General features: G+C 46.8%; 10 protein-coding genes, 2 long non-coding RNA genes and 1 other non-coding gene across 58 annotated transcripts; 7 read left to right on the top strand and 6 right to left on the bottom strand.

Moving 5' to 3' along the window:
- Window positions 1–10,254: 10,254 nt before the first annotated feature.
- VSIG10L2 (V-set and immunoglobulin domain containing 10 like 2) lies at window positions 10,255–21,662 on the top strand. The gene is given in 13 exon segments (XM_070489975.1): window positions 10,255–10,537; window positions 12,127–12,475; window positions 12,749–13,026; window positions 14,682–14,957; window positions 15,514–15,762; window positions 16,455–16,715; window positions 18,042–18,332; window positions 18,780–18,985; window positions 18,987–19,077; window positions 19,767–19,889; window positions 20,172–20,196; window positions 20,302–20,354; window positions 20,495–21,662. Coding segments are annotated over 13 exon segments (2,367 nt in total). The 5' UTR covers window positions 10,255–10,470; the 3' UTR covers window positions 20,593–21,662.
- A 659-nt stretch (window positions 21,663–22,321) lies between these two features.
- CDON (cell adhesion associated, oncogene regulated) lies at window positions 22,322–116,232 on the bottom strand. 4 transcript variants are annotated; one of them, XM_070489974.1, is made up of 22 exons: window positions 115,880–116,232; window positions 114,010–114,148; window positions 112,510–112,536; window positions 80,317–80,453; window positions 78,486–78,758; window positions 77,065–77,211; window positions 76,039–76,182; window positions 74,783–75,070; window positions 73,219–73,488; window positions 67,107–67,460; window positions 62,078–62,367; window positions 60,495–60,669; window positions 58,338–58,466; window positions 54,612–54,815; window positions 52,723–52,904; window positions 51,349–51,454; window positions 46,696–46,818; window positions 43,429–43,650; window positions 41,111–41,391; window positions 38,357–38,436; window positions 26,130–26,404; window positions 22,322–25,529 (listed from the first exon to the last, which is right to left on the bottom strand). In XM_070489974.1, the coding sequence occupies exons 4-22, from the start codon at window positions 80,390–80,392 to the stop codon at window positions 25,366–25,368; spliced, it is 3,783 nt and encodes a 1,260-aa protein (XP_070346075.1). In that variant the 5' UTR covers window positions 80,393–80,453; window positions 112,510–112,536; window positions 114,010–114,148; window positions 115,880–116,232; the 3' UTR covers window positions 22,322–25,365. The 4 variants fall into 4 exon arrangements, with proteins under 4 accessions (XP_070346075.1, XP_014700925.2, XP_014700923.2 ...); XM_014845439.3 differs by lacking the exon at window positions 112,510–112,536; XM_014845437.3 differs by lacking the exons at window positions 112,510–112,536; window positions 114,010–114,148 and having other exon boundaries at window positions 115,880–116,231.
- Window positions 116,233–168,903: 52,671 nt separating this feature from the next.
- LOC123278942 (uncharacterized) lies at window positions 168,904–226,371 on the bottom strand. The gene is made up of 6 exons (XR_011495623.1): window positions 225,692–226,371; window positions 176,537–176,686; window positions 174,887–175,085; window positions 172,240–172,281; window positions 170,091–170,327; window positions 168,904–169,963 (listed from the first exon to the last, which is right to left on the bottom strand). It is a non-coding gene; the product is annotated as an uncharacterized lncRNA (long non-coding RNA).
- Window positions 226,372–235,372: 9,001 nt separating this feature from the next.
- Window positions 235,373–243,800, bottom strand: RPUSD4 (RNA pseudouridine synthase D4). Its single transcript, XM_014845430.3, has 7 exons — window positions 243,575–243,800; window positions 243,034–243,199; window positions 241,554–241,755; window positions 238,178–238,271; window positions 237,960–238,104; window positions 236,492–236,589; window positions 235,373–235,951 (listed from the first exon to the last, which is right to left on the bottom strand). The coding sequence occupies exons 1-7, from the start codon at window positions 243,761–243,763 to the stop codon at window positions 235,712–235,714; spliced, it is 1,134 nt and encodes a 377-aa protein (XP_014700916.1). The 5' UTR covers window positions 243,764–243,800; the 3' UTR covers window positions 235,373–235,711.
- A 25-nt stretch (window positions 243,801–243,825) lies between these two features.
- Window positions 243,826–285,865, top strand: FAM118B (family with sequence similarity 118 member B). Of its 8 annotated transcripts, none has more exons than XM_070489959.1 (9): window positions 243,849–243,927; window positions 258,416–258,484; window positions 264,062–264,154; window positions 267,818–268,070; window positions 277,394–277,621; window positions 280,693–280,821; window positions 282,378–282,663; window positions 285,009–285,065; window positions 285,341–285,865. In XM_070489959.1, exons 3-9 carry the CDS (start codon window positions 264,069–264,071, stop codon window positions 285,352–285,354), a joined length of 1,053 nt encoding a protein of 350 aa, XP_070346060.1. In that variant the 5' UTR covers window positions 243,849–243,927; window positions 258,416–258,484; window positions 264,062–264,068; the 3' UTR covers window positions 285,355–285,865. The 8 variants fall into 8 exon arrangements, with proteins under 8 accessions (XP_014700917.1, XP_014700921.1, XP_070346060.1 ...); XM_070489956.1 differs by having other exon boundaries at window positions 243,861–243,927; window positions 285,006–285,065; XM_070489961.1 differs by lacking the exon at window positions 258,416–258,484 and adding an exon at window positions 248,865–249,100 and having other exon boundaries at window positions 243,884–243,927.
- A 296-nt stretch (window positions 285,866–286,161) lies between these two features.
- Window positions 286,162–292,231, bottom strand: SRPRA (SRP receptor subunit alpha). Its single transcript, XM_014845429.3, has 14 exons — window positions 291,947–292,231; window positions 291,242–291,325; window positions 290,783–290,946; window positions 290,442–290,605; window positions 290,042–290,198; window positions 289,752–289,905; window positions 289,446–289,537; window positions 289,222–289,340; window positions 288,999–289,085; window positions 288,495–288,667; window positions 288,184–288,397; window positions 287,607–287,770; window positions 287,421–287,519; window positions 286,162–287,265 (listed from the first exon to the last, which is right to left on the bottom strand). Exons 1-14 carry the CDS (start codon window positions 292,061–292,063, stop codon window positions 287,137–287,139), a joined length of 1,917 nt encoding a protein of 638 aa, XP_014700915.1. The 5' UTR covers window positions 292,064–292,231; the 3' UTR covers window positions 286,162–287,136.
- A 102-nt stretch (window positions 292,232–292,333) lies between these two features.
- On the top strand, window positions 292,334–300,043 carry FOXRED1 (FAD dependent oxidoreductase domain containing 1). Of its 6 annotated transcripts, none has more exons than XM_014845423.3 (12): window positions 292,334–292,551; window positions 294,496–294,716; window positions 295,448–295,558; window positions 295,811–295,929; window positions 297,255–297,349; window positions 297,619–297,720; window positions 298,091–298,167; window positions 298,333–298,493; window positions 298,626–298,755; window positions 298,971–299,075; window positions 299,303–299,561; window positions 299,700–300,043. In XM_014845423.3, exons 1-11 carry the CDS (start codon window positions 292,467–292,469, stop codon window positions 299,555–299,557), a joined length of 1,461 nt encoding a protein of 486 aa, XP_014700909.1. In that variant the 5' UTR covers window positions 292,334–292,466; the 3' UTR covers window positions 299,558–299,561; window positions 299,700–300,043. The 6 variants fall into 6 exon arrangements, with proteins under 6 accessions (XP_014700909.1, XP_014700908.1, XP_070346044.1 ...); XM_014845422.3 differs by having other exon boundaries at window positions 292,393–292,551; window positions 298,959–299,075; XM_070489943.1 differs by lacking the exon at window positions 295,448–295,558 and having other exon boundaries at window positions 292,393–292,551.
- A 3,397-nt stretch (window positions 300,044–303,440) lies between these two features.
- Window positions 303,441–317,824, top strand: TIRAP (TIR domain containing adaptor protein). Of its 12 annotated transcripts, none has more exons than XM_070489964.1 (9): window positions 303,441–303,578; window positions 304,005–304,183; window positions 309,355–309,430; window positions 309,994–310,174; window positions 310,558–310,792; window positions 311,444–311,567; window positions 311,754–311,912; window positions 313,097–313,684; window positions 314,241–317,824. In XM_070489964.1, exons 7-9 carry the CDS (start codon window positions 311,846–311,848, stop codon window positions 314,258–314,260), a joined length of 675 nt encoding a protein of 224 aa, XP_070346065.1. In that variant the 5' UTR covers window positions 303,441–303,578; window positions 304,005–304,183; window positions 309,355–309,430; window positions 309,994–310,174; window positions 310,558–310,792; window positions 311,444–311,567; window positions 311,754–311,845; the 3' UTR covers window positions 314,261–317,824. The 12 variants fall into 12 exon arrangements, with proteins under 12 accessions (XP_070346065.1, XP_070346064.1, XP_070346072.1 ...); XM_070489966.1 differs by having other exon boundaries at window positions 303,452–303,578; window positions 304,092–304,183; XM_070489963.1 differs by lacking the exon at window positions 309,355–309,430.
- A 2,029-nt stretch (window positions 317,825–319,853) lies between these two features.
- LOC123279183 (U6 spliceosomal RNA) lies at window positions 319,854–319,957 on the bottom strand. Its single transcript, XR_006517102.1, has one exon. It is a non-coding gene; the product is annotated as a U6 spliceosomal RNA (small nuclear RNA).
- A 4,562-nt stretch (window positions 319,958–324,519) lies between these two features.
- DCPS (decapping enzyme, scavenger) lies at window positions 324,520–367,156 on the top strand. Of its 2 annotated transcripts, XM_014845419.3 has the most exons (6): window positions 324,520–324,776; window positions 326,047–326,221; window positions 354,054–354,199; window positions 359,669–359,782; window positions 364,728–364,838; window positions 366,748–367,156. In XM_014845419.3, exons 1-6 carry the CDS (start codon window positions 324,576–324,578, stop codon window positions 367,012–367,014), a joined length of 1,014 nt encoding a protein of 337 aa, XP_014700905.1. In that variant the 5' UTR covers window positions 324,520–324,575; the 3' UTR covers window positions 367,015–367,156. The 2 variants fall into 2 exon arrangements, with proteins under 2 accessions (XP_014700905.1, XP_014700906.1); XM_014845420.3 differs by lacking the exon at window positions 364,728–364,838 and having other exon boundaries at window positions 324,535–324,776.
- A 5,281-nt stretch (window positions 367,157–372,437) lies between these two features.
- On the top strand, window positions 372,438–407,588 carry ST3GAL4 (ST3 beta-galactoside alpha-2,3-sialyltransferase 4). 16 transcript variants are annotated; one of them, XM_014845409.3, is made up of 13 exons: window positions 373,390–373,618; window positions 381,240–381,327; window positions 382,563–382,632; window positions 399,818–399,893; window positions 400,182–400,290; window positions 400,689–400,769; window positions 401,011–401,108; window positions 401,328–401,388; window positions 401,932–402,027; window positions 402,125–402,314; window positions 402,940–403,083; window positions 406,503–406,646; window positions 406,957–407,588. In XM_014845409.3, exons 2-13 carry the CDS (start codon window positions 381,275–381,277, stop codon window positions 407,041–407,043), a joined length of 1,209 nt encoding a protein of 402 aa, XP_014700895.1. In that variant the 5' UTR covers window positions 373,390–373,618; window positions 381,240–381,274; the 3' UTR covers window positions 407,044–407,588. The 16 variants fall into 16 exon arrangements, with proteins under 16 accessions (XP_070346048.1, XP_070346049.1, XP_070346050.1 ...); XM_014845411.3 differs by having other exon boundaries at window positions 373,393–373,618; window positions 400,206–400,290; XM_070489949.1 differs by lacking the exons at window positions 373,390–373,618; window positions 382,563–382,632 and adding an exon at window positions 372,553–372,597.
- On the top strand, window positions 375,729–377,061 carry LOC139041078 (uncharacterized). Of its 2 annotated transcripts, none has more exons than XR_011495624.1 (4): window positions 375,729–375,878; window positions 375,994–376,067; window positions 376,265–376,349; window positions 376,809–377,061. It is a non-coding gene; the product is annotated as an uncharacterized lncRNA (long non-coding RNA). The 2 variants fall into 2 exon arrangements; XR_011495625.1 differs by having other exon boundaries at window positions 375,740–375,878; window positions 376,757–376,892.
- Window positions 407,589–413,724: 6,136 nt separating the features above from the next.
- On the bottom strand, window positions 413,725–946,509 carry KIRREL3 (kirre like nephrin family adhesion molecule 3). Of its 3 annotated transcripts, XM_014845407.3 has the most exons (18): window positions 946,374–946,509; window positions 943,591–944,010; window positions 538,549–538,626; window positions 508,630–508,779; window positions 503,738–503,887; window positions 458,559–458,716; window positions 448,563–448,713; window positions 442,165–442,270; window positions 436,701–436,849; window positions 435,172–435,299; window positions 433,930–434,056; window positions 430,045–430,145; window positions 427,871–428,069; window positions 426,343–426,378; window positions 422,921–423,028; window positions 421,307–421,416; window positions 418,247–418,333; window positions 413,725–417,668 (listed from the first exon to the last, which is right to left on the bottom strand). In XM_014845407.3, the coding sequence occupies exons 2-18, from the start codon at window positions 943,643–943,645 to the stop codon at window positions 417,225–417,227; spliced, it is 2,337 nt and encodes a 778-aa protein (XP_014700893.1). In that variant the 5' UTR covers window positions 943,646–944,010; window positions 946,374–946,509; the 3' UTR covers window positions 413,725–417,224. The 3 variants fall into 3 exon arrangements, with proteins under 3 accessions (XP_014700893.1, XP_070346043.1, XP_070346042.1); XM_070489942.1 differs by lacking the exons at window positions 943,591–944,010; window positions 946,374–946,509 and adding an exon at window positions 679,549–679,636; XM_070489941.1 differs by lacking the exons at window positions 426,343–426,378; window positions 946,374–946,509 and having other exon boundaries at window positions 943,591–943,966.
- Window positions 946,510–1,128,733: the final 182,224 nt, after the last annotated feature.

The following is a 1,128,733-nucleotide window of genomic DNA, read 5'->3' as shown; positions in this document are numbered from 1 at the left end:
AGGTATAATTGACAAAGCAGCATATATTTAAAGTGTACAACGTGATGATTTGATATATGTATACACTGTGAAATGATTACCACAACCAAGTTAATTAACACATCTATCACCTCATGTAGTTACTTTTTTCTTTTTTGGTTTTACTCTCCTCAAATTTCAAGTATACAATACAGTATTATTAACTATAGTCACCAGGCTGTGCAATTAGATACACAGAACTTATTCATCTTAAAACTTGAAGTTTTACAGTCTGAGTAACATCTCCCCTTTTCCTCACCCCCCAGCCCCTAGCAACCACCATTCTATTCTCTGTTTCTATGAGCTCAGCTTTTTTTTCAGATTCCACACATAAGGGATACTATACAATATTTGTCTTTCTCTGGCTTGTTTCACTTAGCATAATGCAGTCCAGTTTCATCCATGTTGTTGCAAATGACAGGATGTCTTTTTTATGGATGAATAATATTCCATTGTATATTTATACCACATTTTATCTATTCACCCACTGATGGACACTTGGGTTGTTTCCATATCTTGGCTATTGTTAATAATGTTGCAATGAACATGGGAGTGCAGATATCTCTTTAAGATACTGAATCTGTTTCCTTCGCCTATATACCCAGAAGTGGCATTTATTTTTAAATAGCCACTTGTAACTAGCAACTACATGGACCACTTAGCTTAGATTGTTCAAGCATCAACTGGCATGACCATTGGTCAGGGATGCTCTTAAGGGAGTTTCTATGTTAAGAGGGAGGTGAGATAGGTGCTCTCTAAGTTATTTTCGTTATTTGAGTTTCGATGATTCTGGAGCTCTAGGAAGAGTGGAACTGTGGAGAAGCCAAGAGTAAAGAGACACTTTTTCTCTTTTATTATGTCCAGAGGGGTTTCCTGGTACAGCTGAGAGATGAAAGGAAAGAGAAATTATGGCTGAGTTTGGAGCTTGGCGACATGTCTTTTGGAAGAGGCTTGGAGGCCAGAGAGAGAAGATATGGCCAGAGAATATGAACAGACCAGTGGCCCTTGAGGAATTCACTCAGCCCTGCCCTCTGCTTCTCTCCTCAGCTTGAGAATATTTCCCATCTACCCCAGGCTGGCTAAAGACTCCTTTGGGCCCTTCTTAGCTCCCTAGCCACCTCGCCTCTCACCTCCTGGCTCAGAACAATCTCCTCTGTGATTGCTGCCTCAGGCCCTGCTGACAGGTCAGGTCCTATGTACCTAATCAGGAGGAGCCGGGGCCTGAGGGATGATAAACGGGGCTTCTCATTTCAGTAAAGTTTGTGCAGAATATTGGAAACAGCTGCGGGCCTGGGCTGGCGATGCCAGAGCCTGCAGGGGCCTGGTGTTTGGGAGAGGAGGGTTGAGATGGGGAAACACCAAGGCAGGAGTCAAAAGGGCACTTTGCCACCTGAAGGCTGACAAAGCTAGCGAGCTTGGTTAATGCTAGCTCCTGCCCGGAATTCTAGGGCTTTGAGAAGGGTGGAGAGCGCTTAGGAATCAGAGGACGTAGGTCATGCCCAGGTAGGTGTGGAGTACTCGACAGGAGTTTCTTTACATTTGTTATCATTTATTTCACAAATACCACATAGATTTCTCTGCCAGTTGCTTTTCTCACCTAACAAAACATTGTGAAAATCCCTCTCATTTATTCTTTTTCTTAAATTGTGGTAAAACATACATAACATAAAATTTACCATCTGAACCGTTTTTAAGTGTATAGTTCAGTGGTGTTAATTTTATTCGCATTGTTGTGCGATCAACCTCAACTTTTTCATCTTGCAAAATGGAAACTCTGTATCCACGAGACAACAGTTCCCTGTTCGTCCTTCCACCTCAGCCCCTGGCAACCACTGCTCCTTCTGTTTCTGTGAGTGTGATTACTTTGGAGGCATCTAAAGTGGAATCACACAGTATTTGCCTTTTTGTAATTTGTTCTTTTTAATAGTTGCATGACATTACAGTATATGGATATGTGTATATCATTCAACCATTACTAGTATTTTTGGCACGACAAAAAAATGCTATAAAAATTTTTTGTATGCATATCTTTACATACTGGAGTTTGCCGCTTTTTTCTTTTTTCTGTGGGATAAATTGCCAGGAGGGACATAGCTGGGTCAAAGAGATGCACATTTTTAGTTTCATATATGGTACCAGATCCCTTTCTCCACGTCTGTGAGGATTCTCGTATCCACCAGCTGTGACTGAGATGTCGTTTCCTTCCTCACCTTCTCCAGCCCTAGCTACTGTCGTTATTTTTAAGTTTTGCTGTTCTGATAAACAAAAAGTGGTGGCACGCTTTTAAATCTTGCTTTCCTTCACTATTAGTGCAGATGCGCATCTTTCCATAAACGTATTGGCCAAGCGGATTTTCTTTTCCATGAATCACCTAGTCATATGTTTTGTCCATTTTTCTACTCGGTTATTTCTCTTTCTTGTTGTGTGTAGCAGCTCTTTGTGTATTATAGATATTAACTCTTTATCATGATGTATATAAAAATATTTTCTCCCATCTATAATTTGTCTTTTGACTTTGTATATGTTGTCTTATCCTTCTAAAATCTAAACATTTGATGTCTATCTTTTCCTCTATAGCTTCTGGATTTTCTGTTTTGTTTAGAAAAATCTCCTTAGACCCTAGACGGTATAAATATTCTCCTAATTTTTTCCTCATTAACTTGTTTTAAATATTTAAATTGTTTCAAATATTGTTTAAAATTGTTTTAAATATTTCCTCATGAAATTGTTTAAATGGAAAAAACAATATTTAAATTGTTTTAAATGTTTAAATTTAAGTACATTTAAACCTTTCATCTATTTGAAATTTATTTTAATAACTTGTGAGGTAGAAAGCTTAACTTTGTCTTGTTTTTTCAAACAGATAGCCAGTTGTGCCTATACAATTTATTAAATAAACTATCCTTTTCCCCACTGGTTTGAAACACCACCTTTATCGTATACTATAATCCCCATGTACTGAGATATATTTCTGGACTTGCTTCTATTTCTGTCCCATGGATCTATTTAGCTTGTCCTTTACGTATGATTTGATCACAGTGATTTATAGTTAGTTTTCCTAAGGCCACTCTCATCTAAATACTCCTCACTGCTGTTGTTTTCATCATTACATTATACAAATTCCTTCCAGCTGTCAGAGGCTGTGAACGTCAGTAACTCTTCAAGATAAGCCAGAGTAAGTCCAGGAAGGCCTGCCCAGGCACCCTTTCAGGAATAGACCATGGTGGAACGCCTACTGTGTGCTCCGCACTGGTCTCTCCACTGAAGCTGGGGCTGGAAGATGAGCACTTCCCACCCCTCAGTGACTAATACTTTAAGGTTCTTGCTTCTCAGCTCCAGACCCATCCTCTATACACTGCTTTGGGATGCTGGCCCTGTGAACCCACATTTCTGCTTTGCCAGCTCTTCCCTGTTAGGTTCTCCCAATAAGAGCCCCTGGGGGAGGCTGCAGGCTGGAGGAAGAAAAGAGGACATGCTCCTTACTGTCTGCATCTATATGGTCCCTGTGAGTGTCACCCCAACAATGGCTCTTCCCCAGCAGCAGCAGGCCCATCCTGAAGCAGCAGCTGAATCCAGTCTGCAGTTTTTCTACCACTTGCAGCTTCATCATCCACCCCCATCTCCACACCCCTGCCCCAGAGACCCCAGCACCAGCTGGCAGGTGCCCCTTCCTCAGAGGTCTGGGCACAATCCCAGGGGGACTTCCTTCTTGCTCGGAGCCTCCTCCTCAGAGGTCTAGGTCCCAGGCTCTGGGTTCCCTCTTTGAAATGTCTAAGGTTTAGTAATTCCAGCCTCTTCCTTTGGTTTTCCCAGCCCCAGGACTGGTAGCTGCTCCTACTGCTGCCACCTCCATGATACCTAACATTCTCGTTACCCTTCCATTACCTAATTAACAATTTTATACCTAGTTATCAATTCTTTATATTAAATTCTCTCCCTTCAACTAACTGGCGTGGTTTCTGTCTCTTGACCAGAGACCGACTGACATAGGTAATGAGGAATTCAAGTTTTCTGGGGGCTGAGGGCTGCTTCTCTTGGCCGTGCTGCAAAGACCTCCCCTCCCTCCTCCATTTCCAGAATTATTTGGCTGCTAGTTGCCAAGGAGACGCCTGACAATTTCCAGTTGCCAAGCCTCCCCTTGGAGCTCTATAGAAACATTCTGGAAACTCCCTACCCCTTCCTGCTCCCCAGCCAGGGAACTCAGAGAATCTAGCCAGGTTGGGGGAGAACACTGGGAGGGGGAAGGGGAAGCAGACCAGGCCCGAAGATGGAGAGAGAGACACGAGGGTTCCTTGGGCCCTGGCTTCCTCCACAGACCTCGAGTGCCTGGCCTGGCTCCCCCTCGGCCCTGTCTGGACAGACAGCCACTGGGTCCAGCCAAGGCTGAGCTCTCCACCCAGGTCCTCAACCACAGAAAACTGTCCGAACACTGTCACTGGGGCAGGGTAAAAGCCCCATTGCTCGATGGAGCAGGGGAGAGCCTGGGCCCTTCACCGGGGGAGAACCTCCAGTGCTCCCGAGCACTCCTCTCAGGGGAGCAGCATTCACACTCTGAAACCGAGTCGTGGCCCCAGCTCCGGTCTATTTCATAATAATAACACGACTAATCATCAAACGGCAGTGAGGTGGGTGTGAATTCTTCTCCACAAACTTAGGTGTGCAAGAGCATCCATTCCTTTGTTTCATTAAAATCAAATAAAGCTGACTCCATTACAGGGACCCCTGCCCTCCCAGAGTCCCACCAGAATCCAGCAGGCTTATGAGGTACCAAAAACAGGGAGACGCTTCTAACCTCGGGGCCAAATTGGCTGCTGCTGGCGTTCTTGTTGTTCAAACCTTCAGAGGGCCTGTAACATCGACGCAGACGGCTTTCCACTTCTCCGCCCTGCAGGTCAGGGGCCTGGCCTCTCTGCTTCATCCTCTCCAGGGACCCAGTGACCTCTGACCTGTCCCTACACTCAGGGAAATCTCTTCTCCTCCACTCTAACTGCTGCCAAAGGCACTCTCTCTTCTCCTTCTCGCCACTTCCACTGGGAACACTTCACACAACTTTTCAATGAATTTAGGCTTTTACAAAAATAGGGAAATGCTGCTCACTTTGGTGTCGAGCAGGTTCTGCTTCCGCCCTGTAAAAATCTCTGAGGCAATGTGAAACTAAAGACCTGGCCAGAACTTATCTACTTTATTTTTGCAGAAATGTCTTAAAGTCAACTAAAGACACCATCACGTCTCATCCCTGAATATTTTACTTTTCATTAAAAAAACCAGAAACGTTGTCTTACATGGTCATAAAAAAATTATACACAGCAAAATTGACAATCATCTTCTGACATTGCCTAATAAACAATTAGCCCTTTTTTCAGGGGAAAACTGAGACTCGGAGGGGGCAGTAATTTGTCTGATGTCACTCGGCTAGTGGGCAACGGAGCCAGCATCTGAACGCTGACCTGATTCCAAGATCTCTCTCTCTACACCCCCGTTTCCGTACAGCGGTTTGTGCTTTTCACAGTCTTCTCCTCCCTGTCCACCCACCCGCTCCTACAACAACCCGAGAAGTGGCTGGACAGCCTTATGATCACATTCCTAACCAATCAGGAAACGGAGGCCCAGAGAAATGGGGCGTCTTGCCCATGGCGGGTGGGAAGGGCTGGCTGCGAAAGGACTCCGGGAGCGGTCAATCAGGTGGATGCACGGTTAATCACCAGGCAGAGCTGGCACGGAAACCAGGCCTCCTTCCCTGTGGCCCTGGGGGGCTCTGGCCTCCACCGTCACACCTCAGCCTCTGCCTACCCCTGCCTCCCCTTCCTTCCTCTCCTGATCTGTTGGGCTCCCTTTCTTCACCCCTCCATCTAGGGCCTCATTCATTTCCTCTCCGGTCTCCAAGGAGCAGTTTACAAAGTGACTAAGCAGTGACCCCTGCAGGGCCCTCTGTCCCTCTTGCTCTCCCCCCTCCTCCTCTCAGCCATGAACGCAGCGGGAGCCATGTCGACTGCAGAGCCTCTGGCCCATTTCCTCTCCAGCCCTTGGCTCATCTCCTGCTGGGGTCCCCGAGGGCCTATGGTTGGCCTCTGACAAGGCACACATGGACACACGTGGAAAAGCCATTTACTTCCAGGAGCATCTGCTTCCTCTGCTCCAGCCCAGCTGTCCCTGTCCTTCCACATTCTATTCTTCTAAAAGCCTGGGGTTTCAGAATCAGGATTCAAAATGGTCGCAACAGGCTGGAGAGCTGGGTTAAAACTCACAGCACAAAAGAAGGGGCCTGCTGGTTGGCTCAGAGAAGCGGAGACGTGAGTGCAAGGCAGGAAGAGGCCAGGGACGAGAGTCATCTCACCCTGAGTTTAACAAGTACCACAGTCTGACACGCCGCTGCCCAGAGGAAGGCAGAAGGCTCCCAGAAAGTAAGCAGCGGCCAGAAACCTGGGAGCTTGTGGCAGCCACACCACTGCCTTGTCAACAGACCTGGGGAGCCCCATGGAGCTGCCATTTCCTCTCAGAACTCTAAGTTCTGTCCAGCCTTCCTCCTGGGCCAGGTGAGGGCCCAGGAAAGCAGTAGAGTGAACAGGCCCTGGTACACGGTGGCCAGGAAATAAACGTCAACCAGATGGACAAACGAAACTCTAACAGAGTAGTAACTGAGAACAATTTTGAATCTTTTCATCAGAGAGCAGGAAGTTAGCAGTTCCACAGGTCTCTGGCCAGCCCAGGGTGAACACAGCCTCAAGTGGATGGGACAAACTGGAGATGCCCAAAGGTGGGGAGCAACATGGTGCATGGGAAATCAAGTCATCGGGGGAAATGTGGAGAGAATTTGAGCCCACTGTAAAATGCAGGTAGCAGAACTATCTCATGGAGTGTTGGAAACGCCTAGCACACATAGCACATGCCTGGCAATCAGTGGTAACTCTAATTATTATTCAGGCAGAGAAGAGAAGGGCTGGACATGCTGTTGCAAATATTAGATGACTTTCAGTTGGAAGAGGGATTTGAATAATTTTGCAAAGCTTCAATGGAGAATTCAACCTCAAGGATAGAAGTGCCAGGGAAGAAGATTCCAGTTCAACCTAAAGAGAAAGAGGGTGAGAATGAACAATTATTGAAAGCTTACTGTGTGCTAGGTGCTTGACATGTGTGGTTGCATCTTACCTGTCGGATAACTTGAAGAGGTAGCTATTATTACGTTCTTTTAGAGGTGAGGAGGAGGAGGCTCAGAGAGGCTATGCTTCTTGTCCAAGGTCGTGCAGCTAGTGCAATGCCCACCCAATGGTGGTCAGTGGGAGAGGCTGCAGGGCCATCTCTCCCGAAGGCTGCGGAGGCGCCTCCTGTGCTGCAAGGGAGGGCCCACTGCCCCATTCAGAGCCTTCTACCTGGCTCTCCAGAATTTCAGCTCAAACTACTCAAGAGTCTGGATGCTCGAGTCTATCCTTCCAAGCACCTCTTTTCATAGTTTAGCTGAGAAACCCCTCCAGGGTTGACCCCTCATTGCTCCTGACTCCACGCTGTCTCCTCTCCCTCCCTCCAGGATCTCCCAGAGCAATGAATAGAGGTGCTGATGTGAGGCCTGGGGACCAAGGTGGGCTGTGGATGGGGTCCCCCCAGTCAGGGTGGAGTAAGCCTGAGCAGGAGGGGAAGATGAAAAGCAGGCACCCAGACCTGGGAGCCTGCAGCACCTGCCCCATGGCCTGGGCACTGAGCCTACCCAGAGCAAAGCACAGTACCAGGTTTCCCTGGCTTGGCAGACGCTCCTCGAGAAAGGGGACAGGAGAAAGGAAGGTGCCCTACCATATACAGCACAGTGCCTTACCTTAGTAGATGCTCAAGAAATGTGTGTTGAATTAATTGTTTACATTCTTCAGGTCAAGGGGCATAAGTAATTTTAATAGGTGTGTGCTATATATACATAAACTCATTTATTCTTCTCAGGAAAATGATTATAGAAATGAAGAAACTTAAGCTCAGAGGGGATAAGCAACATGCTAAGATCCACAGTAATAAAGAGGCAAAGCTGTGTTCTGACCGCTGTGCTCTCTAGTCTCTCAAAAGTGAAGGTCCCCTCACCTTGTCTCCCCTGACCGCTGAGCTCCCACAGCAGCAGAGACAGCAGCCCGAGCCAGCAATCCCACTCCAGTCCTGCCTCCTGGTCCCTTCCAGACAGGGGCTGCAGCTCTGCCCTGGGGGGCCTGGTCTGGCAGAGCCAGGGCATAGGATGCAGGACACACTTCGCCTCTGTGATGGTTAACTTTATATCAACTTCTCTGGGCCACGGGGTACTCAGATATTTGGACAAACATTATTCTGGATGTGTTTGTGAGGATGTCTCTGGATGAGACTAACGTTTGAATCAGTGGACTGAGTAAAACAGATCGCTCCCTCGACTTGTGAGGGTGGGCCTCATCAATCAGTTGAAGGTCTGGATAGAACAAAAAGGTTGACCTTCCCCCAAATAAGAGGGAACCCCTCCTGCCTGACTGCTTTGAGCTAGGATATTGGTCTTTTTCTGCCTTTGGACTCGAACTGAAACATCAGCTCTTCTTGGGTCTCCAGCTTGCCAGCCTTCAGACCCGAACTTACACCATGGGCTCTCCCAGGTCTCCAGCTTGCCAACTGCAGATCTCGGGACTTGCCAGCCCCCATGATCATGTGAGCCAATTCCTTATAATGAATCTCTTTCTATATATACACACATCCTATTCGTTCTGTTTCTCTGGAGAATCCTGGGTAATACACCTTGTTCCCTGACTCCTCCTTCCAGGGTCTCCCTTACTAAGGGGACAAAGTGGGTTGAGGAGAACCTCCCAAGTCATCCATGACCTGATGGCTCTGAGTGAGAAAGAAAAAGAGGCTAATCCCACAAGCAGAATAGAGAACTTCAGGCGCACACAAGCCCTCGCTGCCGGCCAGAGCATCCTTCAAAGGCTTCCCGACTCGCCCTGTGGAGTTCTCAGATTTTCTCCAGAGCCAGGGCCTGCTGCCCACTCTGAGGCAGATGGCAGTCCCAGATCCCCATTCTTTGCTCCCAAAGGAAGGTCTAATGGAGTGCTGAAAACATTCCCAGTTTGGGGTGAGGGGATCAAAAGGAGTGTGCCGTATGGACTGGTCAGTAGGGTCAGGGGAACATGTGACATCTTCACCACATGGGAGCCCGACTCTCAGGGACCATCTACCATTCGGCTCAAAGCTGAGTTAGAAGGGAATCGGGGCTCAAGACCCAAGGAGGGCATGGAGGGACCTTGGCCATGGGTTGAATGAGAGTAGAACAGGGTCTGTCCACTGTTCTAGGGCAAGTGAGGGGCCGAGAGTGCCATGGTGAGCATCTCTGGGCCCGGGAGGAGCTTGCCTGGCACTCAGCCCTGACAGCTCCTGTCCCAGCTGAGCCGTGACGAACCTGACACCAGATATCAGATCCCCCGTCTCACTGGGGTTCAGGAATCTTACCCTGCCCCCAACCCTGCCCCCAGAGGATGGAAAACTCTGACCTTATCTCAGGCTTCACTCAAAGACAGTTAGGGCAGCAGGACATGCTGAGAGGAAGAGGGAGAGTGCCAGGATTCAGAGAGCCCTGACCAGCAGGAAAGCTGCTCTCCATTCCAGCTGCAGGGTGTAGACTTTGTAGGTCAGATCTAACCAGGAGCATGACTGATGGTGTACGCCTACATGCTGGACACTGTTCATCCGTGTGCGTGTGCGTGCGTGCATGTGTGAATTTTATCAAGTGTATGTAAAAGTATATAAAACATGAATGTGCAGCTTGATGAACTGTGACCCAAGTCAAGAAATAGGACTGTACTAGTACCCAAGAAGACCCCTGATGCTAATATAAGTTTTTTCATTCAATATTCACAATAATCTTTACAAGAAAGAAAGTGTTATCATCCCCATTTGTCTGTGAAGAAGCCAAAGCTCAGAGAGGCTCAGAAATTTCCTAACGTTTCGCAGTTTGTCAGTTAGACCCAAACCCTGGGGGTGTTTGACTCCAGAGCTCCTTCCACCACTCCAGCAGCTTCTCCCAACAAAACACGAAGAACAGGGAGGGGCCAGAGGGCATTGAAAGGTGCGTCCGAATCTCCTGACCCCTGTGGTCTGGAGGGCTGCAGGCAGGAGGCCTGCACTGGGCAGATGGTTGGGCTGGATGAGGTTGGGGCCTTTTCCAGCCCTTTGCTCTGTGACTCTCTAATTTGATCATATCATTAAAATGAAAATGCAGGGAGCTCAGGGTCCTCCCCTTGGTCTGCCCCAGCCTGGTCTTGCCCTCCCCAACTCTGCAATGGATGGAATGAATCGTCTGGTAAATAATTCACCCCTAATCGGAGCAGAGAGGGTAACAGGAGAGCGGGGGTGAAAGTGTCAGAAGGGCTGAGGTTGGTAACCTGAGTCCTTCCAGGGCTGGGCTTTGCCCTGGGGAGAGGGAGCCTGAGAGTCAGACAGGCCTCAGACAGGAGGCCACCCAGGGAGATGGGGCCCTGGTGGGTCAGTCTCCTGCTGCTGACACCCCTCTGCCTTCTGTATCGAGGGGTCTCAGGTGAGTGATACTCAGACCACCTCTCCACGGTGGCCCATTCCCCACTCACCTCTCATTATTTCTTCCTCTTTTTTCCTCGGGATCCTCCTTTTGCACTTGAGTAGCCACTCAATGAAGTCCATTAACTTTGTTCATCTGCTAGACATTAGCCAGCATGCTCTGAGCAACCACTATATGCCAGGTGGGGGAGGCAGGGCTGGAACACAGAGGGCATCCCACATTAATCACCTGAAAAAGCTGGAAGCTATCCCGAGGGCCACTGTCAGGTTGGATGCATGGAGTGATGTGGTCAGGTCTGGGTTTCAGAAAGTTTCCTCCAAGCCAGATGGTTTTCAGAAGCTGAGAGCAGCTGAGAGAGCATCGCAACAGTCTAGGTGAGAGATGCTGGTAGTTGGGCCAAATCAGCATCCACGGGGTTGCAAAGAATTGGTGTCTGGGTAATTGAACACTGGAATTTTGCCTTTGTCCCTTCCTCCGACTCCACGCCTGTCTTCTCCTTGTCTCTCTCTGGAGAAGCTGGTAGCAGTGGGAAGCGTCTGAGACTGGAGCTTCAACGGGGCTCCAATGCCAGCTCCACCTCCTACTGTGTGGTTTTAGACAAAGGGATTTCATGTTTCAGAGTCTCAGGGGGTGTTACCGCAATTAAGGTCAGTAGGCGATGCACGTGAAGAGTCCAGGACAGGGCACCACACAAAGGAGGCACTTGGCAAGTGGAAGCCGTGTGAATTACTCCTGTAGCTCTATTGTCCTCTGAGATTTATTTTCATAAGTTTGCTGAGGCTCTTTATAGTCGCCTGGCCACAAGGGGCAGCAGACCATGGTGCTCGGGCAGACACTTGTGCTTCGTGCTAGGCCCTGAGCAGAAAAGAGCACCTCTTGCCTGCCTCACCCCATAATGACTTTCAATGTCTGACAGACTGAAAGCTCCGTGAGAGCAGGGATGGGGCGTCTCATTGTCACTGTAACCTGGGCGCCTGGCATGGAGCAGGCCCTCCATAATGAACAGTTGATGAATGAATGAGTGCTGGATGGGCTGATGGCAGGCTGGGGTTGTCCTCCCTTTGCTGCCGTGGGTCTGGAATCCCCCCGGAATCCTTACGCAGAAACCTCCAGAGCCTGAAGTGCCTGAGGCCGTGTAGATCTCCTGAGTCTCAGGGCTCACCATCTGGCTGATCATCAGATTGACTTCTGGATGCATGTTAAAATTATAGATTCCTGACCCCCAGCCCCCTGCCCCGGGGATTCTGACTCAGTAGTCTGGGATGAGCCCCAGGAATCTATATTTTTCTCAAGCTTTCCACATGGTCTGATGACCCACGAGGATGGGAACCTCTACTCCAGTCCCTTCCCTGGTCTCAGTCAAGGATTCTCCCACCCAGCCCACTCCTACAGCACATCCAAACAGGAAACTCGCAGGCTCCCTCAGAAACTCTCTTGCCCACCAGCTGCAAAAGGGCTTATGCCGTCTTCATCAAGCCCTGTCCTGTTGGCCGGGTCTGCAGAACAATAAAACAGAAGTTCTGGGTGAGGAGGGGGAGCAGGAGAACCCAGAACAGCCCAGACGTCCTGCCTTGCCACTCTGTCCCCAGGGCAGCCCCATCCGACCCTCGGAGCCAGCGCAGAGGAGGCCGCATCCATCCAAGGAGTGAGGGGCAGCTCTGTGGAGCTGGCCTGTGGTTCCCGGCCTGCCCCTCTGGTGGTCTTCTGGAGCTTCACGCCCCTAGGCTCACTGATTCCCCATCCTGTGGCCGTCACCAATGGAGCAGAGTCCAAGGTGGAGGCCGGGGCCTCGGCTCTGGGGGCCGTGAGTCTGCAGAACAGCAGCCTGGTGCTGAGGGAGCTGCGGGAGGGTGCCCGTGGCCTCTTCCTGTGCCAGGCCCTGCACGTGGCCGGCGGCCAGCTCCACGCCACCTACTCCTACCTCGCTCTGGCCGTGCTGGATGAGGGGCCTCGCCGGGACCCCGGCTGACTGGAGCTGCTTTGCATGCTGCTTTGCTTCTATTTGCGTGTGCTTCCCAGTGTATTCTTCTGGGCCCAGGTTCTACAGGGCCCTGCCTCCAGGGAGAGAGGAAACCTGGGATCACGAGGAGGGGATATTTCGGGGCATAGGGGGCAGGCCAGCCCCCAGCCAGCAAGGGCTGGGCAGCTGCACCCAGCCCGGCACAGCCTGGGTCTGCTATAACAAACACAGGGCCTCTCCTTCCTCTGGCCAGTGCCTGTATCGAAGCCTCAGGTGCGGCTGAGTGACCCGTCCCCAGTGGAGGGGACCTCCGTGGTGGCCACGTGTGCAGTGCGGGAGGGCACCGAGCCCGTGACCTTTGCCTGGCAGCATCAGGCACCCCAAGGCTCTTGGGAAGCGCTGGTGGGGGTCACGAAGAGACTTCTCCAGCTGGACCCAGTCAACAGGACACACCTGGGCTGGTACATGTGCAGTGCCCACAACGCTGTCAACCGGCTGAACAGTGACGGAGCCTTCCTGGATGTCATCTGTGAGTCAGACTTGGGGTGGGGGTCAGGGCTGGCACCCCCCTACCCACCCACGCTCAGCTTCCTGACACACCTCAGGATCCCCAGGAGGGCCCCAGATCTCCAAGAGGCTCCAACAGGCAAGAGCCTCAGGGCACTGTACCCAGGGCACAGGGGCCCAAAAGGCTCCAGTACAAGGGGATTGAAGTTTTTCAAGGTCATGGGCTCCTCTTCTCAGGAACATGCATACATTCATAGTCACAATTTTACCCATAATTTTAGGCGTGGCCCAGAAATTCTGTCTTTGGGTTGAGCCCGAATGACTTTCAGGGACCAAGTGAACCCTGAGGAAACGGGGTGGAGGGCCCCTGGTGGGAAGAGAGGGCAGCAAGTTGGTTGCAAGTCTGAGGCTGAGAGCCTGAAGGTAGAAATCAGAAGTTTGTCTTTAGATCACATGTAGCAAAGGATTACTTTTTAGACCATGCAAAGAACCAAAACAACCAATGAGGAAGAAGCAGCAACCTCATATAAAAGGGAATGAAAGACCAGACCTGTTATTTCAGTAAAGAGGAGAACATGTAATGCTAATGAACTTCTGAAAATTAAAAAAAAAAAAATTAACTTTACAAATAAAAAGAAATCAGAAGTTTGTGTGAAAGAGGAGGCTGGGACGGTCTAGAGCGACACTGTCCAGCGTGGTAGACACTCGCAGGGCTCCGAGCACTTGAGACGTGGCTGGTCAAACTTGAGACAGGCTCAAGTGTGCAACGCACACTGCACTTTCAAGAGCATCTAAAAAATATATAGAAAATAGTTCGTCAATAACTTTATATTGATTATACATTGAAATGACAATATTCTGGGTATTTGGTTAAATAAAATATATTATTAAAACCTACTAGTGTTTTTTGGCTTGGTTGGGTTTGCTTATTTTTCCTCTTTAAGTTTTGGCTACCGGAAAATTTAAAACCTCTGTGGCTCGTATATATCTCTTGGACAGTGTCGGTCTGGAGGATTTAAGGAGCAAGGACTAACGGCGTCCTGTCTGTCTTGTCGCAGGCGGTTTGTGGGAATTGTAAACTGAGGGCTGGGGAGCAGACAGTTGAGCAGTTCTTGGAAAGAGGTGGGAGCAGAATGGAAGCAGGCAGGGAATTCAGTCCTCTCTGGGAGTCAGGGGGAGTGGGGGCTTAGGAGAGAGGGAAAGGTCGGGACTCAAGGAGCTGCGAAGGGCTGGCTGCTGGGATCATGCTCAGGGTACCTTCCCACTCTGTTTTCTTCCCTCTCCAGTCTAGGAGCACCAACCAGCCCACTTCCAGGAAACCCCTCAATTGCGGGCAAACTGGGAGGGTTGGGCTCCCTGCCGCTCCTCTGCTTAGCCAACTCTGGCCCGTCCCCCTACCTCAACCCAGCCCGCCAGTCCCTCAGGGAAGCCTCCCAGAGTCACAGCTGCCCTCCTGAGCTCCCACAGCCTATGGTGCTCACCTCCCCGGACTCTGATCACCTACTTAGACTGTGCTCTGGCCACTGGGCTCTGAGTTCCTTGGGGGCTAGCATAATGGTTGGCACAGTTGGTGCATAATACATGCTTGTTGAATGGTGGATGAATTCAGTAGTGATTATATGAGTGAATGAAGGAATGAAGATTGGAGCGGTGTGACAAAACTTCCTTGCCCTCCAGATGGTCCAGACAATCCTGTGATCACCGTAGAGCCGCCGGGCTTCACTGAGGAAGGTTTTTGGGCCAGTGAGAGGGAAGAGGTGACCCTGAACTGCCTGGCTGCATCCAACCCGCCTAGTCACTATGTGTGGCTCCGTGACCACACTCAGGTCCACGCTGGGCCTACCTACATCATTGCCAGCGCTGGCCGCACCCACACAGGCCTATACACCTGCCTGGCCCACAACAGCCGCCTGGACAGCCGCACACAGACCACTGTCCGGCTCACCATCTACTGTGAGTGTGTGGGTAGGGGCCACCCATGGCTGGAGCCACCACAGGCCTGTGCTCTGGCAGACCCCGGGTGCCTTGTGGAAAGTGGTGTCAAAATTGGTGGGGGAGGGAGGTCTGGGGTACCAAACAGAGTTGCAGAGCCCCGGGGGAGAGGCTAAGAAATCCACGGGAAGGGGTAGGGAGAGGGGAAGCCCCTAACCCTATATAGCTCCCTCCCCAAGTAATTATTCCCATGGCCCTGGGGGCTGAACTGAGGCACAGAGAAGGGCAGAGTAATGACAGGGAGGCATAGTGTCCAGGGGCAATGAAGAGAACAGGAGATGGGGGCTTCCCTGGGCGGGGGCGGGGAGGGCGGGGGGGGCGGGCGGCGTGTGTTCTGGGATTCTCCAGGGACTCTGAACTCCTGCCTCCCCATAATCCCCTCCCCTTGACTCAGCCTTTTCCTCACCAGTCCCTCAGAGGGATCAATCTTTCCCCACTCGCCACTTGTCCTTACCTACTTCCCTTACCCTTAACAGCCCCGGCCTCCAGCCCCATCCTCACTCACTTCCCCATGCAGATCCCCCTGAGGGGCGGCCCTCCTGTGCTGTGCTCCCCACCCTTGGGGCTGTGACTTTGGTCTGTGCCTGGCCTGGGGGGCTTCCAGCTGCCCAGCTGCAGTGGGAAGGGCCCCAGGGAACTGGCCCCACTGCCCCCAGCAATGTCACCTGGAGTCGTGCAGCCACAGAGCTCCCCAACAGCAGTGTCTTCACCTGCACTGGCCAGCACCCAGCCCTGGCACTGCCCGCCCTCTGCAGGATCACGCTCTGTGAGTGGACACAGGAAGCAGCAGGTCTCTGACACTCCAGGCAGAGGGGTCGTGGGGGCCAGAGGAGACACCTAGAGGGGGCCTCAGATCTGGGGTGAAGCTCCAGACCACAAACTCTCTAAGACTTGCCATGTTAACAAGGAGGTGGGCAGCACTGAGCTCAGACCTTACCTCCCACCTTCTCTCCACTCCAGCCCTGGTCTCCATCTGCACTGTGCCCTGTCCTCCTCAATTCGGGCTTGGAGCCCTGTGATGCCCTACCTGTCTCCCAGCCTCCAGGGTCAGCAGTCTCTCCTCGACCTCGCACTGTACTTCTACGGCTCGATTGCATGTTGGTCTTGAAATATGCCTTTAGCTTCATCTCTGCCTTGGAAACTCCCTCCCATCTACCAAGACCAAGTTCAAATGTCATCCTGTCTGCAAAGTCCTCCTCCTCTAGAGTCTGTCTTTCTACCGATACTCTAGCACTCATCAAATTATGTTGTAATTGTTTGCTTAGTGTCTGTTCCCACTGTTTCTCTGGTACGTGATCGCCCTCAATACATGATGAGTGAGTGAATGAATGAATGAATGAATGAGTACATGGATGAATGAGTTAGTGAAGCAATAAATTAAGGAGCGAGATATGCGGTAGGCCTGCCAAGCCATTCCTCCACCTGTTGGGTCATGCCGAACCATCATTTCCTATCCAGGGGAACCCCTCTTGAGCCCCACCTGCTGGACCACAGGCACAATCAGAGACCAGTTCATCATGCTGAGGTGTGAGTGGCCTGGAGGTGAGCCCCCTGCCGTGCTGAGCTGGCTTGATGGACAGCAGCAGCCCCTGGGCGGCAGCAGCTCCTCGCTGGCCGTCCACCTCCTGCAGGCCCGGGAAGATCTGACTGGCAGAGAGTTCACCTGCCGAGGCACTCACCCACTCAGGGTCCCCGACCCTCACTGCCGGCTTCAGCTGGGTGAGTGGGGGCTGGTGACTCGGTTCTGCGGCTGGTGTGGGAGGAGCAGCCCTTTGGAAGCAGGATGACGGGCTCTGGGGGGCGGCTGTGCTAGAATGCAAAGTGAGTCAAGAGACTGAGTCACCTCACCTCCCAGGGACTTAAGTTTTTTTGATCCGTAAGATCAGGGAGTTTGGACTAGGTCTGTGTTGTCCAGTAAAAATATAAGGTGAACCATATATATAATTTTAAATTTTCTAGTAGCCACAATAAAAAAAGTAAAAAGAAATAAGTGAAACATTTTATTTAACTCAATATATTCCATATATTATCATTTCAACATGTAATAAAAAACTATTCATGAGATATTTATATTCCTTTTGTTCACACTGCTTTCAAAATCTGGTGTATTTGCAATTACAGCTCATCTCAGTGTAGACTGGCCACATTTCCAGTGCTCCACAGACACATGTGGCTGGGGGCTTTCATTATTGGATGGTGCCTATCTAGACAATGACAGATTCTGACTGCCGCATTTGCATCACCTTGCTTGAGATGCCTGGTTCTATTCCTGACTTGCGTTAGTGTTTCAGGTGTCAGAGGTGTCTCTCTACCTCTCTCACTCCCTCTATTTGTTTTTGGTCTGGTTTCTTTCCCTGTCTCCATCTGGCCCTGCCAGTCCTATTTATTGCCCACTCAAGAAAAAAAAGAGTTAAATATTGAAGGAAAAAAATGTGAGAAAAGCAAACAGAGGAGCCGTCACGTATAACAGATCTCACGAAATGATTTACATCTTGGTCTCCAAAGGCTTGGTGACCAGCATGTTTCCAGCAGCTTTAGGGAGGCCCTCAACCCGAAATATTTCCCTGCCTTATTACTCAGTCTCAGGGCTGGAAATTCCATCCCAGGAGATTCACTGATACCTGAAACTCTGGGTCTTTAGAAGTCAGTCCGTAAAAACTGAGCATCTGCTATGGGCCCACCCTGTTCCCAGGGTGGGGAGGTGAGGGCCATTAGGGAGGAGGTCCTGTGCCAGGGGCTGTGTGGGAGGTGCTTAATGCAGAGGTGAATGAGGCAGGAGCCCTGTCTGTAGGAGCTGAGACTGCGGTGAGGTGGGAGAGGAGCCTGGAGGAACACTGCTATTATCAGTAAACCATGGAGCAGATTGTGACAGGACTCTGGCATAGAATGAGAGCCTGAAAGAGGAGGCTGACTGGCCCAGCCCCTCAGCTGCCCCCCACTCCCCTTCCCATCCGCTCCACCGCTGGCCAGCACCTTACCTCTAAGCCTTCCCCGGAGCCTGGGCACAGGGGACATCTTCCAGCCTCACTCTCTCTGTCCCTGCAGAAGCTCCACAGCTGGCAGTGGCTGAGCCCCAGGTGTCAGTGCTGGAGGGGAGAGAGGCCTGGCTGGGGTGTGCCCTCCTGGGGGGCATGCCACCTGCCCAGCTCCTCTGGCTGGGCCCCCAGCGACGGCAGGTGGAATCAGGCACTTCTGGATACACGCTGCACCCTGAGGGTGCCCAGCTCCACCTTAGAATCCGGGACGCAGACCCAGCATGCCACAGGGGCACCTACCAGTGCGTAGCCCTCAACGCCTTGGGCAACAGCAGTCAGAGTGTCCTGTTGGAGGTCCTGAGTGAGTGAGGGGTTGTGTGCGTGTGTGTGGTGAGGGAGAGGGGAAACCTTCAGCCACGGCCCTTTAGGCACAGAAATTCCCTGCTCCAAAATTTGGACACGTCAGCTCCCTCAGGCACAGACAGGCCCTCAAAGCAGGAACCCAGATGGTCTGTGTGAGCAGGAATGTGATGCTCTCTTGAATACAGGCAAACGTTACTCCATGCAGTCAGAATAATCTCCTTTCCTCAGTTTATAGATAAGGAAACTGAGGCCCGGAAGTGTAAGTCTAGGTCAACGTAGACCAGAACTACACAGAACTGATCAAGTCTACAAAGCCCAGTCTAGAGCCTTTTCCACACTACCGGCTCTCTCTCAACAAAATTGGAACAGATGTGGGTGCACAGGCACACATCCACGCATGGTTGTAGGTACGCATGAGCCCACGTGTGTCCCCACCCCACCCCGGGGTATCCAGCTCCTCCCAACGTCACCATCAGCCGCCTGACCTAAGGGAGACACCGGAGGGAGGTGCAGCTGCAGTGGGCCATCGACGGCCCTGGGAACTGGACGGGCTTCCTGGTGCAGCGGAGGGCCAGGGTCCCAGGCCCAGGAGCTGGGGCTTGGGAGACGGCAGCTAGTGACATCGAGCCAGAGAGCAGAGGCCGGCAGCTGGGGGGGCTTGGACCCAGGGGTCCTTTATGCCTTCCGCATCCTAGCTCTGAATCACCGCACAGCTGGATATCCCTCTGAGGTGAAGATACCAGGTGCTGGGGCTAGCGCCACGGAGGGACTCACCCTTTCTCCACGAAACTGAACCTGGTCATCTTCCTCTTCACAGGGCATCCCCTACCTTGTTCCTTTGCTTCCTTCCTACTGAATTCCTCCATCCCCAGTCTCTGTCCTCTCCTCCACCCTCTCCTCGGGGTCCTCAGGTAATCTCCACTGCTGTCTTTCCATCACTCCCTGGGAGGCTCCGGAGGCCCCAGGTCTAAAGGTAGGAGCCATAGTTCAGCTTTAAGAAGAAATAGGAAGAGGCAGGAACAAGGGGCTGGTGATTAAATAAGGGTAGGGGCCCAACCCTGTGCCTCAGTCTCACTTCCTGGGGCACAGGTGGGTTCTGGGCTTCCTGCTGCTCTCTCTCCATCCTGGGATTTCCTTCATTTATGGCATTCTTCCCTTCAGCCCCATGCTGCCAAGATAACTGGTCTGGGCCAGAAATATGGGACTTGGCAGGGGACTCGGAACCTCAAGAGCACCAGGCATGCAGAGAGCTCTTTCCCTGAGAGACCTGCTCCCCAGATGCTCTGGGTCAAGCCTTGCTCTTGATGGCCCACCTCAGGTGGAGGGGGAACCGGATGAGCAGGATAGCCTGCTTAGGACCTAAAAGCCGCTACTGCCAGGTTCCGGGGCGCCTCTAAACCTACCCCATGCAAGCAGCGTTCTCCCCTCCTAGCGGACTCCCCCTTCAGTGCCTATCCAGCAGTGCTGGGTGCAGCAGGCACGGGAATGGTGGTGGCAACGGTGGCCTCTCTCCCGGTGTTCCAGTATGCTGCCCGGCACCCAGAGACTTTCCCCCGTGAGTGGCAAGCTGCAGGGTGGGGTTGCTGACCCTATAAGGTGGCCAGTTCTAGACCTACCCCAAGGTGAGATGTGGCCTCCCCTAGGCAAGGAACGTAGGCTCTTCCCTCACCGTGACCTCTCCCCAGTGCTAGATGTCTGTTGGGGCTCCAACCCCCAACCAGGCATCCGGCGTCCGCCATTCTGGCTTTCTGAGTCTCTAGTTCAGAGCCTGTCAGAGAAGGGAGGGTTATTCTCCTGGGTTGCTCAAGTAATGTGCCTTTTCCTTTTCTGCTTACAGGCCTTGGTCAGCTGCTTGTTCCCACGTGAGTGTGGAACCCGTCATTTTAGGGGTCACGATCCTCCTCTAACTGGAAAGGAAGGCTGGGAAAGAATAGTTGTCACTAACTACTCTCCCACTTCACCCTCAGGGAGCAAAGTCATCAAATTAGGGCTTTAAGGGAAGGTCCCGAGGCACAGGCAGGTAAGCTGGATTTTATCCCAAAGAAATTACTCCTGTATAAGAACAGTTTTATGTGTGATCCTCAGTCTCTCTTGTCCTCTGAGAACAATCTGAGACACCCCAAGGCGTCGCTCTCCTTTGCTCATGTCTGTTCTTTGCAGGCATTGAAACAGCACCCACCACCCCAAGTTCGGGTCCTGCACAAGAATCCACGGATGCTCCAGTCAACGTCACCATCACAGTGACTGCAACACCATGAGGCCCAAACACGATGGTGCAATATGCTTGAGGGAGTCAGGTAGGGGACAGAAAGGTCCCCTCTGTCACACTTGGTCTTAAAACTAAGGTAGGTAAGACACCAACTACCCCTCCCCACTTCCTACCCAGCCTTTACGACCCGGGAAGGCTCAGCTGCAGTGCCTCTAAATGACTTGGCTGCAAGAGAAGTCTCAGCCCAGCTTGTGGAAGTTAGAGGTGGAAGGATGAGGAAGACACACCACTGGAGAAAAGACTGGCCGGGTGTCTCAGGAACGATGAAAACGAGGACACTGGGAACCGCGCCTGGCGCTATGGCAGCACGAGCAAGGTAGCTGCTTCCAGACGAAGCCTGTGAATTGAGCAATTTCGAAATAAATCACACTTGATGTTCTCACTAGCAGAGAGTTATCTCAATTCCAGCTCCTACAGGGAGAGGCTGATCGCAGGTTCAGCTGGGCCCCAGGTTTTCCTACTGGGAGGAAGCTAGGAGATGGGAAGCAAGATATGTCAGCACATGTTCCCCTCATTCAACTGTAGCAAGTGATGTGCTCTTCTAGGAGTTCTTTACTTTCCAAATCTCTAATTCCTTCCCCAAGAACACACTTCCATTCTAGGACCAGGTTAATCACAGGTGGTAGCAGAGCCAGTGCAGATCGCAGGGGCTTCGTCTCTCTTCTACCTTTGGTGGGTCTGCAAGGGTCAAAGGGACGCACGGTGTGCCAGACTCCAGGAGTCTGTGCAACAAGACACGGCAGAGGTGTCCAGACGCAGCTGCTTGCCACCAGGCCTGTGGGGTCTGGCCGACAGGGGACGGGGCTGTTCCCAAGTCATACTCTGTGGGCTGCCAGCATGACTCACTGGCTCCTAGCGTGTGTCTGAAAGCTGGGTAAAACACAAACAGACGCTTGTTCAACTGACTAGAAGAGTCAGGACGCAGAGCTGCCTCTGCAGCGGACTCTGGGGAGAAGGAAAGGCAAGAGAGCCAAGGGACGGTCTTGCCAGGAACAAGGAGAGTGGCGCCTGAGAGGAGACGGAAAGCTGACAGAGACTTAAGCTGCTTCTTAGGCTCTCAGAGATTTAGACTTTATTAGGAAAGGGGCTTCAAGTTCCCTCAAAGCTCTCAGGACTGGGGCTAAGGTTTAATGAAGGCTTATTTAAATATGGGGAAGAAAATATAACAAGGCCCCACCCCATGCAAAAGACCCTGTTGGCTTTCTGGTCAAAGCAGCACGTGCACTTTGATTTTTTAGGGCAGTAAAACAAAGCTGCCTCTCGAGGAGGCTGAAGTCCTACTCTGGGGTGCACACAGGTGCTGCACCTGGTCAACAGTAAAACAGACGACATGCGAGAAGCAACAAGTCCTCCCCATTCTCCTCGTGCTTCCCTCCCATCCTCTTCCCTTCCCTCCAAAGAAATCCCGGAAGAATCCCTAAGGGGTTCTGCCTGCTTCCACACAGCTCCTTGGCTCAGGCTTTTTCCCAGCCTCCTCATAAGACTTGTCCTAGATCCTGTTCCTTCAGGACTAGGATCTCTGGAGGCAGAACAGAAGGGACTAACTCTCTTGGCTCTTGGGCATCCATAGGGGACTTTCAGGGGACAACAGGGGTGGAGGTTCCAAAGAACTTCAGAGTGAGACACACATCCATCCCCATCTCAAGCCACGAGCAGCTTTAGACAGCCAGGGAGTATCTGAGCATCCCCATCTTCCCACCCTCACGGGCTACTCCACATGAAAGCAGCATTCTCTTTTAATATAAAATCATACAAACCAAATAAAAGCTGTCAGAGCTACATCATTTAAAATATGTACAATTTCAAAACATAATATTACAACTTTAAGGAAAACAAAACATACTTTTCAATATGATACAAAAACATGCATCTTTTCAAAGTTATTGCTTTAAAAGAGAGCAACACAGGTGAAATTCAATGACAAAACGAACTTCGTGGCAGTACTGTAGCTGCAGTGAGATCTGTGACATCAGCAGCCTAATATGGATGTATTAGTCTTCACTGACTCAATCCACAAATACAAAACCCAGAGAGAAAGGCTTTTTTAAAAGGTACAAAACACTGCAACTTCACTTACATCCTGTACGGCGCCTATCACCAGACTATCAGTGCATAAGCAAAAGGAGGACAGAAAGGAGAGAGTGACAGGATATCACAGGAGTGGGGGAAGCGCAACGCTAAAACCATCACAGAGAATTCCAAGGCGAGAAGGAACATGAAGGGGCCTGACCAACTACATGATCACTAAGCCGAGAGATCAAATTCCCAGGCGGGGGTGGTGGTGAGGACGGTCACAGGGAGAAACGCGGACTCCGGGAAGACCAGTAATAAGCACAGAGTCCTGTCCACGTAGGACAGAAGGCGGTTCCTCTAGTTGTCGAGTTAGCACGTCAGAGGAATCACGCAGCAGGGTGGACAGGAGCATGTGGAACTGGACTGGTTCCATCCAAACAGCAAACCACAGTGCTCAGGGAAAGCAGTACGGAAAAATGGAAGGAGCTCAGATTATGGCTCCCAATAAACTGGGTTCCAATTCATGCTTTGAGGCTGTGTGACTTTGACACCTACTTTGTAGATCTGCTGTGCGGGTTAATGAGATGGCAGTAACATGCACGGAGCACGGTGCCTGGTACACAGCACTGACCCCACACATTAGTGCTATCTCCCACACTGTACTATGTCCTCTGACTTTCTGGTGAAGAGACATTAGGCAGGACTGTTTCTGGTGACTGTGCAGGAAACAAAAGTTCAGAACAACTCACGGTTAGGGAGAACTCATAACTCCTACACACAAAGGTAATTATATATATATATTTATATTTATATATCTCAATATATAAAGGCTTTTTTTATAAATAAAATACAATAAAAGGGATAACACTTAAAACAGCGTTACTAATAATATAAATAAAGCAGTCCACAATGAGATTGCCCTAAAGGTAAAGTTTTTTCTCTTCCTAGTGGACAAATCCCACATTCAAACTCAGTCTTTAAAAGCAGTTTATGACCTAAGGCTCATGCTAATACACCTCTGTTTCCTGAATCAAAATGACTGCCTACGAACATTTACGCCCCAGTTTTCTAAAACTCCCTTTGTGACAGCATTGCTGTGACTTGACTGGCAAACACGGGGCATGTTTTCATATTCTGTGTCCACGGACTTTGTCCTTTTCTAGTCACAGAAGTAAGGGATGCAGCAATCCCCTCCAGAGTTAATTGCATCTAAGCCACATGAAGCGTAAATCCAGTATAGCAGAGGCTTGGACATCTGGGATGTGGACCTTGATTCTACAGCATCCCTAACACCCGACTATGAAACGACATTCACTGCATCCTACTCAAGTCATTCTTGCATAGTGACCCAGAATAAACAGCGCATTTCACTAAGAGTTCTATTTATAAAATATATAGACATATGTAAGGGAATACTGATGCATTTATATAGAAAGTTGACTAACATAGTATTGCAGTCTATTTCACTGCAATTTCTGGCAAACTGTAGAATTTTTTCATTTATGCTGGAACTGCTTGACTCTACATAAGGAGAATCATTTTGTTTCTTTTCTAAAGGGGATGCACAATCCAAAAGAGAGCAGTGATCCACTAAAGCTGGACTCAAGCTATTAAACACATGGATAGCGTGGGGAAGAAAACCTTCCAAAGCAGCTGCAAATGTCCTTGTCACTCAGAGGCAGCAGTACCTGACTGACGAGCTCTGCTAACCAAAGCTTTAGGGGCCTGTTTACAATGAGGACATTCTCAAAAAAAGGTCAAGACATTTCAAACCATACCTCTTTCCCTCTAAATTAAGTCTTTTCTGACACTAACATCTTCCAGGTATTGCCCATGTTGGAAGTTAGAAACTGATGCTTTTTGGGTGGTGTGGCACCATGAGCACCGTCCTATACTAATGGGAGAGCTTCTGCCAACAAGGGCTCCCTGGAACCCTCTCTCTTCTTCAAATGTGGATCTTTCTTCTCAAGTCACCACTTCAGTCTTATTTTGTTCCTACTCTTAGAAACAGTCAAAAAGAGCCCCATGCTGACCATTTTATAAACCAATGCAATTTCGAAGTAGTAGGACTTGAAGGCATTCTTTTTCTCTCTGGCCTTGGCTCCCTCTCCGCATACTGCAATGACCCAACTAGACCTTAACCTCCACCTTGTCCATGACAATGTTTATGATTAGCATCTAGAAAACTGAACATAACTTGTGCCCACACAGAGACAGAGAGTGAGTCAATAGGTCAACTATCACTTTTGTGGAAGGCACTCATAAAACTCATGAGATCTGCTAATTATAAACATCAGGTTACAACTGTGGTTGGTTTCAAAATGTTCTCAGAAGGTATGATAACATGATATTGAAAGGCAGCTTTCATCTGAAAACTTCAAATGGCGTGTGCAATTCCCTCTCAGCGGAATGAGCCAATAGGCTGGATCCCTGCAGGAGGAGCTCTTACTGTCACTGAGGTTCTTGGAAAACATGGAATGATCTCACTGCTCTCAGATGGTTGAAAACTATGCAAAACTAGGTTGTTTCCTACTGAGTGGGAGGAAGGAATAGGGAGGGAAAATTTTAACGCATAAATAATATAAAAGGGCACACATTTTAAGATACATTCATATGACATTACTACTACAAAAAAATAAATAATGATTTTGTCTGACTTGAATTAATGTCCTTCACATAGTCCGTTCCCAGGCCTGTTTTGTGCAGTTACTGGCTTGAAGCGGGAACACGACTAGTGATTTGCACACCCTCAGGATTCCGGGGGCTGCTGAAGGACCCCTGAAGGGCTGTCTAAAGGAATGCCAGGAGGAGACCATGTTGTCTTTTCAGTACAGTCCTTTGATACAGGTGGCAGAATAAGAGGATTCCAACTTAAAATTCTGTTCTCTGTTTCTGAATGGACACAGCTGTCTCCTGAAAAACACAAAGGTTTTGGAGCATTATGAAATGATAAAGGCTGATTTTTACAAAGCAGTGTAAAAACATTGAGCAATAAAGAAAGAATAATAAGTAAAAGTAGAGCCCAGTTATGTCTGGTGTGGATTTGAGGGAGACAGTTAGGTTTAAAAGGCTTAAAGTAAAATGGAGCTCTCGTGAACAGTTACACAGTTCATCTGAGGGTGCAAGCAAACCCCTGAAGAGCCCCAAAACCTTCAAGCAAGGCTGCAACTCCAGAATCAACTCAAATGAACAAGAGGCCTATGACCACAAAATGCATTCTTCTAGCAAGTCTACTGTTCAGGCACAAACTCACTCAAAGCCTACTTGGACTTATTTTCCCAAAATCTAATGGGATTAACAGCCTGAGATGAAGCATATGAATAATAACAGAATTTCAAAGAATCCTTTATCTAGTCAACTTTTTGGGAAGTATCTAATACCCCTCACCCAGTGTCTAAGAAATACTTGAGTTGATCAGAGAGAGAGCACTCTGAAAGCATCACCTTCGCTTATACAGGTCTTCGGTAACTGAAGACTATCCTGAAACTTAAGATTTATAATGTCTCCCTGTACCTCGGTTGAACTCTGCTGTGTCTTCCGTGCAGCCAGAGTTGATCTCATTTCTATCGTCCTGACAGCAAGTGTGCTGAGCAGGTCTTGGTGCCACATCATCCCTGATGCTCTCCTCAGGTGACTGGCTGCAGTCGGGGAGTGTGGAAGCCAGACACACAGGTATCTTCATGTGATTGAGGGGTTTCATTTCCAAACCATCCTGAGGATAAGGTGCTACCACTGGAACCACAGGAAGGGAGCTGCTGCTGAAAGTGCTGTTGGCTTTGGTGAAACACCTACAAAGTGTAAATCAAAAGAAAAGAACTGTGTCTAGAGAGATCAATAATTAGAATATGCTTATTTTGAAATATCATTCGGTATTTTGTATTCAGATTCTTAAGATTGGTGCTTAAAAATAACTAAATGATTCACTATGATTGGAAATATCAAGAACTCAAAAATTACAGTGAAACTGGAATACAACAGGAGAATGCATCACAAGGCAAACCACTTAAAAATGGAACTGTATATGACGACCATCCCACATGCTTCCTTTGCCTTAGTCCACTGTCAGAAGTTGTCTCCCATTCCATCATTAACTGGCGCCTGAACACAGCACACAGAAGGAAAAGGCCACTAGCCCCTGGAAGGAATGAGGGATAAAAAGAAGAAGACTGAAAGCTAAGAGGCTTACAGCCACTTGAGAGAAACGGCCTTATGAAGACCAACAAAAATAATGCTTTGAAATCAGATAATACGTCCTGTCCCACCCTTGGAAGAAACACTACAAGGATTAGACATTCAAAATCCAGGTTTTATTTATTTTTCAATTTTTTTCTTTGAAAAATTAATTGCTAGAATTTATTAGCACTGAGCATTCACTTTAATTCTGCCCTACTTTTATTTCCTGCCTTCACCCAAGATATGTGTTTTCTTTCATTCTTTTCTTTCTGTTCTTCAGATTGGATAATTTCTATTGATCTTCCTGTTCATTGCCTCTCTTCTGTTGTCTCCAATCTGCTGTTAAGCCCATCCAGTAAATTGTCCATTCCAGTTATCATGCTTGCAGCTTTGGAATTTCCATTTGGTCTTTTTTATAGTTCCTATTTCTCAGCTGAAATTTCCCACTATGTGAATTCAATGTGTGCATATCTTCCTTTAAGTCTTTGAACATATTTATAAAAGCTGTTTTAAAGTCAACGTCTGCTAATTGTGACATCTGGGTCATCTCAGAGTCTGTTTCTATTGACTTTTTTTCCCTTAAGTATCACATTTTCCTATTTCTTCAGATGTATAGTCATTCCTTTACTAGATTTTTCCCTCTCATTTTCCAGGTGTTCTATTGGCTTCAAACTCCATCCTCTGACACCTTTGGTTTGGGTACTTGACCCAAGATTGGAGAATGCCCTCAGGCACAAATCTATAAACAAATGTCACCCAACGTCTTTCAAGGTTAGATTTATTCAGTTTCTTCCTGCTTTTGGTTATTCTCCTATACTTTCAAATTGTCCAGATTTCATCATTATTACCTGTAAATGATCAAGCTATTTATTCCACCATTAACAGAAACTGAAATCTCAGAAATATATTTTTTATTTCTAAAATTAGGAGTAAGAAAGTCTGGAGAAAACATTTCATTTGGCTTTGATTTGGGCATGTTAGGAAACACATAGGACTGACCAGCAGTATTGCTGGAGATAGGCAATGTTAGGGAATAAAGATAAGAATTCTTTGGATTTCTATCCTTCTAACATGGAATAGTATGTTTCTAGGGCATATGAAAGTTAGTAAAAGGTGTCCATGCATCTGTTACTAGCATCTCTGTTGGTTCAAGTTATTGGAAATACCAAATGCTAAGCATGAAGAAAGATCTGAACCTGAAAGAGAGTAAGATATCTGTCAGTAAATCAAATCCTTAATTAAATAAGTCCAACTTTAATTTCAAATAGAGAAATATACTCACTATACATTTAGTGGAATTCAGATACCAGTCATCTGGAATAAAAGCAAAGTATGTCAGGTATTCGTTTGTACCAAATAATTTGAGTACAGTATTATCTAACATGACTGTAATTTTAACTTTTAATAATATAGCAAAAAACATAAACCTGATTCAAATAAAACCTAAGTATTCACACGCCACTTAACGTCTTAAGCCAAAAAAAAGTGAAGGAGGCACTGGTATAGAAGGAAGTTTGTTGAAGTCAGAATCAGAGCACTGGGCTGGATGGATCATGACTCCAGGAGAGTATGGCATCCCTTATGTGTTCTGTTGTACATTTTATTCAACTCTGAACTTAAAAAACTTTTCTAGGATGCTGGCAAGGGGTAGCACTAATCTCCTGACAGCCATTTAAAAATGTCCATGTTATCAGTCTCTTCCCTTCTTATATTTTGTCATTAGTCTCTTCCACTGTCTCAATAGCCAGGGAACCTGAAAATCTGCATGTATTCAATTTATGAGAATCAGACTCTAAATGGGGTATTCATCCAAAATGTGGGGCAAGGTCAGAGGCAAAAAAAGAACTTTTCTGAATTCAAACTACTACCAATGAGAATTTAATGGATGTTATCCAGCTCTATAAATAACCTTACTCAGAAGAACCGTCTATTTTAAAAGCATTTGCTGAATATCTTCTAAATGTCAGACACTGTGGTAAGCACTGAAAATATAAAGGTAAATACAGCAGAGTTCCAGCTCCCAGTCTAGCAGAGGAGATGGACAAGTAAACAAATGGTTACAATATAATGCAGTAAGTGTTATAAAAGAAGATACAAAAGACACTGGGAGCATCCAACTTTGAGATGTATGGCCGATGAGAATAGGGTGCTTGCCACATTACCAACTACAGACCAGTGTATATTCTTCCATACTATTTCAGACTCAACTGTCTCATAATTGAGGAAATTATACTAGACAACAACTGTGGAATTAGAGAGTAAAGAGAATTCTGATTTCAACAAACCAGAAGTATCTCTGGTCAGGGGAATCTATATGGCTACCCTGACTTGTTGGAAATAATACTTAAAAATTAAATTCCTGGCTCTGGCGATGATTGATTAGTTTGTATCAGCACAACTCTCCTGCCAAGAACAACTGAAAAAGATGGAGGAGTTTTATTTTAAATCTGTTGAAGTCATCAGACAGCTATCAAAGCACTTGAGCGGCTGAGAGTCCAGAGAGAAGGTAAGTGTGAACCTGAGTTTCAGCACCACTCTCCTCTTGAGGCATCTGCCCAATTGAGAGCGGGATGAGACGTTGAGACGTCAAGCAGAAAGTGCTAAGCTAAGCAGCTCAGCAGAACTTTTGGCAGTTTTGTGGGGCTGAAAGACAGAAATTGGAGTTCACAGCCTACCAAAGAGATAGTAAACACTCCAGGCCTTTAACTTGGACCCCAGAAGGGTTACTTTGTAAAAACAATGGTGAAGCAGGAACAGACAAAGACCAAAACTCAGCACTAAATCAGCTCAATCCCCGATTGGGTTACAGTAATCTGCCTCTTGCCTAATGGTCTGCCCAAAGCAAAAGTCAATCCTTTCTGGAGGAAAAAGCAGCTTCCAGAGCTTCTACGGGGTTTTACATGCAACGTCCAGAATTCAGTTAAAAATTACCAAGCACATCAGGAGAGAGGAACAAGAGAAAAACAGTGATGGAGATATTCCGTTCGGAGACAAAGACTTTAAAAGAGTGGGATGAATATATTCAAGAAAATAGATAAGATGGAGAAATTTAGCAGAGACTTAGAATCTAATAATAATTATTATTTGGAATTTCTAAACTAAAAAGTAGAATAGCTGAAATTAAGAACCCAATACATGGGGTTAAGAGCAAATTGGGCACAGACGGGCAGAGGTTTACTGAACATGAAGCTTGTACAGGATTGCACAGGATTCAGACTGAAGCAGAGAGACAAAAGGATGGAAAATATAGGAATAAGCTTAAAAGACATATGAGGTATAGTGAAAAGTTCAAAAATAAGTACAGCTAGAGTCTCTCTGAGGGAGAGAAAAGAGGGAACGGGACAGAAGCCATATTTGGAGAGATAAAGGCTAGGAATTCCCTAAAATGGAGGAAAACTAAAGCCACGGATTCAAGAAGTTCTATGAGCCCCAAGCAGAATAAATACAAAGAAAATTACACTTTCAGATGTGAATAATTAACGTGATGGAAGCAAAACACAAAGTGAAAATCATAAAAGCATCCAGGAAAAAAAAGGCATTATTATCTTGAAAAAGCACCAATAACTGTACAGATGATTTGTCAACAGAAATGACAGAAGCAATAAAATAATGGAATGACATCTTTAAAGTACAAAAAGAAAGTAAGTGGCAAAGTAGAATTCAATAAACAGTGATAAATATCCTTCGAAAAGGAAGATGAATTGAAGACATTTTCAGATCAAAAAACTGAGAGGATCTGTCCCTCAGACCTGTACTACAAGAAATACTAAAGGGAGCTCAAGGTGAAGGAAAATGAGGAGCCACAGACAGAAGAAAGGAAATGGAAAAGAAAACTAGCAGCAACAAAGAAAGGTAATTTCAGGAATTCTGAATAATTATTGACTGCAAAACATGGTAATTGGAATGTCGTAGAGGATTTTAAATATTTGTAGAAAACATATGTAAAAATAACACAAAACACTGGAGACGGAAATGGAGTTAAACCGTTCCAAAGTCTTTTGTCTAGGAAGTGGTAGAAGTACTAATGTATATTAGACCCTAATTAAAGTCATAATGCCCAGCAGCAAGCGCATAGTAAATGGCATAGAGTAGGACCTCAAAAATACTGAATAAATAAATAATAAATATTAGAACATCAGACCTTTGTTATGTTTTCTCTTAAGCAAGTAATTATCAGGGAGCAACAGTTAAACTAATTAGTCAAAATACCTTACAAGAGACCATACCCAATACTAAGATAAGACACGTGTATTCCAGTAAGGATGAACTGATAAACCTACTCCTTGAGATTTTTGTATCACAGTAGTTGTTACCTTTGTCCTTGTTCAATATTGGCTCTGCTGTCTGGCTCTTCTTGTATCTGTTGGCTTCCAAGTCGTCTGATGCTTCACTTTCCTGGAGGACAGGCAATGCCTGTCCCGTGGCAGAGGAAGCTCTTAGAACAGTGGGATGTATTATAGCACAGCCAGGCCCTTAATAAAAATCTAGACATAATTCAGAGATACTGGAAACCTAAAAGACAAAAAAGCATCAGGTCAGAAAGGAAACTTTTCATTTAAAAGAACTAAAGTTAAGCTCTAGAAAAAAAAATACTTGCCAGGATTTGAAAAACCAAGGCTGTTCCCTAAAAAGAAAATATTCTAAATTAATCATTTGTTTATAAAGATCTAACGTGAGTGAAATTTCATAATGTTGACATAAAATAATGAGGACTTACCAGATAATAAGATGCCTTAAATTCTTCTGTTTCTTTCCTCTTAGTTTCTTTTTCTCTGCTCATTTCTTTAATTTAAAGCAAAGAATGAGATTTTAAAATGAAGTAAGAGGGCAGTCTAACAGTGTGGGTGTGACACACTTTTGTGAAAGTGACAGTGAAGGTGGATCATACGGCTGGGGCAGGACGGAAGGAATGGTCAAGACAGGGCCAGGGCCAACCACAGCGGACGGTAAGGAGCGGACACTGTCACCTGGTTTCATGTGCAGGGAGTCAACAAGCCGATTAAATACACACGTTTTAAAAGAAATTACAGACAACTAAGAAGAGAAAAGTACCAACTGTTATTACCTATTCTTCAGCATCTATGTTTCAGATAAGTGAGACAGAAAGCCACAGCAGTGTTTACCTTTATTCTGAAATGAGACGCGATTAGCAGAGGGGTGCTGGTAGTGAGATTACAATTTGAGTTAGACTGTTGCAGTGACGGTAACCCAAATTTCAACACAATAAACCAAACTGACTTACAAGGTTCTAGCACACTGATTCCTAAGTCATGATCATCAGGGATTAACCATGTAAATAACCGAATGTCACTAATTCAGTCATATAGTGCAGTTCCAGATGTCTATGTGCCAGCATAAAAAATGGCTTTAAGTTGGGGGTTACATGCTAAGAGATAAGCATAAAGGACACAGTCTATAAAAAAGGAAGATAACACCTGTTCTGAACGTAATTAGGTATATAGCATGTAAAAACAATTTTACTGATAAAGCTTTAATTAAAATTTCTGAAGCCATCAGATAATCACAAAAATAATATCTGCATATCACAAACGTAAGAGATCCAAATCTACAGGTAGCAAAAGAGAACAGGACAAATGTCCACGTCTACAAATAGATGACGTTCACTGAGACGCTCTTACAACGCATGTTTTACAGTTGATACAATACAGAGTTTGTAATTTCACTTTCTTAGGTTCTCAAACAATCTTTCAGTTGTAGTTAATACTGGCTTAAGGTGGACTGAAAGTTTTCACAGAGTTGTCTCTGGCTCAATGAAACTACTTTTCTTAATTTTAAAGACACTCAGTAAATAGAACTCCGTGCATCTTGCCACATGCAAAAATTTGTGCTGTTTTCCAAGAATTCAGGTGGTCTGGGACCTGTTAGTTTACAAAGATCTTTTAGTCAACAGGAGAGGCCTGTCTGACCAACCTGTAAGACAGGAAAATGACTGTTACAGTGCCATAAAAAAGACTAAAATAATCTTTGACCAACAATCTGAACAGCACAAACTAGGAAATAAGAGACTGGGACACTAGCAGAGGATTGTGCTGGGAAGAACACTCTATTTAACTCAACACATTTTGGACCTTCCAGTAAAACTATACAGCATCTCTGAAATATTTTCTAGAGAAGTATTCCGTTTCTGATTGCACAACTGAATATTTATTAAGCATGATTATGTAAAGATTTACTCTGATTAGATGATTATATGAATTTTGCATTAAGTTTCCTCTTTTAATTATCCCTGGAGGGCAAGGAGTAACTATTCACGAATCTCTTGCATCTGTGACACTTAAGGTCATGAATATGTTTTTGAGACTTCTGAAACAGTGACATCTTAGTGCCGGGTTGTGTTAACGTTCGGCTCACCTCTGCTGTTTCCTCTTGTCACTGTGTCTCCGTCATTTTGCTGACTTGGCCCTTATTTTTGGGAATTCATCAGTTATTATGCAACAGAACCCTGGTGACCTTCCTCTAGGGCCATGGCTGTCCTCTGTTCTCATTGCACATCTTTGTTGGATATTGCAATGACCCCAGCCTGAGAGTGGGAGCTTCCTTTTGGGAATTAGTTTATTGGTGACTGTCACATTATAGGTGATAATAAATGCTGGGTGACAATAAACAACTGAGTACATTACTGAACACGGCAAGCTAACACACACAATCTTACAAACAAAAGACCAAAAGCACTACCCTAACCGCCTGACTCCCCAGCAACAGACCCACAGTTACCATATTATAAGAAGGAGATAGACAACTTCCCCTAAAGGAAGGCACTGATCAATTTAAAAAATTAGACAGTGTTTTGAACTTTTTTCTTAGGGAATTATGCAGATCACCACAGACGGAAAGAAACCGAATCTTTGGTTTTGTGTGTTTTCTTCCTTTGGCTTTATGGCTGGTTCTGAAGTAGCTAAGTGATCAGGAACAGGAGAGGGCCTGAATCGTAACAGACTGATGGCTGGAGGAGAGTTGAGGTGTCCTAGACAAGTAGTTGTTTTCATACTTAAACCAACTGAGTAGACAGATCAAACCCTAGCCCTACAGAACTACTACTATAATGAAACGTTTTCACGTTCATCTCTACACACTATTGTTATCTCAGTATATCTGACACCAGTAGAAGGTTTCAAGTTGGTGAAAAAGCATCCCAAACCCAACAGTACACAGACTTTTAAGGTTATCATTATGCAAAAACTTAGAGATCATTTGTAATATCTGTGTTTTCTAAGGCACTATTCCCAATAGTTTTTCTTCTCTTGACTCTCAGCCATGTATATAGCCTGTGCTTTTTTCCCAGATGGATTATATACATTCTTCCAGGCTGATTTTTACTTGGCTACTTCCTGCCCATTTCCAATCTCTCTAGGACCCTTACAGTTAATTTCTTGTTCCTTCCTGATGGGATCTCCCAGTTCGTTCATCTGTGAATTTCATCAGTGTCCTCTTGACTCTTTTACAAATTATCAAGACTGATGGTAAACAGACCAGATTTAATGTCAATCCCTTCCCATTAAACTAGCCAAGCAACTGAGAAACCACATTTGATTACATATCCAGAACTGCGCCACTGCTTTCTGAATCGAGGAGATGAGAAGAGGAGGGAAAAGATTTTGATTTATTTGATTAAAATCTGTTTAACTCTTGAAATGCCCGAATTGCACAAGGATTTTTCAAATAAGTCTATAGTTAGGGGACAAGCTCTCTGCAAAGCTGCGTTAAATGTGCTCCTGTCTAGCTGTTCATAGTTAGCTATTACACATTACTCTTAAACCTGAAAAGGGTTCAAATTAACTGAACACCGTGAAGCAGACAGTCATTTATAACACGCCACAAAAGCACTTAGAATCACATAAAACTCCACAGACTGCTACAGTGTGCATTCCCCCTTACCTACTCTCAAGTTTTCATATCGCTACCTCAGTTTCAACAATAAAGGCAAAATTTTCTTTCCAGATAGTTATTACTAAAATAGAGGGATGACAAAAGGGTCTAAGGTCGGCAATGACTTGTTTCTTAAAAGCCCACTCCAAGAAACACATTTAAGTTTAACCCTAAGAAGGCAGAGAAGAAAGAATCCGAGCAGCAGGACTCAGTGTGGGTAAGATTCCCTATGGAAGAGGTCTGAAGCAAGACCTCTTCAGTTTTCAGTCACCTGTGGAATATCCAACTGGCAATCAAAACTCTAAATGCCCCAAACCAAATTTATCACTTTTCCTCAAGGTATCACTTTACTAGGTTTCTTATTTCTGTGACAATCACCACTGCAGTTACCAAGTCATCCACATTTGAAACTTTCTATTCATTTTGAACCTTCCTTTTTTCTAGATCCCTGTCAGTCAATGGTCAAATCCTAAAGATTTCAACTCTAGAATCTCATTCATCTCTTCCTTTCTACCCCCATCCCCATGCAAGAAGGCTAAGGCCTTCACCACAGCAATCATCTAAGTGGCCTCTGTCCTCCGACCCCACCTGTGTAATGCTATCATGAACCAAACCTAAGCACATCTTTGAATCGATGCTGCCCTTCTCAAAAACCTTTGGAAGAATCATGATGCTACTAGGCCAGTGTTTCTCAACATTTAACCCATATCTCCCTCTTTTGATTATGTAAAAATCTCATATCCCTCATAACTGTACTTTATATTACACAAACAACAGGGATTTTTTCCCATTCCTTAAACATAAAATTATATGCTTCAATGGTGTTTCTTAAAACTCTACTCACTATATTCTGAGCTCTGCCTGTGTTATTAGACTGTGGGCTCTGTGGAGGGAGTACTTGGGCCAGGACCTAGGACATGGTAGGCTCTCGATAAATCATTATTAAATACATGATTAAACCCTGACATTCAGGATCATCCATCATATAAACTCAGTCTGGTTTTCCAGTTGTATATCCTACTATTCTACCTGTATTTCACCAACCAGATTATTCCAGTGGTTCTCAAAGCAGCGTCTCAGGACCAGAAGCACCAGCATCACTGGGTACTCACTAGAAATGCACATTCTCAGGCGCCACCCCAGACCTGCTGAATCAGAAACTCTAGGAATAAAGCCTAGTAATTTGTGTTTTCACAAGCGCTCCAAGTGATTCTAGTGAAGGCTGAAGTTTGATAACCACGAACTGTTTACCACTAGGTAAGCATTATCCTTTCTACTGCCAGGACTTCTTGCAATTCCTCCTGCCTGGAAACACCTCAGAACCTGTTCCAGGACCCGACTAGTGCTCAGCAAATGTTTTTTTGACCGAATAGTCAAAAACTCTAAAATGCTCGCCTGACAGCCCTCATGTAACTTAACTGAAATTAGGCCTCATTTTGTGTACACACTATCTCAGGTGGCATTAGGAAATGAAAATTCATTCTTAGTAATAATGTTGATATTCTAAAAGTATAAATTGACTAAAATTGTGCATGTTTTGGGGTAAATTGTATATCATCTACCTCTAAGTATTTGAAGCTTATTACAAATTTTGCCATTTTGGGGGATCTTGAAAGTAGACACGTATTCAATTTCAAAGTTAAAAGAGTTAGAAACTTTAAATTGAATGACTCCAATTTTCCAGAGTTGAAGTTGGTACTTATTGACATTTATCTGGCCAATTATTCAGTACCAAAATCACACAGTGGCTCCTGGGGGCAGGGAGGCAGGGCAGCAAGTAGACACCACCCTAAACAGGTCTACTCGCATGTCGGAGGAAGGGTTGCGCCAGGGAGAAACAGAAGCTGATTTTCTTGGGCTGAAGAGAATTCACCTATGTTCTCAGATAAAAGCAAAACCCCCAAACATAAAATGCAAGAAGTCATTGACTTTAAAATTAAGTGAAATACAATTGTCCATTGTCTTAAAGCAAAAAATTATGTATAATAGAAAACCTCAAATATTATACACACACACATACAAATGGCCATGAATGATGATGGTAGAGGTCATTTAAATTCTTTTAAGGAAATGGGATGCGTTTTTGATTCTGGGACGATATCTCACCATGAAGACGTGATTAGCAGCAAATTTCCAAAATCTATAAACAGAGTATGTTGGAGGTGATTTTACATGACCTAGGAAAATTTTCCATTTTTCATATAAGGAAATAGCCTCAGAGAGATTATATAACTTTCCCAAGATCACAGATTTAAGCAGTGACAAAGTCTACAGCTACTTATCCTTAGACCAGCGGTTCTCTCATAACATCATTTGAATGTCTAGGTTGAGTCAAGATCCGCTGACGGCCACAAGAACCACAAAGGAAAACACATCACGTATTTAGGCAATGCCATTTGTTTAATTAAGTCCATCTGATTACTTCCCAGGTGTATGAAGCATCTTTACCAGTTATTTAGCATTTCCCAACAAATTTTGATAAAGCCTGTGACAAGCTCAGGACAGAAATGTGGCTTCAATGTTATGAAGATCTTAAAATTCAGCTAGAGTCATACAGAATTTTAAAATTTAAAATGCACATCTTAGTATACAAAACAGGCAGATGTCTCTTGCTAATACAGAAACCCTAAGATGGGTTAAGTAAACGACAATGAAAAATCTCCAGGAAGCTTTGTGGCTTTTGTTCCGCAGCTCTCAAAACACACGCGGAGAGAACGTACTTTGAATTCTACGGTTGGCCAGATCCTGCCTCCAGTTCTGGTTTTGATAACTCCCAGACACAACTCGTAATCTTATCATTCATTTTAAAAACATAAATCAAATCTCACTTCAATAATGAAATGTCCAAACTCCAGTTATTTTACGTACTAACTATAACACAATTTTGAAATTGTAGAGTTTTAGAGCTGGAAAGGACTTTTGAGACCATGTAGCCCAAAACCATCATTAAATAAAAGCAAGAGCTAAGATTTCTGACAGACACAATTTTAACACAACAGAAAAATGGATAATCCTTTGGAATTGATACACAGAGGGGCAGCATGAAAGCTTTCTGAATGTTGTCAAAATTTAAACGTATATGTTACTCCACATAGTTCTCTATTGTTTGAAATACTGTGAGTACACATTACTTTTGAAATTAAAAACAAAAAATTAAAAGAAAATGAGATTTTCCTACTTAATTATCTTAAGGTTTTAAGAATTTTCAAAAAACAAAAAAACCTGAAAAATGTGGTAAGAAAATTTCAGTAACATTACTATGGAAAAACATTACCGTATACACAGGTCTTTTTCCTAGCCTTCAAATATGCTCTCATTCACAACGCAGATTAGGAAATATCACATAACATAGAGTAGAAAATAACAGGTGAGGAAAGATAAAGTCTGTTATACAGACTGGTTCAAATTTATAGACTTCAAAAACAACAAACCTTTTAATGACATCTCAGTGAGAAACAAAGTCTTTAATATTGCCATTATATAGCTAAAGAAACCAAAGTACAGAAAGATAAAAATTGTAAAGCAGGGGCAAAAAATTAGTAATGGCCTTAAAATTAAGACTCTGTATTCTGAGATTTATATCTTAGGTAAATCCCAAGAACTTCCTTTGCTAAAGGGAAAGAATAATAGGAGTCATATACCTTACTCACAACAACCTGTGCAAATACATATCAACATACCTATTGTTGTTCCGGCAATTTCGACAGTTAATGCACTCCAACGGGTCAGTCTGAGGTACTGCTGTGTACATTCCACCACCCTTGTCAGGAAGGACATACAAGGAAAGAGAGAAGAAGAAAGAGTGCTGAAGGTGCCAGAGCAGTAACCAAAGACTTTTGAGTGTAAGAACCATGTCAGTAATCAGTGGATACACGGTACCTTTTACCCACCTCCCTGAGCAATGATATGCTTGTCATTATTTACCTGTCTTCACAAATGAGTTCTGAACAATATTAAAACTGTACTTTAAAAACTTAACTGCCATGTTTTTCCATGTATTTTTGTACTGGAAAGAGGCAAATAAATGAAGAGAGAAGTTTAGTCACTTCCCTTCAGTGTTTCAAATCTAATGGACCCAAAATACACTACACATTATAACCTCCTATTCATTTTGACTTTTATAGCAGTCGTGGAAGAATTTTCTGTGATGCCAGTTGGAGAAAAAGGGTGGAAATCTGTTTCAATTATGTCACAAGATAAACCCATCTTCATTTTCCTGTAATTATTTCGATTAGGTCTGTTCACTTGACTACACTAAGTTTTAAAACATGTTATATTTTTCCAGATGGAGTCGATTCTCAGCCAGCAATGACTTGGAGGGGAGTATTAATATTTGGATGTTGCTTTTGGCGGAAACTGCCCAGCAATTAAGAAAAATGCCCAGATTAACACATACCTCATTGTAAAATGTTCACTTGACATATACAATGGCAAGAGTTCTTCAAAATTGAAGTTGGGAATTGAACTAGCCTTATGTCAGAGTCAGAATTCTGCTTTCGGATGAAAAACAGCAGAACTGAACTTGATAAGGGTGGGAGAGGCTGTCACACTATACCCAACCCAGAGCAGGCCCTCAGGGTTAGCAAAAGTTCAGGCAATTGTTTTTCCCAGAATACTTTCCATTTCCATTCATCTCATAACAACAGCCAGAATCTAAGCAAACCAAAAGTACCGAAAATTTCTCTCAACATTCTTGATCCAACCAGCGACAGGAATTTTAAAGAAAACATTGAGAGAAAGAATATTCCTGTACTATACTCAATCCATGAGAGTAAACACCAAAGCTTCAGAAAACAAAGTTAACAACCTACAGGGTGACGCACTTATTTGAATCACTAAACATATTACCGTTAATTCAATGATTTTTATGATCACCAGCATTTAAAAAATTTCCCTATTTCCTCCCACCCAGAAGAGGAAGTAAACTAATGAGCTAAAACCACAGATAACATCTAAAATTGTACACCTAACAGGCAACTAGTATTTAAATAGCAATTCATTGTTCAAAAAACCCAAAGTACTATGTTCAAATAGCATGGCAAACATCAGACTTAATTTTTCCTTCTTACGTTAACAGCATGTGCCATTCAAACTTTAACGCTCTCTCCTTCAGTTTCTTGGACAATGCTGGCAGTCTAGACTAGGGATGGCGACAAAAACGTTTAGGAAGTCTGAATATAAGCCACGTCTTTCCACACAAAATAATGAAATCCTTATTCTCTTTTGGTAATGAGATGCACCAAACCAAATTAAAGATTTTTTCCTCAACATACTAAAGCTAGGTCACAAGAAAGCCATTAGGATTTCTAGCTTGAGGACACAAATATATAGTTTTCTTCTCCACGTGTAATATTTTAATAAATCTTATTAAAGTCGAAGATGAAAACAATTCTAAACTTCTTCAAAGTTTAGCACACGGTGGGTTATGGCAAATTTATTTGTAATCAGAACAGTGACAAAAACTAAATGAGTGCTCAATTTGCTCAACTAAACAAATTATCCCTTTGATTAAAAAATAATGTGGCTGCATATCCACACGATGTAATAAATCAGACTTCCCAGTGCAGGGAACCTCTCTAAGCAGCATAAATCTAAACTATGCTAGTCATTCTATTCTCGTTGCAAAAATTTAACTATATCAGCGAGCTATCCCCCAATAAAGTAGTTGTAAAGGTTTTATCACTCCTTCTGGCTGAAGAATACTAATATTGTAAAATGCAAAAAAATCTTACAGGCAACAACAACACCCATTGGACAAAACAGAAAGAAACTCAGGGCAGGGCAGAAGCCACAATCTGGCAGCCTACGGATATGTTCTGCACGGCCGACGCAATGCTTTCAAAAGTCGGAATTAGTGGTCAACATGTAAAAAATCTGGCGATTTCATGTAGATTTACAGATGTTTTGAAATATCAGAAAACCTGGCCACATGGGCCCCCAGTCCTGCATGCCACCAAGACGTGAATTCCGGCAGCTGCTCTAAGAGCACGCCGGCCCTCCAGGCTGCCCCCGCCACCTCCACTGTCTCATTGCCAACTCACTTCACTCCATTTCACGATCTGCCTGACTCCTCTAGGCATAGGGGTTTTTAGACTCTACTCTAAACACATCAAATTTAAAGTATCTGGTCTGGTCCACACCCAACGGTATTTCCATTTCATCTCAAGAATAACTTCCAGTCAGTTTGTTACTGGTGTTCTACTTTCAGTGCTAAATAATTTTTTTCTAAAAAAACCAAATTGATGAATATAACTATTACCCAATAACAGAAAGTTTACAATGATTACTCTGGATTATACCGTGATATATACTATTTCCATTCCAGAGAACTTCTGATCTTTCTAGATTGAAAAAAGCCAAGCATGGCAACCCTGTTCTTGTAGCTGGCACTGCGGGCCATGGGGAAGGCTTTTATTCATAATTAGGTCTCTTACATTCATTAGATGACGAGGATGTTCAAAATCCACACGTGTCCTGGTTAGAGAGCTCGTGTGCCCAGAGTAAAGGCCTCCATTTAAGCTCCCATTCACGATTCCATTGACTCCGTTAGGGACCTTATGGTGAAGATGGGAGCAGCCATTGCTGAGACCCCCATTGCTTATGAAACTTCCATGAACATTTCCATTTATCCGGTTGGTGCCAGGCAGAGTGGCGTATTCCACCATCTGCCCATTAATATCTGGTCCTTGGCAGAGATACCCCGGTGGGTCATATTCTGTTAAGAGAGAAGAAAAAAAAAAAGAAAAAAAAAAAAGAAAAAAGTAAGAAACTGAAAAGGACAATCTCCTTTCTCAGGCGGTTTTATGAATGAAACCTCCACAACACACTAAAATATAACACTCTGACGGTGTTCACTTACTGCCTACTCGTGAGACGTGCTGTAACAAAGTTACTGCTGTCATTTCCCTTACAGTGTGGAGGGAGCTAGGAAATTTGAGTTAATTATGACTCTGTTAACGGGAAGAGAAATTAACCAGAGAAAAATTACTCAAAAGAGAATTAATAAACTGTGCAAGTCGAAACTATCAAAGTACTGACAACACTTAGAAAAAGTGTTCAAACTCCCACACTTCAAATTGCCAAAAGAAACCATATAAAGCAACAACAACAAAAGGCAAACTTCAGGTAGGATATTCCAAGTAGCAATACACAACACTTGAGTAAAAGGATGGAGTTGTGTATACGTTCACTGACTACTCACATAGTCCCTTGGTTATTACAGCCAATTTGGAAGTTCAGGAGTATTAAAGGCAAAAGTCTAATTATTCCATTTCCTTTTATTAAAGGCATTTAAACAGCTGCCTCAAAATTCTGATTTCCAGAGGTACATCTACCAGATATACTGAGAAAAAGTGAGATATTCCTTAGAAAGTACAGCATCTAAACTGTATGAGATTTGTTGTCAGAGTTTTGATAAATTCTTCAAAGGTATTAGCAAGGTGTATTAGAGCACGCCAAGGTGGGTGAGGTGTCCCCAGTCCGGTTACTGAACCTCTCGCACAGGTGTGTTACTGCCAGTATGTCTGCTCATCTTCTTCACTAAACTATAAACAGAGAGGGCAGAGACCCTGGCACCTTATTTCCCATTGCATCTCCACTGTCTCCCACAGTGCCTGGCACATAGAAGAGAGTCCATGAGGCCCTTTTGAATGAATCACTGAATGAGCACTACTGTGATAAATTTCCGTTTTAAAATATACTATCAAGTCACAAAGGAAAATGACTTCAACCAGACTAATCTTGCTCAACCAGATTAAAACCTTTCTTTTAATGATTCAGCATACACTCACAGAATCAACTCATCAACATTGAAATGGTTTAGGAAAGAAAAGATCCAATCAAATGATTTCCAACCGCTTCAGCTGGTGGCACCACCGCACTCCCCCTGCCTATCTCCTGGAAGGCACCAAGACGACACAGTAAGTCATTTTCCCCCCTGAGCTAATAACTAAAAAGGGGCCAAACGTGGGAACCAGCTGCCAGCTGCTGGAAGCGCCTGTCACTGCTGGTGTTTTCCTTTGCTTTCCTTTCATTCCCTTATTCTGGGGGCAAAGGGGAAAGAAAAAACTTCCTCCCACCTGAGACCACAGCCCCTGCTGGCTCTGATTATCCTACTTTATAACAGCTGGAGGAATGAGAAAGGGACGCCGCGAGGGGGAGAGAACTGAGGGAGAAGCAAAAGGAAAAGCAGTCTAGGCTCTTTGTTCCAAAGCAGCGCCATCACTGGCAGCTCAGGTGCGCCTCGTCTAGATGCAGGGGGAAGGTGACGCCGCCCCAGAGCAGTTTGGGGACATCAGGCACCGAACCAGGACCGTGTTATCTTCATTTGCGTCATTCAGGGACAGAAACTTAGAAAAGTCTTCACGACCTTCCTTCCCATCATGGCTTTTCTCTTCCCCGTGGACCAGACTGTAGAGTGGAAAGTGTTCCCACAGCAAGTCCAGAGCTCATGCTTGCAGTATCCGTCCTCTTTGGTGGTCCGACAAAGCCCATTTCCCAGCACCAAGTCAGCTATTTATTTAGAGAGCCGCCTGGTTTTGGCTTTGTTGTTTAGTTCTACTGGGCAATTTAATTTGATGCTCCACTTACTTTGGCTGACAGCTAGAACAGTCTTAAAGTCACCTCCTCTGAATGGAGAGTATCTAATGTGTTTTATACCATGACACCAAAGGTTTGGAAATCAATATTTATTCTGACAATATTTTTCTACCCATCTTTAGAAAAAGAGAAGGAAATGTTCCGAATGACTTACTCTGTATGGTATTCTGCTGGCGGTTCTTCCACAGGCACATTGCAATGAAAACCATGAGAATGAGGACCATGACACCTAGCACACAGCCAACTATCAGATACAACATATCGCTGCTTCTGGCGGGGCTGGTTGCAGGCCCAACATTTCCCCCGTTTCCTGAAGAACTGGGAGGAGTACTCAGGTCTCTGACAGGGTACTCAGAAGCTCCAGGAACACGTTTCACTAGTTGAAATATAAAGCAAAACATGATGTCAGAGTGAACGCAGACCCTATGAAATGGTTTACTCTCTGAAGGAGGTCTGGTTAGGAATGCAAGCCAGTCTGTTTACACTTGTTACTGAGATGATCTGACCACCAATGAGTAACAAAGAGGGCTCGAAAGTTGAAAAATCTGATGTGCCAAAGTTTTAGTCCACAAATTCTAGAGAAATCCTAAGAACAGAGAAACATATAGTCTAACCCAAACTGCTGTATGATTATCTGCTCAATTGTACTTGGAGAAGACTCCCAAAGAGGTGAATTAAAAGTATGTCAGCTTATGTATGGGACAAAAACTCCTTTCTATCTGATACACTTTGAGCTGAATAAGACTTGAAATTACATATTTTATGTCTCTCCCATACGATTAGTATTAGAAGATATGACTTTGGACTAACAGAACAATTATATACAATTCCAAACACCTCACACATAATATTAAGCATTCAAAACCAAAATCTTTTGGAGTCCACATAAATGTAGCACTTTTACCTAACTCATTGGTATTTGGGGTGATAGTGATAACAAAAGCGAACAACACGGGAGACTCAAACCCCATTCTCTCTGTCCTCAAATAATATGCTCTTAACGCTCTAAATGTCATAGAAAAGCAGCAGAGCATAGTGGCTGACAGCCTGGTCTCTGGAACCACACTGCTTAGGTTTATGTCCCAGCTCCACCACCCATCCTTAGCTCTCTGACTTTAACCTCCATGAACCAGTTTCCACATGTAGAAAATGAAGATAATAACATGATGAAGAGCAAATGAGTTAATCCTTGTAGAGCACTTGGAACAGAGCCTGGCACATGGCAGTATTCAATCAATTTTGTTATTACTATTAGTGATTATACTGTATTTCCTGGTATGGTTCCTAACACCACACAGGAGCAGAGTGGTCTTTAAAAAAATCTACTTCAAGCAACACCATATTGCAGTTCAATTTTCTAGCAACTTCAACTACACAGAACAGAGCTGGGAATCAGTAAAGAAAAGGCCACCTCTCAAAGGAAAGCGCTCTCCTCACTGAAAGGTGGATGAATGCCTGGCAGAGACTAAAGGAAACTTCTCCTTCAGGTGTATGTTGGATTGTACAGTGCTAAGGTTCCTGCCAATTCTAAAGAAAACAAACAAGTTTCTGAGGCAAAGTGGATGTTACAGATCATACACTAACGATCATAATTACTCACAGGAAAGTCTTTCAGGTTTATTCTCTCTTTATTTACTCTTAATTTAGTCGTAATTCTATCAAGCTTGATGATCTGCTTGCCAACCTCCTGTTGAAGTTGAAAACTGAGGACAGATGGCTTGTGTTGGAGGGTGAGTGAAACGACCCGTTAACATCAATAAGAAGAGACAGCTAAGAACCCGAAATGAGAAAGGTGAGATGAAGAACATAAAGAGAAATCAAAGAACAAAAGGAAAATCATGACAGTCTATGATCCTGAAGGGGAGGGGTAAATGGCTGGCCTTGCCCTCCTCTGTGACTCTTGAAAACCTTACTGAATGACTAAAGATAAGACAATCATTGTTTACAACAAGAATTTGGGTCATTTCTTTAAAAGGTTAAATTATATATCATACGTTCTAATGAAACAGGCTGGGAATTGTGTAATCCATTTTAGGAACTCATTCAGTATGAACAGTTAACATTTTAAAGAAGTTATTTTGTTTTGCACTGATCTGAAGGTACGCAGGTCAAAACTTTCATTCCCCAGCAAAGTCAATTAATGAGGAATTCTATTATAGATACTGCTATACTATTATACTGTTATAAACAAAACAGTTATCACATTGTTGTCTGTGTTGTTTTCCGTTTTGCCTGGCTAAATTCTTAAACGTCTTGGGAACAGAGATGATAAATTTCACATTTATTTAATTTGACCCCCAGTATCACAGTATTTTAGAGGCAAGTAAGAAAGACTCATTAAACACCACAGCGTGCGGTACAAAAAGACACTCAATTCAAGATAAGTCTATATATATATATATATAAGTCTATATATGTGTTTAAATATGGATTTAATATGTGGGTTCTACAGCAGAAAGACACGTGATTTAGAATTAAAAAATGGAATTAAGTCTTGGCTTTATAATTCAATCTTTCTGAGCCTCAGTTTCCTCATTTTTAAACTGGGATAATGAAATCTCCTACAGCAGACAATAACAGCTGCCCGGCCCCTGTGACAGCTGTCTTCCACGCTGGCAGAGCCTCAACTTTGTTTAGGTGTCCACTCAAACCCCACAGAACTCTAGCGTAGACCCCGTCAATCACTCCACTCCAGGGAGTGGTTTGGGAGGGCCAATGACACCGGGGTGGGGGGGGGAGGAATCTACCAGAGCAATTTGAGAAATTTTCCCATTCTTAAAAACAGACATAGGAAAGGAACAGTCAACAGACAAAGGAAAGGAACAGTCAACAGACAAAGGAAGAAACTGTCTCTTTTTCTGTCAGAGGACCTGGGACTGGACATGAGTGCTTTTGCTTTCTAAGTATCCACACTAGCTGATGTTATCACTAACGTGTGGTATCTTCTGTTTTTAAAAATGGCAATATTTTACAGTTTACGTATGTAGGCAGAGCTGAGAATTTCAAGTAGACAGTGTTATACATATCTATCATCCAAGAAACCATTTTAAACATATGTAGCACTTTTCCTTAAAATTTTTACACTTTTTTTAGCATTCTAATTCTCATGGCAATCCCAGAAGATAGTTACTCAGCAAATATTTCTATTCACTTCATTCAGAAAAAAAGAAAGGAAGTGAGTGACTTTGAGTCACAGAGAAATTAATGAATAGGATTAACGCTTACTTAAACTATTTTTCAGACAAGTGCTCTAGCCAACATATTATACTCTCTGTTGGGACAGTCTAAACATATGTACCTACAAAACAGGCCAAAGCAGAAATTTTCTTAGATGAATACACCAACAGTCAGAAGGGACAGTCCAGAGTTTAGAATTCCAGCACCGCCCAGGAAAAAGCACAAAGTGTCCCCCGTCTCCTACCTTTAGTTTCACAGATCATCACGTTACTAAACTCGCTTTCTCCTCCCTCATTGAAGCACTGCATCTTAATATCATAGGAGGTTTCTGGCTGCAGATGGCCAATCATGTGCCACTGCTTTGAACCTAGAAAGGAAAAAGAAAAGAGGAGCTTTACATGTCATATGACCTACGTCATGATGTCAATACAATCACGTAATAATTTCACAAGGAGGTTGGAGCAGCATCCGTCACCATATAGTACAGTTTGTTGCAACGAAAATGTACTTAATATAAGTATTTTAGTAATTCAGCACTGGCAAATAGCATTTTTATTGCATAGCAAGAAAAAATGCTAAAGAGAAGAGATAAACTGAATTAAAGTTATACTTCGTTTCACTACAAATAATTAGTGGTGAGTCTTGCATAAAATACATGTTAATTTTATGCATAGGTTTAAAAAAACCCTCAAGTCCTTTGATGCCCAGTTTCAGCCCTGCAAGTCGATCCACTCTGTCCACCCACGAAAAAGCAATACTGTACACAAGGTCAGCAAACAGTGTCCTACCTAGAGCAAGGGACCACTTACAAGACAGGTCCTAGCGAACTCTCCTTTCCACTGTAATGAACGCGACATCAACTGACATATAAACGAAGGCCTGGATAAATGGCTAACAATAATCAAAAAGCAGAATCTACTATGGGAAACTCTTGGCTACTGCTCCCACTATTTCCTTTCTTTTGAGTCAGGGTCTCCAAACCACACCAGCATCTCTAAGAGAACGATTCTGTTATCCATGGCACACAGCCAGCAGTTCATTTAGAAACACTCCTACACCGAACACTCCAGTGCAAATCACTCTCCATTTTTACATCCACAGACCTGTGACAAACTTCAATAAACAGGGACACTTCTGCTAGATTTAATTAACTCTTCAAGCACCTTTAATCCCTCTTTGAAAATACCTCTTCAAACTGTTTCCACTGTTTCTTAGAAACTCAATTACACCACCAACTGATTTCAGAATTAATTAAAGGGGGAGAAAAAAAAACAAAACAAAACCACATATACAAGTCAAATCTACTTGGCTGACAAGACCAGTATCACCAGGCTCTTTTCTAATTCAACACAGACAAAAATATTTCAATGCAGAAGCACGACCCCCTTTCCAGGTCACCAATACAAAACCCTTCATTCATAAAGACCCATATTTCATAAGAAAGCGAATCTGCTAGTTTTAGGATCAAGAGACTCTGAAAGGCTCAAGAAGTGAGGAATTCTATGCCCCATTTATAACTGTAAAGAGGACCCTAAAAGAATCTGGACTCAAAACCCGGTTGAGACTAGCATAGACCTATTTTGAAATTCCAAAAACTTTCTAAAAGACTTCTATTTTTTTCTGTGTTCTGAGTCTTTCCTGGCCCAGCCCTTTACTCACCTAACTATAAACATTCTCTTGAATAATCACTACACTAGATTTGAAGTTTTCCTTTCACAGTACTAGTAAAAATGGAATTAAACTAAGCTTCTGATGTGTTACTAATAAGAGAAAATAGTTAAAATAACACACATCTTGTTAGATTAATATTCCACTGCTATGGTAATTATTCCAATGACTAAAATTACAGGAAAGAGCAGCAGAGAGAACGAGGTTTTACTGATCACTGATAGATGATAAGACAACTAAGTGCATTATTAGGTTTAAAGTCAACCAACCAGCATCACCCCTGCTTAACAGGCAATTTTTTTCCCCTAAAAGGATATTTTAGAAAAGGTGAGAGACTAAAGCACAGATTTAAAAATCAGGATGACTGAAACTTTGATTTATTTGGAACTGAACTAACTTTACAAGATAAAAATATTCATCACAAAACAGTAGTATGCTGGAAACATTTAGTTCATCTAAATGTGGAACTTAATGAAGAAGATAGGGTAACAATTGTTCTCTCAATGTATTCTTTAACGATTTAATTGCGTTGCAAATTTTTTTCAAAAGCTTAAACCATTTTGGGTCAATAGACATACGTAATCTAAAACTTTTAAGAAATTTTACAGAAACTTTATGTACAAAGGATAAATACTCCTGTTCCTGGGTTTAGGAGAACAGACCAATAGCTTCCAACTGCCACAAAAAGAATTTCAAATGCATAAACTTGAAAATAAGGAATAAGCAAATTACACAGCACAGTGAAGCCCACTTAAACATGTACTGCTCCGCCTGTGACGTTTATAAACAAGTTCTCCGTGAACCATAAGGCAAACCGCACATTTGCACACATGACTACTGGAGACAAAATCTCCTTGACAGTAGTTTCCCAGTTCCACACGCAATATTCACACCACACAAGCTCGCAAGAGTTCAAAGACTGCGCTAGAGAAGAGGGTTCAAAAACCGTTTACCGGCGGATATTTCTTGACAGTAGAACTAGGAAGCGTGGGGGAGAGCGAGAGACAGAGGCAAAGAAGGACATTCATTTTATTTACATTTGCCTTGTCTAGAACCATTTTATAACAAGATTTTAAATATAAAAATCTGACAGCTCCACTCTCCTAAACCAGCTGAACTAAAATGAAGACCTCGCTAGGACGAAACGTGGAAGAGTCACTAACAATTCTTTCCACTTCCATTCTTCCACAACCCTCCTATGGAGTCAAATATGCACATGGAAAAGGACCCACATCCTGAACAGCCCCCCGCATGTTCACAAACTGTACACACCCAGGTACCAACACCCGGGTCAGGAAAGACAACAGTACTGGCACCCCAAAGGTCCCCTTGCGCTTCTTCCAGTCCCTTCTCTCCCTCCAGACAGCTGCTCTCTTGACTTCCCGGAATAGTTTTGCCACTAGCAATTATCTTTCCACATTTCCCCAATTCTTTATGTTTAAGGCAGATTTTAGGGACCAATTTTTTCCCTACTTTTCCAGAGTAAGAAAAGAGAAACAATCATTCCTTCATTCGAAAAATGTTTACTGAGCTCCTACTATGAGCTGGTATTAAAACTCAGATGATAAACTTTTCATTATATTACAAAAGTAATTCCATTGGATAAACATTAAAAGGAATTCTACAATATTTAAAGAAACATGATACAGCACATTTAAAATAATCTATCACAAGACTATTTACAGCAAAAACTATATGCAGTGTTTGATGTCAACAAGTCATATGAAAATAACCTTGGCCCAGGGCAATTTTCTGACATGACCCATTAGGACATTTAATATTTCAAAGAATCAGAATCTTACAGTGAAAATAGACCTTGGAAGAAACTTTCCTCCCAAAGTCCCAGAAACTTTATGTACAAAGGATAAATACTCCTGTTCCTGGGTTTAGGAGAACAGACAAATAGCTTCCAACTGCCACAAAAAGAATTTCAAATGCATAAACTTGAAAATAAGGAATAAGCAAATTACACAGCACAGTGAAGCCCATCCAACATATTACTGGGAAACAGGCATCCAACTTTGATGGAACGCCTCCAAAATTATGGAGTTTATCATTTTGTGAGAGAACCCCCAGCAGAAATGCTATGTTAGATGCTTCTTCCTTACACTATTTCCTTTTAACAGCCCCTCCTTCAACCGACTGGCTTCCTCTTTCACGTAACAGTCCTTAAATCCTGGAAGACAGATATCTGGTGCTTCTCTTACTCGTCTTTTTTCCAGCCTGGTCATCCCACACATTGCCTTTCCTTTCGGACTTCATGCTTTTAATAAATACTAAACGCCTCCCCATTGTAGGGGTTGGGGATACAGCAGTGGGCAAAAGGCCTCTTGCCCACGAGGAGGCTGATACTGAGTGGGGGAGACAAACTTTAAGCAAATAATTTCATACCCACACACACATAGATCAAAACTATGATAAATTCTGTAGAATAAACATAAACGGCACAGTTAGAAATTATAAAAGGGTACTTCATGGAAAGGGGCGGAGGTTATCTGAGGAAGTAATGTTTAAGTACATGACCACAGAAGAGCAGAGTGCCGATAAAGCCTTGGGAGAGGAGCGCAGCAGGACTTGCCACGTGCCTCAGTCCTGAGGCAGGAAAACTCCTGTTGCACACACGGAAACTGAGAGAAGGCCAGTGTGTGACAGAAGACCCAGTGAGAAGAGCGGGTGCGTGAGCCATGGCTGAGGTGTAGAAGGGGCCGCCACATCAGTGGGGCCTTCCGGCCATGTGCACAGTTCTGGATCGTGTTTCAAATGCCATAGAAAGGTAGTTTCAACAGCCATCACTGTTTTTCTGTCTACATATATTCCAATTTCTCAGCATCTCTAAAAGTGGATAACATGCTCAAGATGTGATCTTTCTAGTACAGGCATCAATGAAACTGCTGACTGAGACATTACTTTCTAAACTACAGCTAGAAGTTGCAATTGATTTTTATATTCCTTGAAACAAAACAGAAAACAAACAGTTTTTTCAGATGAACTACTGACAAATATTATCTCCCTGATACTTTTCTGACTGACTTTTTCTATAACCAAAGTGTAAGAGACTATATATCTATACTAAATAGGAAAAATTGTCTTTTTTGGGAAAAATTCAAAGTAATAGTGCATATACCATTTTTTACTCTATCTTATCCTGGGAAGATGTTTTTTTGAATATTTACAAACCCTCTCGCTTCAAAGCTCCTTTACTGGGGCTCCAGCTGCCAATGGGACTCACCTTCTACAATATCCCTCTTGTAATCACTGTCATTGTCACTGTCTGTTGGCCGGTAGTAGATATAAAATCCTTGAATGGGAGTGTTATTGTTACTTGATGGAATGTACTGGAAAATAGAAGCAAAGATTTGTCAAAGATAAAAATAAATGTAACTTTCACATCCATTAAGATTTATTTATCTGGTAATATATTTCTAGCTTCATTTTGCAAACATCCTTGCTGGCCATTTTTAATTTAATTCAAAAATATTCAAAGGTATTAAGAGTATTTAGGGGCTGGTCCCATGGCCGAGCAGTTAAGTTCATGCGCTCTGCTTTGGCAGCCCAGGGTTTCACCGGTTTGGATCCTGGGCTCCAACATGGCACCGCTCATCAGGCCATGCTGAAGTGGCATCCCAGATGCCACAACTAGAAGGACCCACAACTAAAAATATACAACTATGGGGGCTGGCCCCGTGGCCAAGTGGTTAAGTTCGCGCGCTCCACTGCAGGCAGTCCAGTGTTTCGTTGGTTCGAATCCTGGGCACGGGCATGGCACTGCTCATCAAACCACGCTGAGGCAGTGTCCCACATGCCACAACTAGAAGGACCCACAACAAAGAATATATAACTATGTACTGGGGGGCTTTGGGGAGAAAAAGGAAAAAATTAAAAAAAAAATCTTTAAAAAAATAAATAAATAAAATAAAATTTAAAAAAATATATACAACTATGTACCGGGAGGCTTTGGGGAGAAAAAGGAAAAATAAAAAAATCTTTAAAAAAAAAAAGCACTTAGCTTACTGCTGGGCTAAACAAAAATAAAGCAATATGCTCACTTCATGAGGTTCAAAGACATAAAAGTACATTTGGGGGCTGGCCCCATGGCCACGTGGTTAAGTTCCTGTGCTCTGTTTCGGCGGCCCAGGGTTTCGCCGGTTCAGATCCTGGGCACGGACCTAGCACCGCTCATCAGGCCATGCTGAGGTGGTGTCTCACATAGAAGAGCTGGAATGGCCTGCAATTAGAATATACAACTAGGTGCTGGGGCTTTGGGGAGGAGAAAAAAAAGAAAAAGAAGGAAGATTGGCAATAGATGTTAGCTCAGGGCCAAAAATCATAAAAAAAAAAAATGTACATTTGGTTCAATATAAAAACATTATGAAATGGCAATTAAGTTAGGACTTATATGAGAGTTGAGGAGACAGTAATTTTATTTTTAACCCTGCCCCATTTATAATATATGCTTTTAGACAAATATCTGTGCCCTTCAATTTCTCCTCACTTAAAAGTTCAAAAATTTGCTGTTCACAGTATCGTGTCAGGAGAACATGAAACTGCTTGTCAACATGGCCAAACCAGAAAGTCTTCTCCTTAGAGCAGAGGTTCTACTCACCGTCCACTTGAGCATGATCTGAGTGTCACTGACGGCTTCTGTATAGGCAATGTGAGGTCCAGTTATGGGGCGGTTAGAAAACCGATTGGGGAACCCAGCCACCTGGTAAGGACGGGACGCCGAACTCCGGAAACTCTCACCATAATGGTTGATGGCAATGACCCTAAATTTGTATGTTGAACCTTTTGAGAGGGAGAAAATAAACAGAATTTTTAAAGAGCTGTAATAAGACAACTGAAGGCACAACATTCAAAATACGACAATTGTGCTTAAGTATCTCTCTACGACAGCAACAACAGACTCTAAAGCCTGTATGGTAAAGAGAGTGCAAGCCACATGCAGACCTTCTTAGGAGTCACCGAGAGAGACTGTCATGAAAGATCAATCACATCTGTCTTGGAGGCGGGCAAGTGGAGAACAGGAAAGAGCACCTTTACTCTTTTTACCATCCTGTTCTGAAGTCATTCGCGTCAATACAGTATTAGTTGAAGTATGTGTGCTCTTTTCCCTTTGAAAGGAACGACTGAAGCGAAGTGTAATATGTGAATTCATTTCTGAGGAGGCCCTGTGTGGGTGACAGCAGATGTCATTCTGATTCCACTAAGAATAGGACAAGAGGGAGCAGATTTAAACTACAACAGAAGATATTTATTTGGATTAGATATTAAGAACTTAAAAAAAAAAACTCTAAGGATTGTGAGTTTCTGAAAATCTGTATCTAAAGAATAAATTAGAAGCCTAAAGTAATAGGATAGATTAAAAATAACCATCGGGCTTCTGAAGACAATGTTTCCATCTGTAAAAGGTTACTTAGCTTCACCCACATTTCAAACTGCCAGCTTCTCCGAGCTCTCCCTCCACGTTCCTTTGCTCATTTTACCTACTCAGACAAACACAGGCATCTGCTACTAAAGTACGTTTAGAGGTCCACAAACAAAAACAGTCATGAAACCTAAACAAATAAAGTAGAGAAAGTTTATCTGTGAGTACTGCTTTGCTCTTTTACGGTTTAATTTCTCTCATACAGTCTCAAGATAGTGAGGGGGAAGAGAGTTCCTCTGCTGAAACAAAACTTACAGAAAAGAGAAGAGGTATGCATTGTCTCATTTCCATTAGACTAAGCAGAGTACAACTGCGCTGAGTCATCATCAAACAGTTGTAGTCAAATAAGCAACCTGCCTCTTGAAATATCCATTCATAGCAAAACACACACACACAAAGATGTCACCACAACATTATTTCTAACTGCAAATAAGTAGAAACAATCTAAAACCCAGAAATTTAAAAAAATGGGTTAAGGAAATTATGGTATACTTAAATATACAGCTACACAGTTTAGATATAAGTTGAGTTTTTAAAGAATTTTTAATGATATTGGAAAACATATAATGATATAATACGGGGAAGATGGGGTCACAAAACAATATTTATGACATGATTCCAGTTTGTATTAAAAAGAGAAAAATGGGGGCTGGCCCCATGGCCCAGTGGTTAAGTTCAGCACAGTCCACTTTGGTGGCCTGGATTTGGTTCCCAGGCACAGACCCTCACCACTCATCAGCAGGCCTGCTGTGGCATTAACCCACATACAGAATAGAGGAAGACTGGCGACAGATGTTAGCTTAGGGCAAATCTTCCTCAGCCAAAAGAAAAAAAAAAAAGAGAGAGACACACACACACAGAAAAAAGGCTAGAAAGAAATATACCAAAATGTAAACAACAGTTATCTCCGGATGGACGGGTTTCAGTTGACTTATTCTCTTCTTTAGATTTTCTTTATTTTCAAATTTTTATCCACTAAACTCATATTACTTAAACAATCAGAAGAACACTAGATGATTACAAATATGCACTGACGGTTAAAAAAGGAAGTGTCTGAATATTACTACCTGGCTCTAAACTACGAACTTCCACAGAAAGTTTGGAAGGAGGGATATCTTCCGCAGCCACCAGCCAATCGCTAGTCCTCATCCGTTTATATTCCACCTTGAAGGCGGTGATTGGAGAACCCCCGTTTGCCCGAGGAATCCAAGTGACGTAGACGGACGTCTCCGAGGCGGTGGAGATGGTGGGCCGATCAGGTGCTTCCGGAACTGAAGATGGAAACATTCATTTCAATACCCCACGGAGTCAGAGACAAGAACAATGCAAATCCACTCAGAAGGATGAGTCCCAAAGCCCATTTATTACAGGTTCTTCACTTGACTTGCTGCCAGTTAATAACACTAAGGCTATCTTCCTGTCCTCCGATAAAAGCTAATGGACAAGGAAATGGCCAAATACAGAAATAAAAGAAAGGAAAATTAAAATAATCTATACACTTGATAATTAGCTCTGAAAAACTGAGAGGTAATGAGTGTGATCACTGTGACCATGCTATTTTGGATTGACAGCTAAAACAGTGTAGAAGGAATGATTATTTGGTGCTCGTCTGATTGCAGCTATAATTTATAATAAATTTTCATAATTAGAATGTGTGATCTTATTTAGATGTTTTTCTTCATCCACCCAAGCTACATAAAACACATTCAGCAAACAATCTACAGATTATTACATTAGCTATTACTACCACATGCTATCTTAACACCCCTCAAGGCCACAGGAATGCTACTCCAAAAAAACAGACTGAAGGCGGTAAAAGAGAGAAAATTTGACCAATAAAATCAACACTGATAATAACAGGAAGGGAGCATGCTACTCAGGGTGAAAGCTGGAAGACACAAGTATTAGGAAGGACATGTCGTTAAACAGAGAAAAGCGCTCCTGGAAAATAGCTGATCTACAGGAACATGTAGAAAAAGGGGGTCAGAGAGCTAACGTTCAGCAGTTTTCAGTCGGCCCTGCCAAGCGGCGGGGACACCCTAACCCACAGATCAGACGGTCTGGCTTCTGTGGCAGGTTCAAAGGATCAGGAGCAAGTTCACCAGCCATTTAAACCAGGGACCAAGCAATCTTGTTATAACGCTGACTTCCCACTGCGTTCCTACATGGAAAGAATGCTGATGGCAACGGGCTGGTCTGTATGACAGCCACATCACAAGTTAGTACACTGCCATTCGGGGTGACACCTATGAATGTGGTAGAGGTGAGCTGGTTCTCAAGAGACCGACCATCTTCCGGCATACTGGCAGTCGAGTCTCTAGACCTGGAACAAGGAGGACCAGCTCTGGGCCGTGGTTACATGACTGTGGTGAAGTCACTGAGGGAGCCTTTCTCTGTTGAGACTGTGCCATGCTCCACAATCAACACCCCTTCAACCCGCAAAACACATACAGAAGAACAAACAAAATGATGTTGCATGTGGTACTTGCGTGGAGAAAACTGCGGCATTTTAAAGACAAACTGCTTAATGGATAAAAAGAGGAATATATTCAAAGCAGGTGACTTTGATACTTACTGTATTCCTTTCAAGATAGACAGCAATGGAAACAGAATGAATACAACTGTTAGTGAAACTCTCAATGCCAGACAACCAATCAACTTCCTTATGTAGATTCACATGAGGCTAAAACTCCTCAAAGAACCGCACAGACCAAACAGGGAAGAAAGTTATTAGGGAAAAAAATCTCTACAGAAGGGTATCTTCAATATCCAAAGAAACAGCATATGACAGTTAAGAGATAAAAGAAAGAACATGCCCCTGGGCTTAAGAAATCTGCATTTGCATAGCAGTTCCACCCCTTTCTGGATGACCTTTGGCAACCGCATAACCTCCTTGAGTCTCAGTTTCCTAATCTGTAAGAGAGAGACACGACCTTCCTCGCAGGGCTGTTGCGAAGATGAGAGAAATCACTTCTCATGGTTCTCTCCGCTTGGATAACTCCAAACTCACATCTCCAGAACTGAATCCAGGATCTTCACCTAAAGATTCTGCGACCCATCTCAGCAAGCGGACCCTAGCTGCCCAAGTCACCATGTTTCTCTGTCTCATTCGATGTATATTCAGCTCCCTTGATCCGTCACCTAGGTCCCTTTCTCCATTCACGCTGTCACCACCCTCATTAGTTCTCTAACCTTGTCTTCTGCCATTCCTCTTGTCCCCTCTTTAAATTCTTTAGGGTTCTCTACTGCTTTCAGGGAACGACTACATTTTTAAGTACATCACACAAGGCAGCCACTCTAGCGTCATTCCCCACAGCAAGCAGTCACACTAAGTAAAATATCTAATCTCCTAAATCTCTAAAGGAAATAAAACATCATCCATCTGTCTCTTTGCACAAGGAGCTGTCTTTGCCTAGATCCTCTTCTGTTCCTTCTTCCGGCGATAGCCTTCTTGTCTTTGAGGCTCAACCCAGGGTGCCTCTCTTCCCACCCCGTGGCCTCCTCTATATCAAATGGGTGATTTAGATATTTCTCTTGTGATCCCACAATACCAAGAGTAGAATCTCAGGCATAATGAATCAAAATCACTGTTCTGCGTTAATTTGTCTACATTATCCACTATGTTGTGATTGGTTCAGTTGTTTATATCACCCACTACACTGTAAACTTCTTGAAGGCAAGGTTTACTTTCTCCCTGCTGCTCCAGCATTTGGTACAGTGTCTACCACAGTGTGCTAAATAAGCCATAAGGTTTCTGTTTTACAAATGTCAGTTTTATTCATATAATGTTGACACTCATATAAGTAATCTGCTTAAGGTAGCTGAAACGTTCCGCAGAGGTGAAAGCACTCAAGCAAAAGAGGCTCATGATAAGGAAGGCACAGAGGCACACCAGAGGGGCGTTCAAAATGGTACCACGTGCTTTTGTCTGAGACCAATTCATGGAAGACTACAAAAACAGGGAAGAGAAGCTTGAAAATTCTTAGGGCTCAGCAACGAAATTTTAAGCCTTCCCTCAATGTCCTGCTGACACATACACATTAGCACAATCAGAAAAAGCGCATTATGTTGGAACTGTAGAATTAAGTGTGAAATTTAAATACCAAAAAGGAAGTCTTAAAAATTTTACTGCCACATCTGAAAACCGTAAGATTGATAAGATATAGCAATAAAACTGAGTATGACATGTGAATGTTCAATAGAAAAAAAGAAACTAGATCTTACTAAAGGTACCACCATACATTCTGATAAGTCACCAAAAATACCCTCAGACTTTCAGACTTCAAAATATAAATTTGGGGGCCAGCCCCAGTGGCCTAGGGGTGAAGTTCGACACACTCCACTTCGGCGGCCCGGGTTTGGTTCCCGGGTGCAGACCTACACCAGTTGTCAGCAGCCGTGCTGTGGTGGCAGCGCATATACAAAATAGAGGAAGATCGGCAAGTGATGTTAGCTCAGGGCGAATCTTCCTCAAGCAAAAGAAATATACACATATAGATACATAAATTTGGTTTCCTTGCCAGAGAGGAGATTGAAAAACCCTCTTTTTGAGTTATAACAACTCAGTACCAGAACATTTTGAATCTGAGTTTATTAACTTAAATACCAATCATGATACTAGCTTACCAAGATTTGAATATAGGACACTAAAAATTGGTTGAAATAGGACCTAAAAGAGTTATGTGGTAGGAAATAATCCAAATCCCTTCTACTCCCCTCCTCAAATAATCTGAAAGAGGTCAGTTACGTTTGTAAACAAACAAAATGAATAAAACGCAGGCTCTTCTCTTTACCTCCACTATGCCTGGAGGGATCTGGAAGCACCACCCCGAAGCTGTCTGCAGCCTCTGGAACAACAGGGCGTTTAGGGACGCCCATGGGCGGAGAGGATGCCTGGGTGTTTTTTGATGATGCTATTTTCTCTAGGAAGGTTAAAAAACATACATTGTAACAGAAGCTTCAGTGCATATGTAAAGTAAGAAAAGATACTATGAAACTCAACTGGCATATACATGTAAATATATGAACGTATCTGTTACAGTGTCTAAATTTAAGACCTACATTGCAAATACTTAGATAAACAGAGGAACTGATTTAAAAAATTACTTTGTCTTTTTCTTGTACCTTTAAGGGGAAACTAAAATGTGTCTTTATCAGGCTAACATTAATTTGCACAGAGAAAAAACAACACAAGGGAAAAAGCCAAACGACTACAGTAAAGGTTTGAAACTGTCCTTTTTTTTCTTTATACTGTACATATTTCTTAATTCTAAAACATAAAATTCACTACTAAAGAACTTTTCTTAAGTTTCTTCATGGGAAAATTGTCAGGTTAAGTTTTAAAATTTCAACAGAGAGAGTGAAATTGGGTGATTATTTTAAAACTGAAATACATGCTTATTATTCAGTATTTATAGGTCAGACTCTATAAACAACTAAGGACTAATTATGAAAACTAATTCAAAATATATTTCAAATAAGAGATACTTGTTATTTTTCTGGCTAGACTCAGTAATGAGACGAAAGGGTCTTTTTCAAGAGCCAAGAGACAATTTCTTCTCACTCAACATACCTCTCTTTTATTACCATGCCATACTCACTCTTCCACTCAATTCCCCATCTCCACTCACTGAAGGCTTTTTGTTCATTTATGGCCAAGCTATGATGGCATCTTTTCAATCAAGCCCACCCTCACACACTACCCCACAGAGAGAATATCCTTTCTTTGTACTCCTCTGGTATTTTCTCTGTAAGTCTTTCTCAGTACTTGTCATATTCTGGTCTCTGCCTACTCTTGCCCTCCTCTAGTATATCCTTACCCTAGAGCCAGAATGGTCCTGTTGAAACATACAGCAGATCATGTCACTCCTCCGCTCCAACCCTCTAATGCTACCAGATCACTCAGAGTCAAAGTCAATGTCCTTGCAGGGTCAACAAGGTGCTGTCTGATTTGGCTACTCTGTCATCTCCGTGATCACTCTCCCCCACAGCCCCCTCATTTACTTTGCTCCAGTCCCAGTGGCCCCCGCAGTGTTCCTAGGGTGCACCAGCACACCCCACCCCAGGGCCTTTGCACTTGCTATTCTCTCTGCAGTCATGTTCTTTCCCCAGATATCCACATGGCTTTCCACTTCTAAGTTCTGCTCTGCTGTCAACTGCTCATTGAGGACTTCTCTGGCCACCTGCTTAAACTGTGACACCTACTACCCCATACACTTCCTATTATCCATCCCCTAATTTATTTCTCTTTTAATGTTCATCACCTTCTAATGTACTTATAATTTAGGTGTAAGTCTCTCCCAACTAGAATGTAAGCTTCATGAGGGCAAAGAGTTTTGTCTATTTTGCTTACTGCTCAGCACATAGAAATCATTCAGTAGGGTCGGCCCCGTGGCTGAGTGGTTGAGTTCGTGCGCCCTGCTTCGGCGGCCTGGGGTTTTGCCAGTTCGGATCCTGGGTGCAGACATGGCACCGCTCATCAAGCCATGCTGAGGCGGCATCCCACATGCCACAATTAGAAGGACCCACAACTGAAAATATACAACTATGTACCAAAGGGCTTTGGGGAGAAAAACAAAAAAATAAAATCTTTAGAAAGGATTCAGTAAATATTAGCTGAACTGAAATGTTGCCTTGTAGTTGGTGTTTAGGTATATGTCTTACCTTTCTTAGCAAAGTAGAAGCTCCATTAGGATGGATCTCGGCTTGATCATCTTTGTTTTCCCTGTATCACTTACCCTAATGCCTTATGTATCAAAAGCTTTCAAAAATATTTGTGGGATATTGGATGGAATGGAATAATACAACCATCCAAATGTGGCCAAAAAAGGTACTATAATAGGCTTACTTAATGAATTTATCCATAAGAATCTCTACTACCCACAAGGATGCTTACTAACCAAATGACACCGAGACGGCCAGCTCATTCCTCTCGGGAAGATCCCACTCACCTTTGCTGGTCCGGAAGGTGAGCATGGCAGGCTGCCCTTCGCCAGCTGCGCTGCGTGCCACCATGAGAACTTCATAGAGACTGGACGGCTCCAGTTCCGTTAAATGCAGCTCATTCTCACTTCCCGGGACTCGAACTGTGTGCCAGCTTCCCACCAGGCCAACACCGTCGTCCAGCTACTCAAGAGAAAATAAGCCTTTTTATTAAAAAAAAAAAAAAGGAGATAAAGGGTAGAAAAAACTTCCACTGAAATTTGATAAAAACTAGAAGTCATTCAATTCCAGATGAATTTTGGGAAGTGATATACTACTGTAACTAAGAGACAATATTTCTTCACGTTAAGAAATATAAGGAGACCTGTAGCAAGAACTTAGGAATTCTCACTGAAACAGTCCTGGTGTCACTACTTACCACTAACTTATGGCCTCACGCAAGTCACTGGATCTCTCAGAGTTTGTTCCCTGTACTTGTAATGGAAACAATACTCCTTTCTTAATGGGCTAATGCGAGAATAAAGTAAGTATATAATAATATGTATTAATGATAACATATAGTAAACATAAAAAATGTGATAAATTAGAATATATATTATATACGTTTATGTGTAGATGAATTATCTAATTGTGCATTATATATTTCTAGACTTCTTGCTTCATGTCTTGACACTGTTCAACATGTGTTGGAGGAAATAAATTAAAAAGAGATCTAATCAGTTGTGTCTTGGTTAACGGAACCAAGAGACAACAAAGTTGTCATGTGGATAAAAATACCAGTGAAACTTTCTTCATCTAGAATCATCAGGTTAGAAAAAGTGTATAAACTTTCAAATATCACCATGTTAACTCTTCCAGACATTAAAAAATATTATTATTAAATGATGAATACCAAAACGTCTTCGACAAAAAAAATTATTTAAAAAAATTTTTTTAATCCCCAAATCCCCCCAGCACATAGTTGTGTATAAAAAAATGTTATTTTAAATATGAGTGCATCTCTTTCCATTTCATTCATTTCTTAGTCTCATTAAACAAAGAGAGGAGATTTTCTTCATTTTGCTTTAATATGAGCCTCTAGAGGGAAAACATTATTGGAAAAATCCTGAGAGGACGAGGTTTACCAAGGAGCAAACCATGTAAGATTCTGACACAATTAAGACAACTGCAAATGAAAACAATTGTCAGAGATCATGCCAGAGGCTTTGTTCAAACAGTTGTTTCTAATAAGAAACTGCTTTCTTTGCTAAATAAACTGTATTCTACTATCTTAGAGAGGGAAGCAATCACTTTTTAAAAAGTGGTTTATAGAGCTTTACACCCAAGAGGTTAAATCGTTTGCTACAAAATGTCAAGACGTCACTGGGTCTCAGAGTCCCTATTCTGGGGAAATTATTTATACTTCACTCCTACTGCTTTTATGAGACTGGTACAGCCAGCACGATTGCTGGGATCTCTCCTCCAAACTCATCTTCCTGAAACACTCTTGCTCTGTTCCTGCCACTCCGCAAACGTCAAAGATAGTAAGCACGTGCGAGGCACACACGGTTAAGGTGCGAGAAGAGAAAGATGATGAATGAGAAGGCATTACCTTTCGATACTTCACAAAGTAGGCATTGATGGGCAGGCCGCCATCCTTGCCTGCCCTCCACACCAGGCTGTACGTGTCTGGTGTGCGGGTCTGCGGAGGGCTCAGAATGATGGGGGCATCCGGGACAGAGGCACCACTAGCATTTTTCTCTGAAGTTGACTCCACTGCACTGGAATGTTCCTTCACTGGAAATGAGCTCAGTAATCCAGTTTCTGAATCGTCTCTTTCATCATTTTGAGTGGGCTCAGAAGGTACGACTATTTCTGCTTTTGTATTTGTTTCAAAAGGAACTGTAGAGAAAGAGAGAAAGGGAAAGAGAGGAGACAGCTTGAAGAAATTCATCATTCCAGTGTCTTCCATACAGTGACCTAATTGCCCACACTGATATTATTACCACAATGTGAGCCCTAGAAGTTAAAACAGGTAACATTTCACTTTATAATTCATGGAAACCTCTCACCTCCAGTAGCAATCTCTTATTCATGAAGGAGAAATTAATTGTTCAAAAAGTCAGTTACATGACGCAGTCGTTTATCGGTTTAAGGAATGTTGTTTTTACCTTGCTCTACACTAGTATTCCCTCTTTCCCAACAACGATTTGTTAGTTTAACCTCAGAAGATTTTATGTTGGAAAACAGGGAGCTTTAACTCTAGTTGGTAAACGAAACACATGAGCAATGCATTCCCTCGGAAACAGGTGAAATAAACAGTAAGGCAATGGCAAGAGTCAGGCGCCGACCCCCTGGGTGGCTAGCCTCCTGAGATCCCTTCCAGTATCCACACCCCTGCGCAGCCCCGCCCCCGCTGGATCCCTGGCTGGCCCTGTGACTGGCTCTAACCAATGGAAGGCAGAAGTGAGTGGTGCTCTTCCAGGCTGAAGCCTTAAGAAGGCTTGGCCCTTCTACATTTGTGCTGCCACATACAGACATCCAAGTGAGCCATGTGGAGGGACCACACGGGGGGGTGGGAAGGGGGGAGAGAGAGAGAGAAGTGGGGGGTAGTTCCAGCCCTCACAAAGGCACCACAAATGTGAGTGAAGCCACTGTAGAGGTCCCAGCCCCAGGTGCCATCTGATTACAAAGGCACAAGAGACCCCAAGCAAGGCCAGGAGAGCTGCCCAGCTGCATCTAGTTGACCCAGGGACTTGTAAGACATGCCGGACGGACTTCTGTTTTAAGTCATTAATCTTTGGAGGTAGTTATGCAGCAAAAGATAACTAAAATACCTACTCTCTACATGGAAAACAATCTACATTCAACAAGAGGGAAAAAATGAAACAAGACAAGCAAAGGTAAAGGAGGAATTATTTTCAAAAAAGCCCTTTCTGGATAAAACTGAAGGTTGGCTTAAGAAATGCCAACCTAAAGAAAGATAAAACAAGCAGATAGCCTTAATATTTACTACTGAAAACATACAGAGTCTATGGAGACAGGTAAAAATAATTGTGTGGAAACAATAGACAGGTTGCATATTTCCAAAACAATTACTAAGCACATATTATGTGGCAAACATTGTGCTAGACAGTTAATAAACAATCTCATTTAATGCTCCAAACAACATTCTTAGGTAGATAGTAATACTTCCACTTTACAGATGAAGAAGTTAGGGTTCTGAGAGATTAAGCGACAACAGCTGGCAGAAGAATTAGTGGTATCATGTGAAAAAATGAGAGCAATTTATGAAGACAAATATATGCCACTACGATAAAACCTAAATATTGACAGCTTGGTTTCTCTAAAGTGCTATTAATACTGGCAACAAAAAAAGTCTCCTATTTTTGACTACTTTTGTGGCGGAAGGGAGCAGAGGAAACAACATTCACTGTTTCTTTTCCACAATGAAGTCAGATTCCTGGTAAAAGGTGGGTGTGTTTTCAGAACTATTGCAGTTGAGTTGAAAATAAAGAAAAAATAGGACTAACAGTAAGGTCAGTTCTCCGTTTGTTTAAAATAGAGAAAAGGTGTCCCAGAAGCATCCTCCATCAAAGAAAACAAGAAGCTAGTGAGAAAATAATATGGAAGAAAACCAATTAAGTTCACTGAGACAACTTCAAAATATTGCTCCTGGAACAGCCATGTTTACCTAGTGAGTCAGAATGTGGGCGAACGTTAAGGGTGGGATCTGGAGCCGGCCCATGCAGAGAGATGGACTCTAGCAAGTGGAGGTAATTAGCTGTGGCTTCGGGGAGTGGAGAAGGACCTTTTATCATTAGCAGTTTCATGGGTCCTCTGGGCAGGTCACCACTGGGAAGTGGTATTTGGCTGGAGAAGAGTTTAAACACCACAAGCGTCCGTTTATACGGAGGCATGATAAAAATGTCATGCTACAGCCTGTGTCCACTGTACTAGCATCAAAATTCTGCTTCTGTTACTCAGGATGCAAGGAGACTTTTCCATAACTTTCATTAAAAAGCGGATTCAATTAACTTTCCTTTACTATTCCTAATAATATAATCTGAGCACAAACAAGATACTAGGTACAATTTATAAGGCCTTAACAGTATTTTCAGAAGTTTGTTTCACATACATTATCTCAATTTATCTTCACAATAACTCTGTGAAATGGTCAGAATAGACATCCAGCATCATTTGAGGTGGAATGTTTTTTGAAGTGGAAAAGAGACTGATAAAACTCCGGTTTCCTAAGTACTGTAACTATGGCCATAAATTTAATGACTCTGAGTTGAAACTAACTAAACAGGGACTATAACCAGATCTGTTAAAGTTGTTCCCACTGTGACCACTCATACCAGCAACCTCTACCCCAAACTATTTAGGAAGCCCAGGCCAACTCCTATTATAGTTTTGGAGAGTTACAACTCACTCTACAAATATTGGTACATCCAGGACCTCAAAACCCAAGCTCTCTGGCATGAAAAAAATGGGTGGGGAGGCAGTCATACTCTCTTTGACTTTGCTTCCTCTCCTCTTCGCAATAAACAAAGTAAACGGCTGTCAGTATGCTAGAACTTAATAAGGCTCAGATTCCCGGGGAAAGACGTGGGTTGTTATGTACTATTCTGAGCTTTAATAAACTCCGCTGGATCTTAATAATTACCATAGAGCATGCAAAAGAGGTGATGCAGGACCACTGCTGCAAGATGTAGGTGATGGGGTTAGTATACATAAAAATGCTACTTATCAAGACATAAAGCCCTGGAGTGGGGGGATCTTAAAGGTCTAAGAAGATCTACTCTAAACAACTTAGCTTACATATCTTCTAAGGGCTTCAGATCTCTCATCTTCAAAGTGAGGCAATTAGACAAAATATCTACTTCCATCAGCTACGACTATGACGTCGACGGCTCCCTCTACCCAATGTTTACATAAAATAATCACTTCAGCTAAATGCTACCCAAGCAGTACCTGCATTACACCTGTCTTACAGCTAACAATTTTGAGCAGAGCCACTCCTATTTTTGCTCGGCAGAATAGGTATATAAATACACATACACACATATACACACACATTCATCTCTATGTATAAATTTATACAACACTCAACTACCTTCTTTATTTGAGGATTCCTAAGGTTACCAAAATCAGTGACTATTTCTTCCTTCCCTATCCACCACATGGGATAATTATAATGTAATAATAATCAGATAGTAACAGTTACAACCAAACGCCTCAGTATTTATTGAAGGCGGTCTATGGCCAGAGCCCATTCTAAGCAGTCTACATGTATGACCTCCTTGAATTCTCACAGCAACCCTAGGAGTGGGGCACCTTCACTGCTCCTGTTACACAGATGAGGAAACAAGCACAGATGAGTTCAGTAACTTGCCCCACGTTACACAGCTCATCAGTGGCAGAGGCAGGATTCTATACAGCCTACATGCTTAACCTCCACATCATTTACTCCTCTGGCATTCATGGAGCAGCACAAGAGTATAAAAGGAAGTCCCCGGCCTCCCCGATTTCTCTTCCCACCTCCAGCTTCATCCAAAGCTAGAGGGTCCTTGAGTGGATGTGAATGGACACACCAGTGCACACATCCAACTTCTGTTTATTTCACCATTCCTCCTGTGCAAAAGATCACCCCTGGGCCACTCCTCTGGCTTAAGGGCACCTGCACACTCGTGGTGTGGCCCACACTCTAGAGGATGGACCAGGGAAAAGGACCTATGTGGAACCAGACTGTGACCTAATTAAAGCAGGGACTTCCGGAGCCCCAGCCCTGTTGTATAGAAGGAGGAACATGCGCTCCAGGCTCCGGTTAAACACAGCCCCTTGAGGCCCCCAAAGACTCTGACCTGTGGGAGCTGAGGACCCAGGCAGAAGAGGGCCACACAAAGCCCTCGAAAGCAGAGGCCAGGGCAGGGACCTCAGTTGCCAAGACTAAGGGCAGCACTGCTGTGTGATACTCTGCTTTCACACGACAAATATGGTGACAACGTCCACGCAACTGACTACTCGCTGGGAACGCTGCTCTAAATGCCCGCTGATGTAAGGTTTGAATTTGACTTAAGTCAAATTTGAATTAATTTTAATAATATGGATATTCTATATACCAATACTTCAAATTAAGTCATCATCACCAAAAATCAGTTTAATTTAAAGAATTAATATTATACATCTCATTCGAAAAATAACTTTGAATAAGGGCAAATATACATACAGGTGTCATTTGACAGTACCACGACTCTACATTCTCTGTGAAAGCAAACACTTTAGAGTTTGAAAATTGTACTTATCAAGGGCTCACCTGAAAAATGTCTGCAATGAGATTTTCAGTAGCTCAGAAAACCAAAAACATTAATCACAAAGAGAGGTCATACCTTGGGCTTGCCCCCAAATGAGAGCTTTCTGTGTGACAACCACAAGCTCAACAAACACATCACGTGTGGAGGCCATGGCTCACCTGGTTCACATAACCAAAAGCAATAGTTCTACATTTCACTGTTAGTGGGGAAAATACATACATTTAGAGACTGCTGGATTCATTGAAACAACATACTTCAAAGCACTTTATCCCCTACTACGACAGGAAACTGTTCACCTGGGAAAAAATCCTAACAGCAACTCACCAACTGTGAGGACTGCTTCCGACTGGGTGGTGCCATGGTCATTCGTAGCTTCGCAGGTGTACTTCCCAGCATGCTCCTGAGTAACAGCCTGAATATACAGAGAGCTCGAGCCAGCTCGGGACATGACGAAGGAGACGGGCTCCAGGTCAAAGCCCGCAGGTCTTAATAAGTGTGATTTTCGGGATTTAGATCTAAGGACTTGAGACGGATGGCTGGTTATCAATCCATGCCTGTCATACCAGCGAACCACTGGAACCGGCACTCCAGTGGCATTGCAGGACAAAGTAACAAAGTCTCCATCTACCACCTTGGCACTTGCTGGCGCTGTAATTATAACTGGCTTGAGTCCACGGTCTATGAAAAAAGTAATTCACATGCAGAAAATTAAGAATATTATAGTACCTACAATGCAAAATAATTTCATCCTATTGCATCAATGTTCTCAACATCATGCACAAGTAGCAGTCTTAGAAACATCTTTTGTATGTGTGTTTCTAAACAGTGTTTTACACGCAGAACACGGCGGAGAACACATTCATTCACTGATACATCAATGATAGTAATGATCAGAACAAAGATAACTCCCTCCTTATTAGTTCCCTTCTCAACTTTCACCAAATAAAACTGTCAATAAAAAGCAGAACTTCTCATGGTTGTGGGCTCCCAGACATTTCCCACCTAGATTTCCTGTGCTTCAGAAAGCAAGGAATGCACATAAAGGAATCTGCTGAGAGCTTCCCAGTAGGTTCCTATACACATTTATCTATACTGTAAATAGAGAACATGTGCAGCCAAAGCCTCAGACTTTAACACGAAAAAGGTGTAAAGTAGCATAAAACAAAATGATATTCCTTTACAAAATCAGTCAATTCCAGGGGGAAAAGTCTGACTATAAAAAGCCTGGAAGAAGACCTGTTCTGGGTAAAAGTTGATAAACATATTTCTTACCACACACATAAACAACACTTTTGTTTCTCTTTTGTGTGTGTGCGGGGAAGATTGGCCCTGAGCTAAGATCTGTGCCAGTCTTCCTCTACTTCGTATGTGGGTGACCACCACAGCATGGCATGATGCGGTGCATAGGCCTACACCCAGGATCTGAACCAGCAAACCCTGGGTCACGGAAACAGGGCATGCAAACTTAACCACTACACCATGGGGCCAGCCCCAACATTTTTGTTTCTAAACTAAAGTGGCACCAACTGTTTCCTTCTGGTCCCAGGTATTCCCTGGGGCTATTTTTAAGTGTGCCTACAATGGAACATTGATAACAAACGACATTTTCTCCAGCACGTCTTTCTCCTTCTGCAGTCCTACTTCCTATCTTTGACAAAACCAACCAATAGTTGGTATTATCAGATTTCTGAATTTTTGCCACTCTACTAAGTCTAAAATGCTGTCTCACTGGTCATAACCTGCACTTCCCTGTGTACTAATGAGGTCAAACGTCTGTTCACGGGTCTACCGGTCACTCATATTTTTCCTTCTCTGGGAAAAGCCTCTTGTCCATTTTTCTATTGGGTCATTTATCTTTTCTGTATGGTTCAGAGTTCTCTGTACATACTAGATGCTGTTCTTTTGTTAGTTATATATGTTACTAGTATCATCTTGCAGTTTATTGCTTATTTGGAATGATATCTTTTAATAATGAGCGTACTTTAATTTCAATGTAGTCATATCAGATTTTTTTAATTAGCCTAAAATGTCTTGTTAAAAAGTTTTACCCAGATTATATAGATATTCTCATATATTTCCCTCAAAAACTTTGTCATTTTGACTTTCATATATAGGTCTTTAATCCACTGGGAATTTGTCTTTATATACAATATGAGTTAGAGACAATTTCTTCTTTTGCTCCATTTTGATAAGCAATTATCCCACATGAAAACTTGAAATGGATGTCCTCCCCTTGGTGATCCGCAATGCCACCTAAGTCAGGTCCTTAAGTGCACGTGTCTTTTTCACAGTCTGTCTTGTTCCAAGAGTCCATTTGTCTGTTCCTGCACCAATACAATACCATCTTAATTACTATAGATTTTTGCATATGTTCTAATATCTGGTAAAGCAAGTCCCCCATGCTCCTTTTCTTCTTCTTTTAGAGTGTCTTAGCTATTCTTGGGCCTTTGATCATCCATATAAATTTTAGAATCAGTTTGTCAAGGTCCTCAAAATATTCCAATAGGATTTTAATTAGAATTGCATGAATCTACAGAAAGTTTTTGGAAAGACCTGACAACTTTATATTTATATACTGAATTTTGGTATCCACGAACTGGTATATCTTTCTATGTACTTGGGTCTTTTTCATGTTGCTAACATAAAAAGGTGACCTATAAATTATATTTTCTGTTTGTTGCTGGTTGTAATGGTTTACTTTATGTGTCAAATTGACTGGGCTAAGAGATACCCAGATAACTGGGTGTGTCTGTGAGGGTGTTTCTGGAAGAGATTAGCATTTGAATTGGTGAACAGAGTGTAGCAGATGGCCCTCCCCAATGTGGGTGGGCACCATCCAATCTGTTTAGGGCCCCAGGAGAACAAAAATGTGAAGGAAAGGCGAATTCTCTCTCTCTCTCTGCTTGAGCTGAGCCATTCATCTTCTTCTGCCCTCAGACACTGGACATCAGCCTCCTGGTTCTCCAGCTTTTGAACTTAGGTCAAGGCTTACACCATCAGCCCCTCCCCCAGCTGCATGACACCATCCGCTTTCCTCCTCCAGCTTGCACACTTGCAGACAGGACTACGGGACTTCTCGACCTCCGTGCCATGTGATACAACTCCCATCATAAATCTCATCTTATGTATATCTTACATATCACATTGGTTTTGTTTCTCTGGAGAAACTTGGCCAATACACTGTTATATAGAAAGACAACTGATTCTTGTTTATTGGTCTTCATGCAGCCACCTTGCTAAATGCTCTTATTATTTCTAATAATTTGCCAGCAAACTATGGAGGATTCTCTATTGTTGACAATCATACAGCTGTAAATTAATAACAATTTGGTTTCTTTCTTTCTTATCCTTAAACTTTTATTTCTTTTTCTTGTCTTTCTGTGCTTGTTAGAATCTCCAGTATGATGATAAATAAAAGAGATTTTAAAGGGAATGCTTCTAACACTTCACTATCAAAAGTGATGTTTCCTGTAGTTTTTGTTAGATACTCTTTATCAAGTTAGGAAAGTTCCCTTCTGTTTCTATTTTTTCTAAGAGTGTCTAACATGGATACTGAAATATGTCAAATGTTTGTTCTGCTTCTACAGAGATAATCACACTGTTTTTCTCCTTTATTCAATGAATAGGATGAATGACACTTCAAATTTTCTGATTGATTCCTGGGGTAACTCCTCAGTCAAGATGTATTCCCTTTTTTATATATTGATGACTTGCTATTATATAGGATTCTTGCATCTATGTTCACAAATGCCATGGCCTTTGATTTTCCTTTCTTATACCATTCTTTTGTGATTTTGGAATGAAAATTATAGTAACTGGAGAGTTCTCACTTTTTCCTTTTCTTTGAAGAGTCTGTAATATTTGGAATGGTCTGTTACTTGAAAGTTTGGTGGCGCTCTTCATAAAACCATCTGGCCTAGTGTTTTCTCTGAGGAAAGATAGTTTTAACTCCTAATCAGTTTCCTGAATAGCCACAGGACTACTCAGGCTTTTTCTTTCTTTTGTCAGCCTAAGTTATATATTTCCTAAGAATTTGTCCATTTCTGTCTATACTTGTAAATTATTGGCATTAAGTTTATCATAGTCTTATCTTATTATTTTATTTTTTTTGAGGAAGATTAGCCCTGAGCTAACATCTGCTACCAATCCTCCTCTTTTTGCTGAGGAAGACTGGCCTTGAGCTAATATCCGTGTCCATCTTCCTCTACTTTATATGTGGGATGCCTACCACAGCATGGCTTGCCAAGCGGTGCCATGTCCGCAACCGGGATCCGAACCGGCGAACCCCGGGCCGCTGAAGGGGAATGTGCGCACTTAACCACTGCAACAACAGGCCGGCCCCTTAACTTATTATTTTTAATCTCTACAAGATTTGTACTTTTATTCCTAATATCGTTTATTTGTATTTTGCCAAAGATTTGTCCATTTTATTAGACTTCATGAAGAACCAACTTCTATCTTTACTAACCTCTCTAGCTTATCTTCATTTTCTATTTAATTGATCTCTGCCCTTATTTTATTATCTCCTTTCTTCCGCTTTCTCTAATTCTATTCTGTTATTTCATGTAGCTCATTAACTTTCAGTCTTACTAGTTTTCTTTTATAAGCATTTAAGGCTATAAATTTCCTTCTAAGTTCCATTTTTGCTATATCCCACACAACTTGATCTAGGCATTTTCATTATTATTCAAAGTATTTTAAATTTCCATCACAATATTTTTGACCCAGATACTAAGAAGTATAATTTTAAATTTCCAAATACACGCTGATCAAAAATTTTTTTTTATTATTAACCTCTAAATCTCTGGCACCAAGGCCAGAGAATTGGTCTGTATTATACCGATTTTTTGAAATTTGAAATATTTATAACTCATAGACTAAAGATTAATTTCCTTTATAAACAGCTCTTATCAATCAATACGAAAAAAGACTAACAACCTAATTTTTGAAATGTGCAAAGACAATGAAAGGTCAATACACAGGAAAAGGACTTTCTTTCTTTTTGAGGAAGATTAGCCCTGAGCTAACATCTGCCACCAATCCTCCTCTTTTTGCTGAGGATGACTGGCCCTGAGCTAATGTCCATGCCCAACTTCCTTTATTTTATATGTGGGATGCCGCCAGCCCAGTGGCACAGCGGTTAAGTGCGCACGTTCCACTTTGGCGGCCCAGGGTTCGCCAGGTTCAGATCCCAGGTGTGGACATGGCACCGCTTAGCAAGCCATGCTGTGGTAGGCGTCCCACATATAAAGTAGAGGAAGATGGGCATGGATGTTAGCTCAGGGCCAGTCTTCCTCAGCAAAAAGAGGGGGATTGGCAGCAGCTGTTAGCTCAGGGCTGATCTTCCTCAAAAAAAACACACTATATGTGGGATGCCTGCCACAGCACGGCTTGATAAGCGGTGGATAGGTCCACACCCAGGACCTGAACCAGAACACCCCTGCCCAAAGTGGAACATGCGAACTTAACCACTGCACCCCTGGGCTGGCCCCAGGAAAACTAATTCAAATGGCTCATAAACATATGAAAAGATACCCAATATCACCCATAATAAAATAAATATAAATCAAAAGGTAGGTTTTTTCAACTTATCAGATTGGCAAAGATTTTTTAAAAAATTGACAACACCTTGCGTCCTTGGTGAGGACATGAAGAAACAGGCAGTTACATGTTGCTGGTGGCAGTGTAAACTGGTAACAATTTTGGAGAGCAACTCAGTGTTATCTATCAAAATTTCCAACGTATATATGCTTTTATTCAGCAAGTTCATTTCTAGGATTTATTTTTACAGACATTCACACATGTGCAAAATAATCTATATAAAAGGATATTCATTGTAGAACTCTTTGAAATAGCAAAAGATTAGAAACAGCCATCAATAAGGTACTAGTCAACTCAGTACAACTATATAATGAATACTAATTGGCAAACATTTTTAAAAAGGAATGAAAATACTGTTTAGTGTATCATGTGGGAAGATACCCAAGATATATGTTAAGTGAAAAATTCAAGGTAAAGAATGCTACCACCATTTATGAAAAAAACCCAGATACTGTTATTAAATGCACACACACATTATGTATAACTGACCGTATATGTACATACAAGGATATTCAAGAAACTGCTAAGACTAGTTTTAAAGAGAAATCTGACTGGCTGGGGAACAGGAGTGACAGAGTTTTACCATATACCTTTTAAACTATGTAGTGTTTATTGAAGAAATATTTTTTTAAATGTTTTTAATGAGCTTGATTAAATAAGGTTGCTTCTTCATGTAAATGCCTACCTGCAACCAGAAAGGAAGATGGAAAATGAACACAGTTCTGTTATGGTGATAGCATTATTTCCTTTTAGTAAAAATTATTTAAATTCTAACCACAACAAAAACCTACCTAAAAAGTAAAATTTCCTATGATTACCGGACCCAGAAGCCTACCTTTTTCAATTTCAAGTCTCCCAGTAGACTGCATAAATCCAACCCCGTTGTCAGCTGCACACTGATACAGCCCCGAATCTTCCACGGTCACACCAACGATTTTCAACCCATTTCCTGCAGTGAGATGTCGTGGGGAAGGGTGAATGGGCTGTGCGTTATGAAACCAGGAACGGTTGGGAGCTGGGTTCCCATGAACCTCACAAGTAAATTCTACTGTGGCACCCAGAGACACGGTCTGGTCCTGCAGTCCTTGAGAAATTGAAGCATGTTCTGAAAATAAAACACATAAATTAAACTCTAGCCTTCAAGATCTACTTTTTAAATTATCATACAAGTCATAAAATCTTCTCTCTACTAATAACTAGTTGAAACCAAACTGTATTGTTTACTCACATTCTCCCATCTGCTGTGGTCATCAAGAAAAACTTAGAAACGTATTTTAACTTTCCTCTAACAGCATAACCATATGTTACTAATATGTTATCGTCTCTTTTCATAGATCTCTCCACAGACTTAACTTCCCCCATCACACGCAAATACACACACACACACACAGTTTCTCATTCTGGGCTTCTTTTAGCATCGGTTTCCGGTGATTTGTTTGAAATAAAGTAATAGTTTCCCTGGATTTCACACTAAACAAGAGCCAAAACAGCAGCATGCCTATTCAGAAGTTAAATTCTTTTTATGGTCAATTCTACTTTGAGGTTAGGTGTATGCTGGGCAAAAAAACCTTCCTTTAGTATGTCACTTTTTACCCAGACAAAGAAAACCATTCATCGACATTTGTAACATATGCCCAAATTAAATGATTATGCATATTAATCTAGCCTTAATTATCATTAAACTTTAAAGCCCACTTACCATACAATTACATTAATTCCAATGTAACCTACATCAGGCCACTGTTGCAAATCAACATGTGCAGGAGGTTTACAAAAACTATGTTTACTATGAAGCCACTTACTAGCTATTTTTTTCTGGTTTTCATGAAAATCTGTTTTGTCAAAGGAAAACGTTTACTGCTGCTACAAATGATAATGAAATAGGCAGCTGGAAGAAAAGAAAGGAACAGCTTTGAGATAAAGAGTCTATATAGAAACGTGGGTAAAAATAATGCAGATGTTATGAGCCAGATAGAGTGAAAGCATTCCAAAAGAGAAAATAAAATGAAATAGATTTCATTTTGAGATGACATTTTCTAGTCAGTACTCTCTTAGTTACTATGACTGGATACTACACACTGACACAGCCCAGAATGTTCCATCCTACTGAATTCCAGTCTCTTTCCTCCATGACATTAAGAAGGAAGAACAAGATGTGCGTTACGTAACCAGGTTAGGCGTGAAGTTTCCAAGAACGTCCCAGGAGAAATGTCCTGTGCCACCCAGAAATACTGCCTAATTCAGCAGTCCTTTAGGAAAATGAAGTTTGTCTATTGGGGTAGATATTTCAAGATAGTCCCTATTTTACTTATAGTTCACAAATAAATCTTCCATTCAAATATCAGTTAGACCAGAAAAACAGACTAACTTGAAAAAAAATTTAATCAGTAACATCTTACCAAGTACATTAACCACGTAAGTCACATGTTTTACATCTCCAGACTTGTTTCCCACCACACAGGAATAGTTCCCAGAGTCCCCTGGGTCAATGCTATCCGTGGCAAGATGAGAGTACAGCCTTCTCCAGCGGCTTCCCAGCACAGCATCCTGACCGTCCTTCAGCCAGTGCACTTGAGAAGCTGGGACCCCGCTCACCACACACTCCAGGGTTACGGGGCTGTGAGAAAGAACAGCTAACGCCTGTGAAAGGGTGGGGTGAAGAATGTGAAAATCATCTGAAGAAGGGCCTGGAAAAAGAAGGAAAAACAGAAAATTATTAAGTATTGATTGTCAATCTTTTCTTTAGAGAATCTGTGAGCTTTTCCATCTTCTCATTTATTCTTTTTTACACTACAAGGCCCTATTTAGTAAGTAAATCTTTTTTTTTTTTGAGAATTTTTGTTTTTAAAGATTGGCACCTGAGCTAACAACTGTTACCAATCTTTTTTTTTTTTTTTTTTTTTTGCTTTTTCTCTCCAAAGCCCCCCAGTACACAGTTGTATATTTTAGTTGTGGGTCCTTCTAGTTGTGGCATGTGGGATGCCTCCTCAATGTGGCCTGACAAGCGGTGCCATGTCGGCGCCCAGGATCCGAACCAGTGAAACCCTGGGCCGCTGCAGCGGAGCGCGCGAACTTAACCACTCGGCCATGGGGCTGGGCCCAGTAGCTAAATCATTTTTAGTTGATAATCAAAATTAAAAGATTTTGGGATCCTTTAGGGTTACTTCTGAACTAGCAGTTTGGAAATGCAGAATTCTCAACAAGTACAGAAAGCACTACTTCAGCGAGCTTTGACTCTTGGAGCTAACTCAATTCAACTACCATAACCTAAAAATCAGCTATGACTTATCATACGTGAAAGAAACAGACACATTTCTTCATAATTTACAGTAAGCCACCAATGTGATTACCAGTGATATAAAGTTATATTTTCTCTATAATTTCTTTTTATTTGGACAATGGGCAAAGTTCTCCAGACGTATTCCACTCTGTCATCTTGACCAAAATTTTCTTCAAGGAGGTCATTATATTTTTAAAACATGTACAGTACTATTCAATAATGCATTTATGGATTTAATTTTTATAAGATTTTCTTATAATAAATCAATAGGATCTGAAAGAAAAATGAATTCTCATTTCCCAACTTTTCAGGAAGGCTTATGAGGAATGCTTCCAAGGATTCTTCCATGTTACCATTCTTCTCCCAAATACTTACGATTCACAAGGAGCTTTCGGCCGATGGGTTCAACTTTTAACTCATGTGTGACAGGATTAAAAGCTGCACATTTATACGACCCCTTGTCCTCTAAGGATACATTCAAAATCTGAAGATTTCCTGATGGAAGGATTAAGTAATTCTCTGAGGAAGGAAGGGAACGCAGTTAGGGCCTCTCTTGATGATTGACACCAATTAAAACTAACAAAGGTTGATAACGATGCTTTAAATTTAGACATAAGACTGGCAGCAAATAAGCAATTGGGGAAAATTCATTAAATGAAGGAAAGGGAAAGTCAAGGCAGAAAAGGAAAAACAAGTCAATAGGACTAAAGTAACAAAATCAAACCCATCAGAAACATTTGACAACATTTGACAAGAGATCTTGTTGCCAGCCACTGAGAACAGCCAGAGCAGGAGAAGCATATTTACGATACGAGGACTACAGCTACCACCTTGGGGAAACCTCTACCCACAGCAGCAACCACCAGTTTTCATTCTCATGTATTCATTCATTCTTTCTCAACAAATACGTACTGACTCCTATTTTATGTCAGCGATGGCCCAGGCATAAGTGGAACAGCCCTGTGGAAAGCAGGCAGGCCCTGCACTCATGCAGCCAACCATCCAGCGCAGGGAGCGGGGTGGCGGAGAAAGGGGTGAATAACGAACAAGCAAATACACATGTATAACACGATACTGCGAGAAAAGATGAAGCTGAATGAAGGGGACTGAGAGTGACGGGGCATATTATTAAGACAGGCCGTGAGGGTGTTCATCTCAGAGGAAGTACTATCTGAGCAGAGACCTGAATGAACTGAAGGAGTGAGCCCTGGGAGGTGGGACTGCAATCATTTCTATACTGTAACCACTTGTTCTGGTCCCCTCCACTTGACTTCTGAGAGTAGAGACAATATATCTTATGTATTTTTGTATCCACAGTCCCTACCACACAGAGCTTAATAGAAGGTTGTTTAATGGCATTTGTTCTGTGGGTGCCACTGGCTTTTTGTAACCAGGTCTCACCTGTGGAATGTTTCAGCCACTTTCCCCGGATTTTATAGCGCACCTCAGCTTTGGGGTTACTATCTGGTACCTCGCAGCCAATGAAACCAGTACTTTTTTCTTCTGCTGTAATAACATGCTTTGTTGATGAGCCAAAATCACCAAGAACTAAAATAAATAGGTAAATAAGTAGATAGATAAATAAATAAACGCACATTTGAACTCTCTTTCCCAAAAGAAATCTAAAATCTAGAAATGACATCTGCAACATGGCCGTTTGTGGCAGCTAATCCCATTTCACAGGGTAGCTGATCTTATCTCAGAAAACAGTTGGGGTAGAGGAGCGTGGCTGAGGACTGGAGCCAAGTCATGGCCCCCTTTTCCAGAAGTCAATGCTTCCAGGAGACTACAAGAAAAGCAAACTGCTCTTAAAACATTCAGGAGAACTATAAAGCATAATCATTCCCATTCTGTTGAGATAAATCCTTTTCAATCCAGTTCCTCATCAAAACTCACTTTCCCTATGCATCTTTATTCTGTTTGTAGCCACTCACAATGCTTACAATGGTTTACAGGAAGAAACCTAGGACATCGAAAAACAAAGCAGCATATCATCTGCATCATCTGAATAGACTGACTAGGTCTCAATTGCTCTCCGTTTTGGTTTGCTACAGATGGAGCCTGCATGGAAGGGCGCTTTATGATCTCTGACGCTGAAAGCACTCAGCAGCCCGCCACCAGGAATCCAGCCCTCCAGCGTGGGTCTCGGAGCCGTCCATGGGTCACAGCTCTACAAAAACATTTACTCTTCTCAGTTATGACAAACTCACTACTCCTGGGGAATCCAGATTTGTTCTGTAAATAGGGGTGCCCTTACAAAGACGTTTTCCATTACTGGAAGACATCACCGTTTGAAAGGCAGATGGCTCAAAGTTACTAAGAAAAACACGCCTTCCAGATTTTCCATAAGTTCAATACTCAACATTCCTTTCTTTACAGTCATTCTTTTCCTGCTTCTTTAGCCTGCTTTCAATTAGATAAATTAAAATCACTCAGTAATCAAGGCAAATAAAAGAATTAGATGTGAAAGAAAGATAAAGGACTGCATGAAACAACTGAGTGTCAGAGCAGACAACAGCTTTTTGTTGTTGTTGATATTAAGGACTTTTAAATACTCACAAAGAAATTCCGAATTCACATTAGAAACCTGTCCTGACTGTGTAAAAAGTCATTTCCACAACCTCGCTACAGATGAAGACACAAGCGAGGCTCACCGAGTCTCCCGTACATTTCCCCAAGTTAAACACACAGTAGGAGTCAGGGCCGGGCTGAGAACTCCTATGTGTCTTATTCCAAAGCCCATGCTCTTCCCATTGTTCAAAAATACAAGTACTACAGGAATTCCAGGAAAAGCACGTGTGAAAGGGACAAATTAAACTCACCTGCAGTGGATACCATGGCAGGGTCACTCACAATGGCACCGATGCTGTTGTTGGCAATGCACTGGTAGTAACCCGTGAGGGAGTGGTTAAGAGAAAGAATAGTCAAAGTCCCCTGATGAATCTTAATCTGTTCCACGTTTCTGTCCAACCTTTTTCCATTATGCAGCCATGAGATATGAGCGGTCACCGGTTTAGCAGAACAATGCAGTACTACAGGTCCACCAAGTTTCTGGACAGCAGACAATGGCTCAGAAATAAAATAAGGTGCCAAGTCTAAAACGGAACATTCCCCGTGTGCAAAGGGGTGGTGGGAGAGGGAGAGAAGGGAAGAGAGAAGGAAGAGTACGTGAAATGCATTTCGTCTGAATCTGTATAACTAAAGGCAATCCCTTATTTTATCTATATATATAACGGTTCTTAGTGCTTATCAAAGTTCTAGGAAGATTCTTATAAGCCCATTTTTGGAAGAAAAAAGGCAACAAGGTAACCTAGGACTTAATAATTAGGGCAGAATAGATGAGACTCCTTATGATATAAATCAGACAAAATACCGATTCTATAAAAGAGAAATGGCAAACTGCTCTTTTAACAGAGCTTGCAAGAAATGGAAGAACCTGAAAAAGAGAAGATGACTTTCAAGACCAAAAGATTCTCACATGCCACCAACAGGATTTGACTTTAAGAGCAAATTATTTTATAAATAAAGGCTATGGCACCTTCTTTACTACTTTCCTTTAATATAAAATAAAGTGCAACTTTTAAGAAAGCAGAGGGGGAAAGTTAGGAAGCCACACTGAAATACCACGTTTATCCTCGTTTGGATATAAGGATAAATAGGGTGCCAATCTTAATATTTCTAATTGATGTTTGAAAGAGTTTCTCATTTATTATGTCTGTTCCTCCAGAACTTGTGGGGAGGGGGGTTCTTGCTCCAAGAACTTAATACTTGAAAGTACCGAAACAGTTCCCTCTCTTCCACCCAAAAAAGGGGGCGGGGCGGGAATGCTGCTGATCTGCTGGAAGGAAATACTCAACAGAAAACCAACAAATTGCCAAAACTACTTTTACAGGATATTTTATCATTAATGAGATTAAGGGAAGTACCTCTCTTGACGGAATCTGAGGTAGTTGTTTAGCAAAACAAAAACAGAAATACAACCTCTAAATCAATTTTTTCCTTACTAAATCTAGTATAGTTACATAGTATTTTTAACAGAGATAATAAAAAAAATGTTAACAACTAAATATCACTGTATTTGTATATACTTATATAGAAATCTTTACACGAATATAAAACAAGAAGAACTGCAAGTGGCCATGTATCAGGCTTGGGCTTCTAGACACAGCTAACAGTGAACACACTGAAGCTTTTCAGTAACGAAAAAGTTAGATAGTAAGTTAGGCAAGGGCATGAGAGACCTGAGATCTGAGCCGAGTTCTCTCACTCCAAGCTGAGTACTTTTACATGCTAATTCTAAGATTTCTCTTTGGTAGCATGTAGTCAGCATTTTATTCCTGTTATAATTTCAAATTCAGAAATTTGTAACATATCCTCTTATTAAAGCATGATTGGAAAATATTTATTTTTAAGGCAAGAAAATGAATAAATTACAAGGACAATGACGGGAAGGCCTGCCAATGCCCAGAAGCACTACTAAGAAATCCTTAATTAATTAATCAATGTTTTTAAATCATTCAGTTGGTCAAACAAATGTTAGAAATGTCTTCAGAAACCATTACTATTGGCAAAGTATTAAAGTCGAAGTTTATTTTTCATGGGATTCGATGAGGAAAAGCTTCAGCCAAAACACTACCATTCTTCCACTCTTACCTGAACTCACAGAAGAGCACAGAATCAGAAGGGTAACAAACAGCAGTGTCTGTAAGGGTCCAGGATCAGGATGCATAGCGCCAGATTACGGAAGTGGGCAGGACAGACTTCCAGAGGAAAATCCAGGCCTTGGCTCACTAAAAGACATCCAAAGAAGCAGAGAAAATCTAAAGCACAAAAACAGTTGAAACCTTTTATCGGAATAGCCAGTGTTGTGAGCATGACGGCTGCCATCTATTTTGAAAGCTCAGTGCTTATAGACAGCACCCAATAAAAGGTACTCGATCCGTATCTTCCCAATTCACAAACTGATCTCTACTCATTAAAGTTAGAAGTTTTGCCCATTCTTCCAAGGTGCTAAGATACCTCTTATCACATAGAACCAGTCTACCTTTAGTGCATTTCTGTTTGTACATCTCAAAAGTATCAAACTCAACAGAACCAAAAAGCATTCCTCCTCTACATTCCTTAAAATAGAAGTAACAAAAACAACAAAATAACAGCTAACATTTGCTTAGTATGTGCCAGACACCATTTTGGTGTTTTGAATATATTAACTTGATCTTCACAACCACCCTATGAAATAGGTACAGCTGAGTTTCTTCCGTTTTTCAGACAGGGGACTCAGACTCATGAATTGTCCAAACAGAGAGATTCAAGAGCAGGCCTGTGTGGGGACTGAGCTTGGCATGTCTGCAGAGCATCCAAAGACCAGTGCGGTGGGAGTGGGATGAGCCAGGAAAAGAGCACAGAAGATGGCTGGGCCAGATCCTATCCGGCTTCAAAAGATAAGGTAAAGGTAAAGATTTTGGAATTTATTCCAAATGTGACGGCCAGCACTTAGAGGACTTAGAGAAGAGCAGTGATGTGATCTCATTCGTGCTCTAAAAAGATCCCTGGAATGAACTGACATTTTTCCAAAGAAGATACATAGATGGCTAACAGGCACATGAAAAGATGCTCAACATCACTAAGCACCAGGGAAACACAAATTAAAACTATGCTGAGATAGCACCTTATACCTGTTAAAATGGCTATAATCACCAAGAGGAAAAACAACAAATGTTGGAGAGGGTGTGGAGAAAAGGGAACTCTCACCCACTGCTGGTGGGAATGCAAACTGGTGCAGCCACTATAGAAAACAGCATGGAGATTTCTCAAAAAATTAAAAATAGAAATACCATACGACCCAGCTATCCCACTACTGGGTATTTATCCGCTTGAAATCAACAGTTCAAAGAGATTTATGCACCCCTATGTTCACTGCACCATTATTCACAATAGCCATGAAGTGGAAGCAACCCAAGTGCCCATTGACTGAAGAATGGATAAAGAGAATGTGGTATATATATACAATGGAATGCTACTCAGCCATAAAAAAAGACAAGATCATCCTATTCACAACAACATGAATGGACCTTGAGGATATTATGTTAAGCAAAATAAGCCAGACAGAGAAAAACAAACACTGTATGATTTCACTCACATGTGGAAGATAAACTAACGCATAGACAAAGAGAGCAGTTTAGTGGTTATCAGAGGGGAATGGGGTTGGGGGTAGGCATAAGGGGTAAATGGGCACATTTATACGGTGACTGACAAATAATAATGTACAACAGAAATTTCACAATGCTATAAACTATTATGACCTCAATAAAAAGAAAGAAAGAAAAAAAGAATGACGAGAGAAAAAATTTAAAAAGATCCCTGGAGACTACACTGAAGTGGGGCAGGAAAGGAAGAGGGAGATGAAGTAGGAGGTAATGGAATCGCTCGGGAGAGAGCAGAGCATGTGGTGGGTTAGACCAGGAGGTGGTGAAAAGTAACTGGATTCAGAATACACTCTAAAGGTGGAACCAACAGAATTTGCTGAAGGCTTGGATACAGAGTGTGAGATAAAGATGTGTCAAGGATAACTCTTAGCTTTTGGTGTAACAGAATAAATAATAGCCCTGTTGACCGAAATGGGGAAGACTGGAGAGGAGGAGGCAGACTGAAGAGGGGCTTAGTCTGAGCTCTGTTTTGACCAAGGTGAGTCTGAGGTATCTATCAGGCATCCGAGGACTACTGTCAGGTCAACAGCCATCTAGGAGTCTGGAGCTGTGGGGAGAAGTCAGAGCTGGAGATGCAGATGTTAGACCTACTAACACCTAGGCGCCTAGATGCACTCTAAGGAACATAGGTAGAAAGAGGAGAGGAGAGACCAGCTAGGAGCCGTGGGTTACCCTAACCTTCAGACTGAACAGAGGAGAAGGAAGCAGCAATGAAGACTAAGAAAAAGTAGTCAATGAAATAGTAAGAAATCTAGGAGAATGTTATATCCAGGTAGAAAAATAAAAAATATTTCTAGAAGAATAGAGTGATCAACTGTCCCAAACACTGCTGAGTAGAATAAGATGAGACACTGTGGGAGAGGCATGACGGAGATGGCTGATGACATTGACAAGAGCGGTTTCAATGGAGAAGGGACAAGTCTGATGCTCAGTTCATGGTAGAATGGGAAAGGAGGAGATGAGAGAGCAGGCACAGAAAACCCCTTCAAGGATTTTGTATAAAAGGAAAATAGGGAGGAGTGCTGGAGATGGATGGCAATCAAGTGAAGGTTTGTTTTTGTGGGGTTTTTTAATATAGAGATAGGATACCACATTTAGCAAAACTAAACGTTTCACAAGGGGCCAGCCTGGTAGTAGTTAAGTTCATGCACTCTGCTTAGATGGCCCGTGCCATCCCCCAGATAAGGCTCATTCTCCCTCCTCTATGCCACCTCTACACCTGGGACACCCACCGACCACTGCACTCTCCACTCTGTTCTGCAGTTTATCTGGTTACATAACTATGTCCTCTTTGAAGGCAAGAATGGCTTCATATTCAACTTTGTAAATTCTAACGCCTAGCAGAAAACAGGCACTTAACAGACGGTTCCTAAAATGAAAGAAATACCTTAACATGATGCAATTCCCAGAATTACCTTAAAGAGTGGTATTTAGAGAACTGTCATCTCATCTGAATTCAGCATATTCTAGATATATTGTTTACTCCTTCATTCATATATATGATTTTAAAAATCAGCAAAAATATAGTAAGTGCCTACTCTATGCCAGGCACGATGCTAGGCGAGGGATCCAGAGGGGTGGTTATGTCTGCACATTCTCCCTCACGTTCCTGTTTGGCCAGGGCTGGACATAAAGTCCATCACTATTGAATACAACAAAATGTAATGACAGAGTTACGTTACTGACAGTTTAGAAATGAGAATTTTACATGCAAATTCTTTTATGCAAAGCAAGGTGAATTCTAACCATTGATAAAATTGAGTAATACAAAGCAGGCACCTTAGGTATGCTTTTAATAAAACCAATAATATCTCCCAAGGTCTGCTCACATCTCTATGCCGGGTGCTCCAAAATCTACAAGCTGCAAACTCAAGTTTATCTAGATCACAGACTATCAGTTCACGGAGTGCCTTTTAAATTTTTTCTTGCTGACCTCTTTGAAAAAGTGGGAGAGGATATTTTGGTACCACTCATTGGCAGAATAGGCCAGCTGTGTGAAAACTCTTTTTGGTTTATTTGAATTCTCACTTGGTTCAAGGGTAAGAACTGACACACCACCGGTAGGCAGTCAGGGCAAAGTCAACATTCAAATAACTTGTTAACAGGAGACGTTTTCCTGAGAGAATGAGGACAAGGAGGAGTAGTTCTTTTTTTCACCAAATCTTTCCTCAGCTATTTATTTATTACAAAGCAGTGAAACAAATTCCAGAGTCAACTTTAACCCTAGCACATGCTGTACCGAGTTCCTTTACAGCTGTCCTTTAAAACTTCACAGCTCATTATTGCTACCTAAATACTAGCACACAGGACTATCCTTTATTAACTCTATCTTTCTATTAGGCTAACATGCTGTCAGTTGATTTTGGAGGTTGGAAAGAACTTATGACCATAACAGGCAACAAATATTTGTTGACTTGGTTTATATTTAACCACAGCAAGCTTGTTGGGCTTGTTTAAGAACTGGGATAATGAGGACAAGGACCTGGGTTCTGTTGCCATGTGGGTCAGGTAGCTTGAAGTTCCGTTCAACAGCCACCAATAGCAACCTAGTCCAACCTACAAATAAACATCACAGACCACAAGGAGGGTGAGATGATGGATGGGTCAGAGTACATCCATTAGCACTATAGGAAAATTTGTCCCATGCTATGTCATTTTTAAAAGGACTATCTTTGTTAAAAAAGGACACTCTTTTTTTTTTTAAAGATTGGCACCTGAGCTAACAACTGTTGCCAATCTTTTTTTTTTTTATTCTTCTCCCGAAAGCCCTCCAGTACACAGTTGTAGATTCTAGTTGTGAGTGCCTCTGGTGATGCTATGTGGGACGCCACCTCAGTGTGGCCTGATGAGCGGTGCTATGTCAACGCCCAGGATCCAAACTGACAAAACCCTGGGCCGCCAAAGTGGAGCACGCGAACTTAACCACTCGGCCACAGGGCCGGCCCCAAAAGGACACTCTTAATGATATCAGTGTTATTGCTATTTGACTAGTAAGTTACCAGAAAAAATTAAATATATACATATATATATATATATATATATATAAATTTCCCCTGCATTGCTCTAGCAAATGAACAATTTTGTTTGGCCAAGTTTACCACAACTGACCAAGATTCCTGCCATCTTCTTATACACAGGTCAGAGGCCTTAATATCTATGTTATTAAGCCTACACACATATAGGCTAGGTGTGTAGTAGGCTCTGTCATCTAGGTTTGTGTAAGTGCACTCTATGAGGTTCACACAATGATTAAACGGCCTAAAGATGCATTTCTCAGAACGTAGCCCATCAAGTGACACATAACTGCACTCTCACACAAAAACCAAAAACAGAATTCTGATTTAAATCATATCAGATGGAATAGAATTCTCTCTTAAATCACACTGTCATTTTTCAGACTTCAGTGTTTTTCTTACTTAGAATTTTTTTTAAAGTACCCAGTGTTGTTAACATAATGCTAGGTGATATTTTAAACAAAATATTCAAGTTTTTTTTCACATATTCTACAATGAATATGTTATTTTACAAGTAGAAATTGTTAACAGAAAGTTTCTACAAATACTCATTGACAAAAAATACACACTCAGCATAGAAAATGTGGAAAATACCTAAATGTACAAAAAAGAACATGACAATTCCACCATTTACAACACATCGATATATATATATATTTTTTAAAGATTTTATTTTTTCCTTTTTCTCCCCAAAGTCCCCTGGTACATAGTTGTGTACTCTTCGTTGTGGGTTCTTCTAGTTGTGGAATGTGGGATGCTGCCTCAGCGTGGTCTGATGAGCAGTGCCATGTCTGCGCCCAGGATTCGAACTAACGAAACACTGGGCCGCCTGCAGCGGAGCGCGCGAACTTTACCACTCGGCCACGGGGCCAGCCCCAACACATCGATATTTTAATGCATTTCTTTCTAATCCTTTTCATATATGTGTATACTTATATAACCGAGATCATAACATATATGCAATATAGTTTAAAATCCTGTTTTATTCATTTATTATCTAATAATCATTTTTACTCATTAAAATTATGCATAAACATAATTTGTAACAGCTATGGATACTTTATTGAACAGATGTACTTTAATTGACTTACCTTCCCTCTCAGATAGTTAGGCTACCTTTTTTTATATGTGTGTATACACGTATTTTTTTTGCTATTACAGATAACACTGCTATGAATATCTCTTCTAATTATGTCCTTAGGATAGATTTTTTACAGTGGAATTATTGGCTCAAGAAGTACAAACATTTTTAAGACTTTTAATATATATACATTGTCAAGTTGTTTTCCGAAAAGACGACAACAACATATAGCCCTCTCCCCAACAACCACCATCAAGATATGATGCACAGAGGGGTAAACCCTGTGCACCAGCAAGTGATTGAGACCCTGTGGGGGACTGGAATTGTACCCCATACATCTCTTTGGCATGAGGATTATCTTGGGCTGGTTACTTTTAAAAACTGCAGACATGAGAGAAACTCTGAAAAGTAGAAGTTACCCTTTCTTAAGAGACAGTTACATTTGTCAAGGAAATCTCCATCTGTAATGGTATCTCCCTCTCTGTACCAGGAAGAAGTGGGGATGACCTTATCTCTAGAAACTCTTAATCAATGTGGAAGGCAAGGACTTAAATCTGCATGATAACCTTACTCTTGTTTACTGTACTTTTCTGATAATCTCCCATAACTGACTCCCCCCGCCCAACATCTTCCTTTGTCTTTAGTTGAGGATGGTATTTAAGGTGAGAGCTTCTACCACTTTGGTGAGTTACTCAGTCTTTCTGGGTCTCTCCCACGTATACATATTATAAAGCTTTGTTTAATTTTCTCCTGTTATTCTGTCTCACGTGAATTTAATTTGTAGTCCAGCCAGAAGGACCTAGAGTGGGTAGAGGAAATGTCTTCCTCCCCTACAATCCTTACACCGAGGGAAGCAAAGGGTGGATATAAACATGAATTTGTACAATTAATTAAAATATTTGATAGGGCATAAAGCAACATGTTCTGTCTAATCTATTACGGATTTTTCTAACTATATTCCTACTTTGCATAAAAGTAACTGCAAAAGGAATGAAAGGAATGGACAATGCAGGTCACATTTCTCAAACTTTGTCAAACTGAACTTTCAGTTACAAAAAACACCATGAACATAAAATCTCTGCTTTTTACCCAAAATTCATTTTAAAGTAGGAATAAGAGGTCACTGTTATACTGTGTGGTTTTGATTTATAATATGTATTTCCCTAAAAATAAATTTGTATGCAAAACTGCTGATACCTTATGGGAATATTTGGTGGCACTGAAAATAGTAAATTACCACTCATTTCAAAACTTTGTTCTCCCTTCTTTCCTGCTTTTCTTGTCCACAAAGCATATATACATACACTTCTACTTCCCTAAACTACTAGAGGTAGTAAAATAACTCAATGGGTTGGATTTTAAATTGGGTTCAATCTTGCCTTAATATTGGATTCTGGCAAAGGCCCAATCAATTCCCTACGTGAAAAACAGAGTGTTAAGGCTTATCCAAGTCACGGTCTCAGAAGGAATTAACATGACCATGAGGAAGTCCTTCTACCTCCTTCATATCTTCAGAGGAAGTTAATGGCCAACATAAACTCCATTTTTTTCAGTGCAGTTCTGAATGGCTGATTTAAACATCTGAGAAGATGCTTAGTGGTCCCTTTGCTCCCAGGAAAGTAGCTGGTAGTACAGTCACTCCAGGAAAAAGACTGCAGGGTACAAAATAAATAAAAACAAAACAGAACAGTTCAGTGTAGTACCCATTAAACCTACAAATCAGGGGACAACTCTTTCCTCCATGCAGTAAAGACCTTCGGAGGGCTCCCCCACTTTCACATGGCACGTGCTCCTTGAGTCCTGGTCTGCTGCTCCTAAAGAACGCTGGTCTCTCCTAAGTTATGGGGCTTTCTTTTGCTCTCCTTCACATCTACACAGCAGGCAATCTGTCTTGTATAACAAACTGTACTCTCCTGCCATCCCAGCCAGAGGAGCAGTTCTGTTGGCAAAGAGAAGCCGAAGGTATGTATGCTTCGTCTTAGAATAAGAAAGGAAATACTTCTCTAACATTTACTTAACTTATTGTTCAGGTTGTGAACCTAATGCTTTTATAACCCCTTCTCAACATGCTGCCAGAATAATCCTTTGGGAAAAGTCTTTCCTGAATTTCGAGATTTGATTCCTTTGTTTTCGAAGCAACGCCTCTGCTTTCCTAAGGATAATCAAAGCTGTCTCTCTGGACCATCCTCCTCCCTAGGCTCCCATATCAAACTTCCTTATAGTTTTCTTTCAGCCTAGGAAATAACTTTGATTAATCTGTGAACCAAAACTTGGCTTTGGGATCAGTACAGTTCTTTAAAGTAGAAAATTCTTTAAGTTAGTTTCCTTTTTTAAATGAATCTGCATGAAACAGTAATCACTTGCTTTTAAAAAAAAGATTGACCCTTATTTTTAAGGAGTCTATTTCAAAACGCACTGTCAACTGTTAATTAAAAAAAAAAGTTTTCTGCAGTAACTAAGCAAAAGAAAAAAATAAAACTTACTTAAAACTTTTAAGTACTGATTAATTCAGCACAATTTCAGTTAGGGAAGTCAAACACACCATACGCTTTTTTTAACCCGTTGAATGACCTTGACCTTAATCACATCCAATTTCAAACCTCCTGTCAAAGTTTTCTTCATTCTGAAGATTTGAATAATTTAGCTAAGAAGCTAACATCATTTCTGGCACAGACTTAGCAAACAACTCTACTTTTTCCAGGAAATATTCCATCAATTAATTCTGTACATAGGGCTTCCACTTGGGGCAAGATCCTGTGAAGTGTATGAAGAAAAGGAAGAGGAGGAAGGCAAAGTTCCTGAACTAAAGGTTACTCAGCCTGAGAAAAGAGGGCATGAGCACAATCAACCGTGGACGAAAGAAAAGTGCATTGAGAGGGTAAAAAGCATGAAGAGAGGTCAAAGCAGAGGAAGTCATCTTCTAGTCCACAAATACTTAGTGCATGCCTACTATGCGTCAGGAAGGACGTCTGCCTTTACGAGGCTTACAGTCAGGCGAGGGAAGGCCACAACTAAAGAAGCTACACAAACACCTACTTATCTAACAGAATGACTGGACTTTTTGCCTTAAGGGCTCCTGCAAAGTTATTCCGCTTTTTGGATGTCTTCTTTTTATTCAGCATAGCAACTTTTTCTATCAGAAACTAAGTGGTACTTTGACATTACAGCTTTGGGCAAAGACATCCCCACCAATTTACATGACACCACGGATTTTAGTCAGAAAATATCATATCGAAGAATTTGAATGGCCTGCTATATTTGGATGAACCCAAAACATTGTGCTTTGTGCACGGATGCCAAGTGAGAGGGAGACAGTGAGCGTTTTCTCTCATCTTCTGTCTGCAGTGTGTGTGCACCATTTCCACGCATTGTGGAGCACTGCTGCGTTTAGCCTTTATTTTGCCATAAAGTGTTTTTTTGTGCTGTAACTTTGTCTTTAAGTGCAATGTGAATGCAAGATAACTATGAGCCTTAAAAAGACTTCCTGTCTGGAAGTCGATTTCCTGCCTCTCCACCACCTTCCAAGGACTTCCTCACCAGCCCTCCTTCAGCAGCCACGCCCCCTGGTCTTCCCTTCCTCCTTTGCTGAGCACAATAAACTCACTGCATCACATTTAAGAACACAATGTATTTATTTACTTTCAAAATATTGTTTGTCATCTATGTGAATTTGTTCTTATTGCCCGGCTGATTGATTTTCCTCTCTGTGAAAACTGTTCAGCTATCTTGGATTGGGATGGAACATATAATTTTTTCCATCAAAACTGATGGAAACAGCTTTTGCTGAGAGACAAGGCTTTTAGGAAATAAAACTTTTCAGGAATTAAAGTAGTTCCGTTAGGAAGGGATAGGTGAGCCACAGAATAAAGCAAGTAGAGATGCTACAGGAAAAACAGGAGGGTCACTTAACCTAGACTTAGTGGGCTGAAGACTCGTCAGAGGAAACAAGGGTCAGGTGAACCAGATGGATAAGCTTGTGGGGGTGAGGGGGAGGGGGGCGAGGGGGGGGAGGGAGGAAATTCCCAGCAGAAGGAATGGCGTGTGTGCAGAATAGTGTGTGCTGAGGCAGAGAGAGCAAGGAAGCAGGGCTGGAGAGTAAGAAGAGGAGGATAATGAGCAGTGAGAGGTGAGGCCACGTAAGTGAGCAGAAGTCGGAGTGTAAAGAACCACATAAATCAGGGCAGGGTGACTGGCTTTCAGCCTGAGAGGGGAGTATTCATGGCTGGAAGCAAGCAAGGGACAAGATCAGACTTGTACCTTTGAAAAGTCCTTTGCGCTGCAATGTGGAGAATGATGAAGAGAGGAAGAGAGGTTAGAGGACTGTGGGGAAAGAAGATGGGGACATGTACTAGAGAAATAGCAAGGGATGCATTTAAAAGATTTTCAAAAACTTTTTAAGACATGGACGTATTCAGAAGATACTTAAGAGGCAGTACTGATAGGACGTGGACAGTGAATGCTCTGGGCTGGGGAGGAAGACATCTCTCAGACATCTTTGTGATCCATTATCTGACCGCTTCTCTGTTTCCCACTGCTTTGGCCATAAATAAAGGAATGAAGGCTGCTATCCAGATTTCCGCCTTGGACAAGGGAGTGAGTGGATGATGTGCCTTTACTAAGACAGGAAATACATGAGAAGCAGCAGGGTCTTCCCCGGTTTGTTGTTGCTGTTTCGAGGGTGGCGGGGAACGGAGAGAGTGCATCTTAAAGTGTGGACATAATGAGTTAAGTTGGACATAAGTGGAAGTCTAAGAAAGATCTAGCAGGCAAGCAGGAAGAACCCTGAAGCGCTTAAAAGGAATTTGGGAGGCAACAGCAGACAGAAAGAACTGCTGCTCCCTATCGAGGAGCAGGTATCAGGCTGAATCCTAAAAAACCCCACTTTGGAAGGGGGAGCAAGTCCTCAATTCAAAATAACCTAGGTTATCAACAATACTAATAAAAAAAATTTAAAAACAAAAAAGGAAAAGACAGAAAATGATATTCCAGGGATAGAATCAAACACTCAAGACTTTTTAAAAATGAGTTTCAAAATGTCATTGAATTTCACACTCATATACCTTTCAAAGGTATGAGAATTTAGGGTAATCAGACACATTCCTTAACTATTGACTCGCTCATGCTCACTGAAGCCTTTGATCAGTGACAGCCTTCAGGCTGTGCACATGGGGGTCTTGAAAAATGAGAGCAACAGCTGGCATACATCCTTCAGTGATTTTGCTGGAGGAGTGGGTAGGGGCAGGAGCAGGGTGAGAAAAGGAGAGGCAAAGAAAGTGCTATCCTGAATCCAGTTGCAACAAGTACACCATCTAATAGCTGGCACGTTCATCTCTGGGGTTATTCTCGGTTTCTTTAGAAACTAAAGAACCCCTTAAAGCAGTCACGTGCAATGGACAATGATGCATTCTCTGACCTACCAGGTAGCTCGGAGGCAGTAGGAGGAACATATAAATCTTATAAAGTAGAGCTGCAGGATATCAAATACGGTGTATGTAAATAACTTGCGGTACTCCCTTCTTCCCAGAACCCAGCCCCTCGGGATGAAACGCAGCTCTTCACAATACCCATTTTATGGGCACTTAATGATGGTGCAATCGTTCAGATGAATTTTTTAAAAAATGTTGACATCTACAGATTTCACAACCCTTCCCCCCTTCTCCAGAGCCTCAATCGAGTCGGCCAAGCATACAAACTGATCCCGTTGCCTGCAAAAGCATTTCCTTTCACTGTGTACCATCAAAAGTAGAGGAAGAAAATGGAAGTGACTGGGAGTTATGGCACCAAAAGGGCTAAATGAGCAAAGAAATAATCAACTCCACATGAGCCACTTCAGCTCCAACACAATGCAAAGGGCCTAGGACTAACCCCAGGAAAGGTCATTGAGATCAAAGGTCACAAGCAGAAAAAGGCAACAGTGAGGGGCTGCCAGCTGCAATAGGAGTCAATGTGGTCCTAATTACACACCGAAAGAGAAGGGGTCTCAGCGAGAGCGGAGTTAGGCTCCAGTCACAATATTTGTGTGTTTTAAAAAAAAGTCAAGTGTTCCTGTTCCACTCTCTTTCAAAGAGACTATTTCTTCCTGCTTCTAGAGCACAGGAAACCAAGAATTGTGGAGATAAGATAATTCTGGCATCTACAGTGAGTTGTACAGGAATATTATGAATATTTAAAAGCACAGCTGCATACAAACAGTGAAATTCTAAAAAAGTGATTTGGGACAGATTATTAAAAAGACAAAATACAGAAGTTTCAAGGGAATTACTCTGCAAGCATCACAGAGTCAACATTTACCACAAATCTGACACTCAGTAGATTTTCCAGTTAGTCACTGGAGTTGGCTTTATGGGAAAAAATAAGAGTTATGGTGACCATAAAGCATGCTAAAAGCAAAATTTTTAAGTTTGCTAAGAACTAGCTAAACTCAAACAGACTGATATTGTAAAGATCCAGACAGACATGTGGCTAACCCTCCTTGATGGAGGAGGAGGAGGAGGAATATGAAAACATGTGAAAAAGAGCTCTAGATAAGTGTTAGGTAATAAAGTGAACGCAGTTGTTAGTAAGGCCAGTGCTTTGCTCAGACATTACCAATTGAAACAAATTCTCTCTGGCAGTTACTAAAGACTCACGCTCACCGGCTTTGGTTCAGATTTCACTTTAATAACAAGGAAATAAACCTCAAGAAGAATCTCATTTCCATGAAATATATTCTAATGTATACAGTCAAACATTTAGGAAAAAGCAAAATAAAAAAAATTAGAAATGTAAGAAAAATATCTTTGCTACAAATAAACTTGAACCAATGCTGGTTGAGGACTGCTCCTCCCTCACACTGACTTTATATTACGTTACCTGCTGAGTTATAAGTTTCCTAGAGACCTGGAAGGAACATAGTGATACCAGTTTCCAAGTACCTTATTCTAATTTTAAATTTGGCTGCATAAAATAATTGAAGGAGTCTAGATTTCTTAGAGGCCCCTGCTTTGTTCAAACTGGTGACGGGAATTAGGTCGGACGTGGCTTCATCAAAGGTGTCATCTTACCATGGAAGAGTGGCTGTGCATTGATAATGCGACTCTTCAAGCATGTTCACAAGCGGACACACAAGTCAATCACAGATTACTATGCAGTCAGTGCATAATCACCACAAACGGATTGAGAAGTCTAAAGATAAGTAAAAATTTATATTGGCCTGTGTGAAGAAAATCTGCACCCCAGAAAACTTTGGTATGCAGTTAAAATAAAAAAGATGATCAACATACAATGTCCTGATGAACCAGAAAATAGAAAAACATATCAAGTAAGATCATGATATCTTTCTAAATGCAGCACAACATAGCATGAAGTTTCAGTCCAACTGGGAGAGCCTGAGACGCAGTTTTAGCAGTAGGTCCAGCCTGTCTACTGCTTCTAGAAATAAAGCAAAGCTTGCTGGAACAACTCTGCTAGGCTGCATATGCACAAAATAAGAGCTGCTGCATGGTGACATTCCACTGGGCAACAGTAAACAGGATGGTCGAAAGAAACAATTCAAGGACACACTGATACAGGAGATATAGATATATAGATAGATAGAGACACAGACATAGATAAAGACACACACAATACGTACATATACTACTGGAAAACCACAAAAGCAGACAGACTCAACCTTGGAAGATGGAAAAACTCATTCCAAGGACACTTCTCTGTGCAAAACTTTTCAGAAAATCCTTTGTTAATTATTTTCAGTGTCGATGTATAAACCACGCATAAAAATCATTCTCATTATGTTATGATTACACTTGATTTTTAACCCCATAGAGTCTTAACTCCAACATTATCACCCAATTTATTTATTAATGGCTAATTTTTTAAAAATCAAAGAATATCAAAATTAAAAAAAGTGCCATAACGAGTAAAGATAATTCCAGAAGAACTCCAAATATCCTGGCACAGTAACAGCAATGTGAGATTAAACATGCAGCTTCCCAAGGTGATAGACTTCTTTAAAGACAGAATCCTGATGTAGATATATGAGTTCTGGTACAGTTCTGAAGTTTTTTACGTTACACTATACTCACATTTCCTCTGTATAGAACACTAGTCGTGCCTTACATCTGCAGAGCACATTTTATATGTTGACACGTCTATACACCCTCACAGCCCGATTCTTCTTTAAGGACTTGTCACCACGGCTTTTATGCACAATATGAAGGGTTTTTGTTTTGTTTTGATTTTTGATGAGATTTAGAATAGAGTTATAACTTTAGTCTTTACATAATGTGATATGATTAACTTGGGTCTTAGAATTACAAGAATGCTGTGGGTTGGATCCTTAGCTTAATTCTCTAAAATCTCTTCATTCAACCCATTTTGTAAGATAGACTATGAGTGGAGTTGGAATCTGCAGCCTAAAAACATAAAAAGCAGTTTCTAATTCATTTATACAATAAAAATGTGTTGAGTACCTATATTCAAGGTAGTTGCGGAAAAAAAGATGGGTGGGGCAGATAAAGTAGAATAAAACAATAGAGACCTTGATCTCACTTCCTAACTCTCTAACATCTCTAACTTTTGGATTACATAAAAACAATGGCATTGAAGACTTTTGAGGTACAAAAAAGTGTCAAAAAGTGACAGGGGCCCAAAGTTTTAAATATTTTAAAAATATTATAAAATATTTAAATATATTTTAATAATTAAATATATTTTAGATATATTTTTTAAAGTTAATAGTTGGTGGTCTAAATTGACGTATTTCTTTTTCCTAGAGAATGTTAGTCAAGTCTAACATTTACTAATTTAGTGTGGCTTAGGTTCTGTCTACGAGCGGAAAAAAACTTCACAATTTTTTTCCAGCTCTAGAACTCTATGACAAACATTTTACAAGTGCTATGTTTAAATGAAAAAACACTTAAAAGCTTTTCTATGCACCTCTTACACTAGTTTGCCTCATCTTTGGCAGACTCCAAAAATGACTATACTAACGAAAGAGGAAAGGGGGAGAAAAAAAAAACAGCAAAGGTATCCAAAATCAACAAAATTTCAGCTCTAAAAATTAAGTCAAAAGCATATAGTTCAGCACTTCAGTTTGCAAGCAAAAAGAGAGTGTGTTCATTCATTAAAAAAAAAAAAGTTGAAACGAAAACTAAGTAGGAGACTAGTTTGCGATGTCATTGTAAGGACCTGAGAGGGAGCCCCTTCACTTTACATTCAGGCAAAGAAATGGGAGAAATTTCCCAAGCAAACTTTCTTGCTTTGAGAAAGCGTCATCCACCATTTTACAGGCAAATTACTGTGAGGTAGTCACAGAATTTTGGAAACACCGTTAGAAACACATATACAATGGAAAAGGTAGGTCTTCTCATGAAAACTCAGTATTTATCTTAAAAAAAGAACCACTGCTTAGGCAGAACACAGCATTGCCAATTTGAAAACTACTTAGTTATGAAGCTTTCCAAGAATTTCCATTTAAAACATTCTGTAACGACACATAATCATCGCCTCTTTGCCCTCCCAGCTCCCCCCCAGCCTTGAGAGCAAAGGCCCAGATGGCAGGTGTGGGTGTTCCAAACATCAGATACTATTTTGTTTATTTGAATTACATTCTTTGCTTGAACAGCCTCAGGGTGCAAATAAAACATACTACTAATTAAAATAACCAAGAGCAGTACTAATAAAACATCTGAAAAACAGCTTTTATATAGAGAGACACTTTTTGGGTGTTTGCCTCCTGCCCTCAGTATATGGAACAATGAAGCTGCACTTAAAATGAAGTGAGGCGTTTCCAGCCCTGCTGGAGAAGGATAAACGCCAGCCAAGTCTGCGGCCTGAGAGAGAATCCTACCTGATCCCGACGCATCAGAACACTTGGGCAGAAATCTCACAGACGGGGAAGCATGTGGCGTGAGAAGGAGCCAAGAAGGCATACCCCAATATGAATCACTGTGTGCTGAAAATTTACGAAATTCAATCTACAGCAATGTGGAAAGTTCCAGACTTCTGAACCTCAATAACCAGTAGTATTTAAAAATAAAACAAAACACCTGTATGTCCCATGTAAGACTGCCAACAATTTGCCAAGAATATTAAAAAAAAAAAATTCAGAACCGCCCTCTATTATCATTGTTTCATTAGAACAGAATAAAAAGTAGGCAAAAAAATAATCTCAGAATAAATTTAGCTTTAGGAAGCAATCACTACATGTCTTTGGTTGGTGGTTTCTCACTTTACTCCAGACAAACATAAAATCTTTCTAAAGCATGCTGGTTTGAAGACCAATGTTGAGAAACTAATCTAAAGGCTTAAGTTGTCCCTGTCTTAAATCGGTAAATTACAACAGCACAATACCAACACCGGTTATAAAACAGGCCAAATCCCGCGTCCCCTAGCAGAGCACTGGACACAGAGACCGTGGCTTTTCATCCTGAACGTCAACCACGAACCCCCTGGACGCGGCGTTTTCACTCTTAGTATTGACAGGTTCCTGCCACTCAAAAGGACCCAGCCTTGTCCCAGAGCGCCATCCCCACCCTTACTAACATTCTTCTCCAAAACAGGCCAAACTTTTAGGCCTTGCTGGAAAACCGGTGTTTCAGAGGCAGGCACCTTGTCATATACGTCCCTCATTCAACCCCCAAAATTCGTCTCGCCCCTTGTTCTCTCTGCACACTGCTCTAAAACTTCACTTTTTAAACTTCTCTCCTCCTTCAGTAATGGCCTGGATTTTCATTTCCATCTGATTTCCCCTGGGTAAAAACTATAGCCAAGGAGGAGAAATGAAGGGAAAATGCAGAATTGGATTTTACCTGACTCATTACACAGCAAAAAAAAACTGGGCTCGATATTTACAGGTCACATAAATGTGAAACATTTCTACCAGACCCGGATTAACCGCTAGTCTGTCAGTTCCATTTGTTCATCACTGGATAGCCAACACCTAGGAAGTGTCTTGCACAAAATGAGTGCTTACTAAATGCTGACGAATGAATAATCATACACTGAGAGAAACTCAGCAATGTTTCCTGGGAATTATAAAGTCACTTAAACTACTAACTTAATAGGTTTAAAAACACTCTAGTAAGCTAAAAAAGAAATGCTAAGAATGGTCTAACATTATTAAACAACTGTTTATTTATTTATTTATTTATTTTTTAAGATTTTATTTTTCCTTTTTCTCCCCAAAGCTCCCCAGTACATAGTTGTGTATTTTTAGTTGTGGGTCCTTCCAGTTTTGGCCTGTGGGATGCCACCTCAACATGGCCTGATGATCAGTGCCAAGTCCGCGCCCAGGATATGAACTGGCGAAACCCTGGGCTGCCAAGCAGAGCATGTTAACTTAACCACTCGGCCACGGCGCCAGCCCCTAAACAACTGTTTAATAATCAGCACAAATGCTTTACGACCAGTTCACCCAGTTTATTTGGTCTTCTGTGGAAGTGAACATCCATATTTACTTATTTTTTATTAAGTCAACTTTTAAAAATCAATAGCTAATAGTTATATGATACCTAATTTGATAGGTAGTGAAGTCAAATGACTATCAAAAGGCATGACACAGCATCACAGAAAAACCATAGGCTAAAGTGAAAAAAATTTAAATAATGGATATTATCAAAAGGTCCTTTTAAACCTAAGGGAAAAAAGATACTACAGACAACACTAGAAACACTAGCACTTTGCTCACAAACAGAAGTGACTCAGTAGGCTGCAGAACATTCATTCTGATCTTAAACGTTCTACAGGCATAGGACCAAATGCAGATAAACAGAAATCTCCACTTCAGGATCGTTATCAGGATTTGTAGCTAAAACAAATAAAATAGACTCTCTTCGTACACTTACAACAGAGATCAGCATCACAGGCTAAAACATCAGCGATTTTACTGAACATGGTCATGTTCCCTGAAACGTGATATGAACTTCTGCACGGTCAAAATCATGGGACAGTAAGCTATATTAAAACAAAACTCTACCACACAATGCTATTTATTACTAAATAGGAAGATAACTCTCTAGGAGGAATTTCAAATGTACTTGAAGAGTTTTGGCCAAATTAACTGGTAAATAGTTACATAAATTTCCTTAAAACCATCAAATGAATCTGCCTCACCTCTTGCCAACACTCTGGATTAGGATTTTTAAGTTCTGAATTTGGCAAATAAACTTCTAAGAAAAATCAAGTACATTTTCTAAGCAATCTGCCACAATGCTAATTTATACATACACATGAGGTGGATTAATTACTCCCTATCACTATTAGGCAATAGCAATTTGCTAATTATTTACACAAATAAATAAGCTTGTCTTTATGATATGTAATTATGAACTTAGCATTTTAAAATACCATACAAGTATTAAATCAGAGCTATCAGAGGAAGACGCACATGTTTTAGTCAGTGGATCTCAGTCATCTTTCTGCTCCGGCACAAGAGAGTAGTGACACATCCCCAGTGGAATCATGGGTCACCTGGAAATGACTGGAGAAGGTGGGGCTCCACATGCAGCATGAAAAACCTTGCCAGATAATTCTGACATTCTCCTCCAACCTTGCCTCTTGCACCTTTCCTCTCGCTTCTACTAGGCACAGAATAATTGTTTGGTTTGGAAATATCTATGTGTTTATGCATCTTACCAAACATCTATTTTATAAGATTAATTATTCCAAAGAGTAACAATAGCCACCACTTATTAAGTTTCTGAGTGAAAGATTTTACATATATTATTACCAATCTTCACAAAAATTAAAAATAGGTATTATTTCCATTTTACAAATGAAGAAATGGAAATGTAGAAAGCTCAGATAGTGTCCCCAAGATTCCACAGCTAATAAACGACAGGGGTGAGATTTGAACTCACGACAATCCCAGGCCTGTGCTTTCTTCACTCTACACACAGCTTCCTAGATAAAAGAAAGGCCTTGAGTACAGGTCTGTTCTTCTGTGCATTAACTTCAGGGTGAATCCACAGCCACTTCTCATTCTGGAAGGATTCTCAAACATGCCAGGTTTTAGTTCTTTCTCTCTATTTTAATCTGCATAGAGATTTTTGGAGGTATGAAAATCATTTTTTATAAATTTCATTGTGTTTCTGCAGTGCTGAAACTCAAATTATTATAAAAGCTCACTCTGGACCATCAGTGAGACAACGAAGATACGACACAAGACTTCAGTGCCCATATTGCATTTGTGCTTTTGGATCATATCTATGACATGTACTGGTCAAACAATGTTACAGAATACTGTACAAAGAAAGTTCTGAAACAGGTAAAAAGAAAAAAAAGACAAGTGAATTATCTTGTAGCTCATGGCAACATAAGCACGCCAAACTTGAAAAGCATGTGACATAGCAGATGGCGTTAATACATTAGGAACACATGTATTGCAAAGATCCCACATTATTATGGTTCATCAACAAGTAAATATTATTGCATACATACATTTTATGAATGGGTTTTTTAATTTTTCAGTACTATATATTAGGGTACACTTTTAAAATGACTGGCTCACAGAATATTGGACCAGTAGTTAAAAACAACCTCATTATTAAAAAGGAAAAATAATGCTAATCATGCTTAAAATCAAAAGAATCAAATCAAATAAACAAATGAAATACAAAATAAGCAAAAATATCTTCCTACTATTAAACTCAACACTGACAATCTAAAACTTTAAAAAAGGATTATTTTAAATTTTTGAATTATATCTGTTTTGTAGTTTTGCTAGTATTTACTCTGTAAATTTCTTTGTTTTATAAGAAGTTTGCATCTAGTTTATTTTATACATACTTAAATGAGATTAATAATAAAAATTATTTAATAAACACCAGGAGTTTATAAGAATTTTTCCCTTTGAAAAAGTCATACATTATTCAAGTTTGAATGTTAACTCCTTTTTAGCAAAACACAAGACACTATAATCTCCTTAATGTTAGTAATCTACATAGGGCCAGCCCTGTGGCATAGTGGTTAAGTCTGGCGCACTCCACTTTGGCAGCCTGGGTTTGCGGGTTGGGATCCCAGGCAGGGACGCACACCACTCATCAGCCGTGCTGTGGCAGGGTCCCACATACAAAACAGAGGAAGACTGGCACAGATGTTAGCTCAGGGCTAATCTTCCTCAAGCAAAAAAAAGAGGGGGACTGGCAACAGATGTTGGCTCGGAGCAAATCTTCCTCACCAAAAAAATAAAATAAAAGTAAAAAATAATCTCCATAATGTTAAGATGTTATGTTAACTAATCAAACACACAGTGATTTCCCCGATCACACACATCTTTGCAAATCTGAGCTGGGAATGAGGTTGGGGTAAGAGGACAAGAATTACAGTTTCAAATACAAAATTCACGTTCCCCAAAATCAAAAAAGTTAAAAGAATCTTATAAATGCTACCCAACTCCATAGCCACCAAGACCACTACCCTACGAAAACTCTATAAACACAATACAACCAAGCTTTACCCTCTATTTTATAGGCCCCAGATGGAATATCTTAAAGTCTGGGCATTTGCAGAGTTGTGATACGATGTTTCCTCCTGCAAACATGGTCAGTATCACTACGAAAATTATTGTGCTTCCCTGAAAACCTGGATTCCAATGACAAAAATACAATAATTAGGCCAATCTGTGAGGCAGAAGAAACAGATGGAATTCTCAACACTTACCTAAAAAAATAACAAAAAAATGTAAGACAAGCATCTCCTTCCTGAAATATCATTACTGTTACTGCTGACAACAGAAAGAAAGCAGAGGATAAAGAGGCAACGGTCCGCAGAGGAGCAGGGACTGCAGCCCCCCACTTGGCATGTTCCAATTCCACAAGTGCTGGCTCAAGTCCTCTGGATCTCCCTCCACTGCCAAATTGCAATCTTCAACAGTCACTTGAGGGCGATTTATACCTACCCTGGCCAGCCAGAAACAAAACAGGGGAGTTGCTGGGGTGGGGCTGACCGTTACATAACCGGCCTACCTCCAAGTCAAATATTTGCATCTGATGATCCCACATCTACTCAATTTCTTTTTTTGAAACAACTTGGGAATGGCACTTCATTGGTGGTCTTTAACGCTACCAAGGCCCGTTAATTGTTTATCTGCTCTGACCATACGCAAACCCCCCAAAAAAGTACAAAATTTGAAAGAAGAGACGTAAGAGCCAAGCTCATTACTGAGGTATACATATAAAAATTCTAGAAAGCACTGGGCTTTCCCATAGATGACAACACTTGTAGCCTTGGTGGGAAAATTATCAACAGAAAAGTTAGGACAGGGTTCTGACAAGTTATCCCTTACTGTTAGGAACATGTCAATAAGGCTAGGTAGGAAGCACATCTCTTATCAAGTAAGTTTTATTTTCCTGATATTAAACTAAAGTGTGTTCATATTGAGTTTGGGAGGATGAGAAGGAAAAAGAGGAGATCTCAGAGGAACAGAGCTGAAATGTGGGGCAAGAAAATCAAGATGGTTTTCAGCTGTGTGGGGATACGGGCATTTATCCAAAAGCTCACCATTACCTATTACAACACTCACCTAACTGCGCTCTTTGCTAGGAGCCCTGTCCTAACCAACCCAAGAGCAAAATCCATATCATCAATTCTAGCTTAGTCCCACATTTACAGCTTCCCAAAGTTTAATCCCTACTCATTTTCCTTTGATTCGACACTGTCTAATTCAGCTATATCACAATAACATCACATTTTGTCAATACAAGCCCCTATCTCCTAGGTAACAGTAACAATGTGAGCAGCAACAGCAACTGCCCACATTCTAGAAGCATCTACCAGACCCAATCACACCATCTGTGAGGACTACATGAGATGAGCCAACAGCCCATGAGCTACCAATCCCATTACACAGATGAGGGAAATAAAGCACAAAGAGGCTGCGTCACTAGAATGTGGCGGAGGCTGGCTCTGTCCCCAGGCACTCTGACTCAGGGCTTACCCTAGTCTAAGCCCGTAGGATACACAGCCTGAAAATTTCCAGGTTAAGGCTTCCATTTACAGAAAACTAATTCATTCCCAATTCAAGTGTTTCATTAATCTGGAAATTCCATATGCTAAATTTACTTAAAATAGGAAATAAGAGTTTGTGTGTTGACGGGGGCGGGGGGACTTCCAGCCCTAGATACATTTTTACTAAGCAGCATGTGGATGATAAAAAACAAGAACGGGTCTTCTTTGGTTGGACTCAGCACTATATGTAGACTGATGATTTAAAGTGTTGCCAACAACGCTGGCACATTCTGGTCACACACGGTATCAATCTGTTGGTAATGAGAATGAGATAAGGAACAAATATGTAGCAGAGGTCAGCAGCAACACTCAATGGTCCAGACATGCCTTTACAATTGTCTAAATCATTTTCATATAGTTAGAAAGCAAGGGGTTGAAAATGCCTTAAATGAGAGCCAAAGACTTTGAAATAACTCAATTTCATTTGAGAATGAAGAGGAAAATTCTTTAAAGGTTAAAAATTCCACTATACTAAAGAATACATAACATCAAAGAAAAGCACGTTTAAAAAGATATTAAGATATGAGGCAGAATCTCTAAAATTTCAAGAATTTAATCATATAAAAGCCAAATTAACCTGCTGACATAAAAATATTATTTTAAAGCCATTTAATTATAACCTAAAAATAACACACAAATTAATACATATTAATCGTTACAGATAAAACTACAGTATAGACTTGGCTTATACTTGGCAATTAGAGAGCTGAACAAGTATTCATTCTTGTTCAGTTTTTCTCCTTTCAAATAAAAGAAAAAAACTTACAGACAAGCCTCATCAGTCATTAAGAGGGCCTGGTTCTGATATTATACGAGCCCTGTCAACCTTAATCAAATTGCTTGCCAGATCGTAGATAAGTAATGACTTGCTTAGGTTAGGCAAGGCCAGAGTTCTCCTTCTGTAGTATATACATCTCCGGAGTGAAAATAAACAGCCTCACACCTCTTATGGGAGCTGGACTCTGTTGCTATTACAACTCAGTCTTCACTCCAACGAAGGGAGGGGCCAGATCTGCCTTCAAGAATATCTACTTTTCCTTTCTTTCCTTCTCAATCTGGTCGTCAAGACCATTTTTAAACTATTTCATTAAACAGTTAACAGTTGCTTTGATTTATACCAAAATAATACAAATTAGCTATTGTTAAATGTTTCAGCATTAATATTTGTTCCAGCCAACATTATAGTGATGTAAAACAAAAGAGAAGTAGATAACAATTGATGAAAGCAATATGAGAAGAATCACGTAAAACTGCAAAGCTTGAATTCATTTTCTAACATATGCAAGAATGAAACACCCAATTATGTTTCCACATCATCTGTCATGTTTTGGATACAGGGCTAACAGGGAACAACTGTTAAGAGAAAGAGCATACCAATTCATATTTTATATTCATTCCACAACCAAAGAAACAAATGTAAAGTGAGATTCATTTCTAAAAAGCTGCCTTTGATATTTTCCTTACTTTACATGTAACTGGAAAGGGCTCTGAAACTTCATTTTCAGCTGGGATGTACTTGAAAGAACTTCAAAGCATCCAAGTATTCTACCTGCTCTCAAGAAATGTGTTAGAAAGCAAGGGTCCTTGGGGCTAGAAAAAAATGAAACGACCTCTTTAGAAGAAAGAGTTTAAAAATACAAGACACCAGGGAGTCAATTTTATCTTAGGTGAAATTCACTTCAATATCTTCCATGAGGTGAATAGAACCTAGAATGCAGAATCTGTGGTTTAGAAATGTCAAAGACAAAAAAAAGGAAAAAAAATCTTAGAAGTTAACTATTTCAATCTATTCCTAAGTACTGACAAATGTGCGACTATAACCTAAATTAAGCTTAAAAAGACTATAGTTTCAAATACCCTCCTTTTCCAACATAAGACAGAGAGATTTTACAGATCACCTAACTTTGAACTATATCGACTCTTGTATCTGATACCAGTGCTTGATCATTTGTCTTCATGACTTCCATTCTCATGAAAATTTTTCCGTTTCATACATTTATTGTAAATAGCAAAAAAAAAAAAAAAAACCCCAACTGTAAAAAACTCTGCAAAGTACAAAGGCTCTATGAAAGTTATTTAAGAAATGATCACCATCAGAAATAGAGGGAAGGAGAAAATTATTCTGTATATGGAAAAAAAGAACCACAAGACAGGAGCTGTCACTGTTAACCAGCAACTCCTCAGCAAGGAACTAAGTGAGCACAGGGAGGGTGGCGTTCCTCCGACGCCTGTCTGTGCGTGCAACCCCAGACAAGAGGGCCTCTCCCAATCCTCCAGAGGCCCATCTATTCTAAGTCTGCAGGGCACCCAAACAGACGAGGGCCCTGCTCTGCAAAAGCAAACTTTAGTCCTTTGTCACCATATTATCTATTGTTAAATTGCCCGAGTAGACCCGCAGTCCATTCACTCTAGGTGAATCAGACACAAAAGATGCCAGTCTTTCTCAGAGCATTAGAAAGAACTTTTACAAGCAAATGAGGGCTTTACTTGCCTACTAAATGTCAAATGAAAGCATTTTTTTCCATAGAATTCACATTTCAACATGAAGGAAAAAAATCCTTAACTGCACAAATGAAAACCTCAAAACCCAGTTTCTCACTCTTGGTTGTTGAAGGCCTCAGGAGTCTGACCTCCGGGCTCAGGAGTGGTGCCTGTTAATCTGAATCCAAGACCAGCTGACGTCCATAATCACAACTGATTAAGTATTCGGTACATACGTACAACTAGCTAAGAAAACGTGACTCTGATCAAGCATTCAAGTCTTTGTTCTACAGGGCAGATACTTTCCTTCTCTTTTCCCTAATAATCTACCTATCTGGAAGAGAGACCCCACAACCAGTAAAACATGGACAGTTTTCCTTTAACACAATTTCTATGGTTATTTTCATGTGGGGTGGGATACAGTCTGGACTTACAAGGTTCACATTTAGAGACCCACTTGAGGAGCTGGCAGCAAGACTCCTATCAACATTACTAAGATGCATGAAGCCAAACTCCGAGCTAAAGTTTATTTGATGTCACAAAACATTGATATGGAATCTCTGCACAAGCTGTATTGATTAAAATGATTAAAAACCCCATTGTGGCTGCTGTCACAGTAACAAATGTGAAATTATTTTAAGACCTAACCCCTATGACAATAGCTCTTTTAAAATGCATCTTCAAACACAAAAGAAATAACAAATAATGACAACTGTGTTTGCTAGCCTAATAGGAGACCACAGTTAACAACCCATCTTATAATGACTCAAAATTGGCTTTCGTTGGCCATGGAATAAAAAAACTTTAGCTCTAAAATGTATGATGAAAATTATACGAAAGCCCTATATAGGTCTACAGTCAAAGCGTGAGTATTGTAATTTCTTTTAAAAGAGAAATCCAACTAAAGTACAAAATAATTGAAAACATAATGACTAGAGCTTGGAATCAGGAACTCAGGGTCGAAGTTTGATCCGTTTGTTTTTGTTTTAATCACAAAAAAGGACTTCATCGTAAAAAAGAAAGTATGCCTAATTTTCATTAATAGGAACAAAAGCACCGATTTAGAGATTGGAACAATTCTAGTCAGATTTAATATGACTTGAAAATACGTTCTTAAGTAGAAATATATATTTATAATTAGGTTTAAAATGTACTTTAGCGCTCCTTACTGTAGGAAAAAACCTGCAATTTCATTTTGAAGGAACATCCAAGATTTAATGGAGGAAAAAATAAAACGACCTTGTTTAGAAAGGTGATCACAGTAAGAGGAACCCACGAGGTAAATCATGGACACAACATAATAATATGACTTTCGTGGGGTCTGCTCAGTTTGATAATCTATTAAGAACTAGGAAAATATCTTTTCAGTATTTAGTAGTCCCAAGATCTAGTGGAACTACTGCTCAGATGCGTGGACACTGAAATCCTGGCATATGAGCTGTCATTAAATCATGATAACATCTAAAAATCTAATTTCAGAGGCCTGCCCCATGGCCGAGTGGTTAAGTTCGCGCACTCCGCGGCGGTGGCCCAGGGTTTCACCGGTTCAGATCCTGGGCATGGACATGGCACTGCTCATCACGCTGAGGCGGCGTCCCACACAGCAGAACCAGAAGCACCTACAATATACAACTATGTACTGGGGGGCTTTGGGTAGAAGGAGGTGGAAAAAAAAGAAGATTGGCAACAGACGTTAGCTCAGGTGCCAATTTTTAAAAAAATTAAAAATCTAATTTCACAGCAAGAGGGAACATGGTAAAATGGGCAGGAGGAAACACCATATTCAATCCAGCCAAATTGATTGGTAACATGATGTTATTTTACTGGTATTTGTAAAGAGGAATACATAGCACCTTTTCTATAAAACTGTACTGTCACATTCATAATTACATTCAGATATTCACCCTCACATGACCATTTTATAAGTCAATGATCAAACATTTTCAATATATCGCAAGGTATGTAATATCAAGGTACGTAAGCTGCAAATAATGAAGTTTAACTCCATTTTATAGATGAGGATTCCCCACGCCCACTCTCATCCTCTCAGTCACCAATCTGAGAGGGACAGTTCACACTGCTGACATAGAGGTGAGCCATAAACGGCGCCTCTGCTCCAGCTGAAACTACCTTCATTCTCTAACTCTTGTTGCCTGTTATTCACTCTTATTTTGTTATACACACACCCTGAGGCCAAACGATGAAAATAAGCCAAAATAAATGAGCAAGAAAAATGTCTTATCCCTAGCTTATGATAGTATTTTTCTTTTTATTGGAATAAAAGACGCTGCCAAGTTCTGATGTCACTACAGTAATTTCATGGGCTGATAAAAGTAGTATTTTATCCATTAAACACTCGTCCCCCTTGCCAATTTTACCTCCAACCAGGCAGTGTGTACAATTACTCACTGGATAGATCTCAAATTATAGTAAAATAGAGAATACTAATTACTTTTATTCTGATACCATATAAAGCCAATAACAGTCAGAAATTCCCCTGCCAAGAAACAGAAGCCAGAATGCACTTTTTAGTACCTTTATATCCAGGAGAATTCCTGTAATACTGAGTATTTAAAAAACAGACAAAACATGACATCAGGTCTGGAGATACCAAATAATGTTGCACAGAAAATACGCGTATTAAATATACAATCATGCCTCACTTAACTATGGGGATACACCCCGAGAAGTGCGTCGTTAGGCGATTTCGCTGTTGTGCACACATCACAGAGTGCACTTACATAAACCTAGATGGCATAGCCTACCACACACCCAGGCTGTATGGTACTAATCTCATGGGACCACCATCATATATGCGGTCCATCATTGACCAAAACATTGTTATCAGTGCATGACTGCATAAAATTGTTAAAATATTAGGCAAGCGTTCCAGTAATAACGTGACAATAGATGTCCTAGTATCTTCAACTTTTAACTATTTTTTTCTTTATCTAAAGCTTTCTTTTATCTTCATTATCTGAAGCTGTGGTATACCTAAACTTGACATAGAAAGTCACTGCTTTCACTGGATTTTTAAGAACAGACTTGTTTACTGAAATCGTCCATGGGTCTAGAGAAGACAGTTTAGCATCTTGCTACTCAGTGTGGTCCAGTGTCATCAATACCATTTGGAAACTTGTTAGAAAGAAAGACTCTTGGGATTCACCAGATCTAACAAATCAGAATCTACATGGTAACATCCTCCAAGAAATCCAAACGCATACAAAAGTCTGGGGCACTGCATTAGCACTGACAGATTCAGGACATTCGGGTATTTCTATTCCTTAGGCACAGTCCAAGGAAAGGGGCCAGAGGGATGGGGCATATAGGGGAACATCACATCCTCTGTCCTTAAGGAGTAAGACCAGGACGAGACAGACACGCAAACACCAATGATACAGCATCAGTGCCATGAGAGAGGTGTTCCCAGCCTGCAGGAGAGAAAGGGAGGCACAGTCAAGGAATGCAAAGTCGCTGAGGATGGTGAAGCACCAGGAAGGTAAAGGACCCTGCACCCTGCTGACACCTGGGCTTTAATAAGTGAGAACAGTTTTGGAGAAATCAGTTTTAAGGAAAGTGGTCACATGATAAGATTTATGTTTTAGGAAAATCACTACTCTGGCAAAATGTAGAAAAATGGATGATTTTGAAGGGGGAAACTGAGCCTGGAGACAGGGAGATGAGGTAGCAGCATAAGCAGGAGGCACAAGGATATTTTTTGTCTCACATTCTGAACCTGCTCTCATCCCTCTCCCACATGTTGGAAAAGAGGCAGGAGCAGTGAGGTGACCGTAACAGAGAAGTGCTAAGACAGCCCTGCTTATAGGTTAGAGAGAGGGTACAGAGGGTTCTATACACACGGCATGTGTAGACACAAACACAAAACAGTAAAAACTCAGGATACTCTTCTGCTTTATAAAGAAAACATTGTTTTGATGATTCAGGATTCCACACTCCCTTCAATCATTCTAAACATCAATTATTAACATACAGACAATATGTTTACACCGTTAAATAACCAAGAACCCCAGAAAATACCCTGAATACAGTTTTGGTGCTTGGCTAAGTCACTGACATTGGCCTTTCTCCCCCACATGAGTTATTTCTCTCTTTTGAAATTCAAGCATAGAAAAGTTTAGGCGGAGGAAAGAAGGTAGAGAGACAAGAGGTACATTTATTAATTCTTACTTTACATATAATTTGTTATAGGAGTGAATAAGTAACTAAGCCAACAGATGGCTTCAAGTAAATTCTCAGATGTGTGCCTTTATAAAAAGGTAGCAAATACTATACTTGTAAAGTATTATCATTTCTGATACGGATACACTTAGAATATTGGAAAAGTCCCTATTTTCTATTTAAGTCCCTATTTAAGAAAGAAAGAATACTTGACATTTACTTGTTAGTGATAAACTAAGAATTACACTTAAAGTGAAAAGAGCCAGCAAGTAGAGGCAGTCCTCAACTTTAAACTGGGCTGGGTTGAGAAAATTTATTTATCCAATGGCTGTATGGAACTTTTTTTGTTTGAAAGATTTTATTTTTTTCCTTTTTCTCCCCAAAGCCCCCCGGTACATAGTTGTATATTCTTAGTTGTGAGTCCTTCTAGTTGTGGCATGTGGGACACCGCCTCAGCGTGGCTTAATGAGTGGTACCATGTACTACGTCCACGCCTGGGATTCGAACCGATGAAACACTGGGCCGCCTGCAGCGGAGCACACGAACTTAACCACTCAGCCACGGGGCCGGCCCCTGTTTGGAACTTTTTAATACATTTTCTCCCTCCAAAATTATGTATGCGTAGTTGTGTAGCTTAGCTATTATTTCACGGAGTCTTGGTACTACAAAGGCCCTGAGAGGTCATGTGGTCTAGTCTCTCACCCAAGGAACAGAGTCTTTCCACGTTAAGTTTTCCAAACGCCACTAGAGCACATCAAGTAATAAGGAGCTCACGCCTCTTCAAAAAGAGCATTTTCTATCATGGGGCAGCTCTATTTGTCAGACAGTTCTTGCTTCTTTTCAAACAAAATTTGCATCTTTTGAAAGCCCCAATGGAACAAAAGATGAACCATATATCACTACTTCAACTCTCCCCACCCCAGTGAAATCTTGGCACTGGTGGTCTGATTTAAGAAGAAATGGGGACAAGCTGCCCCTCTGGAGTCCAGGGGAACCCATCCCTACACACGGCTGTGTGTGAAGAATGCCCTTGTGTCAAGGAGCTACGAATAATAAGATTCAATAAAATTACAAATGCTGAAAAATACAATGTCTCCTGTGAGAGAAGTGGCTTGTGTTCAAGCAGAACATCCAGAAAATCCTTCATCAACATTTCCAGGAACAGAAATGTAAGCTATGAACCTAAAGCACAGCCCCCTCCAAAATTAAAACAACACACACACAAACTTCTGATTCATCAGCATCATCTTGTATTCTTGTTTCACTATTTGATGAAATAAATTTTATTTAGCATATTAGCGAATTCCAACAACACAAACAGAAACTCTAAACCCACAGGCATAGCCTAAGAGCAATTGCTAAGGTTAGGAGCCAAAACTTCTTCCCGATATGTGTTAGGTCCCGTTCTTCAAAAATTTCCTGCAGTATAACAACATCCTAGTTTCATTTTCTTCCATTTTGGTGGATATTTTTTTTTTTTTGTCAAAAAAACATTGCATTGTTTCATTTTCTTCTAAGAATATTACACTAATGCTGGGCTAGTGGTTTCTTCTGTACAATTCTAAGTATTGATTATGGCATTAAATCCTAAGCACGAAGGATATAAGCTGCCTTAGATGGTCCTTCTCTATTTTGAGGCTCTCTTCCTTCTCTTCTAAAAACACACAAAAAATAAAAGCAGTTATCAAAGGATGCAGTTAATAGAATTGTGACAACACAATTATATTACCTTCAACCCAATTTTATGTATAAAAATAAGGTGACGGTTATTTTTCTAAGCTAGCCACTGGGATCTGATTTTCTAATAACTTAGGAAGAAGTGTTGTGATTTTCTTTTGTTCTCAATCACCACAAACCCAATATACCAATAAAATGAACTGCTACGAATCTCAAAACACACAAAAGATGCTACAACAATTTAAAAAGCATGAATTACTACTGTACACAATATCACAGATGAACCTCAAAGACACGAAGAGCAGTGCAAGAAAGCAGATATGAAAGAGCACATACTGTATGAGTCCATTTTCATAAAGGTCAAGAACAGGCAAAACTAATCTATGCTGAGACTAGGCAGAAGAGCTGCCTGCTGGGGGTGGCCAAGCTGTCTGGAAAGGGGCCCCGGACAGCCTTCGAAGGTAAAAGAAATGTGCGAGATCTTGATCTGGTCACGGTTACCATGTATATGTGCGTATATAAAACTTTCTCTAGCTACTCCCTTAGTATACACTAACTGGACGCTTGTATACATTTTTATATTAGATCTCAATTAGAAAAAAAGCCACACTTTGTTTGCAAGTGCCGTTTATGCTTCAACTGCAAAATTAAGAAAACTATGCCATACTGAAACCATAGCAGTTACATGTGCCCACACTACTAGTCACTTCTGAGAATTCCTCCTTATTTAGCACTTCAAAGAAATCATTTCTGGATCAAAGTAGTGGACTAACACGTACAGGAGGAATTACTAAAAATAAGAGCAGCTAACATTTATAGAAGTTTTACCATATGCCAAGTGCTTTTCTTTCATTACCTGGTGTAATCCCCACAACTGTGGTAAGAGATACTTGGTCATCATCTCCATTTTACAGATGAGGGAACCAAGGCTTAGGGCGAGGCCACTGCCCAGCTCACACAAACAAAAAGGGGTGAGCTGGTCTGCAAGAACAGTTGAAAAGCAAGCTACATGTCAACTTCTTAATTCTCTGTATTAGGGTAACATAAAAATAAAATCAACCACACAGTTCTAAGCAATAAAATATAAGCAGAATATACCTAAGTTCAGTAATATAACCTGTACATTTTTCCCCTCTCAAGTAAGATGTAAGGAACTTCACGGTTCCTTAATTCTATGATTAAAAGGCACATCACTGGCTCTCAAGAACTGAAGCCCCTAGTCACATTCCAATTGATATGTAGCAGAACAAAATGTTCTTTGGGGTATTTTTTATCATCTCTGGCCATCAAAATACATCGCACAGCAAAGCGACTGAACAATGGTGAACCAAGACTCGCACAATGCTAACTTTAGTGTTTACTAGAGTTCATTTAAGAGTCCTTTCAATTTGCCCAGACTAGAAGAAGGCATACCCAGGATTAAGGTGGAAGGGAATCAAATATATTCTCTAAAAGGCTTCTTTATTTTCTAAACACTCTGTATTGTGAAGAGAATTTGGTAGACGACTACAAGATAACAGGATGCAAAGAACTGTGATACACAACATGATTTTAATCGGGAACAAAGTATATCAAACGAACCATCAAACAGGCTACTGCATTCTGCATTAATTGCAAACCAGAAGCACTGGAATTCACATTCATTTTTAACTATTCTTGGAAGATGAAAATCAATTATACCATCCAAGATTCAGAAGTGTTCTTCCTTGAAAAGTACACAAGAAACAAACTAGGCTAATATTCTGAAAAATGTTTGTATCCAAAACTTAGACAGGGTAGGGGGCGGGGTATGGGTAGGAAGACACACTAACGTTTCTCAAAAATTTTGCTCCAAAGATTTCACAGAAGATTTTTGGTAGATATATTTTCATTTACTTGTGGCTGTTAGCAAGTCTGCAAAGCAATGCCTTAAAACATACTAGAAATCAGAAAGAATTCTTAAAAATACAAGAGAAAAGACAGACATACCCTAAATGAATTTAAGTTCTATAATAATAATGTAACAAAAACACAGTAAAATCATATAAAAACAAATGAGCAAACTAAAATATACCTATTCAAACAAGCATTTCATCTCTGCAAAACAATTTGCTTCACATAAAAGTCTGATTTGGCTCTCAGTTTAAAAAGTTATTAAAACAATACATCAGCCCTCACAGGCAAGACCAAACTGTAACACAGTTTTACATCTTTATCAAAAGATCATTCAGAGAAAACTTACCAAGTCTGCAACGTGTAGACGCTTGTGCTTCGGAGGGAAAGCAGAGAAGTGACTTTCTGTACTTACAGTGGCGTCACTACAGTGCTAAAAACACATCCCCACAGCCCTGCCTGGAAGAAAGTCCTGACTAGCAATCTCTCTTTGGGTTGGGCTTTTCTCTTACAAGATAAGCTGTTAAGTCACGCCTTGATTTTAGATCTGCTAACATATGGAGTCTTCTAACCTAGCCCCTCTCCGCATGCCCCCACCCGCCCGCGCTGCACCCCCCCATCACTACTCTGCTCCACTCCCTCTCCACACACACACACACACATACAAAAAAGGCACTGCAGGGCAGAAATTCTTCAGGTGCTCGCTAATGGAATTCCCAGGGTCTTGGAGCCGCTTCGGGGATCAAGAGATCTCGTAGCCCCCGCTGGGGTAAGGAGCAGTGAGTCTGTTCCATTTAATCAAATACAGAATGAATTTTCAGCTCTATTCACTAGCTTGTCTCCAGGGCTCTCAAAAGGCACCAGGCAGCTAGAATCACACACATGTGGCTCTTTTAGGCAAGTATAATTAGTTTGATTTTAAAAAGCCACATTAATAATATCACCTCAGGACCATTATTCAGGGGACAGATGACAATGATACTGTATGTTTTAAGACTAACAATGGGGGAAAGAGGACAAACAATGAGGGAAAACTTGAAGGATTAAAAAAAAACAAAACCAACAAACCAGTTTTTCATTTAATTGTAATCCAATATTTTTAAAGTGACATTGAGTATATTCCACATACCGTCTCTTAATTTTAACTGAAAAGAATGAAGTGAAGCCGTCCTCCTCACTCTCTTGAAAGTGAATTAGCACCACACACACAACAAAAATTTATAAGTGGAATGTTTACAAATAAATGTAATGTTTACATACAATATAAAATTTTAAATAAAAACAATCAAACATACTCTAACTCAATCCAACTTAAAATTTCCTGGGGAAAAAAAAAAGCACCAATGAAAAAACACTGTAAAATCAAGTCCTTTAAAGCAATCTATTTAGCAAGCAAACTCCAAATTCCCTTTCTAATCTAATTGGTTCCTATTAAGTAATAAGATCATATGTCTAAGGAAAGACTCCTTGGTAGACAACCCCTCGAGTCTTCCGATGTGTTGTCTTATCTAGGCTTCTACCTGGTGCACACGCTAATAACACTGCGAGAGCTAATGTAATTACATGTTTACAAATAACAAATTTTTCAATTAGTTATTTTTCATTTCCTATCCCCAGCCTGAGTTCACTAAGATAATGTTTAATTCCTGAAATCATTTCCCAGGATTTTACTCAGGAACAATCACCCATTTTCAGTCTAAACTCTGCAAAAGAACCATTTCTAGAGAGGAAAAATTTTACAACTTATATTTTGACAAAACCATACATGAAATTGTCTAGAAAGTCATGAAAGCATAAGAGCAAAGTGGAAAATAACAGGCAAGCAGGAGGACTAGTCAGCAAACTTTACCTGATCTCGAGAGCAAAGCGCTGTGACAGAAGTTCCTATAGCCACACAAAGCTCTCGTCTATATACACCTTGCGGCTCTGGGTTGGGGGGAGTCCTATCTTAAAGTGAACTTAATTCCTTTCATGCAAAGTCAAACCACCTGCAAAGAAGGCAAGGAGTAAGACTGATTTAGAAGCCAACCTACACAAGCTAGATCAGTGCGCTCCAAGTCCTAAGGGTTCTTTGTACTTCGAGGCTGGAGAGTCAGAGCTGTTTAAGTACTTTCCACAGAAGAGGAGGTTGATGAGAACCAAAGCAATCAATCAAAGCATCCCAAGTGAGTAACCACACAAACAATAGCACAGTACTTCTAGTAACTGATTTCCTGGTTGACTAAACTATTCAAACAAAGACCGGTTTCCCAAATACTATATCCGAGTTTTTGCATGAAAGTTAAACAATATACACTTGTGTGTTTTTTATGGAAATATAAATGTTTCTGCTCTATACACTGCCAAACACACACCCAGGGCACGTCTTTACAAAATGAAACAGGTTTTCTCCATCCTTCTCATATAACTTAAAGTATGAGGCAGTTTATTTCAACATGTGCATAACAGAAACTACAGTATTTGGTGCCTCTCTGGGTTCCTAAGAATGCTTTCTTAGTTAAGCACTAATTTAAAATTTCCAGAAATTTACTGAAATTTTCTTTCATCTTGTCCTAAAAGTTGAACCACCTCCCACATTTTCAGCTAAAATAAACTACCCCCCAAAAATGAGCTATAAAATGCAACAGAAGTTCAGAATTATGCCAAGAATAAACCCATTTCATCCTCCAGCCCTCTCCCCACCACCTCCTCCCAGACACTGTCCATTAGGTATGCCAAGTGTCAGTTGGGAGTCTGGGGCTTATGGTATCAGTGAGGCATGGAATCAGAATTAGCCTCTTTCATCTTCACTGGCCATTGCCCTGAGAATAAATCTCATGTTACCTTTTAGTCCAACCTTCTGTTTCTCAAGGTGTCTGATTTAGGACACAGAGGCTGACTTTCTGTTAATGAGGTTCCCTAAATTCTAGATCTCAATTGGAAAGCAGCCTGCCCTTAAAGCACCTGCCACCCTCTGTAGTCCAGACCAGGAAAAGCAGGCATTCTGGAGAAGAGTTTTTTTGGAGAGCTTTCCACCTGATTTGGTGGGGTTAGGGAAAACAATGAAGCGAAGGGCGAGAGAGTCTATCTATCCCTCTCAGTGATTTATTACTGAAATTCCTAAATGTGGAGAGAAAGCAACAAAGGTCTGGAAGCTGCAGACCGAAATAAATAGCAAGTCGTAATGTATTTAGCAAATGATAATGCAATCCACAGAAAGCTTTACAGAGGAGAAGGAAAAATACACTCCCTGGGGCTGGGAAGTCACTGAGTCTGTGAAGGCAGAGAAAGATACATTGTGCAGGAAATTTCTCTTGCTTCTCCCTACACATAAATCACTGTCTCTCGCGGGCGCTCTGCGGGGATGGAGGTTGAGAGAGGCGAGGGACCCCGCTCCCTTGGGAAAACGCGCTGGCGTCCCTTGCTCCCTGCTATGCTGCATCTCACCTGCCCCAGTGGATCATTGTCAAAGAGATTTAATCGTGTCACTGACACCTCTTCCCCGCCTCCTCCCACGAAGTGGCTCAGAGTCTCAGAGGACGCGGAACGTCGGAGCTCCCCGCTGGGCATCCATCAGCTGTTCTTCCCAGACCCCGCACGGAGCCCTGGACCCCCACGCCCCCCGGGCATGCTGGCCTGCCCGCTACCCGACCTCCCAATCCCAAGCCGCGTGGCCCCAAAGCGCGGTGTCCCTGGGCCACCCCTCCCTCCGACCTTGCCGTGGGACCCCAGCCCCGCACCTCTCAGCAGGGCAGGCTAAGCCCCCAGACCTCCTGCGCGGCAGCGGGCTGCGACAGCCACCCCCAGGTCATCCCCCGCGCGCTGGCGGCGGCTACGGCGGCGTTGGCGGCTGCGATCCGAACGGGCCCCTCCATGCACCAGGCAGGGCAGCGGGAGGGCGCGGCGCCTCGCACGCCGGGGCGGGGGCGCAGGGGCGGGCGGGTGGGCGACTGGCGCGGGGTCCCGGGTCTCCTCGCACCAAGCCGCGCGAGCCGGGCACCAGGGACTCAGGGGAGGGAAGCTGAGGGGGCGGGGCCACCGGGGCGCGGCCCCGCGGCCGCGCTCCTCCCCGCCAAGGCGCGCGCGCGCGCGCGCAACCCGGCGGGCGCGGGGCCAGCGAGGAGCACGCGAGGAGCGGGTGGGGGGAGCCGGCCGCCGAGGCCGCAGCGCCCGACGCCCCGCGCCCGCGGAGGGTGCGCGCGCAGCCTGCCAAATCAGCGGCGGGGGGATGGGCCGTACCAATCTGCGGAGGGGGGACGCTCTGGGCAGGCCCTTCTCCCGGTTCCCTTCCTGCTCGCTCTACGAGAAAGCCACCCAGGGAAGTAGAGCAGAGTCCCTGCTCTGGTTTAGGACAGGTGAGGATGAGCTGCCCTAGCAGCTCACAGAGATTCCCATCATGCCTGCACTCACTCTCCCTCCCTTCACTTCCCCGGGAGAGGCGGCATTTCTGGCCTGTCTACACGTTCCCCCGTTTCCCCGCCCCGGCCCCGCCCCTCACCCCTCTACCTAAGTTCTCTGCGAAGACGCAGAGTTCTTCCCCTCGCTTGGGTCTCGCCTGGGATCTGCCTTAGGCGTTCAGCGTCCCGTCGCTTAGGGTTCTTTGGCCTTTTCACCACTTCCAGTGTTTAGTTCCTTGGGCGGCTCACCTGGTTCCCCAACCCGCCCTGCGCTCAGATACTCGCACGCGCCTAACAAAGCTGCCCAGGGACGAGGAGAGGCTCCGTGTGCTGGTGAAACCAGCGTGGCCTTTGGCCCGAGAGTCTTCCCAGCTCGTCCCTTGGGCCTGCCCCAAGTTATCTGATCCCTCTGAACTCCTGTTGTTCAAACAGAAAAAAGGAAAAATAATTTCTATTTAAATGGTTGTTGTGCAGCATAGATAGGATACTTAGTGAAAAGCACCTGCCACTCTGGGCGTTTGAGGACTCTGACTTCTGTATAATAACTATTATTAGCAGTTAGTTCATTTTGTTTTAACATCATCATCGTTGCTTACTATTTAACTACAAAAAGAGCCTTACTAATATTTGAAGTTCCCAAGCACTCAGTACCGAACTTCAGGAGAAATATGCCAGTCCCCTCACCTTCTCACCTGAATTTCACAAAGAAATGCTTTGAAAGTGTGGTCGTGTTCAGACAATTTAGCTTTCTGCGTTAGCTACATACAGGGTCTTTGTGAAAGCATTAGGTCATAAGAAGGTCAGAACAGGGAAAAAAAGAACTCTAATTCTAGTTCGTTCTCCATTGTTCATATTTTACCTATTCAGACCAAGAATCTGTATGTTATTAACTTAAGGTATGGTAAATGATTTTTCATTCGGCAAACAAGAGGTCCTATAAACATTTGAAGGTTTAACTGAAATGAGATTTGTATGTGAATGGGATGGAAGTCTGGCAGGTTTCTCGTGGCCGTTTGTAAGACTCCCAGCCGTCAGAGTAGAGCAGCTCGGCTACAGACACCTCCAGGCTCCTGTCTTGGGGCCCCATTGACTCTGGACACCCCCAAATCTCTCCGTGCCATATGAATATCACTGTGCCTCGTGTTACTCATAATCAGGCCTGAGCAATAATCAAGACGTTTGTTGATACTGATTACTCCCTTTCTGCCTTGTTTGTAAAGTGGAGAAATCATTTCAAGTGCAAAATAGTTTTTCATTAATTAATCATTCTGTATTTGTTCGACATTTACTTTTTTTTTCTTTTTTTTTTTTAAAGATTTTATTTTTTCCTTTTTCTCCCCAAAGCCCCCTGGTACATAGTTGTATATTCTTCGTTGTGGGTTCTTCTAGTTGTGGTATGTGGGACGCTGCCTCAGCATGGTCTGATGAGCAGTGCCATGTCCACGTCCAGGATTCGAACAAACGAAACATTGGACCGCCTGCAGCGGAGCACATGAACTTAACCACTCGGCCACGGGGCCAGCCCCTCGACATTTACTTTAAAAGTATTTATTAAGCACCCACTCTATATCGCTGCTAGACAAAGAGGGACGTGGAGAAATCTGACACAGTCCGAAGCTTCAAAGAGGTCACAGTCTAATTGTGATACAGACACATAAATGGGTAAGTACACTGAGCATCTTTAGTGCTGTGGGAGCACAAGGGCAGTGTTGTTAACCCTGTCTGGAGTTTGAGGGGAGGGAGGGCGGCTTATCAAGAAAGACTTTCCGAAAGAAGTGACCTGTGAACCAAGCCTTAGAGGATAGTAGGAGTTGGCCAGGTAAAGGTGAAGGGGTGGGAGAAGCTGTAGGCAGAGGAGACATGAATAAAGGCATATAGGCAAGAAACGACAAGGCAGCTCTAAGGAACTGCAAGCTTTTCTTTGCAGTTGAAGTGTAAAGGGCCAGTAGGGGATTGGGAAGTGAAGGCGCTGCAGAAAGAATCTGAAGCCTGATCACTGATGGCCGTCCATGTCATGCCAAGAAGCTGGGACTTTATCCTGTAGGCAATGGGGAGTCAATGCCGGGTTTTAAGTGGGAGTATGATATGATCAGCTTTGTGTCTAGAAAGATCACCTAGCAGAAATGATGAGGATAGATTTGAGGGAGCCAAGCCTGAGGTCAAAAAATTTGGAAGCTTCTGAAGCAGTACAAACGGTCCAGTGGGATCAAGAGACTGAACGAGGACAATACAGTCATGTACCACATAGCGACAGTGCGGTCACGGATGGACTGTGTGTACGGTGGTGGTCCCATAAGGTTAGTACATATGGCCTAGCTGCGTAGTAGGCTCTACCATATAGGTTTGTGTATGCACTGTATGGTGTTCATACAACGATGAAATCGCCTCACAATGCTTTACTGAGGACATATTCCTGCTGTTAAGCGAGGTGTGACTAGTAGTAAGGACAGAGAAAAAAGGGGAAGTTCCAGAAACAACGAAAATTTGGCAGGACTTGGAAACTGATTGGATGTGGAAAGTAAAGAAGAGAGGGGACTCAAAGATGACATCAGCCTTCTAGTCTGAGTGGATGGTGGTCACGCCCCCCCATTCCCCATGGTACCTGGGAAGAGAGTAATGCCCTGCAGGAGATACAGGTTTTAGGGGAACAATGATGTGTTCAATTTTCACCTATTATTTTATTTATTTATTTATTTATTTATTTTGGTTTTTTTGAAGAAGATTAGCCCTGAGCTAACATCTGCCGCCAGTCCTCCTCTTTTTTGGCTGAGGAAGACTGGCCCTGAGCTAACATCTGTGCCCATCTTCCTCTACTTTATATGTGGGACGCCTGCCACAGCATGGCTCAACAAGCGGTGTGTAGGTCCTCACCCGGGATCTGAACCAGCGAACCCTGGGCCACCAAAGTGGCACGTGTGAACTTAAATGCTGGGTCACCAGACCAGCCCCAATTTTGAACCTTTTAAATTTGAAGTGCCTGTGGAATCTCCAAGTACAGGTGTCCACTAGATCAATAAGTCCAAGCTGGAGATATAGATTTGAAAGTTATCAGCATAGAGTATATTTATACCATGAAAATAGAAGTGATCCCTCTGAAAGAACATGGAACTCTAGAAAGTTGTGGCCAAGGATGGATCTCTAAAACCCCAATGACTAAAGCCCTCAATTATCCTGATGAATTTGGAGGGAAGGTTGTTTACTCAGCTTAAGGTGTGGGACTTGAGAAGGATGCTTGAGGAATGTGGTGGGCATTTGGAATAGTCATTAGGAAAAATGAGAGTTGAAAATTGAAAGTTGAAAATCAATCACAGGATTGATGAGTGATGCTGAGGGTCTGGCTGAGGTTGGAGATCATGAATTTGTAGTGATGAAGTCTGCTCGATTGGGTGATTTTCTCTATCAATATGTAACCACTCAGGTGTAAGGGGAAAAGCATAACACTGAGCCAAATTTGGAGTTTTTCTGGGGGATAAGCAAGTAAGGAAAATAATATATGATATTGGTAAGAAAATAATTTAAATCATCAATCAATCACAGAATCCAGGCTGTAGCTGGAAAAGAGTGATAGACTGGAATAAAATGACTGATTTTCAAAAGGGAGATTTCTGTGTGGTTAAAGAGCAATTGTTACAGGATTGAGGAGTGAACAAGCCAAAAGTTCTTTGGTCACGACCACCATTTCCGATGTGCAACAGCTCCAGAAATGATTGGGTCTGGAATGGTAATGGATAGTGGTGGTTGACGTGGTGTAGAGATTTAAGGTCATCAGAATTTATACCATCAGGGGACACTGGGGCTTGAGAGATGGGCAGACCTTGACGGGACCGAGAGGATGTTAACAGGAATACCATGAACAAGTGCCCAGGTCCACAGTGACTAAGTGGGAAGGTTGACAGATGCTGAGTGACACAGATATACATTCAGTGAATTTTAGGCCTGAATTGGGTGCTTTTATAATACCAAATAAATGTTAAAATGAGTTCTTCAAGAATAACATCATGAGCTGAGTAAAGACAAGCAGACCGGCGTCAAATTGGGACTCCACCTCATTTGACTTAGTCAAGTTAAACTCTTAAAGCCTCGATTTTACTATTTGTAAAATAGGCATGAGACTCATACAGGGTGATAATCCAGCCTACCTCCATAGGGTGGCAGGGGGATTAACTGAGATGACACAAATTAAGTACTTGGTCCTTGGCACATGGCAAGCACTGAATAAAAGTTAGATCCAATAACAGTGATAGTTAACGCTTATGCAGCACTTGCTATATGCCAAGATTATTGTAAGCATTATTCCCATATTACAAGTGAGGAAACAGGCCCAGCAACGTGAGGTCCCAACTAGGGTCACACAGCTAGTTAGTGTCAGAGCTGCTGTTCAAACCCAGGGAGCCTGGCTCCAGAGGCTCCTTTTTTTTTTTTTTTTTTTTAAAGGTACAAACTTCCAGTTATTTATTTATTTTTTTTTTTGAGGAAGATAAGCTGTGAGCTAACATCTGCTGCCAATCCTCCTCTTTTTGCTGAGGAACATTGGCAGAGGCCAGACTCTTGAGCAGTACACATTAATGTCTCTCCACAACAAGCATATTTATTTTTATTAATATCACTTCAAGTGAATTTATCCCTAAAAACTTTTCTGGAGCACCTTTTAGGTGTAAAGCACTAAAATAGAGCGGTATGAGAAAATACCAGGATTAAATCCATCGAGGGGCCTCTTCGGGATCCTTTGGCCTCCCCTGTCTCTAGGAGCCTCGGCTACCGCAGCGACCACTCGATGCTCCTCCCACCATTCCTGGACACTGCAAAGCTTGGGATCCGGGTCTCCCAGAATCTGCTGACAGGGCCCAGTGACCCAACGCAAAAGTGCCTTGGTTTCCTCATATATAAAATGGAGATAGTGACACCTGTGTTGCACTTTCATGCATTGGTGGTGAGAACAAAAAATGATACAACCTCCAGGGAAGAAAATTCAACAATATTTATCAAAATTTAACATGCTTTTTACCCTTTGATCCAGCAGTGCCAGTCGTGAAATTCATCCTACAGGCACTCTTACACTCGTGTAAAATGCTGCGCGTAGAAGCCCACATGCTGCAGCATCATTTATAACGGATCAGAACCAACCCAGGTGTCCATCCATAGGAACTGTAGCCACACAGTGGAATACTGTGCAGCTGAAAAAAGGACACTCTTAGCTGCCATGGAAAGTACGCTAGATTCTGCCGTTTGTGACAACATGGATGGACCTTGAGGGCATTAGGTTAAGTGAAATAAGTCAGACAGAGAAAGACAATACCGTATGCTCTCACTTATACGTGGGATCTAAAAAACAGAACTAAGAAAACAGATTGGTGGTTGCCAGAAGCGGGGATGGGGTGTGGACAAAATGGGTGAAGGTGGTCAAAGGATACAAACTTCCAGTTATAAGATGACTTACAAGTTCTGGGGATGTAATGTACAGTGTGATGGCTATAGTTAGCAATACTGCATTATCTATTTGAAAGCTGCTGAGAGTCAATCTTAAAAGTTCTCATCACAAGAAAAAAATTGGTTACTTTGTATATTAACTGAACTTATGTGGTAATCTTTTCTCAATGTCTACATATAGCAAATAATTATGTTGTATGCTTTAAACTTATACAATGTTATGTGTCGATTACATCTCATTAAAACTGGGGGAAAAAAGAAAGTACTTTAGGGTACTTTGTCAACTGGAAAAAAGAGGGAGAGAGAGGACGATGGAGATGTAGAAACATGTCCATAGTATTACATCCTACTTTCTAAGAAGGAGAAACTAGGAATATATATTTCTATTTGCTAATGTTTTGCATGAAGAACCACTGGAAGGATCCAAAGAATAACTTTAAAAATGATTACCTCTGATGGAAAGTGGATACTAGAGTTGACAGGAACAGGGATAAGATTGAGACTTTTTAATTTGCTGGCTTTTATAATACTTGATGTTTGAACTATTTAAACAGGTTGCTTATCCAAAACAAAATAAAACAAAAATTTAGGGGCCAGCCTGGTGGCACAGTTGTTAAGTACTCATGTTCCGGTTCGTCAGCCCGTGGTTCGTTGGTTCACATCCCAGGTGTGGACCTACACACCACTTGTCAAGCCATGATCTGTCAGGCATCCCACATATAAAGTAGAGGAAGATGGGCACAGATGTTAGCTCAGGGCTAATCTTCCTCAAGAAAAAAAAGAAAAGTAAAGAAAACCAAAAATTGAATATGAAAATAATGCCTGTTTTTCAAGGCTTAAATGAGGTAACATGTCAAACGCCTGGCACAGTACCTGACACACAGTAGGATCTCAGCAAGTGGTAACTACAAAAATAACTTCCAGTTCAAGTGGAAGAAGAAAGGCTTTAAGAAGGAAGGAGAACTTAACCTCAGCCTGGAGACTGAGGAAATCTCAGAGAGAAGTAGAGATACAGGGACCATTCCCAACGAGGGAGTAGGTGGAACAAGGGGAGCAAAGTTGTGAAGGCAGGATTGCAGGTGGAAGGCTCTGGACAGTGAATGGCCCATAGGATTCGAGCAGAGTTCAGTGCAGAGGAGCAGTGGGAGATGAAGTTAGTGGGATAAGCTGGGGCCAGGTAGTGGGAGGTTTGAATTGTTCTTAAGAACTTGGGACTTTATTCTTTGGATCACAGTAATAGTAACTAGTCTTTGTATTTGAATTGCATTTTATGGTAGAAACTCAAATCTTATTACCTAGATTTGATACCAACCCAAACTAGTGTTATGAGCCTCTAACATATTCTTGAGCTAGAAATGATCTAATAGACGTGACAAATGTCAAGAAGTGTCTCTTTTAGCAACAGCAGGATTGGTGAGAGTGGATCCTCACGAAGCTGGCTCAGTCTGTTGAAGGTTTTCAAACAAAACAGGGATTTCACATGTTTTGGTCTTGGTCATGGTTTAGGATTTTATTTGATCTTATTTACATAAGAAAAAACATTACTCAATTTAAAACTGAAAAAAAGGAAGGGAAAAATGACTCTCTAAAAGTCATTTTAGACCAGGGCCTTTCTTTTTACTCTCTGCTAAAGGTTTCAAAGTTCAAAACAACAACCAAACCCCCACAATAAGTTGGACCCAGAGGGCTACACGATCACAGAAGTCGCTTGTCTCCATTTGGATGATTTCCAAATTTATGCAACAAAGTCCCCGTCAAATATGCAGGAAGTCCTGATTATTTATGATGTAATTCAATATTGACATGTTATTAAATGACCTGACCCTCCCCCAAGCCTTTGGAATTTCGCATCTAATGCCTGCAGGATAACTCCCTGCCAAGGAGAGAAGATTGGTAATCAACAGTTTTCCTCTGCGAGATATTTTTCTTCTTCAAAAAGAAATTCCAATAGGTTGACTGTATTCTCACTGTCTTGTACATTTCCTGAATTGTGTGCAAGAGGATTTCACGGAGACAGAGATTTCTCTGGCTTTTTTATGTTGAGCAGGCTAAGCTCCAGAGACTCACCACCTAAACCCATGACACGTAGATCACCTAACTCTGTGACTGTGTTTGTGATGCTGGGTGAATTTACCCACACACCAGGTCAGGACAAAAGGATTTTACACATCTCTGCACTAGCAAAGAGTGTGGAGATCATTTTACAGGAAAGAGAAAGAAAGGTCTGTAATGGAGGCTGACACTGAACAGACACGGGTGCCACCTTCCATGTCATACAGTTACGTGCAGCAAAGAGGCCCCTGTTTGAGGTATGAAAGAAAGAGAAGGGCCTGAAAGAAAATGACAAGGAACTGGGGATATTTGCAAAGGGTGGCAGCTAACGAATGAGTTATTTGAGGCTGGATGGCCTCATAGAAAAAGCACTGAACTGAGGATTGGGAAGCCTGTCCAGGATAATTTATTCCCAGCTCCCTCATTATCCTCCTGTCGCTGTGTGATCTTGGGCCAATCAGTCTCGATGGCAGAATTTCCCTTCCTCCTCTCAGAGGGGAAAAATGAACTATAGCATTTCAAGGTCTCTAAGTGGCTGGCATTGTTAGAGCAAATTCTGGCAACTTTAATGGCTCTAGCATAGGTTGGAACAAAAAGGTTTTGACATAATGTCTTAGCTGCTGCTTGAAGGATTTCGTTTTAAGTCCCTCAGGACATCTAACACCTGAGGCCGCTCTGACTAGGCTAGTCTCTGGAGGTGCTGGGGGTCTTCTGTTTGGTCCTGTTGACCATCAGCTGTATGAACTTGGGTAAGTTTCCCCATCAGCAAAACAGGTGCACATATACCATAGGTTGGCAGGTTGTTTTAAGGATTTTAGGTGTATAACGCACCTTGTACGGCAGCCAACACAGAATAGGCGTGCCATACGTGATTGTGCTTACTATTCATCAGCTTGCTTTAGACAACCACCGTTCCTCGTCACTTGTGAATGTTTCTTACATCAGCAGGAAAGAATGTTTTGAAAACTAACTTGCATCTTGGACAAATTACTTACCATGCTTTGTGCATCAGTTTTCCTATCAAAATAGGTACTATTACTGTTTCTCAATGTGAAAATAATACCTATTCTCTGTGACTGTTATGAGGATTAAGTGAAATAATGCATATAAAGAACTTGGCCCAGAAATAGACATAATAATAAAAATTAACTACTGTTATTATTTTTATCATCATCATTGTCGTCATCATCATGGTAAAAATCATTGTGAATTCTCCTCCTATAGAACAAAGTTTTCTCTAATTGTTTTAGTTGTGAGCAATTATCATGCTACATGAGCAATGAAAGATTGACACACATGAATTATTGGTTTGTGTTATAATCTTTCACATGTTAGTAATAAGGATAATGTTTGCTCTACATATTGATGTTTATCCATAAATGACATAAATTTAAAAGACTGTTATGAGGATTCGATAAACTTGGCACATAGTAAGCATTATATTGTGCTTGTTAACAAAATAAACACAAATATATATATTAAAAAAAGGAATCTCATGAGTCATCATCCTTAGTCTTGGATTTACATTACATAATCAAGTGTTCTCTCTCCTCTTGGCCAGTTAAAAGTACTTATAAAGAGCATCAGTGCTGACGCCCCCTAAAACAACAGCTCTGAAACTGAGCCCTCTAAAAGTCCCTGTGTCGACCTCCTCTCATGCCGTGTGCTAGCCACCATGCTTCCCAGTTTTCGCTCTTCTGGGCCCCAGCCTCTCCCCTTGACCACATCCTTGACCAGCTCATTTACTACCTGCCTCTTCCCCAGTTACTGACTGTCCAGTCCTGGGGGTTCTGGGTACCAAGTTTCCTGGGAGAAATGGAAACTCTTTCTTACTGACTCTGCATCACCATCTCAGCCTTATCATGTCCTTGGGGGCTAGAGAGACCCTGGGCCTGGGCATGGGCAGGAAGATGATACCGTGAGACGAGACCCTGGAACTCTGGCATCTTGAGGCAGAAGTGGGAGCCTAGAGAAGCTGGTGGCTCACGCCCTGGGCTGCTCTCCTCACAGCAGGCTTGGAGATAGCCTTGATGTTCACATTTATGCCAGAAAAGGAGGGGAAGCAAGTGGGGAGAGAGTACCTGCAAGCTAGATACCTGAATGAGGGAGGCTTAGGAAAGGCTGGCAGGGATTGAGAATGATTGATTGATTGGTTGATTGATCGATTGATTGATTTTAATTTCAGGTGCACATCATTAAATTTTGACTCCTGTATAGACTACATCGTGTTCACTACCAAAGGTCCAGTTGCCATCCGTCACCGTACACTTGTGCCCCTTTACCCCTTTCATCCTCCCACCACCTCCTTCCCCTCTTTACCCACCAATCTGGAGAGCAGTTTAAATTGAGGGCCATTTCCCTTCCCCATCCAATCCATTCCTCACAGATGAGCCACTGGACTGTCACAAAAGTGTTACTCACTGTCCCTTGCCTCCTTGCATCAGGGACTGCCTTAGTTAATGAAGGGAGTGCCATGGAGAAAGAGACAGAGATTTTCTCCAGCTTTCTCCAGGTTGGAGATGTAAAATGGCCATGGGCTTTTCCACGTGTTTTCAGACTGAAAAGGCATGGGTGAACTAATTCAATCTAAGGTGTCAATAACTGATAACAGCTTTATGTTTAGTTCTCCTGGGACCTAGGGAGATCATTCTCGGGAGCAGACTTTCGGATGCTGTAGCAGCCCCTGGGGAGATACTCAGGGTTTGGGAGACCTTCTGTCTCCTCCATGTTCCCATCACAGTATAGGTGTGGCTCTTTGTGTTGCCTACATTTAAGGCCCAATGCACTTTCTCTGCTGCCCCATGGCCAGTAATCTCCCTGGTGACAAGCAAGGCTCTGGGGCTGAGATTAGCACCCCGCACACCTGGCCCCAGCCTGGGAGGAGGCATGAGAAGGCGGTAAAGAGTCCCTTCACATGCCCCCTCCCATCCTTCTCAGACCCCCAGCTCCAGGCAGGAACATCTCTTCTCCCTCTCGTCTGTTGTATTCACTTCACAGATTCATCAAAAGCTCAGCACTGAGCCAATTAGCCCCTCCTGCAGCCCACTTTCTCTTGGGCCCCTCCACAAAGGGCTTCCACCTTGATTAAAGGACTGTGCCTGAGGAGACACTGAGCTTAACATTCTTCACAAACGCCCGAGGAGGAGGGCAGTGGGGCTTTCCGTGGAAGGAAGGAATGGAGGTGGGAGTGTGAAACTTAAGCCCAAAATAAGCCAAACCAACACAAAATTATGGGACTCCTGGACTTTTTTCCAGAGTGAGATAATTTCCTTTCTTACCAGCCATCAGGAGCCATGAGTTTGAGGACAATATGTGCCTCTTAAGCTCATCAGGTCCAGAGTCTTGCCTCCGTGCGTGAGGATGGCTCAGAGAAGTCTTGGTCCTCTCTGCAAGGCCCTAATTTACCTGCCTCTCAATCTCTCTGTCTCTCTGTCTCTCTGTCTCTCTCTCTCGTACGTCAGTATCTCATACTCCTGATCATGAGGCATGTAATCTGAAGGTCCCCGCCAGCTTGAGAAGGCTGGCTTTATTGTCCTCTAACACAGGAACACTTCAGGACCTCTTTGGGATGTTCAACCTGAGATGTTCGGTCCCATCTGGATTGCTGTCCCTGAGCCCAGTGATCTGTCTGCACCAGAAGTCCCCAGGAAGGTGTCACTCTCTGGCTTCTCTTTCAACCAACATTAGCAACCGCAGTTTGGAGATTTAGCCCTGTAGTCTTCTCTGGACCTGACCTACTTCTACCCTAAGGCTGCCCTAGAGATGGCTCAGAAGGTGCTGAACTCAACAGGCACTCGGAAACAACAAGCCAAAGGCGCAAAGGAGCTGGAACAGGTCACCCTCCTCTTCTTCCCCGGTCCTTTGTTTCTCTCTTTGCTTTTAAACACTGAAATTGCCATAGTTCTCAATTTCAATCAGTTTGCTGGTTTCTAAGTATAATTAATGTATTCAATGACATTTACTAAGCACCTATAAGATGTTATCAAGTTTGATGTAATGTTTCCTCACTTCTTTGTGTTTGCCTTCTATTTTGCTGATTTCCTGGGAGGGGTCAGTATATCTTCCAACCGTTTTTTTTTTGAGAATCCAAAGATCCAGGCAAGTCAACAAATGCTTATCAAGCATTTTCTGTTTATCACATGCTATTAGAAGGACGCAATAGCATCTCTGCCCTTGAGACACTTAGTCTTCTTTGGTGAAATAAAATATGCACTTACGTAGTACCTATTAAGTGCCAGGCACAGAGTTCTAAGACCATCCTATAAGCACTCATTTAACAATACTGTGAAATAGGCATTGTTATTCCTACTTTATAGAAGAGAAAACCAAGGCTCAGAGAGGTTGAGTAACTTGTCCAAGGTGACACAGCTAGAGAGGATAGAACTGAATTCAGTGCAAAGCCGCTGATCTTCAGAATCCACACACTTAACCCCTACGCTATGCAGCCTTTCAAATGTGTCTCCATGACAATGAGAAAGCGATGCAAAGTGGCATACAAACAAACACTCATTTGTTATGGAGTAGACTGAGGTTATGGGTTTGAAGAGCCAGAAAGAAATGGTTCTTGGGCAAAAGAACCACAGGAAGAGCTGGGTTGAACTGTTTGAAGGCTAATAGAAGACATTGTGCACATGCACAATGAGGGGGACAACATGGAGATCCAAAGAGAAACTAAGGGATAGGGTGGGAGACTTGCCTGATTTAAGAATAAAGAAAATAGGGAAGTTCCTCTCTGCAAAATGACGGTAACGATAGTACCTCCCTCCTGGCTTTTTGAGGATTAGAACAATGCCTTACACGTACTGAGCTCAGTGTAAGCGTTGACTGCACTATTACTGTTACTGTTCTTGGAAGAGCTTATACTTTGGGACTGGCTAGAGTTGGGGAGAGGGGAGCCTGGCTTATATTATGGTGTCTTAGGTTAGTGACTGAAACACACTGAAAACCTTTGTTCCTGGCAAAGCAACATTATGCTCTCATTTCAAACCCACTTATAAATTCTGCAATGGAAAAAGAGGGGCCGCCCCTCAGGGAACTCACTGTAATGGCCTGAGACTTGGGCCACACTCTCACTAAATCCACCAGCAGAAGACCTTCAGGCCACCCAGCCCCACCTGGAGGTGGAAGGTGATTAAATGGGTGATCTCACCTGGTCCCTTTTGACCAAGGAGAGGACCTGAGTCTGTGATCCTGTACACAGACTCCTATGCGTCACAAACCATGGGCGTTTTTGTGGATTGTTCTTTGTTCAGAAAAAGCCAGAGCAGTTGCGAGAAGTCTGCAGAATGTTAGAGCTGTCACTTCTAAAGTAACGTAACTCTGTCTGTTACCCAGCCCATCAGCAAAGCAAAGCAAGGTATACGTCTCCGTGAGTCAGGGTTTATTTAATATTCACAACCCTGGCAGGTTTTTGACTGATGAAAATGTTTTGCAAACAGAACCTGGTCCTGTTTTTCTCCGTGCTCCTTCCCCCTGCCAAATGGAGAGTGAGAGGTTGGCAGAGCCAGTGCTGAACTAGTAGGGCTGACGAGATACTATCTCCATCTCCTTGTAACACGAAACATTTATTTTGCAGCGAGCGAACACAGAATTGAAAGTGGGCCAAGATTTCTGGGAGCAAGAGGCTTGATTTGTCCCTGGCTGGACTGCCTAGTTTGCAGACTTTCTGCCTTTTGTCTCCCCCACAGTGGAGCATGAGCTCCACCTGAGATGTAGGCCAGTCTAGAAGCAAGGCAGTTACTGTAAGGCAGTTCTAGAAGCACCAAACCATTCCCCACCTCAGGCCCAGAAGTTAGGGAAACTGCCTACATGGCCATGAGGATGAGCCAAACGGGATGGGCTGTGATGGGCAAACCAGGTTTGTGACTGCCTCCTCTCCATGCCTGTGCCCTCTGCTGTCTGTCTGGGGACCCGAAGCCCCAGATGCAGACACAGCTAGGGGCCCACACAGCAGCCTCAGCAGAGACACGTGGGGCACTTTGACGAGGGCCTAACTCCCCTGCAGCAAGACGAGTGTCCCTCAAGACCTGAGGACACCAAGGAGGCCTCACAGCACCTAGTTCCCAGGGGCTAGTAGCCTCAGACAGCTTCAGCTGAAATCCTGGCTCTTACTAGGTATGTGGCCCTGGGCAAGTTATTTAATTTCTGTATCTGTAAAATGTGGATAATAATAGTACCTACCCCCTAGGCTGTTGTGAGAATTAGAACAGTAAGCTTAATATGAATGTTGGCTATGCTGTTACTATTATCGTCAGAGTTAAGGTGTGAGTGGAGTTCCCTCTTCACAATCCAAGAGTCCTTGACACCTGTTCTCCACTGCCCCGCAGGGCCCACAGGCCGGGCCCTCTGCCTCTGCCAGGTCTCTCTTCTCAGGAAGCCTCCCCTTCCTCTTACATCAGAGCTGGCTTTTTAAGGTGCTTGGATTCATAACCAGTTTCTTTGGTCCTGCTTCTTGCATGGGGCTCCCAGCACCAGCCTGTACCACTCAGCTTCGGTCTGTTTGTTCAGTTACTTGAAACACAGTTATTGTCCAAACTCTTCCTTTCAAGAAAGGAGAAATCCTTAAAGAGTCGGTTCCGAAGTTGATTTACAAACATACTGCTGTGGTCCTGTTCCAGAAAATGTCCCAGTCCTCACTTACTTTTTCGTCTAACTCAGGTTTATTGAGTGCTTTTTACCTCAGAGTTTCTCAGCCTGAGCATTATTGATATTTTGGGTCAGATAATTCTTTGTTGTGGGGCTGCCCTGTGCATTGTAGGACACTTAGCAGCATCCCTGGCCTCTACCCACCAGATGCCAGTAGCACTCACTCCTCCAGTTGTGACAACCCAAATGTGTCTAGACATTGCCCATGTCCCCAGGGGTAAGGTTGTCAGATTTTGCAAATAAAAATATAAAGATATATTTTATCTGGTGGCCTTACCGTTGGGGCAGATCACCCCAGAGTGAGAACCACTGGGTTAGGTGCCAGGCCCTGGGCCTAGTGCATTCGCATCCATTTACCCGTGGGGCAGTTATTAGCAACCCATTCTAAAGATGAGGAAAATGGCTTGCCCACCGTCCCAGATAGATAACTAACTTCAGTGCTCTTTGTACTATATTGCAGCAGCTGAACGGAGCACATCCTCTTGGAGCATCTTCCATGGTTATCAACGTGGAGGGGCCCCATTCCTCCCCATTCCAACCCTTCTGAGCCTCCGATAATTGGGACATGGGTTGTAGGAAGGGCCAGACTAGACATTGTCCTACAAACCTCTTCACCCCACCCAGCTCTGAAAGAGTCTCCGGTAGAGAAGGCGCAGGCAGGAGAGGAGGGGACAGGGGCCCAGCGGGCTCAGGGTCCCGCCTCCCACGGCTCTGCAGCCGCAGCCTGCAGAGACAAAAGGCGGCGGTGTGGTCGTATTTCCCTTGCTCTATCACCCAGCTCAATGGGGCATTCTGGATCCCTGCCCTCCAGTGCTCAGGGACCTTATTAACAGACCTCAGCTGTGGCCCGGAGCACTTACCTCACCCAAGAGGGCTCTATTTGCATGATAATGCCCTCTTTGGGGGAATTATTGCTTAATTAAAGAACAGCAATCACTTTAATTAGCATGTCTCCCCGCTCCCTGGTACTTCATGGATTCAAATGAGCTCCTCATTAGGTATTGGCACTTGGACAAATCTGGGGCCTCCGGCTGCAAAGGGAGGCTCCCAGGGCAGGCGGCCACAGCCAGGACCTCAGTGATGGGGAGGCCCAGCTCTGCCAAGAGCACAACCCAGCCTTTGTGAGGAGAACAGCAGACAGGGCCCAACCAGCACCCTTCCGGGCCCATGACCCGGCACGCAGGGGAGGGCCAGGCCCTGGGTGGTGGCCTTCGCAGGCTTTCTCCTTGCCTCTGCTTGTCTCCTTGAGCTGTACTTTTCTTTTCAGCTCTTTTGCCCTTAACGTTCAGCTGCCTTACACCATCCTCCTCCCATGAATGTTTTGAGCTACTTTTATCACCCCAACCCATCGCTCTTCTTGCTCTTCTTCTCCCCTGCCCCTCACTGTCCCCAACATGAATCTGCTTTAATCTCAGTGCCCCTCAAGTTCTTCCCTCCCAGCTTCGGAGTACGATTTTCTCTTTTAACTGGTAGGGTGCAGGGGGATAGCACATAAAACAAATCAAAAACAAACAGGCAAGAAAAACACCTGTCCTGATCCAGGGACAGTCTCTTTCCCTGGACAAGATCACCACCTCCTTTTAACTTCCCTTCCTTGAGATCTAGAAAACTATCCAGGAACTGCTCTGTGTGTTCAGGCCTGAGAAGGATTTCTAGAAATATGGGCCACTGCGGATCTTACCACAGCTCACCGTTCCCAATTATTAATAAAACATAAGTTATTTTGTAGGCTGCTGGACAACCACTTCCTATATAATAATACAAGTAGTGTCATCATAACTGTACTTTGATATTTCTCTTGATCTTTTCTGGAAAAATCTTTTCTAGAGTACAATAGCCTTCCTTCCAGGAAAAATCTTCTTTCTTTGCCTGGATGTCAATGTACCCAAAATCAGTTGACCTTCATCCTTCCTGCTTCGAATGTGTGCACACACGCATACACACACACTCACTCTACCCCCAAGGCCTGTATCTATAATATTCTGTCTATTGCAAATAAAGGTGAAAGTACACATTTAAAAAGTGGGAAGGTAGAAATAGCCCCAGGTCTGCATTCAGGAGATCTGGCTTCCAGTGTCACTTGAGCGTCCAGGGCAGAAACATCCCTTTCATCCATTTTCTGGGGCTCTTGGGAAGAGAGTGAGAATAGTGCAGGGCTGTAGCTCCTGAGAGAGACCACCCTCAGCCTCCCACTCAATTCAGGGCTCCCTTCCGCCACTACCCTGCCAGCACACATCCAGCCTTCCGCCCTCTCCATCTGGCTCAGCTTTGTGCCCCCCAGAGGGAGCAGGCATGGGGCTCCCCTACCTTCGGAGTCCCCGACTTTGCCTGTGTGGGAGGAGATTTCAGGGGGATGAGGAGGTAGCAGGGAGCTACTTTGGGGACCCAGGCTGGAGAGAGATGGGGGAGGGAAGAGGAGGGCGAGGTGGGGGTGTCTGGGGAGAAAGGACCTTGCTCCCGCTGGGCATCATCCTGTGGAGAAAGTAACAACAAATCAGAGGTAAATCCACTTCCTGGCAGGAAGCTGAGCCTGAAACTAGATGAAGCCACAGTGGTTCAAAGGGAGAGTGACACCCAAACAAGACAGCAGCTCTTAATCCCCCATAGAAAGATGAGAATGGAGAGCTCAGGCCCAGGAGGGAGAGCGCTGGGCTTTGTTTAACCAGGATTGAAAACACAGCCCTATTGAGAGCTGGGGCTTTGAGGCACAGACCCCGAGGCGCAGTTGCCAAGTTGAAGGCAGCCTAAGGCTGCCAGCGTTCACCTCTTTAGTTCTGGGCTTGGCAGTAATGAGGCGAAGGGCCAGGACTTTTAACTGGCTGGGTCAAAAAGGTTTCCTTATTAGACAAACAGTGGGAGGGGGTAGGGGATGCATTCGAGTCTCAGCTTAGAACGCGGAACTTCCAGAAAAGAGGCAGAACCGGAGGCCTGTTCTACAGTCTGCTTCACACCCAGCCCACCACTGAGCCCCTGGGCCCTTGACCTCTGTCGCCTCCCCACTCCTGCCATCTTCAGCACAGCTTGAAGGGGAACTTGAAGAAGTGTCAAGTGGGCCAGAAGAGGGCCCAGAGAGACATGAAGTAACAAACAGGTGGCCAGGGGAGGGGCCTGTCTTGAGGCTAGTTCTTGACCTGTAGGTCAGGGCGTGGGATAGGTCAACTTGAAGAGGGCAGCCCTCAGCCAGTGGGCAGACGGGTCCGTGGGAGGGAGGGGTCCCTTTCTCCTGGGTGGTGGCAGAAGGCTCAGTGTGCAGCTGCTGTGTCCCAGCCCTGGCCCCAGGGGTCTGAGGCCCCACACCTTGCTGAGTGTTCTCCAAAGCTGTCTGTCAACCTGCGCTCTGCAGCGACCTCAGGCTCACGAAGTGGTGCACCAGGGCCAATGGAGGTGGGGAAAGGGATGGCCCAAGCTGAGTGAGGGGTCCCCATACTCTCACCCACACATCTCAACCAGAGCAGCTTCTTTTTATCTTCTTGCTACATCTCCCATGTAAGATTTTAGCTGAAGAACCAATCACAGGGCCTAGAAAGTTTGAAAAGCCCTGGCCTGAGGAATAAGAAGATGCCCTGGAAGGGAGATTCATGCATCTCTTTTTTCATGACAATATTTCTGCATAGTTGGCATCCAAATAGAATTCATTAAATGGATGCTTACTAAACACCTTATTTATATGCCCGCTAGTTCCACGGGAGACTTGAGGCAGCTCACCAAGGGATACATATAATGAAGTAGAGGTAAATACCGATGGGAATAGATTACCAGAACCAGAGAAAACATATATAAAGTGAAATCAAGACTGAGGAAGAGAAGCACACATACGCAGGGGATAAAGTTCTATGTATTCGCTGTCACTGGACTCCAGATTGGCTTCTGAGCCTCCTGTGAGGCAGGGAAGGGGCGGGGAGAGAGCTGGTATCTAATTCTCTTCTTCGGAATGGAAGAAGTACACCAACTTCCCAGGTTAGGCAAAGTTGTTTTCCCCTCTGAAAAAATTCTCAGAAGAAGTTTCTCGCGATGAACTTCATATAGGAACTGCTGAGTAATGCTATTGGTGTTTTTAGCTGGCTTCCTAAGGTAATTGACTCCTGTGGCTGAATCTGGGGTTAGTCAACAAAAACTAAAGGCATTAACATTAAAATGCAACTCAGTAAAAACAGGGTGGTGAAGATACAGGGTAAAACAGCCCAAAGGAATGGTCTGGTGTTGCTTTAATTTTTTCCAAGTGTAGCCTATCTGTCTTAGTTTAGGTTCCCCCAGAGATAAACCTTAAGAAAAGGATCCAAAAGCAAGTCGCTTGTTTGAAATCTGATTTCAGTAAACACCGATAGGGGAGTGGGCAAGTGAGACAGGGAAGGAAAAGAAGCCCCCCAAAAAGGTGTCTTATCAGGCTAGTTACTAATAAGGGAATTAGAGCTGACCCCATTGGGTAGTGGAGTATGAAACAGCCTGAGTTACTCTACCTGAGGAGGTGGGAGCTGGGGCATTTATATACCTACTGCCATCAGTCATTGGTTGAAGGCTGCGCCTGGGGAGCGTTCATTCCCTGGTACTTCTAGCCTGCCAGGCACGTGGGCAGAGCAGGCCCCAGCTGGCAGAAAAATCCTCAGGCAAAGAGATGCAGGTGCTGGCATCAGAATGTGGGCCGGTGGGCCCTGAAATGGTACTGGCCAAGGAGGTGTGGGCAGGGTGCTGACAGCATCTGCTACACCATCCAGTCTGGGGAACATAGAGTGACACCCTAGCAGTAACAGTCCATGTTCTCCTGGCTCTTGCTCAGACTTGCTGATGCGGGACTTCCAGTCCTCTAAAAATCTTCTCATAATTATTCCTAGGAGAACCCAAGGAGTGTCTCGCAAGCACTCACAAATCAGTTCAGTCAACTGGGCATCCACTGGGCACTACCAGCTCTGCTGGGAACAGCTCATACCAAGTCCAGGTCCGCTGCCTTTTCTGCTGGACCCCGGCAACACCACAGGTAGTACCGGGGCTGTCCAGTATCATGGCCTATGCTGGACTTCACACTCTTTTCCTTAGGGTTCAGAGTGAGATGGAGCTCTCAGAAGTCCTCAGAATATCACACTGTGTTCTCGACTGAAGAAGAGAAGATGCCTTTCTCTCCACTTAGATTCTTTTCTGTCAGAGGTCCACTAAGGCAATGCAGTCTTGTGTCCTGATATCAACCTAGAGTTGAATGAAGACAACTCTTTTGATTTTTACATGAAGCTACCCCTTTTCCTTCTGTATGCCCAGACAACGCAGGGACAAGCCCAAAGAATATCGTACACGGGATTATTCCTCCCCTCCGACAAGCTGTATTCAGAAATACAAATACAAAGAAACCCTCTCTTCCTCTTCAACACCAAGCTTTGTTACTGGATCAAACCTGTCTTCCTCTCTTTTCCCTTGGGATTATTTCCTGGGCGGCTCCTTGGTCCTTCATGCAAATAGACTTCTGGAGGACTTGCCCCACCAGTTTGCCAGATTTGCTTAGACATGCCTCAAACTGCAATGGTAGATACACCTTAGACCAGAACTGGGACCTGCTTCAAAATTTAGAAATTTTAAAATTCAGAGAAATGAATATTTGTATTCTTCAGATAATTTTTCATAAAATTGTCACCTTTGATAGGGGCCGATGGCAGATAGTTCAATATTATATTCCATAAAGAGACCCTGGGATGCTGACATTCTTTGTTGACAAATGAAAATAGACCCATACGTCTGGAAACCAGTTGAGCAGGTAATAATTTTGATACTGTTTTTCAGGTGTCTAACCAGGACTCTCACCTCTGTGGAGGGTTGTTCCACCTCAGCCCAGAGGAAGGCTGGAGGGGTACCCACAAGTAAAGACAGAAGTTTTCCTAAGGAACTCATCTCAGTTTGTGATAGTCCGTGAACAAGTGGTCAATTAGTTTCCCAAAGTTCTATATTATAGAGTGCTTTTCTATTTTTCCCACCAAAGCATCCTTCGTGGCAAAAGCACGTGTGCTGCGATCTTCACTATTTAAGTGCTGTTGTCTGAGTCCTTGCAGTTTCTGAGGCTCTGTAGGGAAGAGAAATGTCATCATAATGTGAAAATATTTTTTAATGAATGGACCACTTATGTAATTAGCCTCCATCTTAACCCTAGCATTCATCTCTACATTCTCCTCCTTGCATCAGCATCATTGTCTGTTAGTCTTCGCCTGGTGGTCTAAGTGGTAGATGTGGTGAATATTTGACAAAACAATACAAAGATGATGGCAAATTTTGCATGCAATGCAGGATTTCATGAAGTCAATGAAAGTGGTGTTAGATTAACTCCTGAAATTTGCGCAAAGCCCTTAGAAAATGACAGATCGCTAACAATTGCAGAGAAAATTGAGAAAGCTGTTAACTCGATAGGTGCTCTGAAAGAGAAGTTTTGAATAAAGAAGGTTTGACTCCCTTGAGGACACTGACAGGCCTTGTGAACATTTTTGCAAAGGTGCCCTTCTTTAAATCACACTGAGAGCAACAAAAGGGAAAGCAAAGGGATGTATCCTGCCTCAGGTTTGGCATATTGCAGCATGCCAGAATCTTCCCCAAACATTTGTTTGTTAAAGAAATACTGCATGGTTGCAATTATAACTTACATTTTGTTAAACCTAGGGTAATTGGACTTATTTTTCGTATTTTTTTGGTATAATTTTCAATAAAAATTCTAATCTACACTTTTTCCCCCTACTATTTACTGTGAAATATTTGGTCCCCATTTTAAGTGGGTTCCCTTTAAGTGACCATTTTCCAGGATCAATCGCTCTCCAATAATGAGAAATTTCTGTGTCGGCTGAGGAGTCTGAGACAGGTACCTGAAGTAGCCTGTCACTAGCATGAAATCCTCTAAAGTTTCACATTTTACCTTGAAATTTCATAAAAATGCTCTTTATACTCTATAATATATTTCTCATACATTACTTATCATTTAAATTACTCACGTTTCACTATAAGTCTTTAATAAGAAGGATACTCTTAGAAAATGAGCCATATTTAGCCTGTGGCTTTATGCACCCCTGAGGCCTGTTGCATATTTCCCTCAGGATATCTGAACTCCATTTGGAAAGCCTGGCATAAAGAACAATCAAAATTACTTGGCCCTTGACAATGTCCAGAGGGGAGTGTTGCCTGCCAGTCAACTACTATACCCAGTCAGAGAAAAGTCTCAAAAATATCCCCTTAGATTATGTAGCTTGGAGCAACGGTCTGATCACTCTACGAGGAAAATTAATTGTGAATGTATTCTTAAATTCCTACACCGATTAACCTGATTTATGGGGTTATCCCATGTGAGGAAATTCAGTTTTGGGGACTGTATCTGCCACAGAGGATAACTGTGTCTTAGAAGGACAGTCACTCTTGTAGCATGGTGAGATGCCAGGCCCTGGTCCCCTCAGTATCCTCCTGGATCATGTCAAACAGAAGGCTTGGCGCGTCTCCATTTAGAGGACTCCTTCTCTTCCTATTTCTAAAGTGAGACTATCCATCTAGAGATAATCCTAGAGCAGATTATTAGCGTACATGTTTTTTTAATTTAAAAGGTTGGGAGGACAAAAGAGAAAAAAAGAAACAGAAAAGGAATCAGAATGGTGTTCTGGTTTAGAATGTCCTAAATTGTTCTTTGCTTCGATTCCTGTGGACTTTGATTCTCATGGTAGTACCAAAACCCAGGATTTATATGAACATCCACAACTGGAGATCTCTACTGTTCTCACGGGGTCCGTTTCCTGTCCACTGAGTCAAGGCCGATGAAAGGCTAGTGAAAACCTCGAACGATCTGACGTCGGTTTTGACGGATCCCTTCACCACCACAGAGAGTAGATCAGGGGTCAGTGTGGAGGCAGCGGCTGTGCTTGAAAACCCCGGTTGTTCCCCATGTAAAATCTCAGCCTAGGAAACACAAAACTACAGTTTGCTAAGAAAATGTGCACAATAGTATTAAATACGGTTTATTTCATTTTATTTCTGTAACAGAAAGGATATTCCATACCATCAAATGCAGGGTGTAAAAAGCTGAGGATGATGAAAGCTGAAAAAAACCTGTAGGGTCTCCCTTCAGTCAGAGGAGACTGTCAGAGCCCCGGGTACCCACGTGGGAGCTGAACCTTGGGCTGCACTCCAGTTTCTCTCCAGAGCCTGCCCGAGAACGCTGGTATTTGAAGAAGACAGGCTAAAGGGCATGCTGGCCGCTCATACTGTAAACCCAATCCAGGGTTCATGTTTAAGGGGGTCTGGTTTAATGGAAAGGGAATGAGCTTTATGGTGATTCCACCACGTTCTGGCTGTGTGGCCTTGGTAAAATCCTTTACCCTTTCTGTTTTCTCATTTGTAAAAAGAGAATAATAGCACTTACCTTACAGGCTGTTATGAGGATTAGAAAAAATGCCTTTAAATGCCAGCCTTGTTTTTGATAAGAGCGTGGTAAAAGAAACTATCATTTTGATCACCAGAAGAGTACATTTCTAGACTTCAGTTCCCAGCGAAATGCCTTCATTAAATAATGTCAGCAGTTTTTGTCGAGGATTGTCGTAAGACGTTAGCATAAGAATTCTACAGCTCTGGAAAAACTCTAGTTGAAGATATTGTTCGTTGTGTTCATTCAGAATCCCCGGTGATACTTTGCTTGGATATGACAAATTGCTTTGAATTTAGCATCAGAAAAAGTTTTTCTATTTTTGTTTGCTTTTTATCAATAAGAATCACAGTGTTTTCAATTTTGTTTAGTTGCCAGGAAGCCCAGAAGTAAAGTAAATGCAATATAAGTCTTTGTTTTCCTCTTCCTCCCTCTATGGTGTTTCGTCTATTTTTATTTTAAGCCTTATCTTATATGTGTATTTTACCATTACTATTACTTTCATCCTACTGCTACTTCTACAAAGCATTTGGACAGTGACAGTGTCGCATTTTACCTGAGCCCTGTGATCCCAGAAAATAGTGAAGGTTAAGAAAGCCCCCATCCTTTGTGTTCCAGAAGAAAGCTTACTGCAAAGAACCACCTTCCCCATAGACTAAGGTGAGACTCCACGATGCACCCTTGTTTACCCGTGACAAGGCCAGACACAGGCCCTCAGGACATCCTTTCTTTGCTTCATAATTTATTCTCTGGACTGCTTGTCCCCACTGATCAATCAGAACAAAATGCCTGTTAATCAGACTTTGGTGAAGCTTCTCTCCTGCCTCCAGGGCCCTGAACTTTGGACCACCCTTCAACCAGCGTACGCTGTCCTGAGACTGGGCTGGCCTCAGGGTAAAACATTCTCTGATCTATTGTGCCTTTATGCTGCCCTTTCATCCATCCCACTTTCCCTATGTGGTTCTTTCCAGCCTTGTTTACTCCTCTCTGTAAGAGAAAGTCCCTTTTTGCTGAACTCTGAAGATGCTTGCTGATCTCACGGTCAAAGATGTTCTGCCTTTTGCAGTAGTCCCTTCCCATGCCCCTAACCTTGCAATAATCCTTTCTGAATAAAAGTCTATCCTTACTAAGCCTGGATTTGTTTTTTATCTGAAAATAGTAATTTTCCATATACATACATATGTATGTATACGTATATAAAATCTCATTTAAATTTCATAATAACCCTATAATAAGGTCAATATTCTTACTATCGGCTTCAATTTACTTGTGAGAAAACAGAATCTCAAGAAATAACTTGCATTGCAACAAGTGAAGCAGAGATCTGAAGCCAGATTTTCTGTCTTTAAATCCTGTGACCCTTGCTACAGCATCACTACCCTTTTCTGGAAATGGACCAGGTACAAACAGATGGTGTGCACAGAATGAGGGAGCATGTTTTCCTCTGGTCTTCCTGGGTGCTTGTGCTGCCCAGGTGTGATTACTCACATGCATTGGAAGGGTTGCTGTCTGTGTGTTTATTTCCCCAGGAACATGCACCTGTTCCGGTAATTAAGAACATTCTGCCTGTCAAGACGGGGGACAATCCCACGTGAAGCATTTAGCGCAGAGACCTGACTGGAGTTCAATTTATACACATGAGCGTCGTCACTGGGCGCTATGTTGGATGCGTTACTGAAGTCATATTTGCCTAGTTCCAAATGAGTTTGAGGTCCAATTTAGTCATTTCATTTAATCTTTCAACAACTTAATGAGGCAGCTGATTATCACCATTGTCCAGATGAGAAAACCAGGGGCAAGCCTTTGCTGGACTGTCTGTGGTTCCAATAAGAATAGTTACTATATATCAGAGACAAAGAACACTGTGAGTTATGCTCTGTTATTGCAATTTTTGGAGGAAGAAATCAGAGAAATTAAATAATTTAGATAATTTATCCAAAAGACAGCAGAGCCCAGTCTTTTCTGGACCCTTCTGAACTCTTCTTCTTCTTCTTTTCCTCCTCTTCCTGCTCTCCTTTATCTTGTTTTTCATCTAAATCAAAATTTTTCTTGCACGTAGTTTAAAGATAGGCTTGATGAGACGTACGACTGGCCCCTGCCGCTGCCAAGTCCTGCTCCTCAGGGGTAACCTCTGCAACTCTTTCTAACTGATTCTTTACCTTCATATTGTAAATAGCAAGCTTATGTTACTACTTCAAATTTTTCAGTGTTAGGCATTTCTTAAATTTCCCTAACGTAGGCGTTGCTTTATTCCCCATTGTGGAAGAGGAGGATTTCTCTCTTCCCCAAACTTCCCTGCCGTCGCCACGCGTCCACACACGTATTTCCCACCCCACTCAGCCTGCCCTTTCCCCAGTATAGTTAGATCACAATTTTCGTTAGATCAATATTCAGCATTTACCTTATCATGAGTATATAAGCACCTTTCACAGCCAAGTCATAAGTATATAATGATTATTTTCCTTTTTCTGCTAAATTTTCCTCCTGGAATTAAAAATCCTTTTGGTTTTGTTTATTTATTTGTTTAGTTTTCTACATATTTGTGACTAATTGAGTCCCAAACTCTCCCCAAATTGAGTGAACGCCTCTCAATCGTCTCAAATGCTGAAACCACTTAGGTGTTTTATTCATCTCATCCTCCTGAAGAGGTGGGTCCTGGAGCTTCTGTCTGGGCCCGTCTGGACTGGGTGCTCCCTATGCCTGCTGCAAGCTGCTGACTAGGGATCTCCCGGCACTATCGAATCGGGACTTCCCTCTTCTCTCATACAGGGTCCTCTTTTTCCAGGCTGCCATGTCTTCTTTCTTGATTTACTTGCCTCTTTTTGGTGGAGCATATTTTCATGGTAGCTTCCTGAGACAGAGTGCATGGAGACACAATGTGGAGACTGCGTATCTAAGAACGTCTTCATTCTACCCACATGGCATTGGGGGTATAGGTGAGTAGAGAATGTGGGTTGGAAGCAGTTGCCTTTCTCCACTGTCTTCTGGCTTCCATTGCAGTTGGGAGGTTTACTGCCATTCTGACTCCTTTGTATGAAAAATGTTTATTCTCTCCGGAAACTTGTGGGATCCTCTCTTTGTCCCTACTATGCTGAAATTTCATGATGATGTACCTTTCTCTCTTTTTTTTTTTTCCACTGCTTTTTCTGGGCATTCAGTGGGCTCTCCCAATCTAGAAATTCCTGTCTTTAAGACTGGGGAAATCTTCCTGAATTCTCCTTTTGATTACTTTTAACCTTCATTTTCTGCTTTTAGAATTCCTATAATTTAGGTATCAGCTCTCTTGAATACATCATCTAATCTTCTCCTTAACTTTGTTCTCTACTTTCTGAATAATTTCCTCAACTTGTTTTTCAATCATGTATTGATTTTTCTTTTTTTGAGGAAGATTAGCGCTGAGCTAACATCTGCTGCCAATCCTCCTCTTTTTGCTGAGGAAGACTGGCCCTGAGCTAACATCCATGCCCATCTTCCTCTACTTTATATGTGGGACTCCTGCCACAGCATGGCTTGCCAAGCGGTGCGTAGGTCCACATCTGGGATCCGAACCAGCGAACCCCAGGCCACCGAAACAGAGTGTGCAAACTTAACCGCTGTACCACGGGGCCAGCCCCATGTATTGATTTTTTTAAAATTTCCCCTATCACCTTTAATTTCCAGTAGCTCTTTTTTGTTCCCTGAGGATTCCTTTTTTTTACAGCATCTCATTCTTGTCTTTTAGATGCAATATCACATCTAAGTATATGAGTTTTCTTCTCCCTGAATGTTCTCTGTTTTCTCCAAGATTTTTTGTCTTGTATTTGTTTGTTTGTCTGGGCCCTTGCTTTTCCTGTTAGAAGCTTTCTTCAAACGTCCAGCGCTTCTTGGCTGGCTGCTCACGACAGAGAACTAAAAAGCTGTACAGCCATGCTTATCAGTGCATGGGAGGGCTCAGCAACTGTAGGTGTCACTGTAGGGTGATGCGGCCGGGCCATTCCCTTGGGAAACTCCTGGTGTCATTTGATCAAGTTCCCTGGGAAATGGTGTCTGATCACTTGTCTGGAGGGTGTAAGCCTGGCTTCCACCCCTCGGGGAGGAAGGCCGGCGCTCTCAACATTCCGTGCGTAAACTTGCACTCAAGTCCCATCTTTTCGTGTACCTCGTGCATGACAACCCCCTGGGCTAGAAACTATCTGTTTTACCTCCTCTGGAGAGAGAGGCCTCTGCTCTAGAAAGGTCTAGTTGTTGCTGGAAATAGGAGCATGCGGTAGGGGAAAGGATCTGGGTCTACCTGCTCTCTGAGCAAACTTTCAACCAATCTTGTCAGTGCTAACTTTGCGCCTTCCTTTTCTAGAAGTATCTTATATCACTGATTCCTGAGTCTTTTGGGGTTCTGAGATATAACTTGGGGCATTCATGTCTGAGCTGGGATTTAACTTTCACAGGCCTGCTTAGACAGTTTCCACTTATTAATATGGTATTTATTAAATGTGCTTTCAGGCCTCCAGAATTTCGCTGCTGTTGTCTCATTTTGTATTTGTGGGTTTACACATTTTCTTTTTAAAATTATTTTTGTTTTAGTGGGGTTTCAGGAAGAGTAAAGTTAAAGAATGTGGGGGTTTTTGTTTTTTGTTTTTCGTGAGGAAGATTAGCCCTGTTGCCAATCTTTCTCTTTTTGCTTGAGGAAGCTTGTTGCTGAGCTAACAACTGTGCCAATCCTCCTCCATTTTATGTGGGACGCCACCACAGCATGGCTTGATGAGCGGTGCTAGGATCTAAACCAGCGAACCCCGGGCCACCTCAGTGGAGCATGCAAACTTAACCACTACGCCACTGGGCCAGCCCCTAAAGAATGTGTTTAATCTGCCATCTTTATCCAGAAGTTCAAGCCTGTGCTTGAACGTGAACTCCACTGTTCTATACTGCCTGTCAAAAACAGCCATAGTGATAATAATAATAATAATAATAAACAATTGTTAAGCTTCTATGATCTGTCACCTACTATTTTAAGCACATACACACCAACTGTCCACGAGCCGGGGTCACTGTGGAAGCTTGGTGGCCACCTTTGGGGCCTTCCCTCCCCCCACCCCAGGGAAGCCTGAGTGAGGACTTGTACAACAGTTCAGGGGTAAGGATACTGCGTTCTGGAATGACTTGGGTTCAAATTTTGGCTTCACTTCTACTAGCTATGGAACGAACTTCTCTCTGCCTCAGTGTCCACATCTGTAAAACGGAGCTGCTAAACAGTCCCCATCTGCCTTCAGTGCTGCTGTGCAGGTTATATAATACAATGCACATCCAGCTCCCAGCACAGTGTCTAGCAAACGGTAAGCATTTAGAAAAACAAAAAACTCACCAGGATAGAGAGAACAGAAGGACCTCCCCACAGGAAGGTGTGTGTGTGTGCGTGTGTGCATGTGTGTGTGTGCGCGTGCGTGCACAGGGGTAAGTGTGATTTTGGCAACACTGTCCTGGAGGCAGACCTGGGGTGTGGGAGGAAGCTGATGTTGTGAGGCCCCAGGAACCACCCTGGAACGTCCAAGTCTACACAAGTGTCCCCCTGCCCTGTGATTTGACATTTCTCTGTGTCTCTCCCTGGCTCTGCCTTTCTTTTTCTTCTTCTTCCTTTCTTTTTTTTTTTTTTTTGAGGAAGATTAGCCCTGAGCTAACATCTGCTGCCAATCCTCCTCTTTTTGTTGAGGAAGACTGGCCCTGAGCCAACATCCGTGCCCATCTTCCTCTGCTTTATATGCGGTACGCCTGCCACAGCATGGCTTACTAACCGGTGCCATGTCCGCACCCAGGATGTGAACCAGCGAACTCCAGGCTGCCAAAGCAGAGCATGTGAACTTAACTGCTGCGCCACCAGGCTGGCCCCTCTGCCTCTCTTCTTGACTATACAGCTCTCCATGTCCCAATCCCTCTATTAATATCTTACTGTCTCTAAGCATATTTGCTGATTTAACCCACATGGAAACCCTATAAGGAAAGCATTTTTATTTCCCTTTGCAAATAAGGAAACTGAGGCACAGAGAGGAGCCATGCCCGAAGTCACATGGTTGTAACCAGGACTCAAAAGAGGAGATGAGACGTGGGACCTGTGCTCTTCACCCACTCTGGCCTCGTTCTTCCCCAGGGTCTCACTTGTCTGTCTTTAGGATCATCCTCTCTTCCACCACCAAACATACTGACTCTTTTGTTTTCATTCTCGTTAGATTTTTTTCCTTCTAGTGAACCCTTCTCACGCACAAACCTCTTTTCTCATCCCTTTGCCTTGTTCCTTGCTCCCAATGGGGTTTTCAAACATGTCTTGGACTAGAGCCCGGTATGTAGGCATGGAGCCCTGATGGGGCTGCAGGAAGTCCTCCTCAGAGTACAGTTCAGAAACTGCCATCCTGGAGCAACCACCTCACCCACCTTACGGGGGAGACAACCAAAGAAGCTCCAGGTCACACAGGGCACACACGGCAGAGCCCTGGCCCCTGCTGCTTCCTCCAGCCCGTTTCCACCATGAGTGGGAACCTCAAAATTTTCCCTTCATTTATGACCTGAGGTGGTCTGACTGCAGAGCTCGCGCCTCTGCCATGTCAGCCTTTATCAGGTTCAGTGTATGCCTGTCTAGCCCCATCTTACATGCTTGCACCTGCTTTAAGACCACTGCATATTCTTTTTTTTTTTTTTCTGGACGATTGGCCCTGAGCTAACATCTGTTGCCAATCTTCTCTTTTTTTTTTCTCCCCAAAGCCTCAGTACATAGTTGTATATCCTAGTTGTAGGTCATCCTTGTCCTTCTATGTGGGATGCCACCACAGCGTGGCCTGACGGGCAGTGCCAGGTCCAGCACCCAGGATCAGAACCAGTGAACCCCGGGCCTCTGAAGTGGAGTGTGTGCACTTAACCACTCAGCCATGGGGCAGGCCCCAGACCACTGCATATTCTCTGGTGATCGTGTATCCACCACCTGGAGACTGAGAAAAGAGCTCTTTGCAGGGAGAGCTCTTGCACAGACACTCTGCCCTCCTCTTCTTTGGGAATAACTGGTCTGTGCTGGAAGCCAGAACTGCTGCCTCCTCTCTCAGTAAATGCCTTCTCCTATTTAAGCTCCCCAGCGGTGTCCTCTCCCCAGCCACTTCCTGTTCTTTGGTGGGTTCTGTTGCTTCCCCTCCTTGCCTGTAGGAATGAGGCACAGAGGAGCAGGAAAGGGACCCCTTACCTCTACTGTGGCCTGAGCTTCACCTGCACCACGTCATTCATTCCTCACTCTAATCCTCATTTTATATTATGAGAAACTGAAACCCAGAAAGTTTGGCAAGACACTTGTCATAAGTGCTATAAGGTCACCCAGCCAGAAAATGCTGGAAGGGGAATTACCTTCACATCTGATTTCAGAGCAAGTGATTCTGGATAAAGTGACAGGATCCCAGGAGTGATCAGAAGGGAAGCTTCTGGTGAGGAGCCAGACCCAGAGGGTACCCAGAAAAAGCGGAATGCTGAAAACGGTAATGGAATCAAAACTCTATTAAGCTGGATGGATGCTGTAAATCTGAGTACTCCGAATTGTAGAAACATGACAGTGGGAGTGGTGCTGGGGGCTTCTACTACCATAGCTGCTTGAGCATCTGACGCCTGTTAGAGCGCCCAGATCTCCTTGCCTATCCCTAGGGTACCGGGCAGAGACTCTGGGGCTAGAAGGAGTTAGCACAGGCAATTCTGGCTGCTGAGGGGTTAGTGTCAGCGGAGCAGGAGCAAGGAGGAGGACTGGCTGAGCTGTCAGCGCTCCCCACATGGGGCAGGGCCCCATGGAGCAAACAGCTCTGGCCTCCATAAGGCAGCCGCTCCAAAGGCTGAATTGTTCGCTTTTTCTTCCTCTGGGACTCCAGGACCAGGATGAGGGATGGGGGGCATTGGGTCAGGAACCTGGTTTACATTTCAGATAGAGACTCTAATTGATTCAGACCTGAGCCTCTTCACTTCTCATTACTACCAGGGGCCACTGAGTTCCTTTCATGTTCCAGAAGATCAAGGCCTCTCCCTCTCCAGCAAGGCTTTGGCTTAACCCATTCCTGGCCCTCAGATGTCATATGCTTGAAGAGTAGGGGGTAGTGGGGAGGAGTCCACAGCATCAGCAAGACGCAGAAAGAATTGACACCCACTCCACGCCTCGTGGGCATATCCCTGCTGCCACCTGGCCTGGATTCTCCTTAAATCCCCATCACCCTCCTGTCCCTGCAGCTGGACTGGACAGATGTTAACAGAAGTCCACCTCCTGGGCCGTTCAAAGACCGGGGGTCTAAAGACTGCTTGTTTTCCTGTGTGTGATCTTGTGCAGTCATTTCATTACTTTGTACTGTGTATTTCTTACCTATGAAATAAGAGCATCAGACCTTTTCCTTTCCATTTAAATACAAAATCAATCTATACCTTTGGTAAAAAAAATTTTTTTTTAAAGATTGGCTCTGAGCTAACATCTGTTGCCAATCTTTTTTTTTTTTTTCTGTCTTCTCTTGAAAGCCCCCCAGTACACAGCTGTGTATTCTAGTTGTAGGTCCTTCTAGTTCTGCTATGTGGGACGCCACCTCAGCGTGGCTTGATGAGCGGTGCTAGGTTTGTGTCTGGGATCTGAACCGGCGAAACCCTGGGCCGCTGAAGCAGAGTGGGCGAACTTAACCACTGGGCCACGGGGCCGGCCCTGGTAAAAATTTTTTTAAATATATATGAATATACTTTTATATATGTATAAATTTTTTAGAAATATGCATGTATATGTATTAACAGTTTGGTGTATAGCCTTTCAAACTTTTTAAAAGTACACTTAAATACACAAGTACATAAATACATAGGGTTTTATTTTGCTCTGTTTTACATAAATGAGCTAATACTATACAGATTCTTCTGAAACATGGTTTTTTTTTTTTTTTTTTTGAGGAAGATTAGCCCTGAGCTAACTACTGCCAGTCCTCCTCTTTTTTGCTGAGGAAGCCTGGCCCTGAGCTAACATCCGTGCCCATCTTCCTCTACTTTATACGTGGAACGCCTACCACAGCATGGTGTGCCAAGCAGTGCCATGTCCGCACCCGGGATCCGAACTGGCGAACCTCGGGCTGCCAAGAAGCGGAATGTGTGCACTTAACCGCTGTGCTACTGGGCCAGCCCCAAACATGCTTTTTTTTTTAACCTTAATGTATTATGGATATTTTCCATTGAGAGATGTATAGTTCTACTTCAATCTTTTTAACAGCTGTGCAGGATTCCATAAGAGGTACCATAATTTATTCACCTGTTTCCATATCAGTAAACACACAGGTGTTTCTGAATGCTGTAATGAACTTGCTTTGTGGTAGACCCAACCTGGGGTGATTGCCTAGCTCACCATGCACACAGTGGCTGTGTCTGCCATATTCCTCTGCCTTGGGGAACCATTTCTCCTTCTGCATCCTTTAGCCTGTAGTTCAAATATGCGCTGGGTCATCCTGTTTCCGGGGCCACCGTGACTGGTCCTAGGGTGGTGAGCACCCTCAAGCTGAACCAATGCAGAATTCTTTCCCAGGATCCCTCACACTGGATCCAGGACAGAGAAGGCCTATCTTCTTTCTGGTTAGGAAGTTGGGATGACAAAACCCCAGGAGCTACCGGAGGACCTGAGAGAATGAAACCAACACAAAGAGCAGCAGAGATAAGGGACACTTTCTCTCTCTTTTTTTTAACCAAATGTCTGGATCGTTTCTAAGGTGCCCCCACTTCTAACATTCCGTGACTCTGGGGGAGGGATTATGGAGGGAACGCCAGGGCTCCTCCTGGGCTTGCTTTCTGCTCCATCGGTCTCCTTCCTATGAATCCTAACTGGGAGCTTCCGAGCCCCTGGAAGATCAGGGGTCTCTCTGCCCTCTCCCCATCCTCTTTGTGTGGCTCTTCTCATTGTAGAGCGTCTCCGTATCTCCTCACTGAAACCGCACCTGTAACGAACATAAGAACTAACCTCTTTGAGGGGCAGCCTGAAAAGCCGTCATCAGTCATTTACATCTCTGAGTAGCTTTCAGGTCTTTTCATGAGAGCAAGCCCAAGGCAGGGGGGGATAAAGCAGGCGCACACTGGACACGTTTAATTAGTCAACAAACATGTAAGTGCCTCCAGTGCTCCAGCCACCGGAGATAGAAAATTCCCAAGCGCCTGGTCCCCATCTCATGGACTACTTAAGCTCCCACCCTGACATCCTCACCATCTCCAGTCCTGCCATCCTCTGAGGCAACGGTAACATCAGCAAGCATGCCATCCAGCATCCTTAAACTTCTTGCCTCCAAAGGTTTCCACCCCCTCCCTTCCTCTTCCCATCCTGCACGAAATGAGGATCAGAGTTCTTACTTCACGGCGTTCTTCTGAAGATCACATGATCTGGTGTATGGAAGCTTGCCTTGTAAACTGTAAGGCACTGTTCCTATTCCCACTCAGGAAGAGAGGAAGCACAGGGAGGCTGGAGGAGGCAGCAGGGCAGGGGGCAGCGGATAATTGGGAGGGCAGAGAAGGGCAGGGCCGAGGACCCCACACGGACAGAACTTGCCAGTAGTACTAGATGTGGAGGCTGGAGAGGGGAGGCGAAGAGCTTTGGAATGCAGAAAGCATTCAGCCGTCAAACCTAGGAGTCAGAGCCCCAACCCCAACATTATTCATCTCCCTGGAGGGGGTGGCCTCAAGAGGTTTCTGTGATCTCTTCTGAGCAGCCAGCAGTGGCTGCCTGAGGCCTGGCAGCCTCTCCCATGGGACATCTGTCTGTCCATTCATTGATCTCTCCCTAATGCTGAGGAGCAGCTCCCTTCTTCCTCCTGCCTATTTGTCAGACTTCCCGAGATGGATCGAGATGGAAAAGGAGATGTCGGCACCTGGGAACACTAGTGGGGTTAGGGGGGATGGATCTGGACTCTCCACTCCCCCCACCACCACCTCACGGGCCACAGCAGGGCAGTGGGGGCCAGACAGCTTGGGGATGGGCAGCTCCCCCAAGGCGGGGCTGGGATATCAAAGCTGGAATCGTGGGGGCATGTCAGCCTGGCTTTGTGAGCCCGGCTCCCATCAACGCATGAAAGCCTCGCTGGACAAACTGCATTTGCTGCGCTCCCAACCTGCATTCCCGATTGGTCATGGCCTGGCCCCAGCTGCATTCCTGGGCCAGAGGAGGCAGAGGGGCCTGGCCTCTTTGTTCTTCCCAAATCAGGGCTCAGAACCATGACAGGCTGATCGCATTACCGGCCGAGGTCAGCCTGGCAGGAAGGACCCCCTCCTCCCCTCCCGGCCCACCCGCTCCTTACCTGTACCCCTACTACAGGCTGCAGTGGGTCTCAGCTGGGGAAGGAAAATCTCTCAAACCCCAGCTGCGCTGCCTCCTTCCAAGGGCAGATGCTGGGAGCAGCGCCCAGGCCCTCATTCCAGCGCTTGTCCCATCTTGGGCCATCTCCAAGGGCTCGCAGCTGCTCTGGGGTGGCCCAGCTGCTCTGCTCGGGGTTGGACCCCTCAGAACGCACACTGCATGCACCCGGGTGGCAGTAGAGACCTGGGCTCAGTACCAGAACAAGCTCAGCTTTCAGAGTTACCCTAGGTAGGACGCATTTCTGTCAGAAGCCCCGTTTAAACCACTGCCCACTTCTCACTTAACTTCTCTGGGCCTCAGTTTCCTCATTTGTAAAACTAGGATACCAGGAAGATTTTAAAAGATACTGTATGGTTTCTGGCATGTTGGAGATAAATGACAAATGTTACCTTTCCTGCTCTCTTCCCCTCCGCTTGGAATGAGTGGCCGCAAGCAGATTGTTCATGAGATGGTTACTACCCTTTCCTCCCTTCTCTGAATTCCTAGAGCCCCAAGAGTGAGGCCCAGCTATCTGGAGACAGCTATACACAAGTTATCCTGTGTTGTTCTGAATAGTTTCATATGTCAGTCTTTGTCTGCCCAACAAGCTTGTTGGCATTCCAGCAAAGACCTTTCACTTTGTTACTCAGTCAACAGATACATGTTGAAGAGAGCTGCACGGGCCACGGGGGACTCAGCCGTGGAGAGAGCCGTCCAGGCCCCTGCTCTCAGGAGGCTCACAGCGGAGTGGGCAGACAGGCCCGATCCCGCACATGGCCAGCGGCAGTGGTTCCCCCCTGGTAGTGAGCACTATGGTGGAAAAGTGTAGGCCGTCCTGAGAATATTCAAGGGACTCTGGGGCTCTGAGTCAGTGACATTTCAGCTGAGATCTGAAATATGACAGGGAACAAGTGGGAGGGAAACAGTCCTGGCCAAGATCGTCTGTGCAGCTGTGAGAGGGGCAGGGCACGTCCCAGCCCCACGAGGAAGCCGGGTTGTATTCCAAGTGAAATGAGAAGCCATTGTGAGGTTTCGAGCAGAGGGATGGTGTACTCCAGGGTCACTGGGTAGATAAGAGAAAGGAGGTGGGGGTGACCAGGAATGGAAAATATGGGGATTTGTCGGGCTGCTGGAGCAGCAGTCCAGCCTGGAGGTATAATATCTCTTTTAGTCTTCACGGTTATCCTAGTTTTACAGATGAGAAAACTGAGGCCCAGAGAAGTTAAGTCATCCAGAGTCACCCAGCAGGTAAAGTAGCAGAGCCAGAATTCAAAATAGGCACGTCAAATGTCAAAGCTTGTGTTCTTGTAATAAGGAATAGGAAAGGAAGGGAGGTGGGAAGACGTCAACCCCGGGCAAAATGGGCAGTGTTGTAACAGGTATAGATGGGTGGCTTGGGCTTAGGGACAGTGGAGACAGAGAGAGGCAGACAGGCTGGTCGGGGCTGCTCCACAAAGCCCCGTTTGTGACTGGGGGCCTGGTTGGCTGGGAGGATGGAGCATTGGCCTGCCCTGAGTTATGCAGGACATGTGGACATCCTTGGAAGGGCCCACCCATTGCGACTGAGGGGGTATTTTCAGAGATTGTCAGCACCGCATCAAGGACTCTTTCCTGTTCTCGTTCTCACTCCATGAATTGTTTTGAAGGATTTTTGTCTGCTAAACAAATTGAATTCATTAAATTACTAATCAACACTGTTGCCTCATGTTTTACTAATCAGCCTACGTGGCTGTCACCCGGGCTTCTGATGGCAGGAGACAACTGCTGTTGCCACCCTGAGATGACTGACTTCTGGCCGAAGCCAGGGAACACAAGGTGCTCAGGCAACCTTTTTATCCGTTTTCCCCAGTGAATTTTATTGAGCACGTATGAATAAACCACAGCCCTGCACTCAAGAAGATTTAAGTCTTATAGGAGATACAGCCAAGAAACAGCCAGTTACAACAGAGCGTGAGAACGTTATGTTCCAGGTGAGCACAGGCTCAGCTGGGAGATCCAGGAGACACCAAACACAGCCTTGGGAGCTATTCTGCACTGACTGTTTGTGTCCCCCAAATGCACACGTTGAAGCCCTAACCCCCAGTGTGCTGGTATTTGGAGGTGGGAGGTTAACTAGGGTTAGATGAGATCGTGAGCGTGGGGCCCTCATGATGGGTTAGTGCCCTCATCAGAGGAGACACCAGGGCTGCTTGCTGTCTGTCCACGTGCATGCACCAAGGAAAGGCCACGAGAGGACACAGTGAGAAAGTGGCCATCCACAAGCCAGGAAGAAAGACTTCACCAGGAACCAAATTGGCCAGCACCCTGATCTTGGGCTTTCAGCTTCCAGAACTGTAAGAAATAAATTCCTATTGTTTAAGCCACGCAGTCTATGGTATTTGGTTATGGAAGCTCGAGCACATGAAGACAGGAGGTGTGCTGGATATGCCCCTCCTGTCACCCCAGATCCACCCCACGCCCGTATCACCCTGCTCAGACTTGAAGGACTGCATCAGAGGGGCTCATCTGCCCTCCAGCTTCCAGTTGGGTTTTGCCAATGGAGGCCCTGGCCCAAGGAAGTTGAGGTCTGCACCCATCTGAGGTGGCACCTTCTCACTTCCCCTGGGGGCTTTCCTGGGACATGAGGGAAGCCTCTTCCATCTCTACCCCTCCCCAGCCTAGGTCCTGTCCTCTCAGAGAGAGTCAGAAGGCTGGTGAAAAGGATGCCTTGGGAAGGAAGGGCCCATCCATCCCCAGGGCCCTCCCAGGTCTCGGTCCTTCAGGCTGAGGGGGATAGCTGCCTGAAAGATTTGGTTTCAGGAAAAACAGGCCTACCTCCTCCTGAATAGCAATCAGGCATCAGGACACCTGCCGAGGGCCCACCCCCATCCCAACCCCCTCTGGGCCCGAGATGGGAAAGAGCTGCACCAGGTTGTGGGTCTGTCATGCTCCTCCCCTCCCTCCCGCCCCGAATCTAGTCTCTCCCCCTCCCTGTCACCTCCAATTAGACAATTCATGTTCATGCTTTTCAGAATCCAGCCTTCCCACCAGCTTAATTCAGCACCTGCCCATGCCCTCCCCCCATCCCCCAGCTTCTCGAGGCTTCTGTTTGAGATGTCACACTGACCTCACCCTGTGAGTCTTTGCAGAGAACAAACTGAGCTCATTCCTGCCTCTGGGCTTTTGCCAGGCCTGGTCCTCTTACACCCCATCAGCCTTCCGCCTCCTGACTCCTGCCGCCTCTGTAGGCCAGCTCTCTCCCCTGCCTTGAGGAGGTCCACAGCCTCTGATGCCATCAGCCGCCATCATCTGTACCCCTTGATGAGGAGTTTAACGCTACCTCGTACTATTCTTTAAATAATGGCACTAGCTACTATTTTTTTCTGTGCCAGACACTTCACGGTGAGCCAGACTTCACAAGAACCCCATCAGAGGGCTGGCCCAGTGGCGTGCTGGTGAAGTTCGTGCACTCTGCTTCAGCGGCCTTGGGTCTGCAGGTTTGGTTCCCAGTGTCGGACCTAGCATGCTCATCAAGCCATTCTGTGGCGGCATCCCAAATACTATAGAGGAAGACTGGCACAGACGTTGGCTCAGCGACAATCTTCCTCACACACCCACACAAAGCCCACTGGGCAGGTATGGTGAGTACCATGTTACTGTTGAGTAACTGAGCCCTCAGGCATCTTTGCAGGCTGGGCAGTGGTAGTGGGAAGACAAAGCCAGATTCTTCTGCCTTAAAGCCCTGCCTCTCACCGCCACTCCTAGTCTTGTCTCCCCAGGAGAGTGCAAGCTCTTTGTGGACAGAGACCATATAATGTAGTGCCCCTGCCCCTGTGTCCCATGCACTGCCTGGCAGCCTGGGCACAAACCCTACCCCAGAGGGCAGCGCTGGTTATCATTTAGTACTTAGTGCTCAGAAGCTTCTGTTGTCTTCCCTGCTCCTTCAGGACACAAGCCAAAGTCTTTTCGATGGCCTCCAAGGCCCTGTATGATCTGCTATGCACAAACACACCCCTCACCTACTCTGCTCAAATTGCACTGGCTCCTTGCTGTCCCTCAACGTCCCAAGCACGGCCCAGAGTCCCTCCGTGAGCAACTGCAAAGCCAGCCCCCAGGTCTCCTTGCTCTCAGCCGGCGCTCTGTCCACAATGTGAAACTGCCTGCCAACTATCCTGACACAGCTTCACACGCTGTCAGAGCCGAGGGAGCTGCATCATTTCCAAAGCAGCTCAGTTCCCGACGCAGCACTGTGGGCTCACAGACCCTCTCCCAGCCCTGCTAATGGGACTTTCAGGGCCTCCAGTCTGACCCCTGCCTCTCTCGTACTATGTCCCCCTCCCTTTCTCCCTGACCCCCAAACACCAGGTGCCCTATCCTCTAGCTGCACTTGCCACCCCCGTGCACCAGGACCCTGCCCCACCAGGCTTTGCTTGTGTTGTCCCCTCTGCCCAAAACGTCCTCCTGATTCTTGCCTGGCCAAGTCCTCAAAGTCCTGCTCAAACCACACCTCTCTCCTGAGCTTTCCCATCCTCCCCTCAGCCCCTCCCCACCCTACCAGCAACAGTCTCTCCCTCTCCTGTTTCCCATGGATTGTTGATAACGTCTCCCCCCACCACTGCCACGGTGGCACTTTTCTCAGCCAGCCTCAACTTATGAATACATCAGTCTCCACCTTTACCCTTGAGACCCTGCAAGGCAGAGAAAGGCTCTTGTGCCTGCTGTGCCCCATGGTGGCTGGAGCCCAATCCATGCATGTGGATTTTAAAGAATAACGTTGCGTTCTCTGAGGGGAAACCGAGGTCGAGAAGAGGAGAGAGTGGCCCCTGGTCATGAGGTGAAGTCCACAGCGGGTCTGGCCCCACTAGGGCTGCCAGGAGCGCACAGGGCTCCCAGGTAGTGGCAACTTCAGAGAAACAACAAATAAACACTTAGTATAAGTGTGGGAGGCACAACTCGAAGATGCCCTCATGACTTTCGTCTCTTGGCGTTACTCCTGAGATTAAGCTAGGCTGTGTGGCAGGAGAGAATTTATCTGGATGGGCCTAATATAATCATGAGCCCTTTAAAAGCAGAGTTTTCTCCTGCTGGTGGCGGCAGGGAAGTGGGAGACTCAAAGCATGAGAAGGGTTCCATGATTGTGAACTGGCTTGAAGATGGCAGGGACACGTGACAAGGAATGTGGACAGCCTCTAGGAGCTGAGAGCACCCCCCGGCTGACAGCTAGCAAGGACACAAGGACTTCAGTCCCATAACCACAAGGAACTGAATTCGGCCAACGACCTGCTGGAGCCGGGAGGTAGATTCATCCCCAAGTCTCCAAAAGGAACCTGGCATGGAACCTCAGGCTCAGCCTGTGAGACCCTGCGTGGAGGACCCAGATGAGCCGCGCCCGAGTTCCCACTGCAGAGCTGTGAGCCGACGCGTTTGCGTGGTTTCAGTCGCTACCTCTGTGGTCATGTCACATAGCAACAGAAAAATAATACAAGTATGTCCCAAATATCCCATGGGACATAATTCTACTAAAAAATTATTCATTGTTCATCTGTAAACCAGATCGAACTGGGCCTTCTGCATTTTTATTTGCTAAACCCATAACCCTAAACCCCAGGAAGGTCACAAGGACAGACCAGTTAGAGCTGGGCCAAGGAGCCACTAGAGTTTTCCCCAGGTGGCACAGAATTCCCCAGCCTGGGAGGGGTCCACACACCCCCAACCACCGCAGCAAAAAGAGAAGGTTTCCAGCCAGCCGGCCTGACACCCAGCACACAGGTCATTACAACCGCCTCTCACGGCAGAGGATCTGACCCTCAGTTCAGTCCCCAGAGGCACCACAGAGAATTCTGGGGTCTGGGCACTTCCAGGGGAAATTAATCACACCTTTACTTTCACTGCCCTCTAACTGAAACCTAAAGTTGAAGGACGCTTCAGCTAGGAATATAGGTGTTATCAGTTCCAGTGACTTTGTCACCAACAGAAATCACAGAACAGTTTTGCTGATATCACCAACTATTGTTTGTATTCATTGCTATTTTGAAATTATGATAGTTATTAGATCTTGTTATTTAATGTTAATAAAGAAGCACATATATTACTTGATCATACATTTTTAATGTTTTGACAACTGTATTTCAATATAATTGATTTGCTTTGCAAACTAATGTATTTCTTAAAAAACATTATTCTGAGAAGGGGCCCACAGGCTTTACCAGGCTGTGTCCATGGCACCAGAAAGTTAACACCTGGTAGAAGCAATGTGGCAGAACAGAAAAGACATCAGATGTCCAATAGCCTGGGCACAAATCCCAGCTCAGATGCTTTTTTGCTGTGAAAACTAGGTAATTCACTTATCCTGTCTGTGCCTCAGTTTCCTCATCGGTAAAATAGAGTTATTGTGAGAATTGAAGAAATAATATACATGAACCACGTAGCACAGGCTGGCCCTCAATAAGTGAATGCTAGTTATTATTATTAACAACAATTATGACCAATAACTATAAACCCGACTCCTCAGTGATTATGATGTAATAATGACAATAACTCTAATCACGCGTCATCAGTTCCTCCTTTCCCTTTTCCTGTATCCTTGCATGGCTGCCCTTGGGCTCCAGCAGGGAGAGTGGTTTCCTGTGGCCTCCACCTTCCAACATTATCTACCCACTGCTCCAGCCAATAGGACAAAAATGCACACCCACCCCACGGTGGTGTGACGTCCTGCAGTTTGTTAATGAGAAACAAGTGGCTTGCTGCGCTCACTGCACAGGGAGGAGGACAGATCCACCACAGCCCAAACCCACATTCCTGAGGTGGCACAGGGTGACACAGCTGGAAGATGCAAAAGACTTCTCTGCCTAGACATTGCACAGTGAAGCCCGCAGCAGAGGGGAGGCTGGGAGCACCCCCACCCGCACAACCACACCACAGCCCTTCCTGTTATGGGGCACTGGACCCAGCCTTGGGCGTGGGCAGGAGGGCAGCCAAAGCCTGAGTCACTGGGAGGGGACAGTGGGTCTTGAGTTGTGGTCTCCGTGGGGAGGACTAAGAGGACAGGGAGGAGTGGAAAGCCCCTCCCTCGGACCTGAATCCCTGATGCACCCCTGCAGGGTGAGCTGGAACCCTGTCTCCCTGGCTCTGGAGCCCTCTGCAGTGGCCTCTCACCTCACCGCCCTTCTTGTGTCTTCTGTGCTGTCTCCCAGGCCTGCCCCTTCTCCAGGAGCCCCCGTTCCCTCCCCTTCGCAGCTCACTTCTCTCTTACCCTGTGTCACTAGTCCATCAGGAAAACATGACAGAGCAGCATGAGGACGAAAGTCTACAGCTGTGGACTTTGGGTTGAGCTGGAGATGCTGGCTGGACCCTCAGCACTGAAAGAGGGAACGTCGCTGAGGCGGGAAGGCCCACGTGTGTCTGTCCAGCCTGGCACATTGGAGGCCCCCACCCAGCGCTGGAGGCACAAGTAGGACAGGCCAGACTCTCAGAATAAGTCCTGCCGGTGCTTGCCCAGAACTCTCGCTGCCAGTCTCAGCTACCTGTCCCATGTTGCCTGCGTCACGTGTCCACCCCCACCACACGCTAGCTCCCCTGATCTCTGGACTCTCTTCTCTAAGCCAGTGGCCTCAGGTTGTCTGTCCACCTGGACTTTAGTATCTTCCCTAGCTTTGGGAGCGGGAACTCCCCCGCACTTGTCAGCCCCAGGAGCCCTGCTTATCAGGCTGGCACAGCCCCATGAGGAGGGGGGTCAATTTGAACACTGTGACTTGGTTTCTGACACTCTGGTAGGAACCCTCCCAGACTACTCCCACTGCCCTCTGTGCTCCCAGGTGGGGGCCAGCCATCCCACCTATCACCCCTGCTCTCAAGGCTCAGTCATGGTCTCCTCTCAGCTATCAGCACCAAACCTTCCACCATAGTCCCAGACAGGTTTTGGACCAATCCTGACAAACACAAGAGGCCTATTGGGCCAGCCTGATGGTGCAGTGGTTAAGATTGTCTGCTCCACTTCAGGGGCCTGGAGTTCATGAGTTTGGATCCAGGCACCGACCCACACACTGCTGATCAAGCCATGCTATGGCAGCATCCCCCATACAAAGCAGAGGAAGATTGACACAGATGTTAGCTCAGGGCCAATCTTCCTCACCAAAATAAAAATAAAAAACAAACAAAAATCTTTTTTTTTTTTTAAAGATTTTATTTTTTCCTTTTTCTCCCCAAAGCCCCCTGGTACATAGTTGTGTATTCTTCGTTGTGGGTTCTTCTAGCTGTGGCATGTGGGACGCTGCCTCAGCGTGGTCTGATGAGCAGTGCCATGTCCGCGCCCAGGATTCGAACCAACGAAACACTGGGCCACCTGCAGTGGAGCGCATGAACTTAACCACTCGGCCACGGGGCCAGCCCCCAAACAAAAATCTTTTAAAAACCTCAAAGGACCCACAACTAATATATACAACTATATACTGGGGGGATTTGGGGAGAAAAAAGCAGGAAAATAAAAAAACCTCAAAAAACAGAAAAACCTAAAAAAAAAAAACAACAGAAAAACCTAGAAGCCTATTAGTCTTAGAGGAAGTATATGGAATGATCCCCTTTTCCAGGGAAGGGAGAATGATGTCAAGCACCTTCCTTGTGATCTTAGGCACGGTTCTGGGAACTTACCACAGAACATCTTAGTTATTCCTTACAAGAACCTGCAAGATCGGTATTTTCTCCATTTTACAGATGGGAAAGTGAGGTTGAGAGAGTTCTCCAACTTGCTTGAGGCTGAGTGGCGGAGCTGGACCTCGAGCCATGTCGATCTGGCTCCATGACTCCTGCTCTGCCCACCACAATGGTCACTCTTAGGCCTGCCGACCCACTGTCTCCTCGAGCCTCTGCCCACTTCGTCCTGCCTGGTTCCCACCTGGCCTTGCAGTTCCCCACTGGGACTGGAGCTCACCCATTCTGAATCCCTTCCAATATGACTGGAGCCCCGACATACCACCTAATTCTTGGCAGTCCCTCCCCCTGGGACCGGCCCCTGGCCCCTGGCCCCTGTGGCCCCCAAAGCCCCAGGGCCCCTGCATCCCATTGGCTGAGCCCCAGAGGCACGCTGCTGCAGCCTTTTCTGTTTTCCTGCTGCCCTGACTCATCCATAGGCTTGGACCTCTTGGAATGACACCAGCCCAAAAGAACAGTGACTTTCTGTGCCCTTGTAGATGCTGGCCATGCGGCAACAGGATTCTGCTCTCAGGGCCAGGCCCAGGGGCTGCCTAGTCCAGCCTCTCCCTTCTTGGTCCAGGCCCCATCACACCTAGGGGCTGACAAGTCATGACCCTGCAGGAGTTATGAGGAGGGCAGTGTCTGACTCTGCCACCAGGTACAAGCCTGCTTCTCTGTTCTTCCCCTTTCCTCCCAGCAGTCCCACAGGTGGTCCCAGCCCTGCCTGGAGACCTGGGCTCTTTACAACTTCCAGGCCTACCTTGCTCAGAGAGTGGGGATCAGGCATGATAAGCAGCAGCTGCGGACAAATGTGCAGGCTGGGAAGGTGGTGTGGAAAGGCCTTTCTGAAAGGATGTGGATGCAGGAAACTTGGTAGAGGGGGGCTGGCAAGAGCTGGCCAGGCTTGGCTTCCAGAGCATGAAAGAAGGCAAGGCCTGGGAGGTGGGGAGGGGGACAGGAGATGCCCCCACCTCCCATGTTGCTGCCTGTTTACATTCTGTCTGCTCACATTGCCTTTTCCAGACTGCTGGCCCAGCTCCTTGCACACTGTTGTTGTCAACACCCTCCCTGTTGCCTGGTGCCCCCATGGAGGGGCACTGCTGTCTGCGGTGGCTCTGATGCACCCCACAGCCCTGGGAGAAAGGACTAGGAATGGTGAGACCCTTGGGGAGACCAGAGTGCCCAGAAACCTCACTGCCCTTCAGCTGCCAAGCCTCTCCCTTTTGGGGGACTCCTCGTCTTTTCTTTGCTTAAGTGAGTTTTAGCTCCTTCCCCTTCTCTGCCATTCCACACCTATCTCTTCTCCAAAAGCCTATGGAGCAAGGGCTCTGCGAGGAAGACACCACCCACACTCCCACACACAGAGAGAGTTGGATCCAAAGCCTACGTGTCTCCCAGAACCCAAGCCCATCCTTCCCAGGGGGCTGTCAGCAGGTAGTAGCACAGATCTATTTCAACCAACAGCCCGGAGCCTGGCGAGCCCTCTTCCAGCGAAGGCCGCCCTCCTGCACGTCCCACGCAATGTGGCCTTCTCGTCCGTGCTGGGGCATCCTGAGTCAAGGACTTTGGGAGACGCTGAGGGAGGCTTGGGTGGGCAGAGCAGGGCCCTGCCTCCGCCTACGTCACCCAGGGATGCAGGAGCAGCTGCTTCCTGGAAGAAGAAAGTGGAGAGGCACAGAGACAGGCCAAGGAGAGACAGAGACAAAGACAAAAAGACAGAGAGACATGAGCTGGGGGAGACAGACAAGCACCAAGACGCCCAAATTGGCACCACATGGCCTCTGTGCCGGACCCCAGGGCCCAGCAAACAAGGTTTCGTGCTGAGTCAGTTGCCATGGTGACAAACATGCAGGAAATATCCAAGATAACTAGAATAGTGGCAATAACATGTGTTTTGGATAAAACTTCCTCCCCACCCCACGCCCTCCAACGTACTCACTGCATTGCTTGGGATAAACTTGGCTTCTGCACAATCACCTTCCCTGAGAGGCCTGGGCTGGGGGTTCCCAGGTCACCGGGTGAAAGGAACAGCAGCCCTCAGGAAACGGATGGGCCTCGGGCAGATTATCGCTCAGGAAAAGGGGTCCATTCTGCCTCTCACCTCACTTCTGCCTCCCTGAGTCTGGATTTGGGCTCCCATACCATTCTGCCCCAGAGCACAAAGGGCCAGAAGAGTCTGAATTTCTGTTCAAAGTCACACAGTAAGTCTGGGGGCAGGGGAAGGCACTGGGGTTCTTTAAGAGCCCAAAGAGCACCCCAATGGAGTTCAGTTTCCATAGTGAAGCCAAAGCTAAAACAAGGTTACATGAGGCAGCAGCGTCCATGCCAAGGGCCCTGAGGACGCTGGCTCCTCCCCTGGGTGACCACCGCCCTCACTCCCAAAACAAGGGCAGGAACATCTGGGGGGAGAAGGGGAGAAGCAGAGGGGAGCAGGGATTCTTTGGGGCAGGTGACTGTGAGAGAGAAGAAAGGACAAGCTTTGGCCTGATAGACACGCAGGAAGATCTGGGAATGGAAGGGGGCAGGGCAAGTCACAGAAGAGAGACATTCCTCTCAGAAAGCCCCTCACCAGCCCCCTCTGCTCCTGAGGAACTGGGAGGGCTGAGGCCACCACATAAGGCCCTGCAGGAAGCCAGTCAAGTCAGTCCCTCCTCGCCCTCCAACCATCTGGAGAGCTCCGACTCCCCCTGCGCATCTCTGGGTTGCTGGCAGAAAGGACTCCATGGAAAGAACCCAAGATTTCAAGTCAGGTCCTGCCGCCTATGGCTTGCACAGTCTTGGGTAGGCCCCGCGACTTCCTTGGGCCTCAGCGCTAGCCTCTGCTGGGTGGAGCTAACAACAACTTATCTCACAGGGCCGTTAGGAGGAGCAAATGTCATCATGCACGTGGGAGTGCTTGGCACATCGTAAAGCTCTGTGTTCCAGTTGTTGATTGCTGTCGTGACTCAGGCAGAGAGGAGTGGACAGGCCAAGGGAGCAGGGAGAGGTTGCAGGCCAAGGTTCATGTGAGGAGACTTTCTGGTTTCTTGAACAACATTACACCCAGATTTTCCGATCTAAACAACCAGCTTCAGTTGTGATTTCCCATCTTGGAAAGTTTCTGGGAAACGATCCGTGGTAGAAATGGGTTTGGGAGTGGTCCACCTGGACACAGTGGACCTCGCTTGGTTTGGGGCATTCCCCTTGGGAATGCTAGGACCAAGTTGTAGCCTGGGAGGATCAAGTGGATAGTTCTATCTGCTGACCCTTCCTCCAGACTCTCCTCAGCAACCATAATGCCAGCCCCTCCTGCATGGAGAGCACTGAGCCAGCCTAGTAGGAGTCCTTAAATGACCCTTGAGGCCTAAATGAGGTGGATGGCACCAGCTCCCTTGGGAATATAGAGATCTCTCAGACTGAGACATATTTACTTTCTCTTTGATGCTAGAAAGGGTGAAACCCACCCCACTCACATCCCCAGTTCAAAGCCTTACTTTGGTACCAGGCTGGAAGGGGTGTAGGCAGAGGTAGGGCAGAAACAGGTAAGGGGAAGCAAGAACAGCCTGACCCCTGGTGCTTTGCTCACCCAGTAAGAGCCACGCATGGGGAGGGATTGGCTTAGGGGCAGGAATCCTGCGTCCTAGATCTGGGACTAGAACAGGACCACTGGAGGATCAGGGGCCTGGCAGACCCTTGCAGGTGGCATGCCAGCTGAGCAAGCAGGGAGAAAGGAAGGCCAAGCCTGGGCCTGGGGCTTGGCCATCCCCCCAGCCGCTGGTTCCCTGGGAAGACAGCAGGAGGTCTGCGGGGCAGACACCACCTCCCCAGCTGGCTGCCTTTTCTGTATCTGGTTTCACTGTCTCCCTTGCTTTTTCCGCACTGATTCTCTTTGGCCCTGGGATGATTTTTCCAGCTCTTCATCTGCTTCTATGTGGCACCAGTGGAACAGGCAGCCTCAGTGGCAGAAGGCTGACTCTGTGTGCATTTGTGTGTGTTGGGGCCAGAGGTGCGTGGTGGGGTCACGGCATAAGGAGGAGGAGAAGGAATTAGCAGCCCTGAGCCTGGCAATCCTGGTGGCTTCTCCAAACATTGTCAGGAAAGTCCAAAGGCAAACGGGAGCTAGGGAAGGCTGGAGCCCCAAGGGGGCAAAGTGCCACCTACCCTGTTTCTTCATAACTCTTCAGGGTTTTTAGAGGGACAGGGGTAAGTTACAGGTCACAGAAGAGCCTTAACCTGAAAAGGAAGACCCCAGGCTCCCTTCCCTATTGAGTAGGGCTGGATGGGATCCTAGCCCAAGCATCCAAGGGGTATGGGCAGAACACTGAGGCATAAACCCTGCCAATGAAAGACTTTAGAGGACAGTGTCCTGTGGCCCTGAAGTAGGAACAGAGCACAGGCAGCCCCTCCTCTCTGTTTGCCAAGGAGCTCTCTCCAAGGGGATTAACAGGGGCTTCCTGCCACCCTCCTGGCTGGTGCAGGAGCCAGAACACCACCCCTGGCTGCCAGCCAGCCTGTGTCTGGGGAGCTAGTGCTCTCTCAGAGACTTGCAGACACACTGCTGGGGTCTTAGGGCAGGGGACGGGAGGTGGAGGCTTCTGGGGAGTCCCTGGGGCCACCCAGCTGAAATTCAGCCGGCTCCAGCTTCTGGGGAAATGTGCCTTCCGGGCCTGTGGCTGAGGGCGGAGGGAGTCAGGAGGATCTCCTGTTGGTTCCTTCTCTCTCTCACTCTCTCTCTCCATCTTTGTCCTGAGGACAGGGGGTATATAACCAGCATATAACCTGGAAGACAGAGGACGGGGGCCTAGGACTTCATCTTACACAAATGGATTGCCTGTGGGAAAGGCCAACGCTAAGGTAAGGGGTGAGGATGCTCTTGGGCAGGGATAGGAGAGTGAGGTTAGAGGAGCAGGATCTGTAGGCTTCCAGGTCCAATGGGATGGGAAGAAGCTGGTATAGAGCTGCAGGTCTTCTCGCAAGAAGCAACTGATTAGCTATAAGGAAACTCTGAAGTTACCCTCATTCTACAGATGAGGAACGTGAGCCCAGTGAGGTCAAGTGACTTACCAAAGGCCATAGAGTTACTGGTCAGTGGAGCCCAGATTAGCATCCTGTTGTTCTCTCATGATACCACTGTCCCTCCTTTTCCTCCTCTACCTTCTCTCAGGGCCCTGCAGCCAGGAGACCCCCAGCAGGAAGGGAGGATGGACCCTGGTGGGGAATAAGCAATTCTACCCCGCTTGGCAGTGGGGTCAGGAATAGAGCTGCTGGTAGAGAAGGCAGAGCAGAGCCTGAGTCCCCGAAGGGGGCCCTCTGGACCCAGCAGCATCCGTGGAATGGGACCATTCAAAGTGGCCCCAAGAACCCACTCTAAGCCCATGTAGACTGCACTTGTCTCTCTCCTTGTCCTTCCCTGCACTCTGCTAAGTAAACAAACACGGCACTCAGGCAGCTCTCTGCTGGCAAACACCCCCGACCTAGCAACTGCTCCTAGAATAAATAAACACTCACACACTGCACGCTTCCACACACAGTCACTCATATACACTCACTCGTGCTCCCTGCCATCCATGGAGGCCCCGCCGGGCCCCAGCCGCAAACATCCAGGCTACACTCAACATGGTATCTGAGACTGCCACCTTCTGTCAGGGTGTCGGGACAATCCGGGATCTCAGATGCGTGGAGACCCAGACTCTAGGTCCATGAGCCTGAGCAGGAGGGAAGGTGTCTTCCTAAAACCGCTGAGGTCAGCCCCGAGGGACCACTGGAACATGAGAAACAAGGGGACCTTCAGGAGGATCTAGTAACTGTTAACAAACGGAAGCCCTGGAGAGAAGGAGACTTGCCTGAGACCTTAAGAACGGGCCTGATAGAGGCAGGATCAGAACTCTTTCACTTCCTCACAAAGGCCCCTTGCCCTGCCAGCTCTGTGGATTATTTTCACTAGTGGTGGCCTTCCGTGGGCAGGATAGTTTAAAGGGGACAAGCACCCTCCAGATGGCAGAATCTCAAGAGATGACAATTAGATAGTAAAGTCACCTGCCTACTTCTGGAATGATGTTCTCAGCAAGTCCTGGGCAAATGGAGGAAGCGCCTGCTCACCACGTTGTCATGATGGCCTTTGCCTCCACTTCGGAGCTTCCCAGGAGCTGCCTTCCCTTTGCCTTGGGAACGGTGGCTTCCTGTGACATCCAGCTCACAGCTGAGTGCCAGGTACCTCCTCGACAGTAAGTCAGATGGGAATGTCAGTCATCTAGGGCCAGCATCCCAACAGAGGGACTGGAGGTTAACACCAGGAAGTTGTGTTTAAGACACAAAAGCTCACGACACCCTGGTGGGGAGGTGGTGACGTTTAATCCTGCGCTGGAGCCCAGAGCACAGCGGGAGACCACTGGAGCGGTGCACAGCCTGCAACAAGGCCCGGCGGCGGGCAGAGGGGCCCAGCAGGAGCACGTAAGCGTTAGCAGCCGGCAGACCTGATTTCAGCTCCTGGCTTTTCTGTTATTAGCTGTGGGACAGTGGGCAATTTACCTAACTTCTCCTGTCTCTAAAATGGGGATAATTCTCATCTTTTGTGGTTGCTGGAAAGATTACTCAAATGTTGTATATTAAGTCTCTGGGATTAGTGCTGTTGCCTTCAACAGTGATGGACGAATAGGACGCGATTTTAAATCTGAGCCTTATTCCCCTTTGTTGTATTAAAAAAACTATTTTAACCCAGTTGAAACGAGATGATATGTGTGAAAGTGCTTTATAATAAAAATGACTTACAAAATTGAAGCTTTATCATTTAAAATAGTTTCACTGCTCAGATCAATCTGGCCTTATTTCTGAAGTGCAACCCTTACTCATCAAGGACTGCATATTGTTAATATAATAATTAGAGCCAGGTACAAATTATCATTAACATCACAATAAAAGCTGGTCACAAAGTATCAGTCCTGTTAGTCAAGAACACGTCACTGTACTTGCATTGTAACTTTGCCATACTGAGAAACAAACAGTGACTGAGAAGGAAGCATAGCTAGTGGGCTGGTGGCTCCAGAGTTCAGCTGTGAGCTCTCCAACTGCAGGTGTGGGGATGAAGACCTGTAGATGCAGCCCCACCCGTCCCCACAGTCTCAGCATGCCCCTGACTGGCAGTCACAGGCCTTTCTAAGTGGTCCCTCACCTCTCCGCTTCTCCTGCTGTCTGGTCCCTGAGCTGCTGCCAGTGGGAGCAGGGAGCAAGGTCTCAGCTCAGGCAGAGTGACTGACAGCAAGGCAAGGACGGTGCCGGCTGGGGCCCGGCATGCTAAGAGTGCTGGTCTACATGGGAAGCAATCAAATCAGAGCTGGGGACGTGGACTGGGGTGCACACCAAGACAGACCTACTGGCCAGACAAGCCTGAGAAACCAAGCATTGTTGAGTGTTACTGGCTATAGGTCTGCATGGTCAGGAGGCAGAGCTCTCAGCCAGAAGCCAGGAGACCAGGTGCCAGATCTGGAAGAGTCTGGGCAGCACGGTAGAACTGTAGCAGTGGCAAAGGATTTTGATATGGGAGCAAAGACTGGCTGAACTGGGAATGCCGAAATCTTGTTCACCGAGTGCAAGCCTCAAGGCCCAAGTTAATAGGTAGAGGCCCGTGCAAGCACTGGATGGACCGGTGTCAGACAGACAGTGCGTAAGGCAGCTCCCAAGAATCCCTACACTGAACTTTCATCAGCATGAATGGAATAGCAGCTCACACTCGTGCTTAATTAAGAGTATGGTTCACATCTCTTCTGAGCCACTTACCAGCTTGGGAGAGCTACCTAACCTCTCTATGTCTCAGTTTTCTCATCTTTAAAATAGGGATAATGACACCTACCTAACAGTAATTGTAATTGTGTGAACTAACTGACACAATGTATGTTAAAGTGCTTAGCACGTTGCCTGGCCTTACCGAAAGTGTTCAATAAAAGCTAGGCGTTAGTGCTAATTAAACATGTATTGAGTGCCTGCTCTATGCCAGGCCCTGTACTTTGTATAGAAGATCCAGAGATGAAAAGATATGAACACTGCTCTCAAGAAGTTTAGACTTAAAGAGAAAATCTACTGTGTTGTGGGAGTTAGAACAATGAATTTCAGTGTTGCTGTAGCATGGAGAGGGGGAACGGGAAGCAGAAATGAGGCTGCACTGACAGATAGGAACCAGATCATACAGGATTTTTTATGCTACACTGAAGAATTTAGATTTTATCCTGAGAGTGATGAGAAGCTACTGAAGAATTTTAAGTAAAGGAATGATGCACAAGATTTGTTTTATAGAAATATCACTCTTGCTTCTATGTATAGTATGGATTGGGCATGGTCAAGAGTGGCTGAAAGGAAACCATTAGGAGACCATAGCAATAGCCATCAAGAAGTGAGAGCCTGGACCAAGGCAGTAGGAATGGAGCCAGAGCAGAGAGGATGGAGGCTTAACCGGTCAAGTTGGCAGGACTTGGTGACTGATTGAATGCCAGGGATAAGGCAGAGGCCCTAGGGAAACGTTGACACCCTTCCCCAAGATGGGGGTGTTCAGAAAGGTGAGCAGATTCAAGGGTAGACAGAGTCCTGCTAATGAGTCCTGTTTTATCTCATAGAACTTAAGATGGAGTTCAGAAGAGAGACCTTGGCTAGAAGTGCAGATTCAGGTCAGGAGCTTGAGGGAGTAGCTTATCAGGAGTGGGGAGTGTGTAGAGTGAGAAGAGAAGAAGGCACGGACAGCCATGGAGAGATACAGGAAATCCCAACCAACATTTATGGATGTAGTGGGACAGGGGGTGAGGGGACACAACAGAGACTAAACAGATCTCCTAAGTAGTAGAAAGAGATTCAGAAGAGAACACAAACCAAAGGAGCAAAGGAAGTTGAGATTGAGAGGAAGGTCAATGGCATCAAATATGGCTGACAAGTCAAGCAACGAAGACTGAAAAGCACCTACTGCTGGTGACTTCAAAGAGTCTTTCATTGTTGACAGTGGATGCCGACCACAATGAGTTGAGGAGTAAATGTGAGATGAAGGGAGTAATGACCATCTACTTTCTTGAGAAGCTTGACCAAAAGGGAAGATGTATGGGGTAACAGCTGGAGAGGGGCTTCGGGTGAAAGGAAGGTTTAATTTTTGTGTTTTAATATGGGAAAGACTTGAATAAGTATATACGCTAAGGAGAGGTGGAGTTTGAAGATTCAGCAAAAAAGAGGGGATCATGGAACAAGGTCCCAGAGGACACAGGAAGAAATTGGACGCCATTGCATGTTCCCACTGCCTGAAACACTCTTTCTCATCTTAGTTGGGTTTGCCAAGAAACAGACCGTGTGATTTTCACGTAGGAGAATTACTGGGGGGTGGTCTTGGGAAGAACACCTACTGAGTGAGGGAGCAAAGGAAGCGGAAATGGCGGAGAGGGGAGTTGAAGAATGATGCAACTGGGACCACAGGGAGCTCTGAAGCTGGGCTGGCCCTTCAGAAATGGCCCTAATTGAGCAGGAGGGTGCTGAGGCAGATAGGTTTGTAGAGCGTGACAGGAAGGGGAGAAAATTCTTTCTTGATGGACTCACTTTTCTCTGCAAAAGAGAAAATCATTGAGAAAAGGATTTGGGGTCTTGAGAAGCATGGTGAAGGTCTGGAATGTCCTTGGAGACTCACCTGATGGGATCTCTGTGTACTCTTGGGGGTGCAACAGAGTCCAGATGCCATAAATCTGTAGTGACACCATCTTCCGCACTGGGTGATTTTCCTCAGTAGGGCACAGCATCGCAGAAGTACAAACAGAAGGGGAGCTGGGAGATGACTAATAAAGGTATGTTTCTGGGTTCTGGCATGCTCCCTGCCCTGCTGGGCTTCCTGTCCCAGGAGGCCTTGGGGAGGAGCCTACAGGTCATGCCTCTACTTGAAGAGTCCTTCCATCTCTCAGGATGGCTTTTTATTTTGTCTTGGCCAACTCAAGATTCCAAAAGTTGAAAAAAAGCAGAGTACATATCAAACCATTCCCAGAATGGAACTTTAGGATAATTTAGGGATGAGTGAGTCAGATACACGTGGATTACATTTTCCTCCAACTGTATACTTGGTTAGAAAATCCTAGGCTAGGACTTGGGGGTGATGGGTCCTGTTTGGCACACCCAAGTCATTATAAAGGGGTAAAATGTGTGTTGACGTCCCGGTCTCTGATCATTCGACAAGGTCTAGACACCTCTGCTCAAGACTGCGTATTCCGATGACTGCAGACCCCTGGAACAAACTCCTAGGAGGTGAGATCTCGCACCTTGGTAATAACCCAAGCCAAACCTCTCCTGGGCCAGCCTGGGGTAAAACTGTCCCTGTACAGTTGGCTTTGGCTACCCTCACCCATTCTTTCTAAGTGGGGGTAGTCTTGAGGCCACGAGGCAATTGCCAAAATGGACCCAAGGACAGTAAACTCAAGGTTAGTTCAGATCACTTTGGTGCTAACTGGACCCCTGGGTTAGGTAAGGTAGTTTTCTGGAATAAATGAGTTTGAGGTGAATGTGGAGAAGAGGAGACCAACATCTCGTTGAGATCAAAATAGTCAAGAGACCCAAGGCCTCACTCTGGCCCTGTGATCTTAAGGAGGTCACTAAGGTCACGATCCCCTTGGGGGTTTGATGCCCTCTGCTAAAAAAATAAAGGTCTGGATTAGATGATGACTAAGGGACTTTTGAGGTCTTACTTATTTAGTTCTATGTTCTTTATGCCTCAATTTAAACTCATCCTTTTCTGCTTCTTCCATATTCATCTTTCTTCTTCCCAAAGGGCATGAAGGTATTTGGTGGGCTAAATGACGTTGGCCTTGTCTTCCTGTTTCCCGCTCAAACTTCAGTCAGTTCTCTAAGCCGTCGTCCATTCAAGCATTCAGCAAAAACTCTTTGATACCAATTTCCCTCCACCACTCTAGCTTGATGGGCAATTAGACACGTGGCAACCTCTGGGGGGAGAAAACAAGAAGTCCACCTGGGGCCCCAGGTGAGGGTTAGGTTAGGTTAGGTTAGGGCTGGTCCACTAGGACCCCAAGTTTCCTCTTACCCAACTATGTAAGGGAGACATCTCTTTTTCCAGTCCTCACTTCCCCTGCTCTTACCTCGGATAAAAGGAAGGAGTGACCCACTTCTTGACCCTACACTGAAGATGGACAGGGGAAGGAGACAGGCAAGGGCAATGAGGCTCTGTGTCAGGTGGCAGTAGCTGGCAGCTCTCCACTCCTTGTTCTCAAGGCCACGTTCTCTCAGAGGAATGATGGTAGGAGGGAAGCCAGCAAGAGATCCTTGAAATGGAATGCTGGAGCTTTTGGGATGGCCAGGGCGCCACAACAGCTGTCCTGCAGATGGGGAAGAGCATTTCAACCTTGAGTTTATATTTCTAGAAAAACTCCCCACTCCCCCTCTCCTTCTCCACTCACTCCCTTGCTATATTATGGGGCTTTTGTGAGGTTTAGAAAAATAAACAGAATCTAACCATAACTGTCTGAAAGTGCTAAATTACCAAGAAAGACACAACAGATTAGCAGTGCAAATTAAGCCTGGGTGGGAGATGGCCAGCACACTAGGGAGCAGAGAATCAGCCACAAGAGTAAAGTGGTGGCTTCTCTGCTCTGTTCCTCCTCTGGGATGAGCCACCTCTGCACGCTGCAGCTTTTCTGGCGCCTCTGAAGGCTGAGACAAATTGTCTACAGAGATGAGGGTTAGGAATGGGGGCCATACCCACTTTAAAATCACTCACTCCCCCAGACTTGAAAAGATCTGGCTAATGCCATCTAATCCATTTTCAGCTTTCAGATAGGATGGCCCAACTCATCCAGGTTGGAGGTGAAACTTTCTGCTGTTTTACAAGACAAGCTTTTTTATCTCCCCGCCCCAGGAACCTGTTTTGGGAGGAGGGGTTAAAGATTCAAAACTCACAGTATGTCAGAGGTGAAAGGGACCTTGGATTGTCGGTCCAGTCCTTCACTTTACAAATGAATAAACTGAGGCCCACAGAGGAAGCAACTTGCCCAAGATCCCTCAGCTGGTGAGTAACAGAGCTGAGACTAGAACCCAGGTTTCTTTAACCCCAGCAAAGATGCACTTTCTGTCACAGCTACCTCCAAGCCATCTGCCTAATCACCCAATTCCTTTTCCCTTAAAGAGCCTGTCCCTTCATTAGTTTTCCCTGGGTTCTGCTCAATGAGTTTGTGTACTTTTGGCCAGGCTGCAAATGTAGCATCTATGGTTTTGAACCTCATAACTAAATCTTAAAGTTTTCCTTGTTCAAGTCAGTAGCCTACATCTATTGAGCCCCTACTATTTGCCAGGTGCAGTATTAAGCACCAGGAACACAAAGATGAACAAGGCATAGTGCCCATCCTTGAAGATTTACACGCAGCCAGCAAGGGAGCTTCTGGAGTTCTTTCTGCAGGTACCCTGAACCCCCCCTGCCAACTGTCCCTGTTTCCCCCCCGAATCTTCAGGATATGTGCAGGGCGGGTTAGGAAGTGAAGGTTACCAGGTTAAGTTGCCATCTGTGAGATGCTGTACTGGGGTCTGGAGGCAAGACTTCTCACCTCCCCACACTCCAGGACACATGTGGAAGAGAGGTTTCTAGTTTACTAACAGACATTAGGGCCAGGTAACCTGGATTTAAATGAGAGGTCTACAACTTACCAGCTACAAGACCATAAGCAAATTATCTAATCTTTCTGAGCCTCAGTTTCTTCTGAACTGAGGATCCTGAAACCCACCTTATAAGACTATTGCACTAATTGAATAAAATAACTAAATTCCCTAACTTGGTGCCTGGCGTACAGGGAGCCTCAATAAACGCCACTTGCCTTCCTTTCTCTCGAGTTCTGGTCCTCTGAATGTCACCCCTGAAGGGTTTCAATGCTTGTTTGTTGAGAAACTGTTTCACTTTGGATTCCCTTCCAGGAATGAGAAGGAGGTTGAATTCCCCCCTTCTCCCTTCTAAGTGTGACTTCCCACCTCAACTCGACCTAACTTGGACCCTCAGATCTTGGCTCAACACGACACTCCTTCTGCTGGCCATGCTTCCTCGCTTTGAGTCCACCATTGCAGAAGAGTGGGCTGCCCTGATCGCAGCCGCCACTCCTTCAGTCTGAAGAAGGAAAACGAAAGGAAGGCATGGGGGAGATGTATTCCCAAAAAGAAAAAACTCTCTCCTCCTTGATGTGTCATGAAAGATGCACAGGATTTAATGTCAGAAGACACATACCAGACACGCAACTCTTCACTTACGGTCTGTGTGATCCCAGCCCCACTGAGCCTCAGTTTCCTTCCCTGTAAAAATGAAATACAAAAGCTGTTTCATTTAGTTGTTGTGAAGATTAATTTGAAAAAACATATGAACGATCATAACAAAGAGGCAAATACTACACTGAGGCTACTACTGATCTTTTCTCTTCCTGTTCCCCTCACACCTCTCAAGTGCGGGCAGGCCCAGGCCAAACCTGGGGAAAGGCAGTTTTATCCTTGCTAAGCCATGGAGTGCTCTCTCCCCCTTGCCAATCAGAAAGAGCAGCGTCCTCCTCTCTCCACCTGAGCTGGGGGAGGCAGGAGGTAAAGGGCTGATCCAAGAACGGGACGCCCAGAGCTGTCTCCTTCTCCAGTCTGTCTACGGGGGAGTGCTCTTGGCAAGGAGCAAGGCTCCAAATGCCGAAGGTGAAATCCATCACCAGGGCCCTGGGCTGAGATAAGATAGAGGAACGTAAATCAAGGCTCCCTGAGATAAGAAGGCAGCCTGGGGCCTAAAAAATGCAACTCTTCTGCCAGCTGCCCACTTCTGCAAAGCTGCAGAGCAGAGGCTGTGCTAGGCGGGAAGGAGCCCAGACCCCGGGCACCTCCCTGGAAAAAGAGGATTCAACCCCAGGCTTCTCTTCTTTCTCGTTCTACCACAAGTCCCAGCCTGAGTGGAAGAACAGGCGTTTTCACTGAGTCCCTCTCAGTCATCAGTCTCTCTCAGGCATAAGAGATTAAGGGCAAAGGTTTTGGGGTCAGGCAGCCTGGGTTCAAATCAGGGCTCTTATACTTACTGTGTGATTTTGAACGGTCTACCTAGCCTCCGGGAGCCTCAGTTTCCAACAGGGATAATACTAACGCTCCTTTACAGGACTGTTTTGAAGACTAACCATGATCATTTTTGTAGAGCGTTTAGTAAAGTGTCTGGCTCATAGAAAGTGCTTAATCAATAGTGGCTATGGTTATATATGAGATTGGTAGAGACTGAGGAAACCAACACGTCACTAACCTCCTGTCTATCTCATTCATATAGTCATCTCTTTATAATTCTCTGAAAGACATTCCCAAAAAAAACAAATCTGGCCACATCAGTCCCATTTGTTGAATGTCATCGAAAAGGAGACCTTCTCCTTGCCATCTCTTCCCAAGTCTGTTGTGAGCATCACCCTGTATAAAGAGGTTCTCCTCCCTCGCCCCTCCCCCACAAAGTGTATGTGTTTAAGTGCATGTCTGACTGGCTGAACTTGGAGCGATTACAAGGAGCAATTTTGACCACACTTAGGTCATGAAGGAAAGAAAATCGTTAACAGACACCTAGAAGCCAAAGATAAGTTTCCAGGGAAAGAAGCAACTGAGAGAGACACGGAGAGGTGAGTGAATCTTGACATAGGCAGGAGCCACCTCAGTCAGAGGGGTCATTTCTGCATCTGAAAGAGGACCTTTAAATCCTTAGATGTCCTCCCAACCTTGTTGTCATCTTTCCCTCTTTCATTGTCAATCAAGGCATAAATGTTTACTTTGTGCCTGCATTTGGAGAACTGTGGGAGAAGTTCATATCTTGGTCTCTGATCTAAAGGTGACTACAATCTGATTTGAGAGGGAACCACCAAATTTGGGATGTTTCAGGGAGTCGGGGCTTCTGGCCTCATTGCTGCAGAAGCCCATAATAGAATTGCGGCGGTTCATTGGTCGGGGGGCAAGAACTGAAGGGCTCTGAGTCCAAATCTCGGCTCAGACACTTGCTAGCTGTGTGGGAGGCAAGTTACCTAACCTCTCTGGGGAGCTTCCCAGTTGGCATAATAAAGCCTAACTTCCAGGCTTGTCATGAAGCTGTGCGGTGACTCTGTGAGGCCACTTCCTGCGAATGTACGGGTTCCGATGACTGGAATGGGTGTGTGAGAGAGATGGGGGCGGCAGGAAGGGAGACTAACTGGGAGTGGGAGGGGGCTGTTATGGCAAGACATGTGGGCAGTGATGAGGGTGGGCATTGGGGAGTGTTGGGATCATCTTCCTCTTCATTGCTTTCCTCCTGCTGCCCACCTGTGCTGGGGGCCACATAGGAAGAGTCCCATAGACTTAAACCCTCTCTTGGCCTAAAACCGACAGTAAGAGGCAAACAGCTGAGAAGATCGGGGAGTGACAGAACATGAGTGGATATACAAATAGACAAGATTAACTATTCTCATTGTATACACAAGAGGCTTTGCTAACACTCAGCCAATTAGAAAACTAATCTAAACAGCCACTGGCTTCCACATCTCTTTAGAGCTCTTTGAAACAGCTGTTCAGTCTGCACTTGCTGCCATTCCTTGCAAGGGCCCTGAGACTGCTTCTTGGGTCTGGTTCCCCACTTGAGCCTCAAGGGCTCCTCAAGAGCAAAGGAGTGTGTCTCTTCTGTTCCCTGGACTCCCTCTAGGGTCCTGCCGCTGTTATGTACAGTGCTCCTTCCATGTCACCACCTCTGGCCTGCCTTCCCCAGCACCCCCAAACAGAGGGGCCGTTAGAGCACTTTCCATGTTCTATTGCAATTTCTCTGGGAGGCATATAACCAAGGGGGTAAGAGCAAAGCCTTTGAAGTCTGAAAAATTAGAGTTCAAAAACTCCTAGATCTCTCACTACTATGATCTCTCTGAGACTATTCTCTCACCTCAAAAGAAGATAACGGTGGGCTGGCCCAGTGGCCGAGTGTTAAGTTCGCGCGCTCCGCTGCAGGCGGCCCAGTGTTTCGTTGGTTCGCATCCAGGGCACGGACATGGCACCGCTCATCAAACCACGCTGAGGCGGCATCCCACATGCCACAACTAGGAGGACCCACAACGAAGAATATACAACTATGTACCCGGGGGCTTTGGGGAGAAAAAGGAAAAAAAATAATAAAAAAATCTTTAAAAAAAAAAAAGAAGATAACGGTTGTACCCTATCTAACAGAGATTAAAAGCAAGTGTATATAAAAGACTCTAGCACAGTTTCTGGCACACTGTAAGCATTCAGTACATTGCATTTGCCATTATTATTATTATAACTGTCATCATTGTTGACTCTGAGTTACCTGAGGGCAGGAAGCAATGTGACTTCTGTGTCAGGCAGACTCTAAGATGGTCCCTGACCATCCTGCATCCTGGTCTTCACAGGCCCGTGTAATCCCCTCCCCTGGAGTGTGGGTGGGATCTGTGACTGCTTCTAACCAATAGAATACGGCAAAGGCGATGAGATGTCATTCTATCAGTAGGTCACATCAAATTGTGACTTCTGACTCACTAGCAGACTCTCCTGTTGCCTCTCTGCTTGCATGCTTTGATGAAGCAAGCTGACACAGAGGAGAGGCCCATGTGGCAAGGAATTGAGGGCAGCCTCTGGCTAACAGCCATCTGGGAACTGAGGCATTCAGCCCAACAGCCTTTGAGGGACTGAATTTTGCCAACTACCGTGTGAGCTTGGAATTAAATCCTTCCCCAACTAAGACTTCAGATGAGACCACAGCCCTGGCCACAGCCTTGATTACAGCTTGGTGAGAGTCCCTGAAGCAGAGGGCCTGGCTAATCTGTGCCCAGACTCCTGGCCCACAGAAACTGTGAGATAATAAACATGTGTTGTTTTAAGCTAGTAAGTTTGACAGTAATTTGTTACACAGAAATAGATAAGTAATACAACTTCTTTGTATTCCTAGCACAGCACTTGGCATAGAGTGGAAGTCAAGTGTGGGTTGAATGAATGATTGAATGAATGATAGTAGTAGGTAAACTCATCAGGATCTGAGAACAGCCTGGCTGGGCTAGCCCCCCCGCAAAAGGAGATGCTTTCCCAGCCCCCTATATCTTTTCTCCCTCGTTTATGGCTCCTGCTCCCTTCTCTAGTCCTCAGGACCTTGCTGTGTTCCTGGTTTCTGCATTTAGTCATTCCTTCTGAATTTTTATTTTCTTCTTTAAAAAGAAAAAACAATCCAGCTCTCTCTGAAATATCTGACCCTAGCGAATTGGAATAATTTCTGATGGAAAGCAGTCTTGTCCAGAAAGCCTCTTACCCACCCTGCTTAGGAATGTGGTTGCTGAAGATATTAAAACAGACCTGCAGGCGTCTGCAGCAAGTGGGGAGCTGGTGCCAGGAATGACCTCAGCCTGCACAGCAGGGTTGTTACCTACGAAAAGCTGCTGCTCTGGGCTGCAATACAATAGGACCCTCCCTTCTCCAAACCCTTCTACTTCTTGGTACTCCATGCAGCCCCCCTAGTTTAATGCCTGAGCCACAACTTCCCACCCAAGGCTGGCACCAAAAGTCAGGAGGACAGTGATCATCAGACCTGCTAGAGAGGATGCTGTGGGTCCCTCTGTCCACGTGGCTTCAAGTGGCTTCGGCTGAAACATGTGGGCCTCATGGCTGGCAGCCCCCTTTCCTCTCCTCTCCTCTCCTCTTGACTCCACTCTTCCCCACCAGACAGCTGAGAGGGATCCTGTTCAGGTTGAGAAGTATCAGGCTTCATTCCTTCTTGCAAGAGGCGCACTCTCAGGGAAGTCCGGGACTCTTGCGGCAGAAAACGAAGACTGGGAATCCTCATCCTGAAGGCTCCTCACTGAGCGGCTGAACTTCCACTGGGCCTTGGATTGTGCCCTACCTAAGTGAGCTACCTAAGAACACGTCTAAGACGAAGTAGAAACTCTCGCCAATTATTGGATTTCCCTCTTCTACTGAGAAGCTCAGAGAACCAGGAGAATCCCTCCATTACCATTCCAGCCTCCAAACTCAATAGCCTCGCCCTTGATAATCCCAACAATTGTAGTAACAACTAATATTTGTCCATTTCTGTATGCGAAGTATTTTTACATATGTTATTTCTCACAAGAATTCTATAGTATCTTTAGCCCCACTTAACAGATGAATAAACTGTGGCTCGGAAAGATTAAGTAAAGTTTTCCTGGTTACGTAGTGAATGAGTGGTAGAATTGGAACCTTGACCAAGGTCTACTGACTCATAGCTCCCTACTCTTTCCACCACTGCTCACTCCCCCAAATCCTTAATGTTCATTTGCCTCTAGCTGTGCATCTCATCTGTACATTGATCACTTTATGTTGAAATGTACACAGTGTATTGCCCAATTCCTGCCCCTTTCACCTTAGTCTTCACCCCTGCCAGCTTCTGGGGAGCTGGGTTGAGTGGCTTCCTCCAGAGCAGCAAGAGACTGACCACTGGCCTTCAAGTCAAGAGACTCGAGCTTTAAGTTCTGGCTTGGACACTAATGAGGCAGTGACTTTGAATAGGTTGTCTCACTTTCCTAAGCACTTTAATGTGAAAGTAATAAATTGGATGATCTTTGAGGTCAGCTCTAGCTCTAAAATTATGTGATTCTGTGATTGAATTCCTGGTTGGGCTCCCTCTCGGGGAGGAACAATTTCCCAAGTCCTCGGGACAATGACTTGGCCTGTTGCACTGTTAATGCCATCTAGAGCTTGGGCTGGGAGTGGGTGGCACTTAGGCAGCTGCTCCAAAGATGATAGGAAGACCCTGTGCCCCAACTCCACCCCGACAGTTCCCTGCATTCTTGGCTCCTTTTCCCAGCCTTCCACAACATGTCATTGGAACCTCTTTTAGGTAAGAATATGAGCTCCTGAAGTCCTCTGTCCTTGATTCTCACTGGCCAGTGATTATTGCCCACACCAGACATGCTGGCTCTTCACTGATCTCACAGGATGTCTGTAAGCCCGGGCTGAAGACTATTCACAATCCCTATGCTCAGGGAGACCCAGGGACCCTGCAGCTGCTCCCAGCTGTCTGGCTGAACAATGCGGATTCTGTCAGGTCTCCCGGCCGAGCCTCCTTTTAGGAGGTATTCGGGTTGCAGTATTAACTGGAGGCATCTCAGCTGCTTCCTGATCCTTGGGTGCCGGCACAGATTCCTTTTGCACAGAGCAAAGACAATCAGCACAGCTCTGCCTGTGACCACAACCTGCAGAAGTCGGGGTGGAGCGCAAACGTTTCACCATCATCTCAGAGCGAGGAGCCAAACTTCCTAGGCTGGGAGGGACCCCAACGACCAAGTGCACCTAGGTCTCTGCTTCCAGGCACAGAGGCAGGAATACAGCTCAGTTTTCAGGGATCTTTGAGTGACTTTATGGCCTCCTAGGTTACATTTTTCAGGATTTAGTCACTCCAATGGAATCTCACAACTGTCCTCCCTACGGTCAAACGACTTGCACAAACCACTTGCACTAGTTTGAACTCTCCACTCCAGCAAGGCGTGTCCTAGCCCAGTCTCCTGAGCTCAGCCGTCCTCCGCCATTACCAAGCACCGCAAATGCTGCCACCAAAGCTCCAGGGGCCCCTCCCCGGGGCATTTCCACCTCAACCCCACGCTTCTCTTGGCTTCAGATCTCAGCTGCCAGATTCCTCTTCTCCTCAAGACTGCAGTGAGTGACACCATGAGATGCTAGCTAGTCCCTTCCTTCCCGCGTTCCTGTCTTTCCAGCTTCCTAAATGCTAAGGGCTTACTTGATCATTTTTGCCAATGTGCTTACCTTTGTAGGTTTTTCTCTCAGTTTGCCTTCATGCTCATGGCAGTGTCTCCCCCCGTACTCCGTAAACCAGGAGCTCCTCCACTGTACAGCCCAGGTCTCCTCCTTCCCTTCTGAACTCTTTTTGGTGCTTGCATTTCTTTTCTTTTCTTTTTTTTAATTTCAATCTTCATTTATGTATTTATTTTGAGGAAGATTAGCCCTGAGCTAACATCTGCTGCCAATCCTCCTCTTTTTTTTGCTGAGGAAGACTGACCTGAGCTAACATCCATGCCCATCTTCCTCTATTTTATATGTGGGATGCCTGCCACAGCATGGCTTGCCAAGTGGTGCCATGTCCGCACCCGGGATCCGAACCGGCGAACCCCAGGCTACCGAAGCGGAACGTGCACTTTCAACTGCTGCACCACCGGGCCCTGGTGCTTGCACTTCTGATTATTGACTATCAGGAAGTCCCACCTGAGAGCTAACTCTCTGATGATAGTTTGAGCCCATTTCCTGTTTCATTGGGTCCTGGAAATGTGATAAGGCTTTGGCCGACTGCCAGCAGACTGGCTGGTCCCAATGCCAATTTGGGGATATGAAGGGTATGAGTCCTATTATGTAAGTAGTGTTTCAGAATGCACCAGAGTGGAAACAATAGTCCTCATTTCACCTGGATTCACTCTAACTTTCTCCCTTGTACCAAGCATCCTGGCCTGCCAAGACCACAGTACGAGTAAGACATTCCCGGAGGAACGTTATTACTCAAGGGCAGTGAGACCCAGAGACAAGTGGAAGGAAAGTGGCTGGGCAGGGGACACACAGAGGATAGGCAAAGGTGAGTCATGAGCCAGGTGTCCAGCTCCATGCTCTGCAGCCTCCACGAATAGGCTGGTTTCTTTAAGGCCTTTCTTGAGGGCTAATGAAAAACAAGTTGGAGCCATGGTGGGGCTGGGGTGGGGGCATTTGCAGAGCAGAGTTTATAGGCACTTGCGTTTTCTTAACAGCTCCCTCCTCACACATTCCTCTGCATTTTTCCCTTTTATTAATGTGGCATCCTTCCCAGGCCACTTTATGGGACCGTGTGTGTTTTTACTTATGCCCTGATCGGGTTTGATCATGTCTCACCCTGTGAAGACCTCCAGATCTTGTTCAAGGCCGCCCCCGCACCTCCTGCCTGGGCACGGGCATTTCAGACCCTGAAGGACTCTTGGGCTCATCTCTCAATCGAATCCTGAGGGCTCCACTTTATTTTCGACAACACTAGGCACTTTTCTGTGTGAGGCTCGCACCTCATTTGGATTCCAAATAATACAACCCAGTTTGATTACACACCCAAATCCGAAATGACTTCTGGCTCTTGCCCCAAAATCAAAACTGCCCCAGAGGGTGAACAAGAAGATTTGCCACAACTGAAGATTTTCAAAGGGATGTTTGCAAGCCCTGAAGCCATTGCCAAAGAGGGACTCTAAGACTGTTTGAGCAATCGCGGCTCTGATGGAACCCAGCTTTCCAAGGGGCCTGCTTTCAAAGGCATGGCATGCATTTTTGGATAGTCAAGCTTTGGCATGTTTATTAAAAAAGACACTCATGTTACTTTCAGGAACTCTGCTCTTAGCCTTTCTTTTTTCTCTAGACTATCAGTTCCCAGAGGGCCAAGAGTGAGGTTTGGGGAATTGACTTCCTGTCTTTGAGCTCAGTTTTATCAACGTTTCCCCATATGGGTCTCCTGGTATCTGGAAGGTGGCTCGACTTCACTTAGACATCAAGCAGCAGGCATGGTGACAATCCTGTGATCTTTGAAAACCTGCTCCCCGTCTCAAAGCTGCAGTTTCTTCCCCTGTAAAATGAGGAAAGAATACATATTCTGCAGGGTTGTGAGAACTAAGTGAACTCATGTCTGTAAGAGGCCTGGCGTGTTGGAGGCACTCCGCAAGTGGTGGCAATTTTTGCTACAAAGGAGGTAGGGACCTCTTTCTGACAACCTGCTTTTCTTCCCTAATCTTTCACCTTTTCGTCCTGGCCCTCTCCCGCTGCAACCAGTGCTTCCTGGGATGTCTGTGGACAACATCAGACTCTCTACTCTGTTCTCAAAGGCAAGAATCTCTGAGCCCTTTGGGACATGTAGTTCTGGAATCGTTTTGCTGTTGTCAGCGGCTCTGGAAGAGACATTAGCCCCACAAGGCTTGATGTGGGAAGTTTTTACAGGTACTGCTCATCTGGCTGGCAGATGGAGCTTTGCTGCAAGATACAGCTCTGTCTTCCAGATGGGAGGGTGCCTGGGAGTTCTGGGGCGGGGCTGGTTTCTTTGCTTGGAGCCAGTGTGGGGCATACTCATGAGTCTGTTGCCTCCTTCAAAAACCCTGGAGTCCTTGAGCCAACTTAGATGTAGCTGATTACGTCCTTGTCCCCTCAAACCCATGTTCTGGAAATCAGCTGGCTTTCGCTCAGTCATCTCCACCAACCCCACCATCCACACACACACACACACACTATGGTATTTCTAGGGGAGAGGAGGAAAATTCTGGATACACTGGATGTTTCTCCACCAGGTAAGAGTTACATTCATTCGTACACTCTCAAGGAGATGAAGCAGGATACAGAGGGCTTCTCAAGTTAGGGTACCACACATCATATGAACATTTTCCCTAAAGGAAGATGGAGGGAAGTAGTAGGGGCCAATGGCTGAGTTCTCCTGCCCTAGTAACATCATATTGGATGGAAGCAGTCCCTAATTCTCTATCCCCAGAAGTCCCATCTCTGCCTTGACAGTGGGAATGTGCCTCGCCCATTAGCAACTGTCATCCAAGCTTATTTGAGTTGGGCTTGTTTGGGGACTTTTATGCTAAAATACTCTCTACCTCATCACTTCTGGTCAAAGTCCTTTTGGTCACAAGGGGCAGAAACCCATTCACATATAAAATGTGGATACGGGGACAGCTATGTAGGAACAAAAAGATTTCAAATAAATGAAGTGCCAGGCCACATAGTTCTCTCTCCTCCTGGGCTATATAGTCTCCTGTCTCAACTCCTCTCTGTGTGTAATTTTGATTTCCCTGTGCTTTCATCAAATGATCTTAACTCAAGTCCTCACTGGAGTTTTAGTCTAGTTTCCTACAACTAAATGGCCACGTAGTTTGTGCTTTTTTTATTTCAAACTCTTAAGAGAGAAAAACCGAATGGCCATTGTCCAGCCAATATATTGGTTGGTCTTGGACGTCTATTCCTTCTCAAATTAGCCGTGGCTGAGGAGTAGAACACGTGGTACAAAACACGTTTAAGGCAGCAGGGGCTGAAACTGGGGAAGCAAGTCCTCTGAGAAGCAGACATTTCTCCCAAAGTATGTCTGATCGCCCCCATGTGGTTCTGGGGTTCATCTGAGGAACGGGTAACATCCATCCACAGTGAATCCATCCCTCTCAGTAGAGGCTAGGAGAGCCGCTCAAAGGCCAGGGAGGCACGAGTCCCATGGAAGCACCTGCCACCTCCCAAGCACTCTGGGGACACGGGGAAATTCTCACAACAGTGCTCAAGAGATAGTGTCCTGTGAAAATAGCACTGGACCGGGAGTCCAGAGTCCCTGCCTCTGTTTCCAGCTCTGCCACTGACCCACAGAACAGCCCCAGGAAAATTGCTTTCATTCTCTGGCTCTTAGACTCTTCACAAGTTAAAACAATCAATAACAAAACTTGAACAGTGTTGAATTAAGTAATCTTTAAGGTCCTTTCCAACCCCTAAGAATCCCCTAAGCCTATCTGCTTGCCAACCCCCCACTCCCGGCAATTTCCAGAAATGCACAGAATGGACTTCTCTGATCCTGGACTTTGGTGGGGGCTCCACCAGCTGCCTCTCTCTCGCGACCAACCACCCATCCCTGGTGATTAGTCCCTACCAGAGGCTTTCCAGCCCGGCCCTGCAGCCATCCAAGAAAGCACAGGCAGGGCCTTCCCAGGTGGAGAGGGGGTCAGGAATCCTCATTTCAAGAAGCGGATCTATTTCTGAGCTTTGTAGAAGCTAAGGATGGGCCTGAGCATGTGCTCTCTGACCACACCAGAGAGGGCAAGCTGGGCATCAAGGACTCATCCAAGTGGGGGTTTTCCCACTGGACCTTCAGGGCCTGAGAGGGTGGGGCAGCTATAGGAGAAGGGTCAGCAAAGGCCTCAGAGGGCCCGGATAACAAGTCGCAAAGAGCTGAAGAGAGAGAACGGAAAATGTTGTGGGTTCCCAGGGGAAGACGGCAGCGGCAGGGGAAATTGTTTGTGTCTTTTGGCAGGAAATGAATAACATTCAAAGAATATGCAAAATGCCATACTAATCAGCACCTGTTCCCTTTGGAGCCTGTGGCTTGGGCCCGTGGCATCTGAGGCTGAGCCTAGCTTTGGGTCTCCCCGGGGGAGGAAATGCAGTACATTGAGACCCACTTGAGTGTTGAAGGAGGCACTGGTCCTAAGTGGGGTGAGGAGAAGAAAGGTGCCCTCAGCCGCCATTGCTCCTTCCTGGCCCCAGATGGTCTGTTACACCCCCCAGCTCAACCCCAGGCAGATGGCTGCAGATTCTGCAGGGGCCTCTGAGCATTCCCTTGGCTAATAGCCACATTCCAGAGCAGCATATGTTTCATCTCAAGCCCATAAGGTTTGCACTTCCAAGTGGAGCCAAAGAGAAAACCTTGGCTCAGGCTGCAGATTTCCTAGGAGAGGTGGGGGTGGGGGAGGCCGTCAGGGAGGCTGAGGCTGTCATGTGGAGAAATAGTTGAGTGAATGCAAAGTGAGGTCCAAAATCTATGACACCCTCACTCTTGACTCAAAACTCCTCAAGTCACCTCCCCAGAAGTCTGAGCAAGCAGAGTTGCCTTCCTCTTCTCTCATCCGCAGGCCTCAGGCCGTCCACAGTTCCTCTGCTCCCTATTCCACTCATACCCCTCAGCCTGAACTCAGGCCCCCCAGTCAGCGGTTCATAACCCAGGGCTGCGTGGAGTGAGGAAGAAACAAAGATGGGACAAATCCTGCTCTCTCGGGACCTCGTCTCCCCTTGCCCCATCTCTCTGCTCTGAGGGGTGAGCTCCTCCACCCTTCAGCAGCTGAGGGACGTCAGGTCTGCAGGGGGATTTAGGAAGGATCCAGGGATGGACAGAAAGAGACAGGAGGAGGAGGAGCATGGGGGAGAAATATGGAGCAAGAGATAGAGGTAGAGTGTGGGCCGAAGGGCAGAAAGGGACCATGGAAGCGTCTACGGCTGGAGAGAGAAAGGCGGGGTCTCCTCTGGCGGGCAGGGAGTGAGCAGAGGAGGCATGGTGGGGGTCCTGGTCCTCAGGGCTTCTGCTCTGTGGTAAGCTGAGGGGTTCCTGACAGCAAAGTAAACGGTGGCGTGCGGAGTTTACCCGGCTCCAGTGAGCAGTGCTGGGAGTGGTTAGTGTTTCCTCCCACTGAGTCAGTTGACAGGCACTGAACTACAGCCAGCCCCTCGCTCTCCTTTTGGTGGGGAGGGGTGAGGAGGTAAGGAGAGAGCTGTCAGTAAAGCTGAGGTCCCTGACCCCAACCTAGAATGTGGAGACTTGGGTCGAAGCTGGGAAGCCCGGCTGACATAGGTCTAACGTTCCCCACGGATGAGGAAGAACCTGAACTACAAGTCACCCCCTCCTTCTGCCTCCTTCCACGTCAGGCCCTGCACAGCGATGCACACGCAGCCCGCCAGCCCTCTGCGGGGCCTGTTTACTTTCCTCATTGTCCTCTCTTTATTAGGTGACTGCCTGTGGGCTACAGTCTCAAACAGCCGTGCTTATGTGGATAGATGCAGAGGACACACAGACCACAAAATAAATCAGGAAGACACCAGCGCTCAGCGCCCAAGAACAAAACAAACGAATCCTGGAGTGACGCCCAGCACAATGTGCCAGTGGGTCTTATGCTAAGTAAGGATGAATGGGTTGAAATATTGGGGAAAAATAGCTTTACTTTCCTTCAATCTAGGGAGGCTCATGGGAAGAAATTGGCTTCCTAAAGGCTCTTAAACTGAAACAGAGGAGAAAAGTTTTGACAGAAGTGCATTTCAGGGAGCGGTATGGACAGAAGCACAGAAAAGGGGGCAAGAGAACCAGACAGGTGGTACATCTAGACAGTGAGTCTGAAGAAGGACAGGGGACAGGTTAGGAGATGGAGGAGGTGGGGAAGGACAGAGCGGGCTCTGGGCACAGAGCCAGATGCTTGTTCCAGAACATTCCCAGAGGGCTGGAGTCCTGGGCTGCCGTTGTCCCCTTCCCATCCACATGTGGAGAGTTAGAGTCCACTCTGGACCTAGAGAGTAAGAGGAGGTGGGCATATGATGGGGAGAGGAAGGGGCCGATGATACCAAGAAGCAGCCCAGGCTGCGGAGCAGGACTTGGGATCCCCCTTGAGCTGCGGGCATGGAGAGGGAGGAGGCGTGTGGCCACGTCGTAAGGGTGTGCACAGCAAGGCCGGGGAGCAGCCAGGATGAAGAAGGTTAAAAAGGAAAAAAAGTAGGAGGCTGTTTGCTGCTTGAGAGTGAGAGGACTAGAGACAGGCTGAGGACGCAGGTCAGGACGACAGTGGCGTGTGTGAAGGTGTATAAACAGGACACAGCTGCCAGATAAGTGTGCAATTAACTCAGTCTAATTTAACTCGGATTCCTGGGTCTCAGTTCCTCCACCTCTCCAAAAGTATTTGAAAATGTCCTCCTAAAAGTGGTGAGGAGGAGTAGATGAGCAGCTTCAAGGAGCTGCTGGGAAGCCACCAGAGGGCAGGGAGAGAGAGGCATGAGGTGGGTGGGAGGGAGGAGCTCACAGCAGGCAGAACCCCAAGTTCCACTGCCCTTTTCAACCAGAGCAGTTCAACGTTAGCTGTTGTATTTGTTTATGCTTTTGTGTAACATTTCCTTGAAAGAAGAGCTTATCAATGTAAGCCTATAAAAGAATAATTTGAAAAGCACAAAGGTCTAATTTCTCTTGGAAGTCCTCACCAGCTTTAGGATCCACGGTGCTATGAAGGAGCATACAGTGAACATATGTACCAGCTTTTGGGCACAGGTCCCAAATTCAAATATTCTAGCCTGTTGTCAGGTCATTTGGTCTCATTCTTTTATTCAGAAAAATATTTTATTCTGTAACTCTCCCCTCTTTTCATTTGGTTCAGGAGGGGGAGAAACAGCACAGAGTCCACCATTCCTGCAGCTTGTGCCCATGGCAGCAGAGCAAGTGGATAATAACTCTCTCAGAATAATAATAATAATAATAATAATAATAATAATAATAATCACATCAGTCTCGAGATCTGTCTAAACAGAGCACTCCAAGCAGCTTACTCCCAGTCAGGAAGAGTTGGTATATGAGCTGAAACCTCTCTGCCAGCCCAAATTTGATTGGTTGTCTGACTCCAAGAATACCAAGCTAAAAGGACCATCACCATTACCGACCGTCCCAACGTCCTCCTGGCCTCCTGGATCTGCAGGACAAGGTTGGCCCATATTTCCAAGAGGAGACTAGGACTGCCCTTCACTTAGGAGGTAAGTCTTCCCATGTGCTGATTAGCTGCCCGGGTCCTGGAGAAAGAGGCCTGAACCTCGGGGAAATATGGCCATTTCCTACACCTTGCAGTCTAGTCAGGGTTCAGGGGCAGTTACCATATATGACTCTGAACTCTAGCTTTCTATCTTCAGACTGTCCCCATCTGTTTATTCTCTACAGTTACCAAGAAAAAGACCCTTAGGAAAAACTTTAAAGGACTTCGAATTTGTTTAAAGGAGAAGTATAAAGAGGCCTGACCTGGATTCCAAACCCAAAGCCTCTCGGGAAAGATCAGTCTCTTTCTAGGGAGGCATCTGTCCCATGAGGGGTGCAGGAATGGGAAGCAAGGAGCCTTGGGATGGTCTGGGAAGGGGGCCCAATAAATGAAAGAAGATGAAAAGATTAAACTGAGGGGGGAGAAGATTAGCTTGATGGTTTTCAATTTTCTAAAATAAGCTGAACTGTCTTTTCAAAAGAAATCAGACTCAGATCCCAAGGATGTAAGCTGGTAAAAGGGAGCTGCTCGGGTTGAATGTGGAGACAGGCCCTCCTGCTGGCTCTGCTCCTCTCTCCCTGGACTCAGGAGAAGGGCTGGAATCCCCTGGGATCACCGGATAGTAAGCGGTGCATCCAGGTTTAGAATCACATGTGTTGATTACAGACCTGACACCCCGCCCGTCCCCACTCCCTCACTAACAGTAACGTGACTGCTGCTCCCCACTTATGTCCAGCATCTAGGATAGTGTCTGGCACATAGGAGGCCCTTGGTAAGTATTTGCAGGAGGAGCAAACCTACAGTAACTACCCTTTACACTGACTCAGAGCTTCACAGTTTACAAAGCACTTCTATGGGAGCGTTCTGTGCTGCGTGTCTACCCTGAGCTGGCTGCTTGGCTGCTGTCTCAGCCCAGACCAGTCCCTCTGGAGTTGGGGGTGGGGCAAGCTGAGCATAGGCAGGTGTGATCTCTTACCTCTCGTCTCTGAGGGGGCTCCAGATCCCGGAAACGGGAGGCTGCCTCTGAGAAACTTCATTCCTGCCCTTACTTGGTCACTGAGCTGTAATGCAGCCTAGAGACCCTCCAGTTCCTTGCCTCCGCCCACTCTCGTCTGTGTGTACCTTTTACACAAACACTCTGGAGAGGTCGTGGAGAGAAGAGTTCCAGCAGGAAACAGAGGGTGCCTTGCGGGGTCCAAGGAGAGATGGCCTGTGTCATTTGTGGGGGTGAAGGGCCTCCACCCAGCTCAGGCCCCCTCCCTCACATTCTCCCCCGTCTTCTGGAAAAAGATAAGTGTATTCACTCCAGTTCCTCCAGGACCCCACTCTCCCTCACACCCCGCCTCCAGCTCCCTTGTCCCTCTGCACAGGCCTGCCAAGTTTGGGACATGAGAACAGGCCAGGTTCCCTAAGGGGAGCCCAGGGGGGCGGAGCCAGACCTGGCTGGGCCTCCAGGTCGTCCTGCCCTGGCCCTGGGGTTTAATAAACTCCGAGAGAGGTTTTCAAAGGCCACTTGATCTTCCCCATCAGGCAGCCCCTGTCTCCCTTTCAGAGCCGCGGGACTGGAAAGAAAAAACCGCTCAATGAACAAGGCGGCCAGAGAAAGCCGAGCTGCGGGGCACCTTCTATGAATTTCTGATGAGCACACGGCCCTGACTCCTGGGTCCCAGCCCAGTGCAGTCAGGGATGTTAGTTTAAGTCATTTCGCACGGTTCACTGGCTCTCTGAGAGCAGCTTGTCTCCAGCCTGGCCCTCTCTAACAAGCTCTTTTTACTCGGGGCTCCTCTGAGCAGAGACCTCAAACAATAGCAGCTTTCAAGGGGCTCGGCCCTCCTCTGGCGGCTGCGCTCTCCCGCCCCCAGCCCCGCTCTCCAGCCTTCTCTCTGGCCTCTCTGTTCGCCCACCTGAACGCCCCAGCCCAGAGGCTGACACGAAGTGGGTATTCAGGGAAAGTTTGCTCCTTCCTTCTCCACTGTCCACACCCTTTCTCCCTGTGAGCAGAGTGAGTGAGTAACCACGCTCTCCAGAGCAGGCCACTTGTCATACAACTCCAGAACACCACATGACTGGCCCCCCAAGGCTGTGCAGTGAGGAAGCCCCATCAAAAGCCGCTCATCCTGACGCCCCATGCCTATCGGGCTCCTCAGCCCTCTTGAAACTTCAAGCAATTTCCTCCTCCTTTAATCTGAGGACTGTGCTGGCTTCCTCCCCCTTCAAGGACCGTAGGCCTGCCCTCCAGGCCCAGACCTGGGCCTGATGGAGGAGCCTCAAAGAGAGGGAAGCCGTGCGCGGTGTCCCCCTCGGCAAGCCTGAGAGGAGGGCAAAGACGGAGCAGGGTCTGCAGACACAGGAGGCGGCCACGTTTCCCACCAGTCAAGGCATCCCCTTCTTCCCTATCCACTTCCTTTACTCCATTGTCCCCTCTGTCACTCAGGGTGGCTCGGAGCCCACTTCTGCCCTCCCTACCACTGGTCTCCTCCTTCGGGTGTCTTCAGAAGAGACTTCTGTTGAAGAGGAGATTCATTCATCAGCAGATGAGCCATTTTCATGTTTAGACCAAACCTCCAGCCAAAACAAACAAACAAACAAAGTTCCTATCAAGACAAGTCAGTATGTTGGCTTAACTCTCAGAGCCTTGCCTGGATGTCAGGATCCTTTGATGGTGACCTCCGACCTGGGGAGCTCCGGAAGGCTTTGAGGTGCCATTCCACTGACATTCCACTCTGGGAGGCTCTGCCTCACGCCTAACGCACCTGCCAGCAATTAAAGGTCCCCTCCCCAGCGACCTGGGCTCGCCTGGGGGGCCCAGGGTCTCTTACCTTTCAAGAGTCCCGAGCCACCCGGCTGTATGGGTTCCCACAACCTCCTCCCTTCCCTTCACAACAGTCATGTCCCTACCCCGTTAATAACCTGCCTTCTTCAGGAAGTGAAGTCCGACCAGGGATAGCACGACACGCCGAAAGAACAGAGAACTGGGGACAGAGGACCCACATTCCAGCTCTGCCTCAGCCGCCAACTTGCTCTAGGACTGTGGCAAGTCTCTCCCGTTCTCCAACACCACTTCCTGGCGACAGTGCTGGACCAGATCAGTGTTTCTTAGAGTTGACCCCGAGATGTCCCATATCAGAATCCTCTGGAAGACTCATTAAAAATCCAGGCTCAAACTCTCCACCCCAGATCCACTATGACAGAATTTCTTTTCTTTTCTTTCCTTTCTTTTTTTTTTTGAGGAAGATTAGCCCTGAGCTAACTGCTGCCAATCCTCCTCTTTTTACTGAGGAAGACTGGCCCTGAGCTAACATCCATGCCCATCTTCCTCTACTTATATGTGGGACGCCTACCACAGCATGGCATGCCAAGCAGTGCCATGTCCTCACCCGGGATCCAAACCGGTGAACCCTGGGCCGCCGAGAAGCAGAATGCGCAAACTTAACCACTGCGCCACCGGGCCGGCCTCTATGGCAGAATTTCTGGAGGTAAGGCATGGCCTGCATTTCAACACAGGCCCCAGGTGTGTCTTATGCCCACTGAGGGCTGAGCAGCACTGTCCTGCTTTGTTCCAAACTACAGCTGTCCCTGAGAATCCCCCTACGTGCTTAGTCTGAACTCGCTCGGGCTCTACGTGGGGGCAGATTTGCCAAGAAGCGAATGACCTTTGTACAGGCTCCTGGCAAGGCCCTGGGAGGAGCCGTGGTAAAGTCACGTTCACACTAGTGAATTCTTTTACTTAAAGAATAAAAGAATATGCTACCACATACTAAAAACTCAGGCCCCAAGAAACCTGGCTTGGCCCCTGGTTGAGCTAGTTGAGTGGTGACTTGTATAGGATCGTAAACCTTTTTCACACCTCCCTCTCTGATGATAGACAGGCTTGTCTCCTCTTCCTCTGGCATTGCCCATCCTTTGTACTGTCCAATATTCTTTGCACAGTGAGAGCTATAACATCACCTCTAACAATCACTGTGGTGATTCCAGAGGTCAAATTCCAATGATCCGCCTGTGGTCAGAGGTAGAAACGATTCCAGAAATAGAGAGGTGTGTCCCAGGCTGGCTGATGCCACCAAACTTAAATACTATTTTTCAAAAGAGGTTCATTCCCAGGTGTTAGAACAGGACCAGACAGGGCTAGGCGGAGATGGGTAGGCCCAATTTTTAAGCTAATCAGCCATTCTTCACATGAGACCAGACTTGGGTTCAAATCTTCACTTGGCCTTTATCAGCTGAGTGATGCTGGAGCTTGAGCCACCTCTGTCATGAGGAGCTGATAACCCTGTGTCCCAGGGCTGTGGAGAGGGTGGCTGAGACAGTAGATATAAAGCACTTTCCTAGCCCATAAATACTAACCAGTTGTAAGATATTGCTAAGTGGGCAATATTTAGGCAGACAGGCCTTGCTATAACTCAGGGTCAAACACTTTGGGATGTTTAATATGATGGATTAGGCCCAAACCCTTCCAGCGCAGCTCCGTTGCAAAGGGGACCAAGGCCCCCTGCTGGCTAAGCTCCTAGGGGTAAGACTCCTGGCCAGCATCGCCCACCACCCCTCACTGTTGGCGCTAAAAAGACGTCCTGTCATGCACTGCTCTCCCGCCCTTCCTTGGCGTGGGCTGCAGAGCTGGGCAGGGAAGCAGAGCGGGGAGAGCAGGATGTGGGTGGAGAGCCTCTCCTCCCCTACTGCCCCCTGCAGCCCTTGGCAAATAAGGGAAGGAGGAGGAAGAGGAGGAGGAAGCTACATCTGGTTTGAGTGAGGTTCCCAGCAGGGAGAGCAGCCCCGGGATGCCAGAGGAGACAGCCTGCGTCGGAGAGGAAGGGAAGCAGGGAGGGCTGGCATGGGCCGACCAATGTGGAAGAAGAGAGGGAAAGTGGTTGGGGCTGGGGAAAGCAAATAAACAGAGCAGTTGAGACAATAATAATAAAAAGAAGAGTCATTAAAGTGAAGAAAGGAGATTGTGTCACACCCAAGACAAACAGAAAATAAACGGCCAGTAGATCTACTCTACAGATGTTTGGCACTGAGACGTCCGATTAGAGATGCACGGGAGATGCCGCAGTCGACCAGGGCTCCACCAGCAGCAGCTGGAGAGCAGGTGGGCAGGAGCCCGAGCCAGAGGGGCCTTCACGCTGGAGGAGAGCCAACCCCAGAGACCATTTCACCCTCCTCCAGCCTCAGGCAAGCCTGCCCTTCCCCGATCTCGGCGTGCACGGGGTGGGAACAGTAGGGGAAAGACAGCGTCCTTCCCTGGGCCAGATTGGGTCCCTCTACCAGGGAGGTCTCCTTCTTCCCAGCCACATTTCCCTCCCTGCAAGGGGACCTAGAGTCTCTCAGTGTTCAGATGGAGTAAGCTCTTCAAGTGGCCTCAGGGAAATACTACCTTTTTACTGGTTGGTGAACATCTTGCCACAGCGCTCATTTTAATGACTCTTCAGGGACTCAAGTCTTTTCCTTCCCAGCAGCTCAGGCTTCTGAGCTGACCTTTGACCTGTACTGGTGTGAGGGGTGGGGGGAGCTCAGTGTATAGGTTATTTACTCCCTCATTTACTCAGCAGTCTACTTTGTGTGCCTGGCACTGCATTAGGTACCTCGGGGATTACAAAGATGAATAAGACTCCATTCTTCTCCTATAGATATTTACAGTCCGGGGATAAAGGAAATTATTTTTTTCAGCATCCATCTCATAATAAGCACACTGCTAGGCACCTTCACATGGCCTGCCTTGTTTGCTCTCACTGTAACCCTTTGGCAGATCTTATTCTCTCATTATTCTTACAGAGGAGGAGGCCGAGGACCACAGAGCTTCTGTAATTGTTCTATGGTCACAAAACCAGGAAAGGGGTCATCTGGCATTTAGACCCTGCTTCATCTCATCCCAAAGCCCAGTGCTCTTTGCCTGACATCATAAACAACCATGAGGTGGAGGAGAATTTGACAACTGCCAAATAAAACCACATGCTCTCAAAAGATACAAGAAAGGGGTCTCCCTCCTCATATCCACCCCTGCTCCCTGCCCCCTTAATTGGAACCAAACTTCATCTTTCTGTTCTGTGCACCAGCAGGGAGGAGCCAGCACATCCCATCCCCAGCCAGAGCCAAGTGCCTGCAGGTGTCTGAGGAATGCTAATGGCCGTGAATGGGGGAGCCGCACAAGGCTCTTCTAGGCATTTGCTTCCCATTAAACCCTCTCGCCTTCCTCTCCAGTCCCTCCCTCCCCCTCTAGCAACAGGCAGCTTTCATGAGTCAATTACCATGGCCAGGTTTTTCTGTTCCTCCGAAGCCACTGGCACTGCTAACAAGACACAGATGCAGCAGGGCAAGCCCCTGTTGTCCACTTCAGAGTAGGGGCTTTCTTTGCCCCAAAGGACTCCAAGTAGACAGAAGGAAGGTTGGATAGTTCAATTTCAACTCCGCCCCCAAAGGACGGGGAGGCATCAGAGGGCAATAAGGTCATCAGCAGTCTCAGGAAGATGAGTGGGGCTGACCTGTTCCTCCCAGGGCTGTGGAGCTGTGGTGGATCTCAGAGACAAAGCTGGGGACCCAAACAGGAGGAGCAAAGACTAGATACGAGTGAAGGCACAGACCAGGGGGCTCCCCTAAAATCTTCAGTTAACAGAGAGGTATCCAGAGTCTAGGTAACTTAATTCAAAACAAATTGAATTAAAAATCTACTCAGAAACTAGTCAGACAGGCTGGATGCTCATATTTAACCACAGTTTCCTAGATCTTCTCACCAGCCTCACCACATTCTCTGCCTCTTAAAGTTCCCCTTGGCCTTTGAGCCTCAGAAATCCATGAAATTTCCCAGACATTCCTGGGAAAAATTAACCCCTCCTTTCTCTTTAGTCCCTCAATACACTGGTTGTGGTTCTTCGAATTCTCTATAACATATCGGAGTGTGGGTTTATTTTTATGTGTCTTCCTCAGAACTCCTAATATTTCTTCAGTCTGAGGATGAATGTCTTCCACCAACTCTGGAAAATTGAATATTGCTATTCCCCCATCCTCTCTATTCTCCTTCTGGAACCCCGGGTAGGGGTAGTTTGGGCCCTTTCCTGTACTCTATGCCTTTTAGTTTCTCTTACATCTTTTCTCTCTCTTTATCCTTCGGTGTGCATTTGGGATAATTTCCTCTGATCTGTCTTTCAGTTCACTAATTCTCTGTTCAGCTTTGTCTAATCTGCTCTTTGACACATCTCTTCAGCTTTTATTTCAATGACTATCTTTTTGCATTTCTAGAAAGTTCTATTTTGTTCTTTTTAAAAATTTGCCTATTGAAAAGATATGCTATCTTTTCTTTATGGTTTGTATTCCTTTTTCATCTTTTTAATCATTTTAAACACAGTTGTTTTAAAGTTTCTTTCAGGTTGTTATATTATTTTATGTTATTTGAATGCTAAGCTAGTTTGATATGTTTGCTGACTTTCCCTAACGGCATATCGTTTCCTCATGTGGTTTGTAATTTTTTTATTGTTAGTACAACTTCAAGGAAGATTACATTTTGCTGTGAGAATGCTGCTGCTGTGGGGCACATTCTTCCAGAATAGTCTTGCACTTCCTTCTCTTGAAGCCTGATGAGTTTTACTGGTCTGGAACCTATTTTTACATTAATTTCTCAGCTTGGGAATTCCAACAGTGGAAATTCAGACACTGTAGTCACAAATGGTTTGAGCCTGGAGTTTCTATTTCTCACTGGAGACTTTTTTTCTACTCAGAGCCCCAGTAAGGACAAGCTTTATTCTCAGTACCCTAAGACTGTGAGTGATGCTTTTCTAGTCCAGATTTCTCTGAGGATGCATCCCTTACAGTGTCCTAGCTTTTGCAGAGGTCTCAATTTTAGCTGTCTGCCTCTTATGAACCAGGGATCATGTCACCTGCCCCCACGTCAGCATCAAAACCATAGTCCCCAGCTCCTAGGGCTGCATCCACTCTGACATCCCCTGTGGCACCATCATCATGGCTTCAGGTTGGGGAACTTATCATTCAGACTTTAAGCACCACGTTTACCTACTGGTGACTTTTTCATTGTGCTTTGCATTCTAATTCATGAGTTTTTGCAAATAGATCAGGTACTTCTTGAAAAGCCTGTCTAATTCATCTTTGTTTCTCCTGTAGTGCCTAGCACAGGGCTCTGTCACAAGGCTCCTTACTTATCCACTCAAACATACAAAAACCTTAGACACCCATACATGACCCTTTCATCCCTGCAGAATACATAAGCCACGGGGCTTCAGAGGTGATCAGAGGAGGCAGGATGAAGAAGTAAGCACTGGACATTCCCCTCCTCTCTTCCAAGTTACTGGTTCTTTCCTAGGAGGTAGTGAAGGTCATAGGTAGAGATTTAGACCTGGTTCTAGTCTGATCTCTGACACTTATGAGCTGAGCGAACTTGGAAAAGTCACTTCATCTTTCTGGGGCATCAGATTCTGCATCTGTAAAACAGAGGCGGCAGAATGGCCTGGGCAATCTCCAAGATCCCTTCCAGGTCCGGCAGCCTTTGTAGCTTCAAGGTAAGAACACCACCTGGATAAAGTGGTCAGGCTCTCATCCAGGTATCCCCCAGATTTTCCCCACCCTCAATCACCCACTGGAATTTCTCTCTCTCCCCTGCCTCTTCTTTCCACCTAACCTCCTTTCTCTGTACCCTGCTGTTCCTCCAAGTCCAATCTCTGCTGAGGCCTTCGTCCTATGTCTGTGTCTTAGGAAAGGGGGGCAGAGGTGGTGGTGGCAAATAATATCCCCTCCAGTGGGGGGTGATGAGCTTTATGGGGGATCAGAGGGCAGATGACACAGGGACCCGGTGCCTGAGTGTACAGAAGCTCCATCTGGCCCCAGCTTTAGGGGTTTCCTGAGCCTTGAACTGGAGACCCTGCATCTTAATGAGCCTCTTGAGCCGGTTCAGAAACAATGAATCAAAACCAGCTGGAAGCTGCCCTCCGACCCAGCTAATGACTTGTTTATTGTCAGAGCAGCAGTGCGTCATATAAGGGAATTTCAAAGTGTCACTAATTGGCAGAGGGCCAGTAAATAGCACCATATAAATCTGAAGGTGCTTCCACTAGGGCTGAGGATTGTGGACCAGATACTGAAGAGGCAAAAGGAAGCAGATTACTGGAAGGGCAGGGCAGGGCAGTGGGTGCAGGGGCAGCACCATTACCAGAGGCTGCAGCTTCTGCCCTGGGTCTCAACTACCCTGGGAGATTGGAGTGTTTGTTCTGTCATTGGGAAAGGAAAGACAAAGCCCCATGAGGGTCCTAGTCCCACCTTCAGTGACAGTGTACTGCATGTCCCCAACCCCAAGATGCCTGACATCCCCCTATACTTTGGGAGAAGATGTCCTCTTTTTGAGGTAAAGCCTGAGGATCTCATTTCAGGTATGATTAATGGATTCTGTAGACATAAAATTTAAGGCCCTGTTATCCATTACACAGAAATGTTCTGCTTACAGAAGAACCTGGGAAAGACTTTACTCCAGTGGGCCCCTTAGGGACAGAGCTAGGAGGACCAGGAAGGAATGAGTGATGGTATAAAAGGAGTCTCTTCTGACTCGGCATGAGCTCCTACTGGGAGCTGGACCAGAAAATGTGCCAAAGATGGGTGATCAGCAAAAGAAATGGATGTTCCTTCCATGCCCACCCAACTCCTCTCATACACACAAATTCCTGCTGCCTGTCTCTTCCGCATCTGAAGATTGAAGCCAGCGGATGGTTTGGAGAAGAGGAAGCAAGAATGGAGGAAAAGCATAAAGTGGGAAGTGAAAGGTTGGAAAGGGAGACGTGAGGTTGGCATTTCAGAGTGGCAATCACCTGCTCACAAGTGTGTGCTCTAGACGGGCCCATTGGTGCTGCACCTCTGAGCACTGGCCCTGACGCCCGCAGCAGGCTGGCAGAGGCAGGAAGCTTTGCCTTGGAGCCCTGCTGGGAAGTGATGGGTAAAGGGGCCGAGGGCTGATTCTTTGGGGTACCTACCCTGTGTCTGGGAGTCGTGGGCCCTAAGGTTAGGCCCAGCCTAATGCCAGCTAAGCTTATGAACTGCGACATCAAGAAGCCTTGTGGGGAATGGAAAGACAGCAAAATCTGTATGCAGTAGAGCCGACAGGAAGTCTGAGGACACCTGCAGTCTCATAGTGAGAACTAGCACTGCCCAAATTTATTGGGCATCCATCACCTAAGGTGGATGGGCCAAAAGTGCACCTGAGAACAGCTAGCACAACCTAGCAGATCTCTCACAGGTGGATTCCACTATTGCAATCTGCAGTTTACAGATGGGAAACTAAGGTTCAAAGAATCAGGACATATCAGGGGCCTGTCTGGGAGGTCCTGAGGCCTAAAGCGCCTCACTCTCTCTGCATTCACAAGCATTGATGGAAAGCTGATATGTTTGGGGCCCCAGGCTAGGAACTCTAGAACTAGTGTGAGCATAGTCTATGTTCTCTAGGGTCTCAAGGTTGATAGTGGGGACAAGCATCCAAATGACTAAGAGTAACATAAAACATGATGGAGGAAAGAATGGGAAAACAGGAATGAGCAAAAATAGGTGAAAGGACGGTGGGATGAGTTCTCACCTGGAACAGGGGGGCCTTCACAAAGGGGTAGAATTTGAGCTAAGCCTGGAAGAAAAGACAGACTTTCAACAGATGGGGAAGGCCTGCAGCGGAGAGGGCTCACTGAGGTGGCCTCCTGAGGCAGCGGCTGCCTCTTCCTGTCTCACCCCAGCACAGAGCAGCGCTCACAACACACAGATGTTGGGCGTCTGTGTCCCCCTCTCAGAGAGCCGCTGGGACAAGACACTGGGCAAAAAATAATCCTCCGAGGAAACTACTCCAAACACTTACACACAACCTGCCACGGCCTTGGACCCTGTGCCCACTGGTCTCTACATCTTTTCTCCTCTTAAGAACCCTTCACAAATGGCCCTTTGCCTAACTCTGATAGCCAAATGCCTTGAGGTTCAGGAATTAAGAAAGCTTGAGGGGGGCCGGCTCTGTGGCCGAGTGGTTAAGTTCACGCGCTCCGCTGCAGCGGCCCAGGGTTCCGAGCCTGGGCGCGACATGGCACCGCTCGTCAGGCCACGTTGAGGCGGCGTCCCATATCCCACAACTAGAAGGACCTGCAACTAAGATATACAACTGTATACGGGGGGGTTGGGGAAATAAAGCAGAAAAAAAAAAAAGAAAGCTTGAGGAATTTCTCTCCCAGCGGGTCACCTTTTTCATTTTTCTAACACTTAAATTTTTAATTTTATTAATTTTTTAAAATTGGTTTTATGTGATGTAGACGTGGAACAAAGGAGTCCAAAGGACATGTGATGAAAAGTCCTCCCCGACACAGAGCCGGCCACCGAGTGCCCTTCCCGGTCCCACGGCCCTGTGGATCCTCCCAGACTTGCTCCCTGCGTGTCTCCTTCAGACAGACGAATACCTTTCCCACGGAAACAAACTGGGCTGTTCTGTGACTTCCTGCAAGAGCGCAAGAGGGGAAAGTACCTAATTCCAGCCCCAGGTAGAACAGCAAAGTCGTCTCTCCGTCGCTAGGTGCACATGCGCGGTCGTCCTTGGCACAGTGCTCCCATCCTGAGCGTTTCGCACATTCCCTCTTGTCGCGCACAGGAACCTTACGGTCAGTGTTACTTTCATCACCCCCACTTTCCAGACATAGAAACTGAGGCTCAGAGAGGTTCAGAAACATTGTCCGGTCACCCAGCTAGTACATGGCAGCACCAGGATTTGAACCAAGGCCTGTCCGATGGCAAATCTTTGACTCTTAATCATTACACCATTGTCTCTAGAAAGAGAAAGTGGAGAGCACTTTGGATTTTGCAGACTGAAGTCTATGGGGTGGGGGTGGGGGTTCTGCCCAGAGAAGAGCCTAAAATCCAGTCTCCACTCAGACGCCCAGGGAGAAATCCACCTGCAAAGGGCATACCAAGTTTCCTCCTGAGATTTTTCTCCTCTGGCTCAGGTTTTGTACTGAATTTTATGGAGAGAGAGAGCTGTGCCAAGGAACAGAACCCATGTACACAGAAAAATACACTCTGGGCAACCTGAATTTACAGGTGTCCTGTGGGCAACACCATGAGGAAAAGCATCTCTTCTCAAAGCAGCCGAGAGGGCCTCAGGGTGGAGGCGTGAGCACATCTGATCCAGCAGTAGCTGCCTTCCCGTGGGCCCTGAGAAGACCGAGCTAATCCCGCACACCCACAGCCACTTGACGCTATCACGGCAGGGGACAGATGCCCTGGCCGCTCTGCAGGCTCGGCAGTGTTTTCCAGGGGCCTCGAGGGACCTCTGTGCAGACAGGCCTCCAGAAGCTAAGGCCATCACACCAGGTAGAAATGATTGTGCTAATAAGGAAAGAGGTGGCCTGCAAGAGCCCTGCCTAGGCCCCAAGCCTCCAGTTAATGAGACTTCATGGGGAGAAAGAGCCTCTAGGGTGAGTGGGGGTGGGGCGGACGGGGCGCAGAGCAGCCGGAGGCCGGCAGTGGCTGAGCTGTTTATTAGGAGACAAAGAAAGGACTTTGCTCTCTGCACTGAGGTCAAACTCAAGGTATCCCGGGGAAATGGCAGGGGAATTTATGAGGTGAGGAGGCAGCCGGTTTGACAGCTGTCTGCTGGCCTCCACCCCAGCACTGGTGCTTCAGCCCCGAACTGTCCTGGAGAGCATTCACCTTGATGAAGCAAGATTCCTGGCAAATCCCCAGGATTCCAGGCCACTCGAGGGGCTTCTGGGAAATGATGCTCACACAATGACACAGGTTGTAGAATGGGTTGGAAAGGGAGGAGACAGTGACAGTTACTTTCTGGGTTCCCTCAAAGTCCCAAACCACCTACCACTCACTTCCCCACTCCCTCCGACTCAGACACATGCAGATTTCCCCCGGGGCTGGCCCCTCACCTGACATCGGGACAGCCTCTGCTGGTGGCTGTGGCACACTCCCACCTCAGAGTACAGGCAACTGGGACCCAGTTTTGCAACCTTGAGGCAGAAACAGGCAGGACTGCCCTCAACCACTCCTACCCTGCAATTCTCAGACATAAAGGGGTGGAGGTGGAGCTTGTGCGGGAGAGGGTGGACATCCTGGGACTAAGCAGGAGGGTTCAAGCACTGCATTTTGGGACATTGGAGAAATGGGTGGGAGGAGAGACATTATTTACATTCAAGAATGTAAATTCAGACACTTTGGTTGTGTTAGTTGCCAGGTTTCCTTGGAAACCAGGTTTCCTTCTTTTTTTGAAAGGAAAGTGTGTGTGTGTGTGTCTGTCAGTCTGCCTGGGGTAGGACAGAGGATGCTGACAAGAGAAGAAATAGCTGCTTTGCCTGCATACTGCATTTGGACCCCGTCCCTCCCTAACATGGACACCCTGAGACCCACACAAATACAGGCATCTTAGTGCTTTTGGAAGACTAGAAACACAACTCAAGATGGTCTTCTGGGCATGTTCCCCTAGAGTGTAACTTAGTCCGATCCCCACAAGGGACCTGTTCTTTCTCCCTCCCCCATAGCTTCTCAACTGGGAACATGCTGATACCCACCTCCCAGTGATGTGGATTAAGGCTGCCCCAGCTAGAGAAGCCCAAGGTGACCTGGCCTACATGCCAAACTATACGACCCAGTGGACTTTTTTTTTATGGTATGAATTAGGACTGCCCCAGGGAGAGAAGCCCAGGGCATCCTCACCTACATGCCGATCTATATGGCCAGATTCGTATCTAAAGTTATATGACCGCACAATAACCAGACCCCATCTGCACTGAAATCATTTAATGACTTTTTACATCATCTTTTCTTTTTTCCAGTAAAAATAAGTCACGTACCCATGCCTTATAAAATTAGCCCTAACCCTCAACTCGGGGCAGCAGCAGGAGCTCTGTCTGCCCGTGGGTCCTGTCCCCACACACCAGCTCTGCCTGCCAGTGGGTCCTGTCCCCATGCCAGCGGGGGCAGCAGAAGCGGCAGCAGCAGGAGCTCTGACTGCCCATGGGTCCTGTCCCCATGCTATTCCACACTATTCTCTAAATAAAAGAGCACTATTACCAGATCTTGAGAGTCCAAGAAATCTTTCTTTCGACTCCTCGGCTCACCGACCCCGCATCACCATCACCAGCCCCTCTTAACCGCCCCCCAGCAGCAACCAGGGAGCTCCTGGTTTTGCTACCATGAGCTCCCTCCGCCCTGAGCCTGACCTTGCTCTGAGAGCCTGAGCCCCATCCCCAGCAGGGTGGCTGAGCTGCTGCCAGCGCCCCATCCATCAGGCCCAGCACAGCTGCCCTCCACCAGCCCCCACCGCACCCAGCCTGTGAATATCAGCGCTGCCATCAGAGGCCCTGCGGGAGGAATCCCAGGGTCGATCTGCCGCCAGTCCCCCCTCGCAGCCCCTTCGGTGTGACAGCTACCGGGCAGAGGAAAGTAATGATTCCTCCCCTCTCATCCTCCTCCTTCTGAGACTGACAGCCCCCCCTCCAACCTGGTGACCTGCTGGGACCTATGGAGACCAAAGCTGCCAGTCAAAGATAAAAAATGCCTGGCTATTGACTAAAACACAATAAAGGGCTAATTTGCATGTCATTTACATAACCAGTTAGCCAAAATGCATCGAAGGCCCCCATCCCCACTGCCGCCTTCCTCAGTGGCTCTGGTCCCCAATCTTGTCTCCCCAGGGCTGCCCCCACAGTCTTCCCCACCCTGCAAAGGGCGAGAGCTTCCCTCTCTTCTGCCCTACCTCGCCCTCAGGGTAGGGGCCCGCTCCAGGTATCTCTGTCGATAGCTTGGGTCTGGAAGGCCATCCTGAGCTCTGCCCCACGTCTAGGCCTCTCGTCAGGCACGTTTTCACAGTGTCCTAAGAAAAGCCAAAGCCCAGCTTGCTGGCCTCTCACCCGCTCCGGGCCTCTAAAGACCTGCTCTGTTTGTGCAGGAGCAAAGAGAACATAATGAAAGGCCGGTCTTCCTGCAGCTGGGTTGTGTTTGGGCTCTGGCAGGGGTGAGGGGAGGGCAGCAGGGCAGGTCCAGAGAGTGGAGGAGGGCGAGAGGGGCAGCAGTCACAGCTCACACACGATTTTTCTCCCTACGGTGTTCTCTGCTCCTAGCCTGTGGCCCCGCGTCGGAAGCTTCCAGGACCATAACAAGCTTTAGTTTATACACAAACAGCTGCATTTTCCTACTACTGTTTACTGCAAAGGGAGCCAGCCCCAGCATCCACCCAGCTCCACTTGGCCTCGGTAGTGGGTTTTAAGCTTGCTCGGCTGGTCTGGGAGAGCAAGGACTGCATAGTCCAGGAATGGGGAGCAACCCAGGTGGGGCCCCAACTCCTGGGTCCGTTATTCAGTCTCCTCCTCCATTTCCCAGTCCTTCGGGACCTTGGGTTCTCTTGAATATCCCTCATCCCACTCACTTGTAAACACACAGAGGGATAGAGTTTAGGAACAGAGGCCATTGGGCTCAGATTCAGTTAGGTCATTTGTCAGGCAAAGGAACCCCATGTGATGTACTCTGGTGCCTCAGTGTGTGGTCACCTCCACGCGAGGTCAGGTCAGCACACAGGAACTGCCCATCTCCTGTCCCTTCCACACCCTGCTGTCCCCAGGGCCACAGCAAATGCCCTGCACCCTGGGGCTGCTGTAAGATGGGCCAAACTCGGCCCCTCAGTGATGTACTGAGGAAGCCCACAGCCCTGGAATCCTAGCCACCCAGTTACCCTGGTGCTCCTAGGCCCAGAGGGCTGCACAGGGAGGAGGGTACCTCCCTGTCCAGAGCAGGGCTAAGCTTGTCTCTCTTGATCTCTGGGCTGCTGGTAGCTAAGGGAAATGATGCTGCCCTCTGGGGACCAGAGAATAGTGACCCTCCTCCCTCCAACCATAGCATAGACCCCTTAGAGAGGTGACAATGGAGCTGGTGGAAGCATTCCCCTCAGGGCTGTATGGCTAAGTGGTTGGTGCCAGGACCCTGGAGGCAGACCCCGGCTCCCTGAGTGAATGAACAAGTTACTCAGCATCTCCTTGCTTCAGCTTCCCTCTTAAAATTGGGTGAGGAACCCGTCCCTGTGGCTGCAGCAAGGGCTGACTGTGTTACGCATGTGGAGCACTGCGAATAGGCCTGATGTAGCAGGTGCTCAGTGAGGACCCGAGCTCTCAGTGAGGCCAGGCATCGGACGGTGACGGGAGAGGAGGAGTCAGAGGCCCCTCATCACACTGCTAGTGACCATGAGTCAGCGCCAGGAATTTTGTTGTTTTGTTTTGTTTTGTTTTGTTTGAGGAAGATTAGCCCTGAGCTAACATCTGCTGCCAATCCTCCTCTTTTTGCTGAGGAAGACTGGCCCTGAACTAATATCTGTGCCCATCTTCCTCTACTTTTTTATACGTGGGACGCCTGCCACAGCATGGCTTTTGCCAAGTGGTGCCATGTCCGCACCCGGGATCCAAACCGGCAAACCCTGTGCTGCAGAAGTGGAACGTACGCACTTAACTACTGTGCCACCAGGCCAGCCCAACGCCAGGAATTTCATGTCTTTCTTACAATCTTTCTTCAGAAAAAAAGGTAGAAGAAGCAAATTTCCTGTCTCCAGCCTTGTCTGAAAGCCCCGCCCCTCACCCCTTGATTCTGCTTCTCCTTATGGGGAAGCATAGGCTTTGGAGTGAACCTGGGCTGTGTGGCCTTAAGCACATGACTTATGCGACCTAATTGTCCTTGCCTATAAAATCATGGCCAGTAGTCCCTGTCACCTGGGGCGAGACCCTGCACGAGAGCGCACCTGACAGCCAGCAGGCCCCCACTTTCTGTGACCCAGGGCAAGCCACCCGGACTCCTGGAGACAGGGGCCTCTCTTGAATCTGCCCAGATAATAAGCAACAATGTCCACAGGGGCCTCAGGGCAATGGGCAGGGACAGGGGACACGAGGATTCAGATTCGTTACAGCTTTCACTCTGAGAGAAAGTCAGAGCCCGGTCAATTCCCTGCTCCCAGGCCAACTCTTCCAAGGCTGCTCCAGGCTGAGACACTGCAGGGCCTTGCCGTGAAGAAGGTGGAGATGAAGAATGGCTCACCAGAATGGCATCTCCTGCCTTCCAGGGAGAGAGAGATGGATGGCATTTCTCAGGCCTCAATAAATCACACACCTACGAGGCAAGCTTAGCCACCTGGCAGGTGGGCTCCACTGTCACTGAGGTCCTGACAATGGCATCTCTCTCACATGCCCAGAGGCACACACACACTTGGCCAAGGGGCTTCCATGGAGGTGCTCAGGACCAAGCCCTGGCCATGCGACCTGCACACACATACGGACCTGCACACTGAACCCTACTGCTGGGCATAACTGCAAGGTGTCCCCAGCCCGAGAGCCAGAGTTCAGAGTGCCCAGTGGACTGCAGGCAGTTGCTCTCATCCTGCCTTCAGGCAGAGTGGAAACAGGGAGGGGCAGCCTGGGGAGAAAACGAACTTCAGACTCATTATCCCCCAGCCCCACTCTTGGCTCCCAGCCCAATTAAAGGTCCCTAATCTGGAATGAAAAGCAAAACACAGCTCTCCTCTTGTCCCCGGCTTTCTCTAATCAGGGCAGTGGGCCCTGGCTCCTGTTTTCAATACAAATATTCAATTAAACTTTCCTGGAGGTTTCAGTAATTGGGTCCCAAAGGGGGAGGTTCCCACAGAGAGAGTGAGACTCAGAGACAGTGAGACCCACGAGGTGCTGACAGAGCTGCAGGCAGAGGGAGACAGAGCTGAGAATAGGGTCCCAGAGAGGCTAGAACTCTGTGCCCACAAATTCTGGTTTTCTCTGAATTGGCCTGAGAGAGGAAATGAATCTTCCAGAACAAGCCTTGGACCTGCCATGAACTCTGTCACGTCCTGTTCATCCATGTCACAGCGGCGTTCTCCAGTCAGCAGCTCTCACCCCTAGACCAACAGCCTTTCCTGGGCATTGCCATGATTAAATCAAAACACTACAGTCCAGCTCCATCACTAAATCCTTCGAGGACCACTTCACCTCTGAGACAAATTGCTCCTAGGAATAATCACTCCTTCTCCGGCAGTCGCTTATCTGGAGACCCTTCGAAAGGAGAAGTATTCTTCTCTCTGTGAAATAGGAAATTACAGAGAGGAGAAAAATCTGGTCCAAGGCCACCTGCGAGTTAGGGCCTGAGCCTGACCAGCACGCAGGGCTGCTGGTGCCCTCGGGTTATGTCCACCCTGTTAGCTCCAATCGAGGCTGGAGCATGGAACAGCCTGGGTCCCAGCCCCAGCCCCACAGCCAACCCGCTGCAACACAAAGGAACAAACTTCCCGCCTCGACAACTCCCGGGAATCAGTTTCCTCCATCAGAAACTCTCCTGCAAATCCCAAGGGTACTTAAGGACCCAAGACATCAAGATTCAAGAAGAAAGAAGTAAGACCTTGCACAAGGTTATTTTTAGAACATGGAAAGGAGGTGAGGGTTAGCAGCTCTTCTTTCTTTTTTATTTTTGGTTCTATCTTAAGAAGTCAAGTTACAAGCTGGGCTGAGGGGGACGGGCAGGGGGAGACAAAGAAGGAGCCCAGCTGGCCCTCCTAATTACAAACCCTAAAGCCCTCTTGACAGATCTGCCTGACAGCGTGGGATTGACTCCTCTTATCCCAGCACAGGCTGCACCTGGAGGTCTCTGCTCATGACCTCTAGATGAAGGACAAGGTTGACTGGAAAAGGATGAGGGGAAGGGAGGGGCCAGGAGCCCCCTCATCAGAGTGGAAGAAGGACAGACTCCCAGACAGCTGGCTGGAGCTGGTAGGGATCAGCACCCTAGGATGGGGCCACAGAAGGAAGGGATGGACCTGGATGCTGGGGCCTCCACTTAAAGGAAAGGTATCTGTAGGTAGATTTCATCTAAACTTTTCCTGGTTTTCCTCCTCTCTTCACCCCCACTAGTTGGACTGATGGCTGTCTGGGACCTCTCCAAAACCTAGTCTATCAGACCTTCCCCAAAGTGCTGGGTCAGCATCTCTGGATCCAGCAACCCCAAGTTTCAGAAGGACTTGAGGGCTACAGTTCAGCCCAAAGATGCTCATCCATCATAACCAGAGCAGGCCCAAGGCCTCCAGCCAGGCGGGTAGAGGCTGCCCCATTAGAGCCAAAAGTCACTGTGTGAAGTCTGTTGGGAGAGGAGGAGAGCAGATTGGGAGACGCTCCCCATGGCAGGGAGCCCAGGAGGCAAGAGCGGAGCCAGGAGCTTCCAAGGGAGTCTGGATTTGGGATTTACGAGTCTCTTGTTCCCATTAAACAAGACTCTAGGCCTCAAGTGCTCTGGAGAGCATCGTTATACGGAGCCAAGACACAAGGCAGGAGGAAACCTGGCTTTCTTGCGAGGCACCATCCTTTCCCCTCTGAGGCCAGGCTCCCTGACTCCCTTGTCTCAGGCCGGTGCTTGGAACTTCTCTTTCTATGATTTAGGACAAAGGGTATGCAAAAGAGAGGGAGAGGGCCATGTTTCCTTGGCCTTGAACCCAAGAAGGAGGTTCAAATTCTTGAAAAGTGGCCGTGATGGTGAGACGTGCCCAGACTCTCGGGCCATCTGACTTGGGGTTGGAAAAACCACTATTTGTAGCTTTGCTGTCTCTCCAGGGTCACTTTTCTCAGTTGTTCTAGAAGTATCTTCTCTGTGACCCACATTGTGCTGGCAGTTCCCCTCTCTCCACAACTCCCTTTTTCACTTCCTACGCTAGTATTTGGGTACCATGTAAGTCCTTTGGTTTAGATTCCACATAAATCCTGATTGGGACGTCAGAATGTCAGACAAAAGAAAACACTGAACTCTGTGGTGTCCAGCGTGGGCCGTGCACAGACGGACGCTGACTGCAGCTGCTGTTGCTGCTAATGATGATTTACCTTGTATTTGTTGGAGAAGTCTTTTGACCATTGATCCTGCTTAGGGATAGTCCCAGAATAACTGGGACTCTAAGAGAAGAGATGAGAGAAGCCCTAATGCTCAAGTCCATCAGGAAATGAGCTGTGTTAGTGGAGGGAAAAGAGAGATTCTAGAAGGCTCTAGACTAAAAGTGTAAAGAACACTTCTGAGATCAATTTATGGGAGCAGGGGGAGGAGCAAGAATGAGGGAATTGGTGACAGTTGGGGTGGGCGGATTAATAAACTCCCAGCCATCATCTAGTAGATAAGGTGCAAATCTGGCAGGAGACCAGAGCTACTGCAGGGGATGGTTTTCAAAAGAATAGAAATGTCCTGGAGATGTTTGAAATCCATTTTATAATCAACAGGTATTACTGACTGCAAGACATTTGCAGGAATCTTTTCTTCTGTGACAGAGAAAAAGAAGTGCAGGAAGAGGTATATAGATGCCCAAACTCCATTTGCACATGGTGCTGTCAACAACTTTGCACATGCCATTCCCTCTTCCTGAAATGCCCTCTCTTCCTTCTGTACCTGTTCTTTGCTTCCTACTCCCCACTGAGTTAGGTGGTCCTTCTCTGTGCTCACAGGGTTATTGTGAGAGTTAAGTGAGGAAATTCATGTAAAATCCTTAGACAGAACCTGGAACATAACACTCCAAGATTAGTTGTTATCTTTCATGTTATTCTACTACAGTACCCTTCGCATTCCTCTACAAGGATCATATGGGTTGGTAGTCCTATGCTTGTCCATCACACCCACCTGACAGTGAGTTCTTGGCTAGCAGGAACCATTCATTAAATCCTTTTGTAGCCTAAGAACCTGGGATGTAGGATAGTTTAGAGCGTGGCATACACTAAGTGATCATTAACTGATGAATGAATATATAAATCAAAAAATGAAAGCCTATGCGCTTTTGAAATATATTAGGAGCAAAACACGTTCCTGCCACCAGAGGTGGTCATATTCCATCAGACATGTCCCTTCACCCCTCACCCGCTGCTTCAGGCACTCAGCCAACAGCCTGTGGTCCACTCTCTTGGGAGAGAGTTCATTTTGCTTTTCTCCAAGGCAGCCAACATCAACAGCAACGTGGAGATGGAAAACAGACCAGGATCAATGAAAGTTGCTCCTTCTCCACTTAAAGGTTCTAACCTTTTTAATTCTGCTAATGAGACCAGCTAGGAGTAATCAGGAGGTGTCTAAAATTAGCTGTTTTAATTTGAGCAACAGGGAAAGGGACTGCCTCAGAAGGGGGCACAGTCTCTAGTGGAGGGGATCCCAGGAAACTCCAGAAAAACCAGAGCAATGTCTGGTGCTCTAGCACTCAGAAGAATGCCCAGGATGGACTCAGGATCCCCGTGACTCAACGCTGGGTCACAAATTAGAACAATTCACTCCTTAATTGGCCCCAAATCCACTATGTTTCAAGTTAGAGGCCCTGGCTACAACCCGGAAAATATTAGCTGGAGTTTGACTATGGGAGACCTTTCTCCTGCCCAACTCACCACTTTCTAGCTTCATTACTTTGGTTCTCATGTCCCACCACTACAAGTGAGGCATTTGGTAGGTGCTCCACTGCCTCTGCCAAACTTTTCCTGACCATTCTGGCCCACAGGGATCCCCATAACCTCTGAACTTCTAAGAGAAACTTGTTGTCTTCACCATCCATTTATTAATCCATCAAACGTTTCTTGAGCACCTAACCTAAGTAGATACTGAGATGGAGAGTGGGGATTCCCATGAAGAGAAAGAGACAGAGTTCTGCCATAGGGAGCTCAGTCCGCTGGGGAGACAGATGGAAACAAACAGCTGCACTATCATGGGATGACTGTTTATGTGGAAGGAAATGGGACCAGGAACAATGGGAGCACAGGCAGAGACAGTCTAGTCTGCCTGTGGGAATCAAGGAAGGTTGTATTTGGCACTTAGCACATATTGCCTTGTGTTACAAGTTTGCGTTGTCATTTCCTTACTCCTCAGATATAAGCAACTTGCAGCCAAAGCACATGTCTTCTAATTCTTTATATTCCGATCTGCACAGAACCTTTCACAGGGTAAGAGTCCAGTAAATGTTTCTCATTGGTGATTGCCTAGGAATGTGAGATCTTTTGTTATAGCAAATGGTGACTGTTTCCATTCCTTTGAGAATCTACCAAATAAGCTGAAACTGTAAAAGAAAAGAATTAGGATCAGGGCTTGTGGAGCAACCAACGTGTGGCCCAGTGAGGTTGTAGGATCTCCTTTAAAATGCTTCCAGCACAGGGAGGTTTCTCGGATGTCCAGGTCAGTTAAGATCTGGTGCCCTCTAAGGACACGGACTGGATTAGATGAACTTCTAAGGGCCTATTGGCTCCAAGGAATCTCTTGTGTTCAGAGGCTCCCAACAAAAGGCAAGAGACCAAGTCCTGTGAGGAGGAGACTTCACAGGTAGAGGGGTGCTACCAAGGATAAAATCCAGAGCCTTCCCTTGGCCTCCATGCCTCTCAGCTGGTCCCAGCCCATTGCTTCCATCTCATGCTGGTCATTCTCCCTGACACGCCTACATCACTGCCATCTGAACTTTCCCAGACTCAGTGGGCCCTTAACATCCCTGTGCCCTCTTACCTGCTTAGGATACCTTTCTTCTTCACCTGAGAACATCTACGGATCCTTTAAGAACTAACTTAAATGTTGCCTCCTCAGAATTCCCTGACTTTCCCTGGCAGTATTAGTCCCTCAGTTCTCTCAGCAACCCGAGCATTTTATTTATATCTCCGTGGTGACACTTGCCATGTTGTACTACAAGCATATTAATTACTAGGTTGTTTGGGTTACAAGGACCAAAGTGATCTGGACTTCAAGGCCTGGGCAGTCTTCAGGCCACAGCTCATCTCAATGCTCACATGGAGGCTCTGGTGTTAATAGGAGTGTCAGCATAGCAGTTGCCTCCTAGAAATCACAAATCCCTGGGCTCCTCCTCTGTGGACTCGCCATCAACATCATTTGCTATCCCCTCTTCATTCTCAACACCTCCTCTGTCCCTCCCCACTGTGTGATACTCCAAATCCTATAAGTCGAAGTCCAAGGTACTTCTCAAGTCTGTCCACTTTTCTTTGCCTCAATTGCCACCACCTCAGCCCCAGTGGTTCTCAACCCTGAAGGCATATTAGAATCACCTGGAGAGCTTTTACAACCTTCCAGTGGTTTCCCTCTGCTCTTAGGTTAGAGTCCACATCCTTGCCTTGGCACCAAGGCCCTCAGGGTCTGGCCCTCGCCAGCCTCTCCAGCCTCACTTTGGGCCCTCTGCTGTGCTTGCCACACCGACCTTCCTTGGGCCATGCCCTTCCCTCCTCGGGGCCTTCCCAGGGGTTGTCTCCTCCACCTGGACAGTTCTTTCGCTTTCTTCCTGCCTAGGTAACACCCCCTCTCCCTCCTCTAAAGGCAGCAGAGGTTCAGAACATGATCTCCAGAGCAAGACAGCCGAGATTCGATCTCAGCTCCAGGACTGGATCCACTGCACAGGTGACTTCGCACATGGCAACCTCTCTGAGCCACAGTCTCGTGGTGTTGCTGCTTAGGGCTGTAGCCACCGAAGGTGACTTTGGGCAGAGGCATCACCTATAGGAGAACAGGGCAGTAATTTATTTAGACGTCTGTCTTCCCACTTTCCGCTAACACTTAAGGGAGAGAATCATGATTTGTTTACCTGGTACCTGTTACTAGGCTGACACTTACTGAGTGCTCAATGTACATTTTTTTTTAATGAGAATGAAGGTCCCTGTCTGGGATCCCAAGTGGAGCCCTGCCTGGAGCTTCCTCCATTCTTCCGGTATTTGGGGTACTGGATCATCTCCAGCTTTCCCCAAACTGGGCTATTTACAGCTAGAGAATCGTGACTTCTTCTCTCTCTCCTCCATAAAAAAAACCAGAAAGCAAGTTGGACATCAAAAGCCTCTTTAAAACCAACATTTTGATGACTTAAGGGTAAATGAATGAGAAACATACGGCTTAAATTTCCTTTATGATACACAAGGGCTCTTTCTGGACTCACTTTCCATTGCTGCCAAGCTAATGATGAGAGTGGAAGTTGCCCAATTCTCACATCATCAGCAGATGGTTCCCCATATTTGGAAAATTTTCACGTGGCTGGGGAAAGAAACTGCCAGCTCCTCAAATCAGTTCTGCCTAGTGGTGCTTTTGCCTGCTGTCTGTCTTATCTCGGTCTCATCCCCGTCAGAAAGAAATCCCACACCCAGTGGCCCCGAGGCCTGGGCAGCAGAACGTGCCGTCCTGGAGCCAGCGGCTGGGCATCACAGGGAGAGCTCAGGGCCTGACAAAGATCGGAGTCTAGACGCTGGTGTGGCCGTGCTGCCGGCAAAACCATGTAACTGCCCTGAGCTTTAGTTTTCTCATTCGCAAGATGGAGAGAATGGTCCTTATTCTACCTACAATAAAGTTCTAAGTATAAAGGAGAAGACGTACAATATAATGTCTGTCACATAGCAAATAGTCAATACTAATTGACTGTGAAAGCAATACAAATATAAGGTCACCAAGAGTCTTAAATATTCTGTGAGTGTAGAAATCAGCAGCTGGCTTCTTTTGTTCCTTTCTAGTTGGAGGGAATCAAGGGACTGCCTCCGTGGGACGGAGGAGAACCTGGGAGACGTGGTCCTTGTTTGGTGCTGTGACCGGAGAAGAACCACTGTGGAGATGCAGAGTTTGGGCGGTAAACTCCCAGGACAGCTTTTTTCTCAATGCCGTGGCATCCCCCACCCCAAGGCCTGTTCTCCCCTTCCGAGTCATCGGTGAGTGGCTGTGATTTCAGTGTCATTTTAAAACCTCCTCAACACAGACTTGCTCTGGCAGACAAAAAAATATCTGAGAGTCGCAGCTGGACGAAGCTGGCAGGGTTTGAGGCATAAAGCACAGATATCCCACAGCGGAAGTAAGGCTGCGTTTCCATGGGCAGGGCCATGCCCAGGGGGGTGCCGACCTGAACTCCAGGGCCCTCCCTTCCCATTAACATTTGCTGATGGTGAAAACCAGTTCAAGTGCACATCAAGCACAGCCGAGCAAGGCCATGGGGGTGAGGCAGGGTGAGGGCTGGGGAGAGGTGGCACAAGAAAAGGAGTAGCTGGGTGTTGGGTGGCTGGCCGACGAAAGCCTTGGGAGCTGCCTCCTTCCTTCTGCCTCCACCTACCGTTTTCAAAATCTCTTCATTGGTTTTCTAAGAAGAGCCTGCTCCGGGCCAGGCTAGGAGCCGGGTTAGAGTAGAAAACATAATGGATAAGGTCCCTGCCTTCATGGAACTCATAGTCTAGCAGAAGCCAGACAGGGAAATGAGTCACTACAAGGGTGCTAAGCATTTAGGAGATGAGCGGGGTCCTCCGGGAACATATACCAACAGGCCTACCTGGCCTGGGTAATCAGAGAACACCTTCTGGAAAGAGTGATATTAAAGCCAAGACCGAAGGATCAATAGGAGTTTGCTAGGCAAAGAGATATTGGGGGGGTGGGGGGGGGGGTGGGTGGCGGCACTGGGAGGAGTGTTAAGAGCTGTCCAGGTAAAGGGAGCTGCATGTGCAAAGGCCCTGGTCAGTACATTAGCTTCGAGAGATTGTTTTCAGTCTCATTTTGCCTCCCTGCATTTACAGATTTACAGACGGATGTAGGTGTATACATGGATGTCTGAGTTCTTTTCCAGGGGGCTCCTGAGTCCCTTGAAAATGGATGTATGTGGCAAGAAACAGTTGGGATAGATGATGTCACCTCACATCACTTGCTTGTATGTTAGAATTTTCACTCTGACCCAGGGAGATCCCTACTTACGTATGCTTTTACACGTTTATCTCCTCGACAGTATTGTCCCTGAGTCTTCCTTTCCATCATTCTGATGAACGATTTGGATGAAAATATAAGGATTATCCACGATAGAAGTTAAAAACCTGTGCTAGAATCAGACAGATGGGTTGAAATCCCTGTTCCACTATATTATTAACTCTTAGAATATTGGGAAGATGAATTGATCTCTCTAATCCTGTTTCTTTACCTGTAAAATGGGGCCAATAAAAGTGCTTACCTCATGGTTGTCATGAGGCTTAAAGGGGGCAAAATCCATGTGGAGTGATTAGGTCAGGACTAGCATACACTGAGTACACAGTATGTACTGGCAATTTGGGAGAGAGAGTCAGAGCTGGGTCTGGGTCTGGGTCTAGGAGCAACGGAAAACTCCTTGATCAAGAAAACCCAGCTTTCAGTAGGTTGGACCTGTAGGGCAAACCAGCCAAGATAAAATTTCATAAGAATAAATGCAAGGTCCTGCCCTTAGATTTCTCTCTCTCTCTCTCTCTCTCTCACACACACACACACACACACAGTTTTATTAGGGTGAGACAGGGAAGCAAGCAGGACATATTTGGGAAGAAAACTTTTGAATCTTAGTAAATTGTAGGTACAACAGGAGGCTGTGTTTTCTGTAGCTGCCAAAAATCTCAGGTTGCATCACATAGACTAGAGAATGTGAAATGCAACTCTGCTCCATGGGTCAAACCACCCCGGAGTGTTGCACTAAGTTCTAGGTGTCACAAGGATATACTCAAGGCAGATACAAGTCAGGATGATGCAAGCACTGAAAATCATGTGACATAGAAATGTTTGAAGGATCTGAAATTTTTAGCCCAGAGAAGAAAAGGCCCCCAAAATGCTATCTTTCATTTACACAGTCAAATATCTATGGAATGCCTTGTAAGTGTCAGATAATACCATGGAAACCAAAAAATCTCCATCTTTAAGGTGATACTGGGGTGCTCAGCCCAGGACCCCCTTCAACGCTGACAGACCCATGCCCCAGCCACTGAGAACGTTGAGTGCTGGTGGCTCAAACCATGTCCCTCACTGGGAACTGCCTTGGCCAAGGTCGTGCTTCTTCCCAGAGGGCATCTGATGTGCCAAGAAAGGCCTGGCCTCTTAGCCTCACCTGGGATAACTCCAAAGGGCAATCCCAACTCCAGAGAGCCTCCTGGGACCAGAAGAGGCCTCACTTGCAACCACGATGGGATCGACTTCTCCCTGCCCAATCCCTCCATTCTCATTTTTTCACAGGGATGTCTCCCCATCAGAGTCTGGATGCTGGATGGATGGAGAAGAGCAAGCAGCCAACTGCCGTATTTGACAGGCCTAGGGATGGGGGCAGCCCAGGCACTATGGGGGTCCCTGGGAGGGGCACCTAATCCACACATGGGGGATCAGGAGGCTTCTCAGAAGAGGTCACCTGAAATGGAATCCAATATGGGGCATGGCTGGGGCCCGGAAAATGACTTTAACCTCCGGCTAGTCCTAAATGGGAGTGGAAAGACCCCGGCTACTTATTATGAGCCCAGAGCTGGGCAGACAGCCTCAGAGCAGAGGCCTCACTCCGCCTCTGTACCTCCAGGCCTCTTGGATCTCTGTCCAGCAGCTGTCCAGCGAGGGCCCCTTGTTTTCAGCTGCTGGACACCACCAGCCCCTCAGAGTGCCCCAGGACAGGGAGAAGGGATTCTATGTTTTGAGGATTCAGTTTTCCTGCCCTCCAACCCCCGCCCCATCCTAAGTGAGGTTGAGCTCAGAGATTAAAAACTGATTCCCTTGCAGGAAATGAAGAGCAGTTGCCAGGACCGCCCAGCCGAGAAAATATGAACAAGATGCCTCGTGCTACTGATGAACTTCCAACTCTTACAGCCTTGAGGGACGGCAGGGAGATGGGCTGCTATCCCAGGCACTCCCATATTTGTTCTCAGCTGTGCTTCACCCTGAGTGTGGGAAGTCCCTGGCTGTGGTCGCATCCACAGCCATAAAATGTCCTGGCTCCCATGGCTATAAATTGCCCCATTCAAGGGCAGAGAGGCATGGGAGTGATATGGAGGGAGCACTGGGTTCTGGACCCGCTTTGCAACCTACTGGCTGTGTGATGTTGGATGAGTCTGTTCACCTTTCTGGGCCTTGGTTTCTTTACCTCCGTAATGAGATTATTGGGCTTCTGGACTTCTAAGATTTCTTCTACCTAATTGTAATTTCTGAGGAAGGAAACGGAAAAGTTTACCAATATATCCAGAATCTCACAGCCCAACAGCTGAGATCTCTGAATCCCCCAGTCCAATTTCTACTCCTCTTCTTCCTAGGAGAGTGGAGGACTCACAGAAATCAGTGAGATATCTTTTCAAAACCAATGTGGTGTTTCCCTCAGGCCTCCAGCTCAAGCTGAAGACTGATGAAACTTTAGACTGAGAAGGCAGATTTTTTCCTTGCAGGTTTAGATGCCAACTTGGGTCATCTCCCGCCTGGGTTCTTTCATGCAGATTCCTCCCTCTACATGCATAGAACCATGAGTCCTCTTCCAAGGTCCAACAATGTCCCCACCCTTTTTGTGACAGATGAACTGACCTAAAATTTAGGTAATGCATGCCCTTGATGTAGTCCAGAACTTCTTCATCAGCCCCAATCTAACTTCAGGAATGACTGGATCAAATGAATCAGCAAACATTTATTGAATAACCACTAACTGCAAATCTACATGTCAGACACAGTGGGGCTAGGAAAGAGTATGAAACAGTCCCTACTGTGAATAGGGGCATAGGGAGTTTGGGGATGTAAGTTTTCTCTCACTCTTTACTGTGTCCCCATTGCCAATTGTCAATGCCTAGGTGTTATCCCCTAGGCTGGAGCTGTCTAGGGGGGGCCACATTTCTCAGGATGGCTGGGTAGCTTAGCTAGGACAAGCCTCCCTCAGACGGGTGCTCCCAAGCCAAGATGTATACTTATGCAGATGGTAACTGACAGTCATTATAGCTACCAGCATCTGAGGATATGCTCCATTGTCTGAGAAAAAATATCCTTTTTGATAGAGTGACACAGCATCAGGAAGGACTAACATGAGAGATGTACTAGTTATCCATTGCTGTGTAACAAATTACTACAAACCTAGTGGCTTAAAGCAACATACATTTATTATCTCATGGTTTCTATGGGTCAGGAATTTAGGCACAGCTTAGTTGAGTCCTCTGGTTCAGGTTTTCTCACAAAGCTGCAATCAAGTTGCTGGCCTGGGTTGGGGTCTTATCTGAAGCTGGGAAGGAGTCACTTCCAAGAAAGACTGCTGGCAGGATTCAATTCCTTGCAGACTGTTGGCCTGAAGCAGCCCTCAGTTCCTCACCGTGTGAGCCTCCCCAGCAGGACCACTTGCTTCTGCGCAAGCCAAGAAGGCAATGGAGAGTCTGCTGGCAAGAAGGAAGTTATGATCTTACGTAAAATAAGCAAAGACATGCTATCTCATCACCTTTGCTGCATTCTATTTGTTAGAAGTTAGATCACAGGTCCTGCCCACACTCAAGCGAACAGGACTACACAAGGGTGTGGATACTAGGAGACTGAAATCATTGGGAGTTATCTTAGTGTCTGCCCACACAAGAGAGGAGGCAGAAAGAGAACACCACCCACTGAGCCTTTGGGAGATTCAGCCAAGGCAAGCAATGTGGGGACAAGTGTCATAGCCAGACCAGCTTACTCCGAAAGGTGTGTGAGCTGGAAGTGAGAGCCAGAGTGGTGGCACCTCACAATGAAATGATACCGCATTGCACACACTGATAATGGGTGTCAGAAGAGACATGGCCAGAGGCAGGGGTGTGATGAATGATTGTGTACAGCCATGTGCTTTCCTGAAAGAAGGGACAGGATTTAGTTACCATGCCGAGCAAACAGAGGAGGCTATCATATAAAAACTAGGAGGCAATGGTGAAGCCCCACCTTCTCACCAGGTCATTCAATGCCTTTTTCAGGTAAGACCCACCCTGCTACCTCCCATCCAGGAATCAGCCCCACCTATATCTACACAGTGTTGAGATAAGAAACTATCCTCAGAGGTGGAGAACTTTACACATAATTGACCTTTCCCCTAGAACACAGTGTGTCCTTCAGAGACATCCTCATTCTTCACCTCCTCTGAGTTCCCTTCCTCAAGCAGCTTCAGTGATCACAAAGCTGTTAGACATTCTCTCTCCCCTCTTGTGAGTGGCTCCTAGAGCACAATGCCGTGGTTGAAGCTCATGGGATCTGGAGCTCACAAATACCTTGGGACGTCTTAAAGCAGACTTCCCTCTGTCCTCTAAGTAGGGCAACAACTAACAATGTGCAGACTGTGCACTGCAAAAAGGCACCTGTTAAGGAGTAAGTGCAGCTTAGGGCTGCATTGGACCGGAGAAGGGTTGCCCTCTTGAAATTCACATGGAGACCCCATATGGGCTAGTTGTAGCCTTGCTCCCAAGGCCCATCATGCATAGAGCCCCCCAGAGAGTCCAACCTCAGCTAAGACTACAACCAATCACTATCCCTTCATCTTTAGGAGGATCCTGAAGGTACATCATCCCTGTTTCAAAGGATTGCTAAGAGGCAAAGCAAGCTAGAAGATAAGGGTCAGCTCTCCACTTGGAAAGAAGATCCTCTCCACAGGATGAGACCTTCCCTTCCTTCCCTACTTCCTCCAAGTTCTCAGTCCACCTCCCATCCTGTCTTCCTCTATATTCCTAGCCTCAGTGTGGAGCTACCCAGCAAATCAGCCAAACAATTAATGTCATTGTGTCAGAGATAGATGGTCAGTCACAAGAAGGCCCCCAAAGAAAAGTAATGCAGACAGATGAAGGGCAGAAAATAATACTACCCACCATCCACTGGAACACTTAACTTTATCCAAGTTATTATGCAAGTGCTTTACACACACTGTTTCATTAATCCTCACAAGCTCCTATGAGGAAGTTAATCATAGTATCCTTGTTTTACAGATCAGGAAACTGAGGCTTAGAGAGATTAGTGGCTTGGCCAAGGCCCATAACTAACAGAAAGGTGGTCAGACCAGCACTTGATCCAATGTCCATTTTCAACCTTGTATCTTCCTACAGACATCCTCAGACAAAGAGAAGTTCCAGATCACCTGCTTGGGAGACATGCAAGGAACCTGAAAGTTATCCTTGTCATCTCCCGTTTCCAGTCCATCACAAGTCCAGAGGTCCAGAGAGTTTTAGCTCTGCCACTTGTCTGTAAGCTTTATCTGAATAATTAATAGCAAGTGATGAAAATAATCTGATTAGTTAATTGACTGAAGGAGTGGGTGAAGGGGAGGAGGATTAACAGAAGGTGGATAGAGGGATCCTGGCCCGAGGAATCTCCAAGACTCACCTCCAAACTACATAGAGCAGGTGCCTCTACCTGTGCTGTTTACCTCTCCTTGTCTCTCTGAATAAAGTGCAACCCTCTCACTCACAGAAAACATGTTTCAATCCACTGAAGGTTAGAACAGTCCTGAGCCTGGAACAGCCCCAACACATTGGAGAGGCTAAAAAAAAAAAAAAAAAAATGCAAAAGGCTTCTGTCCTCCTGCCAGACTGACTCAAGGCAAAGCATAAAAGGAAGTTCTATTGCTGAGGAAGGGTACCAAAGAGTTGAAAGTGGAAGGGGCCAAGTTGCCAAGGATATGCACACTAGATCATAAGGAGCAGAAGTGACAGAGAAAGCAGAGGTCCTGCCATTTCATCAAACCAAGGGTGGTGCACTTAACAATGAGTGCTCGTGAAATTTTGTCCACAGCTTCCTCTATCACCTAGTTTACTCCTCACAACATATCCTTTGAGATAGGAATTGTGGAGATGCTCATTTTGCAGATTTTTAGAGATGAGAAGACTAGGACTCTGAGACATGGCTGACTCGGCCAAGGTCACATGACTAATCAATGACCCCACATTCCTTCTCATGGGTGGGGGTATGGGCAGGAGAAGAGCAGAAGGAAGGTATAAGGAGGGAGCTTTTCAACAAATGGTGCCGGGACACTGGATATCCATGTGCAAAAGAATGAATTTGGGCCCCTACCTCACACCATACACAAAAATTAACTCAAAATAGGTTGAAGACCTAAATGTAAGAGCTAAAACTAGAAAACTCTTAGCAGAAAATATAGGCATAAGTCTTTGTGATCTTCAGTTAGACAGTGGTTTCTTAGATATGACACCAAAACCACAAATAACAAAAGGAAAAATAGATAAATTAGATATCATAAAAATTTAAAACTTCTGTGCTTCAAAGGACACCATGAAGAAAGTGAAAAGACAACCCACAGAATGGGAGAAAATTTTTGCAAATCACATATCTGATAAGGGACCTGTATATAAAGAACTCTTACAACTCAATAATAAAAAGACAACCTAATTTTAAAATGAGCAAAGGATCTGAAGACATTTCTTTAAAGACATTTCTTTAAAGAGGATATACAAATGGCCAATAAGCACATGAAAAGTTGCTCAACATCGTTTCTTTTTTTAAAAGATTGGTACCTGAGCTAACAACTTGCCAATCTTTTTTTTTCCCTGCTTTTTCTCCCCAAATCCCCCCATTACACAGTTGCATATTTTAGTTGTGGGTCCTTCTAGTTGTGGCATTTGGGATGCCACCTCAGCATGGCCTGACGAGTGGTGCCATGTCCGCACCCAGGATTCAAACCAGTGAAACCCTGGGCCACCAAAGCAGAGTGCACGAACTTAACCATTCGGCTAGGTGCTGGCCCCTCAACATCATTATCAATATAAAAATTCAAATCAAAACCACAATGAGATACCACTTCACATCCACTAGGATGTCTAGAATTAAAAAGGCAAATAATAACAAGTGTTGGCAAGGATGTGGAGAAATTGGAACCCTCATACACTTCAGGCAGGAATATAAAATGGTTCAGCCTCTTTGGAAAACAGTCTGCCAGTTCCTCAAAGGCAAAACATAGAATTACCATATAACCCCGCAATTCCACTCCTGAGTATGTACCCAAGAGAAATGAAAACATATGTCTATAAAAGAATTTGTACACAAATGTTAAAAGCAGCATTATTCATAAAAGCCAAAAAGAAGAAACAACTCAAATGTCCATCAACCAATGAATGAATAAACAAAATGTGGCAAATCCATACAACGGAATACTATTCTGCAATAAAAAGAAATGAAACCCTGTTACATGCTACAACAGGATGAGTCTGGAAAACATTATGCTACGTGAAAGAAGCCAGTCAAAAAGACCACACATTGTATGATTTCATTTATATGAAATGTCCAGAATAGGCCAATCTTTAGAGACAGAACATAGGTCAGTGGTTGCCTGGGGCTGGAAAGAAAGGTGGGGGTTGGGAGTGATGACTAAGAAGTGGGAGGGGGCTCTTTCTGAGGTGTTGAAAATGTGCTAAAATTAATTGTGATAGTTGCACAATTCTGTGAATATACTAAAAAGGATTAGATTGCACACTTTAATTTGGGTGAATTTTATGGTATCGTGCATTCTCAATGAAGCTGTTAGAGAGAGAGGGAGAACCTAATTTCCTAGGATAGAGATACTTAATTTGGGGTCCACAAATCCGCTGGACTTGCAAAATCGTATGTTGGAGAGCATTTGTGCGTTTACTAAGGACGCCTGCAGCTTGCATCACATTCTGCAAAAGTCCAAGCGACAAAACGGAGTCACCGCCCTCGGGCTGACCTGGAGCCCCTGCGTGCCTGGCGACTCGGAAGCGCGGGGAAGCGTCCCTCTAGAAGCCGCTTTGGCTCCGCCCACCGCCCCGTCGGGCGATGCCATTTGCCGGTCTGTTTATTTAATACTCGCTCCGCGGTGTGGAGTCGGGTTAACCGCAGCTCCCCAATGCAGCCGCTGTGACCACAGCCTGGAGCCCTGGCTCGGAGCCCTTCCCTGCCCCTTCCCCTCTGGGACCCTCTTCCTTCCCCCAGTCGCCCCTCCCGCCTGCCCCTGCGAGGTTCTCCCGGCTGAGGACCGCTGCTTCGAGTCCTCTGCTGCCACTTGCTCTAGCCATTAACTGGGAGCTGGGACATCTGGCTTCTAGTGCCCTAAACTCTGAAGTTGGAGTGACCCCTGAGCAGGGTGACCATAGTCCTGGTTGTCTGGGGAGAGTGTTGGTTTAAACCTGCTGTCCTGGTGTGACTGCTGAGGGCCACCTCTCATTCTCAAAAGTATCGTGGTTTGTAAGAGACATTCCACTGCCCCCTAACCTACAGCGGGAATGGCCATGGCTTCCTGGGGGTGAGGAGCGCTTCAGCCATCCACGGCCATGCCCCGGCCTGCAGGAAGGGTTCATGGTGATCCTCCTCAGCAGACAGGCTTCCGTTCTGTCCTAAGACCTCAGGGGGACAGACATTGCCCCCCTCAAAGCTGAGGCAGCCTCCCCACGGGCACTGTGGCCTCACCTTCCTCTCACCTGTGCTCAGTGGAGGAGCATCTCCAGGCCCCTCCCCACAAATCTCTTTAAGGGCAGCCGTGACATTCCCCTGGACCGCCTGCTACCAGCAGCCTTCTCCTCCCTATCTGGAAGGTCCCAATTCCTCGGCATTTCATTTCTCCCACCCTCCATCAGCTCCCAGTCCTCTGTCCTTAGGATCACAAACCGCGACTTCTCCACCTTATGTCACTAGGGCCTGGGAAGAGAAGATGCTCCACGAATGCCTCTTTTCAATAAATCATTTTTGAATGAATGAAGCACTGGCGAAATTAAGCTAAAGCTGCGAATGTGGTGCACTAGGCCCTGGGCCCTGCGAGCCTGGGCTCCCGATGTGGGTGCTCTGGGAACCCCCTCCCCAGAAGAGTTGCGGGAGGGGGCGGATCCCAGTGAAGCCGGCCTGCTGCTGCAGGCAGGAGGTCGTGGGCAGATGGGAGGGGGGAATTCCTTCTGTTCCCATGCCTGTGCCCCTCTCGAATTGCATGCCCAGGCCCCTGCCCCAGAACCTTCTCCTTTTTAACCAAACTCACTTCCTCTGCTCAGAAAAGAGGAAAAACTCTTTTTTGTTGTATGAAGGGGCATCCAGTGTAGAAGGGGCTGCCTTATACTTTGTATCGAGGATCCTTTTTATTTTATTCTTTTTCACGGTATTTACTACCTATTTAGTGTTTATGAAGCACTCCCTAGGCACCAGGCTGTGCTAGGCACTGGGCATGCAGTCGCGAACAAGACGGGGCAGTGTCTCTACCCGTGTCTTCAATCACAAAGTCCAAAGCTGGCCCGGACAGTATTCAGAATGCAGTCAGACAGTGATTTCTGGCTGCCTACATACTGGACTTGTCAACGTGAATGGTGATCTTTACATAGGTCCCTAAAAGCGATGGGATAGCATCTGCTTAAGAACAGAACTATGGGAGTCAGGTAAAACCATTTTCTTTTCCTTTTTTGAGGAAGATTAGCCCTGAGCTAACATCTGCTGCCAATCCTCCTCTTTTTGCTGAGGAAGACTGGCCCTGAGCTAACATCCATGCCCATCTTCCTCTACTTTGTATGTGGGACGCTTGCCACAGCATGGCTTGCCAAGCGGTGCCATGTCCACACCCAGAATCTGGGCCACCAAAGTAGAACGTGTGCACTTAACCACTAGGCCACCTCGCCGGCCCCAGAACCATTTTCAAATCTCAGTTCTGTGTCCCCTGGGCAAGTTATTTAACCTCTGTCCCATTTGTGAAGAGTAGGTAATGCCGTCAACCTTGGAGGATTCTGTGGCGGGCCCCATGTGATAGTGGCTGTAAAGCACTTAGCACGGTGTCTGACGCGTGGGGACACACAGTACATGGAACCAATGATTGTCCCTGAGGACTGGAGTTTCCTATGCCTGTGAGCTGAAGATTCTGTTGCCAGTTGACATAGCCGTGTGTTCCAAGACAGTGGTTGCCAAACTTGGCTGAGTCGAAGAATCACTGTGGGAGCTTTTTAAAAATACAGATTTCTAAGCCCCACCCCAAACCTACTGAACAGAAACTCCAGGGATGGGGCCTGGGAATTTGCATTTTTAGACGTCTCCAGGCTTGCAGTCTGTTAGGGAGAGCGAGGTGCAGGGGCTCCGATGAGCCCCGGCCTGCACCTCTGGCCCCAGCCCTGCTTCTCCTAGCTCTGGAGCTGAGCATCCCCAGCCCCACCTTGCCTTCCCCAGGCTGCGGTGGGTCCCTTCTGGGCCAGGCGGCTGCTCCTGCTCGTAAAGCTCCCGATGAAAGGGGAGACAGACAGGAGAGGTCAAAGTTCACACAAGCTGCTCCGCCTTCTGTTTCATTTACAAGTGGCAGTCACCTCATTAAACCCAGTCTCCCTCCCCCAAGCCCTCGCCCCACAGCCCACCCCACACATGCCACGCTGCCCCCTCCTCCCCTCAGCCCTGGCTGGGCATCAACATAGACACTTGGTTGGAGAACAAGTGGTCCAGAGGCAGACAGGTGACATCCTGGACATGCCCACCCACACTCCCTTTGGCGAGTCCAGGACCCCAAACTAGCCCAAGGCCTGAGGTAGAGAACTTGCTCAACAAATGTTTGATTTGTGAAACTCGGGCATTTATAAATGCATAAACTGGCATTTCGACAGCCATAAGACAACTCAGGCTTGGAAATGAGAGCTGATTCCTTCAGGAATTCCCGAGGAGGTGGCGTGCAGAAGGCAGGTCACCCACCGGGAGCTGAACCCTGGCTGTGCCGGCGACTTGCTGTCCCCCTCTCGTGCTCGGCTCCCTTCCCCAGACAAGAGGGGCTGCTGAGAGGATCAAATGGGGTAGACCAGGGAGCGATTCCCAGCGATGGGGTGCACAGAGGACCTAGCAGGCGGAGAGGGGCGGTGGTTCCTGGGGCAGGGACATTTAAACCAGGCCCTGAAGGAGGGGCCCTAGCCAGGCCACGGGGGCATGCCGGTGCGGTGTGAGAAGCCAAAGAGAGGGCGGGGCCGTGAGTAGGGGCACCAGGCCCCATCTGAGGAGGAAGAAGGTGGAGTGACAGGCGATGAAGGGGTCACAGTTACCCCAGGAGTGGGAGCCAGGCCTACACAGGCCTTCCTGGACAGATTCCAGACTCTGAGGAAGAGTGGAAGCCACTGAGGGGCTTTAGGCCGGTGGTGAGGCGGCTAGACTTGCCCCTTCCTTTTCAGTCTTCAAGCCAATTTGTGAACCATGGAAGGAATCTGACTCTAAAGTCATCCTCAGGATGGTCCCCAGGAACAGGGCAGACAGAAAGCCCTTCTCCTCAGCCACCCCTCCCCCCACCCCTTCACAACAGAGAGACACAGGACTTGGGACTCAGGACAGGGCTGATGACAGCCCTGAGGGGGTGGAGGCGCCAGTGTTTCCATACAGGGTGCGTGGGGAGGCAGGCCCTGGAAGGAGGGCCAGGGGCCGGCCTGGGAACGCTAGCAGAGCAGGCGTGGCTGGTACTGAGAGGGGTCACTCAGCTGGGGAGCAGTTACAGCTTACAGCGGCCCCAGGCTCGGGGTGCCAGAGAAGAGGGTGCCATCAGTGCTGTGGTCTCTGTGAAGGGTATCCAGTGAGCCTGCCACTGGGCCTCTCCTGGTGAAAGGGAGGCTGAAGCTGCCACCCAGAGGAGAGAAGGGACATTAACACAAAGGAGAGACAGACCCAAGAGAGAAAAAATGAAGGGAAAGAGCACCAGCGAGGGAAAGATTCCAGTCCAAACAGAAAGGAAAAGGCTCTAAATAGGGAAAACAGCAGAGGGATGAACATATACAAAGGCTGTGAGAGAAAGAGAGAGATGGACAGAGAGACACGCACACACACAAACAACAGAGAGAAAGAAAGACCATGGCAGAAACTATGACAGAGGCAGACAGACAGACGATGGGCAGCCAGCACTATCTGGAGCTTGACCCTGTTATGAGGATTCCTGACCTCAGTGCTGGGGGGCAGGCCTGAGTGCTGTGCTATCAGTGGCCTCCCTCTCCCATTCTCCCGCCTGCAACCCCAGACGCAGCGTCAAGCTTCCCCATCCTCTCTGTGAGGTCCCACCCACAGGCAAGGACGCCCTGAGATAGGCCAGTGGGGTCGTGGGGACTGCGAGTGGTCCACCCACAGCAGCCTTGGGCAGGTAGCGGGGGCTGTCCATGGGGTATCAGGAACAAGAGCCCCTGGGAAAGACAAGGTCTGGGAGCCCCCAGGCATCCCACCCATGGGGACATCTCCCCCAGTTCACAGACTCTCCCAGTTCAGCTGCAGCGCTTGGCGGCAGGCTGGCTGACATCTGTCCGGCGGAGAGCTGACACAAGGGGCCAGGGAGGGCAGGCAGCCGACCAACGCCAGGACGGTCCCTGTCACTTGCTTCACCCTGAAGCTTGTCCCTGTCCTCACACCCTCCAGGATGGGCTCTCTGGAGAGGCTCAGTGCCTGGCCCTGAGTGGGTACCGGGGGAACAGTGCAAAGTCCAAGTGTGGGGAGGAGGACAGGGACAGAGCCCCTCACAGGAAGCAGCCTGTGACCAGCACTGGTCAGCGCACAAAGGCTGCTGTGTTCCCATCTGCCCTCCTCCCCAAGGGGGCCCTGGACCGTGCTCTTCCAGCCCTGCCTTCCCCAGGTGTCCTGAGCTACCTGGTCTTGTCAGCGATGGATGGGACAGGACACCAGCACTGACAGCTCTTGTCACAGCCCCCAGTCATGCTGGGGAGGTGAGGACAGACAGAGGGCTGCTTGTCAGATAGGCCGTGGGGCCACTGCTAACCCCACCCCTCCCTCCCTAAAGGTGGGCACGGGGAACAAAGCCGCTGGCGTCCCCCCTGCCCCAGGCTCTCCCCTCTGCTCTCCTTCCTACTCTGCCTCTTGTTCCCCACTCCCTGCTCCAGAGAGCAGCGCTGGCAGCAGCTAAATTGCCCAGGGAGGAGTGATGCTGGTGCTGAGTGAACTTGCTTGGGAGGATGGGAAAGAAATAAAGCTTCTGACATAGAGCCTCAACCACCCCATTCCCTGATTTGGGGACACAGAAAGGAACTGATGCCAGATCTGGGAGGTTCCTGTAACCCTGGTATCCTGTGCTTCTGGCCCTCAACTCAGGACCCAAAGAGCCCTGGCTTCATGCCAGCATCTTCAAACCACCCCACACTCCTCAAGCAACCCAGGCCCTTCAGGGCTGTGGCAATGCTGTGTTCTCTCTCACATCTGTTCGCTTCCAGGCCGGGGGCCTTGGCTGGGGGTCTCTGCCATGTCCTCCACTCCCAAGTCTTGGTCTCCAGCTCCATCTTTGGTGGACAATCTGGTCTGGGGAACACCTGTGTTCCCACCAGTCCTCAGGGCCATCTCCTGAGCTGCCCTGGGGGCTCCTGACATTCACTCCTGGGGCCTAAACTGCTTGGGTGTCACCTGGCAACTCCTAAGCCAAGGCGTCCACACGTCCAGCCTGGAACTGCAGCCTCTGCTCACAGGGGAGGAGCCGGCTCCCCTTTCCCGTCCTACTTCTCCCCAAAACTGTAGTAAGGAAGCATAGTTAGGGCTGTTCTCCATACCCTGGGGACTCTAGGAAAACATACTAACGGCCTAAAGAGCCTAACCTGAGACCTGCTCCACTCCAGAAAAGTTGGTGGAAATCTATGAGCCAGCTGAGACTAGACAGCTCGATGGCACGATGGACACAAGTGTGTGCTCTGGTCTCAGCCTCCTCCCTTCCGAGCTGCGGGCCGTGAGGCAACCTGCTTCACTCGATTTCCTGGTCTCTAAAATACCCACTTTGGAATGGCTGTGAGGATTCAATCAGATGGCACAGATAAAACACACCGCACAGTGCCCAGGACAGCGTAAGCACTCACGTGAGCAGGTCCTGTCGCTCTCATTGTCCCGCTCAGGAACGATCAGGTCAGAACCTGCTGCCCAGGACTGAGGCGGGGGGCCCATCCCTCCAGGCCCAGGGGCGGGGACCTCCCTTCAGGGAGGTTCCACTCCAACGACAGGGATGACTCCTGAGCTGGATCCAAATATTGAGTTACTTCACTGCCCTACTCTGCAACGCTGAATTTGTGGGTTCCCGGCAGGGGGCTGAAGCGGCTATTTCTTCTCTGAAATCAGTTTCTCGGCATAATGAGACTCAGGGGCCTGCCACTAGAAAGGCTCTCAGAGAGCGTCTCGAGCTGAGATTGCAGGCGTTGTCTCTTCCCACTCATTTCACAGGCCAGGACACTGAGGCCCAGAGAGGTGGTGACGCCGCTGTCGGCAGAATAAAAATAGCACAAGTGAATCATCTTCCCATCGTAAGACGTTCCTTCTGTTCCAGGCTCACACCCCGCTCTCTTCTCAGGGCTGCTGTCCATCCAGGTCAGGATCCGGGAAGGGTGGAAAGAGGATAATTGGGACTTCTTTGTTGACCTCGAAGATACCTGTACCCCCGGCAAATGCAGGGCAGGGCCAAGGGCTCTGAAGCCTGACAGACGTGGGTCAAAACCTGGTTCTGCTGCGCACCAGACGTGACCTCAGGGAGCCAGAGGGTCCTCCTCTGTAAAACAGAAATGAAAATGAGGGAGAATAGCTTGTTGCTCATAGGCTATCACTGAGAGCTTTAATTAAGCTAATACACTAAGAGGCTCTGTGTGGGCAACAAACATCGAACACTGAAGTTACTGTCACTGCTGGGAGGGAGGGAAGGCAGGGTATGCCTTGGGAGGGGTCACAGGCCCTCTGTCCTGCTCTCTTTCCCTTTTTGGCTTTTCTTCCCTAGGCCAGAGAAGTAGAGGACAGGGCAAATCTGGTTTATAACTCCAGAAAAAAAAAACACCAGGGAAACTTCTGGAAAATTCTGTAACTTTAGACAGGAAAAAGGCCAGACTCCCTGGCTGGGCCAGGATGAGCTGGCAGCTTTTCAGTCCTGGCTCAAGGAGGCGCTGGTGTGTGTGCGTGCGTGTGTGTATGTGTGTGTGACTCCAAGGACTCAAGGAGCTCAGGAGAGCCAGCAGCCCTCCCTCCTGTCTATCCTTCTGTCTTCTGCATCCCTCCCCTCCCTCATCTTCTCTTCCCCACCAGTGAGTGTGGGAACCCTTGGAGGGGGTGAACTCCTTGCAGCATGAGCGTGTCAGACCAGGCCTGGCAGCTGCCGGTTGGAAATATGGTTGAAGGCAGAGCCCATGACCTCTGAGGTCCCTCCCCACACTGAGATTCCTGATTCCAATGAGAGAATCCTCTTCTCTGACTCTCAGAACTGGGTGTTTCCAGCATGAAGTAACTACTACCTGCCCCTTAGAGTCAACTCCAAATGAAGTAGAAGGGTTTGGCCCCCACCCAGATGGTCCCCTCCCAGTGCCACTCCCCCAACCCACTCCCTACTCCCACTGCGAAGAGGGTGGGTAAGCTGGCCCAGGGCGCACCATGAACAGCAGGCCACGGGGGCCACGCTGGGGGCACAGGCTGGAGGTTTGGGACAAGGAGCCCAGAGCAGCCCAAAGGCTTAGGTGGAGAACTGGCCCCAGAGGACGGAGAGATGAAAGGGGTGACAAAGACAAGCTGGCGTCTTCCCCACAAAGCCTGTGATGGGAGAGGAGATTGTCTCCCTCCGCAGCCCCGCCCCGGCCCTCACCTCTTGCTCCCTCCCTGACCTCCTTGCTCACATCAAAGTGGGGACTCCTTCCCCTTCTCCTCTCCCTGAATGGGTCCAGGTCATCACTCCTGGCTGCCTGAAGCTGCTGATGGACAGATGGTAACAGCTCCCAGAGTGCTGAGAGAAGACTTGCTTCGGGTTAGCACAGCTCTCTGCATGGGGAAGGCTGCTGTGCCAGCGGCCTCTTCCTGCATCCCAGCCTCACAGCTCCCTTAGGACAGTTTGGTTAGTGTGCATTGAGAAAACAGGGGCCCACAGATGCAGGAGGTGGGAGATGCAGGAGGGGTGAGGGGCCCAAGGACTCCTCAATCCATGTCAGAAAGGCTGTGGGAGCAACAGAGGGTCCTGTGGGGAGAGGGGGGTGCGGCCTGCCCTGGAGGAGCTTATCACCCAGGGGAGTGGAGGAGAAGGGAAGGGAGGGCGGCAGACATCACACGTCTAATGTGCCTAGAACATCACGGTGGCAGAGGCTTCCAAACACGTCACTCTCATGTTCCCTCTGCTGTTTATTAAATAACGTCTCATTTACCTGTTTTTATTAGTCAAAATCATACATGACTATCAATCAGTGCTTCTGATCAACAAAGAAATAGCAATGTTTATTACTACACTGAACGAAAATAAAATCAGCCAGGAGCTAAGAAACCTTGACATTGTAGCTGAGCTGTGCCACCCTGTGGCTGGTGAGTTGCACTTCCATCAGGCTTTTTAACAGTTGAGAACAGCTGGATTACATGGTCCGCAGCTCTATAACGAACTTGGAGTACTTTTATAACTGAGTGTTTACGAATCTAATTCTATTTCACATTCACTCCAGGAGCCCAAACCATGATCCCCCTCCTACCTCACTCTCCACCAGAGAACAGAAAACTCCAGGTTTTTTACTAAAAAGTAGGGGACTAAGATGTGCAACACTGGGGTGGCCAAAGTCAGGGTTATCAGGAGGTTAGAGAAAGACAGTGAAAGATTCTTGTGGAGGATACTTGATTAAAACCACATTTTGGAGTAGCTCAGCGGAGAGGGATAGAATCTGGGAGACTGCTGACATCTCGTGGCCAAGTCAGAGACTGCAGTTATTTCTTGTTTTGCTTCCTTCATGGTAATACTGTAAAGAAAGTAAATTGTTCCCCATGAAATTATCTATATTCAACCCAGCATGACCTTCAAAAATGGCAATTTACCAAAAAATTCCATGGGGGAAAGGATAATCAATTCAGCAAATGGTGCTGGGACAACTGGCTACTCCCATGCAAAGGTAGACACCTTCCTTACATCATACACAAAACGTAACTTAAATGGGTCATAGACCTAAATGTACGAACTAAAACTAGAAAACCATTAGAAGAAAACATAGGAGGAAATCTCCATGACTTTGGATTAGGCAATGTTTTCTTAGACATGACACCAAAAGCACAACCTACAGAAGGAAAAATAAATTAGATTACATCAAAATTAAAAACTTTCATGTTGTAAATGATATAATCAGGAAGGTGCAAAGACAACCCACAGAAGGGGAGAAAATGTTTGCAAATAACATATCTGATAAGAGACCAGTATTCAGAATATATAAAGAAGTCTTACAACTTAATAATAAAAAGACAACCCAATTTAAAAATGGGCAAAGGATTTGAATAGACATTTCTTCAAACAAAATATATAAATGGCTACTAAACACATGAAAAGATGCTCAATAACATTAGCCATCAGTGAAATGCAAATCAAAACCACAATGAGAAACCACTTCACATCCCCTAGGATGTCTACAATCAGAGATAGGTGTTATCACAATCAGAAATAAGTGTTGGTGAGAAAGTAGGACCTTACACATAGTAGCTGGGAAGGCAAAATGGTGCAACCACTTTGGAAAACAGTCTGGCGGTTCTACAAAGAGTTAAGTGGAGTTCTCATATGACCCAGCAATTCTACTCCTAGGTATGTGCCCGAGAGAGAGGAAAACATACACCCACACAAAAACTTGTACATGAATGTTCACAGCAGCATGATTCACAATAGCCAAAAAGTGGAAACAATCATCAACTGAGTGGATAAACCAAATCTGGTATATTTATAGAATGGAATATTATTCAGCAATAAAAAGAAATGAAATAGTGATATATGTTACAACATGGATGAACCTTGAAAACATTATGCCGAGTGGAAGAAGCCAGGCACAAAAGATCATATGTCGCCTGATTCTATTTACGTGAAGTATCCAAAGTAGGCAGATCTATAGAGACAGAATATAGATCAGTGGTTGGCTACAGCTGGGTGTAAGCCGGAATGGGGAGGACTGCTCAAAGGATATAGAGTCTTTTTGTGAGGATGAAGACATTCCAAAAATAGATCATGGTGATACTTGTCCAATTCAGTGAACATGCTAAAACTATTGAATCACACTCTTTAAATGGATGAATTTTAGGTATGTGAATTTTATCTCAATAAAGATCCTTTTTCAATGGCAAATTTAATCTGTTTCAACCTAATATATTACATTAATTGGACCCTTACCGTATGTTAGGAACTCTTCTGGGAACTTAATATGAATTATTTCATTTAATCCTTAAAATATGTCTAATATAGGTACTATTACTATACCTATTTTGCAGGTGAGTGAACTGAGGCTTGGGTAAGTAAATTACCTGCAGTCATAGCAAATAGATAGCAGAGCTATGATTTGAATCCAAGCCCATCTGCCACCAGAGCCTGAGAGCCACACCACACTGCTAGGGCTGCCTCTCTGCTCAGTCACCACTTTTTGAGGGTTTACAGGTACAGGGCTTGGGGGCCAAAGACACAAAGATGAAGACTTGAGGCCTGCCCACAAGCAGCTCGCAGCTTGGGAGGAGGCAGATACAGTTAGAGGAAATGATTAAGATGCACTGTAGTAAGTGCTGGATGGTAAGGGTGGCACAAGCTCAAGGTGCTCTGGGAACACCAGGTCAATGCCCATCCTCTGGCCTGCCCTCTGTGGAAGCAGGAATGTATAATAGCACTTACAGCAGATGGGGAGGGCTACCCCCAAAACCTGTTCCTCCCCCATTTATTGCCAACTCATCTCATCAACTTGCCTACTCAAACAGAGGCCGTGGGAGTCATCCTACATTCTCCCTTTAGCCCAAACTCCATCGACCTGTCAGTTCTACCCATTCCACTTCCAAGCTGTAATGCAAACCTGTCTACTCGGCCTCCAGTGCCCCACCCTAGTGCAAGCCACAGCCACATCTCACCTAGACACGGCAAGGGCCTCCTCACCAGTCTCCCTACTGCCATGTTTACCTCTCGGCAAAACACTGCACATGTTCATTGAGGAGTTCCCTAGGGTGAGCCGGAAGCTGGCCAACAGCCATACAGGTATGCAGGGTGGGCATTAGTTCTGGGCATGGGGTGGGGAGTGTTAAAGAGAGGTGATATGAATAGTGTGTGCCCCATCGTGTGCGTGGACATTTCTACATGTGTATGGACATACTGATGTGGGCTCAAAGGCATGGGTTACCTGTGCAGGATATGTTTGGGTGCAGGTCACTGCAACTGCATCTACACAGCATGGGGAAATTCCCGTGAAAGAGCTGCACCCTACTGTGTGATCACCTCTGATTATTATCCCTCCTTCACTGCTTCGGATTGTAGCAAATGAGTGTGCTAAGTGGGGTGCAAGGAAGGAGGTGAATAGAAATGTCCCAAGGCCATTTTCCTGAAAGGACCCTGAGACCCCAGCTGCTGGAAGTGTGTATACAGCCACCAAGGCGGGTCGCTCACTGGGAGTCAGGAAGGTGAAGGGTTCCCTAGATAGGAAGCTTCTGAATCCTTGGAATTTCCCAAGTAATGGAAGTCCTTGTTATTCATGATGGGTCCTGATAGTCTGTGCTAAAGTGGTGACCCACGGTGGACCCCTGGGTGGCTTCAGGATGGGGGCTGGCCACAGCAGAAGACCAGCCATGTGATTAGAGGGCTGGGGCTTTAAGACGGGAAGGGGAGCTGGACTGAATTCAGTCACGTGGCCGGTGACCTAACCAATCGTGCTACATGATGAAACCCCAATAAAAACTCCAGACACCGAAGCTGAAGGGACATTCCTGGTTGGTAACATCCATGTCTAGGAGGGTGACATGTCCTGACCCCCTGGGACAGGACATGGTAGCTGCATGATTGGGACCCTCCCAGACTGTCCCCATGTGTCTCTTCTCTTGGCTGGTCCTGATTTGTATCCTGTTATGGCTGTAATAAAAAAGTATAGCACTTTCCTGAGTTCTGGGAGTCATTCTAGTAAATTATCAAGCCTGTGTGGGTTGTGGGAACCCCTGAATTTGTGGCTGGTTGGTGACAGGGTTCAGAATATGCTACCCCAAAACACGGCACCTTGGCATATTGAATATTTTAAAGGCAAGAAGTTTGAGAAACAGCAGAAGCAGGAAGGTCCCTCTGACCTCCTCTGCTTCCATCGCCCCTCTTCCCTGAAGCAGGCCATAAACCCTCCCATGTGAGGTGCTCTCCCTACACCGAGGAAAGAAGCATCTTTGTCCCTAGAAACAAAGAGATACCAGAAGAATCCTCAGCGACAGGCCTGGCCGAGCGTCCCCTAGTCTACTACCAACGACCTCCTCCTCCTCAGCCTGCCACACTCCTCCACAACCGGCCACTCTTCCTCAAACCTAGCATGAAAGACTCAGGTCTGTTTCTTTGGATCTTCATTTCCTTATAAAGGCTCCTGGATCATGTAAAATTTCTATTAAATAAATTTGTTTTTGTCCTGTTAATCTGTCAGTTCAATTATTTAGACCCAGCCAGGGACCCTAAGAGGGTCGAGAAGAATTTTCCGTCCTCTACATTGGTCACAATGGCGAGTGGCCTGGGAACCCCTGAGCTTGTGGCTGGTGTCTGCAGAGGAGTCTCTGGAGGACTGGGCACTTGTGAGGTTTGGCTCAACCCCGGGCAGTTAGTGTCAGAATGTCAGTGCACCGAGGCAGCACTGCTCACGCCATGGGGGAAAGTCGCCTGTGTCCCAGGCCTGCTTTGCACAGCACAGATAGGCTGTTTTTCGTATGTGCTACTAGGCATGCGGGCTGAAAACAGCCCAGAACGCCAAGGGCAGCAGACTTAGAAAAAGTGGGGTGGGTTTTGCTGTATCCCTCTGTCCTAGTTCCAAGAGCCCTCCTCCGCTCTGAGCCAGGAACCTGGCAATGGTCTCAACACCTGCTTCTGAGTGTGGTCTCTGGTGGGAACTGGCAGGGTGCCTGTGATCCTATTTCTAACCCACTCTGGCCCTCTCCCTTCCAGATCTATCCCGTCACGGTTGAAGTACAGAGAGAGGGAAGCTGGTGCTCAGGAAGAGGGAGTAGGATTGAAGAGGGAAGTGCCTTTTCAGAGAAGGGTTGGGGGTGGAGTTCAGACTCAATGACTAACTGGACTGGGGATGGGTGCGAGGGAGAAGTTTAGGGTGGTTCCCACGACTCTGGGGAGACCTTTTAACCGAGATAGGTGACAGGAGAGGAGGACCAGGTCTGGAGAGAGATGAGCAGTTTGGGCATGATTCAAGATGCTCCTAGGGAACTCCAAGGGGCAATAGCGACAGGCAGATAGATGTGAAGGTCAAGAGCTCAAGGGAGAGACCAAGGTCAGAGAGAGATTTACAAGGCTTCAGCAAACAGGCAGATGTCCCGAAAGCTGACCCAGCTCTGCTGCAAGGTCACTTGGGTGAAGAGCAGTATAGAAAGATGGAGTCCCTGGAGTATTAAGGCTGAAGCCCTTCAAGGACCCTGGGAGGAAAGCAAACGAGAAGATGCAGCAGGAGCTCATGGAATCAGAGTGAGTGAGGAGCCCAGAGTAGGGGAGGCTGGTTATGACACTTAAAGACAAGGTGTGGTATGAGGATTGAGAAAAGGGCTGTGCCGGCTTAGGTTGACCATGCCCAGCCTGGAAAAAGCTGCCCTGGTTACCAACGGCCCAGGAGCTGCTTCCTGGAGCAAAATAACCGGCATGCTGCCTCCCAGGTCTGGAGTGAGCCTGTGCTCCAGCCTCCCAGATAAAATAACCAGCAATTCCTAGCAGCACACAGCGGACGTTCGGGGGAAAGCTAAAGACAGGAGTCCCAACGGGGAAGGAATGGAGTCTTTCATTATAAGCCTTTTTGTTCTTGATTTTTTTAATCATGTGCATGTAGAACTTTAATAAAAAGAATGAAAAACCACTTTTACACTAATTATATGACTTACTACTAAATCCAATCTTTTCAGTGGCTCTAACTAGTATTTCATTTTAGGCACATTCCAGCCTCCCTTGCTGTGTAACCCCAGCTTCTCAGGCCACACTGACCCGAAGTAAAAGTTCTCAGATGATTTTCAAGGATTAAAGATAGCTACTATACCCAGCAAGACCAAGAAAACCCAGACAGGAGAAGGCAGAGTGTCCCCACTCCTCGCTGCCCCCACCCTGCAGCAGCTCTGAGCCCTCTGAGCAGATTTCCACAGGCCGTCCCCTTCCCCAGCTGACACCCGTGGTCCTGGGCTGCCCTCCCTCCAGATTGCGTGGGCTGCTGCCTAGTTCCTCTGGGGTGGTTCCTCGGGTACCTGGGGTTTCTCCAAACACTCACAAGACTAGGGGTCCCCTTCATTTGTCTTCCCAAATCAAAGTCAACTACCGATATCTTCTAAGTGTCACCTTTGTCTTGACCAGTGTGGTTTACTAGAAAGAGAAACAGCCAAAATATTTAGGCCTTGTATAAACAAATACAGTTATCTCATTGGTGCTTCTGAAGTTAAATCCATCATGCATGGGAACAGGTACCATGGGGACAGGGAAGGGCTGCTCTCAGGGCTTTCCCCTGCTGTGCTCTCCCTCCCACTTTTCTCAACTCAGCCCACAGTAACGGGGGTGTATCTGTTTGCAAGAAACAAAGTGGGGAGCTGGCCCAGTGGCGCAGCAGTTAAGTGTGCACGTTTCGCTTCGGTGGCCCGGGGTTTGCTGGTTTGGATCCCTGGTGCAGACAGGGCACTACTTGTCAAGCCATGCTGTGGCAGGTATCTCACATATAAAGTAGAGGAAGATGGGCATGGATATTAGCTCAGGGCCAGTCTTCCTCAAAAAAAAAACAACAAAAAGAAAACAAAAGAAACAAGCTGGGAGCTAGCTGGACAGCTGAGCAGGGAGGCCAGGAGAACGGCCATCCCTAGTGGTGTTCAGCATGGCCATCTCCTTCCTGAGACTCGGGAACAGGAGGCTTGCCTCCTAAGCTAAGCTTTAAAAAAATGGGAGCAGCCTCATAACCACACACTCACAGGTAACTGAAGCACCACCCCCCCGCCCCCGCCGAGTCTAGAAAGGGCAGAGACTACATGCAGCCAAAACCAAGAACTGATCCAGAACTTCCAGATGGCACCTTCCCCCAAGTCTCTACTCCATTCTTTAGACACAGGTTACAAACAGCCTGCAGACGAAATGCACCCTGCAAAGATGATCTGCACGGCTGCCTCAGTGTCTCTTTAAACTCTGATTTAGTTAGCAATGTAATGGGGGATTTCACACAAACATCCAGGTTTCCTGACTCTCGAAAATAAACTGGAAAACCTGTTCCCACAGAGCAACACCAAGCCGGAGGCCACAGCTGCCTTCTGTGGACAGCGTGAGTGCACCCCGCACAGCCTGTCCCCTGCCCACTTCACCTTTCACACCTGCTTTCCTTGCTTATCAGCACCCCCTCCCGGCTCCGTCACTAGTACAGTCAGGCTCCCGTGCCGGAGCTGGGGAGGATCCCTGCACCCTACCAAGGGGCCTCTAAAACCCAGGACGACATGAGCGGAGCAGAAAGGTCTGCAATAGCTCCTGCGGCTCCATGCAGACAGCAGCTAACCACTTCTGGATTTCTCTCTACGTTAGAGAACCATCATGCTCTTTCCAGCCACAGGAGAGAACCTTCCTGATAGATCAAGCTTTATTGTCAGATGGAAACAGTTCCTGATCACAGATCCTGTGCTTTAGTTCTCCTTTTCCAATTACTGACCCAGTCTACCTGGTCCTGGGCTCTCCTCCATCTCGGCAAGGGGGCCCCAAGGCAGGAAGACTTCCGCAGGCTCTTCCAGTGTGGGGCCAAAGTATCAGTAAACAGACTTTAGTTTCCAATAAAAGGAGAAGCAGCTGGGTTTCTTCAACTTATCATACCTGGCTGGCTCTTCTGGAGTCTGTCTCAAGTGAGAAGTTACCAGAATCCATTAAACAAAGAGAAAAATTTACAGGCCAAACAGCCCAACGGTCTTTACTGTGCTCCCAGATGTCCAGCATCATCGTTCCCATTTGGATCCTGACTTGGAATCTCTAAGCCCAGACGGTTCAGGGAACGTACAAAGTAGCGAGGAAGCCTGCAGACCAAGTTGAGCTCCTCCTTCCTGGAGCCCAGGGCAGGCAGGATCAGCTGGCGGGCGTGCAGGTGAAGGGGGATGTGGCGAGCCTTGGACTGCTGTAGCCCCAGCTTCTTCAGGGTGCCAACAGACAGCTTCTATACAAAGACAAGACAGCCTCCTGAGTGCAAGGCCAACGGTTCACCCTTGAGCAAAGACAGGGTCAGAAGACTTCCACTTAGCAGCACTAACCCCTGGGAGACGTAGTAATGGAGAGACTGCTGTGGGGCACTTCTTGGAAGGGTTCAGAACCCTGGTAAGGGAAAAACCACAACACCGGGGAAGCTCTTAGTGGCTGATTCTCTGGCCTCCCAAGAGAACGGGCTGTAACATCAAAATACAAAAGTTTCCACCATTGCTCTTTAGCAGTAGCATGAAAGGCTGCTTTGAGCCTTCAGGAAGTCTCCTCGCCCTGCCCACAGCCTCCTAACAAAATCTGGGACTAAAGAAATGAAGCAGAAAGGTCTGCTAATAGATCATGCAGCTCCCAGAGGACAGCAGCTAACCACATCTGAACCTCTCTATAAGTTAGAGAACTAGCATAGCACCATGTCTGAAGACGATCCTCAGGGTTTCAACCAGTGGAAAGAGTCAGTTCCCCCCTTATTCTGCTGCATATTGGGTCAAACCAGTATTACCTGGGGGGCCAGCCTATTCCAGTCCGAGTACTTGTGGTCACCAAGGATTGGGCAATCCAACCCAAATGACAGGTGAACTCGAAGCTGATGTTTTATCCCTTTGAAAAAATCAGAAAACTTATGAATAGCTACAGAAACAATACCACTGGCAGCCTCTGGTTCTAATCATACTACATCAAAGCACAGTATAGCTGGCAAAGCCCCAACTACCAGAAGGATAGAGAATAACAGAACAAATGATAAGCTACTAGAAAGTAAACATCATCAGTACTGGGAAGCCTCTAAGCCCCCTCCCACTCATGACTCTCCTTCCACCACAGCCAGCCAGCAGCAGCAGCTTGGTGTGCACCATTGCCAAGCTTTTTGTTTTTAAATAATTTTGTTATATAACACTTAACACTATTGCTTTGCACATTTATTTGCTTATTTATTTTTGCTGAAGAAGATTCGCCCTGAGCTAACATCCGTTGCCAATCTTCCTCTTTTTGTATGTGAGCCAACGCCACAGAATGGCCACTGACAGGTGAGTGGTGTAGGTCCACGCCCAGAAACCAAACCCAGGCTGCTGAGGCACAGTGTGCCAAACTTCACCACTAGGCCACCGGGGCTGGCCCTGCACATTTATTTTTTATTGTAGCAAAATATACATAACATAAAATTTACCATTTTAACTATTTTTAAGTGTACAGCTCAGTGGCATTAAGTACATTCAGATTGTTGTGCAACCATCCACCTCCAGAACTTTTTCTTCACCCCAAACTGAAACTCTGTCCCCATTAAACACTAACTCCCCATGTCCTTCTCCCTCCAGCTCCTGGTAACCACTATTCTACTTTCTGTCTCTATGAATTTGACTATTCTAGGAAGATTACATAAACAGAATCATACAATATTTGTCCTGTTGTGTCTAGCTTATTTCATTTAGCATAATGTCCTCAAGGTTCAACCACGTTGTAGCATGTATCAGAATTACCTTCCTTTAACGCTGAATAATACAATAAATTGTATGGATATACCACATTTTGTTTATCCATTTATCTGTCAACGAACATTTGGGTTGTTTTCACCTTTCGGCTGTTGTGAATGCTGCTGCTATGAACACTGGTGTACAAGTCTCTTTTCCAATCCCTGCTTTCAATTCTTTTGGGTATTTACCCAAGAGTAGAACAGCTGAATCATACGGTTATTCTATGCTTAATTTTTTGAGAAACCACTTTGCAAATTTCTAAATAAATGTAAGCAAACTGTTTATATCCTTCTGCTACCTAGTGTTTTTAACAGTCATCCCTAGTGGAGTTCCGAGCCCCAGATCAGCACCAGAAGCACACTCTCGAACAAGTCAGCTGCAACCCCAGCATCCCCACCACAAGAGCTGCTCAGTAGAGGGGCAGAGCCCAGCAAAAGACCCTGGACAAAGCTGAGCAGCACTGGGGTTTTGCCATCCCACTGCAGAATGGTGGCACCTCACCAGTAACAGGCTGGAGCTCCAGGAGGGCGGAGGAGAGAGTGTTGCTCAGCACCTGGTACTGAGTCACAGCCACATGTGCGTTGCGGTTCATCCGTACTCTCACCATTTTCCCACTGTCCATGCGGTAGCTCGGGGACAGCGTCATCTGAAGCCAAAGAAATCAAGATGTGATTTCAAAGGAAGAGGAGAAAACCCACCCCAGGAGGTGGCTCACTCACCTTGTGGTGGTGCTGCTGGCCCTGCACCTCCTTCTCAATGATGGGGATGTCCACGACTCCTGCTGAGGGCACCGGGATGCGCACAGTGATGGCCCTAGGCGACACATAGACCCCTGCTTCAGCCACAGAGATGAGTGAGGTGCTCCTTGAATTTGGCTACTCACAGGTTTTAACACTGGAGCTTCTGCACTACTGTGGTCAGTTCTTAAGACCAGAGGGTCTTGAATGATCTCTTGGTATAGTGCTTAGCCTGAGCGCTTGATACTATTCTTATAAATATAACCTTTTTACTACTAAGTGCTATATGCTAATGGTAGAATATTTGGGGAAAAAAATAGACAAACAAAATAATTTTATTAATAACATGGTCTTTAATTCCGGCCTTTAAAAATGAGTATGTATAGGGGCCAGCCTGGTGGCATAGCAGTTAAGTTCACATACTCTGCTTCCGTGGCCCAGGGTTTGCGGTTTCAGATCCCAGGTGCAGACCTACACACTGCTTGTCAAGACATGCTGTGGTGGCATCCCACATACAAAATAGAGGAAGACTGGCATAGATGTTAGCTCAGGGACAATCTTCCTCACCAAAAAAAAAAAAGAGTAAAAGAGTATGTATAGTTTAAAATAAAATTAGGGTAATAAGGTTTTACATCCTATTTTTCTGATTTAAATAACAAAAGATGGTAAGTTCTAATTGCATAGGAAATGAATGAATAAATAAATAAATGAACTGAGTGAAGAATTCACAGGACCAATCCTGCCCGATTTGCCAAGTAGATAAAACAGGGAGTAACTGTGCTCAAAGGAGTCACAGGGCCCAGAACCACAACTTGGGAACTCAGTCCAAATCACTTTTGTTGGAGGTGTCCCTTCATCACCTCAGACAGGGAGAAGGCTGTTTAATCTGTCCTCACATTTATGCCTCTTCCAGGATAGTCATGGAGGAGTCCTCCTGGGTACCTGGTGGCCTGCCACAGAATCACTGAACAAGGGACCCACGGCCACACAGATGTAACATCTCATACCCTGGACACCCCACTTCAGGTTGGCAGCAGTTTGTGCAGCTATCTGATATATTCTATGAAACTTAAACTGAGCCGTAACTACTAGATCACTCTTCCTAATGAAATACCACAACTGCTCAAAAATGTTCAGTCAGTACATGTTCACTGAATGTAAACCGGCACTGATTTAGGCAGGTATCAGCTCCATACAGACAAACAAGACAAAAATCCCTGCTCTCAAGGAATTCGAAGTCTAGTAAGAAGACTCTCACAAATGACTGCAATGTAACAAGGTGCTCTCACGGCAAGTCAGCAAACGCTCCTCGGCTGCCTGCTGTGTTCTATTTCTACCTTCCACGTCCTGTGCCTGGTGTTCAAGACCATCGTTCACGAGGTTCTGGCCTACCTCTCCAGCATTATCTGCCCCCAACCCCACTCCCAACTGGACTGTATGCCCTACTCTTTCATATGTGCCATTCTCACAACCTAGAACAATTTCTCCATCTCGTCTACCAGATCTTACTCGTTCATCAAGACCCAGTTAACTGATTTCAACTCCTCCATGAAGCCTGATCCTGAGAATGGCTACCAATTCTGAACTTTCATGAACAATTTTCACAAATAACATAACACCTCTTATAGACTTACATTTCATACTTGTATACATAATCGTCTTGATTTTTCTATCTTTCAGCCTTCACTATGAGCCAGGCACTCTGTTAAACACTTTACATGCACTGTCTCACTTAACTCTCTCATCAACTCCATTATTCCCATCTTCCTGAAGAAAAAGCTCAGAGAAGTTTACTAACTTGCCTAAGGTCCCACACTGGTAAATGACACAGCTGAGAGTTGGACGCCAATCTTTTTGAGCTCTTAGCTACTGTGCTACACTTCCCCCATTATCTGTAATCATTTATTACAGTGGTTCTTAAACCTGATTCTCCATCAGAGTCACTTGTGGAGCTTTAAAAAAAATACAGATGCTCAATCCCCACTCCCACTAGACTTATGAATCAGAACCTCTGTGGGTGGGTCTCAAGCATATAGATTTTTTAAAGGCTCCCAAAATAAAGTAGCTGCAAAATCTGTAGTACAAAAAGGACTAACAATCAAAATATAAAAAGAATACTTACAAATCCAACAGAAAGCAATAAACAACCTAATATAAAATGGGCAAAAGAAATAAACAGTCTGTTCACAGAAAGGGAAACTCAAACAGCTAATAAACACGAAAAGACAGTCAATATCACTAGTACACAGGGAAATAGAAAATAAAATATTTTTTTACCCATCAGGGTGGCAAACCTTTGCAACTGCATTGATCTGGCATAAGGGGAGGTGGACACTCACCACTGCTAGTGGGAGTAAAAACTGACATAACCATTTTGGAGAGCAATCAGGTAGTAACTATTCAAATTTTAAATGTCTGTACCCTTCATCCCAGCAATTCCACTTCTAGGAATCTGTCTTAAAGATATACTCACATATTCTTTTCAATAGGCTCTGAAAAATGGGAAATTACCTAAACATGAATCAGTAAGGAAATTATGACACAGCCATACAGTGGAATACTATAGAGCCATTAAAAAGGAGATAGCTCTAAATGCACAAGACAAAATGTTCTCCAAGGTATACTGCCCAAGTGAGAAAAGCAAGAGCAAAGCAGGGCAAAATATGCTGCCATATGATACTATGCTGCTACAGGCCCAGGGTAACTCTGGAAGTTTACACAAGACAGTAGTAATAGTGATGGCCTCTGGGGAAGGAAATTGAGTAGATGGAGGACAGGCATTTTTGCTCATGTATCTTTCTTGTATTAAAAAAACTGAGGTAAACCTATATGCACTAACATGGAAAGATCGCCAAGACATAGAGTTAAGTGGGGAAACAAAGTACAACATACCTTGTGCAACATGACATATATACACTTATGTATGTGTCCGTGTAGATAGACACACATATACACACATACTGTATGTACTAGACACGGTATAAATACACTGAGTAAGGACCAGAGGAATAAAAACCAAACTACCGCAAGGGAAGGGACTAGAATGACAGAGCGGGTGGATTCTCGAGGAGTTTTCTGCTTTATCTTTGTTGTTTGACTGTTTTACCACAGGAATGAAATCATGTTTTATTTGTATAATTAATTTTCAATAATTTTTATGCACAGCCATAATTAGGAGCCAGTATTCTGTGAGACTCTAATATTCTAAGCACCAAATCTGTTTCCTATGCTTTTCATCTGCCCACAGGTCTTCGGACAGCGTCTTCTATTAAAGGAGTTCCTGCTGTATGAATGGATGGATAGATGAAAGGGATGTCTTCATTTATACCACCTCCGCCACCATCAATGGGCTTCATACCAGTACTTCTTTGCCACCTGACGGGTTCTAAACAACTCTTGGACTTGGTGTGCCACTTCCTTCTCCCAAGCCAACACCATTACGCCTGTAGTTTCCTTGTCTAGCCGGTGGCACAGATGAAGGGGATCTGCCTTGTGGCCATGAAGTATCTTTGCCAGGATGGGCAGTACATCACTGATGCAGAGCTGGACCCCAGGGCCACCTAAGGAGGGAAAAGCCAGAAGTTTGAGTCACCAGGAAAAGATCCCACCAAAGAACTCTACTTGGGAAAAAAGCCCTTACTGGATTAACTGACAATGCTTTCTAGATCCTTATTACCGAAGTGTGGTCCAGGGACTAGCAACATCGCTATGCTCAGGGAGCTTGCTAGAAAGGACTCTCAGGCCCCTGATGCAGACTATTAAACCAAAATCTGCATTTTAACAAGATGCCCAAGTGATTCGTATGCATATTAAAGTTTAAGAAGCTTGAGAAGTGCTGTCCTAGAGCATGCAGTTTTTTCCTCATATATATTTTTTTAATCTACTTATATACTCACACTAAAATCAGCAATTAAAATGAGGAGGTCTGATATTTCACTAAATAAACAAAGGTTTGAGAATTTGCCAAGTAAACCCTAGAGAAATGCAAGACCGTGAGGTCCTCCTGAGGCCTTAGAGAAGAGCTACGAGGATGGGCTTCGCGGTGAGGCGGTCCTGGGTTCTACTCTATGTACTCTCCTAACTAGCCACTGACCTCAGGCAGATTACTTAATCTTTCCCACTTTCAGTTGTGTCATCTATAAAATGTAAATATGTGGCCAATAATTATCTCATGGGGAATGGGAAAGCAAGACATTATTGTGAGGATCAAAAGAGAAAGAAACCCACAAAGCACTCGGCCATGTCTGATTTAATTCCCTGCCTTTATGCACAACCTTCTCCATATGTCCCTAAAAGGCACTCTTCTTCTAGCTAAAATATGCCTTTTTCCCTCAGCAAAACCCTTTCCACAAATGCATCTTTTTCTATCAGTCTTTCCTGACTCACTCCAGCTGTCTGACAACTACACTCAACATTTGTTCAAAAACATTCACGTGTCCATTAAATTCTTGGCACTCTGGGGTTTTGTTAGGTATACTCCAACACACATACACACACCATCCCCAAATATAGTTTCTTTATATGTTATTTCCTCTTTCCCAGTTTTGATGGAAAATAACCCGAAGACAAGAACCACACAGCCTTTGAACTTCTCTATAGCAGTCCCTGTGGAGGTCTGCACACAGTGCATTCCACAAATCACTGCCAAGTGCAAACGTCTGGAAGGTGGGACTGTCTTATTTCTCTCTCTGTCTCCAGTAGTGCCTTATATAGGACAGTACTCCACAAATTTTAATTATTTTGAACGCAAGGCTTCCGAAAGCCCAAAGGTAACTGTCAGTCGCCCCAGCTGCAACAGAGAGCAGCAGCAGGCCCTCCCTCTCCCAAGCGGTCCTTACCATGCACAGGGAGACCGTAGGGCTTATTGATGACCAGAAGGTCCTTGTCCTGGTGGATAATCCCTCGACTCAGCGCCTTAGCAAGCACGTTGGGGTGGACCCGCTGCAGCTGCTGTGTGAACCGCACTAGTTCTTGCACTCTCCGCTGAACAGGGTTTGTGGGCACCTACGAGGAGAGAGCAGCGACGGGAAATGCCTGGTGGGAAAAACCTTGATTAAGTCTGGATGAGAATTTGGGTAGGGAATGCCCGTATCTTTGCACGAGGCTCGCGCCTTCCCCGAGGAATGTGAGAGCAGGGGTGCCCGTCCGTCTTACCTGTATCCACGTGGTGCTCAGGACGAGCGTGGCAAGAGCCAAAGACCCGGCCCATAGGAACACACCGTACCCTACCGACCTCTCCTCTCCGCTGTCTCCCCATCGTCCCACCACAAGTCCTCGACAGTTACTTGGTATCTATCAGAGGACCCTCCTACCTCACTCCCCGCCTGGGAGACCAGTGAGCGCACTGCCTCTTGGGAGTTGTGGTCCTTCCGGACTCACCGGCTCCTTCTTCGTCTTTTGTTCCTGTTTCTGGCTTCGGAGCCTCTCCGCTAATCGCTGGGCATCCAAGGGCCTAGAGGCAGCAGCGGCGGAACAAAACGGCTTTGGGCTGAGAGTGAAGAGACTCCCAAAACGCCACCCGGTACGCCGGACCCAGAGGCCCGGGGCACTGCAGGCGGGCGCCGCCATCTTGCCAGGAAGGGAGGAGCGAGCCAAGACCACGTGCAGAAGAATGATAGAGGGAGGAGGAAGTGGGCGGGGCCTGGGCCGAGTCACGTGGGGTCGGTGCGCGCTAAGTGCGGCTGCGCAGGCCGGTATCTGCAGCTGGAGCGGTGGTGTTTGGAGGGGACGCGGTGAGTGCGTTGGGAAGCCGGGCTGGGGCTGGGCAATGTCAGTCTCTCAACGTTTAACGTCTTCGCGTCCCCAAGATTTGCGTTCTCAGAGAGCACTGCCCTGGGAAACCGTTTCTCCCTTTGGGAGACGGTCCTACTCAAAAACACCTCCCCGCCCCCGCGCCCCCCGTGGAAGCGATGCCCCGTAAACGTTAGCCCGGAGCCTTCTTGGACGCCTACCTCGTCCCTATTGGCAACCGCATCCCCGGTGTTCAGCCAGTCCCCTCAGGGATGCGTCGTGGCCCCTCTCATTTCCCTGTCGCTCGACCTTCGGAGATGCTCGGATCTCTCTAGTCTCTCCACCTCTCACCTCCGGGCTCCCAGCCGCTTTGTTTCACATTGTAACCTGTTCTTCTTTCCCAGGGATGATGAGGAGCCCTCCTGTTATTCAGGGGCCCCAGCTCGTATTTCCCACCTAGGAAACACCTTGAATTTCTCTGTCCTTCCTCAAGAAGTCATTTCTTGAAGTCTTCTCTTCCCCTACCCTTTCCCCTACTTCCGAAGGAAAGACAAAGTACAGAGCACAGACGAAGTACCTTCCCCTTTCTGTTTCCTTCATTTTTCCCCTCCATAGTTTGAACTGCCCCAAACCTGCTCTCCCTATCTTACCCTCTCCCCCTGTCTTAAGGTGCAGTGTTGAAACTCTCATGCCCAAACTGCAAGCGATTCCCTCTCGTTTCACTAAGGGGTGACTGGGAAGACGAACATCTGCTTGAGATGGTAATGTTAAAAATACCGTGGGACGTACCTGCCATTTGTTAAGAAGAAAGCTAGTGCCGAGTTCTGAAAGGGCGTTCAGAAAAGTAATGTATTTGTGCTGACATAGAGGAAACAATTTTTTAAGACCGCTTAGAATGACGGCTGCCTGAGGAGTTCGAGTAGGTAGTGGAATTAGCTTTGCATCCTACCCCTCCAAAAGGAATTGGCAGAAGGAGCCATATTGGGCATGTAATAAGGTTGAGCAGGTAAGTGGAGCCTAGCTTGTAGAAGACTTCAAGTTGAAGAAGAGTTTGAACTACGTGTGATGAGTAGTAAAGAGTCTTTGAAGCTTCTTGAGCAGGAGAGAGACTCTTTGAAAGTGGAATTCTGGAAATGAATCTGGCAGTTGAATGCAGGACAGATTGAACAGGAGAGGGCTTTGATAGCAGGGGAATCAGCTAGGATGCTTCAATCTAGGCGGCCAGTAATGAGGCTATGCTTTATTCAGTGGTCTTTTTTCCCTTCCTGTACTGTCCGTTGAGTTTGAATTGATTTCGAGTTGTACAGGTCAAGATGTACCATTGGCAGCTGCTATGAACTGTGAGTCCCTTAAGGACTTATTCATTTTTTTGTCCCCATATCTGGCACAGAGTAAACTCACATTCATTAGATGGCTGAAGTGCATCATAGACATGTGTTAGAACGTGTCTGAACTTTTGAATTGGAAGAGTGCAGGTAAGAGTAAATGTATTTGTAGAGTGGGAAAGAAGGCTTGTGTGTGTTTCTGTAATAAGACAGGTGTTTGGGATATAGCTGCAAAAAATTCCAAGGAAAGTTGGGAAACAGATCTCCTTTTGTTTTTTTCCCCTGCAAATTCACAGGTAAGACATAGATCTATAAAAGTTGAGAAATTCCACCCTAAAATAATTCTTACCTTTTACTGATAGGCTCCAGATGCAGGTTGTAATTTCACTAATTAACCAGTTGCACATCACTTGTTCCTTAGGTACATGCAGACTCCTTTAACAAAGACTGAAATTTGGGCATCAGGACTTAAATTTTTATCGTTACATTAATTACAAACATGTTTTGTAGTACTTTTATGGTTTTGTGTAGGGGCTGGGAAAACCTGTTGCTATATTAACCTGTCCTTAATTGCATTCAAGAAATGACACCTGTTCTTGCAGAATTGGCCTTCTGTGGCAGGAAACAAAATGAAGAACCAACTCACATGTCATTGCTAGTGACACAGACCTTGTGTTCTTGGATTTCAGGTTAACCCAAGGCACACACTGTAGTGCCTGAGAATAAAAACCCTGGTCACTTTTTTCTGAAGAAGGAACTTTAGTATCTTCTTGTCGAAACTTTGTAAGAGCAATTTGAAGAATTCAAAGTTTTTGTTTGCTTGGTGTCACGGTACAGCTTTAGTTAATATGGGTACAGAACTTACAGCTTCCTTGATGCTTCTCCTCTGAGATGAGGCACTTGGTGATTTAAAGTAAAGTTGCTCTCTGAGTGTACAAGAATTTATGCAAATATGATGACTGTCTTTTGCGTTTTAATGCTACGTTGCCTTCTTCCCCTTCCTCCTTCGATTGATCCTATTTTAGGCAGTTCATTTTTCCACTTCTGCACCAATCTCACATTCTCTTTTTAGTTGGGGGCTCGTCTTATCTCGACTGTTTTCTCAGTGCAAGGAAGGAGGTTCTGTTATTGGTGTCTAGTGGTGTCTTCATTCTTATAGAGTACAGACATGGCTTATTTCATTCACATAGATTTTGGTATATGAGAAAATGTGCCCCCCCCAAATTACTATATAAAGAACTTGATAATTCTATTTTAAGGAAGGATATTTCCTGATCTATGCAAGAACAAAGCCTCCTTTTTATTTCACAGATATACATGAGGACTCACTAATAAAGGAACTTGTGTTTAAATATCACCAATTTAAGGTTAATTGGTGGCACAAGGTACATTCTGGCTTCTTCAACAGTGGTTTGCTAGTTGCAGATTAACCAGAGACTCAGTGCCCTGAAGAGCAGGAAGTGCCTGGCTATTATTTTACGGTTTGAGACAGATTCAAAGGAGCAGTTAGCGGGAGCGCCCTGGAGGCCTCCTGGACAGTGCCCTTCGGAGCCAGCACATCTTGGGACTAGTCCCAGTTCAGCCGCGCCCTTGCGAACTTGAGCAAGTAATTTGGCTTTAGTTTTTTGTCTTTTCAAAGAAGATCCTTACAACTCTAAGCTTCTATTCTGTAAAGATTTTCCACTGACACTTGACACTTAGGTACTTCTCTTTCTTAAGGAGTGGAATTTATCTCAGACTTATCTTGAATACATTTAGCATTGGCATGGAGAACCAGGATTCTGCTCTTGTCCCCAGAATTTAACCTTATGTCACTGAGCTAACATTTATATTTGGAAGTTACTTCTTGAATGGTGCTGAATATACCCTAAGATTTCCTAAGTGGGGCATGGCAGAGAGTGCAGATAGAAAAAAATATTAGAAATCAGTGGTACAGACCTATATCATGGGTGTGAATGCTTTTTTCCATACCAGCATTTTAAAGAGATTCTGTTGTACTGATGCCGATCGTTATACTTTATTCAGCTTCTGGGTCATGGTCAAGGCAGGTCTAGCTTAAACCAGTACTTCCCAAACTTTTTTCATATCGTGGCACATGCGGAAATACTTATTTCATGGGGGAAAACTGGGGGCGGCTCACCAAAGACACCTGGCCCGGAAGCTGTGGCTGTCCCTAGGGCTCACCTGACCATACCACAGGCTGAGGACATCCCTATCCGGTGGCCCGTAAGACTCTGAGGAAGGTCAGATTACACATTCAAGGTCTTTGATCCAAACTCGGCCTAACTATCAACAGGACGTGTATTATTATTTTTGTTAAATCTATCTCTAATTTGTTTCTCCCTTATGTGCCTTTATACTCTTGGTTAGTTTATATTTAAAGATCATACTTGTCCTTACAAAGTGGCATTTCTAAAAGTGGGTGAAAAGTAGTTAACTGATAAAGAGATGGGAAATGCTTTCCTCATAATGTTTTTTTTTTTTTAAAGATTTTATTTTTCCTTTTTCTGCCAAAGCCCCCCGGTACATAGTTGTGTATTTTTAGTTGTGGGTCCTTCTAGTTATGGCATATGGGACACCACCTCAACATGGCCTGATGAGCAGTGCCATGTCTGCAACCAGGACTTGAACCGGCGAAACCTGGGCCACCGCAGTGGTGTGTGCGAACTTAACCACTCGGCCACGGGGCCGGCCCCTCTCATAATGTTTTGACCGCAGTAGATTATGGGCAGTCTTGCTCTGCCTGTTTAGAGAAGATAGAGAATTTCTTTAAATAGCTTATTCTATGGTTTCTGTCATAAAAGTAATACAGAAAATGTGAAAAATACAAAAAAGTAGAGTGGGAAAAAGTCATTCACAGTTGTTTCCCAAATACTGTTTATATCCTGGTTTTCCTCAGTCTTTTTTGTCATGCATTTTTTCTTAATTGTAAATTTCAGACATTTACAGCGGTAGAGAAAATAATGAACCCGTGTACCCCTCAGCCAGCTTCTGCTGCCAGCTAGCACAGCGCAGTCCTGTTCTACACCCCACCCTTACCTCTCAGATGGTTTTGAATCCAATCCCAGAGATATTTCATCTCTAAACGCTTCAGTATGTATCTGAAAGATAAGGACTTGTTCTTAACATAACCACGATACTGTTATCACACCTTAGGGAAAAAATGCATTCCTTAATATCATCAAGCAACCAGTCGGTGCACAAATTTTCCCGTTGGTCTCTTTTTTTAGCAGTTAATTTGTTTGAATCAGGATCCAGGAAAGGTCCACACTTGATGTGTGCACTTTTAATTACAAGAATAAAACCGTGTGGGCATTCAGAGGAGACGTGGACCCTAAACCTTGAGGATGCCTGAGCACACTGGCTAAGAGCGTGCACTTTGGAGTCGGACAGACTGGGTGTCAGATCCTGGCTCTGCCGCTTGCCAGCCGTGTAACCTTGTGCAAGTTGCTTAACCTGTCTCTCACTTTAGTTTGTCCTGTAAAACGGGGACAATACCTACCGTAGGACTGCTGTGAGGATTCAGGGAGGCAGTGCGTGTTAAAGCGCTCGTTAGAGCCCAGTGCATAGTTAGGGCTCAATAAATGTTAGCCGTGCCTAATTCTTCCCCTTAGGTGACTCACTTCAAAGGTTTGCACCTTAAACTTCTCACCCAAAAAAGGAAGTGGGGTGGACAACTAGATGATCTCAAAGTCTCGTGCTGGCGCGAGTGAGGCGGCTTGGTGCTTTAGAAGGAGCGGGACCTTTGAAGGCAGACTGGGGTTTGGATCTGGCCTCGTCATTTACAAGCGTTTCATCTCCTCACCCTCAGTTTCTTCAGCTGTGCCACAGAATTAACAATACCTACCTGGTAAGACTGTTGTGATGAGCAACGAGATAAATAGATGATGCTTAGTGTGTAGTACATACTCAAATTATTAGTAGCATTTTAAGATAATAAGTTAAAATAAGATCATTACGGTAGAGCGTTTTCAAGAATGTAAAGAGCTATGTATTTTATGATATTTATGTAAATGAAGATGATCAAGGTATCTTATAGGAAAAGGAATATACACTGGAAGGGTGAACATGGAAACCATGTTTCCAGAACATGAACAGTGGAAAATTGAGGGACTGTTCAACTTTGTGATTGGACAAAAACCAGAGGATGTCAGGATCCTTAGAGAAATTGAACAAGGTATTTGCAACAGATAGTTGCTTAAGTTGAATAAACCTATTTTCTGCATTATTTGAACATTTGAACAACAGTATATGAATTGTGTGTGGGGGGGTGTTTTAATTGTTAATGATTGGAACATGCTGTGTTTGCTCTAATGATATTGTTAGTTTTACAAAAATAACTTCCACTGGCTGTTATAAGGAAACCTGATTTAGAAAACCAAGTCCACCCTGAGTTTTGATCCCAGTATACAGTACTAGTCAGCATTTCTCCAACTTGCTGGATGATAAGAATTGCCTGAGGTGCCTTTTTTTTTTTTTTTTTTTTTTTTGCTGGGAAAGATTCACCCTGAGCTTACATCTGTTGCCAGTCTTCCTCTTTTTCCCCCTCTCCCCAAAGCCGCAGTGCATAGCTGTGTATCCCAGTTGTAGGTCCTTCCAGTTCTTCTATGTGAGCCGCCACCACAGCATGGCAACTGACAGACAGGTGGTGTGGTTCTGAGACTGGGAAACAAACCCTGGCTGATGAAGTGGTGAGAGCACCGAACTTTAACCGCTGGGCCATCAGGGCTGGCTCCTGAGGTCTTTTAAATCTATAGAGCACTCCTGCGGAAATCGTGATTCAGTCAGTGCTGAGTTAGGGCCCAGAGTCAATTTCCCTGCCCCCTCCTGCCCAGCAAGCCATCTGGGGGCCTGGGTATACCCCTATGGATATACCAGATGCAATGTGAGGTTTGAAAAATGCAGAGAGAAAAATGGCAAATTTTAAATGTTGCTATTTTTTCCCTTTTTGTTTTTATCAAAATAATTCATGTTCGGTATGGTTTAAAAAGTCAGCTAGTACTAAAAGAATTCTAAGAGAAAAAAACAAAACAATTGCCTCTAGTCTCCCCACCTTCTAGTCTCATTCTTTAGAGGCAGCTGCTCAGTTACTTTCCTTTTTCCTCAGGCCTCATCTTCATGTTTCTGAATCATTTGATGTGTTGTTAGTCCTTTTTTTCCCCCGTGTTTGGCCTGGTGATTTCTTGTGGGGATACATTAGAACTTAGCTCCTCCACCTTGCACTCCCTACCTTTCCATGCCCTCCACCCCCTAACAGACCTGTATTGTAATTCCTCCCCACCCCCAAGGAAGACCAGCCCTGAGCTAACATCCGCTGCCAATCCTCCTCTTTTTGCTGGGGAAGATTGGCCCTGAGCCAGCATCCGTGCTCATCTTCCTCTACTTTATATGTGGGATGCCTGCCACAGTACGGCTTGATGAGCGGTGCATTGGTCTGCGCCCAGCATCCGAGCCTGCGAACCCTAGGCCACCAAAGCAGAGCACATGAACTTAACCGCTGTACCACCGGGCTGGCCCCTAACAGAGCTGTGTTGTAATTTTTGGTGAAAACAGGCAGCTTTTTCGTATTTGTACCTCTGCCAAATACCACTAGTCAGATGATCTGTCTCAGCTCTGCTCTTCCTTGTGTTTAGGTTGACCTTTGCCTGTTTTTTTTCACGTCCCACTGTTAGTTTTTTTCCAAATGCTCCAGCATATTAGTCACATTCCTATCAGTAACATTTTCTGAGCTGAAATGTGTCGCTTCCTTTTTCTCTGGAGCCCTGCATCTTCCTCCCCTCTCTACTGTTTCCCATCGGGAACAGCTCCCGACTATCTTTCAGGTACTGCCCTCCACTGCTCCCAGGCTGGCACCCGTGTTGCCCCTTTGCTTGGTTTATGTGCTTATCTCCTAAGAAATATTTGAATGACTTTATTTTGCCCACAAACGTGGTAGATAGTTTGGCAGTGTTACAGAATTCTAGGCTGGAAATAATTTTCCCTTGGAATTTGGAAGACATTGCTGTGCTGTCTGGTATCTGTGATGCTCTAGTGGCATAGGGGTTCAGATCCTTTCTGTGTGACCGTGTTTTGTTAGTTTGTTTTTTTCTTTTCTCCCTCACTGGAAGTTTTGAGGGTGTTCTCTGTGTCCCTGGTGTTCAGGCATTTCATGGTGATGTACGTGGCGTGGGTCTTTCCCATCAGCTGTCCTCGGTACTCAGGGGATGCTTTCATTTCTGGAAATTTGTGTCTTTCAGTTTTGAGGCATTTTCTGCTATTCTTTCTCTGATTCCCCCCATCTTTTCTTTTTCTTCCATCGTCTCTCCTCATGTTCCTTCTTGTTATGTGGATATGATAACTTCACAGGGGGCCCGTTATCATCTTTCAGTTTTCTGCTCTACATTGGAGCAGGTTTGAGATCTACGGCAGAGTGAATATCAGCCAAGAATAATGGCAGGCCTCTGCACGTTATGAAAACTTTGTGCTTCAGCCCAGTGTTACAGATCGTTAAGTGCTGTCCACGGGGCCAGCCCTCCGCCCGCTCCCTCTTGGTTACCGCTCACCCCAGCTTCCTCACTGCCCTCAGCCACTGGGGATGTGCGCTGCTTTCTGCGCTCTGCTGTAGAAACGTGTTCTGCTGCTCTTCTGAGCAATCCACATGCTACTTGGGTATTTTAAAAGTTAATTTTATTAAGACACTAAGATAAATGAAAGAAGAATAATTTTTTTAAAAGATGAGAAGGAGGATTTACATATAAGAAAACTTGTGAACTCAGGGGTAAAGTGTAGTGAATACAGCTTTTTGAATTGATGTGAATGTGAACGCAGGAGGCTCTGCTTCTTCCAGGAGTTCCTCTTGGAAGCTCCTCTTCTCCACGTAAACTTGAGCATCAGCAGTGGTGGTTTGCGGGTGGGATTACAGGCTGCTCTTCGTTTCCTCGTCCTGCTTCACTGTACCTCGCGTCTCCTGTGGTGCCGACGTGTGGCCTGTGACTTTTCTAGTCAGGGAGGAAGGAGCTGTCTTCCCTGATGAAGCGTCCATGTCCCTCGGGCTCAGGCTGCCCAGCCCTCTGTGGTCACCCCGTGTTCCTCCCTTGGTCTTGCGTTGACCTCCTTCACTCTTTAAGAAAGTATGTTTTTAGGTCTCCCTAACCTGATTTTCTCTCACCTATTTTTTCCCTCAGTTATTTCCCTGACCACTTGTTAAGACGGACGCTGCCTGCTCCGCTAAGCCGTGCTTTCAAAGCGACTTCTTCCGAGGGTACCTCGTCTTCCTAGTTGTTCTGGTGGCCTCTGTGGCACAGGATACCTTTTTCTGAGCTTTCAGATCCTTGTTTTGGGTCTAAACAGTGCTTTCGTTTCTCACTTCTTTTACAGATCAAAGAGAATATTTTGCAGTTAATTTTTATTAGGGGGAAAAAAAATCCTGAAGAGACTATCAAGCTAGTTTAAGGTTACAAGCTCGACTGCTTTCCTAAGTTCCCTTTGGTCCATCGTTCTCTTGTTCTTAAGGGATTATTGAAGTTGATCCAAGGAGTGTACTTAGGAGTCCGTTTTTAAAGCATTGACAATTCTTTCAACGTCCATGAATGCTTGTACTGGTGCCTGAAACAGAAAGAAGGAAATAGTCACCTGTAATCATGTCGCCCGAGATGGTTTCTCTCTCTGAGGCTTGCGGCATGGGGTAAGGAACAGGTTGTCAGACTGTTTTTTGACCTTTAAGTTTGAAGTACTGTTTAAGTACCGTGGGGTTTGAAGGGCCGCGTAACTGAAGCTGTGACAGGGGCCTCCTGGGTCTGAAGCACAGGCGAGGCCTGAGCTGAAAGCACAGACTTGGGAGTCGTTTGCATTTACTTGGTATTTTAAACTCTCGGAGGAGAAGCAGGGTGGGGAGGGAATCTGAAGTGATTAGACTGAGGCGTCTAAAACGGTGCCCTGAGGAGCCTCCACTTTTCAGGGATGGGTAGAGGAGGAAGAGCTCCACTAGAGGGATGGGGGGAAAGCCGGGAAAATACTGCGTCCGGGAGACGAGCATAGAATTGTGTCAGATGCTTCCAAGAGGTGAAGGAAGATAAATACTAACGATTTCATTGAATTTTGACATAAAGATATCTATTTCCCATAAAGCTTTCCTTGATCTCCCTCAAGCACGAATCTCCTCTGTACCTCATACCTGCTTATTAAACTTAGCACAAATGTGTTATCAATATTTGTTTACAGTTCTCTTTCCACTAAAAGTTGGAGACTTTTCAAGGGTGTGGCCCTTATGGGTATGGTCTTAGTCATCTTTGGTGAGATAATGTTGCCGAGTGTCTTCACAGCATGGACTCTACAGTGCGCGTCCCATGTCTACTGTGTAATAGCTCTGTGACCTTTAGCAAATTACTAACATCTCTGTGCCTTGATTCCATTATCCATGATATCAGTGGTATGTGGTGATAATACTATCTACTTCATATAAGAGTGACTGTTTATAAAGTATAGAAACAGTGCCTGGCTCATTACAAATGCTGTATGGTGTTTGGTGGAGGCGAGCTGGGTGTAGTAGTAGTAATATTGTTAGCACAGTGCCTGGTGTGTAACAGATACTTGAACATGAAAATTCAGCAACTTGTGACTAATACAGTTCCTATCATTTTAAACCCTACAAGCATAAACAGAATATAATCATGGCCAGGTCACGGGAAAACCACAGAATGGAAGTGGACTGAGAATTTAGTTCATGTAGCTTTGTTTTATAAAACAAATCTATAGACTTTTACAAAAGTACTGTGTGATCCTAGTTTCTTTTCATGAGTTGGGAAGATGAAAAACCAAAAGGGAGAGAGGACCCCTCCAAAGCAGGTGAGAATTTTTATTTGTAGGGGTAAACATTAACCTGAAACAGGTGAGCAGTGCTATCAGTCGAATAACGTATTTGGCATTAAAAAAAAAATACTGCAAGTTTACCTGTTCGTCCTATTTTTTTTACAGCTCATAAAATTAAAAGTGTCAGCTGATCTCATAGACTTTAAATTAACTCATGATAGGTGCACACTCATTCACTCAGCAGATATTTGAACATGTACAACACTGTGTAGACACTATAGAACAGAAACTGTGCTAGGGGCTGGGGATGTGCTAACAAATTAGACAGACTATTCTTGTCTTAATGGAGCTTTGATTTTTATGGGAGACACCAGTAATTGCAAGTGTTAAGAGATGCAGATAAGAAGCTGGGGTATAAATTTGGGACTTGGGGTGCAGGGGGTGGATCCCCGGAACAAGAAGGGTACTGTTGAAGCTGAGACTCAAGGATGGGCTGGGGGCGGAGGAGGTTGTAGAGTCTGTCACTCTAAGCAGAGTTCTGTGTGTGAGCAGGAAAGTGTGCAGTGGGTCCTGGGTGGCTCTGGAGCCTGGGGAACGAGGGGGAGGCTGGGTGGGACGTGGTAGAGAGGACTGCAGAGGCGGATCGTGCCAGGTCTTGTAGCCATGGGGAGGAGTGTAATTTTATTAAATACAGCGAGACGCTATTGAGTGATTTTAAACCATAGCTTAATCTGATTTGTATTCTGAAATCCCTTTTGCTGCTGCATAAGCTTTTCTTCTTCTCTAGTCGTAAAGCACTTTAGATAGATTTAATACGTATAATACGAGAAACTGATTTCTTAGCCCTAAATACTAATGTCCCTTGAGTCATTTGCCAGAAAGAGTTCTTGCCTTAAAAATCCACCCTTAAAAATCATAGATATCTGAAACTTGAGTTATAAAAATAAAATGATTTACATATAAAATGTTCAGTTAGTCTTGAAACCTTAAGCCTGGAATCCTTTTGCCTGTGAGAATCCGATTCCCTTCCCTCACTGCTATGACCATTGGTGGGTCTGAAAAAGGATAGTCTGAATGTTGACTTACCATGCACACAATTTTCAGAGGAATTTGCCTTTTCCTGTTTGTTCCATTTAAAAAATGACATGGCTTTTTATGGTCCTTGTGTTGAAAGCAGTAATGGGGTGTTTCCTTTAATTGGAAACGCTCTTTCTGTTGCACAATAAATTTCTTTCTTGTAATTCTAATTGTGAGCAACATCTTGCGTTTGAGTGAGTTCGTTCAGTAAAGATTTAAACGCCTACTATGTGCCAGGCACTGCCCTAGGACAGACAAAGATTCCTACTTTGAGGAGCTTACATTCCAGTGGGAGGAGGCAGATGACGAATAGTAAACATAATTAATATATTTATTTTGCTGATAAATATAATGAATATGTTAGAAATAAAAAGTAGAAGAGTTGATGCAGTGAGTGAGGAGGCTGCAGCTTTCGCTAAGGTTGTCAGGGTCGGTGGCATCATTGAGGAGGCGTGTTGAGCAAAGGCTTGGAAACCTGTGCAGACACATAGGGGAGGAGCATCCGGGCAGAAGGAACCGATACCAAGCAAGGCCCCAAGGCCAGAGTGCCCGGCCGTCTGAGGGACAGTCGGAGCCGGCGTGTCCGGCGGAGGAGGCAGCTCCTCAGCTTTGTCGGAACCGGTGTCTCCTCAGTCCGTTTCAAAAAATTCATAAGCCAGAATAGGTGAATAATTAGCGAAGGATTTCCACCCCGTGAATGTTCTGTGCTGGTAATCTGTAAACACCCAGACTCTTGTCTTAACTTGAATTAGGTAATTCCAAAGTAACACGAAAGTTTCTTAAATTCATTTCATGGGACAGCTAAACTAACGAAAATCTTTTCCTGTGAATAAAAGACTGATGTTGGATCACATGCGTATATGACCTAGAATTTAGTAAAAACTGAGAATTTTGTCATTCCAATTTATAGATCTCTGGTTAGCTTTGTTTCATGACAAAGGATGGCACAGGCACTGAGTGCGCTTACCTCTGAGGGGGGCAGTGATGGTGAAGATAGGGCTCCGTCAGGGTGAAACTGCCTGGGAGGAGCGGCTTTGCTTACCTCCGTAATTTCTTTCAAGCTCAGTAGCTCCAAGGCCCGTTAACCTTTTTTTTTTTTTATTGCTTTTTCTCCCCAAAGCCACCTGGTACATAGTTGTATATTTTAGTTGTGGGTCCTCCCAGTTGTGGCATGTGGGACGCCGCCTCAGCGTGGCCTGATGGGCGGTGCCATGTCCGTGCCCAGGATCCGAACTGGTGAAACCCTGGGCTGCTGAAGTGGAGCGCGAGAACTTAACCACTCAGCCACGGGGCTGGTCCCCCATTAACATTTTTATGTGGTGGTCTACATTTTCTGTTTTTTTGACTGAAATTTTCCATGTGTTTCTTAAGTTTGCAGTCTTAACTCAGGCACACTACTTTCCTAAGGTCCTAATCAATGACTCATATGGTAGGATACTGCCAAGTTACATGCACATCAAGTGTATCACATTGGTGTATGTTCAGTATGTGATCTTGGTCCTGATAGAGCCAGCGTCACCTTTGTTTCAGGTGCACAGTGCTCTTTATAAAGAACCAGGCTCAGTTTGTCCAGGAGATCACTGTAGCTATTCCAGCCGTACTTGCCCGTAACTAATCTGTTCCCATGTTGTTTCTGAATTTTGCTTTATTTCTGGAGTATTTGTGGAGTATCCTTTTGTGGTTTCCTAAACTTCTTTCTTGTCGATTCCTTTCCCGGTTTGTCATGGGCGATTCGTATTTGAGTCCTGTCTGTGATCACCGTTCCTTGTTTCCAGCTTAGTTTCTCAGGAGGTGGAAGCCGAGGTGAGGTCACTCAAGAGAATGCTCAGAAGCACGGGTCGTGGACTTTCTGAGGCAAAACATTCTACTTTCTTCTCACAGTAAAAAGGGAAAACAGTATGAGTTCATGTAACTGCAAGTTAGAAGGGCCCTGGAAAATTTTGGCAGGCGTTTTCTCTCGTTCATCTAGATAGAACTGCATAAGAATCACCCCAAAATTTAGTAGTCTATTCTCTTTTTCTTTAAAAGGAAAGTCTGTGACCTCATAGGACCTCCAATTCCATTGCCATTCTCAAAGAGAAGGTCAGGAGCCAGCATTTAGTAGACATTTAATAGCTGTTGAATGACAAAATTAAAAGAGAAATTGAATGCCCTCAAAGCAAGCTTATTCTTAAATCCTTCTTTATTGGGTATTCTGATAACTGAGTTTTAAACATAGTTAAGAACCTAAGACAGGTGTCTATTCAATTGTTTTTTTATCCATTATATCTGAGGTAGTGTGCACTTAAACATGAACTCAAAAGCAATGAGTAAATGGGACTAAAGTGATTTCTTTTTATCTTAATGTTGCGGAACATTTTATTTAATTGTAAAATTGATCTACTTTGTATCTTTCTTATATTCTGTCCTTGGTTTTGCTGTTAATGGAGTTTGGATTACGTGGCCACAATGTGGGGACCTGTGAGATGTTTCATCTGATGTTGACAGTGAATTCACTTAATCACTATTAATATTCAGCCACACTTGGGGTTTTTAATTTTTAATCCTAACATTTGCCAAGCTTCATGTTGTCAAAATATAACTTTTTTCTTTTCTTTCTTTCTTTCTTTTTTTTTGCTGAGGAAGATTGGCCCTCAACTAACATGTGTGTCAGTCTTCCTCTATTTTGTCCATGGGTGGCTGCCACAGCATGACTCTGATGAGTGATGTAGGTCCATACCCAGGATCTGAACCTGCAAACCTCGGGCCACTGAAGCAGAGCATGCAAACTTAACCACTATGCCACTGAGCCAGCCACAAAATATAACTCTTTAAAAAATTGTCAAACAATACTGTTTAAGTCAGAAAACCTCAATAAGGTGAAAAGGGGTGAAAATTAGGTGGGATAGTCTTACTCATTTTTATCATGACATAAAGTCTTCCCTTCCTTAAGACTTGTCAGATTTCAGCCCGGAGAGAGATCCTCTCTGATGATGACGTCTTCTGGGATTGCCCAGACTTAGACGAGTCTGCATTTGTACGCAGCACGTTGTGTGTACTCTGTCGGCATGAAAAGTAAACCGACGGTTGCGGATATTGCAATGCCTAACGCACACTGTCTTAATCGGAGGAATTTAGTCTTTAAGGACTCACTAGAACATAAAATCTTGCCCTTGAAGTTCTATTTAATCTTATTTTTAGTGAATAGCCTATGTCATTTGTGATGAAACTGTTTATATGATTGTACTACTTCATACGTGGAAAATATTTTTATTAGATATTTTAAAAGTCTCCTTCCTTAGCAACGTGTCATTGTTTTCAGGATGTACCTGCTCAGAAGCTTCACAGGAAGGAAGCAGTGACAAAGAAGGAAGTTATCATTCTTTGTATGGTAAAATCATCAACTTCCGTCACCAACTTCTAATTCAAATCCGGTTTTCATTTGGTGTTCCATTAGTCCTTCTTGAAACAGTTTTCTCTATACGTGCTGTGTTACTTTGGCTTTCTAATTGAAAATAACTGATATAAACAACATCTGAGCTCTTGACCTTAGAATACCAGTGTGGTTTATTTTGGGACTTGAGTTAAAATAAAAGACCTTCTAGCTGGCCCGGTGACGCAGCTGTTAAGTTCGCACATTTTGCTTCAGCGCCGGGGGCTTGCTGGTACCGCTTGGCACGCCATGCTGTGGTAGGCGTCGCACATGTAAAGTAGAGGAAGATGGGCATGGATGTTAGCCCAGGGCCAGTCTTCCTCAGCAAAAAGATGAGGATTGGCAGCAGATGTTAGCTCAGGGCTAATCTTCCTCAAAAGAAATTTTAAAAATAAATAAAAGGCTTTCTAGAATTTGGGGTTATATCACTTCATCCTAAAGTCTTTCAGAAACCATCTCTCTGATGCAGTCATTCTCACATTGTTCACATAAGGGTCATTGTTTGCTGGTAAAATCCCGAGAGTAAGTGGTATCAATCTGGCATTTTTTCACCGACTACATTAAAGCAGCTTTTCAGGAAATGAGTGTGATACAGATGTTCCCTGACAGAAGGTAGAGAATGTCAGGTACATACAGTTTAGAGATCAAAGTAGGAGCGGACTAAGTTAACCAGAGATAGACGAAATACTTGGAGCCTGGAGCACACAGAGGAATCACATCCGGGCACGTCTACCTGTAAGTCCTATGTGTCAGTTCCATCTCTGCGTGTGTTAGAAGGAAGAAATGGAAAATCTGTGTTATACACTGATGGGAAAGGCGGCAGTCTACATTATAGAACTGAATTCATTAACCACCTGAGTAAGATATTTAATTTGTCAGTTGTCAATAAGCTTGTTGAGTGCTCTTTTGTACCTTATACTAGTTATCTTTTCCCTCCTCTCTCCCCTCCACAGTTACTAAAAACCAGATGTGCTGGAATTAGTCCAAAAGCCACAATTAGAGGAGTTTTATTTCTTCCAAGTTCAAGGAAGACTATCTTTTTCCCTTAAAAAAATAAAGTTAATCCTTTCCTATATTTATGCTAGAGAAATAAGCCAGTCTTTATTCGTATTTTTTAGAATAGAAGGGGGGAAAGCTTGCTGTAAATAGAGCTGATCTTTTAAAGCAAGAAACGTATGTACCACCTTCTCAAGCTAGTCGTTTGTAGATCTTTTATTTCCAGGCAAAAGTGTCATCAGTAGAACTTACCTCTCCTTTTGATTTCTTCCATCCATCCATATACTGAAATGTGTTGTCCCGCAGTCCTTCTGTTGTGTGATTTGTTTGAGCTGAAGACTGCACAGCGGAAGCGCGGGAAGACGCAGAGGCCAGCGTGAGGGAAGCAGGCTGGGAGACCTCACTCTGCTTCTGCAATGGGAAAAGGAACCAGATTTTGCTATCTTTGCTAGCACCAGGATGCTGTGAAAGCAAGAACGACTGGGATTCTGGGTTTCTTTGATGTTTTCAAATCCATAAGTCCTCTAGTTTGTACCAAGTTAATTTCATTTGTATGAACAGTCTCTTTTCCATGTTTCTTAATAGATTTTTTCCTAGAACACTTACCTTGATTTTTCCCTTTTTCATCCACCAATTATAAGCATTCTATTTCCTGTCAAGCTGCCAGGTTTCAAAGTGTGTCCTATCTTATATGAAGACTTAAGCCTTAGAAAATCTGTTAATGAGGTTGCTGTTGCTTTTCTCAGCATTTACTGAGTGTCTGACATTTATGTTGCTGAATTCTGTTAGCTTTGAAGGATTTCTCAGTGGCTTAGCAGTAATTGGAGTGATGAAGTACTGCCACAGGTAATTGCCTTTGTTTTCTCATGGCAGAAAAGCTTTTTCCACCTCTGCTATACATAGCAAATCTCACTAAAATGACAACTTAAATAGTGATCACGTAAAGAAAGTAATGTGGGAACCAGTTGATGCACGTTTAGGAATTCTCTGTGAGGTTTTCACAGTTGGCTTCGAAGCTCTTTAGCAGTAACTGCGTATTGTTTAGGGTAAATGCTAAAACAGATTTTTTTCCTGAAACAGTACCCTGGAAGGAGTAAGATATGGTTTATACTTAGATGCCAGTGAGGAGTACATGTGAGATTGTATCACACAAGGCATGCTTCAGACTGAGGAATAGATCTGATCCTGTTAGAAAACAGGATGAGTATGTGATCAAATGTTATGCAGGCAAATTGCATTACTTCTCATTCAGTCCCTAAATAAGAGGAGGCAAAACCTTCCAGTAATAACTTATCAGGAGCTCTTGGCCATATTCTCTTAAATTATATAGTTGGAATGAATAGACCTTCAGAACAGTTGACTCTGTAAAGAAAAAAATTAAAAAACTTAGTATTCAGGTTGTAGACACCAAGAATTGGCCGTCTCACAGCAATAGAATCCCATGAAAATGACCTTGCGTATTTTCCAGGAGAAAATGATCGATGTGTTCTAGGGTTCTGGTGGATTAGTGGGTGGGGGGGGGGTTAACGTAACAAATCATGCTTGTCATCAGAAAATGTTTCATTTGGCTTCTCAATTTAGTTGACTGCCATTGCATCAGCAGAGTGCCTAGTCATACAGCATCTACTAAGCATCACAGAATTATTTCAAGTAAATCTGCTTTCTAGAATGTAGGAGCTTCTCTTTTTTGATAGTTTTGGACTGCAGATTAAAAACAAAAAGGCTGAGAAGCCACTGTTTGGAGAGTGTTTTTAGGTTGTAATAGTGTGGGTAAGAGCCAGAACTTGGGACGTAGAGGCGGATGGCTTGGTTTGACTTATGGCACACAGCCTGTCTGTGCCTCAGTTTTCTCATCACTAAAATAGGGTGATAAGAGTACTTCCTTTGGTTATGGGGATTGCATGAGTTCATATTTGTAAGTAGTGTTTGGCATGTGATAAGCACTATATGAGAGGTTGTTAAAACTTTGGTTTAGTAGCTGAATTGAGCATTGAATTCTGAAGGTGTCTGTCTTCAAAACTTAGTAAACAGTAAATTACTTTCCTCTATACTTTATTTTCATCTTTCTCCGTATTATTTTTTACATGGGCATAATTTATTCAGATGATGGATTTATGGAACCGTATTTAAGGAAAGAGCATAAGCATATACACTTTTCCATTGTGTACTTTTAAAAAATATCCCCAAACAAATGGGTTGCCCTGTGTGTGGTGGAAGTACCCACTCTTCTACCGCTACTTCTCCAGTCTAGACTAGACTTTAGAGTGGGACACGACTTCACATAAATTAGAACTGCATGGAGATATTTTAATGGCGATCAACTCCTGCCTGTTGGTATTAGCAAACTGGAAGGCTGTGAGATGGTGATCAGTAATGTGTACACTTAAAGGAAGGGAGGATGGCATATGGTGTGCCTGGTGGGCGTCCTGCGTTTAGCAAAATAGTTTGATTATAGAAAAGTTGTTTGTATTTCATTTAGATGTTTCCTGTTTGCCTCATCATAAGAATCCCCTGAAGGTTCTGGCGATTCTGGAGTGGTAATTTGGGATTAGAGCCCAGGAATATATGCTGTCTTTTAAATGAACTAATAGAATTTATCTTTAGGAACATAGACTTTTAACAGGCATCTCAGATAATTATTAAGGCAAGATTCTGAGTTAAGTAATGCATCTGTCTTGTCTGAGCTGCAGCTTTCTCACCAGCAGAATCAAAGATTTGACTAGAAAGATGATCTACATCCTAACTCACTTCTGTGATTTTTTGATTCCTAGTTTCCTAATGATTATGATATGAAAGGAGAATTTCGTTATGTGTGATGGAATGTGGGGTGAGGAACTGAGCCTTCTATTTACCAGAAAAACTAGTTCAGCAAACTTTAAAAAGTGTTTTAATAAAGAAAAAAACCTTTTAATAAAACAGTAAATTTCAAATACTTATTGGTAATTCAGTTCTTTCTAAGAATTGACAATGAAAAGTAATAAAACACCCAAACTCTGGTAATATGTATTGTCTTCTGTTTTTTGTGTGTGTATACACTATTTAAAAGATTGCTCTTTTTTTTTCTGGGAGGGTGAGGAAGATTGGCCCTGAGCTAACATCTGTTGCCAATCTTCCCCTTTTTTTTTTGCTTAAGGAAGATTATCGCTGAGCTTACATCTGTGCCAGTCCTCCTCTATTTTTTGTGTGTGGGTCACCACCACAGCATGGCTTGACCAGCGGTGTGTAGTTCCATGCCCAGGATCTGAACCCGTGAGCCCTAAGCCACTGAAGCAGAGTGTACAAACTCAACCGCTGTGCTGTCAGTCCAGCCCCAACTATTTATTTATTTATTTATTTAAAGATTGGCACCTGAGCTAATGTCTGTTGCCAGTCCTCTTCCTTTTTTTCCTTCTTCTCCCCAAAGCCCCCCAGTGCATAGTTGTGTATTTTAGTTGTAGGTCCTTCTAGTTCTGCTATGTGGGACGCCACCTCGGCGTGGCCTGATGACTCGTGCTGGGTCTGCGCTCAGGATCTGAACTGGTGAAACCCTGGGCTGCTGAAGCAAAATATGCGAACTTAACCACTCGGCCATGGGGCTGGCCCCTATTTTTATTTTTTTCTGCTGAGGAGGATTTGCCCTGAGCTAATCTTCCTCTTTTTCTATGTGAGCTACCATCACAGCATGGCCACTGACAGGGGAGTGGTGTAGGTCTGTGCCCAGGAACTAAACCCAGGCTATCAAAGCAGAGTGTGCCGAACTTAACCACTAGGCCACGAAGGCTGGCCCCAAACATTGCTATTTTAGAATTAGTGGTTTTTAGATTTAGCAAGTTCAGTAAAATTTCGAGCGTCTAAAATGTCTCTTTATAGTTCTCATTCTAATCCATGTTAATTCTTTTACTTTTGCTAATGGTCCCATCACTTGGACATAATTGGTCATTTTTCATACATCCTTGCTTGATAATGCCTTTCCCATTGATCTCAGAGTCTCAGTCCGTTCTGTGTTTAGCTAGAAAGACATGCCTCCCTGCTGCGAGGACACACTTGTCCAGCAACGAGGAATGTCTAACAATCAGCAAATTAGTATTGATTGTTCTGTTCTTGACCCAGTGATTTCTTTAGCTGACAGTAAATGGATAATTGGGGGCTATTAACACACTAATCCATGGGTTGTTTTCATTCCCTGAGTCTTCCCCAAGTCTGCCTCCTGGGAGAGTAACAGGGATTTCTCAAGCTTTACAAAGTGATGGCCAATAATTGATGGGGGTTGACCCTGGTTTTTGTTTTTTTGGTGGTGGGCGGGTAGTGGGGGGCCCTTCAGGAACAGAAGCAAGATGATGGTGTGGAGCACCAAAGTCATAATTTCAAGGTTACTTTCTTTTGGATGAATTTAATTCCTTAAGTTTGGGGCACATTAGCTAATGAATTTCCCTTAAGCAGAGGATGCCTCTAAAACACCATTAGGGTGTGCAGCTTCTTAAAACTGCTTAATGTATGTGCTGTTTTAAATGGTCTACTTTACAGATCTAATTGTGGTCCATGGTGTTTAATCTATTTTAGAAACTGGATGGCTTCTACAGGGAGCCAGGCCTCCGATATAGACAAGATTTTTGGATTCTTCAGTGATGGCGCACCCCCCACCAAAAAGCCCAGGTAACCAAGGGAAGGGAATCCAAGCAACGTAGTAAATTACCATTAATGCTGGATAACGAAAAATAACAAACTTGCCCCATGTCCTAGTTGTTTTCACTAATTAATATTGACCTTCATATAAAATTGAATTATTTTTATTTTGGATTTTTATTTTTTATCAAGGTCATAAATGTACATAATTTTAAAAGTCAGTACTTCAAGCCTCATAATGCCGTGGGGTGTCTCCTCAGAGAGAGTCACTTTCAACTTTTTTATCTGTATCTTCTAATATTTACATCCATATTTTTAAATACTGTATGTGTACTGCTATTTTCTAGTTTTGAGTTTTGGCGATTTCCAGTTGTGGAAGATATAGACTTGCTCTCCTGGGTCCTCCTCCTGTATTGCCCCCCACACACATCATGTACTCTCCCTACAACCCCCAGTATGTTTTATATCACAATTTTTGGTTATATCAGTTTTTAACATTTACATTATATGACTGAATAAATAGTATTCATAGCTGAGCCTCATGATGTGTTATGGTTACGTTTCTTATCCATTTTTTCCTCCAAGTTATTAAAAATTGTCTCATTTTTTTGGTTTGCTTTGTTTTCTGTGTACTTGTCAATTTATCTTCAAACTCTGTGACAGAAGAGTAAATTTCCTCAAATGCTGACACACATCAGTGGTTTACAGTTTCATTTGTTTCATGGATTCTTCGCCCGGCCCACACTCCACGCTGGACAGTGGTTCCCCAGGCCTGCTGCTGCACTGCTCATCCTGCCGTTTAACCGTTCCCATTACCCTGAGAACTCCTTTTACATCTGTCCTGTAGTGAAGGCTCTGTTTCCTGAATCACATGTCTTCCTTTTTGGTGTACTCCTTCATTTTGCTGAAAAATATCCTCATTAGCTTTCTTAGTAAGGACCCATAGGAGGAAAGTTTTTGGAGACATTTGAAAATGTCTGTATCATACTCTTACATTTATTTGATGATTTGGCTGAGTGTAGAATTTTAGGTAGAAAATCATTTTCCTTAGAGTTATAAAGTCCTTGCTCAGTCTCTGCTAAAATCTAAGTGTTCCTGCCAAAACAGCCACTCTGTTCTGATTCCCAGTCATTTGTATTATATGAACCTCTTTTTCTTTTCTCATTAGAAGCTTATAAGGATGGTTATTTCATTCTCAGTAACCTGAAATTTCAGCATGATGTGTCTTCATATGAGTCTAGATGTTGGATGACTCTCTCAAGCTGGCTACTAATAACTTCACTTTGGAGAAATTTTCCTGTGTTGCTTATTTGATAATTCCCTTTACAGTTTTTTCTGTATCCTGTCATTGTAGAACTCTTGTTATTCAGATGTTGGACCTTTTGGATTAAGTCTTTAATTGCTTTATATTTTTCTATCACTTTTGTTTTTATCATTCTACTTTCTCAGGGATTTTCTCAGTTAATCTTCCAGCCTTATGAATTTTTTATTTGTTATATTTTTAATTTCCAAGAAATCTTTTTGTTTGCCCATCCCTTTTTTATAGTGTTCTGTTCATGTTTCATAGATGCCATTTTTAAAAATCTATGTGAGGATGTCAGTGTTTTCTTTTCAATTTTTCTTCGCTTTCCTGTGTTGTCTCTTGTTTCCTGTAAGTTCCTTTCTATTGGCTACTTTGTTTTGGTGTAAGTCTCGTGGTGGGGCTTTGTTCAGATGTAAGGTGACCATTATTTGTCTGCTCATACTTAAGAGGAAACACTAAAAAGCCAGTCGGGGACCGTGTGCATCAGGGGCTAGGAGCAGATGGGCATCACTGTGGGTGTCCAGCGCGGACCAGGTTCTGCAGCTGACAAGCTCCTTCCCGTCAGAATCTGTGGGTCTTTTCTCTTGTGCTTGCCATTTTCCCCAGAGAGCAATCCTCCATCTCCTGATTGGGTGGGGTGTGGGGCAGGTCTGTGGCGAGAGTCTTGCTCTGGGAGAGTCTTATATTTCACATGCAGATTTTTACTTAATCCTCCCCTCCCCGAGCTGTGCACAGTGTTCTCAAATACAGAAGGCTTTGGTTCAGCTTCTCCGGAAGGCAAGCCTCCAGTCTGAAGTTCTCACTGCTTCTGATACGGCCTTGCGGTGAATCCTCCTGTGTGGCGCCCCCACCTTCAGATGTGCCTGAACATTCCCAGAGTTCTACAGAGGGAGTCAGCTCGTACTTTACAGCTTCTCAAATTTTGTTGACTTCTTTGTCTGCTGTCACCTTTTCCTTTTCTACTCTTTATGACTTTATGCCTTCTAAAATAATTACTTTGCTCTTATTTAATGGTTTTAGGAAGAACCAGAAATGAAATACAACTGTTAAATTTTTTCTTTTTAACTGAAAGTCTTAAATTAGGAAAAAATTACACCTCAGATCTGTAATGTATGAGGTAAAAACTTCAAATAGCCACTATTTACAATCTTGTGAATCCTTCTAGAAATTTCCTATGAGTATATATTTGTTTATGCTTCACTATCTTGATTCCCTGGAACTGAAACTCATTTTTCATCATTTGCTTCTAATATCTATTATCTGTCTTTTCCAGTAGACTCAGCTTCTGAAATCAGGGACTCTTTTGTCCATGGATCCATCACTCGTGCCTGCCATAGTGTCTGCCATAGTTATGGTTTTTCATGTTTGTTGAATGACTGCATGCAGGAGGTGGAGATAGGAAGGGGGTGGTTGGTAGAGGTTATTGCCTCAAAACCAGGTTTCCTAAGGCTGGAAGAACTGTTCCTTTCTTGCGTTATGTATGCCAAAATGCGGATCCCTTTACTGTTCATTTTATTATTTGGGCAAAGTTTGAGAAAGGCAGTTTCTTGGGGAAAAACATGCCATCAGCAAAAATTCAAGTGAATGACTACATTTCAAACAGATTTTAATATAGTTTCCAGAATGAAGCCTCGTGGAGACCCAGGACGCAGAACTGTCCCCATGCTCCCTCACATAGACGCTTCAGGACGGCCTCCACCGGCTCATCAGGGAGGAAAGCAATGTTCTCACTTTCTGTCATAGCTGTTGAATAGTTATTTCTTTGTTTATTTAGGTGTGTGAGGCTCCTTTGTTTTCCGAATTCTCTTGGCCACTTTTTTTTCTTTTGGCCTGAGGATATCTGGAACAATACTGAAGGCAGATTTGTTCCCATGTTTGACTATCTCATACTCAGTTTTAGTCATGCTCAAATTTCATCTTAATAGTGTTCACAAAATTTGGGCTTAAATTTTTTATTGGCTGTCTTTCATCTCCGGTCCTACATTTCTCAACAATACCAATTTAATTTGCGTGGGTTTCTTTTCTCTCTGGAATCCAAATCAAACATGTTTTTTGAAAATGTAATTTAGTTAGCAGAACTCAGCTGAGCTGTAATATAATTGGACCTTTGCCTCATCTTGGTGGGTTTTCTTAGTTTGAGAGGACTATAAAGGAGAAAACTGAGTTTAAGCTTTGTTTTTAGGATTCTTGAAATAGGTTTATTATTTTGTTTTTCAGCAAGCACTGGCACGATATTCTGGTCTTTTTAATTAAGCTACTTTGGAGAGGTGTCAGAAGCTGGTGCTTGTCATCCTTGCAACTCTGAAAGTTAGAGCTGAAAACCATGACGGTCTTTCCCTGTGCCTCATATCTGTTGGATTCCTAACCTCTCATCCGTTTGACTTTCTCAGGAAGCTGCTTCCAAGCTTAAAAGCCAAGAAGCCTCGGGAGCTCGTGCTGGTGATTGGAACAGGCATTAGTGCTGCGGTCGCTCCTCAGGTTCCAGCCCTGAAGTCTTGGAAGGGGTTAATTCAGGCCTTACTAGATGCCGCCATTGATTTTGACCTTCTAGAAGATGAGGAAAGCAAAAAATTTCAGAAATGTCTCCATGAAGACAAGAACCTTATCCATGTTGCCCATGACCTCATCCAGAAACTCTCTCCTGTGAGTACCCTCCCACGTACCCTGGCCTTTGACGTTTCCTGAAATGATGACGCACATGTGTAATCTAATGAGGATATTCGCTTCTAGCTTGTAGATTTGCATAACGTTTGGCTCTTCTGCAAGATGTCTCTTTATAGACCCTGTTCAGGGTCGATATCTTGACCTCATTTCAGTTTGTGTGTGATGATCTTGATGATGTTGAGGCCTTTGTACAAAAATGAGGCCACTGTCCCATTATTGCTGTGTTTTGAATTTACTTTTTCTACACTCACCACTAGAAAAGCTGTGTTGTCTGGCATCCATGCCTTTTAGGGAACCTCAGAAAGATTAGAGATAATTCTTAATCATTTTATGGATGAAGCCACACCAGTTTTTAATGTTTCTTTTAAAGGCAATCACTCAAAATATTTATAAGGAATTTTGTCTTGTTTTATTCCACTGAGTTGGGTACCAACTCCTGAATGGTTAAGGGGCCTCCTCGTCTTGCTTTGTCTTAAAAATCAGGATTCACTTAAGATACATTTGAAAATAATAGAGTAGCCAAAGCATGTTCCAAATCTTAATAAGTCAAGTGCACCTTAAGAGAAAATAATAACTCTTACTCCTTAAAAAGTCAATCAGTAGTGTTGATGTTTTTTCCCCCAGGCCCTAGGGCCTATAGGAAACAAGTGTCATTAAGAGTTAGCCTAAAAGACAGGCAGTTAACAGTAATTTTCTCCTGGTACATGACTCATTTCAGAAACTTAGGGCCTTTTACTTCCTATTTTCATTTTCTTGTCCTTAATTGGGATAAACTGTTACTAACCTAGAACAATGTAAAGAATTAATAGGCTTTAGAGAGCTCATGGGACCTCCACCTCATACCACATACAAAAATAAACACAAAATGGAAGAAGACCTAAATGTAAGAGCTGAAACTATAAAACCCTTAGAAGAAAATATAGGTTTAAAGCTTCATCACTTTGGATCCAACTTTGTTGTTTTTTTTGTGGAAGATTAGCCCTGAGCTAACATCTGCCACCAATCCTCCTCTTTTTGCTGAGGAAGACTGGCTCTTAGCTAACATCCATGCCCATCTTCCTATACTTTATATGTGGGATGCCTGCCACAGCATGGCTTGACAAGCAGTGCATAGGTCTGCACCCGGTATCTGAACCAGCGAACCCCAGGCCACCTAAGTGGAACGTGCAAACTTAACCACTGCACCACCAGGCTGGCCCCCTGACAGTGATTTTCTAAATATGCCACCAAAAGCACAAGCAACAAAAGAAAAAATAGATAAATTGTACTTCACCGAAGGTAATGTTGTCAGACTCAAAGAACACTATCAAGAAAGTAAAAAGCCCCCAGAATGGGAGAAAATATTAACAATTCATATATCTGAAAAGGGTGTAGTATCCAGAATATATAAAGAACTGTTAACAATAAAAAGGCAAATAATCCAATTTAAAAATGGCAAAGCATCTGAATAGACATTTCTCCAAGGAAGATATACACATGGCTAATAAGCACATGGAAAGATGCTCGATGTCCTTTTTTTTTTTTTTGAGGAAGATCAACCCTGAGCTAACATCTGCTGCCAATCCTCCTCTTTTTGCTGGAAGACTGGCCCTGAGCTAACATCCCTGCCCATCTTCCTCTACTTTATATGTGGGACGCCTACCACAGCATGGCTTGCTAAGTGGTGCCATGTCCGCACCTGGGATCCGAACCGGCGAACCCCCAGCCACCAGAAGCGGAATGTGCGCACTTAACTGCTGAGCCACCGGGCCGGCCCCTCGATGTCTTTAATCATTAGAAAAATGCAAATCAAAGCCACATGAGATACTGCTTTACACCCACTAAGATAGAATCAAAAAGTCAGATAATAATTGTTGGCCAGGATGTGGAGAAATTGGAACCCTCATACATGCTGGGATCATGAAATTGTGCAGACTGTGGAAACAGTCTCACATTACCTCAAATGATAAAATGAAGAGTTTCCATATGACCCAACAGTTCTGCTCCTAGATATAGACCCAAGAGAAATGAAAACACATGTCCGTACAGAAACTTAAAGCAAATGTTTATAGCGTTATTCATGATAAACAAAGGATGGAAATAACCCAGATGTTGATCAACTTTTAAATGGATAAACAAAATGTGGCATACTCGTACAATGCAATATTACTTGCCCATGAAAAGGAATTAAGGGCTGATACATGCTGCCACATGAATGAACCTTTAGAACATTATGCTTGGGGCCGGCCCAGTGGCGCAGCAGTTAAGTTCACACATTCCGCTTCAGCAGCCTGGGGTTCACCAGTTCGGATCCTGGGTGTGGACCTACATACCACGTGTTGAGCTTGCTGTGGTAGGCATCCCACATATAAAGTAGAGGAAGATGGGCACAGGTGTTAGCTCAGGGCCAGTCTTCCTCAGCAAAAAGAGGAGGACTGGTGGCAGATGTTAGCTCAGGGCTAATCTTCCTCAAAAAAAAAAAAACCCTGAAAAACGTTATGCTAAGTGGAAGCCAGTCGCAGAAGACCACATGTCAGATGGTTCCATTCATATGAAATGTCCAGAATAGGGAAATGTGTTAGAGACAGGAAGCAAGATGAGCAGTTGCCTGGGACTGGAACAGGAGGGTGATAGTTACAGGTTATGGGGTTCCTTTTTGAGATGGTGAAAACATTCTAAAATTGTGGTGATAGTTACACCTATCTGTGAACCTTCAAATAATCACTGAATCATATACTTCATATAGGTCAATTGTGTGTTAATGTGAATTATATCTCAATAAAGCTATTAAAAATAAAGGTAAAGGGGTGGAAAAGGTGTGTAATTCCAACACTAATCAATAGAAAGTGACAGTGGCTATATTAATATCTGATAAAGTATACTTGAGAGCAAAGAGGAGAGAAAACATACATAATATTTTTTAATGTCCAAACAAATGCAAAATTATTGTTATGTAAAAAGATAAAGAGTATATAGCTAGGGGCCGGCCTACTGGTGCACTGGTTAAGTTCTCACATTCCACTTCAGCAGCCCACAGTTTGCTGGTTTGGATCTTGGGTGCAGACCTACGTACCACTTGGCAAGCTGTGCTGTGGGAGGCGTCCTGCATATGAAGTAGAGGAAGATGGGCACGGATGTTAGCTCAGGGCCAGGCTTCCTCAGCAAAAAAATGGAAGACTGGCAGTAGTTAGCTCAGGGATAATCTTCCTCGAAAAAAAAAAGAGTATATAGTTAGCAAATGTAAGAGAAAAATATTAAAGAAATGTGTTTGGCAGTTAATTAACATGTTATCTTTCTGGGAAGAAAAAGAAAAAAAAGAGCTTATGAGGACAAAGAGTGCTGTATTAGTCCAGGAAGAGTAGTCTGTGGATGCAGAAGTCCTGTGTCAAGCTAGGAGTTGTGGTATTGCCGTGCCAGCTTATTATTGTGGCTGCAGCCTTTACTGATCCATTATAGTGGTCTCCTGAGAATAGAAAGCTTGGTTTTGCTAGTTGGGTTGGTTACGATTGAAAGTAGTGAGAAGATTTAAGTCAATGTCAGTAAATGTATGCTAACCAGATACATCAAACTGGAGTCACTAATTATCTTTGGGTGAAGATTTATTATTAACCTTAAAGTATAGCTGTGGATTAGTGTCAGTTCCAGTAGAATAGCAATTATCAAATTTTTTGGTCTCAAGGCTCCTTTACACTCTTAAAAATTATTGAGAATCTCCAACAGCTTTTATTTATATGGGTTATATCTGTCAATATGTTCATTGACATTAAAATATTCATTGTATTAAAAATGAGAATTTAGGGGCCAGCCTGGTGGCCTACTGGTTACGTTCACATGCTTCACTTCGGGGAGGCCCCGGGTTCACAGATTTGGATCCCGGGTGCAGACCTACACCCTGCTCATCAAGCCATGCTGTGGCAGGCGTCCCACACACAAAATAGAGGAAGATGGGCACAGATGTTGGCTCAGGGACAATCTTCCTCAAGCAAAAAGAGGAATATTGGCAACAGATGTTAGTTAGGGCCAATCTTCCTCTCCAAAAGAAATCAAATGAGAATTTAAAAATATTAATTCATTTTAAAATAGCAATAAACCTATTACATGTTAACATAAATAACAATGCTTATGAAAAATAATTATATTTTCCAAAACAAAGATAAATTAGTGAGAAAAGTAGTATTGTTTCATATTTTTACCAATCTCTAATGTCTAGCTTAATAGAAAACAGCTGGGTTCTCACATCTGCTTTATATAGTCAGCCTGGTGTGTTTATGTTGTTTTGGTTTAAGTCTGAAAAGATCAGGTGTCATAGATACTTGGAAAAGAGAAGTGTTTTAATAGTCTTTCTGGATAATTGTAGATATTCCTTGTTGGTGCTACTCTGTTGCACTGAACTCCATGGTCCAGCTTGCACTCAAAGTGGCTGTTTCACCCATGCGTGCTTTTGTAACTTCATGTGTTGGTCATTTGGACAGTGCTGGTTCACTGGGTTACACATATTTTTCAGATGTTGACACATTTCACTACACAGTCAAAAAACTGCATTCATTAATATCACCACCAGTCTCATCACAAAGGTGTGTTTGGGAGCTGTCAAGCTCATGGTGGCAGATACAAATTGTATGAAATTCTGACTCTTGCTGGAAGGTTCAGCTTTTATCGTTGGCGACAGTGGCAGCAGTCATCCATCCACTGTTTTCCTTGAAATGGCAGTCTTGCTTCACTTATTTTTACAAGAATGCCTGAGACTACCCAAATCTGAATAACCATAGTTTGACTGTCATTCTTTCAAGTAAAGATGATGTTCCATGAAAAAAGGCAGCTGGTTCAGCTTACAAATTAAATACTCACACCCATGTTTCACCTCGAGGCCGCCATCCTCTCCAGCCTGCACAAGTGCGATGTGCGTGCTTCCTGTTTCCGCGCACACAATCTTAAAAGGACGTGGACTCAAGGAGCAAGATTTAATGCAAGTAATAACTTTTACTGCTTCATTGAGGACATTCTTGAGTGAAACTGGCATTTTTTCTTTCTGTAAGTCTTGGGTAGTGAAGAATATATGAAGACAGCATGCTTGGTTGACTCTCTTGATTCACCCTAAGGCACTGGCAGTTTTCCCACCATTGCTTTTGTACCATCAGTGGAAATATCAACAGAATTTAAAAGACAGATATCACCTTAATATTATGATGACAATAATTTTGATTTTACACACCCCTTAAAGAATCTTAGGGATCCATGGGGTCCAGGGCCACATTTTGAAAACCACTCCAATAGAGGATATGTAAGAAGAAAACACAGACAACCCAAAGGCTTAAAAAAAAAAGAAACAGAGATACATGTTTGGGGAAATTTGAAGGCTATCTGAGTATTTGATATTGAGGAATTAATGTTACTGCGTCTTTTAGGTGTGGTAGTGGTATTGCAGTTACGTTTTGTTTCACATATAAAGGGGAGTCCTTGTCTTTTGGGGAACTCTTGAACTGTTGCAATGAAATGATATGATGCCTGGGAATTGCTTCAGGAAACTTCAGTGAAGGGAGTTGGGGATGGAGTGGGAGGGTGTTTGGATTAGACAGGATTGGCCGCGTGTGATCGTTGTTGAAACTAGAAGATGGGAACGTGGGGGTTTATACTCTTCTTTTTATCTTTGTGTATGTTTGAGCATATCCATATATATACATATTTTTTAAAGAATCTAACAATGCTAATAAGGCAGGGTGAATAGGCCCCTCTACCTGAGCAGTTTCTCAGAGTAGGGAAGTGACATTGTGCCTTCAATGCAAAGAGGGTTTCGGAATCAGAAAGACTGCCGTTTAAATGCACTGGGCCCCGGGGCAGGTCACTTCACTGCTCAGAAGCTGTTTTTGCTCTTGTAAAACTGGGATACTACTGCTTACCTTGTATGAAGAATAAGTGAGAGAATGTGTGTAAAGTGTCTGGCACATGGCGAATGCACTCTCAGTGTTAGTGACTTTGGTGGGAAAGGGTGTCTGAGATCAGGGAGATGGGAGTTACAGGGAAGGAGATGAAGTCCCTTTGGATTCAGCTCACTGTTTCAGGTGAGTGAGAAAACGTCCATAGTTTGTGTGGGAGTTCGGCATTTCCTTTCAACTGTGGAGCCTCCTTGTTTGTTTTCATTCCTTTGTTTTTATTTAGAGAGGCCACTGGTGGGAAATTCAGTTCTAAGGTCACCTGCTTCAAGAGAGAAAAACGTTCACTTTAAGTCTGAGGAAATCACTGCAGCTCCAGAAGCCTCTTTCCTTCTTCTCAGTATTGATATGCAAGATGTGATCGCTTAAAGAAATCACTCAGATAACTGACTTGTGACATTTATTTCCAGGCCTTCGCCTTCTTTTCTTAGGAGCAAGAAAATATATTCCACGCTTAGGACTGCCTGGTTGTATACACAGGTGTTTTTATCTGTGTGTGGAATGATTAAACTGCTCCTGGAATGTCGTGTTGTATAACTGTGTGTGTGTGAATCCAAGTACAAGACGAAGTTATAAAACACAAGAAAGTTCTTTTTATTTGAGGAAGATTCGCCCTGAGCTAACATCTGCTCCCAGTCCTCCTCTTTTCACTGAGGAAGTCTGCCCCTGAGCTCACGTCTATGCCCATCTTCCTCTACTTTATATGTGGGACGCCTACCACAGCATGGCTTGCGAAGCCGTGGCATGTCTGCACCTGGGATCTGAACCAGTGAACCCTGGGCCACCGAAGCGGAACGTGCAAACTTAACTGCTGCACCACCAGGCCGGCCCCAGAAAGCTCTTAAAATCACAATTTTAAACTTAGTTTTGCTTTTTTGAATAGGTAGTGTTTATACACATTGCAGATTCAAAATGATGTAAAAGGTTTACAGACATTGCAGCATCTCACTCCCACCCATGTCTTTGTCCACCTCCCCTCCCAAACTGACCCCCCTTTGATCACCACACTTACTAGCTTTTTGAGTATTCATTCAGTGTTCCTTTTTGCAAAAAACAAGGAAATAGGACTTTATTTATTCTTACCTCACTACCTCCATCGCCCATGTCAACAGGTAGCACTGTAGACATACTGTTCTGCACCTGGTTTGTTTTATTTAACAGAATATCCTGGAGACCTTTCTGTACCAGTCTCATATACGGGTACTTGGCCATACCAGTCTCCTGTAGTAGATACTTGGCTTGTTTCCAGGCTTTTACCATTACAGATAACAGAGCAGTGATGACCTTGTATATGTCATGTTTTTGATAGCAAATCTAGAAAAGAGCCTGGTATTCAATAGTGGTATAGGGTTATAAATTCTTCACTGTTTGTTTCTGATCGGATTGTTCATCCTGATTGAGTGTTAGAGTCCCCAGTTGGTTGCCTATGGGCTGCTAATATGCTACATAATTATTTATGCCAGTGTGTAATGAGAACGGACAAAAGTTTAAAAACATGACCCACATTCTCAGCCACGTAAATTATGGGCCATACTGTCTTTTTAGCACTAGAAAAAAAATCTGTGAGCCCGCTGACACAGGCTACAGTGAGGAGCCTGTCTAGTGGTAGAGGTGGCACGGATCAAATCGACAGACCAGATGCACTTCTGGGTGTGTCACCATCAGGCAGAGGACTGTTTCACTCTGTCCTCTAATTTTTCTACTGTGAAGATATTTGCCATTTATTTGGTAGGTATAATTAAAGAATTGATAATTTTGTAAAGTACTTTGAAGAATTAGGAGAAGAATTTGGCAAATTGAAGCATGTTTTACGAATCTGCTTACACAGTCCCGTGGAAACAGATCTTTATCTGAGCATTGCGCTATTAGAAAGATATGCCACAGCAAACCAGGAAGGTGCAGGGGATACTTTGAGGAAAAACAGAAGGAGCTAAATATCTACTGTCTAGCAGCTAAGAGCAATGACTGCCCATATTTGCATGGGAAATATTGGGCCCTTTAAGAACTAAATCTGGCTCTGGTGTTATCTAATGGGATGGTATTGCAGGAATAGGTTAGAGATCAGACATTTATTATAACACATTACACAGTTACTTTCTCCCTTCAAATTCCTTCTGTCCCGGGGCCTCTTCACTTTTAAGTTATAAAGCCCACTTCCCACTTGAGGTTGGTATTATAGTTCCTCATTAGTCCTCAGAAATATTTACATATATTCACAATGAATCTGAGAAAGCAGTTATTTAAAAAACCCTGTTGAAGAAATAGGGAGTCTGGGGCCGGCCTGGTGGTGCAGCGGTTAAGTTCCCACATTCTGCTTCGGCGGCCAGGGGTTTGCCGGTTCGGATTCCGGTTGCGGACATGGCACTGCTTGTCAAACCATGCTGTGGTAGGCATCCCACATAGAAAGTAGAGGAAGATGGGCACAGCTGTTAGCTCAGGGCCAGTCTTCCTAAAAAAGAGAAAAGAAATAGGGAGTCTGTTTAGAACTGATAAATGCTTTTTAGAACTGATAAATGCTTGGTTTTTGTGGGGTTTTTTTTTGCAAGGAAGATTGGTTCTGATCTAACGTCTGTTGCCAATCTTCCTCTTTTGCTTGAGGAAGATTGTCGCTGAGCTAACATCTGTGCCAACCTTCGTCTGTTTTATGTGGGATGCTGCCACAGCATGGGCTGACAAGTGGTGCTAGATCCACACCCAGGATCCGAACCCGTGAACCCTGGGCTGCTGAAGCAGAGCACACAAACTTAACCATTATGCCACCAGGCCAGCCCCTGTTTGGTATGTTTAATAGTTGCAAAATGCAGATTTTTTTATAACCTTTATTATATACTAAGTGTTCTTCCTGGCAAACCTATAAACAAATTGCTGAATTTTGCCAGGGAAAAAACAGGTGGGGAGAAGGCGAGCAGTTTTTCCTAAATCCGTAAGCATCTGTACAAAGCACCTCGGATTAGAAGAGCTGCTAAACCACATTTCGAGCTATCTTACTGGTTATTCCCTAGATAAGGGAAATTTAACAGAAAGTATTGCCTTCTTCCTGGAGGCCTCATTAGAGGGTAATTGGTGCTTTACTTTCTAGCCCAGCATCCGTTTAGTCCAGGTGCTGACTCACAGCTCTTGGCCACGCCCCTTTTTCTTCATTCTATAAAATGCTATTCAGAAAGCTTATGCTTGTTGGTGTATGATGTCATAGGACTGATCTCTGCTATGTGCCAGGCATTGTGCTGAGCCCTTGGCATTATCATCCTCTTTTCCCTGTTAGAACACTGTAGGCAATATTTTATCCTTATTTTAAGTACAAAATATTCTTCAAAAACTTGCTCTTACTGTAACTAAGACAAATCACTACCAAAACACCTAGGATTAATGTTTCTCTTTCAAATCCCTCCCCAGCGTACTAGCAATGTTCGATCCACATTTTTCAAAGACTGTTTATATGAAGTATTTGATGACCTGGAGTCAAAGATGGAAGATTCTGGAAAACAGCTGCTTCAATCAGTTCTCCACCTGATGGAAAATGGAGCGCTGGTATTAACTACAAATTTTGACAATCTCCTGGAACTGTACGCAGCAGATCAGGGAAAACAGCTGGAATCCCTTGACCTTACTGATGAGAAAAAGGTAAAAAGCAAAGGATTGCTGTCCTCTTCAGGCTAGTGGAGTGTATCTTCCTCATCAGAAAAACTGTCTTCTAGTTGGTATATTGTGTAGTACTGGTATTTATGTAGAGGTAGAAAGGAAGATGCTTGTCCCTGGTTGGGTTTTTGGTTTTTGAGATAAAGTCAGTCAGTGTACAGTAAAATGCACAGATCTTAATAGTGTTCAGTTCTGTGTGTTTTGACAGTTGCACCCGATGTTAAAGAAAGAGTATAGAAAGTCATTTGAACCGTAAGTTCTCTTTAACACTCGCTGATATCAGGTGGGTGTAATATTGATTTAAAATTCTCTCTTAGGATATATTCTTTATGGCCTCTGTTGGGAATGCGTGAGGACTGCCTTATGATGTCTGGAAGAGCAACGTGCAGGCCGCGTGACAGCTGGGTGGGGGTTAACGTTAAGTGGAAATCTCAGCAGACTTTTTTATTGTAGCCCATACTATACCTAAGCCATCACCATAATATTGAATTATAGATGTTGATCTCTGTCAACTAATGAGATGAGGCTTTATTAGAATGGTCACCTGAGTTTGTAACTTGAAATCTAGCCCCAGTAGGAGATTCTGTAGATACACCAGCATGTATTTGAGGAGGCCATAAAAGGGAAAATGTTTTCATTGCTGTAAAAAGATGTCAGAGACACAGTAAGTGAAGAAAAAAGAAAACAAAACAGGTTGTAAAACGCCACCAGGTCTCATTTGTCCTGCTCTGTAGTTTTTGTAATTTTCCTTCTACGCTTTGTTTTCCCGGGAACCTGCCTTTGGGTCCACCTCAGAGCCCAGCTAGAGTTTGAACAGTGATTCACCCCCTAGCTTTCCTTGTCACTGCCACTGCCAGAGTAGTCACTGTAATACCACTGGTGATTTTGCCGACCTTGAAGCCAGGTTTTAAAAGGCAATCAAGTTTAGAGAAATGGTGCCATGCATGGTTCTCTCTGGCTGGAATATCTTCCACCTGCTACCACCACCACTGTGCTTTGTGTGATCAGCTCCTTCTTCACCTGTAAGTCTCAACTTCAGGATCACCTCCTCTGATAGGCCTTCTCTGATGTCCTATTTAAGAATGGACTCGGGGCTGGCCCGGTGGCGAAGTGGTGAAGTTTGCACGTTCCGCATCTCGGCGGCCCAAGGTTCGCTGGTTCAGATCCTGGATGCGGACGTGGCACAGCTTGGCAAAAGCCATGCTGTGATAGGCGTCCCACGTATAAAGTAGAGGAAGATGGGCATGGATGTTAGCACAGGGCCAGTCTTCCTCAGCAAAAAGAGGAGGATTGGCAGTAGTTACCTCAGGGCTAATCTTCCTCAAAAAAAAAAAAGAATGGACTCGCCCTTATTTTTTTGTCCATTTCCTTCATGGCACTTACTCTAACTTTCAATTTTTATCTTGGTTTGTTTGTTTTCTGGCTTTTTACCCCACAGGAATAGCAACTCCATTTGGATAGGTACCACATCAGCCTTTCTTACCCCACAGTCTGAGATAGTACCTGGCACATAGTGGGTGCTCAGTAAATATTTTTTGAGTTAATAAATGATGGAACGAAATTCAAAAGCTAATGGCTGGAAACAGCTTCCATGCTGCTTCTAATGTAATCTCCAAGATCACGAGCAGGATCCGAAGCATTAGGGCATTTTCAGAATTAAGGCTGTCTCTCAGACTTGGTATTTTCCTTTTCGTTTTCATCCTGGAGGCTTGAAATTTGCTTTGTATTTTTAGTCCACATTAGGGGCAGTATTGAAGTCTAATGATTAAACCATTGACTGATAGTCAGAATGGGGCCAAGTAATATCAAGTTCTAAATCTCTGTGCCTCTTGACTATTTTTCCTAATTCATACCTTGTTTCTCTAGAACGTTATAAGAATAAATTTATACTGTCTCAAGTCCCTGGGAAAATGGGACCATGGAGTCCAGGCGGCTGTTGTTATCACTGTCATCTAAATGATTGTGCTTCATTGGTAGCCTGTGAGGTAACTCAGAGGTGACTGAAGGGACTCTTATTGGTTATCAATTGCTGCACAAAAAACCACCCTGAGGGGCTGGCCCCGTGGCTGAGTGGTTAAGTTCACGCTCTCCACTGCAGGCGGCCCAGTGTTTCGTTGGTTCGAATCCTGGGCACGGACATGGCACTGCTCATCAAACCACGCTGAGGCAGCGTCCCACATGCCTCAGCTAGAAGGACCCACAACGAAGAATATACAACTGTGTACCGGGGGGCTTTGGGGAGAAAAAGGAAAAAAATAAAATCTTTAAAAAAAAAAAAAAAGAAACCACCCTGAAACTTTGTGGTTTAGAACAACATTTTATTTGCCCGTGATAACATGAATTAGCAATTTGAGCTAGGCTCAGTGGCTTAGCTGGGTAGTTCTGCTGGTTTGCGGATTTTGCGGGTTACCCACACGGCTGCAATCTTCTGGTGGCCAGACCCAGGCTGGGTGGTGTAAGGTGTCCTCACTTCCATGTCTGTTGCTGCAGGTAGTCAGCTGGGCCATGCATCTCTAGCAGGCTGGCCCAGCCTTCTTCACATGGTAGCTGGGTTCCAAAAGCAGCAAAAGAGACATAAGACTCATGCCAACATTTTTCAAGCTTCTGTTTGTGTTGTGTTTGCTAAGGCCCCGTTGGCTAAAGCAAGCATATGGCCAAGCCTGGGGGAAGTGTGAGGAGGGAATGCACAAGGAGGATGGAGGGATACAAGGAGGCTTGGTATCTTGGGGACCATTATTGAAACAGTCATCCATAGCTCTCCTGTGTGTCACCAGTGCACAGGACCCTTATTGTTTCTGCAGGTGATGACAAATAAATTCTAATTTTTGATTGTTCCTTTCAAAGTGAAATCACCAGACTTGCTGCCATCGGTCTTGACAGTCATACCTGAAATGCAAACTGAGACCATAGCAGGTTTTGCCTTCTTGCCCTATGATATCATGAAGCTGGGGAGTTACATCAGAAGCCCAGTCTTCAAATCAGCCTCTTGCCCCTTGGGACCCTGCAGCAAGCGCTCAGCCCTGCCAACCTGGTTGAGCTATATTTATGTTGTACAGGTCCTAGAGTGGGCTCAGGAGAAGCGGAAGCTGAGTGTGTTACACATCCATGGGGTCTACACCAACCCTAGTGGCATCGTCCTTCATCCAGCTGGGTATCAGAATGTGCTCAGGAACACTGAAGTTATGGTGAGTGGTGCTGGTCTTGCTGATCTTGGGGAAGCCTTCCTAGGAAACCTCTAAATACACCATTAGTCATCAGGGGATAACATTTTCTTTTCATTGATTAAAAGTTGGGAGGTCAGGGGCCAGCCCGGTGGCGTAGCGGTTAAGTTCACACATTCCGCTTCGGCGGCCCAGGGTTCACCGGTTCAGATCCTGTGTGCAGACATGGCACCGCTTGGCAAGCCATGCTCTGATAGGCATCCCACATATGGAGGAAGATGGGCACAGATGTTAGCTCAAGGCCTGTCTTCCTCAGCAAAAAGAGGAGGACTGGCAGCAGGTGTTAGCTCGGGGCTAATCTTCCTCAAAAAAAAAAAATTGGGGAGGTCAAACATTCTTTCCTGTGCTTCTTAGCTTATGGGTGTGCATGCCATCTTAGGAAATGTAGAACATCTCTTCAGGTATTAAGCAGTAGGGTTTTCCTTTGTACTTGATTGACAGCCACCAGGTGGCACTCTGTCATTGGCATCATCTTTACATACAAAGAATACACTATTACCATCGTTCATCATTTGGTTTATTATAGTATTAATAACCCTTTCTGTGCCAAAAATAATTTAAGCCGCTTTTTGTTGACCAATCACTACTACAACCTAAATTCTAAAAAGATTTTGTCTGAATGATGATAGGCTTATATTGAATTACCACACTTATTCACACTTATTGCTCAATAGAAAAGATTGGAAAAAATGCAGCTAGGGTGATAAAATGGAGGTTTTCCTCTTTGTGAAAAAGCTTATTGATCTTTTGGAATGCACGTTTTAGACTTGCTCATACTACATGTTCAAACCAGAAACACTCCTTGGCCAGGGATCTATGGGGATAATTCCCTGGCCTCCAACTCTGAGAACAGTGTATATTGGCTGTTTTCAGGACTGGGTCACTTAGAAAAGTAGTATCTTTATAGGATGTGGCAAAAGAAAGACCAAGAAAAGGTAATGTTTTCTAAAGCATAAGGGACTTTTTTCCACCTGTTCTTTCCTCGACATCTGTTATGACTGCATCCATCATTGACATTGAGGGCTCCCTTAAGGAAAATCACTTCTAATGTTTTATATTTGTGTATATATAAAATGTTTGTATACACACGCAAACACATGCACACACACGCATATTGATGTTCTAAGTGTTAGACTTTGAGTAATCTGGTGATGAAATTATCTTCTCTGATGATCCATAGTTCAGTTTGTAAGGCAAATATGATCCAGAAAATGGAGAGAATAAGATATAATGAAGACTACTCATTGCCTTATGGCTTCTCAGCACATAGGTCTAACTACATGGCCAGTAGACCGGTGCCAACCCAGTGAAACTGAATAGAGAGCCTGTAGGAGAATGCCAGGTAAAGATAAAATTTTAGACCAATCATCAAGTTATAGTAATAAACAATAAGAACATCAGACTCCTTCCTGGGACGTATTGGTAAATTGGTCATCGAAGTCTATAAAATGTAGCAGTTATGACTGTTGACTTTTTGTTTCTTCACGGTGTCATTAATATGTTGTTTCTTTTTCTACAAGAGAGAGATTCAGAAACTCTATGAAAACAAGTCATTTCTTTTCCTGGGTTGTGGCTGGACTGTGGATGACACCACTTTCCAAGCCCTTTTTCTGGAGGCAGTCAAGCATAAATCTGACTTAGAACATTTCATGCTGGTTCGGAGAGGAGATGTGGATGAGTTCAAGAAGCTTCGAGAAAACATGCTGGACAAAGGGATTAAGGTTATCTCCTATGGAAATGAATATGCTGATCTTCCGGAATATTTCAAGCGACTGACATGTGAGATCTCCACGAGGGGTAGATCAGGTAAGATGCATTTTGAGACGAGAGGGATCAGAGAGCAACAGCTCTTCAGCCCTTAGGTAAATGATAGGTAAAATCATTATTAAGATAAGGAATATAACCCTAACTAGACTTTGAAAGGAGATCATAGTCTTTAGGTTAGAATAAAATGTCATTTGGATAGTAGGAAATGACTTGGACAGACTCCAGCGGTTCAGTGTACAAGTAGGAAGAATGAAAAATTATTCAGGGGCTGGCCCCGTGGCCGAGTGGTTAAGTTCACACACTCTGCTGCAGCAGCCCAGGGTTTCGCTGGTTCAGATCCTGGGCGCAGACATGGCACCACTCATCAGGCCACGTTGAAGTGGCGTCCTACATGCCACAACTGAAAGGACCCACAACTAAAATATACAACTATGTACTGGGGGGATTTGGGGAGAGAAAGCAGAAAGAAAAAAAAAAACAGATTGGCAATAGTGGTTAGCTCAGGTGCCAATCTTTAAAAAAAGAAAAAAGAAGATTGGCAACAGTTGTTAGCTCAGGTGCCAAACTTTAAAAAAAATAAAACTTTAAAAAATGTTGTGAAGTTATTGATAAAGCTTTTTTGTAAAAAAAAAAAATCCAGCCTCACTTTTTTTTTTTTTGGAGGAAGATTAGCTCTGAGCTAACTACTGCCAATCCTCCTCTTTTTGCTGAGGAAGACTGGCCCTGAGCTAACATCCATGCCCATCTTCCTCTACTTTTATATCTACTTTTATATGTGGGATGCCTACCACAGCATGGCTTGCCAAGTGGTGCCATGTCCGTATACGAGATCCTAACCGGCGAACCCCAGGCTCCCGAGAAGCAGAATGTGCGAACTTAACTGCTGCGCCACTGGGCCTGCCCTCAGCCTCACTTTTGCATAGTGAAAATTACTTGGGTTCAGAAGAACCTGTAGAATCTAGTACATTTATTTCAGAGAAATTAAATAATAGGGAAAAGAAAAATAATTTTTTTTAAAGATTTTATTTTTTCTTTTTCTCCCCAAAGCTCCCTGGTACATAGCTGTGTATTTTTAGTTGTGGGTGCTTCTAGTTGTGGCATGTGGGACGCCACCTCAGCATGGCTTGACAGGCGGTGCCATGTCCACGCCCAGGATCCGAACCGGTGAAACCCTGGGCTGCTGAAGCAGAGCACGTGAACTTAACCACTCAGCCATGGGGCCGGCCCCCCAAAATAATTCTTTTGTGATCTATTACCATAATACAAGCAGTTATTTTGATGTGTTTCCAATAAACAATTTTCCATATGTGTTTTTTCAGTTGTAAGCAAAGTATACATAGTGTGCTGGTACTTTTTTTTAATTCAGTGGTACATCGTACATTCTCCCACACAGCTACAGTCTTCATTACCACTATTTTTAATGACTGTTATGATCCAGTGTGGAGTTATAGGTTACCTAATTATTCCCTTGTTAGGCAGTTTCTAATTTTTTTCTAGTTTTTTCTATTGTAAGTACTGTTGCAATGAATGGTATCTTCATCCCTACAGTTTTTCCTTTTGCTAGTCATCTCCTTCGGATAGGTTTTCAGTGTAATTATTGGGTCAAAGGGCACGAACATTTTAGTGGTTGATAAATATTGCTAAAGTGCTTTCCAAGAGGGGAATACCAGTTTGTATTTTCAGGTGCTGTCTTTTGTTTATACTCTAATTGGCCATATTTCTGATGACTATTCTTTTCTTCCATGTGGTCAGTTTTAAACTTTTCCCCACACTGTATCTATGACAGTGCTGTCCAACAGAATTTCCTGCAGGGATAGAAATATTCTGTAATCTTCACTGTCCAGCATCATAACCACAAGCCACATGTGGCTATTGAGTACTTGAAACGTGGTTAGTGTGCCTGAGGAATACAGTTTTTAATTTAAAACTGAAGAGCCACATGTGGCTAATGGCACCGTGCAGCACCAGCGCAGAAGTGTGTTACACTTTGGGGTATCTGCTACTTTTCACTCTTGGTTGAATTTCCTCACTTGCATGCTGCTCCCCATCCCTGGTTGGACTGAATTTTTTACCTAAATTTGGCCTTCTAGACTAATTTAGGGACAGCAGACAGTTTGGCCACGTAAACTGTTTTGTTTACAAGCAATGTTAGTGCACTCTGGGGCCTTGCTGCTTCCCATTACTTAATAGAACCATCGAGGATGACTCCAGGTCAGCCTCCCCACCTCCTTACCTTCTCCTCTGTCGTGTGTTCACTCCTGAATGCCACACTTGTTAGTCAGACTGTGTGCTTTCATCTCCCTTTAGTTGGTTGATTTTCTTTCTATTAATAGTTTTAGCTTTTCAATCTAATATCTGATACTGATGTACATTCTGTTCAGCAGGGATGGTGAGAGAAGGTCAGCTAAATGGCTCCTCTGCAGCACACGGTGAAATAAGAGGTATACTGTTCCCCATTCTACTATTTGTTGGTTTGTCAGCAGAAAATGTTTTCCTAGGACTTAATTAAGACCTTGGAGAATAATGACTTGCCTCTCCTACCTGTTAAGGATTCTGTATTTTCCTATCAAGTCTATTATAAGATTCTTAGTGTGCCTTATGGCTTGTCTTCTGCAGGGTTGACTGCAGATATTGACTTCAATATCTTCAGCTGTAGATGTATAAACCTGTTTTGTGAGACTTCATTTTATTCTCTTCCTTTTCCTTCTCTCCACAGACTGTAGTACATGAGAGCACTACACAAATCTCCACCACTAGATCAAGCTCTGAGGCCCTACCGTGGACAGTGTTTAAGAAGTAAACTTACAAGAACCCAACACAGCTCCTAGGAAGTACCAAAACCAGAGGCTGATGGCTGGGGGTGGTGTGGGGAGAAACATTCCAACTTAATCCTTTGTGCCAGCTGGTTCTTGATCTTCTGTGGCCTGCTCCAGTTCAAGAATACCCACGTGACAATGGGACCCAAGGGCAGCCCCCACCCCACCCCCAGCTGGACATGCTTGTGTCCACGCAGCAGACCATGCGACACCTCCACTGACGGGGCTGCTGCTCCGCATGAAGGACTTGGATCTGCACGCCATGTAGGCACCGTGGCCCTGGTTGCAGTTTTGTACTCTCTATGTGGTTTTACAATTAAGCTTAATGGCTTTTTTAAAACATGACTTGAAGCTCTAGTTTTCTAGATCTTTTACAGTGTACAGTATTTTACATAATTGAGCTGTATTAAAAGCTTGTTCATTTACTTCCCTGGGCCCTGGCTCTACTTCTAGTCACCTTAGAAAACTCCTCATCTGCCCCTAACCAGGCGGATTTTTCTAACCCAATTTAAACTTTAAAAGTTCTGTTCTTTTGGAGTGGGGTGATCTCATTCTCAGGACAACCGTTAATTTCTCCCAAATTCCTCAGAGCATTATCACTTCCTGCTTTGTCTCTCTTACCATAAACACTAGCACTATAGCTAGTGTCGTTAGTGCCACAGTGTTAGTGGGATTTTAGTTTTGAATCCTATATAAAATAACTCCAAGACTGAAAAGGCAATTTATTTATGAAATTTATTTTCTTATATAAATTATGTATTTCTCTGGGCAGACAGCCTTCACCTTATTGCACTAATAGCACATCTGTAATACCAAGCTACAGGACAAGTCTGAACAAGAGGTTTGTACTCTCCAACGTAGCACTTGTCTACCAGGCACTGTAGAGAGGAGGAGGAAAAGCCAGGATCTGCTCAGGAGGGGAGAACAGGGTGGGGGAGGAGGCAACGCGTATACCCTTCTGACAGTTGGTTTTCTCCCTGGAAGGGAACATGCAAAGCTTACATCTGGATTCTGGGCGTGGGCAAGTTGGAAGGCTGAGAAGCCCAATGGCAACACTGCAGCCCAGCTCCCTTTATATCTGAGAGAAGCGAGGACTCATTTGTAACAAATCATTCTGGCCTAGCTGATGCTTTGGGAAACGAGGATGGGGTTATTATCAGAATTAGCAGCAATTAAGAACAGGCTGTACACTGCCAGTGTGGTGGGTGTCATCCTGGCCCCAGGGACCTGAAAGCTATATATCCTAGGGAGAGGTGCCACTCAAGACCCAGAGCTGGCTCTGGAAGTCTCTTGATGTAATGAAGCTGGGACTTTAATCTGCTCATTATGCTCAGAGGTCCCTATGACCACACTAATTAATTAGCAAAGCTCTGGTGTTGGATCTTCCAACCATTGGTCAAAGCTGTAATGAGACCGAGTCTGTAGGCAGAGTGAAGGGGAATGCCTGAGTAGGAAGGGGAGGACCATGGGGGAGGGGCAGTGGGCAGTGACTGTAACATGATTAGGCCCTTCGTGCAGATGGAGGCTGGGCTGAACAGGGAGTGGGGTTAGGAGGAGCTGCAAGCCCCTGGAGCTCCTCTCACTCTGCCTTTGTACTATGCTGAAGACAAGATGCTCACATACTCTAAAGCACGTCCTTGATACAGGAATAGGGGCTTGGGGGGAAGCAATGATTTGGTATTGGGCAAGAGCCACATTAAGCTTTCATGAGGGCAGCCACCACAGCCTTGGCGTTGAGACTGCGTAGGTCACTGTAGGTCTGGCCAGTGCCCACAAAGACGATGGGTTTGCTTGTGATGTAGGTCATAGAAATAGCAGCTCCCACCTAAGTGGAGAAAGGAGATATCAGTTGACTCACTTCTTTTCACTTCCTCAGTAACAAGTAGCTCTGGAGCCAACATAGCCTTGTGGCCTCAGCTCCCTTGTGAAGGATGGCCATTCCCCTTCCCAGTCTCACTTTGTCCTATCATCCATATTTACCTTGTCATCAATGGTATCAAATTTGGTAAGGACAATGCCATCAATGAGCCGAGGTGTTTGAGCCATAGAATGGTCAGCCAAGGCTCTGTTAAACTTGACCTGGAAAGGAGAAACGTGAAATAAGTATGAGAAGCACCTAACTGGCCAAAGTGGAGGTTGGAAAGGGAACCAGGCCCTAGCCCTCACCAGCTGGTCCACGGCCTCGTTGCCTACTAAGGCCTCCCCAACAAACAGCACCAAGTCGGGTGTGTTGACAGTAATGAGCTTGGCCAGGGCAGTCATCAGAGGGGCATTGTCTTGCATGCGGCCAGCTGTGTCCACCAGCACCACATCGAAGCCTTGGTTACGTGCTAGAGAGATAAAAAGTGGTCAACTCAAAACTCCTGGACTGTCACTCATGGTCATTTCCAGCTTCCTCTCAAGAAGTCCTAGCCTGACTATATTGAAAGCCTGTCTGTTTACTTTCTTGGGCTCTGGATCTGGCTACAAGGTAGCATGAGAAAAAATCTATGCTTGGCCATCACGTATATTCAGGGAAAGGATGGCAATAAGATAAAGATGACCAAATAAGTGGTTTCTTCACTTGGGATATGTTAGCATTGCCTGCAACACCACCTAGTGCCCAAAAGCAGAGCATGGCAAGTCACTAATCCTGACATGAGCAGTAAGTCGGTGGTAGAGTAACCCTGATTTCTCTGCAAATCCCAAGAAACCCAAGGAGGAAAGGGGCCCAGACAACTCCCACGCTTTCTGTGAACTGTACCAAAGGCAATGGCTTCCATGGCAATGCCGGCAGCATCCTTGCCATAGCCCTTTTCAAACAAGTACACCATGGTGCGGCCACCGTGATTCTCGGGGGGGTGCAGGGCACTCAAACGCCGGGCGTGTGTGCGCAGCTGTTCCACAGCCCCGGCACGAAATGTGTCGCAGGCAGCAATGAGGACACTGAAGCCATTCTCTAGTAGCCAGAAGGAAATCTGCAAAAGAGGCAAATAAAACTGTCACCTAGAGCCAGTGCTAAGACATGGAGAGTGAAGAAATGATGTCAGAGACAGGCTGGGGAACTGCACTTACCTTGGCGAGATTAGTTGACTTCCCCACTCCGTTAACACCACAGAAGGTGACGACGTAAGGGCGCTGATGACGCTGGGCATCCATGATATCCCGGAGCATGTCTACACGACGCTGTGGCTGCAGAATCTGCACCAGGGACTCTTGGAGGGCTTGCTTTACTGTGGAAGTCACCGCTGAAATGGGGAGGAGAAACCCATTCATGAAACCCAAAGAATGTACTCCAGGAATGCCCACCACCTTTCTGACCTAAGGAAGCTAGGATCTGGATGATATTAGGATCTCGCCCCAGGAATCCACATCACATCTGGTACTGTCCTAAGCACTTAACAAGTATTAACTCAGTTAATCCTACCCATAACTCTTCAAGTCTAAGTTATGTCATAGAGGTTTAGAGATTAAGGAACTTGCCAAAAGTCAAGCACCTAGTCAGAATGGAGGTCAATGCACTTAGCCTCCCCGTATGCATAATGCCCCAAGCGCTTTCTGGTTTCAGGGGATACTTACTGCTGAAAGTCCCCATGACCTTCCCTTCCAACTTGTTGGCCACAGATTCACAGAGCTGGACTGCAATGTCTGCTGCCACATTCTTAGCTGAGGAGAGAGGGGGACAGGTGTCTGAGTGCCATGTCAACAGTGAACCACCCTTACGGTACAGCTGAGAAACTAGGTTCTACTCTCCACCATTCCTACCCCATAAACACGAGTCCAGCTGTTCCTCAGAACTTACCAATGAGATGATCGCGCATCTTGTCCAGCACAGATTCCATGTCTTCACGACTCAAGCTCTTGGAACCCACAAGGCCCTTCAGCATCCCAAACATGCCACCCAGAGTCCCCTTGGTAGCACTGCAGGCACAGGAGATTACAGATACACATAAAGCCAGCAGGCAGGAGTCAAGTCTCATCCATTCTGGAGCCACACATATCACCCACCACCTGAAATCCCCCTACCTAGGTTTGGTGGAGTTCTGAGTGGCCCCTTCATCATCTGAGCTGCTGCAGTCCAGATCCTGAAGCTGCCCCCCAGGCCCAGTCCCTCGGATCTGGAGGGTGTGGGGAAAGGAAAGAAATGGGATCAGGAACACTAACAGCTCAGAGAGGGGAAAACCCAGGAGTTACCCTTTCTACATTGCTCTCTTTGATTTGGGAAGCTCCAAATGTAATTTACCCCCTGGGTCAAAGAAATCAAAGGTACTGCGTCCACCCCCCAGTCTCCCCTTTCTCCCCAGTTTCTTCTTAAACCCTGTTGCCTCTTACCAAGCTGATGTCCTCAGGTGGGGCAACTTCTGGGGCTCCATTGGTGGTGGGAGTGCTATAATCCAAGACCTCCTTGTTAGCAGAGCCACCCAGTGCCCACACCCGGGGCGCTTTTTTGCCCTTGTCCTTTGGAGCATCTGACTTCCCGGGCTTGCTGCAAAGGGTTACAGCACAAAGGTTATGGTGGAGAAGCAGGAGAGGAAACATCAACCCAAGGGCCAGAGATAAGAACTCCCTTGCCCCCAACATGGCTAGTTCACAGTATTTATGACGAAAGCTAAAATGCTCACCTCTTCTCCATACCTTTCCCGTGCTTCTGAATGAACTCCTCTCTCTTCCTGCGTATCAGCTCCTCTTTGGAAAGTTCTACCCCATTCTCAGGCCCCACTGAGAGACCTGACTTTTCTGCAGGGACGGCTTTGCCAGTAGCCAAAGGGCCATCAGAGCCTGTTAGGACAAAAAGGACCAAATTCCAACATAACAGACAATGGGAAAAAGTCTTCCAAATCCTTAAGAGGAAACCAGGAGCAAACATCTTGGGGATCACAGGGACTGGGGATGACAGTGTGGGAGATTGGCATTTGAACAAGGGAGGTAAGCAATGACAAAGGGGAGCACAGGGAGTCTCACTCCTAAGTGCTACATTAATAACTTCTCATACCCCAATATGTCCAAGGAGCTCAAACTCACCTTCCTTCTTGGCCCCCTTGTTTTTTTTGCTGTTCTTTGTTTTTTCCTTGGGCTTTTCACCCCGTGTCTCAATCATGGACCTCACAGGTTTCTTCGCCTTTTCAGAATCTTCAAATTTCTTCATAGTTGTGGGAGCACGGATCTTACTGCTCTCCTCTGCTTCACTAAAAAGAAAGGTCAAAGCCAGAGAAAGTACCGTCACACCCAGAGGACAATTAGAACTGGGCAGCAAATTTAGGAGTGTCTTTCAATACACAATTTACTACCCCTGAACTGCCCTCAGGAAGGAAGGGAGCTCATCAAGTTATGGACATTGATTTTGGAGAGCAGAGTCCTCTCACCGAAGGAGCCGCAGGAAGTCATTCTGGAAATCAAAAGTGCCATTCAATAGACTTAAAGCACTTTGCTGTTGGATCTCCGTGCGGTACTTGTCCCGAAACAGCCGGTGCACATCATCTATCAATTTATCTACGTACGTCAGTGTTAGGATCTTCTGAAAACCAACCTGTTTAGGGAAAGAAACCAAGCCAAGACATCTGCTTACAGGCCTGCCCAGAACAGAGGGAAGCCAACTCAGCCCAGGCCTCCAGAGATTGGCTGAGCCACCTGGCAGGTGTCCCTGACCTGAGGGGCAGCCAAGCTCTCTGACTGGGCCCAGGAGCTTCTTCCCTTCCCCCTCCACCCTCCCTGTCTTCTCAGTTACTTCATCACAGACACTGGGTGCAATTAATCAGGGTTCTCTTAATAATCAGGACTCTTTGAGAATGGAATCATTGTCCCCCTGAAATACTCCCACTTACCACAAACACCAGCTCAAATTGGTTGTCCAGTTTATACTTGAGTGTGAGCGCCTCATGGGTAAAGGAGTTGTTACCTCCCCTTTCCTGGAAAAAGAGTATGTCTCAGAGTTCAGACTATCTCCAGAGAACCCAGACTTGGGACCCTCCAGGATTACCTTTGGGAAAGAACCAGACATTCCCCCAAAGTCAAACCTGTCCCCAGGACAAGAGGATGCTGGGGCATTGCTCTCTAGCATTCCACCAGGGAGAAAAGGAGATACCAAGTTGGTGGGGAGGGGAAAAGAGGTGAGAGGGAAGGCAAGACATGTGGGAGCCAAAAGGGAAGCAGACCCTCATATAAACAATCAGATCTACTAGCAGCTGTACACTATTTACAGTTTTTAAACGGTGTTTTTCACCCATTATCTCACCCAGACTTCCAAACAACAGACATGAAGCTGCTAGGAGTGAATGGAGGGAACGATGGGAAGTCTTAAGAGGCGCCGGAATCCGGCTAGAGTCCCAGAAAGCGGAGGGGGAGGGGGCGTCGCCGCAAAGTTGCGGGATGGTCTGATCCGGGCGGGAGAAAGGGGTGGAGTCCGGGTTACAAGCGAGCGGCCAGTCTAAGGGGGCGACCAGGGTGGGAGGGAGGCGCGGGATCAGTAGAGGGGGACTAGGGATCGGGTCAGAGGGACGAGCCCGGAGTTCTGACCGCGGGGGCGGTACCTGCAGCAACACGGAACGAATCAACGCGTTAACGGGCCCGGTGCATGAGTCGCTCACGCCCTGGAAGCACCAGAGCACAAGCCCGCCCTTGGAGAAAATGGTGAAGAAGTCGAGCATGGCAGCAGCGGGAAAGGAGCCGGGGCGGGCGCCGGGAACTCAGGCCGCGATCGCCGCCGCTTCCTGCTGCGCCAAGCGCGGGACACGTCACACCAGCAGCCCCGGAAACCAGCTCAGCCGCACTTCCGCTCAGAGCCGCCGGGTTCCCTCCCCCACTCCCCCAAGGGCGCGCAGGACTGACGTAACGCCTGGCTCGCCAATGGCGGCTGGGGGCGGGCATGGGCGGGGCTCTTGGGGAAGTCACGGGGAGACTGCCGCCTATGGCGCGGAGGGGCGGGGGCTGGAGGCGCCGCTGGCCAATGGGCGCGCTCGTCTAAACAACTCGCGGCGCGGAGCTGTGACGGCGGAGGGGACCGTATGTGGCATAGAATGCTGTCCTCGCAGGGGTGGCCCTCACAGGGCCATGCTTCGAAGGGCGCTGCGGCTCGGCTTGGGCCGGGGCCTCTTGGGCCGGGGGCTAGGCACATGGAGAGGAGACTCTACTCTGGGTAAAGTTGAGGGCAGCGGAGGGTGTCGTGGTTCTGGGATGCCCCCAGTCTCCAGCTACAGGATTCAGGATCCCGGCCCACGCTGGGAAGACAGTGGGTCGGCTAGGAGAAGGGGGTAAGCTTGCCTGTAGAGCATGAGCAGTTGTATGGGTCCCAAGGTTGCCCTTCTCAGGTGACAAATGCCGGGTTGTTCTTTGCGTCAGCTTACCACGAGAATAATAGAGCCAAGCTTATTCATTGGTTGCACAGATGTCCATTAAGTCCTGCTCATGTGCAGGATGTTGTGCATAATGCTGTGGCCATGAAGGAGGGAAGAAGAGAGAGGATTCAGTCGGTGTATGTCCTAGAGGTGCCTAACGTGTAGCTGGAGAGGGAAAGCTTCAGTAGACCAGTTCAAGACTGGATAGAACCCAACTTGGAGAATGCCCAGCACTGCTAGTCCCCGAAGCTAGTGCAATTGTAGAAGTACATAGAGCAGGTGGGAACTGAGATCAGCCTTGAAGGATAATGTTTACTGGCTCAAGGAAGGTGTATGTTCCACGTTCTGGAGAACTGAGCAAAGGTTAAAAGAAGAGTTTTGTTCTTCTGCAATGAACTAGCAAAAGCTAGCTAGATAGTTTGAGGAGGAGTATGAAACGTAGTGTGGACAGGTAAGGTAACCTCAGATCAAGGAAAGCTCCAAATACCACTGAGAAGAGTTTGAACATTGTATTGGAGACAGTGAGAAGACCTGGAGATTTGTGAGATAGGTGTGAAAGACAAAAAGATTCACTTATTCATGACACTTATTGAGCACTTAGGATGTACCAGGTATTGTGCTAGGCTTCGGTGGTGAAGAAGGTAGACATAATGCAGTTATCAAGCAATCACAAACTCCAAGTTGCAAATGTGTTGCATATTGCAAAAGAGGGGTTCACAGAGCTATAAGATAAAGTGACAGGAAAACTTGACTAGCGGGTCAGGTAAGGCTTCCCTGAAAAAATGATAACCAAGCTGAGAGCTAAAGGAAGCAAGGAATTTACTAGGCAAAGATGGACACAGAGTTCCAAAGCAGAGAGAACACCTGTGTAAATTCCCTGTGTTGGGAGGAAATAAGGCGCCATCAAGGAACCAAAAGGGCAGGAGAGGGGGGTGGGGAGGACAGGGTGAACAGGAGCCAGATCACCTAGTGCCTCATGGGCCACGTTGCAGACTTTGGACTTTTATCCTTAGAGTAATCAAAAGCAATTGGAGGGTTTTAAGCAAGAGAGTATGTGACTACATTATTGTTTAGAAGAGATCATTCCAGCTATGATGTAGAAAAGAAATTGGGGTGGGGGGAATTAGTGGGAACAGTTAGGAGGCCTTTGCATTAGTCTCGGTGAGATTATGGTGGTTTGATCTAGGGTGGTGGTGGCAGAGAAGGAAAAAAGGGAGAAATTGAGATATTTAGGAGGCAAAGCCATCAGAACTCGATAATAGATAAGACACCAGTGTAGGTTTGCTGGTCGTGATGGATATCCAGGATAAGGTGCCACTCAGAGGTACCATGTTTGAGAAGGTGTGCAGCTCAGGGTATGCCGGGACCTCTTCAGGAGCCTGGGGCATCCAAGTGGAGGTGACAGTGCAGTTGAATATATGAGCCTGGGCCTCAGGAGAGAGAGCTCTGCGCAAGAGATAAATATGTGTAAGTCACCTAGCCTAGGGAGAGAGTATAGAGCGTTAATTTTAGGAAGTTGAATCTTGCAGTGCTGGGCATGAGGTATGAAAAAGAAGAGAGATTAATGGCATATAGACCGTATAGCAAAGTTGTGGAACACTGCTGGTTGTGAGTTAACCTTATGAGAAGGATGACACTAGGGACTGCCAAATCAGTGTCAATTTAGCCCACCTTTTCTTGTGCCCATCCTCTGACCCCCCCTACCACCTGGAAATGAAATGTATGGCCCTCTTTGACCATCACAGACTGGGATGGAAAGGTGTCCGACATTAAGAAGAAGATCCAGTCAGTCCTTCCTGGAGGGGCCTGGAATCCATTGTATGACACCAGCCACCTACCCCCCGAACACTCGGATGTGGTGATTGTAGGGGGTGGGGTGCTCGGCCTGTCCGTGGCCTATTGGCTGAAGAGGTTGGAGAAGCGACGAGGTGCCATTCAGGTGCTGGTGGTGGAACGGGACTACACGGTGAGGTCTGGGGTAGGGCAGAGTCATGAGTGGGGCACGGACTCATATCTTATTGAGGGGTCTAGGGTCAAGGGAAGGGGAGGAAAGGAAAGACCTCAATCTATGGAGGTCCAAAGGGTGGGGACTGTACTTTGGGCCTTGTTGAGAAATAGTCTCAGGTTCTTCCTCCCTCAATCTAGGGACCTTTGGCAATAAGGTTTTTGCTTTTGAAAGCAAATTTCACAATGTTGGATTTTTTTTGAGATCTCACAGTTCTAGCCAGGAGAACCTGCATTCAAGCTATAATTAACACAGCTATCTCAACCCCCTTTAGGTTCCATTACCTCTAAGGTTTTTGTACTTTAGTTGTCCTATTTATCACAGCCAGCTAGCCACAACTCTTGCTGCTTTGGTCATATCCTTCTATTTTCCAGTTAGTAGATCAAATGTTAATCTCCTGCCTATGCACTCCCAGGCCATGAGCATTTGGTATATCACGGCCCAGCCCTTTTTAGGTGACTGACCCTCTCTGATCTGCAAATCTGCTTGTAAGGATTTTAATAACTCTTGTCCTCTTTGGGCTGCTGGTTGACTTGCATATGGGTTTATCCACCTCAAGTCCTCTTAGATTATGAGCTTGCAAGTTGCACTCTCCTTTAACTTAAGCTGTATGACTCACAGCCTCCATTACAGTATTCTGCTCACATGGGACAGGGTACTGGTCTCCCTCAACTACTCTTGTCTTTCCACAGTATTCCCAGGCCTCCACCGGGCTTTCTGTGGGTGGGATTCGTCAGCAGTTCTCGTTGCCTGAGAACATCCAGCTCTCCCTCTTTTCAGTCGACTTTCTACGGAATATCAATGTATGTGCAGTGAGATTTGGGGGTGGGGGTGGTGACCCCTCCTTTAGCCCAGAGAGAGGAACAGCCCAGCTGCCTGGGGGAACAGGGAACAGGAGCAGTTCGGAATGAGGAGTCAGAACCCCTGGTTTTCTTCCCCGTGGTGGGGCTTCTTTCTGGGTTGGGGCACTGAGCCCAGGAGCTGTTGGTGAGGAAGCCAGGAAAGCTCTCCCTCCTTTCAATCAGCTGCTTTGAGGAGCTTTTCTTTGCACACAGGAGTACCTGGCTGTAGTCGATGACCCTCCCCTGGACCTCCAGTTCAACCCCTCAGGTTATCTTTTGCTGGCTTCAGAAAAGGGTGCTGCGATCATGGAGAACAATGTGAAAGTGCAGAGGTGGGTGCCCGGCACATCCTCTGAGCTGCTTCTCACCACGTGCGCACAGTCAGCTCCGGCACCAAGTCAGGAATGGGGGTGATGGAGTTGAGAAGACACGTCCGTCCTCTCTAGGAGCCCAGTCTTGGGAGAGACAGACACGCAGGCCTCCGGTACCGCGTGATGTAGACAATGCGCTGCTGCAGTGCTTCCTAAATTTACCGATCGTAAGAACCCACAGGCCATCCCAGACCTAATAACCGGAATCTCTAGGGAGGGGCCCAGGAATCTGCAAACCTTTTATGTAAGGGCTGGAAAGTAAGCATCGGGGCCGGCCCGGTGGTGCAGCAGTTAAGTGCACACATTCCACTTTGGCAGCCTCAGGTTCGCCGGTTCGGTCCCGGGTGCAAACATGGCACCACTTGGCAAGCCATGCTGTGGTAGGCATCCCACGTATAAAGTAGAGGAAGATGGGCACAGATGTTAGCTCAGGGCCAGTCTTCTTCAGCAAAAAGAGGGGGATTGGCAGCAGATGTTAGTTCAGGGCTCATCTTCCTCCAAAAAAAAAGAAAGAAAGAAAGTAAGCATCTCAGGCTTTGCAGGCCATACACTCTGTTGCAGTCGCTCAACTTTGTGGTTGGAGGACAAAAGCAGCCATAGACAGAAATATAAATGAAGGAGTGGAGCTCGTGTACAAAAGCAGGCAGCAGGCTGGGTTTGGCAGCCCTGCCCTAAGTGATTCTCATGATCAGCCAATAGTGGGCATCTTTAATACTCTACGAGTCTCACTAGTGACACCAAGTAATGTCCTAAATGCATTACAAATATCAACTCATTTAATCCTCAGAATATCCCTGTTGTACATGTGGGGAAATGGAGGCACGGCACGCTAGTGAGAGGTGGTGCTGGGGGATTCGCAGTCTGGCTCATGAGTGTATTCTTTTAGCACCTATGTTGCTGCCTTTGGAGGACACAGCTCCAGAGGAGATAGTTGTGCTGGTGAACAGGATTGTACTAGAATGTGGACAGGAAGGCCATTCCAGGCAGGAGTGGAGGGAACAAAGTGACTGTGCTATTGTGAAAGGACGTGAAATGGGGATGACAAGGAGTATAATGGCCACAGGGAAACTAGGTTTAGGAAAGGACAGAAGGGTCATATGCTGAAGAGCCTTGACTAGGAGGCTTGGTCTTCACCCAGTCAGCAAGGAGGGAAAATTGGGAGTTGGGGACAGAGAAGTGACACGAATGAGGTGAATCCCCACTTGTGCAGCTGGGGTCCGTACTTCTCCCTCTCTGCACACTCACCTGCTCTAACACATGTATATATACCCACACATTTCTCTCAGGCAGGAAGGAGCCAAAGTTTGTCTGATGTCTCCGGAGCAGCTTCGGAACAAGTTCCCCTGGATAAACACAGAGGGAGTGGCTTTGGCATCTTATGGTGAGGCTTGCTTGCAGAGGGGCTCAGGGGTTGAGGGGTGCCTCAGTACCCCATCGCCAAGTCAAGGAGCAGTGCTTCCTTCCTGGCCAGCAGGGCCTCCTCTGGGCCAGGCTAGCTGTCTGTTCTTCTACAGGATTTGACTCTGGTGCAGTTGGTCACCATGACTTTCCCCAGCTTGCAAGCCCTAAAGAAGAATTGGGGGAGCAGGAAATACAATAGGAGAGGAAAGTCCCAGTCCCTCTTCATGAGTCCTCTTTTTCTCAACTCAGGGTTGGAGGACGAAGGTTGGTTTGACCCTTGGTGTCTGCTCCAGGGTCTCCGGCGAAAGGTGCAGTCCATGGGGGTCCTTTTCTGCCATGGAGAGGTGACACGTGAGTCTGAGGCCCATGCCCACTGCTTGTTTCCTCTGCCAGCCAGGGTGCAGGCCTAGACTGAGTCTTCCCTTCACTCACAGGTTAAGCAAGAGCTGGTGGGAGAAGGGGGTTCTCCCCTGATGGCCGGTCCTGGGCATCCTCACTCTAGCTCCTGACTAGGCTTCTGTGTGACTCATGATCTGCCCAAAGATTTCAGCGCTCTCCTGGCCTGAGTGCGGCCAAGTTCATCCCGGTTACTCTCTATTTGCTTCAGTGTCTGTGGGAAAGCTCCCGGCCTTCCAGCTTTCTTCCTTATGAAACTAGTGGGATCCCCATCTCCTTCCTCTTCAAGGCCTCAAGGGCCCATTTTGTTTTCTTTTTCCTACAGGTTTCATCTCTTCATCTAACCGCATGGAGACTGCAAGTGGGGAAGAGGTGACTTTGAAAAGGATCCATGAAGTTCATGTAAGTTCCTAGCCTACCTAGACATCTTCCTTACCAAAGTGGAGGGACGAGAAAGGGAATGACTGTCATTTCTGTGGGTAAACTAAGGCTCAGGGAGAATGTACCTCTCATGGTGCCCAGTGTGTGAGCCAGACCCTCCCCCACCCCCCACTCTGGTGCCTGCAGGTGAAGATGGACCGCAGCCTGGAGTACCAGCCTGTGGAATGTGCCATAGTGATCAACGCAGCAGGGGCCTGGTCTGGGCAAATTGCAGAGCTGGCTGGTATCGGGAAGGGGCCGCCTGGCACCCTGCAGGGCACCAAGCTACCTGTGGAGCCGAGGAAAAGGTGACTTCCCCCAGGGCAGCTGAGGTTGGTGAGAGAAGGAAAGGAACATAAAAGTTTGTTAAGTGTGTGTGCAGGGGAGAGGGGTGTGGGTGGGTTGCTATCTCCCCCTTCCTAACCTGCTGGTTATGGCAGGTATGTGTACTTATGGCACTGCCCCCAGGGACCAGGCCTGGAGACGCCATTCGTTATAGACAGCAGCGGAGCCTATTTCCGCCGAGAAGGATTAGGCAACAACTACCTGGGCAGCTGCAGCCCCACTGAGGTAAGCTGAGTGGGGGCTGGGAAGGAGATAGACCAATTGTCATTACAGTCAGGCTGTTTTGGAGGGCCCAGTGCTGTTACTGATGTTACTGTTTGAATTGGGATCTCTTCTCCCCATTCCCTATCTGCTGAGGAGATTGATTAAAGCTGTCAGTGAGGTCTGGGTCTGCCGTTGTGTCCCAGGCAATATAAACCTGTCCCAAGCTCTCACCCCAGGAGGAGGAACCAGACCCAGGGAACCTGGAAGTGGACCATGGCTTCTTCCAGGACAAGGTGTGGCCCCATTTGGCCCAGAGGGTACCAGCTTTTGAGACTCTGAAGGTAACTAGCAGACAGATGACACTGCAGCACAACGGTCCCCTTGGAAAGGCTGTCCACTGCCTCACTCCCTCCACCCCAAACTGCTAATGACTCTGTTGGTCTAAGGACCCATCCCATCAACCCCCTCAGCAGTGGTAGAGGGGACCGTGTGCTGCCCCCTGGCCAGGAGTGAGGGTGGAGTGATTTGGCAGCCTTCCTGAGAACCCCAGTGTCTTGTGCACCCGCAGGTTCGGAGTGCTTGGGCTGGCTATTACGACTACAACACCTTTGACCAGAATGGTGTGGTGGGCCCCCACCCACTAGTCGTCAACATGTACTTTGCTACGGGCTTCAGTGGCCATGGGCTCCAGCAGGCCCCTGCCGTGGGACGAGCTGTGGCAGAGATGGTGCTGGAGGGCAGCTTCCAAACCATTGACCTGAACCCCTTCCTCTTCAGTCGCTTTTACTTGGGAGAGAAGGTCCAGGAGCACAATATCATCTGAGCCCGTAAGCTCTTCACTGCGCCCCACTGCCCCATCTGTCACCCTTGGCTCTAATTCTGGCCTCCCATGTTCACATCCTCACTGCTGGATTCCCCCCAGCACCATGCTAAGGTCTCCTCCACCCTCCTCTGCTCTCATCCAGGTCAACCTGCCCCCATGTGGCTGGGCGTGCAGGCAGACTGCAGACTCTGAGGTTCTGCGCCAGAGGCCCAGGCTAAAAAGAATGATGGCATGGGATCCTAGGACTGATCCCTGACCCAGGCTGCTGCCACCCACCAAGGTAGTCCAGCTGGACAGAACACCTCAGAGCTCCTGAGGACCATGGTCCAAGACTGGCTCCTTCCTAGTGCTGACCCAGAAAGATGGCCTCTGCCCCTCTTGGCAAACCCCAGCAGAGCCAGGCAGGGAGCACTCTGGGGCAGCTTGGCCCAGATTTACTGACATGTCTACCTTGTTTATCAATCAATAAATGTGATTAACTCCTTCCTTCCAGTCTTCTGTCCCTTCCTCTTGTCACCTCACAACAGTTGCTTTAGGGCACCCACTAGCCTTTGATCCCAGGTTGGGAGGAGCACAGCCTCTTCCTCCCAGGAGTGTTCTTAAATCCTAGGCATCAGGCATCTTGTGTGCAAGCTAGTGCCGCCTTGTCCCAAGTTCCTGCAGGGCTTTGGTTGTAGAGGGAAGGGATGTGTGCATTCATCTATTCAATGTTTATTCAGCTCCAACTCTTGGTCAGGCCCAGGGCTACATGTTAGAGATATACCAGCAGGCAAAGCAGAGTATATGTCCTCCCTGGAGTGTTCTTATCTGCCCAGCCCCGCGCCCCTGGATGAGACATAGTGCAGTCCCTGCAGTGCAGGGGACAAGCACAGGACATGGACACCTCATCCTGGCTGGGCATTTCTCCATGAAGCTTCCTAGGGAAGTTGACCTCTGAGCTGAACCCAAAGGATGAGGTTTGACAAAGTGAATGCAGGGCGGTGTAGGGAGGAGAGCAGAAGGGGGGTGATTCCAGGCTGAGGGGAAGCCCAGGACCAAGAATTAGCAAGACCCAAAGGACTGCAAGTGATTTGTCCTCGTTAGATCACGGAGTGAGAGACAAGGGGAGTGAGAGGTACAGTGGGCCAGGGGCGAGGAGCCATGCTGTGGAGCTTGGAGTTTATTCCGTGAGCAGGGGACCGCTGAAGAGTTTTCAGCAGGGAAGCTCCATGATCAGATTTTCCTTTTAGAAAAATCACCCTGACTGCCTTGTGGAGAACAGATTCTGATGTCAAAGCAGGAGGCCAGATGGGAGGCTGTCCCTAAAGTCCACATGGCAGAGTCAACGGAGCCTGCACTGTCATGGCAAGAAGCACGTGGATCTAGGAAGCAAGAGTAGCAACAAGAGATGGGGTCAAGTAAGACTCCCAGGTTTCTGGCTTGGACAACTGGACGAGTGTCATGCCTTTTGTAGAGAGGAGGAACACAGGGAGGAACAGTGTGAGAAACAAAAAAAGGGGGCCTGTAGGACAATGGGGAAAGATGTCTGATAGGGGCTGAATTAATTGTTGTGGCACTCAGGACGATCTGGGTGTAGGTAGAGATGTGGACATCATGGAAGAGGATGGCATCACCTGGGGAGGGTAGAACAGTGGGGGACCAGGGCAGGGAACTGAGGGAACCCCACCGACAGTTACGGGATGAACCAGAGAAGACGATGCTGAAGAGGTGGCCAGAGAGGCAGGAGAAAAGCCAGGAGAGGAAGGTGCGCAGGAGCCTAGGGCAAATGGTCAGTGGTATAAATGCACACACGGGCCGGGATCCAGGACCAAGTAGGTCAGTGGGGACCTCAGGGAGAGTGTTCCAGGAAGAGATTACCTCAGTGGGGTTTGAGGTGTGGACAGTTGTTCAAAGGGAGAAGTGAGTGCGAGTAGAGACAGCCAGTAAAATGCCCAATGCCCTTCAAAAGTGGCCTTTGGGGAGCAGAATGAAACATAAAAGATGGAGGCGGGCCTCTGATTATCAGCTGGGTGAGGGGGAGGGCAGAGAGGGCAGATGTGCTGCCCCAGAGCTGCCATTAGAAGCCTGTGGGGGTGGGGGGAGCCAGGACTAATTAGGTGAGCAGAAGAGGAAGAGCCACCGGAATGCAGAATGGTGCTGAAAGACAGGAAGGAACTTGCAAGGGGCAGGGAGGTAGGGCCGGTCAGGCAGACCTAGCGTTGAGTTACCCCTGTAGGGTGGGCCCAGAATTTGCTCACCCTTCCTTCAGTACAGGCCCCTATCTGTGGGTCAGAGAGAAGGGCCCTACCTGGCTCCTCACCCGGAAGCGATTTCCTTCAGATAACTGATGCTCTACTTGTTAAGAAGGCATTAATGAAGCCTCTGCACTCCCACAAAGCTTTGTTCAAACCCATAGGCGAGCACTTAGCCTTGCATCCACATCTTCCCCATTAAACTGTGAGAGAAGGGTCAGGCCTCTACCTTTGCCCCAACACCGAGCCATCACGGCGCTTGTGCACTACCTGGCTCTCAGTCAGCCTTCACCTGAGTGCCTCTGCCCCTCCAGGGAACTTCGGGAAATTGTCAGTCTAATGAGGGGGCTGAGCATCTCACACAAGCTCCAGATACCTTCGGGATTTCCAGGAAGGAGGCAGGAAGGGCAGGGTTAAAAAAGGGTTTTCTGCATAAGCTGTGAAAACAACCCTCGCCAGAAGCAAGCTGTTTTGAAGAGCAGAGTTGAGGAAAGGGGGGCCCTCTGGGTGGAAGGGACAGCAGAGCAGGGCTTAGAGCAGGGAGGCAGAGATGTATCCGATAAAGAGTAAAGAAACCCTCCCCAACACCTGGGCACTGGGCTAGGTGTCTGACAGACTTTATCCCATCTACTCCTTACCACAACGCTATGAACCAGATGCCATAATTTTGATGAGGAAACTGAACCTAGACAGGTCATCCACTTCGCCAAGGTCACACAGCTCGTAAGTGATGAGCCCTGGATGTGAACCTGATGCTCTGACTCCAGAGCCCTGTGTACAGCCTTACAGCACATAGCCTCCCAGGATTAGCCACTAAGTGCTTTTGTCTGGCTGGTGAGAAAAGTTAGAAATCAGAGTGAAGGGGAGATTATGAATCTTAGAATGGCCCTATTAAACTACCTCCACCCTCCAGCATTTCATGTGCATAGCTGTAGGAGTGCTTCCCAAACCCACTACCAAGGAACACTGCTCAGGGAGATACTGACATTTCTACAACGAAACAAGTTTGGGAAATGGTATGTTATATCCTCCCCTCCCTGCTTCACAACGCGCTCATCCATGTCTCAGAAGCATGAAGAAGTCAAGAGGTTAAAAATCCCTTCATTTTGTTTAACCCATGACTCGCCAACATCTTGCCCATCGCATTTTGCAGCAGCTCTGTTAGTGCCCTGCAGAACAGTGCTCAGGCATGCCCTTTTGGGAATCTAGCATCGGCTTCAGTGGAGCGTGCCAGGGCCTCGTGTCGCTGGAGGACTGACTTCACAGCTGCCACACAGAACCTGCCTCTCCTGCAAAGAAACTCATGCTGCCACTGGCTGCGTGTGGTGTTTGGAAAAGTTGAATCTCCAAGCGTCATTTTTCTCAATTGTATAAAAGGAAAAAGGTATAAGCTCTTCCTTTGCAGGGTGTTAAGAGGACTCAATGAATGCAATAAGGGTTTCTTTCCCTCTCCCAGAGGCTCCAGCTTTTCCTAGTGGGTTTCGGGGAAATCAGGAGAAAAGGCTCATCGCTAAGTTTCTGCCCAGGGAGCAGCTCCGTGGATGCCCCTGAACCTACCCGTGGGCACGGAAGGCCCCGCCCCACGGGGAGACTCCTGCTTGCAGCGGGGAAGGCGCGCTGGGGGAGCGGCGACTCCCAGCCCGGAGTGGCGGCGGGAGGCGGGGCGGGGGCTGGCGCCTCGCCGCTTCCGGTGGAGCTGGCCGGCCGCGGGCCGCACTTCCCTCGGCTGGGGGCTCGCCGGCGCCCGAGCCCGCGCCTGGCTGCCCGGCGGCCGGGCGCCCCACGCGCAGGTGAGGCTGGGCGCGGCGCGGAGGGGCGGCGCGGGGCCGGGGGCCGGGGGCCGGGGCCGTGGGCGCGGGCGGGGGCGGCCTCGCGGCCGGGAGGGCCTCCGCGCAGCCGGGCCCCAGCGTCCCGGCCTCCCTTAGCGGCGGGAATGCCCTGCCCTCCCTCCCGGCTTGCCCCTGCCTGCGGCACGTCTGCCCGATCCACCGCCGCCCTCTCCCCGGCTCCCTTTACTTGGCTCCCTCTGGCACCCAGAACACGGAAACAGAAGGAAATGGCCCTCCGAGAAAGCTGTCACTTTCACTGTCGCAAAGAAGCTCGCGCCGGGAGCCCCTCCTTTAGCTTGGGTCGAAGAGCCGGGCTCGGTCAGGTTGTTTCCGTTTAACTGTAGTGTTTCTCCCAGCCTCCTAACATCCTTCTCTGCTCTGGTCCAGCCTCTCTTAATGGTCTATGTGGCAGTGTTTCGGCAAGAACAAGGCTTTATGTAGGTTTAACGACCTACCGAGGCCTTCCTTCCACAGCCATTGCACGGACATCTCCCAGGGGCTAGGCACCGTGTGAAGTGCTAGAGTGACAGCGTTGACCGGGACAGATTCAGTCCTTCTGGAGACGGGTAAATAAGAATTCACAACACACCGATAAGTGCAGCTAAGCGAAGGGAAGTGTGGAGTAGTCCAGCAGCTGAGACGCCTAAGCCGGGGCCGGGGAGGGTCAGGAATGACTGACTGGTGGAGAAAGTCACATCTAGTTATTTTTTAAACTTAAAAAAAAAAAAAAATTGAAATACAACCTACATACAGAAAAGTGCACAAATCGTAAGTGTACGGCTTACTCAGTTTTCACACAGTGAACATTTCCTGTGTAAGCTGCATCCAGAATAGACAAAACATTACTCCAGAAGCCCTCTTATGCCCACCGCCAATCACTGCTTTCCCCTAGGGGTGACTACTCTCCTGGGTTTTAACGTCATAAAGTAGTTGTACTTGGTTTTGAACTTTTGATACCTGGACTCATGAACTTGTTCTGTATGGCATTTTATATTCAATATATGAGTTTCACCCATGTTGCATTTAGAGTAATTCATTTATTCTCACTGATGTGTAATTTTGCATGGTATGGATAGACCACAATTTATTTCTACGTTCTACTGACACTTGTGTTGATGGACATGGTTTGTTTCCAGTTTGGGGTTAACCAGTGCTCAACAAGATTCTCATGTTGTCTTTTGGTGAACATATGTAAGCGCTGGGTGTGTTTATGTTCGGCTTTAGAATATAGTGCCAGCGTTTTCCAAAGTGGTTTTACCAATTTACACTCCCCTGGGCAGTGTGAGTTCTACTCCTCCACATCCTTACCAATGCTTGATATTGTCTCTCTTTTTCATTGTAGCCATTCCACTCACTGCTTGGGCAGTGGTGTTGCACTGAGGTTTTAATTTGCCTTTCTCTGATGACTAATGCTGCATTGTTCATCTTTTCAAGTCTGTTGGGCATTTGAATATCCTTGAAGTGTCCAATTTTCTGCCTATTTTTCTATAGATTGTCTTTTTCTTAGTAGTTTGAAAGAGTTCTAAAATATTCTGGGTAGGAGACATATTTATTGAATGTGTATTTCTAAATTATCTGCTCTCTCTCAGGAGACTGCCTTTTCACTGTCCTAATGATGTCTTTTGATGAACAGAAGTTCTTCATTTTAATGTTGTCTAATTTATCATTTTTCCCTTATGGTTGTATTACTTTTGTCCAGCTTTTAAAAATCTTTGCCTAGGGGATGGCCCGTGGCCGAGTGGTTAAGTTCACACGCTCCGCTGCAGGCGGCCCAGTGTTTCGTTGGTTCGAATCCTGGGCGCGGACATGGCACTGCTCATCAAACCACGCTGAGGCAGCGTCCCACATGCCACAACTAGAAGCACCCACAACGAAATATACAACTATGTACCGGGGGGTTTTGGGGAGAAAAAGGAGAAAAAAAAAAAAAAAAAATCTTTGCCTACCCTGGGGGGTGGGGGATGAGGGTGGGCAAAATGGTTGAAGGTGGTCAAAAGGTACAAACTTCCATTTTAAAATAAGTCAGTCCTGGGGATGTAATGTACAGCCTGGTGACTATAGCTCATAATACTGTATTTGAAAATTGCTAAGAGAGTAGATCTTAAAAGTTCTCACCACAGGAAAAACAATTTGTAGCTATGTGTGTTGAGGGATGTTAACGAGACTTATTGTGATGGCCATTTCACAGTATATACATAGATCGAATCAGTATGTTGTACACGTGAAACTAATATAATGTTATATGTCAATTATATCTCAATTTTAAAAATCAGGAAGGTAATCAAAGTCAGAAAGATCATCACCTATATTTTCCTCTAAAAGCTTTATTGTTATTCTCACCTATATCTACTATCCATTTGAGATTAATTTTTTTGTCTGTTATGAGATATGCGTCAGGATTCGTTTTTTCCAAGGCTATCTAAACTGACCCAGTGCCATGTATTAGAAAGACCTTCTTCCCCCGTTGCACTGCAGTGTCAGCTTTCTCATGAATCAGGAGACTGTACGGATGTGGGTCTGTTTCTGGACCCCCTCTTCTTCCATTTATCTGTCTGTCCTTGTGCACCAATATCACGCATGCTGCCCTAATTATTGTTGCTTTATAATAAGTCTTTATTATTCTGGTAGTGGAAGTCCTCAGCATTGTTCTTCTTTAAGATCTTAGGTATTTTTATCTAACCCTGCTGGCAAAGCCTTTTTCAAAAATATATAAAAAGTAGTCATTCTGTAAGCTCAAAACGGGCCTAATGTATAAGGGTATGATTGGCATAATTTGTAAACTCTATCCATCCATAAATTCACTGCTGACAATCTATATTACATTCAATGCCTGCATATTTACATGAGACCTACAGCAAAGTGAATACAAAATAAATTCACATCATTTTAGTGAAAAATGACCTTTAGTACATATAAGATATAGTTTCAAAACAAAGAGAATTTTTTAAAACTAAGAAACTGAAGTTTTCCAAAGGCCAATTTGCTACTTTTTGCAAAATACAGCAACATTAATTATAATGCTTCCCATTCATGTTTGGTTGTAAGATATGTTCCTATGTGACTGAAATGCAGCTGAAGTTTTGGATTTTAATAACCAAAGTAAAGTACTTTTGATTAATAATTAAATTTAAAATAGTAGGTGCTTTTATATGCATACATGCACACATAGATACATATATATATATATATTTTTTTGGAATATTTTTTGTGTGTGTGAGGAAGAGTGGCCCTGAGCTAACCTCTGTGCCAGTCTTCCTTTATTTTGTATGTGGGACACTGCCACAGCATGACTCGATGAGTGGTGTGCGGGTCCACACCCAGAATCCAAACCCGCGAACCCAAGCCACCAAGGGGGAGTTAGTGAACTCAACCACTTTAACACTGAGCCAGCCTTTGGAAGACTTTGACATTTTTTAAAGTCTTCCAAAATTTACAAATGTAGTGCTGAAAGCATATGTACCTCACTATATACTTAGCAAACATGATTTATTTTAATACAAGTCATAAGACTGCAGTTAATTAACCAGAATGCCATGATTGTTTTCTGCCTGCTAGAGTTCTATCTTAAATCTGAGTTTCTAGCAAAATCAGTAATTTAGAACTTATTTCACAAAATCAGCTCCAAGATTTGCTGGGCACTTTTCCATTATTCTACCACTTATAAACATAAGTAACAGTATATAGAGACTAGTGGCTCCTTGTATCAAAATTACCTGGAGAGCTCTTTAAAAATACGGATTCTTGGGCCCCACTTCTGAACTATTGAATAAGAATTTCCTGAGGTATCTATATTTTTAAAAGCTCTCTAGGTGATAACGATCTGCAGTTTGGTCTGAGAACCACTGACGTAGCTGACAAGACTGATCTTTAGGTACGTCAGAATGCTGGGGTACTGGTTTAACAAGTAGGTTCCCAAGCTTTACGCCCAGAGATCTGATTCAGTCACTTCGGGATGGAGCGCAGGAACAGGCCATCATTGCCGTTGACCCATCTTTGTTTTCTGTGCTGTGTAACAAATTACCACAAGTTTAGCAGCTTAAACCAACACCTATTTATTGTCTCATAGTTTCTGCAGGTCAAGGGCCCAGGCAAGACTGGCTCAGTCTTCTGCTGGGATCTCACGGGGCTGTAGACCAAGTGTTAGCTGGGGCTGCAGTGCTATCAGAGACTCAACTGGGGAGGGATCCACTACCAAGCTCCCTCAGGTTGTTGTTTGTTGTCAAATTCATCTCCTTGGGTGTAGGGCTGAGGTCTGTTTTCTTGCTGGCTGTCAGCTGGAGACTGCTCTCAGCTTTCAGAGCTGCCTGCAGTTCCTGGACCCCTGGCCCTCTTGTGCCATGGCCAATTCTTCAGAGTCAGCAAGGGAGCCTCTCTCTAGTCTGCTAAGATGGACTTATAGACACACATACAAGTGTGCACACACATACATATGCACACGATATTCATATATGCTCTATTTATATATACACGTCTTATAGTAAATATACCTAGTATATGTGTGATATATATACATACATATACACGCACACCATATATAGTAACCTAATCATGTGAGTGACATCCCATAACCTTTGCCACAGTCTGTTGGTTAGAAGTCATGAGTCCTGCCCACACTCACAGGTGTGAATGTGGGGGCCACCCTAGGGTCTCTCCACAGTACGCAAACCACTCTTAGAAACACTGTACTGTGCCTATCGAGCCATTAACAATTAAATTTGGCACTTTAAGTGACACTGTCGTGCAAGTCCTAATGAATCCTGCCCTGACAAGTTTTCAGCAAGTGTTTGAGAAGAAAACTTAGCCTTTGAAACTGATGTTCTTAAAGTCAAAATCAAGTGAAGTGTAGATGATAATTTGTCAAAGAAGTGAAAAACTCTTTCAAATAATTTAAACTTTTAAACAGACCACTTCTTAGCACTCAAATGCTTTCTCCATTCATTGACCTGAGATACAATCAGAGAAAGTATATTAGTTTCCTATTGCTTCTGTAACAAATTACCACCAACCTAGTGGCTTAATACAACACATTTATTCTCTTACAGTTGTGGCTGTCAGAAGTCTAAAATGGACCAGCAGGGAGGAATCTACGTACTTGCCTTTTCTAGCTTCTAGAGGCACCTGCATTCCTTGCTGGTGGCCCCACATTACACCAATCTCTGCTTCTGTCGTCGGCATCTCCTTCTCTCACTCTGACCCTCCTGCCTTCCTCTTATAAGACCTGTGGGATTACATTTGGCCCACCTGGATAATCCAGGATAATCTTCCCATCTCAAGATCCTTAATCACATCTGCACAGTCGTTTTTGCCGTGTAAAGCAGCATATTCACTGGTTCTGAGGATTAGGATGTGGACATCTTTGGGGGACCATTATCCTGTCTACCACAGATAGTAATTCCAGCCTAACAGAAATGTAATATGCATTATATAAGATGCATGTTCTAATCATGTGCCTTTGTAGGCTTCAGTAGACTTTCTGTATAATAGATATTGGAGACCAGTTAGATAGTGGATAATATTAAATACACTTGGGATTTTATACAGTGAAACTTCATAATATTTCCCTCACAGAATAAGTTCCTACATATAATATTGGAAAAGGCTTCTAAAAAACATTAAAGGTCTCATGCTGCTGCTCTTTTTGAAGAAGCTCTTTACTAATTTTTTATCAGGTCTTTGTAATTAGCTACAAAGTAGGTATTTAGGTATATATCATTCTACTTTATGAATTTTTTAAAAGCGCAAGGAAAAGTGACCACATGTAAGACCACTCAGCAAATCAGAGGACAGACAGAGCCGGTGATTAGAGCTTCCAGGTGGGCATTTGGGTTCATGATCTTCGTATCTGCTTGACAACTCTGTCTCCTGTATCTCCATATAGGACTATTACTAAGCCTCGTAGAGATTAAAGTGTATTTGAGTGTGACAGCTGCACAAGAAGTGAAAAGTAATAAGGAAGGTGCAGGGACTCCAGGAAGTAGACCCTGCATACGGTTAATGAAACTTATCTGCCATCTTGCCCAATTATCCTATGTCAAAGATGCTCTTATTTTCTGTGTTTAAACGTTTCCATAACGTTGGTCACAAGGGGTTAGATCAACCCACTTCCAGTGCCATATGCTGTTGGGCAACTGGATTTCTTTTTAACCAAGCAATGGAAAAAGGCAATGACCAAAAATTGTCCTGTATTGCAAAAAGGGCAAGTCATTTCATAAAAGGAGCAACTGAAACTTTTAAATCTATATCTGTTAAGTGGATTAAAGTATTATGTTAATTTTTAACTTTTAGGCTATCATTAAAAATATCAAATGATTCTCCAGTTTCTAAGTGTATCAAGACCAAATAATGAATTTTAAAATTGAAAAAATATTTAATCTAGAAAGCAAGTGGCATTATGTCTACTACTGGGGGAAAAGGACATCTTGAATGGTTGAAATGAAGATATCGAGAGACAGTGACTCCTGACCCGGAAAAGGATTTTGAAACCTAACAGCGGTTAATCAGGCACTGCCTTAACCTCAGCCCACCACTCAGGCTGTCTGAAATCTGAAGAATATTAGGTAGGAAAAGAAACTCATATCCATGCTAACATTTACCTTTGCGTGTCCTCTTGGCTGGCTTCGCAGCTGACTGCTTTTTTCTTTCAAACACCTCTCTGGTTCCTGAGCCCGCTCCAGCTCTCCTTTCTGCCCGCCTTGCCGCTGCCGTTTAAGTTCTCCTTTTTTTTTTTTACTTTTTGAACTTTGGTCTATTTTCATGAATCATCAGTGTCTCTTATGTTCATCAGCTTGGCATAAGAGTACTAAAAATTTAGCAGTGAATGAAGCATTATTGTCCTGCGTTGAATGACATCCTATAAATTTTGAAACCCCTTATTTCAGTGTGTCTAACAACCCAAGTTGTTTCCATGTGAGTTTCCAGGGTTTTGTTCTGACCTCTGCAGATCCGTCAGAGTGAAAAGCAGTCCTCTGCCAGTTCCTCCACAGCGCTCGAGCCAAGTTCCCCACCAGCCCTGCATCTGCAGGAGTGTCACTAGATCACTGCAGCTCCAACTTGGATCAGGGCGGGCTCAGCTCCACATAGCGTCCTTCCAGAAACCTGGGCTGAGAGAGCCTCCACCCTCAGGGACACCCCAGTCATCGTGGTGGAAAGAGAGCATGGCAAGTTGCCCATCTAAGGTATTCTTGGTCCTTTGCATTTCCATGTAAATTTAGAAGCAGTTTGACAATCCCTTAACCCCCCAAAACAAAACCCTTCTGGAATTTGGGATAGCACCGATCTAAAGATTAGTTTAGGGAAAATTGATTATAATACTTAGTCTTCTAAACCATATCCCTCCAATATCTAGGTTATTTTAAATATATATAACCCACACTATTTTCTGAGCATTATATACCATGCACCACTAGCACTTTACATAAATTATCTCATGTAATCTTCACAATAATGCTGAGAAGCAGGTTCTAGTGTTATTTCCATTTCACAAATAGAGATCTTAAAGCTTAGGGAGATTAAGTAGCTTGCCTAAGGCCACAGTTAATAAAAGGAGAAAATCCAGGCACTCTGCCTGCAGTCTGCGGTCTTCACCACTGTGTGCCACTACCTCCCTGAGCTGACGGCCAAGGAGGGAGGGAGGGAAGGATGGATGAGGGATGGATGGATGGGTGGGTGGATGGATGGATGGATGGATGATTATTCAGGGGAAGGCAGACTTAGCAGAAGAGTCTCCCATGGTTTCTTGTGTGTGTTCTCTCTCCTGCTCAGCAGTTGTCTACTAGGATACATAATTATTTGCCCAAACAGTAACTGTCCTTTTCTTCCCATTTCAGCATTTATACAGGGAGTCTCTATAAAGAGCTGCCTGCCAGCTGCCCTTCCCCAGATCCTGAATGCACTCCTGGCTGGGTGGAGCAGAGAACAGTCACTCTACTGGTCATGCTGAGCTCATACTCTGTAAGTCTGACCACTCTACACAGATCTGGGTTTATCTAGAAACCAGCTCCAATCACAGTAGTATCTGTGGGACCCATTTAGAGACTGAGCCTCTTCAGGTATTAGGAGAGAAAGAACATCCAGAGCCCACCCACTGGGGCTGAGAGTAAGGTAAGTACAGCTTTTGTGATCCTTTCTCTGTTATAGGATGGCTGTTCCATGAGGTCAAGGCTGGGTCCCTTCCCTTCTCCTGCTTTACCAATGCCTGGTCTCATGGGGTTAGTTTTGAGCCCAACACCATGGCATCGTCATCCTCCTTCCCAGCTCCTCGATCCCGGTCCAGGAAGCCTCTGGGCAAGATGGCTGGTGAGTGGGAGTCAGCTCCTAATTCCACTCTGTGAGTGTAGTCCTCAATCTTCCTCTGGGCACGGTGGGAGGCCTGTGCAGCCCAAACACAGGGGAGAGACGCAGGGAGGCTGAAGATGGGCTGGTGCTCCTGCCTTGACCTCAGTGTCCAGATGCTTTGCAGCGACTGAGGAGAGGAGGCATGCATCAGTGGAAACTTCAGTCCTTGTGGCTCACAGGTTTTCCACATGCTCACCTGAAGTTCCTATCCTGGAAACCATTGTGCTGAGTGCTTCACTCTGCATTTCTTGTCATCTACATCTTCCAGAACCATTCAGAGGAAGGAGCCGAGCGGAGAGAAAATAAATCAGTCTCTAGAATACCAAGCTTTCTGTCCCCATCAAAAGCTGGGAAACTGAGTTGAAATCATTCTAGAGTACTTACAACATACCAGACACTGGATTATCTCAGTTAATCTTCAACAACAACTAATATGAACCCATTTTACAGATGAGGAAAGGCAGACGTAGACTGACTTGCTTAAGGCCATACGGAAGCAAGCAGCAGGTCCACAATCCCATCTGTGTGCCTGACTCCAGTGTAGGTTCTGAATCACTCACTCTGTGCTCCTGAAGAGCTCTGCACAGTAGCCCTCTTCATTTTTACCCATTTGTTTTACTCCTTTAGCAACAATCTAGGATTTTTCAGGGCTAACCAAATGCCAATTCCTCCTCCTCTTTCTCTCCCAAAATGGGTAGCCCACCTTAATCTAAATCTACCTCCCCTCAGTGCTGAAAATGGGTCTGGGGACTGGTTGATCCTTACTCGGTTAATATAGCTCTACTTACAGACTCACAAATGGTTGACTGGTCAGCTCTAGGGGGAAGTTCTGGTTAGGGTAGGCTGGGGGTACTAGAAATCTAAGGGCCTGGAGCAGGGCAAAACCATCTTACCCAATCAGGCTGCTCAAACAGCCAGAGTTCTTATGTATTCCCCAAACCTTTAAAGACAGAGGGAATTTTTAGGCAAATCCTGCAGGATGTACAAAATAGCAGAGCATAGGTCTCTCAGAATAAAGTGGCCTTGTTTGCCAGTGCAGGGGAGATGGGCTGGAGTCTAGCCCCAGCCTGGGCCCCACCCTGCGGGGCCCTGAAGAGGCCACCTGCTGAGAAAACCAGGCCTGAGCAGTGTTTGTCCCCCCGCAGACTGGTTCAGACAGGCCCTGTCGAAGAAGCCCAAGGTACCTGTCTCTCCAGAAAGCACCCCTAGTGATGTGTCACAGCCGAGCTCACAGGACAGCAACCCACCTCAGTGCCTCAGCTCAGTCGTGTCTCCCACTCCACCACCAACACACATGGGCACCAGCAGTAGCAGCAGCAGCAGCGGCCGCTGGAGCAAGGACTATGACGTCTGCGTGTGCCACAGTGAGCAGGACCTGGTGGCCGCCCAGGAGCTGGTCTCCTACCTGGAGGACAGCCCTGCCGGCCTGCGCTGCTTCCTGCAGCTTCGGGATGCAACCCCAGGTGGTGCCATTGTGTCTGAGCTGTGCCAGGCACTGAGCAATAGTCACTGCTGTGTGCTGCTTATCACCCCAGGCTTCCTCCAGGACCCGTGGTGCAAGTACCAGATGCTGCAGGCCCTGACCCAGTCCCCCGGGGCAGAGGGCTGCACCATCCCCCTGCTGTCAGGCCTCACCAGAGCCGCCTACCCCGCTGAGCTCCGATTCATGTACTTCGTGGACGGCCAGGGCCCTGACCACGGCTTTCGCCAAGTCAAGCAAGCTGTCATGCGTTGTAAGTTATGGGAGGAAGGGAAGGCGGTTTAGCCAGTGTCTGATCTACTTTGGCTTTTAGGAGTCAGCCACTGTAGCCTCATAGTTCAAAGTGCAGCCTCTGGAGGAGATTGTCTGTTACTGGGGCAAATTACTTAACCCCAGTGTCTGGGTTTCCTCATTGGTAAAATGAGAATGACACTATATGCCTCAATAAGTATAAACACTAAGTAAGAGTTCAGGACACAGCCTGGCACGTGTAAAGTACTCCTAACAGGCACGGCCCAGCACAGATCAAGTCCTCCATAAATATTAGCCATTATTATCATTGTTAGTATTAGGTTTCTTTCACTGAGGTCAGGTTCGAGATGTCCCCAAGAGCTGGGAAAATGCCAGGTGCAAAATAATAGGAAAGAATTGCCTACAATACGTGTATCCAGGGGAGGGCCATTATATTACAGTGGGTTTAGAAGTAAAGTAGATAAAAAGGTAGAAGAGGTGGGACCTGTTGGGGGACACAGAGATGCTGGGATTTGGGGAGGGTGACAAGCCCTGTGATTCTGTTTGGTCTCTTTCAGATCTGCAGACCCTCAGCTGACACTTGTTATATCACCAGGGGCCCCAGAAAGTTGGAGCAAAGTTGGAAATCAAGTTAGAAAGCCCAGGGCCCGGCAGGGCCTTGGGTTCCAGCAGATGTGATAAGGTGTAAGGAGCCAGTTAGCAGCACTTTGTATGTGATCCTGGGATCAGATTGTGCCTCAGGCTTGCATTACTGTGGGCTCCCCAGGAAGGCCACGGGGATGCTGGGGACTCCCCCAGGAAGGCCATGGGGATGCTGGGGACTCCCCCAAGAAAGCTGTGGGGAAGCTGGGGACTCCCCAGGAAGGCAGTAAGGAAGCTGGGGACTCCCCAGGAAGGTCATGGGGAAGCCAGAAATTGGAGGTGGGAGGAGGAGGAGGTGCTGATACCAAGATGATTACCAACGTTTTGCCTCCTGCCTAACTGGACATGAGGCCTGGTGTATACCTGTGTCTTCCTCCCCTGGAGTCGGGCGCTGGTGTAGAGAAGCATTTCTCCTCAAGAGGCGACTCACCTGATTAATGAGCTGGAAGCCTGGACTGTGTGCCTCAGCGTGTATGGTTTTCCCAGTCAAGCATCGAGTCCTTCACACTCACTTTACTGCCTTTCTCTTTCCCAGGGACATCATTCATTTCAGTAAGCTACATGAAGATGCATTCAGCACTGTACTCCATTTATTTTTATTGCATGGGTGTCATTGAAGACTCAAACCTAGAAACCGTTCTGAATAGAAGGAGAGGGCAGGGACCAGGTAGAGTGAAGAGGAGGAAAGCTCAGACCTTCACCTGGCATCAAAAGCCCACCCACTGATGCTTTGACTTAGGGGGGCCTCATCAGGGGTCTGGCTGGAGCTCACGCTTTTACCTCTGCACTGAGAGGGACTGGCGTTTTTCTTCTGGCAGCTGACTATGCACCTTGTAGGACAGGCAAGGTTTCATTCATCAGTTCTCAATAAAATTTTTCTTTGCCACAGCCACCTCCCCCTACTCAATAAAAATTTGTTGTTGAACCAAAATGAATTTAATTCCCCCAATGTGTACTTTTATGCCTCTTCTCTCACTTTCCCCACCATGTCCCCTCCTTTTACTGAAAAAATTTATATATATATTTTAAATTCAGATATAATTGACATATAACATATTAGTTTCAGGGGTACAACATCATTTGATATTTGTATATATTGTGAAAAAATTGATATCTTTAATTATGAATTATTTTATTACATGCAAAAGGACTAAGGAATAATGTAATGTACACTCATGTACCTACTACCCAGCTTAAGAAGCAAAACCTTACAATCCCTATGGTGCTCCCTTTGTGCCCTTAATTACATTCTCCTCCCTTCTCCCACCAGAAGTAACCACTGTTCTGAATTGTGAACTTATCATTCTTAGCTTTTCTCCAGAGATTTATTATATGTGTGCATCCCTGACGACATATTTACTTTTACATGGTTTTATACTTTACAGAAATGGTATTATGTTTGTATTCTACACATTCCTTTTTGTTGTTTACCACGTTTGTAAGCTTTATCCGTGTTGATGCATGTAACTCTGTAAATTCATTTCCACTCCATTATGTAAATATACAACTATTCAGTCACACAGTCTTTTACAGATGGACATCTGGTTGTTTCTAGTCTTTTGCTATTAAAAACACTGAGCCTATGAACATATTTGTACATGTTTGCATGAGCAAAATTTTCTAGGATTTAGCCTAGATGAGGAACAGCTGGGTAGTAAAAATACACAGCTTTAGTTTTGGTAGAAGATACCAAATTTTCTTCCAAATTGGTTGTGCCAATTTATGTTCTTCCCATTTGTATGTAACATGTCTTTCATGTTCTTGCTAACACTTGGAATTGTCAGGTTTAAAAATTTTTGCTAATCTGGTAGGTGAAAACTGGTATCCTATTGTCATGATGTTCCTCCTTTCCTTTTTACCTTGTTTATGAAAAAACTATAGATCATATACTAAAAAAGAGAAGCGTGTGATGAATCCCCATACAGCCATCACCCAGCTTCAACAATTACCAACTTGTGCTGAGCTTGTCGCAATAACCCCACTTGCTCCCTCACCCCCAGATTCTTTTGGAGCAAATCCCAGGCATTATTTATTTCTTCATATTTAAGGCTGTATCTCTAAATTATTGGAAGTTTTAAAAACATCGTGTCTTTTAAAGAACAGAAGTTGTTTTTTTTTTAATTTTTTTTTAAGATTTTATTTTTCCTTTTTTCTCCCCAAAGGCCCCCAAAGTACATAGTTGCGTATTTGTAGTTGTGGGTCCTTCTAGTTGTGGCATGTGGGATGCCTCCTCAGCGTGGCCTGATGAGTGGTGCCATGTCCACGCCCAGGATTCAAACTGGTGAAACCCTGGGCTGCTGTAGCGGAGCAATGAACTTAACCACTTGGCCACGGGGCCGGCCCCTATTTTCTTTTTTTTCTTAGGAAGATTAGGCCTGAGCTAACTACTGCCAATCCTCCTCTTTCTTTTTGCTGAGGAAGACTGGCCCTGAGCTAACATCCATGCTCATCTTCCTCTACTTTATATGTGGGACGCCTGCCACAGCATGGCTTGCCAAGCTGTGCCATGTTTGCACTGGTGAACCCCAGGCTGCCGAAAAGTGGAATGTGCGAACTTAACCACTGCGCCACTGGGCCAGCCCATATTTTTTAATATTAAAAACTTTCACCTATTCCTTCGTAATCTGTGTTCTTGTGTCTGATTTAGGAAATCCTTCCCCACTCCTGTATTTTCTTCTGGAAGTATTTCACATTTAGGTCTTTAAGCCACTTGGATGTTTTGTTTGGGTTTTTGTTGTTGTTCTTGGCTCCTAACTCAGAGATCCAACTTTGTTTTTCCATTTGTACAGCCATTATTTACCGACTAGTCCATCCTTGCTCCCACTGATTGTGATGTCACTGCTGTCATATACTGTCCTCATATGCAGGGGTCTACTCCTGGGTTCTCCACCCTCCTCCATTTGTGTGTTTGTGTATCCCTGTATCAGTGGCACACTGGCTTACTTACTATGGTTTTTTTTTTTTTAAAGATTTTATTTTTCTCCCCAAAGCCCCCTGGTACATAGTTGTATATTTCGTTGTGGGTCCTTCTAGTTGTGGCATGTGGGACGCTGCCTCAGCGTGGTCTGATGAGCAGTGCCATGTCCGCGCCCAGGATTCAAACCAACGAAACACTGGGCTGCCTGCAGCGGAGCGTGCGAACTTAACCACTCGGCCACGGGGCCAGCCCCATTTTTTTTTTTTTTTTTAAAGATTACTATGGTTTTTAATAAGCTCTGATAACTTGTAGATTGATTTTTCCCACACTCTTCCTATTCATCGAAATCACTTTGACTTTTCTTGTTCCTTTACTCTTTCATATAAATTGTTTATTCAGTTTGTCAGATTCCAGGAAAATGCCTGTTAGTATTTTTATTACATTACATTGAGTTGAGAGATTAATTTAAGAAGAATAGATGCTTTTATGATATAGAATCTTTCTCTCCATAAAAATGGTATGTCTTCATTTATTGATGTCTTCAAATGTATTTCAATAAAGCTTATAATCTTTTTCCATGTTGGTCTGTCACATCTTTTATTAGATTTATTCCTTGATACTTCATATTTTCTGTTGCTGTTCTAAAAGTTTTTTTGTGTGTGTTTTTTTTTAATTAAGGTTATGAAAGTTAACATCCTTGTGAAATTACAGTTGTACATCATTATTAGTCATGTTGTAGGTACACCACTTCACCCCTAGTGCCCTCCCCCCACCCCCCTTTCCCCTGGCAACCACCGATCAGTTCTCTTTGTCTATATGTTAACTACCACCTATGAGTGGAGTCATACAGAGTTCGTCTCTGTCTGGCTTATTTCACTCAACATAATACCCTCAAGGTCTATCCATGTTGTTGTGAATGGGACGACTTTGTCCTTTTTTATGGCTGAGTAGTATTCCATTGTATATATATACCACATCTTCTTTATCCAATCCTCAGTTGCTGGGCACTTAGGTTGGTTCCATGACTTGGCTATTGTGAATAATGCTGTGATGAACATAGGGGTGCATGGAACTTTTGGAATTGCTGATTTCAGGTTCTTAGGATAGATACCCAGTAGTGGGATGGCTGGGTCATAAGGTATTCCTATTTTTAACTTTTTGAGGAATCTCCATACTGTTTTCCATAGTGGCTGCACCAGTTTGCATTCCCACCAACAGTGTATGAGGGTTCCCTTTCCTCCACAGCCTCTCCAACATTTGTCACTCTTGGTTTTGGATATTTTTGCCATTCTAACAAGTGTAAGGCGATATCTTAGTGTAGTTTTGATTTGCATTTGCCTGATGATTAGTGATGATGAGCATCTTTTCATGTGTCTATTGGCCATCTGTATATCTTCTTTGGAGAAATGTCTGTTCATGTCCCCTGCCCATTTTGTAATTGAGTTGTTTGATTTTTTTATTGTTGAGTTGTGTGAGTTCTTTGTATGTTATGGAGATTACCCCTTTGTTGGATAAATAACTTGTGAATATTTTTTCCCAATTAGTGGGCTGTTTTTTTTGTTTCAATCCTGTTTTCCCTTGCCTTGAAGAAGCTCTTTAGTCTGATGAAGTCCCATTTGTTTATTCTTTCTATTGTTTCCCTCATGTGAGGGGTTATGGTGTCCGAAAAGATTCTTTTGAAACTGATGTCAAGAGTGTACTGCTGATATGCTCTTCTAGAAGACTTATTGTTTCAGGCCTAATCTTTAGGTCTTTGATCCATTTTGAGTTTATTTTAGTAAATGGTGAAAAAGAATGGTTGGGTTTTCATTCTTTTACATGTGGCTGTCCAGTTTTCCCAGCACCATTTGTTGAAGAGACTTTCTTTTCTCCATTGTAGGCCCTCAGCTCCTTTGTCAAAGATTAGCTGTCCACAGATGTGTGGTTTTATTTCTGGGCTTTCAATTCTGTTCCATTGATCTGTGCACCTGTTTTTGTACCAGTACCATGCTGTTTTGATTACTGTAGCTTTGTAGTATGTTTTGAAGTCAGGGATTGTGATGCCTCCAGCTTTGTTCTTCTTCCTCAGGATTGCTTTAGCAATTCGTGGTCTTTTGTTGCCCCATATGAATTTTAGGATTCTTTGTTCAATTTCTGTAAAGAATGGCATTGGAATTCTGATTGGGATAGCGTTGAATCTGTAGATTGCTTTAGGCAGTAAGGACATTTTAACTATGTTTATTCTTCCAATCCATGTGCATGGAATGTCTTCCCATCTCTTTATGTCGTGGTCGATTTCTTTCAAGAAGGTCTTGTAGTTTTCATTGTATAGATGTTTCACTTCCTTGGTTAAATTTATCCCAAGGTATTTTATTCTTTTTGTTGCGATCGTGAATGGGATTGAGTTCTTGAGATCTTTTTCTGTTAGTTCATTGTTAGCATATAGAAATGCTACTGATTTATGTATGTTGATTTTATATCCTGCAACTTTGCTGTAGTTGTTGATTGTTTCTAATAGCTTTTCTATGGATTCTTTGGGGTTTTCTATACATAAGATCATGTCGTCTGCAAACAGCGAGAGTTTTACTTCTTCGTTGCCTATTTGTATTCCTTTTCTTTCTTTTTCCTGCCAAAAAATATGGAACGCTTCCCGAATTTGCATGTCATCCTTGTGCAGGGGCCATGCTAATCTCTGTATCGTTCCAATTTTAGTATATGTGTTGCTGAAGTGAGCACTCTAAAAGTTATTTTTAAATTACATTTCTTATCTATCACTGGTAGAAAAGATGGCAATTTATTTTGCATAGTGATCTAATGTTAAGCAACCCGCTGAATTATTTATTCTTTAAGACATAGAGGGGCTGGCCCCGTGGCTGAGTGGTTAAGTTCGCATGCTACACTGTGGCAGCCCAGGGTTTCGCCAGTTCGGATCCTGGGATTCTGACCACTCATCAGGCCATGCTGAGGTGGCATCCCACATGCCACAACTAGAAGGACCCACAACGAAAATATACAACTATGTACTGGGGAGATTTTGCAAGAAAAAAAGCAGAAAAAAATAAATTAAAAAAAAAGACTGGCAACAGTTGTAAGTTCAGGTGCCAATCTTTAAAAACAAAAAAAGACCATAGATTTTGTTGGGTTTCCATTAACCCAATCATATAATTTGCAAAACAAAACAAAAACTTTAGTTCCTTGTCTTTCTGTACTGCCTGGGACTGCCGGTAAAATGTTGAAAGTGAGAATAGCCACCGCCTGTGTCTCATTTATGATTTTAAAGGGAATGCTTCAAATATTTCACTATTAAATGTGATATTTGTTGTAGGTTTTTGGTTTGGTGTGTTTTTTTAAACAAATTGTAAGTTTCCCGCTGTTTTCAGTTAAGAGTTTTACTTATCTTGAGTAGGTTTTAAATTTAATCTAAAATTTTCACATCTACTGAGATGATATGTTTTTTTCCTTTTACTCAGTTAATGCAGCGAGTAACATTAGATTTTCTAATGGGAAGCCAGCCTTGCATTCCTGGGGTAAACTCAATTTGACCACGATGTATTGCCTCTGTTATAAATCACAGGATTCAGATTGCTAACACTTTCTGTAGGATTTTACATCTCTGCTCATACGTAGGAATGGCCGATTGTTCTGTCTTGTATCACCCCTTCCGGTTGTGTTACCAGGGTTATACCAGCTTTATAAACTAGTTGTGGAGTGGTCCCTTTTTTCTATTCATTGAAGAGTTTAAGCTCGGAATTAATTGTTTCTTGAATGTTTGGGAGACTTATCTGTAAATCCATCTGGACCTAGCACTTTCCTTACGGGAAGATTTAAAACTGCAATTTCAATGTCTTAAAGAGTTAAAGATCTATTTAGATTTTCCATTTCTTCTGGAGTCAATCTGGCATAGAGTAAGCAGTCAATAAAGAATACAAGACCAGCTTAAATAGCTTCTTCAGTTTGAATTTCCTGCATCATACAGGCAGTATAAATCCAAACTCTAAACCTGCATGAAGATTGGCCTGTGGTTATGAATTTTCAGGGGATTTTTTTTTCTTCCCTCCAGAGCCAGATGTTGAGGCAGCTAAGTTTCCCAAATATCTTGTCTCCTTTAGGGGGCAGCTTTTGTTTTACTTATTTATTTTTTAATAGTTGGCCCTTTCACTGAGGTGGTGAACCTTCAGAGATCTTGCCTTTATGGGAAGTTCTCTCTTCTGATTCCTCACCTCGCACAAGCCCAGGTCTTGTCTCCTGTGCCTTAAACATCACATTTAAAGCCCAAGACTCTAGATTTCTAGAAACCAGCAATCTCTCTTAGAACTTCTGCTTCAATATCCACTTATCATTCTCTAAATTTGTGCTCCTACATTTTTCAGTTCTGAAAACCTTATTTTCTTGAGAGAACAGCAATGCAGCCAAAAAGATGTTTTTAATTTTGCATCCAGAATGTTCAGGTGTTTTTAGGAAATCTAGTCTGTTATAATACCTGAAATGGAAGTGTCTAGTCCTTCCTTAAACTAAAAAAACGATTTGGGAGAAGTTTTGAGATTCTTCAAGAAGAGTGAAAGATAGATACTTATAGACAGACGACAGATCTCCAGTAATAACCTTCTAATACAGGACTGTCCACTTCAACTTTCTGTAATCATGGAAATGGTCCACATCTGTGCTGTCCAATATGGTAGCCAGTAGCCTTATGTGGCTATCAGGTATTTGAAATGTGGCTGTATGACTGAGGAACTGAATTTTCAATTTTATCTAATTGTAATTAATTCAAATGTAAACAGCTACATGTGGCTAGTGGTTAGTGGCTGTTGGATGGGACAGTGCAGAGCCTTCTAATGTTTCCAAGGAAGGTGAACTAAAAAATTCATCAACAGAGGCTGGCCCTGTGGTGCAGCAGCTAAGTTTGCACATTCTGCTTTGGCAGCCCAGGGTTCGCTGGTTCAGATCCCGGGTGCGGACATGGCACCGCTTGGCAAGCCATGCTGCAGTAGGCGTCCCACATATAAAGTAGAGGAAGATGGGTATGGATGTTAGCTCAGGGCCAGTCTTCCTCAGCAAAAAGAGAAGGATTGGCAGCAGATGTTAGCTCAGGGCTAATCTTCCTCAAAAAAAAAAAAGAATCGTCAACAGACAAAAACCTCCGAAGCTAAGCGAAGCTCCTTAGTGTCTGCCATAAAGGTCCCTTGCACTCTGCTGTCTTGTATTCTAATAAGTCCTCTATTGCTGAGGCTCCCTGTGAGCTCATCCTCTCCTTGAGCCAGGCCCTCTTAGGAGAATTCTGACCTTATGGAAATTTTAATCAGACTTATATCTGCATTGATGAATTTGCCATTAATGAATAAATTTGTCTACAATTTCATTTTATATCTCTCCCTTGCACACTACATTCTATCCATAAGGGCCATTCCGTTTCTGAAAATGTCAAGCTCATTGCTGCTTTAGGGTCCTTAGCATCTGATATCTACTCTGCCTGAAATACACCTTCCTGGTCTCCACATGGCTGGTTCCTTCTCATCATTCAAGTCTCAGCTCAATGTCACCTCCTGAGAGGGCACATGATCACCTTATCTAAAGTCCTCTCTATCCCCAGGCTCTATCACATTGTCTTGTTTTATTCTATAAATAATCATTATCTGAAATTACCATTATCTTAATCATTATCAAAAATGATCACATTTGTTTACCTCATCTCCATTTGAATATGAATTCTATGAAAGTAGAGGTCTCCTCCAACTTGTTCAGGACTGACAGTCTGGCACACAGAAAATGGAGGCCTAGAGAGGGTAAGTGACTTCCCCAAAGTTGCAAAGCCAGTCAGTGCTGGGGCCAGACTTCATGGCTCCCAATTCAGGGCTCTTTTTGTTAAAACATAGCTACCCTGCTCAAATTCTCTTCCCAGTAGCAGTTAAGGAAGCAAGCAAGCAAGAGGGAAGGAGAGAGGCAGACAGAAAGAGAAAGAGAGGAAGAGAAGGAGAAAAAGGAAGGAAGAAAAAAAGAGAAGGCACACCTAGAAATTCTCTTAAGATCAGGACCTCGGGCTTTTGAACAGGTTTTGCTATTGCCATTGACCCCCAAGGACATTTTGTTGTAGTCTTGCATACAGTTTATAACCTCTTACTGTATATCCCCAGAGGGTGAGGGATGCATCCAGAAAATGCGTAGACAGGCAGTAAATGTTTTTGGTTGAAGATAATTATCTCAGATCCTAAGTCTCCCCTATTAATGCATTCTGCTTCACAAAACAATTAGCCTTTATCCAGCTCATAATATATATTTCTGGTAGAAATAATCAAGCCAAATGCAACTGTCATTGAGATAGATTGAGACCTTACTGACTGACTGAAAGTTGAAAAAACTGCACCCCCATTAGATTTGTCTGAAAAAAACAAACTCAAAACTGACACTGGTGAAAATGATAAAATTTTTTACTAAACCTTGATGTATCAAGTCTTGACAAAATTTAGATCTGTTAAATAACAAACCACGGAAAAATGGACTCGCCAGAAATAATTGACACAAAGGAAACTTACAAAGGCAGAAATTATAAGCAAAACGTTTATATGACCAAAAAGAAAGAAAAGGAAAGAAACTCTGATAGGTGAATCATATTCACGCCGCAAGTCCATCCCGAGAGCATAGCAAACGTGTGGGCGACGAAGATAGAGAGAGAGGCCGCCAGCAGGAAGAAAAGAAGCAGGTGACAAAATGGATTTCTGCTGCTGTTCACTTACCTTTCTTTTCCGCAAGAAGTACTGAATCTATAAAGAAAAGGGCTGCACGCGATGAAGATTTCTGTAAAATGAAAATGGGTGAAAAATGGAAATGGTTTAAGTGGTCTCTATAAAAAACCCAAGAAATATCATTTGGCTCAAACAGATTTGTTTCAGAAACATTCCTTCCGCGCTAACGCATCAATGTTGGTACACTTCTTACTAAAATGTCAATATTCAAAGAAGCTGTCGAGGCATTCAGGGTCCAAAGGGTGTCCTCCAGCTCTGGCCCTCAGGGCGGCTGGGGGAGCCCTCTCCACTGCAGCGCCACTAGCCTGCCTATTTGGGGACTCACTGCCGTCTTTTTTTTTTTTCCCTCAGCACCGGCCTCAACTCGGGGCCAGCCAGCACGAGGGGACCAAGGACAGTAACTCGAATTAAAACCGCTCATTCCGGACAGGTCACAAGGACAGGCGCTCCAAGGCTCCGTAGAGTCGGAAGAACGCCGGTCTCGGCGCGGAGCACATCGGGAGTTGTAGTCCAGCCCCGTCGTCACGGAGGCGGGAGGCGGTGGCCCGCGAGCAGCAGGAAGGGGCGGGGCCACGGCTGGGGGTTGCGCAGGCTCACACTTTCTGCCGGGCAGCATGGCGGACGCAGCCCCTCAAGGCAGTAAGAGAAAACGCGATCTGGACGCCGAGGAGGCGGAAGCCCCCAGCACAAAAGAAAAGGAAGCAGGCTTTGGGAATGGTACCGCTGCCCCTGTCCGCCTACCTTTCTCCAGCTTTAGAGTGAAAAAAGTGCTGAGGGAGTCCGCGCGGGACAAAATCATCTTCCTACACGGGAAGGTACCATTAGGCAGCCCGGGATGGTGGATGCGGGTAGGAGTGAACCAGTCATAGCCTGGGAGGCGGATCTTTTTCAGAATTCTGCCGGAAAGTACCAGTCGCGTTACTTGCGGGGGAGGAAGAGTGCACCACTACCATGCATGGGGGAGGAGGGCTTGGAAGAGACAAGATCCCCCGTGGAATTAAGGAAATTAACACACATAGGGCTGATTTTCCTAGTTTCTCCTTTACTGTGAATAATTGACCCTTGTACAGTGTATTACAGACTAAAAAATCACGTGTTAAATTCTCCAACCCATTCATTTATTCATTCAACCTATAAAGGTGCTAGGAACCCAGTCAATGTTGCTGGACCGTCTTGTTCATCCATGCCTCTGGGAACGACAAAGAGACTGTAGGAGATATGATCCCTGCTGTACAGGACTTCAGCCCTAACAGAGGAGACAGTTTATTACATTGGTAATTCAATTCCACAGATCATGCACTGACAGCCCAGAACTGAGCGAGGTTCTGGGGATGTAGAGATGAAAGTTACCATCCCTGATGTTCAGGAGTGCAGAGTATCTTGGGGTATACAGATATGCACAGCTGGCTCTGATACTATGTGCTCAGCTCTCTAGCAGGGACTGAGGAGACACTGGAGGCCATCCAGAAGCTAGTGAGGAGGCCAAGCCAAGCCAAGGTATTAGGGTTCCCCAGAACTCCTAGCAGGAGCTTTCATTGTGGGGGGATCAGGGGGACCTGGGCCTAGGCTTCTGTGCCTCTCTCTGCGTCTTTTGTTTTTTACAAGGTTCTGTCTGGTTCTCTCAGCCTCACCTGTCTTCAGTCTGCGTCACCCACTAAAGTTTTAACCATGAGAACCTTTGAGCTAAGAGTGAGTTAGGATACTCAAATACTAGTTTCTGTGTCAACATCGACTGTTCATGTGACCTTGGGCAAGTCACATAATCCCTCTAGACCTCAGTTTCTTCATCTGTAAAATGGAAGAATTTGACACAGGTCTTGTGAGCCTAAAATAGACGACGGCTGAGAAGCTTTGCGTCTTTGAGAAGAAAGATGTGAGCACTGCCACAAAGATTTGGATTAATGAGGTGCCACCTCTGGGAGAAGAAACATGAGTACCATTGGGTAGACTTGCCCAGAGGGAAGGCTACAGGGAAGGAAATCCCAAGTGTGGGAGTTTCTGGGGCCCCAAGAACTTCAGCCTCTGCTCTCCAGGCCTCACCTGTGGCTCTGCTCCTGAGCCCACTGATGGTGTCTCTGCCCACAGGTGAATGAGGCCGATGGGGATGGGGTTGGAGAGGATGCCGTTGTGATCCTGGAGAAGACGCCATTTCAGGTGGAACAGGTGGCCCAGCTCCTGAACGGCAGCCCTGAGCTCCAGTTACAGTTCTCCAATGATATCTACAGCACCTATCACCTGTTCCCTCCAAGGCAACTGAGTGGTGAGCTAGTCAGGGCTGAGGTGGCTACATGTGGGGAGAGTGGGGTGCTGGGAAATTAGGGGGTGTGGTGGCTGCCCCTGATAACTGATTTGCATATTCTAGTGCAGTAGTTCTTAATGGAAGGAGGAGGGAATTTCGCCACACAGAGACATTTGGCAATCTCTGAAGACGTTTTTGCTTGTCAGATCTGGGGAGGACGGAGTGCTGCTGGTATCTAGAGAGTAGAGCCCAGGGATGCTGCTAAATGTCCTATAAAACATAGGATGGGCCCCACAACAGAGAAATGCCAACAGTGCTGAGGGGGAGAAACCCTGCTCTGGTGTGGTGTGTTTTGGGGAGGGGGTGTGATTCATGGGCTAGGACAGGTTCCTCTCTTGACTGAGTAGTAATGATTGTCAGCACTTGCTAACCCTTATGTTGTGCAGACCACCATTCTAAGTAGTCTACGTGTATGATCATATTTAATCCACAGAATAGCCTGTCGTGATAGGGTTTTACAAGGGAGGGAACTGAGGTTTTGAAACGTTAAGTACCTTGTCCAAGATCACACAGCCAGTAGGTGGCAGAGAAACTAAGATTGTGGACTTGCTCAGCACACTGCTGTGGAGTGACCAGTGTGCTGGGTGCTGCAAAGACCAGTTACTTCCCTGAAGGAACTCGGTTCCTAGTCAGGGAGACACTGGATGTAATCGAGGGGTATGTACTTGAGAATGGCAGGAATTCATGAGTTAAAAGGCAGAGATTTGTTTTTGATTGCAAGTATTTTTTAATATATTAAGAAGAAGACTAGCCCATGCCCAGAGCTGGGCGTGCCGCCAGCGTTCTCCTTTCGCTGCTTGGATTGAGTAGGCAGGCTTGTGGGAAGCGTGAGGGAGGCTGCTTGACTGTGGAGGTTCCTTCCCACCAGGAAATTCTGGGATCTGCTTTGCAGCACACGGCAGTTTTGTAAAATCCTTCTGTCTTTTTATTTGTCCTCCAGCATTTAAGAACACTTTGGCTTTCCAGATATCCTGCCACAGCCTTTTCGATAGATTTAGTGTCTTCTGCACCCCTAAGAAAGGGTGCTGTTGTTGTCCTTGGAAATGTATGTGAACACTTGAGGTGAGACAAGCAAACCTTTCAGAACTGAAAGCAGAACAGCCTGGCCCTCCATTGAAAGAGAGCCCGACTGATTGGTTCAAGTTGATGGAAGTGGACAGCTGTGTTTCTTTCTCGGGTGTTGACATTTAAGCAAATGTATTCCTCCACACGGGGTGGCAGAGCACGACAGAAGGCCCTGTAGCCCAACACCTCTCAGGGCAGCCCTGAAACCACGGGCTCTGGGGCCACCATTCTGCTGCCGCCTCTTTCCCTTGCCTTCCGCCAGCCCTTTATCCACCTTCCTCACTCCCAGCCAAAATCCAGAAGGTTCTGCTCCACAGAGCAACCCTGTAGAATTCACAGCCTTTCCTTTTTTCCTTCTTTTTTCAGTACTTCTGTGGTACTGCTCGCAGGTGGTGTGACCGCTGCCCTGCCTTTCTCTTTTTGTCGTCTTTCTAAGCTAAGCGCTGAAAGAAGCTGGGGCTGTCGGCTCACCACGGCTCCCCTTCCCTTCCACATTCAGAACCCCAGGTGTCCCTCTGCCTTTCCCCAGCACTGCCTCGCGCGCACTCAGCTCATCCTTCCAGGGCTTGCCGCCTTCCTGGCATCAGTGTTAGCATAGATGCAGAGCATTAGGCTTTTATTGTCCCTGCCCAAACTTGTCCTGTGATTTGGAAGTCATGACGGTTTGCCTCATCTCTCTCTAGTTTGGCTGTTCACCCTGTCCCTGATGATACTCCAGATCAGGGGTTGACAAACTTTTGCTGAAAAGGACCAGAGAGTAAATATTTTAAGCTTTATGAGCCGCAAATGGTCCCTGTTGCATATTCTTTCTTTTCTTTTTTTTAATAACCCCTTTAAAAATGAGAATACCACTCAGCTTGCTTGATGTACAACAGGCCATGGGCCAGATTTGGCCTTCTGACTAGTTTGTCAACCCCTGTTCCAGATTTTTCCCTTCAAAGTGTGGTCTGTGGACCAGTAGTATTTGTATCACCTGGGAGCTTGTTAGAAAGGCAAGCTCTCAGGCCCCACTCCAGACCTCAGACTCAGAATCTGCATTTTAGCAAACCCCCCCAGGTGGGTCCTGCATATTAAACTTTGAGAGGCAGTGGTCTTTAAACACCACCTGTGTGCAGGTAAAGTCCACATTTATTTCTCCATCCCTGAGCTCTCTGAGAACTGCAGGCTCATGTTGAAATAAACATCTTCTGGACTTCTCCATTTGGAAGTCTCATAGGTACTTCATGGGTGAAATGTGAGAATCAGTTGCGCTAATGATTTAAAAGTACTTAGCACATGTTAAATGTGCTGCCATTCTTTTTTTTTTTTTTATTAATGTTATGATAGATTACAACCTTGTGAGATTTCAGTTGTACATTTTTGTTAGTCGTGTTGTGGGTACACCACTTCCCCCTCTGTGCCCTCCCCCTACCCCCCCTTTTCCCTGGTAACCACCGATCAGATCTCCTTATCAGTATACTAATTTCCACCTATGAGTGGAGTCATATAGAGTTCGTCTTTCTCTGACTGGCTTATTTCGCTTAACATAATACCCTCGAGCTCCATCCACGTTGTTGTGAATGGGCCAATTTTGTCTTTTTTTATGGCTGAGTAGTATTCCATTGTGTATATATACCACATCTTCTTTATCCAGTCATCAGTTTCTGGGCATGTAGGCTGGTTCCACGTCTTGGCTATTGTAAATAATGCTTCGATGAACATAGGGGTGCAACGGACTCTTGAGATTTCTGATATCAGGTTCTTAGGATAGATACCCAGTAATGGGATGGCTGGGTCATAGGGTATTTCTATTTTTAACTTTTTGAGAAATCTCCATACTGTTTTCCATAGTGGCTGTACCAGTTTGCATTCCCACCAACAGTGTATGAGGGTTCCTTTTTCTCCACAACCTCTCCAACATTTGTCACTCTTGGTTTTGGATGTTTTTGCCAATCTAACGGGTGTAAGGTGATATCTTAGTGTAGTTTTGATTTGCATTTCCCTGATGATTAGCGATGATGAACATCTTTTCATGTGTCTATTGGCCATATTCATATCTTCTTTTGAGAAATGTCTGTTCATGTCCTCTGCCCATTTTTTGATCGGGTTGTTTGTTTTTTTGTTGTTAAGCAGTGTGAGTTCTTTGTATATTATGGAGATTAACCCTTTGTCGGATAAGTGGCTTGTAAATATTTTTTCCCAATTAGTGAGCTGTTTTTTTGTTTCAATCCTGTTTTCCCTTGCCTTGAAGAAGCTCTTTAGTCTGATGAAGTCCCATTTGTTTATTCTTTCTATTGTTTCCCTCAACTGAGGAGTTACAGTGTCCGAAAAGATTCTTTTGAAACTGATGTCAAAGAGTGTACTGCCTATATTCTCTTCCAAAAGACTTATTGTCTCAGGCCTAATCTTTAGGTCTTTGATCCATTTTGAGTTTATTTTGGTGTGTGGTGAAAAAGACTGGTCAATTTTCAATCTTTTGCATGTGGCTGTCCAGTTTTCCCAGCACCATTTGTTGAAGAGACTTTCTTTTCTCCATTGTAGGCCCTCAGCTCCTTTGTCGAAGATTAGCTGTCCATAGATGTGTGGTTTTATCTCTGGGCTTTCAATTCTGTTCCATTGATCTGTGGACCTGTTTTTGTACCAGTACCATGCTGTTTTGATTACTGTAGCTTTGTAGTATGTTTTGAAATCGGGGATTGTGATTCCGCCGGCTTTGTTTTTCTTGCTCAGGATTGCTTTAGCAATTCGTGGTCTTTTGTTGCCCCATATGAATTTTAGGATTGTTTGTTCAATTTCTGTGAAGAATGTTCTTGGGATTCTGATTGGGATAGCATTGAATCTGTATATTGCTTTAGGTAGTATGGACATTTTAACTATGTTTATTCTTCCAATCCATGTGCAAGGAATGTCTTTCCATCTCTTTATGTCATCGCCAATTTCTTTCAAGAAAGTCTTGTAGTTTTCATTGTATAGATCCTTCACTTCCTTGGTTAAGTTTATCCCAAGGTATTTTATTCTTTTCGTTGCGATTGTGAATGGGATTGAGTTCTTGAGTTCTTTTTCTGTTAGTTCATTGTTAGTGTATAGAAATGCTACTGATTTATGCACGTTAATTTTATACCCTGCTACTTTGCTGTAGTTGTTGATTATTTCTAATAGTTTTTCTGTGGATTCTTTGGGGTTTTCTATATATAAGATCATGTCGTCTCCAAACAGCGAGAGTTTCACTTCTTCGTTACCTATTTGGATTCCTTTTATTTCTTTTTCCTGCCGAATTGCTCTGGCCAGCACCTCCAGTACTATGTTGAATAGGAGTGGTGAAAGTGGGCACCCTTGTCTTGTTCCTGTCCTCAGAGGGATGGCTTTCAGTTTTTGTCCATTGAGTATGATGTTGGCTGTGGGTCTATCATTATGGCCTTTATTATGTTGAGGTACTTTCCTTCTATACCCATTTTACTGAGGGTTTTTATCATAAATGGGTGTTGGATCTTGTCGAATGCTTTCTCTGCATCTATTGAGATGATCATGTGGTTTTTGTTTTTCATTTTGTTGATGTAGTGTATCACGTTGATTGACTTGCGGATGTTGAACCATCCCTGTGTCCCTGGTATAAATCCCACTTGATCATGGTGTATAATCTTTTTGATGTATTGCTGTAATCAGTTTGCCAAAATTTTGTTGAGGATTTTTGCATCTATGTTCATCAGTGATATCGGCCTGTAGTTCTCCTTCTTTGTGTTGTCCTTGTCAGGTTTGGGGATCAGAGTGATGTTGGCTTCATAGAATGTGTTAGGGAGTTCTCCATCTTTCTCAATTTTCTGGAACAGTTTGAGGAGAATAGGTATTAAGTCTTCTTTGAATGTTTGGTAGAATTCTCCAGAGAAGCCATCTGGTCCTGGACTCTTATTTTTGGGGAGGTTTTTGATTACCGTTTCTATTTCCTTACTTGTGATTGGCCTATTCAGATTCTCCATTTCTTCCTGATTCAGTTTGGGGAGATTGTAGGAGTCTAGGAATTTGTCCATTTCTTCCAGGTTGTTCAATTTGTTGGCATATAGTTTTTCATAGTATTCTCTTATGATGTCTTGTATTTCATTGGTATCTGTTGTGATTTCTCCTCTGTCATTCCTGATTTTATTAATTTGCAATTTCTCTCTTCTTTTCTTGGTGAGTCTGGCTAGGGGTTTGTCAATTTTGTTAATTCTTTCGAAGAACCAACTCTTTGTTTCATTGATCCTTTCTATTGTCTTTTTTGTTTCAATATCGTTTATTTCTGCTCTTATTTTTATTATTTCCCTCCTTCTACTGACTCTGGGCTTTGTTTGTTCTTCTTTTTCTAGTTCTGTTAGGTGTCGTTTGAGGTTGCTTATGTGAGCTTTTTCTTGTTTAGTGAGGTGAGCCTGTATTGCGATGAATTTCCCTCTTAGGACTGCTTTTGCTGCATCCCAAATGATTTGGTATGTCGTGTTCTCATTTTCATTAGTCTCCAGATAAAATTTGATTTCTTCTTTAATTTCTTCAATGATCCATTGTTTGTTGAGAAGCATGTTGTTTAGTCTCCACATTTTTGCACCTTTCTCTGCTTTTTTCTTGTAGTTGATTTCTAGTTTAATAGCATTATGATCAGAAAAGATGCTTGATATTATTTCAACTCTCTTGTATTTATTGATGTTTGCTTTGGTTCCCAAAATATGGTCAATCCTTGAGAATGTTCCATGTGCACTTGAGAAGAATGTGTAACCTGCTGTTTTTGGATGAAGTGTTCTATATATATCTATTAAGTCCATCTGGTCTAATTTTTCATTTAATTCTATTATTTCCTTGTTGATTTTCTGTCTGGATGTTCTGTCCATTGGTGTTAATGGTGTGTTGAGGTCCCCTACTATTATTGTATTGTTGTTGATGTCTTCTTTTAGTTCTATTAAGAGTTGCTTTACAAATTTTGGTGCTCCTGTGTTGGGTGCGTATATATTTATAAGTGTTATGTCTTCTTGGTGGAGAGTCCCTTTTATCATTATATACTGTCCCTCTTTATCTTTCTTTATCTGTTTTGCTTTGAAATCTACCTTGTCTGATATTAGTATAGCGACACCTGCTTTCTTTTGTTCATTATTAGCTTGGAGTATTGTTCTCCATCCCTTCACTCTGAGTCTGTGTTTGTCTTTGGGGCTGAGGTGTGTTTCCTGGAGGCAGCATATTGTTGGATCTTGTTCTTTGATCCATCCTGCTACTCTGTGTCTTTTGATTGGGGAGTTCAATCCATTTACATTTAGAGTGATTATTGAGATGTGGGGGCCTACCACTCCCATTTTGTGTCTTGTTTTCCGGTTTTCTTCAGTTTCCTTTGTTTCTCGTCCCATGGTTTAATCTGTTCTGATGTAGAGCTGCTACTCTCTGTTGTTGTCCTTCTACTTATCTCCTCTGCTCTTGGTTTTGTAGCCCCTTTCCTTTTTTGGATTTTTCAGGAATGAGGGTTTTCCTGAGGATTTCCTGAAGAGGAGGTTTTGTGGCAATGAACTCCCTTAATTTTTGTTTATCTGGGAAAGTTTTTATTTCTCCATCGTATTTGAAGGATATTTTCGCTGGGTAGAGAATTCTCGGCTGTAGATTTTTGTCCTTCAGATTTTTGAATATATCATTCCACTCTCTTCTAGCCTGTAAAGTTTCTGCTGAGAAATCTGCTGATAGCCTGATGGGGGTTCCTTTGTAGGTTAGTTTCTTTTGCCTGGCTGTCCTTAGTATTTTCTCCTTGTTGTTGACTTTTGCTAGCTTCACTACTATATGCCGTGGAGTTGGTCTTCTTGCATTGATAAAGTTTGGAGATCTATTGACTTCTGTCACCTGAAGATCCATCTCCCTCACCAGATTTGGGAAGTTCTCAGCCATTATTTCTTTGAATAGGCTTTCTGCCCCTTTCTCCTTCTCTTCTCCCTCTGGTATACCTATAATCCTTACGTTGCATCTCCTAATTGTGTCTGATAATTCTCAGAGAGTTTCTTCATTTCTTTTTAGTCTTGCTTCTCTCTCCTCCTCTGCCTGCAGCAATTCTATATTGCCATCTTCCAAATTGCTAATTCTTTCCTCCATATTATCGGCCCTACTGTTCAGAGCATCTAGATTTCTCTTAATCTCCTCTATTGTGTTCTTCATTTCCAATATTTCTGTTTGGTTCTTCTTTATCGTATCAAACTCTTTTGTGACATAGCTCCTGAACTCGTTGAGTTGTCGGTCAGAATTCTCTCTTAACTCATTGAGAATCTTAATGATGGCTGTTTTGAAGTCATCATCATTTAGGTTATATATCTCATTTTCTTTGGGATTGTTTTCTGTGTATTTGTTACTTTCTTTCTGTTCTGGAGATTTAATGTATTTTTTCATATTGCTTGATGTTGTTGATTTGTGCCTCCGCATGGAGATAGAGTTTAGTTGCTCCTTTCACTTGTTTCAGCTGCTGTGGTGGGGGAGCAGCTGTTTATACTGCACCAACCAGGAACCCTGTCCGCAGTTGTTAACTGGGCCTGGGCCCCTCTTCGTAGCCACAGTGGCCCTTTGGATTCCCTCCTCTGCCGTGGGGGCCGTCACAGGGGGGCTTCAGGCTGCTGGTGCCTACTGTTGCAGCCCACCTAGATGTGCTCTCTCCTTGGGGTCTGCAACGGTGTTATGGGCTTTTCCAGCGGCCAGGGGTGGGATCACTTATATTTGTCACTCCGTTGCTGACGGCACCCACAAAATCTCACTTGTCCTCTATGGGTTGCAGGAGAGCTATTGGCATCTTCTACAGTCTGTGGTTAGTTCACCTAGCTATGCTGCTTTTGCCCTGGGGTCTTCCAGCCTTGTGGCTGGCGGCTGGGTGCCTTGTACTGGTGGTGTGCAGAGGCTTTCCCTAAGGCTGCTGTGAGCCTGTAGGGTTTCCCCCTAGGCTACGAAGCTGGGTCTCTGGAACTCCCCCCAGCCCCAGTCCTCTCCGAGATCTCCGGCAATCCCTAGTCCCACGGGGCGGGCAACGGCAGCTGGGGGTCGCCCTGCCCTCTGGGATTCTCTCCGGGCCTCTCCCGGTGCCGTGAATGCTGGGTGTGGCCCCTCTGCTAATGGCAGACAGAGAGTTTTGTCTGCTGCCCGGGCGGAACTCCGGCGCTTCCCCTCCGGGTCGCAGAGCCGGCCTTTGAAAGTTCCCCCAGTCGCGGTCCTCTCCGAGATCTCCGGCAATCCCTAGTCCCACGGGGCAGGCAACGGCAGCTGGGGGTCGCCCCGCCCTCTGGGATTCTCTCCGGGCCTCTCCCGGAGCCGTGAATGCTGGGAGTGGCCCCTCTGCTAATGGCAGACAGAGAGTTTTGTCTGCTGCCCGGGCGGAACTCCGGCGCTTCCCCTCCGGGTCGCAGAGCCGGCCTTTGAAAGTTCCCCCAGTCGCGGTCCTCTCCGAGATCTCCGGCAATCCCTACTCCCACAGGGCGGGCAACGGCAGCTGGGAGACCTCCGTACCCTCCACGACTCTCTCTGGGACCCTCCGGGCACCACGAGCACCAGGCAGGGTCTCTCCCCGCCAATGGCGGGGAGAGACTCTCCCCGCGGGCTCAGGTGTACAACTCCAAAGTTTCCCTCTGCGTTTAGGAGTAATTGCAGGGGGTTTAGGTAGGGTTCTGGTCACCTGTTTCCACCATCGCTCCTCTGTTGTGTGCTCGCTCCTGCCCTAGATGTGTGTAGATCCTCTGGGGGCGTCCGTTGGAAGAAAGCCGCTTGCGGGTACTAGGCTGCTCGTCGGGGTCGGAGAGCTTTCACCTATTTCCACATCCTCCCGGAGGAAAGTCCGTCCGCCTTCCGATGTATAGTCGTGTGGGTGTCTCAGACGTCCTGAGATGCTGTCTGGACATCCTTTGTCAAGCGATAAGTGTCCAAATAATTGTAGACTCGAAGGGGGAGAGACAAAGAGGACTACTCACGGCGCCATCTTGGATCTTCTCTCTGTGCTGCCATTCTTATTGTGGTGTGCGGGACCCTGTGCTGGGTACTGGAACTTCAGAGATGAATAAGACACCATCTCTGCCCTCGCAGTCTTGTTTGGGGAGGGGTATCCCCCAAGTTATTATGAAAAGAGGGAAGTAAACTCAACAGGGTTTGGTCACTGTCTGGATGTAGGGAACAGAGATCCTTGAAAGTTCAAGCCAGGTCTGACCCATTTTCAGTCCTCAGCAGCCGGGCCCCATGTTAGGTGCTCAATAAATGGCCACTGCAGAATGAACCTACAGACTGACCCGTCTGTTTTGTCCTGTGGGCCAAGCATTCCACAGCCACGAGGTGGCAGCATTGCCAAAGTATTACTCTTGCCGGCTCCTTAGGCCTCCGTGCCAGAGCCTTCTCAGCCCTGCTCCTCCAGTCTCAGTCTCCCATCACCAACTCTTAACGCTGCCTGGAGGGGCCTTAAAGCCTGGTTCCCGCAGCTTAGGCCCTCTGAGCCACCTTTACAGTTGCCCCTTTGAGTTCTACTGTCTCTGGCTGTTTCTCCAGACCCCCTTCCCAGAATACTTGCCTAGGGGAGCTGCTCCCCACCCCCCACCCCCCCCCCCCCCCAATTCTAAGCTGATTTCTTCTGGTATTTCTCTGGTCATTGGCAAATTTCTTTCCTGGCCTGAAGATTTTGCAGTCTTCTCATTTACCCTTCCAGATCCTCAACTGACCATAAGAGGCTGCTCCTGTGAGCCACTCATGGACCCCACCCCATTGGCGTAACAGAGAGCATGGGCATCGGAGTTAGACATGCTTGGGTCCTGTCCCAGAGCTAACACTTACTGGTGGTGTGGCCTGAGGCAGCACAGTGCTGTTTCTGAGCTTTCGTGCATTGCGGGGGTTAAGAGCAAGCCCCGGGTCAGACATCCCCGGGCTGGAATCCTGGCTTTGCCGTTTACTGAGAGGACTTGGGAAGTTTCTGTGTTCATTTAACAAAGTCGAAGCGCCTGCTGTGTACCAGGTGCTGGGCTAGGAACGTACTGGTGAGTGCCTCCAGTATTACCTCTGTCTTTGGAGTCGTCGTGGGAAGGCAGACAGCAACCAAGGGAACAGATATCTAAGTGGCCGTGAACAGGAGAGGGGCTGCTCGGGCTGGGGGTCCAGGGGGGCTCTCTGTGGAGATGACACCCAAGCTGACACCTGAAAGTTGGAAAGGAACCAGCTGTGCAGAAAGCAGGTCAGGAGGGTGGGGAAGATGTTCTGGACTGAGGGAACAGCATCTATTCTGGAGGAAGAAAGAGGAACAGAAAGGATGCTGTTGTGTCAGGAGCTGAGGTGGGGGGGTTGGTGGCTGTGGTGTGGTACAGATGAAGTTGGGGAAGTCACTTCAGCTGTTTTCTTATTAAATTGTTAGTAACTGAACATAACCTCAGGACTGTTGTGAAATAGACGAGAGGAGAAAGATACACTTTTTAGCCTCTACCCACAGTGAGAGATGCATTTTACATTATGACCCAGTACAGGTGAATAAATATACATGGAGATAAGGGGAACAAAGGATTCACAAAGCAATACTTACCCTTACTTTATGGGACACTTGCTAGTGTCCTCAACTTATTCCAATCTTGTCTGTTTCCTTTCCTTAAATGCTGGTCTTAGCCTCCTAAGTTAATTTCATCACTACTGTCATGGGTTGTGACCCATTGAGATAAAGCATATAACACCTGTAGCACAGCAGCTGGCATGTGGGGTATATTCCATGTGTTAGTCATTTTCTGTTACTGTTTTCTCACCTTTAAAATTATATGAGCCTTAAATGGAACAATATATGTAACATAGGGAAAAATGCCTGCCCCTGATGTGGGCAGGTTTCCTGTCTTCCCCTGTGGCCATGTGGCAAATGTGAGGGCTGAGGGGGCCGGCATCCTAGTGCTGCTCTGGCTGTCCAGGCAGGGCAGAGCCTGGATCCTCTCCTGCGCTTCAGCCGTCATGCTCTCACGCCTGGGTTATCAATGGGGCGCTTTGATCGGGATGTCTGTTTGCCTCTTACCTGGGGAAGAAGTGGGGAGATAGTAGGGAGAGGGGTGTGACTCAGAAATCCAGACTGCCTCTAAAAAGGCCAATTGTTTTCCCTCATGTGAAGCAGGGGTGTGGAGTCTCCAGTTCTGAAGAGGAGAAGGCGTCTGAGTGGGGCCAGGGCAGGGTGCAGAGGGATCCTGGGCAGCACGTCTTCTTTCAGTTGCAGAGAACTCCCAGCACTCGAGCTGCAGGCCGGGTTTTCCTCCCTGTGCCCTTGGCAGCAGCAAAACGTGGGCCTCTGGAGTCCCGAGTGAGGACGTGTTTTGGAGGAGCATTTTAGAAACTGGCCATTCCCTTAAGAGTTTCCCTGTAACATTGTTCATGACAGTAAAAACAGATATCAGATAACAATGGAATAGATAAATAAATCAAGGTGTTTTCCTACATTGGGCTACTTCTCTACGGCAGTGAAAATGAATGAACTCTGGCCACGCATGTCAAGAATCTCACCAGGTAGAGCAAGAAAAGCAAGACAAAGTACACACAGTGTGAGTCCAACTAGATGAAGTTGAAAAACAAGCAGAACTACACAATATCCTGCTAAGGGTTGCATACAACATAGCAAAACGAGGAAGACAAAAAGAGAATGATTAACACCTAATTCAGCAAGGTGATTATCCCCGGTGGGGGTGGGACAGTGAGGACGACAGAAGTTCTGTTCTTAGACTGTGGGCTTCATGCATGGGGATCCCTTTAAGTCTTTAAATGGTACATATTTTATACTTATGTATGTGTGCATATAGTCTGTGTATGATGTATATGTATATACATACATGTGTACGTAAAAATATGTTTATATGTATGTGTGTATGTATATGTAAATATGTATATGTACATATATACACGCCTTGTTTTATATGTACAATATGTTTCTCAATTAAAGTTAAGAAAAACTGACAGGTCCTTAGAAGAACTAAGAATACTCCACCACTAAATTGTAGGCCTCTGCCTTCGTTCTCAAGTTTGGTTTCTAGTCACTGTTGCTGAAAAGTGTTTAATTAGGGCCTCCTTCCTCTTGGTTTTGGGCATTGGTGGACTTCCATTTCTTTTTTTTTTTTAGGTAATTTTTTTTCTTCCTTGTGTTTGGAATCTTTTTTTTCTTTTTTTTTTTTTTGGTGAGGAAGATTGGCCCTGAGTGAATATCTGTTGCCAATCTTCCTCTTTTTTTTTTTTTTTCCCTCCCCAAAGCCCCAGTACATAGTTGAATGTCCTAGTTGTAAGTGCTTTTAGTTCTTCTATGTGGGATGCTGCCACAGCATGGCTTGATGAGAGGTGTGTAGGTCTGCGCCCAGAATCCACACTGGGGAACCTTGGGAGTTCCAGGGTTCCAGAGTTAAGGGGAGCTTGCGACCTTAACTGCTACACCACAGGGTGGGCCCCAGACTTGTGTTTCTGCATACTGCCTCTTCTCTGGGGTGGAGGAGTGGTGGGGTCTGGCCCTTTCCTCTCCAGTGGACAGGGGAGCCTGTGCTGTGCTAGAGCACACTCCTGGATGGTGCCAGCCCTGGCAGAATAGGGCACTGTGGGGAGATCCCTCAGCACCTGGAGGAGAAGGCCCAGTACCAGTCTCTGGGCTCTGCTCCAGCACACACTGGCATGGGTCTCTCAACCTCTCCCTGTGGTTGTCCTTGGCAGCCCTCCCGTGGCAGCTGAGCTGAAGGACAAGAGTTCTCTGACCAGTGACCAACAGAGAAAGCCTTGCCAGACAGGTCCTCACCAGAACAGGGTGTTGAAGAGCCCCATCATCATCTAACAGGGGAATCACCCCAGGCATGGGGCCACTGGGTGACACCAGGGCAAGTTGTGGAATTGCTCTGAGACTCAGTTTCTCTGAATGAAAAATGAGGAATCCACTAGCTGGCTAGCCCACCTCAGTGGGCTTCTGTGTCATAGGAGATCAGAGAATGATAGTATCTCAGGTTTGAATGGAGCTCCAGTGTTTATTTAGTAATGTGGTTTTTAACTAGAACTATTCATCAGAATTATCTAAGGAGCTCTGTCGAATACAGAATCTGGACCTACTGAGTAAGAGTCTCTGGGGTAGGGCTAGGGCATTTATCAAAGTCACACAGTCATGTGGTCAAATAATCAGATAGCATCGAGGTGCTAGATGGACAGGAACAGCCTCTTGTGCCACTCTGCCTACCCTGGTCCTGTTTTCCAGAAGCAACTACTAATTAAGATTTCTAGGGTTAGTGCTCTGGTGGTTTCCTCCAGACACTTAACTGAATAGTATGCTTATGCAACTCTTTGTTGATTTGTCAAATTTTGACATCACTTCCCCACAGTGAAAGTTGAAAGGTGTAGCTCCTTTATGCTTTGCTCACCTTCCCTTTCCTCTCCTCCCAATTTTGATGTTTATATTATTATTATTTTTAGATTCTTTAAAAATTGCCTTTGGGGGGCTAGCCCTGTGGCTGAGTGGTTAAGTTCGCGTGCTCTGCTTCGGCAGCCTGGGTTTTGCAGGTTCAGATACTGGGCATGGATGTGGCACTGCTCATCAGGCCATGCTGTCCCACATACCACAACTAGAAGGACCTACAACTAGAATGTACAACTATGTACTGGGGGGATTTGGGGAGAAGAAGAAGGTGAAAAAAAAAGATTGGCTACAGTTGTTAGTTCAGGTGCCAATCTTTAAAAAAAAAATTGCCTTTGGAATCCTAAACATACTGAAGTCTTTAGCCCTTATTCCATCTACTATAGGTTTTGTATCTGTCAGGGGGAGTGTCAGTGCCTTAGCCTTCTCTTTCCACCAGCTCTTCTGTCCTTTGCTGTCTCCCAGCCTCTCTGTCAGCTGCCCCTGTATTTTGTGTCGTCACAGTATGTTAATAAAGTCTTGTGTGCCTTGTTTTGACAGCAGTAAACTGTGTTTGCATTATTGTGGTCATAATGATGTGTGCCACCCACTCACACAGAGCACGGGGCTTCTAGCTCCTCTTCCACCTGCCCGAGTATAATCCCCTGCCACTCCAGGCAGAATGAGTTGCTGTCTAGGTCAAATGGATTCTTTTTTCTTACATTCCAACAGTTCCTCCAGGTCATGCTGCTTTTTAGTTTCATATTTGAACCATTATTTTATCCGCTTTTACTTTTTCACGAAGTTTCTGGTTGCCTCTTTTTTTAAATTGTGGTTAAAAGAATACTGTGCCTTTATTCTGTTTTTGAATTATCTGTTTTAATTTATAATTCATTATCTGATATCTCCTTCTTTCCTTCCTGGAAACCTTTCCAGGATGTTCTTTCTCGCTGCTCCAATCTGGAGAGCTAATTCTTTAGGCATGCTCTATAGTTGTCAACCCGAGACTTCTTTTTACAGTGTATCTTGGTTAGATGCACTCTTTTTTGGATCTGATGTCTTTTTCTTTCTTGTTTTACTTTCTTCTTTAGCTAAAGTACATTCTTAAGTACTTCCTCGGAAAAAATTCATGAGAGGTGAAGTTCAGATCCTTTATTTTGCCCTCACTTTTGAGTGATGATTTGACTGAATACAGAATTTAAATTTACTTTCCCTCAAAACATTAAAGGCATTGATCTGTTGACTTCAAGCATCCGTTGTTGCTAACAAGACATCTGATGCCGGTTTGATTCTCATTTTTTTATAGCTAACTTGGTTTTTTTGTTGTTGTTCTTTTGTTTGTTTTTTGCTTTGTTAATTTTCTTCTTTGGAAGCTTGTAATATATTCTCTTTATCTTTGGTGTGGTGGAATTTTGTGAGGCTGTCTAGGTTGGATTTTTTTCATCCTTTGCACTGGGTACTTTTGGACCCATTTGATTTAAAGTCTTACGTCTTTCTTCCACTATGTATGTTTTTCGTGTTGTTTCTTTGATAATCCCCTTCCCTCCTTTTCCTTGATTTCCTCTTTCTGGAAATCCTGTTAGTTGTTAGACTTCCTGAATTGATCCTGTGGGCTGCTGCTCTTCTCTCACTTTTCCCATCTACGTCTTTTCTTTCTGCCATCTGGGAGATTGTCTTAACTTTGTCTTCCAGACCTTCTACTGAAGGTTTTAATTTGGCAATCATATTTTTAATTTTCTTTCCTCTGTTTCTCTGATTATTTCATTTTCACAGCATCTTGCTCTTGCTTTTACAGAGGCCAAATTGGGTTGACTTTCTCTGACCACTAATTAGAATTGTTTTAAAAATTATCTCCTGACCCTTAAATGATCTCATTTCCTCTGGGATCTGGTTCTGGTTGTTTATTTTGGTCATTCTTTTTCAGGCTACTGGTTTTCCCTTAATGTCTGGTGAAGGTTAGCTCATTTGTATTTAAAAATGAAGAACCAGGCTGATGGTCTAGTGAGCTGACTGATGTGGATTTCATCCACTATCCACTGGTAGTTCTATTTCCACAATGGGGCCCTCTCCTGGGTGCGTAGCTGCCCTGGTGCAGTGTGGATGGGGAGTGGGGCTGGCTGGCTGGCCTTGCCTAAGTGTGCTGTTGCACTGGCACTCTGGAGCCCCCACACTCTCTAGTCCACTATAGCTCATGGACCACATCTGGCCTGCTTTTTTTGTACGCCCTGTAAGCTAAGAATAGTTTTTACATTTTTAAAGGATTGTATAAAAAAGGAGAAAACTAAGAAGAGTATGGAAAAGAGATTGTATGTGGCCTGCAGTGCCTGAAATATTTACTATCAAACTTTTACAGATAAGTTCGCCTACACCTGCTCTAGTCCAGGGTTTAATATCTTTGGAGGACAGCCCTCCTGTTTTCGTCTGGCCTTAGGTGCCTACCCCTAGGATGAGGGTATGGCAATGGATGGAGACCTTTAGTTGATCCCAGTTTCCAGCTTCGTTTCCTTCCTCTCCTCTGTCCCTGCTTATTTGGAGTCCAGATCCTCTCCTGGGTTCCCTTGGCAAGGCTGGCAGTCACCACCATGTAGCTGTTTGGACACTCCAGACTGCAGCTTCCGTCTGTGTTGCCTCATTCATTCACACGCTGCCTTCCATTTCCTAACTTTGAGAAATGAATGGTAGCCTCATTGTCTGCTGCTTCCCTGAGTTTGTTCCCATCACTGTTACGGGTTTTTTCCTTTTATACCTCATTACTGTCATTGCAGTGGGTTTTTTAAACAGTCTGAGCATCACCATTAAATAGGAGTTGGGGGCCTTCCACGTATGTCTAGATATGCTGGAGGGGGGCTTTGTAGGTGAAGGTAGCTTAGACCATGAACAGGTTACCCCATTGAGGCCAAACCCAGATAGAGCTGGTGTTGGTAAGCTGCAAAAGACACCTGTTTCTCCAAAACTCTGATGCACAGAGAGATTCCCAGATGTTCATGCACAGTGGGTGGGCAGTGTAAACTGGGCATGGCCAGATCCATAAGACTGTAAAAACTATGTCCGTTTGACCTAGCATTTCCTCCTCCGGGTATATGACTTAGACAGTTGCTCATACACATGCACAAAGAGATGCAAGAATGTTCATTGTAGCATCATTTGTGATAGAAAATATAAAAACAACCTGAGTGACCCTGTGTAGGGAGATTAGTAAGGCATGGTGCATGCATAGCATGGGCTGCTACACAGTCATTACAAAGGAGGAAGAAGATCTTTATGAACTGTCATGGGAGATCTCAGAGGTCAGAGATAAACCATAAAGGATCATCCCACTTGTGCTTAAAAAAAAGGACCTTTATATAGCTATGTTCATATATATGTCAACTCATTAAAGAAAACACTGGAGTAATGAACACTCAACTATTATTCATATTTACTCCAATGAAAAGGATTGGAGGTTAGACTTCTGAATTATTGAGAATATATTCATGTGGAGCTTGGATATTTAATTTTTGAGGATGTTAACTTCATCACCAAGCGAACAAAGAAGCATATCAAAAGATTAGCCTGAAGTGGGGCCTCTGGCTTCTTCCTTACTTCACAGCCTGAATGAACCTTGTCACATGGGGTTTTTCAGTTCATCAACAAGTATGTACTGCATACCCCCAAGATATGTGGACCCTAACTATGGTGATTTACACCTACCTAGGGAGACATAACTGTGAGTTGCTAATGAAGAGCACACGGCCATGGAGGGTTGTACACTGGGAGCTGGTGAGTTGGAGTATTCAGAGGTGGCTCCTCCCACCCCTGGAGACATGGTGGCCTTCTGGGATGGGCTGGGGTTGGTGATGGGAAGGCAGGAGGTAGAAGAGGTGTTCCAGGTGAGGGCAACAGTGTGGACAGAGCTGTAGAGTGGGCTCCTAGTGTTAGCTGGGCTTTGAAATGGGGCTTTGTGAATGGGGTAGGGGAAAAGGTGAGTGAGCCTGTGGGAGTCTCTCATTACTCCTTTGATTTCGTCAACTGAGGCCACCTAAAGATGGCAGATTTCTGTCCACTTTTCTCTGTGGGTGCTTCAGAGCTCCTGACGCCAATGAGCCAGGGCCCGCTCTAGGGCTTGGAAGGACAGTGGTTTAACAAGCAGAAGTTTCAAGATGGAACGATGCCTACCACCTGAGTCAAATTCTTGACCCAGAATCGGAGTTCTGCCTTTCTCTTAGCTGTCTGATTGGCCCATGCTTTCCTTCCCCTTATCATCTCAGCTCAGAGAGCCCTTGAGTGTTGCCTCTTCCCTTCCCCCCGTCTCCTCCCTTCACCAACTGAGAGCATAGGCCTTCTGTTTGATTCTCCATTTAGACTCAGGGCTTCCATGAGGCCAGGAGAAGCCGTTGCATTCAGATCATATGTAGAATGAATAGATCTCAAGCTACTGAGATGTAGCCACCACCACAACACTAATGTCCTCTCTCTCTCTCAGTTGGGGTAAGGTCCTACAACCCTGTGGCAGTCTTAATGCTTGAGTCGGCAGAAAAGTCAACTCACTCAGGACCAGCGGGTGAAGGTGGATTACCCGTAGGATAGCTGGTTCCACTTCCATCGCTTGGCTCCGGCTGTGTCTGCCAGCCTGTAGCAGCCTGGTTCTATTTTCCACTTCTGATCCATACTTCTTAGTGAGTGATAGCCGAAAATTCTGGTCATCCTGGACTCCTCTCAGTAGGGGATGTGTTCTATGCCTTTGGCCTTCTCCCTTCTCACCAACATACACAGCATGGCAGTGTCCCCTGGTGTTGGACTGAGACTTGGTTCCTGTGCTCCAAAGTGAATTAAGGAAATACCTTTAGACAGGAGGTTGAAAGAGAGAACATATTTTGGAACTTCTGAATGTTCAGTCTAATGGCTCTTGTAGTCTGGTCTGCTCAATAGTTTCTTCCTGTGTGTAGGTAAGTGAGGGTCTTGCAGCTCTAACGCCAGGACTGTCAGTCAGCCACTCCATTATCTCATTAGATACCAGCTCTCAGTCCTGCTGTTCAAGTGGAACTTTGTGGAGTGCCATAAGCCCCACAGCCGTCCTACAGCGGCATTTCCCATTCCTAAAGGACCGCCTTCTATATGACATAACCAAAGGCTGCCCCAGCCACCCCTGAGGCTGTGTTCTGAGTTACTCAACTTGCTTGTGGGCTCGCAGATCCTGTCATACTCCCTTTCTCTCCATCCTGGGCCTCAGGACTAAAGAGAGGGAGGAAAGAAGCCTTGCTCAAATCCAGGGTCTTGCTAAAATCAGCATCTGCCTCTCCTCTGTGCTTTAATAGCAACTCTCTGCTTTCGTTGAGACAGGTAATTAGTGGTTTGGAGGTTTCCTGTGGAGTGGTTGAAGCTTCCAGTAGGATTGTGACCACACCCTTTGGCCCTGTTTATCCTTGATCTGGAGGTCTCTTCAGGCCTCCACTTGAGTACTTTCAGCGTCCCTTCAGATCAGGACAGTGAACTCCCCGCCCTGGGCCTGCACTGGAGCATGACTGACTCCTCGCCAGCCTCTGGCCTGCTCTCTGGTCCCCACGAAGCCAAGGCTGAGGACAGTGTCACTTAGCCAGGGGAGACCCTCCACCAGCCTTCCTCCCTTGCCAGCCCTTCTCTAGGATTTCATCCTTTGATGGAGTGCCTTGCCAGTCTGGGTCATCTCACCCGTCCTCTGAGTGGCTCTGCTTGGCTTTTGTGGAGGGGAGGTGGGGTCTGGGCTTTACACTCAGATCATGCTTTGTTGTTGCTTCTCCCCTGGGCCTGCACATCTAGGTCAAATAAGTTGAAACTGGCTTGTCGTAATGAAGGGAGAGCAAAAGCCACAGACTGAGCCATAGAAATGACCTCATCGTGTAGAAGTTGTCAGGCACGGCTGGAAAGCAGTCTTGTTTGAACATGTGTATGGGAAGGAGAGCAGACTGTCTGTGGTTTGCATTTTCATGTTTCATGCACGGCAGCGTTTTCCTGGGGATTTGGCTAAGCTAGCTTTGGCAGAGAGCAAGACAGGCAGCTGCTCTTTTCTCGGCATGGCCCACCTCCTACCTCTGAGAGCGGTTGGGCATTCCTGTCTGGGTGGGGGATGGGGTGGCTTTATTTATTGGGGAAGGCCTTTCAGGAGACCCTAAGGGTCTTGATGGGCAGGACAGAGCTGTCCTAGCCAGGGGTACCCCAGCCTGCTCGTCTGAGCTGCAGAGTGAAGGAACATGTGTGCACCAGGCCACTGTCCATCTGGGATGCATTGGGATGACCATTCCCACTGCCAAAACTCTCCTGTAGATAAACAGCTGCTGCCCCAAGCCCCACAAGGGCTGCAGCACCACCACAAGGCCCCTGGTCTGGGACCCCCACCCCAGGCCACCTTCCCCACAATCCAGCACTCATATTTGGTGGGGGGCAAGGGTTGCTACCATGCATGTAAGTCGAAACAGCCGTCGTTCCCTCTTGTGAGCAGGATCATCCTCGGTCCCTCTGTGCTCCACACCAGAGCCTGGTGCAGCCCAGTGCCCTGGGGATTCCACCGTTCCTCAGACAGCCCTCAGAGCTGAGGGGAGCGTGCCTCTACTCTGCATTCCCAGGAAGCATTGCCTTGAGCATCGAGCATTGTTGTTGGTCTCTGTCTCCCCGTCTGCAGCCCCAGTCGCTCTGCCACCTCGTTATGCCCTTTGGTTTTGCTGACAGCTGTTTATGTGTCTTCAGGAGGGGTTGGAACTAATCATGTTTCTCCTCTCTGATAGGGCTGCTTTTTGGCGAACATGGCTGCAACACAGTTTCTTAGGAAAAGGCCTAAAAGAGGATGGCCCTGTGGCATTGGGAAAACCGTACTGCTTAGAGCAGCCAGATTGTTTGGGTTCAAATCTCAGCTCCACCACTTACTAGGTGTGTGACCTTGGGCAAAATACATAACCTCTCTGAGGGTGAGATTTAAGGAGTGTCTTATTTTTCTTTTTTTAATGTATTTCTTACATAAGTGATCCAAATTTGTTTCAGAAAATGTAATAAATATCCCCCCAAAAACTAACTTATTATTATTTTTTAGTTTTTTCCTGCTTTTTCTCCCCAAATTCCCCCAGTACATAGTTGTATATTTTAGTTGTGGGTCCTTCTAGTTGTAGTGTGTGGCAGGCCACCTCGACATGGCCTAATGAGCAGTGGCATGTCCGCGCCCAGGATCCAATCCGGTGAAACCCTGGGCTGCTGAAGTGGAGCGTGTGAACTTAACCACTCAGCCATGGGGCTGGCCCTCAAAAAAACTAATTTAAAAAATTAGGGGCCGGCCCAGTGGTGCAGTGGTTAAGTGTGCACCTTCCACTTTGGAGGCCCAGAGTTTGCCGGTTCAGATCCTGGGTGCGGACGTGGCACCACTTGGCAAGCCATGCTGTGGTAGGTGTCCTACATATAAAGTAGAGGAAGATGAGCATGGACGTTAGCTCAGGGCCAGTCTTCCACAGCAAAAAGAGGAGGATTGGCAGCAGTTAGCTCAGGGCTAATCTTCCTCAAAAAAATATATATATGATATAATTATGTGTAACTCCACCATCCAGAGATACCTCTTAGCATCTTGGAATATGTCCTGAATTTCAGGCTTTTCTGTGTATGCTTACGTGTATGCAGTTGCGCACGCACGCACTCTTTTAAAAATAAACGGCATGATATATATTCTGCTGTATAGGCTGTATTCTGAGCCTAATATGTGTCCAGTGCTACTTTAGGCATTACGCACACAGCGTACAAAAACGAAGTCTTTGCTCTCAGGGAGCTTATGTCCAGTGGGAGGAGATGGACCATGAATAGCAAATAAATAGGTCAAGTGGCAATAAACAGCTAAGAAGAGAAGTAAAGCATTGCAGGGGAGACAGAAGGAGAAGGACATGGGCTTCCAGTTAAAAGGGGGCAGTTTGCCCACCTGCTTCCTGTAAAACCCTCGCTAAAAATGACATTAAGGGAATTGCATTTTAAAAACTTATCCCGTAAAGACTAGAGGAAGGGAGAGGAGACAAACCTAGTAAGTGAAGGGAGGAGGAGGAGGAGAACTGACTGAGCAGATCTGAGAGAGTGAGACCGGAGCACAGGCAGAAATCTGAGCAGCAGTCACTACCAGCCCCTTTCCCACCTCACGGAACTGGTAATTGCTCCTTTCAGAGACGGAGTCTTTGGAGAGGTTAAAACAGAGGGTAGAGGTTCTCGGTGCAGTTGAGGGTGGGGTCTGGTACTGAAACGTAGAGGGGTTAAGTGGAAGTTCACATAGTCAATGTTGAGATGACCCCATGTGCCAGCCCCCTCCCCGCCCACAGCTGCTTCTCTTCTCATCACTCAGAATGCAGTCAACCAGGCTTGCACCTCCATGTGTGAATCTGGATGAGTCATCTGTGGACAATCTGACCAGCCCAAGAGAAAAGACCTAAATTCTTGGAGGTTAATATGCAGAGGAATAGCCTTATTGTCATAAAATGAAGCTCCAGGTAAACACACCTATGCCCACGGAGCTTCCCATCAGCTTTTCAGTGCTTTGCTCTGAAATGAGTGAGTGGAAAGGCCAGGAAATCCAGACTTTGAGCAAAGCCTTAGTTGAAAAAGAAAGAAACTTGGAGGAGAGAGAAACTAAATAAGGAAAGGAAATTTTCAAAAACTGTCTTAATCTCAGGAATTATGTTACCAAATGATAAGATAAAGAACAAGATAACTGTCAATAAGGAGTTTTTTTAAAAGCTCTTGGAAATTAAAAATATAGCAGAAGTGAAAAATTCACTAGAAGAGTAGAAGATGAAGTTGAAGAAAACTTTCTTCAAAGTAGAGCAAAAAGACGTAGAGATGGAAAATGCGAGAGAAAAGAAAACTGGAAGATGAATCAAAGAAGTTAAATATCCAAATAGGTGTTGCAGAAAGAAGGGGCAGAGAAAATGGGGAAGAAAATGATCAAAGAAATAAGACAGTTTCCCAGGACTGAAGAAGGTGATTTTCAAGATTGGAAGCGCCCAACAATTACCCAGCTCCGTGGATGAAAATAAACCTTCTCCGAGTCCCATCAGCACGATCAGGAGATTGGGGACAGCGAGGAAAAAACAGGTCAGTACAAAGCATTGGGGATCAGATTGACCCTAGACTTCTCGACAGCAGTATTGCAATCTAGAAGAACATAGAGCAATGCTTGCAGATCTTGAGGGTCATTGCTTTCTATCTTTAAATTCTTTAGCCAAACTCTTAATTGTGACAGTAGAATAAAGACATTTTCAGATGTTCCAGGTCTCTAAATTTATCTCCCTTGCACCATATCTCTGGAAGCAACTTGAGTTTGTGCTTTAGCACTGTGTTTCTTGATGTATGATCCCCAGACCAGAGGTAGCAGCTGCATCTGGGAACTTGTTAGAAATGCAAATTCTCAGGCCTCACTGCAGATGTCCTGAGTCAGGTGGTTCTGATGCACACAAGAGTTTGAGAACCACTGCTTTAGCAAAATAAGGGCATGAACGTGGAAGACAAAGATAATGGATCTGGGAAACAAGGGGCCCAGCACAAGAGAGAGGGAGAAGGAGGTCCCCAGGATGATAGTGCCCGAGCTCCCAGGGCACAGGCCTGCACAGGGCACCTGCTGGAGAGAGTCAGAGGAAGACACTGGCTGGATTTGGAGGGGTTTGGGACTGTGTGGAGCTGGTTTACAGAATGCCAGCAGGAGAGTAGAGTTGGGCGATTCCTCGTTGCTTCTCTAGTCACAGGGAAATGCTTCTGTGGGGGGGGCGGGGTGCCAGGTACTGCTTACCCTCGGCAAGTGGCCCCCTGAAGTCAACTTGCTAAACGGGCGTTGGCAGAGAGGGCACCAGACGGGCCGTCAAGCCTCATCTGCTGTCACTGGTGCTGAGGCTGAAGCCCAGCCCTGAGCCAGGTGGAGCTGTGGGACCGGGGCGCCACCATTTCTTTGTGTGTGAAATGGGGATTATAATAATACCCGCCTCACATTGGTTGTGAGGCGTGAATGAGTTAATAGACCTGTAGGGTTTAGAACACTGCCTAACATACCTGTTGGCAATGTGCGCTGAGGACATGGACACCTTTTTGTAGCTTTTTATTTTGGAAAAAAAAAATTTCAGTCCTCCAGAAAAGTTGTAACAGTACAAAGAACTCCCTAATAAAAGCCCTTCACCTGTTGTTAACATTTTGCCACATGTGCTTTTTCTCTGTTCACATATACATATTTTGTTGCTATTATTGAAAAGTTGCAGGCATCATAACCCTTCATTGCTAAGCACTTCAGTGTGTCTCTCCTAGGAACCAGGGTAAAATGACCAATTTTAGGAAATTTCACATTTATACAAAACTATCATGTAACGTAGAGACCATTGTTAAAGTTTACCATTTGTTTCAGTGCCCTCTTTCAAGCAGTACTCCTCTCCCCTGTCCAGGATCCTGTCCAGACCCTGGTGTCCTTTAACCTGGAGCAGTCCCTTGTCCTTTCTTTGTCTTTCCTAACTGACACTTTTTAAGAGTCATGAAGACTCTTGTTTTGTGGAATGTCCCTGGATTTGGTTTTGCTAACATTTCCTCGTGATTGGATTCAGGTTATGCATTTTTGGCCAGAATGCCACAGCACATCCCTCAGGAGGCACATGATGTCAGTTTGTCCCATTAGAAGTGATGTTAACTCTGATCACTTGATGTTTTCCCTTTGTGATTAATAAGTAATCTGTGGGGAGATATTTTTGAGTCTTTGCATGCCTGTTTCCCACCATATTTTCACCCAATGGTTTGAGCATTTGTGGGGCGTTGGCCACGGTCCTCGTGAAGTTCAGTTGCAGGTCATTTAGATAAGCACCAGAGTTCACTGTTGGCTACCGATGAGAAACTTAGCACTGGGAAATGATTGATTTTTTTTTTTTTAAAGATTGGCACCTGAGCTAACATCTGTTGCCAATCTTTTTTTCTTCTTCTTCTTTTTCTCCCCAAAGTCCCCTAATACATAGTGATATATTCTATTTGCAGGTCCTTCTGGCTCTGCTGTGTGGGACACCGCCTCAGCATGGTCTGATGAGTGTTGCTGGGTCCGTGACCAGGATCTGAACCGGCAAAACCCTGGGCCGCTGAAGCGGAGCACACAAACTTAACCACTCGGCCCTGGGGCCGGCCCTGGAAATATATTGATTTTTAGCAGAGAGGCTCTATTCCATTTGGGACAAAAATGTTCTTCCTGGGTTTAAAGTCTGAAAAGGCTAGATTCATTTAAACATTTGCTCAGTAAGTATTTGTTGAGTGCTTATTATAGGCCAAGTGCTGGGGATAAAATGACAAATAAAAAAAGATAGACAAAGTGCCTGTCCTCCTAGAAGGTACGTTCCAGTGGGAGAATCAGCCAGTAACTCTTCTCTATTGTTAGGCAGTCACAGGTGAAGAGAAAGCAGCCAGAAGGAGATAGGCTGATGAGATGAGGGCGCTTCTTTAGCTGGGACTGTCTGCAAGCTCGAGAGCTGACCTCTTGGCAGAGACGTGGGTGGTACAAGGGAGCAAGCACGACTCAGGTGGGAGGCTCCTCAGGAATAGGAGCAGCTGGTGTGGGCTTAATGTGAGTGAGTGCGAGTGTAAGGAGGTCTGCGTGGCTGGAGCAGAGACCTCAAGGGGGAGCACGGCGGTAAATGAAGTTGGAGACGGGGGTTGGGGCATGACAACGGAGGGCCATGTAGACCACGATGGCAAGCCAGTGAAGTGGTCCAGCCTGTCAGGAGGGCACGGAGCCCAGCCAGCCCCTACCCCTGACACCAGCATATGAGGGGCAGCCCTTCTGGTCTGACCAAGGCCGGGCCCCCAGGAGTGAATGGCTCTGAGGGGCCCCTCAGTGCTGCAGTGGGGTTTTTGCATCCAGGCAGGAGTTTCTCAGGAAAGGAAGAAGGACAGCAGGAAGTTTGCAGTGGGAAAATACCTTTTTATTTTTTCCCTGCGGCTGAGGGGGAAGGCAGGAGGGGGCTGACCTGGCGAGGTACCTGTTTCCTCAGCACCCTGGGTTGCTGGGGCAGTCTTTGACAAGACTTGGCAGGCCCAGCAGCTCTCTAATCTGGAACAGCAAGGGAGCCCCAGGCTGTGAGCCCAGTGCTGTGTGTCCGTTGCTAACAGGGCTAGGCTCTTCTCCAACATCAGTTCTGCCTTTGTCCCCAGCCCATCTTCCCCACGCCAAGGGAGCTCCGTTGCTCACAGCTTTCCTCCCACTGCCCAGCCCAGGCAGCTGAAGTAACAATGGCACAACAAGAATAAGAGCCAACTTTGGAGGAGCACTTCTGTGTGGGGGGCACTTTCTAAATGCCTCCCATCCACTGCTCACTGACTTCTCACTACAGCCCTGTAAGGTAGATCACCTGCCCAAGGTTACAGAGCTATTAAGTGCAGAGCCAGGATTTGACCCCAGGTTGATCGGTGCCAGAATCTCTGTTCTTCCCCACCAGGCTACACGGCACATGTCGTGGGACTTTCCTGGAGCCCACTGCAAGGGCCAAGGCAGTGCCCTTCAGTTGATTTCAGGCACTGTCTTGCTGCTTGAGATCTTGGTGTGCTGACCTCTGGCCTCTGGCCTGTGAGCCTGGGCTGTCAGAGAGTGGTGGAAGTGAGAAGTGAGAGACTGCTTTTGCTGCTGCCCAGAGGGTTGTTGGAGGCTGCGGTCTCTCTGTCGGGGTCAGATCCAGAGAGTCACAGGAAGTGGGCTGATATTTACTTAACGCCTCCAGTGGACGAGGTGATGTGTGTTGTTTAACGTTAGCAACAACTCTTTGGGGCGAATTTTGACTACCTTTTAACAGACGAGGAACCTCAGACTGATAGGTTAAATAACATGCCCAAGGTCACACAGCCAGTAAGGGGAGAGTCACACATCAGCTTGGGTCCAGAGCCTGTGTCTTCATGCCATGCTGCTTTGCCTCCAGAGCTGATGGACCAGAGGCCTGTGGTCCTCACCAGAAGTCACGTGCTCAGTACAGCCCCTTTGGACATCTTCCCAGGCTGTTGGAAGATGAGACTGGGCCTTTAGGCAGGTGTTGAAAGAGCATTGACTTTAGGGTGAGAAGACCTCGGTTCCTGTCTTGCCTCTGCCACGTCTCAGTGGCATGTTGGACAAGTCTCAAGTCCCTGCAACCCTTTTCACTTACCTGTGACATGAGGATTAAAATCACCTAGGTCCTCAGACCAGGTCTGAAAGTAGAGGTTGGTGGTCCTTAGCTGGGTCTTGAGGTACGTGGGTGAGTATGAGAATTTCCTGGAGTGTGGAAATGCTCCTGCAAGGCTGCTCTCGTGGGTTTCCCTGGGAGAGCATATCTGACTCTAGAGTCAGGGAGTCAGGGAGGACTTGGGTCTTTTGAGAAACGTCTCAGCTGATTTTAAAATACCGTTAACCTTTCCAGCCCTTTAGATCGATGTTGAAGTGCTATATATGGATGTTAGGGTCCTGATAACAGTTGTAGCAGTTGTTGTTAGAGACGGGGAAAAGGACTTCACCAAAACCAGGTGGTTTTGGACTAGGCCTCTAGCCTAGAGTCTGTTTAAGGAAAGTACAAGATTTCCTTCTGATGAAAACAGTGGTTCTCAGCCTGGGGCAATTTTATACCCCAGGGAACATCTGGCAATGTCTGGAGACATTTTTGGTTGTCACAACTAGAGAAAGGATCTTATTAGTGTCCTGGTAGAAGCCTGTGATGCTGCAGTGCACAGGATGGCCCCCACAACAAAGTATTATCTAGGCCAAAGTGTTAATGGTGCCAAGGTTGAGAAACCCTGGCTTTAAAATAGCCAGCACTTACGTAGTATTTACCATGTGTCACACATTGTTCTCAGTGCTTCACAGGTATTAACTTGCTTAATCCTCCCAACCCTATGACAGAGGGGCTATTATTATCCTATGACAGATGGGGAAATAGGGGCATGGAGAGGTGAAATAACTGGAATGGGGTCAGGGTCTCACTTGGGGTGAGGAAGGGACAGGTGGGCCTGGACTTACGCTCACACGGCTGGGCTCTGGGCCCGTGTCTTTGGCTGCTGGGCTGTGCTGCTGTTCATTAAGGGAGGCTACTGGGCTTTAAACTGGGTTTCCAGCTTTGGGTCCAGAAAGCAACATAGCTAGAAATGTGGTATGTGAGAAGAGTCAAAAATTTCATTCCTGTGCCTGGAACTCGGGGAAAAGGGCTAGAGTTAGGGTGATGAGGGGCCCAGTGACCCATCAGTGAAAACCTTGTGTTCTCCGGATTCTGAGTGTGACTCATGTCATGAATTTAATGGCACGAGGCACCTCGGGGGCACAGATCATGAGTGACTGTAACCTCTTAGCCTTTGGCTCCCTTCGTTAGGGCAGCAGAGGCAGGGCGGGGGTCCTCTCACTTCTGTGGTACCTGTGGTGACCCCCGTGTGATGGGACTGTGCAGAGCTGGGCCTAACTTTGCAGTCCCGGCCCGTGTTGTGTCATTGCAGATGTAAAGACAACCGTGGTTTACCCTGCCACAGAGAAGCACCTGCAGAAGTACCTGCGCCAGGACCTCCGCCTGGTCCGAGAAACAGGAGGCGATTACAAGAACATCACCTTACCCCACCTGGAGTCCCAGAGCCTCAGCATCCAGGTGACTGGCCACCGTGTCTTGGACTGGCCCAGAGAGGTCAGACATGGAGTGCTGTCCCCGTGGCCAGTGTATGTTTCTCAAGCATCTGTCCAGGGGCCAGCACTGTTCCACAGGCCGTGGGATACACAGAGAGCACAGTGGACTCCCTGCCTTCATGGGGCTTACCTCCTTTTGCACAAGTCAGACAGCACACAATATATAAGTACACGAGATGTGAGATCATGAGGGCTGTAGAGAAGCATAAACCGAATAAGTGGTGTAGAAGGCCTGGGGTGAGGTGGTCACTGTCTGATAGAGGATGGTCAGAGAAGGCTTCGTTGATAAGAGAGTTCACTCTGGTCTGGGGCACGCATTGAGGCTCTCTGGGAATCTCAAAGCAGCCCAGTTTGTTGGAAGAATTTGTATCTACTCTACAGTATAGCCCCTATACAGTCTTAGAATGGCTGTGCCCTGCCCAGGGGTCTGTGAATGAGTAGGCTTAGGCCCGCCCCAGTTCACGCTCTCATTCCTGGTTTCGCCTGCAGCAAACCAGCCTCCAGGAGTCGAGTCCCAGCGTGAAAAACCTTCCCTCACCCGGTACCTTTCCCTCACCCGGTACCGCTTGCATTCATTCCATAGAGGGCGGGACCCTATTGTCTTGGGTCTTGGTGCTGGGCCTCTTCTCCTAGGGGCTATATTCCTAAGTTGGCAGCTTCTTCTGAGTGTCTTCAGCTGCTGGGCCAGATGTAAGGCCATTTAGCTAAGAGATCCCAACTCCTAGGGTCTACGCCCGGCACCAACCAGAGCTTCTGCCTGGAATTGGCCCCGGGTGAGTGCTCAGAGTTAAATACGATGGATGGGTCGTTTCCTTGCTCACTCACTGGCTTTCAGTGTCTCCAACTCTGTACCACTCTTTCTTGTTCTCTTTGAGTATTTCTCACTTACTCTTGCCAAGGTTCAGGTTACGGTAGTGTAGTTTCCTAATATGGGAAACGGCCATTTCTCCCAGACCCAGGAGAAGGGTGGGTGTTCTGGCGTAAGGGGCACTGCAGAGTGAATTGTACTTGGGAGGAGTAAGGAAGGGGAGGTTGACACGGCCCATGGGAGGCCTGTGCCGATAGCCCTCTTTCCCATTGGGGAAGACCTAACCTGGCTACCAGTCACGGTCCCCTGTGCAGTATTTGCACAAGGCTCCTCCAGCTCAAACTGGCTTGATTTTTTTTTTTTAAGAAGTCCCAGCACTTGCTCTGTCTTCTAAGTAGAAAGGAAATATGTTTCCATCTTCCTAGACAGGTTCTGCTGTTCAGGATCTTGGAGAGCTCTGGAATACACATTCTGCTGCACTGGTTGCATATATATGAGATTCAAAAGAGGAAGCCCTTGATACAGTTAGTGTGAGCCGTGTAATGTATATACCTTCTTATACACCATTATACAGTTCCTCTGGGAAAATAATACAACAAAAACCTCAGTGCTCTACCAACTTCTGTTTGACATGAGCATTCAGATACTCTTTCCTAGCTGTTTCTAGCAAGTTTACAAACCCTCAGCTTAACTGGTAACAGTCATTATATTTATTGAGCGTCTGCTGTGTACCAGGCCCTGTGCTAGGCTCTGGAGGGTTGCCAAGATAAACGCTGATGATGCCCCATAGTCTTGTAGGGAAGATGGACATGTAGGCTGACAATTGCAATGAGACACTTTTGTGTCTATATATGAGGTACACTGGTGACACAAAGAGGGAGTGAGTGATCAGCTCAGACAGTGGCGGGCTTCACAGAGGAGGGGATCTTCCAGCTGGGTCTTAAGGGACAAATAGAAGTTTACCGGATGATAAGGCAGAAAAGGGCATTCCAGGTAGAGGGAGGAGCAAGTACAGAGGCACAGAGGGCTGGAATCATTTGATGCATTTGGGGAGCTGGAGGATCGACAGGAGAAGGCAGGCAGGGGCCAGGAGGAGGCATGTGCACTTTGTCCAGGAGACCAGGAGTTCCCAAACCCTGCTGATCATCGGGATTGCCTGGTAGGATTTTTAAAAATAGTCAGCATGGAGCCCTACTCCATCTCTGCTGAGTCAGAATGTTCAGGGGAAAGCTGGGACATCTGCATTTAAAAAAAAAATCTCCCTATGTCTAATGATCATCAGATTTGAGAACGATTGCATTGAGGGTCCTATACACAGTTTTAAGAATGTGGGTGATGTTATTATATTTAAAGAATAGGTTGGAGTGTGGTTAGGGGAAGCTGGAGGACTGAACCAAGGCAGAAGCAGTGGGGAAGGGACTTAAGAGGTAGGGCTCAGAAACTGGTGCGTTTGGAGGTGAGGAGAGTCTGGGATGACTCCAAGTCCAGCTTGGGCGATGAGTAGATGGATAGTAGGGTCATTAACCAGGACGGGGGATGTGGACAGCCAAGAGGGTTGATGTGGAAGACAGTGAGTTCCGTTTGGGACTTAGCGATCACTAGGAGCAGAAACTGCCCGAAGCATTTGACGAGCATCGCCCACTGACTCTTCACAATAGCCCCTTGGAGATGGGCTTCACAGCCAGGAGGCCTGGCTTAGCCTTAGCCCGCTGCCCTGTTTGGCTCCTCAGATTTGAGGTGCTTGTAATTTCTCAGTGAAAAATGCAGTGGATATCTGGATCAGGAGCATTAGAGATCATCAAGCTAAAAATGTCGATTTGTGAGTCATCAAATCAAGGCTTCAGCGTCAGCCTAGAGTTTGGATCCCCATTCTGCTGTGTCAGAGCAGTGTGACATTGTCCTTCACTTCTGAGACCCAGTTGCCTTGTCTGAAAAATACAGCTAACACCAGCCCCGTCCTAATGTCCCAGTGGAAATTTACAGACATGCCGTGTATCACATGCCGGTGTTGTTTCCAGCACAGTGTAGGTGTGGGGTGGTAGCATTACACATACACAGGGAGCGCTTCGGGGAACAGGCTGGGAGAGTGCAGTGCTAGGACACCTGGAAAGCATGGGCAGGTAAAGCGTGGCCAGAGGAGAGGGCCAGCAGGCAGGTGAGCAGCAAAGCAGAAGGAGAGTGAAGAGGGAGAGAGATTCCAAAAGAAGGCAAGGGGGTGCAGAGGGAATTGCTAGTGTCACCTATTGCAAGGAGGTCGTGCCAGGTGTGTTGCAGAGCTGTCAGTGCCCACCCACAGCTCCGTTATCAGTGGGGCTGGTCAAGTCCCCCAGGCTTGCTTTCAGATGCTGTCACTCTACATTACATAACTCCCTATGATTTGTTTTGTTCCCTTGTTCTCCTGCCTCCCTTATCTAGACTTCTGGCCTGAGACTTCATGTACATTCAGGTCCTTCCTGCCCTCCCAGGGGCCTTCCCATGTGGCCTGGAGCATGTGATCTGGGGCCAGACTCCAGGTTGGAATTGTGTGCACTTCCTCGTGCCTGCTTTCTCCTTATCTGCAGAATGAGGGTACTAACAGTTTGTCAGGAGTGTTAATCCCTTTGGGTACTTAGAGCAGTGCTGGACTCATCACCATCACGCCTTCGTGGTCGCTTGCCCCTGCAGCTTCGTGCTTGGTTCTCCCTTGCCCTTTATTTGGCACCACCCCCTTTTCTCTCCTCCTTTTTCTCCTTTTTCCCTTGCCCAGTCCCTCCTGTAGACTCCAGCAAACCAGCCTGTTGTCTTCACGAGGCACCAGCCCAACGTGACCTGGTGGTGGAGCTTTCCAAGCACCTTCCTCTGCTTGTGGGGTGCTTGCTCTGTGCTGAGTGCTTCACATGTGTTTTCCCACAAACAATCCTCACTGCAACCTAACATATAGATGTTATTAGCCCCACTTTACAAAGGAGGAAACCAAGGCTTAGAGAGATGATATCACTTACCCAAGGTGATGGCTAGTTGGCGGTGGAGGTGGAAAATGAAACTGAGGCTTGTTGGGCTCCAGAGCCCACCTGTTCTCTCTGGTGCCACACATTGCTTTCCACTGGGAGGTGGGACCTCCTTATCTGTGGGCAAAGACAGAGCCCCAGGGAGGCCTGCTTACAGTGGCTGCACCAGGGCTCTCTGTGGAGAGTTGCCACCCCTCTCCATGCCTTTTATTTTGGGGATGCTTCAGGTCAGATTCTAGCTGGCTTTTTTCTCCAGTAGCACATTCCCAGAGAGATTTCCAGTTGGCGAGGAAATGCCTCTGTGGGAGTTTGTCGACAGGCTGGGCTGTGCTGTGCATTGCCCTGGCCTCGCTACATGAGGAAGCCACTGCTGGGTGTTGTCCGGAACCCTTCCAGGAAGTGGTATGGCCAGGCTCTTCTTGGGAAGGGCCCCTTTGGAGTGGGTGGACCACATTGTGGCGAACCTCTGGGTCTTACCAGGGGATCTGGGAGGCCCAGATATTCCAGGCGGGTACCCTCTGCTCCCTCCCTCTCCATCTCAGATCGTTGCATTTGACCTCAGCCATGCTGACCCAGAGCCGAGGATGTAGCGCATTGTGCTCAGCCCTCCAAATTCAGGGGATGAAGTGTGCAGGCGCTAAACCAGCCCCCTGCCCCCTGCCTTTGCTGACATTGCTTGTGCCAGTACTTGTGGGGGTGGGCAGAGGAGCCCTATACTGGTCTGGTTGTGTCAGTGCCCTGACCTCCCAATCTGCTCCCCTCAGTGACCTTGGAGGCCCTTCACAACTGAGAGGCAGAAGGGGCAGCAGTGTGATCCCAGCCACTGCCATGTCTCTGGCTCTCCAGCAGGGTTCTCTCTCGGATTGGGGGAGAGAATTCATGGACCTGGAAGGAAGTTGAGTTTGCAAAGAGCTCTCAGAGCTCTGGGGAAGTGGAGAGGAGTGGAGGTCCTTGGGTTTGAGCCCTGTGAGAACAGGGGCCTTCTTATCTTAACCTCCCTGCAGGCTGGCTTCTTCAGAAAGGCTGTGTCCTTGGGATCCACGCAGTGCCCTAGGAAAGGTCCCCTGAAGACTGTTGACAGCAGCTGATGAAAGGGTGTGAGGAAGGGCCAGAAGCCCTGGGTTGACAGGAAAGGTCTGCATAATCACCGTCTCCAGGTGGGGGTCGGTTCTGCTCTGTCATGTGGGGACTGTGTCATGTGAGATGCTGTGGCTTCAGGCAGGCGGAGGTGCTGATCCCACCCCTAACACCCCTGTGGCCTGAATAAAGTGGGAAGGTGCCACAGAGACAGCTTTTCCCGAGTCCTGTGGGCAGTGGAGGGGGAGGGTGCAGAGCAGGCCTGTGAGGCTACAGCAGAGCGTGTACTCAGTGCTGACCAGGAAGAGCCTAAAAAGCTGCCCCATCCAAGCTGCCGTGGCCCCTGTGGGGACTGCTGTGGTGGTCAAGTTTCAGCTGTGCTAGGCCCCCAAGAGCAGATCACTGGGGACAGGACAGCCTGATTGTAGATCCCCTGAGCTTAGTGGCCTTTCATGACTTGGCTGTCCTTCCTTGAGGGGCCAGCGAGCTCACCTAGCTCAGTCTGGGGTGGCTTGCCAGTGGTGGTGTGTGGTACATGAACCCTTTCTCCCCCTCCTTCCAGTGGGTGTATAACATTCTCGACAAGAAAGCAGAAGCTGACCGGATTGTTTTTGAGAACCCGGATCCCTCTGACGGCTTTGTTCTCATCCCTGACCTCAAGTGGAACCAACAGCAGGTAAGATTTCTTGCTGGGCCCTCTGGTCTCTGAGTACCCTGCTCCAGGTTGCTGGCCATCCTCAATCCTGCCCTTCTTTCTCCTGTTGGTCTCTCTCTCTAACCAGATTGTAATTAACCAACAAGGGGAGGCCTGAGCTCTGCGGTGAGAGTGCATACCTGTCCTGTTTACACCTTAATGGGTCAGCTTACAGCCCTTCCTGGCTTTCGTCCCATCCACTGGCAAGAATGGGGTGGTGTTTGCATCCAGAACCACTTGGGCTGTTCCTTAACTAGCCAAGTGGCTTGGGCTGCCACCCTCACTTCCAGGAGCACCTGCAGCCCTCAGGTGGACTGTGTACATTCTCTCCGTCCCCCTGGACACCAGCACGCCCTGGCAGGCCCATGGTCTGAAGTACTGGCAGGCAGGAGCCATGGCGACCAACCCGAAGAGTCCCCTCCACAGCCCGAGTCACAGAGGAGGTCTTCCAGTGGCCCAGGCTTCCACCCAAGCCTCTCAGCTCTGTTTCCTGGCCTCCATGTGCTCCTCACTTCTCCTCACCCTCTAAGGAGCAGGTTTCCCTTGGAGCCGTCTGCACTCACACTGTCCGTCTCCAGTCCTTGGTAGCTTCTCTCTGTCTCTCCACCTTCTTGCTTCCCTTCCTCACTCTCCCACACCGGCTCATCACCAGTCACAGCTTACATGGCCTCTTTGGGTGGACTCATACCCTGACAGTAATGGGAACAGGCAGAGCACCATGTGACAGGAAGTGCTATTCCACTACATGCTGGAATCAGGCCGGGCTCCGCCTGCAGCAGGACAGGGGCCAGGATGAGGCCGAAGAAGCCAGATGGGATTGCTGGGTAGGAAGCGGGGAGTAGATTAAGGCCCCCTCTCCTCCAGTTCAAATCTTTGAGTAATCCAAGCTCAGATTTGCCACTGTGCTCTCAAGTGGGCCCTTCTGGTTTCTGTGCTCCTCATGCGGTCACAAGACTCTCACGCTGAGACGTTGTTCTGGAGTCTGGCCCGGTCCGCCTCTCCGTGGACGCCTTCTCTCTTGCTTTCTCAGTTGCAGCCTGCCCTTTAGGCCTTTGGGTCCTAAACTGAGCTTACCTGCAGTTTGCTTGGTTTTGGTTTGGTGGTTCCTAGACCTGCCATGCCATTCCTTCACTGCCATAATGGGGCCCTGGGGGCCTGTGGGGTACTGGGCCAGGATTTTGGCTCAGAGGCACACAGGCAACTGAGTGCCGCCTTGGGAGTTCCTGAACACAGTTTGAGGGGTGGTAGGGAATTTGAAGGGTGTTTCCAGAAGTTGCAGCTCTGAGTGATGATTTGTTAGAACCAGCTGATATCAAAGCAGACAGCTCCCCTGTGTGGGGTGTGCAGTGAGAGAGGCTACAAGAACACCGGCCTGCAGCTTACCCCCAGCCCAGGCCTTGAGGGAGGAACCAGGACTGGCTCTGGAGACGTTTGGGAGCTGGGACAAAGCCACAGAATAGGAATGCTGGTGGCAGCTCTGGGCGATGCCTGTGTGCATCTCTGCAGCCCCCCTGTCTGTGCCCCTGGGCAGCCCTACTCCTGGAGGTTCTGCGTCTCAAACTGGGTCATGGGAGGTGGGTTGTGGGGCAGGAGGAACTTGTGACTCACAAGGTCCTTCAAGACTGAAGAGCTTATGATTTGAAGGAGGATGGTGGTCTGACAGCTGTGCAGGGACAACAGAAGATTGACTTGTGCAACCCCATTCAAAGAGCCCTGAGCACACTTGAGCCCATGGCCCTGAGAACAGAAGTCTGGCCCTGAGAGCAGAAGTGCGTCATCCTTCTGACCTGGTGCTGGCAGGCATCCTGTCTGGCCTGCCAGTGGAACTGCCCTCTCTCTGTCTCCTTTAAGACAGAAAAGGGAGCCAGCCTGGTGGCTTTGTGGTTAAGTTTGCACACACCGCTTCAGCGGCCCGGGGTTCACCAGTTCGAGTCCCAGGTGCGGACCTAGCTCCTCTTATCAAGCCATGCTGTGGCAGGCGTCTCACACCTTCTTGCTTAGGATTAATAAAATAGAGGAGGATGTGCACAGCGTTAGCTCAGGGCCAGTCTTCCTCAGCAAAAAGAGGAGGATTGGCAGTGGATGTTAGCTCAGGGCTGATCTTTCTTCAAAAAAAAAAAAAAACAGAAAAGGCTTCAGAAAGTCCGTTGGGCTCCCAGCCACAGGCTGAGGTGACTCACCCTCAGGGGTTGTGAACTGGCCAGCTTAAATGTGACTTCCCGTGATGGCCTACAGGTGCTATTGTTGTTAACCTTTGCTTAATTAGCACTTGTCTCTCAGTAGTGCCATACTTGGCTGACTTGTGACAGAACACAGAGATCATCAGCTTACTTAGAATCAGGCAGTATATCCTGCAGGCAGACACGCCAGGCCTGGACGGCTGCTCTTTGTCCTTGCACAGGGGAGGACTGAGGAGGGCTGTGCTCTGGCATTTGCTTTCAGGAGCCTTCCTAGCCACCCTGCAATCTCCTGCTGCCACTTCTCCCGGAAGTAAATCTTTATTCCCCCCAGTCGTGGTCCAGGATTAAAGAGACTCTTTGTCCATATGTCCATCCATCTATTCATTCCACAAATATTTATCCAGTGCCTGATGTTTGCTGGGGATGCTGCATCCCTGGAGGTTGTAACATCCCTTCCTCAGTTCTCTTAAGAGATCACCTATATATGCTCTTTTATTTACCTTTTTTTGTGCGTCTAGTTAATACACGCACATGGTAAAAATGCAAATAGTAGAGACTGTGCAGTGAAAGTAAGTTCCTCAGCCCACATTCCTCCCTTTCCCTCCCCAGAAGGGACTGTTTCCCCAGAAAAGATCGTTTCTTTGTCTCTCCTTCAGAGGTTGTCTTTGCATATTGGATGTCCAAGGGTCTGTGTATGTGTTTACAGAGACACACATGCCCTTTCAGTGCTTATGAGTTAGGTTCTTTGGTCTAAAGTTCTCAGACCAGGGAACTCTTCCTTTGCGTCTCTCCAGGATTGGAGAGAAGGCTCTCCAAAGCTCCAGCTGTGGCTTTGATTTTACTGTCCTGCCTTAGAGAGAAAGATGGATGGTGTCTGTCTCCCCGAGTGATTGATGGGCCACCTTCTGGGAGGCCAGCCTGAGACTCTCACTAGCCCCTGCTCTAGCTTTTTTCAGATCATTTCTCTGGGCCAGGGGCCCTTTGGCTGCCTGCAGAAAATCTGGGTTCATGTCTGATAGCAATGAGCAGGTTTCTCTTGCCTCTCAGTGGCCTGTGAGCTAACACCCAGCCCAGGCTTTGTGCCTCATTCCATGCCCCTGGAGCAGCGAGGTGTGAGTCAGTGCCACGTTTGGGATTTGTCAGTAGATAGCATCTAAAACAAATGCCACTATTATTTGGGAGTTCTGTGACAGTGACACATAGCCGAAGACACCCGCAGGCGTGCACAAACACATCCTAAATTCAAGTAATTTTGTTTCCTGGCTTCTCCTTGGGCCTGAGGTAGTGAGAGAGTATATATCCTGGACACAGGCCACAAGAAGGGAGTGTCCAGAAGGGATGTGTGGGCAAACTGAGGCCTGGGTGGGCACAGTTCCGCCATCTGCTGGGAGCTTCCCAGCAGGCTCCTCCGTGGCGGGTCTGGGGCAGAGAGCCCAGATTCTTAGAACTCTGGCCGAGAAGAGTATCTGTGGCCTGAAGAGACTGTTGGCATGAAGAGACACAGTTGGACACCAGGCACCATATGGAAAATCTCATTCTCAGTTTTTTAGTCAGAGCCCTTGGGGATTTGGTTGGGTGACTCATGGTCCCCAAATTACCTCCTTGAGGAATCTGGTGGCCCAGACTGCAGGGCTGGTGCTGCCGGCTTCTCTCCCTGTCTTGCCCCTTGGAGCCCTGGTGTCTGGGGCCTGCCCCGCACATGGATGTGGTAACCAGCCAGGGCCAGGGTGTGGGGAGCAGGGAGGGGTGCAGGGTGTTCTGGGAAAGAGGAAAGTTCATTTGATCTCTGGCGCCAGATCTTGTTGATTTTGGTTCTTTGCACTGTTGTGACCTCCAGGTTTTGGGCCAGGTGCTGTTTTCAGGAAGGACAGCAGGAAGGGCCACCTGTGAGACAGAGGAAGACAGAACAAGGTTAAGCGCTCTGGTGCTCATTGCTGAGCTGGCCCCAGGCTTCCTTTCTGTCTTCACATCTCTCTACACCACTTCACACGACAAATCGAGTTGTTTACCCCTTCTGTGCTCTATGCTTTCTTGCCTCTGAGCCTTTGCTTTCACTGTTCCCTTTACCTGAATGCCCTTTCTCCAGACCCTACCTCTTCTTCAAGACCTGGCTCCCCTGCCTCCTCTTCCAGGAAGCCTCCCTGGATCACCCTAGCTAGCTAGTCTTTCCTTCTTCCTCCTGTACTTTTATTGCTTTATGTCTTACGGTAATTACTTATGTACACATGATTAGACCATAAACACTTGGAGGGAAAGAGTTCGTGGCACTTTCTCTGTTTTTTCAATTGGAGATTTCATTTTTTAAAAAAATTTTTTAATTGAAGTTATGAGTTTTATTGAAGTTATATGAAGGTTATGTACAACCTTGTGAAATTTAAGTTGTACATTATTATTTGTCAGTCATCTTCTAGGTGCGCCCCTTCACCCTTTGCCTTGGGACTTTCTTAAACCTCCTTCCTGCCCCCGCCATCAGCCCTGTGAGTATCTAGATACTCTCATATGATCTTCTTTAGCAGGAAGAATAAACGGACATTCTCTTCCTTAGACTGTCCCACCCACCCTGGGTACATGGAGGCCCCCAGTGCCTGGGGATTGGTCCTGCCCTGGCGTCTCTGCCACGGGCTGTGGCTGGTACTGCAGGCCTTGGGGTGGGTGCTTCCTGGCTGCTGTGGGGAATTCTAGGATTGGCACCCTCCCCTGGCTCTGGCCCCTGCTGAGCCTGGGTTCCCCCCTGCCACTCTGCACAGCTCGATGACCTGTACCTGATTGCCATCTGCCATCGCCGGGGCATCAAGTCACTTCGGGACCTTACTCCAGAGCACCTGCCACTGCTCAGGAACATCCTCCGGGAGGGGCAGGTGAGTTGCTTTGGCCAAATCCACACTGAAGCCTGGAGGAATTATATTGCAACTCCAGGGTGTCCCCTGGTCACTTTCCTCACCCTTCGCAGAAGTCCTCCTGGCTTCTCTCTGGATGCCAGTTGTGGGGGCCACATGTAGGCTCTCCAGATGGACTCACAAGGCCCTGTTACCTGGTCCTGCCCTCTTCTCCAGCTCTCAGCCACCCTTCCTCACCCCCATGCCTGTCTTCCTCCACCTAGGTTCCTGCCTTTGCCTCCCTGCCTTTCTCCTGCAGCTCCCATCTGGGACCCCCTGCCAACACACAGGATTACCTGTCTACCACATTGTGCCAGACGTGTTTCTTGGGTAGATGGGTTCACAGCTCTGCTGTATGTATGCACGTACCTCATCTTCCCTGAGGGTGGACGCTGAGTGCTATAGCACCCGGCATTCTGAGATGCTTTCTATCTGGGATATTTGTTATCAAATGAAATTAATAGGGGCGCTAAAAGGGGCCCATGGGGTAATGGAAGATGGGGAAGAGTCTAGAATCTTGGGTTGTCCTGGTTCTGACATTTGACCTTAACCAACTCAGTGACCTTGAGCAGGTCACTTCACCTCACTCTGGGCCTCAGTATCTGGATGCGGTCCTTGTAAATCCGCCATTCTGTGGCGTGTTTTCAGCCTTCTTTCCACTCTGAAACATTCCAAGATGCTGTTCACTGTGACAGGGACCGGCACTTGCAAGGGTGCCTAGCCAGGAGAGAGGCTCGCCCCCTTTCAACAAGAGCTGCTCTGAGGCTTTGATGCCGACCTGGAGGGAGGGCTTTGCCTGGCTCTGTTCTCTGTTCACCTCGGGACCCAGCTCCCTGTCACTACGTCCTAACTTGCCTCCTCCCGTCTTGCCTGCCCATGTCTCCATCCCTCTGGCTGCCATTCTCTTTTTGGAGTGGCTTGTTTCTCTCTTGAAACAGCCTCAGGATGGCAGATGGCATCTTTCTCCCAGGGAGATGCGGAGCCAACACCTTTGCCTGCCCTGGCGGCTTGGGCAGCCTCACCGGGCTGGCCCTCCCCACTTATCCCAAGAAGCCCTCTGGTGGTTTGGCCCTGGTCTCACCCTGCTGCAGAGATCCCTGGGGTGAGCTCCAAATGCAGAGTACAATTCCGGGGTATATCCTGAGCCCACTGAGGCCCCAGTCTTTTTCTCTTCACCTCTGACCTCCTCAGGGATTTGCCACAATGGAAGTCAGAGTCTCCTCTGAATTCCAAGTCTTGGAGGCTCCTGAAGGAGGGTTTGGTGGAAAAAGTCCTACCCCAGAGCAAAGTGGGGGTGGGCAAAGGAGCCAAGGCCAAGGTCAGTGCTTCCTTCCTCCACCAAGAGTCCAGCCAGACCAGCCTTCCTGAGCTTGTCTAGGGGCAGCCCTTCCCACGCCCCCTCCCGCATCCCTTCTCTGTCACCAAGCCCTTAGCTCAGCCCTGTCAGCTCCACTCTGTTCTATGCTGAGAGAGCGAACAAGGCTCCCTCCCACCTACTTTGTGATTGAAGTGCTTGCAAATCATCCAGGGGGAGGATAGCCCCATAGCCCTGGGAATCTGGGGCCTGTCCTTAGGCGCTGGGACTTCCTAGATTCTCAGCAGCGACTGTTGGAGGAAGCAAATGTTGTATCCAGGGTGGAGTGGGGAACCCTGACTGTGGCCACCGTCCCCTTCTTTTGGGAGAGAGAGCCTCAGCTTCGCTGCTGTCACCTGAGTTTGTTGATTTCCTAGAGTGGAAGACAGGGACCCCAAGCAAACGGCGGGCAGAGAGCTGTTTGGAGGGTTTCTGTGAGAGGTTCAGAGGCTGGTCGGGGGTTAGGACAGGAGGAGGTTCCGGTGCTGACTTGTGGGCGGCACGGTGACCACCTTCCTGCCACTCCTGTTTCTTCAGGAAGCCATCCTGCAGCGCTACCAGGTGAAGGGAGACCGCCTCCGAGTGTACCTGCACTACCTGCCCTCCTACTACCACCTGCACGTGCACTTCACCGCCCTGGGCTTCGAGGCCCCTGGCTCAGGGGTGGAGCGGGCTCACCTGCTGGCAGACGTGATTGAGAACCTGGAGTGTGACCCGGAATACTACCAGCAGCGCACCCTCACCTTTGCCCTCAGGGCTGATGACCCCCTGCTCACGCTCTTGCAGGAGGCCCAGAAAAGCTGAGCTGGCCCAGGGGCTCTCGGGAGAAGGGCACAAATATGTGGGATTGAGGGTGGGGGGATGGAATTTTTAGAACCAACTAAATTTTTTAAAAATACGTTTTGTACTGGCTAGCCCTAGTTTGTGAATAAAGTATTGGTCTCATTCGGTGTGGACTGACGACGTGGCCTGGGGAGGGAAAGTGGAGTGGGCAGAAGCGGGTGGGAAGATCTTGCGAAGTGAGGAAAGTCTCCAGGGGTGGTGGCCTCGGCTGGCCTGGAAGGGTGCCAGGGGCTTTTTCCAAATCCCTGCACACATCCTCCTGACTCCGTGTCATTCTGACTGCACCTCTCCTGGTTTTCACTCCTTCCATTCTGCTCTCACGTCTCTCTTTTTCTCATTTTCTATATCTTCCCAATGGTTTTCTAGGTCCGTGTGTCTGGGAGTTCCCCCAAAAAACCAAATGCAAAATAACCTATAGAGATTTTTGATGGCACTTCCTCTTTCCCTCCCCTCCTCACCCCGTGTGTGAGTCAGCCCAAGAAGTTGATAAACTTCTTCTTAACAAGGATGAAGGATTGCTGGCTGGAAGTGGGAGGGTTTTAATAGGAATCAGGCAACGCGAGCCCAAAAGCCTGCTTTGCCTGTTACTTGGTCAGCAAGTCCCTGGCCTTGAGTTTATTATCTAAGTGGGAAGACAAAACAGACTCGCCTGGAGCAGCCAGAGGATCAAATACTAACCAGTGCATCAACGGGGGCACCGAGATACGGTTGCAGTGGAGTACAGAAGCTCAGGGGCTCAGGCTCAAGGTGTGACCAGTGTCAGAGGTCCCTGTTCATAGAATCTGAGGCCAGGAAGAGACTTCAAAGTGTCCAGGGCTGAGGGTATGTAGGGAGCCATCAGGGCCTTATCTGGGAGAGTGACATCTACCACGGCTCCAGCAGAGCAGGGACATAGGCACACACGTTGAGGGCACACAATTAAACATAAGGCACTTGTCCCAGCACAGAGGACAGCTGTGTTACACTGCCAGGGAGGGGCTCACGTTTGCTAGTCAAGGTGGGGCTTAGGATACTGGACCTTGCTCAGGAAACTTCCTCAGGAGAGGCAGGATGCTGGGTTCTGCTAAGCGATAAGAGAGAAGCATAGGCAGAGGAGAGGGGCGGCTCTCACTCTGCATCCCCTGGACTGAGAAGCAAGTCGAGTTCCTTTCATTCGTTCGTCAAATGTTTATCAAACACGTGCTACAGGCGAGGCAGTGCCCTAGATACTGGTAAATGGTGGACATGAGGTCAGAAGTCTCTCTTCCTGGAGCTCATAGTCATCACAACATTGGACAAGCCCCAAGGCATGCTGAGCCCATTTCTTTGTGAACGGATCCGTGGAGTGCTATCTGCTGTGTAAGTGTACAGTGCGATAGTGTGGCGTTATCGTAAGCTTTGACTTACTGGTTGACTCTCGAGCCAGACAGCTCGGTGTTGGGAATACAGAGATGACTAGAACAAAGCTCCTACCCTCCAGGCTAGTGGGGTAGACAGCCAAGCGAACAGAGGAGTCAAAAGATGACACACAGGAAGCTATATGGAGTAAGGTGCTGAGGCTGAAGAGGGCTGCGTTAGAGGGAGAGGTGTGCGCTGGGGTGGGACGGCCTTCCTCCCCCAGGTGGAGATTACAGCAGCGGATGCCAGCTGGCCTTTCTTTTTGGTGAGGAAGATTGTCGCTGAGCTGACATCTGTGCCAATCTTCCTCTATTTATGTGGGACGCTGCCACAGCGTGGCTTGATGAGTGGTGCAGGTCCACGCCCAGGATCCAAACCCAGGAACCCTGGGCCAGAGAAGTGGAGCAGGCCGAACTTAACCACTGTGCCACCAGGCAGCCCCTGGCCTTACCTGACAGTAGGTAAGGGCTATTCTACAAGGAGGCCTCACTTTGCTCCTTTGTAGTGCTGGGAGGTGGAGAGGGTGCTTGTGTGTCAGGACCAACTCTGCTTTCAGAGGGGAAGAGGGTCGATTCTCCCCTCCATGCCAGGAATGGGAGGAGCCAAGACCCAGGGAGCAGCCCTGTGAGCTGGAAACTGCTCTGGGAGAGGACCTCAGGAGTTCAGCTCCCTGTCCCCAAAGAGCCCAGCAGTGGGCAGTGTCACTGACCACAGGGATATTTGCTTTCACTCCAGGAAACAGCTGGTCAGATGTGGGTAGGCTATGTGCGGTGGATCCTGCTGACTCTCCATCTGAGATACACCAACTGGCCTTTGTCATCACCTGAAACACTTCCTTCACTGCAAGCCCATCTTACCTGAATCCTGGGATGCTTGAAGGGCTGCAGGGAAGAACTGGCCAGGTGAAGAGGCCAGTCGCTTTGTCATGCCTTGTCCAGAGGTCCTGGAGCAGGTCTCTTCTCTAAGGTCCAAGCACTCCGCCCACACATTCCACTTCTCCGTCATTTCTAGGGAGTCTCTGTTCCCAGGGGCCACAGGGGGCCAAGAGCAGCTCTGTCCACCATAGGCACTGTGGGCCTGGAGCAGGTGGCAGCAATGGGCCACCACCTGAGGGCTTTCACCTGGAAGGAAGGGAGCTCGACTCTGAATCCAGGTCCTTAGTCCAGGGATACAGATTAAGAGCCACCCTTCTCTGCCTCAGCTTTCCTCCTGCTGTCACTTTGCAGAATCCCCCATCCTGCCTCCCCTAGGAGAGCTTCCTGAGCAAGATCCAGTATCCCTCAGCCCCACCTTGACTAGCAAACTGGAGGCCCTCCCTGGCAGCGTGACACAACTGTCCTCTGTGCTGGGATAAGTGCCTTATGTGTTTAACTGTGTGCCCTCAACGTGCGTGCCTGTGTCCCTGCCCGGCTGGAGCCGTGGTAGACGTCATCCTCCCCCCATGAATCCTGGCTTGCTCCACACCTGGCTGTCGGCCCCCAGGACTTGGCCTACTTTCTTCCTGGCTCTGCGGGAGAGGGAAGGAAGCAGTCGCAGGCATGACTGCCATTGTTCCTCGGCTCCTCTCAATCTGCCCAAAAGTTTCCTCATAGAGCAGAGGTGGTGAGTGTTCTATATTTGTCAACCTGCCTTCACGAAACAGAAAAACAACATTTCACAATGAGTTGGACATTTAAGCTCCACTTTGCATGTCCCTGTTGAACACAGATCCCCAAATGAGAAACAAATCAAGAAACAGTTACATACAAAGTAATACTTGAAACTGTTTCTCTTGTAACACTTCCACACCCAAACATTTTCATATATCTATTTTATTTCTGAATAGGTTGATGTAGGTCTACTCATTCTTCCTCAGAAAAGACTAAATCTTTATTACACACGTTTATGGAATGTTAAAATGTCCTTTCTTTTAGAAGAAGACAGTGATAACAGTAGTTGTTTTTTAAATATCCTCACTTAGCAAAATAAATGCTAGCAACACCATATTTGTTCTATTATTATTATTATCTGAATCTAAGTGTTTAATTCAGTAACAGATTTGAACATCTACCCTACGTGTTTTTTTTCTTTTTTCTTTTTTAGGAAGATTAGCCCTGAGCTGACATCTGCTGCAATCCTCCTCTTTTTGCTGAAGAAGACTGGCCCTGAGCTAATGTCCGTGCCCATCTTCCTCTAAGGCATGGCAGCCAAGAGATTTTAAGGCAAAAAGCAAGCCATAAACTATCTGTGGTTAATCGATCGTGGCCCCAAACACAAGCAAGGGCTGCATGCAATGACTTCTGGGGATCTCTTCCAGCCTAAAGGTTCCTGGAATGCACTTTAGTGTTGGCCTACTGGCAGGCTTTTTAGACTACAACTGTGATGTCTCCTGCTATTGAGAACCCTGGGAACAGCTCAGCTCCGTGGTCCAGCCATATAAATCTGATAAAAATAGGAGCTGAAATACCATCCTGGAGTTGCTATTTTTAAAAGCGTCTGAGATGCTGGATTGGGTTTATTTCTTCCTCAAACGGCATCTTGCTGTTCCCTCCTCCCGGTGGGCAGGATGCTAACGTGGCACTTGTGAGGGACAGGAGCCAGAAGCCGGTGAGGCACATTTGTCAAGGGGCCCTGTGCCTCCTCCCCACAACCACTGCCTGCCAGGAGGAGCTGTGGGGCCGAGGCTTCCCAGCTGGAGAGGCACCTGCTCCTCCAAGCCTGCCCTTCGCTCCTGTCTTCTCCATCTGCTCCTGGGTGCCTCTGGTTGTCTCAGCAGAGAGGTGTCTTTCATTTCCTCCACAGCAGAGGCAGAGCCAGAGAGGTAAAGGAAGGTAGAGGGCATGAGAATGGGGGCAGCATGGCTCAGAAGGGGACCGGGACCCACACTGCTGCTCCTCAGCTTGTCTTCACCCAACCTTGGCACAGCTAGTCTACGGGAGGAACAGCTCCAGGAGCCAAAGCCCTGCTTGCTCCCTCAAATTGCTTCTTGCCAAGCAACTCGCAGTGTCTTGCAGGCGGGCCAAAGGGGTGCACTGGAGCTGGAAGGGGTTCAGATGGCCCTAGAACCCAGTACCTGGAATCGAAAAAGCACCAGAATTGCTTCCTTCCTGCACCACAGATGATATGGCTTCCGGGCAGTCAGCTAAGCATCTGGCTGTGCCATTAAGAAACTGGTGGGGAAAGATCATGAGTAAGCACATTGCGGCCTAAGGGGAGGAGTCAGAATTACAGTTAGCTTCTGGGCACCCCGTAACCAGGGGTGGGATAAGCTGGAGAGGGGGAAGGGAGGAGATCTGAATACAGCTTATAGGTCAGAGGATGGATTCCACCTTATCCAGCACGTGACACTTTCAGAGCAAATTCACAGCCATTGCCTAATTTAATACCAACAACACCCATTTGAACAAGCACAGTTATTTCCATTTTTTTTTCCTAGTAAGAAAACTAAAGCCATTTGGTGACAGAGGCAGAGTTGGAAGTCATGTGTCCAGGAGCGAAAGTTGGCCCTTCAGTTACGTTTTCCGGCAGAGTGGAGTTCACATGGTGCATAGCAAGAATCGCAAACTGCATTTAGATTTAGCTCATCAAAGAGTCAGCGAAGTTGAGGAGCTGGGCTGATGGTCAGTTCAGCTCTGCCAAACTCACCTTGTCGCCTGGGACAGGTGCTTACTCTCTTGGGGCCAGTTTTCCCATCTGTAAAACGCGGAGAGTAGTCCCTCTTCCTCTTGACTTGCCCAGGGCAGGGACCTTAGTCATTCCTCTTTCCACCTAGCTTAGCTCCAGGCCCAGAGATGAGATGCAATAAGTACCTACTGAATGAATGCTTGACTGACCAAGCCAAAGGCATCATTCAAACATAATTAATTTAGACACTGGTGAAATGCAGAAAGATGACCTCTGCCCATGCCAGGTACGATTTAGGATGGCACAGTCACCTGTGGAAGAACTCGGAGGCCGACTCTCTTCTCTGGTGCCGTCTCCACTTTGCTCATGCGCAGTAGAGCTTCTTAAGTTGTCTTGTATTCAACAGATCAGCCCTCCACTTTCAGCTGAAGGGAAGCTTGAGTTGGCCGTCTCTGAACCACCTTTCCACTTATTGTCACTTACTTACATCTTATACTTAGTCACTTCCTGTCCTGCCTTATTGCTGGATGGGAGTCCACTGTGAGCCTTCTCTGCAGCTGAATGGTAAGCTCCTGGAGACAGGGACTGGGCATTGCACTTTCCTGGGAGCCCCTGGAGCCCCAACACAAGGCTGTTTACCTACGAAAGAGTGCCTCAGGGGAAACTTCTAGACTGTTCTCCTTCAGCCTGAGTAGTCCCAGGTTTGACTGGGGATGTCTGGGCCCAAGAAACTAGGGTCAGGGGCCTGATGGGGTTTCCCCTGGAGACAAGATGCCTGACGCCTTCAGTAAGGAACAGAAACTGAGAAGCTTTCTCAAGGCCAAGATAGGATGTGCAGAAGAGGGGTGCAGAGGGAGCAGTGTGGGGGCGGCAGGTGCCGACTAGGGCGGACTCCAGGGGACCTGGCACCTGTGCGTTGGTGGGTGGGCTCCCGGAACTAGGCCCTCCCTCTTCTGTGCCTCACTTTCTCAAGTGAGAGAAGGACACGGTTCACCGCGTGGGAGAGCAGAAAACCCTTTGTCGGGTCTCATTGTTCCAGGGAGACCGTGGGGAGGCTGCGCTGGGCATATCCATCGTGGTGCCGCTCACAGGAACTTCCCCCACACCCTGCCGTCCAGCTTTTACCGCCACCCCATCCGGCCTCGGCCTCGGCCTCGGCCTCCTCCTCCTCCCCTCCGCGCCCCCCACATCCTCGCTCCCGGGCACCGCCACCTGCCCTCTCCCTCGGCCTCCGCGCCCCCACCATCCCCGGCTAGCGGGCCTGCTCCCGGCCGCGCGGCGCGCCGGATCGCCCACCCCACAGCGCAAAGCCCTTCCTCCTCCTCCTCCCCGCCCTTCCTCCTCCTGCCCGCCAGTCCCCGGAGTCGGCTCCCCGGCCGTGTGCGCAAGCGTGTCCGGCCCCGTCCCCGCCCCCGCGCGGACCCGCGCCCCCGCCTCCCGGCCCGCGGACTTGTCGGCTCCCAGGCCGGCCCCGCGCCTGGGACAGGGACTGGGCCGAGTGGAGCCGCCGCGCCGCCAGCCGTGCGCCTAGCGGATCGGAGCTGTGCGCCGAACTGTCCTGCCCCGCCCCGCTCCACCCGCGAGGGTGAGTACGCGGCGGCCGGTCCGTGGGGCCCGCGGGGGAGGGCGGGCAGCGCCTCGGGGGCGGCTGCCTGGCCCCCAGCCCGGCGCCGCGGCCAGGGAGGTGGTCGGGCCCAGCACGTGGGCGCAGCGCGGGTCCGGGTCCGGGTCGCGGGGCTGGGGGCGGCCACAGTCCAGGGATCCCTTTCCCTGGACCAGATTTTCGCGGGAAGCCGATTCTCTTCTTTCTCTTGGAGTGAGCAAACAGGACCGTCCTCTTCTCCGGAAAGTTTCTCGCCCCTACCCCTGCGTCTCCACCTTCAGCATCCTCTGAGCCATGTGGTTGTCTCCCACAACTACCCCTATCAAGTCCAGGAGGTCTGTGGGCTGGCTTTGCTGGAGGTGACAGGCTTTGCTGGGTCCATCTGTGTGCAAGAGTCGCAAGGGCGCCAATCTGAGCCCAGAGTTGGGGGTTGCTAGCTGCAGAGCAGGGTGGCCGTGCCCAGGACATCAGGTCCACGTTGTGGAGATCTTTGGGCCTAGGCCACTGTGCCTCAGAGCTGCCTGGGTGGGCACTGGGGAAGGATGGGCTTGAGGTGAGGGTGGGGTACAGCTGGGGACAGAACCCCTGGGGTTAGCTGTCTGCTCTGGGTGCCCCTCTGGGGCCACTGCTGGCAGGGTCCTCCTGGCCAGCCCAGAGCTGCCAACATGTCTGCCAGCACTGCCCCCTCCATTCCCAGTCTTGGGAGCAGGCTCCCTCTCGGCCGTCTGAGGCCTGATGTACTGCCACTGCTTCCTGTTTCACAGAGCGGGGCCTGAGGGCCCGGCTTAGGGGACTCTTGCTGGAGGCTGGGGTTGTGGACAGTGTTCAGGTGCTCAGCTGTGCCTGTTTGACCTCATGGCCACCCACAGGCTGGCACCCCCACTGGCTTCTGGGGGAGGCCTGTACCTCTCACGACCTGAGGGAGGCACAGTGTGGAAGCCAAGTTCAGGCAGACGTATTCTTTGTGAAACCTTGGGAACAGGCCTGGTATGGGCTAAGTTGTCACAAAAGCCACAGACCAATGTCGCTGTCTTCTGAGCTGTGCTCTGCCCCCCGCCTCCTCCAGGCTCTGATCCTGGCATGTGCCGGGGAGATTTTAAATGAGTTGATATGTGTTACATGCTCTGAAAGGTGCCTGCACAGGGGGAGAGGTATGTGTTTGCTGTTCATAGTGTTTCTCTACCCTCTTAGTCTATGAAGCTACCCCACAATTCTAGAGAGGGTCCCTGGGAGGCACCAGCTGTTTAGGGCCTAGAAGTTAACTTCCAGGGCTTTTTCTCTTCTCTGGAAGCTGGTCTGGGAATAACCCCTGCTGAGCTGAGGTGGCCCAGGTTCTTCTGACCTGTTCCCTGTTCTGCTCCTGTCTCAACCAAGATCAGCGCACTGAGTGGGAGATCTTAGGCTGTCCAAGGGGCCCTAGGTCCATCAAGTGGTTGAGGGAGAGCCAGGAGTTGGGGCCAGCCCCCCAGAGTCCAGGTTGACAGGGATTAGCTGGGGAGTGTAGATGGAAGGAAAGTAGAGTGAGAGTCGCCTGCGTGGACTGTGGGCTGAGAGACATCTGCTGCTTGGAGTGGGTTGCTGCTCACAACAGGTCCCCCTTCCCTGTGAGTGGAGGCCCAGGCCAAAGAAGCCCGCAGTGCCTTCTGGGCTGTCTTCCCTTCCCTCCCTCATCCCCTTCCCTACCCAAAGCAGTGACTCACTACCCACTCCTCAGAAACAGAGTTCCTCGGCCCTTCCACGCTCCCAGCCCTTTTAGACTCTTAGGATCCAGTTTTCTGTGTGGAACCGAGAATCTCCTCCTTTCTGGAATTGTAACAAATCCTGGAAAGGACTCCCCTTCACCAGCACGAGCAAAGAGGCCAGACCCCCTTTCTCTGCTCCAGCTTAACCTGTGGTTATTCTGTAGTTAACCCACACTGGCCTGGCATCTGTCCTGCACTGGGTGCCAACCCAGGCCCCATCTGGGCACATTCTCTGAGAGGCTATCCCGGTGGAGTATTGTATTCTTCCTCTTAGAGTGGCTCAAAGGCTTGCACCCTCTGCAGTGAGGCAGAGGATCACTCTACCTAGGAATAGTATAAAATGGTTCCAGCCCACAGGGGATGGGGAGCTGCAGCCTCCTGGAAGGGACTCTGCAGATCAGTGTCCCAGAGTCTGAGGGCCAGGCCTGCAGATTGTGACCAAGGCAATCACCAGCATCCAGCTGAGCGCCCTGCAAGATGGACCCTGGTGCGGTGGAGAGGCAAGTCAGGTGGTGAGGGGTGGGGCACTGGAAAGATTACAGGACCGCTCCCTCCCTCCCAGCCTCCCAGCTCCTCGGCTGACCTGTGGATACGCATTCATTCTCTCACCCTCAGGGGCCTCCTTCCTTCTCAAGACTCAGGGCCTCAACCTGAAGCTTTTGGTTGCCGTGAGGAAATGACTAGGGCAGGTGGGTTTGGGTGGCTGTAGTCATTAGTTGCCTTCTCTCCTTTGTCACCCACTTCCCAGAGGTGGCCAGCACTTCTGCGTGAGTGTTCTGAGTGCCCCCAATGGGCTGCTGGCTGCCCTTGGCTTCAGAATCACCCCTGACCCCTACACATTCTGTGTGTGTGCGTGTGAGTATGAGTGACACTCTTGATTCTACAGATGGAGGAAGTGGACAAATGAAGCTACAAGTGGGAGAGCAGCAGTATGTGCTGCCTGGGCCCCAGCCAGGTGCCACGAGGTTCAGGTTGGTGCTCTCTAGCCCAGTGGGGACTGAGCTCTGCTCAGGGGCCACCCTGGGTCTGTTGCTTTTCAGAGTGGGGAAGGGCCATCAGTGTCCAGAGCTGCAGGTTTTCTTTTAGTCTCAGCCCCTTGCCTGGGACCTGGAGACCTCCAGCCAGGTCACTGCCCTATGCTGCCCACCCCACCCCCACAAAGCTGTGCTGCAGAAAAATGATGAGATTGCTCTAGAATCTGAAGCCCTGGCTTCTGCCCCAGCCCAGCAGGGAGGAGGGCGCTGCTGCTAGGGCTGAGGTGAGGGGTGGGCCTGGGAGGCCCTCAGTGTCCACCTGGGCCTTGAGTGTGACGAAGACCTGGCTGCAGAGGCCCAGAAGCAGCTGTAGTTGTAGGATCGTCCCTTCCTCCTGCCTGCAGCTTTACTCCAAAGCCGGTGGGTCAGGGGCTCCAGGATCTTGCTTTCCTGCAGAGGACAGTGTGGCTAGAAGAGGACAGGGACCCGTTTGCGGAGTGCTGGGCCAGCACACTCTTCTTTCTGCCTTGGATCCAAACCCTCCTCCAGGGGCTGCAATGCTGGTGCCTTGTGCAGTCTGCCCTCTGTCCGCTGCCCATTGCAGCCTCTGTGAACAACTGTCCTTATGATCAAAAGGGACTTGGCAAATAACAAGGGTAGTTACCATTTATCAATCAAAGGCTTATCAAAAGCCTGGCCCAATAAACTTAAAAAGAGAAAAAGATGTGCTGTAAGCTTCTTGACATCACTTCACGTCAGCCTGCACAGCCCTTTCATTAAGCCCACTTAAAAATGAAGGCGTGGAGGCTTGGAAAGGTTAAACCACTTGGCCAAGGTCACACAGCTCGTAAGCAGCTGAGCTAGGCCTGTTTCCAAAACCTGCACTTTTCAGCCTAGTTATCCAGTATTCCCAAGCTCATCTTACCTGTTGTGATGGATGAAAAGGCTTGGGGTGTGAGGGGTTTGCTCAAGGCTGCAGTGTGCCGGTGACGAAGGGGGCACACAGACTCCCTGATTCCCAGCCCAGAGCTCCAGGGGGCACGCAGATGCCCTGATTCCCAGCCCAGAGCTCCAGGGGGCACGCAGATGCCCTGTTTCCCAGCCCAGAGCTCCATGTCCTGCCCTCAACCCCACTTCTCGCCCTGCCCATCTTGGCACTCCGTCCCCTGCCCCCTGAGTCCAGGCTCTGGGGTTGTCAACCCTCCTGCAGTGGGCAGGCCAAGGCTCCCCGCTTCTCCCCTCCCCACTCCCACTCCCACTCTGCCGGGGCCCCTCCCAGCCCCCACCTCTCTTGCTTTCCCGCTGGTAATTGCTTCCATCTGGCCCTCCTGCCGGCTCCTATTCCTTTGGAAATGCGGCTCCCCCGGCTGCCTGCCGCCCACATGGCTGCACGGCCTCACTCGGGACACGTGGGGAAGGGGAGGGGCCCTCTGGGATCTGAGCATGGGAACCGGGTCAAGGTGCCTGCTCCTGGTGTCCGGCATCCCCAGATTCCTGCCAGGTGGGAGCACCTTTGCTCCCATGCCCCGTCCTTGCCAGGTTCAAGGGCCAGAGGCTCCTCAAAGCCTGCCTCTCATCCGAGGCAGTGGGGAGCTTTCCTCCCCCCCCCCGCCGCCGGCACAGCACCCACGGCCTGATCCGCCCCTCAGAGGTTGCTCAGGTCAGGAGGGAGGCCTGTTGGAAGGGACAGCAGGGCATGCCCTGGGAACCCACCGCCAAGGGTCATGGGAGGGAAGTGAAGCAGGGCACTCACGGTGGCCGAGGCCGAGGGACCCACCCAGAGCTCTGCACAGGTGAGAATGGAGCCCTTTGGTCCCAAGCGATAGACTCCAAACCAGCAGAATTAGAGACAAAGCTTCAGGTTTTGTCCTGATACAAAATAAAGCTCGCACATGCCAACAGCGTGTTCAATGCTCTGTTGACCCCCTTGTCTCCCACTTTGCCTGGGCTGGGTGGGGAGGGACCAGCATGGTCCTCAGTGTGGCCATCTGGAGATTTTAGTAGCGTGCCTCTGCCTGTGGAGGGGCCAAGTTCCCTGTCATGGAAGATGTTCAGGCATAGACTGGCGACCTTGACAGGGGTGGTCCAGAGGAGATGCAGGCGGCCGGGTCCCCTTTGTGGTATGGAATAGGTGGGGAACTTCTAAGGCATGTTCCTCTCTGAGACTGTAGGGTTTTAGTGTAAGCTCCAGGAAGCTGTCTCGCTTGCCCCTGTCTTCCTCATGCCTGGACTGATGTCTAGCAAATAATAAGTGCTCAGTAAATATTGAGTGAATGGCAGATTAGCTCGGCTCTTCTGACTTTGTCTTCACTCTATCCCTCCTTTGCTTCCTCTTTTTCTTGGGACAAAGGGAGGAGAGCTTCCTTTTTGACAGGTGAGCTGTTTGTCAGAGGAGGGCCTGCCCCAGCAGCCTGCTGCCCCCACCCCCCAACCCCGGGGTCTCTTCAGACACCGGAGAGGCAGGCAGGAGCCCCAGGCGGGGAGGGGCATGCCTCTGAGGAGGGCATCCCCTCCATTGTCAGCTGGTCGCGGCCCTGCTTCTGCCAGCCAGGCCTCCTCAGCCCAGCACTTGGGTCCTTGCACAGACTGGCTCTAACCTCACCCCCTGGCCCTAACTTCTTATTCGGGGCCAAGAAAGGCACCCCTGGGGGTGGAACCCTCTCTCAGGTGTTATCTCAGCAGTGAGGGCTCAAGAGGAGGGCCTCGCCCCTATTCTTGCTTCAACCCAAACACCTCCACTTTTATTCCTTCTCCATGTTGGGTTTCCACATAAAATTTCATTTGAAACCCATGGGACAGAGGGTTTCTTGGCTTTAAAAATTTTTATTTGAAAACCTCCATTTGGCTCCAGTAGAGACGGTTAGTTTCCCAGTAGCATGCCACATGTGTTCTCAACTCCTCGTCTTTGTGCCCACTGTCCCCCCCATGTGGCTTGGGCACCGTGGGTAGTCAATCACCTTCCTAAATTGCAAGTGTCCTTCAGCATCCAACTCGAGCCTCTGTTGCCTGAAGCCTCCCTGAGCAAACGGCACAGTTGCTTCCTCCTGCACTCCACTCCTCTCAGGTCCCACTCAGGACCTGTGCCGGCGGAGCCCAGAGTGGACCGCAGAGGCGTGCAAGCTGGACCAAAGACAGGTGGGGGGCAGTGCTCCGGGCGGGGGTGGGGCATGATTTGTCTCCTGTTGACAGATTGTATCTTTTTCTCGGCTGCACAGCCTTCTATAACACGGGGTCCTCGTTTCCTCCTCTGAGAAGCTTAACACTTTTGAACGAGAGCATTTCCTGTAACTTCCCAGTGCCTGGACCCAGTACTTTCTCAGTGCTGGCTGGTGTGTTTTCTGTGATTGGGGGAGCAGACGGGGGCGGGGGTTGGCCAGAGACTGCAGAGTGTCTACCTTCTGGTCCATGCAAGAGGGGCAGGTGGGGCAGGAGCCACTCCTGTTGCCATCCTTTCTCTGCTTCCAGCAATGTGACTTCAGGCGGGTCTCAGATTCTGTTCTCCAGCAGCACGTCTGTTAATCAGGCCAATAGTATCTGCCCACCTCACAGGACTGTGATGACAAGTGAGATCAACATTTGCAAGCTGATGAAGCCTCAGAGGTTGGCTGATAGCAGACTGTTGGGCAGGCGGGTCCAGTGACTGTCTTACACACCTTGTATCACCAGCACCTGGCACCATGCGGGCACACAGCAGCTGCTTGGGAACGATTTCTTTTTGCAAATGAGGGAGCTGAGGCTCAGAAACTAACTTGCTGTTCAAGATCACAGAACCTCTCTCCCCACCGGGCAGGGGACAGCCTGAGGAGAGACCCACCATCCCACCCCCTACCCCATTGCATTCCTTTCTCTGAGGTCCTGGTGTCATTCAGCCTGTCTGTTCACTCTCCAGGCCCCAAAGATCTGGGATTGTTGAGGCTGAAACCCCTGGGACATGGCTGACACAGGACTGGGTGGGCTCCGATGAGTGCTCTGCTGGTGCCCACCACTGCCCTGCTTCCCCTGGACTGGCTCCGTCCACGGGAGGGGGGGGGTGTGCTCACGAAGCTGGGGAGCTGTCCCCACAGTGGGGTGGGCCCTTCTCTCCACACGCACTGCCCCCTTCTCCTCCGGTCCCCTCTGTGGTCCTTGTCCTCCTTTTTTTCTTTTTTCCCATCCTTTTCTCCCTTCCTTGCCTTTTCCTCCTTCGGATTTCTCTCACCTCCTTTTTCAGTTGTCCCTCTTCTCTCATGTCTGCCTCATCTTCTTTCTCTTCTTTCCCTTCTTGTCCCTCTGCCCCGACCCCACCCAGGCCTCAGCATCTATGTTGTCCTGACAGTGACAGCTGGATGTCAGGGTGGGTGGGACGGGCGCCCTGCAGGTCTGTGCGGGTTTGGGAGCTCCTCCTATTGTTGGCAGCTTTGGCATTTTTGAGCAAAATGACTCTCCCAGTGGTTGGGTTTGATGAAGGCACAGTGCCTGCCTGCCTGAGGTACGGACTGCTTTGACCCTTTTTTTTTTCTTTTGAGGAAGATTCGCTCTGAGCTAACATCCACTGCCAATCCTCCTCTTTTTTGCTGAGGAAGACTGGTCCTGAGCTAACATCTGTGCCCATTTTCCTTTACTTTATATGTGAGATGCCTACCACAGCATGGCTTTGCCAGGCGGTGCTGTGTCTGCACCTGGGATCCGAATCAGCGAATCCTGGGCCGCAGAAGCGGAACGTGTGAACTTAACCGCTGCACCACTCGGCCGGCCCCTCTGCTTTGACCTTAAGCTCAGCTCCCTGAGCCCTCATCCCTTCCTTGGACATCTTCCTGGGCAGGAAGGCGGGATCTTGTCTCCAAAGAAGAGCTGGTTGGTGGAGCCTCTGTGGCCTCTGACCTCTGCCCTCCTCCCTCTTCTCTCTAGACCTCCAGCTCTTTGCCCCAGGGTTACCCGCTGGGATGGAGGAGGCTGGCCAGAGCAGGGAAGAGATTTCTGCTCAGACACCTTCCAGGTGAGCAGACACAGCATGCTTCCCTTGGGCTGACTCGTGTGTGTGTGTGCGTGCGTGTGCATGCACGCCGTAAGTTTGCGGATGAGTATGTACACGGGTTGTGTGTGAGAAAGAACAGGCGCATGCATCCATGTGTGGACAAGCACGTGGGGTGCACTTGTGTGGGTCTGCACCCCCCTTCCCCAGGCCTGTCACTGTGCGGCCAGCTCGTAGCCCAGAGCTCTCCTCTATGGTTTTTGTGACCCTGGCTTTGCACTGTGGCTTTGTTCTGTCTTGGGGATCAGCTGGTCCCCTGCTGTGGTCCCACGCAGTGGTGACTGATCCCTGGCCACCCATTCAGCTGCCTGGGGGCCCTGGGGCCAGTGTTTGCCCCCCACCTCCCCAAATGGAGCCATGTGGGGGCTTCCTGCTCGGAGTCTCAACCCTGCCAAGGCGGAGGGAATGGGGAACAGCTGCGTTGGCCGATTCCGGCTCTGATTCCGGCTCCGTATGGATTTGGTTTGACAACAAAGCTCCCTCTGTGTGTTCTCAGGCCCCTTACATAAGCCAGGGGGTGGAGGAAGGGGGTGGGGAGGCAGGCAGGAGGAGGTGGAGATGGGGACAAGGAGATACAAGATGGGATGGCTGGAAAGAGGACAGAGACCAGGAGGAGAGGAGAGCGAGAGAGGGAGACCACTGAGAAGACCAGAGAGCAAGAAGAGGGAGGAGAAAAAAATGTGTGTCTTGACCCTCCAAGTCTGCTTCCTGCCTGGGATTGGGAAGGAGATGATCTCCAGGCCTTCTGACCTTTACCCTGTTGGGTCCTTGTCTTCCTCTCCTTGAGCCCCACCTGCCAGCCCTGGACCTGCTGGGGAGGGGGCTGCAGGACCTGTCTTGGAGTGAGGCTGTCCTTAACCCCAGCCTGTAACTGGACACATTCCATAAAGATGGGAATCGTTCTCCTTCCTTGTACTTGGACTTTTCTGCACTCCTCCCAGGCCACAGGCCTGGCTCCAGAAGCCCCTCTGGCCACCCTGTTTGTAGTGGTGCTGAGCAGTGGCCTAAGGCAGCCTTTCCCTGGACCCTGTCAGGCTGCCCCCAAGACCCCCCAGCTCATTCACCCAAGCTCTGGGCCAGGACCTCCCCCAGTGCCAGACCCTCAGCCCACCCCCTTCAGAGGCCCTGTGGCCCTGGTCCCTGCACTCCCCCTCGCTCAGTAATCAGACATTCTCTTCTCACCATCACTGTCCCTGCAGCTGTCCAAATAGAGTGAGAAGAAAATGTTCTCTTTCCGGAACAGCTGGACTGACAGGCCGGGAAGGCCAGGTGAGCTGGCCAGGCTTGGGTGTGTTCTTGGGGGCGGGAGGTACCCTGTCCCAGGGCCCTGATCTTGTCAGCTCCTAGGCCAGGAGGGTCAGTGGGCCTCCGACCTCTCCCACCTTCAGATGGGCCAGGGCCTCTGTGAAGGCTTGGTCTACTGGGATTCCTCAGGGTCTGCATCTTCTCTGTGCCTCAGTTTCTCTGAGACATTTTCTGGCACCAGGCATCCATGGTAGAGCCCCTGGTAGTGGCAGTGCTCGCACCCAGGCTGCAGGGGATTAACAGGGCTGTGGTCTTCCAACTTGAGAACGAGGATGGCTCTTAAAAGGGCAGGGAGGAGGAGCTGCTCCAGGTTTTCCTGGGCATGAGTGACAGAGAACCCAGGGTTCTGGCACTTGGCTTGACCCCTGCCATTGCCCTCAGTTAGGTTTAGGATGTCTGCCCTGGGGATATCCTCTAGGACCCTGGCCAGCAGCTCTGTGGAATGGTGGTGTGGGCAAGGCCCAGACCTGCTGAACCAGCCATAAACCCCGGAAACCTTGGTCCCCAGGCCCAGGTCCTCAGGCCTTGAGTGGCCTGGGTCTTGCTTCCCTCCACCTCCCCAGGTCTGGGTGCCGGTCTGATCCTGAAATTGCTAATGCCCCGGGGCTTGAGCCCAGAAGGTCTGAGCCAGTGGGTGTGGCAGCTGTGGGAGGGCCTAGAAGTTGCCAGGATTTGTGTGCTGGTGGGACTGGAGGACAGTCCCTCTCACCCAGATCAAGATTAGGTGCAGGTGCAGAGAGGCCGGGACGGGCCAGGAGGATGGTGAGTGAGCACTGTGAGGGCGTAGGGCGGGAGTGCCCCAACTCGGGTTGCGGCCACACGCTGCCCCAGGACACTCCCCTGCCCCTCTGGGGACACCCCAGTGAGGCCGTGTATCTTCCTCCCATTTGCTTTCCCGCAGGACCTCTCCCCCGCAACCTACCTCCCCAAATACCTCTGAGCAGGGCAGGAGCGGGGCTCTCTTCCTGGGAGCTGGGAGCCCAGGGCTCCCCTTTACCTAACTTTTGGAGGTGAAGAAATCCCCAGAGGGCTGGCTTAGCCACTCCCCGCTCCTCTTGACGCTCTAGGCTCCCTGGCCGATAGCTCCAGGGACCTGCAACCTGACAAACAAACTCTGAAGGAAGCTGGTAGACCAGAGGGCAGGCAGAGCAGCAGCAGCAGCTGAGCAGTGCCCTGCGCCCAGAGGGATGGGGGATGAGAGCGCCCCGGCAGAGGGGGCCCAGCAGGCCCCAGAAGCTGTATGTTGGCCTGTGGGGCGGGGGTGGGGGGGGGCAGGGAAGGAGGAGGAGCGAGGGGTGTGTGCGTTGTGTGGGTGTGTGTGTAGGGGTCACCACGTTCCTGTGTGCTTCCAGCTTTGCTGTGGGATGTATTCGTGCCTGTGTTTGAGCAGGGATCCGTGTGTTGTGTACAGAGATGCGTTTGTAGGGTTTTGACACAGGAGGGTCTGAGTGGGCCAGAGCAGGATTGGCCTGAGACGGGGCTCAGAGTGCTTTCCTGGTGCTTCCTGGCTCTGGGGTGTGGATGGGGCTGTGGGGGCTCAGACACGTTTCCTCCACATTTTGCCTGTGGGGCCTGGGTGAGCCTTGGGGCAGAGGTGGCCCTGGGTCATCTCTGGTGACCTGAGCATCAGCCAGCCGTCCAGCCAGCATTCCCACCTGCTCTGCCCTGCAGAGGGACCGTTGCTCAGCTTGGAGGGTCTCACCTTCCCCAGCAGTACCTAGGTTGCTAGCCACTCTTCCCCTTCTCTCATCTTAACCTTTACTTGGAGGAGAGTTGTAAATCACTGGAAAATCTTACTGATGGGAAACACCCTCAGAAGGGCCTCTCTCACCGGCTTCTCTGTTCCCAGGGGACAGGCTGATGTAGGAAATAGAGGTCTTGATTTTCTTTCTCTTCTAGAGACCCAACCCTGGATGCCACACTGCCCTCCCCACCACCAGCAGGCACAGCACTCCTCTTTTTCCCTAATCCTACCCTTAGCTCCTCTAACCCTATTGGGCCCCTAAGAGGAATTCGAGAATCAACCCTCCCCTGCTGACACAACCTCTGGAACCTCCTTGTTCCAGAACCAGCGTTGCAGGTCAGTTTGCATCGCAGTGCTGACCAGAGGTTCTGGTGAGGGAAGGAGGGAGGTTGAAGTCCTGCAGAAGTGAGGGTCCCTATTGGAACTAGGGGCCAGCGGGGAGGGGTTTCTGTGCCTGAGTCCCTGCTGCTCCCAGATGCTCCAAAGCATAGCCATGCTGATAAGCTGCCATTCATGGGCCAGAGCTGGAATTTTGTCCTCCTCTGTAGGCATTCCAGGACTGGACCGTGCCCTGCACTGTCCCTGCTCGGGGACTTTGGGAGTACCTGCTCTGGAGAGGGGACATTAACTAGCAGAGGGAACATCACTCTGGAAATAAGGCACCGCTCAAGTGAAGCGGGTACTTCCTCTGGGCTGCTGTGGAGAGGGCACATCTCTGCCCCGGCTGCGGGTCTGCGGCCCAGCCCCACTGGGATGGCTGTCAGCTGGAACTGATGAAGCGCCGGGGCACCTTCTCGGGGAGATGCTGCACCCGGAAAGAGAGAGAGCAGCTTCTTCAGTGAGGCCGCCTCCCTCGCCCCCACCCTGTGCTCCTCCCCACCCCAGCGGTGCACCCTGAGTCCGGCCAGGATATGGGATCCACATTTAGTGCAGGGGGGTGGCAGTGCCCCTCCCTCTCTCCCTGGGCAGCTGTGTGTGACCCGTGTAGAGTGTACAGCGGACCCAGCGGCCAGGAGAAGAGGTGAGTGTGGTTGTGATTGTGGTAGCTGGTAGGAGCTGGGGTTGCGGACCCCTCTCTTTGCTGGGATGGGGCAGACCCTGAGCGGAGAGGGGCTGCCATGGGCTGGGGGACACCTAGACCAGGAGTCACCTTCAGCTCCCGGTGGCCGAGTGCTTGCCCTGGGCCCGGCACGGACTAAGGCTGTGGGCTTTCAGTCCTGGGATGTGTTTCGAGGCTCTCATGCCTCCCAGAACATGCTCTTGCCTCCTGCATCTCACAGATGAGGAATCTGAGGCTCTGAGAGATGTAGGACCTTGTCAGGGTTACTGGGCCCATGACCAGAGAGTCCAGATGGACCCCAGACAGCCTGCCCCAAGTCAGTGGGTGCTATGAGTGTAGGGGTTCTGAGCGGTTCAGGCTGCTTGAATTTTTTATTCCTGGCTCTGCCACTTTCCAGCTGTCTGACCTTGGGGCTCTTAATTTAATCTCTCTGTGCCTCAGTTTCCTCATCTGTAAATCAGAATAAAAGAGGACTACCACATAGTGTTTTACAAATTCAATGAGATTATGCACAAAACCGCAGAACAGCCCCAGGGATCTCTTAGAGATGAATCCTGAGTATCACTCCTCTGTTAATACCCTCCAAAGACTTCTCATGGGAGCTTGAATAAAGGCCAAGCTCCCGGGGTGGCCTGTGATGTCCTGCACCACCTGGCCCACTTGGCCTCCCTGGCACCACCGTCGGCCCTTCCTTGCTGTCTCCAGTTACTTTGGGCTTGTTTTTGTTCCTTACATCTAACAAGCCTCAGGGTCTTTGTTCTTTTCTCAATCTGGAACCTTCTGCCCATCTGCCCTGCCTTTCCCCATCTTTGGCCACTTTTCATTTATGTCTGAGGTCAGGAGTCAGCTCCTGGGAGACCTGCTGACTCACCGGCCCCAAGGAGCTGCCCCATGTGTCCTGGCTCTTCAGCCCTGTTTGGCTGGCCTCACAGTATGTGTCATCACCGCAGTATCTTATCATTTATTTGTCTATCACATATTGCTCCCCACCTACTCCACACCCCGGGAACACAGCGCTGTTACCTTGTTTACTGCTGCAGTGAGGTGCTTGAGGCGGTACCCTGAACGCGGGGGGCCTGCAGTCCATCGGTTCCTGTCTCTGCTGTCCTGCCCAGCCTCACCGTGTCCCCAGAGGCCTTGGGACAGGGCTCTTCTTCCTGACAAGCCCTTCTCAGGAGGAAGCAGGGGAGGAGGGAGGTTGGCTCTCCTGGGCCCACACAGGGTTAGTCCTCGGGGTGGCCTCGCTTAGAGTGTTGCCCAGCTGCCCTAGATTTAGGAAGTGGGTTCCCATGGGCCAAAGAGGGTGGGAGTCAGTTCCACAGAAACCACACCTGCCAGTAAAGAGGTATTCTTGTGAGGTCAGAGGAAATGATACACAGAAAAAGAAATTCAGATGGGCTGACTGTGCCAGCTTCCCCAGGGCTGCTTCTGGCAACCCCCCATCTGTGCACACCCAGATCTTTGCACTGGGCTCTTTTAAACTTGGTGAGGAGAGGAGGATTAAACTGCTCTTTGCTAAATGATGTTGCTGCTAGCCCATACAGAGCTTCTGTGCAATTGGACACAGCCCTGCGCCAGGGTGAATGGTTTGAAGCAGAAGGAGAGTGGAATTTCAGCCCCCGTTCACCCTTAGGCCTGGCTGTGCACGCCCAGTGTGCATAACTGTGCCCTGTGGCCCTGCCCCTGCCAGTCCCTATCCATGGAGTGGGACATAACGAGGGACCAGAGGGCCTGTGTCCACTGGATCTTTGAGAGGGGCAGGTGGTGCGTCTACTTCTCCATGATAATGATCCTGAGAGCTGCTCCTCCTTGGCGTATTCACCACCCCCGGACTAGGCAGTGCCTGGTTTTTATCCCCGTTTGACCCGGCAGAAAACCTGAGACCTGGAGAGGGACTTGTCCAACACTCACACTGCTAGTGAGCGGTGCGTCGGGAATTCAGGTCCAGGTGTGAGACTCCAGAGTTTATATTCCTTGTTTTTAGTCTTTTTTTCTTTTAGCAAGATTTTAGCTGAAAGTACATCACAGTCACCAGTTTAAAAAAGTTCAACATACAAAAGGGTATTTGATAAAAAAGTCTTTCTCCCATTCTAGACCCCGTCCCCAGGGCTGTCCTCTTGAGAGGTAGCCACCTTAGTTTCTTCTGTATCCTTCCAAGTACTCTGTTCCTATGCAGCTGTGGCCATAAGTGTCTTGTAAAAGCACATTTGGAGGTGTACATAACACTGTGATCCATTTTCTTAAATTTTTTTAAATTTTTAAAATTGAGTAATATCCTTGGGAGATCCTTTGGTAGCAAAATGCATAGATTTGCATCCTTTTCCACAGCTGTATAATGTTCCATTGTCTGTGTAGCGATGCATCTGGACAGGTCTCTGGATAGATTTTCAAGTTGTTTCCATCTTTTGCTGTCATAAACACTTCTGGCTGTAAAGATCTTGATAGAAAAGTTGATGCACCTGTAGGAGACTTTTCTGTGGAATAAACTTTTAGCAATGGAATTTCCAGGCTAAAGGGGACTTTGGTAGATATTGCCAAATCACTTCTAAAAAGGTCGCCCTGGTTTTCACTTCCACCACTGATCTGTGAGACGGCCCATTACCCCGCCTCCATGAGCACTGTGGGCTCTCCGGCCTCTGGAGCTTTGCTGTCAAGATCGGTGAAGAATTAGTCTTCCCTCTGTGCCATTATATTTTTTATTGTAAACTGCATATTGATGTCCATAGCCCATTTCTCTATTTCATTTGTTGACTTTTTTCTTATTGTTTGTATGATCACATTATAGGCGAAGGGAGTTCACTGGTCTGTTAAACGTGTATTGCAAATATTTTCGCAGTTTGTCATTTGTCTTTTAACTGTTCATTTTTCTCTCCCCCGCCCGGCCCCGCATTTCTTAAATCTTTAATTTGTTGAATTAGTCCATCTTTTCTTTTATAGGCTCTAAATTTTTGTCTTAAAATCTGTACTCCTTCTTTTATTTTCAATATAAAAATATTTCAAAATATTAAATATAATACAATCCCATGTGACAATCAACCAGATTTACAGATGTTAACTTTTTCCCATATTATGTCAGATATTCTTAATGAAATATTAGAAGAATAGAATTAAGCCCTGCCCCCACAATCCCTCCCAGTCTCTTTCATCTCTTCCTAGAATGTAATACTCACCAAAAGTTGGGTGATTCTTCCATTTTTTTTTATTCTTTTAGCTCACACACACTATATATATAGTGTTGTTTTGTGTATTTTTAAAGTTAATGGAATCATACTGTATGTATCTTTTTACAACACTTTGTAAAAACTTACCATGTTTTCCAGTTTATCCAAATTGATCCGTATAGATTAATTTCTTCAGTTTAAATGGCTGGTTAGTATTCACTTGTATGAATGTACCACGGTTCATTCACAGTATTTTCCCTCCACTCCTAGACATTTAAGATATTTCCATCCTTCTGCTATTGCCACAGTGCTACAGTAAACATACTTAATAGATGTACACATACAAGGGTGAGTTACTTTGGGCTGTGCCTGGACTTCGATTTATTGGGATGTAAATTGCACCAGTTCAGCTTTAGTAGGTAACTGTGAATTGCTCTCCGAAGCCTTTATATTAGTGAACTCCTACCAGCAACGAGCAAGAAATCGTTTTCGGTTTTGATCTGCACTGCGCTCCTTGCTTAGTGGTGAGGTTGAACATCATTTCATGTTCATTAGATGCTTAGGTGTAATCTGTGATTTGCCTTTTTTTGTCTTTTGCTTTATTCTCTTTGCTTCCTTGGTCTTTTTCTTAGTGATTTGAAGGAATACTGATATATCGAAGTACTTGTTGATTATATGCCTTATCGGTGACTGGTCAAAGGCCAAAACTCTTAGCACTAGCACCGCTGTCTCTGGCCGTGGCTGAGCTGCTTTGCCAGGTTCTGTTCTGCAGAGGGGGCACTGTTTAAGAGAGGGATCTGATCGGGGGGCTGGGCACCTTCTCTGGGAGATGCTGCACCCAGAAAGAGAGAGAGCAGCTTCTCCACAGGGGTCTCCTCCCTCTCCCCCACCCTGTGCTCCTCCCCACCCCAGTGGTGCACCCTGAGTCTGGCCAGGATGTGGGATCCGAGTTTAGTGCAGGGGGGTGGTACTGCCCCTCCCTCTCTCCCTGGGCAGCTGCGTGTGACCCGTGTAGAGTGTGCAGCGGACCCAGCGGCCAGGAGAAGAGGTGAGTGTGGTTGTGATTGTGGTAGCTGGTAGGAGCTGGGGTTGCGGACCCCTCTCTTTGCTGGGATGGGGCAGACCCTGAGCGGAGAGGGGCTGCCACGCGCTGGGGGACACCTAGACCAGGAGTCACCTTCAGCTCCCGGTGGCCGAGTGCTTGCCCTGGGCCCGGCACGGACTAAGGCTGTGGGCTTTCAGTCCTGGGATGTGTTTCGAGGCTCTCATGCCTCCCAGAACATGCTCTTGCCTCCTGCATCTCACAGATGAGGAATCTGAGGCTCTGAGAGATGTAGGACCTTGTCCGGGGAAACCTGGCCCCTGACTGCAAAGGCTGGGTTGGACTTCAGGTCAATGTCTAGACCCTTTTCCTCTGCCTCCAGGAGGCCAAAGGTGCTTTAAGGTCTGGAGACTGGTGGCTTCCTGGTAATAGAGCATCTTCAAGCCTGTAGCTCTCCTGCGACCACATGGGGTTCATTTGTTGACGTCAGCTTGTGGTATGGTCCAGCAACCTTGATTAAAATTAGTCGAAGAGCTGGTGATGGCCAATTCTACAGAAACCATACTTTCTTGGTAACAAGGGTGTACTTGTGAGCACAGCGACGTGTTTGGCAAAGGGTCGGGCACTTGCTGGCTCTGCCAGCTCCCAAACTGAGCCTCTAGCAAGCCCTTGGCACCTTGTATGCCCAGGTCTTTACGAAATAAGGGTCTGGGTTGTTTTAACTTGATGAAGCGTCCTGTTCCCACTTGTTCTGCTCCTTTGCTCCTTCATTTAGACATCTGTCCATTTCAGTATTTGTCAGTTACCTGCTGTGCATCAGGTGTTACGTTTGGTGCTGGAGATACTGTAGGCACAAGAAGTGCCTGTTTTCTTGGGGCATACAGTCTCGTGAGTACAGGAGACAGTGTGGTGTAACTGTGCTAAGGAGATTAAACAGGTAACGTGGCGAGACAGGCTGTGGGGAGTGAGGAGGTTTCGAGATTGAGTAGTCTGGGGCCCCGTGCTGGGGGAAGCATGGAAGGGAGAGTGGCCATGGTGTGGGGGGCTGGGAGGGAGGGCTGGGCTTGGGTCCCAGCAATGATTCCACATCCGCCAATGTTATCCTGCAGTCAACCCCTGCCTGACGAGGACTCAGGTGTGACATGTTGGCACTGACCCCACCTCTGCCCTGCTTCCATTCTCAAGTGGGGGTCAGAGTGTGGATGGGGGCATGCAGGCTGAAACTCTCATCTTTGGGTGGGGGAGGGTGTGTTTAATAGGAAGTGCAGGGGATGCTAGAGGTCAGCCAGGACTTTCTCAGTCAATTGTGCATAGTGTGAGGTTCAGTCTGTGCTTCTGTGCTTTTGGTCACAGAACAGACTGACTGAAAAATGGTGTTTTTTTAATGATGTTTTAATCCACCCCCCATTCCACATAGTTGCAGCTTTTGGGTTCCACCTAGCACACGAAGATGGAGTACTGGTGAGAGTTACTATTCACTGAGCATTTCTCACTTCCTTACCTACGTTATCTGCTTAACCACCACAGCAAAACTGTGGCAGGGACTCTTTACCTCCATTTTACAGAGTGGGTGGCTGAGGCTTAGGGATGCTAAGTGGTCTCCCCAAAGTCACACGTCTGGCAAGCATCAGAGGCAGGGTTCGGTTCCAGTAGCCAGTCCCCCGGCACAGCTCTTGGCCAGAGGAGCAGAGAAGGCTGTGGTGAGCTAGTTCCATGTGACCTGTTGCCAAGCCAACGTGGCTGTCTGCGGGGGCCAGGGCAAGGTGCCGTGTGCGAGGCATATCCACCAGGCCAGTCCTGTGCAGGCAATGGGGCAAGATGCCCGGGTCAGGAAGAGGTTGGGTGTGGGCAGAGTAGAGGTTGGCCTGATGGACCAGGTGGCAATGTCACCTTGAACTGTGCCTCCACACCCAGAGCCCTGACAGCCCAGGCGGACATGGACTGCGGCCAGGGAGGAGGGAGGTCCCCTCGATTCTGACACACTTGAGACCTTAGGACAGTACTCCCTGTGCCTGTGAATCAGAATGACCTCAGACACCTCAGAGCCCTGATTCACCCTCCTGAAGTGGAGTCCAGGAAGCACGGGAAGCTTAATAAACCCTCCAGGTGCTTCCAGTGGGGTCTCCAAGATTTTCTAGCCCAGCGCTGCCCAATGGAAATGCAATGGAAACCACAAATGCAAGCCACATATGTAATTTTAAATTAAAAAAATGTTAATTTAGCCATATTTTTAAAAAGTAAAAATAAACAGGTGAAATTAACTTTAATATTTTTAACCCAATATAGCCAAAATATTATTTTAATGTGTTATCACTATAAATAATTTTTAGGTGATGGTTTACTTTTTTGTGTGCTAAGTCTTTGAAATCAAGTGTGTGTTTCCACATATAGCACACCTCGTTGTGGACCATCCACACTGCAGGTACTCCACAGCCACATGTGGCTGGCGGCCACCATATGGGACAGGGCAGGGTTCATGCCGCCCACCATTTTCAGAAGAGGCATCTGGACGCCAGAGAAGGGAGGGGACTGGCCATACTGGTGGTGAGCTGGGTTCAAGCTCCAATTCCAGTAGTGCCTTTATCTTTGGCTCCTTGGGGCCAAATTCGTCGGCTCCTGGGTGAAAGGTATGAGGAGGGAAATGTACCCTGGAGCCTCTGCCCAGGAATCTGGGGCAGATCCACTGCTGCACCAGAGTTTTCCTTTCTTTATCCTGGGCATAAGCTTGTACTGTTGATTCTCTCCCCTGTCACACCACATCAGCTTTCTTACCCGGGGAATGGAATTCAAAGCTTCCGCCCCACCCCAGCAGACAGCAGAAGTATGATTTTTCAAGTGGCCCCTGTGGTGTCTTGTGACTGGCAGCTGATACAATGTCTCTATACAGGAGGCTGAACTGCCAGGCTGTTTGGGTTGCCTCGTGGTAGGGGGGTGTAGCCTGTGGATCCCGATGGTGGGGAACAGAGAGGCTTCTTGTGCCTCAGTGGGAAGCATATCAGCCCCTTTTCCTCCAAGCCTGGATAACCAGGGAGACACCCCCATGCGCCCACTCGTGGGCCTTGAGGCAGGTGGTCCGTGACTGTGTCCTCTGCTGCCTCACGTGAGCCTCTGGCCTGGGCGAGCCTCGCTCCCCACCAGGCATGCTGTGGTCACGCTGTGCTGTTCAGTGATGGAGAGAGGGCATAGTCTGCCGGCCGTGTCCAGGTAGGGGCTGTGCCAGAGGGGCTGGAGCGGGAATCGGACCTATTATTGTTGCCTCTTTCCCTCTTGCTCCCCTTCCTTGTAGCAGTAACATCCCCGACAAATAGATCCATTTATTAAGTCAACAAATTTGCATTGAGAGCCTGCGGTGTGCCAGTCACTATTCTAGACATTGGTGATAGAGCCACAAACAAAACAACAGAAAATTTTTGCAAGCCAGGGAAGGGATCTGAGACGTCGGGTGTGTGTGGAATTTTTGATGGGAGGTGAGAGGGTGAGTAAAGAGCTGAATGAGTAGCCGTCCAGCCTGTGTCTAGGGGAAAAGCATTCCAGGCTGAGAGAACAGCCCACAGGAGGGGGTGTGCCTGCCTAATCAAGAAATGGTGGGGCCTGTGTGGGTGGAGCCGAAGAAGTAGGGGGAGAGTTGGGAAAGGAGGGCAGGGAGGGGCTGGCCGGCGGATCACCTGCATTCTTACAGGTCCAAGCAAGGCCTCAGGTTTTCTCTCTGTGTACATGGGGGGCCCACGGAGGGCTTTTGAGCTGAGGAGAAGTGATTGAGATGATTGATCTGTTCTAGAGAACTGCAGTTAGTTCACCATCTGCACCCAAGAGTGATGGAAGTCGATGGTAACCCCACAGCAGAACTCCCATGGCCTGTGTCCTCATCTTGCCTTACTTAGCAGTCGTATTAATACCATGAAATTCACAGTCCAGCTTGGTCGCCTCTGGGATGTTAGCAGCAGACTCTAAGCTGAGAGAAATTGCCGTGAGTTAGCTGACGCCTCTGAGATTCGCACACTTGGACAGGCTGGAAATGTGGCCCTAGGTTCCTGAGCTGGAATGTGTGTAAGCGGATGTAGCGCAGTGCTGCTCTTAGATTCAAAAAGGTAGCCACACAAGTTCAGGGCCTGGGAGACCTCGCTTACCAGCTGAGGGATGTCACTGCCAGCGCCAACGGTTGACAGGACTGTAAGAAAATGAACCCAGCCTGAGACAGTGCTCAGGAAGTCTGGTGTCCAGATGGCGGGCACTAGTCATCCTGTGAGTACAGCTGCGTGCCTTGAAAACATGCTGGCGAGCTGCCAGAGCGGCCCCAGGCCTGTGGGGGCTGTGGGGGCCAGAAACCCTGTTTCCCGAGGCAGCCTCCCTGGGAAGGAGCACGGGAGGCTCCTTATGGCCGTTGTAAGACTCGAAGGACTTGAGGTGATGGAGGGTCGATCTCCTCTAGTTGCTCCCAAGGCAGCAGGTGGGCAATCTAGGGGTCCTGAAGGCTGGGAACCATTTTATCACAGGGTGGTTTTGAGGCAGGGGGTTTGGGGGTGTGGGCTCTGGAGCTGAGCAGCCTGAGTTCCATCCCTCCTGTCACTAGCTGTGTGACCCTGGGCAAGTTGCTGACCCTCTTTGCACCTCAGCTCCCTCTCTCCACAGGGGAGGTAATCATAGTGTTTAACCCAGACGGTTGAAGTCATACTTGGACGGCCCTTCAAAGTGTCTAGCAGAGTAGTTCTCAACATTTGGTAATGTCTGCAGACATTTTGGGTGTCACAGCTGAGGAGTGAGGGGGTCCTACCAGCATCTAGGGGGTAGAGGTCAATGATGCTGCCAGGACAGGCCCCCACAACACTCTCATCTGGTCCCCAAAGCAATGGTGATGAAGTTGAGGCCCCTGGTGTCACACATAGTAAGTGCACAATACATTTCAGTTATTAATAAGGGATGTGATACATTTTTGATTGTGTCAGATGTTTATAAAACATCTGCTAAATTCTAGGCACTATAATAGAGTCTGGAGATATAAAGAAGTCCTGGACCACAGAGGTCGTAGTCTCATGGGCGAGATATGAAAACACAGAACTAATTATATAATATAACATTATATTATGTGATGAAGCATCTTGTATATTCCAGATACTCTGACAGACTCTTGCTATAAACAAGTCTCCAGTTTCAGAGGTCAGAGGATAGTGAGGAAGACATGAAAAGCAGTAATTATAAGGCATGAAATTATATTATCTAAGTGCTAAAGTCAAGAAATAAACAATATTTTGTGGGAACAAAAACATCAGTTGCTTAGAGATGTCAGAAAAGATTTCATGGAGGAGGGGCCATTTGAGCCGATGCTGCAGAAGGAGGCAAACAGGGTGGGGAGGGACTTCCAGATGGAGGAAGGCCTGTGCCAAGGTGGGGCACGTGGAAGGAAAAAGTGGCTCCTGTACTGTGCTCCGGAAGAGGGTGGGAGTTGCACCTGCAGAGCATGTGGCTCAAGTTCAAAGGGCCCTGGTAGCGTCAGAGGAGCTTCGGCTTTTCATTTCCACAGTGGGGACCAATTGAAGCAGGAGGGTGGTCTGACCCAGGTTGTTTCTTAGAAAGATGCCACATTGGCAGTTCCGGAGGAGGGGCTCGAGTGAGAGGAGACTTGTGGTAAAGAGAACAGTCAGGAAGCAGACAACTTGGGGTGGGATCTAGAATCAGTCTGTGGCTCGAGAAGAGGAGATGGAGGGCTGCGTTCAGAAGCGTTTCAGAGGCTCTGGGCTGTGTGACCTTTACACTGGGGCTCCGTTTTATAAAGCTTTACATCCCAGTGCCTCCCACAATGCCAGGCATTTAGTAGGAGCTCAGCAAGCATTTGCTGGAATGAGGAAATGGGGGGAACAATTGATCACACTTAGTAACTGTTTAGTAGGGTTGGTGTGAAGGGGAGGGAGATGTTGGAAGACTGAGTTGATAGTGTGGGGGCTGGGAGGAGATGGATCCAGTGTTGGACGTGTTAAGTTTGAAGAATTTGAGATCATCCAGGAAGGATGTGCAACAGAAAATTAGAAATATTAGGATGGGATCTCAGAGAGAAATTAAAGGGCTGAAAATAAAGAGCTTGAATCATCAGGGTATGAGTAGTAGTTAAGCCTCTGAAAATGAATGAACTTGTCCTGGGAAACCAAGCTGGGGAGAGCAGAGGTTCAAGGACAGACCTCTGGAGAATGGCAGCACCTAAAGGAGGTAGAGCCAGCACTGAGACCAGCAGGGAGGTAGGAGGAGAACCTGGAGAGTCTTGATGTGGAAGCCAAGGAGGTGGCATTGGCTGACAGTATCAAAGGCTTGAGAGAACAATGAAGAGTAAAAATAGACCTTTCTCAGGTTTGACAAGTAGGAGGTCACTGATGGCTTCAACAAGAGTGGATTCAGCATAAAAATAAGGGTAGGAACTCTGGGTGGTGCGGGGGTGGAGGAGGCAGTGGACAGCCAGGGTGCAGAACAGATAAAGAAGTTTGACCATTGGAAGTAAGGAGGGAGGTGCAGGGGTGGGTTGAGGAGGAGACAGAGGCGGGGGCGGGGGGGGGGGCGGTTGGTTTCCTTTTAGGAAGAGGGAGACTTGGGTATGTTTATGAGTCAAAGAGAATAGAGGAGGGTGAGATGGAAGAAACAGGGCAAAAGGGGATCACTGAGGGGGAACAATCCTGGAAAGGTGAGTGGGACCCAGTGTCCAGGGGCGGGATTAAGAGGGGGAAAGAGAGTGGGGTGAGTCTGGAGGTGGCAGGCAGGCAGCTCTAGTTTTTCCCTACAGAACTGAGGGACAGTGACATTGGTTACGGGACTTACTCAAGTCCTCTGAACCAATAAGAACAGAGCCTGTGCTTCTGCCCCTGCTGTCCTCCATGCCCCTTCTCAGGAGCATTAGGCCATATACATTTGATGGGCCCAAGGGCTCTGAAGGGGCTGGCATCATGCTGTGCCCCTGGGGAGATAGCCAGTTCTGCTCCTCTTGGCACAGTGAGCACCTACTGAGTGCTTGCTGTGTGTTATGCTGTGAGTACTGGGGCAGCAGGAGGCATGGTTGCTGCTTCCATGGGGCCTCATTTCTTCACCCTCTGCCCCCATTCTGCCCTTCGGCAAGTTCTGTGACGGTGCTTGAGACACCATGGTTCTTGGCAGAGCACCAAGAGAATATATAGCCTTCCTGCCCTGGGTTCAGCTTTGCCTGGTGGGTTTGGGTGAGCTGGTCTCCTTGTCAGGTAGAGGTTGGTACCCCTTGGACATGAGTGGATTAGATTTCTGCTCTGCTACCCAGGTACCCAACGGTGACTTTTCTCCTGTCCTTTTTTACCCAGGGGCCCAGTCAGTAATGTGGGACAACTGCTGGGAGAAGGCTGCCAGTTGTCCTGAGACCGCAGCCAGCCCAAGAAGCCAGTGCTCCTGGGATGTCTCGGGGCTGCTGAGTGATCCTCCTGGCTTGGACCAGCAAGGGGAGGGGGTGGACTAATGAAATCCCTGCTGGGGTATCTTGGAGCAGGCCCTAAGACTAGCCAGTCTCCTCAGCACAACACCAGCACAGTTTGGGAACAAAGACATACCAGTGCAAAACTTTATTGTTCAAAGAAGGGCTGGCCATCTTGTCACTCAGGACTGGGACCTGTCAGCTCTGCTCTCTGACCGGTCTCCTCCGTGGAGGTCAGGCCTCTAGGGCAGCTGACTATTTGTCTTTCAGTTAGTGTGGAATACGGTCTATGTAGTATTTTCCATCTTGGCTGCATGTTAGAATCACAAGGGAGGTAAGTTTCGTTTTTTTACTTACCAATACCTGGGCCCTGCTCCTAACCAGTTAAATAAGAATCTTGGAGAATAGGGCCTAGACATCTCTACTTTTTTTTTTTTTTTTTTGAGGAAGATTAGCCCTGAGCTAACATCTGCTGCCAATCTTCCTCTTTTTGCTGAGGAAGACTGGCCCTGAGCTAACATCTGTGCCCATCTTCCTATACTTTTTTTAATTGTGGGATGCCTACCACAGCATGGCTTGCTGAGCGGTGCCATGTCCGCACCCGGGATCCAAACTGGCAAACCCCAGGCCACCAAAGCGGAACGTGTGTACTTAACTGCTGTGCCACCAGGTCAGCCCTATCTGTATATTTTTAAACTTTTCAAGTGATTGCCTTGTGTAACCAATGTTGTGGCCTAGTGTTATGAAGGGAGATGGAGAGAGATGGAGTGAATCCTGGTGATGAAAGGAAGATTGAGAGAGAGCAGAGGGTAGGAGAGGGTCTGGTTCAGAAAGTAATGAAATGTTACAGCTGGAAGGATCCTGGTTTAGAGCTTTGCAACTCAAAGTGTGGTCAGCCCTGCAGCAGGGCAACACCTGGGAGCTGGTTAGAATCCGGATCCACCCACACCCATTGAGTCAGAATCTGTAGGCTAACTTCCCAGTTTTATAGCCAAAGAAACTGAAGGTCAGAGAGGTTTGACTTGCCCGAGGTAATCCAACTTGTTGTTCATTCAATACTTTCTGCGTGCTGGCCGTGTACCAGGCAGTGTGCTAGATGCTGGGGCTGGAGGTAGGAACGAGACAGACCTGGTTCCTACCCTCACAGAGCTCATATTGCAGTGGAGGAGACATACAGAAAGCAAGCAAATAAGTAACTAAGTTAATCAAAGATCAGAAGTGCTGCGAAGGAGAAAAGGAAGGCGACAGTGCTAGGGAATGCCTTGGCAGTGACTGTGGGTAGGTATGGACGAAGGCATGCCAATTTCGGAACAGTGCTTGGGGAAGTTACTAGAACCATGACTTTCATGGGAGTCTTCTGATTACAAATCTAGAACTTTTCTTTCCTGGATAGGGCCATCCTCCATCTCCACTGGGGTTTGGGAATGGGTCTCCTGAACCTACTGAGGACTTCTGACCCTGGTCCCCACCCTGCAACCCCACCTGGCTCTCTACTCCCCCTCAAGACTCTCATTCTTCCACGTTTGTGGACTCGGAGTGGAGCCTGGGGAGCAGAGCATCAACTCCATAATAGGACAGTGTTCAGGATAATTGATTTACTGTTTGTAACAAAACCCAGGCCTCATCCTGATGCTGTCCCCTGCCCTGGAGAAATAATTTGAGGTTTTCCATTTATCCCCAAGAGAGCACAAACACTAGTGCTTCCTTCCCTTTCCTGATCCATCATAAGAGTCGCCTGGACTGCTTGTAAAAATGCCTGTCTCAGGTCCCACCCTGGCAAACCACCCTGGAATCTGGGTGATTCTTACGATCCAGATCGTTGGGGAACACGGCATGGATGGCAGAAACCGGTGCTCCTGTGCCTCTTCATGTGGTTGTGGAATCTGCCAAAATTTCTTCCCCGGTGACTCTGAAGTGTGGCCGTGACTGTGATTGTAGGGACCCCTCTGTTTATGTACATATAACAACTCACCCCCTTCCGTAGCCCCATCCTTATCCTGCTGGCCTTTGCTCTTACCCAAAACGGTCTCCCGTCTCCTCCTCTTTGACCAACCAGACCCTTCCCGCTCCCTGCGCTCCCATTCAAGTGCCCTGCCTTCACGGAGTTTCCCCTCGTAGGGCGGTGAGGACTTGCACATTGTTTGCATTTAGTCAGAGTCTAGAGGGCTGGAGGAGGCCTCCCAGACCATCCCATAGCCCCACCCTCACCCGAGCATCTGGCCTGAGTGGACCTGTTTGTCTGGAGTAGTGGGAGATTGATGATGGAGAGGTGGGCCGTGGCCAGAACCAAAGGAATGCCTTGGATGCTGGAGAATAGATAAACTTCAGTTGCTTAAAATATGAATCATGCCTTGGACACTTAGCTTAACTTTCGTGTAAAATGTGAGTGGAGGTACCCACCTTCCTCTTCCTGGGTCAAAATGAGGAAGAAGACAGTGAGAAAAACCATGCCAGGGAAGCTGGAGTAGGCCCGGCTGGCATGGGACTTAATCCTTGAAGGGTGGGACTTGGTTTCCCTTTCTGTGGCATAGGACCCCCGTGGACCTCTGAAGATGGCTTTGAGGGGTTAGTGGTATGTCCAGGGTGCGAAGGGCCACTCTCTGGATGGCCACCCCACAAGCGGCTTTGTGCTTTTGGGGGCTGGAAGAGGCAGGTGGCAGGTGTGTCCTGCTTCAGTGTCTAAGTGGGAGGGTTTGGAGAGCCAACCCCTGTGACTCTTACCTCCTAGGTGGCCCGAGGCAGCCGGGATGACAGCTCTCCCCAGGAACCCTACCACCTGCTGAAAAACATGACCAGCAAGTCCCGTGAGTATTGTCCAAGAGCCACCCCCATCCAAAGGATGGGCCCCCAGAAGCAGTCTTCATTGTCATCCTGGGACAACCTGGGGGTTATGGAGGGACAGACAGGGAGGCAGGGACCCATCTTTTCATCTTGAAGGACAGTGGAAATGCTCAGGTCCAAGCCCCACACTGGAAAGCTCAGGCCAGGTGAGGGCCACGGACTGGGTCTGCTTGAGATGGGGCTTGGAGGAGCCCAAAACGGGGCAGGTGAGAAGGCAGACTGGGACTGTATCTGCCTGTTTCTGCCTCCAGCTCCTCTGTGCATGTGCCCTGCAGGCTGGAAGCTCCTGGCCATGTTGGCTCTGGTCCTGGTTGTCATGGTGTTGTATTCCATCTCCCGAGAAGACAGATACATTGAACTGTGAGTCCAACTTCCACGTCCTTCCATTGGTTCTTCTCAGGAACGGGGCTCAGGGATGGAGCGTCATGGGGTGGGGGACCTTGTGGGGCAGGAGGGTTCAGAGAGCCAGGGCATGACCTCTTCCTTCAACTACCAGCATGAAATCCTTCCATGAAGGTAGGGTCTGGGATGACTCCCCCAGACCCTCACCGGGGGAGTTCAGGAAAAGGAAGAGCTCGATCCTCAATGATTTGGTTTTGAAGTGGAGCTTGGATTGAGATGATTCCACGCTGCAAGTCACTCTCCAGCACCTTGGGACCTGTGTGCGAGGGGTGAAGGTGGAGGCTGCCTGGAGTGCCGGCCCCTGGGCCCATGAGGTCTGACTGGAGCTCCTGCCTCCTCTCCTTTTTTGTCTCCAGTTTTTATTTTCCTATCCCAGAGAAGAAGGAGCCGTGCTTCCAGGGTGAGGCAGAGAGGAAGGCCTCTAAGCTCTTTGGCAAGTAAGTATGTGAGGCTGAGGAGGGTGGGGCAGGGCATGCGGTGAGCTGGAATTGAGAGTTTCACAGGGTGGGGGCCGGCTGGAGGGAGGGAACCGTATTGGTGGACATGGGTTAGCTGAAGCCGATGAGGGAAAGAGAGGCCTTGGACATGTATATATGCTATCAGTCAGGGGCCTCACCCTGGTTCTGGCATGAAGCTCAGTCCGCCTCTCATCTTGACCCTGCTTTCACCTCTGTGCAGCTACTCCCGAGATCAGCCCATCTTCCTGCGGCTTAAGGATTATTTCTGGGTCAAGACACCATCTGCCTACGAGCTGCCCTATGGGACCAAGGGGAGTGGTAAGTACCTGCCTGGTGTAGTAGGGCTCACCTTGGCCACATTGCTTCTTGTTCTTTGCCATCCATGGTCCCAGTGCCCAAGTTCTCAGCCAGGCTCAGATGCTGGGGTCAGGAGAGGAAAAGGCAGCCAAGGCTCTGAGGGTCAGAGGAGGGAGAGTTGGCAGCCTTTGGATTGCTAGCTGTTGTCATCAGCCCCTTCCAATCTGGTTCTTTTTGTAGAAGACCTGCTCCTCCGGGTTCTAGCCATCACCAGCTACTCCATTCCAGAGAGCATCCAGAGGTAAGGAGACACTCCCCCCTTGAGCCTGAGCACCTTCTCCTTCCTGCCCCAGTGTGAAACAGTCATGGTCTAGCATCTCCCGTGAGCCTTCCTGCCTCTGGTCCCCTGTGGCCAATTTGACCCTTCTTCCTTGCCTGCCTGTTTCCAGGGGAGTCAGGTACGCCAATCCCCACGGCACCTGAGCCTGGGCATCCGGGTGTCAGAGCAGGCAGAGGCTGCTGAGGGTATCACCATGGCAACAGGCAGGGCTGGGCAGCAGGCAAGGGGGCTCTGAATAGAGCTTTTTATTGGTACTCCCCAGGCATCTTCCCTCCTCTCTTCTCCCATGCTCTGCTCAGTTTCCTCTCCCTTGAAAGCCCAGGGCTACAGAGTCAGCATGACCATAAGCAGAACTCCTTGGAGATGCCCGGTCCATGGGGACCAGGAGCTGAGGGGCCCTGGCAGGGGATGCTGAGCTAGGCCTCGGGCAGACCCAGGCAGGAGAGTTAAGTGGAGCAGGAACAGAGGTTACTTCTGGGTCTGATCGCCTTCTTCCCATGGCAGTCTCAAGTGCCGCCGTTGCGTGGTGGTGGGGAACGGGCACCGGCTGCGCAACAGCTCGCTGGGAGATGTCATCAACAAGTACGATGTGGTCATCAGGTCTGTATGACTGTCCCTTCCTTCTTCCATTTGGGAGCGACCATAGACAGGCCCAGTGGGGCTCTGGGTGATGGGCATCCTCCTCCCTGCCTCCCAGATTGAACAACGCCCCGGTGACTGGCTATGAGAGTGACGTGGGCTCCAAGACCACCATGCGCCTCTTCTACCCTGAATCTGCCCACTTCAACCCCAAAGTGGAGAACAACCCAGACACACTCCTTGTCCTGGTAGCTTTCAAGGCAATGGACTTCCACTGGATTGAGACCATCCTGAGTGATAAGAAGCGGGTAAGTGGGGAGGCTGGGAGGCCTGCAGATGGGGACACTGCCCAAGTCAGGACCTCCCGCTCCATGATGTCTGCCCTGCACTCCTAAAGAGCCGGTGAGGGGAGGGCGTGAACGCAGCGTTCTGTAGGGCTTCTGGGGAGCCCCCTGAGCAGCCGGGTGTGCAAGCCTGCAGGAGTTGGGCAGCAGCCAAGGGCACCCCAAGCTTGAGACTGCCTGGGACAGAAAGCTGCCAAAAGCTGTTTGCCAGTGAGAAACTTGGGAGCAGAGGAACTGGTCAGTAGTCATCTGTAGGCAGGGGACAGGTGAGAACAATCGAGACCTGTGTCCTTCCAGGCAGTCCCTAGAAGGTCCACTATGTCTCTGTGCCGTCCAGTCAAATGCTGAACTGCCAAATCTGGTATTTTTGCCCAGTGTTTAGACAGCCCCAAACTCAAGCCCCTTCCATCTGTTTGGATATCCTTGGACTTGGCAGTGGTTGGACCCCATACGCTACACCTGGCCTCCCTCCTTACCCTGAGGGCCTTTGGCATCACATGGACCCCATGCCTGGCTAAGGACCACCAGGCTGGACCTGGGACAGGTCTTCACCCACTCCCAACTCTCCCTTCCAACCCCATCCCCCTAGGTGCGAAAGGGCTTCTGGAAACAGCCTCCCCTCATCTGGGACGTCAACCCCAAACAGATTCGGATTCTCAACCCCTTCTTCATGGAGATTGCAGCTGACAAACTGCTGAGCCTACCAATGCAACAGCCACGCAAGGTGAAGCAGGTAATGATGGGCTGCCCACAGGGAAGCCAGAGGGTTGGGGGCCTGGGTGGGAAGTAGGTGGGACGTTCCTAGAGGCTTAGGAAGCTGTGGAGGACCCCAGGAGAGGAGAAAATAATAACAGAGATCACAGCTGCTGTTTTGTTTTTTATTTTGGAAGATTAGCCCTGAGCTAACTGCTGCCAATTCTCCTCTTTTTGCTGAGGAAGACTGGCCCTGAGCTCACATCCGTGCCCACCTTCCTCTACTTTTCTATGTGGGACGCCTGCCACAGCATGGCTTGCCAAGGTGCCACGTGCACACCCGGGATCCGAACTGGTGAACCCCGGGCCGCCAAAGTGGAACGTGTGCACTTAACTGCTGTGCCACCGGGCCGGCCCAGAGCTTGTATTTGAATAACACCTGGTAAAGCCGTTCAACTGCAGCCTCAGGCACACCTAGAATCAGGTTAGGGTTATGAGCTTGCCGTAGCAAGAGAGGCGCACGCTTTTGAAACTGTGCGACATCTGCAAAGTGGGGAGTGGGGAAAGGGGTTTATAGGGCTTGGGGGCTGGAGTTAGAGGGCCGTGTTGGCAGACACTAGTCAGAATCTGTAAACTGGGGAGTTGCTGGGACAGTCAGTGGTCTTATCTTTAGAACAACTTGAGCCCGTGGTGCAGTTACTGTTAGGTCACTTTGTGATCTTATCTTGGAACATATTGGTCTGAATGAGTCAGGAGTTTGAGCCGACCGCTTGTCTTGCTTATCACAGTTTGGTGCGGTGTGTCAATTTTGGGAGTCATGGTGCAGTTTTGCAAGTTCCAGTTCTGGTTTCAGCTCTCAGTACCCTAGTGGTCTTCAGCTGATGGGCTTCAACACACTTGGTAGCTTCCTAAGTACTTCTACAGGTGTCTTGAGCCCTCGGAGAGGCTGTGTGGGATGGTGGACAGAGGTAACTAGCAGACATAGACGGGACTCGGCTGTACCACTTACTGTGTGGCCTTGGGCAAGTCAGCCATGTGGAGCCTCAGTGTTCCTATCTGTATGGTGAGGATAATATTAGTACTGACCTTTTAAGGCCATTGTAGGATTTAAAAAGATAATTATGTAACATGCCTATCATGGAGATTGGTACACAGTGGATGCTCAGTAAATCTTTGCCAAATTTTAAATAAATCGTTTTATTCTTTACTGAATATCTACTATGATTCAACTTCATATGGTGACTACCTGCTGTTAGGACAGCTCTGTGCCAGGCCCCAGGTTCGCATGCTTAGGGAGTAGGACATACTCCTTGCCCTGAGGAAACTTGGTCTAACGGAATAAACATACAGGTTGCAGCATGTCTGTGGCAGAATGCCCCAACAGAGGGTGTTCTGAGTGCTCTGGGATCTCAGAGTGGCAGGCAGACCTCTGCTTGGGGCCGTCTGGGAGGTCCCCCAGAGAAGGTGGTACTGGAGTTAGGCCTTGAGGGGTCATGGGGCCCATCAGGTGGAGGACTGGGGAGAGGTGTTTCATTTGGCAAGACGGAACAGCTCCCCTGGCACCGAGTTCTAGCACAGGTGGAGCTGAGGGGGCAGCAAGGAGGTGTTGATGCCCCGATGAGGGTGAGGGAGAGGGTGAAGGCTGGAGAGGGAGGCAAGAGGAGGTAAGGACCAGAGCCAGCTCCTCGTGGTGGGAAGGGAAAAGGAAGAGAAGGTCTTGATATCTGTATCCGTTTCCTGCCACTGCCTAACAAATTACCACAGTTGGGTGGCTTAAAATAGCACCCATGTTTTGGCTCATGGTTCTCTAGGTCAGAAATCCAGCACGAGGTGGCTGAGTTCTCTGCTTTGAGTATACAAGGTTGAAATCAAGTTGGCAGCTGGACTGAGTTCGTGTATGGAGGCTCGGGGCCGGGGCAGGGATTTACTTCCAAGCTCATTCTTGTTGGGAGAATTCAGTTCCTTATGGTTGCAGGACCAAGGTCCCATTTTCTTGCTGGCTTTCCGCCTGGGGTGGGGATGCTCTCAGCTCTTAGAGGCTGCCACCACTCCTTGCCATATGGCCCCCTCATTCTAAGGCCAGCAATGACATGATAAATCCTTCTTGTGTGTCACATCTCTGACTTCTTCCACGGCTGATCCCTAGACCACGTGTAAAAGCTCATGTAATTAGGGCCAGCCCACCAGGATTATCTCCCTATCTTATGGTCAACTGTGCCATATAAAGCAATATAACATAAGGTAATGTATCTCGTCACAGTCCCAGGTTCCACACACACTCAATGGCAAGGGTGATGGGGGATTATCTTAGAAAACTCCTGCTGCAACATTTATTTTACAGGTGGAATTGAGGATTTATGACATTGTATGTTTCTAGCTTGGCCACCTGGGTAGAGGGTGATATGATTAACTGATATAGGGAATGCAGGGGAAGAGGAGAGTTGGGTGAGTTTAAGGGGCCTGTGTCCAGGCAGAGCTGGCTAGAAGGCGATGGAAATGTGGTTCAGCAACGGACAGAACTGGATGAGGTCATGCAGAGGTGGGGAAAACAACTGGGGTGAAATGGAAGGCCCAGGCAGGAAGTGGCAGATGAGACAACAGAGCTCAGAAAGGAAGCTGGGAAAAACCCAGTGTTCAGAGGCCTGCCAAGGCCCAGGGAGTGGCTCCTTTATGGGAGTGGGCAGGTGAGGTGGTCTGGAAGGCAGGGTGTCAGAGTTGAGGAAGGCAAGGTTTATGAGGTTAGAAAATCAGCTGGCCCATCCCCGTGGATGGATTAGGGGTGGAGAAGTGAGGTCCTTGTGGCAGCTCATAAGGTATGGAGCGAAAGCATGGTGTCCCCACTTTACAGAATGGGAGAACCCACCCTCATAAGGGGGCACACGGCCCGGGAGTGCGGGAGCGAGTCTTCTGAAAGAGGGGAGATTTTCCAAGGTGGAGAACAGAACCTTTCACTCCTTGAGCCAGTTGCTTAACAGTCGTGAGCCTCAGTTTCCCCATCTGTAAAATGGGGCTAGTAATAGTATCCGCCTCACAGTGCTTTTATGAGGATTGGATGAGATAATGTAGTGTCTGGCACATACTAAGTGCTCAAAAAGTAATAGATATTATGATGATGATTATTATTGTCATCCTGATTGCCAGCATCATCCCTTGAGGCCCGAACCCTTCCCGCAGATGTGTTGAGCTGGACTATCCAGTGTGGTAGCCACAAGCCACACGTGACTATTTAAATTTAAAATGTGATTAATTAAAATTAAATAAAATTAAAAATGCAGCTCCTCATCTGCCCTAGCCCCAGTCACATGCTCCTCAGCCACAGGCGGCGCGTGGCGGCCATGCAGGACGGCACAGATGCAGGCGAGTCTGTGGTCACAGGAAGCTCTGTTTCACAGCCCTGGCCTATGAGATGGTGAAAGGAACGGGGCTCCCTCTAATACCTTCCCACCCCTTGTCCCTTAGAAGCCTACCACAGGCCTCTTGGCCATCACGCTGGCCCTCCACCTCTGCGACTTGGTGCACATTGCTGGCTTTGGCTACCCAGACACCCATAACAAGAAGCAGACCATTCACTACTATGAGCAGATCACGCTCAAGTCCATGGCGGTAAGTGGCCCCTGCTTGCGAGCTGGGTAAGGTGGACTGACCTGGGGACGCTGGGTGAGTGAGTAGTGCCGGGGGCCCAGAGGTGGCTCATGGTGAGGTCACTCAGAGAGTCAGAACTGGAACTGAGGCATCTGGACTCCCAGGCCCGCGTCCTCTGTATTTGGCTCACAGATCCTGTCTTCCTTCCGAGAGCCAGCATGGGGAAGGGAGCACCCAGAAGTGTGAGGTCATGGGGAGGGCCATGGAGACTGTCCTGGGCCAGGGAGGTCCTTGGGAGTCCCTTAGTTTGCTTCCTTGGCTGTCTCCACAGGGGTCAGGCCACAACGTCTCTCAAGAGGCCCTGGCCATCAAGCGGATGCTGGAAATCGGAGCAGTCAAGAACCTCACTTACTTCTGACTTGGATTAGAGCTGTACCCATTGGTTTGCCCACTCTGCTGCCTGAGCGACCCGCATCCATGGCTGTGGGGGTGCCGGGGCCAGTATGAGCCACTTGGACTCACCCTCTCCTGTGTGGGGAGGGGTCCCAGGACTAGCCAGGTCTAAGATGAGGCTGTGCCCCTGGCTGCCCAGGTGGAGGCCCTGGGGAGCAGGAGCCCAGTCAAGGGGCTCATGGCTGTGGCAGCCGCTCTCCACCAGCACCAGGAGATTATTTAATGGGCTATTTAATTAAGGGGTAGGAAAGTGCTGTGGGCTGGTCCCATGGCATCCAGAGAAGGGGCATAATACAGTGTTCTGCCCACTTTTTATAAAAACACAGAAGTGCTGGGCCCACTAAAGCCTAGACCCAGAGCAGGCATCCTAGGAGGGCGGGGGTGTCTGGAGGGGTGCTGCCTCCCAGCAGGCCTGGGAAGAGCAGTGGGATGGGGGGTCCACGGCGAAGGGGACCTCTTCCAGAAAAGAGGTTTCAAACCTATCATTAAACTATTTTTCCTAAAACGGAAGCAGTTGTGATACCCTGTGTCCTTTCAGGTTGGGGAGGACTTGGATGGGCAGTGGGCCCCCTTTCCCAGCAGTGGACAGGCTTGTTAAAGACCAGCCGTGTCTCTGGGTCCTAGGGGGACCAAGAGCAGGCCCTGGTCATTCAGGAAGTAATTCTTTCTTTTGTTTCTTTTTTTCTTTTGTGGTGAGGAACATTGTCCCTGAGCTAACATCTGTGCCAGTGTTCTTCCTCTATTTTGTATGTGGGATGCCACCACAGCATGGCTTGATGAGCAGTGTGTAGGTCTGCATCCAGGATCTGAACCTGTGAACCCTGGGCCCCCAAAGTGGAGTGTGCAAACTTGACAACTACACCACTGGGCTGGCCCAGGAAATAATTACTTCTTGAGTACAGTGCTTGGTGCCAAGTCATGCATCCTCACCCTGGTGTGGCAGGCAGCCAAGTGGTGGCTGGAGCAGCCCTGTCTTCCGGACACCCAGCCGGACATCTTGCATCCTGGTTTACCTTCCAGAAGTAGGGACGGGCAGGAGGATGCCAGATGGGAGTAGCAGAGCCCTATCCGCCTCCCTGCCTCTCCCTCACCAGCCTTCAGTTTCTAAAATCTCATGCTGGGAGGTGTGTGTTTGAGAACAGGGGTGGAGTCACTCAAAGGAAGCCAAGTTTCCCTTCTCAGATTAAGTGGGAATCATAAAATGGAGTTTACAGAAGGTCCTGCCAGTGGCCCAGGCTGCCAGGATTGGGATGGGCAAGGCTCGGGCAGCATCTAAGGGATCTGGCAAGGCCTGTCCGCCAGTCGCTGGGCCCGCGCCAAAATGCTTTTTCCTCCAGGTCTCTAGAATTGCAATAGCCTGCCATTTGCCTGTCTCCTACCCACTTTGTTCTCCTTCTTCCCAGGCCCCGCCTGGCTGCCAACTGGGCTTCCTGCCACCTCCACAGCTGTTCCTTTACATCTGGAGACTGGAGGGAGAGCTGGAACTCCCCCATAGGGAATGGGACTTGCAGTGGAGTTCCTGGCTTTCTCGGAAGGAGTTGCAGCCTTGATTGAAGTTTTGAGACAGCTAGGCTGAGACAGGACAGATAAAGAGGGGCAGAGATTTGGGAGGAGCAGAGGAAGATGACAGGCTTCTGGACAGAGTGTTAGAGTGGCCTTGAGAACACCCAGTCTCGTCCCACAGAACAGTCTGTCCTGAGGACCACTGCAGAGACTGGACTTGCCTGCTCTCTTGGAAGCCTGGCAGAACTACTTTGCTAGCTGCTCTCTTGCCAGGGCTGAGGGGGCTTCTCAAAGCAAAGAGGACCCAGCATCTGCAGCCCCAAACCCCTCCCCTCCACATGGGCAAGCTTTGTCTCCCAGGCTTTGTCTTGGAGGGTGGGGTGCTGGGCCTTGCTGACTTGACGTCTCAGCTCTGCTGCTCCCTGACACTGCTTCTCACAAGGATATGCAAGGGAGTGTCCATTTCCCCATCCAGGGCCATTGAAAGTGACTGTCAGCACGTATGATCCAGCTGTCCTGGACTAGGGCCACTGCCTGTTACTGAATGTGCCTAAACTAGAGCCAGAATCCAACACACATGGATGGGTCAGACTTCCCCAAAAGCCCCACACGTGCATGTAGACATGGAAGCGTTTGACATTCTTGTTGGATTTTGCCTGTGATGCCATATGCAGACAGTCCTTCATGATCACATATGGACAAGGGCGTGTATGGGGAAGCGTGTATACGGCCCAACCATCAATTGTTGCCCTGAGGGGCTCAGCCTTCTCCAGGGCGCCCTGCCCCTATGCAGGCTGAGGCGGTACCAGCCAAGGGTCCTCTGTGGGAGTGGAGCTTTGATGTGCAGTTGTTGGACGGGGTTCTTTGGCGTTCTGAGAAAGGGCCTTTCATTCTCCAGTTAGCCCAACCAATGTGAACGAACTGCCTGCCAGCCTGCCTAGTACCAATTAAACCGTGCCCTGGAAAGAAGGCGGGAGGGGAAGGAGGGAAGAGTGAGGGAAAGCACTTGAGTGCAAGTCAACAAATCCGGGTTCTACACCAGACTCTGCCACTTAATTCTGTACGATCTTGGCCCAACCATTTCTCCAAGTCTCTGCTCCACTTCCTACATTCGTTAAAACAAGAAGGTGGGTCCAGCCTAGGAGGACCACTTCTATCAGTATTATCTGGGGGTGATTTAAGAACAGCGATTCTTGGGTCTTACCCAGGCTGCTGGCGATGCGGCCCAGGAATCTGGAATTCTAACAAGCACCCAGAAGCACTGCTCTAGTAGTCTATGCTCCAGGATGATCTCACGGGCCTCTTAGTTCCACGATCTACCTGCAAAGCCCACCCTAATCCCCGGTGCCCTTGAGTGGCGGTAACTGGGCGCTCGCGCGTCTTCTCGCGCCAGCGGGGGTGGGAGGAGCCGCTGCGCTCCCGGCGGCGAGGGCGGAGGCCGGGGCGCGCATGCGTCGTCCGCGGGGCGCGGGGCCCCCAGAACCCTGCAGGGAACCGGGCCGGGAAACCCGCGCCGGAGCGGTGTCCTCGCGCGGTCCGCCCGGGGGCCTCTCGGGGCGCTGACCCCGGCGCCCCGCCTCGTCCGAGGCCAGCGCCTTCCTGGCAGTCGGCTGAGGGCCTGGGGACCGCTGCGGAGGAAGGCGGGGAGGGCTGCGGGGTTCGCGGCCCTCTGCCCGACTTTGCCTGCCGCCCCGGTTCTCTCAGCCGGCGGGGCTGATGGGGCCGGGAGGCGGGGGTGGTGTTCCCTCTACGCCTCCTCCGCGTGACCGACATTGACTGCGTCGCTCAGGCTGGGGTGAAAGACTTCTGCAAGGGAGCGGTCGAGATCTGCCCCATCGTGTGTAGACTCTGGAAGCCCAGCCCTCCTCCGCAGAGGGGAAACCGAGGCCCGGAGAAGTGAAGGGACTCCCAGTCGACCACCTAGCTGGGCAAGACAGAGTCGAGGTCTTTTATCTAGCCCAGGAAGATATTTAAATGATATTCTCTATTCACATCACATGGTGTGCCTTAATTTTGGACTTCGGGTTTTTATTTACCCTTTCCCAGGACCGAAGTACATTCAGTTGGCTTCCCCAGAGACTCTCTAGCCTACGAAAGGTTTGAGCTTGGAAGCGGTCCTGTCTGTGGGGCAGCAACGTGTTAGTGCACACGAAATGTGGTCGGTTGGATGGGGGGGGGGTTCTCCTCCTTGCTCTGTTCCGTAATTAGCCGAGTAAACCTCTGCTCCTCCTTCTGTAAAAGAGTGATTGTGCATGCCTAGCTCACAGTGAGGTTTTACGGATCTAATGGGAATATGGTTGTAAAAACATTGTGTAGACTGTAAAGTATGATATAAATATTAGATTGGAAAGCTGCCTTGCATAATGGAAAACACCGGAAAGTGTATGAAACAGGTGAAGTACATCTGGAGGGCCAGATATTTACCCAGGTCCTGAGTAACATGGCTGATTACAGAAAAGTCTGTTCAAATCGACCACAAGCTAAGTAGGGGAAGGTAAGACATCAGGAAAATGACTCAGACGCGAGCTTTGCATCGTCAAAGAATGAACAGTGAATTCAGATTGCACTCTGGCAGTGGTTTTCAAGTTGAAGTTAGAGGCCTTCAGGGGTTTTTGGAGAAAGTGGTATCTTGGGTACATTAGCTGTTTTGATGGCACACAGCATACCACAGTGGGTTCCAAAACTGGGGTTGAGAAGTACCTCCTCAGAGCTGTAGAGGGGAGTTTGTTAGCTCCCCTCTGACCTTTCTGATGTCTTAATTATAGATTCAGAAAACTATTTGTTCGTTTTGAGCATTCCCATGATTCTGTACCAGACGTGATTCCAGGAAATCTTTGCAACTTAAAAGTTTAAGGAGGGATATGTGTGTGTGTAGCTGTAGTTATAGCCTGTTTTCCCCTCCAGTTCTTTCTCAACAAGTTTACCTCTCTCATTGGGATCTTGGGGATCCCGTGCCTGAGAAATGAGGTGGGGAGATGAAGCTCGAGTGTCGTTAGACGTCAGGTTTGGGGGGAGCCCAAATATCTTGGAAGGCTCCTCCTCTTCACGTAAAGGGATTGCAGAGAGCTGGGAGCAGGTGGGAGAAACCACAGCCTGTTTAGGAAGGTTAGCACAGAGCATCTGACGAAAGTTTTAGGGAAAAAATGAACTTTGGAAGGCAGATTTCAGATACCCAGGGAAAACTCAACAATTTAAAGTATACCCACCCCTCTACAGCGGCACAGCTGCTTCTCAAGAATCTTCTAAGACTGGGAGGGTGGAGCTGGGTGGAGGGAATGAAAGAAGGCTCAGATGTTGAGATCACCCTAGGGTATCAAAGTTGGAATTACTTTGTTGAACTAAGCTATTCCAGAACCGTCTATCATTCTGAGGCTTCCTAAAACACTATCTACATGTATCACCAACTTTAACACTTAAGGAATGTCTTCACTTGCTTACAAGTGTGTTTCTCTCCAGAGGGAAAAATCACCAGAGTACGAGTTAGAGTCTGGTAGGGAGATTCTCTCTAGTTCTGTGCTTTTTTTCTCAAGATCTGTGTTCCACGGGTGCAGCCCTGCCTGTGAGGAGAGCTGGAGAAACTTCTAAAAGTCAGATAGGAGCTTCTAATCTGAAAATTCTGCTGTAGAAGTCCTGAATCCCTATCTATATCACTTTATCTCCACTGCCTTCTTCATTCAGTATTTCTTACCAGTGCCATGCCCATTAGTGTCACAAATATATTTTCTAGTCTCTGGCCCTTTAATTTCCTTACAAAGTTGGTGAAGGTGGTGTCTTTAACTTAGTCCACCTGAGCGTGTTTTCCTAAGTGAGGGTGACCGTCAGGGGGATGAGTCCTTTGTTTGGTTCGTATCCTGAGTGGCACTTTTCCTCTTGTATAATTGGGAATAGATTTCAGCAAAGCTCCACCTAGTAAGACTCCAGTTCTCCCAAAGACCGGTTTTCTGAAACTTCACTTACCTTGTCTTTGAACATTAATACTTTAAAGTATGCGCTTTTTTTGGTGGGGAAGATTGACCCTGAGCTAACATCTCTTGCCAATCTTCCTCTTTTGTTTTCCCCTCCCCAAAGCCCCAGTACATAGTTATGTATCTTAGTTGTAGGTCATTCTACTTCTTCTATGTGGGATGCTGCCACAGCATGGCTTGGTGAGCGGTGCATAAGTCTGCGCCCAGGATCTGAACTGGCGAACCCCAGGCTGCTGAAGCAGAGCGCGTGAACTTAACCCCTCAGCCACGGGGCTGGCTCTCTGAACGTTAGTACTTTAGATTCATCACAAAGAAGATGGCTATAAAGGAGCATTATTTGAATGTTCTCATGGCATTCCAAGATATTTCCAAGGGTCATGAGGTCAAGAAGCAGCGGAAGCAGACGCCTTTGTGTGGCTGGGGCTCGCTGATCAGTGAGCCCAAGGGAAGCTTTTGGCCCAGGGGTTGAGGATGTCCCAGCCCCATGGGTGGGCTGAGTACTGTCCCAGAGAGCAGCTTTGGGAACATGGAGTGGCAGGTGGAGATTGGCACCGGGGATGTAGACCACAGTTCAGTGGTGCGTCTTGTGAATGGTGTGTGTTCACAAAACGCCTTTTAAAGATGAGGGCTGTGGTAGGAGTAAAACTATCGGGCCTGTAGTAATGGAAGCGTTCACTGTGTGTCAGAAACCCAGCCGGCAGAGAGGAGAGGAGATGGATGCAGGAAGAATCGAGAGGGAAAGAACGGCGGTTCCTCCTCTCCCTGCCACAAAATTGTATTCATTCAGGAAAACAAATCCTTATTTTTAAAGAAGAGTAGCTTGAAATTTTCTCATTTTTTCCAGTTTATGACCTAATTGGGAAGATTGAAACATAGGGGGTGGGGGAAAAGATGATCGGAGTCTTACTGAAAATGACAAGTAACTATCAGAGTGAGCACTCTTTATCAGTGATTCTCAAAGATTGCTGGTAGTTTTGATGCTGAAGCTGCAAATGGCTGGTATGTGGTTACATCTCCTAAAAATAACTTAGTGAGAGACTTCTAAAAGACTTTCTTAAAGGGGAAGTAAAATTCAAGATTTAGTTGAGATGTCATTGGTTTATGTCTAAATGTTTACGTTTCTTTAAATAGGCACACCAAGTGGTATTTTAAAATAAAAATCTTTATGCAAATTAAGATAGTTTTTATTTAAATATTTATACTTTTATTTTAATAAAGAGTTTATTTTATAGGGAAACTTCCTAGAGAGGAAACTAATTGCAGGACTCCCCTCTGTCTTTTTTTCTGGTGCCGTTATGAGCCGCACACGATACCTGGGAAGAGCTAATTGAACTTGTGGAGTGTGTTCCCTGGGATTTCAATTCTGATTCCGTAAGAGCATACACCCTACCCCGAGTATGTGCCTTCCCATACAGGAAGTGAGAGACGGAAGTCCTGTTGTTTCCTTTTCTCCTGTTCTAAGAAATCTCCTAAGGACTGCATCATAGTTATTTTCATCTGCCCCGGTCCTTTCCACTCCAGAGAGTCAAAGGCAGCTTCAAGGCCTGTGCCTGGATGGCCCGTGGTTCAGTAGGCTCCATCAGGGACAGACTTCATGTGGTATTCTGGCTCTTCCTGTGGGAGCGCTTCCTATTCTGTGAAAGTTGAAGAAGTGGTGGAAATAACCCTGGCCTTTCCAGACTGATAACGAGCCTGAGAGTCAGAAACTGGGCTCCCATCCAGTGACTCGGAGCCAATAATGGATTTTAAAGCTATCAGAAAACTGGATACTGGCCTTGGTAGGGGTGGGGGTGATTTGATACACAGAACAGCTTTGTCTCCCAGGGAGTTGTGGTCTGTCCAGGTCATCTGGGGACTTGAGGTGGAGGATGCCAGTCCCGCCTTCCTAATGGAGCTGTCCTTGCTTGGCCTCCCCCAGAGTGGGTGTTAGCAGATGGCCTTTGCTGTTGGCCATTTTCATCATATTCTAGGATGAAAGTGGCCTTGAGTTTGCACTGTAGGCTGGAAACATTTTACCAAGGAAATCACGTGTGTTTAAATCTCATGTTTGCCACTTGTTAGCTCTGTGACCTTGGGCATGCATGTCTTTTGGCTTCTTTTCAGCCTCAATCCCTCATCTATAAAATGGTGATAGTTTGTAAAACTGTGAGGATTAAATAAGATTATAAATGTAAAGCATTCATTTCAGTTAATCTGCAATCACCTACAGTGGAATTCAAGGCTCCCCGCTGCCTTCAATTTTTTTTCACACCTCCCTTTCCCAGCTCTTTTGCACCCTCACTCCTTTGTGAGAAGTAAATAGGGCTGGAGACACTGAGGGATGCACATAGCTCAGTCTGGGCTCCTTCTCAGTGCTCAATGTTCCAGAAGCCCCCAGATGCTACTGATTTTCCCCTCCATGTTCTTGTCTTTTGCCCAGGCCTCACTTATGACCTCCTGTCCCTTCAGCATCTCTTTGCTGTATTTGTACCTTGGAGACAGCTCAGGGGGTTGGGCACTGCATGTCTGAGCCTGGACTGTGCAGCCCCTGTGCTCTCTGCTCATCTTCCTGATAGTCCACGTTCTTCCCCTGGGCAGGGGGGAGGCCCAAAGCTCAGAGGGGAGAAGAGGCCATTCTGCTCCATGGGAAAACGGATTTCTTCCCTTTTCTTCTGGTTATTCTGTGTGATAACCTTGGGTTCCAGGAAAGGATGGGCAACTCCACCCTATTATGAGAGGAAAAGATGGGCACCTCTACCCTATTATGAGAGCTGTGTATGTGTGTAGGGGGCAGGGGGCAGGGGGCAAGAGGCAAGGCAGGCAGGCTGTGGTAAGGATTAGGAAGTAAATCTCCCCCAACCACTGACGTAGGGAAGACCACCTTGGGAGCTAGGGAACTTGGGAGCTTTGAAGCAATAGGAAGCATGGTGGAAGCCGAACAGTTGCCTGAGTGGAGGCACTATGAAAGCTACGTACAGAATCTATGGTTGGGGCCATCCAAGGAATCGATGTATGGAAGGAAGCACAGAGTTTAGAGATGAAGGTTCCCATGACAGGTAGGACTACTGGGAAAGGTTGGAGAAGAAGGGCCTAAAACTTAGGAGGAACCTCCAACCTTAGGGACAGTTTGGGTTCTCCAAAGTTCCATTTGAATTCTGTTCCCTGAACTAGCATTCTAACTTGCCCCGATTTATTCTTCCCATCTGATCTGCCATCACTCCATCAAGCTTGTCATGCAAACAAGGCCATTTGTAGAACATTACTGAGTCTCATAGTAGAGTGTTAGGGTGCTTGGTGGCACAGGCTCTTTGAAGAGGGCCTCCTTCCCTGAAGCCCTAATGCAGGGAGCTTCCCTTGCAGAATATTGCTGAGAGCAAGGCCTGGAATGACCCCTCCAGTGTGCAGCATGACCACTTTGCCGCTGAGCTGTATTCAGCTGAGTCGGGTGGTTGGTGAGTTCTGCTTTTGCACGCCCTCTGGGTTGTACACAACCACAAGGTGAGGCATCTGTCTGTAGGTGCTGTTGTCACCACAACCAGAGCTATCAACTGCCTTCATTATCTAGGAAAATTGAATAAAGAAGGCAAAGAACCTTGGGTTCCCAAAGCCTACTCTGGGCTCTTGGGTTCTTCCCGTGGCTCTGCAGGAACAGAAGGACAGAACGGATTTGTGGAGTGATGGCCCTAACATTTATTCTCAGGTGGTGAGCAGGAGGGGTGAGGTGTAGATACACTTTCTTTCTTACCCATGGAGTCTTCCTGAAGATAGGACCATTGTTCCTCGTGTGAATCAAGGCCCCTGAAGATTCATCAACCCTCCAGCTCTTAGGAAACACTCTCTAGGACTGTTTAAAGGACCCTGACCAGAGAAGCTCCCACACTCCTTGTATTCGCTCTGATTGTGCTGTGGGGGAGGAAGGAGGTACACAGAGCAGCGCGAGGGTGGGGGGCAGGGGAGGCTCTGAATCCCACAGCCTGCTAAGGGTGAGGGGTTCCCCAAATGCTCATGCCTTCCCTCCTTCCGCTCCCTCCCCTCCCAGTGCACCAGTCTCTGATTGGGCCAGTCCCTCCTCAGAGTTCAGTGGCATCCAGTCCAAGGACAGAACTGCAAGGGTATGGACACAAAACACCAAACAAGTTAGGGGTGGGCTCCTGGCCAGGGCGGGGAGGGACACTCCTTTGGCCAGGGCTGTTTCTGGCTTCTCAGCCTCCAGGGTCTGGGTGCTGAGCAGTGGGGGGTGCTGGGGTCTCTGGGGCAGCTTCACCCCCTTCTCCCCAGGGTCGTACAGGAGCACAGGCACAGGGGTAGGGCTTATGGGCAGCCGAGGGCAGAGCTCACGGGGAGACTGGAGAGTGGATGGCAGTTTCATTAAAGCGAAGTGAGAGCTGCCTCTGGCGCCTGTGGGAGGAGCAGGGAGCGGAGGGGCCTCCAGGAAAGGGCTGCGGCTGGCAGGTCCAGCACGGAGCACAGTGTGCTCAGCTGCATCCTCTGACCACTTCCCCACCCGCACGCCTCTGGCACACTGCAGCTGGGGACCCACATTTGTGCTTGATCAGGGCTTCGGAGGAGGGTGGTAGCAGAGGCGCTCAGGGGCTGTCCTGGAGGCGGCCGGTTCTGGGGTCCTCTGCAAAGTATCCATCGTCTCTGGAGAGCCAGAATGCACCTCTCCGCGGCCCTCCCCACCCACAGTTGGGGATCCTTAGACGTGAGTCTGCATCCGCCGCTGCAGGGGCCGGCTGGGGTCGGAGTTCTGGGAAGAGGACTGGGAGTGGTGGGAAGAGGAGGCGGAAGCCTTGCTGGCCTTGTCGAACTGCACGTAGCCATCCTGCTTGCCGCTGCTGCTGACGCTGCTGTCGCACTGCGTGTCCAGGAAGGAGCTGCTGTCGCTGAGGGAGCCTCTCTGGAACTCCCGCTCGCAGAGCTCGATGGACGAACTGCCCATGCCCAGCACGAACCTCTGCCCGTAGTCGTAGAGGCGGCCTTGGCCACTCAGGGTGCTGTAGATGTTGGTGAAGGACATGCCTGTGGGCACCCGCTGCTTGCCTGCGGGACGGAGGTCCGGCTGACAGCTGGAGAGCGAGATGGTGGGGGTCGAGTGGTGCTCTTTGAAGGTGTTGACACTGTAGTAGCCATTGGTGGGGTCCTGGGAGCAAGAGTAAGAGCAGGGTCACTGGCAGACGGAGCCTGCTCTGAGCCGGCTGGGGCTTCCTAGGCTGAGCCAGGCCTGCCTCACACAGGAAGGGATGAGCACAGACAGCTGGGGAGAAATGGGGTGGGGCTGGTGGGGACACTGAGGAGAGAGGGCTGGCAGGTGTTGAGGTGGCAGCAAGGCGAGCAGGTGCTGAAGTGAGGGAAACGGGGGCTCGCCACTGGGCATGTTTCTTCATGTAAGGGCAGTGCGAAGTCACTGGAGAGCCAGGCTCCAATTGTTTTCTGTTTTTGTCCAGAACATGGAAACAATTTTAAAATTGATTTGTGAGGAGGCTGTAGGAGGAGAGAAGTGCCGGCCCTCCACCTGCCCTCTCTCACTCCTTAGTGTGGGGGTGAGAGGGCAGTGCCTTCGGCAGGGGAGTGTCCCACCTTAGGGAGAGGACAGCGCCTGTCCCCAAAGTGGCCTCTGGCCTTTCTTTTTGGCTTGCTGCCAGCATTTGTCTGGCTCTGAGTCTTGGTCCTCAGAGCTGAAGACCAGATTCTCATCTCATACCCTGCGGCTGTTCTTACCTTCAGGTTCTGAAACTCCTTCTCCTCCTCTTTGAGGACCTCCAGCTGCTTCAGCACTGAGTCTTGTTGGAATTCTCCCCGGTCCATCTGCAACCCAAAAATGGCTGCTTAGTGGATAGGAGGTGGGCTAAACATCCACTTCCCCAAGGAAAGGATGGCAAAATGAACTCAAAAGAGGCTTGCCATCTCTGCCTCCGCTCCCCCCACCTCTCACTCCTGGCCCAGGGGAGGCAGGTGAAGGAGTCAGGAGAGTTCCTGGACCCCTGGGGCAGGTCGCCAAGACCACACTTTCTTCCCTTGGGCTAGAGTATCACCTCCAGAGATCTCACCTGGCTGATTCAATCCAATTCACTGAGCATTTACTGAATTTCAGGTCCCTCACTGTGCCAAGGGTCAGGCATACACAGATTAAGACACAGCTGTGCCCATAGGGAGCAGGCCCTGTAGTTAAATAATTATAGCACCTAGACCACAGGGCACAGGGTGGGGCCCCAGCAGGGCAGTGTTAGGCTTAACTAAGCCTTAAAAAGGAATCACAACCCGTGAGATGCTACACCTGTTATTCAGAGGGATGACATAGATGTACTAAAAGTTATCTTCCTTAACAGAGGCCAAAAAGCCCGAGGGCAAGGATCATTTGTTTCTCTTTCAGTCCCCAGCACACTTGGAACTGTGCCTTGTGTTTTGAGGTCATGAACCAAAATGCTTCTGGAATGGAACCATATTTGTGTTTTATTAATTCTCGGATTCACTGGTGCCCAGCTCAGGGCCTGATATACAAGTAGGGCTGTCACAAATGTTATATTTATGTTGGACAAATGAATCAAGTGTCAGAGCTCTGAATTACTGAAAATTAAGATAATAATTAGACTGAAGGTGAAAAATGAAGCACGCTCAGCACGCAGCGGGTAGGTTAATCTGAATGACCACAGTGACGGTACCCTGTGGCACGTCAGGCGCTTCCCGGGATCGCTTCTGCACATAACTCCATCTAGGCCACGTTCCCACCCACCCTCTGAGCTGGGGTGTTTCTTCTCCCTGTGACTCACTTTCCTGGTCTCTCTGGAGACCCAGGGAACCAGCCAGTGCTCCCACACTGTTACCTCCTCACTACTGCTGCTTTTTTCATTTTCCAGTAAAAGCTCTGGCTCTATCTGGATTGGAGTTCTTTTCCATCAGATTCAACTTCTAAGCCTGCCTCTCCCTGAGGTGGGGGCCGTCTGGGGAAAGGGGCTGAAGGGAGTGGGGGACTGAAGACCTCCCCAAGGGGAGGCTTGGCCACAGAGCCCTCAGCAGGTCCCTCTGCTGGAGATGTGTTTGGCCCACTGTTCTTAATTGACTACTGAGTGACCTCCCCTCTTTCCTGAGGGTTTGGATGGGGCTGGGGTGGGGGTGGGGGGGTGAGTGGAGACAGTCTGAGGCAATCAGAATGTTCCATTGGGAGGGACTTCAAGGTCTCATCTGGGACGAAGGACTGGCCTGGGTGCCTCCTCACCGCAAAAAGCTCATCTACAGAGATGTCCATTCCTTCTCAGGGCTAGGCTGTGGTCTCCTCCCTTGTAAGACCAAACGCTCTACTGTGCTGGGCACTTTATTAGCCCAGGGAAGCAGACACGTGTAGATGCAGGAACAGGACCTCTGGGCTAACTGGGGAGGCTGACAGGTCATTAGAGCAATGCACTATAAAAGAGGAGCATTTCTTCCTGCTTTTTCTCCCTCCCCCCTCCCCCAGTACATAGTTGTATATTTTTTTGGTTGTGGGTCCTTCCAGTTGTGGTATGTGGGAGGCTGCCTCAGCGTGGCCTGACAAGTGGTGCCATGTCCACACCCAGGATCTGAACCAGCGAGACCCGGGGCCACCGCAACAGAGCGTGAGAACGTAACCACTTGGCCACGAGGCATTTTAAGTAGCACAGAAAGAGGATCATATTTGCATTTTTGAAGGATCCTTTTTGTGCGACTCCGGAGGGGGACTGAGTGAAGTGGTCAAAGACTAGGATGGTAAGACCACTTAGGAGGCTGCTGTAAGAGTCGGGGCAGCAAGGATGAGGCCGGAACTGAAGTGTAACAGTGGAGTAGAGGTAAGGGCACAAACGTGAGAAACTTCTTGAAGTGGAATTGACAGGACCTGAAAATCAATTGGATAGAAAAAGAGCGGCAGAGGAAACTGAGTTCAGTTCAATAAACATTGGTGAGCATCCACCAGGGACAGTGTAAGGCGCGGAGACACAGGGTGAACGAGGCAGCTTGCTCACCATCTAGTGGAGACGGATCAGGAAAGAGGTGACTGCAGAGCAATGCAAACGGGTAACCTTTCTGGAGCACTCACTGTGTTCCATGGGCTCGGGGCTCTGTAGGCGTTACCCATTTATCCCCCCAAGGCCTTGTGTACTCTTAGTTTCATCCCCATCTCAGAGATGAGGAGACTGAGGCACAGAGAAGTCCATGCTCGTTATCCCTTGCTTGCTGCTGTTTCTCCAACATATGACAACCATGGCATAGCAGGCACTAGAATGTTCTAGCACAGTGTTCTGGTTTCTGCTTGGACAGCTGGCTACATTACAGTCCATCCAGTGTGGATCAGGAAGAGGAGGGGCAGGGTGGGGTTGCTGGAGAAGTTATGAGTTTATTTCTGGGAAGCGATCCACTTCCCAAAGAGGAATCCATGCTGTTTGCAGACCGTTCTTGGGGTGGGGTGGGGCAGGGTACGCACTGAACATCTGTAATATTGACGTGTGTCTGTGTGTAGAATTGCTACGTGACAACAGATTACGGCAATTTATGCGTCTGTCTTCTCTTCCTACTGAACAGCCAGGTTCTTTGAGAGCAGGGACTGCATCTTGGATGTCTCTGAGTCTCCTAGAACACCAAGTGCAGTACAGTAGACACACAATAAATCCCTGTTGGCTGAGAGGACGTGCCTGGCCTATTATGGGGGTGAGGGCGCATCTTGTTGAAGCTCTGCTTCTCGGGAGCACCTAGGGCATCAGGAAGGCTCCAGTCCCAGGACCTTCAGGGCACAGAGGTTGGGGTGGGGTGGGGATAAGACGGCACTCTCACCATCAGCTGCTTGATGGTGGGGTGTTCCTCAGTCTCCCGACCAGAGGCAGGCTCCTTGTGGACAATCTCCACTCGGATATCATTCTTGGCTGACACAACACCTTTGAGATCTGGACATAAGATAGGAAAGTGTGGACGACAGATTCAGTTCTCATCCTCAGGCATTAGGGCCTGAGATGTCAAGCCCTGGCTGCCGCCGCCACCCCGAGTTTACCCTTCAGTGCCTGATCTCAGCAGCTTCATGGCCTCCTGCCAAGAGAACACCTGTGTGGACGTGCTATGGGCTGTTGGGGCCTCAGAGCTCTTTCTCCACTGGCTCCTGGCTGCATGCGCCTCAGCCTGTCACTGCTGCTCCCGTGCCTTGAGAAGCTGTCCTCAACCATTCATCCCCCTTACAGAGCTAGGTCCTTTTCATCCTACTAAATTCTCACCTCCTTCTAGAAGTCTTTTCTGACCTCCTCCACCTGGCTATGATCTCTCCATTCAGAGAATCACAAATCTTGCTGTTAGAAAGGACCTTAATGGTCAGCCTCCCACCCAAAACAGAAACATCCCTGACACTTGGTGGTCCAGCTCCTGCATCAATGCTTCCACAATGGAGACTTCACAATTTCTAGAGGAGACAGCCGATTTATAGTTGGAGAGCTCTGTTAGAAAATTCTTACCTAAATATGCTCTCCTGTAATTTCCACTGAGAGGGCAGTGAGGGAGGTCCTGAGACCACATTCTCTGGGGGCAGTCAAGGGAGCCAAGGCTGCTTAGCTTGGAGTGGAGGAAACGCAAGGGGAACACTCAGCTTTCTTCGAATACGGGAAGGCTGCCAAGTGGCGGAGGGAGCAGGTTTACCCTGATTATTCATCTTGTTACTTATGCTCATAGAATGTTGGATGTTTGAGCCAGTGGGGTCATAAAAGTCACCTCATCCAACCCCTTACTATTACACATGAAGAAGCTGAGGCCTGCAATAGAGTGGCTTGCCCAAGGTCCAGTGGCAGAAAAGGTTGGACTAGAAGACTGTATCTCCATTGTTTTCACCTCTACTCTGCCTTCCCATTTTACAGTTCCATGCATCAGTCTATCACACCTAACATCAGGGCCATTCCCAGGATGGAAACTCCAGGCACACGCAATTCTTCAAGAGTGCATAAACACCAGAATTTTATTGCTAACGACTAAAGACCTTTAAAAGTCTACACAAAGCAATTCCTTGAATGCTTCCCCACCCCCACCATGTGTGGGTGTCCTGCTTTTCCGGTTAGACTAGCAGATCTTGGAGAATAAGGATCAAACCACCTCTTTCCCCCCACTCCACCCCAGATTTCTGTACAGTTCCCATCAAGAGTGCTACACGTGGTCAATCTCAAGTGCTGGCTGACTGCCCTGTTGGTTGAAGTTCACTTAGTCCAGCTCAGCATCAGCTGAGTGCCCACTGTGTGCTGGCCACCACACGAAGCCACGCACATATAGGATGTGTCGGACTGTCCCTGCCCCAGCGGCTCACAGCACTGTAAGGCCCCCTCTCATTGCACTCCTGCTTACTTGCTCTCTGGGGCAGTCTGAGCCTGGCCCTTTTCTCTGTCCCCCTCCCTGAGATCCCGGGTCTCCCTCCCGTACTTCTCTGGGAGCGGGCACAGCAGAAGGCCACGATGGTTGCCATAAGGACGAGGAAGGCCACACCAGCTCCTACAGCCACCCCGATGATGACGGCCATCGGCACAGACTCTGTGGGAGAGAAGCAAGCACAGCTGATGAAGGACCCGGGGCAGCTCACTCTCTCCCCAGGACCTCACCCAGTTCCCTCGGGTGTAGCCCTTGCCAAGCTGGGGCCAGATCACTGCACATGGGCCTCCTGGGGAATGCCTTGGGGGCTGGGCAGGCACTGGCAGAGTCCAGCAGAGGTCAGCTCAAGGGGGACAGGTGGTGGAGGAGAGGGTGGGAGGACCAGTGGTGGAGGGAGGGGGAGGCAAGCAGACACAGGGAGGGGAGGGCCAGGGGAGAGGGACACAGAGAGGAGAGGCGAGGCTGGGCACTACTTAGCTCTCTTTGGTATTAAACCAGGAATATTCTATCATGCAGTGGCTGGAGAGTCAGAGGTCCTGGCTCTTCTTTGAAAAACGACTATGGTCACTTCCCTTGTTTGTTGGGTTTGTGCTTCCCTTCTCTGCCCTTTCCCAGGTGCCCAGCGATGGGCATGGACAACCAGCCTGTAGAGAGTTCTCAGGTTGGAGGCAGCTTCCCTTGAGGGGCCTGCTGGGAAGCAGGGGTGCTAGCCCCCAGAGGCCCTGGTCTTAGGGGTCAGGGGAGGGGAATCACAGCCCCCTGCCCACGTCTTTAAGGAGAAACGCCCCTTTTGCTTGACTCCCCCGTCCTGCTCCTTCCTCTCCTAGGCCAGTTCTCTGAGTATCCTGGCACCCTCCCCGAGGGAGGCCCAGGACTCCAGCTGGGCAAGCTTTCACTTCCTGCTGAGTTTTTAGGTCTGTCTCCTATCCTAACCTAGTAGAAATGGGGATGGGGAGGCTGATCTGGGTGGGGGGAACTTTTCCAGACAGCCTTGGACCTTCTATGGCTGCATATAGGGCCTGAGCTTATGTTTGGGGCGCTGAATAGGGAATAGAACTAGAGAATGCAGAGACAGGGAGACTGGAGGGCCCACTGAGTCCAAGACCTCCATTTATAGATGGAATCACTGAGGTCCAGAGATGTCAAGTAACTTGATCAAAGACACACAGTTGCAGTAGAGTCAGGAGAAATCCAGGTCTCTGCTTATCCACCTCCTGCATCCTGCTTGGCTCCATCCACTGTATCACATAGCATCCTCCAAATCTTACATGCTCTGTACAGCCTAGACTGTATCAGTTCTTCTGAGCAACTGACTTTACCTGTCTGATCTGTAAAATGGGATAATTATCGTGCCTGCCTCAGGGGGCTGTTATGGGGTCTAGATGAGTGAGTGTGGGTAGAGGTCTTGGAACAGTCTGGCACCAAGCCCTATTCTAGTACGTGGCCTTATTTCTCTACAGGAAGGAGGATGGTAGCAGATGGAGACCTTAAAGGAGAGGCAAGTGCCATTTAGAGCCTGAGCTCCCTCCCTTCCCATGCCCCACAGTCATCAGTGAGGATGACTGAGGGACAGCTAGCTATTTGTCTTAGGCGTGGTCTCTCATTTTTGTTTTCTTTAAAGAGAGGAAGAAAACCTCGATCCCTGGCCCCTGGAGGTACCACTGGGAGGAGGTGCTGGGTCCCCTCCTCCAGAAGGAGCAGGTGCCTGCTGCTTGGCAGTGTTGGTGGTTATGCTGGTACAGTCCTCCTGCCCCAGGACCTGTACACTAGCTCATTCATCACCTGCCTACTTGTGGCCAGACCACTGCAGGAGTGGCAGGGGAGGGGACAAGGAAAAGGCGGGTGTGGCAAACACTCAGGAATGAAAATGGAGCTGTTGGGCTGGTTTCAGCCTGCACGGTGAGAACGGGGACGTCTCCCAGCCAGCCGGGGAGCTCACTTTGACAATTAGATGATTCTGTCTCCAGGTTTTAATTCCATTTGGAAAGGAAAACGGCTTCAGAAGCTCCTTGGTTCTATGCTTTTGAATTTTATTAATTTGGCTTTGATTTCGTTCCTCCTTGGATGCCTAGTAAATTTCCTTGGAAAAACTTGGGCCTTGTCTCAGCTGAACTCAGAGCCAAGGGATGACCATGGAAGGTTCCTTAGCCTCTTTGGGCCTCACTGTCTTCCCTGTGAAAGCAGACGACCAGGGAAGGGGTATCTAAGGTGCCTCCTGTGAGGCTACGTTTCCTTGAGTCCTTAAGAGCTTGGGGAGGTGCATCTTGTCTGGAGAACTGTCCCCAAGAGGGCGGGAGGGGCAGAGGGAGAGGGGACTGGTGGGGCAGGGGCTCCTCTGCTGCCTGCCCATGCACATCTCCTCCTTGCCTGGCTTGCTGAGGTCTGTGTAGGCTGGATGTCTCTGGACAGAACACCCCTCCAAGTCCCCTGGAGAAGGACTGGGCGGGGGACAGGGCACGAGGAGTCTCCGTCACAAAGGAAGGTGCTGGGGAGCTCTGATGAGTGTGAACAGACACATGTGAGAGGGAGGTGGGAAGAAGGCACCGCCCCAGCACCAGAAGGGGCTCTGAGGGGCTCAGGGAGAGTGCAGCAGCAGGCAGACAACTGTGTTGCCTCTGAGCTTGCTTCTACTGGGGAGGGCCCGTGTGGGGCCCACAAGGAGCTTGCTGAAGGAGCTGACTGGCTGGGCCTAGCTCCTTCCAGGGCAGTGTGCTGGGAGAGCTAGGGCAGAAGACCCCCACATCTTCCGCAAGGCCTTTGTCAGCCCTGTGGAGTCTGGCTTGCAATGTCCTGATTCTCTTTTCTGGGTTTCTCCTTGGCAGATGGGGCAATCGTCTCCTGTAGCGTCTCAAGACAGAGCAACTCATCCCAGGGAGCCTAATGACCACTTTGCTGCCAGGTGCCTGCAGAGGGAGGCACTGCCCAACAGCCTTGCCTCGGCCTGACAGTGAGATGACAGTTCCATGGGGAGCAGCAGGAGCCGGGGGAGGCAGCGAGTGAGAAAGCGTGGATTAGCATAGGTTACGCAGGCCACAGCACAGGCTGGGAGGCCTGGCATCCTGGGAAGCGATGGCCAAGCTGGTGATGATGTTGAGAAGCAGGGAGAGTCAGGGAGAGCCTGGAAATAGAAGGGGGCCAGGCAAGCACGAGCTGATTCCCGACGGGAGAAGCCAGGGCTCCGAAGGGAAGGGGAGGGACGGACGGAGCAGGAGGAGCAGGACCAGTGTCCTGGGCTGCAAGGAGCTTGGGGGCTCTGGCGGCAGCGACATAGGAGACAGGTCTCTGGGGTCCCTAGACCCACGTTGGCTGGGAACTCCTCTCCCTGCTGCTCTGACTGCGCTAAACTCTCGAGACAGGGGGAGGGCAGAGAAGTTAGCGGCCTGCACAGGCCTCCCTACCCCCTTTTGGGTTCCCTCCCCCACTAGCCCAGAGGTCCCTTCCCCCCATCCCGGGGAGTTCTCATGTCTCCTTCGTACCTGCTTCCAGCCCGGCTCCCGACTTCATTTCCGAACCTGTTTGGAAATAAAGCAAGCGTCCACAGCCAGGGCCTGGCCGGCCAGGGTGGGGTGTGCCTGGGGGCCGGCCCTCTGGAGGGGGCTGGGGTGAGGGGGCTCCCTCCTCCATCATGTCTCTGGGACCACCCAACAGATGCAGGCTAGCCAAACTGAACTTGGCAGTTCGTTCAGACTGACTTAGAGACCCCAGGGGGGTAGGGACCAGAGAGAGAAGTCAAAGCTGGGGGTCTGGGGAGGTTGGGGTGAGAACACCACGGGGAGGGCACAGTGGGTGGGGGCACTGAGGGGAAGACATGGAGGGTAAGCAACAGGTGACTGGGAAGGTTTGGGATGATGTGTGGATGACATTATGCAAATTATGTGCAAAGCATTATGCAAAGCAGCACCTATTAGGGAAGAGGTGTTGGGATCCACAGCGTGGCCCTGAGGCCTGAGGGCCCAGCTGAGACCACCTGCTTGACCTAGAATCTCTGGCCAGGGCCTCACAGCCTGGGGGTGGGCCTTCATCTTGGAGGGTGCCAGAGACTGCCAGGGCCAAGGCCCCCTGGACTGCCCTGTCCACCATGGACTGACTCCTGCTGGCGAAAAGGATAAGACCTGCAGCCCATCTCAGGACCCAGTGGGCTGCCGGCTGTCTGCTGATCTTCTCTGATCCACCCCTATGCCCCTCCAAGACTCCCCACCCTCTGGTCTCTGTTGAGACCTTCAAGCAGAGACTGGAGTTCTTAGCATCTCCCTGACTAGGAGCTGACGGTCTGCACAAGGGGTCACAGTGGGGTGAACCCTCCACTTCCCTCCTCCTCCCTCTCACCCGCCCAGCAGCTCTGACCCTTCCGCCCAGCACTGCCCTTCTGACTGGTGTTTCCCTCAGAGCACAGTGGTCCATGTGTCTCCTACGTCCCCTGGGGAACTGTAGACGGTCTGAGCCCATCCCCCACACACCAGGGGTTGGGACAGCTCAAGCCCTACCTCGTAGCTCAGCATGGGCACCCTCCAGGGACTTTTGGTAGCTGGACTGGCTTGTTGTCTTAACTGGCTGGGCCAGGGTCCTCGCACGCCCATCCTGGTGTCTCCCATTGAGGACACTCAGCAGATCACACACCCCTAAGGACACTAGGGAAATGCTGAGTGCACAGAAGCCGGGGACTTTAGAAGCTGTTGGAGGATTAGCTGGGCTGGGTCTTGTGGTCACCTTTCCCTGAAACATCACCCTGAAGGGCCACCACCCTGAGCAGTTTTCTTCCCTTCTCATTTCCTGGTGCAGGCTAGTGCCCCTTGTCCTGGGAGGAACTGGGCACAGAAGGTCCGTGGACCTGCCCAAGGCTGTGTGGCAAGTTAGGTGGAGTGCTGTGACTTGTCCTCGGGCCCCAACCTGCCTGTAGCCTTGACTAGGCACTCCGTCCCCTCCTGACCCTGGAAGACCTTGCCTGGGGCCCTGCCCTAGGCGGGAGAGGGCCTGCTGGTCCCCTCATCCCCTGGCGGCCCCCACCTTGCTCCTTGAGCCGGATGATCTCCGTGTCAGAGCCGAAGCTGTTCCAGGCGGTACAGTTGTAGATGGTCTGGAAGTCAGCCCGCACGATGTTGCTGATGGTCAGGGTGGAGATGACCCCCTCCTCGGTGCTCACCGTCTCTACCGTGTAACGCCCAGACGTCCCTGACTCCAGCACATTCTCCTTCCAGGACCAGGCCTGTTCGAGGTGTGCAGAATTAGGAGGAGACCCCCACCAGAGCCACCTACACCAGGTGCCTCCCTGGCTCCAGGGCTGACACTGCCAGGCTCACATTCATGCTCACTGCCACGCAGCAGCGGCATGTGTATGCACAGGTACACACACACGTCACAATACACAACACTGTGTACACACATAAAGACACATTATAACACATGCACACACACCACAAACACACATACACACACAGATTGGACCACTTCAGAGGGTATTTCCATTGACAAGGTGGCCTTATGTAGCTCTGACTGGAACATTTTTCCAGCCCAACAGGGAACTCTGTGACAGCGATGGGAGCCCCTCCCTGGGCTGGCCTGTGCTGGCACCTGGGCACTGTGTTGCCACCTGGCAGGCAGAGGTTGAAGCCCAGCCCCAGAGTGACTGTCTAGTTTTGTTACTTTGTCCGTTTGTACAAAGGTATGTTCCGAGGGTTGTATTTGTGAAAATCTTAATCTATCTTAGTTATAAGGATGATAGTTTCGTTTTTCTCTGAGCCATTTCACGTGTGCTGTAAGCACCTCAACATGTGAGCACCTTACACACCCAGGCTCACAGTGTGTGTGAGGAGTTGCAATGTAGGTAGGTGCTTGGAGGGCACCGGTGAGCCGAAGGTAGTTTCTCAGACTTGGCACTACTTGATGTTCTGGATCATTCTTGGCTGGGGGGCTGTCCTGAACACTGCAGGTTGTTTAGCAGCATCCTTGGCTTCGACTCACTAGATGCCAGAGTATCCCTCCAGTTGCAACAACCAAAAATGTCTGCGCACATCGCCAAATGGCCCCTGGGGGCAAAATCACCCTGGTTGAGAACCACTGGCCTGGAGTTAGATATCTATGAAGAGTAAGATTGCATGAATATGCTCAAGAGTGAATGGAATATTCTACAATGTGTTGCACTTATCATTAAAAAAAATTAAAGAGTGAAGTGAATGGGGAGGCATAGGTATTAGTTCTACATGTAAATTCTTGCAATTTTCGTGTGATTCTTTGACAGCGAATGAACTGAATGCCTGAGAAAGTGTGTAGCAGTGGCGATGCTGTAACAACATCGTAGTGTACAGGATGACGGGGTTAGCGTGTTCAGCCTCAGTGTCCCAGCCCGGCATGCACACCCACAGGTTTTCAGCGTGTGCCCCCACACCCTCCCTGGCACCCTGCACTGTGAGAGGGTAGACCCGCCCTGTGAAGCCAGCCGGGCAGTCTGCCGGCAGGACTCTCCTAGGCATGGGGGCTTACTAAAAATAATATCTGCCCCCCAGTAATGCTAGAAAACACTCACCTCTCTTTGTTTTCATGCTTGGGCTTCCACCAGTCTCAGATGGACTTGGATGGAAGGCCCTTGCTTTTACAAATGCAGACACTGGGGAGGGCTAAGTGTGAAAACTCTGCCCATTGCCTTCGCTGCATTCCGGGGCTGAGAGTTTTGAGGAAGGGAGGGAGAGCAGAGTGCTATTTTTAGAGGGGAAGACTTGATAAATGGGGGAGGGCTCTCCATGGATGGCAAGGCAGCGGAGGCCCATAGAGGCGGACTCAGGGATGTGCAGAAAGGAGTTGCCAACTATAAACTGGATTCTGGGTAGGATTTTGCCAAAGACTGGCCTTGTACCCCGTCTATCTTTTCCTCCTGCTGCCCTCACTTGCCCCTCTGCTCCCAGGATGCAGAATTCGGTCAGAAGCATTCATGTTAGCTCACGGCTGACCAGCAGAGCGGAGTTAAATACACCTGCCGATGAACCCTGGGGCTCAGCCTGTTCTGAGAAAGGAGGCTGCCTGTGATTGTCTTCACGATGCCTTTCCAAAAGAGACAAGGTGGGTCTAATTTTCCCCACTGGGGAAAGGAAGCTCAGAGGCGTACACCTACTGGCCCTGTGGTGGCACAGCTGTGGGCCGAGATGACCGTGCCCCTTGCCCTCCCCTCCCCACCTGCAAGCACTCACAATGCGGTCCGGTGGCGGCGTGCTCCGGATGAAGCACTTGATCTGGCCCTTCTCTCCGTGGAGGGCATGCTGGGTCTGGGTGCTGGAGATGATGGGGGGTCCTGTTGGGGAGACAGCATCACTTCAGGGATTTGGGAAGGGCAGGTGCCCGGCTGGGCCCCTCTTGGGTGGGTTCAGAAGTTTATTCATTAATTCAATCATCAGCAAACATTTACTGAGGGCCTGTATGTGTAAGGTAAAGTGCAAGGCATGGGACTCAAAGATAAATTGCGCATTCAGTCATAAAGCTCTCCAGGGATCAGGAGTGAAGACTTCTATGTCAGGATGCCCAGAAGACATACAGAACCGTAACAGGAGGCGGTGAGAGTTCCCAGCACAGGAGGCACACAGATGAAGTGCTAACCGACTTCAGAGGAGCGAGAATCCTACCTGGCCGATGGGGAAAGCTTTGTGAAGGAGGCGCTAAACCTGAGAAGGGAGTCGGGGAGGTGTTGGGGAGGACGGGTGTATGGTGCTAAGTAATGTCACCTCCGCCTTAGCCAGCTGTTCCATTTCAAGACATTTTCTCAGATCTGCAGTAGAGGGCGCGCTTGCCTAACAAACCGGGTGACCTCAGCAGGGCTGGGCTAACGGGGAGGAAGAGAAAACTAAATGGTGATGTTCTTCTTCCAAGGGGGGATCCCACCCTGGACAGGTGAAATGCGCTGGGCATGTTCATAGCCTTCATCTCACATATGTCTCGGGAGATCCTGGAGTTCATTGCCTTGCCTGCCTCCACGTGCACACCCAGACGGCCCCGGGGAAGCCACGGCTCCGGAGCTGACCCCAACCTTATTCCATGCAGTCTGTGTGCGTGCGCGCGTGCATATACGAGTGTGTGTGTGACGTGTCTATGGATGTCTCCAGTAGTACCTGCCTCATTTACTGCATCGGATGGCCTAGAGAGTGCACCTGGAACCAGAAGTCCAACAGTGCTTTGTCCAGTTCTGCCTTATATCTAACCTAAATCTTGCCTGTGTATGCCCACCTGGCAGTGAAAGGGGATGGAGGAGCGGCGAGTTCAGCCATTCGCTCAGCTAACTTCCTGGCTGGGCTGGGCAGCTGAAGCGAGCGGTGTGGGGATGGAGACCCTCGTGCCCCCTTCCCAATCCCAGGGGTGAAGGTTGGGGCTTAGGTTGCAGGAAGGAGAGGAAAGAGAGCTATAGCTAGGGCGGGATCTGGACGACAGGCAAAATTATGCTGGGAACCAAACAAAAATCGCTGCAAACATAATTGCTGTTTATTAGCCACCTTAATTAAAACAGATCTGCATTTCTATGAGTAGCTCTCAGCCAAGGGGAAAAAAGGTACAGGAGACAGAGGTAGAGGATGGCAAATGGCTGGGAGCTGAGTAGGGCAGATGTGGGGACCTTCCAGAGGAGGGCTTCCACCCTCAGGAGGCTGTAAGAGTGGGCTTGCTTTGCTCCAAGAATCCCTCGGCCCAGCGCGGGGAGGGCTTGATGTCCGAGGAACTGGGAGGGCTTTGTTTTGCCGCTGAGCTGAAAGTGACCATGCCATCAAACCTTTTCTCCTCCACTACCCAGGAGCGAGGATTCCCTGGGGGGCTCTCAAGCGTTCTAAAGCGATCAGGCAAATGCATACATGTTTAAGGGCTTCATAAAAGAAAGCAGAAATCAGGATAAAGGTGGACAGGACTGAGGAGTCCCAGTGCAGCAGAGGTATGTGTACCTCCCCCTTCCTGCGGGTGCCGGGTTTGAGCCACGTCACTGAGATCTGGGCCAGTTTATTGCACGGTGGGCAGCAGCCAGCAGCTGTCTGCCGGCTGGGTTGGTTTGTTGAGAACCCCATCTCATTCTGGGTCCTTTCACGATGTCCGATCCCTTCAGCCCAGGCCAGGCCCCTCTCCGAAGGGCTTCGCTGTCCCTCCAGCTGTTCTCTAGACGCCCGCACAGACAGTTCCACTCCCGTGTGGGGTGGCAGGCTCCTTTTCCCTGGCCACTCAATCCACCCCCTGCCTCAGCCTGAGCGGACCCTAGTTCAGCAGAAACAAACGAACAGCCTCCTTGCTTCTTCACTCCAATCCCTTGGGCGTTTCTCTTCCTGGCAACCTAGGGGAGCTTGTGCTGGAAGGATTGGAGGGTCCGCCCAGAAGGATGGACCCTGAGGGTGCAGATTAAACTCTGGGTAGATGCCAGGGCCCAGGCTGGGTGTCCAATCCAAGAGAAATGTCCCTCTCGGTGTGCATTCCCTCCTCAAGAAGCCACTTTAAATCCCTGTTGGGAAATGCCTGGATGTCTAAAGAGACAACGGAATGTCAGTCCCTCCTTTATCCACCCCGTTTTCCCCAGAAACGAGGATGCTCATTTAAAAGCTTCAGGCTTGGGGACCCTGGAGGCCACGTGTGAGTCTGAGGGTCCCCATCCCGGCTGGTCATGGGGCCAGGGGACAGAGCTGGCTGCCCAGTGCCCTCTCCTGGCCGGGAGGCGGCTGACTTCACCAGGACCTGGCGCTCGAGCCCAGTGTCAGACCCCGAGCGGCAGGAGAAGGCTGCAGCCTGTGTTGCCATGGATATACAGAGGCACCATCAGATGCTGTTATTTTTAGCCCTGCAGTGCCAGGGTATTGGTGGTGTCCTGGGGACACCCGGGAAAGGCAGGGAGGCTCCTGAGTCAGGGTTCTGCCCAGGACAGGTGGCCTGTGAGCTCTCCGGGCCTGGGTAGAGTCACCTGTCCTCTGGGGCTGCCTCAACCCTTGGGGAGGGGGAGAGGGAAGGAAATAGACGCAGGGGCTGGTTACTGGGGACAGCACAGAGGGGTGGCTGAGGCAGCACCAAGCTGGTATTAGTTTTCTAGCAAAGGAGGAGAGTAGATGAGGCGTCAGTGGGTGGCTTCCTGGGTTCAGAGGAAGCCGGCAGGCCAAATTTCTAGAATTCAGCTCAGCCCTTCTCTGGGCCCCTGATCTGGGGCAGATCGGGCCCTACAAACCCAGAGGCCCTACAAATGTGGGGCTGGATTTCTGCTGGGGCTCAGAGCCTTGGGGCTTTGATCTGGGAAAGGCTGTGTGGGGGCAGGGGGCTCAAAAAGGGAACCCGAAAACCCAGCAGAGTGAAGTTTGGAAGTGGCAGAGGGACTTCGCTGTAGCGTTTCTCACCCTCTCAGCTCAGCAGCCCGGGGTGCCGGCCACGGCCCGGCACATTTCACGGCAGAGACGGGAATTTCTGTCCTGGTACCCCAGGCTTCTTGCTTCTCTGTGACCTTACACATCCCATCATCCGGGCCTGGCCCGATGCCCCATCCTCTGAATGTTTCATGTAACACTCATCTAGTAACTCTCACTGTGTTCTTGGAGAGATGTGAAAACACTCTCCTGTGTAATTTTTTTTTATACAGAGTAAGACACATTCCCTGCCCTCAAGGGGCCCCCTGAACACTTGGTCTCCTGGGGGTGGTGACAGGTCTTCCTGGTTGAGCGGCTCTAATGCGATGGGAAAAGGCCGACCAGGAGTCACAGAGATGCTCCCTTAAATTCCCCACCAGGGCCAAGGTCAAGGTCAAAAGGTAGCTATGGGATCTATGCTGGCTGCCCAGTGGCCCTCTGACTTTTTTTCTTGCCCAGGATAAAATTCATCAGAGACCACTCTCAGGGCTGAGACCCCTTAGAAGTAACAAAGGAAGAAGGAGGTGACCAGAAAACTAGCCAGGTCCTTCCTCTCCTCAGGGCTGGGCTCTGACATGGACTCGAGGAGCTGGATGAAGTTGCCATGGACCCATAGTTGGAGGTGGTAGCAAGGCCAGAAACAACAACAGCCCCTTTGGGGCAATGCCTGGGACCAAGATGCCTTGGGTGCCTCTCCCCGCGCTGCCCTGGTACGAGTGGAGGACTTACCATTGACAGTCAGCGTCACCTCTCGCTCGCCGGCTCCCACCCGGGGCACCACAGCTCGGCACACATACTTCCCAGCATCCTCCTGGCGGACGGTTTTGAGGGTCAGGGTCTTTTCATTGCTCAGGACCTAGGAGAATCAGGGAGGATGGGACGTGAAGACTAGGGGCAGGCCCTCTGTCCCTCAGAACTGAAGGGCTGAGAGGCATGCCTGTAGGTGAGTGACACGTCTCTAGCGTCTCAGTAAAAACCAGGGGTGGGGTAGGAGGCAGAACGTTTCATTACACACTGAGCCTGGTGAGCTGTCGGGGGAGAGGCCACAGCACAGAGGACTCTCTATAGCTAAAGATGCTACATCCTAGCGGCAGCCCTAAGGGGTGGGCGTATTGGGGGGTTGAGCATGGGAGGAGGAGGAGGACTCCCTGGCTGTGGCCCCTGAGGCTTTCTCATACAGGGAGGGGCTGCCAACCAACCTCTACCAGTCTGGCCATGGGTGAAATTATCCTACAGCTGAACTTCTCTGAGGGTCCCTGGACCTGTCTTTTCCGAGTCGTTTTCAGGATCCCTCTGGGATGTGGTTTGGGATCATGAAAAGAAAGCAGACTTTGGCATTAGCTAGCTCTGAGTTTGGATCCTGCCTTCAGCAGCATCCACCTGGTAGCCTTGGGCAGTTACTATCTTCTCTGATGCTGTTTCCTTGTCCCAATAACAGGGTAGTGACACTCAGAGGGCAGGGCAGCATCTGGCACGGAGTAGGCCTCACAGGGGTCAGAGTCCTTCTGCCTCTCCCCGTCCTGTACTGCTCGAGACTCTCACCAGTCTTCCTGAGGGGAGGGATGTCTGACAAACTCTCATGCACATTAAAGAACACACACATTCTAAGAGGAACACAAGCAGGAAGCAAAGCTTAACCCAAGAGCTAAAGGGTAACTTAGCTATTTAGGGAGAGTTGAAAAGCCTTTCCAGTGGCTCATTACTTCCGGCATATTGGTGACCCCTTGCTTTTCTCATCAGGCTCCTGACGGGGCAAAGCTGCAAAGGCTGGTGTGGTTAGGGCCAAGGGGTACATGCAGATACCTGGGGTTCCCTCTTCTCTTTTTGGGATCCTTCTTCCTTCAGCTCACACTGGAGGATATACCTCCAATCTAAGAGTGAGACAGGCCCTGGAAGGCAGTTCCCCCGACTCCGGGCCCATGGTCCCCCCACCCCTGCCAGAGGCCCTTTGGAGTCTGAGTGCGGACTTACCACACCGGAGCCCCGCTTCATCCAGACGATGGTCAGAGATGGGTTGCCTGTCCAGGCGCAGCTGAAGACAGCATCGGAGCCCAGATCCACAAGCAGGGACTGGGGCTCCGTGGTCATCCTGGGCCCAACTGTGATGGGAAGAAGGAGGAGACAGGGCTCTGGTGGGCTGGGAGCTCTGGGGACCCTCCCACGCTTGGAGGAAGGGGGCAGCTGGTACCTATGCCACCTCAGTCCACTCCAGCCCATTCCTTTGCATTTCAGTGCTCTGCCCGGGCTGGGCCTGGGGTCTGGAGTGGGATTCGGGCAGTAAGAAAGAGACTCCCTTCCCGGGAGCCCAGCCTCCCCTGGGCCCACCGCAGACATAGGCAGCACAACCTCAGGAAAAAGGTGCCCTGGTGCCATTTCCACCTGGATTTGCCGCCAGGGCTTTCTCATCCCCATCCCTCTGTCCTGGTCTCAGGAAGCCCCCACTCCACTGTGTGGGCAGAAGGGCCTTCCTCCTGCCCCAGAAATCTTGGGCCTTGGGATCTTCATGTGCTGGCCTTCAGGTCAACCACCCTCCTCCTAGAGGCCTCAGCTTTGTGACCTGGAATCGAGTGACCCCGTGCACCTGGCCAGCTCCCTGAGCCCTCCCGGGCCCTCTGAGGGCCTCTGAGACAAGGAGTGGGGGAGGCCAGGTCTCTCTGCTCTCAGGCTATCCTCTATTCCAGCCCCACCCAGCCTCTTTTTCAGCCCCACTGAAGTAGACCTGCCCTTGGTTGGTTCCCACGCCCCTGCTGAGTGTCGGTGAGCGTTAGTGAGGCTCCGTCCAGCCTTCCCCCGAAGCTGCCCGTAACTGGAGCCTCCTGCAGACCGAGCCTGGGTCCCCAGAGCGGGGCAGCGGTGGAATTTCAGGCGCGGGGATCCGAGGGTGTGCAGAGAGTTGCTTTCAGGGAGCAGAAGAGCGTAAAATTCGGGGTCAGGAGACCCGGATTACGCCTTCCATGTAAAAAGGGAGTAACGGCACTTTCTGTTGAGGCTGTTGGGAGCGAGCGGAGGGGACAGATATAAAGAAACTTTGTAAAAGTGCTTTTAAAACTGTGACGGGCAGTAGACAAGCTAATGCTTGGTGCTGTGAACTCATCCAGGGGCCCATCAACAATGGGCCAGCTCCCTGTGGGTCCCCACCAGGCCACCAGGGAGGAAGGTGTTGTATGCCAGCCCCTAACGGGAGGCAGCGAGGGCTATCGGGCAGTGGATTCGCTCAGAGCCTGGTCTCTATTCTCATTCTGCCACTTACTTGCTGTGTGACCTCAGGCCTCCACCCCTCATCTTGGTGGTGGACGTGCTAGTTCCTGCCTCCCCAGGTTGTAACGAGGGTCCAGAAAGACATGAAACACCACACGAGGAAGTTTTGTAAGGTGTGCAGCCTCAGGAGCCTGTGAGGCCTGGTTATGTTGTGTGCAATGGGTCAGCAACGGGCCCTCTGGCCCTGAGCAGAGACCAGCCCAGTGCCCGCTCCCCAGGGAGCCCCCACCAGCTGCACTCACAGTAGACATCGACTGTGCGGCTGATGTTGGTGCTGCCCAGGGCATTGGTCACCTCACAGGAGACAGGCTCTGAGAAGTATGTGTAGTCCACGGTGGTCCGATACACTTCTCCAGATGCTTCCTTGATGATCTGGCCCCTCTTGGCCCACCTGCAACACAGGTCCCGAGGCTGGTGTGGACCTCCAACAGCAAGGGTGGCCCTCCCACCCAGGGGAATTTCTCACGGGGGGCTGGATGCATCCATCCCACAGGACCTGGCATGGTCTGTCAGGGGAAATCTCCACAGAGGGGTTACTTCTGGGGCCAGGGGAGGAGTTGGTGGTGGAGACGGTGAGCTTTGGTCCATGAGTCACCAGGCAGTCAGTGGCACTTGACAAGCAGGTTATTCTGCAGAGGTGGGTTGACTCTTCCGGCGAGGCAATGGATAACCCAACTGTCAGTCCCAGACAGCGCGGCCGTCTTGCTCTGAGTTCTACTGGGGGCCCCATCCTGGGCCATGTTGGAAAAGAAGGAGGCTGACTCCATGACCTCAGAGGCCAAGATCTAATGGCACATGCCCATGCATGTACACTTATGCTCACACGCATGCACATGTGTACACACACGCACACAGGGAAATGAGGCTCCAGGAGGCTTAATTTCCAGAGAAGGCAAGAAAGTGATGGAGAAGTGTTAGCCAGTGGTCCTGACTGCCCCTCCCTCCCATTGGCCAGCTCTCTTGTCCTGACTCCTGTCTCCAAGGTGGGTCCCTGCATGATGCCCCCTCTCTCCCTGAAAGCCCTTTCAGCCCTCTCTTTTGGGGCATGGCACTGCTCTTTTTCCTGCCCAGCTCCCACCCTTGTACCCTGGCTTCACTCCTCAGAGGGCTTGGCCCATCAGTCCTAGCTTGCAGGGCGGCGAGAAGAAGGCTGTGCTGATTGCTTTCATCAGCCACCTGCCCGATGGGTACCACTAGACGGGAGCAGCCAGTAAACCTCAGGCCCGTCTTGTTCCTGGCTTTGGGGTGGCGATCACTCCATGGGAGCAGTGACCAGGCAGCCTCTTATCTGTGGGGCTGTGCTGGGAGCCCCAGGGTGCGAGTGCATGGCTGAGGGTGGGGGATTTCCTTACAGATCCCCAAGGAGAGAGAGTTCATTGCTTCCCTGGTTTAATCCTATTGTGGACAACACATTTTTTTTTTAAATCACGAACTTCCAGCCAGGCTTCTCCTACTACAATTCAAGCGTATTTCAGGGTGTATGTCTTTACCACAGCTGGAGAGTTTCCTCAGCCCCCACGACCATTACCCCGTGACCATGGCTCCCTGTAACCACAGCTTCCCTCCTGGCCCTGCCTGTGTTCCCAGAGCCTTTCCTGGACCATCTCCTGCCCTTCCCTCCATTAGCGTCCTGCTCAGTCTGGCCTGTCCAGCCCCAAGAGACGGCCATCTCTCAGCATCATGCAGAGCACCCAGGCTGGCACCATGTGGTTATTATTGTGAATTAATATCGGGTAATTATTAAGAACACGATTAATAATAACAATTATAGTCTAACAGCAGAGCAAACCATAGCTCCCTGAGAGCTTAAGGAGCTTCCCAACAAACCAGTATGAGTTATTCATGAATCATTTCAATCTCGAACTTTAATTTAATGACCGGGCTTAATAGTCAGGCCCACCCCTGCCTGAGGTGGATTAATTTAGTCCAGACATACACACAGTTGGGGATCTGTGTCCAACCTCCTCTCCTTCCACCTGCTGTAGCGGGAGGTCAGGTGGCGGATGCGGGGGGAGGCCAGCTGGCCTGGGAGGAGGGCAGGGCGAGCCCCTCCCGGTCTGCCTGGGTCCCTGCTCCTGGCTGCTCACAGCACCAGATGCTGGGCTGGGGGCGGGTGTGGGCCCGGCCCGCGGGTTCTGGTGGGCAGTCCTCTTTCGTCCCTGGAGAGGCTCCTGGAGAAGATGTGGCTTTCTCCCCTCTCCATCTGGGGCCTCTCACAGTGGAAGTTGTCGAGGGTGGAAGCTATACCCTCTTGGCCCTGAGGAGCTCAAGAGAACTGCCGGGGCTCCCGCAGGCCTGGGATCCCAAGGGATGGCTGGCCAACAGCTTTCTTGTCCCCAGCAGAGCAGCACTGTCAGAGCCTGCCTGTCTGTGCAGCTGCTGCCCTTAGCTCCCTAGGTTCTGTCCCCACCTTAGAGGCAGAGCGGGGAGCAGGAGAATTCTTACACTATCTTCCCCCAGGGTCGTGGACAGGAGCCGGCTGTGGGGGTTGGGCCCTCAGGTGCCCAAGACCAAGGCCTTTTTGGGACATCCCAAGAATGCCCTGTTCAGATCTCACTCAGCTAGTCTTTTTCTTCCTTTATCCCCCTCCCACACCAAAGAACCCCTCTGTGGGGATCCCTTCCAGAAGCTCCAAGCACTCATTCAAGCAGCTGGCTACAGGATCAAGGGTGGCCCAGAGGGCAAGTCCACCCTCTCCCATCTCTTCTGTCTACTCCTCTGCATTGGGCTTCACTTCCTCCTCCTCCTTCCAATTTGTCCCCTCACCCTAGCCACCCTGGGCCCCCTGCCTCCATTGTGGCTTTCACTACCTCTCCGAGCCCTTGGAAAGGAGTCAGATTAAGCCTTTCCCAATCAATGTCTAATTTGGCCTGAGCCAATGTAAGAGGATTAATTATTTATATCGCAGGATCAGGAGGCCTGGCATGTCACAGCCGACAGGCTGTCCTGAGATAGCCCCGTGTTTCACACTGGGCGGTGGTCCCTGCTACCGGTACCTGCTGGGGCCCCGAGGGAGCCTCAGAGGAGAGTAGGAGAAGCTGGTGGGGAGGAGCACTTCATGGTGTGCTCGGGCTTGTTCCGCTCACCCGGGCCATTCTGCTCACCCGGGCCGTTCTGCTCACCCGGGCCCCGGGTGCAGCGGGGCAGCCAAAGCGACGGCTAGCCCAACTGGATGCACTCCCATGGCCACCCATGTCCCCTTTCTGGGCTGTGGTGGAGGAGGGCTATCTCTAGTTTCCCAGATCACAGCCTCTCCTGTGGAACAGGGAGGAAGCAATCAAGACAGTGCAAGCAAGAAACAAAGATCCCTGTGAGCTTGTCAGTGTCAGGAGGGAAAAATCAATGTACGCTGTGTTGGGAATTGCTTAAGCCTTGTCCTCTTGGATTCCCACGCTGCATCTAGAAGGACCATTTGCCTGCTGGGGGAGACCCTACCAAAGCGAGGGGGCTGAGGCAGTGAGGTGGGCGCAGGCCGGCTGCCTCCTCTCTCCGCGGCTGCTCCCCCCTCCACCTTCCCAGGTAACCCTTGCTCTCCCACATTTTCTTAGTGGCCAGAAGAGCTCCCAGAAGCCTCTGGACTTCTGGAGGGGGCCTGATCTGGGCGGAAGCGTTTCCAGGGTCTTTGGCTAATCAGAAGGCCACGAGGGAAGGTGATGAGTAAGAAAATGTGCACCTCTGCCCAGCCCATACCTCGCAGCTCCTCTGGGTGTGAGGGGCTGGCCTGTGGCTGTGAGCAGCAGGGTGGGAGGGAGATGAGAGAAACCACAGGATACCCACAGCCTAAGGAAACCTGCACGTTCTGTGCTTGTTTGTTTCTTTATTTATTAACTTTTTAGTTTGAAAAAAACACCCTTTGAAATTATAGAAAAGTTGCAAGAATAGTCCAATTAATTGCCATACTCCCTTCACTGGATTTGCCGGTTGTTAATATCGTGCCACGTTTGCTTTGTGATGACCTCCCCCTGTGTAGATTCATCCCTTATTATTCCCACCATCATTGGTGTTCTGCTTTTTGAGGGTGGTGACCCTGGGGATCAGGCCCAGCAGCCTGGTTTCTTGATGTTTGCCCCCTGTCCTGGTCAGAAGGCAGGTGTGGAAGGGGATGTAGCTAGGTCCGGGAGCCAGGACCTGCCCTCTGCCCGGCCCTCCCATCGCTAGGTCCTCAGATGACTGGAGCCTGGCAGCGAAGAGTAATGGAAGTGGGAAGTTGTATGCTCTGGTCTGTGGGCTCCAATAAGCCTTCCTGGTGGTCTGTTGGAGTGAAGGGCTGCTCAGCATTAGAAGTATGTCTGGGCACATGGTACCTGGTGTTGAGGATGGTGAGCGGAAAGCTTGGAGCAGACAGCAGAGAGAAGCCGACCTTGTCAAGAGGAGCCGGGCCTCACAGATGAGAAAGAGAGTCTCCTCAGGGGTCTCCTTCTGCATCTTTACTCACTTTTAGACAGATGCCAGGTCCTGGCCAAACCAGACCTGCCCAGGACTTGCTGGGCTGCACGACTCCAGGAAGCCTGGAGGTCATCTGATCTTTCTCCTGCCTCTAACTCAGTGAACGGCTAAATTGGACAGGGCAGATGGGTTTTCATCTCTTTTAAAGTATCCTCAAGGATAAAGACTCGGTGTCTTTCCTGGGTTTCTGGTTCCAGTGTTGTTTAATTATCTGCACTGCAGGGAGCTCCTCCTTATGTCCAACCTGAATCTCTGGCTGCCTCTCTGGCCCATTTCCTCTCATTCTGCCCTCTGGGCGGCACTGCCTCTTGTCTTCCCTGTCCTCCCCTCCCACTGGCCGGCTTATTTCCTAGCCTGGGACCATTGGCATCTCTGGCACTGGCTGATGCTGCAGCTTAATAACCCGTCTCCACGGCAGGGTGACCTCTGGGCTCCTCCATCAGGTCTGGGATGGTGGGAAGGGATGGGGCAGAATTAGGGCCTTGGCTAGTTCCACAGCCTCTAAGGGAGGCGAGGGTCTGAGTCTGCCCTTGAAACCCTCTGAGGTCATTCGTCTCTGGAAATCTTGTGCAGTGATGCGCACAGGCAGGAAGGTACCCAGAGGAGCCACTCTGTGTGTTTATCCAGTCAGTCAGCCCACATTATGGAGTACCTAGTACAGGCCACACACTGTGCGCCATGCTGAGAGCTATACGTGACTAAACTGCAGTTCTTGCCTTCAAGAAGCTCAGTCAACAAGGAAGAGAAGCACGTAAAAAGCAGTGATGCTTTTATCAGTGTTGTGAGCAAGGCTGCACAGGGGCCGTGGGTATGAATGATCCCGGCGTCGCCGGGCAGGGTGGCCGTCCCAGAAATCCTACCCTGCCCAGGTCAACAGTTTGGTGAGCACATGGCTAGAATCCAGGTTCTGATCCTACTGGTTCTTCTGGTTGTTTTAACTTTCTTCCTGAGCCTCAATCACTCTTTTCAGAAATAGGGGTAAACAAGCCACTCAAACAGAAGAGGTGATACCTACCGCCTCCGGAAAGGGAGTGTTTGTGTGCATGAAGGGGAGGGAGTCTACCTGGCTGGGTGGGTGGAGGGGGGAGTTGGGGGAGGTTGAAGGGGGAGGGGTGTGTGGGGAAGGGAGGGGATCTTGGGTACCCACAGTGACCCAAGCTCTGTACTGGATGCCCAGGACCACAAGTGACACCCCAGTAATAGGCAGGGGTGCAGAGGGGTCCAGTGGCCAGGCCATGCCTCCTCAACAGGGACTCTTACCTGTACTGGGTGACAGCCGGGTTGGCCTTTGCAGAGCAGTGGAATGTGACAACATTGTCCTCCAGCACTGGCTGTGGTTCCACTGACAGGTTGACAAGCGGGGGGTCTGCAGAGAGAAGAGATCCCCCTGTAGACTGGGGAGCTTTGTCCGTGGTTTTGGGAATGCGTGGGGCAGGAAGACCCCCTGGGTAATATGGAGGGTAAAGGCCAGAGATTCTACGACCTAGGGACCCTCGGAGCAGCCACCGCCCCTGTGGTCCCCAGAAAGTTGGGAGCCTTAGCAAGGGGCTCCCCCACTCCATGGAGGTGCCAGCTTCAGGCAGTCCTGGTGGTGGGGTCAGGCTCGCTCTGTGGAGTCAAGGCCTGGTGTTTAAATGAACAGCCAGCGAGGAAGCCTGGGCCCCCAGGAGCATGCTGCCTATCTTCCAGCTTTTAGGGAGAGCAGAACGCTTCAGAAAGGAGAGGTGGGAAGAGGAGATGCAGGGGGCATGAGGGGGAGGGTGGACACTAAGCCCATTTAAATACAAACTCTCTGCCTTTGAAATGTCATTTCATATCTCTTTATGTAAAGGTTCTAGTGCATCCGTTAGCTTGAAAGTGGCATTTACACCCTTTCATCAGCCTAATCATCTCTGCTGAGTCCTGACTGGTGTCACCCAGCCCGCGGCTCCCCAGGCTGGGCTCGTCTTTCTCATTCAACATGATGAGAAGCCAAGCTCTGAAGAGCTAAATGGTGGGAGGTGAAGGAGACAGGAAATCAGAGAGACGGAGAGAGAAAGGAAGACAGGAAACAGAGACATAGAGACAGAAGGGATAGGAAGCAGGTAGAGAGATACCTACATAGGAGAGAGACATGGAGACCAGAGACAGAGAGACAGAGAGAGACAGACAGAGGCAGAGAGAGAGATTGAGAAACACAGAGGAAGAATAAGAAAAAGAGACAGAGAAACAGAGAGACAGAAAGAGACACAGAGAGAAACTGACCTAATCACAGAGACACATAGTCAAAGACTTCAGACTTAAAGCAAAAAGACCAAGGGAGACCAATCAGATGGAGACAGAAGATGGCAGGGTGTTGGGGAGAAGGACCAAAGAAAATAATGAGGAATAAAGAGAAGAGATAGGGAGAAACAGACGCTGAGAGACACAAAGGTGGAAATACAGCAGAGAGAGAGGTGGAGAAAGGCCTCGAGGCAGCCTGCCCTCTTGAGCACAGGGGAAATTGGCTCGGGACCTTCTCTAAAAGCCGATAACATCCATGCTCCTGGGCATGCACGGTGAGACTTGGCACCCCCAGGCACCCCGCTCCAAGGAAGGGGAGATGACAACCAGTGCCCATCTCTCTCCTCATGGCCTGGAGGTCTGGCTGCAGATCAACTCTAGGCTGAGTTAAGAGGGCAGCTTGGTTCCCATGGCCTAGCCAGGTCCCTGGGCCACATCTTCTGGTCAGTCCTCAGCAATAAGCGAGCAAATTGCTGGAAAGTAATGAAGACTTTCTAGGGGTTCAGCCCATTTTCAGAAAAAGAAGTAAAGAAGCCGGTTTCTCAGAGACCATCGAGAAAGATGCTGACCCCTCTGGGTACATGTGAAGGGCAGTCATGAGGCGGGCAAGATTCTACTCTGCCAGGCTCTGCTTCTGGCTGACATGACAGGGGGCATCCTGAGACACTCAGAGTCATACGCACAGCCCCTCAGCTGTGGACTGAGACAAGCCCACCCCAGAGTTGGGATCATTTGACCACCTGGCCCCCCCATGCCCTGCTGGTGCTCAGGCTGGGCTGTGCCTCCCCGCCCATTGCTGGGGCACGGGGGCTGGGCCTGGGAGGTGGCCCACAGGGGCTCGCTGGTCTCTGCAGACAGCCTGTGAAGATATGGGGGAGAGAACTCTGGTTCCTGAGCAGCAGGTGGCCGACTGTGCTAGGGGCCCGCCCTCCCACGTTAACTCCCAGTTCCTGATGGGGACCACGATCCTGGGGCAGCCAGCTTGCCTGCCTTCTCTTGGAGAATCACCAGGGAAGTGACAGGTATTTCAGTGATCTCGATCTTGTTTTTAAAGTGGTTCAAGTGGTTACAAAGATGCATAGGGCAGGGACTAGCCACGAGAGCTCTCTTCCCAACTCCCAGGAGAGCTCCCATCCCTAGAATCCTGCAGCTTCTCCCCAGCTGCTGCTCATCAGCTGGGTGCGTCCCGGCCTACCCAGCCAAGGACCACCAGCTTCCAGGGCCCATCTAATCAGAGTCCCAGCTTTTTTTCCATGCAGGGCTGGCCAGCTAGGCTGGGCGTCTGTGGGTTCCGTAGACTTGGAGACCCAGGGAGGAGCTTGCACCTCCCCGTGGGCTGGAGAAGCAGATTCGGAGGCATAGGCATTTGGTAATTGCCGCCTGGATCCAAATGCAGGGCTGACCCATGTGCTCACATTATAAAATTCCATACTGGCAGGTGGAGGGGAGTGCCTCAATTCAGCTATTTGAGGAAGTGATGGTGCCAGCTGATATAATCTAGAAACCCACTGCAGAATTTGGGGGGCAGTTCCGGGAGGCCTGTCCCCACCTGGGCATCCTTTATAAAATGATGAGTCTTTGGGAGCAGGGAGATGGAACACAAACCTGTTGGAAGACCCCTCTTGCTGCCTGATCCCCTCCTCCATCGGGGACCTGCCATCCTCTGTTTATCCTGTGGCTGCCTCTCTCCTGCAGCTTCCCTACTTCTTTGCAATATCCTTGACACCCAGCCTCTCTTGAAAGGCCTCAGGAGAATGGGCCCCTAGGAAGCTCTCACACTCTCAGTCTCATCTGCACCTCCACCCCAGGCCTAGAGGTGCCGGTGTCCCTCTCTCCACCCCTCTCCTCTGCGTGTGCAGGATATGAATTTTCAGGAATCCACCAGGTTCCAGAGGCATAAATAGTTTATGTCATATCCAACTATTAAACATGATTTTAATCCCACTTGTGATGTCAGCTGCATAACTTGCAGGAGGGCAGCTTTGATGTAGCTGGTGGAACTGAGATCGCATTGAACAGATGTTACAGCTGAGAGTCTGTTAGTGTTTCCATCAGCAACCTGTGCTCGTGAGCATATGTGTGTGTGTGTGCGTGCGTGAGTGTGTTCAGGGGAAGAAGTGCATTGGGGAGGGGTGGGAAAGGAGAGAACTCCATGACTCAGTGAGTTTATGGCACATCCATTTGAAACTTGGCAGCTGGCTGCAGAGTCCAGATGTAGTGAGGCTTTGCGGGTGTTAAGCTTTCTCTCCCATTACTCAATCTGGGGGCTTTGTCTTCCGTTGGGTAACATATATAGACCAAGGGAAACAAACAACAAATGTGCTTTTGCTGAGTTTGGATGCTTCTTGGTTGACTGAGAAAATGAGCAGGTTTGCAAAGGCAGCTCTGATCCAGGCCGTGGTGTCCACAGTAAACAGTTGGACGCTTACTGAATGAGCAAATGAATAAATGGAGGAGGAAGGAGGGGGAGGCGGGGGTGGAGAGAGCGTGTGCTTTTGCTTGGCAGACACATGCAAACACCTTCCACAAGGGGTCAAGTGGATGGGGACCTCTTCTCTGTTAGGGTTGTGGGGGCACCGGGGGAGGGGCAGCCACATATCCATGACTGTGCCTGCTGACAAGAGCCAGCAGGTGCCCAGTGTTCACCACGTGCCAGGAACTGTGCTAGGGACGTTCCCCGAATGGTTTAGTTAAATCCTCACAGCCACCGTACCAGGTGAGCACTGTTACCTCCACATACAGATGAGGAAACTGAGGCACAAAGAGGTTAAATAACCAGGTTGACATCACTCAGGCAGAATTCAAACCAGGAAGAATGCTGCACCTTAACCACGACCTGTACTGCCTTGGAGGGGCCGCTGATCTCATTCCTGACACTCTCTCCTCCCATGGCTGGGCCATCCATGGAAAGGAAGCCAGCAAGGGCCCAGAGACCTAGCAAGGCTGGCGTCCTCTGATGCAGATGTAAACTGACCATTTTTTGGAGTGAATTTAGAAGAACATCTTTTAAAGTCAGGATGGGCTGTTGTTATGATGACTTTCTTGTGACAGGAGAGGTAATAATGGCCTGGAGCAGAAACACTGCTTCTTTCTGATCTCTCCCCATCAGGGCCCAGGCTGCCGCCGCAGGGAGCATCCTGGATGGGTTCTCTTGTGTGGGGTTCCATAGCTGGCACAGGCCTCCTGACTAGACTGAGGAAGGAGGTGGCAGGCTTTGCAGTGGCCACACCAGCAACCTGGCAGAAGGAGGCTTGGATGACTTGAGTCTCCCACCCTCATTCCCCCTAGACTTGGCTTGTGTCTGGAAAGTGCTCTGGTTCATGGTCAGTTTTGGGCAAGAAGAGACCTTGGATGCCATTCGGTCAAACTAGACAGGGAACTGGAGTCCCTGGGGTGAAGTGACAAGCTTGGGCCCCCACAGCTCATGGGCAGTGCTGCCTTCCTCGATAATGGACAACCTGATCCCACAGCATCATGCTTGCTCAGGAGCTGGGCCTATAGCTATGCATCCCAGCTGCCACACAGAAGAAGCAGGTGAGTGTGGAGAGCCAGGGCCTGGACCAGGGCCAGGGGAGGGCAGCATTCCTCTCGAGGCGACCCTGTACTCACATGACTCTCCATGTGAGCACCTCGCTCCCGTCACCCTGGGCCTAGGCCTGGCAAGAGGCCTGCTGTTCTTGGTTCTCATTGACTGAAGGATGGAAGAAGAGCCCTTCTGCCTGGTGTAGGTTGTGAGGGAGAAAGGCGTTAGTAGCTGGTGGCAAGATAAGGAAGATAAAGCCTTCTCCGAGAACTCAGCTTTTGTGTCTGGGTGTCTAGCGCGACCGCATCTGAGGGTTACAACTGTTTCTTCTGCCCTCTGGCATCTGAATGGCACCTGCCAGGGTTCTAGAGGCTGAGTGGGAACTTCTGTTCTCTGGCTCCCAGGATGGGCTCTGGAAACCTTAGGATACCGCCCCCCTGGACTCCAGCTTCCTGGAGAGCCACGCGGAGTGCAGAGTCCAGCCAGGGCTGTCGAGAAGTGTTTTCAAATGAATTTGATTTAAAATGAATAAAATGATGAGGCGGAAGTGAATGCCAGCACCTCCAGCCTTGTCATTCAGAGCCTACGACCAAAGCAGCCACCAGCACGTGGTGGCATCATCGCCTCTGGCAGGGAGGGGCCTTTAGAGAAGAACGGTTGACCTTTGACAGCTGATGCTTCAAACCTAAACTAGGCCAGTACTGAGAGGAAGGCCACTGGACCACCTGGGAGCTTCTTGCTCTCTGGGGTGATGGGCACTTTGGGGAGACTGTTAGGAGGCCTTTAGGAGGCTCTTTAGATGACTTTTGGAGCACAATGCTGGTAGAGCTTTAAAGCATCATTATGGTTAGTATTACTCGTAATAACTGACACTTGCTGAGGCTCCCCAAGTGGACATGCAGAAGATGGATTACCAGTGTGGGAAGCTGGGCTGCCTACATCTGAAACTTACGTGGCCTTGGGCAAGCTAATTAACCTTTGAGTGCCTCGGTTTCCCCAGATAGGGACCACAGTCATACCGACTCCGAATGGCTGTGAAGATTAAGTGAGATAATACATGGAAAGTATGGGCTGACTGAATAATTGCTCTTCTTCTTCTTCTTCTTCTCTCCTTGACTGACCTTCCATAGAGGGGCCTCTTTATACCCGCTAGCAGGCATGTGCTGTCTCCCCACTCTGGAGGCCCCAGGTATCCTTCAGCTCCCAGCATCTCTGCTCCAGCTTCCCCTCCAAGGCAGGTATGTGGTCACCTGGCTAGGCCAGCAGGGCCAGGGGCTGACCATGATGTTTATTGATGTGGAGGTTCTACCTCATATAGGTGTAGAAATATGACTTGAACATGCTGTTTGCACAGGACCCTCATCTGTGATTTTTTTTTTTGGTGAGGAAGATTTGCCCTGAGCTAACATCTGTTGCCAATCTTCCTCTTTTTTCTTTTTCTTCGCTTGAGGAAGATTAGTCCTGAGCTAACGTCTGTGCCAATCTTCCTCTACTTTGTATGTGGGATGCCTCCACAGCACGGCTGATGAGTGGAGCAGGTCTGCACCCAGGATCTGAACCCACGAACCTGGGCCATCAAAGTGGAGCGTGTGGGACTTTAACTACTCAGCCACAGGGCCGGCCCCTCATCTGTGATGTTTTTACTTCATGTGACAATAAGAAGCACAAGCTGATCCTTTGGGTGCCCATAAACACAAACCTGGCCAGTCCACGGAGCTAGCTGAGCCATCTCGCATCCCATGGGGAGGGAGCCTGAAGATGCTGGGGTGTGGTTCTGGTGAGCTGGTTGTCCAGGCCTGGCCCCTTCCCTCAACCTGTGCTCTGGGCCAGGGGCCACGTGGTCCCCCCCAGGTCCAGGCCGATCAGTACTCACGCTGGATGTCGATGGTGACCGAGGTCTCCTTCCCTCCAGGAATGGCTTTGTTGGTGGCTCGGCACACGATACTCTGCCCGTTCTCCACATCGCCGGGGGAGATGAAGAGGGTACTCACGATGCTCTCCCGCTTGCCATCGCGAAGCAGGGTCTGGGGGGCAGGGAGAGAGGGCCCCACGTCACTCGGCTGGGATGGTCTGAGCAGGTAGGGGAGGACATGCCCCAGCCTCAGAGAGGAGGAGGGAGCCCTGTGGATGGAGGCAGGTCAGTTCAGGACACCTAGGGGCACTGGTCTCTGCACAGAGCTGGGAGTTACCCTTGCTCCCTGGCCTGGCTGAGGGCTGGGCTGGGGAAGGTAAAAGGGACTAGAAAGTTTTCCATCATGCACAGAAATCAGCCTGGGCTTGCAAACCCCAAAGCATAAAAGAAACGAGGCTGCGCCCAACAGAAACCAGGCTGCAGGTCCTATGTAGAAATGAGTGAGCATCTATCTGCCTCTGGTCCGGGGGAGTCTCTAGTCTCCAGGAAGCACTAAGATGGGAGCCACAGGTGCTGCCGTGGGACCTGAGGCAGTGACGCAGTCTGTGGCAGGGGGCGCACTGTGGGGCCTGGGGGTAAGGGCAGGAGGGGTGGGAGGGGTATGCGGGCAGAATCAATGTACGCTGAATGTGTTATTTATCTATATAAACCTCCGCAGCTTTTCGAAGTGTTTCACTTCCTGATCTCATTAGAGCCCTGAACAAGTCATAAGCAGGACAGGTGCCATTATTTTCATCTGACAGCTGAGAAGACAGGGGTGATCAAGAGAGGCTTTGGGGCTTGACCAAACTCACACTGCAAGTTGGGGGTAAAGTAAGTAAGAGGGTCCTGCAGTGGGTTGAACAGTGTCCCCCCAAATTCATGTCCACCCAGAACCTCAGAATGTGACCTTATTTGAGAAGAGGGTCTTCGCAGATTATTTAAGCAATTAGTAATTAGCTAAGCATCTTGAGACAAGACCATCCTGGATTTAGAGTGGAACCTAAATCCAATGACTGGTGTCCTCATCAGAAGAGGAGAGGACCAGAGAGACAGAGGAGGAGCCATATGGAGGAGGAGGCAGAGATTGGAGTGATGCCGCCACAAGCCAAGGAACGCCAGGAGCCTCCAGGAGCTGGGAGAGGAACGGAGGGATTCCCCAGGGCCTTTGGAGGGAGCAGGGCCATGCCGGCACCTTGACTTCACACTTCTGGCCTCAGAACTGGGAGCCCATAAGCTTCGGTTGTTTTAAGTACCCGTTGTGGTACTCGGTTAGGGCAGCCCTAGGAAACTAATGCGATCCTGAAGCCCTTGGTCTCCTGTCTTCCGTTCCTTTATTTCCTGGGACCATGAGGTCATGGCTCATGGTGGCTATTCTCCCGTCACTGCTGCTCCCCCTTCTCTCTGCTGCACCCCACTCTGGCTACCTTTCCACTAGTTTGGAGCCTGTATCCCAAGCTCACTGGAGACCCACTGAGGTAGGTGCTGCTGGGGAGGGGTGCTGGGCAGGAGGGCCGCTTCTGGATCGCCACCCCTAGAAGGGACTTGACACCCTCTAGGGAGGGGGGCAGGGTGCAATCTTATTTTCCCGAGACAGGGAATAGATGAACAGACTCCACTTCCTCCAACCTCCCTTAAAATAACAACGGTATCGTCTCGTTCTCGCCAGGCCCTGGAAGGAAGGGTGCATTATCTCTATTTAGCATGAGAGAAAACTGAGTTCAGAGTGAGTCAGGAACTTGCTGGGCAGGGCTGGGGTTTGTGCTTGAGCGTGGTGGCCGTGATAACGATCAAGGCTGCCCTAGGGAGAGAAGCCCAAGGCGCCCTGCTCTACATGCTGATCTATATCCTCCGGGAAGCAGAGGACTGACGTCCTGACCTGATCTGACCTGATTTCTATCCAAAGTTATAGGACCACCCAAAAACCAGACCCTGCCTACAGTGATACCATTTTAATGACTTTTTTCATGATCTTTCCTTTGTCTTGTAAAGAAACAACTCACATATCTATGCCTTATAAATTTAGCCCTACCCTCAACCCACTGCAACTCTTACTGCCCATGGGTCCTGTCTCCATGCTACTCCATGCTATTCTCTGAATAAAGGAGCACTACTACCAGACCTTGAGAGTCCAAGAAATCTTTCTTTCGACCCCTTGACTCACAAAGCCCACATCAGCTGGAGCCCATGACCCTCCCAGCACAGCTCCCTGAGAGCTGGAGAGTGGTCAGTGATGGGGATTATTTTAGGCTGGTTACTTTTAAAAATTGCAGATGAGAAGGAGGCTCTGAGGAGTGGAATTTGCTTACCCTTTGATGAGAGACATTTGCATTTGTGAAGGAAGTCTCCATCTGTGGGGGGTATCTTCCTCTCCGCACCAGGAGGAAGGAGGGATGGCCTTATCTCTGGAAACTCTTAATGGGGAAGGCAAGGACTTAAGTTGTTTACTGTCTGGTAACCTCATGTAACTGAACCCCCCGCCCCCCAACAACATCCTCCTTTGTCTTTAGCTGAAGATAATATTTAAGGTGGTGGCTTCTGCCATTTACCTAATCCAGTTTGATTCTTATCTAAAAGTTACAGGACCACCCAATAACCAGACCCCACCTGCACTGATACCATTTTAACATCTTTTTTTACATATTCTTTCCTTTGTCTTGTAAAGAGATAACTCACATACCTATGCCTTAAATTTAGCCCTACTCTCAACCCATGTTTGCAGCAGCTCTTTACTGCCCATGGGTCCTGTCCCCATGCTATTCCACACTATTCTCTAAATAAAAGAGCACTACTGCCAGACCTTGAGAGTTCAAGAGATCTTTCTTTCAACTCTTCGGCTCGCCTATCCCACATCAGTCAGCATGATCCCCGCTTAGAGGTGGGAGCAGTTGGCTCAGTTAAGCAGCCTCCCAGGTCACTGAGCTGGTTGGCAGCAACGTGGAGGCTGCTAGAACCTGCTCTCTGGGCCCACAGTCCAGTGTGGTCCTTCTTAAGGTGGGGCAAAGCTTGTGGCCCCCAGCCCTGGGAGAGCAGGACCTGAGTCTCTGTCTAGAGCAGCACAAACTTCTTTAGACGAGGCCAGACTTCGAGATGTCAGAGAGATCCAAGAGCACGCAGAGGCCAGCATGGCTTCTCTTCTATGTTCTCGAACTGCTGGGGCCTACGCCGCCTCCCGCGGCTTGAGGCTTCATAGCCTGTTCTTTCCTGGGTTGTGGGGTGGTGGCCTCAGCCCTGGACAGAGGGGTCCTTGGAGAGGGGCTGGGGGAGAGTGATGTGGTCAATCTCAGCAGCCAGTGGGGTAAGGAGCTTCAGATCAGCCTCAGGGCCAGGGCGTTGAACTGGAGGCCAGCCAACAGGGGTGCGGGGGGGATGTCCCCCAAGCCAAGGTGGAGTAGAAGGAGCTGCGGCTGCACCGCAGTAACAGGCGTGGGGGTCAGGGCTCTTCTGCAGAACTCATGTGTCTATAAATAGCCAAGGGATAATAAGAACAATTTCCTGAACGAAAATGAGACCTCAGGGTAGGGTGGAGGGAGCGGGAGGTCGGTATTGTTCTTCGCCATCTCCTTTTCTTTACTTTTCCATGGTGCTAACAAGGGACATTTACACAAGCTTGACTCTTCCAGGAACCCCCCAGCTGCTCAGCTCTGGGCAGTGGGGCCTGAGGGCTGCCTGGGTGCCTGGGGAAGGGAGGCAGAGCTGAGCTCCTAATTAGGCCTGCTGACTGCTTCCCTGCCCCCGCACCCAGGGTGCTCCTCCGCCTCGAATGATGATTAATGACATATTTACTGTGTCCGGGCGTGAGCTTTTCTGGGAAATAAAAATTCTGGTTCAAGTTGTTTGTTCCACCTAATTAGAGAAAAGGGAGACGTGTTCATTAAGCAAGGGGAGCGTGGGGAAGGCAGGAGCCTAGCGCAGCTCCCGGAGGAGGCCCTGAGCACCTCCCTTGGCCCCAGCCCGAGGGGCCCCAGCTGGGGTGGCAGGTGCGGGGCTAGGATGCTCCTGGGGAGGGAGGCGAGCCCGAAGGGGAAAGAGCTGGCCTTGGCTGAGGGGGGCCTGTCTGCTTGCCAGCGCTTGGCCTGCCGTCTCACCTAGTTTTTCTCCCTTCCTCATTCCTTGCTTACCCTGTCACTTCCTTCTTCCTTATTTTTCTTCTTTGTCTTTTCTTCTCCTTCATTCCTCTCTTATAAATCTCCCTTTTCCTCATATGCAAATGAAACCTTTGGACTTTGCGGCCTTGAAGGTACTGGCCAGGTGGAACACTCTATCATTTGCTGATTCCCGTCACAGCCCCACTTCCCTTCCCCTCCCAGCTCCTCCTCTCTGTCTTCCCTTCACTGAACTTAGCTCTGGGGACACACTGGGGGCCCCAGCTCCCCCACCTCCGGCTTCAGAAACCTCCATTAGCATGCAAATCAGCTCAGGAGGGTAAGTGGATTATTAATGGCGAGTCACTCCTTTCTGGGGCCACCACCTTCTGGGCCTGGGGCAGCCCTCCCTCCAGTTTGGTCCACCAGGGCACTAGTGTGCTGCCAGATCTCAGCCTCCAAGTTGCCTAGGCCACCCCATGTGACCCTGATGGCAGCTCCTGTGGGTCCACTAGGACCCAGCCTACTGGTTTGTGCAGACGTGACCAGGGGCAGGGTGCATATGCCTTACGTGCACAGGAGTGTGTGCCCGAGCAGGAGCCTTCCTCCACCTGTGTACATGTCCACGGGCTTCCGTCCACTAACGGCTTCCAGGGAGCTTTCCCAACTGTCCCAGGGGCTGAGTGAGGCCTGGGGCTCTTCTCTAAACCCTGCCTGTCCCTGTGCTGCTTCCTGTCTGTGCACCCAGCTCCTGCCCACCAAGGGAGAGCAGGTACTTGGCATTCAATGGGCAGTGGCCTGCGAGGCTGGGCTGGCCGTGGACGTAATGCACTCTGTTCCATTGTCCAGTGTGGGCAGCAGTGGCTGCTCCGCTCTTTCCAAAGCCCCCAGGGCCCCAGTTGAGCAGTAGAGAGCCAGGCTGAGCCCCAAGAGGTGGGAGCCCTGGTGATGCCTGTGCCAGGGACCACAGGGGAGGGAGGTTGGAGGTTCAGAGGGAATGCAGTGGGTGGGTGCCCCAACCCTGGTGCTAAATATGGGAAGTTTATTGATATGCAAACAGTTTGGAAAGGCCTTTGGAGAGGACTGATTGCCTGGCAACAAGGCCTCTTCTCTCTCCCCCCCACCACTCACCTCCCCCACCTGCTGTGTCCTTTTTTTTTTATCGTCTCTCTGCTTCCCCTTTTTATAGCTGCCTGGGGAATCCATTAAGGCCTGTTGTCACGTGAGTTGCATAAGGGATATAAGAGAAGGTGGAGAACTGCACTGTGCGGTTCTGGAACCACCAGTCTTGTGCCCTGGGGCCAGAGGGGATGCCCTTCACAAAGGAGGCCAGAATGAGTGGCGGCTACCACACTGAATAGAGCCTTAGGCCCCTAAGATAGACAGCTGGGATGGGGAGGTGCTGGGGTGACTGGTGGGGAGCGAGTCCACAGTGGAGGGGCCCATGGAGGGGGCTGGGCCCCAGTGAGGGCCCCGAGGGGTGTTGTTCAGAGCTCCTCTTAGCATGGGCCCTAATGAGGCCGTTGGTCCTGGTGGTGGGTGGGCGTCCCCTTGGGCAGGCAGCAGCTTGAAGATGGAGGAAGCAGAGAGGTGAGGCTGGAGGGGCAGGGGCTTCAAGGTAGATATGTACATGACTGTGCATTCCACGACCAAGCAACCTCCTGTCTACGCCCCACACCAGGGTCCAGGCCTCACCCCCACCTGGCAGCTGCTGGGAAGTAGCAGATGGAGCAGGGGGCTCACTCCCAGGAAAGACTTCTCTCTGGGCTCAGCCCATCCTCTCTTCCTTCCTCTTCACAACCTGTCCTGCCTCTCCTGGTTTGTGTATTTGCTGGCTTTCCAAGTGAATCTCCTGTGGCCTCCATGCTGGTGCCAGACCCAGAGAAGATGGCCTGAGGCTGGTGTCCAGGAACAGAGGACTTGGGGAGAGGACTTGTCACTGGCTCCCAGGTTTCTGCAGCCAGACACCCGCTGGGTGCTCCAGGCACTCAGCAAGCACGCTGGCTCCAGGCGCTCTGGTGACTGTGTTCAAGGAGAGGCACCACCAGCCTGTGCTGGCTGATTGGCCAGAGGTGCCTGCTCTTCCTGGTTCTCCTCCAGGGAAAGGGCCTGGCTGTCCTCAGTCCTACCAGCTCCTCCTTCCCCTGCTGGCCACACAGTGGAACAGCAGAAAGAATGTTCTACAAAGCTACAAAGCCAGGGCTGCTGTGTGACCTCTGGGGAGGGAGCCCTGGGGTGGGTGAGGCAGGGCTCTGGGAGGAGGGACCCAAGAATAGCAGCTAACATTTATGAAGGCCTGACTCCCCTCCACACACAGTGGTCTCAACGTATACTTCCTTTTCAGTCTCAGAGCATCCTAACAGGTGCCCATGGTTATTATCAACCTGTTTTGCAGCTGGGGAAACTGAGGCAGAGGTTAAGTTCCATAATATGTGATGGAGCTCACGTTTGAACACAGGTCTCTAGAGCCACGGGGCCTGCTCTGCTGTGACACGACATTCTCATCTAGGACACGTGGATGGCAAGGTTGACGCTGGGGCCCGTGAGGACTGAGTGAGGGACGTGCAGTGGCCCTAACAGCTGTGCTTATTGCGAGCTCACTCTGCCAGGCACTCTTCTCGGTCAGGCCTCACAATCATCCTCTGAGGCAGGTGCTGTTGCTGCTCCCGTGGTACAGACGGTGACACTCAGGCACAAGGTTAGGTAGCTTGCCTGCCATCACAGAGCTAGAAGGCAGCAGAGGCTGGATTCTAATTGAAGCTGCCCAGCTCCTGGACCCACAGGCTTAACCACGTACCATGTGACAAAGACTGAGGGCTGCCCTGCAGGGTCTTTTCCGGACCTCAAACTCCGCTGGACTGTGTGTGCACCTGTGTGCTCTCTCCCTCTGGCTCTCTGTCCCTCTCTCTCTGTCAGCGGTTCATGGCCCGGCCCCTCCCCATGCACAGCCTGTGTGGGGCTACTCTGCCTTCAGGACACCAGCAGAGCCTCTGTTAATGGTCCTCGCAGTCCTGGGGACAGAAGGACAGCAGAGGGCAGGCTCGGAGGAGCACTGCCAGACCACCCGCCCTTCTCCAAGTCCTCCAAGTCACAGGTTTGCAGCTTGTCGGGGCTGGCAGGCAGTTGTTGTGGACTGAATTGTGTTCCCACGGAATTCGTATGGTGAAGCCCTGACCCCCAATGTGATGTATTTGGAGATGGGGCCTTTAAAGAGGTAATTAAGGTTAAATGAGGTCATAAGGGTGGGGCCCTAATCCAATGGGACTGGTGTCCTTATAAGAAGAGGAAGAGTCACCAGAGGTCACAGTCTTTCTCTCTGCACACAGGGAGGAGACAGCGAGAATGTGGCTGTCTGCAAGTCAGGAAGAGAGGTGGCACCAGACACCAACCCTGCTGACACCTTGATCTTGGACTTGTAGCCTCCAGGACTGTGAGAAATAAGTGTCTGCTGTTTAAGCCCCTGTCTGTCGTATTTGGTTATGGCAGCCCCGGCAGACTAAGACAGACTGTGTAATCCAGCCCCTTTGTTTTACAGACGAGGAAACTGAGGCCCAGGGAATGACCTTCCTGAGGTTCCACAGAGTAGGGACTAGAGGCAAGACCCGCTGCCAGGCGCCGCATTCCCTCACAGGCGGCAGGGGTGGACCGGGTGGGGGCCGAGGGTGGAACATGGCTGCCCTGCTCTGGGCTTTGACAGCAGCGTGCCAGGCTCTCTGTGGCGCCTTCCCCATGTGGATGAGGACAGCACGCTGGGGGCAAGGTGGCCCCTGGACAGGTCCAGCAGGCTGACTCCGAGCTCTCTCTAACCTGAGAGGGGGGCATTTCTTCTGTGGGAAATAAGCCTTGGCAGGGGCCAGGCTGGCCCTGGTTCAGGGAGGAACTGGACAGATGCCCAGCCTGGGAGAAATACCCTTTTCTGTCTTTTCATCCTTGTTGGGATGATACATTTAGTGGGTCATATTTTTGTATTTCGTAACACAACAGGGTGGGTCCAGCCCAGGCCATGACTGAGGGATTTCTCTCTCAATTGGCAGCTTCTTTCTGGGTAGACTTACCCCTGAGAGATAGTATTTGTCCTGGGTTCTGGTACCAGGCTCTGTGTGGGGTCAGGGATCCAGGCCTTGATTGGCAGCCCTGGGGCTGACTCCTTGGCAGGTGGTCAGCTTTGGACAGGAAGCGCACACCTTCTGAGAAGGGACAGTCCTGCCTCATATCCTCCACTGATGGTGAAAGCCTTGCTTGTCTTTCCAGGACCCAGAAAGAAAAGCCGGTGGTGGGGTGGATGTGGGGAGCAGGCCATGTAGCTCCCCACTCTCCGAGGCCAAGGAGAGCCACTGGGAGAGGACAGCCGGGGTTCTGGAGGTCTGGACCTCCAGCGCCAGAGCCTGGGGTGCTGGCCTGCCCTCGGCCCTGATACAGCTTCTGAGCAGCTGCCTGTCTGTCTGAGGCCATCCTGAGAGGAGCAGAGGAAGGGCCAGGGCCTGGGCGTCATGAGGCCGCAGCTCCTGCCTGCTGGTCAGCTGAGAAGGGCAGTCACTTCGTTTGTCAGGCCTTGGTTTTCTGTCTGCAGATCAAAGGAGCTGGACGGGCTATCCTCCGAGGTCCCATTCATCTTTAAATGCTCTGTGGCACATACACCCTGTTTGGGAGTCTCTTCAGTCTCCTTGAGTGGAGTTTGGTGGGGGCTGTTTTAAAATGTGTCTGGGATTTTGTTTTTATTCAGGTATGGTGAGGCCAACAGAGCAGGAGATGACCGCCACTGAAAGGAGTTTGTTATACACAGTTCTGAAGAGGTGGGGGCCACATGGGGCCAGAGAGGGATGCACCAGGGTCAGTCAGGAGGCAGAGGGAGGGAGGGAAAGTGTGGGTGAGAGCCTTTATCGTGGTTTTGTGGGAAAGAATGAATGAAGGCAGGGTAAGCAGCTGAACAGGCTTAGATTGGATAGTTTGAATCATTTTGGCAGGCTCTGGGCTATGGGGGAGACCTCTGGTTATCCAGTACCTGGCCTTGGGTGATTTAGGGCAGAGGTTAGTGTCTGGGACTACAGGAGCCTGATGCAAGAGGGTAGTGAGGGTATGGACCTAGGCTTGTTTGGTTCACATATCAAGTGTGTTCTCAGCATGGTGTTTGCTGTCTCCAGGAATTAGCAAACCCTGGGAGGGGGAAGTCCCTCCTTTTCTGCAAGGCCTCAGGATGTCAAAGCACCATAAAATATAGAAAAGAAGAAACACGACTAATGCAGGGGCCAGTCCAGGCACTTCCAGCTCGTGGTAGTTTGTGTGGATTAGAGAAAAGTGCCCCTACGGGTAGGCACAGCAGGGCGCAGGGCTCGGTGAAGGATAACGGGCTGGATTTCCCTCCCTGTCCCCTGAGCCAGGCACCATGGGCAGGAAGAACCTAAACAGCCTTACCTGACAGCCCTGGAAAGGTGGCCAGACTTAGCAGATAAAAATGCAGGACAGTCAGTTAAATTTGAATTTCAGATAAACAATGAATAATATTTTAGTATACGTATGACCCATAAGTATACCCCACGCAATATTTGGGCCTACTTATATATACTAAAAAGTTACTTGTTGTTAATCTGAAATTCCAATTTAACTGGGCATCCTGTGTTTTATCTGGCAACCCCAGGCCACTTCTGCCCCTGTATCTCCTCCTCTGCTCCTAGGGTCCCCACCAAGCCCAGCAATGACCCCAGGAAAGAGAGAGAGGGAGACAGTTACAGTGAGAGACAGAAAAGGTCAGATAAACGGAGCCGTAGCACGAGAGAGGAAGTGACAGAGAGAGAAAAAGACAGACAGAGACAGAGAGACAGAGTGAGAAGCAAAGCGACAGAGAGACATGCCCTAGAGAGAGCCAGCCCCTCCCCAGGCCGCCCCCAGGCCTCACCTTGGAGTAGGTGGCCCCGTTGATGACCTCTCCCTTCCGCAGCCAGATGATGGAGGCCGCAGGCTTGGCGTTGTCTGCGTGGCAGGTGAGGTTGAGGGGGTCTCCCGCCCGCAGGCTGATCACAGGCCCCCCCAGGATGACGGGGTCGTCGGGCGGCACTGCGGGGAGAAGAGTCGAGAGGTCAGTGAGGGCGCCTCCCCTCCCGCGGGGCTGGCAGGCTGGGCTGGGCGGATTTTATGGAGCCAATGACAAACAATAATTATCATACTTTAATAAAATGTGTAATCCCCTTGTATTATAACAATAGCAACATCAGCAATAATCCCTGACATATGCGCTGCGTGTTTATTTGCAGAGGATGTTCATGTCGCCCTCTCATCTGCTGCTCACAACGAGCCTGTGAGGGGACAGGGCGGGCATCATTAGCCTCGTTTCACAGATCAGGAAGCAGAGCTCGCTCGGAAATAACAGCCATATTCCTTTCTTTTTAACTTTATATATTTACTTTTAAACAAAGCACAGTCACATGTGTTGTCTACTTTAATCCTCACAACGATCTTGTGAGGTAAACAGTATCATTATCCTAATTGCACAGACCTGGAAACTAAGGCTCAGCCGGATTAAGTGACTTGCTCAAGGTCACACAGCAAATGAGTGGCAGAGCCAGGACTGGAAGCCAGGTCCTCTGACGCATGGAGCCACAGGTCAGCCCCTTCCCTCTCAGGGGACAGGTGGCAGGCAACTTTTCAAGGCTGGGACAAGGTTTCAGGGGGCTGTGAACCCTTCATCTCCTTAGCACTTCCTTCCTCCAGAGCGCCCCAGCCCCTCCTCCCAGAGCCAGCGAGAGTGTCTCCCGTCCTGGTTCTCACACTTCCACTACATTCACATAGCTGGTCTGAGACTCCGGGCTCTTGCTGAGAGGTGGGGAGAGCCAGGAGGAGAGGGATGTCCCCCGTGGGGAGCCTGACTCCCACAGCACCCAGTGGAGAGCCTGGTGCCTGACGGAAGCTCCATAAACATTTGCATCTCCAATGGAGTCACCCCTTTGACCCCCATGATGACCATGGGAAGCAAGATGGGCAATGACAGTGGCAGATGACCGTCGTTTGGAGAAGAGGCCCAGAGAAGTTAAGTGGCAGGCCTAAGGTCACAGAGTGTATTCTGATGTTCGTGCTTGTGGACATCGAGGGTCTCAGGCCTTTGCTGTTCCCTGCCTCTCCTTCTTGGACAAACCAGAGATGGGGCAGGGCTCCCCGGAGACCACCTGAGGAATCCGTAGTCTTACCCCGCCCAGGGAGGGGCTGGGTCAGTCAGTTCTGGAGGTCTGGGGAGGGCTGAGCCACATGTTTGCTCAGTCAATGGAGGAAGGGGTAATTGAGTGACAAGTTGGGGTCCTGGCGCAAAGGGCCTTCTTTGCCTCATTGCCAGAGAAGGTCCATCCTGGCACCCAGGCCCTGTGCAAGCTCCTGTGGTCGTGGGCTGGGGGAAGACAGATGCAGCAGCTCTGGACAGCTCCAGGCTAGTCCCGCCCTAGGAGCTGCACAGCCCAGGGTCGCCCCCTGCTGCCACTCTCCTGGTGTACCCTGGCGTCTCAGGAAACTCCAGGAGGCTCTGGGGCCAGGTAAGGACCCAAAGCAGTGCACCTCCAGCTGGTGGCTCTGCCCCCGCTCCCGGGCTCCAGGAGGCCTAGTTCAGAACTCCCGTCCAGTGAGTGCCAACCTCCGTTTCTACTTTCTGAGGAAAAACAAACCCTCAGCCTTCCAAGATGCTCTCACCAGCTCCAGGACTCTGCCCGCTCCTGGCCCAGGGAGGGAGTTGGCCTCATCCAACCCTGCCCTGCCTGCCAGGGGGCCTGGGCTCAGGCAGATGGTGGGTGTGGGCTGGACGATAGAGACAGTCCCCACCCCACCCACCCCTTACCCCCTCATTAGTGCCAGAGGCCTCCTTGGTGTGGGTGTGGCCGGAGAGCAAAAGGGAGGCTAATGAGGGCTTTCCATAAATGGGGGTGGGCTGACAGTTGCTGATGAGGGGAATTTTGTCTGCGTGCAGTGGGCCAGGCCACTTGCTAGGCAGGCAGGGCTGAGGCCGGCGCTTCCTCCTTCTTCATCCTGTCGCTTTTTCTCCACCAGGTGCCCAGGGTGAAGGTGCTCCGGCTGAGCTTGCCCAGAGCAGGAGTGTTGGAAAGAACCGTTTGAAGCTTCAGGAATAGAATAAATGCCTGGCCATGCTTGTCCCATTAGGAAAAAGGGCCTGTCCACCCACTTTTGAAAAACTTGACCATGAAAACCCTATGAATAGCGGAGCGTTGTCTGATACAGCGCCGAAAGGTGAGAGGATGGAGCAAAAAGACCAGGCAGGGTTCTGCTCTGCAGTCCACTGGGCTGCTAGAGTTGGGATCTGCTCAGCGCCACTGACAACAGCAAATCCTTGTCTCCATGGCCTCCCCAGTGATGAGCCAAGTGGTGCCGGATTGTGGACCGTGCCTCAATCAGAGGGCAACCTGCGAAGGCAGTCCCTTCTCCTGGTTTATTTCCTCAGACGTAAAATGTGAAAGTGCAGCAGGGGGGTCTGGAAAGTTTCTCTGGCACTGACATTTGTTGGGTCTGAAACAGCGGTTCTCACCCTTGGCTGCCTACTACCACCTTCTTGGGGAGGTTCTAAAAATCCTGTTGGCTGGCCACACCCTGCCCAGCTCTGTCCCAGCCTCTGCAGGTGGACCCTGAGCACCGGGAGTTTGTAAAGCTCCCCAGAGGGTTCCAGTGTATGACCAAGTTTGAGAACCGTCTCTAGGCCTTGGCTCCGTGGCGTGACGTGCTGTGCTCGCAGTGGAGACAGAGGAGGCCTCTCCCAAAACCACACACAGTGCAGGCCAGGCCCTTCCTTCCCGCCTCTCCAGGGCTGTGTTTTGGAATATTGGATTAGAGGGAGCGCAGATGAGGGGAGGGCTGTGGGACTGTGCTGCGTGTGCCCAGGCGCACACACATGCACACACACAGACATCCACCCTCAGAATGGGTCCTGATTACATCTTCCCAAATAAGTGGTTATGGTGCCGGTTATTCATGTAGCTATGCATTATTGATTGGCCTCCGCCTCGGTGCGCACCAGATGGGGTAGCAGGGTGCGGACGGGCCGGGGTGTGTGGGGAGGGGGTGGGTGAGGAGGAAGGATGTTTGGGGGCCAGTGGGCTGAATAGAAATCAGCAGTCGCCCTTGGCAGCTGTAGTTCCAATGGAAGGGGGGCAACTCATTACCTCCACATTCAGACCGGCCCTGGGCTGGGGCAGCCGGGAGGGGAGAGAGTCTGGAGCACCGGAGCCTGGAGATGCATTATTCATCCATCCCCCTCACAGGATTGGTTATTATCCTCAACCAACATAGAGCTTGGTCTCCTAATTTTTAATCACAGGGAAGGTGGAAGCGTGAGCCTTTTGTGATTAATCCGGAGATAAAAATAGTTGACTGTTTTGCTTGTTGTGCTTGTTGTCATTCAGGAAAAATGCATTAACTGTTGAGTGACTGAAGCCTGGGAAGACCTGAGAGGCTCCCAGACAGAGCGGGTCCCCAGAGCTGGGCGCCGGCCCCAGGAGGCCACAGCCAGCCTCAGACAGGGGCTGGCATGAGTGGGAACCTGGGGTTCTGCTCATGAAAGGGACAGACGGCACGAATTATCCTCCATCGCAGGGGTGGCGGCCATGTGCAGTCTACTCTCCTGTCATCCAGGACTCAGGCAGGCGGCTGGGGGCCTGCCTCCTTGCTCTGCCCCTCCCCATCACCAGCCCTACAGACTGTCCCACATCTGGGAGGGTGATGTGGGGCACCCGTCTCTCTCCCTGTGTTGGGGGGGCCCCTGAGGACTTTCTCTGAGCCCTGCGGCCAAGCGCTAGGGGCTCGTGTGGAGAGGTGGGGCAGGGAGACACAGTCCAGTCCTGCACTGAGAGAGAAGGAAACTGAGGCCAGAGAAGACAAGTGGCTGCCCAAAGCTACCAGTGAGGGAGGATAGGAGTGGGTTTGGGAAGCGCATCCTGGCTCCACCAGGGAGGTAAAGCTTCCACCTATTTATGTAGTAAGGTTCTTTACACCAGTTTATGGAAACCAGGGATTCTGCAGCTAAACGCTATATGGAACCACCACCCAGCTCCGTGGCTGTCTCTGAGAAGTGCTTCCCAGATCAGTAGGCCTTGGCCTTCTGGACTAGAGTATATGCTGGGGGTGATCATCTGACTTTATTTCGCACGGGACATCAGCTGGACAGAGGGCAGAGTGGAGCTGGGTCAGAGGGTTTCCGCCCCATTCCAGAGTTGCTGGTTGACTTGCTTGCTGCTTCTGTGCCCAGTGATTTACAGCGTCAGGCTCACTTGACTCCTTGGTCTTGGTTTGCCGTTGGCCACGCTCGCCTGGACAGGCTGGGAAAATCCTTTTGGTGCCAGGCCACGGGCAACACTGTGGGGGCTTCCTCCAAAGTCCACCTGGTCACCCAAGTGGGCCCTGGCTGTGCTTCCGGGATTCCTCAGACACTCCATCAGCCAGCTGGTGGGTCTCCAACGATGGCTGACCAGGGCGCGTTGGCTGACACAGCTCAGCAGCACTGACACGGAAGGTTATACTGCCCAGGGCCAGAGGCACCAGAGAGGTGCAGAGGTCAGCTGGGCCATCTGCCTGCTCCCAGCACATGACGGAGCCCTGCGCAGATGCTGAGCTCTTTGGAGGGCGGGACTGTGTTCAACTCACGCACAGTGCATTCTCCACAAAGCTGGCGAGTGGTCTGTTTAACAACTTGAATCTGATCCTGCCGCTCCTCTGCTTCAAACCCTCCAGGGGCTCCGCATTCTACCTGGAATGTCTTTTGAACTCCTCTCCATTCCCCACAAGCACCTGCACCTTGGGCTCGGGAGGGGTCTGCCTCGGGGACCTGAGTTCCTCCGGTCCCGCCTCCCTGCCTGTGCTGCCCGCGGCCTTTCTGTGTGCCAATAAGCCAAGCTCATTCCTGGCACCGGGCCCTGAACCTCACCCTTCTCTCTTTTGGAAAGTCTTTTCTGCCTCCTTGCCTTGCTGGCTTCTTCCTGTCAATGAGGCACCGCTTAAATGTCACATCCTCAGTAAGGCCTGGCTACCCTATATAACAACCCTTCAATTCCTCTCCACTACAGCCCCTCACTTGGTTTTCTTCATCACTGAGTTCATTTATTGTCTGTCTCCCCTTACTAGAAAGAGGGTCCCTGACAACAAGAATGACGTGTCTTGGCCCTGCAGTATGGCCGTGTCTAGATCAGCACCTGCATACAGCAGGTGCTCAGTCAGTATTTGTTGACTGGATAAATGAAAGACCCCCTGGGTGAGGGCTCTGTCATGGGCATCTGCTGCGGAGATCAGCACTCTTTATACTGTGTGTGGGGGGGTGCGTAGAATTGGGGGTGGCGGATGAGTGAGCCTTGCGGGGGTGGGCAAAGGGGAGAAGTCTCCTTGCTTGCTGGGACAACTGTGCAGAAACTCTTCATGGTGTGACACTGGGGATGGGCTGCTTCCTGCTGGCTCTGGAGAGGGGGTGCCTGGGCTGGGGGGGTTGTGGCGGCTGTTGGGGTAGCTCTCAGCTGCCTTCTCGGGGACACCCGTCCTCTTGGTGGAGGAGGGACCCCAGTCTGATTGGCTGGATCACAGGCTGGGGAGAAGGCTGCGGGCTGAGCATGGGGACAGCTCAGAGACACCTGGCTGAGCCAGGGGGTGGATGTCTGTTGCCGGCATTGTGTTTCTTTGCTTTTAGGCATCAGTGTTCTGCTGCGGCCCCAGGACTCAGGCAGGGCCAGAGAGAGGGCTGTGTTCATGGTGGGAGAGCTGACTGGAGCAGAGGGAGGACACCCAGGGGCCTCTGGGCTCATCCTAATCAGCAGCCCTCACACCTGGAATCCTCCTTCGTCCAGTGTCCCCGGGGCAGTCCTGCACAGCTGCATTCCATTCTTCCCTCCGACATTCCTCCTTCCGTTTCTCCCGCTCAGCCACTTCCATGTCCCAGTCTGTGCATATCACGGCTGAGTAAAGCCAGACACGGCCTGCCCTCTTGAAGCTGATGGGAGACCTCTGTTACTCAGAGCGTGTGCCCGGGATGCACCTGCAGCAGCCACATCACCTGGGAGCTTGTTAGAAACGCAGCCACTGGTGCTCTGCCTCAGGACCGCCGGAACCAGAATCGGCACTGAAGAAAGACCCCAGATAATTTGTATGTACATCAGTGTTTGAGGAGCACTGCTCTAGAGAGCCCCAAGGAATAATTACAAACTAATGAGTGCTTTGAGGGAAAGGCTCATTGGACAAGGAGAGCACACAGAGGGGCCCTTCGCTGGCTCCCTCGGTGACTTCTGAGTTAGGTTGGAGAAGGCACGTACTGCTCACTGGACGCGGGGTTTGAAGTTAGTGCTCTTGTTTCATGACAGATTCCTTTGCATATGGGATTTCTTTAGCCTGGAATGTGGAGTTCTCTTTCCCCTTCTTTTCCTGGCTCACTCTTACTCAGCCTTCAAGACTTAGCTAAGGGGCTGCCAGTCTATGAGGCCTTTCTGGAATCTCCCAGTTGGGCCAAGTAACTTTTGTCTATGGTCCCATAGCCGTCCGGGCATCCGTCTGTCTCAATATCTAACCCATCCTCTGGGAATGGTCTACATGTGCTGGCCCTCCCCTAGACTGCAACCTTATCCACCCGTGAGCCTCACCACCTGGCATAGCTCCTGCCACGCTGGGGACAACACAGATTGTTTGCTCAGCCAAACCTGGCTTGAGTCCATTACTTTACGAGCTGTAGGATTGTGGGCAAGTTATATAATCTGACAACCATAGTCCTCTTATCGTGGAAGTGGGTAATAAAGAAATCTGCAGGGTTATTATGAGAATTATCTTAATGATATAACAAATGCTGAGATAGCTTTGTAAAGAGCTATACGAATATTGGTTATGTTCGATTTTTAAGAATATTTAATTTTTCTTAATTATTTAAGAATAATATTCCTGCTTTGTGAAAGGCACTGTGCCAAGGGCCTCTTGTTTTATTCTCAGTATCCTTCGAAGCAGGTACTATTAGGATCTCCATTTGACAGATTAGGAAATTGAGGCTCAGAAAGGGCCAATATTGGCTAAGCTAACACAGCAGGGAAGTGGGAGAGCTGGAATTTAAATCCAGGTTTGTTTGACCCCAGAATACGTTCCGCTGGAGTTAGAGAGCTTACGGACCTGCCCTGAAGCTGCAACAGTCCTGCAGGGCCCTTTACACCAACCCTCCGCCCTCATCCTGATCCTTTGTCCCATAAAGGGGCAGGCTCCATCTGTGCCAGGGGCGTTCAGACCTCGCACCCCCTCACCCCAACCTGATTTCAGAGCGCTCGAGGAAGCATGGACCTGGCTCGCGGTTGGTGTTTGACAGATGTCTGCTAAGCAGGTGGACAAATGATGTTTATGCTTAGATCCACTCACTGCTCGCTTTTGTGAACTGCCCTGTTTTCAGGTTCTGGGCAACGTGTAACCCGCAGCCTCACGCACATGGCTGCGCCACCCACTGGCCAAAGTGCAGAACTGCAGAATGTAAAGATGGGACTGGGGATGCGCCGGTTTTTGCGGACCTGCTTCTCAGCGCTAGCTCCGCGCTCACTCAGAAGATGAATTAATGCGCCGGGGCCCACTGTGCGCCAAGCCCTGTTCTGAGAACTGTGGATACAAAGCTCCTGCCCCAGTGGAGTTCTTATTCTAGTGGGAGAGACAGACTATACGTGAATAAATATATAATACGATGTTGCGTGTTAAGTACTAAGAAGAAAATGAGACTAGATAGATCCTAAGGTGGCCTCCAGGATCCTCTTCTGGTTTCTCCCGTCATCTGGCTGTTATTTTCTGTCTTCTTCCCACCCTTACCTGTTGGTCCTCCCTGGGGTTTGCTCTTGCCTGGCACACGTCATTCCACACACTGTCCCCGGAGAAGCTCCTGGCTTTCCTGGGGACTCAATCAACATCTGTGCTGGTAAACCCCAAACACGCATACTCCATATTTTGGGGCTTCGATCACTGAAGCCAGAAATCTGCACGTCTGGACTCCACTCTTCCTCATCTCCTGTTGCTAACCAGCCTGGTTAATTCTCTGAAATATCTTTCAAATTTGTCTCTCCCTTTCCATTCCCAACAGTTTTCCTGGCACAGGCCCTCACCATTTCTTCTTTGGATTGTAAACCTAACACCCACTCCCCATCCTCCACCCTGTCCCGGGGTGAGCTTTACAAAGTCTGGTCGTTCATCCATCCACTCAATCATTCATTCACTCCCTGTTTGCTGAACATCGAGGGTTCCTTTGTTTCAGATCTTTCAAAGGTCCCCTACTGCGATCTTGATAAAATGTCTGAAATTCTTCGCTCCTGCCGACCTCCTGAGTCTCACTTTTCATCACTTTTTAACTCAAATTCTTCTTGTGGACAAGAATCACCTGCCATTCCTGGAATAAGCCTCTCTTCCCCAATTGTCCGGTTCCCTTTGCTTGGCTAACTTGAAGGTCAGGCAGCTTGGATTCAAATCCTGGGTCCTGTATTTTCTAGCCGGTGGCCACGGGCCAGGTCCTTAGCCTCTCTTGCCTCAGTTTCCTCATTTGTAAAATAGGGAATATAGTAAAACCAGATTTGCTGCGTAGCCACCAGGATCAAGTGAGATGCAGTGTGGGAGAACACCTTATGAATGGTCCAGTGTTGTATGATGTGGTATGTTACTGGTTCTCCAAGCAGACTGAGCTCATTCCCTGAGAGATGATGGCAGAGTGCCGGAGCTCAGAGGCCTGGTGTTCTCTCTCCTTGGGAGAATACAGGACTCTCTTCTTTTCTGCTGCCCTGGCCTCACCAGGCACCGGGTGGAGACCCTGATGTTCCCCAGGGGTGATCCTGTGCTGCCCTCCTGGCTTGGCTTCTCCACTCTCCAGTCCCCCCACATGTTGTCCCCATGAGAGAGAGGCTCGTAGGCTCGTAGGCTGCACAGGCATGTGTGGGCCCAGCTCCCCATGTGGAGAGGTGAGCCGTCTTGGCTGAGATCAGTCAAACCACTCACACGATCATTACATTTGGGGTGGTTTATTATGCAGCAGGAGCTAACTGATGCACTCAGTAACTACTGTCTGCATTGCTCCCGTGTGACTGCCCAAAGCTCTGGGCTCCTGCAGTCATCGCAGAACTGGGCCCACAGCATCGACTCTCTCTCCACTCCAGTCCTCCCTACCTCCGCTATGGCCAGAAGACTCTCCTGCAAGCTCAGTCTCTGCTACTCACAATGTTCATTGGCTCCCCGTTCCTCCAGGTTAAAAACAAATTCCTCAGCCTGGAGGGTGTTCCAGGTTCTCTACAGTTAGGCCTTCTCTCTCTGGTTCTTTCTCCCAGGCTTAGTTGGACTGGTCCGTTCACCATTCTGCAAGGATAGCCTGCCCTTGAGGACCATGTGCTTTGGCTTGTGGGGTTCCCTCTGCCAGGAATGTTCTTTTCCGGCATCTTAATCGGCTGGAATCCCATCCTCTCTTTAGTCAGCTGAAAGGCTACCTTCACCTTGTTAATTTCTTGCTCATTCTTTAAGACTGTCACCTCCTTCAAAAGCTCTCTCTCGGGGCTGGCTCCATGGTGGAGTGGTTAAGTTCGCGTGCTCCGCTGCGGCGGCCCAGGGTTCGGATCCTGGGTGCGGACATGGCACCGCTCATCAGGCCACGTTGAGGCAGCGTCCCACATCCTACAACTAGAAGGACCAGCAGCTAAGATATACAACTGTGTACAGGGAGGGTTTGAAGAGATAAAGCAGGGGGAAAAAAAAGCTCTCTCTCAGTCTCAGCCCCGTCCCTCCCTCGTCCAGCCTCTGCACTGCCCTAAGAGCAAGGGCCACCTCCACGAGCTCATGGGGCTCAATGCTGTTGGCCGCCCCACTAGCCATGAGCTCTTGAGGGCTGGTCCTTGCCATGTCTTCTATCTCAGTACTTGGTTCACTGTCTGGCCCATAGTGAGTGCTTAATCAATACTGTTGCCTGGTGCCTTGCCCCACCCCCCTGAGCCAGAAGCAGACCTGGCCCTGTCACCTCACACCAGGCTTGGACCTTTTACACCGGCACTCACACAGTCAGCGTGGCTCAGATTTGTGGGCCTGCTTCAGGCGGCTGACAGTTCCAGAGCAGGAGTCCTCAAGCCTCTTTGCATTTTCCCACCACTGAGTGTACGACCTTGGACGTAGCAATAAGAAAACAATAATAATAATAATACAAATAATAGGTAACATTGCTATAGGGCTTACAGTACTTCCAGAACTCTTCCAGGCCTCTAAAAACAATCATTTAATCCTCACAACAGCCCCATATGAGGTAGATACAGTTACTCTGCATGTTTTAAAGATGAGGAAATTGAGGCACAAAGAGGGTAAGTTACTTGCCCAGGGTAACACTGCTAGTAAGCAGCAGAGTTGGGATGTGTGCAGGGTTGCCAGCTTTAATGAATAAAAGTACAGGACTCCCAGTTATATTAGAATTTCAGATAAACAACAAGTAATTTTTAGTAAAAGGATGTTTATCTGAAATTCAAATTTCCCCGGGCATCCTGTATTTTATCTGGCAATCCTACATATGTGTTAATTACATATATGTAATTTAATTGATATGGGTGTCTTTCTTCCCTCTTCAGACCCTCTCTACCCCCATTAGGTAGATTTACATAAAGAAGCTTTGGGGCAGGATGCAAGTGGGGTTTTTTTAAGGAACTGTCATCCCGTGTATTCTGTGGCACAGCAGCACACAGGTCGGGGGCAGAAGGTCAAGAGGAAAGAGCTGGAGGCTGCGTCTCAGCTGTGGGGCTGCCCCCGACCAGGGGACTCTGGACCAGCTGAGCTCAGAGGCCTCTCTGGGACGGGCAGCCTGACTCTAGTGACCAGCAAAGGTTCAGGACGCTGGGGAGGCCCACGGCTTCCGCGGAGCTCCCACTGTGCAGGGGACAAGAAGGGAAGCTCAGTGCCTAGCTCGGTTCCTGGCTCCTGGTTGTGTGACTGTGGGCCAATTACTTAATTCCTTGTGCTGGGTAATCTCTATGTCACAGACCTGCAGCATCTGTTTCATGGGGCTGTCATGCTGACTGGGAGCTGATACGAGTTCTTGTCTCAGAGCTCAGCACCAGAGCAGGAACTCAGTACCTGTTAGCTTTCCGTATTGTTACTGTCTGTTCAATAAGTAGCTCCACAAGGAAGCAGAAGCAGCATATTGCATGTGGAAGAGCTTGTTCCAATCTCTTGTTCTGTCACCCCTTTGTTCTGTGCTCCAGTCTCAGCCTCCCTAGATGTCACGGTTAGCGCCACAGTGACGAGGTGGTGGTCAGAGGTCAAGGGCACCACCACGAGGGAGATAGGATGGGCAGGGGGCCCTCTAGGGAGGAGGAGCCAGGGTTCTGGGGTGAAGGCGAGGGAGACAGATGCTGGCAAGGACCAGATCAAACAGAGTCACTTGTTTCCCCTCAAATTAGGAAGGGTGAGCATTCTGTTTATTTCCGATTAAACCCTGGAAGAGGGTCTGAGCCATCTCATCAGCGAGGAGCTGTTTGCCAGGAGACGGATGTTTCATTAATACTGAGCAGACAAATGAATCACAGGATGTATGCAGAGCGGAGGGAGGGGAGCGCGGGGCGGGGGAGGGAGACACAGCAGGCTCCCCGCTGTGTGTGTATCCACGTGCATGTCCATGTGAGTGGGTGTGACTGTGTGTGGACAGCGGCTGTGGGAGGGCTGGAGGCAGCCCCCTTTGGTGGCCAGAGGGAGGAACCAGCAGGGAAAGGGCTGGTGAGAGCAGCTGCCAAAGGAATGGGGTGGTGGGGGGCACGTGGAGAAGCAGAGGGTGTGGGCGGCCCCTCAGGCCACGGGAAGTGGGCCATCCTGCGGAGGAAGGAGGGGCCTTGCTCCTGTCTCCAGCTCGGCTCCTGTGCAGTGGCCACAGGATGATGTGACTGCCCTTCTCAGGTGTCTTTGCAGGAACAACCAGCATTTCACAAAGCTCTCCAGCTAGTTCTGACCTTGACTCGATTTTGGGGTTCTCCTGCTCAACATGGCTGGGTCTGGGGAGAAGCCAATCACGATGGCTTGGGCTCCGATTTACTTGTTTTAACCTCACAGTAACCTTATGCTGTGGGCCCTTATTTTATAGGGGAAACTGAGGCATAGAACGGCCTATCTACTAGTCACACAACTCACAGGTGGTAGGACCAGGACTCCAGCTCTGGCCCGTGCAAGTCCAGCGGCCCTCTCCTAACCTCAGTACACCTGCCTTTGGATGAGATCCGGCTCCGTGCTCTCTATTGCTTTCACAGCTTCAAGGTGGCATCCTGATCGCAAAAGGTTGGCGAGACTCAAGAGTGTCTGGTTGGTCCCATAAATAGAAAGCAGAACTGATATGGTTGGTTTTGCTACGGGCTCTGCAAATCAGCCTCCTTGCCCTCCTCGAGGGCTCTGTGGCTGTCGCTGGAGGGAAACGAGGCCAGTGGAAACCTTCCCTACCGACAGCTGGGGCCTCAGCAGTCTTTACAGGAATTGAGGGGTGCAGGAGAAAGGGTCACCACGTTAGTGGCTTAAAAATAAACATAAGAAATTCAGTAATTGGCTTTTAGAATGAGAGATGAGAAGCATTGCTTTCTGCATTATAAAACCTGCATTGTCCCATATCGTGGTGGCTGAAGCAGAGCAGGGAAGAGCAGAGGAGGACACAGCAGGGACGGTGAGAGAGAAGTGCAGGGGGAGAAGAGCAGAGAGAGACAGGCGGAGAGGAAAAGAGATGGAGCCAGGGAGGTGCAGGTCAGCCCTTGGGAAGAGAGGGATGTGAGGGGAGAAGACATGCCGCCCTGTACCCAGGAACCAAAAACCAAATGGCAGTGTGCCAAGAAACGAAAAAGGCAAAATGCTCTCTCTAGGTCTCTTGCCACAAAAATCCATTTCAGGGAATCCCAGAAAACCACTAACGGTACCTTTCAACTTTATGCAAATCTACCAAATCCACTCTGTGCCAGAATCCTAAGAGGAAAAAGTCAAATTCTTTTCTCATCTGAGTCTTTTTTGAAAAAGTACAAGCCTCTCAATTTGAAAAAGGGCAATGCTTTTAGAATTTGTTATAAAAAAGTGTTTCAATGCTCATCTATAGTTTAGCACTATAGATATTTTTGAAATCTCCTATCTTCCTCATTTTTCACAGAGAGAGACCACGTTTCCCCTCAGAAAGTGATGAGCATTGCATTTCATTTTATGTAGAGAGGGGACATTCTGTAGGTGAGTATTGCTGCTCTGCAGTCTTTCAGGATGCTGCAAAGGAAGACGAGGAAGGCTGTGCTTCTTTGAAACTCCAGGGCATCGCTCTGAGAAAGCAGCTCAGACCCAGCCTGGGGCAGGCTCAGTGGGCTCTGTCGCAGGTTGGGAGCCTGCAAGCCAACCCTGAGACAGAGGTCTCAGGAAGCGTAGTGGGGAGAACCACCCCTGATGGGAGTGAAGGAAGCAGGGCTGGGCAGAGGGCCATCTGAACTGCGATGGCGGCGTGTGAAGGTCTCAGCAGATCCTACAGGAGCAGTGGAGCTGGGATGCCCCTTACGGTTGTCCCATTCCGGGGCAGGAGGCTGGCCTTATACCTTGTGGGGACCAGTCACTGGAAGGGGGCTTCCTCCCTTTGGTGGCAGGTGATCCTCAGAGAGAGACCCAGCAGAGAGCTGGCCACCTTGACACTCCAGCAGCTGAGGGAATGAGTCCTGTCCTTGGGTCCTGAAGGGGGAAAGGGAAATTCAGGTGGCACTTCGTTGCACCCACTGCAGGGGTGGTGCTCATAGGAGGGGCATCTCTCCCAGAGCGCCCTCTTTTTCTCATCACTATTGGGGTGGGGTGGGGGTGTTTTGGCACCAGAGTGCTCTGTACGAGAATATAGCCCCTTAGGAGAAGAATTGGGTACTTGGCAAGGAGACACTTCCCCTCCTATGTGCTCTGGGCCCTACTCACCAAGCAAGGGACTCTGGCCATCCCCACAGCGACTGTTTACTAGTGTCGGCCAGTGGCTGGGTTTGGGGCCCCCAACCCCTGCATCTCCAGCACCAGGGGAGCAGTCAGGGGCTGAGGAGGGAGCACAGCATTTGCTCTCAGAGAGACCTGGGAACCTCCTCACGAGGTGACCTTGGACAAGTTCCTAAACCTTCCTGAGCCTCAGTTTCCTCATCTTTAAAGTGGAGCTGCCAGGGGCCTCGCGTGGAGTGGGACTGACGAGAGACGGTCAGTGATGGGATGTAGCAGCACTCCACAGCCCGAGCAGCGGGCGGCTGTGCTCCAAGACGAGTAGCCTTGAAGGCCCGTGCCTCCTCTCCTGGCATACGGGTCGCTCCCCTGGGTGCGGGCAGAGTGTCAAGAAAGCTCAAGTCAAATGCTAACATGCAGTGTAAGAGAAGCAATGTGGAAAGAGCCATGGTGTTGGACAGTGACAAGGCTGCGGATGACCACATGAGGTCTGCCCAGATGCCATTAGGGCAGGTAAGCTGTGACAGGCTGTGGGACTGGGTGGGGGGACCGGTCTGGGGTGGAGAAGGATGCTCCCCAGACGTTCCTAATGTTTATACTAACTTCTGCTCTACAATATCAGTGATTGCAAACCTACCTGGTGCAGCTGCTGGGCTGGGATCTCTTCCCCTGCTCGCCCCGTGGGGCAGTTACCCTCATAGCCCTGGGGGGTGGTGGGAGGGGCTGGTCCAGTGATGAGGGATCAGCGCTGGGTGTCTAAGGCCTCAGAGCTTTTCAGCAGAAGAAAGAGGAGTTTAACCTCACCTTTCTGATGTCAAGCTCAGGGCCCTTTCCACTTGATTACCCTCCAGCAGGGGCTAGGTGGGCTGGGCTGTGTGAGGGAACAGAGCACCCAGAATCACAGGGTGACCGGACCCCGCCCTTACCCCCCACCCACCAGCTGTCCCCTAGCCCTGATTCTGACACAAAGACCTCGAGCTCTGCACTCTGGGGTTTCCTTCCGGTCTGGACCCCACGTGCTCCCACTCTCTCCACACTCTGGGGCCCAGGTTGGCCCCTTCAACCCTTTGGGGAAGGCGAATCCTGAAGGGACCCTTGGGGTGCTGTCAGCCCCCAGAATGAGAACTCCGCCTCACTAGTGTGTGGCCCAGACCTCAACTGGAAGAGCCTTTTTTGTTCCAAATCTGAGAGATTATTTCTGACATTTCCTTTGGCTGCCACACTCCTGCTGGCTTTGGGGGAGGCTGGCGCTTGTCTGGGGCATGCGAGGGCAGTGCGGGCCTTCTCCATCCCCGCTCCCTCCCTACACCTACTAGGGGCAGCTACTGCGCTAGGCTCTCTCCCATTGTTCCCCTCATGTCCCACGTCCCTCGGAGGTGGGCAGGAGGGGCCGCTGTCTCCCTGGAATGCCCATCCCTCCCTTCCTTCCTCACTTGCAGACACCGTGAGACCTTCAGGCTTTGCTCAAATGCCTCCTCTGCCCTCCATTAGACCATGACGGAGCATCTGCAGGGTGGGGACCAGCCTGGTCCACTTGTGTGCCCTGGCACCCATCATGGGGCCTCACCTGTGCTGTGGGAGGCTCCCCTTTGCCGCTGCAGAGCTGGCTCAGGGGACTCGCGGGGTGGATGGAGGAGCCTGGCCAGGGTGGCTTCTGGAGGGGAGTGGCCCTTTCATGTTCCTCCTGTCTCTCCTGCCTCAGCTGAGAGCTGGCACAGAGCCAGAGCTCAACAGATGAGCGCTGAATACACGGATGGAGGGTGAGAAGAGACGCCTAGGGAAGGGGCTGGGTGGGAGGAACAAAGCCTCCAAAGGGGTCCTCTGAGAGGGGCAGGTCTGGAAAACACAATTGAGCACTAAATGTCTCCAGTTTCTACTGTGTTCCCGAAGGTCCCCTTTGGCCCTGCTTGTGTTCCACGTTGGACTCACAGGCCAACTGTGGGAGATGCTGGATTTGGGGCTCGTAAGGGCAATGCTGCTTCAGAGACGGCTACGGGCATTTGAATCACTGAGCCTGGGACCAGGACAGGTGGTGTCCCTGGCTTTCCTGAGACCTGGCACAAGTCTCTGACTCTCCGTGTTCCCCACTCTCCACCTTCGACCACCCTTTCTCTGGGGCCGTCAGCCAGGCCTCACGACCCTCGGGTCCTTAACCACCTCCCTTCTGCTCACTGTCTCTCCTCCAAGGCTTCCCTTCCCTTTGATTAGCCACGGACTCACTGTGGAAAGTGTTCTGTGCATGGTGGACACTCTATAAAAAGAGACAGGACAGCACTGAGTCCCTGTGAGTGCCCTGGGATCAGCCCGAGTGAGAATATCCGGGTTCCAGCTCAGGCCTCCATCACTGTCACTGTGCAGGAGTCTGGGGGTATAAGCACGGCATATGCTGCCCCACATGAGAATGTGTGGCTCAGGAACAGCCCTCAGCTGCTCTGAGGATGGATGTGGGGAGCCGGCAGGGCTGGTTTGAGGTGAGATATATTGGATGTGTCTTACAGCCATAGTCAGCTCCCTGTGATGGGCATTAATGTTCGTGGCCAGAGGCATGAATAATCCAAATCTGGTATATAATTGAAAATATCATTTGCATTTGACTTTGGAATGCATTGTGTGCGTGTGTGTGAGGGAGGCGAGGCAGCTTTCCTTTCCGAGTCTGTTTATTTTAGACTCCCATTAGAGGTAATTTGCATTCACTGGACACAGCCCCGGGAGAGGCGGGCAGAGCTTTCTCTGCAGGAAGCGTTCCTCAGCCTGGGCTCCTTCAGGGGGCAGGTCCGCTGAAATGGACGGTCCAGACCTACAGGTGCTCGAATTCCTGGGGGCTAAGCTTCTGCCTCAGTGACGTGCCAGTGGGCCAGGGATGCTGTGTGTGTTTGGAGTCAGACCTGGACTGAATTGGGGCCTCCCAGGTACTGGCCGTGTGGCCTTAATCAGCTCTCCACCCCCGCGTCTTCATCGGGAAACAGGAGGGAGAACACCTGCTCCGAGGGGTTAGTGGCTGACACTCTGAGGTGGCACGTGCACAGTGCCTGGAACAGGGCGCCCTCCGTGCTCATTCCCTTTCTTCTCCCTCCTCCCTCATCTCCTAAAGAATGTCCTGCCTCCTACCTCTCCCGCCACATGGTTCCATGAGGCCCAGCAAAGCCAGGAATAGTCATTGGGGTCAGACAGGAAGACCCCCCACTTTCTCCCAGAGCCCGAGCTTGGGCAGACAGGGCCACTTGCTCTTAAAGAAGCAGAGGTGCACAGGGCTGAATAATTCCAGCTCCCTGCCCAGGGAGGCGGTTTAGAGAGGAGAGCAGGTGTCCCCTTGGAGAAGGGCGGGGTTCTGTCTGGACTTTGTGTCCATCCAATGGTGGAAAGGGGCCCCCAGCGGAGAGAAGGGAGGGTCTCAGATAATCCTGCAGCTGGAGTCCCAATGGTGGGACCCCATCTCAGGGCCACCACTTTCCAGCTCTGTGAACTCGGGCGAGTTTCTCTTCTCCGAGTCTCAGTGTCCACATCTGCAGAGTGGGCATTATGGTAAGAGCTGTCAGAGGGTCGTGAAGGCCCCATGTGAACACAGCTCTGCCTGGATGCCAGAATCACCTGTGAGGGCCGAGGTTGGGGCACGCTGGTTCCGGGGGAAGGTGGGGTGGGGGGGGTGCTTTCCCACGTCTCCCATCGCTCTAAGGTGGGAAAGACGCACCCTCTCTTCCCGCAGGGCTGGTTGAGAGCCAATTCAAGGCCACATGACTCTGCTAAAGGCCACCCCAGGGTCCCCTGCTCTGCCCTGGGCCCAGCTGACAGGCTCCTGTGTTGTCTGTCTCTCCAGTTAACGTCTGTGGCAGGTAAGGAGGCACCACATCGTGCTCTGAGAGAAGACCCAGGTGTCTCAGCATGCGCAGGACCGAGGCCGTAGCGTGCAAAGCCCTCAGAGCTGACTCAATCCCCCATGCCACCCTCATTCGACTGCGAGGGAGCTGCCCTAGAGATGCTGAGTGACATGCCTGAGGCAGCACAGCAAGTTACGATCTCTCTGGGTGTCCTGCGGCACAGATTTGTTTTTTCAAAAAGGTGATTTCAGAATCCGGAGTTTTATTTTCTTGCTTGCCTTCAATGAGCCAAAGGGCCCCCATCCTTGCCTTGCTTCAGTTTGCTCGGGGCTAATCAAGTACAAGCACGACTTACAGACAAACACCCAGTAACAAAGAGGCCATGGATGCACAGAGATGGTCCAGATACAGTCCCCACCTGCGCTGAAAGGGAAGCTGCGCTCGAGCTGCAGCACGAAGGAGTGAGGTCAGACATCAGGAAGAATCACTGTTGGAGACACAGCTAGGGGTCAGGGGTCTGGCCTATTTCTCCGGAGCCTTTTCTTTTCCCTGTCAGAGTGGGTTGAGTCTGGCATGATATGACCCCGAGGCAGGGGATGGGCCTTCTCAAAGCCCTTCGTAGCTCATGCCCACTCACACACTTGCTCGTTATCTTCCTGAAGTTCCTACCCTGCTCCCAATTAGCCTCTGCCTGTCCAGTTCCCTGAGAGGTGTTTCTATTTGTAGAGGCGGAAGAGAGAAGTGCAGGGCCGAGGGCTCCAGGAAGGACAGGACCGGAGTGGGGAGAGGGGAGGACGCGGCTGCCCATCCCGGCCTCTGCCCCTGGCCTGGCTCCTGCTGTTGGGAGGGGAACAACCAGCGGGCAGTTTTTGTGGCTTCCTATCAAACTTTGCTCAGTTGGCTCTGAAAAGGCCCCTCCAAGCCGTTTAGGCCTCAACAGCTTTTAATGGTGAAATATCAAGATGCTGACGGGGCGCTGAGGTGGGCGGGGCGGAGGGAGACCGGCATCTCACCTGCTTCCACGCCACAGCCCTGAGTCCCCAGCTCCTCCCCACCTCCCGACGCTCAGGAGAGGGATGTTCAGAAGGCAGCCCCGGGAGCCCTGGGAGCGCTGGCTGGGAGCCAAAGGCCTGGAGGGAGGACTAACTGGAGACATCCAGGCAGCACCGGGAGGCTGGCCTTTTAGAAAAGACAGACCAGAGAGTGAAGGTGGAGGAATCAAGTTAGAAATGCCGCAGAACTTCCTGACACTGTATTGAGCGACCCGAGAGGCCGTGGAATAGCCGCGGGTGCTAAGGCTGACCAGCAGGGGGCGGTCATTCGCACTGCATATTGCAGAGCCTTCTCCCGGTTCTTTGCCTTGCACCTCACAAGGACCCAGGTGAGGCAGGCTGGGTGGGGCGGCGCGGGGCCCAACAGCCCTGGGACTCGGGAGGAAAGGGCTCGGCAGGGAGCAGAGAATCGGCCAACATCACCCCGCGCGAGTCTGAGCCGCAGCCTGAACTTCAGGTCCAGAGAGGTTTCCCCGCGCAGCCCGCAGCCACCTGCGTCCAGCGCTGCCGGTCCCCAGCTGGCCCCGCCGGGACACGCGCATGGTGCCCAGTAGCTGACCCCAAGCTGGCTCATGCCTCGTGCTTCCTCCCTCTAGCCCAGAGGCCTGGAGCCCTTTTATGGTTCGGACCGGGGCAGGCTGTCCAACTCGTCTGCTCCAACTCAAGGCTGGAATTAGGGCCGCGCACCAAACTTAAGGACGTGCCCCAAATCTCAGTAACGGAGAGAAATACCATTTTAATGAAAATTAAACAAAAACAAAACCAAAAAACAAAACTAATGCAAAAATATCCATGATGAACAAAATATCACATTTTAAATAAAGACAGGATTATTAACTTGAAGTTAATTAAAAATTATTTAAGAGGGTCACTTTGTCAAGAGAATTTATCAAACATGGCAATTCTCTCACCTGAAAATGAGATAAGCAAAGAGAAGTAGATTATTATCATTATTGATGCGTTTGCTTCCATCAAAGCCAGGGAAGTAAAACGATAAGTTCTATTTTTGCTGTAAAAAAATATTGAGGCTTAAAATAATGTTGTGAGTTTTAATACGCCTACTTTTAAATGTTTCAATATTTTTTCAAGGACTTTAATGTTCTGAAAAGAAAATTAACCTTTAACAAAATACATAGAATGTATATAGGGACACACATTAAAAAAATTATTTTAAGTTTTTCCAGTTTTATTGCGATACAATTGACAAATACCGTTGCATTAGTTTAAGGTGTACAACATGACGATTGGATATACGTATATATTGCGAAATGTTTACCTCAATGAGTTTAGTCAACATCCATCACTTCGCATAGTTACAAAATTTTTGTTTGTGATGAGAACTTTTAAGATCCACCCTCAGAGCAACTTCCAAGATGTGATACAGTGTTGTTAACTACAGTCACTGTGTTGCACATCTCACTGAGGAGCACACATTTCTCCCCTTGCCTTGCTCTAGAGGCTCAGTTCTGTTACTGATCCTGTTTTTATTTAAATTGTGATATTTTGTTCAGAAATTAATGACCTTTTGGTAGTATTTTGGTTTTTAGAAAAACTGCATTGAAACATTTATCTAGATTGCTGGGTTCTTGGATGCCCCTTGAATTTTGTGCCTCCCCCTAACCTCGGTCCTGTTCCAACCACACCCCGGGGAGGGAAGCTGCCCCTCTGTCCTGCCGCTGGTGGGGACAAAGGCAGGTCAACCCCTCAGGCTCTTGGGACGCCCCTGGGGCATGTTCAGGCCTAGAATTGTCCCAGGGGATGTGAGCACCAGGGCGGGAGCCAGCTGCCAAGGGAAGATGGATGAGCCCTTGCGGCCCTACAGATAGAGACGGGCAGCCGTTCCCGAGGCCATCCATCAAGTCCCCTGCGCGATGACACTCACCTTAATCAGGCCAGGAGGCCCCTGGGCCTCAGGGACGGGGAGGCGGGGAGAAGCCAGGTGAGCAGAGGCTCCTGCAGGCTCTGAGCTGGTGCCTGGAAGAGGCGAGCTTGAGCAAGGGGGGCCTGGCTGTGCACTGACCAATTCCAGGGGGTGCCACACACTTGGCTGGTCCTGCCTTAGCCCCTGCCCTCCAGGCAGGCTCCAGCTCTGCTGCTCAGACCCTGGGCAGGGCTGGGGGCTGGGAGGGAGTGCAGGAAGAGAGGGGAGGAGGTGGGGGGAGGACAGCTTAGGGCTGGGCCTGCAAACTTGCTCTTCTTTGCTTTCTCAGAAACCCCTAGTGGCTCCCCTGTCTGCAGAATGGAGTGTGAACATTCAGCTTGATTTCAGGGCCCTTTGTCACTTGTCCTCTGACCCACCAAAGGTTGTCCACATGAATCCCATCTCTGCTCCCTACCTCCAGAGCCCTCCATCCTTTCTGGCTGACCCTAGAGAGGTTCATCGTCCAGACTCAAGTCCTGCTTCCTCTCTGAAGCCTTCCCTGACTGTGCACATCCCTCACTGTCCCATCCATTCTTGCTAGCCTAGTTTCCATATGGAACCATCTCATGAGTGTGTACGTCACTTCTCCAGCTGACTCTGAATTCCCTGAGGGCCTGGATGACTGCTTATAGCTGGAGTTCCCTCCTCAGAGCCTAGCACCCTGCAGGCAGCAAGGCCTTAGGAATGAGGTGACCCTGTGTGTGCCCTCAGACCTGTGGCTCTCAAAGTTGTGGGGAGGGCGGGAGGCGGGGGTGGCTGCCTGGAGGAGGGGCCCATTCGTGTCACAGTCAGGACCTCGGAGCAGGAGGGACGCTCAGAGATCAGGTCTGCTCTCTCTCTGAGCCGTGTGGGCGCTCCCTGCCCCTCTCCTGATGGGAGGCAGTGCCATGCGCCGCCCGAGGCACGGGACACTGGTGTGCTGGTCCTGACGTCTCAGCGAATGGGAACTCCACCATACCAGCAGCTCAGGCCAGACCCCTTGGTGTGCCCTCAACTTGCTCTGTCTCTCACACCCCAGGTGCTGCAGCTCCACCACTGAAATACACACGGATCTCACCCTTCTCGCATCTGCACGGCCACCACCGCAGTCAGTCACTGTGACCTAACATTCTCAAAACAGCAGCCAGGGTGATCCTTTTCCTATCACATCTCTCCTGTGCTCAAAGCTTCCGGTGGTTTCCTATCTTCAGCAGAGCAAACCCAGAGTCATTATCTACAAGATCTGGCCCTTGTTCCCTCTCCTCACCTCCATCGCTCTCTCCTTCGTTCACTCTGCGTCACCTGCACAGGCCTCCTTGCTGCTCCTGGAACATGACAAGAGCACTCCCAGCCCCGAGCCTCTGCGCTTGCCACCCCCTCTGTCTGGAAGGCTTTCTCCAAACGTTTGCTTGGCTCGTTCCCTTGCTTTCTCCAGTCTTTGGTTCTATGTAACTGCTCAAAGAGGCCTTCCCTAGTTATCCATATAAAATGGCGCCTCTGCACCAGCCCTCTCTGCCCGCTTGCCCTGCTTTCTGTTACTTTATGCTCTCATGACATTAGAGTATTTGTTTAATGTCTGGCTCCTTCCACTGGTGGAAGCTCCACGAGAACAGTGACTTTCTCTTTGTTCCCTGTTGTACCTTGAGTGCCTGGAATAGCAATGGCACACAGTAGGTGCTAACATGAAGGCCTCAGGCCCTGCAGGCTGCAGGAGGGCGACAAGGGTCTCCCATCTGCACATGGGTGGATGGACTTCCAGCCCAGCAGGGCACGTCCAGCTCTCACGCTCTGGTTGAAGGCCCTCTCTGCACCCCACGGTCCCTACTTCCATTGGGTTAGCACTTTATACTTTTCCGATCACTTTCACATCCAGGGTCTTATTTCATCTTCTTGGTAATCCCTAGAGGCTCACAGTGCTGAAGGATGATGTCCGAGTCCATCTTAAGGATGAGTTAGGGGCAGAGCCTGGGTCAGAGCTCGGGCCCCCTGGGGCCCAGCCTTGTCATTCCAGTCCCACAGGGTGGCGGGTGGCCTGACTCATGCGTGCTCTGTGTGGGCCGTGTCCAGGCCAGCCCCTCGGAGGCTGCCAAGCAGATCCCCAGCCTCTCCAGCCTGGGCATGGTTCCAGCTCTGAGTCATAGCTCGGTCACTGCTCTTGCTTATTTTGTGATGAAGGGCGATTATAACAAGGGACATTAATTACAGGGAATGGTGGCTCACACTTGTGGGTTCTCCAGCCTGGTTTTGCTAAAGAGCTCAGAGAGCTTTTATTCACTTAAACGGCCTCTCTGAACAGTGGGGACACACCGGAATACTTGTTCCTATGTTATGGGTAGGAAAATAGGGACTCAAGATGGTACAGTGACTGCCTAAGGTCTCAGACTAAGTCGAGGAGGGGCCAGAGCAATGGTGTGCTGGTGAACCAGCTCTCCAAACACAACACGGCACAACACAACACAATGCAATGCAAGACCAAACAAAACCCTGACTTTAGTGTCTGCCCATTTCCATGGTGTAAATATTCTCATTACGGCCAGTTTCAAGCTCCCAACATGGTGTCACTGAGCGCAGGGGTCGGGAAGAGATATGTACAGCTCATGGGCCTGTACAAGCTGCCTGCAGCATATGACGTGCCGGGCGGCAGCCTCTAACTTCTCCTCGGAGCCTCACAGTCCAGGAAACACCGTCACATGCAGCACTCACCTGGTTTTCATAACAACCCTTTCAGATGGGCAGCTATTATTATGCCCATTAATCAGATGAGAATATGGGGGCTCAAAGATGAACTGGTTTATTCAAGGTGGGAGGGGAGGGCTGTGAGCCCTTGCTGGGAATGCTGGCCAAACGGGGACAGGGGAGGCCTGGGCAGGGAAGGAGCCATGGAAACCTGCCTGGTTTCGTCCTCTAGTCTCTTCTCCATCAGTTGGAGCAGCCTTGGGCTCTAGGATGCACTGGATTTGCTGCTGACGGCAAAGCTCCCTGCACTTGCTGGTGACCTCAGTGGTCATTCATTTGTTCCATGAACTTTACTGAGTCCTGTCAGCTGCTGGGCCTGGGCTAGGCGCTGGATGCAGAGGGCAAGGACGCCTGTCCCTGACCACAGGGGACACAGAGTCCAGTTGTGGGGACCCACAGAACACAGGACTAAGTGGTAAATGCTGTCATGGGAAGGTGCAGGATGCAGGGGAAACTAGAAGGGACCCTAAACCAGACTGGGGAAGTTGGGAAGGCTGAGGCCTGGAGGGGCCTATGGGCATGCGGGGAGGGGAGAGAGAGGAAGGTGAGAGAGAATCATGTGTACAAATGCCTGAGAGAAGATGAGTGAGGTGGGAGCAGGCAGTGAGAGAGCTGAGGCTGGAGGTAGGTGGGTCCTAAGGCAGATGTTTCCCCCCTCGGGCCTCTGTTTCTGCATTGGCCGGTCCCAAATGCCTTTCCAGCTCTGAAATTCCATGGCTCCACGATTCTGAGTGTGCTTAGTCTGCATGAGTTTGCTACTGGGAAACTGGAGCACCACAAGGCAGGTGCCAGCCTGCTGAGAGCCGTCAAAGCTACATTTGGATTTGGGATCCTGGGAAACTGACCTCTGTTTGCTGGTCCTGGCTCCCCAGAGCCCAGTGGAGGCAGACAAGGTGTCTGCTGCCCTTGCCCTGCCCTGTCTGCCCCCAGCCACGGAGCAACTCCACACAGAGGGCGGGTGGTATGTGGTTGGCAGGTGCTCACACCTGGATGCTGGTCACAAGAAACCATAGCTGGTGGGCGCCAGCAGGGCAGTCTGTGTGTCAGGAGGGAGGCGGGGCAGGGGCTTCCACATTCACATGGCTGATGGCAGGGCAGATGGGCCCGCCCTGCTCTGGGTGCCCCCGGGTCAACTGGGCACTTCTGGTGCATTTGCCAGTGGGGACTGAACACGCACTTTGGAACCCTAAGCAGCCATGTAAGAAGTTTGCTGCCCTGTAGCCGCTGTGCTGGAGAGACCACATAGAGAAGGAGAGCTGCCGGAGTAGCCCCAGCCCTCCAGCTCCCTGCTGTGCACATCTTCCCAGCCCAGGCATTAGACACTCCAGTGAAGGAAACTTTGACACGACCCCAGCCCCTCCTTCATCCGACTGCAACGAGACCTCCTGAGCCAGAGCTGTCCAGTGGAGCTGGGTTTAGCTTTTAGACATGCAGAAACTGTGAGAGCTACTAAATAATGACTGTTGTTTTAAGCCTCTGAGTTTGGGGCTGATCTGCTATGCAGCGAGAGACAACAGAACAGGTTTTGCAGAAATAGCCAGCCACTCCTCAGAGGTACCTGTGCTCAGAGCCCTGTGAGGCACTGTGCTGTTGGTGACACACTTTCCTTTCCTTACTCATCTTTCTCTTTATGGAAACCCCGAACACTGAGGGCAGGATGCTTTCCTTTCCTTACTCATCTTTCTGTTTATGGAAACCCGGAACACTGGTAGGGCAGGTGTTCTTAATTCTCATTTTATAAATGGAGAAACCGAGAGCCAGAGAGGCCAAGGGATTTGGACAAGGGCACAGAGTACTAGGGCTTAGGAGTCTGATTCTAAGTCCAGTGCCTTCTCCACCACACCATGGCTCCTTTCCAACACACTTCTCACTTCACGAGAACCCTAGTCTTTGGCCAAGTTCAGAGTGAGGCGTAGGTATGATGGAGGCAAGTTCAGAGTGAGGGATAGGTATGATGGAGGCAAGTTCAGAGTGAGGGGTAGGTGTGATGGAGGCAGCAGGAAGAACTCTGGGGAGGTAGGGTGGAGGAGGGGTTCCTGGGAAAAAGGGTTAAGTCCATGTGGATATCAAGGGGTTGTGGGCTACCCCTGGCTGCCTGTCTCCACCAGGTCAGTACCCTGAACAGGAGCCCTCAGAAAAGTTGAGGGGCAGGAAACAGTTCTCTGGGCCCCCGGGAGCTAGGGTGGGCCCTCCAAGGCTACAAGCACCCAGAACTGCTTCTCCGAGGCCCGAGAGGGTAGGAGGGCCCTGCTGGTGAGGAACCACGCAGTGGAGGGAGGAGGGGGCGCTCGGAGTGGGGTGATGGCAGATGACATGTTCTCCTGGATTCCTCTAGAATCCTTTCAGATATCGGGTCAAATACTTAGCCAGAGCAGCTGCATAAATTAGCATACTTTCCACAGGGGCACGTACTCTGCATGTACCTGGGGTCTGTTTGGCTGTGTGCGCTTGTGCGTCTGTGTGTGTGAGAGTGTGAGAGAGTGTGTGTGTGTGTGTGTGTGACTGTCTCCCTCTTCACCAAAATGACAGAGGGGGGCCATTTTCTGTGTGCCTGGCCCCTCTGCTGTCTCTCACAGACATAGAGCACGTCAAGGGGGTCCTGCCTGGTAATTTGGGCGGTTTGAACCTGTCACCAGCCCAAAGCCACCAGATTGATGGTGTGACAGCCACACTACATGCCTCCCAGGGCTGTCAGGGCTGGCCTCTGCTCTTCAAAACCAGCTCGAGTCGCCTAGAGGACTCTTTATGGATGAGGATGCTTGGGCCCGAGAAGTAAGTTGAATTGCCGCCGGTGGCACAGCCGGCTCCCAGGTTCCCTCTCTTCATGGTGAACCTCTCTGATGGGGAAGTATTCATTTTATTCACCTGGTGGAGAAAGCAGCTGAGTGCGTGTGTGAGAGGGCCCAGGGATGCTTAGCCCAGCCCAGCCGGCCTCCCTTCTCCAGGTGGGGCCTGCTGCCCTTGGGGATGGGAAAGCCCCTGTAGTGGTCCTGGATGGGAGATCAGTGCAATTCCCCTTAGTTACCAGCACTTTCTCTGAGCCATGCCTGGGGACAAGCCCGGATTCCCACGTGACTAAGCTGTGCCTGCAGCTCCCGGTGAATAGCCGGCCGTCGTCACCCTCCCCAGAGGTGGCAGGTAACTGGGCCAGCTTTCTGGCTCAGAGACAAGTGTTGTCCCTATTTTACATGGGGAAGCTGAGGCTCAGAGACTTCAGGTGACTTGCCTGAAGTCACACCCTAGTAAGTCTGTTTATCAGGTCCACCGCATCACTCTGGGCTGGTTGAGTAGAAGGGGGCAGAGTTAGGGTGGCCATCAAACCCCAAAAACCCGAGGTGGGGGAAAAGAAGGGGAGCCCGAGGCGGAGTTCAGCTTCCTCCCCCATTGATGACATCAGGGGAGACAAAAGGAGATGGTTGAGGGAAAAAATGCACATTTCTGCACTGCAAGTTTCCCCCTCATTAATTTTAATCTAATTTGATCACAACATTCCTCGGTAAACAGCAGCCTCCCCTTAATAAGCCAGACTCTTCCCGACCCCACAGTTGTGCTCCCAATCAGCCAGGGTATCAGGAAAGACTCACTGCTAATTGTCGCGAGGCCTCGTGCTATCCTGTGTGTCAGGTAAGGGACGGAGCAAGAGATAATTATAATCAGATCTAATTAGTAATTATAACAGATCCCGACTAAAATTGTTTTCAGTTAAATATTCCCAGAGAGGTGCTAATAGTCTCTGAGGCATGCCGAACGCCACCGACACAGGAGACGGGCTGGCGAGGAGCAGGTGGCCTCACACCCCATGATTTTCATCCTCTGACCTCTCAGTGAGGAAAGGAGACTCAGAGAGGAAAGCGCGGCTCATGGGCCAGGAGTGGGTGGGCCCGTGGAGGCAGAGCAGGCTGGTGTCTGGGTCACCTGGCTTCTGTGGGCACCACGTCCCCCCACAGGTGCCTGAGGCTGAGAAGTCACGAATTCCACAGGGTTGTCCCCAGTGGGCCTTCAAATGCCGATTATAAATGGCTCAGGACTCTGAGAACAGAAACTTCTAGATCATCAAAGAAACTGTACATTGCTTAGGCATCATGGGATATTTGCTGCCAGAATCGCTGTTGAATTGAATGGGATTAAAGGCATTGCTTGGGAGTTGCCCAGCTAACAGAAACCGAGGGGAGTGATGCTCCACCCCACTTTAGCAGCCTCTGCCCTGGCCCTTCCCCTTCCTTTTTTGCCTCTAGCAAGCGCTTTGACAAAATCTTGGTTGTCCTACTTTCTGTTAACCAGGATCCAACTAACCCTCACTTTCCTGCCTTCACACCTATGCCCCTTACATCACATGGTTCTCTTGCTGGGACCATGGGAACAGGTGATGAACTTCCTCAAACACCTACCAAGGCTCCCCACTGCTCACAGCCAAGTCCAAAAGCTTCAGCAAGGCTCATGGCCCTTTCCTGCTGAGCCCCGTCCTCGGGCACTGGCCCACCTCCCACCTGCATCTGCCCCAACCATCCCCGAACACGGCTCTCCCTCCAGGGTGTGGTGCTCCTAGACGTCTCTGTGCCTTTGCTCGTGTTATGATGATGATTTTTCCATCCTCCATCTACTAAAATTCTACCCATTCTACCAAGGGAGAGTTCAACAGCCACTTCCCTTGTGAAGTCTCCCTACATTTTCTCAGCTGAAATGAACACTTTGTGTTTTGCTTATATATTTAAACACTGCCTTGTATGATAGTGAGTGATTTAGATGTTTTCTGTCTCCTGTGGCTGTAAACTCCTTGAGGGCACAGATGATGATTTACTCTTTCTACATCTCCCCTTTGTATCTAACATCACACGTTTACACTTAGTAGGAACTGAATAAAGATTTGGTGGATAAAGGAGTGAGTGGATTACCGGGAAGTTCTGCTCAGTGACTGCGTTATGATATTAAGTTAGCGCTTCCTGGAAGCCGACCTCTGCATCTCCAGGTCCTAGCCTGAGAGCTTGTCCCTACTATTAGATGCTGTTGGGGTGTTGGAGGATGACTAGAAGGAATTTGGCCAGAGGACCCAGGAGTGCCTGAATCCTGTTTAAACCAGCCTTCCCAAAGCCACATGTGGCTATTGAGCGTTTGAAGTGAGGCTAGTGTGACTGAGGAGCTGTGTTTTTGGTTTCGTTTAATTTTAATTAATTTGAAATTAAAATCGAATAGCCACTTGAGGCTGGGGGCTGCTGTATTGTGCAGTGTGGCTCTCGAGGTTCCGCAGAGAGTCCTCGGAGACCCCAGCACCCAGGATAGCACAAAGGGCCTAGAACCAGAGCCTAGTTTGTGTCAATGAGGCTGGCCAAACTTATCCCAGAGACTCACATTAGTTCAGTTGAAACATGGGATATATTTTTAATGCGTTCTTATATTTTTCAGTACTGATGTGGGTATGATGTTGATCTGATAACTCTCTATTAACCGGAATACAAGGTTAACCAGGGAAATGCCACTCGCTGGCCATGTCAGGGAACGTGAGGGCAATTTTACTTAATTCACTGCCTGCTGAGCAGATCCTGGTCCAGCCTATCCTGGGTCCTGTTTGTGAGCCGCACTCTGTACAGAGCATTTCATACCAGGCAGTGAGTGGCGAGAGAGAGTCCAGCTCCAGGTCTGGGCTCCTTACAATGGAGCGGCTCTTAGCAGGGAAGGAACACGCTGCCCACTCAGCCAGGGCAAATCAACCAATTTGTCCAAATTCTACTATTCATCAAACCTCATGTAAACCCGCCTCCAGCCTGCTCTTGGAGGTTGTGCGGGAGTGACTGGGTGCTGCTGGCCTTCTGTCCTCCTTCACCTCCTTGTTCTGTTTCTGTTCCTGGTTTAACCCTGGATCTGCACTGTGAGCTCCCTGAAGCAGGGCTAAACCTGGACTTAGCGTGGTCAGGGATGCAGATTTCAATGCAGGTGACGGGAATGCATCAAGTGGCGGGGGATGGCGGGCCACACGGCACTGGCAGGAGCAGCCATGGCACAATTGTTGCCTAGCAGGCAAATGGGCCTAATATCGCCAGATTTTGCCAGTGGAGCCAGAAATCTGAATTTTTAATACAAAACCCTCCAGAATCTTAAATGTTGGCAATGAATTTAAACAACTCTAAAGATATTCTGGGAGCTTACCAGACATGCCTGTGTGCCTGAGCTGCTCTGCCAGTTTCCAGCTGCCACTTTGAAACCTGGGTTCAGGGACTCGGGTGGTCTCTGCCCACTCTGATGGTCTCTCCTTCTTTGGCAGACCCCGTGCTGCCTCGCACAGAGCAGGAATTTGACACAGCTTGTTGGATGAATACATCTACTATGGAAGGACAGAGTTCCAGACTCTTCGTGTGTGCGCGGCCCAGAGGCCTATCATGGGAGTGCTGCCCACAGCCCCCCAGCCCACTCCCCAGGGTAGATAAGACGGGATGGCTCCTCCATCCAGGGGCAGCCAGAAGACACCGTCCCTTCTGGGTGGGCACAGCTGGGAGGGAAAGCAATTCAATTAAGCACTGGTTCACAGCGAGGCTAGAGTCCTGCCTCCGGAGGACCATTTCCTGCTATGGATTTTTAAGACCAGCGGCTGGAGAATCACTCTCCCTTTTTTTTTTCTTTTGGTGCTGTTTCTCTAGTCAATAAATAAGTGGGAAATAAAGGATTTGCGAGAGAACAGAATGCAGTCAAAAGGTAAATTGTGGGCTTAAAAGCCCCTAAGAGACTGGCACAGACTTGGAAATGTTTTCTGATTTGATGTGGCCTTCTCTAAGCCCAGCTTTCGGCTCTCTGATTTTCATCTGGGAGAGGTAATCTTTAAAACTGATTTCCCGCAGTTGCATTTCATTGGTGGAGAAACTAAACAGTCTGTTACCTTACAGGAATAGCATCAACATTTCACCTACCTTCACCTTAATTATTTTTCTGTCTTGCCAACGGAACCCGTTTAATAAGATTTACAGGTGGCAGGGGGCGGGGGGCAGCGGGTGTGTGGCTCAGATAATGGGGCCTCACTGGGCGTCACCGGGACAAAAACATCAACTAAAAGCTATTCGGCACTTAAGTAATAATAATGTCAACATTTCACCCGCTTCCCCATTAATTATTTTCCTCTCTCACTCTTGCCACCTGAGCCTGTTTAGATAAGATTCCCACACAGATAAAAACTAAGGGCTCTCATTCTCTTAGGCAGATAAGCTGTTGCTTTTCTGTGATTCTGTGTGAAAAGGGAGCTGGGCATGGCAGAAAGGCTCTCTCTCAGATCTTCCAGGGGAGGTTTCAGAGCCTGCAGATCCTGGATGGACCAGAGACAATGGCAAGGAGGGCGGGTGGCTGTGAAGGCAGATGTGGGTGCTGGGAGGGGCACCCTGGGCTGGGAGGCAGGTGGGCACCAGAAGCCAGGAGCAGAGGAGGGGTCATCTCTATACTCCTCCCCTCTCCTCTAGGTGCTCCTAGGCAGGGCTGAGTGGGTCTCAATGGACTTGGGGGGTGAGGTCCCAATTATACATACCACTAGGCAAGACCCCAAGGCAGTGGAAAAAGCACCTGGGATAACCCTAGCTTTACTGCTAGTTTGCTGAGTGGCCTTGAGGAAGTAACCCAACCCTTCTGAGCTATAGTTTCCTAAAAATGAAGAGGTTGGTCTACATGAGTCATTCTTAAGCTTTTGGGAGCTTACTGATCGACTCCTTTGAGAATGTGAAACCTCTCCCCGGAAATGCACGTCTACATGCAGAATTTTGCATCCAACTTTATAGGGACAAAAGGCCTCACACCCAAAACCTTGGCAGCATCCTTGACCCTTTCTCATGCCCGCTGTCCACTCCTCCACTGCTACCATCCTGGTCCTAGTCCTCTCATCTGTATTGCTGCAAGAGCCTCTTAATGGGTCTCCTTCCCTTGGCCTCTTACAGTCGGTTCTCAACCCAGCAGTCAGTGTGATCCTTTTAAAATGGAAGTCAGATTACACCACTCCTCTGTTTAGAAGCCTTCATTGACTCTGTTTTTTCACTTCAAGGAGAGATTTCACTCCAAGATTCCAGCTGACTCCTTCACCTTTTCAAGTCTTTGTTCGAAAGCCACCTTCTACAGAGAAAATCTAAACAAAGCCATATCAAGTAAAGAAATTGAATTAATAATGAAAAATCTTCCTACAAGAAAACCCCAGGCCCAGATGGCTTTCTTGATGAATCCCATCAAATATTTAAAGAAGAAATGATATCAATTCTTCCCAACATCTTCCAGAAAGTAGAGGAGGAAGAAACACTTCCCAGTGCATTCTACAAGACCAGCATTACACTGATACTAAAGCCAGACACAGGCATCACAAGAGAATCACAGACCGTTGTCCATCAAGAACATAGATGAAAAGCCCTCAACAAAAAATTAGAAAAACAAATCCAGCAACATAAAAAAAAAAAGATTATACATCATGACCAAATGGAATTTTCCCCAGGAATTCAAGGTTGGTTTGACATTTGAAAATCAATTAATGTAATATACTATATTAATAGAACAAAGAACAAAAACCACACGATCACCTCAACAGATGCAGTAAAAGCATTTCACAAAACCCAATGCAATTCACAGTAAAAGCTCTCAACAATGTAGGAACAGATGGAAACTTCCTCAATCTGACGTAGGGCATCTGTGAAAAACTTAGAGCTAACATTATACTTTATGGAGAAAGACTGAATGCTTTCCCTAAGACTGGGAATAAAGTGGGATGTCTATTCTCACCACTTCACCTTTCTACTGGAAGTTCTAGCTAGTCTAATAAGGGAAAAAAGGTGTCAGATTGGAAAAGAAGAAGTAAAAGTACCTTTATTCTTAGATAAAATGATCCTATACGCAGAAAATCTTAACGAATTAAAAAAACCCTTAAAATTTAAGAAATGAGTTCAGCAAGGTTACAGGATTCAAAATCCATAAAATCAATTGTGTTTCTATCTACTAGCAATAAACAATCTGAAAATAAAAGTATGAAAACAATTTCATTCACAATAGCATCAAAAAGAATAAAATACTTAGGACTAAATTTAACAAAAGAAGTACAAGACATCCACTGAAAACTATAAAATGCTACTGGGAAAAATTAAAAATCTAAATAAATGGAGAAACATTCCATGTTCATAGATTGGAAGACTCACTATTGTTAAGATGGCAATTCTCCCCAAATTGGTCTATAGCTTTAACACAATTCCTATAAAAATTTCAGCAACTATTTTTCAGAAATTGACAAGTTGATCCTAAAATCTATATGGAAGTTCAAGAGATCCAAAATAGCTAAAACCATTTTGAAAAAGAATAAAGTTGCGGGGCTGGCCCCGTGGCCAAGTGGTTGGGTTCGCGTGACCCGCTGCAGGCGGCCCAGTGTTTCGTTGGTTCGAATCCTGGGCGTGGACATGGCACTGCTCATCAAACCATGCTGAGGCGGCGTCCCACATGCCGCGGCTGGAGGGACCCACAGCGGAGAATATACAACTACGTGCCGGGGGGCTTTGGGGAGAAAAAGGAAAAAAATAAAAATCTGAAAAAAAAAAAAAAAGAATAAAGTTGGAGGACTTATCTCTTCTGATTTCAAAACTTACTATAAATTATAGTAATTAAGACAGTGTGGTACTGGCATAAGACTAGACATAGAGATCAGTGTATCATAATTGAGAGTCCAGAAATAAACCCTTACATTTTTGGTCAGTTGATTTTTTTTAAAGATTGGCACCTGAGCTAACATCTGTTGCTAATCTTTTTTTTCCCTTCTCCTCCCAAAAGCACCCCCAGCACGTAGTTGTATATTCTAGTTGTGAGCCCTCTGGTTGTGCCGTGTGGGACGCCACCCCAGCATGGCTTGATGAGCAGCACCATGTCCGCGCCCAGGATCTGAACCAGCGAAACCCTGGGCCACCGCAACGGAGTTCACGAACTTAACCACTCGGCCACGGGGCCGGCCCCCTGCTCAGCTGATTTTTGACAAAGGTGTGAAGGCAATTCACTGGGGGAAAATATAGATCTTTTTCAACAAATGATGCTGGGACAACTGGATAACTATAAGCAAAAAGGATGAATTTAGTTCTTTCCTTCACAAATCACCCAGAAATTAACTTAAAGTGAATCATAGGCTAAGTGTAAGAGCTAAAACTGTAAAACTTTTAGAAGAAAATATAGGAGTAAATCTTTGGGACCTTGGGTTAGACAGAGTTCTTAGATACATTACCAAAAGCACAATACACACACACACACACACACACTACTAAATTGGACTTGATTAAAATTAAAAGCTTTTGTGCTTCAAAAGATACCATTGAGAAGATGAAAAGACAAGCCACAACTGAGAGAAAGTATTTGCAAATTATATATCTGATAAAGGATTTGTATCCAGAATACACAAAGAACTCTTACAACACAATAATAATAAAACAAATGATTCTATTTAAAAATAGGCAAAGGATCTGAATAGAATTTCACCAAAGAAGATAAAAAATAATGATCACATCAAAAGATGCACAACATAATTAGTCCTCAGGGGAATGCAAATTAAAACCTGTAATGGGGGGCCGGCCTGGTGGTGCAGTGGTTAAGTTCGCACATTCCGCTTTGGGGGCCCAGGGTTCACCCGTTCAGATCTTGGGTGTGGACATGGCACCACTTGTCACGCCATGCTGTGGCAGGCGTCCCACATATAAAGTAGAGGAAGATGGGCACAGATGTTAGCTCAGGGCCAGTCTTCCTCAGCAAAAAAGAGGAGGATTGGTGGCAGATGTTAGCTCAGAGCTAATCTTCCTCAAAAAAAACCCCCCAAAAAACCCAAAACTGTAATGGAATACCACTTCAAATCTATTAGAATGGCCATAATAGAAAAGTCAAATAATAACAAGTGTTGGTGAGGATGTAGAGAAACTGGAACTCTCATACATGACTGGTGGGAGTGGAATAAAATAAGCAGTTTGGCACTTTCTTAAAAGGTTAAATTTCCACATGACCCAGCTATTTCACTCATAGGAATCTACTCATGAAAAATGAAAAATGAAAACATACATATGGACTTGTATGTGAATGTTCATAGCAGCATTGTTTGTAGCAACCCCAAACTGGAAATAATCCGAATGTCCATCAAGAGACGAGGGAATAGACAAAATTTGGTCTTTCCATCCAATGGGACACTACCCAGAAATAAAAAGAGATGAAGTATTTTTTTCTCTCTTTTTTTTGGTAAGGAAGATTGGCCCTGAGCTAGCATCTGTTGCCAATCTTCCTCTTTTGTTATTTTTAATCTCCCCAAAGCCCCAGTACATAGTTGTACATTCTAGTTTTAGGTCATTCTAGTTCTTCTATGTGGGATGCTACCACAGCATGGTATGATGAGCAGTGCTAGGCCTGTGCCCAGGATCCGAACTGGCGAACCCCAGGCTGCTGAAGCAGAGTGCATGAACTTAACCACTTAGCCATGGGGTCGGCCCCCAGGAAATGAACTACTGATACATGGTACAACGCAGAGCTAAGTGAAAGGAGCCAGACACAAAAGGCCACATGTTGTATGATCCCATTTATATGAAATATCCAGGAAAGGGAAACCCGTAGAGACAGAAAGAGGATCAGCGACTACCTGGGACTCAGGTGGGAGTGGCGATTGACAAGGGATCTTTTTAGGGTGACAGAAAGGGCCTTAATACTGGATTGTGGTGATGGTTGCATAACTCTACAAATTTACTAAAAATCATTGAGTTGCACACTTAAAATGGGTGAATTTAATGGTATATAAACTACACCTTAATAAAGCTGTTAAAAAATAAAGAGAAAGATAAAAAAAGTCACCTCCTCTGGGAGGTCCACCCTGGCCACTCACCTGCCCTTTCCCCAGGAAGCCCAGCTCCTTATCCTCTGCTCTGCTTTCTTTGATGGCACTTACCACCTTCTGATAAACTATAACATTTTCTTCTTATGTGTGCTGTTTACTGTCCAACTCCCTCTGCCAGAACGTAAGTTCCAGGAAGGCAGGAGATTTCAGTCTGTTTTGATCACTGCTGTGTATCCCCAGTGCCTGGAATGGTGCCTGGCATGTGGAAGGTACATACACACATGTCGGAAAATGGAATGAATGGAGAACCGTTGATTGGAAGATTCCTTCCAGCCCTATGCTAATCAAGGTTGTCTTTTGGGGGCTTTTTCCAAGGTGAGGTTTTGGTCCTTAGCAGAACTGTTGGTCTTTGGGGCTAGGGCTGGAGGAGGGACATGACAGGTGGCCCTGGCTCAGAGCCCCACTTTCTCTATCTGGAGTCTGAGAGGACTCGTTTTCCCTCTCCCGTGTGTTGTGCAGCCTCTAGCGTATTTCCTTCCCTTTCTGACCTCAGCGGACCCATCTGCAAGATGAGTTCTCTCCAGCCTCTCAGCGCATGTGTGCGTGTCTCTGCGTGCAGGCAGAGGGGAAGCGAGCCGAGGGGGCAGGCAGCGGTGTGTCTGGGGTAGGGCAGTACCAGCTCTCCCGCCGGGACGGCTGTGTGGCCACCAGCCTGCTCCTCCGTTTCTTGCCTTCTACCACGGAGGCTGCAGTGGTGTCCCTGGCACCAGGTGATTTCTCAGCTGCTGACACTGTTCCTGACATATTTACATATGGAAAGTTCTGCTTTTCCATAAACATTTACAAACACCTTGATTGATTTGTGAAAATGTGACACTCTTTTGGAAGCCAGCCTTCTTGGGCTGTGGGGCTCAGCTATTTATTTTTGCGAGAGGGAGGCAGCTGTGTGGGCTTCTGGGCGCCTATGAACCTCCCACTTAGGAAAACCTCTTCCACACGGATGGAATAATTTAGAGGCCCCGAGCAATGGGGAAAGCAGCAGTGGGCAGTCCCCTGATAATGAGACTTAATGAGATGGAAAATGGATGTGTGGGTCTAGGGGCCCTGGCTCCCGAGGTGCATCCGGGAAGCAGGGGCTGCTAGGAAGAGTTTTCCGAAGCTTTCAGTTCATTGTGCAGGCCTCCTCTCTGATTTGGAGCGTCCTGGGACAGTGTGAGGGCTCAGACAGGGCTCCTGGAGTTCCCTGGGGCTGGAAAGAGACCTATATCATAGTCCATGATCTTATGGAGGAGTCACACAGCAGTAAATCTGAGCAGAATTTTGGAAAAGGAGGGGGGCATGACTTAGCAGAAAGGACAAGGGTTTTGGAGCTAGAAGATCTGAGTTCAGATTCTACCTTTTTTTTCTTGTTGTGTGACCTTGGGCAAGTTAATGGGTCTCTGTGTGTGTGGATTACTCAGGCAGTGGGTCAAGGTTCCCAGAATGCCTCTCTCTAGCTGGACCTACAACATAGGTGCCATCCCAACGCGGCATCGAAATGACCAAGCTCTGGCTGTTCCTACTCCCCAGGTAGCTGTGCATCTTTCCTCTGCAGAAAACTGCCTGCAGCCAAGAGACTCGGTCCTGGCTCCTGCTGGCCGATAGCGCCTCCTCTGCCACTGTGGAGTCCTATGCTGGCCTGGGGCAGCGGGGCCTCCCACAGGCTCGGGGCCCTGCCCGCTCTCCAGGGCTTCCTATCTGGGCCTGCTCTGGGTCTTGGCCTCTGTGAGCCTGCCTGGGATGTACGACTTGTCTCTGAACTCCCTCCTAAAGCCACACCCCTCCCTCGCCTGCTGGCTGCGGGGGAAGGCTTCCATTTATGGCATTTTCTTTTCTCATTTCATGCTGTAATGGAGATTCATTGCTAGTTTTAAATCCATAATTTGCCATGAAACCCTCGTCTCGGGCCCTGGCTGAGGTCAGAGCGGGGAAGTAGTGAGCTAATTTTAGCTCTTGGAGATCTCCTTGCCCATCTGGGCCTTACTGGGCTTTCCCAGGGCTGTCCTCCGTCAGAGTCCTGGGGCCGACACCCACGACGCCCTGGAGGCTGAAGCCAGCAGAGGGGCAATCACCTGTGGGACTGGCTGGCCCTGGCCCTCCCTCAGTCGGCTGTGACTCGCCTCTCCTTTGTTTCTCTTTAGAGGGGAGCAATCGAGGAGCAGGGCCTCACGCTGAGGACAGCAGGCTCCATTCTTTCCTGGGCCGGACAAGGAGGGACGGTCAATGCTTTTGTTGAGTCACCAAGATTTGTCCACTTCCCAACAGTGATGGATTCTCTAGACTGAGTGATCTTGTCTTTCCACACGGGACACGGACGATTCGGCCGTGCTCCGAACTGTGTGTGTGCGTGTGTACGTGGGTGCACTCCAGTGCATCTGTCCTTGAGCTAGGGTGTCTGCATGGTGAATGCATAAACAGGGAGCCTTGTAAATGACCAGTGGCCAGCGGGGCCCCCTGACTGAGGACCCAGTAGGGCACCAGCCTGAGGTGGGCTCTCACCTGAGCTTTTTCAGGTGCACAGGGATGTTGGAAGCCATGCCCGGCCCGAGGAAGCAGCCCATGCTGGCAGAGTGAGGGAGGGCCTCCCCGGGCAGCTGCACCCTGACAGTCACAGGAAGTGGCCTGGATTTCACAGGCAGCCCTGGAGTGGCAGCCAGGGGATGAAGGTCTGACTTTTGCAAATCTCCATTGTCTGAGCTCACTCCCCTTTGCTGAGCAGTGGAGCCTGCTCAGCATCTCCCAGGGTTACGCTTGGTTAAAGCAACGGAGGGACATATTCTTGCTCTCAGGACCTAGGGAGGAAGGACTCAGGGAACAGGCCTCTCATGCTCGACCCCCAAACCATGATCCAATGAGGGGGAATCACAGTCAAACTGTGGGGAGATTTGCACCTCGTCTTTCCAGCTCCTGATTTTACCAGGAGAGAGCGGGTCCTGAGAGGTCAAGCCTCATCATCTCATGTCTTATGAGAGGCAGGACTGGGGCAGGAATGCATGCTCCTGATTGCCCTTCGTCCTGCTTGGACCTGGAGAAGTGCCAGAGCCCTGGGTGTGGTGGTGGCAACAGGATGGCGAGGGGCGCAACAGGAACTGCAGGTGATAAGGATGCTTTTTTCGCTGCTCCCTCACGTCTCTGGCTTGTTTGCTGCCCCTATTTGGGGGTGATTGCAGGATAATGAATGTGGCAGGAAACAGGCGCACGGCACAAATGAGATGCGACACCCAAGACCAGGCTGGGAGGGTGAACATGCTTAATGAGGAGATAAGGAAATCAATTCTGCTCGTCTCCCCAGGCCTGCGAGCCCCGGGGTGGGCGGAGGAGGGAGGTGAGGGGGCGGGGGGTGCCTGCAGGAACCACGCCTCTCTGCCTGCATGCTGGATGAGAAACCTTCTCCAGACACACAGCCTGACTGCCTGGGAAGGAGGAGTTGCTTGTTGCTCTCTCTTAACATTGCAGGAATAATAGTAATAATGACAACACAGTTATGACATCTCAGCCAATGCTTCAGTCCTGAGACATGCCTGACATACATTATGTCACTAAATGCTCTCTATAAGCCTAACAGCGCAGGTGCCGTTCTTCCCCCATTTTACACACGAGGGAACCGAGGCACAGAGTGGTGAATAACTTGTCCAGGGTCCCAGTGCTGTGAAGTGACACAGCTAGCTTTCAGGGGTATGCAGGCTGGCCTTCAGAGTCTGGGCTCTTAACTGGGAAGCCACATTGCCGCTCTAAGTACAACACAACATGATAGAACACAACTCAACACAACTCACAGGGATCTGGGGCGTACAATCTGCCAGGTACTGTTCTCTGTGGTGAGGTTCTGTGTAGACGCCCCGTAGTTTGCCCCCAGACCCTGATAATAAGTCATATGCTGCATATTCACTGAGTGCCGAGTGTGTGCTCACAGGCTGCCCTGGGCATGAGAGCCGCAAGATGCCCCGAGAGACCCGGGCGCAGAGACAGACTCGTAAACAGTTACTTTCAATCTAATGTGTCGAGTGCTGTGGTCGAGGCTAAGGGAGCACAGAGACGGACAGTCAGACCCTGAGGGGCTCAGGGAAGGCTTCCTGGAGGAGGTGATGTCTAAGGTGAATCCTGACAGGTGAGGAAGAGTTAGCCAAGGGAAGAAAGGTGGGCAGGGCATTCCAGGCAGAAACAGCCATGAGCGGAGGCACTGCAAACTGGTTGTTGTCCCTGGAGCCAGAGGGGTCGTGGACCCAGGGCTGGAGAGAAAGCAGAGGGCAGGCCTCAGAAGGCCTTGCGTGCCACAGAGGGGGCTTGGGCTTTGTTCAATGGAGGGGCTTTCTCAGCCCTGAAGATCCGCTCAGACCATCTACTGATAGGGCAACTGTGGGTGGTGTTCTTGCCACCAGTGTCTGGAAGAACAGTCTTGGACGCCGGTGCTCCCGGGCTCTGCGTCAGCTCTGCCTTCCCTTGTTATAGGACCTGAGTTATTCCCTGTCGCTCTCTGGACCCACCCACCCAGAAGATTAGGGGATTGGGAATTGGGGGGTGCTGCCGCCGCTGTGGACAGGGGACCTCTGCCCTGCAGCTCCCCTGGTGGAGGTGTTGCAGAGGGAGCTCGCGGTTTGGGAAAACGCACAAGTTAAGGACACACTGGGACCTTACCTGTAGCCCCTCTCAGTATTTGGGCCTTGACATCATCTTAGAGACGGCCTCTCTTTGACTTGACTTAGTCTCCATCATTAAATAATTCACGTTGATTTAGGAAGCTTTGTTTCAAATGGGAGCCACAAGACAGCTGAGTTAATGTTAGAACGGGCCAGGAAGAAGAGGGAAACGGGGAGGAAGACGGGGAAAACACCCTTTTTAATAATTAACCTGACATCCACCCTCCTCCTGCCCGCTTCCAATCCCCCTTACCCTGCTCCACTTTCTCATCTTCATGGCATTTATTACCATCTGACATCCTACACGACTACACGGTGTACTTGTTTAATCTCTATTATTTATTGACTGGCTCGCTCTCGGCTGGAACACAAGCTCCATCAGGCTGGGGGTGGTTATTCTCTTTCATTTCCTGATGAATCTCAAGTGCCTAGACGAGTGCTCGGCATGTAACGCGTCCTCAGTAAATATTTGTTGATCAAATCCTGGGCACCCATTTCCTCCCTGCTCTGGGTCCCAGAAGTTCTTGCTTCCCAAGTTTTCAGGCAGGTAGCGAGGTCAAATGCAATATCACCTACACTGTGGCCCTGGAACAGCATAGAGAGTTTCCAACCCTGGGGCTCCTGCCTGGGGGAGGAGAGCAGTCTGCATGTGTGCATGTGTGTATGACCTGCAAGTGTATGGCATTTCAGTGTGTGTGTGTTAGTTTGATGCTCAAAACAATTCTAGGAGGTTGGTATTTTTATTATGCTTATGTTTTTTTAAATATTGGCACTCGAGCTAACAACCATTGCCAATCTTCTTTTTTTCCCTTTCTGCTTCTTCTCCCCAAATATCCCCAGCACATAGCTGTATACTCTAGTTATGGGTCCTTCTAGTTGTGGCATGTGGGACGCTGCCTCAGCATGGCCTGACGAGTGGTGCCATGTCCATGCCCAGGATCCGAACCAGCGAAGCCCTGGGTTGCTGCAGCAGAGCGCGCGAACTTAACCACTTGGCCACAGGGCCAGCCCCAATTATGCCCATTTTATAGATGAAGAACCAGAAACTTCATTCATTCATTCACTCATTCATTCATTCAAAAACCCCCCCAATATTACCGAGAACCACCCCGTACTAAGTGCTGGTTCTAGAGAAGGGAAGCAGAGGCCCAGTGGGAGCTCTAAGACCTTGCCCAAGTTCACGCAGCAAGTGGGCTGCTGGCAGGTGTTGTACTTCCCAGCCAGGGCCCTTCCTTCCACACCATAGCCCTGCACACATGCCCGGGGTCCTATGACCTCCAGCTGAGCTGAGTCCCGGCAGAGATGCTCAGGATGCTTGGAAGCTGGATACTCTGGGGTTAAGGCATAAAGCCAAGTCCAGAATCCCAGGGCTGGGCGGGACTTTGAGAGGTCCCATCTCCAGCCTCACAGTGGGATGCTATCTAAAAGACCCTACCATTACCTTCTATGCCCCAGTCACCACATGAATTCTGGTTCCAGTGGGGGATGAGCTGGCTATTTTCCTAAAATAGTTGGTGCAGCAAGTTGGACTCCTTATTGTGGAAGTCATGGCTTTTTGGGAGCTGGATACTTCTTTAGAGATGATTTTATTTATTACCACCTTTGTTTTACAGATGAGGAAACTGAGACCCAGAGAGGTTGAGTAACAGGGCCAAGGTCACACAGCTGGTTAAAGGCACGACCATGACTATTGCCTCCAAGTCTGCTGCTCTGTCCATGATACCATGATTCCTGAGATGTTCTTGGGGTGGAAAGAAACCTGTCTCCACCTGGCCTGAGTCAAGGCCTGGTCCTCGGCAGCTGGCTGGGTCACAGAGGGAGGGCAGCCTGACAGTTCACCTAGACTGGGGCTCTCCAGTCTTTGCCACTCAGCTTCACAAATTCCACCCCTTCCTTCTCCTCCCCTCCTTGTCCTGTAGCTCCCTCCCTCTGCCTCCGAGGGTAGCAAATGCTCAGCTCAAAGTTACTCCATGCCTGATTGCATCTGAGAGCTGGAAACACAAGGCTAATTAATGTGTCTGTGACTCCAGGCTTGGCTGTCGGGCCTAGGTCCCCTTGCCCTCCCTTGAGCACGGCAGGCTCTCTGAGCTGGCCCCCTGGCTTCTCCAAGCAGGCTGCCGGCAGCTGCATATTTTAACAATGCACATCTGTTGGCTATATAAACTCTCGCATTTGCCCTCCCCACTTGGCGCTTTGATGGAAGACCCCTAGGGGTCTCCCTCTGCTCCAGCCAAAGTGTTTGCTTTGCAATTTTGCCGGAATCCTATCTGATTCTGCTCTCACGTCTTCTGCAGGTTCCAATCAGGATCTTACTTTATTTAATTAAAAATCTATCTCAGGCAAATACAGACTAAATTAGGAAGCTCGCTCATTCCTGGAACACAGGGAAGGCAGCCCCCCTCAGGGAACCGGCTGGGACATTTTCCCGGGCTGAGATGTCACAGCAAAGCAGATGGGGTCTTGGTTGGGAAGCCGGCTTCCAGGCTAGAAAAGCCCCTCTCCCCTCTGTTGGAACAGACGCTCTGTTCATCCACCACTGCGAACAGACCAGGGCTCCCTTTCCAGGAGGCTGGTCAGCTCCTCCACGCAGGGCCTCCCTCCAGGGCAGTAAGTGGGACCGTACACCGCAGAGAACTCCGCCAGGCTGGGTACTCCGGCAGAGCCCTGCGGGACCAGCCGAGGGTGGGGACTTGCGGGGCCAGCCGGTGGGTGGGGACCTAAGTGGCCCTGAGGCGTCGGGGAGGACGGGAGGTAGAGCCTGGGGAAGCTCTTTCTTGCGGGGCTCAGTGGCTTAGAGGAATGGTGGTTGTGGAGTCTGCAGGAAGGACTGGTGGACAGATGCCTGCTCAGGCTCTGGCTCCGGCTCTTGGGAGCAGGCCATCCTGCTGGGGTTCCCTGGAAACTCCGGCTTCCCCCTCTTCAGCTGGTCTCCAGACTTGTAAAACACTTCCCCCACACAAACCAGCTCTGTGCCCAGCAGGCAGTGGCAGGCTATGCCGCTCGAGAGGGAAAAGGGGGAGAGAATGCCTTTTAGATGTGATCGGAGACAACATTGAGTCTGTTCAGCTCAGATCCCGAGGGCTTGCTCTCAGAAACCTGGCTCTTAACCAACCAGGCAAAGGAAATACAGCTGGCATTCAGACACGCGCAGACTGGGCAGTGAGCATTGGTTTGGAGTTGGAAAACCTGGGGTCCAACGTGAGTGTTAATTAAGCTGTGTGACCTCCTGTGAGTGCCTTTGCCTCTCTAAGTCTCAATGTCCTTATCTGTAAAATGTCTGGGATAATTTGGACTTCGTTATCTAACCGAGATAGCAGAGAGGACAGGCGGCTGTAAGTGGTTGGGTAGGACCGCGTGAAGCTCTGAGACAAGGACAAGAACTTAAAGATGAGATGTGTCTCCGTCTGTTTTAGGCCGTGCATGGAGTCAGGAGGGGACAATGCTTGGGTTCTTCACATTTTAACATTCTTTGGTACCCTCTAGAGGGGCACAGGGGAGCAGAGGCAGATTCTTCTGAGGATGGGGCTGAATAACCTCTGAAGGTGAAGATCCTACAACTTCACTTAGCAAATCTCTTCTGGCATTTTGCAATCCTCGAAAATCAGAAAATATATTGGGCACTAAATTCTCCTTCTCTCCTCCGTTAGCCCCCACACCAAACTGTGGACCCCTTCCCGCTGTAGCCGCCATCCCAGGCAAGATGAAGACGGCTGCAGCTCCCCTAACATCCCTGATAACTTTTCTGAAGGCCCATGTACGGGCCAGGTAACCCCAGTTTATTGACCCTGCCGGATGCGGTTTATTTTCTCGTCCCTTTCATCGCAGGGAAGAGGAGACAAAGGATGAAGGAGTCTGAGGTTGGTCCTGAGTTCCTCCTCTCCCTCTCAGGAAGCCACGCCCCGAGCTTGGGAGGTGGTCCTGAGGCCCTGTCTGCTGCCGCCTGCCTGCGGAGACTGTCTGCCCCGCCTGTTGGCCCCGTAGATCCGAAGATAATCCGGCGCTCTCTTAAACGTTTCCCCTCTGGGCCGCCGTGCGCCTTATCCACCAGGCGAGGAGGCAGCACCCCAGTTGCTGACCCTGCTGTCAAACCTTCACAACAGCTGCCTGCAGGCGCGAGGCGGAACCTCTCCTGGCTGCCGGGCTCCGACCCACACGCGCAGCAGAGACTCCGGAAGGAGGCGCGGAGGAGGAGCGAGGACCGGAGCCGGGAGACCGCGGGCGGGGCCCTTTGCTTCTCCGAGCCTCAGTTTCTCATCTGGGGCAACAATCCCTGTCTCACAGACCTGTCAGGAAGCTGAGGTGCGTAAGCGAAATCGCTTTGAGAGTTGCCGTGAGAGCTGTGCAAATGTGAGCTTATCACCCCCAGCGAGGCGGGGCCCCCAGCAGGCCTTGCTCCTTAAACATCTGGCTGGAGGACAGGGGCTGAACTCAGAATTAGAAGGAGGTGGGGAAACCCATTGCCAGGTCTTCAGGCAGGTCTGCCCGCGTAAGGGAGCCGGGACCTCTTCAGGCAGATGTCCCAGCGACACTGGGCTCCCGTGGCAGAGACGAAGGAAGACCAAGGGGAAAAGGTCTGGTTTGGAATAAGGGCCTGAAATGAATTTTCCTAGAGAAGCTTAGGCAGGTCTGTTCTCCCCCTGAGAGCCAGAATCCCCAGGGGGCAGCGTGTAGAGTGGGAAGGAACGCTATCAGTGGGGGCCCTAAGGATGCTGAATCTGGGGGAGTCAGGCTCCAGGCTGATTCTGATGGGGGAGGTGGCCAGAAGGGGCCGTGTTAGCACTCAGAGGGAGGTCAGCTCAGAAAGAAGCAACTCAAGGATGTGTCACCTTCTTCTCTATCTCCATCCCCTAGCACAAGGCCTGACATCCATCACGTGTGCAGAACGTGCTCCTGACTGGATATATAAGCATCCAAGAGCCCTAGTCAGCTCCCTAAGCTGGAGTCAAACACACTGGGACACAGGGATTGGACAGGCTCATAGGTCAGTTGGCATTGGCCTTCCGATTTCCAGGGCAGGAACTTCCACTTTCCCCCTTTCGGTGGGGAAGAGGGAACTGACGCCACAGGGCAGCAGTGGCTGGGATCCCTGTGGACAAGGCCTGGGGGCTGTGCCCAGCAGGGGGCGCCTCCAGTCTGGCTGGAAGGAGCCCTTCTGGGGCTGAGCCCCTGGTGCTTGCCATAGCATCCTAGGCCCCATGTGCGTGGACGGTCTTACCCAGGACGGTGAGGCGAGCGGGGCGGGACCGGATGGCAGCCTGGATGGCCTGGCACTCGTACACGGCGTCATCTTGCAGCTCTGCCCGCAGGATCTTCAGGTGATGTTCCCCCGACAGGTGGTTCCCTACCACCAGGTACTGTGGGTAACCTGCGGAGACAGCAGGCACATCGAGGGGGCTGGGGCAGGGGTGGAGAGACATTCACGACAAAGGGGCACAGCAGGGGTACCCTGAGCAGGGGCTGCTCTTAGAGACAGGCAGAGAAGGCAGCTGCCAGGGCCCTGGGCTCCGTGTAAGGGGCATGAAAATGGGAGTTTTGCCTCAGGGGGTCGGGGCAGGGTGTGTGTGTCTAAGAGTACTGTGGGTTTTCAGTTTAGGAAGGTTGGGGGAGCTGTTGTTAGAGAGGGAAAGAGAGAGCAGAGAGGGACATGCTGAGTGTGGGCAGACACCGCGGGGCAATTCCTCTGGAAAGTGGTGTGCAGGGCGCTGGTGTACCAGGTAGGCACACATTTTGATGAGGAGACACGCAGAGACGGAGCAACCCCAGCCGAGCCTCGCAAACAGAGAGAAGATGAGTAAGAGGGAGAGAGAGGGAGAAAGCAGGGAAACATTTGGAAAAGGATCAAGAGTGACTTTTGGGGAAAAGTTTTGTTTCAGCATGGACAGGAAGTAGAGATCTAGGCCCAGCCACCAGCGCCCAGGTACCTCCGGCCACTGTGAACCATAAGCGGCCCTTTTCTAGTCGTTCCTATTGCCCATCCCAGCCCCCCACACCCCCAGGGCCTGAGTAAGCACTTCTGAGGCACTCAGGACCCTGAGGAATGGGGGGCTCCTGTGCCACTGGTGATGGATAATAGATACATAAAGCCTGAGAAGGACCATCATTCTTTGGCCTTCCTGTTGTTCTGCTGGGTGGAGCATAAACGCCGGCAGAAGTCGGCCTGTCAGGCTGGGGTGGTCCTCCCCCTCCTGGGTCTGGGGCCCTAAACCTCCTCAGTGTCCCTCAGCAGGATCTGTGCTCCACCCACCCCCTCCCCTGAGCTCTGCCCTCCCCCACCAGTCCTCACAGGGCACCTCCTCCCTGTCCTGGTCCCCTTCTCTCCTCAGTGGCCCACCCACCTCCCCGCAGCCCAAACTGCTCCTCTTGCCGAACGACCTCCACCAAGACAGTGTGAGTCCTCAGAAATGTGCCGTAGAACAAGGGGATGGCACATGTGCCCTTTGACAGAAAGACGAGGGCTTAAGCAAGTGAGAGACAGAAACAGAGGCAGACAGAGACCTGCAAAAGCTCTCTTCAACTATTTCAAAGTCTCTTAGTGTGGGTTAGACGTGTTCATGTAGCCCCCCAGGACAGCATTAGCACCAACAGGCAGAATTAACATGGGGAATTAACTTAGAATATTCTTAGCAGTTTGAGGTGCTTGACAAGGATCTGGGCTGCCAGAAGTGGTAATGAGGTCCCCGTCACTGGCTGTACTCAAACAGAGGCTGATGATCACCTGTCAGGGATACTGCAGAGGAGATTTCTACCCTGGAAGAAATATTGGAGCTCTAAGGCCCCTCCCACCTCCATAAGCTAAGGGTCTTTTGGAGCTGGGGCCGGGCTTCCTGGGGTGGTGGGGTTGCTGCATAGGGGCTACTGGCACCCATTTCTGGTCAGTGGAAGTGGCTATGACCCTCCACGAGGCTTCTCAGTATGCTTTCTGGGTGTGTCCTGTGCGGCTGAGCCTTTCAGGCTAGTGTCTTCATGGCGAGCATTGTCCCCATCATGCAGTCAAATGGCCCTGTCTTCCACAGCTATTCAGGCCTGGCCAGAGGTGCTCACAGGCAATCACCGCCTCCCCTCCTCCCTGTCCTTCCCGCCCTCTGCTGGGCTTTGGGAAGGAGACCAGGTCAGTTAAGCTGGTTCCCCCCAGGGCCAGGGCGAGGGGCTGGCCATGGGTTCTGGTCCAGTCCTCTCCCTGCTGCTACCCTCAGTGCAGCTGGCTCACCACCCCCAGCCCCTCCGGCCCAACCTCTGGATCCCGCTGTCCTTTGATTAGTCCCTGATCTCCTGCAGGCATCTTGGCTGGAGCTTGTGTTTTTGTTGTCTTGCAAGCTATCAGCAGCAGGATTCCGCTCTCATGAGCTGCTGAAAACATCAGTGATGGGTTTGTTTGTATTTGCCTAATTAGGCGGCGAGCTGTGATGCTATCCCAAGGACTGGCAGCATCTTCGGAAAACACAGGCCCAGAAGCATAGATTCTGAGGAAGTTCTAGCTCCTTCCACAGCATCATTACTCTCTCTTGCTACTCCCAGGGGAGGCAAAATTATTGGGAAGCTGGGTTCTACAGTCAAATTGCCTGGGTTCAAATGCCAGCTCTATCACTTCCTGGCTCTGTTGTCTCGGGTGAGCTACTTTAACTGCTTTGTGCTTCCATTTCATCATCAGTAAAATGGGTGCAGTACTCGTACCTCCTGGAGTCATGGTGAAGAGTAGATAGGATAGTCCGTGTAAAGTGCCTGGCACATATTAAGCAGTCCATAAATGCTAGTTTAAATTAAAATGACAAGGAGGCAGAGTAGACAGAGAGGTCCCCGTCTTTAGAAGTGAGAGCAGACAGGGTTCTGGGCTTGTTGGGGATTAGGAGCCAGGGTCCCAAGCGTTGGGATTGGGTATATGTTTGAATCTGTTTCTTTCTCAACTGTGACTTTGTTTACCTGTCAAATAAAGGGGAAAATCCTTCTTTTTCTCCCTCTGGATCGCTGTAGATTTACGAGACAATGTCTGAGAAGTACTTGAGCTTCTTAGAAGGAAAACATTCTAGCAATATGAGGGAGTGTCTATAAATCATTTCCTTTGATGTTCTTCCCAGCCTTGGTGACTAGAAAGACAGGTAGGTCTTCAGTTAGGGCACCATTCCTGGCCGCCTGAATGCGGCCACATGGGTAAAATAGAAGAGGACAGAGCTGCAGCGGGCTGAAGTCCCACAACGCTGGGCCTCAGTTTCCCCGTGAGAAAACTTGTGCAGTATTCAGTGCTCTGCAAATACTTGCTGAATTGAATTGAGATCTATTACTCTCCCTTTCTTACCAAGCAAGCAAACAGTACTTATAAGCCTGTAAGTATCTGCTGTTATTGTCATGATGCTATTTTTGGGACAGGTGACCAAATACAGAGCAAGTACTTTACCAGGAGTTTGTTTATTGGCTTTGCAAGGAGAGGGCCAGCCTTCCTCCCACAAGTGTAGAGGAAGCAGACTTGAGTTCCTCAGAGCCCACTGTCCTTCAGCACTTAGCAGGACCCAGTCCTGGATCCCAGAAAGCCACTCGTGGAAATGGATGCCAGAGGGTCAATTATCGACATGGTGATGGTCATTCTGTGAACCATCCATGGGGATCTGGGGCCTTCTCTTGGCCACAGACCCAACAGGACCCCAGTCCCTGACTGAAGGCTGAAAACCACTGACCAGGGACCCAGAGAGCCTCCTTAACCAGCAACAGCGCTGGGCCAAGCTCAGGGTGTGCAGAGCGCGAGCGATCCTAGTTTGGGAAGGTGGTAGCGTTCCCTCAGTTTCTCCAGGGTAAGGGAGTTCAGAGGCCTTGAAATTGGCTGGTTCCTATCATACTTAACTTTTATGGCAGTGCAGTATATTTTGGGGACATTATTGTGTATTTTATCCGCACTCAGCGGGACTGGAGCACTCAAACCCTGCGATGCTATTGACCATTGCTATAACGTTTCAATACACATTTCTGGCAAGACATAACTCACATTTTAAAATATTAATTTCCCAACCATCATGTTCCTGAGTGCGCTTCGATTTTTATTTTCCTGCAGCTGTAAACCATGAGAGAGGCAAAGCTACTTCTCAGTTGAATACATATTTTTCTCTCTTTCTCCACCTTCAGCCATTCTCCAATCACAGGGACACTCAGGTCCCTTGTTCTGCATTTAACAGTTTATGCCTAGCCGAGGAGACAGCCGCAGGCCCACCCTCCCCAGGGGAGAATAATAACCACTGATGGGGGCTGGGGACCGGGAGGGTGACTCCATTCCTTTCTCTCCCGGGGGAGAGGATGGATTGGAAAGACATCTGTATGGGCTTAAGGGCTGACATCCACAATACTTAACAAATGACGGGGCATGGCACCGACCAGGGAGCTCAGCTGCCCGCCATGGGGGCCTAGCAGCGCATCTGTGCTGAATACCAGCCTGGGTGGGCTGAACAAAGTTTGAAACTTAAACTTTACTTTTCTTTCCCCTAAAATCCATCATTTCTTTGTGAGTTTTCAATCTATGTGGCTCTCTTTAATGGATGAGAACCGAGAAGAACCAGGTTGCACCTTAAGTGGGGAACACATTTTGGACCAAGAAACAGGAATACTTTACCTCTGGAAATCTGACTTTACATGAATCGTGTTTGACTTTAGAATAGACCGACCAGGACAACAGTGTGTTGGGTTTAGGACTGACCACCAGAATTGAGGGTTATTTGTAATTCTTTTTGTTTCTGGTGAGGAAGATTGTCCCTGAGCTAACATCTGTGCCAAACTTCCTCTGTTTTGTATGTGGGATGCTGCCACAGCATGCCTTGATGAGCAGTGTGTAGGTCTGCACCTGGGATCCAAACCTGCAAACCCCGGGCCACCGAAGCGGAGTGCATGAACATAACCACTATGCCACTGGGCTGGCCCCTGTAATTCTTTACCAGTAGCTGGAGCAGCCCTCAAAGTCCTATGGATCCTGGACCCAGGGCTTTCCTAGCCTGATTCTGCCCATGTGATCTGCAGTGAAAGCTTGAGGCTTAATCCCCAAACACCTATGAAAATGGAGTTCCCTAGGAGGGTGGATGGGTAGGTAAGGAAGATGGGGGCCAGGCATTCCTGGGGAGATCTGCGAGTACTCACTTGAGAGGTCCCTGCCCACACCCAGAGCCAAGCCGTCTTTGATCCATAGAACGAAGCCATCATATTCCGGGATGGCACACAGCAGCGTCACTGGCTGCCCTGACACCACGGCCTGGTCCTGGGGCTGCTGGCTGAAGGAGTACACTTGACCTAGGAAGGAGACAAGCACAGAGGTCAGTTCCTTGCAGGGAGCAGTGCCCGGAGGGCTTCCCCTCAAATTATGGAAGCAGAGCCCAGGCTGGCCCAGGGGACAGGGCCCCCCAGAGGGCCTCACTTCCTGCCTGGGGTCCAGCAGTGGCTTCCTCACTGCCCCCAGCTTAATCCCCTGCTTTCGGGAGCTGGCTTCCTGCTCCAGCCCCCCTGCTCATGAGTCCCTGGTGCACACTCACGCTGTGGTCCAGCCATCCTCCAGCCCCCAAACAGCCGTACCCCGCACACTTGGGACATATTACCCCCTTCCATTTGGCTAACTCCTACTTAACGCCACAACTTCCACAACAGGCCAGAAGCGGGAGAGAGACCCAGGTGGAAGCGTTCTGTGGGGGATGTGCTTCCAGAGGGCAGTGGGCGTGGGGAGTGATGTGCTTTGGTTAAACCTGAGAATCCAAGAAATGCTGCTGTTCTAGAGGCCCCCTTGATGGGCCTCTGGTCAAACTCAGCGGCCCGTGCTGTGGTGGAGCGTGGCAGAGGGTGTGGTTAGGGGAGCAGGTAATCGTCTCCACACGTCCTCCCTGTCCCTTCCTACTCCAGCCTCACTGTCACTTGGGAGAAAATTGTCAGTGTGACCCCATCCCTCCCCATACACACCTCGAAGCAAGACTGCGCTGAACCATCTAGCTCACCAGGTCGTGTTTCACTAAACAAACACACCACAGTGCGTACAGTATGCCAGGATGGTTCAAGAGTTGAAAATATTAGCTCATTAACATTTTCATCCTCATAACAATGTATCAGTGCATCTTTGCTGAATTCCATCCTGGGTATTTTTGTCCCCATTTTCCAGATGAGGAGATGAGGCACAAAGAGGTGAGAATAGTAGCAGGAGCTGTGCTTGTTAACTGCTCACCCAGCACTGAGTGTGCCTTACCTCTAGCTGTCACAGTGCCCCAGACACCCCGTGGAGCCTCAGCAATCCCGTTTTGCAGGGGCCCAGGATGTGGAGTCTTAGCGGTTAACTAAACTGTCCAGGGAACGGCGAAGGGCAGGACTAGGGCTGTGAATTCAAGATTTTTCTGGCTCTAAAGACTATGTTCTCATCCACTGTGCTATGCTGCGTGCGGACCCCTAAGCCTGATCCTGGAGGGACTGCTGAAGAGGGGGGTCATGTGATCCGTGTTCCCCAGGAGGCCACAGTTGAGTGGACAACGGGATATTACACTTAGTGAGCTCCCGGCCCGCGGTGTGAACAGGGCTTCACGTGCCCTCCCTTCTGTAACATGTTTGATTACATTTAATGGCAGAAATATCCCCATTTTACAGCAAAGAAACCAGAATCAGAGAGGTAAAGTGACCTGCCAGAGGTCACACAGCTAATGAGTGGTGGAGCTGGGGTCTGATCTATGGTCTGTGACTTCTGAGTCTGCATTCTTTCCCACCCCCTGCTCTGCAGATACAGACAAACAACCCAGGAAAACTGGACGTGCTGTGCAGGCTGCTGCCACGGCCTTTCCTCCCCAACCTGAAAGAGCCAGGGATGGCCACAGAGGTCCTGGGCCCTGGCTGTTGCTCATCTGGGGACATGAAGCCTCAGGCTTGGACCATGGATAGAGCCAAGCTCTTGGCAGCAGATGGTTGTAAGAAGGGCACGAGTGGTGTGTGGAACCTGAGAGGATTTGGGGGTGGAGGCAGAGCGTGGGGTGGAACCCCCAAGAGGACAAGACAGGGGTCCACAACAGAGAGCTCGTGGCAGGTGGGAAGGTAGCTGAGTTTACAACCTGATGAAATCTTGGCTGTGTCTCTAAGGAGTCTTATTAAAAATCAAATTGGCCCTGAATTATGGGAGTAACACTCTTTATTCTGATTTGAGCTTTACAAATTAGATTTCATAGGACATTTTAATCAGCTATGTGTGGTGAGTTTTTTTTCTCTCTCTGTCTCTTCAAGTTCGCTGTTGTAATTAGACTGTTTCTGGCACCAAAACAAGAGAGACAAGGAGAGAAAGGATGAGAGAGGAGGAAGGAGAGGAGGAGAGACCGGAGAAAGAGCAAGAGGGCAGGAAGGAAGTGAGGAGAGCAGAGACACGAGGAGCTGGAGACGGGGGAAGAGCGAGGGAGCAGGGAAAAGGGAAGGAGGAGAGAGGCGAGGAGGTGGAGAGGGGGGCGGTGGGGTGGGGAAGCAGGGAGAGCAGGGTGGGTGGGGAGAGAACATTCCATTCCTAGGCCCTCTTCTCCTGGCTCTAATGATGATTTCACAGCTCATTTTTTTATCTCAAAATCCTTCTTGCGAGAAGGACAGTGTCAAGACAGCCGCAATAGCTGCCAAAGATTGTGTTATCAGAGAGAATTATCAGGTTGTCAGCTGGAGCTGAGGGGTTTATAATGAGAGGGCCCTAAACAATATGGCACCTGAGCCCTCCAAAACGTCCATTAGTGGGAGCGCCTGCAGTGGGCGATTGTCCCATTCCTCCCCCATGCCAAACTTGCTTCCTCTCGGTGGGGTGAGGATAACTGGAGAGCTGGGGCACAGGAAGCATCATGAGGGAGGTGTGGGTGGCGGTGAGGGTGAGTCCTGGACTAGCGGAGAGAAACCTGAATGTGACCCGAATGTGGCTTGTGTGGCGGGGCCCTGGGGGAGACGGGGGCTGTCACCATGGAAACGCAGCTCTGGAGGAGAGCTCCGCGCTCTGTGGAAGCAGGCGGTGGAGGTGGACGCGAGTGGTCACTATTTCGCTTTGGAGGGTGTCTGAGAGCCCAGAGCGGAGGCAGGCACAAGATCCCCCAAATAAGGCCTGGGGCCTAGGAACGGAGCGTGCAGGTACGGGAAGAGCAGGAGCAGGCCTTGAGGGGGCCAGAGGCTCTGGATCCCTCTGAGCAGGTGCAGAGAGAGGTTTCGCTCTCACATTTTGTCTGTTTGGATCCCCTTGGCCTTTCTATGGCAAGAACCTTTCTCGAGGGAGATGGATACACAGGATAGTCTCAAAAACCACCTAAAGGACGTTATTTAAAAATTATTATTATTATTATTATCTTAAAGATTGGCACCTGAACTAACAACTGTTGCCAATCTTCTGTTTTCTTCTTCTTCTCCCCAAAGCCCCCTAGTACATAGCTGTACATATTCTAGTTGTGAGTGTCTCTGGCTGTACTATGTGGGACGCCGTATCAGTATGGCCTGAGGAATGGTGGCATGTTGGCGCCAAGGATCCGAACCGGCAATGAATGGTGCCCTGTCCGCGCCCAGGATCTCAACCAGCGAAACCCTGGGCCGCCGAAGCAGAGCGCGCGAACCTAACCACTCCACCATGGGGTGGCCCTTGAAAATTATTTTTTAGGAGGGAATGGTTAATGCTGGAATTGACTATTTTCTTTTTCAGTCTAATTTTAGTTTTTGTGCATTAAATACAAGCCACTAAAAATGCTTTTCTCTTTTAAATCAATGGGATGCTTTTTCAGACAGACTTGTGAGCTGAGTGTCACTCTCTAGAACAGGTAAAGGGTGAGGTGCTGGGATGGAGCGGAGGTGGAGGGATGGGGCCACTTTCTTTCCACCTGAGGGGCAGACCTCGAGGCCTCTCTTCAGGCCGGAGAGCCCCCAGGAACACAGTGTGCAAACCTGCAGTTGGGGTGGCTCTCCCCAAAGACTGCTCCTCGCTGTTCCCTCCCTCCCTGGTTTCTCTTCCTTGTCATTCCTCCTCCAGAGAAGTGAATGGGATCATTTTCTGTAACCTCCTGGGTATTATGTTAAGTAGACAGGAAGCTCCTTGAGAACATGTGTGTATTCAACGTGCATTTATTGAGACCTGCTCTGAGGCAGGACCTGCATTGTCCTCTGAGAAACGGAAGAATATGAGCTGGGAGCTCACGTTGCACCCCGCCTACCTGGACAACTCCGATTTGAGCACAGGGTAGGAGCTGCACCCTAAGGGCCTGCTCTCCTTGTAGAATTAACACACCTTGCACCATCCATCCCAGGTTTTCTGCCTCAGTTTCCCATTTCATCCAGTGGCGTTGTCCTGGCGTGAAGCCTGGCAGTCAGCGTGACCTCCCTTTTCATGGTTTATTTTTAATCTCTCACCGTCACCCAGTCTGGCCCAGACCTCCTCCCTAATATCACTCAAATTGGCCTTTCCTCTCCATTCTACTGCTCCACCCCGACGTCCAGGCCCTCGCCGCCCCCACCTGCCTTGTCTCAACAGCCTCTGAATGCTGTCGGATGTTGCTGTTGCCCTGGATTTTTCTTCCTAAGTCACCACTTTCCTCATGTTTCCCTCTTTCCAAGGGTGGAAACTCTCATGGCTGTCCACTGTTGCAGGACAGCACCTGACCTTCCATCCTGGATTGCGGACTTCTCCCAGATCTGAGCCCCCTTCCCCTGGGTGCTCCGCAGCAGCCCTCTGCTGGCTGTCCATCCACGTTTCCTGGAATGCCGCCCTCCCCCAGGCCTCTCTAACCAGCCCTGCTGGCACTGTCACTGAAGGCCCAGATCTTTGCCTGTGCCTCCAGGCACTTCCCTTCACCAGGGGCATCTTCTCTTTCTCTCCTCCTCCCCGCTTCCCCCTTTCCTCCTTCTCATCTTCCTTAATTTCTTCAAACCTTTCTTGAGCACCTACCATATGTCAGATGCCAAAGAAACCAAGAAAGAAATACAAATAAATAAGAAATAGAGGGAAACTCCTTGAGGGCAGGGCCCGCAGCTGTCTTTTCCATTTTGTATCCTCAGCGCCATGCTTGGTGCATCAGCACTGAATGAATCTGTTTGATGTGATAACTTTCTGTTTGACATGCCTGTGTACCTGTGGCTTGCCTACCCTAGTTTGTCTGCTGAGATCTGCGTTACCTGTAGGAAAGCTGTTTTTACCTTATAAACTACTGACTAGGCAGATCTGTGCTGAACACCCCGACAGGAGTGAGGTAAGAAATTAGCAGGTGGGGCCACTGCCTCAAGGAGGCAGGCTTTACAAGACAGGAATAACCGAGCTCGTCGTGGAAGACCCACTGCATGCCAGGTCCGTGAATGTAACTACAATGCTAGTTAGCTTTTATTACCCACATTTTACAGATGAACTGAGGCTCCTAGAAGTGAAATGACATGCCCAAGGTCACACAATGGGCCCAGGTGTAATTCAGGTCACACAGTGGGCCCAGGTGTAATGCAAGGTCACACAGTGGGCCCAGGTGTAATTCAAGGTCACACAGTGGGCCCAGGGGTAATTCAAGCTCACACAGTGGGCTCAGATAAAATTCAGGTTACACAGCGGGCCCAGATGTGATTCAAGGTCACACAGTGGGCCCAGGTGTAATTCAGGTCACACACCGGGCCCAGATGTGATTCAAAGTCACAGTGGTAATTACACGGGTGTACTTCAAGGCCAAGTGTCTCTGGCTGTAGGCCCTATTTTCTTGCCGTTGTCTCATGTTGGCTATTGAATTAAGGGCCAGGAACCCGGATTTTGATTCTCAGACAAGTGCTCACCCCACCTATAGGGCAGCCCCCTCAGACCATCTAAAGAGAGGCAGGGGATGCTCCGAGTGAAGTGATTTCCTGGTCCTTCCCTAGTTACCCAGCCTCCTCCCAGCTGGCGGTCAGCAACACCAAGTTAGGTGCAGGGCGGAGTCCAGTGCATGGGGGCATGAAAGAAAGGAGGTGTAGCAATTGTTGCAGCTTGTATAGTCATTATGTAATCATTATTATATAACTAGTGATATAGTATAAATAATGTTTTTTATGGTGGAATATAATATTAAAAATAATATTTTTATTGTTAGAGGATTAATAATAGCTAACTTTCATTGAATGTAGAACATCTATTCAGAGGTTTACTGGGTTATTTGATTGAATTCCCTCCACAGTCAGTCCTATGAGATGGGTACCACATCAGACCCACGTGAAGATGAGGTTGTCCAGGGGCCCAGGCACGGAGTGGAGAAGGGACATCGGGCCTAGCAGTGCTGTTCAGGGCCGCATCCTAAGGTTCTTTACTACACAGTCCTCGGCCCTGGGAACTCAGAGAACCCACCTGAGACCTCCCTCTCCCTTCCCTTGGCCAGAATTGAACAGTCTCCAGGAACCTCTAAGGGAGCGGGCCTGGATGGGAGCACACTTGGGACTCAGCCACATTTGGTGGGTTAGATGGAGTGGAACGTGGCTCTAGTGGTGGCTGCAGGCAAAATTTCCTGTCCACTTCCGAGGAGGATGGTCCTGTCCCAGGAGGGGAGGGCCCTGCAGAACTGAGGTCCCAGGGGCCATCTCAGAGCCCTCAGGGACTGCCCACAGCCTGTGAACCTGGAGAGCACCTTGCCACCTCTCCAACCGGACTTCCGAACGCGGGGAAGGGCCCAGAGGCTGCTTCTCCATGCTGAGCTCGGAGAGGAAGGTGGAGCCCTCGAGGTTCCATAGAGGCTGGGTCAGGATTAGAGTCTGGCTCTGACGCCCCTAGGGCTGTGCTCTTGGGTCCACCAGTTCAGCAGGTGAGGAGCAGGAACCAGAAGTAAAAGTGCTAGCAGGTGGGGCCTTTTGGAGCCTTCTTTCCAAACTGCGGGAAGCCAGGGTGTTTCTGGCTGGGGGGGATGAAGAGGAGGGTGGGCTCCGAGGAGCCCCTTCCTGGCGAGCCACGTGTGCATCCTGTGCGGCAGGGCCCTGAGTCAGGATAGCTGGAGCTGGCAGGTGCTGGTGACTGGAGAGTGGGAGGAAGTGTGGGGAGCCTGTGGCAGATGGTGGGAGGACTTTCAGCTCTTCGGTGCTGAAAGGGACAGGGGCAGGTGCAGCCTGGCCAGAGAGGGGGGCGGGGGAGGCGGGCCTTGGGAAGCCCCTGGAGAGTTCTAGTCCTGCAGGCAAGCTGGTCCCCCAACTGTCCCCTGCTCAGCACAGCTTAGAGTCCTCCCCTCCTGCCACCCTGTCTGTCCTGTCCTCTCCCCTCCTGTTTCCCTGGCCTCTGTCTCTGCTCAGGAGCCTGCAGCTCAGCTTCTCTCTCCTCATGACTTCTCCCGACTGCTTTCTCAAAAGCCCCCCGGATCTCCCTCCCTCCTCCATCTCCGTCAGCCCACCAGGCTCCCCGAAGGGGCCACCCCCTCCCAGCCCTGACCACACGACCCTCACCTTAGTCTCTTCTCTGGAACTCACCATGCACATTAGCATGGAATGAGCCATCACCGTCTGGCTCTGGGAGGTCCCCCCCACCCTCCCCGCCCCGTCTCCAGTGAAACATTTAAAATGCTGAAGACCCCATCATTCTCTCTCAGCTCACACACCTCTAGCCTCTGATCAGAGGTCACCCCTCAATTCCCAGTTGTTTCCTGGGGAGGGAAGAGGTGTTTAGCTCTGGAAGGCTGGGGTTGGAAGGGCCAGATCACCCCAAGTGATGGTTTTACAGCAGGGCTCCAGGGCCTGGCTGCTGCGCGTGTGCACGGGTGAGGGTGTGTGTGTGCGTGCATGTGTGTGTGTGTTTGTGTCTGAATAACTTGGCTTCTGGGCCCCATCCCTTCTCCAGCCAGATCTTTTCTGCCTCTATTCTTTGTCAATCACTTAAGATTTTGCTTGAACAAACTCTTCTTATTCTTACAGAATATTTGAAAGCCTCTGGTTTAGAATTTTTGGGACTGATTTCTTTCTGGGACTAAAATGTATGCTGAAGTAGGCCCAGGCCCCACTCTGCTGTCAAGGCCGCTCTGGCAACCTCTGGAAGGGACTGTGGTCTGGACGACATTTAAGGTCCCAGGAGCCCATGGTGCTGTGGCCTGAGCCTGGCTCTGTGTGTGTTTGGGGGGAACAGGTAGGAGGAGGGCCAAGGGGCGCCACGCCCATGGTGGTCAGGGTCCTCCATGCTAGGATCAGAGGAGCCATGGTGCTCACCCATCCCCGCCACCCATAACTGTCAGCCCAAACCTCTTGGGGACACATTCTGGTACCCTGATGTTGCAAGTCTGTTGCCACCCCATAGGAGTATGAGCTTGTGCCTCTCCTGCAGCCACTGATCTGGTGCAGGTGGTTCCACAGTGGCCATGAGAGACAGCTCCACAGGTCAGTGTGGACTCGTGTGAAGAGCACGGGATTCCGGGTTAGTCAGTGGAACAGCAGAGAGAAAGCCTCGGTGCAAACTCCACGCTGGAGCCCCGTGTGGAGCTCCCTGTCCCCTGCAATCTCCCTCTTTCAACCCACGCTCCGAGCTCAGATGGGAGGAGGTGGTGTGGGTGTGCTCACTCTCCTCCTCCCCCTCATAGATGGGCGCTCTGGCCAGGCCCTTGCTCCAGTGGCAGGTTGAGGGGTGGTGGCCACTGCCCTCAGGGTGAATCCCAGCCAGATCTGGACAGGAGTGGCAGGGCCACCTGGAATGCTGGCTCTGCTTCTAAGGAGCCCAGTGCTCAGCAAACACGTCTGCATGGCCACCCTCACTGCTCTTCAGATGGGAGGGAGCTGGCAGGGGAGCACGGTCCGGAGGGGCCGGTGACACCCCGAGGACGCCCAGCGGTCCAGGAACAGGTGAAGTGAGAACCTCTCCAGCAACTGGGGATGCATGCGCCCGTTCCTTTGCCTGAACGCGGGGCAGCCCAGCTGAAGTGCTGCCTGCCTCAGCTCTCAGGACACTCAGCAAACTCACTGAGAGTCTGTGGTGGCCACGCTTGACCACAAACTGCCAGATTACAAGGGAGAAAGTGATTGGTCTCATAAAGCGGTCACACGGAGTTCTTTTGGGGTTTAAGACGGCCTGCTGCATGGGGAGCATGGGGAGAGGAAACAGGGAGGCTTCCTGGAAGAAGAATCATGATTCAGGGAGTGTGCTAGGGGAGAGATGCCACCCTGGGGTAGGAAAAAATACAAGGAAAGGCGTGAGTGATGAGTAACCTTAGGTACCTGCTTTGAGTCCCTACCTGACGGTCACCTACGAGGGCCTGGGTCCTGGACAGTGGAAAGAGCACAGGGTTGGGCAGGCCTGGGCAGGAACTCTGGCCCTGGAACTAGCAGTACGATCTGGGTTACAGTCCTCACCCACTCTGAGCCTTAGTTTCCTCATCTGTAAATTGGGGGTGACACCTCCTTTGCAAAGCTTCTGCGAGGATGAGAGGCCTCATGTGTAAATAAATGATCCTGGCAAGTGGAAGGCGTTTCATAAAGGGTTGTTCTTATTTTCATCACTATGGAGTCTTTTCTAGCCCAGGACTGTTAAAACGGGGGCCACAACAGTACCTGTCAAGAGGGGTCCCAGAGCTGGCAGAGGAGACCTTGCAAATCTGAAGCTGGACCGATTAGAATCTGCTTCTTCCCCTGAGTCACGGGAGGGATGTGAGCATCTAAGCCCTCCTGGAGCTCTGCCATAGCTGCAGTCCCAGCCAGCGTCAGTCTCCTGGAGCTGCCTGGTCAGCCATGCAGAAAAAGCTCAAATGTCGCCGTCTGCTCGGTTATTAGTGACCAACTGGGGAAGGCTTAAGACTACTTGTACCGGGGATATTTATTGCCAGCTTTCTGCCAGCCCAGAGCACGCAAATTGCCTCTTATGAGATTAAGGGAAGCTGCCCTGGTCCCGAGAAGCAAGCAGATGGGAGGAAGGGAAGCAGGAGAAGGAAGCAGCTCAGTGGCCCTGAGCTGACACCAGAGCAACGCCAGGCAGGTGGGAAGGGACCACATCAGGATGACTCAGATCATATCTAGAAGTCCAAGTCTTGACATCTGCTGTTTCCTTCTGCTCAGCATAGGGCCAGCTCAGAATGCAGGAGAATGAGCTTTGGGAAATTTCCAGAATGCCTGTCATGACCTACATGACATGATGGGGTTGGAGGTGACAGGGTTATGTCCTAGCCCACTGACCACTGAGTAATGTTATGAAGTATGTAGTGGTACCAGTGTTGGTGCCAGCCCCAGAAATGTCGTGGTGGCCACAGGCAGGGACAGGTCCCACTCCAACGGTCTCCAAGTCCTGGCCAGGTGTGAGGATGCAGAGGAGGGACTGATGTATCTTCCACGACAAGGAGCTTAGAATCTGGAGGAGACAAGTATGTGTACAAGGAACTGGAATAAAAGGCGCCACACAGTTTGTGCCCAAAGTGAGGTATAAAGAAAGTCTCAAGGAAGAAAGACTTCTCCTTCTGAGGGAACAGGGGAAGAAGTCACAGAAGGGTTGGCTTCTGAAATGGCCTCGAAGGGTAAGCAAGAGGAGGGCAAGCAGAGAATGTCCCCTGGGATGGAGAACAGCCTAAATAAAGTGTGGAGGTCAGAATGTGTTCAGGGAATAACAGCACTGATGCTAAATGGTCCAGGCTTGATCTCTGGCTCTGCCATTACAGCTGTGTGCCCCTGGGCAAATTTCTTAGTCCCTCAGAGCGTCAGTTTCCCCATAGGGATAGTAATCCGGGCTTGTTGGGTTGTTTGTGAGAGTGAAATAGGACATTTTGCGTGGAGTGCACAGAGCTCCGAATGCCCTCCACAACGGCAACTGATCCCAACACCACAAAGCTTGCACGTGTGCGTGTGGATGTATTTAGTAGGATGCATATCTGCAGAATCATACTAGGTCTGACTGTGAGGCCCTTGAATGCATGCTAAGAAGTTTGCACTTAATGAGAAATCATCAAAGGCTTTTGACCCACATGCTCAGATTTGAGTGTTAGAAAGACCACAATGGCAACAGTGAGGAGGATAATCTGAAGATAGGAAGACTGAGCAGGAAGATTTTGCTACCATAAGAGCTTAGCCTAAAGCTGGATCAGTGGAAAGAAGAAATGGATTTAGGAGCCATTTGGAGGTAGAATTGATAGCACTTAATTGGACAAAGAAGTTGGAGGCTCACATGGCCCTCTCTCTCTGGCCTGCAGGACAAGGTGAATAGGTGACTGCTGGAGCCATCTCTGTCTCAGGAGAAGTGGGTTCAGGTCGGCAGTGAGCTCAGTTGCAGATATGTTGATGGAGAAGGGCCCCGAATCACTCAAGGGAAGATGTCCTGGATGCAGCTGGATCCGTGGGTCTGGAGGAAGAAGGTGTGAATAACTCACACTTACTGAGCACTTGCTATAGCTCAGGCAGTAGGAGAAGTGTTTTCACAATGTGTCCTTCCATTTGGTGTTGACCTAAGAATTAATCTCCAAATACGGAAAGTTATGGACGTTGGTGTGACCATCTAAGAGGGACACAGTTATGCCAGGCTGGGAGTATTGGGAGCAGCTGTCTTGGTGGCACATCTAACTCCTGTTGGAATTTGCACAGGCTTAGAGCTCTGTCAGGATGGTAGGAGGTCATCTAACCCAATCTTCTTCCTTTGGATCACGACTGGAAATACCAACAGAGAAGCCAGAAGAACAAGGCAGGGTGGAAGACAGACCTTCTCTCCATTGCCTGTTTCTCCTAGACTTCTGCTGGGAGAGGACTTGGAAATGATTTCATCCCCAACATCGCCATTTGCAGCCATTGGCAACTTGATTCTCATACACAGGTGAGGAGAAGTTTGCCAATATCATGAACATTCCAGAAATTGTGCTGTATATTTTTTTGGGCTTATGTAGGAGAGCCTGACTGCCCTGCCTAGGTTGGATGTGGGGCAGAGATTCCAAGGGCACATTCTCCCACGCTCGTTCTTTGCCTGAGCTGGGGCAGCCCAGGCAGCCTGTGATTCTCTCGGCCTCACATGTCTCTTCCAGGACACACAGTCCGCCAAGGTTGTCCTGGACAGCGTCGGTCTTTAGTGAAGAGCAGTGGGGCTGGCCAAGGCAGGGTGAATCCAAGGTCACCACAAATCCTTTGCCTACGATGTCAGCCTGTGGCCCCAGGCAAAGCCTGCATGGTGCTCATTAGTGGCAGTGAGAGGTAATCCCCCATCCATTCGGCCAAGTTGTGGATGCCACGAAGACCTGACAAGTGCTGCTGGAAATACGGGCACATTGGTGCCTGGGAAGGAGCCCATCCATCCTCGACCTGTGGTCATCCTGAAGTCTGACCAAGACGGGAAGGGCAGAGCAGCGTGGGCTTTGGTGTGATGGTGGGGGGGGGGGGGATAGATGGGAGACACTCAGGTGGCCCACGAAGGCTAGGACCCTGATGTCGTCTCAGACCTGCTTCTAGCTCGCCATGGGGCCCAGGCTGAACCCCCTTCTTTCTCTAAGTCTCTATCTCTTGTGTCTTTAGCCTTGGAATATGTGCTCACTGAGCCATTGTTGGGGGAGGGTGGGGAGCATTAGAGAAGGAAAGTGGTGCTGAAGAGCAGGGATGGAACCATGTCGTTAGCCTGAGAGGCAACTGTGGGCATGGGCGTGGGCAGACAGGGCTTCTGCAGGGCCCTCCTAGAACGCCTCAGCTTGGGAAGCCCTGGGCCAGGCAGCAGGCAGGGCCACGGATCGGTTGACTCCAGGAAGTCCAGCAGCTCTCGTTCCCTTCTATGAGAGATGCTGTACAGACACAGGAACCCGTGAGCACCCAGGCCCAGAAGGTACCAATCTGGGGCTGCCTCTGCCACCTCTTAGCTGTGTCCTTCGCCTGACTGTTCGCTTCTCTAACTCAGATGCCGCATCTGTAAAATGTAGGTTTAGACTTGCAGTCAGTCTGTTAGCTCCCTCCCTTTTGGCCCTACCATTCTGTGTTCTGATTTACCGAAAGTTTTACTTTTGCGGGGCCCTAAGGCTGAAGAGAATAAAACCGAGGCACAAGGAAATAAAAGCAAATCTGTCAAGGACAGTTGGTCTGTTCAGGGAAGATCTAAGTCCTAAAAATCATTTTTTAAACAAACATCTTAAAATAATTATTGTATGCTAGTATAGGTCTTGCCAGTTGAAAACTGTTCTAAAACTTCCATGTGCATGAGAATTACCTGGAGAATTTGCTAGAAATACAGTTTCTTGGGCTCCAAGCCATAAATTCCGAGATAGGGGGCCTGAGCTGGGCCCAGGAATCTGCATTTTAACAGCTCCCTGTAATCCTGCTGCAGGCGGCTTTTGGTCCATAGCTGAGAAGCACTGCTGTTTGCAAAGAGCATGGGCTCAGGGGCCTGGGTTCTCTCTGGTAGGCTCTGCCACTGTGTGGTCTTGCTCAAGCTGCTGTTTCTCTCTGGGTGTGCCCTGGGTTTCTAAACTGCACAGTGAAGGCGTTGGATGAGGCCAGTAGTTCTCACACTTTTTTTTTAGTGCAGGCAACTCTTTTGTCAGTGGACTCTCACGTGGAACCGTAATGTATAAAGTGGGAGGAGGCAGAGCTGGGGTGGAGCTGGAGGGACTGAGTGCAGCTCCTTGCCCCCCCTGCAGTGGACCCCAAGGTCCCTCTGTGAAATGCTCGAGGAGTCAGAAGGTCCTATGCAGTTTTGATGCTCTCCAGGTGTTCCATAAAGGGCAGCACTGCTGCATCCCACGGACAGGTACAAGAGCAGACCGGGACCCGGGGTGCACGGTGTGCCTAAGGCAGGCTGGCCTTGAAGCACTAGGTACTTTTATGTCACCCACTAACCCTGCACTGGGGACCACAGCTGAGACCTGGTGTCATAGACGAATCTTCTCACGGCTGCTGGAGTCGTTCCCAATTGGAAGGATATCATCTCAGTGTAATGTCCTGAATTCCTCCCGTCTTGGAGCCCAAATACAATCAACTCTCAATCGTCTTTGTGAATGGAGAGGAGCGAGGGTGCGCATAATCCAAAATGATGGACAGTCCCAAATCATGGGTAGTCCTAAGTAACGTTTATTTTCAACTTTGGAATGCAATTTGCTATTCGTATTTGAATATGGATGTGTTTGATGTTCTGGGAATTTTTAAAACTTAAAAGGACAACGACCCAATGATGGAGCTCCCTTCTGCCTCCTGCTCAGCCAGGTGGAAAATGTCACCTCTGGTGCTGGCCCACAGCTACGGGGGGCCACGCCCCGCCTCCCCAGCTCGCTCTGTGTGTGGCTCACACCTTCCCCAGGAGGGGATGGGGATATTAGCTGATTTTGCCTTTAAAGGACTTTCATTCCCTTTGGGCCTCATGCAAATAAGAACAAAATAAGAAGCTGTGAAATGTTGAGAGGACTTCATTAAGCAATCTTGGCCATAGCATTTGCCGGGAATGGGGACAATTTGCCAACAGATAATTGAGAGCTGACTATATATGTGCCCTAATTAAAAAAGCGATTCTTCTTCTCCCTGCCCTGGGATTCTGGGTCCCGTCTTCTGGTTGTTTTGGGATATTAACCACAGCTAACTCTTGTACACGCTTTATACTTCACAAAGCACTTCACATGCGTTATTTTACTTAACCCACCCTCAGGACACCCCATGGAGAAGGTTCCATCATCATCCCCAACATAGAGAGTTGAATGCCAAGGCTCAGAGCAATGCTGGGCCCAAAGTTCCCCTGCCCGTGTCCGCCTCCCATTTCAGCCTCTTCCACCTCACTCGGCCTCTTCTGTCACCACCTAACAGTGGCCCCGGCAAGGGCTCGGATTGTTTGTATCAACTCCAAAAATGTAGCAGCAAACAAAACAAAGCAAAACAAAACCAACTTGCAATTACTGCTCTTGTCTTTGTTTTGACTGAAGTGAAAATGTTGGTAAAGGAGAGATTTTGTGCTGGCAGCATCTTGAGAGGAAGGACAGGGACTGTGCATGCTGCTGGGGGCACCCAGGGGGCGCTGAGGGGCTCTCTTACTTTCTGGGAAGCTTAGGCTGGGTCAATGAGCCCATCTCAGAAGCCGCGCTGGTGGCAGAAAGGATGGACCCGGCTCTTTGGAAGAGCTCCTTGGGAGAAGGAGTAGCCCCGACACCAAGCTAGCCATGTTCACATCAACAATCCTGAGAGACAGAGAGAATCTATCCCATTTTTTTTCCATTTAGGAAATGGAAGGTCAGAGAGATTAAGTAACTTGCCCAAGGTCACAGTGTGTGCTGTGGCTGGGATTCGAAGCATCTGATTCCAGTTCTGGGCCCGTTTGCGTGGCAGTGCCTGGTAAGCACAGAGGGTGTGTGAGCTGTGCAGTTTCCGCGTCAGAAAGCAGAGACTGGCAACTATGTCCTCTCGCTGCCCCCAGCTATGCTCCAAACACAGAGAGGAAGCTGGACACCTGCTTCTTGCCGCTGGGCACAGGCACACCGCCATCAGCCAGGAAAACCTCTGACACTGCTAGGTGCCCCTGGGCCCGAGATCAGCTCCATGAACAAAAATTTAGGGCAAAAAGTCATCCCCACCCAGGCAGAGGTACGGCCATTTTTAATCCTACCCCGCTGCATCCCCATCCAGAAGCCCTTTGCAGAGGCTGACTCTCTGCTAGAGCTTTCTCAGCTCAGTCCTGGGCTGGGTGAAGAATGACTTCCATTCCCTGCACAGCTGGAGCCTTGGGCCTTTGCAACAGCTGCGGTGCTGCTGAGCCTCTTATCTGTTGTGAGATGACCCAAGGAGGACCAGCTGGTGCCCCGCTAGGCCCTTCTGCCGGGGCACGGGATAAAGGGGCAGCGAATGGGAGCCTTCTTGGAAGACGAGGCTCCGTGCCTGCCTGCCCCTGGGACGTCTCTATCTTCCAGCCTGGAGAGCCATTGGATGTGCCGACAGCTCCCCTAATAGGAGAGTTACTCATGGCTTCACTGGAGGGAACGGAGCAGTTTTCAAGCCTCCTCCCCTAAATGCAACAATATTTGGTAACACTTGGCGTCTTGGGGAGAGAATTCATGTCCGTAATTAGTTACTGTATATCACCGTTAGTACTCTGCTCAGGATTTACTGGGCAAATACCATTTAACTGCGCAATAACTACAGGTCCTTGCTGCTTATTGGGTAATTTACTAAGGCTGGGAGAATGGGGCAGGAGGGACTCTGAATAGGAAGCATTGTAACCCCTTGAATCAAACTTTATGAGTTTGGGTTTGGCAGGGAGGCGGCTGCTGGTAGCCAGCTCTCATTGCTTTGTTTTGCAGAGTTGGCTGGTAGACTGCTTCCTTCCCTTTATTTATTGCAGGAGAGGGCTGGGCCTGTGGTCTGGAGCTGCCTTGGGCTACCCTGGGTTACAGAGGGCCTTTTGGTAGAGAGGGTCTTTGGCTGAGCGCATAAAGGAACCCAGCAGGAACCCAGGCTGGTGTCCTGGGGGCTCCATCCAACCCTTCCATTTACTCCCTCTGTGGAGCCTCTTTTCGTATCTGGGCCAGTGGGTGGGAAGAACAGGGAACTGTCCTTGGCTGGCAGCATCAAGACAGTGCTAAACTCTTTCCTCTCTTGCAAATGCTCTGTTGGTTGGGAAACAGCCATTCCTGGACACTTGGCCAACATTCCCAGCCTTAATCTGCTTGAGCAAAGTCTGTCTTTGTTTGGCGTGCACTGTCTAAACTCCTCTAACCTATTTAGACCATGGAGAGGGGAAGAGACACAATAATGAAAAACTCAACGTGCAACATTGCCTAACGCAATCTAATAAATTACTCGGTACCAGGCTGCCAGCTCAGACTAAGCCCAATATTGCCTGCAGTAATTATTTGGATCAAATGCAGTTTATCTGCTTCATATTTGTGCTTCTGTGCTCAGTGGTAACTTATAAATGTCATTGTGGTGTTTATTTCTTATAATGAAACTTAATGGCATCGGAAGCCAGGAGCAGAGCTGGTGGGGCGGCAGGTTTAAAACAATCTCTTCATCTCTGGAGAAGGAATGAGCCAAGATAACACGAAATTGCCCTACAGGGCTGAGATTTGCAGAGATGGTTCTGTCCTTGTGCTGTGTGGTGGACAGGGAGTGTCAGGAGCTGCCTCGAGAGGCATCCATCAAGACTGCTGGGTTTAATCCCGGCACTGCCCCATCTGTCCTTGCTCTGTCTTCTAAGGGCGTTTTAGGGGTGGGAGGTGTTCAATCTTCACTCCACCTGATGGCTAGCTCAGATAAGGGATGCAGGTTGCTCAGAGTTGTGAGAGGCCAAGGTCCTGATGGATGGAGATGGAAATTAGAACCCCAGGGTGACTGCGTTATGGAGGACAGACCATCAGAGAAGAGAGCAGGGGTGGAAAAGTAAGGGGGTGGTATCCTGGAGGCCCGAAAGAGGGCATGGTGAGGCTTTCTCCTTTGGATGAGGAAGGGGTGCTGGTGGTAGGAAGCACAGGCGTGAACGGAGCAGGGCAGAGCTGGCAGGGGTTGGGGGCAGGGTGCCCCACTGGCTCTGCAGAAGTACCACGGATGAGGATGGACCATTTAGTGTAGAGTGAGCAGTTCTGGCTTCATACAGCCCTGGACTCTACCATTTAATGGTTGTATGGCTTTGGGCAAGTTGTTTATCTTTCCCTAATTTTATTTCCTTATGTGGAAAACGGGAGTAATAACAGATACCTCTCAGGATTGTGGTGATGATTAAACAAAGTGATGTGGATACAGTGATGAGCATGGTGTTTGGCACACAATAAATGATGAATCAGTGGCTGTGGCAGTGATTGGCAATGGTAGATATTCAATAACTGTCTGTTGAGTGAATAAATGAATAGTAACACTTCCCACCTGTGTGCAGTACAAAGCCCTTCCAAACAGCTGGTCTTGGACTGAGACTTCACAGCTGTGCGAGACTCATCTTCTCATCCTCATCTCATGGTGTGGAGATGGAGGCCCGAGGTGGTTATAGTAACTTGCCCAAGGCTACCCAGCTGGGATGCGGCGTGGGCCCTGGCTCTCCTGCCTCCCAGGGCAGGACTCCTTCCGTTGGTCCCTGATGGACAGCTCCCCACCTGTGCTGGGAGGCTGAGCTCTTCCCTCCTGGCCCACTGCCCTGCTCCCTGCAGCCCAGTCACAAAGCCTGTGCTGACCTTCCCAGCTGAACCTGGAGGCAGGGGCAGGGGGGCCCTTCTGTCCATTTCAACTTAACACCACATTTAGCGTTCACTCATGAAATATTCATCTTCTCCCCTCAGCGACATGCTCATACAAGACTCCTAACATCATACATATGGATGAAAATTATTAGTCATTGTTATTTCTGCCACTAGCTGGTCCCCTCCCCCAACACACTCCTGTTTTGATCTCAGCAAAATGGGACTGAATTGAGGGTATTACCCTGAAACACTAATAATACTGCCTTGCATTTTATGGTAATTTATACTTTTTCAAAGCACCGCTACAGCCATTATGCATATTTTATCTTGGCAACATATGCATGGAGGAAAGAGGGCTAGCATCATGAGTATTCCCATTTTGCAGATGAGAAGACATAGGTCAAGAGACATCAAGGTCAAGGTCATGTACCTAGTCAGGAATAAAACATTATTTTTAAAAACTTTTATTATTATTTTTTTTGTTTTGACTTCTAATGAAATGTTCTCTGGGAAACTGAGTGTGCTTGCTTTGTATAAATAAACAACAGCATCATCTTCCATGTAAATAAATAACAGCACCATTTACTTTATAGTTTAGAAACAATTTTCATCCCTGTGATTTTCTGGTCCTCACGGGGCAGGCTTGTTTTATTCTTATTTGACAAAGCTCAAACAACAAGTTAGTGACAGATTGGGCCTTAAACCATTATTTCCCAAACTGGATTCCACGGAACACATGCTCGAGGAAAAATGTTTTATGGTTAAGTAAGTTTGGGAAACTCCATGAACCCTATGCCCCTTTGAGGGGTTTGCCGTGCCCTCTGAGAAGTTCTGCAGGAGAGACCTGTTTAATTAGGGCTAACCCAGCCTCTCAATCATGGAGCCTGTGTTTCACAGAAGGCATATCAGCATGCTTCCGAGATGCAGCCCCCGGGAATGTACATGCGTGATCCCTCCCCCGCTGTGTTTTCAGAAGGAGCAGGGGTGGGAGCAGGGTTGGGAGAGGAGAGCATGGAGGGTGAGGACAGGGCAGAAAGCATGCTTGTGGGGCCATCAGAGCTGAAGGACCTCCTCCCCAGGCTGCCTCTTGCTTCCCGTGCCCCCAGGGCGGTGAATTCCAGGTAATTCACTCAATGTAAGGTACAATCAGTCCAGCCTACTTCTGGGGCAGGATCAGACAGCCCGGGCCCCTGACTGGCTGAGTGGTGGTCCATAGGCGGTACACTGTGGGGTGGTATGGGAGAGGGCAGTCCTCGGCCACGGGAGAAAGCTACACAGACACACAGTATGGCTCCGTCCTGTCTGCCCTTGAGGGTGACGCGGTAAGTCACCCACCCTCATCTCCCAAATATACAAAGCTCCCTGAGGCAGAGCAGAAGTAAGAAGACCAGGGTTTGAATCTTAGCTCTGCTGGGTAATGGCTGTTTGCCTTTAGGTAGACGACTTGGTTTCTCTGAGCCTCAGTTGCTTGGTTCTCAAGTGGGCCTTGTGATGTGGTGAGGATGAAATGATGAGCGTGTGAAAGTCCCTCCCTAGCCCTGTGCCTTTGTAGGTTAGCTCCTCCACACTTCTGCTTTCTCGAGGCCCCCCAGTATTACTCCAGTCAGAACAAACGGCTCTCCCCACCTCTGTGCTCCAAGAGCATGTCACCTCGTTACCTCTCCCATCACCCTGCCTTCTGCTATTTTATTCCAGGCCTGTCTCCCCACTGGGCTCCAAATTCTCTGAGGGCTGCAGCTAACTCTGTCAGTCAGTGCCCCACCTGTATCCCTTCAGCCCTGCCCCCGATGGCCAAGACCCGCAACCCTTCTCCTGAGGTCTCCCTTAAGCTGCAAAGGCCACTCTGCCCTCACAAAGAGCGCATTAGAGGTGCCAGGGAAGTAACCCCCCACCCAGCAGCCCTCAGCCAGCTACTGACAGGAGCTGGGCTATAGACGCCCACTCCTTGGGTGGCCTGACTTCTAGGCATGAATTCCACAGCACTTCTCAGAGTTCCCACTGGGATCAGGCTCCAGTCGCCCACAGTGGTAGCAGACTTGTGACATCCCCGGTGACGGATGACTTCCCTTTCCTGGGTCAATTCCCTCCCCTCCTTCAGGTGCTCTCTGCCCCTCCCAGATGAGTCCTTGCTTAGGGGCTCCGTCTGGGGGAACCTGAGCTAAGATAAGGGAGTCCTCCCTGAGTTATTCATCTCCATGTCCCCCACAGCACCAGGCACAAGGTAAGTGTCTGAATCAGACAGAAAGGAGCTGTGACAACAGACACAAGGAGCAATTGTCCCACAGCAGGCTGGCCGAGGGCACGGCCTGAGGAGCCCCGGGCTGAGTGGCTGCTCTCTGCCCTCTCCTCACCTCTGAACCTGTCCCGCCTGCCTCTCTGGTTGAAACTTCTGGTGCAGAAGACCCACGGTCTAGCCAGCGTCCTTCCTCAATGAGAGGAGAGCGGCCCGGTGTGGTGTAGTGTTTTGAGATTCTTTCATGAATAATGGTTGAGAAGTGCTGCTCTTTAGTACTAAGAATAGTGGTTATTCCTGGTACATTTGACTTGGAGGTGGGGAGTATTACATTGCTCTATTTATCCCACTCTCTGTACGCAGTCACTGAAACTGTCACCGTGTCCTATATTCCATAGGCCATTATGCGTATTTCAAACCATTATATAAATGGACTTGATTTGGTACTTCTGAATGTCATTAAACTCCTCCCATACCAGTAACAACACAGTTTCCATAGAAACTAATACATCTGAGAAGGGAGGCACAGGGAGGAAAGCAGATGGAGCAGGGGGAAATGCGTCTGCCTGATTACTATTTCCAGAGTGCGGGGCCTGGTGATGTGACCTGGCCACTCTGTGGAGATGGGGCAAGCTCCTTCAGGTTTTTATTGACTTTCCTTTGATAAAAAGTCTGGGTGATTCATCTCAGGCCGAACCTGCTCATTCCAGTACACAGCTCTAAAAACTTTGTGGCGCTGCAGGCCATTAAGCACACTCATTTATTCAAGGTCTGCCACCCTGGGAAGGGAGCGGAGAGAGGATCTCAGCATTCAGTGATGAGGATGATGCCTTTGAGGCTAGCTGAGGATGTGGGGGCAAGGGGCAGGGTGGCACAGAGAGAAGAAAGAAGGCCTCTTCAGGACACAGCTGGAATAGGGTGAGACCCCAGGATTTTGCCAGAGGCTGCTGCCTAAGTCACTGGGTCCCATTGTCATCAATGCAGTTAGAGTGATAAAACTACAGACTCTTGGAGTTAAAGGGTGTTATGTTGGAAACTCCTTATGAGAGCAGGGCTGGGGAGCTGCCCATGGCCTTGGTAGGCAGCGAGTTTCCTGTCTTTGGAGGGACTCAAGCATAGGTTGCAATGGCCTCTTATAATAAAATTTGCTCCCAGGGCTCACTCACTTTCTCCAGGAGGTTGTCCTGGACACTGTTCACTCGGCCTACAGTTTGCCTGGATTCCCCTTCTCTGTTCCCATAGCTCCTGTACATATCTGGTCACAGCAATTGTGACACTTCATTGTAATTGCTGTGATATCCTTGGGGGCAGGGACTGTGTTTTACATGCCAAGGGCCTAGGACAGTGCGAGGCACAGAGTAGGCACCTGGGACACAGTTGGTGAGTAAATGAGCACAGAGCACCCCAGTACCCAAAAGTATTTACCTGCGTTGGTACTTGGCAGGGATATTGAGCCATCAGAAGAGGGTGTGGACTAGATGGCCTTTGGTGCTTTCTGGCCTCGAGAATCTTTGATGATACAGTTCTAAACCTGCTGGACTAGGCCTGGGATCTGAATCTAGATTTCCCTGACTCCTAAGCCACCGTGCTTAACCATTCAGCATACTAACCACAATGGTAAAAAGAAAACCAAAACCAAAACAACCACAAAATCAATTTGGTATGAAATATATCCAATCTCCCCAAGTAGAGGACAAAGCTCTTGAGGCCAGAGGCTATGCCCAGCCTCTTTGAAGCCTGTACCCGGCACAGTGCTAGGCTCATAGTGGGTTTTACTCTGGATGTTTCATGTCTATATCAAAGAAGCTACTTCTCTTCCTTTTCTCCAGGGGTCCTTGCTTCTTATCTCTTTTAAAACATGGCCTCAAACCCACTTTTATCAGGCAGACTTCCCTGATTGATCCACTCAACGCTGACACTCCCAGACTTCAAGGACTCAGCATAGTGAAGTGGAAAGAGAGCTGGACTGAGGTCCTAAGCCTGGGTTCAAGTGTTGGCTCTGTCGCTTGCTAGCTCTGTTACTCTGGGCAAGTCCCATCACTTTCCTGAGTCTCGTTTCCCTCTTCTCTGGGTGGCTTCTAATGTTTCTTCCAGGAGTCTATGATTCTCAAATCACCAAGTCCCAGCATGTTGAGAGTCACTGACTGGGGGCAGAGAAGGTCTCTGTCCTGCTCTTCTCTCAATGTTTACTCTGTGAAAACCTTCTGCCAGACTCTGGGGATACAATGGAGACCAAACAGAGCTTACAGACTGGTAGGGATGACAGGTGTTCATTAAATAATGGCGCTATGAACATACATGTACAGACTGAGCTAAGAGCCCTGACGGGAAGAAATGTGGTTCTGTGAGTGCATAGAACAGAGGGGCTTGATCTAGGTTGGGGAGGGGTGGATTTGAGGAGGCTTCCCTAGAGGAGTGAGACTCGAGCTGACATCCGAGGGATGAGCAGGAGTTACTATGTGAAGGGTTTGGGGATGAGGTGTGGAGAGTGTGGCCAGTATCCCAAGAGGTGGGATCAATATAGACAAAGGGCCTGTGACAGATGGGGGCATGCCCTGTTTGAGGAGCTGAAAGAAAGCTGATGTGACTGGAGCATAGAGTGTTAGCAGGGCAAGATGAGGCCAAAGAGGTGGGTGGGAACCAGATCACATAGAACCCTGTAAAACATGCCAAGGATTTTGGTGTTTTTCCTAAAAGCAATAGAAAGCCATTGAAATATTTTCTAGAGGAATGTGGCATTATCACATTTGCATTTTGAAATATTGCTCTGGCTGAAGTATGGAAAATGAACTGGGAGGGAAGGGGTTGGGTATGACGGATGCAAGGAACCAGTTAGGAGAACACTGCTGTGGTCCAGGTGTGGGAGGGAGGTGATGGGGATGAGGGCAGTGGCCGTGAGATGGACAGAGGTGGACGGACTCAAGAGATATTTGGGAGGTAACTTTTCTAGGTCTTGGTGGAAATTGGATATGGGTGTGAGGAAAAAGGAAGTTTAAAAAGGAGTGTGGTAGGATCTGCGGCTTAGGTGGCCCCCAGCTCGCCTGAGATAAGCAGGTCTCCCAGTAGGAACGGTGGCCAGAGGAATGGGGCTGCGAAAAAGCTCCAGAATCCTCCACCAGACTCGGCAAGAGAGTGGAAATGGCGGGTCCCTTGTTCCAAGATGCTGAGTGAATTAAATAACAATCATAAAGTACCCTGGAAATCTGAGTCTTGCCATAAATAATAAACAGGGATGTTATACAAATAACCAGCTTGCAGCCCCAGTGGAAGAAAACACGTCAATAAGAAAAATGAAATAAAAAAAAAAGCACCCCAAAGCCCCAGCTAACAAAATGACAGTATTAGCCAACATCCTGGGGGCTCTCGCAGGCAGTGGAGGGATGGTCTCAGGAACACGACTGTGGGTCCTCAGCCTGAGCCAGGCTGCAGTGGCTGCCACAGTCAGAAGTGGGAGGAATTCGTGTGGCATCAGACCCGTGCTCTGTGGGGTCAGGTCCCTGGGCCAAGGTCCAGGCCATCTTCCTCTTCCCCTCTGCTCTGAAAACGGTGCAGCTTGTCCCCTAGGCCTGCCTGCCACCCAGGGCATAGCTGACATGGGCTGAACTCACTGTTGGAGGACAGACAGGAAAAAGAAATAGACCTGCCTTCTGAGGCTGCTGAGCAAAGCTGGTCAGTCAGATTCCCGGTACTGCTTCCTCTGATGACTAAAGCATTTAAAATTATGGGATGGGTGGTGGGAGCAGGCTGTGGGTGGGGTGTTGAGAGGCAAGATAGATTTTTGGATCATGACATTTTAAAGGCTTACGGATGATTGTATCCAACATTATTCAATTTTGTACATGAGATGGTTGAAATCCGATGTCCAGGGACTTGCCCAAGGTCCCATGGCTGGCTCTTGACTTTTAGGTGCGCCTTTCAGTACACATGCCAGTAGGGGCACCTCTCTTCTTAATTAGCCCTGTTAGGGGATGGGCAGGAAACAGTGGAGGTTTTAGATTCATTTTTATGGCTTAGAGCACAGGGATGCAGAGAGAAAGGATAGGCTCCATGCCATCACAAAGACTTCAGAGCTGCTGAAGACGCCCAGATTCCCATCCTCTGGGGCCGTGTCTCCCTTACGTGGCTGAGAAGGGAGGACAGCACCATGGTGGAGGTGCGTGCCTACAGCCTAGACAAGCAGGGGTGTGCCGCCCGGGAGCTGTGGGGATGCAAGAGCTTGTGCGGGGCCTGCCATCTGCGGAGCTGGCTTTCTCCTTCCTGGGCATGCAGCCCCTCCCACAGAGGCCCCCAGGTCTCCAGCAAACAGAAGCTGCCTTTGCTAATCACCTGCATTTGTTTCTTCCCGGGAAGATGAGAGTGACAGTGCTGGGAGGCATTTCTGCTTTCCCTCCCCTGAGCTGGGAGAAGCAGCCAGTCACTGTGATCCCAAAGGTCCGGGAAAACTGCCGCCCCACCAGATGTGCAGCCGAGAGGGCCCTGTGAGGAGGAAGGGGAGCCTCTTGCACAGGCCCCCCTTGGCCTCGAAGGGCTGGCGGGGAAGGCAGGCCAGGGCTTTGTTGCCTCCCCTCCTCCTTCAAACATCCTCTTCCTCATTTCCCCTTCTCAAGTCTTCTAGGGCCTGAGAGAATTTTCCGGTTCCTTAGAAATGGTCTCCCCTGGCCTTTGTCCCTCACTCTAGGTGTTTCCTAATTTTCTCCCACATCAACTCCAGTCTATTCTGTGTTCTTCCCCATCTTCTCCCTGCTCCTTCCACTTTCTCTATGTTTTCAGCTACCCTGGAAAACCAAACCCAGCTAAAGTGTTAGGGGCTTCCCTCTGCTCCCGGTCTTAGCTTCTTCTTTCGGAATCCCCAGATCCCTGGACCGGATGTCAGGAGACCTGGGTTGTGGTCCTGGGTCTTCCAGCAGCTTCCTATTGACCCTAAACGAGTCACTCAATGCTCCTGAGTTGGTGGGTTTGCACGATAATCGCAGGGTTGTTTACAGTTCTAACATAGAGGAATGCTGAGCTTTTCCGGAGGCAGGCAGAGCCCCTTATCTGATTCCACGTGAGAGCTTTCTATTCTGGGGTGAATAGGATCAGCGCTGGGAAAGCAGTGCACATTGAGAAGGTGAGTGGTCCTGGGATCTCCAGGAGAAATGGGTAAGCAGGGACAGAGCCTGGAAAGGGAAGGGAATGGTGCGTATGTGTGTGTGTGTGTCTTGGGTGTGTGGGGTAAGGGAAGAGTGGGAACAGTTCCCTTGCAGATCTGATGGGAAATATCTGCCTAGAGTTGCCCTGAGAATGTGGCCCAGCAGTTGATGAGTGAGGAAGGAGAGCTGGTGCAGAAAGGAGGGAGACCACATGTGGGGCCCCCCCCCCCAGGCCTCTTGCTCTGCTAACCTCCTGGGCCCTGGCCCCCTAGGAAGGCGCAATAGTACTGGAATTGGAGGAGAGGCTGAGAGGTAAGACTTGTGGGACTACTGGAGCTGTGGAGACTCCCATTTCATGGGATTCTCTACAGCAGTTTGCTCTGCCTGGTGAGCTCCTTCTCAAGACGTACCTTACACCTGTGGGTGACTTTGCGCATTCCACTATTGTCACTCATGGAGCTAATTAATTATTTAAATAAAAAAGTTCAACTACTCCAAAGGCCCAGGGGTAGACAAGAAAGGAGGGGGCAGGATCTTTGCCTTCCTGAGGCAAACACTCTAGGTGAGACAGACAGTCTAATGAATAATCAACAATTAGGGCAAGTGCCACAAAATAAATAGGCTGGTCGCCACAATGGAGCAAATGCTGGGGAAGAAGGGTAAGCACTTTAGGTGAGGTGGTCAGGCAGGGTCTCTTCGTGGAGGTGACAGTGGAGATGTCCCTGCATGTTTTTACTGTGAGCTCTTTGAGGGCAGGGCTATGCCTTACTTACGTTCATAGCTCCAGTACTTAGAGCAATGCCTGGCACTTATTATGAAGAATTGGTATTATTTTTATGGTAGGTATTCAATGAATGTTTGATGAATAAACAAGTGATCTCCTTCCAGCAGTTCCTGTTTAAAGCACCTTGTACTTAATCACACGAAGACGATTATGTCAAATAAATCTGATATTCTTATGCCTAGTCTGTCTTTATTTCCTTCTTTCTTGTCTGCCCTTCATTGATCTTTGTTCAGGTCTCCATTTGATGTGTCAGATCTACTGAGTCCAAACAGACCAATGAACACACACACACACAGACACCCCCCCCACCCCCATTACCAACCTCCAACATTCCTGCAAGTGCTGCAGATTCTATCCGAGAAGCCATTAAGTGCTCCCAAATAGAGCAAACCTCTCATTGACTATCATGTGCCTCCTAAACGATCTTTGAATAGTGTTTTCTTTTTATTGCTTTGTGTAGTTTAACAGCACCAATCACAATTACTCCAGCTTATGATAAACCCCAGCTCCATAAAGCTCCTGTTCATTCATTATTTTTCTCTTACTTCTCAAGCTGTTATTTTTTGGGATGTAGCAAGGAGGGGGGAGTAGAGGGAAAAGAAAATAAAAAGATACCAAATTAACAAGGAAACAAATGAAATAGGGGACCACTTCTCCCCGGATGACAGACACCCTATTAGATACTGTTAAACAGAACAAATATGCTTTAATACAACACAAGTAGGTCTTTTATATTTATTCTAAATTGGAAATATAATGATCACCACCTTATCTTTAATGGAAGAAGCAGCTAATTGTTCCAATATCTCACTAATTCCAGCATCTAGGAGAAAAATAATTATTTTTTACTATTTTACCAGTTGTTCAATTTATACCAAGGTGTGTAGTGCAGCATGGACAGAGATTTCTGGTTCTTGATCTATGTCATGGCTGCTATTCCAGTTCAATTATTAATATGTGGAAGTTATAATAATTTTGCACATGGGTACAAGATAATTATAAACCATAAAACAGCTCCCCATGCTTGCTGGTGTCTTTTCTTATCTGCAGACGTGTTGGAGTTTGGACACATGAGCTTTAGAAAGAGGAAAAAGTGTATAATGTGCCTCTTGGGGCAGCAGGACTGGCTGGAGTGGGAGCAGAGGAGGCCCCCTCCTCACCAGGTCCATTCCTCTTCTCCTCCTCATGCCTTCCACCCATCCAGAGCCAAAGCTGGCCCATCCCATGCATCTCTCCTCTGCCCCACTGTCCTTCCTATTCTGCCTCCTCTTTGTTACTTGAGATTTGTAAGTCATGACACATGGTGGTTTAGCTTGCTTACCACTCTCTTGTCTCCTTGGTCACCCAGCAGCAGCTGCTACTGTGTGTGTGGTTGTGTATGAGTATGTGCATGAAAGTGTGTGTTGGGGCATTTTGGAGGGGTGAAAACCGTATGCAGAGAGGGAGGTAATTAGCTGCCCCATTACCTCTTGGCCATTGTTGATGCCTCTGTCGCCTCCCTCTTTCTGAAGACCTTGCTTGATTCTCAATTAGCCTTCTCTAGAGGGAGGGTTTAGGTGGGGTAAGGCACCTGGAATCTCTCATTCTTAACCAAGTCAACCATAATCAGTTCAAAGGAATAACCCATTTGTGTGGATTGTATGTGTTTGGAGATGAGGCTCAGAGAGAATAGGCATTGTTTTGGCATCTTCCCATTTTAACAAGAAAAATCTTTTAAAAATGCTGTTTTAGCTTAGTTGTTGCACAAAGTAAGGCTAACTGTCCTCAGAGGTAATCAGGTTTTGGTCTTGTTTCCAAGTCCTCTTCTGGTCCTCTCTGACTCTCTTCCTTTCTTCTTTACCTAAACAATATCTAAGGAGTGCCTCTCCACCTAATGCTGAATTTCTTTTTCTTGTTATTTTCTTAATCCCTGGTTCATTTGCCTTTCTGCTATGGTAAATGCATTCAGACACCATGCTATGGATTGAATTGTGTCCCCTCACCCTGTCCCTATGTTGAAGCCCTAATCCCAATGTGACTGTATTTGGCTATAGGGCCTTTACAGAAGTAATTAAGGTTAAATGAGGTCATAAGTGTCATATGGGATTAATGTCCATATAATAAGAGACACCAGAAAGCTCTCTCTCTTTATCTCTCTGTCATGTGAGGATACAGTAAGAAGACGACCATCTGCAAGCCAGGAGGAGAGCTCTCACCATAACCTGACCATGATGGCATCCTGACCTCGGACTTACAGTATCTGGAACTGTGAGAAAATAAATTTCTGTTGTCTAAGCCACCCAGTCTATGGTATTTTGTTGTGGCAGCCTGAGCTGACTGATATATCCCTCCCTTAACCACTTGTGAAAGGTCGGGGGAGTCAGATCGTGTTCATCAGCCTCGTGATATGACTCTTTTTAGGCCGCAGGATCTGGAGTCAGTATCCTTCTACTCGGGTCAGATGCTTGGAGTTTGAGGTTTCGTATCCAGCCCGGCTCCTGACTTTTTGGCTCCCACAATCCCAGTGAACCTCGTTTCAGCTTCTCTAATGAGCATTGCCAGTAAAGAACATGTCTATTCAGAACCATGGACAGAGGCACCCTGTCAGTTCCCACAAATTAGAAGTTACTGCCTAGCACTCTCATGAAGGCTGTGTTGGGAAAGGAGTGGGTAGGCTGAGAACGAGAAAAGTCAGGGAGGGAGACTGACTGGCAGGATGCAGAAAATGCAGCCCCCAAAACTAGCTGTGCTCAGCTGTGGGGCTCCTTCAAATGGGAAGTGGCTCCTTGATGCTGCTGCCTTCTTACACAGAGGGGTAGCAAAATGGGGGAGTGCTCACTTGTGCTGGCCTAACTCTTGTCAAACTGTCACCATGATGGGTGCTGGCAACAAACCTATAGCTGGCAAGATATTCGGTCTGGGGAGCACATGGGGATGTGGGTGTCATGGACTGTGCATTGGAGGAGAGCCAGCTGAGGATCATAGGAAGAGGGCAGAGAAGCTAACTCTGGGGATGGAGATGGTACAGGTGAGCTGCCTCCTCCATGCTTGGAATGGGAATGAGGCTACAGGGGCCCCAGGCCTTGGGAGGGGAGGGGTCCAACCATGGCAAGCTGGGCTAGTGGGAAGCCAGGGCTTCATTTGTCTGACTTTAATGAATAAATGGCATCCTCACAGTTGTTTACCTACTTTTGAATCCTGACAAACAGTCTGTGGCATCTGATGGAGAGGGTTATTAGCTGCACAGAGACAGATGGCTGGGGATCGAGAGGATTGGCTCTTTATTACAGCAGGCTCGTAAGTGACAGCACTCCTTTCACATCCCAGCCTCCACATCAATGTCAATACCTTCCCCAAGCCTTCTGTGACCCAGTCAAGCCTCGGAGGAAAGACCCAGTACAAGAGGAAGGCAGAATGGCCCGTGAGTAAGGGAGAGGTGAGGCCAATAGAGTTGGGAAGAGGGTAGGTTTCCAAGTCTAACTCCTTTAAGAATAAAAACTCTGCCTTATTCTTTAGTATTCTCCCAAGTGCCCTGTAAGGTGCTGCTCATTCAATGGGCATTCAAGAAATGTGAATGATTGAAGAGAAAGGTAGAGAGGTCTGGATTAGAAAAGACAATAAAAGCAGATTTAATTGCACTGGAGGGTGGGTGGGGAACAAAAGCTAGGGAAGAGAGAGGAAGAGAGGTGGGGGATACAAAGGAGGAGGGAAGATAGCATGAGGAATCAGCATACAGTGTTTCAGGCATTAGCAACTCTTCCCCACATTGCTACATAAATAGCTTTGTGGAAATCAAACTGATCTACCCACTGTCCTTTCTGAGATGTCCCAGGTTCTTTTCCTGGTACCATGGTTGTAGGGCATAGCTTCCTCCCTCCACATTACCCCCGAGAGGGTGAGCAGGTTCTCACTGACCTTCATTCATTCTCCGAAACTTGTCCTTGGCCATGTAGCCCAGCACCAGACAGCATCCTCTCTTCTGGAGGCCCAGCTCTGGAAGAAAAGCACAGGTGGGTGAGCTGGGAATGGGTCAGGTGTCAGGGAAGGCCCCTTTGCAAGGGATGTGAAGTTTGTTGCTCTTAAAAATAGGGCTACTTATTTCTTTAACAAACATTTACATAGCACTTACTATGGTCCAGATGTAATTTTAAGCCAATAATTCCTCATTTGATTCTTACCACAACTCTATGAGGAACATACCATTATTATCTCCATTTATAGATGTATTAAGCAAACAGCCTTAGATGGAAGACCTAGTGGGTGGTGGAACCAGGAGTTTGAACCCAGGAAGTCTGGTTCCAGAGTCCATGCTGATAACCTTTACTCTATAGGTTAATGAGGCCCTATATATCGCAGGCTTGGGGACTATGCCCAGATCATGCTGGGATTGTTGTCAGGCCTGCCAGAGAAGAGGCAGAGTCCAGCCAGTGGTGTCCCGGATGTAGCAGTGCAGCTAGATACAGTGGGTAATTCAGAAGGATTGGGAAGTGACTGGGTGAATTTGAGGGAAGACACAGGGGTCAAGATATAGGTTGAAGGAGTCTACCTTTGGGGAGAGTAAGTTTCTGGGCCTGTGCATTCTTATATTCAGGTACAATTCAGCACCATCATCAAACACTTATGAGGTGCAGACTCAGTGTGGAACACGGGGGCTGGGATGGCAAAGAGACACAAGACATAGACTCTGGTCCCACAAGACTCTGACCCAACTGGAAAAACAAGGTAGAACAACAATTCTAGGCAGCAAAGGCAAGAGATATTTTTTTTTTTGCACAGTATTTTGTAAATAGTGTCCCTTGTGTGGCTTGGACTGGAGTACATCTGCCCCACAAGAAGGCAAGCTTTCCTCTCTGGCATTTAGATTTAATCCTGATTCTTCTTAAACACTTTATGGTTTGGAAGCAATTCCACACCAGGTTTCTCTTTTGACCCCACAACAATCCCAGGAGGTAGGTAGATAGGTTATTTCTCTTCACATTATGCAGATGAGAAAGTTGAAGTTCAAAGACATTAAACAACTTCCTGTGATTATTTTAGACTCCCTGCCCCCACCTCTTTGCTTGGAAGTCATACAAATGTGACAGCTGCCATAAACTGGATGAATGGATAAGGGGTATGATTTCTGGAAAAGGAGATGTGGCTGCACCTCCTCCCAGATCTTGCCAAGCTTTCTGGGCACCCAGCTGCTCCCTCCACCAGTTTCTCGGAGAAGGAGGGTCCCACTGAGGGGTGTGTCACAGTGACTTCTCCCATGACACTGGGTGTTTCTCTGAGCTCCAGCCAGTCAGCATCTAGGCTGTTAGAGTGTGGACAGGGTGGGCCAGTCCTCCTCCCTACCTCTTCATCCATCTCTTGTTGCCCAGGTCCACCCTTCATGGGTAACAGGATGAAAGGGCCCACGAGAGTCAGATAAGTTGAGCTTGGGGGCTCCTGCCCTAGAGGAAAACAAAGCGTGTCGGGTGGTGGCAGAATGCCATGGCCCAGGGAGCCCGCTAGCTTTGATCTTTCAATTCTTTAAAGGGGTTTATTGACTATCAGTAAAGAGCAGAGAAGCAGATCTGAGCGTGCCTTTTCCAAAGGCACTCACTTCTCTTCCTTTCCCTCCGCGCTCGCTCGTCTGAAGGCACGGCCAAACTGCCCTCACTTCAAACAGCCTTACATCTCAGGCGCCCAAATTGATGATGTTAAGTTCCCTCATCCAAGGCCTTGGCCCTTTCTTCAGGGGCTCCCGCTCTGTTGAGGGGCACGTGGATCAAAGTCCCTTTGATGTTTACTTACTATATTTGTGGATTCTCTCTAACAACCACCTTCAAGAGGCAGGAATCCAGCATGCCAGGAGGGGGCCAGCGGAAATACAAGCTGTGAGGAGGTGCTGAGCTCCAGCAAACAATAGCCTCTTGCCTGAGCCTCTATTGAAACCTCAACATGCTGACGACAGGCAGAGTTAACCAGCCCATCATAATTGCATGTGTATTGTTCATCATCAGAATGATACAATTGCTAACAATCCCTATTATACTTTCTACTGACTTCTAGTGCCCATCTAAAGCACATCAGCAGTGGCTCCTAAGGAGAAAGGGAGCTTGGGTTCCTGGATTGAGTGAGCCCAGGGAAGCACTGAGGAGTGGGGGCAGAAGATGTTGGATGGATTTAGGCCAATGTTCCCGTTAGTCTTCCTGGACAGGGCCTTAAACTCTCAGGGGCATAATTCTCCTAGAGATTCAGAGAGCATGCACACCTGCTGGATCTGGGTTATCTATGTCGGCTGTCTCTGCCACCCTAACCCCCATCTATCCTGTGTTGCCTAACGGGCTGCCCTCCAGGGTGATCGCCCTGGGAAAGAGGCCACCCTTCCAAACAGTTATTATAAGTAAGAGCCTCTCTGACCACGCTTGATTTTTGCAAATGAGCAGGAAAAGAAGTTTAAAAAACCTGATTAATAAAAGAAACGGAAGATGAGGCAATTTCTCAATGTATTTGGTTCATTTAATTTGACACGTGTGGGTTAGTCTTAATTATTTAGGCGGCTACATTACAAGGCGCTGAGAAGCACACTGCAGACATTTATTAAGTGAGAGGCTCTCTGACCAAGTCTTTACTGAGAAGTGGGGCGAAGCCACTGGGATCTTTGCAAGAATGAGCAGGTTGGAGGATTAGTGAAGTGAGAATTACTAGCTATCGTAGACAAAAATGTGGGATGTTCTTGGGAGAGACTTGCAGAGCTGAATTAGAGGTCATTGGGTCCACATGAGGAGGCATGCTAGGGGGGCCGAAGTGGGGGAGTGGAGAAGAATTTGGAAACACAGGTGGGGAGGTGGGGTATTGTCAAAGATACTGACCAGAGAGAGAACTAGGGGAAAGCAGGAACTGACCACTGGCTTGGGGAAACTCTACCAAGCCAGCCTAACTAGGCTATTAGGGGGGAGATGATAGAACAAGATGGAAAGAACAGGAATCTCTCACTTTATGAGCTAGACCAGCCACCAGACTGCCACCTTCCTTAACACATGGCATTGGGCCTGATGGTGGAGTCAGTCACAGGTGCCCATTTTAGAATAGCAAGATGACGGGGTCTTCTCCACATAGACTTGGGGGCTGCAGCCTTTGGCTAAACACTTATCAGTAACAGAACAATCCAGATGCACTGAAGGTGTCCACAGAAAATGATTAACATGAATGGAGTTGTCCTGCCTTAAAAGGAAAGTTCATAGCAAAGGAGGCCAGGGTCACTTGCAGATGGGGTGTGGAGAACTAAGGTTTGGGAAATACTGCCGGGCAAGGAGACACTGATCGGGCCAGGGTATGTTTCTTAGGGAGAAGGAAAAATTGCACCCCAGAACTCCTGGCCTCTAGACTGTGAACAGGAGAAGGATCAAGATTGGGCCTTTCCCAGTTCTGAGTCCCCACCCCAGGCACAGTGCCTGGTGCATGGCAAGTGCTCAGAAGATGTCTGCTGATTTAATGAAAGGGCTGACTGAAAAAGATCGGGTGGTGATCAGTTCTCCCTCACTCAGGTCCAAATGAAGCAGGTGGGCTTAAACGTGGCCCAGTGGACCAGGTGAGGGTGGATGGTTGTGGAGTGAATGAAAGTTGGAATTCATCCAAACAGCACTCTGGGAAACGTTGTCAGATTGCCTCTGGAGAGAGGGATACAAAGGGCTGGCTTTGTACATGGAATGGTTTTCCTCCAGTTTCAGAGGGTGTGGACGGGACTTTTTCTAGCCTTAGGATTCTTTTATTCTTACTAGTAATAATAATGATATGTGAGATTACTTCAAATTTGTGGAGTGCTTATTTTTTCACGATGCTGCCATATTCACTACCATATCAGATGCTCACAGTAGCTCTGTGAAGTAGGCAAGTCAGAAATTATTTCCTATATTTTGGTTTCAGAAACTGAGGCTCAGAGAAGTAAGAGGACAGTTCAAGGCCAGAGCACTAGTTGGTGACAGTGCTCAGGCTAGAATCCGGGTCTGACTTCTGGCTTAGCTCTGAGGGTAACGTCCAGGATCCCAGGGCTGCTGATGCTGTGAATCAAGACAGGCCAGAGAACAGACAACAGGGATCAGTGGTCCTGTTATGGGTTATGGGACAGTGTTATGGGTTGAACTGTGTCCCCTCAAATCCATATGTTGAAGTCCTAACCCCAATACCTCAGAATGTGACTTTATTTGGAGATAGGGACTGGACAGAGGTAATCAAGTAAAAACGGTCATTGGGGGGCCCAAATCCAATATGACAGGTGTCCTCATGCAAAGGGAAGTTTGCAGACAGACACACCCACAGGGAGAACACCCCATGAACATGAAGACGGCCAAGATCATCAGGCCAAGAAGAGAGGCCTGAAACAGATCCTTCCCTCACAGGTCCCAGAGAAAACCAAGCCTGCCAACATTCCATGTTGGACTTCCAGCCTCCAGAACGGTGAGACAATACATTTCTGATGTTTAAGCCACCCAGTTGGTGGTACTTTGTCACAGCAGCCCTGGCAAACTAATACGGACAGGAAGGGGGAGGGAGCTGGTCTTCTCATAGGACCTGGCTATTTCCATCGGCCAAGGTTCTCTGTAGCTGATCTCTCAGGTCACAGAGCTGCCTGCAGGGAGCGGCATCACATGACTGCCCGAGAGGCTCATGGGGCACTAACTGGCTGGAGAGCCAGTAGGGCTGCTAAGGTGGGACAGTGGGGGTGGTGGCACAAGAGATGATGGGAAGGGGGGAGGGTGGGGAGGAGGGCTGGCTGTGTGTCTGCAAGCCCGGGAGCATCAATGGCAATCCAGGATGCCTTCGACATGCCTGCTTCCAGCGTGAGGAATATGTTGGTCAGGATAGTGCTGCTTATTGCCTCAGCCAGAAACTAACACGGTCTCAAGTAACTGCTACCTCACCATTTCTGAGGCTGTCTGGATGCATTTGGGTGCCTTCCTGTCCCCAGCTTGCCTGGTCACAATTGTTCAGGGGTGCTTGCTGAAGACTAACCCTTTCCCTCCTGAAGCTATTAGACTCCAGCATGTCCACAGAAGGCTACTAACAAGAAACAGAGTGTTATTGGCAGGGAGTTTGGTGTGGCTGTAGCAAAGATTTCGGGAGCAGAGGAAATGAGCTGGGGCAGGAGACATAGCCAGGGACCAGATCCTGGGGGACCTGAGAAGCCTTGCCTAGGACTCTGGACTTTCTCCTACAGGTAGTGGGAAGCCTTGAAGAGTGCTAAGCAGAGGAAAGACAGCCAGACTTGCATCTTGTAAGGATCTTTTCAGCACTGGTGCAGCGATGGACGGGAGGAGATCAGCCAGGCAGAGGAGAGCAGTTGTGAGGCTCTTGCAAAACTCCCAGTGAGAGATGGTGGTTGACATCTGCTCCCTCTGCCTGCTCTCTGAAGACATCCTGGGATCAGAGAGCAAGTGAAAGGATGCTGAGCTTTATCAGGGGGACGTTCAGAGCCTCTGTACCCCTGCCACGTGACACAGGAGAGCCGTGGAGGGCTGAAAATAGCTCCCCAGTTGGTTCCTGAGACCTTATGGAGAAGACGTCAGCTGGACCTGGCTGGAGTCACAGGGAGGCCACGTGTGCTTCAAAACTACCAGCGCTGGCTGGAGCCCTCCTCCAGCCCTTAACAGCGAGCAATCTTCAGGGCTTCTCTGAGCTTTGATTTTCTCATCTATGAAACATGGATACTACTAGTAAGACCCTCCTCGCATGGTTAATATGAAAATTGAATGAGACAGCACTTGGCAAAAGGTGCCCAGAATGAAGTACCTGATAGAGGTGAGCTCAATAACTAGAAACAACGTATCAGATTGGGTTTAGAGGTCATCAAATTCACCCCCACCCTCCAAGCCCCCGCTTTTTTTCACAGATGCAGAAAGGGAGACTCAGAGAGGAGAAATGACTCATCCAAGGTGATATAATAAACTCAGGTGGTGTTCTTTGAAGGTTAGTGTGGCAGCAACATCAGATGGCTTGGAAAAGTGAAGCAAGTCAGGAAGACCAGCCAGGTGGGTGCAGCAGGTGAGGCTCAGGGACTAGTGGTGTTGGGAATGGGGAGAAAATGGTGAATCTAAGAGAGAGTCTAGGAATGAGGCTAAGTGACAGAGTGGCTCAAGCAGAGGAAGGGGGCACAGATGACCACAGTGTCTTTAGTTGGGAAGATTGGAGGAAGAGTGGTGTCTGTGTCAGAGGAGATTGACAAAGGAAGCTGTCTGGCCACGGGGTGATGACAGGGCAGTTTGGAACTTCTGTGTTTGGGGTGAAGGGGTTCCAGAGGATTAGATGAGCGTGAGTTTAGTCTGAAGAAATATGTTTTTAACCAGCTTTATTGACCTCAGAATGACCAAGAATGAATGTCTTGGTCTGGAGACCAATTCATTACGTAATGAATTACATAAAAAGCAGTGGGATAAAGCGGCCGGCCCAGTGGCGTAGTGGTTAAGTTTGTGCACTCTGCTTCAGTGGCCTGGGGTTTTCAAGTTCGAATCCCAGGCATGGACCTACACATCACTCATCACACCATGCTGTGGCAGTGTCCCACATAGAAGAACTAGAATGACCTACAACTAGGATATACTACTATGTACTGGGGCTTTGGGTAGAAAAAAAAAGAGGAAGATTGGCAACCGATGTTAGATCAGGACCAATCTTCCTCACCAAAAAAAAAAAAAAAAGCAGTCAAATAATATGGGTAGACTCTGCTACAAGTGTTACTGCCACCCCTTCACAACCAGCACATCTTAATAAAATATGACAGGTATAAAATCCCATCTGGAAACACTCACTGAGGAGCTGGGCACTATGAGCAAGACAAAAATAGTTAAGGTGAGCTTCCTTTCCCAATGAGATTTTAATCCTGTTGCTTATGCATATACTTGTGAAAAGGTACATAGAGTCAAAGGCAAGTAACAGATCAGTAAAAAAAAGTGTCATGAGGCAGCATACGACTTATTTCCACATGAATGGCAGTAATTGCTGCAGGAGCCCAGAGGAGGAATAGGAGCTGCAGGTCGTGGGGTGAGGGACGCCCTCATAAAGGGCCCTGAAGGCTGGACATTTGTCCTGGGGTCTTGCCTTTGTGGGGTGTCCGTACCAATGGCCTCGCTCACAGGTGATCGTCCCTCGTAAGCCACTCCGCCCAGCAGTGCCTCACCCCTCGCAGGACGCACAGTCTCATGTTTGGAAAGTTCTCCCCTTGACTCTGCTAAACCGCTTTCTGCGTCAGTTCTGCCTAGTCCCGTTTTCAGCATTATCCCTCACATGCCAGGCGATAACGACGCCCATAAATCATGCAAAGATCACAGTTTTCTGATCAACCTCTGGCAAAGAGGCCTGAAGAGAGAGTAAGGAAGGTTTGCTAACCCTGATGAGCGCACGTCAGCCCTCCAGGACAAGCAGTAAATGTTTAATGGCCCAATCAGACCTGTTTCATAATTTCTGAATCTCATTGCTGCTAGTCCTAAGTTTATTGAAGAACTATAAACTTTACATTGTTGTAAAGACATAATTGCTATTTCATTGCTTATTTAATACGAGTTAATTATATGAGAACTAAGTTTTTCCCCAATCATATTATGTATAAATTAGTTGTTTTAAACTATTGATTTGTATTTAATTAACTGTGCTATTATAGACCAATTAAATTCTTATATGAGAAACCTGAAACAGCTGTGGTCTTAAATTAAGGTTTTAAAATAATGAAGTACATAAAAACTTTATGTCGCATTATTCTGTTTTAGAAAGAGTTAACAATCATTGTGATAATTCCGAGAAGTTTCTGTGACCACCAACCCATCCTCTTTGGCTCCTGTAGAGAACAATGCTGTCTCAGACTCCTGATGGCAAGCAGCTTGCAGCTTCATACAGCAATAGCAAGAACCAACATTGGAGCAGCCCTTTGCCAGCGCCTGCCTTCCTCAGCCTGCCGCTTCCTGGCTGCCGTAGCCCGATCCCCAGGCAGGCAGTGCAGCAGCAGCTCCTCACCACCAGCTGTGGGCTCCACGATTGTCTGTGTCACCATTGGCACCAGGTCCCATGCGCCTGCAGGAAATCTGGCACCCATGTGGCCACCAATCCTCTGGCTTCTCCAGATCCCAGCTCCCCTGGCCTGAGCCCGTGCCTCATGGGCAGGAGAAACCAGACGTTCACTGAGCCACACTGGGCGTTTTACTTTTCTCACCTTGCTTTCCCCTCACACCAACCTTACAAAGAGAGACAGTATTATTCTTGTCTTTATTTATAAGGAAATGGACGTTTTAGAGGGCTAAGGAGTTTGCCTGGGGTCCCTCAGCTGAGTGGTGAAGCCTGAGTGCACCTGTCTGCCTGACTCCGTGCTGGTGCACCTTGCCACGCTCTGCTCTCGGTTCTCTGTGAGAGACAAGCCCTCACCAGTTCTGAGTCTCAGCCCACTGGGCTGGCTCTCTGAGACCTTGCCTGGCTCTTGCCATTTTTCTCTTTGTGGAGAGCTGGGCTCATCCCCTACCCTCACCCTCAGACTCTGCCTGGGGTCTTTCTACACAACTGATTAATTGCTTGGAATTCCAACACAGCCACTAGCTGACTCAGAATGTGGCGTGTCTCTGGGCCACTTGGGCATCAATGCGGGTCTCAAGGTTGGCGGAATCTACCACACCCCTCTGCACACTGAAATTGGGACGCTGGCCACTTCCACCCCCAAAAGGGGCTGGATGCAGCCCAGCCTTGCCCCTCTCCATTGGCTGGTATCATCAAGGGTCACCCACCTGGGGTCAAGCCCTCTTAATTCACCATTGCAATTAAAGCTGCCGTTTCCTGATTGCTTATGATTTATTAGTCTCCCAGCTAAGTACTTTGCGTGCATTATCTTCTTCAATCACAAAAATTCTATCAGGTAAGTATTATCATTATTCCTATTTGATTGGAGAGGAAACGAAGAATCCAAAGATTAAATAACTTACTCTGGTTCACAGCTGGTAAGTGTCGAGGCCAGTGGGACTGATATAAGCAAGATTCTTTGGACCACCAGTGTAATCTCTCAGTGAGAGGGGCCGGGAGTTGGGGCAGTGCAATAATGCTGGCTGAAGAATTTTAGGGGAAAGAGTTTTATCACATGTACAAGATTACCTCAGCCATCTCTGATTTAGGATATCTAATCCCAGAGGGTTAATTGTTCTGTGAGGGAATATGACAGACAAACAGGATCATGAAGGCCGTTCCCACCACCCTGGCCTGTCATCAGTCTACTTATCCTGGGAGGAACAAGGACTGCTGAGGGCCAGATGCCTGCAAGGCTTTCAGACTTTTCCTAAGAGAAAGTTGGAAGTTGGCGACTGATGTTTGAATGGGGCCAGATGCTTGACAGCTGTATGCTCTGCCCCTGGGGAGGCTCAGCCTGGTACAGCCAGTCAATCACAGCTGGAAGGCCAGGCAGAGAGAAAGCATCTCTTTTCTCTTTTTTCTAGAAGGACCAACAGTCCCCAAAGGACTAAGACTGAGGGCAACAGGAGGCCAGCAAAGTCCCCTCTGCCTCCACCCCCATCTCTTGAGGCCCAGACCTTTGGGAAAGCAGAGGCCCAATAAGAGGCTATGAATATGATTGATCCGTGGATTTAATCTTCACACAGATTTGTGAAGATATGGATTGTTAGCCCCATTGTACAGATGAGGCTCAGGGAAGTCAAATAATTTTTCTAAAGTCACGCAACTGGGGAGTGGAGGAGCCAGGATGCAAACCCAGGCCCATTTGATCCCAGAGCCCAGACTGTGCCCTTCTCCCAGGATGCAATCTGGATGCTGCACACACAGTCCAGGGGACCCGCAGAGACCCCAGTGGGAAGAAGGGAACCACGTGCCTTCAGAGGGTGTGGGCCAATGGAGTCATGGGCACTGCTGCAAGCTGCTCAGGGGACACTGAGATGCCCTTGTGGGAGCCGGGCCCCTGGTGAGTCCATGCCCAGAGAAGGAAGGACTGCCTCCCAGGAGGTAGGGAGGTGAGGGTGGGGCAGGGAAGCACGGAGAGCAGCTGCCTGCTCGGGGCGGGCGGGCAGCCGGAGCGCTGCTGCTGTTTAGTTATGTGCTTGCAAACCTCCTTGTCACCCATTTATGGCCCCAATAAAATCATAAAATCTGAGGATTAACCAAGAGGGCCCCATAATGGCCATGAGCTGGCTTTCAAGGATTTATCACTGGAGTCAGGCCGGAATGGCCAGCCCTTGCCCTCCAGCCCACAGCCCACTGAATGGGGTGGGGTGGAGGGAGAGGCCTGCTCTTGCCTGGCACAAGGGACGAGGGCAGAAAGAAGGAAAAAATGTCTTGGGAGTAGGGGGCGATGGAGGGTCTTTTAGGGTCCTTGGGATGGAAGGGGGCGGGCTAAGCCTGAGTGGGCTGGGGGTGCCCCCTCCACTTCCAGGTAGAGAAGCACACAGGCTGGAGGCCAGGTGATGGGATGTCCTTGCCCCTGGCCAAAGATAGTCACAGCTGCCTAGTCACAGTCCAGTGTCCATGCCTGGTTGCGTGGGCTGTGTCCATTGGGAAGCTGCACACCTTTCCTCTGGAGAAGGAGGGCAGGGCTGTGCGTGAGTGGGTAGCCTCTCCCTGTCCTGCCCTCCTCACGCCCTCCCCAGCCAGGACTGTCAGCCACGGGTGTCACGACTTAGGCAGTCTTGGGAGCTAAGGCTGGGGAGGAGCAGACGCCTGGGGGCTGGCAGACCTCGTCCTCCAGGGCAGTGCAAAGCTTCCCGCACCTTCCCCAGCCCACACAGCAAGGAAGGCAAGGAGGCAGTGGGGTTAGAGCAGAGGCAGCGGAGAAGGCAGGGAACCCCGCTGTCCGCCCATTACGGAGACCTCCCTGAGCTGCACACACCCCATTACAACTCTGTATCTTATAATTAAATTGCACCTGCCAGTTACCTCTCAGCACGGCGGCAATTCAGGCTCATTGGAGTCTTTCTTTGTTTATTTTTATTTATTTATTTCTTTAGTAATTATTTATCTAGCTATCCATGTAGCTGCATGGAGGGCCCAGCCCAATGTTTCTTTTCCTTCAAAAACAAAGTGCAGACCCAGTCTCTCCCACTTGGTGTGTGGGGACAGGAGAGGAGGTGGGGATGGCAGGGCGAGGCGGGTCTGTGGGGTGAGCTCTTGCTGAGGGATACCTCTGGGAGTGGGTTAGGTGAATGCCACAGGCTGGTTCTACCCCCTGTTCTTGTCTAAGATGCATTGTGGAGCCCCTTAATTCCAGGAAGCTCCGGGGAAGCCCCTCCCCCTGAGAATCTGGAACATGGGTGGGGGAACGTGCTTGTGACTGGGTACCAGTGACTATCACACCCTCAGGCTTTGCAGTCTTAGAAGCACCATCGAATACAAGTTCTCCTTGAACCCTCACAACACCTGAGATGGTCCCGGAGGAGGGCACTGAGGATCAGAGAGGTTCCACAACTTGCCCAAAGTCACCCAGCTAGTAACGGCAGAGCTGGGATTTCAACACAAGGTTTGGGGTAAAACCAACCCCCTTGCCTGCCCCAGAGGCCCAGATCCAAGCTGGCAGCCCAGCAACAGAAATCAAAGCACCTTTCTTCTTTTTAATGATAACCTTTCAGCAGAGAGGGGGTGAAGGAGAGCCTGAGAGCTTTGATTAAGGAATCAACCTCAAACAGATCCAGGGGAGTGATTCCGAGCCACCAGCCATCACTTAATAAGAACGTGGAAGTTTACTTACTGCGAAGGCAGCCCAGTGGGGAGCTGATTGCTAATAGGCATGCCAGGGAGTGTGCTTGCCCTGCACATCAACAGCTGAGCCCTGGAGAAGTGACCCCATTAAGGGCCATCCAACCTGCAGCCTCCCCACAGCAGAGGACAGGGGCACATGCTCACGTATTCTAGTGGGAGAATGTGAAGGAATTCCAGACTCCACCTGGGACAAATGTGCCCTGAAGAGAAAATGTATTTATTCACCACCTCCCCCTTGCCTGCCTGCCCCCCCCCCCCCACCTGCTGACCGGGTCATTTGTGGGCTATCTAATACTTCCTGGAGCAGGCATGGGTGGTAACAGAAAAGACCTGCGTCCGCACTGCTGACTGCTGGTCTGTTCTGGAGCAGGGAGCCCACAAGGTTTCAGCGCATGTGAGCGGTGGGGGTCCAGGGGCTTCTGTGACCTGTGTGCCACCAACCTTCAGGGACCTTGACTTGGGCTCTGGCCAGTCTGTAGAGGATGGTCGTAGCAACGTGAAGGAGGCTGGTGACCCAGGCCTGAACCACTGGAGGACTGAGGCCTCTTCTTAGTCTGGAGAAAGTTCTCTGGCTGGAGGACACAGTGAGGTAGCCTGGTCTGAGACACGCCTGCTCCCCTCCATATGTAGCACACCACCAGCCGAGATTTAACGTTTGAGGCGAGAGCTGTTTACCCTGGTTCTGGCTTCTAGGCCTTTCGTAGACGTGACTGAGGGCCTCCACCTGTGGTTTCCGCTTCATTTCAGGTGAGTCACCTCCCTCCACACCTTGTCTTGTTCTTGCTGCCCACTGAGCTGAAGCGGCTGAGGTCCGGCCAGAGAAGCATGCCAGTGGATGGCCATAGGAGCCACAACCTCTCTGTGGGCAGCATCTCCTATTGGCAGCAAGTCCTTCCAGGCGCTTCTGTGGAGGCCTCCTGCTCACTCTGTGGCGAATACTTGGAAGAGCAGGAAGGGAGATTTCTTCTGATGCATTATTACCAGGGTATCAGTAAGTTGCCGGGCGTGAGCTCCTGAGGGTGAGGACTTACCACCCTGGGGACCCCCTGGGCGGTGTGACAAAAACAGCTAAAATGTATTGCCAGCCACGGTGTTAAGCACTTCCTATAAATTACCTCATTTAATTCTTACACCAATTAAAGAGGTACCGTGATGATCCTGGTTGTACAGATGAGGAAACTGAGGCTTGGAAAGGCTAAGACGTTGCCAAATGTCAGCTCACGTGTGAAGCGGCTGAGACGAGATTTGAGTCTGGCCCTGACTTCACTGTCTGAGTTCTATTAAATCCTGCTCCGCCCTGCTCCCAGGTGTAGAGCTTTACAACCCACAAATCCAAATCTCCTGCTCACACTGTGGGGGTGATGCTGTAGGCAGCTCTGGGAATTCCAGTGAGGAAACAGTCTCCCCAGTTTCCCTTAAGGAGCGTTCTGTGTGGTGAGTGGAATGGAGTCTGCTGGCTGCTCAGAGTGTCGAGTCAGGGAGCCATCGTCCAATCCCTTCTCCATAGGGAAGGTTGGCTGCCACGGACAGAGAGGCAGCAGCAGCCGAAAGCTCTGGGACTGGCCAATTTCCTGAGGCAGAGTCCCTGGCCCCTAGAGCACTCCCTGCCAGAGCTGAGCCAAGCATCTGCAGGGGCTGAGCTCCCAGTCAGACACCAGTGACCCTGTGCCCTGCCGGGTGCCTCTCTGCTTGAAGCAGATGCTGGCCTGATCTTCCTGGGGACCTGACTTTGCTCTAACTAGCTGGGTGACCTTGGGTGAGTTGACTACTCTTTCTGGTCCTCAATTCCCTCATTTGCAAACTAGAGAGTCTGAACTAGGGCAGAAGACTTGACCTGGCATCTGAGGACCACTAGGGGACCTCAGTTAGGGGTTCTTACATTCTTCTGAACTTGCATGTAAAACTGAGCATGGATGCATTTTTCTAGGAGGAGAACTGTGGCTTCCATTGCGTTCTCAAAGGGGCCAATGCTTCCACCACCCCAAACTAATAACCTCTCACCAAGAGGATCACTAAGAGTCCTCCAGCATGAGGATTTGCTGGGTCTGAAGCCCTCCCCTCCTGGATGATGGTGGCGTACAAATGAGGCCGAGCGCAGGGGACTGAGGGCCGGTCAGGGCTCGTTCTACTTTTCACTGAAGCAGTTTTCCTGAGAGTCGGGTGCTCTCTGGGGTGATGCGAAATTGCAGCTGCAGCCCCTGGCACCACGCAAGGGCAGGGCAGCCCTCCTGTCTGCTGCTTTCTGTAACACCAGCTGGGGGCACTTAGCTCACCAGGTGAGACCTCCCGAAGGGACAGCGGGGAGCCTCCCCTTTCCTTGAGGGCTGGGGCTGGGGAGGAACCGTGGGCTTCTGGAAGCCTGGTGGTGCCACCTGGGGATGACTCCACAGGTATTTCAGGAGTAGCCAGCGTAGCTATGCTATTCTGTTAGCCTGTTTGCACTGGATTAACCCATGTTTCTTTGTGTATTTTCTTAGGCCTCTGGTCTTGTGTACATATTTGATCTTATGCATTAGTCAAAAATGTCATACAATGTTAGAACTGGAAGAGAACTTAGAAATCGTCCAATTCAATCTTGTACAGAGGAGACGAAGGCTCAGAGGAGGGAAGGGATCTGCCCGGAGGCAGAGCTGTCTTTGCACCCTGCGAGCACCCTGAGTGGCGAGAATGATCACCCCCACCCTCTCCAGTCCTGTTTCCTTACACACCCTAAGGCCAGTCACGGTGACCTGTTCTGAGAACTGGCCCTGCTGATTCCAGTTCTGTGCCTCAGACCTAGCTGTTCCTTCTGCCAGGGATTCTTGCATGCCCTCAAACATCTCAGCCCACTCAGAGTTCAGGAGCCCTCAGGGAGCTCCCTCTCCATGGGGCCTTCTCTCGCCCGTCCATGCAGTTGGGCACCTTATCTTCCGGACACCCCTATGCCTCCCACATACCTTTGCTGGGAGACTTCCCATGGATGCGACAATGGGTTATGATCTTTTGCTCCACCCTTGTCGACTGTGACATGGGGCCCATCTCTATTGATCCTTGCATCTCTACTACCTAGCAAAGAGCCTGGCACATAGTAGGCATTCAATGTGCTTATGTGTGATGAGTGACTTAATGGACTGTGACAATCTATCCTTACGTCCCATGGATTGCCAATTGACTTGGAACCTTAGTTCCCTTCCAAATCTTGGGGGCCGTGGGAGGGCCCAGGTCTGAGAGTTTATCTGATGGTTTGAGAACAGGACTCTGTGTGTAACCGTGGGCCCCCTACGACCAGTTCAACAGATCAGTTCAATGGACTCCATCTTATCAACAGAGTAATTAAGAGTGGTTTTTCAGGAGACCCCTTGTCTAGTTCGGGTTGGTTGAGACCACCAACCCGTTAACTGGGCCTGCACAAATTCTCGATAAGTGACCTTTTTGATGTAAAGAGGCTAAAAACTCCACCCTCCTATCATACTAACACCACCATTTTGTGACTGTAGTCCTATGAAGAGGCATGGAGTCTGACTACACTTGGCGCAGATCATCAATTCCCTCACTTCTCCTCACCTCCAATCGTCTATCTCCACACTTCAGACCGCCCTGCCCTTCATCTCATAAACTGTGCCCTAAGCTCTGGACTGGGGCGACGGATCTGAGGGCGCACGCCCCTGCCTCCTTGCAGGTCCATCTAGCAGTAAAGCTGCTTTCTTTTCCCAGAAGCTGATGCCATAATAGTTGGTTTTTTCATGTGCATCAGGCAAGAGAACCACAATTTGGTGCGGTAGCGTGTATCTTCTGTCTTCATTTGCCCTTCTTTTTTCAGAAATGTGTCATAAGTCAGCTTCAGATATGGGTCAGCTTTATGTGGTTAAATTTCAAGTCATTCAGATTTTCATCTTTGATTTTTTTTCTGTTTGTCACTCATTCACTCACTCATTCATTCCACATTTGTTGAGAGCCCACTATGAGTTGGTTCTGGTTGCTATGGATATTGTGGTGAACAAGACAGATGGGTTTTGCCTTCCTGAGCTTCCAGTTTAGACAACATCTGTTTAGTTCCTCTCCCTTACACATCACTTGGTGGTTGGAAGTGTCATGTCACTTGGACAAGTCCTGGGCCTCAGCATCTCCACCTGCATAATGCTGTCACTAGAGCCCACCTCAAGCTGGCAGTGTGTCAGTGCCACGCCTGGCCCTGGGTGTGGCTGGGGATGGCACTGCCGCTGGTCTGAGTGTGGGTGCACACGTGTGTGGGAGCTTGTTAATTTGCTTCCCCTCTTCCCTAGTGCCTTGCTCCTGGAGGCACATCAAGAGGGCCCTTTTAATCAGCTGAGGAGCAAGAGACTTCTGAGCCCCAGATTAAGTCCTCTGTGTTGGAAGGCAAAACAAAGGACGAGGGACTAGTGTTTACTGAGTGGCTGCCATGTGCTGAGCACGGTTACATACAGTTATGTCATTTACGCCACATATAACTGGTGAGGGAGCTGTTAGCCTCCTATTTCTCAGATGAGGAAACCAAGGCTCAGAGTGCCTGAAGGGCTGGCTCACAGTCCCACAGCTGGTCAGCAGCAGAGGGGGCTAGAAGCCGTGACTTCCCTGCTGATGGCCCCTCAGCCTCTGGGGGGCACTTCCCACAGGCAGCAGAGGCTCTGACGGCATGGAAGGAAGAGAGAACTAGGCTGTCACAAAGTCCTGTTTCAATAAAGGGCTCACAGCATGTTTGTCTTGGCAGCATTTGATATCGACCCGGTATGCGGCACATAGATTAAGTATGCAGTTGGGTGGTCTTTAAAGGATGAACATTTTCTCTAGGATCAATAAGCCGAGTGAGTTTGGGTCTAAATTCATCAAAATGTCACCTGAAACAAATTCAGTCTTTGGACTTCTGCACTCAGGTCAATGGCAGGGGGCAGAATTGAGGGGATGTCAGGTCTTGGGGAAGAAAAAGATCTGGGGCACCTGTTGGACCAGGGTCGGGGGGATCCTTCCTGGAGACCAGCATCCTAGAAACTGGCTACCCTTCCTCTGTTCTAGACTTCATCCTTGGCTTCAGGCAGAGTAGCTGAGTGAGAAGCTCAAGTGATGACTCCCCCATTCTAGATTCTTCACATTGAAAGGGGCTTTGAGGTCACTCAGCCCCATCCTTGCACCCAGTGCAGGATCCCCTTTACAGCATCTCTGAGAATTTATGTGGTTCCCCCTGGGATCCTTTTAGTGACAGGGATCTCATTACTTTGCAAGGTTGTGCTCTTTGTTTTGGGAGAGTTAAAATCATCTTAAAGTTCTTTTATATTGAGCTTAAATATTCTCTACTGTCCTGCAACTTTGACTCAGTCCCAAATCTGCCCCATGGGGCCACACAGAACAAGACCAATCCTACTTCCATCTGACTGCCCAAAAGTTTAGCAGACAGTCTCCTCTTCTCCAGGAGAGAGACAACCCTTGGGGGTTAAGGGTCTGGAACACTTGCAGCTCAGGAAATGCCCCCTGGTTTCTCTGTACATTTGAAACTCTGTCTTCACTCACTGGTCCTTCCTCAGCATCTCGAGAAGAAGGAGGAGACAAAATGGGAATTCACCAGAGGAGATCCTTGCCTCCCGTGTCCAGGAAAAGAAAGACAGGAATCTGAACCTTGGTGTGGACTTCCACAGGGGTGTGACTCCAGTGTGTCTTATACGAGTGGGAGTGTGTGTGTGCACATCTGTGAGGAGGGGGTGAGAGGTGGAGTGTGCATGTCCCTGTGGGGTGGATGTGTGGTAAGTTGTGAGTGTCTCGCATGTGTGGGACGTGTGGGTGAGCCTGTGTGTGTGTGTATGTATGTATGTATGCTGCCTGTGTGGCCCTGGGGGAGGGGTGGTGATAATGCTCACGTGGCTCAGAATCTGCCTCTCCCAGTGGAGGGTTCTCTGCACGTGGTGACAAAATGCTCCTGCCCAATAGGTTTCTGCCCCTCTGACTCAGCACAGGCCCTGCTTTTGCTGTCTCTAAGACTGGCCCCCGTTCTTGGAATTGTAGAAGCTCCAGCCTTTCCTATCATGACAGGTCTGGGCTTACTGACTCCGAGAAGGAAAGGGACAGCCACATCCATGAGCAAGTTTCTACCCTGGGAGATGCTTTCATACAATTGATCTCCATTTAACTTGGAAGACACTGAGGATAGGCAAATGGCATAACTGTCTGAGGCCACACAGCTCGAGAGCAGAAGAACCAGGTCTGGATCAAACCAAAGCGCGTGCTCTGTCCCCCAACACACACCACCCCCGTGAAGCAACAGCCAGGCAAGGTCTTGGTGCCAGAGCTTGCCAATGTCTCTGAGAGGTCTTCTTCCCAGAGAATGGGCTGGACCAACTGTCAATGGTCCTGGTGGATGGATAGGAGGAGACTAAAACAGATGATGGTACAGTAGCCTCCAGTGATTTCCACCAAGAGCCCTTGGAATTTATCACTTGGGAGAGTAGCTGGTTCCTGACACAGGTGAGTATAAAATCCAATTTCTTGTATTCCACTGGGGGCCAGGGGAGTTCAGGCTGCTCTGTCAATTACAACTTCCTCAGGTGAGTACCACAGCCCCTCATTTCCCTAAATCCTCCTGCCTGTTGTCTGAGCTTTTATCCTTTTGATTTGCTTATTAGATTTCTACTGGGTCTTTCCTCAGCAGAGCGCTCCGTGTCCCCAGGACCCGCGCTCTCATTTAACCAGTAACTTCTCTCATGAACAAGACGGGGCACGGGACCAAGCGGGAAGCCAGCAGGAGAGGAGAACTGGAGAGACAGAGCGTGAGGGACGAGGGACGAGTGAACAGGGGGCCGTTCACAGGGGGCCCAGGCGGCTTCGGTTCTGGCGGGGGAAGTTCCCTGAGCGGGACAGCATTTGTGTCTTTCTCAACATCTGGATTTGCACCTGGATCTGGATAATTCTTGCAGGTTACCACCGTCATCCTCAAACACCCTCTCTGTTCCCACAGGCTCTGCCTCTCTCCACCACTGTGTTGTGGTTATCTGCTCACATGTCTGCCTGTCTCCTTGGATTGTAAGGTCCTTAAAAATAGGTGCCATGTCATCTTTTTATACCTGGTTCTTGTCACCGTGATTGGTCCACAGTAGACATTCAACACTGCTGAATGGGCTGGACATCGGATGAAAGCTGAAAATATAAAGATGTCTGAGGCTCACTTCAACCCTCCAGAGGCCCCATAGTTGGGCTCACAGGATGCAGACACAAAGGACAACCAACAGCCGCCATGGCTGGTCTGGCCAGGGGGGTCTTTATGGAGGAGGTGACCTAGAGCTGGGCCACATACGATGCTAGGGACTGGTCAGTAGAGGGGGGAGAACATTCTAGGCAGGAGGAATGGCTTGGGTGAAGGTTCAGAGTAGGAATGGGCAAGGGAAGCACTGAGTGTGGCAGGGAGGCAGGTCTGTGCAGGGGAATCTGGAAAGGTAGGCTGAGGCACACTGTGGAGGGCGGGAGCCTGCAGTTCCCTCTCCTCCAGTGATGGACAGTCTCCAGCTCACCCAGGCCAAGCCCCACGTGGTTCCTGGCATTCATGCCTCGCCCTTTGGGTGAGCCCGCAGGGAAGGGGGCTGCCAGGGTTTCTGTGCACCCTGGACAAGCAGAGCCATGTGTGGGCTGGGACTGCTCTGCCCGACTTCCCTTCCGAGTCCAGAAGGGGAGAGCCGGCCCTGGACTCTTCTGGTCTGAGGGAACCTCTGTCCCCACCTGGCCATGAGTCTCCTCTTGAGGCAGGATTTGGTCTCAGAATCCAAGTGAGTCACTTAGCACGTCACATGGAGAGCCTTCGGTGTCCTGAGGAGGCAGTGATGGGAACACCCAGACGGAGGGGGAGGAGGGTGCTGGAAAGGGGGCTGTCACTTCCTGAGCATGGACAACAGACGGGACCTGGCCTACTGCTTCCTCGTCGTAGGAGGTAGGTATTCACAGCCCCATTTCACAGATGGGGAAACGGAGACTCTTGGGAGTTAAGCACCTGTCCAAGGTTACACAGTTAAGTGACAGAGGGGTTGGAACCCTAGTCAGTCTGATTCCAAGGCCAGGCTCCTCCCCTTTATTTGGCCCTGGTCTGCCTGTGTGGTTCTCCTGGCTTTACTGTGTGATCTTAACCCAATCACTGAAACTCTCTGAGCTTCGAGTTTCTCATCCCTTCAGCGAGAGGGTGAACTCTCGATGGACCTCCCTGCTCAGGTCAGACCAAGGGCCCTCTCCACAAGTGTGTGCTCCTAGGACGGGCTGTCTGCTAGGCCGCCCGTTTTGTCCCAGCAGCCCCTGTGGCCGCCTCTACCAGCCTCGCTAAGCCCTGGTTTGTGTTTCTGCCTTCGGTGTTTTGCTTTTGTGAGTTGGTATCGGAATGCACTCCCCTGATGCTGCCGGAAGCAATAATCCAGACACGGTTCGAGGGTTTAGTGGAAATCCACCGCCACAGCGGAAGGAAGCGAAGCCCTGCAAAGCGCGGATGTCGGCAGATGCGAAGCTGCCCATTTACCTTCCAAATCCAGGCTGCTTGGCAGGGCCGGCTGAGGCGCAGGCGGGCACCCTGAGCTCCAGGTCTGGGGAAGGGGTGAGAGCTGAAAGTGGAGGTCTCTGAGATCTCCACAGGCCTAAAGTCGTGAGGACGGAAGGGGCGGGTCACCAAGTGCCCCCTGTGCACTCAGATCAGGATCCTATCGCGTGCTGACCGCACAACAGGCAGCGCTACCTGCAGTCACACGCACTCCTCACAACATTGACACAGAAGCAGGATTATCCTTATTTTCTGTATGAGGCTCAGACAGCTTAAGTGGCTTGCCCAAAGTCACATGATCAGTAAATGATAAAGCAGAGAAGAGCTGCTCAGCAGACAGGGGGCCGCTGCTGTCTGTTCTTGGCAGTCAGACCCTCCCATCTCTCTCTGCCCCTCGCCCCCTCGTCTCCATGGAAAATGCCCCCGACACGTTCAGCCTGCTCTCCTGGCCCTTCACCATCCTGTGCTCAGGAACCTCTGCTGTCTGACCCCCGATCTGTGGTCACAGCCCCTCCTGCTGTCCTCAGCTGTCTGTGGACTTGTTCAGAGCCGAGGGGGCTGTGTGGTCGTGGGGGGAAGCAGGCTCCTGCTCTAGGCTTGCCAGCAGCTCTAGCACAGTAAGTGATCTAAAACGAGGGTTCCATTTCTGAGACTCTGAAACCTCCAGATTTGCCAAACAGCAGGCCTTCTTCCCAGGACAGGAGAGCTAGCATCACGGCCAAGGTCGAGCTGCGCACTGACCCCCAACAACCCACCAAATCAGTGATGCAGTCCTGTCCCGAGCCCAGCGCTGGTACACAGCCTAACACACAGGGGCTTCTCGCTCGCGCTCCATCTCCATCTTTACCTATGTAGATATAAAGCGAATACACAAAGGAGTTTAGCATAATGAGTGCAGTGTGCGCTGTGGAGTCAGACAGGCCTAGCTTCAAATCCCAGCTCTACCACTTATTAATTGTACAACCCCAGGCAAGACATCTAACTCCTCTCCATGCCTGCTTCCTTCTTTGTGAAATGGAAACAACAGTACCACCCACCGCAAGGAGCTGCTGTTGGGTAAGATGCGATGGAGCCCTTAGCGCAGCACCTGGAGCGCCCCGCGGCTCCTTACAGGGCTCCTGCTCCCTGGCCCGTGGCTCACGGAAACACCATCTTGTCTTCTCACTTTGGAGAGTGACAGCTGAGGCCGCCAGGAAGGGAGGCTGTCCATGAGCGGGCGCTGAGGAAGCTGTTGGTGACTGCAGCCTTTCAGAAGGCATTACAGGCCATTGTTTTAATCAATACTGTGTTATTTCCTCCATGGCATCTATCCCCATGTTTATTATGTGTAAATAGGGTTTTTCAATGATGTGAATGTGTTAGTTTAATGTAGCTGACATTCAGCAAGTGCAATCTGGTGGCTGCCCCTCAGGACCCCAAGAAAATGAGATGATGTATCTGCCACAAAGCCGACCTCGTGAGTGAAATTTGAGAACTACAGCTCGGTGGTGATCAGGGCACCTGCCGTATGCCTGCAGGCGAGGGCTGCATGCTTGAGTGAGGAAAAGAAATAATGCGCTTGGGCCCAGGGAGATCGGTCCAGCCATCCGCAAGAAGGTGCACGTGGCTCTGGCCTAGAGGTCTGGTGTTGGAGCCCTGTCTCTTTGCTACCCAGACCTAGATCCTGTATGACACCTGTCCGTGGTCTGGCCAGCTCCTGGGGATGTCTCCTTTCCTGCTGTCCCTGGACCCTGTCAAGGCTCACCCTCTCTGACACCTGCTCTTCATGCTCCTGGATTCTCAGATGATCCCCTTCCTCCCTTCCTATTATGTGGCCCCCAATGGTCTAAAAATCCATTTTGCACCTGTTTCTCTGGTTCAGCCCCAGTCCCGTGGGCCTAGCCCAGCCTTGCCATCCAGGCAGGCAGAGTAAAGCAAGGGTGCCTTTTTCAAATTTTGCATGTGGGCTCAACTCTCCTTTTCTAGTATGAGGGTGCCCAGGATAACAGATGTCAACCCTACCAGCTCCTCCCCTTCCATCCCATGGGACCAAAGCTGACGCAGGAGGGTCTCGTTAAGATTTGGGAAGCGCTTCCTCGCCATGACAAGATGAAAGTTGCAGATCAGATGTCACTACTATACGTGTCAACCAACGGACCAGAACCACAGTAATGGACACAACAATATCAGCCATCAGACAACTCTGGATGCGTTTGCGTAGCTCTCTGGAGAGCATCATAGAGGAACTACCCTTTACCAAGACAGGCTGTGGAGCTCTATCGACAGAATGTGCTTTCATCCCCTGTTTTTGTGACGTGTTTGGAAGCAGAGGCCTGGGCGGGAAGCGGCTGGACTTCCCTGTCATGCCAAATGGCAAAGAGGGCTCGAGGGAGGCCGCCTGGAGAAAGGTGAGAAGGAAGGGATCTGTGCCATGCACTTCCTGCATGTCTGTTCATCTGTCCATAATGCTCCTCAAACTCTGGGGGTTCATCCAGCTAAAAGGTACCATACAAATGTAACGGCCGCCGTCGTCATTAAGCTCCGTCTGTGTGTCTTCAACCTTCCACATAAACGTGATGGGAGTTGGGCTTTGGCTTCCTTTCCCTGCCTGAGAGATTCGAGGGAGGTGTTTTTCTTGGCAAATAAATATGATATCATAAGCCCTGGCAGGACTCCAACCTGAGCAATGGCAGTCTGCCTTCCTAATTCCTTCAGCAGGTTGGAGTGGGGACATTACTCTTTGCTTCCTCTCTTTAAAAACAAACTCTCTATTGGAGAGCATTACTCAGCTGCAGGGTCCCTCCCCGATGGGGCTGCGTTTCCAACGATGGGCTGTGAGGGATGAGCTCGGATTATAGTGCACGTCTGGGAAAACACAGCAAGACACTGGGCCCGGAAAAGGCACTGAGGATCTTGAATTAGAGAGCCCACTTTTCACGTGTCCTTGTTCATGAGGAACACAGAGCCCAAATCAATGAGAATCACATTGCTCAGCGCTGCCATTTCCCTGGTCTAAGTCGTTATGGAGTAACTAGGTAACTAGGTAACCCAGCTGGAACTGGGTAGTCACGATCAAGTACAAAGTTGAATTGCTGAGCCCCCGTGTTGCACATGAGTTGGAGGGGGGGTGCCTTGTGGCTTCTCTGCTCACATGGGCACGGCCACGTTGAAGTACGTAACCCCTCACGCTTCGCTGGTCACTTGGTCTTTATAATAACACACTAAGACAGGTAGCAAGCATTGTTACCCTCCATTTTATAAACCTGAAAACTGAGGCTCAATGAGATTAATTTGATAACTTGTTCCGAGTCACACAATATATGTAGCAGATGTGGGGCTGAACTCAGGTCTTTTGGCTTCAAATCCAATTTTGATGATGCTATGCTGAGCCTCAGCACATTTTCTGGCCCTGAGGACTTGGCGCTGCCACCACCCTATTGAAGTAGCTATTACACGGTGCTGCAGGGTAGGCGCGGGGCAGGTGGCTGGGCCCTGGTTTCACATTGCTGGGCCACTGAGCCGAGGGGACCCATGCGGTCACTGGGTCAGAGCTCACAGAAAAGTCTCGAAGCAAGGATGTGGCAAGGGCTCTGAAAGTGTTCAGAGGAGGGCAAATCTGAGTACAAATGCTCAGGATTGTTGATTCATCCAACACAGTCACGGAGCACCTCCCATGGCTGAGCCTAGGGACACACCATAAATAAGATGGAGGCCCTACCCTCAAGGAGCTGGGAGTCCAGCGGGAGAGACAAGTCAACAGACGACTATAACACAGTGTGGTGAATGCTCTAATGTTGGAGTCCAGCCACCTGGAAGATGTGCAGGGAGAGCTACCAACCAGACATGGCAGTTCTTGGAGAGCGTTCACAGGGACATGACACCTAAGCTGAAACCTGAGGGACAAACCGGAGCCAGGCAGATGAAGATGGGTTCCGGGTTGAGGAGACAGCCTGTGCAAAGGCCAGGAGGTCAGAAAGAACGTAATGCTCAGGTGACAGCGTGCTCGGTCTGGACTGGAGCAGAGTTAGAGGGAGCGTGGGAGGGCGGGAGGTAAGCCAGGAGCAGTTAGCCCACCTCAGCTGGGGGAGTTTTCTATCAGAAGCAGTGGTCCATGGAGCCTCCATGTCTCCCAACCCCTCAGGCCTTCCCTCACCCCAACTTCACAGCCTGGAGAGTCTCCATTTTGCTCTGGACTCCCTCAGCCTGTAACTGTGCGTGAAGGAGGAGCAAGAAATGCCCTGAACCAGAGGGGACAGCCCCAACCCCTGAATTAAAATGTCTGCTGTGCTTTGTCTAACTGAAGGAGTAGTGATCTGGGAGATGTTCATTTAACATCTTTCTGCCTTCTGAACAGCTTTTACTTTTCACTAAATTGCAACCGCAGTACAATATATGTGAATGATTAGACTGTGTAATACATTCCTACAAATTTAGATTAGAAATGATTATGACTTAAGTAAAATAGTTGAACACAATTCTTATTGCCATCTATCTTTTCTCTTCTTTTTAGTGTTCACGGGGTTGATTGAATGCAAGGAATGAATGACTTCAAGGAGAACCAGGGCCTGGGTTCAGAGAGGGGCTGGGGTCTGCCTTTGGGGGTCTTTGAGGGTCTTTGAGGACGGAGGGAGGAGCTGACATAAGAAGATGTGGGATCTGTGGTGCAGGGACGGAGCACTGAGACAGGAGGCAGACCTGGGGTGAGTCCTGGGTCTGCTATTTGCTAGCTGTGTGACCTTAGGCAAGTTACTTACACTCTCTGAGTCTTTGTTTCCCATCAGCAAAATGGGCTTTATCATTCCTGGCTCATGGAATGTTTTGGGTGGTGGATGGGGAGTCAAAGTTCCGGCCAAGTTCTGGCTCTACCTCTTCCTAGAGCTGTGTGACCTTGGCCCTTGTTACTCAGCCTCTCAGAGTCCCAGTTTCCTAATCCACAAAATGGGAGTCAGTGCACTTGGCCACGGGTATCCTTGGGGAGAGGATTAAACAGGACTCTCCATGATAAAAGTGCTTTGCAAAATGGAGGCCACTTGAGAGGGATTCACTGGCTCGGAAGAGTGGCGACCGGGGTCTGCGGGAGGCTGCCACTCCCCTTCCCTGAAGCAGCACCCTGGAGTGGGTGGGTGGAAACTTGTGAGGGTCCCCTGGTGGGGAGGGGAGGGAGGGAGCCCTGGGAGAGTTTCTTTTGGGGTCCCAAGCCCTGCCCCCGCCTGGGCACCCCCACTCCTCCTTCCTCTGCTCTGTCCACCACCCCTCTCCAGCACTTCACACATTGCATTCTGTATAGTTGACTTATTTACTCTCTTTTGTTTAGAGACTGTCCCCCCAGTTCAGGGATCTCTTGTTCCCTGGTATATCCCAAGCATCTCGGACACGACTTGGCAATTAGCACGCACTCAGAACATGTTTCCAATGAGTGGATTCACAGGGAGGCTAGAATCCTGTCTCCTGAGAATAAGGATGAGGTGAGGCTGGGGAGATGGTGGTGGTGGTAGGGGGACCAGGGGGAACCCAGGGCATTAGTCACTCCAGCAGGGAGCTTTCTGCAGGGAGAAAGAAATAACAGCAATTTGGTGCGTGGAGCCCAGCACCCATTCTTCAAGGGAGCCACAAGCCCCCAGGATTTTCCCGGAATTGCTGGGCACCGGTAGCCTTGCTGCATTTCCCTGTCCCTCCCAGCAACGTGCTGAAATGCCTTCTGATCAGAGCAATTACTGCCGCCCTGAACTGCTGCCTCTCGAGGTGTCTGCCTCCTGCGGCTCCGGCTGGAGACAATATTTCTCTTCTGTTCCTCATGACAACAGGGACAACAAATAACATGATGCAGATGAAGGGCCCTCCAAGCCCTCCAGAGCTGAAGGAGTCTGGGCTCTTGGCTGTGTCTGCGTGGAGAGGGACAGAAGCCACAGCCTGCGTGGGGCGCGCAGCTGCCCTCTGACTCCTCCAGGACCTGGGTACTGTGGCTGCTTTGTCCAGGCCCAGTGTCACTCCAGGCCGAGGAGGCGCGGCCATGGCAGCCCCCCCGCTCTCCCCTCCCCCCACCGCAGGCAGGGGATGGCATCAGCTGCGTCGCTGACGGCTCAGGGGCTTCTGTGCTCTGGTAGCGATCAGCACCATGGAGAGGGGGCTGCCCTTCCGCCAGGTCTAGCGCGTCAGGCGCCTGGCTAAGTGCCTTCCCCTCTTACTGCCCGAGAAGCAGCCACTCTCCTTTTCAAGGGAGGAAAGGGAAACTCAGGGAGGTCGAGTAACTTGCTCTCAGTCACACTGCTTGTCAAGTGGCAGAACTGGGGTAAGAACTCCTGTGTTTCTGAACTCAGAGCACATCTGTTCTCTCGGGCACCCTGGGGCTTGTGTGGGGCGGACGCTCTGGGCTTGGGCTGGTCCAGTCTAGGGCCCCTGCTTCTGGCTGAGGTCCAGTTTCAGTCATCACCTGAGAGCCCCTCTTTCTGCAGTGCCTCATCTTAGGAGAGGGGTCTCCCCTGAATGCCAGCCAGGGTCCAGCAGCAGCCTAGCATATCCTCTGGGTACCCATATTAACACTACTATGAATACAAATACTCATGGTGGCTGATCTTTGTTGCGCATTTATTGAGTCCCAGATGTGAATTCAGAAGGTTGGCTCTTGAGAGCTGTGTCTTAACCATTATAAGTCCTGCCTCTTCCTCAAATAACACAGCCCTTTGACCTAAACCACCTTGATATTCTCTCTCTTGTTAATATCCCTTTTAAAACTGATTTCTAGACCTGAATGCAAAATTCCAGATGTGGCCTGACCAAGCAAAGCTGGGGATGTTCACCTCCCTATGTTTTGAACATCATTTTGCAATTAATACACTCTAAGATTGCACTCATTTTTTTTGGCTCCTAAGTCCCAGGGTTGACAACTATTAGGCTTTTCAGCCAGTCTTAAGTTCCTAAGTCTTCCAGAAATGAGCCACTGTGGGAAAACCTCTTTTTGTTGCCCTCTTGTGCGGTTGAGGGCTGGAGTGCACCCCCCCCCCCCCACCGCCGCCCCGCAGGATGTGTCTCCAAGGGCTGCACCTGGCTCTGCTGTGGCGCTCTGTGTATGCTCCAGATGAAAGAGAACATGGTCTCGGGCACGGAGGGGCCGGATGGAGGTGAAACGGCCTGTGAAGGTCACTGCGCTGCTTGGTGAGCAATCTGTCCCCATTTCAGCCTCCGTGGGAAAGTGATGGAGGGTGTAATGAGGGCCTGAGCTGCGCCTGTGGGGGCTGCTGTCCCCTGCTCAAGGAGGCTGGGGACACAGGCAGTGGTCTCTGTCCTCCCGGGTGGTGGGGGGAGGAGGGCGTCACTGGGTGCTTTGTGATCCGCTGACTGCAAATCCCTGATCATTCCTGGGAGGGTGTAGGGGGGAGTAGGGGATGGGCAACAAGAACAGAATGCAGTGCGAGAGGAAATACCCCTAGAAAAGCTTTGAAGGGAGAGGAACTGGCTCTGTTCCCCTCCCATCTTTCCAGCGTTTGTCTCCACCTTGCCCCCTCACCCCACCAGGCCCCCTCCCTGTTGAGTGCCCTACCAGGTCCTCCTTCCCTGTTCTCTCCACTCCTTCTTGTCACAATTTACTAGTCCTGTGTCTCATTTCACCCCATTCCCTTGAGGACTTGCCTTATTAGAAAGTGACCTCCTGCACTGATGTGGTATTAAGGTGTTCAATTCTACCAGTTGGCTGGATACTTGCAACCAGCCAGGACCAAGTGTACACATACATACTCTTAACAAGAGGATTCCTTAACCCAGAGGCGTCAATCCCAGGGTGAGGTTGCCTGTGTTCTGGCCAGGAGGCAGTCTGGACAGGGAAGCCCAACCGGCTATGCTGTCGGGCGTTCCTTCTCCTGTAACCAGCATGTCACAATGCTCAGTGCATGCTCATTGCTCCTCATGACGACCCTCGAGGTTGACAGGGTGGAGCTTTTCCTTATGATGAGGAAATGGAGGCTCAGAGGTGCTGGTCTTGCTCAAGGTCACACAGCTCACCATTCCTGGAGCTCAAGCAGCCCAGGCCTCTTTCTGGGCCAGCAGCGCCCCACCCCATCACTGCTCTGGGCACTGACAGATCCTGGGAGCCTGTAACGCTAGGGCTGGGGGCTCCTTGCCATTGGAATCTCCAGAGATGACTCCCTGAGAAAGCTAAGGGCTTGTTCACAGCCCTGGGTGGGCTATGAAATAAAATTCCAGAAGCTTCTGTTGGGCCTTTTGGATGTGGATGTAAGTGACTGGGGCCTATGGTGTCTCAAGCCCTATTCTAGGCTCATGCCCTCTCCCTACACCACGCAACTCCTCAAGGAAGACTGGGGTCTCAAGGAGGCCGTTTCCTTGAGGAGTCTGCTTCAGGGGGAAGACAGAGCACATCAGGATGAAAGGACCGTGGCAAAGAAGACATGGCCCCTCATGTGAGCCTCCTGCACCGTGAGCAGTGTGCCCGGGGCCCAAGTAACCCTTTGTTTGGGCCAGAGCCAAGAAGCCAGGGGAGTGGGCCCGGCAGGCCCATCTGGGGAGGCCTTGGGGGTGAAGTGAGTTTGGAACCAGTCTCAGGGTAGGCTGTGTGTGCTCTGGAAAGTGAAAGCTGCTGTACTGAGCTAGGAGTGGGCAGAGGGCAGGGGCCTGGAGCAAGATAGTCTCAGCTCAGCCGAGAGGGCCATTCAGAGAAGTGAGCACTGCCCAGAGCAGCGGGCCTGCAGGCCTTGGTGTGGGGGCCTGAGAGCGGGCTGGGGCCGGGGGGCCGAAGGGAGGAGGCATGTGGTGCAGCCACGTAAGAGGCCTCACACAGGGCTGCTAGGCAGGAAGGCCGTGGAGGCCCCTTCCATAGACCTGCAGGCTGTCTGGATGGTTCTCCCACAGGAACAATGCCAGGACTTGGGGAAGCAAATGCTGTGGGCTTGGCTCCCCGTGGAGCCAAGACGCTGCTTCCTGCAGGTCACCCTTGCGTGGACATGGCCCATGGGCCAGGTGGCTCTGAGAACAGTTCCCTGACAGCTTGCCCAGTAATTGACTGACTCTTAGGTCACTGCTCATGTGCTCAGCCATTAACTAGTGACTTGAAAATTCCCTTTATTTAGCCACGTTATCAGGAGGCTGCAGGGGCACGGTGTTTCCACTCCGCCAGCTCTCTCCGGCTGACGGCAGTAAGCACGCTCGTCGCACAGCCCCAGCCCCCACTGCAGCCCCGCCCTGCTCCCTGTGGGCAGCGGGGCAGTGTGCTGAGGGCACAGGCCAGCCTGCCAGCCTGCTGCATTCCCTCCGGGTTCAGAGTGGCCAATGAAACAGCCCCTGGCCCTGCTCCCTGCGTGTGGCCAGCCTGACTGCTTGCCTGCTGGTCATTTCCCCATGGCCACATTGCCATATGCATGAGACAGTCTAGAACATTGTCCTCGACTGGGGTCTGGGCATGCACAGGGTGGGTGATTTGCAAGACTTGGGCAGATCCTTAATTTTGAGTGAATGTGCACATAATCTTTAGGGAGGGAGGGGGTTCACAGCTTTTAGCAGATGCTCAGAGGATTTGTGACCCCCCCAAAAGCTGGGACGTCATCATTCTCAGGCCGCTTCTCCGGGAAGCTGTGCAGGCCAACCCAATGGATTGTCGTCACGATTGCAAGGGTACTCAGGGTGTCAGGCGACGCGATCTACTGTCCTCCTCGTGGAGGGCAAGGCCAGGTCCATGCTTTGCTCAACTGTGCCCCTGGGGATGGGTGGATGTTTGCTGACTGACTGATGAATCACAAGGAAAGATCGAGGAGACTGTCCTTCTTGTGTTGGCATGGTGTACCTCCCGTCCATTCCCAAGACCCCGTCCCCTGCACTAGTCACAGGTCCAGTGTAGGACACGACTGCAGTGGGACACGGGACTCATTCACCTGGACAAGGAGGAAGGCAGAAGGGGTGGGTCTGGAAGGACAGGGGGAGTTGGTAAAAACTAAGGAGGGAGGTGAAGGGCCAGGCTTGGTTGTGGGGAGAGAGGTGAGTCCTTCATTCCTAGGCAGATGGCCATCCACTGCTGGAGGGCCTGGGCCAGTCACTTCCCCTCTCTGGGCCTCAGAGGCCTCATGAGTGAGACTTTTAAGGATACAAAGCCCCAGTAGCAGAAACCCACGCAGGCCCCTGTCAGCTCTAAATTTCTCTGATTTCTAACTCGCTCCTGGCCAATTCCCCTTCTCTGTCCAGCGCCGGGTCCTCATAGAAAGACAAAGACCCTGAATAGAGCACAGAAAAAGTCGCGGTCCTACAGGTCATAAAACAGTCTGGAGCCACAGAGAAGAAGCTTGAGTTTAGCCGCTGCGTGGAGCTTCCTGCAAGCCTTCCGCCGTGTGTCTCTCAGCCCTCTGTGCCAGTAGAGCCCGGCCCCTGAGACAGGGTGGGGCGGCCTGGCGAAAGCCACTTTGCAGCTGCCCGGGCGCCTGGCTGTAGCGGGGCCTCCCTGTTGTAGCCTGTGGCCCTCCTTCCCAGGTAGGCACTGAACATGGACGCAGAGGCCCCTCGGCTCCCCCGGCAGTTTCCCTGCAGCTGTGGGGACGGTGACAAGGCTGTGGGCTGTCAGGTGGCTGGAGAGCACTCGAGACCCACTTTATCAACCTCCTCTTCTCTTTCCAAGGCTCTTAACGCTCTCAAGCGGGGAGGTGGGGCCTGAAGGGGGTGGACGCCCACTTGGGCAGACGCAGGGGCTGGACTCACCTTCCCCCGCAGCCTGTTTCTGGAGGCCCGGAGGTGCGGGCAGGGTAGGAGGGAGCTGGCAGAAGCTCTCAGGCAGAGCTGAGTCCAGCGATGCCTGGTGGGAGGGGCCTGGGGTGGGAATACACAGGAGCCAGGAGGGGAGGCCGGTTGAGCTGACGCCCCGAGCCTCGGCCTATTTCCCCCCTGTCACGGTCTTCCTAATCATGACACTTGGCCTCTGATCTGAGTCTCTTTAGTTTACCAAGTATTTACATGAATTCTCTCATTTCTTTTTCCCAACAATCCGTCAGTATATATTGTGAGCACCCTCTTACTGATGACGCTGCTGTGACTCAGAGAGATTAAGTGCTTTGCCCAAGGTCACACAGCCAGTGAGCAGCAAAGACAGGACCAGAACGAGGTTTCTTTTTCCAAGGAAGACCCAGTTGACCACCAACCCTCCAGTCCCTTCAGCCAGGCCACACTGCCCTCTTGAGAGTGACAGGGGAATGGCAAGAAATGGCAAGCCCTGATGGCACTTATAGCCTTAGGTGACCAGCAGTGACAGAAGTCTGCTGGGGCCTCCTTGCCAGAACCTTCTCCCACTCTGCAGCCACGGGCTGCTCCTCAAAGGCTCCCTTTGGTGTGCGTGTGGTCTACATAATTGTAACGAATTATGAGTTAAGAGCCAGAGTCAGAGGCTGGCAACGTGTTTCTTCGTTTAGGAGGAGGGGAAGTGGCTGAGGTCTCCCAGGGCGACTCCTGGCCCCTAGGAAGGCAGGAAAAACTTCTCGGATGAGACCACACAGGAAGGCCCACAAGTTGATGTTGGGGATCCCGCCTCGGGCTGAGCTGTCTTCTCCAGAGCCATTCACCAAGTTCAAGATCACCTGCCAGAAAGCCCCAGGAACCCTGGCACCCAGCATTCGTGCCCACGAAGCAGTGTGGCGAGAACGCTGTGTTCCCCGCCTTATGCTGAGACCAAATGCAGCGCTGGCATCAGCAGACGCTCAGCAAAGCCTGAAACACACGAATGAAGAGGGAGAAAACCTGGAAGATCATCACCTGCAGAATATTAGTCATCCTGTTTTACAGACGTGGCACCTGAGGCCAAGAGAGATTAAGTAACTGGTCCAAGGTTGCACAGCCAGTTAGAGTAGGAGAAGTGCCAGAATTGAGGTCTCCTTTCACTATGCACGTACTCTTCCTTCTGAAGGGATGAACGTGGAAATGGTGATGACCTTGGCCCCAGGGTCAAGCAGCTGATTTGACCTCTGAAAAGTTCTTTCCATGTTTCTTAGCTGCACCGAGTCCACGGACATTGGATGAGGTTGGGTAAAGAAGAGCTGGTTTTCATCTGGGAGAGAGCACCCTCTCGCCTCCTGGCAGGCACACTGGCAGTGGGGAGACGCGCCCATCCCACGCCCTGCAGGCTCTTAGGAGCACACAGTCTTTCCGGTGAACCTACGCACCTTGAACCCTGCTTTCATCTCTTGGGAAGGGGGAGGAAAAGCCACTATGAATAAAGTAAAAAGAGCTGAGACAACCCTTCCATCTGGGCTTCCAGGTGAGTTTGATGGCCTCTGGTGATGGGTTCTGGGAGAGAGAGACAGAGCCCGGGCTGCAGTGTCCAGGGCCCAGGGGAAATGAGGAGGGAGCAGGATGGGGGCATCGTCTGGGTTCCAGTCCCTCCACTGAGTCAGTCAGAGGAAAGTTGGGACACAGGAGAATTTTGGCCGGTGGCAGCTAGACTGACCTCTGAGAAATTCCCTTGCTCTACACTCGCCACCACCTGAAACCCATGTGGCCCCTGTCCTCTTCCTTTGAGGGCCCTCCCCTGCACAGTGTCCCTGATGGGCTCCTCCCCTCCCCCACACAGCCCTTTGGCTCTCAGCGGCCAGGCGGGCTGTCGCTAAGAGCAGCATCGGTGGTCCTGGGGCCGGGGCCAGAGCCTGCCTGTCGCTCTGTCGCTCTGCAGTGTCAGGACACCAAAGGGCAGTGCCAGCAGCCTGCTGCAGGCTGACAAGGCCGAGTTCACTTCAGAGTCGAGGAGTCGACAGGAGCGTCTGAATTAAGTGGCCAAGTTTAGTTTTTAATTAAGCCCCTGTGGTCTTTTAAAAAGGTCACTGATGACACCATCTTCTTTAAGGCCAATATACAAAGACATTCAAAGTCAAAGTTCTGAGATGGGAGCCTTGTAACTTGAAATGTCACAGGAAGAAATTTGGAAACGGGGAAGAGGAAGCTGGTGGGAAGGACGACCCTGTCACATTGTTCTGCCATCAGCCTCACAGTTTCCACGTGGCGCTCCAAACTGTTTTGGTCTCAAAGGGCAAGTGGCCCCACCCACCTCTTTCAAGTGCCTTACCCAACTGGTTATGGGCCGCAGTGAAAAACGGGACCCTTGTGTTCCCTCACAGGGAAGAAAAGTTGGTGTCAGTGGGACAGAATGTGGCCACTTGCTGGATCCCTCATGAATTAATAAAAATACATGCAACTGACCGCTGTTCTTCTGCTCCGATGCCTGCACACGCTTTTCTACATGACTTGACAATACTGTATCATCCGGAAATACAGTTCTGTCTACAGTGGAGCACAGCAACCACTCAGTTCCCCGACAACATCCCCTAATGATCGTCTGATGAAAGCAGAGACCCGCGCCTGGCTCTGCACAGCCCTCGGAGGAGCAGAGGCTTGGGCTCATTGGAGCAGACAGCAGCACACCCTAGAGAGGAGAGCTGGGCTGGCCAACAGCTCACGGGGCTCACAACGGTTTAGCAGGCACCCCAATATCTTTCTGGGGCCCTTGCCTCAGCACCAGTGCTTGGGCCGCCGGACACCCTGGATGCTGGATACTTCAGCATAGCCTGTGACTTTGTGCTAGGGTCAGGGGACATGGTGGTGGGCAGTAGTCTGGGCTACTCTGTCCATGGTCGCCACAGGCAGTATGGGTAGTGAAAAGAACTTTGGATTTAGAGTCAGGAAATTTGGGTCTTGTGGCAAAAAGCACTGTTTGCCTACCTAATATACATTCTCCTGTTTATTCACCATCAGAATCCTTATCTTACTGAGATGGAAATGTAACTAAATTAACAAAATATGCATTTCTTAGCCTCTCTTGAAAAGCTAGAGGTGGCTAATGAGATATAATCAGAAACCCTTGGATGGGCTTCTTTAAAGATGGCTGATTCACCTGGGAGGGGCATGACTTTTGATCTTTCCTCATCTTTCTTCTTCCTGCCTTAAATGTGGAGCTGATGGCTGGAGCTTTGGCAGCCATTTTATGACCATGAAGTATGATTCTCACCACCCCCCCACCCCCCCGCCCCACCCTCCTGCTGAGCATGGAAGCTAGTGCTAAGGATGGACTGCCTACCTACCTCTAGACTTCACATTATGTGAGAGAAAAGTTAACCCCAAGCTTGTTATGCGTTTCTTAGTCTCCCCTGAAAAGCTAGAGGTGGCTAATGAGATATACTCAAAAACCCTTGGATGGGCTTCTTTAAAGATGGCTGATTCACCTGGGAGGGGCACCTCTTTTGCTCTTTCCTCTGGATCTCTGTTATTTACTGCTGAATGCCAAACTGACACATATCGTTTGCCAACTGTGTCATTTATTCCTGTGGTAACTTCAGGCAAGTGGTTAAATGTATTCCAGCTTCAGTTTCCTTAAGTCTACAGTGGAATAATAATTCTTGTTTTTCCTTGTAAACATTATCTCTGACTTCTAGGGCCCACTCACGGCTTCCGAGAACGTTCTCCACCTCAGTGTGGAGATCACGTGGCCTTTGTCTGGGAGCTGTGGCTGCTCCTCTCCCATTGTTGGGCTGGATAATTGTTCCTGGACTAAGGCCTGTGCCGGCCTTCCAACTTCAATGGCTTGCTCGGGGCTGTTATAAAGTCCCCTTGTGGGCTCCCATTTTCTAGAGACACAATGGCTTTTCCTGGCTCGCCCGGGCCTCGCCCCTCCTTGCCGGGTGCAGAGATGTCTGCTGTTTTAAGCTGCTGAAAAGGAGGCTTCAAAGAGCCCCACATTGGCCTCTCTCAGGCTCTGACTCACAGAGCATTTCTGGAAACCCTCAAAAGCCTTATTAATCTAAGACGTCCCAGAAGCGGGAGTGTGCGCACCCTCTTTCCAGGGCTTTTCAGCTGCTTCAATTGTCCCGGCAGCATTGTTCCTGCCCGGTGTCTCGGCCCCTCATGGACTCTCTGAGGCAGGGCTCTCATGGCTGCGCCCGCTATTTCATTTCCTGACTCTTTTCTTCTTCCCTGTTGCCTTTAACTCCTCAAGTGAAAAGGTGACTGCTCTTCTGGGCTGTGTATTCCTCTCGCCCCTGTGGCTCTCTGCTTCGCCCTTTCTCTCCTGGCATTTGGCTGGATCTGGGTCAGGCACAGAGGGGCCTGCATAGGAGCGGGGGCCCACCTGGCTCTTCCTTCAAATGGAAACCTCCAGGGGTCCTTCGTGTCCGCAAAGGTTCCTGGGGTCCCCCCCAGCCTCTGCAGGGGACCTCGGCCAGCTAGTGAGTGACAAGCCCTGGGTCGGCTTCTCCAGGAAGCTCCCCTGCTCCAGTCCATCCGCTGAGCACCCTTCTGATGTGCCACCTTCTCCGAGGTAGAGGGGTCCTGGGGAGAGAGCCGGAAGACCAGGGCTCTACTCCTGGCTTCAACCCCAGCTGGGCTTCCCTTTCCTAGTCTCCATTCAGTGGGTTTAACTTGATAGCCAGGGCCCTGCGGTAGGCAGTTTCCCAGTGATCCTTGTCTCCGGCTTTTCAAATCCGCGTGAACTCGCCTCCTCTCGAGTGTGGGCTGGACCTAGTGACTTGTTTCTAGTGAATAAAATATGGCCAGAATGATGAGATGCCACATCTGTAATTTTTGTTTTAAAGCTTAGAGTATTTTTTTTTTCAAAGATTGGCACCTGAGCTAACAACTGTTGCCAATCTTTTTTATTTTTTATGTTTTTTTCTTCCCAAAGCCCCCTGGTATATAGTTGTATATTTTAGTTGCGGGTCCTTCCAGTTGTGGCATGTGGGACGCTGCCTCAACATGGCCTAATGAGCAGTGCCATGTCCGCGCCCAGGATCCAAACCAGCAAAACCCTGGGCCGCTGAATCGGAGCACGTGAACTTAATCACTGGGCCATGGGGCTGGCCCCAATACATCTGTAATTAAGTTATAAAAGACTGTGACCTCTTGTTCTGTCTTGTTGGCACATACACTCTTTCTCTTTGAAGAAGAAAGCCACTGCGTTGGAGAGTTCCATGTGGCAAGAGCTGAGGGTGGCCTTTGGTCAACATCCAGTGAGGAACTGAGGCCCTCAGTCCAACAGCCTGCAAAGAACTGACTTGGGGCAACATCCACGTGAGTGACATCGGAGGAAGACCCTACCCCAGGTGAGCCTTGAGGTGACTGTGGCCTTGGAAATGACCTGGAAGCCGAGGACCCTGGTGAGCCCTGCCAGGATTCCTGATCAACTGAGGTTTTGAGAGAATAGACGTGTACTATCTTAAGCTGCTAATTTGGGGATAATTTGTTATACAGCAGTAGATAACTAATACAGGTCCTTACTAGCTTAAAAAATGTTCTTTGTCCTGCTCTTCTATATTTAGACTCAAGAGCTTAAACATTTCATCTCTTGTGGTGCATTTGCACACATGTGCACACACACATACGCACACACTCAAATCTATGGGCTGCCCAAGCCCCTTCACCCCTAATTCAAAAATAATTATCAGAATAAATGGAAGAAAGATACAGCTGAGATAAAGCTCTATTGTGGTGATTCCTGGTTTCTATTAGTAACCTAAGAAAAATTTAAATTTCTGCCAGAACCCAAAGTGCCAAAAGGGGCTTGACCAAGGATGCCCAGGGGGGTCTTCGTCCACTTCTGATAACTCACTTCCATGGCTCACCTTTCAAAGTCTGACTCAAACTTTCTTCCTCCAAAAAAAGTTACCCGACTTCTCCAGTGAGAGTTGCTCTTCCCTGTCTGAGTCCCGCATCGGTTCCCGTCTGCATCAGGGCACATGTCACGTTCGGTTTTAATTATTCACATGTTCCCTCTTCAGTGTCTCATCTCTCCACCGATCCCCTGCCCCCGGAAGCTCAGAATGCAGTGACGTCTACAGGAAATCATCCAGGATTTTGGAACCTTAGTCCAAAGCAAAATTTTAAAACCTTTGCATCCCCCCGCCCCCTCCCCCTCCATGTTCCAGGAAGCCAGAGCGCAGAGCAATTTCTCCAATCTAGGAAGCAATAACGAAATGCATCTATGAACCAGCCTCTATCCAAGGGAGGGAATTTATGTCTCTTCATGCTCTTGTTGACAATAATAACTGTTGCTGCATCAAAGTGATGCAATATAATTTAAAAACCCTCCAGAACGAGGATCAGAAAACAATGGCAGAAGCTGAGCCGTGGGCCCCTTCGGTTTGCTGGCCGAGCCCTGGGCCTGCTAATGCCCGGAGGCGATGGGAACACAGCTCTGGAGCACCCGCAATTTCATCTTGTGTCTTCCCGGCTCAGGGAAGAAAAGCAATTTGTTTGCTCTCATACTCTAAAGATGAACTTCCCGTGCTCAATCAAACATTATTATCCCAATGTAAGTCAATTTACCTTTGAATCTGAAGGCTATTTTCTTCCTAAATGGCTAATTATGGGAGATAGATGTCTGTAAACAGAAGCCTTCGATTCACCACTCAGCCAGTCCTTCTTCAGGCGGCACCGAAGAGAATCTGGCCAAGTGGGCCTGACATTTCCCACCTCCTCCACCTGGTCTGTGTCCCCTGCCCATTCTTCTCCATCACTCTGCAATGCCACGCACCTTCCACGCACACCCTCCAGCACAGACGCCTGTTCAGAGCTTCATCCCCCTGAAATCTAGCCCCGCTAATCCCCAAATCACAACCTCCCCACTGCACTCATTTCCCAGGCCTGTTCCTCTGTGCGCATCTCCCCTCCGTCTACACTGGTGGCCTGCTCATGCTGCAGACGCGAGATGGCAGAATCCCGGGGAGAGAGGATCAGAGCAAGGGACAGCCGGCGCGTGCCCAGGCCTTCCCTGGCATGTGGCCGTCTCCTCCTCTGTCCCACACCCTTCCTGCCAGTCCGCCCTGGCACACAGGTGGTGCTCGATAAAGGCCAGATCTTTTCCTCCCAGCCGCGTCCCCCCTTCCTCCGCCCAGGCCCCTCCTGAAGGACTCTGTCTTAAAAGCGGACGTCTCAGCCTGAGAGCTGTGCACACGGGGCGGCTTGAGTTTTAGGGGACAAGGGATGCTGTGAGCGCCTGAGATGAAACAAGGTCACCCGAGGCTGCCTCTTTGATTCTCCCACAAAGTCAGGGACCCGACTCACAATGCTGCGGGCAGCGGCCTTTCCCGCTGCGTGGTCGCCACCATGCAGAAGCTAATTGAATGGCAGACCTTGTTTACTGAGGTGAGGCAGGGCTCCCCTCCCTCCTCACAAAACAAAGCCTCTCCCCAGGAGCGCCGGCAGAGGTCAGCCCGCAGCCTCCCTGCTTGCCTTCTGATGAGGGCCGGCTCTGGAGGGGAGCTCATTGTGTGTGCACTGTCAGTGGCGGCTCCAGCAGGATGACCTGAGCCCTTGGAGCTTCCCAGGTCTGGGGGTTATGAAGCCTATGGTGTGTGGGGTTATTCGGGAGGAAGCAAGCCTCCCAACCGCTCTCCCTGAGGCCTGGGCCAGAGATGCCGTAATAATAGCAGCTCGCCTTTGTCCAGCGCCTCCTGGATCACACAGCGTGTCTAGGTCTACATACACTATCTCATTTGATCCTCATACCATCCCGTGAAACCATCCTCATCTGACAGATGGGGGATGGGCTCAGAGACATCAAGCACTTTGCCTGAGGTCATGCAGCTGGTAAGTGACAGGACCTGCATCCAGCCCTTTGACTTCACAATTCCATCACAGGAGGGAGGGGATGTGGCTCCAGGATCAGCTTTGGCCAGGAATCACTGGGGCATGGGTTCCAATCTGTGGCCTGCATTGGACCCTGGAATCATGGCCTTGATACACTCCTTTACCCTGAGCTCGCTGCTCTGTCTGGGGCAGCTCGTGGGGGCTGGGAGGACAGGCGAGAGCAGATGAGCTCTTCAGGAGCTGCTCTGGGAAGGCCGTGGTGAGGGTCAGCCCCAGGAAGTGTGGCCAAGGGAGCGGTGGGCCTTTCTCACTCGGCCGTGTCTGCAGGGGTCTCAAGAAATAATTATTGGGGGGTCCGACTGGTTGAGGCATGGAGACCAGCATGAGACACTTTCTCTCCTAGCTTAGACCATGGGAACCTAAAAACAGGCTTCGCCGCCCCCACTCCTGGCTGCCCAGGGGTGGGGGATGCACTCTGAGAAGGGAATCCAGTTTGCATTGGATGGACTGATTCTGAGAATCCCTGACAGATTTCCAGAACTGCTGAGCCCCACGCCAGGGTGAGGACACTGGGGCTCACTGTTTAGTGATTTGATTAAAACAATATATCCACGTCCAATCCGGGGGGGGGGCAGGCAGGTGGGGGCTCATGCCAGCTCTGGCTCCCCCATGCCTCATCTCTTAGCAGCTGGTTTGGAGAGAAATCTCTCCCTCCCCTGTCGTGACAGCCCAGCTCCTGATAAATAAGGAGCAGGGCTGCCCTGGAGCCAAGGGTGGAGATGTCGCGGGAAGTGGTGGGGCTGGGGTTCAGTGCACCGAGGACAGGGGCTTGACAAAGCGAAGAGGGACACAGCAGCAGAGAGGTAAAGCACAGAGACCTCAGTGATCGTCCCCACCCGAGCCCCACCTGTTGCCTTTTCTCTGGAGACACGTGGATGGGGAAGGTACGGGCGCAGGTCTGGGCTGTCTGCGCGGCTGTGCTGGAGCCGCACATCAGAGCATTAACATGGCGGCATCTGTTGCTGGCAGCCTGCTGCAGGCTCTCTGGGCCTTGCCTGACACCCACAGCCACAGCCCTGGCAGGTGAACGGGGGCTGTCACCTTTCCTGGCCCTGGAGGCTGGCAGCTCTGAACTGGCCAGGCCTGCGGATGCAAGAGAAAAGTGGTACAGGCCAGGGAGTAGGGATGGGACTCACATTCCCCCAACACAAGGCCTTCACCCATGTCCCCTAAATAGATACCCTCTCCTCCCACGGCCCCGAGACTGGGGATCAACCGCACAGTTCTGTCTTGGAGAGGAACCAGAATCTGTTGAGACAGCCAATCGGCCAAAGAGTGTCATGATTCTTATCAGACAACCACTTGTTGTTTGTTTGGCATTTTTCCTTCCTCCCTCCCTTCTATCCATCTATTAACATTTATTGATAATCTGTCACATCAGGCAAGATGCTAGCGAGGCAGTGGAAATAAAAGGATGAATAAGCTACAGCCCCTGTCCTTGTGCTGTCTCCTCAGGGTGTCCAGTATTATTACAATGGCATTTCTGAACCAAAGATGAGGACACAGAGGTGACAAGGGTGAGTGTACACAGGGGAAGAGGCATGGAGACCATCCCTGAAAGTCTGAGATGTACTGTCCCTAAACCAGGACAAAACTCGAGTATTCAACAAATACGGACCACACTGAGCTCTCATCTAGCAGATTGGCCCTAAACGTTCAAAAGAACACTAAGAGCCATCGTTCATTGAATACCTACTGTGTGCCAGGCCTGCACTAGACAATGTGTGCACAGCATCTCATTTTGTCTCCTCCGCAGACCTGCAGAGTTCTCTGTATAGATAAGGCAATGGGGGGTGAGGAAGACCAGTCACTGGAAGCACTGTCCTTGCCGGCCCGCTCTGACGCCTGTGCTCCTCCGGGCCACTTCTGTGGCCAGAGGCTTCCAGTTCCTCACCACAAGGGGTGGGAGGGTGGGGGTGCGCAGCACACTGCCTGAACCCGTGGTGCACCCAGGAGCAGGTATGAGGCTGCACAGAATGGCTCACTCCAAACAAGAGCATCTTGACTTCGCCAGGCATCGGCGTTCAGAACTTAACAAAAGAAGAGGTCTGTGAGATGAGGTGAAACAGCGAAACAAGGCCAGACGCAGGGTCAGAGGCCAGGCACTCATCCTGGAGCTGCCACTTACCAACTCCGAAAATTCGCCTGCGTTACTTAACCTCTCTGAGCCTCCTCTCATCATCCATACGAAAGGGAAACCAGGCGGATGCCATCTCCCTCACAGCAGGACTAGGCGGAGCAAATGAGATGGTCTACGTAAAAGGGCCTTGTAAACTGCCCAGTGGCAGACAGGATCATTACTGCTGCCTGCTTCTTGCACCTCCGCAAAGGCCGTGATTGCAGTGCACAGCGCAGTCCATCAGCCCTGTCTTCCGCCTTCCGCAGAAAGTCCTGCCCTTTCTACTGGGTTCCTCTCATCCTCCTGCCTCTTCTCCTGCGTCTCTGCTCTCCCACCTGCTCTGACTGGGCCCTGTGGATAACTCTATCTAGTAACTGACCCCATTGGCTAGAAAGCTGAGACGCCACCAAGCCACACCTTCAGTGGTGCCTCCTTAGCCACTGGCCAGGATTCTGCTCAGGTTTAATGTCTTGCATTTAATGTGGTCACTCAGGAGCCCAGAGGGCAGCTTCATCTTCAGGGGAAGGCAGTGGGAGTAATGGTGTCTCCTTGGTCTAGGGACCTCAGGCTACCTGGGGCTGGGATTTCTGTCTCAGAGGGAGGAGTCCTGTGTTGACTGCTGTAAGGGGAGTAATGTCAGGGCTCAGGAAGGGGCCCACTTCATGGGAAATGATGGATGAGCTGCAGGATGCCAGGAGGGAGGCCCAGCCCACACTCAGCAGCTTGGAGCATGCAAGAGGGGCTCTGCTCACAGCCTGTGCTGGGTACTTCATTTCCCAGAGACAACCGGCGCGTTTTAATAATGTCTACTTGGGTTAATGAAAGTTGTCGGTTTCACTTAATAAATACATCACCATTCTTGGCCATACATATCTGTCATGCTGGGCCTGGAGCTTCGTATCCCTGACCGGCCTGAACAAGGATGCTGGGATCCGGGGGCAGGGTTGAGGGGGCAAGCGTGGGGCACATCAGTGGAGAGCCGAGGTCTGGGAGGGCAGGGGGACATGGTCTCTCTTGGGAGTTAAGCACCTTTCCTCCAGGGTCAAATCAGAGGCACCCAGGCAGAGGGGGCATCTGGAAATCATTTTTGTTTGGCTCAAGGAAAGGAGGCACTCAAACTGTCCCCATTGGAAGGGAGCATGGAGAGGTAATGTCACCAAGTGGGCTCAGGCACTGGGCTCTGGCAGACTTGAGAAGGCATCGCAGTCAGCTACTCACCATCTCTGTGACTTTGGGCTAGTGATTTAATCTGTCTGGGCCTCCATTTCTTCATCTGTGCAATGGAGATGATGACAGCCTTTGCCTCAGAAGGCTGTTGTGAGCGTTCCATGCAAAGGCATGCAAGCTCGTAGCACAGTGCCTAGCACACACAGCCCTCAACTCAGAGCCAGTAATACTAATGTTAAAGTATTACTTTTATGAGGAAACCGCTTAGCACAGTATTTATGTGTGTGGGTTCTGGAGTCAGACTGCCTGGGCTCAGATTTCAGCTCTGTTACCTACTACCTGTGTGATATTGGACAACTTACTTCACATCCGGGCGTTCCAGTTTCGCAGTCCGTAAAATACGGGGGAAACAATAAGCCCTATCTCATAGGGTTGTTGTGGGGACTGAACAAGATGAGACGCGGAAACCCTTTAGAACAGAGCCTGGGACGTAGTCATGAAACGTCAGCATCGTCATCACTGACCTCACAGGGCCACGGGGAAGGAGAGTCCAGGCTCCCTGGGAGCCCCGTCCCCATTTTACTACCTTGGGTTTGTCCCGGGGCCACATCCCAGGCAGCCCCCTACGTCTCAGGGCTGATGCCAGGCCAAGACCTAGACAGTGCAGGGTGGGGAGCAAGGTGAGGCTGCTGCAGGGCGGGGCCCAGAGAACTCCAGTCCCAGTTCCCAAGCCCAGTGACTCCTTTCAAGGTTGGCAGTGAGGAGAGGGAACCCAGGGGGCATGTTTCACGTTCCAGGGACATTCTGCTCAAACTCTGCAGAGGCCTAGAAACTTCCCTGAACTGCCAAGCATCAACAGGCTCGCTTGCCTCCTCCCTAATTTTTTTCTTTAAAAGCTCAGACTGATCAAAGAAGGGAGGGACTTGGGGGAAGGGGAGCGCTCTGGATGTGGGGAGGAGGAAGCGCAGACAACGCGGGGAGATGGCATAGCCGGCAGGTAATTTCGAGCTGAAGTCAGCAGCTGAACAACCTGCCTGCCAGCTGCCGGGTTCCAGGGTTCGGAATTTGCACGCGGCACGTTTACTCATTAAGCGGTTAGCCCCTTCCGAGGGCTCTCCTGGGCAGCCGCGGACCAGCCAGACCTCCCCGGAGGCCATCGAGGGGGCGGGGGCTGAGGGCCCATCTCCTCCTCTTACAGCAAAGGAAACCGAGGCGGCAGCGCGAGCGATCACATCGCTTTTATCACATTTTGGTGTCAGACCCAGTGAGTGTGTGATGGTCGGGCCGTTGTCCCATGCGAATGTGAACACTCCTGGCTGGTGGAGGAAGGGCCAACGGCGACATTGGGAAGGAGAGGTGCGGAGGCGGGAGCTCGCGGACCATACCCGCCGCCTTCCACTGGAGGGAGCAGCCTCTCCACAGGTGGGGCCCTCCTTAGGGAGCAGGAACTCAGCGCCGCCCCCGGAGAAAGGTGGGCTCCGCGCTCAAAGAACCATTATGGCCATTATTAATTGCTTGCTGTTATCATCATGTCGGCATTAAGAGGCTTCCTCTGTCCTTAGAGTGGTAACCCTCGAGCAGCAAGGTCAAAACAAGCCTCCACCACTGCGCGTCTGACCTCCGTCCCTCCCAGAGGCCCTCTGCAGCGAGCCCTTCTACAGACGGAGAAACTGAGCCTCCATCACCTGCTTAAGCGCAGGTCTGCCCAGGCTGGGCCGACGCTCCCTTCCTTTCCCTTCAGCTTCGAGTCCTAGCCTCAGGGGTGCAGAGGTGAACCCAGGGGGGTGGTCCTCAACAGCTGGCAACCGATAAGGGCCCTAGACAGGATTCTCAGGATCGCCACTCACCGGAGGACAAAAGGCACTGCTGGGTGAGCCTGCAGCTGCAAGGCCAGAAAGGGGGGCCCTGACAGCCGCCTGGCCCTCTGCTGAGCCTTTCTCGCCACCAGCTTGCCTACCACCCAGTCTCTTACCAGCCGGGAGGGAGTCTGGTTGCCGCTGCGCTGCTCTGTCCACTCCCTTCAGACCACCCCACAGGGTGGGGCGGGGGTGGGGGCACTTGGAGCCTGGGTGTCAGTGCGAGGAATACTGCGGGGGTGGGGTGGGGTTGCTGGGCTGGGACAGGTGGGGGAGGGCGGAGGCAGCTGAGTGGGCGGGCTCGGGAGCCCCGGGGAGCCTCCCATCCACCTGGCAGGCTGAGTAACAAAGGCATTTGTGAAACCTAATTAGTACAGCCTTAACTTCTGACTTTCCGCGGGGCTCCTCCTCCAGCCCCAGGCTCTCGAGCCGAATTAAGCTGCCTCAGATCACCTCATTAAATTCACTAACCTTGCTTTTTGACTGCATTTAGCCCCGGGTGCCCCTCCTCTGTCTGTGGGAGGTGCAGGCTGGCCTTCCTGGAGTGAGTTCCATGGCAGGTGTTTTAGGAAGCACCTCCTCTCCCCTCCCCTCTCCAAATGGCTTCCTTCAGCAAAGCTCCTTTCTTCCGAGCCAGTAATGCCCTGAACTGATCCATGCACAAGGCCCTGTGGCTGCAGTAGGAGCCGCCCCTTCTCACCCCCTGGCCTAAGGTGATAGTGGTCCCGGTGGTGCACAGAACTCCAGCCGGGGTGGGGAGGCTGGTGCAGAGGCAGTGTGTCAGGCACACTCGCAGGTGGGTAACTAGCACTCACCATCTGCAGCTTCCTGGGGCCTAACTGCAGTGGTGCATGGTGTGTGCCTCTGGTGCAGGATGGAAAATGGGCCTGCACAGGGAGGAGACCAAGGCCTGGGGCAGGGAGGGGGCTGGAAGGGCAGCAGGCTGTGGCCGCTGCGCAGTCAGGCAGTTCATCTGTGTCCCCGATAAACTGAGTCGCTGTCGTGGTAAGTAGCAGGAACACTCAAGCCAGGGGGTCAGTTATGGAAGAAAAATGCAATTATTGTAGGAGAACCAGAAACAGCTTCCGCGGAGACGGGGCTAAAGTTCCTCCCAGCTCTAACTCCACAGTTAATTGTGCTAAATTGACAACGCCCATCCACTTTGGGTGTGCAAGACTCCTGCTGAGGCTGGGACTCCAGGAATGGGGCTGGGAGGGAGGGGGCAGCTTCTGAAGGACTGAGGCTTAGCAGCCACACCTGTGCAGCCCTAGACAGCTTCCATAATGTCTCGGTTTAGCCTGTTGCCAAGGGGGCTGTGTGTTTTCCCTGGGGCTGGTGGCTGGGTTAATTGCACATTGTTTACCTGGCATCTATGATATCTGATTTCCTTTTGTGTGAGTGACAACAGGGCTAGCCCACCAGAGTTATCCTGCCTTGGGAGATATGTGAAGAAGGTCTCCTTCTCAACCCACTTGGCGAGACTTTGAGGCCAAGAGTGGCTTCCCGAAAGGCAGAAAGGCAGATGCCAGGGCGTGGGCTCGGAGAGAGGGGTGGTGAACGTGTGTGAAACCAGGGTAAGAGGACGGCTCCATGTTTGGCTCAGCTCCTTTCTGGGGGAGCCTCCGAGGCATGCTCACTTGCATTAAATTCAGCTGAGTAGATGGAGCTGGGAAGGCATGGATCTTGGGTCATCCTGTTCTGGTGGTTCTCAACTTCGCCTGCGTACTGGAATCATCTGAGAGAACTCTGGCTCTACTGAGGACTGGTTCTCACTCCAGATTCGGATTTAATTGGCATGGGGCGCGGCCTCGCACCAAGAGGGTTGGAAGCGCCCCAAGTGATTGTAACATGCAGCAGAGGTTGCAGACCACTGTCCATCTCATTCCTATTGTGACTGTTCTTTCTGTTAGTCGTTACTAATAATAGCAGCTAACATTAATTGAATACTTACTATGTGACAGGCACAAAGATAAAAATTTTGTGTAGGTAGTTTCAGCAAATCCTCAGAACAACCCCATGTTGTTGGAAGTTGCTATTATTTCTATTTTACTGATGAAGACACTGAGACTCAGGGGGATTAACTGGCCCAAGGTCACCCATTTATTCAGTTGCAAAGCTAGGCCTGACTCCAAAACCTGTGCTCTTAAACATTTGTACAACCTTGCCTCCCACTTCAGAAGAACATTGGGAGGTGACAAGTTGGTGAGGGGAATTTGATGTCCCTCAAAGAGGATTTAGTTAAACTTCTTCCCAAGCAATGCTTCATATTAACAAATGCATGCTGTGGGTTCAAGGACGAAAGGGACATACCTTGGATAACAGAATAGCCTGGCCTGCGATGGTGGTAATGTGAGATGCCAACCACCATCTCCTCACTGTGGGAGGGTACTTGTGATGGAGGTCTGGGAGCTGTACAGCCCTCGACAAACGCCAGGCTCTGTGCTGTAATCAAATGGGGGCAAAGGAGCCCGTGAGAGTCTGGAGGGGCCTGGACTACAGAAGGGGCAAAAGAGAAGAGGGACCTTTGGAGAAATCCCACCTTCCCTGTGGTCACATGGAGGGCTCTCCGTCTCTCTTAGAGCAGTTTCCTTCATGGCCACCTGAAGGTCCCTCAGTGGCCTCCCCAGGAATATCCATTCCTTGCAGAGCCCAAGACATTCTTGGCCTTGGCAGTCTGACACAGGCGAGAGATTTGAAGGCTGGGACTTTGGGCCATAGATCTCCAAGATTCGGGAGGAATCCAGACACCTCTGACAGCCTCGGACAACCTGGGATGGAGCGGAGGAGGCCATCCTCCTGAGTGCACGTGCAGACTGCCCACAGTAGGGTCTGGCTCCCCTTCCTCCTGGCCATGGGACTCAGGAAAGTTCCTTAAAAGTCACAGTGGCCTTGTCTGAGAGGTGGGGACAATACAGGACCTCCCTCAAAGGGTCATGGGGAAAATTAAATGAGATAATGCATGTAACACACCTAGCCCAGTTCTTGGCTCACAACGCTCGGTGAATACCAGCCATCATAACTGTCGGTTACCACCACCATCGACACCTCCCCAGGACTTTCCTTCTATACCCGATTTACATCTGCAGCTTCCAACACTTTTGAGGGATAATGTCCTTTGTAGAGTTAGGCTTCTTCTGAGCTTCCAGGGTGGTGGTTCTCCAATCAATTTATTCCACAGTCTCTGTTCACTTCGTTCATACCCTGGGCGAGTACCTGCATTGAAGCTACATTCCCTTTCCGCCTACGCTTCTTCAAACTGGACTTTGAGGATACCGCACTGTCTTCATGTTTCCCACCTCATCGTCTTCAGTTTTCACGTTACTATTTTCTAGCTCTCACATCTTTCTTGAAGCTGTGGCAGGCAGATTGACATGCCAGAGTCCAGATGTTGGAATATAATTTGCTCAAGGTTGCTTTCCTCTGCCTTCCCATGAGTATCCCGCAGTTGGCTGCTCTTTGGGCCATGTGCCTGTTGGGGACCTTGGTCCCCAGACCTTTTTTCTGCCTGACAAGACCACAGTAGCTTCCCAGCTGCTTTCTGCATGTCGATGCTGCCTCTCCCAGCGTGCTCCCCAGACCAGCCAGTCTGATGCTTTAGAAACAGATCACATCTCTGCTTGACCCATAAGCTTAGACTAAAGAACTAAACCCTCAACCTGGTCTACAGGGCCCTGCTGTCTCTCTGGAAGCCACCATGCCCTCTGTCCTTCTCTGGTGCCCCTGGCCACACGGCTCTTCTTCAGTTCCTTAGACATGCTGTGCTCGTTCCTCCTCAGGGAAGCCTCTGTGACCCAGGCCCTGCCAGCCCATTGCTCACCCTGATTTCATCGGTGCTTCTTCACCATGCCCATTGCCATTGTAATTACACAACACGTGTGTATTTGGTGAACTGTCTCCCTCCCAGTGGACCAACAGGCCAAGGGAGTAAGAGTGTGTCTAGTTCATCACTGAGTGTCGGCAGGGCCCAGGCATGCCTGGCGTAAAGAAGCATGCTATCAATATTTGAATGAAGAAATACATGTGACACCAATGTGGATTACTTTCCTCTATCTTATACTTGTTCTCACTATGCTCTCTTTTTATCTGGCCCTGCTACTGTCTGGTGAACTTGTGAGTAAGTTATTGGGGATATTTTTTTTAAGTACACTCATTTAAAAAATGAGATATAGTGCCAATAACATAAAATTCGCCCTTTCAAAATGTACAGTTCAGTGGTTTTTAAGGATATTTACAACATTTCGCAACCATCGCCCTTAGCTAATTCTGGAACATTTTCATCACCCTAAAAATAAACTCTGTACCCATTAACAGTCACTCCCCAGTCCTCTCCCACTGCTGGCAATCACTAATTTACTTTCTGTTTCTATGGATTTGCTTATTCTGAACATTTCATACAATATGTAGCCTTTCGTGACTGCCTTCTGTTACTTAGCATCATGGTTTTAAGATTCATCCATATTGTACTATGCATGGGTACTTCATTCATTTTTGTGGCTGAATAATATTCCATTGTATGGATATACCACATTTGGTTTATCTATTCATCATTAGATGGACATTTGGGTTTCTACTTTTTGGCCATTATGAATAAAGCTGCTATGAACATTGTGTACAGTTTTTGTGTGAACATGTGTTTTCAGTTCTCTTGGGTATATACTTAGGAGTGGAATTTCTGGGTCATATGGTAATTCTACATTTAACTTTTTGCAGAACTGCTAAACTTTTCTGGGGACAGTTTTATTTTTATTTACTTTATTTTTAAAATCAAGGGGATGGACCAGTTTAGTGGTTCTTAAGTTTTTATTTTTAATTATTTTGTATAAAGAGTTCCTTTAGAAAGATATAAAAACCATGGGATCCCTTTCCAGATGAATGTATATGTGTGAATGCACATAATTTCAGGAGTTTAAGAACCGTCAGAAACTGGCTGTGGATCCCAGCATTCTGTGATTACAGGCTCACACATGGCAGCATTTTAAGGTTAGGTTATTTTCTCAAACAAAGAACTCCATCTACATTTTTGGCTTTTCCACATGGATATAGGAAGTGGATAATTTGACTGATGAGTTCCCATCCATGCTCTGATTTCCACCTGGGATGGGAACATTCAACAGCCAATCAGTCGCCTTAATTTTTTCCTCCCACTCTGTAATCATCTGATTGATGTGCAATTATCTCCCCCTGCCTCCACTCACGCTTTCCCCTTCTTGTGTTTACAACCCAATGCCAGATAACCTTCATTTTTTCCCATTTATTTGGTGTGTTGGCCACTGTTTGATATAATTATTTTTGCAATCATCTTCTATTAGGTGAAAGAATATTGCAGTAGGGAAAGAAGGAAAAAGAAAATAAATGCCTTCCCGACAAGTTCTAATATTTTATGTTCACAAATAATCTCCCAATATCAGAGCAATAATATTATTTTCTCACTGTGCATTTATTAAAATGTAAAGTAGCTCCGTCACATGGAGAACTCAAACCTTTGCATTACCTTGGCCAGAAAATAGTACTTATTTCAGATTAAATTTCTAGAATTTTAATACCGTTTCTCTCTCCCCCCGGCTCACCCCCCGCCCCCCCATAGCTTTTATGTAGCAGAGGAATGAACCTGAAGGGTTGATTTCTAAAGAGGCATTGCTGAATGCTCAGGACCTTAATTTGGTTTTAGGAATTGCTTTTGGCTCTTGATTTACGATGAGGTTCTTTCCTGTGTAATTCTTTTGGCTGAAAACTGAATAGAGCTCTCCCTTTGTGGATGGCATTTTGACACCACATTTCAAGAGTGGAGTACAGGGGTGAGAGTGGAGTAGAGAAGACTTGGAAAAGAGGAGAGGGATTAACATGGTTGGTTTAGGGGTCGGAAGAGTCAGATCCATTATCTATTTCTCTGTCGCATCTTATGGCACACCCCTCGGATTCTAGTTTGAAGTCAGAATGTTAACCTCCAGGGAGTCCAGTGAAAAAGATACTAGATTGGAAGTCAGGAGCCAGGACTTCTAATCCTGCTGTCTTCTCTAGCTTTGTGACCTTGGGCAGATCATTTCTACTGTGGACAGTTTTCTCAAGTGCAAAAGGAAATGATAAGCTGGATGGATGAGTGTTTAATCCTGGCTGTGTATTAGAATGTCCCAGAGAGCTTTGAAAACTGTGTTGATGCCCAAGCCCTTAGATCAATTCAATCAGAATTTCTTGTGAGTGGGTGCATGGGCCTGGACATCGGTGTCTTTATTAAACACTCCCCGGTGATTCTATCATGAAGCCAGGGCTGAGATCCTCTGGTCCAGATGATCTCAAAGGTTCCTCTGGATTTCTGGTTGCCCAGTGCTATGAGCTGGGTGGTGATGTCTCACCAGCCAAAGTTGGTGAGATGTGTTTGCAGTCAGGTGGGCCACAACCGCTGGATGGTGATGCTGAGCTAGGGTTTGAGGCGTCTCAACTGGGGGACTCTGGGGGGGATCCGAAGGCAATTGAATTTCTCTGTGTCAGGCCTGGGTTGGGGCAGGTAAATCTTCCTTTCTTTGTGGGCCCATGGTGCTGAGAAGATGGATGAGCTGGGGCTGGTAAAATAGCTTTTGTTCCTTGGAGAAAGGCATGTGGAGAGATAAGGCAGGCTTATTATTTCTAGAGTGGAACTGGGCCTGTTTAGCCTAGAAAAGAGGGAACTGGGTGGCGGGGGGGGGGGGGGGCATGATCTGCAGTCTCCTGGAGGCTGAAGGCTGTTATGTGGCAGAGGGATTGGACGATTGCAGATGCTCCGGGGGCCGAACTCAGGCCAGCGAGTAGAGAGTTGGGGAAACTGATTGTGTTGCGTTATAAGGAGGAATTGTTGTAATGTCAAGCTGTGCTCCCCCACCCCCTATGCAAACCTCTGTATCAGCACCTGCTTTTATGACCATCTTCTCTACCTTGAGACCAAATCTTTTTCATCTCTGTGGTCCTAGTACCTGACCCAGTTCCTGACACAGTCTTAACAAATGTTTATCATCCTTTCTATGATTATTAAGTATTGTCCTTAATGCTCGCTATGCAAAGCACTTTTCTTGCTTTATTCCTTTAACCCTGCTGAAGCGTTATGAGGTAGGTATATTTGTTACCCGCCTCTGCAGTTAAGGAAGCTGGAGCTTCGGGAGGTTAAGTAACGTAACATGCACAGTCACAGCCAGGATGCAGCAGAGGCTGGCTGTGGACTCAAGCCTGTCGGACTCAAAACCTGTGCTCCAAACTGCTCTGTTACCCTGCCTGCTGAGACTCCCAACCCCAGAGGCATTCAGGCGAAAGGGAGACAGCTCCGGGTGATCTGGTCATGCCACGGCAGTGAGTATGAATTGAGTTAGGATGGTCCCGGGTGATGATGGAGCCAGAGGCTGGGCAGATTTGTAAAGTCCTAGGTCACCTGGTTACCGCTCCCATCAGCCTCCTACCCCAGGTCCCACCATCAAGGTGCTGGCCTGGTCCAAAGGCAGAACCTCACTATTGTGGGCCACACAGGCTCCAGGACGGAACGGCTCTCTCTCAGCTCCAGGTAACGGATATCATGGCCTCCTCTGCCACCCGCCTGCGTTTCTCATTAAACCCTATGGTTACACGTCTGGGGAGCAGACTCCCTCATATGCCCCTGGCGACAGGACAGAATGGAGAGGGGTCCTGGGTGTGGAGGGAGATGCATGACTGCTCTGGCCACAAAACATCATGTTAGTCTCTCTGTTCATTTCACAGAGACACAATGATTGCATTACTGCATGGCTCAGGGTACAAGGCAGAGGGGTGGAAGAGGCTGATGGAGGAGGGAGTGCTCCAAGGAAGTCTTTCATCAAAGTGATGGCATAGCTAAAGGCACGGAAATAATATTCCACTATTGGTGTTGACAATTAGTGGAAGGCTACAACGAGAACTGTGAAATGGAGGCTTGGGAAAATGGATGGGGCAGGGGGCTAACATGGGTGAGGAGCGACAGGGAAAGGAAAGAGAGGGAGGAGAAGTCGGTGGGATCCATGATTCCCTTGACATGGTGTGCTCTGCTCTAAAGGCTGTGGCATTCTTCTTAAACGTGGCCAAAATCAAGCTTCAAGTAGAAGGGGGGATTTAGTTAGATGCACTGATGGCTCTCCTGTTAGATTGCTTAGGGATAGGGTACAGGGGTCCCGGAAAACTCTTTCTCTGGAGGGGCTGGGGATGATAGTGATAAGATGGTAAGGACAAAGATGGGAGCAGACATTTCAGAACTGGGTACTTAAAATACATGATCCCATTTGTTGTCGATGACAAACATATGGGACACGTGATAAGATTTCTGTTTTACAGATGAGGAAACTGAGGCTCCCAGAGGTTTTGAAGATTAAATTAGAAGCTATAGTGAGGGAGTCTTATCTAAACCTGACTCAGGCCCCTGTGTTCCTTTTACTATATCATGCCATCTTCTAGACGGGATGCGTCAGGGTGGTCTGGCCTGAGGCTGGGGGTTTAGGGGGGAACTTTCAGGCACTCGGCCCTGTGGATTTACTAAGTGCTCTGGGAGGAGGTCATCCTGGCTTGCCCAGGCTGAGCTGCAGTCTCAGACCACAGGTCGGGAGTTGCTGGGTTGCTTGCAGGTTGGGAAAGTGCCCTCATCATTAAACAGATGTGGATTTGGTCGGCGGGCATGCCATAAAATTAGATGGCGGGTCATGGAGAAACGTGGCCCCTTCTCTCATCCAGCTCTGGGAGATGGCAAGACTGAGTTTGTCCCATGAAAGAAGGCCAATGGCCTGGAGAACAATCAAGTAGGAGAAGGATGGGAGGAGATGAGCTCAGAGAGGAAGGCGGAAGCCAGACGGTGTAGGTCCACGTGGCATAGTGAGGACTTTGGATTTTATCCTACGTGTGGTGGGACGCCATTCAATGAGTTTGAATGGGAAAGTGACATAATCTGATTCATATTTTAAAAGGATGCTCTGTGGAGATTGGATTGCAAGCAGGCACCTCTAATTGCTGGAAAGATTATAAGCTCTCCTACTGATCACACTTGGTTTTTCTGGTAATGAGTTCTGCACCAAAACCAAAACCAAGGTTACTTCCCTCTTCAAATTTTTATCAGCTATCATATTTCCCTTTAGTTCTTTCTGAACTTCCTCTGTTAGTTCAACTGGTCCTTGGATTCTAGACTCCTCACCATCTTGGTCACTCTTCATTGGCAATCTCTTGTTTGTCCACGTCTTTATTAAAATGTGGTACCCGGATCAAACACACTCTTGACCAACCCAAGAGTCGGTGGGACTGTTAATTCCATGAACATTGATTAATGAAGAGTATTAGACTAAGTCTTTATGGGCCAGGGGTTCTTAATGTGGGGCTTGTGGGTCCGTGGATGGGTCCACATATCCCGTACACAATGGTTATGTATGTGTGTGCACATGTATCTTGTATGCATTTCTGGGAAGAGAGTTAATCACTGTCATTTAAGTCTCACATTTTCATCATCCTCAAAATTAGAGAACCACTGACCTGGGAAGTTAACCATAAGGATCTCCACACTAAGGAGAAGCTACCATTAGTCCCTTCTCTGGTCCCATATCCATCCTCTTCCTGCCTGCTTCAAATGTCTTTACAGGTTTCTTGATCTCTTTCTGCCTCAAACCCCACTTTAAATTCCTTCTCTAGCTTTTTCAAATCATCCAAACCCGGAGAAGACAACCTTTGCTTTCTTCTTTGAGACAAGACTAGTGAGGAAGGTCAAGTCTGACTAGTGGGAATGAGAACAGAGAGAGAAATGGGCATAGAGCTGAGGGCCGAGGGCTTTTTCTTTTCCCCCCTGGACTCATAGATCTCTGGAACTGACCTGCATGCCTGACTTGCAGATTTCTTAAGAGCAGAGCACAGAGTCTGGTAAAGGGCTTGAAAGTAAGCTAACGCAAAGGGCAAAGTCATCTTAAAAGAATTATTATTCATTTCCCATTGCAGTTAATTTTGGCACCTTCATCAGGGTTTAAATTCTAGTACCATATCATATCAAAGGAAAAAAGTATTTGATGTACATGTTAATTACTGCTAAGATGTAGCTACTTAAATCAAGAGTTTAATCTTCATTTGACTATTCAGAACAGCTCTGAGTGGGGGATGGGAGAACCTCTTTTGATTTGGGTTATTTAAATAGGTGATGAGAACTTCAAGTAAAATGGCTTCCTCTTTTCTAAACCAATATTAGGAATTAGTACCCAGCTAAAGGAAAAATAGTTAGGAAAATCAAGTTCCTCTAGGAATTTGTAAGTTGGCCTGTTCTCTGAAGTGGGAGAGGATAGTGAATAACATAATTTTGTATGCTCAAAGACTTAAAAATCTGCAGAGTGATGGCCTAATGGCAAGTGAAATCTTAAAAGCACTTGAGAGGCTTAAAAAGTAGATCCATGTGGGGGCCAGCGCAGTGGTGTAATGGTTAAGTTCACATGCTCTGTTTTGGCAGCCAGGGGTTCGTGAGTTTGGACCCTGGGCGTAGACCTACAGAGCACTTGTCAAGCCATACTGGGGTGGTGTCCCGCGTACAAAATGGAGGAGGATTGGCACAGATGTTAGCTTGGGGCCAATCTTCCTCACACACACACAGACAAAAGTAGATCATGTAGAAAATATGTACTAATATGTAAGAGCGTAAATTGCCAAAATGATACTACTCTTGGATACGTTCTTTGTAAGTACTATCTTGGATAAATCCCTAATGTGCATTTTTTTTATACCATGAAGCTATAAAATCCATCGAAATACCAAGTTATTTACCAAGTGATTAAGTCATAGTCATTTATTGTAGTTTTACTAGGACACTGTTTTCTTGGATTTTCAAGGCTTTATCGCCTTCGATATAACACTTTGCTCCTAATAATCCCTATCGATTTTACTATATTACCTTATATTTTAAGATTTGTTTTACCGCCTTGCACTAAATTCTAACCTTAATGAGCTATATAAAATGAGATATATCATCATGTTTCTCAAACCTTATGAAGATAATTATCTTGTCTAACATCGGTGAAAAACGCGCATATTTGGCTGCTGACAGAGTTGGGGACCCGGGGCCGGGGAGGGACGTACATTGCAGCCCCTGGGACTGCGGGGTGGGTTATTTCTGGAGGGGACAGCTCTGAGGTGCTGTCCAGGCGCTGGCTGGGCACAGGTGGGCGTGGGAATCAGGGCCTTGGCGCAGATTAGAGGAGGGATCTGGCAGTGCATTTGTGGCACTATTTTGCTAGGGTTGCTAATCTCTCTTGAGATTTGTGGCTCATACTGCATTTTCAGGGTATTTTCCACGTAGTTGTTGTTCATGCACTAAACCAGCCAGTGGAGAACGTGATGTTCTTAGAGAAAATTATCACACCTTTGGGTGCTGTTCTAATTACTCTTCTTAAAAGTGCCTTATAAATGTTAAAAATGGTGACACACTTTATCTCATATTGAATCTTGAGTCTCCATTCTCTGGACAAAGGTCTTGGGGTCTGGAGCGCAGGGTGAAGAGGGGAGGAGAGTAACTGGTCCTGGTTTGTGAGGGGTGGTGCTACTGGTCCCTCTGGAGGAGGGGCAGCTGCTGATAACCCCTCCGCAGGGCAGGGCGGCAATCAGTGGCCCCTGTGACCACAGCAAGATCTCGCACACTCTTATCAGGTCCCAATGCAATTAACTTGGCACCTTCATTACACTTTAGGGGAAACTAGATTCTTTACTCCTAGGAGCTCCAATTCTAAAAGAGGAGAATAATCACATCAACCACACTTTTCATAGTGCTAACTACATGCCAGGCACTGTTCTAAGTGCTTTATCTATGTTAATTCTTTTAATCCTTACAATAGGTTTCATAAGGCAGGTACTATTTGGGCCCCATTTTACAGAGAGGAAACTGAGGCACTAAGGAGTTAAGTATTTTGCACAAAGTCACAGAAATAGGGAGCAGTGGATCCAGAATTCAGATCCAGGTAATTTGACTCCCAGACTCTTACTGAATTATATTTATTTACACTTATAATTTATAAAGTGTTACCCACTAGGGGCTGGCCCCGTGGCTGAGTGGTTAAGTTCGCGCACTCCGCTGCAGGCGGCCCAGTGTTTCGTTGGTTCGAATCCTGGGCGCGGACATGGCACTGCTCATCAGACCACGCTGAGGCAGCGTCTCACATGCCACAACTAGAAGGACCCACAACGAAGACTATACAACTATGTACCGGGGGGCTTTGGGGAGAAAAAGGAAAAAATAAAATCTTAAAAAAAAAAAAAAAAGTGTTACCCACTAATTATCTCATTTGATCTTCCCAACAACCATTTTAGAGATAAGAAAATAGAAATAGGAGTCATCTGTCTATGATGACACAGCCAAAGTCCCTCGCAGGACAGCTTTCTTCCTCTCTCCCTCTCTTAAACATACCTACACGTGTGGAAGATAGACCAACATGTCACGTGGAAGGAGAGCGAAGGGTCTCTGCACATGTGCAGTCTGCCTGGCCAGAAAACACGTCCCCTCTTGGTGCGTGGGAGAGAAGCTAGGGAGCAGCGTCAGGGCAGTGTGGTCTCAGTCTGGATGATGCGTAAGTGGGTGAGGGACTCTTGTTTTCCCGCATCTCCACGGGCACAACCTCCAGTGTGCTCTTCTCCGTTTCTTGCTCCTTCACTGTCATTCCAAAGTCTCTGATGGAGGGGACTAGGTTGGTATTTTATGATGTTGACTGCTCGATGTGCTGAGGAGGTTTTGCAGCCAATGGAATGATCAGAGAAGCATCTGTGTGAATCCTGAATGATGAAGAAGGAGGGGACACGAGACGCGAGTGAGAAGGCAGGTAAAAGGGGCATCAGTTGACAAGCCAGTAAGGAAAGAGAGCCCTGTGGTCAGGGCTGGCTGTGTGCCCAGCATTCCCTCTTGCTTTCTTAAAATAAGAGAACAGACCAGCCAAAGGAGGTAAGAGAAAGTCACTGACCAAACGTTAAGCTAGAAGATGAAGACATATGGTGAAATTCTAGATCCTCAAGAAAATGAACAAACCAACCGGAAATGTCCTCTTCCATGTAGTGGGGCCTGCACTGAACCAAGCAATAAAAATTATGCCTTTCCCCCCAGTTCATGCGGGGCTGACAAGGAAGTATTTTAGCCCGTTGAGAAAGCAATAGTGAGCAGTTGTCTGAATTCTGTAAATAGGGCTTGAATGGTCAGAATCAGAGACAGAAGCTTGGAGGAGGACAGCAGATAAGCTCGTCTCTCTTCAGCTGCAGTGACTGCTTTTCCGCCTGTGGCCTGGGAAGGCCCCTCCTTGCCGCTGATGGGCACTGATTTAGTGCTTTGAGATCCCTGGAGGACAGGTCAGGCTACTAACAAGGAAAATGGCATTTTGGGTCAAATCAAGAGGAATGAAGGACAAAGACACCTAGAGGCTGAAAGCCCGCAGGAAAGATGGGTGGGTCAGAGAATGAGGGTAAGTTTGTGCAGCTGGAATCATCTGTTATTCTCACTGAGCAGATTATGCTTTTCTTCTCCTCTGATTTCCTCTACGAGAAAAACAAAACCCTGGGTCTTTCTTAGACCATAAAGCATGAATCACTTACACCAGAAAGATGAGGAAAGCACCATCAGGTGATTAAAAAGCAACTATAATTGGAAAGACCAAGAACCTGTGGTTCATTTCTAGCAGGTAAACAAATGCATATTTATCTCAGTATGAGAAGCTGGGTCTCCCCTTCCCGGTCCGGGGCCTGCACAGTAGGCTTGGACCACTCTCCATGGTATTCACCTGACAGATTATGCTCCACAGAGGCAGGCTGCCTGGGCATGTCGTGTAATTCAGCATTAAGTATCCTATTGATTCACTGAAGTGCTGCCATGGATGTTAATGGAGACAAACATTGTGGCTGTGATTTTTCAAAGGGCTGAGTAATTCCCAAACATCAATAACAACTGTCATGATGTAATGCGGCGACCTCAAGATGCTTGACTTGAAGCCAACCTTGAGAGTGGGACTGCTAGAAGGGGCCCTTGGAGGCTGCCCCAGGGCTTAGGGAGGTAGCCTGTACTTTTTCAAGACTGACCAAGGTAAGGATGGTGGGAATTGGGGTGGGGCAGGGTGCTGGTTGTGAAAGCAGTGCTGACTGGTGAAAGCAGTGCTGACTGTTGACAGCATTTCCTAGTGACTCATCATGCAGGTCACTGATTATTAGAAAGCAGGGGCATCCTACACTCTTGTCATGAAAGCTTGCCAGGCCCTGGAAAGTCAGACCCTACCCTGCTGCACAGAATAGAGGGGTTCCCCCCGACCCAACCAGAAGCACTACACATCCCTATAATAACCAGGCAGGACTCTTCCAATCCCGCAGTAGTAGGCCCTAGATAACAGCTCCTACCCTGTGCCCTGCTTGAGCTGAGCATGTGTTTGCTTTAGTGCAAGATTCCAGTGACTGCTTTCAGAGAAGTTACATTTCTTGCTCAAGGTCACACAGAGAGGTAGTCATGGACTCATGGACTTATGGATCAGGACATCCAGATCTCAGGATTTTTTACCCAGATCTATTCCCAGTCACGCTTAGGTAGGATCTCTGGAAACTATCTGAATATATGACCTGAAACAAGTGATATTTCCTTCCAAAAAGGCTCTGTGAAAACCTCAGGGTTAGTAATGGTAAGAAATCAATTACTCACAAACAAATCCCATCTCAGTCAAATTCTGCAGGCTGTCCCATCTTTCCTATATTCCAATTCAGTCTACATGCTGCGACTCACATTATCTGGCTACAAGACAAATCTGATCTTGTCACTTCCTGGCACAAAGACCTCCATCAGCCCCTCTGCTGGCTGGATGAACTCCTTGGCACGATGCTCACAAACTCACCCCCGCCCCCCGCTTCAGTTGGATGTCCCACCCCTCCTGTTCCCAGCCACTCTGGACACTGCTGACAATTCTATGCCCTCTCATCCTCTGTATATTTTATATATGAAATTCCCTGTGTCTTCAACATCTTCCCTCCATCTACTGCCCAGGAAATTTCTATCCATCCTTAAAAAGAGCCGGTTCTTCTCTCCAGCCCCTGAGAGCCCTCCCCACCTCTCCTGTGTAGGGTTAGGAGCAGTTCTTCCTCTGAGCTCCCACAGAACGCCACTCACCCTTTATCACATCCTTGTTATAACAGCCTCCTTCTCGTGCTGTATTTATTCATTTTCTCATCTACTTCCACTGCAGTTTGAATTTCTGTGGGGAAGTGATGTGTCTTTTTCATTTTGTATCCCACTTCTTGGTGCACAGTAGGTGTACCCTGTGGTTATTTGATGAAGGAGGGAATATACTCTGGAAAGTAATGCTGTTGGAGTAGGAGCTGTCAGTTGGGTTTAGGGAGCATACGTTGGCCCTGTGAGATACACAATTCTGCAATTCTGGGTCCAGAAGGGACCTCATGGGATTAAGACCTAGAGGGAGAACTGCAGTGCCTCAGCTCAGCAGCATGTGGGGACTTTGGGGGAGGCGTCCTATTATTGAGTTCTTTGAAAACAGTGGTTCTGAGCATATGTGCGACCATGGACCCCTTGGGGAGCAGAGCCGACATTCTAATGGAGGAATAGCACACCCTACATGGATAGACACCAGACTGATGAGCAGGGTTGACATGCAAATAGTCAATAACTGGCACAGCATGGGCATCAACCAGTCAGAATGGACACCGGCCATAGGGCTAAAGCAGAGTCCTTTGGGCCAAGCATTAACTCTTTAGGTGCTGGACAGCAGGGGGTCTCTTAGAGGGGTCTGGGAATAGTAGAAGCATGTTGGTTGAGGGGGCTTGGGACAGTGGCTCCTTCCCGGTCAGTGTGAAAATAGTTTAGTACTTTAACAACTGGCCCTGCATACTGACCTCTTGATAAGTCGCATTAAAGAATAACAAAAGTTTTGACCTCACTGTCAAAGGAAGGTGTGTGTGTGTACACGTGTGTACACGTGTGTGTGAAGGAATGAGGCAAAGCTTTTAGAAGAAGGCAGCATTTGAGCTGAGTCTTTAACTTCCAGTTGTATTTCAGTATAAGGAGAAGGAGGTGGCGATAAGGGACTTTCGGGCCCAGGGAACTGAACGAGTTCACAGAAGTGAGCAGGGGCCAGTTTGGGAAAGGTGACTGCATGATGCTCAGAATCGCTGGGGGAGCGAGAAAGGAGAAGTAGGTCGAAGCCAGATTGTGAAGGCCTTGAAGGCCGAGTGGAAGCATTATCTTGCCTGTGTTCCCATAGGCAGCCCTCTAGCTAAACCTTGTTGCTCGGGCAGGCTTCAGGGTGGCCCTTGCTGGGACACCAAGTGGTGCTGTCTTTACCAAGTCTGGGCCTGTCACTTGGTGAGGAGGACAAGCTCCTCCTAATTAGGAATGTCATGGAAGCCTCCTTGGCTCCATGGTGACTGACGCTGCCCATCCAGCTGCCATGCGGCCCATGTGTCCTACCACGATACATCATCTCCTAATTAACATGTCTTGTCAGGTCCAGCGGTTGGCTTCAGGAAACATGCTCCTAGCAGCTGTCACTGGGACACTGTGTGGGGCCTGCTGCCTCATTAGCTCCAGAAAAGGGAGATGGCATTGGCGGCAGACTGGAGGGAGAGGAATGTTCTTTGTGGGAGGTGTTGGCAGAATTAGAGAGATGTCACATGCTCAGAGAGAACTTGTGGGGCCCAGGGGAGGCCTTGGCTCAGAGTGCTGTGGGCTTCTCTTCTCCCGGGTGTAGTGACAAGATAGGGTAGGTGGCGGTGTGATCAGAATAATAATCCGGAAGCCTGGATCCTCATGCTGTCTCTCCTGCCACCTAGCAAGGCTAGGTGTCACCCCGAGAGTCACATGTTGAAGCCCCAGTCCTCAGTGTGATGGTATTAAGAGGTGGAACTTTGGGAGGTGATTAGGTTTAGATGAGGTCATGAGGGTGGAGCTCCCATGTTGGGAATAATGCCCTTATAAAAAGAGGAAGAGACAAGAACTCTCTCTGTGTGCACACACCAAGGAAAGGCCAAGTGAGGACATAACCAGGAAGAGGGCCGTCACTGAGAATCCAGTGATGCTGGGACCTGAATCTTAGACTCTCTGTCTCAAGAACCACATGTGTTGCTTAAACCACACAGTCCACGGTAAGTTATCACAGCAGCCTGAATGGACTAAGACAAAGGCTCAGTCTTCTCATTTGAAAAACAGGGTAATCCCAGCCCAACCCACCTCGCAGGCTTGTTGAGTGGGTCTAATGAGAAAACAGAAAATTGGAGGGATAAGAACCATAAATACTAGGAAATAACAAGGCCCAAGCCTGGTTCTAATTTGCGGATATCAGGGAGCATTCTTTGCTCAGGCAAGATTAGTCCTGTGGTGTTTCTCTGAACACACCTCGCCTGTCTTTCCGGGGCTTCCCGCCTGCATTGTCTGATCACTCATTTTATCAAACTCCTTGCCCTCCACTCTCCAATCCTGCCCACAGCCTCTCCCTTCTTGGAGGCCCAGCCCTGCCTCACCTTCTCTGGGAGAAGATCCCAGAAGGCAGTGCTTTGCATCCTCTGCCTGCTGGAGTATTGCCCAGGGCTCTGGGGGCAAACAGCCCACCTCCCCGTGGCTGTGTAGATATACCTTAACCCACCGCACCCCTCTCCTCCAAATCCTGGATTTCGAGCGCATGTTTAAAGGCTGTATCCTTGAAGCACATGCTAGGCAGTTGATAAATGCCTGTTGAGCCAGAAAAGCAGTATGTCTCATTCTCATAGCTCTCACAACAATGGTCTGTGATCTCACCATTTCTTTCAACAACTCCGTCTATTGTCAACTTTTCCTTAGACCTCCTTCTGAGGTCTAACCTACGTCTCCCTTGGGGCATATCAGTTTCCTCTTTGTCTGTCCCCAGCAGAAAATAGAAACTTGATTGCTTTCCTCTCTGCCTATACTGGAAAGATGATTCTGAGCACCCCCATTCTCCCCTAGTCTTCAGATTCTCAGAGTCCAGCCTGCCACCTGGAGCCAGTCCCTCATCCCCATTGGCCTCTCTGGGCTCCTAGCTCCTGCACAGGGGCTGTCCTGGGTAAAGTCTGAGCAACTGAGGATGCTGTGAAAGTGTCTGATTGTAGCAGGGAGGCAGACTTTCCCAACCCAGCAGAGGCATAAAACCCACACAATTTGTAAATCTTTGATAATGAGCATTTAAAGGGCACATCCTAATGAAGGGAGCCAGGAATAACTGGCCATGGAAGCAGACTGAAGATTTTAATTAAAATGCTTCTGTCTTTTTAGTTTTCCCCTTTCTTCTCCCTTGCCCCTCCTCAACACCCCACCTCCACCCTCACCCATAATGCATATTTCTTGCTTCTGGACTAGGCCTGTGCAAAAGCTGTGTGTCCATTTTTCTTTTGGTTAAATTGCTCTCTGGGAGTTTTAGAACTCTTCTTTAGCGTGGGCCCACCGTGTAGGCTTGGTTTGACGGAGGATGTGCCCATGTGGGTGGAGGCGGACCAGGAGTGTGCTGCCTGGAGCCAAGCAGATGTCCATACCCCAGGAAGCATAGTGGGGATCCACGCGGGCTCATGAATGAGTGGCAGCTGCCAGCCTCGTGAGCTTCCTGGGGTGAAGCTCTGCAGTGAGGGCTGAGGACCAGCTGAGGGACTTCTGGGCCAAAGGGGTGTTTCTTGGGCCTCTCATGATACTTTTCTTTCCAAATGGCTAAATGGAGTGGAGAGCACAAGCAGCTGTGAGAAAAGGGCTTTGCATTGCTTTCTCTGTTGTGCTAGAAAATAACCTTCTGTTTGTTTCTCCAGGTCTGTTTCCACCCTGCCCTGTGTGCTGGGAATCTCAACTGTGTGGGCTCCATCAGTACACTTCCTTGCCATAGGCTTTGGATTTAGTCTGGCCAATGAGGAGGTCTTAGCAGGACATTGCGGGGGAAATAGAAAAATGAGGGTAGACTATTTCTTCCCCTGGCCTTTCCTCTGTGAGATCATCAGGGGCTGGTCTGTCTCTTGACTGGAGTTCACAGTTCCTTGTTAAGGCAGCTACTCTATGAGATGCTCTCCTTCCTGGTTCTCCCACAACCTCCAGCCACTCCTTCCACTCACCCCTGGTTCTAAGCACTCTCTCTTCTCACCCCTATAGGGGTGGGATGATAAGGGCTGCCTCTCTTTCCAGCCCAGGGTACTGTATTATTCTTCCTGTTACTCCCTGAGCACAAGCTTGCAAACAGTCCCTTTGTTAAACTGTCTCCAGATTACCCCATTCAAGTGTGTCATCTTTTTTCTCAGGATCCTGACAGAATCACCTGTCCCAGGTCACTCCTTCTCATTAGACACATGGGTGTCATGGACATCTTGTGGGTGTCCAGTTATTTCTGGGATGTCAGCTTTGATGTGGAACAGAATGTGAAGTCTTGTGAGGGGTAAAGGTCCCCATTTCTAGATAGATGAGTTGGAGAAGTGCTAGTGAGTTTGCTTCCCAGGACCCAATCATAGCCCTCAAACGTATCCAAAGGTCTGTGAGGAGTGGAATAGAGCCCTCTGTGTGTGTGTGTATGGGGTGAGGTGGGAGCGGGGTTCATTCCTCCCCAAGATGTTTTATGCAGGCTATGGTCTATTCTTATTTATGGATAAGGCCACTGCAGTTGAGTGACTTGACGAGAATTTCAGGGGCACGTGCTCTGTCATATTTAGCCAATAATTAAAGCAGGTATTCTAGCAATTGATGGGAATCTCTCCCTCTTTCATTCCTTCCCTCTTTTATTTGCTCCTTGTTGGCTATGAAGATGGATTTCAAGGAATTTGTGGGGAAGTGAGTGGGGCATTGACCTCGGGCTGGGAAAGACTCCACTGAGATATAGCCTCTCAGCCAGCCTCCCAGGATCCTTCTTACCCAATGATGCTCTACCTTCCAACCTTTCCTGGGAGCTGACCCCTGAGCAGTGTTTCTGACCTTGGCTTAGCTGACTGACTGCCTCCTACAGGTGCCTCATTCCAGGGCCTGGACTTTTAGAAGCATGCCCTGCCTCTGCCAAAGAGCTCATCTTTGACCCCTGATTGGCCCTTTGCCTACTGGTTTGGGTTGGTGTTCTTGACCCCATAGGCTCTGGACTCCAGTCAGCACTATCACCCCCAGTGGCTCCACAACGTGAACCTGCCCCTGACCTGATGCTGTGACCAGCTGCACTGTAGGTCTGATCATCCCTCAATTACCTCCCTTTCAACCCCACTCCACCCAAGAGGGGGCCCCGACTGGGAGAGAGAGGCACTTTCTCCTTGATGTGGTCTGCCTGAAATGTCAGCTTCCACCCCTGCCCGGTATTCCCCACACCAAAATAAGAAATGAACCTTTCTTCTTGTATACGATGACTCAGTGGCTACTTCACTTTCGCTCTTCATTCAGTTGCCTGTGCATCCAGCCAATATTCGTTCATCTGTTCATTCACTCATTCTTTCTGCTATTTATGGAGCAACCTCTAGGTGCCTGAATTTATAAACATTATCTTGTTGAATCTTCATATATCTCTATCAAGTGTGTTCTACGGTCATTGCCATTTTACACGGGAGGAAACTGAGTGAGAGGGACTAAGTGGCTTGCTAAGAACCACAAAACTGGTAAATGTTGGAGCCGGGGTTTAAAGCAGGTAGTATGACCCTAGCACTTGAACTCTCAAACTTCAGCACAATGTTTCTATTTGTCTACAGACAATTTGAAATTGTTCATATGTAGAAGTAGAAGGTCCTGAGCAGATTCCATCTCTCTTCCCCAAGCAGCATGTCCACTGACTCTGCTCAGAGCAGGTATAACTGTATGCTAAAAGAACGACAGAAAACCCCAGGGAGAGGTGTGGGGCTGTGCTGGTAGAGTCAATTCACCCTGAGATGATTTGCATCTGTAGCAGAAGGGGGTGCATGCCATGCTGTCACAGCCTTTTCCTGTATTGACATAATAACAATCCCTTACTTTTGTGTAGCATTTTGTAGTTTTCAAAGCACTTTCAAATCCATTAGCTCATTTTATCCCCACAACAATCTTGCTAAGAGGCAGGAATTGTTATCCTTATTTTGCAGATGAGCAGGCTTTTGGGGAGCCTGGATGAAAACCTAGATCCCCGACTCCTGATCTTATGGTCTGGTCTGTGCAGCATTTCTCACTTTCTGCTTCATCACTTTCTGTTTTGAGCCGTTTGGGGGAAGGGCTGGTTTCCCAGACTCCCAGAAATCCCTCACTCCTGGGTTCCAGGCCACCTAGACTATATAAGGCAGCGGTTCTTGTGTTCCCGGGCATCTGAATCACCTGGAAGGCTCTCACACAGATTTCTGGGCCCCACCCTGGAGTCTCTGATTCAGGAGGTCTGGGAGGCCCAAGAAGCTGCATTTCTAACAAGTTCCCAGGTGATGTGGATGTTGCTGGTCTGGGGACCACACACTTTGAGAACCACTGTTACCAAGCATTGTCCTTTGGATATTTAGCTGAGTTTCTCTCACCTGGGCTCAGATCCTGGGCTAAAGAAACCCCAGATAGGAAAGGATTGTCCTTGTGAGTCTCTCCCTGAGGTGAAAAATTTGTGCGTGTCTTGTTTCCCTGACTGACTGCTGTGTGGCCCAGAGAATGGGAAGAAAACCTCAGGCTTTTTGGTTCATACACACAAAAGGAAAGTGTCCACACACGAGATTATTAATTCATTGTTCAATTAAGTTATGATCTCTACAATTATCACAATATTTGGCTCTGAGGAAGGCAACATTGAATAGCTTGTTCCATGTAATGTGTGAATAATGTAACTTTATTACTTTTCTTGCTAGTGAGTAATTGTGACTGACACATTGGCAATAACACAGATTACCTTCTTACCCTTCCCCCTCCCTACTGTCTGCACTGAGCGCTTACTTTCTTGTCTCTGCTCCTTTCTTGCTCATCTCCCTCTCTGCTGCCAGCCCCCTTTCCCTGTGAAGCTTCTTTTTTCTTCTGCCTACAAAGCAGGCCTGGGGTGGGGGCAATGTAGTGAGGGGCTGTGGGCAAGCAGCATGTCCAGGTCCCTCAGCCAACCTGCCTGCTTGAACTCTTGCCCATGGTGTTCCATGTACTTCTCCCTCATCTTCCATTTCTTCCAACTCCCTTGTATGTCCACTCAGGGGCAGTGCACTACAGCTCAGCTGTCCACTTCACGTGTGAGCTGGCCTGGGCATACATTCTACACAGGGAGGCAGTTGCTGTTGCATTGTTGTGGCAGGGTCGATACATCCTGCTGAAGGTAAGAGTCGCTGTGTTTCCTTATTTGCATACCTTTTCAGTCCTTCTGAATCTAGCCTCTGTCCCTAGCTGGTCAAGTCTGGGCAAACATGTTACTCATCTAAGCCCCTCATTTCTGCCCCTAGGCATTCTGGGCACTCAGGCTATAGACGGCTGCTGTCAGAACCTTGGACAGCTCCTGACCTGCTAAGGGCTGCTCTCTCTACATTTTTTTCTATCAACCTCCTCAACTGCATATTGGCTACTAGTGTGAGGAATATACTTAGGACTCATCAGTCATTCTTTCCCTAGGCCACTTGGAGTCTAAACGTTTTTAAAAAATCATTCTTTAGCTGTTAAAATCCAGTTTAAACACTATAATCCTTCTTTTTCATCATCCATTAGTGCATGGCTTTCTACCAGCAAATATATTTATTTAGGCAGAACCTGGGTGCTGACAACTTACCTAGAGCATAGACATGGAAAGTACAGGAAGGATATACCCAACAGAGATTTTGTTTGGTCATGTTCCTGGCACAATATCCCTGTCCAGACACCATTTCTAGCCTCCTGCCACCTCTTCAGAAAGTACAGTCTAGTCCATGTGAATCAGACCTGAGCATCAGTGAACACTTCCCTCTTGTTCTGCGGGGCTAGTTTGGTGATCTGGCTTAGTTTCCTCCAAAGCTCCCATTCGAAAGGAAAACAGTTTCTTTTTGTGGGCTGATCCAGTGCAGAAGGCCAATTTGCATGCAGACTGTGTGTTGTCTATATTGTTCTCTCCACGAGTAGGGTGGAATTGTACCCAACTTCACTTTCCATGACTGAGTGCGGAGCTACCAGTTGAGCATGTACTTTGCACCAGACTCTGCGATAAGCACTTGACATGAATTATTCCATTTAATCTTCACAATAATTGAATGAGGAAGGTGCCTTATTTCTCCCCATTTTACAGATGTCCAGAGAAAGAACCAGGAGTCTCCACTCCAAGCCTTTGCTCATCACAGTATCATAGGTTGCTGGCTTCCCTGGGCAAATGTCTGCCCTCACTCTCAGTGCCCAGGACACCTCTGGGTCTAATCAGGATGAGGCAGCTGATGGGCTCAGAGGGTGGGCAAAGTGGGTGGGGGGAGAACAGCTCTCTGTGGGGTTGAGGAGAAGGACCAGTTGGCCTGTGGAGGCTGGGGAGGCTTCGTGTAGGAATTGATGCTTGACATTTGGGTCCTGAGGGTTTAAGGTTTGTCTTCCAAAAAAATCTACTAAAGGGAACAGGTGTCTTTGGTTAGCCTTGTCCTGGGTACACTTGGCAGGCAGTGTGTTGGGGATCATAATCCTTCCTCATTCTCCCTCCTCACACCCAATTTCCACCCAGCTGGGACCACTTGTTTGCTGTTCAGTAAAGAATCAGATTTCATAAAAAAGACTCCCTCAGCCCTGGGCTCAGGTCTGGGTCCTCTTGGCTACTGCAGCCCTTGCTGGTGTCCTTTCCATTATGCCTCTTGCCTCTCTGATCTCCAAGAAGGGCTCATTGATCTAGGGGAAAAGAAGGGACAGGATCTATGCACCCAGAGAAGAAAGCTAGCCCAGCCCCTCATGCAGACCAGAGTTATAGCTGTGGCACTCAGGACGTGGGGACAGTTCCAGCTTCTGGGCCTTACTTGCCCCTAAACTTCTCCCAGATCAGGAGTAATGCTAGGTCTGAGAATGAGCACAAAAAGGACTTTTATTCTGAAGATTGACCTTAAAAGAAATTCTAAATCTCAAAGGCAGGGACCTATCCTCTCCTGGTTCAGAGCAAATCACCATTTCCAGTTATTTCTTCCCTTGTCCCTGGAGGTTGGACTTGAGGGTTACATTAAGCTTATCAGGAGCAGAGAAGCCTCCTCACTAGAAGGGCTGAGTGGTTGGGTGGCTCCAAGTACCTCAGCAGCTCTGATTCTCGGGTGGTAGGAGAGTGGGGCTGGGAGGCTGAACAGTGACTAAGGGCCTGGTGCAAGAGATGGCTGGAGAAGAGACTGGCAGAGTGGAGAAGGCTGGAGGTTGGGATGCCTTCACAGCTGGCCATTGTGTATCCCCAGCAATGTGCACCCCTGTCAGATCACAGTGAGCAGGGGTATTGGGTCAAGAGTCAGAGAGACCCAGGTCTAAGACATGGCTCTGACACCAAGTGGATATTTGGTCAAGTTGCCAAACCTCTTAGGGCCTCAGCTTCCTCATCTGTAAAGTGGGGATGGAGATACCTGCTTTACCCACTTCAGGAAGTTGTTGTGAGAGTCCAAAGAGCTAATGGGTACAAAAACAGCTTGTAAAGAGCAAGAGTGTGGCCCAGCTGTTGACGGGTAAAGGAGAGACCCTGCCTTTCTCCTCTGAGACATCCGCCTTTGTTTCTCATTCCCAATGTGAAAACAATAAAGAATTCTGGGGAATAACTGACTATTTTCAAGTCACAGGAAGGGCCAGTAGGTCTGCACATAGTGGGAGGAATCAGCAAAGGAAGTGACGTGTGTCCTGTGAGACTCGACTATCCCTGAGTCAAAGTCTGCTCTCAAACACCAACCCCCGGGACAGACATGGGAGTACATCTCAGCTCTGCCGCTTATTATTATTACGACCTTGGGAAAATCACACAACACTCTGAGTTTCAGTTTTCTCACTTGTAAAATGGTAATGGCACTATCCTTAGATATTCGTAGAATTATGAGATAATGGATATACAGATATACACAGGGCATGGCATGTATCGATTATTTAATGAATGTGGACCACTGTCATCATTATTTTTATTCTTGAGCTATGGTTTTTGCTTAATATGGAGAAAATACCCATTTGAAAGAGTGGGAGGACAAAATGAGGAGATGTGTAAGCAGCGCCTCATGTATAACAGATGCTCTATAAAGCAGTTGTCTTCCTCCTTCTCCCCTACTCTCTTGTTCTCTTGTGGTCTCAGCAAAGCCCAAACCTGGAAGTGACCCTGATAGGAAAAGTGTATGAAGCCACAGGGTAGGTAGAAGCTCTGCTTTCATATTGGACTTACATTACAGAATATTGCGTGTCTGTACCTCATCCTGCCTCCCACATCTCGCTGTCCTCTAGTTCTTGTGTTGGCTTCTTATCTCCTGTGTTGCCCTCCTAGACCCAGCACTACTTCCTGCTCTGGTTCTGCCCCCCTACTGGTGCTCTTTTGGTCTTAGTATCTGTCTGGGACCCTTGTTTATTGTCCTGGCCTGATGGGCTGAGCTCTTTGTGCCTCCTCAGTGTGGGATATGGGGATAACACCACACTGGGAGTCCAGATGATCTGGGCTTGAGTTTGAATCGTGGTTTAACCACTTACTGGGTGATCTTAGACAAGATGCTTGATATCATCGAATCTGTGTCCTCATCAGTACAATGCAAGTGACATCTATTTCATGGCATTACTGAGGGATAAAAAGAGATGATAAATAAAAGCACCTAGGAGGGTAGGCACTTAGTGAATGGTAGGTCACCTCCCTCCCTCCTCTTGTCATTCCTCCTGTTTGGAAGCCTGCTTAGGGGATGGGTTGAGGGCAGGGTGACGCGGTTACCTCGCCTCCAAGATGACTTAGCCCCTACTCCTCATCCCTCACTGCATCACCTGCGTCTTTCATTATACTCTGGAAAACCAAGATCAAGCCTAAAGTAGGATTTTTAGCTGGACCTATTTTCAGGGGTGGAGAATAGAACTTTCTTATTGGTGTGCTCAGTTTTGATTTGCATATGGGCTGATTTCAGAGTAAGTGGGAGTTTTCAGTAACTAGCAGTAGCAGCATTAGTGAATCACGTTGCAACCACCCTCTTCTCACTTCTTCTCTCTTTCGCATGCTCTGGATGGCTTTGGTAACACTGTCTTACCCTCCTCTGGCCCTTGGCCTCATGTTCCCACTGCAGACGTCATGTGCCCTGCTTAGCACTATGGGTTAGTCTCTGGGCAGCCTCCTCCCTTCTCTTCTCCAGCCTCCCACCCAAGCCTCTGCCCACTTGTTTGCCCAGAAGCCCGCACGCACACTTAGCTAGCTTGTCCTCTTGCAAATTCCACCTATGGGTTTATTTCAAGTCCTAGTCTGGAAGAAAAGAAAAAATAAATCTTGTCTAAATCCTGAAAAAAATATGGCTTAGTGCTGTCTGGGCTGATAAAATCCTACTTGGAGAATGGGTGGTGACCTATTTCTCTCCCTAAGGCTGGCTAGCCTCGCAGGTTGGTCATTTAAAAAAGAATAAAAATTCAGAGAAGAATTTTCCTTAGCAACAACCAATAATGAGTGGCTCCAACATCCATCTATGCATCCATCTGTTCATCCATTCAAGAAACACTTACAGAGTGTCTACAATGTGCCAAGCCTAGTACTGGGCTTTGGGGACACGCAGATAATAGCTGGTAAGATAGGCATGTAGACCGACATTCACTGTCCAGTGTGATACATGCTAAGAGTGCAGAGAGAGTATGAGAAAAGGCATCTGAGTCAGTAGGCAGAAAGGGACGGCTTCTCTGGGGAAGGAACGCTTGAATTAAAGATTGAGGAATGAAGAGAATTTAACTTTGCAGAGTTGGCTTTCATTGGTGCATGTGTGGTACTAAAGACCAGTAAACTCAGGAATCTGTGTAAGGTCTATATCTACTCCAGGGTGTGGGGAGAGCTGTACTGTCCTGAGGGGGGAGTTCAGAACAGGAGCAGTAACTGACTTTGCTTTGGAGTTTCGCACTGACTTCTCAGAATCAGAGAAGTCAGAACATTTAGGTCATATCACGTCCTCTTGACAGGATTTTCCTAAAACATGCCAGAGAGATGGGAGTAGAAACGCCTCGCTTGTTCTTAAAGAGTCCAAATCTCCACAAAATTCCTCTTTCATTGCCTCACCTCCTACAGTTGGAAAAACTTACTTGTCTGTCCTCCGGCTGCAGCTGAAGCCAGTCTTCTCCTTTGGGGAACCAGAAACTCTCCATGTTTCACTGACCTCCTTTCAACTAAGCTCAAGATTATGAGAGTTGTTCTATATTCTATACCAGGTCTGGCCTGGGCTCACAGTCTACATGAGACGTAGAAATGATTACTATGTTGATGTGGAGTCATGTTAGCAAAAGCGGAAGCACTCAGATAAGGGGCAGCCATTTTGCCTTAGATGGACAGGGAGGACAGCCCTTGGTCCATGGATAATTCCTCTTCTTTATCTTTCCCTCACCTATCCTATACATTCTCATCACCATAGTCATTTGGTGGCCAGTCGTGGTCATGGATCATCCGTGGTGAGCGGAAGCCTGTGCTGAGGGCTTGAAATTCATTTAGTGTAGGAACCTTGGTAAGAAGGCTGATGCTGCGGGGGGACCGCTGTGCAGACGGACTTCAGTCCTGAAGAGCCAGGTCTTGCACAGCCCCCACAACAGAAGGCATAGTGTTTGGATGTTGATTTATTACCCATCTCCTGTTCTAGAATATGTAAGCTCTGTTTTGCTTACCACTATATCCCCAGCTCCTGGGACAGTGCAGTTTAATAATTTTTGTTGGATGAATTAAGATTCTCAAGTAACATGAGAGGAATCTCCATTTGTCCTGCTGGTGTCTCTTGGTCCTGGGCTGTGATGCCAAAGTTTGCAGTTTCTTCATGACTTGGCCAGCCCCCAATCATCCCAAAGCCCAGTTAAAAGAAACACTTCAGTGCTAATGGATCTGGAGACTTAAGCTCCGGAGGGCCACTTCTGTCAGATGAGATTTGCCTTCAAAGGCCACTGGCTCTGACCTTTTGATAACATTTTAGAAAAAAAAACCCTATGTATTGACTGAATCAGTCCTGTCTCCAGTGAAGGTCTAGGCAGCTATTTGTATTTCTGTTTGAATTTTTCAGTCCTTTTCTTTTTCTACTTCTGGGTAAGCATAAAGGAAAAAAAAATTCCATTTGCCTGACCAAACCTCATTTAAAAGTTGTTTGTATTTTTTTAATGGAACCCAATCCCTTAAGCCTTGAAAAGTAACCTCCACTGAGCTCAATAAACCATTTCCAGCGTGGCAGCTTCTAATCCAGGAGAGTTCAGAAGGCAGATGCTAAACAACCACCAATTGCATCCCAGGACAGTTGCCGGCGAGTCTCGGGGCTCTGCAAGCTGGAGATGTGATCAGCTAATCCCGACTCTGTTCTTGTGTCCGCTCTGCTGGCTGGCCTGACTGGTGCAATTAGCATTCTCCCCAGTGTTGATTTTGTTCAAATATATTGGGCCCATCAATCACCCACTTTCCAACTCATCTGTCTGGATCAGTCAATTACAAAGTTATTTTTGAGCCACTAGGATTCTTGTGAAATAGACACACGAAGGAGCTAAACTCATTTCAGGTTTGACCTCTGAGGCTGGGATCTGAGAAGACTTAGTTTGCTTACACTTCATGGCTATCCAATCCAATCTGGCCTGTAGAATAGAAAGGCCACTTGCTTAATTGGGAACACTTTAAAATAGATATCTATTAACTTATGCTAAATTACAGTAAAACATCTATGGAGGAACTTGATGTGACATCTGCATGAATACTAAATAACTTCATTACGATCAGTACTGTGACAATGAATATGAAATGAACGTGCTCAGAGAAGACAATTAATCTCCCACCTTCCCAAGCCATTACTATTTTATTTTCCCCTGCACTGTACTAAAAAAAGGAAGACATAGAAGCTCTGTGATTTTCTGAGACCATCACTTCCCTTCGGCTGCTGAATGGTCCCTGAGAGCTCCTGTCACTTGCAGATTGGAGATTAGCTTGGGCCACCCTGAGGAATAGCTATGGACAGTGCAGAGGTGGGGTCCTGGGATCCCACTTTGGTTTGGGAGAGGAGGCTGTCAAGACTGACTGAAAACACCATATACACACACACATGCGCACGCGTGCACACACAGAATTGAAAGGCGTCCTCATCTGGAACTGGCAAACAGACTGTCAGTTCAGATTAGCAACATCAAAAGCATTCCATCTACTCCCTGCATACATTACATGCACAGATCTGAGGGAAGAACTTGGCCTCTGAATTAAGTCAGCTTTTCCTTCTGGGCTGCCTGTACCTGAAAAGTGTGGCTAAGAGGGTCCAGCAGGCAGATAAGTCACCCCATGGCGCTTAGTCTGAGCCACACAACTTGGTCTTAAAGATGCACTCTCTCATGTTACTTGGTGCTATTTTACACAGGTTCTTTCTGAGGCTCAGAGTGAAACACAGGGGCCTTTGCATTTAGGACTATGCCCACCTCTGTGCGAGAAATAGCCTATGAGAGAGACATGCACGAAAGAATATTCCTGGGCTCCCCACTCTGGTCATCTATCCCCAGGTCACAGCCCTCTCCTCATTGCTGGGATCTCCTCCTCTCCTTGCCCTTCATCAGAGTCCCCTGGCTCAGTCTGGGATCTCTTCTGTTGGCCTGGACTCAATCATATGGCTTAAAAACCAACTCTACTCCGATGTCTCTCAAATTTATATCCACAGCCTGGACTACTCCCCTTAACTCCAGACTCATACATCCAACTGCCTACTCCTCACCTCCACTTGGATGTCTAGCAGGCACCTCAAATATTACATGTCCCAAAGAGAATGCCTCATGTTTCCCTGCAGACCTGCCCCCCTCACAGTCTTCCTCATCTTTGTAGTGGCCATTTTATCCTTCCAGTTACTCAGGCCAGAAACCTTGGAGTGATATTAGACCCTTCTCTTTCTTTCATGCCCACAACCACTCTGTGAACATAGGCTGTTGTCTCAAAATATATCCACGGACCAAACACCTTTCACTGCTTCCACCACTCCCACCTGGCCTAAGACCTCATCATTCTTGCCCAGACGATTCCTGTGGCCTATTCATAGTTCTGAGTTTAGCAGGGCCTCTGCTTCAGGCCTTGTCTCAGAGGAGCCTCTTAGTGGTCACAAAGCTGTTCTCTGCCACTCTCATCAGATCAGGGTTCAGAGTCTCATGTGAGTTTTACAAGTTTGGGCCACAAAGATCTGAGGTAAAGGGATACCTTTGATATTGGTAACAATAGGAAAGCAGGAAACTGCTATTCCCGACTAGACTGCAAGGAAAGAAAGTTCCAGCCAGTGGGACATATGTCACTAAGACATTTACAGACTATATTCAACATGGGCCTCTTGGCTTCTTATGGGGGCATTGGGACTGCATGATATTCCCCCTTGCTCTGGCAGCTAGCTCCATTTCCCTATTATATAACAAAAGTTTCTCTCTCTCTCTCTCCTGCCGGAGTGTCCACCATATTTAAATGGCAGACCACGTAAATATTAATTTATGGGATATTTGAGAACTCAGAGTAAGTCCAGTTCTACACAGAACTATGTAATGCTCATTGGACTCCTCATCACAAGTCCCATTGCTTGGATGAGCATGTCCCTGACTCCCACTCTTTCTTAGGGCAGGAATGTCAATTGTGTGGCTCCAAGTGGCAGTTGTGAAAGGGTCCTCTGTCCATCATACAAGGGGCAGGTACGTGGCAGGGAGCTTCCCTGTGAAATGTACAGATGTCCCTGGATGCTTCTGATGGAGCCCAGGTCCCAGTGGGCGGCTGCTGGGCTGTTCATGGAGAGGCAAATGCCTCGCTGGACAGGGTAGATCTCCATAACCCATGGGAGGAGAAGGGGCACCAACAACCTTGTTAGCACGTCAAGTTGCAGATTTTCACAGATGCTTCCCTGGCTTCTAGATCCAACTTCAGAATCCTCCCTGCACCCGTCTCACCGGGGTTGGTGATTAGTTCTCACTGTTCCCTCTTCTGAGATCAGCAAGAGCCTCTGTTTGTGCCAAGCCTCCCTGTAAATACTGTGGCTGAAGCCACACTAGGCAAGCATTCCCCGGAGATAACACTGAGTTTGCTTTAGGACTCCCACAGGGAGCAGGAGGGAAATGAAATTGCCTCTCTGTGAGAGCAGATTACCATGTGGCCTAGGCCAGGCTAGACTCACAGAAATGTTAACTCTGCCCTCCTCTTTCTAATCTCTCCCTCTCCTCTGCCTTTTCTGAGCAAATTCTCAGTCTGAGAAGAACAGGTCTGATTTCCTTGGGTGACCATCTCCAAGCTAACATCTAGGAATAGGCCATGAACGAACAAGAAGCCACAGAAAAGGAAAGTGGTTATGGACATATTGGAGTTTTAGGGAGTAAGGATACCACAGGGTGTAGGCTGGAACCAGAAAGTAGCATGGGCACAGGGGGATGGATGGAATAATGTCTTTACGTCCCTTCCAGGTTTATGATTTTGTATGTAAAAAATTCTAAGCTGTACATCCAGTTCAACAAAGTAAACATTTATCAAGCCTCTCCTGTGTCAGGCTCTAAGTGAAGAATTCAAAGGTGAACCAAGTATAGTTCTCGGGTTCAAGGATCCTGCAATCTAGTAGGGTAAAAAAAGACATTTGGGCAATACTCTCCCCCTCCCTCCTTCCCCTTCCTCCCTCCCACCTGCCCCTTCCTCCCTCCCTCCTTCCCCTTCCTCCCTCCCTCCTTCCTTCCTTCCTCTCTCTCTCTTTTTCTTTCCATCCAATGCAAGGCAGATTGTACTAAAGGAGAGGTAACTCTGTGCTGACGTGAAGAGCATTGGAATCAGGTTTGCAAAATGGCTCTACAACTTACTAACTCTGTGGTATTCGGGAGGAAATTTAAACTCACTTAGCTTCAGTTTCCTTATTTATATAACAAGAATATTAATGATACCTATTTCATAAGGTTAGTATGAGAATTAAAAAAGATAATGTAAATTACAGTCTTTTGCACATAGTATATGCTTAATAAATATTAGTTGAATGAATCAATCATAAGTAAAGAAAATGTTAGGGAATCACAGAGGAGAGCTCATCAAAAGTTGGAGAGATTGGGTTAAAATGTATGGGAGGGACAGTATTTGAGATGGTCTTGAAGGGTGACGAAGATTTTGTCAAGTGCAGATGGAAGCTGTTTCAGACAGTGGGAACAGCATGAGCATCGGGGTGAAAAAGAATAAGTCACTCTTCCAGGAGAGGAAAGTAGTAGAAAATAAGACTCAAAACGTAGGTTGAGTCTATTGTGGCAAGCCTTGGTGTTATGCTAAGGGGTATGGACTTGATCCTTAGGCAAAAGTGAATCAGAGATTTTAGAGAAAGGAGTGACCATGTTTTAGGAAAATCAATGTGGCAATCAAATGAGTAAGATTGTACTGGAGAGTAATTGGAGACAGAGAGACAAGTTTGGAGGCAACAATAATCTCAGTGACATTAAATGAGAATCTTAACAAAGCTAGCGATAGTCGAAATGAAGGAAAGGGAAAGAAAGAAAATAGGAACTCGTGACCAATAGGATGTAGAGATTAAGGGAGAGAGAGGATCAAAGCTGACCCTGAGAAGTTAGGGAGAGATAAATGAGAAGACCATGATGTCAACCATAGTTCATGGAACAGAGAAAAAGGCAAGAGTTTTTGGAGGAAGGTAAGCTATGCTCTAGATGGTGAGTTATGAATCTTGCAAGAAACCCACCTGCAGATGTTCAATATATAGCTGGAACTAGGTGCCTGAAGGCCAGGCCATTGTCTAGAACTGGAGATAAGGATGTGGAGTCATATTCTTAGGGGTGATGACTGAAAGCTTGGGAAGGACGTGTTTGAGAAGGGGCTAAAGTAACTCTTAGTTTATGGGACTAGCGTGCTAGAATTGAGGTGGATCTAGTGAAGGGTGGGTCCTGAGAATAAAGGACTGGAAAGTCAAGTAGGTAGAAGGACAAAAAGGTGTGGAATTCTTGAGTGTTAGCAATAGTAGAGGTAAAATTTGTGGTCATTGGGTTCAGACTGAGTGAAGCCATGGAGGGAAGTGAGAAAATAGGAAAAGATGAAAAGACTGAAGGCCAAGGGGAAGCCAGAGAGTAGGTCAAGAGGGAGTGAGAAAATGAATGAGGACAGAGAGGGATTTTGACAATTGAATCTGAATCTTTAGTAGTTCTGAGTTGTGAGTTTCAAGATGCAAAAGAGGTAGAGATGCAAGTCACTGGAGTGAAGAAGGCTTGGAAACGAAGAGGTCAGGACCTTGGGAGGATTGGAAGTCATTAAGAATGAAGCAGGTGATGAGAAAGAGAAGGGCAGGCTGAGAGTCTAGTGCTAAAGTCCTAGAGGAATATGGGTTATATCCAGAAAATTTGCAGATGAGGTGAGGATAGAGAGATGGCACAAAGGATAGAATTATTGGGGAAAAGAGCTTAAATTGAAGTGGGTCTGGGGAAAACAATATACGGATCAAATTTATTAATTTACTACTAAATGCCTCAAAGAGTTAAAGTCTTAAGTTGGAGGGTCAAAGGATACCTGTGGAATCAATAAAAATAGGCTATAAAGCTAGCAAATCTTTTAAGGGCTAAAATATGTAGTCCTGGCTACATATAGCTGGAGTCTGGTGCCTTTGACCGGCCCTCTTGACAAATGGCCAATATTCCAAGTCCAGGAGGCACCATTGTAGCCCAGAAGAGTCAAGATACACATAATGGAAGAGGTGGATTTGAGGTGAATTTTGAGGGAGGGGTAGGAACTGAAGGGAGGAGAGCATTCCAGTCAATGGGAGAGAATAAATGAGCAAAAGTGAAATGAACATGGCATATTCTGAAGCTAGTGAAGGAAAGATGCAGTCTGGGAGTTATGAAGGACAAAGTTGGGGATGATAGAGTGGGACCAGAAAATGGAGGCATGCAGACTGATGTTATGAGAATTCAAAAGCAAGTATATCCAACTTGATATTCCTGTGGTCATAGGCTTGGGCCAATTGAAGCATCTAGTTTTTACAAGGACTCCAAACGTCCTCATCTGTGATCCCCAAATACTGAAGACATATCTCTCTCATAGCATTTACCACATGGCGCTGTTGGTTGGTACACCAGTCTTTCTTACTCTGCTGTGAGCCAATGAAGGGCAGAAATCAGCCCTTCTTGGCAGCCCCCTCAGTCTGTAGGGCTCCATGCATCGTGCAGAGTGAGAATTCTACAAATATTTGTGGTATGAATGAATCAATCAATGAGTAATAGTTGGGCATAAATCAGAGGATATGCACTCAAACTGGGCTACAGGGTTTGGCCATAGGTCTCCCAGATCAGAACAGAGAGCATCATGGCACAAGGTAAAATTCTAGGTTTCTAAAGAAAAAAGTGTAGGAAGGGCTCTCACAGCCTTCGTTAATTAAAAACACGAATAGCTCTGCAGGGAACATTCCCTGCCTCCCATTCTCTCTCCTTGCACTGAATGGCAGATAAGGTGGTATCTTTGCCCATGCTATGGACAACATTTAATTAAATGCCTACATTGACTGCTTCCTCACATACCTTGTTTTATTTCCTTTCCTTCCTTCCATGCTAAAGAGGGCCAGGGCTAATACTAATGCATATGCTGTTAAACCTTTTTAATTAACTTCAACTTCTTCCAGAGATTTATGTTTAAACAGTAAATATTTTGTTGATACTCAAATACATAGGCGGCACTCAGAATGATGAACGAGTACTCTTGTCCTCAAAATGATTCTTCATGAGTTACCACCAGAGACGTTTTCATGAGCCTCTTTTATTAAAATAATAATACTCAGCAAAGCAATAATGCTTTACAACCAGCAGCTAATTAACCCGCCCCACCCCCCACAGGTCAGCATTAGCATCTGCAGGTTAGCGATATGATGATATGATCGCCCAGTGGGTCTCTCTTGTACCTTCGAGTCAGCACTGAATGGGGCTGGGTTTCTGCTCCGGCATCTGTGAGTAATGGTTTTCATTTAAAACACATCTTTGCTCTTGGATGGTAGCTCAATCTGTTATTATCGTTATTTATTTTGTTCTTGTTTAGGACCGTCTCTACATTGAGTATCAGGATGTCTGATCTGCAGTTGACCTCCCAAAACAGACTATAAGCATGCCTTGGAAAAGCCAATGGATTTAAAACTCTTGTTTAATTGTAAAACCCATTTATTTTCCTGTAACTCTAAATTTGTGCTCCAAGTATTTTTAATCATGATCTCTGCTGTCAATTGTAATTGCAACACAGCAACACTCTGCCAACAAAACCAATCTACCTACCCAATTCCTCTTCCATTCTTCATGTTGAGACAACACTTTTCCCCACAAGCCGATGCAGTTATGTTCCACGTTTTGCCATTGACGAGCCAATTATTTCAATTTTGGCATCAGATTCAGAAGAGAGTTTAATGATCCTCAGTAGGATAAACTGAATTTTTATTCCTACAGCAATTTAGTAATGATGATGACATTTAAGCACTTAGAAAGTATTTCTTGTCTTCCCACCACTGACAAACAGGAGGCCAGACGATCCTTTTAGGCACTTTTCTGGGCACCTCCAATGGGGACCTCAGCCTCCACACCATTCCACAACATTTATGAAGCCCAGATTCGTTCCTGCTATTCTGCCAGGGGCTAAAGGAAGAAAATCCCCCAGACCAGGGCCTGTCTGTTGGGATTTCAGTCGGAAGTCAGAACAAGGTCCCAGGTCTGGCATACCTATTTGAATTAATGGGTTTATTCACTTCTTCAACAAATATTTAATGAGTTTCTACTAGGTAAGGAAACAGCCCCAGGAGGGAGACTGAGTGGTACAAGGTGTGCTCTTTTTCCTCTAATCCAGTTGAGCCCCAGCCCCTAACTGACGCCCACGGTGTTTGAATACTTCCTGTATGCGTATGTTTACTCCCTTCATTCAGCAAACATTTGTCAGGCACCTTCTAGGTAGAAGGTGCTCTTCTGGGAGCTGAGAGGTTTACAAAGAAGATCTAATCTGTCAGCAAATCCCTGCGGCTCTGCCTCCAGAGTAAGCGCACCATCTGATTGTTTCTCCTGCCTGCACTGCTCCACCCGGGCCGAGGGACGATGATCCTGCGCCTAGACTGTGGCCAGAGCCCCTAACCTGCCTCGCTGCTCCTGCCCTTGCCTCCCACACTCTCTTCTCAACAGAGCAGTCTGAGTGATGCTTTCGAAAACTGAAGTCAGATGGTATAATTCCTCCATCCCAAACCACCTCAGAGTAAAAGCCAAACCCCTTTTCCAGATTTACAGCACCCTACATGGTCTTGCCTTCTTGTTCCCTCTTCAACTTCATCCCCGACTCTTCCTTTTGCTGACTCTGTTCCAGTCACTCTGGCCTCTTTGCTGTTCATTCCCTGAACACATCAGGCATGCTTCTGCCCTCAGGGCCTTTGTACTCCCTGTTCCCTCTGCCTGAGATGTTCTGCCCTTAGTTATCCACATGCCTCAATCCCTGACTTTGTTCAGGACATGCCTCAGTTGTCAGCTTCTCAGGGACTGACTACCTTATCTAAAATTTGCACCCCCTCCCGTACTGTATCCCTTTCTCCATATCCTTTCCCTGCTCTGTTTTTCTCTAGAGAGCCAATCCCCGTAGGACATATTATTTACCTTACTTGTTTGTTTAGTTTATGTCTCCCCCACTAGAATGTCAACTCCATGAAGCCTTAGATATTTGTCTGGTTTCTTTACTGATGTTAGCAGTGCCTAGCATACGGGTATTTAATAAATATTTGTTTTCTATGTATGTTTATATATGTATATAATAAACAGCACTGTCACAGTCTTTAAGAAATACACAATCAGATAGGAGCTATGTCTAAAGTAAACAATGAGCTATATTTTAAGAAAGCTAGAAATCAAAAGCTATGGTAGTTCAAAGGGTAGACAGTTGCATTTTGCCTGGGTGAATGTGTCTGCTAAGACCCCAGCCCTGACTTTAACACAGGTGTGCAGTATCGGAAAAGAACTGCAATACATGTTGAAAAGACAAAGTGGCTCCTTGCTCCAGGATCCCTCAACCAGACTAAGAATGGCTCTTAGGAATCAGTAACCACATCTGATGTGCAGTGTTTCGCTGGGCCTTGGTGGCTGTTCCAACGGGGGCTCCCTCTGTCCTCCCCAGATTTCACAAACAAATCTCAGTCTCATGCAGTGAATATTTCTGAGGCTCGTGGCTGGTTTTTACAGATGTCACCGGAGACATCAGGGGGATGCAAAGTCAGCGTCATTCCTGATGGCTGATTTTGACAGGACATGTCAGGTTAGTGCTAGTTATCCTGGAGCCTAACCGGATCTTGAGGATAAATCTCTTATTTTGGTAGCACTTTAAAATAAGTGGCAGCAGTTCATGCATAATTACTTCTGAATTATCTAGGGGATTCATCAGGTTTGATTATAGATGCATAATGAATTTACCAAATTTGTGGATATTAGGGAGGTATTAATTCCATATGAAACCTCACAATTCATTCATGTGCCATTTGTTTTCATTCCTTTTTTATAATACGCTAATTAGTTTAAATTATTTGTACTTGTACAAGGTCTTGAAACACATATAAGGAATGATTATACCAGAGAACCCAATAAATGGAAGCTTTGGAGACAGCATTAATTGTGATAAAGAGTTCATAAAGCAGTAGATGTTCAGTTTTCCCGTTTGGGGTGGTAATAATAGGTCTAATCATGACACCTCCATGAAGTCATGGGAAGTCCCTAATTAACGTTTCTGAATTCAGATATTTAAAAGAGGGTGGGGGAAGCCATTGTGCCAACTGGAGAATGAGGCAGAAAGGAGAGCTCGACCTTGTTCTAACCAGAGAGGAGATGAGGCGGCGAGGGCCTGTGGGCTCCGGGCCAGAAGGAGGGCAGGCACGCGCGACGTCTTATCTGTTGGGAGAATCTCTTTAAGGAGAACTCAAGCTTCTGGGGGTCACCAGAAAGCTGGGATTCCAGCCCCTCACAATGGAAGGGTGGGATTCTTTGGATTGGGCCCCACTATCTTTGGCCTCTTTTTGTTCTTTATGTGGAATTGACACCCTCTGGCCAATGAGCCTGGGTGGTGTCTGTATGGGTTGGTGGACAGTCTGTGGGTTGGTGGACAGTGTCTTATTTCCTTAGGGCATGAGCCGGAACCGAGGCAGGAGAGGGAGGCTGGGTCAAGCCCCCAGGGAGTCTGTGGCAGTAGGAACAATAGCTGCCATACCTTGGGCACATTCTACACGTCAGGCACAGTGCTAGGTGCTTTACACACATTTTACCTCATAACAGCCCCGCTGCACAAGTCAGGGGACCATGGACAAGAGGTCATGACCCTTGCCCAAAGCCATCCATTCAGTCAGTATGCAGCAGGGCTGGGCTTCCGGGGGTGTCTGACTCTGAGCCCTGCACTTAATCCCTGTGCAATACGCATCCTGCATTCCCCGCCTTCCCCCAAACGCCAGTGCTGTTCTAGCCCCATCGTCACCACGCCTATCATTAACCGCCCCAGACGGGGGACTTGGAAGAGTGACTCTTTTTGGAAATCTTAATCCCAAATTTTCACTCCACAGGTCATCCACCAGGGCAGAGGCCTTTAGATTTTCCTCCCCGAGGTCCGCCTCTGGGGAACAGCAACAAAAGGACCAGCTAGTCGCTGGTCTCCTGCTGCCATTAGAAAAAGCTCCACAGGGGTTAATGCAAAAAGAAGTTCCGCTGTGGATGAGACACCGGTTTAATTTATATTTGATTTAAAAAGTCATTCATTCATGTATTCAGCAGCCGGTATTTGTTAAATGTCTCCTACACTCTTGATTGGGTTTTGTTGGGGAGGGGGAGGGGATAAGGGAGCAAGTATAATAAAGCTTATGCCAGACACTTTGTTTATAATTTTCTTGGGAAGAATATATGTACACACCTGAAACCTTAAGTAAATAAGACAGTGATTGAATAACCAGGCAACTGAGAGATGCAGACAGTGAGCTTCCGACCGTCGAATGGAGGAGATGGCACTGGAGCCTGGCGTGGTCCAGGAAGGCTTCTTAGAGGAAGTGGGATGCAAATTGCCCCCTGAAGGATGGGCAGGGGGACAGGAGGACAAGAGGGGCACCAGCTGGACCCAGTCAGGAAGCCAAGCACCTGGCCTCAGTCAGACACTGGTGTTTGACCTTGGGGCGAATCACTCCCCAGTGCCCCACTAGCTCCCAGTAAGATGGAGATAATGATACCCACACGGTTGTCAGGAAATCCAGCTAAGTAAATGGATATGAAACCGCTCTGAAGGATGTGAAGTGTAATACGAATGCCAGATACTGCGTGAGAAAAAGCACCCCCAGAGACAGGCATTTCAAAACACCAATCTTTTCCAGATCGCCTGGACACGTAGGCCCAGCTCTGTCCTGGCAGCGCTCAGGGTGACATGTGGCTGCCCAGGTCCACGAGCAGAGCTCATCTGACTGCTGGGAGAAGCTGGGTGAGATGTGGTGAGGCCAAGGCCCGGTCCTGGAAGTTCACTGACTTCACAGAGGGTGCACGGTGAGACTTGGGATGAGAAGCATCAAGGGCGGGGAGTCTCCAGAAGTTTCTCTTGTCTCTTTTGCCATCAAAAGGAAAATAATATCTTTTTTCTACTATAGCTAAATTCAGTTGTACTAAGAAGGGTAGATGAAAAAATACTGTGTAAATGCCTATGTGTGGATCCAGGGGGAGACCCCACAACTTCTACCCAGATGGGAACTGCCCTGGGGGTAAGGGCTGAGTCCTCTACATCTTTACTCTCCTCTGCCCACACCAGGCCTACAGCCTGGCACATAGCTCACCCTCAATCACAGGGAGGCCACAGCCCTCAGTTCCAGAGTTTATTGTCCTTGACTCTTCCTACCATGGGCCTCTGGGTCCCAGGGGAGCCTGGGCACGTTAATTCTACTTGAAGAATCTCGTTGACTCTGCATTCAGTTTCACTGGGCTGATGAACGAGGACTCATGGTTAGGAGACCTGGCGAGAGGCATCTTCTCTATGGGATACTGATTTTATTGCTAAAAGCTGCCAAAAGGGTGACTTTTCCCCTTAGCATCCAGGACTGTTACCACTTCAGAGATAGATGAAGAATCGGCCCCAAGAAGATGGATCCAGGATATCTAAACTGAAAGGAATTTTAAGTGAATAACTTGTCCTTTTCTTCTACCTCCACATCTGCCTCTAAAATACTGAAGATGGAGATAGGACTGGCCTTTCTGGGAAGACCTCCAAGAAAGGAGTTTCCATTGAGAAGAGACTAGCTACGATAAATTTGACGATGAAGAGGAGCTTGCGTAATCTAGGAAGCTCCCTTGCTTGAGATAGATGCCCTCCCCTCACCCCACCTAGGAACATGATGGCCCTAAAACCCCCTTCCACAACTGTCTGGAGGGGGTGTTTAGCTTGGACCACATCCCTCCAGACCTCTCGGCTGGATGACCACACAGCCTGACATCATGGGAAATCGGAGCCCCTTAGAATCATGGGCTCTTGAACTTCAATGGACTCTCTATACCCTTTCCCTTCCATGCTGTTTCAGTGCTTTTCAATTTTATTTTAAACCTTAGTGTTTTAAGCATTTGCTTCTTTAAAGTTTTTGCCTCCTCTTCCTAAATATTGTTAGTAACCTATTAGGTAAGAGACCAGGGGTCTGTAGGGGGCCATTCATTCACCCCAGAGGGAGCTCCTCGCTCTTTCCTGGCCTTAAAAATGGCCAGATTTTAATTAAGATGGAAGAAGACATTGAGAGACATTCCCAGCTCACCCGCTGCAAAGACCGCTCTCAAGTAGGGTCCTCCCCACGTGGACAGTGGGTGGCAGCTCACATCTGTCTGTCTCTGTGCTGGTGGGTTGAGATCTGGCAGCGGTGCCAAAGATGTGTGAAAGGGAGAGGGAGAGGGAAGGGTGCAGGGCTGGCGTTCCGGGAAAGGGGTAAGAAAGGGGATCAGTTGTTTGAGTCCGGATAATTTTTCCTGGTGTCAAAGCCTCATCCAGGAGAGCTCTGCTCTTGCTTGCTTTTATCTGGAAACAATATGAGCAGCATCTCTCAAAATTAGGTCACGGCTTGCACAAGCAGGGGCTTGCCAAGGTGCTAACTGCCTGAATTCTCGGTGGGTTTACACAGCTCTCTGCTCTGACAAATGCCTTCTTTGTTTCCCTGAAAAGTCTGTCTTGCGGAAGCATTCACGCCTGCCTCTCTTCTCCTCCATCTTCCAGTCCCCCCACAAACCACAGAAGTTAGAAGGTTAGAAATCACTTCACTTGTCCACTCCAAAGCTCTCCCTCCCCCTTCAAGTTGAGTCACTTCCTAGCCAGGGAAGGCAGCGACTGCGCCATCTCTGGGGACCGGAAGCCACTTGGAGAAGACCAGATCTGCAATTTTCACAACACAGTTGTCATCTCTGGTACGGGGGTGGCAGTCTGCCCTGGAGAGTTGTGTAAAGGCTACAGAATAGGGGGCAAGTCCTGATGGGTTCAGGTCTCCAGGTGGCAATAACACGATAGAAATTCTGCCCACTCTACTAAAATTGGGGGAAACAATAGCAGCAACAGCAAACATTAGTCTTGTTTGGATTTTAAGGACAAAATTAGCTTTCTTTCATTCTTTTTCTTCCTGACACTGTTTGTTACTGACTAAGCTTTCTTCATAAAAGAACACTGTGACTCTAAAAGGTGGGTGGGCCTGGGGAAGGAGGTGAGAGGAGGTGTTGGAAGTTAATTAGAATCCTTCAGAAATGGGTGGAAATGAGGACCCAAGCTATGCTCTGCCAAAGAGTAAAAAACTGGAGATGTCTCTGGAACCAGAAGCACACAGGTGCTCAGGGGGCAGTGTCTGAAGGTGTGTGGGGTCAGGAGCACTGTAAGGTCCGGATTCTGAAGTCAGGAAGATGCCTGTGGCTTCTGCCATTCATATGGGTGAGATCTTGGGCTAATTTCTTACTATGGTTTCTATGCTTCTTCATTTGCAAAATGAACTCTTTTATTTGCAAAAAGGTTTAAATCAGACAATGTATTGAAATCCCTTGGCTCGCATAAGCCTTCAACAATTGTTAGTTATTATTATGATTGTTTTGTTATGTTTTGGGCAGGAAATAGAATAAAAGATGCTATTACTGGAGTCTCTAGAAAACCTTGAATAATGACTTCCAACCTTTTTATCTTAACTAGTACTTTTTTTCCAGATTAGATTTTCCATGGAATCTCAACATAGGAAATTGGCATCTGTGAGGTAGAAGGCAGTGGGTGGCAGGCGGTGGTTGGATCCTGGGCCCAGTCAGCCTCCCCACCGGTCATCTGTAGAGGTGGTTCAGACCTTCTTGGAACCCCAAGCCTCTGAGGGGCCCAGTTAGAAAAATGCTGGCTTAGAATATTAGAGAAACAGTGGGTTATTTCCAAGAAACAAGAGTCCAGCCTAACATCTGGCTAGTTAACATGTTTTAGTGAAGCAAGCAAATCAACCCAGGGAGAGATGGAGCAGGAGAAGCCTCCAGGTGGGGCAGGGCACAGGTTTGCCAGGTGAGAACTGGTGGAGCCGAAGCCCAGGGATGTGCTCTTTGCAAAAGAGTTTCCTTTTCTCACTCAGAGTGGGGCCAGGAATTGTGGGGACCCAGGGCCTGCAGATGGGTTGGAGATGTGGAGTAAGGGATAGAGACGATAATACAGAGACAGCCTGTCCCCACCCCTGAGGGCTCTGAGTGGGCTCTGGGAAGGAGTGTGAAGCAGGTGCGCTGTCTGCAGATGGGGTTGGGTGGAGCTGCAGCTCTGACTGTGTTGATGAGAAACCTGTTGAGTCGTGGACACGCTTTCCAAATTCTGCTGCTTCTTTCTCTTTAATTCCTCTCAGTTTTCAGCAAAATTCCAATCTGGCTTTGCTTCTATTTACTGGAAAAGACGAATAATTTGACTAGACCAAGGCCCCCAAAGCTGGCAGAAGACAATTAATGATCAATCTACAAAGCTCTCCCGCCGGATGCCCGTGAGTGTAACAGAGAAGATCGGCATTGCCGAAGCCAGAGGCTCACTCGGTCCCCCGTGGCTCAGCACAGCTCTGCCACTTCTGGAGGAGTCTGGCAGGCCCCTTCTCCCCCAGGGGATCCCTTCTCAGGAAAGTGTTTTTAAGACTCGCAGCTTTAATACCCTAATGCTGCCATGTCTGCTATGGTAATGCACAAAATAAGAAGGCACTGTCTTACAAAAATGAGGGAAATTTTGGTGGTCCTGAATCACATGGATACCGACCTCACTCTTGCACATCAGTAAGTATGCCCAGCTTCAAGGAGATCATTATTTTTATACATTTCAAGACTTGGTGCTTTTAATTCTCTGGGGAAACTCATAACCCCAATTTCCTAAGCTACTCCTAAAGAAAAAGCACAGATGCCTCTTTAGTCCAGCGCAGGCTCCCTGGCCTCCTTATTCCCCATCTTAGGGCTGGAGGTCACTCTGGGATGTACCTTGCTATTGTCATGATCCATTGGCACGTCAGTAATGAATGTTCACCACCACGGTGCCCTCATTTAGCCTTATAACCTCAATAAGGTACTATTTGATTTGTGCTAAGTATCTGATTAAACAACATAAAGTATTTAACCTATTGATCTGTTATACCTCATCAGCCCTACCTCCCTGGATGTACTTTAATTACTGACTTGGAGAGCTTTCCTGAATGGGATTTGCATCTCTTTAAGACCTTTCTTTGTTTTTAGGGCTCCATATCAGCAGCCTTCTCTTTTTGTTGCCTCTACACCTTATTCTGCTTCCTGGTCCTCCATCAGATCTTGCTTGATTCTGCCTCAAGACGGACAACATTTGGTTAATCTACTGGGAGTAAAGTCCTTTGTGTGACCATGAATCCTACTGCCTGTTTTAGAAAGTCAATGATCACATAAACAACTGGCCTTTTTACTTTGTCCACCCTGATCTTTGGTGCATGGGCAATTGTCCAGAGTGACAACCCCATTTTAGGCAGTTGGTCACAGCTGTTGGATTGACCTAACCCCTACATCTCACAAGGAGAATAGGCCAGTAAGCATCCATCAAGAGCATCACAGAAAACCATTTCGACTGGTCAATTAGTTAGCTAATTGCTCTAGTGTAAATCACTTCTTGGAAAACTACATAAAAATCATACTTTTCCCCTCTTGCCTGCAAGGATATAATCATGAATGTTGATAATAATTAGTTGATTTACATGCTGTCTTTCCTTCAAGAATCTCAAACATGCCGGGTTTATTTTTTTTGTCTTACTTTAAAATTGGCTCTACAAAGACTGGGATAGCTTCTCCATAGGTCCTCCCAAAACGAGAATAACACCACACAGGATTAGGAGAATTCACTGAGAAAATTCACGTGGAATACTCACAATAATGCTGGTTGCCTAGTAAGTGCTCAATAAACAGTAGCTATTACAATTGTATCATCTAAGAGGCTCTGTGATTTGTAGGTTGGCCATGCATTTCTGGGTGTGGTTAGGCTGGGAAGAAGGTACTCTGGCTTAAGTGTCTGGACACTTTGCCCAGCCCACCTGGTGAAGCTTGTCCCACCCTACATCTCCGGTCCCCTACTGGCCCATCACAAGTCAGACTTGGACCAAAAATAGTGGTTTGTGGAGGAAAAGGCCCTGCAAAGGCCAACGTTCATCCTCACTCAAGCCACTGTCCAAAAGCAGATGAGAAGCAGAGTGAGAATGGTTCTCTAAACAGAGGATCTCAAAGGATGTCTCCCAAAGTGTGGTGTGCTTGACCGCAATGCAAATTAAAGGAGCACCCCAGACATCTGAACTAGAATTTCTGTGAGTAGGCCCCAGGCACATGCAATTAAAACAAGCTCCGCGGGTGATTCTTATGTTCAATAAAGTTTGAGGACCCCTTCCTGCAAAGCGGTTCCTTTCAAGGTGACCCTCAAGAACGTGCAATAAACTTCCAAGAAAGGCTGGAGGTTGTGAGGTGCTTACTCTGCAGGAGCATCTGACAAGGCCCACATCCCAGGTGGCATTCTGGTGTTGAAGGGGACTATAAAAACTTAGGGTGACGGGGCCGGCTCTGTGGCCGAGTGGTTAAGTTCGTGCGCTCTGCAGCGGCGGCCCAGGGTTCAGATCCTGGGCGAGGACATGGCACCGCTCGTCAGGCCATGTTGAGGCGGCGTCCCACATCCCACAACTAGAAGGACCTGCAACTAAGATATACAACTGTGTCCGGGGGGGTTTGGGGAGATAAAGCGGAAAAAAAAATTGGCAACAGTTGTTAGCCCAGGTGCCAATCTTTAAAAAAAAAAAAAAATTTAGGGTGGCCACCAAGCAGGGGCAGCTGTGCAGCTTGTAGAGAGGGTGGCTTGGAGTACCTCCCACAGCTCTGATTGGATCTGGGGCAGATGGTGGGCACCAGCCACCCCACAGGGGGCATGCAGGGCAAAGTGGGGCCCCTGGTAGGAAGGGGCAAGGCAGACAGTGCCCACAAAACTACTGAAACAGAGGTCCACGGCCCTCTTCATTACCTCTATAAATACCTTAGGAGCATTTTTAACTCCATGCTGCCTTCCCTCCATTACTCATGAGGCAGCTGAGATGCTTACTCTCGCTTTCAAATGATTTTACCTCAGAGAATGCAAACTCTGATACACATCAAACACAGACAATCCATGGAAAACGTGACTCTGCTGGGACACACACTCATGCATACGTACTTACATGCACTGCATCATTGCATTTGTTCCACAGCCAATAAAAACGATTTTCAGATAATCTGCTATTTTGGATGATCTGCACCACTGCTCACTTCCATTAGCATGGCTAATTGAGAACTGACTGTGTGTCTTGGACCATTTCCAAGAAGGGAACCCATTGCCTGGATGATAAGAGCTCCCTGAGAAAGCCAAGTAAATGTCTAGAAACACCAGGCTGATGCTCATTGGAGGAGGAACAAACTTTTAAGGATGACCTGACCGTTCCCAGGCCAGAAAAAACAATCTTCTTCGGCATGTCACATTGATTGCCAAGGCAGCAAACCATAAAACCGTCCTACGGCTAGAACATGCACTGACTCTGAGAAAGATGAGGCTTGGTTAGTAAAGGATGAAGCCGTTCCAAGAACCAATAAAAGATGCAATATGGTTTTCCCTGGACTGTATATAACACCATCTAGGAAGCTACGGGGGATGGAGGTTTGGCAAGCGACTGCTTTTGCTTTGACTTTTGCAAAACAAGGATGAGATACAGGCCATTGGGGAGATCATCTGAGACCAGACGAAAGGCTTGGAAGGAATAAGCCTCTCAGAGACCCACATTAAAGAAACCACCGATGTTTATGTGTCACAGCCACACTCTTCTGTCATTTAACATCTTGGCGAAATACCCCAAATAGATCTCAAAACCAAAACATACTAAGAAAAAAAAGAAAAAAGACAGCACAAAGTTCTAACTGCCTTCTGGGTAACTGTGTTTGGATGGTGTCATTTTTCTCATGACATAAGCTCCCAAATGGCACAGACTCTGTCTCCTAGAATAAATAGCAACCAGCAGTGGGTCATGCCTCGTGCGGGTTTCTGATAAGTATTGTTTGGTTGTATGCTGTTTATCACAAAAGAACAGATAGTATTGTCAGACAGGCTCACGAGCTGCCTTTTGCAAGAAGATGAGAGAAGTCCCCTACAACTTTTACAACTCTGTGTTCTGTCCCAAATAACAATGAGAAATGAATCCTCTGGGCTGAAAGGTAAGTGAAGGGGGTGGCACTTTACTCAGGAGGGTCGGAAAGCCTATGCCTGGTGTTAATCCGTACCCACCGGGTCTTTTCCGTGGGTCCCCTATCAGCCAGAGGGTCTGCTGACTCAATTTCTGCCAGTCTGCGCCCGCAGTCCCCAGCCCCAGCCCTGATCAGAACCAGAGGATGTGAACTGTGAAGGTTACACACGCAGGGTTCAGGGCTGTGGGGCCGCTGTGTACAGCTTTGGGGCTAGACATAGTGGTTTTCACTGCTGGCTGCACATGAGGATCCCCTGGGGGACCATAAAAACATGGGGATCTGGGATCTACCTCCAAAGTTTCTGACTTAATTGGTCTTCAGTGGGGCCCCAGTGTGGGTAATTTTAGAAAGTACCTAGGAGGTTCTGTGTGCAAGGCGGGTTGAGCACGCTTGAGAAAACGCCTCTACTATGATAGGACTGAAACAGGAGGCCCTGGTTCACTTCACAAAGCTGAGGACCGAACCCAGTCTTTGGAACAGCAGCCCTCATCCTTACAGGATGCCAGGAAATAAATGGCCGAGGGGAAGGAGGTGCGGCTAGTAAGGAAAGAAGCAAAGAGAGAAATGAAGAGCAAGCCCAAACCTACTGAGAAGCGAGGAATAAGATTGATTTTTCCCTCAATAGTTTTTTTGCAACCACGGTCTGAAAGGTGAAAATTGTGCTCATTCTTACGCCTGGAAAATGTTATCACCTAGGAAAACTTAGTGTTTCCCTCCACCATCACAAAGGAGTCAGGCAACAGGTGAAGAGTGGCATGAGGGACTAGTAAGAGGAAAAATGCACTCTGTGACCAGGAGCCTATTACCACAACAGCTGTAAATGACTTTGGGAATCTGCCCACTGGCCATTCAAGGAACCAGAATCCAACGGCAGGTCCCTTGGAGAACATGGTGATGTTAGAGGTGGCAAAGCAGAGCATGTGACGTAACAAGGAAGGGACATCTGGGCAGGGAAATAAGGACAGACTCATTGCATTACTTCTGCTTCAGGTGGGGTCTCAACAGTAGGGTCTTCAGCTGTCTGGAGTGTAGCATTTTACTTTTTCCAAAGTCTTTTCTCTCTTCTTTGTTCCATCTCTTTTCTTCTTACTCATTTATTTCTGCTCAGAATAGGAGCCAGGGATCCAGTGACCTCCCCTTGGCAGAGATGCTGTGATGGCAGACATCAGGGAACTGCTCAGGCTTGGGCCAGGAAGGACCTGCAAGAAGAGTGCCAGTGTGTCCCCCAAGGGATGGATGAGGACTGCGAGTGTGGAGTGTGAGCAGAGGCGGTGGAGGAAGTTTCCATGTCACATCTGGCTTTAACAAGACAAAGCCATTGACCTCTTCTTTCCTACAACTCCTGGTTCCCCCTAGGGAGGTGCCAGTTTCTACTACATAGGGATAGATGGAACTGCTTGTCGTAATTAAAGCGTCTCATGGGAGTGTACGCTTCTGTATTTCTTGGGAAGCTCTGCACATAGCTGGTTCCCAGGAAAGTGGATAGTGAGACGCCAGGGCTGCCCAGCAAGGGAAGGGTACAGCTTGCAGCCTCTTGGATTTCTGCCTCTGAACCTACTGCTCCCTGTAGCCAGGTCCAGATTCCATCTGAGCAGCTAAGGGAGAGTGAGAGAAACTGGACACTCCCTTTAGCTCCCTGGCAATTCCTCATCTGTGGGACTGCTCTGATCTGGGCGCTCCGAGCGCCACTGCAGTTCTGTATAAAACTCTAGGGTTAGGCTAGCAGAAGAAAGCGTGAGGGTCACTGGCCTGGAGATTGGAGGGAATTTGCTGAGAGTGTGTGTGTGTGTGTTTGAGCCTGTGTCCCTGGCACAAGGGAAATTAACCAGACTCTGCCTAGTGTGGGAATTCTGCATGGCAACTTAATCAAGGCTTAGTTTTTCATTAAAGTTTCCATTAATACTGGAGCCGTTTAGAGTGAGTTGAGTGGGAATATCTGTCAAGCACCTTCCACCCTCTCCTACCAATCTGAGGATCAGAAGGAGGTTGTGCATTTTGCTTGGGCCATTTGTATTTTTACCACCATTATTATCATTATCCCAAACACCTATTATACATAGTGGGCAATGTACAACAAGGAGCATACAGAACCTGCCCTTGTCTTATGTGACAGACAGGAAATGAATAAAAGAGGAGGCAGGCAGAGGAGGAGAGGGAAGCAGTGAGACCTCGTGGAGTGGACTTCACTTTTCAGCCTTAAGAAAAGCTTCTCCTTCCTCCCGTGGCCTGCTCTACCTGAGATGGTCCTGGAGTGATCTCAGATGGAGGGAAGGCAGCAGGTCTGCTGGGGCGGGGGATGCTGAAAGGGACAGAGGAGTTCAGGTCTCATCCTCTTGGGGTCATTTCTGTATCAGAGCTACCCGGAGTATGTCCATCGGTACTAGCACTGCTGTGCCCTTTCTACACCCCCAAGGCCAGTGATCTCCTGGAGACGCACGCTGTTGTTTCCCGTGTTCTGGGACACCTTGGAAACTGGTGCGCTGGTTTCAGGTCCCTCAAAGGCTGTTTCAAGGACACCTTGCTGAACTACATCCCTTTCCATCCTCAGATGCAGCCGCATGAAACTGCTTCCCAGTCCACGAACACTCTGAGCTCTCGGACAGGAATGCCCTCCCTGCTTCACCCCCAGGGATTGGAGCTTGCCCCTCAGCATCCAGCGGAAGCTGCCACCCTGCCCCCTCCAGGCCAGCCCTGATCTTCCTTCAGGCTTCCACAGCCTTCAACATATTATTTACCATATTACGATTATTGGGAGGGGTGTCTCTGTTCCCCTTCACACTACGAGCACAGACCATAATTTATTCAGCTTGCATCCTCTGTCAAGTGCAGGGCAAGTCATGTAGTAGTTCCGTCTAAAATTCTGTTGAGTTGTTGCGAACTTCCCTCCACCTATCTGGGGGGAGCCCGTCACGTTACCGACAAACCAGTCGACCTGCCGTAACAAGACGATCCAAACACAGCTGAGATGGTCTGCAAACGGTGTCTGTGGGACCACGCAGGTGATGCTTTTTATTTGTGCCACACGTGTGTCTTACTACCTGAGGCTGACAGCTCTGATGGAAACATTCTACTACGAGAATGTTTAAAATAAGTTTTAGCACAGTGGCTCTCAGCCAGGTATGCGCTTCAGGAGATATTTTAATAGAAACATGATCAAGCCCAAGTGGCAAACAGCATAGAGCTGGAAACATACTACATGGGTTTGAGGCCCGCCTCCGCCACTGGCCAGCTGTGAGACCCTGGGAGGTTTCTAAACTCCACTTGGAAAATGGGGGTCATAACAAAACCTATCACTGAGGGTTGTTATGAAGATGACATGAGGTAATTTATACAAAGAGTTCAGAATAGTTTATATTTATGCCATGTCAGCGTAAACTCCTGCTTTCTTATCGTTGCTATTACTGAGTCAGTCCCTGCATTGGGACGATCTGGGCATTTTTATTTTGAAAGAATTGCTCAGGAGATTCTGATTTGCACCCTTGGTTCATAACCATCTGTCTTCTATTTTATAAAAGTTGTGGAAACATTAATCAACAGTAAATAAGTGCAGTAGGATCTTGGTTAATCAGAAAGCATGGATTCCTGGAGTCCAATTCTCACTGGCAAATTATTCCGAGTTATCTTGCTGTCCTCCTTCTCACTGCGTCTGTAATGGACAGCCTTGGGTTTCACTCCTGTCCAGGCACAAGCTCCTCTTCCACAGTGAAGAGAGTGAGCAAGGAAAAGCGTGAGAGCCGGGGAAGGGTGGGGGAGGAGAGAGTGCTGTCCAACAACTGGACAAGCAGCTCTGGGGCATCGCGGCCGACAGCCCTTAATGCTCCTCGGGGCTGCTGAGCCTTCCAAGCGTTTACCAAGACGGGACAAATCTAATGAGAAGAAAGTTACCGAAAGCTTATTGAACAAGAACCTTTCTCCTTCACATAGAAACAATGAAGAAACATTTTTCTCACTTCCTTGGCACGAGGGAAACAATATCAGTGATTTGTGCTGCCTGCTTATCCAGTGTCTTGACTAACTCGGCTTATGTTCTTGCTGCGCAATATTAACACTCAGGGCTGAACATGGCTCTCGTTTTCTCTCTGGTGAGGTTTTTTGCTTTACTTATTTTTATTTGTATTGACTGTGAGGTCTTTCATCAGAAGGAAAAAAAAAAAAAGACCATGTTCTCGAGGAGCCGGTCACTGAGCTTATGTGTTGATCAGTGATCCATGCTGGTGGGTATGTGCATTTTGGGTCTGGAATGGGAAAATATCTGTTGACAGATTCCTGGAGAGGGAGAGGTCCTGACTGATAGCCTCAGGGTCAGGGTCCTCCAAGTCCTACAAGATTCAGATCCCCACTGTCTGTCCTAGGGAATGCTGGAAGGACCAGGACTCTTGTTGAACAAGACACTTTCATTTGTCAATAGCTGTGCATCTTTTTTGTCCAATCTATTTCTGGGAAAGGTATCACTTTGGGTGAAGAAAACAAAGCAAAGAAACTCCAGATGACTCCATGATGTAGGACAAAGCATCTCAAGAAAATAACTTTGAAAGTTGAGAGTTACAGGAAATAAAAAAACACAAAACAGAGAATGTGCCTCTAATGAATTCAATCACAGCAAAAGTCCATTTCCATCCCCTTGAATTCTAGACAAACAATTTCCAGTTGCAAATATCTTTCAGAAGTACTGTATGCACAAGACTGGATATTAAGTTGCTTGACAAACGTTTCGAATCAAAATGGCCTGCCTAGAAGTGGCTGCTGGAACAACCATAATGTGGCTTCAGAGCAAGCGGGGCTGTTTGCACATAGGTGTAGCTGATGTGTTTAATGGAGTTTTGCAGAAAGGAATTGCCTAGAAAGCAGCAGGTTTTTAAGGATGTATTTTCAACTCCTGATGTGAGGTTGAGGGGAGTTTGGGCAGAAGAGAGAGAGAAGTGCAGCCTCTTCATAACCTGTCTTCCCTGGAGGGCCATGGCTCTAATGGCTTCTACTTTGCTGCGATGGACTCAACAAACAATTTAGTCCATGCTTCTGCTCCCAGACAGACTCTCAACTCAGGCTGGCCCAGCTGAATAGTCCTCCTACCTGGATTCTGAGACCCCTCCTGGGGCCTCATTTGAGATAGTCGCAACCAACATTTCAGAGAAGAGTGTGAGTATGCATGTGTGTGTAAGGGGGCATTATTTTAGAGAACAAACAAAACCAATGAGATTTAGAGAACCCTCCTCGCTTTGGGCAGGAGTGCATGCTGCACAAAAGGCCAAGGGTCCTGCATCTGGCTGGTCTGGGGAGGCTGGTGTTACCTGATCTTGGGACAAAGCGGTTAGCATCCAGGAACCCCTGCATCCTGAAGAGAAAACCTGTAGCCTCCTTTTTCCAGGCTGTGGGGCAGGACTGTTTGGTTACACTCTTTGGTGATCACTAACATCAGGAATCTGGTCTCTGAACAATGTCAGCACCTCATGAGGGGTTGATAGAGAACCCCCAGCAACAGATGGAGGCTGAACTTTCCCCTCCCAGACACCTTCCCTTTTGCCACAGCCTAACTGGCTGTCCAAGCTTGGGGAGCTTCCCCAAGCGGAAGAGGAGGCCTGTCATCTGGACCCTGGGGAGTGTGGTGGCCTTTCCTCTGCTCTTCCTCATTAGTTTCTTCCCAACTCTCCAGGATGACAGAAGGGCCCCTTCTTGGTTTTCACTGTGGCTGAGAGTCAGCCGATAATGTGCCATTTGCCATCCCAAATCTATAGAGAGCTGTTGGCAGGCCATTCGTTTTTTTAAATTTAATTCTCCCCAGGTAGCTCACCTGCACTTTTAATAACTTTCATTCTATTTTAATCCTCTAGCTCTGAGTGTGCAGCTGGGAATCTATTCCTGTGGGCGTTTGGTTATGGTAGAGTTAACAAAAATTGCAATCTTCCCCTTCTTGCCCATGGCTGAGGTTGGGTGCACAGAGAGTAAGAGTGTCCTGGACGAAGGAGGGCTTTCCAGTGATGTCCTGAAGTTTTATTCACCTGTTAGGATTTTCTATCTATACTCCCAGCAAAAAGTTTTGCAGTATGGCGTTAACTAAAGAAATTTCCATCACCCAAACTTGCCTGCTCTTTTTCTTTTGCTCCTCCTGCATGGGCATGTGGACCTTTCTCTTGTTTGTCTTGGCAAGATTTCTCTCTTTCAACTACGACGGGAAATCAATAGACCCTCTGTACAGATGAAAGTCAAAGGGGCCTGTAGGTCTAGAGGCCTGGCCTCGAGGTGAGCCTTCCCCGGGTGATCTCAAATGCTTACAGGATCTTTCTCCTTCTCAGGGCACTGGTCTGTCCTTTAGCTTTCAGATTTTGGATCACATCTTCCAGGAAACTTTCCCCTCTTGAATCCCATCTAATTTTAACCCACTATCATATTCCCCAATGTTTCCATATATTTAGTTAATTCTTGTAACAGCTATGTGTATTTAAGAGCTTCTTTGTTAATTACGGGCGGTTAGATTTTTAAGTCCTGGTTCGGAATTAATCCATCTTTAAGTACACAGCTACAGGTATCAGTGGCACACGCTGAGTACTTGCTAACTCTGTGGTTGACTCATTCAAGCCCTCCTGTGAGTAAGATCACCCAGCCAGCCAGCAAACGTTGGAGGACCCCAGGGCTCTGCTGTGGGCTTTCCCCTCTTTGCCACTTAGATTTTTTTCTCCCAAGGTAATTGCATGAAATTCCAAGGCTTTAAATTCCGCTGATAGACAAATGATTTTTAAACTTATAAATTCAGCCCTGACCTATCCTCTGAGCTCCAGATTTGTATATTCAACTGCCTTTGCGACTCTTTTCTTGGAGGTCTAATTGTTATTGAAAACTGTAACATGTCCAAAACAGACTTGTAACCCCTCTACCCCTAGTCTGTCTCTGTCTCAGTCTTTGGCATGTTGGTACATTGCAATACCATTCACCCAGCTGCTCAAGCTTCATGCCTAAAAGCCTCTCTTGATTCCTTCTTTTCCTTCTCCACCATATGCACCATGCCAGTAAGGCCTACTGGCTCTTGATCCAGAATACACCCAGAATCTGTTCACTTCTCTCCATGGCCACCATTCTAGTCTAAGCCACCTCAACTCTGGTGGGCCCTTGTCTTAGTCTTCCCAACTGGCCTCTCTGCTTCTTTTCTTGCTCCCTAAGAACCCATGCTCCACACAGCAGGTACAGTGATCTTCAAACAAATCAGCGTTTGACAAAATTCAACATCCATTCATCATAAAAGCTATCAATAAACTAGGAACAGAAGAGAACTGCAAAGCTTTAATAAAAGGATTATAAGAAAACCCCAGAGCTAACATTATACTCAATAGTGAGAGACCAAATGTGTTTGCCCTCTCATCACTCTGCGTCCACACTGCACTGGAAGCCCTGGCCAGTGCAGGAAGACAAGAAAAAGAAAAAAGTATACAGCTTGGGAAGGAAGAAATAAAACTATCTTTATTTACAGATGACATGATTGCCTATGTATAAAACCCAAAAGAATCTACAAAAAAACTCCTGGAACTAATAAGCAAGTATGGCAATGTTGCAGAATACAAGGTGAATATACAAAAGTCAACGGCTTTCAATAGGAATTCAGAATCATGACAAGCTGCCTACATTGTCCCACCCTTGAAGACTACATTTCAGCTTTTATAGAAATGTAATCAACAATTTAATGAAAGGAAATAAAAATCTGTGTCTTTAGTGGGAAAAAAAAAAAGAATTAACTGCCTTCCTGTATACCAGCAACAAACGATTAGAATTTGAAATTAAAATAAAATACTGGTTACAAGAACACCAAAAAAAAAGGAGTACTTAGACATAAACCTAACAAAATTGGTACAGTATCTGCGGAAAACTACAAAATTGTGATGAAAGAAATCAAAGAAGATAGCTAAGTAAATGGGGATTCCATCCTTGTGGACTGGAAGATTCAATGTTAAGATGCCAGTTCTTCCCAATTCAATCTATAGATTCTAAGCAATCCCAATAAAAAAAATCCCAACAAGCTATCTGTAGATAGAGGCAAACTGAGTCTAAAATTTATACAGAAAGACAAAGGACCTAGAATAGTTACTACGATACTAAAAAGGGAGAACAAAGTTGGAAGATTCACGTTACTCAATTTCAAGACTCACTATAGAGCTACAGTAATCAAGACAGCACAGTATTGGTGAAAGAATAGACAAATAGCTCAATGGAACAGAATAGAGAGCCCAGAAAGAGACCCACACAAATATATTCAACTGATTTTTTCACAAAGGCACGAAGGCAATCCAATGGAAAAGGACAGTTTTTTTAAACAAATGGTCCTGGCACAATTGGCCATCTTTATGCAAAGAAGAATCTAGATATATCTTAGACCCTACATAAAAATTAACTTAAAATGGATCATAGACCTAAATGTACAGTACGAAACTATGAAATCTTTGGAAGAAAACACAGGAGAAAATCTATACGGCCTTGGGTTTGGTGATGAGTTTTTAGACACAACACCAAAAACAGGAGCCATGAAACTAAAAAAAAGGATAATTTAGACTTTATTAAAATGGAAAACTTTTGCTCCGCTAAAGACACTCTTAGGATATTGATAAGACAATTCACTGACTGGGAGAAAATACTTCCCAATCACATATCAGCCAAAGAACTTGTATCCAAAATATGCAAAGAACTCTTAAAACTCAACAGTAAGAAAACAAACAGCCCAATTAAAAAATGGGCAAAAGATCTGACCAGATACTTCACCAAAGAATATATACAGATGGCTAGTACCCATATGAAAAGATACTCAACATTATCTGTCATTAGGAAAATGAAAATTAAAAATACAACAAGATACTTCAACACACCTATTAGAATGGCTAAAATTGAAAAAACTGACAAGACAATGCAAAGATGTGGAGCAATAGGAATTCTCATTCCTTGCCGGTGGGCGTGTAAAATGTCATAGCCACTTTGGAAGATGGTTTGCGAGTTTCTTACAAAGCTAAACATATTCTTACCATACGAACTAGAAATTGCACTCCTAGGTATTTACACAACTGATTTGAAAACTGTGTGCACATAAAAACACGTGAATGCTTATGGTAACTTTATTCATAACCATGGAAAACTGAAAGCAACCAAGATGTCCTCCAATAGATGAATAGATAAACAAACTTGGGTAAATCCGTATAATAGAATACTATCTGTAATAAAGAGAAATTAGCTATCAGGCTACAACATGGATGAATCTTAGACGCATATTGCTAAGCGAAAGAAGCCAGTCTGAAAAACTACTTACTGTATGATTTCATTTATGTGACTCTGGAGAAAGCAAAACTATAGAGTTGGTAAACAGAGAAGTGGTTACCAGGGGCTTGGGTAGGGGACACGGCTGAAGAGATGAAGGACAGGGAATTTTTTTAAGGCAATGAAACCACTATGTATGACACAATGGTGGCGTGGTATAATAAAAATATATATGTTTGATCTTTGTCCTCAGTTCCTGGCACAGGACCTAGCTGGGAGGATACAAACAAGTAAAAAAGCCCAAAAGTACTTACAGAACTTGCTATCTAGCTAGATATGGGATAGAGCATTTCTTTTCTTGTGTCTGTAGTAATGAGCTCCTCCCGTACTTGTCACCTAACAAAATCAACAAACCAGCTAACTAACTAGTTAAGCAACTAATTCTCTCACTCCTATTTGAATCACTGTCTTGTGTCCTAATTGCTTTGTGTTAACTTTTTCTTAAGTCTCCATATTTTTTTTAGCCAATTTTTAGTAATCTGCCCTTCATCAAATTATAGAAAGTGGTATAATAAATAGGCTTGAGTTCCCTCCTCTCCTTGGCCTCCTCATTCTCCGGGGAAAGTATTAAAGACAGAAATGGTCCCCGGGTGTGCAGCTGGAGCCAGGAAGGAGGGAGGCAGTCAAGGCCTTGGATAGCCAAAGAGGAAGCACTCCGGACAGCGGACACTTGGCTGTGTTCGGCTAACCTGGACAGCTGCACCTGCAAAGACACGCAAGAAAGCAGACGACTCAGATAAGTGAAGTTCAAGGAAACAAGGCCATGTGTGGCTCGAAGGGCAGAGAGACAAGTTGTTCAGTGAGAGAGCTGTGCTGCGTGTGCAGAATCTGAGCCGGTCCCATCTGTTATCTGGTCGGGACAGGCGGATTGCAGGCAGAGTTTGGGCTCAGGCAGGCAGCCTGAAGGGACAATTTATGAACAGACCTTTAACTCTGGTCACTTTGTAGCCCAGCAGCTCTGGAAATTAGATCCAGAAGGATAGTATTTTGATAGCTTCTCCTGACCAAGAAATTTATGTTAATTCTTGGGACCCAAGGGGAAGGAGGAAGCATCTAAAGGCAAGGAATCCATAATTGCTTCTTAATACGTTTCCAACATTCATCTGTGTTTTCACTCATTGCCACAGTTGGGCCTGGCACAGGGACTGGGGAAGGAAAAACAAACGGGAGCCCAGGGCCTCAGTCATCACATATGTGCCTTATGTGAAATTCCTGGAGCAGAACGGGGAGGAGCTTTTGGAATATTCTCCCAATCCGGGAACAATTCTGGGTCGGCGTCTGTAAGATCTTCCTCCACTGGGAAATTTATTAATCCTTTCTCTGCTCATAGAAGCATTTCAAGAAGCTTTAAACACCAGGACAGATTTTCCTCCCTTCACATTTAGGACTTTCCGTGAGTTAAGTACCAGAAGGGTTGAGGAATAACAACTTAGTATACACCAGTGGGGCTCATCTATTTGAAGGCTTCCCTGAGAAAGAAGCTTCCGGTCATGGCTCTGCCATTCAGTAACTGCGTGATCTTGGGTGAAGCCCTTACCCACCACCTCCTCATCTGTTAGTGAAGAGGCTCACCTGAGAGGACTGTGAGGACCCTTTCAAGCTCCAGTCTTCAATGCTCGCAGGGTCTGCGTTGGAAATAGTCTGACCTTGCTGGAATGTTGTAGAAAGAAAGGAAGCGCAATTCTTTTCTGAGCAATGTTTTGGGACTTCTGTAGCTTCGAAAGGATTCAAAGACTATGTGTTCTACCTGTCTGTGAGATTTATCTCCAATTTACATCTAAAGGGGATGGGATTTCACAGGCATACGAGGTAATCTCTGTCCAGGTTTCTGCGGCCTTTCTGAGTACTTATTGCACCCTACTATGTGCCAGACCTCATGCTCGTAGGTCCTGATTCCATACTGAGATGTCGGGACCAAGCAGTGGCACCAAGGAAGGGCTTGCACAGGCTCAGGTCAGCAGCAGTATGAGGGGGGCTGTTGCTCAGTCTACTTAGTGAGACAGAGCTTCCGACAGCCTGCCCAGCTACTCTCAGAATCCGGACACCATGGCCCAGTGCCCAGCCTCTTTCCTGATCCCATGCAAGAAATCACCCCTAAAACAGACGTTTGCCCAAGCTCTGTACTGCTGGGGATCCACAGAAGGAGAACATTCTTTTCATTTCTCTTCCAAATTTTGTGGTAAGGGCATTTGAAAGGGTTAGTGGGGAAGGATGGCAGGGGCTTTCCTTGGGGGCTAAGAATTTTAACTTCTACTTAAGAGATAGTCACCGCTGGTGAATCTAAGGAGCTGATCTGCTTTCTTTGAACACTCTCCGGTCCTCTACTCTGGGCAGCAATGAAAACATGTTACTCTTGTCTGTACTATTGGGTGGCTTGAGGAGATGGTATAGTGAATTATATTTCTACTTGAAAAAAAGTAGGGGACCAGTGAAGTGGTGCAGATTATGTTAGTCAGTAAACACATGAGGGGGTCTACCTCGGGTCAAGAGGAGGAAGACGCACCTGGCTCTGCTGGGTCACTTCCAAGTTCAGTGTTTGTGGAAAGCCCTTACCTCTGGGCTTGCTGTCTGCCCGCTCCAGCTGGCCTCTTAGATCCTCTGAGGGAATGACATCAGCACCACCCCTCTCCTGCTGGTTTCATTTATCTCTTAAACACTCCATCTCAGCTTTGGGGCCTTTATCTTTATCCACACTAGCCTCATATAATCAAGTCCAACTGAGCCAATGATCTGACCTTTTATGTTTCCAGCTACTGTTCATGTCTTTAGAAATGAATTTCTGCTATTCCCCAGCACTCAGCATGTTTGACCTAATGGGCTGGTCCTTCCTTGTTTTGCTCTGTGATTAGACACTGGGCGTATTATTAATTATGGTTCAATTCTATATTTTAAAAGCCCACAATTTTGGATGGAGGCTACAACAAAAACATTCAGCATTGGCTTACGTCTGCTTTCATGTGGGGGTTAGATGAAGGAGGAGAGTGGGGAGAGAAGTTTGATATGATAGGATTGAAGCCTGCAGGCAGCAGTATTAGACAATTTGTCTCTAGTTGGGGGCCCGGGGGTGGTAGGGACAAAGGGGTCAATCACCAGTACCCGATGCGTACTGTCTGTCTTTGTCATTCTCAAGAACAAAGAGCCTGCTTCCTGGCTGACTGGGAGCTGGTCACGGTGGAGGTAGGGGGTAAAAAGAGAGGAGCTCACAGGGTCAGTTTATGAAAGATTCATAAGCCATGCATAGGAGTTTGAACTTTATTCTGTAGGCAATAGGAAGCCATTTGAAGCGGGGAAATGATCACTTCAGCAGCTGTATGGGTAATGGGTTAATGAGGAGAGATGGGAAGCTTGGAGACCACTTGGGAGCCCACAGCAGTAACCCAAGCAAAGAAGAAGAAGCTCTTTGGTAGGCAGAATGGAATGAACTTGTTGACTGAGAGAGGGAGGTGTTGACGATGACTCCATTCTTTTGTTTTGAGAAAATGATGATGTTAAACACCCAGAATGAGAAACTGGAAGGAGGAAGAAGCTTGAGGAAGGGAGAGGATGATAGGTCCAGTCTGTGACAGTCTGGATTTGAGGTGGTTTGGGGACATCCAGGTAGATGTGTGCAGACTATTTGGCCATATAGGTCTAGCGCACTGGAGAAATCCCTGAATGGAGATACAAACAGGGGGTGTCAACAGCATCAGGGTGATGGTGCATCTCATGGGCAAAGGTGGCGTCACCTAAGGAAAGAAGACAAAACCTCGGGGAGCACACCTAAGGCGCAGGCAGGGGTAGAGACGCTCCGGATGGGAGGAGACTGAGAAAATGCTGTTAACATCTCGGAGCTAAGTCTGTCACATCCATCCCTGTCTCCGTCATGGGAAGAATTCCCCCGCTTCCCTCATACCCTCCGGGCTGCTGGGCTGGCTCTGGAGAATGGCTTCGCTCATGCTGCTCTTACACCAGCTTTTCTCAAATTAGCATCTGTAGACGTTGTATTTTAGTTGTTGTTGTTTGTTTGGGGGGGGGGTGATGGGGGAGGTGCTGAGAGTTCTCTAAAGAACTTTCCCCAATAGTCTGGGGATGCATATTCTGAGGGTCCCTTGAGTTCTCAAGTTGAAGGGACTCTGATGTGGCCCTGGACTCCATGTGCCTTGTCTTGAGGTGCCTGTCTTGGCCTGACTAGACCAGAGATATATCTTGAGCTCATATGCAACCCAGTGCTGCCCATGCCACCATGAGGTACCATTTTTGCTACTGTAACATTTTATTTCTATTAGAGCTGATGGTATTTTTTTTTTTTTTAAAGATTTTATTTTTTCCTTTTTCTCCCCAAAGCCCCCCGGTACATAGTTGTAAATTCTTCGTTGTGGGTCCTTCTAGTTGTGGTATGTGGGACGCTGCCTCAGTGTGGTTGGATGAGCAGTGCCATGCCATGTCTGTGCCCAGGATTCGAACCAACGAAACACTGGGCCGCCTGCAGCGGAGTGCGCGAACTTAACCACTCGGCCACGGGGCCAGCCCGATGGTTTTGTTTTTTAATAGCTGCATCAAGATATAGTTCTCACAACATACAATTCACCCACTTAAAATGTACAATTCAATGGTTTTTAGTATATTCACAGATGGGTACGACTACCAGCACAGTCAATTGTAGAACACTGTCATCACCCCTAAAAGAAGCCCTATACCCCTTAGCTGTCACCCTCCTGTCCCCTTAGACTTAGCTTCCACCCACCTCTCCAGCCCTAGGCAACCACTAATCTATTTTATGTCTCTCTAGATTTCCCTGTTCTGGACATTTCATATAAATGGAAGCATGTAATATGTGGTTTACTGTAATTTTTAAAGATTGCATTATCCCATCTGATAACTCCATCTTCACTCTGGAGGAAGGATATTGGCATGAAGCACAGTGCCGGCTGCTTTTCTATCATCTCAGCTAATTCTCTCCACCTCTCCAGAAAGGTGGTTCTTCTTAACCCCATTTTATAGATGAGAGAGCCGAGGTTGGAGAGATTAAATGACTTGTCAGAGGCCCCCGAGACAGTGAACAGTAGTGCTGGATCAACATCCCGCTCTGTCTGGCTGCAAGCACCCGCTGAGTTGCTCAGAGCTGCAGGAGGGACGGGATACGTGAGGGAAGACAGACAATCCACCAGCAGCTGGCATGAGTGGGCTCTCCCAGAGTGAGTCCTGTGGAACCTGTGGGACCAGAGCAGGGCGAAGCAGATTCCAAGGACAGCTCCATGTCTGGCCAGGGGCTGGAGTGAACTTCCCTCTGTTACTGCTTCTCCATGGGGGGGTGGGGGTGGGGTTGGGGGGAGGGGTAGGAATCTGAGCCCCTGGGAACGTTCAGGACCAGATGATTCAGGCTGTTGTCACCACCAAGTCCTGCCCTATCATTGGCTTCAGTGACAGGCTCTGGGACACAGACAGACACCCCATCCCCATGCTCCAGCTTTGTGGAGCATTAGAATCAGGACTCTGCTACAACCACTGCAGGGAACTTATCATCTCATTATGAGGGATAAAGCATATTTTTTCAGTCTGGTTATATGCGGTAATGACGCATGCAGAAAACCACACAAGATAGATGGCAGCTTTCACTAGTGAAGCTGAAAACTTGGTTAACTTAATAGTCTATTTATTACCTTCACTCTCTGAGCTTACAGCACCTGATTAATATCTCCCATCTTCCCCCTTGCTATACAATTAAAACTAGTAACATGTGATTGCACACTGACTCCAGCACAGATGGGTATGGAATCTGAGGCCAAGAGACAAGTGGAGAGGACTTTTCTTCCTGCGTCTGGGTGATAGAGTCAGGTCCCTTGCAGCTTAAATGAGCACTATGTCTAAGGGAGCGACCTTTCAGAAGTAAATGGACTCAAGGAGAAAAGGACCCTTCTGCTGTCCTTTGCCAGGTCTCACCCATTCTCATGCCTGCAGGCAGGAGAGTGGAAACGCCTGCACACACAGAGGACATCAATGGTAGTGGCCATATACCCTTTAATCAGCAGAAAGAAAGATGGCTGGGTCTAGCCTCACTTACTGAGACACGAATGCGTGAGGCTGAATTAGATGATAATAATGGTATCGCTACTCAAAAGTCACTCCCAGCTTCCTGCTCCTTTGCTCACCTAGTAGTAAAGAGCTGGGCAGATGGTCAAGTTCTGACCAGTGACCAATGGTCAAGTTCTAGGAAAGATATTTTGCTTTCTGAAAAAATGGAAAGGCATGCTATGAGGATTTGCTGGTGCTGCCCCTTCCTCCTTCTTCTTGAAAAGAAGGTGAATGTGATGCTTAAAACTTTGGCAGCCATCTGTGAGTACGAGGATGAAAAGGTAACATGTAGATGTTGCTAATGGGGGAGGCAGTGCACATGAAGGGGTAGGGGGTATATGGGAAATCTCTGTACCTTCCACTCCAGTTTTCCTGTGAGCCTCAAACTGCTCTAAAAAATAAAGTCTATTAAAAATATAGTATTTTTCAAAAAAAAAAAAAAAGAGGTAACGCGCTATGGATGGTAGAATAGTAAAATAGAGGGAGCCTGGGTTCTTGATCACATTGCTCAGCTGGCAGACCAACTCTGAGACCATCCACTCCGGGCTTTTTGTTAAGCAAACAATACTTGGCCTTATGGTTTAAGCCACAGTCAGAAGGGCGTTGTGTTACCTGTAGCTGAAAAACATTCCTAAACGATACAGACGACTCCCTCTTATTGAGCCCTGTGTACGTGCCTTTGGTAAGTACTTTCTGTTCGTTTTGAAGCTTCACAACATCCCTTTGAAGCAGGTGTTATTATTACTTCCATTTTGTAAATGAGGACACTTGGGTTTGAGTATATTAAGGTCACATAGCTAGAAAATAGCAGAGTCTGGATTTGAACTCAAGTCTTTCTCACTCTGGAGAGTTAATACCATTAATCTCTACCCTCTGAGACTCCGTAGACAGTCCACTTGACACTGATGCACGGGAATGAGTGTTGCTTAGAGTCTGGCTGACTTAATAGCATTCAGATAAACCAAGAGGTTTGTCCACAAGACCCAGTGAAAGAAGGGGAACTTCAGTCTACCTGGTGATTTGACATAGCATGCTGCCCCCTGCCCCAGCCTACGGCGAATAGTCCAATCAAGCCACAGTTATTTACAGGGTGAAATGAGTCAAACTAACCTAACTTGCCCCAGCCAATTGGATGGTCAAATGGATGCAAGTAGAAGAGTGCCCAGAGAGATCAATGGAGTTAGAAGTCCCCAGTGAGCTGCGGAGCCCATCAGAGCCTACCTCACAGCTTGTGAGCACAGAGCAGGAAGCGCTTCTCCATGGCGTTTGAAAACCGAGAAAGGTTAGGATGGCTTTGAAAACTGGGTCTGCTTCTCCCAGCAACAGTTCTGTTGCCTCTCTTAGTTGGAGGAAACAATCCAAATTTGCAACTGTTCTTTGACAAGAATTTCCCCAAAACATGTGAACGACTTGAGACTGTTCCCGATTCCCTCAGGTGCCTACTCAGTGCTGGCTGCACAGCAGATGCTCATATGTATCTGTTGCTTTTGTGACCAGTCAGGGTAATGAAGAAGAATCTTCTCTTAATGACTATGATTCATCCTCTATTCTCCAATGAAAAGGCAAAAAACAGCCTGCTCTCTTGGCAACATGTGTCAGCCAATGATACTTAGTATGCGAGAGACCACTTATTGATCTCTTCCTGTTAGCCCACCGCGCATCAACTCCTCTATTAGATCTGTGTATACAGCCAGCAGCCAGTGGAGGGAGGTGGCCACACAGCTAATTCTCTCTCCCTTCCCAGGCCATCTGACCATTATTCAGCAGGAGGTAGAGGTTTGCCCTCCCTCCTACTATCTCCAGGGCAGAAACTGTCTAGAGAGGGGAAAAAAATCGGAATAAACATATGTAAGAACTGGGGTTTAAACATCCCATGAAGATTAACTTATCTGCAGTAATTGCCTTAACTAGGGGATTTTTAATGCTTTTCAAAGTTTCTTAGAGGAGGAAAAATATGCAGAGTGAGTCTTATAGCAGCCAACAGAGGAGACACTCAGAGCAAAAAAATGTATCACCCATAAGAAGCCCATAGCTAGGAAATTTTAAGGCACTGATTCTAGGGGATTTAATAAGAATGTAATTTATATAATTAACCATTCATCAACGTCAATTTCATTAAATGAATGTCAGAAATATTACCTTCAGCAGCACGACCTAACAGGATTGGAATATATTATATGAAAAATGAACGCTTAGTGGTCCCTCCCCCCTGCTCTGTCTGTCGCAGCAAGATTTGCAAGGCTGAGAAATAATTTAAAGGGTAGTAAATGAAACCGGCTAAGGCAAATGTGTGCATTTTGGTAACTAAACTCCGCCATGATGTATGAGAGTTCATGTCAAAACGTTTTCCTGCGGCAATGACTAAAGGGACTTGCAGCTCCCTCCTGGGTGGTAAAATGTGAGAAATAATGTCAGGAGCCTGAAAAGGTACCCTTGTCCCCTGCCTGGATGTAGCTTACTCTTCCCCTGGATAGCCTAGCTGGGGTCCAAGCCCCAAGGTAGTGGAGTTTTGTATCCAGAATTTGCAGACATCCCCTAACACCTCCAGAGTAGCCTTGCACAGCATCGCGTACCTATCTGCCCAGGAAAGCGATGATTGATGCTGGGTGGAAGAGAATCAGTCTAAGTTTTATTCATGTTATTGCCTACAGTCATCAGGGGAACGTTGGGCTTGAGGTCGGTGGGCTGATGAAATATTTTTAAATAGGACTTATTTCCAAGGTTGCTCATGAGGGAAGCAGTTTATGAGGATTTATTCATTTCAGTCCACCATGGGAAAAGCAGAGAACTGAGGGGCCAATAACTTGCCCAAATGTGTGCCCTTGGGAGTGTATGCACAGACAGACAGACACACACAGACAAGCCAGATCAGTGATATAACCTGGAGGTCGATGCTTGAGCTTTGCAAGTTCGCTAGAGTTAGCACGTTGCCTTACAGGCAGTAGGTACTCAATCAACCTCTGTTTAATTGAATGTCTTTTAGTGTTAACCCCACTCTCATTCCGTCTGTTTCAGGGCACCATGAGGCTAATAATATTGGATCAGTATTCCTGAGGAATCTGTCTGTCAGAATCCCAGGTCCTGGGAGACAAGAAATGCCTTGCAAGCAAATCAAATGTACCTTTAAAAAAAATGAAATCATGCAACAGAGAGATTCTTCAGAATTTTTCTTTAAGCTTTAGATTTCAAAAGTCACACAATCTAGTAGGAAGAAAGAAAACATTAGCTTGGGAATCAGGAGACCAGATGTCAAGATTGGACTAACTCTTTACAGTCATTTCCAGATTTAAAATTCTGTGTTATCTAGTATTAGATGCAAACCAATAAAATATTCCTCCTTCCCCAACCACTGAAAAGGTCACATGCAGGCCCTGGGTGAAGGAAGAGAGGGTGTCACCACACTAGTGTGGAGTGTGTGCCCAGATTCTGTGCACCAGGCCCGTGGGCTCTGCATGACTCAGAAGCACGTGCTTCTATTTCTGAAACATTTCTTGAATGGCCCTCTCCTACCCAGCCGGGTCCCTTTGTCTTCTTTCTAGCTTGGAATGGGTGACGTCAGGCAGGTATAGTGTCCTCTCTGAATCACATTGTCCTCATCTGTAAAATGGGGATAAGAATGTTCCCCTCCCAGGGTTGCTGTGAGGATTAAATGAGATGGACATATGGCATCTGGCCCAGTGCCTGGTGAGATGGAGCCGGTGTTCAACCAATATTTGCTTTTTCCTCCCACTCCTCTTACAGGCCCTTTTCCCACAAATGACCAATGATCTCTGAGTGACAACTTCTTTCATCAGTCTTCTCAGAGAGGATGGGAACTCTGGCAAACTGAGTCACCCTAAGATGCTGTGAAGAGACTCTGTTATCCTTTAGGGGTATTGGTATTTTAAGAAAATACAGTAGGAAGAGTTAACATTTACGATGAAAAAAGAAAAGAAAAGAATAGAACTCATGATAGAATTTCAGATTTCTTTCCATGAGATATTTTTAGAAATGAGAATCAATGTCAAGCCCTTTGATCTATATGATATGGGTACCGTGACCCAAATTTTCCAACCCCGAAACTGGGACGGATTGTGTGACGAGATTTCTTGGAGCTACTTCCAAGGGCATGAGCTGAATCTGGAGACAGAAATGGGATTCTGAAGTATTGAAATAGTTTGGTGGTTTGTAAGGGGGACAGACTCTGTGACTTGAGGAGAGTTCCCCCAAATAGTTGTGGTTCACAAGGAGAAATACTTCCAGATCCCACTTGGAGCCGTGGGTCTGGGGCGTCTAGTGGTTTTTACATACAGAGTCTCTGTGTGGTTTTGGGCAGGTCACCAGACCTCTCGAAGCCTCAGTTCTCTGTAGAATGGGAAGCGCAAGCGCAGCTCTCTTGAAGAGGTGCAGGAGGACAACAGGACATTTGACAGGTAGACCGCCTGACACACTTTTAGCGTTCAAGCAACGTTAATGATGAGCGTTAGCTGCAGGACACAGGGACGTCAGGAATGTGGATCTACAGCACAAGAGCTGAAAATAAGCGTGCTGCTGTCAGCCCCTTTTCCGATCTGTCTTTGAGTGATGGAAGTCTCTAATTAGGACCCATTCAGCAGGACTGGCAGCCTCCCCTCTGTCAGGAGGTAAACTTGCTTACGGAGTAGAAACAAGACGCATTCTTGAAACACCAGCCAGGCCCCAGTCAAGCGTGTCTCTGACTGTTGTCAGTCTGTCGGGGTCACGGGGTGATTCCTGCCTGGCCCCTTTCAGGGACTGTGGAGGAGGAGGTCCTTCACAGGGTAGTGGGAGCGGAGCCCAAGTTTGGGCTCTGGGCCTTTGGGCCTCTCTGTCTTCGTTCTGAAGGCAGCTCAGTGTGGTGTGGCCTTGCCTCTGACAGCCATGGGCCGAGCTGACCCTGACGCCTGGTCAGCATCCTGCCATCTCAGGAGAACTCCACGGGCACGGCTGCTCAGCACCCTGGAACAGGACACTCTCTGCGCAGGGCTGAGGGAAGGGGGGTGATATGGTGGAAAGAGCCAGGGCTCACGTTGGCAGACACTGTGGGTGTCTGTGCCAAGTTTTGCCACTCGCCAGCTGTGGGACTCTGGGAAAGCCCCCCAACCTTGAAGATCTATTTCCTCTCCTCTAAAAGAGGGAGTTGGACAAGGTCAGGGGTTTCCAAGTTGCTGATATTTTAAATAGCAGAATCCTTTCAACAAATTAGATCTAAACCAAGAAGAGTTACATAACAACAAGGAAGCCAAACTTACTGGCCAAACCAGCTCCCCTCACCCCCAAATGAGCCTAAGTCACCTCCATTTTTCTCAGGGCTCTGAGGAAGATTAGGGAAACCATCAGTGTCCATTGTGTCATGCTTCTATGACTTCCTCTGACCAACTGTGTCCTTTCCTTATTTTGATGAATATCTCCCACCAGGCAAGACTCACTTTACTCACTGAGGATCAGAAAAGAAAACACTTTAGAATCAAATTCATTTCTTTGTTTGGGTAGGTCTCCTCTTCTGTTTACATTTTCCAAGAAGGCATTTATGATGTCAGAGTGACTTATAGTTATCCTGGTGGGTACTGAAGCTTGTAAAGGCCACCTAATCACTTTGCCTTGATATTCATTAGTCATTTACAGCCATAAAGAGTGGAAAGAGAGAGCAGGTGGTTCTGTGTGTGTGTGGGCATGTGGGAAGATGGAGAAGCTTCCTGTCCAGGTCACTGATGATCCTCAAGGACAAGGCTCTTTGCCTTGTTCTCACTACCCCTCTTCCTCTTCTCATTACCTCCCTCTCTCCTTCCTCTCTTCTCCCTCTGCCTCCTTCCTCCTTTCCTCCTCCAATAGTGAAGCAATATTAGATAAACATCTCAATAGATGCTGGGATGGAAGAGACGTTGGAGGAAATACAAAGATGAAGGACGTAGTAAATCTCTTCAAGGATCTCATGGCCTAGTCGGGGAGCAGGACCTGCAAACCCGCCCAGTGCAGTAAGGACTGGGGAGGTGTCCTCAGGGGGCCCTGAGAGCAGAGGAAGTGGCCACCAGCTCCGCACAAGGGAGTGAAGGGCAGGGCAGTGGACACATGACCAAACTCAGAACGTCTCTCTCAAACCTAGCACTCAGCAGATTTTGTGCAAGAGAATTTCTGGAAGCAGAGCTGGGAGTAGAAATTCTACAGGAAGGAGAAGGGGTAGCTGCCTTCTAAGAGGGAAAAGGATTTCCCAGGCACTGCTGCGCTTTCCACCTCCACACAAGCTGACGAGACGGGTTCGGGAAAGGGGTCTGCCCCCAGTGCATAATAATAGCAATGATAATTAATAATCTGTACTTAATGAGATTAAATTAATAATTATTTTAATTATGATGTATTTTCCTCCTCTCTTCCCCCTGCCAGGGCAGGCTTGGCGCTTCTCAGGATTGCAGTCATAATGGTAACAGATAAACCTTAATTAAAACATCCCCAAATACAATGGCTGAATTAAAATGCTGTGACATGTCGTTTCTATCTCACTTTGATCTCTTGCTTATGACGGTGAATGGTTCCCTGCTGTTGGCAGCATCTTGGCTGCTCAGAGCAGCTGCCCACACGTCATTCAGCGGTAGTTCCCAGAGCCCCTTCACACCCCTTGGGATCAGATGGCAAACTCACCGGAGTCAGGGACCACTCGCGCCTTTTCCTTCATGCTGGCCTCTTCACACAGCATCTGTGCCTGATCAATGTTGAACCTAGACCCCATGTGAAAGCCTCATTCCTCTGGTCCCACCCTACCTCCACCTCCGGTCCACGTGATAGCTTGTTCTCATGCCTTCCGGACCTGCGGAAGGTTCTCTGCCCTGGCTCCACTGGCGCCATCCCCTGGGTTTGAGCAAAGCTGGCCTCAGGCAGCCCCCGACCTCATGACCTTCTCCTTTCCTCCTGCCCCTGCTTGTTGGCAGGGGTCTCTGCTTTCTGTCTCATTTTGAGCTTCTCCTCCACAGCCTATCTATCTGCTGATGCTTTCTGACTCACGGCTCACGTCTGGAGGCAGGTTTCCATGCACTGGAGCTTCTCCAAGGCCTTCCCCAGACTCTGTGCAGTGTTTAGCATTCTTTCACTAATTCATCCACGTGTTCACTCAGTAAACATTTAAGGGCCATTCTAGGCATTGTGCATGTGTTGGGCTACAGAGACAGAGACATCTTCTTATTCTCATAGACCTTATCAACCAGCAGGGAGGAAGGTACACAGACAAAGGGTGCTGTGTGCTGAGTGTTTGTGGGAGACAGTGCTGGCTGCCATGGTGGTGAGGGTAGGGTAGGGCACTGACCAAGGGGGAGGGCAGGTAAGGGACAGTTTCCTGGGTTTGTGAACAAAAGCTAAAGTTAAGTGGGAGTTATCCAGATGACAATAGGGGGAAGGTCACCCTGAGAAGAGGAAGTGTCTCATTGAAAAGCACGAAGGCCCAACATGGCATAGCATTCCTGCAATCGCAAGTAATGAGTGTGCCTGGAGATGGGATTCAAGGGGGTGAGAGGCAAGAGACAAGGTTGCAGATGTGGTTAGGGCCAAGACTATCAAGCACCTCGGGACACAACCTGAGAGGGCTCAAGTTCACGAACGGGTGCATCAAAGAGCCATGCCACAGCAAGGGGCTCATTAACTCATACGACCTGACCGCGGATGGATGCTGAGCCCTGCTTTGGACCAGGCGGGGAGCTGGTGGTTATTTTCTTTCCTGGCTTCCTTGCCAAAGCTAATTCAGAGTTGCCCTGACTCAGGGGCCATTTGCTCCAAAAAATCTCTTTCAGATTGGCACAGAGAGGGAAGAATTCTCTCTCTCACACACATCCTTAACATAACAGCCTTGAATTTACCTAACCCAAAGTTGTTTTTAAAATATTTTAATTTTTGACCATTAAAGCTTGGAAACAAGGTAATCTCACCCAGTTGGAAGCTCTCTTGTGGGGAAACCACATGAATACAGACCAAGGCTTCTAGAAATTTCTCCCACCCTTTGGAGCTGCCAGTTCTGGACACAATATCAGGGGCACGTTACAGAGTTTTCTATGAGCTTCAAGCAGGTTTTACAATATCCTGGGACATTCTCCTGCTGCCATCTCTTATATGCTCAGTTCACTGACTGATCGCTTGATTGATTCATTCATTAACGCATTTTTTTCATTTCTTAATTCAACAAACTTACACTGTTCTTACATGCCAGGCATTGTTTGGGAGGTTGGGGATACACAGATGAATGCCACGAGGCATCCACTCCCGAAGTCTAGTGAGGGAGCTCGAAGAGTCCATGCAGAATGGCAGGCAAAGAGAGATGCAGTGTAACGCTGGTGTGGTCACAGACTTAGAGAAGAGCAGGCCTGGGTCACAGACTCCACTGCCGGCAGGGGAGAAGCCCCTCCCACCCACAAAACAAGAAAAAAAAAGCATCTAGAAAGATAAAATAAACAGTTTAATGCCTATAAAAGCTATCCAGGGCACTAGTTAAATTTGAGAGATAATTTTATTTATGAAAATGTCAAGGGGAAGGAGATGCATAACTTCTTTAAGAATAACTCCTGCCTCTGCTAGTATGTCAATACCGAGAAGCCTAAAATAATTTGGGCTTTAAGATGGATGCGGCTGGAGAGCTCAGCGTTATTGCCAACACTGTAAATCAGGAAGGCAGAGAGCATTCTTCTCCCACCTGTCCCTTTTCCGCTGTCTGGCTCCCTCCTCACCCAGCTCTGGCCACAGTCAGATTATCTCGACAAGTGCATTCAATAACCTTCCTTTTCTGTTTAGAACATGATTGCACGTGTGCTGTACATAAGCAATATTGATTGCGGATACGTTGTTGACTGGAAGACATGCCTCTGTGGAGATGCTAGGGGAGGGGAGGGAAATAAAATTAAAGAGAGAGTGAGAAAGCACCCATGGTCTCCAGTTGGACACTGCTCAAATATTTGAAGCTAACGATGTTTTGGTTGCCTTTTTCTCTCTTTCTTATTTTCTAGGGGTTCTAAATGTCAATATTGCATTTACCACTGAACAAACTAAAATCATAACAAATATAATAAAAGGAGAGAGTAAGCCTCAGCTTTCTTCGGAGAATGATTGGCATTTCAGAGCCCTGGATTGGTTGGGCCTTTATCTTGGCTGCGTCAGCTCATAATTAAACAATAAAGGAAGGAATTGTTGTTACTTGCTTTGAATATATGGAATTAGTTTTCTGTAAGAGGACAGTGTGTATTTTATAAGCCCCGTTGCTGTCCCAGTTTCCTGTAAGGAAGGAAATGTGTGTATTTTATAAGCTCCGTTCTTGTCTCTGTCGATGTTGAAAGACTCAGAGATGACATGGTAGCTGTCACAAGAAATTTTTGCTTAATAACATCGAACACTAACTACCCAGAGCTCCCTAGGCCACAAAGAGGAATGGGAAGGTGACGAGGAAGGAAGAGATACAAGCAAGAAAATGGTTGGACAGGCAGATTTTTTTCTGTTCCTAATCTTGTTTTTGTTTGGCTGTTTGTAAAGAGGCTATGTAGAAGTGTGTGTGTGTGAGAGGGAGAGGAGAGAGAGAGAGAGAAAGACTGAGAGAGAAAGAAATGTAATCATGTATGGGCGTGAGCTGCCCCATCTTCACCAGGTGATAAACTGACCCTCCGTAATCCTGCTGGAAATGTCAACAATCTGTGGTTTGCTGTTTTAGTGCCTGGAAAGAATCCTGGAAATAGTTAAGAAAGATGATTTTCAAATGAGCCAGTGTGTTCTGCCAGTGGCCTCTGAGATTAACACGTGGTATAGGAATTTGCCCCACGTAGACGTGGAGGAGAATGAGTCTCCTGGAGGAAGAGCCTATTCAGGCCATAGAGTCACATGTTCCACCCGGGGAATTCAGGGACCCGGTCTTCTGACCGGTCACGTAACACCTTCCTCTCTGTGTGTGTGGGAGATCACAGGCTAGGCCACTCCAGCTCCTTCAAGCTCCAAAGATGATGCTTCCTATGTTCTGAAGGAGGAGAAGCCTCAGACTTTCCAGCTGCTCGTCTTGTCACCTAGCTCTGTCTTACCTTGACACTCCCCAGTGTAGACATGTCTAATTATTCCATCCAAACCCAGCTTGGAGATTGGAAAAGATGTCTTGTTAGCCAGTTCCTCTGGTAGCTTACATTGCAAAGCTCCAACTTTTAGTTAGTTTGGCTTCAAGTCAGTGCAACTAGCTACCTGGCTGCCTGTCACTTTTCTGTGGCTGCCTGGGTCTCAGCAGAGGATATCCTAGACTGACAGGTTAGCACCAAAGGCATAATCTGCTAGTCAGACTTCACACTCGTGCACAGGGAATAGGTACCCTTGACAGGTAAGTGAATAAATTTGGGAAGACACTTGCTATTAACTGCAAATGGCAAGCAACACCTTAGAAAGCTAGTTAGGGAAACAGGGACAGGAGTGTGGGAGCCAACTCTTGTTTTTGTCCCTATTTATCTCTCTGCATCACTGCTTTTCTTTAGCTTGGACCTTCCCTCTCGGAGTCTCTCCTAAGCTACTGGAGGAAGCTCAAGAAGGGAGCCTCAGCTACACTCCAGAACGGACTTATTTTGGCTTTATCTGCAGTGTAGACTATGTTTAAGATTGTTGACAGGTAGTGTCTATTCTTCTTAATTCATTTATTTGCTGCCACTTACACTCCTTCTCTTTACTCTTCACCAGAAACCCACACCCCAGCAGGGAAGTCCCTCGAAGTCTGAATACTTAATTATATCCTTGGCTTCAGGGAATGGTTGAGAGAAATTAGTTCTACGTAGATTTTTTTTGTCATTAGTCTGAGAGCAGTTTTAGTCCAAGAGAAACGGTCCCCCTTTCCTCCGCGCATGGATGGTGATGGGAAGATTCCCTACCCCTCGTAGGAATACTCTGGGAGGGCCTTGATGGGGAAACAGTTACCTGGTCTCTTTGGGAAGGATGGTTATTTCATGCCTGAGTGTTCCTCAGCAACCATCTGTGAGAGCATCTTTGCTTCAAGTTTTCATCCCTGTGAACATCTTTTCTAGACTCAGATGGATTCTCCAGCTGCCAAGGGAGGAAGCAGCAGCCTTTTCTGACTAATCCCTGAACTATTTAAGGACAAGACCTTAGAAAGGTGAGTCTACACTAAAGGAAGTTTCCATTTGTTATTAAGAAAATGCCACACTGGGGCCAGCCCCGTGGCCGAGTGGTTGGGTTTGCACACTCCGCTTTGGTGACCCAGGGTTTTGCCGGTTTGGATCCTGGGCACAGACATGGGACCACGCCTCAGGCCATGCTGGAGAAGCGTCCCACATGCCACAGCCAGAGGGCCCTAGAACTAGAGTATGCAGCTGTGTGCTGGGGGGCTTTGGGGAGAAAAGAAGAAAAAAAAAGAAAAAAGAAAAGAAGATTGGCAACGGTTGTTAGCTCAGGTGCCAATCTTTGGAAAAAAAAAAAAGAAAAAGAAAATCCCACTCTATGACCAGCTGGTGCTATGAATACAAAGAGATCTTTATGGCTAACTGTAATAACTGGGAGGGTTTTCTGTGAAATGCCTGCTATTTCTTTTGCCCATTTTCTGTTAAGTGAGTTTTCTTTTCCTCATATATGTTCTTCACACGAAAGCTTTGTCAGCTATGTGTGTGGCAAATAACTTGTCTTGGTTTGTAACTTGTTTTTCACTTTCTTTGCAGTGTCTTGATGAACAGAAGTTTTTAATTTGATTAAAGAAACACATATGGCCGACAAACATATGAAGGGACGTTTAATCTCCTTAATGATCAGGGAAGTGCATATCAAGGGCAAGTGAGATACTATCGTCACCCATTTGACTGATAAAAATTAGGAAGTTTGACAATATCAAGTGTTGGAGAGAACGTGGATCTGCAGAACCTTTCGGAAATTGCTGATAGGAGGGTGAAATTGGGAGCCATTTTGGAAACAGTTTGGCATCATCTTGTGAAGTTGAACATTCAAATACCTTAAAATCCAGCAATTCCACTCCTAGAAATATGTGCAGTAATCATGCACATGTATATCAGTAGACATGTACGAAAATGCTCATACCAGCACTATTCATAAATGGCAAAAACCTGGAAAGCATACAAATGTACTTTGACAGAAGAATGGATTAATCTATTGTGGTGTTGGTATATAACAGAATAATAAACCTCAGTCAAAATGAATGAACAATAGCTACATGCAACCATATGGGTTAGTCTTAGAAATAGATTTTGAGCAAAAAACCATGGCCCCAAATAATAAATATTGCATGATACCCTGCATATAAAGTTAAAATCAATCCAAATCAAAAATATTATTTTTTAAAGAAAAGTTGTAGCTGTAATAAAACTTTATTTGAAAAAAAAGGAAAGCAAGGCCATGACAAACACAAGATTCAAGATAGTGCTTAGTTACTTTGGGCAGAGAGGCAGCACACATTGACATCAATGCTCTGGTGTTTGTGTTTGTTGGTGATTTAATGGACATTATAGTATTAAAAAGAAATACATAAATGTAACAGCAAAAACAAAATACCCAATAATTCAATTAAAACAAAAAATCCAAATTGAAAAATGAGCAAATCAGCCAGCCCTGATGGCCTAGCAGTTAAAGTTCATCGAACTCTCCTTTGGTGGCCCTGGTTTGGTTTCTAGGCATGGAACCACACCACTTGTCTGTCAGTAGCCATGCTGTGGTGGTGGCTCACATAGAAGAACCAGAAGAACCCACAATTATACACAACTATGTAGTGGGGCTTTGGAGGGGAAAAAGAAAAAGAGGAGGAAGATTGGCAATAGCTGTTAGCTTAGGGCAAATCTTCCCCTCCAAAAAAAAAAAAAAAAAAAAGAAAGAAAGAAAAAGAAAGAAAAGATAAAAAGAAAAATGAGCAAAAGAACTTGAATAGTTCTCTAAAGAAGATACATGAATGGTCAATAAGCACATGAAGAGATGGTCAACATCAGTAATTATTAGAGGAATGCAAATGAAAACCACAATGAGATATCACCTCACACCCATTAGGGTGGCTACTATCAAAAAACCAGAAAATGCAAGTGTTGACAAGGATGTGGAAAAACTGGAACTTTTGTGCACTGTTAATGGGAATGTAAAATGGTGCAACTGCTATGGAAAACAGTATGGAAGATCCTCAAAAAATTAAAAAATGGAACTAACATAGGATCCAACAATCCTACTTTTGGGTATATATCCAAAACAGTTAAAAGCAGCGGCTTGAAGAGATATTTGCAAACCCACGTTGATAGCAGCATTATTCACCATAGCCAAGAGGTGGAAGCCCCCCAAATGTCAATCTACAGACGAATGGATAAACAAAATACAGCATTTACATACAGTGGAATACTATTTAGCCTTAAAAAGGAAGGAAATTCTGACACATGCTATAACATGGATAAACTTGAAGGACATTATGCTAAGTGAAATAAGCCAGTCACGAAAAGACCAATACTGCAGGAGTCCACTTATATGAGGTATCTAGAGTAGTCAATTCGTAGGCACGGAGAGTAGAATGGTGATCGCCGGCAGCTGGAGGGCGGGGGAAAGGGGGAGCTGTTATTTAATGGGTATAGAATTTCAGACTCGCAAGACGCAAAGTTCTGGAGAGCTGTTTCACAACATTGTGAATATACTTAAAGCTACTGAACTGTGCACTTCAAAATGGTTAAGATGATAAATTTTATCGTACATGTTTTTCTTACTACAATAAAAAAAATAAAAAAAAGCAGGATACACTACACTCACTAAATTACTGCCAAATGGTCAAGAGAAGAATCTCAGGTTCGATTTAACATTTAAAAAAATAACACATAGCTGCCAAAACTCTAACATAACAACGTTTCCCCCACCTGTCTGCCCCCCCAAAAAGAAATACATAAGTGAACAAGCACACAGATTAGATATAAATGAAAGAGCCACTCATGGACTAAAGATGAGAGTGTGTGATTAGTTGTTACATTCAGTCCAATTGTGTCTGATCTTGAATCACTTGGGACCTATGAAATGGAGTGAGGCCACAAATAGAGGCCTCTCAGGTGGCCTGATCTGAAGAAAACCTTGGCGTCACCTGGTTATTGAGTCTTAGCATGGAGGAGAGAGACTGGCCAGAGGATGGACGCTACAGAGGCTCCTAAGGCCCTTCTCCTTGATCCTTGGGCTGTTCTTTGGGTGATTCGGCCAGTGTTTTTGAAGGAAGATTTGAATGCTGGTTGATTGCTTATTAAAGGAGGTAATGAAACTTACTGGATTCATATTTGATTTACTACCATCCTAGGAATTCCCAGGTTGGCTCAGCTAACAACTTGTGATGGAATTCATCCCTTGATCCTCTTCAGCTGGATGATCTATTTGGCAGTAACAAAGACCTTCTCCCCTGAGCTGTAGCTGGGTCCTGGGATGACCACACTTTGGCCAAACTTGGAAGAGATCAGAACCAGGTACAAAAGAGGATGAGAATGTATAAATGGATAGAGTTACAATAGAACTAATTTTTAGATTTTGGGCTAGTTTATATAATGCATCCATCCAGTAGTGGGTGTGGCAGACTGACTGCAGCAATGTCCCAGTTCTCCACTGCATCTCCCCGGATCCACACCCTTTGCATTGTGACTTTGTAGCTCTTCCCTTCAAGGGGTAGAGTCTATTTTCTTATGCCTTGGATCTAAGCTGGCCTTGTGACTTGCTTTGTTTAATAGAACGTGGTGGAAGCGAGGGTGTGCTAGTTCTGAGCTGAGGCCTCAAGAAGCTTTGTGTGCTTCCACTTGCTCCCTTGGAGTCCTGCTACCACTGTGCAAACAGGCCTGTGACAACATGCGGGATGATGGCGGACATACGGCCCAGCCACCATTGCCAACATCCAGACAATCAGGAGACATGTGAATGAGGCCATCCAAGATTAGCCATTCCCTAGACGACCCTCCAGGTGACTACAGTTGATTGAGTCCAGCCAAGTTCAGCTGAGCCTGATCCAGATTAGTAAAATTGCCCAGCCGACACATAGCTAGATGAACAATCAGAAGTGCTTATTGTTTTTTAGCCATTGAGTTTGGCATTACTTCTTACACAGCAATAACTAACTGATATTATGGGGATGATTGAGAAATAATCTGTCTGTGTGTAGTTTTTTGTCTTCAGAGAGCTAACGAACACACATGAAACAACTTGAGAACATAGATGATAACGTAAAATCAAATGTTAAATTGTGTGGTCCACCTATAACAGGGGTCTGCAGCACTGCTATTGAGGGGCACTTCACTGAGCGGCCACTCTGCTGGCATTCTAGGCTCACTAAATAGCCCTAAGAAGGGCGGGGAGTCAGGGAAATGGAAAGAAAGGCTTCATATTAGTAGAAAAATCCGATCTTGGTTAGAGCTGATTCTTTGGTTTTGAGCATGGCGGGAACTCAAGGTGAGGAGCAGAGTCAGAGGAGGTTATCAGCAGGCTGTGATCAAAAGGACTGGGCGCACCGTGGGAAGTCATAACACGGAAAACTCCCCATCAGGAGCTGAAGAATGCCTTAAAAGTCAACAAGGAGAGAGGGAGAGACTATGCTGGGATGCCAAAGGAGTGTGTAACTCATGGCATGAGACCTGGTTCCAAACAGACTGAGCATGCACGTGTATGTTACCTGACACATGGGTGCACACACATATCCACACTCAGGTATGTGCATGTGAACACACACACACACACACACACACTTGCAGCCAGAGTGGCAGCATTTCAAATCAGGTGAGCTTACAAAGGGAAATTTCATTTGTCCGCCAGGGAGGGCCCCTGTAGCTTTCTGGGTAGGGTAAACTGAGGCAGGGTTACCTCCTAATGATGAAGATACTTCTGACATGGGAAAGGAAGAGAGAGGAAATGGAGACACGTCCGTCCGACCATGCCCTGGCCTGGGCTGCACACCCTCCACTTACCACCCAGATACACCTTCACGGAGTTCAGATTCTCTAGCCTCAATTTCCTCGTCACAGCCCCTGCCCTGCAGCCCACCACTGTCCACCCACCCCATCTCCCTGGACACTTGATGACAGAAGCCTGGGGCAGGTCGGGGGAGGGCAGAGGCAGGCCAGGCAGCCAGGGTCAGAGGTAGGAGGCAGAGGCCCGGCTCACAGAGTGACACTTGCACAATTGGGAAGTCGAATTTGGCAGGCTGCACAGGCGACGGGGGCGCAGGCTCCATTCCTGAGAGAGCCTCCTTCCTTTTTTCCCTTTCAAAGTCATCAGGCAGTAAAAGAAAATTGCAGGGATGGGGAAATAATGAAAAAGGCTCTTTGTTTTTCCCCCAGTCCGAACTCCCAGCTCATCAAACCTTGGAAATGCTCTCTGCAAATGGCTGTTCCTGTTTTATTGCTTATTTATGGGAATCTATTTAAAGCGAATTGCACTTTTCCATTGTATCCCAGCGAGTGTGTGCCGGGGTTGTGTCTCCCCTGGCTGTGTGGCTGTCTTGACCGGGGATTCTGTCTGATTGTGTCAGCATCACATTCCGTGACATTTAAAAGTGGGGAAGGGAAATACTGCAGAGGAAGCAAGGAAAGTGTCCAGAACGATTGCTCAGGCCTTGGTCAGCTCTGGGTGGGTGCAGTGAAGGCTGCTCTGAGGGCAGGTTTGGCGGCGGTGGCCTGGCCTTCGAACAAAGGAGAATCTGCTTCTTGGGATTAATGAATGGTGGTGAGCCATCCGAAGTCTCAGAAGTTTTATCCTGGCTCTACTCTGAGCAGTGTGAGCTTAGGACAGTTGCCTAACTTCTATGAGCCACATCTTAATCTGTAGAAGAGTTTATTACTACAGGGCTGTTGTTAGTAATAATGATGATAGAGATTTAAGCACGTGTGAAAGGACTCACCTAGTACAGGGTAGGTGCTCACTGAATGTAAAATGCCTTTCTACGGACAGCTGAAAAGAAAGGATGGTGTCCACCCTGCCCTCATCTTCCGAACCAGGACAGCATGCCCACGGACTCTCGAGAGGATCAAGGCCCTCTCACTCCCTCGCTTTGCCTGGAAGATCAGATACAAGGCTCACTGTGCCCAGGATGCTCTGTATCAGGGGTCAGCAAACAAGGGCCGAATCTGGCCACTGTCAGTTTTTGTAGGTAAAGCTGGACCGGAGCGCAGCCATGCTCGTTTGTCTGTGTTCCGTCTGTGGTGGCTTTCGTGCCGCAAAGGCAGAGACGAGCAGTGGTGAAAGAGGCTGTGGAGCCCGCAGAGCCAAAAATACTTGCGATCCGGCCCTTTACCAGAGAACTTTGCCAACCTTTGCTCTAATTCTTCCATATTTCTGGGGTTTCTCTCATCTGCATGACCAGAGGAATCACAGATGTACGAAATGTTGGAGCCGGAAGGGAGCTGAGGATCAGAGAGAGGAAGTGATTTCTGTTCATGATCACAAAGTTCAGGTCTGAGTTTAGAACTGCATTCAGGGCTCCTGATTCCTGGCCGTGTTTTTCCGTTGTCTGACAGGCACCATTGCACAGAGACCTAAAAGCCACTCGCATTAATTCCCCCACCGTCCCCCAAGTCTCTAAGCCGTGTGGCAGCCTGAATTCCTTTTGGCTGGTAAAGTTGGCATCAGTTCTTCCCACATTTCCCAAGGCTCCACCTCCTGCGCCCCTTGTCAATGCACCCCTGTCTCTCCAAGCTCAACAAACACTTCCCAAGACATTGATGTCCCCTTGCCCCAAGTTCTTTACCAGCCAGCTGTGTTGGCCACTGCTCATCCTCCAGGTGGGAGTCAGAGCACTCTGATGAGGGCTGAGCCAGTTTCTTGGTGTGGGGTCTGCATGTCTGTGTGTCTACCTGTGACTGCTTGTCTGTGGGCTTCGATGTCTCAGGGCTCTGTAGCATTGCAAGGAGCCTGGACAGAGATCTAAGACGGATGGGAGCAGGGAGAGGGAGCTCTCGCCCCTAACGAATTCTCCTTTTCTTGTGGAGACATGCAAGCAGATGGCGGAGTGTAGAGTCACACCTCTGGAAAACTTTATTTCTTAATGTGTTTGTGGTGGGGAAGGAGTGAGGTTATCTCTGATTCATAGCAACACCCCCAAATCCTGGGCACCACTGCCTCCTCAGATGCCTTGGCTGAGAAAGACTTGATGGCCTAAAGCTTCCTTGTTGGTTAATTTGCCCGTCTCGCTTTTTTTCCCTGAACCTTCTCCTACTTGAGTCCCATGCTCGGTTAACAGCAACATCATCCATCCAGTTTTTTAGGCTGCACCTTCTGAGTTTTCCTCATGCCTGCTGATCCCTCATTCCCGATCTCCAAATCTTGCCTCCGCTTCCACAGTCTTAGATCAGGCACATCACCTCTTACCTTGCCCTTTGGGTCTGCCTTCCAACCAATCTCCCTGCCTCCAGGCTGGTTCTCCCTCCTGGCCATCCTCTGCACAGCTGCCAGACATTGTTGATCAACACATCGCAACTTAATCTCCGTAATGATGTCGTATCACCACAGCAGAGTCCAACCCCAATGCATGGTTCATAAGGCCCTTGGCAAGTTGACATTAGGCTCCTTTCCTGCCCCACAACCACACGAAGCTCCCATGTGCCCTCCTTGCACCACGTGCTGGCCACACCATCTATTCCTCATTGTCTAAACACACGGATGCTCTGTCCAGGCAAAGGACAGGAGCTAGACTCTGGAGTCAGACTGACCAGGGTTCAGATCGTGGCTCCGCTGTGCCACTTCCTCTCGAGGTAAGTTACTCACCCTTCCTGAACCTCAGTTTCTTCATCTGTATTAATAGAGACAGTGAAGACTACCTAAGGGTTGCCCTGAGGATTACATGGTATAATGTATGTGAAAGAGCTGGACCAAAAAAATGCATTAAAGAAGTGTTGGCTCCTTCCTTTCAACCCTCTGCCTTACACACCTGCTGTCCCCATTGCCCAGAAGGTCATTTCCTGCCATCTCTCCCTGGCAAACTTCTGCTCATGCTTCAGACTGCCACTCCAGCAGCTTCCTGTCTGGCTCCTTGCGCGTGCTCAGTCACTTCCTCCTCCTGGCTCTTGCAGACCTTTGTTCCCTTGGCTTGTGGCTCTCCTCATTTACTATTGTAATTGTTTATGTGCTTGTTTATCCAGAGGATGGCAGGACCACGAGAAGGCAGGGACTATCTCTGTTTTCCTAAGACCAAGGGTATGTTGTAGAGAGCACTGGCCTAGGAGCCGGAGATCCAGGATCTGGCATGACATCTCTGACTTGGGCACATTACTCAACCTCTTGGAGCCTCTTTTCTCATCTAGAATGTGAAGACAATAATTCCTACTGGCCAAGGTACCTTCTGCAGGCCCTGATTCAGAGCAGACATTGAGTAGATGTTGGTTCTCTTCTATCTTTCCAGTGTTAAGTCCTGCAACTGGGACACAGTAAATGCTCAGTGACTCCACGTTGAATGAAAGAATAAATGAATAGGAATTATGAACGAGGCCCTGGGATCCAGAGCCTTGGGCTCGTAAGAGGTCAAAAGACTTGGACCGATCCCAATAACCTGACCTCAGGTAAAATTGGTTGGAAAGAGACCACTGGATTTTCCTCCCGCTCTAAACCACGGATTCTAAATGTTCATCCAGCCTCGCCTCCCTAGGGGCTCAGCTTCTATGGCTTCGGAGGGGCTCCCGGGGGCAGGAAGCGATGCTGTAGACGGCTCTGATCACCTTCCTATTAGTTCATATTAGATCACGACCTACTCAGCCTGCAGAAAAGCAGCCTTACTCTTGACAGACATTTTCGGATCTCTGCTAGGGGATGAGGGAAGCAGGCGGAAGGGAGAGTGAAGGAGGAAGAGATTGAAAGTGACGAGAAGGGAGAGTACGTGAGTCGGCTCGGAGAGAGCAAGTGCCAAGAAGAGAAGATGGGAATGCTGGTGAAGTCGGAACAAACGCAAAGTCAAGCACAATAATAATTTGGGCAAAATGGCAAATGGCACAGCTGAGGAGGAAATGGCATTGTGAATGTAAAAACTCCTAAATGGAGCGCAGATGGGAGGGAAAAGTGTAATCTTCTGGAAAAGCCTCTAATTGTCTGCCCACACTAATAATTTCAGCAAACGCTCCCTCTCTCCCTCCTGCGTATAATTACACCATTCCATCTGTCTATCAGCAGGTTTTCGCTGTGCCTTACTGCTACCACGTTCTCATCCTCATGGAGAGAGGAGGGCTTTTTTGAAGATTTAAGAATCCTTCTGACACATATCCTGTAGAAAAGACACTCAGGAGAGACAAATCCCTCTCCTAGGCCTGCTAAGACTCCATTTTAAAAAGTCATATAATCTCTTCAAACACTATTATGGAGTCAAAAGGAGGCAGGGGCACACAGTCCCCCAGCTTTGGGTGTTCTCATCTGCCGGCTTGTCTGGGTGGGTCAGCACTGGATAGGCACTGGCTGCATCTAAGAGAGGCTGGTGGTGACGATCCCATGTGCAGACACTGGCCCATGTGTCCTGAAGGTGGCAGCCATGAAACCGTCCGTTCAGGGCTGTCCCTTTAGTGTGCTCCAGGCATGAAAGACAGGGCTAGGCTACATGAGGAGGAAGAGGAATCCAAATGGAAGGGGAGAAGCTGAGGGGGTTGGGGGACGTGTTGGTGGCCAGTGGTGTTAGCTCAGCTCTGCCAGCCTGGGGAGTGCCGCCCAGCGTCCCCATCCAGTGCTCTGAGTGACTCCAATTGCCTTTGGCTTCTCTCCCTGCTTTGGCAGTGAGGCCCGGAGAAGACAGGTGGCTTCGTGCATGCAGCCCAGTAGAAAGGGCTGCAGGTTTCCCGCCCAAGTCACTGCCTCTTCGCATTCAGGAGGCATAGTGCTTCCCATCCCTTTGCTGCACGAAAAGGGCTTCACGGGGACTGCGATCTTAGGATGCTGCATCTTAGGATGCTGCGAACGCTTGGAGGTGCCTGCAGGTTATTCATCAGTGAGTTTTGCTTTCATGTGAAAAATCACACCTTAATTCGCCTCCTTTTCCCTTCCAGTAAATGGATCCTAACTCGTTAGTGGGAGGGGCGGCCCAAGAGGCAGGACAGGTAAAAGAGCCAGTGGGGCCAGTAACCCTGAGTGTCTCCTGAAGGCTGAGAGGTGCAGTGGTATGGCGAGGGCCACTGGGGTGTGACCTACTAGCCATATACAGACCGGGCCCTGGGAAATTCCCGAGGGGACGATTATGGCAGAGCCGAGCTCCGCCACCCAGCCCGTCCTCACACAATCCAACATGATAACCAAACCTCCCCAGAATTGCTGAGTGGATGGAGGACAGAGTTTACTCACATCGCAACTCATTCGACAAATACTGACAGTGTTCCCAGAAGGTCCTCCCATAGATGAACACAGCACGTTTCCAATTCTCTAGGGCAGCAATGTCCAACAGAAATATAATGTGAGTCACATATGTCATTTTAGATGTCCTAGCAGCCACATTAAACGAGGAAAAAGAACGTGAAATTTATTTTAATAGTGTGTTTTATTTATGCTAATATGTCCAAAGCATTATTAACTCAACATGTGATCATTATAAAAATAACTAAATAGATATTTTATTTTCTTTGGTAACAAGTCTTTAAAATCCGGTCCGTACCTTTACACTTATAGCACATCTCAATTTGGACCAGTCACATTTCTCATGCTCACTGGCCACATGTGACTAGTGGTTACTATCAGTGCATATCTAGGCACATCCAGTGCTTCACAAGGAGATAAAAATGTATGTATAAAAATAATTAAGGTATGTGCATAATAATTATTATAGGTTAATCCCAGACAATTGTTTGCTAAAAACTTTGACCTACATGATCTCATTTGATCTTCTCGGCAATTTTGTGAGATAAGGAGAGTTAATATTACTATTTTTCAACAGGTGAATAAAAATAAGATTCAGAGAAGTGAAGTAACTTGTGACCACAGTGAAGTAAGCTAACATCCTCCTCTCCTTTCTTAAACACACACAGAGACACACCATCTTTTAGGAATGACCTTATGGCTCTTACAGGAGGTGGCATTCCATCAGCGTCTTGACAGACGGGAGGCACTTTGCAACAGAGAGATGAATGAGGGTGGTGGGGAGGAGATTTCGCATTTGAGGAACTGCCATGATCAAAGTAAGAGTAGAGGGAGCGGCCCCATGGCCAAGTGGTTAGGTTCGCTTGCTCCGCTTCGGCAGCTCAGGGTTTTGCCGGTTCAAATCCTGGGCGCAGACATGGCACCGCTTGTCAGGCCATGCTGAGGCGGCATCCCACATGCCACAACTAGAAGGACCCACAACTGAAAATACACAACTATGTACTGAGGGGCTGTGGGAGAAAAAGGAAAAATAAAATCTTAAAAAAAAAAAAAGTAGAGTAGAAAAGTACAAACTTTATATGGAGAAGAGCACTGGCCCAATTCTCTGCAGAGCAGGCCAACTGTGAGTGAGTGTTGAAGATAAGGCTGAAAAGGTAACTCGGGGTGCGGTTGCAGAAGGCACTGAATGCAGATGGGGGCGCTGCACTTCACTGAGTAGGCAGTGTAGACTCACTGAAGACTATTTCATTCACCAAACATTTATTGAGCACTTGTGATGTGCTACGATGGTCTGGATGGAGGAGTGACGTGGCCAAATGTTTGCCTTAGAACGTGTGCTCTCCTGGGGTCACATAGTGGACTGCAGTGGGAGAAAAGGGACAGAAGGGGAAGCAGAGAAGCCTATTGGTGAATTATAGGTCAAAAGCAGTGCAGTTGTGGTGGAAATGGAAAAGAATGGGTGAATGTAAGAGGTAATAAAAATCCACTGTTGTGACTTAGAGGATGCAGGAGGGAGTGGTCAGACTTGACTTCCAAGGTTTGAGCTTGGATGATAGGAAGACAGTGCCACCATGAACAGAAGCAGGCTGGCCCTAACAGGGATGGTGGCTGGCTCTCAGGGCTCTCCAGGATCGTTAGAGGCAGGAGGATGTGTGCAGTGACATCCTAATATTTCCTTTCTGCTTTACTGTTTCTAGGGTTTAAGAGAAATCGTTTGCAAATTTTACTTGACGGTAATTTGGAGCCATTTATCTGGAACGAGGTGGAGTTCATTTCCTTTTAGGATCAATGTAAAGAATACCTTGGCTACCCTCCCTCTCCTCCCCCTTCCCCGTGCCCTCCCGCTCCTGCAGAGGCTCATGAGAGAAGACTATGGATTCTGGCAGCTCCCTCCCCTCCACCCTTCTCATTAGCACTGCAGCTGACGAGCTGTGAATAACCCCAAGCTCATTACTCATCTGTAGAATGGGGCTAACACCCACAGGGCTGCTCTGAGAATCAAATGAAATCCTGTATGGGAAAGGCTTTGCAGACTCAGGAGCATTAGTCAAAGGCTGCTTGGCGGCTGCTGCCTTTCCTTCTTGGAGGCTGACAATGCCAGGGAAGACTACCACCACTACCGCGCACCTCCGACCGCTTGCTAGCGCCTTGCTTTCTTTTGCCTCCAAGATTTTGTCCATGCTGTCCCTTTTGTCAGGAATATCTTCCCTTCCCCTCTTCCTTACTAGCTCGTATTTATCCTCAAAAACCAGCTCAAAAGTCCCTTGTTCTGTCAAAACTTCCTAGACCCTCCCTCATGCAATGGTTACTGTCACAGCATCTGATTCTCTATTTTATTATAATTCATTATAATGTTATGGTATTGTAATAATTCATCTGTCCACAGCTGTTCTTAGCCTGTGAATTCCTCAAGGGCAGGCAAATGTCCCAAGTCCACCCTTTAATTAAGGAACACGGATGGGTCATTGTCATGTTCCCTTCAAATCCTCCTCTGCCAGCTCCAGGGGTCAGCAGAGTATCTCACATGAACTTGAAAATATTTACACTCCAGAGAGGGGAGAGTTGCTTACAGAGAAACACCTTCCTACCACTTGTGTTGAGCTGCTATGAGGTCACCTACCAGAGTGGCTTTGTCCTTAGCTCCTTTAACTCATTCATTTGGTTTGTCTCCCCCATCCTTCCAGTGCCTTTCCTCTTAAGAACCCAGGACAGGTCTTCCGGGCAGCAGAGCTGGAAGACTATTTGAGGTTACTACATTGGCTACATACACCGTGATCTTCCTTTACTGACTTCTGCCTCTGTCCCTGGACCAAGCCAGGGTGTGCTGGCCCTCTTGCCAGGAAAATCCCCTCCCCTGGCTGGACCCTGCCCGAGTGTACCTGCTGGGTGCCATTCTAAGAAGGCTGGGGAGTCAGTCTCAGGAAGCAGGCGGGAGCCCCGGGTGCTGGCCATTGTCTTCCTGTGAGGTTCATCCCGTCATTCAGCACATTAGATCTCTTCTCCTACAACCCCTTCCCTGCCCCACAACATCCAACACACCTCAGTCTGTGGTGGCTAAGATCTCCCTGAGGTCTTCTTCACAGGCATAGCCTCCATCCCCAAGCCTTGCTCAGCAGTGTTGGTCTAACGAGTTCAGTCCCTTTAAACCCAGCTCCTGCCTCAGCCCTTCCCAGCAACTCCTTGCTTTGTGTCAGGCCGTGTAGACAAAGCCCAGAATTAATGCCCTGAGATTCATTTCATTTAACGAAAACCCACAAAAGCCAGCCCAGCAGCCCATTCATCCCAAAATAGCCTCTGAAAGCCTGGGCATATGTCAGTGTCTCTTTGCAGAAACCACACTGCATTGTCATGAAAGGGCCATTTGAACAAGGTAGCTACAGAGAAATTATCTCAAGGCGTTTCAATCACTTTCTAACACCAAGCTTCCTCCCTCAGTAACGCAGTCCCTTTGACAACAAATGAACCGCACAACTGATGTGTATGTGTGTTTGCATGTGTGAGGTCCCCCCACTTCATGATAAATTCCTAGATGAGCCGAAGTCACAAGTGATTGGTCTATGTACCCATCTCTCAACATAAATCCCAAACATCAACACGACCTGTTGAGAAACACTGAGCCCCCTGGACTCCCTGTCATGGCGGGAGAGGCAGTGGGGATTGTGTTGCTGCTGCTACAAAAGGACATCCAAGAGAAGCAGCAGGGAGGCAATGGGGCATAAACGCTCTGAATCAATGGCTCTTTCTCCTTGGTGGCTTCGAGCTTGCAACCTGTCATCCTGTGGCCCGTCATCTTGAAATGGAGGACTCCTCGGACAGTCAGTAGATTTAAAAGTAGCTTCTCTCCTGTTGTGCTTAGGAACTCTTACAACATGCTAAAGAGGAAAGGGGAGCAGAGGCCCACAGACCCCACTTCGCCAGAGGAGGGAGATGGAAGGGCAGAAGGTAGAGGAGATGGGCTGGGGCCCCAGCGGCAGCTCCCGGGAGGAGTCCTGCTCCCAGGCTGGTGAGCAGTGGTACCCTCATCGTTACTGGGACAGTTTGGATGAATCTTTTTCTGGCCTGGACTCCAGGTTTTCCATTTATAAAGAGGGAAGGCAAACATCCTGTGAAGATGCCAACAAGATGCTTAGGGTTTTAAAAAATTTGTTAAGATCCTTAGACTAGAAACAACAAGTGTTGGAGAGGATGTGGGGAGAAGGGAACCCTCATACACTGCTGGTGGGAGTGCAAACTGGTTCAGCCACTATGGAAAGCAGTTTGGAGTATCCTCAGAAAATTAAGAGTAGATCTACCACGTGATCCAGCTATCCCACTGCTGGGTATTTATCCAAAGAACTTGAAAACACAAAGGCATAAAGATACATGCACCCCTATGTTCATTGCAGCATCATACACAATAGCCAAGACTTGGAAGCAACCTAGGTGCCCATCAAGGGATGAATGCATAAAGAAGATGTGGTATTTATACATGATGGAATACTACTCAGCCATAAGAAATGATGAAATCCGGCCATTTGTGACAACATGGATGGAATTTGAGGGTATTATGCTGAGTGAAATTAGTCAGAGGGACAAAGTCAAATACTATATGATCTCACTCATAAGTAGAAGATAAAAACAACGACAAACAAACACATAGCAATGGAGATTGGATTGGTGGTTACCATAGAGGAAGGGGGGGGCCACAAATGAGGTGATTAGGCTCACCTTTGAGGTGATGGACTATAGTTAGTTTTTGGGTGGTGAACATGATGTAATCTACACAGAATTTGAAATATATTACTATGTACATCTGAAAGCTATATAATGTTATAATCCAATGTTACTGCAATTAAAAAAAAATTAAAAAGATCCTTAGACTAACTAATGCTGGTCAGGCCCAGGATTCTAGACCTGTCGTCAAGTTGCTATGTGGCCTTGGGCAAGTTCTTTAACACTGATTAGGTCTCAATTCTTTTCTTTCTAACAGGGTTATAACATGCCTCCCTATTTAAATTATAAATAAAGCATAATGGCCATGAGTGTGGGCTTGGAGCCAAAGACACCTGACTTGGAATCTGGGCTCCGCCACTGACTAGGTACATTGTCTTGGGAAGCTCCGAGGTTTCTGTTTCCCATCATGATCCTCATCTGTGAAATGGGGGAGAATAATACCTGCTTCATAGATTTGTTGTGAGAATTAAAGATAATGCCTGTAGAATGCTTAGCATGGGGTCTGTCACACAGAATGCACCTACTGATGGTAGCTATGGGTATTTATACAAGCTCCTACTGAAAAGCAAATTAAAGAAAGCAAAATCTCCCTGAGAAGTGCACAGAAACTCACCAATACATGACATTATGATTACCATTATCATTATTGCACACGTCACACCTTCGTGCGAGGTCCAAGTGCGGTGGGCGTCACCACATCACTCAGTGCCCAGATGTGCCACCCACAGGAGCCTCCTGTGACAGGCTGATGCCAGGCAGCGCTGGAGAGAGGAAGAACCCAGCCCTGGCTCTGATCTTCTCCTCTCTCAGCAGCGCCTTAAAGCCTCAGCAGACACACTCTTCAGAACAAAGTCGAGCAGAACAACACACACCATGGCTGCAAGATGGAAAACACTTGCGCTCTGGAAGGCTGGCGGATTCCCTGCCTCCTGCCCCGGCACCCACACAACCCTCCCTGTCCAGTCCCACTTTGGTGTCCAGTCCGCACACACTGTAAATGCTCACCCTAGGAGGCAGGGCTGGGCAGTGCGTGTGCCAGCTGCCATCTTTTATTCTGGCTGGAGCCCCTGAAGGACAATGGTTGCTTTTCCTCTTGAAGAGCCTCTTTATTTTCAGAGTGGCAGGAAGGTGGTTATGGCGAGTGTGGTGGATTGGATGGCACACTCTCCGAGCCATGAATACTGGTCCCACCAGTGGCAGCCAGGCTGGGGCGGCAGGAGCCAGGAGACCTGGCTTCCTTCCAGCTGTGTCGCTTCCTTCCAGTTTACCTTGCCTGGCCTCCCTCACAGGCCAGGCCACCGTGGGTGGTTGTGCAGGCTGAGTACTGCACAAGGCCAAGCATTGCCAGTTGCACTGACCATGGATCAATGGTGCCCCACAGTTATATTATGCGGAGCTATACTGTGCAGCAGCTTTGCTCATGGGGCTCTTGTGCGGAGCAAACAAAATCATTGCCATCATCTTTATTAATTATTGATCAGCCTCTGTGTCAAGCACTTAGCATTTTACCCTTCCTGACACCCTACAGGTGGGTATTTTTACTACCTCACCCCCATGTTACAGATAAGAAGACTGAGACCAGAGAGATTAAGCAACCTGTCCAAGGCCAGTCAGACAGCGAGTGATGGAGCTGTCACCTGAATGCAGGGCTGGCTGACTCCCTGGTCCATGCTCTTCATCTTCATCTGTTTTGCAAAGAGACTGCCTGGTAGCAGGTCTGGGCCCTTTGACTGCTGGGGCCAGTGCAACTGTGCCAGCGCCCTGTCTCTCCGAGGGAAGGAAAGAGGATGGGAGCTCTTGCCGAATGTGGCAGAATCCTTCTCCCTTGGTGCTGCCATCCTTGTCTTGGGATTCCTCCCATAATACGGATCATGAGTCTCACTCAGGGGCCGGTGTCAGCAGCGGCTGTGCTGGGGGCACTTACGTTATGTTCTTTGCTTCATTCTCCTTTCTCAAAAAGAAAAAAGAAACGGAGCTGTCTGTCAGATTGCTTGAACCAACTCTCCAGAATCGCCATGCTCATCTTTCCAGAGACGTTGCCACCAGAGTCATTCCTCTCTCTTACACACACACACTTAGATATGACTCTATATTCACATATTCACACTCTTTACACACATGTACTTAGGATCTGTTCCTTGATGTGTAGGTCCAGCAAACTGTCACACAGTCCTGCACACACCCATACAGCCAAGCGACATGTATTAACACATCTGTGCACATATATGTTTGCATGTATGCATGTATAAAACTGCCCCATTTAACTGCAGAAACACATGAGCACAACGCACAGAACAAGAGCCTGGAGGAGGTGTGTGAGGGGAGGAAGAGGTCTGGGGAGGAGGTGGGGGCAGGAAGAAGTGAGAACTGTCAGGACAGAGGCTTGGAAAGGACCGCAGGCACCAGCCCCAGTTGACTAGGGGCTCATGGTCTTCTCATTCAGATGGCCTGCCTGAGGGATCTTGGCAGAGTGCAATTTCAGCTTTGGGGCCCCAGCTCTGCAGAGACCTCCTCTGGGAGGCCATCCCCTCCCTGTGCATGTGCCCATCCATGTGTGTGTCTGGCGCAGGCTTACTCTCTATATACAGAGGACACTTTATCTTCAGAAGTCTTGGTTTTCACAGTTGGGGCCAAGTGGGAAGTTGAGTACTTCCTGACACCCTGGTTTCATGACTTCTGGATGTCTGCACTGGCAAGGCATTTTGGCACCATCACCTAGACATGTCCCAAGGCTTACCACAGAAACCACATTAAAACTGGTGGCAAGACAAGCCAGGGGTCCTCCAAAAATAAGGCACCCGGGGTTCACAACAGGCCATCACCCACAGGGAAGCAATATTCTCCTCCTTAAACCATGCCATTGGGACGAAAGCCTCCACCCTTTATGTCTGGCCAGTTTTCTGCCTTTATAGACGATCACTCAATACCTTGGGGGGTAGAACTACATGATTCAAGTGGGAGGAGTCCTGGGGCAAAACTTTATATGTGGGTGGTAAATTCATAGCCTAACCACTGAATATCCACTGCTTCGGCTCAATAAATGGGTTTTGTTTTCTTAAAAAAGTTTTTTTAAAAATCCAAAAGAGGCACATGTTTATAGTAAGAATACGTAGTACAGAAAGGACAGTGCTTTTCCATTGATGACAAAATTATAAACAATTTCTTGTGCATCATTCTAGAAACTTCATGTATATCTACATAACCTCAGTATATATATGTATGTATATGTAGATATATGCGTATGTGTATAAATGGAAAACATACTGTGGAAGATTACAGATGGCCGCAAAGACTTTGCTACTTCTGCCATAGAACATGGAGGAAGCGATGCTGTGTAACTCCTGAGACAAAACCTTAAGTGAAATGCTGTTTTTGCTTTCAGATGCATGGAATACTTACTCTTGGAATTCAGCAGCCATGGAGAGACATCACATGGAGAGACCCATGGAGGGGAACCGAGGCACTTGGCCAACAGCACAAGCTGATGCCCTAGGCAACAGCCAGCACCAATTACTGGTCACGTGAGTGAGCCATCTCGGGCTTTCCAGCCCCATAGAGCCTTCGGATGACTGCAGCAGCCCAGGTGATGCAGACAGAGCAAGTGACCACTGCACTGAACCCCGTCGAACAACCGGACCATGAACGATTGGAAATGGTGGCTTTTGTTTTAAGCTACTACATTTTGAGGTGGCTTGTTACATAGACAGAGAGAACTGAAACATGCAGATTGATTTTGTTCATTTTAATAACTACCTAGTAATTCACTCATTGGTTGTACTATGATTTTTAAAAACAAATATCATATTAAAGGGTATTTATGTTATATCTAGATCCTTGCAGGGACACAGCAAAGGACATCCTGTACATATATATTTGTGCACAAGTATAAATATATATCTCTAGCTGAAATTTCTAGAAATAAAATTCGTATTAAGTGACATATGAATTTAACATTTTGATAGATATTGCCAAATTACCCTCCAAAGTTGTCCTACCACATTTCACACGCCTACTAGAAGTGTATGATGGTGCCTGAGTCCCTAACCTTTGTCTACAAGGGCATGGGGGTATAATCAAACTTTTAATCTTTTCTTGTCTGATAGATTAAAAAAAAACCCCATGTTTTAGTTTGCTTTTCTTCAATGATGATTGAAATGGCTCATCTTTTGATATGTTTATTAGCTATTTTTTCTTTTTCTGTGAATATCCTTTGCCCATTTTTCTACTGGCTCATAAGAGCTTTTTTCTTTATTGAATTTTAAGAACTCTTTTTCATTATTGAATAGTGAGAACTCTCAGATGACAAATGAAAGAAATTAGCCCTTTGTCATTTGTGTTACAAATATTTTTTCACAGATTATTTTTTAGCCTCTGACTTTGTGTATACACACACACAGACACAAACGTGTATGTGGAATATATTTTCTTTTTCTCTTGTTTTATGGTTTTGTCTATCTTTCATCCAGGTGGAACCTGTTTTGGTGCAAGGAGTGAGAAAGGGATCCTGTTTAATTTTTTTCTTCCCAAATGTTTAGCCAGTTGCCCAATAGCATTTATTGAATAATTGATCTTTGGCCTACTGCTGTGAGCCACCCCTCTATCCTGTACCATCTCCCCATGTATACATTTGGGCCCATTTCTGCACGCTCTGTTTTGTCGCCCTGATCGCTCTATCTGTAGCCTGCTCCTAAAGTCTGCTTTGTGGCTGTTCCCTTTTGCCTGTCCTCTGGGACTGCAGTTTGCTCTTGGAGCCCGGGTCTAACGCAGTCACCTAGTTGCCAGACCAGCTGTAATGCCTGCACGTCATTCTAATCTAACCCATTCTTATCTTCCGGAGACTCCTTGCCGCACTTCTTTAGAAAGTCTCCCTGCTCTGGATAATTTCTTCCTGAGTAGAAAAAACCCTTTCAAAAATTGCTCTTAAGCTGTTCCTCTTGGTCACCATGATTAGCTTTTCTTTCTTTCCTGGGACCCCTACCACCCAGGGCCTAAAACTCCCTCTTCTTGTCTCCTCTGGGAAAATAGGTCTCTCTTGTGGACCGGCCGCACTCCTTCGTTCTTGTGCTTGCTCCCTCACCTGTGATGTTATATGGAGGAGCTTGGTCGAGTAAATGGAGAGTAACCTAGGAGGTTGATGGACCTCTTGCATGTGTCCCTGAATAAGGTGAAGATTCCCATGGTCCTGGAGAAGCCGTGTACCATTTGATGATCAAGAAATAAACCGTCTCCCGCTTCTACCTCCTTTTCACATGTGAACAAAATCCCTGGTCAGGGAGTCAGGAAATATTCATGCTGCCTGAAAACTCATCTGCCTGTGCTCTTGCCTTTTCTCCCTGGAAGTTTGCAATGTTATATCGCTACTAAAGTAGGCAAAATGAGTCTGTGAAGTCAAGCATCTGAGAAGGCCATGAAAGCCTGAAATAAACAATATTGGACTGACAGTGTCCTACTCACCAAGTGCCTTTAGCCAGAAAAGCACTCCTGTTTAGGAATCCTATTTGTTTTCCTCTTGGAAAATGGGAAAGTGGATCTGTAATTGAGCAGTGAATACCCTATTTTCTTTCTACAGGGAACGGCTGGAGAGGAGGACTGGAAATAGAGTCCTTTATCTCAGGTCTCAAATCCTGCCCAGGGCACACAAGACCAGGAGTCATCACCATCAGTAACAACAGCTTAATTAACAAGCTGCAGTTCCCAGTTGGGCTTCGTAGGTTCCGGAAATTGTTGGGTTCAATGTCCAGGAGAGGCACCGGGGAACTGAGGAGCCAAGAGCCGCAATCTCAGTGGCGCACTCCTTGGTTGATGGATGCAGACCTCTTCTCCCATTTCTCCAGTGCCTCCAGGGCCCTCCCCTCACATTCAGCAGGATCTCTACCGAGATCACCAACCCCCCTCCCTCCACTCTCCAGCTTCCCTTTTCTGTCAAATGTACCGCTTTCCACTAAGCCAGGTCTAAGACCATGGGATCAGCTAGGATCTCTCCCTTTCTTTTTCTTTCTCCCCTCCTCATATCCAAAGTGTCCCTAAATTCAGGTTTCCTTCTTCAGGTCTCCCTTGAACGCTTTCTCTTCTTCTTTTATTTTTTCTGCTTTTTCTCCCCTAATCCCCCCAGTATAGTTACATATTTTTTAGTTGTGGATCCTTCTAGTTGTGGCATGTGGGACGCCACCTCAACGTGGCCTGATGCGTGGTGCCATGTCTGTGCCCAAGATCTGAACCAGCGAGACCCTGGGGCGCTGAAGCAGAGCGTGTGAACTTAACCACTTGGCCATGGGGCTGGCCCCCGTTTTTTCTTCTTTATGCCACTGCTATTGCCCTGATCCATGTTAACCCAACAGTTTCTGCCCCCACCCTGGTCCAGCCTGTGTTATCAGGGCAAGATGGACCTTTCTATAATATTGTGTTCAGTGTGTCCCTCCTGATTAAGAGATAAGAACAGCATTATTTGAGTGCCTACTGTGTTATGCTCCGTGTTTATTTCATTTAGTACTGTCAACACACTTACAAAGTGTGTTTTATTATCCCTAAGCAAAAGGATCAAGAAATTATTAGAGCAATTCCAAGTCCTTTTCCTGGCATCCAAAACTCTCCCCATAATATGGCTCTGATTTGACTATTTGGCCTTATTACATACTCTATCTCAAGTTGAACTTGGTTCCAGTCAGCACCATTTCCTTTCTGGGGGGGGGGGGGGAGGGTGGAGGGGAAGCCCCAATGGCAGAAGGTGCTGTCAAATAGGAAGGAGACAGTTCACACCTAACTGGCTAAAGTCTAAACAAGCAGCTGCTAACGAGTGGTTGTGGTGGTGCAGGGAGCTATTATGGGTTAATTGTGTCCCCCCAAAATTCATATGTTGATGTCCCAATCCTCAGTACCTCAGAATGTGACTGTATTTGGAGATAAGGTCTTTAAAGATGTTAATTAAGTTCAAACAAGATCATTAGAGTGAGTTCTAACCCAAAATAACTGATGTCCTTATAAGAAGAGGACACAGACACACACAAAGGAAAGACTGTGAGGACACAGGGAAAAGGCAGCCATCTTCAAGCCAAGGAAAGAGGCCTCAGGAGAAACCAACCCTGCTGACACCTCGATTCTAGACTTCCAGCCCCCATAACAGTGAGAAAAGAAGTGTCTGCTATTTAAGCCATTTAGTCTGTGGTAATTGGTTATGGTAGCCCTAGCAAAACAATGCAGGAGCCCAAGAAGTGGGAGGGCGGGGGCAGTGGCACCTGAGGGTGGTAACAATAAGAGCGACCTTTATTGAGCATCTTCTATATGCCAAGCATGCTACTCTATGAGCATTTCACATTCATTATCTCTAATTGTCACAAATACCCTGCAAGGTAGTTATTGTCACAGCCATTTTAGAGAGATGGGATCCAAAGCTAAGAGTGACAGTAAATGTCCCTAGAAGGCACAGATAATGAACATCAGCTCTGGGATTTGAACCGCAATCTCTTCCCTTCAAAGCCTGTGCTCATTCTACTGGCTACACTGTGTCAATCAGCAGGTGGGCTGGCGACAGTCGACCCCAGACCTGTCCACAGGGCATTGACTACCAGGCGGGCTTCAGGAACAGCGTGTTGTCTAGGAAGACGTGCTCACCAAGCTCATGGGGCAGAAACACAGGGCTTCACGTAGCCAAGAAAAGGAGGACTCACTTAGTGTTCTTGCCACCGAATCACTAGCCCGTCTCCCTTCCTGTGCATATTCAGCATGGTCCTGGAAGTACCCGAATGGGGAGCCGGCTTTAGCTTCCCAAGACGGTTCAATGTCATTCAAGCAACGCTCCATGGCATACTGACATTCCTAACGAGATGAGGGCGCACACCTTAGCTCCCAGGTAACGTGCGCAGGATGCCCACGTGAACCACCATCACCCTTCATGTCCCCCAGGGAGGGTGCCCTCCTCTGGCCTCAGACGTGGGACTCCTTCATCCCACTCTGGACTTAGAGTCTCTGGTGTCCCGAGGGGAAGCAAATCAGCTCACTTATAATTAAGTGTCTCAAATAAAGATTTGGTTTAAGTTTAATAGGAAAAGTGATTCCAAGTCAAACAGATCACAATCGATGATTAAGAACAGAATTACTGAAGTTCGACAACTGCCACAAACACGAAATCTTATTTCGGAGTTGCTAAACCTCAATAAATACCAGTTTAATAATTTATGAAACTGTAATTAATGCACGGCAACCGTCTCAACCCCAGGTATCTCTTCACAATGGGCAGGGTGCGACGGGGAAGGAGGCGGTGGGGAAGAGTCACGTGGGAGGATGGACAAAGGGCCCCCTCAGCGTCCCCCACCCCGACCCCGGCAGTGAGCCCCGCAGCTGCCTCTGCTCACCTGATGATGGGGAGGGACTGGCTGAGTTCACCTTCCCCCAAGAAAAGCTGTGGTCTACACTAATCAAATTAACCACTTAATTGTCAAACACTGAGCATTCAGGGTTCAAACACTAACCCCAAGAGACTGTAAAGTGCTTTTGGATCCTTACAGAAAAGCCTCTGCTCCATCCTTTCACAGACCAAGTGGGTGCCTGAGGGGTAGGTTACTACAAAATAATCATTTCCATCCTGCCTCAGGTGTGAGGAAGAACCACCTGAGTTTAAGGCGAATTCTTGATATAATTTATGAAATCAATGGTTCCCACATGGTTAGCAGAACTAGCATCATGTTAGCTGTAATGAAAAAAAATGGAAGACTTTGGTCCTGTCCCTGGTCCCAAAGAAATTCAGATTTAGTGGGGATGGGCTCAGACGTCTGATTTAGTAAGGTGGGGATTTCTAACACAGTCTCCACTGCCTGATAATGCTTTGCCAGCAAAGGCCAGGGCTTCTTCAAGCCACAGAGCCTCCCACCCTCCCACATGCACCACCTCTCCAGGTGATTCTCATGCATAGCCAGCTAAGGAGCATTTCATCATAGAGAAAGCAATAACATCCCTAAGAACATGATCTTCCGGGGACACAAAAGACCTAACACCCCACTGGAAGTACCTCCTTTGGGGTCCAGGAAGGCCGCTTCCCAGTGGCACGAACCTACTGATCCTCAGTGCAGTAGGACCCAGGCTTCCACCATTGCTAGCCAGCTCCTCTCCCAGTGGTCCTCTTTGGATATGAAAGATGCCAGGAATGGGAAAAGCAAAACAGTGTTCCCACTCCAGTAGCATTTTCTTTCTGTGTCTCTGGTGAGTCAGAGTTTGTTTGAATGTGAATTATCTGCAATCATAAAAGTGACAGTACAGCTGGCTGCCGGGAGCCTGGAGGAGGAAATGCGTGTTGCAGATAAGGGGGGATGCGTGTGTGTGGGTGCACATGTGTGTGTGTGCATGCATGCATGCATGTGTGTGCACACTGTGGGGGGTGGCCAGGGCTGTCCTGACTTATTAAAGCACTTCCTAAGGGGGCCTTTCTGAGTGAGGCAAGGGCTGGGGGAGACGAGCCCCTCAGAGTCCCCTCAGTCTGGATAATGCTTTGATAGCAAAAGGCCAGGACCTCTGCAAGCCAGGGAGCCTCTCTTGCCACCTGCCCCACCTCTCCAGCCTTGGCTTTCCATCCAATCTCAGCTTGTCCCCTTGTTTCCTAGGGATGTGGGAGGAGAAGATACATGGTTGCTACCCTTATTCTCCTGGTGCTGGCACCTCTGTCTCAGATGCTGGGATGCAGGTGAGGGCTTGGGTATGATGCTCTGTACCCCTGAGGTCAGGAGCCGTGGCTTCTGTCTAGTCACCATGTAGGGCTTGTGGGGAGGAGGGAAGGTAGTAGGAGGTCTGCGAATTTGGGACTGTGGCTTTCTAAGGTTGATGACAACCAAAAAGTTGCCAGTAGAGAAGGGAAGCAGGTGGAGATAGTGCTACTTTTTGGCCAAGATCTCTTTTCCATCCTTGCTCCTCCCAAAAAGTAACAGATGGTCCAGAAGCCCCTCAAGTCCCCCTGCCAGTCATATGGAGAGAAACCACAGTTTAGGCATTCCAAGGGGTTTTGGTCATTCATCAGACACTTACTGAGTGTCTCCTAAGCTCAGGCATGGTGCTGGGTGCTAGATGCTGGGTAATAGATGCTGAGTGCTGGGTGCTAGGTGCTAGGTGCTTGGCTCCTGGTCTTAGGGAGCTCACAGTCGGATAAGAGTGACAGTCAGGTAAACAGTCAGTTGCAATACAGTGTAAGAAATGTGAAATCGGGAAAGCACCGGGGGCTGTGGAGGCCCATGGTGCCAATAGCTAACCCAGACTGGGGATGTCATGGGTGTGAGGACAAATGGTCTGGGAAGGCCTTTCAGGGAAGCCAAAAGCCTGGACTGATGTTGGGAACTGCAGACAGGGAGGTCTTCTCATTTAGGAAGTCAGAGACAACTGGTAGGTCAGTATGAATTAAGCAAAGGGAACTGGCCGAGGCTGATGGAGGAATGAGGGCTGGATGGGTTCTTAGAAGCTGGGCTGTTCTCCTGAAAGCCAATGGGAGGATCATTCAGGAGGCTACTGCAAGGCCCAGGTGAGGGTCGGTGGGAGCCTGGCCCAGGGCAGTGCTGGTGGAGGCGATGAGGACGGGAAAGACTCCAGATGTATTAGGAAGGAGACTTACCAGGCCTTGGTAACTGATGGGAACTCACATTCTGGGGAGGGAGACAGACATTAGACAGCTAATCACACAATTAATTATGTAATTACCACCGTGATAAGAGTTTTGAGGGAGAGGGGAGGGTGTGAGGGCCTATTGGGGGAGGATCTGCTCTGGCCAGGGGTGTGGGGAAGGCTTCCTCGAGGAAGTACTGACCTGAAGGCTGCGTGGGAATGTCCAGCTGAGGCGACGGGTGGGGGCAGGGAACAGCTTATGAAAAGGTGGAGCAGCCACAGTCAAGACTTTAACCTGTAACCCGTCACTCATGACCCACAAATCTCTGTCCCCAGCTCACCTGCCTTTCATGAGATCCAGATGCCTAGACCCCATGCCTGATGGACATCTCCCCTTCGATGGCCCATAGGCAGTTCTAAGTCAATATACCCATAACTGAATTTATTATCTTCTTCCTAAACAAGCTCTTCTTTCCCTACCTGCTTTCCCCATCTGGTCTGCCACACATGACATCATTCTCCTGTCCCCAGTCTCAGGGACCCTCCATGTTTACCTGGCACGGAATTTACGCTACACTTAAGTGAGGCATCTATGATGGTGGACGGAAACAGCCTTTAGGTCTCTCTCTTCTCCTGACTGTGAGTTGCTTGAGGACAAAGCCTACCTCTGGATGTCAGGGCTGGCTCCGTATTTACTATGTAGCAGGCAGGTAATGAAAGGTTTCTGAATGAATGAAATAAAAGATTTTATAGAAAAAAAAAAGGTGGAGCAGGAGGAAGCATGGCGCTTTGAGGACCTGACCTGTCTAGCTAGAGCAGGGGTGGGCCAACTATGGTCTGCAGGCCAAATACAGCTGTCTGCTTGTTTTGTCCACGAAGTTTTATTGGAGCACAGCCACACCCATTCACGTACATATTGGGTGTGGCCACTTTTGCACTCACCTGGCCTGGGAAATGAGGTGCCCAAGGTGCAACATCTAAGGAGGCCCTCACATGCAGGGTGAGGCGCAGCCCCAGCCCTGGCAGCCAGCACATCCCACCATCTTGCACCCTAGCACCACACTTACCCTATGCTACTCCCGGCCCTGACATGCTACAGTGGCAGAATTGAGTAGTTGCAACAGAGACCACCTGGTTGAAAAGCCTAAAATATTTGCTCTCTGGCCCTTTATAGAAAAAGTTTTCTGCCCCCTGGGCTAGAGCAGTAAGAATGAGGGGCATGTGGTACAGGCTAAGCGCTGATGCTGCTGGAGGGCTGCCCAGCCCCCAACACTCAACTGGACATGGAGAGACACCTGTGGGAACACATGTGACCCTCTGCAGGGGGCTGGCAGAGTGGGGCATCTTTCCTAGCTGTGGGAACATGCTCAGTCCATATACAGGGCGGGTGGAAAGTGCTGGGTGCTATTGCCCTGGAAGCAGCCCTCAACAAATGATGGATGGAGTTAGTGAGGACAGATATCCCAATTTCTTTGCTTCTCGGTGGGGAAAAGGCCATGCCCCAGAGCTTCCCAGTGGGGCTGAGCACAATTGCACGCAGTAGTGTCTGACTTGACCATGAACACTTCATTGGCTCCCTTCCTTCTCTTTCTTGCTCGTATCGCCCCACTGCCCACCGGTGTTTCCCAGGATCAGCCCCCCAACAATCCACATGCATTTGAATCCCTGCCTCAGAATCTGCTTTGAGGGGAACCCAAACAAGACTGTGGGATATCTCCAAGCTGCCCCAAGTGGGGGGCACATGCACCAAGTCCTGAGGTAGAGAAAGAAGGCCTTCTGGATAATCAGCAGAGTTTCATTTGTACGATTATTTTGCTTTCCTTCTAGACCTCAAGCCACACGATGAAGAATTGGGTTCAATTTTTTTTTGTTTGATTCTAAACTCGCACACCACCTTTGTGTGTGACTGCATGGCTGCGGACTCTATACTCTCACAACTTGGTCCTTGTGCAGGCCCTTCCACCCCAGGAACAATGCCCAGATGACTGAAGTAGCTTCTGTTTTGTCATTCGATAATTCTGTTTCGTTCCCCTCTAAAGAAAACTGTCCAGAGGAAGGATCAGTGGAGAAAAGCAATCTTGGCCTACTTACGCCATCCATCTGTCTTGTGGAGGAAGGAAACACAACTATTCTGTGCTTTTGTTTCCTTCCCAAAAGTCTCAGTGCATAGTCGGCCAATTTGGGCCAGTTCATGGGCTTCCACCCTGCACTGGTCAGCCCCTGATGGGTCCCCAAACTAAAATGCAAGTTTTAAGTCAGTGCTCTCCTTTCCTGGGGATTGTTGACAGCTAAAGACCACATGGGCTCATCAGTGTGATCTTGAAGAGAGAAATGATCAGAGAAAATGGCTCCAAATGGAGATGAAAAAGCTTTTACAGTGACAGGGAAGAGATATCACAGGCTGCTTGAGAAAATGCAGTTTGGGAATATAGGGGAACAGGGGCCATTCTGCAAATCAAAAACAAGAGGAAAGGGACAGAGAGCACATGAAATGATGCAAAAGAGAGAAACAAGTCTTGTTGAGAAGAAGGAGAGGCCAGGGGGCAAAGGGAGAAGGAGGAAGCCAGAGCCCAAGAACATTCGAGTGCATTCAGAGGAGCAGCAGGGAAGACAGGCATGTTCAAACATCATGGAAGAGGAAGATGGTGGTGGAGGGACCAGTGTTCCAGTGTGAAGTGTGCAGGAAAGCTCTTGGTGCCCTCTGAGGAACATGAGAGCAGTCTGCAGTGTTAGCGACTAACAGAAAAATGGCTCCTCTCTGACTTAGCACAGGATGCAATTTATCTTTGGAGAGGACCCTCCATATGCCCAGTGTTAGTTCTTAGATGCCTTGGCAAGAAGTTGGGTGTGAGAAGGGTGGAGGATGAGGTGCAGAAAAAAGAGGAGGATAGGGAGGTGAGGGGAAATGTGGAAGGTGATGAGAAACAAGGGGAAAGAAGAGAGGAGATGGAGAGAGGGAAGAAGACAGGAGGGAGAGAAGGAGGAACAGAGTGGGGGGGCGGAGCTAAGAAAGAGAAGAGAAAGGATAGGGTGAGAAATTGGGAAGGAGAGGGAGGGAAAAGAGAAGAAGGGGCAGAGGGGAGCTGGAAAGAAAGATTTTGAAAATCTTAAGAAAAGCAAAGTCGCTAACATTTATAGAGGCCCTGCCAGGTGCCACACACTGAGCTAGGTGTCATTTTATCTTATTTAATCCTTACACCCACACCATGTTGGCGCTGTCACCCTCATTTTTATAGGCGAGGAAATGGGGGCTTTGAGAATTTAAATAACTTTGTCCAAATCACAACACTGAGGAAGTGAGGAAGCTGGGATTCAAACTCAGGAATCAAGGGAGTTTAAGACGAGTCAAGATCAGTCCTATCCCAGGTGAACAGGCAAGCATCTGGTTTTACGGATCTCTGGCCTCCAACCTGAAGCGATGCAGATTCAGCACAGAAGAGTCCCATACAGTACCACAGAATGTGAAAACCCAGGCCTCCAACCACCAGGGGGAGCTATCTCCCCAGCAGAAACAGGAACCACTTGAACCAAGAACCAGCCATGTCAGGCAAAGAAGTTATCTGCTGGCTTGTGTTGGTGGGGGATTAGTTGGTGATCAAGGAGGCCAACAACTGAGAAAGTTGATTTGTATCAGCTGATTTTCACTTTATTCTGGACCCCATCTAAATAGGATCTACTTGCTATCCCCAATCAGAATCTGTTTTGCTTCCTTTTCTCAGCTTGTGACTGTGGACTTGATGCTTGCTCTGGTTAGGGGTCTGCCACCTGTGGAAGGCAAGTGCCTGTCTGTTTCATTCACTCTGTTGGCCTGCGACCAGGCGCAGAGCCTGGAGCATCCTAGTTGTGTAGTACATTTTTTTTGTTTTTTAAGATTGGCACCTGAGCTAACAACTGTTGCCAATCTTTTTTTTTTCCTGCTTTTTCTCCCCAAAACTCCCCAGTACATAGTTGTATATTTTAGTTGTGGGTCCTAGTTGTGGCATGTGGGACGCTGCCTCAACGTGGTGTGACGAGTGGTGCCATGTCTGCACCCAAGACCTGAACCAGTGAAACCCTGGGCCATGGAAGCAGAGGTGTGAACTCACCCACTCGGCCATGGGGCCGGTCCCTGTGTGGTACATTTTTGATAAATGAATGAACAAATGAGAGATGAATAGCGTCTTGAGCAGGAAGGGATCTTGAAGAAGCATTTAATCCTACCAAACCCCATTCAGATGATAATCTCAAATGTCGCATTTAAACAAAGAGCTCCATAAAGGGAACCTTCTTTGCTTTCCATAGACTTTCACATTGAACCTCACCTTCAAGACTGCCTTCTGGTGTTTGCTGTTTATCTACTGGCGTCTTCTTGGGTGAATGCGGTTGGGAGTTAGGAAGAGGGGTACCTATCTTGTTTTGTCCTGGTAATGCTAATAATAAAGGCTCCCTTCCAAGGCTGAGTGTAAGCACAGTTTGTAAGCTGAAGCACTTTGAAAGTGGCCACTGTCCTCTGGGTACCACTGTTCTTCATCCTTCTGTAAATTCTCTCATGGGCTCAAGTGGCTGTGTGAACCAACCAGGACAGAATATTCCAGCAGTTGGCTATGCCTCAACCTAGACCTATTGACTCAGAATCTCTGGGAGTTCTCTCTGGAAACTGGTCCTTTTAAAGCTTCCCTCAGGCAGGTCTTGGGTGGCGTCATGCTTGGCATCGTGGTTCCCACACACCTTCTGCTCCATCTCCACTCATCTCTGCCCTCAGGTTGCCCAACCACCCCACCCCAGCCTAGTGGCCCCTGTCTTTCTTGGGGACTTCAGGGTCATTGCCAAATTAAGAAATCAGTTTCCATCAATGTCATTCCTCATTTTAAGCCACAATATAAAACACTTTATTGCGATTACAAATAGCAAAGTTATTTTCTGCCGATCCTCAGCATCTGAACTTAATAGCATGCTGTAATGCCACCCTGTGCTGATGTGTGGCATATTTAACATCCATCTTTCTTAGAAATAACAGTGTTTGGAAATTAGAAGGGACTTTAGCAGCGAAATAATTAATGTGGATAACCATCATAAACGCCACAAATGGAACAAATACAGATGGTAGTGAGCCGTGATTGCTAATATGCTAACCTGTTTTGACAGAACTTAAATTTTTTCCCCAGGAGGTTCGTGGATGGAAGTTAAAACACCCCTTTCCTCATGGCAGGAGCCCAGTCTTTCTGGGTCAGGGGCTCACTGATCTTCTACCTGGCACGGGTGCTTCACAGAGCCTTGGCTGAGGGAGGGCGTGCATCCTGGGTCTGGGCCTCTCTCTCACCCTGTCTGCTGGAGGCTGTGTCAGGAGGGAGACTGCCACCTCCTGCAGCCATATTTCTGCCCTCTGTTTCAGGCACAGACAGGCTGGAACTGCAGCTAGACATCCGCCTCTCCTGACTGTGGCTCTGGGGGAGGGCAGGGGCTCCTGGCTGGGCTCCTGTCAGTGGGAAGCAGCTCTTTGAAGATTCTGGCAGCAAGCAGGTGTGGCTTACAGAGCGCAGCTCCAAGAGGCTGCACAGAAGAGTTACCACAGAAAAGTGACTCATCCAACTCACGGGCAAAAATTGACTGAGACGAATGTAGGGAAGAGGTGTTCGGGGAAGCTCCTGCTTCCAGCTCCAGGCAGCACTGGGAGCAGAAGGGCCATCCAGGTTTCTCAAGATGAGTCAGAGGTCCCCGAGAAACTCTGGAGGGCAAACTAGGGCGGGGGGGGGTCGAAGGAACCTAGTCTTTCCTGGACCCCTGCAATGGGACAAACAATGTGCTCTGCACATACATATTATTTGATGTACTCTTCACAATGATCCTTTGAGGTGTGCAGGGTAAGCTAATATTTAAGATAAGGAAGCTGAGAATTAGACAATACGTGATTTGCCAAGTTCACGGGGGCTCTCACAGAGCCTCCTGGGCCCTGGGGAACACCACCCTGGCCGGGCATTCCCATTGGCCTGACCCTAGAGCGGCTTCAGTGAGTCTTCTGCCTCTGAGGCCAAACCTTCCTCTTTGGTGCTGAAACTCAACCCTTCTCTCACCCAAAGACATTGATCCAAATATTTGTCCCCGTCCTTCCAGCACCATCATATCCCCTTCTCTGTTATCGTCTTCTTGCAAATATGCTGTAATCTCTCTAAGTTTTAAAAAATGGAAAAACCTCCCTCAACCCTTGTTTCTCTCCTGCTACAGCTCATTTTCTGTTCTTTTATATAATTCAGATGAGCTGCCTCTCACTGTCTTCAATTCCCCTTCATCCATTCTCTCTTGAACCCACTCACTCAGATTTTGCTCCCAGCACTCCACTGAGAGTTCTTTTCAAGGTTACTGCCAAATCCAACCGTCAGCTCTTAGTTGACAAGGTGGATCGGCTCTTCCCGTTTGAACATCTCGTGTTCTTCTCTTAGGACAGTTTCTTCTCTGGGAGGACGATCTCTTTTGAGCCCACTCCTACTTCATGGCTGCTCCTTCTCCAGCTCCTGTGTTGGTTCTCGCCCATCCTTATTATTCCCAATGTTGGAGGACCTCAGGTCTTCTCTGAGCTGTCTACATTCACTCCCTAGGTCATCTCATTTAGTTCCCTCGTTTCCAAGACCATCCACATGCTGAAAACTGGCCCCTTGCTTGACATCTCCATTTGGATGTCTTATGGGCATCTAAAATGTAACCCATCCCAAACCAAATCCCAAATCCTAAACTCTGGATTCCCAGCCTACCCTCTCCACACCCCACCCACTGCCGCTAACCTGATCCTTTTAAAATCATCCCCGTCTCAGTAAGCAGCAGCTTCGTTCTTCCTCTTGCTCAGGCTACAACCTTAGAAGTCATCCTTGACGCCTCATATTCATATTTGTATCTTTTATCCAAAAACGCTTCATATTCAATCTTTTATCCAGAAAATGACCATTTCTCACCACCTCTGATCCCAGACAGGATCCCAGGATGATGCCAGACAGCATCATCCCAGCCTGGATGAGAGCATTAGCTCCTAAGAGGTGTTCCTGAATCCTTTCTTGTCCCCTGCAGCCTCTTCTCAGCTCAGCGGCCAGAGTGATCTGGATTCAGTGTGAATCGGGTTCTGTTGCTACCCTGTTCAAACTCTTCAACGGCTCAGGTCAGGATTTGGCCCCCTTACCTCTCTGGTCTCAGCTCCTACTTGTCTCCCCTTTTCTGACGCAGCCTCCTTGCTGTTTCTCAAACACACCACGCAGGCTCCCTCCTCAGGAGCTTGCTCCTTACTATTTTTTTCCCCGCCTGCTGCTCTCTTTTTTCCTTTGTCTCTTTTTCTTCATTGAAATTATCATCACCTGACAGTTTATATGTATTTGTGGCTTGTCTGTCTCCTCCCACTAGAATGTGAGCTCTCTGACGGCAAGGACTCTTGTCCACTACTGTGTCCCCAGTGCTCGGAATAGGAGATGCCTGATACCAGGCACATGTAGGTGTCCAGTCACTATTTGCTGAGGGATGAATTTAGACCCAGTGTGACTCCAGCCTTTGCGTCTGTCCCCACCGGCACAGTGGTGCCTGTGTGCAGATGTGGTGCACTGACGTGGTTGGGCCTTGCTTAAGGGCTGTATCTGCCTGGCTCCCTGGTGATACCAAGTTCTACACGCCAATGAAGCCCCAAATCCCTCCTAGAAGGTGTACCACTGTGGTTAAAATTCAGACCCCCAGAAAATGTGCTAGATTGCAGGATGTATGTATGGAAGGACATAAAAACAGTAGAAGGGTAGAGAGTTGTGATAAACTGAAAATTATTTTCAACTTAGAACCAAGGGATTTAAATTAGTTTTCACTCTCACGCCCAGTCTAGGGGAAGACATTCATCATCCACACAGAGACACTTTGGGGAGTAAATGGGGGGTTATTAATAATGATGCCAGGACAGTAGGCAGAAGCCAGCACTGTCCTGACCAAACTGGTGTGATGACCTTAATTGGAGAGGAAGGGGCTGCTTTCGGATGGGCCTGGTAGGCCTGGGGCGATGCAGAGGGGTGTGGCTGAAGAAGGTGCCTGGCAGAAGTGGGAGGAGACAGAGTGGGGCCAGGAGAAGAGGCGCAGTCTGGAGAGGCAAGAGGAGTGCCGGGGTGGGGGGGGGGGGGATTGGTACACACATTAGACGGCAGGGGCTGGAAGCAGCCCCCAGTTCATGTGCCTGAGAGAAAAGGGAGAACTGGGATCCGAACGAAGAAGCTCACTGGGAACCAGCCACACTGGTAAGGAGGGGCCATGAAATGAGAACAGTTTTGGCTGGGAGCCAATGTGCTTTCTGGGGCTGACTGTGTGAGGGGAATCGTGGCGATGTGGAAAGGATGTCCAGTCCAGACTGACTTAGTCTCACGCCCTGGCACCCACGAACTTGGACTGTGTGGATGTCACTGACTGCTCTGCCTCAGTTTCCTCATCCATAAAGTGAGGGTGCTAGCGCCTTCCTTAAGGAATTCCAAGACACAAAGAAGATGAGGCTTGCAGGGCACCCAGCATGTGACAGGTACTGCTCTGGCCACAGAGAAGGGGCTGGCTCCTCCGGAAGACAAGTCAGGAGGGAAGACAAGCTTTGTGCTGGGCTTGCAGAGAGAAGACGGGGACGAGCCTGGGGGCCTGGCAGGGTGGCCTGTGCACTGAAGGAGGGGTGGTGGCAGGGGTGCTCTGAGGAACAGTGGCAGCTTCACAGAGCCACCTGGGCCACCAGCCCTGTCCCTCACCTAGGACAGCTACCCATGGCTGATACCAGCCTCACAGTTGAGAAGCTTGTTTGTCTTCCTGAACCATTTGTGTGTGTTCTGGTCAGAAGGGAAGAATTTGCAGAAAGTCCCTCCCTGTGAATGAGGTCAGGCCTCCTTCACATGGCATCAAGGCTCTGGATAAATTTGTCTGCCTGAACACATCCTCTTCCCAGTCGTCACCTCCTCGCCGACACTTGAACCTGGCTGACTTATTTTGGCCTCCAGGGCTCTGGCCTTGCTGTTCCCTCTGTCTGGAAAGCTCTTCTCCTAGTCACCTGCATGGCTTGCTCCCTTACTTCCTAGAGAAAGTCTCATTCCCCTTCTTGGAGATGCTTCCTCTGGCCACTCTCCTGAAATTTTAACCCCTTCCTCTAACATTTCTTGTACTTATTTTTACTTTTCTGATTTATGTTTTCTCTTTAGCACTTCTGACTGTCTAACATGATATGTCAGGGGTTGGCAAATGATAGCCTGTGGGCCAAATGCCACGCACCCCATTGCTGTAAATAAAGTTTTATTGGAATAGTCATGCCTGTTCACTTTGCATTGTCTAGGACTGCGTTTGTGCTAAACTGCAGAGCTGAGTAGTTGTGACAGAGACTACAAGGCCCTAAAGATGAAAATATTTACTAACTGACTCTTTCCAGAAAAAATTTGCTGACCCCTGCTCTAGCTTATTTATATGAATTCATTTTCTCTACCAGCATGCAAGCTCTATAAGGTGAGAATCTCTGTCTGTCTTCTAAATTACGGCATCCCTTCTTACATAGAACACCATGACAGCTACTCAGGAAATATTGGCTAAAGAACAAATGCTGCAACCTCTACCCACTGGGCAAGCCCAGCTCAAACAGCACCTCCTCAGGAAACACTCCTCCATCTTCCGGCCAGACAGATTCTCCTTCCTGTTTGCTCCCATAGTGTTTTGTTTTTATTTTATATCTTATTTCCCCCACTAGAGGGTAAGCTCCAGGTGCCACCTCTGTCATAAAACCGTCCTTTGTCTCCCAAGACAGAGTCAACTCTTTGCCTCTCTGTTCTCTCATGGTCTCCTGGGGCTGCACATCGAATATGTCACTGCAGTGTTTGGCACACTCAACGGCTCCTCCACTTGACTGTGATCCTTGCAGCCAGGGATGGTGGTTTAGTCATCTGCGTCCCAGGCATCTAGCCCAGAGCCTGTGCCCTGGCACATGGCAGGTACCTGGTGGACGCAGCTGGACTTCCCCACTGGAACCTCGGTAGCCCTCCTATTTAGCAGGGCTCAGCTATTTCTGCGGAAGAGAATGGAAGGCAAGGGGAACAGGGCTGAAACAGAGAATGCTGCACTGGTGGGGCTGGGGCAAGGGAGCCAGAAATGGGTAAGCAAAGAAGGGAGGGGACGTCCTCTGTTTCATCCCACTCTGGTATGAAAAGGTAACAACTTTTTAAACCAATTCTCCTTGGCCTCCTGACCCGCATGCTCTGTGGGATCATGAAGCAGCTGGGGCCGGCATTTCCCTTGTACCTCACCTTAGTAGGCAAGAAAGTATTTCCTGGACCCTTCTCCTCCAGGCTTTCAAAATAAAGGCCCTAATAGAGCAACCAAAGCAAAAATAATATTTTCTACTCCTCTATACTGTGTTTTGAGAGTAGTGACTGTGTCTTATGTGTTTATATTATGTGTACCTAGACCAGTGCCTGATCATGTAGTAGATGGTCAATTAATTTTTGTTGAATTATGTAAATGACATGAAAAAGGAGGGGAGGAGGGAAAGGAGGAAGACAGGAACCAGCACAAATGCTTGCTGTGACTTGGAACTTGCGAAAGAAGCCAACAACAACCAACAAGATACACAAGATATTTTAAGAGAGGGTAAAACCATCACTGTTGTCTCCCCATTTAGGGTTACTGGGAATTTTCTTCTATTCAAGAACACAGTTTCAGAAAACTAGACTGCCAATCTGATTGCTCTCATGAAGGTCCGTGCTGATTAAAGGGGGTGTGGGCAGCTCCATCGCCATGCATGAAGGAAAGGGAAGAGCTGAGGCTGTCTCTTCTGTGCCTTTGTGTCTTGCCTGGCTCTTTGTCAGAACCAGGCCTCCTGCTGAGGATGGAGATGGAGACCATACCCTACTGACTGGCCCCATGGAGGACCTAAGAGACAAGTGAGGGGACGAACATAATCCCCATCTCACCCTTCAGAGAGAGATTCCCTCTGCCGTGGCAAGGGGAAGATTGGTTCTCATGCAAGATTTCTTGTTTCCATCTCCTTGAGATGGGCTAATTTTCTCTATACCTTGAACACCTGTGCTGTAGTATACTAAAATCATCACAAGACAGGCCCCTGGTCCAGTCCACACACACACACACACACACACACACACACACATAAGCAGATTCATTGTCATAGCTCATGCCTCTTATGGACAAGATGCAGAGTGAAGGAGCTAGCAGATGGGCACCCCGGAGGTTCTGAGCCACGTCACTCCCTATCAGCGCTCTGCAAAGATCCAGGCGGGACCTGGGAGGGGCTGCTGATGAGATGGGTGGGCTCTATGAATTTCTAGCTTGAGCGAGACCTTTCTCTCCCCGAGGGATGGAGAAGTCTCTTCAGTTGCTCAGTAGATCTGTCATGCCAAGATTGAATCCAGGTGTATGCTTTAGCTGCCTTCCGTCTTGAGGCCTGCCTTTCCCCTTTGAAGTCCAATAAGGCATCTTTTGAATGCTGAGGTTGAAAAGCAAGACCAAGACCTGCTTATATGCCGAGTTCTTACCAGACTTTGAATATCATAATAACAACTTTGCTGGATTTCTCTTTATCATAGATCTACCAGTCAATTAATCATTCATTTGATAAATATTTACAGTGTCTTTACTTTGCCAGGCAGTGTTCTAAGTATAGGAGTAGGTATTTTCATTCCTGTTTTACAGATGAAGAGACTGAGGTTCAGAGAGGTGAGGGATTTGAGGGTAAGGTCACTTGCCTGGACAGTGGCCAGTGGCTGATTCAGGAGTCAAAGGCCTGTCTTCTGGCATCTGCCTAATGGCCTTTTCACTTTGCCAAGGTTTTAACCAATGTGGGTTTTAGGCGAAGGGAGGCCAGAAGAGGGGACGACTTGCGGCTTATTCTCTAAGCCTGTGGGTAACCACTGAGGCAGGAGGCCAGAGGGATGCACGGCTGGGTGTGATGTATGGGAGAGGACAGCGTGGTGCCGGGCATGCCATGAAGAATTAATCTCAAGGAAATGCTATTGAGCTCCAGAAACTTAGCATCAGTGCCGAGAGATCAAAGATATGATATCTCTGGCAGAGTGTGCTATCAGGAGCCATCAGAGCAAAACAAAAAGGTTCATGTCGGTGCCCTGTGCATTAGTGGCCCGATTCACTGACTCTGGGCACAAAGTGAACCATCATGATTTGGGAACTTTCTTTCTATCTTTTTTTTTTTTTCCACAACATTTCCTTACATCTCATTGCTGCCTGTCCATAAACAAAAACCTTGTCATGCCTGTCCATTTGCCCCACTCACCCACAAGCTGGCTGGTCCCTTCATTTTCTCTGGAGCGTGGATGCGCATGCTCAATAGCTCTCTGCCTTCCTCAGGAGCCAGCCTTATTGGAGGAGGCAGTGGGAGAGACCATCACGGCACACAACTTCAGGGCTGACCGCACCTGCCTTGCCTGCTGGAGGGCCCCAGGAGTGGATTTTGAGGTCTCTGGGGTCCCTGAAGACCACCCCACTGAGGGCCCTCCTTCCCATTCTAAACCCAACACCCTGGAGTGGGTCTCTAAGACCCTTCATGGAACCCTGGGGCTCCATCGAACCCAGTTTGACAACCACAGATACAGGCACTGTTAAGTTTCTTAAAGCTCTGACGTTGTTCAGTGATTCTAGGGGAGCCATTAAGCCTAAAATCCCTCACAACTCTATGAAAGATCTCTGACATGTTTTCTAGAATTTTCTCTCAGAAGTTTCCCTGTGTTTCTTTGGGGACTTCTCTGGGGATAAACTTTCAGCTTTGTGGAAGAGTCCAAACTTCTCAAGCTGCCTCATTGTGAGTGGCTCCAGCCCACCTTTCCAGCCTCCTCTCCCCAACCCTATCATTTCCTTTCTCCCAATGAAACTACGTATTGGACCACACGCTGTTTCTGAACATGTCATGTGTTCTGTGCCTCCATGCCTTTGCTTATGCTGTTCCTGTGCTAGGAACACCCCCTTTCCACCTTCTTCCAGAAAAACTACTCATCCTTCAAAGCCTGGCTCAGATGCCCCCTCTCTTGAAAGGTTTTACCTCTTTCTCACTCACTCACACAAGGCGGTCAGCAGCTTCTTTCCCTGTGGCATCTTATCCTCTGGGACACACCTCTATCAGACTCCTCATCAGAGTCAGTCTATCGTGGCTGATTTAGACAAGCTCATCTTCCCCACCAGATTGAGAGCACCTTGAGGACAGGGACTTAGCTTCAAATTCCCAGTGCCCAGCACAGAGCATGATGGGGAGAAACTACTCAAGATGTGTGCGTGACGCGGCTGAGACAAACAGCAAAGGGGCATGTGCCTTTGGGTGTTTCCCCAGGAGAGGCGGCTGCTGAGGCAGCTCCCAAGTGAGGCCAGGCTGCACATTCCTGCACGCAGCAGGCTGGCCGTCCCATGTCGCCACGAGGGTGGACCCACAGAAGCTCAGGCCACCCTTTCTTCTTCACCTCTTGGAAAGTGTTCTCCACCAGAAATGGGGGGTTTTGCCTCTTTGGTGGCCTCAGCCTGAGAAGAAAGGCCTCAGAATTGACAGGTCATAAAATTAAAATGAGTAGGTAAATGGACAGCAGTCCCCGGCTTAGTGTTGAGTTTAAATTCAGAGGACTTGGCTTCCGTCTAAGTCGGGATGGCTGTGAACTGCTCAGCTCTCTGCGCGGGCCTGGTCTGCCTGCCGGCATTTGCCCTCTGCACTGGCCCTCCCTCTGCCCTCAGACTGTCTGGGCACCCCACCCTGGGTGAGCTGTGCTTTTCTGTTCCTTCTTCTAATCTCTCTGTCTGCCTCACAAAGTGGAGAATTTGATTTTCTTTCCAAAGAAAATCAGATTTGACTTAGCTCAATCCATTTCCACAATTGCTACTGACACACTAACCACCTCCATGAGGACAAAGGGCCAAACTAGTGACTTGCAGCAGGGGAGTGGGGCATCGAGCACAACGGTGTCTGAGTGACTGGTCTGGGCAGACCTGGTGGAGACATCTGCAGGCAGCAGGATGCTGGTTGGAAGCCCTGGGTCTAAACTACCTAATCACTTTCTCCCCCACGCCTAGGCTTCCCCTCTTCCCACCATCTCAGTGACCCTTCAACACCCCCTAGCTGTCCCTCCACAATCTGGAGTCATCCTGGCCTCAGCCCTTTCCCCCTCCCGACACATCTCCTCAGTCACAAGTCCCTCTCAGCTTGACTCCTAAATGTGTCCTGAGTCTGTCCGCATCTTCACATGTCTCTGCTCACACCAAAGTTCAGGATCTCATCATTTTTTGCTTAGATGAGTAGTTCTCACCTGGGGGTGACTTTGCCCCCTTGGGGATATTTGGTAAGGTCGTGACTGAGTGGTTGTTGCTAGCATCTAGTGGGTGGAGGCCAGGGCTGCTGCTGAACATCTTGCAATGCACAGGACAGCCCCTGCAACCCAGAGCTAACAGTCCGCGATGTCGACGGTGCAGAGCCATGGAGCCCCTGCCTGAGACAGCACCATATTTTCCCCGCTGGTTGCTCTGCCATCAGGTTCCCCCTTTAGGCCGCTCTCTTCATTGCCTCCTGAGAGAATTCTTAACTGACAAACAAATCTGTCTGCATTTCTCGATTTCCCAACTTCTCAGCATAGTTTGCAAGCTCCCCATGATCGGGCCCCTGCCCACCACCTATGCAGCCCCATCTTCCATTGCCCTGAGTAAATCATGCTCTTTCACGCCTCAAAGCCCTTGCCCTTGCCTCAGATGACCCCGTCCCAAGGCTGACCCTGCCGTGTCCACTGTAGGTCTCTGGCCAGGGCTTACTTAATCCTTCAGGACTCAGCTGAATGTCACCTCCACCACAACTTGTATGTATTCTCATGTCTGCCTCTCACGTTTCTGAAGTCTTCTGAGGTCGCAGATGTGATTTTCTTTATTGTTGTAGACCCAGTGCCCCGCACCATGCCTGGTAAATGAACGGGTGAAGGAAGAGGGCTTGGCCAAACTTCACACACCTTGTTGCTAGAAGGACCAGGACTGCACTCAGGTCTTTGGACGTCCAAGCTCTGCTTTGCTCACTGGACCTCATGGCTCTAAGTAGGCCACTTGGAGGTCCTGAGCGACTTGACCCTTCCAGCTGCCAGTTAGGGAAGAACATGAAACTAATCGGGCCTGGCTACTGCTGCCTCGCTAAGTGTGTCCACTTATTCACAAGCTGAAAGACAAAAGGCTGGGCCCCCAGCGTATGCCGGACCAAAAGCAAAGAACAAAAGGGCCTGCGAGAGAAAGACGCTGGAAACAGCAGCTACTTTGATGCAGGCAACTCTTTGAGGAAACAACTGAGGACTGAGCCCCCAGCAGGGAGGAGAGGGCGACGTGGCTGCCAGAGGGTGAATAGAGTCACGAAGGGAGGGGCCGCCCTGGGAAGGGCGGCAGTCTCATTTATCTCACCTCCTGGCTGGGGCCTCAACAATCTGCTCCATTAGGAGACTGAGGATTCCGACAGGAACGGCAACTGGAGCCAGAGATTTGGGAAGGAGGATTATAAGCAATGGCTAGAAAAAATATAGTAATTAATATGAAACTATTATTAACAATAAAATGATTTCACCATTTATAATAATGCAATAATTTAACAAGTTATTGTATGGAGCTGAGGGATGCAGGAATAATGTCCAAATCCTGTCCTTGAAGCAGCTCCTCCTCCTCATAAGGTCACTCTGAGAAAACAGCAGCACATAAAGAAGAGCAAAGCCATGCTTTCTGGTCAGCTGGGCTTGGGCTCAAGACCCTGGAGCTCTCTTGTCAGTCGGATGAGACTGTTTTTTCTACTAAGCAAGTTAGGCCTATGCAGCTTCAGGACAATGGCCAATCCCGCAACCACCAGCCCCAGCAAGGCCGAAGCCAGAGGGGAAGAGACCATGAAAAGTGAGCAATTGCCTCCAATTTCTCGTCTGGAGTTGGCCTGGGAAGCCTGGCCAGAGCCAGGACTCCACCTCTAGTTTGGCTGTCATCTGGGAGAACATAGGAGAGAAGAGAGGAGACATGTGAGGAAGATGACCTTTTTTGTTGTTGAGTAAGACTGGCCCTCAGCTAACATCCGTTGCCAATCTTCCTCTTTTTACTTGAGGAAGGTTGTTGCTGAGCTAACATCTGTGCCAATCTTCCTCTGTTTTGTATGTGGGATGCTGCCACAGCATGGCTTCATGAGCTGTATGTGGGTCTGTGCCTGGGAACCAAACTGGCGAACCCCAGGGGGCGGAAGCGGAGCACCCTAACTTAACCACTGTGCCACAGGGCTGGCTCCAGGAAGGTGACCTTTTAATGCTGGGATGCTGTCCCCTGGAGATTTTGCCTAAGGAGAATCCCAAGGAGAGTATTGGGATCTGACCCCAGAGGGCTTTAAGGCAGAAAAGGCAGCAGTAGGAGCCCCTTACCTCACCAGAAAACGGAGCAAACCAGGAGGCTGGGCCCTCAGGTAAAAAACGGTGCAGAAGCGTTTCATTTTGGACCCCAGACACCTTGCCTACCTACCCATTGTATTCAGATACTTTTGCTGGAATCCACTGTCAGAGGAGGAAGATTGGCCCCATTGTGAATAGTGAGGAAATGAGCCCTGGGATCCTGGGATATTTGGAGCATTTCACCTCTGAAGTCAGAGCATGACCTCCTAACCCATACCTCTGCTGACAAGCCACTTACGGGACTTCACAGTCTCACTGTTAGCTCTGGGCTGCAGAACTTCTCAGAAATCTTAAGGCAAGGTGAGAAAGTACTTTTAGAGATGGTGATGACTCCTGAGGCCACACACACAGTAGGAGCTCGGCAGGTGTCCTGGACAAGAAGCAGGAGGACCACAGTCGCGGCCAAGGTGCCATGTCCAACGGCCTCCCACCCCTCAGACCCACAGGGAAGTGGCATCTCAAGCTTAGGACACTTACCCATCCTCCCCAGCCCTCCCTCCATCCCGGGGAGAGACACAGTGTGCTGGGAAGATCAAACCAGTTTGCATCTTTGGAAGAATCTGGATTCTTTTCTTCTCCCTCTGAGCTGTCACTTGCTGTAAAAATGATCATTGATATTCAGCCATTATACTTCCATAATCATTAATATTCTTAAAAGGCTCTTGGAAACACATTTATACAAGGCTACACGATCAGTTCCTACATTTACTTTCAATTTAAATAACGGTTTTAGCCAGGGTTTTGATGTGCTGTTTACTTTAATTACTGTTCTGCCCCTATCTGTGTCTTGACACAGTGTCATTTAATATTTTATAAATTTCCTTTAGCCCACTTTTCCCCTGATATGTGTGATTCTAAGGGGTTGCTGATGCAATTTTTGTTTAAAATTTGCACTTTTAACTTTTCTGCGGCTCGCTGTAAACAAAACGTGGCATGTCTACAGAGTCCTGTCCCCCGGTGATAATGGGAGGGAATAAACAAAGCAGCAGACAGCTGCTTACCAAGCTGGCACAGGGATGCCAGGCCGCTCGGGCCCTGCTGGGGGCTCCGAGTGACAGGCCAACAGCTTCAGATGAGGTAGGATGCCACCCAGAAGAAATCAGAATCTGCTTCTTAAAGTGTGGTCCGGCAGCTCGGGGACCACCTGGGAGCCCACCCCAGAACCCCTGAATCAGAATCTCCATTTTAACAATACCCCCAGGTGCTCGATGTGCACATCAGAGTTTGAGAAGCATGGCTCCAAAGGAAATCAATCAGTGGGTGGGAAGAAAAATAGGCTTTTCTCTGCCTCTCTCTCAAAATTCCCGGGCTTTCACGGGAAAAAAAGTTCTACTTTCTGGATTGATGGCAGATTCTTGGGGCCATTTCTAGATAAGGACTACTTCAAATACTGCGTTTGTTATTTGCCCCAAGATTTCCCCGTTCATCCATTTATTCATTTAAGAAATCTTCATTTAGGACTGTTATGTGCTGGGAATTATGGGAAGTGATGAATAAGACACGGAGCGACACCTGCTATAAAAGTGACGTGCACAAAGTGTTAAAGACGCACAGAAGTGGAGACAATGGAGAGGCCAGAGAAGCTTTCATCGAAGAGGTGATTTTTGAACTGCTTCTTAAAGGACGAATAGGAGTTTACCAGGTGGAATAGAAGGGGTGGCTGGGCAAGAGAATGTTGAGGCCAAGGGAGTGATGACTAAAAGACATGGATGTGTACACATTCACATGGGGTTTATGGATGGAATGGCATTGTCCTCTGGTCCAACCCCATTTCTGCCTCTGGTCAAGGGCGGGGCTGACATGCACTGCCTGGAGCAACCACAGCATCTGGAGCACAGAGGCTCGTAAGTGGATGTTTTCCCACCTTCAGGAAGCAAGGATTTTCCTGTTGGGACCGTGGCTGCTGCTAGACAGAAGAACAAGAGCTGGAAGTCGGACTCAGGAGAGACATGCCAACTCATTTCTACCAACTACTAGTGGTGGCCTTTGATGACACCCTTTATCTCTGTAAAATCTGGGTTCCTGTGAAGGCCAGGTGAGACAGAATATGTGAAAGAAACTGGCACTTAGTAGGTATGCCATAACATTACTGGATCTGAGTTTGGATTTGAGGCTGAAGTAGAGCAAAGAGGTGAATAATAGCAAAGACGAGGAGGAGAACAAGCATCGTTGGACCCCAACGATGAGCAATGGCGACCACAGGGATGACCAGCCAGGAAGAAAGGAGGGAGGGTGTCCATTGGCCTCATTTCCAGCCTCCACCTACTCTCTATTGGCACTTAATATAGCAACTCGGCCTGTAACCCGGCGACAGATAAAATACTTCCACTGAAGGATTGAACTTCTCGTGGGGCAGGCAGAGCAGGGTAGTGATCTCAGCAATGTGCACTGGAGAATTGGGCTTCCCAGAGAAGGAAGCTTTGGAGGTAATGGACAGCTGTTGGCCTTGGAAAATGGGGGAGGAGAGAAGAGGAAATCGAAACCTGTAACCCAGATTTAAGGACGGATATTATTTCCTTGTCTCTTTCTGTATGAACTGAAGTAAATTGCCCTATGGGCAGAACCAAACCAAGGAGAAGACATGAACTTACTGTGGGCGAACAAATCCCGCTATCAATGACTCTTCCATTTCTTCCCTTCTCATATATGGCATTTATCATGGGTAACCGGTAAGTGGGTACTCTTAATTTAACGGCGAAAGTAAGGGGAATCACTCCTGATACTGCAGGTACATAATAAGCACCCTAGATTTCCAGATCTGGACCTTCTAGGCATCAGCAATCTGACAGTGGTCTGGGTATGTCCATTAGTTGTCTTTGCATTTCTTAGTTCTCGATACTGTTTAAATTCCTCATTTAGCCCAAGAATTTTTATGAAACTGCCTAGCATAGTGCCTAGCACATAGTAGATGTTTAACACAAGTGTTAGTTTCTTTCTTTGCATAACTGTTGCAGCTGGCTGCCTACCTTTGTGTGAATTTGTGTGAATTTGATCACAAGAGGAACTGTCTAGAGAAAGCAGATGGTCTGGTTTACTTTCAATCATAATCAGCAATAATGGCACCGTTTATTGGGCAATATGTGCCAGAGTTTTATATATGTTTTCTCATTTAATCCTCCAATCAGCCCTATGAAATAGGTACTAATATCTCCATTGTGCAGATAAGTAAACTGAGGCTCAAAGAAGCGACGTAATTTGACCGGTTATGAAAAGCTAAAATGTGAATGCTAGAGCTGGGATTTGACTAGAGGTCTACCTCTCGTCAGCCAGCCCAGTCCAAGCTCTTTTTAGTGCTGATACCACCTTCTGAACAGAGACCTTAAGAGCTGGGAGGACCTCAGAGATCGTCCAGGCCAGTGGTTCTCAACCAGGGGAAATTTTGCTCCCCAGGGGACATTTGACTGCCTGAAGATATTTTTGGTTCTCACAACTAGGTAGAGGGATGAGGGCACATGCTACTGGCATCTAGTGGGTGGAGGTCAAGGATGCTGCCAACCATCCTGCAATGCGCAGGACAGTCCCCACAACAATGGCTTATCCCACTGGAAATGTTAATAGTGCTGAGATTGAGAAGCCCTGGTCTAGACCAATCTCCTGATTTTACAGATGAGAAAATTGAGGCCGGGGTAGGTTTCACTGGGACAGAGGCCCATGGGGATCACCGTAGTCCTCCAACAGTCCTTCCAGCACCCTGTGCTACCCGGGAGAAAGAACTCAGAGGGAGTCCCTACTCTGGCTATCAGGGAGTGGCGTGGAAAGACACTATTGAGTTATCCAGGGAGCCAGCAATTTGTCACATCAGAAAACATTATCCTCAGGAGCAGTGCCCTTATTTAGATTTCAGGAAAAAGAAAGGCTAAAGTTTTCTCAAGTAGTATGTTTCCCACTATGCTTCGTTTGGCAATTTTCTACTGCAGGTTCGAAGGACTCTGGTGAGAGTGTACTGAGCGGGGATGTGCTTGCCGGGGGGAGAATGAGTGTGGCCTCCTGATCAGGGCGGCTTTGGAGACCCGTGGCTGTCAGCACATGGGGCTGGGGCCCAGGAATGCAGGAGGGATGCATGACTCCTTCAGGGCAGAGTGTGTTGTGGCTGCTCTCAGCTCCAGAGCACTAGGGGCACTGGCCACAGTGGGCAAGGTGACGGCAGAGCAGGGTGTGAGCTGGCCCTTTAGCTCCCTCATGACCCTGTCACCATGCTTTACTGCCCAAGCGAGCCCCATGGTCCTGGGTGGGTAGGGGAGGGGCAGCATGTGGAGGGGAGGGAACAGGGGCTTCTGGGGCACATGTGGATCCTGGCGAAGGCCCTGGGCAAGTTCTCAGCTCTTGAAGTCTGTTTTCTTACTGGTGTAATGATGGCAATCACACCTGTAGTGGATGGAATGAGATCACTTCCACAAACACTTACTGCAGCGACGACACAGGACACATCAATGTATGTTAGCTTCTCCCATCTCAGACTCCGCCAGCATCGAGGGTGTTTAGCGACATGGTGAGCCAGAAGAGGTTTACTATATGCAGAGTATTGGTCAGGTGAGGAAATTCTAAATACTGTGGTACACCTAAGGCTTCCTGTGTGCTAGTGACAAAGCATGCGAGGTCAACAGCTAAGTCCAGGAAGAAACCTGGCATATCTTTCATTCCAAGACAAGAAGCCTCCGACAGCACCCCAGGAGGCCGCCACACTTACCCCCCCTTATCGGGTCCTCGGCCTTTCCTGGGGACGGGGAGCTCACTCTCGCCCCCATCACTCATAGAGTCCCAGACACGGGCCACAGATGGATGTGGGCTTCCCGCAGGGGCCAGGCCAGGCCCGCCTGGCGTGTTGATGTCCTCGGTGCCACGTGCATGAGGGGCAGGGTTTACACAGAGCGCTAATGGAGCCCGTTAGTATTCAGCATGAGTTTCTGGTTTTTTCTAAGACAACAACATTGTGGTTCAATATTTGCTGGGTGATAATTAATAGCACTTAGTCTGTAAATCTCGAGCTTGTTTCTCATTTGTTAAGAAAGAAAGTCACTGTAGCCCTCCAATTTTTGGCTCCTTCTCTCCTTTTCCTTCCCAGAAATGTCCTTTCCTATTTCAGCCCTGCAGGTCTCAGGAACAGAAGGCCAAAACAAAACAAAATGAAAGAGAAAAACACATAAAAAACGCCCAGAAAGAGGTTTGCTGCTCCATTAGTGAGGCAGTTACCTGAAAAAGGAGTTTCTGAAGAAAGAAACGAACTCCTCCTGCACCCACTCCCGGGCCTGAGCCGGCGTCACAGGAGAAATCCTTGAAGGTATACAGAAGCTGAAATATCATTATGTACACTTGAAATTTATATAATGTTATAAACCAATGTGACCTCAAAGGAAAAAAAAAGGCAGAGTAGGGTCTCTTGTTTCCTTACTCTTCCAGACACGTTAGGAAACAGCACCGGGGTGAGAAAGCTACCATTTATAGGGCGCCTACTGTCTTCCAGGGGCTTCAATACACCTTTCGTTTAATTCTTGTAACTCTGCAGCAATCTTGAAAGGAGGAATGTGTTATCTCCCTTGCAGAAACGAAGGAACCGTGTTTCAGGAAGACCAAGTAAGCTGCTCGAGGCCACACAGCTCGGAAGTGGCAGAATGGATGCTCAGATCTAGACTGGTCTAGCTCTAAAGCTGAACTCCTCCCACTGTCCCATGTCCCGTCTGAAAGCTGGATTCTGCCTGTGTGCACGGCCTGGCTGCTGCCGGTGCCTGGCCCAGAGCATTAGCTGACAGTCTGATAATACTGATTTGCCCCTACATTGGCATGGTTACGGGCTTCTCCACAAACGACTCATCTTCATCTGCACAATGGCCGCCTGTGATAGGCTGAGCGGGATTACGGAATTACTGACATTTTACAGATGAAGAAACTGAGGCTCGCAGACACTGAGGGACTTGGATGAGGTCCAGCAGCTCTTGAGTAGCATTCGGTCTGTGGGTCAGGGTGCCAGGTGTCAGGCAGCGCCAGGAGCCCCGCCTGGTTTGAAGCCGCTGACGCCCGCGTTCTTCCCCAGCGCCGGGCTCGGCTGCTTTGGATGAGAGCATACTAGTGACGGCTGTGTTTCAGGCCGGGGTGAGGAGGAGAAGCAAGCGCCAGTGGAAGGTGTGCGGGGAGCCAGGTGGGCGGGGCAGCCCACCACGAGCACTGCTATCCCCGGTGCAGACAGAGGTGAGCACCTACAGTAACAAACCCTGCAAATCAGGCGCAGGTATCGGACTTCAAAACCCTCAGGGAGTTTATGGCCAGCAAATACATTGTGCTCCCTTCGCCAGAGCGGAGGGGAGTGGGCAGGAAGGAGCACTTAAAAGTTTGCCGCTGCACTTTGACCAGTTTGACAGGTTTAATATGATAGAAATATTTCATTGTTTCAGCAGAGACGAGGAAATCTAAACATGCGTGCAGCCGAACTCTGGATTCGTCAGGATTCACCAGGGGCGGGCAGGGGCAGAGAAAGAAAGAAAGAGAAAGAAAAAGCTGATCTAAACTCCACCTTAACCTGAGGTCATCTGGCCATTAGATCAAACTGTGTTCCCCCAACTCCTTTTTTAAGTCTTTGCTCTCTTTTCAAGATATTATTTTTAAAAAGTGTGTTTTCTCTCCACATTCATTTTGAGCAGGTAATGAAAGCTACAGTGGGGAGTTCTTCTGTGATTAATGGAAGAAAACGCAGACGGGCTGAATGGAAGCAGCGGTGTAAAATATGGTTTATAAATAGGATTGAAAGAAACTAAAGTGTGCTAGTGCTAAATTCAGTGGGGATGGTGTTTGTTCTACTTTGTGCGCAGTTGTCTGGAAGTGGTCTGGAGAAAAGCCCTCCTGGATCCTCCAGACCAGCCTTCGGGGGTCACAGTGTGCTCTGACTTGGGGGTGACACAAAAGCCCCCCACTTATAGATCTCTCTTGTACCTGGGAAGCACATTGCTTATGTTTGCAATTTATCTCATGGGTAAAGCACTGGCCTCTCCCAGCATCCTCTTTCATTTTGAGAGAGAAGACTAATAAGATGATAATTCCATAGCTTGACTGAGACTTCAAGATGGAGGGGCCGGCAGAGGGGGCACTTGGTGCCCAGATGGAGGAGGGAGGCAAGGGAAGGGGCCAGGGTATGGGGGATAAAAATGGACTGAAAGACAAATTTAGACAAATTCTTAGTTCTGCCTGGCCAGGCTCAGCTATATCCTCTTCTTGTCAGGAGCAGAGAAGGTAACCCTTGCTAGATTTACATTAAAATGAGGTCATGCTACTTGGAAAAAGCCAGACTCATAGAGCAGAAGACACACATAGTTCCATGAGAGTCCCCCATGGTATAACGAGTGACAAAGCTCTTGGAAATACCATCAGACAGTGCTGACTTTGGGGCTGTGTGAGCACACAGACAGCGACAGACCACAGAGAAGGTTTCACTACGAGGAGCTCATTTTGGCAGCACTGAATGGAAAACCATCACTGGCAAGTAACACAGGCCAATTCTCTCTTCTCAACAGTAGAAAGGCAATTCAGGTCAAGGACAAGGCGTCCTTTCCCATGCACAGGCCTCTTCTCTCTTTCCTAGTTTCTTTGCTTGAGCTGTACCTTCTCCTCCCCATCTCCAATCTCACCAGCCCTTTGGAGCATAGGTCCAAGTTCTAATCCGAATCCCCATAATGCTGCTCACCCAAGACCTACATATGCATGTCGACATTAACATGTATGTAATTTTACTGATGCTCATTGCGTTTGCTCACCAGTTATTCTGCAAGCACAATGAGCCTTCCAGGGGCTCTGTAATGTAGCCAGATTCTCAGCTCTAAACTTTAGGTTCCCCATCAGAGTATGTTGAGGGTGACAAGTGGTGGTTTCTTACATCTAACCAGAGTTCAACAAGTGCATCAAGATTCTTCAAAGAAAACACACGAGGTCCACAACAGGGGTTGTATGATGAATGGGAACTTCTAGCATGTTCACGAGTTTTGGAGGCAGGTAGGGAAATATGAGCTGAAAAGGGATACTCAGCAACAATCGTAGAATCTTGTAGGTGGAGAGGAGAGATCCTGACAAATAATCTAGTCTAGCAGTTCTCATGCCTGGACACACATCAGAATTACTTGGAGAGCATATGAAAAATTCAGATTCTGGAGCTTCGCTCTTGGAGACTATAATTCAGTAGGTCAGGGTGAGAAGTCCAGAGTCTGTTCCTCAGGCAACTCTAATGCCACTGACAGTGGGGGACCATGGAGGCCTTGTGTGGGTCCCAGATGAAGAAAGTGAAACCTAGGAAATTAAGCGATTCATTCAATGCCATGAGGCTGGGAAGAAGAGCGAATTACACTGCCATTCCCTTGCTCCTTCCATTACTTCTAACTGCCATCAACTAGTATCTCCCTCCTAGAGAGCCTCTTGGGGTCTGAGGACAGCAGGAGGGTGAATGGAGGACACTTGGGCTAAGAAGGGAGAATATTTAGAACACATGTGAAACTCTATTTACACCAAGTTTAAAATGCACTTTCCATTTTCCAGCTTCAGCTTCCAGAATGCAACCTTAATCTAGTTCATTTGCATAAGCTTTAAAATAAGCCTTTAGAACAAATGTAAATGGATCTTCGAAGAACAATATTATGATGGGTTCAGTGTAAATGACTCAAAACCATATGGACGACTTTTCTTGAGGATTTCCCAGAGTCGTGCTGTCTGTCTGTATGCAAGGGAGTTTTATTATTGAGGCAAAACTGGGGGTTGGGAGAAGGCTGATATTCGTGGAAGGATAACATAGCCTAACCTGTCAGCGGTTCTGATTTATTTTCACGCCTCAGTGGGTTGGACTGATAACGCGGAATGGCCAACACGAAACACAACTGAATCTCTTCATCAGGCTGAACTTGCTTGGATCCTAGGAGCAGCTCGCACCCCAGGTCATGGAACACAGAACACAGGTATCACAGATTTTCCTTTAGACTCCCCTCACAATAGGGATGAGCAACTGAGGATCAGAGAGGGCAGGTGACTTTTCAAGATCATACATCCAGTGTGTGGTTGAATTGGGAAATCAAACCAGGTATGTCTAACTCTAAATCCTATTTTCTTTTGAATACATCACCCAGCTGCTAAGAAATCAGCGGACAGTGGCTTTTAGAATGAGATAGGACAAACACAGCTTCAGGGAGAGGCCAGGCAGCCAGAACTTTATTGATCAACAGCTTTGCCACGTCACTGACACACTGGTTGCTAGGTAACGTGGATCCTCTCTGAAGAGGCAAGAAGGAGATTCCGAAGACGATGCATCTGCATTAAGCAGAACCCAGTAACAAGGCACTTTCAGGTCAAAGACTTGGTTTGCTGTGGTTTGGAGTTTCTAGGTCAGCTGCTCAGAGGCTGTCCCCTGCTCAGCTTATCCGAGATGAGGTCTTCGGTAAGAACCCCCTCAGAGGAAAGAGTCAGGAAAACCAATGTAAGATTCCCTTAGACAGGACAGATGGTGATACAGGCTTGTTCTCTACCCAAAGTTGGTATCTTATCTTACAGTTAGGCTGACAGTAAGAGGAGCTGACTAGAAAAGCCCCAGGCAGAAGAGATGGCTTGGGGTGGGAGGTAGGCTACTAACCTTGGGAAGTCAATTAACTACTGTGAGCCTCAATCTCCCTTTTCAGAAAGTGGGGAGCTGGGCTAGTTTCATCATGTCAGTCTGTGCACAGGTGCTGGCTGGCTCCTTAAGAATCACCTGGACTGTTTGTTAACGTAGAGATTCTCAGGCCCCAATTTCAGCTATTCTGATTCAGAGGGTTTGTCCTGGTGCCCAGCAACAGTTCCATTCATTCATTCACAGGTGTTTATTACACATGCAGATGTTCTGGACTCTGTGCTAGGTATTGGGAAGATAATTGTGAATTCATATTGCATGCAAAGTGCTGTCCAAGGCAATTGGGGTACATAATTATTTAAAGAAGAATTCTCGCTTGATGAATGGCAGTGTAGTATTAACATATGTGAGATTTGATCAAAATTGGGTTTGAATCTTTGTTTTGCCACTCACTGCCTATGTGACCTTATTTGTGCATTTGACCTAACCTCTTTGATCTCATCTGTAACATGGTGATATAATTATGGTGCCTACTTCATAAGAGGGAGGTGATGATTACAGGAGACAATGTGGCAGAGTTGCTTAGCACAGTTCCTGGAGCAGAGCCAGGCTCACCACCGGCAGGTACACGCACGGATTCCTAGGGGTTCTTAGAAGTGTGTATGGCATGTATATGAGTGTGTGAGACACACACAGGCATGCATGTGCAGTGTGTATGTACCTCAGAATAAATTCAGTGATGGGAGACGCTACTTCTGCACTTCTGCTTGGCTTTATGAGAGAAGGCCTCAGAGAAGAGTGACATGTGATTTGGACCTTAATGATGGGTGGAAATTCAATAAGTAGAAATGGAGAGGGGCAGAGGGCCCAAGAAGGCAGAAGTTGTGCTTGGGGAAATGGTAAACAGGACATTTGTGGAGATGAACCTGGAAAACTGGCCTGTTTGGGGGTGGGGTTTGAGTGCCAGGCTAAGGAGGTTGGACTATCTTTAGTCAAGGGACACAATTAGCATCAGTTTCTTTTTTGAAATATACAGACTAATATTTGGAGCAAGGCAAGCCTTTTGATAATTACTTGTTGAATAAGTTACTAAACTGTTGAGCAGAGAGCAGCCTTTCTGGAAAGTTCATCTGGAGGAGATGTACAGACCAGAGAGGATGGAAGGGAAGGGGGCCTGAGGCAGGGAGGCCAGAGCTGTTGTAATATTCCAGGTGCCGGTGACAGGCTGCTGAAGTAAGAGGGGCCAGGAGGAGTGGAGAGCAGGAGCAGATGATGGAGCCAAGACTTGATGATTCATTAGAGGGGAAGATGTGGAAAGAAGAGGCAGGGACCTCAGTTTCCAAAGCGTGTATCTGGAAGAATATTGGGGCCAATGGGGCCGCTACGTGGGGCTGAGGAAGAGGACTCAGAGCCTTGCCAGACCCTCCACACAAAGTCAGGGCTCTGGGTTCAGTGTCCCATGGTGCTGGCCATAGTGTCAGCTGGCAATAGTGGAGACAGAAAGGACTCGATGGATGTTACTCATTACTCTTATTTATGACACTCATGACAATGTCGACAACATTTCAAATCTGCTTTCCCTGCTAGAATGCAGGCCTCATTAGGCAGGTATTGTATCTGTCTTGTTGCCCACTGTGACCCCAACACCTAAAATCGTGTCTGCCATATAGTAGACACAAAACAAAGGTTGAAAAAAATAACTGGTTTATTGAGGAAAGCAATTGATTCTGTTCAAAACACATTAGGTCTGAGGTGATGGGATCCATCCTGGTGGAAACGTCCACTGGATAGTTGAATATTCCGGGCTGGAGGTCCAGTTTAAAGCGGGACACCCCTGGTCACCAGTGGGCACCCCCTGCCTCTGGTCATCCCTGGGAGGATCTTCTGGAACCTTCCCCAAAATCACCCTCCCCCTTCACGAGCCCTGGACCCTGCTTCCTCCCCAGAGACTCTTTGAATTTGAACTGTGGTGAGGTCTCTGAGATACAGGATAGCCTCTTTCACCTAAAGAAAACTACTCTGAAATTGCAGGCTTCCCACTGAAGCTTTGAGGTACACCCTATAGCATTTCAAAAGGAAAAAAAACGAGAGAAGCCTGAACAATTTCCTAGCTCATTAAAAGCAGCATTTGGTTCACATTTCAACATCTGAAGAAAAGACAAAATGGAATTTTACAGTGTGGTCACATGAGCTGAGACAGTGAAACAAGACCAAGACAGGAAAAAAGAAAAGAAAAGAAAAATAAAGAAAACCAAACCAAACAAACAACCCAGTTAACGTGTTGCATGATGGTAAATGCTTGGTATACTTGGTTTGGCCATTTCCAGTGGTTCTTTGTTTCTTTCACCAAATCCCCAAATACCTGCCTGAAAAAAGCTTACAAGGCCAAGACCAGAGATCAAGGAGACAAGCAAAGAAGTATCTGGGCAGCCTCGGGTGGTCTAACCACTGAACTTCACTCCCATGGGAGGTTAAAGTGAGAGTTTAGCCTGCAGTGGCCCTCTGGGTTTTTCTAGCCACTTCATTGCCTGATACAATCTGGGTTTTCATGGCTTCACAACTCACCCTCACGAAGCAAGGGCTGTTTGGACTTGCAAGCAAAGAACCATTTGGAAGTTCCAGAGGCCAGACCTGGTGTTGGGCATTTGTCTTTGCACTAGCCCCAGCCTTACTCCTGAAAGGGACAACACTAATGAAAGTTCCAGAGGCCAGCTAGCACGCTGCTTGGTCTCTTTGTGGTGACTCATGCTGTCAGCTACCCTGCCGTTCCTGAAGGTTCTTCCTCTCTCTTTCCTCCTTGTCATTATTTTCTTTTGCTTTTCCTCCTCCCACGCTAACCACTCTATGTTAGGTTTCTTTGTAATCTTTCTTCTTCTACCCACACTGTCAATGTTGATGGTGCCCGAGATTAGGTCCTCAGAACTTTCCGCAATTTTGTCTACATCCTTTATTCTCTTACACTTGTTCAGCAATATTTTAAAGGAACTCATATGTGTCAGACACTGTGGTGGGCATTTGGGGGTTTGAACGTGAATGATAGGTTCTTGCCCTTAATCAGCCTGTGGTTTAGTAGAGGAGCAGGTACATAAAACAAATAGACACAGCATAGTGTGATCCATGTTGTGCAAGGTGTTATGGAACTGCAGAGGAGTAAGTGATTAACTTTGGTGCATCAGGATCAACTCTATGCAAGAGGAGCAATAAATCAAGACTCCCAAATTCATATCCTGAGCCGTGACCTGCCTCCTGTCTTCTGAGCTCCACACTCGAGTTTCAGATGACTTGACAGACATCTCTACTGGCTTATCCTGCCGATACTTCAAACTCAAGGTTCTCAAAACTAAACTTCAACCTCCGTGCATCACCATTATCAGCTACTCAGTCACCCAATCTGGAGACCTCAGAGTGATCTTGGACATCTCTCTTTATCTCTCACTCAGCCACATCCTGGTGACTATATCTTGACAACAGTTCTGACCTGCCCCCTTGCACATTACCATGATCACTGCCAAGTTCAGACCCTCGTTCTCTCTAAACTGGAGTGTTCCAAGGATTGCAATCACTCTCCAACTCATTGGTCTCAAACCCCAGTGTGCTTATGAATCAGCTGGGGAGCGTATTACAAGCATACATTCTTCAGCCTCTCGCCTAGAAAGCCTGGGTCAGGAGGTCTCGGGGAAGGGCCTCCAGTGGCACCAAGGCCAGTGGTTTGTGGCCCACACTGTATGTAAGTGGTGTCTCTCTGCCTTCAGTCTCCGCCCTGCTCTAAGGAGCCCTCACTGTCTCCAGAGTATGTTCTGAAACACAGAGGTGCTCATGTCCTGCTTTGGCTTAAAAACCTCCAGGGATTCTGAACATCTTAATGTGGCATTGAAGGCATTTCATAAAATGATTAGGATTCTTTCAGCTGTGTACCTAACTTATTTTCCTTCTCTGTAAATGAGCAGGTTGGTCTCGCTGAACTCTGGGGGTCTTTATAGCTCTGGTGCACTGGATTCTAAAATTTCAAACCTCCTGGCCCTTCCTTTACTTCCTTCCTGACTTACCGTACAGAACTTGCTGGTGGCTACATCCCAGGTAAGCAGCCCTCACGTCTCTACCCCATCCTGCCAAGCTGTGACCCTCAGCAAGTTCCACGATCATGCTATACTTCAGAGGGTTCTTGTGAGCTCGTTATTATATTAGAGCTCTTGGCCCAGTACCTAGCAGGTAGTAAGACCTCAGTCCTGGAAGGTATTATTATTTCACGCCCTTCCCCATTAGGCACTCTATACTCCAGTTATCCTGGGCCGTTTACTATTCCCTGATTAAGTCATGCCATCTCATTGCAACTATCTAGATTGTCTTTCTCAAATTGGAAAGGCCTTCAAAGGCCTGTTCACATGTTGCCTCTCTGTAAAGCAGTGCTCTCTGCTGTTGCCACTGTGCTTACAGAGAAGTCTTTGTATATCCCTCTATTGTGCTATTGAGGACCTGATACGATTGGGAATGCCTCTCCCTTGAGCATGTTGAGACTAGAAACTGTCTTATTTATTCTGGAATCTCCAAACCTAGCAAAGTGCCTGGCACAGCATAGGCACTACATAAAAACAGTGAATGAATGAATGCGGTGAGGGTACAATTATGTGCAGAGAGTAGAGAAAGGACCACTTCACCCCTTTCTCTGTATCACAGAGGTGGTCTGTTGCAGAAGGTTCTCTCAGAAGCCCTTGCCTCTTAGAGACTGTGGTCAGCCTGAAGCCTCCACTACAGGGGGCACCGCCCTCTTTTCCTGTCACTCCAGCCCTGGATGTGAACTTCTCAAATGACTTTCTGCTCTACCATTTCTCATTATCCAACCCAGCCAGGCCCAGCACTGGGGCCCCTGTAAAGGATGCTCCATTAATAATCGCCTCCCTTGCGACTGATTTATCTGCTCCTTGAATCTGGTGAGGTTAAGCTTTTAAGGCAAAAACAGAAAGTCACTGCGAAGCTGACTTGTTTTATGCCATCCCAGTTCTGGTGACTCAAGAGAGGCCCATGGCCCTCTCATCCTGGGGCAAGATGCTGCCTCGGTACTTTTGGGCTTTCTGGGCATGCAGACAATCTCACCGTCTCCCTGTCCACTTCCTCTGACTCGCTTTTGCAATCAGCTGCCCAGGCTTCTGTGGAAGAAGACCATGTTAGCCCCAGGAAGCTCTGAAAGCAATAAAAGAGCTAAATGTTTTCTAGGTCACTGCCTGATCAAGTCCCCACTTAAACAATAATCTTGCCATTGCATCTGCAAAACCCCAGACTCAGGCCCCAAAAGGTTATTTCATCAATAATTCTTGAGCTTGCCTACGGCTAGAATTATTCCCAGCAGCCGTTTCAGGCCATCTCTAAACAGGCTCTGTGGAGGAGAGGCCTGCTCACTCAAGTACTTAGGCAGGAGCCATTAATATTGTTGAAGGGGGAGAGTGGCAGGAAGGGTGAGCAAGTGTGTGTTGTGGGGAGGGGAGAAGAGGATTCTTCCGGAAGGGGGCAGGGGCAGGGAGGCCAAGGTGGTTTGGCCTATGATTGGGCTCCTGCTGTCTGACACCAGAAGCTGCTTTTCATGTTAATAAATGTGGATTAAACCGGGCAAGTGTGCCGTCCAACGTTATGATAAAAAGTCTTGCTGACAAACCCAACTCTGCATGGGATCTCTTTGGAATGTGCAGCCTCCAGTCTGCCCCATCCCCAGCAACTCTGCTGTTGAAATGGCTTCTTTGATTTACTCAGTATATTTACCAAGCAATTTGCAAGAGCGAGTAATTACTCCTCAGTTCATTGACTCATAGGTGAGAGAAACACTTAGGTCATCTCATTTGACCTCCATCTAGCCTTCCTGGCCTCCTTGGACTCTGGTTCCTATTAGCATTTAATCTCGTCCCACCTCCAGTCTCCAGGCAGCCTTGGAGCTCAGCCACTTCCCCTGGAGAGTCCGTTCCTTCGCTCAATTGCTTCTCTCAGCTCTGAACTTTTTGCTGTTGAGCTTTCCATCTCCCTCTCCAAGCTGAGGGCTGCTGCCCCTTGTCCTCCCGGCTCTGGAGACAGTGATTGATTTCCTTACTTTATTTATACTGTTTTTGTGGAGGTATTTATAGATCACGATTGTGTTCCCTTGGAGCCAGATCCTTTCTCAACTATATAAATTTGGCTCTCTCACTCTCTCCTGATACAGCTTATCTGTAATCTCTAGAACATTTGTTGGTATTGACGTTTGGCTTGATTTTCCACCCCTTTGCTAAACTGCACTGACTAGTCTTGCTCAAGTTGCCCCATTCCTCGATGTTCAACAAGAAGGCTTATCCCCCTATTCTTGCCGGCTTCCCCTTGGGGACATCAGTGGCTTAGACCCAGAAAGATCATGCAAGGGGAGAGGAAGTTAACAGATGGCTCATGATTATATTACAAGAGCCTCTCCAAAGGAAATAGGATCATTTTTCCGGAGACTTCTTCGCCAAAGTACTTTGTTTCAATTCTTCCCTCTCTACCAAAAAGCTCTTCTAAAAAAAAAAGTCAACAGTTATTTCCCCAAGAAGGAAATAAAAGAGAACTCCCAAATAGTCTCTACATGGAAAACGAGACAAATTAAGGGGAGGGAGTGAGGGAGATGGAAATTGACTGTTGTGATCATTTCTATACCTCCACCCTCAATGTGCCCAGGTTGGCTGCTGAGGCTGGGAAGAAGTCCAGAACTATATTCATCAACTATCTGGGCTGCAGACAAAGGCCCCCAAGATCTTCGTCTAACCTCATTTTCCACATCAGGAAACTGAGTCAGGGCTGTGCCGTCAAACCAGTGCACGTTCTGATGTCACGCATCTTGGGTTCTGAGTCTGCCCATCTGTTTACTAGCTTTCAGGGGTCCTTGATTAAGTTTCCCAACTTTACTGAACCTCAGTTTCCTCATCTGTAAAATGAAGATTGCACTAGCTACCTTGAGGCTGACTGTGGGTATTGAAAATAATTAATGTAATAAATAGGTCCCTGGCAAATAACCTTTTAGGGCCTGAGTCTGGGGTTTTGCTGATGCAATGGCACGGTAGGCACAGAATAAATAATAATTGCTACTGAGGCCCAGAGCAGTGAAGTGACCTGCCTAAAGTCACCCTGGCAATCCTGGAGCCAGAGCTGGGATCCTTTATTTCCCAGCTTAGTGCTTCTACAAGGCTGCTACCTCCTCAATATCTACCCCAATGAACACACTTGTAGTCCTTGAAGGGACCATTCTCAGTTATGGCACATTGGCTGTAAAAATGCTTGATGCTCACACGTGTAGGGACTCAAAACCCACAGTGAAGCTTCAAGTGAGGTTAGTCAGAGAGGAGCACTCCTATCCTCTTGGGAAGTGAGCACCCAGGCTGGAGGGCTGGGCTGAGAGAGACTTAGGAAAGTGGTGTGAACTTGCCGGTGAATGTAGCTGCTAGGCCTTTTAGATGGCTACAGGGCTGGACAAGTGTCACCAGCCCAAGTCAGAATGGAAGAGCTTTTACGGAACAGTTTACAGGGAAAGAACGTACCTGTATTGCCAGGCACTCTGCTGGGTGATTTATAAACACCATCTCATTTAACCTTGTTTCCCCCATACCTGGAAGTAGGTGTAATGTTTACCATTTTATAGATAAGGAAGCAGAGGCTCAGACACATCACATGAATTGTACAGGCAAGCAAACGGGAGTGCAAGAATTTGAACCCAGGACCTTAGTGACTGATGCTCACGCTCTTTCCATTTTCAAGAGTGTGCTAATACAATACATAGGGGCTGCCACTCTTGAGATGGCGTTCATTTACCTGGTACCTATCTCCAAGGAGCTAAAAACAGTTACAGATTTTTATAAATCCAATTAAATCTGCTGTCTTAATATGATCTTGTCTAGCTTCTCCATATGGATGTGTACACATGTGATTTGGACAGGAAAATTAATTTGGATCATTTAGACAAAATATATTTTATCTTATGTCTGTGCTGTAAAATTTACCGGAAAATTGATGAAACTTCCACTCATGTTGACAGTGTAGACAAACTGAATGCATTCTGTAGAACAAGGGGACTCAGACTGGGTGACCCTACTGCTCAGCTCATTCAGTCCACTCCCTGAAGTCTGAAATGCCCAGGAAGCAAACTGTCTTATTTGGAAAGGTCTTCAAGGGCAACCTGTCTCAGTAAACCATCTCCTTGTCTAACAATCCTTCACAGCCAGAAAGTTCTTATACATGATCAAAATGTCTATTGCTTTGAGCAAACCACTTTTCCTTCTGTTGCATTCTTGCTGGCAATGGAGAACAGCTGGGGCGGTTTCAATATCTCTGTTATGAACTTGAAAGCTGTTTAAAAAACACTGTTCAGGTTTCTCTTCCACTGGCTAAATAAACTTGATTCATTTAGGATTTGTCACAGAGAGAGATCATTTTCTATACATCTAGCCCTTTGATACAAGAGTTAGAATAATTTTGGAAAGTGAGATCTTAGGGGGCAAGAGTGACCATTGGTTAAAACGCTGTGCAAAGTAATTATTATAATACCTACTGCCAGTGGGTTCTTACTAAATATTTTTGTTGAGCACAAAAGAGAAAAGAAAGAGCGAGAGCTCCTGCTAAATCCCGGTGTCTATCAGAATATAATGAGAAGAAAGCCAGAGAGGAGAAAAACTGAAAGGGAAAGAAGACGTATGGAAAAAGATAGCAGAAGTCCATGTTCCTCAATTTGCATTTACCTGTAAGCCAGAGGAGGCAGAGTACTACAGTCAGCCAGAGTGTGGGCTTGAGAGCAAGAAAGAACCGGTTTCAAATCTCATCTGTGCCCAGGTGTGTGACCTTGATCAAGTCACTTCATCTCCTTGTGGCTCAGTTTCTTCTTTTGCAAAAGAGACACCTGCCATCTATTGCTGAGTTGTGAAGACGAAATAAGGTGCTGGACTTAACGTCTCCCGGACTCATGGTAGGTGTGCAAAACGTTGTGGTTCTCCTTAGCCTCTAAACCAAGCAGCTGGCTACGGGTCTCGGCATTTGAAACTATCTTTAGGAGCCTCCTCACTTTTGGATTTTGTAGATTCCTTTCCCAAGACTTGAAAAGATGGCTTTAAAAAAAAATGTCAGGATTCGTTAGGCATTTAGGAGTCCAAGAGATCCTAGGTGCTGACTGGCTGGTGAGTTAATTATGTAGCTGTAGAATTAACATTAGCATTACTGTGCTAATAATAATGATTGCCTAATAGCATTATCCTTACAGCAGAATAAGCCCACTGGGTGTTGTACCTGAAAACACGGATGTAGAACTACCGAACCCTTTCAAGTTTGGGTACAATTTACAAGCATCTATTGTGTAAAGTATCATTGTTGTTCTAATGATGCTATCTTTTCCCCCCTGAAATGTTCATATGTCAAAGGAATGCAAATTCCATTTCTCCTGACAAAGAAATCTAAACCCCTGGATTCTCCTAGCTGTACCCCTAAAGGAGAACGCTCCCAAAGTGGAGAGTTATGACAAAGAGTAATTGGTTCTGCATGTTTCCTTATGGATTTTAGGAGGAAATGGGGCCAGGTGGGGCCGGGTGGGGTGGTATTGGAGGCCGTGTGATGTTGGTATAGATAAACCCTCTTATTTCTCTAAAATATGTGCCCTTTGTTGAAGGAAGTAGCAATGAATCGCAGCAAATCTAGCTTTCTGTGCTCTTCCAGAGTTTCTTTTGATAGTGTTAAGTTCTATTTTAGCAGAAAAACCTTGGAGTTTTCATGTGGCTGGTGGGTACAAAGGTGACAGCGGAAATGTAAGCCCTCCACACATGGCTCTGGCTCCCTCCAGTCAATGTTTGGGGACGAGAGATTAATGGACACAAGGAACAGCACACATTCAATAAACCTGCTCTATAGAAGCGAGAAGAAAAATAGGCAAAAAAGCTCCCCAGGACACAACATGTTGGTAAATGTTTGCTTGCCCACTATCCACATCAGAGGGGGCCTCTCAAGGCCAAGTGACGCAGCATCAGAGCACCAGAGCATCCCTCACTGCCTCGGAGGGCTTGTGTCTTCCTCTCCAACTCATGGCAGCCAGTCTTTCCAGAACCACACAGGAGGGTCCTGTCATTATCCCGAGGAGCCACTCCATCCTGCACCATGGGGATGTAGGGCCTCCTTCCTAGCTGTTCACACTTACAAAAGAAAGCTGGTAGCTTAGATTATTTAGGAAAAACAACAAACAAAAAAGACAGCTGAGGAAAAGAGGCAATTTTACTGTATGCTAATTTAAAAAATTAAATTAAATAAAAGACAACTGTGGGACATGAGTCTTCTCCCCAACTTTCCAGATGGCATGTCTATATTGATTCATTTACTCAATAATGACTCAATTTTCTAATTTCTTGGACAGTGTAGACCTAGTTCAGATTATATTACGACCCAGAGAAGGGCTACAAACTGGGAGCATAACCTGATAAAGCAGAGGGTGGAGAAGCCAGCTCTCCACCTGAGCTCCTGCCTCTCATCCCAGCTCCCTGCATGAGGCTGGGTAATCCCATCGCCACCTGTCTCCTGGTCTGTAAGACGGGAATCATCACATCTGTTCCTCTCACGAGGCTCCATGAGTCTTCATTATGTGCTTGGAAATGATTAGATAGAGGGGACCACAAATAGTCTTAGTCTTAACTATAATGGTCTTAATAAATACTTCTGCTACCAAATAAGGAAGTGTATGGGGTTGCAAGGATTTGCTGGTGTTCTATTTAAGGCCAGGACTGGGAAATGAGGGGAAGAGGCTACCTTGTCACTATTTGTCTTTCTTAGTTAACAATGTAAGAAATATGATGGCTGCTAAACAATTTGGTGGCAGAACATCATAAATGAAGTCTGTTTTCCCTGGAAACTGCATAACCATTTGAATTAATTTAATTTGAAATATCAAATTAAATTAAACTGTAGAATAATCCCCAAGGGAGAGCATATTTCATTTGCAATGTCTTTTGATGGAGTATTCCCTGCCAAAAGTTTTGCTTTGCATCTGGCTACAGATCTAAATTTATTGCATTAGCTTTGAGAAGACTTTTAATAGAAAGCAAGATTAAAAGAAAACTTGAGGGAAAATAAAGATGTTCAGTGCTGAAAACAGCATCTCCAGAGCTTACCTCTCTAACTTTATGCTCTCTGTATGTCTGTCTCTGGTCTTCGACTCAGCCGGTGTAGCTGGGCTGGATGTTTGGTTGGAGAGCTTTCTTTTGATAGTACTAATTAACATATACAGAAAATATCGTAGGGGGATGGGCAGTCTACTTTGGTTTAAGGGCTACAAACTGGATAATGTCTTCACCAGATACTAGTGAAGGGGATCCGCTTCATCTGAGGAGCAAAGAATGGGGATAAGAGATCAATTAAAAAGGTCACCTTTAAAGTCACGGTGACTCTGTGCATTTAGCGGTGTCCGGTGACTGTGCCGTGTTCTTCCTGAATTGCCTCCTTTCTCAATAATCTCTACTCTAAGTGCAGTTCTCTATTAAGGCTTTGGGTCTACAGGTTGGAAGGAGAGGAGCTGATGGTGAATCCAACAGTTTCCTAAAATATAGGTCACTCCAAATCACTACTTAGGAAATGACTGGTCTCTTTTTCCATGGCAAGACATTGAAGAAAATTGCACCGAGCAGCTGCCTGAAAGTTGATGCAGTGGGAATAATCTATTTCCTATTCCTAGTGAGCAAATACACAGCAGGCGAGGCCGATGTGAAGGAAAGTGTTTGCTTGAAACAAACAAGCCTGGCCCTTTAAGGAAGGTGTGAGCCAAGTTTAAATTGGGCCCAAAGAACCCAGATAAGAGTATCTTAATCAAATAAAGAAAAGCATTAGGCTTTAATCTCCACCACTTTAGTGACCTCCTAGTTTGTTTTAAATCTTGATTGGAAGAATTATCCTGACAAGAAAATTAGTAGTAAGTCAATAAACCTGTGGCCCAAAGATAGGGTATTAAGCAAGCAGAGGGAAAGAAGTGTGTTCCAGCCCAGGGCCCTTGCCTGCCCTCCTGCAGCCACGAGCACGGCCTGCAGCCATTTCGCTCTTGATTCTGAGCAAGCACTGCGGTGGGTGGACAATTTCATTATGATTTTAGCCATGAAACCCTCAAGGGCAGGTAATCATATTTAAAAAGATAAAGAACAACACAAGAAAAGAACCCTGCTTCATGAAGAAATTCTAATTTTCAGCAGTCATGGGTGGAAAACCAATACTACTCTCCAATGCAGAATGAGAACTGGACTTGGGAAAAGCCACCTCCTCCCCTTGCTCTCTTTGAAAGAGAGACACAGCAGAAAGTTAAAAAAGAGAGAGAGAGAAAAAGCAAAAACAGAGAAGAAGAAGGCCTGCCATAGGAAGATGTCTACATCCTGACAGAATCTACCCACCGCCCATGCTCCCCCCTCCACTCCACTCCTGTGGCCCCAGAGCTTCCCCCTGGCAGCCAGCGAATTCCAGCTCCCCTTGTCAAAACTCGTCTCCCTGACAGCTGTGAGCAACACTTCTCCATGCCACTTATTTGCACTTCTTTCCACCCCCTCATCCCTACCCACGTGTGTGCTCACCATCTGCCATTCAAGGGGAGAGAGACAGACAGAGGGGCAGACAGACAGACAGGGAGAGAAAACCCAGCACCAGCCTACAGGACCCCACACCCAATTTTGGAGCCTCATTCAGGGATATTAAGTCATATCCAGTTACCATCTTCATATAAGAAAAAGTTTTGTTAATTGACTAGCAATGGAATTGTGGCTGTTTTACGCTCTATCATTAATTTAGGTTTGCAGTTTTAGACATATTGGGAGATTTCTGTTTTAATCACCAATTATGTCTTTGGCCAATAAAGCTCATATTGTTAACATTAATATATACATATTTATAACTTGATGGAGCTAGACATAATTAAGTAGAAATGTTCATAACAATGATGATAATCATTTAAAATAAGATTCCCCTGATATCCTCCAGCAGATTACCCCACACTCCAACACTGTCACGTGAATAGTGTGCTGCAGAGATGTCGTTCTGCCCATCCCACATTTAAATGTAGACCCTTTAAAATGGTCTGTCTAATCTAATAAATGTTCAATAGAATGGTAGTGAATGTCTTAATTGTATTGTATTGGATGTAAACCATGTTCTGGAAACCCCGGATTTGGAGGAGTTCTTGAAGAGGAAGGGGCTTCAGGAAAGTATGGCAGGTCTGTCGGAGGATGTGCCCTCTGGATGATCAGGCCAACAGCTGACCAAGACCAGGACACATGTAGTACTGGTTCAAGTCTATGGAATGCCAGTGGCATTATCTCCCATCCCTGGAAGAGAGTGGAGCCATCTGTCATCTTGGCCTCAGCAGTAAAATTCAACAGGTTCCCCAAGGAGGAGTGGGCTGCAGCTCAGTAGGCAGCAGGGGAGACAAGGCAAACATCAAAACTTTCCTTTGGGTCAACCTAACATCTGTCCTCCATTCCACCTCGATTCCCAACATGCTGGTGTAACTTCCCCTTTTCTTTGGTTTGAGCATGTCTACTCTGAATTCAGTTTGGAGTACATCCACACGTCCCTGCCAATTCGCTGGTGGCATCCTATGTTTTCTTTCCTCAGTTAGATTAGAAGGTTCTCAAGGTGCAAACTCCTCCTCCTTTCACTCCTATAATGCCTAAGCATTTCTGGGCAGGTGCTCAGGAAAGGATGCTGAGAGAGGGGATCAATGAATAAATCTTCCAGAGCTTTCTGGCAGGAAAAGTTGATGGTACTGCCGGTGAGCTGACTTGGGACTGAAGTCTGCTTCTTGAAGGTGTCACCCATACTCAAGGCATTGGTTTCTTTGAGTGCCTGGCCAGACACAGCTACTGAGACACAGGGTCTGTCTCCCAACAAATGCGGCTCCAATTCTCACATTTTTATATGCCATGCTACACACATCATTTCTGAACCTCTCAGAAGCCCATGCATTTCTGAGCACTGGCAATCAAGCATAAAGTTCTGGGGCAAGCTGTGAAATCTCTGAAATGAAAATCAATTCCATCTCCATTTCATGGAGACTAATGTGGCATTTACAACATAAACAATCACTTCTGTTAGAGACGAAAATTAAAAGCTGTGCTACATAAAGGCACAATGTTTAAAGTTCTGGTGGAAATGAGCACTTGGCTTTGAGATGATTACAAAGGAATTGGAAAAAGAAAAAGAATGAAAAAAAAGGGAAAGAAAAGAAATAGCCAGCCCCAACAATTCAGAAGTGCAGAGGTTTCATAACACAAATTTGCTGTGACTGAAACCATTGGTCTCAGCTCAGACCTCTGGGGGAAAAAGAAAAACCTTGAGTATTTCCTAAGTAACAGGAAAGGTGTTTCAAGGACTCATGAAAGTCATGTCCTTGTCCTTTCCTGATGGTGTTAAAAGACACAGGAATTTTCCCACGGGAAAAGGCTCAAGACCCACATGATGGCAGTGCCTCCAGTGGTTTTAGGGTCGCCTCAAAGTACCGGCCTCTTGAATCCTTGATCTGGTGATACTTCATTATATCAACCTTATTTCCCCGTTATTATAATAGGGTCTCACGAGTTTCTGTGTGGAGAATCCCAAAGTTCACAGGATGAAATAGAAATTAAGGGCAGGAAAAAAAGAGTTTATTAGAAGTTAGCCTGGAATTAAGCTTGGCCTTACCACTAGCTAACTAAGGAAGCCCAGGCAAGGATCCTAATCTCTGAAGACTCAGTTTCCTCATCTATGAATGGAGACGTTAGACCATGTGATCTCTAAAGGAGACTGGCTCTGCAATTTTATCATTCTTTCATTCTGCATTGGACTCCAAACAACCATTCAGTTGGCCTCATTTGCATACGTGGTGGGGAAAGATATAAGCTGTTGCCAATCAGGAGGTGTTCGTCCATTTGCATGATGGCTGTGATTCACTAATTAGCCAGAAAGTCTTCCAGTCCAGCCATGCAGGAAGGCACCAGGGTTCCCATTGTGATATTTTTTAACCTGGCTCCTGGCTTTGGCTATTAAGACTCTCAAAGTACTAGCCAGTAACTAACTGACTTTTCTATAAAGCTGCCCAGGCAATTAAGAGCATTAGCACAAAGGAATTTTTCTCAATTAGCTATTTTTAGAGTGGGCTGGAAATGCTGTCTTGCAGTCTTTTAAAGATTTTTGTAATAGTATCATGCTTGTTGTATTACCAGTGTCACACGTATATTTTCATTCTATTTTTGTTCTGCATCAAATAATTTGTAGTAATACTATTTTGAGGGGTAGTTATTTTCATACCATTTGAAGAGAAGTCAGATGAATTTCTGATAAAGGCAGCCTTCGTTAATTCTAATGTGAACATGGGACAACCCAGGGAATGGTTCGTATACATATGTCAGCCAACCAACCCGTCAAGCCGCTTGATTTGCCTTGATCAGAGAAGCAATTTGTTAGACATCCCCTCCTCCCACCCCTGAAGTGCTAATCACCTTTTCAAGGTAGAAGATAGAGAGGAGACACTGCACAAATTGCTTGCTGTAGCCCCCAAAATGCTAATCACTTACCAACATCTAAATTATAACTTGAGACCTTGCACGATAAGGTAAGAAAATAGTGTCTGTGCATACAGAACTATTATTTACCAGTGTCAAAAATAACTATCACATTTGCATAACTGTGGGGCTAGATGACAATTTCTCCCTCAAAACTGCTTCTGTGGCAGAAAAAGGTTTGACCGATATGAAGTGTGGCATGTCATTATTTTTTTAACCCTTACAAGATGGAACGGCAACTTTCAGAATGAGATGTTTGAGCACCGACTTGGAAACCGGAGAAAACAATTTAAAATGCTTATTTGATTATATTTACTTTGGGTGCACTGGGTGCTGTCCCGTGTAAGCCAGTGGCATTCCATTTGGCTTGTGGGCACCCCAGGAAGTCAGTTGACCCTTTGGAACACAGAGGAAAGTATTTTATCTCTTAATTCTGCATTACCTACTTTGCAGATATGGTTTTTAAATGCATATAATACATTAGAACTGAAGTACATGTATATAATTTACGTAGAAATGCATATACTCTGGGTGTGTGCTAACATTTTTTACTGATGGAGGTTAGTGATAAAATAAAAATCTTTGGCAATCATTAGTAGACAACATATATTGTGGTGCTGGCCAGGAGGATGGCCTGCTTTTAAAGAGAATTTTCCAGAAGGAAAAGCTCGTTAGCTGTACCAACAAACATACTGTTAGAGAAGATAATTCTACGACATGACGAAACCTGACTATAAGCATTAGACATAAATATACCTAACATTTTATATACCTTTCTATTCAGACAATAAAGAAATAGCTTTCCTGGAAACCTACAGTTGTCAACGTCGTCTCTCAAAGTGAAGAATGATAGATTCACTTCTCTTTGGGGTAGGGAAATACATTTGGAATAAGACAGGGTGAGGTGTTTTCAGAGAAGAGTGACCAAGATGGAGAAGTAGTGGCAATAACACCAGCTAAGCGAGCCCAAGCTCGGCCTAGAGTCTGTGGGCACCTACGTGAACCCTAACCCAGTCCCAGGACTCCCTGCATAGACAGAAGACCTCTGAGGCGTCCATGCAACTGGTTTTTATCTAGCACAGTTCTTATTGGTCTTCTGCTCTTGTCACACATTCATTCAATCACAAATATTTACTGAGTGTTTAAGATGTGCCAGGCATGGTTCTGACAATTCTGAGATTTTTTTCCTCCTCTCTTCTCTGTCTGGGGATCACCTGTAGGACTCCATGCTGGAATTCCGAGAGGCTGCCAACTCATGGCTCCTATGTATTGTTTATTGCTCCCCTGCTGAGAACTCCAGATCATCAGATTTGTTTCTTTGAAACAGAGCTCTAACAGTAGGAGAAGAGGTGAGCACAGCTCTCAGAGAGTGGGAGCCTTCTATGCCCAGCCTACCTGCATTGTCTTCACTTCTTCCCAGTACCTGGCTCCTTCAGAAGGTTTCATTCTAGTGTGCTCTAGTCTGCATTTATACGGACCACAAACAACTATCCCATTTCTTTTTTGAGAACCTCCTTCATGTTCAGTCTTGAGCTTGATGTGGAATGATCCAAAGAAGCTCCTAAGAATCAGTGCCTGTTCTCACTGAGCTTATACTGTGGTTAAACTCATGACTACACAGGGCCACTGTCACTGAGCAGGGACACGGGTATGTGCTAGTGCTCTTTTTAGGGTCTTGCTAGGAATTGGGAGGCCATTGGGATATACTAGAAAGAGTCTAGGACTTGAAGTCAGATGGTCATGATTCCAGTCTTAGCTCCATCGCTTATCATCTATGTGACCTTGGGCAAACTACTTCTATTTCTGAGTCCCAGTTTCCTTATCAACAGAATGGGAATGATAATATCTATTGATAGGATTGTCTTGCAGATTAAATGAAACAATGGGTGGAAATGCTTTTAAGCTGGAAAGTGCTCTTCACATTTTAGGAATTGGTATGAATGGAGGGTGATCGTTCTGGCTTGGGGTAGTTAGGGAAGGCTTTATTCTGTGGTCCGTTTACACCCTCCAGGACAGACACTGTGAAACAGGAATGGAAGTGAGAAGCTGAAGGTCAGCTCCTCTGCACGTTCCTGGTGCTGGACCTTGGGGGATGCATGGCATAGGCACGGAGGTGGTCTACTTCCTCCAACCCACCCCCTCTTCTGAAGAATCTGCTAGGGCTTAGAATCCTTGTCCTGACCAGTCTGAGAAGAATGGAAACTCTGGGCAGAAATGGGGTTGACAGGGGCTCAGGGCAGTGCAAGGTCTAAAGGAAGAGGGATGGGAATCAGCCAGTCAAGCCCCTGTGCTCTGCCTTGGCAAAGGCTATTGGCAGACCTCCCCAGAGGCTCGCTGGAGGAGACTGTGATGGACCAGCCTCTCAGGAGAGTTTCCTACCCACCGAGGCTTGCAGGGTATGGTGGTTTGCCTGCCGGTTACCAGCAGAGGGCACTGTCTAGAGTCCATTCTTCCTGCCTCCTCCTGAGCGAGACAACGCCAGTACTACCCTCCCCCACTGCCCCCCCCCCCCACAGGCTGCTCCTTTCTCCTTCAATGGGATGTTAGCAGTTGACAGTTCACTGTAAATGCTCTGACGTGTCAAGATTAGTAAATGGGAAGAGGATTTAGACAGTAAATGCAAGCTTAACTCACAGAGCAGATTATACGGTTATACTGTTATTACTTTGGGACATAGTTACTCCTAATGCTAACTAATCTTACAGAAATGTAATTACCACGTAGTTTCTGTATATCACCAGATCTTATGAGGTAGACCAGTGGGCACCCCACTTAACCCCTGGGGGCCAGGGTAGAGTTATGCTCTACTATGCTATTTCTTCTTGGTTTTATCCTCTTTCCTAGAAGATCTCTTGGGGAGCCTCCCCAGGAGGCTGCTCCCTGCTTTCAGTCTCATTTTCTGATATCTAGTTCTGAATTTCCCATAATTGAATTTAGTCTGGGTCTCCTGGTACTTCATTTTGGCTCACTTGCCTTTCCTTTTGCGATGCCCTAGTGAGTGCTGTATCCTGCAACAGGACCCCTTGGCTGGGGAACTGGGTTGCCAAAGCAGATGGGCAATGTTCATTAGAAATAGTGTCCACTGACACAAAAATTACCACCTGTCCTTTAATATCCATTCTTCTACTCTTCTTTAGCTACTACTAAAGGACACCCTCAATATTAGTAGAAAATATGGCTGCCCAGAATAAGCCCCACATTCCCCAGCCTCCTTTGCAGCTGGGTGACGAGGTCCTGGCCAATGGGATGTGAGCAGAAGGGATGTGCACAACCTCTGGACTCTGCCCTTAAAGAAAGAGACAAGTGCTTCCCTTCTGTTTCTCCCCTTCCCATTGACCAGAATCTGGGCACAACAGTGGGAGCTGGAGCACCAGTGGGAGTGGAGAGATGGGAGTCCTGCTCTACTGCCCACGTCCTGACTGCCTACGACAGAGAAATGAACTCTTTTTTGGTTTATAACGTTGTTAAGTTAGGCCTCTCTCACATGACCGTGGGTGGACACCTTTGCTATGGAGATCTTCAGAGAAGGATCCGAGAGTGGAGACTGGTGTCATCTTCTCCTTCATCAATCTGCTAGGCAGGCTCTCTGTCGCTAAAAGCTAAAGGGGGAGCTGGGGAAAAACCCCATTGAATTTGGGGCCATCTTTTGCAACAATCCTTTCCAACCCGTACTTGGCCCCAAATTTCTCCTTTGTTTCTTTGTTTCCCTTTGGTTGTGGCTGACAGCTCTGGAGACAGACTCTCAGAGGCCCCTCATATTCAGGGCTCTTGGGATTCAAGTTAGAAAGCATGCCAAGGCAGGAAGAGAGGGGCAGGAGCCCAGGAGCATTGTCTCTCAGACTAGGAGAGAAGTCCAGACACACTCCTCTCCTAGTCTGGCAGAGAGGAAAGACGGCTGGGCTGGGTTCGAGGACTGATCCTGCTCTGTCATTAACCAGCTGTGTGGTCTTGAGCAAGTCTCCTCCTCCCAGAGCCAAATGAGGGAGTTAGGCTAGGTGATTTCTGGAATTCCTTCCAACTTCGGCATTCTGTAATGTGCCAATTCCATGACCTGTCTTGTAGCTGCAGGGTCATCTTCAATCCATGAAGCAAATGACCTCAGGAAGGTCCACATCTATGCTAAGGGCTGGGCAGAACAGCTCCAGTCACTTCTCATCATTAGCTCAACACTGAACAGCTTCTGGTGTAGGGAAGAGGGGAGAGGGCATGAGAGTGGAGGAGGTGAGAGGCATTACAGAGGTGACAGACAACAGGGGTCCTTCTCTGGAGGGGTCTAGTCTCTCCGGAGCCACACAACACACACATGGAATGTGTGAGAACAGCCTAGTAAGTTACTCAAGAAACGTGCCCCCCTGAGGGGCCAAAGCATAGGTGGGGTTGGGTGGGAGGTGAGCAGTGGGGCCATCAGCACAGGTGGGGCTGGGCGGGAGGTGAGTGGTGGGGCCATAAACACAGGTTTGATGCCTGTTCTCTCCCATTCTTGCAGTGTGACCTTGAAGGAGTTTCCAAGCTTTGAGCTTCAGTTTCCTCACCTGTAAAACTGAGATGCTAGAAACACCCCTCACATGTGCAAAAGTGGGGGGATGTTCGCGAAGCGCTCTCCCTCTCACTCGTTTTCTACCACAGACAAAGTATCCCCCTTAGTTTCCAGCTGACATTCCAGCTTTCCCACCTTCTGCCCCTGAAACTTTCCTCTCTTTTCCTGTACCTTTTTTCCCACAACAACTCTGCACCCCCACCCCCTTCCCCAGCAAATTTCTCCATCACTCTTCTTTGTACAGGAAAGGAGGGTGGGGTTATACAGGTGCCCACTGGTATTTCTGAAGCTCTAATAAGGGGAAGATTATGCATGCCATTTGAGTTTTAAAAGGGATTCAGATCAGAATGAATAAAATGCTAACTTTTCCACTGTCTAACCCACTCACCCACATACCCTGGGGCAAAATGAAACATAACTCAGTTTCTTCGCGAAAGGCATCAGAGAGCGGGTCACTCTGGTCAACTGGCGACAGCAGCAGCGCCGATGGTCTCGGCAGATCTCAGCTCTGCCGTGCGTCCCGCCTCTGCCCTCTCTTCCTTAGCTAGATATAGATGAAAGTGACTGCACTGCGCCATGCTCTGCCTTCAGTGGAGGCTACAAACGTCTGTCCTGCAAATAGGTGGTAGTGTAGATTCGGGCCTGCGTTGCTTCCGATTTGCTCTCTCCAGAGGCACCTTTTCTAGAGGGGTTGAGGACTTCCTTCTTTCAAGCCATCTCTGTGGCCCCCTCACCTCCCACTGCCTCACGTTAGCCCTCTAGGAGCCAATGACAACTGGATCTGGATCCTAAAATAATTCCCCACTCATTCTACGAGTCTTAGTTCATGTGGTCTTTTGTTCGCACTCTCTCTGTCTCTGGAAATGCAGGTCTGAATGCTGGTTTTATGTTATTTCACACGCCAGTGGAATAACTATTCAGCTGTTTAGGGCTTGTGCTGTCAGCCTCGGGGCCCCATAAACATGGCTGCTTCCATGGTCCTACTTCAGGACTCAAGGGGGTGCTCCCCTTTAGAATGGGCCTTAGGCCAAGAGCCCCACTATCTGGGCCTGGATCCTGTTCAGTGAACCATCAAGTGTCATTCCCATCATTCTCAGCTCTTTTTGTCAAGTACAAGGGTTCCTTGCTACAATTTGAAGAATTCTGAGGGGCAATCAAAGAGAATCCAGGTGATAAAGCAAAAAGTATCAGCTTAGAGACAGCACAAGGGAGACAACCATGGCATTCCTAGAGATGGAAGAAGGAAACCATTCATTAAAGATCAGAGGACAATAAAAAGTGTCTAGGATCTTCAAGCCTTCTGTGGCCACAGACTGGTAACCGAGAAGCCCCTGAGGGTCACCAAATACCACTGGTCCAACCATGGTTCTGCAAACTGACTAGGTATCAGTTTTCCCATCTGTAAAATGGAGATCTTGATGATAGACCTGAAATAAGGAGAATCTTGACATGACTGTTTTCCAGTTTATCGACAGATTTAGCTACTTGCTAGAATTCCACACAGCTAAGCCCCTGTGTCCTTGCCCGCTCTCTCCCCTCTGTTTCTCCTTTCTAGGGCAGCTCCCGACTGCAGACAGCGCAGAGCAGAGCAAAGACCTGTGCCAGTGCGTCAACACTGCCAGACAACCAGGAGGGGCGTCATCAAACCAGCAAGGCCATCGCCACACCTGCTCAACCCTCACAGAGCACAGGGCTTGTGATCTTCTTTATCATAGGTGTTCATAATTCTATATCTCAATGAGTTTGTGGCTCCAGCATGTAGCCATGGAATAAACAACGTTCTGATAATTGCCAGGTTCCCATTACTTACTTTTACAGTTCTTTTTATTTAAGAAAGTCCTTTTCCTTTGGGCTCCAGGAAGAGGGCACTACTATATTGTTCTTCGCTGTCTCCCTTTAATGAGGTCGTAGGTCAGACAAAGGGAGTCAGGCAGTTTTAGAAGGAGCAACACAGCAACAAAGATGACCTCAGCCAGGAGGGTTAGACATAACTCACTCCTCAGGGCGGTTTATTGCTCCTGGCTCTTGCAGCCTGGCTGAACGGTGAGGACTTGATGAGAGGCAGGGATGGCAACTACGTTCGAGTTCATCATTTCTTTTCCCAGTTAAATCTTTTTTTTTTTTTTTTAATTTGCTACTTGGATAAAGGAGCATTCCCCCTGCCAAACCCCATAATCCAGTGCTCTATAATTTCCATTTTAACTTTTTGTTACAGACTCTATCGCCAGCATTCTGAGCTTGGCCACACTGGAAGGATGCTTTCAGTGGAGTACATTCACCTCCTTGTTTTGCTGTTTACTTCCAATTCCCATAACCCATTGCATTCGCCAGCCTCCAGGGGAGGCATCTAGTATCATTTCATCTCTAATGTTGTGAGTGGGTTAAAACGATCATCTTTTAGGATGGCTAAAACTAACTAGAGTCTCTCTCCACCATGTCTTTCCCTATCTTCCTGGCCCTCGGTTGGCTGAGAACAGTAGGAGCCCATAACAGACAGCATGTCATCCATTCCTGACAGCCTCGGTGCTATAATACGAGCCTGCCAAACCCATTACAGTAATGACAGCATTGCAGAATTAGAACACTCACTCCCACATAAAGAAGAAAAAAACTGGGGGGGGGGGCAGGGTTGGAATCTTGTGCTATTTTGCTTTCTTTCTCCTTTCTCCTCCTAAGACGTGGCATTATTGTCTTTTATTTTCTTTTATTCCATTAAAAAGACAAGCAAGCACACAACCATATATCCCTATGCCAGCAAACAAGTTTTCAGGGACGGGGATGGCATTAGTTGGGTCTTGGGGAACCGTCCAGAAGAGATTATTGTGGCTCATGCTGGAGCTAGCAGTGTCATTCCATTATCATTTTCTCAACTGGGGCATGTTCTCAGGTGCTCTTTGCAGGGGCTTTCATAATCTCAACAGGCACTCACAGAATTAACTCTCTGCCTTGGGCACTGGGGGGAGGAAGTGCCGCAGAATTTAATGATCATCTTTTTGATTGGGGATCACAAAGTGCTATTGATAATTGTGATAATTAAAGTGATTTGCTTTCAGTAATCAGCCCCTAGGACTCCCATGTGGAGATAAGAGAAAGAGATTGCTCCATCTGGCATATGGGCAAACTGAGGCACAGAGAGCTGGGGTCAAGGACAAAGCAATAGTTCTATCTGGCCACAAGAGACTGGTCCAGGCACATAGCCTGAGGGCTCTGTATGGAGGAGGGGGTGTAGGGGTGTCTGCTTTTGGGTAAAGGGAACATTCAGCATGAGACATACAGGGCTGGTTTAATGGAACAAAGAGATGCCCCTGGCCCAAGGTCCCTAGAGCTCCTGCAGAGTGTGGATGTTTAGGAACAATGCTGGAAGCGTATTGGCGGAAGTGCTGGGTTTCCAGGGAGTGTCAGCTTCAAATGGGGAGACAGGGGGACCGGTGGCGCACACTAGGATACAGGAAGAGACAGCAAGCCTAGGGAATCAGCTTCCCTTTCTATCCTTCTTCTACCAGGCACTCAGCCCAAGGGTCAAAGGACCTCTTGGGAAGACCAAGGGCATGTTTTACCAAATCTGACAGGAGGGGGCTGACGGCACCCTCGGGGCAAGAGGCAGAGCTCTCGTCATTGGTGATGAGGCTCCAGAGACCTGAGGGAGCCCTGCTGAGCCCTTGATTCAGTTGTAGCCACTGAGTCTGCTTCTGGGACAGACACGCCCGGGGACTGCTAAGGCCAGCAGTGTGGATGGACAATTGACTGCAGGGCAGCATGGAACAACGGAAGGAGTCCTGAGCCTGAGGTTTGAATCCTGGCCCATGCTTATCCTTGTGGCTGTGAGACCTTGGGCAGCCAGCTTATCCTCTCTCAGCCTGAGTTGTCCATGAATGGGACTAATACCACACCCTGCAGAGGGCAGCTGTGGGGCTGAAGCACGAGCCCAGAGCCCAGAGGCCGTAGCGTTGGATTCATGTTAGTTTCTTTCTTCTTTTTTTATCCAATCAACTAAATTTCTTTTAATATACATATTTTTATTGAGATACAATTGACATATAACATTATGTTAGTTTCAGGTATACAACGTAATGATTAGATATTTGTATATATTGCAAAACGATCACCACAATAAGTCTAGTTAACATCTATCACCGCACTTAGTTACAAATCTCTTTTCTTGTGATGAGAGTTTTTAAGATCAACTATCTTAGCAACTTTTAAATATACAACGCAAACGTTATCATCTATAGTCAGCATTCTGTACATTACATCCCCAGGACTTGTTTATTTTATAACTGGAAGTTTGTATCTTTTGACCACCTTCACCTATTTCGCCCACCCTCCACTCCTCACTTCCGGCAACCACCAATCTGTTCTCTTTATCTGTGAGTTTCATTAGAAAAATTTTTTTTGGTTTGTTTTAGATTTCACATATAAGTGAGATCATATGGTATTTCCCTTTCTCTGTCTCACTATTTCAGTTAACATAATGCCTTCAAGATCCATCTATGTTGTCTCAAATGGCAAGATCTCCTTATTTTTTATGGCTGAATAATATTCCATTGTGTGTGTGTTCGTGCACGTGTGTGTATGTCATATTTATATATGTCATATTTTCTTTATCCATTCATCCATCTATGGGTACTTACGTTGCTTCCATGTCTCAGCTATTGTGAATAATACTGCAGTGAACATGGGAATGCATATATCTTTTTGAGTTAGTGTTTTCATTTCCTTTGAATAAATGTCCAGAAGTGGAACTTCTGGATAATGTGGTAGTTTTACTTTAATTTCTTGAGGAACCTCCATACTCTTTTTTCATACTGGCTGCACCAATTTACATTCCCATCAGCGGTGTACGAGGGTTCCCTTCTCTCCACATCCTCATGAACTCTTGTTATTTAGTTTCCTTCTTTTTACTCTTTTAAAGGACCACTTCACAAACTTAATCAGCCAACAGATACTTATTGAGAACCTACTGTATTTTCGACCCAGTGCTAGAAAAGTTTAAGTGAGGAACTTGCTCATAAGAATCCAGTAAAATAATGATGTTGAAAGATGATGTACAATTCTCTGCAAAAATTGGCTAAGGCTATGTGGCTGGCAGTTTGATTGGTGACATAAGGGTCAGGCATGAGAAACTCTCAAAAGCCAATGCAAGGCAAGAGATAATCAATGCTAAATTGTCTGGTGAGAATGATAATTTCCTAGTATCCCCATCAGCTACAGGATGAAGTCCAAATAATCTGTGTGACATTCAAAGCTCCCTGTACATCTCTCCATTTTAATACTTTGTTTCCTCACATCAGCCTTGTCTGGTAACTATCATTCATTCATTTCATTCATCCATCCATCCACCTATCCATCCATCCATCCACTTATTCCACAAATACTGAGTGTCTGTTATGTGCAGGCACTGTGGGTCCCAGGTCTCTGGGAACGCATGTGAATCAGTCAGGCAGGCTGAGGATCTTATGAACTTATGGTTTAGTGTATGTAGAAGAGACAGACAATGTAAAGAAATAAGATCCAAATAGTGAAAAGGACAAAGGAGAAGGCAATGAGTGACTGGAGGTAGGTTGGAAGACTACTTTGGATGGCGTGGTCTGAGTTGGACTCTTGGGAGATGTGACATTTGAGCTGAGACCTGAATATGAGAGTCCTGTCTCCAAAATGGGGGTGGGGGCGGTGGAGACAGTGATGCTGAGGAAAGAGAGCTGCAGGGGGATGGAACAGCAAGTGTGGCGGTCCTGAGGTGGGAACTAGCTGGCGTCCTTCAGGAACAGAAGGAAGGCTACTGTGGCTGGAGCTTGATGAGCCTGGGGGAAAGATGGCATGGCATGATGTCTGAGCAGAAGGCGGGGCCCAGAATGTGGTGGGCCATGCCAGTGGTGGCAAGGCGTCAAAATTGCTTTCTATGTGTGTGGGAGCCACTGAAGTGTTTAAGCAGAGAAGTAATGCGATCTGCTTTGTGTTTCAAAATCTTTTAAAACCACCAGTACTTGCAGTTTCCAAAATACACATTTCCGTGGCACATTTCCCTACCTCTGCATAGGCTGTCCCCTGGGATCCCCTTTCTACATCTTGTTTACCTGTCAGTCTCCTACGCAGACTTGGAGATCTAACTCAGGTACATCTTCCTCTGCGAAGCCTTCCCCGACCTTCCCGCAGGCCCCATCTCCTGCCAATCACTCCTTTTTCTTGCTCCTATGCTTCACACACACGTCCAATGTTGCACGAAGCCTAACACATTGTTATTACCTGCTTACATGTGTCTGCCCTAGTGAAGGGCCTGGAACATGGTAGGGGCTTAATAGATTCGATAAGGGCCAGTAGTCAGGGTCGACTCCACAGAAGCAAATCTTGAAGGATGGGTAGAATTTTGATAGATGATAAAGAGAGGCCAGAGTCACACAAATCCTGCAGTATCTGCTGAAGTCAACATGTGACATGATTGAAAAGATATTGTCATCAAGAAGGGGAGCCCACCCCAGTGAAAGCCACACGCCCCTTTCCTCTCTCCAGTTACGGCCAGCACAGGTGTTTAATGGGAATGATAGATGCTGACTCGCATATGATATCCATGCATTTTGCATATTTCCATTTAACACTGAAATGCATGGACAGACTTCTCAACCCCCTAGTTCCTTCCTTCCTTCATTTAGCAACTTTTAATTAAATGTCTCCCGAATATTGGCATGATGCTTGGCACTGTGAAGGATAAGAAGTAGAAACTTGTCCTTGGGGAGCTCATATGCTATGGCTCCCAGGGGAGAGACAGAAGAATACAATGGTTTCCAGCAAGGGTTCTGGAATCAGAACATGTGGGTGTCAATATCGACTCTGACGAGTTGTAGGATCTTGGGCAACTGCACCTCCCTGAGCCTTGATCCCTCATTTATAAAATGAGGGTAATAAGACATGCCCAGTAGGATTGACTCGGCAGTGTTGGCCACACAGCCAGAGCTGTGTGAATATTAGCTGTTGACTGTTGTTGTTTTGCCCAGCTCCCTCTATGGGAGGATTTGCAGATTCCATTAAAAACTCTTGCTTAGACTCTGTGTTGGTGTGTCCAGCTTCCTTCTTTCCCAAATTCCAAGCCTTGAGAGTCTGAAAAACTGCAGCTCAACGTGGCACAGTGCTTGAGCCAGCTCGGGGGAGCCTGAGGTGGGGGAGGCACCCCGGACCTCCTTGCTGTGTGCTCACATGGGCCAGCCCAGCTCGCCTCTCCGCTCGTGAGCAGAACCCACCTGTTTACTTCCGTCTTTTTCTCCTGCCTTAAATCCGCCCAGAGAGACCATGAATTGGTTTCTCCTGACCTACAGACGCCCGGAAGAGTCCTCTGGTCGGCTCCCAAGACTGCTGCCCCTTCCCCACCAGCCACTCCCTCCTGCTGTCGCTACAACTGCAGCCGCACTTGGGGTCGGTGAGTGGGCCGAGTGAGCTCAGGCACGACGTCTGTGTGATTCATTTGCGCCAGGGGATTCTGAATAGATAATAATCGTCTGCAAATGGCAATTAACAGAATCTTTTAAAAAATGCCTTGATGGTTATAAAACGGCAGGCGAAGCCCATCATGCCTCTTGTTGCAAGTAATTACGGAGGCGGCCTCTCATGCGTCGGTTCTGAATGACCTGATATTTCCACCCAGTCATGCCGAATGAGAGAGTGTCCCTCCACTTTCATCTGCCGCCCTCGGACCTCCTCCTCACAGATGGCACTGAGGAAGACTCAGTTTTCCTCCTCCCTGAAGCCCCTGCCTTGGCCCCACATTTCATCCCAGGCAGGAAAGGAATTGACAACCAGCACCATTTGAAGGTGGAAGGGCAGAGAGAGGAACTAGCATTTACTACAAAGCGTTAGACACGAAGTCTTTGGGACCTGCTGTTACTCTTGTTATCTCTGTCATCCTTAACCAACGGGGCGAGCGAAGAAATTTTATCCCCTCACTTTATTCTTTATTTTTTTAACAAGGGAGGAAACTGAGGTTTGGAGAGGTTAGATGACTGGCTTGAGGCCGTCGAGCTGAAGCGAGGTTTGAAGGCTGAAGGGCCTGGTTAGGGAGCCCACCCTCTTCCCCACTACAGAATACTCCCTGCACTTCTCCCTCACCGTATTTAAAACCGTTATTCAGGATCCTGTTGTCTAATTATTTGTTTGCCTCTTGTCTAGGCTGTGCCGTAGGCTTTGCTGGGGCAGGGGGACACTGTCCTTTTCAGCGCTGTGTGCCAGGCCGGTCCTGATGCCTGTTGGCAGTTAATCAATATTTGCTGAATGAATTACTGACTTCCTCTGCAGCCATGAATCATTAGAAGTGACCAATGTAAGATCATCTAGTGGTCAATTAACGTCTTTATTAAACAACATTTTCCTGTGAAGCAATAGATTTGGTACTGGCTAATCTACTCAACATGGCTTTTGTCCTGCGGGGATCCACCCCGAAACAGAGATCTGAGGCCCGTCTCTGCATTTCCTTTGTTGACAGACTGAGCATGCAGCAACAGGAGGCAGCATCCTCTGGCCTTAGCTCTATCCTAATATCCTCAAGTGCAGCCGCGCCTCCGGAACCCCTTCCTCTCCACCTGCTTTCTGTCTAAGGTGGCGGGGAGGGGTGCTCTGGGGGAACCACCATCTCTGCACCTGCCTGGAGAGCCCCAGGCTCCGGTGATTCCCTGCGCAGGCAGATTCGGTGCAGACTCTCATTGATGGCTTAGCTCTTATCTATTCCAGACTCTGCAACTTGCTGAACCAGGTTTGACGAAACCTCCAAGTGTTAGTTGGAAGGAAAGATGCACTACAGATGCAAATCAGAAAAAAATGGTAAGATTTTGGGGAGGGGGGTTCAGGATTTAGTTTTTGGCAAGAACCCTCACACTTGGGGCTGCTAAGACCGTTTCTGGCATAGAGAACAACAGGTGTGCAGCGAAGCGCCAAGCCCAGCAGCACCGCCCCATGCAGGCGTGGCTTGTAATTTGAGGAGGAGGTTGCGGGGGTGGAGCTTCAGCCACCGGGGGAGGGGGAGGTGAGCGGGCGGGTAGGTCCAAAAGACCAACCGGAGCAAGTTGCTGACTGATGTTTTTCAAAAGGCACCTGTCACCTGGCACTCACCGCCCCCCCCCCCCCAACCCTTTACTGTTTCAGCTGGGAAGCTTTAGAGAGGCCAGGCCAGCATTTCTCAAAGTGTGTCCCCAGACCACCCTCGGTGAAGTCACCTGAGGGTTCCTTAATCAAGCAGCTTCCTGGGGTGCAGTCACGGTATCTTTGGCTTCTTGCTCCCCTGGAGGTGTTTCTTCTTGGGTCCCAAGTAGCTATCCTCCCTTGCTGGTTAGGTTTCACGGCCCAGCCCCCAACGCCCGTGCCACGTCTAATGAATCAGGATCTTCACAGATGGGCTGGGAATCTGTTTGGCTGAAAGCTCCCCAGGTGATTCTCATGAACATTAGAACTGGGCCACTGAGCTAAGTTATATCCTGAGGGTTTGTCCTCTGGAGTAAGCTACGGTGGGGGGTGGGGGCGGGTGCTATGCTGTGGCATCATTGATCTTGGGCAAACTGCTAAGGGTATCTCGGTTCTCTAGAAAGTTCCAACAGAGAGAGGACTGTCTGTGTTTCATTTACTGGAGCTGTTAGACCCCTAAAATACTGGAAATGAGGGAATCTTCAGACTGCAGGTCAATCTCTTGATTTTATGAGACTATGATGGTTAATTTCATGTTCTAACTTGGCTGGGCCATGGTGCCCAGACATTTGGTCAAACGTATTCTAGATGTTTCTGTGAAGGGGTTTTGGGATGAGATTAGCTCTTAAGTTAGTGGATTTAGAGTAAAGCAGAGTGCCCTCCAGTCTCTACTTGTGAGTGGGCCTCATCCAGTCAGCTGAAGGCCTGACAGCCGAATGAACACGTAAAGAGAACAAAGACTGAACTCCCCTGAGCAAGAGGCCGTCCCACCAGCAGACAGCCTTTGGACTCGAACTGCACTCTTCGCTGGGTCTGCAGCCTGCCAGCCCACCCTGCAGATTTTGGACTTGCCAGGTTCCACGATTGTGTAAGCCAATTCCCTAAAATAAATCTCCCTCTCTCTACGTCCACCTCCTGTTGCTTCTGTTTCTCTGAAAACCCTGACTAATTCAAGGCTCAGCAAGGTAGGAGAACTAAAGCAGAGTCTAGAACCTCGGTCACGGCAGAGGTGTGGAAGCAGTGCATACAACTCACAGCTTCCCTTACAGGGAGAACACTAGCTTCTGCCATAGGAAGGGCATCAAGCTATGTGTGAGCATGAGTGTGCATGCACATGTGTGTGTGCACGCATGCATGTGTGTTTTCTTGCGAGCTCCTTGGAGTCTGAGGCCCACGTGTCTATTTCCCACTATTGTCCCGGTCTCTGACACTGAACTTGGAAGATAGTAAGTATTTAGTGAGTGATTGATGAAGAGCGAAAAATTCTGTGACCCTAAATTATTTGGATACTTCTGGAGACTTTCCAAAGCTCCAGGCAGCAGGACATACTGTAGTCTACTCTCTACTCCCTCTGTCCCCCACCACCCCGAATATTTTGACGCATAGGAACGAGGTTGGGGGGGTTGTAGGGCCTCTCACTGGAGGTGGAAGTGATGGGGGTCCCAAGGGTGACAGAGTGAACACTGGAGTCTGGAGAGAAAGAGGAGGGGGAGCCCCTTGTACCACAGGCCTCCTACATGGCTGGCACTCTGCTGGCTTCTTGTGTACAGGCTTTTGCATAGAATCTTCATATCAATGTGAAATAGAAAGTAAAGTTTTTTTTTTTTTTAAATAAACAAAGAAAGGGTAGGAAGTAGAGATGGGGGTCAGGTATAGGGTCTAAGACCTAACCCTAACCCAGCAGGAAAATAAGCCCTAGGAAGGAATACTTTGTATGCAAGAGGAGAGAGAAAGAACTTGGAGTTCATGCTAGTGGCCACCTCAGTCACCTCTAGCTGGTGCCCAGAGCCTGTGCATTGGGTCCCCTGGGCAGCAGAGTGAGGCCTTGATGGCCTTTGGGATGGGCTATGCCCTCAGATACACAGACGGAGGGGGCCTTGGAATTGAGCTGGTTTGACTTCAGTGATAGAATTTTGCTTTTGTCATCAGAGCTCTGGGCTACCTATATCCAGGACACTGCATGCCGCCACTCAAGCCTAGTGCAGTGTGTGTGCACAGTGTGCAAGCGGAGGGGCCAAGAGTGGATTTGGGCTGCATGCTCCTGAGCCCCAACACTGCATTTGTGTAACTTGTGCCTCCCCCAGGGTGGAGGCAGAATGGGGCGCCCGTCAAGTTCTTTCAGCTTCAGTTGGAAAAGCTCTCCTTTGGACAGCTGAGCCCTTGGGCTGGGTTGCTTTCTTCGGGGCAGGGCTCTCTCAGAGACGCTGACCCATCTTCCAAGCCAATTGGATCTGCATCCTCAATGGAAACCAAGCTGACAGTCCTGTACCTACTGCAGCACAGCTCCACACTCTCCCCAGCTTCTATTTTTAAAGTTGCTGCTCCTGCTCCTGGCTGCTCCATAACAAGTCCTGTACATCATCTATAAGCTGTTCCACCCCACGGCACCCCAGGACAGGCCTCCTGCTGGTCCCCAGAACTCCTAAATATGGTTTATCTCAATAAAATAATAGCAGAGTTTCCCATTAGGCTTGATAACCAGTTGTCCAGTAGACTTTGGTGTTTCTAAGCAGTTGGGACAATCAAAAATACACAACTCCCCAGGTCCCAGAACGGCTCCTCATTCTTAGAAATCACTGCATTCACTTCCCAGTTGTTCTGCAAAAGAATATGCAAGCCACGGGAGGCAAGCAGACAAAGCTGTTTGCCAGATGCACTCACTTAAGGAGTCGATCGATTTAAAAATTCAGATGGATGCATTGGAAGTCGGTTCCCAAGAGCAAAATGCAATTCTCCCCAGTCCCACTGAGTTAAGCACCAAGTTACATATCTTTCCTGCCAGCATGGCCACTTCCAACAGAGTCAGCTTTGCAGAGAGGATACAGGGCACTGGTAACTCCCTAACCCAGGTGCCCATCTTGACCCGCAGGAGATAAATGTGAGTCCTGGGACCGTGTTACTTCCTGTTTCCTCCTGTGACAGCCGTGCCCCTCCTTCTGAGCTTCCCCAAAGCATCCCTCTAAGGAGTCTGCACAGCCCAGCTAGGCCCTGCCTGGCTCTCCAGACCACTGAGGCGCCCCCAGCGGTCACGTTTGCCCCGGGGGCTCAGGGCCTGCTCTCGTTCCTGATGCACAGTTAGTGCTCAAGAAATAGTTCCTAACAAAACATTGCCTTTCATGTACCAGGTACTGGAAACTATCTTATAAACATGATTCTTAAAATTTTCATTTTTAAGCCTAATACAAATCTTTGAGGGAGAAATGCTAGTTTTTACATTTTATAGATGATGGAACCAAGCTGGGTTTTGAATTCACTTCTTCTCAAGCCACATTTGGGGCTCTCTCATGCATGACACTGGCAATGCCCCTGCTCTTTTTACCTGAAGAACGTGGAGGAAGAGGCAGCCTCAGGGCTTCTCACTCCTGTGGTTTGACGGAGGTGGGTGGGTGAGGCTGATGGACAATCGTCCTTCCTGTGGGCCAGGGCCCAGGTCCTGAGGCAGCACGTTGGGAGCCTGGGCAGCTCCCCCGGAGAGTGCTCAGGCCTGGCTAGGGGCTGTGGGGTGCCCTTGGCTTCAGGGGCTCCCTGAGTCTCTGCCAGCTCTGCTGCAGCCCTGGCCTCCAGCAGCTGGTCCAGCCTCGTTTACAGGAGCTTCCTTCCCGCCCACGGCAGGGCAGCTCTGGTCTCTCCGAGGCTCTGAGGCTCCATCCCTGCTCGGCGCAGGGCACAGGGAGAGCACTGGGAAGGGAAGGAGTGTTTCAGTGGCTTTTCCTGGGGCACCATGCAGCGGGCACGAGCGAGTCAGAAGACCTGGGCTTGTGGTCCTGGCTCTGTGATGAAATCTTGCAGAACCAGTGTCCCGTTGGTGGTATAAAGACACTGACACCTACTTCTCAGAGTGGTTGTGGGAATCAAATGAGATGCTGTACAAGCGCTATAAAATATATATCTTAGCAGAGGTACGGTGCCACAGGCCATTGGCTGCAAGACCAGGTCCACCTTGGGTTTCAATATTAGGTGAGCGAACATCGGGGTTAATTTAGGTCCCTTTAGAGAGACTGAGTCTTTCTCTAGGAATTCGCCCCAATGCAGCACATCTCTCCAAAGTGTGGGGAAAACACTTGCTTCAGTGAACAAGTCTCTAGGATGCACCAAGGATTTTGGAGCCACAGAAGACAATGGTTAAAACTTTGTGGTAATCCAAAGAGAACAGAGGGACTTAGGGGAATACCCTTTTTCCTTTCACCAAGTCCTCCCTCTGCTGTTCTTTCCCATAGAAGTATTTCAGACGAGCCCTGGGTGATGGGGTTCACACTCAGCCATCAGGGCTCCAGCTTTCCTGGCACTGCCGGGAGCGGTCCAGCGGAAGCCAGGACAGCAATGGCCCCGTGAGGCCTCCGTGAGGCCTTGGAAATTTGGATTTGTAACCAGGGATGCCCCATGTGACTTCTTGAGAGGTGTCAGCACTGCCATCTGTGAGCGGTACCAAACCTTAAACATCAGGAGAGAATCTCTCTCCTTTCCTCAGGGCCCTGGACCAGCGGAACGAGTTGGACTGCAGTGTATAAACGTGTTGTCAGTGCCTCACAAGTGGACTCAACTCCTCCGCCGCAGTCTGTTGCTTGTTAATTGTTTGATATGTACAGGTTTTGTTTGTCCAGCAACTTGAGAGAGCAGGAACAGGATTTCCTCCAGTGCCCACTTCCCCATAGCACGTGGTGAGCATGGAGGAGGAGCCCAGCAAACACTGGCTGAACTGTGCACCGTCAGAGCCACAGGGACATTAGCTCACATCTATTTCCACGTCCCAACTTTCTGGAAGAGGCTTAGGCCCAGAGATGTTGAGTGACCTCTCCGAGGTCACATGGCTGGTGATGGCAGTGGTTCTCAACCTGGGGTGATTTTGCCCCCCAGGGGACATTTGACAATGTCCGGAGACATTTTTGATGATCATGACTAGAGGGATGCTACTGCCTCTAGTGAGTGGAGGCCAGGGATGCTGCAAACATCCTCCAGCGCACAGGCACAGCACAGCCCGCAACCAAGAATGACCTGGCCCAAAATGTCCATAGTGCTGAGGTGGAGAAACCCGGGGTTAGTGGTAAACAGAACAGTATGTTTAAAACCACTGAGTTGTTCAAGGGTCTGGAAGGTCGAGAGGACAGCGATGGTTCCAGTGCGCAAAAGGAATGCAGTTAATGAAGGCAAGGGCAGGAGGTGAGGCTGGAAAGGTAGTTTGGAGGCAGGGAGAGGTCTTGTCACCAAATGGCAGTTTTGCTCCATAGACACAAAGGCTCCCTGGGTTAGTTGAAGGGCCAGTCTAGAGCTGACTCCCAGCACAGTGCTCTTTCCACCCTACCATGCTGCCTTTTCCCAGCCACTTTGTTAGACAAGAACAGATGCATGAAAAACAGACAGAGCAACTAAATGCAAGTCACTTTTTATCACCTACTGGCAAAAATCAGACTCAACTGTGAGCCCATAAACCTACCACACCATGTTACGGCTATTTACCTATTGATCAATTTTCCTGTGAGATTGTGAGCTCCTTGAGGACAGGAACTATGCTTAATGATCCTTGTATCCCTGGTACCTTCCATGATGCCGAGAAATAACAGGTACATCAAGCATGATGGTTGAATAAATGAAGCAATGGGAGAGGGTGGCCTGACACCCGCAAGCACAATTGTAAGGAGCGCGATAGGTTTCCTTTGCCTGCTCTCCATTTTTTAAATATAAGCAATATACACTCATTGTACAAAAAGATGAAAAAAACTATAGACAATTCAAAAGAATAAAATAAAAATTATGCAACCCTTCTGATTCCCCCCCGTGATAAACGCATTCAACATTCCAGTAGATATTCTGCCACCCTTTCGAGGACTGTATATTCATGAGAGTCTCATGTGCATATTTTTCTTTTTAATTAAACTGGGATCATACTATATTTGTTGTTCTGTATCTTGCTTCTTCACTTAAAAATATATTGGAAACTAGTGCAAGGGGAGGCCAAGGGATTTGTCTTGGAGTTGTGTTTGCATAGCAATCACCCTTTTTATTTAGACTGTATCTTTGAAGAGGGACTCAATCAATGCGCACATCTTGCCATGTCTACGAGTATACTTCCACACTATGGCATTTAATGACTGAAACTATGCACCTGTGCCATGGTGCTGTCATGTATTAAACTAGTCCTCAATTGTTGCAATTTGTATTACTTTTATATTTTTACTATGACAACAATGCTGCAATAAATATCCTTTTAGCTAAATCTTTGCACACACCCCTAATTTTTCCTTAGTTTGAATTTCTAGAATAGAAATTGCTGGAACAAAAATGGCATATTTTACAGCTTTTGAAAAGTAAGACCATGCTGCTCTCCAGAAAGGTTGAACCAACATATCTTCCCAGTGTCTGGAGAGTGCCGTGTTAGCTCTTTTTGAACAAAAGCTATCACACAGTCCACATAAACACCGAGACAAGCTATTTCACTTGCATTCAAGGACCCATCTATATCATTTCAGCAAGGAAGAATGGTCATGCTTCTTACGTTACAGTCTACCAGATGTGTGCACTTAGTTTTGGTATGATGAGCTATGCAACTGTTTACATGCTTCTAAACACACCCAAGAGGTGATATATATAAAAGCATGTAGCCGAGTGCCTAGTATAGCAGAAGCTCAACAAATGCCCCTGGCAGCTATGCCCATCACTGCTGCTGTGGTTACAGCCTTTAGCATTTCTTACCTGCATGGTTGTCTCCAGCCACCTGTCTCGGAAACCTATAAGCCAATCTACACACCTGCCAGAGTGATTTGTCAAAAATGCAAATGGATCATGTCATTCCTTAGCTTAACAGTCTTCAGTTGCTCCCCATTGTCCATACACTGAAGTCTGGACTGTTGGTCAGGCTTATAAGGCTCCGTGACCTGCCCTGAGACCCTACAGCTTGATTCCCCCACACTCGCCCCTGTCCCAGTCATGCTGTACCAGCGGGTCTCTCGCAGCACTCAGCCCTTTAGTCCTCTGTGACTAAGAACTTGGCTATTCTCTCGCCCCGAAACACATGTGTTTCCTTTCTTACCTTGTTTGTCTACAGAACTGCCTCCTGGGAAACCTTTTTAACCCTTTTCTACCTGCCCCACCCAAGCAAGGCTATCTTCTCCCTCTATAGTCCCAGAAAAGCTTGCCCAATCACTATGTATAGCAAGTCTCCCATTGTATTGTAATTACTGTTTCCATGTGTATCTCCGCAGCTAGACTGTTTAGAATCAGAACCTTGTTTTATCAATGCAGACTTTATGTCCATATTCTCAACAGCTGGCACCAAGCTTAGCACACAATAGATGCTTAGTAAATACTTCTTGAATGAATGTATGAATAAAATAATACTGTCCTTCTTTCCTTTCTTCTTTGCTTCCTTCCATCTGTCCATCTACAGGGCTCCATCCACAATGGTCACTGCAGCAGCAAGCTAGAGTCACTGTAATGTCTTCTGTCTTCCAGATGGCCTCCCAAGTTGCATGAACTCATGACATGCCCTACTACTCCCTTCCTAGGATCAAGCAGAACTGACGGAACCAAGTGCTCTGCCACCATCTGTATGTTCAGGAGGAGACATGGAGCTGGCTGGCATGGAGAGAACAAGCTCTCCGTCAGCGACCAGAGGCAGAGCTGGAGGAGAAGGCTGGGCTGAGCCCGGCTTCATGGCATCCATAGGAAGCCCCATGCTGTGTGTGGAAGAGAGGACTGTGCTTCAGGGACCAGAAACAAAAGTCACAACGAAAGGAAGAGAGAGGAAGGGATTAGGAGAGGGAAGAAGGGCAGCAAGCACAGAGACAGACAGGCAGGGAGGGATTCAGATCCGAAGGAAAACAGGGAGAGCCTGCAGACAGGAAGGAAGAAAATGAGGAAACAACATGAACCCAAGCTAGTGTGGGCGTGTGTACCGTGATCGTGTAAGAACAGCATCTTCTGCTGACAACACTCGAGAAGCATTTTGCAGGAGAGCCTTAGCTTTTTACTTAATGTAATTAATGACTTTGTGGCTTTAAATAAAAACCAGCTATTCATGGGGCAGCCTGACAGGGCTTCTTTTAACTTAATGTTTGCTGAACCATCCCTTCCATCTCACTTACCTGATGTGGAACATATGCTGGGATCAGAATGACAGAGAATAAATCACCAGATTTGCTTGGCTTCTTTGAAAAATGAATTTGGGGGCTGAGATTTCTCATCAGTATATATCTTTCCTGAGCAGCCTCCTGACAGAGCATCAGGCTTGGGGGACGTCCACTGCAAAGGTAAGTGGGTACCCAGAAGTGCTCAGATGCCCACATCTGGCAACAAAGCCATTGCCTCGGGATGCAGGTCAGGCCACCTGTGCTAGGCTGGCAGGTGTTTCCAGGGTGAGGTTTGAAAGCCTGCTGAAATCTCAGGAACGGGATACAACTGTGGTCTTAAATGAATTCAACAAAAGTATGTGGAGCTTTTAATATACACCTGAAACATGGTACAGGAGGTAGGCTTAGTGGTACTGGCATTCACATGAGGGCCTTGGGGCAGAGAACCTGCGGTGAGTCTGTGTCCTAGCTTGGCCGCTGGTGGCCATGAGTGTGCCTCGATCACTTCATCTGTAGAATGGGATGGAGCAGCCTTGTGGCTTAGTTTGTAATGGTTCAAATGTTAGTCGTCCTCTCCCCACCCTTGCTTTCCCATTCTTCCTGCTGGGTCTCGGTGAGTCAGGAAGTTCCAGCACAATACCTGCCTATCTCAGATGCTAAGTAAAAGTTCCTCTCCCTCGATAGAGATTGTAAGAGCTCCCAGGCCTCCGGGCTGAAAGAGAGGGAGGGTCTGGGAACCACTTTTAACTCTGGCTATTTTGGATCAGGGTGAAGAGGGCAGGTGTGGATGTGTGTGTATGAGTGGGGTGACGTTTCCCCAGGGCCCAGCCCACATCTGCTCTGCTCTCTGACTGGAGCTGTGGAGAAGACCAAGCTCTATGTTGGCACTTTGGTTCCTGATCTTTCAATTTAACATTTGGGTGATGTTGACAAATCACTCAACCTCTCAGGGGGTGGGTTTCCTCATCTCTCCAATGGGGAGGCGAGCTGGATTGAAGATCTTCCTAATTTTTCTTAGCATTCCCTTTATTATAAAAGTAACATATACTTATTATAGAAAGCTTGGAATATACACAAAAGTATAAACAAGATCATTAAACACACCCATTATTCCTCCAATCAGAGAAAACCATTAATATCTTGGTGTATTCTGCTCTCTCTGTTGACAGAGTATTGCAGAGTGAAATCATACTGTGTCTGTAATTTTGTCTCATGCTTTTTCTCCCCCTTGATGTTAAATTATCATAAGCATTCTCTCTGCGTCATTAAAAAATTATTTGGACCTCATTTTAAGGTTCCCTCTCACACCAAAATTCTGTGAAGAATGGGACTCATCTCCTTTCCTATTAAAAACAATTGTTCTCCTGCAGCAGCAGAAGTCATCTGGAGGAAGGTGCCTTTGAACGGTGCCTCTCAAGTCCCTTTGACCCATGCATCGTGCAAGGACACCAAAGGGCTGCATGGCCCACCTGGCCCATCCACTGTCATTTGCCAGTGCAGCTCTGGAGAGTAAGAGGGAATTGTGGAGCTGCTTTCATGAGTCATCAAGAGGGATGATGCTTTACAAAAATTAAATACCATCCAGAAGTTTGACCATATGTATTGATAGAAAAAGGAGCTACTTATGATAGGATAGCTTTTCAGGGGAGGGAGTAAGAAAATTTCCTAAATCGCCCTTTTCTTTCTCCTTGATTACAAATTTTCAAAATTCCTTTATCATAAAATAAGACCTTTGTTAAAAAGTTAAGATTTAAAATAAAACTGGTTTGGGGAAAGTTAACACTGACCCAAATTCACACACAGATTAAGGCAGAGACAAGGCTCTTCTGGGGCTCACGGAGGGAGGCTGCTGCCCAGCCTTCCTGGAAATTAGCTTCAGGCCATGACACAGTTCTGGCTATTGGCATGTGGGCAGGAGGAATGTAAGGGACTTCCCGACCTGGCTCTTGAAAAACTCTTGCATGACCTTTCAGCCCTCCTGCCCCCTCCTGTCCCCACTTTGGAGGCCATCAGTTCAAAGTGATAAAGCCAAAGGTGGAGGAAGGCTGCCCAAGTGCACCAGAATGTGATGTGAATAAGAAATCCAGCTTTGCTGTGCTAAGCAAAGCTGAGATGTTGACATTCATTTGTTCCTGTAGCTTGGCCTAGTTTATTCTGACTAATACAAAGATATGAATAACTGATAACAGGCCCTTTTGAGAGTCTAGGTTTGGTATTAGAGAAGATGAGGAAGAAAGTACAGAGGTTGCAGGCTCTTCAACTTGGCTGGGAGGAAACTCAGTTTGGAGGGGATTCAGGGTTGCTACTAGCCCACATAGCACCTTTGTGTGAATTTAAAAAGGAATCCCCAGGTTAATAATTCTGATATGCTATACATGTTCCCTGGAGTTGAACAAGTGAGTAAACGGGTAGCAGACCGTGGGAGCCAGGTTTCTCACTGTTGGAGTGGGAGTTACAGGTAAGCAAAAGGAGGAGCTAGAATGAGGTAATGCATCCACGTGGCAATGGATTAGAGCTGGACACATCAGAATGAACTCATGTTTAGCTTAATATGATACAGATGGCTGCTATGGAAATATTTATAAATATGCATATATGTGAGGGTTAGTATACACATATATATTTCCTTCTCTGTGTTCCAAGAGGGCCTAGAAGCAACAACACTCTGGTGGCAATAAACACATCCAGAATCCAGATTTTGGTTTCTAATGCCATTCCCTAAAAAACGAATCGGGGCTCTTTGAAGAAATGGCTGATTCTATGACTGGCGAGGTCATATACAAGATGAGTCCAGAGCATCTTGTAGTGCCAGAAAATAAAGAAGTGCTCTGTGTTAGTTTCCTGCGGCTGCCATAACAAATTACTACACATTGGGTGGCTTAAAACAGTATGAATTTATTCTCTCACTGTGTGGAAGCCAGAAGTCTAAAATCAGGCTCAGTGGGGCCATGCTGCCTCTGAAACATGGGAGAACCCTTTCCTGCCTCGTTGTAGTTTCTGGTGTTACGTGCAGTCCTTGGCTTGTAGGTACATCACTCCAATCTCCCCCTCCATCATCACGTGGCCATCTTCTCCCTGTGTCTCTTTTCTTTTTATACGTACACCAGTCGTATTGGCTTAATTGGCCACCCTACTCCAATATGACTTCATCTTACCTAGTTACATCTGCAACAACTCTATTTCAAACTGAGATCATATTCTGAGAAACATATTTTGTTTCGGGGACGCACTTCCATATAGTCCAAACAAAAATCCACCATGATGGGGATATACCAAAGGGACAGAATACAACTGAAAGAGCTCCTAATGTGCAAAGATGGAACAATTTAAGCAACAAAATAAATAAAGTGGTGTTGGATTATAACCTAAATTATGAAATAAATATCCATGAGTCTATATTGATGTGTGGATTCAGTATGGACTCAGACCATAAGCAAATGATTGAATAGATAAATAAGCAAAATTAAATAGAGGAGAACAGACAAATCTTCAGTGAAGAAGAATCCAAAATAATTTGTGTGGATACTCTGCTCTCAAGGCGATGGAACACAATTCCCTACTCTTTAAGTATGGGCTGCACATAGTGACACAGTCCTTCTAAAAACGCAGTATGAGAAGGGGGAAAAAAGAGTAACTTTACAGTGGAGAAACTTGACAAACACGACCTCAGCCAGGTGATCCAGGTCAACCTCAGTAGTGACAAGTCATCTTGACAGAACGTACTCTTGATGTGATGTGATGAAAATGGGACTTTACCTTTGTGTCTTCCTCCAAAACTCATAACCCTGATCTAATCACGAGAAAATACCAGATAAATTCCAAGTGAGGGATATTCTACAGGATGCTTGACCAGAACACCTCAAAACTGTCAAGGTCATCAAAAACAAACAAAATCTCAGAAACTGTCATGGTCAAGATGAGGCCAAGGAGACAAGACAACTAAATGTAATGTGGTATCCTGGAGAGGATTCTTCGACAGAAAAAAAACATCAAGTGAAAATGAAGGAAATCTAAATGAAGTATGGGTTTAAGTTAATGATAACATATCAATATTGATTCATTAATTATAGCAAATGTACCATACTAATGTAAGATGTTAACAACAAAGGAAACTGGGATATATGAGAACTCTATGTACAACTTTGGAACTTTTCTGTAAATTTAAAACTATTCTCAAATAAAAAGTTCATTTTTTTTTTGAGGAAGATTGGCCCTGAGCTAACATCTGTGCCCACGTTCCTCTACTTTATATGTGGGACGCCTGCCACAGCTTGGCTTGACAAGTGGTGTGTAGGTCCACACCCAGGATCCAAACTGGTGAATCCCAGGCCACCAAAGCAGAGTGTGCAAACTTAAACTCTATGTCACCAGGCTGGTCCCGAAAAGTTCATTTTTAAAAGACAGTACTCCTAGAATAATAGTAGTAAGTGGACATAGCCTCATGCTAGGGAACATGACTTGGATAGTGGCTAGTAGGCTGGGTATCAGTCTCAACTTATCTACCTGCCCCCCCGCCACCCCGATCCCAAGCCAGGTACCCTTGTGCAGTGCACAACCCTGAGTGGTAGTCCTATAGGTAGAATTACCATCTATCACCCCTTTTACTCAGTGCTTATCCCACACCTGAACATAGTACTAATTTGTGCTAGAAATAAAAGAATAGTCAGTTGCATCATAAATGGATATACTACAGAGGATCACGTATCAGTTTCCAGGAGAAACCTCATGAATCACCAATGGTCAACAGATTTGTCTTCAAGAAGCACTCCTTCCAAGCCTGGACAATTACAGCTCTGGTTTTCTATCTGTTTGAAGGTAGAAAAGTCAAGTGTGTCACGGGAGATGATGTTCTTACGGGGAAGACATTCTCAAATTACATTTTGCCCACAAAGATAAAGTAGGGGGAGAATCTCATACCAAACTCCACTGAACCCCCATGGGGGCAAAGACGTGTGGCAGGCACTGGGGGGGGGTAAGGAGTGGTGGAGAGCAGGGGAATCCGTCCAGAGCTTTGCCCTCAGGGAGCTGTTTTTCATTCTTTACATGTGACCTGGTGACAGCTAGCCAGGTGCATCTCTATAAAGAAAGCTCTTAATACAGCAGAAACAAGGATTTTCAGTTATGCATGACAAGTCTGACATTAATTCTCTGCTTTTCACCCTAACAAAGAAATGTACTGATATGTTTCTTCCAAGGCTGCCTCCGCCCCCAGCACAGTCAGAGGCCTCGTGTGTTCCTGCCTTGTCCATCACGTGCCCTGTGGTGTGAAGTGCGCCAGGGGAGTTGGGAGGGGCTTCTCCAGGGTCCTGCTCTTTAAGGAGCAACACAGCCTGGATTGTCACCATTTCAATGCAATGCCCGGGTCATATACTCCCCCCAGACATAAAACAACACCGCTGATCAAAAAGCCTACAGAACAGGGTTAGACTAAAATGCAGATAGAACGCAATTTGGTGGTGTGCATCAGCAGTGAAAAAAACCTTCATACCCTTTGACTTGGTAATCCCACTTTTGTGAGTCTCTTATAAGAAAATAATTCTAAACACCAGACTATCTATAAGTGTAATAGCAAAAACAGCCTAAATGTTCAACAGTTGAGAAATGATTAAATAAATTATGATCCATAGATGATGGAATATTATGAAATCCTTAAAATGATCATTTATGAGAATTATATAACACAGAAATTGCAAAAGATAACTATGTTAAGTGAAAAAATGGGAAGATAAAAAATATAAGTAAAGATAATTACTGCTATGTTAAAATATACATAAGAAAAAGAGTCAAAGGAAATTCACCAAAACGCTAACAGTGTTTGTATTAGACTGGTGGGATTATAGTTGATTCTTTTGCTTTTCTCTAGTTTCCGAATTTTCTGTGATGTGGTAACATTATACTCTAATGGAACAAATTATTTAAAAACTATGTCAAGTCCTGTCCCCCGGTGCATATGAATAGTGGAAGGGGGTTCCATTGTTATGTGTAGAAAAACATAATAATAATGATCATTAATAATAAAATAACCTTAATAAAAATTAAGAACATAAAAAGAAACACAGCCTGGGAAAGAATGGTGTAATGATTTCCCAACCCAGACACACCGACTTCCTCTAGGATCAGTTTTGGGGGCCTTTTTCTTAACGAGGTGATTGGAGTTTTTGAGCCTTGGCTGGTTGAGGAAGCTGGCCAGCTCTGGGCTCGAATGCTGCTCACAGCTGGGCAGCCAAGGAGCAAAAGCCCCGCCTACCCATGTGCCAACGGACCTGCCCCAAGGCTCCTCAGCTGAAGCCATGGAGCACTACTTGGGCTGCTCTGGCTTGCAGAGTGCCTTGGATGATGCCCTAGCTTGATTTCCTAATTGGGCCAGGGATCCTGGACAGGTGGCCAGTTGTGATGGAAGCCCAGTAGGAAAGGAGGACAGGGAATGGAGCTGGTCCTTCCTCGTGAGCAACCAGCAGCTGCTCTTCCTGTGAGTGAGGTTCTGAAGGGAGAGGCGGTGGCTCTCTCTGCATCCTCTTATCTGCAGTTGGAGGAAATCCAGGCTAATAGAGTCTGCTTGGCTTTGGGCTTTTGCCTGCATTAACAGCAAGGGAAGGGCCAGCACGGTGGCCAGTTATGCTGTCAGTAGGAGGATGGGCCGGATGCAATTTTAGCTGAGCCAGGGGGCCACTCACAGGAAAGAATAGCTGACAGAATGAATGACAGAATGATGAAATGATGGAGCCAATCAACCTCCAGTTGGATGGACTTTTGTCATCCCCCGTTGTGCATGTTCTTGTAATTCTCTTTGATTTGCGATGTGTGGACCACAAGGAAACAGTCTGCTTTACGTGTGAAGAATTTGCACAATTACTAATATCACAAGGGCTAGCGGCCTTGCGGTGTCTGTTATTCACATAATTTAAATCCTTGCCAAACGCTGAGAACAATAAACTCGAACCAGCCCCACCCAAATCAACATAAACACATCGCAAACACACAGCAGATCCCACACTATTCTTATTCCCAAAGCTAAAGAAGAACTAAGTTTTCATCCCGTCTTCTGGCAACTTATTTTCATGTTTTTCACTACAGGAAAAAAAAAAGACTGGTCCTTTTTTCCTGGAAAGATAAATTTTTAATGAATGTAAATATTCTCTCAGCTCCTCAGTTTGCAGAAGGGATGGCACGGCTTGGACAGCCAGTCTCAGGAATACAATCGACTTGCTGCTTGTTATTTCCTTTCCCTTTCACCACCCAGTGAAGCACGAATGCTCCCCGCCTGGGCCTTTGTTTCCGAGGCTGCCATGCCCTCAGCCAGCAGAGACAGCTCGCCCTAGAAGGGAACGCTCCTGATGAATTGGCCTCACTGGATTGTCTCCAAACAATGGAAGCGGGTCTGCTCTGACACATCCGCTCTTCACCTTGCTTCCTCTCGGCATTCTTCCGGTTTTTATGTATTCAATATCTACTATGTGCCAGGCACTATTCTATTTCATCCCCATAACCACCCGATGATATAGCTGCTAGTTTATCATCACCCCCATTTTACAGATGGGGAAACTGAGGCATGGAGAGGTCAATACTTGCTGTAGCTGATATGTGACAGACTTGACAGTCTGGCCCCAGGGCCCATACTCTTAGCCATGACAATATTCTGCCTCTGCTAGCATCTAACCTCTGCTAGGCATTGTGGGTGTTGGGGAGTTGGGGATGGAGTTGGGGTTGGGACAAGGATGAGAAATGCACAGTTGCTGCCCTTACAGTCTGGAAGGAAACTGTTCCTTTTCCTTTCTTAAGGACATTATCTCCCAGGGCTGCTCTCCAGGTCAGTTCTTTTGCATTCATCTTGGTCTCACTGGGCTTCCACTTCCTCTGGCTGAGATGATTCTTTACACTGTGCTGACTCAGAGAGGGTTATTCAAATTGCATTCTGCATTTCTGCATGGTCTGTAGCCCTTGGCTTTGAGACTGAGACAGAGATGGGCTCCTTTTCATGCCTCCCCATCTGTTTCCTAACAAGAGCTCTGCAGAGTACAGACAGTCCTGTCAAAGAGGTTCAAGGGAATAGTACAGCCACTTCTTGGGGCATTGGGCCGGGGAAACTTGCAACGTTAAATTCACCTCGTAGGGGCCTTCTTTAAGCTGTAGGGAGGACCTACGTTCTGCCAGACCATGCTGTAGTTTCTATGATGCTTGGGTTAAAAGCCAGCTATAGCCTCCCTAGAACCATCGTCAGCAGTTCTCCACATTATTGACCACAAAGGACTTATAATCACTATCAAAGGAACAGATTGTTTTCATCTGGGGGCAGGGTTCCATCTGGAGTCATCCGGGCAACTGCACATTATGTGACCAGTGTCATAGGAAAAGGAGGGAGAGATAATGGGCTGTTTTGTAGATTTCAGTTCCTAAATCATGACCTTTATTTGTAGAAAATCAGAATTCTAAATAATCATCATCATCAAAGAGTGACATCTATTAAGCACCTATTGGTGCATGAGGCTGGCCACCCTGTCAAGGAAACCCAGCAGCTTTCTGTGACTCGATGGTTGGCTGGGTTGTGCCGCTCCTCTGCACCCCAAGTTCTGTGAGTAACTATCTTGTAATGAGGTTGTAATACGGGTGTCTGTCTCCTCCATGCGACCATGAGCTATTTAGGGGCAAAAACTACTCTTCTTCCCCTTTGCAACCCCAATACACAGTAGGCACTTAACATAGGTTTGTTAAATGTTGATGACTCCCACACTTCGTAGAGAAACTAGGTACTTCCACCACCAAATCTACAACCCTACCACATCTGCATTCGTCTTTTCCTTCTTCAGTCCTCTTACGTTTAGTGTCTCTCATGAAAAATCAATTCTTCACTGTGTGCTCTGTGTTCCATCTCCTGCCTTCTCAAGGATTCCTTCAGTTATCCTCTCTCTTTCCTGCATCCTAAAGCTCTTTCTCTCTTCCCTGGATCATTCCCATTAGGCAAAGAGCAAGCAAACCCATACTCCATTATCTCCTGTGTTTGAAATCTCCCGGTATTCCCTCTACACCGTATTCTGATCATTGTCATTGTCTGGTGATCGGTCTCAGGCAAGCTTCTGGAAAAAGTTTCTATACACTTTAGCTCTACCTCACTCTTGAACCTACCTTTTTTGGTTTATACCCTATGGTTACAAAAACTTGTTCTTGTCAAGACCACTGACAACCTTTAAGTTGCTAAATCTTGGGATCCATCTGCCATCTGTCTCCATCTTCCTTGAGCTCCAGGAAACATTCCACACAGTTGCCTGCTCCCAGCTTCTCCAGATGCGTTCCTCTTCAGCTTCAGTGACAGTGTACTCTGCTGTTTTCCACTCATACTTCTCTTTCAGCTTCTTCTCAGTCTCCCTGGCAGGTTCCTACTCCCCAAATATAGGACTTTGACCTTGACCTTTCTATGCTGTACTCTCTTTAATGACCTCAGCAATTCCATCATATATGGTTGACAGTTCCCATATTTATATCTCCAGCCCAAAACTTTCTACTATATCCCACTGCCTGCTTGACATCCTCCCTTTAATGTCTCACATCAACCTCAAACTGAACCCATTCCAAACCAAGCTCTTTATCCCCATTGCTCCCCGCAGACCACATTCTTTTCTCATCTTCTCTATCTTAGTAACTAAAATCTCTGTCCACCTAGGTGCTTAAGCCAGAAACCTCAGCATCATCTCTAATTCCCCTTACCCACTCTGTTTGAGTGGTCCTCTCACTGGCCCCACAGATTTGTTCACTGTTTCTTGTCCACTTGTCTCTCCTCCCCAATCTGAGATTGTCAGGCATTGCGCTGGGTCCTAGGCAGTTATTGATTAATTAGACGGACTTGGTTCACATGCTCAGTAAATATGTGTTGGATGCTGAATGGATAAAAGAATGGGTGGATAATAAAAGGAAAAGCCCAGAGTCTTGGATTCCCAGTCAAAGTTGTAGCTTCACAGTCCTCATGGAAAGAGGCTCGCCTACGATTGGTTTGGTGCCATTGGTCATAGAACTTAATTTTGTTAAAACTCAGTTTCTTGGTCTATAAAATGAGACTAGTAACACCTAAATCATAGGGTTATTGTAAGGATTCAATAGCATAATACTTAGCATATGGTTCAATTCACGCTTTACTAAAAAAAATCTGTAATACAAACAATCCAACCATTTCATCAATTATTTTTTCCTATTGTTTTGGCACGTGTTACACCCAGCATGAGGTAAACTTAAACAGCATATGGAGGAATGAATAAATAATGAGTACACATCATCACCAATGAGTCAGAGGAAAGAGTGATCTCAGCCCCGACCCCAGATGTGGTGAGAACCTTGCTAGCTCGGGTGTAGGTCAGTGGCGCCCCTCTGTCATCCCCGCCCGTGTCTCCACCATCAGCCCAGGCTTTGCCTCTGTCTCCTGTTCCTGCTCCTGCTCCCAGGAGGGGAAATGATGGATGGAAACATCATAAACAAGAACAATGCCTATTGTGCTCTGCTTAGAAATGGTCTGTGTTCTTTTGAAAATTATGAATAAAATAATATACTGACTAAATCGGGTAGTGTGGAGGATTTGCAAATAAGAATGCAAATAAAAATGAGGTTGCTTTTTACGTTTGGAAAGAAAAAAAAAGTGGTCCCCAGAATGGCCTTTTTCTCCTGCTAGGATGGTAAGAGGAAAACCATCTTTGTGAACAAAAGATCAGAAATCGCCTCCTGAGCACTGTCTGTCTGCTTCAGAAGAAAGGTCTGTGTTTAGAACACATCTTGGTGAGGAAAGAGTACACTTTTGGGGGGCCTGTACTAATAATTTGGTTGTTATTTGTTGACTTGATGAGATGGGAAATAGCTGAGGTATTAAATCCTGAAAGGAGGGCAGAGAGAGTTATAACAAAAAACCCAATTCATCCTCCGGCTCCCGGCTCCCAGCTCACCAGGCTTCTGCTTGCAGGGGTTTCATCTGGGCCTTAGCTTATGGAAAATGAAAGGCCAGCCACTCCTGATGTTTATGGGATTTTCAGAAAATTGTACATGTCATGCAGATCCATTTCCTTTTCTTGCCCTTCTCTCAAAAGAAATGAATTCTTAGGGCACTTATGAAAATGAGTGACAGAGGAGAGGAGGCTGGAGCCAAGCCTTTGTAGGCAAAGGGATGTGAGAGCAGTTTCTGAGCTGGGTAGATAAGGCTGTGGTCCTGGCCAGGCCAGCCCACCCCTCCTCAGCCCGCTACTAGGCCCCAGGTTGGGCTGAGGGAGGGTTGACTTTGCCCTTTCAAACCTGCATTAGTTCCCTTGGAGCACCGAGTCAAGGGTCCTGAGTCAAGCATCTGTTGAGTTGGCCAGAGGGTGAAACAGAAAGAGAGAGGGAGAGACAGATGACGGTGAGGTAGACCAGCCCCAGATGTCACCAGGGCGCTCCACGGAAGGTTTATGGCAGCACCAGGAGGACACCACTGCTCACCAACAGTGACCCTCACTGAAGAGTCAGCCCAAGGCCGGTGTGCGTCCTTCCTAAGAGGATGCGGTAGCTAGGAGCTGCAGGAAGAGGGCGCAATTTGAGAGACTAAACACTTCACCCAAAGGGACAGAGAATTAACTAAGGGAAATGTGTGCATCACTACCTTGGACTGAGACTACTGGAGTGGACCGAGCACCCGCTCATGAGAAGTTCAGATAAGGAATAGGCAGATACGAGTAACTCCAGTTCCTCTCATATCTGAGCGCTACTGGGAATAAATTTGCAATCCAAATACACATGTTGCTTCTCTTCACTCTCAGTCAATACCTGGATTTTAATAGGTACCTGATGAAACTCTGGAAAGTTATACAAAGGCCTAAATGAATGTGTTTTTAATAGTTGAGCTTCCAATGCTGGTCATAGGCTGAGAGATTTCTTGCATAGGGAGAAACCAGAGCTGAACTGAAACCTTTAAAGAGTGCTAAGCACTGAAAATATTACAGTGTGCCTTCCTGTTTTATTTAAAAATAAAAGGAATTCTAATTTCCTGGGGAATTCTACCAAACTTTCAGAGAGGATTTAATACCTATCCTTTTCAAGCTATTCCAAAAAATTAGGGAGGATGGAACATTTCCTAACACATTCTACGAGGCCAATATCACGCTGATACCAAAGCCTGACAAGGACATCACGAAAAAAGAGAACTACAGGCCAATATCGCTGATGAACATAGATGCAAAAGTTCTAAACAAAATTTTGGCAACCAGAATTCAGCAACTCATCAAAAGGATCATACATCAGGATCAAGTGGGATTCATACCAGGGACACAGGGATGGTTCACCATCCGCAAATCAATCAACGTGATACACCACATCAACAAACTGAGGAATAAAAACCACATGATCATCTCAATAGGTGCAGAGAAAGCATTTGACAAGATCCAACAGACATTTATGATAAAAACTCTGAACAAAATGGGCATAGACGGTAACTACCTCAACATAATAAAGGCCATATATGACAAACCCACAGCCAACATCATACCCAATGGGCAAAAACCAAGCGCCATCCCCCTGAAAGCAGGAACGAAACAAGGATGCCCTCTATCACCACTCCTATTTAACATAGTACTGGAGGTCCTGGCCAGAGCAATCAGGCAAGAAAAAGGAATAAAAGGAATCCAAATAGGGAGGGAAGAAGTGAAACTCTCGCTGTTTGCAGACGACATGATCTTATATATAGAAAACCCCAAAGAATCCATTGGAAAACTCTTAGAAGTAATCAACAACTACTGCAAAGTTGCAGGGTATAAAATCAATTTGCATAAATCAGTAGCATTTCTATATTCTAATAACGAGCTAACAGAAAAAGAACTGAAGAACACAATACCATTCACAATCGCAACAAAAAGAATAAAATACCTTGGGATAAATTTAACTAAGGAAGTGAAGGACCTATACAATGAAAATTACAAAGCCTTTCTGAGAGAATTGGATGACGACATAAGGAGATGGAAAGACATTCCATGTACATGGATTGGAAGAATAAACATAGTTAAAATGTCCATTCTACCTAAAGCAATCTACAGATTCAATGCTATCCCAATCAGAATCCCAATGACATTCTTTACAGAATTAGAACAAAGAATCCTAAAATTCATATGGGGCAGCAAAAGACCCCGAATTGCTAAAGCAATCCTGAGAAAAAAGAACAAAACGGGAGGCATCATAATCCCTGACTTCAAAACATACTACAAATCTACAGTAATCAAAACAGCATGGTACTGGTACAAAAACAGGTGCACAGATCAATGGAACAGAATTGAAAGCCCAGAAAAAAACCCACACATCTATGGACAGCTAATCTTCGACAAAGGAGCTGAGGGCCTACAATGGAGAAAAGAAAGTCTTTTCAACAAATGGTGCTGGGAAAACTGGAAAGCCACATGTAAAAGAATGAAAATTGACCATTCTTTCTCACCATTCACCAAAATAAACTCAAAATGGATCAAAGACCTAAAGGTGAGACCTGAAACCATAAGGCTTCTAGAAGAAAACGTAGGCAGTACACTCTTTGACATCAGTATTAAAAGGATCTTTTCGGACACCATGTCTTCTCAGAGAAGGGAAACAATAGAAAGAATAAACAAATGGGACTTCATAAGACTAAAGAGCTTCTTCAAGGCAAATGAAAACAGGATTGAAACAAAAAAACAACCCACTAACTGGGAAAAAATATTTGCAAGTCATATATCTGACAAAGGCTTAATATGCATAATATATAAAGAACTCTCACAACTCAACAACAAAAAATCAAACAACCCAATCAAAAAATGGGCTGGAGACATGAACAGACATTTCTCCAAAGAAGATATACAGATGGCCAATAGGCACATGAAAAGATGTTCATCATCGCTGATCATCAGGAAAATGCAAATCAAAACTACATTAAGATGTCACCTTACACCCATTAGAATGACAAAAATATCTAAAAATAATAGTAACAAATGTTGGAGAGGTTGTGGAGAAAAAGGAACTCTCATACACTGCTGGTGGGAATGCAAACTGGTGCAGCCACTATGGAAAACAGTATGGAGATTCCTCAAAAAATTAAAAATAGAACTACCATATGACCCAGCTATTCCACTACTGGGTATCTATCCAAAGAGCTTGAAGTCAGCAATTCCTAAAGTCCTATGCACCCCAATGTTCATTGCAGCATTATTTACAATAGCCCAGACATGGAAGCAACCCAAGTGCTCATCACCAGATGACTGGATAAAGAAGATGTGGTACATATATACAATGGAATACTACTCAGCCATAAAAAAGAACAAAATCATTCCATTTGCAATAACATGGATGGACCTTGAGGGAATTATGTTAAGTGAAATAAGCCAGTTAGAGAAGGACAATCTCTGTATGACTCCACTCATATGAGGAATTTAAAAATGTGGACAAAGAGAACAGGTTGGTGGCTACCAGGGGAGAGGTGAGGTGGGGGGTGGGCACAAGGGTTGGAGTGGTGCACCTGCAACACGACTGACAATCAATAATGTACAACTGAAATTTTACAAGTTTGTAACCTATCATTAACTCAATAAAAAAATAAAATAAAATAAAATAAAAATAAATAAAAGTAAACGGAATTCTAAGACATAAAACAATGGTGTGGAAGTACAACAAAGTTCTGATGTTTCTCATAAAGGTTGGAGTTAATATTTTTGAACATCAAATATCAAATTTTATACAAAAATTGTCTACAAAATTTATACAAAAAATTTTATACAAATTTTATACAAAAATTTTAGGTGCCCCTTAGGACATGTTCAGTCCGTCTCCTGGGTAATTTACCTCTGGTTGAGCTTGGTAGAACCTGCTGGCCTGGGTCTACAGCTCCTTCTGGGTACCATTTCCTCTGCTGGTTCAGTGGCACAGGAAAAGCAAGAGAACACGGACTTTGTGCTCAGAAGACTAGATTTCAGTCCCTGCTCTTGTCACTTAGTGTGTGACCTTGGGCTTTTCTGAGTCTCAGTTTCCTCATCTATAAAATGGGGATAATAAGAGCTCCCTCACAGGGTGGTAACAAAGATCAAATGATGAGAGACTGCATGTGAAAATGTTGCATAATGTTGCTTTGTATGATTACAAAGATATTCTAACTGGGTGTTTTCTAAAGGTAAATTACAACCAAATGCTAGTGAGGATGTGGAGCATCAGGAACTCTCATTCATTGATGGTGGGAATGCAAAATGGTACAGCTGCCCTGGAAGACAGATTGGCAGTTTCTTATAAAGCAAGACATATTCTTACCATATGATCCAGCAATTATTCTCCTAGGTGTTTACTGAAATGAACTGAAAAATTATGTCCTCACAAAAACCTGCACATGAATGTCTATAGAAGCTTTATCCATAATTGCCAAACACTGGAATCATCCAAGATGCCCTTCAGTAGGTGAACGGATAAACTGTGGTACATCCAGACAATGGAATATTATACAGAAATAAAAAGAAATGAGCTATAAAGTCATAAAAAGACATGGAGGAACCTTAAGTGCATTTTACTAAGTGAAAGAAGCCAATCTGAAAAGGTTACATATTGTATGACCCAACCATTGACATTCTGGAAAAGGCAAAACTATACAGAGACGGTAGAAAGAAGAGTGGTTGCCAGGGGTTGGGAGTTTGGAGGGCGAGATGAACAGGTGGAGGACAGGGATTTTGAGGGCAGTGAAGCTATTCCGTCTATATGGTAATGGTGGATACATGACATCACTCATTGGCAAAACCCATAGGATGTGCAACAGAGAGAGCGAACCCTAATGTAAACTAGAGACTTTAATTAATAATAATGTATTAATATTAGATTACCCATAGTAACAAATATACCATACTAATGTAAGATGTTAATAATAGGGGAAACGGGCTGGGCAAGAGTACGGGGGAATATCTGTAGTTTCTGTTCAGTTTTCCTGTAAACTTGAAACTGCTCTAAGAAATAAAGTATATTAATTAAAAAAATTAATTACAGAGCTGCTTGAACCACCGATTCTTCTTCCCCACCCTGTACCCCAAGAGAATTAACTCTTAAGAGGGAGCATGTCTGCTATTTCCCCCGCCAGCCCAGCCTCGGTAATGCCAGGCTCATTCCCACCCTGGGAAAAGGCTCACACAGGCACTGGGAAAAGCATGAATCAAGAATGACAGCACATTTTTCATGCTGAACTATTACCTTATCTGGTTATTTTGCTATTCATACAGCCAATAATAAGCCACTCCGCTATCATGTCTTCATTTAATTTGTTATTTAGACTAACCTTTCACTGGGACACTTTTGTATCCATGGGGGGACGTAGGTTTTATTTTATTTTTGCTAATGCAATAAAGTTGGAATCTTGAACATACTCTTCAGTCTCTAGAGGTGACCCGGGGAGCGGTGGGGGGAGGGAAAAAAGGTGAGACACAAAATAAGAACTGACTGATTATATATTAAAATGGTGAGCAAAAACCCAAACTCCCTAAAAAGGGAGGGGCTCCATCTGTGTCAGTTCCCTGGCTTCCTGGTCCCAGCCTGGGCTGGCCCAGGGCACAGGGTTTGAAGATTCTCTTGGACAGAGGGATTTCATTCTGCTGGCCCTGTCCTGCTGCGGTGGGCGTAGAGGGGAAGGTGGGAAGTAGAGGGAGGGAGGTGAGCACATGGAGAGCCAATTAAGAAGGAGGGGATTCCACAACTGTGGTAGCGGAGCTGACCCTCACCCTAACCAGGGCAGGTTGCCTACATGGTGTGAATCGAAAAGCCCCAATGTCTCTGCCACTGAAATGGAAATACTCCTCCTTCCTGTGCTAAGTGCTGAGCAGGCGCCACTGGGTAACAGGGCACTAGATGTTGGCAAGGGTTCCCTCTTGTGTCAAGTATTGCCCTCTCCCCTGCTCTTTTTAAGTGCCACTGCTCTGGAGTATGGCTGCAGCTTAGAGCGCATGAGTGTCTGACAGAGCACCGGGACCCAGAACAAGGCCTGCCTGACAGTGGGGTGAACCAGCACAGAGGTGGGAGTGGGAAAGAGATCAAAGACGATGTTCCTGGGTGCCGGGGTCGTGTAGGGCTGGGGCCAAATGGCTAGTACTGTGCAAACCTTCTGTACACTGTTAGGGATGGGGCACGTGCCTGCAGGGCAGGGGAAGGAGAAAGCATCACTCAGATTCCCTGAAGCCCACATCCAGGACCACTTGGAATTAGCAGACCAGGACTCTGGGGGTGTTACTTCAGCTTCTGAATCCTGTGTCACTGAATCTGGGGGATGCAGCACAGTTCAGGGAACACGGGCCTGGGCTCTGAAGGCCTGACTGATTCGACTTTAACCCCTGCCTCTGCCACCTAGTTAAGTTAACCTCTCCGAGACGCAGTTTCTCATCCCTAAAATACACTAAAAATAACCTTGTTTCATAGAGCTGTTGTGAGTATGAAACACGTCAAGCTCTTAGCACAACGTCTGGCCTAGAGGAGCACTCGATCCTGAAGTTTTGCTGGTGTGGCTCTTGCTGACGGGAAGAATCGCCCAGTGCCCTCCAACTTCCGCGTCAGATGCCTCGTGCATCTGTTACCTGGGAAGCTCAGCCACACCCTCCTCCCTGCTCATCCCCAGAAGCAAGCCCTGATGGGCACTCCAGTTTTATTAGGGGCTTACTGTGGAGTTCAGTGCTAATCCACCCGGTGGCCTGCGGCAGCTGGGGTTCTGTAACAGGGCTGCTGATGGGGCCCTGGCAGCGTGAGTCTCAGCCTCCACGCACAGTCAGCACTGGGCTGCTGGAGATGAGAAATGCACAGAATCATATGGTTGAAAAGAACTGTAATTGTAATGGAAATTCAAATCACTCCACTGAACCTGTTTTCTGCATTCGCATTTTGTCCTTGTAAATCAGAAGCACCGGGAGCAATTTATTTCTAAACATCAACAATTCGGAATGGGAAGGAAAATGAAATAATTGCATTCCGACTCACTTGAAACAATTCATCTGCCTGTACATACAAATCCTGAGGCCTGTGGACACCGCAAAGCAACCCATGGGTTTGTTGTGTGCTTTCCATCCCCGTGTGTGCCTGGAAAGGAGGAGGACGGCGAGTATCCTGGAGCCAGGTGGATTTCTACTCCCCACTGTGCGAATCTGATGACTGTGGAAGCGAAGGCTCATTGCGCCCACCACAGCCAGGTGGAGAGGAACGATCTCCCTGTGCTGGGGGCCTAGGCAGGCATTCGTGCAGCCCCCTTCTGCTTCCCTAATTCATGTGCCCCCCAGGGTGGCCCAGAGAGACCCTCAGTGGCCCCACTCTGACTTCCCAGACACAAAAGCTTCTTTCTCTCTTAAAATGTGCCTATTCTTCCTTTTCTGTCCCAGCCTTCTCCTTTGCCTGAACCTTGGTTTATCACTTGCTGGGGTTCTTCACCTACTGACTGATGTCCAGGGAACCTCCCAACAGGCCCACCCAGGGCTCGGTCTCTAGAGGGCACCAGAAGCAGATGCTCTGGGTTCCAGAAAAATAAGGGGTAACTAAACAATTAGAAAATTTTTGTTTTTTGGAAGAATATGCCATTTGATATTTCATTAGAAGTATTGAAGAGATCATCATTAGAGAAAATGAGCACTGCCAGTTTTCCTTTTACTGGATTTACGGATTAGTATCATTTATAAGTCCATATTGGCCTGGGGCTCAAGGTGGGAGGTGTATGGGGGCCTCGCGTAATCTTTTTAACACATAGAGCCTCTAAATATCTCACTCTGGTCCTGCCCTTCCAGGGTCTCACAGGTCGTTTGGTTTCTACGGTTCTAACTGAATGGATGGATATCTTCTTCAGGTTAGCATGTGGGATCTCTTTAGAGAAATGTGTGGAGTAGCGTTACCCTAAGAAATGCTTTTGACTGAGGAGGCAAAATGCTATAAGGGAAGGAGCATGGGTCTGGAGTCTAAAGCTGGGTTCAAATTCTCAGCGGTTTTGTGATTTTAATCATGCTGTGCCTCAGTTTCTCCATCTGTAAAATGAAGATTACAATATGGCCTCCCAAAGAGGAGCACCTGTAAGGTCTTACGTGAAAGTACTCTGAACTGCAAAGTGGTATGTGTGTGTGTTTAAAGAAGAGGAAACATTAGTATATTAAGCTGCCCCCAAGGTTCCTCTTGGGTATGTATGGTTTTTGTTGGAAAAACAAGGTGATTAGGGCTTGGGGAAAGATGAGACTCCTAGGAAGTTGAGCTAGAACTAACTGTTCAGCAGAAAGCTGGGGGAGAATCTGGTATTGCCCTGGAGAGAGATGGGGGCCAAGAGGATGGGTAGGATTCTCTTGTTGGGTAGGATGAGAGGAAAGGAGAGGAGAAGGCCAGCGAGATGGCAGGATCTTTTCCTTGTCCCTGGAAACCCCTCTGCCCCTAATTTTGATAAACTTCCAGTAGAATGATGGGCGACTTGCCAAAGGAGCTGAGCCTGCCGTCCAGGGGGTCACAGGGCAAACAGCACCTGGGGACGCAGGAGCTGGGCATGAGAAAGTGAGCAGCCGGCTCTTGGGGAAGGCTTCTGAGGAGTGGGCTCCACTCTGCTGTTCTTTAGAATCACATGAGGAGCTAAAACAAACGACAATCCCCAGGCCCCACTCTAGACCAATTTTCAGCATCTCTGTTGGAGGGACTCCACACCCTGGAGTTATTTGGACACTCCCATGGTGATCGGAACGTGAGCCAGCATCAGGACCATTTTTCACTCTGCCACAGGTCACCTGTAACCAGCTCTCAAGGGGTTGGGACCCCGCTGCATCTGGGGCACATCCGTTATGCTCACGGGTTTGGCATCATTAAGAATTTCCTGGGAGATCTCAGGGAAGTGGACTAGGCCAATAGAAAACTAATTAAATTAGGCCATTTAGAGTCTGACCAGAGCAGGCCGAGAGCCTCCATCTGCGTCTACCAGAGCCTTGGCCGTCGCTAGGTCCTCATCGGAGCTCTCAGCGCTCTCCTGAGCTCCTGCTCCACCGTCTCGTCTGTGGAAAGACAGGTGTCCACAGGGAGGCAGGGCCTGCGCTAGAGGAGCGAGAGGCCAGCCGGGGTGCTCGTATAAATGGCCGGATGCAGTCCCCTCCCCGGATTAAGATTCAACTGCGGCGGAATATCAGAAACCTTATACTTCTCATATGTGCCAAAAAAAAAAGTGCCAGAATTCTCAGATCTCTCAAATACACTTCTCTCCTGCCTCTTCTGCCTGCCAACAGTGTTTGTGGGACTCTGACCTTCAGGATTACCTCAAGAACAATGCGCCCCAGGCACATTTTCAGCTCCATTAGTGACTGGGATGCAACACTCTGTCCCCAGCATAGAAACAGGCCACCTCCGAGGCCTGGCGTGAACTCCAGGCTTTCTGACTGAACAGAACTATTCAACCCCGGGACAATGCGGGAGCCAGCGGAAGCCAGGTATCGCTGCAGAGCAGAGGCAGCTGTGATAGGGGATAATGGGCCGGCACGGCCGAGTGGCTGGGTTCTAAGCTACAGCTTTAGGAAGCTCCAGTTAATAGGATGTTTGCGGACTGTTGGGGGCTGGTGAGGGACAGGGACATTTAGGAGTGAGGACACTGGGCACACTGTTTTGCACCTAATATCTCTGGTGCATGCATGCCCACAGACCTGACATTTGCAAAACTTCAATCTCATTGGACTTGCTGATTTTTAGTAAAATGCTAACTTGAGTGCCTGAAAAAGATGTGGACTTATGGTTAACAACGTTTATTCTGTATAATTGAAGACTAACTAGAAACTTCACCCCTTTTAAGCTTCAATTTTTATAGAGAATCTTTATTAAAAAATGTACTTGTTTGGCTGGCCCCGTGGCTGAGTGGTTAAGATCATGTGCTCCGCTTTGGCGGCCTAGGGTTTCGCCGGTTGGAATTCTGGGGGCGGACATGGCACTGCTCATCAAGCTATGCTGAGGCCGGGTCCCACATGCCACAGCTAGAAGGACCCACAACTAAAAATACACAACTATGTACCCAGGGGCTTTGGGAGGAAAAGGAAAAATAAAAAATGGAAAAAATCTTGAAAAAAAATGTACTTGCTTTCTTTTCCATCCTAAGAACTAGAGTTAACCTAATTGACTGTTTCAGAGTCTTTAGGGACAGCAGACAATACATTATTTCTCATCAATTCATTTATGCAAACATTTCTCCAACTTCCACTTTAAGTCAAACCCCATGCAAAGCACTGGAATATTGCTGCCATAGGAACCAGGGTGGAAGTGGATGACGTGGCACCTGTGCACACAGTCCAAGACAAACCCAACGCTTCATGGGGTTTTCTGTGCAGAGTATTCATCCCTGACTCTCTAAGATGTGGAAGTCAGATGAGAGAACGATGCTCCCCAAATACAAGCCTTGTTAGCACTGGGATGCGGTGCAAAGAGCACAAGGTTCTGGGTCCGAGGCTCTGGCTTCAATTCCTCGCTCTGCACGACCTGGCCGGTACTTTATCTCCCTGACCTATTTCTCATCTGTAAGATGGAATCGTAGTAGCCGCCCTACAACACAGAACAGGAATAAGAGAAAGACACTCGCGCCTGCATAATGCCTGTCATGGGATACATTCTTAGTTAACATTTGTTTAAAACAAAAAGTTAAATTATTCCAAAATCCAAGAGAAGCAAAAATAAAACAAGATTCCACTCCATTGCCTCCAACACCCCAAATCCCCAACTGAGTGGTTACCATCTGATGAATTGCTATTCCACAGGCAAATGATGCCCCCCATCAGTGTTTTGTGGCAGTGATGGAGAAGAATAGCAAAGACAGCAGCCATTCAGAAATTCAGCTTCAATGTCATGGTTACTATTCCCCTTTACCTGCTGCCTTAACCATCTGCTTGTGGTTTCTCTTGCTTTCTTTGTTTCGGCCCTGCCTCAACTGGAGAGCTTAGCGGATGAGGAGTTAAACATCCTGCACATGAAGAGGGCATGGTTAAGGCAGGTGGGAGCTGAAACAAGGGAAGGTCAGCCTAGGGAGGCAGCATTAGCACTTGAGCTCATCATGCACATGGAGTGGAGGAACGGCTTCTCTGCATAAAGGAGCTGGGTTCCCCGGGAGCTTCCTAAATGAGTATTACAGAGTTACCTGATTCCTTCTTTCATCAACTCAGAAACACTGAGTGCACAAAAACAAACCACCAGCCAGACAGGAGGCCAGGTGCTGTGAGGCACAGAGAAGAGTCTGAGGGGCACACCTGGTCTCTGAAATGCATGGACCAAGGAGTCCTGGTTTAACTGATTAAATGTAACATATGCTCCCATGGTGGCATGCTCCTAGTGCAGTGGGACCACATAAGAAAGTGTAGCACATCCATTATGTTTAGAGGAATGAGTAAAGGCTTCACAGAAATGAACACAACTAAGCAGGGCCTCGAAAATGCGAAACAGAGATCACCAGGCACAGAATTGAAGGAACAGCATTATTAACCTAGGAACAGCTATGCAAAAGCACAGAGGTATGAAAGCTCCTGATTCTCTCTAGGAAAGGTGCCTAGTTCCATGAGTGTCAACAGAAGATTGAGGTTAGGAAACTCTTAGCTTCTGCCAAAGGATTGGAAGAATATATATTATAAATCCCACTGTTAGTGAAATTTATAATACCTAAAAATCCCACTAACAGTGAAATTTACAATGCATAAAAATTATAATATCTGGCTACTATGAAATTCTCCCATAAATGATTAGGTCCCCAGGTTAACGTAAGCTGGAGCAGATGACTTCTTAATCACAGGGCGCCTTCCATCCTAGTATGATCCGAGCTAACTTTCCACATGCACTCCTTGGGCAATTGCTGGCTGTCAGCTGTGCTATCCTCTGGACAGTAGGAGGCTCTTACCTGTTTTCTAATCTGCTTGTTTTATGTTCACTTTGTCTCAGCTATCAACTGGATACACTCAAGGGTAAGAGGTCCATAGGGACCTGGGATCATACTGCCACATGTACAACATCTGTACCTGCTGCCAAGGCAATGGCTAATAACATCAAATTGGAACAGAGCCCTTTGTGGTAGGACATAGCTGGGTGGTACACTGAAGAGTTATCCAAACTGAAAAGAGCGAAGACAACTGGTGTGAGTGCTTGTGTGTGTGTCTATGTTTGTGTGATGCATGTGTGTGTGTCTGTGTTTGTAAGTATGCCTGTATGGATGTTTGCTTGGAGTATGCATGTATGTGTGTGTGGATGCGTGTGTGTGTGTGAGTTTCAGACACTCTGCCTGTATTTCGATGAAGGCACATGAGATACAACTTAGATCCCAGTCAATAGGCAGCAATATGCTAGGAAATAAACCTACTAAAACCAAAACCTGTGACCACTGAGGTCTTAATCTGTGAAGGAAATTACAGTTTAGGAGAGTGTGATTTCTCTACTTGCTGTCAAGAATCTCTGAGCTTCGTGGAGTGCAAAAGTCTGAAGATGACCTTTTCCTGGCAGAGGCAAGAGTGGAGAAGCCTGTTATGGAGCATAAGCCAATTTACTTTGTACAAATAAGTGGCAATTTTCTTCCTTAAATACATAAAGGTGGAAGGGAAATGTCTATAAACTGAAAGATGCTCTCCTATGGCAAATTTCCTCTTGTCTGTGGAAAGCGAAGGGTAGCAATCCATTTAGTGGCTTAGGGAAAGACGGCAGAGAAAGCGAGTCTGAGTCCTCTGGTGAACTTCACCTTGGGAAATTGGTCTGAAACTAGTTTTTGGTTGGGGAGGCGGGGGAGGTAATATATGAGTGAATATCTTTCAACAAAAGTATTTCAGTGAAGGAGAAAGAAACTATGAAATATATCTCCCTGCTTTAATTCATTGCTTCCTTTTGTTTAACAAATATACAGAGATTTGTAAGCTGAACAAAACTAAGAGTCATGGACAAAGCACATTTACAACAACATTTACTAACAGAAATCAGAACGTCACTGGTATATGACAACCTCCTCTCAGTGCGGGGGCCCCAGCCTGGGAATGCACAGATCCCCAGAAGCGGATGAACTACTTGAAACCATCTGTAAATGTTGGGTGCATTTTTCTAGGGAGTGGGTTCCAGGATTTAACTGGGTTTTCAAAGGGATCGCTGATACTAAAGAGGTCAAGGGTCACATTCGGGGGACTGGTTGAACATTTCTTGGCTCCGGGTGGAGATGGAGGGTGGGTGAGGTTGGATGGATGTTTGGTTGTGGGAAGGGTTACGAGGGGATTGAGATGTAAAAAGGCTGGCTTATCATTTAAGGAGCACAGTTCATAACATCTGAGGAGTTTTAGTGGATGAGTCTTAACCTGTAACGAAAGAGTTATACATGCGTGTGTGTATATATTTATATATTAATGTACTAAAACAGCATCTTTGTGTTCAGATTAATTCCTTCATAAATGAATACACAAAACAATGCAGCAGTGACAAGTGTTATAAAAACCATAAAGGACTTGTTGATAAATTCAGGTCTCATACTGAAGTTTGGGAGAAGGGCTGCCTCTCATTAACAAACAGAGCTGGAGGGGAAGGAGATTAACCTATTAGAAGCCATACTGGATGGAGGGGCTTTCCTTACCCACCTGTCCGGCTCATCTTCCTCGAAGGTGTGTGGGCACTGTTTGGACAGTTTCCCCACCAGTGTCACTCCACCTCCTCTGGTTTTGCTCTGAACTCCAGTGTTTAGTGTGGTTTGGTGTGGTATCCCACCGAAAGAAAAGAAACCTTGGTCTGATTGCAGACTGTAGTCTCTAAGTTGCCATTCATTAATTAATGAATAAATTAAACAATACTTTCCCACCCTGTCATCTTGTCATCTGAAGAACATTTATTTTCAAGGTGATTGCTAATCTCCGCAGTACAAAGTATCTAATAGACAATATAAATGAGAGAAAGACAGAGAGAAGGAAGGGAGCAAGATGGAGGGGGAGAAGCAAGGAATAAAACCTAAGAGAGGAAGGAAGGAAGGGAGGAAGGAAGAAAAGGAAGAAGGAAGGAAGGAAAGGAGAGTTACTGGTACCTTTGCCCTTTCATGGTTTTTCAGCTCAGCTTCTCCATCCACACCCCCACCCCACCTCCCTGGGACAGAGGCTCAAACCCAACCCACTAGGCAGAGGTGGGATGGGTGGCCTCGGTGTCCTAGTGCCACTTGCTCCTTGGCTGTCCTCTTAATGTGCTTGTGCCCAAATTCCTCCCTTCAACTATTTCAACAAATTTGAAAATCCACACTGAACCCGTCACGTGCCAAATTAAATGCCTGAACAGTCACCAGCCCAGCAGTTGTACAAACAGCCAGACCTTGTATCCCAATTTGAGTTCAAACTGCAGAAAGACAAAAAGAGAGGCTGGGGAATGAATAAGATGAAAACCAAGCTAGCATCTCCAGGGAAAGCTATTGTCTTGATTCTTCAGCCTTGATGAGCCTCATGGAGGTAATAAAAACATGCGTAATATTCTCCCTTATGTACTCACAACAACAATATGAGTACTAATAGTGATGGCAATGAAAAAGGATATATTGCCTTCAAATACAATCCTTTGCCTAGCATTGCCCCCCAAGTAGCCTTGGGGCCCCAGGCTAGCAGTCCCTTATTCCTGCAGATCTCCATCTGTAAAGTGGGGGGGGGGGAGGGTGGTGGTGGTAGGAGCATAAGTTCTTTCCAGTCCTCAGATTGTATATCCGTGACAGGAGCTCCACCAGTCTTAGTGATTAGAGAAGCCCTTTATCCAGCCAGAGTCAGAACTCTGGGTACCAGTCACTTCTCACGGGTTTTTGAGCGCTGCTCCCTGAGTTGAACTCCTAGTTCTGTGGTGTTTTTGCTTTGTATAGCTTCAGGCAAGTCATACAGCCACTCCTATACCTCAGACTCCTTGCCTATATGTTAGGAATAATCATAGCATTATTAGGTAAGGGTCAGATAGTAACCACCTTGCTTTCTGCAGAGGAGTTGACACTGAGACCCCGAGAGAGTAATGACCTTTTCCAGTACACAGGCGTGTTTGTGAGTAGATAGAATACGGGAGGCTGGAAGGACTGACTGCCCAGCCCCCACCCCCTGCCGGAGTTTCAGTTCTTCTGACCACACTGACCCCCACTGATAAAACCCTATATTTCTCATCTAATGAAGGAACTTTTCACACTGAAATTTCACAATTCCGCACAGGAAAGCATCAGATTGCAGGGGTGAATTACGGTTGCATTTCCATGCAGCGGGAAAGATGTCAGGAGAAAGGATAGTCCTGGTACGAGACGGCCCAGCCCTGCCACCCCCGTCTCTGCAGCGTACAGATGTTCTAACCCGCAGGCAGCTCTCAGACCTACCTGCAGCCTCTAGTATTTGAGACCTCCGTAGCTATACACTTAACCATTCAAACACACATAGAACTATTAAAAATTTTAAATGTTTCAATTAAAAAATTTAAACAGTCACCTCGAGCCCTCCTGTGATGTGTACACAACACAATAGGGAACATGAGGTTCTCCCCATTCATAGTCACAGGAAATCACCTGCAGGCACCCGATGACACTGTGCCCTTTCCCACTTGCTTGTCCTTGAACTTGTTGCTTCTTCTGCCTGGAATGTCTTTCCCCTTCACCCATCACCTGGGTTTTGCAAAATGATCTTTCAAGCCATTTCTAGAAGGTTTTGAGAATATTCCACATGTCTACTCTGTGATACAGGTCGGGACCCATTTTACGAGGTCCCATAACTCTTATTTGGTACAGATATGGCTCCCGTTTATCAGTGTTCACTAAGTAACAAGCACTCTATTAGACGGTTCACACATATTGTCTCAGATAGCACTCATCATAGGTCTCTGAGGGAGACGATGAAGGAAACTCAAGTTAAGTACGCGAGTAACTTGCCCAAGGACACAGAACCTCTGTAGGTCAGGGTCAGAATCTGAACCAATTTCTGATTCCAAAGTCTCATGTCACAGACTCTAGCTCAGTGCTCTGTGTGCCTGTTCATGTGCTGGTCTCCCTCCTTAGACCTCCGGGGTGCACAGTGTATCCGCTTATCTGTGTCCCCGGGGGCCTGGTGTGGTGCTGGGCTCACAGCTAGCACTGGATATATGCGGAACAAAAGAATGTCTGAGCTGGCGTGGATCAGGAGGAAGGTGAGCCAAGGGGATTCCCTGCAAAGTGTGGGTGCCCTCCACTTCACGCAGGTGGCAGGGACGCACTGCCCGGGGTGACAGCTGCCCACAGTCTGGAGAATGAAGCTCCTCCTGAGGCTGCCGGGTAAAGGGACAGAGCATCAGTGTAGTGACAATCTCTGCAGGGGAGTCATTAGCAAAGGAGAAGACTTACTTAAGAATTAAATGTCCTAAATTCTTTTTCATGATCTGCTTTTGGCAAGCTGTGATCAGAGGCAGCTTCCCAGGGGTCCCTCTCCCCACTGTATCCTTGCCCAGGGCTGACCGGCCACCCTCTCCTGCTGTGTGTGTGTGTGTGTGTGTGTGTGTGTGTGTGTGTGTGTGTGTGTTGGGTGGGGGAGGGCTTCTGCCAAGTTGCACAGAGTCACCAAGGCCTTATAGTAAAGGCAGGTTCTCCTGGGGTTTGTTGTCCCCATGGCCTCTGAGGCAGCGAGGCTCAGGTTCACTGTGGCGCTATCCAAGGAGGTATTTCGTGCCCTTAGCCTTGTAAATCAATTTTAATTGTAACAACAGAAACATCAGCAGCAAAACGGAGCCAAACGGGCTGGGGCGCTTTCAGCACTCTCTAACGAGCTCAAATTAAATGCTGAATTGTATTTTGGGGTCTGAGTTTTGTCATGCAAACGAAGAAAAACAACTTGCTTTCCAATTTCCACATGCAAATATAGAGTGAATTGTTGAGACAGAGAATATATTTTGCCATCTCAGTGGTTCTAGAAAAGATAAGGGGCTCTTGCAAAAAGTTCCACAATTTGTCAGCTGGCAGCTTATTAAATACCCCAAACAAATGTTTATACAGCATTAGAGGGACACTGTCAAGGTCGGGAGGTTCCCAAATGGACCAATTCGGCCTTTTTCATAACTGTTTGCAAAATCTCTTGTTCTTTTTTCCCCCCTCAAAACAAATGCAACTATTCTGTTTTCAGCTGCCTTAGGAAAGAAACAGACAAGGAGCCAGCCCTTGTGTACAGGCCTCTAATAATAAACCCGAATGCACGGCTAGCTGCTCAGCAGTCATAAGCAACACTACAATAACAGTTTCACAACACGGAGCCCTTGGCTTCAGCCGAACCTTCATTAAGGGGTAGTGGAGGAGAAGAGGTTTACCCAGTCTTGAAAACAAGCCCTGACTCACATGCCCGAGGAGCAAATGAAACTAGGCAGGAGGCTGAAGGGAAAAAGCAATATCCTCCATGCTCAAGAAGGGGTACTGTAAAGCCATGGACCTTATTCTCAGCCGGGACCCTAATTTGATCCAGTGACCATTTAGTTAAGGGCATGCTAAGTGCAACATATGAAGACAACAAATAAGGCACTGACCCTGCCACCGAAGGATTTTATAATCCAGGGGGCAGACAGGAGAGACAGACACTTAAGTCATTGCAGGACCAGATGCAATAGTAAGCTTTCTAAGTGCGATGCTGATACAAAGGAGGGAGAAGCAGGGGTGAAAAATTAAATTGCTTCATCCCTTGTCTGTAGACTGATGATTTATTAATAACCCCATTTGAGAGATTTGTTCGTTAACTAATTAATTAACTCAATTCCTCCATGCTAACTGGAGAAGTCAGAGGACTCACAGAGGTCACCAGCCTACTCAGAGGTCAAGGACAAAGTGCTTCGGGTCCTGCCCCGGAAAAGCTTTGCTATCATGCCTGCTTCTCCAGAACAGCTGTGCTGTCCCCAAGGTGTAAGTGGCCAGCGAAGGAGAAAGACACACAAAACATCGCTGACACCACCCCTCATCTCATTGCATGTCCCTCCCTCCCTTCTCCACCCAACCTCAGAATCCTTTCTCACATCCAGTTAATTTGAGATGGTCTCAATTTTGGCAAAGAAGGTTCTCCTGGGGCTCTGGGGCCTAGGCATGAACAAGTTCTCTTTCTGTGATGACACGTCAGTTGCCTCAGCTTGTTTCACGGCTGGAAATAGATTTCTGTCATTCTTAATAATGGCCCCACTGGGTTGGGAAGGGCAGGCTGTTGAGTCTCTGATCTATAGGGTACCGAGTGGTGAGGTGAAGGATGATGGGGAGGGAGAGAGCTGTCAGCCCCTCGCTCACACTGGACTAAAAGCATGTAATTCACAACTTCTGTAAGCCCGGGAAGTTATCATTTGAAAGTTGTTGCTCTAGAGTGCCTTGACAGTCGAACAATACAAAATAAATCTTCTATTCACGCCTCTCCAGCAAGCAAGGATTGCAGGAATATGCAGCAACAGCGGAAAACAGCGATAAGTTCCTTGTTACGTTGTCGAAACTTACAGCCGCTTCACACTTCCCTGATTTCCATACATTAGCTTTCTGCAGACACATGAGGACTTTCCGGAGGTCTTTTTTCTGGAGCACTTTAAAAACATTCTGTGTAAACCCCCAAGTCCCGTAGGGGCCCTCCAAAATGTCTGATTTCCATGTTTCCAAGCTGTAAGATGTTTCCTCTCGTTAGGTGAAGGAGCTTGCAAACATCCCATAAACAGGCGTATGGAACCACAAGGAAAACGATCAGCCCAGAGATCTTTTCTGTGCTCAGCTCTCCACCCGGGCATCGCTACCATTTTGGAGGCTGGTTGAAGCCAGAGGCATGAATGTGGAGGAGGGGGACCTGGCTCCCAAGGAAGAGCTCTGGAATGGCTCATAAAATGGGCATCCGTTCGGAGGAGTAACTGATAGAGACGAAGACCTCATGGACCACTGAGTCTGAAACACGAAATTAATTAGGGAGGCTGAGCAAGAGCAAGCAGTTTCCACCTTTAGTTGTGGTCCTGGCTGCAACCCTGTGAGTGTGATGGCTGTTCCGGAGGTTGTCTCAAGCCCCCAAGCCCCATGCGCTCTCCCTGATAGCTGAGGGTCTTTGTGTGCACGTGGGAGAGTGTGAGGGAAGGACGGAGCTCTGATGAGCCATGCAGCCTGGTGGACAAACCCCATCTGCTCTATTCTATCAGCCACCCAGGCTCTCGGCCTGCTCAGGCTACACCCCTGGGCATGTGCTGGTTCCTGCTGAGGGCAGAACAGAAGTGTTTCAATCCCCAGTTCTAAGCTCCTGCTGTGGCCAAGCTCCAGGAAGCCAGCAAGGCACTCCATGCCTGGTGTACCACCAGGGCCCATTAGGCACCTGGGGATTCACAGTTGCCTCTTTTCTCCTGTTCTGAGAAATGTGCTCTTCTTAGTACTCTCCTCCACTTTCTTCCATCTTCCTATTTCTCCAGGGAGAACTTTAACCCAGAAACCAGATGACGTGGTTACTGAACCACATGGTCCTAGTCAGAATTTTCCACGTGGTTGCTGTCTTGTAAGCTCCAATAGGAGTAGGGGGACTACGTCTGGGTTGTTTATTGCTGTGTCCTTAGAACCTTGCAAAGTGCCTGGCACATAAAGAAGTCTCCATAAACAGTTGTTGACTGACTGGATGGGTGGATGGGTAAATGAATGAGGAAATGAATAGGAACCAGTGTGTGTTAGACAGGAACAGTGCCAGCTACAGCTAAGTCTTCTTTGATAGCACTCAACATTAGCAATGAACTTCTTTAAGCCTAGAAGAATCAGACCAAGTCACAAAACGTTACTTTCTATTCAAGAGACTATTTCTGAATCCAGCCCTGCCACTCCTCCAGCATTGACAGTGACACATCACAGACCTTCCATTGTCACTGGTAAATATGAGAAGGTTGAGGCACTTTCAGGATTGGAGCATTTTCAAACTCGATTTACATGAGAGCCATTTATCCTGGTGACCAGAAATAATAGATTCTACCTATTGAGCAAGCAATTTGCCATTGTCTACTATTTAACCTATTCTTTCTATTGTCATCAAGGAAATGGAAGGCCAAAGAACTTTATTCTCCCTACTTGGACCTTGATGGCATTTATGGTAGAGCATAGAGCAGGTTCTCACTACCATTGTTTTGAAGGTGCAGCTAACATTGACGTGGCTAGGAGCGGGGCATGAGAAGCTGCCCAGGCTGACCATTTCTGGTTTGGGCGGCAGTGCTCCTTTCAGAACTTAATCACACTTCCTGACAGCCCTTCTGATGAACTCTGACAGCACTCCACAGTGAACACTGCCCAGTGTCCAGATGTGAAGGAGGCGCTCCAAGTGTCCTGCCCACTAGAAAGATAAAGCAACACGTCCACGTGAGTCAATTCTGCATCTCCAGTACTCAGCACAGTGTCTGCACACAGTAGACACTTCACAAATGCTGGCAACGGTTTGATGACTAGATTCCAACCTGGGAGATTTCAGGTGAAAGGCAACGGCTGGTAACTAGGCTTTCTTAGTTTGCTCTGACTTTGAGCCTCTGTGGTGGAAACTCGGATTCTTTTTGTTGGGATGAGCTGCATGTCACTTGTTTTACTGGGACCAAGGTCAAGCAATCAGCCAATGCGTTTCAAGCAACCTCTACTCTAATCCAGGTTCTGGGCTGGGTGCTGTCTCCGATCCTGTGTGAACAATCTCCATTCACCTTCCCGAGAGCATGGCTCTGTCCTGAAGGAAGAGCACTATGGGAGCCTGCTCACCTCGACTCAGAGGAAGCTGGGGCTTTCACTGGAGCTCACAGCCAGGTGGGACCACCCTGCAGAATGTGCTGAGCAGATTGAGGCAACCATGCCTGTTTCTCCATTTCACTAGCCTCAGCTCCCTATGTTTCAGGTCCTGTTTTCCCCAGTTCAGACTCATAAACTGACTTCCATCATTGAAATAGGACTTGCCTCTCTTTGTAATAACGGCAGGACTTTAGGGAGGTGGTAGAAACTTAGTGAAAATAATTCAGCAATGGGTTTGAGCTGATTATAACTTGATTCAAGGACTGTGCCTTCAGATACTCAGGACTCAGGGAGATGAAGGCCTTTGCAGACGTGTTTCCCTTTGTGACTGGAGCATTAACAAGGCTTTGGGATTCACTTCAAAATCATTAAAATCATGTTGACTAGTCCAAAGCACCTCTCACCACCTGTGTATGAAGCAAATAAATTGGTGGAGCCTCTGATCCCTGTTGCTTGCTGCTCCTTGGGTAGTCGCTCACTTATCCCCTTATCACACATTCACATTGCCAAGATTGTTTTTTTTGGTTAAAAAATTAAAGATATTGTGGACCAAAATATTACCTTGAAAGTTTGCCCACCTGACTTCCACTGCAGTGAGTGGGAATTCTGCCTAAAGGGTGACTGAAGAATGAGCTCCCTTTGCCATTTAGAGCTTCCTATCTTCCCAAGCATCTTCACTAACATTAACCCTTTTGTCATTAGGACCCATGAGCGTAGATAACTGGTATTGAGGTTTGCATATATGATGAATTTCCAGCAAACAGGCCTCCATTATGAGTAAGTGGATAAAGTCCTTAACTCAAAGCTTATTCAGAATCTACAAGTGATGAAACAAAGCCAAAAAAGCAAAACAAAAGAAGGTTTTCTTTTCTTTTTGCCGAGGAAGATTCACCCTGAGCTAATATCTGTGCCAATCTTCCTCTATTTTTATGTGAGTCACTGCCACACCATGGCCACCGACAAGTGATGTAGGTCCACAACTGGGAAGCGACCCCGGGCTGCCGAAGCAGAGCGCGCTGAACCTAAGCACTAGGCCCCGGGGCTGGCCCCAAAGTGAGTTCTTTTAAGTTACCTTCCTGCAATTGTACCCTAAATACAGAGGATTAATCACTGACACAGAAGTATATAAACCGTTGACGTATTCCTTCAGCTGTAAAGCCTTATGAAAATGGAAGTCTACTCTAATGGTGTTGGCTTACTTGAAACAGATGACAAAAGTTTCTGGTTTGTACTTTTGACATTCTTTTCCAGGACCACAAGGAGCAAGTAGCCCTCACGAGCTCATTTCCATAACAACCCTTAGCATTACATTTCCTGACTAAAAAGTCTGGGGCCATCAAGATTCCAGCTGGGCCACTGAGATGCCTTGGGTCTCTTCTCCATTCCAGGTGGAAGGGACAAGGTACGGAACCAGAGAGACCCTGCTTCTGTTCTTGGCTCTCCCTCCTCTCACTGTGTGACCTCAGGCACATCACTAACTTATCTGAACCCTCGATTTACTTCTGTAACATGGGGCAAGGATAGCGCCTGTTTTGTAGAGGTATTGAAGGAATAATGAGGACAATTTTTGAAACCACACATTACCTGACACATAATAAAGATTCAATAAATGTGAGCTATTATTTTCGTAATAAAGTATCCTTGTTGTTCTATTTCTCCTTTGATACAGCTCTTATCAGCTCTCAATAAATAAGGGCCACACAGTAACAGAGTTTTTAACTGGCTTATGTAAAGTTCTTACAAAACCCAAAGCTGAGCTCATCCACCATAAAAGAGGAGGAATTAGTTGTTTTGAATATTAATGAATAAATGACCTCCTTCCTTATTATGTATCTGTATTCAAAATGCTGCAGCTAGTTCTGGTGATAATTATTGAATTTTCAGCATTTATAGAAAAACAGCACATACAGTATGGAGATAATTGCCCCATTGGATTCTTAAGAAAGAATCAGTTTTCTATAAATATAGAATTTGGTAATTATCACTAGTGTTCTGTGTTAAAATTAGAAAGTAGGTAAATAACAAATAAGAACCGTATTATTCATTATCATTCAAATGTATGTCAGCTCAATTATCCTAAAATTACACAGACAACAGGCAAATTGTTCTTCTCCTTTTGGGGGAAGACTTCTTTTTGAGTTTCTGTTTCCTGAGGTTGAGTGACGAGTCCACTGTGTGACAAGCTCAGTCTTACAGTGGCCACTGGGTTTAGGAGTGGGACGGCGGCAGGTTCCATCTCTCCGCGCTCTGAATTCATTGCCTCACCTCTGAAGAAGTGTGTTGGAACTGCTTAGAATTGTACAGTTAGTGACCCACAGTGGAAACAGAAAGTTCTGGCGATGTTTTCGTTTATAACCCCCAGTGCTGAATTTTAAGGTCAGACCCAAGTACAAATGTCCAAAGTGGGGGGCTCCCAGTGCCCACGAAGTTTCAGGGCTGCCTGTCAATCTCCTTTTCATGCACGGCCCGCCCCCACCCCCCCACTCCCTGCACCCGAGCGGGGAGGGCAGTGGCCACAGGAAAGCAAAATCTAAGGTCCTCTTTGCCCCAGGGCCTGCTCTCCACATCCCTACAGACTGAAGCCACTCCTGGAGCTGCGGGAGGCCCACGGCAATCAATAACTGTCCAGGAAACAAACGCAGAGAAGAGAAATAAGTAATTTATTGAAAAGGCACCTGGAAATGGCACCGGCGTGGCATTCCTTCTAATCATAGGCTCGGCATTAAAGGGGAGCAGCTGAGCAGAGCCTCGTTACGCAAATGTGGATGTATGGGGCCCCGTCTCGAGCAGTTACAGGGAACATGGTACGTGATGAAAGGGAGAACTTGCTGCATTAAAAAGAGGGCTCAGGCAAAGAGCATATAACTGTAGGAGGACAGGGAAAAAAGGACCAAACAGGGAAAAGACAACGCTACTGAAATTAACAGGAGAGAGAGAAAAATAAACGGCTGGACTATCGATTCAAAGTAAAAAAGCCAAGTGTATAAAACAGCCTGACTAGGCCGAGAGGAGGCAGAGGGGATAAACAGCTCACACTGTGCTGAAGACGTTTGCTTTTGCATCTGCCAACTGAAACGGAAGGGAATGAGGATTTGCCTGGGTCGGAATGGGTTTCCAAGGAGCGAGGATGCAGTGTGCCGAGAGCAGCCATGGCGGCAGAGCCAGTTAGCAAAAGCTGATGGTGACTTAGACGACACTGCTGGCCAAAGGTTGCAGGTGACTAAGGACTTCCTTCCTGGTCTCCAGAGGCAGAAAAGGATGGGGTAGCAGTGCTGCTTGCTGGTCTGTTCAATGGAAGGGCCGGGGGAGAGGGGACAATTCTGCCCACTCCTCTGACCAATCAGGCATCCACATCACCAGGCCTCTGATGTCCACTGGTTGGAACCCCTTCATCAGTTATCAACCCACCCCCGACCTCCCAAACCAGGAGAAGATGCCTTGCTTTCTCATCCTTCTAGTCTAAGGGACAGCAAAATGACACTCATGGAATGACATGCAGAAGAGCAGTCAGACCCAATGTCAGGTCTCAAAGGGACCAGAAAGCTCCACTGAGCTCCATGTTGAGAGCTCCCCAAACTTGTTCATGTCCTGACACACACAGAAAATGACAATATTTTATGGCTCATGGAGTAAACAGGTGATGGGCCCATCTCTGGATTTGACTCTCTGTGCCTCTGGCTGCCTCGCCCTGACCTAAGGGTTGAGGGGGTCATTATGTTGACCCACTGGTAACCCACAGGGAGAAGCTCTGATGTCCAAGGGTGCAGACTCCAAATCTCGTGCCCCTCTGCCCTGCTCTGGGCATTCTCTTCACCAACGCCTCTGAGGAGCCCGTCAGCTCTCTCTTCAGCAGCTTCAGCAGGAGGAGCGCCTTGACAAAGCCCAAGCTCATTAAGGACAGTCACTGCTCTACAGAGCGCCGATCAGTCTCCATGAGAGTATGAGGAGCCAATCGAGGCCGCCGAGGCTCAGCAGACTGCGGGCAGGTGCTTTCTCCCATGGGCCAGAGCGTCTGCTAAAGACCAGCTTGTAAGGCGAGTCTGTGTCCAGGGCCAGGAACGCTGCCCAGCCAGGGGAGCGATCAGCCGTGTGCCAGGTGAGGCATTTTCATGGTGCGAGAGGTGGAGAGGCCTTCAGTAGGAGGAAGAGAGGCAGATTATAGGGCAGCTCTTTGCAGTTGCTTCTGGTTCATCAAAAAAGTGAATAACAACTTAGGAAGGGTGAACAGTGAAGACAGTAAGTGTCTTTTGGGAGGCCATGTGGCAGAGTATGAGAAGCTCAGCAAGCTTTGGCGTAAGGCAGAAGACACTTGAATCCTGCCTCTGCCATTTACTAGCTGTGTGGCTTTGGGCAAGTTCCATAACCTCTCTGAGCCTCAGTTTTCTCACCTAATTATGATGACTTCTCTCTCACAGAGTTGTTGCATTTATTAAATAAAAGCATGTATGCAAAGCACATAGAATGCTGTAGGGTTTCAATAAAATGTTAACCACTCCACTTTACTATGCGTGTGTTTAAACCAGAAATTGGCTTGAAGTGTGTGTGTGCGTTAGGTCCTTTAGACTCATCTGGAGGCTTAGAAAATACTACAGAGAAACAAATCCTTGTTGATTGTCAGGATTCCCCCCATTGTATGGATGCTACAAAGCAGGTGTAATTGTTGATTCCAGGTCTGCCTCAATCTGGAGTCTGTCACCCGGTCTCTGGTTCCCAAATTCTGCGGAGAAGTTCACAGCCATTCAGCTTCCTTGGCTAGGAGACACTTATTAGCTGGTGAGCCCTCTGATGGCAAGGAATGCAGCTCTATGTCCCGACACTGCCCAGGGCTCAGTCCAGGGTGAACACTCAGGACATTTTGTTGAACTGAACTGAACCTACGTGACGGGCCAGGGAAATGGAGAAGGAAGATGGCAGAGAACCTGGTGAGGACACATGAGTGCTTTAGGTGTCTAGATCCCCACCAGCCTGGTCGAAGGAGCAGAAGGAGGGGAAGAGAGGCAGGGCCCCAAGGAGACGACATCAACAGAAGGGTGGGAAGGAAATCTGGGGTCCCTAGCACGCTGGCCAGCACAGGGTGATGGGGCAGTCAGCCCAGCTCAGCCCGTCCCCAGAGGCTCGCTTAGTGTGCACTGCTCTCTGCTAAGCTGAGGGCCAGTAAAGCGTTCCGAGTACAGGTCCAGTCCCACCTGCCGCTCAGGGTGACATGCAGAAAGAGGACAGAGAAACAGGAAGCAACTACCTGACGTCACTCCACCCAGCTCGTTAAGACAAAACAACATGAATATTAATTTCTCAGGCATAATGAGGTGTGGGTGAGCAGGAGTGGGCAGACCCACTGTGGGGGAGGCTGCTCCTTCCTGCCATTTGTCACAGGCAGAATTGATAGATGGCTCTTCCAGGCAGCTCCCAATTAGACATGAGCAACCGCCCCAATTAAGACCGCGTCGGCGGACCTCCTCCTGCAGTTAGGAGGGCACAGGGCCTTTGGGTGGTGCTCAGGTCTGACTTCGGCAGACTGACTGGAGGATGCCGGCCTCCAGACCCCTCTCTGAGCATGAGAGTGGAAGGTCATTTGGCTGCTCCTCAGCCTGTCCAAAGAGTTTTGCCTGCAGACAACCTATCAATGTAACTGAGAGCCTTTCACCAGATTCGGATCCAACCACTAACAAGTCTCCTAGAAAGCAGGGGTTCTTGAACTTTGGAGTGTATCAGAATTACCCAGGAAGGGTGCTAAGAATATTATCATCTAGACCCCGCTCCAAACATTCAGAGTTGGACTCTACTTGATTGGGGTCTAGAACACCTGGATTCCATCTGATTAGGCTAATTAAGTTAGTCATTGAATTAATAGCTAATTAAGGTACTCATCTGAAATTTGTATTCAAAATATTTTCAACAATTTTCATTTATTCTTTCATTCATTCATCCACTATTTTTGGAGAGCCTACCATGTGCCACGTACCGTTCTAGGTGCTGGGGGTACTCCAGTGAACAAACCATAAAAATCCCTGCCCCATTTTATTCACGTGGTAATTTTCTTTAAGAAAAAGGTTGTAGCTCGCCCATGGGTCAGGGGGGTTGCTACAGCGGGAGTCAGGACACCTGAGTTTCAGGTTTAACCCAGCAATGAACCGGCTGTGGATGCTAGACATGCTCCTTAATTTTTTGAATGAAACTTTATAGTAAGCCTCTTTAAAATACTACCCAAGAAGTTCTGAAGATAAAGTAAGTCAACCTGCAGAGCAGGATGTCCCAAGGGAGACATTTCATAAGGCATGAATTCTGTCCCAGACAAGTTCACAACCTGTCCTGGGAAAATGAATAAAACCCAGGGCGAGAGATGACGAAAGACACACAGTTACGGGCTACTGCACCGTAGGGGGAAGAGGATTTTGGTCAAGGGAGGGAGCAGACAAAGTTGGAGCAGCAGGGGCAGACTTCAGGCAGGCTGGGTAGGGGGGAAGGCCTGGGAGGGTGTGACAGGAGATGCGGAGAGAGCCCTCTGGGAGGACAAGCAATGAGCGAGGTTCTGCAGGCGGGGCCAGCGGGTTCAAGGCAGGAGGCTGAGTGGGCAGAGCATGGGGTTGGGGCCAAATGGTCCTAAGTTGGAATTCTACTTTTGTCACTTACTGGCTGTTGACAGCTTACTTATCCCCATTTTTCAGACATGAAAATGAAGGGTAAAAGAGGTTAATACCTACCTCCGGGGTTTTGTGAAGATTAAAGGTCACATACCTCAAGTGCCTGGCTTGCTGCCAGCGCTCAAGGAACAGCTGCCATTTCACAGTGTGTGCAGGACAGTAGCAGCCTAGCTGGAGTGAGGTCCTGCGCCCAGACAGGGCCAGCCGAGTGCCATGGGGGACACGCTTTGAACTTTCTAGGTCTGAGATACCATGGGCACTCAAAGGTTTTGAAGAGCTCCAAAACATTCTCTGTTTATCTCTCTTGGGATTGAAAGGGTTGATGCACCGAACGACGTGTGGCTTCACCGTGAATGGAGTTCCCTTATCGCAGAGTTCATTACTGGAAGGCTCTGCTGGGTATGAGAAACGTTGTTTCTTCAATTCTCGGGGACTGATAAGCGAGTAATCTCAGAGGGGTTTTCCTAGACAAGGTCTCTCTCCCTTTTGTTAGCCCTGGAGAAGCTGGCAGGGGAAAACCCCCCAATAATGCTTCTCCTGACTACAAAGCTGAGAGAAAATTGTATTTCCATGGGTTGGTGAGAAGGCATAGTAATTTTCCTAGTTCACTTCCAAACAACACCCCTGCCTTTAGGAAGGACTTACCTGGCCATTTTCCAGAATACTCCTGCTTTTTCGCCTGAGACCTTAAAGTTTTCGAGTGAAGTGGCATTTGGTATGTGTGACCTCAGAAAAATTTTTTAACTACCGTGATCCTCAGCTCCCTCATTTATAAAAGGGGAGACACAATCATTTCCATCTTATAGCATGTGGTAGGCAGAATAATGCCCCCCCTCCAAAAACAAAATGATGTCCTTGTCTTAATTCCTAGAATATGTGAATATGTTATGTTACATGGCAAGGGGGGGTTAAGGTTGCAGATGGAATTAAGGCGACTAATCAGCTGGCCTTGAGATAGGGACATTATCCTGTGTTATCCACGTGGCCTAATGTAACACGAGGCTACTTACAAGCGAGCAAGGGAGGCAGGAGAGTTCATGCGGGAATGATGAAGTGTGAGAAAGACTTGACTGGTCATTGTTGGCTTTGAAGATGAAGTTAGGGGGCCATGAGCCAAGGAATGTGGGCAGCCCCTAGAAGCTGGAAAAGGCAAGGAAATCAATTCTCCCCTAGAGCCTCGAGAAGGGACGCAGCCTTGCTGACATTTTGAATTTAGCACTGTGAGACCCATTGCGGACTTCTGATCTCCGGAACTATAAGATAATAAATTTGTGTTGTTTTAAGCCACTAAGTTTCTAGTAATTTGTTACAGCAATAGGAAACTGAAATATAGAGTTAATGAGAGAATTAAATATTATAATGTACTTCTAGATTTGTAAACTTGGACAAGTCTCTTGACATCTCTGTTTCTCAGTTTTCTCAAGTGTAAAATGGGGATGACGATAACAGTTACCCTGTGGGGCTGCAGTCAGGAGTAAACGACTAATATACGTGTGCATTGGAACGCTGCCTGACACATGGCAAGGGCCGCGTAAGTGTTTGCTAACGGTTTTACTAGTACATAAAGCATACAGCCTGGCCAAGTAGTATGTTCTTAAACGTGACAACAATGATCACTTTTGTTCTGTGGGAAGGAGAAGGGAGAAGGGACTGTGGCCACCACTCGAGGACTTCCCTTCCCCTAATTGCAATACCTCCGGATACTATCCAGGCACACATCACAGATTTCAGCAAGTCCTGCACCTGTATACTTTGCCTAGTTCTTGTTTTAATTTAATGTTAACGTATATGTCTTAAAGAAGATAGTCTGACCCTGGGTACTTTTTGTAACTCATACAGTGCTGTGGTCTTTATTGTTGCACAACAAACTGTGCCTTTGTTCTCAGTGCCGTCAAGGTGATTCTGACTCCTCATGACCCCATGTACAGCAGAGCAGGACCCTCCTGGTCTTTTTGCCCCATCCTCTCACCTAGTGGCGCTCTATCAGACAATGCTCTGCTGCTATTCACAGGCTTTTCATGGCCAATTTTTTTGGAAGTGGGTGGCCAGGTCCTTCTTCCTAGTCTGTCTTAGACAGGAAGGTCCACTGAAACCTGTCCACCATGAGTGATCCTGTTGGTATTTGAAATACTGGTGGCACAGCTTTCAGCATCACAGCAACACACAGCTGCCATATTCTGACAACCGACAGATGGGTGTATGGTTCCCTGACTAGGAAATGGACCCAGACTTCAAAGGAGAGAGCACCGAATCTTAACCACTAAACCACCAATCCCATCACTTTATTGTAGCTCATGAGTCATGGGTCAGGAATTCAGACAGGACTTGGTTGAGTGGTTCTTCTGCCCACATGGTATCAACTGAGGCCACTCAGAGTTAGTCAGCGGGCCTATAGTGGAGGGTCCAAGCCAGCTTCACTCTGGTGTCTGGTGCCTGGGTTGGACTGGCTGGGAGAGACGGGGGCTGGCCAGCATCCCTCTTTCTCCGTGGCCTTTCCAGATGGCTAGCTTAAATTTCTTCAGAAGAGTGCTTCCAGAGAGAGTGTTTACAGAAGCAGTCTCTTAAAGGGCCGGGCCAGGAAATACAGAGCATTATGTCTGCCATTTCCTATGGGTCGAGGCAGTCAGAGGTCCTGGCCAGATTCAGTGCTATCCAATGACCCCACCTCTCAATGGGAAAAATGTTGAGGACTTTGTGGCCCTCTTAATCCACTACACATCTCTATATTCACTAGAGAAGACCCAGAGAGAGAGAAATGGGGGTCGGATGTAAGGGACTAAACTGTCCATCGTGGGCAACACAAAGCACTCAACCCATCGGCCTGCATCACTCTAACATTCTGGATGCAACTACCATTTATTGAGTATCTACTATTTGCAATACATTGTGCTTGGTGCTTTCATATTCATGATTTCTTTTGATCTTTTGAAAAGAAAGCGTTATGCTTTAGCTAAGGCACAAACCAAAGCCTGGAAGACATGGGGGGCCAATTGAAAATCCCTCATCTAACCTCCAGGGTATTTGCTTTTCATTACAAGTTCATCTAACTTGGGCTTTATGCCTCCATTTTTCTGACTCTAGGCAGACAGAATGGCCTCAGCAGGAATGCAGGCTGTCTTAGACGTGTGTCCTGGGAGGATCCTGGGGCACTTTGAATCCAGGTCAGAACGGACCCGAACGAGCTCATGTTTCTAAAGTGCTTTGAGCTCCTCAGAGAACAGAAGCTATTTAACTCCAGAGCCTGGCTGGTCTCATTGGTGGGTCCCTGCAACGGGGAACATGCTTTGTCACTGCTAGCACCAGCCTGGTGCCTTGGATAAATAGGGGGAAATCAGTCTCCAGGGTTCTCTGTCTGCCGTCTTTTCAGCCACAATAAATTAATTTTCAGAAAAATGGAACTCAACAAAAGAAGAGAGAGGAGGAAAAAAACCCAATCCACCCGCCAAGCCTGAAAAGGAAAACAAAATTTCTGTTGCCTTGTTGCCCCCAGCTGAAGCATGGAGGCGAATGCTGACAATTGGGTCTCGAACAGCAGTCCAGGCACCCAGTGCCAACAGGGCTTCAGGAGGGCAGGGAGGGGTGGCCTGGGGCCAGGTAGAGAGCCGGGGGTGTCTGGCTGGAGCTACCTGTAGATACTCTGGATTCGTTAGCATCTCTTAAAATAAGATCAACTTGATGCTGATTGAAGCTGAAAAACCCCACAAGCCCAGCATGCTGAGTGTCTGACTCTAGGGCCCCTGAACAAATTGTTTTCTCTTTCCATGCTGAACTCTTTGGCTCAGCATGGCTCGCCCATGGGGACAGGGCTGGAAATGGAAGCACAGGTTTTCTCTTGGCACCTAGCTGTCAGAACCATCCCCAAGCATCCCAGTGGCCCCCAGGTCCCAGCAGGAGGGAGACAAAAAAGCATTCCCATCCTACAAGCTGACGTCCACATATGCAAATGACTGAAGAGCCCACAGCCTTGAACCAGATTCAAAAACATTTACGGAGGGCCTACCTGCACCAGGTGCTTTCACATAAATGGTTTCATTTCATACTCATGACAACCCCGTGAGGCAGGTATTATATTACCTCCGACTTATTATGAGGCCACTTAGGCCCAGAGAGAGTAAATATCTTGTCCAAAGTCACACATCTAGCCGGGCGCAGTTTCCAGGGATAAATATGGGCCTTTTGACTCTTAGTCTAGTATACTTTCCCCCATCCAGTAGCTACAGATTCTTTTGCTCTATGTAGACTAATAAAAACAGGTCTCTTGGGGGCTGGCCCCGTGGCCGAGTGGTTAAGTTCGCGCGCTCCGCTGCAGGCGGCCCAGTGTTTTGTTGGTTCGAATCCTGGGCGCGGACATGGCACTGCTCATCAAAACCACGCTGAGGCAGCGTCCCACATGCCATAACTGGAGGGACCCACAACGAAGAATATACAACTATGTGCCGGGGAGCTTTGGGGAGAAAAAAAAAAAAACAGGTCTCTTGGGTATGAAAAACCTTCAAAATTAAACTTAGAATCTAAACACTTGACCCAGAACAAGGATTCTTAAGCTTTGGCAGTCTGGTGACACTATGGACCCCTTCTCAGAACAATGCTTTTAAATATAAAACAAAAGATATACGAGTGCCAAAGAAAGCAATTACATTAAAATACAATTATAAAAACAATTAAAAAAGAAATTTGTGATATAGTAAAGTATGTGCTTCTTTGTCAACACAATGAATAGCAAGATCTAGCAAGGGTCTAATAGCTACTGTAATTTCAAGCAGTGATGAGCATAAACAGTCTTTTGAGATTTCTGCAGAAACAGTAACGTGATAGGAAAATAACTGAGATTTTAATTGGTGGCAAAGTCACAGGTAACTGCCTGTTACCCCTGCGACTGTTGTCTATGTTTATAATTAAAGGGAATACTAAATTCCAGTTAGAAGTTAGTGAAAATAAAATGTGATTTTCCCCCCACCCAAGTTCATTGGCCCCTTGCATTGCCCCAGCCTAAGCACACTACCTATATTTCCACACATAATGCCCATAACAACTCAGTGAGGTAGGTACTCTAACTCTTCCTATCCTCATTTTACAGATGAAGAGACTTGGGTCACAGAGAGATTAAGAAACTTGCTCAAGGTCACACAAGGTCATCGTGTTGATACGGCTCATCAGTTTCTCTTCCTCTCTGCAAGTGGGGATTCTGCAGCCTCTTGGGAAATATTGTTTGAGAGAAGATCTTCCTTTTGGATTTTCCCCAGTTGAGTTCAGTCTGACAGGTGCATCTTAGGCTCTGAGCCCCCAGTCCTCTGCTGCCCAGTTCACCAGGGCAGGGACCCATGAGGAGAATGGTGGAATGGACTCTGAGGGCCCCTGCCCGATCTGGGTGAAGCTGCCTCCTGTTCTGTCACCTCCAAGGTCTTTTCTGTCCTTCATCTTCTTTACTATTCACTTCCCCTCCGGCGGATGTTTTGAGCGCTGTTCCCTCTCCTAGGCCTGGTTAACTCCTAGTCATCCTTCAGATTCTCATTCTTCAGAGCAGCCTTCCCTGAACAGACACCCACCCTTTACATCCGTCCTTAGCTCCAAATGTCTCTTCCTCCCAGGCCTTACCACCGTGGCAAGTGAGCGTCTCTTTGTGTGATCATTAAGTGAACATCTGTTTCTCTTGCCAGAGAGCGAGAGCCATGAGCGGGGACTCTGCCTGGTTTTTGATCACCTTTATAACCCCAACCTCTAGCCTGTGCGCCTGGCACAGTGTAGATGCTCAGTAACTGCAGAATGAATGAGTGGAAAATGAATGAATCTCTGGTTCTAGAGATATCCCCTATGTCCTAACTGCGATTACTGACTCACTTGACCCCTCCCCCACCTTACCGTGTAATCGCTCATTAAATAGATTCTTCTATGGCTATTTATTAAATGGGTCCTTTTGTCTCCCTGGCCTTCAGATCATCATTCTTTCTCTCCTCTGAATCTCCTCCAATTTTTTCAAACGTTATTTCTGCTTTAAACTTCCAGGACTCAGATGTTCTGGGAAATATCTGTCTGAGGTGCTGGGAGACATCACTCAGCACAGATGCTGGCGCTCTTCCAAAGGTGTGTATTCTGCTCGGCCGTGAGGGGGGCCTGGAGCTTTCTACCTGCTGCCGCCATTCCTACTCACCTCTAGGAACCTACGACAGGATGAGAACAAACGGGTATTTATCACAGTGCCCAAAGTGCTTCCCCCAAAACAGAACGCTTTCACCGGGACGTTTCCTCTGATCCCAGAGTCTCCTGCAGAGGAGAGACTTTCCGCCGCAGCCTCTCCGTCGCTGTGTTGAAAGTGAAGCTGTTGACGCAGTGATCACCCCCTTTCCAAGTCTGCTTGGGGGTGTGGGCTTCCCTTTGTCTGTTTTTGGGGTGCTCCCCACCCAAATTGCCCTTAGTTTAGTCTGTATTTTCCCATTTTACTGCACAGTATTTAGATAAATAGAGAAGAACCAAATGTCATCCACGCCTCTATGCCCCCAAATGTTGAGAACAGATCTGAGGAGACAGTCAGCTGGCAGGCCTCCCAGAGTTAGGGGCTTCATTAACTGCCTTGCTTTGGGCAATCGGGATTATTTTAAAGGCTAGTAGTATTGCCTTTTCCGGAGGAGAGGTAAACAGCAATGTACTTTAGAGGACATTCATTTGGAGGAATTTGGAAAATAATGCTAAAAGATTTCTACACTGTGTAAGGGTGTGGCTGCACCCCTACACACGAGAGCATATCCCAAAGGGACTGCTTTCGAGTGGGTGTACCCGCCTTGGCATGTGTCATTTTCTTTGACTTCTGCATGAGTAAGTTAAAGGGGTGCCACGTGTGGGAAGGAGACCATCAAGTCACAGGAAGTAGAGAGGGGCAATTTCCCCCTATCTTTACCTGAACTACTCCAGAAGAGGGGCTGGCACTGCTTTGTCACATGGTCTCCACTGAATGAAATGCCAGCGAGTTACACAATGTTGACAACACTGGGCTTCAGATTTAGTAATGTGCTTTGTAAACAGCAGGACCAGGATGAGGAGAGGCACACAAAGAACCCAAGCAGACCCCGAGCCCCCTCCCGGGCCCAGGTGTCCTTACATTGGGCACCCTAGCGCTTCCCTGCCTCACCCTGCCCTGCCCTGTAAAGAGGCTCTGCAGGCACTCTCAGGCATGCCGGGGCCAATGGAGGCTCGTGGAATGAGGGGACAGCCTATAAGGGGGGGACTTTGAAAAGCATCCTCATTTGGACATCTACATTCTGAGACTTTTAATTAATCAATTTATATTTCTTTTTTTCAGATCAGAGCTGAGCCAGACTGACTAGTTTAGTTCCCCTGGAAGTTGTGTCCGGGACCAGGACCTCAGTGCAGGGAGTTTACTGGGAGGGGTCTCCAGGAAGCAGGTATGAAGGAGGGTGGAAAGTGAGATGGGGTCAGAGGAAAAGCCATTCTGAGAGAGGTTATGGAGGGCACGGCTCTAAGTACTGCTCTGGGCTCTCCCTGAAGTATACAGAATGCCTCCCGGATTGTGCCCAAACGAAACGAGCCTGGAGGGTTTATCCACCGGCTCCTGCCCCTCCTTGGTGGAGGGTGGCCCAGGAGTGGTGACTTCCTGACACTTCCTGGCACACTTGTGTTCAGGCTGAGGAGACTCCCACAGTATTGGCAAAGGCTCCGAGGCCTCTTCTACTCTGAATAGCCATCTAGTAGCATGGAAGCAGAGGGAGAGTAGGAGCAATCATGGGACTGTTCAGGCCACTTTGGGCTAAATTCAGAGATGGACAGATGGGATGGGTCACAGGGCACTAACGAACGGCAAGCTAAGAGAATGTTCCTCCACCCCAGAAAAGGCAAAGAGTGAAAGTCACAAGACAAGGAAACAAATGCAAAAAGAAATAAATTTGCGTGTAAGTCGTTCATAAATTAACAGCATTTGCTAATCACTCCTAGGTAATTGAAAGATCATGGTAAATCTTTTTGATGGAAAGTCATCCCCTAGATTCCACAGGCATTAAGAATCCAGGTTCAGAGGCAGCATCAGCTGTGCCTTCAAGGTTGATTTCAAGAACCTCAAGGTCCAAGCTACTTCATTACCTGTCCTGCAGTTACTGACAGTCCTTGGCTTGTAGGTCAGCGCCTGGCACTGGGAAGGCTACTTGCTCACGTGTCCATTTACACAGTTATTTACAACTATTTCATTTAAGAAATAGTTAAATAAGACCTGGGGCTATGGTGGGGTCAAGATGGGAAGAGAAGAGGCAAAAATGGATACCCTTTAAGAACTTGCAGTATACGTAGGAAGGTAATAAATGTACAAGTGAAAGACTTTACTCTAAATGGCCAAAAAATGATTAAATGCTATATGAGTGGAACAGAGTCAGACGAGTGCAGTGGGAACTTGGAGGTGGGGTTCTAGAAGGCTGGAGTTGCCAAGAACTGCTGTTGGGAAGAAGTGAGTTTTGATCTGAGCCTTGAAAGATGTGCATAGTCTTTCCACAGTTCATTTCCCAAAACATGCAGACACTTCTGCTTCTTTTATTTTTTTCTTCCAGACTAAACCTCTCCAGATACAAAAAGAGAGCCAAGAGTGTGGCAATGACGGCCATGTTATGATCTTAAGCCCCTGGTGGCCTTGCAAAAGAAAAAAAATACATGCTATTACTGGTGGAAATCAAATAGCTGGTTTGCTTGTAAGTCACTCATGAATTAACAACCTTCACTAATCACTCCAAGTTGATATTTATCATAGGTACATTTTACAAGATGACTTCTGTCACTGACGCTGGCAGATACTCACTAAGTCCCACCAGCAGCTGCAAATATTCATTAATAATATTTTGTTTGGGTTCCCACTCGCCACTTCCCATCCTCCTGCTTCATAAGCATGAACAGCATCATTACCAAGTGGCTCCCAAAGAATGGAACACAAAGGCAACTTGGAAATTTTAAATGAAAACAGATGTTGAGAAATGCCATTATCCCATGCATGCTACAATAAATAGCATTAACATTTCTAAGTGACGGCCCTGCGAATTGGACTGCAAGGAGTTCACATTTACAATTAAATGAGGGACTTATCCTCTTGCATCCCTAGATTCTACAGGTGGCTTGGTGACAGTCATCTCTTAGTGGTTTGATCTTAGTGCGGCTGTTAAAAGGCAGCTAAGCAGGGATTGGTCAGGCAGGCATTCAGAAAGGTGTTGGTGCCAGATGCATTCATTGTCTAACTGCCTGGATGCAAAACTAGCTTACCATAGCAGCTGAAGTGTGAGAGCTCTTGAAATGATTTCTTCCCGAACAGTGCACCTCTCTGTGCCAAGGGGTGGCATTACTGTTTATGTCACTGATGACTGAATCCTGGGGGCCTCCATGTATTTTGTCACCCCTAATCTTTCATTAGAGCATCAGAAGAAAGACCACATCATAATTACTGGAATGTTGCTTTATGGCCAAAGAGTACATCCATATATGTCTTCACATATGTGAATACTACTACCTGGGTATTATTATCACCCAGACTTTATAGAGGCTAAACCTCAGCATAGTCGCTAAGAGTACAGATTGTGGATCATACAAGATGGGGATTGAATCCTGGCACTGTCACTGACTAGTTCTTTGGTCTTAAGCAAATTGTTTATTCTGTATGGGTCTCACTGTTTGCATCTGTAGAACAGGGACAGTGATATTTACTGTAGGGTTGTATATTTACTGTTGTAGGTATCAAATACCTGGCATGATGCTACTGATAGCTCTTGGCTTAAGCTCAGTTTTCAGATCACCATTATCCCATCTATTCACTGGTGCAAAATCATTTTTACCAAGATAATATTCTAGGAGAATGGCGGCTAGAGAAATGTTGGGCTCAATAAATTAAGTCAGAGCACAGCTTCCTTGGAGGGTGTGCTCATTATTTGTTAAATCACTCTCTCTCCCAATCCATCCATCTATCCATCCATGCATCCATCCACCCGTCTATCCTCTTCTATTCTGAACAGCCATCTAGGCCATCAGGTGACCTACACATAGTCTGAAAACATTCTCTTGAGCCATTTTTTTCAAACAAATAGGTACATACAATTTTGAGAGTCTCAAGGCACCTTGGAAGCAACAAATGCAACCTTCTTTAATTGGCTCAGCAATTGTTGAATGCATCCCTGGATAATTTTTACCCCACTTTTATAAGTTGGGGTTACCCACAACAGAGAGTATGCATTTTCTGTTTGGTTTTTGAAGGGTGCAGGGCCTGAAATGTTTCCTAAGGGGATTCTAATACCTTTCTATTAAAGCAGCAACATCAAGTTTCATGTTGAGAAAAATAATTCAAGGCGATGGTTAGACAGAGGAGGTAATCAAATGACTAATGACAAGTTTATATTATTGTTTGAACATTTGAAATATCTTATTTGTAAAACATTTAGAAATTGCCTCCATGGCATATAACTGGTTGACACACAGATATTAATGCATTTATCTATCTGTCATCTATCTGTCTATCTTCTATCTATCTATCTATCTATCTACCTACCTACCTAGCTATCATCATCTATCTGTATCAACTGTACAAATAATTTACTCTTTAAGTATTTATATTTAATTGGTTTTATACTATTTGAACCTTGGAAACTCTGAAAAATTAAGTGTTATTTCCCCATCAAATATTTCTGCATTTTCTGTGAAAATGGACCACATGTCCCAGATTCCAGCACAAGAAGGCATCTGAATGGAAAAATAGGGTCAAGCTATTCTCACGCTTGATAGTACGTTTAGAATCACCACAGGTATGTACGCTGTGTGAATGGGTGTCTCTCCCTTGGCTCAGTGTTGCATTAAATGAGAATAAACAGCATCTACTAATGTAAGGCCGAGGGGTCGACGTATGTTTGTTTTGAAAGTGAAGCTCACACAATGATCAAACAATATACACTAGACATTATACACAATGGGAGATAAATGTGATGGAGAAAATAAATAAGTGAACATGTGAAAATGATAACTGCTTTAAAATAAACCTGTTCCTATAAGGAGATCCCTGTAAGAGCATGTACATGAAGACAACCCTCCTCCCTCTCCCAGGAGCTGAAATTATCCACAGGAAAGCTTGAGGCAGGAGTCTATTTCAAGACACCAGATTCCTCGCACATTCAAAACTCCTCAGAGCTAGAGCTGTGTATCTCATTAGGGTAGACCCAAATTGAGAGAGAAACTCATGGTGCCACAATACTACTCTTGCAAATGTCTGCTGCTAATGGCGCTTCTGTTCGAAGGCCCTGCTCTCAGAGGGGGCGTTGGGCTTGCATGCTAGGGATGTCTTAATGGGCAGATGTGGATTCTGAAAAGGGTCAGCATGGCCCAGGCTGCAGCCACTGGGAAATAGAAAACCTCTTCCTTTTCAGTCTGGACTCTTTCCTGCACTCTTACTCTTCAAGGACCTAACAGCGCTTATTTTTGTGTTTCTGTTTGGTTCACAGACAGCACATTCCTTTTAACATGGATTTGTTCAAGTGGGCTTCACTGTGGTGCACAGATCAAGCTATGTTAAAATGATGTTAAAAGTCTGTATTGAGGAGTCCAAAGCAGAGAATCCTGTTTTAGGCTGCCATACCACCTTTAAATCAACTAAATGTGCCCATGTACAGCTGTCCATAGACTCTTCTCACTGCTGTTATCCCTATAATAGGATCATTCAAGTTCTCTTATCTAGTCTCCTAGATGCTTGGCTCCAACTATTTCAAACAGAAGTGATTTGTCATCCAGCACCACCTTTCCTCCTGCAAACAGCACAAGGATGAAGCAAGCTTGCTTTAATGTGGGGCCCCATCTTCCCTTTTCTCTGTTAAGTATTTTATTTACAGAAGTAATGAGCCTTTAAAAGCATGAAATAGGCACGCTCACATGTTACAAAAACGCACACACAAGGACAAGCTCAGATCACCTAGGCAGACGGGATTCACTGGTAGTCCCAAGACCAGTTTGCCCACTGTGGGTCCGCATGGCCACTTCCCTGTTGACAGAGAAATGCCTTTGATTGCCTCTACCTATCCGCACAGTACTTGGTATTAGTTAAATTTTGCCTGGTGTTCTACTCTCAGTGGCTCCCACTTGATAAGCACCCTTCTGAATATTAGCAGCATTCTGTTTGGAGAGCCATAGAATGAGTCACAAAAGTGTTTCCTTACCCAGAAACAGGCAAATTGGAATTCCTTTGTGACGACAGTTAGTGACATGTTACTGTGTATGAAGAATGTGCGCCCTCACCCCTTTGGCCCCCCTGAGCACAGCGTGTCTCCAGATAGACAAACGGGCTGTTGACACATGGACCTCTCTGCCATGTTCAACAAACCCTGATCTGAAATCCTGCACAGACTGCCTCATCTTCCTGAGTTCTACATTTCTGTTTGCTCCTTGTTTTTACAGGTCTCATTAGGTCTTATACTCTTGAAAATGATTTCAGCCTACATCTGACTCCAGACTTGTGAAGAAGAATTAACACCCTGCCGCTTCCTGGGGTTTTATTCCCTTAAAGTCTACACTTTGTTTCAGCCTTCAGGGTCCACTACATTTTTTCTCTCAACTCCTATCGCCCTCAGCCTCTGCTCCCCTAAATGCATGCACCCAAATGTACAAGTGTTTGGGAGAAGGTTTGTTTTCTGTCTACTTAAGATTTTTTTCTACATGGTAATTTTGAACCAAGGATACCCAAAATGCAACCATTAAATCTATGGCAATGTATACAGAATTTATCATCTATGATCCCCAGAGCCACTCTGTAGGGCCTTATGATCCCATCACGTGATATCCTATTGCTGGCTGGGTGGGTGGGGGGCTCCCAAAGCTCACATGACCTGGAATTTGGGTGGGGACTGATTTCTTTCAAGAGTTTACCTTCCAGATGACTGTAGCCAACAGAGCAGGCCAAAGTTAGAGTGCAACTGTTCCCTGGCATAACAGTTAACACCTTATCCAATGTGGGACTAAGAGAAAAGCCTGAGTCATAGACACAGTGTTGGAAGTTACTTTCAGAAGCCCCAAGAATCTCCTCTATCGGACTCCGGCTTTTGGCAGGACAGGAAACAAATCGATGACACTGGAGGTCATTTCAGTAGCTCACTATTGAGGAAAAATTAGAAATTAGATCACTCAGGGGCACTCTGAATGCTATTACTAAACATTATTTTGAGATGCTTTTGGTTTGAAATTCTGCCATCTAAGAGTCTTGCTCTAGTGCAATTTGTAAAGAAAAGAATTCTCATGACAGCAGTCTCAGCACCACCGACTTGCAGCCTTCTCACTAACGCACACCATGGCAGGCTGCACGGTGTAGCGCTGCCAATAGCACTTTCAAATACGCAGCTGGCAGAGTGGCCCCTAGTCTGTGCCACCATTCCAGACACATTAGGAACACTCCACAGCTGGCACATAATTAGAAGCTTAGTGCAAGCAAATCGCTGCTTTTTTTGCGAGCGTTCCTCCTATTGATCATGCTCAGAGCATAGCAGCTCCACCCACATGACAACAGACATATGACAACAAACAGATATCAGGGGAAAAAAAACAGGTGCATCCAGTTGTGCATTTCTCAGTGGCTTCCCTGCCACTTCTCTACTTTTGTATTTTGTTTGAAATTGTCTGTTTCTACCATAGTGGAATTTTCTAACCAAAGTCCTGTGATTGATTCCCAGTGGGCTGAATTCCTTTGCAGACTTATCTTTAATAATGTCACAACATGGAGAAATAATACAAAGCAAGGAATAGTTGCTTTTGACTTGATACCTCCCAGAGTTTAGAAATAATTTTCTCCTATAAACATCATTGACATGCCCAGGAAGGTATATCGTACTTGCTAACGCTTAAGAAGGTTCTCTGACCGTTAATGGAAGTCAAGATGCAGTCAAGGATTTTACAGGCTGGTGGAAACTTTGAAAATGTGTGATGTCCTATACTTTGATGTAGGGGAAGAATTACATTTTAAAAAAAGTAAGTGTCAGCCAGAAAGCAAAAGAAAAGCAGCCAACAAGATCTAAACTCCTTACAAATTCAAACAAAGATGGATTTCCCCATCAAATAGAAAAATTCAACCCAACTAAAATTTATTACACATCTATGCACTTGACCCTATAGGTTCTGAGTGTTGGATGCAGAATGAGTATTTAGACACGGTCCCCAGCTCCAAGGAGTTTACAACATAATCCGTGCAAATAGAGGCTTAGACAAGGTGCCGTGGGGCTGCAGAGGGGAAAGCAGACTCTGCGTGGAGGAGTGCACCTATGAGCTGGTACTGAGGATGGTATTGTAAAGAATTCAACCTTGTCCCCAAACAGTCTGACCTTTGACAGTCTCTGGTGTCTTCATTTGCCTGGGGGCTTTGGTTTCCACTGGATAGTCGAACAACGTGATTTAAGGTGGGGACTTTGGATTGCATGGCATCAGTGGACGTGGAGACTGAGATCAACTATGTGAGCAATCAATCAATCAATCAATCACGCCTACGTAATGGAGCCCCAATAAAAACTCTGAAGACCGAGGCTCAGCTCCCTGATTGGCAATACTCCATGTGTATTGTTACACATTGGCACCAGAAAAGTAAGGCATCCTGGCTCCACAGGAGGAGGACAGAGAAGTTCTGCACTGGGTGCTTCCTCAGATTCTGCCCTGTGCTCTTCTTTTCTGCCAATTTTAATCCTTTCCCTGTAATAAACATTAATCACGAGTATAATAGCATTCAGTGAGTTCTGGTAGTCCTTCTAGAAAATGATCAAACCTGAGGGTGGTTTTGGGAACCCTCTTGAACTTGCAGTTAATGTAAGAAGCGAGGAGATCTCCTGTGGGGACTCTTACCTCTAACTGTACAGTTGCTCTAACTCACAAGGATGAATGGGAGTTTGGTAGGCAGAGAATAAAGGTGTCACAGAATAACTATTAAATCTGATATCATTAAAGTTCTTGCCTGGTATAAATCTTGACTCCAACAAAGCCTTGATAAACAGCCTTCATTCTCCCTACCAGGATTTGAAGGTGTATGAGAAGGATCTGAGCCAAGCAGATATAAGGAAGATGAACAGACTGCCTAAGCTGAAGTTAAACCAACAGTTCAAAAAGTCTTTACTGTATTGACAACCTGGTTAGAGATGTCTGTCTGAGACTCCTAGAGGATGGAGTTGTTTTACTTTTTCTTTTTTTTTCAGCTTCATGGAAGAACACGGGAGCAAGAAGACCAGCCTCCTCCTTGTGCATATGACTTGTGTGGGGAAGAGAAAACATTCAGAGACTTTTTCTTGACCTCCTTATTGCAGAATGGGTCAACAGACCTCCTAGTTATGAGTTATGGCCTCCTAGGGCACAAGATGGACATTGTCCAGAGGGAGGAAGCGTGCAAGTGTTTCATGACAAGATTTGACGTATGGCCACCTCCTCCAGAAAGCTATCCCTGAGCCTCGTGGTCACAGAGACCTCAGATATGCTCTCATGACACCTGTGCATGCCTCAGCTCTAGTTCCTCTAACAGAACAGCAAACTTATCTCTGTTCTGCCTCCTCACAAAACCCGAAATCCCTAATAGCAGGTCAGTGGGTCGTTGCTTTGGTATCCTCAGCATCTTGGACATTGATGGGCCTGACACATAGAATGTATTCAGTAAGCAGTTTTTGGTTAAATGAATGAATGAAAAAGATCTTCAGAATAGTGTGGTATAGACGAAAGAACAGAAGTTTTGGAGTAAAAAACCACTTGAGGTCAAACCTAATGTCAGTCGTTGATAAGTGTGTGACTTTGGCTGAATGACAACTTTGTCTAAATCCCAGCTTCTTCAGTTGTGAAAAGGGTTTAATCCAACCAGTCTCATGAGACTGAGGGAGACAACATACGTGAAAATGCTTGCTCAGTGTGAAAAAAAAACCACACCTTACAAATACAGCTCACATAACATTTCAAAACCCTGAATGACAAGCCATGAACCTCATATATAAGGATGCTCCTGATCTCAGAGTAGGAATAGAAACCTAGTGAATTGGCGGGTTGGAGTCTCTATCATTGGATTACTTCCATAATATTATGAGAGAACCAGATCTTGTCGAGGACATGGGTCCAGATTTGAAAGTGCTCCCCTTCCCACCCTTTCCAATCTGAGCAATCATCAAGGAATCACTCTGGTGTGAAAATATCAAAGCAACATGGGGAATTATGGCTCCATTTCCTCTGATCTGAAGCACAAGTGGCTTAACCAAAAGTAATTTTACAAAAGATGCCAGCAGTCTGGCAATAGTATCTCAATGACACACTATTGAGGTTAAAGGCGATTTTGTCAAGCACAACACAAATGTCCCACACTGGAAGCTTTGTTTATTTCATGTGGGACAGTAACTTGCTACTCATTTCCAGCAACTTGCAGTCTATGGCCAGGATTACACACTATCTCTACACTCCTGAAGCCCGAAAAAACTGCCACTTACAGAAATACATCTATAGAATAAAATCCATAGTTAAATACGCGCTTGATTTATCCTTATCTTGGGTTATTTGGAATTCACATTATTTATGTTTCTAATCCTGTCCCCAGACCTCTAAGTCACTGCCTATCATTCCTCCAACAAAAAATAATAATAAAAAAAATCATACTCAACATTACATTTGGACATCATCTTTCTGAAAGGTAATAAGATACAGCAACTACAATGATTGAAATGAAGGGAAAGATTGTTAATATAAACGAGGTTTCTACTGGGCATGCTTTAAATCAATGTGCAGAAGCAATTTAAACAACTCATCCTGTCCTCATGTTTAAAACACATTGATTTCTCTCTTTTTCCCCTTGTGGTTTTTATCTCTTAGGCTGTTTTTCCCCTTTCTGTTGGATTCGGATAGCAAGCCAAAGGAAAAGAAACTTCAGCAAGAGGACTGGCTGAAATAACCTGAGTGACAGACTGCCCCTTTTAGACCATTTCTAATAAATCAAGGGGAAAAATAAATCTCTGCCATAGTGCCACATTTGACAAATTGAAATTAAATTGCACCAACTCTGGGGAAACCAAGATGACCTGTTCTGATATTTCTTCCCCAAGTTAATAGTTCACAGGTAAGAGAGGATGTTGGAGGGTTATGTTTTTCAAAGAATCCCCCTGAACTCTAATCAAAATGTGATTCCAAAATCCATATTCAGGGTGGAGTATGCATTCGGGGGGCTAAAAATAAATATGGATGTTTTTGCATATAGATATATACGTATTTTTTTCCCTTTAATTCTAAACGTATTATCTTGGAGAGAGTGGTAAATGGAATTTTTTGCTAGCAGTGAATTTTTGGTGTTATCAGCTGTCAGGCAGGAAAAATGTACGGCAGTAATAAAGGGGGGAAATATATGATCCATAAATAAAGAAAAACGGGACTTGTTTGGCATTGTAAAGTTTTAATGCCTTTAGGAAGCAACGACTCCAAGCAAATCCATTTCCTTTAAATCTTCTAACGCTCTCTTCAGACTGGATCTCTCCAGTTCCTCCTCCAATGCCTGGAAGCTGTGCTTCGGCTCCAGAGACCTTGCAGACCAAGCAGCAGCGGGCGCACCTTGACCCTTTGTGCGAGAAGCGGGTTTTTCTCCTTTTGTAGCAGTCAGCGCAGAGAAGACACCAGGCTCACAGCCAGCGAGAAGCCACGAGAAAGTTTTCAAGAAAAAAGCTTCCATGGAGAGTTACTTTTTATCTCTCTGTCTAACAATTTCATATGCTCCTGAAAATAGTGACAGAGATCATTAACAGCATTTATTGATTGATCACCTACAATAGGCAAGGGTCAGGGGTGGGCGCTGTAATGCCAGGGTGACCGGGACACAGCACCTGCCTTGAGAGGGCCCACTCTCTCGTGGGAGAGACAGACAAGGAACTCTAAGAGGCTGCTGAAACAGTCTAGAATAGTCTTTATAGGCAACAAGTGGACAATGAGCATTAGTTGGATGAATGAATAAATGAATGAGAATATAAGGTTGTCATCAGTTGACTGGAAACGTAGACAGCATTGAAATATGCTGTTTTATTTTGTTTGGGGCTGGGGGAGGAGAAGGGGTTGGCTGTATAACAATGAAAGAAGCGACTCCTGACCAGGGAAAAGAGGAGAAAGTACAACATTGGTTCCAGAAAGCTGTTCTTCAACATCACTTTATATTATATACATTTTCATTTTTGATGAGAGTTTGCATTGAGCAAAAAGATACTGATGAGTCAGCGTATCACAGGCAAACAGTCCCAGGCCATTGTGCTGAGGTCTTTGCTCTGGTGGAATTGTGTTATCTCCCTAAAACATCCAGGCGGTTTCACTGCTGTCACTGTACAATTTGCATGCCTCGGTGATGTTTTATGTATTATGCTACTTATACGCTAAAATGTACATGCACGCTCCTGCAAATTTAGGTAAATTATGAATAAATTAAATCTTATCTAAATAAACAAGTGTCTTTTTGAACCAAAATGTAAGCTGTCATGAATATTTAAGTGGACAAGGACGAATCCTCTTCCTGCTGTGTCTTACAGAATGCTTCCCTTAGTCTTGATTTCAGGAAGAAAGTGCACGCAGCTAGAGCAGCAAAATCAGCTTCTCACTGGGGACATGAACACTGAGGAGTCTGGCCTCGAAGGCTGACACATTAAAGAAGAAGATCCGCTTCAGGGACTGAAGTATATGGGTGTCAACTGACACTGGTCATCACTGCCTTTTCATGCCATTTCGGAGACAGTTTAAGGAGAGACTTATTTTCATCCTTTCTATCAGCAGAAAGAGGCAACTCATGCAAATCACAACTCTAGAACTTACTGAAATCCAGACTAGTTTCTCCTCAGTTTGTATATGATTTCTGTAGGAATGTCATAAACACGAGGACTGGCTCATCTTAATCAAAATTTTCAAGAACATTCCAGTGCCCAGGATCAATGATTTCAGGCTGCGCCTCAGCAACGTCATTGTGGTTTCCATTACTCATAGAACCCAAGGATCTGAGGTGAAGGGCAGATGGGGCTGGGCTTACAAAACAAGGAACTGAGAAGTTCTTCCAACTTCCCCACATAGGCCATGCTTTTGCACCTCTATACTCTGGAAGTTTCTGTCCCTTCTGTCTAGAGAGCCCTCGTTCCCCTTGGTCAGTCTGTGGAACAACTAAAGCTCTCTTCTTGAAGACTCAGGTCCTCTCTTTCCTGGAGCCTTGTCTCAGCTCCCCGGGCAGAGTGAGGTGCGTCCACCTGAGCAGGAGACTCATGAGGGCGAGGTCTACATCTGCCTCTTCACCATGTGTCCCCGGCGCCCGGCGCAGCGCCAGGCATACAGAAGGCCCTCAGAAACGAATCCCGCCTCTGGGCTCCACAGCTTATTGAGTAGATCTCTTTATACCACTTACAAGATTACTACACTTTGCTCTTTGCTTACCTGTCAGTCTGGCTCGCTAGATGGCTGGGCCCTCAAAGGTAGAAGTTCTACCTTATTGATCTGTATTTCCAGTACCAAGCACCATGAGAGCTTGATAGATGTTTGTTTATTGAAGAAAAGTTCTATTCATTACATTTCAATTAATTGCAGTAATAAACTTAGAACTTATTACCTCCTGTGCCCCCTACAATATCATCTTTGTCCCTCAGAGCCATGCTCAGTGCCTAGGTGCCCTTTTTAATTATTGCTCACAGTGGTCGTCCTGAGTCTCTCTCAGTTGACCAAAAAGCTTTTATTCTTATGCGCACCTACCCAAATTGCCTTTTTTTCTAGTTAGGTCCTACAGGAAAAGACAAAGGCTCCATATATGGTCAACGCCAGCCTTTGGGGTGAAATAAGGAAGAATGAGAAGCAGTCCCGGGAGGTAAGCTGACCCCCTTCCCTTCTCCCCCAGCTCTGTATCCCCCTGGGCAGGCTCGGGGCTGGGGAAGGATGGGGCAGGTGAGGACTGGTTGGGCATGTCCTGGCTCCACTGAGCTCGGCAGCAGTGAAGAGGAAGGACAGAGGAGACAAGAGGGCACTCTCAGGAGGAGGTGGGTGGAAGGGGAGAGGAATCGCTGAGTCTGCCTTGATGGGGCTGCTGTGTGATGGAGGCTCAGCTATGTCAGGAACTGTATCCAGGCTCTGCGTCCAGGACAACCGACTGAGACAGCACATCTAGCCCATGATGTGGAGTCCAGTCTGCCCCTTGCCGTGTGGACATTTCTGCTCCATCGTCTACGTATGAAATTCTAAAGAACGTCTATGAACTTGTTTTAGGACCTAACTCTCTTAGTCATGAGAAAACTGCCCCTTGTATCAAGTCTAAATCTCTCAGGATTCTGTGATGCAAATTCTTTTCTATCTACTCTGTTCCCAGTGGAAAGGACCAACATCTGGGCCCCTTCCTTCATGTAATAGGGGCTTATCTGCTGGAAGATCATGATTATATTAGGGCTCACTCTCTTCTTCTTTAGACTAAGTCCCCTAATATCTTCCATGGTTGCCTTTTCTTGGGATCTAATCCTGGGAACACAGTGCTAGTGTGGGACTGGTGGTGCCTCCTCCTCAGACAGAAGGGTCTGTAGAGCTTCAGTCTGACCTGGCTCTGGCCCACATGTGATGATTCGCACACGAGGCTAAAGAACTTATTCCACAAGAGGTGGTACAGAGATGATGGAGCCACAATTAAGGGGCCGTGAAGGGCAAGTTATTGGTGATCAGGATGCATATTTATTCTCAGAAAGTGACTACCATCTGCCAAAGGGCCAATGTCCTTTGGCCCCTGTCACAGACAGACACAGGGCTGACCATGAGTTTGACTCAGTATGGCATCCTCTCAGTCAGACTGAGAGCTGGCCTCTCAATCAGAAGAGAATATGGGTCAAGTTCAGAAGGACCACGCATCACAGATTTTTTTTTTCTGCAAAAGCCAGGCCTTTACTTGGTGCTATGAAGAACGGGGGAGTTCCAAGTTCATCTGATCTGCGGACTCCCTGCCTAACTGCACACAATCCACAGCTGAACGGAGGGGCCGGCCTGCATTTCTGTACAGCAGTGTCCTTGTTCCCTCCTGCCCTTTAGGACAATATCCAGCATGATGAGAGCAGCAAGAGGTGACAAGGAACAGCTCTCTGGGAGGGAGATACAGTCTCTGAGAAGACAAAAACAAGAAAAAACACTAATGGAATACCCACCGGTGCAGCTCACACCACGTCCCCACCATAGGGAAGGCAGCGTGCAGGCCTAGAGATGGCGTTTGATCCTGCCTGGAAGTCGAGGAGAGTTTGGAAGCTCTCCAAATGGGAAGGTGCTGGTGAAAGGCTCACAGTGAGGGAGTTTTCACGGCAGGTGATGGAGGGGTGAGCTCTTCACTCCACCATTTATTACAACAGGGAGTGACTCCTGCCCCCATTTCCTGCATTCAGTTTGGATCTGCACAGTCTCATCCCACAGGGACTTTGCACAACACATCAGTTGTCCTACGAACCCGAAGTGAGGCAAACTGATGACCGGAGTGCTGACCACCATGAGTGACACCACGGAGTCTGGCAAAGAAACGAGGGTTGCAAGGGTAGCCTGCTCACAGGTCTTCCTAGTTACTCCATCCCTCCCGACAGGTGGTCAGCCTCCATCAGCTGTGGAAGGAGACAGGCTTGGGAACCCCAGTCACGAACACTTGATTAAAGGGGGGTGCCCGAGGGAGGAGAGCTAGGGTGCGGTGGGGGCCCTGCAGAGAAGGGAAGAGACCAAAGTTGGAGGGGGACGGGAGTGGGCAGCACCCACCAAGACAGCCAGTGAGGCTTTAATGTGTGGCTGCTTCCACGGTCACCTCTCTTGAAGACCACGGGCGGGGTGCACAGTCGCCACAGTGCAGTGGGCTGTGACACCCATCCGTTATCGGGAGACTGACAGCACACCAGTAGCCTGTCTCAGAACTTGACTTAATAAATCAGAGCTGACAACTCCTCCCCAACTGATATTAAAAGGCTCTTTAGTGTTCATGAACTGCATACGTTTTATTCATCCCACTTTCTAAAGTAAGAGGTGACTATAATCAAGAACAACCCGTTTCTGTGAGGTAGCAACAGTACCTCTTTCCTTCGGCACCAGGAAGAGGTGAGGCCCTGCACTCCGGCCGGACCTGGGTTGTAGGAGTTGGAGCTAAACAGCTAACGACACAGGTACACCAGCCACCGTCTGCGTCGCACTCAGGACTTTCCGAAGAGGCTTTGCCCGCATTATCTGATTTGAGCTGCACAACCATCCTGTCAGGTGGATTTCACTCTCTCCACCTCTGGGAGGAGGAAGTGAAGTTGGAGAGTGGAGAGGCTGGCGTTCTGGCCCGGCAGCCATTGCCTGGGGTGGGCTCTGCAGCAGGAGTGCCTGGCCTTCCGCAGCCAGGCCTCCTGGTGGGAATGAACCCCCAGTGGGAGGCTCCTTTGGGTGGGGAGTGGAGGTGAAGGTCACCCAGGCCTGTCCCCCTGGGTGCTCCCAAGCCCTCTTCCGCCCACACTGCTGCTGCCTCTTGCATCCCTGTGCCTTCATCCCTTCATGGTGATCATGAGCTAACTAATAAGGGTCAGAGGTGGAGAGTGAGTGCACTGCCCTGGTACCATCTCTGCTGCCAACAGGGAAACACTTCAGTCAGGAACTTCGGAGAACAATGTTTCAGCCAATGTTTATTACCAAAGTCAAAGGATGAAGGTGGTCAGAAGGTACAAACTTCCAGTTACAAGGTAAATAAGTACTAGGGATGTAATGTACAGCGTGATGACTATTGTTACCACTGCCCTATGATATATAGGAAAGTTGTTAGGAAAGTAGATGCTAAGAGTTCTCACCACAGATAACCAGTATGGTCAGCCCACACGGGGGCCCTGGGTGCCCCTCTCTGAAGGTGACGGGGCCTTGGTCTGTCTCTAGTAGGATTTCCGAGGGTTGGGAAGGAGAAGAATTCTGCACAGAGAAGACTGTGAGCTCAAATCATTTTGCCCATGTTCAATTACATACAGGACCAGACTGCCAGTGTGTGCATGTGTTGTTTTATGGTGACTTGAATGAACGGGCTGTGTTTTGGATATCTGAGTGTGTGGGAGATTGGGCTGTGGTGCCCTAGATGACACGCTGGTGGTACACTGGAAAAGGTCCTGGTCTACGGGTTAGGAAATCACTGATAAACTACTGGACCTAAAAAGGCTGTTCAAGGCATGTGAGTCCATGTGGGGGAGGCACCTCTCTAGATGGCCGCATGGAAGCTTTCTCAGCGATATCACTTTGATGCTGCACAATCAAATATTTATGGTTGAATTAGAGGAAGTGATTAACTGTTGGAACTACTGAGGGGCATGCTATGGGAGTCACTCTGGGTAGTATGTAGTCCCTTCCCGAGTCCCCAAGCCACACAGTTGGTTTCAGTCAGAGAGAACATACTCAGCGTCCTCTCCCCACGGCCTGGGAACCACATACTTAGCCCCGCCAAGGCCAAGGAGCCTTTAGTCAGGTCACCCACTCTATCTTTGCAGTGTGGTTCTCTCTGTTCTCTGGCCGGCAGGATGCGATTTGTGGACTCAGGCCCCCAGTGAGAACGGTTAAGGCATCCTGGCAGGGAGGCGAGCTCTTTATTTGCTCCTATTTTACGGAACAGTGTAAAGCTGGATTGTTCCTTTGAGATCCCTCGGGGCCATCAAAGTCTACACGGGCAGGAAGCTCCAATAAACAGGTCGAGGGACTCCCAAGCAGCCATAATACAGGCCATGACCTCTGTCGTGGGGAGGGCGGGTTGGCAGAGGCCTCGACAGCCACCACCTCCTCGCCTGACCCCACTGGCTTCCATTTGCCACTCTTCCATGAAGCACAACTTTTCAGGAATTTTAGAGAAAAGGGAGGGGAGAAAGTGAGTGGAACAAATACTGAGCTTGGTTGGATTCAGAAGATTGTGGTTCTAGTCCCAGATCTGCTATTTGTTAGCTCTCCGGCCTGAGAACAATCATCTAATCTCCCCTAAGCCCATCTGTAAAATACAATGATATTCAGTTTGCATGTAGGAAAGGGGCAAACCGACTATTCCGGAGCAGCTACCATGTGCCAGACACCATGTGCAGTCATCTGCCGCACAATAACGTTTTGGTCAACGACGGACAGCATGTATGCTGGTAGCCCCACAAGATTAGTACCATATAGCCTAGGTGCGTAGTAGGCTGTACCATCTAGGTGTGTGTAAGTACACTCTATGATGTTCACATAATGACAAAATCGCCTAATGATGCATTTCTCAGAACGTATCCCTGTCATTAAATGACGCACGACTGTATATATTTTCTCTCTTCCCACCACAACTAGGAAACTCATTCTTGAGACGAGAAGTCACTTTTGTAAGGTCACCCCGCTTTGTGACTCCAAAGCCTGAGCTCCCTCTACTTTGATACGATGAGTTGGGAGCATGGATGATGCAATGACATGACGACAGCAGAGACAGCACCTGATGAATTCTAAATCCCTAAACAAGCTTACAACATTATCTCTGAGCTCAAAATATTTGTGTGCTCTCATGCATTAATTTTCAAGGCAGAAACTGAAGCATGAGGGTCAAGACACTGTGCTAAAGGTCCCACAGCAAAGCAATGGTAGGCTCTGAGCCTGGACCTCTGCGTCCTTTGCTCCCTGTCCAGTTCTGGGAGGCAGGTGACTCCAGGAGCAGAATCAGCAAGTCCTGAGGCTGGATTGGAACAAAGACTCCCTCAGAGAATGTCCAGGGGCAGAAGCTCTTTCCACGTCCTTTGCCAAGTGCACCTGTGGACAGAGGAGGTAACTCCCTTGGGGAAGGGAGGTGTTACTCCTCCCAAAGAAAGTGTCGCCTCCATTCTAGAGTCAATAAAACTCACCGACAACAAAAACTTCATGTAACTCTGGCAAGTTTTTTGCGTTGTTGCTGTTTTTTTTCTTTTAATGGAAAAATATTTCCTTTTTCCAAATGCTATCAATTTCAATCAAATTATGTATATTGCAGAACTAAAAAAGGATGCTTAAATTGCTGTGTTGTGGGTTTTTTTCTTTGCTTTCTCTCAATCCTTCCACTCAGCTTCTTGAAGAATTAAGGTTTGGTCCTTTCAAATGTAAATTAAGTAATTTGCAAAATATGTATTTTGGCATATAGGCAACTTGGCTTTCTAAACAAACTGGAGTTTATTGATTCTGCGAACTGCCATCTCATGGAGTTATCTTGTGGCTATCATTTGAGCTCCTAATAAGAGGACACAGTTTTCATTTATAATAAGCAGTACATTCTGCTTTTTTCTCATCCCACTCCCATTTCAGCATTTTTAAATGGGTAAAAGAAGTGATATCAGTCTTAATATGCTTCTCATGCATTTAATTTCTCAAATGTTATTTTTATAGTTTTGTTGATTTATTTGTTATTAAAACAATACTTGATACTACTAAAGAAATTAAAACATAAAAATCACCCACCCACAGTTCTGCTAGCCTGACAGCTCTTCACATTTACTTAAGATTCCCTCCAAGTTTTTGTCACCATGCATTATGCTTTTTATGGAGTTGTAAGAATACTGTAAAAATAATTTTCAAAATAATTTTTACATAAACACACCAAAAACCTTTCTTGACCTCCTTTCAAGATCTTGGGACCAATTTTGCAGAAAACATGACTCTAGATATATGACAGGGACTTTATATGTCAGAGATGGACAATGTATTTCTCAGTCTTTACTTAATGATATTCATAGTGGGGCAAAAATAAATACATGGTGATTGATACCCAAGGTCAATTAGTTCAACCCTCTACATCAACAAACAATGCACAGACATCGTCTCACACAAGTCTTCTCTGAAAGTGCTTGAGGACAGGGGGCCCTCCAGTCTCAGAGGTGGAGCAGGAGAAACTCCTTCCCACGGGTGACCTCAACTCCTCATGCATTCGGTTTTGTTTTTTTTTTTTTTAGACTCTATTTTTAATGTTGATACCTCTCTTTTTTTTTTATTGTGATAAATATATATGACATAACACTTACTATTTCAACCATTTTTAAGTGTACAATTCAGTGGCATTAAGGACATTCACATTGTTGTGCAAACATCACCATCTGTATCCAGAACTTTTTCTTTCTCCCAAACTGAAACTCTATACCCGTTAAACAGTTACTCGCCATTGTCCGCTTTGCTCATCCCCAGCACCTGGCACCCTTATTCTACTTCCTGTCTCTATGAATTTGCCTATTCTGGGTACCTCTTTTAAGTGGAATCGTACGATATTTCTCCTTTTGTGTCTGGCTTATTTCACTTAGCATAATGTCTTCAAGGTTCATCCATGTTGTAGCATGTGTCAGAATTTCTTTCTTTTTAAGGCTGAATAATATTCCATTCTGTGGATATAGCACATTTTGTTGATCAATTCATCCATCAGTGACACTTTGGTTGCTTCCACTCTTAGCTATTGTCAATAATGCTGCTATGAACGGTGGTGTGCAAACATCAGTTCAAGTCCCTGCTTTCAATTCTTTTGGGTATAGACCCGTAAGTGGAATTGCTGGATCATATGGTTATTCTATGCTTAATTTTTTGTGGAACTTCCATACTGCCTTCCATAGTGGGTACACTACTTTACATTCCTACCAGCAATGCACTGAGGTTCCAATTTGTTCCCAGCAATCATTTCAATCTCTCTTTCTCTCCACATGGATTATCCACAGCGCTCATTAAAATGATCCTCCACAGATGGAGATTCATCCTTGTCTTTAAGTAATGCCCCTGTTACAGATGAGGAGTCCCAGGCAGAGAAGTTTGGCTCTGCCCAAGGGCCCGGAGCATGGTGGAGGCAGGATTCAGCCCAGGGCGCTGGTCGGGAGCTTGGGCACATCATCACCATCATTGTGTTATACTGGCTCGCAGAGAAACTGATCTTAGAACAGCCCTTCTTGCAACCTAATTTTACAAATTCACTACTTTACCCTCAGAACTGCTTTGTAAATAAGCAGCATTATGCGCACAGTTTGTGGTCAACCTCAGTGAAAGCTAAGGCTCTGCCCGCCAGTGGGTCATGCTGTCCCACTAGTCCTGTTGCCTGCCTTTCCAGTCCTGCAGCCTCATCCTCCATCTACTCCATCTACTTTCTCTGGCCACCTTTGAGTGAGGTCCAGCATCCAGACATGATACCATCGGACTCATTTTTTCTCAGGGTCAATGGCCCATTTTTTCTTCCCTTCAACCCACTTTGTTGGCACATCATCTCTATGTGCTCATGGCTCTCCTGTCAGAGCTTCTCAGGGTCTGGGCTCTCCTGGACCTGGCCTCAGCTGTGGGCAGAGGCAGGGCCTGTGGACCCAGCAGACACCAACATGGGGAGATTTGGAGGCACAGAAAGATATCTGTGCCTCAAAAAATCTCCTGAAAGGGCATCTGGAAGCCCTGCCTTCCCTTTGCCTTAAGCCTAGCATTTCCCAAAGTTGGTCCTTAGGGGAAAAGTTCTTCAAATGCTGCTTGAAAAAGGGGTTCCAGTGCTAAGTAAGTTTGGGGAGCACTTCATAGGCTGTCTATCTCCAGGAGGATCACGGGGCACGTTAACACACTGAAGGCCTGGGAAGTTCCACAGTAAAGAAACCTGTTTAACTTTATTTGACCCATAGTATCCACTGCGACCTCTGTTAAAACACAAATATGCAACTGGGATAGGAATTCAGAGCCAAAGATAAAATCTATCAACCTCACAACTTTGCCTCTGCATCTGAATGTGGGAGTTGGGAAGAAGAAAAGACAAGATGGCTTTTAAATTTTTTCTTACAGTTTAATTAAACTACTTGATCTTTCTAAGCCTTGGGATTTAAAAATATCTTTTTAAAATAAAAATTACACCTTTTTATGATAGAGAAGTCAGGAAAGTATAAAGATAGAATAACAAATAACTCATAATTCCTATACCCAGACATAATCACTATTAGCATGTTGAGTATTTCCTAGTAACATTTTCTAAGTCCATATATGTTTTTTATATTTTTATAAAATGGTGAGCATGTCAGGAACATAGTTTCATATCCTGCATTTTTTCCACTTAGCAGTATGTCATGAGCATTCAGCTTCTTAACCGAATGGAGTTGTTGAAGGGAGGCGGGAAACCTGATAGGTGTATGGAAAAGAAGGGAGCTGACATTTATGTGCACCTACAGGTGTCGGGTCATTTGCATTTGTGGCTGCCTTTTATTCTTGCCTCAATTTTAAGGTATACCTACCTGGATCTTCCATTTTCACAGAGGGCCATGATGCTCAGCGGGCTTGGGGTGGAAGGGACACGATTGGTGCTCCACCCAGACCCCCTGCATCCTTCTGCTGCTCCCATCTGCTCATCCCTCCTCACCTGCATGCTTTGCTTCCACTCGCCTCCCCTCTGACTCTCCTGGCACTACAGAATGAGCATGTGTTTGTGCCCTCGGGCCAGTGGAGATGCTTTGTCTAGCTGTTTGCCCCAACTTGCAGAGAGTGGGAAATGCCCGAGCGTGTTTATGCCCTCTCCCCTTGGCCAATGACTGGTGTGGGAGATGAGTATCTGCTTAGAGTCAGATACACTCGAAGGCGACCTTACACTCCAGGCTTCTCTCTCTGCAGGATCCACTGAGACTGAAGCTCTGCCTAAAATCACACTCTTGCTTGGCTTCATCTCATCTCTATCCTGCTGCCCTTTCTCCTTCTGTTTCTCCCGGGAGCGCTTGCTCAGGAATCCTTGCTCGGGGCCTGCATGTGGGACTCTGACCTGAGACAGGTGTTTCCTCCATGGTCACACCTCACATGAGCAGCATATCTAGGACCTGAATGCAGGCCTTCCATACCCCAGAGCAGACACTTTTTCTATCACAATCCCTTGCCTGATTCCAAAGGAGCAAGCAGATGTGAGTGGGGGGAGAGTCTCTGGGCAGCCCTGGTCATCCCGGCTGCAGGGAGGAGCCTGGGCCCTCTAGCTCAGCCTGGGACCTGAATGGAAGGCCTGCAGGCAGCCATAGGCAGGGGAGCCTCCGAGAGGAGGCAGAGAAACCCTCCTCTCCTGCCCTCCCTCTGCCACCTCAGGGAAACTAACCCAAGTGGGTGTCCCAGCCCTGCTTCAGACGGTGGAAGGGCAGAGCACAGGCTGAAGATGAAATAAGCAATAGACACGCAGCTAGACCATGCTGGCGCCCAGCCAGCGCCCCACTTACCACACGAACCGCCCCAGCCAAACAGGCCAGGAGGCTCATGTGCGAAAGCCTGAGAAATATTACTGTGAACTCGTGCTGGGAAGCAATTTGGTCCATTTCAGCTATCATGTCATGGCAGCAAAATACACAAATATAGACCAGACTTGTCCAAAGGAGCTTTTCTCTCATTAACCTTGAAGGACAACGCACATCCCGTCGAAGGCTGCTTTAGAGTCGGCCATTAGGAGAGGCTGCTGGGCCAGATTTGATGAAGCAATAGGACTTAAACAGCAGACGTTAGCACTGCCAAATGCATTTTCCCTCTTAATACACTAGAGATCCATCATAAATGCTGAGCAGGGCATGTGTGGAAGGGGAAGAAGGCTGGGATGATGTGGCAAGGCGCACACTACTTGCTACTGGGTGCTGTTTGTCATCAGCAAAAGAGATTAATCTCTCAGTTCTGACTTCTTAAGAGGTTAACACATTTGTTCTTTCTCTCTCTCACACACAGACACACACACACACAGACACACACACATACACACTCAGAGCCGTTGTGAATCTTCATCTGTTATCCACAAGGCTGACTCATATTTTGGCTTCGATCTCCTAGGAGGTCAAGTCAGTAGCAGTGTGTGTGTGTGTGTGTGTTTCTGTTCTGGCTCTGAGAAGGAAGAGGGCAGGATTGCTAGTGTTGGAGGACATGCAAACAGGTCTGTGTAGACACAGCTGATATGCAGAGCCGTCTGCAAAGTGATGCTGAGGGAAAGATTGTCTTCAAAACCATCTCAGTCATAGTTCTACTTATGGCTGGAAAGACAGGGCGCTCCAGCTAGATGTCAGGCTGCTAGAAGGGCTGTGGTTTTTTGCTGGGGAAAAGAATTTAGGAGGGAAGCAATCTTTGTTTAAACAAGGCTGTCACACTGCTCCTGCCTGGGGCTCCTGGAGCTGGCTAGAGGGCCACAATCTCTTAGGACAGAGGTCTCAGTCACTGAGGACTCAAGCTACGGACAGTGATCCTGACTTCCTTCAGATTTACATGATGGGCTGCTGGGGCAAAACTAACCTTTGAAAGAAGTTATGCAAGGACAACAGTGGGTTTTCGGTGAGCTACGCCTAGAGGCAGAGCCTTGTAAAGGAGATGTTATGAAATGTCAAAGAGAAAGCAGCCCATGTCCCCAGCCCTCAGATGGAAGGAGAGAGCACAGGCCGCGTGCAGGTGAAAAATCATCATCATCATAACGGCCAATATTTACACACTGCTGTTCTGCGTTAGGTGCTCTTCTCAGCACTTACACATATCAGCTCATTTAATCCCCACAACGGGCCCATGAGGGGGCTCCCGCCACTATCCCCACCTTTACTCATGAAGGAACCGGACGTGGAAATTCACCCAAAGCCACACAGCTCTGGTTAGCAGAGCTGGGCCTGGGACGTGGGTAATCTGGTTCCAGAGTCTCTGCTTCTAACCATGGTGTCATATAACCTCTCTATGAACAAAGAGAGAAGTCGACTGGACAGCAGAGAGCAGTCTCAGGGGACAGGGAGGGAGCCATACCCTGAGGGAGAAGGAAGGCACTGTCCCCAAAGGGCCTCTCTGCTGGGGGAGTTCATTAATAACCTAAAGGGGGAAGCCACACACATAAATACACGTGGAAGAGACTTAAAACTTTGACTAAAACATGAATAAATCGAATTGCCGTTAGAGATAAAACTACTACCCAATCCTGAGAAGGAACATAATTGTGGAAAGAAATTTCTGCTTAAGGTGTAGTGCAGCTCCCTGGAAGAGGAAGCGGTTTCCAGACGAGGCAGAGTAAGGAGAGAACGGAGGACGGCCACAGTGGCGGGGAGCGTTACAGCGCCAGCCTCAGCCCGAGTCTGCGACTTCTGTTTCTGACAACCCATCACCTCTTCCCAGCCCACTCGTCTTACCCCATTTTATGTCTACGTATCTCAGTTGAAAACGAATCTTTTTCTTTTTGGAATTTTCTCCTTAATTCCCTTCTTCCCTGATATCATTTAACTTGATAGCTGTGTTTAACTGACAATGTCCTGTTGTATGAAAAGCACAACTCAAAACAAAGTTGCGCTTGTGTCATGGCATTCTCATCACCCAACCCCACGGACGCTTCCGAGAGCCCAGCACAGTCTCATGTTACAGGCCTATAACTTTGACCTATGGGGGAAGTGGGAGGATTCAGGAAAGGAGCACGGAGATAAAGAGGAGGGATGACGCTGGGATTAATTCCAGCGCAAAGAACATTTAACAAGCATTTCTTACGTGCCAGGTGCTCGGTGCCTGGTGCTGGGAATGCAGGGGACAAGCTCTCGCCCACCAGGCTGTGAGTTCCTCCAGCGTGGGAACTGACACATAAATGTATAGCGATATGACAATTGGATAAAATTTAATAAAAGTGTGGGCAACAGGCTCTGGGAGCACAGAGAAGGGCGCCGTTGTTTATGTCTCAGGCAGATGGGCTAGGGAGAGTCACAGAAGTGATATCACTTAAGAGCATTAAAGGATGGAAAGGGAAGGAAGTTGCTGGATGAAAAAGGGAGGAGGGGCTTTCCGGGCAGAGGGAAGAGTTTGAGCAAAGGCAGAGAAGCGCATGACCCATGCAAAACTCAGTGATTGCTCCCCGTGTGGCCAGACAGCAGGCTGTATGGAGGCAGAAGAGCCAGCCTGAAGGGCCTTGGATCCAGGGCTCGGGAGCTGGGGCCGATCCTATAAGCACCAGGGAGTTGTCCAAGGTTTCTAGACAGGAGACTGGGGTGGTGGGGCGTGTGTTCTAGAGAGAACCTCTTGACAGCGGTGGAGAATGGACAGGCCGACCAGTGAGGAGGCTGCTGCCTTGGTCCAAGTGAGAGAGGATGAGGATCTTGGAAGCCACGAGGCAGGAAGCATAGGCAGAAAAGCAGGACAGTCCCCAGGGACACTTCGAAAGCAGAGTGATCCTACACTTGATCCTTCTCTGAGGTTGGGAAATAGTCCCTCCTTCACACGAATTTCGGCATATTCATATCCTACTCAGTTCAAATGCCGCCTCCGCCACAATGATGCTCCCGGCTGCAAATTCTGCCTCCCTGTGCTCTCCGGTTCTGTGTCTGTGCTTTCCCTCGGGGCTCCCTAGATTTGTATTAATCTGAATACTCCTTTTCTTTGCCCTCACATGGGTTGGGAAAGGGCAGGGTTCTGGAAGTGTGAGGACTTGTTTTCCACTGAGGACCCAGCACTCGGTAGCTGTGTTGCCCTGGGCTTGGCTTTATCGTAAACAGAGCCCGTCTCAGGTAGTCTAATAGGGGAGAGTGAGGGCACCCTAAAGCTAGCAGCAGAGGGCAGCTGGGCCAGGCTGGAGGCACAAGGGAAGCATTCTTTAAAGTCAGGAGCCAGAGCCACCCTGGGGGAACTGGGACCACCAAGAAGACACAACTGCCATCTTAGAGACCATCAAAAGCTGAGAAAGAAGGGTGAAATGCTCTGGCTTCTCTCCTCTACCCTCTCACCCCTTACAGAGCCTCCACTGGCAGAACATACACAGAAGCCAGTGGAAGGAAGTTTGGGAGGTGTGGTTTGCAGGCGAAGGCTGAGGAATGGATCTGAACATGTAAATAGGCAAATAACCAATACAGGAAATTCACAAAACATCTCTAGCCTGACTTACCTCACAGGATATTGGTGAGAATCCAGTGGAATGATATACGTCAAAGCCCTTTGTAAATTACAGAAAGCTACCCAAATGTAGCTCTGAACTTATTCATGCTTATGCTTTGGAGTCTTGTCTGGCAGTCAAAGAAAATCCACATTTAATTTTTTAGTCATTAATTCTCTCCCATCTTGGATCTGGAGCGGGGATGGACTGAGGGTATTTCCCTGGGGCTAGTCAATCCATGGGACATCCATGGGATATGTCTGTCCAACAGGCTGTCACGGGAGTCTAGAACCACTTGGATTGTACTAGGGGGTAAGAAGTCCTTCTGTAGAAGATGAGAACTCTAGTCCCGTGTGTCTAAACCTTTAGTATCAGAACTGTTTAATACACATGGGCAGGTGGGCATCAGCCTTGGAGAGGGGTCTCCTCAGCCCCTACCCTTCTTGGCAGTGGGCAGCCCTGATGAGCAAAGCCACAGCCAAGTGAAGAGCTTCGATGCCATCCAGGTGATGGAGGGAGAGAGAAGAGAAAACTCTTGTGAATTCCCTGAGCAGCAGTCCTACCCCGAGCATCATACTTGGCCCTATACAATGTCGTTTTGCTCCTGATAACAGAGGAGATGCCTGGGTAATAGAGCTGACGCAATTGAACCCTTTAGTCTCTTCAGCCCCATTAACCCACATCCACCCAAATGGATTCTCAGCCAGTCCCATTAAGACATCCTGTCAGAACCATCCCACGTCATTTGCAGAGTGAAGTGAATATCAATAAAATTGTAATGAGTAATTTTCCCAGCTTCACTGACTCTTACTGGAAATCAAGCCAGCCCTCTGCTGTGGGTATTGACAAAAACTCCATTCCTCTGGGAGCTGCTTTTCTTCCACTGGGTAAATCTGAACCCATCTGAGCAAACACCAGGTGTGCTTGTTTAAAGGACATGGGTACATGGGCAGCAAGCTTGGAAAGGGGACTCTAGCCCCTGTCCCTTGCTGGTGGTGAGCAGCCCTGATGAATGAAGGGGTTCGATGCTCTCCATGCTAAGGCAACAGAAAGAGCCTTGCACCAGGAAGCAGGCACCTGACTTCTGGTCCCCAGTTACTATCAACTACTCCTACCATCTATTGCAACCCCACTGGACCTCATTATTTCATCAATAACACGAAGGTCCCTTCCAGCTCTGCATTCTATGATTCTGAGAGAGAGAGAAGGCACAGAGAAATCAACCTGCCAGAGAGTGATGCATCTGACAGTGTAGACCCTTGAGGCTGAGTCTACACTACCAGGCATTCAAGAAACAGACAGAGTGGGAGATTTGCTAGCAGTTGCTCTCTGACCATGGAGAGCCTGGCATCACACCTGCTCTGTGGCCATGACAGCTAGCACTGGCAGAACTGAGCTGTGAGTGACAAGGCGTTAATTCAAGGCGTAGGAAGTGTGATGGTTAGGGACTGGCCTTGCCCTTTCCTGTTTGCTCCCTTCTGGCTGAAAGGCTGTCAGCAGCTCCTGTTGAAGCCTGGCTGCCATGGCTTTGCTGTCTTCCTACCTACACGGAGGTGTGGAAGAAAGCACTGAGGTGTTTCTCCAGCGCCTGGGCTGCTGGTTTAGAACGTGCAACCGGGGAGAAAAGACCGGAAGACTGCTCAGCTGCTGTTCTGCACTGGGGTCCAGCCTGCTTCTCCCAGCTGCCTGGGAAAAGACAGTACAGCCTAAGCCAGGGGTCTAGAAGTGTGGATAGAGGGGGAATGTGTGTGTGTGTGTATGTATGTATGTGTGTGTGTGTAGTGGAAGAGAGAGGAAGAGGAATGTCATTGAAGCTCAGATCCTTGTAGTCACTTAAAATTGGAGTTTTGGGGGAGATTTTGCTGGCTTTTCAGATACCCCAAGCAGCTGCTATTCCTCCACCCTGCAGCCCTCCTGTGCCAAAGCTCGGCCAACACAGGGAGGCCGCAGCCCTCGAGTGGCTGCCAAAGCTCTCCTGGAGCCAGGTCCAAGAGCAGGTTCTGTGTGGACTGCTGTTCCTGGGCTGCATCCCATGGTGACCCACTGACAGCCTGGTTGGTTCTGATGCTAGAGGTGGTGAAGTGGGTATTGACTTTCCTCCCCCTCCTTCTTTCCTGTGCATATGACCTGAAACTGAGCACTTGGCTGAAGAGAAGGTCTGACCAGATAAGGTATATTGCAAAGTGTAGAGCATGTTGCAGTTTATAAAACCTCCTCCTCACCTATTTCTCTTGTGAAGTTGAGAAGATGGGGTTATCATTCCCACTTTATGGATGAGGAAATTGAGGTCCGGTGAGGAACTAATAGCACCTAAGAGTCTCCCAGTCTATCCCAGGATCTCTGTCTCCTGCATGGGGGCCAGTGGCTTCCAGAATGATCTTAAGAATGTTGATAATGGAGCATCACCTGTCCCCTTACCCTGTGAAATTTGGAGAAAGGCAAGTGTGGGGCCAGGATGGCCATGTGCCTTGTACGATATCCGCCTTGTCATGGTGACATGTGATGGCCACATGGTGGAAGTGAGAGAGTGGCAGAGTTCTAGAATTCTTATTATTTGGGAAAGTACCTGGCCCCTGTCCTTTTAGAAACAGATATGAGACTTAAGCTGACTATGCGGGAACTGGTCTTGGGTAGATGCCATTTCCACTCCGATCAGCTGTCCCCCAACTTGCTCTTTACCCCGTAAGACATAGTGACCTCTACTTAATTGAAGTACGTGCTTTACACATATTTGTCCCTCAAAGTTAGCCTGTGAGTTTGGTACAGAATTATCCTCACTTTACGGATAAGGAAACCAAGGGACAGAGGAGAAATAAATTGACTGGTGCATGCCCCTAAAGCTGGTGGAGCCAAGTCTCAAATATGGGCAGTGTGGCGGCAGAGTGCCTGTGCTGAGCCCTCTGGACCTCACTCTCTGGCACAGCACGTGCATTGTTTGTGCTCACGCACGATTTTGCACTCCCCTGCCCTTTCTCCTGCCAGCCAGTAGGCAGGTGCATGTCGTTTTCATGACTCCACGCCCAGCGCTACCACAGAGCCACCCCCGCCCCCGCCTCACCCTCTCCGCAAGCGTGTATGAGCCCTCGGCACGCACCTGGGGGAGGGAAAAGAGGAAGTATGTGACTGGCCTCCGGGCACACAGCGGATCTAGCTTCCACAAGTTTCCTGGATCCAAAGGCCTCTTTGTCTTCTGCCCCTTGGCCTCGTTGCTAAATATATCCTGGGATGAACCCATTTACCATCTATAGCTAAAATGCCTCCTAACTGTTCTGAGCCAAGATTAGAAGTCCGTCTAAATGTCAATGATTGTTTCATTGGCTAAAAGCAAATTGATCAAGCTGCCCTCCCTGCAGATTAAGGAGGCTCTCAGTCTATTTGTAGCTCAGTCTGAGCGGTCAGAGGCGGCTGCTCTGACTTGAGGATGCCTGTTGCTTTCTGTGCTGATGGAGTTCACAGAGTGAGTCGAGGATGCATTTAGCTTGGGATCAGCAGATCCTGGAGTACAGGCCAGGTGGACAATTGTGTCCCCGGCTTCTTAAATCAGACCTGGTTGCCACAGCAACAACCATCTGCACACCCTCAGGGTCACAGCGCAGGATCCCTGGGGGCGGGAGGCAATCTGGGCAAAGCCACTGTGGACTGTCCCTCCCAGCCTGACCATCCTGAACTGCTCACACGAAGAGGTCAACCCAAAAACTGTTGTTGAGAAACGGACAGAAATACTCTCAATTGTACAGAACTCTGAAGTGGTCGACAATGTTTGTTTCTGTCGTTTGGGGAAGTTAAGGAATGAGAGCAGGAACTTGGGTGGGAAAGAAAAGCACCGGAAGTAGAGAAAAAGTTTTCCTTTCTACAAAGCTTTAGCAGAGATTAAAAAAAATAAAAGAAGGTGAGAGCCAGAGAGAAAGACTTGTATGCATTTCAGTAGATACTTCTCTTTCCTTTTTTTAATTTTGACTTTGTTTTTCTTTGTGGTCCCAAGCTTCTCACCTCCACTGAGTTCCTGGCTGCCTCAGAGCTGAATAATACAGCAGCGAGCCCAGCAGAGACAACCCATTGCGAGGTAGGAGGCTCCCAAAACACAGGGAAGGGAGTTTTCATTTCATACATCATTTAAAGCCTGCCGCAGTGATTTACAAATGTCAGGCCATCTTTGGTGCACAAAAAGAGAAGAAAGAGAAATATGTATGCTTCCGTGTGTATCTGAACTGGGACCCCAGGAGAGTGATTGAGGGCGGTTGGTGGCTTGGGGTTTTTCCCTTGTTTAAACACTATGGAGAAGCCAAAGATTGACCAGCATTTAGGAAGAAGGAGAATGAGACGAGAGTGACCTGGCCAGGCAGGATGAGGTGCCCTTCCCAAAGCCTGTGCCTGTGCGGTCTCCTCACTCCCAGGTTCTGACTCTCAGACCTACCCCTCATCCCCGTAAGAATTACCTTCTTGAAATCCCACCATTATCATGCTGTTCCCCTGCTTCAGTACTTAAACCCATTTTTCAAGGCAAATGGAGTCACTTCCTGCTGGGCGTGCCAGGCGTCCAGGACCTGCACTCCTGACTCTCTTTCCACTTACCCTGCACTCCCGCAGGTCCAGCTGCCTCGAGATGTCCGCACACTGCGTGCCTTAGCCATTGAGCTTCCCATCCAACTGTTCTTCCTGCCTGGGAGGCTCTTTCTTCTCTCTCCTATTCCTAAAACTCTTTCAAGGACCAACCCAGCACCCACTTCATCCACTACTCTCTCTTTGACTAAGCCAGCCCTTTCTGCTGTTCTCTTCCCCAAACTTCCAGAGCACTTTGAGTCAGCAGTGACTTGAATCCAATGATAGATAATGCTAATATTAGATAATAATACTAACATATTTCATTGTACAACATGTATAACATGTTTCATTGTTCATGTTGTTCATGTTGGGTGCCATGTGGTTTCCATGCAATACCTCTTTCTACTCTTACAACAGCTCCATCAGGATGCACTATTAACATTTCCAGGTTATGGAAACAGAGGCTTTTAACCTCTGCTAGGTAATTATTTAAAGCTACATTCAACTGGGAGGTAAGCTGGCCAGAATCTGAACCCAGACTTTCTGCCTTTTTTATGAGCCTTTAACCACTACCTTACTGCCTCTCAGTCCATTATTACTTCTGAGGTAATTGATTCTAGATTTTAGTTTAGTTCCGCAATAAAACTGTGGACTCCCTAAGGAGGCCACACATGCCTTGTATGTCTGTCTCCCTCCAGCATCTAACCTCAGAGCTAGATATGCAAGAAGCATTCAATATAAACTTGATCATCCATTGATTAGCCAGCAGCTTCCAGACTTGGGCACTTCTTTCTCTTCTCATTAGGGAAAAGCCTAAGTAACACAGCACTCAAGGAAGACTGGTGGGGTGCGGGTGGGAGTGCATACCCAGTTTCTCTTTAGGAAAGTCTAATGTCGGACTACTTCAAATTAATCAAACAGATGTCTATTCCACACATATGATGACATGCCAGACATGTGGAGGACAGGAGACAATTAAAAACCTTCCTGTTACAAAGGAGGCAAAGCTCAGACTGGAGGAAGATGCATCCAGAGATAAAAGCAAGGCAGCCGTCCGTGAGAGCTTGGTTGTGTGGTTCAGAGCGTGGGAAACGGGAATTAAAGGGCCCCGCAGATCAGTGCAGGTCCTCAGCGTGCCTGGAGAGAGCTTCAGGAGGAGGTGGGGCCAGTGCGGGTTTTAGGATGGGCAACATTCCCCAGGTGGAGAGAGAGGAGGGTATGGTCATGAGAGAGAAGCTGGCCCTGATTCATGGCCTTCACTCTTTAGCAATCACATAATGGTGGAGTTGGGATCTGTTTAGGCTTTGCCACTATTCACGATGGCTACTAAGCTACAGTGCTTGCTCAGTCTTTCTTACAGGTTGGTCATGAGGGTAAAGTATGATGAATACAGGAGTATAGTGCAAAAGTGGAGATCCTATATACATGTAGGTTCTGATACTAATTTACTGTCCTTGATGTTGTTAGTGTCCTGCTCTGTCCTCTTAGCTGCATTCAGCTCTACATGCAGAAGGCTGCTTGCGGTGGGACCTTCAACCTGAGGGATTTTTTTCTAGCAGGACAAGGCAGAAGCAGTTTTCAACCAATGACAGATGAGGAGAAGGAGATAAATAACCCACTTCCTTGCTCCTTGGCTGGGATGATTCTGAGGTCTGTTCTGTGCAGACTTGAGCTCTGGCTGCCCCATTGGAGGCTTGCTGGATGGTGTACTCTTTATCGGCTGCCTTCCCTTCTCCAGCTTCCTTCCCACTCGCCCACAGTGTTTCTAGGGATCGCCTCCCAGATGAACTACTTGCATTTGAATCGTGGAGTCTATTTCTGGGACAACCCAAAGTAGGGCTTGTAGTCTTTATTAATTGCAGAGATATGAATATTTGCTAATAGATAAATTCCCCCAATTGTCCAAAAGAGATCTGCTCAAATATAGTAAACCAGGTCAACCCATTCATAACGTCTGGACTCTTAGCTTTGAGTGTCTTACCTGTTCATAGGAGGCTGACGGTATCCCTCTCAGGGTATACTCATCTGGGGGTTTGACTTGTCAGCCCCCTACCCCACCCCCATCCCAAGTAGGACTAGAAAGTCTTTGAAAGCAGAGGCTGAGCCACACCGAGTCTTTACTGTCAGTCCTTCTCACAGAACGGGTGCTCAATGAATAGTCTTCAGATTTGATCGTGTTAAGCAGGAAAAAATACCCCTCTGTCCAAAAGCAAGCTAATCCTTATGTTTTTCTCTGGCTTCCGAAGTGATAGAAGTTCAGTTCCCTAAACCACAGTGGTTCACAAGTGCCTTGCAACAGGTCATTATTTTATTTATCCTGCACTAACCCCAAGGGGGCTTTCAAATGGTCTCACCAGTGCCCTTTCCTCAATCAGTTTCAAACGCCCCTGAACAGTCCTCTCATCTGAGGTAAAGCTCATCTGGTCCAGGTGCAGACAGGCACTCCTTTGAAACTGAGGCCTGGGAACACCGCGATTAATGAGCAGGAGTGAATGTTGGCGAGTATGCTGCTGAGGTGGTCACTGTTCTGGGGCAGGGCTCCTGTCCATGGTCCAAGGTCAAGGCCACGGCCTCTCTACCCCAGCCTCCCACTCTGCCAGGGCAGCAGAGAGCATCTTCCTCCTTGCCCAGCAGCGCAGCCCACACTGCACACACTCTTCAGATGCCAGGGCTGCCTGTGCCATACACTTGACACTTGGTCCATGAGGCGCCTGGCTATTGCCGAGGACATGTTTATCAAAGGTGGCAACTGAGCCAGGCTGGCGTCCGGGGCCGAGGCCAGCTGGAGGCCCCATCCAGTCAAGTGGATTGCCACTCTGAGATGGCTTGCCACGAGTGGGTCCTACCCAAACTGCTGAACCGGAACTGGAGCACTCTCCCCAAGGCTCCCTCCCTGGGCCCTAGACATGCACATCTCACAGAAGGTGGATCCTTCATGAAAATCAGACACCACCTTGTCAGGGGCAAACAACTCACCAGAATGCAGCCTCCTGGGCCAGCCCATGCCACCACCTCCACAGTGAGCCCTCCTGGCTCCACCACACCCTCATTGTGCCAGGCTTGGCAGGCCCCAAATTGGACAGACAGATGCTCTCACAACCTCTCTTCCAATTCCACTCATTGCGAACGCAGCAGCAATAACGTGGGTGTGAACTCCAGGAGGCCTGGGGCAGACCCACCTCCTGCTGTCACCGAGGAGGAGTGCTGTGGAGAACACCCCGGTCTGTGCTCACTCTCTACAGTCGATGTTCAGTCGAGGCTTTGGAGCTCTGCCCACCAAACACAAAGGCCTGTGCAGAGAACAAAGGAGGGCTTGGAGGCACAGCACTGCGTGGACCACAGGATCCACATGGTGTCAACTGGGAGGTGTGTTTTCTGCATGGGGCAAGGGCACCGTGCGGACGCTGGAGACACAGGTGAACAGAATATCCCCCTGCCTGCCTTCACAGAGCTCACGCCCCTGGGACACCCTGCCACCAGGGAGCGGAGCAGGAGGCATGGTCTGAGTGATTCAGGGTATCCCTAGTCCCATCAGGCTGCCTGGAGAGGCCACAGTGGCCCCACTTTGCACTGAATGTAGAGAACAGCTACATCAAAGACCCCAACAGCCCCTCTAAGGACCTCAGGCCATGTCACCCCTGAAAAAGTTTTATAGAGCATCCAGCTTTTCTTTCTCTGTCTCCATCCCCACCCGCCAGCCCAGCCTTGTCTGCAGCCTCTCTATGAGTGTGGGCACTGCCCTATGCAGAGCTGCCAGAAGCATGCTGAATAGGAACAAGACAGCAAACTAGATACTGGTCAGCTCTCCATGTTCTTGATGTGTACAATGCTACCCCAGCGACAATGGTGGTCATTTGAAAGGCAGCCTAACTCCACGAGGAGGCCTTGCTGGTACCCAGGAGAGGGCCAGTGCTCATCTGCTGGAGCTGAGTCATCAAGCAGCTGGAGATCAGCTAATCCTGGCCACCACTCCTGAAGGCCAATGGCGATGTGCCTCCTCCTGTAATCACCTGGACGGAAAATTAAGGCAGCCTGCTCCATCAATGGGTACACACTCCAGCGTGTAAATTAACGAATTCCTCAGAATCCATCACAGACACATCTTTGTTCAGCCAAAGAACTTTAATATAAATTGTAGCTTTTTAGGACGGCTCTGTCAAAAGTGTAATATATCATGGAATAGCGGATACAAGTTCAAAAGTACATATAATAATATAATTAAGATAGCTTGACAAGAATGTATTTTAAAAGTATAAAATACCTGCAGGTGTAATAGCTTCATAAAGTCTGTCAGATTTACTTCTGCTGCGAAGAAATTTAAAATGTTTTACTTTAATGTGATGCAAATGAAGGCTGGGGTATGCGTATAACACAGTCCTTAAAAAACAGGGAGAGGGAAAAGAATAAAAGTCGGGCTCAGGCCAAACAAGACATTCAGCTTTGCAGGTGACTGGATGATAGATCAAGCAAACAGACTGGGGAGCGGTGCGGGGCTGTTTGTAGAAAACACCAATTTCCCATTTCCCTCCATGGTTGGCTACAGGAAAGTAAGTGTTTTTATTCAAAATTAATGATTCCCTCTGCACATTTTTCTTCTTGCTAAAAAGGTTCAAGCATAATTCTTGTTTAAAGAAAAGCAATTTTTATATAATTACCAGCCTATGGAAAATTATTTTTCAACGTACTAAAAGCCAAGGAGAGGAGTGTTGACACCCAGAACAAAGGCCTTTGGGACACTTCTGTGTCCTCAAGGACCGGCTGCCTCCCAGAGAGGAGGGGTCCAAGAAGCTTGGACAGAAATGCCTTTTCAAGCAAAGAAGCAGTAACAGTTTACATAGTATAAAGGGATGCCAAATATGAAATTATAAAGTTAATGCAATCAGCAGGGCCACAGATGGGGACACACACACCATCTCTCTCCCTCTCCCTGCAAACAAGTACCCCGAAGGAATCCCAGCTCTCCAGCATGGTGGTTTGCACCATCAAGATTAACCCAATAATGTGCACAGCTTCGCATCTCCCTGTGCTGCGTATATCTGCTGTACCAAGGTGACACAGGGGACCCGCCCCCAGACAGTACTTAAATGAGACCCTCTGGCCTGATCACATTTGCCGAAGCTTAGTTTCACTCTCATTTTCCTATTCGCAGCCGGCACCGGAGAGGTAGGAGTCTGAGATGAAGTAGCTACATGGCCTCCAGGACCTTCCCTGACCTGGGCCTCAGTCGTGGTTTAGAGTCAGGGCAGAGGTCCTTTCCTTTGAGACACAACAGAACATCCTGTATTTCAGATCTCTGACTGCTTGTGAGCAAGGCGAGGTGCTTGCCAGAGCAAAAAGAGTTAAAAAATGGAGTAGCGGATGGCGTTCAAGAACAGGCAGCTCTTCTCCAAGGTGAAAATTACGTGCTCGAATCACAAAGCTGCGTGGTTTAGGAACCCACGCTCCTGGCGCCTCTGTCGCTGATGACTGCGCCCAAAAGAACTTTCAGAGTAAATGTACTTTTCACCATCATCTCGCTCATTTGCATTCTGCTCCATTTGGATTCTGAAAATCGACTAGACACTTTATTTTCAGGGTAGGTCTGTGTGATGGCAAACAAACAGTTTGGGAAGGAATTAGCCATATGGGCTTGGGCATTATTTTCTTAATGTGGGAATTGGGTCAACCCTACAAAATGTTTCCACAAATACTTAAACTGGCACATTTTCTCTTTGAGAGGGGAGGTTTTCAGAATTAAGCCTCCCAGTTGGCTGTGTTTGGAGTCCTAGCTGCACAGTTCCAGCCCCCAGAGGCTCAGGAAATGTTAAAGGCGAAGCCACCTCAGAGAAGCCCCAGCCCAGCCTTGTCGTTTTGTAGCTGAGATACAGAGGTTCAGAGAGGTGTAGCAACCTGAGCAAGGTCACACAGCTAACCATTCGTCTACACTATGCTCTCCTGTTACCTTACTGCCCCTAAATTGGCAGAGGTCCGTGTCTGCTTATTCCGTTTTCTCCCTATGTCTAGGAACACCGACTGTCCTCTAGGGGACCACATGCCAATGGCTCAGGCCTTTTCACATTCTCTCAACACTATGTGAATTCAGAGGTTGTGAATTTATATCCACCAATCAATCAGTTGATCAGCCAATCAACCAATATATTCTCCAGCACACCTCCATGTGTGCCCTTATGTTCAGGGCATAGGAACACTGGCTCACTTCTCCCTCATCTTATCTGTCCCTCAGAATCAGAGGCAAAGTGGAAAAGCACAGATGATACCCCAGAAACTGCTATTCTCCCCTAACAACTAATGGGAGACACAGTATTGAGAACAGCACCGTCAGGGGTGTCACAAGTGAAGGATAACAATATACAAAACAGACCTTTTAAGGGCAACCCATTATTTTTGTAATTTGTTTAAACAAAACCAAGTGACTCTTTAAACTCTAATTCACATCTCAGAAATCCAATGCTGCTATCTCTCGTTCCTCTCTCTGGAGTCGAGGCAATAATTTTAATGCCAGTAGAAGGCAATAGACATTAGAGGTGAGCAAGGCAGAGGGTTCTGGCTTTTATCAGATAATTAAGATGCTTCCAAAGTCAAACCTTTATCAACATTAGACTAAAAATAAGCCACTTTCATCCAAGGGCCTTCTGCAGAGCACTCACAGTGACAGTGTTCTGGATAAGGGTTAGCTTTAAAAATGGTTCATTGTTTTCCAACTTTTATTGGCAATCTATTCTCATTATGCCCAATGCATTTGTCTTCATAATATGTACTTCACAATTACAATATCAAAGAGTTTGTATCTACATAATAAAAATGATCTATAGACTAGTACAGGAAAAACATAACAACACAGCATGATCATTAATGAAATGAATACCTTGAGAGAAAAGTTGGCATCTCATGGGAGAACTTGTCCCTATCTTGTAAGATGTTAGAAACAGGTGAAGGCTTGATGGTGAAACTGAAATTCAATCTCTGATTCCCCAGAGGTAGTGAGCTCAGCATGGCATCGCATGACCTTGGTGATGGGAGGGGCACACAGCGGCATGTTGGGCGCCCTCAGGTTGGAAATAGTCACTTCAAAGTGTATTTGTTCTGTCTCTCCTTCAGAACGTCTCAGGCCTAAATACTCGTGGCTCAACAGACAAGGGAGATCAGGCTTAGGGGCTTTTCTCTCAGGAAAAAGACTGGCAAGTTCTCTCCATTGACCAAGATTTGGTACCTCTGGCCAGCAGAGGCACCGTCTGGGAAGAAACGTGTCTGCTCCATGCAGGATCACTAGGATCAGTTTCCTGGGCTGAAGGCATTGACTAGAGAAAAGAAAAACCTAGAAGAGGGGTATCAGTTTGATAAAAAGAGGCTTGGCGACCATCTGGATAGTTTAATCTCATATCACATTCAGGGAAAAGTAAGCACATAGTTGGTCAGTTTGCACAGTCTGTGTCATGCTGTTCATTACTGTACCTACAGCATCCATCATAGTGCTTGGCTCACAGTATACACTCAGTAAATAGTTTTCAATGAATTAAAAAAAGAGAACGAATGGCTCTGTCATTAAGCCAAAATATTTCATAACTGATCAACCTTATAGTAGATTATGGAAAGCTCTAAGACATACTAACACTGAATTGACGAAAACCGGTTGTATTAATGAGGACCGAGGAAAAGGAACAACAGATAAGGAAGGGGTGGGAGGCTGCTTGAGTTTGCACAAACATAAAAGCTGGTGGTGGCGCTTGGCCAAGGCAGGGCTGGGACCCCATGCTGGGCAGATAGGAGGCTTGGCAGATGTTCTGACTGGGAAGGGGGAAACCAGCAGATGTCCACCTCTGTTAAGAGACCGTGGACTGAGAAGGAGCACTGTCACATGTCTTAGCTGACAGCAAGCAGCAAGGATCCACTGGAGGGAAGAGTTCTTTTCCTGGGACTGCAAGGCAAGAAACGAGTTATACTGGAACTGGGCTCAGATATGGAAATTGGATTTCATATATACATGTATTTTCCAAATCTTTCTGTAGCATCTGTAGGTCCAAATCAAATGTAAGTCTGAACAGAGAGGGTTTGGTCAGTAAAGGGGCAGAGGAAGCAGACCATCTGATCTACAAAACCCAAGTATTCTCAAGTTGTCTGCAATCCTGCAATGGAAAGTACCTCCCTCCGTCACTCACCTGCCTCCTCAACCTCCCAGACACACCTACTTGCACACAAGGTCTACCCCAGAAAAACGAAGTAAATTTCACTGAGAGCCAAAATAATTTTGGCAGCAACTGATTTAGATGAAAGCGTTTCTGACTTAGGCTATTTGGCAAATTATCCTAACTTATCAAGTTTATTTGGCTAGCATAACTCGTGTATGTGCAAGTATAATTTTGAACAGGAAGAGAGCTTGGTTGAACTGTCAATGAAATGTCTCTGGGCACAAGATGCTATACAAAAAATGCAGGGGTGACAGAAACAATATAATATACAGGAAGTGACATACAACAGTATGCAATAACAGAGAGATCCTGAGTTCACCAGTCCCATTTTTTATGCATGAGAGAGCAGAATATTCATATACTAGGTGCTAAATAGTTGCACTGTCAAGGCTGGACTAGATCTCTATTTTCCTTAGAGATGAGAATCCAAGGTGCTCACTTCCAGATGGCTCCAAGATGTGGAGATGACTTGCCCAAGGTCTTAGAGATGGGATTAAAATCGGGATACCCTTGGCTCCTAACCCAGTGCTTTTCTACTCCATATATGACCTTTCCTTCATAGAGAGAGAGATAGAAAGGTATGTGGACGAGAGAGAGATGGATAAATACATGTTCTCTAGTTTTTAGACACAATTGTTCTGTCTTTAGCTTGAACATCCCATAGGCACATCAAAAACTCCCTACAGGACATTTAAACTTTACTACAGAGTTAAAAACTGTGCAGAGTTAAAAGTCCTCTGTAGCTATTAAAATGGTGTGTAGTGAGAAGAACTGTGTTACAGGTGACTAATGGGGCTTCACTACATCCTACCCCCGTTATATATAGACACTCATATAGATATGGATGTGTACTATTGCATTTCTAAGCAAGGTGTCCAGCAGTGTTACTCCTGGGGGGAGGGAGTAACTGCTGACCACTTTTTTCCCCCCAAAACTGCATTAAAACTTTCTGTTGCAAGAAAAATGAGAGAAAAAATCAATAGAGCATGAAAGGACATGAAAAATACATTTTAACTCATATTTTTTTCTAACAGTGCAATTTTTTAAAGCTCTCTGAAAAAAAAAAAGAGTCAATGTGATTCTCAAGGAAAAAATGCAACACAGCCCTGAATTCAGGAGCAAAGGCAAAAAAATCCCACAAGAATAATGAAGATCTAAAGATCTGACCTAGTAATTTGAAGCACAGATGAAAAATGGTGTAAACCTTGGGCATCTTTGGGATTGACAGGTCAAAGGGTACATTAAATGTGATGGGGAACAAATTCTGTTTTCGGATAGTTCAGCATACATCCATGTTAAGGCTTTAAGCCTTGCAACTCTGTAAAATTACTCCCAAGGAACCAAGTGTTCCCTTGCGGACCTCACTGCACTCCTTTTTTCTCCCTCAAAGAGAAATGGCATGGCAAAGAATGTGAGACATCCCTTACAGGGCTCAGGTGAAAGAAAAGGGGAAGAAAGAGTCCAGGTTAAATGCAATATTAAAGACGATCTCTCCTAATCAGTGTATCTTTCTTCCTTGCAACCAAGCAATCTTTGTCAATTACAGGGCATTACTCTGCAGGCCAACTGGCAATTACAATGGCATCATTCTTCTCATCACTGACAGCAAAAGGAGGAAATTTTCTGAGTCCAGCTAAATGTAAAGTGGGAACGTGGAGCTTATTTCAGAGGTAATGTAGAGGGAACCTATAACCAGGATGCAGATGCTATATGCAGCTGTTATGCAAAGAAGCTCCTGCTCAAAGAGCTGATGTGTTTATTTAGACTACAGCTAAAGCCGAGTTAATGCCAATTTCCAGAGAAGATTAATATACACTAACGTGGAATTATTGAACCGCTACACACATCTGGAAATGCATGTTTTAACTATTTCTTTTTTGTGGCTGCCAGCTGCACTGGAGAAGCAGCTGATAAAGTTGCCATTGCTCTTGAGGCCCAGCTGAATGGATGTCGTGCTGTTGGGATAACTATAAGCTCTTGTGATCAAGACCATGGACCTCACTCCCTTCTGATCATTTCACTCTGCTTTATCTTTGTCTAAATGTGAATTTCCCACCTTCATTATTCAAGATCAGGCTGCAATCTCTTCTATTTCTCTCAATTCTCTTACTGCCAAACCACTTTCCATGCAGCCGTGAGTTCTCCCAATAGAACAGAGAAACAGCCCGAGAATCGAAAGCCTTCGGATTTCACCTAGATTTCGGGGGTTTAGTCATTTAACCTGACACAATACTGAGTGAGTTGTTTGAGAGAATAATCCTTTGGCAAGAGACCACTTAGATTAATGGTAAAGACCATCTCAAGGACTCAATTGATCTCATGACCCAAAAGCTTCTATCTCCAGAGATCTACAATACCATGCCCTTACTGAGTGGATGGCCTACTTTCGTGCTTCCATCTCAGAATAGAGCATTGCCCCCACTCTCTATCTCAGTTATTCAAAAAGGAAGCCATGGTATTTACTGGGAAGTGTCCTGCCTAAGGAGACGGCTTGAGGTAGACAAGGCGAAAGTATGGGCTATTGTGAAAGTAATCTGGCCCACCCCACCCTTCTCTATCACTTCTCTGCGCCTGGTCTTTCTTGGATGGAGGCTAATCCAGATGTGCAGATGATCATGAAGCCTCCTAGAAAGGCTTTGCCTGTGTGACTTTGGCTGCAGCTGTAAGGATTTGCTCATCAATAATTACAAAGCACATGACAATGCAAAGTGTCCTACCAATATCAGCCATAAAAGCAATTTATATTTGGAGATGCCGTTGGGGGCTTGTAACAACTGTTTGCTTCGGCCGATCCGCTTCCATCTTTTGCTCCCTGGATGTCTAGCTGTTCAGACATATCCCACTGCGTGAACATCAGTCAAACCGTCCCTTCGTCTCTGGCTCTCAAGCACCCTGCAATCATTCGTGCTTTCCTTCAGAACACCTCTCTCAGCGCCACATCAGAAGAGCTCTTTAAACGCTAACAAGAACCAATATTTTAGATTCTACTGCTAGGCGCTTCAGCTCAAGTCACTTTATTGTAAAATTAGATGTCATTGTGAAAAGCATGGATATAAATATAAGAGCAAAAGGCCCTTTTCTTAATGCGGAAACCAAGGTAACAATATCCTATTTTTCCTTTCCGTCAAAAAGTTCCTTTTTTTTTTTTTTTGATAGCTCAGCCAAGATAATGCACTGCATATTTACACTTAGCATTAAATAACTATTATGCAAAAGTCCTCCACAGTAATATCGAAGTATATTTATGGAAAGCTAAATTATATTGCCAAGTTTATTTTAGACCAAGGAAGCCCCTGGGAAGGGATATTGTGTATTTTAAAGAGTAAATGTAAACTATTAAATAGAGAGAGCCTTTGTGGAATGTAACACATTCTACCTGGGTAAATCACAGAGCAATTACACAGTAAACTTTTCTTTGATGAAGCACTGAAGTGATGACACGTAATTACTTTTCCAATGCTGCACCGTGTGTTTATCAAAATGTTAATGCAAGCATAATAACAGGCTGTATGTTTGCGCCGAGAATGTCAGAGCCATCCAGCTGTCAATCACATCTGAAAATAAAATCGAAAATAAGCAGGCAGCTTGATAACAGGAGTGACAGCCAATACTCACCCAGCTGACAAGCACTTTGCTCCCTCCACCAATCACAGTGTCAGTGTAATGTACCTAATAGGACGAGTATATCTTTTCTTAGCCAGAATGGGACCAAGTGGCACAAATGGGCTGAACTTTGCGTGTGGCCCCCTCTCCCTCCTGCCCACGTTCTGCTAATGGGGCCTCTTTCAGGTGCCAGCTGATCCCATTTCCTTTCTTCATGCTCTTTCAGAGCAGTGCCCTTGTGGAAGGCTGCAGAGCCCACAAACGAACTGGCATTACGAAAACTCAATTCAGACCACGCTTTCCAGCCAAGAGGCCTGGCTCAGTCAGTTAGGAACAAGCCCTGCTGTACTCTCCTCAGTCATGGTCACGGAGACAGGAAGGCCTAGGCTAGGATCTCTCTCAGCAATTGGCTAAGCTGGTTTTGCTTAAAGCTCTTAATGCAACTTAAAAAAACCCCAAAAAACATGGCGCCTAGATTTGAAAAACAAATGCCAGAACTGCTAGGGAAAATCTATTTATTACTTTTAACCAAAAGCAGGATGCGCTAAGCAGTCTTGGAGAATAGAAGATCCCCTCAGGAGCTTTCCCAGGGTGAGAGGGTGGGGTCAGCTCCTCAATAGGTCCCTGATAAGGTCATTTTCCATATTATTTCCTTGTACTCTGGAACATCTTGGAAATGAGCACTTCAGTTCTGGAAACTTTGTGTTCACCCTGACTCATGCCCTCTTGACATTCTCTGAGAACACTTTTCACTGAAGGATCTTTTCAAATGTATCTAAAAATTGCCAGCCACTTGTTAAAGTATGAGCAGGTGCACAGATCATCTTCTCATTCAGATTAGTAATTCCAGGCCTTCTTTTCCATAGGGAGCACATTTTAGGATTTCATCTTGCTTATGCACACTAGGGCATCTGGTGTGAATAAATCTAACCCTATAGGTTCACTACTCACTTCCCTGGTTAACTGAACTCACAACACAAATCACACCCATGCATTTGCTTTTCGCTTTTACAGAATACTGGGATGGCCTGTCCACCCTGCCCTTTATGCAAGTGTGCGATTGTAACCACGGGAAATGCTCTGGTTCTTGGTACAAAGAGAAACTGGGTAGGCAGCCCAGCAGGAAGAAGAAGGCAGGGAGAAACTCTCCCTAAACGCTCTGCTCTTCAGCAGTCTTATTTCCATTATTTTCATGCTTTCTGGTGATGCCAACAAATGTTGCAGTGGCAACAGCCAATCTTCGACGTTCTTGACTGCCTGAAGTGCAGCAAAAGCTGATTTTACCTGCCTCTCGTGCCCACACTGACTGGTGGAAAATCTCCTATCCCATGCTTGGACTGATTGATGGATGTACTTTCAATGGTAGCTTTCCAATTCTGAAGAAACTTTAAAAGTCATCCAAACAAAGAAACCTTTGGAGTTTCTAGATTCAGGGACTATGAATTCAAAGACCCTCACCTCCCCGGATAAGATCTGTTGGACACTCAATGACTGTGCGGTAGAGACGAGAGGTGAAAGTTGAGACAGACCCTGAAGGTCTGCCTGCCGGGCCCATCTGCTAATACCCTCACTGAAGTAGAAGTGCACGCTTCTCCCGTTAGAGCAAATATCATTTTCATTTGAAGTAATAAATCTCCTCCTGTTTAAGTGAAAGTGTGTAGGGTTTGTTACTTTAATTTACTTTGCTCTTCTCTTCCAAAAAGGGACCGAGTGAGATACTGCATCTGGGGCCTAACTCCTCGGCAGCTGAGCGAGAGAGAGGAGAGTCATCACATGCCGGAGAGAGTCCTTGAGAAGCCAGCCATGGTTAAGAGGAAAGTGAGGTGACTTGGAGAGGAAGAGCAGGTCACCAGAGGTGGTAGGAGAGACATCTTCAAACAGCACAGCATTTAAAGCCCTTACAACCTGGTCCCAACAAATGCCTTTACTCTCACTTCCTGTCGCCTCCCCCTCCGGTATCCCTGCCTACCCGTTTTCTATGCACATAGAACGTTGCACCAGTCCCTAAGCTCATGGGCACTATCACAATTGCCATGACCCTAATCATGCTGGTGCCTCTGCTTGGAATGTCCTTTTCTCATTTTCTCCGCTTGGAAAAACTCCAACACTCTCTTCAAGTTTCACAGAGAGTACTTTTTCTGTGGTGAGGAATTCATCGCTATTACTTTAGCACTCCCGTAACACCTCTGTTTTAGCATTTACTTCCCTTCACATATAGTTTTCTCTTCCCCACATCACACTATGAAACTCTCAGGGACAAGCATTAGGCCCCAAACTTAGGTTTGGAACTCCAGCACCTAACATAGGTTGGCTTATGGATTCATAAAAGGTGCTCAAAAACACTTGCTGATTTGAATTTACGATCCAATATTAGAAAACAAGCTGTGTAAGAGAAGGGCCCTTATGTATTTATCCAGAGTCAAAACTGGAACTGAGAGGTGAAGATGTAGGTTTTGAATCAGTACAAAGGAGCTTCCAGTCATGAGAGCGGCTCAACAATGGAAATCTCTTGAAGTCATGAGCTCCCGTCTCTGCAGGCATTAAAGTGGGGGATATCTGGCTTCCTTGGGAGGTTGACAAATGACCTCAATGATCCTCATGATACTTTTCAATTTTAAGATTCTATGAAGCATTAGGCCTTTGGAGATGAATAAACAATTGTTTGAGTCTAGTTAGAAAAAAGTTCTCTAGCATCATAGTTCTCAGTGTGTATAGGATTCACTTGTGTAGCTTGTTAAAAATCCTGGGCTCCTCTCCCAGAAATTCTGCTCAGCAATGTGGCAGTGGTCACAGGGAATTGGAATTTGCATTTTAAACAATTGCTGTAGACGATTTTGTTGGAAGTAGCTCCAAGGATAGCATTAGAGAAACATTGTTCTAGAGGGCACCAATCAATGGCCCCTGAACTGTGCTATTCTAAAATCTTTCTTTATGTTGACATGAAGTCAACCCAACCTTCAGGTATCTTTCAATACATGTGTGTGAAAAAGTTTGTAATTTGGGCTCAAAGTCCAAGCACAGGGAGAAACGTAAGTCTACCATGCCAGATTGTCAGGATGAAGGGCTAGCCCAAGGAAAAGATACCTGGAGAGTTCTGAGGAGGCCTGAGCAGGTTGGTAACAGACACACACACAAACATGATACAGGTTTCATGTCTCTAAAGTCAAACACAGCATAGCGTTCTATGGAGCAAAGTAACAAATGAACAGACAAGCAAGGATCACAACCTAGGACACTAATTAATTGATCAACTAGGTGACAGATTTTGTGGCATATTCCTAGAGAAATGAGACAAGGAGATTTGCCAAGGTTGTGAAAGAGCTCAAAAGCAATGATGTCACCTCTCAGTAGAGATTAATGAAGTGGAAAAGGTCATCTAGAAAAGCACAACAACCATATTTTAGCACAGAGGTGGAGTGGCCAGTAAATTTCTGAGAAATACAACTAGTGGTTGCCTGGCAATGGGATATCTTCAAATTACACAATCACCACATGACAGTGTTTGCAATAACATCATCTGGAGTTGATAATTTAACTCAACCCTTTTTGCATAAATGTTGGATGAAGGGGTAGCAGCTTAAGAGGCTAATATATTGTTTTCAAATATAAAAGCCTTTCCACGCATTCAATGTTAATACAGAAGCTCCATGCTGAAACTGGGCAGTGGTAGGAAATAGGGTCATTTAAGAATCTGCTAAGATCTTGAATATGGAAGAGAAAGCTCATGCCAACAGATGACCATGGGTGCTATATTCTTCAGTCTTGGACAATAATAACTTCACTTTTACATTCCAGCAGTGAGAAAGATCCTAAATGCAGAGATGTGTCAAGTCTGAAAAGATTTACTTTCAAGTGTACCTGGATCCCAGAATAGGAATATGGTGGGCAACATAAGGAATCTTAGTACGGTGACATCTTTTGCAATGTCCGTGCTGGCTTCATTATCGGCATCGCCTTCTCAAAGAAAGGATGGCGACATGAAAACGTAGGGTGTGCTCCCGAAATGGATATTCGGAGAAACTTTCAGGCATATTTTTATCAAATGTACTGAATTTCTTAGGAAAGACAGATTAAGTACAGATCATCCTAGAATCCCAGCATCCCTTAGATCTATTTAAGTTCTGTTTGCATTGTTTGTGAATGCCAATGATCATGTTAATCATTATCACCTTCATTGCCAGCATCATCATCCTTAGCATCATCAAACATTCTTCTCCCAACTGAGAAAAAGCCAGCAATACTGAACCTGCCTTGTTATTTTCTTGCAAGAAATTCTTTCATGGTAACTGAGTCCCTTCTTTTCTGAATAAGACCACTTCAGTTAGCTAGAGCACAGAGCAGAGGGCAGCTGGCTGGCTCCCAAGCTACCTCAGGTTGTACGCCTCGGGCATGCCCCATTGTGCTGTCTAATTCTAGAGTATTGGGGGCTTTGAAAAGAGGTCTCATTTTTCTATTTGGCAACAAATGTTTCATCTGAATATTGTGAGGCTCACAGGATAAGCACCATTTCACCACTGTCTGAATTCACTGATTATGGGTTATTGAAGCTAATCAGTAAAAACGAGGAATGGGACTGAAGAAGAGTTTCTTTTCTTCCCATGTTCAGTCTGCTTCTCCTCTTAATTCTGTGTTCTCTCTTCTCTCTCAGCCCTTGCTCTTCTCCAGCTCAAGACCCTGACTCATTTACACCCTCTCCTCCTCATTGTTCTTTGGCACTTCTTGCCCCCATCTTGCTTTCCCTAGTGTTAATGAAGATACTAAGTGGTTCTGACCCATTAATAGCATTTAGATGGTGGTGCAAATCCAGTTTGAGGGAGCGAGCCAGATGTACTGGATGCAGAAATGTGGTGATGTCCAGGCACAGCCCTGAAATACACAAATCCTGGCATTGCCCCTCCATGATATCAGGTACTTATTAATATCCATTTTAAGCAGTTCCTTTTGTCCCCTTAAGACTCTCCCCTGAGGTTTAAGTGCATAGATATTTCACTTACTCGCTTAATTTGTAATGCCTCAGCCCCCACTTTATCTCCTACTAGTGCCAATAAAAGGGTACGGTTCATTGGACAAAAAGTAGGCTTCACTTTTCTCACTAAAGACACACTTTTTTCATAAACTGAAGGTCTTCTGACTCAAAACAGAGCCATGTTTCAGCTCTACATTCAACAACAGGTGTTGGATAATTCAGTAATTAGTATGCACATCTAACTCCATGCAGCCTCTGTTGATCTCTCAATTATAGTTAGCTGGGTCCTCTGAAGTTTGCAGTAGTTAATTAGAGCATTATTGAACAGTTGGGCTGGAGAGCCAGGCTCTGCAATCAGTCGACAGCTTGGTCCCATGCACAAAGAATTGGGTTGGTCCTTGACGGGGGAAGGCCACTCTGCAGGGTGACCCGGGGCCAGGAAGGCTTAGATTGTCTTTTGAATAACAGCTGGAGGGAGGCCTCCTTTATGAGCAGCGAATAATGGTCACATTCTTTATTGTGTCCCACCCTTGACAGGAAAATTCACATTCCAATGGTGATCAGTTTCATAAATGCCTCCTCAGGGGAAAAGAGAAACCTTCAACATCCAGAAAAGAGGATAATGCTTCTGAGTAGGCTCAGGAAAGTCAAAATCTAAGGTTAGCACATGAGTTAGAGATCATTCTCCCTGTCTCACGCTACTTCACGTTGACTACCGCCCCAGGAGAATTTGGGAAGGGCAGAGGGTGATGGTGGAAGGCAGCACGTAGGGATCCATGCAAGGTGAACTACGCACAAAACTGTGCAAGGTAACTGGGGAGCGGTTGCGTCTGAATAATTGAGGTATCATGTCATCTGCAACATCTGAGTCTGACTTCCCAAAACTCCTGATAATTGCCGAGGTTCAGTTTTGTATGTAGCCCATGAATATTGGAGCAAGCACACATTCATCACTCTAAGACTGAAAGACAAGCGTGTCTCATCACTGCAACAGTGGGGAGACGCTTTGGGGATTGGAGGTTAAGGAGGAAGGAGCATCACCATAAGGTCATGGTCACTGTACTTTCCAAGGAGGATTCTCCTATCTGCCCAAATTTAGCTTCCATGCTATTCTTTTTCCAAATTCATGAAGTCAAAGGGTCACTGCTCTTTTCTCAGCAAGCTGTGAGCATGTTATTCTGCAACCCATGCATCCCCACAGGGACGGAAAGGGAGAGGCAGGGATCTGCGTGGTCTGCTGAGCAGGTTTTCATTTCCCAGGCCCTCCCACCACCCCCAGGGTCCCCAACCCTGGTCAGGAATGTAAAGGCAACAGAATGACACACAGCCGAAATAATGTTTGAAATGAACCAAATATTGGAGATGAAATTGATACAATGGAAAGAAGGCTACATTTGATGGGATCTAATCTCTACTCAGCCATTGTGTGACCTTATGTAAGTCACGTTACTTCTTTCCTTCACATCTGAAAAATGGGAACGGGTATAGTGTTGCCTTCAAAATCGGTTAACCAGAAGTGAGGTCATCCATCTCCCTGGGGATGGCATGAGGAGAAAGAGGATGGGAACAGACATAGAAGCTTGAGGCCTGATTCTTCTCTCCACCCTGTTCAGTGAGGGATCTTGACAAATCTTGTATTGACATGGGCTCCAATTCCTTTAACCATAAATAAGAATCCTAACAGGCCCTGCCCCACACACCCCAGAGGACTGAATGTCATGACTGAGGGAAAGTACTTTGGAATCTGCAGAGGGTGACAAAACAAACATACAGTACAGGCTGGAGTGAGGCAGGTGTGTGATCGAGTGGGCTGAATTGATCGCCAGGAAGCTGGGGAGAAAATTTTGAGAGTTTGGGACACTAATCTACAGAGCAGCCACAAAGGCTGGCATCAGACTATTTACAATTTAGAGCTCTCTGGGGCCTGGAAGAGTCTTTGAAGTGAGGGAGCTCAGTTCAGCTCCCCCACCTCAATTCCACTTTGCTGTGCTGTGAATTTAAAGGGCTCTTACCAGGTTCTTACCAGGCTCTCTACAGATCAATTTCTACAGAGAGGAAGAGACTAGAAGAGCACACAGAAATTCTAGAACTTTCGCCTTGATTACCCTCACCACTCTCTCCTTCATTAAGAATGTTTTTTAAAGGTGGGACCAGAGGCCCCTAATCAGGCATTAGATGTCATCATGTCTCGTGTATCTGAAGCTAGGATGCAGTGCCAAGGCTCTCTTGATGTCCTCCCATTTTAAGATGTACCAGTCGAAGATTCTATGATTCCCAAATCATGACATTGACACAAAGATGCAACATTCCCAGAAGTTCAATGAATTGATAATAATTAGACTCTGGTGCCAATTAAAATTTACTGAATGTTAAATACCAGATGTCCTCCTTCAGTTCAATTAAACCAAGACTGAGTACCAGCTATGTGCAAAGTAACAGGCTACAGTGATTAAAGTTGATGAAGTCCATTTGTGAATTTACTGGTATGCAAATACTTGGATTGTTGTTTTCTCATGTGGCTGTTCATAACATCCCTATGGGGTAGGCAGAGAAGACCTTATCATTCCCATTTTACAGATGAGTAAACTACTGCACAGAGAGCTTAAGGTCACACACCTAATAAATGGTGAAGCCAAGACTCAACTAACACGTCTGTGTCTGCTTTAACAGGTTTATCGAGGTATAATTGCCATACAGGAAACTGCACGTATTTAAAGTCTACTGTTATTGATAAGTTTTGACATGTCGTCACCCATGAAGCTATCATCACTGAATATTTCCATCAGCCCTCCAAGTTTTCTCACGCCCCTTGGTAATCCTATCCTTTTGCTCTTGTCCACACAAGCAGCTACTTGATCTGCTTTCTGTTTCCAAAAACGAATTTGCTTTTTCTAGTACTTTATATAAACAGAATCACATAGTATGAACTCCTCTTTGGCTGGCTTCTTTCACTTAGCATAACTATTTTGGGATTCCTCTGTGTTGTTCCGTGTATCTGTCGTTCCTTCCCCTCTATGCTGAGGAGTATTCCATCACGTGGATGCACCACAACTTGTTTTGATTTGATGTCCAGTGATTTTTTTTTAAAACTGCTCCTCTTAGAAAAAGGAAAAGAAAATAAAAAAAAAAAGGTCAGTTCCCTCTCTGCCTCCTACAACTGTAGATGATAACAATTCAAGTCTTGTTTCTCAAATATTTCCTGATTAAATGGACAAATGATTTAGAGGCTGCATAGGACTTCTGAGCAGAGAATCGAGAAGAATCATCTCGAGTAGGTTTTCCTGCGACCTGCACATCGCGATGACAGCTTCTTTGATTGTAGACAAGGAGAACTCACTAAGGCATAAACAATAGAGAATGTTGGAAAAATTATAAGAGCAATTTAGGAGTGGATAATTAGATATCTTTTGCAGAGTATTTGGGAAATTAAATCAGCTTTTTTTTTAAACAAAGGTTTGGGGGGATCACTTCATAAAAAATATCACGGCGACTGATTATTTTTCTAATATTCTTTGCCTTTCTTTCTTGCATATCCATAAGGGCACTTTTAGCCCTTAACTGTGGCAGCCAATCATAGTCCATAATTGCATTCACTGCATAAATTGTCAGTGTCATGAATAATAAAATTAGTTTAAATAAACCCCTAGTCACAATTACAAATAACTATCTATTGGAAGACCCTACATCCTTTCATTCTAGGGGAAAGGGTCAATGTAATCTCTGTAGTTAAATTCTTGAATTAAAATGAAGATATAATTATTAGAGGGGGCAGGGCTAGGAGAGAAGTCTGCGGAGTGGAAGTGGGCGGAGAATGATCTGTGGTGCTCGCAGGCTGCCAACAGAGAACTGGCCTCCCCACCGAGAAGCCTTCAGAGAATGCCTGTATTCATGATGGTTGGCCCTGACTAGCAATGATGACCAAGAAGGGGTCTGCACTGGCCATCCCAGAGGGAAAGCCCTCACTTCCCAGTGCCCTCGGCTCTTGTGTGGGAGGAGTCCAAGGGAGAGCATGGGGCCCAGTCGCTGAGCAGTCTCTTCTTCATGCTCCCGCTGCGTCCTAATGTAACCTCTCCATAGATTACCCAGCGGCCCCAATCTACTTCTGAGAACTCCACGCACTGGTCTGGCACTGTGATTGTCCAATGAGCTGGTCAGTTTTCAACTGAATCCCGTGAAGAACTTTCCCCTTTACTAGTGACCCACTCCCTAAGTTTCCTGCTCCCTGGCCGTGCACAGAGGTACCTTGAGGGAGGCAGAAGCCCTTGTCCAGCTTTGGTTTGACAGAGCGACTGTGCATACTGGCAAAGGGCTTCAGGGAGTTCATTTTGATGGCCAAGTCATTTCCATCAGCTTCTCTCTTCCTTCACAGGCCCTGCTCAAAACCTCTGCCTTCTTTAGGCGTGACTGATGCCGCTGCGGTACGTAAAAGAGGAGCCAGTGATCCCAGCTGTTAAACTCAGAGCACCTCTCAGCCCACAGCTCTGCTCCTGCTATGAGGCCAGCCTGTCACCGCGGCAGCCTGTGTGTGCCCTGTGCTCTCCCAGCATCCTCCTGCCAACTTTCCTCAGCGTTGCTCCTATTTGGGCCACGTGATTTCCAAAACACAATCCTTTCAACCCCAACCCCAGCTCCCTGACGGAGTCCATTCTCAGGCTGATTCTTGCCCCTTCTGTCCCTCACTTGCCTTATTACATTTCTGAGCCCACTCTGCTGACTTTATTTAATGAGGTTTATTGTTTGTGCTTAGTAATTTTCAAAGGCCCATCACCCTCTCTGAGTTCACCCTTAGATCTTCAGCCTGCCAAAGAGGTGGGCTTTTGAAGCTACCTTCATTAATTCAGAACCCAGCTTCTGCATTTAACGGCACCTGGGTTTGAAGTGTACGTAAGCCAGGGTGGAAACTGTGAGAAGCATCCCAAGATACTGCAAATTATAAAGAGTGATTAGGAAATAGCATGGCGCTCTATCTTCTCCTGCCTTAGAACTTTATTCCTTATATCAAAAACATTCTGGGATATCAAAATATCACTGCCTGACTCTGATAATGACTTCCCAGAGTTTCAGACACCAGTGGAACAAAGATTTAATTTTAATTATCAGCAGCTCCATTTTTTTTTTAATCTTCAGCTATTGTAAAGGACAGAGGAACTGGGAGGAAGGACACGGAGGAGGGGGAGGGAGGCGAGGAAGCAGTGCTATGGGAGTCCTGCGTTGAGGCTGCCTGTGACAGGTCCCACCATCCCTGGGTGGAGGGCCTCCTGTTCTGAAGACAGAGGGGCTGCTCCAGCTGTTAGTCTGTATTGCTGGCACCAACACAGTCAGGCAGCAAATGGCAGGAGCCTGTCCCAGAGAAGCCAAGTGGCCTAACAATCCAGGCAAATGGACAGACTTCAGAAATCACACTGAAGCAACTGAACTCCTAAAATCCAGCCTGAGCAGCTGAGTCAAAGAAGAAGGGCTTCCAGGACCTGCCATCCTTAGAGTGGTGGCAGTGGTGGCGCTGGTGGAGGTGAGATTGGGGGAGCAGCAGCAGGCAGAGTCTAAACCCTCCCAGTGAGGTCCCTGTCACCTTGAAAGGGACAGAGGAGCACGGTCCCCTGAAAATCTAGCCCAGGGAAAGGAATCTCATCTAAGAACACCTGCAAAAGTAGGGCTGGAGTTTGACACCCTTTGGGGAGTCACCTGTTACAGATTCTAAGCCATCACCAACTTTGGGAGTGGCTGGCCCTCCTCCCAGTCCTTCCACCCCAACCTGGAGACGTAACACTGAACTCAGGAGGCCGGGCTCCTGTCCTGGCCCTACCAGTCTCTGGGTGCAGCCCTGGGACAGTCATATGGCCTCCCTGGTCCTCAATGGTCTCTTGACGATTTTCCAGTGATTTTTAGCAGTAAATGCTTTTGCTTTTCCAAATGAAATTTCCATGCAAATTCCATATTTAAAATAGCTAAGTGGGGCTGCCCTGATGGAAGGAGGTCCCTGTCCAAGCTGTTTTGATTTGTTCCCCTCCTACCCTCCTATCCCCGCAGAGGCTCTTGGACCTTGGAGGACCCCTCGCCCTCCCCAGCACCCAACATGAAAGCAAAGCTCTAAATCATCTTCACAACTGCTTCTGGCTGTAAAATGTTATGACTTGATTTTAATCTGTACCATTTAGGATACACTCAGGAGGGACTCTGAGAGAGGCACAAGTGACAGACTTTCTTCTCGAAAAATCAGCTATCATTTATCCTTAAGGAGGAAAAAAAACGACAATCCTGAGATGATTTCCCTTTCACAACAATCTTACTACTAATGCTGAGCACAGCTGGAAGCAAGGAGTGTGTGTGTGTGTGTGTGTGTGTGTGTGTGTGTGTATCTGGTGCATGGGTGTGGTTGGAGGTTCAGCCCTTTTTGCTATTTTTGGTCTCATCGGCAGTAGCAGGTGAAGAGAGACTGAGACCTGAGCTGAGTCTTGCATTCCCGGCACTGTGGCCACAACAGCCCCCAGGCATCAGAGGGCTAGGAGTTTCTTGACATCCCCATGGGAGTGTGGGTAGCACCCTGGACCTCCTTGCGAGGGGACGCAAGAGACTAACGTAGAGCTCATGCAGTGGATGGATCTCCTGGACACAGAGCGCTGCCGGACACCCCAGCTGCAGGTTTGAGCTGGGATTTCTTGAATATTCTAAACTGCCTGTGGGATATGATTTCACTGTATCCCTGCACAGCTGTTTTCATGCTGGGGATGGATTTTGGTGCTAGAGTAATTTTCCCCTATTGTTTGGCATCCCTGCATTCACATTAGAGAAGGGTAGGAGAAGAAAGCGTTCTTGGGAGGAAATTTCAACATTTAGGATACACACAAATAAATACACGGACTGCCCATGCCTCCCCCACTGCCCTCCAATTACTCACAACAGTTCAGATAAACACCTTTCAAACGGCTCTCCTATAATTTCACTTCCTTTAGAAACGGTGACGGGGTTATAGCTGATGCCCAGAACGTCCATCATGCATCTCTTTTATCCAGTTCAGTGCTAGGCAGCAATTAGCAAAGGTAACACTAATTAGGTTTTACAATGTAATATGTGTCCCTCTAAACTTAAGTCATAGCATTTTAAGCTTCTAACGACTTCAAGGTCATTTTGCTATTCTTCATAATTTCAGGGATGCTAATGAGTGTATTTGTATGCATGGGGATGCCCCTGTTTCCTCTTGGGGCTTATTAGCATTTATTGGGGACACTTTACTTAATTGGTTGCTGAGCTCATGCCCTAAACAGAACCTGTGAAGCGGCCACCTGAAAGGCTAGAAGTTTTAGACCCTAGTGGCATCGACCCTCTCTAAGGCCTGGCTATCTGAGTTATGGTGAGATAATCATTGGTTTTTCCCTGGACTCAGAAGCTTCACATCCTCTTTGTCCAATTGGCCAATCTTCATCTCCCACCTCCAAATGCACTTAAACTTGCTCCTTCTCGCTAAGAAAAACTCTGTGTTACTAAACTACATATGTTATAAATACAGTAACATTCATAGTTCCCTGTTTCAATCGTGCTGCCAGCATATTCTGAATGTATTTACTGGAACCAGTTACAGTTTCTCAGACTGTAGGTTCTTGGGAGGCAGAACATAAACCCATGAGGTGCTCTCTGTAAATATCTATCCCAGAGCCACATGTGACTCAGTCTTTTATGTGGGCTTTTGGATGCCGCTGTAGATAATGAGATGGTGGGAATGACAATGAGGAGATTCAAGTAATCTAGGCAGAATTCTCCCCTGGTGCAGCTGGAAGACACGATAAAATATATTTCCCTGGCTGACACGTCTAAATCATCATGTCTGAGGTGACCTCGTAGGATGATGTGGTTTGGAGAGACACTGGTGGGAATTAGGCTTCCTGCCTTCCTTCTAAGGGAGTGAAGGAAAGTGAAGAATTGAGGGATATATATGCAAACTAGAGAAAGCTAGCTTGTCTTAATTTATTTATTCACTCGGTAATTCTTTATCCTGGTGTAGGGATACAGCGGTGACCAAGTATGATCCCAGCCTCTGCAGCTTACTGGAAAAGTGTGGGGAGGTGATAGCAAGCAGCAAACTCCCCAACTGATTCTTTACTTTCAACCCCATTAAGTAAAATAAAGAGGTGCAGGGTGCTACGAAAAAATAGTTGTCCTGATCTACTCAGTGGGGCCCAGGGATTCCTTGAGGAAGACTACTTCAGCTGAGCTCTGAGGGATAAGCAGGAATTATGAGACAAACGGGGATGAAAGGGCAGTCTAGGCAGAGAGAGTAGCACGCTTAAGGGTCCCAGGGCAGAAAATAGCAAAGAGCTCAAAGAACAAGAGGAGGTCATCCAGTCAGGCTGGGGTTGGAGCATGGAGAACTCTGCAGGCCCTATCACAGGATTCCGTTTTTACCTTGGCCATGGGAAGCCATGGGAGCATTAAAGTAGGACAGGGATCTGATGACTTATCTACCCCCCAGCCTCCATGTTTTCTTGACCAGTGATCAGAGAAGAGCTCTTGAGCTTTCTAGGTACTAAGGTGGGAGTCATTTTACCCACCAAGACCAGGAGATAGAAAGATCATTCATAATGGTCTCCATCTTCTCTGGGAATCTGCAGGGTGTAGGACTCCAAAGCAGCCTGTGAGAATCAACAGACCAGCACAGGAAAAACGGAGCCTCAAAGAAAGTAACTCCCAGAAGCAGAGATTCTCAGGTGTTGCAGCTTGTGACCATTCCTAGTGCATCCACGATACCTGCCTCCAGACAAGGACCTTCCTTCTGGTCAAAGGAGGAAGAAAAGGGAGGAAGGAAAGCAGAGGGGGCTTGAGGGGAGGGGAGGGAGGAAGAAAGGAACTTCCAAAGCAATGCTCTCTGACAAGCCCTTGTAATTTTCCTGCCATCCCTTTAAGGGAACCGAATGTCAGACCCTGAAAGAGAGAGATTAGTCTCAGGTCTCAGAGCGAGCAAGCCACTGAGTTACGGCTCTTCTGTTTATTGAAAACCTGTGTGAACAGAGCACTGGGTTCTTCAGCCTCTGGAGCAGGTGGAGGTTGGACATTCATTCTGTCGCTTCCTTAAGCCTCCCTTTTATTGCTGTCCTGAGTCTGACACAGAACTCATGCTGTCAAGAGCCGCAGGGGCCACACCACGAAGCTGCCCCCATTGGGCGGGCTGCCTCATACCCCAGGCAATAAACACTACTTGCAGTACACACTTAATATGACATAAAGAGAAGAAACTGCAGTGGTTTTGTCACTAGAGCAAATGGCACATTCTCATAGACAGATAATGCAGAAATAAAGTGCGTTTGTAATAGACAACAGAAGGATTATCCCCCATTCATTTCAAAGCACCCTTCATTCCACTCAGGGATTATATTTCTCTTTACTTATCTTACAAATAGTTTTTTTATTCTTGTTTTCTCTGAAGAGCACATGCATGGCTTATGGCAAATGAGAAATGTGGCTGGGCCTTTTGAAGCAAGGCCTCCGTTAATCACAGAGAAGTCATTCTCCAGGACGCTGTGAGTCCTCTAATCCACTGTGAGGCAGCTGGAGCGCTAAGAAACTAACCCCATTCCACCCAATGCAGAACTGCCTCTTTGCTAGTCTGCAAGCAGGAAAATAATCCCCGGGAAATAGGAGCATCTCACAGCAAATTGGAGCTGGTCGAGTGGTTTCTCTGAGTCTTCCCCATATCGGGCTTGGGCTCTGCGACATGCTGCATGGCTCTCCTCCACATCCCCTCCAGGCACCCGTGTCCCTCACAGAACCACTGACAGACACTCTTTTTAAAGAATTCTCCTGCTCTTTATTTGGAATGGAGAAAACATCAAAACCTGAGCAGGCAGAGCTGAGGGTGTTCCCAGTGGATGGAATACTGGCACAGATGCCCTGGAAAACTGTGTGGAGAATGTGGCGCCTGTCCCTGGGCTTCAATGCCTACTCTTCAGGATATGGCAGACTGAATGAACTTGCTGGGACTTTAATGCCATCAAGAGCCCTGACTTTGCTCAGACCAGCAGGCGACGGGTATACGATCACAGCGTTCACTCTAGCATCTCTGACACTTGGGTATTCGCCCTGACCATATGTTTCATCTCATCTCTACAATTATTTCCCTACTTAGGTCTTATCCAAGCACATTTTCTCCCTCTTTTTTATTGTTTCCACCCCTAGCCCCAATCACATATAATCATGTACTCCACACAGTGGGTAATTTAATAAGCATTGCCATGGCTTTTGTTTGACATTTTTGGGCTCCTTCATTGGTTCCTCTAGACTGTGCAGTCACAGGACACTAGGAAGAGGTCAAGAAAGTAAAGCAGTCATGGGTAATGGGCCCCAAGCACCTTTCTTGTGCTGAAGTCTCCCAACCATGCTGCCTCGTAACTCTCCAAGTTATCAACATAAGAAAAATATCTCACAAGCATGGACTGCAAACAACTCCACAACTGAAAAACCCTCTGGACACACTGGGTCAGATGAGCACATGCGACCCCACTGGGAAGAGCAGCAATTTGGCCCGAAACCCACCAGGGTGTGGGCGGAGCCCGTGGAGTGTTCTTCCAAGGCTGGGGGGGAATCCTACGATGAGGAGGTCAGTCTTAAAATGAGGCCAGTCTTGCACTACACAGTTTAGGAAGACTTCGTTTTAAGGTGCTCAGACCTTCATAGAAAATCAAAAGCCTTCTCCAAGCATTCTCTTATTTTGGAAAAAAAATAACAAATGAATGTGCCATTCAACTAGACCTCAGCACCTTCTGTCATGAGCTCTAGATCTCTGTCATTCACGTATCAAACTCCTAACCTACCGCACTCTGCGCCTTGCTGCCAACGGGAAGGAGAGTGAGTCCCTGCTTCCACAGAGAGTTAAATTCATAGCCTCCTCCTGTTTGTGTCTAACAGGACCATCAGGGTATTTTTATTTCTGCTCTCTCTGTGTTGCACAATATCACATCAAAAATACATTTGCAGTGGAGCTTATTTTCTGAAGATGGATAATTTGGTTAAATCTCTTCCACTTTGATTTCATCTCCAGTTTCAGATGAGCAGCAGTACAACACGCCGCAGCAAAAGCCCATTTTATTCTCATGAAAAAGAACTTAATGACCCTCTGATATAAAATTGATCCTCTGACAAAATGGCGCTTGTGGGCTACTTTGACAGAAACGTTCAACTAAGTGAGTCTGCACATATCCACTGACGTACAACACCTAGAGTCACAGCCGGGACTGGGGAGGACATGTAACTTCGCCTCTGCTTGGGAAGGGAGAGTGGACACTTGGGTTGTCCAAGCCAGTCACACATTACTGAGTCCTCGATTTCCTACAGATCTGAGCAGTCATTCTGAGACCTGCGGCTCACATAGGCTGGGAGGGTTGAGCAGTTGCCTTACAGAGCCAAGCTTTTTATTTCAGGCATTCCCAGGTTGTTTTTGTCCTGGTTCTATTCTCTGATGCCACACTTTCCTGTCTCGTGGACAGCTGAGAGTAAAGATTTAGCATCAAATTTATTAGTAATGAGGGAAATGAAAATAACAATGAAATACTACTCTGTAGCAATTAGGTTAGCAAGAATTAGAAAAGTGGAGAATAACAAGGGTTAGTGAACCTGTGGGAAAACTGGAACCCCCATGAACTAGTGGCAACAATGTAAATGGGCGAATTGTTTTAGAATACACCTGGCAGTACTTAAGGAAATTATCTATCCTAAGATCTAGAAATCTTGTCTGCTGGTATGAATGCCAGAACTCTCAAACAGGTCATGGGAGTAGGGAACAGAATAGAAGCAACCCAGAGATCCATCAAAAGGGAATGGATTGGAGTTCGCCTTGTGGCCGAGTGGTTAAGTTCACGTGCTCCACTTTGGCAGCCCAGGGTTTCGATGGTTTGGATCCTGGGTGCGGACCTAGCACTGCTCATCAGGCCCTGCTGAGGTGGTGTCCCACACAGCAGACCCATAACGACCTACGACTAGGATATACAACTATGTGCTGGAGGGCTTTGGGGAGAAGGAAAAAAAGAAGATTGGCAACAGATGTTAGCTCAGGTGCCAATCTTTAAAAAAAAAAGGAATGGATAAATAAAACTTTGTAAAGGCATCAATTAGAAACAATAACTGGGTAAATATATAACAATATGAACAATTCTTAAAAGCAGAATTGGGTGGAAGAAGAAACATGTAGCATAACCTGCTCATCCTACAGCATCCCTGCTGACCATACAAGACAAGTAGGTTCAGAGGACAGTTGGAAAAGGGAGCCTGGACTCTAGCCATCAGAATCACCACTTATGTTGGCATTTCCTCTGTGTTCTAAACTGTGTCCTATTTTTAAAATTGAATTTAAGCTGCAAAGACTTAGGTTAATCACAATGCATATAGCACAATGTCATGTAGGTAAATTAAAATCATTCACATAGAAAATGCTACATATTTTACATGTATGTTCAAAGACATATATCAAACATACAATAGCTACCCAGGGGCAGAGGAAGGAAAATAGCAGTGAGGTCCAGGGATAAAGGTATAAAAACATAGAAAAGAGAGTTCTTCTTAGATGGGTGATAACGTGCTGTAAGCTGAGAAATATGATTAACCCACGTCTTTGCAGCTTACATTCAATTTAAAAAATAGGAGACAACTTAGAATACAGAGCAAATACCAACATCAATGGTGATTCTGATGCTTACAATCCAGGCTCCCTTTTCCAACCGTCCTCTGAAACTACTTGTCTTGTCCAATCAGTAAGGCTGCTGTAAGATGAGGGGATTCAGAAGCAGGTGGAAGATCTCTCCCATTCCTGAGTTTCCAGTGACTGTAGGCAAAAAGGCTAAAAGAAGGAGGAAGGTCAATTAGAGTCAAGCACAAACTAACTGACCCACCAGGATGGAAAAATACCCAAGAGATGCACTACAATCTTGTAAAATGGAGATTTCCTATATATATGACTCCATTGTGGGAAGTGCACTGACTTTTCGACTTGGGTATAATGATCATCTGGAGATGCTGATCAAAACAAGAGCCTGTCTGAATTTTTTATAGCCCTTTACTCCTTGTATACATGAAGATAGCTAAGAAGGAGTGGATGGAGGTCATCAAAGTCGTTTGCACTTGTAAAATGTGACCCAGTAACCATTAAACACAAAATCTCTGATAATAGCAGTAAAACAAAAAAAGGTGTCACTTATCCTAACTGACAAAGGAATGGAAGGAGCTGAAGTCAGATGTGGAATTCTGATCGGTTTCCTGTTCCTGGAATTATAATGCTGCCTACCTCTCTCCCTCCATCTAACCAATTTGCGAGAATGTAGTGGAAGACAAAACTTCCTCAAAGCTGGATCACCTCGCAAGCTTTGGAAGGCCATGCTATTCTCACCAACTAGCGTGTCTGACTAGATGATTCCTAGGGCTGAGGTTCTGGAAGCAGGTGTAGTGGAAAGTGCTATCAAACAAAAGGGCTAAGGAGGTTGATTAAGTCTCAGGCTGGCAAAGCAGCTGCTTCTGAAGTTCTCTAACATTTAGATACATCAGTTTGTTAAAAGCGATCCCCAAACCTGGCCCACAGTGTGTCATGGAAGCCTAGTGGTTGGGTTTTACATATTAGAACAGAAAAAATAAGCAAGTAGCAGCCCTGGAAGAGGTCCTAAACGTATGGTATCTTCTTAGTGACTCTCTTAGGGCTCAAATCTCCTTCTACAAAGTCCAAACCACTCTTCAGTCAAGGAAATTTGCTGCTGGGGGAAGCAACAAACAGTCAAATTAATTGCTTGGTGGTTGGTGTTTCGTAAAAGTAATAGTCAGTTGATAGATCATTTTCTCTGCTTTTCAAATCAGTTGTTTTGCCCACTGCCAGAGTCAAGGAGCTAAATGCAAGTGTATCTGTTCGCATGTGTGTGAACATACAGCTCTCATGTGCCTATTTTTCTTTTTTTAAGATTGGCACCTGAGCTAACATCTATTGCCAATGTTGTCTTTTTTTTTTTTTTCTCTCCAAAGTCCCCCAGTACATAGTTGTATATTCTAGTTGTAGGTCATTTTGGCTCTGCTATGTGGGATACCACCCCAGCATGGCTTGATGAGCTGTGCTAGGTATGCACCCAGGATCCGAACCAGCGAAACCCCAGGCCGCCGAAGTGGAGAGTGTGAGCCCAACCACTCAGCCATGGGGCTGGCCCCTCTCATGTGCCTAATTTATAGCAAGTAGCTAATACCAGAACATTCCTCCCTCAGTTACCAGTTGCTTGCATTCTTCAAACCAAAGACCTCTTCATCACCAATGATCAAGGGGAAACTGGATTCAGCTGGTGCTCAGAACTACTCAAAGTTTCCCTTGACTGCAGGGTTCTTGCATGTGAGAAACGCAGAGAAGTACAGAAACAGAAATGACAAAAAAAGAAAGTCTATTGAAGGCAACCCAATAGGAATGCATATTCATTTTCCAATAATGCCTTCCCATTCCCTCTCCTTCTGCAAAGGGTTAAACAAAAAAGTAATTAAACAATGATTTCTTTATATGTGCTGGACTTCTGAGGCCTGTTTTCTCTGTTGAAAAAAAAAATAGATTTAAGATAATGGCCCTATTCTCCTCAGAATAAATTAAGCTCAGAGATAAAGAATTCCATTACTAATGCCTTTCAGCAAAGCCCAGGCATCCTTTAAAGTCAAACTTTAAAGTATAATGTGCCGTGATCTTGTTGAAATCTTTCCTGTAATGATATTTAAGTGATGGGCAAGGGTATCAATGGTTCAGGCAAAGTATTGATTGTATATCTTGAGGCTGTTGAGCTCTCAGAGAGAATTCTGTTGGAGGGAATGCACTGCGCTTATTTAAAGACGCTTTCGGAACAAGTTAAATCAAGTAACTGCTTTTTCTTGGACGCTATAAGAAAAGAGGGCAAGTTAGGAGGAGAAGAGAGAAAAGAAAGGAACCTGGAGGAGACTCAAGGTAGAAATCAATGGCAAAGAATGAAATATGGGGCCAAAAGGCAGGCTCCGGGATATTGGCTCAAACCAGCCCGCGACATCTGCTTCAAGCCACATACTCTTTTTAGTGCTCAGGTCTCATCATTTTTCTTTTCTGTGGGAAGAGCTGACAAAGGAGTCATCTTCATCCTTGTGGCAAGAAGTTGTCCTCTTTCCCTTGGGGAGCAGGGGGCTTCTTGAAGAGGAGACAGCTAGTTGCCAGTCTGAAAAATCTGCACAGTCTCGGCAAATCTAGCCCCATTCTCTTGGGAAGGCAACGTGAAGAGTCAGAAGGAGCCCGGGGACAATTTGATTAGCAGTGAAATAGGATATTGACAGAGAAAGAATGCGTGATAGCTTGGGACAGTCATGGCCCTGCAGGGAGCCTCTTAATGGGGCTAAAAGCCCTTGATACCCCGTCCAATCATTTGAATCATGGCCCTATTCAAGTCACAATTTGAGTGTCTAAAGCCATCATATGTGACATTGACAAATTGATGACTAGCCCCCAACACAGATTTGTAATTCTAATTCATCTCCCCTATGTGACTGTAGTTTTCTTGAGGGTAGAGATTGAGAAAGTCCTTTTCTTGCTTGACAGTCTCAATAAAATACACTTATCTTGAGGGTGCCCAGTACAAACTCCTTCAATAGCTCTTTGTCCTTGAAACAAAGAAACAACCAATGAGTTTGCCTGGCACTGATGCCATCCAAGAGGTCACAGCTAAGGGGACCCCAGCTGGTTGCTGGGTGGCTTCAGGCATACCCTCACTGCAGTGTGAAATGTCTCAAGAATGGTGGAACAGAGACTCTGCAGCTCTACACTTCTCTTCCACAGGAAATGAATAACACCTCCCAGTGTCTAGCGCTCTGAGGTCTGCAAAGCATATCCTGGCTCGTGGGTGTCACCCTTTCATCAGAAATACCCACAGAGCCTTGCTTCGGTGGTGGTGTTACCATCATGGAGCATACACAGGGCACTGGGGATGCTTGGTCAACCAACTGGCCCACCTAAAGGTGCTGTGGTCGACACTGGCAAGGAAACACCCACTGTGCGGAGGGGGTCTAGATAACTGACAAAAGAGACCCAGTTCCTGGCCAGGTGGAACACACTTTTGGGTCTTTACTATAGAGGAAGAGGTTTCTTCCCATCATTTAAAATGTCTGGCTTACTCTTAGTTTGATTCCTTGGATCAGATTAATCTGACTATTTGAAATACGTGTGTGCACACACATATACATGTATTTATGTAACATATATTCGCTTATGACTTTAAAGTCTAGATTTCTTATGAAATTAGTTTAAGGCTTTATAAATGGGAATTGAAAAGAAATGTACTCATAACTCTACTACCCACATGCCTCAAATTTAGTAAACATTTGTTTGATACCAGCTACATGTCAGGCGAGCTGCTAATAGCTGTTGACACAGAAGTGAAGGGAACACTCCTCTTCCTCAAGAGTCTATTGGGGCACATGAATGAGCAAACCCACAGCTACAGTGGGGAGTGTTAGAAAGCGGACAGAATGCTGGCAAGTACGAGGACATGGCTCCCTTCCAACATTCTGTACAGAAAAACCTAGCTCTCACACGGCTGTCACTGTGGAAGAGATGTAGTTTGCATTCTATTCTCCTTCTCCTCGTGTTTTCACCACATTCCTTCTCAGGACCATGGATGTGCCTTCTTTCCCTCCTGGAGGCTTTTCTTTAAAGAAACAGAAATCTGGTTACCAAAATGCTACCACTCAATGTCTTTGCCTATATTTATTTCATTACTTCATCCGAATAACAATTTTTTTAAAAAAGGAAGCCCAGGATTCTCCGACCTTGTGAAATAAGCAAAAAATAGTATCTTCATTCACCCAGCAACATATTGTACCTCCACCTTGCTGCCTAATTATCCCCCAAAAAATAGCTAGGTAAAGTGTTCTCTTATTGGCAAACATGCTTTTGATTTAAGAAATTATTACAGAAAAATGCTGGAGGCCTTGTAGTCATCTTTGCTATATTTAGAGGGAAAATAGCGTTCCTCTGCAATTACCATTTGGTGTGGAGTTTAGGCACTCGCATTTCTCTTTTCTTTTTTTTTAATAAACCTTTTCCTCTCTTTTTCTGAGTTAACAATGCAGGGGTCATAGTTGCACAATTATTAAGAAGAGGCCACTTAAATTCCACCCTCTGCAGATACAGTGTTTGTGGCGGTGTTTAATTAGAGATTAAAATTGAGGAATTGAATAATTGAGGTTGCTAATGAATTTGAAAACTCAGCAAAGCAAGAGGAGCTGAGTATTTTTCTGGCCTTGTTTTTTTTTTCTCTCTCCCTTTTCCTATTTCCCCCTATTACCACATTTCTGGCCTTGACTGCTGAGTTTATTACTACTCATAACCCTGGCCTAAGTAGAAACAAAAAAGCTGAGCCTCTTTGCTGAGCTCCTGGAGCGATTCAGTCTATTGGATTGATGACATGTTCAGAAGGTTGCAATTGCAGGAGGCTGGCAGTGATGAAAATGAGATATGTTGGGCCACCAACACTTTCTGTAATCACCTTAATAGGTCAACATAACAATGGATGTTGCTGGCTGGAAAAATAAGATGGTCCTAAATCAAAGAGAATTCAATATATCACAAGTCCTACTGCCACCACCTCTGGGGAGCCTGGGTTACATGGGCACCTTGCTTGATAGGCTTGTATCAGCTTCAGGTGGGCACCAATGAACCTAGTCCCTTGGTTCACCCTGGAAAAGAGCGAACCCTCCCCAAGGTGACCTGTAGCCGACCTTCCCTGGGTAGACAGCCCATTTCAAACCTGGCCTGGAGGTAATTCTCAAGCAGGGATTTCTGCATTGGGAAGAAAGGAGGCTGGATTATAAGACCCTAAAGGTCCTTCACAACTTTAAAATGCTACGATTTTATAAAGATGGCATAGGGCAAACTGTCTGGCTCTAAGAGGACCATCCCCTTTGAAACCTCCTTTTAATACAAAGGCAGAGCTTTTAGGACTATTTTTATCAGTTAGACACTGTACTTCACATGATACATTTCAAGCTTCATTTGGCACAAAATCTAGGTGGTTAAATCAACATTCAAGGTAAATGTCTGCATTTTTATGGCCAAAGGCCCCCACATTTGTGATTATTTGCTATATTTCTGTTGCTGGTTAAATTGTGCCTTGATCTTTACTGCATCTCTGACTCCAATCAGACTGATTACTTGGAGGGATATTGCAGCTGATAAAAGGGACTTGGTCTGAAGCAACATCAACGTAACTGGCTTTCCGTCACAAAATCTTTTATGAACAAGGGGTCATTCCTAATAACATTTCCTTAAAACTTCTTAGCCACACTTCTTAGCTCAGCCGCTGATGGCTTTCTACCGATGACTTTAAACATATGCTTTTGACAGCAGGGAAAGAAATAATCTGTCTTGTAAGATTGTTCTTACTTGGACCAAGAAAATCTGTCTCCTGCTATTGCATAGCACATCTACAGCTTGGGGGAAACGGGGTCAAGGGAGGACATATTTAATGGACATATTTAATCTTGCCTTATCTACTTCTATTCCATGTTCACTCAATATTTGTAACATTTTCTTTGGTGTGTAAGCATCAATGCTATCCCTCTGAGACATGAAGACCCTAGAGAACAGAGACTGTGAACATGTTCTTTGAAGGTATCTAGGACAGCTCCAAGAATAGTTAAGTACATAATAAATCAGCTATAGATGATGGTGATGGTGATGACAATGATGCAGAAATAGCAGGTAACATAGAAACCCATCTTCAGATGGGTATTGGTAGCAATGCTTCAGAGGAGAAAGCAATATGGAGGAGTCCGGGTCATTCCCTGGTTTGTCAAAAAAGGGCAGTATAATCCTTGGTGTCTGCGACGTGTTGTGAAGACAACTTTGTATCACCAATGGAAGGCTGTGATGCCACAACGCTCAGTTTGTAGAGGGGGACAAGGCTTGATTTGGAGAGTTCTCTCCTTGAAGGCAGGGCTTGGCTTACTTCAGTAAACTGCCATGCACAGGTGAGGCCATAGGAAGGACGGTTAATGTTTTCTAGTGAAGGAGATGCTCACATAAGGGGCTGCTAGCTGAGGGTCTGAGCTAGGTATACAGGCTTCCTGTGAGATTAACGGAAAACCTCTAGCCTTCAACTGCCTTGTTTTCTCATTTGCAAAATGACGTCATGGGGTAAACAGCCTGAAATAACTGCAATTCATCAACTTGATGGAGGGGCACATGTGAGGTAGGTGCTTCTGTAATGCCCTTTCTCCTGTAGATTCTAAGCCTAGCAGACAATGTGTGGCATTTACTGTGCATTACTCAAGGGTCAGAGGGTGCGGAGAGAGGGTCTTCCTTCCTAGGCCTTATCGGAGCTGCCCCATTGTGACCTGCAAACACATTGCAACCACAGCTCCCATGCTGGATCAGAGTGTGATTTGGTGTGCTGACCAGCACCTCACCATTGTCCAACCTGTGAACCCCTAACAAAGCACCAGAGACTTATGTGAAATGGAGTTATCGCCCACTCCCACAGCCTGACACGCAGAGCCCTGTCTGCCGGCTGTCAGTCCGCACTGGACGGCGAAGGAGCGCATTGCGGAGCCGCTGCAGCGGGGATGTGACTCCCTAAGGTGCTCCGGGGTTCCCTTGTCCACAGCAGGCAGTGCTAAGTTCCTAGTGCAGCAGAGCCCAGTGGGGGAGCACGGTGGAGATGAAACCAGCTGACGCGCAGAGGGATTCTGTTTGGAGTTTGTGCACAAAGTTGTCGGTTCAGGTCTCCAGGTCAAAAATCATTTTAGCTGCTAAACCAGATGCTTTGTAGAACAAAATGCCAGGCCGACTTCAAGGCTGGGAGGTGTGCAGAGCTCCAGGCTCCGAGCACACTGCAGCAGGCTCCAGCCTGGGCCTGCCCCTCTCCGGATTCTCTCACAGCAGATGCCAGGCCCTCTTTCCCCCTACGCTCTCCATTCCCTTTGAGGACTTTTTGACGGGCCCTCTTTCCGCCCGCTGACCACTCAAGAGGCAAGAGGTTCAAAGACGGGGCTCCGAGTCTCTGAAATCAAAGTTAGCCTGCCTCGCAGGGCTGCAGGGGCACACTTTATTGTTGGTGTTGATTTTGTTAAAGAGAAGCATTAAGGGTAGAGAAGAGGCAGGGAAAAGAACTGGGATCCTTAGTCTTAATCAATAAAGGGAAACTGGGGCTGAGAAAAGGGACGTCTTAACAGCAAGATTACCCCCAGAGACACAAGTTACGGACCTTACTCAATGGCAAGGGCCTTAAAAATGATCTCCTCACTGCCACTGCCCAATAGCTTGAATCTCCTTCCAGCAGCTCAGTGGGTGGGGATCCTCCTGCCACAGGAAACAGTGTTTTCCCTTCAGATCTCGTTTTCTTTCACTTCTTTTAGCATGGATGGGAACATTATATTTGCTAATAATAGGGAATAGTATTAAAAACAGAAGACATGAATTGCACACATTATAAAACAAATTAGATCTGAAAGTTTATAATCCCTTCAGACCTTAAAGCTGCCCTGTGTCACCCCAAGGGTGAGGCTGCATTTGGCTTCCCCCTGGGATGTCTGCCTCGTCCTGGATTGTGCTGCCTTTCTGAGGTCCATGGAGGGAAGTCCGAGTGGTTTGGCTGAACTCCAATTTTCTGTTTCTGAGACATTCTATTTGACAGAGGAAAAGCATGAAGAAAGGTTCATTGTTCAGACATCCAAAGAAAAGAAGGAGGCAAACCAATGAGGGAATCCTCTGTCCCCTTATTTTTTCAAACGAGGGCACCTCTCTGACTGATACATGTCAAATTACTCCACATGGGGTTCGACCCATAATCAATGACTCAATCAGTAAATGGAGTCACTATCATGGTGGTTGTTGGAGCACTTGGACTTTGATACTTGGTCAAAATGTAAAGCTACCTCTCTTCCGATTGGAAATATCCCTTAAACTCTTTCCCCAGATGTCCCATTGATGGAGTATGGTGGCTGAGCTCCACATGCCTCCCATGCCCACAGTGAGTTCCCTCTGAACACTGTCCTACCTCCGGAGAGGTGGGGCCCTGTGCTGTATCATATCATTATCTGTGTCAAATGTAGTTATGATTATTTCTCCAAAGAATGTCAGAGTTTCCCCAACATTTGGTGATGGTTGCTATAGAGGAAATTGAAATGGAAGGTCATTCCCAACAGCACATAACACAGCAAAATATAAGAAAAAGATGTCTTGCAGATGCCAGACCAGGCAAGGAACCTTTCTCTGGAAGCACAGGTTGAAAAGCCTAAGGGAACTTTGGCAAAAAACGTATAGGACTGGAGCTCTTCCAGCACTTCTGGTATTTGTTCAAAAAGCAACTGGATATCAGCTATGGCAAGCTTAGAGCTGAAATCTGGAGCCACAAAGATGAATGTGTCTTTCCCTTAGCCTAAAGGAATGATGAACCAGACTTGTAAACAGAAAATTAGAATAAAGTGGCAGAGATGAACCAAAGCCAGCAGGATCTGACTTCTGCTACCCCTCAACCTCATCTCTCCCCACTCGCCCCCTTGCTCATTTTGCTCCAGCAGTTTCTCCATCAGGTGCATCCCTTCCCTCTGCTCTTGCTTGCTCTTCTCCTGGGATGCCTTTCCCCCAGGTGTCTGCTTGGCTTGCTCCCTCACTGTCTTCAGCTCTTTTCTCATGTGTCACCTTTTGATGCAGCTTTCCTTGACCACCTTATATGAAATTCCAGCCCCACCCACAAGCCCACCTAAACCTCTTCTCTGCTTTATCTTCCTCAAGAGCACTTATCATTATCTAACCTACCACACCTGTTATTTCCTCTGTTTATTATCTGACTGCCCCCATCAGAATGTAAGTTCCATGAAGGCAGAGATCTTGGTTTTGTTTACTGTTGTGGTATCTCTAACTCCCGGAAACATAATAGACATTTGATAAATATTTATTAAATAAATGAATCTGGGTGGACATTCCAATTGGTAGCCTCTACATTCATGGATACCAAGAACTAAAGAGATCTTTGTGATCATTTTGTCCAACCAAAGCAGGGGTTCTGGAGCCAGCCTGCCTGGGTTCAAACCAGGGCTCTATCATTTACTAGCTGTGTGACCTTGGCCAAGTCACTTAACCTCTCAGCCAGTTTTTTCATATGTAATATGGGGAAAATAATAGTCACCCTCTCATGGCGTTGTTATGAAGATTAATCAAATCATTATGTAAAATACTTAGAACAGGTATGGCATGGGGTAAGCATTATCAAAGTATTAGCTATTATTATTATTAAGAAAACTGAAGGCTACAAGAGATAAGTAATTTGCTCAAAATCACTCATTCATTCATTCATTCAACAAATATTTAAGTGCCTCCTTATATACTTAAAAACTAGAAACTAGGGATTCTGCAACAGATTAAATAGAATCTGTAATCTAAGTAAGGGGATGAATGGTGAACAAAGAGTCATATAGATATATAATTACAATCAAGATGAGTGCTATGAAGACATAGGGCACCATGACCCTGAAGGAGGGGAGACCCAGTCTGTGTTCTCAAGGGGCTGAGGGGAAACAGGAAAGCATCCTTAGGGAAATGACATGCACAATGAGACCTGAAGCCTGAGCAGAAATTAGCCATGGAAGGGCAGGAAGGGATGGGACTGGAGAGGAAGGAGTTAAGGGGAATCGTCAAACTAAAGCCTAGGTCCTGGCCTAGGGCTGTACGTCACAGGTATCTGGCCAAGGGATTCAGTGTGACTTCTTCACTAGCCTGATATTTGCTCAAGACAAGAGGGCAAATACTCTTTGTAGCCATGAAAGACTCTTTCTCGTTGTAGAAAATGCCTGGCACAGTGCCCAGTGCACCCGGGGTGCCCAGAGCGAAGGCAGTACCTGTCCCCTCCGCACTTGCTAAGCACCAGCTCGCAGGCGTGGCTCTGATAATGAGATATTGTTCTACGTTCAGACGTGCACCCTCCTCCACATACACCCCCTGGGTGATCTACAACTGAGAATGAGCTCTGCCGACTGGGGTCATAACAGCACCGTCTCTGTGGTGTCTTCCAGTCTTTCAATAGGCCAGGAGTCTCCTGGGAAGCCTGCCAGAGGAGGAGGACATGCTCTTTATTCTTCATAAACTCAGAAGAGGCAGTATCATGATCTCAGAGATGACCTTTTGTTATTATTGTCTCAGCATTCGTGGAAATAGTTGTGCATGGGGCCGAAGCATCGCCATTATAAAACACTTGGTTAAAATATGGATTAATCCCTGGGAGAGTGTTATGCAAGATTCAGATATATGGTCTGTGATATGGATAGGATATATTTTTTTATTGCAATAATAAGTTTCTCAACTCCTAATGGACCCTGTATTAACTGAAGATGACAGGGAGCGAGGAATGGAAAGCCGGCAATTTGTTAAGGTTGCAGAGCAGCAGTTCCAAGGTTGTAAAAGATAAAACATTTCGGAGTCATTAAAATCACCCTAAATTGTCTATCTGAATTCAAAGCAACAAACCTAACTCAGTCCCTAGTCTATCACCAGATATCTTTTTCTTTACAGTGTTTGGACTCCCCTGGACCCGGCACACGGTTTAATCTTCTCCTCCCAGGAGCACCCGGTCTTTGAAAAGACCAATCTCAGACCTTCCTGGAGGAGGTGGACTTTGGATGCTCAAGAGTGGAAAGGCGGTGGCCTTTGATGGATACACAACTCTTGTATAAAGGCTCTCATTTAAAAGAAGAGGCAGGAGTTAACCAGGGAGTATTGGTCTGACTCTAGGGAATGGCTCACCTGCGGATTCTTAAAGCCTTTTAGAAGTGGGTGGCTAGTAAGTAGAAAAAGTCTTTAAATCCTTGATTGGGACTTTGTAGTTGTCTATATGGGGACAAGGGGTGTAACATGGATTTGAGAAGGGCTATGGTCAGACTCATGAATCAGCAGATAGTTTTAATGATAAATCTTGCTGCTATTTACTCAGAGCTTACTAAGGCCCAGACCCCACATTGAGGGATTTTCGTAAACTAACCCATTCAATTCTTGTAAGAGTCCCATGAGGTAAATAATAATATCCCCATTTTATGGATGAGGAAATTGGGCAAGTTTCTTGGCCTTTCCAAGACTCAAAATCACATGTTTAATAGGGCAGCTGGCTGAGGCCCAAACTCCAATGAACCAATCTATATTAATACATTAGCCAGAACATGCCCCTCTTCCCAGGAAACAGTATGTTTTCACTGATAGAATGCAGTAAGTTCTCAACACTTTAGGCCCCATTCAGCTGGTACAGGCAACACTTCCAATGGAGTATCCTTGCTATCAGATGATGTGAGGAGCAGAGGCAGCCCAGCAGTGATGCTGGACTGGATCCTTGGGCTTAGCAGTGAGCAAGACAGAAAGATTCCAACTGCCAGGAGGAAGGAAGAGTGGGCTTTGTAATACCCCTCTCCAACTGACCTGGGCCACAGTGGTTCTTCCCTGTATTTTATCCTCTGCAGAGGAGAAAGTCACTGTGATAAGAAGGAAGTGGGGGGTGGGGGTGGGATGCAGGGAAAGCAACAAGAAGCATGAAGCTCCAAGAGATGATGGAGAGAGAGGGTGATGTTGGTGATGACCAAGATGATCACATATTTCCAGATCCGCCATGAGAGGGGAAGGAGGCAACCAAAGAAAAGGGAGTCATCATGCTGAAATTTTTCTTTGAAAATGGCATTACTGTCAAATTCAGGAAACAGATTCTCACCCTGAACGAAACACTGACATTTGTCTAATTAAAAATCCTAATGGAGATTTTGCAGACAAAGGGAAGTGACCAGTGCATCTGCTGGTAAGGTCTCCATATGGCCCAATGTGATGTGGATTCTGTTGCAGAGATAGAGCAGGGCACTCTAGTATGAGAGCTGCCCAGCCATTAAATTACCTCCACAGCCTTGCTGGCCCCTGGCAGCCAGAGAAGGGAAAGCTCAGCCCAGATTTCTGTTTGCACCCACCTCTCCCCACAAGAGGAGTGATTTGACATGTGGACAAGTCCCCAGGAAGCGGTAGGGGTAGGAGGTGGAGGGGGGTGGGTGGGTAGAGGGACTATTATGAAGGAATTTCCTCTTCTGGACCCTGGAGGATGGTAGGTGTTTTAATAAGAACAGGATGTGGAACGACCCAGTGGAGACTGGGAAAGAAGGTGTGCAGAGCTGCTGCCAGCTCTAGGTACCTGTGGAGAGGCCTAAATCACTGTTCAGACCCCTAGCAAGAGCTGGGCTAAGTCTGGAGGCCCAGAAGAAGTGAATCAAGCCTCTGGAAGGTCAGTCTGGAGACCAACTTTCCTTTCAGGAAGATGAGGTAGGATGAAAGCACAGGTAGTCAGTAGTTTGGCCACCTTCCCCAGAGATGCGCTCATAACCTGCACCTCCAAGCAAGCAAACCTGGCCCCAAGTGGCTCTGAGGACCTAAAGGGACTGCCTGCATGTGCCTCAAACTAGTCTTCCCTCCTTGCCCCTTCTATCTCTTCCCATCTCTGGACCATGCCTGTCACCTCTGAGTATTTTTCACTTCTCTCCACACTAATCATCCCTTCCCAGCTCCAGCGAGTTTGGTTAAAGATTTCAGCATTTTCAACAGCCCCAGCCCTGAGCACCTCTCACACTAGGCATCAACCAAGAAGACATCACAAGACACACAAAACAAGTGACCCACCATGAACTGTGAGATAGAAATAACTCATCTTGTCTGTTAGTTTGGAATAAGATCCTGATGAACAGAGGAAGGGAGAAGAGCTTTGCCTTCTTCCACGAGGCCATGCTGAGTAGCTACGGGACTCCTGCCCCTGCCATTCATTATGTTTCCAGGGTCTTCAATTCAAATCTACAGCAGCACAAAGCATCCTGCTGTATCAACCTAATTACCAGCCTCTCTCTCCGTTCCCACTGGTGTGACAGGTGAAGCATAGCCAAGAAGGACTTGATGTGATAACGGAACCTAGTGATGAACTTCATTCGTTATCATAATTACCAATACTGTTTTATCATGATGACACATGAGGGAGCGCTGAGTCGTGACAGTGGAGGTGCACCAATCGGTCAAAACAGGCAAGAGAGGTGATGCCTTAGGGAACCACCAGCTCCCATGAAAAGGCTCTCAGCCGAGCAAATGTAGTTAACGAAAGTTGTTGGTAGGCAGGTGAAATTTAGAATGCACCTCAGATCTTAACCACAAAATGAGAGTAGAATACTGCTCTTCTCCAGCACCTGGAACAGGGGCCAGAAAGGCTGGGCTCATCTCTCCCATCTTCGAGCGTCCTTTCTCCATGAGTTATCTGGGATTGGCGTGACTGCAAGGGAGACTAGATTTGCAAAGTGTGTTTGTAGAATGTAGTTCAATCCCCCAAATCCACTCTACTTCTCCTCCATTGAATAGCAGCAATACTATTTAGAGAAATCGCCAGCTTGCTGGATGAGCCTGAGTGGTCTAAGGGCTATCCAAGCCCCCTTGTTAGTAATTAGTTCAGAACTGGGGTAGTGAACCTATTTACACCAATGGGATGCAAGAGAGGATTGCTGAAGGGTGTTTGGGAACTCATCTCATTCTTAAGAGAGAGTGATGGAAAGCTACATACACTCTCCCACTGGATGTGAACCCAGAAGCACATTGCCTAGGTTGCTGGTGGCAGCTATCTTATTGCCAAGAAGGAGGCTAGTTTGGGGGAAAAGGCAACCCATGAAAGAAGAAGGGACTAAGACAAAGATAGAAAAATAGACCCAGTGCCTTCATTCAACAGTGCCTAACGCTGGATTTCTGGTTATGTTAGCCAACAACATTTCTTATGGCTTTAGCCAATTAGAGTTTCCATTATTTGAAGCCCAAAGAATACTTTCTGTAAAAAAAGGTTCCTCGTCTCTAGCCTGCTTAGGAAGAGACCATCACCTAAGAGCTGCTTGAAGAACACTAGAAGTGACCTGGGAGGGTAGAGTGCTTGTGGATTGTGAGGGTCGCAAAGCAGGAGAGGTCTCTATGATTAACATCTCTATCTCTATCTCTATCTCTATCTCTATCTCTATCTCTATCTCTATCTATATATCTGTATAGCCCTCTCCACGTTGAGTACAATGAATCAACAGTACTTGGGTAGACCATATTTTGTTCCTATTCAAACTTCAAACCCTCTCCCCCACCCCATTGCCATGTGACTTATGGTGTTCCCTCTGGGTGGAGTTTCTTCCTCATCTTTTGGTCAGGCTTGCTTTGGCCTTTGCTTTGTGACTTGCTTTGGCCAAGGGAATATGAGTGAATGGGATGGATGCCTCATGTGAGAGGATGCTTCTAATGCAGCTGTCTGCTTTGGTTTGGTCACTTTCTGCCCTCTGTCATGAGAAACGAAGGCCTCAAATGGGTGTTACTCCTTCAACAAAAATGAAAAGTCATGTGGAGTACAGCCACAGCCTGCTTGTGACACGAATGAGAGGTAAATATTTCTTGTTGTAGGCCACTGAGATTCTGGAGTTGTTTGTTATGGCAGCCAAGCTAATACAAGTATATATCAAGCACGACTATATTCTTAGGACTCTGCAGAGTGATTTGAAAGACACAGAATTATGAGGCATGATTTCTGTTCTCAGAGAGCTTACAAACACAGTAAGTACCAGAAAGAATTATGGAGAGTACAGAATTGAGGGGTACTTGTGTACACAGCCTGAGGGGGCCACCAGAATTCAGAGGCGAGGAAACCAGAGGCGAGTGCACTAGCTGGGACAAACTTCAAGAATGGGTGGGACTTGGATGTAGCGGACAGGGTTAACAAGAGGTTGATGCCGAGATCTGAACAGCTAAAGATTCTCCACTCACCCTGTGAACTGGCCTCAGTGCAAGGAGGGACATTGCAAATACCTGGGGAGCACACACCACTTCACTTTTTCTTCTGCCTGCCAGAGGCAAAGATGCCGAGACTTCCACTTTCATGTTTGAATGAAAATATCTTAGTGCACAAATTATCACTTTACAATTAATTATGCAGAGCAAGCAATACACACGAGACTTCAATATTATGACAGCTTGGAAATTTACTGTTTTCGAACTTAACATGCAACAAGTCTTGCCAAATGTATGCTGAAAAGTAGCACGAGAATTAGACAATTAACATTTTAATTTTGTATATTCATGGCACATCTGTGGGTCAGTGTAAACATCACCAACAACTCAGCATATAACTTGACACCCCCCGAAGACTCTGACCTTAAAAACCAACGCTCCTTAATTAGGCCTTTCCTTCCCTTTCTGCCTTTGGGGAGAAGGGATTGTTATGAAGAAGATATGATTACACCATATTGGTGTTCACCAGGCATCTCAAATGGTTTGAGTTTGATAAAAAAACAGCAGATTTCATTGCTGGCATCTTCCCTCCAGAATCTGTAAGCACCATGTGGATGTCAAGGGGAATTTCATCAGTATGTTTCTGATTCCTTTACACTTAAATCATTAAAAGATTTTTGAGGGTTTTTGAAGTCCAAAATCTCTCCTGAGCCACTCTTTTCCCCCCAGCATATTTTTTTATTTCTTTTCATAAAATTTAGGAAATTGAATTTTAGCTGTGGATTTAAAAAAAAAGCAGCTGCTTGTCAATGATAGTGGCTAAGGAGTAAAACCTCTCTAAAAATTTGTCCCAGGGTCCATCCGTCTGATGAACATTTATCTATTCTCATTGGGCCCATATCTCAGATGGTAGAGATTTGGCCAATTATGATTCCAGAAAAGAACTCAGGAAGCACATGTTTTGCTTTACTCTTTATAGTACAGAGTTTTGTGCAAGACAAGCCAGAATAGTTGACTGGCATGAAGAGGGTAAAGCTGTAGTAACATTAGCTGGATGCGACCGAGCACCATCCCTCCCAGGCTCCTGCCTCGTTGAGGCAAGGCCAAGCTCGACAAGTTTAACATCTCTTCCTAGGTTCCATGCTGGGAGCTCATCCTGCTGTAGCCACATGGCAGTCTACTCATTCTTTGTTACACCTGACATAACCTGATCTTATGCTCAGGGAAAAGCATCTCACATTTTCTCATTCCCTTGAGAGACCTGAACCTAATCTTGAAATGGATCGTATAACTGTTTGCAAATATCCAAAGTGGATTCCTGAAGAATCCAGTCTAGAATGTAGGCTCCACGCCAGCAAGGACTTCATCTGTCTTCTTCATGCCACATCCTCCAGATGCAGAACAGTGTCTGGCACACAGAGATGATCAACAATATTTGTTAAGTGAAGGAATGAATAAAAGTCTAGTCATATGTAAGATGTACTCCACCTTTTCACAGCACTTCCATACCTTCTCATGAAGTGTATTCTGTTGAGACTCAGAATGGATAACAAAGGTAAAGTCATTCTTAGTTTATTTATAAAGCAACTGAGGCCCAGATATTAAGTGAGTAACTTAAGATCTTACGGCTGGTCAGTGGGAAAACTGGAGTAGATTTGAGGCCACCTCATTCTCAGCATGTGCTGCTTCTCATGTAGATCAGTGGCTCTGAAGGTTTAGCATGCCTCAGAATCACCTGGAGCATGTATTAAAAACACAAACTGGGATTCCACCCCCAGAGTATCAATTCAATAGGTCTAGGGGGCCACTATAATGGGCATTTCTAATAAGTTCCCAGGTGACTTTGATACTGCTGGTGCTGGGGCCACACTTTGGGGACCACTCACTAAGATCTGATCTTATCAAAAGCAAAACAAAGGCACATGAGAAGGACAGACACTTCTGAACATTCCCTGAGACTATGAAGGCATTATCATACTCGACTGATCACTGTAGAAAGCCAGACTGTACGTTTTAATTGCCGAAGTCTTTTCTCTTCTTCATTAAAAAGTAAAACAAATCAACAAACTTACTGATATAGATCATGGAATGGGAGATTCCAACTTAGCAATATTCCAACTTAGAATGAGTGTTAACTGGAATTTTTCTGAATATGATTTGAGGTCTTAAATAGGAATTTTGGAGCTAGAAAGGACATTAGCAATTACCTGGTCCAATCGTCTCATTTTTACATCTGTAAAAAGAAAATGAAGGTTTAGAAGGTGGCTACGCTCTCCTTACGCTGGAGGCTTCAGCTGCAGGCCATAACCAAAGGGAGGCAGGGCGTCCCCCAGCCTGCTGCTCTTGTAGCTATTCCTATGGGGACAGTTGGTCACCAACAGATGTAAGTTTTGTGGGTAATGGTTAATGATGCACTGGAGCAATCTAGTTCCCAGTATGAGATTTTTGGTGGTTGCCACAATTTCTGGTGCCTTCTACTAATTTCCTAAGCTTAGGGATGGACTTCAGAGTTGGGGCGAAATTTCTGGAGAATAGGATGATAGAAGCAGTGGGGTGTCTATTCCTCCCTCCAACCCAGGAACCCAGGCACACGTTCCCGGCTGTGCCTCTGGTAATTGCTAAACTTCCTATTTCACTCAGAGTGTGAGTACACAACTTACGGGGATGGGGCAGAATTTAGATTCTGTGACTCATTTCCCCAAGCTGAGCTTCCATAAAGACTCCACAGATCTCTGGCATGTTTATCACGCATTCTCAGAAATATGAGGTTAGCACATAATGATATACACACCTCTCAGAGGGAAGACAGAGATCCATGGCACAGTAGTTGAAGGACACACGACTTGAGTGAGATGGATGTTGCTGAGGCAAAAGAAATGTCTGTCATGCATTTGCTCGTAATGCTGTTCCCTCTCCCCCGCGTGTGTCCAGCTGAGCCTCAGTAACACCACTGAATGCTGGGGACATCCAGTGAATTGCAAGTAAGCAAATAAACATGATTTAATAGTAGAAGAGAAGAATCTGCCACACCACAAAACTTCCTCCTTCATTTATTTTGACAATTTGGTGTCTAATATTTATGAGAGTGCTTTAGACTATCCAAGTAGTTTTAGTGTAAGGAGTGAAGTCTTTGTAAACTGAGTTGCTTATTCTCTGACAAAATGATGAGCAAGCTTATGGGGTAGAGGGCAATCACCAGATTTTAGCTAACTGGTTAAATTACTGTATTTCTGCATAAATATTCTTCACCGTCATCAATAACTCATGACATATGTTAAGTACATTTACATAGAGAACTAAAATGATACATTCCCTGCCTCCCAGAAGTTTCTAATCTAAGATAGGGATTGCAAACACATAGAAAAGATACTGCCATTCTTCATTTCTGTGCCCATGGCAGACATTACTAATCAAGCGTAATGTTCTTTTCCAGCATTTTTTCCTAATTGGATGCCAGGCAGCTACTACCAATTGACTGCAGCAAGTGTGTGCAAGGCCTTCCTGGTCTATGTACATTAGAGAGAGTGGAGAGACAGCAGACCCGCAAGACATTCCTAGGACACTAGATGGGGGAAGGAGTGTACTATTACAGACCAAAGGACACAAAATTTTATAGTATCAACTTAGGTTTTCATACCTTCCAAGTGGTAAATGAACGCGTGGCTTGTAGAAGCGAAGCATAGGAGCTTTTTGGGTTTGAGTAAGTCTGCTCTCTCAGCGTGCACGCTCACGTGTTGTGGGCGGGAGAGAGCACTGTGGTGGGTGTACCATCACCAATGTCTTTGCTCCTAAGATAGGAGAATTCTGAACCTTTTGGTTAAACACTGATCACAGCCACATACTCTTCCCACTTCCTCCTCTCTGTCGTTCCAGCTGAGTAATTAAAATCACTTCTGTTCAACTAGTGCGGTTGTCTCAACAAACCAAGGGCAAGTTTATGGATCTAGAGGACGGAAACTACTTTAAACCTCGGCAGTTCTGGCTATGATGAGGAATAACAATTAGAATAATTGATAACCAGCCCCTTGAGGTTGAGGCCCAAGGCCTCCACACATCAGTGACTGGGGTAGAGAAGCGCTGAGATCAGGCTGTTCTGGCTGCTCGAGCTGCAGTGGTGGAGAACATGCTTCTCTTTAGTGAGGCCAGTTGTGCAGAAGCTTTTTGAACTCACACAGTCAGTTGTGGTTTGGAAGCGACACGCTTTCCCTGATAGGGGCTAAATAGGAGCACATGACTTTCAGATTAGATGCTGAGAAAGTTTAGAGTTTAAGGGTTCCAAAGAGGACAGACAGGAGCTGCTGGAGCAGGCTTGGGTAAACCGGCAACTGGCTTAATTGGCAATGGCACATGCAGCCGTAGATCTTGATACCTAGAGACGTACCCTAGAGTCTACTTGTCCTTCTGCCTTAAGCAGTAACAATACTAATACTATCACTAACTACCATTTATTGAACAGTTACTACATGCCTGAAATGATGCTAAATGTGTTTATAATTGTATCATTTAATTATACCATTTAGTCTTCATATCAGTCTCATGAAGTACTTATCATTCTCTCTATTGTATAGAGGAAAGATCTGAGAGATTAAATAACTTTCCTAAAGTTCAACAGACAATAAGTGGCTAGTTTAGGAATTTGACCCCAAAATTCATGCTCCTAACAACCATGTTTTATTGCCTTTACACAGTCCAATATGCTCTCCCACTGCTAACTCTACTTAGAAAATGTCTTTTTTATCACGATAAGATGCATCTGTAGATCCCGAGACCTATCGATTAGACGAAAATAAAGGCACAGCACTATAATAACGCCGTCAAACCTCTGCACCGATGAACAAAAGGTGGAGTAAATCTCTCTGACTGCAAAGATCCTCACATCCCTGTGGGATGGAATCCATTTGATCTGGGTTTGGGATTCCCGTTAAAGAAGTCTTCGTGGGAAGAGACACTACTGGCCTTCGTTATTTTCTTGTAGGGCAGTGCCATGGCCCTTTTTTTTCTGGAAAGATAAATTTAGACAATTTCCTGCCCACAGCTTCCAAATTTTCCTTGCTTGGCTATTTCTCAGAATATGTTTTAAGACAGACATGTTTTTGGATATCATTGGAACCTCCCCTCTTTGACCCCTTTACTTTCTTGCTATCCTACAGACCTCTGCACATCGACTTTCTTCCCTCTCCTGCTCAGACCCCATGGTCCATCACTTCACCCACTACAGTTACCCTGTCATCCTTACATCTTACCCTCCCGCAGAAACCCAACCCCAGATCACTTCAGGATCTGCCTTCTCTCTGTCTAATTCAGGGATGCTGAGAGTTGCTAGACAAAATTACCGCAACACTCAGACTGGCCCCATCTGTATATATGATCTCCAACCTCAACTGCTCCTCCCCTCCCCACCCCTCCACCCCGCCCCGGTCTCCAACACCACTGTGCTTCTGCATTCAGATCTGTTTGCCATTCCCCACAAAGGCTAAATCAAACCTTCTCCACTCTCCCTCAACTTCACTGCCACCTTCCCTGGCTCCCTCCCTCAGCAGAGGATCTCTCCCTACTTCTCAGAGAAAACAAAAGCCAACAGATAAGTATTTTCTCAATGTCCTGTCTCCAAATTCATCATCTTGACTTTCTCTTTACTCATTCTTTCCACTATCCCTCCTGCTACATGAGAAAAGTGTACCATCGTCCATATAAGGCCAATCTCTCCATCTGTGCTGTGGATCCTCTTCCCTCCCACTTCTAGGGACCTGGTCTTGTCAATTTTACCCTCTGTCTGTCTTCCTAATAGGGTTAAAACATGTGCAAGTCTCTCCCATTTTAAAAACAAAAATTAGCAGCAACAGCTCTCCCTTTACCCTATAATTCTCTGTAGCTGCTTCTCCATCTTTTCCTCTCTATTTACTACCAAGTTTCTTGAAAGAGTTGCAAACATTTACCATATCCATTTCTTCCTCCACCCACAGCGTTCTGGCATCCGTGTCTACCCTTCCTCCTAAATGTCCTTCCCTAAGGTCTAATGACCTTGTTGCTCTGAATTCCAATGACCACTGGTCAGTCTTTATGTCACTAGAGTCAGTTCTCACTCATTGAAACATTCTTGCCTTGGCTTCTATGACAGCATGCTCTCCTGGTTTTCCTCTTACTTTTCTGGATGTTTCTTCCCAGTTTGCCTTGTAGACCCCTCTTTTTATGGCCCTTTCTTCAATGTTGGTATTCCTAGAAAGCTCTGCCCAGATTCTTTCCATAATCCCACAGCAGGTCTCTCTCCTCAGCTCCAGCCTCACATAGCCAAATATTTACTGGGCCTCTCTACTTAGAGATCCCCTAAGCAATTCCAGCTCAGCAAGTCCAAGATGGAATTAAAGGCCTTTGCCCCCAAACCTTCTCCTCCCAACATGGTCCCAATCACTGTGACTGGCTCTTCTGTCTAACCATTTGTTCAAACCAGGAACTAGAGCACCAGGTGTCCACAGCTTCTGCCTTTCCCTCAGCCCCTATGAGCAACCACTCACTAAATTCTTTTTATCTTACTCCTATGTATTGTTCATCGCTCTATCCCCAGCATTTGTCATGGTGTCTTGTAGACAGTAGATACTCAATAAACAGTGGCTTTATGGCTGGTGGAGTAGACATGTCTAGACTCTATCCTCTCCTCTCCTTCCCTACTTTCTTGGTTCAGGCCACCAGCATCTCTCACTGGATGAATCCACCCAACTGGCTTTCCAGCCTCTAGTTTCCATTTGCAGCTCATCCTTTCTCCTCTCTGCAGAGAGAGAGTGATTTTTCAAAACACAGATTGGCTCTTCTAACTCTCCCGCTTACACCCTTCAGAGAGCTCTCTCAAACCTAGCATAGTACTAGGCACTTACTGAGTGTTTTGAAAATATTTCTTAAATGAGAAGAATGATTGGGATCTAAAACAAAGAGGATTTCCAGGCACGCAGGAAGTCTAATGCCCATTAATTTTATGTCATGATTGTATTTGCCCATTTGCAATAAGTTTTCCCACATCAGACCCACAGAGGGTCTTCAGCTTCTGTTCACCCCCTCCCAGGACCTGGCCCCAGAGCAGCATTCCCTCAAGGGCAGGGTCATTTGGGGATTTGGAAGAAGAGTTAAAGAAAGGGAGCAGCTTGCTCGACTGAAATCTCTGTCTCTCCAAGCAAAAGTGGTTGCTCCTGTGTCACCCTCACTCCTGCTATTGCTTGGCTTTAGTGACTAACTGGATACCGTCTGTGTGCTCGTCCCTGTCCCACTGACACTCTCACGTCATTCCTCATCCCTCCTGGTTAGCTTCCCTGGATGTCGAGAATGGAAGTTGTTATTAGCTTCATTCACTCCTAACAGCATGGATATGCTGTGTGACTGTGGCTCTGCACAGGCGTGTGCGTGTGCATTTGTACGTAGTGTGGTAGAGAAGACAGGGGAAGAATAAAAAAATCCTTAGGAGCTGTGCTCTTAGGGAAAAGGTAAAGGGGTGCACACACTGTGGAAGGGACTGTCCTAGGGAGAGATGCGTGCTTTTTCACAGCTCCCTCCTTCCACAAGAAAGAAAGGCGTGATGGTCTATAGGATCGGGCAAGCCCTTGCAAAGGTTTGGCCAAAGCACCTCTGCCATCCCTCCACCTGCCACACACCATCGCAATCTGCTGGTGACGGAAGGCTCTCCTGCCCTGGCCCCAGGCTGTCAAGGCCGCTGGGATCTACTGCGCATGTGCACGTGTCCTGACTGATGGGATGAGGGCCCCACAGGCATGACGTGGCTGTCAGGCAGCAGCAGGCCTCCGCTTTTCTCAGCAGACCTGTCAGTGGTGGGAGCCTGGGAATGAAGAAGGGATGAAGCGGAGAGCTGGAGAATTCGGTGCCTGCCCCGTGACACAGGCATGGCGTCATAGAGGCTGCCTGAGGCACACAGAGGGGATTTACAGATTATGTGTTAGAGGTTGTCAGGCCCAAGCTGGGCTCAACATGAAGGCTGAGCTGGAGAGCAGATGGCAGTGACTGGGGGCTTGCCCAGCCTGCCCTCTCCTCCTTGGCACTATGTCTTCCTGCTGTCAATGACCGCCAGTCCCTCAGCTTCATTCTCCACAAGGCCCATGATGGCCAACACCCTGGAGTCACCACCAGGGACTCGGCTAAGGTGAGAGCATTAAAATCACATAGCAGCCCTCCTACCCTCCCATCCCCTCCACTGCTCCTGGCCGGGGCTGGGCAGTGGTGGGGTTGCAGCAGCCTCCCCACCAGTGCAGGCACCTGCCTCTGCCCTCTCTGCCACTGTGTGCTCCCAGACACTGCCTCCTCTTCACTGTGTCTGCAGCGGTCAGAGAACAGAGCTCTCTGCCAGGGTGAGGCCGACAGAAAACAGACGCGCCTGGATCTGGGACATCCATGTCCCGAAGGGTAACCTGTCCTATGCACGGCATCACAGGGCTGAGATGCCCTGCCTCTCTTCCTCTAGGGTCCTTCATATGACCCCGACCTTGCCCCCTGCCCACTCCAGTTCCCCATGCCTCAGACTCCTTGTCCACACGTCGCATCAGGCCCCAGTCCACTCTCCAGGAGTGGAGGAGATATTGGCAAACAGAACACTGGGGGTCCACACTGCCCCATCAGTGATGAAGGACAAGAGCCTGGCACACCTGAGTTTGAAATCTGGATCGACCACCTGCTAGTGCGCATGTCCGCTAAGCAATCCAGTTTCCTCTTCTGTAAGACGAGGAGAATATCCAGCTGGTGGGCTGTGAGGATGAAGGTTCACAGCGAGCATTCCTGACACAGTCCCCAATATGGTCATTGGACGTAGTCACGTTAGCCTGAGGATTTCCTTGCCATGTGGTGACCCGTGCGGCTCTCAGGGAGCCACCCTAAAGTCTGCACCTTCGACCCCACGTTCTGCCACCGTAGATCCACGGCTCTGAGGGACTGTGGAAAGATTCCCCCGAGGAGCCCGCACAGTCAGGCTCCTCCCCACCTCGTTCATCTCTCCACATGCCCTCTTCGCCTCCACAGAAGGCCCCCAAACATCACCATCACTGCCCCTGTGACTTGCTGCCAGAATCACGCCTGCAAGTGTGACGGAAGCCACCTGGCATCGGCCTGAAAGGAACTGCAGTCTCCAGCGAGCATTTCTTTTCCCACTCTGTGGTTGGGATGCTGTGCACAGCCGAGCATCAGGGAAACCTCTGATGTTTGGGTGGCTTCTGAATACTAAAGAGAGTGGGGAAAAAATGAAAGAAAAAGGAGAAAGATGTCTCTTTCAGAAGTTTTTCTAATCACTATGGATTTTCCCCCGTTTTAGTGGATGTGAGAGAGAGTGCAGGAAAAGCAAGGGAAAAAATCAAAAGCAGATTATTACCCCGAGCCGCTCTTGCTTTTCATCCTGCGCCGTGACAGCAGCTTTCGGCTGCCCTATCTGCATGGCAAAGGCTGAGGGACGAGGCAGGCAGCATATTGACAGCTGAGCCGAGATTACAGGGTACTTGGATCTTGAAAGACAGAATCAATTAAAATGGAGCTTTCCACTCACCAGGTAAATTAGCTTCTGAAAAGAAATCTGCTGCCCTTCCCCCACACAACCCAGGGTCCAGAATGTACTCAAGATGGATGAGATGGGGTCATACAAATTACTAAAAGGAGAAGCTGCCTGTTGCAGCACATGGCACATGTGTGTGCATCACACACACACACTGCATACCCGGTACACAGTGGCCACGTAATAAATACTGGTTGAATTTGTGATTGCATGTGTACACACTTATATACTTACATGTACTATCCAATTATGTACATCGTTCCATATTTGTTTCAATGCTAGGCATGAGATCTGTCAGACTCCTACGAGATTCTACCAGGTTTACGGTTTTTTTCTCTCTTACAGTTCTCTTTTCTATTTTTATCATACACATAATACATTATTTTAATAAACGAAAAATGAAAGTTCTCCTTTGACACTCTCCCTTTGGACTACTTTTACAGGAAAACGTGGATGTGACTTTCACTACAGCCACCTAAGAACAGAGTAGAAAGAAACCAGAATTCCAGTGTTTTTCCCAGCCTCCCCCTGCCCTCTAACCCCTGAACCTCAGGCAACCTTCCCCGAGGGGCCTGGCCCAGGAGCTTGCTTAGCCATCCACCTGAGATGGCACATGTTCTCAAAAGCTCAGCGTCTTCATTCCAGACCGTGTGGCCTTGGAGAGGGGCTCTCATCCACAGGAGATGTCTGAGCAGTATTTCCAGTACTTCCTCCTCTTAGTTCACGTGGGCTGCCACCTTTGGGATCTATGGTCTTCAGTAGGTTGCGATGAATCCCCAGAACTTTTCCATTTATAAGTGGAGAGTTTAGTTTAGGAAAAGAATAAAACATGAAAGAATAAAACACAGAATAAGCTTCCCCAACTTGGATGAAGATTCAAAAATGGTGCCTCTCTAGGAGTTCAGAACTGAATGGAGGAGCCAGAATGTGCACAATGAAACACAATGCTTGTGACAAGTGCTACGGTAAAGGCATTTTTCACAAGAGTCCAAAGAAGGGAGATTCACTCTTCAGGGGGTTTCAGTGGATAAGGAGTTTGCTCCTTCAGGGCTTGAGGATGAGTAGGAATTTGCTGGGTAGAGAAGAGATAAGATGGATTCCATCAGGAGCAAAGGCTCAGACATGTGGAAGTGCACAGAGCATGCAGGGAACAGCAGCTAGATCACAGGGGAACAGCCAGATATGAAGGTGGGAAAGTTGACTGAGGCCAGATTTCACTGGGCCTTGAAGTGCTTCCTACCTCATCCCCTGAGAAATGGGAAGCCTTCCAGGTCCATAGGTAGGGAATGCCCTAATCAGGTCTGGATTCTGCAAAGACCACTCTGAAATCAGTGTAGAGAATGGACTAGGGAAAGGAGACCCTTAGGGAAGGAAGATGGTTCCTGAGAGAGCTGTGAAGGAGCTGCAGAGGACGGAGCTGGAGCCGCAGCAGTGACAGCTGCGCACGAGGCCCGGGAGGGCTGTGAGTATTTCAGAAGTATTATCTGCGTCCGGGGAGAGGAGGGTGAGGTCCTGGCAAACTCAGGGGCCCCTCACCTGCACAACCAGCTGGAAGATGCCGTGGTCTTTTGTTTGTTTTCATGAGGAAGATTGTCTCCGAGCTAACATCTGTGTCAGTCTTCCTCTATTCTGTATGTGGGATGCCACCACAGTGTGGGTTGACAAATAGTATGTAGGTCCACACCCGGAACCCGAATCCGTGACCCCCAGGCCGCCAAAACAGATCGTGTGGAAGATGCTATATTCTAATGGCACTAAGAAATAAAGGAGAAGTAGAGTTGTTTTGCTTTTTAAATATATACATATTGCTTTGTTTTGTTTCATTTGTTTGCTCGGGGAAGGTGAAAGGAGGAGAAGGGGCCACTCAGGAGTTGGAAACATTGAGTTTGGTTTTAAAACAAATGGTCTTGTGGTGCTTACGAGCTACGAGGGTGGTGATATCTAGTTCGTTTCTCTGAGCTCGGGTAAAGATTAAGGTCAAACTATGGGCTTGGGAGTCATGAGCAAATCCCTGATGGGTAAAACTGTGAGAAAGAAGGAATGAAGTCACCCAGAGAAAACATGGAGAGAGAGAGAGAGAATGGGAGAGAGGTTGAGTTCAGATGCACAGATCCCTTAGGAGCTTTCAAGAATGTAGGCAGGGAGCAGGGTTCAGAGAGTGGGCAGGAGGCACAGACACCTCTGCCTCAGTGTGGTCAGAGAGAGGAGAAAAGGCACAAGAGAGGAAATTATCTTACAAGCAAAAGAGAAGCCAGTTTCAAGGAAGACAGCAAGGTCAGGCCCCAGGAAGTCAAGGGAGATGACCACAGTGTAGGGCTGAGTCCTGGCTGCTCCTTCCAAGTCTGCAACGCTCCTGATGACCTGCATGCCACCCAGATAGGGAGTGAGGCGGGTGATGAGGTGTTCAGGACGTGGGATGGAGGCTCAGGGTGAGAGGGAGACCTTTTGTGTATAGGATAAAGGAGGTCAATTCTACTCATGACACCATCTGGAATGCAGCATTTTCTGACTTGCCCCAAAAGATGCAAAGCAAAACAACAACAACAACAAAAAGGAAGTTTAAAAAGACACAACAAAACCACACAGCAAAATCTCTTCAGACTGGAGCAGCACATGACCCAGTTTCGCAGCTGGGAGACCCAGAGCTGGAGCAGGGAAATAGGCTGCCGGAATGAGTCAACCAGGCCCAGAAACCGAAAACCCAGCCTGCCCCAAGGCCCCTTGGGTATGAAAGTTCCTGGAGAATCTATTCATGGCTTCCAATTTCCCCTCATCAGACTGCACATTTGCCTAAGAGCAATTCCACACTAAACACAACGCAGCCCAGAAAAATGTCCCTGTGTGCTTTCTTTCCAGCACTGAGTTTCAGCTCGGCTTAAGTAACACCACATGACATACACAAAGAAGCAAAATGAGAGCTCGTAATGGCATCAGAGGGCTGTGGGAGAGGCACCTCCCCTCCACCCGTCCAATCGAGGGAGGAGGGAGGAGGGGCGTGTTATTTGTTCATTTCTTAACATTTTATGGAACACTTCACTTTGCTTTCAGCATAATTACTGTTGTACTTTTTGCTGTTTCCCATTTACTGTGTTTAAAAGAACCCCTTCACTCCCCCTGCACACTTTTCTTAATGCATTAAAATTAATAACTCGTAACAGTGACCTAATTTGCTTTGAGTACTGTAACTCAGGGGTTTTTCTTTCCTCCCAGATCTGCAAAACCCTTGACATGTTACTGTGGTAACAGGAGCAACTTGGTGAGTTCGTGAATGAACCCCATTGTGCTTCCAGTGCCGTTTCTTCCTCACTCTTTGCAGTATTTGGCTTTCCCCGGGGCCTGTGGAGCCCTGGTCAATGCATTGGAATTGGGCTGCTCCCAGCTGTCTCCACATCCGTGCCTAACGCCCACCACCTCGCTGCCCTGCTCCAGAGGTGGTGCCGGCCTTCCCTGGCTTTCCTCAGCTCTCCACAGCTCCGTGGCAGGAGCTGCCCCTTCCTTCCTCAACGTTTCTCCAAACTCGAAGTCTTTCTCTATCATCCATCCGCCTTCTTGGGTTGAATCTTCTGCCCTTCCCTGCCATAACTGTCTGGGCCTGCCGAGGCCCAGGGCTGGGTTCCTGGATTCTCTTCATCCCCAGGCCACCACTTGGGCTGGGCTACTGTCTTCCTTCACAACAGCCTCCTCATCATGGCTCTGCATTCCGCCCTGCTCCCCAGAAGCCTTCCATACCAAGTGCACTCCGAGGGGTCTTACTAAGTTGCCTATCTGGTCATGTCGCTCCCCTGCTCAAAAACCCTGATGGCCCTCCTTGCTCTCAGGATAGTGACCCAAATCCTCCCCACAGGCTCTTCACCATCTACAGTCTGGGTGTCACACTAGCCTCAGGCCAGCCACCCTCCTCCACACACACTCTTTCCCAGCTACCCTGAACAACGCAGAATTGCCAGACTACGCCAGTCATTTCTCTCCAGACTTTGTTCATTTTGTCCCCTCTGCCCAGTTCCCCCACCCATCTTGCACTCTCACACATGGCGAGTGTGGATGTCACCTTGTCTCAAACCTTTGGGGAGTTGAACACTCTCCCTGAGCTCCCACAGCTCTCTGTGCTCATCCCAGCACAGAAATTGTGGGCGCCATCTCTGCTTGTCTGCTCGCACCCATTGTCTGCCTCCCCAGCTCGTCAACAAGCTCCGTGAGGGAAGGGCCTGTTTCCTGGGCGCTGCTCTATCTCCAGCACCTATTGCAGCGCCTGGCACACGGTATGTGCTGAAATCAAGATCGAATGAAGGATGAATATACTGGAATCTATTACCCATCGTTCCTTCCTCTCTCCCTCCTGCCTTCCCTCCCTTCGGCTCACCTCCCTCCCCTCTTCTCCCCTTTTCCCTCCTTGCCTGCCCATCACTCCACAAGCATTCATTGGTAGTTATGTGAAAGAGAAGGGGGTTGCAGAGAAGCATCTCCCTCTCCTCTTGGAGCCCACGGTGTCCTGGGATCCAGGCTTGGGACAATCTGATGACACATTTCTTTTGAACGTTCCCCTACGTAAGACCTCTAGGATGACCATCCTAGAGAATGAACTCGTTTTATGCCCAAATGTGCTTTCTAGCAGCAAGTGTAAGACCCTGAGTAGTACTAGTTGTCTAAATAATTCAAATGCAGAAGGGAAATAGTCATATACCAGTTTTCATTCTTCCTTATAACATCCTAGGAAAGACTGTCACCAGTTTCCAGATGGTAGCAATGAGGCAGAAAAGGTAGATTCAATCTCCTTACAGCAGAGAGAAAAGATGATGACAAATGATGCAGAGAACTGAGGCGTGCCAATGCCCTGGGAGCACTGTGCACGCACGCTGTGTTCTCACCTGGCTGGGTGTGCACAGGGCGCACACGTACCAAGGAGAGTATAAGGATTTTATTTTCACAGCCACCTGGAGAAGGAAATTCATCATCACCCTCAGCAGACAGCAAGGAAAGAAGAAAAAGAATAAGAATGTATCGAGGAGGCGTGGTATTGATTTTAAAATCCTGGCTGACAAGAAAATGATTTGAGTCCATTTCCATTTTGCAGCTGAAGCCTGGTGCTTTCTCTGCCTCTGTCTGACCTCCCAGAGCAGAGTTCATCAAGAATCTCCCTGGCTGCCAGTCTAATTCTGATTTTCAAATAGCCTTTCTCCTGTTTGTCTAGAATAAGCAAGGACATGCGTGTGAGGGTGCAGTGTGGCTTCCTGGGTCTCATCTGGGAAGCAGTCAAGCGGGCCAATTTAGGGGGCCCTGTTTCAAGACTGGTTTAGAATAATACATTTTGAAAGCCCCGCTTAGCCTCACACAGATAGGACCATGACCGGCAACATCCTGTCCTGGTGGAGTTTTCAGCCCACACAGAAGGGCAGGGCTCAATGCCTTCAGCCTAACAAGCAGCAGCCCCTCGCCTTGGGCAGTCCCCGCTGAGGCCTGCGCCCTGAAGGTTCCTCCCACCAGGACCTGGGCATCTGCTGTGAGTTCCTCCTCTTTTCATGGCCAGAATTCTAAGTAAGGGCAACAGCCTATGTATTTAATTTACTTGTAAGTGAACAGCTTCTGCGTGTGAGAAAAAAATGAACTCAACCTACGAATTTGTAATTGCTTGAGATTTCACCTTCTGGCCATGCTTCTCTTCCTATGGAGTTATTAAAACCCACACAATATGGTCTAATAATTTATTAATAGTCAACATAAATAGATAACAGCTCACATAATGGCCACTGCATGTTAAATAATGAGGGATTATTTAAAAGGCACTTCGCTGAAGAGGAGGCGGCATGGTTGTGAAAGTTGGGAGTTACTACTGTGGTGGCAGATAAGCTCATGTACACAGGCCTTCTAGATTGTTCTACTGGCTATCTTAGCATCACTATTTCCCCACCTTCATTTGGAAGGGGCAGGGTACCAGCCAGTCTCTGCTTGGCAGAAATGGATGTCCAGATTAATGGGAAGGGAACAAAGCACTTCTTCATGGAACCAAGGAAAAATATTGGAGTAGTTCAATTTCTCTGAAAAGGGCTCAACAATAAAATATCTTCTGTCTCACCATCCAAGTCCCTACCATCACACCTGGGCATGCCTTTCTCAGGGCAGTTCCTTCATCCAGGCACCTTGGAAAAGGAATAAGAAAGCCTTAACTCATTGCAGCCTAACAAGGGACTCCCTGGACCCTTCTGCTACTCCAGCCCCCATTTGGAAGCCCTGCCTCCTCCAAGTCATCACATTATCTTCCCCGGGGACCTCCTCTATGGAAATTTGAGTGTTTAATAAAATTTCAAATTCAATAACAGACACTTGGCAACCATATTGGAAGAAAGATGGAAAGAAAACTGTTTGCAATTGTAGGTGATCCTACATCTAAAAAAATCCTAAGAAATCTACAAAAAAATTACTAGAACTAATAGACGAATTCAGCAAGGTCACAAGATACAAGACTAATATACAAAAATGAATTTTGTTTCTATATATTGGCAAGAACCTAAATATGAAATTAGGAAAACAACTCCATTTACAATAGCATCAAAAATCATAAAACACTTCAGAATAAGTTTAACAAAAGAAGTGAAAAATTCATACACTACCAACTAAAAAACATTGTTGAAAGTAATTAAAGAAGTGCTAAATAAATGGAGACATTCCACATTCACAAATAAGAAGACTCAAAAATGTCAAATAGCAATTCTTCTCAAATTATCCTTAGATTCAACACAATTCCTATTAAAATCTTAGTAGGTTTCTTTTTTCCAGAAATTGACAATCGAATCCCAAGATTTATATAGAAAGGCAAGGAATCCAGAATAGCCAAAACAATTTTGAAAAAGAACAGAGTTGGAGTTCTTACATATCCTGATTTTAAAACATGCTATAAAGCTACAATAACCCAGTGTGGTTTTGGCATAAGGATAGATAAATAGCTCAATGGAACAGAATTGAGAGTCCAGAACTAAACTCTTACATTTATGGTCAATTGATTTTTTTAAAAAGGTGCCAAGATAATTCAGTGGGAGAAGAATAGTCTTTCAACAACTGGTGCTGGAACAATTGAATAGTCAGATGCAAAAAATGTAAATTTAGACCCTTGCGCCTCATACCACACACACAAATTAACCAAAAATTGATATAGACCTAAATGAAAAAATGAGAAAGCTAAAACTATTAGAAGAAAATAGTAGAAAACCATTGTCCTTGGGTTAGGCAAAGTGTTTTCAATACATACAAAAAGCATGATCCACACAGGAACACATTGAGAATTTGGGTTTCATCAAAATACAAACTTCTGCATTTCAAGAGACACCATTAAGAAAATGAAAAGATAAGCCCCACACTGAAAGAAAATTTTGCAAATGATATACTCAATAAATAACTTGTATCCAGAACATTTTAAGAACTCTCTAAAAAATTCAATAATAAGAGAACAAACAACCTAATTAAAAAATGGGCAAAAGTTAAGAGAATGAGAAGACAAGTTACAGACTGAGAGAAAATATTTGCAAAAGACATATTTGATAAAGGACTATTATCCAAAATACACCAAGAACTTTTAAAACTCAACAGTAAGAATATGAAAAATCTGATTAAAAAAGGGGCAAAAGACCTGAAATCTCACCTAAGAAGATATACTGAGGGCAAAGGAGCATGTGAAAAGATGCTCAATGTCATATGTCATTAGGGAATTTCAAATGAAAACAATAATGAATACACTATACATCTATTAGAATGGTCGAAATCCAAAATACTAATAACACCAAGTGCTGGCGAGGATGTGGTGCAATAGAAACTTTCATTCATTGCTGGTGGGAGTACAAAATGGTAAGCCACTTTATAAGACAGTGTGCAGTTTCCTAGGAAACTAAACATACTCCTACGCTTGATATGATCAGCAATCACACTCCTTGGTATTTACCCAAATGAGCTGAAAACTTATGTTCACACAAAAACCTGCATATGGATGTTTATAGCAGCAACTTTACTCATAATGGCCAAAACTCGGAAGCAACCAAGATGTCCTTCAAGAGTAGAATGAATAAATAAACTGTAGTACATTCAGACAATAGAATATTATTCAGTGCTAAAAACAAATGAGCTATTAAGCCATGAAAAGTCATGGGAGATGCTTAAATGCATATTACTAAGTGAAAGAAGCCAATCTGAAAAGGCTACATACTTTATGGTTGACTATAAGACATTTTGGAAAAGGCAAAATTATGGAGACGGTAAAAAGATCGGTGGTTGCCAGGGCTTAGGAGGGAGGGAGGGATGAAAAGGTGGAGCACAGCGGAGTTTCAGGGCAGTGAAACTATTCTGCGTGATGCTGTAATGGTGAATACAAGCCATTTTACATTTGTCAAAACCCATAGAATGTACAACACCAGGAATGAACCTTAATGTCAACTATGGACTTTGGGTGACTATGACGAGTCAGTGTAGATTCACTGATTGTAAGGACTGTACCACCCTAAGTAAAATGTGGAAAATTGTTGGGCAGTTTCTTAAAATAGTAAACATATATTTATCATATGATCCTGCAGTTCTACTCCTAGATATCTACTAAAGAGAAATGAAAATACAAAGTCCACAAAAGACACGTGCATGAATGTCCATAGCAATGTTATTCACAATAAGCAGAAAGTGGAAGGAATTTAAATGTTCATCAACTGTACATCCATACAATGAAATGCTGCTTGTCAATAAAACCTAACCACTGATACATGCTACAACAGGGATGAACTTCAACAACATGCGGCCTGAAAGAAGCCAGATGCAAAAGACCACATACCGTGCAATTCCATTGACATGAAATGTCCAGAAAAGACAAGTCTGGAGACGGAAAGCAGCTTAGTAATTGCCCGGAGCAGGGCAGGGCGAGCGGTTGTGAGACGGTAATTGGGTATGAGGCATCTTTTTGGGGAGATGGAATTATTCTAAAACTAAGTTGTAGTGATGGTTGCGCAACTTTGTCAGTGTACTAAAACTCATGCAATTGTACACCTAGTGAATTTTACAATATGTAAATTATACCTCAATAAAGCTGTTAAAAATAGCTGATGTTTGTCAAGGATGCCATGAGGGTACATGAACAGGAGGGCACACATTAAGGAGACTCCCTATGATTAACATCACCCTATTACTGGAGAATGAGTCTTCCAGGAATACCCCCCGCTGGTACTAGAAATTTGCTGTATTTATCTAGACATAGCCTCATACTTATATCAAGCAGAGACAATTGAAGCCATCAAGCCCAATTCAAACATCATCTCACTGGCAGAATGAAATAGGATAACCTTCAGCTTGGTCATAAAGAGGATATGACCTGTAGGCTAGAACTAAAAGAACCAGCACCTTCCAGATGCCTTACATTTATCTCAGCACAGGTTAACAGGCCTGAACAGTCTAGTTATCACTTATCAGTTGACCGGCCTCTCATTCGTACAGGGCTAGGATAAGGATGACATCTTTTGTAAAGCTCTTACAAAACGCTTTAATATACACTAGCTCATCTGTTCTCACTGTGACCCTATTAGCAGATGTGGCCAACACTGTTAGCTGACTGGCCCGGCCCTCACCCCAGTTGTGGTCAATGAGATGTGAGCACAGATTCACTGGGTGGGCTTTGGGGAAAGCTTTTGCTTTTCTGACACAAAGAGGCATATATTCTGTCCCTTATTTTCCCCCTTTCTCTGTGCCTAGAACAAGGATGATGCCTTAAAGGGACAGCAGTATATTGGGACCATGAAGGGAGGGGCAGGTAGAAAAGGCCAAGAGAACTCCAGAGTCACGGAGACGCTGGTCCTGACATGGTTAAGCTGTGGAAACAACTCCAGCAGCATCTCCCTGGAAGGCTTGTTAAGTGACATGAATGAACTCCCACTTGTTTAAACCATTGTGGTTGGGTTTTCTGTTCGTTTTTCCCAAACCTGTTACTATCGGTAAGGTGGAAGTTATGAGCTGCACGACACAGATGCCAAAACCAAGGCTTTGAAAACTAATCAGCTTACCCAAGGTCAAACGGCCAGCACGCAGAAGGGCAGAGATTTCTCCTCAGCTTTCTGAACATAGTTGTATAACAGTATAAGAGTGACGACAACAACAAAAAACACCTATTGAGCACCGAGTAAGTACCACGCCTTCCACTGCACTAGGCCCATGACTTTAATATTTTCTCTAATTCTTACAACTCTGCAAGCTAGGTATTATTATACCCATTTTATGGGTGAGCACCTTGAGGTTAAGAAAGGTTAAGTAAACCGCTCATGGTCACATAGCTAGTAAGTGGTGGGTCCAGGATTCTAAACTGGCATGTATGTTGTCTGCTGTGAGGGAAGTCTAAAAAAATAGTCTCCACCAATTAAAAACATTATGTACTAGGAAATGGGTCCGGATGGTCCCTAGTGGGATTCAGGTTAGCTAGCAAAACTCATAACGCTTGTGTATGTGTTGTGATGTTCGTATTTCAGACTGTAACATAAAGAAACTTTTAACCGCTTTTGTACATCAAAGCTCACCTCTTCCAGGAAACCCACACTGATTACCGTATGTAGAGAGCATTAAGGGAGTTCTCCATGGGAGATGTGAGATTCTACTTTCTAGAGGGGCAGGTAAAATTAAAGCACCACTTTTTGGCAGCACCAGGCATAAGGACAGCAGTCTGGGGCCCAGAACAAGCAAGAGGAAAGAGTCTCCATGTGGAGGGTAAAGAACAACCTAGATGCCTGCCTGGGCAAAGCCTTCAGTGAGAGAAGCAGCTCTTAGCCAGCACCAGGCACGTCCTGCATGCACCACTGGCAGTGGTCAATATTGCCATTCTGGGTATAATATGGGTAGTTTGTAGCACGCTTGAGCTGTCATGGGGGTCTGTGCATGTTGGGTTGGAATTGCAGAAGGGTGGTAGAAAGTAGTTCAGAGGGATTTAGAGATGCTAATTAGTAACTGCTGTCTCTTCACAAGAAGTAATCTCCCCCTTCTGAGATGGGCTGCAATATCATTCATCTCCATCAGGCCCAAATGGGCTGCTCAACCTTTAAGAGCTTAATTAGTTTTTCTTTCTGGGTTCCCTGCCTCCCCAACAACGACTGAATAATCGAATCACTTAAACAAGGGGCAGCTGGAATTGATGGCTTTTCAAGGGATCATCGTATCCTGGGCTAGGGAGCAGACAGACCCAGGGACCAGCTCAGCAAGGGCTTGCATAGTGCCCCCGAGAGGACAGTTGGATTTCACAGACTCCAACGCTCGCGGGGCCTCTACTGCCCACATTGACTGCTGCCTCCTAGAGACAGGCCCTCTGACAGGCTGTGAGTGTTTCTCTGATTTGTGAAATGAGACACAACAGAAAGCCGGACTTGGAGAACTGTGCTGTGCCTTTGCGAGCAGTGTCTCTCCCTCCCTCGGACACAGTTGTGTAGACAAACCTGATCTCACTCCTCCCAGATGGTGCTATTTCCCTATATGTGATTGATTCAGTATTTCCACTTTACAAGAAACTGAGAGTATAGCAAATCTTATCTCCATGAAAGCAATGAATCTTCCTGGCCAAGTTATCATCCTGTGTCCTTCAGAGGCGCATCTTCTTCCCCAGGGTCACTCTGGGTGAGCCACAGGGTCAGATGAGGGCCTTGAGAAAATCATTAGGAGAAACCCAGTAAAAAGAAAAATCTGATTATGCTCCTGCGAGCTTCGCCGCCTCTGACTTCTCACCGCCCCCTTTACTGCCACCCTTCCCAAATCTCCTGCCCCTTCCAGCTTGAAGCTTTTCCCAGAGTCCACCTCTAGGGATAAAAATGGGCTCTTTGAGCTTATTGAACAGACTATCAAATGCCCACTCCCCCAGGACAAGAAGCAGTTTGGACCACAGGCAGGTCAGAATGTCCCAGCACTTCTGCAGACAGCTTTCCCCCAAAGGAACATCAACCACGAAACAAGCCAGTGTGCTCCCGTCAAAAGGATCCTCACTCATTTGACACTGAGGGTATTTCTGTTAATCCTTTTTCTTAGATTAGAAAAACAATAGTTGTTTCTTTTTCCTTTTATTTCAGCAGGGCTCCAGATAATAAAAAGATTTATAATTAAGCCAGTAGATTTACTTTTGCTACGCCGCCCTAGATTATGAAAAAGTATAATTATATGCAATTAAAAAATGAACAGTATTTCTTACCCGAGTGAAGCTTTAAAAGTCATTATGAATCCATTAGCTCAGCAGACCTTACAAATGGCCTTCACTACTCTGGACTTCATTTAAATTTACAGCAGAGAGAAGTAACTTTTTCCCATTTCTATGGGTGTGTGTGTGTGTGTGTGTCGTGTGTACATGTGTGTGTTCACCCTCCTCTGCTGCACCAAAGTGGCCAGACATTCATTTTATGTGCTAAGGCCATGTTCTCAGTATTGAAGTTGCCATGTTCTTCCAGTCACATGGTTCCTAATGCTTTGCTGTGGAGCTTGCCAGCTGGAAAACCGAGAGAGGACCTCAGCACTCTTCTAACCTACCGTTGTCCCTACCTCTTTGCTCCTATAGGCAGTAACTTCGGCCTTTAGTGCAAACAGCACCAGAAGAGGCCATGGTTGTCATGAAGGTATTTGTTCTGTGCTCCGGTTCGCTCCTCTCCTACAACTCCATCAGCCTGAGCTGTCCCAGAGAACTCCCTTACGGCTGGGTTGCTGTGGGATTGGTTTGGGCTATTATTACTTGCCTCACTTATCCAGATAATTACCTAGCACGATGGAAGCTTTATCTGTTGACTACCAGGGATAACGCATATAGGAGAATTGATCTAGATAATTCAGACACCACTCATGATTTTATTTCAATTGAGCCTTTGTGTTTGACAAGAGGTTGTAATTATTAAAAACTTCATCTGCATTAAAATAATGGATCATACCCATAAGTCTGTTTTCTCTTGTTCGTCAATATTGGAATCAGCCTCAGTGGCATTCTTGGCAATAGCCCAGGAATTACAGTAAAAAAACCAAAGATCCCCCCAAACCCTGCACCAGCTTCTTTCATTTAACTGGTCATCACTGTCACCTGATCTTTCTAGCCTCCACTGTGTTTGCCTGATAACATTAGCGGCCTCAATAGTGGCTCCAAGTCTGACCAATAATCAGAATCGCCTGGGAAGCAATTTTTAAAAATATAGATAAATTGTACCCTAGACTTACTGAATCAGAAGTTCCGGGAGTAGGGCTTAGGAATCTGCCTTTAAATTGCTCTCCAAGAGATTCTTAGGCAGCCAGCCCAGCATGGTGCATAAACTGCCATTTTCATCACTCCTGCCCTCAGCATGGGCTGGGCACGCTCAGGTGGATAAGAGAGCAGGCCTCATCTCCCGTCATTTTCCTGCTCTTTCCTCTTCATCCTTTTTAGTCTTCAGATACAAGCTTGGGTGAACAAGGATCCCAGGACCAGACCAGATACCTATAAGCTCGCAGCCTTCCCCGAGTGGGCTGGGTGGAGGTGTCTGCCCCATGTCAGGTAGTGCAGACGTGGAGAAGGGGGCAGGCTCAGTGGACACAAGCTTTCCCCCTTGGTTATTTTCCATTTTTAGATGTTCTAGTTCCATTGTGCACTTAATTCACTACAAGCCATCAACAGTTACTTAAAAACTAAAATGCTGCAGCACTCCGAACTGAAAGGCACTGAGACAATGTGTGTGCTAAAGTGAAAAGAAGGAAGGACTAGGATTCAGAGGAACTGGCCGTTAATGCCAGCTTTGCCATTTTTTGGTGGGTTAGCCTTGTAGCAGTCATCTCAATTTCTCAGGCTTCAGTTTTTCACCTGAGTAATAAGAAAGGCTGGGCCAGGGGATATGTAAATTCCCTTCTGGTCCAAGCATTCTGTAATACGACATTCTCCAAGGGAGTTCTGCACATGTTCTTCTCATGATTCATACTTTTGCACCCTACATCACTACGGAGCTTCATAACTGTGATCAAGTGATTACTCTCTTTGAGCCTTAGTTTACTCATTAATAAAAATGGAATAATAGTGTTATCAAGCACAGGGCTGGGTAAGGGTTAAATGATACATGCATCTAAAACCCCTGGTGCTATGCTGGCACGTGGTATGCACATGTTCCATGTTCCGTGACGGTATCACCCTCATCAGCATCATCATCACCATCATCATTGCCATCATAAAATGACCCCCAGTGTTCCAAAGGGCCCAGTTTGTGCTGGCCACCATATCACCTTGTCAAGGTAACAAAGTAACCTCAAGAACCTGGTACCAAGGGATCAGGGCATAACCCTAACCCTGGATTCAGAAAACAGGCTGCCTCACTCTGTCAAAGCCCAGGTTCTATGCCCTTCCCTATTTTCCCTGCTGGAAGGGGTCTCTCAAGCACTGTAGAGGGCGGTCAGATGGGGACAGTGACCTGCATTCATCCTGAGAGTCTTGTGGTGTGTGCTGGAAGGTGTTTTGTATATTAATTTAATGAATGGGGTCCTTCAGTGGAATGAAATCTCAGAGATCTGCCCTGGCTCGCTTTGTGTGGCCACTCCAAGAGCAGAGACTCCCGGGGGGCTCGCCTTCAGTCCTGTGGCTCACAGGGAGATGGCCTCCTCCTCCCGGCTTGCTGCTCTTGATGCAACCTCATCTTCCTTCTCTCTCTCTGAGTATCTCAAAGCCAAGTTTGTAAACCGCCCCCACAAATGGCTCCTACATGGGCTTGGCTCATTAACACGCAGGCAGTAAAGTACAACAGGAGCTCCGATTTGTCATATCAAGGAGGCTATATTGCTGGGCAGAAGAACATTAAAAGAATTTATTCTAAGCTATTCCATCCAACCCCCCAACCCCTGCAGACAAAGTCTCTTGGGACAAACCTCTGCTCCGGCACTCTCATTTGCACAGATTTCTGATAAATGTTCCCATCAGTGCCATCAGCCCTGGTGCTGCTCCACTGGGCCTTTCCCTTGGGGTCTCGGGGATTGGCTTTTGAGATGGCTTTGGGCCTTGAGCAGCCCCCATGGTAAAACATTCATCTTCATCCTTTCTCTCCTTGCACCCGCTCACTTACAGTGAAAGCCCTGGCCCAGGGAGGGATGGAGGGAGATTCCATCTCTGCCACTGAATGCCTCCCTCTTGAAACGGATCACAGCTTTTCTCTGCCCTTCTTGGTACAATCTGATATCATTATCACCAACACCATCAAAAGAAAGCCCCTTTATAGATTGTATTGTACAAATGGAATTGCCTAGATATGGCCGACTTCGCCTATTTGGAGCATACAGCATATTTACACAGTGCCATGGAGCATGGGTGAAGGACAAGCCCAGGACAAGATTAAATCAGCAGACCAAAAGTTAAATGAACAGCAATGCATTAATATCGAATACATCTCTGAGCGTAAGTGCCATGTGGGGTGGAAGGCAGGGAAAAGGGCATGAATGCAGGGTCAGTGGGACCAGAACGACTGATGTGGGGGTCAAGGGCAGGCATTTCCTCCAAGGTTAGCACCAAAGAGCAATCTCCATAAGTGAAAGGAAGGCGGTCCATGGTCCTCGCTGTTCTCTTAGTGTCATTAACATCCTGTTTGAATGAGTGAAAACAAAATGGGGAAACGGCCAGTTGCAAGGTTTGGGGGGTATACATTATCATTGAATTCAGGCTGGGTGGGGACTTCTTAATTTAGATATCAAGTGCCAGGCCAGGGAACTTTGTCCAGGGCTCACTCTAAAAAAAGAGTTATGCTCAAGGTTGGCAGGAGGAAGCCGAGAGAATGAAACCAAATTCTCTCAGAGGGGTTGGGGCTCCTTTGCCACTGAAACCTTCCAGAAGAGGTGGGGCTCAATGTGGCCTCGGAGCTGGCTGAGCTGAGACAAGGCACGACTGAGGCCCACACTCTAAGACTTCAATGGGGAAGCCCAAGCGGGGTACCCTGTATCCCGCCACCCCCTCCCAACACCTGCATGACTGGAGAAAGGATGTCAGCCTCCCGTGGCTCCTTTCTCAGTCTAGGCTGGAGCAGAGTCTGAGAGAATTGAATTCCCTCCTCCATTGCTCCTGGGGCTGGTAATTCATAGTTGCATTAGCTTTCATTTGGATAACAGCATGGGGGATTGTCAGATACCGGCTCTGACCAAATTTAATCTACAGGCTGTGCTCTGACCTCTCTCCACTCGTCTTTTATTCAAAACCCTAATGAAGAGATTTATCCGATTGGTTTACCAGAGTCCTATCTGGAATGAATAGCTCCAGCCCTCCTCGCTTCCGCTGCTCTGCTGTCCACTCCAATCAAGGGTGGGGGCCCTCGCAACTCTCTCAGTTGTGAAACAAATTAAATCTCGCTGACAGACTCTATCTGCCTCGAGTTCTCCATTATGCTTCGCTTTTGGTTTGCTTTCACAATGACAAAACTGCTTTGACACGTTCGCAGATTCTCAGGGCCGTGTTCTCTGCCGCCCCCAGCCCCACCTCACTGCTGTCCAGTGTAATTTTTGTAGTGACAAAACCATGGCGATCCTTCTCAGGCATCCCAGCGTCTATAGCTCTTCAGCTACATATCAGCAACATTCAGCCATGAGTGCGGATCGGATGGGCTGTGTGGGAGGCTCGAATACACCTCCACTTATTTCCTGGAGGGATGGCAGAATGATCTCTGTGCCTTCTTGCTTCACTCTCCTTCCAGCCGGGCCACCCAGGCTTTTAGAAGGAAGCCCTTCTCCCTCTGGGTCTCCAGAAGGTCCCTAGAAGAATGCGGCCTGGGGCCATTCAGTAACATTTTAATCTGTACTTGCAATTTAGCAAATCTTCAGATATGTTCCCCCAGGCTGTGGGGAAACACATCTCAGGTTCCCCCTGGTGCCTTCAGGGGAAGCTGCTAACCTACCTCCACCCTGATGGCCTCATTAGACTCACAACGGATGTTCCCCTCCTCCACTGGGGTTCCTCTATTTAAGCCTTCCCATCCTCTCAGGACAGCTGAAAAAGGAGGGGAAAAAATCCTGGGCACATCATCATCATCACAATGGTGACAACATAAGCATGTTGATGATTACAAATTCTGCATTCTCAGGCTTCTGTTAGTGCTTTGAGAGTTGCTTTATTGGAATTAATAATTGCAACGATATTGGTCATATTCATCACTTGAGGTCCATTGAGGTCCTTTTTTTTTTTTTTTGAGGAAGATTAGCCCTGAGCTAACATCTGTGTCCAACCTCCTCTATTTTATACGTGAGATGCTGCCTCACCATGGCTTGATGAGTGGTGCTAGGTCTATGGTCAGGATCCAAACCAGCACACCCCGGTCTGCCGAAGCAGGGTCCACAAACTTAACCACTGTGCCACCTGGTTGACCCCCATTAAGGTCCCTTTTAGCTCTAAAACTCTATTCATTCATGAGTTCATTCATTCATTCATTCATCAAACACATATTGAGTACTTGTCATGTGTCAGACCTTTTGCTAAGAGTTCCCTGGACTAAAGTCCTGAGGCAATGGGGCTGCAGTAAACCAGGGTAGAGGGGAAATGAGACCAAATGCTTCCTGGGTGCAGGTCCTCACATACCCTTCTCACTTCTTGCTTTGGTGTCCCCCACAGTCACCATATCTTCTCTACCCTGGTCCCTGTTCCTACGTAAATTCCCTTTGACCAACCCAGCATATCAACCAGAAAACAGAGAGATGTGCTGTTCAAGGAGAACTACCACTCCCCTCCCCAAATGGCCCTGACCTCTTTCATCGTGTTCCTGGCCCCCTTCCTGTACCCTTTCCATAACCCATGGCAATGCTGCTACATTGGGACCTCCTCAAATCTCAAATTCTGAGCTGGCATTCTAGAAATTCAGATAGAATCCTGAATCCTAACCAGAACTAATGAGAATTCTGAACTGAAACCCAGAGTCCTAGAACTGGGGCTCAAGCCTCTGTGAGCACAGAACACTTAGCTTAGAGCCAGCACTCAGGCTCCTGTTCTTCCCCTGAAATGACGGTAAAGCCCCTGAAACTGCAAGATAAGTCACCCCCTCAGACAGTGGCCTCCAGGCTCTGCAACTGGTCATCCTGCCTTGTCCCTTGGAAGGGAAGTTTTGGTTGATATGACATGCTACCATACTGGGAATTACAAGACCTGGCTACATGCACTGGGTCCCCTAGCCCAAACCACCTAACCTCTCTGGGTCCCAGCTTCCTCTTGAATAAAATGCTATTCTGCTTTATTTATGCATGCGTGATCAGAAAAGGATTTATAGGCTGTGCCTAGGAAATCTACAGGCTAGACTAGATGTTCAGTCAGGTGACTTTCCGCTCTAAAATTCTACAAATTAATTGATTGATTTCTTTAACATATCTTGAGAACATGGTTTATGTCAGTCACTATGATAAGAGCTCACAGAATATGTTCCAATATCCATAACAGGAAGGACATCACTTAGCAATAAGATTATATGACTATAAAATATCAAATGCTTGGATATCTTAATAATAGGTATAATAACAATTATTGCTATTATTAATGTTATAGTAATTATGTACCAGGCATAACATATTAAATGTTCTACATGGCTTTTTGCGATTTATCTGCACAAAATAACCATATAAGGTAGATGTTATTGTACAGACGTTATTCAACCAACATTTATTGTGAGACTAGGATGTGACAAGTCTTGTACTAGGGACTGGGTATAACCACACAGATATGGCATCTCCAGGCATAGAGGGATTAAATAACTTCCCAGCACAGAGCTAGCAAGTGGCAGAAAGAATCATAAATCTGGTCTGTCAGGCTCCAGAGCCCAGGTTCCTAACTGTTAACCATCCTCCCTACCTCAGCTTGGTTGATGAGCTTTATACTGTCTGCCAAAGCCAGTGTTTGTGAGTCAATAGCTTACTCACTCCTATTGTCCTTTCCCCACTGAGCTTCTCCCACTCCCGAGCTAAACTTCCCCACAGTGGCCCTCTACTTATGAAATAGCCACTTTGTATTCTCCCTGCTTCACTGGCTCTCACTTTCAATTGCCACCTGAACACTGCTATTTTCTTCTTGTCTTCCACTCTTTGCTCTCTCCTTCACCTCTCCTATAACTCTGTAAAATATCTGTGAATTGGCTAAACTGAAGGCCTCTACCGTGGTCTGATTCTGGAGGTGCAAACTGTGAACTCCTTTGAAGATACCAGCGGCACATTACAGAGCCCAGAGCAGAAGTAGAGACAGAGAATTCCAGAAAACCTTTCAATGAAGCCAAACGTGTGGGTGTCTTGGTAGGTTTTGAAATTGGATGTCCCCTTCCTGTCTTGAAACCACATTCGATTGGACAGTGTAGTGAAAAGGAAAAGCATGAATAACAACTGAGTTGAGTTATACATGCACACAGTGCATACGAATACCTTTTAAAGATACAGAGCTCTGAGACAGCTTCTCACATATGTGGGAGACGATATAGCAGACAATGGAGAGATGGGTCTTGTGGGGGACTGGTCTTGGCCATGCCAAGATATATCTCTTCGACATGAGGATTATTTGAGGCTGATTGCTTTGGATAAACTGGGACAGGGAAGGAGGCTCTGAGGGGTGGAACTTGCTTGCCTTTTGTTAGGAGACATTTACATTGTAAAGGAAATGTCTATCTGTAAAGGTGCGTCCCTCTCTGTACCAGGAAGAAGAAAGGGGATGACCCTCTCTCTAGAAACTCTTAATCAATGCCAAAGGCAGGGACTTAAATCTGCATTTTGTTTACTGTACTTGTGTGGTAATCCCCATGATGACTACCCCTCCACCCCCAACATCCTCCTTTGTCGTTGGCCGAGATGATTTAAGGTGAGGGCTTCAGCCATTTTGGCAAGTTGCTCAGCTTGCCTGAGCCTTCCATGTATACATGTTATAAACCTTTGTTTAATTTTCTCCTGCTATTCTGTCTCATGTGAATTTAATTCGTTCTCCGGCCAGACGAACCCACATTAGATAGAGGAAAAGTCTTCCTCCTTTACAGTCTCTATAGACTGGAATAAGACCGAAAAACTATCTCATGGCTCTTCGCATTACTTAAAGAAATCTGGAAATGTTAATTTCATAATGCACAGCATCATCTTAGTGAGTTATTCAAAAAAATGCCTTGCTCTTTCAGACCAATCTGATGTTGCTGCAGTCTTTGATCCCAGTCCAGATGGATGACTTTTAGAAGCTCTGCAGTTGTTTAAGCTGTTGGGAAGCATGATGCTAGAATGGGAAGTGGACCAGCCCTCACATATCATGAAGCTGGGAGATGTTACTTGACCAAACATGGCATCAAGCTCCTCAAGAGTTAACTCAGATATCCCAACTTCTACTTGGCTATCCCAAAACTCCAACACAGCTCATTATTTCATAAGAGGTGTTAAATATGAATTGTTCATTAAAACATATATTATTATTGGATGTTTAACTACCATATAATTGATTTTCTATCCATTGCCTGGTGGTTAACCCTCAATAAACGCTTTTTGTAATCAACTTAAAGTACAATACCTACCACGCTTGATATCTTTCTCCTTTGATTTAACAAGAAACCAATTCTATATTATTGAAATTGTATTTGATCATTAAGAAAACCCATCAAGTTTCAAGAACAGCATAAGAAACCTCTCTGGCATGAATCTGTCCCCCTTCATAGAAGGATCCCAGTGCAATTGAGAGCTCAGGGGGACCTAGATCCTGTTCCAACCATTGTGATGTTAGCTAAGGTCCAGGACAGTCAGATACTATGCTCATAGCTAGAAAGACAGTGGAGCGGGACTAGAGCTACCAGGCTGAGAGCCTGGTTCACAGTCCCACATCCTGATGGATGGAGCAGCTCCGCCCCAGCGTTGAGAGATCAAGGCCACTAGGAGGGTTTCAGGCTTCCCAAAGAACGTCAAAAACAATTAAGGATTAATATGCATTTAAAAGACCCATTGGGTTCAGTTTTCCTTCTTCAGAGCTTTGTCCAATCGTATTTCCCCCTTTCTTCAAAGCCCTCCTAAAAAATCCCACCTCCTCAGGGAGCCTGCTTTGACTGAGTGGGAGTAAAAGTTGACTGACCCCATCCATAGGGTAAACAAAGTGGAGATGTTTTGTCCAACTCCAGGGAGGCAGATGGCTGGGGGTGGGGACAGCAATTTAGAAGCCAATGTAGGGGATGGGAGAGAGGAGACATCTCTAGCTGGTCCTCAAAAACTCTAAAGCGTTCACAGACTAGCCAACCCTTCCAGCTTCCAAAACACACTCACATACCCATACATACCACAAAACACGCAGGGCCGAGTAAATAATAAATGAAATAATACACGTAAACCTCTCAGAAAAGGCACAGAGCAAGTGCTGAAAACGTTAGCTATTACTGGTTTTCTATATTAATATTTATTATTAGACAACATGGTTTTCCATTCATTTAATCTCCTTACTGCACACTGAGAAGAATGTTATACATTTATTTATTAATTGGCTGATTCATTTATTTCCTTAGATAAACTGCGAAATACAAATTTGCTGATCAGCAGGTGTGATTTTTGGTGAGTTTTAAGACATCTAAGTCAATCTCTCTAGAAGTGCTATACATAAGTGGTATATGAGCTTACTGGGTGCCATGGATTAGGATTCTTTGTAAGGTGGTGAGTCTCCTGTCAGAAGAAGCTAGCATGAAGCAGCAGAATGACTCCCAACTGGAATTGTTGTAAAGGGAGTTTAGTGATTTGTAGGCAGTTGGACTCTCAGGTCCCTTACAGTTCTTAAATTTTATGATTCGGATTCTTTTGGAACACTGAAATGGTGATCCACATGCATCTTCAGGCGGAGTGACCTACAGGTGTATTTCAGATTCAAACCATAACAGGCAGCTTAGCTTCCTCCCCGGATGCTCTCACCCTTGGAGATCAAAGGCTGAGCATTTCCTCATTCAGTCTGTGACAAAAGAGAAAGATTGCCTGAGCAGCGTGTCGTTATTAGACAAATAGGAATCCTCTTCTCAAAAGGCATTCTCTTCTGCATGGTGAGTGGGAAGCCCGCAGTATTTAGGACACATTCCTAAAATAAAATTCAGTGGCCACCAAATGAGTCAGTGTAGGAGCCTTCTTTCTCCAAGAGAGAAGAAGGGCTGCTAAGAATGGCAGGAACCACCCACAGATGGTCTGGGTACCAGTTGCATCAACAGATGCATATACAACACAGCCCTTTTCTTTGAAGCATCCAGCCAAGCTCACATCGAGTTCTCCACTGTGTACATTAAACCAAAATAAATAATCCAAGAAAATCTGCATATGTCTATGTGTTTGAGGTCCAGGATAAATCAGGCAATAGGCTCAAGAGGAATTTAAGACATTTGGCCACTGTTTTCTTCTTCCTTCTGGTTTGTTATTTATGGAAATCTAAGCATTAGATCACTTTCCAGCTTTAAAATATACAAGGATACCTAACGTTCCTAATACCAAAGCTAATCTCTGCTGGCTGGTGGTCAAGATCCTATCGAATCTGACCCCCTTTACTTAACTAATTTCATGTCTTATAAATGCTCCAGCTCAACCAGGCTGGTCACCTTACTATAGTCACCTTTCTCCCATCATTCATTCTTATTTCTACCTTCAGGTCCCTACTCATGCTTGGTGCATTACAAAAGAAGCCTACACTTTCCTCCTCCATGTAGGAAGATATAGCCTTCTCTAAAATCCAGCTGGTGATGCCTTTGCCAGCTGGCGCTGATCTGGGCTGATCTCTCTCCTCTCTTATCTCACATTACACAGATAAGTGTAGGGGTGGGGAACCACACATCTGCATACTTATCTTAGGAATTCTGGAAAGCTTGGACTAGTTACCAGGAGTACCATTTGCATAGAGTGCCTAAACTTCATCACCTAAAGTGATGAAGCAGACCTAGGCTCAAGGACTCTTGGAGAACAAAGATCGACTCTCCCAAATGAAGGGGAGTTTCCAAGACTAGTCCAGTTTAGAGAGAGGATTCCTGCCCCGTGAGGGTGGAGAAGTTACTCAGAGTGGGAGAAAGTTCAAAGATATCTGTACTCTTCACAAAAATCAGCTTCTGGATGGCAGAGAAAAGTGTTCCCAAGTACAATACAGACATTATTCAAATAATCTTTGGCAAAGCCCTAGAATCCTGTTCCCAGATATCTGGGTTTGAGATGGATGTGGACAAAAATGTTTACTATATAGTCCCTAAAACCCGTAGTTCAGAAAAGGGGCGATTTCTTCTGTGTGAGCTTGGTCTGGAAAACCTCGTGTGCACAGAGGCATTTCAGTTGAACACTGAAGGAAGGGTAAGTTTTAAACAAATGAAAGAACAGAGAGTGTCTCACTTTGACAAAAGCTGGTATTTTCTCTTGGACAGCTCATCTTTGAGATGTACACACTTAAATACATTCACTCTTTGTTTTAATAAGAAACATAGGCATGATAATGGACTTGGACCCTCAGAACCCCAAAAGAAGGACGTCAGCTCCCTATTTGGATAGATTCTGAAAACCTGTCAAAAGAAGAATTGAGAATTCTAATGGCTAATAGAATGTTGAAGGTGCATTTTAAATCTGGTTCACAAGGAGATAAAGATGACCTCTGGCTGGTTGCCTAAACTCCATGAGCCTAAGTCTGACCATTTGTGAAAACAAGGCTTAGATTTTGTGGGGTTGTTATGAAGACTAAAAACATGCAACAAATGGTGGCTATTACATAGAAGAGTCTAGTATTCAGTTGCGAAAACCATGCTGGAGTTGCAAGAGAGGTCAGAGCAGAAGGTACAAAGTTTAGAAGTTGTCCACACAGGGGAAGGCATGACACTGTGGTGCCTGAGAACAGCTGAGCTCTGTGAAAGAGAGAGGAGATTAATAATGAAATACTAAAGATAGATAGATAGATAGATTTGACAACTCATCTTTAAGGTTAGGAAGAAAAATAAATGAGCAATTAGGGATAAATTAGGAGAGCTGGACTAGTGAAGGGACCTGGAAGCCAAGAGAGAACCTCCAGAAAGAAGTTGATCAGCACGATTAAATGTAGCAGAGTTTCAGAGCATGCAGACTGAGGAAAAGCCAATGGATTTAGTGTGGTAGGTGCCAAAGATCAGTGAGTAGATGAGGGGACCCAATTTAGCAGATCCACGGAGGAGCCTGGGGAGACGTATGATTTAAAAATTCCTTGGCTGATTTTGGTGGTATACAGATTTGAGAATCACTGCCACAGACTATTTTTAAAGTAATTTGGCTATAAAAGGTTGAAAAAAGATAGAAGATAGAGGAACGATGAGGATTTAGAAAAAAATGGAGTTTTGTTTGTTTATGACCCAAACACGTTGACAGCCCATAGCCTATAGCAAAGAAGATCAGAGATCGAAGATGCCAATGTGGGCCCGGTGACCAGGGATGGCATGATTAGTGTGTTAGTTTCCTATTGCTGCTCTAACAAATGACAACAAATTCAGTAGCTGAAAACAATAGCAACTTATTATCTTACAGTTCTGGAGATCCCAAAACAGAAAATGGATTGGCAGGGCTGTGTTCCTTCTGGAAGTTCTAGGAAGAATCTATTTCCTTGATTTTCCCAACCTCTAGAGGCTGCCTGCATTCCTTGCCTCGTGGCCCCACATCACGCCAACCTCTTCTCTGACTCTGTCCCTCTTGCCTCTCTCGTATAATGACTCTTGTAGTTACATTGGGCCCACTCACATAATCCAGGATAATCTGCCGATTTTAAGATCCTTAACCAAATCTCATCTGCAAAGTCACTTTTGACATGTATGGTAAAGATTCACAGGCTCTGGCGATAGGATGTGGACATCTTTGAGGGCCATCATCTGTCTACTACAAGAGGTAAAGCCTTGGAAGGTATAAGGATAGCCTTGGAAGAGAAGAGCCACATGTACCTTTTTCTTTAAGATAAAATAAAAGAAACAGAAAAGGCCTGACAATCCAGAGATCTGAGTTTAAAAAAAAGAGACAGGTACATCAATAGAAATGCTTTGGACATTTGATAATGGACTCTCATATATTTGGATTTTCTCTAATCAGAAGCTTCAGAGGGGCAGGAACTGTCTTACATTTTCCAGTTTATGGCCCATAGCATCAGGCTTATTGCAGAACACACAGTGGAGCGCCTTACGGACCAGCGTGAGTGTTGGGCATAAGGAGGAAGTTATGGGGGTATCTGCTACTGGCAGATGTGTGTATTCTACATAGGAATGATTCAGAGAGTAGTAGGCAATCCTGAACAAAAAGATTTTGTTGTGTCAGGGGACTATGATTTGAGGCCAAGATCCCAACGAGGAATACATGCCTACCTCATCATCATCATGGAAGGACTAATGCACTCCATGCATCAAGACAGATGTGCCAGTCATTATGTTGGCATATGAGACACTGTAGACAAAACAACCCAAAGGAAAACCAAGCCTCTGAACAATGGAAGGGAAGGCGGGAGCCACAAATCGACTGGGATCCAATCCATCCTGCAGAGAGGCAGAGGAATTGGCCAAATGCTCCCTGGATATCCTTTCCGCTTTATTAAAGTCTGTAGCAATGAACTCATCTTGAGGAAAGGAGCAATTGACCCAAGGAAAAAGCAAAGAAGAACCAAGACTATACTTAAAAAAATAAGCCGATGATGAGCTAAAGATTCAAAATTAGCTAGGACATGTATAAATGTATTTTCCTATATATTTGTTCTATAGGACAAGGTTGAAAAAAGATAGCAGATACAGAAACAATTAGAACAAATAGAGTTTTGTTTATTTATTTATGATTTAAACTTATTGATAGTCCAAAGAGAAGAGCCTGTAGGAAGATCAAAGAGGCAAGTGGAAGTTAAACACACATATTTGAGAGAGAGAGAGAGAGATGCACCAATCCACTAACTCTGATGACAAGACCAAAAGGCTGATTGCTAACAAAAAATAATCAAATTGGTCACCGATTTTTCACAAAAGAGTAATTCTTACACATTTAAACCACAGGCTAGCAAGAAAGAGTTTTCATGATTTCTGCCTCTCACAGGTCTCTCAAATGGCTTTTCTGATATACTGTTTTTATATAAATTCTGCAGTGACTTTTCCCCGGTGTTATTAGTTGTTTGGGTTTTTCTCTGCCTGCCAGGGGCTTATTTATGTTATCCTGATTTAGCTCTTTTCTGTCCCCTTTCTTTCTTTGCTGAGGCTGATTTCATAGTACAACCCACTGAGTGTCATACAGACAAGAAGCAGGTCTGCCAGACGTGTGTGTGTGTATGCGTTTGTATGTGTGATGTGCATGCGTGCGTGCATGTTTGTATGGAGTCTAAATTCTCACCAGGGCTGTGAACATCTCCCGAATCTTACGTAATTCCTCGAGGTTTCCGAATGAGGGGACCGAGGTATGGAAGTCATCACCGGAGGTACAGGAGAAGGTAGAGTGGGCCACTGCCTGCGCCCAAGGGAAGGTTAGAGAGGAAGTCGGGAAGTTCCTATCAGTTCTCTCAAAAAAAAAAGGTTGCCTCAGATTTCACATTTTATTTTATGGTCACATTAGAATTGAGTTCAGACATATTTTGTGCTATTATAGCTGATTGATTATTTATCACTTCAATGGAGAATTTATTGATTTACTTAATATTCATTGCCGATAACATAAGGATCTGCAAAATACAAATTGCCTGGGGGCTCAGAACTGCTTAATTCTGCCCTGCCTTTCTTGCACTCTCCTAGCTGTCTCCCACCCCATCCCCATGTCCCCATCCAGCCCTGCAGACAGGCCAGGCAGAGCAGATGGCGCAAGACCTTGCCTTTCAGTCCCTGGAGGAAGGGAGATAGTCTTCTCACCTCAGCTCAAACCTCAAAAGACAGCTTAATTTACATTACATTTCAACCTAGGAAAGGGCCTTAGAGGTCATCTGCTTCAACATCACTGGCAGTTCATTTTAACAGTCATATACTGAGTGCCTACATGGTAGGCTTCACCTATATATTCGGCCTGGCTGACCCTTGAACAGCTCTATCAGAACGTTCTTTCTCATAGGAGGCAGAAATGTCTCTCCTGGTGTGCTCACTGTCATGGAGTGAGCCATTCAGGCAATGGACACAAAAAAGAAGAGTCAGCTGAGACACAATATGTAGGAAACAGTCCTGTCTTTTGCTTTCTCCCTCATTGGCACACCTCAACGTGGTTGATATAAATATGATATATGTGCCTCAACTCAGCCAAAGCCGAGAGGTCAGCAGGAGCAGAGGAATTGACCGCTCACTACACTGGCCTTGCTCTGATTACATCAGCACCCAGAGCCATGTCTGTCTGTGGGGGACTGCTGCGGCCATGTGGCATTTCGCTATAGTCTTCCTGTTGCCCTTGGCTGGAAGCATGAATTAGGGGAAGGGGACAGCAGGGTAATGAGGTAACGGAGGAGATGGAAAACTGAAAAGCAAGTTGCCTTAACCCCTAAAGAAAGAATTTCTCTAGCAAATAGCAATCGCTTTGAAGGCAATTGACAGAAAGCTGGCTTAATCCTTGCTCTGGAGATCCTTAGAGCTGCCCGTGGTTTTTAATTAATACACTGGGCTCCCTAACAAAGGGGAGGAGGTTGGAGAGCATTAACAGATTTACTTACCCAAGCCCAGGAAAGCGCTTTGCAGGAAATGGCCTGGCTGCCTGTGGACCTGCCTCTGCCTTCACCCTCCCTTCCCCGTGTTTCAAGGCCCTGGGTGGTCCTTCGTGGACCCCAGGGGAAGGCAGGTTGTCCTGCAGTTTGGGTAGGCCAGGGAAACTTCCCTGTCTACACTTCGTTCCACTCTCCCAACCCATTCCTTCCTTACATAATGCATTCACTGATTCCACAAATATTTATTGAGTAGCTACTGCACACTGAGCAGGCACGGTGTCTAAATTGAGGAACTATGCTTGCATCAAAGCCTTGACTCAGGTGCCGAGGCTTTATTGAGTATAAAAACAAACATGATCCTCATCTTCAGAAAGCTTAGGCTAGTGAGAGAGATGCATTCAGAGCTTATATTCTGGATGGCTGTATTGGGTTCTTAGCTGTTGTCCATTCCAACTGTCTGTTCTGGTTGGTCAGTGCCATCGATACACCAGTTACTAAATAGTTTGAATATCACCCTGGAAACATGAATTGAATAACTACACAAATAAAAGCAAAATGTACAAAGTTCTATGAAGAAGGGGACATGGAGCTATGGGCCCATGATGCCACCAGGGACACATGCCAAAGCCTCCAGGCTGTGCTCTGTGTTGAGTCCCACATACGCTCACCTGCTTGCAAGTCCTGCATGCCATTGCCACCAGCTCCCCAGACTCTGGCCTGCCTCTCTGCTTCAGTCATTCATCTGTCCTGTTCCTTCGTTTATACATTCATTCATTCATTCCTCATTCCCTCACTCAGCCAATGAGCACTGGTGAGAAGCCGGGCACTGAGCTGTGCCCTGGGAGCACAATGTCTCCCGGACCCTTTCAGAGCCGGGGCACAGCTCTCCTCCCCACCCTTCCGTGGCAGGATCTTTCTCTTTTGGTTAGTGAATCTGATGTCAGAGTCATTCTGTCTGACAAAGTCTCTCCTCGTCTGAAACTCCCTGTCTCCTCATATCTTCATCAGTCCATTTCCACATGTCTAAGCATTTTAATGGCATATGGTTCCAGGGGGGAATCTCCAAATGAGAGAAAATTAGCAACTGTGCTTATTGGGCTAAAGAAAACGACCGGAGGGGAAGTTTTCTTTAAAAATACCCAGAAGAAGCAGCAGCCCAAGAAGATGTGACTGCAATAAAAATGATGATTTTTGTTAGAGGTGGTTGTGGGGGTGGATTATCAGCTGCATTTTCTTTCCCCTGGAATGCGTCACAGTCATTAATTTGTTTAATTTATTTTTTGCCTCTTCCCTAGTGAAGCAGCCCAATTCACTGTCGGCTTACCCATCAGAACAAATTGCACTTTGGAAATATCCGAGCGCTTCAACTTTCCATTAAATATAATAAGAAATCACAATGTGCTGTTCTGGCCTGATGAGTCCTCGCCAAGGATCTACAAGCACTTTTTACAATTGCTACCAGGCAATTGCTGCTGTCACCCTCGGTGACACAGAGGCAGGAAAACAGGCCCATGACCACCAGGTGCTGTATTAATTTGTGCTCGTGTGGGAGCCTCTTGGGTGGTGTTCTTACTCTGCTTCACGTGTGTATGATCTGATTCTGCAGAACAATTTCAGAGTCTTCATAGAAGGGGCCACCTTTTCTGCTTCTTTGGTATCTACCCCCGTGCCTCAGTTAACCCCACTGGGGCCCAGCCAATGGCTGCTGTCGACTGATAAATTCACAGAGCTGAGCCCCATGAGGACAGAGGTGTCAGTGGTTCATGGAAGCTGGCCCTCTATCTTCCAGCCTCTGTGACTTATCACGTGCTCATCTCTCTTCCTCCCCCGACTCTCCTGCTTCTTGCGTATAAGATGGTAAAAACTGCTCACTACTGCAGATCAGTCTTTGCTAAGGAACACTGCTAATCGATGATTACATTTCATTTTCAGGATGTTATCTTACTTGTGCAGATTGGAAATTGAAATGTCCAGGGGTTACACATATGGTATATATGGTTCTTTCCAGTCAGAGATTAATTGTCAAGTATTAATATTTAATTTTTTTTTATTGCAAAAGCTTGTCAAAGGTTTCCAGGAGAAGGTGAGAGCTCAGAGCCATCTTACCTGATGCTCAGCATATCCAAGAACAGCACTGCCGCTGTGCAATTTCTGAGTCCAAGACAGAGAACGAGATGCAAAGAAAGGTTGGACCATGACAGTCTAGTGAGTTATTGGATGGGAGAAGTTTCTAAGAAACAGGAGACAGATTGGCCCTGTTGCAGGTCACGGGCTGCCTGCTGAGTCAGTGCTGGCTTCTGCCTGGACAGGAGACAGACGTGAGGCCAAGCCTTGACCTCTTCCTACACAGGCGGTTAGGGGTAACCTGGAGGACCAGGTTGGCATCAACAGACCTGGGTTTCCTGGCAGCTTTACCACTCAGTAGCAAATCAACCTCAAGGAACTTTTGTTGCCTCTTCTGTAAAATGGGCAGGGTGCCATCTGTCTGGAGGACCGCTGTGTCCCTCACTAATGACATTGGTCAATGGTGTGCTACTTCACAGTTTACAAAGCGCAGTGAAGAACAAGAGACCTCTATCATCTGTAAAGCATTGCGGCTTCTCGTGATCTCAAGCGGATTGAAGTTTTTGGCTTGTTGGACGGTCTCAAAGGATTGCTGGAGGAGTGAGAGGAGATGACGCACGTGGAGAACAGGGCCTGGCACTTAAATGTTAACTTACCCCTCTCCTAGTTGCAGTTTAGAATTTTAAAAAATAAAGTAAAAGGACATCTGGGAATATGATTATGAAAGAATAATTGTGGGATCATGACCATTCATCAAGCACAAAGACAGAATGTTGGAAATGTGGGGATGTCCCCAGAGGAGCCCAGATCCTAAGTGAAGTTGACAGGGGCTGGTGCTCCGTGGAAATACCTTCCTTCTGACATCGGGCAAACGTCTATAAGAAGCTCCTCTACTGGAGCCCACTTCCCATTCTCAGGCTTGAGGGACCTCTCCCTCACCGGCCAAATTAAGTGATGTTGTGTAAGAGGAACCCACATTCAGGACCCTGAGACTGGCCAGCACTTTCACCAGCCCCATCTCTACCCACGGGCACGTTCATTCACTTGTCCATTTTATCCCGGGACATGCCTGCCTCTTTCACTAAATTTGATGATGTGGAATCATCTTTGTCTGTGAACTCTCCTACAACACCTAGCACAGCACCTTTCACACTGAGCTTTTGCTCAATCATGTTAATGTGTGCACACGAATGCAAACACTCATGCAAAACCTCCCCAGAAAAGGTGGTTAAGGTGGTTTTGGGGATTATTCACACAAATGAGAGAATTTCTCCTATCTCTGTTACCTTCTCTCTTCTGTGCTCCTTCCTTTTCCTCTGCATGGCCCCTGTGATGGTTAATTTAATGTGTAGCAATCTTATTGGTCCACATGGTGCCCAGATATTTGGTTAAACAGTAGTCTGGGTATGTCTGTGAGAGGGTTGCTGGCTGAGATTAATATTTAAATCAGTAGACGGAGTCAAGCAGATTCCCCTCCCTAATGTGTGTGGGCCTCATCCAATCAGTTGAAGGCCTGACTAGAACAAAAAGGCTGACCCTCCCACGAGGAAGAGGGAACTCCTCCTACCTGACTGCTTGAACAGAACATCAGTTTTTTCCTGCCTTTGGAGTCGAACTGAAGCTTTGGCTCTTCCTGGGTCTCATCTTGCTGACTTTTGGACTGGAACTCACACCATGGCTCTACTGGGTGTCTAGCTGACACATGGCAGATTGTGGAACTTCTCGGCCTCCATAACTGCATGAGTCAATTTCTCCTAATAATTCTCATTCTCTCCCTCCCTTTCTCTCTCTCTCTCTCTCTCTCTCTCTATATATATATATATCTTCTATTGGTTCTGTTTTTCTGGATAATCCTAATAGACCCCTAAACATTGGTTTTTATTAGGGTTTTCTCTTGGCATCTTTTGTCCTTACTCCACATGCTGTACTTGGGTAATCTCATTTACTCCCATGGCTCCAACCACAACCCTTATGTGGAAAAGTCCAAACCCTTCTCTTTAGTTCAGATCCCTTCCAAGCTCCAAGCTCCAATATCATACATTCAACTATCAACCTGCTACCCCTCCCTGGACATCTCCAAGGTGCCCCACAGGCAGCCTGCCCAAAGGAGATGACAGCACTCTCTGCACAAACCTGCCTCCCCTCTACTAGTCCCTAATTCACGGAACGCCCCACTTTCTACTCTGTTACCCGCACTTGGGGCCAGCCAGCTGACACTCCCTAAACCCAACTAGTGCTCAAGGACTGCAGACTTGACCTCCTGTGTCCCCTCACATCTAAACCCTCCCCTCCCTGTCCATCAGCACTGCTTCAGGTCATTCTTCATTGCCTCTTGTAAGTGATTATTGCACATGGTTGTATAAGCCTGTCTTTCTGTGCTAGATTCTGTCCTCCTTCTGGGCAGGATTCCCAATTGATCCATTTTTTTTCGAATCCCTTAGTTCCTAGCAAAGTACTTGGCGAATATCAGATACTTAATAAATGGTTGTTTGAACGAGTGATTGAATGAATGAATGACTTCCCTTAGAAGTCCATGGGGAGTAGAGAAGGCAGAGCATCTGATGATAACATGGTATGACTGAAGAGACAAGAAACAGACAAAGAAGTTAATTTATTTGCCATAAATAAATAAAAGGCAAATTCTCCTTGAAGAAATCTGAAATGAGGAAAACAGCGACAAGCAGTTATTTTAAGAGCAGGCCAGCTAATACCCTAAATACCCCCCGTGGGACAGGACAAACTCCACTATAAAAGGTTTTGTTTGTTTGTTTGTTTTTCTTTTTGTTTGCCATTTTCAGAAATGGAGCCTGGGACAGCGAGACAAACCCAATCTTCCTAAAGAGGCCCTAGGGTATATTTAAAGCTCTCCCAGCACGCGCTGCTTGGGATCTCAAGGCTTCGATTCAAAGGACCAGTACAGGGCAAGACTCCTGAAGCTCGATTCATCAAACTCATTTAAGATGGATTTCGTTTGAATTGTGGTTCCAGGCAGCTGCTAACAGTCCAGAGACCAGACTGCTAAGTTGGTTCCTGGATGGAAACAACTCAGTCCAGGATACCCAGAAAGATGTGGGATAGAAAGCTGGCAATGAAGCTAAAAATTGAGACAACACAGACCCTATTGTGAATAACTGCAAAGCCCCCTTCCCTTTCACCTTCTTATTAAGGTATTGTCCTCAGCTATTTGGAAAAATCTAGGTTAAAAAAAAATATAGGTTTTTCTAGCCTGAATTACTGACAGGACTGACAAAATAATGGAGAAGAGAGGGAGAGCCGTAGGAGAGATCTTGCCTTCCAACGCTTAGTTTTCTGAAATGAATGAACTGCTAGCCTTCTCCCTTACCATTCTTCATCAAACAGACACACACACACGCACACACACACAAACATCCTTGAAAGTTTGGAAACACTGCTGCTTGCAAATGGGCCCATTAAAAGCAGATAAATCAATGGAAAACGCATAAAAAAGTCTCATTTATCATAAGATGTGTTGGACAGTGTTTTGAGTTTTACATACATTTATTCTAGAAATCTGTTTATCTGTGCAACATTTCTGAACAAAATACTTTGTGATGAACCGTTCTCTCTACTTGAATCTATATGGAAAGCAATTAAATTCAAACCCCAAAGACAAAAACGTGATGAACGCAGCAGCCACACTATTGATTTGGCATCTCGCCACTGCCCTTCTCCCTCTTGTGTCTTATCTCCATAGGCCCTAAAAGGCAGACACCTCCTACTCTTATGAATCTTGTTTCTTGTGTCTTCTACCAAGACAAATTCCCCAACTATTCTCTGAAGACTGCAGATGATGAGATGCTGGCAAAATCTCTGGAGGTGGTTAGAAATGCTGTCCCTGGAGACAACGACCTTCCTCAGTCCTGTCAGCATGTGACTCAAATGCTAAAGACTTACAATGCACTGTCTCCCAGTCTGGACGTGTTCATAGTGGGAGAGGTGTGGCAGTGAGTACTCGAGTGAGGGGAGATAGAGGAAAACTGAGGAAGCAGTTCAACTGTGTCCACACTATAGTCAAAGTTGCCTCAGTGTGAGTGCCATGTCCCACGCCCTTTTCTATTCTCAGCCCTTATCAGGTGGTGGGCAACTGTGGAGCCCAAGAGAGAGCAAGAATTTCATTTGTGCAAAGGGCCTGGCACATTAGTTTCTTAAAAGATATTCAGCAAACATGGCTACTGAATGACTAAATCTGCACATGTAAAACAATAGCTCCAGCCCCGTTGATAGACTGTTCTGGCATGTTCACAGTTGGGAGTGAAAGCTGCATGGTCTCTTTGGTGATGAAGACCATTATCGATTACAGTCAGCAGGTTCAGATGAAGGCCCAATGCCCAACGTCTACACAAGGCTGGCTGCATGTATGCAGCTCCCCCTTCTCCCAAATAGGTAGCTAGCCTTGGAATACTCAGTGATGCAATTGTCCGGTTTCATAGACTCCATTAGGAATTTGCCTAGGCAGCACTTTCTTCCACATTGGGTAGGCCCTCCTAGAAAGCCCCTCCCTGCAAGAAGAGAAGCATGGACATGAAATCAGGAATTCTCTTAGAAGCACTCTGACAGGTTCACTTCAGCTTTTCTGCAAAGTGCCCAGGGATACACCTAGCAACCTCACACCCGAGGGCATGCGAACAGCTTGTGTTATAAACTCCTGCAAATAAGGATTTATTAGAAGGGAATCAAGTGACAGACTCGGAACTAAGGCAGCAGATGAAGAAGATCCTGAGGTTGGGAGAGATCTTGACTTTTATCAAGGTCAACACTGAGATGTATTGATCCAAGAGGTAAATATTGATGGAGACTCAGGAGGTCAATATTTGCCCCAAGGAAAAATAAATCTTCCCAGTGACCCCCACACTGAAATCTGTATTCTGTAGACTCAGTTCCAAAATGAATTAGCTGTGACATAGATTAAGATACCGTTTCATTAGATGTCTGGGGCATTGGAAAGCAATATTAATACCAAGCACTTCATGTTCAAAGTACTTTCCAAACATTCATTAAAGTGTACCATCCTCTGCCAGATGCATGAGAGTGTTGCTCTCCCAACTCAACAGATGGGTCGTTAGAGCCAAGAACAGGTTAAATAATTTTACCTAGGCTACAGAAAAAGCAGCACAAGAATGGGAAGATGGATTGGGAATAAGGAGGGGTTGGGAATTCTGGGGGGAGTAGCAAATGTCTATAGGTCAGTGCCTTAATTAAAGTTCCTGGTAAAATCATAAGTCCACTTTATTTAGTTATTTTAATTTAGTTAACTTAGTTCCCACTGTTGACAAATCTATTTGGGCCAATCAATTGAATTGCTTATTTACAGGAACGGATTTGGGGTTTTATACACCATAAGCTCTATCTTTTGAACACTGGCATTGGACTCTTAAGCAGTGAAGCATACACTGGTGGTCCCAGGGAGGGAGCAGAGTCATGGTCTATTCTTCTATTTGCACAATAGTCATCATCAGACTGCAATTTCCAGGAATTCCTTGGCTTTCATGGTGGGGTCCTGGGATGCTGGTACTGAGACACATCGTAAAATGCTAACATACAAGCAATCAGCATTTGAATGCATGGATCCAATTATTCTTTTTTTGTATTATCTCAAAAGTGAATTTTAAATATTATAAAGTTTTGATTATCTTTGCTAACAGAGAGGACAGAGATACAGATAATTCCAAAACATCAGCCAAGCCAACTATCTTATTTCCTTCTGACTTTGGAACACATTTTTTTCCCACATAGCACGTTGGCCTCATTATGGTTTTCTTTGGATAGTTACCATTGGGAAATAACGAGCAATTCCAGAGCACCAGCAAATGAGAGCCAGAAAAGAGACAGAAAGCAACATGTTCTGGGTATCGAGACAGTGGCCTTGATGATGTGCTCTGTGTAATCCGCAGATAGGTACTCGAGTTGATGGGGCTCAACTTTCAGAATTTCGACTTTTCAAAGTTATTTCAATCGACTTTAAATCTGCTGGAGGGAAGGAGTGGGGTCTTAATAGCATGTGCACTCCATTCACTTGGAAAGAAACAATTTGACTTCAATAGATATAAATGGTTAGCCGCTGCCAGGGTCTGAAAAAAGAATTAGGAGTCCTGACCCCCACCAGTTTAGGTACATCATTGTTTTACCCTCCAATAGGATTTTAGAATTGCCCAGGGAAGTAAGTGATACCAACACAATTTGGTACTGTTACAACAGGGTAATTTGACTGACAATATGGTGCAGACAAATGAAAGTGTTTACAGGGTTTAATATTTAATAATGTAAAATGAAAAAGTCGGCAAGAGCAGGCAGGAGATGAAAAGATCTGTAGCGAGTCAGAATTTCTGCCGACTGTCAGAGCAGCCACGTCTCCTGGGGGTCTGGATGAGCAAGGAGCTGTTCTGCAGAAATTGTTATCTTGGGCGTATTGATTGTGTGTGCTCCAGTCAAACCATCAGCTTCTCCCTCCTGCCTTTATTTTATTTTTTCTTTTTTACATCACAGCATCCTCCTAAACCTCACACCGCTTGGCCTTCAAACTCTAGGCTGCAGGGCTGTGGAGTGCTCAGCGGAGGCGGTGGGGGTGTGCCTGGACAGGCTAGTTCTGTCTGCGAGTGGCAGCTCGATGGCCCGCCTCTCGGTACAGTTCTGGGCTCCTTCCCCAGGTGCCTGTGTGCAGGGAGGCCAGAGGAACGCCGCAGAGCCTTCCCTTAACCAACTCAGATGAGATACTGACAGACTTGCTCTTACAAATGGCACTTGCTTGTTCCATGGCAAGTTGCTTGCACCTGTAAACACCTCAGCTTTCTCATTTGTAAAATGGGAATACGGAACTGTCTGGAAGACTAAATGAGATAATAAACAAAACGCTCAGCACACTTTCAGGCACAGAGCCATCTTCAGTGAGTGGCAGCTGCTGCTATCAACACTTTCCCCAGAAATCTGTGGATTAAACAAGGGAGTGTCTGAATTCTAGATTGTCTAGCCCTCAACCCAGACTCCTGGAATTCTTGAGCTAAAAGGGCCCTCGCAAGGTTATCTCATCCATTCACCTGCCTTCCCTCGGCTCAGACAGATGACAGTCTCTTTACTACATTAGAAAAGATTCTGGAACTTGCTCTGATCTAGAGACTCGTGTTTGCACACCCCCACAGTGCCTTGAGTACCTCCTACACCTTTCCACCTGTTATGGGGATCAGAGAGGCTATGGAGAAGACACTGGAACCGCCCTACAGCGCTCCCTCTTGTGTATGTAGAATTATTCCATCGCCATTAGCCGTTCCTCAGCAATTGTATTTTCCTCAGTGCTCTTTCACCACACCCGCAGATGTCTCCAAGGAACACTGCAACTTCTACCTGCCCCTCAAGCCTTGGAGTGCCGGACAGCTCTGTGCTAAGGAGGGAGGTCAAAGTCCCAACAGGGAGTGGCTTCCCACGTTGGCCTCCAGACACTTCAGGAGCCATCTTGCAATAATAACAACAATGATAAAACACACCTTCATACTGCCCTTTTCTATATTTGAAAATCTCCCACATTTCATTGGATCTTCCCAGCACCCCATCTCAGAGATGAGGAAGCAGGTATAGAGAAAAGTCAGGTGCTTTGGCCAAGGTCATATGATCAGAATGAGGAAATGGCCACTTAAACCCAAGTCTTCTGAGGCCAAGCCCTCTGCTCTTTTCTTCATCTTACACAGCAAACGAAAATGACGGTGGTTCTCAGCTGGAGGCTGTTTTCCCCCACTCCTTCCCCAAGGATGTTTGGCAATGTCTGGAGACATTTTTGTTTGTCACAATTGGGGGGGGGGGGGTGGTTGCTACTGGCATCTAGTGAGCAGAGGCCGAAGATGCTGCTAAACATCCTACAATGCACGAGACACATCACAACAAACAATTATCCAGCCCAAAATACCAACAGCGCCTAGGTTGACAAACGCTGCCCTAGACTTATCATAGGGGCGAGTAACAGGCCCCAGTGACCTGTCAGCCCAGCCCTGCCTTGCCTACTGTCCCAGTGGGCCCATCTGCTGTCCCCAGAGGAACTTCATGGGCGTTTGCAAAGGACTTCGGCATACTCAGAAGAAAGTTAATAGTTAAATGCAGAGTTGTTGGATTTTGTAAAGCTGCTGGGAAAGTTATTTTCATTTTGCTTTTTAAATTAGTTTGGGAGTTGGTGTTCTTTACATAATTACAAGCTGACAAACATGCTTCTGTATTTTTTTTTAATTAACAGATATTTGTATTCAAGTTCTCCAAATTACACACCGCAGCTTGCACATTACAGGACAGCTGCCACGCTCCAGATGTGGGCAATAACCAGAACATGGTAATGGCAAAATGCAAAAGAAAGGAAGGAAAAGAGAAGAAAAAGTTAATGTATCTGGATGGAGAAGAGCAATTTTAGTCAACGTGTTTGGATTTTTTACGGAGATGAATATCTTAGATTCTCCCAAATTTTCGGCTCCGTTTGAACACTCGGGATGAAGCGTCTGGGTCATTCGTTGCTGCCATCAAAGGCTCACCAGTGCCTTGTAAAAGCAGATTACAGATAAAATGGGGCACATATAAATGTTAACAGCGCGCCGGAGAAACTATTCAAATTGCTCCTGTTTACAAGCACCTATTAAACGCACTCAGCTCCTCATGAAGAACGCTGCTCTAAGATGGGAAGCTGTCGTATTTATTCATTTGGCCCATTTATAAGACTGCACCCCTTTGGTTCACTTTATCCCAGGAGTAGGCTCTCCGGAGCCCATGAATCAGGAATTGTACACAAAAGGAACTGGCAATATAAAAGGGGCAGGGGGGTAGAAGATGAGAATTCCAGCTGCCAGCCTGATAGCAAGCTTGCCGTGTGACTCTAGGAGACAGACTGCACCTCTCTGGGACTCAGTTCCCTCATCTGTGAAAAGAGAGGGTGTGACTGGACAACCTCTAAGGTCCCTTCAGCTCTAACAGGTAACAATTAGATGTGTTTTTGACACTCTTGGCAGACACAGAAAAACTCTGCCTCATCCTTAACTAAGTCTCTGAAGGGAGGAAGTAACTTCAGGCTGAGGTGTCTGAGAACCGATGCTCTGCCGTCTGCATTTGAGAGGACCAGGCATCCAGCACAGCAAACTTGTGCTCAGACAGAAGAGGGCGCTCAGGTGCCAATTAAGCCACTTCTAAACCTTGAACAACAGGTTGGGGTCAAACGGGTCAGTAGACAGTGTGGTTAAGGTAGGTTAATTTCATTCATCTATTCAATAAACTCTTGCCGAGTGCTTCCCATGAACACAGGGAATGCAGAGATAAGCCCGATTTCTATTTTTAGGAACACCAGTCTTCTAGGGAAAGGGGTTGTCTGTCGGGGAAAACGTATTGTGAATTCAGTATGGTGTGGCAAGTGCTAAGATGGAAGGAAGCATGGAGCGCTTTGGGAACTCACAGAAAGAGTGAAAGGAAGCTACTGAGGAGGTGCCACCCAAGCAGAATCTGGAAGAACAAGTAGGTGTGAACCAGGGCAGAGGGAGTAAGAAGATCTTGTCAGGGTCATGGGCTGTGAGCATGGTGATGACACAGCACGGTGTGCTAATGCAAGCAACCCCACTTAGAATATAAGAAATGTCCACATGGGCAAATTCTACCCAAGGAAATAAAGAGAAGAAAGACCTTTAAGTAGCCAAAGAGCCTCCAGTGAACTGTGACGGTGACCTTGATGCTCCTTCGTACCACTGACAGCACTAGGCTAATTTGAATAATTTAGTAATGGCCGTGTTGCCCCTGAATATGGCTCCCTTCTGCAGATCTCTTCAAAGTTGGAGACAGGGCCCTTCCAGGATGCTTTTGTTGGGTGGAGGAAAGAGGATGCAGGAGAGTCTTTCCATGTTTGCCCCTCCCCTTCTATTGACTGCCTGAGGACTCAGAACTCTGGGGTCCAAGCACATAAACAAAATAGTTATGAAGGGTTGGTATTTAGCTCCAGTAAGACCAATGAGGGGAAACGAAGTTTTGTGTTAACGCGATCCATGTGAGACTCCACCTGAGTTAAGACAACACAGCACAGAAGAAACCCTGGCTGAAATTAGTCTCCTTTCACTGTCACAGAACAGCCACGCTGCCCTAGCTTGACGCCTTCTCCTAGACACGGGAGAGGGACCCGACCATCTCCCTCTCCCTCGGTGACACGCTACATTGGAAAAATTCCCTCTTCTTCCAGTTTTCACTATTCACAGCTCAGCTAATTCTACTTCAGGCACGCTGCTTTACATATTTATACACATGTCTCTTTGGCTCCCTTTTAATTTTTTTAATTTAGTTGAGTTTTCTAAGAAGTCCTCTCCTTTTTCTTCTTTTCTTCCCTTCTATTCTCTCACATTCTCTTTATTAAACAACATTCTACATATTGCTGATAGATAAGAAGAAAGCTAACTGACACAGCTGTATCAATTATCTCGAAAACCATAAGTCTGCAGCAAAATCAGACATAAAGAAACCAGAACCATTAACCTTTAAAACCCTTAAAAGTGCCCTGTCCACCTCTCAGAGGGTCCGGAAAAGTCATGTATTGCACCAATATACTGTCATCTAAAGCAACCTGATTTTTACTAAGTACCAAATTACACATATCTTGATGGAGTGTTTTCTACTATAAGTAAAATTATCAACTTATAACATTTCAGCTGCATTCCTAGTTAAGTAAAATTTTGTGGATTGGCTAAGAAATCCAGTTTAATTTAGAACACTGCTTCCATGAAAACTGTTTGCTGAGTTCCAAATAAGTGACATCTAAGGAGGAGCAGAAAGACTTGCGTGACTTGCGTTAGTATCTGATGAATATCTAGTAGGAGTCTACACAGCAGGAGAGGGACAAATGGGCACTGTGGCCTTGCTGGGGCCTCTACCTTGCATTCGGATTCAAGTCTCCCTTCCTTCTCTCACTTATGGAGGCTGCGACGGGCTCAGGTAGTTTTAGGATTTGAAATATTAAACAAATATTGCTTTTCAATTTCCCTTTAATTCATCCTTTATCCCCCCAACTCACAGATTTTGCCTTCTTTCGGATCTCTTTATTGTTATCTCCCGCTAAGAAGCAGATTCTTATTTGGGTTGCTGTTGACTATTTATGAGTAGAATGTATTATGTACATTTCTGGTGACATAAATTCCAGAAACAAAACTGGGTAAACATCATGAAAACTGCAACGCTTTGGAGGTTAAACCATTAGTGGAAAATCCTCATGGTATGTTTCTGATTCTTGAATGAATAGGGGCTGCAGAGGCCACACATTCTGCGCCCCGTCTTCCCAGCCACAACCTGAGAACAACGATCTCTCTCTAAAAGATTGGAATCATTACAAATTGCTGGAAAATTCTCAAGAGATAGCAGCTAGATGTGAAAATGAGAGTTAGAAGCCACTGGGAACTGGAGAGGCGGTTTATGGTCTGTTCTGGAGGCTATCTTCCCCTTATGTCACATGACCTTTGGTGTATCATTCAGACTCTTTTTTGCACCCATAAAAATAGGATCACATTACCTTAACTCAGTGATCCTCGGAGGAGGGATTACTTTCAGTAAGAGCCTGAAAGGAACCAAGGAAGTGAAAAAAAATCTGTCGGATTCTCTGCTTTGAGCTCAACCTCAGGTGTTAGAAAGAAAGGCACTCATCATAAATCAACATCTCTAACCCAAATTAGCAAAGGGCACTGAGGCAGGCCTTATGCATCTTTCCTGTAGTCCATCCTGTAAAGCTTGCAAGTAAGAGGCAGGGAAATCCTATCTTTTTTTTTTTTTGAGGAAGATAAGCCCTGAGCTAACATCTGCCACCAATCCTCCTCTTTTTGCTGAGGCAGATTGGCCCTGAGCTAACATTCGTGCCCATCTTCCTCTATTTTATATGTGGGACACCTGCCACAGCATGGCTTGACAAGCGGTACATAGGTCTGCACCCGGGATCTGAACCAGCGAACCCCCGGCTGCCGAAGTGGAACGTGCACATTTAACTGCTGCACCACCGGGCTGGCCCCCTGTTATTTATCTTAAAAGACTCTAGTAATTCACTTGCAGTGATTTTCCAAATATGCCTTTTCTGTGTGACTTGGGCGCAGTACATTGTACAGACAGGATGACCAGCAACTGAACCCAACGAGGTAAGAGCAATGTCTGAAAATTCAATCAGTCTAGCACAGACACACAGTAGAGAATTTACACAGCCCCTTCTCCAATTTACGATTATATTCCCACTGCTGCGGAAGTAACACAGAAGCATGTCTGGTTTCTCTTGTTTGGAAAGTTGAGAACTCCAGATGAGTTAGATGGTATGACACCTTAGAGCCTTTTTCGCTGAAAAAATATCTCCAGGTATAATCAATGTGTACACGATTCCCAGACTGGGCGATTGTGCAAGAAAAGCCTGGTAGGGAGAGAAGGCTTGTGCATGCATGTTCCTTCCAGGCTGCGTTTACCCCAAGGGGAAATTTGTAGGAATTTCAGAATGAAAGCCCCACCTGGTGTGCTTGTTATTCTTTTTGGCTGCCCAGTAGTAACAACCCTTCCTACATTGGGGGGAAATTCATCACTCTATGAGTCTTGGGAAACAAAGGCTCCTTCCTGCTCCCGGGAGAAACTGAAAAATCCCAGATCTTGGTCCTCCCAGCCTCCCTTGCAGCTAGAGTGCAGGCCCAGGACCCAGTCACTGCTGATCTGAGCTACTTCCCAGACTCAGCCTCGAGAGTCAGTGATGCTGAGAGAGGTTAAGCAGAGCCTCCCTTCCAGCAGGGCTGGCAGCTGTGGTAAGACTGATATGGAGCTCAGCCATGTTTGCTGGAAGCAGTAGGGTTCTGACAATGGTTTGGGGTATTATTTTAACCACTTCAAAGCCTGGTTCATCAGCCCTTCTGGCAATTCTGTGATCTGCCCAATATTCTCTTCTGTTAATGTGAGCCAAATGGCTCCTGTTGCTTGCCACTAAGGTCCCTGGGTGATACAGTGCTCACACATGCATGCACAAATGTCACATGTATGTACACACCACACCACACCCACCCTCTCCTCCTTCCCTGCATGTGTGTTTTTCACTTACCCTAAAAAATGTTATGGTACAGCTAGCCGAAAACAACTGCAGAGGAGTGGAAAGAAAGCCCTTTCTTCATTTCTCCCCACCAGCCACATAAAAAGTGACAAAGAAGAAAGAACGATATGCTGCTCTGATTGAGTTGATAGCCTTAAATCTACCTCTTCTTTCACTCAACAGGACGCTGGCCAAAGTCAATGGAAATTATATTTGTATAATTAAGGGCAGAGCTGAACCCATAGAGGCTGGAGGACAATTTAGCATATAACTTATTTCACTGCCAACTCTAGGTTTTGGAAAAAAAGAGGCAAAAATTGAGTCCTGAGGCCAATCTACATGAGTATGTTAGTCACGGGCTTCTCAATAACAGGCCGAATGTCCCCTGGCATAAAAATCTGCTCATTTTTATGGTGGAGGAGTCTTCTTAGGAATTCTGTATCACCACAATTACCAGCCCCACATTGCCAAGTTCAAACTGATCCAAGCAATGTCGAGGTAGCCTCAGGGGCCCCGTGTTGCAAAGAAAGAGCTGGCTAAGGCACACGCTCCTCTATGTGAAGGCCGAGGGCCTGCAGGGGCCAGTGGGTGGAACAAGGTCAGCTGCTGGCATGTGAAGAGCTCTGGCTGCTGCTGAAATCATGGTTCAGAGCTTAGGTCTGGACCCAGTTCTGTTACAAACTGTCAGGATGACCCTGAACAAGTCGTTTCACCCTCTGACTCTCAATCCACTTGTCTGGAAACAGAGCTATCTAGACTAGCATAGGGTAGCAGAAATGGCAGGAGTTTAGAAGGCAGATAACTCAAGTTCAGGAACTTTGGCTCTGTCGTTTACAAGCTGTATGACCCTGGGCAAGTAACTCAACAGCGCTTCCATTTTGACATCTGTAAAACAAGGGTAGTAACACTTTTTACAGAATTTGGAAGCATTAAGGGTAATGACATATACAAAGTAGGAAATACACTGTCTGGCAAGGAGGGATTCAATAAATGCTAGTTTCATTCATTCATTAATTCACTCAACAAATGTTTATTGATGCTCCAATGTGCCAGGTACTTTCTAAGTGCTGGGGATATGGTGATTTACATGACAGAAAATGTCCTTCCCTTGTGGTACTCGCATTTTCCTTCCCTACTAGAAGAGTTGGGTTCACATTCTGTGATTCTAGGGGCAGAACTAGGGCCCGTGACCTCTTCTGTTATCCTGGGAGTTCCTCGAGGGCAGAGGGCAATTCTAACTCTGCTTCCCATCCAGGTGATCAATGAATGTTTGGGGTTGAATCAAGTTACACAAGACGTACAGTATTGCAGGTGTCATATCCACCACTAAAACATTCAGTGCTTTATGTTAAGTGCTTCTTCAGACTGATGATCTCTTCATATTTCGAATGTGTGCTTCTTACTCTTTTCTCTAGTACTCACCACCATCTTTCCTCTCCTATCTGTACCTCTCTGACTCCATTATCTCTGTACTGCAGTCAAATAATTTTTTCAATACATTGTATTTCTTTAACTGAGTTTTAAGAATGGGGAAAGTGCTGGAGGTCCCCTAAGTTGAACCTTTCTTCCAACACAGCAATATCCTTTATGCCATCTCTTACATTTATTATCCAGTCTCCCCATAAAGATGGTTGTTGATGGCAGGCTGGCTGGCTGACAAGGCCACCTGCTTCATTTTCAAGAAGGTTTCATTCTTACAAGGTTCTTTCCTCTACTTTCTTGTAATTTCATTAAAGTATTTGCTGATCACCTACTGTGTGCCAGACACCATATTCAGAACTAGAGATACAGAAATGAGTGTGCTGGGGTTCCCACCCTCCAAGGGCTGACAGGAGAGTTAAGGTCTTGTTGATTAGGGTTCTGTCCTCTAAACCACGTGGGAGAGTCTACCTTTCATACCTGAGGGCAGTTATTTTGTTCCTTCTAAGTCATGTTTCTTAAAATATGGTCCTTGGACCCTGGAATGAGAATCATCTGGAATGTCTGTTCAATTGTAATTTCCAGGGCTCTCCTGGGAATAAAGAATCAGGATCTCTACAAATCTAGGGATTGGAGTCACTGGAATCTGCAATTGAAACAAGCACCCCAGGTGATTCTCATGCATGTTAAAGCTGCAGAACCCCTAAGTCTTGCCTTTCTTGCCTAAACAATGCCAAGTTTCTTCACTCTCTCATATTACATAATGGCCAGGCTCTTCACCATCCTGGCTCTCTAAGCCTTCTGCATAAGCCCTCCTTTGTTAATGGCTCTGTAACATGTGGCCCTCAGGGTGAGCCCTGTCATCCTAGATGTGGTCACATCAGCAGAGAGTACCATGGAGTTGCCAGTGTCCCCAGTATGAACACAGAGCTGTCCACTGAGGGAGCCAAAGAGTCCATTATTTGTAACCGTGTCAGGCCGTTAGTTCATACTGAGATTTCAACAAATAAAACTTCTCCAATTAAGACTCTGAGAGTAAGCCTGAAGGAGGAAGATTTGTTTATCAAATTTGTGAATAATACATCATAAAGGAGAGACAGATTATGAAATTATAATGCCAATTCTTTTCCTTAAATGAGATGTTAGCATGACTTTGCTCTTAGCACGCCCAAGGTAGTTTCTAAAGACCATGGATGACATTCTGGGTTTCAAGACCATCAAATTAATCTCTTGCAAATTTTTTTTCTGGGGTCTATATGAAGTCTACCTGTCTACTGTTTCTAGAATATACTACCATCTACTACTCCACTTTAAAAAAATATGGCATTTTTCCAGACTCTCCAATTTTCCAATATTTCTTGACTATCGTTCACCCAGAATGGTTTCAGGATCATATCTTCAAAGTGTCTCAGTATCCTGAGGTTAATTTTGTTGAGCCTAGTACTCAGATTTGTTTCAAACATCTGATCATCATTATCATCATGATAGCTAACATTTATTGAATTATTTTACGTGTCAGACATTGAGTGTTTTACTTGCATCATATCTTTTAATCTATACAACAGATCTATGACATAGGACTCTGGTTATCTCTATTACAGAAGAGTAAGCTGAGCCAGGAGAGCCTACTACTGGCACAAGTTTATTAGATGGCAGAGCCGGCACTTAATCCTTGATCTGGGTGACTCTAAACCACTATCTTATATGGTCTCTCATCATCCCATCACCTATCTCAGGTTTCAATTCTTTCTCAACCAAGTTTGTTCTCCCTCAAATATGAAAAGCATAATAGGAAAGACAGCACCAAGACAGAAGTTGAGGAAAAGTTCTCTGCAACTGATTACTATTATGCTCATTTCTCAAAGAGTACTGTCCTTTTTATTCTTCCTCTTTCTTGGAGCCTAAAAATCTCCAGTCTGTCATTTCTTGTGGTTCTCTTTTTATTTTTGCTTTTTCTGAAAGCTTAGCCCATTCTGGGTCTTATGTCACCTAGCACCTTTGTCACAAGTCCCTTCTCCTCTCTTGCCTTCACCCTGTGTCTTCTATCCTTTGTCCACAGCTTTTTACAACCTGAGCTCCTCGGAGAGCTGTCTGTGTGGCCTCGTGGGCTTCCTTTGATGCTGACCCATTCCTTCTTCACCAGGGTAATTCATTTGTACCATCAAAGTAAGTTTTCTTTTTGGAGTTCCCATCTTTCTGGAGCCACTTTTCCTTTCGATCGCCCATCTTCCATCTTGCTTTTCCTTGCATTTCTGTGATAGTCCTAAGGCCTAGGATAGGTGTCTGACCATGCCCAGAGTCCTATTTTTATTGTAATTCCTAATGTTAGCATTCATTTTCCATTGAGGTTCCCATTACCTTCGTTCATTCATTCCTGCATTCTTCAAATGAACATTTATTGAATGCCCATTATGTGCCTGTCGACATCATCAAGAGGTTTGTGCTTTGTTGGTACAATGCCTGGTGCATTTGGGTGTTCGACAAATATTTGTCAAAAAAGCGAAAATTAGTTAGATTTGAGCCCAGAGCGGCAGAATCCTTCACTTATTAATTTTCCCCAAACTTGCGCAATCAAGCTGCTTAAAAGGCAATTAAAAATATGTCAAGAACTCTGCTTTTTGCAGGACTAGACTTCCAGCCAATGTCCAGAGAGTTGAAATCTCCACTATGGCTGTAACTTACTTCTGTAACGATTTATACTTTGTATTAGGAAAGAGCATCCACAACTTGTATACACACATACATAGTCATACATACATGTATATATACATACCCGCCCCCTGGAACATGGATTTTCTGTACTATGGCCATGCTTCCTGGATGCCCAGTCTATTGACAGCCATCTTCCCCCTCACTGTGGCCCACTCAAAAGTGCCTCCCATCAAGCCTGTGACATCAAGCCCAGGGGATAATTGTTAACACTTTGGGGTGTTAGATTTTAATGCTTTCTTTGTTTATTATTACGCACTGTGCATAGATAATAAATCATGTGGTTCTTTCATTGTTGCTTCTGACCCTCTCCACTATGTTCTTTGGAGGGTTACTATGTACTTCTTGTTCCACTAACATTCTTTCTGTGTCATATCTCTTGTCCTCTCAGGTGTGTATGTTCTTCATCCTCCTCTTCAAATTTCAGTTTAAATGACTGTTAATTAGGTTTCTTCTACCCCTGTGTATGGATTCTCTGTAACCAACCTGCACTGGTTTACTTCCTTTACATCCTAAAGGAAAGCACCCTGGCAATCTTGCACGGGTTACTGCTTCTTCTAGCCAACATAATAGTTACGTTCCCTGGCCAGGAAGCTCCCTGACCCCTGGTTCTGTGTACAGTGCATTATACCACTCCTGCTACTAGTGGCCTCAATATCCCTTGGTTCTGGCCACACCAAGCTCCTTGCAGCTCCCCCACTGGGCTGCATTCTCTCATGCCTCCAGGCATTAGCACATGTCATTCCCTCTGCCTAGAAGCCTTTTCCTTCCACTAGGCACTAGGCTCCCTCCCCTGTCTTCCACCCCACCCCTGTTCATCTTCTTAGCCAACTTCGACCCATCCTCGGAGCTTTGCTTCACGGAGGAATTTTTCTCTGTGAGCTCTTCCTACAAGTCACCCCTCCTGACTGCTCCCACAAAAATAACTCTGTGCAGACCTCCCCCGGGTCCCCTCTCTCCGCAGTTGAGTTTGTTTTCTTATCTGTCTTCCCTTTATGCCCTGCACTCCTGGATACATCGGGGTACATAGGGGTTTACCTGTCTCTCTGAGCATCGGCACACTTTCCAGTGTGTACTGAGAAAACAACAGGGGCTTACCAGAGGAGGGAAACACAATTTCAAAGGAGCAAATGGCAAATGCACAACTCTCAAACAAAACTGAGCTCCCCAAACACAGTCAAAAGCACAAACGTGCACACATGTAGCTATTAAGGACATAGAGTCCAAATTCACACGGAACAAAAGACCCGTCTGTAACCATTATTTATCACCCAGAAAACACTCTCTTTCTGTTCCATTGTCAATGCTCCACAGACCACATCTGCTTTTGGACAGAGGAGGAAGAGAGAGAGGGAGAGAGAAATGAATAGAAATGAGAGTATGAGTTTCATTTATTTATTTATTTTACATATAAATCAGCTAATCTGTTTAACATTCATATTAAAGTTGTAATCACCTTTGCACACATTAAAATACAAACTAGCACAAGTAATAGGCCTTAAGAACAACATTACAATAGCTATTAACATATAACAGCTACCTTATCAACTTACAACATCCCCATAAAATAATAACTGCATCCGGGATTGATTTGAGGGAAACTCATTCTCCCCGAGCACTGAAGCCTGACACAGAGTCTGGAGAAGCTGAGAGTCTGGCTGCATTTGGCTGACTCAGGAGGCAGCCTTGGGGTGGTGGGAGGAACACCAGACAGGGAGTCAGAGGCTTGAGCTGTCCTTTTGGCTCTATCATCCACTGGAGATATGACCTGGGACAAACTCCTTAACCTCACCGAGACTCAGTTTCCTCACCTGCAAAATGGAAATATGGATCTTTTCATCACAGCGCTTTTTGTGGAGAATTAAATGAGATCATGGGAAAACACTTGGCGCAGGTAGCAGTGCTTAATGAATGTGAGTGTCTCTGGCAGACAGCCAGGTGCTAGAGGGGCAAGGGCTGAACCGGGTGCTGCAGAGAACTGGACAAGCTCCAAACAACACTGTGTCTTTTCCACTCATTCATTTCATTCATTCACTTATTAAACATTTGTTGAGCACTGTCATAGATGATCACATGATATAAAAATGTTAAAACATTAGAGTTTCTCTCCTTATGGGACTCACAATTGAGTTGGTAAGATATCAAGCAAACAAGAAGCTGGACAAGACTGAACACATGATGCAATAGAAAATATACATCATATTGAGGGAGGACAAAGAAAAGAGTGACTCTGAGCTGGAAACAGGAAATGACTTCACGGAAATGGTGATGTTTGGGCCGAGCCTTGAAATGTGAAGAGTATTTCAACAAATGATGAGAAAGGAATATTTTAGGTTGAGGGAATAGCATAAGCAAAGACATGAAGGCATGGTATATCCAGGGAACATCATTTTTTATTTTGTGGCTAACGCTTGGAGAGCAAGGAGAAATGCAGAGAAGATGATGCAGAAAAGACAGTTGGTGTGAGAGGGTAGAGGACTCTAAATGTGAGGTGCTGGCGTAGACCTTAGACACCAGGTGGAGGTGTTTGGGTTCTGTTGTATAGACAAAGGGTAGCCATTGGACTTGTCTAAGATGGGGAGGAGGAAATCTGACTTGCCCCCTAGGAAGATACAAGTAGTGAAGAATGATGGTGGTGAAGGATGGCGTTGGAAAAATGTGAGGAACTTGATACGATGCCATAATGTTTTGAGAGAAAATGACAAGGCTCAGTCATGACAAGAGACATTGATCGGATATGGGAGGTGAGAAAGAGGCTGGTGATGACTCAGGTTTCAGAACCAGGTCTCGGGGACATGGGGGTACCCTTTACTGAGATTAGGACCATAACAGGGGGTAAAACTATTTTAGTTTTCAGATTGTTGAACTGGAAGTGACAATGGGATATACATGATAGCCTCATGGAGTAGGAAACTAAATGACTCACAAGTATATTTTCATTGTTACTTGCTCTCATAATTAGCTATTAGAATGGGTGCTAGGAGCGTAAACTTGGAACTAACCATGATTGAGTTAGGATAAAATAAAGTAAATTTTGGATCACTTAGAAATGTTGATTCCCAGTGTTTTAGCAATGAATGATGGTAGAGCTCTATACAACGGACTACTGTCAACCATTGTTGTAAATTTGTAAGAATTTGCAGCCTCATTGTGATGAGCCTACAAATTTTGATGCTGTGTTTTAAACACTTGAAGCCCGGTACCACAGGACCTCCTTTGTTACCTGGGTTTCTAGACAACGAGAGGAAAAATGGCCAGGCGAACCCTAGTTGGGGCTTTCCCATGTTTACAAGCCGTTCTATCTTATTTATTCTTAAAGTTAGCCCAGGGCCAACACAGGATATAGATGTTAATGCTGATGTTCTGAGGGGATGAGTATCAAGTGATTTCCTACTAGAGCCTTGAGAAGGACTGATGGCCTTCAGGCCCACTGAGAGCATGTTGACTAATTGCCGTTATCCTGTAGGAAAATAACCAGGAGGTGTGATATGTGCTACAGCTATAGGACTCCAGGCAGAAAATAGGCCAGCACCTTCCTGGGTCACTGGGGAAGGGCTCCATGAACCTGTAATCCTCTGGCTGAAATGTGACTCTGCCCCTTTCTACCCAATTCTAGGAGGGAAAGGCACTTAGTCTTTTCTCAACGTGGGAAAACATCTTGCCTTTTATGGCATTCTTAAAACCGTGTGTCCTGATGCCTGAGGAGACCTCAAGCCGTACACGCTTGGGGGGCTGTTTCCAGTGCACCCCCTCAGTGGAGTAGGCTCTGGGCTTGGTCCCTAGGGAGCCGTGGGGAAGCCTCCATCTCTACCCCAGAGGGCGTCCCTCCACCCGGCCCTGGGCCCTCCTCGACCTCTGGTGGCGGTGCCTGGTGGTGCTGGTGCCTGGGGAGATTTCTGAGCTTCTGCACCACACACTCCCTTTCCAGGGGACTCTGCCAGGGATGGCAGCCTTTAAACACCTTATTAATATTCAAATCTATTCAAGTCATTTCAATTTGAATTCTGTGCATATTATCAGATAGAACAAAATGCAAATATATACAAATTTACCCATATGAAGAAATAAATAGGGGGAGCTCTGCATAATGGGATTATAATCACTCGTGGGGCTTGTCTCTCGTTTAGTTCCCCAGAGCCCCGAGGCCCAGGGCTGGTTGTGGTGCTCCCCACAGGACTTTATAGCAGCAACATAACCCATAACCTTCCCTGGACATAAGATCTTTGAGGGGTGAACATTTGATAAACCTATTCAGAGATGCTATCATTGTCCACTGACTGTGTCTCTCCCTGGGCTTCCAAGGTAGAGTTGCTGGGATTGGCAGGGCAAGCGTGGGATGGCGGCAGACTCAGAGGCCCATCTGGGGCCTCACATCTTGCCCCTCCTGGAGGCCCGGGAGCTGGGTCAGTCACTCTGGCACTCGCCGTGTACCAGGCAAGGGGTCTAACAGTGCCAAGGCTTCCACGGGGTCTTGAGGCATCTGGTGGTGGGATGGGTGGGGAGGGGCTAAGCTTCCAAATTTCTTAAATCTCTAACCTGGGGGAGACCTCATACAGCCTTCAAAGTGCATTAATGGAATATCCAGACCCTGGGGATCCAATGGTGTTAATACTATCCATACTATCAGTACAATGGTGGCTCACACTGTCACAATATACACTCTCCTTTGCTCTGCACATGGTAGGACACACAAACTTACCCTCGAGCCTGTAACCCCACGTTCACTTCACGCACTGTTGGCACTACTCCCTGTGCCTCCTTCCTAGCCAGACCCTCGGTCAAATGCCAGAAACTCAACCAGGCAAGAAGCGAAGAGAAAAACATCAGAATTCAGGCACTAACCCTCCTACCCTCCAGCAAATCACACGGAGAGCAACACAGTGCCCCTTTCTCCTTTGTCTTGCACTATTGTGGCTGTTGTTATCTCTGTTTCATTTCAATTACTCCAGACAGGAGGAAGGAGGCCCAGCTCTATGGTATTTTAAAGGAGAGCTTACCATACTCCATGCTAATGAAGGCAAAGTGGATCACTATTAAGAATTATTTAGTGAGGCTTAACTACAGAATCTAATAGATGCTCCCCCTAATCTCTCCCCACGGGATCCAGTGATTGTTGCATCCAGCAGTAGCTCCATTGATTAATGTAAGTGTAATTTATACCAAGTGATAGTATAATATTATAATAACCATTTCATACTAAGCACCTCTTACTTGATAATCCCAAGTACTTTATAAATATAAACAGGAGAAAGATCATTCTCCCTAATTTAAACATACGGAGACTGAGGCACAGATTCTTCTCACTGAGAGGTAGGATAGGAATGCCTACCTTTACCTGAAAGGGAGGGGTGCCCAGCTCCACTCTGTCTTTGATCCCTGTGGTAGGAAGAATGATGAGCCCCTAAAGACGTCCATGTCCTAATCTGTGAATATATTACCTTACAAGGCACAAAGGACTTTGCAGTTGTGATGAAGCTAAATGATCCTGAGATGCGGAAACGATCCTGGACTCCCTGGGTGGGCCTGATGTCACCACAAGGATCCTTAGCAGAGGGGCAGGGGGATCAGATTCAGTGGTAGTAGATGTGACAACAGAAGCAAGAGGCTGAACTGATGCAAGGAAGGAACCACAAGCCAAGGGATGTGGGTGGGCTTCCTCTGGAAGCCAGAAAAGACAAGGAAACGGATTTTCCGTAGATCCTCCAGAAAGACCTATTTAGACTTCAGCCCGGTGAGGCCCCATTTCAGACTGCTGACTCCCAGAGCTGTCAGGCATCCGTGTTGTTTTAAGCCACTAACGTTTGCGGTAATTTGTACAGTAGCCATCGGACACTAATGTAGTCCCCATACAGCCTTTCTCAACTGAGCTGCTCCTGTGATCCAAAGAAGCCAGAAAATGATACAAAGAACTATTTTTTCCCTTTTTCCAAGGATAGCATATAACTAGCACCATTTTCGATGCACAGGAAATAATGTAATTCATTAATACAGTGGATGCCTTTATGGCATTAGAGCGTCATTCTCCTGCTGAAGCCTGCTGAGAAAGGTTAGCTGGCATCACGCAGAAAGCAACAAAGTCTCTTGCCTTGAGAAGAGACTGAAGATGCTGAGCAGATCTAGTCTGACCTTGGGCACCAGCCCAACACATGTGGAAGTATGGAACCAGAGGATGGCAAACACCTCAGCTTTGCATAGCGCCCTTCGCACGGTCTCAAAGCACTCCTCAGCACGTCACAGCTTTGTGAGGCAGGTGCTAGAGAAAGCCTGCTTCCCTTTTGCCTTAGGAGGGCCACGCCCAGAGCCATGCCACAGGCACGTGATGGAGCAAGGGCCTCCTGGCTCTAGTCCAGGGCCTGTGTCACGTGCTGGGAGGACGAGGAGTGGTGGTGGGTGCTCTGGACACTCAAGTTCTTTCTCGACTGACAGGCTGACAGACTGACACTTCCTGGCAGATGCACTGTGTGGGAAGGGCACGGCCACCATGTCCAATGAGAGGCTGCCCTGGGAAGAGCTTCCAGGCTACTGGCAGGCTCTGTTAAGTCCTTACCCTAATGGAGCTACTGTGTTCTCTTTATTATGCCTCATTTACAACAGATGGCCTCAGTCAAGGGCAATTTTTTCACCAGCCTCTGCAGAGAGATCTTTGTGCTTTTGTTAGAACCAGCCCTTACTTGACCAGGATCCCTGTCCGAGCTCCCCTCACAAGTTGCCATCCTGCCTCTAAATGGATGTACTCACCCCATCATGCTCCAGGTCAGGACGCAGGAAATAACCTGAGGGGCCCACTCAGCCAAGCACCCTCTAAGTGTATACTCTTCTGGGGCAGGAACCAGGGGGACACATGGAGGAGGGGGCTGCAGGAACCCCTGGGCCTGGATTTGGAGCTCCTGGGTTTTCCTTTTACCTTCACCCTTACTACTGCTGTGTCCTTGCAGAGGCCACTTAACACAACTTGGTTTCATTTTCCTTAGTTTCTAAAGTGAGGATGAGAGTTGACTGTAATAAATGTGAAAGGGCTCTGGAAACCATAAAGTATTACATAAATGTAAGGAGGGATGAAATTATTACCACCTTTCCCCCAGGAATACTTGGTGCTCACAGGTGCTCTCGTTGCAGAAGGCAATAATAATGATAAGTAGAGCATATTCTCTGATAAAGCACTTTCACGGGTCGGCCAGTGAAACACCGGGCACAGAAGGTGGAAGCCATCCAGAATCGCTGACACGTTACATTCTCTCCCTGCATAAGAAACCCTGGTCGGGTGCAGACTATGTACCCAAGTCCAGCAGAGGCCCTGCTCAAACTGAGATCAACAGGACCCAGCCCTTGCCTTCCAGAAGCTCACAGTCTAGAAGCGAAGGAAGAAGCCACTTCAACATATTGAACTACAACGGGTTTCCACGGAGGGCTGTGGAAAGAGGGAGAAAGGGCACTTAAATTGGCTTGTGAGGATGGAAGTCAAAGAAACTTCCTCCAAGAGGCAAAGGGAGTTGGTCCTTAGGGTAGAAGTTAGCCAGACCAATATGGCAGAGAGGGGAGGTCCTTCCAGAGGGGAAGAAAGATAGGTGAGAAAGCCAGGAGGCATAAGGGAGCAGAGCACACTCAGGGAGGTCAGCAGCTCCGTTTGGCTGGAGTGAAGGGTATGTGTGAGAGTGTGGGGGAGAAGAGAGGGGCGAGACCTCTGGCCTGAAGACCTTCATCCTGGAGGTGTTGGGATGCTGTCAAAGGAACAGACAACCATCCAAAGACAGAAACCTCTGTGCCCTGAATTTGGCACATTTGGCTATCTTCATGGCTAAGCTACTGAAGTATTTCACTGATTAATGGAAACTTCAAGACCTTCTTGTATATAAGGAGTGTGCCTTCACGGTCCCCATCTGGATCGGGGAGAGTTAAAGCTGTTGTTGTTTTGAGCCCTACAGTCTTAAGATGTCCAGGAGACTTAAATATCTGTCTCCCACACACATCTCAGCGTGCTCAATCTTTCTGTCTGTCCATCTGTTTCTCCTTGCTAGCCTGACAGTCACACACACCTGTGCCTCCCCCCGTCCCCTCTCATCTAACACTACATTATTCAGACATCTGGGAATGTGCGCAACGCGTACACAGCAGCCACGGGTGGGTGGTTGAGGGAGCCTTGAAATCTGCCACTGGCTCCGCCTCTCTCCTCTCCACCGCTGTATTCCTCAGCTCCGGCATTTGGTTTCCCATTGGCTATTTGGGTTGAATAAAGAGGCCCAGAGGCCTAGTGATGAGAACATCTTTTTTTATGAATTGAAAAATAAAAGGACAGTAAGCAGCTAGCAGATCCCGGTTCACAATGAAGTGAATATCAACTTCTGTGGTTGTACTGACCTTGAAGATTTTTTTTAAAAGAACAAGAATTCTCAGGGTGCATTATTATATACGTTCTGAATGTCTTCACTGTACAAAGCAGAAAATCCATCCTTTATGGACATGAACATCTCTGGTGGACAGTGTTGACTTTAAAATAAAACTCCTAAAGTGCACATGGAAGGAAACCTGTGGCCGTTCTTAGTGACATTCTTCCCTGTCTGCACAGATGGCCGCATGGCTTTCCTGGGCCCTCCTGAGGTGGCACAGGGCTGAAAGTCGCATGGAAAGGAGTGACTCTCAGAGTTCTTCTCAGCTATGAGGAAGGTGGTGATGTCAGCAACAGAAGGCAGTGCTGCCAAGTTCCAAATTGTATGTTCCATCATGTTTGGTTTCCCCTGCCCTGGACCCACTTAGTGACTCCCAAACCCATCCTCTCTGTGCAAGGCATCCTAAGATGACACGATGTGAAAACTCTTAGAGGCCCCATGAGTCACCTCAACTCCCCTGTTAAAAATTGCTCTCAGACCCCATGTACAGCCCATGTTTATATGAGCGGTATTCACAGGACGGGGAGCAAGATGTGGCGAAGAGGAGCCAGGTGGGATAGAGCAGTGTTCTCAGCATTAAGTGTGCCTCAAAATCAGCTGGAAGGCTTGTTAAAACATGGGCTGCTGGGACAAGCCCCTCAGTACCTGATTCAGGAGGCCCGGAAAGGGGCCGGAGAATCTGCATTTCTAACCCTTTCTCAGGTGATTGTTAATGCTGCTGATACTGCTGATCTGCCCATCACACTTTGAGAAGCACTATGACAGAGAACCCACGAATTCAAATAACCTGGGGACCACATTAAGGCCTAACACGCCTTTGATACAGGAAACAGTTACAGGTCCATGCTTAGAGGTGGGGTACATACGACCTGCTGAGACGCCCTTCCCACCATCACTGGGAATGAGCAAATCTGGTAGCGTCCATATCATGTTTAATATAGAATTACGTCTGACACAGAATTGCACCTAATATATAATTTTTTAATGGAATAAATATTTATTATGCACCTACTTTGTTCCAGTCACTGTGCTAGGCATCCTCACTGGATGCTGTTCCCATAGCCTGCCATCTGCTCAGAAATTAAAACCAAGAAGAGGAACATTGTCGCAATCCTTCAAACTGGGGACAAGGGAAAGAGGCTGAGCGGATGCAAGTGCTCCCGTGCCAGAAGATGCACCCACCGGAAACTTGTTTTCTTTCTCTGGACAAGTCTCTACTAAGTGCTTGTTTGAAAGCATCTCAGTATTTACTGAGAGGGAAGCCATGACCTCTGTGCCCCATGCACTGGTGCCTGGTGGACACGCGAACACTCTGAACGCTAGTCAATAAATGGAGCAAAAGGGGCTGGTGTCAAAGAGATTCCTATTTGGGTTAGAAAATACTATTCAGTTCATACGAATTGCAACAGCCCTTAGGAAACATCCCTGCCCTGACTGTGTAAACATTGAAGGTGGACGACACAACATAACATAGGAAGACTGAGACTACGACTGCCACAACCTAAGAAGACTAGGACAACTGAACTTAAAAATACAGCAATGTATGTATTTTTTATTTTCCATGGTACAGATCTTAGAAAATAAACATCTGTTGATGATGAGAAGGAAATGTCGATTTCCTATTATCATTAGCAGAAAAATGGGAGGAAAGTAATATGTTTTTCTGGATAGTATTTTCTGATTCTGGTCAGTTCAGGTGTTTTCACCTATTATGTATGGATTTCCAACTGTGAACGCCTCTACTCTAGCTTGATGAAGAGAAAGCCCAAAGCAGAGCTCAAGCCCAGAGGAAGGGGCCCCCACGTGGATCTGGAGCCCCGGCAGCGGATAGGATCCGTGTGTTCCACTCAGGTGCTCAGACTGCGGAATAAAGGGAAGGAATTTCATGTTTCCCACACAGAGATCTATCTGCCTTGCATTTTCCTCCATATTCCTCTGATTCAATCTAAAGGAGCTTTGAAAACTTCAAAGAACTTTTATGTTTTACTAGTTTATCATAAGTGTCTATCTTAAACCAATATTATGATTTTAAGCATGGCCTGGGACGATACATGCCATCTTCAGAAATGATTTCTGACACAAGGTAAGATGCACCTGCTGGAGCCAAAGTAAAGAGACTCGAAGGCTGGACGATATCAGACTCTCCGACATTCTGAGAGGCCTTTTCATTTCTCCCTAACGACCATTATTAATCATTTCAGAACCATGTGGTCTCTTGACATTTTTCCTATTCTAGACTTGACAAAAAGGAGGGTTTTGATGTCCTGGAATGCCTTTTTATGTAGAGCAGCTCCATTCTTACAGCTAACACCAGGCCAACCTCTCCCTAAGCAGAATGAGGTTTAAATTTTTTTTTTAATCCACTGAAGGAAAGTTAGGTGGTGATGAATTCTTGTTAAGAAATCAGTATTTGACTCTCAAAACGTTAAGCCAAACTGGAGCTGGGTTGTGGAGGTACAGAGCAGCCACGAGCCGTGTAGCAAAGCTTCTCAAATTCTTCCTTGGCTTTTGTGTTAGGGGAGATGTTTCCTTCCATTTTTATCAGCTCTTCTTCCCAAGCCCTACAGGTTACGAAGGAGGAGGACCAGAGGCCAGGCCATGCGGCTCCCTGACAGTCACACAGCTGTTGAGGCACCGGCGTGACCGGAATTCCTCCTGAAGGGCCCAGCAGCAAAGGCTTTGGGACTGCACACGGGGGTTTGAATGGTGGTTCTACCACTTGCCAGGTAGGAGAGCTGAGGGCCGGTTATGGGATCTGTCTGAGCCTCAGTAGTTTTCATCGGCAAATGGGGGTGACAGTCCCTGCTCTGTTAGACTGTTGACAGAATAGGGGAATGCAGGCGAAGCTCTGTAGAGGACCCGGGTGTTGCCTCAATAACGCCTCCCCATGGCTGCCTCCGATCCAGCAAGCACAAGGCGTTCGCAGTGGAGAGAAACACAATGAGGCCAGCGTATAGAGACATTATAGGTTTGAATCCTTTCTATTCTCACTATTTCCTCTCTCCCCGGTGCAGCTTTCTATGGAGGGATCCCAAAGCACTAACGAAGGTCACTTGTGAAAGGAGAAAGGGGAGAAGGAGGCCAAATCAAGGGGCCAGCAAGGCACCAGGACCAACAGCACACACCACGTTGGTGTAACAGCTTTTTATATGGGGAGGAGCTCAATCTCGATTATTTTTAGCAAATTCTCAAATTATATAGTTCTATTTTTCCCCTCTGACCTGTGCAGCATCAGATCCACAGTTTGAAATAAGGTTTGGCAAGCCTTATGCAAAAAGTTTTCATCTGTGTCGTGAGATGCTCTGGAAGTCACCTGACATTTGCCAGTGGAACTAATAGTAAAATGGACAGAGCAATCCTACCTTCTCTCCAACTCCACTGCACCCCACCCCCAGAAAGACAGACAGTGTGAGGACAGACAGATGGATTGGGCGGGTGGCAGCTCACCCTGCTCCTGAGAAAGCAGAGAGGACTCCGATGGTGAGTCCAGGTGGGGGAGGCTGCTTGGGTTAAGCAAAGCCATCTAAAATCCTACTGGCAACCAAAACCTGATGTATCATCAAATAATGTCTGATGGCTTCAGGCAACAGAAATGGCCAGATCTGCCAGCCGCTCAGGCCACACAGAGCAGACAAGGAGTGGACTGCTCCCACGACGGCCTCATCCTTCCTTCATCCTCCGTCCCACCATCTTAGTTTATGCTGCACGTGGATCCACCCCAGGGTCTTGGACACATCTCATTGGTAATTCTCAAGTGGTGAAAAAGGCAAGCTGCTACCCCCTAGGAGACAGAGGAAGATGTAAGGCGTTCTTGGGGCCAAGAGGACCCCTTCACCTTCCTCCCCGCACAGTGCAGGGCAGCCTCGGCTTCTAGCGCCTGCCTCAGGATCTGGTTACTTTTCCCGGAAAGATGCACTTGCAAACAAACAGCCACGATGCATGGCGATCTGTTCTAATGGTGCCTGTTCCTGTCCAGAGGTGAAAACGGAGGAGCACCTCTTCAGCCTGCCCGGGAGCTCAGGAATAATGAGCACTAATTTTAGCATCTGTTTGTTTTGCTTTTTCAGTATGAGAGGGGAGCGGCAGCAGAAACAGTGGCTTCTGTACCATTAAAGGGGCAAACACTAGGGAGAGGGGCAGTGGCCCAAGGCCTGGGAGTGGGCTCGGGGAGAAGGGGGACTCCTGGCTGCCAGCTGCCCTCCTGGGGAGGACCGCCACATTCATCACCCCCAGGGACACATACCTGCAGGGAAACCCACACGCTAGCTGAGGTTTTTCTTGCTCCCTCTCGCTGTAGCTCTTTAAGACCCTTGTGCATTTTAATTGTACCCATCTACCTCTTGCCGCTCTTCACAGACACTCCTCTTAACACTCTGCCCTCACATCATCAGACAGAGGAGGAAGGAACTAAGCCCCCTGGAAGCTGCTGCCATTCGAAAGGCCTTCTCTGCCCTCCCATGCCCCCTGCCTCATGCTTGGATGCCCCAGCCCCGCCGTCTGGGCAGAGAAGGGCCCAGGCATCCTGGCCAGAGCCCAACTCTCTTCCTACTACTCAGGGCCTCCCTGGGCCTCTGGCTCTCGGCTCACTCCTGGGCTTTGCAAGCGCTGCTGCTGCCACCATCAGGCGGACGTAGGAAGTCCCCTGTCTTCTATCCCAAACGTTCGGCCAGCTCCGGCCTGATGTGTTCCCAAGGAGAGAACAGGACCTCTCTCCTGTCACCCTAACACAGGTGTAGCATCCTATGTAAGAAAAAGGCTTCAGAGTGTAGCTCCCTGATGAGATGCAACTCCCTGTGGACATGGGGTAGACCCCAGCGTCACTAAGAGAGGTGTAGAAGAGGGCAGGTCTTAGGACACGGAGAACAAAGCCACTGAGAGATTATTCGATGATTTCTCTCTCAGCGAAGGGCACTGTCATTGTCAGGGCAGTGAGGCTGGGAAGAGTGGCAGTCACTTCTTGTGTGGCACCAGGGATGGGTCTCCAGGAGAGAGCTCTAAGTTTCTGTCCTCCGAAAGTCTGCATGATGAGCCAGCCAGGTCCCAGTGTCAGTCTGAAGCTGTCATAGCTCCCAGCATCGCCAAGGGTGACAGGTGGACTGTCACACTGTACCAGCGCTGAGTCACCTGTGACATTTGCAGGTGACTGACAGAGATGGGAACTGACATGCATTAAAGAACAGAAGGACGTGACTGTTTCCTGCTGAAACCGAGGCTTGCCAGAGGATGTTTCTCTTGGCAGTGTTCCTGCTGACCCAATGGTCACTCAGAGTCTTACTTGGAGAGGAACCACTTCCTACAGGGCAAGATCACACTTTAAATAGTTGAGTTCTTTCCTCTGCCTCCTGGGGAGCCCTCTTAGCATCTGCAAGTGGTGAGTGAGAGCACTGCTTTCTTCTCCTCCTTTCATTGTTCCTCACATTTCATTCCAATATTTCAACATTTATTTATTGCCTTCCACATGCCAAATAGTGTTCTAGGCACAGGGGGGATGAAAGAAATGGCTTTAATCAACCAATTAAGAGAAGCGAAGTCCTTGCCCTTGCTTTCTCTCTCTCTCTTTTTTTTTTTTTTTGTCCGAATAGCCATAAAAGGATCTATCCAAGCGACATCTCCCTGACTGCTCTTCACTCCCAAAGGCTGGCCTGTCACTTCCCCTGGAAACCATGTGCCCTCAAGGTAAAGCTGGATGCCAGAAAAATGAAGGAAACAACTCAGAAAGAATCTGGAATCAGAAAGAGACAGAGCTACAATGTGGGGTCACTGTTCAAAGGTCAGCTCCCAGATATTCATGGGGAACTGCTAAAACTCCTTCTATGCCTAGATACTGGGATTCCCACAAATTACAAGAACACGAGTCACCTTATGCCACAGCTTAAGATCTTCTCATGCACTTTTCATTGTTGAGGATTTGGAGCAGCTGGATCTGTCAGCATCTTGAGAAGCATCAAGGCACATGAAAAAGTAAACCTGATTGGGAGAGATGTTGGTCAAGCAACGTAACCTTTGTGAAGGTACGACATTGCTGATGGCTGCCCCTCAGTGCTATCACGGTGATGAAATGAATCGCTCGTGAATGGCACTCTGCAACCTGTGAAGCTTCAAATAAACGCTAATTATCCTCATAGTCATCATGAGAAGAACGTTATTATTGCCACCATGACCACCACCAACAACCAAAAGAATGTGCCTGGCACCTACAAGAAAATGTGCTGGACAAAGAGATCTATAACATATCATCGACCTTCTAGGAATTTATTATGCAGAATAAATAGATTGTTGCTAACAGATAATATTCAGGGAATCTTAAAATTGGAGAGAATTTGGATGTCATCTAGTGTGCTCTTCAATCCATTTCTGAGGAACTGACTCTTCCATTCTTGATGGCCCGAACTCCACTCTCAGTCAGAACACTTTCAGTGACGGGAGACTGTTCAATGGGCCAGCCGTAGACACTAGAGTTAGAGATCGACAGTCTTCGAAATGTCGCTATTTCTTGCAGAACAACTGAAGCTCTTGTTTCACTACTGAGCTCATCCTGCCAACCCCCTCACCAATTCCAGAAGAGAACAGGCCAAAGTGTGGGACACATGGGTGGATCTGATGATGTTCTTTACTCTTGAATGAAAGGTTACTTGGCCCTGGAGACTTGTAAACATTTCTAACATCTTCTGAGTAGAATCACTTAGCTTGTAACCTTGTTTTCCCCAAAGTCAGTGTAGCTTAGCTTCCTCTTGAGAACAGCAAAGAAATCATCAGCAAAATGTCCCTAGGCATCTCTTGCTTATCTCATCCTTGTTGTTGTCTCCCTTTCTGGGTTATCATTTATCCTCGATGTTAGGCTACCTCTATCTCTGGCTAGCCTTCCAGGAGCCCTAGAAACCGGCAAATCCCATCCCTCAGTGACCCCCGTCCGACTAACCGTCCAGTGTGCACTCAGCCATCTCTGCTCCTGTGTGCTCTGTATTCCCTCCCACATTCTCTACCCAGCACATCACTCTTATGTCTACCTGCTATCCTTCTCTGCCTTCCCTCTGGAGTGTAGACCAACAGTGAATGTCAACTCCTCAATACTTACTCTCTGGCTCACTTTTCCATCCCTTTACACACTAGCTATGAAGGAAGATGAACTGGACAGAGCAAGTATACTTCCATTCAATTCTACATTTTTTAAAGCCCCATGTGAAACACAAGGAATATCAAGAAGGATGAATAACATGTTGATCCTTCTTTTTTTTTGGTCCACGGGACCCATGGTATAGAGAGGACTACAGACTCATAAGCTGCTAACAATGTTTCTAAAGAATGGACTTAATTCTGACAATCCATCCTCAAAACATTTAGCATGGTCTGCACGATCCTTCACAAGCTGACCCTTCCCTCCCCCAGCTTCCTCTCTCACTGCCCTGAACACAGTGACATTCCAGCCACCCACACTGCCTGTCGCTTCTGACCATATTGCATTCTGTCCTGCCTTTGCATGCACTCTAAGGCACAGCCAGGAACATCTTTTGACTGTTTATCTGGAGAACTCTAGACATCCTTTAAAATCAAGTCACTTCCTCTGTGTAGCCTTTTCTGATGTCCCTAGCTATTCCTGCTGCTCTCAAAACACTGACAGCTCTGAGTCCACCATATTGTAGCCATGAGTCAGTGCCTGCTCCCCTGGACCGGACTGAGAGCAGAACCATGGTCTTAGTCATCTTTGCATTAAAAGGCCCTGGCACAGTGCCTACTACATAGTAGGCCTACCATGAGTGTTGGCTGAGTGGCCAAGGGCTGAGCTTTGGTGCCATAAAATGCTATTTGATCACAAAGGAAGGAGTAATAAATGTGACCTGCTGAGACACCAGACTATATGGAGCCCCTGGGGAAAAGGTGCGGGAAGGAGAAAGTGATGCTTGGTTGTCATTGCTGAAACTTTTGGCGTCAGATTCCAAATTCTTGTCTTCTAGGCATAAGTCAGAAAGAAAGTGAACTTGCAACAACTGTCCAGTGAACATAGGCCAAGTAAGCAGACCATCTAGATAATTCAGCCTGATATGCACACATCCTTTTAATACCGACAAAGAATGCCATTGCAATTAGTTTCAATTATCAAAAAAGCAAAACAACAAAAAATGGCCTCAGGTAATCTACTTCACTCTGCCTGTGAGGACACCAGCACCAGATGGAAGATCAGAGGCAGAGCTCACCTCCCTTTGGAGGAAAATGGTGATTTGTGCTAAGTTCTGGACATCACTGTACTTCAGCAATAAGTGGTGTGTGTGTGCGGAGTTGGGTGGCGGATGGATGGAGGCTTGGAGAGGGGATGATAGGGCTTCTAGACCGCCAGGAAAAATCCCCCCATGACATGTGGGGAGAGGCCTCCATTGGCCAGCTCTTTGCCTCCACTTCCAGGAAGGAGATGGATGGTGTTTACCTCCCGCTTTCCACGCCCTGGCCGGGACTGTACCAGAACAACTCTACAAGGAACAGGATTCACCCATGCTGGCCACTATTTCCATGGCTTTAACTTGTCACCAATGTACCAGGGAAAGCTGACACTTATTTAATCCTCACAGTGGTCTTGACTGTGTACTCACGAAAACATTGTATGCTTTTGGAAGACGTTTGTTTCCAAGCAGCTTATGTTAAATTGCAGTGATATAAAGGAAACTCTTATCCAGTATTGACATTTACTGACTTCTAGAAGTATACAGCCAGAATACTCATTTTTAACACTGGGAGAGAAGGAAAAGAAAAAAAAGCATAATGTTTGATCCCTGGCTCCTTCAGTGGGTCAGAAACATAAAGTGAATGAAAGTGAATGTTCAGCGTGGTGGTGGAGATCCTCTGTGACAACAGTATGGGCTCTGAGAGAGCGTGGCATGCTCAAGTCCTTCCATACTTGATTCTCAAGCTTTAGCAGAAAGCAGGATGTAGGTTTCTTTGCATGAATGTGAGAGGAGTATTGCAATGATCTGTAAGGTATCTATATTCTTACTTGACGTGCACAACTAACTGGGTAGATTCTGGCTTTCCCTTGGGGAAAAGAAGATGGCATGTGATGACATATGGCACAGCACTGTCTCAATGCACTACTCTGTCTGCGTCATTCCTCTAACTCGAAGTAAAATCCCTCTCCGTTTGGAATTCAGGGTGAAGCTATCACAACCTGGGCACGGGATGCTGGCTGGCTTTGCTCCTCACTCCCTGTGGATAGCAGGCATGTGATACGAAACCTAAGGGAGCAGACGGCCCCCAGAGCAGCAGCTCTAGCTGGACCCTACTCCGTGAATGCTGAGGTGTCCACTGGCCTGAGAGAAAACTGGGGCCCCAATCACTCTGTCCAAGAACCACCATTAAAGTCAGGATCGCTGCGGTGCTGAGTCCAAGCGTGGACTCCAGCCTGCTCACAATCTTCTGCCCCTCTCCGCTGCTGAATTCGAACGTCCCTGTTCCCAGGCCCAGGAGGAATTTAGCACCTCACTGTTTCTAGGTTGACCCCTATTAAAAATGCCTGCACTATTTTTTTTGCCTAAAAGTCATTTTGACATTTTAGAAGGATAAGGACTGTAGCTGAAAAATGATGCCTATGCCCGTGGAACTCCCTCCCCACCCCCGATTTACATCAAGATCCTAAAATGAATGCTCTTGGCCCTCCTCCCCACTCCTCCATCACAGGCAATTTTCTTTTCTGCGTTCATGTTTCCAAAACAGTTTATCTTTTTATCTCCTTAGAAGAAAAGTACTCTGCAAATCAAAGGTATCATTAGTATTGTTATTATTTTGCTATTGAAATCTCTTGAATTCACTCTGGATTATTCATGTGCTTTTTTGGGTCTGCAATATAATGCTGCCTAAGTCACCCCCACTGGGCTGAACAAAAAAGAAAAATTGCATCTTCAGGCCTAATCCCCTGCTCCACCCCGTCTCCTGCTGGCCCTGGCTCCTACCAGCACAGGCACGCCAGGCAGAGCTGCTCCTTGGTACCATGCCTAGCTCACTGCTGCCATGTTCCAAGCAAGAGCCTCCTTTGTAACCCAAGAGGGAGGCCCTGTGGTATCCTCCAAGTGCAATGTGAAGGCGTTGACCCTAGCCCACACCCCTCTCCCCCTGGAGAGTTTCTCTTCCCTCCTCAATAGGTCTGGCTGGCAACTGAGAACTCCCTGCTGGGCAGCAGATACTGTGACAACCCCCATGCCCAACAACCATGTCCCAGTTCCCCTCACCCAGAAGATGTGTGAAAGAAGTCGTCCCACACCCTTGGCAGCTATGCATTGACCTTCCAGGACAAAAGAAGTGATTCTTCCTCCTCTAGACAAGACGTCATACCACTCGGGGTGCTGGTGGGGGGAGCATCACACTTATTACTTGCCTCCTCTTTTGTTATATGACATTTCTGGGTAAGGACAAATGTTCCCAATATTGCTGTTCACTCTCAATTTCCTTTCCTAATGCCTTCTCAGCCTGTACCCACTATGATCCCCTCCATCCTTAGGCAGCCCCTGACATGCTTATGCTATCTTTTGATGTCCCTTCTCCCTTCCCAAGGGAGCTTCTTGCGAGTGAAAGCCTCTTGTAGTTGCTCTTCCCTTTCCGTGCTTCCCATCATCCCCATGGCTCCCCTCGCCCTGGCCACTCTCTCCACTCACACTCTGCTTTACCCTTCTGTCTGCTCTTGTATTCCCTTGGAGTAGATGCTCTTCTACTCCCTGGGGGATTCACGCCACCATGAACCTCTGCCCCTCTGATGGCCATCCAACAGCCCCTTTTGGTGATTCCTGCCAGCAAGTCAAGAGAGCAAGTGCTTAGTTTCTTCCCAATAGGGAGATGATGCCCCAGATCAATCCTCAACTCAGGGATGTCGTTGACAAGTAAATGCAAGTTTTCACTTTCACCCCAACACATTCAGAGCAGTGTGGCACACATGCAAACCCAACAAGAGATCTGAGTTCACCAGAATTAGAACTTTCAGACCACGAAGTTACCAGGCAGGACAGGACACTGGGAAAGCAAAACGTCAGAGAATGGGGGAGAGGACACTTTCCTAAGAGCATCTGAGTAGAAGACACCAAGTTTGTATCACTACACCTTTCTCGAACTCGCCAAACTCGAGGTCTGATGGGAGCAGGGAGTCTTCAGTCCTGCTAGAACATCATCCCTCCAAAGTTACTCAAGATGTGCATCTGCAGGCTTGGATGGGATGGGTCTCGAAGATGAAGGAGGGCACAGAAGGAAATAGTTGTGGGCAAACTGGAATGATAAAGGGAAAAAATACAGCAAGTTCTAAGTTTATGGATGACAAGAGAATCTATTCCTTTTTACCTAGGGGCAGAACATGCCTCTTCTCTGCAGGAGGTAAATTGTGCTGTGACATTATCCCTCTCTGTATAAAGCACGCGGTCCTGACAGCTGAAGGAAGAGGCATCCCCAGCAAGAGAGAAACCCATGAGCAGCCCACACTGGCAGCTCTCCATCTCCTTGTGGGAGCCAGGCCCAGGGAGGGAGGGAGGGGAAGCAGCAGAGGACTGTCATTCGGCCTTTTTACTGTCACCTTAAGAAAGATAAATAAATATTTAATCTCAATCTATTTGAAAAGCCCAAACTTTAAAAGAATAGGGGTACAGCATATCACTGACATTAATTATACTTTAATTTTACTCTCTAACAGGTTATGGAAAAAAGTAAAGGTGAATAAATGTTTGACAAATTAGGAGAGAAGAGATGATTGAAATGGACGTTAAGAGTTTACCTAAACGTTTTGCTCTTCAAGTCTTCAGAGCGCTGGTGGAGCACTCCCTCTGTATAGGAAGGAACACAGCCAGGAGCAGGAAGTGTGAGAATTGTTTCCAGAAACTCTAAAATGACATGCAGCTTCCCACTGCAAGAGGTTTTGGGCAGCAGATGGACGTGTCACCAGAGTGCCAGATAAGGCCCTAAAAAGAACCCTGGACATTTGTTTTCTCTGAGCGGAGGGCCATCCCCAAGTCTCTGCACATTTCCTTGGAAAGCATCCCAGGAGGAAGAGCATGCGGACAGCCGGGGTCAGACGGGCTGCTCCGTGGGGCATGTCAGCTTGGGTGAACCTCACTCAGGAGGACGACAGCGGGAGCCATCTAGAGCCTGGGGGCTAGTCCTCTCACGACCTGTTGGAAGTGGATATGCCCTATCCAATAACCTTATAAATACATGGCACCAGGTAGAGGTTGGACAAAATATATGAACTAAGCACACGTGTGCAAAGGGTCAAGCAGAATACTCTGGGGAATTCACAATACTCAAAACAACATCCACATTGAAATAAATGTCCATGGATCGAGTTAAAAGATATTCTATCACAAAGAAGTTGATAAAACATCACTCCACTTGACCCTTAATCCCTATGGTCAGATGCTGTCTATTCAAGGCCCCTTCAATGTCGAGTGACGGGGTATTCTGACTGGCTATGTCCACTTGGGTCTCATCGTCTTTCTTTAGACCTGTTTTGGAGTCCCGTGTACCATACCTCTCCATCTGGTAAGGTGGGCAGTGGTGACCAAGCTCAGAACACTCAGGAATAACAAGGAACCATGAACTGCATGATGCTGTGGTTTCTTCCTAGTGCCCCCAGGGCTAAGGGTAGATGAAACAGAGCATTTAGCCTCCATAGGTAAATATTTAAAGATTCATATGAGGCAGTCAAGAAATAGCTCTGTACTGAGACAAGATTCAGCACTGTGGAAGAAGCACACTGTGATGATTCAGACAGCCAGAGAGGCACTTAGACACCTATCGGCTCCTTATGCCAATCCAGAGAGCAATCGCGGCTCAAGCTTCTAAGAGCACAAAAGACTGATGAAAACGTGCACTGGTCCTAGGAATACGTGTGTTGGGGGGATGGCTGGATCCTCCTTTCGGCGATTAGGCATGTGACTTCTTGAGTGAATTGGTAAGAGGCAAAGGAGAATGGGAGTGAGTGTGTGTGCTGTGTATGTGTGTGTCCATAGGCAAGCACACACACATGCAAGACAGAGGGTAACCCCACCAAATAGTAACATCACCCAAACTGTTTCTACAGCAGTGTTCTGGGAGAGTTCTTATTCATTCAGCCTGAGAACTCTGGGGAAGACAATTTATCTTCCTGCTGCTATACGGAGCCCTAGTGAGACGCGCACAACCACACGAATACATGGGGGTTGTGTGTGTGTGTGTGTACAGCATAATTATACACAGGCATAGGGAGATAAACACTCACAGGGGGGAAGGGCCCCTGGTCTAATCAGCATAGTCATCAGCAAAGTTTGATACGGGGAAAGATCTGCCTTGACCACAGCACCGGTGGAAAAGCTGAGGAAGGAGGCGTGGGGTTTGCTTACATTTGGCTTCTCCCTGGCAAGGAGGGAACGGCAGGCACACTGTTTGCTTGCAAAGCCAGCCACTCATGGCGGTGCTCTGCTTTCTCGAAAACTTTTACCCTTCATTTAATCAACAGATGGACGTGCTCTGCTGTGGATTTTTTCTGAGAGAATCCTGTCCCTCTCAGAGCTGTGCTGGCTGGCACCACGCTGCCTCAGATGGCACAGGCAGCACTGGCATTCCAAAAGAGTGGGAAGGAACCGACTCACTTCTCCCCTTCAAACTCAATTCCACAGGTGACACTGGATACCTCTGGCTAAGTAGGCATTCAGAATCCCTCTCCTGAGTTTCCCCTTCCCTCCCTCCACCACGCCAGGAGCCCAGAGGTGGCAAAGTTCTTTTTGGAACGTCCACTAGCTTCTCTGCCCCTGCTAGGCTGCAGAAAGAAACAGTCAGCACCAGGGGCGAAATTTCATTTTATATCCTGAATCCAGTGCTGTGTAGGACTCAGAACTCAGCCTTATTCAGAGAACTCGATTAAATTCAATAGAACTCCTTACAAGCTTTTCCCAAGCACTGCAAATTACCCCCACGGTACATTCGGTAATTGCAGCCCCTTCTGCAACTGTGTGAAGGCACACACATTAGCTTTCCATACACTCAGGCAAGGCAGACCTCATTCGAGCTGAAACATCCACCTAAACACACCTCTCCTTCCCTACCCTCTCCTTCTCCAACCTGGGTCAGACGGAGAGGAAGCGCCCAGAAGTTGAGAGCGGTATATCCACACAGATCCTGCCCAATTAAAACCCCGGGAGCATAAAGAACGCATTTGCATTAGAGAGTTTGAGCTGGATGTTGACAAGTGAGAGGAGAAAGTATTCCCCCCACCCCCCATACCCTTCCTTCCAAAGGACATAAACAGTACCATTTTGTTGCATTTTCAAAGGCAAAGAAGCAATGCCAGTGCACTCGGCCGGGCACCGAGAGAGGCATCAATCAGGACGAGTTTCCGAAGCCTGCCACATTCCTGCCCTCAGCCTCCCGCGCCCTGACAACCCAGCCGACTTTCTTCGCAACTCCGGCCGCGCAGGGGTCCTACCTTGACTGAAGAGGAAGAAGCAGACGAAGAGCAGATCGAGCTGGAAGGGTCTCATTCCTCAGCGCCGCGAAGCAAAGCCGGCAGGGCAACTTGGGGTGGCAGTTACTTTCTCCTCCTCGGCGGCTCGCGGTGCTCAGCCTCCGCCGCGGTCCTCTCCGGCTCGCGCCGACCATCTGTCTGTCCGCCGGTCCCTCCGGGTGGCCTCGGTCTCTCCGTGCCTCCCGGTATCAGCAGCCAGCCAAGACAAGTTGCCTGTTTGTAGCCGCCTCAGGAAGCCGGGATCGTCAGCAGCGTGCCCTCTCGGAGCAGATCCGTTCTCCGGTTCTCGGCAGCCCAGGCACACAGCTTCCTCCGGCGGGCTCCTCCCACAGCGAGCGAGCGGGCGAGTGACGAGCGACAGAAGGGCTCCTTTCACTGAAGCTGGGGCGGGGGGCGGGGGGCAGGGAGGGGAAGCAGGTCATAATTAAAGAGGAAACACTTGGAAAAAGGCGATCTGCAAAACGGAGGGTGGGGGTAAAGGCTCTGTTCTTTCTTTCCTTCTTTTACCCCCTAAACAGGGGAAAATTCAGCTTTTGTCACCATTATTGACCAAAAGACATCTTGAACAGGGAGCAGAGCTGTGACTTTTTGTGCACACGACATAATGTTGTTTAACGGGAGTGAAGTTAAGGATGACTGTATGCATATGCATGTATTAAGTATGCATGCATTAAATATGCATGCCTCGCCTTTGCACAAGGGACTGGAAATTGGGCTGAAAAGGGAAAAAGGAAGAGGTGGGGGGGGAGGGGGGCGTGCATCTTTCTCCAGGAAGGACTTGGCCAATGTGTGCAGCAGGAGTCTCCGAGTTGGGGAAGAGAGAAGCATGCTCTGCATTTTTGAGACTTCCAGGGGAGGGGTAGGAAGGTAATAAAACGTGAATGTTTAGACCTCAGTTTGCTTAGAAAACAAAATGAAGGAACCAAAGGGAAACCGAGTGGAGCTGTGACACATGCCCATTTATTATTATTATCCTGGTTTGTGCATTTCCTAACAAGGAAGGAGAGTAGCCTGTCTTTGCATGTGGAGCCTCCCTCTAATGCACGCTCCATCCCTCGGAGCGTGTCTTTCTCCAGGAGGTGCTGTGAGTCCAATTGCGAAGGAGAGGCCAAGGTCATAGGCAACTGCCTTCCAAGAACCTTCAGGTCTTTTACCTGTAGTGAAACCCACACTCAAATCAAACTCTATTTCCTCCAAGATATCAACGTGAATTTATCTAGGTCTATACACTTGATAGACATTTAGATGTGCTTGATATAAGCAGGGCCATGGGGGAAATAAAATCGTAGGCACACCCCATGCCTTGAGGAGCTCATAATTCAGTGTGAAGGCAGAGTATACACAGAAGATACAAACTATAAGGATAGTTACAAGTATAAGATATGCAACCTTACATGCAGAAGACGGGGAGGTAAAGAGTAAAGAGAGGAAAATGAAAGCTACTCTCCATTTGTGCCATTCAATTATAAAATCAGCCATTACTTTCTTCCCTCACCGGACCTTGGGGAGGTCTTTTGGGAAACTCTTGGCCTTTCTTCCATCAGTGTTACATATTTTGGAGACTTTGCTGACTGTAAGGCACCTTCCAAGTTTCCATGTGGATGTTAACTTTAAAAACGCCTCCCTTGGTATTTACGAACAAGGAAGAGAGCAGTCGAGGCACACGTGCAAGGGTGTGCTGGTAGGAGGTGACATCTGGTTGCTGACAAGATCTACAAATTAGTAGGTGTCTGCTTTGTTGACTTTTCTATTCTTAACTTAATAGTTTATTTAACCGCATCCCTTAGAGGCTGTTAAACATATCAAAGGGAAATTTGTAAGCAAGCTTTACGGATAAAAAGAAACGCTGAGCAACAGAAACTAGGAGGACCCACAAGAGGCACCCCATCAGCTAAACTAGCAAACAAGGGACGGAGCAAAGTGCCAGCACACCCTTCGTCCACTGACTTGCTGCCACAGTCAATGCAATGAAACAAAAGAGGCAAATCAGAACACATGCAAAGGTGAATAATAATTCTAAACAACATATGCCAAATACCATATCAGCAGTGAAAATATGGCATGTAGAGTGCTGTAACTTCACTGGTGGCTTTTTGTTAAATCCATGGGGGCAGGCAGAAATTTAAGGCCTAGGTACATTCCTAAGGCCAACCTCTCGGTGAATAAAACTAATAATCTCAGAATGTACAATGTATCACACAAAGAGACATCTGAGGTTTTAACAAAACATTTATCTTTTACGCTGTTTAATTTTGATTGCTAATTCCTGAGTGGCCTGGGGCCCAGATCTGCTTAATTCTGTCCAGGGGGGAAATATTACAAAACCAGGGTCAGGAGGCTAGTGAACTGTGCAACACACCAGAATCAGGCCCATGTACAGGCACGTGCACACCACACACACTCACTCTTGTAAAGAAGAGGGGTGGTGGGAATCCGAGGTTGGAAGGACCTTGCTTTGCTCTCCCACTGGTCCCTGTGACTGGCTTGATGATCCCCAAACTGGCTCCGATCCCCCTAGTCAGCTGGGCCTGTTCCCCTCTCCACCCCCGCCGCCCCCTCCTCCCCCCGCCCAGGCCCTCCATTCACCCCAGCCTCCTGTCTCCAGCAGAAAGGAAAAAAGCTTGGATTAAGTGATGAGCTGCCTGCCTCTAAAAGGACCAGGAGGCGTTTCAACCCTGAGTGCCGGAAAAACCACGGCAATCTTCGGCAGCCACCACGTGGGGCAGCGAGAACGACAGCGGTACCTGCAGGACCCACAGCCAGCTGCGCTCTGGCGCCAGCCCCGACGGCGGCCTCGCCATCTCCGCTCGGGCTGGTCCTTGGCCTCACCTCCTCCGGGGCCTCGGTTAACCTCCAGGCGCTGCGAGGTGCCTGCGCGCAGTTCGCTGGCGAGGAGGGAGGTGGGAGGCGGCGAGGAGCGGACGGCTCCACCTGATGGAGAAGAGCGGAGAGTCTTAGACCTCGGAGCGCGGCGAGGGGAGGGGTCGGGGAGAGGAAGACCGCCGCCCCTGGTGGGAACCTCTGCGTCCGGAGCACGGCGCGCGGGCGACTGGGTCTCTGGGCACGGGCCGTGGAGGCGGCAGCCCTAAAGAGACAGCAGAAGACCAGCCACTTGGAAAACGGCCCAAATTCTTGTTCCCTGCACATCCAGGCTCCAGGTCTGTTGCGCCCACCGTGCAAGCCAGGGTCCCTCACCAGCAGGTGGCATCCTCTCCAGCGTTTTTTCTGGCTGGTAGCCCAGGAGGCCAAGTTCATCAGTCCCCAGCCCCCTTATCCAGGCCTTCAGTGCCAAGTGCTGTGTGCTTTGAACCACCTCACCCCGGCGGGCGGGCAGGAGAGGATCGCCAAGAGCTTTACGGAGGCGGGAGGCCACAGAGAGTGAGGGCTGGCTCCAGATTCTGCTGCTTGCCGGCCAAAAAGTTTCAGAAGGGCAGGTCTCCACCTGAGAGTTTCCAAGTCCTGCTCTCCTGGCAGCAAGCATTTCCCTGGAGTTTTCTGAGCTCTGGGACAAGAGAGAGAGACAGGAGTTTCTGGGTCCAGATACAGGAGTGTGGGGGTACTGCTGTTCAGTGCCTGGAGCCAACTCTGCTCATTGCTACTTTCCAGTGACCTTCCTCTTGGCTGTTAGTCCAATGTCTGTAATATTTATTACTTCTTTGATCTGTGCAAAAGTCTGTTTTGGGTACTTTAATAAAAATGTGTGGAATGAATACATCAATTCCTGTTCTTAGAAAGTTTGTCCTCTAGTTGCGGAGAAGTATACACAGGTGTACACAAGGAAAAAGATTGATGAAGCATCTCATTCGCTTTTTAATAAGACAGAAATTGCGCTGGAGGTCATCTGTCTGGGCGAATCCTTTCTAGATGGGTCCTTCTAGGCCCACCTGCCTGAAGCGCTACAGGAAGCTGCAGGGCTGAGGTGCAGCCCAGGGCCCAGCCTTCAATCCAGGCTTTCTGCTGTCCTGCCCTCCTCGTGGTCTCACAGTGCTCATGATGGCCTGGCGCCCTCTCACTGTCTTCCTGTGTTCACGAGGTACCATTACCATGAGGAAGGAGGGAGAGAGGCTATTTTATGAGATGGCGGTCATCATAAGTGGAGAATTTCCTGTTTAATGCCTCCTCACAATATTTGTTGCACAGATACATTATAAACCACATTTCCTTTCATTTTTCGTATATCCTGCCATTGCTGGTTAAAACCTCCTTGTCCAGGGGTTTAAATACATTTTGAACAGCCCCTCCCGGGAGTTCAGGGCAACCTGACTCTTGCTCCAAAGTGCATCTGCATCCCGAGACCAAATGTTCTTCAGAGGTCCCCCCTGGGTGACAGCCTGGCTGACCTGGGCACTCACAATCTTCTGGCTTATTTCTTTTTCATTTATCTGAACGAAATTTCTTGCTCACATCTGTGTAGGTGGATTATAAGACTTTAACCCTTGCTCACTGTGGTCAGTCTCTCCATAGTAGTGTGGAAGGTCCCGAAGAATCAGATATTCAGCTTTCACAAGCAGCCCCGAAAGACAGGGCCAGTCTGCCCCACTGATTCACCCAAGGCCAGGCCTGAAGTGGGGGGTCATGGCGAGCCTTTGACCTGAGCTCTGGCCTGGACACTGCTAACTTTTGTAGCCACTTCATGAACCTGGGCATATCTTTCCTCATCTATAAAAATGACTGGTTGGAGGCAGCGGCTCTCTGGGATCCCTCCCAATCCCACAGTCCTCGTGTCAGTTTTCCAGAGGCCACACTCCTCAGGCTGGAGAGATTTGAAAGTGCTTCCCAGCAACCTGAGTGCTAGGCAGATTATTGCTGGAGGCTGATCCCTATCCCCAAGAGAACCAGCGACGGCCCTCAAATCTTCATGGACCCCTCTCCTCTCATCGGTTACGACTTTTCCCCAAACTATTTCATACTCATCCTATTTTGAGTGCCCTCGGTCTTCGCCAAACTTGCTTAACTTGTGATTTCCCCCCTTTCTTTATTTTTCCCAGAACCGTACCCCACATCCAGCCTTGACTTCAGGTTCCAGAACAGATTACCTTCAACATCTGTTCTATAATTGTGTTGGATACAAATCTTTTATCAAAGTAAGGGGATGCTGATGCCAGGGGGGCTAATTGTAAAGACTCCCTTTAAAGGCAATAAGCACCAGGGCGCCTTGTATTTTAACTCAGTCTTAACATGAATTGTACCCGACTGTAAAGTTTCTCTGTCTGTGCCTCTTCGTCCATATCCTGGCAGCTCCTCGAAGGCCGGAGCCACGCCTGTCCACTTCACAGCTGTGCTCCCAGCCCTGGTCCTCATAGGCATGAGGCTCTCAATACATATTGTCGAATGAATGGTAAAGTTTTACCTAGTGCCCCACATCCCATTTCCTGTTTTCTGAATCCAATTTAACTTATTCTTCGCTCTATTATTAAACCATTGTCAAACATCTGGCATGTGCTTGCCACTGCTCCGTCTCTGTGTTTTATGGGGATGGGTAATGAATCGAGCCTATATATAGTTTGCAAAATGTGGAACACACTTTAAGATGCATAGCACTATAGAAATGAAAGATATTTTTATCTCTTCAGCATCATTCTGCACAAGGAGACAATTTTCTGGCAGCACTGTTTAAGAACAATAGACCTGTTTAGCCTTGACACACTCGTGCATGCAGGGCCCTGGGTATTCAATACACATGGGAGCAGCATTATCTCTCTCAGCAAAGGCTGAAGAGTGTATAATTTACAGGGAAGAAAAGATATGAGAAACATTATGAAACGAGGTAGTAGTGCCCCATGCCTTGTCTCACCACAGGCTGAGTGCACAGGCCAGGACCTTCGTCCATGCTCCAGGGATGGCACCGAAGGCAAGCCTCAGCATGCCTCTTCAGTGCTTGGCACAAGTCTGTGTCATTTCGTAATATGTCATGTGCTTTTTTTGTGTATATGAATAGGCTGATTGTGTGGAAAATATTGGAAGATAAAGCAAAATTCCAGTTTATGATTCACTTGTGGTATTCAAAGTCTTAGAAATTATATTGATTTTTCTTTTTCTCCATGATTTTTTTAATAGTCCCCTCCCCCAACGCATGTACACACACGTTCCCCCCCCCCCCCAGGCCTGTGTCATAAATTAGTAAACCTTTACAGCAGCCAAGGGAGCAGTTGCATCTCGCTTGAAGTCTCTTTAAGCTTTCTTCCTAGATGACAAACTACTTTCTCTTTTCTGTTTGTTGCATACAGTATTTTTCTTTCCTTCTTTCTTCTCTCCCTCCTTCTCTTCCTTCTTTTCTTTCTTCCTTCCTTCCTTCTCTCCATATGATAAACTTATATATCTGTAAGTATAACTTATATATTTATCTATCTTTGTAAAGTTATTTAACTTTATGAATACACAAAACTTTACACACACACACAGCTTTTCTTTTCTATTAACATGCTATCAATGGGCCTCCTATTCAAATATTCTGAACTACTGACTCCTAGAGTCAGGTTTTCATCATCTCTGCCTGAACTCATAGCCTTCTCAACTCATTGCCTAATCTGCAGACTAAGAAAACCCTTCTCCATTGTCGAACCCACTTTTCCACCACATCTGTCTGTTTGAAGTTCAGTTCTGTAATATTTTCCCCATGCTTAAAAATGTGGATGGTCCCCCAAGACAGAGTATAAACTTTCTGTCATGAAATAAGGGGCAAGTCAAACAAACATACATTTCTCCATGGCCAGGACCCTCCTTCTCAGCCCACACCTCAGTCCTGTCGAATTACTCTTTCTTGATGAGAGACAGCAGGCAATTTTACTTTTCCATACTTTCTTATCCTGTTTCCTCTCCTGGCATGCCTCTCCCCGCTCACATACCCCTTTGCCTAATAAACAGGTGTGCATTGCTCAAGAATCAGTTGGACTGTCACCCCACGAGAAGTTTGCTTCAACTCATCCTCCCCTCAGTCAAAATGAACGGTTTATTCATGGGAGTTTCCATAATATTCTTATGCTGTTTTATTATATAACTATTAATATTATATTACAATTATTTATTTATATGTATATCTTCCAAACTATATGTGAGATCTTCAAGGTCAAGGACTAATTTTTGGAGGTTTTTTTTGCATATTCCTGGCATATAGTAATTGTAAATAAAATAAAATTAGACCCAAAGTCTTGATGTCTCTCCTGTGGCCATCCAATCTCAAGCTTGAGATTTTCTTTTTTTATCATCGACGACTTTAGACCAACTAGATCCAGGAAATTCCACATTTATCTTCTGGAACTAGACTCATTTGAAGGACTGGAGGAAAAGATTTCTGACTCTATATATTGCACCCAAATCTCAAGCAAATATGGGAAGTGGTGCCATCAATCTGTATAAATCACCAGCTAACTCTAGCTCTTGTATTAAAAGAACAGTTTGAAGTCCTGGTTCTTCATATTGCTAATGGCACAGTCCAAGACCAGTTGAGAATCTAGCACATTTCATAACACTTCTGTGGACATAGGTTCAAAGTAAATAAGGAAAACCAACTGATTTTTCCCAAACTCGGTCCAATTTAGATTGAGTTGATGGTTCAATACTTTTTCTGTTATCTGTGTCTCTTTTCCATCTTTTTCTGCTGTCATGTGTCTGAGATTGTGAGCAGACAGAGATAGACACTGCTCCTCCTCCTCCTTGATTTGTTGTGTCAGCCCAGTTCAGATCCACTTAATTTTTTGTTAATCATATAAAAACAGGCAGTATAGTCTAACACAGTGGCTCTTGATGTGGGATTCCTGGGCCCTGAGAACTTGTTAGAAATGCAAATCCTCTGGCCCCACCTAGACCTCCTGAGTCAGAATCTTTAAGGTGGAGTCCAGCTACCTGTGTTTTAACAAGGCTTCCAGATAATTCAGATGCCCGCTAACATTTGAGAACCACTGCTTTTAGAAATTCCACATACCATCACTCAGCCTCAACAATGGTCAAGTCATGGCCAGTTCTGTTTCATCTATCCTCCTTGCTTCCTCCCATCTCACTGGGTTGTTTTGAAGCAAATTCAGACATTAGATCCTTTCATCCATAAGTATTTCAGTATGTGATAAGGGCTTTTAATGTGGATAAAAATAATAGCTTATAGTACACATTTGTTAGATATCTGAGCCAGGCCATTCATCTTTAGACAATTCATCCTTAAAATACACTCAACAGCCTTCATATGGTAGTTTTTGGCCAAAAAAGAGAGCTCAGCTAGATAAGACAGAGAAAGATTCATTTTCTTTTTTGGATTAAGGATTTTTTATTCAGAAAAGGATGAATCTGCTCATTATGATAGGAAAGAAGAATTAACATGAAAGGAGCAAGCTCCAGTTGAGACCCCCAATGAATTGATGCCCACCTTTACCTCGAAAGAGTATGACTCCTTATAGTTTATAAAGATTTCATGCTGCATCCTTTTCATAGGGTACGTGGCCTGATTGTTTTCCAAGAATTATGATAGAGTCAAAATTTTTATCCATACCCTTTTGCTTGATCTTCCTTATGGTCCCCTTGCATTTGTATGAAAATTGGCCAGAGTTAAGATGCAACTCATGACCATGACCTGCTCTTACTTGAAGAGGACAGGGAGTACACTCATGACCTTGTTCTTATCAGCTGAGTGTGCTAACCTTCCAAATCAACCAGCCAGTCTCATCATAGGGGTATGTCATTTTCTGGTCTCCTCAAGTCCTGTTATACCCCGTGAGTACTTATTAGACTCTGAGAAACCCAAGAGAATATTTGCTCCCCTCTTAAAATGTCTGTGGCAAAAACTGACACTTTCATGGAGCACGATTTGATAGCAATATCTGCAAAGTGTCAGAAAGGGGAGGGGATCAATATACTTAATTTACTTGGAATAATTCATTGCCTAACCAGAGTTTTCAGCGAGGGCAGACAAATTCCACACTAAACTAACTCACTCACCTGGAGCATGAGGAGCACAGTGAATCCATCTTTTGAATGAGATGTAAAACTGAGATTCTTGCTTTCATTAATGACTCCCTTGGCCCTTCCTTTCTTGAGACTGGATGTTCGTTCCATCAGCCATTTTTCAAAGTGGGTGATATATACTATTGACTGGAAGTCCCCTTGTCATTCCCACCTGAGCTGATTGTTTCACTCTCTGCCCTAATATTTGGGTGTGTCGCTTGCTCAGAGGCTGTCAGTTTGGAGCCATATCTCACCTCAAGAGGAAGAAAAAATAGAGATATTTTTCCTTGGTGGAGGGTGGTGGTGGTGATTTTTCTTTCCTTCTAAGGCTTAACCAATAGGAAATCTGTTTGTCATGGGACTGGATGTTACAAGGAAAGAATTATATATGGCAGTGAGGAAGGATCCTCAGCATGGTGTACGGATGTCACAGCATCCCTTTGAGGTAAATATTGAAGAGGCATCTAGATTTAACGGCTTCACAACGCTCTCTCAACTCTCATCTCATTTATCCAGCACCATGTGCAAAATAATTTGAAGTAGTTATCCACGTAGTAACAATGATCAGCCATGAGTTCTGAGTTTTTGAGAGAATCCATTGGAGGGTTCCTACCTTATTAAGAGACAATCATCTTTGATAAATACTTAATATTGGCCCAGTGGCATTGCATTGACACAGGACAGGAAGGGGACAGGAACCAGAGATCCCAGCTGAAGCAGCTAAAGGAGCTTGGGGAGGAGGGATGTAATTATAAGGCACCTTCAAATAATTATGCTATTACTATCTAATTATGAAGTGCCACTTTCTGCTTTAACTACCTCAAATTCAGAGATTGCTCAGCAATGGGCTCTCTACCGGGCCTAGGTGGGCTCCCTGAAGGGGAGGGAAAGCACGCAGCAAGAAAACACTGAGTTCTTGAGGGGGTCAGGAAGGCCCTGAGAGAGTAGCCTGCAAAGGCCAGGAGGTGAATCTCCACTCTCCTCATTTGTCAGACCTTCTCACCTTTCTGTGCAGTACTTGAGTTATCTACAAAATGAGGGAAAGAATACATTTCTCTTCCCCTAGCTTGTCAAATAGGCTGGCAAAAAAAAAAAAAAAATCAAGATATAAGTGTCTGTGAATATTTCATATCACTCTTTAAGACAGGAGAAATCACTCAACAAACAGTCATTGAATGCTTGCTTTTCTTAGGGCACCATAGGGGATGTAGATTTAAGACAGGGTTCTGTCCTCAAGCACCTTCCAATGCAGTTGAAGACACAAAACAGACACACTGCTTCAGCCAACCGTTTTTTTATTCATTCAATGTTCATCCAACACATATTTATTGAGCACCTACTTTGTGTCAGGCATGAGATGCAGGCACTGGCAACACAGAGATGGAAACGATTTACATTCTGTTTTCAAGGATCTGTTATGGTCTAGCGAGACATAAGGAAAACAGTGTAAGCTTTGGGGATAAGCTGAAAGTGATCCAGTGACGCAGACGCTCTGAGAAGGGAGCATTCGCTATGGGCTGGGTGGACAGGGAAGTTTCACAAAGGGCCTCAGCTGGAACAGGAAGGGACAGGGCTCACATTTGACAGGAATCCCTGGTAAGTTAGAGACCCAATGCCCCCTTATTCTCCACTTGATGCTCCGTCTCCCAGAACACAGGCAATAAAACTCAATAGGAGAAGCATAATTGTGGTAATAGAGGAGGAAATTAATTCCTAATTTTGATTTCCTTTGAGCCATTTTTACTTGACTGAGTCAAACTTGCTGTGGAAGATGATTCATTACTGTCTATTTTAAATCATAATCAGGAAGCACAATGACACCCCAAAATGATAGAGAATGTATTTCAAGAGAAGAAATCTCAATTTTTTTAAATTTTAAAGTAATTAATTTGGTTCTTCCCTGTAGAGCATAAGGGAAAGAGAAAAATTAAACAAATTGTTAAAGAATTGACTACTGGTGATTAAATCCATATATTACTTACGTAAGCAAAAACTAAAAAGAGAATCTCATTTTAAAAGATCAAACACTGCAAAAGCAAATAGAGTAAAACGTGAACACCTTCTTTCCCTAACTCTCACCCCAAATCTACTCCCAGAGGTAGCCACAATTGACAGCTTTGTGTGGACCCTTCTAGTCTTTTGTTATGTGTTTATATACACATATAAGAACAAGCATTCTATATACGTGTACATAAATGAAATCATACATGACATAAGTTATTCTGCAATTATATCTTCTTTGAATTTAACAATATAGCTCATAGATTTTTCCAACGATAGCCTGTTTTAATATGCCTACAGGAAACAGAAATTGAAGAATTCATTTCCTTTTGTCCTCTGCTTTTAAAGGGAAGACTTGTTTCTTTCATCCATATCTGATCCCGGCTCTCTGGGAAGCAGTCATTGCTGTCCTAGTCAGGGAAAGGGGCGGGAGGGAAAGGTGAGGGCACAGGAGAAAACATGAGCCACCCTGAGTCTCCAGGTTTTCAAATCCAGCCCAAATAGAGCGAATGGAAACAGGACGAAGAATTAACTCTTGAAACTTTCAGGCAAACGATCAGCTGGCCTCAGGGAGCAAGACAACTCTGACCTCAAACGGATCACCATCAAGCCCACGTTTGTTCATCACTTTCTATGTGCAAAAATGCACAAGTATTCTTTCCACCACTAACCCTTTTCTGCAGAAATAAAGAAGGAAAGAAAGGATGAAAGGAAGAAAGAAAGGAAGGAAGGAAGAAAGGAAGAAAGAAAGAAATTGAGAGAGAAAGAGACAAAGGAAGGAAGAAAAGAAGGAAGGTGGGAAGGAAGAATGAAAGGAGGGAGGGAGGAAAGGAGGAGAGAGAGAGAGAAAGGCAAAAGCCAGATGTCCCTGCTCTCTACAGGCTGAGGATGAGTTTCCCTGGTGCCCCTCTTGGGGGAGTTTGCAGGCTTCCACTCTCTCAGCCCATCCCCGAACAGAAAGACAAAGCAGAAAGGGGTTTATTCTGGGTTCACAGTGTGCCCTTCTGACGTTTATTAGATCAGCTCTCCACACTCAAACCTTTCAACTCTGGAGAGGGATGAAGTCTTTGGGGAAGCTCTCTTTAATTTATTGGGTTTTAGATCCAATTAACCAGAGACTTTAACATCCTTTGGGCCCTTATCCCCCACCCGCCTCCCCATCTCCCTAAACGTAAACAACCAGATCTGACAGGACAAGTGTCGTTTTAGGTCAGAGAAGGAGATTCATTTTGAAATGGGCAAGTTGCAGTGCAGTTGTAGAAACAAACAGAACATCAGAGTCTTTGGTGAAGCTTCACTCAGTCCTCAGAGAATGCAAGGAAAACACTACCCAGGGTTTCTCTGGAGACTGTCACAGAGAGAGTGTTTGTGGAGCCAGTTCAAAATTCTGAACAGTCCTTCTCATGTTGAGCAAGTTTAATGCAGGACATGGAGCAAGGGCCTTTGCAAGCATACCAGTCTGTATCCTGGCATAAAATAAGGCACAGTCAGAGGGGAATCTGGAGGAAATTTCATAGACTATGTATAAGAGGTATGGGCAGGGTTAAGGGAGCCAATAAGAGGTGATGTTGAGGCACCCGCGGGGGAGGAATTGCGGTTAAGTCATTACCACCTCTAGCCCTGAAGTAGTGAGGGGAGGGACCAGTGTAAGGGGAGCCTTTGAGAACTGAAGCCATGGTGGAGGCGACACCTGGCAAGAGCTGTAATCCTAGAGGGACAGGATGTCACCAAGGCCAGAACCCAGCAGGGAGGCACAAAAGGAGCCTTCTCATTTCTCTTTCTCCTCTTGTACTCCCATCTCTTTCTGTGACTTTTGATGGCTGAACCCAACTGAAAATCAGAAGGAAAAGGAATCTGGAGATGAATTCCACAGTCAGCACCTCAGGGCATGGAGCAGAGCGGAGAAGGTCAAAGAATGGATCCTGGTGGTGGTGATGGTGGGGAGAGGATGCAGCAAATAGCCAAGACTTTAGCCTAATGGAGATTCAGACTGGAAATTAAGCAGGTCAGGACAGAAGAACTTGGCAGAGTTTCATGAGGCTCAGGATCACATCAAAAGGGCAAAGAAACTGTTGTCCATGTCACCCTAGTGTGCTTAGAACTTGAAGGGTGCAGAGCAAACCACCAGTCACTGAATCTGCAGAGTCCTGATCCTTGGGATGTTAATACCATCATAGACTCCACAGGCTGAAGGAGAATTCCAGAATCCATCCTTCTGCCTCCAAGGAGGGTAGTATTAGATTATCTCAGGGAGATAGGAGGTCACAACCTTTTTACTTACACAGCTTTATGGGATGTTCATTTTCATTTATCATTAGCCATGCAAGTAAAATGAAAAATATAAGTTCAATTATAAACACTTGGGCATTTACTATGGCATGTACAGCATTTTAAACTTTGTACTGGATATGGAGATAAATAAGATATGGTCCTTGTTCTTCTGAAGCTTACATTCTGCTGAATGAGGCAGATATGTGTATAGCAAATTATAATTCGAAATGGGATGTGATTAGTGCTTTAATAGAGATAAATACAATATGTTATGGGAGAATAGAAAAGTTGGAGGTTAACTTTGACTGTGAGCATTAGGAAAATTTGAGTGTTGTTTCAGCTGAGTTTTAAAGAAGAGGGGAGGAGGAGTTCTCATCAAGATGGTGCTGTGAGCAGATGTTGAACTCGCCTCCTCCCACGAACACAACCAGGTTACAAAAATTTTGGGAAGAATCACCCTGGACTGAAAACTGAAAACTGGATAAAAAGAACCCCCCGACAAGGGACAGTCCTGAAGAAAGCAGAAGAGGCAGTAACTCCGGCCGGAGAGGAAAAAAGCCACCTTTGGGAGCAGCGGAGCTTCTCAGCTGGCCAGGTGGAAGCCAACCTAAGGTACACAGCCCTCCCTGGAAGAGTGAGGTCCGGAGCAGGGGCAATACTGCTATAACCATCCTTCGGACTCAGCCCAACTGAGATGGGGGTCTTACTATCTGGCTTTGCTGGCTATTAACTGCAGCGAGGACACCCCAGAAAAGCTATCGGCCAAAACCCGAAAAGATCCGGGTCTTAAAGGGCCCATGCACAAACTCACTCATTGCAGCAACCTAAAATCACCAGAGAGAAGGCTGACTGTCCTTCGGTGAAACAAGACTCACCTGGTGGGCTCTGCGGGCATCTTGGTGAGAGGAGGATCCTCTCCTGAGACTGAGACATTGGTGGGGGCCGTTGTTCTGAGCTGGTCCAGGCATACTGATACGGACACCGGTGGGGGCCATTGAGGTGCATGCCTTGGGCTGTTAGCCCAGGGGTCTGCCACACCCACTAGAGAACAGATTTAATCCAGTTCAGCCAGGGCAGGCAACCCGCCCTAGGGACTGGCCCCACCTAACAGCAAGCCCTCAGGCTACTTTTCAGCCTGCATTGACTGAGTGCCTTGATCGTCTACAGGCAGGCAAAGGTGTCTGCCTCTGTGGGGCAGGGCTTGTGTGAGGACCTGGTGAACTGTGGGGGGCATTGGGGCAGAGGTGGGGGCCTCTGCAGTGTGGCGGTGGGGTACACTCCAGGGGGTTGAGAAGTGTGCACGGACCAGGACTGTGTTGACAGTGTATGTGGTCCAGAGGGGGGTGAGGCTTATCAGCCACAGAAGACTTATGCTTCACAAATAGCCATAAAAAGGATCAGCCCCACCTTCCAAAGCCTGAAACAACTGAGTGCCTCCATGCCAAGGGCTAGCCCCACTCAGCTGCACTCCTAAGAGAACTGACATCAGCCTTGTTGGCCTGAGGCCTATCACAACTGTACGCCCCTGAACCTAGCAACCAGCTACACTGGGTACCAACCCAATTAAGAGGACACTTGCAATAAGAGTGTGCTAATAGACTTTGTAGCCAACAGTGCCGAGGCTCCTCCAAACCGGATTTACAAACAGCTGGCCAGGGAAGGAAAGATCAGACTCCCTGGGTACCTGCAGTGGGAGCAATCCTGCCACAGCAGAAGAACACAAGTAGGCCACAAAGGGGTCACTCCTGGTTCTTATGGTCTGGTGACGAGAGGGAAGCACACTGTTGGGCCTCATAAGGCATCTCATACATAAGGCCACTTCTCCAAGATCAGGAGACACAGCTGACTCACCTAGTACAAAGAAAATAGTACAGAGAAAGAGGCATAATGAGGAGGCAAAGGAATACTTTCCAAGCAAGGGAACACTACAAAACACCAGAAAAAGAACTAAGTGAAACAGAAACTAGCGACCCCCTTGACGAGGAATTCAAACAAAATATAATGAGGATGCTCACAGATATGCAGAGAAGAATGGATGAACAGTGAGCACATCAGCAAAGAATTGGAAGATATAAAAAAGAACCAATCAGAAATGAAGAATACAATACTCGAAATGAGAAATTCACTAGAGGGGCTCAATAGCAGAGTAGAGGAAGCAGAAGAATGGATCAGCGAGCTAGACGAAAGACTAGAGGAAATCACCCAAGCAGATCAGAAAAGAGAAAAAAGAATTAGACAGAATGAGAATAGTGTAAGGGAACTCTGGGACAATATCAAGCATGCTAACATTCGGATTATAGGGGTTCCAGAAGGAGAAGAGAGAGACAAAGGGGCTGAAAATTTATTTGTCGAAATAATAAAGGAAAATTTTCCTCACCTGAGGAAGGAAACAGACATCCAAGTTCAGGAAGCACAGAGAGCTCCAAACAAGAGAAGCCCAAAGAGGCCCACACCAAGAAATATTATAATCAAAATGTCTAAAATTAAAGACAAAGAGAGAATCCTAAAAGCAGCAAGAGAAAGGCCACAAGTGACATATAAAGGGAAGCCCATCAGGCTGTCAGCAGACTTCTCAGCTGAGACCCTACAGGGGAGAAGAGAATGGCATGACATATTTGAAGTGCTAAAAGGAAAAACCTACAACCAAGTATACTCTATCCATCAAGGCTGTCATTCAGAATGGAAGGAGAGATAAAGAGCTTTCCAGACAAGCAAAAATTAAAGGAGTTTATCACTAAGAAACCAGTTCTACAAGAAATGCTGAAGGGACTTATTTAAGTGGGAAAGTAATGACCACAAATAGAGATAAAAGAAAAAAATTATCAAAAAAACCCAAAACAGCAAGAAGAAAAAACAGGCAATAAAATCACTTGTAAGGTAAAAGTATAGTAAAGGCAGGAGATCAACTACCTGTGAAGATAATATGAAGGTTAAAAGACAAATGTACTAAAATTGCCTATTTCAATGATAAGAGGGTAATGGATATGCACACACTAAACAAAAGACTATATATGATGTGAAAAACATATAATGTGGGAGGAGGGGAGTGAAAAAGTAGAGCTTTTAGAAAGAGGTCAAGCTAAAGAGTCTATCTACTCAATATAGACTGTTATATGCATAGTATATTAAATAGGATCCTGATGGTAACCACAAACCAGAAACCCATAACAAGCAGGAAAAAAAGTAAGACAAAAGAAATCAAACATATTAGTAAAGATAGCCATCAAACCACAAGTGAAGAGAGCAAGAGAAAAAGAAAGGAACTGAGAAGAACTACTAAAACACCCCAAAAAAAGAAAAAGTGACAAAATGGCAATAAATACATATTTATCAATAGCTACTTTAAATGTCAATGAATTAAATGCTCCAATCAAATGCCATAGGGTGTCCAACTGGATAAAAAAACAAGATCCATGTATATGCTGCATACAAGAGACACACTTCAGACCTACAGACACTCACAAACTGAAAGTGAAAGGATGGAAAAAGATATTCCACGCAAATGGCAAAGAAAAGAAATCGGGGTAGCAATACTTATATCAGACAAAATAGACTTTAAATCAAAAACTGTAACAAGAGACAAAGACGGGCACTACATAATGATAAAGGGAACAATCCAAGAAAATATAACACTTGTAAATGTCTACGCACCCAACATAGGAACACCTAAATATATAAAGCAATTATTAACAGACATAAGAGGAGAAATAGACAGTAACACAATAATAGTAGGGGACTTTAACACTCCACTTACACCAATGGATAGATCATCCAAACAGAAGATCAATAAGGAAACACTCGCCTTAAAGGACACATTAGACCAGATGGACTTAGTAGATATATACAGAACATTCCATCCAAAAGCCACAGAATACACATTCTTTTCAAATGCCCAAGGAACATTCTCCAGGATTGATCACATATTAGGCCACAATACAAGTCTCAATAAATTTAAGAAGATCGAAATAATACCATGCATCTTTTCTGACCACAAAGGTATGAAACTGGAAATCAACTACAGAAAGAAAACCAGAAAAGCCACAAAAATGTGGAGATTGAACAAAATGCTACGGAACAATGATTGGGTCAATGAAGAAATCAAAGAAGAAATCAAAAAATTCCTGGAGACAAATGAAAATGACAATATTACATGCCAAAATCTGTGGGATACAGCAAAAGCGGTTCTATGAGGGAAGTTTATAGCAATTCAGGCCTACCTCAACATAGAAGAAAAATCCCAAATAGACAATCTAAAAGTGCACCTAAAGGTACTGGAAAAAGAACAACAAACAAAGCCCAAAATCAGCAGAAGGAAGGAACTAATAAAAATCAGAGCAGAAATAAATAAAATAGAGACCAAAAAAACAATAGAAAAAATTAATGAAACCAAGAGCTGGTTCTTCGAAAAGATAAACAAAATTGACAAACCCTTAGCTAGACTCACCAAGAAAAAAAGAGAGAAGGCTCGAATAAATAAAATCAGAAACGACAAAGGAGAGATTACAATGGACACCTCAGAAATACAAAAGATAATAAGAGAATACTATGAAAAGCTATATGCCAACAAATTGGATAATCTAGAAGAAATGGATAAATTCTTAGAAACATACAACCTTCCAAAACTGGACCAAGAAGATGCAGAAAATTTGAATAGACTGATCACCAGTAAGGAGATTGAAACAGCAATTAAAAACCTCCCAAAAAATAAAAGTCCAGGACCAGATGGCTTCCTGGGTGAATTCTACCAAACACTCAAAGAAGACTTAATACCTATCCTTGTCAAACTCTTCCAAAAAATTGAAGAGGAGGGGAGGCTTCCTAACTCCTTCTATGAAGCAAACATTATCCTGATACCAAAACCAGACAAGGACAACACAAAAAAAGAAAATTACAGGCCAATATCACTGATGAACATCGATGCAAAAATCCTCAACAAAATACTAGCAAATCGAATACAACAATACATTAAAAAGATCATACATCATGATCAAGTGGGTTTCATTCCGGGGATGCAGGGATGGTTCAACATCCGCAAATCTATCAACGTGATACACCACATTCACAAAATGAAGAATAAAAATCACATGATTATCTCAATAGATGCAGAGAAAGCATTTGACAAGATACAGCATCCATTTATGATAAAAACTCTAAATAAATTGGGTATAGAAGGAAAATACCTCAACATAATAAAGGCCATATATGACAAACCCAAGCAAATATCATTCTCAATGGAGAAAAACTGAAAGCTATCCCTCTAAGAACAGGAACCAGACAAGGATGCCCACTGTCACCACTCTTATTTAACATAGTATTGGAAGTCCTAGCCAGAGCAATCAGGCAAGAAAAAGAAATAAAAGGGATCCACAATGGAAAAGAAGTGAAACTGTCACTCTTTGCAGATGACGTGATTTTATATCTAGAAAACCCTAAAGAGTCCACTAAAAAACTTTTAGAAATAATAAAGGAATACAGTCAAGTTGTGGGATACAAAATCAATGTACAAAAATCCGTTGCGTTTCTATACACTAACAACGAAGTAGAAGAAAGAGAAATTAAGAATACAATCCCATTTACAACTGCAACAAAAAGAATAAAATACCTAGGAATAAACTTAACGAAAGAGGTGAAAGATCTGTACACAGAAAACTATAAAACACTGTTGAAAGACATCGAAGAAGACACAAAGAAATGGAAAGATATTCCGTGCTCTTGGATTGGAAGAATTAACATTGTTAAAATGTCCATACTTCCTAAAGCAATCTACAGATTCAACGCAATCCCTATCAAAGTTCCAACAACGTTTTTTACAGAAATAGAACAAAGAATCCTAAAATTTATATGGAACAACAAAAGACCCTGAATAGCCAAAGGATTCCTGAGAAAAAAGAACAAAGCTGGAGGTATCACACTCCCTGATTTCAAATTATACTACAAAGCCATAGTAACCAAAACAGCATGGTACTGGCACAAAAACAGACACACAGATCAGTGGAACAAAATTGAGAGCCCAGAAGTAAACCCACACGTTTATGGACAGCTAATATTCGACAAGGGAGCCAGGAGCATACGATGGAGAAAGGAGAGGCTCTTCAATAAATGGTGTTGGGAAAACTGGACAGCCACATGCAAAAGAATGAAAGTAGACCATTACCTTACACCATGCACAAAAATCAACTCAAAATGGATTAAAGACTTGAATGTAAGACCTGAAACCATGAGACTTCTAGAAGAAAACATAGGCAGTACGCTCTATGACATTGGTCTTAGCAGCATATTTTCAAGTCCCATGTCTGACCGGGCAAGGGAAACAAAAGAAAAAATGAACAAATGGGACTACATCAAACTAAAAAGTTTCTGCACAGCAAAGGAAACCATCAACAAAACGAAAAGACAACCTAACAATTGGGAGAAGATATTTGCAAACCATATATCAGATAAGGGGTTAATATCCAAAATATACAATGAACTCATACAGCTCAACAACAAAAAAACCAACAACCCAATTAGAAAATGGGCAAAAGATCTAAACAGAGATTTCTCCAAAGAAGAAATACAGATGGCCAACAGGCATCTGAAAAGATGCTCAACATCATTAGCTATCAGGGAAATGCAAATCAAAACTGCAATGAGGTATCACCTCACTCTGGTCAGAATGGCTATAATTAACAAGACAGGAAACAACAAATGTTGGAGAGGGTATGGAGAGAAGGGAACCCTTGTTCACTGCTGGTGGCAGTGCAAACTGGTGCAGCCACTATGGTAAGCAGTTTGGAGTATACTCAGAAAATTAAGGATAGATCTACCATATGATCCAGCTATTCCACTGCTGGGTATTTATCCAAAGAACTTGAAAACACAAAGGCATAAAGATACTTGCACCCCTATGTTCATTGCGGCATTATACATAATAGCCAAGACTTGGAAGCAACCTAGGTGTCCATGAAGGGACGAATGGATAAAGAAGATGTGGTATTTACACATGATGGACTACTACTCAGCCATAAGAAATGACAAAATCCAGCCATTTGTGACAACATGGATGGACCTTGAGGGTATTATGGTGAGTGAAATAAGTCAGAGGGAGTAAGTCAAATACCGTATGATCTCACTCATAAGTAGAAGATAAAAACGACAAAAAAAAAAACACACACATAGCATTGGAGATTGGACTGGTGGTTATCATTGGGGAAGGGGGGATGGCGGAGGGCAAAAGCGGTGATTAGGGTCACATGTGAGGGGATGCACTATCATTAGTGTTCGGGTGGTGAACATGATGTAATGTATCCAGAATTTGAAATATGATGTACGTCCGAAAAAAATAAAAATTAAAAAATAAATAAATAAATAAAGAAGAGGGGAGCTTAAGAAGTGGTGGGCAAGGAGGTGGGTAGAATCAGGAAGGTGGAAAAGCACCACGCCTGCTTGGGAGGGCCTGGAGAGCTCTGGGACAGTGGGAATATGGAGTGAGGGGCTGGGCCAGTCAGAAGCAGGACTGGAAAAGAGCTGGGGTGGAACTGTAGAGTGTCTGAATGACAGAGTAAGGTATTTGAGCCTAGATTGCCTGTTCATTATTCAATCTCCTCTTTGTTCTTACTAACAGAACCTCAATTCTTTTCAGAGTGGCATTATGTCCACTTAGAACTGTTAACTTCCTCAGCTCCCTTGCAGTTAGAGGGGCATCACGTGACCTAACTCTCTCCTGCAATGTGTAAACAGAAGTCTCCCAGATGGGCTTTCTGGGAAAGCTGTTTTATGACGGATCAAAAGGGACTCACCTGGCCCATGCCTTTTGCCCTTTGCTGTTCTCTCCTTCTTCCCGTTTAGAATGTGAATTTGAGGCTCAGAGGTGGAGCAGACATTTTGAGACAATGAAGCAGAGACCCACACTTGGGCGGGCAGAGAAGGCATGAGAAAGAACCTGAGTGCATGATGACTTTTGGGAACAGCAGCGTTAGACCTGGTATTAGGGGACTTTGCTTCTAGTCCAGCTGCATCCCTGGGCTTGATAAGTAGTAATATAGACCTGATATTCAGTGATCTTGTCCAGCTTCTGGTCCAGCTCTACCCCTGGTTAGCAAGGTTAGAGGGGTCACTTAGTTTTTCTGGGAATGGTGTCCTCATTTTAAAATATAGGCTTCCTTAGAAGATCTCTGAAGGACCATTGAGCTCCATGGTTTCCTCACTAGTGCCACCTATTAGAAAGATGGCAGGAGGTAACGTGGAAGCTGGCGCAGAATTAAGAGCCCAGAGGAGGAAAGCCAGTTATGTGGTTGTTACAACTGGAGAGAAAGAAGCCAGTGAGGACTTGAACCAGAGACACAGAGACACAGGAAAAGCAGTTGGCTGTGCGGTCAGTAAGTCCCCCGGATTGGTGGATGGAGGCTGTGTGGTGGAGAGGAAGTTGTAGCTGACTGATGTAAAAGGTGAATAAAACACAAAGGATATGAAAAGACTGAGTATCCTTCAATATTACAGAGATTTCAAAGAGATTTTTGGAGCTGCTGAAACAGTGTGGCCTCATCTAACACTCTTAGGGAATCATAGATGCAGAAGCCAAAGATAATAAAAATAACTTCGATTCATGTCACACTCTCCCCCTCAAGAAACCAAAGCATGTGTGTATAGTTGTTACAAGTTTATCACTGTGACGGCCTTGCACAGTGAAAAGGGAAGAGCAGGTCATGTCTCCTCAGCAGACTGACAGAGAAACCGCAGTCTGAAGGAGTAAGGATCTGCTTATGGTGCCAGGGCAAGTTACGGGCAGAGCTGGCACTGGAAATTGTCACTCTCACCCCGGACCTGGGCTCCTCAGGGCCTGAGAGAGGGGAGAAAACCTAGGATATGGGTGCTCCCACCACCAACACATTACTAGTTCCAGAACGCATACTTAAAACTACCTCTTCTTGTTTCTCATGAAACATTGTGTTTCTGTCTGAGTCAGACCTGGAGGCACTGGAACACTGACGTCTTAGCCAAAGCTTGAAAGTTCTACATGGAAAACAAGAGCCAGGTGTCTTGACCTCAGTTTCCCCACTGGCGGGTGCTGAGGCAGTACTGTGATCCCTGGGGTGTGTTTCTCTTTGGTTTGCTCTTCTGGGTTGCATACCTGCTGGCTTTGCCTATTCTGAAAATTTGAGTCTCTATTCCCTTTTTTTTTAAACCCAGATTTCAATTTGGTCCAATCTCAGACACATTCTTTCGTAGATCTCTCTTACAAACAATGGGGGCATAACTGGTATATTTTAATCCCAAAATGGCATCCAAAAGCGTTCTGCAATGCCGCCAAGCCAGCACTTTTAGAAGCATCTGACGATATTAATTTCAGTCTATTTCCTGAGGTTTGCAGGAAACTAAAATGTAGAAAGTGCTGTGGCAAAGAATTAAAGCTTCATGGAAAAAGAGGGAAGATTGACAGGAAACGAGGCTTCAATAGGACAGCTTGCACCAAGTAGTGCTGTCCTCTTTCTGCATATCAACATATGTGTAGGGAAAAATAGCTCTCTCCTGTTTGCAGCTCTGCAATTGGGAGCGGGCCTTGTCTACATGCCATAGGTGTGTAATGATTGGAGAAATAGACACAGGACGCTGTGCACCAGGTCATTTGCACTAGGCTGTAAATCATTGCTGGTGGCCAGACTTTTCCATAAAAATAAAGTTACATCCAATTTTCATCCATGTAAAAAAAAATCTAAGGGGACAAGAACATCAGTTCTCTAAAATCCATGATTATTTTGTGCTCCTTTATTTCTCCACTTTTATTTTATCTTTTATTTTCTTTACATTTGAATCTGATGTTTTAAATTCCAGGCCTTTCTGGAAAGAAATTCCTTCAAAATCTCCCATGTGCAATGATAATTTGTAGCAAATTCTCCCCCCAAACATACTATCTTTCCTTTTAAAAGCCCTTTCCTTTGTCTGGTATCCTTTCTCCTGATGACTGAGTGCCGGTTTTCTTGACTGTCGCCTGCCTGGCAGCGTTAGCCTTGCCTTGCTGGGCTCCATTAGAGGGTCTCTTCCTGTTTCTCACCAGTAGGTGGACACAGTCCTGCTCAGCACAGACAGGATTTCTAGCATGCTCACTAGCAGGCCCTGCATAGGCTTAGGAATCTCTAGGAAGAGTTAGCAAGAGGCCATCGGGGGGTTACTCCCAAAACCTGTGATAGGAGGTGGGAGGACAAGTGTGAAGTCTTCAGAAGGAAGAACAGTTCCACCGCTCACCACCACTGGGACATGAGGCCCAGCCTCCCATCTTCCCCAGCTGTCTTTGCTTGTTGCTATGACATCAGCAAGGGCGAGAGGACAAAGCCTAGAGGTGCTCGTGGGTGGGCAAATTTGTGGGTAAGATGAGGACACCTTGGACTTTAGAGAAAAGTCAAGAAGTCCGTGTGAACTGTGGAAGAGGCTGAGGGTCCTGTGAGGCTGGACCTTGTGAGTCCACACTGATGGGCAGGGGAGTTTGAAGAGCAAGTTAGTAAGGGATCAGGGAAGGGAGAGATGCAGAAGGCACCCAGACTGGGCTCAATGGAGAGCCTGCACACCCCTGACTCTTCTCTGCCCGTTCGTGTTACAGCCCCAGTGAGACTTTTTCTTTTCTTTTTTCAAATTTATAGGTGCAAGACATGCCCAAATGTCACCACGGATAGTGTTAAGCCTATTATGATTTGTTGTTATTGAGACTAGGTGAGAGATGAGGTGGTGAGAAAACAGTGCTACCTCACTCTTTGCTGTGAGTTTTAATATAGATGGAATCAAGTGCAGCAAATCCTTGTGCTTGTGGCGGTCCCTCTAAGGAGAATTCTCTTCCAAATGTCCCAGTAACCATATGAGATCTGTTACTGGTATGATGACCATGGTACAGATGAGAAATAGAAGCTGGGAGAGGTTTAAGTGATGTTCCCAAGGCCAAACGTGGACCCAATGGAGTGGCTGCTAGAATCCATTCTCAGCAAAGTGTGCTGTTAATTGTAGATCACTCCACAACTTCGCTTGTTCTTCTTCTTAGATAGGGCCCTGGAATGCACTGGGAGGAATAACAATAGCAATTGGACCCACTGAGTGAATAATAGGACAAGAACAAGACTTTTGAAAAGTCATTGGGATTCCTCCGAGCTTCGTTCCTCTCTAATGTGAGCTCAGATTGTGTTACTGTGGTAACCCGGATCCTGACGTGGCCCTGGAGAGCCAGAATGACATGTGAGACCTGTGGCAAGGACGCGGGGTGGCCCTCAGAAGTGTCTGCAGAATCAAGGAGGGTGTGGAGGAGTGATTTCATTAAAGGTAGGGTTTCCCCTGGGACCAGTGAAACTTTACGACTCTGGCGAGTCATACGAAGATATATACACTCACGTGGCTCCTGTCCCATCTCCCTGCTCAGGCTCTGGGACATTTAGTCCTGGCTTCATGATTATTGGCACTGATGTTAAAGGCCATTAGGGGGGCAAAATAGAAAGCTTTTTCTGAGCTAAAAAGTCAGTGTGGGTTTGGCTTATTGATCTGAGCACAACAGATAGTTCTCATAATTTGAACTCCTGTGTTGTCAGACCCACAAAGTCATTTGCCAAATCGCAAACACAGTAAATACAATTTAGAAGTGCCTGAGGGGCAGGGGTGAGCCAAGGAGAAGAGACAGTGAGTGAGAGTTCAGGTCCAGTGTTTAGAGAAGTAGCTTTCAAGATCCTAAACACAGGATCAAAAAGTTGATATTTTCAAGCCTGCTTTTCCAGAGCAGATTTGGACTACTCTATCTTCTGCTTTGACTAATCATTGAGAATCATGGCTTCCAATAATTATCTCTGATGTTGTGCTGTCTCATCAATGAGCCTAGGAGACAGCGCTCGTTTGAACTAATTGTTCTTACTTACAGACACTCTGGGAATTTGCATTTGTTGCCCTTCCATGGAGTATCCTCGTAAGAGCTGGGGAGCAGAATACTAAGCCTGAAGTGGATAGGCTCAGTGAAGGCAGGTCTGGCAGTCTAACTAGTGATTGAATCGTCTATGCTCCGTGATCCCCTGGTGTGAGCTGTTCCTATTTGGGACCCAGGGAAAATCATTTTAAAAGCTGAAACCTTTTGAAGTAAGAAGTGGCTGCTTTTTTCTCTTCTCATTTCAGGCATGCTGAGTTTTAGTCCAGAGTGGTTGCAAAGGGACCTCTCCATCATAAATCTGGAAACCCTCGATCATGAAGGATTATTTCTCAGATTTCCTGAAAGTGAAAGAAAAATGGGAAAGGTAAAAACTTGATGTTTTCCAAATGCTTGACCTTTGAAGCATATGCCAGTGCCGCACTTTCTATAGGAGTGTTTTCCTCAGAATGTGTTCCTTTCTTACTTCATCTTGCTCCTGTTTGATGCCATTCTCTGACTTCCTAAGCCTCAGACCATCCATGCCCTTACCCCAGTCTGGAATTCTGATGTGAGCTTCAAACTTCCATTCTTTTCCCTTTTTGTCATCAGATCTTCCTGTTAGATATGAAGGAGACACTGGCATCATCTTCTCCAGAGTCTGGGATCCAAGACCACATAATGAAAGAGGAGAAATCAGAGGCTGGAATCATCACATCATGACCGGGAGGCACGGATGGTCTGGATCTGCACTCTTCATGCAGTCGCCACATGTGACTCTTCAAGTTTCAATTAATTAAAATTAAATAAAATTAAAAATACACTTCTTCAGTCATGCTAGTCACATGTCAAGTGCCCCATAGCCATGTGTGGACAGTGTAGATTTTATTTCTAACATCCCAGAAAGTTCTTTTGGATCATATTGATCTAGTCTCTTTAGTCAGTTTTAAGCTGGCACTGCATGAGAAAAAGACTAACAATCAGGGTTGGCCCTTGTGAATGATAGTTACAGAAATGGTCAAATTTTGGTTTGATAACAAAATTACTTTTGATTAGAGCAATCCAGAGATAACTTCACAAAATCAGTGGTATTCCCGTCTAGTCTCCAAGCCCTGATGAAAGATTAAGAAACTCAGATCCCTTTTAAAATAAAAGAGTGAACACCAATGTACCATGACTGCTATGGCCTGAATTCTTGTGTTGAAGCCCTAACCCGCGATGTGACTATATTTGGAGATGGGGACTTTGAGGAGGTGATAAAGATTAAATGAAGTCATAAGTGTAGGACCCTAATCTGATAGGGCAGGTCCCCTTATGAAAAGAGGATGAGACACCAGTACTCACTCTCTTTATCATGTGAGGACACATCAAGAAAGTGACCGTCTACAAGCCAGGAAGAGAGCTCTCACCAGAAATAGACCATGCTGGCACTCTGATCTTGAACTTCTAGCCTCCAAAACTGTGAGAGAATACATTTCTATTGTTTAAGCCCCGTAGTCTATGGTATTCTGTTATGGCAGCCCAGCAGACTAATGCATGCCCTTGTATTTGAGTTGCTGCTACTAATAATGGCTAGCATTTGTATAGGATTTTCAAAGGTGATTTTATGTATCTTATTCGCTTTTCACAAAAGCTCTGGAGGCTGGTATTAATATTGTGATTTCACAGAAGAAAAAGAGGCCTGAGAAGTCTCAGATAATCAAGGCTCAAAGTGAGTCTAGAAACCAAGGCTTCTGAATTCAAGCCCAGTGCTCCAGCCTCTCTGCCATATTGCTTTACAGATGTGTTGTGATTGCTCAACATAGACTGCGCCTGGGCAACTCTGAACACAAGGACTTAGCTATGGCTGTGCTCACATTAGCGTCTGCCGAGTGGAAATAACTAAGGATTCATGGAATAAGGAAATTCACATTGCATAGTCAAGAAGGGATTAGTTTCCAGAATCTTAAGAATATTTTCTACAAAAATGTTAAAAAAAAAAAGCAACAGAGAAACTAGCAAAGGACATGCACAAGAAATATACAAAGAGGAAATTCAAAGAGCCAATAAACATTTTCAAATATGCCAACTTTTTAGTAAAAAAGAAGATACTTGTTAAGACAAAGAGAGGTCAATTTTACACCTATCGAATTAGGGAAAAAAATTAAAAGTCTTGTAATATCAAGCACTGAAGAGGAAACAGAAATTGTCATAAATTGGACAAAGGAGTATAAATTAGTGCAGCCTCTTTGGTGAACAATTTGTCAATATCTAGTAAAGGTGAAGATATACACACCCTATGACCCAAGAATTGACTTCTAGATATATACCCTAGAGAAAATCTTGCACATGTATGTGCAGATATGATCGAGGATATTCATTGCAGTCTTACTTGTAATTGCAAAAGCTCGGAAATGAGCTAAATGTCCGTCAATAATGTAACGGATAAAGTGTAGTCTATGCATACAAAGAAATATTTTCTAGTGGTTAAAACAAAATGAACTAGATTTAAATGTACCAACATATATAAATCTCAAAAAAACGATGTTGAGTGAAAGGGCAAGTTATGAAAATATATATGCTGATGATACTATTTATATAAAATTTAAGAACAAATTAATATTACATATTGTTTGTGAATACATAAATAGTAAAACTATAAAAAATAGAAAGATAAAATCCAACTTTAAGATGGTGATTACCTTTGAGGTAGGAGGAAAATCATATGAGGAGTTTCAAATATATCTAAATTTTGCTTTAAATTTTTTCTAAAGCAGATAGAAAAAAAACCTAATGTGTCAAATCTGGGTGGTACGTGGGTATCTGTTAAATGATTCTCTGCACTTTATATATATGTAACTTTTCATAATTTAAAAGCTCAATTCATCTTGCAAGATCAGAATTATCCTGATGGTTTAGTGTCAGCCCCCATCTAAGCCTTATATTCCCCAGAGCGGACAGACAGGGGAAGAATGAGGCACCCAGTGAGACTAATTCCAAGGGCCTCCAGCAAGTCACAGGCAGAGCTGGGGCATGACATCATCGCCTTGGGACAAGGGACAGTGCTCGCCACATGCTAACAGGGACCCAGCAAGGAGACTGAGACCTTAAATTCCCATGGTGTGAAAGGGTCCGGAGCAACCCCTCTCCCTCCCTTCTGGATTAGAACTCGCCACCTGACTTACGTATGGCTTGGCTCTAACACTCACTTAACATCTTGAAAAACAAAGCTGAAAACAAAACTCAAAACTAATTTTGAAAGCAATTAATGCTAGACTCAGGCAATTATTTTCTTGGGTTTCCAGAAAGCTCAACAACGCTAAAAGCGGTTTGTTTGTTTTACAAGGATAAAAAGAATAAAAAATTTAATTAGTGTTTCACGAGTCACCCAGCTGACACACACCTTTTCCTTTTAAAAACAAACCACTGAAACACCTTCGCCATTAAACGTCTCCCCTTCACTGCTGCCTCTCTCTCCCCACCCTGATTTCAAGGCTTTCTCAGATGTTCAGAAACTTCGCATGATTAGGCTCAAGGTTTCAGTCATCTTCTTAAAATACGTCTTTTCTAGATTATTCCTGGAAGTCAGCTGACTTAACCATTGGAGTGAAAACTGAGTATCTATTGAGCAACTATTATGTGTTAGATGCTTGCTCACTACTTATTTCATCTGAGTTATTTGATTCTTAGGACAATCCTTCAAAATAGGTATAATTTAGAAAACTGAATCCCAGGGAGAGTAAGTGACTTGTCCATGTTACAAGGGTGTGACTCTTTTAAATGGAGCCAGGATTTAGAATCTGCACTGGGATTCAAAGTCCAGGTTCCAATTCCAGATTTGCCACTAATTATGTGACCCTATGTGGGTCACTTTACATATCAGAGCCTTAGCTTCGTCATATCTGAAATGAAGGGGTGGGACTAGATGATGCCTAAGTTTCCTTCTAATTCTAAGTTCTTTCTCTGTGGCCTTTTTTATACAAAAAGACCAGAAGAGACAGCTTATCTTTACCATCTCTGTTTCTTTTCCTACTTCTCTGTGGACAACTCAAAGAATGAGCTGACCAATTGAAAAAAGATCAGTGACCAGAAAATGTTCTGGTTGACCAAATACTCAATGAAGCCATGATTTCTCTGGGCAGGACTCCTATCTGACTCTCTGAAACACTGGCACATTTGGAAATCAATCTGTGTTATTATAATTACTGAGTGTCTATTGAACACGAAGCTGAAAAAGGTCCTGTGCTCATACAAAGCTGGCAAGCAATGTCTTTAACTGCCTCCACTTGCATTACTTTGAAATGTTCTTAATTCAGAGATGAAGGGACTTCCTGTTTATAGGGTGGAGGTGTTGGGTTTTTTCCTTCTAGCCATCTGCCCACAGTGCCAGGTTAACGTCAAGACTGGAGCTGGACAGTTCAGTGCTTTGGAAAATAAGTTTTGGATCTGGAAGGACAGCCATCTATTTACTCCAGTGGTAATTCTGGCTTTAGTGAAATAGTGACACTATGATGGGTTGAACTTGACCTGGGTCCTAAAGGAGAGGTACAATTTGGATATTGTTTCAGAAGGTGGTGTGCACATGTGTGGGAGGGGTAGAATATTAAGACCCAGGTGGATCTTGATAAGGGCCCAATATATGCAAGAATGAGACTCACTAAATGAAGAAGAGAAAGGAAATAGAACAGAGGACATGAAGATATGTAATTGGAAATAATGACAATGTTAAATTTATCAATAGGCAGTGTAGAGTAAAGATGCTGGCATTAGGCTACTTGGGGTGGAATTTTGGCTCTGCTACTAACTAACTCTTGGCAAGTCATTTAACTTCTACACTTTAGATTCCTCATCTATAGCATCTACCTCATAGGGTTGTCATGAGGATTGAATAAGTAAATTCCTGCAAGCATTTTAGCACAGAAACCTCAATAAATGATAGTCATTAGTAGCATGGGTTTAGGAATCTTGGGTGTGGCCTTCAGGGGAAGCTACTGAAAGTTTTGAACACAGCAATGATGATTTCAAAGTGACCGCAGAACGCAACTGAATGTAGATGGAGACGGGAGAATAGTTTGGAGATCATTGCAATGATCTGGGTATCAGGTAATTGGGTCATGGCTTGGAATGATGTTAATGAAAATAAAAGGGAAAGCGTAAGTGTGACAGCCATTTCAGGATTTAAAAGGTTAGTGAATAAAGGGGACAAAAGAGAGAGAGGAATGAAAGATGATGTCCAGGTGTTGGACTTGGCCTTCTAGAATAGCGGCATCATTGAATAAATGAAGGGTATGGTTTTAGGGGAAAAATTCACTTGAGATTTATTTATTAATTTTGAGGGTAGGATGGACTATCCAAATGGAACTCTCCAGGAGCCCATCAGGAGTATTCATCCACCAAAGAGAACTGACTATATTTAATATTTGAGGGTCCATGCTTGTTTCCTAAACTTCATTTGTGTTCTACTTACATTTTTCCCTATTTCACACTATCTATAGTATTGTATATTTAATACTTTACTTTAATTTGACTTAAACTTATTTATTTGGCTTCACTAAGTAATAATGTCTATGAAATCTCAGACTTTATGTGCTAGTTATATTTCGTCCAATACACATTATCATAAAGTCACAACTGCTAAAATAGGAATATTCATCCATATACCTTCTAAAATGATTCCCAATGCCATCATTGTACATACATTTTGTAAAATGTGGATAAAAATGAAAACTAAAGCCATAAGAAGCAGTGATTTTCTCATGGAGATAGAAAGAAAATCAGGAAGCTAAAGTGAGGGAGAGAAAGTGGCCAGCAAACTACAAAGAAAGGAAGAAGTAAGGGAGAACCAGGGCAGTGTAACGTCAGGGCAAATATCGGTGGCAGAATGAGAGGGGCTGTCGTGAGAAAATTTCAAAGAAAGGATGGTAAAAATGCTGTCTAGGAGAATGGATTCTTGAAAAAGCCATGCTATCTAGAATTAGATGACCAAAGGAGGGTCAGATTCTGGATGTATTTTGAAAGTAAAGTCAGCATGCATGCTTTGCAATGAAGTCAACGTGGAGTATAAGAGAAAGAGAAGAGACAAGAATACTCCCAAGGCTTTTGGCCTGACTCATGGGAATATTGTAGCTGCTATTAACTGAGATATGGAACATTGTGGGTGGTCCAGGTTTGGGGGAGGGGAGATCAGGAATTCCATTTTGGACACATCTAGTTTGAAATGTATATTAGTTTTCCAAGAGAGGACTTAGAGATAGTAGGATAAATGGACGTTCAGGGCTCAGGATCAGCCAAGATATAAAATTTGGAAACTGTCAAAATTTCGGTTATAACGACATTCACAAAACTAAATGTTTTCATTGTACGAGTTAGAGTGGGCTTGGCTGTACTAGGTAACAAAGTCATGCATTGCTTAATGGCAGGGATACGTTCTGAGAAATGCATTGTTAGACGATTTCGCCGTTGTGCGAATATCAGAGTGTACTTATACAAACCTGGATGGTAGAACCTACTACATGCCTAGGCTATATGACACTAATCTTATGGGACCAGCTTTGTATATGCGATTTGTCATTGACCAAAACATCATTGTGTGGTGTATGAGTGTACTCTCCCCCACCTTCCCAGATCTTAGTGACTTATAACTTCAACCCTTTCTTTCTTGTTTATGCTACATGTCATCGTGGGTCAACTGTGAGCTCTGCTCCACTTTTTGTCACTCCAGGACTCAGGCTGACAAAGCAGGCAGAGGGAAAGAGAGCTCTGGAGAGGCTTGCCTTGGCAGTGAAATGTCTGGCTCAGAGGAGACACATGTCACTTCTGCTCTCGATCACTGGCCAGAACTAGGCACACAGCCTCACTCAAGTATAAGTAGTGTCAGGAAGTACAGCAAGCACAGACCATGTGCCTGGAAGTCAGAGAGACAGAAACTTCTGGAGTACCGGGCGTTCACAGTCTCCACAAACACTGAGGGAGAAGGAAAGGTGGACAAAGCATGAGCCCTGGGCACTTCACAGTCAGAATTTGATGGGGTGGGAAGGGACAGCAAAGACTGAGGAGGAAGGCAAGGAGAATGTCGTTCCCTGGAAGTCAAGTGAAGCTTTGGTTCCTTGGATTTAGACGCTTCAGAGAACGAAGATGATTGTTAGGGGTGAGTAAAGCTGACAACCCCACAACATGAGACAAAGAAAGGAGCCTGGGAGTTCCATTAAGAACAAGATGCATTCGGTACCTGACACCAAATCAAATACCTGGGAGGCCATGAGCACAGAGAATAAAAACTCCAGCTTCCAGGTGACAAGGGCCTGGGCTGGAGCCCCAGCTAGTACTTTGTATTATCTTGGGAAGTGTCTTAACCTCACTTTCCTCATCTGAAAATGGGTCTGCTGTGAAGATTAAGGAATAGACTGCCTGGTCCAGACCATGTGGGGAGCATTCAAGTGGTAACTAGCGTCACTATGCTGGTGGGAAGGGAAATTGCTACAGCCATGTTGGCAAACTGTGTGGCAGCATCTATGAGAGCTGAACATACACGTAACCTATGAACCTCGAATGACAACCCTACGTGCAGACCAAGTAGGCCTGTGAACATGTTTCACCAAAAGGCGTGTACTGGGATGTTAACGGCAGCACTGCTTATACTAGCCCTAAACGGGAAACAACTTGAATACCAACAGTAGGATGGATCAGCGATTATCTGGGTAGGGTCACACAGTCATAGTACCCAGCCATAAGAAAGAACAAGGTAAAGCATAGCACTGCAGGTGAATCTCACAGCATGCTGAGTAAAGAAGACAGATGAAGGGTACCTTCCCTGTGATTCCATTTATATAGTGGACAAAAATAGGTAAAACTAAGTTCTGTGGATAGAAGTCAGGACAGTGGTTACTCTTGGGAGGAGAGTGCTGTGTTACTGGAAGGGGTAAGATGTGGACCTCAGGAGAGCTGGACATGTTCTGTTATTGGTGCTGGTAAATGGATGTACGCAACACGGGGAAACTGATCAAGTCACACATTTATGATATACGCATTTTCATTAAAAAGAGAAGATTCTTTTAAAGGAAAAATAAAAGAATCAGATGTAGCTGTGAAGTAAAGCTCAGGCCCTTTGCTTACTTTGTGGAGACCCCAGATCTCACTTGTGTTTTAAGCATCAGTTGCTGCCTCCTCTGCCAAAAGGGCTGGTTCAAGCTACAGGAGTAAACATTTGTGTACATAGGGTGTGTATCGTTTTGGCTTGATTGGCAGTTTAATTAGGCACATGTCTTTTCTCTGCATTCTAATTAGATTGGTGGAGAATCCAGAAATTCCAGGTTGTTGCATTCGTCTTTTGATTGCTGGATTTTTTTAAGGATTTATCGTGCTTATGAACATGATGATGGTCTTGGCATAGAGCAGTCCACACTCACTGCAATGAGAGGCTGATCTTGCTATGTCAATGAGAAAATTGTGATGCTAAACAAAGAGGCAGAATAGGGGGAAATTGCCCCCAATCCCATACCTTTTCTGCTCAGTGTCAGTCAGTAACAAAACAAGGCTCCTGGAACATGAAAACCAGCCTTGGATTTAAGAGCCCCCGCGAAAAAACAAGTGAAAGTCCTTGCCCATTTTACAAGGCAACCTCTGCTCCCTCTCGCTTGTTTTTTTCTTCTTTTACTGCAGCTAGTTTTAAAGTGATGCTGTAACTCTAATGGTTACTAGGAATAAACACCACCCAGATCCAGCAGGGCTTATCCAAGAGGGTGAATGTAGACTCAGAAAAAAAATCGAGGGGTGGTCTGTTCACGCCCCTGGCTCTGGGCTAGATTGTTTGCACATCACAGCTCAGGAGCCGGGTCACCTGATTTGAGAAGGCAGGCTGGTGTGCTCGCTCTCTTTGCCCGCTCTGACCCTTAGGGATTCAGCCTAGATTGTCTCAACTACTTAATTTTGATTTTGCCTAATTAGGAATTAGGGAATGTCTTTTTGTTTTTTTAAACAAGAATTTCTTTTTCTCTTAAGATAGTTTTACTTAATTTAGGGTAGGTAATTAGAATTCCATTTTCTTCCAGAGTGACCTAACAGGTAAGTTTGAGTATAAGTATATGTTTGTGTTTGAGATTTCTATGGAGACTTCAACTTAAACCTATACACTTTATAAATATATGTTTTTCAGATATTAGTCACAATATACTACTTCTAACGCAAAAATCAAGCATGGTAAGCCTTACATGCTAAATTAAGTAATCTTTAGGAGAAGACATCAACATGCGGGTAAATTTTATCACTAATGCTTGGCTATTATCTATCACATCCAAACCTAATTCTGATCTTATCCCTGATTATCTACTGACTTGGAAATAAAGGCAACCAGTTAAATTCACTGAACATTTTCCCAGCGCTTACTATATGTCAGGCAGTGTACTTGGTATTAGAGATGGGGAATGAGTAAGAACTGGCCCATCTCAAAGGGGTTCAAATTTAGACTGAAGGGCATACATGTAACAGAATGTTAGGGGATAAAAGTGAGTAGAAATTATAGATATAGTGCAGAGGAGGGAGGAAGTGGCTTTAAAAGTCAGAGGATTCTAGGAAACTCTCCTGAAAGAAGGGAATATCTGAATTTGGTTTCGAAGATGAAGAGGAGTTTTCCTAGTAGGCTTCAAGACAGAAAGAATGCAATTAGCAAAGGCAGAAATACTTGAAACAGCCCAGCACATGCTGGGAACTAGATGTAGAGACTTGCCAGGCAGGTAGAGGCCAATGCACCTCGGCAGAAATCTGGGACTGTATTCCGAGGGGGCAAGCGTGAAGGTTTCTAAGCAGGTCATACAACTGGATCACCCTGGTGTGGACCAACTGAGGGGATGCCTGGACGTGGGAAGGCTGTTTGTTCAAGATAGGAAGAACAATTAAGAGTTTGTTGCATTTGTTTAGGCTATTGATGATAAGAATTCAGACAAAAGTGTTAGAATGTTTAGAAACGAGAGGACAATTTGAGAGACATTTAGAAGAGGGGCCAACGGTCCTTAGTGAGAGACAGCTTTAGTTTAACAAGCTAGCCTTCAGCTCACCTCACAACTTTTGCAAGATTTTCTTGGCCCCTCTTCATCTGTGATTCCCAATCACACAGTTGTACTATCCAGAAGGTGAAAACCCCCAACCCAGTCTCTTCAAACGTAGCCATTTTCTGAGGCACTTGTTAGAAGACTGGTAGAACAACCTGGACTATTTCTCTCCATCTGCTCTTTGAGCCTTTAGCTGGCGCTGCTGACTCGGTGGAGCATCATTTAAATACTTACCGAAGAACATCTTGGGCTCGTAATCTGACTTACTTTACAGGATTCCATTTATACACCTAAAGACATGTTAGAATAAAAGCTCTCAGAAATCCATTTTCGCAAAACAGGAAACTGAGCAATTCATGAACAGATATTAATGGGTTTACTTATTTTTTAATCACAAAAGGAAATACTCTTGAAAAAAATCCATTTTAGGTGTTGTTGTTAGGACACTTTGGGTTTCAAATAACAGAAAAGTTAACTCAAAGTGGATTAGGCCCCAAAGGGAATTTATTAGTGTGTGTGGTAGGGATAAAGGCACGGCTTCATCCAGGCAAACAGTGTGGTCAGATGCAGTCTCTGCTTCCTGGCTCTCTTTTCCAGGCTGGCTTTATCCTTAGTCCCCTTCCGTTGGTCACAAGATGGCAGTCAACAGCTCCATGTCTACGCACACACCTGGTTTAAGTCCAAGGGTAAACTAGCAGTCAGGTAGATTTGGTGTTCCAGGGAAAGTAGAAGATTTCTGCCAGACAACATGGACCGAATGTGGTAGAGAAGTTGTTCCTCAAAAGAAGTTCTGAGTACTGGTATCAGAAGGAAGCGTGGATGAAAGCAGGTAAAGACAAGAAATATCTCCTCTACTAGGAAATCCAAAAATTCTGAAAGGAGCTCAGGATTTTGAGTTTATTGTGTCTACTGCTTCAGCATGTATGAATGAACGAATAAATGAATGAACAATCAATTGAGAGGCAGCTCTTCAGAATACTACAGTTTCTCTCTGAACTCAATCCCCAGACTCGATGTACCCTATAGCAGTGAATCCCAAACGTGTTTGGAAATTAGAATCACCTTGGGGGGAGGGGTGGGGTCTTTAAAAAAATTCTAAAGCCCTAGACACACTTCAGATAAATCAAACCACTGTATTTTGGGGTTACACAGGGCATCAGCAATTTTTGAAGCTCCCCAGGTGACCCCAACGAACAGATAAACTTGAAAAGCACTGTTCTATATGTTTACTCAGAAACTCGGTGAACTGTAAAGGATATCTATGATCATCTTTTCTGGTGGGTACCAGAGGTTGTGGTAGAGTAGTCCCTGTGCCCTCTGGGACCAGGCGAGAAATCTCTTAAGCTTTTCCAACAGAGACGAGGGTGTATCTCCATGGATATGGAAAGGTAGAGAAGGGATATTTATTAGGTTTTAAAATTTAAACTCGTGGTTGCCTTAATCATCTGCTTCCCTTTATTTATGTCAGTGCAGAAGAGTGAGCTGGGACAGACCACTTATTATAATAGCCAGCAAATTGGATGCCTTCTCTTGATCTCACTGGCCTCTTAAAAGCTCGGGAGATGTTAAGAGCCCGCATGAACGGAGTCAGGGTTTTGCATCTCTCAAACACCCCCTGTGCCAAGGTGAGGTGGCCTACACCCATTCACAAATCTTCGAATTTAAACTTCAGCTGTCAATGAACCTGCACAAACCGCAGATCCGATCTCGTTGGCATTATATCCTTGCTGTTTGAAGTGTAGTCAGTGAACTAGCAGTGTGGGCTTCCACTAGGAGCTTTTTGGAAACGTAGACTCTCAGGCCGCGTCCCACACCTACCGAATAAGAATCAACACTTTAACAAGACCCTCAGGTGACATGTGTGCACATTTCCATTTGAGAAACACAGCTATAGACTACCTTGATGGGAAAAAGAAAAAATGTTATGACATTTTCCCCATTGCTCAGAAAAAGTCTAAAAATCTGCTTTTGTGGGACTTTGACTGCATGGTGTCTCTACTGAAAAATGCCCAAGGTACCTATATCATTTGCTTGTGAAAAATAGGCTTACCTTTAGGGCTCTCAAAACAGCGGCAATTCTTGTGTCAATGTTTTGAAGCCTGAGTTTTTGCATATGACTGGAGGAATTCTAGAATCCTTATTTCTAGCTGCATTACACTAGCAACTACAGTGCAGTGAGGGAAATAATGGAGCGCACCTACAGTGGAGGGTTCATGTCCTCATCATCTGTCTCCTTTATATTTGCACTATGATGGTAACTGCGTTTAGCCGAGAAAAAAATGATCTGAATAAATGCGTAAATGCAAATCTATTCTTGGGCAAAGGGATTATGAAACAACCAGGAGCAAGGTGTAGAAGTGTAATTTGCTTGATTTGTGAAAACAGGGAGGTAAGGAGATCAGAGGTCAGAGATCAAAATTTAATGCTAAATCTAGGAGGGGTGAGAGGGGCTGGTCAGAGTAGGGGGTGTAGTAGTGACAATTAGACTGGGGAAAGCTGGGTGAGCGTTCACTGGTAAACGAGGGTACCATGGTTCTCGAGTGTGGCATCCAGGGAAATGAATTTCCACCAGCGTAGGTATTGCCTAGAAAACCTGCAAGATTGCCTGTGGAAAGCCCTGCTGTTCTAGGAGAACCTGCCTACAGGAGCTCATCTGTTTGAAATGAAATGAGTTGTCTAAGAAGTTAGATTTCCGTGTTTAGGATTTAATCTGGATTTAGGTACAAAGCTCACTACGTGTGTATTAGTCTGCTAGGGCTGGCGTAACAAAGCACCACAGACGGGTGGTGACTTAAACAACAGAGGTTTCTTTCCTCACAGTGTTGGAGGCTGGAAGTCGCAGATCGAGAGGTCGGCGGGGTGGGTTTCTTCTGAGGCCTCTCTCGTTGTCTAGTCGATGGCCACCTTCTCACTGTGTCCTCTCATGGTCTTCTCTCTGTGCGTGTCTGTGTCTTAATCTCCTCCTCTTGTAAGGAGGCCAGTCATATTGGATTGGGCCTCCCCAAAGACTCCGTTTAACCTTAATCACCTCTTCAAAGACTGTACCTCCAAATGTGGTCACATTCTGAGGCAATTGGGGTTAGGACTTCAGCATATGTATTTTCATGGGGACACAATTCAACTCAAAACAATGTATAAGTTACCAAATTAGAATCATAGGAGAGAATGAAAGGAGTCTAAAAGATTACTTAGCCCAATATCTCCATTTTATTTATAAGGAACTGGAAACCATTATAGGCAGTGATTTATTTTCTCACAAAGGTTACAGTAGTGTTACTGGGACTAGAAGCCAGGTCTTCCCCACAGCTTTCCACTCCCTCAGGTCTCCTCCCCCTGGAATAGTACTCAAGGCACCAGAGGTAAGACTTATAGGGCAGCACTTCACAAACTAATGAGCACACAGATCACTAGGGCATCTAGTTAAATGCAGATTCTGATTCATTAGGTCTGAGGTGGAACTTAGGATTCTGCATTTCCGGCAAGCTCCCAGGTGTTGATGGTGCTGGTGCTGGGGCAATGGTCTTCAAGGTGTGGCTCTGGACTAGCATCGCCAGGGAGCTTATTAGAAATGCAGATTCTCAGGCCCACCCCAGATTTACTGAAGCAGAAGCTATTGTGGTGGGGCCTAGCAATCTGTGTTTTAATAAGCCCCAGGGTGATTCTGTTGCAGGTTGAAGTTTGAGAACCTCTGCTCTAGAAAAATTTTCCTTAACCTTGCTCTGTCTCAGAGTTACCTGATGGATTGGTTAAAAAGGCAGACCAACTAAATCAGAATCCATGGTGACTGTGTATGTTTGGGGGGTGATGGTGAGGAAGAGGAAATATTTATATATTTCTAAAAAACCCTCCAGGTTATATGGTTAAGCAGCTAAGTCTGGGAACCACTATTCTTCACCATACCCTGGAATCGTCCAGGTTGAAATCAATCATTATAAAATGTTCTATTTATAGCCAGCTGTCCAGTGAGCACTTTGATTAACTGAGAGAACTTCCTTTTTCCTCCCTCCTCGTTCCATAAGCCCCCAACCCTCTTCCTCCAACTGGGTCTTTCTGGACTTCAATTAACACCTGCCAGTAGCAGAATGTCACAGAGCTGAATCTCATTATGTTCTGACACATTTGCTCTGCCAGTCTGTGGTGTTCTGTGGCTCACCTTTATGTTAAATTAGTTCCTATCCACCTGAGTTATGAATAACTTGCCCTTTTCCATTCTTTGTCCTTTACCATCCAGAGTGTCCCCTCCCCACTTCCACATGCACCTCGGCCCCATGGGTTTGCCAGCTGGGACTCGCCACACTCGGGATAGCTCTCTCACACTGCATACAGGTGGGCACATCATGCAAAGACAGAGACAATATCAGAATGGCAAAGATGAAAAGTTCGATAACACCCAGTTTTGGTGAGGTTGCAGGGAAACAGGCTCTCTGATGTACCATCAGGAAAAGTCTAAATGGGCATAGCCTATTTGGAGGGCAATTTGGTAATATCTATCAAAAAATTTATTTAAAAATCACACATTCTTTGGTTCAGCAATACGAAACACCCATATGAAAGATGTATAGGTAAGAATGTTTATTGCTGGTTCTTTTCTAGTGACAAAAAGCTGGAAGTACTAAATAGTTATCTTTAGCAGAGTGGTTATCTGTGCAGTGGCACACGTTAACTAAGAGAGGCAGCTATGTAAGTCCTGGAGAAGCTGAAGATCGGCCCTGTTGGGACCGTTGCCTGCAGTGCTGGAGCGAATGCAGCCTCTCCAGCAGGGTGTCTCAGGGAAGCTGAACTTCTTACCTAGCAGCTCAGGGCTCCCTGAGAGTGTTGGATGAACCAGGTAGATGCTGCGTGGCCATCATGCCTTAGCCTTGGAGACACACATGGTCCCTTCTATACTTCTCTATGGGTGGAAGTTGTAAACCTGCTCAAATTCAAGGTGAGGGATAGAAACTCCCCCTTTCAGAGGGAGATGTGTGGAGAATTTGTGATCGTGTTTTCACAACCACATCGTTGTTACCTGTAGGGAGTGGCAGGTGGAGGGAGAAGATTTCGCTTTTCATTTTATATTCTTCTATATCATTTGATTTATTTAAAAATTGTTTGCATTACTTTAGAGATTAAAAGACAGAGAAAATCAGAAGGAAGTAATTGGAGGAAAAGGGAGGCCAGTGGTAGAAATTTGCAAGTGGAGGGAGGGATGGGAAAAAGAAGAAGAATGACAAGTAGACCTGGAGAAAGAGGCAGCAGAGGAGACAAATATGGGCTTGGCGCACGTGGAGAGTAGCAATATGGCCTTGTGCTTGTGCTAGATGCACGTGGGAAAGCCTCTGCCAACCGCCCCACGTTATCCACCCTTGGAAATACCACTCATCCTTTGAGGAACAATTCAAATATCACCTCCTCTGTGTAACCTTCTTGGTCACCTCCCAGCCAGAGTGGTCCCTCTCTCCCCTGTACCTCCAGGGTGTTTGTGTGAGCAGACCTGCGCATAGCACATAGCAGCCTTACCTCCTCGGTTATTTATACAAACTTCTGTGCCCCTCTAGAAACTGTCCTTAAAGGATGACATATTTTGTAAATTTTCTGCATTCCCATATTGCTTGACACTACAGTGGGCAGTGGGTATTCCATAAATATTTCTTAAATTAAAAAATCTCTTAGTTAACAAATACTTACACAGCATTTACAACGTGCTAGGTATGCTTTCAAATATTAGCTCATTTACTCTCTCATAACAACCTTCTTCACAGATAAGATCATCACTCCTATTTTACAGAAGACAAAGTGGATGCATAGAGAGGTTAAAGAAGAAGGTCACAAACCTAATGAATGGTGGAGCTTGGAGTCAACTCAAACAACTCGACTCTAGATTCTGTCCTCTTACCACTGCACTTTCCTTCATCCATGCATCTTATGGCACATGTCTAGGTTTCCCCATTTGAGAGTCAAGAAGAGTGTCTCTTTGTGTTTTGTAAAAAGTACCAGCAACCTAACAAAATTGAAATTCCTTAGACAGATGTCTCTCTGGATGGCCGTGCAGTAAAGGAAGTAGGATGGCACTCGAGTAGTTGATTAGAGCTTGAGTCATTTAACCTTCTGTCTCTTCATTGACTTCTGACTCCCAGGAAGCGTGCAAACTCCCAGCACTGTGATCAATGGCCCAGAAGAGTCTACAGAGAGAACATTATAGAAATGTCTGAAGAAGCTGCTTAAAAGAGGGGAACAGAGGTTTAGAAAAGTGCTAGGATGTGGGTAGGAAATAATTTGAAGGAAATAATCATGAGGAAAACGTGAAACAGTCCTGCAGTTGAAAACTCTAAAATAATAAGGTCACAAATTTATTTTTACCAACCTATCCTTCCAAGGATTGCAGAGCTACCATTATATGAAGAAAGAGCAAAAGTAATAATTTCAATATTTGTTATCATGGCCTGTATTAAAAATGGAGTAGGGAACGTGGGCAAGCTGCGCACTGTCAAGTGTTACGGCGTTGGAAGGAAACAGGGTAGTCAGATGGTTGCGTGGAGCTGGACTCAGCTTCATTTGGAAGGGAGCTTACCTGAGAGGCTGGGATTGGTACAAAGGTTACATCAAACACGGAGGTGCTGTGTGTGAAGTTTTAGTTCCACTTTGCCATGAGGTTCCACAAAGACCATAAAAATATAGGAGAGTTGAATATTAGCCCTTTTGCTTGCTTACCACTTTTTATCATCTAAACAACTCAGTGCTAATTTCTAACATTCAACATTTATGGACTTCCAGGAACTCATAAATGTCACATCAGGCTGCCTCTTGGTGAATTTTTAATCAAGAGGGAGAATTTCAGCTACAAATAGACCAAGAATCAAGAGGCCCAATATTGATCGGTCAAAGTGGCACTTATGAACCTGAGGTTGAAGTAGTTTGGATAAAAGGATGCTGGGCTTTCGATGGCCCCTGAGCCATCTTTTTCCATCAAGCCCAGGTGAGTATCAGATATCCCCTTATAGTTACTAAATAGCAGCAAATAATATGAGGTCTACTGAATGCCCATACTAATAGCTGTAAATATGAGAAGGCAAAGCTGAATCTCTGACCCAGGCCAAATATCATCTCAGTTAGAAATCTTCCAGCTGTCACACTCTAATCCCAAAGAGGATTGTACCATTCTTCCCCACTTAGGGCAGAAGTTCTTCTTAGACGAAATAGGCCAAGGCCAAGATGCTCTGGTTACTCTGCTCTGTACTGGGTCTGGCCTCTGAGTCTGAGGCCTTGAATTGTCCCCGCAGAGATACAGAGCAGTGCTTGTTATGTCAGGGATCATTCAGCCCGGTGAATGATGTCTCTCACTAATGCCAAGCCATGAATCACCGGTCTGTGGTACTGTAAAATTAACATGTGCCGCTATAAATAACTCATCTGTAATGGGCTGTCATTGATGGCTTTTTGGAAAGGCTTGACTCAGGAGTAAGGGTTTTAATGACTGTAATTGAAATTAGATGAAAAGCATCAGTATTGGGCTTTTTTTCTGACCCATGCGAGGACAAATTCCATCATATGTCAAAACAATTATGCTGTGTCAAACCTGAGTGACATGATGCCCCAGCGCCTCTCCTCCAGCACCTTCTGACAGCGGTCCCCTGAGATGTGTCCTGGTGAGTGACAGGGCGCAGGCTGGTCGCTCCTCAGTGCTGTTCTTTCACAAAGGGCCTTAATAGAGCTGGGCAGTGCTGGAGGAGCAACCCCCCCCAACTCCCAGACTAGAGCTATTACCAGCAGGAAGAGTCATTATTATTAATAACAAGGACTTTCCTTTGTATAGCGGAATATGGTTTACAAAGCTCTTTCATGTCCATTATCTCATTTGATCCTCACCAAGGCCCTGAGAGCTAGGTCAGACATTATTGCTATTATCATCCTCAGATGTCTGAAGAGAGAGAGGCTCAGAGAGCTAATGACTTGCCCAAGGTCACACAGCTAGTAAGTGATGAAGCAGGAACCAGGAACCTCTGATCCAAAGCATGTCCACACTCTAGGGCCTTCCAACCACTGTCTAGTGCTTTGCCGTCAAATATCTCTCTCCTCCTGTCTGACCAGCATGCTTCTCGCCTCTGTGAAATACTTGACCAAGTAATCCCGGCAGACCCTGCTTCTCCATCATCAGCAGGAGATAAAGACAGCTGAGGACAAATGCAAATGTAGTAGGTTTTCCCCTGACCGACTCAAATTCTGAGAAGCTTTTCTTGTACAATTTGAGTCATGAGTGGAGATGCCAAGCCAGTTAGTGGAGAGTTTTTGAAACAGGCTGGACGGTGCTTCAGAGCTCTCTTCATTTTGCTTCTAGTGTGATAGAGAGCTTTGAGAGTTTCATTTCAGGTGACACTGAGTATTATGGGAGATCGGGCTTTCACACGGAAAAGCCCCAAGATGGGAGCTTAAGGCCCCAAGGGACACTCATTCTCCAAAGCCCAGCCACCTCTCGGTTCCCTGAAATCAGATGCAGCTCTACATAGATTTCTGGGTCCCCTGCTGGTGTCCTAGGAAGGGGGCTCTGAAGTTGCGGCCAGGTCCTTCAGCCCCAAGGTAGCTGCTGCTGGCCTTGCTCCCAGGAGGCAGAAAACCTTAGAAGCAGTAGAAACCATATGCTTCAACCATAACCTTCGGAACCTCCAGGCCCCAGACAATTAGTCGGAGGTGCTGAGCCCACGTGTGCCTGCAGCCCTAACATCACCTCAACTGGGCCTGCGCCATGCCAGCAGAGGTTTGCAAATGAACACGCAGCATACCTTTGTTCCTACAGCATGTCACCATTCCCTACCTGGAGACAACTCCGCAATCCTCCTGTGCAAACATAACAAGTCCCACACAGGATTGCGTACATGGTCTAATTACACGTAACAAAACATCCCCTCTCAGGAGAGAAGGAATCTTTGCTGGTAAATTAAGAGATACAAAAACCACTGCGAGCTATGCTGATTAATCCAGTTCTCTAGCCATGGGGAAGGATCCTTGAGAAATGGGTTTGCAGTTTGATGATAATTATACGCCCACTATGGGGGCTTTTCACGTGCACTGGCTTTGTGTTGGAGGGAGGGAGCATGACAGGGATGAGGACTGCAGAGCGGATTCACTCAGTGTTGTGTTGATGGAATGGAAATGGCTCCAAAAAACATAGGAACTTATTAAATGAGTAAAGCGCTGGGAGCCCCCTGCACAGCTTTCAGTACCTCTCGCGCTGTTTCAAATAGGACAGCATCTGTGCAAGTCCAAACCTCTGTCCAGCTTTGCTCTTCAGACTTGTGGGTTTATTTGGCTTTCCCTGCCCCTTTCAGCACCAAGCTCAGAGAGCCATTCTGGGCTCCAGTCTACAGGGACCTTATCGATGAAAGGGAAGACAGAACAAACACATGAGAAAAACTGAGAAAAACATGCTTACAGCGACAAAGATAGATTGCACGTGTTTGGTGGGGGGCTGGGGGAGGGGCACGTGCATGTGCACATAAAGCTTTATGGTTAATACAAAGTGCCTAAGGTTTCAAAGAAGATCTCCATTTGAGTTTTTGAGTTTGTCACTTCCTAGCAGCCACCTGACCTCGGTGGGTCTTGGTTTTCTAATCTGCAACATGGGATTAGTAATTATTTCTGCCCTTCTTACTTTAGGAGTTACTGTGGAGATCATATAGAAAACAGATGTGAAAATGCCTTGCAAACTGTAAAGCATTACACAAATGTCATTTTTCCTCATATTAGCACTGTGTCTAGCCATAGCAAATGTCTAATAAATATGCTAGTTGATGGATGGGTAGACATATGCTAAAGGGTGAGAATGGAGTTATTTGAAACATTTGAAAACTCAAGGGAGATTTGCTATAAATCATGGATTTTTAACAAAAGTTTTAAATGAGAAGGGGTGTAGAGGCTTGCTAGGAAGAGCAGAGGAATATTCCTGACTGTAGAGATGAGACAATCTGAGTGGGAACAGCATATTTCCTTGGCAAGAATCTGAGTAGAGTGGAAGTTGAAGGGAGTTAGGTAAAGGATGGAGAAAAGGAGGAGAATTAAGGGAAGATGAGGAGATCAGAGGTTAGGAGCTGGGGTGGAGCTTGTCTTTGAGGAGACAGCTGATTGCATGAGCATCTATGCAAAGGCGGGCATGGATGCAAAGATGGGCTCCCATGGAAAAACTTGCATCCATGTAAAGATGGGCATTCATGCAAAGCCTACAGCATCCTTGCAAAAGAAGTGTAAGTTTTCAGTTGGTGATCAAAAAGTAGATAGAATGTGCACATGTCTAGCTCAAGTACAGAATCCAGAATTCTAGTGCCTCCAAAATCTTTTGTGGTGGCAACAGTTGAGGTGGTGGAGAGGGGATAGGATAGGAATAGGTAGGACTGATCATGGACTAGAACTCTGCCATGTACTGATGAAGTGCCTATTGGAGAATGCCAACCCAATCAAATATTTCAGTATCTCAAAGAATGGAGCAGTTCAATGATCTTAGTCCAGAAACAGTAAAATCCCCAGGGAAACAAGAAAACAGACTGTGAACTTCCCAGGGGAGCTGCACCCCCACTCCTCCATCCCCTTTATCATGTGTACTTCTACAGAGTTGTAATCCCTAAAGATGAGAAAAAACACATTTCCACTACAATAGAAGGAACTTCTGTGAGAACAGAGCTGTGGTTTGAATGTTTTAATATACAGAAATTGACACTCATCTACTTCGGTATTCAAAACCGCTCTCTCCGGAATAGAATAACAATGCTCTCTCCTCTATATTTTCCTTGCATGCTGCCGCAAACTGCTGTTGTGAAGCAAATCCTTCTGTTGCAATCCTTTATTTTTACCTCCCCCCCACTTTGTAAATCACTTTCTTTCTCTAAAAGATTAAAGTGTGGTAAAAGCTGCTAAGTGACTAAGAAACGGACTCTTCTGAGTCAACAGATCTGCCCCCCATGTATCTTTGAGTCATAGCTGCTAACGTTTCTTGACACAATCCAGTTTTTCTTCTCATTTTTTTTTCTCTCCTGGTAGCAGGCTTACAGAAACATTCCCAAGTGTTTAGGGATGGGAGATTTTGCCCTGGTGCATGAACTGCCCTTACCGTCATGGGGAGCTCCCCGTCAAGGAGCACATGAAGATGACATGACGCGTTTATTTCTTGGCACAACTTGGATATCGCTTTGCTCCTACTGCCAAGACATTTCTGGGAACTATCAACACTGCTTCGTGTGCCTCCAAGAGTTCCAAACAGCCATTTATATACATGTGGTGACCACCCACTCCCTGCGTGTGCACATCCTGGCACAGAAAGAACGTGTAGATTCAAATCCAGGTCCTCCCCTTGCTAGCTGAGATCTTTGGAAACGTCACTTTCTCTTCTGAATCTCAATTTCTCTTCTGTAAAATGGAATGAAAATATGGAACTTTTGGAAGGTACAGATCGTTGGCAGATAAACAGTGACATCTTGTGCATTCTTGACAATTAAGGGTCAATAGGTATGAATTCAGTTTCTTCCTCTTTCATTTAAAGCAACTCTCTCTCTTACTTTTTCTCCGTCTGCACAGGCATATACTATGTGGATGGATTTGTAAGAAACTGACAGCAATGGCGGCTTCTGGAGAGGCTGTAATCTGATATAGGAGGATGATTTTACTTTTCACTGTACAATTTTTTTTACTATTTGAAAGTTTTGTCATTATCTTGTATTTCTTAAAACTATTCAGCAAAATATGTATATTTAGAAACTCTGGTTTACTAACCCTTGGTCGCTTTTTTTCAGTGTCTTCCGTTCATTTCAGGGTTTGGCAGTATCACATTGAACAGGCAAGAAAGAAAATTCTGTGTCTGCTGGTTTCTGCTTAGACGTGCCTAACGTTGACTGTAAGACTTGTTTAGTGTAGAAACCTTCCAAATTCAAGAAGCTCTGGGAAATAGATGGATTTTCTTTTTTTTGCTGAGGAAGATATACCCTGAGATGCTACTGGTCTTCTTCTTTTTGTGTGTGAGCCGCCACCACAGCATGGCAACTGACAACAAGTGGTGTAGGTCCTCACCTGGGAACCATGTGGGGCCGCTTAAGTGGTGCATGCCAAATTTAACCACTAGGCCACTGGGGCTGGCCCTACATGGACTTTTTAATAAAGGTTTGGACAATTGGAAAGCCATTTGGGAAAAGGTAAAAGTGGATCCATATCTCATACCGTCTCCCAAAATATACACCAAATGGATCAGAGATTTGAATGTAAAAACAAAAAAAAAAAGAAACTGTACAAGTACTGGAAGAAGCATGGGTGAATTTCTTTATAATCCAGGTATGGAGAAAGCTTTCCTAATCATGACTCAAAATCCAGATTTAATAATAAAAAGATTGATAAATTTGACCATATTTTAAAAAACCAAAACTTCTGCCTGAAAAAAAAATTACAAAGTCAAAAGACAAGTAATGAACTTGGAGAAAGTATGTGCAATTACATCATAGATAAAGGGCTAATATCTCCCTAATGCATAAAGAACATTTGAAAATCAAGAGATGAAAGTCCAAAAACCTGAAAGAAACATGAGCAGAAGGAACAGACACTTCAGAGGAAAATATACAAATGGTCTTAAAACATATAAAAACCTGCTCAAACTTACTCTTCATAAGAGAAATGCAAAATAAAACTCTACTTTGATACTATTTTTCACCTATCACATTGGCAGAATTCAAAAGGTTGAGAACACATACTTTTAAGCAGGCTGTGGGGAGACAGGCACTCAGAGATTGCTAATAAGAGAGCGAAATGATCAGTTTCCATGGAGGAGAATCCGGCGTATTGAGCAAAACTAAGCATTTACCTTTAGGGCTACCAGTTATTCTTGTTGAGATTTACCCTGAGATGTATTTCTACAAATATAGACCACTTGCGATAAGGTTAGTTATTGAGATGTTGTCTATTGTAAGAACACATTGGAATCAACTTAAATGCCCTTCTATTGTAGGATAATCTATGGTACATCCAACAAGAGGGTACACACAAGTAAAAAACAGAAGCAGCTGTCTACGAACTGTTATGGAATAATTTCCAGGATAGATTGTTAAGAGCAAAAAGTAAGGTGTGAAAGAGTAGATACAGTATGTTACCTTTTATAAAAGAAAGAAAAAAGAAAACACGTCCTATTTCCTCGTTTTTGCAAAAAGAGATGCAGGAAGCATGAACCAGGAACTGATGGAAATGGTCACCATTTGGGGGTATGCGGGAATAGGGGAGCAGCGATCGTCAGGAATGATAGCGAGACTTCTCTGAATATACCTTCTCATATAGTTTTGACTTATAAATCATATAAGTGTTTCATATATTTTAAAATAAAATTAAATCAAATGAGTAAGACGAATACAAAGCAAATATTAAAATTGAATACAAAATGAAACAAAAGAAGCCAACCACATATCAAACTGGGAACATAACCATACCGAACATAAATAATTAATTCAGAAACTCTTGAGCACAGTGTTCCAACTGTATATCCTGGACGAGTTGTTAAAAACAGGACTGTAAGGACACCTTGAGTTTACTTAGTAGGTTTGTTGTTGGTAGTGGTATGGGTTCAGTAATTCCAATAATTTTGAATCTGTTGTAGGACTGAGCAAATGAGTTAAATATTTTGATGGTGAGAGGAGCCAGGGAGAAGGTGTATAGAAATATAGGATAGGAAAAGATGAGGAAGAATCCCATGATGTTGGATTTGAATAAAGGAATCAGTCTGAAATCAGTTTTGTCCACTGAAAAGGCCTTGAAGCAATAAATTCCAGTAGCAATTAGCTCATCTAGCACCCAGATCTTATACCTAAATATTATTCCCCACTAACAGAAACTGGGGCTTGGAATCATGATCAAGATTCCAAGAATAAACAAAAAAGAGGAAGAAACCAGGGCTGCTTGGAGAAATGGCTAATCACAAGTCTGGAGCCTGAGATGTCCTGTTGTACCAGAAACCAAAGAATAGCTCAAAGACCAATGGTGGCTTATCAACAAGATACATGAACTGGCTTGAAGAGGTTCTCATTAGCCAAAGTGGAGCCAATTTCAGCACCAAAAAGAATAATAATGGTTATAGATTATACCACAATGAAAAAAAATGAGTCCAAAGTGATGCTAAAAAATTAAAATAAATTTAAAAACTAAAAAAAGTTGTGAAGTCCATGTATAGTCTGTAGCCTAGTTAACCATAATGTGCCAGTCTCGATTTCCTAGTTTTGATAATGTGCCACACAGGATGCTATCATTGGGGGAAAGTAGATTTTGGGTACACTGAGCATCTCTGTAATATGTTTGCAACTTATTGTGGATCTATAATTATTTCAAGACAAAAAGTTAACAGATAAGCATATGGGTGGTGGGTGGTGGGGTGGTGGTCATTAGAGAAGGATGCTAGCCTATGAATGCAGAAGAAATGATAGAATTAGAAAAATCACCATTTGCAATCACCAATGCAGTAATCCCTTCACAAATGATCATCGAAGGATGATAAAACCATTGGATGATGCCATTAGAGAATGGGATATTCACATAGTCTCACTCCACAGATTACTTATTATCTACAAAGGGTACAGGAGCTTTTACGGCGGAGAAATCTGACACACATCACCCTGACCAAGCGACAGAAAGAAGTGTGCTACCTGACTGCTTCCTTCATTCTTGCTCCCGAGCCTTCAGCGCCCATGGGAGCATGATCAATATTGAAACAAAATGACATTTGGGGTTTCCTGATATGCTGTGATGAGAAGGGTACAACATCACCTATGTAATACTTACCAAAAATCTCTAATGTGAATTCAATAGGGAAAAAACAAACACTCAAATTTAGACCATAGGATATTCTACAAGACACTAGCCTGACTCCAAAACTCTCAGTCATAAAAGACCAAAAAAAAAAAAAAAAAGTAGGAGACTGTCCTAGATTAAAGAGACTAACCAGACTAAAGAGAATGACAATTACATGGAGTAGATGATTCTTGGTTGAATCCCAAATAAGAAAAAATGTTATAAAGAACATTACTAAGACAACTGAGAAATTTTTATATGAGAAATATATTAGATATTATTACTGTATCAATGTCTTGGGAGTAAAAAAACCATGTACTTATGTAGGATAACGCCTAGTTTTTAGGAGATACATGGTAAAGTATTTCAGGGGTTGAATTTCAAGATGTCTGTAACTAATTTTCAAATAGCTTAGCAAAATAAGAAAGAGATCTCTATTAAATAGAGCAAAATATTAGCAATTGGTGAACCAAGTGGAAAGCAAGGTATATGCATTTTCTTTAGTATTATACTTTCAACCATCTGTAGGTTTGAAAATTTTAAAAATAAAAACTTGGGGAAAATACAGTTGGCTGATTTTGGTTCATCCATAAATTCTCCTTTTCCTACACCTGAATTGGAATTCCTCCCCTTTCTGCTCATCCCTTCCCCAATCTCAGCATGATGTAGCAAGAGTTGCTTGGGGCCTAATGGTCCATGGGGGCCAAGGCTTCGAACAACTCTGCAGAGAGGGCTCCTTAACTGCTGCCACCTCTGGGCTTTGCTGCTGCACCAGCAGGGACCAATAGTGAAAGCTGTTTGGCTCATCACTGAACCTAAGAGAGTGTCTGGGGAGTTATGGGGCCTCGGTGGCTGAAGGCTTACAGAGCCCGTTAGCCTTAGAGAGCTGTTTCCCGAGACTATGACGGGTGTAACACAATGGATTTCTGCCGAACAGCAAAAGCTGCCTCCGTCTTCCTTTTAAAATGGGAGACTGCAAATGGAGTTGCTTGTCTTCAGGAGGAGTATCTACACTAGTTACTGTTGGATGGATATTTTGGCTTACTATGGATGATTCAAATAAGGAGTCACAATCATCTAACCAACCGAGAAATGCTCCCGTTCACTCAACAAATCTGCCCTGGGGGTTTTGCATGGCGTTCTATATTGAGGCTGCAAGGATACATACATCATAGGCCATGCCAGGGAAGAGTTTATCGTGTTTTGGGGGAATGTAGATTTCAGATTACTGCCACACAATGATTGGTAAACGCCTGATAACAGTTTTCATAGCATGCACTGAGGTGGTGCAGCTAAATTAGGAGCAGAGGGCGGGAGAGAAAGCTTCTTGGAGAGGGTGGAACATTTTTCTTCAGTTGTAAAGCCATTTCCTTTTGTCCTAAAAGGAGAAAATAAATCAGAGCTAAGGTCCACAGTGGGGGAGTGGTGGGGAGTGGTTCTAAGAGCTTCCTTTGGCTGCCTTCAGTTTTCTCCAGCTCTTTACTAGGGCTACTGTGACCATCTCGTCCCTATTTGCCTGACACTTTCCCAGTGTTAGTCCGAGAAACCATTACTTCCAGGCAAACTGGGACTGTTGGTCACCCTATGACCCTCCCACCCTGACCCTAGCACCTTTGGTTATGAAGGATCATGTGTGAAGAGCAAATCAGATAACAGGCCAGCCCTGAGAAATCTGAAGTGGATACACAGGAAGGAAGAGTAAAAGAGGCCACCACATTTCTCTGTTGTCCATACAGATCAGACATAGGAAACAAACCTGGCTGCCAGTGGGACTGCTCTTTGTCAACTCACCCTTTCTCCGGCACTTCCTTCCTCCTGGAAAGTCGCCCCTCTCCATCAATATAAGCGAGTCCTGCACATTCTCCAGTCCCAGCTGAAATCACATTTCTCTTTAGAAACTTTCCCAGCCATTCTAGCTGAAAGTGATCTTCCCTCCTGAGAGCAGTAATGGCGCTTATTGTCTGTGCGCTCATGTGGTACACAGTGACTCTTATTTTAGAATCAGAAAGAGCCTCAGAGAGATCATAGGGAATTCAGAGAGATGGTCATTCGTGTGTAATTCACTTGCTCTATCATTTGGTCATAACTAGGTACCAAGCACTGTGCTTGGCACTGGGGATTCCAAGATGAATCAGGTCCTCGCCTTAAGGAGCCCACAGTCGGCAAGGTGAGATGGCCGATACATAAGAAATTGAAACACAGGTAAATCGTGCTGTGATGGAGACTAAGCATTGGAAACTAGGTGTCGTTAAAGCATCTACTGAGTGGCAGACACTGTGTTATATGCTAAAGGGTTGCAAAGCCCTTTGAGAGGTTACCACCCGTTTAGTGTCAGAGGCAGATGCAAAAGCACATTGTTTTACTACCATATGGTAAGTGCTATAAAAAATGCAAACCCAGGGGCTCTGAGGACACAGATGAGAAACATTGAGCGAAGCCCCGGGTTGGGTCAGGGTGGTTTCTTGGAGGACCTGGCACCTGAGCTGACCAGTTGGAGGTCTGGGAAAAAGATGACAAGGGCGATGGGGGCGGGGAGGGATTGGCAGGTTAGAGAGAGATTCAGCAGAGCGAATCAGCAGAGCTTGGCGCCTGAGTGTAGTTGCAGAGAAAATAATCTTGACCTCCCTTTATCTTCTGGAAAGTCTCATAGGACACCGTGCATGGCGGTCATTTAACATATATCTGCTGATTGATTCAGGCCAGACATTGGGCAGAATCTAGAAAGATGTCTGACTTGATTGTCCAGGGGGATTGTGTAACCAGGGTTTCCTGAAGTTTATTTCTATGCCAAGCTGTAAGATAGAAGGTGAGACAAACAATGTGTCCTCAAACTGAGAAACGTTACTTAAATCTTGTGTGTGTGTGTGTATAAGTATTATAAAATAGAACAAGTTTAGGAAATGCTGTTGTAGGTTCTTCCTGGGAGATCTCTACGCCATGAGGGAAAGTATGAGGGTCCAATTGGAAAAATCCTTCTCTTTCTGCCTTTGTCTTATTTTTTTATTCTCTCCAAGTTCCATTCTCATTCTTTTAACAATGATTAAGAAGTAAAATCAAATTAAAATGTATGTGTCCTATCTTCTCATCTCTTCTATCCCAATACATGCTCACACTTGCATACGTACACAAACGAAGACACATGCGCAAACACAGATTTATTATCTGTTTGTTTTGTCATCTGTGCAAAACTCATCTGTGCTTTCTACAGCCAGATTATATGTTCCTGTAGTTGGGGGTGGCGTGGACCTCCATACAGGGGCTTCAATAAACATGCCTTGATGTTGACCTCCAGGGTCACAGCCTCAATTGCCTGAATTTGAAGAGGAGGTACTAGACATTGCTGGATTCAAACGAACATCTCCAGTCTGAAATTCTTCGCTCCCATCCTTGAATTGCTGGGAGGGTTGGGAAGATGGAGCACAGGAAAGAGTTTCCCTTCTGCCTTGGCATCTGTGCCAGAGACTTCCCGAAGCCCTCCTCAATCTGTTCTCTCTTGTGAGGGCCTCCCGCCCGCACACCTGCCTGCTGGGCGCTGCTGCACCGTCAGCAACCCTGGAGGCTGGTCTTCCGGAGACGGCTGGGGCAAAGCCTGGCTGGAGTGGGGCTAGAAGGCTGACTCTGGGTGCTCCAGCAGAATTTGGGCTGGGGGAGGGCAACTGCTTTTGTTTGATCCTCTTGCCTTGTATTTTGAGAAATACAGAAATCTTAGGTTGTTACTATAACATCTGCATCTTGGGGTACTGTGGCTGGGACTCAGCTGCAGCTAAATGATGTTTGGGACTTTGATGAAGAACATTGTGCTGATCTAGGAATCAGAGGAGCCCAATACTCCCTTCTGTGCAGCCCCTGACTTCCCGGATGGCTTCCCACTATACCCTTGATCATAAGCACCATCCACAACACATACAGAGTATTAATAGCTATTGAGCATTTCCAGTGTGGGGGGCACTATGCACCATACATGACCATTTCATTTAGTTGCACTAACACTGCAAGATAGGCATTGTTATCCGCGCTTCACAGTGGAGGAAATCACGGCTCAGAAATGTAAAGGTACCTTATCCAGCGCCTCAAGGTCATTAAGCAGCGGAGGCAGGATTTAATCGCAGTTTGCCTGGCTCCAAAGCCTCTGCTCTCCTGTCTCCCACCACACAGAGAGCACTGTGTTAGCACTGGGCGGGATAGGGAAGTTATTTGTATCGCAGTGCTATTGTATGGACCCTATTAGATTGTCAACTGGGCGAGAGTGGAGACCGTGCCTTCTAGTCGTTGTAAGACACAGTCTCATCACCTGTGAGAGAGGGGTAATCTTTCCATTTCTGTGTAAATGAGTTAATTCAAGTAAGGTCCATAGAAGCCTTTGGAATTTAATGGAGAAAGTGGGACTGGAGCCCCAGCACGAAGATGAGCCCGGCGGTCCCCCCAGAAGCACACCTCTGTCTTCTGAATGCCCAACTGGAGCTCATTCAGTTCTGAAGATTCCTCCTGGAGCTCAGTGCCAAATAAACAGTCTCTCAAATTTCTTACATGTTATGAGGCGTTGCAGATGACTCTGTATAATCAAATATGCCATTCCACATCTCATTTGTAATTTCACAATTTAGCTCTCTGTGCCATTTAAGCACATATAGAGCCTCTAGAGAAATCCTTATTTTTTCCTAAAGCTTTTATACGTGAGCTTTGTGCTGATTTTGGTCTTTGCTGTGTCTAATAAGATTCTTACAAAGTTTTCTCACTACAGAAGATTTTATAAAATTTAAGGAACTATGGAAATAAGCCCTGGTCTAATGTAAGCCAAGGGAGGCCAAGGAAACATCAGGTAGGAGGCCCAGAAGAGGGGTTAAATGTTCTTTTTCTCTTCTGTCTATTCTTTTTGTGTTTGGTTTGACTGGGTCTCTGGAGAACACTATGGCTGCTTTACAATTATGCAATGCTTGACAATTTACAAAGCACATCTCGTGTATCATGTGTTATTTGAGCTTAACAACTACCCAGTAAGTGAGGCAGAGCAATTATTATTATCCCCACTTTATAGCTGAGGAAACCGAGGGCTGGAGAGGTTAAGTGACTTGCCCAAATCCATGAAGCTAATTTTAATTATTAATTAATGAATTAATTGCAAGGCTGGGCAGCAAATACAGATCTTTTGATTTGAAGTCCAGTTTCTTTCTGCTAATCCAGTCTGCCTTCCAAGAGGCTGTCCTTTGTAGTCACCGAGTTGAGGTTTCAGAGATGAGATCGTGACCTATGCACTCTACTGCCCATTTAGCTCTTGAATCCACCCACCGCCCTGCAGCCCCACTCTCCAAGCCCCAGTCACTGCCCTCCCTCACTTGGGTCACTGCCACAGAGTCCTAAATTGGCTTCCTTACCTGCAGTCTTGACCCACTCCGGTCCAAAATCCACACTGCAGCATAAATGATTTTCTTCAATGAAAACTTTATCATGATGCTCCTCTGCCTAAAACACTTTTATTGCTCCCGTGGTCTTCAGAAAAATCTCCAAACTCCCTATCGTGGCCTCCAATGGTCTGCATGAACTAATGTGCTTACATACCCATAACAGCCTCCTGTCACCCCCAGCCCCAGAATCTGTGTGCCAGCCCCTTCCCATCACCAAACTCTCTTGTTGTAGGGTCTTTGTCATCTTTTTTTGTTTTTTATTGGCACCTGAGCTAACATCTGTTGCCAATGTGTTTTTTTTCTTCTTCTTCTCCCCAAAGCCCCCTAGTATGTAGTTGTATATTCTAGTTGCAGGTCCTCTGGCTCTGCTAGGTGGGGCGCTGCCTCAGTATGGCCTGATGAGCGGTGCTGCGTCCATGCCCAGGATCCGAACTGGGAAAACCCTCGGTCGCCAAAGTGGAGCACGAGAACTTAACTACTTGGCCACGAGGCCGGCCGCTGTCATCTTCTTTTTCTCACTCATTGTCACTTTCCCTCTACTTCACCTTCTTCTCTTTATAATGTTTTATGATTTTGGAGTAGTTTGCAGCCAGCTCTGAAAAAGAAAAACTTGTTTATAACTAATTAGTGTTATTATTAGTAGTAACCTTTTTTTTTTCAGCATGATTTAGATTTTATAAAATGCTGACATTATTTCCAATAATTAGCATAGGAACTGAGGTAGGCAGGGATCTGTTTATAAACGAAGACGCGGAGGGTTGGAGATGTTAAGTAACTTGACCACCTTCATGTCACAGGAAGTGGCATACCTAGCACTTGAAAATCAAGTCTTGATGTTCTAGTTCACACAGAATTATGCAACCTGTCCTCATTGTTTATCAGCTCCTGTAAAGCACTTGGGAATGTGTAGTACAAAGACGCGCTGTGGAGAACTGAGGCGCATATCACAGACTGGAAGGACTCTCACATGGGAAGTGTTCCTAGGCTGAAGGAGGAGAGGCAAAAAGAAAGGGAGAAAAACGATGCTGCTGGCACAGCCGGCGCACGGGCTCATTAACCTCTCCCAAACACTCAGTAACCTCTCCTGTCTCCCTGGTGACCAGAAATAAGTCAGAGGGGAATTTGTGTCGTAAACTTTCACCTGCAGGGACACGATCTCTGGAGAGAAGAAAACATCACGAGTGGACAGAGTTTGCTGCTCTATGCTGAGTCATGGGGGTAGTTCCTCCTTCTTGGAATAATTGGGAATCATTATCTTGGGGAAAATACCAGTGTCCCCAACAGCACTGCCTAAATGACATGAACGCCAAGGGCAATATAGCTGGGGGTAAAATGCTTGACTTACCCAGAGCTTTTCCTAACTCACTCACTCATTTATCACTTTCTCCTGCCACTCACACAGCAACAGGTAGTAATACACTGTCGGAGAGTCGAAGAAGACTGGGACATACTCCTCAAGGTTGTTAAACGTAAGCCATTTGAGAAGAGGAGGAAACGTACACAAGCAGAGGGAAAAGGTTGTGTGAAGACACTGAAATAGTCAAAAACATGGCAGGTATGATAATTTGGAGGATGGAAGTTATAGGACTTAAGAATTGATTGAGCTGTGGGAGGATGTGAGGGAGGGAGGAGTGAGGGATGGTTCCCAGGTGTCTGGCTCAAGCAGCTGGGTGGGTGACTGTGTCATTGCATGAGATAGGGGATTAAAAAGCAAATTCTTTGTTTGTTTCTTTCCTTTGTTCTTTCAGACCTGATGATCAGTGCAGTTGAGAACACCTTGAATTTGATGTGCCCGTGGATATTTGAGTCTGAAACACTGAAGACAACTTTGGTCTAGAGATACATATTTGGGATGCCTCAGCACACGGATGGTAATTGAAACCATGGGGCAATGAGATCACCTGGGAGAGAGTCTAGAGTGGGAGGAGTCTCACCTGAGGTGGCTGAAGGACATATTTCTCATTCCAAAGTCAGAAATGGAGATAAGAGAAACCAAAGTTACACAGTTGTAATTGGGAAGGCAACAGAATGTGTGATATCTGAAGGGTGAAGCAAGGACAAAATAACAAACAACTGGAAAAATCCAGAAGAGAAAGAGGCAGTTAAGTGTCTAGGAGAGGAGAGAAAAGACTAGTAAGGGGAAAAGAGCTGGGTGGATTAAGTGGTTCTATTTATTGTTCTTGAGAATGCTCTAGACTCAAGAGACCCTTTCACGTGGCGCCTGGTATATGCTTGGAAGGTGGTCATGGGCACTTTGAAAAGCAGTGCTGGGCTGGGCACTATTATTCCTAACAGTGTCAGGGGATCATTGTGAGGCTAGATTAAAAAAAAGGGCTTCAGTTTTGTGCTCTGGTGAATACCTTATGCCCTGATGATCTTAGTTTCCCCAAGATCATCAGTCTTTGGGATGCTATTGACAAAGTCATTTGTTGATGTCAAAGGGGAAAGAAAGCATAAGGTTCTTTGGCCTCCTTTGCTTGGGAGGTCCCCTGCAAGCAGAACTCTCCACAGGTCAATCTACAATGAAGAGTCACCTGCTCATAGCCTGCGGTGCCTCTTGGAAACAACGAATCCATCCTCATATACACCTTGATATGGCATGGGTGGTTCATTTGTCAGAGTGCTCTGACTTCAAATATGCCTTGAACTCATGACCTTTTGAGGTGCAGGGAGCAGCAATCCTAAAAGTCACCGGGTCTTCCATCCAAGGTCCTGATTGCATGCTAGATCATGCTCTAACAAACATACATTCAAGTCTCAGTTGCTTAAGGCAATCCACAATTATTTGTCAACGATATCAAGGTGAAGGTGTGGTCCATGGATCAGCAGCACTGACATTACCTGAAAGCTCATAAGAATTCAGAATCTCAGACCTACCCCAGACCTACTGAATCGGGATCTACATTTTAACAAGATCCCCAAGTTACATGTATGCACATTAACATTTGGGAAGCACTGTCCTAGATTGCCAAGTTTCCTTGATGGGTGAATAAGATAAGAGGGAGAGGATGGAATCAGACTCAATGCCATAGAAACAGGAAAAGAAAAAGAAGTAGTCTGACCCACTGGGAAATCATTGAATTATACCAAACCATGTACAGTCTATTCCTAAAATCCCAACACAGTGGTGCTCGGTGATGGGCTATAGGAGCCAGCCTTGGTTCACAACCTACAGCATCGTTGATTTCGATTGGCCCTGTCCCACGCCTGGCTCCCAGGGGACAGACACCAGGGTAGGTGGATTTCCACTTCTCCAGCTTGCCTTGTTGCTTTTGCTGCCCGGGCATGCAGGTGGGAAGAGGAGGCGCCAATCAGCTACAGTAAGTCTGATTATAAAATTGGGAAATCTAGCACAGTTTTTTTCCCATGTGGCACCCCAAAATGCTAACATTAAGGGGGTGATTACTGGCCCTTTATTATTCTCATTTTGGTAAAGCTGTTTTTTCACCCCCACACCTATGTTCAAGGTTAATTCTGTGTTATTTTCTCCCCGCAGGCCTGTGCTGAACCCACAGGGAACATCATTTAGCGACACCAGGCAGGAGAGGCAGAGAGAACAGCGTTAACTCCACACGCGACTGGGAAACCCGTTTTGTCTGATGGCAGGAGAATCTGTGTTTTTATGGTGTTAACTGTGAAGGGGTAAAAAGCAGCCGGTGCTCAGGAGCACCCACGCAGCTCCCTCCCAGGAGCCCTGGTGCACGGAGGCTGCCACTGGGGGGCTCCTGGCTGCCTCCTCACTGAGGGAGATTCTGCTGAAAAGAGTGCTAAGGGGGAAAGGTGAGATGCTTTGCTTTAGTAGGATGGGCTCTTGGGGAATGAGGTGAGAGTGAGCTTGCAGAGGGCTCCGGCTGAATGCAAGGCATGAGTGGGGAATGCATCACATCTCAGAGGTAATCAGGAAAGGGAGGTGGGTGGGTGCCTCCTAGGGCAGAGCCATTTTAGACACTCATCCCTTTACCCCATAGGCCACTAGAGCCAGAAACAGCGTTAATAGGGAGCCAGCAATCACATAACTGGTCCGGGCAGTATCTTCTGATTCAAAAATACTATCCCCTCCCTTCTTTTAACAAAGACTCCTGGTTTCCCACCAGCATCCCTTCTCTCTTCCTTCCTTACTAATGGAATCCTGATTTTATCCTGGGGAGCAAGATACCAAGTAAGAGGATGATGTTATCCAGTCTCCTTTGCAAGGAGGCGTGGCCCATCAGATGTGAACAGAGATCTCTAGGTGGAGCTTTTAGGCAAGCCCTTCAGTGGGCTGACTCAGCTGGCCGACACTTCTCTTGTGCTCTTCCTCTTTCTTTCTGCCTGAAATGCGTATCTCTGCTTGGATGTGGAGGCAAGATTGATGACAGAATCACATACTAGAGATAGTAAAACAGACGTTTAGGAGGACACTGATTCATGGATAACTGCCACACCTGCCTATTTCTGGACTTCTGCCTAAGAAGGCACTTGTTGGAATCTTCTGTGTATGTGGGAAACTCAGTTGTAGGTTGTTTACTCTCCTCCACGCTCCCTGTATTAGGTGGGGCAAGGAAATCTTAGCTACTGTAACAAACAAACTTCCAAATCCCAATAGCTTCACCCAATAAAACTTTGTCATTCACATCGAGCCCAGTGCAGAAATAATGGGTTGGCAGGCAGGTTTCCGGGGACCCAAGGGCCTGTGCTCCTTCCGTCTGTGTCTCCACTGACCTGTACACCCTCCATGCTCTCTTCACACAGGCAGCAGGCGGGGACAGCGAGCAAAAATAGCAGGTGGCATTTTTTATGGGCCAAGCCCAGATGAGATACAGTCTACTTTCACATAGACCTCCCTGGCCAGAATTCAGGGCATGGCGACAAACAGAGCTGGGAAATATTACTTAGCCATGTGCACAGGAGGAAAAGGGAATGAGTTTCGAGAATACTCAGAGTTTGCCAAACATACCCTTTCATGAGAAAGAAAGAAAGGTGAGAGGGAGGGAGGGAGGGAGGGAGAGAAGGAAGGGAGGGAGGAAGGAAAGAGAAAGAAAAAAAAGAAAAAATCAGCAAATGCTCAATTGTTCTCTAGAGCTAATTAAAGCCTGTTTCCTGGGACACACAATATGCCAATGAGTAGAAAGAATGGAACCCTGTCACCAGATTCCCAAATGGATGTATGTGTTACCCAGTCTTCTCTTCCTTCAGCAGGGTTTTGTCCAGTCCCCACCCTGTTGGGTGCACGGTAGCGCTGGCTCTCTGTGGAAGCCTGTGTGGAGCCACAGCCCCAGAGGGTCAGACTGCAAGAGGCTGCCTCACCCAAGCAGGCTGCTGGCTCAGGTACTGGGTAGATCTGCACTTGAATCTGGATCCTTTGTTGGAACCATGCCTCTGGCTGGCCTTAGGGGAGCAGCTCCCCTTTTCTTGGTTTCCCAGTTTCCTCATGTGTAAAGCAGAAATCGTAAGGGCTGCCCTCTGGGTTTCTGTCTCTTTTGAGAATGAGAGGAAATGTGAGGCATCCAGCCCAAAGTAGAGACTCAGTAGGTGACAGCTGTTATTTTCATCTACTTCAGCCTTCTCTTTAATTAGCTCCTTGTTATCTATGAGCAAAACTTCATAGTTTGGTGGGCGAGACCTCTCTCTCTCTCTGGCTCAAACATACGTTTCCAGCATCATCTCCTGCCATTGCCTTCATTTACTCTATGTTTCTGCTTCACACTTGAACTTCCACAACTCGATGCCTTTTTACATGGTGTTCCCTTTACTTCGAATGTGGGGTCGCTCAACCTCAGCCCTACTGACATCTGGGGCCGGGTAGTTGTTTGCTGGGGGATTGTTCTGTACATTGTAGGATATTTAGCAACATCCCTGACCTCTCCCAGTAGAAACCAGTAACATCCCCCTCCCCCAGCCACGGCAAGCAAAAATGTCTCCAGACTTCATCAAACGTTCCGCTGAGATAAAATCACCATCATCGAGAACGCTTTCATTCCCTTCTTTCTCTGGTAAACTCCTACTCATCCTTCAACGCCTAACTATGATGTCACTCCCCACTGCAAAGCCTCCTTGTGTTCTCCAGGAAGAATTAAAAATTAATGGCTTTGTCGCCTGTGCTCTCATGGTTAGCATTTACTTTTTCTATCATAACTTATCTGCCCAGTAGACCTGGTGCTTGCTGAGGGAACCGGTCTTGTTCATCTTTTTATCCCTAGCATCTAGCACAGTGTCTAACACATAGTAGATTAAACACGAAGTTAATGAATAAATTGAAGAAGGCTGAGTGAATAAACGCTCTCTCACAAAAGATGGATTAGTGCTTAAGATTAATTTGAACAGTGGAACCATTGTCTAATTGAAGTTAAACTAAGAATGCACGAGCTCCTGGGTACTGAGTGCGTTCACGGGAACATGCAACTGCCAAGGTGCGGTTCTTTCACAACACTGGGTTTCAAGGGGGCAATGGAGAGACGCCCAGGACATCAGAGAGGAGGGATGGATGGGATGACCATGGGGCTTAGGAAAGATACAGAAATCTGGAAGGAAATCTGGGGACCCTTCATCTGCTGTAGGTAAAGAAAACACAAGTGCATAAAATCATGAAGCTACAAAAGAGGTGTCAATAAGGTCCAAATGAGCTACTTCAGTTAAGGCCAATACAGGAGTTTAAAAAAGGGTGGTCCAGTGGGGCTGCACCAGCTGGAGAAGGAAAGGCTTCTGCTTAGAGGCAAGGCAACCTCTGTGACCACATATATCACCATGACAACACTCGCTCTGTGCTGGCTCCGGTCCAACCAAATTGGTCTTGCTGTTTCTCAACACTGAGTGTTTTCCTGCCTCAGGGCCTTTGTACTGGCTGGTCCTTCTGCCTGTGATATTTTTCCCTGGCTGCCTAACTTACTCTCTCATTATTCAGATTTCTGCTCAGATATCAGGCCATTGGACCACTAAAGCTATAATAATATTCTTCCCAAGTACTCTCTACCCTTTACCCAGCATTATTTTTATTCATAGTACTAAATATTTATCTACTTATTGCGTGTCTACCTCCTCATTGAACGTAAGTTACGTGAGGGCAGGAATTTTTTTTTTTCTGTTTCACTCACTGCTGTATCTTCAGTGCCTAAAACAGAGCCTGGCGCAAAGTAGGTGCTCAAGAAATATTTGTGGAATGAATAAATGCATGAATTAATGGATGGAGATTGTCTTGAGCTGGTCTTGAAATGTGGGCAGAGGAGTGGGAGAAGAAGTGAGCGTGGAGCCAGCAAGCTGGTGTGGACAGCTGAGGCTGCAAACTCAGGGACTCCACAGGCCCCCTAAGCTCCTCTCCAGGTGGCCGAGGGAGCCAGGACCACTTCGTGAAAGGCAGGCAGGCATCAGGGAGGGCAGAAGGATTTACATTTGGCGTGCTACTCCTGCCGAGGCAGACGTGTTAGAAGAGATAATTGCAAAATATCAAGTGCCATGGAAACACTTATTAATACTGGGGGCTGGTGCTCCAATGGAGCCGGAGGCTTGCTCTGGCTCCGATAAACAGCCAGCAGTTCTGAAGCGCGTCCAAAGCACTTGGTTTCTTGGACCAAAAATCACAATCCTCCGTATACAATGATTTAGTGCCTTCTGTCAGAGCGCCTCAAAGCATGCCACCGCCAGTACTCCGCCCACGTCCCTGGGAGGAGGTGGCACTGAGCAGCAGGTGCTCAGTCCAGTTTGTTTTTGACGAATATGTGTGTTGGAAGCTTGTGCCCCCTTTTCTGCTATCACAGACCTGATTTTCCTTTCACTTCAGCCTATCCCTGGGCCATCTCTTTGCTCTGCCCCCCAACATCAAAACCTGCCCCCCACCGGCCATTCTAGAAGTTCACAGCCCCCATAGGACGAGGAAGCGGGCACTGAGTGCAGCTGGCCCGGACACTTTGGTCCTTGTATTGCCAGCAGGAGGGGTCAGAGTGGTACCCTCCCCAACAGGACTCAGGTAGGGGTGGAGGCAGGAGAAGGGGCGGGGAGACGCCCGGGGCGGGGGGGGGGGGGGGGGGGGGGCAGTGTGCTCCTGTGTGGCGCTTTGTGGATGCACACACGCTTACCTCATTTGCCAGCCAGGCTGCACTCCATCAGTGGAGGTGGGAGAGCTGGTAGGTGGGAGACAGAGGGGTGGGTGATGCCAGAAATAGGAGCCACTCAGGACAGCGGTGAGTCATACCGGCCTCTCACATTTTTCCCTGAGGAAGGAAGGAAGGAGGAAAGACACATTCACACAGGTTCTGCACTCAGAAATCAGAAATCTCCAAGTATTTTAGCCTTTCCCCATGGATGCTTGTTTCTCTTAAGGTAACTCCTGTGTTCGTTTGCTTTGATGGTTCAACAGTGAGCAAATCTGTTGCCTTTCTTGAAAATGTTTGAGAGCTCCACCTCCCTCATATCCATTCCTAGCATATAGGGCCCATTTCTTGAATCCTTATAGAACTGGGAAGCTGTGTGGCCACCAGGTTCTGGAGAGGTGCTCCAAAACTACTCCTGATTCGGTCTGGTTCCGGAATAGGTTGCGCGGTATTTGCAGGGTCCTGGACTCTGCGCCTCTCCGGGCCAGTTCTCAGCTCTGATCAGAGGAGTTGGGAGGTGGGCTGAGCGGACAGTGGAATCAGGTGCAGGGAAGCCAGGGTCCCTGCCAGGACTGACTTAGGTGACCTGCTGCTCACGCCAGGAGCCCCGGGCATGCTCTCCGAGGGCCAGTGTCGGCACCACGTAATACCTGTCATCACCTCGGTTTGGTTTTAGTTTTAGAGGCCAAAGGCGGGAGGTGGAGGGAGGAGAGACTGAGGACTCCAGGAGGACAGTGAGAGAGTGCTGGAAAGTCGTTAAGAGCGGACCGGTGGGTGGCTTATCTGACTTGCTCAGGCGCCCCTTACTCTGCGCCTGCCCTCCGTCTCCTTTATCCCCAGGCCAGCCCCTTTCAGCCTGAAAACAGCTCCCCCGCCTTGTCCCCCTCTCCCTCTCTACCTGCTCCAAAACCCATCTCCCGCTATTCCTTTTGATGACTTCCCCTTAGTTGCCAGGAAGAAGTGCTCGTATCAGCAAACAGATGGCGGCTGAGGCATGTAGCATAAAATATATTTATCAAGGCAAACAGCTGTAGCCCATTTCATTCCGCAGATTTCTATTAAAAGTTCTCCAGAGCTCCCAGCCGCTCGGCGGCGGCGAGCGCAGCGGGCTTTGTGGCGCCCTCCTCCCGGCCCTTCATCGGCGGCCCTGCCTTCTCCACCGCGGCGGCGGGGGCGCCTCCAAAGCGCTCTTTCCAGGCCCAGGACAAGCACTGGGGATGGCGGCCATGCAGCTACCGTGTGCTGTGAGGCCGTGTGGCCGCTCTGGCCTCCTGTCCTGTCCTGTGCCCGGCAGAGCAAAAGTCGGCGCGGACGGCACCCCAGCCGTGCTGGGAACCATTACGTGTTCTCCGTGCCAGCCGTCCTCGCGCTCTTTGCCCCTGTGCTCCAGGTTTTTTTTTTTGTTTTTTTTTTTCCCTGATGGCAGGATGCTGCTGTGGTTCCCCCTTCATTGTGGTTTGGAAGCACACTGGTCCGGGAGTTGGGGGAGCTGGAATCTATTTCAGACTCTGCCGTTGATTTGCTTTGGACCTGGGCAATCCGTGTCGTTTGTCTGGGCTCTGTTTCCTCTTGGAGGGCAGGGCTGCCTAAGGAGCAAACTCCAGCACCCTGAGGGGCCAGGCAGGCAGTACAAGTGTGAAACGGCCAAGTGTGGTCAATGCCAGAGTGCACAGGGCGCCATTTCTGAAAGGCACTCCTCAACACGACGTGGGGGGACTACATTAGGTATACAGGCCTCTAGGTAGACACCCCCAGACTCAGTTTGTCAACATGCTATCAAGCATAATATTCTGCAATAACTGTTATGAAAATAACTATTTCGGGTAAGGCTGACCTCCATAGAGGGCAAAGGGATGTCAATAGAGCAGTCTATAGGAAAACCGCTACCGTCTACATTTTTATTTTAACAGGCTTTACTTTTCTAGAGAAGTTTTAGGTTCACAGAAAAATTGAAGGGACGGTACAGAGAGTTGCCATCTACCCCCTCCCCTACACGCACAGCACCCTCCGCTATCAACATCCCCACAGAGCGGGACCTTTGCTACCTTCTAGGAACCTTCACTGACACATCGTTATCACTACGGTTCACAGTTACACTAAAGTTCGCTCCGGTGTTGTACATTCTGTGGGTTTGGACAAGTGTGTAATGACGTGGATCCACCACTGTAGCATCATACAGAGTAGTTTCACTGCCCAGAACATCCCCTGTGAGCTGCCTGTTCATCCCTTCTGCTCACCCATTTTGCATTTTTTAAGAGGGGAAAGGGAGTAAATAACTGGAAACCCTGGATGTTCTGCCCATCGTCATGATGCTCACCCATCACCGTGAGAAAGAGTGTGGTTTAGTGGCTCAGAAATAGGGACTATGGAGTCAGACTGCCGGTTCGAAGTCCACCTCTACTCCTTAATAGATGTGTGACCTCTCACACGTTATTTAACTAAATCTCATTATACTTGGGGAGGTTATTTAAATATACCTCAGTTATATCTCAGTTTCCTCAACTAAAAAATGGCAATACAAATAGTATCTATTTCATGGAGCTGTTGTGAGGATTAAATTGGTCAGTCTGAATAATTCATCTAGAATTATGCCTGACGTAGAGTAAGTGCTCAATAAATGCTAACTGTTATTTATCGAGATGCCCTTCTGGCTTTGCTGTGTTGGCACAAAATAGGACAAACATGCAATGAATGGGTTTTTTTTGTTTTTGTTTTTTTTGGTGAGGAAGAGTGGCCCTGAGCTAACGTCTGTTGCCAGTCTTCTTCTATTTTGTATGTGGGATGCCTCCACAACGTGGCTTGATAAGCAGTGTGTAGATCTGCACCCACAATCTGAACCTTGGGTTGCTGAAGTGGAGCATGCAAACTTAACCACTATGCCACCAGGCCAACCCCAAGCAGTGGGTGGTTTTGTGAGCTAATATTTACGAATAACTGGCAACTGTAGCAAACTTTATCTCCTCCATCAAATAGATAATTTTATGGCTTTTGCTTCCAGTCAAGACATCAAACTGAAAATTCCTCCCGTAGACGATTCACTTCTACATGCATCATGTAATTAGATTCCTTGAAGGGAAAGAGACAAGTAGTACCTTCGTTATTTTACAAAGGCAGAAGCACTTGTTCAAAGAGGCTACATAATTTGTTCAAAGCCACCCAGCAAGCATTAGAGTCAGTATCTGAGTCCAAGATGTTCGGCTCCCTTGATAGTGGTCTCTGCACTTCACAGGACTGCTTGTCTACATGCTAACTGGTAGCCTGAGATTCTGGTTAATTAACAGGTTCTAGCCAGGACAGCTCTGTTGATCTGCAGGGTTTCTCAAACTTGCCCAAGGAGTGATTTCAGATGCTTGTTCATGACTGTGATTTCTGGACCCCAATCCAAGCCTGCGAGTCAAGATTGCCAAAGGAGAGACCCAGTAATCTGTGTATTTAACAAGCAGCCCCGCTGATTCTCAGGATCAGGTTAGTTTGAGAAACCAAGAACTCCCATCAGCCAGCTTTGTGCCTGGTCAGACAGAATAGCGAGCGGTCTTAGGAATGTGTGATAAGGTCCCGAGGGGGTAGACAGAAGAGGGTTTGAGGGACCAGAAGAACAAAAAAGCAAAGTCCAGGGCTTATTGATGCAATTTGCCAAATAGGTATTGAGTTCTTATTTATGAGTGAGGCACCTTGTCGGGTCCTGCATGTTGGGTCAGGAACGTCATTATGGAAACAAAAAAAGTCAGTTATCAGAGCTGCAGAGCAGTTAGGGGTTTAAAGCAATTGAAGGCGTTCATTGGCCTGACCTACTTCTAAGGAAAGGCACTGGCCCCAGGTAAGGGTGCGATCTCTGAGTGTCTGGTAGATTATGTTCAATCGAACTTTGCAATTAGCTGTAAGCTATTTTTTGGTCAATGAGCCCTTTGGGAATATGCATAGAATGAAGGACAATATGCCAAGAGCTTGGTATACAGAGAAAAGGCTGTGCTCGGTCGCAAGGAGCCTTCAGTTCAGTAGGTAAGAAAACACTTGGAGTCTGCCATTCCAAGATGTCATTCAGGACAATCTTCATTCCGTAACTTTAGCACTGCAGGTGATGGTTAGCTCCCTCTTCAGTCAGTGGTGGATCAACACTTCGGGAAACATGAACGAATTTCCCCACTCACCAGTCCCCTGACACTAGTGCCTTCCTGCTTCTGCCCTTTTGCTCATGCCCTTTTTATTTGGTATCTGTTCCCTCATGCTCAGACTCCACTCATGAAAATTCTACCCATGCTTTAAGGCTCAAGGTAAATCCCACCAAAATGAAATTATTTCTATTCCTTGTAGTAAGGCACGACCAGCCCATCCTCTGAAGCACCCCGTGGTTTCTTTCTCCTGTGTCCTGCCCTACAGTTTGTTTTCTGTGCTCTAAGCTTCTAGAAGCCTGGAGCTGGTCATATGGGAGTTGTACCAGCAGATCTTAGCACATAACCTCACTCACAGCAGGTGTTAGACAGTCATATAGTTTATCAATTCGCTTATGTGCAGATGCTATAGGTATGATGGGCCCAAGGCTGTGAGTTGCATTCTTGAGGGTGGCCTGTTAACTGGACATTTCAGGTTGTATCTGATGGAGACCTAATTCACATCATTTTAAGTAATAAAGGAGTCTTGTGATTCATATAACTGAAAAATCTGTGGGGGTAGTTTTGTTTGCTTCAGGCACAGGTAGATCAGAATTTATAAATGTCGTCAAGAATCTATCCATCTCCATCTCTTAGCTCTGCTTTTTTCCAAGTCAACTTGATACTTGGGTGGACTCTTCCCCTGTTGGGGCAAGGATCAGTCATAGCATCTCTGGGCTTGTGTTCCCCCCACTCAGCAATCTCAGAGGAAAGAGAGAGCCCTAATGAAAGTCCAAGTCCTAATGAAATTCCAAGTCCTGCGTCTCATTGGGAATATAACTGACCCCTCCTGGATCCAAAGGTGCTCGGATACTAGCTCCACCGGAGCCGCAGGAAGGGCGAGTGGGGATAACTGCACATTTCTGATAGAGAAAAGGGGGGTGGATGCTGAGCAGGCAAAAACAACAGATGTCCAATCCAGGGTTAGTTAGCTTTCCATAGGAAAATGCTCAACAAACAAATTACTTTCTTAAACACTGATTTCACTTCTGATGCTAAACAAGCATTGTAAAAAATGCACGCATTAATCATAAGATGAACCAGTCCCGAAGCACGTGAAAAGCTCAGTGCAACTTGTCTTCACTATTGAATATACACCTCAAATCACAAACCATGCACATCTATCCTAAGGATGTAATCAGAGGAGCATACAAAGTCAAAGCTGTTAATTGCAGAAACATTTATATAAGGATAGCAACAAAATTGGAAATAACGTAAATATCCCAAATAGAGAAATGGTTAAATACATTATAGTATATCCATTAAAAGGGATGTTCCTGAAATGTACTTGATATAGCAAAATTCTCAGGAAATTATGATACAATGTTTAGCAAAAATGCTGAGATACAGAAGTATTATGTTATGATCCCAAATCTGTGTGCCTCTCCTCAGTTGCAGTAAAGGCCCAAAGGAAATACGCTGAGATGTTAGCAGAGGTTATCTTTGAATAGTAAAATGGCCAATGAATTTTCCCCTCCTTTATACTTTTTCTATTTCCCAATTTTTGTCCAAGAACGGAATTATTTCATGATTGAAAAAAAACATGTTTTAAATTCCTAAATTCATGCCTCAGTGTCAGTGCAGTTGAAAACACATCCCTTTGAATTTATGGTGACCGCAAAGTGGGACAACCCATTCTCTCTGGGACAGAGCCCAGAATACACACAGAAGAGCTTTGCAGCTCGCCATGCCCCAGGCTAGGCAGGAGGGCGCCACTTGCTTCTATTTCTCCCTGGCCAGCTTCCCTGTTATTTCCGTAGGGGTTGTTCTTCATCTGCTGCTCACTCAGCCTTCAGGGCAGATACTCACTACCCTCCTTATTTATTAAGGGATGGAAGGAAAGAGGGAGGAAGGAAAATAAAGAGAGAGAGACAGAGACAACCGACATCTTTCCCCCCATAGGACTGCAATAAAGGAGCATATGTATCAACTAAAAAAATTCCTTGGCAACAAAAGCTTTTTAATTGAACACAGTCTCTTCAGCCAACTTATGTAAATTCTATCCCAATTTTGGGCATCTATTTTGAGCACAGAGAGAAGCGGTATGAATCTTGCCCTAAAATTGTGCTCAACAGAAGGGGTGACGCCATATGGATGCCATGTTATGGGAGCCTGTCACCTGCTAACGGAGATGAGAAATTACAGGTTATAATCGCCTTCCCGCTGCCTGAGCAGCCCTGGAGGGTGGGGAGCGCTTTGGGCATCAAAGTACGGTGTGACAACCTACCACTTGCCTGGGGCTTTGTAGCCACAGGTGTCTGGGAAGTCGCAGGGTGAAGGGTAAGGGAAACAGCAGTCATGGCTTGGGGGAAAGTTCTTACTTCTGCCTCAAAAGGAGCTGGCTGGATTTCCTTTTCCTCAGCTTAAGTGAGATTCTGGCTCATCCTGTAAACTGTTACCAGCTGAGAGCCAATGGGTAACACACACAACCCTGAGCAATTGTCTTGCATGGAAGTTGGGAAGTGGGAAGAGAGCAGTGTACCTACTAGTGGAGAAGATGGGAAGGAGATCCAGGAGGGCGGTGGACCCACTCTGAGCAACCTCATCTCTGGGGAGTTCTGAACACAAACAACCCCTCCCTCAGTGTCTTGGGAGAAAGACGAGTTTTTTCATGTGGCCATGGGATCTGCAGGAGGTTGGCGGCAAGTCAGATAACAGAATATGGGAGGGAGCGACTGCAGGTTGCTTATCTTTTATCTATAGATAGCTTCTAATAAATTGAGATTTTCTCTTGAGAGGCATTTATCATAGATGAGGTAATTGTTTTTATGTTTGTTTGTTTACTTTTTGAATAATTCTTAAATATGATGAAGGAAAAAGATCAAGTGGGCACATTTTGCATTTATTTTCTATGCATAATTTTTTTTCCCACAGTCACTCCAATTCTTAGGCTGAAGTCAGAGGCCAATTCAATTTCAGGTGTCTATTATTTCTCTCTCCTTGCTCCTTCAGTAGGCTTAAAAGCTTTATTGGCTGGTTGAATACACAGATGTTACCACCATTGATATTCTGACCTTGGATGGTTTAAGTAGTAGGATGCATGAAGATGGTGGTATGGTCACCTGTTCTAACATAGGAGCTCTCAGAGAACAGGACCCTGTGTGCGCAGTGTCTAGTAGGGAACCTGGAACAAAATGGGTAGTAGAAAAGGTTATTAAATAAATGGATACACGATTTCCATTGGTCCTACCCACTCTTGCTGGAGGAAATAGAGCACACAAGGAGCCAATGGGAATGTCCTTAAGAAGCGTTGAGTCCATTAGTTAAAACAATGGGCTAGAAGTAAAAGATCTCTTTGCCTAAAGTCAACTGAGAATTTCAAGGCCATTTATTTCACCAAGATTCCTTAGTCTTCTCTTTATAGTGGGGGTGCTATATCAAGTAATTGGTTAGCTTAGTAATTCCAGACTCCAGTATACTCACTGATCTTGCTTTTCCTTTGCCTGTCTGGAGAGTAGCTGGGTTTTATGGGGAATAATATTTTCTATCTAAACAACACACCTGGTCTGTGGCAGATATTGTCCTTCCTTCGTTTGTTTGTTCCTTCCTTCCTCTTAACCATAAATACTCATTGAACACTTACTGTATTCTAGGCACCATGATGTTAATTGGGCTAAAAAATGAACGAGGCATGCCTGACTTCAAGGAATTTACAGTCTAATGAAGACAGCAAACAATCAAATCAATGATATGTGTTCACATGGGCATATGCAGGGTACTATGGGAATACAGACTTGAGCTATCTAAGTCAGATTATCAACTCCAGAATGGTAAAAGAGGTTCAAAGATGGCTTATAAGATTCTGCATGTGTGTGTGTGTCTGTGCGTGTGTGTATGTGTGAAAGAGAGCGACAGATAAAGAGTGGAGGAAAAGTATTAACATACAATACATTCTTTGTGTAGGGTATCTCTTACTGGAGAAGCCATCTGTGTTACTTCCTGCTTTTGAAGTTGTTTTGAGGAAAAACTGAGGAAATGTATGTGAAGTAGTTATCATAATGCTTGGTTCATAAAAATACTCAATAATAGTAGTTATGGCGGTGGTTGTAGTAGTAATACCATTATATCTTATACACAGTTCTGTTCAAGGAACACTTAAGAATATCTAGTATGGGCTAGGCACTGTATTAAGCCCTAAAGAAAATATGGTCTAGTAAAGAATGTGGATATGCAACTAATTCATCAGAGTATAGAATAATAAGTGCAAAAAGAGAAATGTGAAAAAGATAGAGAAGAAGTATGGGAAAGGAAAGCTTAAAATCATTGGGGTAGTCTGGAAAGGGTTTTGAAAGATGAATAGGAGCTTGCTATATGGATAAGGAGTGGGAGGGAAAAGGATGGCAGGTGAAGGAATTAATCAATATGGTATGTCTAAGGAATTTCTGGAGAATAGTTGTTGAGGATGGAAAGCCTGTCAGCAATGGAATAACATTTTTAACAAATTACTCTGCAGTAAGGAGATGCTGAATGCATATTCCTATTATCAAACTCATCCATCTGTATTATAAGCTTTCCACATTTGTCTCCCCTACAGGATTGTGAACCCTTTGAATGAAGAGATGTTTCTTATTCTTCTTTTTAATTCTGGTGCCCAGCATATACTACGTACTCAATATTTGTTGAATGATGGATCAATTAAAGTTAATTCCTAAGAGGAATCCCAGACTTTCCTTTGTATGTGTATGGCATTTCAGAGAGTTGTGCCCCACTCCCAGGGTTATCCACTGGGGAGGTTGAGTGGCTTTACTCTATGTCTGAAGAGAAGGCGACCAGGCGGAGATGCTGTAGCTGCTGTAGGGAGATTGGCCATTTAACATCAGTTCATCACTTAGCAATAAGGTTCGATGGGGTGTCAAAAATGAGGTGATTGAGGGTGGCTGTGAGCTAATTTTCTCAGTGTTTTCTTTTTTTCACTCATTTCTTAGAGACAAAGAACAATTTTACTGAAAGTTTTGGGTTGGGGATCAATTCTAAGTGGAATGGCTCTGCTAGGAAATGGACTCTGGAGGCCTTGAGGAAAGGGAGCTTTCTCAGCAGGTAAATAGATTGAAACAAAGTAGGGTAGGCTTCCAGCCTAAGGGACCATCTTTGACACCTGTGCCTTAGAGAGCCCAAGGGGAGGCTCGGAGGTGGGTTTGAGCGACCTGTCTCACATACCACCTTGGAAAGTGGGGATTTGAGTGACTGCTCTTCCCACCTCATAGGGCAGGTTTCTATGCTCTGGAGAAGGTCCTCAATGATGCCCATGGATTCCTCCCGTAAAGTCTAAGCATCTCAAGGGCAGGAAGGATGTATCATTACCCTCTGATACATCTCCAGTGCCTGACTCGGTATCTGGCACATAGTAGGGGCTCCCTAAGTATTCATTGGATTGAATGGATAAAAATAACAATTAATACTTGTATAGAGCTTACTCTGTGCCAGACACTATTTTACGGGCTTTGAATGAATGAATGAATTTTATCTGCACAACAAACCTATGAGGCAGGTACTATTGTGAATAAATGCCAGTGAGATGATGGTAGATGCCACAAGCTGAGCGTCGTCTGAGTGCAGTTACAGTGACGGTGCCCACGACCTCGTGCCTTCTCTTTGGGTAAGTACAGGGCAGCCTGTGGTGGAGATGACATCATTATGGTTGCTCCCTGACTCTAACCACTTGTTAAGTAGGGAAGGTTATCCTATGGCTCCAGGTGATCTGGGCCAGACAGAAAGAAGTTTATGACAGCCATTCACACAGCTGCAGCAGAAGCCAGGCATGTCTCAGGCTCCCTGTCGTGTGATCACATCGATGGTAAACACGCTCCTTTCCTTGAAAGCGAAGCCTTACCTGAGCAGAGCCATGGGGCTGCGTGCGCGCGGGAGCCTCTGGGGAGGCAGGTCACCCTAGACAGTTCCTGCAAACACAGCTGCTATCCCCAGCCAAGAATGGTCTCTTAGTAGCAATTGCTGGGCCAGCAGCTGATGGATCTCTTCCAGTGCGGCTGATGGGAGAGTGTCAGTTATCTGAAGTGTCTCCTCCTCCAGGATAAGCCCCTTCTGGACCTGAGGGGCAGAGATGGACTGGCCTCTGAGCAGGCTCCTGGGAGAAAATGCAGGCTCTGGATCTCGCACCTGCTTCCCTCTCCCCAGGAGACCAATGGAGCTCAGAGAGTTTTGAAGCATCTTTGTTTGGCACGAATGTTTTCTCCCTGTGGCTGACCTTACTACCATGACCTCACCTTGGTGGACAGCAGAAATGTACTGCCAGCTTTTGATTACCCAAACCCAGGGAGGGAAGCAGACATGTATGTTATTCAAGAGTGGGCAACCCAAGGCCACTTTTGCCTTTGGGGTGCATTAGCTGTTTTATTTCACGTATATAGCACAGAAATTTAGAGATGGATGCGACCATAGAGATAATTTATTCCAAGGTCATTATTTTACAATGGAGGAAAGAAGGGTTAGACATGAACTGATAGGGTAACATTGCTTCGTTGAGTAGAGGCTGGCTCCAGTCCATTGTTCATTCCATTAAGCTATGATATTTTCCAGATGTAAACAAATGTGTCTATGGCAAACTTATTTGGAATCGCTTCCCTAGATGATTAGGGTGAAGAAGTTTCCCTGAATTCCTCAGCTGGAAGAACCCAGAAGTCTGCATTTCCCTTGTAGAGGAAACAGGTTTACCAACTGGGCAAAGGCTGGCCAGGGAGTGGTGCCTCCACTCTGCAGAGCCCTGGGTGGCACAGAGGTTTGGGCAGGGCCTTTGGAGTTAGCTAAGCCCAGGTTTGTATTCCACTTCTGTCGCTTCCTCACCTCCCTTGTGACTTTGGGCAAGTGAGTTCACTTTTCTGAGCCTCAGGCTCATCTTTTGAAAAAGTCAGCGACATATGCCATGGCCCTGTTCCCTTTGTCTGTCAACACTGGTCATGTACAGCACAAGTGCTGAGCCGGGTTGTTTCTATGCAGTGTCTTACTTTATCCTCACAATTTCTTTAATGAGATAGGTATTATTATAATCTCCATTTTACAGAAGAGGAGAGCCTGAAGTTTGGAGAACTAAGATTCAGAGCCAGGTCTTAAAGGCAGGCTTTTATTTTAACTTGGATGTTCTCCTTTGATGCTCTGGGCACTGGGATTCCTGCAGTGAGTGACAAGGCCCTCTGCTTGAGGGACTCACACTCGGCCACAGACAGACAAGGAAGCAAAGGGTTATAATACAGTGCGATAAGGATTTTAATACAGTCTTCAGGACTCAGAAAGGAGCAGCTATCCCAGCATGGAAGACCAGGAAAGGCTTCCGGGAGTAGGCACTGTCTCTACTCACTCGAAGAACGAAGGGAAGTTATCCGGCTGAGGAGGTATGATATTGATACTGATACTCGAGGGAGAAGAAATAATTTCAAAGACCTGGCGGTGCAGACTAGCTGAGCCTAGGCTGAGAGCCTGCAAACAGCTGCAGTGACTGGGGGGTGGGGGTGCTGCTGTGAGGGGAGCTAGCCAGCAGTCTGTTCATAAAGTGCCACATACACTATGTTAAGGAGGGATCTGGAGCCCAAAGCATCGGGAACCCATGGGGATTCTTAGTGGGGACATCATCAGATTTTTTAGAAAGATCACTACCTACCTACAAGATCTCTGCAGGAATAGTCACAGCCTAACCACAAACCTGTTTCTGATTTTGGCTGAGCGTGAAGCAAAATAAAATACAGGCAACTAATTAACAGTGTGTTCCACATCCCCTTTCTAGATGTTCCTACCTTCGCTACCTGAGATGTCCCATCCCTTCCGGCCTCATCAGAGCCCAGTCTGAGGGCCACTGTAGAAACTGAGGTTGGACTGGGAAAGAGCAGGAAGGTGGGAAACCACACCGGTGGACCCTGACATCTCCATGGCTCCTCCCCTCCTGGCACAGGGGAGCCTGAAGGTATTGACTCGTAGGTGAGGACCTCTGGTGTCTGGGCTCTCATCCATCCTACAGGGGACAGCCCCATTGTCCTACTTGCTGGAGGTGCTTCTTCATCTGTGCTTAATTGGATTCTCATCCTTATAAAAACATATTTTTGACTGTTGCCTAGAGGCATTCGGGTAATGGGTGCATTTTTAATAAACCCAATATGTAAATAAGTGTATTTTCTCCCCAGGAAATCCAGAGGGACTTGAGTTCTATTGCAGCTTTGAAAACAATACCAGGAATGGGACTGGGAGACATTCACTCGCTGACTCTCTGGGTGATTCTCATCGTTATTCTCCGATTGGATGAAACTCAGCTGTCCCCAAACACATGCACGAGTCAGCCCGGGGGTGAGCTGTGCTGGGGATGCCCTTTCCCAGACACCTGTGGGTTCACACGCTGCCAGCTAACCCCCTCTAGTGTTGATGAAAATAGATAATTTGCAGCTGTGAGAACAAAACCTGCATGCTTGGGTGGTAGACTTTCAGTGGGCTCCCCACCCCCACACTCCACTCCTTGCATCTTAGACACACAGCTGAGACCCACAGTTTAGGATGTTTTAAACGTGTCTTCTGTGCTGACTTCATTACACTTTTGCTAACCTGCTCCTGATTGCTTCTCTACACCCAAGCCCTCCGCCTCCCCCCATGCTGTGCAGCTCTGCATATGCACTTTCATCTGGCTGCACCTCCGTCCGGGTCCCGTGGTCCTATCCTGTTATACTCATTCTTATACCACTTTTGTTCACGTCACTCTTTCTGCCGGGAATGCCCTCTCCTACTTCCACTCCACTTCCTTCCAGTCCAGGTTGACTTTCACCTCCTCTCAGCCTCACACTATGATAAGTTCTCCTTCTCTGGAAACCCTGCAGCATTCAAGGCACCAACATCTTGCATTTGGGACATGTTACCTTGTGCTTTTTTGGCTTTCATGGCTATGGAAAGTCTTTGAGGGGGATGATGACTGGTGTCTTGCACATAGCAGATGCCCCAGGCTTGTTTATCCCACAGAGCTGACATCCTGCAGCAGCAACCTTTGCTTAAACCCTTGAGATAGGAGCCTCTTAGATATAAACTGGCCTCTCTTATCCACAGCCTGCACCCCCAGCTTGTTGTCCCAAATCTTCTCTGCAACTTTTCAGAAAATTCTGAGTTACCAGCATGCCAAACCAGTGTGAACTCCGTGGCTTGGCCTAAAGAATTCCAGCCTCATCCCAAACGTGTTTTCAGTTGTGAGAAGCATGCAGCTCATATGACAATAAAAGGGTAGTGATTGTCTTCAGGGCTGTGTCCCAGGGCCATGTAGTGTTTGATGCTGTGCCCTCCACATTCTTTCAGGGAACGAAACAATAATACACAGCACAGCTCTCCCAAAAGAACCTCTTCAGGCCAGGCACCTCAGTAGATGGTTTGCATCCATTCCACAGATGTGCCAACTGAGGCAGCTGTGCCCTGACTGCATTTCAGGAGACATCCTGAGGACCACAGAAGTCAAGGAACTCAGCTTTAGAACTAGCCAGGCTGCCACCACTACTCATCACAGGCCGAGCTTTCACCTTTCCTATTTTGCCTTTGGAAGTAGGTTAATTCAGGGTCACAAGAGCAACTCTTTGAAGGGGAGGGTTGTCTGAGGTGGGGATTATAGACTTAGGTTCTCATGGACATTAACAGAGCCCTTCTTCTTGGTAAGATATAGCGCAGCCCTTCCAGAACTCTCCATTCAGACCTCTGCAAAAGCTGCGAGCCATAGCTGTAGAAGCAGATCTAAGAACGCTTCTTTGGTGCCTTTTGCCTAATAAATGCCCTCTCTCCCTCCCTCCCTGCTCTGCCTCAGGCTTCTGCTCCACTTTAACCCCCTCTAATTCCTTCTTGCCGGATTTAACGATGTCCCTCTGGATCCTTCTCTCAGAGAACAGAAGCCAGTCCAGGGGATGGTGCAAGGTTCCAGCACCCACAGAACCTCCTCTGTTGAATTCCAAAGAAAGCTCCGTGGCTGATGGGGAAGCGATTTACAATCCCAAACACAGTTTCTTTCACTGTTGGTTCTGGTTTCCTGCATCAACAATCGCTTTGCATATTAGCATTATATTGACGACATTCAGAACAGGTGCAGCTGCCTTGAGACCAGCCGCTGAGGCCCCTGAAAGCTTCCGGCAGAGACCCTCCTTCTGATAAGCTTCAGAGCAAGTAAAATGATCATTAAAGGAAAATTGACTTGTAAGGATGTGCAAGATTCTAGTCATTGCGTGTAATCACAAAGAAGAGCGAGGCGGCAGCGGCCAAGGGAATCTTCTTTGAAAATGCATTCAACAGAACAACAGAAAAGAAATTGCCATCTCAGGAGAGTGGCATGACACAGCTTTAAGATGCCAAGAAATCAGACTGTCGGTGTTCTCCTGCAGCCGGGGGTCACCACCTGGAGCTGGTGCCTCGGGGACAGCTTGGCTCAGAAGACTAGGGAGAGGCAGGGCGTAAGGTCCTACTTTAGGAAAAACGGGGTAAGAACTTGTATTAGAGGGGAAAAGAAGAGCACAAAGTGTCCTGGGACATCAGATTTGGAGCCAGCCTTGCTAACATAGGACTCAAGATGTCACCCCTCATAATGTGGGATCCTGAAGAATAATTTTGAAGATTTCTTCCATTTAAAACAAAAGAACCTGAAAAACTTCACAAAAACAGGCTGGAACTCAGAAGCAGGGTAACATTTAAGGTGGTCCTGGGTATGACTTCCGCGTGCAGTTCAGACCTCTGCTTTAATCCCTGAACCACTGCTGACTGAGTAGCTGCAGTATGCTGGGCCAAGGGCATAACTCAGTCCTCAGCATGTCACTTCTGACAGGCGTACTCATCCGTCTTACCGCTGAGTAAACTGAGCATCAGGACAACATCACCTGGCCCGAATCATTCAGCTTGTAAGAGGCCAAGTCATGATTGGAACACAAGCTGCCGACCCTAAACTCAAGGCATAGCCCTCATTTTCGTTTTTCCCAGAATAATATATAATTTATTTCAGAGCCACAACAAAGCAAGAGAACAGAGCATAGACAAGGCCTCCCTCATAATCCCCTACTGTTTCTTTTCTGTGTATAAACAGCAAAAGGACACTGCAAAAATGGAGAAAGAAAAGTAGATGTTTTCTTATAAGCCATATTTGTTCAAATTTTAACAGCTTTTTTGAGGTATAATTGACGAATAATAAAAGGCATGCTTGTAAAGCAGTGTGTAAAACTTGAGTTGGTATGATTGTTCTATAGTTAGAGGACCCACCCCCTGCTGGTTCAGATCCAGCTGCTCAGCTCTCTTCATCCCGTCTTTGCTACCCGGGCTGTCCTTGCTGATGGTTAGGAAACGGACTGGGATGGAGACGTCTGCAGAACTGAAGCCTGGTGTGTGGGGACAGACTCTGAGCTTAACCATCTTCATGTAATTCCTGGCTGCTCTCTGGTCATCCTTGGTGGACTGTAGTGTCTTAGAAGTGAGAGGGACTGCTGGGGTCCCCTGGCCCAGGCCCTTTATTTTAGAGATGCAGAAATCAAGACCCAGAGAGATAAAGAGAATGATAACCTGGTTTTGCTGACTTGAGGGTGCATCTTTGTATGACAACCTCCTTATACGTCTACATTGCAAAGCCCTGTCCTGGTCCTTTCTCTGGTAGGTGTGGGCAGTTGGGGAAAGATGTCACTTCTCTTCAAGAGGAGATGATCAGTGTGGGGCTCTTGGTCCTCTTAGCCTGGCCCTGGTAGTGATAGAACACAAGAGTCCTGGTCGGGGTTGGGGTGGGGGCCTCAGCAAGCTTCCTGCAGGCAGGTAGAGCCATAGAGGAGTGGGGCTTAGGAAATGAAGAAGCCAGGGGCTCCTCGCAAAGCCAGGCACTGAGACAACTGGGGAGAACACAGCTCATTCAGTCGATCTCTGCTTTCGAGCCCTCTATATGCACCAGGTTGCGGGCACTCTCCTGTGAGGGCACTCAGAACACAAAGCAGTGTACTGCAGAGTGTCTTGGAGAGCTCGCTGTGCGTGTGAGGAGGCAAGACATCTACACATCAGAAAGAAAACGGAGGGTACGTTGGTGGAGAGCACGTGGTACTGACAGTGAGTTCTGTGACCACTGTGGGGAGGGAGGCAGTGCTTCTTGTGGACAGGATCCTCAGGGCAGCATCATCGAGGGGTGGGGCTTAAAGATCTCCACGGGGACAGCATCCTCACCATAAGAAAGAAGGGCTGAAGTGGGCTGGTCCTGCGCTCTGCCTAATAATACACTTCTACAGCTGTGGCTAGAGAAATTCAGTGTGAACCCAACCGCCACTTTAGATAGGGACTTGCCCCTCCCTCCTGTACCAAGACTTGCACTGAGTGCAGTCATGTTGCTGGATCGATTTTCCACTTCTCTTGTGTCTCTGAGAACCTTCCAGATAATCACATTGTGCAAGGCTTTGGGGTTTAGAAGGCTCTTTAGTTTCCATTACCATAGTTCTTACCCGGCACAAGCTTGCGGGATGGGTTGGGCAGTATCAGTATTATTATCACAGGAGAGGATGTGAAGGTTAGGCAGCCTGTCCAGTAAAAGACAAAGCTGGCCTTAAACTTGAGTCTTCTAGGTCCCTGCGTGAGATCACATGGCCTCTTTGTCCCTGTCCTTCCTCGGCACTGATCACACCCTCCGTGTTATGAGACCAGGTGAAACCTGAGTCAGGGTCTCAGGTGACAGATTAGCCTGAGGGACAGACATGGGATGGAGACGGGATCATGCAACCTACTTCTCTGTGCCTCTTTTGTCAGACAGCTGCCCTAGCACGAGTGCTTGCCAAAAGCCCATTGGACACTCGGGGGTCACTGGGGAGCACAGAGGGTTTTACTCAAGAAGCTGAAGTAGATTTGCTTTCGCAATAATCCCCATATTAATTAGTGACCTTTGAAAGATGGCCCACTGCACACGTGCTTCTGCTGGAGCCCCAGTTCACAGTCCGGGAGGCTGTGATGCAACCTCATTCCTGCAGGCTAAGTCTGCCCAGCTGCAGGAAAAAGGGTAATTTTGTTTCAAAGCCTTGGGGAGGTCTCGAGGTCTCTCTGATGGAGAGGAAAGCAAAGAGAAGATGGGCAACAAGGTGCCTTCTCCCTTGTGCCTTCGCCCAGCGGCAGTAATTACACAGGTTAGAAATCATGTTTAAAAAATCGGCTTTCTCAGGGGCTCCCTTCCTTGTACCCCACTGGGCTCCCGTTCACCCTCCTGACAAATAAACACAGCTGGGGGCCCTGCCCTGGCTACCCTATTCGCGCCTCACTCTGGCATCTCCTCTCTCTGCCAGACTGAACAAATTCAGCTTCCATACCTCCCCTGGACTATTTTCATGACCCCCTTCCCCAGGGGCTGAATGCAGCATTTGGGGGGCTTACAAGTGAGAAGTGCCAGATAACAGCAATTGGGAGCGGAGGGGAGCAGTTCTAACAATAATAGCTATGTGAAAATAGTTGTACTAATAGTGTTTGCTAATTAGGGTAAGACGCTGCCAGGCACCATTCTAAGCACTTGCCTTGAGCTAACAGCTTGAGTCCTCGCTCTGAGTTTGGTTCTGTGATTGTTCCCATCTTAGAAATGAGGAAGGTGAGTCTCAGGGGAGTTAAGTAAGCTGCCCAAAGACACACAGGTCACCCTGCTGGAGCTGGGATTAGATCCAGGTTCGCATCCGCTCAGCGGCAGTGGTCCCTCCCTACGATATGCTTACCTTCTCCCTTATCCCTTTGCTGCTCCTTTCCCTGCCCCCTCCATTTCTCCCTGGGTTCAGTGCCCTCATCATCCTGGCTTGTGCCTGAGGCCTTCTCTGACCTCCTACCTTGGCAGGAATCGGCATTTTAAAACTTTCTCCTCCCCTGTCTCTGGATATCACCCCTGGCGCCTGCTAGAAGTTTAGATGGAGCAGTTGCTGTCAAGTCAGAGTCCCCATCCCTCTTCCTCAGTGGAAGCTGCTGGGCGTGGGGTAGGGGTGGAGGCCTGAGGGGGCAGAGTTCTGCCCACAGCACCATATATCCACTGCTTTCTACGATGCGGTGGTTCATGTAAGAGAATGCACATCCACTACTAAAAGCAAATGTAAAAACAATCGCAGTAGATCACCCACGAATTAACCTAGCCTGTATGATTAATGTTAATAAGGAGGCCCTCCCAAAAAACGTCTCCCTTTTAGTGGAGACCTTTAGTTTAATGAGTTAGGCCAAACAGAAGTTTCATCTGTAAATTTCAGATACAGTGGTGAATCCCAGAGGGTGTGATGTTCATGGTTATGAGGCGTTTGGGGAATCCTGCAAATTGTGCTCCCCTTGCTGAGCCCGGTGCTGTGGCCCTCCCATTTCCCTCCTGGGTGGGCAGAAGGTGCGTGGAGGCGGGGAAGACGGAGGGGAACAGCCTTCTCCCTGATATCGTACCATGAGCTTCGGTCTCTGTTCTCCGACTTCATGCTTCCTGGGCGCTCTGGGTACACACCTGTTTATCTCCCTCTGTCCTCTCCCCCAAGCAGTTTCCCATGGGCCGCTGAGCTCCGCCTCTCCACCTTGTCAAAGAAGAAAGCTGCAGCTGTGAAATTATGACATCCTGGGGGTAATTTTAACCATAAGTCATTATTCTGAAACAATCCATGCAATCCCCATTTGCCAGCACAAAGAGATGATTCTCACTAGCCTGAACTCACTGTCAAACATGCCAGGAGAAATAAAAAGGTGCTAATGCAATATAGCCCAGAAATAGAAAATAAGATTAGAGGCGATGCTTGAGATTTCAGGCTGCGGGGGGAAAAATAGCACAGGGTTTAGTTACCAGCAGAACTGTCAGACAAAAAGCCTCTGAGGTCATTAATACCGGAACCTTCATTAAGCCAAGTGGATAAAATTAAAGGGTGTTTGGTGAGGATTTCATTTTTCCTGGAGGTTTGCTGTCTCTGAAGGGCGTTTGGGGCTGGCGGTGAGGCCAAGGCAGCAGGCCCTGGTGTGGGGAATCAAGATATTGGAGTTCTCCTTTTTTGTTGTCTTCTCGGTGAACCCACTGAGAATAGGCTGTGGGAGGAGAGGCTGCTCACCTCAGAGCTGCTGCAAGATCAGGGGACTGAGTCTCCCAGGCCCTAGGCCATGTCCTTGGAAAAGCATGGAGGCTCCAAGGCCCCCAGCCTGCACCATTCCTAGCTCAGCCGGAGCACGGGGGGGGGGGGGGGGGGGGGGGGGGGGGGGGGGGGGGGGCAGGGGCGGGGTAAGGGAGAAGAAGGAATCTGTTTGGCCAGGAGCCTTTGGAGGCCTCGGGAATGTTTGAGGTCAGTCCAGGCACCCAGCGTGGGCGCTGCACGGTATGGGTGGAAAGGCTGAACCAGGCCTGGCCTTTGGCAAAGCTGGGAAGTGGGCATGGTAGCCTCTGGTGGCTTCTCACCACTGCTTTGAGGGGTCCTACCCCTCCTGCCCATCTCCACCCCCCCTCATTCTAGTAGTGCCTTTGTATCAGCTGGTTGTCACAAGAAGCCCAGTATATAACTTCCCTCATCGTTGTTAAATGATTCAAGTATACAGGTGTTCAACAGTCCTCCCAGGGAGGTTTAGAGTTTTAGAGAAACGTTTCCCCTTATTTTTTATTGTAATAAAATACACATACCATAAGATTTACTATCTTCACTGCTTTTGAGTGTACAATTCAGTGGCATTAAACACATTCATGTGCTGTGCCGTCATTACCGCCATCCATCCACAGAACTCTTTTCATCTTGCAGAACTGAAACTCTGTTCCCAGGAAATCCTGACTCCCCTTCCTTCTCTCTCCAGCCCCTCGCAACCGCCATCCTACTTTCTGTCTCTATGGATTTGACAGCTCTAGGTGCCTCATATAAGTGGAATCACACAGTATGTGTCTTTTTGTGACTGGCTTATTTCACTTAGCACAATGTCCTCCAGGCTCATCCATGTTGTACCATGTGTCAGAATTTCCTTCCTTTTTATATCTGAATAATGCTACATTGCATGTCTATACCAAAGTTTGAAGCTACAGAGGACTTACAATCCCAAAGGGATATGTTTTAAATGATAAAATGCAGGCGTCATGTGCAGTCGGCGAGGATGGGAAAGAGAACTGGCCTTTTCTCTACACACTGAACTAAGTTGGGGTGAGAAGTTGGGGCATTGAGGTCCCATCCTGACCTCACTCCAGACTGGAGTAAAATGCCCTCTCTCCTTATGCCAGCCTTCTTCCTCAGGAGAGACTGGGGTAGTGGTACCTGTCTGCTCTTACACTAGGAGGGGCGTGAAGATGGTGGCTAAGTGTGTTGAGATTCTTGAAGGAAAATGAGGAGTCAAATTTTCCTTGTGTCATAGTGCAAATGAGCTTCCTTTGGAATCTCAGTGTTCCAGGACTTTTGGGGGGCTTTTTAAGAGCCAAATCAATCGAAACAAGGAGTCTCTGAGGGCTCCTTCAGCTGGGCAATGCTGAGGTACAGGAGAGGATGTGCTTTGATCTTGCTCACATGAAGAAACAGAGACCTAGCGAGGGTCTGTGACCTTTGCAGGTCACAGAGTCAGGTATGGGAAGGCATCTCCTCCATTGTCATGTGTGTCAGAGCTAAAGACCACTCAGAACTCACTAGGAGCTACTTGTGACATCTCTTCTACAATTGTAGTAGTGTGAATTAAATAATACCCTGTCAAATGAAGAGCCAATAGTTTGACTTACTGAGACAAGTCTTTCACACCCAGCCCCTTAGATATGGCGGCTAAAGCCATGCTACTCAAAGCGTGATCCCCAACTGGCAGGATTGGCCTTATTTGGGAGCTTGTTAAAACACGGTAATCTCAGACCCCACCTCAGACTGGCAGAGTTAGAATCTGAATTTCGCTATGTTCTCCAGGTGACATTTGCATTAAAGGCCTAGAGGTATCAGCCTAAAGCTCTGGATCAGGCCTAACAGAGATGGACGCCAGTCTGGGCATCTCTTGGGCCTCAGTTAACTTCTTCCCTGGAGCAGGAACAATGGCACCTGTGCTGCCTTTCACTGCGGTGCTTGGGAGATCAAATGACACAATAAATGGAAAGGTGCTCTGAACAGTACAAAGTGATTGGGAAATGTGTGGCATTTTTATGCCCATTGGCAGCTGGTCTGTCCCCACCCCTTTAGCCAGTGAGTCCCCTTCATCCAGCCAAATTAATCTATTTCTCTGCTTTTGCTTCTATACCCTCTTTGAAACAGCATCAATTTTGGTTGCTTTCATCCAAACTGCAAAGAGTATTTGAATTCACATTATTGCCTTTAGTGGGATTCTCTTCTTTGCCTCCATTTTTTTTTTTCTTTTTTTGACACACATTTGCTGTGGTGCCTGGGACCCGGTGCAGAGGAGATTAGCGTGGTGTTCAGCCACTGGCCATGCCTCTGAGGAGCAGAGCTTTCTGTTTATCTCTTAGAAGCAGACGTTTGGATTTTATCCCAGGGGGAATTTATCAGGGTGCCCTGAATTCATTCATTCATTCATTCCCATATTCCTCCCGCCCCCACTCCCCCACACACACGTGCACAGCTACATGTCAGCCATGTCAATGTTGTTTGCCATATATTTGGGAGGCTGTTTTTCATACAGAGCCATTTTGGGATTGTCTGAAGTCTAGTTTTCTTCCTCTAAGCACATTCTTGGGCATGGTTTCTTTACCCCATCAGAGGCACCTTGGGTTGGCCCCAGTCCTTGCTTTCATATCTAGCCAATGCATATGTATTCTTCCAGTCTCAGCAGCTTTTTCATCTGGCCCGGCATTTTCAGAGCAACACAAGAGTTTTTATTTTCTTTCTTACAGATGCCCATGCTAGGGTGACTTGCAGGTACTCAGAGGAAGAGTCATTGCCCATTTGTTCAAAGAGCTAGTTTTTCTGTCTTTTTAAGGATGAGTACACATGGGCATGCAATTATATACACACAGCTCTCACCAAGGGAACATTGTAAATTTATGGCTAAGTGATTGATTTATACAGTGATTGATTCATATATTTGTTGCCATGACTGGTTGAATGTTTAGTGAACAGGTACTAGCATTCATACACCTGTATTTATTCATACATGTATCCATTAGTTCAGTGCATATTAAGCATTTACTGTGTCGAAGGCACTAGGCTAAGTGTTGTGTGATAAACAACTGTTATGTGTGTAAAGATATTGACTTTGCTTTCAAGGACTCAGTTTTCTAAAAGAGATGAGATCCTATCATACAACTTTAATACAACGTTGAAAGCAATAGGGTCATGAAAAATACAGATAAATGAGATCAGATAAATATAACATTACTTTCAGCTGAAGACCAGGGATGACTTCTAGGAGGAGATGGCATTTGGGTAAGAGATTTGCATCTGTGGACGTGGGCATTGCATTTCAGGCCGAGAGAGCCCCAGGAATAAAGGCACGGAAATAGAAATGGGAGTGTGCAGTCAATAGCAAGTGATTTGGTCTGGCTGAAATGTCTAGGGTAGGTGAAGGGATCAGTGGGAGGTGTGGTCAGGTTATGTTAGATTGTGGGGGGTTGTGGATATAGATTAAGGAATTTATTTTTGGACTGAATGAATCAGGAGACTTGGAAGTTTTTTAGGAGGGTAAGTAAGATAATCAGAGCAGTGCTTTAGGAAGTCACTAGATGTGGAAGACTAGAGGCATCCAAACCAGTGAAGGGGCTGTTACTGTGACCCTGAAGGGGTTGAGTGTCTGAATAGGTAGGAGCAGAGGCAGATACAGGAAATATCATGGAGCAAACACTGACAAAGCTCAAAAATGTGTCAGCTGCACAATGGAAGAGGAAGGACAATGATGAGGGTTTGGGGCCTGAAATGAAGGAGGTATCATAACAGACGCAGACATTAAACTGAGAAGTTCATTGCTTTTTTGATGGGTGGAGGAGGAATGGTGAGTTTAGATTGGGATGTTTTGAGTTTAAAGAATTGGTGGGAAAATCCAGATGGAGAAGTTCAGCAAGTCATTGGACATTTGGGCATTTGGAAGTGGTTCTTGGGACTGATTTCAGGACTGAAGTTAAATTTCATAATCAGATTTAGAAAGGTGATGGTTGAAGCCTTATAAATGAATGCAGTTGTCATGAGAGAGCATACAGAAAAAGGGTTAAAAGGCTGATGGAGGCAAATTTCTATATTTAGGAAGACGGAAGAGAAAAAGGAGAATAAGGAGACAGAAATACATCTGAGTATCCTTAACTAGCATGAACACACACACACACACACACACACACACAGTTAAGATTAAAATGCAATAAGACCCAAATGTTGGTTTGTTCAATACCACATGGTTGGAAGAAAACAGGAGAGGTAGTGTCTCAGTAACAAAGGGAAGAGGGATGCTCAAAAATGTCGAATACAGAGAAGAGCAATGTGGAAAGATGGACAAACAGCTGGTTTTGAGGTCAAGGTGGTATGCCCACAGGGGCACAAGCACATGCATGCGTCTGCATGTACATCTGAGTGTTTGGAGGGGGAAGAATTATATAAGCAGAGAATACGAAAGAAATGGGGTAAAACTGTTAATGTGGAGACAGCTTTAAGTGGAATCATCATGCATCAGAATAGATTTATATCCAACTGAATATTTTCTTGATTGTTATGTTGATTCCTCAAACTCTTAACTTGGTTCTGAACCTCGATTAGATTCTGTCTGGTGTGTTCGGCTAATTTTGCTTCATTTTAGGCTCCTAGGCTTTTATTAGGTATGGAATTGTCAGGTCACTTGCTTTGCCCTAGTTCTCATCTCATGTCAATGAGAGCTTTTCAGTAATTAGGCCTTGATTATGAAATTCACTTTGAATAGAATGCTGGTCAGAATATTCAGCTTGTTCCAGCCTATACACTGAATGGTGGGAATGGTGCTCTGTTGCCGATTTGAATTAGTCCCTTTAAAGGGGGTGGCTGTGTTCCACTTATTTTCCTGGGTTAGGAATCTCCTTGCCTAAATTTAGTCAAGTACAAAACTCATATTGAATGTGGAGGGGGTCTATTTTGGGGACAAGAAACCAAGGCAAAGAATGATTATGAGCAACAAACAGGATAATGGACTTAATTCTCAATAATGTCTCATTAGTTTTCTTCCATTATATTCCATCTGATTTCTTTTCTCTTTCATACTCTGATTTTCTTAAAGTTTAGTTAACATTACATGCTCAGAACCAAATCCCCATGAGCAATGGCTCAAAGGATGTACCTCCAGTCAGTCTTTAAATGCCACTGCTCCAAAGATGATGAGAGGGAGAATGAAAGAGGGTGAGATGACTTAGCCTATATATTGGTCATATGAACTTTATCCCATAATTATTATTTTTCATTAACAGCTTTTTATTGAGCTCACACTTCTCTGTGTCTGCAAGAGTACCCTTCTTCTCCTCCTCCCCTTCCTTCTTTAATTATAAACAGCATGTTAAAGATTCTGGTCCTGAAACTTCATTCCAGTTTATAGAAAAACTAAATTCAAAAAACCTTGATTTTTTTCTCTCTTTTCAGGGACATTTTAGGAATTCTTAGCTGATTTCCCTTGTGGCATGCCAGAGTCACATGGGGTGTGTGTGTGTGTGTGTGTGTGTGTGTGTGTGTGTAGGAGATGAAAACAGGCTTTTTTTTTTTTTTTTTAATAAGGTATGGAACAGGTACAGACTTTCACAGCCTGCTGACTAGTAATGAAATTCTTGTATGGGAAGCTACTTTTCTGGATCCTGAACTGATTAGCAGATGCAAATCCTACACTGCATGCTGATGAAACTAAACCACACATGTGTGCATATCTCTAGATGGCACGCGCGCGCACACACACACACACACACACACACATACTATTTTCATTAAAAGCCACATACAGTCATGTCACTGATATATTCACATCTATATAGTTGGAAATCCTTCCCTTTGCACTTTCAAAAAATAGTCAGGAGTTATTTAAAAGGATGAAAGGGGTTTCTAAGGGACCAAACAATAAAAGGGGGAATTAGAAGTCCATGGCTCTCTTTTCAATAGAGAAAAGGCTCCATCAACCATGGCTGTGTGTGTGTGTGGGGGCGGGGGGGTGGTGGTGGCAGGGGTGGGGTGGGGAAGGGGGAATGATGTTCGTTCCTGCCAGCTTCCTTTATGTATCTAAGTATCTCAAATGCATATGTATGTGTTTCTCTGGGCTAGAAATGGGGCTTTGTTCCAGGATTGTCCCCCAACTCCTTCTCCAACATAATTCTTTTAGCAATTCAAACTCCAATTATGATTCTGTAATAATTTGATTGTAGGACTGTTTCCATCGCCTCCTGCCCTCCTTGGAAAGGTGAACAGCCAGAAGCCAGGTCCTGGTGGCAGCTTCCACAGAAGCTCCATGCTCAGAGATGAAGGCTGATTCAGCACTGTCCCTGCTGGACAGCTCCAGGCTGATGCCTCTCACCCAAACTTTCCCTGGGCTTCAGCTCCCTTTCTCTGGTCAGGCTCCTGCCTGAGGGGCAGCGGCCCCAATGCCTCCACAGGCCAGTGAATGAGCAATGATACAGCTGTGTAGCCTCAGCTTCTCACTCTGTCTTTGTCCAGACCAATTAGTGAAATAAATGACACATCCAATCATGGCATTATGCTCAGGCCCCTGAATGTAGGAATTAGGTAAATTTGGGATTTCACCTTCCATGACCATCATGTACTTCTCACAGACATTCAGCTCAGGGCTGTCCCTTCCTACCTCAACCATGGCTCCTCTACCTTGTCCTTCTTCCCTTCCAGGATGGAGGGGAGGTTTGGGGTCCAGAAAAATGGGGACCTAAAGGGAAAATTTACTGCCAAAATAATTTGTGAGTGTAAGCCAGCTTGCCCTCCTCACCCTACATATTTTGTCCACCTTGTTAACCCCTCACCAATTTTGCTCCTGGCTAGTTTGAGGTAAAACATGGTTTGTATAAAAGGGAGGCAGCGTGAGGCAAACTTCTATATAGCTGTTGCCAGGCCTGGGATTTCCAAACCTTTTCCATGACTAAGAATCTCTTTATATCTTTGACCTACCCATTATTCATAACAGTCCTCAGAAACACTCAGCACACTACCTGTTGCTCTAGCAGAGCCAACAACTCAAATGAGTCATCATTGTTGTGTGGACAACCCAAGCTAATGCACTCATTTATGGAAGTACAGAATCTTGACTGAGAAAGGTCATTTCCATTTTTCATTATGATAGTTAGAACATAGCCATTCACATATTTTAGGGGCGATGGAAAGAGGCTGAATTTCCTTCAGTCAACAGGATACTGAAGGGATACAAATGCATTCTCCATGAGAATGGTTGAACGAATTGGAATGTCTGGCACTGCCATGTTAATTGTGAAGCATCAGATGGGCTGACCTGTGGAAGAGGTTGGCTTACTTTCTATGACTCTACAAGTAGAGTAGTTGGGGGAAAAGGTGGTGAGGAAGATATTTTCAAAGGAACAGATTTAGGCTCAGTGTGAAGAAGAATTTCTAATAGTTGGAGCTGCCCAGAGATGGAATGTTGGTAAGAGTGCCCCTGTAGGGAAAATGTCTGAAATTAGGTTGCATGGCCAGTTGATAGAGACATGTGAGCATCAGCTGAGTGGCTATGCTTCCAGTCCTGAGGGTCTAACTAAAGTCACTAACAACCACTCAATCTAAAGAACAGACACATGCCAGCTCCCTCTCCTTAGGGTCATCATATTCATTCCAAAATGAGGCCTTAAGATGGGATTTTCATTCCCTGACATTTCAGGTCCATGTGGAACTTATTCCCATAGCCAACGGTTTGATCTTTTCTAAGAAGAACTCACAGAAAGTGTTTGCCAGATAGCTGGGCCAAAAATTGGGTGAGCAGAGGTGAGGCCTAATCCCATAGACAGCAAAACTTCACCTTCCATTAGCTCCACATTCCAGAGTGAGAAATCAATGTGCTCAGCTGCAATTCAAAGCAATTAGTCTTTCTTCCCACATGTTCTCAAAGAATGACTTAAAGAAGCCCAGATAAATATTTTCAGAAAAGAGAGCAAATTTGTATTACTTAATCCAAGGAATGCAAACAAGTGTAATTAAAGTGAATACCCATAAATAAAATAAATACGTTAGTTAGAAAATGAATTAATTAGTGTTTAATTACTATCAATTACTAAAATCACTACAGAATTACTTGTAGAATGGATTGAATCTCTTGCTCCTATTAATAATTTCCATTGCTAATTGTATGCAATTGTATTTTCTTTTCTTTGGGTGCATCTTAGCAGAGCTAATGGGAGGAAGGAACAGCACAGTGAACAATGACAGGAACATTTTTTTTCTTTGTTCAGTAAAAAACAAAACTGGTTTCAAAAATATCTGCCTGATTGTCAAAAGCCAAAGTGAGTGAGAAAGGTGGGGTGGGGTGAGGGAGGGCAGCTGATGTCTGATGTCTTAGGGAAAGGCCTAAGGTGGGGGTGCATGCATGCATGTGTGTGTGTGTAGTGGGGAGAAAGGTAGGAGTTGGGGGGCTCAGTGGCTGAGCTCACTTCTATCATGCTTTGAAGAACCCTTGGACCAACTGGCAGAGGGATGTCTTTATACACTGGGCTTGCCAGGTAGGGGAATAGATTTGACATTTACCTGAAGGACAGAGTACACCAGCAGCTGCTTCCAGGTGGAGAGCAGGTCTCTGATGTCATGCTCCCTAACAAGCATACGACTAGGCAATGAATGGGAGAAACAGATACAGGTAAATTAGAGGTTGAAGGCAAAGAGAGTAGCTTTCCAGGGGCCCACGCTGCCCGCTCATGGACATCATTTTCCTGTTTACACACCATCCCTTCTCCCTTTTCCTGCCCTCTCTTCCTCTGTCTCCCGGGAGCACAGACTCTCAAGCCAGGCTGCTTGGGTTTGATTTCAGGCTTCTCCATCTGTGTGACCCTGAGCTACTTAAGCTCTCTGTGCCTCAGTTTCCTCATCTGTAAAAAGGGGAGAATAATAGTACCTACCTCAGAAGGTTGTTCTGGGAACTCAGATCAGGACCCGACACATAATGATCTCTATTTACATTAGCTTTTATTGTTATTGCTGCCACATACTGCTTTGCAGAGCAAAGAGCCTGAGGGGAAGCGTGCATGTGGAGGTGAACTAGTTGGGGGGTTGGAGGAGCACTTTGGGAGGGAAAGGAAGGTGGAGGGGGATTGGCTGTTACGTGGCTGCTTTGCTTGCATGGAGGCAACACGGATTCTTGCAGGACGGGCAGTGGCAACAGAGCGTGTTCCGTGCTGACCCTCCGTCCCCACCCAACTCCCCCACACCTTCCTGGGATGCTTTTTGTGGGTTCTTACTTTTCAGAAAGTGTCAGGGCCTTAGCTGAATAGCTCTGTGCATCAGAGCCTTCCCACAGACTCACCTGTATCCACTTTCACAGAGCCTGCACTTGACTCCTGGCAGGGCTGTGGTTATTCCTTCACAGAAGAGCTATGTTCTCTGAACTCTGCTGCCAACACCTCTGCTTTGGCTCAGAATGAGATTAGTGTCCCGATGAACACATGGACCAAGGGAGGAATGCCACCTCTTCAAGTCAATTCAACATTCACTGAGTGACTGATAAATGCAAGGCTGAAGAAGACCTGGTTGTCTTGGCGAAACTCAACTCTTTGAGCACCACTTTGCTCCTGCACCAGACACTTCTGCTCTAGACCAAACGCCAGAAAGACAAACCTTGGGAAATATTAAAAATAAAAGTATCTTTGTCCTGGATGGCTGTTACCTTACGTTAGAAAAGCACATAACAGTGATTCTGAGCCTTAACAATGAAGCTGACCCTGGGCAAAATTGCCAAAGGGGCAATGTCTTGAATCTCTTCTGTGTTCTAGGTTATTTTGCTCCTTATTGCTAGTTCATTCATTCATTCATTCACGTTTATGAGGTACTGAGGCTATAACAGTGGACAGGACACATTCTCTGCCTTTAAAGAATATACTTGAGTAGGTGCTAAAACGGTGTGATGTGCACACTGCATAAGTCATATATTCACAAGAGGGTAAAATAGGTGTGGGGTGAAAGGTCAGTGAGGCTTCCAAGAAAAAGAAATCCCTAAACAAAGACCTGAAAATAGGTGGGTGAATGGGGATATCATCTCCCTGTTTATCAGATAAGGAAATCAGAGACAAGTGAGTTGCCTGAGATCATACAAAGCAAGGAGATGATGTGAGAATTGCAAGTCAAATGGGGGTCTGTGTCACTCTGAGGACATTAATTGTTCACTCACATCATGCTCTCTTTTGTTACTCTCCAGCTCCCCTGGAAGCAAAATTTCCTCACCTCTTATGTCCCTGTTCCCCCAACTTTTGCTGCGACCCTAAGTACATGTAGCAGAGGGTGAGACGGTCAGAATACCTTGGTTTGGCTGCTGACTCTGACTTATTTGGTGTGTAACCCTGGATACACTGCTGATCCTTTGAGTGTAAAATGTAATACCTGCCTCCAAGCTGCAGCGAGGATTTAAAAAAAAAAAAGAAAGGAAGAAAGATACGGTTTGCAGAGAGCTTAGCATAGCTCCTGATACATAGTAATTATTCAATAGATGATAGATAATATCATTATTGTGGATGCTAAGCCTTATTTTTAGTCTCAGTTGATTGTTATTAAGCCAAGCTAATGTGCCGCCTGATGAGGCATTGGCCTGAGTTGCATTTGTATTTGAGGAGACACTTGAGACACAATGTATACCACCCTCAGTGAGGGCAGCCATCTTCCGCTCTCCCTGAGATGGATATACAAAGACCCATACACCCTTGCTGTGGAGTCAGGAAAGAGAGTAGAGATGTTTCTAACCTTTCCAAATAGAAAGCTCAGAAAGGTGACATTGCACCGGGACAAGGTTAACAGATCTGTTGCTCATGTAAAAGCCTGCAAGACACACCTAGAGTAACAGTTCCTGAGAAGCCTGGCTCTTGTCTTCACCCTTTGTGTCCCCTCTATGCCCACGCAGGAAGAAAAGCAGCCCCAGCAAGAGCCTTGTCCTTTGAAATGTCAGAGTCTAAGAGGTAAGGCTGAGTTGCCCTAAAGCATCATCAGCCCCAGAAGCTTATTTAAACCCTCATCCCGTTGTTCAAGCCCCTCACTGGGGAGGCTGAATTACCTCTGCAGGTGCCCCCTGCAAATGGGAGACCAGTGGCCATTAGTTTTCATTTGCTGAAATAAGCAATTTAATCCTAACTTAACAAGAGTGTGAATCTTCCCCTTCCTGGGCAAAGGCCCTCCCTGGAAATGATCGAATTTCACCCGGTGCAATAAAACAAAGGGCTTCTGCTGAATCAGGGACTCCCAGGCCTGTAAATCACCCCTCCTGCTCTTCAGGTTGGAGATGTTATCTCCACCACAGCCATCCCTTCCTGCTCCCTGCTATTTCCACAACCTCTCCTAGTAAAGAGATGACCCCAGGTAACTCGACCTCTACAAACTCAAAATCCAGCACGACACGGGGTCCTCGTTCATCAAACCTGCGGCAGCAGGGAGTTAAGTTTACACCTCTCTCCTCATTGCCAGACGGGGCCAGTCTCCAGATAGCCCCAAGTTGCCCATTGCTGCACATTGGCGGATGGGGTGGGGAAGAGGAATGCAGAAAGCAGACCATCTACAGAAATTCCAGTCCAGGTGTTCCCAAAGACTCAGTCCCTTGAAGAGGAGAGCAAGGATTGTACAATCAATTCTCCAGAGACCTTTAGCTTAGCAGGGTGTGTTCAATAAAGCCTGTTGGTTAGGATAAAGCACAGAGCTAATCAGCCAAGAGAGATTTCCTTTAAATGGGAGTTTTCAGAATCTGGCGTTCAGTGAATGTCAGGCTTGGGAAAGAGGTGAGATTGACAGAAGCTAAGCCCCCGGAATCAGTGCCCCTCTATTTATCCCCAGTTTGACCTAACAGATAGAACATGCTAAAGCCAGTCACTCACCTTAAGAAGTCCGACTTTGTATTTGTTTGGGAAGCTCCAGTTGGGGAAATAGCAGAGAGGTGGAATGCAGGGGCCCAGGGCTGGGGCTCCTGCTTTGCCTCTGAGTATGACCCACGATAAGCTGACCTCTGCCTCAGTTTCCTTTCCTGTAAACTGGGGGCTGGAAGTGGACTAGTTAACTAGATTATCTCTAAGGCCCCTCCTAGTTTAAATGTTTCTCTCGCCTCTAGGAGGCACCAAGCCTGGGGTATCTGGGAAGCCAGGGAGTAAGAAATAGCTCTATTCTTGGACACAGAGGTCAATCCAACCAGAACATCTTTTTGTCCCATGTGTAAGCTGGCCTAGGAAAGCTGCCAGGTCTTTTTGGTGGAGCATCGTGAAGCAGCTCTCAAAAACCACCTGGCAGAGATTGTGGCAGTTGAAGAGATGGCTCCTTTCTCTGAACTGCCGCTGCACTCTCTTGACACCTCCATCCCACCTTCTGCCTCAGGATCTCGTTATCTGTGTTCAGTGTGTGGCTGAGAGCAACAGCTCTGCCGGCAGAGAACCAGCTTCAGCAAACCGTGTGACCTTGGGCCACTTAGCACCCGCCTCATAGGCTCTGAGTTAGGACGTGACATCTATGAAGCACAAAGGACAGTGACTGGAGCCTTCTTCACAAAGATGAGTTCCCGGAGAGAAAGGGTGATGCCTTCGCCTCTGTTGAATGGTGAGCTTCTGCTGGGCAGGGTCTGGTCCGGGTCATCTCTGCGCCCCCACCGGGCCCGCATAGTCAGCCCAGCTGTGCTCAGCTCCAGCAAACAGAGGAACCTATAGATGAATAGACACAGTTGGCTTGGTACTGTGAGTTTCAGCACCTGTCTCAAGATAGAGATCACTTGTAGGAGGAGAAGCAACTGTGAAAAATGTCTTTTTTGGTCCCCAAGAAAAGTTGCTGTAGAAGCTCCACTATGTCTCTTCAACAAGGCTGACGCTCTTCCCGCTTCCCAGTACTCTGCCCCCTGCAGAGCCTCGACCAACCGCAGCCTGATGAGGGCCTCTGTCGGCCTCCTCCTCCTCAGAAACTGAGCATGTCTTCTCGGCAGGAGCAGCCTCTCTGTCCTGTTCCCTGGGAGTTATCTAAGCCCTAAAAAAAGAGAACAGGGCTTCGTAGAATCTCGGCTGTCGGAGGAGGAAGACCAGAGTCCTGGCACTCTCTTCTATCCCTGAGAAAATCCTGTAGCTGCTCGGCATCTTACTTACCTCATCTGTAAAAGAAAAATAATCATAATAAGGATCTTTCCTGCCTGAGAGCAGGTCCAATCAATGTCATCTGGCCGTGAGAAGGGCTTAAGCCTGGCCGTTGATCCATGTGACTGTCAACCCCTACCCCGGAAATTCTACTAATCCATCTGGCAAATCCGAAACTCTTTCAATGGCCCACCAGATGGTGAGGGGCAGGGATGGCAACCTTCCTGGGACATTCCAAATGGACTCCTGTCACCAACATGCCACCATCCTCTGACAATGGGCATTTTCCCGTGTACGACACCGCAACACAGCTAAATGTTTCAAAGTCCTGTGTAACAAAGACAGAACTCAGAATTTGTTTCTCCGAAGAAACAAATGGAACAAAGAGCTTTCTATGGGGCAGACGCAGTGACACGAGAAGCTGTCCTGTTGAGAAGGTACTGTTTTTTGTAGTGAATTTTCCAGGCTGATAAACATGTGCCACCAGCTCCCCTCCACCTCGCACCACCCCCCAGTGAGTTCTGATTCATCTCTTCAGAAAGCCCAAGATGGGATGCTTCCTGGGGTTCTTTCACATAAACTGCCCTCCCCCTGCTCCTCATGGAGCCTGCCCTCCCCACAGCCCAGTCACCCACCTGACCCTCCCTCTGCGCTCCCCTGCTTGTCTCCAGCAGCCACTAGGAGGGGTTTATGGGAACTCCTGGGCCCCCAGGCAATGCAGGTGTGAGACATGCCAGCTCCAAAAGTAATTACCAGGACCAATGGTGGCAGGAGGACATCAGTCAGCACTGGGCCAAGGCGTCTGTCCCTGTGACCCACCTGGGCGCCTGTCAGAAATAGAAATAATCTTAATGAAAAGGCACATTCTTCGGTCCTTCATGTGCTGACCAAGCAAACTAGAGGGGAGATTTTAATAAGAGGATGGGACTCTCGATTTAGCAGCGAAGCAGCCCTGGGTTTGGGGGTGGAGGAGACTCGAAAAATAAAAGCCGGTGGCCGGGGGCCGGTTGCTGGTTCCTTTCCCTCCCTCCTGCTCTCCTTTCAATGATAGCAAGATAAGGACAGGAGCCTTACATCCCCAGGAGTCAAGCAGGGAGCCATTTATCAGGGACAGGGCCAGCCCGTGATAAAAACAGAAGATCATAAAAATGTCATAAAAATGTGTCTTCTTTTTTTTTGCTCTTCTCCCCCCTTCACAAAGCACAAATGCTCTTTCTCCCCTGTGCGCCCTCTTACCTTACCCTAAGCAGAAAAACCCACTGGCCAACTGCAGATTTCTCCAGGCCAGGCCCCGCCATGTTCACCGTGGCCTTCCCCGAAGCTTGCACAAGTCCTATTTGGCCACGTCCGCTTTTCAAATATTTGTGAAAGGAAGGAAAACCTCTCCTGAAAGCCCCCAGTCATAGCCAGATGTCACCGACGGACAAGAGGTTAGAGTTTTACCTCTTTTGAGACACCTGTAGTTTAAAAACAGATCAAAGCAACATGCTAAGAGGTTCAATTCATTTGAATGCCAGATCAATTGAATGGCAGAATTCCAGACTGCGCTCCATCCTTTTCTTTGAGCAAAGGACCTTCTCCATACCTGAAACCAAACTACAGAAGCCTGTGGTCTGTCAGGGAACCGGCAGTAGGTGAGTGTTGCCCTCTGCATTTGAGAAGAGCAGCTGTCAGGTTTTTTTGTTTTTGTTTTTTTTTTTATGAGGAAGATTAGCCCTGAGCTAACATCCATGCCCATCTTCCTCTACTTTATATATGGGACTCCTACCACAGCATGGCTTGCCATGCAGTGAGGTGTCCGCACCCAGGATCCGAACCGGCAAACCCCGGGCCGCAGTAGTGGAAGGTGTGAACTTAACCGCTGCACCACCAGGCTGGGCCTCAGCTGTCAGTTTTAATGCCTCTAAGGCCTTCTTCTGGAGGGAGAGGTGAAGAGCCTACACTCTATTCTTTGCTTCCAGAAATCATTCCATTTAAATGCAGATTGGGAGCCTTCCTTCCTCTAAGTGGTCACAGAGAAGACAGAGCAAAGTTGAAATGATAATTTCTTCAGAAGAAAGGGAATCCTTTGGTTCTTTTCCCCATGGCACCGGCTGCCATTTCTTTTTACTGTGGCACTCCCAGGCCCGACTGTGCCCCCATCCCTTAGTAGCCTTTCTCTTCCCATCACCCCAGTTTTTTGTGCATCAAGAGGCTCCTTTAATTATGCAAATCCCCCAAGCAGCTAGTATCTTCATAGTTTAAATGGAAAGGAATGGAAAGGATCCATTAGGTTATCTCCTTCCTCCTATCTTTCTCAGCCCAACCCAAGCCCTTTTATATTGAACCCAGGGTAAGATGAAAGACCACGTTGCTGGGAAATTAACCCCACGTTGCTGGGAAATTAACCGGAGGGGGCCAAGATCATTAAAAAGACCTTTCCCAACTTTCAATTTTCAAGAGACATTTGAAAAACCTGAACAGCTGACCAAGGCAAAGGAAACCTCTCCCTGAACACAGAGGGAACTTGCTCCCGTTGCCTGGGAATCTGGACCTGTGGGTTCTATTCTGGACTCTCCCATGTCTTGTGCTGGAGACAGGCTCGGCTGGTTTCCACTGGCTATTTTCATAATATTTAGGGGCTAGTTGGGTAGTTTGGCCCCATCTCTGTCTGCAGGGGCTAATGAAGATTTTGATACAAGTCAGGCCCCTGGCTGAGACATCTACTGACTAGCTAGCCGACTCTAAGCTCACTGATGGTTATAGTGTGAGAACTGGACAGGTGTCTAAGAGCAGAGTCAGACCAGATCACTCTTTACATCTCTGTCTGTTGCCAACCTCTGTCTGTGGGAGGAATGATAACTCACTTCCTGGGAAATTCTAACAGCTTGCCGTGAGGCCTCTCCCAAAACAAAGTCCTTCACCTCCAGCTCTCTCTCCTAAGTTGCAAGGCCTCTGACTCTCAGAAGGAAAGAGGTCCTGAATCTGAGAGATTACAAAAATAAAACTCTTCATATTTCCATCATTCTCTGTCCTGTGGCTTCAGGCTCTTGCTTGGGAACATAACGCTGAAAACAGAAATAGCTTCAAGAAGACTTCAGACAAGTCACAGATAATAGAGCCAAAAATGATTACTAAAGGGAAAGTCAGAAAGATTCAGAGCTTCATCTTTAGATGGGTTGGTGGAAAGAACACTGAAAAACGGGAGTCAGGATGCTGAGAGTCTAGTCCTGGTTTAAACATGAGCTGGTTTTATAATCTTAATCAAGTCACTTTGCTTCTCTGGGCCTTAGTTTCTTCATCTCCAAAATGAATGGGCTGGTCTACATGATTTCATGACTTTCCAACTTTGACATTTCTGGAGTCTATGAAATGCTCGTGTACAAAACACTGCTCTGTTGCTGCTGTAGGGGAGGAGAAAGAATTTTCCTCTACCTCTTGTTCCGTGGCTGGGGCCTATAGACTGGGCTAACAAATACAGATTAGTAGAAGAAAAGCAGACAAACTTTACTGAATATTTTTACATAAATATGGGAGCTGTCATAAGAAAAATGAAGACCAGAAAGAGCAGTTGGTGTTCCCGAGCCCTAAGGGACCAGTGACCCGAAAGTGGATCCTTTTGCCCAGAGCCACCTGCACCAATAGAATGAGACCAGGTTCCGAAGAGCAGAGCAGAAACGTTATTCACTGATTAACAAATGGAGGAGGCAGAGCTCATGCTCCAAAACACCTTCTCCCAGAATTGAAGGTGAGCAGGGTTCTTATGGGATGTGAAGGGAGAGGGGTCTCCGCATCATTGCTTAGGGTGGGGGCATTCAGGGCATGCACAGATCTTCCCTTCTTGCACACGGCATCTTTTGCACACATTTCCTTTTGTGCATGGCACCCCATTGCCATCTTGGACCTTTCTGGTTTGGGCTGGTTCTGTCATTCAGCCACCTGGCATTGTTCTGCCTTGGTTCCTGTAAGCAAGTACAACTTAGAAAACAAAGCATTATATGTGGAAAATGTTTCAGGGACTTCCCTGGGTGACATTAGGACTGAGAACTCATATACCTTTGTAAGAAAGAAAGATAAATTTGTGGAGAAGGGACAAGATGAAGGAAAAGGGGGTTAAGCTTCTGGGGGTGGCAAATTGTGGGAAAGTGACTAGGAGATATACGGGGAAACTGGTGGCAGATGAGCGTAACTGTAGCAGGTCTGTCTGCACAGACCCATTGGGTGGGGACTCTGGTCTCTGGTGATGAGTTCTCCTCTCTCCTGGCACAGGGAGGGCACCTTTCTCGGGAAATGCTATGACCCTCTTTTAGGTCTAGAGGGGCAGGCAGAGAGGCCTTGCTGCATCTGCTGTTTCTCCAGCGCCTTCAGCTCAAAATAATCAATATGCCAAAGTGGCATATTTTGGGGTGGCATGTCCTGAATTTCTTCCCTACCCACCTCCTTCTCTCCTAAAGGAATACGAAGGACTGAATACTAAATAGTCCTGAGAATGGTCTAGGGCCTGCTCTCTAAGAGTCTGGCTTTTCTGCAAAAGTTTTCTCTCTTTTCTTTCTTCTTCCCTCTTTAGCTGGAAACCCAACCATCAGAATTGTGAAATAGAGAAAGGGGAATGAAGATGCTCTGAAATGCTTATTTAGACAATGCCAACATATCAAAAGAGCATTTGACACAAATAGGGTATCTAGTTACCATAGATCTTATGAAGCTCATTCAAAGAATGTAATGAAAAAAATCAAATAATGAATCATTCAGGGAGATGCAAAGGATCTCTCCCATTCTCATTCTTTTGTTCTGTCTGCTATCTCAGGAAAGAAAAATAGATGGGAAATTAGAGCAAGAAATAAGAGAATATTATAGGAAAGAAAAGGGGTAATAGTGAGAAGGATGGAAAAAGATCCAAGCTTAGGAAAAGAGCATAAACAAAGCCGTGAACCTCTAACACAATACAGTGTTGATGGAAAGAACACAGACGAAGATTCTCCTGGGGATGTATCTTTAAAACAATGGTGGGGAGGGATGATTGTAGGGAAAGAGAAGGTAGTGAGACGGGTGGAAGCGCACACCAAGGCCAAACTTTCCTCCATCACTATTTTGCTGAAGACCAAAGGAGCTGGGTCTCTGGCCAGAAGTGCATCAGTGTGACCCAACAGGGCGTTTCAGAGACCCCAGGACACTGCTGGAGCCAGCCTCACTGGTCTGCCCCAAACCTTCAGCTCAGGAGCCGGTTCTGCTTCTACATGAATCAGCCTATGCCGAATGCTGGACTCAGCAAACCAGCACTTTCTGGACGTCCCTTTTCTAAACTGCTTGCCAAAGAGCATGCCTCTCTTCACGCTATCTGTGCTCTGGGATCAGCGTTCTTGTCTTTGCAGCGTGCTTTGCTGGGAAGTCTGGGGCACGGGTCAGACTGATCTGCCCTTGAAGCAAACCCCTATTGGCTGTTTGGTTTTAGGCAAGGCAGTTTCTCCGTGATAAAGTAATGATAATAATAATACTGTCTACCCCGAAGGTTTGTTGTAAGGATTACGTGAGATCATGAATGTGGAAGGGTTTAATGCAGAGAGGTATTCAGTAAACCTGGGTAGCCATCTCTCCCCAAGTCAGATGTAGCTACCGAGATGAGAGAGGAGCAAGAAGCACCGTGAAGACAACAAGTGACTAAATATACTGGAATCCAGAACCTCCCATTCTGGTCACCAGCATCCCAATGCCTTCCTGTAGGGTTTGGATCCATACCTCTAAGTGCCTTTGATTATGTACATGTGAAATGAGAAGATTAAAGGCAATTTCCTCAAGGTAGTGGGAGGCTTCCTGATGAAAGTTTTAAAGCCTGTGAGCCCTCAGGTTTATTTGCTGATCATAAAATCAAGTTGTTCTCAGGAGAGTGAGAATGCAGAGCCAAACCAGCATCCCTCCTGCCCTTCGAAAGGCTCCTTGCTACATGTTTTCACTCCCTTCTTCAGAGTTGACAGGTTTGAGCAAGAGACAGAGGCACCTGTAGGCACGATGCCATCTCTTAGGTTCACCTTTTATGCTTTTCCAAGTAAGAGTCAGCACAAGTACAACTTCAAAACAATGTCGGGTCAGAAACATGCGCCCTGCGTGTGCCTCCTGCTGAGCTCTTCTGGGCCTGACGTGGGCTCTGAAGAAGCCAGAACAGGAAGCCAAGGGAGGGCAAAACCCCAGCCTTTGTCTGGGGCCTTTTCCTTCTTTTTCAGAGTAGTCCTTCCCCTGGGAGGCAGGTAGGGAGAAAAAGGTCAGGGAGAAAACAAAAGTTAGAATGGCATATTATAGGATGCCTTATATTGTTTGCTTTAGTTTTTCTTTTATTAATGTGGATTACAGTAGCCCCCTCTTATCCATGGTTTCGCTTTCTGCAGTTTTAGTTATGTGCAGTCAAATGCGGTCTGAAAATATTAAATGGAAAATTCTAGAAATAAGCAATTCATAGGTTTTAAATTGCCCGCTGTTCTGAGTAGCTTGATGAAATCACATGCTGTCCTGCTCTGTCCTGCCAGGACATGAATCATCCCTTTGTCCAGCAGACCCACACTGTATGCACTACAACGTCTCAGTTGTCAGATGGACTGTCACGGTATCTCAGTGTTTGTGTTCAAGGACACCTTTATTTTACTTAATGGTAGCCCTAAAGTGCAAGAGTAGTGATGCTGGCAATTCAGAAATGCCAAAGAGAAGCCTTAAAGTGCCTCCTTTATGTTAAAAAGTGAAAATTCTTGACTTAATAAGGAAAGAAAAAAATAGTATGGTTGCTGAGATCTACAGTAAGAATGAATCTTCTATCTGTGAAATTGTAAAGCAGGAAAAAGAAAGTCATGCTAGTTTTGCTGTCGTACCTCAAATATGTATGTTTAGGTAAAAACAACACATAGAGGATTAAGCACAATTCTCAGTTTCAGGCATCCACTGGGGTCTTGGAACATATCCCTTGTGGATAAGGGGGACTACTGTATTTATCCATCCTCAGCTAAATTGTAAATGTATCAAAACTTAGGTTCCATATTCTACCTGATTCATTACTGCTTGATGGTTACTTCTCATTGTGGGAGTGTTCATTTTGTTTTCTCTCTCCTCCGTTCAAAATGCGCTTATAATTCATCTCCTTCCGTAAGTACAATCTCTTCAAATAACTTTAAATGGCTACCATTCCTGTCATTTGTCCCATCCTCTTAGTACATCTGCACATTTTATGCTATAATAATTAGTATTATTAATATATATCATATATACATGTGTACATATGTTCCTTGTATGCACTGACATCTCATTTTATTTTCTATATGTGTGTTTATGCATTTGCCCTGTCCATCAAACTGTACACAAAGCCCTTTCTAGCAGATTGTGAGGGGCCTGGGAAATTACTCAGTGATTTTCTTATAGGTGAAATCCGATTAAACAACAATGACTGTCTTAATCGAGGGATCCTGGGCAGTAAAAGGCAGGAAAGCAGTCATCTAGCAAACATGTTGGAAGAAGAAAATATTACAAAAGGGTAAGAAGCTTGAGGGGTTGCCAGGAAGAGCGGAGGCTGCAGCATCCTCTAGCCTGCTTGCTAGCTGACCTCTCTCCCTTTTCTGTGGGGAGTGCTGTGGGGGCGAGGATGTGTAAAGCCATGCCCACCACTTAGGTTTGCTTTTCTGGAATAGTTTTGATAGTAAGTTTTTTGTGATGAGGCATGACAGCCTCTGGGGCTGCAGAGAGATTGCTAAGAGCCTAATGGAGGTAAGTGCATACCAAGTATGGCCTGCAGACTGCACTCATGAAAATGCAACTTCTTTTTTGTAAAATTCCTAGAATTTCTTTGGGGGTGGATATAGAAAGAAGTCTTCGTATTTGAAAAGAGTTGTGAATTATTCAGTAAGTAAAGGAGGAAAGCCTTTGTACTTAGCAGGTCTGAGGTAGATTCTGGGTCTTGCCCAGGCTGGCATGCAGTAAATACTCAATGGTAGCTGTTGCTGCTATCTCCCGATTGTACAAGGTCCCCAGCACACATCAGTTTGTACTGACGGCCTTCCATTACACTGATATATTAACAATAGTAACAAATGCACATCACTGCATTAAAATCTTGGCCTACCCTGAGTCCTTGATCTTGCTCTCATGGTGTTGTATCCACTCCTATTTTCTCACAGGCATTCTTTGTGCTCCTGCATCCTGCTGTCCGCATGGGGCCCTCTGTGAGGCTAATCCTGGCCTGGTCTTGAGAGTGAAGATCTGAACCCTAGGGGCCAGCAGGAGAGGCGCCCACCTCCTTCTCAGCCCTTGTTGGTTCTCTCCATGCACCTACTCGTGCCTCATGGGTTGTCTCTACTCTCTCTCTTTCTTTTCAAAATCATATATAAAATGAATCAAAATAAGAAAATGGGGACAGTCGACAGCAAGCAAGCGGAGAACAGAGCCTGGCGAGAGCAGTCCAGTTCTCCAGGCTGTCTGACTTGCCGTGCTATTTAAGTCCTGTCTCGTACCCACTATAGTGAGTAAATTGGATTGCTGAGCGAGAGAAAAAATGACATATTTCTCTTTTCTTGGAAGAACCTAAAAGGCTCTTTTCTGATTTTCAGATTCTGATCATGCAGCTAAAACCTCTTCTTATCTGCTTTTGTATATTTTTTTAACATCTTGTGATTAGGTTTGATCTGCTTAAAGGCTTTGATTAAATAGTCTTTGCACTTCCCGATGTGCAAGTTCATCATTTTCTATGGGAAGATGTCTTGAAGCCTCATGTAGACTTTACAATGAAAATGTTATTTTCACCCTCAAGCCATAATGGGCCTTTCATCATCAACATTATTATTATTATTATTATTTTATTTTTTGACAGAGAGACAGGGGGGAACGCCTCTCCCCGCCCAGCCGGGCCCTGCAGGCGCCCCTCGGCAACCCTAAGGCGGGAGGCCACGGCGGTACGGAGTCCTACGCCACCTCTGCCCCTCGGTTTGACGCGCGGGCTCGTTAATGGAAGAACCGCGGCCTGCAGGTTCACGGGATGAAGCGCGCCCTCACAGCTGGAGGCCGTCAGCTGCCCACCCAGAACATGTAGGGGCTCCAACTGCATCTCTGAGGGGTCATCAGCAGTTTCCAGGACACGCGTTTGTCCTTGTGGTATTTGGGCTGGAGGACTTCTAGGGGATCCAGAGTTCCAGAGTTTCAAAAACAGAACCACTCAAGTCTCACTGTTGTTGAAGTCGTGACAGAAGTCCCGTACAGAAGTCCACACATCCCAGATGGTTGATTTGTGGCATCAAAAAACGACGACAACAGTCTCCTACCAAGGTCTGGCCTAGAGGCCCAAAACATGAGGATGTCAGCAGCCATTATAGTCCCTACCCAGTATTCCCACATGGGGACAGGTTGTCCTCTTTGCTTCTTTGACTGTTTTACATACGTATATTGCTTTGTCTCTTTACCTAAAAGTGTAGGATCCTCCAGAAGAAGGGCTGTGTCTCCCATTTTCCCCATATGTCTATTTCACTCAGAACAATTTGAGGTGCACAGTAGGGATTAATCCTTATTTGTCACTCAGATCTTAGCGAATCAAGGGAAACAAGTCACTCAGCACTCGTGACTTTCTCTGAGGGTTTGCACAAGTCTACTTCTGAGGTTGACCTTCAGTGCATGTGAAATAAGCATCAGAGCTTTCCACCTGCCTCACAAGGCTGCATGAGCAAAGGTCTAAGAAGCACCTAGTCCATATAAGATATATACACACACACAGCAGTGGGCTATTACTATTCCCACCTCTTGGGCTTGCTAAAACGGAAGTTTCATAAGCTCTCTCTGGCATTTCCTCCTAGAAATAGTCTGAGGATTTGCTCCCTGCCTTTCATCCAGCTTTCAGCTTCCAATTTCATTGTCCGAAATCAGAAAGCAGGGTCAGAAATAATGAAGGGAAGGTTAGCCAGACTTCGAGGAACCTCAGATAATTAAGAGACCCACACATGAGGAATTATTCATCTCTCTGGTCTCCATCAAACTTCAGTTCTGTATTTTTTCTGTAAGCCTTCCACTATAATTGGATAAACAAAGAGTATTGTTGTCTTCTTAACCTGCAACAACTGTCCCCAAACAGAGGCTGATTCAGTTGTGGTAATGGAAGAAAGCTAATGACCAGTCAAGTCCATTCTTCTGATGGCCATGAGGCTCTTTGGGCATCAGAACCTTGTCTCTCATCCTGATTCATAGGTTTACCCTGGAGTGAGGCTCCAGAGCCTTGCAGCTTGATCTTCCAAACCATGAGTGTGCAAGACCTTTGATAGGGCCACTGGGAGACATGCACTTGAATGATCAGGATACTTGTTTTCCCTGACTTGGGTTTCAGACCTGACTTGGGATTCAGAGAAGGTCAAGAGCATAGATTTACCAACTCACATGCTTATAAAGCACATGTCATCCAGCACAAAGAATGACTTTGGAATAGTTTAATTCCTAGTCTGTGTGTATTTGTGTGTAGGGATATGTGTGTGTGTGTGTGTGTGTGTGTGTGCGTGCATGTGAGAGAGGGAGGGAGAGAGAGAGAGGGAGGGAGAGAAAGAGAGTGATTGCTGGTTTTGAAGCAACACAATGCCACGGCCTTTTATCCTGGCCTATGTCTCATATCACATTCCAGCTGTTCAGAGCCACAACTTCAAAAGATGGGCTGATTGAAATGCTGGCTGTACACTAGACAGGCAGTGAGCCCCATACAATTAACAAAGAAAAGGGCCCCTCCCTGCTTTTCCTATGGTTCTTATTTTTCCCCAAACTATTTCTTTCCTTCCAGAGAAAAAGGAAATGTGCAGAGAAGCAATTAATTATAATTATATACGTGCTGGAGTATGAGAGAAGTAGTCACAAAGAATTTTCAAGTCCCAAAATTGTCTAATAAAGACTACCCAACAACGTCATAATTTTTGGAGGAAGTTAAATTTTTATAGAGTTTGGTGATAAGAAAAATTTGCTAAAAGCCAGCGTTCTTAATCACTACACTGTCACTTGGCAAAGTAATTGTGGAATTAGGAATAATTACACTCTAAAGAAGGAAAATGAAACAATCTGCCTTATGATATTTTAAAATAGAATGATGATTCTGGTTTGTCCCATAAATCAAAAAGAAGCAAAGTGTGAATTTGTGGGTGAGGTAGTAACCTAAGGCCTTAGAAACCTCGGTTTAATGGATGATGGACTTGACTTATTCAGTTATGTGTAGCTACGCCACCCAAGAGAATAGAGAGAACTCTGTGTGCAGAAATGTAGAGGATGTGGAGTCTTCAGGATGGAGGCCCTATCTGCCAGGGCGGCGCTGTGGGATCCTCTAAGAATCGTGAACGTGAACTGCGTGATGAATCTGTTTACACACTCTTCTGGCAAGATGTCCAGACATCTGCCAATTAAACTGCACTATAACCTGTCTCAGCCAATCCAAGATGACGAGTGTATTAGCCAGGATTCCTCAGAGAAACAGAACCTAGGGGGTTTATATAGATATATATGGAGAGATTTATTAGGGGAATTGGCTCACGTGGTAACGGGGGACAAGAAGTCCCGCAATCTGCCCTCTGCAAGCTGGAGAACCAGGAGAGCCGGTTGTGACACTCAGTCCAAGGTTGAAGGCCTGAAAACTGAGGGGACACTGGTGTCATGTCCTGAAGTCCAAAAGCCTGAGAACCAGGAGCTCCGATGTCTGAGGGCAGAGCAGATGGTGGTCAGCCCAAGAGGAGAAAGAGCAAATTCACCCTTCCTCTGCTATTTTGTTTTGTTTGTGCCCTCAGTGGACCGGGTGAGGCCCACTCACACTGGTGACGGCAGATCTTCTTTACTCAGTCTATTCATTCAAATGCTGATCTCTTCCAGAAATACCTTCATAGATGCACCCAGAAATAATGTTCCCCGGCTATCTGGGTATCCTTTAGCCAAGTCAGATTGAAACATAAAATGAACCGTCACAATGAGTTACAGTCAGAACAGCGCTGGAAGTTATTCTGAGGGTCCCTGTGTATAGACCTAAAAAGTTCAATTTGTTCTTATACTGTGAAAATGACATAAATATTATGGGGATTATGCCTGAAAAAATATTTCATCCCTAATAATTTCCACCACCATGGAGTGAAAATCAGGACCATTTAGAAACTTAGATCTCTTTCACTCACACTAAGATATCGTTTCTAGAAATCTCCCTAAAGTATGGTACTGACTCTTGGTAGTAAAAGTGGAGAGGCTTAAAACTACAACCTGTCAGCAGAAGACCAAGGGTTAACAGTGGACAGTTGGCCCATTGAATGAAAGCCCCCAGCAGGAAATAAAGAGACAAAAATATAGGCATTAAGGGAATAATAGCTGAATAGTAATAATAATACATTATGTCAACAGCAGTGACAAAAGAAACAATGTATTTATAGAGCTAAATAAAAGACAGATCCAGGTCCCACGTTTTGACTCTGAACAACCTTCTCAGTTGGATTTTGCTTCTGCCTAAGGATTATTTTGGAAAGAGCTATTATTATCCGTGATTTATCACGCTGCACTAGGGGGAACTCGTACTTTCCACAGAGACAATCATTGAATTCTCACTGGAGGCTCTTAAAGGAGCCAAGACCTGTTCCAGGGGTTCAACTGGAAAGGATGCTCCAACAGGGGGCCGGAATCTAGCATCGCGGGATCTAGCGTCATGTGCAATATAGACCCCTTCCTCTGCTGTGATGCCTCGGGTTCTTTCTCATTAAGTATACTCTTCAGTCTCCTCATTATGAGAACAGGACAGAAGAGGAATTCATATTTATCCTGAGTCTCATGCAACAAGTCCCTTCAACAGGTGCTTATCAGTGCAAGGAGTCACAGCTACAGTAAGTTCTGAAGCATCATTGAAATGGAAACCACGTCAAAGCCATGACCTAGAAAGACAAGAGTCTGGCAGAATCCTGGAAGTGGAGTCTTCATTTGAGTAGATGGGTACTTGAACAAGCCCAGTGATGCAGCTGTGTTTGGGTGGAGGTTATCAGAGATTTAGAAAAAGAGAGAAGTCATTGTTAATATTAGAAAAGAGCTCTGAGGATCTGGAGGAATAAAAATGCAGGATTAGGTCTAAGCAATAACTGTGGAAACAAACAATGATAAATACCATGTTAAATCTAAAGCGCTATGTTAGTAGATAATAACAAGTATGAGAGCTAATAGCCAGCCGTTAATACAGGCCAATTTATTATTTAAAACATTTATTAAGATTTAACAAGAGCCAAATAACTTTTCTTTAAATAGTTATTAAACTGAAGCCCTGTATACGTTAATCAACTAATATTTATCATTCAGATTGTATCTCATTATATCCCAAGGGGTGTATACACTTCCAAAGCAAACTTGGAAATTTAAAGTGAACCGTAGTTCATTTTTGCCAAGCGTAGATGCGTAAAGATTATTGCATCTGACAGCTGGGTAGCCAGACAGTGGAGTGGACTTGTCTAATTAGAAACAATTGCTGATAAATCAATTCTTTCCTTTTATAGAACAATTAGAATTTGTGTATGTATGTGTGTGTTTTAAATTCTAATTTGATTTTGCACATTGTTCTGCAACCAAGTTAATTCTTTAAGCCCATTTAGATTGTGCACATTTTCCGTAAAATATGAAAAGGGTTATTGCTGTTATATCAGTCATGCAAATAACCCAAGGTCCATCTATTCATTTATTCACATAATTCAGGCATAAACCTCATATAATTGCTCATATGATGCCCTCAATCTGGCTTACTATACTGAACCCCAAACTTGACTGTTAATTATTCGCCTAGTATTTTATTACTTATACTATTTCCTCCCAAGAAATGTCCTCTCTTTTGTCTTTGCCTATTAAAATCCTTCTTCATTTTCAAGCACAGCTCAAAGATCAATTCCCTGATTTCTCTCATTTAGATGCCATCACTCTAACACTTGCATCTCTGCTTTTATCTCTCAATGTGTCTAGCACAGTGCTTTGCACAGGGATGTTGAAACAATAGATTTTTTGACTAAATGAGTGAGTGAGTGAATAAGACAAGTTCCCTGAGGATGAACGTGTCTAGTCTCCCTGCTCTGGCTACCCTGGAAGAGAGAACTGGAGACAACATGGGCGCTGAACGAAGCTCAAATCCACTTGTGGCCAAATGAACTCAGGGGAGGGCGATTCACTCCCATGGAGAGGGGAAGATGTGGTCAACATCTTTCTTCCCAAAGCCTGTGATTTGATTGTCCATAATTGCCTGGGGAAAGTGTTTTTATTTTTTGGTTTGCAAATCTTAATCTTCAATAATTAGGGAGGCGAACATCTGCCTCCCACAGTATGGGGCAGCAAGGTCTCCATCTGATAGATAAAGCACAGGGCCTCCCTGTGCACGCGTGCCTACCAGAGACAGCGGTGGGGAGCAATCTCTGTGCCAAGAATCCAGGTCAGGAGGCCTAGAGAGCCCGCTGCCCCCTGAGTAATTATACTTACAACACCACATGCTGTACGTTAGCCAATTAGTCTGCAAGAGAGCAGAGGCCCAGGACTTTAATTGCTCTGAGGGCCTGTTTGTGTACTGTGAGGGGAGTCATTTTGAGTATGGTTTCTGGTTTGCAGAGCCTTGAATTCTAAGTGAGTCGTGTTTCAGGGACCCTCATAGATACTGACAGCCACAATTGTCAAGGAAGAGAAATGGACATCGGATTTCAGCTCTACCTCCTGGTCAATTTCACCCAGTAATCACCTTTTGGGGGATCAGAAGAGTCTCATTATCTAGTCACATTCCGTGTCACTGGTTCCTGCCAGTGAAATCTTCCGTTGTGAGAATTTACATGCCTGTCCATTAGCAGCTTGATCATGTTCTCTCAGTTCACACTATGCTGAGAATAACATAAGCTAGGGTCAGTCTTGCAAAATCAATATATACAACTTGACCACTTATGACTATGAAAAGATGTCACTCAATGTGATGAAACGTACAGAAGCTGTCAAATCACCTAGATTTTATCTCCAAAATGTTTCAGCACCAACTTTTGACTAGCAGCTTTCTTAGTTCAGGACATATTACTTCTTGCTGAGATTATGAGATAACCTTTGTCTGGTCTTCCCACCTCCTAACTTTCCCTGCTCCAATCCAGTCTTCACACTTTCTCAGAATTTTCTTCTTGGAGTGCAGATCAGTCCCTGTTCAAACACCTCTAATGACTCTGCTGTGGGTTTCGTGCTGCTCCATAGCATGGCTCCACCCAATCTCTCTGATTTTGTTCCCCTTGTATTGTCTACAAACATTTTATTAGCTAATTCCATGGAGCCAATTCATTGTTCCACACTTTTAACTTCATTCCTTGCCTGATTTGTGCTAGTCTTACCACCTGGAATTCTCTTGCCTGTGTATGAATCATACGACATTTTATCCATCCTGAAGGCCCACCTCAAATCTCATTCCTTCCCCGAAGCCTTCCCAGACTCTCAGTAACTAGAGCATTTGCTCTCTCTATCCAACTTTTATAACATGTTGAACTATACTCAACCTGTCTCACAGTCATTTGTGTATTTGTAGTAATTCTCTAATCTAATATCTCCCAAAGTGTCTTCCTGGAGCAATAGACCTGTGAGATTCCATACTAGTAAAGAGTTCCATGGTTCCATAAGCTTGGAAAGTGCTGCAAACTATTTTTTTTCCTCTTAGAGCTTTGTAAAGCAAATCAGCATTATAAAGTTTCTGAGAAATTGTATAGTCAAGAAATCTGTTGACTTTTGTTTAACCTGAAGCTTCTGAAATTTATTTGTCCATAGAACACCTTTTTCATGAAACACCTACTAACTCTCATTCCATGGGAAGAATTCATTTTGAGAAATCTACTCTGGTTCATTATCAGCTCTTTGAAAGCAGAGAATCTCTGTTATCTTTGACTCCTCCAGAGCAGCCAGCAAAGTGCCTGTATGTGGTAGGTGCTCAATAAGAGTTGAAATAAATTTTATCGACACCATGAACTATTTGGGCCCTCCAGTAACATAATTCACAGTTCTGGTTTTGTAATTCACTTGTTGTATCAACTAGAGCAAGTCATTTTTCATTTCTGTTCTTAATTCTATGGCATATTTTTCCATTTACATATAAGATAATTACAAAATTATAATAGTTATAATGACGTGCTAATAAAAGACATGAGAAGCATTGGGGCCAAGGCGTCATGAGATGCTGAGGAAAGCATCACATTTCACTGAGCTGGTCTGAAATTTTTTTTTTCTGGTTTAGTGGTAAGAGCTACTGTTCACAGAGCAGTTGTGATGTGCCCGATATCACACACTTTACATGCATTATCCGATTTTGTCTTCATAAAAACCCTAAGAGAAAGGCTCTGCCATTCTTATTCTGTAAGTGAGGAAACTGAGGCTTGCGGTGTTTAAGTAACGAGCCTCAGGGTCACGGGCTTAGTCAGGAGTAAAGCCTTTGACTTCCGAAGCCCACTTTTTAACCACCAGGCTAGACTCAGTCCCTGTGCTGAGCTGGGTGCCTGGTGGACATCTCTGCTTTGTCCTCATCCTTTGCTGTCACTCCCCGTCATCCTGAACCCGTTTCCCACCTGATTACTAAGGTGCAGTCCGCCAGTGTGGGCGCCGCTCGGCTCTAAACTCTACAGGTACCAACTCCCTCTTCTCGTTCTACTTATGGGCTAGTTGTGAGGTAGTCCTGGGCTTTTGTTATTTAAATAGAGCTGAATTATAGACCCCAGAATACTCTGAAATCCTTTTATACACGACGTAGATGTAGGTCTTGTGATGTCTGAAACGTATATCATTTAGAGGATTCTCTTCAAAAAAGAAGAATGCAAAAGTACAAACAGAAAATCAGTTGTAGGGCCTACAACTGGGTTCCTGCAAGGGAGAGGCACTGAAACTTAAGATTTATTATCTCCTTGTTCTCTTCACCTCTGTCTGCCCCAAATACAGAATTCAGAAATCTACATTGGGAATTCTGCAGAGTTTGAAAAAGTAGAAGGCACTTCCTTTGCCTGTTGAGAGTGAATTTACTGTTCTTGTGTAAACATGGTTTGGGAAGAGCTATAAAGCAAAAGGTCAATGAGTGATCATTGACTTAGTGCCCTTGAAGAGATGTTAAGTAAAAGTTGGATAATTTGTCAGATTAGATAATCTCTCTGCTAAGAATAGAACTAAACTATTTTAGACGCGGGTGGTGGACAAGTGATAACATAAGAAAAAAATGTCATAACCCTATTAAGAACTGATAGTTTCTATTAGCCTTCCATACTGTGATTATGAAACTTGGTATCACAATCAGAAATGCAGAAACTTGACCTTAGATATAGTGTTCACAGAGCGATTTGCTGTTTCAGGAGAGGGCCACTGGGGTTGGCTTTCCATGACTGTGGAAGATGATCTAAGCCTCTAGGAGCTCTATGGCCTATTTGGAGGCATCTCTGAGATATTACTCTCTGACTTCTCAGGGTTTTCCTTCTAAGCCATTTCCATTGATGCCCATGTACGAGAAAGATGCCCATCGTGGGACACTCCAACTCTCATTTCAAGAACTAAGGCACCAGTGGCAACTTCTACAGGGATGTCTCAAAAGCAAATAGTTTTGCCCAGCCCTATTCTAAATCTCCAGGACCTTTCTGAAAGTCACGGAAATGTTGCAGAAGATGGATCGGATGAAGCCAGAGGGTAAAAATGACTGTTCTTACTGTGGGGGGCTTCATTGCAACTTTGCCATACTTCTCTTGTTTCACTCTCACCAGCCCAGTTTTCTTAAAGCATGAGTCTTACAGGCTTGACATGGATCCTGTGGACTGTTATTCATAGTTGTAGGATCATTTTAATATTAAAAGAAGAGAGAGATTGACAACAAGATTGTAGGCTCATAAAACATCCAACAGAACTTGGAGATTGTCTGGTTCACCCCACATTTTACCTTATTTTTAAAAATTTTATTTGATTGCTCTTATGTTAAAAAGATGTATGTTCAATCTGGCCATAATACAGAACTTCAGGAAATGGAGAAAATAAAAGGAAAATCATTCATCATCCTAATGTCCTATTATAGCCGACATTGTCAATTACCACATTCATATTTTACCAACTTGTAATCATAGTATACAGATAAGGTTGCTTCCCTTTATTTTTTATTTAATTAGTTAATTTTTTTCGTGAGGAAGATTGGCCTGACCTGAGCTAGTATCTGTTGGCAATCTTTTGCTTGCACACCCAGCCACTTCCAAACAGTGCGGCAGTGGGCACTTATACTAGTTTAACTCTGTTTCCACATCTGTAAAATGGGGATCATATGGGGCTGGCGTAAGGAGTAAATGATATAATACCTGTCAACACACATCCACTGGATTCATCCCCATTCCCATGCTTTCTGGCTTGCAGTTGGGTTTGGTCTCTGTGGGACTGAACGGAGTCCAACTTTGCACTTCGTTGGGAGCTCTGGCAGATGATGGAGGAAGGCAGGAGAGTGAGTAATAATTCCCAAGGCTTTCTTTCTGCCGGGTAGCCTATGGCTAGTTGTGTTTCTTGATCAAAGATTACTGCTTTCAAGGCAGATGACTAGAAAGAATTCTTTCTCCCCAGGCTCCAATAACTGCTTCTTCCCGCCTCATTCCTTCTGGGCTGGGAGTGACATCAGCTTGAATGCTATCAAGCCCCAGGTTACCGTACTATCCCTCGTGGTTCCCAGACACCCACACGTTATGAACAGCCCCTTTGTAAATAAACCCTCCTGGAACTTTCCTATTTCGAGTGCGCCATCTGTTTCCTGTTGGGACCCTGGCTGATACAACATGTTAGCATTACTGCATCCCCTTTTCAATGAAACATGAAATTACAGACTTTAAAAGACATAAAATTATGATGATCCCTTTAACTCTTGCAGGATTTGATGGTAAAGTTCCTTAAAGGACACAAAGCTGGGTCTGCAGAGGACAGGGTGTCCGCACACACAACAGCCACCACAGCGCTTCCTGTGGTCCAGGTCCCAGTCCGAGGCCCTTGTGTGTGCTACACTGTTTCTATCCTCAGAGAAAGTCTACAAGGTAGAGATTAGTACTATTTTCATTTTGTAGATGAAAAGACTGAGACACAGCAAACTTGTTAAGTCAGCAGTGGGCAAAATTGACTTCTGATTCCAAGACTGTGTTTTTAACCCCTACGCCAGTACTCAAACTGTGGTCCTGGCCCCGACATCAGCTTCACCTGGGAACTTATGAGAAATGCAAATTCTCGGGCCCCACCCAGACCTACCGAAGCAGAAGCTTTGGCTGGGGGCCCAGTCATCTGTGTTTCAGGACCCCTGCAGGGGATTCTGAAGGGCACTGAAGCTTGAGCGTTGCTGCATTGCACAAAATCCTCTGCCGGGGCCTCACGGTTCCTCCTTCTCTGCTAGGTTTATTCTGAGGTCATTTCAAGAGCCGGGAACTATACTCAGGATGCCACATATTGATACAGACGATACAAATAACCACTTTTGTGCTGTCCTTTGGAATTTACAAAGCGCTCTCACAGCCATTGCTTCAGGAGGCAGTGTATTCCACTGCTGGCGCATGGGCTCCGAGCTGTACCAGCTGGGAAACAGACACTGTTGTTCTCTTGGGCAAACAATTATCTAATCTCTGTAAACCTCAGCTTCCTCCTCTGGAAAATGAGGACAATGACAGTGTGTGCCCCTTAACGGCTCAGGTTAAATGAGAGACTCGCTTAAAGCACAGTGCTTGGCACATCGTAAGCACTCAAGAAATGCCAGCTATCATTATTTTCATAAAAACCTGAAGAAGTACAAATTAATACCCCCATTTTATAGGTGAGGAAACACCAGCTCAGGAATATTGACTTGTCTAAACTGGAGCTGGGATTCTAAGCCAGATTTTCAGACTTAAAATCCTCACTCTTTTTCCGTACTCTGTCCAGAGCTGCCTGGAAAACCTAGTTGAGCAGTATCCTTGCTAACTGCCGGGTGATGAATCTGAAGGGGCATGTGCCCAAGGATATTTGAGGCCTAAATTATATTCTTCGGCCACGTGAACAGCATTCCCTTGTGAGTCGGCGCTCAGATCCTGAGACCCCTAGTCCAGGCTGCTCCCTCCCAGGAGGCTGGGTAGCATCAGCGTCCTTTCTGAAGTTTGCCCTTTTCCCATCCTGCCCTGCGCTCTATGGTAACTTCTCAGACCAGGGCACCTTGTCTCCCAAGGGAGAAAGTGGAGGGCTCAGAGCAAACGGTCAAGGAGGAAAAGGTTTGCGTGGCTGCCTCAATTCCGGAGCTTCTTAGATGTTTAGTCCCGAAGAGATTTCCAGAACCACTGAGAAGGCGCCTAACAGGAATGTAAAAGTTATTAACTTCCTTATTTGAAAGCTAAACTTTCTAAACCTACCACATGCACTTTTTCTCGTGGAGGATTAACAGCCTGACAAGGCTGAACTTTGAAAGAAAAGCTGTTTGTGACTTATGGGGAGCTCGGGAAAAAAGGTCTTGACTTTTTAAAAACAAAACAAAACAAGCAAACCAAAACACGTTAATTTTTCTCAGACCTGTAACTCACAAAGGGCACCTCTGCTTCGGCTGAAACTTCCAAAATGACTCTCCTCTGAGCCGGTGAGGCGGGGGCAAGCGGCATCCCCGCAGAATTGACCTGGTAGTATTTACAAAAGTTGAAAATAAAAGTTCACAGGGGAATTGTTTTCAAAGACTAAAATGATGGAGCCATTTCCAGCAATTCTTTCCTTTATTTCCAATATCCCCAGGCAGTTATGGTAACATTTCAGCAGCTCTGACCACTCGCCTTCCAAATTCTTAATGATTTGGGTAAGGGTTTGGAATTAAGTTTATTTCTACAAAGGATTCAAAGCAAGCTGATAAAATAAATAAAGTTCTAGGAAGTGAGGTTGAGGGCTGGGGCTCCGTCCAGTATTCAGCTGTGCACCTCTGGGCCGGTTGCTTCTCCACATCTCAGTCGTCTCCCCTGTAAATGGGCATGATTCTAATGCGTTGTAGTTAGGCTCCAATGAGGCAATCCATATAAACATCTGATAAGAGTTAGCTATTTCCGTTATTGCCTATGAAAACTGACATTTAAAATTGCTTTAGGATCAGATGTGAAATGCCAGGTATATAGCATTTATTTATGTTAAAACAGGTCCAATTCAGTTTTTAAAGAATATGTTATTCTTTTTCCAATCCTCTAGTCTAAAATAAGGAGAGTTTTCCGTATATAGTATTTTTGTAAGCTTGGGGCATCCCCAGATGCCGGAGCAGAGATTGAAATAAATTGAATGTATCATCATCAGCAGCAGCATTTCTAACATTATTATTTAGCAAGGTGAAGTTATTGTTCCTGACTCCTTGAGCTTTACAACACGAAGGGTGGACAGAAGAATCAAAAGGGAGCAGGCAGACGAGCACAGCTCATAGTGCACCGGGCACGGGAGAAGGATGGGAAGTGAAGAGAAAAGATTTGCGGCAGTTGGTTTGGACAGAATCTGTCTGGCTAAGACTTTGCAGAATAGGTAGGAATGAGAGAGAGTTCCAGAGGAGAGAGGTGACATTAAAAGGGACATCACTGCCTATTTGACAGGAATGACTCACAAATGAGAAGACGGTGCAGTGAACATCGGTAGAGAACACAAATGGTATATTACGGCACATAAAGCCCCTGGTCAGAGGCAGCTCCCCTCTGGTCTTCGCAGAGTAAATACAACCTGAGAAGCCTGAGTCCAAGCGGACAGAGGAGACGGCCTAAGCAGCAGGGAGGCTGTGGGGGGGACCCGGGAGAATTGTGAGGTTTCTCAAGTTAAGAAGTTAATAGTGCTCTGAACAGTCAAACATTGTGACGAGCATTTCTTTTCATCCAAAGTGCTTGAAGCAGTTTCATAAATCCACTAGCACCTCGTAATTTGAGCCCGTTTTCTAAATTTTGGGTTTAAAAAAATGTGGTTTTGTTCTTTTCAAGTACTTATAATCCCTAGGATAACAAGCAGGGCTGTAGGGGAGTGGCTAGTTTAGGGTTTTCAAACCACAGGCTGCATCTTAGTAGTGGGTCACAAAATCAACGTTTATGAGTTTTTACTAAAATACGCATATATTGTTTATTTGGGGCTATTTATATTTTATTTGACATTTAAAATTTGATTAGATCAATATCATACTTAATATCAATTGCATTTTTACTTTATCATTTTATTTTGTGAATTTTCTATTGGTTTATACACACGCATGCCCACATGGGTATATGCACGCGCATACTGGAATGCAATGTAAAATATATTTCTTCCTGTGGAGCATATTAAAAAACAAGTTTGACTTTATTTAATAAGAATATGTAAAAATTAATTGATCAGAAGTTCGAATAAACAGAATTCCAATTCTTGAAAACGGATTGTATGATATAGTTTAAACTAAATTACAGACTCATTTACACTATTACTATATGTATGCGACCCAGCCCTGGGGGGATTTCCAGGAGTCTGTATTTTAACAAGAATCTTGGGTGATTCCACTGCATGGCCAGGCCTGTATGCCCCCTCGCGCAGGAAGCGTTTCTCCAAATAGTGGTAAAGTCAACATTATCTTGGTGCGTTCCCAAAGTTTCTTAAAGTTAATTTAAGAATGTCCAAATTAATAAGCTTCAATTCTAAAAGTGAGGCAACTTTGCAAATAAATGAAGTGAAACTGAGAAAGAAGGACCGGCGTTATCAGCAGGGCAGTCTGCAAACCTCACCACGGTCTCCACTCTTGGTCAATCTTTTCCTGTTTTACTTCAGCCAATAAATCTCCAGTGAGTTCGCGTTTGGGATGATTTATATTTTTTCATAAGTTTCATAAGTTTTGTGGGAGGAAAAGATGGATGCTGGAGGGGAAATAGGAAAGAACGTAAACCAGCAGTTTGCACAGACAATGCTATGCAAATAAATGAGGAGCGTAATAGAAAAATGTCAGAAAACCCACCCAGGCTGTAAATGACTCAAACTTTCATCTCTCAAACCTACATCTGTTAAAAGTTATTTTCTTATCGAAGCCTAATATTGGCTATTTAGGATTTGCATTTATCTTTCTGTTTTTTCTTTATTTAGGTTTTTGTTTCTTTCCACCTGTATGATAAGGTCACCAAACATTTCAAAGATAGCACTGCTAATCTCACGTATGGTTAATGTCTGTATTGATACAATGTCAGAAAACCAATAATCTTAATAATGTTCCTACTTACTGCTAATAAAGCAATTTCTTCATGATTCAGGGAATTTTTATCAAGCGTCTGCTTTGGATGGTATCCTGTTCTAGGTTACAGCAGTAAAGAAGACAGGCAAGGTCTCTGCCCACGAGGAGTTCACTGTCTAGTGGGGGAGACAGAAAACAATGAAGATAATGGTAGATAAGGTAGCTGCATGAAAGTGATAAAACAGAATGATGCGATCGAGCGTAGCAGAGCAGTCAGGGAAGACTTCCATCTGCGTAATGGGACAATAATACAAACGAGGACTGTGAAAGCAGCTATCACTTTAGTCAGTCCTCTTACTTCTCTCTTTCATTTACTCAGTAAATCCTTTCACAGTGCACAACAGAGAGCAATCTTGCCACTGGAGTAACTCAGTGTGGCAGAGGAGGCAGACGTCAAACAAATAGTCATTCTGTGCCAAATACTATGAATGAGATGTGAATGCTGTGCTGAGAGATTACACATAGGAACCCCAGTGAGACGGAAGGATTAAGGAGACTTAAAATGAGGTTAAGAGTTGAACAAATAAGTAAGTGGATTTTAGATGATGGGAGAGAACTGTCAGAGAAAGAAGATTCCAGTAAGTAAGGGGTAGAGGAAGCCTAGCATAAACCCTGTGCTCCTGGATTTATGCCTGAGACACCAGTAGTAACTCTTATATATCTATAGACATACACACACACAAATATACAGATAGACAGAGATATGTGTGCATACATGGGTTAGTATACATACATATGTTTCCTAGTTCAGTTCACGGAGACGTCCTAGATGCAGTTACATCCCAGTGGCAGGAAGCACATTTAACACCAAGATTTGGTTTCTATACACCATTCTCCAATAAAAGGAATGGGATTTCTCAGAGAAATGCCTGCTGATAGGGCTGAGGCAGGGAAAATGCAAGAGGAGCTTGGAGCATATTGTAGTGACAGAAAGTAAGGAAATGCTAAAAATTTTAAAAAGAAGGAGAGAGACTGAGAGAGAGATTGAAATAAGGAAGAAAAATGGAGATATATCAAAAGAACATACGAATCAATCTGAAAGAGCTCCCAATGGCCAAGGCTGGAACACTGTGAGCAAGAAAATAAATACCATGGTATTGAATTATAACCCAAAGCCTAAAACAAATATACATAAGTCGATACTAATATAAATGAAGAAATGGTGGTGAAGGGACAGCTCTACATTACCAAAGAATTCCAAGTAACATACGTAAATACCCTCTCCAGAAGGTGGAGCTTAATTCCCTGCTTCCTGAGTGTGGACTAGATCTCCAAAGAATAGAGTATGGAAATCGAAGGATGGAAACTTTACAGCGAAGAGACTGGAAGACACCACCTAAACCACATGACCAAGGTCCCCATCGCCAGTGATAGGTCATGTTGGTACCACACATCCCCTGATGCGTGGTGAGAGGGGTGATTCACCTCTTGCGACATTCATTCCTAAAACCCATACCTCCAGTCTAATCATGAGAGAACATCAGATGAATCCAAATTGAGGAACATTCCATAAAATACCTGACTAGTACTCTAAAACTGTCAAGGTCATGATAAACAAGGAAAGACAGAAATTGTCACAGATTGGAGGAGACTATGGAGGCATGACAACTAAATGCAGTGTGGTACCTTTGAACATAAAAGGATATGAATGGAAAAACTGGTGAAAAAAAAAAAAGATTAGAAAAGAATACCATCCCAGGAAGAAGTCATGGTTCCCCAATTTCCTTTCAAAGGGAAACTGACCTCCAAATGATATTTGCAAGTCATTAAGGACTTGACCATACTTATGTTCTGTTTACCCATGGACTATGCCAGCCCCTGGAACAGAGAATGAGGAAGAGGTCCACTGCTCCTCGAAATACTCAGAGGGCCTCTGAGTCAGCCTCGCACAGGTGTGAGACAAGTCCCCTGGGACTATGTAGGGAAGGACATGAGTGTTAATGTGTCTGAGTGGTGTGTGAGAGTTTGTAGCCAGAAGTGAGGAGTTCCAGGCTGATAGACTGCTGTGGCCGGCCCTGCTGCTTCTTTCCTACCCAATATCATCCTGCGTATGCAAACACCACAGGACTGTTCATATCGGCAAATAAATAGCCTAATGTTATTTAGCCCTTCCTGTTTGCCATGTCCATTTCTCTCCTTCCAAATAAGCAAATAGCTCCTAGAGGGCAGAAAAAGCATACTCACGGCCTCAGACCCCCCCGATCCAGAGACACTGGTGCCTGTGAGGTCACTCACCGCACCCACAGACTGGGCTTTGACAAGTTGACCATTATGTAGATTTTCCTAAGATCAATGTTTGTCTCTCTGGGTTTATTAAAATACTGAAAGGATTTGAGTATAATTAGCAGTAAATTGGAGAAAGTGGAACCCTAAAAAGACAAGAGCCTTGTTTAGGTCAGAGGAAAGTACATCGCTGAATGAGGAACAAATTTCCTGGATGCTTAATCCACCCCTTCTCTGCGGCCCTATTCCACCTCTCTCTGTGTTTACAGGAGCGGCTTATCCATCCTTCCTGGGGTTTCTATGACTTTCTTATCCTGGTGGCTTTTTAAATAAGTGTGTTCAAATGGGAAGAGATTATATGTTTTCGGTCCCCAGACCAATAGCAGTACTCCCTAAATGTTACATGTTATTAGAGGCAACAATAATAATAATGATGGCAATGGTGGTGGGTGATGATAATGATGATAATGGGTCCCACAGAACTTTGTTACAAAACCATCACCATTATTATTATTGCATATCCCTCAGAACAAAAATGATTTCAAGCGCGGCAGCCTTAGAAAGATCCCCATTCTCTCCCCACTTTGAGGAGCCAGAGAGAAACCTAACAAAAAGATGTTGAAGGGAACCCTCCATGTGGTCCCCCATTACAACACAAAGCTGCAGAGCTCTAACAGGCACTCATCGCAGCAGACGTTCAGTCACCATGTCTCTGTGGCCGGTGTAGCACTTGGTCATTTGGGAAGCTCATTAGACCCCAGGGCAGAAATGAAGGAAGGCGTGAAGGAAATGACCAAACTCAGGAAAAGCTGGAGATGCTAAACTCTAGATGGGGCCTAATAATAGTTGTGGAATTTTCAAGAGATACATCCTTTCTGCCCATCTGTTCCAGTCCGGACACCCTAAGTTGTACGATGATAACTAGCAACTCCCTGGATCACGCTCCTACCACATGTCGCTTGTGTGTCATCTGGGGGCTCTGCTCCATATCATCCTCACCTCCAGCCCTGGGCTGATGGCACTTCTGCCATCTGGAACGTCTCTCGATGTAGGGGTAGAGAGATGAGAAGATACTAAGAATCACTCACTGGCTCATCAATGCTTTCATCTGGAATGGACACGCGTCTGCAGGCATATTATTGGCCAGAGCGAGTTACGTGGCTGCACCTGTCTTCCCATGGTAAAGAAGTACTGTCCCTCAGTGTGGCCAGAAGGGGAGAACAACTGGGAATATTTATGAGCAGTAATAATGCCTACCCATTCGCTTACTCTGTGTACCTGAGACAGGTAAAGCTACAGGCCAGAGGAGGGAGGGGGCCATACTTGCAGCTTCACGGCCTGTGGCAGACGTTGCAGGTTGACTCAGCACCCACCTCGACACCCTTCTGCTCTGCCCCCTCTTCTACAGAGGCTGGAAAATGAAACAATTGACTTCCCAGCTTCTCTTCCACCCGTGAATGGCCAAGTTCAGCTTCTGGGGAAACCAGATGTAGAGGGGAAAGCTGCTGAGAGAGCATCTCTTTCCTAAAAAAGACAAAGCCTGAGGAAGAGGAGGTCCCTTGCTTATCTCTGTTCTTGTGTGGAACATATCAGACCTAAAAGCCAGCAGCCATCTGGGTGACCATCAGGTGGCAAGATGAGAAAAAGCCCAAAAGAATTGCAGAGATGCTGATCTTGGTGACTACAAACTGCTGAACCAATGTCAAAAGCCACTTATCTCAAGATTTCTCGTGATGTGACACAAACCCTGTCCTGTAACTTGCAGCAAAAGCATTCCTAACTGTTACAGAGTAAGCAGGAACTTTTGAGATCACAAGGACCTCATCTAACAGATGAGAAAACGGAGAAGAGACCTAGGAGGTTAAACGACGTACCTGAGGCTCACAGCCAAATTAGCAGAAATGTCGGCCCAGAGATTCGAAATTTTGTGATTCTTTGATGGCACTTGCCTCTTGTTCTCCTCGGTTCTCTGGGTCCACACTGACCCTGACATAACACAACAGACATCTGTCCTCACATCTCACGTCATGTTTGCGTTTCTCCTCCCATGCCTCATCTCCCAGCCCATCATAACCCTCTCCCCGACTCCTGGACCTTTCCATTCTGGTTAAAAATCCATCTACAGAAGGAACACCATCTTCCCAGTCAGAAGCGAAGTCATATGTGGCTCCATTCCCATCGGGCAAAGGCATTCGGTCTGAGACAGGATGTGTCATAATGCTCTGAGAAGTTTTCCACTTTCAAATTATACTCAAATGTCAAGGGCAAGAAGAAAAGGCAACTAAAGTCAGTATGCTGAGGTGTATCTCATGCCACAACAGCATATGCAATATAGCAGAGAATCATAATTGATTTCTAATGGCAGAGAACATTTAACCTGGCCGTGTGCAGAGAGAGGAACAGAGCTAGGAGGAGAATAGAAGCCAAGCTCCAGCTCCCACTTAAAAACTTCTTGAAGTCTAAATTAATTTGGTCCTATCTCACTTACAAGGAAAGTATCTATTTCACTTGCAGTCAAAGTGAGCGTTTGTTTAACCTCTTGGGGGATAGGCTATAGCTGCACGTAGACCTCTGCAAGAAGTGGCACGGTTATCCAATTTCCCTCTAATTGCCCTAACAAGGATGAATTAGGACTTTCATCAGCAGGCCTGAGTGATCAGTTTGGAGTCAGCCATGGGCGGTGAAGCCAGTTATTAAACAAAACTACAGTGTTAACTCCTAATAATACACAGTGAGGGCAAATTAAGCAGAAGACAAATATGCCATGCTGGTGACACTGGAGAATATGCTCTCTCGACTTTATGTTTTAAAGTGATGCTATTATTAGCGCTGTCTAAGGCATAATAGGGAAATAAATGTTCACTTGGGTTTTCTATGCAGTTAAAAAGAAACCATCTGACAAGGGAACATGGTATACTGTTTAAACATCCACTTGGGCTAGGCTCCACTTTGATATACATTAATTATTTCAGTAACATCACATCAGGAGAACTTACAGAAAGTCTGAGCAACACCAGGCTCCCCAGATAATTGTTCCTGGCTGAGGAGGACTGTGGCTACTACTGACATTGTTGTCTTTGCTCAAAATGTCACCGTGCTTATGCAAGGTAGCATACAAGAAAACACTTCTCTTTCTACCAGGCTTGTCTCTGGCCACACCATCCTGTCATTGAATTCCTTTCTCAAGTATAAGTTACAGCAGACATGCTGATTCTGGGAAGAGAGGGCTATTGAAAATGCAATTTGAGTTAAAGAAATTGATCCTGTATCAGGAGAGTGGAGAAGGGGAGAGAGAACCATTCTCATGTCTCATCAAAACCTCAGAAGCCCCTTCTGGAAGAGCCTCGCTAATCTGCACTAAGGGCTGGGATCGACCTGACTAATTACCAAGCAGCGAGCAGCGTGGATCCGAGTGGACGGGAGCAAACACAATTTAGAAGACTGGCTTCATGGATCAAACAAATGGACTTTATTGTACAGTTAAAAACCCGCTGCACACTGACTGGAATGAAATCCGATAGGAGAAGAAGTGCTTTCATAATACTTTCCAGAGAGAGGTCTGAGGACAAGCATAGCGCCTTTGGCAACCAGTGTCTCGGCATGGTAGACCTTTCCCAATCACTGAGTCCTTGTGACTTGCCAAAAATGACTGGCCTCCTCTGTGCCCCTCTTTTTAATCCTCTGGGAAGGGCAGGTGTGTGCAGACCTTCCCTCCTTCTAATTACTCTTCGGTATTTGTGAATTAATGCAGGGAGAACACGTTGAGCTTGGCAAAGTCCAGTATATGCAAGAAGCTCCTCCCCGGAGAATCTGTTTTCCTTTCCCTGTTTTATTTTTCATGCTCGCAGAAAGATCAGGATTAGAGTTGTTTGTCTGTTTCAGACACACCTGCTGGCCATTCGCCACCTGAACCCACAATTGGGTATTTGGACACTGCAGTGAGTCTCGCCACAGAGGCGGGCATGACGCGGGCAGCAGAGGATTAGCACTTCAGGCAGGGAAAGCAGCAGGAGCAGAGGAAAATCTTAAGCAGCAAAGATCTTGTTTTCATCTTCAGAACTCCAGTAACAAAGGCCACTGGCAATACTTTCACTGGTACCGATGTCTTGATATGGATTACTTTCCCCCCAAACTTTTCAACCTTCACTCAGCAATAGCTGTCTGCTTTGTCCTCCCACTTCTTTTACCCATTTGTGTATATACACTTGGCTTGGAGGTCACCAAGAGCTAGACTGTGTTACATACAAAAAGTCACTTTCTTGACCCTACTTGCTTGCTTGTGTGTTGAACTCTCAAACTTCCAGAATTGTGCTGGGCCAAGTACAGGCGGTGGGCAGCATGCTTAAACTTCTTGGGTATGGGTGTGACATTCACTGGACTTCCTAGATACTTGGTCAAGCTCCATGAGAAGATGGCACGCTGTGGGGATGGAGTAAATGGGATAGAATTATACATCCATGTGACTTTGCAGTGCAGAATATACATCCCCTACCTACTGACTTTGGGTTTGGCCATGTGACATGCTTTGACCAATGGCTTGGGAGTGAACATGACATGAGCAGGAGCTTTAAATGCACTTGCATGGCTTTGACTGATCTCTTGCTCCCCTGCTGTTCACCAAAGGAAAAGCTGGCCCCAGGTAGCTGCTGCTTCTTCAGCCTGGGCCCCAGATTGAAAGAACTGTGGAACAGACCTGAACTCAGCCCCTGGAAGAGTTGCCCCAGCTGATCGTTGGACTCACAGGGGAGGAAAAGCAATGTTTGTTATAAGCCAGTGAAACGTTGGGCATATTTGTTATACATCATTAGAACAGCAAACTAATAGCCAAAGAAACTGACTAATACAGGAGGAGACCAAAAGAAATCAGACATGTAAACCTTGCCCTCAATGAGTTTACAAATGAGCTGGGAAAATAAAACAAATACATTTAATAGCAAAATATGAGATAAAAGATGATAAGCACCCAAGAGAGGCAGTGCTCATGGGAGGTTTCCTCAGTGTGGGAGTGGGGATGAGGGGGAGGGAAGAGGATAAGAGAACACTTCATGGTGGGTGTGGCATTTGAGCTGGATTGTGAAGCATGGAGGGGTGAGAACATATGGAAAGGCAAGGAACAGCATCCTGAGCAGAGGGAATAGCATGAATTTAGAGAAGGCACAAGGGTGAGAAATTCCCAAGAAAGATTGTGACGACCAGCTCCATCTGGCAAACTCAAAAGACAGTGGTCAGTCTAAAGCTTTCTATGCCTCCTTTGCCATTCAGATTTCCTAAATACTCTCCCAAGTTTGAGCCCAAGTCTCATTGAAATGGAGAAGTGGGATGGACATGGGACACTTTAGATACCTAAGTCGTTATATCTTTAAAGAGAAGTATGTTTTTCCCTTCCATTTTGTTCAGTGTGTGGAATATGAAATTCATCTCAGAAAGCCCCAGAGATGACTCTATTGACTGTCCTTTAAATAGAATTAAAATCGACTCAAGATGTATCTGCGAATCTATTGAATTATGTGGTCCACAATTGAGCTGCAGCTGGTCTTGCAGGAGGAAATGAAACAGATGAGAAGAGAAACAGAGTGGACAGGCTGCCACCGGACACTGAAGTTTCTCGTAGAAGGGATGGAGGGAACAAGTTGAGTCAAGTGTGAAACTTGTATCTCACTGGGAGACTTCAGTCAATTTGCTGAACTGATGGAGCCAGGTAATTTTCCTTCATTTATATGAAGAGATACAGCATTCATCATTTTGCATTCTTCCCCTCAGATTTCAGGCAGGTGTGGTTGAGTCTAGAGTGGAAATCTCCTTCAATATTCTCCCTTTGTAACACTGCATTCTTTCCATGTTCTGCCTCCTGCCACAGGACTGGAGACAAAGTAAGCAAGACATTGTCTCTGTCACCACTCATTTATATTCTTCCTTCAATCATTATCTTTTCTGATCTCCTCCCACTCTCCATCAACTCCATATCTTGAACTCCCGCTCAGTGATGGGCGCTCTTCTGGGCTTTGGGGATGCCTGTCATGACGGATGCCCTCTCTGAGAAGAGCTCAGCCTCCCCAGTCAGGCACAGACCTGGACTTGCACTCCATGCACTTTATAGCAGGGTAGGCATAGACTTAAGATCCTTGAAATGGGTCCAGCCAGTCCTTGCCTTGATTGATGACACAATGGAGAGTGACAGGCCTTCCCCAAATATCCTTTGCTATGAGGATGGTGGCTCTGCCCTGAGATAGGATGAAACTTCTACCTTATACTTTGTTGGCATGTAGAAGGCACTCAACTTTCTCACTATAACTATTATTACTACTATTAGATGTAACAGTGTTATTCATGGTAATCGAAATTGAGATTGGGGTTGCAGGGTGGGTTGGGGGCAGTTTTTGCCTGTGGAGGAGGAACTACAAGTTTCCTGGGTTTCCTGTTGTAGAGAGAAGGAATGCTTTACTGAGATAGCTCAGTTTAAGCACTCCCAGCACCATGCCATGACATCCGTAGATTTTTCTTCTTAATTTGTTCATTCAATTCAACAAATATTTATTGAATGCGTCAGGCACTGTTCCAGGCATTGTGTATGAAAGCAAGGTGTGAACAAACCTGTGATCACACCTGGCCCTCCTGAAGCTTACAACAGCAAGTGACAGATATTAAACAAGCAAGAGATCATTAATTACAACTATGATAAGTATTGTGATGCTTTGGTTTGTGCAAGAATAGATAGAAATACAGATAGTGTCTACACGTTGTGCTTTTGGCTCCAAGAGGGATCCAACCTGGGTAACTGGGTTAGTTTTCCCATGAAGGAAATTTTGTTGGTATGACACGTCCTTGGAAGAGGTTCTGACAGTGCTCAGCTTTTTAAGCTTTTTTAGATTAGATAGATTTTATTACAAGGAGTGTGTGTGTTGGAGTGACCAAGTGTCCTGGTGTGACCAAGTCTGAGAGGTTTCCCAGGACATAAGACTTTGAGTGCTAAAACCATGATAGTCCTGGGCAAACTGAGACAGTTGGTCATCCTCGTGTGTGTATGTGTGCACACACATTTTTACATGTGCATGTACATATGTGTGTATGTGTTTATGCATAAATTTGGAAGTCTCAGTTTCCTTATCTGTAAAATAAGAGGTGGGAAAACTCAGCTTGCTTTCAGGTATAAACATATACATTTCCTTATGAGTACATGAGGATGCTGTTTAGGTGTCTGTGTATTCCCTAAGCCAGTTAGGAGAGCACCTCTGTAGATTTAGGTGTATGCAGGTTGGTTGAGTATGACCTGCATCCACATGGGAGTGTGTGGTACCTAGTGTGTGCAACACAAAAGACAACCCCTCGCCATCAATTTCTATGAATTGCAATTGAGCGTAATTTCTATGGGAGCTTTGAGCCCAGTGCTAAACTGTTTAGCTCTCTTTGTGCCATGCTAATCTACCGTATGAGAGTGCACATGGGCTGCCATTAGCCTTGTTGTGAAAGCTGAAAAATCTGTGTAATTGCTTAGTAATTTTTTTAAACTTTTGAATGGTGTGTATGCATGTGTGGTTGTGCAGAGCCCATCTATCTATAGGCTGTCTAATGGGTTCCAATGGGAGCATGCACAGCATACCTCGAAACTGGCAACTCGCAAACTCATCAGCGCTTCAGGCATGAGTGGCATTTTAAAGGACCTTTACCATGAGTGGAATTAGCATGCACTGTCCCTCTGGATCCTGTTAGCTTTTCGATTCTGACCCCCATGGTGAAAAATAAATGCACGTAATTTAGTTGGAAAAAATGTCTTTAGGGCATTTCTGCTACTCTTGGTTCTGCTCTATAGAACAGATACTTTTTTAAAAAATTTTTTTATCAAGTTCCCAAATGGCAGTGGCTAAAACTGGCATAGGTCACCATCCAGGAGGATAGGAATTTATGGCTGACCTGTCACCCTCTTCCAGGGCACTTACAATGGCCTTTGGGTGTCTGTCACCCAGCTTCTACAGATTTGGGCCTCTGCTGATGTCCTCCTGTGTGTGGTCATGAATCTATAGCTGGTTCCAACTGACGCGTGATGAATACAATTTTTCAGAATTCCACAGTGCAGAAAGATGCTTAGTTTTTAAAACAGATTATTTCCGAGAATGCTCAGGCCTGGAGTAGGGATCAGGCTTCATGGAACTGGGAGTTTCTGGTACCATTTAGGATACGGCTCAAGCCTTCCACCTTTGAATTCCTAAAGTGATTGTCCTGCTTATTTAGCACATTTTCATAGATTGCCTGTGGTCAACTCTTTTTAAGTTCTTGTTGAACTCTTATAATATTTAACTATTGGAATTCATGCCACACATCAGAGCCAGAGTGCTTCTAAAACTATTTACCACCTGCCTCACCCCTAGCCTTCTTAAGACCTAGGGTCATCCCATCTATTACAGACTGGAGCATAAAGTAAGTTAGCTCCATTCCCAACTTTTCATTCTCTTATTAATACTTTGTGGTTTTTTTTGAATGTTGGTACCTGAGCTAACATCTGTTACCAATCTTCTTCTTTTTCTTCCTCCTTCTTCTCCCCAAAGCCCCCCCACCCCGTACACATCTGTATATTCTAGTTGTGAGCGCCTCTGGTTGTGCTATGTGGGACACGACCTTAGCATGGCTTGATGTCCGTGCCCAGGATCTGAACCAGCAAAACCCCTGGCCGCCGAAGCAGACGGCGTGAACTTAACCATTCAGCTATGGGGCTGGCCCCTTATTAATACTTTCTTGAATGATGAAATGATCGAGGAGAGAGGAAATATCAGATGGCAAATGTTAAACAGTTTTGGAATGTCTTCCTTCCCTGGGACAAATCCTTTACTGAATATATTTTCCTTACAACTTTCTAAGACATTAAGGAAAACAAAACGTTACCCACCAAGCTGTGATTGTATAGAATCCTTGTCATCCCAGAATCCATTAGCATAGTCACCAAAATGGTGCTTACACACGATAGCTCTGAGAATTTCAAACATATTATACCGAAGTGGCCTTCTCTGGCTTAGTATTTTATTTTTATGCACTTTATCAATAATTTTATTACTTTTCCCTTCCAAACCCTTTTGTCCCATCTGGCCTTTAGTGGAGGGAAACAGGACTAAGATTACAATGCACCCAGATTTATATCCAAATACAATCTAGTCACATTTGGAGCCCTAGAGAGTCAGTCAAGGCTATTATTGGATGCCAGGATTTTTAGAAAATACATAAATCTCCCTTTGTGCCATAAATACATTTCTGCATTCGGAGCTCAGAGAGAGACCTCATTATACCACATCCTGAGAGAGGGAGATGCACGTCTCATTCCGAGTGACAGGTGACATGTTCTCTAGGAACATGTAAAAAGATTGCAAGCTAATTTAATTCCCTTCTCATTTTTAACCTTGGTTGAAATAATTGTAGCTGTGCCAATGATGCTCAGTAGCCTGGAATACAAGAGTTTTTAAGCTAGGTATGTCTAAAACCCAGGTTGACTTTGTGACCATACCTCAGTGGCATAGGTCTTTGATGACATGACTCTGTTTGCAAATGACTTGCCGATTCTTGGATGAAAGTTTGCATAGAAGTATGTGAAGCTAGGTCTATAAAACTAAGATTATCCAGCATCGAGGTTCTCAGCCCCCGGCTGCATTTTAGAACCAGCTGGGTGCTTTAAAATCTACTGAGAAGCTTGGGCTCCACCTCAATGGGTTGTTGTCTTAATTAGTCTAAGGTGGGTCTTGCATCCAGGATTAAGGTGGGTCTTGAATCCAGGATTGAAAACCAATGATCTAGTGCAGTGGTGCTCAAATTCATTGTTCTTCAGAATCATCTTGTTGAAACACAGATTGCTGGGCCCTGCCCCCAGAGATTTTGACCTAGTATGATGCGCAGTCTGAGAATTTGCATTTGTGACAAGTTTCTGAGTGATGTTGATGCTGCTGGACAGGGGTCTGTACTTCGAGAACCACTGATGTAGTGGACTGAGATTTTAAGGCAATAATTCTGGTGCACATTTGGGTTGAATTATAAATTATCTTAATAATTCCCTTCTTTCCACCTTGATTTATGTCAACCTGTTCTATTACTAATGACTCTAATCAAATAATTAGTCATTTTGCTAAAAACGGACTTTCTGGAACATGTCTTCCTACTCTGAATATCAAAACAAAAACTCAATCTCCCAAATGTCTTTACTTGGTTTTGAATTGGAGAATGCAGATGAAAAATCCTGTACTTTTGAGAACAAATATAAATAAAGTTCTTACAAAAGATAAAAATGAGGAAATGTCAAAAATAGCCTTTCTGCCTTACCTAGATCAGAAGAGGTATCTGTGGCAGAAGAAGATAATTTTCTAAGGCCTGAGGTCAATTCCTTTTGATCCTTCTGAAAACCTCAGCATCAAGTACTCAATAGGTTGGAAGAAGCCTGTCTAAAATTTGGAATCTTCAAAGTCAGTGCCTTCATTTTCTTACAGGGTGTTTGTACTTCTCTCTACCTTTCCTCATTTAGGGATCTGTGTTTTGGAGTCATGACAGTCAGGGGAACTGTTTCATATCTTAGGGCCTCTTAATATCCTTCTAAAGTCCCTGTAGCACTCTTAATGTTGCCTAGCAGCAGGGTCCTCCAATAATAGACACCCTTTAGCTCAGAATCATAGCCCTGATCAATGTTGTAATGTTTTCAGTAACTGGAGTCCAGGGCCTATGACTCAAGGATATTTTGGAATAAAGTAGGCCTCTCTCTACCTGCACTTACTGAAAGGAATTAAACAGGAGACAAGCCTGCATTTGCAAACCATTATGGGGTATCTGGGAGCTGGATTCCCAATTTAAAACACTTTGATTATCTTTGAGTTTCTTGACCTACTTTGCATTGGAGTCACAAAGGAAGGCACGTTCTTTGATATTGAAGTTGTGTTTCTTGTGATAATCTCTGAGGTGCTCCCACATCCATTCAAGGGCCAGGAAAATGGACTTGAAATAACTGGGTAGCCTCATTTGCGGCTGAATGACTCACACCTGAAATCAGGTTTATCATTAGCCGCCAACCAGTAACCGGGGGTGGTCAGGCAACAAGGGAAGGATCCTAGGTCGTTGATTTTGTACTCCATGTGCATCTTTGGGATGATAGGAGAAGGATAGAGGGATACACACTGCTTATGGCCAGTACTGACCTTAGACTTGGGCAACAGAGGCCTCTTTTGGACTCCATCACAGTGCATTCAATTCATCTGGAGATCCCATGAAAATACTACTTGAAATTCCCAGGCAATGTGGATGATGCTAATCCATGGACCCCTTTTTGAGGAAGTAGATAGTCCCACCTCTCCCCGTGGGGCAAGAAGTCTGTAGGGCCAAGGGACTGTGTATACTTGGAGACTTCACCCCTCTTCTAGATCATTCTCTGGGTACCCAGGACCCCAAAATTCTCCTCCCAAATGGCTCTTAACTCACTTACTGCATCTGAAACGGCCTCTTTCCTGGTCCATCCTTCTGAAGATGTACTATGCCACCAATGTGCACGCTGCTAGGCCTGTAGGGGACTGAGGGCTGTTGTTGGCAGTAGGAAAGGATGATGCTTGGGTGTGCAGACTGTGGGCCCACAGATTTGTGTTTGAGGCTCTTTATGTTGTGGGTCAGAGCCAGAGGTAGGAAAGAGAAGGGGTCCAGGCCACCCACTGGTTTTCTCTTTACTGCCACTTTGCATCATAGAACTCAGAGGATCCCCACAATTCTAAATTCAAATCTGATCTTTAGGTCATTATCAATTATGTTTGTTAAGGTAGGAGAATAGAACAGATTTTACTTAATAGTTTATTATTTGGTTTAAAGCTTTTAAATATTTAGGCACACATGTGGGTCTCCTCTTGAACAGGGACCCAAGATACTTAGAGGCAAGCCTACTTCGGGCTGATGTAACTTGTATCTTGTTTATGTGAGTGCATGGGAGTGTGTGTGTGTGAAGTTGACATATATCTAACTAGTATTTTCCAATTCAGGAAAATAAAATAAATCCAGTGAGTATTTTCTGACCTGCACACACATCTCACACTCATTGGTAGGAAATAAGCTGTCATTTTTTCCCTTTTCAAAATCAGCCTTCTTAATTGGTCCTTAAGCCTCTTGTCCTAGTCACTTTCTAGCCTGACAGGCATTCTTTGTTCTACTGAACTAATTCATTTTTAAAATTTTGTTGAGGTCATAATGGTTTATAACTTTGTGAAATTTCAAGTATACATTATTATTTATCATTTTCTGCATAGACTGCATTGTACTCCCCACCAATAGTCCAATTTTTATCTGTCACCATATATATATGCCCTTTTACCCCTTTTGCAAACTCCTCAACCCCTTTCCTCTGTGGTAACCACTAGTCTTGAACCTCATTCTTTCTCAGCTTTATTTGTTAGGAGATTTAATTCATGTGTAAGCACAACACAAACCAGAGTTAAAGTGACCACAAAGAAAAGAGCAAATCTAGATCCTCTGTCCTTTCCAAGAAAAACAGAAATGAGAGAGAGAGAGAAGGCAGTGAGGTAATAGGAACGCAGTCCAGTGTTCGGGGACCACTGTGCTATGACTCTCTGTGTTTGTGATGCTAAGCTAGAGTGCAGAGCAAACAAAGGGGAGATGTCAAACTATTCTGAACAGAGCAGAGGAAAGACGTCAGCAGAGAACAGCTGGAAAACATCAGTGGACCATGTTGAGATACATCCCAAACATTCAGATATGTGCCAACGTGGGCAAAGGCTCAAAGAACAGGGTGGGTGAGTGTAAGGAACAGGTCCAATGGACCATGTGGGAACAGAAAGCCTGTTTTGGGGGCAATATGGGCCCACCCTGTAGGAAAGAGGCTCAGAGAGCCTGAGTACCTTGTCCAAGTTGAGTGTTAGCTTGCCTTCCCCTCACCCTAAGATGGCAGACTCCTTGAGGACAAAGACTGTCTTCTTCTACTTTTATATCTTGAGGACTGTATTAGGCTCAAAAAATACTTGCTGAATTGAATTGAATTGAGAGTAGAATTTGTCTCTACTTTTTCCCTCTGGGCTTACTGACAGAGCTAATGCTTCTTCTTAATTCCTCTGAGATCATTCTTTCTAAAGGCAGTTCCCAGGAGGGAATCAATGACTCCAGTCCCTGTGGGGAATTGATGATTTCCTAAGGATTTCTAGGACTGAGAGCTATCCATGCTTCATTGGCATTCTGCTGTGTATTATGCAAGACTATGCTAAGAGAGAGGTCTTGTCAAAAGCAAATAAAGCCTAAATGGAAGATAAGCAGATTAAAAAGAAAAATCTCTCTTCCAATCATTATATAATAGATTGTAATTGCCCCTAGTATGAAAGACCTGCTACCACTCCCTTCCATCTAAATATAGCTGGCTTCTGCTTTTCCTAGTGTGTGTCCCAATAGCTACAGCCTGTGTAAATTACAAAACATCATTGTCACAAATTTTGCAATTTCTTTAAGGTGTATCAAAAAATAAAAGAAGAAAAAAATTAGACTGATGCTTATCATAGAGTGCTGCTGTAAGGGTTCCATGAGCTACAATATCAGACACAGTCTAGGATAGAGGCAGGTTTAGAGAAAGTATTTAATATCTAATTGAAGGTGCTCATTCATCAGAAAGGATTTTAGTCATTAACAATTACCCTAGGCATACCAACACATACTCATGATTATCATCCCTGGATATTAACCGGGTCTCGGGTCTTTGCTAGTTTTTTAATGTTGCATGTTTTTAACAGTTAGGAAGACAGGACTAGTTAGAAATTTGATTTAAATCTTTTATTGATGTAGTTCAGCTTAGCATCAAGGGATGTAAAAAGGTCACTATTAATCTAGAATATTTGCAATGCACATACTGTCATTTTGGATAATTTAGGCTCCTTTTACCATCACTATTACTCTCCTTATACTGTTTGATATAAAACCGTCTGAAAATTTCAGGCCAAAACATCTTAGGATAGATTCCGATATATTAAAATAAAATCTAGCTTCAAGTTCTTGTTTTCCATGTTTTAGCTATGCATACTTGTTGAGATTGATCTTCAGTGTTCTGATGATAAAATGAGAAGAATAACAAGTCCAAACTCATAGAATTGTTTAGAGAGGACCTAAGTAAAATATTGGGTGAGAAAGCATTTTATAAACTTTGGTAAGGTGCTAAAGAAAATGCCAGGTTATTATTGCTGTAAATGACATTTGTCAGAAACTAGTATGTCTTTAAAAGACCTTGATATTGCTGGAGGAGAGGTTCCATATAAACACAAGACCTCTTTCTTGAGTTTGGGTCAGAAATTCATGTGATCCAAAGTTTATTTGGGGGCCTGAAAACCCAGCCAATTTCTATCACTAATTGGTTGATATCACTGTGCTATGAAGTTTCACACTTTCATAGGACTCCTGGCAGGATAAATTCCCTGGATCTGATCAGAATCATTTAGTGAAAGTACACACAAAAATGTAAATTGCTTCCAGTGTTTAAAAAAACCCCTCATTTATTCAAACCTTTGAAGTGACTATTTCTAATAAAAGATGATTCCCTTGGGAAAGCGTGAAGTTTGAAAGTTTAGTTTTGTTTGAATTATTTGTATGCAGAGATCCCTGTGGGCGAAACAGAAAATAGCTATTTCCCTGCTTGTTATTAGAGGGGAAAAGAGTATATTTTCTGTAAATCCAAAATAACTGATTATACATGAGAATTTTTTTTCCAGGTTTGGTCAACTCCATAGCTTCTTAACAATTTTCTGCCTTTAATTAGCTGATCTGTTCAATATCTACCTCTTCAAGCTTCTAGACAGCAGGTACTGCACATCCTCTGGGTTATAAACTCTTTAAGGGTTTTGGGTTAATACAAGATGCCCAGTGGTTGCTCCATAAATATTTATTGATGACAGTGACAGTAGCAATGATGACACCAATTAAATGGAAATTATTAAGAATGAGAAGCCTGAAATTAAGCTGAGCATCTGATAGTGGAATGAGACCTGGGCCTAGGATTCTGCATTTATTAAAATGAAGGCAAAATATTCAAGGAAAGAGAGGGTATAGAGTCTGCTTAGCTGAGATTTTCAATCTATAAGGTTCGATTTCATTAGATAGGCTGAACTCTCGAATCAAGTTCATTGAGGAACAAGGCTGTACAAGTATTTTGAGTTTGCAAACCCAATAAATTTTTGGTGAGTGAATTAATTAATGAGAAAATGTTCAGTGTTGTCCATGTGTCATGTTTCTTCTCCATTCTTCTGTCACTTTCACAATAATCCATAAATAATCCAATCATGGAAAAGCACCGATGTTGAGTGTGAACTGTGCGTGTGTGTGTGTATGTATGTGCATGTAAGTGTGTATTATGTCTCCCAACTGAACTAAGCAGGTGACTTCTAGGATTTCTAGTGACAGGTCTCTTGGCAATCTCATGGATATATGAGTATAAACGCATTCTCCTACGTAGCTTACTCTTGGAGACACAGATAGAATCTAATTGGCAGAGACAAGGTTATGAGATGACATTGAAAAGAAACTCTTCAGCTAAGGGTAACAAGGTGAAGGGCAGTCTAGGTGAAAATGGATGTTTAAGGAGTATAAGGAAAGCTGGCCAAATATGAGCTAGAAGGGAAAATATTGACCCTATAACTTAAAAAATTATGATGACCTTTTTCAAGAGGTCAGTGTTATCTGAGACTGCTTCTTCTCTGACTTCCGAGCCGTTGTTTCACACCAGAAAGTCTAACTTCAGCTACCCAGAACTGCAGATGGGAAGAAGTGAAAACAGCAAATAACTAACAGGTTGTTCTCTTGTCCCTGGGGAAGGAGGGTTGGTGTGTCCCTGAGTTTAGGTTTAAATCACACCAGCGATGGAGACTGCTTTGGGGAACTACATGCCATTTACAGCACATCCAAGGTCATATGTATACATCCAGCTAGATTCTGTGCAGTTTCTGCCAGCTCTTTGCATCCTCTCCCCTTTGAGTCTCACTAATCAATCCCTCTCCTCCTGGCATTGGTACCCTTGGCATGTCTCAAATATTTGTCATTTAGCAAGCTGCCACACATACATCCCCTCTCCCACTCTCCCCTTGGAAGCCAGCTCCTCCATCGGTGATGAATGGAGAGAGCAGGATATTCTCTGAGGATTGGCAGAATGCCCTTGAGCCAAGTTATAGTTTGTGTCTCAGTTTGCCCTAACTGGGTAGAAGCTTTAATGATTTTTTTCCCTTATAAAGCACTTTGCAATTACTGAGTAAAACAAAACAAAACAAAACAAACAACAACAACCAAATCTCCAAATGGCCGCATTGTTGCAACTGCTTTTATGACAGCACTTTAAGGAAAAGGTACCTGAACCCTGATGACTATTTACTCTTTGAAGTTTCTGTGCTTAGAAGGAATGTTTTCTTTCAATGTTAATAATTAAAGTAAATTCCAAGTGCATAATACAAGCTCTTCAAATAAGCATATGCAGAGAGGGTTTTTAAAAACTTTTTTTGATGACTTGGTTTTTTCACTTTCCTTTTTTTAGTATTCTATGGAGCACTCTAATCTTTGTACTACAAAACAGCTCTCTTTAAGATTCAGAACTTGCCAACAGTTGGATAAGATGTAATAAAGTCTCTTGTAATAGTACCCTGCTGACACAGGCACTGATCTAAAGGACTAGGGGAGAATGAAAGTCCTCTGGTGGAAGGTTGATATTCTTTACCGGAAGCTGAAGTCAGTACCAGGAACCCATTGCAGCTTGCGACTGCTTCTGAAGACAAGAGAAAGCACTAAGGTTCATTTTTTGGGTGAGGTGGGTAGAGATAAAATTACGTTGAACATAATTTCAGATATGCAGACGAAACAGCTGATCTTCTTGTCATTGCTGTTAGCATCTGGTGATAAAATTTATCTTGAAACAGAAAAACAAGAGATCAGAGAAAGCTGTAAAGCCCAAACTGCAGCCTTCCTCCTCAAAAGGAGAACTAGAGGAAGTGATCACAGGCAGCCACCTTGGGCCTGTGACATCTGCTAACTGCCCGTGTTGATTGGATTTTTGAATGCAAAGTTAGTTTGGCTTCTGTAGCTCTCTTCTTCCTTGTCCTGTGAGCCTCAGTGGAACAATGGAAGGGACAACTATCAAGTTTAGAAACTTGAGTTTAGAAACAGACCCTTAGAGGGTCTGTAAGGAGCTGCAGATATGGAATTCGCTCCAACATCTTTTCATCTAAACAGGTCTTCTTTTTAATATTCTCTGCTACAATCAGTAGAATCCTTTTACTCCAACACTCACATTTGAAATCTTGGCATTAGGCTTGAGATTTCCATCTTCTTCCTGTGTGGTAGTGCGTTTGGGCCTATCCATTGGTCCTGTGTGAGTTCCCCCCGGGTTCTCCCCTTCCATTTCCACCATCATCACTCTTGTCCTCCCTCTCAGAGTCTCATGCTAGGATTATTAAAACGATTCCCTCTTTTTTCTTCTAATTTTGAGTTTCTCCTCCTCTGGTTGGTCCTGAACACCACCACCAGCCTCTGTTTCTTTCTGCTCAGTTCCATTGTAGGCCAGTTCCACCATGGTGGGCCTATGATGGTTTTCTGTAACCCATGCCAATGATTTTCAGTTTTCTTTTTATAGTAGAATCCTTGTAAAACAATATATCAGCACAGAACACAAGTTTTTAAAAGTGCAGAGCTATTGTGCTTAGGGGTTTTGAGGGGAAGTCTGGAATATTTATGGCTTGGTAGCCTACATTCTCTACTGCCTCTTTAGTGGTCCCTGAGATGCTTGAAGAAGCCAATAACTCAGGATGGTACGTGTGAGAACCATTGTCTAGCCAGGGGTTGGCAAACTTTTCATAAAGGAACAGAGAGTAAATATTTTAGGCTTTGCAGGTCACACACCAATACTGTTTGTCACTCTATCATATATTATTATTATTATTATTATTATTATTTTATAACCCCTTAAAATATAAAGGTCCATTCTTAGGTCATGCCTTGTACAAAAGTAGGCCATAGTTTTCCAACTCCTAAAGAGGAAATCCTAAATTTCTTATAGCAAAAGGGACCTTCCACAGTCTGTCTGTGAATTTCTACTACTTTACCTATGACGGGGAGATGAGTGAGGCTCTTCCAAGCATAGGTTCTGGAGCCAGACTGCCTGCTCTCCACTTGCTACCTATGTGACTTTTGGCAAGTTAGGTAGATACTCTGTGCCTCGGTGTTCTCATCTGCAAAATGGAGTTAGAGCAGAGATCTCCTTGGAGAGTTGAGGGAGTTCAATAAATTACTGCATGTAGAGTGCCCAGAGCAATGTCTGGCAGATAAATATTTGATAAAAGTCAGCTGTGAAGGTGGTATTGAGTTACTGCTCCCCTGTCAAACCTCCTCTGTAGGTCATACTTCTCCCTACCCAAGAGCTTTGCTCATGTTATTTTCCTGCTTTCTTGCTTCTCTCCACCTTCTAGATTCTAGAACCATAAAATGGGTAGCCCTTACCTCACCCACCTGGTTGGTGGTTAGAAGCATGGACAACACTGATGTCCAAGAGCAGACAGTCAGCCTCCCCTGGAGAGCCGCTCAGAGGTGGTTCTTAGCCTGGTATTATTGGGGTAGAGGGACCAGAATCACAGTGCTGGAATCAACTTCCCCACCAGGGGAAACCTTGGTTGAGAGCAGATGTTAAGAATTCGGAGTACATTCGGAGTACGGTAATGAAAGGGACTGGCCCATAGCTACCTGGGGCATTTACTTTCAAGAGTGAGGTAGTGTTGCCACTAATGGTTAAATATGTGTGCTTGGGAGCAGGGAGAGTCTTACATACAAATGTGTGACAGGATGGTAGAATGTGACTCCTTGTGGCTCAATTTTCCCCAACACCTGATAAGCTGAGAACAATAAGATAGGGGCCAAGTGGCTCTGCTTCCAGAAGGGAGTTTCCTGCTAGCAGGTTCCGAAACTCCTTCTTCATAGGTGGGGGTCACCCTTGTCTAGCCCATAGGAGCAGCGAAGGTTAGAGAGGCTGGGAGAGAGTTTTTGGAGTACTGAGCATTTCTCTTTCTTCTGATCTCAAGGCAGATGAGAAAAGCTTCAAGGGGCCTATGCAGAGAGCCTGTCGGGAGCCCTCTAGAGCTTGGGAGACCCAAGGTCTGGTATTTAATTTCTGCCCGAGAAAGACTAAAGCTGAGGCTGGAGCTGGTTGCCTGGTACCAGCACAAGGAGGCTCTTGGAATAAATTCTCTTCTTCTAATACAAACGGAGATGTGTCCCAGGGCCCAAATGTGGACTCCACAGAGGGAGCTGGCTTGAGGATGTTTAAGTGGGATTTTGCTTAAGGGAGCAAAACCCCCACAGTGAGAGCTGGTTGGGCTGGGTTTCTGGAAGGGAAATTCTAGGTGGTCCTGGGAAGAGAGACCTTGCTCATACCAGGGAAGATGCAGTGAGTGGTCCCAGCAGGAAGTTTTTAAAAACAAAAGACAACAAACAAAATACAGCAAAAAGGTTAGCAATCATTCATCTGCTACCCAGAGGGTGCTCATCTCCAGATTATAACTGTACATCCTATGAAAAATAGTGTCTTTTCCTTTTCATTCCCTCTCATCCTGGGCAAGGGTTGGGGCTTAGGAAGAGGAGAGCAGGGTGGGGGAACAGAGAAGAAGCTGTGCACACCCACCGCCCCACTTCAGGCTGCGAGCCTAAAGGAGCTCAGATTTGGGCTTAAGGAGAATCCAAAAGTTGAATGAAGTTTGGCATTTTGATGATTACAGCGTACTGGATGGTTTTGGACCCAACTACTGAATTGAGTCTGCTTTTGTGATTAAAAGGAGCTTGGACAGCTTTAGGACTTTCTGAAATCTTATCCTAGGCATAGAGAAGACTAATCCAGAGTGATTTTGTAGGGACTATGGAAGAAAGAATAAATTTACTCTTTTGGTTGTACTTTATCAAGTCCAGTTCATTCAATAAAATAGTTACACATGTGAGACTGTTTTTAAAGCAACATAGAAGTTATTGTCACTAAAATATAAATTCAGCCTAAAATGTGTGTGTGTGTGTGTGTGTGAGAGAGAGAGAGAGAGAGAGAAATAGGGAGAGAAAGAGAGGGGAAGAGAGAGACAGAAAAATAGTGTTCTAGAATGAGAAAGATTTTCCTGATTCTTTTGCTTTGCTAGTAACTTAATTACTTTGAGTCTGGGTTGGTTTCTTCATCTGTAATGTGGGCATAATAATGATGTCTATTTCATAGAGGTCTTGTGAGATTTCAGATAATCCTTGTAAAGCATTCAGTAAGGCACCTGTTACACGGTAAGCACTCAAAAAACATATTATTATAATAATAATGATTATCTACTTCTCATCCATTTCTACCCACTGCCCTCACCTTTCGACTCGGGTGCACATGCTCTCCCAGCACCACCTCCAACCAACAGCCTGCTGGAGAAAACAGCATGAACCTAATTTATCACTTTACTTTCTAAAACTCTTAGATCATTTAGCATTCTATAAACACGTGTCGAAAGAGTGATATAAAGATGAAACAAGCACAGATTCTGCTCTAAAGAGCTCATTACTAAGTTAAAAATAACTAGCTAAAATATAATAAATCATAATGACAACTACCATATAAACTATAGACAAAGTGGGAGTTCAGAGGGATGATATTCCATCCAGCTCTGGTTAGACTGTGAGATGGTGAATTCAAGATTTCTGGAGTGGTTTACAGTTGAATGTCACAGGAATTTTCATTCATTCATTCATTCATTCATGAAACATTTCAGTGCCTAGTCTGTGTTTACAAGTCTTCTAACCACTGAGTATAATTGAACAAGCCAGATGCAGTCTGCTTCTTGGGACCTGGAGGTTTCCTTGCTCAGGGTGGTGAGTTAGGAGCCTCAGGCTGGAAGAACACAGCTCAATAATGCAGGCCACAAGTTCACGGTGAAGTTCATGCTTCTGGGGCGTGCCTGGGTCAGCTAGGAGAAGGCGGGAAGAGGTCAAGGCCTGAGCCACCCACAGTGTGACTGGTTGGATGATAAGCAGCCCATACTGGTCCGCAGACTGTAAAACAGCCCTAGGTCAAGGTCATCCTAGCAGGAGAGCCCAAATCTGACTCACCTCAAAGTCAAGGAAGGGCAGGGTTCAAACCAGAGCAAATTCTGTGGCTGTGTTTTTAAGAAAAGTGTTCCTTCCTCTTTTCTTTCCTTTGCTTCCTGTAAGAGACTTTCCGTGTCTTCTCTAAAAGTGCTGACGGATGACCACTGAGGCGTCAGGGCTTGGTGTCTGTGCTGTCAATAGATGAGCCATCTGTCTGTCAAGCTGTCAGTCCTTGTGAAGGTACCCTGGAGTCCGCCCAGGCCAGGTTGAAGGCCTCTGAGCACACGCAGGCCTCTTTGGAGTTGCTGGGTGCTGGAGAGGATTCGCCCACAGCAGTCAGTGAACCAGATGACCTCAATAATTTTAACTTTCCTTCCTCATCTGTCAATCGGCTGATCATCTTCCCCTGCTTAACTCTGTCCTTCAGTCTCAGAAACACTTGTGGCCCAAGTCACATCAGTTTTCTTTGCTCTTTGTCATCCGTCCTTTGGTTTAAACAATCTTTTTTCCTTGAAGAAGAACATAGTTTTTAGGTCAAAATTTCAGAGTTTTGAATGACTCCAGGCAATTCTCTATTAGGCATAATGCAAACCTTTCTTCTTGGTGCCAAATAGACTTGATAGATAATCATTTTTCTGCCATTTGTATGTGCTTTAGAAAAATGTATATTTATTGACTGTTCTTTAAGAATATAGTGTCATGCAAAAGTTTTGTTTAAAGGGTGCATTATCCGTCATACATTGGCATCTGCATTAGGAAACAAAAAGATATAAATACTCCAAACACAGAGCTACAGGGTAGCTAATGGAACACCTGCACTGCTAGATTCACAAATTCCCTGACACCTTTCTAGCCGGGAGAGGCACTGGGTTGATGGAGAGCCCGCTGGCCCTGGAGTCAGCGACCTGGGTTCTTTCCCTGTCTCTTCCCTTGTCTGGGTGACTTTGATTTAGAGCACATGAAGATGACAAGTGACATCATGGTATAAGGAAGATGATGAATTGAATTGAGTTTTCTTACTGCATTAAAACTGTTGGACTACCTTAAACAATGCTTAGCACCTTTGTCCTCTAAACTGTAAAAGTATAGAATTGACATTTTCAACAATTCAACTGATTAATTATAGTCTATTCTACTTTGTTTGCTGTTTTCTTTTGTGTATTCATTCATGCATTCATTTATGTGCTTATTTGCTCACTGACTCGATTATTCATTCATTTGAGAAACAAAGATATCATTTGTTTTTTGATCAAATAATGGAGGCACCCATAGAAGGGAAGTTGTGAGATCAGAAACTCAAGTTTCCTGCCTTCCCTGAAAGGTGCAGTAAGAGTGCAGCCCTTGGGTTGGAGGGACACACGTCTCAAGGCCTTTAAGGAAGCCCCGGCTCTATTGGCATCCTGCAGTTTGGCTAGTGAAGGGTACCAAGCTGAAGATTGTATAATTAACAACAAAAAAACTGAACTCTTGACAAATTGCCAGCAACTTAGGTGCCAAGATGGGTATTTAACAGGTGATACCAGAGATGAAGCCAGTTAAGTCTCAGGTCAAAGTTTGAATAAGATTATTTGCTTCAGCTGAGATTTGACAAAAGGAAAACAATTCTTTGTGATCCTTTCAAAGGTAATAGACTTGAATTGTGGATCAGGTGGTGAATTGTGAGAACAGAAGAGAGAAAAGGCGCTATTACCTTTCTTCCAACCTGGTGGAACTTGATGAATGCGGGAAAGGTCAGAAGGACCCCGATGGAAAAGTTCATTTGGGTTCAGAACATTTACCAGGGGCTCGATATATAAAGGAACAATGACATCCCAAAGCCAGTGCAAGGGAAGCAATGGTGCTGTCAGAATTTCTAGGCAGAAAATGACTCAGTTCTTAGCACAGAACTAGAAACCTTGGAGGACTAGAAGAAATAATACAGATATTTATTTAGAAGAAGGAACACATCATGATCGAAGGCACCCTAAAGAAAAAGCATCGCTGCCTCTACTCTCTGGGACTTGGTGTCCCCATCAATTAAAGAAAAAGGAATTGGAGTTGAATCACAATGATAACAGGCTCACATACCTACAATGCCCAGCAGGTGAATGATGTACAATATGGAATGGTGGGGACTCTGCTGAAGTGGAAGATGGGGAGATGCATGCCATATAGATAGGATTCTGAAGCCAGTTTCACTTTTTCCCTGGGCCATTAATTTACAACTCTTGGACTAAGTTTATTTTTTTTTAACAAATATTTATGTTTCCCTATTTCTCTAACTTTTCATCATTAGAAATCTATCAAGTTTCTCTAAATTTAAGATGGTGGGTTTGTCAGCACATTGCTGGAAGTAATCTACTGATCAGAGTTAGATTTTATGGGCTGCAAACAACTTCCCTGTAGTATCCTTCCCCAGGAAAATCATTCTACAACCCCAACACTTTCCTTCTCTTGCCGAATAATCCAGAGGACGATTCCAGGTATGCAGTCAGTCACTGAACACTTAGTCTAAGTGGGCATTTGGTTGCCAAAATTCATCCAGGAGCCTGGTTTGTGTTCTCACCCAGAAGCCTCAGCTGTGACTCCCCTCTTTATCACAACAGCTGCACTACCAGCTATCGCTTCATGAATGGAGTCTTCCCTCCTTCCCCTCTCCCTCCCTGATCTCCAGTGGTTTAGTTTCCACCACTGGTATCCGCCTTCCAGATTAACGTGCTCTTTCTAGTTCAGCCCTGTGTATATCTCTGGGAGCTCAGCAGCCACACGGCCCATATATCCTGGTCTAGGTACAAGGAATCCACTTCAGTGTGGACTTGCCTTTGGTTTCATGGCCACAGTTCTGTCACTCATCTAAGTCTTGCAACAAGACTCACAGCTCTTTAAGTGTCCCTGGGATTTCTCATTGTTGGGGCTGCTCATGTTCTCCACCATAGCGGCCCTGGGCTCCGTGACCCCAGCACTGAGGGGCCATCTTTCTTACTGCCATTTCTCACACAGAGGCTGGAAGGCACAGGCAAGGAGGGGTTGGTGCAGCACTTCTGTGTTTGAATCCTCTAGATTTCCCAGAACAGTCAATGGGACATCGATTAGCTAGTTTTTTCCACCTAGGAACCCCAGAGGCCTGGGCAGCTTCTCAGTAAATAAATATTTTCCTTAGATTCAATGGGCAAGCAGAAATGCCTCATTATTCTCCTCTGGATAGGAGACCCTTTTCTTTACTCTCCCTAGCAGGGCCTCACATCTTTGTTTTCCTAGCTTGGATATCAGCCAAAACATCTCACCTTTCTCCTTTCTTTCCATTTGAAAAGCTAAAAGAGATGGGAGGAAAAGGTTGGCACTTTAACCTTCTCCCTACCCCCACTTCTTTTTCTCAAGTCTGGAGGTGAGGAGCCTGAATGATTGAAAATACCCACTGGGCGTCTTCATCTTCCCAGCAGTTAGAACAAAGAAGGAGGGCTCAGCCTGGAGCAGTGCTGTTGGTCCTCACCGGCGAGAAAGGGGGGAGCAGGAATCTGGGTACCATCAGTGAAGCCAGGCAAGTTGTTATATATGAGGTCTCATTTGCATCTTTAGATGTAACACTAGGGATTTTTTTTTGGTAATCTTTCCTATTTGGAGAATTTCTGGCCCTTATTGTTGAATTGTTCTAGGGGGAGTTTGCAATTTTTTATAGTTCAGGATGGGTTTTCTCTGGAGGTGGAATTGATGGGAATGTAAGGCTTGATTAGTTTTATGTTGGTCCTACAATCTCTGCTCTTTGAAAATATGTTACTTTGTTCTCAAGATGGTACCCAGTGCTTCTTGTGGGAAGCCTGCTCATAAGAGTGTAAGGACCCATTCACGGGTATGTAACCAGGAGACAGGGGCTTCAGGATTGGCCCATGGGCAAATCTTTGGGTAGGACTCTAGATAATTTTCTGTACCTATAAAATGGGCATGGTACATTATGTCTCCATAAATCTGATGTTTGGAACAATATTCTTGGGTAACATTGTTCTGCATATGCCCTGCCTGCCTGTGTTCACACATGCAGGAACAAAGTCATTTTGTACTGAAGAACTTGCCTACATATAACACCAAGGCATAGGGCTCTGAGGAAGAACAGCTGGCAGACGTTTGTAGGCTACACAGCTGCTGACAATAGTAGTAGTAGTTGCAGCTTGAATTCCTGGCATGGGGCTCTGGGCTCTCACTGAGAAAGTGGGAACAGTTCTGTCCTTCTTCGTTGAGGGCCACACTGCACAACAGGCTCTCAGTCTTTCTGCTCAACTCATTTGACAGATGAGGAAATGGAAGGCCAGAGAGTCAGAAGGCTAGCTTCCAAAGTAAAACCAGGAGACTGGATTTTTATCCCAACAGCTGGCAAGTCTGAACTTAGGTACGATTTTAAATTCAAACAAGTTAGCTTATTAAATGAGCTTATGGCTTATTAGAAATGAAAACACATTAGAAATCATGTAGGCCAGCCACTTCCTTTTATAAATGAAAGAACTGAACCCCATAAGTTTGGCTTTATCCCTCTAGTCATCACCTTTCTCTAACGGTTTCTATCTTGTGCTGTCTCCTCTCGCCAAGGTTCTCAGGGTTTCCATTCTGCCTACAGAAAAACCATATTAAAAACCCAAACTTAGCAAGGTTTTAGAGACTTAAGGTGTTTCTCCACCTAGAGGTTTTATTTTCAAAATGATCAGCAAGTAAAGGAAAATTTTTTTGCAAAAGATATTTAATCTTTATGTAGAATTCTTATTTCAGTGAGGGAAATACATTAAAACAGGGGACCTTCATAGATGTTCTTAAAAATCACATTTTTAAATAAAAGATCAATTGTGATGATCCAATTTAATAATATTAAAAATAACTAGTATAATAACAAATAGCACTTGGATATTTACAATGGCATGGCACTGATTTAAATGTTTAAACGCATTTAATATACCATAACAGTGAGATCCTGTGAGTTAAGTATTTTAATTATCCCTGTTTAAAGATGAAGAAACCAAGGCACAAATCTAGTAAGAGACTCGTATTGTGCGCTAAGTGCCACGCTCTGTATTGCCAGACACAAAGGAAGCAAGGGTGAGTTAGCAGAATCTCTATCTTCGTGGAGCTCATAATCTGGTCATGGAGTGAGACCGGAAGTAAGCCATGTCCCTCTGTTGAAGTGACCCCACCCTGGGGTTGTGGAGGCTTCAGGGAAGTTAGGGTAAAAGGGATTCAGAATGCATCTCTTCTCCCTCCTGGGGCTATTTAATAAAGAATAAAGGCTCACCAGTCAAGTTCCAGGAGAGGCTGAAGGGAACACTCAGCTGCCTTGTCACCTGTACATCCAGACAAGGTGTAGGGGGCAGAGTTGTGGGGTTGTGGTGTGGGGGGAGTGTGCAGCAATTAACCTGCTCCTGTTCTGCTCTTGCTTTTGTCCCACCTTTGCCTCTCCTTCGGCCCCTAAATCCCATCCTTAATTTATAGAGGTTTCTTAAAAATCATTTGCCTTCAATCAAGCCAACCCTGGCATGAAGAGATAAAGTGAGGCTTGGAGACTTCTCTGTGTCTTAAGACCTCTTTCAATTCATTGCAGGAGAGGGTGAAGTGTTGTGTGTGTCTGTAGCTTTAGAACAAGCTCTGTCAAACTGTCAGCTAGTCATGGGCTTTTCTCATAGGGGACTCCAGCTGTTCTCTCCATTGGCCTCACTGGGAGTTCTTCAGGGCTCTGTGATCCACGGCACCTTGGCTTTCCTTTCTGTTACTATTGCTTTGGGGTTTTCTGCTGTTTCAATTCGCTGCCTCCTGGGAACTTTCCAAAAGTACAGAGCCTTCATTTATTATAATTTTGCATTTTGTCACTTATACTAAGAAGCCTTTGGGTGTGAGCAGATGCATATTAACATTTATTATGCCTGCAATTTAGTGCATCAACATTTTTAAGAGCTGCACAGGATTTTCTATGCACCAGTACCAACAGGTAAGGGCCAATGGGAGTGCCCTATGGCTACAGACAGTGATTTTCTTTCGTTCCTCTTCTTCCTGATCGAAGACAGACAGGCATAGTATTGCTAGTGCCATTCTCTAGGGACATATTTACCAGTCCAGTATATTTCCTTAGGTCTTTAGCTACTCGAAAAGAACACTTCTCTCTTCTTAGTATAATATTGCTTTGGTCCCTTTAAAATGAGCAACTTCGGCAAAACCTGATATTATAAACTGATCAGCAAACTTGATAGCAAGAGTAGCAATTCTTTCTGAGACGAGATTCAGCAAGTATTAAGAAAGCGTGGTGAGGATTAGAGATGTTTAGGAGCTATTTCTCTATTATCAGAGACACTGTGAGGTGAGATTAGTGGGAGAATCAATTAATCAAAAAGTATTTACCTACTCCTTGATAGGCCCTATGATTATATGATGACACATAAAGCATGTTTTCAATTTCAGAGAGCTTGAAATCAATCGGACAGTGTAAGGCATATGCTCCACAAAACCCTATATAACCCAAGGCATTGCCTGCTTGATATTTTGTGGAAATGAGAAATGGTGGACTGGCCAAGGAACCTTGAGCTGTGCCTGGAAGGATGAATTGGCTTTTGATGTGTGCTGAGGACAGGAAGGCTTTCCTGATAAGAAACACTGTGTGTGTATATTTGATTTGTCCTTTACTCCCTTATTGCTAATTAGTTGATAGTTTTGTCAATTTAATTCCTGCAATGTTAATCAATCCATTCTCGAAGGACTGGTTTTATATTTGTTTGTTTGTTTTTCCTGAGCACAGACCCCAGTACATACTAGGTAAAGTGGGAAAAACTTAGATAGAAGACTATGATCATATGGTCCTAAAGAACCAGAGGAGAGAGTTTAGGGCATTCACAGCAGCTGGAAAGTGAAAAGGAGGGGAATGCTTGAAAGGAGAGCACCAGAGAGGGGGAGTCCCACATTCTGTATATAGGCAGACTTTGCCCAAATCTGTGACTAACCTCTGAAACATGCATGCACAGATTCCAAGCATCCCAGCTGAGGCATGAAGATTGGACAGAGATATTAGGCACTTCCCACCAAAAAGTAGACTGAACTTTGAGTCTGTGTCTACTTATGTTAATTGGCTCTAAAACAAAAAAATTAAGACTCTTTGGAGGGATATAACTGAATCCAGAGTTTCTACAATATTTCACAGGTAGTGTTTAGAAGACAATTCAGATTTACTAGGCATAGACAAAAACAGTAGAATAGGAGACCCTAGCCTCCATTCCCCTACAAAGATCAACAATTGGACAGCTATCCATGAACAAAAACAGCTCTGGGAGAACCTGGGGTCCACTTAAGAAACTTCAGCAATACTGTAGAACTAAGAACCTGAGAATAACTGCACAAGAAGAGAAGAAAGACAGCTTCATTTTGCCTGCATCATCTCACTCTCCAAGCCATCATCACTCAGTGCCAAGAGGAAACTTCCTAGCTAGAAAGTGTTCCCTTCTCCAGGAAAGGAAGGGTGGGATGAGCAACCAGATTCCTCAGCCTTTTGGGTCACTGCATGAAGGTCCCGCTTTGGTTTCATCCTACCCAGACCAGCAAACCTGAGATGTATAGAGACAGCTAGGAACAAGGAAGAAAAGCATGGGCCACCACTTGGAACCATGCAGCGTAAGCAATTGCAGTTCACAGTGACCTGCTCTGCAGACACTCTGCAGCAGACTTCACCACCAAAGAAGCCAGTGACCAGCACAGCTGTCATGGACTCCCACACATTTCACCGGTTTTTACCCCACAGATATTTGCATTTGCTGATGTCAGTCTGAGTCCCTCCCTGCTCCCTATTCCCCAACCCAAGGAATTGTACTAGCAGCCTGCTCAGGTCTCTGCAGCTGTGCAAGTATAAAATGTCAGCCTAGATCCCCACAATTGACCCCCACTGCCATACCTGTGTTTGGAGCTAGCCTCTCCAGTGTTTGCTTGCACACTGCTGGCCTGATGCCTATCTCCAGCCTCCAGTGCAGTGCACACAAAGGGGTAGGGGAGCCTACGCAGCCATGGGAGAACATACTGATAGCTAGGGACCCCGCAGAGGCTTTTGGACTCAGATCGGGCTCTGTCTTCCGTTACTGGCCTGCACTACTGCGCTCACCTGCAGTTAGCTCCACGAGCTATGCACCAGCACACTCCTGGCCCAACCCTTGTCACTGACCTCCACTGCTATGCACCCATGGTGAGATCTAGCAGCCATAGTAGTGCACACTGACAGCCAAGACCCGTGAAGCTATCAGTGAGCCTGTAGTTGGCCACAGCCCTTGCTGCCTCTCCTGGTTCTCACCACTACATACATGTCTACAACTGGATTTAGTCACTACATAGCCACTTGCAGCTAGCCACCACAGCTAAGTGTGTGGACACCAATAGCTCTAGCTGCCACCACTGCCTTCTCTGGTCCCAAGCCACTGGGCCTGGAGTCACCACTGAGGGCCCCCTACAATGCTTACAAAGGACCACATAGTTGTTGATGCTGCGGATCACAGTGGCCTTGAGCCAAAGATACATCATGGCCACATGTCCCCTCATCCCCTGAATCCAGTACTGCCACACATGCCAGCACTTAGTGCCCCATAGCACTAGACCCTGGATCACAGCATGCTCCAGCATGCCATGATCTGCAGGTGAAAGTCTTCCCTTACTGAACTCAGTCCATTAGGTTTGGAAGAAGTGACTGCTTCTTCCAATGTGTGTATACTTACACAAGGCTATAGGGATGACACAGAATTTGGGAAACATGACTCCATCAAAAGAATACGGTGACCTCAAGTAACTGGCCTCAAAGAAATGGAGATCCAGGAATTGCCTCTCAAAGAATTCAAAATAATTGTTCTAAAGATGCTCAGAGAGCTACAAGAGACCACAGATAAACAATTTAACAATATCAGGAAAACAATATAAGAATAAAATGAGAAGTGCAACAAAGAAAAAAGAACCAAACAGAAGTTTTGGAGCTGAGGAATATAATGACTGCACTGAAGAATTCAATGGAGAGCTTCAACCAAGCAGAAGACAGAATCAGTGAGCTAGAAGGCAGATCAATTGAAATTTTTTAAAGGAGCAAAAAGAAAAAAGAATGAAAAGAAATGGACTTATGGGACATCATTAAAATAAACAATGTACACATCATTGGAGTCCCAGAAAGAGATGAGAGAGGGAAAAGGGTAGAAAGCTTATTTAAAGAAATAATGGTTGAGATCTTCCCAAACCTGGGGAGAGACTTTGACATCCAATTTCATGAAGTTAATATGTCATCCCCAAATTTCAATCCAAAACAATCTCTAAGACATATCATAGCAAAGCTGCCTAAAATCAAAGACAAAGTGAGAATTTTAAAAGCAACAAGAGAAAAAAATTATCTCAGACAAGGGAACCCGATAAGGCTATTAGAGAATTTCTCAGCAGAGACCTTGCAGGCCGGGAGAAGCGGGAGGATATATTCAAAGTGCTGAAAGAAAGAAACTGCCAGACAAGAATAATTTACCCAGCAAAGCTCTCCTTCATAAATGAAGATGAGATAAAGACTTTCCCTAATGAACACAAGCTGAGGGAGTTAGTGGCCACTAGAACTTCCTTACAATAAATACTGAAAGGAGTTCTTCAAGCTAAAATGAAAGGATCCTAATTAGTAAAATGAAAACATATAAAAATATACAACACACTGGTAAAGATATGCATATAGTCAGATTCAAAATACTCAAATACTGTAATATGGTGGTGTGTTAATCACTTAACTGTAGTATAAAGGTTAAAAGACAAAAGCATTAAAATAGTTATAGCTATAATAACTTGTTAATTGATGCACAATATAAAAAGATGTAAATTGTGACATCAATAACATAAAAGGAAGGGGAATGAGAGAGTAGAGTTTTGGTATGCAATTAAAGTTAAGTTGTCATCAGTGTAATATAAGCTGTTATATCTATAAGATGTTACATATAAGCTTTATGGAAACTACAAAGCAAAAACCTACAGTAGATACCCAAAAGATGAAGAGAAGGAAATCAAAGCATAGCAGTACAGAAAATCATCAATTCACAAAGAAAGGCAGAAAGAGAGTAAGAAAGGAGCAAAGAAACTGCAAAACAGCCAGAAAACAATAAGATGGCATTAGTAAGTTCTTATCTATCAATAATTACTCTGAATGTAAATGGATTGAATTCTCCAATCAAAAGACTTACAGTGGCTGGATTGATAAAAACACAAGACCCAACTAAATGCTGCCTATAAGAGTCTCACTTCAGCTTTAAAAACAGGCATAGGCTCAAAGTGAAGGGATGGAAAAAATACTCCATGCAAGTGGAAACTAAAAGAAAGCAGGAGTAGCTATACTTATATCAAACAAAATAGACTTTAAGCCAAAAACGATAATAAGAGACAAACAAGGTCATCATATAACAATAAATGAATCGATTCATCAAGAAAATATAACAATTGTAAACATAAATGCACCCAATGTGAGAAACCCTAAAAATATTCAGCAAATACTAACAGATCTGAAGGGATAAATAGACAACAATACAATAATAGTAGAGGACTTCAATACTCCGCTTTCAGCAATGGGTAGATCATCAAGACAGAAAATTAACAAGGAATGTTAGATTTGAACCATATTTCAAACCAAATGGACCTAAAAAATATATACAGAACATTTCATCCAACAGCAGTAGAATACACATATTCTCAAGTGCACATGGATCCATCTCCAGGATACAACATAAGATAGGACACGAAACAAATCTTAGAAGTTTGAAATCACACCAAGTATCTTTTCTGACACAATGGCATGAAATAGAAATGAATAACAGGAGGAAAGCTGGAAAATCCACAAATATATGGAAATTAAACAGCACACTCTTGAAAAATCGATGAGACAAAGGAGAAATCAAAAAAAATCTGGAAATAGATGAAAATGGAAAGACAGCATATCAAAACATCTAGGAAACCAAAAAAATGTTCTGAGAAAGTTTACAGTGATAAGCACTTGCATTAAGAAAAATTTCAAATACAGTAAAAACATAAATTACAGATTCAAGAAGATCTGAAAACTCTGAGAATAAAGACCAACTATACACATCAAAGACACACTATCAAAAACCAAAGGTTAAGAGAAAATCTTGAAAACAACCAGAGAAAAGTGACACAATACTTTGAACAATTATAAAGTGCCTACAAAATTATCATCAGAAACATGCCATAAGACAAAGAATGACAGCCTGAAAGTGTTGAAGGCAAAATCTGCCAACTCAGAATTCTATACTCACTAAAAACATCCTTCTAAAATGAGACAAAATAAAGATTATTTTCAGATAAACAAAAACGAAGGGAATTTATCCCCAACAGATCTGCATGATAAAAATTACTAAGTGCAGTTCTTCAGGCTGAATGAAAATTACATCAGGTAGAAACATGGATTTCAGCATGAATTGAAGGGCATAGGAAATGCTAAATACATGAATCAGTATAAAAGATTAATTTTTGATCTAAATTTTAAAAATACACATCACTATGTAAGCAGAAATGTAAGCAAAAATTGAGGTTTATAACATATGTAACATGTGATACATATGACATATGACAATCACAGCATAAAAGACTAGCAGTTTGTAAACACATCCATATAGTTACAATATTCTTATATTTTATATGACGTGGTCCAATATTAACTCTAAGTACATGGTGAAAAATTAAAGATACAGTCGTGTTTTGTTTAACAACAGGAAAAGTGTCTGAGAAATGTGTCATTAGGTGATTTTGTCATGGTACAAACATCATAGAGTGCATTTACACAAACCTAGATGGTATAGCCTACTACAACACCTAGGCTGTATGGTAATAATTTACGAGAGCACCTTTTTATATGTAGTGCATCATTAACTGAACATCATAATGTAGCACATGACTTTATGTATATTGTAATTCCTACCAATTACTAAAAAATGAAGAGGCATAGCTTAAAGAATTAATAGACAAAAAAATTTGAATCTAAAACAAAAATAATAATAAAAAGTGTAGAAATGAGAAAGTGAGAAACAAGAAACAAGGAATCAAGGGGAAGAAATATAATAATATAGTAGACAAATCCAACTTATTAATATATACATTAGATGTAAATGGACTATAAATACTCTGAGTAAAAGGCAGAGATTATCAGAATGGATTAAAAAAAGCAAAGTATAATTATTGCTATTTATCAGAGATGCACTTTTAATGTAAAGATACAGATGGGCTGAGAGAAAACGTATGGATAAAGATATAACATATAAAGAGTAGTCATGAGAAGGCTGGAGTGGGGATATTAATATCAGATAAAGTAGATTTCAAAACAAAGAGTATTATTAGAGTTAAGATAGCACATTTCATAATTATAAAAGGGTCAATTTATGCATACTGCAACAGATAGTTATAAAAGGTTATGCACCTAAAAATAGGGCTTTAAAAGGTATGAATACAATACTGACAGAATTTAAAGGAGATATAGAAAAATCCACAATATTGGATGATGATTTTAATATTCTTCTCTAGGTTATTGATAGAACAATTTGACCAAAAAAACATATTAAAGATATAGAATATATGAACAGCATAATCAACCACCTTAATCTAATTAATATCCATAGACTACTATACTCAACAAGTGCAGATAACATTCTTTTCAAATGCAGATGATCTATACCCCAAGACGGATCATACCCTGGGTCATAGATAAACTCTCAATAATTTAAAAAGATTGAAATCATATGGAGCATGTTCTCTGACTACAATGAATTAAATTTTAAATCAATAATAGTATATCTAGGAAACTTGAATATTTGTTAAACAGCTAATTTCTAAATGATCCATGGGTCAAAGAAGAATTCACAGAGAAAATTAGAAAATATAACTAAATGATAATGAAAAGACAATATATTAGAATTTGTTTCTAAAGCAGTACCTAGAAAAAATTTATGATATTAAAATACCCCTACAGTTGTGCATCACATAGCTATGTTTTGGTCAGTGATGGACCACCTATGTGACGGTCCCCTAAGATTATAATGGAGCTGAAAAATTCCTATCACCCAATGACATAGTAGCCATTGTAATGCCATAATGCAACACATTACTCACGTGTTTGTGGTGATGCTGGTGTAAACAAACCTACTACATTGTTGGTCGTATAAAAGTATAGCACATACAATTATCTACAGTACATATTACTTGATGATGATAATAAATGATCATGTCACTTGTTTATGTATTTGCTGTACCATACTTTTTATCATTATTTTAGAGAGTACTCTTTCTACTTACTAAAAAAAAAATTACTGTAAAATAATACACCGTGTTACACCAGCAGCAGCCTCATAAATTTTGTGTTTGCTACATCTCTTGATTGCATCATTTTCTCTTGTGTGTGATTTAATCTCATGTTGTTTTTTTATTATGGCCCCTAAGCATACAAAATCCACTGCTAACGTTGCCAGTAAGCAGCCACATTGAGTGATTGAAAAAAAATTAAAAGTGATTAAGGATTACAAAGGTGGAAAATCAGTGATGGTTATTGCTCGCCAGTCAGGCATATCCCATTCCACCGTACCTATGATCTTGAAGAACAAGAACAAAGTGACAGAAGCTATTAAAGGATCTGCTTCATTGAAGGCAACAAGACTAACAAAAATTCGTGAAGGGCCTATATCGGACTTGGAGAAACTTCTAATGACCTAAATTGAAGACCAGGCACAGAAGAGTATTCCTGTCAGCACCTTGATGATCTCGGCCAAGGAAAATTTTGTTTTCAATGTTGAAAGAAAAGGCTACGCCCAACTGCTATATTGAACTTTCTGATTACTCTGGGTGATTTAAATGATTCAAAAATTGTTCTTCATTACGTAATGTGAAAGTAAGTGTTGCATCTGAGAGTGCTGATGTAAAGGCAGCTGAAGAACTTTTGGAAAATCTAGATAAGGTGTTTGTGAAGGAAAATTACTTGCCAGATCAAATATGTAATATGGATGAAAGCTCCCTATTCTGGAAACGGATGCCTGAAAGGACTTTCACCCATAAGGAGGCCAAGTCAATGCCAGATTTCAAGGCTTTTAAAGGGCAAGATAACAGTCTTGCTTGGGGACAATGGTAAAAGCTACAAATTGAATCCCTTTGTGATCCCGCACAGTGAAAACACTAGGGCCTTCAAGCATATCAGTAAGCACAGCCTGCCAGTGTACTACAGAACAATAAGAAGTCATGGATGACCCAGCTCATCTTCCAAGATGCCCTCCTGAATTGCCATGCCAGTAAAATGGAGAAGTACTATTTGGAGAATAACATATATTTCAAGATTTTGCATATTGTTGATAATGCTCTTGACATTCTCCTTTTATTGGTGATCTTTTTCCCAATATCAAAGCAATGTTTCTCCCTCCAAACACCACTTCTTTGATCCATCAATGGATTGAAGAGTTATAGCAGCTTTTAAGGTCTACTATCTGAGGAAGACCTTTGCCCAGGCTATTGCTGCAACTGAGGAAAACACTGAGAAGACACTGATGCAATCCTGAAAAGATTAAAACATCTATGACTGCATCAAAAACCTTGCTTGGGCTTGAGATGATGTCACCAAGGAGTGTATGAATGGCATCTGGAGGAAGACGCTCAAGAGGATCATCCATGACTTCAAAGGATTTGCCAAGGACAAGGAGTCTGCAAAAATCAACAAGGCTGTGGTTGAGATGGCAAACAGCTTTAACCTGGGTGTGGATGAGGATGACATTGAGGAGCTCCTAGAGGCGGTTCCTGAAGAATTGGCTGATGAGGAGTTGTTGGAAGTGGAACAGGCACACATAACTGAAGGGTGAGCAAGAGAAAAGGAAACTGCAAGAGAAGAAAAAGGAGAACCTTGAAGAAAATTCACAGTGAAGGGTTTAGCAGCAGTTTTTGCAGACCTCACCAAGCTCCTTAAAAAGTTTGAAAACATGGATCCCAACAGTGAAAAGTTTTCATTAATAGAGAGGAATATTCATGGAGTATTATCTGCTTTTAGCAAATCTATGGAGAGAAAAAGAAACAAACCAAGCAAAGCACCAAGGACATATTTCTGAAAAGAGTGACACCTCCTCAAGAAGAGCCTCAGCCAGGTCCTTCAGGAGGTGTCCAGAAGAAGGCATTGTTACCCTAGGAGATGACAGCTCCATGTGCGTTATCACTCCTGAAGGCCTTCCTGTGAGACAGGATGTGAAGGTGGAAGACAGTAACATGATGATACTGACCTTATGTCAGCCTAGGCTAATGTGTGCGTCTGTGTCCTAGTTTTTAACGAAAACTTGAAAATTACAAAAATTTAAAAATAGAAAAAAACTTTTAGAATAAGGATGTAAAGAAAAAAGTTTTTTTTTGGTAGCTATACAATGTATTTGTGTTTTTAAGCTGTGTTATAATAAAAGAGTCAAAAAGTTAAAGAAATTAAAAAATTTATAAAGTGAAAAAGTTACAATAAGCTAAGGTTAACTTAGCATAAGAAAGAAAAGCATGTTTTTTATTTTTTTTAAATTTTTTTTTTAAAGATTTTATTTTTTCCTTTTTCTCCCCAAAGCCCCCCGGTACATAGTTGTGTATTCTTCGTTGTGGGTTCTTCTAGTTGTGGCATGTGGGACGCTGCCTCAGCGTGGTCTGATGAGCAGTGCCATGTCCGCGCCCAGAATTCGAACTAACGAAACACTGGGCCACCTGCAGCGGAGCGCACGAACTTAACCACTCGGCCACGGGGCCAGCCCCAAGAAAAGCATGTTTTTAATAAGTGTGATGTAGCCTAAACATACCGTGTGTACAAAGTCTAGAGTAGTAATAATGTCCTAAGCCGTCACGTTCGCTCACCACTCACTCACTGATTCACCCAGAGCAACTTCAGTCCTGCAGGCTCCACTTGTAGTAAGTGACCTGTACAGGTGCACCACTTTTTATCTTTTAGACCGTGTTTTTATTGTGTCATTTCTACGTTTAGGTACACAAATACTTGCCTCCAGTATTCAGCACAGTAACGTGCTGTAGAGATCTGTAGCCTAGGAGCAATAGCTTATACCATATAGCCTATTATATGTATATATATATATATATTCACATATAGTGTAGTAGGCTATAGCATGTAGATTTGTGTAAGTGCACTCCATGATGTTCACACAATGACGAAATCACCCAGTGACACATTTCTCAGAAGATATCCCCATTGTTAAGCTACACATGACTGTACTAGGAAAAAGAAAGGCACAATAACAATGGCCTAAGATTGTCTCTTAAGAAGCTAAAAGAAAAAGAGCAAAGTAAACCAAAAATAAATAGAAGGAGGAAAATAAGAGATAAGAGCAGAAATCAGTGAAATAGAAAACTCACAGATAGAGGAAATAAAGCCGAAAGTTGATTCTATGAAGAAAATCAACAAAATTGATAAACTTATAGCTAGACTCATCAAGAAAAAGAGATAAAACAAGTTAACAACATTAGGAATATGAATGGATATCATCATAGATCATATTTACACATACACATATATATGCACACACATATAGAATATATATCATATAAAATATGTATATATATAAAGAATAAGGCAATATTATGAACAACTTAATAAATTCAATGACTTAGTTGAAAGCAAGAAACATTTTGAAAAATATAATTACCAAAGTTGATAAAAGATGAAATAGAAAATCTTAATAACCTTATACTTATTAAAGCAATTAAATTTATTATCCCGGAAAGAAAACTCCAGACCCAGGTTGTTTCACTGGTAATTTCTCTCAATATTTAAAGAAAAAATAATACCCTTCTTCACAAACTCTTTCAGAAAATAAAAAGTAACTTTTATATAGTACTTCTTTACCAGATGCCGTGCTAAGACTTGCATATATATTCTCTTATCCTATTCTCCAAATATTCCTGTGAAGTAGGTCATATATCATTGCCATTTTACAGGTGAGGAAATAGGCTTAGAGAGGCTAGGGAGATTACCTCAGTTTACATAATTATTAAATGGAACAGCCCAGACTTGCCCTCAAGAAGTTCAACTTTGAACCTTGTTCTCAACAATCGTGCCACCCTGTTTTCCCTATGGATCCCCATCACGCTTTGCACAATATATTGTCTGACACACAGTAGACTCGCAGTATATATTTGTTATATGAATGAACAATGGACACAGCTGAAATCCTTTGGCAAGGAAATGTTTATTCTATGACTTATAAGAATGCAATATACAAGGAGCATAATACCCAGTGAGTACCTTGAATTCTCTCTCATGAGTCACTCTTATTTCTTGACATTTTGAAGTAATTTCTAGCCTCGAGGCTCTTTTGTTCTTTGTACCTGAGACGCCTCTGCTGTTCCATCGACTTATCCCCAGAGCACAAGAAGGTCTCTCTGTCGCCAGCACAGCCTGATCGCACGTGCTTCCTGCATCCTCCCTTCCCCTGCTCAAGTCAGGGGAGCTCCGCTTAAAGAAACTATATCTAGTTATTTAGAGTTTGATCGCAGAGAGGGGTTGTGGTGTCATGTGTTAACGGTGGAGGCACTCACTCAAAAATTTATCTATGTTATTTAAGGCCAAAAGGTGATACAATATAGCTCTTTACCAATTTGGTAAATATAAAATTAGAAAAATGCCAACTATACAAACAGGATTTTTTTATATGTTACTGCTTAAAAATCCCTATTTCTGGGAAACACTTGCTCTTCCTGCGGGCCTTATAAATCGCAACTACAACTCATTTACTCTGGGTTTATGTTACAGCAATAGACGTGCCAAGTGTCAGTGAAAGGGAAGAGCCAAAAAAAGTGATGAGCTAAGCACGATGCCCCTGGAATTGGAAAACCTGTGGATTTCTGACTGAAGAAAAAATAAGTCAACTCAGTTAGTTAGTTAAAAATAGAAAGGAGTCCATATCCCAAAGTAGGCATTACTTGAGAGTGGTTTTCAAGTGCTTTCACTGGGGTTGATTTGTGGGGAGAGAGAAGGGTGGCAAGTAGATCTTTTTATTTTTTAAATTTTATCAAGGAGTAATTTATGTATCATATAATTCACCTATTTTAAGTGTACACTTGACTATTTTTTTCTAAGTTTACCAACTTGTACAACCATCAACATAATCCAGTTTTAGAACAGTTTTATTATCCCGATAAGATCCCTCATGCCTGTTTCTAGTTAATTTCTGTTTTTACCCCAGCCCCAGGCAACCATTAATCTACTTTCTGTCTCTATAAATTCACCTATTCTGGACATTTAATATAAGTGGCATTTATACAGTATGTGGTCCTTTATATCTCACTTCATGTTTCAAATTCAGCACCATGTTTTTGAGGTTCATCCATGTTGAAGCATGTATGAGCATTTCATTCCTTTTTATTGCTGAATAATATTCCACTCTAAAAATATGCCACATTTTGTTTATCCACTTACCAGTTGTAGATATTTAGGTTGTTTCCACATTTGGCTATTATGAGTAATGTCTTACACTGGAGTTTAACTTGTTGTTTGGTTCCCAGGCTAGAGGGCCAATAAAGCTCAAACTTACATTTAAGTGTAAGGGAATATGTACCCTATTTGGACAAGTGGTTTACCAGAAATGAAAATGCCTTCCACAGCAACATTCAACAAACATACACTGAGTGCTTAATGTGTACTGAACACTGTTTGGTATTGTGGGGAATACGCTTAAGATAAAAATGGTCTGTATTCATACAGAGCTTCCATTTTATTTGGGGAGACAGACAATAAGAAAAGAGAAGAAAAAGTAAAGAAAGAAAGAGAGAGAGAAAGGAAGGAAGGAAGGAAAGAGGGAAGGAAGGAAAAGTGCTATGGAGACAATAAAATTAAGAGTAGTGAGTAAGTCAGTGGCTACTTTAGAATGGTGGTCAAGGAAGGCCTCTTTGAGGAAGTAATATCTGAGCTAAAGTCCAAATAATATAGAGGAGTTAGCCTGGAATAATTGGAAGAAGAGTAGTAGAACAGAGGCATAGTTAGTGTAAAGGCCCTAAAGCAAGTATGAGCTTGTCTTACTTGAAGAATAGAAAGAAGGTCAGCCAGGCTGCAGTGTAGTGGGCAAATAAGATGTGAAGTGTGAGAGGTAAGTGGAGGCCAAATTACATAGGGTTTTGCAAGGCAGCGTTATGAATTTAGATTATAGTCTAAATTTAAGTGAAGACCATTGATTTTAGGCAGGAAAATCTCATGACATTCTTTAGGTTTAAATTACATCTCTGGCTTCTATGTGTGGAGAATGAACTGTCGGGGGCAAGAGCGGCAGCAAGAAGACCAGTTAAGAGTTATTGCCGTCATTGTGTAGTGGAAATGAGGGTGGGCTGGATGAAAGTGATGGTGGTGGAGTTTCAGATAGGTTTTGGGAGTAGAGGAGAGAACTTACACATCACAATATGGGAGTGAGTGGATTCAGTGAATAGAAGAATTAAGGATAACCTGTAGTTTTAAGGCTTGAGCAATTGTTTGAAGAGTGGTGCCATTTATTTCAATGGGAAAGGTTGGGGGAGGGAGAAGATTTCTACAAGGGGAAGAATGACAGGAGCAGAAGTGAGTTCTGTTTGTTTACTTTGTGTTTAAATGGCTATTAGACATCTGTGTGGAGATACCAAGAAGGCAGTTGGAGTAGGAATCTGAACTAGGGAGGGGTCAAGGTTGAAGTTATAGATTTGAGAATCACTGGCAGGTAGAGTGAGAATCACTCAGAACAGGATTATTTTAGCTGGGGAGAGAAGGTAGATAACAGAAGAGAAGGGGAAGGAAGATGGAGCAGGCCCTCCCATCATTTAGACTTAGCGGTCTTCTCTTTTCCCAAGGGAGCCTACTCATAAAAAGTCAGACAGCTCCATTCTCATTCACCATCGTCCTGGTAATAAGACCATTTGCTTAGAGAAATCTGATATAATTGGATTAATTCTTTTAGAATTTGGGACAATTAGCCATTTAGTTCACTGACTGGGGGGAGGTGGTTGGGGTTCTCCCTCAGGCTGTATGATGCCAGTTATAGGTAATTTCTAAGGTCTCCAAATGGGAAAGCCCAGGGCCTATGTGTTGAAACCTAAACCATAGCCACAGAGGCAATGTCAGCCTGAATGTACCATGAAACCACAGGTGAAGAGATGGTCTTTCTTCATCAGGCATGTTTTTGCTATTGACTTTAAAATCTACTCCATCATTAATTAATTAATGTGTCTATTGATTTGTTCACTTATTCTTTCCGCTCACTTAAAAATTTATTTATTTATTTATTGTGGCAAAATATACATAGCATAAAATTAACCATTTTAATCCTTTTTAAGTGTACAGTTCTGTGGCATTAAGTATATTCCCATTGTTGTGCAGCTATCACCACCACCATCCATCTCTGGGACTTTTTCACCTTCCCAAGCTGAAACTCCATACCCATTAAACAGGAACTCCCCATTCCCTCCTCCTCCCAGCCCCTGGACACCACCATTCTACTTTCTGTGAATTTGATATCATCTGAATGGAATCATATAATATTTGCCATTTTGTGACCAGCTTACTTCACTAGCATGATGTCCTCAAGGTTCATCCATGCTGTAACATGTGTCAGAATTTCCTTCCTTTTTGTTTCCACTCATTTTAATGAAGAATGCATGTTACGGTGGTTAAAAGCATGTGCTTTGGAGCCAGAATGGTGGGCTTGAAGCCTGTCTTGCCATTTACTAGCTGTGTGACCTTGAGTAAATTACTCGGGCCTCAATTCCTTCTCTTTGAAATGGACATTATAGCAGGTGTAACATCTAAAGTTTGTTGGAGGATGGAACAAGTTCATAGACACAAGGGGCATAGAACAGTAACTGCAGAACAGAAATAATTAAAGGCAGGTAGTATTATTATTTACCAGCAGTTTGACAAGGCAAATTAAGGATAAAAATAAGAATTAGACATGAATATTGCCCACAAGAAGCTTATTGGTTGAGAAAGGAAATACATCATGTTTAGAAATAGCAACAATACAAGGAAAAAATTGCTAAGAAACATAAAAGAGGTATAGAGGCAGGAAAGTATGGCTCAGGGAGGGATAAATCACTGCAGTTGCAGGAACAGGGAAGCATCATTTCAAAACTGATTTCTAAGTTGGGCTTTGAAGGATGAGCAGGCAGGCAATCTGAGCAGAGGGGATGGCGTGAATAAAAAGCGCTGCGGCGAGAAAGCATGAAACCGGAAAGTGCATCAGTCAGGGTCCTGGCAGGAATTAGCCCACTCAGACAGGACAATTGAGGAAAGTTCAATGTTATGGGCAGGGTTATATGAAGTCAGCAAGGGCTGTGATGCATACCTTGGGGTCAGCAACAATAGGGAGCCATGATCACCTCTGAGCCTGAAGGAGCAAGAGGAGGGAGCAGTTATTGGAACCGAGAGAGGGGAACCGCAGGGAAGGGCTGCCTGACAGGAACAGTAACTTTCTCTAGATGGATGGCGTTACCAGTGGCAGCCTTGATCTAGCATCCTTAAAATCTGCTTTCATACATTTTTTACACAGTCTGCAATACAAACAAGTAAAGTCCTCCACTCTTTCTGTGCATAAACTAAGTCTTCCAGGATCAGGCCTCATGCTTCTCCGTCTAGGATCTAATTCTTGTTATGGTCCAGGACGCAATGCAGGGGGTGGTGGTGGGAGGGCGTGGTTCTTCAGGAGAATCAGTACTTCTTGGTAAAGTAATGGCCTCATGTAAGTCACTAAAATTTTTCACTTGGGGACAGCAGGTTCTATCAGATAAGGGTGGGAGTGAGGGGAGCTGTTTCTGCTGCTGAGGGAGGTTCAGAGGGATTTGAAGATTCAGAGTTCTCAGACTCTTCTGACTCATCTGCCTAAACATGCCCATCTCATGTCATGGGATTCCACTCCTTTCCCACCAGTGTCCTCACCTTAACATCAGATACCTGGCAAATTTTGAGGTTTAATTGTCGCTGCGACTCTCCTCAGCCATATCTGCTCTGCAGCCATAGGGATGAGGGCCTCCTTCAAAGCTGTCATGGAGCCATTCTGATTTTCCACTCAAGCACTAAGCTGGACATTGAAGGACTTCAATATGCCTTTTTCCCTGGGGACTCTCTCTATGGCTGGCAGAAGCAGCAGCATCTGACCTCACGGCTTTAGAATTGCTGTTGTCAATATATTCTCACAGCTCCCTGACTGCTACCTGTCCTATGCTACCATGGTTATTAATTTGAATAATTTAATGCCATTGGAAGCCAGATAACCAGTGTCCAATTTTCCTCTTTCAAGGTTATCCAAGTTTTCTTCAAATCCATCCCCTGAATCACACTTGAGGGTTGGTTTTTTGAAGTCACTCCTGGTAGCTGTTACTGTATCAGCCAGAGTCCCAGCAGGAAACAAATGAATGCAAATTACTCAAACGATGTAATTGAAGAGAGTTTAATAAAGGGATATTCTACACAAGTGTTGCCAGGCTTTAGCAAAACCAGCAAGGGATGGTCTAGTATCCTGGGTCTTACCTGAAGAGCAAGCAGAGGAATAGTTAGTTTCTAGAACGTGAATAGGGAGAGCTGTGTGGAGAAGGCTTCCTGACAGCACCTGTGGCTTTTAGTAGGGGGACCCTGTACTAACTTCGTTCAGCTCTCTGATCTCTTGTTTGTCTTCCCAATGGCCCGTCCCAGCTAGAAACCAGAGAGCAAGAAATCCCCCATGGGTCAGCTTCCTAGTGCACAGAGCAGGGTGGAGAAGGTAAAGGGTGCATTTGGATGTATTGCACAAATACGCAAAGTTAAAGTATTCAACACAGCCTGAAAATCTGGTTTGGCTACCAGAGAAAGTTAGTGAAGAGAGCAGTGGAAGATAAGTTTGGAAAAGTAATTTAGGACCAGCACATGGGGTTTTTTAAATGCAAGAACGTGTCCCCCTACCCCTGCCTTCAGTAGGTAATGACGTATCATAGAAGACTTTTGAACAAGGAAATGACATACCAGAGATGTGCCTTTAATAGATTAATATGATAATAATGTGGAGGATCAATTTAAGTATTAACAGACCACACAGAGCCTTTGTTGGAGGCTACGATAGTCGTCCAGACAAGAGTTAGTCTATGGAGTGGTATAGAGAGCAGAGAATAAGAAGTTGCTATAAAGGCAGAATTGACAAGCACTGGAAACTGATTGGTTGTAAATGGCAACAAAAAGGAAGGAGTCCAAGAGGACGCTGATACATTCTCCAAAAAAGCAGCTTTGAGAGGTTGTCTGATTCATGCCATGTGCAGGCTAAGCTGGCTATTAGCATTCTCATTAGGAAGAAAACTGAAGTATTTACTAGACAAAGTTAATATGGTTTGATGGGAAATTTCTACCAGCCTAATTTGATTTTCCTAACACATTATTAAGATATTAAAGAAAACGATTAATAATAGAGAATCCTATAATGTGGAAGAAATCTCAGCTTAGAGGAAACAATCACACAATAATTTTAATCCCTTGATATGGAGATGACATCTTTTCTAGAACTGAATGAACATATTCAAACATGGGCTGTTAATATTTGACATTCCAATTGAAAAATTTGCAACCTATGCTCTGAATATGCTATGAATATGATAGTTTCTAGACATTTTTCTAGTTTAGGAGGGCCATATGTTCACTGACATTTATGGGGTCACTAGCTGGGTCTTTCAGTTTTAAAAGTTAATGGACCTTTGAAAGCAAAACTTCCTGCTTTTTTCCCACACTGTTGATGTTGAAAAATAACAATAACAACAATAATAAAATGATAAAAATTAATTAATGCTTATCGACTATTTACTATATGCCAGGCACTATGCTAAGGACTTTCTTATTTTATCCTCAAACATCTCTCTGATGTAGGTACCATTTTTAGTCCAATTTTACACGTAAAGGAATCAGGCACAGAGAAGTTAATTAGTTACCCAGGGTCACACAGCTAAAAAGTTGTGAAGCCTAATTAAGAACCCCAAGCAATGGCACTTTACACTATCCTGATGGCGATTGGGCTTTCCTTGAGATCAAGGTATGAAGCTAGAGAGAGCAGGTGTCTGAAGAGGATGACCAACAAGAATAGTGAGCTTAGGTAGAGGGAGATAGTCAACCAGTGGAGGGAGCTGGAGAAATTAATACTCTGGTTGCAGTCTCCTCCTGTCCCCTGGATCTTCTGTTCATTCCTCCCATTGGCTGAACCCAGCTAGAAGCTGAAAGGGAAGGGGGTCAATTGATACAGCCCATCCAAGTCAGCTTTTTGTAGCACAAGGCATCTCTGGAAACACCTAAGCCTTCCTAAGACTTTAGTGAGTTGCTGGAGAGGTGTGAACTTTTGAGTTCCTTTCCCTCAGAACTCCTGCCTTGCCACTGTCTCTAAATGATGGAGACCCAGGAATGAAACTGAGCACTTCCACAAGTTCTTCCCAAAGACTCTACCCCTACATAAGCATTAGGGTGCAACATAAGAATAAACATCTTCTTAGATAAATCTGTTTTCTTAAGTATCTACCTTTACTCCATTCAGCCCCCAGGCTCTTCAGGGATTCTCCTTCCATTCTGGGTCCCCTGCCCCTCCCACTTCGATGTCTGCTTACTATTTTATTCAGTGCAATCCAGGTCTCTCTGGCTTCAAATTTTGCACTCACACTCCTGAGAAGTAGCTTATCAGGTGAAAATTCCATCTGCCTCCACATTCATTCTCTTTAGAGTTACAGAACATTTCCCTGCTACTTATGGGATGCAGCATATATGCGTGGGAAGTTGATATATGGCATCTCCACTACAGCAGGACCGAAGGAAGGGTGGTGACCGGAAGGTATGATTTAATAGGTGTAGAGATGCTCATTGTCCTCATATATTGCCTTGATCTTGGACAGGCAGCATGGAATAGTAGAATATGGTTTGCAGAGTGAAAAGTCATGGATTTAAATCTTGACCTAACCACTTAATACTTTTTGTCATGTGGAACAGCTTGCTTAAACTTGAGCAAACCATAATTCCTGATCAACTTAGTATGGTGAGACAATTCTCCATCAGTCTCTTATATTTCTGCACATCTTGTAAACAGAAGTACTGACTATCTTTGTTCTAAATTTCCTTTTAAAGGATGTATGTGTAGCAAACATCCCTCTGGAGAGAATGAGAGTTTTCTTACTGACCATATAATAAAGATAACGTCTCCTTCCAGAGAAAATGGCAGGCTTGCTAGACGCACATTATAAAAAGCTTGTCTTCCCTATAGTTAGGGTTACTCTTCTATAATGGAGCTTATTGCTTGTTCAGGAATCATCTGGCCCAGTTTACTGCGGCAACTGTGCCGTGGGAACTGGGGATAAAATGCTGTTACTCTGGCTATGGCAGTTGCTCTAATAGTCCTTTGTCTCTGAACCAGGAGTTTCATGTCTTCTGCCAGCATCCATGAGACTCTGGCAATCTAACTTGTCAGCTTGCAAATAGGGTAAAACATGTACCATTTGATTTCACAATTCTTGACATTCAGCGTCTAAGAATGTCACAAGAGATTGTAGCAGAGAGAGCACTGGACCAGGAATCAGAATAGCTGGCTGTGATACTCCCTAGCAGTGTGACCTTGGACAAGTCACATAAGTGCACTAACCTTCAGTTTCATTGCCAGGAGTGTGGGGATAAGCAAATATGCCTTATATACCTGAGAGTATAACTGTGAGAATCAAATATGGTAATGCATGTGCAAGTATTTTGAAAAGTAATGAAAATACTTTATTATATTGAAAAAGTGTAGTTTTCCTAACATACTCTTCAAAGGAACGTGCTTCCTCTAGTGCAGATTTTGGGAAGAACTACACTAGCTGCATAGTGCGCGCAAATGAGAATGGACATTTCTTAATATTGCATTTGATTTGCCTCCTATTAGATTTAACAATAATGTCCAATTAATTCCACGTCCACTTAAAAGTCTGAAGTAATAATGTCAAAGAATAAATAAAAGTGAACTGCACAGGACACTTCAAAAATGAGCGGAAGAGATTTTTATGATTTAATTGCTTATAGTTCCTAAGGAGAAATGTGCATGAGTATATATCAGCCTGGAAGAGTGAAGCGCCCCTGTGCTAAGGATCAAGGGGGTTGCATTTCGCTTAGAAGCTCAAAATGTATCCATTTTTGAGTGAAGACATGCTGTGTAGAGTATCCTGGTGACCAAGCCACTATCTGAGGAGTAAGTCTAGAGAAGCATGATTAAAAAAAAAAAAAACTGGTTTGGAATGGAGAGAAAGGCCAGATCTACTCACTGAAAATTAATTGGGATAGTGTAGATGTTCAAATAAACCTATACTATCCCAATTAATTTCTCAATGATAGATATGATCATCAACAAATTAACTAAATTCAGGATCAGTTTTGACGTCCCTGTTGCTTCCCTTTCCTATCTAGGAACAATAACATTAGCTTGTGGCCTCTTGTTTTTGTACCTGCTTATGCATTCTATTGCTCTCTGATTATTTTTGTGGTCTACATTTTATCCCCACAAATAGACTAAATTTCTTGATTACATAGGTTATGCCTTATACTTGGCTTATAACTCTCGAAATGACTTGCACAACACGGGGAATATCACAGGTTCTGTATTGTTCAGTTGAAGGGAACTGTGTAAAAGAAAAGCTGCTGGAGAAACACAGAAGCTCCTCTTAAGCTCAAACAGGAGAACCGCGATGAGCAATGCTAGAGAAGGTGCTAGAGAAATACAAAGGAGCCAGAGTGATCACAGGAGTGCTGGCTCTGGCTGCAATCCAAGTGGAGTAATTGCATCCTATCTACCGAAAGCCCCCCGCAGTTCCAATCAGATATGGTCCTCAGCTTCATTTCTCTTCTAAAATCTATGCTCTGATAAATAGAGGCTGCACGCGAGGAGTGGGTGAAACGTCCAGGAAGGTGAGTAAGCGTGACAGGGAACCTCCATGTGTCCCTGCAGTTCCCTCCATCCCCACCTCGAATGGTGTGTCCTGAATTCCTCATTCTTATCTTCAGGGAGGTGGCCTGCATCATCCCCTGAAGAAAGGGAACAAAAACAGGGGTAAAAATTCTTGAAGACCCAATTTTGGTTAAACAATCTCTCTTCCTGCAAGATAGGATAGTGCAATTATCTGATGAACTGTGAGCCATACAGATAGATATTAGGTTTTGGAAATTCAAGGCCTCCCACCAATTGACTTTTGCCTAAATCATTTAGACATTTTATCTAGTTCTGGTCACAATGCTGCTTTCAAAGAGCTGGAAGAGAGGAGGTGGGGAAATGGACTCCCCCATCCCCACAACACCCCCGTTACACTGAGGTCCATTAGGAACAAGCTCCTCAATGATTTCCTCTTCTTGGCCCATAATGAAGTCAAATTGACTCTGATTGTCATCAATAATTAATGAGGCCAATGGTTCTCTGCATCTCCAGGCCATTTGGCAGATGACATTGTCAATTTACTATTGTGCTGGCCATTCTGGAAGCTTCTCAAAATGGTTTATATTGTGAAATCTAGTTATAAAAGGCTTTGCACTTCAGGCATTCTCCAGGTTTTGACATTCTCTGTGTTACTTTTTCTTCCCGTGACTGTGGCAGAAGAGGAATAACCAAGTTATACTGTCAGAGTTCATTTTTTCCCCCTACTGCAAGGTGACTAAAACAAGAAAACAGATATGTATTTATACAGCTGAGGAGAAAATGCAGTGGTTAAGACGAATGGCATTGTAGGAGGGTATGAAGTACCTAGTGACCCAATATCAAAAAGAAAGATTTATTTTAAAGGTTGAGATGTGTCCAAGGAGCCATATTCAACCAAAATTTGGAAGCTTATAAGCTTAAAAATTCTTTTGGAGGACAAGCTAAGATAAATGGCTCAGGTATTAATGAGAGCTGAGTGAACCCAGGTAAAAGTTTGAAATAAAAATAACACATCAGAAGTGGTATATATGTAAGGTGTTAGATAACCTAAGGGAAAATGAGTACCATACCTCCTATTGTCATCAGGGCTGGGACCCTGGCATAGGATATTTGTTTGGCTTCACATAACGTTAATTCAGTGTTGGAAAACAATCAGGTGAGGTGGGGTGCCCAGTGGAACGCAGCAAACCTGAAGCCATACCACACAAAAATGTGCCTTGCAAATGTAAAGAAGCATCTTGGGTCCATATTACAAGCCTATGTTTCCTTTCCAAAGTTCTTTCGGGAAATTAAAATTTGTGAAATGCTCACATACACCATAGAGTATTACCTGAGATTTTCTGTTCAGAGGTGTTCTTCTGGTTATAAGACATGAGTCTGTGGCTAACACTTTTGCTTAGATGCTTTAAAAAAGATCTTCCAGATTTTATTTAGAGTTTCAGAGACAGCAGGTCCAAGAATAGTATTTTCTCTGCCCAGGTCCTCCCTCTGCGGAACAGGTTCAGTCCTGTTCCTGGAGTACAAGAAGTTTCTCTTTATCTTCTGAGCACTTGCTTAAATTTGGCAAGCACTAGCTTCCCATTAGGTAGTTGAATTAAATTTAAAGTCATAGCTTCATAGGAGACCTATTTTCTGACCATGATGTCATATTGAAGTTCCTTTGGATTCAGCCCACAATGTTTGGAAGGTTTAAAATACTTAACCTTCCTCTGTAGGAGGATACGGTTTACTTTTCTCAAAGCAGAAACCTTCAGTATACCTCACCTGACATAGGAAATGTCCAGACAAGCAGATGGAAGCACAAATAATGGGACTGAGATGATAGGATTGAGAGGATTGAAGCTTCTAGTATATAAAAAATATAAAACAAGTGTAAGGGAGCTTTCGCCATTGTTTTTGGGAAGGTTGGGAGCTTGGTATTGGATCCGTCAGTGTTTGGATAGAGGTTGTATCTTTTAGAACAGCGAGCACGTAAAAGTACAGATTTAGCATGGAAAGGAGGTGTTTTTCATAAACCTTACCTCCTCTTTGTCCATTACCAGGTGCCACACTCTCCTCAGGTCATCCTTCTTTGGCACAGTTCCATCAAGGCCTTGACTTGTCAGCTCTGTCAATTCCGCACTGGTTAAAACAACTGGGTAAACCTCCCACAGTAATCAGGGAGCACATCTCCTTCAAGAAGAGGTAGAAATGAGTTGCCTGTAGACCTTTGTTGTCAGATGTTTGAGAGAAGATGTTAGGAAGTCATGTGAATTATGACTGTGAACACTTCTTCCTCTGGCTTCTCCTGTGTGGTAACCCAACTTTGGACTCACTAATATGAAGCTTGGTCCAAATTTTCTGCATGGAGAGATGAACTTTTGGGTATTTTGGAGAATGCAGACATTAGGATTTTAGATGTGATCTCCTAAAAATAAAGTGACTCATATGCTTATCAGTGTCTTATGGGTTTTCTGTCCCAACACTCTCTCATCATCTTAGAAGACCTCAGTACTATTGGTAAGGTGGGAGTGGGGAAGGGTACATATAGTTGTTCCTGGCCATTGTAATCTTTGTTTAAAATAGTATTTTATGCTTTTTTTAAATTATGAAAATATTACTTAATCATTATTGAAAACTCCTAAAGGCAAAAAATTATCAAAATCAACCATAACCTCGCAATTCAGAAATAACTGCTACCAATATTTTGGAGTACGAATATTTTGGAGTACTAATATTTTAGATATTAATATTAATATTTGGAATACAATAAGGTGTGACATGGCAACATTTCAGTCAATGACAGACCACATGTGTGATGGTGGTCCCATAAGTTTAGTACCGTGTAGCCTAGGTGTGTAGTAGGCCATACCATCTAGATTTATACCATCTATGATGTTCCCACAATAACATTGCCTAACAAAGCATTTCTCAGAGTGTATCTTCAATGTTAAGTGATGCATGACTGTGTATATACGTGTACAATACAAATAATTGAACTCATACTATATAGGTAATTTTGAATCTTGCTTTTAAACCTTAACAATATAACAAGAGGACTTTGTCAGGCTATACAAAATCATTAAAAAGTAGTTTTTAAGGGCTGCACAGGAGGTATTTCCATAGAGGGCAGTAACATGTTTTATTTAGTCCTGGTAATTTTGAGAGGTAGAAGAAATGGCTATTGTTGAAACAAAACATTTAGAAAGGTTCTAGAGTATGTGAGAAGAATGGGAATTCAATTCAATTAATTATATTCCCCAACGCTTCATTGATTGCCTACCACATGCAAGGTCATCTGTTGATTCTGCGGCCAAAAGGATGAGTAAACACATATCTTGTCCTCAAAAAAGATTCCTTAAGTGGGGCTGGCCCAGTGGTGCAGCGGTTAAAGTTCGCACTTTCTGCTCTGGCAGCCGGGGGTTCACCGATTCAGATCCCGGGTGCAGACTCATGCACCGCTTGGCCAAGCCATGCTGTGGCAGGCGTCCCACATTTAAAGCAGAGGAAGATGAGCATGGATGTTAGCTCAGGGCCAGTCTTCCTCAGCAAAAAGAAGAGAATTGGTGGCAGATGTTAGCTCAGGGCTAATTTTCCTCAAAAAAAAAAAAAGTTCCTCAAGAATAATAACAACTACCTTATTTTGTATAGCAGCTTGTAGTTATATTAACTTCCACATACCATTCATTTGGTCCTCACAAAGGCTAAGAGATAGGTAGAGTTCGTGATGCCCATTTTACAGGTGAGGGACACGGTGTTTAACGACCTGTATATAGTAGCTCAACGGTAACTCAATGGCAGAACTTCTCTCCTAGCCAAATATTTTTCCACACACCTTGCTGCCTCAATCCTGTGCTTTTTGCTTTCCCAAGGAGGGTTCTCTGTCCCCATTCCTGCTTTTTACTTATCTTTCATCATCTGTTGCCTCTGGCTAATGGGTTGCTGTGAGGAGGAATAGCTAGTCTCCTAATTCCTCTGGTCTTCATTCCCCACCATAGTCACCATGTCCTCAGGATGTTGCTCTTGCTGAGAATTAATAGCATGTGGACTCCGTAACAACAGCTTATGAAATGGCTGAAAGGAAAAGAGGCTGAGGCTGTGAAAATCTTTTCGGGAAGGAGGGAAGGAGAGAAGAAGAATGGGACGACAGAAGGAAAGAAAAGAGAATATGGGAACCTAGGCAGACAGATGGGGAAAATAAAAACATCAGGGAAAAGGGAGAAAGGGGGAGATTGATTTGGCGGGGAAGGTGGCTGAAGAAGAGAGATAATGAGAACGGGCAGGAGGACTTCTTTAAGCCACCTCAGCATTCTGAGCCTTGGGTTATTTTGTTGTTATATTTTAATAGGCTTTGGCTCTTTTTTTCTTTCTCTCTCACTGCATTAGTGATACTATTCAGACGGGAAGGAAAAAAAATAGGAAAATTATAATAGTCAATTTAGGGGGGAAAAAGGAAACCACAAACACAGGGAAAAATCACCAGACACCAGCATAAAGATGTACTCACCTTTTTATACAGGTCTCTGCCAGCTGGTACAGAGCTGACACGGCTCTCCTCAAAAAGCAGCCACAGCACAGCAAGACAGGGGCCCGATGGGAGCTGGGAAAAGGGGCAGAAATGGGGGTGTCAGGGCAGCAAGGGCAGGCGAGGCAGCATGAGATTGGAAGGGTCCAACTGCAGATTGTCGAGATTGTCTGACTGCCTTCTACTCAAAACGTAGAGCTGTGATAAATTAAGTGCACAGAAGGGGATGCAGGAGAAGGCACACCCTTTGACATGCGCTGGGGGATTTCCTGTCTGAATTTCTGGTGGTTGTCACTGATTTCTCCTTCCTCACTGACTTTGTCATCATTGTTAGCACCTTTTGGTCTCCACTGCTAGAGACTTTCATTGCCAGCTGAGTGACCTTATTTATCCCTTCAGATGCCCTGTGCCCAAGAGGGCCTGTGGAGTGCCTGATGTTAAAGTCTGTCATTTTAGAAATAAGTGAACAGAGAGGAGAACAAATTTCCTAGTTTTATTTTTAGGTCTTATAATTTGTAGACACACAATATTATTGATCTTATTGATTAAATATATTATTAATATATGCATGATGAGATGATGATAGTTTACATTTCTGTTCTTTTAGAACATCCTGGGAACTCTCCTGAGTAAGCTACAAACATTATTGAATTTACTTTGTATAGTTATCTTATGAGGTAGGTACCATTGTTGTCATCATTTCATAAATGCATAAACAGAGTCCTGAAAATGATAACCTGACTCATCCATTAAGCAAAGTTGGAAGTCATTAGAAGGTTTGAGCAGAATAGTCACCTGATCTAGTATATTTTTAAAGGATCGGTTTGGCTGCTATATGGACTGTAAAAGATAGGGACAGAAACCCAGAGTCATTTAGGAAGTGAGAAATGATGATGGCTTGGACCAAGGTGGGAACATTATAGTTGATGAGAAGTGGTTCCATTCTCAGTGGTTTAATGGTAAATACAGTAAAAGTTCTGATGAATTGGCTATGGGGTGTGAGAGAAGGAAAGAAGTCATGGATGAAAACATGGTTTTGGCCTGAGTGAATAAAGGATGAGTTGCCTTCAACTGAAATGGAAACAGATGTGGAGGGAGTAGCTTTGAGGAGAAAGATAAAGATGTTAGTTTGGGACATATTAAGTTTGAAATGCATATTACATATACAAGACTGGGAGTAAAAGGTAGGTGTCAGGGATGGCTATATAAACTTGGGAGTCATCCATGAACATGACATTTAACGCTGTCATGCTGAATGACATCACCAAGGGAATGAATGTAAGAGAGAGTGAGACGACTAAGGCTCAAGTCCAGGGACACTAAATGTTTAAAGATCAGAGAACTGAGGAGGAACCAGAAAAGGAAACCAAGAAGGACCCACCAGTGAGGTAAAAAATAATATATTCTTTTGAGTCCTGGAACCAAGTGAAGAGAGTGTATCAAAGAGGAAGAAGTGATGAATCTTTTCAAATGCTTTTTTATTTTCTATATTTGACACTAATTATTTTACAGTATGAAATATACCATAGAAATTAAGCACGAAGATCTTTTTCTTTTGAGTCAGATGCATTTGGACTTTTTTCCACTGGTAAGCATATGCAGTTGACATATTGTGTTACCCTTCACCGCATGCCACTGTTTCTTATGAGCCCAAGTGTAAAGCCTGTGGATTTGATTGCATCACAAGAAGACCCCATCAAGTTACTGCTGCAAAATGCTCTTATGGCAAAGGGCCTTCAGGGTCCAGGTATGAGAATTGTGTAGCATTCTCTTGGGCCTTTAGCTCTTTTTTGGTTTTGGATTGAGTTGGGCATTTCATATTTGAGATTCCTGTGGCTTTCACAATGGTAAGTGTGAAGCACAACTTAAACAAAGATGTAAAAGGCTGTAGGGAAAAGCAAATACTAAGAACCCAAATGCGTTGCAAGGAGACACCACTGGGAGCAGCTGCTACTGAATTTTAAAGTGCCACTTATTTTAATTGAGGGGCAATAGAATAATAATACAGTTCAATAATGGTGCACTTTTGTGTGGGGCCCTTGGAGACCTCCCCATGCAGGATGCAATATGGCCCCCTATCTCCAAGGGAAAGAGCCAGGTATAGTTGCCTTATTTTTGCAAAACAAATGAAACTGGGTCATAGACTGAGCATGCCTTTCCCAAGAACATTCTGAGAGAACTGTTTCTCCGGATTCCAGAAAAAGCAGTTCAAATAAAAGAGACCATGTAGAGACAATTGCTATTGGATGACTCTCCAGGTAATAGCAGTCAGAAGTAGTCAAGAGAGCAATCAGCTATGCATGTAAATTTATCCCCAGGTAAGTAGGTTAGCAGGTAAATTTATCCTCAGGTAAATATCTGACACATAGGGAAGTGTCAGAGATTAGGGCAAGCACAAGTTCTGAAAGCTACATGGAATAAGGAACTTAAACCAAGAATGCAATAACAGGACCACGGGATTTTAGGAATGCAAGAGACCCTTAAGATGACCTAGGTTAGGTCTAGTTCATTCCTTTTCCGGCTCTGTGAAGTCTGTTTCTGAAGCGAAGATTTCCCCTAACCATGGTATCTTTGTATATGTTCTCTCAAAGAAGGAGTCAGCTGGGATTGAAGTCAATAGATTGATATAAGCAATTGGATGGATGCACTCAGCAAGGGGGTGAGTGTAGATACTCAGGTGGGTAGATCCTAAAAGTCATCTTGGTCCTAGAGGGTAAAGTAGAGCTCTCCTCTGATAAGGTGAATTCAAGACTATATCTATGGCAAAATGATTTCTTATCTGATTTGTTCTAGACCACTGCTTCTCAAATATTAATCTGCATAAGAATCACCTGGGAAACTTGTTAAAATGCAGATTCTGATTTAGTGGGTCTGGAGTGGACCCAAAGATTCTGCATTTCTTACAAGCACACAAGAGACATGGTGCTGTTAGTTTGAGGACCATACTTTGAGTGGGGAGAGGAGAGGCAATTTTCTGGTCTCCATTTTCATGTTAACTGTATTTACTCCCCCACTAATTGGTTCTGTATTCTTTTCCTCAAGGAAAATTCATTTGGATGAGATATTTTTAGCCAAGAGGTTCCTCTTGATACAGTACAAGTAGCAACCTTTCTCTTTCCAAAGGGATGGCAATGGTGGGGAGTGATCACATCCTCTGTTGTGGATCTGGAACCATTTACTAACTGCCACCTACTGGTTGCATGGCCTTGCATAACCTTGGGCAGGTCACAACCTCTCTGGGCCTCAGGCTTCTCATGTATGAGAATGAGAAGAATAGTCCCTGCCCCATTTACTTTACTGCTTGGAAGTGATCATGTTAGGTAATGGGCGTGAAACTACTTCACCAAGTGAAAATATGTTCTATAAAGAGAGTAAGTAGCCTTATCATTCTGTCATTTATGCCCAGTATCCAAAGTCTAAGGCCCTTCCTGATTGGAAGCTCTTCATAAGTTTGTAATGTGTGACACAGATGTTAGACAAAATGGTTATCGCTGTGTTCTGGATGCTGCATATTTCCTTAATTTGACTCATTCCTGCTTTCAGAGGTGAGGTCCTGATCCTTTGCCATCTTCATCTCTGTCATTTCCAGTCTTTTCTGTGGTGGCATACCCATCAGGACCCAGACCCCACATTCCCAGGAGGGCTGTGATTGTGATGAATCAGCATTAGTCCACAAGCTACCTAAGAGCTGCCAGATGTTTTGTGTAAAACATGCATTTTTCTAATTATCTTAGAATACTAAGTGTTATTCCCATTTCCCAGATGAGGCAGCAGAGGCCTCAGAGAATTTAACTACAGCTGATCTACACTGCGACAGAATTTCAAGTCTTAGCATGGCTGACTTCAAAGCCTGCCTTGATTTCATCATGACACACTACTGTCCCTCTCTCTTGTCCAAGGATTTTCACAGTAAAGTCTGGAGATGAGCCTGAAGACAAAACCTCGATCCTGATGACCCTGTGGTAAGGCAGTGAGAGAGCTTCTGGGGAAAGGACAAATAGTTGTGTGATGACAAACGCTGTATTAGAAGTCACTTACCTCCATGTGACAAGGCCTGGATTTGGGAATAAGAGCCCAGTGCTCTGGCTTTTTCCCAAGGATCAGTTATCAGTGATAGAAGGAGAGCAATGTCTCTCCTAAGGGGCCCTAGCCCACCTCTCACTTACAAAGTAAATGAGAGCTACTATCAGGAAAGGCAGAGATGACTTCCACTCACAGACTGAATAGAAAGAGGCTGGAGAACAGCCTAAGAGAAGCGTTTAGGGAAGTGCATGTCAGCTGGATTCCCTATGGAAGGCCAGGTCAGCGTAACTTCGGGTGTTTATCGTCCCAACAGTGTGTTCCATCCTTGCCATGCTATCTGTATGTGTGAGCCGCATTGCATTTGTCTTACTGGTGCAGGCTTACTTTGTGGGATGTGTTTTATTCACAATCCTTCTCAGAAGTGTGATTTCTGTGATTTATTGCCTTTGATTATCTTACTCTCCCAGTTTTACCTTTTCTTCAACCATTGTCTAACATTTTAGAGTTTTACTCTCTGTAGGGCCCAAATTTGTCTTCTTTTCATATTTATTTCAGCATTTGTCTTGTTCTCCCAACACGTTTCACTCTCAGAATTTACCTTTCTTATTTTGAAAATATATCTCAGAATATGATCTTTTTCTTTTCCCTCTTGGTCTTTATTTGTTTACTATTTTGTCTTTTCTGTGTTTTGTCCCTAGCCTGAAGCTGGGACTGTCTGCAGGGCAATCTCTCGGGTAGGGAAGGCCTGGCTGCTCCCAGCAGACGCGGGTTTGGTACAGCCGCTTAATATTTCTGTGCACCTCAAATTTTCAGTCCATACAAATGGGGGATATTAAAACCCAAGAGATAAACCATGATCTCTGCTTTGTCTCCGAATAGCTTTGAGAGCTGGCAAGAATGAATATTTAGTTTGAAGGCAGCAAAAGGGACATTCCTGCTAAGGATACAGTCCATTCTTCATTTCTCTTATCTGCATTAGGAGGAGGGCAGTTCTGCCTCAGTCGTGTTTCTATAATTTTCTTTCCGACAGATCTAGACGGCTACGGGGTTCTTCAGCAGTGACTACAGTTATAACATCAGCATTTTCATAGATTTTAATGAATATGCAAATTTATGTGCCAGAATCACCTTTTTATCAAACATGATGATAATACCAATTATCAACATTAACATTTGAATAGGTACATTTATAGCTTAGTAGGCAGATTCAGGGGCCTTCTCTCCTTGATGCTCACAATAATCCTGTGAGTAGGATTATTATCCCATTTTCTAGGGGAAACTGAGATGCAAGGAGATCAAGCAACAGTTAGTAAGTGGCAAAGCCGGAACTTAAACCAATTTCTTCTAATCTCCAATTCTGTGCTTTTTCCCTGAAATCATGTTGTATTTGCATTTATTTTGATCTGTGATGTTGGATATAATTTTTAAAATTACTTTTCATACTTTGGACTTTCTTTTATGGACTTCCTTTTCTGGTTCCACTTAGCCTAGTCTTTTTTTCTTCTCTCTGCCCCTGGTCAGACCCTCTCCCTGGAGCCTAGCAGCTTTCTCTATTGGGCATGTCTGGTGAAGATGCTGGAATGGGTGATAGGGGCTGTTCCCGCCTTTGACCATCATTTATTTCCAATCTCTTTTCACACTCCCCACACTAGAAAATTCTTCATCCTTTCCTGATCATCCAGGGTTTTTTCTGATGGCTAACTGTAAAAAAGATTCCAAGCGGGGGAAAATAAATAAAACATTTCATTCTAAAAGCAGCCCACTTCCCAGCTCACAGTGACCAGGTTATAAGAGTTCAGCCTGACTTTCTGGGAACACTGGCTGCCCAGACCTGGCCTCCCTTTTGTTCTATGCCTTTAAAATTTCTCCGAGCTCGGACCTGAGCTTTCCTAGGGATTGGTACTCTACTAGAGACTCTGCTGATGTTTAATAAATATCAAACTGCTGCTCTGATATCCCTGAGCAGTTGAAAGGGTCTGCGCGCTGTGATCAGACCCTTCAATCCCGGCTGTTTTTAACACTTGACCTTACCCCTGGGACAGCTGTGAGAGGAGTTCTGTCATCACGCCAACAGGGGCAGTGATGTTCAAACTCGTAGTGCATCTGCCTAAACCTCTAGTCCTTTCAGAGTGAAGCCTGGCTGAGAATGTCTCAGGGCTGCTTTGGTTTTCCTGGTCATGCCACAGTGAGCTCACTGTTCACTGGAGCTCTGGCGTGGTAGGTCTCCACCCTTGGGGCTCCTGTCACTGCCCCCATCCCACCTCCAGGCTTCCTGACATGACTTTGGAGCAGTTTGCAGAGGAGCCTCCCTGCCTTTCCCTTCTCCTTTCCTCCCCATTAGAGGGTATTGCCCCCCCTCTCCTTCCCTTCCCATTGCTCCCTTTTTCCAAGAAAGAGAGAGAGGAAGGAAAAAATGTATTTCAAACAAATAAAACATATTCACATTTAGGATACTTTCGCTTACACGTAGGAATATTCTCTTCCCTAAATTCATCTTCCAAAGATATTGTTTTGCTTTCTTGCTCTAGGAGTTGATACCATATAACCCTCTGAATATCATCCGTTATCTTCATCTGCTTACTTTCCGTCTCCAAACCTAATTCAAAATTGTGCCCTAGGTTCACAGAACTCTACACAGAAATGCTCTCCCTAGCATTTGTCTTTAGGCAGAAATGCTTCTAAGCCTCAACTCCCTTCTTCCTTCACTCCTTCCTCTCCCTTTTGTTTGTTTCTTTAATTCCATTTATATCCTTAGCATTTCCCTCAACTTATCAAACTGATAATGAATGTAATAACGCTTTGTAAATATTGAGTGCTGTATATAGAGAACTATAACATTGATATATTATTACATTGATTATACGTATTATTATATTCAGGACACTTTGATCTGACAGCACTTACTCCTTTTAACAGTCTGGCTGCACGAGCAACTATTACTCAAGAAAGACTCAGAGCACAGCACATGCCCCCAGTCAACCCAAGGGTGTTAGTAGTTACTAGATTAGGTTACAGATCATACCTGCGTTGTCATTAAGACTTTACAGGCCTGTTTTGCAAATGTTAGGCTGACTGCATTAATTGTCCCAATTAATGTCCTCCCAGGATCCACACCTTTTGCAATTGACTTTGTCACCCTTCCCATTGAGGAATGGAGTCTAGTTTCCCACCCCTTGAATCCAGTCTGGGCTTGTGACTCATTTTGGCCAACAGAATGTGGTGGGAGTGATGTTGTGCTGGTTCTGTGTCTAGGCCTCAGGAGGTCCTCCATTCCTTCTTTTGCTTCTTAACCTTCACTGTTATAACATGCCTGTAATGCTCTGAGAACAAGCCTGTGCTAGACTGCTAGAGAAGGAGAGCAGCCTGCACGCATCTGACACTCACACATGTGAGAGACCTCAGTGGAACTAAGCCCTGAAGAATCACACACGTATCTAACCATGTGTTAGCGAGAGTTCTATGAAGAAATAGAACATCTCTCTATATCTGAATCCCCCTGTCTGTTTCTCCGTCTATCTAGCTATTGAGAGAGGGAGACAGATTTTAAGGAAGTGGCTCATGTGATTGTGGCAGCTGGCAAGTCTGAAATCTGTAGGGCAGAATTGCAGGCTGGAAATTCAGGTAAGAGTCCATACTGTGGTCTTGACTTCAAAAATTTCTAGGGCAGGCCAGCAGACGGGAAACTCAGGCAGGGTTTCTATGTTGCAGTCTTGGGGCAGAATTCCCTCTTCCTCAGGAGACCTTGGTATTTGCTCTTAAAGCCTTCAACTGGCTGGATGAGGCCCATTCACATTAAACAGGGTAATCTACTGTACTTAAAGCCTACTGATTGTAAATTTTAATCACACTTACAGAATAACTTCACAGCAACATCTAGACTACTGTTTGACCAAGCAACTGGACACCATCGCCTAGCCAAGTTGACACATAATTAAATCTGTGAGCAATGGTAAAAGTTTAAGTTCCTGAATTTGTTATATAGCTTTATCGTGACAAAGGACAACTGAGATACTAAGCCAAAACACTTCCTTTCTTTTTATAAGCTAATTTGATTCTCATTAAAAAGCTGATTCCTACTGACACAGAGTTTAGTGTCAAGTCAAGCCTGTACCTAAGTTTTGTCTACTAAAACTAAATCAGGGCAAGAGCCATTGGTTGCTTGTTTTACTTTCTAGCAGAGGAATCTGGCACCAGGAGGAATGCCATTTTGCCTTTCCAGCCCAATACACAAAGCAGGAACTGCCAGCCTGGGATTGACCCTGTCTCCTCTTTCATTGCCTTTCTGAGCATGAGAGTATAACTACCTGTTCTCAGCAGTATCTTTTGGACCTGCAGAACCTAATGTCTTATCCTTCCTTTTCCTTCTACCACAATTAGCTTCTAAGACTGAGTTACCGTTTACTCCTTACTTTCATCTTCAAGTATATAGTAGAGGTCAACTGTTTTTCTGGACAGCTCACCTCTTTTCTCCTGGGAAACTTATTTGAAATTCCATCTATGGGCAACTACGCTATTGAGTCCTACTGGCCACAGGGCTGGTCATATGACCGAGGCCAGGCTAATCAGAATCTTCCTCTGGGCACTTCCTTCAAAATGAATCCAAAGAAAGAGATTATCTCACACCCTGGCAATAAAGATGAGAAGACATGAGCCCTGGGACTGACAGTGGCCATAGTCCAGCCCATGGAGAAACCTAGCATGAAATATTGAAAGTGATATTCATAAAGAAACATGGTGAGAGCAGGAGTCCAGCTGGCATCCAGTCTCTGGATGAGTTGACTAACATCAGTCCCCAAACATGCTCTATCTGTGGTCTTATGACGGGCCAATGACTTCTCCATTCTGCCTAAGCATGTCTATCTTAAGTTCTTTGGAAAACAAAAGAATTTGATCCATACAAGGTCAGACCCATTAGTTTTCCTCCCAATCTGCCAATACCTCATTTTCTAAGAGCCCACGTCACACCTTAAGTGTCAGAGGACATGCACTCTTTTTACTGAATATTTGATAGGGATGAATATTTTATATCTTCTTTTTTGTGGACTTTAATTGTGTCAGGCTTAGGTTAAATGGTATATTACAGGGTCTATGACAGAGTGTCATTTGGCTCTTAAATTGTTTGTGGAACAATGAAATATGAGCAGGAGAATTCTTGGATTTGATTTGTGGATTTCAAAAGAATTAGGCTTTTCAGCTTAGAAGACAAGTTCTTGAGAGCAGAGAAGCAGACATATCAATATATTTGATTACCTAGCCACAGAGAAGGGAGAGCACAGGACATCCTCAGTTGATATTGAGGAAAAAAGAAAAAGGGAGTAAGGTACTTAAAAAAACTAAACTAACAAAAAATTTATATTTAAACAGTGAGTATCACTGCAAGTAAATGTCTCTAGTTAGACTGCTATCCCTTCTTCGGTACCATGGAGTAATTTACAGCAGCTTAGGTATCTTAATTTGAACATTAGATGCAGTACATTCTGAATTTATGATTATGTAAGCCTAGTTTTATTATTATCATCTCCAGCCCCACCAAGTTATTGAATTCTTACTGTTTGCTTAGCTCTATTTCAGGAATGGTCATGTAGAAAGAAATATAAGGCATGGTTTGTGCTGCCATATTTCTTTCCATAGCATTAAGAAGACCAGACCCACACTAAAATAGGTAAAGGAATTTGCAACGAAGGGTAAACTAAATGGCAAAGGGATCTTAGCTGCAAAAATGTTGAAAAGAGTGGTCCAGGGAAGCCAATGGAAGTAAAACTTGAAGAGTGGGGTTTGGCTAGGCAGAATGCAAGAGAAATGGCCTCTTAGCTTGGGACATAAAGCATGTAAATACATGGAATGGAGCTGTCCATGGTATACTTGAGGACTAATGAGAAGACTAATTTGGCTGGAGCAAAGTGCAGTATTTGGATAACGGGTTAATGAGAAATTACGTTAGTGAGGCTGAATTGGGTCAGATTGTTAAGTATCTTGAATGCCAGACTCAGTCATTAGGATTTTATCATGAAAGACAAATAGCTTTTATCTCATGTAGTAACTCTAACTGGCTCTGGGGAGGTAAACGCAACAAGACGTGGGCCCTCGCCTCATGATGCTTACAGGCTGGTGGTATATATAGAGAGAAATGATTAAACAAACAACCTAATTAGCTGATATATAGTCCAAATCATGTTATAGTTGTTAATCCATGTATTTATTGGGTGATTATCATGTGCCAGGCACAGTGTGACATTGTGAGCATGCTAGATCAGAGCTCACAGTCTAGCAGGCACTGTAGGCAAACAGGCACATACATATTTCAGAATAGGAGAATAACTGTGCAAATCATTTACCTGCTTAGGACTATAATTTTTTTAAAAAAGAATATTTTAATAATTACGACACCTAATGTACAATATTTAAAAACTGTTTGCTCACTGAAATAGGTTACAAAGCTGCTCCCAATTTTCTTCTGTTTCATTGTCCTTTCTATGGTGTTATCAGAGCCCACTGTGGGTCCTTTTATTCATCCAGTTCAATTCTGGCCACTTTTAGTTTGCTATCACCCAGTAAAACAGGCTGAGTCCTCCCCAAGCCCTCTTCTCTCTTCCTCTTTGATTCTGTTTACATTATTCATTTGCTTAACAGATTTTCTTCTTCATAGGTGGTACTAAGGTAATTTTCAGGTCTTCCGAACTTGGAATAATCACACATTTTTAATTGGTGGCGTCCAAATTTAAGGTCTTAATACTTCAGTAGAATCTGAACCCTGTGAGACTGGCTGAACATTTTGGAGTCTCTCATTGCTCTGTGTCTGGAAACAAAGTCCCCGCTGCGCAGAGTCAACACAATGCCGGAGGACGAGCCTGGGATCTGGAGCTGGACAGCGGGATTTGGGTCCTGCTTCAGCTGGAGTCCAGGAACCCGTACTCTTCTGGCTGGTGCTCTGGGACCAAGGGCTGGGGGGCAAAGGAGCTGGTATGTGGACTCTTGGCTGCTACAGAGGGAACCAAAAGAAATTGAAGGCACATCACAAGTGAGGGTGGGCTTTGAATCAAAGCAGTGATGAATCTATAGGAGGCCAGCAGATGCAAATAGGTCCCAAGTGAAGATTGTAGCAGGCGTCTGCAAGCCAGCAGGACCAGGAGGCTCAGAGAGTAAGTAGGAAGAGGTACCAGGAGAGGTGACTTGATCACTCTATAAACAAAGAAACAGCTTTTTAAGGACGGCTGTAGCCTACTCAAGTTGAGGGATGGGGGTCTTTCTGAAGACTGTGACCTTGGGCAGGCCACTCTGGTCTCTCAGTGCTTTTGTATCTGCAAAACAAAGGTTATGCTGCCTACTTCACAGACTCAGATGAAGTTATCTAGCACACAGTAGGTATTAAAATAAATAAAATAATCTCCCTCAAGCAATTCTACATGGTTCTTCTTGGCAATTTGAGAAGCTTCCTACACATGCAGTGGGCTGATGAGCGTCTCATTGAAAATCCCCAGAGGCGCTCAGAACCTCCTAATGGCCTGAATCTGTTCAGCGCCATCGCTGATATGTTTCAACTAGTTGGGCACAGGTTCCTGCTCCAAGTCTCTTCTGTCCCTTCAGGACTTTCCTTTTATATTTCTTCCTTAAACTTTTCACCCTCGTTAAATTAAGCTTCAGTTTTTAGCAAAATCCTGTTCCTGGGGGAATTCTTAAAAAGTCCCACGTTGAGTTAAAATAAAATATTTCTT

Source organism: Equus asinus, chromosome 20 (assembly GCF_041296235.1).
Source record: "Equus asinus isolate D_3611 breed Donkey chromosome 20, EquAss-T2T_v2, whole genome shotgun sequence".
NCBI classification, from domain to species: domain Eukaryota; kingdom Metazoa; phylum Chordata; class Mammalia; order Perissodactyla; family Equidae; genus Equus; species Equus asinus.
Note: the sequence above shows the minus strand (reverse complement) of the source record. Positions and strands in the feature narration are given on the sequence as shown.

What these genes read in the sequence shown, in the direction of transcription:
- CDON (XM_070489974.1), bottom strand. Translation starts at nt 80,392, where the DNA reads ATGCATCCTGATCCTGGACCCTTACAGACACTGCTGTTTGTTACCCTT. An exon ending in CCGAAAGCTCCTTGTGAATC is followed by an intron (nt 75,071 to 76,038) that starts GTAAGTATTTGG and finishes TTCTTTTTCCAG; the next exon opens with GCCCTTCTTCAGATGATTTT. An exon ending in CACAGCAGAGTTCAACCGAG is followed by an intron (nt 25,530 to 26,129) that starts GTACAGGGAGAC and finishes TGTGTTTTTCAG; the next exon opens with GAGACAGCTGTGTCCATTCA.
- FOXRED1 (XM_014845422.3), top strand. Translation starts at nt 292,467, where the DNA reads ATGCTTCGAAGGGCGCTGCGGCTCGGCTTGGGCCGGGGCCTCTTGGGC. An exon ending in AGTGGCTTTGGCATCTTATG is followed by an intron (nt 297,350 to 297,618) that starts GTGAGGCTTGCT and finishes TTCTCAACTCAG; the next exon opens with GGTTGGAGGACGAAGGTTGG. An exon ending in CTGCCATGGAGAGGTGACAC is followed by an intron (nt 297,721 to 298,090) that starts GTGAGTCTGAGG and finishes TTTTTCCTACAG; the next exon opens with GTTTCATCTCTTCATCTAAC.
- FAM118B (XM_014845431.3), top strand. Translation starts at nt 264,069, where the DNA reads ATGGCTTCTACAGGGAGCCAGGCCTCCGATATAGACAAGATTTTTGGA. An exon ending in CCCCCCACCAAAAAGCCCAG is followed by an intron (nt 264,155 to 267,817) that starts GTAACCAAGGGA and finishes TGACTTTCTCAG; the next exon opens with GAAGCTGCTTCCAAGCTTAA. An exon ending in CTCCACGAGGGGTAGATCAG is followed by an intron (nt 282,664 to 285,005) that starts GTAAGATGCATT and finishes CATTCTGTTCAG; the next exon opens with CAGGGATGGTGAGAGAAGGT.
- ST3GAL4 (XM_014845409.3), top strand. Translation starts at nt 381,275, where the DNA reads ATGGAGGAGGCTGGCCAGAGCAGGGAAGAGATTTCTGCTCAGACACCT. An exon ending in GCCTCTAAGCTCTTTGGCAA is followed by an intron (nt 400,770 to 401,010) that starts GTAAGTATGTGA and finishes ACCTCTGTGCAG; the next exon opens with CTACTCCCGAGATCAGCCCA. An exon ending in TCCTGAGTGATAAGAAGCGG is followed by an intron (nt 402,315 to 402,939) that starts GTAAGTGGGGAG and finishes CCATCCCCCTAG; the next exon opens with GTGCGAAAGGGCTTCTGGAA.
- DCPS (XM_014845419.3), top strand. Translation starts at nt 324,576, where the DNA reads ATGGCGGACGCAGCCCCTCAAGGCAGTAAGAGAAAACGCGATCTGGAC. An exon ending in CCCTCCAAGGCAACTGAGTG is followed by an intron (nt 326,222 to 354,053) that starts GTGAGCTAGTCA and finishes GTGTCATTGCAG; the next exon opens with ATGTAAAGACAACCGTGGTT. An exon ending in ACATCCTCCGGGAGGGGCAG is followed by an intron (nt 364,839 to 366,747) that starts GTGAGTTGCTTT and finishes CTGTTTCTTCAG; the next exon opens with GAAGCCATCCTGCAGCGCTA.
- TIRAP (XM_070489971.1), top strand. Translation starts at nt 311,846, where the DNA reads ATGGCATCGTCATCCTCCTTCCCAGCTCCTCGATCCCGGTCCAGGAAG. An exon ending in GCCTCTGGGCAAGATGGCTG is followed by an intron (nt 311,913 to 313,096) that starts GTGAGTGGGAGT and finishes GTCCCCCCGCAG; the next exon opens with ACTGGTTCAGACAGGCCCTG. An exon ending in CAAGCAAGCTGTCATGCGTT is followed by an intron (nt 313,685 to 314,240) that starts GTAAGTTATGGG and finishes GGTCTCTTTCAG; the next exon opens with ATCTGCAGACCCTCAGCTGA.
- RPUSD4 (XM_014845430.3), bottom strand. Translation starts at nt 243,763, where the DNA reads ATGGCGGCGCCCGCCTGCAGTGCCCCGGGCCTCTGGGTCCGGCGTACC. An exon ending in AAAAGACGAAGAAGGAGCCG is followed by an intron (nt 243,200 to 243,574) that starts GTGAGTCCGGAA and finishes CTCTCCTCGTAG; the next exon opens with GTGCCCACAAACCCTGTTCA. An exon ending in GGAATAGGCTGGCCCCCCAG is followed by an intron (nt 235,952 to 236,491) that starts GTAATACTGGTT and finishes GTCTTTGTATAG; the next exon opens with AAGCTGTCTGTTGGCACCCT.
- KIRREL3 (XM_014845407.3), bottom strand. Translation starts at nt 943,645, where the DNA reads ATGAGACCCTTCCAGCTCGATCTGCTCTTCGTCTGCTTCTTCCTCTTC. An exon ending in TGTGGGCAGGGACCTCTCAA is followed by an intron (nt 503,888 to 508,629) that starts GTGAGTACTCGC and finishes CTGTCTCCGCAG; the next exon opens with GTTACCCACAGTACCTGGTG. An exon ending in GGTCACCATCGACATCCAGC is followed by an intron (nt 442,271 to 448,562) that starts GTGAGTACTGAT and finishes TTCTCTCTGCAG; the next exon opens with ACCCCCCGCTTGTCAACCTG.
- SRPRA (XM_014845429.3), bottom strand. Translation starts at nt 292,063, where the DNA reads ATGCTCGACTTCTTCACCATTTTCTCCAAGGGCGGGCTTGTGCTCTGG. An exon ending in CATGGAAGCCATTGCCTTTG is followed by an intron (nt 287,771 to 288,183) that starts GTACAGTTCACA and finishes TTATCTCTCTAG; the next exon opens with CACGTAACCAAGGCTTCGAT. An exon ending in ACGAGGCCGTGGACCAGCTG is followed by an intron (nt 287,520 to 287,606) that starts GTGAGGGCTAGG and finishes TCTCCTTTCCAG; the next exon opens with GTCAAGTTTAACAGAGCCTT.